Consider the following 1153433-nt stretch of genomic DNA (forward strand, 5'->3'; position numbering starts at 1 on the left):
GTGCTAATTGGATGGCACAGTGCAACCTTAATGGACTGTCATCTCCATTAGTAGGTCCCTCCCTACATCAAGGACATTTCCTTGCTAACACCATATCTGCCACAGGCATATGTTGGTGTGAGGATGTACAATGTGGATCAATGCATACATTTTGAGAGTTTTTTAATGTGGCATGAAGGTAATGGGCATCTTGGCTCGATGTTGGCAACTATTTGTATGATGGTACTGTTGCATTTCGGGCTAGTGACATTGTGTCCATAGCGCAACATTGAGGCCACTTGTGCCTGTTCTTATGCATGGAGGTGTCCCTTTATGCTCAACACCAACCATTCATACAACACAGACAACCTTGTTACATGGTGAAATTGAAGCTACTTGTGCAGCAGCACAAATGATGACCACAGACATGACCCATATGTTGTATAGGCTCACTTTTGTGCCCACTCCCAAATGGTGCATGGAGGTGTGTGGGAGTTGTTGTTGGGCCACCCTGTGCAAGTTGCGTACCACATGTTGCACACTAAGGCCCTGATTTTTTCTAAAGTGGCGCAGCTCGGTGCGGTGGCAAAAATAGTTGCACCATGCTGCGCCACTTTTGAAGCACAGGGATGAGCTGTATTTACAGGAATAGCGCACACCTCTGCAGTTCCCCCAGCACGTGTGCAGATTTAAGCTCCCAGTACCAATGCAAGCATCCAAGGTTATCTGCGTTGAGAGGATAGATTGTTTATTTGCAGGAAGGTCTCCCTTCCTGCAAATAAACAATCTCTTATGGCAAGGTGGTATTTCTTTGTGTGCTGCAGGATGCAGCACACATGAGAATGGTAATGACACAAGGAGGTTGAAAAGCATTGTGTCAAAAAGCTGCACAAATGCGCTGCTAAAAAGTATAAATATGGGCCCAGTTTTGTTTTGCGGGGGGGGTGGAAGGCAAAGCCAATAAAATGCAAATTGTGCTTAACTGTGCTTGCTAACAACGACAGTACAGAATTGAAGCTGGTACTATAAGGCCAATATCTGGAAACTGGAGGATTAATGTGTTCCATTTTATCCGAGGTTGCTTTTTTGCCCAAATTAGCCTGCTCATCAGTGTTTGTAGTGCAAGGAAAAAGTGTGCAATAGGGTGTGTGGGAATATTATTAAAGAATTTGAAAAAATCGGGCATTATACCCATCTTGATTAAAGCCATACTCCCAGTCATAGTTAGCGTTAGCTTTACTCATCCGTCCGTCTTATTAGTGAGCTTGATAATTGCTTTTCTCGCGTTTTCTTTAGCTGTGGAATGTACATGAATACCGATACATTTTACCAATGTCAAAGATCAGTCTAATGTTTATTCCAATTTACATTTTATGAGATGTCTGTTAGGGACTTTCCCCAGTTTAATTTTAGTCCAGAAATAGCGCCAGACTTTTTAGCCATTTTGATTATAAACGATAAATTCACCTCTGGATCTTTAATGAAAACAGCACCTTCAACTGCATATCACAATACAGCATCCTCTAAAAGTGTGACCTCTGCGTACCTTCTGCTGCCTTAGCGTAAAAACAATAGGTTTCATGCAAATTGCAAAAAACAATAGGGAGAGGGGACATTCTTGTGTGTGCCTTGTTCATTTATAGATGCGGAAGACGTATTGTCGCTGTAGGGAGGGCATAGAGTAATCACATCAGCTTCATATAGGCCAGGCCAAGGCCTATCTGGCAGAGGGTGTAGGATGGATATGGACATCCTATCGAATCAAAAGCTTTATCAGCATCAAGAGACACTGCTGCAACTAGTAAAAGTGTCTCAGAAAATCTTGAAAACACCTGTAGAATTGTGTGTGAATCTTTTGTTATTTCAGCTTCTGGAATGTGAATCTTAATAGCCTGGAGACCTGCAAATTAAAGAAGGTAATATGTTACCCAAGCTTTTGCCCTCCCCATATCTGCAGGCTGTGGAATACCTTTGGTGGCTGATGGGTTGGAGAACTTTCTGACAATGTTGAAGAGTTCTTTGCTGTGTTTGGCGCTGGCTTTAAAGTGGTTTGCCAGGGAGTCTATTTTGTCTCCTTCAGGTGTAGTGGTTAAAAGATGTTGTCAAGGTCTCTGCCTATGGGTTCCTTGCTGGTGCACCATTTTTTTCTAGTTGCTTGCAGTTACCTTTCACTGCTCTCATTTCGATTGTGTACCACCTGACCTGTTTGGTGGATCTTTTGTGTTTGCTAGCTTTGATGGGGGCAACTCTTTCAGCACAGACGGTGATCCAGGTGATGAGGTTCTTGACAGCTTGTTCTAGGTTTGGTGTGGTGTCAGGGTGGGAGATGTCGAGGGCGTCGGTCCACTATCCCTCTGACACTTCACTCCAGCTGCTGTTGGTCTGGTTATCTAGGGGTGGTGCTGGGGGGGGGTCTGGTGATGATAAAGCAGACAATGGCGTGGTCTATACAGGTGAGTTCAGTGACATGACTGTACTTGACATTGTGTGTGGGGCTGGGGACTAATTTGGTGAGGCCAATGTTGCTCAAGCTTTCTCGGAGGTCGAAGGTGTTGGTATCATTCAGGTCGTTGAGGTGGAAATTTAGGTCTCCGAGGATGATGTAGCCCTTGGAGTCAATATTGAGTGGGGCAATGAAGTCATGAAAGGTGTTGCAAAAGCTGGTGAGTGCTCCGTGAAGTCTGTAAGTGAGGGTGCCTCTGACGGTGGATTTGCCATCTATTCAGAGTTTGAAATAGAGGTGTTCCATGATTGGGGTGGTGACCTCTGCCGTGGTGCTGCTGTAGATATTTTCTTTCTGGACAATGGCAATCCCGCCTCCGTGCTTGTTGATGCGGTCCCAGTGTGGTATCTTGTAACCACTGGGTGTTGCAGCGGTGATGTATGGAGCGGACGTGGGGGTGCGCCAGGTCTCAGTGAGGAAGATGACATCCGGCGTGAGGGTGGTGATAATGTCCTAGATTTCTGTGGCATGCTCACAGACAAATTGCATGTTGATGAGGAGGCAGTCAAGTTGCTCTGAAGCAGTTGAGGTCGGTGTGGTGGTTGTCGTCATGCATGCAGGTGCTCTAATGTCGCAGGAGTATAGACAGTGCAGTCAAGTGAAAGGTCCTACCATTGATCGAGGAGCGGTGCAGCAGCAGTTATTGTTTTGGAGTCTGGGGTCCAGGGCTCGGAGCTCAGTGCATCTTTGGTGGATAGAAGAGGAATGGTTCCTGAAGCTAGGCGCAACCCAGGCATGGAGAGACGCAGATGGCTTGCCTTTGATGCACCTTTGGTCTGACAGATGTGTGGCCACTGTGCAGCAGGGTGGCGGTGGGCAGGTGTGGTGGGAGGCGGGAAGTGGGTACTGGAAGAAACTGGCAGGAAAGAAAGGGTGAACAACAAACAGCAGGCAGAAAGAGCGGGGGAAAAAGCAAGAAGCAAGAAAGCAGGCAATGCAGGCAAGTATGAAAAAATAAATTAGGAATACCATAATGAGAGGAAACAGGCCCAAAATGTAGACAAAAGAGGCAGAGGTGCTCAGTAGAGACAAAAAGAGCAGATTGAGGCAGAAGGGTTCAAAACCAGAGCAGCGTGGTCACGGATAGGCAAGGTAGAGGCCCTCAGGCAGCAGTCACAAGCAGTGGTGTTGGCACAAGCAGAAGACCTGCTGCTCAGAGGCAGCAAGGGAGTGCTGGTTCAAGCACATCCAACCTACCCTGTATTGATTTAAGTATACCTGATGGCTTGGATATACAGACACCTCTAGTATAGACCTTGAAGGCCTCCCAGACAATACCTGGGATGGACACTAAGGGTAATATTTACAAGCTCCATGCGCTGCCGGTGCATCACTTTTTTGACTGTCCGGTGGCACAGAGTGCAGACCCATATCTATGAGGCCACACATAGCCACTTTATGTGGTTTTTCATGGCCTCATAGATATGGAGTAAAGCAAGGCAGCGCAAGTCACTGCGTTGCCTTACTCTGTATCGGGGGCATTCCATTGGCGTTGTGGTGGTTTTTCCCACGCAACAGCCATGGATTTTGATGCATTCCCAGATTTACAGGGCTATGTAAAACTGGGAATGCAACAAACCCATACACCTCTTCAGGGGAGGCATAACAAGGAAATATGTTTATTTCTACTTGTTTTTTCCTCCATGTGTGCTACATTCTGCAGCACACATAGAAAGAGGGAAACGCATCTTGGGATTGTTTTTGTGCAGGAAGATGTCCCTTCCTGCACAAAAAACAATCCTGCATGCAACGCAGGCACCCTTGCAGCATGGCGCAAGGGTGTCTGCATTGGCACTAGGCAGTCAAAAGAGAGCAAGTGCAGGGGTTGAGGGCAGAAATGCACCATATTTTGAAAATATGAAACATTCCTGCTCTTTCCTTTTGGTGCACAGCAGCGCAGCAAAGTCATTTGCCTGCCTGCGGTGCTCCACTTTCTTGTAAATATGCCCCTAAATCTATGTTATTACGAAAGCATTCAATAATAGCTATTTCAGCTCAGCACGAAGTACAAAGTCCAGCAGGGTCTCTGAGAGAAAACTGCACTGTCTCTGCCGCTTGTAATCTGTGGGGATCATTAGTGTGAGTAGAACAGGTGAATGATAAGATAATGGTCTGCCTAGTATCTTAACGCTTGTTGCATCTATGAAGGTAAGCCAGTTGTCCAATCACAACGATGTGGCATGCACTGAGGAGCTGTGTACATAGTCATGATTTACAAAGATGCGGTGTCACCAAATACCTCCAGATTTGAGTTAGAACTGTGTTATAGTTTGATGCAGGGCTAAGTACTTAGGGGCAGATTTAAGAAAAGTGGTGCTGCACCTCATGGAGTGCCACTTTCCTTGCGCCCCTTAGCGCCCCTCTACCATTACCATGTGTGCACCGTATTTAAAATACAATGCACCATGGCGCACTGTAGGGGGCAATAACGTAAGAAATTTTTACGCTACTAATGTACTGTTCAGGTTTTTGGGGCTAACCCTAAACAGTACATAGGAGCCCATTGTAAGCAATGGCATGCCCCTTTTAACGCCTGCTCTGAGTAGGCATTAAAAATGCTGAAAAAATGGCACAAAAAAATCTTTTCGATTTCTCTGCCTCATTTTTGTGGCACCCCTAATCGGGGAAACACCCCCTTGCATACATTATGCCCGGTGCAGGCATAATGTAGTGCAAGTAGTGCAAGTGGGTACAAAGTGGTCCAATGTATGCATTGCGCCACTTTGTAAATCTGTTGCTGCGATTTTTGCCTTTTTGGGCCACATTAGCATAAAAATAATGACACTGTGGTGCAAGGAGGCGTAGGCCCTCTTAAATCACCATCCCATATTAGCATCCTCATTTGTCCTTGTTGCAGTCTGACTGAAAAGCTTTGGAAGAATGATGGCATGGTGGAGCTAGGCCTATATACATTGATTAATGTGATAGCATCTTTGCTAGTAATCTGTCAAACACCTAGTAATTACCACCTGGGTCATTCAGAACCTGACTGAATGTGAATAGTATCACCTTTTTCAATTATAATAGCGATCCTCCTGACATAGGCCCTCATTATGAACACGGCGGTGTTTACCGCCGTGTTCATGCTGGCGGTCATTTAACTGACCGCCAGCCCCCATGGAACCCTGCTGGCCCAGCAGAATGCATGGCCGGGACATTGCCAGCAGCTCCACATGGAGCTGCTGGCAATGCCTCTGTGCGGCGGGTGCAGCTACACCAATCGCACAGATCACTGCCAGACGTGCGCGATGGGGCACTGCACAGGGGCCCCTGCACTTCCCATGCCAAGTGCATGGGCAGTGCAGGGGCCCCCAGGGGTGCCCCAAATCGCCCCAAGATACCCATTTTGCCAGCCTTTCCCTGACGGTGTGAACCGCTGGGAAAAGGCTGGCGGAATGGGTATCATTATACGGAGGACAGCACTGCTTGCAGCGCTGCCCGTAGCGCTGCCGTGTCAGATAGGAATACACCGCCCCTGCCAGCATTATCGCTGGAGGCGGTGTCTTCCGCTGTGGGGTTTTGGGCCGCCATGCCAGATGGCTGCATTTACCGCCACTGCCGGTATGGCGGCCCAGACCGCCATGTGCATAATGAGCCCCATAGTTTGAATAGGAGGCAAATAACCTGCGCTCACTCCATAGAAGTGCAAACTCTGATTCTGTCTGGGAATTTAGATCTGTTTCAAGCTGAAACTATGTTCATATTATTTCAGTCGAGGTATACCAGTATTTGCTTAGGTGTGCGGGCGTAATTAAGACCTGACATTCCACGAGAGGAGGAGGTTGCCTACTCTCAGTTTGTACCATAAACGAATATGTTTAATTGAGAGCAATATTGGTTATGGCATATTGGCTCTGTCAGATATAACAGCATACCGAAAACTTTACTGAACTACTTAAACTCCCATCCTCCTCCCCCCCCGCCCTATTCACACCAACTCAAAACTCATCGGTAAGTTACCTTTTATAACCTTCAAAAACCTTTTGAACAACATAAAGAGTTGTAAGTGGGGGTGCGCCAGGCACATCCCTCCCCAAATTTGGGAGTCATTGGAAAACTATAATATGCTAATAGCAGCCATCTTTCGTCGAATTCTTATTAAACAGGTATATGTTCTACTTTAGCAGAAGCATGGGTCCATGCGAGCATATTGAATTCATCACTTCCTGCAATCCTGCAATTGCTCATTAACTGTTCTCAGAAGCAGAATGTCGGTCAGGGGAGGATTGGGTCGCCAATGACTCTATCAAATCTATTTGATAAAATCCACTGCCTTTTGTATGCCATTGAAGATGCGTGGCTTGTGGTTGAAGAGGGTGCTTAGTTTTGCAGAGCAGAACATGGTGTACTCGAGGTTAGATTGCTGTACTTTCTATTCAACTCGGACAGATGCAAGGAGCCAAGTTTGCATTTGTCCCAGTTACAAAGAAATTACAGAAATCCAGCCTCAAGTGCACCATGTTCTACTCTGCAAGACTAAGCATCCTCCTCAACTTCAAGCCACGCATCTTGTCTGACTAAAGTCAGGAACTAGTGAAACAGGCATGCCCTGATCTTTTTTGTTTTTAGGCAAGATGGAGTGCAAGGTCTTTGCCCAATAGATATCCTTGCAATACTATGTTGAGGTGAGGTGACTGCCGGTGGGCACTGTGTCAGCGACCTATGCGCCAGTTCTACGTCGAATATATCGAAAAAAGTGGATAGGCCAAGAATAGCTACTAGCATTGTTTGATGTAATTTTCCATCGTGTCTGTATTTAATGCTCCTAAAATTCCTATTATGCAAAGATTGTTTCTTCTCAACCAGGACTCCAAATCCATGTTTTTAGCTTTAATCACTGTCAATTCTTTCCACGACTCCCATCTGCCACATGCCGTCTCCTCTGCAGCACCCATACTACACCAAGTTTAGGATCTTACTTTGGGCGCTGTCTGCTTCCAGTCCCTGTCAGTGTTTGGATGCCCTCGCTGCCTTCCATATAGTAAGATCACTGTCCAGTTTTCATACGCACCCTTTCCTCCACCCTCGGGCAATTCTGTCAAGCTTTGGAAGTCAGCTGTGTTTTCAGGCATGATGTTGTATTACACTCTTCTGTGCATTAGTAAATCCAGGCTCTGCCAGGCTATGGTTGGGCAGGATCACCAACAGCACTTTTCTAGATCCATTTGTCAGCTAATTTTAAAAGAAACATGTTCCCCTTCGGTTGTGCCTAGCAGCTGGTGCCCTTTCCCTCCTTATCTCTCTCTCCGTATGCTAGTCATTGAATCTCCCAGCCAAGGATGTGTATTCTAGCTCTGGACAGGCTGAATGGAAAAACTGTTTTGAAGCCTGTTTCGCTAAGGTAGCACAAAGTACATTTTTTACGAAGTTACTGTTGCACTAAAATCATTCAATAATATGATCTCATTAATTATGTAAGAAAAACTTTTCATTACTTCTCTAGGATATTTCAAGTGGAAGATAAGTTTATTCAGCACCCTTCACGGAAGCACCTAACACAGCCTACACATTGAACCTAGCTTTTGGGTCTTATTTCATTGCGCAGGCACACTACACCCAATATATAGGCCCTCATTATGACAGCGGGGTTCAGCTGACCGCCATCGGCGTAGTACTGTCGCCAGGATGGAAGTGAAGACCGCCAAATTATGACCATGGTGGTGATCCCTCCCATTGACAGCCAATGTACCACCCGAACCGCCAGTGCGGTCCGTCCAGTGACCACAGCGGTAGCCATCTTCAGGCAGGCAGAAGACAACGACCCGCTAACCATATTATGACATAGCAGACTGCCAGGATTTCTGAGGGGTGGGCACCACCACCAAAAGCCTGGCGGAAACATATCACATAAAAGGAGACACTCACCTTCAGGGACACAGAGTAGTCTGCGGCCGCCATGGAACCTGAACTGGAAGTCCTGCCGATGCCGTACCATGCGATGGCAGTTCAGGAGCACCAATGCCGATGAAGACAACGGCGGTGAGTACAGCTGCCTAGCACACAAGGGAGGGAGGGGAGAGTGACACATACACACGCACAGCACACACCAAACAAACATACCACACACAAGAACAATCTGCAGAGTAAATCAACAACAACATAACCCAGGAGCAAAGAAAGCTAGGACACATACCTCTGGTCCAACTGCTGTAATAATGTGGGAACAGCGACCTCAATTTAAAATAAATGAATATATAAATATGTATAAATATACAGCAAGGGCCATTGGCCAGTCCACAGTCAACAAATGGCCAAAGGGCAGCGTTCAAGGCCCAACTTGACTCCTGAAAGCCCAGTCACTCCACTGGGCAGGGGCATCATGATGATGTTAGGCAGGCACCTCAGGGGTGGGGGGTTCTTCTTGGGAGGAGGGTCCTCTGACTTAGGTTTGGGAGGGGGCGGGTCTTTACCCTTCTATTTAGGGGGCAGAGGAGTGGGCTTGGGATGGGGGGCCGGAATGCAACTCTTGTGCCCCTTAGTGGCAGGTGTAGTTTTAGGGGGAGGAACAGGAGTCAACTGTGAACTGGAGGTACTGGGCTGGGGGGAGGGATCTTTCTCTTAAGGGCAGGATGGGGGGGGAGGGAAGAGGTCAAAGCGGTAAAGGAAAAGCTTCTTAGGACCAATGGGGTGGGTTCTGGGAGGAAGATTGGGAGTGGAGTTAGAGGGAGTGGTTGTAGGAGGAGTAGGTGTGCTGGACTTGGGTGCAGGTGCATGGACAGTGTGCATGTGAGAGGTGGATGGCCGTTGGTTGTCTGATTGGGAGTGTTTATGTGTAATTGTAGGGGCAGACAGGGTGGAAGAAGACAGACAGGACGTGTGTATGTATGTTGTTGTGGTGTCTGCAAGTGAGGTGGGTGTGCTGCATGAGGCTGTGATGGTGGTGGTGGTGACTGTGCATGTGGTGTGTGATGTGCATGTCTGTATTTCTGCTGTTGCGGTGACTGTGGGCAAGGCTGTACTGGTGGCAGGATCTGGAACTGATGATGTAGTGTATGCAGGCGTGAGTGTTGTGAGGGAAGAGGAGGAGAGGGAGACAGTGTAGGCAGTGGCTGTTGTGGTATGTGCATCTGTGTGTTGGCTGTGTGTGTGCTTGTGGAGTGAAGTGTAATGCCTGTGTCTGTGCGAGTCATGTCTGTGGTTTTGGGTACATACTTGTCAGATTGTGTGCATGGGATTTGTTGGGGTAGAGGGCTTTGGGACTGGGAACAGATGGTTGGAGGGGGGACGGAAGAACCAGGGACACTGGCTGCCGTCAGCGAGGCGGCCACAGCCTGAAACAATCTGTAGGGCAGCCAACCCACCGTGAATGCCCTCCAGGTAGGCATTGCATTGCTGCATCTGGGATGCCAGCCTCTGGATGGCATTCACTATGGTTGACTGCCCTACAGAGATGGATCTCAGGAGGCTAATAGCCTCCTCACTGAGGGCAGCCGGGCTGACGGGGGCAGGGCCTGAGGTGCCTGGGGCAAAGGAGATGCCCACTCTCCTGGGTAAGCAGGCACGGGCAACTGGGTGGGGGGCTACTGGGAGTGCGGTGCTGGTACGGGAGTGGCGGAAGATCTTGTAGCTGGGGTGGTCCCAGAGGCATCCGCCACCACCAGAGAGCTTCCATCGGAGGAGGAATCAGAGTTTGTAGTTGTTGCTCCTGCCTCCCCCGTGGTGCTCCCCTCATCCTTCAACCCACTGGTCCCTTCGACATCTATGCTCTCTGCCTCCTGGGTCCTGTGGGCTCCAGCTCCCCCGCTAGCCAGTGCCCCTGTTTCTTCTCCAGATGATGCTAATGCACACAAGGACAGGATGAGAAAAGGAGAGAGGGTGGGGAAGAAAGAAAGGGAGCACAGGGTCAATCATAGCACCAACAGCACATATTGCATACACATCACAATCACTCACTGGGACGAACACTGTGCAGTATGGACCACAATGACAAACCATTACCTGGGTACAACAGCAGTAAAGAACTCAAACACTACCATCTGCACACCTACAGGTACTCACTAAGCTCTGTCTGCCATTGTATGGTAGCTACTTACCAATACCAAATATACATAACTAAGCAGGACCACACAAGAAAAACTAAACCGGCATACTGGGGCACTCACTCACTAGAACCTTGCACCCAAATCCCATGACAGACAACAACGAAAAATACCACACAGTCTGTACTCACCTTCTTGTAGCTGCTGTGCTGCCCTCAAGCACCCATCCAACTCAGGATTGGCCACTGCCAGTATGCGGGTCATTGGAAGGGTCAGGCTCCAATGGGCACCCCTTCCTCGTTGGGAGGCTGGGCCTCTGCGGTCTTCCAGGCCAAGCGTATCAGGTCCTCACACCTTTTACTGCAGTGGGTGCTCTGCCGGCAATGAACCTCCAGGCTCCGCATGTCCTTGGCTATGGCACGCCCAATCCTTTCTTTTGATGGGCGCTGACCTGCAGAGGAGACACAGACAGAAGGACACCATGAACTCAACAATCCATTCTGTTACACAAATGACTTACATTCTGCAAATGACCCACATTAAGCACACACTTGACACCTACCTCTGCATACACATTGCATGCCGCCAACCCCCCCCCAAATGACACACTGCCAGCACACACGTACATATTCATGCTGCCATGTTGCATCCAACGTACCCGTGATGTACTCACCTGTTGGTCTGGACGCCCATACAACTGCCCATACAGGGGTAGGATCCCATCCACAAGCTTCTTCAACTCCTCTGATGTGAAGGCTGGAGCCCTTTCCCCTGTAGCACGGGCCATCGCAGGTTCCAGACACAGGTCACAGCAGCACAGTCAGTGGAGATGTTGAACCTTAGAGAGTTAAGAATCAAGTGAAGTGGTACAGAGAAAATGGAGGTCACATCTGCGGCGGTGAACACCGTCACTGCCGGCACTGATCATCATTGGTTCATATACTCCATAAGGCGCCATGTTAGCCAATGAGGAGTTGCATGGCGGTGCAGACCGCCTTCCGCCATGACATCAAATGCCGGCAGAGTGATGTCACTTCCACCAGTCCCTGCATACAGGACAGGCAGTTGCCTTTTCCTAATACTAGTACTCATGTTGGACAAATTTATGTGCGTCATTGGTATCGACTGTACAGACCTAGACAGTTCCAGTCTTCTACTTACATACATGCTCTGTGTACTGTGATATTGTGTGTTCATACTTGCTTTAGTCACACACATTTTAATTTTGGCTCACTTAGATACCAACCACTGTGGAGGATGAGGAGGAGGAGGCAAGCACCCGTGTACAGACCCCTAGTGGACTTGGCTACACTGGAGGACCGGCACATCATACTCACCTATCGTCTGGACAGGGCCACAATTACTGAGCTGTGTGCACAATTGGAGCCTGATCTAATTCCTGCTATCCGTAGCACTACAGCAATTCCCCCTGTAGTACAGATACTCTCAGTGCTTCACTTCCTGGCAAGTGGTTAATTCCATATGACAGTGGGCTTGGCTGCAGGAATGTCACAGCCAATGTTTTCGAAAGTGCTTGGAAGGGTTTTGGCTGCCTTGCTCAAACACACAAGCTACATCTCATTCCCCCAGAGTGAAGATTTGCCCATTGTGAAGGCTGGATTCTACGCCATGGGACATATACCACATGTGATTAGGGCCATTGACGGGATCCATATTGCCTTGGTCCGTCCCAGGGCAAACGAGCAGGTCTACAGGAATAGGAAGAGGTTCCACTCTATAAATGTCCAGATGGTATGCCTTGCTGGTCAATACATTTCTCACGTCACTGCCACGTTTCCTGGATCTGTGCATGATGCCTATGTATTGAGAAATAGCAGCGTCCCACAGGTGATAGCACAACTACAGAGGCACAGTGTGGCTCATAGGTGAGCTTGAGTTGTCACACAATGTATGTCACTGCATGCCAACTGGAGTTGTACTCTATGCCATTGTACAAGGGTAATGTGTGTCCCTCACTACTTCCAGGTGACTCCGGCTACCCAAATCTGTCCTGGCTGTTGTTCCCTGTTAGGAATCTGAGAATAGGGGCTGAAAGTCGGTACAATGAGGTACCAGGAGGGTTGTAGAGCGCACATTTGGTCTGCTGAAAGCCAAGTTCAGGTTCCTCCATTTAACAAGTGGGTCCCTATGCTACGCCCCTAAGTAGGTCTGCCAGATTGTGGTAGTCTGCTGCATGCTGCACAATTCGGCCCTAAGATGCCACATACCCCACCTGCAGGAGGAGGAGGAGACAATGCACCTGTGGCAGCAGTGGACACTGAAGACAGTGAGGGTGAGGAAGAGGAGGAGGATGTGGACAACAGGACACATATTATACAGCAGTACTTTCAATGACACTCAGGTAAGACTGTAGATCTGATCATATCTCTATTTAAGTTAAGTGCTGTGTGCTAGCTGTGTTGTGCCAATCACTGCCTTTACATTTCAATTGACTGTCACTTATGCCTTCCCTTTTTGCAGATGTTGGTGTGGTCACAAATGTGTACTGATGTGATGACTACAGACTGCTTGAACACATTTTTTGAATGGATTCACACATTACAGGACATTTGCACAGGATAATACAGTTCATTACATTGCACATTTCTGTCCAATAAAGCACTAGTACTCCAGTTGTGTTCAAGGGTGTTTATTGAAGTGACAATAATAAAGGGGTAGTGCAATGGAGAGGGGTGATGGTTGAGGAAAACTTCAGTGTACTGGCCCAGTTAGTTTGTAGTACAGGTCCAGTGTCCAAGGGGCCATAGGAAGAGGAGCAATGGCAGTCCAAAGTGAACAAGGTAACTCAGTGGCACACAAAGGGGACATTCTAGAGGGGCTCATTTCCTGGTGGTGGTCTTGACAACAGTCTCTGGTGTCAGTCTAGGTTGCAGGGAATGTTTGTGGGGTGGTTCTTCTGCTGCAAAGGGAGGGGTGCTGGTGGCCTGTGGGATTGTGCAGGTCCTCCTGTTCACTAGCTGCAGCAGATGTTGATGGATTGTGAGAGGACTGGCTAGTGAAAGTGGGCCGCTGGTGTGCTCTGTTCTCCCGCATGGTGTTGGCTATGTCACCCAGCACCCCTACAATGGGGGCCATGTTGGCATTTAGGCCCTGCAACTGCTGCATGACCTCCTGGTGGTGTACCCCCTGCAATCGCTTTCTCCTGCATGATGCTGATCACCTGGCACATCCTGTTCTGGGATTTTTGGTATGCCCCCAGGACATGTATGAGTGCCTCCTGCGCAGTCGGTTCCCTGGGCCTGGCCTCTCCTGGTGCAGAGCTGACCTCCCACTGTCCCTGGCCCCTGTGCCTTTGTCCCCTGAATGGTGTTCCCATTCCCACTTATACCAGGACCTTCACTGTCTTGCCTGTGTGGTGTTGACTCGGGTCCCTGTACAGGTGGGCACACTATTGATCAATGTGTCCTGGGGACAGGGCTCTGGGGACATTGAGTGGCTGCTGTGGTGTTGGAGTCAGGGGGCCCTGTGGTGGACTGACTGTGGGATGTGGAAGCCGACTGACCTGGGGTCCCAGATGGGCCAGAGAGTTCATCCAGCTCAGGACATCTAGAGTTGGAATCATAACTGAGGGCATCTTCTGGTGGAGGACTGGGTTGACCTGGCACCTGATCACCACTGACATTGGCTGGGGTACCTATGAGGATGTATGTGATTTGTTAGGGTATTGTCCGTCACATTTCCTGCATTTCTACCATTCACTTTGGGTTTGGTGTTGTCCTCCCACCTTTGGTAGTGTATGGTGATGGATTGTGGGATTGGTAGTTCTACATGCTGTCCATGCATTGCTGGTGGGTGTGCATGCAAAGATGGAAGTGGTGTGCTTGCAGTGGGTAGGACATGCAGTGGTACACATTTAAGTGTGGTACTTGGGGTGATTCACTGCGTGGAATGAAATGGGGTTTAGGGAGTCAGGGTGACATGCCATGCAGGTATCAATGGAGGTAGGCTAGTAATGGTGACTTACCAGTGTCCAGCCCTCTAGTGACTCCAGTTAGGCCCTCAAGATACAGGATTGCCAAGACTTGCTCCTCCCCTGCTGTCAACTGTGGGGGAGGAAATGTGGGTCCACCACCAGTCCTCGTGATGGTGACCTTGTGCCTTGATGCAATGGAACGCACCTTCCCCCCGTAGGTCGTTCCACCTCTTTCGGATGTTGTCCCTTGTGAGTGGATATTGTCCCAAGGAGTTCACCCTGTTAATGATCCTCTGCCATAGCTCCATCTTCCTGGCAATAGAGATCTGCTGGACCTGTGCACCAAACAGCTGTGGCTCTACCCTGACGATTTCCTCCACTATCACCTGCAATTCCTCATCTGTGAAATGGGGGTGCTTTTGTGGGGACATGCCTTTTGTGTGTTATGTGTATTGTGTAGAGGGTGTTCAGTGTTGTGGTTGGATGTGTGGTGTGTGATGCGTGACAGATATATAGATAGATGTGGTGTGCAGTTCTCTAAGGGATTGGCCTGGCAAGGTGTACCAGTCTTTTTGTGTTTTCAAAGGATTGAGGGTTAGGTGGGGGGTGTTTTATAGTGATGTTGGTGGGTGTGTAGGGTGTGTGTATAAGTGTCAGGTGTGGGTATTTTGTTCTGGCCAATGTTGGCTTGAAGTGGTTTTGGGTGCCAAATTCCACCGCAGCAGTGTGCACCGCCAATGGCTGACCGATGTTGAATGTCCACTGTGGTGATTCGTGGGTCATAATTTGGAGGGTGGTGTATTTCTGAAGTAGCGGCGAGGGTGGTGTGTCTGACAGTTTTTTGCCTTCGTTGGGTCTGGCAGACTTGTGGTTTTGGCTGGTTTCTGTCGGTTTTGTGTTTGATAACCTGGCAGGCGGATTACCACCTCTGCGGCGGGCTGTTGGCGGCCATCACCACGGTGGTCTTCGGAATAGACCGCCAATGTTATAATGACCACCATAGTGTGTCCTATATTTATATATTAGCAGCATAGCAATGTGGGCTTACAACACAAACTTTAGAGATAACTCATGAATACATTCAAATAGTCTTCTCACAAGCAGTTTTATTTCCTCTACATGTATTACTACAGTGCTTTTAAAGTGCAGCCCAGCTAGAGTTTAGTGTTGCTCCAATTAGCCATGCCATTTTGTGTCACATGTGGCATGAATGATGCAAAATAATCCTGCAACCCTTACATGGCATTTAACTTTCCATGCTGTGGGTGTATTTTATGCTACATTGACAATGGATTTGCAGTGATATTAAATAATACAAATAGCAAATTATAATACACCTTGCCTATTATAGGGGGAAACATGTGCTTTGCTAATGTTTAGTAGTTGTAACGTACCCACATTTAAAAACTTGCAAAATCAGACCAAAAATGGTGGGACAGCAACAAAAATTATGTCATTCCTTACATGCATGCGTTAAGTATCTGGCAAAAAGAAGCCGGTCAGTCTCCTCAATTATAAACCAGCTGCAAAGTAGGTGACCTTCATTCACACTCCAGTTAATTCAAACAGAACCATTGTTATTCTGCATTTATTACAGACTGTGAACAGAACGAACTGGGGAGGTTTTAACCTCTGAAATCCAAAGAATCAGAAGCTTTCATGTTAAACAATGCACCTTTTGAAGCAGGCCAGTGAGACAGATCATTTTAAGATCAAAGTCTTCTCTGAAAGGTTATAAACCTCTTCTCCAGGGACTGCTCTTACAGCTTGGCCCAGAGGAACAGACCACTTATTTAGGCTTCACCTGTGTTTGTGGAGGATAGAAAGTTAAATGGCATCTTGAGGTCCAGCCTTTAGCTGCAGGCACTAGAATGATAAATTGGTACAGTAAACCCTTTATCCGAGGAAGCTGAGATTATAATCTGAACGTTGAGATTCAGCTCCCAGGTGTGCTGGCCGGATAAAGACATTGGCATGTCCCCTTAATGGAGAGCACTGAGTTAAACTGAGATAGGTTTGGCACTTGGGAAAGGCCAGGTTCCATCTCAAGGACCAGTACTAAATTATAAAGTATGTGTTAGACCTGTCATCCTTAGGGTGGCCTTGCCCACAATGTTTTGCCTCCCTCCTTCATTTTTGCTGTTTTAGTTGGCCTTAGGACTCTGTGAACTTTACCACTGCTAACCAGTGCTAAAGTGCTTATGCTCTCTCCCTTAGACATGGTACAATTATCTTACACCAAATTGAAACATTTAATTTATTTGTAAGTATAGAGTAAAATGGTACTGCATTACCCAAGGCCTGCAAATTAAATGCTACTAGTAGACCCATACCACTTATTATGTCACTCACCTAAGTTGACTTTTAAGACATGTCCAAGACCTGCCATTGCAGCCTATGTGTTCAGTTTTAAACTGACATTTTTCCCTGGCCAAATAAGCCTAAACCTATCTTTTTAATACATATGCCAACCCTATAGACCCTAAACAGCCCTTAAGGGTTCAGTGCATTTAAAAAAATTGACATTTACTTTTTACTTTTACATGTCCTGGTCATTAAAAAGTCTCAAATTCATTCTTCACTACTGCAAGGCCTGCCTCTCCCAAAGGATAACATTGGGTTGCCTTATTACATCTACTAAATGATAACTTTCAATTGGAAGAAGGTAGGAAAGTCGTTTGGTATCTGAAGAATTGTAATTTAAAACCCTCTTTATTGTTAAAGTTGGATTTTCGGTTGCAATACTGAACATGCCACTTTTATAAAGTTGGCATTTTTTTCTCACAACCATTTAAAGCCTGCAACCTACATCCTGAGCTATGACAAGGTGTAGCTGGCAGTTGGTCCTCTGTCAACCCAGCTGTGGTCCCAGCAGAAGAGACGTAGCATGACACATCACCTCACAGCTCATCGGAGTCACCACTGCATGGTGGATTACAACTCAGGACCTCGCATCACAGCCTGCAGCACATCTGAACCACCGCTGAGCAATGTATCTTGATGCAGGGTCTCACATTGCTGCCCCCAACACCTCAGATCAGCCATTGCATGATGCTTCCTTGATGCAGGACTTCACATCACAGCCCTGCAGCTCTTCTAAACCACCTCTGCATGACACATCCTTGACAGGGGCCTTCCGACCTTGCAACGCTCCACAAGGTACTCTGTTCAGCAGCCCAAATAGGCCCCCGTATCAGGTTCATCCTCAATTGCAATTGGCCTGAACTTGTGACTTTAAACTGGTCCGGCACAACCAGATGACCATGGTTAGCTTTGTCCTTTTAGGCACTGTTTTTATCTAAAACGTTTAAAATTGCATATCTACAGTTCTACTAATTGGATTTTTGTTGTTTTGGTGTCAAATATATATTTAATTTTGCTCTATTTTTCAAAATTGGTTTGGGGTTTTCCTTTTGTTGTGTTTTCACTTTATTATGGTCCTTGTACCTCATAAATACTTTACACATTGCTTCTAAGTTAAGTCTGATTGCTTCCATGCCAAGCTACCAGTTGGTTAAGCACAGATTAATTTGGGGTTTGCTTGTGACTTCACCCTAACAAGGATTGTGGTTGCTGTCTGAGTAGGGTTGAAACCCCCCAATGAGGGACCCAATTTCTTACAAACATAATTCGGAAATAATCAAGCATAACTTTGCTTGACTGTGTAAAGAAATACTAGGCAGTGAACATGCAGGGCGAAGCATCCATTTTGAACAATATGGCATTAAGGCCTAGCTAATTTAACAGGTTATGGCAAAATCGTTTTAAAGACAATATTGTCATAAAAGTGTAGACGTGAATTCAAGTGTAGATCCATATTATTCACATTGTTTATAATGCATAATTTAAAAATAAAATGCACAATAACTCCCACACTGGCAAGGAACAACTATGCTCAGGCACAGGAAAATAAATTAAGGACCTTCACAAACTAGGTCAAGACAAATAATTGTGATTGAAACAAAATGTCTATCACATATTGAAAACTTTGAAAAGCCCTGTATCTCTCCATGTTTCTTAGGTCTACCAGAACCTCCACCAACACTGGAATACGAATGAATGATTTATTTGTGTTATTTATATTATGTTTTGTCACCTACACGTACATTATAAATTCAGATTATTATTCAGAAGTCAATAACGTGACGTACCGTGCAGCAGTTAGACTGTCTTGTAATTGGAAAAGGTAAATCCATGAACAGTGAGTGCTAAATGCTAGGGGAATAATGAGTGTATATGATGTTGGTTGGAAATGGGGTTTCTGGCTGGCTAGGATATGCACCTCAGCCAGGCAGAACCTACCCACTTTAGTCAGGGCTTGGGAGTTACACGTCCAAGATAACCCCTGCTCACCCACTTGGTAGCTTGGCACGAGCAGTCAGGCTTAACCTGGAGGCAATGTGTAAAGCATTTGTACAACACACAACACACGTGACGCAAAATATACACCACAAAGTAAACACAACACTGAGCTATGTAAAAATAATCTGTATTGCACAAAACATAATTAGACCACCGTTACACATGAATAATACCCTGCTACCTTAGCAGTCGTCAGAATGTTACACAAGTTACTAATACTCTGCAGGAATATGCAGTTGTCACATTAGAACACGTAAGTACTCAGGATTCTGCCACATAAACTGTAGTCAGGAATTATAGTAAAAGGTATATGCACTTGTCATGAACAATTCCTAAATAAAAGAACCATTAAAGAATATACCACAACTCATATAAATACATATCAGCTAGACATGCCCATAACAGGAACATTAGCACATATATGTAAAAAGAACATCAAACATAGGTAGGAAATATATGAACCAGAGAACTTTGGAATATCACTATTACTGGTCCCTTAGAAATAGTACCTGGTTGGATGAAGAGGCACTTCCAGTGTCTAAAAGAGGAGCATAGGGGGCCCCCGGCGCTCCGGTGCACAAAGCGGGGGTCACGCAGTGCTCCAGGAGGGAGAGGGGCGGTCAGCGCCCTCTCCTTGCAATAGACGGGCCCCTCCAGGGGCCTGTTGTCTTTTTGGGGCCCCCTCCGGGCCTTCAATGGCCCTCTCCTAAGAGGTGGGGGGTCACCCAAAATGCCCAGGTTAAGGTATGGGGGCGATAGCGCCCCTAGGGCAGTGGCCGGGGGGAAAGGAAATCCCTTTCCGCTCCCCGTGCCCTGCGTCGGTGAGACAGCCACCCGTGTCCTCGGGCGGCTGTCCAAATGGAGGTAAGGTGGAGCAGGGGCCTCCGATGAGGCTATCCTCCTGCTCTGGGGGAGCGGCGGCACCCGCACGGTGCACGAGCCGCTCTCTCTGCGTCAACAACACGTTAGGTTGGGCAGGCACAGAGGACGGTGCCTGCTAGTGCCCCGGGGGCACCCCTGTGAGGGTGCCTTGCCCCGGGGGCATGATAGGAGCGCGCTCGCTCCTTACCTCGAATAAGGGATGCCCCGGGGGTTCATGGAAGGGCAGTTTCGGCGTCTGGCCGGATGGCAGTCTCCCGGGTCACGGCTGTGAGTTTTCTCAGCACAGGAGTGATTCTTAAAGCGCAGAGACTCTGTGCTTCCGCCCCGGCCGCAGCGGTGATTGAAAACAGCAGGGAAGCGCTTCTCCAGTGCGGGGGCACTTCCATAAGCCCGGGCTGTGGCGGTGATTTCGCATCAGCAGAGGGGCACTTTTAGAAAGCGCTAGGACACTCCGCAAAAGCACTTCTAGTCCAATCAGCAGGGATGGTTGCAGGGGTCAGGGGCCCCAGCACCCTGCCCCTGGGAACAGCAAGAAAACAAGGAAAAGCACAGGGCTGGTGGGTCCAGCTACAGGCCAGCACAAGGGGTGCAGATGGTGGCAGTTCCTTCTAGTGACCAGGCAGGTCACAGGTCAGCACAGCAGCAGCAGTCCAAGGTGGGTTCCTGGTGAGTCCATTCTTCAGCGTTCTGAGTCCAGTTTCTAGTTCCAAAAATGTTCAAATTGTGGGGAGAATTCCCCTGTACTTATAGTCAGTTCTTACAGTGTTTCACAATGGTAGGGAGAGGAGGTTCCAGCCAGATACAACTGGTTCTGGGAGGGCCCCCTCTCTCCTTTCAGCACAGGCTCCAAACATCAGTGGGGGGTTCACAACCCTATTGTGTGAGGCCAGGGCACAGTCTTTACAAATGCAGGTGTGCCCCGCCTCTCCCTTCTCTCAGCCCAGGAAGGCTTTACAAAATGTAGATGCACCTCTGTGTCACCTCCACCCTCCCTGTGTTCAGGCTGTCTGAGAAGTATGCACCAAGCTCCAACTGTCAGTCTGCCCAGACGTTGATTGGAGACAAGCTGCAAAACACCAAAGTCATAAGCACAGATAAATGCGCACTTTCTAGAAGTGGCATTTCTGTGATAGTAATAAAAAATACACCTACACCAGTAAGAAGCATTTCTTACCACTGTCACAACCATACCAAACATGCCTACGCTACCACTCATAAATTAGACAATACCCCTTACACATAAGGCAGGGCATTTCCAATGCAATCCGATGAGAGGGCAGCACTCACAGCAGAGAGACACCAAGTTAGGCTGTTTGTCACTACCAGGACAGGCCACGCAACATGGCACATGTCCTGCCTTCTACGTACATGGCACCCTGCCTAAAGGGCTAGCTAGGGCGTACCTTAGGGGTGACTCAATGTAGTAAAAGGGGAGTTCTGGGCCTGGCAAGTAAATTTAGATGCTAGGTCCCTGTGGCAGAAAACTGCGCACACGGGCTCTGCACTAGCAGGCCTTAGATAGGTTTGACAGGCTACTCCAGTGGGTGGCGCAAGCAGTGCTGCAGGTCCACTAGTAGCATTTAATTTACAGGCCCTGGGTATAGGGATACCACTTTACAAGGGATTTATAGGTAAATTAAATATGCCAATTAGGTATGAACCAATCATACCAAATTTGTAAGAGAGAGCACATGCACTTTAGCACTGGTTAGCAGTGAAAAAGTGCTCAGAGTCAAAACGTCAGCCAACAAAGGTCAGAAAAATAAGGAGGCAAAAAGCAAAACGTCTGGGGAATGACCCTGTAAAAGGGCCAGGTCCAACAATGTTCAACCCTTGTATAAATGCAGGAGCTTGCCAAGAAACATTTGCCTAGAGCTATACTTCAGCACCTCTCGCTCTCTCCTGTTGATCTCTTTAAATGTCTGTTCAGTGTGGCAGACACAACACCCTCGCTCTCTACCCTTTCTTGCTATTCCAGCATGTTCTATCCTTTATTCACTGTCCACAACTACCTGTCCCGCTCAGATTATCTCCCTCTATATATGTCTCCCATTGGCTGTTACTACAGAATTTCACGCTGACTCTGCTTTCTCTGTGTCTTTTTTCCTTCTCGCTCTTTCACCATCTCTCAACCCCATTCTCTACCCCCTTCCCACAAAGCCCCCTCCACTAACTGGTTATTTTTCTGTGTTCTGCTTTTTCTGCTGTCTTCCCCTTTCACTTTGACTATCTCTCCTTCTGACTGACTCTTTCTACCCATGTTTTTCTAATTTCTTTTGGGGTTTTCATGACATACAATTACATTCTCCAGCAGTACCTTTAGTCATCACTTTACATCGATCACTATCCACATTCGTCTCAACATATCAATGCTTTTTGTTTTGAATTTTATGCAACAACGTTCTCAATGTACGTAAACTGCATACTTTATTTAACTATTAACTAGTGGTGTTAACACGTAGCTCTGTTCTTTATCTAGCAGGGTGAGTGTAAGGGTGGCGCATGCCATTTCCAAAGATATGCCGCTCCTCTGTGCATGCAGCTAAGCAGTCCCATATTCTCGTATCACTACACAGTTTCATGTTTCACTTTCCGAGACTCTATCATAGCTGCATCGCCGTTACTCCTCTGGCATTGTTTCAAAGTTATGTCATATTTCGTTCCGTACGTTTGCTGTTGGATGTTGTTGTAATCTTCTCGTTGTATTTCCCTCTTCCTCCTCCCCCTTCCAGCCCAATCATCAGTGATTAGTTCACCCCTGTTTCCACCCCTCCTTTTCGCTCACGATAGAACGTTGTGTAAGAACCTGTTCGATGCCAGGAGGAGCATAGCAATGACGAGCTGGAGATCTTTTGAATAACCAATAAACCTCCTTTACCCGGAGGTTTCTTGCTTCTATTTTCAGTAATTGGTGATGAGGATGGCATCCACTGTCTATTGGACTGTCTATTGGACAGCTACACATATCCACACCATAACTTATCCTTGCCTACCATTCATTATGCAGCCTTTGCCTCCTTGGGTACTGCTGGTATGGTGAGCGCCTGTGTGGTGTCACAAAATCACCTCGTTCTGGCGACCCCACACCCAGACTCCTCCGAGAGATTTTGCTGCCACAGCATGATTTGTATTGGAGGGTTCCTTTCCTCCTGACACCTGCCAGGATGGGCACTTTGCTGCTGGTGAAGCCTGCTTCCGTATCTTCTCTGAACCGGTGTTCCTGGTACCTGGGTGTTTCTTGTTCCTGGACGGAGATGCAGGAGACTCCACCTGCTTCCAGGCAGCATCCAAGCCCAGAGAGTGACATGCCTTTGCTCCTTGTTTGTTATGACATTTCCTCATTCTGGGGCTGTGCCTCAGGATGCCCTGTTACCACTGTTGCTCGCTGTCTGTCGCAGTGCTTCTATCTGATTGCGCGGCAGTTCCTGTCAGTATCTGAAAACGCATGTGTATGGCGTTTACCAACTTTCCCTTGTAAGCGTTGCTCAGACCCGCTTTCCTGTGGAGGAATACTGAAGTACAATTGACAGTTATTTGCCCAAGAGGGAATTGGGGGCAGCTGTATCTGTGTTGGCATGTCTAGTTTAAGGATATTGTGCTTATCAACTTTCTCCTGTAAGCGTATGCGCAGACTCATTTTCCTAATGAGGAATAGCGTAATAAAGGTGACAATTTTTGCTAGTGCGATTTGGGGGCACTTACCTCTGTAGATATACATTTAGTGGCTGGAACCTGTGATTATCTTAAGAATTATTTGTACTCAACCATAGGGCGTAGTGTAATTCTAGTCCTCCATCAATCTGACTGGAAATCTGGGAATATTTTTGTGGGGTTCCATCCTGCTTTATCTGGAAGAACATTTGAGTTTCGATATTCTGTTTACTTTATGCACTTCAGTGTGTTAATTATTCAGTCTCATAAGTATTGCACTTTCCTTGTTCAAGTACCAATGGCTGCTGCAAGTATGCTTCAGCCTCCCACGTTTGTGAATGAAATTGGGGAGCCAAATTTACTGTGGCAAAGATGGATTACAATTTGTAATTCTTATATAATAGCAATAGGTGGGGAGACATTTTCGCCAGTTCGTAAACAGCACATTTGTTTGCATAATTTGTGGGTTCAGAGCAGAAAAGTGTATGAAAATATTTTTGGAACATGAGTCAGATGAGGCTAGTGGTGAAGAAGAAGGAGACATTTTCCAAACTACTGTAGATAAACTTGGATGTTATTTTAATAGAACACAAGGGACAATTGAGAAAGTAGTAACATATTACTGTATTGAGAAGGTTCTCAGCTACATGTGAGTTGAGGTGCTCACAGACGTATTGATTGGGGATCAACTGGTAGGCTGCACCGATGATCAAAAGGTACAAGAGAAATTGTTGTCCCTTAATCTTTTGCCTGAAGCAGTTAACATACCAAAGAGCAGAGCGCATACAGCAATTTGTATTAAAGTAATGAAATTGTCTGCAAATACTTCAAAAATGAGTAGTGAGGAAAATAAGTGATTCAGAAAATGTGTACAGGGTAAAAGAAAATTTGATGCACCAACTTACAGTTGAGAGACAGCAAACAAAAGTGTTCCAGGTGTGTATTCAATAATCACTTAGCCAGTAGTCCGAAGTGTCCAGCAAGAGGTGCTCTATGTAGGAAATGCATTAAAAGGGGAAACTTTGTCAAAGTATGTAAAGCAGGAGGACGTAAAGTACACGTGGGAGATACAAAGAATGAAAGATGTCCTAACAAACAGCAATTTATTTTCTGGGGTAATGGAACAGTTAGATGTCACAATATCGTACCCTACTTGTGGTATACTGTTTGATGGAGTCAAAACAATGGTTTGTGCAGACTTATGTTCCACATATACCCTCACTTATAGTAACACTTTTCATGAGAAAATGGGGAAATAGAGTTACATCTTGGAACCTCCATGTACCAAACCAGGAGGGTACAATAAAGATCTGATTCCCCTAGTAGGCATGGTTAAAATGCATATCACTTTCAAGGACAGACACACAGTGGGTAAGGTGTATGTCACCAAACAAGGATCCAATTTATTGGGGTGGCACCACCAAAAAGATCTAGAGATCAAATTTGACCCCAGTAATGAAGAACCAATAACTTGTACTGCCACCTGACCGTCAGTGCGGCCAAAACACCACTGCCCATATTATGAGTTCACCGAAGGGCCGGCGGGCAGAAACAACGTTTCCGCCTGAGGGCCCTCAGTGCACAGGGCCTTAAAATTGATGTTGGCTCGTACTCAAGCTGGAGGCAATGTGGCTGTGTGGCGGGTGCAGCAGCACCCATTGCCTTTTGCACTGCCCTGGTCTACTGCCATGCAAAGGCTGGCAAAAAGGGGACTCTTAATCCACAGGGCAGTGCTGCAAGCAGTGCTGCCCTGGCAGATTGAGACCGCCGAGACTGCCAGGATGTCAGTTGGCAGCAACCTGGCAGTGTCATGCGGTCCAGCTGTGGTGGCTCCACCACGGTCGTAATGTGGAGGTCGGACCGCTGCTTTGGCAGCGGTCCGACCTCCACAGCGGGCCTGGCGGTCTCATGATTGCCAGGGTCATAAGAAGCCCCTATATGTCTAAATTTGTTTAAAAAAAAAACACTGATCTAGTGCAAACCATGAGAGACCTTCTAAAGAAAAGTGCACAGTATGCATGAAATATAATATATAATAAAATAGATGGTGTGAGAAACAAAAGAAATGTAGTGTAGGACAATGGCTAGTAAACAAGAAACCTTGCAACAGCCAAAATAAAATGGATGTGTTTTACAAACCTTCCAGAACTATAGAAGTAAAAAAGAATGTTACTATTTTGGAAGATGGACAAATGTGGAGAATAGATAGAATTACCCGTTGCTCCACAGGGATAGTATCAGGGTGAGCAGCCTCTCAGAATAAGAAGAAAGATCCACCATTTCCCAGCGAGCGGTAGAAAAGGAAACGTAAATCTCTCATGTGCTAAAGAGACTATGGGCCAGATTTAGGTCTCCATGGGGGGATTACTCCATCACAAACCTGAAGGATATTCCATCTGCTATATGAGGATCCCCATAGGAGAGAACGGAATCGCAATATGGCAGACAGGACATCCGTCATGTTTGTGAAATATTTCCCTCCACCAAGACCTAAATCACGGCCAATGTGATGCATTAGCGCAATATCCATTGAGCTATGTTTTGTACCTGTAATCCTTAGCTCTTGCTTTCTTGAGTCATTGTGTAGTGCCTGTTCTTGTCATATACACTTTATATCTTATTATCAGTTTCATGTATTAGTAAGGGAGAGGTGCTGTAATCTCATCATTGTATTTACCTCTTCCTCCTGGGGGCATTTTGTTTCCAACAATGCTGATTTATATTCCTTTGCATCTCCAGAGTTTTTTCATACTCCAGGATGGCACCCATGTGTTTCACTGTGCATTGATATGATTCTTTACTTGTCCCTCAGTTATGTCTATGGGATGTATTATTCCTGTATTACGTTGTTTTGGGGCATTTATATTTCTAACAATGCAGATTTATGTTTTAATGGCATTTCCACAGTGTTTTTTCATACTCCAAGATGGCTCCCTGGTGTTTTAGGGTGCACTCTTTTGTATACCAGGAAGAGTTTCTTTTTAAAAGTGGCATGGAGAGGGCCCTGTTTGGCACTAGACCACTCTCCCTAGATCACCAAAATTCTATCTAACCCCCCAAGGACATAGAGCTCGAATACAGCAGCCAATTCCATGGCATTCGAGAGGAAAGCTTTATTCCTTTGAGCATAATTTTGATATGTAGGTTGGCATGGAGGGGGTTAAGAATGCTATTCTGCCTCCCCTTGTTGGAAGAAGGACTATCTGGCACCCTGGATTGGAGCCTGGAGTGGAGGCTGCAGTGCTATAATATGCAAGACTCGCACCCTGTTTGTTTTTTCACTTTTTACCTAATGATCCGGTGGCCTTTCTGACTCCTTCTGGGAGGTAGATGGCAAACATTACAATCTGTCCACCCTAGGGATGAAAGCACACTAGACCACTAGGGGGAAAGTGAGAAAAGGAATGACAAGTGGTGATGGGTCAGCTGGACATTGGGCTTCACTGCCAGGCACCTGACATTTCTGCCACCAGAGTATTTCTAAACCCAAAGAGATCCCAGATCCCTCCCTCTTGCTATGGTGAATGACTCCACTATTCTGGCTGAGTCAATTGCCAACCAAGAAACCCTACAAACCTTGACCATTCTTGAAACCAAGAAACCCAGGATAATCCAGAGTGATGTGGTTTCCGTATAGCCAAGATGTTTTCTTATCCATAATGCCTTGTGAACAGTAAAGTACAGGTTAAAAAATACTTTGTGTCATATTTATGTGCCAGCAAACTCAGGCACATTCAGCCAACGACCAAAGTCTTACAATACTGTATTCCAACAATTCCCTTGATTGAAATACTCCCTTCATGGTTGGGTGGTCCTAACACATGCTATAAGAATGGATCAAAACTGTAACCATGTGATGAGAGGCCTACCTCATTGATACAGTTCTTTTTGCTGACGATAAGATGACGTAAACAAGTGGAGTGCATCACTTTTATCTAGAGAAACCTGGAAAGAATGGGTGGTAGAAAATGTTTGGATCCTGACACAGATTCCAGCCTTTTCCTGAGACCTTTCATGAGCCTTAGACAGGTATGCCACAGACAAGAGCAGAAATGGAAGTCTAATTTAGGCCCTGGGAAAAAGATAAGCATAATCAAATCGACCAACGTGGCTTTTTTTACAGAACACATTAGGGCTGCTGATAACTCTCTTAAGCTACTCTTTAAAGTAGTAAAAGATCTGTCTATCCCCTTTCCCAGGGCTTGTTGAATTCATCCCATGACTTTCGTAACAGAGTGGCACATAACTTTTGGGTTAAAATTTGGAATATTTATTCAGATTTGAATCTACCTATGGAAAGTGAGTGAGTCCCTTGCCAAAACTGCTACCTTCTGCACTCAGTTTAATCAGCTCAGTGAATTTCCCTTTCACTCTCTGCATCAAACTGGGGGGCGTGGCCAACATGGCGACCGGAGCAGCAGTATAAACTGCATCTCCGCACTTGGCCCGCTATTATATCCTGTTTACGGCGCCTAACACCGTCTTTACGGTAGGTGCCCTCTGCTCAGCTGCCCAGGACCACTACCCGGAGCAGCGACCCTCTCTGGGACATCGGGGTTGCCTCCTGCACCGGGGAGAAATCGTAGGCCTGCTGTGATGTCGCCTGTGGCCGCGGCTGGTGAGTGTGCTGCCTGGGGCTGAGGCCCGACTCCACCCCCAGCCCTCTAGCGCTCGGCGCTAAATTGATGGGGGCCCGTGGGGAGCCTGGACACGCCGGTGGATGGGGGGCCTGCGCCCCGGGGATCGCGCTGCAACGGAGCGCTCAATTGCGTCCCCACCCCCTGAGGTGGAGTTATCGCCGTGGCGCTGGACCTGGGGTGGTGCTCGGCGCCGCATGCTGTTATGGACTGAGGCCGCATGCAGCCCCTCTGGCCTGCGGCGCTTCATTACCGGCTGGGCGCCGGCTCCCCTTCTTCGGGCCGGACGGCTCCCACGGTCAGTATGGAGGCCCCCATGGCGCTGGAACACCATACTTGAACAGGGCGTGTCCCAAGGACGCTGCGGCCCCAAGAATTAACAAGCGGCCTGCGTACTGATGATACACGGCCGCCATCGCGCCCACGCCGACTGGGGCAGACATTTATTTATTTTTGATCCCCCTGATTGGCCCCGGGCGCCCACGCGAGGCGGGGGCTACAGGGGGCTGCACATCCTTTGGCAACACGGGTCGGGTCGCAGTATAGAGGCAGGTCGCTGCCCCCCCCACGGCGCCTGCCCACGCGCAGTAGACAGTGAAAGAGATAGGACGTGGGAGACACCATACCTGGCCTTACTGACTGAGAAGGGATCTAACGCTGCCCCAGGCCCTTATCGACTTGTCCATTGCTGACCTGCTACCGCCCCGACGACCTACGGTATTCACGGCACACTGAAGCACTGTCATGGTGCACCCAATGACTTGACTGCACAGAGCACTCCTCGCACCTTGGTCACACGATCTCCCTGGCATCGAGTTCGCCACCGCTGGGTGACACAGCACCAGACACACAACATATCTGGCATCAGATGGCGACCCGGAAATAAGGTGGGACCGCAGCGCTAAAATACAACGGCAACTACCGGGATCCAAACTGCATGCCTCACTGGCACTAATATCCACACCTGGCTTCGGATAGGCAGTGTGGTAACCCTGCCCTCTGCAAGCCATTAATCCCCCATTCGTACTTACTCCACTAGTGTCCACTCAGTGCTGCAGACACCAAATGGGTAAACCGAAAACCCCACGTGCACCCCCGGGTAGTATGGATCCCACTACCCCTGCCTCCTCCGAGGCCCAATCCGCCACGCAACTGGCTCTGCAGAAACTGGAACTTACGTTGCAAACACATACAACACAGTTCGAAAAGATTTTGCAAGCTATCCTTGACACCAAGTCCACCCTGGAAGCCAAAATAGGTTCAGTGGCAGAAGACGTCAACGTATTACGTGCAGACCAACACGCGTTGGCTGACAGGGTTAAGGAATTGAAGAAAGACAACATGTCTCTCCCCCTGAACGTGAAGAACCTCCAAGAGCAGATGACTCATCCGAAGTCGTAGACTTAAAACGTAGAGCTGAGGATGCAGAGGGAAGGTCACGACGTAACAACATCCAAATAGTGGGGTTTCCTGAGCGCGCTGAAGGACCTTGTACAGAACTCTTTGTAGAACAATGGCTCGCAGACACAATTCTCAATATCCCGAAATACTTCTCAATCGAGCGCGCGCACAGAGTCCCGGGCAGACCCCCCCCACCGGGTGCACAGCCTCGACCGCTGATAACAAGACTCCTGAATTACCGTGACAGAGACCTTATCCTACAATTATTCCGCAAATCAGGACCCGTACGATTCGAAAATGCAGTGATCACAGCTTATCCAGACTTTACAGTGGAGGTGCAGAAGAAACATAGCTCCTTCTACCGGGTCAAGGAATGCCTTTGTGAACACAACATCAAATACGCACTGCTGTTCCCGGCCAACCTTCATGTACAAGACGATTCATGTACACTCTTCTTCACTACACCGGAAGATGCTTGGACTTGGCTACACGCTAAGGGCATATCCGACCCGATGGACGCTAATAACTCTATGGAAAAATGGTCCTCCCCAAAACAAAACGCAGGTAACGTAAAAAACACGGCGGCAAACCTACACTCGAACAGTCTTGTACGGAACGCTCTCTTCTCCTACAGGCAACGTCTCGCTTTGTAAACACCTCACCAACAACCCTATCCACTCAAACCGAAGGTAGAACCAGACCGTGAAATAAACTCGGATTCAGCGGATTCTGATCGAGGCCCTACCCTTACTCGGCACACAGCAGACAGCATTTGTTAAACAACCATGAACCATCCGAGCGTATAACTAGTGCCTTGTTCATCACAATATGTTACGGCCTGACCCGAGCGGTTGTCTAGGGCCGGTGGGACGGAACCACGAGTCCCTTAACTCAGAACTCTAGTCAATCATGGTCCTGGGTGGCGGACCTAACACCAAGAGCAACACGGGCTGGGCAACCCAATGACTCGGAACCAACGTTCATATGGATTGTTCCTCTACGCTAGAAACTGCCAGAATTTTTCTCGCTTTGCCACAACCTCAGTGGATGTTATATATAGTTATTGTTTGTTTTTTCATTCATGTTTTTTTTTTCCATGCTGCTTAACAGGGACCACGATTATATCAAACCATGTCACACTTGTCATACCAACAGACCCATGTCTACCAATAACAGGGGCACGTACTGGCTAACCTCAGAGGGAAATGGGCACATCACAATTACAAGAGGGAGAAGCGACACATATCACCTTTGCCTAGCTAAACTTATAAACCCCCCATGACCTCTCAAACTCAACAATATACCCCAAAATATAAGATACTCACATGGAACGTAAGAGGCATGGCAGCATGGCGCAAGAGGCACCAGATTTACACATTTCTTAGGAGACACCAGATACATATAGCTCTATTGCAGGAGACACACCTATCCCAATCCACATTGGAAAGCACACGCTCAAAATAGAGAGGGCAACTCTATGGTACCAGTTCTTCAACATTTGCTCGTGGGGTGGCGGTCTGGATTGCCCAAGGGGTCCCATTCGCCATGTCTCGTACACAATGCGACCCAAACGGTAGATACGTGATATTGGAAGGCGACCTAGATGGTTCCCCCTAGCACTGACAGCACTATATGCCCCAAACACAAATCAACGTGACTTTCTGAGTACTCTTACTACTGGCAGCCCTAGCGACCCTACAGCGGACAGTATATGGGGGGGACTTTAACTGTGTCCTCGACACTCAAATGGACCGCTCATTTCCCCCACTCGACACTGCTCCGGCCAACCGTACATCTCTAGACCTGACAAAGTGGGTTTCCAACAATGGATTAAGTGATGTTTGGAGATTGGGACACCCTACTCACCGCGAATATTCCTTCTACTCCCCTGTCCACAAGCTGCACACCAGAATAGACATACTCCTCACATCCGCGTCCATAGCTCCAAAAGTAAGCACATCCGAGTACTTAGCCCGCTCTATCTCTGTCCATAACCCGCTTTATACAACTCTGGACTGGGGCCGCACCCACACTTGCATACCAACATGGCGGCTACAGACAGAAGCCCTTACAGACCCTCCCTTTCATGCGGAATTATCTAAGTGCCTGGCTGACTATTTCTCTCTGAACAAACACACAACATCATCTCGTGCTACTGAATGGGACGCCCACAAAGTGGTAATAGGCGGACATTGCCTTGCAGCCACAGTGGGGGTTGGAAAGACACTCACCAAAGATCTACAGACCCTGGAGATTAAACTCTGCAAAGCCGAGATAGAACCTCCTGGAATGAATCTGCTTTAGCAGTACTGAACTCGCTTAGAGCCGACTATAGGGAGGCAGATTCTAGGTAAAGCAAACATGATTACAGACACTCCATGACGAAACAGCATGCTGAGGGAGATAGATCAGGCAGACTGTTAGCATGGCTGATACGCCAACCAGCACAACCCTCGACCATAGGTGTGATTCGTTTGAACTCAGGTAACATCATCAACACTCAGGTGGAAATTAATGAGGCTTTCTTTACATACTATTGAGCTTTATACACACCTCCTCCCCCCAACCGAACAGCAATTAGACGAAATTCTGTCTGTGGTTCCCCAAAATCAACAAATAATCGACAATACAGATACTATAGATGGCCCCATTACTATAGAAGAACTACGCCTAGCCCTGTCACAAATGGCATGCAGCAAAACTCCTGGATCAGATGGCTTGCCAGTAGATTATTTAAGCTCCCATGCTGCTCTCCTCTTACAGCCACTCCTAGAGGTATTCAATGAAGCACGCAATAAGCTACCACTCCCTGACTCTATGCGCGAAGCCCTGATAGTCGTGCTTCCAAAACCGGGGCGTGACCCCCTAGACGTGAAATCATACAGACCGCTCTCCCTATTAAACTCAGATTGTAAACTATTAGGGAAAATCATGGCAAATATAATACTTCCCTACCTACCAAACTTAATACACACCGATCAGTCGGGATTTATTCCGGGTAGGAGCACCTTTTTAAACATCAGTAGAATAATCCACATAATGCATCACGTTACGGAGACAGAAGCAGTGGCCCTCTCCCTAGACATAGAAAAAGCGTTTGATACACTAAGCTGGGACTTCCTCATGCGCACGCTAAAAGCACTTGGTTTTGGGCACGGCTTCATCAGCTGGATTAAAACGTTGTATTCTAAACCTACAGCTCATGTCAAGATGGGTCAAGTTATATCCGAAGCATTCCCCATAGGTAGAGGCACTCGACAAGGCTGTCCACTATCCCCCTTACTATTCGCAATAGCCATGGAACCATTAGCAATCAAACTGCGTAGCAATGCCCGCATATGGGGCATCTTAGAATTTAATACATACCACATTATGGTGGTCATTACAACCCTGGCCGACGGTGATAAAGTGGTGTTAATACCGCCAACACGCCGGTGGAAAAAACAATTGCTATTACGACCGTGGCGGAAACCGCCAGCAAAGACAGCCACTCTAACACTCCGACCGCCATGGCGGTACAAACAAACAGCTTGGCGGTCACCGCCAACAGACAGGCGGAAGGCAAAGTACCACCCACACTATTATGACAGGCCAATCCGCCACCTTTTCCGAGGCGGATTCACCGTGGATAAAAACACAGCGGTAACAGGAATCCTGAAGGAAAAACGCTCACCTCTACACACCCCACGAGGAACGAGGACGCAATGAATCCGGAACTCCTAATTCTCCCTGCGATAGTCTTCCTGCTCCTCTACCAGGAGCACAAACGCCGGCGGCGAAGACCAGGGTGAGTACTGCACCTACGACACAGGGGAGGGAGGAGGGAAAAAACAGGGACATACACACGCAACACCCCCACCCTCACCCACAACAACACACACACTAATGCATATCAATACATCACAGTTACACCCCCCAAACCCCCGAAGAATGCAAAGACAATAGAAAATTAGTGTAACCATTGTAATATATTAAAAGCAAGTAGGCAGAAATATATATATACACCATTTACAAAATATATACCAAGCATAGTAGTCCAGGTAGTGCGCTAATAAAGTCCGTGGAACACTGGGACCACACAGTATGGGCGAGGCCCACACAAGATGCCCAACCATGACGGAGAGAACACTGCAGGGGCATCAGAGAGCAACTAAACAGGCACCTCAGGGGAAAGGGGGGCACCTCAGCCGCTTGAGTGCACGACGGCAAATCCACGTGGGGGCGACATGCCCACTGTTCAATCCTGGGGAGTACAAAGCCACAATCTCACAAGTCTCTACAGTGGGTGGGTTGCCCACTGTTCCATCCTGGGGAGTGCAAAGCCACAGTCTCACAAGTCTCCACAGTGGGTGGTTTGCCCACTGTTCAATCCTGGGAGTGCAAAGCCACAGTCTCACAAGTCTCTACAGTGGGTGGGTTGCCCACTGCTCAATCCTGGGGAGTGCAAAGCCACAGTCTCTCAAGTCTCCACTGGTTCTGGAGCGGGCTCTGTGCCCAGAGTGCTTCATCCTGTTAAAGACTGAGGTAGTGGATGGATCTCTCCACTGGTTCTGGAGGGGGCTCTGTGCCCAGAGTGCTTCATCCTGCCAAGGATTGGGTGAGTGGATGACAGTCTTCACTGGTTCTGGAGGGGGCTTTGTGCCCAGAGTGCATCATTCACCCTGTGACGGACTCAGTTGCGTCAGTGCCCTTGCCGCTCATGGGCCAGCGGTGCTTGAGGCAGTGGTGCCCTGTTCAGCGGTGCTTGAGACAGCGGTGCCCTGTTCAGCGGTGCTTGAGACGGCGGTGCCCTGTTCAGCGGTGCTTGAGACGGCGGTGCCCTGTTCAGGGGTGCGTAAGACGGCGGTGCCCTGTTCAGCCGTGCTTGAGACGGCGGTGCCCTGCTCAGCGGTGCCTGAGACGGTGGTGCCCTGTTCAGCGGTGCTTGAGACGGCGGTGCCCTGTTCAGCGGTGCTTGAGACGGCGGTGCCCTGTTCAGCGGTGCCTGAGACGGCGGTGCCCTGTTCAGCGGTGCTTGAGACGGCGGTGCCCTGTTCAGCGGTGCTTGAGACGGCAGTGCCCTGTTCAGCGGCGCTTGAGACGGCTGTGCCCTGTTCAGCGGCGCTTGAGACACTGAGACAGCGGTGCCCTGTTCAGCGGCGCTTGAGACGGCGGTGCCCTGTTCAGCGGCGCTTGAGACGGCGGTGCCCTGTTCAGCGGCGCTTGAGACGGCGGTGCCCTGTTCAGCGGTGCTTGAGATGGCGGTGCCCTGTTCAGAGGTGCTTGAGATGGCGGTGCCCTGTTCAGAGGTGCTTGAGACGGCGGTACCCTGTTCAGCGGTGCTTGAGACAGTGGTGCCCTGTTCAGCGGTGCTTGAGACGGCGGTGCCCTGTTCAGCGGTGCTTGACACGGCTTTGCCCTGTGCAGCGGTGCTTGAGATGGCGGTGCCCTGTTCAGCGGTGCTTGGAATGGCGGTGCCCTGTTCAGCGGTGCTTGAGGTGGCGGTCTCCATTGCAGGGACTCAGCTGCTGGCGGTCCTTCATGGCCCAGCGGGGCTTTTGCTGGCGGTCCTTCATGGCCCAGCGGGGCTTGTGCTGGCGGTCCTTCATGGCCCAGCGGGGCTTGTGCTGGCGGTGGCCTCCTGGGCAGGTGGGCTGGTGCTTGCGGGCCCCTCCTGGGCAGCTGGGCTTGTGCTGGTGGTCCTGTCCTGGGCAGCTGGGCTGGTGCTGGCGGTCCTGTCCTGGGCAGCTGGGCTTGTGCTGGTGGTCCTGTCCTGGGCAGCTGGGCTGGTGCTGGCGGTCCTGTCCTGGGCAGCTGGGCTTGTGCTGGTGGTCCTGTCCTGGGCTGCTGGGCTTGTGCTGGCGGTCCTGTCCTGGGCAGCTGGGCTTGGCAGCTGGGCTTGTGCTGGCGATCCTGTCCTGGCCAGCTGGGCTTGTGCTGGCGGTCCTGTCCTGGCCAGCTGGGCTTGTGCTTGCGGTCCTCTCCTGGGGTGCTGGGCTTGTGCTGACGGTCCTGTCCTGGGCTGCTGGGCTGGTGCTGGAGGTGGCCTCCTAGGCATCTGGGATGATGGCGGTCTTCTCCGCCGTGCTGCTCTTCCCAGACTTGCCGGCTTTCCTGTGGCCCTTCCCCACCCTGGAAGGTGTCACAGCTGACTCCACACTCCCACCGGGACCCCTGGGAGCGGCTTTGGTGGCTGGAGTCTTCCCCCTCTCCCGCTGGGCACTGGCCAACTTCTGATGCTTCACAGGTGGGGGACTGTCTGTGCTGTGGCTCCATGCCACACTGGCAGCCCTGGTGGCTGGACACTCCAGATTCCGGTGCCTACAGGCACCACTGGTCCCGGAGATGTTGTGGCTGAGGTGCTAGTTTGGGCGCCTAGGAGATGGCCAGGGTGGGGGAGATGTGGGAAAGAGGTCAAGGTTGGACAGGAAAAGTTTTTGGGACACACTGCGACGGGTAGCTGGAGGGGGTTTGGGAGTGGAGGAAGAGGTGGTGGTTGTAGGAGGTGTTCGTTTGGTGACTTTGGGTGAAGGTGCATGCGCTGGAACCTGTCGTGAGGTGGATGGCTGTTGGGTGGGTGTGTGCCTGCGTTTGTGTATCTTGGGAGGGGGCGTCACAGACACACTATGAGAGGACACAGGGGACGTGTGAATGGTAGTGGGGGTGGTGACTGCACGTGAGCGGGCTGTGGTGGTGGGTGTGCTGGAAAGGGAGGTAGTAGCTGTAGAGGTAGTGCATGCAGGTGTGAGTGGAGACGAGACTGGGAGGGAAGAGGGAGACGAGGAGGAGGGGACACAGTGGAGGCAGTGGATGTTGGTGTGTCTGCATGTGTGTGATGCTTGCGTGAGTGCCTGTGGGATGTGTGGTGCTTATGTTTGCCTGAGCTTCCCTTGTGTGTTGACGTGTGTGCATGCTGGTTTGTAGGTGTGCTTGGGATAGGCTGAGGTACAGGGGATTGGGTCTGGGTGGAGGAAGTTGGAGGGGGGAGGCTAGACACAGGGACAATGGCTGCCATCAGTGCTGAGGCCAGAGTCTGAAAAGCTCGCTGAAGGGCCGCCTGACCAGAATGAATGCCCTCCAGGAATTCATTTGTTTGTTGCAACTGCCTTTCTCAGCCTGGATGGCATTCAAAATGTTAGACTGCCCAACAGTGAGGGACCTGAGTAGGTCAATGGCCTCCTCACTGAGGGCAGCAGGAGTGACTGGGGATTGGCCTGAGGTGCATGGGGCGAAGGTGATGCCCACCCTCCCGGGTGAGCGGGCACGGGGCAAATGCTGAGGGGCTGCTGGGAGGGCGTTGCTGGAAGGGGGGGGTGGCGGCTGTATCTGTAGATGGGGGGCACAGATGTTGCCGCCACCACAAGGGAGCTCCCATCAGAGGACGAGTCCGTGTCACTGGTGTCAGCTCCTGTCCCCGCCGTGGAGCTCCCCTCGTCCTCCGTCCCACTGGTGAACTCCGAGTCCGTAGTGTGGCCCTCCATGGCCATGTGGGATGCAGCCCCCTGGTGCTCCGGTGCCACTGCTCCTCCGCCTGATGATGCTAATGCACACAAGAACAAGGAGACCACAAAAAGGGGGGGGAAGACAGAAGAAAGACATGTTGAGTGCATGCATTACCGCTACCGTTGGCGGACACGACAGACACAGAAGCCCCCTGCACTACGCCGCGCTCTTGGGCTCCACTGTTCAATTCTTGGCAAATGGCCTACAAGGCTATGGACGACATCTGCACACATAGATGACACAGGGGCATGACCAGGTGCACTTAGCACTCTACAGAGGTGGAGTGGGGTGCAACATGGCCTGCCTTACGGAGGGACCTTGCCTACGGACCTCGCCCTGGCCTAGGGAAACCCACAGCCCACCTACCCCACCCAGACACCTCCACTGCGCGCAAAGTCAGCAGAATGAGAGTGTACTCACCCCCTTGTGGCTGCTGTGATTCCCTCAAGCGCCCAATCCACTCCGGGTAGGCCACCGCCAGGATCCTGAACATCAGGGGGGTCATGGTGCGACAGGCACCCCTCCCACTTTGGGAGGCCATCCCCAGCTGAGCCTCCGCCGTCTTCTTGCTCCAGCGTCGAATGTCCTCCCATCTTTTCCGGCAGTGGGTGCTCCGTCTGTGGTAGACCCCCAGGGTCCGGACGTCCTTGGCGATGGCACGCCAAATATGTTTTTTCTGGTGGGCGCTGACCTACATGAAATGTACAGGGGGAAGAGTAAGTAATTACCAACTGCACCGTCAAAGCGATTGGCCCCCATCCCTACCCTTGCCATGTGGCACATGCATTCACCGTCTTTCATGCACGCCGCACTCTCCCCCCTTTCTTCTTACATCTAGCCCTCTCCACACAGGCATAGCTCATACAACATGCTCCCTGTGTACTTACCTGTTTGTCTGGAGGACCGTAGAGTAGCGTGTACTGGGGAAGGACCCCATCCACGAGTTTCTCCAACTCCTCCGATGTGAAGGCAGGGGCCCTTTCCCCAGACACTTGAGCCATTGTCTCTTCCAGACCAAGGTCCTAGCAGCACTTGCAGTGTAGGTCCTCTCCTGTCGAAGATCAGGTATCGAGTGATTGAACAGATAGAAAATGGCGGTCACGTCCGCGGCAGTGCGTACTGTCACCGCCAGCGTACATCGTCATTGGCTCCTGGGACCCATAGGGTCCAATGTTAACCAATGCAGCATTGCGCTGCGGTCTTTGACTGCCTACCGCGACGGTGTACAACACCAGCGCAGTTACCTCACATCCCATTGTCCCACTTTAGAGGTCAGGCAGCCGCCATTTCAGGGGCCCACATGGCTTTATTTTCAACTGCGTCACACATACCTAGGCCTAGACGCAACACACATACAGACCACCTTTGGTGTATGAATGGTGTTCTGTGTAAACTGTGTGTACATACCTCTGAGTTGTTTGACTCTGGGCTCGCTGTTGTCCTTCATAGGCACCGTCCGCTGGGACATGTGACGAGATGGCGGCATCCTCCGGTGTACCGACTGTTGGTGGACCTGTCGACAATGGAGGAGCGACATGTGATTATCACACACAGGCTTGACCGTGCCACAATCCAGGAACTGTGTACCCAGTTGGAGCCAGACCTGATGTCAGCAATCCGCCATCCCACAGGAATCCCCCCTCAAGTGCAGGTGCTGTCAGTGCTCCATTTCCTTGCAAGTGGGTCTTTTCAAACAACAGTGGCCATAGCATCAGGGATGTCCCAGCCTATGTTTTCCAACGTATTGTCCAGAGTGTTGTCTGCCCTTCTGAAACACATGCGGAGCTACATCGTTTTCCCTCGGGTGGAGGATTTGCCTACAGTGAAAGGTGATTTCTATGCCCTGGGACACATCCCCAACATCATAGGTGCCATTGATGGGACCCATGTGGCTTTAGTCCCCCCCAAAGGAGTGAAAGGCTGTACAGAAACCGGAAGAGTTATCATTCAATGAATGTACAGATGGTATGTTTGGCAGATCAGGACATCTCCCATGTGAATGCATGTTCCCTGGCTCAGTGCATGACGCCTACATCCTGCAGAATAGCAGCATACCTTATGTGATGGGTCAACTCCAGAGGCACCGTGTGTGGCTATTAGGTGAGCACCTGGAAGCAAGACAGTGGGAATGGTTGTCTGGGTCTGGGGATATCCCCTCAGGTTAGTGCGTGTCTAACAGTTGTCCCTCGCCATTTGCAGGTGACTCTGGTTACCCCAACCTGTCATGGCTACTGACCCCAGTGAGGAATCCCAGGACAAGGGCAGAGGAACGCTACAATGAGGCCCATGGGCGAACTAGGAGGGTGATCGAGCGGACCTTCAGCCTCCTGAAGGACAGGTTCCGGTGCCTCCATATGACAGGTGGATCCCTATTCTACTCACCAAAGAAGGTGTGCCAGATCATCGTGGCCTGCTGTATGCTTCACAACTTGGCTTTGCGACGACAGGTGCCTTTTCTGCAGGAGGATGGTCCAGATGGCGGTGTTGTGGCAGCTGTGGAGCCTGTGGACAGTGAAGATGAGGAAGCAGAGGAAGAAGACATGAACAACAGGGACTCTGTGATCCAGCAATATTTCCAGTGAGACACAGGTAAGAGTACAGACCTGACTACTACATGTACTCTAACACTACTACCTCTCTACTGTCTGTCGTTTTCACCGAGTGTATGGTCACTGAGTTGTCACTTTCCCTTATGATTTCACAGCTGTGGGTCCCACTGTGTGACATCTGCTTAGATTCCTCATGGACTAGAGCTGTGTGACATAGGTATGTTGACATTAGAATTGAAAGAGCGTTTTGTCACTGTAATTGCTAAAATACTATTTCAAAATCACAGACAGACTCCAGATTGTTTTGTGCTTTAAGTGTGTTTATTTAAGTGCTCAATATTGGAGGGGGTAGTAAAATGGTGAGGGGTGATGGTGGAGGAATGTCCATGGCAGAGTCCAGTCTATTAGTCTCACAGGTGCATTGCCCATATGGGCATAGGAAGTGGAGCTGGGGCAGTTTAAGTATGGACAGGGTGATGAAGTGGGACAGTAGGATGACAATCAGGGTTGTCTCATTTCTTGGCGGGGTCTTGGCATCGTGCTCTGTCTTGTTCCTGGATCTCATGGACCGTTTGCCGGGTGGTTCTCCTCCGCAGGGGATGGGGTGCTGGTGTGGTGGTCCTGTGGCAGTGCCTCCTGTCCAGTAGCGCCGGCGGAGGTGGTGGGCAGTTCATCGTCCAGGCTAGTGTCAGGGGTCCCTTGTAGTGCCACAGTGTCCCTCCTGGTGTTCACAAGTTCCTTCAGCACCCCTACGATGGTGCCTAGGGTGGAGCTGATGGTTCTGAGTTCCTCCCTGAAGCCCATATACTGTTCCTCCTGCAGGCGCTGGGTCTCCTGAAACCTGGCCAGTACCATTGCCATCGTCTCCTGGGAGTGGTGTTAGGCTCCCATGATGGAGGAGAGGGCCTCGTGGAGAGTGGGTTCCCTTGGCCTGTCCGCCCCCTGTCGCACAGCAGCCCTCCCAGTTCTCCTGTGTTCCTGGGCCTCCGTCCCCTGGACCGTGTGCCCACTGCCACTGCCCCCAGGTCCCTGTTGTTGTTGGGGTGGCGGGTTATCCTGGGTTCCGTGTAGTGGTGGACACACAGCTCATTGACGTGTCCTGGGGACAGAGGTATGGGCCCGCTGGGTGGGTGCTGTGCTGGTGTTTCCAGAGGGGGGAAGGTCAGTAGTGGCCTGCGACTGGGTGAGGGGAACCGACTGTCCCTAGGTCCCCGATGGGCCAGGCTGGTCATCTAGATCCAGTTGGACAGAGCTGCTGTCATCAGTGTGGGCCTCTTCTGTTGGTGGTGTGGACATGTGTGGACCCTCCTGTCCTGTGACGTTAGGTAGGGGTCCTGCAGGGGTATAAAAGGATGGTTATTACATATGTGTGTGGCATGGTGTGCAATGGGTGGGTGACTGTGTACCCCAGTGCTTGCATTCCTGTGTGGGACCTTGTGTGATGATGGTTTAGGGGGTTGTATGGGTATGTGCAGTGGGCATGCTTTAGTGATGGGTGTCCATGCTTTGTTGTTGCATGCAGGGTTTGGTGTTGGGATGGGTGGTTTGTGATGTTGGGACATTTGTGAGGAGTTTGAGTGCTGGGGGTGAGGGTGGGGGTATGTGCTGGCATGCAGGTAAGGTGGGGGATGTAATAGTTAAGATTTGTCTTACCAGAGTCCATTCCTCCAGCTACTCCTGTGAGGCCCTCAGGATGCAGTGTAGCCAAGACTTGCTCCTCCCATGTTGTTAGTTGTGGGGGAGGAGGTGGGGGTCCGCCACCAGTCCGCTGAACCACCAGGTAGTGTCTTGAGACAACGGAACACACCTTCCCCCATAGGTCGTTCCACCTCTTCCTGATGTCCTCCTGATTTCTTGGGTGCTGTCCCACTGCGTTGACCCTGTCCACTATTCTTCGCCATAGCGTCATCGTCCTTGCAATGGAGGTGTGCTGCACCTGTGATCCAAATAGCTGTGGCTCTACCCGGACGATTTCCTCCACCATGACCCTGAGCTCCTCCTCCGAGAACCTGGGGTGTCTTTGCCGTGCCATGGGCTGGTGTAGGTGATGTGTGGGGTGGAGTGTGTCGTAGTGGGGTGTTGTGTGAGGTGCGTGGAAGTTCTGTGGTTGATGGTGTTGTGTGCCTGTGGATGCTGTTGTTCTTGCTGGTGGTGTCTATCTCTGGCCTTCTTTCTGAATTTTTGGTCTTAGGGGTTTGCGGGTGATGTGGGTGTGTGTTTTACATTGTAATGGGTGTGTGGGAGTGGTGTGTGTATGTGTGTCAGGTGTGTGTATTTCGATTTGTCCAATGTGGCTGTGTTTTGTAAGTGTGTGTGTATTTTGAGCGCAGCGGTGTGTACCGCCAATGGAATACCGCGGTTGAAAGACCGCTTCGTGGATTCGTGGGTCGTGATAGTGTGGCCGTATTTCTGTTGGCGTGACAGTGAAGGTTTTGTTTTCACCAGTTTATCACTGACCTTTGGTGTGGCGGACTTGTGTTGGTGTCTAGATTTAGGCGTATTCCGAACTGTGGGTCATAATAGCTGTGGCAGTATTCCGTGGCCGCGGCGGTGTGTTGGTGTCTTCTGCACGGCGGTAAGTGGCTTTTACCGCCAATGTTGTAATGAGGGCCTATATCCTTATATGCAGACGATGCCCTAACATATCTGCGTAACCACTCCACTTCCATGGTAGGGGTAATGTCACTGCTGGACTCATTCGCACTAGTCTCCGGATTGCGCATAAACTGGTCAAAATCAAGCATCTTCCCACTTACTCCTGTGACAAGCAAATCTCACCTGACATTGCCGCAATATCAATTACAATGGCCGCTTACAACTTTCAAATACCTAGGCATACAAATTTATCACTCCATTGCTGACCTAAAAGAGGGCAATCTCGACAGAGCACTGAGATCCACCAGAAGCTCGCTGTTGTTTTGGTGCTCACTCCTACTATCCCCTATGGGCCGGGTAGCTATAGCCAAAATGCTCATCCTACCTAGGTTCCTATACTATTTTACTGCCCTCCCGTTATCCCTGCCACGTGCGTTCTTTCACAAACTGCACTCTCTACTGACGGACCTGCTCTGGGGCAAAGACAGGCGCAAAGTAGCACTATCAATAACACAATACCCACACGAAGCAGGAAGACTGGGCATGCCAAACTTCGAATTATACTACGCTGCGGCTCAGCTGCTCTGGCTCACTACATGGCTTAGGGTACCTCCACCCACAGAAAGTATAGTGCTACGCGCATACACTGCACCACAAACGATTTTAACTTCACTGCTGGCTGGCCCCCACCGCCCGCCGTTAAAGTCCATTCTGATAGAAGCAGGGAGATTTTGCTGGCGCATATGCGTCCAAGGCAAGGCCCCCTCACCCACTTACTCCCCCTTATTGCCACTGTCCCAACTACCCGGAATCCATGCACTCTCACTACACCATGACATGCGTGTCATAAGTACATTAAACATGGGGGATTATTACTCAAACTCCACAATGCGCGCCTTCGCAGAACTTGTGACCGCAGGGGTCATGCACTCAGGAGCCTTCCTGACATACAGTGCTATTAGAAGCCTACTTACCAATTTATGGGACCCCGGCAATGTAGAACCATGTGAATCCTATCTGCTCACTACAATCCTCACTATAGGAGATGCAAAAATGATCATAACTAAACTATATAAAGGGCTCCTAACAGAGGCCTGCCCGGAACTGACGCACGCAAAAGCACGGTGGGACGCTGTTCTCTCGACACCACTATCACAAAAAGCTTGGGTTGCAGCCCTCACACTGATCAAGACTGTGTTCTGCAATATTAGACTCCGATACACCCAATTTAGTTATATCCACCACTCATATTTATCCCCGGCCCGCCTTCAAAGGATGTACCTGAACACAAACCCAGTGTGCCCTAGATGTGCCACCCAAGTGGCTGACTTTTACCATATGGTCTGGAGCTGCCACTCAATTAACACGGCTTGGCAACAAATCACTGACATCACAGCAGACATCGCAGGCCATACTCTCACACCCACACCTGAATCCTGTTTACTCTGCATATGCCACCGAACTAAGGATAGCAAACACCTCCACAGATTTATAGACTTAGCATTCGCTGTCTTTAAGCACCTGATTGCCGTGCACTGGAAAGCCCTGCATGCTCCCCCACATACCACCTGGCTCCGCGACCTGCGCAGTCGCTCGCTAGCTGAGGCGCAGACACTACGCCAACTACAACACAAGGGCCTGATACAGGGTGGGCCAAAATCTGGGATATTTTTGTGGTGAGCATAGAAGCCAGGGATGATACATACCCCTCCTGAGGTATTCAACACCCTGAACTTGCCTCCCCGTTCTACATCACACAACCCCCCCACGGCCTTCCAATTAGTTAGATCTGACACCTTTATATTTTATTTCAGTGAAACAATTGTAGTGCCTAAAGGTGCCTATCTCCTGTCAGTGACCCTTCGGAACCGGTATCTTGTCTTGTTCACTGTGCCTTGGACGCTGGTCGTCCCTTCACCCCCCCCAACCCCGTCAACAGTTCCATAGCTTATTTACACACATAATGGATGTGCCCCCCTTCACCCTATCCCCTCCGACAGGCGTAGCCCATTTTTACTCTCGAAATTAATACGTGCATGTTGGTACTCAGATGTGTCCCTAGCTACCAGTTACACAGTTTTAAGTTGTATTCCTGTACAAAACAATGCAATTGCAGCGCACTAGATTATAAATGTATGCAGACGGACTGTAAAATCCTGAATAGTGTATTGTAAGACTGTTCATGTACAATGTTTAATAAACAGATTTTTTTTTAAACTCTCTGAATCAAACTAAACATTTGTTGTTAAGTGTTAAATCTGGACCTCCATCTGATCCCTGTTCACTTAAAATGCCTCAAATGGCCCTGTAACCTACTGCCAAATTCCTGCAGAATGTGTTTACCTTGATGACGTAATCTCCAATTTTTTCAACTCCCTTGAAGGAAGTGATGATCACTCCGCCACTTAAAAAACCTAAAGTGGACCCTTAGGTTCTGAAAAGTGTCCGTCCTATTTCCTCTTACCAGGACCAGCCAAGATACTTGAAATGTTTGTTAACCTGGAACTGGTTAAATTTATTGAGCATCACAATATCCTTGACCCCTCTCAAAATTGTTTGAGGAGTGGCCACACTAGTCTACTATTATTGTGGCTGTAGACAGCATCCGCCATAAAGCTGATCAGGGTGGGGCAGCCATTATAGTGATGCTGGATTTTTCTGCAGCACTTGACACTATCTTGCCAGTAGGATGATCCAATGGCTTCAGCAAACTGGTGTCAGTTGGTCTTCACTTAATCTCCTCTGCTCTCTCTTTACCAACAGAATACAAACTGTCATTTACTGTGGTTTCAAGGGGGAAGCTTTCAGTCTTCCTTGTGGGGTGCCTCAAGGTTCATCCTTGAGTCCGACTCTTTAATGTGTGTGCTTCTCCTTTGACTAAATTAGTGCTCTCCTTCGGGTTTCAGGTGCTCTCATATGAAGATGACACCCAGATCATTGTGTCTGTTTCCACCAGCCAGATTTCTGTAGCTGGGATGGTCAGTCATTGTATTTCTACATTATTAGGCGAATGAAGAACAATAACTTAAAACTTAATGCTGACAAAAGAGGGCTATTGGTGTTTGGCACTCAGGAATCCATTTGGTCGAACACCTGGTGGCTGGAGAATTGTGGACCTTTCCCTCACTCATGTTAAATCAGCCAAAAACCCTGGTGTATTATTTGACAATACCTTGAACTTTGATACTCAGGTCAGCTGCACTACTAGCACTTGTTTTCTTATCATCAGGACTCCGAGAAAGATTTTCCCCTATATTCCAGTAGAACTGCCCCAATCAGTCCCTATTGCATTAGTCACCTCGTGATTGGACTACTGCAACTCATAGTATCTCAATATTAGTGCGACCTGTCTTAACAACTTCAGGTTGCCTAGAAAATGGGTGCCTGACTTCTTCTGAACATCCCGATGCACCTTTCAGTCAGAAACGAGATTCGTTCCATCCACGGCTTAGGGTCAGAAAGAGGATTATTTTTAAGGCTCTTTGCGTGTTTTTTTTAACCATGCTTCAGATAGGTTCTAGCCAACTCAACTCTCTTTTTTTACTGGTACACTCCTAGTAGACTTCTCGAATCCTCTTTCTGCAAGCAGGTGCTGGGTGTTGGTATATTGATTTCAGAAGGTCAGGTGAGGCAGTCGTTCCATCTCAGTGGCTGCAGCCAAACTGTGGAATACCTTGCCTGCCCATATCTTGGAAGTTGACTCACTTGCCTTATTTAAAAAAACTTCTGAAAACATGATTTTTCTCTTTACATTTCCTTTAGCCACTTGGAGTGATTTTTTATTGCTTTTGAGTGCCTTCCACTAGCGCTCTGACACCTTAGGGTATAGTGGACTTTATAAATTCTTTCATTTTACCCACAATTCTTACTGGGTGAGAAACATTGTAGGATTCTCACTAGCCACACCACCTATGACTCCTCAGAGTGTCTAATTGGCAGAATTTATAAGGTTGATAAGATTCTCTTGGTGTCGGCCATATGTGAACTCAAATAGAGCAGCTACCCACATCCTCAAAATGAGTGAATTTTAAAAGATGCTTCTTTGTGGCATTTTTGGGCCTTTCTGTTTGTGGGCAATAGGTCCATCCACACAAGTGGGCTGTCAAATTTATCATGACAACTGTGGGAATACAGAATAGTAAAACATTTGCTATTGTCAATAGAATTTCTCTCCCTTTTTGGCTTCTAAATTTAAGGCAGTGTGCTTGAAAAAGCAATTTTACAAAACACCTACTGAATCACATGAAATGAAATTCGGAGTTGTACAAATAATCCACTATTACTAAATGCATTATCTTCGGTACATTTAAAATATGCATAGGAGTCCTTAATACCAATTTATATTCGTCATAATTTACCATATAAACCAATGGCCAGTTGTTACACAATGGAAAATCATTATAAGCTGCAGCTCATTTGGTAGCTCTATGTCTTCTGAGACAAGAAGAGGCTGACAAACATAACAGCATATTACTTTTGTAATTCAAGTCAAAAATTACAGATGAAAACATTGTCACCTATTTCTGTTTTTTCAAATCATTTTTATTCGTTTTGGATTTAAGCGGTGAGATTCTACAGGAAAATCGTGAGGGTGTTGTACAGAACTGACCCTTTTTTGACCCTTTTTTGAATTTATAATTTTGTTTACTTTTTAGAATGTAGTTTGCTGTGCTCACCTATTAGTTTCACATGAATTTTTACCACAAACTGCAAGTAGGTAGAAACCACAAAAGGAACAGTTGACTAACACTTAGAAAACTGCAAAACTATGGTAAAAAATAATTTTACAACCCTGTCTGTTTTTGAAAGCTGAGAAGAGGTTGGTATTATCACAGTGACCCTTTGTTGATGCCATTCTTAAGTAGAAGCACGTGGTTTTAACCATCTTTCATGTTCCATTTCTACCCCAAAACTTTACATGGATATTTTCTCGGTTCCCTTCAAGAAAATAAATTAAGAAAGAATGCATATATTGCAGGATACCATTTGTGGGAAACAGTTATGAAGGCTTAAGCGCAAACGTCCTCAAACATCAAAAAAGGACTCAACACTTGGGTGGGTAGGGGGTATGGTTCAGATTTGTGATGCAGCAGGGGTCAGCCAACCACCCTGTATGCAAATACAAATGAAAAGAGTCACACGTTTGGAGAGTGTTTTGGATAAAATGAAATTGCACTGCATTTATTGACTCACACACTGAGCAGCACTACAAATAGCACAAAAAATTGAACTGTATTGCAAAGCTGAAGCTTTACTATTTTTTACATCAAATTGATAAAAACCAACATCAGCAAAGAAAGCAACATCTTAAATCCGATAATTCAATGAGCAAAAAAGAGCAATTATATACACACTTGTACATGACTCCTTATAGCAAGGAGTGCATACAAAAAGTCTTGATTTTCAAAGCAAATTATGAGCAAAATTGTCACTCTCTACTGCATTCCAAATCACGTTAACCGCACTTAGTGGTCATCATGCACGACATGGAGACATTTCCCAAATTGTATCAAAACAAAGACAACATCCTTCCAACTAAACACCCTACAAATTGTAGGATGCTACCAATATAGGCAATCGCTTCAGACCCACAAAGTGATAGTAAGCACTATGCAAATGCTGCTGTAGAATACAATACAACACATGTGCTTCGTAGCCAATGAAATCCTGGATTCTTGTGCACAGAAAAGATGACCCAACATAACTGATGCCTCAATTACTAAATGGTTGTCCTGAGAGCTAAATGAAAATACTACTGACTGCCAAAAAAAAAACGATGATTAAGTGAGGTCGACCCATTCATTCGAGGTCATTTCATATTCTCCTGTCCATCTTCTGCTAAGAGTTTAGATGGGAAATACAGAGTTACATTCCTAACCACGAGGCGCGCCCCATCCTTGAGGGCGGAGGGGCCATGCCCCCCAACCTTTTGCCCCTCATGAAGAGAGTCTGTCAGGCTGAACAAAGGTCTGCCGCAGCTCACCAAAGATGCCTCGAGGCCCTTCCCTGGGTGATGAGGAAAGCGTCACCCATTGACTTCGACCTGGGCGCTTCAGGTTTAAGCCCTGAAGCGCCCAGGGCGAGTGTCAATCAGTGACACTTCATCACAGAGTGGGGTGGGGTCAACAGTTTCACGCTCTGTGACGAGGCTGGGACTGCTGCCTTCCCTCACTGGCTGACCAAAGGTCAGCCAGTGAGGGAAGGCAGCAGTCCCAACCCTCCTGGGACCTCCGAGGCTGAAGGTAAGTGTGTGTGTGTTTTTTAAATGATTGTTTGGTGCGTGTGTGCATGTTTGAACGTTATGAGTGTTGTTAATGGATGTGCGTGCATGTTTGCATGTGTGTGTGAAAGTATAAGTGTGTGTGCGTGATCTTTTAAAATTAATGTTTGGTGCGTGCGTGCATGTTTGAATGTTATGAGTGTTGTTAATGCATGTGCGTGCGCACATGCATGCGTGTATGTGTGAAAGAATGAGTGTGTGTGCTTCCTGCCCACCCCCTTTCCCTCCTAAATCTGCCGGCCACCACTGCTTACCACCCTTTCTAATGTGGATATCCCCCCGTTTGATTTAGGAATTCTATATACATGGCAATTATTTTCTTACTAAGAAATATAGAATACTCTTGCACAGACTAGAAGACACATCAAAATAGAATAATAATCACAACACACAGACTATGTGATCACACACAGGTTAAACGATAGATGACATCTGTACAATCCCCATCGAATATTCCATTGATCTCAGGTAAATAAGAAAGTTACACAGCCTATTCCCCCATATGGTGCACCACTTTGGGGACTACTCACAGACCGCCTGCACATACACTAGATGATGGTACACTTACGAACCACCGACAAGCTCTGTCAAACCATTCACAAGCAGTAATTTGGTGGGGTATTGCAAAGCTGCCCCTGCACTATCCTTTGACTACCTACAACACTCAACAAGCATTGGCAATGTCAATAGGTCAGACCCATGAATGAAAGTGCCTCTTGTGTCAATTAATTAATCCATTCAATAGCATTATACATGTACTCTATCACTCATCTTTGCAGTCATTCATCTAGTCACCCGTTCACTGATTCATTCTTGCATTCATCCTCTGACAATCGCAATAAAACATGCACAAATTCAAAAGCATAAGTTAAAAGAATAAAAGTAGAAATAAACCTTGCTGCTATCTAAACAGCGGGGGCTTCTGCTTGCAATAAGGAACCAAAGCAAAGCAGCAGATAATTATCTTGCAGAGGTATTGTAGACAGTCTATCGTATTTTAAACTTTCTGCATGACCACCACATTTATAACCCAATGTGTTGGTCATTTTGGAATGGTAATGCAAAGATATACTATGGACAATAGCATTCAATCATGGCCTTCTGGTTCAGAGAAAGTGGCCATGTGGGATGCAGCACAGTGCAGATGATTTGAACAGCAAGCAAGGAACCCATTAGCACTGCATGGATAGCTGTAGTATAATTGTAAGAAATATCAAAACCCAAAGAGGTGAAGCAAAGAAATGAAAGGGGAACTACGGGACAAAATTGAAAACTAAATGCCTGACCAACCACTCCTAATACTTAGGAACACTAATTTTCAGGTGGATGTACGAATGTGATCAGAGCAAGCCACCATTCGCAGTGCAAGCGAGCCATTGAGTAATGTGGACTGAACCCATTACCCCATTCTGTACGATGTCATGGATAGAAGCAGAGTGTAAGGACACTCAGACAAACCAATGGCATAACACAGGTGACTCAAATGCCCTCTATGTACCTATATGAACATATATTTATGAATATTGATGTATGTATTTTTTAATGTTTTTCTTTGTTACTAGATCCTGGAAGACATCTTAGAAAAGATATAGCTAGAATTAATACATTTCAAGTCTTCTCCCTCTAGCGTTTGTCAAAGGTGTTAGCCAACACCAAAATCCTTCCCTACAAAGGTACTTTTGTGACATTTCATTTGACAAAATACCTAGCTGTAGGAAATAACAATCCACCCTTAAATACCTATTTACTTTAACATTTTTGTATCACAATCAATATGTCAGTCCTATTGTGTTGATCATAACTCTTTTAATAATAAACAGATCACCTTTATGGCATCACTAAAAATCGTCCTAGTGAACCAATCAGGCCTCTAGCTGTTATCACTGGCTTGTAATCATAGCCCACTCAGACCTATTACGATGGTTATAAGCTTTCCCAAAACTCAACTATCAAGTATACCATAATAAAAGTACAAATATGTACAAAATCCAGTTGTCAAAAAAATAGAAAATCCCTACTTATAGAGCGTAATAAGGATTATCATAGTGCAAGTCATCTTTCCCCATGGTTTGTTCAGATGGGTCACCAACGTCAAAGCCCTTGCCCACTAAATTAATCTGCGCAATTCCATGCAACAAATTACTTGCCTACAGGCTTTAGCACAATGTAATAACATTAATCTTTAAACACATTTTATCTTGAATACATGTTCTTCACAATAAGTAAGGACTATTTGCTTTGTCATTGACCTCTATGACCTTATAAAAGCATAACAATTAAGAAATCTGACATAATTTTTCCTGGTGAACCAATGTGGCCTCTATACTTTACCATTGTCCTGATACTATAAACAACAAAGTCCTATTAAAGTGTGCATAAACTGGCAACCATCATGCATACAGGGGAGGAGCCAAAATGGCGGCCGGGACGGTCGCTTGATTTGAGCGCTCCATTCCCGGCTACCTCGAAACATCCTGGAAGGCGCCCCCCGCGGCCTGGTATCGACGGCCGGGACGGCGGCTCGACCGGGGGAGACTGGGGCGCCCAATTTAAGCCGCGAGCGAAGCGGGGCTGAGACTCGTGAGTCTGCGCCGGGTGCGGCGCTGTGAGGGAGGAGCTGCGACTGCGGCCCCGATCGCGCTCTTGCCTGGCGCGGCCGCCTCCCGCTTCCAAGCCTGCTCTTGGCCGGGGGGGGCTATAGAGCCGCGGCCAAAAGTGGACCACACAGCAGATTTTGAATTTCGCCGCGGCAGGAGCCGCGTGTGTAAGCTGCAGAAGAACAAAGAAGGGGCACTCCAGCCCGGCAAAGAAGACGCACAGCGGCGGCGGCCCAGCAGGCTGCGGGGGTTACTGGTGCAGTGTCTAAGGAACGAGGTGAGGAGGGCACCTGCGATGGGGGGGAACACCAAAACTAAGCTGTGGGGGAAAAACTCTTGGAACGTCAGGCACCCCCCCCCACCTCACCTCTCCATTAACGCAAGAGGGCAAGATTGATGTGGACCGCGTGCTCCTGTGAGCTCGGACTAATCAACCAGCGCAGAACGGATGGCTTGGTTGGACCGCGGACGTGTGACCTGCCCTGGACTCCCCTGCAGTGGGTCCCTGCCGCGACTGTCCCTAGCTGCACAAAGCCTATCTGCGGCACCCTGCGATCGCTTTGACCCGCGATCTCTCCCGCGTGTCGCCACCTCTCCCGGCCATCAAGTATTTCTCCCCTCGATCTGAGGGAGCCTCTGGCACCAAGCCTTCCCATCACAAAGGAGGAAGCGAGTGTTCCCCCCCCAGCTTTTATACCCTTCGCATACTCCAGCGGGCCCGGAGAACAGCCCCACAAGAACTCAAAGCTGGAACATTGAATCCAATAATGACTGCAGCATTTGTCATTGGATATCCAGGCCACAATAAGCCTGAATAAGACTAAATGTCCCTTTGCTTTGCTGGCCAATCTCACGCTCTTAACGCCGGATGTGCACTCCATGCCCAGGCCACTCAGTAAAAGTTTAAAACAACGAATCAGGAAGATGAAAAGTGCGTAATCACTGCAGATTGGGAGGTAATCTCAGAACAGCCAAAATGGCCGGCAGAGCCAAATCAACCAAGAATCCAGACCGAACTACCCAAGTGATAACGCCTACCGACCAATTATCTGGCCCATCCCTACAGTCAATGGAAAGCACACTTCTTGCGCACTCTGCTCAGTTCGAGAAAGTATTGCAGGCAATACTGGACACTAAGTCATCTTTGGAAGGCAGAATCGATGCAGTTGCGCAAGACTTGAATCTATTTACGAGTGGATCATCGAAGCCTAGCCGAAAAAGTGAAAACAACTGAAGCTGAAATTGCCGACCTAACTCCAATAGCGCAAGGGAACCAAAAACAGATTCAGCGCATGGATGAGGAGCTGAAGATACTTTGGAGAAGATCGGAGGAAATGGAGAGAAGGGCGCGCCGAAACAACGTGAGGTTTCTGGGCTTTCCGGAAACTATGCGTCAACCGGAATCAGAAATCTCCCTAGAGCAGTGGCTAATCAAGGAGGTGTTAAATGGGGCTCCATCCAAGTTTTTCTCAATTGAAAGGGCTTACAGAATCCCGGGCAGACCTCCGGCCCCCGGCCAGTCCCCCAGGCCATGGATTGCCAGGTTTTTGAACTACAGAGACCGAGACGCAATATTGCAACAATTCCGCAATAAGGGCCCGTTCAAGTATGAAGACTCAAACATTAACGCTTACCCAGACTTTACGCAAGAGGTGCAGAACCAACGCAATTCCTTTGTTAAAATCAAGCAACGCTTACGGGAACAGAACATAAAATATGCCTTGCTCTTCCCAGCCAAGCTAAGGGTAGTGATGGAGGACCGTACCCATATATTCACCAACCCCGAAGATGCCTGGACATGGCTCCACACCAAGGGCTTTGCACATCCCCGGGAGGACGATGAGGGGGACGAGAAATGGCGGAAACCCGCTGCGGGGAAGCGATCCAAACGGCACACCAGAAGTCAGCCCAATGACTGGCAAGCAGCAGAGGAAAGAGCAAAAGTGCTAAAAGAGACGCCGATACACATGCAAAGTCTCAGCACAATTGCTAGTGGTCTTCCAGAGCTGGGATCGGACTCAGACATGGCCAGCTCCGCATCCACGGTATCAGGAGAACTAGGCGGGCCGAAGGTCACCCCAAGAACCGCTGACGAACTTTAAACTATTCGTACAGGCCCAGAGAGACTACCAGGGATGATGCTTGTAACTTGAAGATCTGCAGAGACTTTGCGGCACTGCTGAGATGTGGGGACAAAGTGCCTTCAACAATATGCATCTTTGATATAAACACTAAAGCTAAGTGATTGGGGGCATAAGAAGGCGGTACATGGCGGATGAGCGGGGCCAGAGGGAACAGATTTATGCCAGGGGGGGGGCGCCTGATGATATTGGCAGACTAAGTCTGCGGCACGATGTGAGCCCCTTACAAGAGCCACATCTGTACGATATGAGAATCCCACTATGCAAATCCAACCGGATAAGAGTTATTTCACACACTTTTAAGTTTTGTAGTTTCACTGTAGTTGTAAGTAGTATAGGGGGTTTAACTAGGGGGGAGGGGATTAACAGTTTAGTTGAAATGCAAGGACCGGAATTACTTAATACACAAAGAATAGACCTGCACCCGCTATATTTAAATTTCAGCTACAGAAAGGTAGTGACCAGGCGGGCCAACACTAAAGCCCAGACCCACAACACAGCAACACATCCCCAGGACCCCATATGATGTCTTCCCAAAATAATACGAAAAACCAGTATATTATATTAACATGGAATATCAGGGGCCTTGGGGCGCTGAGCAAACGGGCTAGAGTGTACGCTCGACTTAAAAGATTAGGAGTGCATATCGCTATTTTGCAAGAGACACACATGCTAGAGGGGGACCTACGTGACTTGCGCACGAAGTGGGGAGGCCAGTTGATAGGCACAACATGCTCGGCCTTTGCAAGAGGGGTGTTGATCTGGATAGCAGCAGGAGTTCCATTCCTCATGTCATCACACAAGATAGACCAGGGAGGGAGGTACGTAGTAGTGGAGGGCAGGCTAGACGGCAGACAAATCGCGGTGGTCGGGGTATACGCCCTAAACAGTGGCATCACAGGCTTTCTTACCACCCTCACCCCAATGTTGCTGTCCCACCCCATGCCCCTAGCTATCTGGGGCGGGGATTTTAATAGTACCCCATCAGCAGTAATGGACAGAACCAGTGCCCACCCGAGCGCACCAACTAGTAGGAAGCCCGTAAGTCCCCTGCAAGAATGGGCAAATGTTATGGGACTTCATGACGTATGGCGATTAGGCCATCCAGAGCAAAAAGAATATTCATTTTACTCGGTCCCACATAGCACACACACTAGAATAGACATAGTATGGGGTACCCGCGAAATAGGGGCGCTGGTCACTGAATCTGAATACTTAGCAAAGACAGTCTCTGATCATGCGCCTCTGAGAGTAACACTGAATTGGGGCAGGACACATCATGCAATTCCCACTTGGAGATTCCAGGCGGAGGCTCTACAAGATCAAGCATTCGCCGCAACATTGGGGAAATCTATAGGCCAATATTGGGAAATAAACGCTATGTCTGCAACAACTCGGGCGATAGAATGGGATGCCCACAAGGTAGTAGCACGCGGAGTATGCATGTCCACTATGTGGGGAGTGAGACGCTCTTTACAGGCGGAAATTAGCAAACTAGAGAAGGAGCTAAGGATTGCGGAAAAAGGGGTAGCGCTGGGGGAAATCTCCAGCACTGTTCTCAAAGAAAAGCACTCAAAATATAATGAGGCAGATAGCAGGCTCCGCTGCCACGACTACAACTACTACTTAACTAGGTTGCAAACGGAAGGAGATAGATCAAGTAGAATGCTAGCATGGCTACTCCGTGAAGACAGACAGCAAGCTCCAATAGGCGCTATCCGGGTGGGCGCGCGTGAGATGGCTACTACACAAGTAGAAATAAACAAGACGTTTAGGAATTACTACTCAAACTTATACACTAAACGTACCTCGTGCACAGCTACACAACTTGAGGCTTTTCTGGCGGACTCCCTCCTACCCCAACTATCACAAACAGATAGAGATGGAATTGAAACCCCCATAAAAACAGAAGAAATAGAACTAGCCCTTGCACAGCTGCCCAGGAACAAAGCGCCGGGAGCAGATGGCCTCCCCTCGGAGTATTATAAAGCCTATTTACCCAGCCTGAAATCCCATCTACTAGGAGTGTTCCAAGAGGTGTGGACTAAAGAAAGCTTACCTATATCTCAAAGGGAAGCTATGATAGTGGTACTCCCTAAACAGGGCCGAGACCATACGGATGTTAAATCTTATAGACCACTATCGCTGTTAAATACAGTTTGCAAAATATTAGGCAAAATATTAGCAAATAGGTTAGCTCCCCTCATGCACTTATTGATTCATGCAGATCAAAATGGCTTCATCCCAAAGCGTAACACCTTCCTAAATATCCGCAGATTGCTGAGTATAATAGGAGACACCCCCAAGATTGCACAAGAGGAAATGGTGCTTTCACTAGACATAGAAAAGGCCTTTGATACGCTGGAATGGGACTTCCTGATGGCCACGATGGCCCGTATGGGAATAGGCCCTAATTACATTCGTTGGGTCTGGATATTTTACTCTAATCCGAGCGCGAGGGTGAAGTCAGGCGGGGTGATTTCTGATGGTTTCCCGATCTCCAGGGGGACACGGCAGGGATGTCCCCTATCCCCGCTACTGTTTGCCATAGCAATGGAACCGTTAGCGGCAAAAATACGCCTCATGGAGCACGAATGGGGAATTATTAGGAATGGGTTATATCACACGATTTCATTATACGCAGATGATGCTTTGATATATCTCAGGAATGGTTGTGCAGCTATTCCACCTGTAATATCATTACTGGCTGAATTTGGAGGCCTGTCTGGCCTTGTGGTAAACTGGGAGAAGTCCTGTGTGTTCCCCCTGGCAAAAAGGGCCTCCAACAATCAAGACCCCCCAGAGGTAGGGCACCTAAAGTGGTGCCCGACAACATTTAAGTATCTTGGGATAAATATATATCATGCCACAGAAGACTTAAGAGACGGTAACCTGGGGAAGGCGCTAACTTCCATAAAAGGCTCCCTACAATTCTGGAACAAGCTCCCGCTCTCACCACCCGGTAAGGTGGCGATTGCCAATATGTTGATTCTACCTAGGCTCTTATATTATTTTGCGGCCCTGCCGATAACCATTCCCAAAAGTTTCTTTGGTAATTTAAATACAGCACTGCTGCAGCTCATTTGGGGAGGCGGCAGAGCACGAGTGGCGCTATCCACATTGCAATGCCCGCTAGATAATGGTGGCCTGGGAACTCCGAATTTTGAAAGATACTATGCAGCCGCACAACTTCAGTGGGTCCAATACTGGATCCACAGACCAGAGCAAGCGGAGCCCATGAGTCTAGAGCCTCGGCGGAACGGGACCCCCCTCATAAACTGGCTGACGTCTAAGCCCCCCAAAGTGGTACTGGTCAACCCTTTGCTTGCAGCCGCGCATGCGTGTTGGGCTAAATATGTGCAAAAAGGAGCGGATAAGCTTCCTTACTCCCCACACATACCGCTAAACTATTTATTGGCGGGGACTGCAGCAGGAATGCAAGCTGTAAAGCTGTGGAGTGAAGCAGGAATACAGACAGTAGGAGATTGCTTTGAAGACGGCAAATTAATGACGTTCGAGGCTCTCCAGGCCCTTACGGAGATAAATCCGGGTCAGTTCCTGACATACCATGCCGTATGCCACGAAATTAGAAAAATATGGGGAATAGGCACTTCGGAACCAGAGACCTCCCCAGTGCTTCACCAGCTACTACAACACAGTGATCAAACAAAAATAATATCCAACCTATATAGAATCCTCAACAAGATGCCTGATGCACAGGCAGGGAAAGCATGGGGTAGATGGAACGCAGTCCTCCCCACCCCGATCCCACTGAAAGACTGGCCTTGCACTGTTAGCAGACCCTGGGGTCTGCCTGCTGGGGCTGAGAAAAAGACCCAAAAAACAAAGACACCTGCACAAATTTATAGACTTGGCCTTTTTAATGTACAAAAGATTAATAGCAAGGCATTGGAAAGCCCCCAAGGCTCCCGATCTGAAATCCTGGTACTCTCTTATAATACGTTGGGCTCGCACTGAATACCAGGTACTAAAAAGAATGGTGCGTGAAGGGCGACAACACACAGGATGCTCCACTTGGGAGGATTTGGTAACAAAATTGGAGGCCAAAAACGATGAGATGCCTCCTTGAATTGGGGTACATATACTTGCGATAACCACGACATAAATCCCTCTGCATCCCCCGCTACGGAAACAAAACCCATAGGGCACCCAGGCACCACAGCGCATGTACATCATTTCTTTCCATCTTTCTAGTAATAATTGCCTATGAAACCTTCGTCACCACAGTACCAGCGACACGTGAGGAGCAGAAAATCAGGGTTGCTATCTGCATACACTAATCCGGATGGCGCCCTCCTCAGGCAGCCAGGGAACTCATGCACGCAAAACAAGGCCCACACTGGTCATGAGCGAATGCCTATATAAAATAAATAATAAAGGATAAACCCATAGAGGCTGCAGCCAGAAATGATACTGTAAAACTAGAAGTGTTCCGTGAAGTGCATTTTGGGGGGGTGTGTGATTGTTAAATGACCTAGATATTAGTTATTGTATTGGTTTATCCTGTGATTGCAAATTGAACAATTTGTATTATATTTTGAAATATAAAATCAATAAAATATATATTTTTTTTAAAACCATCATGCATACAGTTGTAAAATTAAAACATGTACACAGTTACAGTTGGTCAAATAATATACATCCCCTCTCGACAGAACCTAATATGAATCAGCACAGTGAAGTTCTGATCTCTGGGTTTGTCAGCATGGGTGACCAACACCATAAATCTTGCCTACTATGGTAATCTGTGAGATTACATCCAATCAGATATCTTTCTATGGATTGCAACATAATGTGGCAACAATCTAATGTTAGGGGCCTATTGGATTTGCCATATGCATTGACAATAAATAGGCCAGGCCTACTGCGTTTGTGATAACCTTCAATAATGCATAGGGCAGACCTATTGCTTCGGGGATAACATATCCCTGCACATCAATTAACCCTATTGGTGTTATCATTGGCTAGTCTCCATAGTTAACACAGGCCTGCTGAACTGAGAATAAGCTTTCCCATAAGGCAAACATCAAACACAGTCATAAAATTGCAAATCTATACAAATATACAGTTGGCAAAGCAATATACTATCTCTCCTAACTGGGTTAAACAAGTATATTCACAGTACATATTTTCTGTAACCATGAGTTGTCAGAGGGCATAACCAACACCAAAATCCTTGCCTACTAACATATTCTGTGGGATTCCATGTAACAAAAGCCACACTTAAATGCCTTTTGGCATTAACATATGCTTTTCAATATCAATGTGCCAGCTCTACTGCCTTCATCATAACATTCCATGATATACAATCAGGCCTATAGCTTTTATCTTTGGCATGTCACAATAACAAACCCAAGCGTCCTCTACTGAGTGTAAGCACAGTGCACAACCACTCCATCCTTAAAAGTCTGTTGTCTTTAACACATGCCTTTCACAATACGTAGGTCAGGTCAATTGGCTTTGTTATAATGTTTCTTAATAAACAGATCAAACATTTGAAATCTGCCATGACTTTTCCCAATGAACCAATTAACACTTAACCCATTTTCATGGGCTTTGAACCTCACCCATCACTCACCTATTCAAGTGTACATAAACTGGGAACCATCATGCATACAGTTACAAAATTACAAATGGGTGGGAGGATGCAGCTTGGAAAACAATATGCAACACCTCTCAACAGAACCTAACAAGAGTCATCACAGTGAAAGCTTCCAGGATTTGTCAGAGTGGAAATCTGTGAGATTACATCTAAAAAATGTATGTCTATAGCCTATCACACAATGTGACAAATACCAACTGTTAAAAGCTTACTGGCTTTCACAAATGATTTTCTTAATAAGCTAGGCCAACTGCCTTTGTCATAATAGTTCACAATAAGCAGACTAGACCTATGCCATCGGAGATCATGTTTCGCAGGGCACCAATCAGGCCTATAGCTTATCACCATAACCAACTAAGGTATATAGTTTTGAACAGAAGAGTTTTCACAAGACAACCATTGAACACCCAGTCATAAAATTAGGAAGGATTGCAGTAGAACAAGCAAAATACTGTTTCTCCTAAAACGGCCTAAGAAGGATTCTCACAAAGCAAAACGACTATATCTATGGCTTGTGACAGGAGGTAATCAACACCAAAACCATTACCTATTATGGAAATCTGTGAGTTTCCATGTAACAAAATGCCTGTCAGTAGGCTTTAAAATAGACTAATAACAATCAACACTTAAATGCCAATTGATTTTAACATATGCTTGTCACAATAAATGTCAGGTCTAGTGCCTTTATCATAACATTTCAAAAACAGATCAGGCCTATAGTCATGAGCATCGGCTTGTCATATAACCAAATCCTATCCTGTATAAATCCAAGTATAAAATGTACCAAGTGTCAAAAAGTACAATGCAATCACTTTCTTTAGTGAAAGCACAGAAGTTCGATCAAATCCTGTACTCTGGGGACCCAACATGTGGATGGAGTTTAAACCCCTCTCTCAGTAGTACCCTGAAAGTTAAATGTAGTTTTTTTTCTTCAGTTTTATATAGCACAAACACTACTGAAATGTATTGAAGCACTCTACATGAGCATCATTTTCATTACACAAGGACGCATTCATTTTCTACAGGCACAGGGAGATTAAGTGATTTGCCCAGAATTAAAAGATGTTCAACCAACGCTGAGATTCAAACCTGGTTCTCTAGCTCCAAAGTCACCACCATTGGTCATTACGCCACATTTTCTCTAATTGAGTGCGTAAGGTGGCAGTTGCAATTTCAAGCCAGACCCAAAAAATCCATGCAGATTAGTGTAGCCCTGGGTAGCCCATACTGCTCTCAAACATTAATCAGCTCTGTGAAGTATTAAGTTAATATAGGAAGAGGAGGGTGCTGGAACCGCAATACAATCCCATCTGTGCTACATAAGTTATCTAGTTATACAAGACACTTTTACAGCTTTACAAAATCATGCGTTTGCCCTGTTGTGTGATTCCAAAGTCAGACTCCATTTCGAGCATGTTAAATTACCATATCTGCCCTTAGCCTATATGCCTCAAGTATTAACTGCTTATGGAACTCATGAAAGTGTCAAATCATCCAATGACTTCGATAAACACCCAAGGTGACAAAGACCTGTTATAAGTTCCCTGATATTGACATTTCAAGGTTGGACAGTGAATGTGCAAAATAAACATGTAATCTGAACTGATGTACTTTTTTTATACTTTTTCATTATGGTTATATTGTGAACTAAGTGGGAAATCTCCTAGTGTAGGATTAGGCCAGTGGTCAACAATATAAAAACCTCATGAAGTGACTATGGATTCAGAGAGGTCTTCACAAGAGGTTTTGCGGTACTGCTGCATGCTGTGAGTGGATACCAAGCTAATACCAAGGTTTTTACCTGATTTAGTTATTTCACGCAGGACCGTGTTTTCAAGGTATATAATCAACAGCATCATTGTTCAAAGCCTTACTTATTATCATCTGACGTAGCTCAAGGCTCCACTCTCAGTCCGACCCTACTTAGGGGGTGATTCTGACCCTGGCGGTTCTCTACCGCCAGGGCCAACGGGGGCGGGAGCACCGCCGACAGGCCGGCGGTGCTCCCTTGGTCATTCTGACCGCGGCGCTTTGGCCGCGGTCAGAACGGGAAAACCGGCGGTCTCCCGCCGGTTTTCCACTGCCCCTTCGAATCCTCCAAGGCGGCGCAGCTCGCTGCGCCACCGAGGGGATTCTGACCCCCCCTACCGCCATCCTGTTCATGGCGGGAAAGCCGCCATGAACAGGATGGCGGTAGGGGGGGTCGCGGGGCCCCTGGGGGCCCCTGCCGTGCCCATGCCAATGGCATGGGCACGGCAGGGGCCCCCGTAAGAGGGCCCCGCAAAGTATTTCAGTGTCTGCCTTGCAGACACTGAAATACGCGACGGGTGCCACTGCACCCGTCGCACCTTCCCACTCCGCCGGCTCGATTACGAGCCGGCATCCTCGTGGGAAGGGAGTTTTTCCCTGGGCTGGCGGGCGGTCTTTTGGAGACCGCCCGCCAGCCCAGGGAAAAACTCATAATACCCTCCGCGGTCTTCTGACCGCGGAGCGGTATAATGGAGGGCGGAATTCTGGCGGGCGGCCTCCGCCGCCCGCCAGAATCAGAATCACCCCCTTAATCTTTATGTCACGCCATTAGTGGATATTGTGAAAAACTGCAGTCTCACACTTTTTTTATATGCTGGCAATACCCAGATTGTGCTCTACCTGTCACCTCAGGAGAACTGAAGTGCTGACGCTTCGAATACTTGTCTTTCAAAAGTATCAGCATGGATGAAAGCAAACTTCCTCAAATTGAATGGCGATAAGACTGAGATCCTGATGGTGGGCAACAAACCTCACCTTGGGAGGCCCCATCTGTGGCCTGAGCCTGTGGGTGGATCTCCAGCTCCAGGACCCATTGTCAAGAATCCTGTTTTTTTTACTTGACAACAAGCTATCCATGAACCATCTGATCACTAGGGTTTCACCCACCTGTTTTAGAATCTTAAGATGGCTAAGGAAAGCCCATGGATGTCTTCCTGTTTCAGTCCATAGAACAGTGATTCAGACCTTGATTACTGCCAGGATGGACTATGGCAATAATCTTTACTTAGGTGTCCCAAAGGTCTTGCTCAAGCGGCTTCAAAGAGTGCACAAGACTGCTGCAAGACTTGTATTGCTCTCCGCTAAATTCAAGTCTACAGCCGTACTTCTTCATGAGCTTCACTGGCTATCAGTATAATGATGACTACATGCATAAATGTATGTTAAAATCTGCTTCATACTATCTCAGATCTCTGGTGTCACCTTACAAGCCAAATTGTTCTTTGTGTTCCAACAACTCCAACTTTGCCATATTCCGCAGACTGAGGAGATCCAGTCAAGGGGATCAGGCTTTCTCTAATTAAGGTTCCAAGATTTAGAACTCCTTACCTTCTTCTATGAGATCTTGTTGCTCTCTTTCAGTCTTCTGCAAACTGTTAAAAACCTGGCTGGTTTGATTCAGTGTGTAACGTTAGCTTGACTTGTGGTACCTTAGGAGCATAGCGCTGGCAAACTAACTTCAATCACCTGTGGGTAGAAAAACCAAACCCTGCACAACTAGGCCAGTGCTCTAGATTAGGAAATTCCCCTGAAAGTTCAAACTCAGACAACTGGAGGAATATACAAAAAAGATCTTATCTGCGTAAAGGGAAACCACTTTTTTGTGGAAGCACACATCTTCTGCCCAAATAAAACATGCACTCCTGGCTCCTAACATGAGGGCAGAGCCAAAGCCCCTCCATAGTGATGCTCACATAAGTGTCTGGAGACAGCTACACTGTCAGGCCAGACCATAAAAAGGACCGAAAAGGTCTATGCTGTCCAGATGGAATGTTTCAGACAAAAGACAGCAAAGCCTGCTGTAATGGCTAATACAACCTATCTGCTGAGTACCCCTCCCTTTCTTCCTAATCCAGTTAGGACTGTTGTTGCCTCCCTCACATGGACATGGAAGCCTAGTGTTAGACCTAGCATCCTTAGCATGGTTTCCTCTAACATTTTGCCCTCTGACTTCCCGGTTTCTGACTTCATTTTTGATGGCTTTTTGGATTCTGGGCACTTTACCACTGCTGACAATTGCTACTGTGCAAATGCTTTGTATTCTAAGCATGGTAACATTGGGTTCTCCACAATTGGCATATTTAATTTACTTGTAAGTACCTAGTAAAGTGCACTATATGTGATTGGGGCCCGTAAATTAAATGCTACTAGTGGGCCTGCAGCACTGATTGTGCCCCCCACTTCAGTAGTCTTTCAAGCGTTTCTCAGGCCTGCCACTGCAGAGCCTGTGTGTGCAGTTTTAAATTGCAAATTCAACCTGACAAGTGTACCCATTTGCAAGGCCCAAACCTTTATTTTTATTACATGTATGTCACCCCTAAGGTAGGCCCTTATTAGCCCGAAGGGCAGGGTGCAGTGCATTTAAAAAGTTGCACATGTGCTTTTAAGTTTAACATGTCCAGAGAGTGAAAAACTCTTATATTCGTTTTTCACTATTGAAAAGTCTCTATCCCATAGGATGGCATTGGGATTCCCTTAAAACATCTTGTAAGTGTAATTCCCCATTGGTAGAAGATAGAAATATAGAGTTTGGTATCTCTGGACTCACAAGCTAAACTCATAAAATGGTGAAGTTGGATTTTAAATTGTAAGTCTGAAAATGCCATTTTTAGAAAGTTGGCATTTTTTACCTTAATCATTTTGTGCTTCTGCCTGTCTCTGAATACACATCTGGGCTGGGCTGGGTGACAGCTACACTTTGTGAATTCCCTCTACTCAGCCACAAATACAGGACCCTCAGCTGCATCTGCATTCATCTGCATATTGATGTGTCTTCATGGGTAGAGAAAAGGGTAGGGATTGACACACTTCAGTATGTTGTTTCCTGTCTCCACAAAAAAGACTGATTACCCACCACTGATAGCCTGGCAGACAATGCTAGGATGAAAGGAACCCTTATGCACATCAGAAAAATCCTTTGAAGTCTCCCCACATTAAAGACCTTTTTGGAAATATACTGGACCCCAAGCCCCAGCAAATCAGATCTCTACTGTAACCAAGGACACTCTGCCAGGAAGAAGGACTGCTGTGCTGCCAGGAGGGACTACCACTCTGCAGCCGCATTGTTGTGTTGGCCTACTGCTTTCTATGCTGTAGAAGGAACTGCCACTTTGCTACTTGCTTTGTTGTGTTAGCTTGCTGCCTGCTGCGTCTTGCATGCAATGAGAAGGAGTGGACTTGTTCTCTACATCCTTGCACACAAGATTCTCTAAAAGCTTGCTGGCTTGCCCCCTATTCTCCTGCAGTCTCAGGGACATCAAAGACTGCATGCAACTCTTCTGGTGCTGAATGACTCTGACATCTGTGAGTCCTACACTTGCCTGAGGAGCCCCTCTTCGACCCCAGGTGTCAGAAGTGAGTTTTGCAGCTACAGTCTACAAAAAGTGATGCATCGCCCCGAGTATGGCAGATAAAATTGGTGCATTGCATCTCCGATGGTTAAACAGCGGCTGCCTGACGACAATGGAATCATAGACTGCGCAGCCCAACAATGAGGGTCTGCATGGCCCAACTTATTGCATGCACTTCTATGGAGCCTGACCATGCCCAGAGCCCCCGGTGCAGTAAAAATATTGACGCATCGTGTCCTCACTGTTGATGCATTGCTTTATCAAAGGGACTGTTCTGTGGACCCTGCATGGGTTCTGTTGCTGGCCTACCCTCCATCATGGTCAGCCTGGATTTTGGATCTGCATCGGTCCCTCACGACCTCAAGTAACCTTTTGACCACTATTAACTTCTATGCATTGTTTTTACTTTCAATTGATAAAAAATCATATCATGACTTCTACTTATTGGATTTTTGTAATTTCTGTCTTGTTTTAATTGGGCAAAAATTATAAATGTTTCTAAGGTGGTGTGGAGTCTTTTTGTTGTGTTTTTCACTGTTACTGTAATTAAGAGTTGCACAAATACTTTACACGTTGCCTCCTAAATTAAGCTTAAATGTTCTGTGCCAAGATCCCAAAGGGTGAGCACAGGTTAATTTAGGTTAAGTATCTGACTTACCCTGACTAGGATTGTTGCCTCTACTTGGGCAGGGTTTATACCTCTGCCAACTAGAGACCCAATTTCTAACATCTAGAATCTGACAGCAAATAAGACCTGGAGGTAAAATGTGGGGGGAAGAATGCTCAAATTTGCTCTTTTCTGCCCTAGTCTTGAGACACAGATTATAAATGATGTTCAGCTGTACCTGTTTGCCTGACCTCACTACTTCTAATCCCCTTGATTGCTGCCGATAAATACTTTCTTTAGCAGCAGGGTTTCAATTGCTCATAGTTTATTATCCAGATTTTACCTTGTGCTGTAGAACCTCCAACTGGTTTTGCAGCAACTAGAACTATACAGATTCTTAATAAATGACCAAGTCAAACGTTTAAAATAAGCAGCTGCTTGAAGTAATAGGTTTTACCTTGCTCACCCTTCCCCCCAAAAGCTGGGAGTTCAAAAAACAAATTTGTAATGTGTTGTGAAGGGAAGGTAGGTGAGGCATGTAAATTAATATTAGCCTTATACATGTAAACTTGCATGGATCATCTTTTGGGCGCCTGATTGGACTTTAATGCATTCACACTTATTTACATGAGTACAGCAATGTTTTAAGGAATGGGGAAAGTGGGCTCTGGTCCAGGTTCAGCCTTTCCGGGCCCCCAGATAGAGCCAGCTCGGTTCTGCAGAGAGTCTTGTTCTGATTACCTTGAATAATTCTTAAACAGATTGTTTTAAATATAGTTTTCTGTGGGAAGCAGTTCACGTCAGATCCACATATAGGACACCTCCTGATATGCATAGAGCACTGCAAAATGAATTTGTGCCATGGAGATTATTTGGAGTAACATTAGTGAGCTGCTGCTGTGTTACAATTTTTAAAACATGTATCACTATCCCTGTATGTTGGATGTAATCAGGTTTAGAATTTGGCCGAGTCTGCCTGTGCAGTGTCAGTGAACTGTCCGAAAAGCCAGATATTAAAAAAAATTCCTAACAAGGCCCCCCAAGATACCTTTGGCCCAGGGCCCCCAAAATCCTTAAAATCTCTCTGTATGAGTATCTCGGCACTATCATGCTCACTGTATGCCAGGAATTACCACCATTAAGCCAGCCACTGTATTATGGGATAGGGTGAGTACATCATGTCATGCATTGCCACGATAAATAATTCAATAATGCCAGCTTTACACGAGGTGTTGGCACCATGGATGCTCATTCTATCTCCAATATTACCACCATTACTCCATGGATGCCCACACTAGGGAAAGAGTCATGAAGATACTGCTAACTGTAATATATATGTATTCGTTATTGTCAGAGTCACCAGATCCTCGGGGTCTGCGCACGTTCCCAACACGTCCACCACTGAACAGCTCCAAGACTCTGATAGATAAATCACAAAGGCTAAGAGAGTTCAAGAGGGGAAGAGGGGATTAGGAAGGGAACAGCTGGGAAGGAGACCTGTAGTAAGAAAAAGGTTAAAACACACAATATGAAAATTACATCTCATGAAATCAATACTAGACTATGACTCTAAGCCTAGTCATTCTGAAAACATGAACAACCTAAGAATTAGGCTTAATATGACTAAGTTTCAAGATGGCCGGATACCTGTAAGGGAATCAAGATGGATTAAATGAAACTTTCAAATTCATGTACTTTCCTTCACATGAGAACCAGGAAATCATTCTGAATAAGTTCTAAACCAGTCATATGAATCCTTTTTTGAGAATGCATATTAGGACCATGCAATATTGCATCTAGAAACTCTGGCCTTTTGTGTTCTCTTGAAATGTTTCAACACAAATTGCGCACATTGCAGATTTTCATATATAAAGTAAACACCATAAAAGGATTGTGCACCATGAATAACACAATATGGTTTCAGGAAACAAAACACACAACTTGTCAACTCGAATACTACCTAATAAATGTCTTAGAATAGTGCCATACAATGAACAACATGAATTAAGCTCGAGGAGAGAATCGTGCGTCTTGCCGATTCGTAAGCCACGATGTAAATGCCAAGAAATAACAGCGCGCAATGAATAACAAGATTAAAGCACCATGAAACGAATCACGCGTCTTTTGCCGATTCTTAAGCCACCATGTAAATGTCAAGAAATGGTAGCATGCAATGAATAACAAAGTTAAATCATCACGAAACGAATTGCGCATCTTGCCGATTCGTAAGTCACCATGTAAATGTCAAAAAATTGTATCGCGCAATGAACAACAAGGTTAAAGCACCATGAAACGAATTGCACGTCTTGACGATTCTTAAGCCACCATGTAAATGTCAAGAAATGGTAGTGCGCAATGAATAACAAAGTTAAATCATCATTAAACGAATCGCGCGTCTTGCCGATTCGTAAGCCACCATATAAATGTCAAGAAATGGTAGCGAGCAATGAATAACAAGATTAAATCAACATGAAACGAATTGCGCGTCTTGCCGATTCGCAAGCCACCATATAAATGTCAAGAAATTGTAGCGCGCAAAGTAATCTGTTAATCATTAAAGAATCAGGCCAAGAATATGAACGTTCTCGATAACGGTGCCGGGAGGCCAGCCCAACCACCATCTTACCGCCCAGAACAAGGATCACCAAAGAAGAATAAAGGGCAGATGCCTGGAAGATCAAATAGGCCACTGGGACAGGAGCTCTGGAAGTAGCTGCTGCTCTGCACCGGGACCTCTGAATAGTGAGCACTTGGAGCTGGGCTGGCTCCCTTTTATAGAGTCTTGGCCCAGCCCACAACCACACCCAGGCATGCTGCAGGGAACGTCTCTGGAAGGTCCTGGAAAGGGACCACACCCTAACACACTCTGAATGCCTGCAGCAATACATTGCAAATTAACAGTATTTGTAAACACATTAAAAATAAGTCTTCAGGATTAAACTCTGCAATGCAAAAGGTTAAACAACAACATATCAGCACAACGCATAATTTACGTTGTTTTGAGAGTGCTGGGTTTTTGCATTCTAGTCGCCAATAGAGCGCGCACTGCCCTGATGTTGACAGTTATTGTGATATTCAGCAGTACACTTTCCTGTGCACACATACACCCATTTTGTTTGGAGAGATTGGTCAGAATATGTAGTCTATCCATTTTCATTTTCTGAAATATGATGTATCCTACAAGAATGGTACAATTAGCGGCCCATGTATTCCTAAGCATTCATTGCAAAGTATATCAGTTCACCATGCTTACACCAACATTCTTTATGGTATGATGCACAGCAATGGTGCAACCGTCTCTTGAGTAGCGGCGGAAAAGTGAAACATGTTTCTAGTTCCTTTCCTATGCCCCACGTGTGTAATAAATGTATACCTACCTAACCTAATGCACAAAGCAACCAGAACCTAAATGTAAACCAAAATAACATACTCATAATGGTCTTGACACTAAACATGATGAAGCAGGTAAATAACTTATCGTCTATTTGTAAGGAATGTATGTAATGTTACTTGGAGTACAGTGCGAAGTCTGGTGTCTGAAGGTCTACACCACGACACACACATACAGCAGACAAACCTGCAGTCAGAAACAAGCCATGCTACTTTTGTAAGCAGCAAAAAAAGATCCACTGGTAAACCACAGTCATCTCCATTTGAGACCGACATTGCAGTAGTTTGGATGTGTTTAGCTAATAATAACGCTTGTTACTGCTCACAGGTGTTACAGCCCAATTTTTGAAGAGAGCATTGTGAAAGTCTCAGAGTGGGGATGACAAGAAATGCTCACCTAGTTCCTGCGCAAGGCAGAGTACGAAGGGGGGGGGCACAAACGGTCCTTAGTGCTTTGTCAATGAGGTGGGACGATTATTAAGTACTCCGGTGCACGTAAACAAGGCAGGTGGTACGGTGTCTGACCAACTGCAAGGAGGAGAGGGAGTAAAATACTCTTGTTCTTCAGCAAGGCAGGAGGGGATCAAGTGAACTCACCCACCCTTGTCCAAGGCCTTCCGACTAGTGGGCAGGGTGGGAGGCCATAAGCAAACAGTACCACTCCCCTGCCCTAAGCAGGTCCAGGGAGGAAAGCAGTGCTTAATTTGTAAATAAAAAGGTGCCCGGTGCCCAAAGCACGGCTGCTGCAATTAAATTTGCAAGCAGGAAATACTGAGACGACTTGATCCTGAAGCCATCTTTAATCTATATAAAGCCAGTCCCTGCCCCTTCAGCTCACTCTTGCAGCTTTCTACTGTCTCCCTTTGTGACGCTTTTTCATTTTTCCCTTCCATCGTGTGTCCCATATGTGTCTTTTGCTAGCAGCAAATGCTTGAGGCAGAAGAATAAGCCCCGGCCCTCACAAATAAGTGCTGATGCTCAGCACCGGAAACAATAAGCACAAATTAAACACTGGGAAAGAAATGAGCCTTCCCAGCTCTCGGACAAAGCAGGGAGGGATGTTGCTCACCTGGTATTCGCTAGGCCAGGGGGCTGGGGATATAGGCCTTATTTGGTCGAGCATTCGAGACTCTTGTATATACTTTAGTATATACTTCTATACTTCTTTGTGGGGTCTCTGCTTTTTCACTGGTTTGTTTCAGTGTCCTTAAAAAATCCTTGCTAGCTAGTGGTTAATCCTTGCTCTTTGTCCTACCTTTTAGTGCTTAGGGATTACTTTGTTCAAAGGCTAATAGCATTTGACCAGAGCTCTGGATGCTTCAGTGGCCCCAGTCTGTTTCTGTTAACAGGGCTCTCGTCTATTACTTACTTTTCATCTGCAGTGATGTGTGACTTTGTTTATTCCATTCATTACTCTCCCTCGCACATTTTCTGTTCTCGAGCAAACACGAGAGCATGGCATTCCAAATGCTTTTTTTTTTATTGTTTCCTGCTCATTCAGTGCCCATCGCTGATCTCAGCCACACAAATGAAAGAAGAAAATGCATGCGATCTCGCCATGTAAACCCCAGCATGATTGCGCTGCGTTTTTGTTTTCTTTTTATTAGTGTGGCAAGAAAAGTCCAGTTAGGTGTTTACAACAGTAAGAGCTCTAACTCGAGCAAATGCGCGACCCGTTGCATTGAAAATGCTCGTTTGTTTTTTTCATTCACATTAGTGTATTTTGGTAGCTGTAAATGCCTGATACAGAAAACAAAGGGGGTTATTCTAACTTTGGAGGAGGTGTTAATCCGTCCCAAAAGTGACGGAAAAGTGACGGATTTACCACCAGCCGTATTACGAGTCCATTATATCCTATGGAACTCGTAATACGGCTGGTGGTATATCCGTCACTTTACCGTCACTTTTGGGACGGATTAACACTCCTCCAAAGTTAGAATAACCCCCAAAATGCTGGCTCTCAAACCCTTATAGCTGTAACTGGAGGAAACACGAGATTCATTGCACTGAAATGCTTCTGTTTTATTGGCACGTCAACATTGTGTGACCGTTCCGTGAACTGCCTGAAATCCACAGAGACTGGTGCGTAGCACTGACGGGTGCAAGATGGGTGGTTCTTGACTCGGGCTTTGCCTGCGCAGTTCCAGTGCCACGGGCTGTGTATAATAGCTTTGAGAGAGCGTAGCTTACATAACCTATATTAAAATAAAATGTTTATATCAAATGCATAGAAAACAATAATAATAGCGATTTGCTTGAACGCGCACCTGAATTGTAACCACGGTAAATGGCCACCAATGTATATGCAAACTAATAATGATGAATAAAATGTTTATGTTATGATTAATTAAGTTTATATTAACATTTATGTTACTGCATTTGTATTGAAAATCTTTATAGGCCTTAAGTTAGCGTGAGCTGCGGGTTTTAGCTGCCCAGCTCTCATAATAAATGCACTTTTCTGTTTTTCCAGTGTGCTGACTCGCAAAGGGCCATGACCCTGCAAATGTTCTTTTTCTTCAACTTGGAAGACAAATGTATCTATGTTAATTCCGTTCCCAAGCGCATATTCGGTGCCTTGGTTTAAAAGTTATGAACAAATTGAAACAAATGTAGATTAATGAAATGTACAAGGTCACTTAGACCGATGGACAATGAATCTGCTGACCCAAAAGACGTGCCAAAGAATGAAGTAACGCCGGATGTGCCACCTCCGACGACGTCAATTATGAAGACCAATCAAAGAACCATGAATTAATGTGGGGTGACAATTGGGATTACCAAATGCTAAATTTGATAGGTTAAAGATAGTCGGGTATAGTTAGTGTCCAAGAGAATTTTGGGGGAATGTACTACGAAAAAGTGATAAAAACCCATGTCACAGAAGGGTCATTACAATTAGGTAGGGAATGCTATTGATTTTATCCAGAAACTCTGTCACTCTGTTTGGTGACTTTGAGACTTGTTAAAACCATCCTCACCCATTGACGGCCCGTTTACACTTTCCTCCTTAAGAGGGAAGTGCACCTATGCCCTTTAATTGAGCTTTGACTGATGGCGTTCTGACCGATGTCCTGAAGACGAAGACTGAACCTGTGCGCTGACATAATCTTTGGAGGGTAATTATGACAATGCAATTTGTTATTTGTCTGTTTGCTTTTCCTTTCTAGGTACCAACTGCTTGCTTTTGATAGAGACCATAGATAGATGTTTTCCAAATTGGTGTCTAAATTGTTTTGCGTGAAGCCCAACATGCCAATGCTAATTAGTGGTTAGGACAGGTGATCATCAAATTGACGCAAGTAGACAAACGACTGACATTATGCTATGTTGAATTGGCGCATATTTTGACACTCTGCTGTATTCTGATCTATGTTTATGCCGTGTTATATTCTAATGTTTATGATTTTTGCCTTATTGAAATCTTACCAAAGTTGCCATATCGTAACTATGCTGTTGTGTTTCTTGGCTTTAAGAGTGACGCATTTAATCTTAGATTGTAACTAATAGGGAATAAGACTCACAAAATTCTATTAACTGGTGTGGTTATTCATGGCTGAAAGGTCATGGTTGCGTCGTCAATTTGATTAATGACTTTGACTAAAGTGAAATGTATTGTTGTGATAAATATTGATGATATTATTGATATATTGATTGACATATTGATCAGCTATCTCGTCCTACGGTGTCTCTCAACTGGGTCAAAAGATTCATTGGCCTAAAACGAGTCCTAATGTGTAATATATTAACATAAAAGGACACGTTAGCAGCTTCATAGCGTCTACAGCTGCTCTCAGTTTACCCAGGGCCACCTCCTGGGGCGCTAAGAATTCTGGAGATCGTAGTCCTGTCAGAAAAGCAACAAAATTGGTGCTGATGTCCTCCACGGGAAACGGAAAGGCACGTCATAGCTAGCGCTAACAGGTGCTGTCAGTTTGCCTATACAGTATCTACCTCCTGGGATCGTAAAGATTCTGGAGATCATAGTCCTGGGCAGCAAACAACAAAATTGGTGCTGATGTATGCTTTACTCAATTAATTTCACCCTGCTTCCAAAAGTAGAAAAGTGGGTGTTCTGAGGAGACATAAGGATGTCAACATCATTAATGCTTCTTTCATGCAATTCTATATCTCTCAGCAAAAATGTAATGTCATTCTAAAATGTGATTCTTTATAGGCAGTTGTGAAGGGCACTTATTCAGTAGGAAGAAGGGTTGGGTAGGTTGGACGTAGGAGGGCTGAAACCATCAGAAGGTAGGTTGGACTTAAGAGTGTCAGAACCATCAGACGACAGATGGGCCTCTTTTTTATGATGATCCCTAAATCAACATGCAAATACGTAAGTGTTCGTTCCTTTAAATTTTACATGGCGTCAGTGCTTGAAGAGTAATTGTAGGGTAAGCTTTATTCGTGGTTGTTCTTTAGATGTTCTGATAGCATTCAGTCATAGCAATGTGCTGTTGTTAACGACACAGCCACAAATGCGGAGCCACTTCACAATCTTAAAGGCTTACATTTTCGTTTTGGTGCGGAAGAAAGTATAATTATGAAATGTTAGAGTTACCAGTGGCAACAAAACCCTTTGATTAGTTGAATATGCGTCCCACTGTCCCACTGTGAAATTATACACAACATCAGTAACATGAAAGATAATGACTTGTTATGCATCATTGCAGGTTATGCGGAAGAACACTTATATAATATTACGTGACTGTAATGTACTATTGTTCTCAACACAACCAGCAATTTACCCATCAAATCGTCAAATGAACCAAGGACGTCTTATTGACATTTGTGTTCAACCTGCAGTGCTAAGTGGTGAATTCAAAATCCTAATACCACTTTGGAATCAATGTATGGTTGGGTTCCCAATATGCTATAACTTAAGAACTAAATGGAAAATGTCTTCTTTTCTAGAATGGTACCGGCTTTGCTCTTGTCTGTAGGTGTGTTCTATCTGCATTTGCAGGAACTGTTGACTTGTTTCGGGGGAGTTGTGTTTGCTAAGGACTATGTATGTTTCTGTTCCTCAATGATTCTGTCAGGTACAAATATTTTGCCCAAATCTAGTCTAGAGCAAGAACTTTATGTCAGATATTTACTGCTCAAGCTGCTCCCCATAGCCCCTATAATAGGCTTTGTTTACTAATTTGCTATTCTTGTTCTAGAAAATGCTTCTTTGCTTTTTTTTTTATGTTCATGTCTAATATTTATGTGTACATCTGAGCAGTCGTTCACATGCTAGTAAAACTCCCTCTAAAACGAAAAATAATAATAATAATGAGGCCTGCTTGCATCTGCATACCCAAACAGATAATTAACCCATCGTGAAAATAACCGTATCCCTGACTTTATCGCAGCAACGGTACCGCAAATATAAGCAGTATTACTTTATAGCGGACGTTACACTGCTTGCATTCAAGCTTACATCAATGCGTTTGCAAAGCAGCTTTTAATGTTTAGACATTGTATTAATTATGTTATTTTTAGCCCTATCAAAAGTAACCCTTATTTCTTGGTAATAGGTATGTTCGTTTGAAAAACTGCTTTACCGACATTTGAAAAAACACATTGTTTTATATTTCAGTTACTTATTTAGGAATAATACTTTTCATTTACTACAGAAACGGTGCCTATTAGTACAATTACTGTCACCTCCACTACATTGTATCATATGATTTTTATTATGTGCGCTTGGGTGTTCAAGTAATATATTTGGACACATAATTCCACAACTAACAATTCCAATACAACCCACATAATTCCAATACACACCACATACTCCCACTACCCTCCAAACCAAAACACATGGGTAAAAGACATTGTAATTTACAGCGCCACTAGCTTAAACTCTCACAAATGCAAGACTTACTGCATTGCAAATGCTTGTTTTTGTCATTAGTTTCGCCAATGCTTGTTTTTAAGGCTCATTTTCTTAAGCATGACGCAGCTTTGGATCCCCTTTTCAGTTGATTTTTTCCCATTTCTCCTCCGTGAGTACACACTGCGCATGAGCAGACACCTGGGCCCGTATTTATACTCTGTTTGCGCCGAATTTGCGTCGTTTTTTTCGACGCAAATTCGGCGCAAAACGAACGCCATATTTATACTTTGGCGTTAGACGCGTCTAGCGCCAAAGTATGGGCAAATAGCGTCATTTTTTTGCGTGAACGCCTTCCTTGCGTTAATGAGATGCAAGGAAGGCGTTCCCGTCTAAAAAAATGACGGCGACGCAAATGCGTCGTATTTATACTCCCGGGCAAAAATCACGCCCGGGAGTTGGCGGGTCAAAAAACCCCGCATTTGCGCCACTATTTAACGCCTGGGTCAGGGTAGGCGTTAAGGGGCCTGTGGGCTCAAAATGAGCCCACAGGTGCCCTCCCCTGCCCCCAGGGACCCCCCCTGCCACCCCTGCCCACCCCAGGAGGACACCCAAGGATGGAGGGACCCACCCCAGGGACATTCAGGTAAGTTCAGGTAAGTATAATTTTTTATATTTTTTTATTTTTTTGGGGTGGCATAGGGGGGCCTTATTTGTGCCCCCCTACATGCCACTATGCCCAATGACCATGCCCAGGGGACACAAGTCCCCTGGGCATGGCCATTGGGCAAGGGGGCATGACTCCTGTCTTTACTAAGACAGGAGTCATGAAATGGCGTCTGGGCGTCGTAAAAAAATGGCGCAAATCGGGTTGAGGCGATTTTTTTGCCTCAACCTGACTTGCCCCATTTTAAGACGCCCTAACGTCATTTTTTCCCAACGCCGGCGCTGCCTGGTCTACGTGGTTTTTTTCCATGCACACCAGGCAGCGCCGGTCTGCTTGCGCCGGCTAACGCCATTCCATAAATACGGCGCCCGCATGGCGCTTCAGAATGGCGTTAGACGGCGCTAAATTTTTTGAAGCTAAACTGCGTTAGCGCAGTTTAGCGTCAAAAAGTATAAATATGGGCCCTGGGCCCATATTTATGCTCTTTTAGCGCCGCTTTTGAGTCATTTTGTGACGCAAAATCGGCGCAAACTTACAAAATACAGTTGCATTTTGTAAGTTTGCGCCGATTTTACGTCAAAAAAACAACGCAAATGCGGGGCTAAAAAAGTATAAATATGGGCCCTTGTTCTTTTATTTCAAAATGTATATAGTTGGTGGGTATATTTTTTCCTCTTTTTTTTATCTCGAGGTTGGGAGCCCAAACAAAACATAGAATACTTGTGCATATGAAGTTCATACTCGCATTTTGATTTATATTCCAGCGAGGGCTGGACGGAATTTCACAAACGCAAGAAAAGGCACTGAATGGTAAGGTCTGAGGGTTGAACGTAGAAAGTTTGCTATGGGAAATTAATTGGATTTTGGATAGTTACCATTTTGCCACACTGAAAGCTTGGATTTGAACTGGTGAGTACGTCGTCTTAATTTGATATTAGTCGGCTGATGCAATGTTGTCTATTTATATATTTATTTACTTATTTATTTTTGCAGTTGTACAATTTGTTTGCACTCGGTCTCCCGGGCTGAAGTGAGAACTTTATTAAGTGCCTGATGTTAAACAAGGGGAGATTTAGTCAACATTGCTTCGTGAGCTGATAGTGACTGAATTTCAAATAGCCCTGGGAACGCCAATCTCATGACATATTATGTGATGTGCGACAGAGGAAATCCACAGACCACCAATGACACAGACATGGGAACGGTGCTGCTCTCTGGTTGAAAGCAGAAGTAACTGAGACGTAGCTGTGAGCCTGTCTGCTCCTAGTGCAGGGCTTGCATCGCTTCAGTCAGGCGACAACCATGATGAAGAAAGGACTTGCACTCCGCATTCTCATCCTGCTCGTCAGTGAGTACATTTCATATTACCGACTTTTCAGCTCCGGTAAATATAAATGGCTAAATATGATTTTGCACTCACATTTGTTTAAGTATGAGGTTGAGAGATTGGCAAAGCTGTTTTCATACTTTGTGCATTTTTTTTTACTAAAATCTCCCAAAGTGAATGAACGTCATTCATTTATTTTTAAAAAGTTTGGAAAATTATACAAAAGCAACTTTCTAATGGAGAAAAAAGTCACATTTTGCAAGAAAATCTCTTCAAAAAATATGTGCTTTCAATACAAATGTATCTGCAGGTAAATTTGTGCGAAGGTAGACTTCACAGCTTCACAAAGAAGTTTCAACCGTTTTCAGTGTTGCCTAACTTTCACACACTCATTACTTAAGTACACTACCCTTAATTCCCAGACTGGCAATTAAAAAAAAAAAAAACATAAATGCCGATTTTCCCTACTCTTTATCTGAGATGCATGCCGCTCCATCCAATTATATTTTAAAAACCTGACTTAACATCTGCATTTCTGAACTTCAATGAAAGTCTTATTTTTTTAAAGACTGAGATAAGTTTCCTATGTAGCCACTATAAAATGTCGGCAGTATTCGGGGTTCATGGCCTGGAGCAGTACTTCTAGTTTTTGAAGCACGAGTTTTAAGATTTGAGTTTGGGTTACTCACAGCTATTTACAAAAGTTGCAGATGTTCCGTACAATTCCATTTTAGATGAGAAAAAATATACTTTTCTCGTTACTATGCTGAGAGCTGCTGAACGTGACATGCATCTCAACGACAACGACATTTAAAAAATGTTTGTTTTGCTTCTACATGGAGTAAACATTTAACGAAGTCTGAATTTTTTTTTTGATCAACATGGAATACTCTGAAATTCAATAAACTAACTGATTACAGGGAAGTCTAAAGCTGTATATAGACTTGATGCTTAGGAAGCGGTGGAACATCTTGACTATCATCAAATTACGTGCAGTTTTTTAATCAAAATGACAAGTATAAATTGATTTGTTGCACTGAGATGGCAGGTCGGTTTCGATGAGGCCCTTATGTCTTGAAACCCCTATACAACCGAGCCTTGTTAGATGTGTTCCTATTAATTGTGGGAGGAGATGAAGAGGCTGTAGGTTCGCAATTTTGCAAAGTACTGTTTTTTTTAAACGTGTCAGCTTTGCAGTGCTCGGTGCTGACAATGCTTAAAAAACATTGTGGTTGAAGTGTGACCTCGCATTGCATTGGGGTTTTACCCTTCTGCTACGCTGAGCAAAATGCACTAAATTCGCCTTCGTTGTCCATGGCACCTGCATTCCATCGCCTGCCCCCACCGAGTAGCCGCCATTTTGTTTCCCAGTGGCCCTCTGGCGCGATTAGGGAAGCTCAAACCGCCAGATATTCAATGGCCCATCCCCGTTGCGCTTCCCTCCTGCACACATAGGCTAGTGAAACTATCCTGGCCTCCGGCAAAGTCAAGAAATGGTGTTCCTCTTACTTCAGAGAGACACTTCCTGACTTCGCCCAACTACAAGTGCGTAGTTTTCCACCCCTATATATATGTAAGTTATGTCATGTTGCATAACAACTTGTTGTAAAGTGCACGTACACCGAGGTTTCAGGGAACTAAGATGGCCTACCGTGGACAAATACTGCTACTGAAGCTAATTGGTGAACAACAAGATTTATAATAATTCCCTGAAACAAATTAGAGACGATTCTAATAGAAGCCCTGGAGGCGTCGAATTCCACTTTCTGGTGGCAGCAACTGAAAAGACACAATCTCCAAAAGAGACTGTCCTTGTTCTCGGAACAGTAGGGATATACTAGACCTGAGCCTATAAGTTGAAGCTGGACCTATGCCAACCAAACGTAGAAGCAAAATACTATTGAAAGGTCTGACAGATCTCTCTCTGAACGATAATCATTCCCATATGGCTCCGTGTCGCACACGGCCATTGTAATTGCTTTAGAAATGGAAAAATGTGACGACGTCTTGGTGTATCACAGACCAGATGAGCTACAACATCTTGAATCACTGATTGATCAGTTTCAGGGGTTGATGAACAGATTGTATTGCCAAAGTCAAGGGTAGATGTGTAAGTGAATTCTTGATAGGAATATAACAGCTATTCTCAATAACTGGGAGAATTTTGCTAATGTTTCAAGCTAACAAGAACTTGTAACTTTACTAACGTTAGGACCAAGACATAGGCTGGAGTCCAGATTTATGCCTAGATTGCATCCCACGTGGAAAGAGAGGGGCAAGGACACATCACCGTAGGCCAAGACAAGTGTTCCAGGTTAAGCACTTCACAAGGAACTCAGTAATTCCGTTTTTGTAGAGTTAAATTGTATAAGGTTTTGTGACATTCTACAGCATACTTAACATAGGCTGTGTGACAAGGCTGGGAAGAATGTAAATTACAGGCAAACCCAAACATCAATTGGGTTTCACCACAGTACATGTACACTCTGGCACCCACCTGACTTACACGTTGGGTTAGGGGATGCTTACACGTGTTGAATATAAGAGGCAATGGTATTGAGTCTTGGGGAACAACTTAATTGAGAACTTTCGGTTTTGGGTTTATATGATGGTACTGCCACAATTTCTTGGCTCTCTGTCAAATACAAGACTGACCACACAGTGGTGTAATCATACTTGAGGGGGACCCCTGCAAAGTACCTGGAGGGGGCCCCCTCCCCCCTGGACTCATTCAAGGGTCTGCCACCTGAGCATAGTGTACTGTGCTGAGGGGGCCTCCGGTAGCTCGGCTCCCACCCTTCCCAGCACCACGTGGGCTCTGGGGGCCTTTGTTACACCACTGTGACTACACGAGTACACTCGCTGAGACACCTTTAGAACTAAGCCAGTCAAATACAATGGTGTAATCAATGGTGTCAAATGCTTCTGAAAGGTCTAGTGGGACCAAGGCACTAATACAACCATTATACATCCCTCTACAAAAGTCATTCAAAACTTAAACCTTTACAAACTCTGTGTCCCTTTTGTTCTAAACCCTGCGTGGAAGGGGTCAAGAATGCCAATTCCCTCTACACAGTTTTGAATGTAAGGAAAATCACATTTCTGGAAGATTTTGGTCAAATAGTGGAGCAGTAATACAAGACTAAAAATATTGAAATCGGATCAATGGAAGGTTTCGTTTTAATAGAGATGTCACTAATCATGTCTTTCAAATATGTGGAAGAGGGCAGATGTTAGTGATTTGTTAAATATAGCAGTTTGTTTGCTATCAAAGTACTGAAACTGCATAACCATTTGTTAGACCCCAATGGGCGACCACTCGCAATAACATCCAGGAGACATTCTTTCAAAATAGTTGCAAAACCACTCAGTCTAGAGGGACTGAAGTCTAGCCCAGTCAATATTTCACAGATAAATGTTTTTGGAATTCTTTTTGCAGCAAATGTATCTCTTAAATTTGAGATTTTTATGGTAGAAAAGGGAAGCTAATTAATTTCGCGAGATCTCTGATGGGAGATATAAGCAGTGACATGAGAACGGGGATAGTTATGAATTAAGAATAATATTTCTGCTAGATTTGGGACGTGAGAGATGCTGTTGTAATAATGTGTTGTTTTAACTTTCCGAATGTTCCTTTTATACATTTTGCCTTCAAAAAATAAACTGTTCTAAGTTCAGGACAGTATGTTTTTCTCCATTGCTAGTCTGCTTGGTAGGTTTCTTATTTCAGTCTCACAACCTCAGGTAAAACCCAGGGATTATCCTTTTGTTAATATGCCATCTCACATTGTGGAAAGGAATAAACTAGTCTTGTAAGATTTGAATAACAGTTGAAAGTAAAACATTAATATTACCACTGCCCTTCTCCATATGCCATTTCGTAATTTTATTCTTAATGTTGGAGACAATTATTCTCTGTGGGGCTTCGACTGATCCACCCCCCCCCTACCTCTCCCAGAGCCCTGAGACCCTCAGGGTGAGTAGCAGCGCTTTACAAATCCCTGATTGATTGATTGACATAAGCACCAAGACACTGTGCAATACAAAACAGCCATGCAAAAACATTCGGAAATTCATACAAAATCTTGATGTTATTCTACATGACGGCAAAGTAGACACTTGAAAATATTAGTTACATCTGTATTACAGGTGTGGCATTCGCATTTTCATGGTTCAACTTGACATAATAGTCCTGAATAATTTTATATCACCAATAACCTTGCCTCAATTGAGAACAATAAGCCCTAAGATTACCAAAACAAATCTTCAGAGGACACACCTTAAAAATACCAGATCCGCTACGAAAAGGGATCTGCTCATAGTCAATGTCAGCTTGAGATTTAGATAGAGTAAACTTACCCGTGGGGTATAGTGCAGCACCCTGGGTTCTCTGACTTAATGACTGCCAATGCTCTGCCAATAGGACAAGTGTATATACTCAGCATCTTCTGACTTCTTGCGTAACGTACCATGACCAGAACTGAAACGGTAAAAGTTACAATAATTCAAGATTCTTCCTCCAACACCCGTGTCTTGCTGTTCAATATAGTCACCAAAGCTGGCACGCCTGCAGACAGCAATTTCACAAAACACTTCGCACATTTTGCAGGCTCCACAAAGGGCCGGGTCCAGCATTCATGGGTGTGAGACCCGGTTTCATCTATCCACATCTTCTGCAGAAACTGATGGATACATGCATTTTGGTGATAAAAATACTGTTTATTTTGCTTTGTTGTGTCGATCCATTCAGTAGTTTTTGATAAATTAGCATTTAAAAAGGTGTTTGAGTTGGTATGAAGGGATTCGATTTAGAAGCTCTTTGGGCCCCTAGTTTGTTGTCTCTGCATGGATTCACAAATCCAAAGAGGTTTAAAAACTGTTTTAAAAAGTAAAGGCACCACATTAAATAACTTCCTAAACCTCCTTTTCAGTTTATGATATAAGGTTTGGTGACAGTGGCACTATCAATATAGACCCTAATTTTTTTTATCATAGAGCAATACATCTCTACCTATTAAATGGTTGTGTGCAACTTAATGCCATAAACACAGGCCTTTTACTGGAGCAATCTGCAATGTATCAGTTAACACATATTCAATAATTTGCTTTAAATGTAGCTGCATGACACTTAGGCCCTCATTCTGACCCTGGCGGTCTTTGACCGCCAGGGCGGAGGACCGCGGGAGCACCGCCGACAAGCCGGCGGTGCTTCAATGGGGATTCCGACCGCGGCGGTAAAGCCGCGGTCGGACCGGCACCACTGGCGGGGTCCCGCCAGTGTACCGCGGCCCCATTGAATCCTCCGCGGCGGCGCAGCTTGCTGCACCGCCGCGGGGATTCTGACCCCCCCCTACCGCCATCCAGATCCCGGCGGTCGGACCGCCGAGATCCGGATGGCGGTAGGGGGGGTCGCGGGGCCCCTGGGGGCCCCTGCAGTGCCCATGCCACTGGCATGGGCATTGCAGGGGCCCCCGTAAGAGGGCCCCTACATGTATTTCACTGTCTGCTGCGCAGACAGTGAAATACGCGACGGGTGCAACTGCACCCGTCGCACAGCTTCCACTCCGCCGGCTCGATTCCGAGCCGGCTTCATCGTGGAAGCGTCTTTCCCGCTGGGCTGGCTGGCGGTCTGAACGAGACCGCCCGCCAGCCCAGCGGGAAAGTCAGAATTACCGCCGCGGTCTTTCGACCGCGGAACGGTAACCTGACGGCGGGACTTTGGCGGGCGGCCTCCGCCGCCCGCCAAGGTCAGAATGAGGGCCTTAGTTGTAAGACTAAACCAGAATTCCTCTAATCATAGGCCATGGAGAATAGTGTTGATTTGAAGCAAAAGTTCAGAAGTATTCAAAACTCCAAACTGAGGACATCTTAAATGCCTCCATATAATTGCCATTAACAGCCACTGAGGCTGCCTCCTATCCGCCTGGAACCAGGAGACAACAAATAAGTAAACAATAATGATCCGTGTGGTATTGTTGAAAAATTGTTAGTCACCAACCACTGAATGTGCAAATCACTGTAATTTGAAGCATCAGGGACATTAATCAGAACTGTAAACAATGACAATAGCCTTATTACCTACATGTTTGTAATATTTCATTCATTAGAGAAATAGTGCTCAGTGCTCGAGTGATCACACATAGTAGAGAATAAAAAATGATGGAAAGGTGGATTTGATACAACAATCGCAATGAACCATGCAAGGGCTTTGCAATGTTTGTACAGAATTGTTCTGGAGTATCCAAAGAGCATTGAAAAGTTCAGTCACATAATGTCCAATTGCCCACAGGCCAACCCATAGTGGTTGGAAAGCTCATCAATAGGACTAAGATGTGTTGAGCATAAACAGGTGTTAATACAGCTGGTCCAAAAGGGCCAAAAGACACAGAAAGAAGCTAACACAATTGATGCTGCATAGAAAAAAATATGGCTGTCATAGCCGGTCAGTAAATAAATCAAAGAAGCACCACTGCAGCAGTAAGCATGGGAAAATCACTTAAATGAATAACAATCTTTCAACAATATCAAGAACCATTGTTTGCTACTTATATCCCTACAAACAGTGGCATATTATTCTTATCAGGCTTGTCCTGAAGATGTCAAGGCTGCTATATGGTCAATCCCTCGATATAAATTTCTCTACGAAGGATAGGCACAGGTGGTCTGTGGTGAATGTGATGATCCCCCCAAAAAATTATATTGCCAATCAGAAATTGTGCTGCTGCAAAACTGTGGTCACTACCAGGTTGTTTGACACTATACTGATATTGTTCACATAGCCCTACAGAATTGTCAAGGTATCTATAGATTAACTATTCACCAACTCACACTACGTTTACCTTGCAATGCAGCAGTTATAATATGTTTGTCATGGGGGATATCTCATACAATATAATGGCCCCACCCAATGTGACTACTGTAAAAAGCATGAATAGAGTGATAGTTTAAAAAAAAACTATAATAAAATATTTCCTAGTGTATATGTCTGAGAGGTTTAATTAAGAACACAGAACTAAGGGGGTCATTTTGACCTCAGCGGTCTTTTTCCAAGATCGCCGAGTGACCGCCGGGCGGAAGACCGCCAGTGGTGGCGGTTTGCCGCTCGGCCTATTATGACCATTGGCAGCTCTCCGTCCTTTTACGGACGGAGAGCCACCAACAGAGATACTGGCGGGAGGCGGGGAAGTGGAGGTTGCTCCACCTCCACGCCAACAGAACACCGCCCAGCGAATCACGTCCTGTGATTCGCCGTGGCGGTGTTCTGTTGACGGTGTGGAGTCGGCAGAGCAGCCACCATGGCTCCCGTCCCCTCCCAGAGGATCATCGGACCAGGTAAGTCGATCGTCCGTGAGGGGAGGGAGTGTTGTGTATTGTGTACGTGCATGGGGGTGTGCGTGTGTGTATGTAGAGGGGGTGTGTGAGTGCGTGTATGCTTGCAGCGGTGTTGTGTGTTTGGGAATGAGTGCGCGTGTATGTCTGTAGGTATGTCTGTATGGATATGTGCGTGTATGTCTGAATGTGGGTGTGTGCGTATGACTGTGTGTGTGGCTGTTGGCATGTATGTTGATGTGTGTGCGGGTATGTGCGTTGGTGGTGCCTGCGTGCGTGTTGTGTGTGTATGGATGAGGTTGAGTTGGAGGTCGGGGTGGGGGGGGGGTCCTGCCACCTTTGGGGGGTGGCAGGGGTGGCGGGGGGATAGGGGAGGGAGTTGGGGTGGGGAGTGGGGGAGACCCCTATCAGTGTCAGGGAAGGAATTCCCTGGCACTGATAGTGCTCACCGCCATGGACTTCATGGCAGTTTCAAACCGCATGAAATCCATGGCGGTCAGCCGGGTCCAAATAATGCTGGCGGTATAGTGACGGGCACCGGGCTGGAGACCCAGGTCTCCAGCCCAGCGGTCGTCTCCACCCTGGCGAGCGGAACGGAGAAGCAGCGGATGACCATGGCGGTAACTGCCATGGTCAAAATACAAAAAAAAAGACCGCCAGCCTGTTACCGCCGCTTCTCCGCCTTCCGCCAGGGTCATAATGACCCCCTAAGTATTATTGCATTGTATTTTATTGTAACCAAAGTTACAATGACATGATATCTAAGATAAAATACTTCAAGTGCCATCAGTCAAATTAAAACAACAAAATAAAATCCAATCAAGTGATAAGCCATGAATGGGGTTGGAAGTATAGTCCACAAAAAACACTGGAAGGCCTTCTTGACTTTTTGTTTGCAAACAGCAGTATTCTGAACAGGTTATTCAATGGTCCTGTTTCAGACCTGAACGTATCGTCTGACTTCTGGTCGAACTTATGAGGAAAAGTACAATTAGTCATTTAACATGATTTTGTTGTGGACAACAAATAAATAAAGCACATCATAATGAATATTATTTTGGGAGGAAAGAAATTATAAAACATGAAGGAAAAATGCTAAAACACTGCGGCACATGAGTGGGATCTTTCTCGCCTCTGTGTTCTTAATAAAATTAAAACTTGCCATCGTGAAAGCTAGGAAATGTAGCATTCTCTGACAAGTAGGGTACTGAGGAAAAGCAGCCATCTTTTGGAGCACACCCAGTTAACTTCACTCAGCTCTTCTTTCAAGCAGTAATATCTGCTGTCCAGGAAGATCTTTAGTTACTCCTCGGGAGGCCCGTTTACATTCTAGAAGCAGCCCACTCTGCCCCCTTCACATTACCAGATCCCCATGGGCCCTATTTGAACTACAGTGAAAAATGATGACGATTGTGGAGTCTATACAATCCTCGCACAGGTGTAACTGAATTGAGTTCATTGGTGCTTTTAGCATGTTTGGTTAGTGCCCATCCTCTATGTTTCTTGGACTCATGTATTCCTAGAGTCCTGATGATGATCCTATTATCTGTCTAAAGGACTGAACCATTGCAGACCAGTTCTGTGGATCTAATTTGAATGTACATAACAATAAAATCAGCCATGTTGTTCTTATTTGATGCACACTTGGTCACATACTGTCAGAAGTGTGAAACACTTGCACGAGGGCACAGACCACATTTTTCATCACACACCCACTGTGCTGTAACATTGTTTTTAATGTTTGTATATACAATAGTATAAAAGTGTGACAAAGGAAGCCTAGCAGGGTGGCTGACGAGGAGCTGTCCTCTGCCCTGATTGTATTTCAGAGGTTTCTGCATGCAGCACACAAAAAGGAACCTGACATAAGGCCTGCCACTCTTGGCAGGAGCTAATCTCAGTGAAGATGAAGAAGTGACCATAACCAGTTCTAGGGGTAGGTCAGGGAATTTGCCCACACAAAGGCTGGCACCAGGTATAAAAATACGACCTTCAGAACCACTAATCAGAACACTCCTGGATCTAAATTAAGCCTGACTGCTTTGTGTCAACCTACCAGAGAGTTAAGCACAGGATAAGTCAGTGACGTTTGTGGTTCACCCTGACAAGGAATGTGTTCTTTATCTGAGTGGGATACCTACCTCTCTCAACTAATAATCCAATGTCTTGCAGTATAGTATTTAATTTGAGAACTTTCAAGAAAATCCTGTCAATGTCCTGCATAAAAAGGTGTGTAAGATGCTCTGTTCTAATGTGGCTAAAAATACACACCAGGATATGTTTATGTCCTTCTTTCACTTTCTGAATGCATCACATTGCAAAGTCTACTGTTGCTTTCAATGGCTATGAAAACCATGCTCTTCAGTGCATTTCATAGATTGGTTGTGATCTAAACCATGTGAGAGCAACAAAAGGGAAAAGGTTTATGAAGTGAGATTATAGTGATTAAGAAGGAATAAACCACAAAAGCCGTGCAATTTTCACTTGGATTTAAAAGCTACACATTTTAGAAGTATCATAGATAGATGGAAAGAGGAAATGTAATAATCTGGGAGCTTTTAAGTTCAGCCATGCCAAGAATTACCAAGAGTGAATGAGAAATACATAGTGAAGAGAGTAGATAGGTATTGTGAAATACACTTGAAGGCAATGCAAAAGAAAGAGAGCACCATGCTAGAATGACATAAATTTGGGTTGGATCATCCATACTATGTGTAGGAATCATAAGTTTCTATTTTTTATTTTCAACTTCAACAATATTGATAAACCTAAAGACAGTCTACCCAAATGTATCGGTTGACAAATATTCCACTTCTATTCACAAAATCAATTAGAAATTTCAATTTACAGTAAACTTATTCAAAGCACGTATCAGAGTATGTTATACCCTGGAATTACAGATGCTATGTGTAGGAAGTTGTCTCTGTATATACTATACTCTGTATATACAGATAGTGTGCACAGAGTCCAAGGGTTCCCCTTAGAGGTAAGATAGTGGCAAAATTAGATAATTCTAATGCTCTATTTTGTGGTAGTGGGGTCGAGCAGTAGGCTCATCAGAGGGTAGTGTTAATCATTTGTTGTACACGCACAGACAATACATGAGGAACACACACTCAAAGACTTAACTCCAGGCCAATAGTTTTTATATAGAAAAATATATTTTCTTAAATTAGTTTTAGAACCACATGTTCAAGATTTGAAGTAAATACATAACATGCAAGGTACTCCACACAAGTAAGTTAGGAACTTTGAATTAGAGCAATAACATATACAGTTTTTGTTAAAATGACAATAAGCTATTTTAAAAGTAGACACTGTGCAAAAATCAACAGTTCCTGGTGGAGGTAAGTATTGGTTAGATTGTGAGGTAAGTAAGACACTTACAAGCCTCATTTCCTGGGCATAGGCAGCCCACCGTTGGGGGTTCAAGGCAACCCCAAAGTTACCACACCAGCAGCTCAGGGCCGGTCAGGTGCAGAGGTCAAAGAGGTGCCCAAAACACATAGGTGCCTCTGGAGAACAGGGGTGCTCCGGTTCCAGTCTGCCAGCAGGTAAGTACCCGCGTCTTCGAGGGGCAGATGAGGGGGGTTTTGTAGAGCACTGGGGGGGACACAAGTAGGCAAACAAAACACACCCTCAGTGGCACAGGGGCGGCCGGGTGCAGTGTGCAAAGCAGGCGCCAGGTTTTGTATTGGTTTCAATGGAGGGACCCGGGGGTCGCTCTAGTGGTGCAGGCAGGGCACAGGGGGGCTTCTCGAGCCAGCCACCACTTAGGCTAGTCAGAGGGTCACCTGGGGGTCACTCCTGCAATGAAGTTCGGTTCCTTCTGGTCCTGGGGCCTGCAGGTGCAGTGCTTGGTCCAGGCATTGGGTCCCTTGTTACAGGCAGTCGCGGTCAGGGGGAGCCTCTGGATTCTCTCTGCAGGTGTCGCTATAGGGGTCCAGGGGGGTCGTCTCGGGCTACTCACGGGGTCGCAGTCACCGGGGAGTCCTCCCTGTGGTGTTGGTTCTCTGGATCTCGAGCCGGGGGCATCGGGTGCAGAGTGTGAAGTCTCACGCTTCCGGCGGGAAGAGTGAGTGCTTTGAAGTTGTAGAAAAGTTGCAAGTTTGTTGCAGATTGTTGAGGAAAGCCGCTGCTCACGGGAGTTTCTTGGTCCTGGGATTCAGGGCAGTCCTCTGAGGCTTCAAAGGTCGCTGGTCCCTGTTGGATGTGTCACTGGTTGCAGGTTTTCAAGTCAAGAGACCGGCCAGTAGGGCTGGGGCCAAAGCAGTTGTCGTCTTCCATCGTGTCTGCAGGCTTGTAGGTCAGCAGTCCTTCTTCTTTTTTCAGGTTGCAGGAATCTGAGTTCCTGGGTTCAGGGTCACCCCTAAATACTCAATTTAGGGGTGTGTTTAGGTCTGGGGGTCAGTAGCCAATGGCTATTGTCCTTGAGAGTAGCTACACCCTCCTTGTGCCTCCTCCCTGAGGGGAGGGGGGCACATCCCTATTCCTACTGGGGGAATCCTCAAAAATCAAGATGGAGGATTTCTAAAGGCAGGAGTCACCTCAGCTCAGGACACCTTAGGGGCTGTCCTGACTGGTGGGTGACTCCTCCTTGTTTTTCTCATTATCTCCCCTGGACTTGCTGCCAAAAGTGGTAGCTGTGTCCAGGGGGCGGGCATCTCCACTAGCTGGAGTGCCCTAGGGCATTGTAACACGAAGCCTGAGCCTTTGAGGCTCACTGCTAGGTGTTACAGTTCCTCCACCCAGAGCAGGCTTTGTTTCTGGCCTCAAAGGGCACAAAGGCCCTCACCCCATGGGGTCAGAAACTCGTCTCTCAGCAGCAGGCTGGCACAGACCAGACAGTCCTGCACTGAAGGATTGGGTAAAATACAGGGGGCTACTCTAAGATGCCCTCGGTGTGCATTTTTTAATAAATCCAACACTGGCATCAGTGTGGGTTTATTATTCTGAGAAGTTTGATACCAAACTTCCCAGTATTCAGTGTAGCCATTATGGAGCTGTGGAGTTCGTTTTTGAGAAACTCCCAGACCATATACTTAATATGGCCACATTGTACTTACAATGTCTAAGAATGGACTTAGACACTGTAGGGCATATTGCTCATGCAGCTATGCCCTCACCTGTGGTATAGTGCACCCTGCCTTGGCGCTGTAAGGCCTGCTACAGGGGTGACTTACCTATGCCACAGGCAGTATTTTCTGAGAGGGATGCCATGTCGACTTTGCCTTTTTCTCCCCACCAACACAGACAATCAGCAATGGCAGCGTGCATGTGTTAGGTGACGGGTCCCTAAGGGTGGCACAACACATGCTGCAGCCCTTAGAGACCTTTCCTGGTCACAGGGCCCTTGGTACCACTGGTACCTTTTAAAAGGGACTTATCTGTGTGCCAGGGGTGTGCCAATTGTGGAAACAATGCTACATATTTAGTGAAAGAACACTGGTGCTGGGGCCTAGTTAGCAGGGTCCCAGCACACTTCTCAGTCAAGTCAGCATCAATATCAGGCAACAAGTAACTGCAACAGGGAGCCATTTTCCTATACTATGTTTCTAGGTTATGTTATGTTATGTTATGATGAAGGATTTGTAGAGTGCATAGCTGCCCCACAAAGGGGATTCCCAGCACTGTCCAAAAAACCCAGACTGCTAGGCCTACCCCCCAGGAGGGGGAGAGAACTAAATGAAGTACAACCAAGTATTGAAGGACTTCCTAAAGAGGAAATGGTTCTGAGTAGTTCTCATAGGAAGAGGAAGTGCATTCCAGAGAGAAGGAGCCAGGGCACAAAAGGACCAGCCCCCGCTCTAGCTCTCCTCACTCACTGTACTATAGCCAGGCTCAGGTTGACAGAAAATAGGTAACAAGTGTGGCACTATGGTGAAATAAGATTAATCAAAATGGGTACTGCCTGTGAATGAAGACTCCTATAAGCAATGCAAAGAATTTCAAAATGGATTAGCAATGGAAAGAGTCCTAAACTAGATGCGTTTCTCCACCAGGAGGCAGGGAGGCCTGCGCAATACACCAGATGCAGAGCATGATTTAGGGAGGGAGAAAAGCAGCCTGGCAGCCACATTTTGAGCGAACTATAATTTCTTTATGGCAGATTTATTTGGCACCCAGGTAAAGAATATTACAATAGTCAAGCAGGGCAGTAAGACAGCCTTGGTGATGGTTTGGTGGGTGCGAAAGTTAAAGAACCCAACATGCTAGTCATCAGTTTGGCTTGAGCCTCAAAAGGCAGTGTGTCGTCTATCCATACGCCAGGATTTTTAATACAAGACTTGGGTTTAGGTGGAGGCCCAAGAAAAGAGGGCTACCAATGACCGTCCCAAAAGAGAGAGTGTTTGCCTAGGAGGTGAAGAATCTCAGTCATATTGGCATTAAGGCAGAGGCAGTTGTTCGTTATCCATTCAGCCACTGCACGTACACCTTGTTGAAATTTGGCCCTGTCTTCAGAAGGATTGCCTTATATTGAAAGTACAAGCTGAGTATCATCTCCATATGAAATCAGGGTGAGCCCAGCACAGTGATTAACTTTTCCGGTGTGGGGCACCAGCACTTATTTTTAAGGGCCGTCACTTATTTTTCTGCCTTAAGCATTTACTGGGAGCAAAAGACACATATGGGAAAGACTGTGGAAGAGAAAAACAAAAAAGCGTTACAAAGTGAGAAAGCAGAAAGCTGCGAGTGAGCTGAAGGGGTGATGAGTGACTGTAAATGGATTAAAGAGGTGCGAGATGGCTTTAGGATTACACTGCCTCAGTATTCCGTGCTTGCACATTTCATTGCAGCATCCAAATGTTTCAGAGAGCTTTGGGTACCATCACGTTTTTATTTACAAATTAAGCACTGGCCCAGCAGACATTCACCACCTGGGCTAGAGGCTGAATATCTGTGTTAAACAATGTGGTGCTTAATCATGAGCCCTGAGGGATGCCATACTGAAGCACATGTGATTGAGAACTGTATGGAGGGGAAATAACCTGGAAAGAGCGCTCATGGAGAAAGGAGGCAAACCAAGTGTAGGAGGCTGGCTTGGCTTATAGTGGGTACCTTGTGGTACTTACACCTTGTGCCAGGTCCATTTATCCCTTATTAGTAGATTAGAGGTGTTCTAGCAGCTTAGGCTGATAGAGGTAGCTATAGCAGAGCAGCTTAGGCTGAACTAGGAGACATGCAAAGCTCCTACTATACTACTTATATCACTTACCACTATATCATAAGAAACACAATACTCAGAGTTACCAAAAATAAAGGTACTTTTAGTGACAGTATGCCAAAAGTATCTCAGAGGATTTACTCCCTTAGGAGGTAAGTAAAATACACAACATATACACACACAAACCAAATCAAGTAAGTAAACAGTTAGAAAAGTAGTGCAAACACTGTAGAACACAATAGAATGCAATAGGGAAAAATAGGACTAGGGGCAACAAAAACCATATACTCCAAAAGTGGAATGCGAACCACAAATGGACCCCAGGCCTAGGGTAGTGTGTAGACGGTTGCTGGGAGTGTAAGAAAACACTAAGGGTGCCCAAGATACCCCACCCCAAGACCCTGAAAAGTAGGAGTAAAGTTACCCTACTATCCCAAAAAGACAGTAAAGTAGAGATAGGGGATTCTGCAAGAACAACAACTGACTGCAAAGCACTAAAGACGGATTCCTGGACCTGAGGAGCTGTAAATCAAGGGGACCAAGTCCAAGAGTCCTGCAAGTGTCCAGGGGGTGCAGGAGCCCACTAAACCCCGGATGAAGGTGCAAAATGGCTGCCTCCAATGGAAGGTGCTAGGAACTTCTCCTTTGGTCAGAAGATGTCCCACGGTGTGCTGGAGGATGCAGAGTTGTTTCCACGCAGAAAGACCACAAACAAGCCCTGCTAGCTGCAAGAGTCGCGGTTCAAGGTTTTGGGTGCTGCCAGGGCCCAGGAAGGACCAGGAGGTCACCCCTTGGAGGAGGACACAGAGGGTACACTCAGCAACACAGTGAGCCCATGCAGAAGCAGGCAGCACCCGCAGAAGCACCTGAACAGGTATTCAGAAGATCTAAGCACGACAGTCAACTCAGCACAACAAAAGAGGGTCCCACGAAGTCGGAGTACAACTCAGCAAGTTGGGCAATGCAGGACAGAGTGCTGGGGACCTGGGCTAGGCTGTGCATGAAGGAAGTCTTGCAAAAGTGCACAGAAGCCCGAGCAGATGCAGTTCAGGCAATACACAGGATTACTGTCTGGCGTGGGGAGGCAAGGACTTACCTCCACCAAATTTGGACAGAAGGGTCACTGGACTGTCGGGGACACTAGGACCCAGCTCCAAGGGACCACGCTTGTCAGGATTAGAGGGGACCCAGAGGACCGGTGATGCAGAAGTTTGGTGCCTGCGTTGGCAGGGGGAAGATTTCGTCGACCCACAGGAGATTTCTTCTTGGCTTCCAGTGCAGGGTGAAGGCAGACAGCCCTCAGAGCATGCACCACTAGGAAACAGTCGAGAAAGCTGGCAGGATGAGGCGCTACAATGTTGCTGGTAGTCTTCTTGCTACTTTGTTGCGGTTTTGCAGGCGTCCTGGAGTAGTCAGCGGTCGATCCTTGGCAGAAGTTGAAGAGGGAAGTGCAGAGGAACTCTGGTGAGCTCCTACATTCGTTATCTGGTGAGATACCCACAGGAGCGACCCTAAATAGCCCTCAGAGGACGATTGGCTACAGAAAAAGGTAAGCACCTATCGGGAGGGGTCTCGGACGTCACCTGCTGGCACTGGCCACTCAGAGCTGTCCATTGTGCCCTCATACCTCTGCATCCAAGATGGCAGAGGTCTGGGACCCACTGGAGGAGCTCTAGGCACCTCCCCTGGGAGGTGCTGGTCAGGGGAGTGGTCACTCCCCTTTCCTTTGTCCAGTTTCGCGCCAGAGCAGGGCTGGAGGGATCCCTGAACCGGTGTAGACTGGCTTATGCAAGGAGGGCACCATCTGTGCCCTTCAAAGCATTTCCAGAGGCCAGGAGAGGCTACTCCTCCCAGGCCCTTCACACCTCTTTCCAAAGGGAGAGGGTGTAAAACCTCTCTCAGAGGAAATCCTTTGTTCTGCCTTCCTGGGACTGGGCTGCCCAGGCCCCAGGGGGCAGAAACCTGTCTGAGGGTTGGCAGTAGCAGCAGAGAAAAGCCTGAAAAGTTAGTTTGGCAGTACCCAGGCTCTATGCTGGAGACCCGGGGATGCATGGAATTGTCCCCCCAATACCAGAATGGTATTGGGGGGACAATTCCATGATCATAGACATGTTACATGGTCATGTTCGGAATTACCATTGTGACGCTACAAATAGGTATTGACCTATATGTAGTGCACGCGTGTAATGGTGTCCACGTACTCACAACGTCCGGGGAATTTGCACTGAACAATGTGGAGGCACCTTGGCTAGTGCCAGGGTGCCCACACACTAAGTAACTTTGCACCTATGCTTCACTAAGTGAGGGTTAGACAGAGAGGTGACTTGTAAGTTACTTAAGTGCAGTGTAAAATTGCTGTGAAATAACGTGGACGTTATTTCACTCAGGCTGCAGTGGCAATCCTGTGTAAGAATTGTCTGGGCTCCCTATGGGTGGCAAGAGAAATGCTGCAGCCCATAGGTATCTCCTGGAACCCCAATACCCTGGGTACCTAGGTACCATATACTAGGAAATTATAAGGGTGTTCCAGTGTGCCAGTCAGAATTGGTAATATTAGTCAGTAGCATGCAGTGACAATTTTAAAAGCAGAGAGAGCATAAACACTGACGTTCCGGTTGGCAGAGCCTCAGTGATACAGTTAGGCACCACACAGGGAATACATACAGGCCACTGAATTATGAGCACTGGGGTCCTGGCTAGCAGGAGCCCAGTGAAACATATCAAAAATACTGACAACATAGGGTTTTTCACTATGAGCACTGGGCCCTGGCTAGCAGGATCCCAGTGAGACAGTAAAAACACCCTGACATACACTCACAAACAGGCCAAAAGTAGGGGTAACAAGGCTAGAAAGAGGCTATCTTCCTACACCAAGAAAGCGCAACCCCTCCTATGCCAATGTTTTGCAACCGAGCGAATGAGATTTGATGGGATACTGTATCAAATGCAGTGCAAAGATTGAGTAGAATCCAGGCTGATGACCTGCCTTCATCCAAGGCATTAGGCTCAGATCCCACCAGGAGTGCAGATTCCTAGCTGTGCATAGGTCGAAAGCCATATTGAGAGGTATCCTAGATGCAATTATCCTCTAAAAAGCTAGTTAGAATGTTGCTGACATACCTCTCCGTAACTATTACAAGAAAGGGAAATAGGACAAAAGTTTTGAGGCTTAGAAGCATGTAGGGACTTTTTTTTTTAAGCCGCAGAATTTCTTTAGCAAGCTTCCAAGAGCCTGGTACAGAGGCAGTAGATAAAGAGAGGCTAACCAGTTCAAGACTAGGGAGAAAAAGCTGTTCCTGAAGTTTAATGAAAATATCTGGTTTAGGTGGCTCGACCTGAAAGTTTGATGAATCAGAGATGGGGTTAAACCTTTTATGAGGCAATGTATTCCCGCGGTAAGGGCCTCCCGACAAATCAAAAATATAGTCAATAAAACAAAGGAGCCCACTCAGTAACTGAGTTCTAGATTAATGGAATTTTTAAAGGGTTTTATTACAAAGTTCAAAAGTAAGGCAGTACAGTATTATTGCAATTATCTGCAAATACAGCAATAAAGAGGAATGACAACTCAAAAATTTGTCTACCTCTCAAAGGGTGAGTAAAATCAGAAGTAAACCTGACAGCATCCCTAGTAGAACAGGAAAGTCTGTGGCTCACCCCAAAAATCGAGGGTTTTTTTACATTAATATTACATATGAAATAAAAGAACTGCAGAATCATTGCGATGTGAGCAAATGTATCATTTCATTAATAAATCAGAACACAGTCTCATAAAATGTAATCTTCCCTAGCACTTAAGCACTATCCCTCTATATGAATAATTATTTTGCTATTTATGCTAATGTCATCTGGATGTACTCGACCAAACTAGATCCATGAACAATAGTGTGTTATATCAATAAATAGGGCAGAGTGATCTAGCAGAAAGACCGTGAAGAATTAGTTGCAGTTTTTTGACCGAGCTGGGGAAAATTAATCGAAAGCAGTATGGTCAATGCTTATAAAAATAAACAAATAATATCCTACCTGACTATGTGCTGCTGAAACAACAGACAGAGAGATGTGCATGGGGAAAACAAGCATGACATCCATTTTGAAAATTACAACGAATAGGCCCGAACTGTGGGATAGTTAATAGGAGTCAGAAAAACACACTTCTATAAAACATGGGAAATTCGTTTCAAGAGCATCATTTCTATATCAGTGTGTACATGTAAAATCGAGTATGAAAATACATCATGCATATTGTTAATGATGCACAAAAATGTAAAAGCACAACATCTCTAACAATAGCACTGATGTCTTTGGTTTCATTACTACATGACCATGGAATACCTGCAGATAAAGGGCACTTTGTGGCCCTGGTTTTATTGGATGTGCCTGATGCATTCATTATGATATCACTTCCCATTTTGGTCTACAAACTAGCAGAAGTTGGGATACGTGTATCAGTGCTATGATGGTGTAAATAGTACACAATTGGCAGATGTTAGATGGTTTATTTAACAACTTTTTAGTCAGACTTAAAGGCCTTGAATGAGGGTGTACCTCAGGGGCAGCATTTTGCCTCACTCTGTTTAACCTCTACATCCGGTCCCTGACCAATTGTAAAATCTTTTGGAGTTAACTGCATAAACTATGCCAATGATAACCAGATGATCATTGCTGTAGATCAGTTGGCTAATACTCCATTTGAGACATTTCATCTGTGTATGTCCGCAGTAAACACTTGATTAAGGGATAATACCCCGAAGTTTAATCGGAGGTGCTTTGAATCAGAGGCAACTTTTCCAGTTGCCTTTTCCATATGATTTTTGATCCCGTCCTGGGCTAATCCTTTATGCCCGGATGCACTTTAGCACTGGTTAGCAGTGGTAAAGTGCTCAGAGTTCTAAAGCCAACAAAAATAGGTCACAAAAAATAGGAGGCAAAAAGATTGGGGATGACCCTGCGTAAGGAAAAAAGTCCAACACGACCCCCTACAAGCCTAAAGCCAGGGGAGACCAATCAATACCTTGACTGCCTTTCCTGATTGGGGCAATGGAACAGGGACCCAGGCCCACAACAGCATGGGCGTGTTCCAGTTCTACGCCTTCCTGACTACAGTCTGATCCCTCTGTCCATACTCTCAGGGCCCAGTAAGCTAACCCATGGGGAACCCTTCTTCTCATCTGTAGATACCATCTGTGCAGCACCTAACTTTACTTTGCTCACCAAGGTATCCCAGGGGGTAGATAGTACCACCAGGGCCAACAGAGTGGTGTGGCCCACTCCACCCCCGGGTGTGACTCTTGTCCCTCCCCCAGGGGCAACTCTATCCACCAGGACAGCAAGCCACAGTGGCAACTGACAGCTGACAGGTATGAGAGCCAGGCCCCAGGCCTCTCAAGGGAGAGTGGGGGGCGGTAGCCCCAGGTGCCTGGCACCCTTTGACCGCTCTCCCTTCCACCAGGTCAGGGATGACAGCCTGACCCTGGCCATCCCTGACCTGCTCCCTCTAGGAGCGGCACCCCCAGAGTTCAGAATTGCCATTGTGCTTGTAGAAGCAGTCCTGCACAATTCTCCCACCAGTGCAGGAATGTTAACCTGCAACCGATCACCCTAGAAGTCACACCCAGGGGGGTGATTGGGCAAACCGCCCCCCCTTCAGGCCAGGTTTTACCCCCTGCACCTGATCCTCCAGTCTAGGGTCTGTACCCTCAGACTGGACCACTGCCTGGCAACCCAAGACTTCCTGGGGGGCACACCAACCCCTCATCGGGTCAGAGACTACCCCACAACCTGACTATCCAACCCAGAGTCACCACCCTGTGGTTGAAACACTGCCTGGTGCACCAAGACTTCCTGGCGGGCACACGTACCCCCCACAAGGGAAACACCTTTCCCAAGGGCCACACAGGAGTCTGGCTGGTGCAGATCTCCTGACCCCTGCCCATCTGGCAGAGTCCGGATTCCCCCCAACCCAGATATGGTCTCACCAAGGTCATTCCTGGGGGCTCTGACCTCAGAGCTAACCCATGACCCTCCAGGTTCTCCACTTGGGTCCACAACCCCCTCTCAACCCTCTGTCTGGACCTCTGCACCCTCTCACTAGGAGTGGTACTGCCAGACACCAAAACTGGTGGGATGCTGGCTACAGCCGCCTCCCCCCCCAAATTCTCCTGACACTGTGGGGTCTCCCTCAGCAGATGACCCTATGGTACAGGCTTGGCTCCCCTCCTGGCTTTCCCTCATGGAAGCCTCCAGGACCTGGGACTGGATCTCGGGCACCCTGGGCCTCAGCCCATCCCCATTCCCTCTCCTCTGAGGCTGGACATGGGATCCCTCTCCCATCCCACTACACTGGGACCTCACGGGACACTGCAATCCTTTCCCACCTCACCTGGTTGGGAAATACCTAGACCACTCTTCTCAGGAGCACCCCCAAATGCCTCTTCAGACTCTTTGGTACTCACCCAGATGTCTGCCTCCAATGTAAGTTCCCTGGGGTCAGAGAACTCACACTCTACCTGGTCTTGGTGTAGCTCTGGAAAATAAGGACTATACATATGCTCTCCAGCAATTACATCACTCAGCCCCTCCCATGAATGAACCAAACTACCCTTCACCCAACCATCCAGTGACTTAGCCTTCAAAAAGTACCCTACATCACCCTCCTGAGACTGGTGAGACAGCATCTGACTGTCCCTGACACTCAAACCGCACTCTTCTGGGATGTCTCCACACTCCATAACCAGGACTTCTACCTGGGGCGAACCCCTCTTCCTGTCACTCTCACCTATAGCCAATAGAGTGTCCCTCCCATCACTAGGAATATGACTCCCCTTGCCAGTTACCCAATCCACCTCAGGGACCCTGCGCATCACTGGAGCTACCTCATACCCCTGAACCTCCTGGTGTATGTTAACCCCCTCCTTCAAGAAGGGCACCACATCTCTGGGCATGTGTACTTCTTCAGTACTGAATATAGAATTGTTGCAGCCACCATTCCAGCTGGACTCAGCTCTCATGTCTTCCGGTTCCTCAATCATAGCTCATAAGCCAAGATTTTCTTTTTCTCTTCTAAGGCCATCCTCAGCTTCTCTAACTCCAACTGGTGAGCTCTCTCCTCCTGTCTGTCCTGCAACTCTTCAGGAGTCAGACCTCTGGATGACACACTGCTACCTATCCTGGAAACCCTCCCCCCAGGCATAACAGGTACATCCACTACACCACTATGAACCCTCTGCACCTCCTCACCCTTATCCTCCTCCTGTGTGTGCCCTCCAGCCTACTTGGCTGCCACCCAGACCCTCAATGCCTTGGGGCAGGCAAGATCCTTACAAAACTGTTTCAGTTGGCAACTGTGTAACTCTCCAGCTTCCCCAACTCAAAAACAGTATTTGCAGACACAGCTGGTGCATCCCCAGATTGAGGCATGTTGGTAAGGTTTCACTTTAAATGCAAAGTTCCAAAATCAACAAAGAGGTCACCAAAAATATGGAAGCAGGAAAAAGTCCAAAAAGAGAAAAAGCAAAAATCATAAGACAAGTAGTATGTGGTCACGTAGTAGTCTGCACTGAAAACAGTAGTGTACACTTAATCACTGTATGTCAAGTACAAATACAAGTCCAATCCCAGCTGCTGATCACCAATGTTAGAAATGGGGTCTTTGGTTGGCAGTCAGGATACCCCCTGTCCAAACAAGGACCCTCACTCTAGTCAGGGTAAAGAATAACCCTCAATTAACCCCGCTTGCCCCCGTGGTAGGTTGCAACAAGCAGGCAGGCTTAACTTCAGAGTCTAGGTGTAAAGTATTTGTACCAACACACACAGCAATTCAGTGAAAACACTACAAAATGACATGACACAGGGTTAGAAAAATAGATAATATTGATATAAATAGAACAAGACCAAAACAGCAAAAATCCATCATAAAACAGTCAAGTTATGAATTAAAAATCAAAAAGAGTCTTAAATCCTTAGAACATAGTGCTAACACTTTTAGCGTGAAAAAGTACCTTGGTTGCGCCAAATAACACTGCACGGGCGAGTGTGCGTCGAAAAAGGCTAGCGATTCGTCAGTTTCTCACCCGCAAGCGAGAACGTGCGTCTCCACTGATCGGGTCGGCGTGCGTCGTTTTTTCTCTCCGCAGGAGAATGATGCATCAATCCGGGCAAGCACTCGGATCCGGGCAGGCTTTGCGTTGTTTTTCTGCGCCCAGCAAGGTTTGCGTCGAAAATCCTGCTGCACGGTTTCAGCAAAACTGCACTATGTGGGTTGCGACGTTATCAGCCTCCGTCAGCGGGTGTTGCGCATTGTTCCTCCAGAAGAGTGCGTCGTTCTTCCAGCTGCGATGCCGGTGGGGTATCGATTTTCAGCTGTGTCTCAGAAGGTGCATTGATATTTTTCCTGCATGGCGGTCTGTGTGTGAATTTTTAGTCTTGGTCTGCCAGCTTCACCTTCCGAGGCCCCTGGAACTGGATAGGGCACCGCTTGGCAGGGCAGGAGTCTCAGCAGAGAGTCCAGGTGCCGGCAGGAGAAGTCTTTGATGGCCCTTAGACTTCAACAACAGGAGGCAAGCTCAGGACAAGCCCTTGGAGATTTCTTCACAAGCAGTAATGCATTACAAGGTCCAGTCTTTGTCCCCTTTCACCAGGCAGAAGCAGCAACTGCAGGTTAGCTCCACAAAGCACAGTCGCAGGCAGGGCAGCACTTCTCCTCTGCTCTTCAGCTCTCCTCCAGGCAGAGGCTCCTCTTGATATCCAGAAGTGATCTAATTTTCAGGGGGTTGGCTGCCCTTCTTATACCCAGTTCTGCCTTTGAAGTAGGCCTACTTCAAAGGAAAGTCTCTTTTGAATGTGAAATCCTTCCTTTCCCCAGGCCAGGCCCCAGACACACACCAGGGGGTTGGCGACTGTATTGTGTGAGGGCGGACACAGCCCTTTCAGGTGTAAGTGACCACTCCTCCCCTCCCTCCTAGCATAGATGGCTCATCAGGATATGCAGGCTACACCCCAGCTCCCTTTGTGTCATTGTCTAGAGAGAGGTGCAAACAGCGCAACTGTCGAACTGACCCATACAGGGAATCCACAAACAGGCACAGAATGGTTTAAGCAAGAAAATGCCTAATTTCTAAAAGTGGCATTTTCAAACACACAATCTCAAAACCAACTTTACAAAAAGATGTTTTTTTAAATTGTGAGTTCAGAGACCCCAAACTCCACATGTCTATCCGCTCCCAAAGGGAATCTATGCTTTAATCATATTTAAAGGCAGCCCCCATGTTAACCTATGAGAGGGATAGGCCTTTCAACAGTGAAAAACAAATTTGGCAGTATTTCACTGTTAGGACATATAAAACACATTAGTATATGTCCTACCCTAAACATACACTGAACCCTGTTTATGGGGCTACCTAGGGCCTACCTTAGGGGTGTCTTACATGTAAGAAAAGGGAAGGTTTAGGCCTGGCAAGTGGGTACACTTTCCAAGTCGAATTGGCAGTTTAAAACTGCACACACAGACACTGCAGTGGCAGGTCTGAGCCATGTTCACAGAGCTACTAATAATGTGGATGGCACAACCAGTGCTGCAGTCCCACAAGTAGCATTTGGTTTACAGGCCCTGGGCACCTCTAGTGCACTGTACTAGGGACTTACCAGTAATTCAAATATGCCAATCATGCCAATCATGGAAATCCAATCAAAAATACAATTTACAAAGAGAGCATATGCACTTTAGCACTGATTAGCAGTGCTAAAGTGCTCAGAGTTCTAAAGCCAACAAAAACAGGTCAGAAAAAATAGGAGGCAGGAGGCAAAAAGATTGGGGATGACCCTGCATAAGGAAAAAAGTCCAACACCGCAGGAATCGGTCAAGGATTTAATCTTCTTTTGGACAATAAGCTTACTCATAAAAAGCAGATCAACCATATCTCCTCCATCGGTTTCATCTTGTTTTTTCGTTGTTGAAATAAAATGCACTACTTTGCTATGCGCCTGATAGTGGTACAGCCAAAATACTGCTGTGCTGTGTGACTGACTTTAGGACTAGCTTGTTTTGCCTCTGCATCAGCAGTTATTGAACTGGCCACTTGCAAATAAATTCAGACTAAATTTCAATCTATGTGTCTTGTTCATAGGGCTTTGTATGGTTTTAGACCCACGTACCTCAAAAAGAAGTTATTTTATAATGCCCTAGCTGTAATTTCTGATCCTCTGACACTTCCTTAGTGATAGTTCCAGGATTTTAGCGGGCTCGGATTTGGGAGAGGTCTTTTTCAGTGGTAGCTACAAAGATGTGGAACACACTTTTTGTGACCCTGCAGAACATTTCTGGACATTTATATCTGTGCAAAGCTTTAAACACTTCTTTGCATTGTCAATACAATTCTATTCAAATGTGTTTTCTTTATCAGTGCCAGGACACCTACATAGATATTAATGTGCTTTAGAAATTCAATAACGTAACATAGCTTGAACACCGAGGTTTGCTGCCATGACTGCATGAGGATGAACCTGCTCAGTGTAAAATCTCTTTGTACTATTAGAAATAACACAGTATGTTCCATATCAGTTTTCAGTGTGAATTATTAGACATAGTCCCACTGAGCCAGATTTGCCTGGAGCTGTAATTCCTTTCCTAAGCAATGAAGAGGGGCACCATTTGTGGTGAAATACCTGAAGTCTATTGTAAGGCTAACTGTTAGAAATAGAAATTGAGTATCTAGTTGGCAGGGGTATGTATCCTATTCAAGTAGGGACCACTATCCTAGTCATAGTAGGTCAGATACACACCCTTAATTAACCTATGATCACCCTCTAGTAGCTTGGCACAGAGCAGGCATGCTTAACATAAGAGGCAATGTGTACAGTATTTGTGGAACACACTTAAAATACAGTAACTCAATGACACCACAAAAGAGAGACTCCACACCAGAAAAATAGAGAATGTTCAGCTGAGTTAAACAAGACCAAAATGGCAATCCAATCAGTAGAAGTCGAGAAATGTATTTTTTAAAGATTAAATGTGAAATAGTGCTTAGAAGTCAATAACAGTCAAAAGGTTACTTGAGGTCATGAGGGACTGGTGCAAATCCACAGTTCCGGCTGACTGCAATGGAGGGTATGCCGACTACCGAACTCACGCAGGGTCCGCTTAAACAGTAACTTTGATGGAGCAAAGCCTTGATGGCAAGAACATGATGCATCTATATTTTCCATGCTTTCGGGTCACTGCGTCGTTGTTGGGCTCCGTAAGTGAAGGTGATGCATCATCGTCGAGCTGCTCAGAGCATCACTGTCGAGCTGTGCAGCCTTTGAAGCCACTGTCATTGAGCAGCCTCGGTGTTGGCGTCAAGGGAGCAATGGGTCAAAATTTCTCCTTCACTTGAGGCGATGCATCAGTTTTTACAGAAATCAGCTGCAGAACCCAATTCCAAGGCCCAGGGCTGGACAGGGCCACCTCAGGCAAGGATAGGACTCACAGATGGTAGAGTCCAGCAGCACCAGGCAAGTTGTAAGCAGTTTTCGATATCCCTGAGAACAGAAGAAGAGGGGGCAAGCTAGCAAGCTCTTGGAGACACTCTGGTTCAGCAGGATGGGTCCAGTCCTTGTCCTCAGCAGGGCACAGATCAGCAGGCAGCAGGGCAGCTCAGCAATGCAGAGAAGTAGGTCCTTGGAACAGGCAGTTCACACAGAGTGGCAATCCTTATAGCACAGCAGTGTCTACTCCAGCAGAATTCTTCCCAAGTCCAGTATTGATCTGATTTCAGAGGGGTCAGAGACCCAAAACAGTCTTTAATGTGGTGGGGGGGTGGGTTCAGAGGATCTTTCTTAAGTGAGCATGTCCCCCCTTTCATCCCAGTTCTGGCTTCAGACTATCAGTTGGGGGTAATCAGCCCTTTGTGTGGGCTCAGGCCACTACCCATTGAAGTGTAAGTGTGAGCCCTTCCCATCCTCCGTGCCCAGGAAGACCCATCAGTATGCAGATTAATGAAGATGCAGTTGAGTGCCCTGTGTTGTGGGTGCCTGGAGGGGATGCACAAATGTAGCTTTCACCCAGCCAGACCAGACGTGTATTGGAGACAAGCTGTCAGGAATGCAGAGCAGTGAGAGCAGAGAAAAACACACTTCCTAAAAGTGGCATTTCTAAAATCTTAATAATAAATCCGATTTTACCAGCAAAGAGGATTTATTATTATCATTCCAATGATACCAAACATAATTCAGCTACTCCTTTCTGATCATGGAATTAGAGCTTAAAAGTATATTAAGGAATTCCCAATGCTGACCTATGAGAGGAGCAGGCCTCAGAGTAATAAAACATTACTTTGGAAGTTTTACATTACTAGGACATGTAAAACTTAAAAGCACATGCCCTGCCTTTTACTTACATGGTGCCCTGCTCTTTGGACTACCTAGGGCCTCCCTTAGGGGCTTGGCAACAGGTTTTAAATGCCAAGTCGAGGTGGCAGTGAGACTGTACACACAGGCTCTGCAATGACAGGCCTGAGATGTTTAAGGGCGACTGAAGTGTATGGCACAATCTGTCTGCTCTGCAGGACCAATAATAGCATTTAATTTACAGGCCCTGGGATAGGTTATAGGATACAGCACTTTACAAGGGTCTTACAAATAAATTAAATATGCCAATTGTGGATCCACCAATGTTACCATGTTTAGGGGATAAACACATGCACGTTAGCACTGATTAGCAGTTGTAAAGTGCTCAGAGTCCTATGTCCAATAAAAAGATACAGCAACACAACAGGAGGTAAAAGTCAAAAAGTCTAGGGTCAGGCCACTCTAGGGATGCCCGGTCTAACACTAAATTAAAGAAAATTAAGCTTGCTCTCTTTTTTTGACCTGAAGTCCGCTAGACTGAGTGTGTGGCTCCACAATACATGTTCACTGTCTCTGAGGAAGAGCTAACAGTACTTTAGTAGAGTACAACAACAAATAGATCTACATTTTCTGACCTTTGGATAATACTCGACTACTTGAACACCTACCACTAAAAGAAAGGTGTACTAAATTCTACTTGCCCTCCGTAAGAAAGGAGGGCTACATTTCTTTAAGTCAGATCTGAGCCCTTTTCTCCAAATGAATGTTAGCCTATCTTGCATCTCATCTAATTTGCTTGGAATTCAAAGAACTTACTTGTGTCATCATTCATCTACTTACTGGCCACCAGACAGTCCACTCAGTGGTGGCCACCTTCAAATACATGTGCCCCGCTCCACATGGTACGTTTACTACAGAATCTTCCCATACTCAATGCAGGTCACTTGGAGGACCGCATTATCCTTACAAGTAATATGTGGCAAAGTCTATGGTAGAAGTGTAGCCCTGGGAAATCTGTCTGTCCACAGAGAAAAAGAGGCAGCTGGTTTTATCCCTGTCAACTCCAACATTCCCCTGGCACTCCAAATATTCTTTTGAATCTGCTCTCTACATTACATTTCATCAGATTAGTGGCTCTACAGTCCCTGAACTAGTGTATAACACTTGAGTAACAAAACTTATGTAGGTTTCAGACAAATGTAGCTTTCTATGTGTGGCCCAGATTATTAGCAAAACTGTTACAATACATGAGAGACATATTGCACTATTATTTTGTGGTGACTAAAATAAAATAATTGATATTTTTAATATACTCCTGGCATGCAGCTGTGACAACAATGCCATCTACTGATACATAGTTAAATGGACTATTAGTATATTTGCACTGATAGTAGAGTTTTAGTTATAGACTTACATAGTTTAGTTGTATAGTAAATGTACACAGTACATTTACACAGTTACTATATTTACATAGCTGGAATATTTACATAGAGTGTATGCACACACTGCCTAATTCACAAAGGTAAACTTACACTTTTGTGTAAGATTACTACTGTGTGGTATTGCCAAACTATGTGCAGAGGTTTACAACTCTGCACTTCCTATAGTTATGTGTGTGGAGTTCTCTGCACCCAGAGAGTCCACAGCTGGGGCAGAGAACTCCCCACACATAAATATAGGGAGCGCGGACTCGTAAATCTCCTCACATAGTTTGTGAATACCAAAATTTAGTAAACTGACACAAAAGTGTAACTTTACCTTTGTGAATCAAGCACAGAAAGTATAATTATGCAATAGGTTGTGCTATTAGACTTAGGGGCTCATTTTAAGTTTGGCAATGTAGGACGCTGCTGTAAATTTTGGCTGACCCCCTACAAACTTGTGTTTCGCATGTTCTATTTAGAGTCGAGATAAACTGACTGAGGACCAAGTGTTGAGGAAAAGTGTTTTTGAATCGCTAAATATGTTTCGAAGTGGATACCGATTTTGTATTTAGAAAGGGTCTGTTGTGGGCATCCCTTACAAGTATCAATGTTTTGTCACCAAAAGTCTGTTGCAAAACATTTTACCCACACCTAAAAGGAGGTGGTAACACATTCTCAAAAGGGAAGGGGATTCATTGAGACCCCTTGCGCTTTGGTAATCTAAAAAAGATTTGTTCAAGAGGAGGCGATCCACAAGACCACTGCCTCCTCCTAAACAAGGAAATGTAACCTTTTCTTTTTTAAATGCATTTCCGCTTCCTTGAAAAGAAACAGCTCACGTTTAAAAAAAAAAAAACATTGATTTATTTTAAAGTAACCACAAGCATGGTGGTCTGTTGACCTCCGTCAGAAAGACAGGAATGTCTAAATAGGACAGACGGTCCATGACCAGGGTGGCGGAAGCAATGCACTCTGTTTTCTGGGGACAAGCATACTCCCTGCTATGGTCTAAATAACCCCGTTAATCAGTAAGGTTTCAAAAAGGCATATAATACAACTTTCTCCCCGTTGCAAGAAGCGACACAGTTATATTCAGCAGAAGGACCATTTTAAGCAGGTATAACAATTATAATTACCATTATTGCTAATATTGAAAAGTTGGACACAGCAACTTCCTAGCCCCACTTATGATAGCCTTCATACATTTCTCTAAAGTCCTACAAATCCATTCACCAATGCTGTGTCTTTCCAATAAATCATCGTAGCTGACGTAAAACACAACTGGAGGCTGTAAAGATGATGATGAAAAACATCTGTTCCCTAACTTCATCTTGCTGTATAAACGTCCCCCACTCTCTTTTTGCTTTATATTAACAACTGCATCCACTACCTAGAAAATTGTATTAATGACTCGCCCAAACTGGCTGGAAAGAAAACTCCATGTCTGCTTTATACAGACACTACCATTCATCTAGCTAAATCACCAATAGGAATCCAAAACTTGGTCAACCAATTCTGCGATTTCTGCAGAGACTATGGGCTGGATGTCAACATTAAGAAAACGAAACTTATGATCTTCAGCACCTCAAGGAAAAAATCCCTTGCAAGAATAGTAATGAACTCAATTCCGTTAGAAAAAGTGGAAGAATTCGACTATCTAGGTATACGGCTCTCTAATACAGGTAGCTGGGACGCAGCTATTGACAAAGGAGCACTTATCATAAGTCAAAGAGGTGGGGCACTAGCTCGTAGAGCTAGAAAGGCATCGAGTCCCCCCCTGAATATAATTGCTGAGATTTATAATGTACAAATCCGTGCGGCTGCCTTGTATCGAGCGGAACTTTGGGGCTCACATAGAAAATTGGACCCTTTACAAACCAAAGAAAATAATTTCCTTAGACAGGTTTCCAGGTTAGGAAAAGGTACACCAATGACCCCTCTCAGGCTTGATTTAGGATTAAATAGCATTAAAAACACAGCATCCCTGAGACCCCTTTCCTACTGGATTCGCCTATGGAAAACTACCGAACTTGAACCATTCAGGGTGGTGATAAGAGAACTCTTAGTATCGCCCCAAGGTCTGAAGAAAATCCCATGGCTGAAGGAGATGAAAGCTGCTTGGGACAACCTAGGTTTTCCCCTCTATTGGAAACACCCTGAGTTGATCCCCTCTAATGCAAGACAACTTGTCAAAAAAAGGTATTGGGAGAAAACCAATGAGGATTTACTGCACCTCAATAGGGCGGGCAGGTTAACATCAGAATTCCTCCAGCTCAAACACGAACCCCGGTCCGAGAGCTTCATGGATCTCCCTATACCTGCATATGCTCGTACTCTATTTCTCCAGCTAAGATATGGCATCCTGCCGATTAATAGCTTCACGGCTTGCTGGTCATCAAATATTTCTCTGACTGACAGATGTATTTTTTGCCACCATTGCAAGGAAACAACTGAGCACATGCTGTTTTTCTGCCCCCTTTACAAGAGCCCTAGAGGGAGGTGGATTATCTCCCTTTGTAAAAACCTTTTATTGCAGGACCGAGCTAACGCTACCAGAATATGCAGATACGATACTTCTACACTGTAGTTAGCTCAGTCTCCAAATACTTAACTGAAGCCTGGTCTATTCGTCGTAGGTACATATCAGCCACGGGTTCCTGAATCAGTTTTCTCACATATAGAAGGTGGTTCTTACATGAAATTTATATTTTTGATGTTTAACTTTTAAATCTTCCGATAAAATAGGTACTATGTCATTGAAGTGAACTCTAACAAACTTTTATGAGGTTTTTTCAGGAATCTCTTTGTTACGAACCTGTATCCCCGTATAGGAAAAGATGAGACCTTACAAGTTTATAGAGATGTTCTTTTAGTCGAATTGCTATGATATTTAATTTTTTACAAAAACTTAATATCCAAGTATTTATTATACAGTTTTTATTGTTTTTAAGTATGCTTAAAGTTTTAGTGCCAAGTAGCACATTGTCGATATTTATATGATTGCAGGTTTTATGTTTCAATAGCATTACCTACGTTCAAATGGTGCTAATTTTACTATGCAATACTTTATTATGTAAGAGTGTTTTTATTGTATTTTAATGGTCTAAATTTCTAGACCGAATGAATAAATAATAAAAACGTCCTTTTCTCTCACGTTAAATGAACTTATTTCCTCTTTAATGCAAAGATTGCGAAATGTAAAGAAAGTAGCACGCCTTACATTTCACAAGCTCTCAAGGGTTAAAGCTTTTTTAGAGATGTTATATGTTTAGTGATGTAGACAGGATGTTCTGACTTGTCTGGCTGAAGAATATGAAAGACAAGGGACAAACATGTCAATAGGGCTGGAAAGGACGAGTGAAACTGAAACTTCTGTCTGGTGAACGTGGAAAGTTTTAAATGCAAAAATATCACTATCTTCTGGCTTCTTGCCATATAAGTATGATAGAAATTATACAATCAAATATCCCCTTCGAACCCATCACAGTCCTACCATTAAAAGTCTTTGCTAAAGGCGTCTCTTTGAATCACACACGATATGCAGCGTCCGCTCCTCCATTAAGGCAGATGAGTGTCGCCCCCCGCCAGCAGCAGAAGCTGCAAACCTTTTACGACAAAAGTATAACAGACTATGGGGGTCATTACAACATTGGCGGTAAAAGGCGCTTACCGCCGTGCAGAAGACCGCCAACACACCGCCGCCGCCGCGCAATTCCGCCACAGCTATTATGAGCTACATCTCGGAATCTGCCAAAATTCAGACACCCACACAAGTCCGCCACACCAAAGGTCAGTGATAAACTGGCGAAAACAAAACCAACACCGTCACGGCAACAGAAATATGCCCACACTATCACGACACACAAATCCACGCAGTGGTCTTTCAACCGCGGTATACCATTGGTGGTACACACCGCCGCGCTCAAAATACACACACTCTTTCAAAACACAGCCACATTGGACAATTCCAAATACACACACTTGATACACATACACACACCACTCCCACACACCCAATCCAATATAAAACACACACCCACATCACCCACAAACCCCTACGACCACAATTCACGACCGAAGGCCAGAGAGAGACACCACCATCAACAAACTAGCATCCACAGGCACACAACACCATCACCCACACAACTTCCACACACCTCACACATCACACTACTACATATCACCACACTTATCACCACACACACCACCCCACAAATCACCTACACCACCCCATGGCACGGCAAAGACAGCCCAGGTTCTCGGAGGAGGAGCTCAGGGTCATGGTGGAGGAAATTGCCTGGGTAGAGCCACAGCTATTTGGATCTCAGGTGCAGCACACCTCAATTGCAAGGAAGATAGAGCTATCAGGAAAAGGTGGAATGATCTATGGGGGAAAGTGCGTTCCGTGGTCTCAAGACACCACATCGCGGTTCAGCGGACTGGCGGCGGACCCCCACCTCCCCACCCACAACTAACAACATGGGAGGAGCAGGTCTTGGCGATTCTGCATCCTGAGGGCCTCGCAGGAGTCGGTGGAGGAATGGACTCTGGTAAGTCAAATCTTAACTATTACATCCCCCACCCTACCTGCATGCCATCACATACCCCCACCCTTGCCCTCACCCCTATCACTCCAACTCCTCACAAATGTACCAGTATCACAAACCACACATCCCAACACCAAGCCCTGCATGCAACAACAACGCATGGACACCCATCACTAAAGCATGCCCACTGCACATACCCATACACCCCCCTAAACCATCATCACACAAGCTCACACACAGGAATGCCAGCACTGGGGTACACGGTCACCCACCCATTGCACACCATGCCCCACACAGATGCAATAATCATGCCTTTCCACCCCTGCAGGACCACTACCCAACGTCACCAGACAGGAGGGTCCAGACATATCCACTCCACCCACAGAAGAGGCCCACAGTGATGACAGCACCTCTGTCCACCTGGATCTAGATGACCAGCCCGGAACATCGGGGGGCCTCGGGACAGTCGGTTCCCGTCACACAGTCACAGGCCACCACAGACCTTCCCCCCTCAGGAAACACCAGCACAGCACCCACCCAGTGGGCTCATACCTCCGTCCCCAGGACACGTCAATCAGCTGGGTGTCCACCACTACAGGGAACCCAGGATAACCCACCACCCCAACAACACCAGGGACCTGGGGGCAGTGGCAGTGGGCACACGGTCGAGGGGACGGAGGCCCAGGAACACAGGGGAACTGGGAGGGCTGGTGTGCGACACGGGGCGGACAGGCGAAGGGAACCCACTCTCCACGAGGCCCTCTCCTCCATCATGGGAGCCTACCACCACTCCCAGGAGACAATGGCAACGGTACTGGCCAAGTTTCAGGAGGCTCAGCGGATGCAGGAGGAACAGTATTTGGGGTTCAGGGAGGAACTGCCCACCACCTCCGCCGGCGCTAGTGGACAGGAGGCACCACCACAGGACCACCACACCAGCACCCCACCCCCTGCAGACGGAGAACCACCCCGCAAACGGTCCCTGAGATTCAGGAACAAAACAGAGCACGATGCCAAGACCCCTGCCAAGAAATGAGACCACCCTGATTGTCATCCCACTGTCCCACTTTGTCACCCTGTCCATATTGAAACTGCCCCAGCTCCACTTCCTATGCCCATATGGGCAATGCACCTGCAAGACTAATAGACTGGACTCTGCCATGGATACTCCTCCGCCATCACCCCTCACCATTTAACTTCCCCCTCCAATATTTTGTATTTAAATAAACACACCTAAAGTACCAAAAGATCTGGAGTTTGTCTGTGATTTCGAAATAGTGTATTTGCAATTACAGTGACAAAATGTTCTTGAAATAATAATGTCAACATACCTATGTCACACAGCTCTAGTCCATGAGGAATCTAAGCAGATGAGACACGTTGGGACCCACACCTGTGAAACCGTAAGGGAAAGTGACAACTCAGTGAACATACACTGGGTGAAAACGACAGACAGGATAGAGGTAGAAGTGTAAAAGTACATGTAGTTGGCAGGAATGTATACTCATCTGTGTTTCACTGGAAATATTGCTGGATCACTGAGTCCCTGTTCTGCATGTCTTCTTCCTCTGCTTCATCCTCATCACTGTCCACAGGCTCCACAGCTGCCACAACACCGCCATCTGGACCACCCTCCTGCAGAAAAGGCACCTGTCGTCGCAAAGCCAAGTTGTGAAGCATACAGCAGGCCACGATGATCTGGCACACCTTCTTTGGTGAGTAGAATAGGGATCCACCTGTCATATGCAGACACCTGAACCTGGCCTTCAGGAGGCCGAAGGTCCGCTCGATCAACCTCCTAGTTCGCCCATGGGCCTCATTGTAGCGTTCCTCTGCCCTTGTCCTGGGATTCCTCACTGGGGTCAGTAGCCATGACAGGTTGGGGTAACCAGAGTCACCTAATAGCCACACACAGTGCCTCTGGAGTTGACCCATCACATAAGGGATGCTGCTATTCCGCAGGATGTAGGCATCATGCACTAAGCCAGGGAACATGGCATTCACATGGGAGATGTACTGGTCTGCCAAACATACCATCTGTACATTCATGGAATGATAACTCTTCCGGTTTCTGTACACCTGTTCACTCCTGTGGGGGGGGGACCAAAGCCACATGGGTCCCATCAATGGCACCTATGATGTTGGGGACATGTCTAAGGGCATAGAAGTCACCTTTCTCTGTAGGCAAATCCTCCACCTGAGGGAAAACGATGTAGCTCCGCATGTGTTTCAGCAGGGCAGACAACACTCTGGAAAATACGTTGGAAAACATAGGCTGGGACATCCCTGATGCCATGGCCACAGTTGTTTGAAAAGACCCACTTGCAAGGAAATGGAGCACTGATAGCACCTGCACTTGAGGGGGGATTCCTGTGGGATGGCGGATTGCTGACATCAGGTCAGGCTCCAACTGGGCACACAGTTCCTGGATTGTGGCACGGTCAAACCTGTAGGTGATAATCAAATTTCTTTTCTCCATTGTCGACAGGTCCACCAGCCGTCGGAACACCGGAGTATTCCGCCATCTCCTCACATGTCCCTGCGGGCGGTCCCTATGAAGGACAACAGTGAGCACAGAGTCAAACAACTCAGAGGTATGTACCCACAGTCTACACAGAACACCAGTCATTCACAAAATGTGGCCTGTATGTGTGTTGAGACTAGGCCTAGGTATCTGTGACGCATTTGGAAATTAGGCCATGTGGGCCCCTGAAATGGCGGCTGCCTGACCTCTAAAGTGGGACAATGGGATTTGAGGTAACTGCGCTGGCGTTGTACACCATCGCAGTAGGCGGTCGAAGACCGCGGCGCAATGCTGCATTGGTTAACATTGGACCAAATGGGTCCCAGGAGCCAATGACGATGTACGCCGGCGGTGATGGTATGCACCGCCCCGGACGTGACTGCCATTTTCTATCTGTATAATCACTCGATACCTGATCTTCGACAGGAGAGGACCTACACTGCAAGTGCTGCTGTGACCTCGGTCTGGAAGAGACAATGGCTCGTGCGTCTGGGGAAAGGGCCCCTGCCTTCACATCGGAGGAGTTGGAGAAGCTCGTCGATGGGGTCCTCCCCCAGTACACGCTACTCTACGGTCCTCCAGACCAACAGGTAAGTACACAGGGAGCATGTTGTATGGGCTATGCCTGTGTGGAGAGGGCTGGTTGTAAGAAGGAAGGGGGCAGAGTTCTGCATGCATGAAAGACGGTGGGTGCATGTGCCACATGGCAAGGGTAGGGATGGGGGCCACTCACTTTGACGGCACAGTTGGTAATGACTTCTCTTCTTCCCCTGTACATTTCATGTAGGTCAGCGCCCACCAGAAGAAGGATATTTGGCGTGCCATCGCCAAGGACGTCCGGACCCTGGGGGTCCACCACAGACGGAGCACCCACTGCCGGAAAAGATGGGAGGACATTCGCCGCTGGAGCAAGAAGACGGCGGAGGCTCAGCTGGGGATGGCCTCCCAATCTGGGAGGGGCGCCTGTCGAACCATGACCCCCATGATGTTCAGGATCCTGGCGGTGGCCTACCCGGAGTTGGATGGGCGCTTGAAGGCATCACAGCAGACACAAGGGGGTGAGTACACTCTCATTCAGCTGACTTTGCGCGCAGTGGAGGTGTCTGGGTGGGGGAGGAGGGCTGTGGGTTTCCCTAGGCCAGGGCGAGTTCCGTAGGCTAGGCCCCTCCGTAAGGCATGGCCCTGTGGCCTCCCCACCCCACCTCGGTAGAGTGCCAAGTACAGCTATTCATGCACCTGTGTCATCTATGTGTGCAGATGTCGTCCATAGCCTTGTAGGCCATTTCCCATGAATTGCACTGTAGAGACAAGAGCGCGACGTAGTGCAGGGGGCTTCTGTGTCTGTCTTGTTCGCTAACGGTAGCGGTAATCCATGCACTCAACATGTCTTTCTTCTGTCCCCTCCCCCTTTTATGTGGTCTCCCTGTTCTTGTGTACATTAGCATCATCAGGCGGAGGAGCAGTGGCACCGGAGCACGAGGGAGCTGCATCCCACATGGCCATGGAGGGCCACACTACGGACTCAGAATACACCAGTGGGACGGAGGTCGAGGGGAGCACCATGGTGGGGACAGGAGCTGAAACCAGTGACACGGACTCGTCCTCTGATGGGAGCTCCCTTGTGGGGGCGGCAACATCTGTGCCTCCCGCAACTACAGATACAGCCGCCACCCCCCCTACCAGCACCGCCCTCCCAGCAGCCCCTCAGCCTTCGCCCCGTGCCCGCTCACCCAGGAGGGTGGGCATCACCTTCGCCCCAGGCACCTCAGGCCCTGCCCCAGTCACCCCTGCTGCCCTCAGTGAGGAGGCCATTGACCTCCTCAGGTCCCTCACTGTTGGGCAGTCTACCATTTTGAATGCCATCCAGGGTGTAGAAAGGCAGATGCAACAAACAAATGCATTCCTGGAGGGCATTCATTCTGGTCAGGTGGCCCTTCACCGAGCCTTTCAAACTCTGGCCTCAGCACTGATGGCAGCCATTGTCCCTGTGTCTAGCCTCCCCCCTCCAACTTCCTCCACCCAGACCCAATCCCCTGTACCTCTGCCTATCCCAAGCACACCATCAGAACAGCCTGCACACACCTCACCATACAAGGGAAGCTCAGACAAACATAAGCACCACACATCCCACAAGCACTCACACAAGCATCACACACATACAGACACACCAACATCCACTGCCTCCACTGTGTCCCCCTCCTCGTCGTCTCCCTCCTCCCTCCCAGTCTCGTCTACATTCACACCTGCATGCACTACCTCTACAGCCACTACGTCCCTCACCAGCACACCCACCAGCACACCCCGCTCACGTGCAGTCAACACCTCCACTACCATACACATGTCCCCTGTGTCCTCTCCCAGTGTGTCTGTGATGCCCCCTCCGAAGATACACAAATGCAGGCACACACCCACCCAACAGCCATCCACCTCACAACAGCCTCCAGCGCATGCACCTGCACCCAAAGCCACCAAACGTACACCTCCTACAACCACCACCTCTTCCTCCACTCCCAAACCCCCTCCAGCTCCCCGTCCCAGTGTGTCCAAAAAACCTTTCCTGTCCAGCCTTGACCTATTTCGCACCCCCCCTCCCCGTCCAACTCATAGGTCCCGAACTAGCACCTCAGCCACAACATCTCCGGGACCAGTGGTGCCTGTTGTCACAGGTATGTGGAGGGCACCGGCCACCAGGACAGCCAGTGTGGCATGGAGCCACAGCACAGCCAGTCCCCCCCCTGTGAAGCACCAGAAGTTGGCAAGTGCCCGGCCGGAGAGGGGGAAGACTCCAGCCACCCAAGCCGCTCCCAGGGGTCCCGGTGGGAGTGTGGACTCAGCTGTGACTCCTCCCAAGGTGGGGAAGGGCCACAAGAAACCCGGCAAGTCTGGGAGGAGCAGCACGGCGGAGAAGACCGCCATCATCCCCGCTGCCCAGGAGGCCACCGCCAGCCCCATCCACGCTGCACAGGAGGCCACCGCCAGCCCCATCCTCGCTGCCCAGGAGGGCCCCGCCAGCCACAGCCCAGCTGCCCAGGAGGGCCCCGCCAGCCACAGCCCAGCTGCCCAGGAGGGCCCTGCCAGCCACAGCCCAGCTGCCCAAGAGGGCCCAGCCAGCCACAGCCTAGCTGCCCAATGAAGGACCACCAGCCCCAGCCCAGCTGGGCAATAAAGGACCGCCAACTCAAGCACCACTGAACAGGGCACCGCCAACTCAAGCACCGCTGAACAGGGCACCGCCAACTCAAGCACCGCTGAACAGGGCACCGCCAACTCAGGCACCGCTGAACACGGCACCGCCAACTCAAGCACCGCTGAACATGGCACCGCCAACTCAGGCACCACTGAGCAGGGCACCGCCAACTCAAGCACCGGTGAACAGGGCACCGCCAACTCAAGCACCGCTGAACAGGCCACCGCCAAATCAAGCACCGCTAGCCCATGAGCGGCAGGGGCACTGACGCAACTGGGACCGCCATGGGGTATGTGATGCACTCTGGGCACCAGTTCCCCTCCAGAACCAATGGAGACATGCATCCACTCCGTCTGTCCTTCACAGGATGAAGCACTCTGGGCACCAGTCCTCCTCCAGAACCAGTGGAGACATGCATCCACTACTTCTGTCCTTCACAGGATGAAGCACTCTGGGCACCAGCCCCCCTCCAGAACCAGTGGAGACTGTTATCCACTTGAGAGACTGTGGCTTTGCACTCCCCAGGATATGGCAGTGGGCAAACCACCCACTGTAGAGACTTGAGAGACTGTGGCTTTGCACTCCCCAGGACTGAACAGTGGGCAAACCACCCACTGTAGAGACTTGAGAGACTGTGGCTTTGCACTCCCCAGGATATGGCAGTGGGCAACCCACCCACTGTAGAGACTTGAGAGACTGTGGCTTTGCACTCCCCAGGATTGAATAGTGGGCAACCCACCCACTGTAGAGACTTGAGAGACTGTGGCTTTGCACTCCCCAGGACTGGACAGTGGGCAAACCACCCACTGTAGAGACTTGAGAGACTGTGGCTTTGCACTCCCCAGGATATGGCAGTGGGCAACCCACCCACTGTAGAGACTTGAGAGACTGTGGCTTTGCACTCCCTAGGATACATCAATGGGCATGGAGCCCCCTCGTGGATCTGGCGTCATGCACTCATCCGGCTGAGGTGCCCCCCTTCCCTTCCCCCTGAGGTGACTGTTGTAGTTCTATCTGATGCCCCTGCAGTGTTCTCTCTGTTTTGATCTGGTATCGTGTATGGGCCTCGCCCATGCATTTTGGGCCCAGTGGTCCACGGACTATGAATGGTGCAATACCTGGACAACTATTCTTATTGTATATTTTGTTAATAGTGTATATATGTATATTTTTGCGTACTGCATTTTAATATATTCCAATGGTTACACTCATTTCCTTTTATCTTTGCATTCTTCCGGGGGGGTTGGGGGTTGTTACTATAATGTATAGATATGTATTAGTGTGTGTGTTGTAGTGGGTGGGGGTGGGGGTGTTGAGTGTGTGTGTCCCTGTTTTTTGCCTCCCCCCTCCCCTGTGTCGTAGGTGCAGTACTCACCGTGGTCTTCGCCGCCGGCGTTGGTGCTCCTGGTACAGGAGCAGGAAGACTATCGCAGGTAGGATTTGGAGTTCCGGGTCCATGGTGTCGTCGTTCCTCGTGGAGTGTGTAGAGGTGAGCGTTTTCCCTTCGAAATTCCTGTTTCCGCCGTGTTTTTATCCGCGGTGAATCCGCCCCGGAAAAGGTGGCGGATTGGCCTGTCATAATAGTGTGGGCGGTATATTGTCCTCCGCCTGTCTGTTGGCGGTGACCGGCAAGCTGTTAGTTTGTACCGCCGTGGCGGTCGGAGTGTTAAAGTGGCTGTCTTTGTTCGCGGTTTCCTCCACGGTCGTAATTCCAATTTTTTTACCGCCGGCCTGTTCGCGGTTTTACTGCCGCTTTAACACCGTCCGCCAGGGTTGTAATGACCACCTATGTTTATTATCCTTTAGTTGTGAAAGGGGTGGGGCCTTGTGATGTGACCTAGATGAGGGGAGTGCACTGTGCCTCCCCTCAGTGTGCATATATGTTTGGCCGGCTGTCTTGGTCTGGCCAAACACACATGCCCAGTGTGCTCTGTTTAGCCCAGCACTGCTGTGCTGGAGAGAGCAGGCACAGGCTCCCAGTCTGCCTGGGAGTGCCCTGGCTGTGCGCTCCCAAACAATCCTGCTGCTGCTCTGAGCAGTGTCAGGAATGGCTGCAGGGCAGGCTGGGAGCCTGTGCCTGCCTGCAGCGACGGGAGAAAGAGGAGCAGCGTGGCGGTGGATCAAGTCAGTTTTTATTTATTTTTTTGTTAAGTATTCCTACAACTCCCTCCCCACCAGGTGCTGCACCCACCCTGCCCCTTGTGATCCCAGCAAGCCGCAACTGGATACCAGAGATATGGCAAGCCACTGCACAGTATAAGACAACTACTACGGTTATCATCCACCCCTTTCATACAGCCTATCTCGTCCCTAACTGTATTGGTGCACATTTGTATCAGAGGTCACCAACTTTGTCTCAATATTTTTATGCAAACTGTGACAACAACAGTGTAATCCAAATACAAATGACACTTATAATGTTAATTTGCTATCCAAAGGGGCATTTCTTTAAAAACATCCTCAATAATCACAGACCTACTGCACTGTGTTAGACTTGTCAGCCTTAGGGTGGACTTCATCCAAATATTTTGGCTTACTCCTCCATTTATTGCTGATCTTGTTGCTTTTGACCTTAGGAATCTGTGCAGTTCTTACCACTGCTAAACAGTGCTAAACTGTGTGTGCTCACTCCCTAAACCATAGTAACACTGGCTTACACCCAATCGACACATAAAATATACTTGGAAGCCTCCAGTAGAATTGTAATACATATACTCAGAGCCTGTAAATTGAATGCTACTAGTGGGCCTGCAGCACATTTTGTACTACCTACTTTATTAGCCCTTCAAACATGTCTAAGGTCTGCCTTTGGAGCCTGTGTGTGCAGTTTAAACTGTCATTTAGACCTGGCAAAAGAAACCTTTTGCCAGGTCTAAACCTTCCTTTTTAATACATATAAGTAACCCATAGGGTAGGTCCCAGTGTGTTTAACAGGTTGGACGCGTACTTGTAACTTTGCATGTTGTGGTAGTAAAAAACTCTTAAATTCATGTTTCACTACTGTAAAAATTACCACTCTCATAGGATAACATTGGACCACCTTATTACATGTAAAAAGTGATCATTTTTAATTGAGAGTTCGTAGGAAAATCGAGTTTGGTGTCTAAAGAATTGACATTTAAAACCCTTTTTAATGATAAAGTTAGATTTTAAGCCACAATTATGAAAATCCTACTTTTAGAAAGTTATAATTTTCTTGTCCTAGCCATCTGGTGCCTGCAGCTTGTTTCCCCAGTCACATGACTAGGAGTAGCTGGCAGTTGGTCTTCGCATACTGCTCCCTGACAGCGAGACAAAGAGGAAATGAGTATTGGCAGGATGGGCCACCTCTGACCTGATGAGGTGGAAGAGCTTTTTTCTATATCATACTTGCACATCACAAAGACTCTGTCTGAGCGCACTCACAAAGGAATTGACATTAGTCTTTTGGGTCACTAGACAAGCTGCGCCCGGGAGGCAAGAAATTCCAAACACCTCTCAGGGTGGAAACCGCCAGAACCTCCTTCTACTTCAAAGGTGGCATGAAGAATAATTCTTGGACCTGCAGACCTAACTCTTCAGTATCCCTCTGAACCTGTGGAAGACTCAGAAGGACTGTTGCACTGCTTGGCTGCAAAGAAGGACTGCTACTCTGCTGCCCTGCTGTCCTGTTTCCTGAGCAAAAAGCACTGGACCTGTATCTTAAACCTAGGACCAACAGAGTGACTCCAAGGGTTAGTTGGCTGACCTCCTGATCAGAGCCTTAGGAACAGAAAGGCTCCAACCATCTTGAACCTAAAACCTGGACTTAGCTGTGAGTCTTGCCTTCTCAGGTGGTGCCACCCCAGTCCTAGACTCTTGAAAGTGGGCCTTAAAGAGCTCTGCCAGCCCAGCTGTTATTCTGTGTGCAAAACCAGCACAGTGTGATGCACCTCCTCGTAGCTACACATTGGAACTGCTGCTGTGCAATGCATCCCATGGTTTTGCAGCTCCTCAGAACCATGACTGAGCAATGCATCCTCAATGCTGGGTTCTGCACTACTTCTGGCAGCTCCCCTGGACCGGCGCTGCACGATGCATCCTTGACTCAGGATCTTGTGACAGTCCACAACCAGGATTTAAGGTACCTTGTTCAGTGGGCTTAACTTGGTCCCTGTTTCTGGCGCACACTCTATAGCGCTGATCCTGAACTTGTGACTTTGTACCAGTCCAGTGCAGCCAGATAACTACAGTTCATGGTCTGAGGCACTGTTTTCACTTAAATCTTTAAAATTGCATGTCTCCAGTTCAACTGATTGGATTTTTGTTGTTTCAGTCTCAAATAATTTATAAATTTGACTCTATTTGTCTGAATTGGTGTGAGATTTTTCGTTGAGTTATGTTTTCACTTTATTACTGTTTGTCATACTGAATAACTACTTAACCCATTGCCTCTACTGCGTTCGTGCCAAGCTACCAGAGGGTTAAGCACAGGTTAATTTGGAGTTTGCTTGTGACTTCAACTTGACAGAAATTGTGGTTGCTGTTTGAGTTGGTTTTCATCCCCCCTCAACCAGCCACTCAATTTCATACACCCTGTTTTTGAGTGCTCTGTGAGATGAAGTTGACATGATTTGTGAGTAATATTCGTAGGTCCCAGCAACTTCCATGCTCTGGCAATTAAAATATGTAGGACTAAAACAAAGTTATGTTGTGTAAGCTGCTCAATGTGAGGCCTACATACATTCTGAGGATGTATGTAAGAATGTCAGTATGAATGGCATCTTTTGATTAAAGGCTTTCTTTGAGTGGATTATGGGTTTATTCATGCTTACTGTCACAACTGAGGGTGGGATAGCTCTCGAAAAAACAAGGATTATGAAAATGTTGGATGAAAGAGCCGAGGTGATTTGAAGTTCAGTCGTTGTAGTGAGAACTAACTACAGACTGGATGGATCATCAGTGTGAGAGTAGTTCATTTGTTCTGCTTGGACCACTGGCTTATGAATGGGTCAGGTGCACACATGGTAGGACAGGAGCTGATTGGTCACAGTCAATAACTGTGCAAGAGATATGTGATGATCAGTGAGCTGAAGTTAGTCTGCTTTGAGTTGTACAGGTAGCAGACTGAATTCAAGAAGCCTGTTGGGGGAGGAAGGGTGCAGCTAGACAACTATGCTCAGAGTTTCAATCGTATGCCATGAATTATTGTGGGAAACACTCATCCTGTGTCCGGAGGAGCTCACATCTGAGAACTCTGTGCAAGAAAAGTGTTTTTTTCCGTGAGCCACAGAAGGGATAGTGGTTTGTCATCAGGCTATTTCAGATGCAAATATTAGAAATAACACTGTTAAACCTAACAGATACCTCCCTGGGGAGTGGGACTATCTATATTTTGTCTAGACACAGGAAAGCCTTTGCAGGTTGTCAAGGCCTCTAGTTTCCTTTTTTATTCCAGATCAGCTCACCCTAAGGATGTCACCAAATTAGAGTGTTCTGTAAATTATGATGTCAGCAAATATTTTTGTAGATCTGTATTACTATTAGTATGGGCTCTCAGCATAGTAGGGATTCAGAATTGCCTCCTGTATCTGGAAGGAATAGTAAAAATCCTTAGGGGCATATTTATACTCCGTTTGCGCCGAATTTGCGTTGTTTTTTTTACGCAAATGTGACGCAAAACTAACTCCATATTTATACTTTGGCGTTAGACGTGTCTAGCGCCAAAGTTCATGGAGTTTGCATCATCTTTTAGCGTGGACACCTACCTTGCGTTAATGATATGCAAGGTAGGCGTTCCCGTCTAAAAAATTACTCCCAGGCCTGTGCGCCATATGTACACTCCCGTGCAAAAATGGCGCACGGGAGTGGGCGTGCCTGAAAAAATGACGTCTAGGCGCGTTAGCGTAATTTTTTTACGCCTGCTCATGGCAGGCGTTAAGGGACCTGTGGGCTCGGAATGAGCCCACAGGTGCCCTCCCATGCCCCCAGGGACACCCCCTGCCACCCTTGCCCACCCCAGGAGGACGCCCAAGGATGGAGGGACCCACCCCAGGGACATTAAGGTAAGTTCAGGTAAGTATTTTTTTTATTTGTGGCATAGGGGGGCCTGATTTGTGCCCCCCTACATGCCACTATGCCCAATGACCATGCCCAGGGGACATAAGTCCCCTGGGCATGGCCATTGGGCAAGGGGGCATGATTCCTGTCTTTGCTAAGACAGGAGTCATGTTAATGGCGTCTGGGCGCCAAAAAAAAAATGGCGCAAATCGGGTTGAGGCGATAATTTTGCATCAGCCTGACTTGCCCCATTTTTTGACGCCCAAACTCCATTTTCCCCTACGCCGGCGCTGCCTGGTGTGTGTTATTTTGTTTGGCGCACACCTCTCCGCAGCGCCGGCTAACGCCGGCTAACGTCATTGAATAAATACGGCGCCCGCATGGCGTTTCAGAATGGCGTTAGCCGGCATTAACTTTTTTGACGCACAACTGCGTTGGCGCAGTTGTGCGTCGAAAAGTATAAATATGGCCCTGAGAGATTAAGGGCCATATTTATACTTTTCGACGCACAACTGCGTCGAAAAGTATAAATATGGCCCTGAGAGATTAAGGGCCATATTTATACTTTTCGACGCACAACTGCACCAACGCAGTTGTGCGTCAAAAAAGTTAACGCCGGCTAACGCCATTCTGAAGCGCCATGCGGGCGCCGTATTTATTCAATGACGTTAGCCGGCGTTAGCCGGCGCTGCGGAGAGGTGTGCGCCAAACAAAATGACACACACCAGGCAGCGCCGGGGTAGGGGAAAATGGAGTTTGGGCGTCAAACAATGGGGCAAGTCAGGCTGAGGAAAAATTATCGCCTCAACCCGATTTGCGCCATTTTTTTTGGGTGCCCAGACGCCATGAACATGACTCCTGTCTTAGCAAAGACAGGAGTCATGCCCCCTTGCCCAATGGCCATGCCCAGGGGACTTATGTCCCCTGGGCATGGTCATTGGGCATAGTGGCATGTAGGGGGGCACAAATCAGGCCCCCCTATGCCACAAAAAAAAAAAATAATAATACTTACCTGAACTTACCTTAATGTCCCTGGGGTGGGTCCCTCCATCCTTGGGCGTCCTCGTGGCAGGGGGTGTCCCTGGGGGCATGGGAGGGCACCTGTGGGCTCATTCCGAGCCCACAGGTCCCTTAACGCCTGCCATGAGCAGGCGTTAAAAAATTACGCTAACGCGGCTAGACGTCATTTTTTAAGGTCCGCCCACTCCCGTGCGCCATTTTTGCACGGGAGTGTAAATACGGCGCACAGGCCTGGGAGTCATTTTTTAGACGGGAACGCCTACCTTGCATATCATTAACGCAAGGTAGGTGTCCACGCTAAAAGATGACGCAAACTCCATGAACTTTGGAGCTAGACGCGTCTAACGCTAAAGTATAAATATGGAGTTAGTTTTGCGTCACATTTGCGTAAAAAAAAACGACGCAAATTCGGCGCAAACAGAGTATAAATATGCCCCTCAGTATCTATTGTGATACCATGTGCCTGTAACAAGATTACTAGGAAGTGCTAAGAAGTGCTTTCATGAGAGGAAATATTCCCAATTACTGTTCATTGAGAAACCGTGAATATCCATACCATCAGCATACAGATTAAGGTCATGTCTAGGAGTGTGAAAGGGTGCTTCTCGTCTCAGATTGTCTACCTGGTACAATATAGACAATGTTTGATATTTGTCGCTCCCCCAGCGTCTTTGATGTTAATGTAGGAGGTATGCTGAGCAGTGCTTCATTTGAGCCAGTGGTTTCTGTGCTCAGCACCGACAGTCAATTGTCCACTCCGGCACATATTACAGTCAGCTACATGGAGGTTCTGTTTGTCTCATTTAGAGATCAGCACATGATTAAGAGTTCATTAATTCAATATACATTAAACATTACTAATACAAGCTTCGGGTGCCTGAATAGTCTGAATTCTCACACTTAAAGGAGTGTGATGGTTAGTACTTGAGTTTATACTGTCATTTGCGGCCCTGGCAGAGGCAGTTTGTTGAACAAGGTGCAGTAGTTCCTGACAAGGCAACTGGCACTTATGTTTTCAGTTCTGAACTTTTCTATATAAATGATAGTTTTCAGGTGTTAGTCTAATACATTCAATGGAAAAACAAGACTCTAACACCCAGAGTGCGTTTGGATATCAAATAAAACATCTGAACTGGAAACTAGTAATGGCCTGGAAGGATGCTATCACCATATGGAGAGCAAGATACTCTGTGAGGATCAAAGAGCTCATCAGTTCTCTCTGCTTAATTTAACAAATGCTGTAGCCTGGTGCCTCCCAGTTCTCCTAGGCCTTCTACCTCATCCCCCTGATCTCCAGTCCCCGTGAACAAACCCTTTAGATGTCTTTCACTTACAGACTGTGGATGGTGCTTAATGTGTGACAGAAAGATTGCTGTTCAGGTGCGCAACGCCCATAGGGCTGAAAGGGCCCCATTGTATGTCATAGCCCGGACTGCTGCAGCTTCCAGGACACACACAATTCTTCACCTCGGGGTGCACTCGTGATGGGGCTTCATTGAAAGCTCAAAGAAAGTACTACACAGGTCATCAAGAGGGTGAAGAAGAGCATAAATAAATTATAGCAACTGTGAGCCTGCATACAATGGAGCAAAGGCTGGAGAGGTGGCAGAAGAAGACCAACACATTCTCAAACTCAGAAATGTCACCTAAGGGCCAGAAGTGTCAATTTGTAACTGGGGAACCTAATCTGATTCTTGTGCTTCTTTATGAGTTTGCTCTAATGCCCTTGGGCCGCGTTTGCAATATATCAAAACTGGAATAAAACACGTTTTTCACCTTTTAATGATCATATAAACATATATAAAATATAATGTGTTCGACCTGACAGCCTTAGGATGTTCTTCCCCCAGACTTTTTGCCTGCTTGCATCCAATTTTGCTGAATTTGGTTTTGTTGGCCTTAGGACTTTGTGCACTTTACCACTGCTAACCAGAGCTAAAGTGCTTGTGCTCTCTCCCTAAAACAAGGTTTGATTGGTATATACCCAATTGGCATATTTAATTTACTTATTCGTCCTTAGTACAGTGCACTACATGTGCCCAGGGCCTGTAAATTAAATGCTACTAGTGCGCCTGCCCGACTGCTTGTGCCACCCCCTTAAGTAGCACTTTAAAATATGTCCCAGGACTGTAATTGCATCCTGAATTCATTGTTATAATGCTATGTCAAATTGGCATTTAAAACCCCTTGACAAGCCTTAAACTCCCCTTTAATTACATATGTCACCCTTGGGGTAGGCCTTAGGGAGCCCATAAGGCAGGGCGCTGTGTAAAAAAAAGAACAAATACTTTTAAGTTTTACATGTCCTGGTAGTGAAAAACACTCAAATTTGTTTTTCACTACTTTGAGACCTATCCCTCTCATAGGACAACAATAAGGATTCTTTATCACATTTAATACATTGTAATTCCTGAATGAGAAGGAGTACACCTGTTGGGTTTATTATCTATGGAATTGTAATAAATCATTTGTAATGGTATAGTCTGATTCATTGGTGACATTTTGAAAATGCCACTTTTAGAAAGTTGCCATTTTCCTGCTCTTAGCCCTGCGTATGTGCTGCCTGTCTCCAGTACGTCTGGGGTGGGTGACTGCTGGGCTTTGTGCATTCCCTCTGGACAGCCACACACAAAAAAGAGCTTTGGTGTGACTGATGGGTCATCAACATCCTGCTGGGACATCCTGGGCAGAATGGGAGGGAGGAGTTGGTCACACCCTCACACTTACACCTGAATAGGCTGTGTCCAAACCCCACACAAAGGACTGCCTAACCCTCTGTAGTGAGTCTAGAGCCTGGGCAGAAAATGAGGACCTCTGTGTACTTCAAAGCCCTTCTTTGAAGGAAGTTTTCTCCACTTGAAAGACACTACTGGATCTAAGGACTATACCCCTGACCCTACCAAATCAGTACAATTCTGGACCTGTGGATACTAGGCCAGGAAGGACTGCTGTGCTGCTACAAGGACTACTGTAGGAAATCAGCCTCTTTTTGGCATGTTACCCCCAATTTCTGCCTGATGTCAGTGTGTTTGACTGTGTCACTGGGATCCTGCTAACCAGGACCCCAGTGCTTATGCGCTCTCTCCTCCAAATTGTGTCACTGCATACTGGTAACCCAGTACTTCATCCAAAATTGGCATACTGGTCACCGCTTATAAGTCCCTAGTACATGGTACCTAGGTACCGAGGGCATTGGGGATCCCTATGGGCTGCAGCATTTCGTTTGCCACCCATAGGGAGCCTATACCAAGGCTTATACAGGACAGCCATTGCAGCCTGCGTGAAATGGTGCATGCACCCTTTCACTGCCATTTACACTGCACCAGGTCACTTATAAGTCATCCATATACCAGGCCTTCCAACCCTGAAGGCTTGGTGCAGAGTACCTGTGTGTGAGGGCACCCCTGCACTACCCGAGGTGCTCCCACATCGTCCAGGACCTTTTCCCGGACTTTGTGAGTGCGGTGATGCCATTTTATACATGCACTGGACATAGGTCACTACCTATGTACAGTTTCACAATGGTAACTCCAAATATGGCCATGTTTGGTATCAAACATGTTGGAATCATACCACAAGGCTTTTGCGAACATTGCTTGCATGATTCCATGCACTCTGGGGGCTCCTTAGAGGACCCCAGTACTGCCATTACAGCCTTCTGAGGTTTTCCAGGCAGCCCCAGCTGCTGCCACCTCACAGACATGTTTCTGCCCTCCGTTGCTTGAGCAGCTCAAGCCCAGGAAGGCAGAACAAAGGATTTCCTTTGGGAGAGGGATGTTACACCCTCTCCCGTTGGAAATAGGTGTTACAGGCATGGAAGGGTAGCCTCCCAGAGCCTCTGGAAATGCTTTGAAGGGCACAGATGGTGCTCTCCGTGCATATATCGGCTCAGGGACCCCCAGTCCCTGTTCTGGTGCGAAACTGGACAAAGGAAAGGGGAGTGACAATTCCCCTGTCCATCACCACCCCAGGGGTGGTGCTCAGAGCTCCTCCAGAGTGTCCCTGGGTTTTGAAATCTTGAATTCCAAGTTGTCAGGGCACTCTGGGAGCATTTGAGTGGCCAGTGCCAGCAAGTGATGTCAGAGCCATCCCCTGATAGGTACTTACCTGTTAGCTGACCAATCCCCCTTTCAGGGGGTTAGACTTTTCATCCTTGGCGTGGTCTCCCTTAACATTTTGCATCTGTTCCCCAGGTTGTTGATGTGTGCTGGACTCTGATTTGTCTGTTTTCGTTACTCTCTGCACTTTACCACTGCTAACCAGTGCTAAAGTGCAAGTGCTCCTTTTCAAAATGTGTATGTAATTGGCTTATCCATGATTGGCATATTTGATTTACTAGTAAGTCCCTAGTACAGTGCACTAGAGGTGCCCAGGGCCTGTAAATCAAATGCTACTAGTGGGCCTGCAGCACTGGTTGTGCCACCCACATAAGTAGCTCTGTAATTATGTCTCAGACCTGCATTGCAGTGTCTGTGTGGGCAGTTTTTAACTGTAAATTCGAATTGGCAAGTGTACTCACTTGCCAGCCCTAAACCTTCCCTTTTCTTACATGGAAGGCACCCCTGAGGTAGGCCCTTGGTAGCCCCAACGACAGGGTGCAGTGTATGGTTAAGGTAGGACATATAGTAATGTGTTTTAAATGTCCTGAGAGTGACATATTGCTAAATTCATTTTTTCACTGTTGCAAGGCCTGTCCCTCTCATAGGTTAACATGGGGGCTACCTTTAAATCTGATTAAAGTGTAGATTCCCCTTGAGAGCGGATGGACATGCAGAGTTTGGGGTCTCTGAACTCACAATTTACAAAATACATCTTTTAGTAAAGTTGATTTTAAGATTGTATGTTTGAAAATGCCACTTTTAGAAAGTGAGCATTTTCTTGCTTATACCATTTCTGTGACTCTGCCTGTTCGTGGATTCCCTGTCTGGGTCAGTTTGACAGTTGGGCTGGTTGCACCTCACACTAGACAGTGATACAAAGGGAGCTAGGGTGTAGTCTGTATTTCCTGATGAGCCATCTGTGCTAGGAGGGAGGGGAGGAGTGGTCACTCACACCTGAAAGGGCTGTGCCTGCCCTCACACAATGCAGTCTCCAACCCCCTGGTGAGTATCTGGGGCATGGCCTGGGCAAGGCAGGATTTCACATTCAAAAGAGACTTTACTTTGAAGTAGACCTACTTCAAAGGAGATATTGGGTATAAGAAGGGCACCCAAAACCTCAGACTATAGAACACTTCTGGAAACAAGAAGAACCTCTGCCTGGAGAAGAGCTGAAGAGCTGAGGAAGAAGAGCTGCCCTGCCTGTGACTGTGCTTTGTGGAGCTATCCTGTAGTTGCAGCTTCTGCCAGAGTAAGAGGGCAAAGACTGGACGTTGTGTGCCCTCCATCTTGAGAAGAAGTCTCCAAGGGCTTCATTTAGAGCTTGCCTCTGTTGTTTGAAGTCTCAGGGACAGCAAAGACTTCTCCCTTACCAGCACCTGGACTCTCCGCTGAGACTCCTGCCCTGACAAGTGGTGCCCTTTCCAATTCGTGGACCTTTGAAAGGAAAAGCTGGGGAAAATTCAAGAAAATCGTCTTCGAATGACTCCGGACCGCCGCCGCTGCTGAATCCGGTGACGCCGCCTACAACCAACTCCGTGATCTTAGCTGGAACGTGGCGACGTTTGCAGGCCAGACACTGCTGCAGCCCAGCCGAAGTCCGCGACTCCGTGGAAGTTGTCACACCATGTGGTGACCGACACCGCTGAAAGTGCATAGATTCAAAGTTTCGCGCAGACGCCGCGATCCTCGACTTCGTGCATCAGCTTGTTTTAATTCTTCACCAAGGTACTGTACCTCGGGGTCTGCGTGACTCCGTGGCCACAGCTGTTGGTGTTGGATTGTTGGGAACGACTCCGTCACAATGCTGTGTTAACACCTCATCGAAGCATTTTGTGTTTCTAAGGGCTATTTTTGGATTTAATCTTTAAAAATTCATACCTTGGCTTGTATATTGTGGATTTTTGTCATTTTGGTCTTGTTCTTGTTTTGCTTAGATAGATATGTGCTATTTTTCTAAACCTGTGTTGTGTCATTTTGTAGTGTTTTCATTAAGTTACTGTGTGTGTTGGTACAAATATTTTACACCTAGCATTCTGAAGTTAAGCCTACTGCTCTGCCAAGCTACCAAGGGGGTAAGGAGGGGTTAGCTGAGGGTGATTCTCTTTTACCATGACTAGAGGGAGGGTCCTTGCTTGAACAGGGGGTAACCTGACTGTCAACCAAAGACCCCATTTCTAACACAGGGCTATTTAGGGTCTCTCTCTTTGGGTGGTTCTTCAGATTCAGATTGCATGACTCCAGCAGGAATCCCCTGCATCCTTTACTTCACCTTCTTACCAAAGAAACTGCATCTGGACCCTCCAGGAACTCTACAACTGCAACAAAGATGTCTTCTGTAACATTGTATCTTCAGCTCCTGCCAGCATCTGCAACTGTTTCTCAGTCGTGCATCCTCAGAGGACAGCCAGTCTTCAGTCTGCACCAGAAGAATGAAAGAATCTCCCTTGAAGTGAAGGAGTCACTTCCCTGATTCAGCAGGCACCCCTCTTCAGCGACGACCGGTGGCTTGGGTCCCCGCCGGTCCTGAAGTCCAGCTGTCCAACTTTGGTGGAGGTAAGGGCTTGCCTCTCCGCGCAAGACAGTACCCCCGTGCACCGCGTGTTCTGCAGTTGCCAAGGCTTGCTGGCATCATCCCACGAAGTTCTTTGTGCACAGTACAGCTCCAGCCCCAGCCCTCCTTCCTGCGACGTACAGCCTCCTTGGTGTAGTGGTGCGTGGGTCTCCTTTTGCACCTTCTTTGTCCCCATGCTGTGGGACTCCTGTGCATGTTGCCTAGTCTTCTGAGGTCTCTCTGAGTTGCTGAGAGCCCCCTCTGCTCCCACTCCTGGGTAGATCCTACCTGGTCCCTCCTGGTCCCGGGCAGTGCCATTTTCTGCTAACTGGAAGCTTTGCATGTGCCAAGGGTTCTTGGCGGAATCAAGCGACGCAAACCAGACTGCAATCATCGATCCGGCGTGGGACATCATCTGCACCAACCAGGAACCTGCATCCTTCTTCTTGGGTGCAGTAGTTCTTCTTCACCGGTGGTTCTTCTTTTGCACCTTTATCTGGGTTATCAGGGGCTCCTGTTCTCCCTGGACTCTTCAGTGCTTCTTGGGCTTGGTCTCCTTCTTCCACAGGTCTTCAGGTCCAGGAATCCATCAATTGTGCCTTACAGTCTCTTCTGGTTCTTGCAAAATCTTCTATCACATGGTCTTGTGTGCTCTAGAAACGTTGCTGTGATTTACTCCTGCTTTCCTTGGCTCTGGGGTGGGTTTTATGTTCTATTACTTACCTTTGGCATCACTCTAAACACTGCCCTTGCCTGGGTGGGAAACCTACATTTGCATTCCACTATTTTAGTATATGGTTTGTGTCCCCCAGGCCCATTTCTAGCTATTGTTATTTTCACTATTTGCACTGTTTTCTAACTGTTTTACAGCTATTTATGCACTCTAGTGTACATACTGTGTGTATTACTTACCTCCTAAGGGAGTATAGTCTCTAAGGTATTTTTGGAATTTGTGTCACCAAATAAAGTACCTTTGTTTTTGTAACACTGAGTATTTTCTTTCGTGTGTGAGTACTGTGTGACTACAGTGGTATTGCATGAGCTTTGCATGCCTCCTAGTTAGGCCCTGGCTGCTCATCCACACTACCCCTAGAAAGCCTGGCTTCTAGACAGTGACTACATTTCACTAATAAGGGATAACTGGACCTGGTATAACATGTTAGGTACCCACTACAAACCAGGCTAGCCTCCTGCAACTGCCAATCTGCTGGACTGCTAGTCTGGAAGAACTGCTTTCTTGCTGTGCTGACCTGCTGCCCCCTGCCCTCCTTGCCTGGGTGAGAAGAACTGAACACACATCACTTGAACCTAACAGCTAGAGTGGCTCCAAGGGCCAGTGGACTTGTCTCCTGTTTTATAAGGTCTCAGAGAAACAACAGACTCTGCCATCTGTGAGTCTTACCCTATCAAGTGGTGTCAATCCAGTCCTGGGCCCATGGAAGTGGGTATAAGGTGATGCTCCAGCAAGAATCCACGTATCAACGTTGTTGCACCGCTCAGAACCGGCACATCTCTATCAATACCAGCACATCGCTGATGCTGCAAGGATTGAGTGCTTCATACCGTAGATGGCATTTCGCATCACCTCCATTTCCAACACAGCTCCAACTTTGCGAGACTCTGAGCTGATGCATTACCTCCTTCCTAAGAATCAACGGTGAAGCATCACCTCCTCTGCTCCTCAAATCTCCCTGAATGTTGATGCAAACAAGGTTGTTTGCAGAAGACCAAGGCTGGTACATATGTGCAACCTGCCCTCCTCTATGTTTGTCCTGAACTTTCAGATTTGACCCGGAGTAGCACAACAAGATGACTCTGTTTGGAGCTTTATGCTTTTAAACACTACATTTCAGTTGATTCTTTAAAAATGGATACCTCTGGTTCTACATATTGGATGCTTATCGTTTTAATCTTATTTATTAAATTAATCTCTTTTTTTCTAACCATGTGTAGTATTTTTTTGCGTGGTGCTTTCACTGTTTTACTGTATGAAGTGTTGCTCAAATACTTTACACATTCCCTCTTACGTTAAGCCTGACTGCTCTGTGCCAAGCTACCAGGGGGTCAGCACAGGTTTATTCAGGGTGTGTTTGTGACTTGCCCTTTAGGATTGTGGTTCCCGCTTGGACAGGGTGTACACCTCTGCCAACCAGAAACCCAATTTCTAATATAATGCATTTAAAGTAATGGGTAGGAAATGCCATCTTTTATAGTACGATATCTCAATTGGTTATTGTGTTCAATGAAGCTGTCTCTGTGTGTGATTAGACAGGCACAGAGCTGAATCCGGATTGCTGTATTGGGGAATATTAATGTATTTATAGAGCTATGAGGTCCAAGCTGTAGGAAAGTACCAGCCAAGCCTGTGACAGAAAGGACAGTGAATATGCAAGTCATTATTTTAAAATTGTACTGTATTATGCACAGTATTCTAAGATAGGCTTCTACAAAATGTGCAAAGAGATTTAGGGGCAGATTTTAAGTTTTCTTGGAACACAGCAATTAAAGTTGCTGCCCTGCATTACATGAATGGGAGAGAGCAAGAAAGTACCATATCTACTAAAGATATGGTATGTTATTGTTATTTCTAAAGAGCACGTATACCGAAAGGTGTCTTGGTGCTATCGCTACTGAATCCTGGATTGATGTGCTCATTGGGACCTGGAAAGGAAGGTTTTTAGAGTTTTCCTGAAAGGGAGCAAGTTATCAATTGATTTGATCTGAATAGGTAAAGAGTTCCAAGTTTTGGAAGCTGATGTCACAAAGCTTCTTTCTCTCCACGAGAAAAGTCTGAATCTTGAAACCGAGAAATTTCTGGATGTGGAGGAACGTAATGGAGTAGGAGGTGTATACCATTCACATTTTCCTCTCAGGTATTCTGGCCTAATTCCATGAAGGACGTTCAAAGTGATATATAGGCCCTCATTATGACATTGACGGTTTTAACCGCCTACCGCCGTGGCGACGGCCGCCAAAAAAACATCGCCCTGGCTACCTACCGTCCACCGGATTATGACCACACCGGGATTTCCACCAGAAGGATGGGGGAAATTCCGCTGTGGCCATGCCGGCAGATGGCGGTAAGGTGGTGCTGCTGCCACCAGCAGCGCCACGCCAGTAGACCTCCGCCAGCCGTATTCTGACCCATAATACGGCCTGGCGGTGTTCTGCTGCAGACACTGCTGGTGGCAGCAGCGCCCCATCCCATCTCCTGTCGGAGGAACCCCGTAAACACAGGTAAATGTGTGCTCCGACAGGGGAGAGGGGTGGGAGGTGCTGTGTGTGTGGGGGGGATGTGTGTGAATGTTTGTGCATGCATGTATGCGGGTGTGTGTTCCGTGTTGAATGTGTGTGCATGTATGGAGGTGTGAGTGCATGTATGTTGTGTTCTGTGACTGCGTGTCTGCATGTATGTATGAAAGTGTGTGTGGATGTGTGTGTGAATGGATGTATGCACGCATGGATGAATGTGGGAATGGGTGTGTGTATGCGTGTGTTCGTGTGTGAAGAGAGGGGTGTGAATGAAGGGGGGTTTGGAGAGGAAGGGGGGTGGGATTCCCTGTCACTGATAGTGCCTACCGCCATGGTTTTTCATGGCGGTAAGGGAGCCATGGAAACCATGGCAGTAGGCGGGGTCATTATCCCACAGGTAGTACAGTGACAGCTGCAGGGCTGGAGATTGATATCTCCAACCCTGGTGGCCATTACCGCCATGGCTGTCGGTGTGGTACATTGGCTGTTTGGCTTCAGCCAAACACCAGTGTCATAAAATGGTGGAAAGTACCCCCAGCCTGTTGGCAGTACTTTCCACCATATTACCGCCGACCGTCAGGGTCATAATGAGGGCCATAGTGCCTTAAGGATAATTTTCTGTTCAACCGGCAGTCAATGCAGTTTTTTTAGTGCAATAGAAGCTGACTGTTACATTGGTATTCCAAGCAACAGATGTGTCGATGTATTTTGCAGGGTTTGTAGTTTGTTCAGATGTTGCTGTTGCATATTTGTTTAAAGGCCGTTACAATAGTCATTCCTTGACAGGACCAATGAAGTGACTACCGTCTGCTGTAGACCAGCAGGGATGTATGGAAGCATTTTCTTCAAAGTCTTAGGTGTGTGAAGAAGCAGATGTGACTGTATTTGCTTGAGATAGGGCACTGTTGCTCTCTTCCTGAGCACCGGATGCATGCATCCACATTGTGCAAACGTGGTGCATGCTATCTGGCATAGGTTACCCTTCTAATACAAAACACTATGCTGAGGCATATTTTAAAACTTTTCTTCATTATATGTGTGCTATACAGCCCAGCACACATGCACTGTGGAAAAAGTTTGAAGACATAAAAATATTTTGCCTTTCTAACGCCTACCTCAAGATAGCTTTATGTTTTTAGCACAGGGCCCTGATTATCATTGTTAGGATATAGGCCATTGCATCAAAAACCATGGGAGGTTGCATGGGAATGCCCATGTACCACCAATGGGATGCAATCTTGAAGCAGAGCAGCACAAGCAGTACTCTACATAAATTTAGGGCTACTTCCCTGCAGAAATAATGTTTTTTGCTGAAAAGTAAATCCTAATTCTAGACTTTGCGCAACATTGTGTGGCACAAAGTGTTAGTTAAATCATCCCCATTTAGTGTTTATGATAAAACAAGTTTGTTCAAAATATATATTTTAGTAATCTTTAATCAGACTGCACCCAGTACAAACCTTTTGTAAGTTTCAATTAAAGGAACATGCTACAGAACTCAGTTGATAACTAGGGGTGGGTGGTGAGCTACGCTCCACTGGTGGAGTTAACAGAGTATTTGGCACTTCACAATCCGCTTGGAGACTGGAGTTCAGCCAAAAACTCCTCTAGCCCAGCAGTGGAGCGAACCTGACCAGCGTGCTCACTGCAGCCCAGTTACAGGCCACACAGCGCATGCAGCCTGCGCTTGAACGGTGTGGCCTATAAATGGGCTGCACTTTACATTTGGCCCAAATTGAAAACAACGGTGGCATAGAGCCGCTGCAAGCTGCTGCTGAGCTGAGGGGCTGTACCGGCACCAGCTCCGAATCCAGACCTCCCTCCTTTCACTGTCCTCAGCAGCCAGGGAGCAGGGGGCAAAGAGCCAGGCTGCCAGCAACAGGGACCCTGGACCCAGGCCAGCATTCGGATAAAAACCTTGTTTCACTTTCTCTTCTATGTGCACACGGAGTCCGACACTCGGCATGGACAGCATTTGCATATGAAGGGGGTCCGTACTTTGAAAAAAGGAAACTTGCAGTCAGAGCTACACTTGAAAAGAACCTGTCTCCCCAGAGGCCCTGGGAAAGGAAGTGGACCTATGGGGTGCAATGCTGAGGCCATAAGGGAGAGCAGGAGACTGGTGGAGCATCAGCTGCTGATTGGTAGGCCGGCAGCCCCCCTCCCAGAAAAAGATGTGTGTGGCCTGAGAGAGTGCCTTAGAGTGCAGTGGCAAGCAAGGCTAGGCACTTTGTGAAAATATCAGGCTGCTGGTGGTGAGCTGGTTTGCTGCTGCTAGTGCTGGCACTTCTGGGCTCTAAAGAAAGGCTGGTCTGATGCTGTGTGTAAGTGTAGAGGAAGCGATGACAAGGTGGGTGCAAGACAGGGGGTGTGCTTGGCCCTTTGCAGCAAGTTAGTGAAGGAGGGCAGTTGGTGAAGGGAAGTGTGCAGGTGTGGTTGAAAGCAGCATACTAAAGGCCGGTGTTCTGTCAGCACAAGCGACCTGAAACGGCAGCTTTCGCTGCCTACAGCATACCACTCTGGCCTGCCCTGAATTTGCCCGATCTTGGAATCGCTAAGCAGGATCAGGCCTGGTTACTACCACTAACCAGGCCTGATTCCGCTTAGCGCTACTGAGATCAGGTGCATTCAGGCTAGGGTGTCAGTAGGGCAGGCAGCATTCTTCCGCATGCAGAACTCTGCGGAATTCCACTTAGTTTATAGCCAACTTCACGAATTCCGTGGCGGAGAACTCTGTGAGCTCTGCCCACGCTTACTGACAACACCCTTGCTTTACTTCACAAAGCAAACTAATCTTTATCACCATGACATCAAATTACTACATACATCAAGGACATATACTGGCTGCCAAGCAAACTTTATATTTGCTAGTTAGCCAATTATAAGGTGCTCCCCTTTGCCTACAGAGCCTTTTATACAATAGGCTCTATGCTGCCTCTGTATTTGCTTCCAATACTAACCCATTGCCTTCATTTTGGCTCTCTCATCCTGCTATCACTTCCCTGACAGTTATTGAGGACAGTTCTATGTTAAGGAAAGCTGTTAAAACCCATCTATTTTATTGATTATTTTCATACCTTTTATGATGTTGGTAGTTCAGCACTAATAGGCCTTAGGAAGTTTGTTGAACTTTATAATTAACAATTCAATTTGAACTTATATCCTTATCCTGGATGTATAGGTTATATTAAGAGAGTGCCCTCAGTCACTAAATACAGGGCCAGGGGCAATTTTAGAGTAAATCAATCTGGAAGGATAGGTTGTGGCTCTTGTCCTTTCATGATGGAGCATTGTCACCTGAAGGATAGCTCAAGTGTCTAGTGCCTTACCTTATGAGTAGGCTGAGAGATAGCTCACCTATGTGAAGCCTGAACATATAATTTATGTTTAGCCAGAGGCTCACCTCTGCCATCTAAAGCAAATGCCTCTATGAACAGTTTTCCATTGAAAGATAAATTTTGAATTTGTTTTAATGTTCTCTTTGTGTAGTTTTATTCCTGGGATAGTATCTAGACAAAAGGCAGTCCTCTTGCACGTACCTAGAAATTGTATTGCTATGTCCAGCCTTCTAAAAAACTGCAGTTTGGCACCTAAATGCTTGCCAGACCTTACCATGTACACAAACAAAGACTGGGTCTGTCAAAAGCATCATCATCCTGATTCTGTGTTTTCATGGTAACCAATGAAAAGATATTTCAGAGGTAATACACTACTTTGTGCACTGTTTGTTTCAGTCTTACTATAACAATCTATTAACTATGTTGTCAGTGTGGTGCATCTCTTGTGCTCTGTTCAGGGTTACCCCTTTCTCTACCCAGACCAGCTAACTGGTATAATTAGTATAGGCATTAAGGAACAACCAATATAGAAAATGTAGAAAATATAATAATTGTTCTCAAAAGAATTTTGGAGAATTTTGTAGGAAAAGGTGCATTTTATAATGCACATTGCCACTGCAGGATATAAAATCAACATCAATATTTTATTGGATTTGACACTTTGGCCCTCATTATGACATTGGCGGTGACTGTTAAAGTGGTGGTTACCGCCAAATTATGACCATGGCGGTGACAATTACCATAGACAGCCTATATACCTCACCATCCACCAGGGTGTTAACACCACTCACCATGGAGGTAGCCATCAACAGCCAGGTGGGAGACAAGATACCGCCCACCAAATTATGACACTGCAAACTTCCACGATTTCCGGGGCGGTACCAACTCCATCAAAAGCCTGGCGGAAACAAATCACAGAAGACCAAAGACTCATCAACAGAGACACAGAGAAGACCAATGCTGCCATGGAACTGGAATTGAAAGTCTTCCCGATGCTCTCTTATGCCATGCTCCAACTGGAACACCAATGCCGGCAAAGACGATAACGGTGAGTAGAGTCGCCTAGCACACAAGGGAGGGAGGAAAAGTAGAGTGACACACACACACATGACACACACCAGACACACACACACCATACACACAACCAGCTGCAGACCTAAACCAATGGCACACGACACACTGCATAATAATACAAGGACTACAGATCGGTAGTACTGAAATTGTAATAGCAAGGCAACACCCACCATATGAACCAATTTTAGAACAAAGATACATGGACAATTGTCCAGAAAGGGCCAATGCCCATTCCAAAGTACATAAGGACCACATGGCCACAGGGCACAGACCAAGGCCCAACTTGATCCTGACTAACTCTGTGCAGAGGCAAAATCTCAGAAGTGGACAGGCACCTCAGGGGGAAACGGGGGCGGGGGGCACCTCAGCTGAAGTCGGGAACTTGCCTACTGGTCCTGGAGGTGGCTCCATGCCCGTTTCCCAATGCTGGGGAATGCAAGGTCACAGTCTGTGTGGTGGGGAACTTGCCCACTGGTCTCTGCTGGGAGAGGTGTCGCCTAGGCAACATCTGCTGGGGGTGAGGGCTGCACTGTCTCTGCTGGGGGAGATATCTCCTGAGAAGCCTTTGCTGGAGATGGGACTGCTGAGTCTCTGCTGGGGGAGATGTTTCCTGGGCAGCCTCTGCTGGAGGTGAGGGCTGCTTTGTCTCTGCTGGGGGAGGTGTCTCCTGGACAGCCTCTGCTGGAGGTGAGGGCTGCTGTGTCCCAACTGGAGGTGAGGTTGAGTGAGAACCTCTTCTGTCATTGGTGGTTGAGTGGGAACCTTTTCTGACACTGGTGGTTGAGTGGGAACCTCTTCTGTCATTGGTGGTTGAGTGGCAAACATTTCTGACATTGGTGGTTGAGTGGGTTGAGTGGGAACCTTTTATGACATTGGTGGTTGAATGGGAACCTTTTCTGACATTGGTGGTTGAGTGGGAAACTTTTCTGTCAGTGGTGGTAAAGTGGGATCCTTCCATATCCTGGCTGGTGGAGTGGGATCCTTCACTTTTCTGGCTGGTGAGTGGGATCCTTCCCTTTCCTGGCTGGTGGAGTGGGATCCTTCCCTTTCCTAGCTGGTAGAGTAAGATCCTTCCCTTTCCTTGCTGGTGGAGCAGGATCCTTCCCTTTCCTGGCTGGTAGAGTGGGATCCTTCACTGTCTTGCCTCCACGACTAGGAGGTTCCTCCACTGTCCAAATGGACTGTTTGGCTGAGGTGCTGGGCTGGGTCATTGGGACCCTGCTCTTACGGGCAGGACGGGGGATGAGGGAGAGGGAAGAGGTCAAGTTGGGCAAGGAAACGCTTCTTAGGGATGGTGGGCCGGAGGAGGGATGGGAGTAGAGGTTGAGGGAATGGTTGTTGGAGGAATACATCTGCTGGACTTGGGTGCAAGTGCATGGGAATTGTGCTGATGTGAGGTGGATGGCTGTTGGGTGTCTTAGTGCATGTCTGAGTGCATGCGTTTGTATCCCTTAGGAAGGGGGGACAGACAGGGTGGAAGAGAACACAGGGGACGCGTGGATGGATGCTGTGGAGGTGTCAGCTAGTGAGGTGTGTGTGCTGCTTGGTGTGGTGATGCTGGTGGTGGCTGTTGAAACAGTGCATGCAGGTGTGAGTGTGGATGTGACTGGGAGGAGGGAGGAGGAGGAGGGGGACAGTGGAGGATGTGTGTGCAACTGTCTGTTGATTGTGTGAGTGCCTGTGTTTGACTGTGCCACTCTTGTGTGATGTCTTGTGTGCATGCCCGTCTGTATGTGTGCTTGGGATGGGTTGAGGAAAATGGGACTGGGAAGTGGTAGTTGGAGGAGGGACAGTAGGAACAGGGACAATGGCTCCCATCAGAGAGGAGGATAGAGCCTGAATCAATTTCTGTTGGGCCACCAATCCACCGTGGATGCCCTTCAGGAATGCACTGCATTGCTGCATCTGGGATGCCAGCCCCTGGATGGCATTCACAATGGTTGACTGCCCTACAGAGATGGATCTCAGGAGGTCAATAGGCTCCTCGCTCAGGGCAGCAGGGCTCATTGGGGCAGGGCCTGAGGTGCCTGGGGCGAAGGAGATGCCTGGGTGAGTGGGCAAGGGGAACTTTCTGAGGGGCTACTGGGAGGACGGTGCTGGTATGGGGGGTGGCAGCTGTACCTGCAGCTGGAGTGGTTACAGTGGTGTCCGCCACCACCATGGAGCTTCCATCGGAGGAGGTATCTGAGTCAGTGTTGTCACTTCCTGTCTCCACCGTGGTGCACCCCTCGCCCACCATCCCACTGGTTCCCTCGGCATCAGTGAACTATGGTGGTCATTACAACCCTGGTGGTCGGTGTTAAAGTGGCGGTAAGACCGCCAACAGGCCAGCGGGAAAAAAAATGGAATCACGACCGTGGCGGAAACCGCCAACATAGACAGCCACTTTAACACTCCGACTGCCACGGCGGTACAAACAAACAGCATGGCGGTCACCGCCAACAGACAGGCGGAGGACGATGTACCGCCCACAGTATCACAACCTACCAATCCGCCACCTTTTCCGGGGCAGATTCACCGCAAACAAAAACACGGCGGAAACAGGACTTCGAAGGGAAAACGCTCACCTCTACACACCCCATAAGGAATCCGGACGCCATGGAACCTGAGCTCCAGATCCTGCCAGCCCTTATCTTACTGCTCCTCTACCAGGAGCATGAACGCCGGTGGCGAAGACCACAGTGAGTACTGCACCTACGACACAGGGGAAGGGGGAGGGAAAAAACAGGGACACACACACGCAACACCCCCACCCCCACCCTCACCCACTACAACACACACACTAATACAGCATGATACATTACAGTTCACCCCCCAAACCCCTTGGAAGAATGCAATGACAAAAGGAAATGAGTGTAACCATTGTAATATATTAAAATCCAATACGCAAAAATATATATACACTATAAACAAATATATACACCAAGAATAGTAGTCCAGGTAGTGCTCCATTGAAGTCCATAGAACACTGGGCCCACACAGCATGGGCGAGGCCCACACTCAGTACCAGAACATGACGGAGAGAACGCTGCAGGGGCATCAGATAGCAATAAAACAAGCACCTCAGGGGGAAGGGAAAGGGGGGGCACCTCAGCCGGTTAGGTGCACGACGCCAAATCCACGAGGGGGCCACATGCCCACTGTTCAATCCTGGGGAGTGAAAAGCCACAGTCTCTCAAGTCTCTACAGTGGGTGGGATGCCCACTGTTCCATCCTGGGGAGTGCAAAGCCACAGTCTCTCAAGTCTCTACAGTGGGTGGGTTGCCCACTGTTCCATCCTCGGGAGTGCAAAGTCACAGTCTCTCGAGTCTCTACAGTGGGTGGGTTGCCCACTGTTCAATCCTGGGGAGTGCAAAGCCACAGTCTCTCAAGTGGATAACAGTCTCCACTGGTTCTGGAGGGGGCCTTGTGCCCAGAGTGCTTCCTCCTGCCAAGGACTGAGGTAGTGGATGCCTTACTCCACTGGTTCTGGAGGGGGCCTTGTGACCAGAGTGCTTCATCCTGCCAAGGACTGAGGTAGTGTATGCCTTACTCCACTGGTTCTGGAGGGGGCTTTGTGCCCAGAGTGCTTCATCCTGCCAAGGACAGAGGTAGTGGATGTATCTCTCCACTGGTTCTGGAAGGGGCCTTGTGCCCAGAGTGCTTCATCCTGTCAAGGACTGAGGTAGTGGATGTGAATCTCCACTGGTTCTGCAGGGGGTCTGATGCCCAGAGTGCTTCATCCTGTACGTGACGGACTCAGTAGTGTCAGTGCCCTTGGCGCTCATGGGCCAGCAGTGCTTGTTGCGGCGGTGTCCTTGGCAGCGGTGCTTGTGGTGGCAGTGTCCTGTTCAGCGGTGCTTGTGGCGGCAGTGTCCTGTTCAGCGGTGCTTGTGGCGGCGGTGTCCTTGGCAGCAGTGCTTGTGGCGCCAGTGTCCTGTTTAGCGGTGCTTGTGGCGGCAGTGTCCTGTTCAGCGGTGCTTGTGGTGGCGGTGTCCTTGGCAGCGGTGTTTGTGGCGCCATTGTCCTTTTTAGTGGTGCTTGTGGCGGCAGTGTCCTGTTCAGCTGTGCTTGGGGCGGCAGTGTCCTGTCCAGCGGTGCTTGTGGTGGCGGTGTCCTTGGCAGCGGTGCTTGTGGCGGCAGTGTCCTGTTCAGAGGTGCTTGTGGCGGCAGTTTCCTGTTCAGCGGTGCTTGTGGCGGCGGTGTCCTTGGCAGCGGTGCTTTGGGCGCCAGTGTCCTGTTTAGCGGTGCTTGTGGCGGCAGTGTCCTGTTCAGTGGTGCATGTGGCGGCAGTGTCCTGTCCAGCGGTGCTTGTGGTGGCGGTGTCATTGGCAGCGGTACTTGTGACGGCAGTATCTTGTTCAGAGGTGCTTGTGGTGGCAGTGTCCTGTTCAGCGGTGCTTGTGCGGCGGTGTCCTTGGCAGCGGTGCTTGTGGCAGTGGTGTCCTTGGCAGCGGTGCCTGTAGCGGCAGTGTCATGTTCAGCGGTGCTTGTGGCAGCGGGGTCCTTGGCAATGACTCAGCTGCTGGAGGTCCTTTATGGCCCAGCGCGGGCTGGTGCTGGCGGTCCCTTATTGCCCAGCAGGGCTGGTGCTGGCGGTCCTGTCCCGGGCAGCTGGGCTGGTGGTCCTGTCCTGGGCAGCTGGGCTGGTGCTGGCGGTGGCCTCCTGGGCAGCTGGTGCTGGCGATGGCCTCCTGGGCAGCGGGGATGATGGCGGTGGCCTCTGGGCAGCGGGGATGATGGCGATGGCCTCCTGGGCAGCGGGGATGATGGTGGTCTTCTCCGCCGTGCTGCTCTTCCCAGACTTCCTGAGTTTCTTGTGCCCCTTCCCCACCTTGGAAGGTGTCACAGCTGAATCCACACTCCCACCTGTACCCCTGGGAGCGGCTTTGGTGGCTGGAGTCTTTCCCCTCTCCCGCCGGGCACTGGGCAACTTTTGATGCTTGACAGGTGGGGGACTGTCCGTGCAGTGGCTCCGTGCCACACTGGCTGCCCTGCTGCCCGGTGCACTCCAGATTCCGGTGACTACTGGCACCACTGGTCCCGGAGATGTTGCGGCTGTGGTGCTAGGTTGGGACCTGGAGAATCGGGCCCTAGGAGACTGACGGGGTGGGGGAGGTGAGGGAAAGAGGTCAAGGGTGAACAGGAAAAGTGTTTTGGGAACACTGGGGCGGGTAGCTGGAGGGGGTTTGGGAGTGGAGGAAGAGGTTGTGGCTAAAGGAGGTGTTTGTTTGGTGATTTTGGGTGAAGGTGCATGTGCAGTAGGCTGTCGTGAGGTGGATGGCTGTTGGGTGGGTGTGTGGCTGCGTTTGTGTATCTTGGGAGGTGGCGTCACAGACACACTGGGAGAGGACACAGGGGATGTGTGAGTGGTAGTGGGGGTGGTGACTGCACGTGAGCGGGGTGTGGTGGTGTGTGTGCTGGTGATGGAAGTAGTGGCTGTAGATGTAGTGCATGCAGGTGTGAGTGGAGACGAGACTGGGAGGGAGGAGGGTGAGGAGGAGGAGGGGGACACAGTGGAGGCAGTGGATGTTGGTGTGTCTGCCTGTGTGTGATGCTTGCGTGAGTGCCTGTGGGATGTGTGGTGCTTATGTTTGCCTGAGCTTCCCTTGTGTGTTGACGTGTGTGCATGCTGGTCTGAAGGTGTGCTTGGGATAGGCTGAGTTAGAGGGGATTGGGTCTGGGTGGAGGAAGTTGGAGGGAAGAGGCTAGAGACAGGGACAATAGCTGTCATCAGTGCTGAGGCCAGAGTCTGAAAAGCTCGCTGAAGGGCCACCTGACCAGAATGAATGCCCTCCAGGAATGCATTTGTCTGTTGCAACTGCCTTTCTACATCCTGGATGGCATTCAAAAAGGTAGACTGCCCAACAGTGAGGGACCTGAGGAGGTCAATGGCCTCCTCACTGAGGGCAGCAGGGGTGACTGGGGCAGGGGCTGAGGTGCCTGGGGCGAAGGTGATGCCCACCCTCCTGGGTGAGCGGGCACAGGGCAAAGGCTGAGGGGCTTCTGGGAGGGCGGTGCTGGTAGGGGGGGTGGCAGCTGTACCTGTAGATGCGGGGGCACAGCTGTGGCCGCCACCACAAGGGAGCTCCCATCAGAGGACGAGTCCGTGTCACTGGTGTCAGCTCCTGTCCCGCTGTGGAGCTCCCCCGCCCTCCGTCCCACTGGTGAAATCCGAGTCCGTAGTGTCGCCCTCCAGGGCCATGTGGGATGCAGGTCCCTCCTGCTCCGGTGCCACTGCTCCTCCGCCTGATGATGCTAATGCACACAAGAACAGGGAGAAGGGGGGGAACGACAGAAGAAAGACATGTTGAGTGCATGCATTACCGCTACCGTTGGCAGACACAACAGACACAGAAGCCCCCTGCACTACGCCACGCAGGGGTCCACTCTTCAATCCCTGGGACATGGCCTACAAGGCTATGACCGACATCTGCACACATGGATGTCACAGGAGCCTGACTAGGTGTACTTGGCACTGTACACAGGTGGGGTGGGGTGCCACACGGTCTGCCAGGACAAGGGGACCTAACTAGCACACTCGCCCTGGCCTAGGGAAACCCACAGCCCACCTCCCCCACCCAGACACCTCCACTGCGTGCAAAATCAGGGAATGAGAGTGTACTCACCCCATTGTGGCTACTGTGATGCCCTCAAGCGCCCATCCAACTCCGGGTACGCCACCGCCAGGATCCTGAACATCAGGGGGGTCATGGTGCGACGGGCACTCCTCCCACGTTGGGAGGCCATCCCCAACTGGGCCTCCGCTGTCTTCTTGGTCCAGCGGCGAATGTCCTTCCATCCCTTACGGCAGTGGGTGCTCCGTCTGTGGTAGACCCCCAGGGTGCGAACGTCATTGGCGATGGCACGCCAAATATCCTTCTTCTGGTGGGCGCTGACCTACATGAATTTTACAGGGGAAAAAGAAAAGTTATTACCAACTACACCGTCACAGTCATTGGCCCCCATCCCTACCCTTGCCATGTGGCACATGCACTCACCGTTGTTTCATACACGCCTCAATCCCCCCCATCTTTCATCCACCCCACTCCACACAGGCATAGCCCATACAGCATGCTCCCAGTGTACTAACCTGTTTGTCTGGAGGACCGTAGAGTAGCGTGTACTGGGGGAGGACCACATCCACAAGTTCCTCCAACTCCTCCGATGTGAAGGCAGGGGCCCTTTCCCCAGACGCACGAGCCATTGTCTCTTCCAGACTGAGGTCACAGCAGCACTTGCAGTGTAGGTCCTCCCCTGTCGAAGATCAGGTATCGAGTGATTGAACAGATAGAAAATGGCGGTCACGTTCCTGGCAGTGCGTACCATCACCGCCGGCGTACATCGTCATTGGCTCCTGGGACCCATAGGGTCCAATGTTAACCAATGCAGAATTGCGCCGCAGTCTTCGACCGCCTACTGCAACGGTGTACAATGCCAGCGCAGTTACCTCACATCCCATTGTCCCACTTTACAGGTCAAGCAGCCGCCATTTCAGGGACCCACATGGCTTAATATTTAACTGCGTCACACATACCTAGGCCTTGCCTCAACACTCATACAGGCCAAATTTCGGATTATGATTCGTGTTCTGTGTAAGCTGTGGGTACGTACCTCTGAGTTGGTTGACTCTGTGCTTGCTGTTGTCCTTCATAGGCACCATCCGCTGCGACATGTGAGGAGATGGCGGCATCCTCCGGTGTACAGACCGCTGGTGGACCTGTCGACAATGAAGAAAAGACATGTGATCATCACCTACAGGCTTGATCGTGCCACAATCCTGGAACTGTGTGCCCAGCTGGAGCCAGACCTGATGTCAGCTATCCGCCATCCCACAGGAATCCCCCCTCTAGTGCAGGTGCTGTCAGTACTCCATTTCCTTGCAAGTGGGTCATTTCAAACAACAGTGGCCATAGCATCAGGGATGTCCCATCCTATCTTTTCCAACGTGTTGTCCAGAGTGTTGTCTGCCCTGCTGAAACACATGCGGAGCTACATCATTTTTCCTCAGGTGGAGGATTTGCCTACAGTGAAAGGTGACTTCTATGCTCTGGGACATATCCAACATCACAGGTGCCATTAATGGGACACATGTGGCTTTGGTCCCCCCCTGCAGGAGTGAACAGGTGTACAGAAACCAAAAGACTTATCATTCCATGAATGTGCAGATGGTGTGTTTGGAAGAGCAGTAAATCTCCCATGTGAATGCCAAATTCCCTGGCTCAGTGCATGACGCTTACATCCTGCGGAATAGCAGCATCCCTTATGTGATGGGTCAACTCCAGAGGCACCGTGTGTGGCTATTATGTGAGCACCTGGAAGTAAGTCAGTGGGAATGGTTTTCTGAGTCTGGGGATATCCCTACAGGTTAGTGTGTGTCTAACAGTTGCCCTCAACATTTGCAGGTGACTCTGGTTACCCCAACCTGTCATGGCTACTGACCCCAGTGAGGAATCCAAGCGCAAGGGCAGAGGAACGCTACAATGAGGCCCATGGGTGAACTAGGAGGATTATAGAGCGGACCTTCGGCCTCCTGAAGGCCAGGTTCTGGTGCCTCCATATGATAGGTGGATCCCTATTCTACTCACCAAAGAAGGTGTGCCAGATCATCGTGGCCTGCTGTATGCTTCATAACTTAGCTTTGCGATGCCAGGTGCCTTTTCTGCAGGAGGATGGTCCAGATGTAGGTGTTGTAGCAGCTGTGGAGCCTGTGGACAGCGAAGACGAGGAAGCAGAAGAAGAGGATGTCGACAACAGGAACTCGGCTATCCTGCAATACTTCCAGTGAGACACAGGTAAGAATACAAACCTGCCTACTACATGTACTTTAACACTACTACCTCTCTACTGTCTGTCGTTTTCACCCAGTGTATGGTCACTGAGTTGTCACTTTCCCTTACGATTTCACAGATGTGGGTCCCACTGTGTGACATCTGCTTTGTTTCCTCATGGACTAGAGCTGTGTGACATAGGTATGTTGACATAAATTGTAAGACCATTTTGTCACTGTAATTGCTAAAACACTATTTCGAAATCACAGACAGACTCCAGATTGTTTTGTGCTTCAAGGGTGTTTATTTCAGTGCTCAATATTGGAGGGGGTTGTAAAATGGTGAGGGCTGATGGTGGAGGAATGTCCATGGCAGAGTCCAGTCTATTAGTCTCACAGGTGCATTGCCCAAATGGACATAGGAAATGGAGCTGGGGCAGTTTGAGGATGGACAGGGTGACAAGGTGAGACAGAAGGATGACAATCAGGGTGGTCTCATTTTTTGGCGGGGGTCTTGGCATCGTTCTCTGTCTTTGTCCTGGATCTCAGGGACCGGTTGCGGGGTGGTTCTCCCTCTGCAGGGGGTGGGGTGCTGGTGTGATGGACCTGTGGTGGTGCCTCCTGTCCACTAGCGCCGGCGGAGGTGGTGGGCAGTTCATCATCCAGGCTAGTGTCAGGGGCCCCTTGTTGTGCCACAGTGTCCCTCCTGGTGTTGAGGACTTCCTTCAGCACCCCTACGATGGTGCCCAGGGTGGAATTGATGGATCTGAGTTCCTCCCTGAAGCCCAAATACTGTTCCTCCTGCAGGCGCTGGGTCTCCTGAAACTTGGCCTGTACCTTTGCCATTGTCTCCTGGGAATGGTGGTAGGCTCCCATGATGTTGGAGAGGGCCTTGTGGAGAGTGGGTTCCCTTGGCCTGTCCTCCCCCTGTCGCACAGCAGCCCTCCCAATTCCCCTGTGTTCCTGGGCCTCCGTTCCCTGGACCGTGTGCCCACTGCCACTGACCCCAGGTCCCTGGTGTTGTTGGGGTGGTGGGTTAGCCTGGGTTCCCTGTAGTGGTGGACACACTGCTGATTGACGTGTCCTTGGGACAGCAGTATGGGCCCGCTGGGTGGGTGCTGTGCTGGTGTCTCCAGAGGGGGAAGCTTTGTGGTGGCCTGTGACTTGTGAGGGGAACCGACTGTCCCGAGGTCCCAGATGGGCCAGGCTGGTCATCTAGATCCAGTTGGACAGAGCTGCTGTCATCACTGTGGGCCTCTTCTGTTGGTGGTGTGGACATGTGTGGACCCTCCTGTCCGGTGATGTTTGGTAGGGGTCCTGCAGGGGTATAAAAGGATGTTTATTACATCTGTGTGTGCCATGGTATGCAATGGGTGGGTGACCCTGTAACCCTGTGCTTGCATTCCTGTGTGGGTCCTTGTGTGATGGTGGTTTAGGGGGATGTATGGGTATGTGCAGTGGCCATGCTTTGGTGATGGGTGTCCATGCTTTGTTGTTGCATGCAGGGCTTGGTATTAGGATGTGTGGTTTGTGATGTTGGGATATTTGTGAGGAGTTGGAGTGACGGGGTGAGGGTAGGGGTATGTGATAGCATGCAAGTAGGGTGGGGAATGTAATAGTTAAGATTTGACTTACCAGAGTCCATTCCTCCATCTACTCCTGCGAGGCCCTCAGGATGCAGAATCGCCAAGACTTGCTCTTCCATGTTGTTAGTTGTGGGGGAGGAAATGGGGGTCCGCCGCCAGTCCTCTGTACCGCGATGTGGTGTCTTGAGACCACGGAACGCACCTTCCCTTGTAGGTCGTTCCACCTCTTCCTGATGTCATCCCTATTTCTTGGGTGCTGTCCCACTGCGTTGACCCTGTCCACTATTCTGCGCCATAGCTCCATCTTCCTAGCTATGGAGGTGTGCTGCACCTGTGATCCAAATAGCTGTGGCTCTACCTGGACGATTTCCTCCACCATGACCCTGAGCTTCTCCTCAGAGAACCTGGGGTGTCTTTTCCGTGCCATGGGGTGGTGTGGGTGATGTGTGTAGTGATAAGTGGGGTGATATTTAGTGGTGTGTTGTGTGAGTTGCCTGTAAGTTATGTGGGTGATGGTGTTGTGTGCCTGTGGATGCTTGGTAGTTGTTTGTAGTGTCTCTCTCTGGCCTTCTCTGTAATTTTGTCGTAGGGGTTTGTGGGTGACGTGGGTGTGTGTTATATATTGTATTGGGTGTGTGGGAGTGGTGTGTGTATGTGTATCAGGTGTGTGTATTTTGAATTATCCAATGTGGAAGTGTTTTGTCAATGTGTGTGTATTTTGAGCACGTCGGTGTGTACCGCCAATGGAATACTGCGGTTGAAAGACAGCTGCATGGATTCATGGGTCGTGATAGTGTGGGCGTATTTCTGTTGAGGTGTTGGTGGAGGTTTTGTTATCGCCAGTTTATCACTGACCTTTGGTGTAGCGGACTTGTGTGGGTGTCTGAATTTTGGCGGATTCCGAGCAGTGGGTCATAATGACCGTGGCGGAATTCCGCTGCCGCGGCGGTGTGCTGGCAGTCTTCTGCACGGCGGTAAACGGCTTTTGCCTCCAATGTTGTAATGACCCCCTATGTCTCCTGAGTCCTGTGGGACACAGCTCCCCCTGTCACCGGTGCCTCTGCTCCTCTGCAACATGATGCTAATGCACACATGGACAGGATGACAGAAGGAGAAAGTGGGGGAGGGAGAGAAAGGGAGCACTGAGTCAATTACAGCACCAACACCACAGTTGGCATACACCGCACAGTCACACACAGGGATCAGGATAGAGCACTATGCTTTGCACTGGCATTGAATTAGCTAGATGCCACAGCAAGATGAGGGCCAAACACCGCCAACTCACACCTCGTGGGACCCACAAAGCCCTGACTGACATGGAATGCAAACGAGCTAGGTTACCTGCATTTGCCATATACCCATTAGCCTTGTGCTGTATCACGCTGCATTGTCTGTCCTGGCATTAACAGGCACCCACTAACTCACAACCACCACCCGGATTTCATGCCACCTACCAATGATTGTAGTAATACCCACTGTACTCACCCCCTTGTGGCTGCTCTGATGCCTTCAAGCACCCATCCAGCTCTGGGTAGGCCACCGCCAATGTGCAGGCCATCACTGGGTCAGGTTCCGACAGCTCCCCTTCCCCGTTGGGGGGCCATCCCCAGCTGGGCCTCCATGTTCTTCCATGCCCAGCGTCTCCAGTCCTCCCACCATTTCCTGCAGTGGGTGCTCCGCCTGCTGTAGACCCCCACGGTCCGCACATCCTGGGCAATGGCACACCACATCCTGTTTCCAAATCCATTGGCACACACATTGCCCGGCGCAAACCATGTACACTTCCACCAGACATACCACCCCACATATGACACAATGCCCGCACACACATCTCCATGCAACCCTCCCACATGCATTGTGCCCAAGGTGAACTCACTGGTTGTTCTGGAGGCCCATATAGCTGTCCATACTGGGGCAGGACCCCATCTACCAAGCGCTCCAACTCCATCGAAGTGAAGGCAGGGGCTCTTGCCCTAGTCACACGGGCCATGGTAGGTTACATACACAGGTAACAGCAGAACATGCAGTGTAGGAGTTGTCCTTTGGAAAGTCAGGAATCAAGTGAGGTTATCAAGTGAGGCTAGTGACAGAAAATGGCGTCATGTCCCCGCCGGCGCTGATCCCCATTGGCCACTGTACTCCATAGAGTCCCATATTAGCCAATGAGGAATTGCACAGCAGTGCAATACCGCCTTCCCCCACGATGCCCAACGTCGGCGAAATTACCTCACTTCCACCTGTCCCTAGTGACAAGACAGGTGGTCGCCATTTCATGGTGGTGGACTACTTACGGATCTTCCATAACTGCGTCATTTATACAAATTGCACATACATTGCCATTCCCACTGTCCCATCACTTTAATGCTGTGTGCACACTGAGGTGGTGGTTCCATTGTTCAAATTGTCACAGCCTACTCACTCTTGTGTCCCTTAGATACCTACCACTGCGAAGGAACAGGAGGAGGAGTCAAACCCCTGTGTACAGACCTCTTGTGGACTTGGCTACAATGGAGTACAGGCACATTATACTCACCTATAGACTGGACAGGGCCACAATCACAGAGCTGTGTGCCCAATTGGAGCCTGACCTGATATCAGCTATCCTTCATCCCACTGGAATCCCCTCTCTTGTGCAGGTTCTATCAGTGCTCCATTCACTGGCAACTGGTTCTTTTCAAGTGACAGTGGGCTTGGCAGCAGAAATGTCACAGCCAATGTTCTCAATCATGCTGGCAAGGGTATTGTCCGCCTTGGCGGAGGATTTGGCCACTGTGAAAGCAGGATTCTATGCAATGGGACATATTTCCAATATGATTGTGCCAATTAACGTTACACATATTGTGTTTGTTCCCCCCCCCGCCAGAATGAACAGGTGTTCAGGAATCGGAAGAGTTTCTATGCACTCAATGTGCAAATGGTGTGTCTGGTGGACAAGTACATCTCCCACGTCACTGACAAGTATCCTGGGTTGGTGCATGACGCCTTCGTTCTGAGGAATAGCATCATCCCAAATGCGATGGCACAACTATAGAGGCACAGGGTGTGGCTAATAGGTTATCCAGAGTTCCCATCTATTGTATGTCAGTGTATGCCTTCAAGTGTTATCCCCATAGCATTGTGTAAGGCAAAATTTTGTCCCTCAATACTTGCAGGTGACTCTGGCTACCCAAACCTATCATGGCTTCTGACCCCTGTGAGAAATGCCAGGACAAGGGCTGAGGACTGTTATAATGATGCACATGGGCAAACCAGGAGAATAATCAAGAAGATCTTTGGCCTCCTGAAGGCCAGGTTCAGATGCCTGAATCTGACAGGTGGATCCCTATGCTACTCACCTGAGAAAGTCTGCCAGATAGTAGTGGCATGCTACATGTTCAACAACCTGGCCCTCAGACGACATGTACCTTTTCTGCAGGAGGAGGGAACTAGAGATGGCCCTGTGGCAGCAGTGGACTCTGAGGACAGTGAGGATGAGGAGGCAGAGGATGAGGACAACAGAACATCAATTATATGACAACACTTCCAATGAAACACAGGTGAGACAGTGGAACCGACCATTACTCTGACTATTGATGTTTTCTGTGTGGCTGTATCATGAAGGCATTCACTTTCTTTATGTTAGAAATTAGGTCTTTGGTTGGCAGTCAGGTTACCCCTGTCCAAGCAAGGACCCTCACTCTAGTCATGGTAAAAGAGAATCACCCTCAGCTAACCCCTGCTTAGCCCCTTGGTATCTTGGCACAGGCAGTAGGCTTAACTTCATAGTGCTAGGTGTAAAGTATTTGTACTACAGTACCCTAATGAAAACACTACAAAATGACACAACACAGGTTTAGAAAAATAGAGAATATTTATCAAAACAAGACCAAAACAACAAAAATCCACAATACACAAGTCAAGTTATCAATTAAAAAGCAAAAAGAGTCCTCATGTAGTTTTGAACACACACTAACTCTGTTAGCGTGAAAATGTACCTTGGGTGCGTCACAAATAACCCTGCACGGGTGAGTGTGTGTCAAAAAGGGCTTGCCATGCGTCGATTTCACTCAAAAGCGAGACCTTGCTTCCTTTCTCCTTTCGTCGGATTGGGTTGTTTCTTATCTCTGTAGGAGAGTGATGCATCGATCCGGTCAGCATTCTCGGGTCTGGACAGGCCTTGCGTTGTTTTTAAACACCCAGCAGTACTTTGCGTCGGAAATCCAGCCGCACGATGATCCAAAAACCACGCAGCGCGGGTTGTGATCTCACCAGCCTCCGTCAGTGATGCTGCGCGTCGTGTCTCCAGCTCCGAGTGGCGATCTTCCAGTTGCGTTGCAGGTGAGCAGCGTTTTTCAGCCATGAAGCCGGCGGCGCGTCGATTTTTCAGCCGCAGATCGGAGTCGCGTCAATGTTTTTCCCGCATGGCATTCTGTGCATGGACTTTTTACTCTTAGGCTGCCAGCTTCTCCTTTCAGGGTCCCAGAAACTGGATGGGCACCACTTGGCAGAGTAGGAGTCTCTCCAGAGACTCCAGGTACTGGCAGAGAGAAGTCTTTGCAGTCTCTAAATCAAGCCCTTGGAGATCTTCCCACGATGGAAGGCACTCAAAGTCCAGTCTTTGCCCTCTTACTCTGGCAGAAGCAGCAACTGCAGGATAGCTCCACAAAGCACAGTCACAGGCAGGGCTGCTCTTCTTCCTCAGCTCTTCAGCTCTTCTCCAGGCAGAGGTTCCTCTTGGTTTCAGGAAGTGTTCTAAAGTCTGTGGTGTTGGGTGCCCTTCTAATTTCCATGTTCTCCTTTAAAACAGGCCTACTTCAAAGCAAAGTCTCTCTTGATTGTGAAATCCTGCCTTGCCCAGACCAGGCCCCAAACATTCACCAGGGGGTTGGAGACTGCATTGTGTGAGGGTAGGCACATCCCTTTCAGGTGTGCGTGACCACTCCTCCCCTCCCCTAGCACAGATGGCTTATCAGGAAATGCAGACTACACCCAGCTCCCTTTGTGTCACTGTCTAGTGAGAGGTGCAACCAGCCCAACTGTCAAACTGACCCACCAGGGAATCCACAAACAGGCAGAGTCACAGAAATGGTGAAAGCAAGAAAATGCTCACTTTCCAAAGGTGGCATTTTTAAACACACAATCTTAAAATCAACTTTACTGAAAGATGTATTTTTAAATTGTGAGCTCAGAGACCCCAAACTCCACATGTCTATCCGCTCCCAATGGGAATCTACACTTTAATCATATTTAAAGGTAGCCCCAATGTTAAGCTATGAGAGGGACAGGCCTTGCAAAAGAGAAAAACAAATGTAGCAATATTTCACTGTCAGGGCATATAAAACACATTACAATATGTCCTACCTTAACCATACACTGCACCCTGCCCTTGGGGCTACCTAGGGTCTACCTTAGGGGTGCCTTACATGTAAGAAAAGAGAAGGTTTAGGCCTGGCAAGTGGGTACACTTGCCAAGTCGAATTGGCAGTTTAAAACTGCACACACAAACACTGCAGTGGCAGGTCTGAGACATGATTACAGACCTACTAATGTGGGAAGCACAACCAGTGCTGCAGGACCACTAGTAGCATTTGTTTTATAGGCCCTGGGCACCTCTAGTGCACTCTACTAGGGACTTACTAGTAAACCAAATATGCCAACCATGGATAAGCCAATTACATACACATTTTGTAAAGGAGCACTTGCACTTTAGCACTGATTTAGCAGTGGTAAAGTGCCCATAGTAACAAAAATAGCAAAAACAGAGTCCAGGACACATCAACAACCTAGGAAACATAAGCAAAAAGTTAAGGGAGACCACGCCAAGGATGAAAAGTCTAACACGTGTCCCCCCAGATGAAAGTGGGGAGCAACTACCCAACCTCATGGAAGTTCTCATCACTAAGGCAGAAGAACCTGGACAGACCATCAGCATTGGCGTGTTCTCTACCAGGACGGTATCCCACTGTAAAGTCCATCCCCTGTAGGGAAAAGGCCCACCTCAACAGTTTTGGATTCTCACCCCTCATCGGCATTAACCATCTGAGGGGCCTGTGGTCTGTCTGAACTCGGAAGTGAGTCCCAAACAAGTAGGGTCTTAGCTTCTTCAGCGCCCAGACCAGAGCAAACACTTTATGTTCTATGGCACTCAACCTACGTTCCCTGGAAAGTAACCTCCTGCTAATGAAGGCTACGAGTTGATCTAGGCCCTCTTTATTAAGCTGTGAGAGTACTGCTCCAATACCATGTTCTGAGGCGTCTGCACAGCAAACGTCTTGGAGTAGTCAAGTGCCTTCAGCACATGTGCTGTGGACATGGCAGCCTTCAGGGCATCAAAAGCGTTCTGGCAAGCCTCTGTCCAGATCACTTTCCTGGGTTGCTTCTTAGAAGTCAACTCAGTCAAGGGGGTAACAATACTACCAAACCTCCTGTATTATCCTGTGAGACCTAAGAAGGCTCTCACTTCAGTCTGGGTCTCCAAGCTAGAATGGTATCAATCTTTGGCTATATGGGTGCCACCTGGCCACTCCCTACCTGGTGTCCCAAGTACACCACAGATCCCTGCCCTATTTGGCTCTTGCTCACCTTAATAGTGAGGCCTGCCTTCTGCATGGCCTCCAACACTCTCCAGAGGTGTTACAGGTGTTCTTCCCATGTGGAACTAAACACAGCAATGTCATCCAGGTAGGTGGCACTGAACTCATCCAGCCCAGCCAACACCTGGTTGACCCACCTCAGAAAGGTGGCAGGGGCATTCTTCATCCCAAATGGCATGGCTTTAAATTGAAATTGTCCATCTGGGGTAGAAAATGCTGACCTCTCATTAGCCCCTCAGTTAAGGCCATCTGCCAGTACCCAGATGTTAAGTCAAATGTACTGAGGTACTTGGCAGCTCGTAACCGGTCAATGAGCTCATCAGCTCGGGGGATGGGGTGTGCGTCAGTCTTGCTGACCGCATTCAGTCCCCAGCAGTCCACACAGAACCTGAGTTCTGGAGTGGCAACAGCTGTAGCAGACTTTGGGACCAATACCACTGGGCTGGCCCAAGGACAGCCGGAGTGCTCAATAACCCCTAGGGTTAGCATTTTGGATACTTCATCCCTAATGCAAGCTCTGACTCTGTCAGTCACCCTGTAAACCTTCTGTTTAATGGGTGGATTGTCTCCAGTGTCCACATCATGTATGCACAAGAGTGTGACACCTGGGATCAGGGAAAACAGTGAGGTGAACTCTCCCAACATGTGGCGACAGTCACTCTGCAGCTCTTCAGTCAAGGAGGGGGAGAGGATCATTCCCTCCACAGACCCATCTTTCTCTCCTGCAGACAGGAGGTAAGGAAGAGGCTCACTCTCCTCCTCCACCCCATCATCTGTCACAAGGAGCATGGACAGTTCAGTCCGCTCAAAGTATGGCTTGAGGTGGTTGACATGCAGGACCCTTAAAGGGTTCCTGGGAGACCGCAAGTCCACCAGGTAGGTGACTTCACTCTTGCGCTCCATCATCTCAAATGGCGCAGTCCACTTACCCTGGAGCGCCCTTGGCTCCACTGGTGCTATCACCCACACTTTTTGTCCAGGTTGAAACTTGACCAGAGTGGCATTCTGGTCATCCCAGCATTTCATGTCCTCCTGGCTTGCTTCTAGGTTCTCCTGTGCGAGACTCCTGAAGCTGGCAGTCTGATTTCTCAGAGCCAGCATGTAACTGAATACATCCTGGGGGGGTTTACTAGGAGCTTTTTCCAAAGCCTCCTTGACCAGACTTAAAGGTCCCCTCACAGGGTGGCCGTAGATGAGCTCAAAGGGACTAAACCCAAGTCCCCTTTGAGGCACCTCCCTGTAGGCGAACAGAAGGCATGGCAAGAGGATGTCCCACTTCCGCCTCAAGGGCTCTGACAGGCCAATGATCATGCCTTTCAAGGTACGGTTGAATCTCTCAACCAGACTGTTCCTTTGGGGGTGGTAAGGGGTGGTGAACTTGTAGGGTACCCCACACTCCTTCCACAGAGACTTCATATACGTGAATATGAAGTTGGTACCCCTATAGGATACCACTTCCTTGGGGAATCCCATGCGAGTAAAAACCCTCATCAAAGCACGACCCACCACAGGGGAAGTGATTGATCTCAAAGGAATGGCTTCTGGGTACCGGGTGGCATGGTCCACCAATACCAGGATAAACTTGCTGCCCATGGCTGTCTTGGGATTCAGAGGCCCCACAATGTCAATCCCTACCCTTTCAAAGGGAGTACTGATAACAGGTAAAGGTTGGGGGGAGCCTTATATTTCCCCCCACTCTTGCCACTTGACTGACAAGTCTGGCAAGACCTGCAATTTGCATCTGAGTACCTGCGCATTAGGGGCAAGTAAAAGTGGGTGACAAGCCTCTCAGAGGTCTTGTCCTGCCCCAAATGTCTAGCTAAAGGCACATAATGAGCCAAACCCAGTAGGAAGGCCCTGAATCACTGGGGTACCACCAGCACACGGGCTGACCCAGGCTCAGGAACCTTAGGCTCACTATACAGGAGGTCATCCTCCCAGTAAATCAGGTGTGATCCTGGCTTCTTTCCAGCCACATGGTCTGCAGCCTGCTGCCACAAACCCTCCAGAGTAGGGCATGTCTTCTGTGCTGCACAGAATGCTTCTCTGGTGTCCCCCCATTCTTGCTGCCACTGCAACAGCTCAGGGACCTCAGCCAGTTCAGCCACTTGTTCCCCTGTAGGCTCTGGGGCGTCACCCTCAGGCTCTGCCTCCTCCCGGACCGTGGGAACGTCTGGGGACAGTTTCCCGCGCCCCCTGCCCTTCCTCTTCTTGGCGGTCCCCTGGGCCATTGTTTCAGGCTCCAGGGGCTCTTGACCACCCTGACGGGCTGCTATTGACCGGGTGGATACACATACCCACCCAGGCAGACCCAACATCTCCAAGCGAGACCTGTGTTCCACCTCCTTCCAAGGGGAATCCTCCAGGTCATTGCCTAGCAAACAATCAACAGGCCTGGTTGGACTCACAGCTACCTTCAAGGAACCTGAGCACCCCCCCCATTCAAAGGGAACCTGCGCCACTCTGCACAGGTGCTCTGAGTTGTCCACTGCAACTACTTGGTGAAGTACCCAGGGATCATTCTGCTCTTCAGACACCAGCTGACTTCTCACTGTAGTCACACTGGCTCCTGTGTCTCTCAGTCCATTGATGGTCACCCACTGCCTGTACTTAGTGTTCTCAGACATGAGGTTTCTCTGGACCATCTCACTGTCCTCTAGTGAGACAAGGGTCATCTCAGCTGGCTCCCAAACACCTGGAACCAACTCCTCCCCAAGTGCTACACTGCCAAACCCTGGCACGGCGCACCAGTGGGTGCCGGTGTACTTTTGGGACATTTGGGGTCCCCCCTCACATGACCCACCTGGTCACATGCATAGCATTTACGTGGGGGACCATCAGCCACTGGCTTCCCTTTGGAGAACCATGGCTTCTTCTCACTGGGGGGCAGGGAATCCTTACCTTGGGAATCAGTTTGGGGCCCTTTAGAGAACTCTCCCTGTTTACCCTTACCCCCCCTTTCTTCTGAGAGGGACCCTACCCACCCTTGGCGTGGTCTCCCCCATATCTCTTTTGGGCCCTGGTGCTCTCCCAGCGCTCCGCTTCCTGTGCAAGCTTCCTGGGATCAGTCAGCTTGTTGTCAATCAGGTGCTGGCACAGCTCTGGAAAACATAAACTGTACAAGTGCTCCCAAGCAATCAGATTGGAAAGCCCCTCATATGTAGTTATCTTACTGCCCTTCACCCAATCATGCAGTGAGCTGCAATAAGAATCAGCACATTCCAACCATGTTTGTGATTCCTTCTTCTTGTAGGACCTAAACTTATCCTTATATTGCTCAGGAGTGAGACCATATCTTGTAAGTAGGGCATCCTTCAATATAGTGTAGGTGAGATTCTGAGCATCCATTAATGCTGTCAGTGTATCCCTCCCCTCTACCTCAAAGTGCTTCCACAGACCCGCCCCCCCAAAGAACTTCAGGGACCAGATTCATGTGAAGAGCAGACTCATACCTCTTAAACCACAAGTATATGCCGTCCTCCCTTTTATAAACCTTCACAAGATCTTTAGAAATGGGCACCCTCCTTTCAGGCTGCACTGTGATGTGGCTGCCATCATCCCTACTAGACTGGCTCCTCTGATCCAGCTCCCTCAAGCTGAGCTCATGAGCCAACAACAACTTGTTCTCCTCAATGGCCATCCTCATTTTCTCCAACTCCCTCTGGTGCTTACTCTCTGCCTGTCTGTCCTGCAATTCTTCAGGGGTCAGACCCTTAGATGAGACACTGCTACCTGTCATGGAGACCCTCTCCCTGGGTATAACAGGCCCACCCAAAATATCATTTTATAAGGAATGCTCTTCCTTCTCCTACTCTGTGTGCCCTCCAGTGCTCTTGGCTGTCACCCAGGCCATCAGCGCCTTTTGCAGCTCCTCCTTCTTGGGTGAGCTCTTAATGGGACAATCAAAACTTTTAAAGAACTGCTTTAACTGAGTCTTGGTATAGCTATCCAATTTCTCTAGGTCAAAAGCAGCTCCAACTGATGGATCACCAGATTGGGACATGATGAAAAGTCAACAAAAGTGCAAAGTTCCAAAAGGCCAAAAACAAGTTCCCAAATGAAGTTCAGAAGTCAATCAAAGATTACTACAAAAATGAATGTAGGGAAAAATCCAAGCAAAAGAGAAAAAACAAAAGTCACAAGACTAGTAGTATGTGGTCATGTAGTGGTCTGCACTCAAAACAGTAGTGTACACTTAATCACTGTATGTCAAGTACAAATACAAGTCCAATCCCAACCGCTGATCACCAGTGTTAGAAATGGAGGCTTTGGTTGGCAGTCAGGTTACCCCCTGTCCAAGCAAGGACCCTCACTCTGGTCAGGGTAAAAGAGAATCACCCTCAGCTAACCCCTGCTTACCCCCTTGGTAGCTTAGCACGAGCAGTAGGCTTAACTTCAGAGTGCTAGGTGTAAAGTATTTGTACCAACACACACAGTAACTTAATGAAAACACTACAGAATGACACAACACAGGTTTAGAAAAATAGAGAATATTTATCGAAACAAAACAAGACCAACGCGAAAAAAATCCACAATACACAAGTCAAGTTATCAATTAAGAAGTGAAAAGAGTCTTCATGTAGTTTTAAATACACACTAACGCTGTTAGTGTGAAAATGTACCTTGGCTGCGTCAAAAATAACCCAGCAAGGGAGAGTGTGCATCAAAAAGGGCTTGCGGTGCGTCGATTTCACTCACGAGCGAGACCTTGTGTTGTTTCTCCTTTCGTCGAGTTGGGCGTGTTGTTTCTTCTCTCCGCAGGAGAGCGATACGTGGATCCGGTCAGCACTCTCGGGTCCGGGCAGGCCTTGTGTTGTTTTTACATGCCCTGGTACTTGCGTCAGAAATCCAGCCGCATGATGATCTGAAAACCATGCAGCGCGGGTTGCGATCTCACCAGCCTCTGTCCGCGATGCTTCGCAACGTTTCTCCAGCTCCTAGCATCGATCTTCCGGTCACATTGCAGGCGAGCGCCGATTTTCAACCACAAAGCCGGGGGCGCGTCAATTTTTCAGCCACAGATCAGAGTTGCGTTGATCTTTTCACTGCACGACGTTCAGTGTGTGGATTTCTTCCTCTTAGGCTGCCAGCTTCTCCTTTCAGGGTCCCAGGTACTGGATGGGCACCACTTGGCAGAGTAGGAGTCTCTCCAGAGACTCCAGGTGCTGGCAGAGAGAAGTCTTTGCTGTCCTTGAGACTTCAAGCAGGAGGAGGCAATCCCTTTGAGATCTTCACAAGATGGAAGGCACACAAAGTCCAATCTTTGCCCTCGTCCCCCGGCAGAAGCAGCAACTGCAGGATAGATCCACAAAGCACAGTCACAGGCAGGGCAGCTCTTCTTCCTCAGCTCTTCAGCTCTTCTCCAGGCAGAGGTTCCTCTTGGTTTCAGGAAGTGTTCTAAAGTCTGTGGTGTTGGGTGCCCTTCTAATTTCCATGTTCTCCTTTAAAACAGGCCTACTTCAAAGCAAAGTCTCTCTTGATTGTGAAATCCTGCCTTGCCCAGACCAGGCCCCAAACATTCACCAGGGGGTTGGAGACTGCATTGTGTGAGGGTAGGCACATCCCTTTCAGGTGTGCGTGACCACTCCTCCCCTCCCCTAGCACAGATGGCTTATCAGGAAATGCAGACTACACCCAGCTCCCTTTGTGTCACTGTCTAGTGAGAGGTGCAACCAGCCCAACTGTCAAACTGACCCACCAGGGAATCCACAAACAGGCAGAGTCACAGAAATGGTGAAAGCAAGAAAATGCTCACTTTCCAAAGGTGGCATTTTTAAACACACAATCTTAAAATCAACTTTACTGAAAGATGTATTTTTAAATTGTGAGCTCAGAGACCCCAAACTCCACATGTCTATCCGCTCCCAATGGGAATCTACACTTTAATCATATTTAAAGGTAGCCCCAATGTTAAGCTATGAGAGGGACAGGCCTTGCAAAAGAGAAAAACAAATGTAGCAATATTTCACTGTCAGGGCATATAAAACACATTACAATATGTCCTACCTTAACCATACACTGCACCCTGCCCTTGGGGCTACCTAGGGTCTACCTTAGGGGTGCCTTACATGTAAGAAAAGAGAAGGTTTAGGCCTGGCAAGTGGGTACACTTGCCAAGTCGAATTGGCAGTTTAAAACTGCACACACAAACACTGCAGTGGCAGGTCTGAGACATGATTACAGACCTACTAATGTGGGAAGCACAACCAGTGCTGCAGGACCACTAGTAGCATTTGTTTTATAGGCCCTGGGCACCTCTAGTGCACTCTACTAGGGACTTACTAGTAAACCAAATATGCCAACCATGGATAAGCCAATTACATACACATTTTGTAAAGGAGCACTTGCACTTTAGCACTGATTTAGCAGTGGTAAAGTGCCCATAGTAACAAAAATAGCAAAAACAGAGTCCAGGACACATCAACAACCTAGGAAACATAAGCAAAAAGTTAAGGGAGACCACGCCAAGGATGAAAAGTCTAACACGTGTCCCCCCAGATGAAAGTGGGGAGCAACTACCCAACCTCATGGAAGTTCTCATCACTAAGGCAGCAGAACCTGGACAGACCATCAGCATTGGCGTGTTCTCTACCAGGACGGTATCCCACTGTAAAGTCCATCCCCTGTAGGGAAATGGCCCACCTCAACAGTTTTGGATTCTCACCCCTCATCGGCATTAACCATCTGAGGGGCCTGTGGTCTGCCTGAACTCGGAAGTGAGTCCCAAACAAGTAGGGTCTTAGCTTCTTCAGCGCCCAGACCAGAGCAAACACTTTATGTTCTATGGCACTCAACCTACGTTCCCTGGAAAGTAACCTCCTGCTAATGAAGGCTACGAGTTGATCTAGGCCCTCTTTATTAAGCTGTGAGAGTACTGCTCCAATACCATCTTCTGAGGCGTCTGCACAGCAAACGTCTTGGAGTAGTCAAGTGCCTTCAGCACATGTGCTGTGGACATGGCAGCCTTCAGGGCATCAAAAGCGTTCTGGCAAGCCTCTGTCCAGATCACTTTCCTGGGTTGCTTCTTAGAAGTCAACTCAGTCAAGGGGGTAACAATACTACCAAACCTCCTGTATTATCCTGTGAGACCTAAGAAGGCTCTCACTTCAGTCTGGGTCTCCAAGCTAGAATGGTATCAATCTTTGGCTATATGGGTGACACCTGGCCACTCCCTACCTGGTGTCCCAAGTACACCACAGATCCCTGCCCTATTTGGCTCTTGCTCGCCTTAATAGTGAGGCCTGCCTTCTGCATGGCCTCCAACACTCTCCAGAGGTGTTACAGGTGTTCTTCCCATGTGGAACTAAACACAGCAATGTCATCCAGGTAGGTGGCACTGAACTCATCCAGCCCAGCCAACACCTGGTTGACCCACCTCAGAAAGGTGGCAGGGGCATTCTTCATCCCAAATGGCATGGCTTTAAATTGAAATTGTCCATCTGGGGTAGAAAATGCTGACCTCTCATTAGCCCCTCAGTTAAGGCAATCTGCCAGTACCCAGATGTTAAGTCAAATGTACTGAGGTACTTGGCAGCTCGTAACCGGTCAATGAGCTCATCAGCTCGGGGGATGGGGTGTGCGTCAGTCTTGCTGACCGCATTCAGTCCCCAGCAGTCCACACAGAACCTGAGTTCTGGAGTGGCAACAGCTGTAGCAGACTTTGGGACCAATACCACTGGGCTGGCCCAAGGACAGCCGGAGTGCTCAATAACCCCTAGGGTTAGCATTTTGGATACTTCATCCCTAATGCAAGCTCTGACTCTGTCAGTCACCCTGTAAACCTTCTGTTTAATGGGTGGATTGTCTCCAGTGTCCACATCATGTATGCACAAGAGTGTGACACCTGGGATCAGGGAAAACAGTGAGGTGAACTCTCCCAACATATGGCGACAGTCACTCTGCAGCTCTTCAGTCAAGGAGGGGGAGAGGATCATTCCCTCCACAGACCCATCTTTCTCTCCTGCAGACAGGAGGTAAGGAAGAGGCTCACTCTCCTCCTCCACCCCATCATCTGTCACAAGGAGCATGGACAGTTCAGTCCGCTCAAAGTATGGCTTGAGGTGGTTGACATGCAGGACACTTAAAGGGTTCCTGGGAGACCGCAAGTCCACCAGGTAGGTGACTTCACTCTTGCGCTCCATCATCTCAAATGGCGCAGTCCACTTACCCTGGAGCGCCCTTGGCTCCACTGGTGCTATCACCCACACTTTTTGTCCAGGTTGAAACTTGACCAGAGTGGCATTCTGGTCATCCCAGCATTTCATGTCCTCCTGGCTTGCTTCTAGGTTCTCCTGTGCGAGACTCCTGAAGCTGGCAGTCTGATTTCTCAGAGCCAGCATGTAACTGAATACATCCTGGGGGGGTTTACTAGGAGCTTTTTCCAAAGCCTCCTTGACCAGACTTAAAGGTCCCCTCACAGGGTGGCCGTAGATGAGCTCAAAGGGACTAAACCCAAGTCCCCTTTGAGGCACCTCCCTGTAGGCGAACAGAAGGCATGGCAAGAGGATGTCCCACTTCCGCCTCAAGGGCTCTGACAGGCCAATGATCATGCCTTTCAAGGTACGGTTGAATCTCTCAACCAGACTGTTCCTTTGGGGGTGGTAAGGGGTGGTGAACTTGTAGGGTACCCCACACTCCTTCCACAGAGACTTCATATACGTGAATATGAAGTTGGTACCCCTATAGGATACCACTTCCTTGGGGAATCCCATGCGAGTAAAAACCCTCATCAAAGCACGACCCACCACAGGGGAAGTGATTGATCTCAAAGGAATGGCTTCTGGGTACCGGGTGGCATGGTCCACCAATACCAGGATAAACTTGCTGCCCATGGCTGTCTTGGGATTCAGAGGCCCCACAATGTCAATCCCTACCCTTTCAAAGGGAGTACTGATAACAGGTAAAGGTTGGGGGGAGCCTTATATTTCCCCCCACTCTTGCCACTTGACTGACAAGTCTGGCAAGACCTGCAATTTGCATCTGAGTACCTGCGCATTAGGGGCAAGTAAAAGTGGGTGACAAGCCTCTCAGAGGTCTTGTCCTGCCCCAAATGTCTAGCTAAAGGCACATAATGAGCCAAACCCAGTAGGAAGGCCCTGAATCACTGGAGTACCACCAGCACACGGGCTGACCCAGGCTCAGGAACCTTAGGCTCACTATACAGGAGGTCATCCTCCCAGTAAATCAGGTGTGATCCTGGCTTCTTTCCAGCCACATGGTCTGCAGCCTGCTGCCACAAACCCTCCAGAGTAGGGCATGTCTTCTGTGCTGCACAGAATGCTTCTCTGGTGTCCCCCCATTCTTGCTGCCACTGCAACAGCTCAGGGACCTCAGCCAGTTCAGCCACTTGTTCCCCTGTAGGCTCTGGGGCGTCACCCTCAGGCTCTGCCTCCTCCCGGACCGTGGGAACGTCTGGGGACAGTTTCCCGCGCCCCCTGCCCTTCCTCTTCTTGGCGGTCCCCTGGGCCATTGTTTCAGGCTCCAGGGGCTCTTGACCACCCTGACGGGCTGCTATTGACCGGGTGGATACACATACCCACCCAGGCAGACCCAACATCTCCAAGCGAGACCTGTGTTCCACCTCCTTCCAAGGGGAATCCTCCAGGTCATTGCCTAGCAAACAATCAACAGGCCTGGTTGGACTCACAGCTACCTTCAAGGAACCTGAGCACCCCCCCCATTCAAAGGGAACCTGCGCCACTCTGCACAGGTGCTCTGAGTTGTCCACTGCAACTACTTGGTGAAGTACCCAGGGATCATTCTGCTCTTCAGACACCAGCTGACTTCTCACTGTAGTCACACTGGCTCCTGTGTCTCTCAGTCCATTGATGGTCACCCACTGCCTGTACTTAGTGTTCTCAGACATGAGGTTTCTCTGGACCATCTCACTGTCCTCTAGTGAGACAAGGGTCATCTCAGCTGGCTCCCAAACACCTGGAACCAACTCCTCCCCAAGTGCTACACTGCCAAACCCTGGCACGGCGCACCAGTGGGTGCCGGTGTACTTTTGGGACATTTGGGGTCCCCCCTCACATGACCCACCTGGTCACATGCATAGCATTTACGTGGGGGACCATCAGCCACTGGCTTCCCTTTGGAGAACCATGGCTTCTTCTCACTGGGGGGCAGGGAATCCTTACCTTGGGAATCAGTTTGGGGCCCTTTAGAGAACTCTCCCTGTTTACCCTTACCCCCCCTTTCTTCTGAGAGGGACCCTACCCACCCTTGGCGTGGTCTCCCCCATATCTCTTTTGGGCCCTGGTGCTCTCCCAGCGCTCCGCTTCCTGTGCAAGCTTCCTGGGATCAGTCAGCTTGTTGTCAATCAGGTGCTGGCACAGCTCTGGAAAACATAAACTGTACAAGTGCTCCCAAGCAATCAGATTGGAAAGCCCCTCATATGTAGTTATCTTACTGCCCTTCACCCAATCATGCAGTGAGCTGCAATAAGAATCAGCACATTCCAACCATGTTTGTGATTCCTTCTTCTTGTAGGACCTAAACTTATCCTTATATTGCTCAGGAGTGAGACCATATCTTGTAAGTAGGGCATCCTTCATGATAGTGTAGGTGAGATTCTGAGCATCCATTAAGGCTGTCAGTGTATCCCTCCCCTCTACCTCAAAGTGCTTCCACAGACCCGCCCCCCCAAAGAACTTCAGGGACCAGATTCATGTGAAGAGCAGACTCATACCTCTTAAACCACAAGTATATGCCGTCCTCCCTTTTATAAACCTTCACAAGATCTTTAGAAATGGGCACCCTCCTTTCAGGCTGCACTGTGATGTGGCTGCCATCATCCCTACTAGACTGGCTCCTCTGATCCAGCTCCCTCAAGCTGAGCTCATGAGCCAACAACAACTTGTTCTCCTCAATGGCCATCCTCATTTTCTCCAACTCCCTCTGGTGCTTACTCTCTGCCTGTCTGTCCTGCAATTCTTCAGGGGTCAGACCCTTAGATGAGACACTGCTACCTGTCATGGAGACCCTCTCCCTGGGTATAACAGGCCCACCCAAAATATCATTTTATAAGGAATGCTCTTCCTTCTCCTCCTCTGTGTGCCCTCCAGTGCTCTTGGCTGTCACCCAGGCCATCAGCGCCTTTTGCAGCTCCTCCTTCTTGGGTGAGCTCTTAATGGGACAATCAAAACTTTTAAAGAACTGCTTTAACTGAGTCTTGGTATAGCTATCCAATTTCTCTAGGTCAAAAGCAGCTCCAACTGATGGATCACCAGATTGGGACATGATGAAAAGTCAACAAAAGTGCAAAGTTCCAAAAGGCCAAAAACAAGTTCCCAAATGAAGTTCAGAAGTCAATCAAAGATTACTACAAAAATGAATGTAGGGAAAAATCCAAGCAAAAGAGAAAAAACAAAAGTCACAAGACTAGTAGTATGTGGTCATGTAGTGGTCTGCACTCAAAACAGTAGTGTACACTTAATCACTGTATGTCAAGTACAAATACAAGTCCAATCCCAACCGCTGATCACCAGTGTTAGAAATGGAGGCTTTGGTTGGCAGTCAGGTTACCCCCTGTCCAAGCAAGGACCCTCACTCTGGTCAGGGTAAAAGAGAATCACCCTCAGCTAACCCCTGCTTACCCCCTTGGTAGCTTAGCACGAGCAGTAGGCTTAACTTCAGAGTGCTAGGTGTAAAGTATTTGTACCAACACACACAGTAACTTAATGAAAACACTACAGAATGACACAACACAGGTTTAGAAAAATAGAGAATATTTATCAAAACAAAACAAGACCAACGTGAAAAAAATCCACAATACACAAGTCAAGTTATCAATTAAGAAGTGAAAAGAGTCTTCATGTAGTTTTAAATACACACTAACGCTGTTAGTGTGAAAATGTACCTTGGCTGCGTCAAAAATAACCCAGCAAGGGAGAGTGTGCATCAAAAAGGGCTTGCGGTGCGTCGATTTCACTCACGAGCGAGACCTTGTGTTGTTTCTCCTTTCGTCGAGTTGGGCGTGTTGTTTCTTCTCTCCGCAGGAGAGCGATACGTGGATCCGGTCAGCACTCTCGGGTCCGGGCAGGCCTTGTGTTGTTTTTACATGCCCTGGTACTTGCGTCAGAAATCCAGCCGCATGATGATCTGAAAACCATGCAGCGCGGGTTGCGATCTCACCAGCCTCTGTCCGCGATGCTTCGCAATGTTTCTCCAGCTCCTAGCATCGATCTTCCGGTCACATTGCAGGCGAGCGCCGATTTTCAACCACAAAGCCGGGGGCGCGTCAATTTTTCAGCCACAGATCAGAGTTGCGTTGATCTTTTCACTGCACGACGTTCAGTGTGTGGATTTCTTCCTCTTAGGCTGCCAGCTTCTCCTTTCAGGGTCCCAGGTACTGGATGGGCACCACTTGGCAGAGTAGGAGTCTCTCCAGAGACTCCAGGTGCTGGCAGAGAGAAGTCTTTGCTGTCCTTGAGACTTCAAGCAGGAGGAGGCAATCCCTTTGAGATCTTCACAAGATGGAAGGCACACAAAGTCCAATCTTTGCCCTCGTCCCCCGGCAGAAGCAGCAACTGCAGGATAGATCCACAAAGCACAGTCACAGGCAGGGCAGCTCTTCTTCCTCAGCTCTTCAGCTCTTCTCCAGGCAGAGGTTCCTCTTGGTTTCCAGAAGTGTTCTAAAGTCTGTGGTTTTGGTGCCCTTCTTATACCCATTTTCTCCTTTGAAGTAGGCCTACTTCAAAGCAAAGTCTCTCTTGATTGTGAAATCCTGCCTTGCCCAGGTCAGGCCCCAGATACTCACCAGGGGGTTGGGGACTGCATTGTGTGAGGGCAGGCACAGCCCTTTCAGGTGTACGTGACCACTCCTCCCCTCCCTCCCAGCACAGATGGAAAATCAGGAAATGCAGACTGCACCCCAGCTCCCTTTGTGTCACTGTCTAGTGTGAGGTGCAACCAACCCAACTGTCAAACTGACACAGACGGGGAATCCACAAACAGACAGAGTCACAGAAATGGTATAAGCAAGAAAATGCTCACTTTCTAAAAGTGGCATTTTCAAACACACAATCTTAAAATCAACTTTACTAAAAGATGTATTATTAAATTATGAGCTCAGACCCCAAACTCCACATGTCTATCCGCTACCAAAAGGAATCTACACTTTAATTATATTTAAAGGTAGCCCCCATGTTAACCTACGAGAGGGACAGGCCTTGCAACAGTGAAAAACAAATTTAGCAATATTTCACTGTCAGGGCATATAAAACACATTACAATATGTCCTACCTTAACCATACACTGCACCCTGCCCTTGGGGCTACTTAGGGCCTACGTTAGGGGTGCCCTACAGGTAAGAAATGGAAGGTTTAGGCCTGGCAAGTGGGTACACTTGCCAAGTCGAATTTACACTTAAAATTGCACACACAGACACTGCAGTGGCAGGTCTGAGACATGATTACAGAGCTACTTATGTGGGTGGCACAACCAGTGCTGCAGGCCCACTAGTTGCATTTGATTCACAGGCCCTGGACACCTCTAGTGCACTCTACTAGGGACTTACTAGTAAACCAAATATGCCAATCAATCAATCATCAATCAATCAATCATATTTATAAAGCGTGCTACTCACCCGTGAGGGTCTCAAGGCGCTAGGGGGTGGGGGTTACTGCTGCTCGAAGAGCCAGGTCTTGAGCTGCCTCCGGAAGGCGAGGTGGTCCTGGGTGGTCCTGAGGGTGGCGGGGAGTGAGTTCCATGTCTTGGCCGCCAGGTAGGAGAAGGATTTCCCACCTGCCGTGGTGCGGCGGATGCGAGGGACGGCGGCGAGTGCGAGGCTGGTGGAGCGAAGTTGACGGGTGGGCGTGTAGAAACTGAGGCGACGGTTGAGGTATTCGGGTCCCTTGTTGTGGAGGGCTTTGTGTGCGTGTGTGAGGAGCCTGAAGGTGATCCTTTTGTTGACGGGTAGCCAGTGCAGGTGTCTCAGGTGGGCGGAGATGTGGCTGTGGCGGGGTATGTCGAGGATGAGGCGTGTGGAGGCGTTTTGTATTCGCTGAAGACGTTTCTGGAGTTTAGCGGTGGTTCCTGCGTATAGGGTGTTTCCGTAGTCCAGACAGCTTGTGACGAGGGCGTGGGTCACAGTTTTTCTGGTGTCGGCGGGGATCCAGCAGAAGATCTTTCGGAGCATGCGGAGAGTGAGGAAGCAGGAAGACGAGAAGGGGTTGACTTGTTTGGTCATGGTGAGAAGCGGGTCCAGGATGAATCCGAGGTTGCGTGCGTGGTCTGAGGGGGTTGGTGCGGTGCCCAGGGCCGTGGGCCACCAAGAATTGTCCCAGGCGGACGGGGTTTTTCCGAGGATGAGGACTTCTGTTTTGTCTGAGTTCAGCTTCAGGCGGCTGAGTTTCATCCATTCTCCGACGTCTTTCATTCCGTCCTGCAGGTTGGTCTTGGCGGTGATAGGGTCCTTGGTGAGGGAAAGTATCAGCTGGGTGTCGTCGGCGTAGGAGATGATGTTGATGTTGTGTTTGCGTACGATGTCAGCGAGGGGGCTCATGTAGACATTGAAGAGAGTCGGGCTGAGCGAGGAGCCCTGTGGGACGCCGCAGATGATCTCGGTGGGATCCTAGCGGAACGGCGGGAGGTAGACTCTTTGGGAACGGTTAGAGAGAAAAGAGGCGATCCAGTCCAGGGCCTGTCCTTGGATGCCGGTGGAGCGGAGGCTGGCTATTAGGGTGCGGTGGCAGACAGTGTCGAAGGCAGCCGAGAGGTCGAGGAGGATGAGGGCGGCTGTTTCTCCGTTGTCCAGCAGAGTTTTGATGTCATCGGTGACTGCGATGAGGGCGGTTTCCGTGCTGTGGTTGGCTCGGAATCCAGACTGGGAGGGGTCGAGCAGGTTGTTGTCTTCGAGGAATTTGGTCAGTTGCTTGTTGACGGTCTTCTCGATGACTTTGGCTGGGAAGGGGAGGAGCGAGATGGGGCGGAAGTTCTTCAGGTCGCTGGGGTCCGCCGTAGGTTTCTTCAGGAGAGCATTGACTTCCACGTGTTTCCAGCTCTCGGGGAAGGTGGCAGAAGCAAACGAGCTGTTGATGATGGTCTGGAGATGAGGGGCGATGATGTCGTCGGCTTTGTTGAAGATGAAATGGGGGCAAGGGTCCGAGGGGGCACAGGAGTGGATGGTGTTCATGGTAGTTTTGGTCTCTTCCGCGCTGATGTGTGTCCAGGTGTTCAGGGTGATGGCTGGGGCTGTGGGTTCTGTGGTGGTTGGCTGGGTCTGTGGACCGAAGCTGTTGTGTAGGTCGGTGATCTTTCGATGGAAGAAGGTAGCGAGGGAGTTGCAGAGTTCTTGTGAGGGCGTGATGGAGTTGGAGCTGGCGTTGGGATTGGAGAGCTTTTTGACGATGTTGAAGAGTTCTTTGCTGTTGTGAGTGTTCTTGTCCAGTCTGTCTTTGAAGGATGTTCTTTTGGTGGCGAGGATCAGCTGATGGTGTTCGCGGGTGGCGATTTTGAGGGCAGACATGTTTTCTACGGTGTGGTCTTTGTGCCAGGTTTTCTCGAGGGTGTGGCATGTTTTTTTGGATTCCTTGAGGGCGTCTGTGAACCATTGGGGTTTCCTGGTGTTGGTCTGTCTTGGGAGGCGTCTGAGGGGTGCGAGGTTGTCAGCGCAGTTGGTGATCCATTCCGTGAGGCTGGGGGCTGTGTTGTTGGCGTCGGTGGTGATGGCAGGTTGGTTGTGGCTGAGAGTGGAGAGTAGCTGATCAGTGGAGATTTTGTTCCAATGTCTGCGTGAGACGGGTTGTGTGCGAAGGTGGAGAGTCTTGCGTCTGAAGGTGAAGTGGACACATCTGTGGTCAGTCCAGTGTATTACGGAGGAGTGGCTGAAGGATACATGGTTGCTGGCGGAGAAGATGGGGTCGAGCGTGTGTCCGGCGATGTGGGTGGGGGTGTTCACCAGTTGCTTGAGACCGAGGTTGTCGAGGTTGTCGAGCAGGTTGGTGGTGTTGGTGTTGTTGTTCTGCTCCAGGTGGAAGTTGAGGTCTCCGAGGAGGATGTAGTCCGGCGAGGCTAGGGCGTGCGGGGAGATGAAGTCTGTGATGGATTAGCTGAAGGGGGCGCGTAGTCCAGGGGGTCTGTAGATGAGAGTTCCTCTGAGGGTGGTCCTGGGGTCGGTGTGGATCTGGAAGTGCATGTGTTCGGCGGCGAGGGGGTGTCTTCGGTGGAGGTGGTGACGTTGATGGAGTTCTTGAATATGATGGCGATTCCTCCTCCGACTTAGTTGGTGCGGTCTCTCCTGGCGATCTTGTAGCCGTCGGGGATGGCTATGGCGATGTCGGGGGCCGAGGAGGCATTCATCCAGGTCTCAGTGATGAAGGCGACGTGTGGTGCGGTAGAGTCCAGGAGATCCCATAGTTCAATGGGTTGCTTGTGGACGGAGCGTGCATTGATGAGGATGCATTTGAGGTGGTTCTTGGCGTGTGGGCTGGCGTGCGGGGTGCAGTCATGGTGAAAGGTATGCTTGCAGGTAAGACATGCAAAGGGTCCATGAGTGCATTTCGGGTTGGCTTGGAAGCAGGTTGTAGAACGTCCCGGGTTGAGTGTGTGGAGGGAGGCGGGGTCGTAGCGGCGCTGCGGGGTTTGGTAGTGCTGGGGGCCAGGGGTCATGGCGCTGGGCGCGGTCCAGACGCGGACGGGCGCAGACGGGCTTGCCTTTGGCGCGCCTTCTGCGCACCAGCGGCACGCCCGCTGCGCGCGGCCATGCAGCGGCCGCTATAAGAGGGAGGAGGGGGGTAGGAGGGGTCAGCTGGGGGCGGGAGGGGGGGCGACGAATGCGAGCAGGGGGGGCGGGGTCGCACGGGTGGTGGCAGCTGGAAAGCAGAGGGCGGGGGGCTCAGATAGAAGGGAAAGAAGAGAAAGAAGGGAAAGAGTGAAAAAAGAGGAAAAACCACAGGAGAAGGAGGCGAAAAACGAGGAGCAAGGGCAGGAGGAGAGCAGAGGAAAAGCAAAGAAGAATGGACGAGGGAGAGAGCGGAGAAGGAAGTGGAAAAATGGACGAGGGAGAGAGCGGAGAAGGAAGAGGAAAGATGGACGGGGCAGAGAGCGGAGATGGAAGAGGAAAAATGGACAACAGAGGAAGAGCAGAAAACGAAGGAAATGGACAAAGGAAAATGGACTACAGAGGAAGAGCAGAAAACGAAGGAAAATGGACTACAGAAGAAGAGCAGAACACGAAGAAAAATGGACTACAGAAGAAGAGCAGAACACGAAGGAAAATGGACTACAGGAGAAGAGCAGAAAACGAAGGAAAATGGACAGAGAGAGGACAGCAGAGGTACGAAGAAAATTAGGAAGAGAGAGAGCTCAGAAGACAGAGGTGAGTAACGAGGGGCTGGACAGGGGGGAGCGCAGGGAGTACTTACGGTTTGCTAGGAGGTGGCAGGAGCCTGGGCAGGTGGAGCTGCAGCGGCAGGGGAAGCAACCTACCCTAGGGTCAAGGGTCGCTGTCTCTGCCACGCAGCGGCTGCCATAAGAGGAAGGAGGGGTCAGCTGGGGGCGGGAGGCGGGAGGGGGGGCGACGAATGGGAGCGGGGGGCGGGCCGCACGGGTGGTGGCGGCCGGAAAGCACAGGGCGGGGGGGTCAGATAGAAGGAAAAGAAGAGAAAGAAGGGAAAGTGTGGAAAAAGAGGAAAAACCACAGGAGAAGGAGGCGAAAAACGAGGAGCAAGGGCAGGAGGAGCGCAGAGGGAAAGCGAAGAAGAATGGACGAGGGAGAGAGCGGAGAAGGAAGAGGAAAAATGGACGAGGGAGAGAGCGGAGAAGGAAGAGGAAAGATGGACGAGGGAGAGAGCGGAGAAGGAAGAGGAAAAATGGACGGGGAGAGAGCGGAGATGGAAGAGGAAAAATGGACAACAGAGGAAGAGCAGAAAACGAAGGAAATGGACAACAGAGGAAGAGCAGAAAACGAAGGAAAATGGGCTACAGAAGAAGAGCAGAACACGAAGAAAAATGGACTACAGGAGAAGAGCAAAACACTAAGGAAAATGGACTACAGAAGAAGAGCAGAACACGAAGGAAAATGGACTACAGGAGAAGAGCAGAAAACAAAGGAAAATGGACAGAGAGAGGACAGCAGAGGTACGAAGACAATTAGGAAGAGAGAGAGCTCAGAAGACAGAGGTGAGTAACGAGGGGCTGGACAGGGGGGAGCGCAGGGAGTACTTACGGTTTGCTAGGAGGTGGCAGGAGCCTGGGCAGGTGGAGCTACAGCGGCGGGGGAAGCGACCTATCCTAGGGTCCAATCATGGATAAGCCAATTACATACACATTTTGTAAAGGAGCACTTGCACTTTAGCACTGATTTAGCAGTGGTAAAGTGTCCAGAGTTTCAAAAACAGAGTCCAGAACACATCAACAACCTGGGAAACAGAGGCACAAAGTTAAGGGAGACCACGCTAAGGATGAAAAGTCTAACACTTTACATCTTGACTTACTGTTACCTATGGATTGTCATTTTACAGATGTTGGTGATATGGCAACAGTGTCCTGATGTGCTTACTGCAGACAGCTACAGGTCATTATTTGTATGCTATCACAGTGTTCAGATAATTTGCACTAGATGTGACTGTTGCCATAAATGCATATTTTAAACACATAAAATGGTGTCACTCAAGTTGTGTTCAAGGGTGTTTATTGTAGTGCAAATAATTGACTGAAAAATGTAATGGACTGGGGTGGTGGTAGAGGTTTTATTCCAGTCTGTTTGTACCACAGATCCAGTGCCCAAGGGGCCATAGGAAGGGAAGCAAAGACAGTTCAAAGTGGACAAGATGACAGGTTGGGACATAAGGGGGACAATCAGGACAGTCTCATTTCCTGGCAGTGGTCTTGGTCTTAGTAAGTGTCTCTGGCTTCTGTCTGGGTTGCAGGGAACGTTTGCAGGGTGGTTCACCTTCTGCAGAGGAAGGGGTGCTGGTAGCCTGTGGGTCCTGTGGCGGGACCTCCTGCCCACTAGCTGTAGTGGAAGTGGAGAGCTGCTCAATTGACTGGCTAGTTGTAGGGGCCCGCTAGTGTGCTGTTGATTCCCTCATGATGTTGGCCATGTCTGCCAGCACCCCTACTATGGCGATCATGGTGGTGTTAAGTGCCTGCAAGTCCTCCCTGATCTCCTGATGGTGTTCCTTCTGCAGCCGCTTGTTCTCCTGGATGTTGTTAAGGATCTGGCCCATTGTGCCCTGCAATTGTTTGTAGGTTCCCAGGATCTTGGTGAGTGCCTCCTTGAGAGTTGGTTCCCTGGGCCTGTCCTCCCCCTGGAGCACAGCGGTCCTCCCACTGTCCCTGTTCCCCTATGCCTCTGTCCCCTGAACGGTGTGCCCACTGCCACTGACCCCAGGTCCCTGATTGTCTTGGGGTCGAGTTGTGGACTGGGGTCCCTGTACAGTTGAGCACACTGCTAATTGACGTGTCCTGGGACAGATGTGTGGGGAAACTGGGTGGGTGCTGTGGTGTTGGATACTGATGGGGGAGGCCCTGAGAGTTGACTGGGTGTGGGCTGGGGTGACAGACTTACCAGTTGTCCCTGATGGGTCAGGTAGTTCATTCAGATCCAGAAGTCCAGAGTTACGGTCATCACTGGGGGTATCTTCTGTTGGGGGATTGGTTTGTCGTGGCACCTCCTCTTCGCTGACATTGGCTGGGCACCTGTCGGGATGTAAGTGGTGTATTATGCTTCATGTCTGTGACATATTGTACATCCCCATCTTCTCCTCTATCGTTGCTGTTGCCCTGGTGATGACTTGGGGGAAGGTTAGTTCTCGGTGCTGTATTTGATTTTGTGATGGGTGTCCATGCAGGGCTGGGGGGGCTGTCCATGCATTGGTCTAGCATGCAGGGCTTAGCATTGGGGTTAGTCATATGTGTAGGTGCAGTGTGTGGTATGGAGTGGAGTGATGGGAGTGAGGGTGAGGGGGTGAGATTGCATGCAGGTATGGGGGATGAATGTTGACTCACCAGTGTCCAGTCCTCCGGCAACTCCAGTGAGTCCCTCAGGATGCAGGATTGCCAAGACTTGCTCCTCCCATGCTGTGAGACCTAAGAGAGGAGGTGGGGTCCGCAGCCAGTCCTCCATATGGCGAGCTGGTTCCTTGCTGCCATGGAACGTACCTTCCCCCGTAGGTCGTTCCACCTCTTCCTGATGTCATCCATTCTTCTTGGATGCTGTCTCACGGCATTCAGCATGTCCACGATTCTCCGCCATAGCTCCATCTTCCTGGCAATGGATATTTGTTGTACCTGTGATCCAAACAGCAGTGGCTCTACCCTGGCTATTTCCTCCACCATGACCCACAACTCCTCATCTGTGAAACGAAGCCTTAGTGGGGACATGGGTGTTGTGTGGTGTGTGTAAGTGTGTGGGTGTTGGGTACTGTGGTTGGGTGTGTGAAGTGGGGTGCGAGAGGGATGTATGGGTGTATGTGGTGTGTGTGTCTAGTTGTCGCAGTGGTCTTGGTGTCTGTTTGGTGGCAATAATTTGTATTCATAAAGGGTTGTGGGTAATGTGGGTGTGTGTTTTATTGTGCCATGGGTGGGTGTGGTGTGTGTATGAGTGTCAGATGTGTGTTTTTGGTATTGGCCAATGTTGTGTAGTTTAGTGTATGGGTGGCCATTCTGAGTGCGTCGGGGTGTACCGCCAATGGTTTATCGCCATTGAATGTCCGCCGTGGTGATTCCTGGGTCATAATGTGGTGGGCGTTGTTTTGTTGGCGTAACAGTATGGGTGTTGGTACCGCCACTTTAGCACTGACCTTTGGGCTGGCTGATTTGTGTATGTCGTAGTATTCTGTCGGATTGGTTTGTGTGTATCATAATTTGGCGAACAAATATTTGCCTCCTCAGCGGTATGTTGCCGGCCGTCACTGAGGCGGTAAGTGGGATTTACCGCCAATGTCATAATGACCACCTTTGTGTGCTATGGGCATCAGGACAGAATTGCAGGACATTGCCCATCAGCGACTATGCATTCTGGCTCTTGAAGGAACATTTGTAGCCCCTGCACGGTAGAATGCCTATTCATTACAAAGGTACTAGTGGGCCTGCAGCACTAATTGTGCCACTCACATGAGTAGCCCTGTAAACATGTATCAGGCCTGCTATTGCAGTGCCTGTGTGTACAGTTTTAAACTGCTAATTCAACCTGGCAAGTGCACCCACTTGTCAGACACAAACCTTCCCTTTTACTACATGTACATCACCCCTAAGGTAGGCCCAAGGTAGCACCATGGGCAGGCTGCAGTGTACTTAAAAGGTAGGACGTTTACCGATGGGTTGTACTTGACCTGACAGTGAAATACTGCTACATTTGTTTTTCACTATTGCAAGACCTGTCTCTCCCATGGGGCAACATTGGGATTGCCTTGAAATACCTTTGAGGTGTAATTTACCATTGGGAGCAGATAGACATTTGGAGTTTGGAGTCTCTGAACTCACAATTTAAAAATACATCTTTTGGTGACTTTTTTTTTTTTATTGTAAGTTTGAAAATGCCACTTTTAGAGAGCAGGCATTTTCTATCATTTTGACCCAGGCACGTATTCAGCAGACAGGCAAAGGCACAGAGGGTTAAGCAAACCCTCTGTGCCTCTGCCTGTCTGCTGAATACGTGCCTGGGTCAAAATGATAGTTTGTCTGTTTGTGTATTCACTCTAGACAGTCCCACAAAGACAGCTGAGGTGTGCCCTGCATATGCTGATGGGTCTTCCTGATCTAGAGTGGTGGGAGAAGCTGACACTTGCACCTGAATAGGGCTGTGACTGTCCTCACACAAAGCAGTCTCCAACCCACTGGAGTGTATATGGGGCAGGGCAGAGAAGGGCAGGGGCTTGTGCACTACAAAGACTTCTCTTTGAAGTTTGCCTACTTCAAAGACAGAAATGGGTATATGTACTGGGCCTCTGACACCACATAGTTAGAATCCTTCTGGACTGAGGACATTCTGCCTGAAAGAAGAGCTGGATGATGATAGAGAGACTGCCACTCTGCCTGTTGCTTTGCTGTGCTGGCGTACTGCTTACTGCTTCTGTCTTGGGAGTAAAAGGACTGGACTTTGCTTTCTACAACTTGTTTCCAAAGGTTCTCCACGGCTTGGACTGAGCTTTCATCCTGTTAAGAAGTCTCAGGGATATCAAAGACGTCATCTGCCAGCACCTTGGGAGTAAGCTCCGGTGCAGACAAAAAGAAACAAACACATTGGCTCCAGAGCGACTTTGGAACTGGCGCTGCTGGCTGATTCCACACTACTGCCTGCACTGGAGCCATGGTCCCAGCTGTGTTCAATGACCGCAACTGATGCTGCAGACTTGAAACCGCTGCAGTGCCTCTGAAGTCCCGCCACAGTGTGAGTTCCGGGTTCTGTGTCACCAACATCTGTGACACCTGACTCTGACTCCGGTGCTTCAACTATGGCCCTTTGGTGTGATCACAACACTGCGAAGCCGATGCCTCACATCTTGACCTCCTGGATTCATCAACCCCAGCCTTGTGAGTGGCATTGGGCTGTGGGAACGACTCTGTCAAGACGTCGTGATAGCCTCAATTGGAGCTATTGTGTTTTTAAGTGTTTTACTAAGACTTAGGCCCTCATTATGACATTGGCGGTAAAAAACGCCTACCACCGCCGCGACGGCTGTCAAAAGACTATCGCTGCGGCTACCAGCTGTCCGCCGTATTATGACCACAGCCGGATTTCCGCCAAACGAATGGCGGAAATACGACTGTGGCCATGCCTGTGGATGGCGGTAAGGTGGCGCTAGTGGTCTAGCAGCACACCAGAAGACCGCCGCCAGCCTTATTATGACCCTTAATACGGCCTAGCAGTGTTCTGCTGGCTGGTGCTACTGGTGGCAGCAGCGCTCTGTCCCGTCTCCTACCAGAGGACCCCCTGCACACAGATAAGTCTGGTCTCTGACAGGGGAGGGGTGTGTTGTGTGTGTGTGTGTGGGGTGTGTGAATTTTTGTGTGTGCGTGGATGCTGGTGTGTGTTGCGTGTTGAATATGAGGGTGCATGTATGGAGGTGTGAGTGCGTGTATGTTGTGTTATGTGAATGCGTGTCTGCATGTATGTATGAAAGTGTGTGTGAATGAACGTATGCATGCGTGGATGCATGTGGGAATGGGTGTGTGTATGCGTGTGTGTATGTGTGAAGGGGTGTAAATGTAGGGGGTGGGGGAGCTTTGGAGAGGTAGGTGATGGGGGGCTACCTGGAGATGGGGGAGACCCCTATCAGTGACAGAGAAGGAATTCCCTGTCACTGATAGTGCCTACCTCCATAGTTAAGGAAGCCATGAAAACCATAGCGGTAGGCGGGGTCATAATCCCGCAGGCGGAACAGTGACTGCCGCCAGGCTGGAGATGGATATCTCCAGCCCGGCGGCTGTTACTGCTGTGGCGGTCGGAGTGGTACATAATATGGCGGTAAGTACCGCCAGCCTTTTGGCAGTACTTACTGCCATATTAACGCCGACCGCCGGGGTCGGAATAACCCCCTTAATCTTTGGAAATTCATGTCTTTGCTTGTGTGTGTTGAATGCTTGTATTTTTGGTCTTGTTTTACTTAGATAAATATTGTCTATTTTTCTAAACTAGTGTGGAGTACTTTTGTGGTGTTTTCACTGTGTTACTGTGTGTGTGTGGGTGTGTACAAATACTTTACACATTGCCTCTGAGATAACCCTGACTGCTCTTGTCAGGCTACCAAGGAGATGAGCAGGTGTTATCTTAGCTGTGTGACTCCCTTACCCCTACTATAGTGAGGGTCCCTACTTGGACAGGGTTCAAACCACTGCTAACTAGAGACCTCATTTCTACCAGGTGTGGACAACTGTATGGGGCTGGAGATGGCTGATTATCACTCTCGGGGTTGCCCTCAGAAACAAGTGCGGGAACCATTGTGCCTCCATGACACGGGGGGGCTGATGAAGACATTCAGGGTCACAGACTGTTTAATGGGGATGGACAACGGACTCATATATCTAGTCACTGACCGACATACAGACAATTAGGAGGGGTGGGTGGAGTTGGGGGCTGGCCTGTGCAAGTGGTTGCTTTTTAATCTTTATTTTCATACTTGACTTTCTATTCGCATGTACTCCTTCTGCTAAATATCCTTCTTGGCCTTCTAGGTCATGTACATGTACTAAATCCAATAAAATATGTTGTGAGAAAAAATGCCAGGGGTAGTAGAAGTGGCATCACACACCCTTTAACCTTCACTTTCACATGCACACACATTCACACATACACACTCTCTCACATAAACACACTCGTCTGCAAACGCGCACACAACTTACATTTAAAAGCATTATTTACTTACCTCATCTGCAAAGGAAAGTCCTATTCCAGCTAGCTATACACCATTTCTAATTCAATAATAATGAAAAATGTAATTTTCTTCACAATTAGTGTCGAGCTCTGGAGGAGCTGCTGCTCTATTCCAGATACTGATCTTGTCCCCCTGGGGCGAGGGACGCAAAGGAAGTGGCAGGCCTCGCAAGGGGCAAGCCAGGGTTCGCAGTTGCGACCACTGGCCGCCCCTAAATGACGTCCATGCATGTGAGAGGGCTGAACCGCCAGCTCAGCACTGCCATCTCAGAACTTAGCAAGGAAAGATGCGGCTCACCACACGAAACCAGAGCAGACTAACAAACGGGTGACGTAAGCGTCAGACGAGGTACTGTGGGCACGAAATCACCGGAAACCACGCTTAGAGCAAACGTTCATTTTACACCTGTTTTATGGACTCAAGTCACACCTGCAAACTGTTCTTGCTACTTAGGATCAAGCAGTTGTCTTATTAGCTTCAAAACAAAAAGTAAATCTTTCACTTTGCAACTTTAATATACAAATCTGTGTAAGTAGAGAAACAGACGAAAACATTGTTAAACTTAATTTGACTTATTGAGAGTTGCAAGCCTTTTTCAACAGACCTTTTTTATGCCACTTTTATGTCGTGAGAGCCCCCCATCCATCTCCCGACATCAATTTCCGCAACCTCAGTTTTTTTCAGCCTCTCGGTTTTCAGTAAATGCACTATTATGTCATTGACTGTCTCTGATGAGAAAGGAAGTTGAAGACCACATTCCTCCAACGCCTGCGAAGGGCACATACAGCAACTCACGCACTCGGTTGTATATGAATCATGACCATTTTCATAAACTGTGCAGAGGAACAAAAAGCTGTGGTCATCTAGCTATTAATGGTGCGGTGGGCCCGGGGCCCAGGGCGTTGTTAGCGGCCGATTCATCGGATGATAATTCATGGAGTCAATCATTAGATGTTTAGCCGCTGTGCACAAAAGAGCTGTGGCAGGGAGAGCTAAAGGGGCAGACGTTGACCAACAGTAGCTTGCATTGTTTAACCTGGCCCATAACATTTTAATGTTGTGCAGGAAGTTATGTAAGTATCGGATACGTTTGCATGAAACCCATTATTTATAAAGTAATGCCTCAAATGAACCCCACTGTGATACATGTATGGCTTGCCTCAACGAGCTGCTAGCCATATCTGCATCAAAACACGCCATAGATTACACTCTGCCTTGACCCTTTGACAAGTAAAGCAGAGGACAGAGATTGCTGGAGAGTTCTGTTTGATTGCCTATACCCCAGAAGGGGAAGGAGACATAAATAAGTAAGCAAGTTAGAGTCAAGAGTCAGTGCAATGATACCTAGGTATGTTATACTTAGTAAAAAGTAGGGATTTGAGATTTGTTTTGAAATATTGTAAGAAATTAGGTTACTGGTTGAGGGGGTGAAACCCTACTCAAGCAGCAACCACAATCCTTGTCAGGGTGAAGCAAACGCCATATTCACCTGTGCTCAATCCTCTGGTAGCTTGGTACAGAGCAGTTAGGCTTAACTTAGAGGCAATGAGTGAAGTACTTATGCAGCACGCCAAGTAGCAAAAATGTGAAACCACAACACAAGAAAAATCCAATTCCAATTTGGAAAAACAGAGTAAATGTTCATGAATAAGTCAAGACCAAAACAACAAAAATTCAATTAGTAGAACCATAGATATACAATTTTTAAGATTTAGCTGAAAATAGCATCAAAAAGCACAAAGTGCCAACTGTTGTTATGTGGTTGTGCTGGACCGGGATAAAATCATAAATTCAGGCTGCTGCAATGGAGTGCAGGCCAGCTACAGGGACCCAGTTAGGGTTGCTGAACAAAGTACCTTAATCCTGGTTCATGGTGTAGGCGACATTGCTTTGCGAGGCTTTGCGTCATCCGTCTTTCGCTCCCAATGAAGCTGTGCGGCGAGGCTTTGCATGGCTTTGCACCAGTTTGTGTTGGCTCAGAGGAGCTGTGCACTGTAGCTGATGGGCCTTTGTGGCTCTTTGCGTCAATTCAGATGGAGCTGGTAGCTGCGCGGTGAGGCTTTGTGGGGCTTCATGTCACTTGGCGTTGATTCCAATGGGGTTGGCTGCTGTGCAGCAAGGCTTTGAGGGGCTTTGTGTCAGTTCCCATGGCACCACAGCTGGGCTGGTAGAGCAACTTAATGCCTAATTTCAAGGGTCCAGGGCTCAGGTGGCTCCACTTTGCAGGACAGGATTAACAGCTGGTAGAGTCAAGGAGCTAGATTGAATATGGAGGAAGCCTGTTCTGTCCCTGAGGCTTCTGATCAGGTACGCAGGCAACTAGCCATTGGACTGACTCTGGTAGTCCTGGGTTCAAGATACAGGTCTAGTCCGTCTCACTCAGGCAGAAGGGCAACAGGGCCCATCCTGCCAACACCTGTTTTCTCTTTCTCTCACTAGGGGCAATACACAATGACAAGCTGCCAGCTGCGCCCAGTTATGTGACCGAGGATCACGCTATAGGCCGTAAATGGTTAGGACAAGAACATGGCAACTTTCTAACGGTGGCATTTTCAGAACTGGGATTAAAATTCTGACTTTAGCATTAAAGATGGCTTTTAATTACAATTCTTTAGACACTTAACCCGACCTGTCTACTTGCTCCCAATTGGAAGTTACAGCTTATTAAATTTAATAACGTAACTCCAATGTTATCTTATGGGAGAGGTAGGCCTTGCGTTAGTGAAAAACAAATTTGGGGGTTTTACACTACCGGGGCATGTCACACTTATTAATATACTGCACCCTGACCTCTGGGTTGTTCAGAACCCATCCCAGGGGTGACATATGTATTTCCAAACAATGGTTTGGGTTTGGCATACAGGTCACAATGGCTCTTTAAATCTGCACACACAGCTGCGATAACAGGCCTGAGATTTGTTTAAAGGGCTACTTAAGTCGGTGACACAATCAGTGCTTCAGGCCCACTAGTGTCATTTAATTTATAGGCCATGGATACAGGCAGCACCACTTTACTAGGGACTTAAAAGTTCCTTTACATAGGCCAATTGAGTATAAACCAATTTTACTATGTTTTAAGGAGAGAGCACATGCACTTTAGCACTGGATATCAGTGATAAGGTGCACAGATTCTTAAAGCCTACAAAAATATGCTCAGAAATGGCTGAGCCCAACAAATATAGGAGGAATTTGTCCTCATAAAAGGAGGAATGGCAGTTCACAATTTAGGTGCAGTGATGTGCTGTACCGAACTATCACAGCTGAAATATCAATCTACACTTGTATCATGACATAATGTTAACAGAATAAATTTAACAGTAGTAAATCAGTAGTTGACAATATTTTGATTGTCAATATGGTGGTTACTGTACATATATCGATCAATTATTTGGATTATCTGGCATCTACTTCTCTTGAGAAAATTTGCCTCAACCTTCTACATTTTCTGAAAATATCGGTTTCAAGTTACAAAGTGTCAGCACTCTGAATGGAGACAGAACTTCCAGAGATCACCAATTTTTGAGTAAGCTAGTTTATGGCTCCACAGTAGAGTATTTTGTGAACTATGTCAGCCAGCTTGAATAAACTCCTGGCTATAATGGGAAGCCTTTTAACAGTGATTAGGACTGGGAAGATATATTCAGATCTTGCAGTTCCTGAGGCCAGTTTAGAAGAGGTGTGCAGGACAGCCTTTAGGGGAACCTAGTTTATTCTAGAGTTGCCATAAGTAAGCCTACATAGGACTAGTGATTGAACTCCTAATACAATAACCTTTGCAAGCATAAGCTACTTTATACCTCAAATCAGCTTTTTTATTGAATTAATTGTTTTTCTATCTAGGATGAAGCCTGAATATAAGAACCTATGTATTATACTACAAGGCATTGATTTATTATATAACGAATTGGGAAAACTCAGGCATTTCTCTGGTGTTTTCAAATGCAGTCACATCTTTCTACAGAAAATAACAAACTTCCTGCTATTTTCCCTTATGTACGGGCAGCCAAGAAGAAACCAGGGAATGCCATTAGCGAAAAAAAGAAGTTACATGCAAGGACTCCCTTAAACTATGCGATTATTGAATCCCATGTTCGTTCAGCATTCTGTGGCATCCTTTATACGTTTAGCATGGCAATAAATCCCCTTCTTAAAAATTATTTATGTTTGATTATACCACTAGGAAGGATATTGGGGCCTGTGCATTTCAATAATGAACATACTTGCAGTAAATGGCAGTACATGGCACACCAGATCTGGTCTCTTAAGATGATCACTTTTATGTTAATAGAAGGCATATATATACAGGACTTTGTCGGGGTGGTTGAGAGCACGGGGGGTTGGAGGGGTGCAGGACAAAATGAATTAAAAAATAAAAAGTAATTTACCAGCTTTGCTCCCACGCCGCTCCTCTCCCACTCTCCTGTCGCTGCTGCAGGCACAGGCTCACAGCCTGCCCTGTGCCAATCCTGATGCTGCTCAGAGCAGCGTCAGGATTGGCTGGGAGGGCCCAGCCATGGCGCTCCCAGGCAGTCTGGGAGCCTGTGTAGGCTCTCTCCAACCCAGCAACCGTGTTGCTGGGCTGGAGAGAGACCTGTGCGCATGTGTGTTGGGCCTGCCCGAGACGACCGGCCATACACACATGCACTCTGAGGGGAGTGCACAGTGCACTCCCCTCTGCTCGTGTACCCCAGTGCCACGTCCCTTTCGCATGGAAAGGATAATAGGGTTTATTATCCTTTCCTTGTGAAAGGATTTGCAGTGGTTACTGCTGGCGGGGGGAGGGGTGATGCTCCTCTGCCCAAACGGAGGTGCCGTTCCTGCATATATATATATATATATATATATATATATATATATATATATATATATTTATATATATATATAAATATATATATATATATATATATATATAGAGAGAGAGAGAGAGCTAGGTTCTAGGGTGATCATTGCTTCTTGATGTCTCACTCCTAAAGTAACTCAATGCAGGTCTTAGTAGGCTAGGCCTTGCTTTTGTTCTTCAGGGCAGTGACTAGCTTCTCACGCAACTAGGTGGTTCACCATCCTCATCTTTCTAGGTAGATCAGATGTGTCATAAGCTTTTCCTGAGCCTAAATGAAAAACTTCACGCAGGGCCCTCAGACTAGGGAAGAATGTTCTCCTAAAGAAAAGACAGTTTTTCTCTACCAGGCAGCTCAAACGTTTGCTGCCACAAAGGAGTGTGACCGCCAGTTGCCGACACAAAATACATTAACTGGCCAAGCCTGATGTTTTAATCATATAAACATGTTTTGTGGCAGTAGCTTGGACCCAGAAAAATATGGGACCAAGGGAAAAGAGCTATCGGATATCAACACTATTTCCTCCAGAGTCGTAAGCTAATTCATAGTTGTGGGAATTTGGGGACAACAGCAACACCAAATTCTTTCTCCTGACAAGACGTTTGTGAATGCTGGTGTAGTAGAGATTCTCTAGAAGTTCTAGAAGTCCAGATGAATCTGACACACTGACTCAGGACAGCAGCATTTAAAACTGGAGCATCGGCAGACAGCCAGGGTTAAACAAAATAAGGTGTCAGGATAGAAAATATAAGCCTTATCAAATAAAATAGAGGGGGTTTTCATAGGCTTTCTCCTGAAGCATTCACAATTGAGGGGCATGCAGACATCATCTTGTCAACAAAAAGTGGCTTACATAGAAGACAGTGAACTCTTTCTGAGTGATATTTCTGTTATTGGCAAACATTCCTTGGCAACGCAGAAAGAGGATAAGCAAGAGTTAGCTACAAAGCCTAGAATAGGCTTGGGCCTCAAGTAATTCAGATATCCTGAGGGAACATCCGCTATCTCAAGGCAGGTCTGGGAGTATATTTTCCCAGATGGTTTAACCAGTTTAAGTCAGGGCTTTTCCTGTTGCAGGGACACACAAGATGGTTGAAATTGTTGTCTACAAACTTCCTCAGACGTAGCCTCAGGGACTCTACACACAAACTCAAATATAACGCACAAGGTGCATGCAGAAGAATGTCAAGGGCCCGGTCATGGGGTCTCATCAGATGTATGGAGAGGGGTTGTGGAATGCTCTTCACCTGTCTCTGATTGACAACTGACAGTAGCCACTTCTCATTATGGGTGGATATAATTATGGTGGAAACCCTGGCTAGCATGTTCGTAGAATGTTAAAAACATCAAACACTCTAAGTGAACTCATATTTTGTCAAACACATTGAGTAAAAACATCTGGCAGGCCAGAAAATATTGAATAGGTGTAGGATGGGGCAGCTTTCCTTACTATGTGAAGGCTACGGTTGTACCTACAGCCATCCATGGGAAAAAGGAAGTATGTATTTAACCCTTTATATGCTAGGCCTTCCCCCCAACTCAATGTTAAGCCTTTTTTTTGGCAATTTGGGGTAGTTCACGCATAGACCCCATAACCTTTTGTCGACATAAGGTATCCACACCAAATTTGCTTCATTTTTTGTTCAACATCCTTGGGATTCTGAAGGTACCTAGGTTTTGTGGATTACCCTAAAGGGGACCGAAAATGAGTCATAATACAGCTACACTTTGTTTTGTATGGAAAAATGGGATAAAGTGCTGCAGAAGAAAGCATCTGGTTTTTACCCTGCGAATGGCATCAATGAATGGTTTGTGGTGCTAAAATCACCATCGTCCCAGCTTTCAGGAACAGGCAGACCTGAATCAGAAAACCACATTTTTTCAACACATTTTGGGCATTTTACTGGGACAGAGCCATTTTTCCTATTTTTTGTGCTTTCATCCTCCTTACAGTTAGTAGTAGTAGAAATGGATGTAAAACCAATAGTGGATCCTGGAAAACTATACATTTCCAAAAGGTAGATGAAATTCCAAATTCAGCAAGGGGTCATTTCTGTAGTTCCTTCAAGGTTTTTCAATAGAAACTAACAGTTGAAATAAAAAAAATATTGAAATTGAGTTAAAAAACACAGCCATCTGTGCCTACATTTTCATCTGCAACTTCTTCTATCTTTGGTAGCTTTTTAAAAGCAATATAATGTTACGTCTGCGGACCATTCTGGTTGTGGTGATATAGGGCTTGTAAGTTCATTCAGAACCCTATGTACCCAGAGCCAATAACTGGGCTGCATCTTTCAATGGTCTTTCATTGTATACTGGGTATAAAGTAAATCCTTTGGTAAAATATAAAGAGTGAAAAATAAGTATCAAGGAAACCTTTGTATGTCTAAAATGTGAACCAGATATGGAGACTTTAAACTGGGTTATTTGCACATTTCTGAATTTGGGTATACCATACTAGCATGTGAATTGGAGGGCATTTCTCAAAATGACTTCTTTCTTTCTCACCGTTTTACATTTGGAAGGCACAAATACAGAGAAAGGCAACTGGTAATAACACGTGTTCCACTACCCTGTGTTCCCCTAAGTCTCCCAATAAAAATGGTACCTCACTTGTGTGGGTAGGCCTAGGGCCAGTGACAGGAAGTGGCACAAAATGCAATGTGGCCACAGCACATTTTTCCACTGAAAACTGACCCTTTTTTTGCAATATGCTTAGCTCTGGATTTTGGGTTCAGCTCAGTGGGGACACCTAGGGAAACCTATAAAACCTGTACACTTTTGAAAACTAGACACCTAGGGGAATCCAGTATGGAGTAACTTGTGTGGTTCTCATGAAGTTTTGTTACCCAGAATCCCTGGCAAACCTCAACATTTGTCAAAAAAAACACATTTACCTCACATTGCTATGATGGAAAGTTGTGGAATCTGAGGGGAGCCACGGACTTCCTTCCACCCAGCATTTATCCAATTCTCTCAATATAAATGGTACTCACTTGTGTGGTTAGGACTAGTGCCAGCAACAGGAAATGGCCCAAAATGCAACATGGGAACATCACTTTTTTCCACTCAAAACTGACCCTTTTTTTGCAATGTGCCAAGGTTTGGATTTTGGGTCCTAGATCAGCCAGCACCTAGAAAAACCTAGCAAACCTGTACATTTCTTAAAACTAGACACCCAGGGAAATCCAGGATGGAGTGACTTGTGTGGGACTCACCGGGTTCTGTTACCCAAAATCACTTGCAAAGCTCAACATTTGCCAAAAGAATACATTTACCTCACATTTCTGTATAGGAAAGTTCTGGAATTTGAGGAGACCCACAAACGTCCTTCCACCCAGCATTCCCCCAAGTCTCCTGATGAAAATAGTACTCACTTGTGCGTGTAGGCCTAGTGTCTGTGACAGGAAACGGCCCAAAATGCAACATGGGCACATCACATTTTCCCACCCAAAACTGGCCCTTTTTTGCAATGTGCCTAGGTTTGGATTTTGGGTCCTAGCTTAGCCGGCACTTGGAAAAACCTAGCAAACCTGTACATTTCTTAAAACTAGACACCCAGAGAAATCCAGGAAGGATTGACTTATGTGAACCTCTCACCAGGTTCTGTTACCCAGAATCACTTGAAAATCTCAACATTTGCTAAACAAAAACAATATATTTACCTCATATTTCTGTGATGGAAGGTGCTGGAATCTGAGGGGAGTCACACATTTCCTACCACCCAGTGTTCCCTTAGGTCTCCCGATAAAAATGATACCTCATTTGTGTAGATGGGCGGCGTGCCTGTGACACGGAAGGGCCAAAAACATGGAGAAATTGAGGGGGAACCAAGTGGGTCCAAAAGGGCAGGTTAATTATTCCTTTTTTGGGTGATTCTGTTTTGGGCACCCACTCAAGTGGGGCAGAGTTTTTATCAGTACAAATGTGGCAATGCTGGGTGGTAGAAATTTTGTGGATTCCTGTGGATTCCTGTGGATTGTGGAAGTTTCCATCACAGAAATGTAGGGAAAAAGCATTATTTCAGGCAAAGTTGGAAGCTTGCAGCGCATTTGCGGGTAAGAAAACTGTGTGGAATGCATGTGAAGCACACCACCCTGGATTCCCCCAGATGTTAAGTTTTCAGAAGTATCTGAGTCTGGTAGGTTTTTCCTGATGACAGGGTGCCCAAGTCCAAAAAGTGCAGCCGTTCACCATTGCAAGTGGGATGATACTGGGAGTTTGCCAAGCTCTCCTGATCCATATGTAAAATCAACACTCAAAAGAGTTAAATGTACTCTTGCTTGCCATTGGGATGAGATGCTTTAGTCTTCGGGGGAGGTGGGCAGAGAGATTTTTGGCCCCTTCAGTTGGGGTGGGGGAATGACCATGCCCAATGTAGTGGGCAGCCCACACCCCTCTATTTTTTTATTCCTTGGTGTCTAGTGGGCTGTCTGCCCTTCAGGGGGCCTGATCAGGGCTAATCACCTCCATGTGCTCCCCAGGGGGGACAAAATGACTGTGACCACATTTATTTGGGGTGGAGGAATGGCCATGTCCATGGTGGGCAGCCCCCACCCCTTTTAAAAAAAAACAAAAATATTCCCTTGTGTGTAGTGGGCTTCCTCCTTCACAGGGGTCAGATTGGCAGGAGGGGCAGAAAGACTTTGGTCCCCATTGAGGTGGGGTGGAGGCATGGCCATGCCCATGCTGGACAGGCCCACCCTTCCTTTATAATAAAAAACCTGGTGCCTAGTGGGCTTTCTGCCCCACCCTGTGGGGCAGGTTGGGAGTTTTAATCCCAATTTGCCCCCCAGGGTAAGCAGAAAGACTGTGCCTATTTTTCAGGGGTGATGGGTGCATTGCGTGCCCGTTGTGGGCAGACCCACCCTTACATGTTTCTGAAACAAATATTCCCTGGTGACCCAGTGGTTAGATTGGTGGTAATAACCCCCATCTGCCTCCCAGGGGCAGCAGAAAGACTGCTCCTACTTTTGGAGGGGCATTGCCCTGCCCATTCTGGGAAGCCCCCCCTCCTTTATTTAAAAAAATCCCTGGTGTCTAGTGGGCTTTCCGCCCTGCCTGGGGGGAAGACTGGAGGTAATATCCCCCATTTTGCCACCCAAGGATGGCAGAAAAAACTGTTCCTGTTTTTGGGGGTGGGTGGGCGAAGGCATTGTCCTGCCCTTTCTAGGCAACCCCACCCTTTCCTAAATTAAAAAATAGTTTCCAGTGTCTAGTCAGCTTTCTGCACCTGGGGGGGCAGATTAGGGGCTATTGCCCCATCTGCCACCCAGCAGGGGTGAGGTGGCTGGGTAGAAAGACTGTTTTATATTAAACAAATACTCCCCTTCCAGGTGGCCTAGTGGAGTGGATATCTGCTTGGGGATCACCCTCTGGGAGGCAATCCCCAAGTATTAATCCACTAGGAAGAGGTACATTTGGAAAGGGGAGGTCCAACTGTACCTCTCCCATTGAAACTGGTGCTCAGGGGGCTGAGATATACCGCTGAGCAGGAAGAAAATGAAAGCAAATGAGCTGATCGGCTAATTTTACTTTTATTTTCCCCTGTAATGATGTTGCCGCGCCAATCATCATTACAGAGTAAGGATATTTTTAGCCTTGGTTGCACAGGAAGCTTTTCCCCAGCAACCAAGGCTAAAAATATCCAAATGAAATCCCTCTTGTGCCTGCACCAGAAAGATTTCAAGTGCCATGTGTGTGGGTGGCCGGGAGCAGTCCGAAGCACATGAACACTGCAGTGTCAGACAGCTTCTGGCCGTCTGACGCATGCAAAGGATTAATGAAGAGATTGTAATGTGGGCTTCCCTAATAATTCCCTCAGTCATCAAAGACAGACCCTCATTGTAAAGGAGCATTCTAAAGGAACATCGCTACAACCATCCCCACTAGCAACAAGAATGCCGAGCAAGACTGTCAGCACAAGCCTGGAGGTGGAGTCACCATCGTACTGAAAGATGCCATTAGCTGCACCACCTACACTGACACTCTCACCAACTACATGGAATACCTCACATTAAAGATACGCATCACAGCCAACTTCTCCCTGGGATGTACCTTCGTATACATACCACCAGGACCCCAGACTAATTATGACCCTTTACCCTCTTATCACACCCAGCAAAGTGAAACTAATCAACCAACACATCACTGACCACCTCAGCAACTACCAGTTCCACAATGCCACAAAGTCTGGATTCAGGCCAAACCATAGTACAGAAACAGCACTCATCACTGCCACAGATGACATCTACATAATCCTTGAAAGAGGAGACATGTCATAGAGTATTCTCCTGGACCTCTCTTCAGCATTTGACATGGTCTCATACCCCATCCTCACCAGGCACCTGCAAGAGATTGGCATTTAAGTACCCTCTCTCTGCTGCATCTGTACCTTCTTAACAGATAGAAGTGCTCTCAGCTTTGCAACTTACTCCTCGGAAGGTTGCAAAGTCATCTGCGGAGTGCCTTACGGCTCATAGCTCAGCCCCACCCTCTTCAACATGTACATGATTCCTCTAGGCAACATCATCTGCAGACACAACATCAACATCCTTTCTCATGCTGAAGACATGCAACTCATATTCTCCCTCTCAGGCAAGACTCCCACCACTAGAAACAAGTTCTCCGCCTGCATGACCAAAGCCGCTAAATGGGAAAACACCAACAAGATACAAGTAGTTATCTACAGAAAAAATATATCACCATGGGACTCCAACTGGTGGCTGGCTGAACTTAGACCCACACCCGCACCCAGCAAGCACACCAGGAACCTAGAAATAATCAACAGGCCGCACAGGTTAATGCTGTCACTGCATTCTGTTTTCACACCCTGAAGATGCTGAGGAAAGCTGTACTGAGCAAGGCACTGGGTGGCTTGAGGGGTACGAAAGTGAGGTTCACCATGGGCATGTGAAGTAGTGGTTAATATATAAATGACATGATTGTACCAGTGCTCCAGGTCACTTATCTTTCTGTGGTCAAACAAGAAGAGCAACTGCAACAGGTACATGATGTTTGACAACAGAACGCTTTGTGCCAGCAAATATATAGTGGTGAGGACCATGGAAGAGCTATCCAAGGAAGAAAGTGGAGAGGGCAGTGGAAAAGGGGCTATGCACCGGAGTATGGCTGGAATGTCAGTGATACCTCCAGTCTCTGTAATACAAGGCATGGTCCTTACATCGCCTTCGTTATCCACCTTCTACCATCCTTTCTGTGACGTGCTATATGTGGAACACAAAATAAGCTCACATTTTAGCCAATTATACAGCACCACTGATGCCCTAAAAGAGGTCATCTCTTTGTGGTTCTTTCCTGGTTTGCCTCTTGTTACCTTTAGTACTATATTGTTTAGTTTGTGCCACTACTTTGTGCCTCTTTACTCTTTTCTTTCTTGTGGCCTCCCCCGCTCCTTTCCTGCCTCCTGGGCCTGTAACCCCGCCCCTACTCCTTACTTGCTCCTTCACGTGATTCCCACTCCTTCCCATGCTCCTGCTAAGCCCCCTACACTCCCCCTTGCATTTCTCCCCCCTCAGAACCTACTTAATGGCAGCCGCAGCACAGATGCATTTCTGGTGTGCCAAAGGCAAGCCCATCTGCACCTGGACCGCACCCAGCACCACAAAGTCTGGTTCGACGACAACCCAGCAGTACACAGCAGCACACAGCAGCGTTTCTCTGGTTGCCAATCTCCACTCTTTCACCACACACATTGCACAACACTGAAAGGGCATTCTCCTGCACCCAATCCGATACCTACTGGATGATGACACCCCAGACATTCTCTTCCTCATGGAGACATAGCTAGCCTCCACATCATTAAGGGACATCACTGTGGCTGTCCTTGTAGGATTCAAGATTTCACACCAAAACTGCCAACACAAAGTCGGAGGAGGGATTCCTATAATCTTCAGGGGGTCTAGCCTTACAATTAGAGGCTCTGCCATCATAGTGTAAATGGTCCTTTGAATATCAATGGTCTACACCGTACAGACGTATGCAAGCCCATCACATATATTCTGAGAGAGGGCAATCACCCTATTGAATGCCTTTGAAGAAAGGAATAATTTTGCACTCTGAAAGTTTGCTCAAGGAATATTAAAAAAGCAATACTAAATTTACCTTCCAAGTAAGAAATATGTGCCTGTTTTATAAAAGCAGGATAAAGCCCCAAAGCTTTTTTTTTATATCCGGCGCTACTATCTAGCATGTAGTCCTTCTGCTAGTCCCTCTCTAATTTCTTGCACACTTTCATTTCACCAGCAAGGGAGGTGGAGAGCCATTGGGCAGAGGTCCCTCCCCTCTTCTTTCACTAACAAGGGGCCAAAACATGAGCAGCCCCTCCAAGCCATCAATCTCATTTGTAAGAGAAGAAACCAATGTGGCTAAAAACTCACACCAGTCATTTTCCTTAAATGTGTTCCTGGTTCGAAAGATCTTGTGGTCTACAAGGCTGGCCTGTTGCATAAAGGCTTAAAGCCTCCACCTAAACGGAATTATAAAATGATCCGAATAGGGCACCTCCTCCGGAGGACTGACCACTATCGGACCGTTCAAAAAAGCCAAATCGATGTGCCCTGCTGAATGAGTGGGGAGTGTAACTAGCTGAGATAAATTAAGTGAAGCCATTATATCTACTAAGGTAACCACCAACATATTAATGGGTTTGTCAAAATGAAGATTGTCCTCTAGCAGGATAAAGTTGGCAAATTGCACCATAATTTGAGCCAGTACAGAATCAAGAGATTTAACAGATTCGCCGGCGTCGCCCGGAGAGCAATAAATCAATTCACCTATAAGAGTCAGACTTGCTGAGATTAAGAGGCAAAATTCCAGACTCTCAGCTTTCAGGAGCTCAGGTAGGCCAAAGGTAGAACATTTTTAGTGTCTGTTTAAAAGCTGTTACCACCACCTCACCCTTCTTGTGAGTCCTGTCAAAATGTACCTGAGACTAACCTTCAGAGATCACAAAAGTAATATCGGAGGCAGTCAAGTTGCAAAGCCAGGTCTCAGTCATAAAGCGCACATCTAGTTCTAGAATACTCAAAAGATCACAGTCATTTGGAGCATATTTATGCGAAGGGCTGACATTAGTTAGCATGGCTGATATCTCTGTTACTTGACTAATCCTCAATCCTGCCTCCACCACCTGCTGCTGCCTGCCCAGCATATCTTTTAACAAGGAGCTCAGTATGGCAATCAGAACAAGCAACCTCGCCCAGTCAACACCCCACCTCCAGCCTCACAGGGCAATGCAATGGCAGCCTGATCAGTACCAGCACATGAGTTGAATACCTAATGCCATGTGACCATGCTATAATCCCACAGGCAGCATGTCTGGCACTGGTAGTGGCACGCGCGCGGATAGGCACAGACGTTCTTGCTTTTAGTGTGCCTTTGGTGCACCAGTGGCACATCCATGTCACAGTGCTCTTTAATTAAGAAGTAGTCATCTGACTCCCTGAGCGAGTAGAATGCAGCCTGCCCAAAATGGCACTGCTAGCCAGCCATGAGGAGTAAAAATGGCAATCTGAACTTCTACTGCTCACGTGCACTGAGAGCAGCTGACGACTACTGTTACAATGGAAATGTCCCTGAAATACCTGAGTCTCACAAGGCCTGCCACACAACTCCCTTAATCACCATCCTCCTAAAAAAAAGGCCTTGACTAACACTTCCCAAAAAAGACAAGAACCAGTGACTAATTCCCCAATAAAATGCCCCAAAGTCACAAAAATCATTAAAACGTCAGTCAAAAACCCCTCTGCTACCTCTTATAAATAAATAGTTCAAAACAGTACACAGTCATTCAATAATGTTCAGTAAGGATAATGTGTTTAATGAGAGTTCACCACTAGCATTAAAATAAGGAGTATTCATATGCCTCCCAGGGCTACTAGAGAGCAGCGTGTAAAAATGGTGCCTCTAGTTCAACCACGCCCTGAGAGCAGCTGAGAACTACTGTTGTAATAGAAATGGAAAGTGGAGCAAGGATAACTTGTTTAATAAGAGCATACGACTAGTCTTTCACTACAGGTCTATTTCTCTCAAGCAATATGCAGGTGCAATCTTGAATTGTAAATTGGTTCCCTCTTACACCACCGTCCTCCTGTGATGTTAGCATTGGCGATTGAACTGGTCATCACAGTGTTAAACAGCGTATTTAAGCTTTCAATATCATCTAGCATTGTGCCAGTCGCTTGGAAACTGGCTAAGGTGGTTCCTTTGCTCAAGAAGCTGTCTTTAGAATCTAAGATCTTCAGCGATTTTAAGACTCTTTGATTCCGGCTTTCACCAAAATGTTGGAAAAATTGGTTAATCTTCAACTATCCAAATACCTGGAACAAGACAAGTTCTTGGACCCCAGTCAGTTGGGATTTTGGCTTCGTCATAGCACAGAGACAGCATTATTAGTGGCATCAGACCAAGTCATGATATGCCCAGGCAAAAATGTGGCACTAATTTTGTTAGATCTTTCAGCAGCATTTGATGCCATCCTGCATGCAATCCTTTTATGATCACTCGCTCACTTGGGGGTTGGGGGCATAGTGAGGGACTGGGTGAAATCATTCCATGAGTCCAGAGTACAGTCGATCTGGATGGAGCCCATACTTCTACTGTGAAACCTCCGTGAACCTTACTTTATTTAAGATTTTATGGCTGCATTGACCTTGTTGGTGGAATCCTTTGGATGCAAAATAATTTCTTATGTTTATGATACTCAGCTGCTGTTTGACTTTGAGGGTGCCTCTTCATTAGTGGAGATGCCATTCAAAGATTGTATGCAGGCAGCTTATGACTGGATGCATAGCAGCCAGCTGTAATGTAACTCAGAAATTCTTCTTTTTGGCTCTCATACAGTCAACTGGTGGGAAGTGGCCTCCCCTTCTTCTCTGATGGCTCCCCCTTCCCCTGCCTCAGTGGCAAAAAATCATGGAGTTCAATTTGATAAAGAACTTTCTTTTGAGCCACAGATTTTGACATTGGTTGGCACATGGTTTGGATTGCTTCGGACTCTCAAGAAATTTCTGTTTATGTTACCTATACAGTGGAGGAACAAGAATGGACTGGCCATACCGTGCATCACGCATTTCCCTGGGAGGCTGGAAGGGAGGAGGTGCTGCATTTGTAACTGGGTTGGTCGGTTGTGTAGCAGTGCAGCAGTTTTAAAAGCACTGCATATTCCTTGTATATTAAACCATTTTTAGGCAACAATGATAGTGCCAAGATAACTCTGGTGTTAACATACCTGCTGGAGAGAGTTTGGAATTTTGTCTAGTGTCAGCAGTAGTGCAGAGGTTTAATATACCTGCTACAAAGAACTTGTACTATGCAGAGTACAGAGCAGTATTTTATGTGTGCAGCTCAGAGGGATACTGATTTGTGTTATAGAGATCCTTTTGTTACTGTGCAGTTCTTACATTACAATCATAATCTAGCACAATGAGCTATGAACTGTCATCAAAGAGCTGCATGCAAAATTGCAGGTGACAGGTTAGAAGCTTATGTTTTTTCCCCACTCTTTGATTACCCTAATTTTGTCAAAAAGAGCTTGTTTTGGTAGAAATGAATTGTTACTAGTAAAGTCAACCATTGTGTTACTTTCTGAATCCTGAGATTACGCTCCCCAGACCAAGTACTCTTAAACAACACTTACTAGGATGGATGACATGTGAATCCGACACCTGGTAGCCCCCTTTGTCTTATATAACATTTTCTATACACTGATTTACACACGTATGATTCATTGTCTCTGTAGCTATATGTGCTGTAAAATACTCCAACACGCTAAGCTGGTAAGAGAGGCACTGTTAAACAAATAAAATACATTTGAGAGATGGGCTATGAGAGATGAGAGGCACTGATAGAGGGTGATGGTGAGGGAATCATTGAAGAGCCCCAATAAAGACTGCCATATCCTGGTGCTCTGTAAGATCATTTGTTACTATGCTTTAGAACCTAATACAATTGAGTATATAATACAAGGGCCTGATTACAACTTTGGAGGAGGTGGTAATCCATCCCAAAAGTGACGGTAAAGTGACGGATATACCACCAGCTGTATTACGAGTCCGTTATATTCTATGGAACTCGTAATACGGCTGGTGGTATATCCGTCACATTTGGGACGGATTAACACCTCCTCCAAAGTTGTAATCAGGCCCAAAATGTGTTGTTGTGGAGTGCATTATGTTTGCCATTTTTTCCCCAAAAAATTCCAATCCCTCATTTTTTTGGTGGTGGTGGTGGGAGGGGAGGTGGAATAACCGCCTACCCCCCAAAAATCAAACCCACTGTAGTGGGCAGGCTTGCTCACTATGTACCCTATGGGGGCTGGTCTGAAAAATGTTGAGCACTTTTCCTGGCCAGCCCTGGCTATTTAGCAGACAGATTCTTGTGTTACTGTTGTGCCACATCTCTGCTCTCAGGAGCCTTGGTGGTGGTGCCCCCAAATTAGGCACTCCGGAACGGGGGTGGGGCAGTTCTTTACTTTCTGGCTTCTAAATCGCGGATCCGATCCAGCGTCCCCTGGAATTATGGACTTTGTCGTCAAATGTGGATTTTTCACAGGAAGCTAAAAATGTGTTTAACAGTGGGTTTTCCAGTTCAGACTATTCTGCTTTGAAACGTCCCAGTAGTCCTTAGGACACTCTGTGGAGTAGTCATGTGCTCTACAAATCCTCTCATTCATTCATTTATTCAAAACCTCTCATTCATTCAACTATTGCTGCACCACACAGAATGCAAGCCCTTCATAGAGCACCTGCACTTTAAACAGCAAATTTCAAACTTCACCCGGAACAGAACCTTGGTATACCAAACACTCCATCCACAAACAAACTTCTCCAACAACATAGTAGACCCCCTAATTGTTTACTCCAAAGCATATAGCCTCCTAGAGGACCTCAGTGTTCACCCGGAGGACCAGACCAACCCCAGCTCAGCCACACTACTTGAAAGCCTAGGAAACCACAGACTGACACAACATGTCAAAGGACCCAACCACACCCCAGACATACCTTCAACCCTGACTTCACCTCTTTCACAATTCTTATAGTTACTACAGCCAAACTTGTCTCCTGGACTGACCAGGCCATCATCCACTTCCAAATCAACATACCTCACCACAAAATAGCTGCCTCTACTAGTCTGGCCAGTCGCAGCTATAGCTTTAACCACATCACGGAATCGTATTGTCCCACACCCTATCCCAGAACTGGCCCAACACCATGGAAAACCTAACCAGCAACATCAACCAATTCAACAAATGGGCCACAGAACATGCTGATGCCCTTTCACCCAGCAAACAGGACAACCTTGAAACAGGCCAACTGGTATGTAGAGGAACTTTGTGCAACCAGGCAGTACTGCAAACGGAAATGGGCAGTCAACAGACCCCTCTCACATAAACTACAAATCCTTGTGCAGACATTCCATATGTGTATCAACTGTAAGTATGTGCAGTGAATATGTGACACATCTATTGTAGTAGGACTCTGTGTTGTGAGAGTTTGAGTACTAGGATCAGCAGGATCAATGAAAGTTTTTTGACTACATTTATGTGACTGGAAGGTGGAGCCCATACATGAAATGGGTGAGAATGGAGACTGAGCTTTCCTTTGAAATTCAGTGACATCCTTGTTAACAAAGGGCTGCCGATTAGTACTTCCTGAGGAACCACTGCCATTTGGGAGATGGCAAGGATGAGACGTGATACTACAGGGGAATCCTCAGACATTTTCAAATAGGAATGTCAACCGCTGCGCTCCCATGACATCTAAACTGGTTTTGAAATCTTATAAGAGTGGATCCACATCTCTTGTCTCGAAAATATGCATTAAAGTGGAAATCAAAGCACACCACTTCATTAGAGTTCCAAGTTCTTCATGACTTAGGAAAGGAGTGCTCCATGGAGTGCTTAAATTGCAGCTGTAAGGCCAGAACTGGTGTTTGCATGACAGCCATTCACCCAGAGGTAAGGCGAGGGAACATCATCTAAAGTACGCAACTTTGGCTGGAAATGCTGAATGAGGATCTGCCTGAGAGCACATAGCCTGCCTGCCTGCCTACATAGAGAGGGAAGGAGTGTGTTTGGCCCTGGTGTGGGAAATAACCAGCGAGGAAGAGAATGCAAGGTAACAAAGCCAGGAGTGATTCTGTGTGGGATAGGACTCTATGGTCTCTCAACAGATCAAGTCATAAACTGCATCAAGACCTTTGCAAAAAATAGCATTTTGTGTGAAAAGCAGTAATCTATGACTGATCCTGCCACTACCAGTGTTAGTATCAAACTGGCCAGTCAGTGCCGAGGTAGGTGCCCTGATCATCCCAGAGGCCACAGATAACAAAGTCATCCATGAGGTCGAGATAAGCCCGGAGGCGACACCTGCCTAACAGCATTCCATCTGCACCCAGCCTATGGAAGCCGCAACTGCCAAAGGCAAGAGTTGTCATGGGAGCTGCCATGCTGAAATCATCAGGCCATCAAGTTCCAAACAAAGCCATAGCTGTGGACCCAACAGCTCAAAAGGATGATTATGACCACTGTAGACATCCATCTTGCACCCGCCAGGACTGACACACCAAGACACTGGTAATCAAAACGCTTTAGAACTATAAGAGAACACAAGACTAAGTGGCAGACTGTATTATGCAAAATAAATTAGGGCCAGATTTATCAAAATCCCATTTTGCATTCCCGAATTTTAAGAAATCGCCATTTAGGGAATGCAAAATGGTATCTAACAAAATAGCAACTCCCTAATAGCTATTCCTACAGAATCACAATTGCTATTAGGGAATTGCTATTTGGCATTGCGAGTCCATTAGTTCCTATGGGCCTGAAGGCATTAACTAAAATCCTATTAGGAAATCGCAAAATTGGGAAATGCAAAATAAAGAGTGCTGAGGGCCTAAGGCCCCCTTTGACGCTTGATTGCAATTCCCTATTTGGAGTCACAATTTTGGGGAATCACAAAAATGTGCAATTCCCTAAAATGGGACTGCCAATGCCTTTCAAACATTTAGAAAGGCACTTTTGCATTCCCAGACAGTGGAATGTTGGAATTCGCACTGTTTGTGAATGCAAAAATGTTTGATACATGTGGCCCCTAGGCTTTTTATGGGGTAAAGGTGAACTGAAGTGTTGGGCAAATCTACAACTTTGGTGATTGAGTGCACCTGTTCCTAACCACTACCTTATTGCAAATTATACACATAGGGCTACAAATTCTGGGGAACAAATATTAGTGTGGTGGGTATACGAAATGGTACAGCTCTTCAAGTTTGTGAATATGATTACAACCCTGTTTCCCTTTCCCATAATTGTCCTGTGCAGTGTTTTGTTATGCCGTGGGATTAGAGTGTTTTCTTTCATTCAAAGAGTAAACATTAGGCTGGGTTTAGCATTTTGGATTCTGAGCTCTATTCCCCGACACTACCTCTCTAAGAAACATTTTACTTATCATTCTCACTACTATGAGAGTCAAATGCCGAAGGGCTGTACTTGGTCAAGGTTGCAGACCTATAGAAGAATGGATCCCGGGATTCCATGGTCAAACAGCCTTAACCACACAGTAGCCCCTGTCTGCTCTAGGGCTCCAAACCAAGGTCGGACAGCCTCTTTTGTTTAGTTATATTTATTGGAGATGACCTGCCAGATCTGGTGGCTGCAGACATCTGTTGAAGGCCAGGCAGTCACCACATTAACAAGAGAAATGCCTTTGTACCTGGAAAATATAAAAGATGTGCAAACCTACAAGATTCATTCTTCTGCAGTAAAAACCTCAGTGCTCTAATCAGTCAATCCCATGTTTTGGTCTCCAGAGATATGGAAGCTTGGTCTGTTTCGGGCAGTGTGTTTTAATGGCTGGGCAGGTAACCAGTGGAAGCTGGTTTTCTTTGAGAAGGTGTTCAGATCCCTTAAAGATCTCCTTACCTTTGTACAGGCAAATTGTATTTCCAGTTAACTGGAAGCACTAGTAACCTAAGTATAATAGAACCAGCAGAGGACTACTGTTGTACTTTAATTTATAAATGGGACAAGAGCACAGAAGGAAGCATTTGTGGAATGGACTTGATAGAAGCTTCTTTAAAATGTATTTGTGTAAGTGGACTTGGCCTCTGGAGACCTGTCTTGAAGACTTCTTAATGATCTTGTACAGGCAAATCTGCATTTATTAAAATTTTAATATAAAACCTTGATTTTAAACCTGACCATAACTCAAAATCTAGGTCAGAATACATTTTTTGAGTGAAGGCAACTGGACGAACCTCATACTGTTAAAAGTCTTCAGTCACCAAAGGCTGCCGCAAGACACATGGATCTCCAAGGGTCCACTTGGACACAACCTCATGTCTTGCCAATCCACATTTCTTGGTTCTACTATAGAATTACTGACAAAAAAGAGCCACTAACTTCAGCCTGATGGGTTTAGGCCTAATTGTTATTGTCTGGTTCTCTCAGCTATTTGGCTTGGATGTTTTGTTTTGGTCTAATGCTGGGGATACCCAGCCTCTTCTAACTCAAATCAGACACAGAGTCTAGGTTGGTCACTCTTGACATTTTCTACTGCTATGACTAAATATGAAGGTAGAATTCTTTACTGAGATAAACCCTCAAAGAGTATATACAACTTGCTTGCCTGCCCTTTTCTCTCACACCATAATCTTGATGTTTTTCATTGTCTAGTATCTCCTTAACGTTTAATATTTATTTAACTATTACCTTATAACTATTTCATGTGTTTACATGTCAAATATATTTTGCCTTTTTATGTAAATTATTTAAAATCAATTTCAATTCAGATAAATTTGTAGCTTTATCATCTTGTTCCTTATTAGTAAATGTAACTTTAACCCTTTACTTTGTTTACTTTCTTAATACATTTATGTAATGCATTTAAATTGTTTTCAAATTCAGTTTTTGCCCCAGTCTCTAACAAAGTGAGGTTAAAAAATTTCACATTTTATTTCAATTAATGAACATATTTAATTAATATATCTTTAATTTATTTATTATATTTTATTTTAATTAATTAAAGCACCCCCAACTTGACTCTAATGAGGACGCCCAATGTAACCCTAACCAATTTTAAATCACCTTAACTTTTTTATTAAGTTTATTCTAGTAATTTGACTTTATTTGTGATATGGTATCCTGAACATGACACAATGAAAACACAATTAGCAATCAGAGTGGAGAACTGTCACTCATTCAAATCTAAATTTGCAATAACTGTAATTAACTAATATAATTTATTTGCAGTATGGTACATAAATTCAATAATAATAAAAAGCAAAAAAGATCCCCTGAGCATTTATTTTAACTATTCTTATATTTGAACTTCACTTATATTTATTATGGCAGCTGATCCCGATAAGAATACATTTTACAAAAATCCTTACCTATAACAAAATGTGAAATTATATCTTTGTCAATGATATACTGGTGTTAAGACTTTTCAGATGTGCAAGCTTTTGGTGACAGATATTGAGTAAAAATGTGTAATTTTGATTATGCATAGGACCGTATACAAGGAATTAATGATTTTCTACTTGCAACAAAGAGATGCAGTTTGATCGAATTGGATGTAGTCTCTGAAGTTCTGTTCGTCTTGCTTGTGCTCACTACCCCTCCCAATCAGCAGCCTTCTGCCTGTCTGCTTTCCCCACAGTTCCTGAAAATGGCCATGACATAAACAGATTCAATAATAGAGAGAACAGAAAGTGTGTATTGTGAATAAAACATTCCACTGTGTAACTAAAATATCATTTTGAAGGATATCCGCTGGACATTCTGATCTGAGTGTGCAAAAGAATATAACTATTGTTCAATGAATGTTTGATATTGGACGATGTACCTTACCTTAAGAAATGGGTTAGTGTTAAGAATCCTATTTTATTTATTGTGATATGCCAATGTGATCTAACCATGATAATGCTATTTTGAATTTGCAGTCTTATTAATTAATCTCTTTAGTTCATCTGTTTGCCATTGGCTAACACTGGGGAGGCCCATAAGGGCCCCTCTGTTGCCAAGCACTAGAGAAGTTCCTTTATTATTTTTTAAACTCAGGCTGCTTGGGAACAGTTTCCAGAGCAATCTGAGTCTTTTTGTTTTGGTGTAATGATGATCAGAGCGCAGGGCATGAGCATGACATGCCAACGTCATTACTCTAATGTGAAAGTAAAATGAGCTGATGGGCTCATTTTACTTTCACTGCATCAGTGGTTGGGGTGCATATCTCAGCCCCCTGAGTACTGATTGGGGTGGGAGAGGTATCCTTAGAAAGGGGAGAATCTACACTTTCCAATAATACCCCCCCCCCAGTGGATATCTGCTTGGGGATCGATATAGGAGCACAATACCCAAACAGGGATCCACCCACTAGACACCCGGTATTTTGGGAAGCAGCCCCTTGAGCAAGGGCTTGTGTTCCACCTACCCCATACCTGATCAGTCCTTTTTCCTCCCCTGGGGGCTGATGGGGGTAATCATCCCCAATGTGCTGCCCCCAGGGGGACAGAAAGCCCACTAGACAGTAGGGTTGATATATAAATTAATTATAGGGGATGTGGGCTATCCATTATGGGCATGGCTATGCATGTACCTAGAAAAACGATTGTAACAGTCTTTTTGGCCCACCCAGAGTTCAGATGGGGTGATTACCCCCAATTTGCCCCCTAGGGGGTCAGAAAGCCCACTAGACACCAGAGATTTCTTTTTTTCATATAGGGGTGGGGGCTGCCCACCATGGACGTGGCCATTCTCCAGCCCCAGGAGGAAGCCAGATGTATTTCTGTGGATTGAGGAAATTCCCCCACTTCCCCCACACTCTGGGGGGCAAAGGCCCACTAGACACACAGACTACATTTATGCAGTTTTTTGGGGAGGGAGCAGCCCCCTGGGTATGGGCCCATGCTCCCCCCCACCTCATGGCCCCATAGAATTTCTGCCCCCAGGGGGTGCATAGGGGTATTCACCCCCAAGCTGACCCTCCCCGGGGGGCTGGGGCAGAAAGCCTATTAAGCACCAGCCATTTAAAAAAAAGATCGATAAAAAACAAAAGGAGTGTGCAGGCTACCCTTACATCGAGCCGTACACCCTCCCCACAAGGGCAATAGTGTCTCTCTGCCCCCCTAGTAGACAGGTATGAGGTTTGTCCCAATTGGGGAGATTGCCCCAAATATGCCCCTGGGGGTAGAAAGTCCACCTAACTCCAGGGATCTTTTCTTTGTGGCAAAAGAAAGTGGTGCAAGTGTTGAATTCTGGTATTGGCCACACTCCTACCCCCAAATAAGGAAAAAAACGTGTCTTTTTGGATCCACAAGATATTCTCTAATTTGCCACTGGGGGACAGAAAGCCTACAGTATGGATGGAATAGATTTTTTTAAATTAAAATAATGGGGTGGGTCTGGCCCATCCTAATGCCCTCACCACTACTACCCCTAAAGCCTCAACAGTCCTTCCACTCCCCTGCAGATTAAGAAATCCCATCCCAGTGGCAAACAAGAGGACATTTGATTCCTTTGGGTGTTGTTTTTACATATTTGCCAGGAGATTGTGGCTAACTCTCAATAGAATTCCACTTACAGTGATGAAGGGCTGCATTTGTTGGGCTTGTGTAGACTGCAACATGAGAATACCTACCGGACCAAGACAGTTCTGAGAACTAAACACCAAGGGGAGACCAGAGAGGTGTGCTTTGTGTGGATACCACTGCATTTTCTTACCTACAATGCACTACAAACTAAGAACTTTGCCTAAAAACACACACTTTCAGCACTTGTCTGTGAGAAAACGTCTGAAATCTGTGGGGAGCCACAAATTACCTACCACTCCAAGAAACCTTGACACAAAAGGCCCTAAAGAGCTAGGTTGCAATATCAGCAATATGGGTAGCTGCAAGATTTGGAGCTGTGCTTGGCTGCCACCCATGGAAACCTACAAACCACAGACATTTTTGAAAAGCAGACAACTATGGGATTCCAGGGTGGGCCTTGCATCGATTTCATGAGGTTTTGTTACCCACAAACTTCAAACTATGCCTGAAATCACAGATTTTCCTCATATTTCTGTGATGGAAACTTACAGAATTTGCAGGATGCTGGGTGATAAAAACCCTACCACCAAGCATTACCTCACATGTGGTGATAGAAACACTGCTCCATTTGTGTGGCTGGGACTAGTGCCCACAGCAGGAACATATCAAACCATGGTCAATGGCAGCCCTTAATAGCGAACTCCTCTACACCTCAGTTTCATACAGCCTATGTAAGCAACCAGCTTTTTAGCTTTTTCTGACAAAAGATGAGTGTATGAGTAGAAGTGCTATCCCGAGGACAAAGATTTTAGTATTTAGCGGCCAAATATCACAAATGTGATAAGTTGATGTGCTTCCACCACCAAGTTATGTCCAATGGAGTGAACTCACAGAACTACCATTTGGGAGTGCCTGGGTCCTGGTGAAGTCACTAGAAGACAGTTAGAAATATTTTCCATTATTTTTCACCATTTTTGGTGTCCTTTTTTTAACGAAGCAGTCTTTAGCACTGATTTATTTAGGTGGACTATTTTGCTTAGTTTTACAATGATTTTGAGTGCTACCTTTTTCCTATTCCCATTACTTTTGACATCGATGTCTGATTTTCTTCAAAACATTTCACATTTTTATATTTGTGTAAATGTTGAACTTGCTGAAGCAGATATGTTAATTCAAATTATTAATGACTGATTATGCATTTTGAATGATAATAATAATATGTAGAGAAAATGAATGTAGAGAAATAATGTGCACGTTTAAAAATGTGCCCACGAAGAGTGGCTGTCAACTCACATGAGTTATACTAAAATGATTAAAAATGCGTAAAATATTGAAAATGCGTAATAAAAATGTAGTAATATGTCATATTGAGGTATATAACTTATGTTTTGCATTATATTGTAGAGTTAACTTAGCCAAAGTTGTGGCCTAGTTTCATCAGGCCTCGTCCAGAAGCTGAATAATCATGCAATGTAGAAGAGCTGATGTGTTGAACTGACCCTGAACCACTTGTGTTAATAAAAGTTGCTTAGCTAGAATAATCTGCAATGAACGACAGACAGGAGATGAGGAAATCAAATTTGTATCAAACCCGGTGTAAACCAGACGAGGTGTACTTTCCCAGGACTCGGACAATAGAGACACTGACTGGAGAAGAAGATGCAACATTTTTGATACCTGATGAGCCCGGTGATGAGGACATCGTACTGTGAACCAATCGACACCCTGAGAATGGCGAAATATTAGAATTCATAGATTTGTAAAATAAAAGTCATTGACTAGCGTCGTATAGGGTGATTTATTTACCAATTAGGAATTGGGGGATGGACTGGGTATCTTTAATATAATGTTGTGACAAAGGGAGAAAACTTCAGATGCTAGAGAGAGAACTGATTGTGGAGAGAACTTATTCCAAAATTGATGCGATATTGGGGATGAAGAGATTTGAGATTCTGTCATTGGGCTCATGCTCCTTCCTGAGAGCCTGATGCTTTGCTGATCGATTGATGACCTGAAGATGAAGACTGATTTTGTTGCTGATCCATACCGGGGATAGGTAGCTATGACAATGTGACTGATTGACTTTTCTGCCTTTTCTTTCTAGGTACCAACGGAGCTGTTTTATAGTTTTTCTCTTAGCTAGATGTTTTTCCAAATTCATGTTCCAAACAGTTTTTTGCATAAAGTCCCACATGCCAATACTAATCTGGGTTAGGTAGGATTCCTATTCTGAGACATTGACAAATGATTGATGGACTGAATTGCTGAACTCTGCTATTCATGTTAACGCATTCTTCTTTAGTGGCTTATGTTAAGGCATTAGACCACATGTTTTCTGATGTTCTGATTAGGTTATGTTATTGGTGGTCACTAATGAATTAATCAAGAGTGAATTGAATAAAGTTTGAATTAACCTTATGACTTAGAATTGTAACAAATAGGGAAATAAAATTGATAAAATGTATAATTGAGTTGTGGTTATGCATGAGATGTTGACATTATTCACTAATGATTAATGTTTTTGCTTATTGGTTATTGATTTGTGTATTGATTATTAATGGTCATCGATTACTACATGGCTAGGATACTCCATGCGAATCAAAAGGTTAATCGACCTATATGTGTCCCCTTGTAAGTATACTTACTAAGGACCAGGCACGCTAACAAACTACTTCAACTCCTAATAGATTGTTGCATTTGCTGGTTTGTTATACACACCGCTTGATTGTATTTTATGTGAGGGTAGCTTGTGCCTGCCTTTACCCATCTGTAGATGTCTCACCATTTGAGGCTGAGCAGCAAGGTAGAAATATCTGGTCCCTCATACTGATCCAGAATGTGTTTACCTTATAGCCAGTGGCTGACCTTGTGCGCAAAGAGATTAAAAAATTGAATCTGTGGTAAATGTTCAGAATTCAAAGACCAATACATATATGGAAGTTTGTTCACATTAGGGGGTTTAAGAAAGCAGCTATATATTTATACACATTGTAGTTTATGAAGTGTGGTGTGCAGCTCAACATATTTGTTTATTGGACACTTGCACTTAATGTTGTACACTCAGGCATGCAAATATCACCTTGAAGGATTTATTAGAAGCAGTGATTGAAGACATTAAAGGGCATCAGGTAAAAATAAGAATTCATCTGAAGAACTAGCAATCACTTCACTCCAGCTGATAATGTGGTGCCAGTCCTAGCTTTCTTTTAATGCCTGTAAGGAAGAGGCTGCAGTCACCTATCCTTCCGGCAACTCTAACCACTTCTCTCCACTGAGGACATTAATATGTTTAAGAATATAGTATTACACGACCCAGAAAAGCTGATATAGTCAGTCCAAGATTGTAGTCATATTATACAGCATTTCTCTGTTCTATGTTTTTCTCTAAAGATTAACTGCACCTTCTTCTATTGAGTTTTGTATTTAGCAAACATAATTATCTCTAATTGTTTCCTTAAAGGGAGGGCTGACACTGTTATGAATAGATCTATGCTGTTTGTGTGCAGGAGGAGCTTCAGAAACAAAGGAATCAACTTAAATCGTAAAATTAGAAATGAGTTTGAAGGTTTGTCCAATGAAATCTGAAAGTCACTCCTTGTTTCCTTACCATTTGATTTTACAGATACAGCAGTGATATGGACTTTCAACATTGATACAACGAAGACGTGGAGCTACGCAATTGAGAACTCTCTCTTCGGGCAAAAGGTTATGGAGCACAGTGACGGAACAAAAAATTGGTAAGACACATCTCATGCCTGCCTCCATCACAGGTTAGTTGACAGGTTCTGGCGAGAACGAAATATCAAGATCAAGACTATGATTATGATGATCATGAAGAGTCTGAGGAAGGTTTAGCAAAGATGATGAAATGTTAGTAAATAGTGTGTGTGCATGTCCGTGCATAGGGACAGTGCTTCGGAAGGTGTGGATGAAGGCAGTGGTATTGCTGGTGATAACCCATAAAAGAGAGGTAACGATAATGTTGTGATCAGGATAATGGTTTATGTAAAGGGCAATCTTATTAGGGCTGATAGTAAAATATGTGATGAACAGGTAGGGTTGGTGAAGGTTTGATGGAGGCTGAGGTGTAGTTTCAGGAAAAGGAAGGGTTGGAGTACTAGCAGTAGTACTGATGAAGATGCGATGACATGCAGGATGGTAGAAGAGGTCTTGTGATTGAGGTTAGAAGACGGAAGACGTGGCAGTAAAACTGTGAAGAAGGGCACGTACCTGATGAAGCTAAAAGGAAGAATGAGTTAACATGTGTGGTACTTGTAAGTGGTGAATTTACAGGTTAAATTCAAAAATTCTGTTTTTGAAATATTATATGTGGTGGCCCTAACAATAACAGCAATGCACTTCTCCTTATGAGACAACCTTCCACCCACTCACACCCCTCAAAAATGAAAAGCTATCCACCAATCTACTTCTGATCGCTGATTATTCTCCCATTTACTAGACTAGCCATTCAGATAGCTTAATGCAACTAGCCATACACTGCCTATTACGTGGATAACTAAGTATCGACCTGCCATGAAAGGACCAGCCACCTGCCTCATGACATGAAGAGCTGTACTTCCCTCATGTGATGAATGGCTATTGCCATCCCATGCCATTTAAAGTTCTTTATCTGTTATAACACAAACAGTCATTATCCTGTAGTGACATTAGCTTTCGTCTATCTTCTTTGACACTGACCACCCTCTACCTCTCACAAGATACACAGTCATCCGTCCCCAGTGGCAGAATAGCAGAAGCAGCAGTTCATGGGTATTGACGGAAACAGCGATCCGCCTGTCATAACGTGAACAGTTGTGCTTCCCTAAAATATGAGCATGAACTCTTGCAACATAAACAGGAATGTAATATTCGCGATGTGGCACAAACTAAACATAGCCATGCCTCTCTTTCTACTGCTCTAGGATTCTAGTGACCTCACCATCTCAAAGCATCGAGAATCGAATTTTTGGAGGCGTCTACAGGTGTGAAGTGATACCAAAACAGACGAATTGTAAATGTGAAAAACTGGATAGTGCTAGAGGTAGGTTGGATGGTTTAAGGATGCATTTCTGTTCTGGTCGTCACCAGGCTTGAGTCGCGAAAAATGGGTTTAGGTCTTGAAGCATCCTTTGGGTGCTACGTGAACTGTGAAAGTGTCTATGTCCTTGTGCTTCTGCTTGTCTGGGTGGGAAATCATGGAAACTATTGTCCAGGAAAATAGGGCTAGCACCTGAAGGAGGACCACTATCAAGAGGGCCGAAACGAGAAGGGCAAGGACACGTAGAAAGACTAGCAAAAGGATCAGGCAGAGTAAGACCAGGAGACAGAGGAGTGGGCTCAGGGCTAGGAGGACTAGAAGGAAGATCAGGGACCAGGAGGCATCCACAGGGATGAGGAAAAGGACCTGGGCCAGGGCCAGGAGGGGAAGGAGAACTATGAAGCACAGCAACAGTACCATGAGATGATAGTGCACGATGAGTTTGGTGTTTCATTTTCTGTCATGATTTAGGGATAATATGAAGAAGAAATCCACAGAAATATTAAAAAAGATAGCTTGCCTAAAAAAACACCTTGTCCATGTACATAAAGGACATTTTCGGCACGAATGCCAATTCAAACACTTTTTTTTACTTCAAGGACTATGATAAACACACAGCCATAAAAAACATAATATGAATATTTTTTTCCATGCTTGTATAATTCCAAGAGTAGTCAGTCTGTGTAAAATGTATAAAATGTACAAATATGTTACTATACGAAAAGAAAATACTCCTAACGCTCACATATTAGACAAAATAAGAATGCATTTCGGTATCTATAAATACTTGTACTTCGATATCTGAATAAGTAGAGGATAAAACTGACCATGTCGTGTCTGATAATTTTAGAAAGGGGTATTACTTGTAACAGCTATTGACAAGTTAGCTTTTCCATTGCATCCTGTGTGATTATTTAAAGAATCGGGCCTCTGTTTTCAAACATTCATCACTTGAAATGGAAAATGACATGTAGGGGGATGAAATTCTGCTGAGTTACATAAAAACTCTACAAGATTCCTCGCAGTTGAGCGAGTGGGCTGAAATGTGTACGTTGCCCTGGCCATGGTGATTTTTACTGTCAGGAGCTTGTTTCGTGCTGAGAAATCAGTGCAAACAGTACCACGCCGTGCATCAGAGAGTGCTTCTGCTCTGGTTGTTTATGCGGACACTCGATTTTCTACTCAAGCGTCAGCTTTCCCGATGTGAACGGTCGTGACCACCCGTGACCACCCGTGTCCACCCATGTTACAAATATCCCAGCTGGTGCCCTCCTAGTGCCCGAAAGTCGCACTAAGGGACACCATCTCTCACTTCCACTTGCCAGCTTACCATTGGCAAGCCGCGCGCAAAACTCCACAACTTGGCCACAACAGAATTTGGCCAGAACTCCACATTACATGCATAGCCCAGAGTGGCCAAAACTGTGCTAACTCCGCCATCAGAGCGGAATGTTTCGCCCACCCCTAAATACATGTTGGAATTTAAGTGAAAAAAAATATAATAAACAGTAGCACACAATACCTGCACTTATGTTTTTCTACATTTCACTAAACCTAGATTTTTTTAAAGAATGTTTTAAGCCATAAGAAAATGGCTGTCTAGGAGATCGAGCACAAAAGTTGGTTTTTTCGTCCTCCTAAAATTAATGTCCTTAAATAACCGAACATCGACATTTACTGTAAAAGATGAAGCTTCATCTCTAGGCTGCCAAATAGCACAAAGGGATAAATGCTTCAGACACAATTGTGTAATAACTAATGCTGAAAATCAGTAGTACCAGCGAGAGAGGGCACTCTCTATTTCCTCATATAGACACCAAATGAGAACTTAATTGTGATTAATATAGATACGCCAAATACTGGGGAACTCCTGAAATGTGTACTAAAAGTGTCCTTACACTAAATTGCAGAAGTGGGCGAAAGGAGAGCCTGCAAATAACAGGGCAATCATGACTCAGAGCCAAGCCAAGAGTCGGCTCTGCCTCAAGCTGAGCCTCAACAATATTTGTTATGTAAATTATGCAACAAAGATCGTATTAGAATATGATAAACTGTCGTCAACATTTAAAAAAAAAATCTTTAACACGCGAAAGAGTTTTAGCATAATACATCAGATTATTTGAGAATTATTCACTAAAAGTAATATTTTTTTAAACAAGCACTATTAAACATTGCTACCTCCCACCTGATGACAATCCAATTAATGAAATGAGCGACAAGCCAGCCCCATATGTTGCGTAGATTCCTATTATGTATGAAAAAGCATTATAGGTTTTTAAATTGAGCACAAGAGAGGTTTTTGTACAGCACACCGCCTGAACTCGTATTTGAAGGAGCTCTCTCATATGATACAGAACCAAAAGGAGGCTCAGTGAAATAAGGTATTTGCCAAAGATCACACGATTTGGTCAAGCCTAGTGGCCAGGATTGGCCTGAGAATTTCTAGTTTCACACTGTGCAACTCAGCCACTTACTAACATCAAAAGTTAATGGGTTGTCTCTAATTGTTGGCGTATGAGATTAGAGTGTGAATGACAGGCGAAATCCATTTATTTTTCAGTTTTACATAGCACAAACCTTGGCAAAGGATGTAAGAGCACTTCACAAGGGACAGTTACACGTTTTATTTATGTCCCAGGGCAATTTCCTGGTATTCACAGGATACTGAGCAGAGGCTTGGATTGGACACTGTTACACAGTATGTTCAGCAGCTGTACCTGGCGGTCTAGGAGGAGAAAGAGGAGAAGTAGGAGCAGAATGAAAGCTAGGACCAGGAAGGGAAGGGCAAGGAGAGGGAGAACTACGGCTACTTCAAGTCTAGGCCAACAGAAGCAGGGGCATAGCTTGGTCAGTAAAATTGAGGGGGTGTTAGCTTCAGATTTCCCAACAATCACTCTGGCACATAATTTTCAAATACATTATACCACAAGCAGAGAGCACAAGAGGTGTTTGAGGGGCAGCTGAAAGGGTGAGGAATAAGGATTGGTATGGGAAATAATGAGAGAAAGCACATTATTTTGTAAAATAACCTAGTCTTTTTCAGTCTTTCCAAACAATGAGAGGGAGAGGGAGTGTGTGAGTTTTGACTGTGTGTGTAAAAATTCCTGGTGAAATCTGACAGACAGCGCATCCTATCCCACTGAAGCACCTGTATCCAACTATTCATCACAAAATACATGTATTAGGGGGGTGTAACACCCCAAACAGCCCCCCTGAAGCTACGCCCCTGCACAGAAGGTGAATGAAGAGTACCAGGAATTATAAAAGGAAGATGTGGATGTAGACCTGGATGTGGGGCAGCAGGATCAGCTGCACCAGCATCACTGGAAATAGTATGACGAAATGGGCCAGGGAAACCAGGAGGGCCAAGATAAGGAAGGGCAGTAAGATCAACTCCAGGAGGACAAGGGCTCTAAAGAACATAGCCATGGGCATGAGGAACCAGAGTACCAGAATGACCAGGAAAAAGATCAGGACTTGGAGGGGGTTCAAGACCAGAAGAACTGGAACCAGTTGTACATGGAGGGCAAAAGCCAGAAAGGAGGCTCAGGAGCAGAAGCATGTGAATGAGCACAAGGAATATGAGTTGAATGACAAGTTCAGGACTATGACTCAAAGAATAACCAGGGCCAGGGAAAGAAGGACCAGGAGGAGGATGGCAAGGAGGGGAATGATGAGGAAGCAGAACAAGTGGATCAAAAGGAAGGTCTGGTACGGGGGTGGGGGTTCAAGACTACGAAGAATTGGGCCAGGTTTCAAAGGAAGACCAGGTGTATGAACAGGCAGAGAAAAGAAGGCCCAGGTTCCCAAAGAGGAACAGGAAGGGCACCAAGAGGAAAATGAAGAAGAAGATGAGGATGACCAGAGGCATTAGAAAAGGAGAAGGGCAGTATGAGTGAGGGTATGTAAGCAAGAAGAGGATGATGATGTTGACGATAATTACGCGGAGGAAAAGAGCCAGATTGGGATGAGATTGGGATGAGGAGGATGTGGAGAAGCAGAAGAATTAGGAGGAGAACCAAGAAAAACAGGAAGAGGCATACCAGGCGGGAGGAGGCAAATTTGATTCTATGTTACATGTATAAGGACATGGTCATAATGACATTCCTCTTCCAAACAATTATTTCTTAGATCAAACAGCTTTATCAACACCCGTTTTTTCAGGCCACTTAAACAGTGCTTATCAACTTCAACTAGCTTGAAATGCACTTTGTTTGTAACAAAGGGCCACATGTAGCAACATTCAGAATTAGACTCCCAAATTGCAAGTCAGAGTGACTCGCAATTTGCGAATCGCAATTCTGAATGTTGGATCGTGTCCCTGACACAATCTGCGATTCGCAGGGGGGGTCGCAAATGCCCACCACATGAATAATCATGAGGTGGGTCGCAATTTGCAACCCCCTTACGAATGGCGGCCTTCACAGGGATGGTGGCTTTCTGCGGACAGCAGACCACCATGTCTGTGACTGCTTTTTAATAAAGCAGTTTTTTTTTGTAATGCAGCCCGTTTTCCTTGAAGGAAAACGAGATGCATTACAAAAACGAAAAATGAAACGTTTTTGTTTAAATTTTTTTAGAGCAAAAATGTTTGCAGTGCCATTCACAACGGGGAAGGGGTCCCATAGGGACCCCTTCCCTTTTGCGAATGGGTTACCACCCACTTGAAAGGGGTGCAAAATGCGATTGGTTTGCGACCGCATTTGCGGTCACAAACCAATCCTACTTTGCACTGCAACTCGCAATTAGGAAGGGAACACCCCTTCCTAATTGCGACTCGCAAACCCGTTTTGCGATTTGGTAACCAGGTTACCAAATCTCAAAATGGGGTTTGTGCATTGCGATGTGCTTTTTGCACGTCACAAACAGCAAAATTCGCTGTTTGCGACATGCAAAAAGCTTGCTACATCTGGCCCAAAATATATAAACAAGAACAGCTTTACTATCCCAATTTAGCTTTTTCCTTATTTCCTTTGAGGCCCAAAGATGTCAGATATGAACAGGTAGCCACGCTGTGACTATTTCCGGGCGCTCACTCGCAGTGCTTTTTGTTTGCTTTAAAAAAAAAAGCTCCCTGGCTAGTCATCAGCAACACATTTACGACTGGTGGACATTGGTTGGATGCTATAGTCTTAACGGAAACTTTGTCACATGAGGCCTCTCTGCCAGGTGTTATAGCCACTCTACCACATAACTACTACATCCACAGATGAGATTGAAAAGATAAGATATGAGGTAGCATAGCTGTTGTCTATAAAGGCATTTTTCAGTGCAAGATTGAGGAGCTATCCTCTCTCGCTTGCAAATCCCTGCTTTTCTCACTCAGCCTTACGCCCAAACTCACAATCTCTCGTGTTTTAATCTATTGGCCTCCCGGCTATGCTGGGAATTGGTGCTGTAAGATCCCTGATGCAATCTCCTTTTTTATACTTAAAATCTCCAATTTCACCTGACTCAGGGATCTTAATATGCACTTAGACGATGCTACTTGCATACTCAGCCAAACACTTACAGAGGACCTAGACACTTTGAACCTTAAGCTAATAAATTACAACCTCATTCACAAAGCAGGTCATTTGTTAGAGCCCATTTAAAAAATAAAATTACAGGTCTCACAATGGACGTGTCCGTTCCATTACTCTGGTTTGACCATTTTGCAGTACCCTTCACCTTACCTGTTCACTCGTCACTTACTCTGGCGGCATCTAGGTCCAAGGTCAGGGTGAGAAGCTGGGACAAATTTGACACCTCAGCTTCCAATAAATGTCCGCTGAGAACCCTACCTCAGCTTAGACAAAAGGATGACTTAGATCAGCCTATGATCGACAACTGGCTCAGAGAATCTCGGGATCTAACGCTACCAACCAAATTGGAATACTCCTCCAGCCAACACGCCCCAGCCTCTTGGTTTATTGAGTCTCTTCAGGCTGAAAAGAAACACTGCAAGTGGCTAGAAAGGGTCTGGAGGAAGCTATATGATGTTAAATTAAAAGCCAAATACAAAACAGCCTGGAGTCAGTACCATGCACACTGTAGAATTGCACAAGCTCGGTTCTACTAAGAAAAAAATGGTTCTAGTACAAAACTGCCCCAAAACACTTTTCAAAGTGGTTCAAGATCCATCAGATCCTAGTAACACTGCTCCTTCTAACTCATTGTCACAAGCTCAATGCAAGGAGCTTACTGACTGTGAAGAAAGTGACAGACATCCAGGTCTCCCTGCCTACAACTAGGAATGATAATAACACACTAGGGAGTATTAGCTCAAGTTCCAACCCTACTTCTCCCTCTACCAAGGAAGAAAATCAAATCCTTTGGCAAAAGGCTCCATGCCTGATAAAGTATAGTCCTTTCTCCCCTTAGACTATCCTCATCTCCTTGATATATTACAGTCAATCAAATTGGTCTCGCCTCGAGACCCTCTTCTACTGGCCAAGCTAAAATTACTGAGCCCATATCATAATCAATTGGTGGTGGAACTTTTAAACGCTTCCTTACATGAGGGACATTTGCCTAAAGCCTGGATGCATGCCATGGTTCTCCCCTCACTAAATAAACCCCATTTGGATCTGGACAATTGGTACAACTTTAGGCCCATTTCTCATCTATCTTCTCCAAGGTCTTGAAAAAACATGGTAATGCCCAGCTTACCTCATTTGTTGAGACTCAGGATGCTTTCCATCCATCCCCGTCAGGTGAGATGGGTACTGTACAGAATCTGCCCTCCTGTGAGAGACAGAACACCTAAGGGAGCTCTTGGATAGGGGCAGTACAGCCGCACTGATTCTACTAGATCTCAGTGTGGCCTTCAATACTGTGACTGGTCCAGTTAGACCTCCAATGCATGGCGCTTGCATGGCTATCCTCTTTTTTGATGGATCACCCTTTTCAGGTTTTCTCCTCAAATCTAACATCTGACCCACTCATCTCGGGAGTTCTGCAACTATCCCCCTTTAGCTCTATGCTTTTTTAACATCTACGTTCGCCCTTTGGCGGACCTGGTGGAAAGCTGCGGACGTACCCTGTTTTCATACGTGGACGACACCCAGATCATTTTTTCCCTGTCATTCATGACGGGAAGCTAACTCAAAGGATCTCAGTCCTTGCATCGGTCTTGTCTCCATCTGGATGAATATAAACTCCCTGAAATTAAAAGGTGACAAGACCGAGGCCATGATCCTTAGTAAGAATCCCCAGCTCCAGGGGTCTCAACACTGGCCTGCTATACTGGGAGTGCTTCCCACATCCACCGATAAAGTGAAGAACCTTGGTCTCTGGCTCGACTCTGCTCTCTCTGTGAAGCCACAAACAGACAAAGTAGCCTCCACTTGTTTTGCCATGATGAATTGGCTTAAAAATATTCTATGGATACTCCCTTTCTTCGCCCAAAGTACAGTTATCTAAGCAATGATAATATTCTGATTTTCGTGCTCAGGACCCATGTACATGCAAAGGTTGATGGTTCCTTACCTCCCCTCTTGCTCCTTGTATTCAACTAACCGGCTTCTCTTTACAGTCTGAAGAATCAATCGCACCCACATAGGTGGATGCTCTTTCTCTTTTCTGTGTCCCATGTTGTGGAACGTGCCTCCTGAGTACTTGAGACAATGTAAATGAAAAAAAATGTAAATTAGCACTTGTATAGCGCACTACTCACCCGTTAGGGTCTCAAGGCGCTGTACTCATACCGCTATGGAACCCCTCCTGGCTTTTCCCTGTGAGGCGCCCACTCCTGAGCACCCCCAGGCATCCAAGTGCTGTTGATGCCCTTGTGGAGATTAAGCAAGCTATTGCCCAGAGTTGCAGAGTGGGACCCATGAATTAGATTAGGCACCGAGGCGAGAATTATCTGGTCAAGGGAAATTGAGCCCAAGACCTGCCGAAGCGGGACTTGAACCAGATCTCTGCTTCAGGGTCTGCCGCTCTAACCATTGAGCCACACTTCTCCACGTTATGTACATCTCTATATACTTTTCGTAAGTAATTGAAGACCTGGTTGTTCTAGTTCTCCTCTTCAATTTCTATACCTGTCCTCTAAAAGCACTGGGAAAACTCTGAAGGTAGCCATGCGCTATATAAGATCAATTAATGATAATACAGTCCAAACAGAAAGCTTGTTGGCATCATGTAAGTGGGCTAGCTTCTTCTCTGAAAGTTGGAGTTTGATTACTTTCATACTTGCCAACATATGTAAGATGTCTGAAATGCCTCTGAATTGATAGAGTCAACAATAGTCTGATGTCCTCCTATTAAATAGAGAGGTCTATAGAATGTGCATGACCCTGAGATACTTTGGAAGACATACATAAATGTCCTATCAAGCAATTATCTGTGTGTGGATGATTTAAGGCATGTCATTAACCATTCATTACATGCACTGGTAAACACTGTTCAACTGAAAAATACAAGCAAGATATTATTGTAGCTGCTGAAAAACTCACTAGATTGTGACCTTTAAAGTTGATTTCATGAGATCACACTTTACCATCTACAAGTGACAAACAGTCTGGCAGCCATCTCAATGTCTCAAGCTCCTATCAAAAAAGGATTGCTTTACATATACAATGTACCAAGAACATAAAACAATGAATGTCTGATGATTGAGTGTACTCATACATTGCAATGTCAGAACACCATAGGAAGTGAAATAATACATCAAAAAGCCAATAGCATGAGCTTAGAGATACTCTTTTAGGGCAGGACTAGGCTCACTCTGCAAATGCAATGAATTGATAGCAATAGGCATGCACAAGCTAGGTCTAAAAACAACACATTTTCCTTAACAATGACTATTTAACAGTAACACGTGCAGGGTCAAGGAAAATAAACTTAACAAAGTAGTTGCTAAATATCAATCTTGTGCCTACATTGCAAACAAACAAAATGAGCCAGAAACAGTAAAGCACAACCTAAGTAAGATTGTACTTTTGAACTGTGCACCTGCATTGCGCAATAAACAATGTTGGCTCTCAGAGATGAAGTTTTTTACCAAACAAATATAGAACAGGTATTTGAGCACAAGAAAAATTTACATTAAGCACTGAATACATAAAAAGTTATTATTTCTTATGTTTGCATCTATGTTTTGTACCCACCGATCACTGCAGAATATGTTTTTACACTGGTCACTCATGCTGGTGCTATGAGTTGGTGAAGTGGGATCAATAGGGAACTCCAATAGTTAAAGATGTATTTTGACCGGAAGCATGACGTCTCTGCACCACACTGGGCGCACAAGGTGGGACCTTAGAAGTGATAAGAAATTGATCAGAAGCTGAAATTCAATCGACAGGTTATCAACATTTTACGTATCATTCAATTTCGTAGGAGTCAATGATTTTCAATACAATTACAGAAAAAAGCATTAGCGAGTATCCATATTCTCAGCTAAACAGAGTGGACAAAGGCATCAATAGAACCCATAAAGAGCTCTAGCTTCATGAGGTGATAGCAAAAAAAAAGCTGTGACAAAACTTCCCATAAAGAAAGGTTCAAGAAAATAAGTCAAGTCTCAAAACAGCAAAAATTTAAAAGTAGAATCAAAGTATCTCCTAGAATGTGTCTATGAAGTATCAGCAAAGAGTCTGAGTCAGAATATATCTGAGTCAAAGTGCTCTCAAGAAAGTCTGAGAAAGGGACTCTCAAATGGTCTAGGAAAAAGCCTCATATCACTAGTCTAGAAAAAACACATTTACATTACAGAACATATTAACAAAATGCTAAATTCTGTAGAGTTTGGTGATAATAGTTTGTTAAAAACACAAAAAGTACACTGTTCCACGTCAGGAGCAATAGGAAGACCTGAACATTCAGGAGTGAAACCCTCAAGCATCACAATGGATGACTCGCATCATCATCGGGTAATACTCCATGTCAGGCTGGCAGTGCAATGCCTGACGGGCTCCCCAATCAGGGAGCAGCCAGCCGTATTGTTCTAGCTGGTAACTGATAAATATCAGCTATCTTAAACGACCGTGTCTACATTCAGGCACAGACGCACAAAGGAGAGAACACAGAAATGGAAATAAAATTGGTTCTACATCACTACATATTTCATAATTTAATCAATAGCCAGTGATGAAACCAAGGTTAAAAACAAGGGAAAGTCATCAGTTGAGTATCAATGCTCAATTACTTTCACAAACAATAAACTCAAGGGGATGTCATTCTAGACGTCCCCTGAACTAGGTCGACATGTTTCGCGTCATGTGGTCCCAGAGGATCCAGTGACGCTTCATCGGGACCAAAAATTACAAAAAGTTAGTCAGCTCTTCTCCTAAATCCTAAACATGTGTCAATGCACAAGTTCTAAAAAAAGAGAGGGATATCAGCTGGTCACTTACATTGCAGTAAACAAGCTAAGTCGTGGTCAGGTCGCCCTGGAAAAAGAAATAAATAATAAAACATAACACCACAATGTACCCAACAGTGGTCACAAGTGTCAACATGCAAGCAAGTGTATCATAAAAATATATATTGTGGTGGCAAAAAAAGGGGGGAACCAACAATGCACATGAGCTTACCGCCCCCAAGTTAGGATCAGGCTCCTTGGTAAGTGCGTTCAAAGGACGCGGACAATTACTAGATGTAGTATACAAAGAAATGAAAATAAAAATAGAATAGAAACATCCACAAATGAAAATCGGTCAGATAATCAATTCACAACATCCATAGTTTTGGTAAAACACAAGTCAGAACCCCTTCTATTGTAAAGAGAATGTCTGTTGCCCAAACGATCTAAACGAAAATTACTGTTATAAAACCTCATGTCAAATACTGTGATGGTAATCATAAATTGTAAAAGTTGTTAACAAAAAACCAGGGTCCAAACATTCTTGAAATGACTGGCTCGGTCATAGTGCCATTAGTGTGTCGTTAAAAGCTAATGGTCAACAGGTTCTCTTCATAAGAACCATATCGCTGGGGATCAGTAAACCATCCCGTCGCCTGCCCTTAAAAATGCGCGCGGGCATTACACTTACTTGTTTCATCGTCGGTCCAGACTCAGGACCTACCCTCCGTGAGCGCCAAACCGCAAAGACAACGCGGTGGGCGTACGCAGAGCGTTATCAAAGCCACAGAGACCCGGAAGTGTATCCGTGGTCATGGCAACGTTACGTGAGAACACTTCCCGATACGAAGTACTCGGGTGCGTTCACCGGTTGTAAAAGGCATTGATAAAAATCAAGATCAAGGAAGGACTCTGAAGTCGGTCATATTGGTAGAGTCCAATTCAGATCGACCACTCATAAACTAGAGTGTATAAATAAAGAATAGACTCAAGAAGTTGCCCGTGTTAGTAAAGACAGATGCCAATAAAAGGCTCATGTGTCAACAGTCAATATAAAAGACAAGATAAGTGTAGATATTGAACTGGTGGAACATTGTCCATACTCTTGGATAACAGGGCTCTGGAGTCATGTCAGTCAGATACATGTTTATAAAAATATTCAGTCCAAGGTCAAAAATAATGTAAGTGCTTTTTCATAAAATGATTGAATTTTTTTTTTCTTTTTCACACTGCATCAAGAATTTTTTGCAAAAATTCTTTTAAAGTTCTTAAAAATTATTTGATGATACTGAAGGGATTTCCAGATTTCAATCAGATAAGGATAAAGATTAATATGTAAGGCTTGTCCAAGGGATGTCGTCATTGAGACCCTGAGTATTGGTACTCAATTTAAACACCCATCTTTGTTCAGTTTTAAAGAGGTGTCCTGGGTCGTGAGATTGGACATTCGGCGTCTCTAATACCACCTACCAGAGGTCATCAGGGGAGTGTTTTACAGCCAAGAAATGTGTGCTGAGCTTGGTAGTGATTCTGTGGCATCGAATATTGCTACGGTGTTCATTAATGCGGTTCTTGACCGGCCTCGTTGTCATACCAATGTAACGCAAGCCGCAAGGGCAAGTGATCATATAGACACAGTTCCTTGTGTTACAATTGGTGTGTTTCTTATGTAGTGATGTAGAACCAATTTTATTTCCATTTCTGTGTTCTCTCCTTTGTGCGTCTGTGCCTGAATGTAGACACGGTCGTTTAAGATAGCTGATATTTATCGGTTACCAGCTAGAACAATACGGCTGGCTGCTCCCTGATTGGGGAGCCCGTCAGGCATTGCACTGCCAGCCTGACGTGGAGTATTACCCGATGATGATGCGAGTCATCCATTGTGATGCTTGAGGGTTTCACTCCTGAATGTTCAGGTCTTCCTATTGCTCCTGACGTGGAACAGTGTACTTTTTGTGTTTATACTATGGTTGGGAGAGTGTACACTGGACCTGTTTAATCTCCCGGTCCCTCCCCCCTCCTTTTTTATATGCTTTGTACAGCAGCCTGCTGTGGGACCTTTTCCAACTAGCTACCCTGATCAATAATCTCACAATGGAAGATTTCCAGGGACTGAGCTATGATGATGATATGGTGTCAGCCATCTTACAGACACCATCTATTCTTGATAATGAGGGGGCTGCTGCTACGGGTAGCCTTAAATCCGAATGGGATAAACTCTCTGCATTAAAGAAAGACTAAATAAAAATGTCATGCATGGTACCATCATGACAGAGTACTTACGAGCCAACATTGCACCCAACGGATTATTAGTTTCCAACATCCCCCGTATATTTCTACAAGATCTAGCATTCAGAAAGGATTGGGCTCAAATAGCCTGGAAATGCACCAGAGACTGGCTAGTCCTAATTATAAACACCTCCAGGCGTTTGGCCGATACGATTACGATTCAAATCAATACATTGGAACATAGTCTAAAAACGACAATAACACTGACAGCTTTTAAAAGCCGCCTTGCTGAAATTACAACTGAATTAAATGAAACCAAAGAGTTTTTGACACAACAGAAAGTAACCAAACTGCAAAAAGATATTGTGAGATTCAGCAGAGAGAAGGTGTACCCTTATATAAAGGAGGATTATGATGTAGACACCCAATCCCGATCATCTGATGAATCCACCACAATCTTGAAAAAGACCCGGACATACAGTAGTGGGTCATCATCTGATAGTTGGAGTACGGACGAGAATCCGCCACAAACCTTCTACAACGATCCACCCTATCCTATACACCAACCTATGCATTGGCAACCTCCTTACCCTTTCTTTCAGCCCGCCCCATGATGCCATATATGCCTTTTTTAGGCCACGGCCGGGGCAGGGGCAGAGGCAGAAGGAGAGGAAGAGGCAGGCGGGTACAATGGTCCCGAGAAGAACCCCAGATGGTGACCAGGAGCCAAATGAAAGGCCCTCCAGTGAGAACTTAGTCATTAATTTATCATCTAGACCTCTAACATCTACTGAGATGGGCGTACTAAACAAGGGTTTGGGTTTTGTCCCTACCCCCGAAGAAGATTTTTTCCGCTTAAACATTGAAATGGCTCAATTTTTCCGGAAGGTTCGGCTTCATTTCTTTTTTAAGGACAAGACAACAGAACCTAGATCAACTGACTCGGGTCTTAAGAGACCCTCGACCTTTGTCCCTCCACAAACAGTCATACCCTGTGAAGTTATTACTTTTGAAAAAGCAGTACTAGCTGATCTTAAAAAACTTTGTCCCAAACATCCTTACATTAACATCCCTAACGAAGAGAAGAGGGCTTTACTCACTTTAGCATCCGATCCTCAAATAACTATTAAAGAGGCTGATAAAGGTGGTGCTATTGTAATCATGAACTCTACTGATTATAAGCATGAATGCCTACGCCTGCTAAGTGACTCAACCTACTATGCTAAGATCAGACATGATCCCACCACTAGATTACAGACTCGTATTAGGATTCTTATTGAAGAAGCTAGGAACAACCTTTGGATTTCACCTAAAGAGGCAGAATTTCTTGATACTCCTCATCCCCGTGTTCCTTATTTTTACTGCCTACCAAAGATTCATAAAGGCACTACACCTCCTCCAGGACGTCCCATTGTATCGGGAATTGGTTCACTTTTAGAACCTCTTTCTGTGTTCTGTGATCATTTTCTACAGGAACTTGTAAAACATTCCTCAACTTACTTGAAGGACACCAAGGATGTCCTGAATTTGATCGAGTCCATCAATGAATCTAGCACTGTACAAGGAATAATCACTATGGATGTTGAGGCATTATATACCAACATTCCACAGGAAGCAACATTGCAGGTCATTGAATCTGCTCTTCAGGAGTCACCGAATACTCTCTCAACTCCAGTTCCTTTTATTATGCAACTTGCCAGACTGGCGTTAACTGAAAATTTCTTTCAATTTGAGGATCAGTTTTACCATCAAATCCGCGGGACATCTATGGGCAGTACTTTTGCCCCTAGCCTGGCCTGTTTATACATGTTTGACTTTGAAAAGAAATGTATTCTTGCACCATCTAATCCCTACATGAACCATGTGGCATTATGGCGCCGCTACATTGAGGACATTCTGATCATCTGGAATGGTCCCTTACCTTTAGCTGATCATTTCACTACTTGGATTAATACTCTGGATCCCTTTTTGAAGTTTACCACCACTATATCTTCCACACAATTACCTTTCCTTGACCTAATGATTACTATTCATAATGGTAAATTATCCACCACTGTTTACCATAAACCTACTGACCGCAATTCCCTCTTACTTTATGAGAGTCACCATCCAAAGTCATTACGAGATAATTTACCCGTAGGCCAATTTTTACGGCTTAGACGAAATTGAAGCTCTTCCCCTGAATTTGATCGTCAGGCTCTCGCCCTTCAAGAAAAACTGTTGGCGCGCCACTATCCTTCCAGAATTGTGAATCAAGCACGGAAAAGAGCCAAAAATCACAACAGGGAGACTTTACTTACAAGTTTTGATAAAACATCTCAAACAAGGATAACATGTGTTTCCACCTTCACTCCTCTCTCTAACTCAATCAAAAAACTGATCAATAAAAGATGGTCTATTCTCACTAGTGGAGGGTGTGACATTCCTAAACCTCTTTTTTCTTTTAAACGATCAGCCAATATCAAGGACATAGTGATCCACACTCGACCACGCTTACAACCCACCATTCAGACTCAAAAAACATTATGGGACCTCCCCCCCCGTTGAAGGCCATCATCCCTGTGGAAACTGCAATGTCTGTTCCCTGACTAAACACTTATCAACTATTACCCTTGATCCGATAGGTATATGGTATCTTAAGAAACACACCAATTGTAACACAAGGAACTGTGTCTATATGATCACTTGCCCTTGCGGCTTGCGTTACATTGGTATGACAACGAGGCCGGTCAAGAACCGCATTAATGAACACCGTAGCAATATTCGATGCCACAGAATCACTACCAAGCTCAGCACACATTTGTTGGCTGTAAAACACTCCCCTGATGACCTCTGGTGGGTGGTATTAGAGACGCCGAATGTCCGATCTCACGACCCAGGACACCTCTTTAAAATTGAACAAAGATGGGTGTTTAAATTGAGTACCAATACTCAGGGTCTCAATGACGACATCCCTTGGACAAGCCTTACATATTAATCTTTATCCTTATCTGATTGAAATCTGGAAATCCCTTCAGTATCATCAAATAATTTTTAAGAACTTTAAAATAATTTTTGCAAAAAATTCTTGATGCAGTGTGAAAAAGAAAAAAAATGTTCAATCATTTTATGAAAAAGCACTTACATTATTTTTGACCTTGGACTGAATATTTTTATAAACATGTATCTGACTGACATGACTCCAGAGCCCTGTTATCCAAGAGTATGGACAATGTTCCACCAGTTCAATATCTACACTTATCTTGTCTTTTATATTGACTGTTGACACATGAGCCTCTTATTGGCATCTGTCTTTACTAACACGGGCAACTTCTTGAGTCTATTCTTTATTTATACACTCTAGTTTATGAGTGGTCGATCTGAATTGGACTCTACCAATATGACCGACTTCAGAGTCCTTCCTTGATCTTGATTTTTATCAATGCCTTTTACAACCGGTGAACGCGCCCGAGTACTTCGTATCGGGAAGCGTTCTCACGTAACGTTGCCATGACCACGGATAAACTTCCGGGTCTCTGTGGCTTTGATAACGCTCCGCGTACGCCCACCGCGTTGTCTTTGCGGTTTGGTGTTCACGGAGGGTAGGTCCTGAGTCTGGACCGACGATGAAACAAGTAAGTGTAATGCCCGCGCGCCTTTTTAAGGGCAGGCGACGGGATGGTTTACTGATCCCCGGCGATATGGTTCGTATGAAGAGAACCTGTTGACCATTAGCTTGTAACGACACACTAATGGCACTATGACCGAGCCAGTCATTTCAAGAATGTTTGGACCCTGGTTTTTTGTTAACAACTTTTACAATTTATGATTACCATCACAGTATTTGACATGAGGTTTTATAACAGTAATTTTCGTTTAGATCGTTTGGGCAACAGACATTCTCTTTACAATAGAAGGGGTTCTGACTTGTGTTTTACCAAAACTATGGATGTTGTGAATTGATTATCTGACCGATTTTCATTTGTGGATATTTCTATTCTATTTTTATTTTCATTTCTTTGTATACTACATCTAGTAATTGTCCGCGTCCTTTGAACGCACTTACCAAGGAGCCTGATCCTAACTTTGGGGCGGTAAGCTCATGTGCATTGTTGGTTCCCCCCTTTTTTTGCCACCACAATATATATTTTTATGATACACTTGCTTGCATGTTGACACTTGTGACCACTGTTGGGTACATTGTGGTGTTATGTTTTATTATTTATTTCTTTTTCCAGGGCGACCTGACCACGACTTAGCTTGTTTACTGCAATGTAAGTGACCGGCTGATATCCCTCTCTTTTTTTAGAACTTGTGCATTGACACATGTTTAGGATTTTGGAGAAGAGCTGACTAACTTTTTGTAATTTTTGGTCCTGATGAAGCGTCACTGGATCCTCTGGGACCACATGACGCGAAACATGTCGACCTAGTTCAGGGGACGTCTAGAATGACATCCCCTTGAGTTTATTGTTTGTGAAAGTAATTGAGCATTGATACTCAACTGATGACTTTCCCTTGTTTTTAACCTTGGTTTCATCACTGGCTATTGATTAAATTATGAAATATGTAGTGATGTAGAACCAATTTTATTTCCATTTCTGTGTTCTCTCCTTTGTGAGTCTGTGCCTGAATGTAGACACGGTCGTTTAAGATAGCTGATATTTATCAGTTACCAGCTAGAACAATACGGCTGGCTGCTCCCTGATTGGGGAGCCCGTCAGGCATTGCACTGCCAGCCTGACGTGGAGTATTACCCGATGATGATGCGAGTCATCCATTGTGATGCTTGAGGGTTTCACTCCTGAATGTTCAGGTCTTCCTGTTGCGCCTGACGTGGAACAGTGTACTTTTTGTGTTTATACTACGGTTGGGAGAGTGTACACTGGACCAGTTTAATCTCCCGGTCCCTCCCCCCTCCTTTTTAGATAATAGTTTGTTGTCTGGACCAATAGAATGATGATGTCTTCATGGGAACAGGTCAGCTTCCATGAATTTAGCAAACTTAACAAAGAACGTCCTAAACACATGATACACTTGACTACAACTTGTAACCCGATTATCAATTTGGTTCAACTTCTCATTGCTTCTTTCTATAAGACAAAAGAAGTCAAGGTAAGTAAAGTGTTTAACTGTATAAAACTACTCCTGTTCTCATACACTTCTATTGACAACACTATACATAAAGAAACAACTTTTAAAGATTAAACTAACATTTCAATAAATTATTATATTTTAAGTAGGTCAAATGGGTAAGAAAGCTGAATTCTAACACATTCTCAATTCATTTTGCTGCTTCAATGCTGCATTTACGTCACAAAAAGATATACAGCTATGATGGTAAGAAAGGTCCGAGCAAAACACAGAAGATAGAAAAGAAAGGGAAAATGCATTTGTCAGTGTTTTAAGCTAGATACACGTCTCTATGAAAACTCAGTGTGGAAAGCCTCTTTTAAATGCAGCATTTGGTTGATGCATATGCAACATATCATACAGGTTAATTATTTCAATATCTAATTAGTAATATAATGCAATAATATATGTAAACCGGAAATAGTAGTTGTAAATTACTTCATTACGATTGTAATCTATGATATTCAGTCTCTGGTGTACAGGTCAAAAAGCGACGTGTGATGCTATATAATCATTGCACATTAATCAGACAACAATTCAGACAGTAAGAGCAGGTGAAGAAAACAGTTCTCTAACTGAAACTAGTCGCACATCTTTACTTTTGCTTCTGTTTGACTTCTTGTTACAGAAAAATATTTGCAGAAAGAATATGCTTGGCCAAGCGCATCTCTTGCAAGAAATTCCAACTCCGTTTTGGTGAGTACATTTGTGGACCAATTGCAGTGCTGCACAAATGAGTTGTGAATTAACTTAGGTGCCACAGTTAAGGATTTGTGAGGAGAATGGTAGAAGCACATCTCCATACTATATTTCCACTGTACACGTAGTCACACAAAAACACACAATTTGACAAATTTAGAGCAAAATTGTTAATATTTTAGGAGCCCAAGTTACAATCTTATGAAAAAATGTGAATAAGAGGATCAGGGTTTATCTTAAGTGTTGATTTCTGTATTATGATCTAGCTAGGTACTTACTATCCAATAGCTTTGGGTGAGTAGTAGAGAGAGTGTTTATTAGCAAGGAAATTATTGCGAAATTATACTTTATTCTTAAATTGTTGTTCTCGGTACCCTACGCAATGCAGTAGTTAATTATTGGAAAACAAACACAAATATACATGCATTGTGTTAGCTGTTGTTATAAACAGTATAGAATAATGATAATATAAGTAAGAACACATTGAGGTATTTATATTAAACGTTATTGTTATCAAGTTAAACTGTCCTTTATGCAAGCCAAAATATGCTGATTTTCTAATTGAAAGTTCAGCTAAACACTTTAAAATATGATTATATATTTCTGGCACAGATAATCTGTTGTGGTACTTGTGATTTATTTGAACCTGTTAGTTTTGTTCTTGATATCCATTAATTATTGGTTTGGCTGCAAAAAGAATTGGGCTTGGGGTGATATTATACTTTGTGTCAGATGATGGATTGACTGAGAATAGCGATTCTCAAAGTTTGAATGTCAAGAGAATCAGAATTTCATTAAGGACACAGAGGCTGACATTATGCATAGGTCTTTTTAATGCCACTCCTGCAGCACCTTACACTACATTACATCATAGTATAACAATCCAGAACAACACCATGGCAAATGATAAAAGGCCCATGCATGGAACAATCATCCTCTTTAGAATCTGCGACATCACAGGTAACTTGGAGCTTCTATAAGTAAATACTGAACTTGTCCTTCAAACAAGGCTGCTCACAAACTTGATTCCATTACTGATTATCTATTGGCAGACTGTGACAAAAGAATTTTGAGCGCTGAATACCACCATAAAAATCTTAACAATTATAATAAACAAGTACCAATGAACTAAAATCATGTATATCCCCCCCCTTTAAAGGGAGGAGAGGGAGGAATAATGTCAGCCTCCGTGTCCTTAATGAAATTCAGATTCTCTTGACATTCAAACTTTGAGAATGGATATTTCATTACAGGACCGGAGGCCTCCATTATGCATGTTGGTAGTTCTCTAACACAGCGTTCAACATGTGTTCAGTAGGTTTACAGTAGAACTTTGCAATGGTAGAAGCATTAGCCCAATTGGCTACTTTCATAATATTCTAAAGTCTTGCACCTTTATACAGGACTTGACTGGCCATTGCCCCTCCTAAGGAATGGGCTTGGAATATTTGTAAATCCATGCCTACCTCCTGCATAATACACTTTACCCATCCAGCAATGGTAGCAATAGTAATCGCTTGAAATGGTTTGACAAATGAGATTAATAGCTGGGTGACACCATTGGGTCTAAATTCAAGCATACGGAAATCATATTTCCTCATGCAATCAACAACACATAACTTTTTGCACGCAGTGAATTCTAGGTAGAAAATTGTGTCTGACATAGGGCCTCATCATGACCCTGGTGGATGGCAGTAATATGGTGGAAAGTACTGCCAACAGGCTGGTGGTACTTTCCACCATATTATGACATTGCCGTCAGATTAGAGATAGCAATCTCCAGCCCGGTGTCCATCACTGTAACGCCTGTGGGATAATGACCCCGCCTACCGCCATAGTTTCCGTGGCTTCCTTACTACCACAAAAAACATCACCCCCCTCTCCAGATACCCCCATGTCCCCTTCCTCTCCAAACCCCCCCTACATAAATGCCCCCCCTTGCACACACACAAACACACGCATTCACACACCCATTCCCACATGCATCCACGCATGCATACATCCATTCACACACACATCCGCACACACTTTCATACATACATGCAGACACGCACTCACACAGCACAACATACACACACACCCCCTCCCCCCCCACACACACACACACCGCACCCCCACTCCTCTCCCCTGTCGGAGCACCCACTTACCTGTGTTTAGGGGGTCCTCTGGCACAAGCCGGGACGGGGCACTGCTGCCACCAGCAGCGTCTGCCAGCAGAACACTGCCAGGCCTTATTATGGGTCATAATACGGTTGGTGGCAGTCAACTGGCATGGCACTGCTGGTGGCAGCAGCACCACCTTACTGCCATCCGCCGGCATGGCCACAGCCGGATTTCCGCCATCCTTCTGGCGGAAATTCGGCTGTGGTCATAATACGGCGGATGGCTGGTAGCCGCGGCGATGGTCTTTTGGTGGCCGTCGCCACAGCAGTAGGTGGTTTTCACCACCAATATCATAATGAGGGCCATAGTCTTTGCTCTTCTAGTATTATCAAATGTGACCCCAAAATGATCGTAAATTTTATTACTCACCTCTAATGCCTTTACATCAGAAACTCTGCATCAAGATATTAAACATAATAGGCCAGTTTCATAGAAAGTTTTTTAGTCTTTAGATACCTATTAGTTGGCCAGTTTGAGAGCAGGGACATTCCAAAGGTTTTGATATCCTGGCCTGGGGGGTCTTCTTAGTCTAATGCTTTTTAGAACGTGGCATACCAGAAATTATTTTCCCACACTGTTACCATTGACCAAATTATGTCCTGCAGATATGGCAGACCTAAACCAGTTAATAGTTCTATAACTTAGACCCCTGTCGAATTGAATCACTAGAAAGTTAACTAAATTGGATGTAGGAGCCTCCACGGGATCCACGTTCCTTTCCATGCACCAACTGGCCCAGTTTTTCCAGATTACATTATATCTGTGATAGGTTCCTGGTGCCCATGACTCCTGGAGGAGTTCAGTAGCTCTTACAGAAAGATCTGACAGCTCATTAGGTCACCTGACAGTTTCCAGGCAAGAAGGTTCAAAGTCTTGTTCTGAACTAAAGGATGTTCTCCTCCGTCTATATCTTTTAGCAGGCCCTCCTTTGCCGGGAGGTTAAATGGAATGTTTCAAGCGAGCTCCAGAATCATGGGAAACCATGCATGTGAGGTCCAGAAGGGAGTTATCAGGATAAAGGAGCATTTCTCTAGTCTCACCTTCTGGAGTGTACTCTGAATCATTGCGAACGGAGGGAAGGCATGAACCCTCACTCCCTTCCAAGATTGTAAGACTTTGTTCACTGCTAGAGCCCCTGGATCTAGCATCCAACTGTAGTAATTATCCAGGTGGAATGTCAGTCTGCTCGCAAAGAAATCTATCTCTAGCGGGCCCCAAAAGTTGGAAATTAGGCTGAAACAAGACACGTTTAGTTTCCAATCGCTGTAATCCTTTAAAAATCTCCAATTCCAGTCCTCAGAAACATTTTCCTTTCCAGGAATGTATTCCATTCTCAGGCTGATTTTGTGCTCAAAGCAAAAAAGCCAAAGTTTCTTTGCTAATATTGCTGGATCCATAGGCCTGGTACCTCCTAACCGATTGATGTAGGCTACGGCAGAGACATTGTCCATTTTTTAAAGGACTACTCTGCCTTGTAACTGATTCTTGAATTTAATGAGAGCGTATAAACCGGCAGTCAACTCTAAATAGTTTATGAGATGTAGCCTCTCTAGGTTTGACCATAATTCACAAGTCTCTTGTGCACCCATGCATGCACCCTAACCAGTCATGCAGGCATCTGTTTCCATCGCAAACACAAATCGCCAGGCCGTTCCAAGCATGTCAATTCTCCAGCCACCAATTCAGCTCCTCTTTCACTGCCTGATCTAGACAAACTTGGACTCCATACCAAAGGCTCGAACAGAGCGTGTTAGAAATGGGGTTTTTGGTTGGCAGTCAGGTTACCCTCTGTCCAAGCAAGACCCTCACTCTAGTCAGGGTAAGTCACACACAATCCAAAATTATCCTGTGCCCACCCTCTGGTAGCTTGGAACGAGCAGTCAGGCTTAACTTAGAAGGCAATGTGTAAAGTATTTGTGCAATAAATCATACAATAACACAATATAGCACCACAAAAATACACCACACAGTGTTTAGAAAAATATATCATATTTATCTAGATAATTGCAGGTCAAAACGAATTAATATGCAATGTGAAATTGTAGAGATATCACTGAAAAGTGATATAAAGTGTCTTAAGTCTTTAAAAAGCAAACAAAGGGGGTGATTCTAACTTCGGCGGGCGGTGGAGGCCGCCCGCCAAAGTTCCCCCACCAAAATACCGCTCCGCGGTCGAAAGACCGCTGAGGGTATTTTGGGATTTGCCCTGGGCTGGCGGGCGGCCGCCAAAAGGCCGCACGCCAGCCCAGGGCAAATCAACCTTCCCACGAGGACGCCGGCTCAGAATTGAGCCAGCGTAGTGGGAAGGTGCGACGGGTGCAGTGGCACCCGTCGCGTATTTCAGTGTCTGCATAGCAGACACTAAAATACTTTGTGGTGCCCTCTTACGGGGGCCCCTGCAGTGCCCATGCCATTGGCATGGGCACTGCAGGGGCCCCCAGGGGCCCCGCGGCACCCCCTACCGCCATCCTGTTCCTGGCGGGAGACCCGCCAGGAACAGGATGGCGGTAGGGGGTGTCAGAATCCCCATGGCGGCGGAGCGCGCTCCGCCGCCATGGAGGATTCTGCAGGGCAGTGGGAAACCGGCGGGAGACCGCCGGTTTCCCGCATCTGACCGCGGCCGAACCGCCGCGGTCAGAATGCCCTGCGGGGCACCGCCGGTCTGTCGGCGGTGCTCCCGCCGACCCTGGCCCCGGCGGTCTCTGACCGCCGGGGTCAGAATGACCCCCAAAGTCTCTTTCCAGCACAAAGTACCTAGTTTAAAGTGGAAAATCTCCGAAAAGGGCCGCAGAAGAAGGGATACGTGGAAAAATGGTGTGTGCGTTGATTTCTCCCCTGCACACACGGACCTGCGTCGTTATTTGTTGCGCGGGGAAGTCGTGCGTTGTTTTCTGGCGCACGGACAGTCTCTTTCTGTGGTTCGCGGGATTACCAGATGTCCCGGGGTCTGTGCGTGGATTCTTCGGCTTGTTTTCTGGCTGCTGTGCGTTGTTCCGGGAGGCTGTGCGTCAAAGTTTCGTTCTCACTGCAGGCGTTGCGTCGATTTCCTTCCCCTCTGGAGGTCGGGCTGCGTTGTCCTTGTGAGGCCGTGCGTCGAAGTTCCGGTCGCCCCGAAGGCGTCGCGTCGGTGTGTGGCGATTTTCTCACCGCGGAGCAAGCTGTGCATCGAAATTTTCGGCACACGAAGAGTCCAAATGGAAAAGAGAATTCTTTTTGGTCCTGAGACTTCAGGGAGGCAAGCTCTATCCAAGCCCTTGGAGAGCACTTTTACAGCCAGACAAGAGTTCAGCAAGGCAGCAGGCCCACAGTAAGGCAGCAGTCCTTTGTAGGAAGCAGACAGGTGAGTCCTTTGAGCAGCCAGGCAGTTCTTCTTGGCAGGATGTAGTTTCTGGTTCAGGTTTCTTCTCCAGCAAGTGTCTGAGGTGGTAGGGCAGAGGCCCTGTTTTATACCCAAATGTGCCTTTGAAGTGGGGGAGACTTCAAAGAGTGGTTGAGAAGTGCACCAGGTCCCCTTTCAGTTCAATCCTGTCTGCCAGAATCCCAGTAGGGGGTGTGGCAGTCCTTTGTGTCAGAGCAGGCCCTCCACCCTCCCAGCCCAGGAAGACCCATTCAAAATGCAGATGTATGCAAGTGAGGCTGAGTACCCTGTGTTTGGGGTGTGTCTGAGTGAATACACAAGGAGCTGTCAACTAAACCTAGCCAGACGTGGATTGTAAGGCACAGAAAGATTTAAGTGCAGAGAAATGCTCACTTTCTAAAAGTGGCATTTCTAAAATAGTAATATTAAATCCAACTTCACCAGCCAGCAGTATTTTGTATTACCATTCTGGCCATACTAAATATGACCTTCCTACTCCCTTCAGATCAGCAGCTGCCACTTCAACAATGTATGAGGGCAGCCCCAATGTTAGCCTATGAAGGGAGCAGGCCTCGCAGTAGTGTAAAAACGAATTTAGGAGTTTTACCCTACCAGGACATGTAAACTACACAGGTACATGTCCTGCATTTTACCCACACAGCACCCTCCTCTAGGGGTTACCTAGGGCAGATACTAGAGGTGACTTATGTGCAAAAAAAGGGGAGCTTTAGGCTTGGCAAGTACTTTTAAATGCCAAGTCGGAGTGGCAGTGAAACTGCACACACAGGCCTTGCCCTGGCAGGCCTGGGCCATGGTAAGGGGCTACTTGAGTGGGTGGCATAACCAGTGCTGCAGGCCCACTAGTAGCATTTAATCTACAGGCCCTAGGCACATACAGTGCCCATTACTAGGGACTTATAAGTATATTAAATAGTCCAATTGGGTATGATCCAAAGTTACCATGTTTAAAGGGAGAGAGCAGATGCACTTTAGCACTGGTTAGCAGTGATAAAGTGCGCAGAGTCTAAAAGCCAGCAAACCAGAGTCCAAAAAGTGGAGGGAGGCAGGCAAAAAGTTAGGGGTGACCACCCTAACGCATGTCAGGTCTAACAAGTGTCCCCCCAGCTGAAAGTGGGGAGAGCTACCCGACCTCCTGGGAGCTCTCATCGCTAAGGCGGAAGTATCTGGAGAGACCATCAGCATTGGCGTGGTCAACCCCTGGGCGATGCTCCACCATAAAGTCTATCCCCTGTAGGGAAATGGACCACCTCAAGAGTTTTGGGGTCTCACCCCTCATCTGCATGAGCCATCTGAGGGGCCTGTGGTCTGTCTGAACCCGGAAGTGAGTCCCAAACAGGTAGGGTCCTAGCTTCTTCAGTGCCCAGACCACAGCAAATGCTTCTCTCTCAATAGCAGTCCACCTTTGTTCCCGTGGTAATAGTCTTCTGCTAATAAAGACTACTGGTTGGTCTGAGCCCTCCTCATTTAGCTGTGCTAGAACAGCCCCTATGCCATGCTCTGAAGCGTCTGTCTGCACAATAAATTCCTGGGAGTAGTCAGGGGCCTTGAGCACGGGGGCCGTGCACATGGCTTCCTTCAGAGAATCAAAGGCTTTCTGACAAGTCTCTGTCCAATTCACCAACCTAGGTTGTTTCTTGGAAGTGAGTTCTGTCAAGGGCGACACAATGGTACCATAGCCCTTGACGAATCTGCGGTAGTATCCAGTGAGGCCCAAAAAGGCTCTCACCTCAGTCTGTGTTCTAGGTGGTTGCCAGGCCTTGATAGTTTCAATCTTGGCCTGGAGTGGCTGCACGTTGCCACCACCTACTAGGTGTCCCAAGTACACCACGGAACCCTGCCCAATCTGGAACTTACTAGCCTTGATAGTCAGGCCTGCCTGTTGCAGAGCCTGAAGCACCTCCTTGAGGTGGAGCTGGTGTTCCTCCCAGCTGGAACTGTAGACAGCTATGTCGTCCAGGTAAGTTGCACAGTAGGCATCTTTACCAGCTAGGACCCTGTTAACCAACCGTTGGAAGGTAGCGGGGGCATTTTTCAGCCCAAATGGCATCACCCGGAATTGGTAATGGCCATCAGGGGTGGAAAATGCTGATCTTTCTTTAGCCCCCTCAGTCAGGCCGATCTGCCAGTACCCTGAAGCAAGATCCAACGTACTCAGGAACTTGGCAGCACCGAGTCTGTCAACGAGCTCATCAGCTCGGGGATGGGGTGAGCATCAGTCCGGGTGACTGAGTTGAGACCCTGGTAGTCCACACTGAACCGGAGTTCTTGCTTCGCACCTGGGGCAGTAGCCGTAGGAACCAATACCACCGGGCTGGCCCAGGGACTACTGGATTTCTCAATAACCCCTAAAGTCAACATCTTGGAGACCTCCTCCTTGATGCTGGCCTTCACCTTATCCGACAACCTGTAAATGTTGTTCTTCACAGGGGGACTGTCACCTGTGTCAATGTCATGAACACAGAGGTGGGTCAGTCCAGGGGTAAGGGAGAACAGGGGGGAGAACTGCTCTAACAGCTCACAGCAGTCTCCTCTCTGGGTTAGAGTCAGGGCGTCAGAGAGAATTACACCCCCCACTGACCCATCCCCTTCTTTGACAGAGAGGAGGTCGAGGAGAGGTTCACTCTCCTCTTCCATGCCCTCATCTGTGACCAGGAACATACTGACCTCAGACCTCTCAAAGTGAGGTTTGAGCCGGTTGTGATGGAGGACCCTGGGAGTGGGAGCAGGGGAGCTTTAAGCCGTTTCCCTGTCTTCCCACTAGCCTGGCAGGTGGGGCAAGCTCTGCAGAAGTTATCTGAGGCTGTCCTCATTCTGGACCAATGGAAGTGGGTGTCAAGCCTGTTAAAGGTCTTGTCTTGGCCCAGGTTTCCTGCCAGGGGGATGTCGTGAGCCAGACCCAGTAGGAAGTTCTGGTAACACTGGGGGACCACCAGCACACGGGCTGCCCCAGGACCTGGAACCTTACGCTCACTGTAAAGGAGATCATTCTCCCAGTAAATATGGTGAGTGCCAGAGGCGTCACCTGCTGCTTGGGCTGTGGCTTGTTGACTCAGACCCTCAAGGGCGGGGCATTCTTTCTACCCCTTGCAGAATTCTGCTCTGGTTGCCCCCCTCTACTTGCCAGCCAGCAAGTTCAGGTAGGTTACCAAGGTCAGCTATGTCCTCCCCAGTGGGCTCAGGGGCCTCCTCCTCCTCAGGGGCCTCGTCCACCACCGTGGGAACATTTGAGGCGGGTTTCCCGCGCCTCTTGCCGTTCCTCTTTGCAGCGGTCTGGGCCATTTTTCCAGGCTCCAGACGCCCTTGACTCCCTTCCCGGGCAGCCATGGACCGTGTGGTCATGCAGACCCACTCAGGTAACCCTACATCTCCAGGTGAGATCTGAGCTCTACTTCTTTCCAAGCAGTATCCTCAAGATCATTGCCTAACAGACAATCTACAGGCATGGCAGGACTCACAGCTACTTTCAGAGTACCAGAGACCCCCCCACTCAAAGGGAACCAGAGCCACCAGTAGGTGACTCTCACGATTGTCAGGGACTATGACCTGGTGGAATGTATTAGGGACTATCTGCTCTGTTGACACCAGCTGACTCTTGATAGTAGTCATACTGGCTCCTGTGTCACACAGAGCCTCCACCTTTTGCCCATCAATGGTGACCCACTGCCTGTACTTGGAAGTATTGTGGGGCATGTGGGCTTTGGGCACCATTTCTCTTTCTCCCAGGGACACTAGGGAAATCTCGACCTGCTCCCCAAAGCTATCTGGGTCCATCTACCCCCCGAGCGCTACACTAGTCAACCCAGGTGTCTGTCCATTAGTGGATGGTGCCCTCTTGGAGCACTGGGGGTTGCCTTTATAGTGACCATACTGGTAGCACTTTAAGCATTTGGGGTTGGATCTCCCTGATTTATTATAGGTCCCTGGCTTTTTCCCAAATCTGGAAAAGGAATAGTTGCCACCCCCTCCCTGGGAATTATTTTGGGGGCCTTTGGAGAGTTCCTTATCTGTAAGTTTATCTCCCCCCCTCTTTCTTCTGTTGGGAACACTGACCACCTTTGTGGGTGTCCCCCCAGGTACCTTTTTGGACACTCTGGTGCTAACCCAGAGGTCCGCCTCCTCAGCAAGCTTCCTGGAATCAGTCAGCTTACTATCTACCAAGTGCTGGCGCAACTCTGTAAAAGTAGTATTGAGCATATGCTCTCTCAGAATCAAGTCATATAAACCTTTATAATTATCTACTTTGTTGCCCCACACCCATCCATTCAGTGCCTTACTGGAAAAGTCAAAGAAATCTACCCATGTTTGTGTGTTTTGTTTGGTGCTGTCCCTGAACCTCTGACGGTATCCCTCAGGGTTCAGCCGAAACTTGGCAAGTAAAGTGGCTTTCTGAAGTAGGTATGTGTTTTGATCAGGTTGATCCAATGTGAAAAGTGTGTCCTTCCCCAATGGCGACACATAACCCCACATAGCTACCCCCCATAGCACTTCAGGAACCTCATGAGCCCTTAGTGCAACTTCATAAGCAGCTAACCATTTATCTATGTCATCTCCCACCACGAAACTGGGCACCACATTTTTGGGTATACGAACCTTCTTTTCTCCAGCAGGTCCTGTCTGTATGCTGCCACCATTATTGCTGGATTCAGACTGTCTCGCCTTGATCTCCAACTCCTTGAGACTCAGTTCATGAGCCAACATTAGTTTCTTTTCAGCCAAAGCTCTTTCAGCTTCCACCTGTTTGGATGCTCTTTCAGCCTCAGCTTGTTTAGCTTCTCTCTCTGCCCTCTTTTCTTCCTGTTGGGCCTCAATTTTCAGTTTTGCCATTTGCAATTGGAACTCCCTTTCTTCTCTCCTTTCCTCTGCGGTCAGGCTTTGCTCAGAGACACTGCTCCCTGGTCTGGAAGGGGGCATAATTGCAGTGGTAACATTACCCACTGATGGCAATAAATCCTCTGAGAGGACATTTTCTGGCTCCTCTTCCTCCTCATTCTCCTCTAAATGGGCTTCTGCCCAGGCCCTCAGCACCACTTGAAAGTCCTCCTTTTTGGAGGCCCCTTGGGTGGGTACTCTCAACACCCTGCAGAACCCTCTTAGCTGTTTGACAGTATATGTCTCCAACAGGGCTAGGTCCAAATCCCCTACTTGAGACCCTGCCAGAGACATGTTGAGTGAGGATTTAGTTTTTGAAAATTGTCAGGAAAAACAAATTTGCAAAAAGAGATACAAATCAAGTTGACCTTCAACTGTGGGTAGGTAGTGAAATACTTAGCTACTGTATGTCACTGCACAAATACAAGTCCTATCCTCACCGCTGATAACCAATGTTAGAAATGGGTTTTTTGGTTGGCAGTCAGGTTACCCTCTGTCCAAGCAAGAACCCTCACTCTAGTCAGGGTAAGTCACACACAATCCAAAATTATCCTGTGCCCACCCTCTGGTAGCTTGGCATGAGCAGTCAGGCTTAACTTAGAAGGCAATGTGTAAAATATTGGTGCAATAAATCATACAATAACACAATATAGCACCACAAAAATACACCACACAGTGTTTAGAAAAATATATAATATTTATCTGGATAATTGCAGGTCAAAACGAATAAAGATGCAATGTGAAATTGTAGAGATATCACTGAAAAGTGATATAAAGTGTCTTAAGTCTTTAAAAAGCAAACAAAGGGCCTCATTATGACCCTGGCGGTACAGAACCGCCAGGGTCAACGGGGGCGGGAGCACCGCCGACAGGCCGGCGGTGCTCCCTTGGGCATTCCGACCGCGGCGGTAACGCCGCGGTCGGACCGGGACAACTGGCGGTCTCCCGCCAGTTTCCCGCTGCCCAAATGAATCCTCCAAGGCGGCGCAGCATGCTGCGCCGCCTTGGGGATTCTGACACCCCCTACCGCCATCCTGTTCCTGGCGGTTCGCCCGCCAGGAACAGGATGGCGGTAGGGGGTGTCGCGGGGCCCCCGTAAGAGGGCCCCGCTAGTATTTCACTGTCTGCATAGCAGACAGTGAAATACGCGACGGGTGCAGTAGCACCCGTCGCACCTTCCCACTCCGCCGGCTCGATTACGAGCCGGCTTCATCGTGGGAAGGTTGTTTTCCTCTGGGCTGGCGGGCGGCCTTTTGGCGGCCGCCCGCCAGCCCAGGGGAAAACTTGGAATACCCTCCGCGGTCTCTGGACCGCGGAGCGGTATTTTGGAGGGGGGAAGTCTGGCGGGCGGCCTCCGCCGCCCGCCAGACTTAGAATGAGGGCCAAAGTCTCTTTCAAGCACAAAGTACCTGGTTTAAAGTGGAAAATCTCTGCAAAGGGCCGCAGAAGAAGAAATACGTGGAAAAATGGTGTGTGTGTCGATTTCTCCCCTGCACACACAGACTTGCGTCGTTATTTTTCACGCGGGGAAGTCGTGCGTTGTTTTCCGGCACGCGGACAGCCTCTTTCTGTGGTTCGTGGGATTACCAGATGTCCCGGGGTCTGTGCGTGGATTCTTCGGCTTGTTTTCCGGCAGCGCATCGTTCCGGGAGGCTGTGCATTGAAGTTTCGTTCTCACGGCAGGCGTCGCGTCGATTTCCCCTCTGGAAGTCAGGCGGCGTTGTCCTTGCGAGGCCGTGCGTTGAAGTTCCGGTTGCCCCGAAGGTGTCGCGGCGGTCAGCGTCGGTGTGCGGCGATTTTCTCGCCGCGGAGCAAGCTGTGCGTCGAAATTTTCGGCGCACGAAGAATCCAAATGAAAAAGAGAAGTCTTTTTGGTCCTGAGACTTCAGGGAACAGGAGGCAAGCTCTATCCAAGCCCTTGGAGAGCACTTTTACAGCCAGACAAGAGTTCAGCAAGGCAGCAGGCCAACAGCAAGGCAGCAGTCCTTTGTAGAAAGCAGACAGGTGAGTCCTTTGAGCAGCCAGGGAGTTCTTCTTGGCAGGATGTAGTTTCTGGTTCAGGTTTCTTCTCCAGCAAGTGTCTGAGGTGGTAGGGCAGAGGCCCTGTTTTATACCCAAATGTGCCTTTGAAGTGGGGGAGACTTCAAAGAGTGGTTTAGAAGTGCAACAGGTCCCCTTTCAGTTCAATCCTGTCTGCCAGGGTCCCAGGGGGGGGTGTGGCAGTCCTTTGTGTCAGAGCAGGCCTTCCACCCTCCCAGCCCAGGAAGACCCATTCAAAATGCAGATGTATGCAAGTGAGGCTGAGTACCCTGTGTTTGGGGTGTGTCTGAGTGAATGCACAAGGAGCTGTCAACTAAACCTAGCCAGACGTGGATTGTAAGGCACCGAAAGATTTAAGTGCAGAGAAATGCTCACTTTCTAAAAGTGGAATTTCTAAAATAGTAATATTAAATCCAACTTCACCAGTCAACAGGATTTTGTATTACCATTCTGGCCATACTAAATATGACCTTCCTACTCCCTTCAGATCAGCAGCTGCCCCTTCAACAATGTATGAGGGCAGTCCCAATGTTAGCCTATGAAGGGAGCAGGCCTCACAGTAGTGTAAAAACAAATTTAGGAGTTTTACACTACCAGGACATGTAAACTACACAGGTACATGTCCTGCCTTTTACTCACACGCAACCTGCTCTAGGGGTTACCTGGGGCACATACTAGAGGTGACCTATGAGTAGAAAAAGGGGAGCTTTAGGCTTGGCAAGTACTTTTAAATGCCAAGTCGAAGTGGCAGTGAAACTGCACACACAGGCCTTGCCCTGGCAGGCCTGGGACAAGGTAAGGGGCTACTTGAGTGGGTGGCACAACCAGTGCTGCAGGCCCACTAGTAGCATTTAATCTACAGGCCCTAGGCACATACAGTGCCCATTACTAGGGACTTATAAGTATATGAAATAGTCCAATTGGGTATGATCCAAAGTTACCATGTTTAAAGGGAGAGAGCAGATGCACTTCAGCACTGGTTAGCAGTGGTAAAGTGTGCAGAGTCTAAAAGCCAGCAAACCAGAGTCCAAAAAGTGGAAGGAGACTGGCAAAAAGTTAGGGGTGACCACCCTAAGGCATGTCAGGTCTAACAGAGCGCTTTTGCTTTTATCCGTTGTAAAGCACGGTAATGCAAAGGACCAGGAACAATTGCTTGTATAGAGGAGGAGGACAGTAAGCCCAAGAGTCTCGCCATTTCAGATAATTAATCTCTGCTGAGAACATATCTTATTTCTTTCCTGATTTTGTACCTTCTTTAGATGAAGGAGAAGTAAGAATTTCACTGTCTATAGTGAACCCTAGGAGCTCTAATGTATGAGAAGGAGTAAGGATCAATTTATCTTTTTTTAGTATAAAACCCAAATTCTCCAACAGGGAGATTACCAACTTCAGGTCCTTTAGTATCTATTGATAAAGCTTTGTGATAATATCAGAATGTCATCTGGGTATGTGATCAATCTGACATCTCTTTCCCTTAGATAGGAAGCTACTGGCCTCAGTACCTTGGTGAAGCACCGTAGTGCTGATGATAGCCCGAAGGGTATTGCGCAAAATTGATAAAGGTGTTTTCTCCAAAAGAACTGGAGGTTTAGTTGAGAATCTAATGCCATCGGGATTGTGAAGTATGTGTCCTTCAGGTCTAGCCTTACTAGCCAGTCGTTTTTTAGTAAAAGGTCTCTTAATAGGTGGATACCCTCCATTTTGAAATGGTGGTAAACCAGAAACTTGTTCAGTTCTCATAGGTTTATGACAGGTCTCCAACCTTTTTCTTTCTTTTCGACCAGAAAGAGAGTACTTGTTAAAACCCTCTCAACCAAACTTACCTCTCGAATCGCACCTTTTAAGAGCATAGATCCTACTTCTTTCTCCACAATCTCCTGTTGTTCCTTTTAGACTACGATTTCCCTCGTAAATGATAGTTGAGAGAGAATTTCTAAAAATTCTATTCTGAAACCCTAAACAATTTCCAAAACCCAGGTGTCTCGAGTAATAAGTTCCCAGTTATTTGCTAAAAAAATTAAGACGTCTCCTTACTCTTTCCAGGGAAAGAGGTGGGTTGACAACACTCACCTTGGGGTACAGGATTTTGCTTGCGACCTCTGGATCCTCTAATCCTTTGGAATCATCCTCTTTGTGGATAGAAGTTGGGCTGCGTGCCAGACTGATATCCTCTGGCGTATCCCGCTCTTGATCTTGATGAGTTATATTTGGACCTTTGATGGTATCGGCCGACAGGAAGTCTCCTTCTGCCAGCCCTGCCAAAAAGTGGATTAAATACTTTACGCTTATTAAGCTGTGCGTTGTCGAGAGCTGGGAATGTAGCCACATATTTCCCAATGCTCTTCACCATGTTACTAGTGAAATAGTAGCCCCTTAGGATTGTCAGAGCTCTCTTTCTCCACTAAATCACAGAGTTTAGGGTTGATTTTGAGTAGAACCGCTTTATGCCTTGCAGTGTTGAAGCTTGCATCAGCATTTCCGTAGAGCACCATGGCCTGTTGACTCCATCCCCAGAAAAGTTCTAGATCTATGGGCAGACCTTTTGCATATGCCTCTTCTGCCATGTCGATTATTCTCGCTGGAGGGCCGACGATGTCCAGAAGACGGTCCTGGCATAGTTTAAGAGATCTCTCAATGCATTTTCTAGGGTCACAACCCAACTTAAAAAAAAAGTTAATTAACTCGGGATCTAGATGCGGAGTGAGGCATACCTTTTATTCAATTACTGGGCGCATACATTCCGCTCTGAGTAAGTTACGTGTCTTCTTTTCCAGTGGGTTTCTAATCTATTTCCTGATAAATTCTCCTACATGCTCCATAGGCCACCACTCAGTGCTTCTTAGGTGTCTGATATTTTTTGGGGAAAACATCTCCTCTCCCAGAGGATTTCTAACAATATCTTTATTTGGTGGGGATTGTGGATCATCCAAGATATCGTCTGATTCTTTTCTTGGTCCAGGACAAGCACATATTCATCATACGAATTTTCCTCTGGCTCATGATCCCTAAATTCTGGATTTAAAAATTCCATTTGGTGTGTGCCACAAGGGTCATCCAATCTTTTTGTGCCGCTAAGGACACCCTTCATTTTTGTGCCGCAAAGTACACCACTCCTTTGTGAGGTGCCTGGACCTCTGATCAATCTGGAGGTGTCTTTACCTTCCATAGTAGATGAGGTTGTAGCTTCCTCACTCAGATGTTTTGTTTTTCTCCTTTTCTTTCCACAGTTCGAATTGGAAATTTCGTGATCAACATCAGCAATGGAACATGTCTCGTCCACCTGTCTCTTATTATTAATTACTTGAATTATTGTTTCACAAATGTATGTGCACATTTCTTGTTGTATAAGTTTTTTTATTATCTCCTCATTAATTCTGCCCTCTGAAGGGGCCTGATGATCCTCAGAATCCAATATATTTATGGAATATATTAGCAGGTATTTTATAATTCCAGGGACTAATTGTATATATAAATGCTCCTAAGCTATTTTAAAATTATTTATTATCAGGCTTTAAGTTCTCATGTAAATAAAAGATCACCAAGTGATGTACAGGTCTTCCTCACAATGCAAGATGCAAACTGTCAAGCTACACTAGAAATAGACAATGGGCTATCGCCTGTGAAAACAACAAGGGCATTAAGCCCAAATCAACATGGCCGCCGAAGAAGACGCCATCACAAGAGCTCTTTCGTTTCAGTTCTTAGGGGTGGGGAGTGAGGGACACCCCAGCGGAGAGTCGGGCATGAGGCCCCGCGGGGTCAGGGTATCCGCAATGCAAGCTGGGGCTCACCTATGTGAGCAAACGCAAAAGCGAGCAGCCCGGCGTATGCTGCTTGAGGGTGGCACTCGCCCCTGTACTGCAGCACGGGGCAGAAACTGTCCTGAACGCACTCCCCCCTGCACTGCAGTGCAGCGGGGGGGGTAGAAAGTGTCCTGAAGGCAAGTAGGACACCTCGGGGGAAAAGGAGGGCAGCTTCTGCAAAATGTGGTCGAGGAGTAGGGCTCAGAGTGGGGTCCCGTGAGGACACCTGGACAGCTCAACCAGCTGCATAGTCATCCCCACGCGGAAAAGGGGGACTAGCATGACCATCACCACCGCGAAGTGGGGACAAATGAAAGAGTAGGCGATCAAGTGAAGCCTCTTGAATCCAGTTAAATTAGATAAGATAAAGTGCTACTTATCTTGTTGGGAGCAGAATTCAAAAGAGAGAATGATTGCTACACGCATGGGCCTTTTATCTGGTGCTATGGTGTTGTCCTGGATTGTTAAACTATGGTGTAATGTAATGCAGGAGTGGCATTAAAAGGGCTTATGCATAATGGAGGCCTCTGGTCCTGTAATGAAGTTTTAATTGGTTTTGTGATGTATGCTAAACTGATGGGGCGTGGCCAAGATGGCAACCATACTAGATTGCTGAGCGTGAAGCTACCTGTGCGCCCTAACAATTATCCTGCAAAAAAAAGAGCTACCCGTCCCCCCCCACCCCTGGTTGCACAAGGGGGAAAACCCAGCTGACTGAACCACTGGGGTGCCTGAGGCAATAAGATTCCTCTGTCTGAGGCCCTTGGGGGTGACAGATCAAACGGGCCTAGCTAAGCAACTGTGCTGCCCGACTCGGCCAGGGAGCGAGTCCTGGAAACGCAGGCTTCAGAGCAAAGGTGACAAGGAAACACCCAGACTCCTGGAAATCCATCGGAGGTCTCCCCGGTGGTTGGGGATGAACTCACCTGCTGCGAACGAGCGACCTGGCCTAATGGTAGATTATGACCGTTCAAGACCGATCTCGGACAGGTCCCTATCGAGTGGTGAGGAGAAAGTGAGCGGGCTGTGAGCAAGCTGTGGTACCGGTCTGGACAGGGGGAAGCGACCGAGCAGAGCGGCGAAGACTGGAGGCCAAACTGGGCTGAGAGGTGAGCTGCGACAGTGTAATGGTCATGCAGAGGAGGCGACGTAACACCTGGGCCTGACAACACTTCAGTAGGCCCCGGTGGGCATTGGCAGAGGAATGGGGTGGCGGTAATGCGTGGCCAGAACTGGCAGCAAGCAGAGATCGCGGAGAGCTGGAGGAGGAGCAATTGAAGATGGTATGAACTCGCAGAGTGGCCTTCCCCCGTCCCAGCAGCAGAGGACGCGCATACATGCTGAGGCTTTGTGGACACAAGCGGCACTATCCCAGAAAGACTGGTGTGGTTGAGTGGAGCTGCGGCGGAGGCCCGCCTGAACCTGGAGGCAAGTAGCGATGGCGCAACAGCCATGTAGAGGAGTTAAGCTGCAACAACCCAATGGTCACACAGAGGGGGTGGTGTAATATGTGGGCCTGACAGCACTTGGGCAGACCTCCGTGGGCATCGGTGGTGGAGCGGACGAGTGAAGTGGCGTTGGAGTATGAACGGCGCTGGAGGAAGGTGGCAATCTGAAAGGCCTGAGAAGACACGCATAGCGACAAGACAAACCAGAGAGAGAGCCTTCCCCCCCTCCTGGCGACAAGTGACACACACACCTGCTAAGGCCGTACGGACTCTGGCAACCAGGTGGAGGGGAGAGAGGAGCCTGAGCCACAGAGGGTATGCCATTTGTGGCAAGGAAAAAGGAGGACTCCCAAGAGAGGCCTACGTGACCACCCTAAGGGTACACTGAGGGACCTTTGAACCAGAGGTAAAGAAATTATTATTGAACTGATAATTTTGATGAGGAAGACCAAGCCTATCAAAATACCGCAGAAGGAAGTGCAGGGGGAGCGGACACTCTTCAACTGTCCAGACAAATCTCCAAGCGGACTGCAACAGCTCAACACTACACTATCTACACACTCAATGCAATTCAACAAAATTTTGCAAGCCATCTCAGACATGAAATCCTCCCTAGAATCCCAAATTGACTCATTTTCAATAGAGGTCATCCTGGTAGATCATCGTAAGCTAGCTGAGCGGGTGGGAGACACAGATTCCTCTTTCAACGCTGTGGGCCCGTCAGTGTGGGAAATGCAAGGGAGACTGAAACAAGTGGAGGCTGAGGTAGATGCACTTCAACACAGGGCTAAAGACACAGAGGGATGCTCATGCCACAACAACATCCAATTCCTAGGCTTTCTGGAACACATAGAGGGCCCCAGGGTGGAATTATTCCTTGAGAATTGGCTAATTAACATATGGAAGGCTTTGACATTCTTCTCCATTAAAAGGGCACACCTTATCCTGGGGCGGCTCCCACAGCATGGAGCCCAGCCGAGACTGATAATAGCTCGGCTACTCAATTATTGAGATTGGGACATCCTTCTGCAAAGATTTCAGACCAAGGGCCCCTGGACAGACGAAAACTGCATGATCATGGCTTATCCGCATTTTACCCTGACAGTACAGTGCCAAAGAAATGCTTACACCAAAGTCAAGTCGCAACTACGTGTAGTAAACCTGAAATATGCCTTACTGTTTTCAGCAAAGCTCTGAGTATCAGATGGCGATGAAACCCATATATTTCACTCTCCAAAAGCTGCCTGGATGTGGCTACATGCTAAGACTCTAGCAGGACCACCAGAAGAAACCACAGAGCACAAGCAATGGCTTGCGCCTAAAAGTCAGAGGAGGAGAGCAGCTAAGTCAAAACAGTAAAGACCAGATGGAAGCAGCATAGGCACAGGCAAACCAAGAAACATCGCTCTCCACTGCCAACTGCTATGCATCACTCCATCCTGAACAGGCAATGGATTCTGCCTCGGACTCAGGGGCTCCTCCTCTTCCCCGGGTTCTTTCCCACCCGGGCCTGTGAGTCACACCTCACTCTGCATGTGACCTATAAAGGATAGACCTTCCCCAACAGCATTTGAACAGATATCAAGAGGTGCCTCATCCAGAGGCCCGCGCATTGCTTCAGAGATTAGACATTGAATGTAGGAAGCCGCAGAAGCTCACCAAAGTGGAATCCGAGAGGGCCCACACTGCAGCTGCAAAATGACCTTGATTGGACACCCCCGCTCATTGAATATTTCCATAAGGAGATGATTGCACTGTTCGCAACTACCATGTATATGTCATTTAGTATGTTGAAGGGTGGCATGAGACTGTTCTACACTCAGGCCTGGGGAATGGGAGTTGTTTACTATTTTGGTTACTTGGTTTGCTTTAAGCTGTCTGGGGACCCCAGTAATAGTGAGAAGAGCCAGAAGGAGGGAAAAAATTAAAAAGAGAGATCAGTGAGCCACTAACTGGAAACACACCTTCCTGCATGTCATGGCTACAACCTACAATGTGCTCACATGAAATATTAGGGGCATAGCCATGCCTGCCAGAAGACATAAGATCTACACATACCTTAGGAGACAGCACATTCGTTCGGACTTTCTACAAGAAACACATCTCACTGCAAATGAGCTAGTAAAAGTAAACAGATGATGAGGTAGACAGGTTTATGTTACGGGATATTCCACCTATACACGAAGGGTACTTGGTTGGGGTGCCCCCGAGGACCCTGTTGTAAAACAAAAAGCGGCCTGGCTCCGGCATGTAGGTACCCCCCATGGTATTCCCTTTGGAGTGAGTGTGACTACAAGGGAAAACCCCTCCCCGGCACTAGCCAGACCAGAGGCAAATCGCCCCCTACCACTTGACCTACCCCACCGTGAACTACCCGTTCAGGTAGGCCAAACATTATTCACTTTGAGCACCCCACTTACTGCGTGTGCTCCGACCCTGACGAATGCCCCTGACCTACCAGCACCTAGTGAGGGCAGAAACATGTTGGTCATCCGTTTTTCTTTTTAGACTCCAAGAGACATTACTCTCTAACGAGCCTCTTCCCCTTGTTTTTAGTCTTACCAGCACGCACCTTCATTAAAACCAGCAGCAGCTATCGGTGACATGCTTGGTAATTTTATTATTCACCCCATCTGGATCTATGTAACTATCCAGTCAGTTTAATTTCAGTACTCCCTCTGGTTCTTTTAACCAAGAGGTTGAGTCCGCCCAAGTAGTACCATCTTACTTGGGTGGGGCTAGGTGGTCATATGATGAAGCATGACACTATTATGTGTGTGAGACCACCTAGTCCGTAAGGGAATTTCCCCCTTCCCCTGTAGGACAACACAGCACCCCCCTGCTTGGACATTCTCCAACCATGACTCCCCTGCCTTAGGATCCAAAGCGACCTAACTAATACTGGACACTGATAAAAGCCTGACCTAGTCTTACCTTCAGTTCCTACTACCCCACACCTTTAGTGATTATATAGATTTCTTTAGGGAGGCGGTGTGGGCTAGCAACACTCCCAGTGCTCTCCTTTTGTGTATTTGTAAAACAAAAAGTAACAGCGAATGCTGAAGGCTACTTTGTAGTGGTCGAGGGCACACTGGACGGATGCCCATTCTACTTAATATCTGTGTATGCACCAAATACCATGCAGGCCACTTTCCTGGACTCTCTGACACCCACCATACTCCTCAGGCCACAAGCACCAGGGTTATGGGGAGGGGACTTTAATTGCACACAAGACACAAACTGGGATAGATCGCTACTCCCGCCAGGCACAGCAAGCGTTCATGCCGCAAACCACTTTAGGCAGTTGTCCAAAACCATGTACCTTCACAATATTTCGCGGATGGGCCACCCGGAGGACTGCGAATACTCCCACTATGCACCAGGGCACCAGGTCCACACTCGCTTAGATTACATCTTTTGCAACTCCGAATGCTGGCCAGTGGTGCATGCATCTGAATATTTATACAGAACCCTCTCAGACCATAGCCCGCTCAAGGCTACCTTACAATGGGGAAGGTCAAGACCAATTATTCCCGCATGGCGCCTACGCACCGAGGCCTTGCAAGACTCAGTGTTCAGTACCACAATAGCTGCACAGATTACTGCTTTTTTCACTGACAATAAGGGAACTGGAACAACCAGAGGAGTGGAATGGGAAGCCATAAAGGTCACTATGCAAGGGATCATTAGCTCCACTTTATGGGGGGCGTGCAACTTACTGACATGCACAATACTAGAATTAGAGGTGCTTTTTCATGATACAGAGCGCGAGGCAGTCACATCACCGCAGGCCCAATTGAGATTGGTGATACTGCACCACAGATACTAGGAAGAACACCAGCGACTGAGCGACCTAGACTACAAACCTCCATGACTCGCTAACACATTGAGGGGGATAAACCTGGAAGACTGCTGGCATGGCTGCTACCGACTGAATCTCCTAGAAAATTAATAGGAGCCATTCAAGATCACAAAGGAGACATTAAAAACACCCAGATAGACATTAATGAAGTGTTTACAAAATATTATGAGGAGTTATACTCTTCACCCGGGGATGCGCCCTTACAACATATACAGGATTACCTGTGGAAGGGGTCGCTTCCCACTTTGAACCTCCTTCAGAGCCCGGGACTAGAGCAACCCCTCCAAGTTGAGGAAATCCAAACAGTTATTCAACAAATGGCACATGGCAAGACCCCGGGCACAGACGGGTTTCCAGTCTAATTCTACGCAGTATATAGAGACGCTCTTGCCCTGCGCCTCCAAGAAGTTTACAGAGAAGCTCACGAACACGGGTACATCCCTCCTTCACTTAGAGAAACCCTAATTATTGTCCTGCCAAAACCAGGTAGAGACCCCATGGAGGTGAGCTCGTACAGGCCACCCTCTCAGTTAAACATAGATTATAAAATTTTGAGTAACGTCCCAGCCAATAGACTACTACCCCTTTTGAGTACTCTAATTCACTCAGACCAAAACGGTTTCATTCCGGGAAGAGACAGTCATCTCAATATTAGATGGCTGTGCCACATCATGGATGCCTCGGAGGCAGCATCTAACATGCCAGCTGCGGTATCATTAGATGTTGAAAAGGCGTTTGATACGGTTAAATGTAACTACCTATTACAGTTGTTACAGGGCTTTGGCATAGGCCAGAAATTCCAGAGATGGATTAAATTGTTACACACTAATTCCGAAGCTCGAGTCCACACAGGCCAATATATTTCACGCTCCTTTAATATAGAACGAGGCACACGACAAGGGTGCTCCCTATCACCAGTACTATTTGCCCTAGTCATGAAACCCCTCGCAGCTCTAATGACCAAGAAGGGGCCAGAATGGGGGATTGATCTGGGCACGACCTAGCATATTTTCTCATTATATGCCGATGATGTACTCATTTATATACGGGACCATGCCTTGACCTTAACACACCTATACAAGATACTCAAACAATTCAGCACTCTAACAGCCCTCAAAATTAACTGGGGCAAATCTTGCATCTTCCCTTTGCAGAAGATCAAACAGTCACAACGCAATTCATTGGCAATTAACAAACTGCACTGCGCCTTCGATACCTCCAAATACCTAGAGCTGAAAATATACCACACCGCTAAGTATCTCTTAGATAGCAACCATGGGAAAGCCCTGACATCAATACACTAATCTCAACACTTCTGACTTCACCTGCCACTGTCACCCATAGGAAGATCATCAATCGGCAAGATGTTGGTCCTCCCAAGACTGCTATACTTTTTCGCAACCAGACTCGTGCTCTAACCGACATTCTTCTTTGCTACCCTCTGGGGCCTAATGTCGACCCTTATCCGGGGTCAGGGTTGGAAAGGGACATCCTTGGCGATACTACAATGCCCTAGCCTGAAGGGGAGCCTTAGGGTCCCCGACCTTGAGCTGTATTATGCGGCGGCACAACTTCATTGGCCAATGAAGTGGCTGGTGGGTGACACACTAGATGAGGGAGGCATGGTGAAGGAACTACTAAGGGACACAGACCTTCTGAGATGGCTTTTCTTCCCAAAGGCAGCAAAAGGAGACAAGATCATGCTCCTACTAGTAGCAAAGCAAACATGGCAAACTCCCCAGCCCTACGCACCCCAAATACTCTTATGGAGCCTACTAGCCCTGCACAAGCTTCTAGATGCTGAGATATTTCAATTGGGCGCTATATCGGGAAGGCGCTCTGCTCTCCTTTCCAGATATAAGTACTCATTATGGTATAGGCCCAAGCCACTTCCTATGCTATTCGGCACTTGGCGGGGATCCTGAGTATCTGGCTGCAGGGGATGGTGGAACTGCCAATAAATGTAGAACTTCAACGTATACTAACTCATGGTATGGGTTGCAGGGCAGTGTCGACCCTACACATGGCACTGCAAAGCAGTAGGGAAACCCCCCCTGCTAGGAGTCGAGAGCGATGGGAAATTTCGCAACTCACACCCAAGCAATGGAGTATGGCCCTGGAATGGGTCCAGAGGGATTCCCACAATGCACGACTGAAATACACACAATTCAACTACGTACACCAGACTTATCTCACCCCACAGCGCCTCAGTAAGATGTTTACAATGACACAGCCCAAATGTTCTAGATGTACTACAAAGGAGGCCTTGTCCATGCACATGACACGGGAATGCCGCCCATTTCATCGCACATTGGGTCAGGTGATGGAACTGATATCAGATATAGTGGAAGCGTGCATTCCCCCAGAGCCGCTGTTTGCTTACTAGGTATTATGCTGCACACCAAACATAACAAACACTATCAGAAATCTGCATACCTAACGACCGCATTGTACAAATGCCTGATTGCGATGCACAGGAAAGCCCCAAATCCCACTTCTGTGAAGACCAGGCTTAAGACAACACACAAATGTGCAATAGCTGAATCAGAAGCACTAGTCCGATGCCGTGGACTGAGAGGGACTGCTACTTCCGTCATGATCTGGGACAGATACAAATTGTGAAAATCAGAGAGAACCAGCACACCCACGGTAGATTGATACCAATGTGAGACGGTACCACAGGGATCCCAGGAGATACTTAGAATAAGACCTAATACATTGACCAGACCCCCAGAGGGCAGACATGGCCCCCGATAATATAAATTTTCATATGAGACAGACAAGGCAACTCACCCTATAGCCCTCTTCCCACTCATTATGCCCCTCTCTTACAGGGCACATGTAGGGATACCTGTCCTTACCCACTTCTCCTCTCTCCCCACGCATTAGGCTCCGATAATAATAACATATACTTCCTCAACTAATGGACCCGGACAGATGTTTATTTGTTATGCATAGTTACAATTTTAATGAAGGAATACTAATGTGGTAATGTTATTTCTTGGATTGGTGAATCCTCTGACTAAACTGTTGCATTGAGACCTCTCTTTTCCCAGATACACATGCCACCATTTAATAGCTGCACTTTTAGATCTATATTCAACATCCGATGCTTTGCTGAGTGTAACCTATGACATTGGCAATGTAATGCTGAACATACATCATGGCCTTTGCATGACTCCTCTGTATGTATATATATGTATATATAAATGTATATATATATTTACATAATAAAGTGGCAATAAAGAAATTTACAAAATGTATGCTAAAGTGGCATTTGTATTTGTGAAAAATTTAAATTGTGTTTGGGTTAGTTGTTAATTTAAATTAGACATTGGATAAGTACCCACTTTGTATTTGGTGTTAGATCATTCGAAGATTTGAATCAAACTATGGCCCTCATTACAACCCTGGCGGTCCGAAGACCACCAGAGCCGGAGTGGCGGTCTCACCACCGACGGGCCGGCGGTCAAGACTGCCTAGGCCAAACCGCCGATACTCCGCCCATCCTGTCACTTTTCCGCAGTACACCAGGCTGGAGGTGAGGACCTCCAGCGCGGCGGACGCCATAATACTGCTAGCGGTATTACAACACAGGAGACCGCCAGCATTTTTCTGCCAGTCGCACCGCCACAAAAAGCTGGCGGACTTGCATCCTGGCGACAGGAATAAGCATTCCTGTCACCAGGATACACTCGCACACTTTCTACATACCTGCACACAGGCACCCACACACAAACACACCCCCACTCACCCACGCACTCGCGTCATACACCCCCATTCACACTAACATACATACACAAACACCGCACTCACGTACGCATTCACTTCCCCCTCCCCAGTGCATATATACATTCAACCCCCCTCCCCAAGTGCATACATACATTCACATCCCCCTCCCCCTGCACCGCATACATGCACTGATCTGCTCTCCCTGTTCATTCACACAAACATGCATCCCCTTCCCCTGTCCACTCACACAAACACTCACCCCGTCCACTTATATACACATACACATGCATACACACACTCACCCCTTCCATCTGCTCAATCGCACTCACGCAGTCAATTGCCGACACCCGCACACACGCACTCCAGTGCTCACCCCCTCCCCATCAACAAACACTCATACACTCCCACCCTATCCACAAACACTCAAACATACCCTCCCGTGTCCACAATCACTCACACACGAAGACATGCACCCACAAACACCCCACTTCCCCTCGCATTCACGACATTCACACATGCACACAGGCACACACACACACCCTCCCCTCCCTTATCGGACTGTCCACTTACCTCGTCCATCGAGGAGGTCATCCGGGAGTGGACGAGTTCCGGCACTTCCACCGACGGCAGCGCCCGGTCATCAAGACACCATCACGCTGTATTACAGGCCGTAATATGGTGTGCGATTTCTTTTTGGTGTGGCGGTGCCTGCGGTGGAACCACCTCTTCACTGTCGACCTCCAGCAATAGGGCGGCCTTAGGACTGCCAGCACTGGTGGTCTTTCGCCATCCGTGGTTTCGGCGGTCTTACAAAAAGACCGCCGAAGTCGTAATGAGGGCCTATGACTTAATTGAATATGTTTATTTGTTGCACTGTTAGCAAAGAATACATGTTGGAAACTATACGAGATGGGGTTGTTGGTTGGGTGGAGTGCGAGCTCTGGTTAAGCAGCAACCACAATCTTTGTCAGGGAGAGGCACAAACCACCCCTATATTAACCTGTACTCAACACTCTTGTATCTTGACATAGAGCAGTCAGGCTTAACATAGAGGCAACGTGTAAAGTATTTGTGCAACACTTCAAACAGTAATAAAGTGAAAACACCACACAAAAATAATCCCACACCAAGGTAATAAAATAGAACTTTGTTTAATAAATAGAACAAAAGCAAAATTATAAATTTTTAATCAGTAGAACATGAGATATGAAACTTTTTTTTTTTTTACTGAAAATAGCTGCAAAAAGTACAGAACTCCAACTGTCCATATATGGTCGTGCTGGACCAGGACTATGTCACAGGTTCAGTTTGACTGCAGTGGAGCACAGGATGGCTACAGGCACCCAGTTAGGCTCATTGACCAGCGTATCTTAAACCTTGTTTGTGGAGCGCTGCAAGGAAAAGTGTCAAAGATGCGGTTCAAAGCCAAAGCGATGTTTCAGTTCTAAGATGCAGAAACGCTGCAATGTGAGGGCCTAGGTCACTATCGAGGATCCAGTCGATGGTGCTTCTGATGTGAAGTCTGGCTTTGAAGATGCAGCACACAGTCGGAGTGATGTGTCGGTTCTGAAGAGCTGTGAGGCTGTGATCCGGAGTCCCGTGTTGTCATTGAGGCTGCCATTGACAATGGCAGTGGCAGTTCTGATGGTCTTTGTTGGACCTGGCTTTTTGACAGGGTCATCCCCAAACTTTTTGCCTCCTTCCTCCTATTTTTTCTGACTTGTTGTTGTTGGCTTTTGACCTCTGGGCACTTTACCACTGCTAACCAGTGCTAAAGTGCATATGCTCTCTGTGTAAATTGTACTATTGATTGGTTTATCCATGATTGGCTACTTAATTTACTTGTAAGTCCCTAGTAGAGTGCACTACATGTGCCTAGGGCATGTAGATTAAATGCTACTAGTGGGCCTGCAGCACTGGTTGTGCCACCCACTCAAGTAGCCCCTTACCTTGTCCCAGGCCTGCCAGGGCAAGGCCTGTGTGTGCAGTTTCACTGCCACTTCGACTTGGCATTTAAAAGTACTTGCCAAGCCTAGAACTCCCCTTTTTCTACATATAAGTCACCCCTAATGTGTGCCCTAGGTAACCCCTAGAGCAGGGTGCTGTGTGGGTAAAAGGCAGGACATGTACCTGTGTAGTTATATGTCCTGGTAGTGTAAAACTCCTAAATTCGTTTTTACACTACTGTGAGGCCTGCTCCCTTCATAGGCTAACATTGGGGCTGCCCTCATACACTGTTGAAGTGGCAGCTGCTGATCTGAAAGGAGCAGGAAGGTCATATTTAGTATGGCCAGAATGGTAATATAAAGTCCTGCTGACTGGTGAAGTCGGATTTAATATTACTATTCTAGAAATGCCACTTTTAGAAAGTGAGCATTTCTTTGCACTTAAATCTTTCTGTGCCCTTCAATCCACGTCTGGCTAGGTTTAGTTGACAGCTCCTTGTGCATTCACTCAGACACACCCCAAACACAGGGTACTCAGCCTCACTTGCATACATCTGCATTTTGAATGGGTCTTCCTGGGCTGGGAGGGTGGAGGGCCTGCCCTCACACAAAGGACTGCCACACCCCCTACTGGGACCCTGGCAGACAGTATTGAACTGAAAGGGAACCTGGTGCATTTCTTAGACACTCTTTGAAGTCACCCCCACTTCAAAGGCACAATTTAGTATAAAACAGGGCCTCTGCCCTACCTCATCAGACACTTGCTGGAGAAGAAACCTGAACCAGAAACTACATCCTGACAAGAAGAACTGCCTGGCTGCTCAAAGGACTCACCTGTCTGCTTTCTACAAAGGATTGCTGCCTTGCTGTTGGCCTGCTGCCTTGCTGAACTCTTGTCTGGCTGTGAAAGTGCTCTCCAAGGGCTTGGATAGAGCTTGTCTCCTGTTCCCTGAAGGCTCAGGACCAAAAAGACTTCTCTCTTTCACTTGGACGTTTCGTGCCCCGAAATTTTCAACGCACAGCTTGTTCCGCGGTGAGAAAAACACCGCACACCGACGCTGATCGACGCAACGCCTTCGGGATTACCGGAACTTCGACGCACGGCCTCGCAAGGACAACGCCGCCCGACTTCCAGAGGAGAAATCGACGTGACGCCTGCTGTGAGATCAAAACTTTGACACACAGCCCCGCGGAACGACGAGCAGCCAGAAAACAAGCAGGAGAAATCGACGCACACAATATTTTTCCACGTATCTCTTCTTCTGCGGCCCTTTGCAGAGATTTTCCACCAGAAACCAGGTACTTAGTGCTTGAAAGAGACTTTGTTTGCTTTTTAAAGACTTAAGACACTTGGGGGGTGATTCTGACTATGGCGGATGGCGGAGGCCGTCCGCCATAGTACCGCCGCCAAATGACCGCACCGCGGTCAAAAGACCGCGGCGGCCATTCAGACATTTCCTCTTGGCCGGCGGGCGCTCTCCAAAAGAGCGCCCGCCGGCCCAGAGGAAATGCCCCTGCAACGAGGACGCCGGCTCAGAATTGAGCCGGCGTAGTTGCAGGGGTGCGACGGGTGCAGTTGCACCCGTCGCGTATTTCAGTGTCTGCAAGGCAGACACTGAAATACTTAGCGGGGCCCTCTTACGGGGGCCCCTGCCGTGCCCATGCCATTGGCATGGGCATGGCAGGGGCCCCCAGGGGCCCCGCGGCACCCCCTACCGCCATCCTGTTCATGGCGGGTTTCCCGCCATGAACAGGATGGCGGTAGGGGCTGTCAGAATCCTCATGGCGGCGGAGCGCGCTCCGCCGCCATGAAGGATTCCCCCGAGCAGCGGTAAGTCGGCGGGAGCCCGCCGACTTGCCGCTTCTGACCGCGGCTGAACCGCCGCGGTCAGAATGCTCGTGGGAGCACCGCCAGCCTGTTGGTGGCCGCCAGGGTCAGAATGACCCCCTTAATATCAGTTTTCAGTGATATCTTTACAAATTCATATTGCATCTTTGATCGTTTTGACCTGCAAATACCCAGATAAATATTATATATTTTTCTAAACACTGTGTGGTGTATTTTTGTGGTGTTATATTATGGTATTGTATGATTTATTGCACAAATGCTTTACACATTGCCTTCTAAGTTAAGCCTGACTGCTCGTGCCAAGCTACCGGAGGGTGGGCACAGGCTGATTTTGGATTTTGTGTGACTTACCCTGACTAGAGTGAGGGTTCTTGCTTGGACAGAGGGCAACCTGAATGCCAACCAAAAACCCAATTTCTAACAGTCTTCAAAAGGAGATGCAGGTTTTTGTGATGGGATCAATGCACGAAACAGCAGCTATGCATCAGTTCTGCTTGGGTGTGCACCATGCCGCAATGAGATGCTTTAGTTCTGCTGGATCCACAGTGGCTGGGAGAGCACCTTAAGCCCACGTCCAAGGGTCCAGGACAAGGGAGGCACCACTTGGCAGGGTAGACTCACAGATATCACAGTCTGGGTTAAGGTGTAAGGTTGTTGGAATCCTGTTGTGTCCCTAAAGCTTCAGATCAGGATGCCAGCCAACTAGCCCTTGAAGTCACTCTGGGTTCTGGGTTCAAGAGATGCAGGTTCAGTCCTTCTCACCAAGGCAAGAGGGCAGCAGCTCAACCCGGCTTCCTGGCAGAGTATACACAGATCCTGAATTTTACTGAAGAGTTGGCGTCTGAGGTCCATTATTTATCCCCAATTGTGTCTTTGAAGTGAGAAGAAGCTTCTAGGGACAGGGCTTTGAAGTGCACAGATGCCCTGCCTTTCTGGCTCCAGACTAACTACAGGGGATGTGCAGCCTTTTGTGTGAAGAGAGGACACAGCCTATTGAAGTGTAAATGGGGTTGGGCCCAACTCTTCCCTTCCATCCTGCTAGTGACGGTCCATCCAGGCACACCTAATCTCTCTATTGTGTGTAGCTGTCTAGGGGTAAAACACACAGCCCAACTGTCAACTACACCCAGTCATGTGATCCAGACACAGGATGCAGGCACCAAATGGCTAAGTCAGGAATATGTCAACTTTCTTAAAGTGGCAATTTCAAAACTGTAATATACATAATCTGACTTTCACCATAATTTAGGATTTTTCTATACAAAGTTTAAAGACACCATACATGAACTGTGCACTATACCTCCAATGTTATCCCATCAGGGCAGAGGTAAGCCTTGCAGTAGTGAAGAACACATTTAAGAGTGTTCCACTAACAGGACATATGTAAAGCTCAAAAGTACATGTCCTACTTTTTAAATAAATTGCACCCTGCCCTCTGGGCTGTCCAGGGCCTACCCTGGTGGTGATTTATATGTATTAAAAATGAATGTTTGGGTATGACAAAAGGTTTATTTTGCCAAGTCGAAATGGCAATTTAAACTGCACACACTCAGGCTGCAATGACAGACCTGAGACATGTTTGAATTGCTACTTATGTGGGTGGCACAATCAGTGCTGCAGCTCTAAAGTAGGTTTGCATTTACAGGCCCTGGTTACAGGTAGTGCCACTTTACTATGGATTTACAAGTAAATTAAATTGCCAAATTGGGATTAATCCATTCTCACCATGTTTAAAGTAGAGAGCACAACACTTTAGCACTGGATAGAAGTGATAAAGAGTGTAGAGTCCTAACACCAGCAAAAATGAAATTAGCAAAACAGGAGGTCTGAAGGTAAAACATAGGGGGAAAACCACAACAAGGATGTCGAGTCTAACAGTATCCAATATCTGGATATAAACTACTTTAAGTCTGATAGTATTAGGATCATGTTTTTAGGAATATTTGTTAAATTTTCAATAGAAAAGATATTCAATATGAGTGTATTTTAATGGTCAAACTATTCAGTGGGTCAGCTCAATACATCTAAAGATTGCAATGCCCTGACCTCAGAAAACGCTTACATTTCTGAGTCTTGTCCAAATTTTTGAAAGGTAAAGACTGTCAATATGGAATTAGTTTCTGTGTTAGCTGTAGCAATTCTTCTTTGTTTGTCAAATCATTAAATCAGTTCAAGTCCTTAAACCTGGTTGGAAGACTGCTTTATTGACAAGATAATCAAAATGGAAATCAAATGGCCCCAAGGCAAAACTAGTAATAATTATACTCCATTACAAAGTCAGCAGAAAAAAACATGTTATATTGTTGTAATCATATTGTATAGCTGATTGAAGGGCAGCTTTATGAATAAAACCTGTAGAATTTGTGTATGAAACTGCATATATTTGAGGAAAAGAAAAGCTTTTGTGACAATTGTCTTCATGTAATTAGTAACAAATTTCATAATTATGCATTTCCTTATTTATTAACTTAGTTTAAGAGTAATGCATCATACTGCAATATTTGTGTCAATAAAATCAAAACTTCGAATGGGAAATGGGAGTTTGTGAATGTTAAAATTATTTTTCTTATGTAGTAATCCAATCTTAGTAGCGCCGATTCCTAAAATGGGATTCCAAATGGACCCTATTTGGTATCTAGATGGGGCATGTTGTAGGTGTCCCATAGAAATACTGATCCATCAACTTATATATCAATATTTTGCAACTGAAATCCAGGTATCACAAATGTTGCTATTTGACCAACACTTCAAATGGTGTGAAAATGCATTGGAAAAAGGAAAGTTAGCATTTAAATGAATAATGTCAGACCTAACAGGACTCTAACTCTCATGTTTTCTGAACATTTTGTGTGTGAGTGGCCCAGATGACATCCAGATGCTGTGTAGCATAAAACTCATAAACAAATAAATAAATACATTTGGTTTAGTTTGTAACTTGATAAATTTGTTTTTATTAACTGAAAGTAGGAAGATGATTTTTATTTTTCTGCCTGGCATTGTCCATGCCTGTCAGCAGGGGCTGTGGTTTTGGTGTTTGATGGCCAACCTGTTTCTGAACTTACGGTGTTGCTAGGCTTTTTTTAAAGGGACAAAGTACTATTTATGAATCTGCCACATATATTGTGGAGGTATAGCTGGAGGCAAGAACACTACTTTGGAAACATCTTCAATTCTCACTCCCATCATACAGCATTACTCAATGGTCCAGGTGAGACTATGAAATAGGCATAGTAGAAAACAGTTTAGTGGAAATAGAAATACTATACAACATCTATTTTAGGTTAGGTACAATTTATCACTCAAGAATAAATGCATTTACTACTAATTGTAAATGAGTTTGCAAAGTTTGTTTTAGTTATTTAAACTATTATGATATAAAACATCAACAAATATCATGGTAATTAAAGTATAACATATTATTATGTTTGCAAATTAAAATTCAAATAGTATAATATTAATATCAGCAGACACTAATTATGGCTAGTAAGCATAATAGTGTGTGTAGAATGATAGCCAAGCATGATTGTGTTGGTTCTTGCTAAGTTACAGGTTTTCCTGTTAGCTTTCAACTACATATCAAATGTCTTCCCAAGGAAGAGACACACTTTCTATGTGTACACTAACATTTACACAGTTTGTTGCATATTTAACTTCCCAACTAGTTTCTTGTTGCAAACAGGCTAAACTAACTTAATTTTAAACATTAAATACATGATAAGGTAACACAAACACATTTTTAAAATTAAAATACAACTAAAATTGCAATGAGATGAGTACATTTTATGAAATGTTTATTGTTGCTATTGTTAATTGTGATCTTGTGATTTTTTCCTTCTGCTAGACCTGTGTGCAGCATAAGAGTGTACCGTTCAGAAGCATGACTGGCGAGTTAAATGGACAGTGTTCGCTCTTCACAGTGGGCCTTCAGAATAGCACCTCCATTAATCTTTCAAAGATTGGTATGAAACGAGTTATACTACTTCACTTTTCTAGGCCAACCGCAAGCTCAAATACAGTAGACATGAGCAAAAGTCCTTCTCAAAAAATGAAACCCATGCCCTCTCCCTCCCTTTTGTTTTCCTCCAGTGGAGTGGAAATCAGGCTGACCAGCTGCTCCATGGGAAGAAAAAAGCCCCCAAAACCACAGTTGCTTTTGGAAACACTTTGAGGCGCAGGGTGATGTTTTTACCTTACAATATGCTGCATGCATTAAGTAAATGCATTTCCAGGACCCTTGCCAGTGCATTTCAAGCCAACCTTTTGAGCAGGGAAGTCTGTCTGCAATGGTTGTCTGCAGGGACCTCCTGTCTGGCAAGTACCACATTCAAGCGCCCCTGCTGGGAAGGTTTTTTTGAAAAGCACCATCAAGTGATGGACATTGTAATTAAATGTGTATAATTGCCATTAGGTTACAAACAATGGCTGGACTCTAACATCACCAGGTGGCACAAGAATTCGTCATTCCTTGCATTCTTCAATGCCCACCATAAGGAATCCTTGTATAGAGGGTGTTTCAGCTGTAATCCCCCTTTTTTTCAGTCTGTAGCAGGTAGACGTGGAATCGATTGTCCGCAGTTTACTGCAGAAGGAATTTAGCTCATTCCTAGAAAGCAGTATCTATCCTGATCTTGATTTTTCTAGGTCCTCTTACCTAGTTAGTTTGACAGATTTCCAAGTTTCAAAACTACTTCGTTTGCTATTGTTTTATGGACGCTTTAATTCCTACCTTTTCCCATAATATGGCAAAGATACTTTTTTGGATGCACTGACTCCTAACTTTTGCCATAATGTGCCAAGTAGCTCTGCAGGCCCTTCCTTGTGTACACTCCTCGTAGACAAGTGAGATTTCAAGACACCTTCAAACTCTTCTAACCAACTAAAAGATATGATGCTTGAAGTGACCACTAGGGGTGGTCACGTATATACTGATCATTAGGTCTTGTTTTTAGAATTGCGTTGTATTGACTCTAACACAATGGACTCTCAATCCATCAATCAGCAAAGTATGGATTCACTGACTACTTATCGAGGATAGATAAAACAACAGATTAAAAAAGAGTCTCTCCTGCACACATTGTGATTTCAATTTTGTTGTCATGGCATGGATTGATAAAGTGGTTAAAAAAGTTTCTTCCACCTGAGAACCCTAAAGGAATTATTTCCATTTCTCAAATAATCCCACATAGTCAAATCAGGTATTTTACTGGTACCATCACACCTGCATTACGGAAATATTATATATCTCAGATGGATTAAATGTCCTCCAGAGCTGGACTCTTGATGTCATTCAAATACCATGATCAGATTTCACCAGCCTTAAACTCACAACTCTGGCTTTCACTGGTGAAGTACATTGAGTATGAAGCCCCGGGCATGGGGCACCAGGCATAATGTGTCTGTCGCCCACGTTTTGTGAGGGACAGTTTTCAATAATACACCATAGTAGCTCAAACACACTAATGTCATACATGCTGCTTCTGCACGTATTATAAAGTACGAACCCCTATCCTTCCTACATGCCTCCTTTTTGTCCACTACAAAGGCAAAGCTCAACCCGCAGACAAAGTGTCATCTTCAAAAATAGACTCATGCTGCTTTCTCACTCTGGTGTTGATACTCTATGGGCCTGGTTATAAGTTTGCCAGTTTTTTTTTATTGAAAATACTGTAGAGACAAGTCCAAAATCTCAATTTCTGGACAGTATTGCCCCATAAACAATCCTGAGTTTTTCCCTGGAATAGGCAATAACTGCACAGACTGGGAAATAGTGGGTGCTTTATCGTGTATATTTCCCTTACTGCTGATATTTTCTGCTCTTTATGAACATGTGGTAAGTGGAAGGAGGAGGCCAGTAGCAGGTTGGGTGAGTTTAGAAGGCTCAGGTGTAGGGCAGGCTTGTGCCTGTCCATATGGAGCATTGTCTGCTCCCCTGACTGCTGTAGGTATCAGGCACAGCTATGCTGAGATGCTGCCCAAAACCCCTGCTCATGGAGCACATAAGAGAGACCAGAGTGTCTCCAAGCTTGGAATTATTGAGTCTAGAATTTTCATCCCCAATAATTTGGGGCCTGGATCCACTTGTGGTGGTTCACCAGGAGGTTTCGCTCCAGGTGAATTAACCCACCTCGTAATCAGGGCCTACATCGTATCCCTTATTCATCTTCTCAAACCGCAGTGCTTGTCTACATCCACCATAGCACCAAAAGATATACAATTGACAAGATGCTGGTTTCAACACCACATTTACATTTGCATATGTCACCATGTCTGAGAAAAGGCCTATTTTTACATGGTTAGCCCCCACTTTTTGCCTGATATTTGATGTGGTTTCAAAGTTGTTAGTGCCTGCTAACCAGGTTCCCTGGGCCATAAGTCTCCCAAAACTGTTGTGATGCATTGGTACAATTGGAAACACTGTTACGTACCACTACAGGTACTGAGCTACCCAGGGCATGAGGTACTAAGCGTAGGCCCCTGAAGGCAGCAGAATAGATTGTGCCACCCTCGGTTACCATGCACCCAAGTGCACCCATCACCGCCATTGCAGGCTGAGTGTCCTGGTGCAATCCTAAATTGCAAAACTGACATGGCACACATCCTGTGTGTCCTGTCCTCTATGCACTGCATGCAAGTCATCCCTCTGGCAGGCCTTCCAGCATACTGCATGCGTGGGCATAAATGCATGAGTAATATGCCCCTACTGTGTCCCTGCCAAACCTGGGGCATAGTAAGTGAACAGAGCAGCCATTTTACATGCATTTGCTGGACACTGGTCAGTACGAGTTTCACAGATACATGATGGCCACTCTGCAAACTGTGTTGTTTGGTATCAAAGAACTCAGAATGATAAATCCAAACTGGTACCAGTATTGGATGTATTGCAAAATGTACCCAGAGACCACCTTAGAGGTGCCCCCTGCAAAAGTACACTACCCTGGCATGGTTACTGACTCATCACAACCAGCCTGCCACCACCAGACAAGATTCTGGTACCCTGGGGTGAGAGGTTGTGCTCTCTGGGTCCAGGGAATAAGGTCCAGGGAACAAAGTCAATCCTGGGCAGAGGTGTTACCCCCTCCAACCCAGAACCTGCACAGTCCCTGCCTATGAGCTTCAAAAGGCCTTGAACCTTGACCTCCAGCCCTGCTGCTAGCAGCAGATGGCCACCCCTATTGCAAAACCCCACTTTTGGTGGGAGCAATGGCAGGAAAATGCACAAAGGACAGAAGGAGTGGCTATCCCCAACTTGCACCACCACCACTAAGGTGTTGCTTGCAAGGTGGTCTCTCCATTTCATTTTACTCCATCTTGCATGGCAAGAAAATAGCCTATCAGCGATAGGGAAGCAACCTCTGCCCACAAGAAGTGGTTACATAGTTGATGTAGCCACCCTAAGGTAGATGACCAATTGGTCACTACTAGGTAGTATTTAATGGGCACCCATTGACCTGTAGATCATATTCCAAGGACACAAGAAGGCCTGCAACAAGGAAGACCCAAGGCACGCAAACTGCTATTCTGCTGCGCAAACAAAAAGGCGCCAAATCCTGCCTGCTGCACCCAGGACTCTATAATTGCAGCTGAGGGGTTGCATGTACATTGGACAGACTCTATAAAACCCCAGAAGACCTCCACCCTTCTGAAAAATCACTGTAGATCTTCCTACAGAGTGAAGGCATCACTCTTTTGCAACAAAGACCCATAGACCAGTGAAGTCCACTTCACTGACCAGCTACTGACCATGGAACCAGATACTGCAGCCAGACCAAATTTCACCCTCCAGACCCAGAGGACAAATCCTGAAAGTGTGCCAAGTTTGGTGGCTCTGCAACCTTCAGTGGCTGAAACGTGCAATAGCCCAGGGTAATGGTCACTCAACATCAGACAGCAAGAAGAAAAGTCCATTCTGGACTCTAAAAGGACCAGGAGCAAGCCCCAGTTGAGGAACTTCAGGACACATAAGACGCCCCTCCCCCAGAGTAGCCCGATGACCTGCGATCCACCCTCAAAGTGACCTGCCTCCTGCTTTCAAGGGCCCCTTTGCACACAGCTCCTGGCTCACCTTTCTGATCTTCATCCGGCCTGCTTGGGCCCTGCACATGAGAACCAGATGTGCCCTAAGGGTGCCCCACCTCTTGCGACCTCTACACTCCAAGGGGACCCACTGGACTCACCTTGAAATCTGCCTGTGCATTGCTTTTCCAAGTGGTCCCCCGCAGTGGTCCAGCACCAGCTCCAAGGACTGTTCAGCAGCTCTTCCCGCCAAACCCGGGAACCACTCGATCTCCTCTGGCTGGCCCATAGGACTTCTGGACGGCCCTGACGTAAAAAAAAAGGACACACTGGTAAACATGTTGCCTGATTTTATATACATTGTTAACATTTTCTCCCATTTATTTCTATGGTGCGTAATTAAGTACAAAAAGACTATTTTGGATAAGCTGGGAAAAATCATAACTTAATAAGTACTTACCTGATTTTGATGCTCTTGGTCTTAAAACGTTGATACAAATCTGAAGTATTTTGTAAATTGGTCTTGATTTATTACAATGAGTGTGTGTCTTCATTTATTGATATTGTGAGCATAACAAATGCTTTGCACTTCTCCAAGATTGGCCTAACTGCTTGACCAAGCTACCACAAAAATTAGAGCATTAGGGGGTCGGTCTAGTTTTTACCTCTGTAAACCAACATGCGATTGTCCGGACTCTCTGCACAGTGTGCCTGGTTTTGCACATTACAGAGAGAGACAGCCTCCTACACCATGCTGGGCATTTCCTACTTCTGAGATTCTACCTTCACTTGCAAGAGTGTTTTGACATAATACTTGCCTAGGCACATACAAGCATGCATAGCAAGCTCTGCACATATCAACGTAAACACACTAAGGCAAATACAGCATATTCTTGGGATCAGTCTTCAGGTTCACCCAGCAGGTCACATGCAGACAGCCATGGTAAGTGAAGTAATGCACAAGTGCTGCTACACCCACTCAAACAGCCAAGAAAAATTAAAAACTACACCAGTGCCAGACACGACATAGAAAAATAACAAGATAATAATATAAGAACTCCTCTTGAAGGAGGATCACACCATGAGACACTGGTTTCTAATAGCTGAAATTGCGATTTTATTGTGCTTTGGACTCTGTTCTTGTATAGAACATTCTATACTTTTGTGACATTCATTGTGGCTACAACACTAGTCTTTTGTCACAAAAGTTGATGGAGTGGTGTACTGTGATATATGTGAAAATGATCACAGATGCCACAGGACTAATGTGCAAACTCCAATTGTTTTACTTATCACTATTGAAATTTACAATGCCAAGAAAGCCATTCCTGTCTTTTTGCCTCTGAGTTATGCAGTCCAGTTGCATCCAGTAAAGAGGTAAAGACATGGCTTACCTTCTAAAGTTTTATGTAAAGACTAGCATTTCCCTAAACTTGCCATAGTGAGGTTCACAGACATGTGAACCATAGGCGTACAATTGCAAGCAAGGAAGTAGCCAGAAAATCTAAATACCTCCCACCAACAAAAGTTCTTATGACACCAAGCAAACAAAGTAAGACATAATGAACATCCCCAGTGCTCCATCCATCCTTTCACCCATCTATGAATCCAGCCATCCAACCATCCTTTCACTAATCCATCCATCATTTCATTCATCCATCCATCCACCCTTCCACTCATCCATTCATCTCTTCACTCACTCATCCATCCACACTTTCACTTATCCGTTCAACCACTCACCCTCCTTTCCACTCATCCATCAATTATTTCACTCATCCATCCATTCTTTCACTCAACCATACCTTCATCAATCCATCCTTTCACTCATCTATCCATTTCATCCAGCCATCTTCCCTTCCACTCATCCATTTATTCACTCAGCCAGCCAACTGTTCACTTGTCCACCATCATCCATCTTGCCACCCTTTCGCTCATCCAACCATATACTTTTACTCATCCATCCATTCACTTTCCATCCAGCCATCATCCCTTTCACTCACTCACCCATCCATTCCTTCATTCATCCATCCATACACCCATTAATCCATCCATACACCATCCCTCCACTCATCAGTCCATTCTTTCTCTCATCTATCCATCCTTTCGCTCATCCATCCAACCTTTCACCCACTCATCCATCTATCCATTCTTTCACTCACTCACTTTTGTCCCCCTATTTGCAGACAGAAGAGGCCCGTCAAGAACTCTACCCCACTGTAGCTGCTAAAGATGGGGGTTCACGATGCCCCAACATACTTCCTTTTACTCATTCATCTGTCTTTGCATTCAATCAATCCACTCTTTCACTATGTCCATTCATCCACCCTTTCATTACACCTATCTATTCACCCTTTCACTCAGCCATCCATACTTCCACTTAGTCATCTATCTATCTATCCTTTCTCTCATCATACATTCACCCTTTTACTCATTCATTCTTCCACCCATGCTTTCATCCATCCAGCCACCCTCCCTTTTACTCATCCATCAATTCTTCCACTCACCCATCCTTAGATCCATCCTTTCACTTATTCATACATCCATCTACCCATCCACCCTTTCACTCCCCCATCCAGCCATTCACTCACTTACCATCTATCCATCTTTCCACTCACACACCCATCCATCCTTTCACTCACTCACACGCCCACCCTTTTGCCTCACCATTCTACGGATCACCATTCAGGGTTATAATGCACAGCTTTCTCTTGCCTTGCCAGAACCTGTACACCACTGCACTGACACTCTACTTTGCAACTCTGCACTCTACACCACTCTACTCTACAGTATGCCACTGCACTCAAGGCACTATACTCTACTCTACACCACTCTACAATACTCCACTCTGCACCACTCTACACCACTGCACTCTATGCCACATGAGTCTACTCTGCACTCTGACACTGCACCACTCTGCATTACTGCACTCTCTGCTACTCTCTTGTATGCCACACTACTCCACTGCACTCGATGTAACTCTACCCCATGCCACTCTATGCCACTGCACTCTGCGCCAATGCACTCTAAACAACTGCACTGTACGCCACTGCCCTCTACTCTGTACCACTGTACTCTACGCCACTGCTCTCTGTGCCACTCTACTCCACTCTACATCACTGCACTGACACTCTACTTTGCAGCGTTCCAGTCTCCACCACTGTACTATACACCAATGTACTATGTACTACTGCATTCTATGCCACTGCACTCTATGCCACTCTACTCTGCATCACCCCACTCTACAGCACTTTGCTCTACTCTGCACCACTCTACACAACGCCACTGCCCTCCCTGCAAAGTCAGTCTACTCTGCAATCTATGCCACTGCACCACTCTACACTACTGCTCTCTCTGCTACTCCATTGTATGCCACTCTACTCCACTGCACTCTATGCCACTCTACTCTGTCCCACGCCACTCCATGCCACTGCACTTTAAACCACTGCAGTCTACGCTAACACACTCTAAACAACTGCACTGTACCCCACTGCACTGTACTGTACCCCACTGCACTGTACTTTGCACCACTAGGCTCTACACCACTGCTCCTATGCCACTCTACTCCACTCCACACAACTATGCCACTAACTTTAAGCCATGCTGAACAGCAGCTACTCTGGTGTACAACATTGCTAATGGCTAAAACACATTAGCAAAGCCAATAACTCTTTCGTAGATGAGACCTATTGGCTTTGCCAATGTTTGTTAGTACTATGAGGTACCGAGGTACCTGAAAGAACTGTGAAAAATACAATTACATCATAATAAAGGCTGCTACAAAATGCGCAAATACATTTCGGTTAAATAAAAAAAAAGTGCTTCTCAAATACAGATTTGAATAATATACAGTTTATTCCTAGTACTAAAAAATGTTATAACACTCCATTAAAACCACACACCCCACAGCTCACCTTGGAACACAATTACAATACCTCTCTAAAAGTAGTGTCTTTGCCATCAGAAAACTTCAAGTGACTCCTTTTAGTAAAGTCAATGCAGGTTTTCAAGCCCTTTTGTATTTGCAGATTTACCAGTTGGGCACATTTGCATGTCTTTAGGGAAGGAGACCCCCTGTCAAGAAGGTCTGATTCTTATCTGTCCCTCCCTCCCTCAGAGCCCAGGAGACTCCCAGCCTTTCAGCCCAGCTGGGGAGACTGATCTGCCCATAATTTTGCCCTGCCTCCTTTGTCCTTTAGGTGAGAGGCTAAAATTACGGACAAATGCTGTCCGTGAAGACTTTCATCACGGACAACGGACAGCAGGGCAAAATTACGGACAGTCCGTGAAATTTACGGACGGGTGGTCACCCTATTTATGAGCCTTGGTCTACCGAGCTGCAGACAGAAGAGGCTCATCAAGAACTCCACCCCCGCAGTCGCTGCTAAAGCGGGGGAATACTGAACAAAATGCGCCAAAGATGTATACTCCTAGTGTACGAAAATGAATGTTGAAATGTTTATATTTTCTTTGTAGTTGAGGAAGGCCTGAGCAGCAGAAACAGAAATAACAACAATGGCAATGGGGATGATATTGAAAGCAGAGGTAAGGCGGGGCTGTGTGACGAATAATTTAAATGTTTCAATTTGCTTGCAGTGAAAGTGATCACAGAGCACTAACGAGCTACCCTTTGGCCATCCGAAGGTTGGTGCAAACATATCTGCCTATCTTAACTCGCACTGTGAACTTCTCAGTTGTCTGTAAGCTGAATTACAGGGGCATATTTATACTCCGTTTGCGCCGGAATTGCGTCGTTTTTTTTAACGCAATTTCGATGCAAAACTAACTCCATATTTATACTTTGGCGTTAGACGCGTCTAGCGCCAAAGTCCATGGAGTTTGCGTAATTTTTTTGCGTGGACACCTACTTTGCGTTAATGAGATGCAAGGTAGGCGTTCACGTCTAAAAAATCGACTCCGAGGCATGTGCGTCAGATTTATACTCCCGGGCACAATTCACGCCCGGGAGTGGGCGGGTCAAAAAAAATGACGTACGGACGCTTTTGCGCCATTTTGTAGCGCCTGCAAAAGGCAGACGTTAAGGGACCTGTGGGCTCTGAAGGAGCCCAGAGGTGCCCTCCCATGCCCCCAGGGACACCCCCTGTCACCCTTGCCCACCCCAGGAGGACACCCAAGGCTGGAGGGACCCATCCCAGGGACATTAAGGTAAGTTCAGGTAAGTGTTTTTTTTTTTTTTTTTTGTGGCATAGGGGGGCCTGATTTGTGCCCCCCTACATGCCACTATGCCCAATGACCATGCCCAGGGGACAGAAGTCCCCTGGGCATGGCCATTGGGCAAGGGGTCATGACTCCTGTCTTTGCTAAGACAGGAGTAATTTCTATGGGGGTTGGGAGTGAAAATAAATGGCGCAAATCGGGTTGAGGCGAAAAAATTGCCTCAACCTGACTTGCCCCATTTCTTGACGCCCAAGCCCCATATCCCCCTACGCCGGCGCTGCCTGGTGTATGTCGTTTTTTTCCACGCACACCAGGCAGCGCCGCCGGCTAACGCCGGCTACCGTCATTGATTAAATACGGCGCCCGCATGGCGCTTCAGAATGGCGTTAGCCGGCGCTAATTATTTTGACGCAAAACTGCGTTAGCGCAGTTTTGCGTCAAAAAGTATAAATATGGCCCTAAATATCTCAGCACTTCCTGCCAAATTGGAGACGTGTTATGCTATCATTCCAATTGAAGGGGGAACGATCAGGTAATATCACCAACCATGAGTTCGGTGGGTGAGATCTGCCTTTAGAAGAATCGTTTAAGCATAATAATTGGTTGCCAGGGAAGTAGTTGTAAGGCCAGGGCCGTGGGCGCCATTGGATCACTGACAGTTCTAGCAAAGCTCTTCAAAGATTTCATGCGATGGCTTATTACTCCGAGAGTGAGACACTCTCCTTTTAATAACAGCGAATATTTAAAGGAAGTTTATAAACTCCTTTCTTTCGATTAGGGTTTCCTGATCATTTTAGCATTTGCATTTATTTGACCCATTTTGTTGACCCTGGTCCCATGTGATATAATTCAGTGACCTACATTATGACCAGCACAGGCATCAGACAAAACAGATGTCAGAACAATACAGCAATTAACAGGCAAACCTTAGCTTTCTTTGGCATTCTAGGTTTCCAGTACTCAAATAGTGTCCTCCCATATGTGTTAAACATCTCCACTGCACCATTAATTTGATAACCTGTCTCTTTCGATGAAAAATACAAAGGACTCACCTACTGCATGTATTCAAGAGTCTTTAAGTTATTTTTTGTAATCCAATTTACACAATTATCTAGCACTCTACTGACATGGAAAAGTACCCTGTTTGACTAAATTGATTGTCCACCTGCTCTCTTTAAAGCCAGGCAGCCATCATGTTTCTGCTGCTAGTGCCCCTGTTGGTTCTGCGGCGGAAACCTTAGACCGAAGGCTCACCGGAGCTTGGGCCATAGGTTAAACTACCTCAAACCATCCATTCTATTTGGAGTGGAAGTCCACTTTTTCCGAAGGGAGGGATTGGGGATATGGAATTGGGCCAGTAAAATACAGCATTCTGAGCAATCCTGTTTAATATATTCCTATTTCATAAGATGTGGTCATAACTTCAGCCACAGGGAGATGCCCAGAGTAACAATGATGTTGGCCTTGTGCCAGATCTGGGATTATTGCTAAGGTTTCATATGTCCAAGGTTAGCAAGCTGGGCACTAGAGCGCTTTAGCCTATCTCGTCTTTCATTTCCTGTTCTAGATGTGTGCAATATTTAGTGTGTCTCGCTCATCTACTTGTAGACATATATAGGCATCTTTTTCATACTTTGATGGCTTTCTATAAGGCCAGTTTGGAAGACACTGAGTCTTCAGTGATTTCAAAGATACCATAATAACTTCCTGGTGACTATCAGCAAATGCTATAGGTTCAAGAAACTCGAGTAGTCAATAATATGAATACATGTTTGCGGAGCTACTTGTAGGAGTTTAACTGTTAGAGCAGTTTAATCCTGTAACTATCAGTCCAGATACCCATAACTTGTCTCATATGGTTTTGTCAGTTGCCATATGAATTCACATGTGAGTGTCATACTAGAGCTAGACATATGGGGATACTCCTGGGTACGTCAATGCACATATCAAATAGATCAATCTCCATCTCTTCATACTTCCTTAAATCCTTCTGCTGCTGAAATCTGACTTTAGAGTGGAGTTGAACCTAGAGCATGTCCTCTACCTTTTGTCACACCATAATACTGCCATCCCAAAATACATATTGCGACTCTGCAAAGTCGCCAGAACATGTCTTACACTTCTGAAAAGAGACTGTATCAGCCTGTTTGAATGCTCTTTACTGGCCACTGGTTGAAGCCAGGATAAAATTCAAGGGTTTTTTGGACCATTCCCAAAGTACTCCTAAGTAAAGAGTCGTAATAATTATAGAAATTACGTCCATGCTAAATACCAGTGAGAATCCTCTACTCATCGGCTCCCAAAGTGATTCAGCTACCTAAATTCAAGCGAATGAAATAACGGAGCCAGATCTCTCGCAGCCCCCCCCTCCCCCCTTTTACTGGACATCTGAACCAAACTTACATGCGTTTCAGCAGACTCAACTGTTTAGACACACTGTCTCACCAACCTGGTGGTCTATCAGGGGTATGAGCACAGATCATCACCAGGTAAGGAACACACCCACCGTGATCCACGCTTTCACTCTCTTTTGTCTGCTGGTTGCTGTGTTTATAATGAACAAGCACTCTGATGTAATCAAAAGGTTAGGCAGATAACAAAAAACTCCCAAAATTAAATTAAATTAAAAAGACCAAAATAAGAAGCCTTACTCTGGTAGGTGCTCGTCTCCCCGCAGCTCTACCAAATCAAATTGTACACTAATTTTAATATTCTCTTCAAATTTACCTTCAGTGCTCCCATGGAGCACCCACCTTTCACTTTAGCCTTACCCAATATCGCCCTCAAATCCAGTGGTAATTGTCATGCTGTCTAAACAGTGCAGCTAGTGAAAAACGGTGCAAGAATAAATGCGAATCAAGTAACTAGCATTCCGGTGTATATCAGACATGTTTTACTATACAATATCCTTTCAGCATCAATGTATTGGCTTCAGTCATTAGCAGCTTCTGCTTCTTAAATGCAAAGAAGAATCCAGCCACTTTAAAGACTCCTCAAGATGATGAGGAAAATGATAAGAAATACATTTGCTGTTTACATTTCCCCGTCTGTGATTGACGATAGCCAAGACATATTAATAAAATAATATCTATTCTGTACTTATTTACTGACCAAGGCTTTCAGTCAGTTTTCTTCATCCTTTGGGCTCCTTAGTGTAACGTACATGTTGCCTCCGTCCACCACAGCGTATTGCATGGGCACAGGGCAAGCTCACTTCACCAGCTCGTTTACCTGACTGCTAGAGACCGAATTCTTCTCTTGCCTAAAATGGACAGCCACACAATAAGTAGTCTCCTTCTTTGACAGGACCACTCTGCAAAGTGGGCTTTACATAAAAATGTATAGGTATTTTAGCATTTCAGCAATGCTCTCTTTATACAATGCGTGCATTTGTACAAAACTATCAACAAACGAAATAAGAATTGGAAAAGCCAAAGGTCAGTAGTCAATGCCAGATCTATTGGCTTTGCCAATGCTTGTTTTAGATCCTCTGTATTGTCAAGACCAGATTCCCGAAATAAAATCTTTTTGCCCTTTGTAAAGTACCTTTCATTGTTGTCTCGCAGAAATGAGAATAGCCACTTTTTATTTGTTTCATTAGGTTTAACTTTTCAAGGTTTATTTCGATTACTTTATATTGAAAACGGTAATGGTATTTGAAAGATTGCTATAATTCTGGGCAAATGATCATGGGTTGTCGTTAGGAAGGTATAGTTGCATAGCTTAGAACAATGGGGAAATTACAGTGTTTTTTCGTTTTTCAGATTGTAAGCAGAAATCCCTACAGCTGAGGTTTTGTCAGTGTATTGGTTTTGATTATACCTGGTGGTAAAATACATTCATTTTAACAAAACTACATTTTATACATCTTTATAGTGACATCATGAAATACTCTACAAATTAGCACATATTGACTTTAAAAGTAAATTGACTGAATTTAATAATGATCTTTTAAATTGAAAATGAAGGCGTGTGTGTTCACTGTTTCAGCCACATTCTCCAGATTTGGAGCAATAAACCAGATCAATGATGCCTATGGGAACTTCAATAACAACAACAACGTTGGCGGGGATGATGACGATGACGGTAAGTGCTGCCTCCTACTGCGTTTTCCCAAATACTAAATAAAGTTAAGTTATGACATATTTTGGATGGAAGGTGCTGGGATAAAATATCAGTAGCATGATTGAAAAAGACTTTGTTAGGCAGAGGCTAGTTATCAGCGCATGAGTTAAAAGATAGACTCAATAGACAGTGCAGTGCAGTGCTGCAGCAGGTATGAACTGAGTATGGGCCCTGCCATCAATTCTTAGGTATCTGAACATCAGAACCAGACATTAGAGTAACCCTAGAAAACACACAGGCCCACAGCGCTCTATGAAAATAAAGAAGAGGGCTGACTCTGTAGACTCTGTAGCTCTGTATCTGTGGTTAATGTCTGTGTATATATTTAGAAACACAGACACCTAGTAGACGTTGTTAACAATAATTTCCTTTATTTGCTGAAACAGAGTCGAGGACAGAGATTGCCATTGTTCTAGATGGATCAGGCAGCATTGAGGCTGAGGATTTCCAGAGAGCCAAAGATTTCATCTATAACATGATGAAGACATTTTGGGCAAAATGCTTGGAGGTAAAGCAATTTTTGGCAGGATTAATCACTGGGTTCAAAAACACAAGCAACTTTGAAGAATGTATAAAGAGCATTTGGGACAACCTATGGACAGCAGCACTGACATATTATTTGAGACCAAAATACAACTTACAGGGGAGTGTTTTTTCAACATAAATATGATGACCATGGATTTAGATGACTGTGCAAAATGTGTGCTGATACAAAATAAAATAATATTCCATATTTTCTTCCAATTTTTTTAATCTGAATTTAGGTACCTGGCAGGAAAGTTATCAACATGAAATAATGACGTGCCATTGATACTATTAGGGTGAAGGTGCTTCATAACCAGTAATAAAGTAAACACAATTTGTATAAAGATGTTGTGACGCTTTATTAAGTGAGAAGAGTTGTATCGCTGGAAGCAGTAAACTGTGATGTGTTATTGAAGTGAGGGGTAGACTGTTCATATAGTCAGTGTTAAGTATGTGGGAATTATAAGAAAGGAAGAAATGAAGTAGAGTTCACTAGCTAACAGTAAATTGTTGTTTAGAATCTAGAGGCAAAAAAGGTGTGATAGTTAACTGGTGAGGAACAATTACATGGAAGATATGATGCGTTACTATGAGAAGAGGATTTGGTGGCTGGAAATAAAGTTGTGTGATACTTAGTGAGAAGAGATTAGTTTATTGTAGCCATGAACGTGTGATGTGTAACTGTGGGGGGCTTAAATAGCAGAGCTAATTAAATTAAAATAAAAACATTTGTATGGCTAACAAGACTTTGGTTATTGAAGATGGCAGTGTGAATCAGTAAAATAAAATGGACAGTAGGGCCAGTGGAAAAAAGTTGATGTGGGTGGTTTTAGTATGGCTGATAAGAAGGGCGTATGATGTGTAACCAGGTAGCAGGGTTTCAAAGACTCTTAAAACGTGGAAGTGTTCTATGTGGCTGGTGATATGCTACAGCAGTGGTTCCCAACCTGTGGTCCTGGGACCCCTGGGGGTCAGTGAAGCCTCCTCAGGGTGTCCGCTACTGCTTAGAAAATGAACTAATATTAACAAGATTGCGCCCCCAGCTTTCAGTAAAGACTCAGTGGGGGTCCCCGGATTCCAATAAAAATTCAATGAGGGTTCCCAGGTTCCAGTAATGATAAAGTGGGGGTCCACAGAAGCCAAGAGGTTGGGAACAACTGTGCTAGAGTAAAGACAGTGCAAAGGATGTGTGATGTACCAAGGAGCTGAGCTGACATAGGTATCAAAGATGTCTGATTGGAACTTGGAGAGTGATATTTAGAACTATTTGTAACAGGGAAGTAAGGTTTAGTGTAGCTACTAATTTGAAGTTGTGATTTACAACTGGAGAACTACAGATTAATGTACCTGGTAATGCTGAGCAAGGTCATAAGTGACGTGGAGACATTATGAGTATAGCTGACACAATGGTGGTGTGATGGGTTTATGAAGAGGTAAGCTAGGCATAAATAGTAGAAAGATGGTATTGTATAAATGGGGCAATAGGATGTTGTACAGCTAGTAATCAGGATTTGTCGTATATGGCTGGTGTGTGTGTTATATGACTGGAGCTCAGTGTCTAGCTTGGTTTGTAATAAAATGAGGAATATGTATGGGAATTGATAATTATAGCCGCTGTAGGAAAAAGCCTCTTTTTGCATGGTCACTTACAGTTTTGTGACTAATGCTGCTGGGTTTTGAGCTATATTCCTCGTTGCCATATTTAACCTGTCCATAATAGTATTCGGTACAACTGGTACCCAGGGCCTGTACTTAAATGTCACTAGTGCACTGTGCACACATTGTGCAACCAGTAGAGTGACAAATCAAAACATGACTGCATGCCTACCACTGTAACCTGTCTGTGCAGTTTTCAAACTGCAAATTTGATAAGTAAAAACAAAAAACGCTTACAACAGGCCTAAACTCTCCTTTTAACATATTAATAGATCACCCGTAAGTAAGCCTTAATGCCTAGTATGGCAGGGGGCATGGTATTTGATAGGGGAAACAGTCCTTACAAAGCTGTCTTTACCACACAATGTCTTTACCAAGCATGCCTTTACCACACAATGTATTTACCAAGCATGCCTTTACCACATATATGCCTTTACCACCTGTATGCCTTTACCATGCAAGGTAAGTATATTTAAGATACATGTGGGTGTGTGTCTGTGTGTAATTTATGGTTTGGGCTGTGTAAGTTTACAGGGTAGTAAGGATATTTTTAGGCTTTAGGAGTGGGTAACGCCATAGGGTGGTACGAGTAGTTTTATGGTTTAAGAGTGGGTAAGGGTTTAGGGTGGTAATGGTATTTTTAGGGTTTAGGAGTGAGTAGGGGCATAGTGTGATGAATGTTTTTTTTAAATGGTGAGGTGAGGGGTTCCCTCCAATAAAGAAAAACATGTAAATATATAATTCATTAAAGAAAAGTGAGGGGGTTGGGAGGTCTTCCCCAAAAAAAGAAAAAAAGAAAAATTACATATGGGGAGTAAACTTATCTTAACTGTGCCTACCTTGTGTAAAGGCATGCTTAGCAAATGCACTGAATGAACGAATTGGTGGTAAAAGCATGCATGGTGAACTCATACGTTCTAAAGTTATCCAACCATTTAAAAGTAGGGCATGTAAATGTTTAATGTAAACCATGTACTTACAGCGACAAGGCCCCAAAATCCATTTTCACTGTAGCGCAGTAGCTATTTGATGGAAAATCATTGGGCTATAATGTTAAAATTAAATAATCTTATCTCCGCTTTGAAAACAGTTTCAAAATTCATTCTTCGACTGTATTGACTATTTATTACAAACCTAAATCATTGGTAAAGTAAGATTTGTACTAAATGTGTTACAAAAGGTACTTTAAAAAAATCATATTTTGCCAGTCTCTAGAAGCCCATTTGCCTGTGTTTCCCTCTGTGACCCAAGAGCTGAATAGCTCATTGATGAGGAGTGATCTTGCTCACAGAGATGAGACAAAGGTCGTGAGCATTGGGAGGTGTTCTATTGCTCTGACAAGAGGTTCATCTCAGCTGTGCCCAGTAACTTCATTATCTTCAATGAGAACTACTCTTTCACAGGCAAATATAGCTAACACCTGGATCTTTGCCCTTGTTTTTACCTCTAGCTAGTAAGACACTAGGCTCAGCACTAAAGGGGCTGCCCCTGAACCAGTTTTGAGTGACCAAAGAGGAGGGGTTTCTCTTTTCCCTGGCCACACCTGTATGGTGGGCAAATGAGCTCTGCACAGGGGGAAAAAGGTCCTGTCATCTTGGTTTTAGGTAGAGAGGGGTACTGTGAGATTATTTGCAGTAGGGCGCACAAGAACTGTTGCAAAAGTGGGTAAGGTTAACCCAGGAAACGTTTTTCTGTTTGTTAGGGATGGGCCAGGAATCATCTTCATCCACAGGCTGGTGTCAGGCATAAGTGTAGCACCCCTGGGCACCCTCTTCAGAACACTACTGAACCTGTCAAAGGCCAAAGAAAGACTGCACTCGCTGTTGAGATTTGTGAGGTGAGCCCTAAGGGCTGAACCTGCTCCCACTTGTAACCAGGACGAAGAAGTGGACTTCAAGGGTCAGTTGGCTGACTGCAGGTTAATGTACAGGGACACAAAAGCTGCAAGGAGCTCACTTCCCTGGAAGATCTCAGTTGATTAGTTTCAGATGGACCTTTCCTTGACTGTATTTTTTGGCTTCTGTTGGAGTGCATCCTGATCCCCCATGTTCTTTTCCTGAGGTCCTGGAACCCTTGGCTGGTGCTAGAGTGTACTCCTCCAGGCCATACCTAAAAACCTGGGATTTTGAAACTTTTTGTCAAATGTCTGCCTGGAAAACCATTGTGGGGCTGTGGCCAACCTGCCAGCTGATTCGATGCGGGTGCATTGCTGGTGGGCCCTACTTTGCCACAGCTCCTGCCATGTTCTTCTCCGCAGCATCAAATCTGATTCAATAGGTCCAATGCCGATGGGCTTCTGATGATGTCAAACCCTCTTCGGCTACAGCCTGCAGCCTTACTTTACTAAGGAAATACAACTTCCAAACAAGAGTTAAAGTCCGAAGGTAGAAATCTTCATTGGGTCCGATGCAGAGCAGCATCTGATTGATGGCTTCCTGGGCGCAAACTCTAGATTTTGCCCACTTTGAGCTGTTGCTACCTTCATTCTTGGCTTCACGAGACCTTGTCCTTTGTCACATCATCACCAACTAACCCATCTTCAGATCCAGCCTATTGCCTCACTCTGCTGAGGATTCTATCTTCCTGTAGATTTTCTAACTGTGAATGTAACTTTTCATCCGAGACCAAACCAACCTGTGTATTTGATTCACACTCCATTGCAGTCAGACGTAAACCCTACCATTGTCCTGGCATAGAGCGACCAGTTACCTGTGGTTTGTACTCTTCACTTATTGACACTATTTTTATGTAAACTTTTCACAAATCTTATCTTTGAGTCCCTTTATTAGATTTTGTCCTTTTGGTGTCATTTTGTTCATTAGAATATTCTTTATTTATATAAATTGTAGTGGGATTTTTGTATTGTGTTGACGTTTCAAATTTCTAACTGTTTTGGTACTTCTAAATGCTTCGCACAATTTTTTACCTTAAGCCTTTCTGCTTTGTGCCATAGCAACCAGGGATGAGCCGAGGTTTAAGTTACCAAAACCATTATAGGGCCTAAGAAGAATAGTTTAATTATTACTTGATGTGGACTACTATCCACCCAAAATAATAATGCACTTTCTCACAGCTGTTTACAAAGTCTTGTTTTTGAAGTATTGTTTATTAAGACAAATATTTAGTGCATTTGGTGACCAGATATGAAACGGCACTCCAGCCGAAGGGAGTAACATAGTTGGTAATAAGGAAGTAAATTGTGTAATTTGAGTCATGCTAGCGTAGCTAGTATTAAAGAGGTGTGATTTTTAACTATGCCAGAATTTATGTGGCAATTAAGAGTTATATTGTATAATGAGAGGGTGACGTGTAACTAGGAAGTCACATTTTGTACAGTTCTCAAAAAGGTATGTTGTGTAATTGGGGAGTACAGTTTAGTATAACTGGGGATGAGGAGGTATAATATGCTTCTGGAACGTATGATTTTGTATAACTGTAGCAAATCATGTGTAACTACGGTATAAGGTGTTAGTAAGGCAAATTGTTGGAGCTGAGGGGAGATATGTAATTGTGCTAATGGCGTTGAGTATAGTTTATAATCATGATCCGTTGCTAGGGAGGGACTTTGAGTATAGCTGGCACAAATGAGCAGTGATGTGTTACTGGGAAACAGAGGTTAGAATAGCTGGTAGTAAAGTGATTTAGCTGGAACAGAGACGTTATGCTAATACAAAGAAAATGTTTAACTGAGAAGTAGAGCTTAATAGAGCTCACAAATAGTGGCTAAGGATGAAGTGTTGCAAGTGTTTAACTGAAGGAGCAGATATTTATAACATTTAGAGAGATTAGATATGTGAATAAAACTGCATGGTATGTCATATCAGAGTACAATACAATGTGATGTGCAGATTCCGAGGAGATAGTATACTGTGCAACAGTGATCGTATGCTTTAGTATTATTCGTAATCAAGGTTTGTGATATGTAATTGGGGAGCAGAGTTTAGGTTCGCAGGTAGTAAAGAAATATGCTACGGGACTACATGAAATTGGAATAATCTAGAATTTGGTTTTACAGCTATCACATTTCAATTGGGTGCATGTCTAATTAAGGCCCATATTTATACTTTTTGACGCTAAACTGCGCTAACGCAGTTTAGCGTCAAAAAGTTTTGCGCCGGCTAACGCCATTCTGAAGCGCCATGCGGGCGCCGTATTTATTGAATGGCGTTAGCCGGCGCAAGCAGACCGGCGCTGCCTGGTGTGCGCGAGAAAAACCACGTACACCAGGCAGCGCCGGCGTAGGGGGAAAATGGCGCATGGGCGTCTTAAAATGGGGCAAGTCAGGTTACGTCGAAAAAATCGTCGTAACCCGACTTGCGCCATTTATTTTCGACGCCCATCCCCCATCAACATGACTCCTATCATTGTAAAGATAGGAGTCATGCCCCCTTGCCCAATGGCCATGCCCAGGGGACTTCTGTCCCCTGGGCATGGTCATTGGGCATAGTGGCATGTAGGGGGGCACAAATCAGGCCCCCCTATGCCAAAAAAAAATATAAAAAAAAAATAAAAAAATACTTACCTGAATGTCCCTGGGGTGGGTCCCTCCAGCCTTGGGTGTCCTCCTGGGGTGGGCAAGGGTGGCAGGGGGGGTCCCTGGGGGCAGGGGAGGGCACTCTGGGCTCATTTTGAGCCCACTTGTCCCTTAACGCCATGCCTGACCCAGGCGTTAAAAAGCGGCGCAAATGCGCCGTTTTTAGCCACGCCCACTCCCGGGCGTCTCTTTTGCCCGGGAGTATAAATACCACGTAAAGGCCTGGGAGTCATTTTTTAGACGGGAACGCCTCCCTTGCATATCATTAACGCAAGGAAGGGGTTCACGCTAAAAAATTACGCACATTCCGGGAACTTTGGCGCTATTCGCCTCTAACGCCATAGTATAAATATGGCGTTAGTTGGCGTTAGTTTAGCGTCGAATTTGCGTCGAAAAAAACGACGCAAATTCGGCGCAAACGGAGTATAAATACGGCCCTAAGTATCATGCATCAAGGACTAGCAACGTAACAACTTTGTATACGCTTTCATGTTCAGAATAAATGTTAGGCCAGCTTACAAAGGGTTAGAGCAATGGTTCCCAACCTGTGGTACAGGGACCCCAGAGGGTCTGCAAAGCCTCCTCAGAGGGTCTGCGACTGCTTAGAAAATTAAATAATATTAACTGATTAGGTCCCCAGTTTCAGTAATAACTCAGTAAGGGGTCCGTGGATTCCAATGATGATTCAGTGGGGGTCTCTGGGTTCCAGTAATAATAAAGTGGGGGTCCGCAGATGTCAAAAGGTTGGGAACTGCTGGGTTAGAACGGTATTACAAGTTAATGTATAGCACCATTACTGCAGTGCAATAAAACCACTATAAACAAACTGTCACATGTAATGGTTCAGTATAAAGTGTGGTTTTCCTTAAATATGAGCTGATCTAGCTGTTTCTATTTTAAAGTGGAAGGACAATGTGTGAAGGCTTACATTACAAACATGTTCCTTATCCTGGGCTTTCAGCTTAGCTTTGGATGTAATGATCGTTAACTTTCTGAGGTGCTAATAATTACTAATGTAAATCCATTGAAAATGTTAAATCTCACACTATGACTATATTATCTACAGGTGATTCTGTTTATAGGAGGTACTGCAAAGTAGACCAAAGTCCAATGTAATCCAACTCTAGCTCAGTCCCTAAATGCGTCCGTCCTAGCAATGTACTGAGATGGAGCAACATGTGCGATATACTGCGTTAATGCAACACTTTCAAGCCTTTTGTGGCATTTTTATATGCGGTTTTCTGTTGTCTATTAATTTAGGCTTAAAGAAAACTTCAAGACTATGACAACCAGCATATTCACTACCACAGTATTGTGAACATAAGTATAGATCGCTCCATATCTATGTACCTGGACAATGAGTATATCTGTGGAGTTAAGAATAGTAAATCAATACTCATTTTATATACTTACCTTCAAGATATTCTGGTAGTCCACATTCTGGATGATATTTTGGGAGGATGACATTTTGTCAAAGCGAATTGTGACTATCTGTCTCTGATTACAGCACGGGCCTCCTCTTTAAGTACCTGGAGTTGCATGCATAGGTAATACTGTTTTGATTCAATGGTCAAATGTTAGCTCTTCCTTGTATTACTTAAAATCATCTATAATACCTTAACGTTTTGATCACTTGACACCACATAGCAGTGGTAAAAGTTTTTATTCATTCCTGAATTTATTCTAGGAACACCATTCCACTTGCTGCTCACGCAAAAACAATAAAATCCCTTCAGCTAGTTCAAAATGCAGCCATGCAGCTAGTATGCAATATGTCTAGGTGACAACATATAACTGAATTTGAAACAATTACATTGGTTCCACGTAGGCCAAAGAATCATTTTTAAAGCCATGATGATTGTACATCCTACCTTGTACCAACAACTCTATAAATCTATGGCTGCCGAATTCAAAGGGCATGACGTCATCCATAATTTAAGATCCAATGTCTTGTTCCTTTTAAGCATACCAAGAACAAAAACAGTTTCATTCAGTGGCAATTATTTTGCAGTCACCACAGCATGCTCGTGGAAGTCTATACCTTTGTCCACACCTGCTGAATCGTCTCTGTTACAGTTTAGACAGCAGCTAACGTTTCTCTTGCCCAAGCAACTCTGTGGGGTTGCCAATATCCTGTGACCATATGTGTGTGCTATTAGCGCCAGGAAACTGCGCTGTATGCTTGATTTGGGCCCACAATTGTGTTTTTTTTAGATTCATGGAGGTTGTTTCTATATAAATTATGCGCACAGATCACAGAACCTCTTATAATTATCTGAAAACTGCGGGTCTTTCATTGCACAACCCTCCAAGATGACCCACTGGCAGGTCGTTGGGGCAGTAGATTTCACTTATGACTGTTCTGAAGGTACAGAGGTCTTTGGAGTTATTTCTGTTTTTAGTACGTTATCAGGTCTCTCATGATACCCTACATTGTCCTCTGGCTTTGATAGATTCAATTTTGTCATTGTGTCCAGCCACAAGACATGCATCTCTCTCACCTGTGCTGTACGCTATATAGTTTTGCTCCTACAGGTGAACATTATTTTCCTGGGCTATACATGTCAGTGCTATTCTTCTGAACATTCCCAGTTTCATATTTAATGCAAGTGCCTAAAGACAGCGTTAGGTGTTTGCAAACCTCGTGTAAACTTGAAATATAATACATCATGATTCTAAGAATGCTAAAAACATCCAGGCTAATTGGACCTGCCATGGACATGTTTCACTGCCATTTATATGTTGAGGTAGCCCACGAGAAAGCATACGTTCAGGGCTTGATTCACAAACGTAAACTTACAATTTTGTGAAAAGATTACAGTAAGATTACGATAAGATATTTTACTAGAAGTATTTTTTCAACTGTGGAGTCTCAGCACAAAAAAAAAGATAGGACCATTCTTTCTGTTTATGTGTGGAGAACCGGCAGTCGCAAAAATAGTACTTGTAAAATACCTTTGCGAATAGCAAACAATTGTAAACTTCCACAAAAGGTTAAGTTTACATTTGGGAATCAGGCCCAGAGTGGTAAGTGAGCTGGTTCCCTTCAGCCGCCAACTTTGGCTAACTTTGTTGGCAAGGTCAGGTTCATTTTAGAGCAGCCCAGAACACAGGACAGTTATTTGGTAATCGCAGGGTCAGTTATACTGAATGACGGCATTTTATCTGTGCTTGCTAGTTTACTGATTGAGCAGCAATTGTGTGCAAATAGCTAGGGGGAGGCCCTTGCATATAACTTTGCAGATTATTGAAAAATTTTTAGTTGATCTTTACAATACAGTACATTCTTTAAATATTTAATAATCATTTTTAAAAAAAGTACCTTTTCCCCATCGCCGCCTCCTCCTGCTGTGGTGCTCCTCTGGCCTTCTTGACACCAGCACAGGCTCCCCATCAATCCTGGTGCTGCTTTCATGCTAAAGCTAGCATGACAGCAGCAGGAATGGTCTGAGCAGCTCGGACTGCCGCTCAGACACACCCTGGGGCTTGTGCAGTTTTTCCAGTCTGGCTGTTAAACCTAAGTGTGCATGTGTGTCTGGCTGGCCTGAGACTTGGTGCACTCTTCTCTACTCTCCCTCTCACCTCCCGTGGCTCAGCCCTGCCCCACCCTGAACACAAAGCTGGCTGAGCCAGGAGATGAAAGATAAAACAATATAATTTTATCTTTCATCTCCTGACTCAGTCAGGGGGGTGACGCTCCTTCGCCATTATGAAGGAGCCACCCCTGGGGTGGAAAATCGAACCAGTCTTCCTTGTTCTCAACCTGGTGACCTTCAGTACAGTGCAGTTTGTTAAGGACGGCTGGTTATCTTAACAAATCATCACTCTAATAACAGCTTATTTTCCTACATTTACAATTACTATTTCAAACTTAAAACTACAAATGATGCCACCTCAGCTTCAAGGTCCTTGACACAATTAGCAAAATGTTATATAAACATACTGAAAATACTTTATGTTTAGCCAATGATTGCTCTGTTTGTTCTCTTCTCCACCGGCAACCTTACATACTAGGGATCTATTGAAAAGTGGGCTACTTATAGTCTACCTTAGTTAGCATCACAACAATGAACCATTTACATTTCTCAGTAACAGCAGTACTCAATACAGAATTCCTACTTATATTGCCCCTTAACTGCAGCTGTAATCCTTTCATTTTAACTATTTAACATAGTATGAATAACATTTATATTTATACAGGCAGTCAAGCTCATGCTTTGCAGTTCTTTAACAGATTTATTCATTTTCGCCAGGGCAGTTTTTAGCATGTGTGTTTTAGAGGCAAGAGAACAAAGTACTTCACAGCACACATTATTGCTGAGAACCACACCAGCTGTTGTACCCGGCCACCCCTTTCTGCAGGGCCCACTGGATTTTTACATTTCTTTGCTGAACCTATTTTTGTTGGCTTTTAGGACTCTATATACTTTACTCTTACTAACTAGTGGTAAAGTACTTGTGCTTTCCCACCTAAACATGGTAAAATTGAGGTACAGGGACGTGATCAAGATGGCAGATGGGTAGGAGCGCTCTCCTGAAGCTCCACTCGCTTGCCCTACAACACACCATCCCATCCTTGCCACCAGCCCTGGTTAAAGTAGCAGACATGACCACAGTGTCTGGGAGACTGGGGGAGACTTTGGAGAAGAGCCTTGTGCACGCTGAAGGTGCCAGGACCACAGAGATGCTGACAACAGGTCCTGGCATATGGAGACAAAGTGGCAGCCACCATGCCGAATACGGCCAATGGCAGCACCGGGCACCAGCTAACAGTGGGCCCTGGGGGCCCGCAACAGCACTTACAGCCTCGCCTATACATGGGCCTGTGTCGCAAGAGGAGGCAACCAAAAGACTTGGCGGATTTGGGACAGAGGCAAACCACGGGAGGACAGGGCAGCTGGTGTGGATTCCAGCCTGATCTCTCAACAGTGGAGGCATGGGCGCTCCTGGTGGTGACACATATAGTAAGGAGAGGGGAGCCCCTTGCAGATGACATTTCCTAACACTGACTAGGTCCCCCCACCACAACCCTAGGCATGGTCAGTCATTGATTGAAATAAGACAGAGCCTACCATGGAGCATCTTTGGGTAGTGACCTGAACCTTGTGACAGACTGCACTAAAGGCAAACTTGCAGGGCTGTGGGACATTGAGGGGGGCCTTTTGAGACACAGATGGCCATTCTGAAATGGAGGCAGATGAGTGCCTTCTCCACTCCGCTTGATTGCTGCAGAAACAACCAGGACCCCACAGCAGACCTCTCCCCGGGTTGGGACCCAGTGCCGCAGCTCACCTGGCACTTCGGGGACACAGCGGATAGGCTGTGCCACCCTCTGTGAACCACACTGTCACAGTGGCCCTCATACATATGGATTGGTTGATATTGGTTGATCAGCGGCTGGTAAGGGTGAGCGATGCCTAGGACTATTTTGATTGCATACATATAGATTTTTCAGGAAACAGAAGAGACCACTTTTCGCAACCTAGCATGGCTTCTCAGAAATCCAAAAATGACAACACCCTTAAAGACATGGGGCCTGATTACAACTTTGGAGGAGGTGTTAATCCATCCAAAAAGTGACGGTAAAGTGACGGATATACCACCAGCCGTATTATGAGTCCATTATATCCTATGGAACTCGTAATACGGCTGGTGGTATATCCATCACATTTGGGACGGATTAACACCTCCTCCAAAGATGTAATCAGGCCCATGGTGTCGAAAGCCTCTTTAAAAGCCAAACTACACTAAAGAGGCCAATGTAAACAAGTCTGGTGACAGCAGCCTCTCCGTTTCTCTCCAGGATTCAAATGAATCAGATGCACCACTGACTAGGTCCTTCATAGTTAGCCTCTTCGGGCACCTGAGAGACAACATCAATTTGCTGAAACAGGAGATGAAGTTGGACCTAAGTCTAATTGAAAATATGTGGGGCAGGGGGGTGTCCTTTCTGGAAGACTCTGGGGATGTTGGAGAGGAGGAACTAGACAGCATCTGCCCTGAAGTGCTGGTCCTAAAGGTGCAAAACCTGGACCTGCAGATGCACCTAGAGGATCTGGAAAATAGGTTATGCCATTCAAATATTCACATCAGATGTGTGCCGCAAGAAGCAGAAGGAATAAATATCAAAGGCTATGTGGTGCGCCTGTTAATTAAGTTATAAGTACCTAGTAAAGTGCAATACATGTGCCTAGTGACTGTAAATTAAATGCTACTTGTGGGCCTGCAGCACTGATTGTGACACCCACTTAAGTAGCTCTTTAACCATGTCTCAGACCTACTATTGCAGAGCCTGTGTGTGCAGTTTTATGCTGCTATGTCGACCTGGCAAAATAAATATTTTAACAGCCCTAATTTTCCTTTTTTATATATATATGTCACCCCAAAGGTAGGCCGTAGACAACCCAGAGGGCAGGGTACAATGTATTTAAAATGTAGGGCATGTACTTTTAAGTTTTACATGTCCCGGTAGTGAAAAACGCCCAAATTCATTTTTGACTAGAGCAAGGCCTATCCCTCCCATAGGATACATTTGGGATTACCTTATGACATCTTATAAGTGTAATTATCTATCTGGAAGAAATAGGTTTGTCAAGTTTGGTGTCTCTGGGCTCACAATTTAAAATCCCAACTGATGGAGAAGTTGGATTTTAAATTACATTTCTGAAAATGCCACTTCCGGAAAGTTCTTACTTTGGCCAATTGGTGCCTACTGCCTGTCACTGAATACACGTCTGGGGTGGGTGACAGCTGGGCTTGTGCATTCTCTTTAGACAGGCAGACACAAAGGGAGCTTAGGTGTGACTGATGAGCAATCCCCAGCCAGTTGTCCATCCTGGGCAGGATGAGAGGGAGGAGCTGACACACCTGAATAGGTGGTGTCCTGTTCCCACAGAAAGGGCTGCATACTCCTGTAGTGAGATTAGAGCCAGGGCTGGAAGGGCAGACCTCTGTGCACTTCAAAGGCCTGTCTTTGAAGTCTCCCCCTTCAAAGTCACAAGTGGGTATATGTATTGGACCTCTGGCACAAACAACTTAGCCTCTCATTGTTGTGCTGTATAATGGCCCCTAAGTTGACCTTCCCTCTCCGAATACCTTACATCAGGAAAATAATTCCCTTGCTGGTACTATACTTCTGAATCCATGGCACGATGGCAGACTTTGGCATCACCCCCTTGCTGGTAGGACTGTGGTGCACTTGGCACACAGACATGCCTCATGTGGTGCTCTATAAAGCTTAAGCTTTACTGGTGTGCACTTCTGCACCCTTCCCCAATTCCCAAGCTATACCCCCTTAAGTCTCCCCAATAAGCTAGTCTACCCATTAAAATCATCCGGGTACAAGGCTATCTCTTTGGCTTTGTGTGCAGCAATACAGGGTATAACAGCACAATGGGGCACGGATAAGGTTCCAGAGCATATGAATTGGCTATATCAGCTGTGGTACCTTCTGGGCATTGAAAAGATAACCAAAGCTTTGGGATATTCAGCATATATTTGACAAGGTAAAGGGGCCATGTATAGATATCCTCTCTCAGCAGTTTAAAGAACTCACGTGCCCAACATATCTTCTTATACTGAGACGAACTGCCCCTGACAATTCTCATGCGGCTCCTCTGAGAACCCAATCAGTTTTAGTTCTGTTACTGCCTGTCTGAAGGGAGGACAATGATGATGACTGTGTGCTAGAGATATTGGAACTAGACAGAAACTCCTGAGTTTTGGTCTCCCTTTCCTTTCTCTTACCTCTCCCTCCCTCCTCCAGACTCCCCCATTTTTCCTTCCCCTATAAAACTTTATTGCCTATAATTTCTCTCCCCACAGGCCTACGGTTCTAGGTAAGTGTATGTGTATAGGAAATCTAGAGGAGGCAAAAACATTTTATTTGACCTGGCAACCTTGGTGTGGTTTTCCTCCTAATGTTTTGCCTTCAGACCTCAGGATTTGTTTATATTGGTCTTTGGACTCTGTGCACTTTACCATTGCTAATCAGTGTGCAAAGTGCCGGTGCTCTCGCCTTAAAACATGGTAAGACTGGCTTATATCCAAGTGGTGCATTTAATTTACTTGTAAATCCCTAGTAAAGTGGCAGTACCTGTGACCAGGGCCTGTCAACTAATGCTACCAGCGGGCCTGCAGCACTGATTGTGCCACCCACTTAAGTAGCGATTTAAACTGCCAGGTTGACCTGGCAAAATTGAGCCTTTGCCATGTCCAACCCCTTCTTTTTAATACACATAAGTCACCACTAGGGTCGCTCTGAACACCCCAGAGGGGAGGGTACAATGTATTCAAAAAGTTGGATATGTATTTTTAAGTTTTACATTTCCTGGTACTTAAAAATTCCTAAAGTCATTTTTCACTAATGCAAGTCCTACCTCTCCCATAGGATATTACATTTTTAAGTGTAATTTCCAAATGGGAACAGGTAACCAGTTCATGTTTGGTGTCTTTGGAATTGCAATGAAAATACCTACCTTATGGTGAAGTCGGATTTTGAATTATAGTTTTAAAAATGCCACTTTTAGAAAGTTGGCATTTTCCTGCCTTATTTTATACCAAAACAAGGATGAAATGGGTACTTGACAAAAAGATCTCAAACCCGTCACCCCAGGGGATAGAAAGACTTATCTGGGGAGATAACCCCAGGGGAAATCAGGGATCCACACTCCCAATTTTAACCACTATCTCTAAAAAGCATCCTTAACCCCAGAAGTAGCACAAGCTGTTAACACTCTTAACACTAGATTTTATGGTTATTCCTTACCAGGAAAGATTTATGTTTTTAGTGACCCTCACTCTAGTAGTGGCAAGCTTCATCATCGGGTTTGTCCAGCCCCTACAAGCCAGGGTGGGTTCAACCGACTTGCAGGAGCACTTATGTAGAACCTACCAGGAGTCTAAAGTTTAAAAATATCTTACTGGTCACAAAGGTGTCCCTTTATTATCTGTGTCAGTATGTGTGATTAAAAACAACAAAAATATATGGGGTACTCTAGGGTTTATGGTTCTATGACCCTCAACTGTTGTGTAGACATGTTTCAGCTCTTCGGAGGCCTTAAAGGTCCCAGGCTTTCTTCAGTATAAAAATCTAAAATGTGGCCCGTGCATTGTCAGGAATAAAACCATGCGCAGTCCAGGTCCCGCCCGAAACTCCATCCCCTCTTGCTCCAAAGGTGGTCATCAGCGTCGTCTGCCCTGTGGCAAAGCTCATAGAGCTGCAGGTTCAGGATATTGGTAGACAATATGCACTTATCAGTGCTATTCCATTAAGGGACTACAATTCCCATGTTTTTAAAGGCAGCAGCCATCTTGGGGTGTGGCAGGCCTATAAAGCCCAGCCACACCCAAGCACATTGCTCACTATTCTGAAGACTTCAATGCAGCCAGACCTCCTGGGGCTTTCTCTGAAGAAGAACAGAGTTCCTGAATGGCAGAGTGGCATCCAACCGAAGTATCCTTGTTTCCATAGTGCTTTTAAAAACGAGTAGGTCGTACTCGTAGCGGTAAGGTTTTGATGAGCCCAATCTAGAAGGGAGTTGTTACTTCCAAAGGTAAAGTGCCCATTTAGCATAACGAGCAAAGCGTTTCAGGCCACACTAGTAAAGCGCCCCGGGCACGACATTTAAATCGCTTCAGTTCATAGGAGTAAAGCGCACTTGGCATGGTATTCAAAGCGCTTCAGTTCACAGGAAGTAAAGCGCCCTTCGCACAGTAATCAAAGCACTTCAGTTCACAGGAGTAAAGCGTACTTAGCATGGTATTCAAAGCTCTTCAGTTCACAGGAGTAAAGCGCACTTGGCGCGACATTCAAAGCGCTTCAGTTCACAGGAAGTAAAGCGCCCTTCGCACAGCAATCAAAGCGCTTCAGTTCATAGGAGTAAAGCGCACTTGGCATAGGATTCAAAGCACTTCAGTTCACAGGATTAAAGTGCACTTGGCACAACATTCAAAGCGCTTCAGTTCACAGGAGTAAAGCCCCCTTGGCACAGCATTCAAAATGCTTCAGTTCACAGGAGTAAAGCGCCCTTGGCACAACAATCAAGGCTCTTCAGTTCACAGGAGTAAGGTGCCCTTGGCACAGCATTCAAATCACTTCAGTTCACAGGAGTATAGCGCCCTTGGCACAGCATTCAAAGTGCTTCAGTTCACAGGAGTAAAGCGCCGTTGGTCCAACAATCAAGGCACTTCAGTTTATATGAATAAAACTTTCGGGCCTAGGTGGCAAATGTGAAGACATTTCAAAGATAAACAAATCATAGTTTCATTGTTTTTGGAAGCATAATATGTGAGATACATATTTAATTTTTTAATGATATGCGAGATACATATTTAAGTCTTTGCGAATTTCTAGGCTGAGACTGAGGGGGTCATTCCTACCCCGGCGGGCGGCAGGCACCGCCCGCCAGGCGGTGACCGCCAAAAGACCGTTCCGCGGTCAAATGACCGCGGCAGTCATTTTGACTTTCCCGCTGGGCTGGCGGGCGACCGCCAAAAGGCCGCCCGCCCGCTCAGCGGGAAAGCACCAGCAACGATGAAGCCGGCTCCGAATGGAGCCGGCGGAGTTGCTGGTGTGCGACGGGTGCAGTTGCACCCGTCGCGATTTTCAGTGTCTGCTTTGCAGACACTGAAAATCTTAATGGGGCCCCCAGGGGCCCCACGACACCCATTCCCGCCATCCTGTTTCTGGTGGTGAAAACCGCCAGAAACAGGATGGCGGGAAGAGGGTCGGAATCCCCATGGCGGCGCTGCTTGCAGCGCCGCCGTGGAGGATTCCCTGGGGCAGGGGAAAACCGTCGGGAAACCGCCGGTTTCCCTTTTCTGACCGCAGCTTTACCGCCGCGGTCAGAATTGCCCCTGAAGCACCACCAGCCTGTTGGCGGTGCTTCCTCCGTCCCCGGCCCTGGCGGTCCATGACCGCCAAGGTCGGAATGACCCCCTAAATGTTTCATGTTTATGAATGCAAAGTAGTTGCATGATTGATGTTCAGAGTATGTCCATGGTCCAAGCTCTTGCCTTCTCAAGGTTCAGAGGTCTCAGTTCGTTCTTGTTCCATGATTCAGAGAAGGGCCACGCCCAGTTTTGTCTAAGGCTCATGAGATTCTGAAGTATCATGATTTTACTAATTGTTCTTGTTTGTGATTCAGAGAAGGGCCACTCCCAGTTTTTTCTAAGGCTCATGACATTCTGAAGTATCATGATTTCACAAATTGTTCTTGTTCTATGATTCAGAGAAGGGCCACGCACAGTTTTGTCTAAGTCTCATGACATCCTGAAATATCATGATTCTACCAACTGTTCTTGTTCCCTGATTTACAGAAGGGCCACTCCCTATCCATAAGGGTCCCAACACTTGCATACACGGAGACGCCTTTGTATATTCCATAAGGGTCTCAACACTTGCATCCATGGAGACACCTTAGTCTATTCCATAAGGGTCTCAACAATTGCATTCACGGAGACGCCTTTGTCTATTCCATAAGGGTATCAACTATTGCTTCCACGGAGACGCCTTTGTATATTCCATAAGGGACTCAACACTTGCATCCATGGAGATGCCTTTGTCTATTCCATAAGGGTCTCAACACTTGCATTCACAGAGACGCCTTTGTTTATTCCATAAGGGTCTCAACTCTTGCACCCACAGAGACGCCTTTGTCTATTCCATAAGGGTCTCAAATCTTGCATCCACAGAGACGCCTTTGTCTATTCCATAAGAGTCTCAACTCTTACACCCACGGAGATGCCTTTGTCTATTCCATAAGAGTCTCAACTCTTGCATCCACGGAGACGCCTTTGTCTATTCCATAAGGGTCTCAACTCTTGCATCCACGGAGACGCCTTTGTCTATTCCATAACGGTCTAAACTCTTACACCCATGGAGACGCCTTCGTTTATTGCATAAGGGTCTCAACTCTTGCATCCACGGAGATGCCTTTGTTTATTCCATAAGGGTCTCAACACTTGCATCCACAGAGACGCCTTTATTTATTCCATAAGGGTCTCAACACTTGCATCCACGGAAACGCCTTTGTCTATTCCATAAGGGTCTCAACACTTGCATTCACCGAGACGCCTTTGTCTAAGTGAATAATTGCATGTTAATGCTGTTATGAACAAGTATATACATACATGCTTAACCATTTTTCCTTTTCAGGTCTCTCTCCCTGCTGTTCCCTACCTTAATTCTCTTCCCCTGACTGGCTTCACCATAACTCTGTGCTATAATAGCTTCCTGAGTTGGTGACATCGGAAGGTGGGTCTTTTGTTCGGCGGCAGATCCCGAGGAAAGGACACTGTGACAGGCATGTGTTGAAAACACCTCAATAATGTAAAATGGTTCATGCGTTATGTATTAAATGCATGCAGAAAGGGAATTCTAATTTGTCTGAAAACAATTGAAGCACAGTTGTGGTCCCTAGAAAGAAGAAATAGAAAGAAACACCAAAGTATATACACTGTGGCTACTGCCAGAATAACCTCCATGATGATCAGGAGTTGCCATTAACAATGAGCTGTATTAACAGTAATCCGGAGGAGAGAAAAACACTGTTTTAAAACAAGAAAACACACATGAGCATATGGCAAGGGCCCGATATTCAACAATGACTGCATCCATCAAGTGCCACAACATGTTCATAGTGGCATACCACCTGTGTGAGACACACAAAAACACACACATATAGGTAGTAAGGACCAAACATATGAGACTGCACATATATATATACTTGATTGAAACCATGAGACAGTTAGCACTCACCCGTATCGGGAAACCACTTAGCTTTTCTAGGGGAGTAGGGTAGTGTGCCCCTGTAGTCATACACTAAGGGTATGAGATATTTAATTGAAAGAAAGCCATTAGATACTTTCAGCATATGCAAAGTAGCAATAATGTAGGCATTGATGGTCATCACGCACATGGGTAGTTAAATCCCAATCAGCCTGTCAACAGCGGCTTACCCCCCTTCCCTGCTACTTACTTCATCAAGGGGAAATGCAACAATTTTCATCTATAGTCACCTCTCACCCACGATTTTTGCCGCAACTTGGGGTAACCATTGCTGAGTCGAGGGTGCCATTTGACCGTAGCTAAGGGCAGAGCCAATGATAAGGAATGCCACTACTAGATTTTCCTGACTTAGCCGTTTACTACCTGCTGCCTGTATCAGGGTCACATGACTGGGTGTGGTTGATGGTTGGTCTTTGTGTGTTCCTCCTAGACAGCCACACACTATGGGAGCTTTGGTCCATCTGGATGGAAAATCACTTGCAGGATTGGAGGGAGGAACTTGACACAGCCCTACTTATACTTGAATAGGCTGTGCCCTTCATCCACACAAAGGATTGCCTAGCACCTGTAGTTAGTCTGGAGTCAGGGCGAGGAAGGCAGGGAACATGTGCACTTCAAAGCATGCCTTTATAAACCTCTCCCCACTCCCCATAGGCATTTACTGAAACTAAATACTGGAGCCTCAGACACTTACTCTTCAGTACAATTCTGGACCTGTGGATACTCTGCCTAGAAGAAGGACTGCTGTGCTGCTGAAAGGACTACCATTCTGTTGTACTGCTAGTCTGAAGGACTGCTGCCCTGCTGTGCTAACCTGCTGCCTACTGCCCTCTTGTCTGGGTGAGGACTGGACCTGCATCTCTTGAACCCAGAGTGACTCCAAGGGCTAGTTTGCTGGATTCCTGATATGAAGCCTCAGGAACACAACAGGCTTCATAAAACCTTGCACCTGCATCTGGACTGTGCCATCTGTGAGTCTACCTTGCCAAGTGATGCCACTGAGTACTGGGCCCCTGAAATGAGCTTAAGATGCTGTGTCAGCCTCTGTGGACTCAGTAGAACTGATGTATTTCCTCTGCTGCATGGTTCAACCCCTGGCAGAACCAACTTATCTCTGCTGCTGTATGGGTTGACCCGTCGCACAGACCTACATCACCTGCGCAGCCCACAATGCCTGTGGAACCACCACTGCTGGATGCATCCTCGACGCAAGACCTTACATCCCTCATTGACGGCCATCTCGATGATGACAGGGGATTCCACACAGCAGCCTCACAGTTCCTCACAACCAACTCACTGCCCCAATTGCATGCCCCATCCTCGATACTGGACTTCGCATCCTAAGCCCTGTCGACAGGATCTTCAACGACGATGCAGGCCCTCACACCGCAGCATTGCTGCATCTTGGAACCAATGTACTGCTTTGACTCAGCAATGCATTTCAATGCAGACACTCACAATGCTCCCCGAGCCAGGATTGAAGGTATTCTGTTCAGTGGTACTAACTGGGTATCTGTAGCCAGCTCGTGCTCCGTCGTGTTCCACCTGAACTTGTGGCTTTGCCCCACTCCGGCACAACCAGAAATCTACAGTTGGGCTTTGTGCTTTTTGGTGCTATTTTTACTCAAATATTTTAAATCTCTGGTTCTATGGATTGGATTTTTTTTGTTTTAGTCTTGCTTTATTTATTAAAGAAAGATACATTTTTCTAATCTGGTGTGGGATCCTTTTCGTGTTGTGTTTCAACTTTATTATAGTTTGAAGTGTTGCACCAATACTTTACACATTACCTGTAGCTAAGCCTGACTGCTCTGTGCCAGCTAGCAGAGGGTTGAGCACAGGTTAATCTAGGGTTGGCTTGTGGCTGCCAAAGATTAGGGTTTGCTGCCTGACCAGGGCTCACACCAGGACTCACACCCCAGTCAACCAACAACCAATTTTGTACACTTTTACAAGTTTGGCCACCCACGTCTATTATCCCCAGATGAGAACAATCTCAAATGGATTCTGCAGGCCCCGGCACACCTGCCATGTCAGTGGGAAATCAGGGTGAAAGCAGTAGGCCTTCCCGGTTTCTCTTCCTGTCGTAAGCACTCCTTTTGCGAGGGTGTGCAATGATATTGTTGCACCACTGGGTCCCAAGACTGTCCTATGCAACAGGTATAGCCTGGTCTTGGAGGAGCATGCCGCTTGGTACTTGAAGGCCATACATTTGAGAACAGCACCTACAACAGCAGTGGCCTGGGCACTAATGCAGATATTTACTCAGGTGGATTTCCCCAAAGAGGTGGTGTCTGACTGGTGCACCAACTTCATGTCAGTGTACAAGTCAGTGTGTGAGGAGTGTGGGGTAACCTACAAGTTCATCACACCCTACCATCCCCAGAGCAGTGGGCTTGTTGAGAGGTTCAACAAGACCCTGAAAGGCATGATCATGGGCCTATCAGAGCGATATGGCTAAACTGGGACGTCCTCTTCCCGTGCCTGTTATTTGTATACTAGAAGGTGTTGCAGAAGGGAGTAGGGTTCAGCCCCTTTGAACTTCTGTATGGCAACCCTGTCTGAGGGCCTCTCGGTCTTGTAAAGAAAGGTGGGGTGGGAGCAAGCTCCCAAGGGCCTACATCTTGGCACAGGGCTCAGATGAAGTTCTTTTGGAGGAAAGCCACTGAGAACCTGGAACTCGGACAGGAATTCATGAAACTATGGCATGAGCAGAAAGCCAACTCTGGTCAAGTTTCAACCTGGTCAGAAAGTGTAGGTTATAGATCTTTGCAAGACTGGTGGACTGGGCCCTATGAGGTAAAGGAGCACAAGGTGGAGGTCACCTGTTTGGTGGACCTCAATAGCCCCAAACCCTTTGCTATTCCTCTTCTTGGCAGCTAGTGGGCCATTCCAGGCTCCACGCCTTCCTGGCCACCCTCTCAGTCTGCCATAGACCTTGTGGTCAGGCACCCTCCATCAGGCAACTCTGGCATCTCCAGGTGAGACTAGGAGCCATATTTATTAAGGGCTTGCATTGAAGAGGGTGGTGCAAGGACATCCAAGCCCTCAAGTGAGATTTACTTTGCCAAGCATAGCCACCTTGTTTCGCATGGCATAGTAAATCTGGAGAAACGCAAGACAGTGTAAGTCGTTGCCATATGCTACTCTGCCCTGGGAAGGAACTCCAATGGTGGAGCTTGGGTGCATTTCGAAGCGCAGATAGAATGGGGAAAAGCCTAAGAGGATTGTATTTGTGAAGGAAGTAATACTTCAACAATCCTCTTTCCTGAGTGCTGCACTGGCCAACCCTGAAGTCTACCCACCAGTGGGAGGGCTATTCCCTTTCGGGACACTTGGTGTCTCCTTTCGTATCCCCAAACCTATAGCTGTTGTAGCACTTGGGAGTTGAACCTTCCTGACTTTGTGCCAGAATACCCACTTTTCATGTGATCAGCCTGGGATTGGTTATACTTCCCCTGAGAACTATTTTGGGGGCTTCAGAGAACTCCCTATTTTTATTTTTGTCTCCCCCTCTTTCTTCTGTTGGGGACCCTGTCCACCCTTTTGGGGATCCCGCAAAGATGCATTGTTGTGGACCTTGGTGCAGAGCCAGGGGACAGCCTCCTTAGCAAGCTCACTTGGGTCAGTGAGCTAACAATCCTTTAGGTGTTGGCGTAGCTCTGTAAATCAATTGCTAAACATGTGCTCTCTGGCAATTAAATTATACAACCTCTTCTAATCATGTACATCACTGCCTGCCCAACCATCCAATGTCTTAGAAAAAGTGATCCACCCAGGACTGCAACTTTTGGCATAAGCTCTATTGTCTCACTGTCTGGGAGGAACATGGAAAGCCTAGCAGCAGGGTCATGTGACCCAGGACATTGGCAACAGGCACCAACTGGTTATGGTTAGAAAATTTCAACTTTCTAAAAGTGGAATTTTCAGAACTGGGGCTTAAAATCCTGCTTTTCCATTAAAAAGGATTTTAAATTACATTTCATTTGAGATTAAACATGACTTTTCTACCTGCTACCCAGTGCTAAAGTACTTGTGCTCTCTCCCTAAAACATGGTAAAATTGTCCTACACCTAATTGTCACACTTTATTTGCTTGCAAGGCCCTAGTAAACAGTACTACATACACCCAGTGCCTATAAATTAAATGCTGTTAGTGGGCTGCAGCACTCATTGTGCCAACCAATAAAGTAACCTTTTCCAACATGCATCAGGCTTGCATCTGCGGCCTGTAGTGCAGTTCGAACATGCCATTTCAACCTGGAAAAATAAACCTTTTACCTAGTATAAATGTTCCTTTTTAATACTTATAAGTCACTCTAATGGTAGGCCCTAAAGGCTCATATGGCAGGATGCCTGGTATTTCAAAAGTAGGACATGTACATTTACCTTTTATATGTCCTGACATCGAAAAGCTCCTAAATTAATTTTGCACTGTTGTAAGGCCTTTCTCTCGCAGTGACTAACACTGGGTTGCCTTATTACATTTGATGAGTGCTGACTGCAGATTTGGAGCAGATACAAATGTGCTGTTTACGATCAAATGAATTGTACTTTAGAATTCTTTTGAATGATAAAGTTTGATTTCATGTTACAATTTTGAAAATGCCACGTTTAGAATGTTGGAATTTTCTTGCCCAGAACCTAATGTGCCATTCTGCAAGTGTCCTGAGTCACATGACCGTGAACGACCCTGCTGTTGTAAGTTGTGTATTTCTTCCAGACAGTGAGGTTGGAGGGTCTCCCTGGCAGGATGGCTGGGGAGGAGCTGTCCCTGCCCTGATAACATTTCAAAAGGCTCTGCCTGCAGCATTCACAAAGGAGCCTGACACCAGACATGTCCTACCTTTTGTCATCCTAGTCAGTTTGAAGCCAAGAGAAGAGGAACAACAGACCAGAATCAGTTTTGGGGATAGGCCAATTAATTACCCTACACAAAAGCTGCTACCAGGTATAAACATGAGGCCTTCAGAACCACCATCAGAACACTCCCGGACCAGTGGAAAATTCAGATGGGCTCCCTTGCTGCCAGAAGGACTGAGCAGCTGCTGGAAGGACTACCTTGCTGTCTGAAGAAGGAAGACTTGACCTCTTTGGCTTGAGCCTTGGACACTTGACTGGAGTCAGAGTATTGTCCTTCTAGCATAACTGAATCTTTCACCAGAACCGATGCAGAGCAACGCAACCCAATGCAGGAGCTCACATCGCAGCACCTCGCAGGTGCTTCACCAGGACCAATGCCATGTGAAACAACTTGATACAGGACCTTGCATTGCAATCCCTCACAGCCTCAGATCAGCAGCTTCACTGAAACCGACACAGAATGCCACAGACCAACGCAGGACCTCGCATCACACCATCAGTGACACTAAGATGCAACTCCCAGCAGGCAGAACTCAGTCTGGTACCTGGTCTGCACTCCACTGTAGTCAACCTGAACTTGTAAATTTGTTCCGATCCAGCATGAATAGATAACTGCAGTTGGTAATTTGTGCGTTTGGTGCTATTTTCAATAGAAACTTTTAACACTCATATCTCCAATTCTATTGACTGGATTTTGATAGTTTTAGTTTCATTTTATTTATTCAAATGCTCTTTTTATCTGAATTGTGACTTTTTCTGTGTTGTGTTTTCACTTTATTGTTGTTTGTATGCTGCATAAATACCTTACATATTGCTTCTAAGTTAAGCCTGATTGCTTTGAGCCAAGCTACTATAGGGTTAACCATAGGTTAATTTGGTGGCTTTTTGTGGTTCATTCTGGCAAGAACTTTGCATCACTTTGAATCTCGGTTCCCTTAGAGTATACTGTTTTCCCCATGTAAGTATTGAATTTGTACTTAGACACAGCATGTTTATTGTACTAAGTGACTATACTTCATGTGCTTAACCATAAAACAATAACTGTGTAACAAAAAAAGGAACACAGCTTTGAAGCTGAGATTATAAGGTATGACCTGAGTTCATGATCTAAACACTTTGGTGGTCATTACAACATTGGCGGTAAAAGCCGCTTACCGCCGTGAAGAAGACCGCCAACACACCGCAGCGGCCCGGAATTCCGCCACAGCTATTATGACCCACATCTCGAAATCTGACAAAATTCAGACACCCACACAAGTCCGCCACACCAAAGGTCAGTGATAAACTGGCGAAAACAAAACCTCCACCATCACGCCAACAGAAATCCGCCTACGCTATCATGACCCAAGAATCCACTCGGCGGTCTTTCAACCGCGGTGTTCCATTGGCGGTACACACCGCCACACTCAAAATACACACACTTCTACAAAACACCGCCACATTGGACAATTCCAAATACACACACCTGATACACATACACACTCCACACCCGCACACCCAATACAATATAAAACACACACCCACATCACCCACAAACCCCTACTACCAACAATTCTGAAAGAAGGGCAGCGAGAGACACCACCATCCACAAACTAGCAGCCACAGGCACTCAACACCATCACCCACACAACTTCCACGCACAAAACACCACACACCACTACATATCACCACACTTATCACCACACACACCACCCCACACATCACCCACACCACCCCATGGCACGGCAAAGACACCCCAGGTTCTCGGAGGAGGAGCTCAGGGTCATGGTCGAGGAAATCGTCCGGGTAGAGCCACAGCTATTCCGATCACAGGTGCAGCACACCTACATAGCTAGGAAGGTGGAGTTATGGCGAAGAATAGTCGACAGGGTCAACGCAGTGGGACAGGACCCAATAAATCGGGATGACATCAGGAAGAGGTGGAATGACCTACGGGGGAAGGTGCGTTCCGTGGTCTCCAGACACCACCTGGCGGTACAACGGACTGGCGGCAGACCCCCACCTCATCCCCCACAACTAACAACATGGGAGGAGCAGGTCTTGGCGATTCTGCATCCTGAGGGCCTCTCAAGAGTCGGTGGAGGAATGGACTCTGGTAAGTCAAACCTTTAACTATCATATCACCCACCCTACCTGCATGCTATCACAGACCCCCAACCTCGCCCCCTTCCCTTATCGCTCCAACTCCTCACAAATGTACTAATAACACAAACCACACATCCCAACACCAAGCCCTGCATGACACCACAAAGCATGGACACCCATCACTAAAGCATGCCCTCTGCACATACCCATAACACCCCCCTCAACCATCATCACACAAGCCCCCACACAGGAATGCTAGCACTGGGGTACACAGTCACCCACCCATTGCACATCATGACACACACAGATGCAATAATCATGCTTTTACACCCTTGCAGGACCGCTACCCAACGTCACCAGACAGGAGGGTCCAGACATCTCCACCCCACCCACAGAAGAGCCCCCCAGTGATGACAGCAGCTCTGTCCAACTGGATCCAGATGACCAGCCCGGACCATCATGGGCCTCGGGACAGTCGGTTCCCCTCACACAGGCACAGCCCACCACAGACCTTCCACCCTCTGGTAACACCAGCACAGCACCCACCCAGCGGGCCCATACCTCTGTGCCCAGGACACGTCAATCAGCTGTGTGTCCACCACTACAGGGAACCCAGGATAACCCACCACCCCAACAACAACAGGGACCTGGGGGCAGTGGCAGTGGGCACACAGTCCAGGGGACGGAGGCACAGGAACACAGGGGAACTGGGAGGGCTGCAATGCAACACGGGGCGGACAGGCCAAGGGAACCCACTCTCCACGAGGCCCTCTCCTCCATCATAGGAGCCTACCACCACTCCCAGAAGACGATGGCAATGGTCCTGGCCAAGTTTCAGGAGACCCAGGGCATGCAGGAGGAACAGTATTTGGGGTTCAGGGAGGAACTCAGAACCATCAGCTCCGCCCTGGGCACCATCGTAGGGTTGCTGAAGGAAATACTTAACACCAGGAGGGACACTGTGGCACTACAAGGGGCCCCTGACACTAGCATGGACGATGAACTATTCACCACCTCCGCCGGCGCTAGGGGACAGGAGGCACCGCCACGGGACCACCACACCAGCACCTGACCCCCTGCAGACGGAGAACAACCCCGCAAGCGGTCCCTGAGATCCCGGAACAAGACAGAGCACGATGTCAAGACCCCCACCAAGAAATGAGACCACCCTGATTGTCAAACCACTTTCCCACTTTGTAATCCTGTCTATATTGGAACTGCCCCAGCTCCACTTCCTATGCCCATATGGGCAATGCACCTGTGAGACTAATAGACTGGACTCTGCCATGGACATTCCTCCACCATCCCCCCTCACCAGTTTACAACCCCTCCAATATTGAGCACTTCAATAAACACCCTTGAAGCACAAAACAATCTGGAGTCAGTCTGTGATTCCGAAATTGTGTATTAGCAATGACAGTGACAAAATGCTTTTTCAAATGTAATGTCAACATACCTATGTCACACAGCTCAAGTCCATGAGGAATCTAAGCAGATGACACACGTTGGAAACCACACCTGTGAAACCGTAAGGGAAAATGACAACTCAGTGACCATACACTGGGTGAAATCGACAGACAGGATAGAGGTAGAAGTGTTAAAGTACTTGTAGTAGGCAGGAATGTTTTCTCACCTGTGTGTCACTGGAAATATTGCTGGATGACTGAGTCCCTGTTGTCAATATCTTCTTCCTCTGCTTCCTCCTCATCACTGTCCACAGGCTCCACAGCTGCCACAACACCGCCATCTGGACCATCCTCCTGCAGAAAAGGCACCTGTCATCGCAAAGCCAAGTTGTGAAGCATACAGCAGGCCACGATGATCTGGCACACCTTCTTTGGTGAGTAGAATAGGGATCTACCTGTCATATGCAGACACCTGAACCTGGCCTTCAGGAGGCCGAAGGTGCGTTCGATCACCCTCCTAGTCCATCCATGGGCCTCATTGTAGGGTTCCTCTGCCCTGGTCCTGGGATTCCTCACTGGGGTCAATAGCCATGACAGGTTGGGGTAACCAGAGTCCCCTAATAGCCACACCCGGTGCCTCTGGAGTTGACCCATCACATAAGGGATGCTGCTATTCTGCAGGATGTAGGCGTCATGCACAGAGTCAGGGAACATAGCATTTACCTGGGAGATGTACTGGTCTGCCAAACATACCATCTGTACATTCATGGAATGATAACTCTTCCGGTTCCTGTACACCTGTTCACTCCTGTGGGGGGGGGGCAAAGCTACATGGGTCCCATCAATGGCACCTATGATGTTGGGGATATGTCCTTTGGCACAGAAGTCACCTTTCACTGTATGCAAGTCCTCCACCTGAGGGAAAACTATATAGCTCCGCATGTGTTTCAGCAGGGCAGACAACACCCTGGACAACACGTTTGAAATCATAGGATGAGACATCCCTGATGCCATGGCCACTCTTGTTTGAAATGACCCACTTGCAAGGAAACGGAGCACTGATAGCACCTGCACTTGAGGGGGGGATTCCTGTGGGATGGCGGATTGGTGACATCAGGTCAGGCTCCAACTGGGTACACAGTTCCTGGATTGTGGCACGGTCAAACCTGTAGGTGATGACCAAACTTCTTTCCTCCATTGTCGACAGGTCCACCAGCGGTCGGCACACCGGAGGATGGCGCCATCTCCTCACATGTCCCAGCGGACGGTGCCTATGAAGGACAACAGCGACCACAGAGTCAAACAACTCAGAGGTATGTAACCACAGTCTACACAGAACACCATTCATACACAAAATGTGGCCTGTATTTGTGTTGTGAGACAAGGCCTAGGTATGTGTGACGCAGTTGGTAACTAGGCCATGTGGGCCCCTGAAATGGCGGCTGCCTGACCTCTAAACTGGGACAATGGGATGTGAGGTAACTGCGCTGGCGTTGAACACCCTTGCGGTAGGCGGTCGAAGACCGCGGCGCAATGCTGCATTGGATAACATTGGACCCTATGGGTCCCAGGAGCCAATGACGATGTACGCCGGCGGTGATGGTACGCACCAGCACGGACGTGACCGCCACGGACTTGACCGCCATTTTCTGACTGTTAAATCACTTGATACCTGATCTTCGACAAGAGAGGACCTACACTGCAAGTGCTGCTGTGACCTCGGTCTGGAAGAGACAATGGCTCTTGCGTCTGGGGAAAGGGCCCCTGCCTTCACTGCAGAGGAGTTGGAGAAGCTCGTCGACGGGGTCCTCCCCCAGTACACGCTACTCTACGGTCCTCCAGACCAACAGGTAAGTACACAGGGAGCATGTTGTAAAGGCTATGCCTGTGTGGAGAGGGCTGGTTCTAAGAAGGAAGGGGCACAGTTCTGCGTGCATGAAGGACTGTGAATGCATGTGCCACATGGCAAGGGTAGGGATGTGGGCTACTCACTTTGACGGTGCAGTTGGTAATGACTTCTCTTCTTCCCCTGTACATGTCATGTAGGTCAACGCCCACCAGAAGAAGGATATTTGGCATGCCATCGCCAAGGACGTCCGGACCCTGGGGGTCCACCACAAACGGAGCACACACTGCCGTAAAAGATGGGTGGACATTTGCCGCTGGAGCAAGAAGACGGCGGAGGCTCAGCTGGGGATGGCCTCCCAACGTGGGAGGGGTGCCCGTCGAACCATGACCCCCCTGATGTTCAGGATCCTGGCGGTGGCCTACCCTGAGTTGGATGGGCGCTTGAGGGCATCACAGCAGACACAAGGGGGTGAGTACACTATCATTCAGCGGACTTTGCGCGCAGTGAAGGTGTCTGGGTGGGGGAGGGGGGCTGTGGGTTTCCCTAGGCCAGGGCGAGTTCCGTAGGCAAGGCCCCTCCGTAAGGCAGGCCATGTGGCATCCCACCCCACCTCTGTAGAGTGCCAAGTACAGGTATTCATGCCCCTGTGTCATCTATGTGTGCAGATGTCGTCCATAGCCTTGTAGGCCATTTCCCAGGAATTGCATCTGTAGAGCCCAACAGCGCGACGTAGTGCAGGGGGCTGCTGTGTCTGTATTGTCCGCCAACAGGAGCGGTAAGCCATGCACTCAACCTGTCTTTCCTCTGTCCCCCCCCCCCTTTTTGTGGTCTCCCTGTTCTTGTGTGCATTAGCATCATCAGGCGGAGGTACAGTGGCACCGGAGCACGAGGGAGCTGCATCCCACATGGCCATGGAGGGCCACACTACGGACTCAGAATACACTAGTAGGACGGAGGGCGAGCGGAGCACCACAGCGGTCACAGGATCTGCAACCAGCGACACGGACTCATCCTCCGATGGGAGCTCCCTTGTGGTGGCGGCATCATCTGTGCCCCCCACTTCTACAGGTACAGCCGCCCCCCACTACCAGCACCGCCCTCCCAGCAGCCCATCAGCCTTCGCCCCGTGCCCGCTCACCCAGGAGGGTGGGCATCACCTTCGCCCCAGGCACCTCAGCCCCTGCCCCTGTCACCTCTGCTGCAGTCAGTGAGGAGGCCATTGACCTCCTCAGATCACTCACTGTTGGGCAGTCTACCATTTTGAATGCCATCCAGGGTGTAGAAAGGGAGTTGCAACACACAAATGCATTCCTGGAGGGCATTCATTCTGGTCAGGCTCCCCTTCATCGAACCGTTCAGATTCTGGCCTCAGCACTGATGGCAGCCATTGTCCCTGTGTCTAGCCTCCCCCCTCCAACTTCCTCCACCCAGACCCAATCCCCTGTACCTCTGCCTAGCCCAAGCACACCATCAGACCAGCCTGCACACACCTCAACACACAAGGGAAGCTCAGGCAAACATAAGCACCACACATCCCACAGGCACTCACGCAAGCATCACACACATACAGACACACCAACATCCACTGCCTCCACTGTGTCCCTCTCCTCCTTGTCTCCCTCCTCCCTCCCAGTATCGTCTACACTCACACCTGCATGCACTACCACTACAGCCACTACGTCCCGTACCAGCACACCCACCACCACACCCCGCTCACATGCACTCACCACACCAACTACCATTTCCACATCCCCTGTGTCCTCTCCCAGTGTGTCTGTGATGCCCCCTCCGAAGATACACAAACGCAGGCACACACCCACCCAACAGCCATCCAACTCACGACAGCCTCCAGCCCATGCACCTGCACCCAAATCCACAAAAGTTACACCTCCTACAACCACCACCTCTTCCTCCACTCCCAAACCCCCTCCAGCTACCCGTCCCAGTGTCTCCCAAAAACTTTTCCTGTCCACCCTTAACCTATTTCCCACCACCCCCCCGTCCAACTCATAGGTCCCGTACTAGCACCTCAGCCAAAAAATCTCCGGGACCAGTGGTGACTGTTACAGGTATGTGGAGTGCACCGGCCACCAGGCCAGCCAGTGTGGCACGGAGCCACAGCACAGGTAGTCCCCCCCCTGTGAAGCACCAGAAGTTGGACAGTGCCCGGCAGGAGAGGGGGAAGACTCCAGCCAGCCAAGCCGCTCACAGGGTTCCCAGGGGGAGTGTCGACTCAGCTGTGACTCCTCCCAAGGTGGGGAAGGGGCAGAAGAAATCTCCAAAGTCGGGGAGGAGCAGCACGGCGGAGAAGACTGCCATCATCCCCGCTGCCCAGGAGGCCTCCGCCAGCCCCATCGTCACTGCCCAGGAGGCCACTGCCAAAGTCACTGCCCAGGAGGCCAACGCCAAAGTCAATGCCCAGGAGGCCATCGCCAGAGTCACTGCCCAGGAGGCCACCGCCAGAGTCACTGCCCAGGAGGCCACCGCCAGCCCCATCGTCACTGCCCAGGAGGCCACCGCCAGCCCCATCGTCACTGCCCAGGAGGCCACCGCCAGCGACAGACCAGCTGGCCAGGAGGGCCCGCAAACCACAGCCCAGCTGGGCAATGAAGGACTGCCTTGGCAAGGACCGCTGAACAGGTCAGACACTGGCAACTCAAGCACCGCTGAACAGGCCAAGGACCGTTGAACAGGGCAAAGACCGTCATGGCAAGGACCGCTGAACAGGGCAACGACCGCCATGGAAAGCACTGCTGAACAGGTCTGACACTGGCAACTCAAGCACCGCTGAACAGGCCAAGGACCGCTAAACAGGGCAACGACCGCCATGGGAAGCACCGCTGAACAGGTCTGACACTTGCAACTCAAGCACCGCTGAACAGGCCAAGGACGGCTGAACAGGGCAAAGACCGCCATGGCAAGGACCGCTGAACAGGGCAACGACCGCCATGGAAAGCACCGCTGAACAGGTCTGACACTGGCAACTCAAGCACCGCTGAACAGGCCAAGGACTCCTGAACAGGGCAACGACCGTCATGGAAAGCACCGCTGAACAGGTCTGGCACTGGCAACTCAAGCACCGCTGAACAGGCCAAGGACCGCTAAACAGGGCAAAGACCGCAATGGAAAGCACTGCTAGCCCATTTGCGGCAAGGGCAGTGACGCAACTGGGACCGTCACGGGGTGAGTGCTGCACTCTGGGCACCAGCCTCCCTCCAGAACCAGTGGAGACATGCATCCACTCCGTCTGTCCTGCACAGGATGAAGCACTCTGGGCACCAGTCCCCCTCCAGAACCAGTGGAGACATGCATCCACTCCGTCTGTCCTGCACAGGATGAAGCACTCTGGGCACCAGTCCCCCTCCAGAACCAGTGGAGACATGCATCCACTCCGTCTGTCCTGCACAGGATGAAGCACTCTGGGCACCAGTCCCCCTCCAGAACCAGTGGAGACCTGCATCCACTTGAGAGACTAAGGCTTTGCACTCCCCAGGATGGTACAGTGGGAAACCCACCCACTGTAGAGACTTGAGAGACTGTGGCTTTGCACTCCCCAGGATTGATCAGTGGGCAACCCACCCACTGTAGAGACTTGAGAGACTGTGGCTTTGCACTCCCCAGGATGGTACAGTGGGCAACCCACCCACTTGTGAGATTTGAGAGACTGTGGCTTTGCACTCCCCAGGATTGAACAGTGGGCAACCCACCCACTTGTGAGACTTGAGAGACTGTGGCTTTGCACTCCCCAGGATTGAACAGTGGGCGACACACCCAATGTAGAGACTTGTGAGACTGTGGCTTTGAACTCCCCAGGATGGAACAGTGGGCAAACCACCCACAGTAGAGACTTGAGAGACTGTGGCTTTGCACTCCCCAGGATTGAACAGTCGGCAAACCACTCACCTGTGAGACTTGAGAGACTGTGGCTTTGCACTCCCCAGGATTGAACAGTGGTCAAACCACCCACTGTAGAGACTTGAGAGGCTGTGGCTTTGCACTCCCCAGGATTGCACAGTGAGCATGTGGCGCCCTCGTGGATTTGGCATCGTGCACTCAACCGGCTGAGGTGCCCCCCTTTCCCTTCCCCTTGAGGTGCCTGTTTTATTTCTGTCTGATGCCCCTGCAGTGTTCTCTCCGTCATGTTCGGGTATTGGGTGTTGGCCTTGCCCATGCCGTGTGGGCCCAGTGTTCCACGGACGTCAATGGAGCAATACCTGGACTACTATTCTTGGTGTATATATTTGTTAATAGTGTATATATATTTTTGCGTACTGGATTTTAATATATTACAATGGCCTGCCTACTACATGTACTTTAACACTACTATCTCTCTACTGTCTGTTGTTTTCACCCAGAGTATGGTCACTGAGTTGTCACTTTCCCTTACGATTTCACAGATGTGGGCCCCATTGTGTGACATCTGCTTTGTTTCCTCATGGACTAGAGCTGTGTGACATAGATATGTTGACATTACAATTGAAAGAGCATTTTGACACTGTAATTGCTAATACACTAATTCGAAATCACAGACAGACTCCAGATTGTTTTGAGCTTTAAGGGTGTTTATTTAAGTGCTAAATAGTGGAGGGGGTTGTAATATGGTGAGGGGTGATGTGGAGGAATGTCCATGGCAGAGTCCAGTCTATTAGTCTCACAGGTGCATTGTCCAAAGGGGCATAGGAAGTGGAGCTGGGGCAGTTTATGTCACGACTCACGTGCTGCTTGCGCCTGGAGTTTGCAGATCTTGAGGCGTGGATCTTGAGGGTTTGACTTTGGCCCAAAAAGGGGCGACTCTTTCTGGTAGCCACGGTGCTGTAGGCGAGGAAACGCCAAGGACAGACCGTGACCGAGAGAAAGTAGCGCCAGAGGGAAAAAACCCCTTCAGAAGAAGAGGAAAAACCTCCCAGAAGATTCGCAGGGGATTCCTGGAACAAGATCAGAGGAACAGGAATCAAAGGAACTGACGTAACACAGAAATGGCGAAATCCAGAGCCAAGGGCTAGGAAATCAGGAGCGAGGACACTAACTGAAACAGAGAGTGTTGCAGCGCAAAGAGGAAAAGAAAACCCACCCTTAAATACCATAAAACAGGAAGTGACCCACAGGAAGAAAAAGGACACCATCTTGAATAGGGAAAAGTAGATAGAATAGACTGGAGCAGAAACCATAGAGAATAGGGAAGGAGGAATGCTGGGAAGACAGAGGTAACCTGGGAAGGGGAAAAGACATAAAGGACAGAGGAAGAAAACAGACCCAAAAAGGAAGAAAGACAGAAAAGAAGAAAAAGGAGCCCCAAACAGGTAAGAGGGGTCAGGAGACCCCAACAAGACGGAGGGAGAGAGCAGCGCGAGGCCCCAAGTAAGTCCTGGGGCCTCGCAGGGTGCAAGAAAGGCTCGGGGCGCGCCGCGTCTTAGAGACGCAAAGCGCGGCCCGAGCCGAACGCGCGGCTTGTGCCGAACGCTCGGCTCGCGCCGCGCGGTGCGGCGCGACAGTAGGCCCCCCTCCCGAAGGCCCTGGTTTGAAAGGAAATAAACGGTGAAAGCGCTGAGTCAGAAGAGGAGCATGAACAGAAGATGCATCTTCCCAAGAACACTCACTGAGAGGATAACCCTTCCAATGAATCAGATACTGCAGACGGGTGTGAAAAAGACGAGAGTCACAAATCTCCTGAACCTCATATTCAGGAACATCATCCACTAAGACAGGAGGAGGACAGGAAAACTGACGGGAATACGGATCTGGTACATAAGGTTTGAGTTGGGAGACATGGAAGACTGGATGAATCTTCCATGTGTGAGGCAAGTGAAGACGGACAGTGACAGGATTAAGCAACTGGAGAATACGGAAAGGCCCGTAATAGCGAGGTGTGAATTTGTTCTGAGAAAGACGTGAGGGTAAGAATTTAGAAGAAAGCCAAACTTTATCCTGTGGATGGTAGTCCGGAGTGGCCCTACGTTTCTTGTCTGCTACTTTCTTCATATATCTCTTGGTGTGTAAGAGATTAGAACGAATCAGTCTATGGATTTGTAGAAGACGTTTGGAAAAATGAGTAATAGCGGGCAAGGGAGTGGGAGACAGAGAAGAAGTAGGAAAAGAGGTAGGATGAAAACCATAAGAACAGAAAAAAGGAGTGGTCTTGGAGGCACTATGGACTGAGTTATTATAAGAGAATTCAGCGATAGGGAGATAAGTGTTCCAGTTGCTTTGAGTTGAGTTGCAAAAACAACGAAGGTATTGTTCTAAGCCTTGGTTCAGACGCTCGGTCTGTCCATTGGTCTGAGGATGGAAGCCCGATGACAGAGCTCTATCGATGTTTAGTGTCTTACAAAAATACCTCCAAAACCGGGAAATGTACTGAGGTCCTCTATCAGATATAAGAGTATGAGGAAGTCCATGAAGACGGAAGATATGTTCGATGAATATCTGGCTTAATTCTTGGGATGTAGGTAGCTTTTTCAAGGCAGTGAAGTGAGCCATCTTAGTAAAAGAGTCCACAGTGACCATGATTACCCGGTTTCCTGCTGAGAGTGGTAACGAACACATGAAATCGGTAGAGATGGTGTGCCATGGAGTTGGCGGAACCGGCAAGGGCTGGAGTAATCCTGCAGGTCTGGTTCGGGGAATCTTGACTTGAGCGCATGTGGGACAAGCCTGAACGTATGTTTCAATATCCTGTTTCCAAGTAGGCCACCAGAAAAATCGTGATAACAGTTCTTGTGTGGCCTTGATGCCTCTATGACCAGCAACCGGTGAATCATGACACATTTGTAATGCCTTTTCTCTCACTCTGTTAGTGGGGATGAATAACAGATCGTGATAATAATAGTATCCTTGTCTCTTATGTAAAAGAGGCCTTAAGTTCTCTATTTCATCATCAGATAGATTGGGGTACTCCAGTTGTACCTCCTCCAGAAAAGACTGGGCTACCCCAATGATCTTACTAGGTTCCAGTAGGGGTTGAGCTGGGACAGGAGTACAATCTGGATAACAACGCGATAGAGCATCAGCCAGAATGTTTTGGGAGCCAGGAATATATGTAATGTAGAAATCATACTGGCTGAAGAAGAAGGCCCAACGAGCTTGACGACTATTTTGGCATACGAAATTTCGTAGACATTGTAAGTTTCGATGGTCTGTTCTCACTTCAAAAGGTTCCTTGGAACCCATCAGAAACTGCCTCCATTCAATACAAGCTGTTTTCAGAGCCAACAATTCTCTTTCCAATACTGAGTAATGTTGTTCTGCAATAGAGAGTATATGAGACAAATAGAAAACAGGATGTTCAAGACCATCATCCTCTTGTTGTTGGAGTAGGACGGCACCAATGGCTTTTTCAGAAGCATCGGTGACGACAATAAATCGTTTGTTGGTATCTGGATGTCTTAAGATGGGAGCTTGTGTAAATGCCTTCTTTAAATCCTGAAAAGCTGTTTCAGCAGCTTTAGTCCAGACAAACCCTTTAATAAGATTTTCCTTCTTTAAAGTGTGAGTTATATGGCTAGTTTGTTTTGCAAAGTCTGCGATGAATTGTCGATAGAAGTTCGCCAATCCTAGAAAGCATTGTGTTTCTTTAATAGAAGATGGAGAAGGCCAATCTAGGATAGCTTGTACCTTTTCTTGATCCATGGCTACTCCGGTGGTACTTAAATGATATCCTAGATATTTGACTTCCGTCTGGTCAAACTCACACTTTTCGGGTTTGCAAAATAGTTGATGTGCCCGGAGTCGTTGAAGGACTTGTTTAACATGGGAAGAATGGAGTTCGGGATTTCTGGAATAAATAAGAATATCATCAAGGTAGATTACAACTGTCTGATTCAGGAGATCCGAGAATACTGAGTCCATAAATCTCTGAAAGATTGCCGGGGCATTAGTAAGACCGAAAGGCATTACCCTGTATTCAAAGTGACCAAATGGAGTCCTAAAGGCCGTTTTCCACTCATCTCCTTCTTTAATGCGTAAGAGGTGATAGGCTCCCCGTAGATCTAGTTTGGTAAACCGTTGGGCCCCTCTGACTGCCTCTAAAATGTCCCTTATGAGAGGCAAAGGATAACGATCTTTAATAGTTATTTTATTCAGGCCTCGAAAATCCAGGCAAGGGCGAAGGTCCTTTGTCTTCTTGGGTACGAAAAAGAGAGGAGCCCCGGCCGGAGAAGACGATGGAACAATAAGACCACTTTGAATATTTTCATCCAAATACTCCTTTAGTACTTCCTTTTCAGTTTCCGTGAGGGAATACATCCTGCCAAAAGGAACGATAGTGCCAGGTTCCAAGGGAATAGCACAATCGTAATCTCGATGTGGAGGTAACACAGGTTTGGAAGGTTTTTGGAAGACATCTTGAAAATCCAAATAGTGTTCAGGAACTCCTTGGACTGTATTTATGGTCGAACCGGTGGTACCCTCCGTGATTATTGACCTCTTAGGCGACCAATACTTGTCTGAAGCAAAACAGTGCTCGTGACAGAACTGTGAAGACAAGGAAACCGTCCGGGTAGCCCAGTTCACATATGGATTATGTCTGATGAACCACGGGATTCCAAGAATGATGGTATGGTTGGGGGAAGTTATAAGATCAAAGGAGATGTGTTCCTGATGGTTACTGATCTGTAGATTCAGCATCAGGGTAGTTGTATCTACTGGACCCGATGATATCAAAGATCCATCCACCGTGTGTACTTGTTCTGGAATCTCCTTAGGTTGTATAGGAACTTGTTGAGTGGTGGCCCACTTCTTATCCATATAAATGCCACTAGCTCCACAATCTAGTAGTGCCATAGTCTTCTCTTGACGGCCATCAGGTAATTGTAACATTACTGGTAAAATGAACAAGGATGTGGTATTGTCGTTGAAAGAACTGATGGAAGGTATAGCTGCTAATCCCGTCCCCTCCCTTCTTACAGAGGACGGGAAGCGGCGTTTCCCGATGGCCTTGATGGACGTACTGGACAGGTACGCAGTATGTGGCCGGCAGAACCGCAGTATAAACACAAACCCTTCTTTCGTCTATCTTCTCGTTCGCTAGCGGAGAGAGGGCCTCGAGTTGTATCCACCTGCATGGGTTCTCCTTCGGTGTCTCTGACAGGAGGACGAGGTTCCTCAGAACGATGCGGAAAAACTCATGAGGTGCTTGGTTGAAAAGACCCTCTGCTCTTTCTCTTCTCTGCTCTCCGTTCCTGAAGGCGATACTCGATGGAGAGGGCTTGATCCATCAGGCCATGAAGATCTTCCACTCTGGTGGAATGTACTAGTTCGTCTTTGATTTCTTCTTTGAGTCCTCTACGAAACAAAGTCACCAAAGTACGTTCCACCCAGGTGGTCTCTGCCGCTAGTTGACAAAAGCGTGTAATGTATTGAAGGACATCTTGTGAACCTTGATGAATATCGCATAAGGCCTCTTCTGCTGAAGCCTCCAATCCCGGACGACTAAACATCAGCTTGAAGCGGTTCACAAAGGCGGAATAATCCGACAATACCGGATCGTTAGATGATACCATCGGGGTTGCCCAGGCCAAGGCAGGACCAGATAAGGCACTGATGAGATAACCCACCTTTGTTCTGTCATGGGAGAATTGGGTGGGTCGGAAGGCGAAGTACACTGTCAAGGAGTCAAGGAACTCTCGCAGCTTGGTTGGTTCACCCGAAAAACGATGGGTAGAGGCGGAGAGCGTCGGGACATCACCACTGCGGAAAGCCAAAGCCTGTCGCAGCGCAGGATTCTCACTGCGTAGTTGCTGTAATTCTTGAGCTTGTTGCTGAATTGTAGTTAGCAGAGCTTGATCCGGATCCGCAGCAGCTACCACAGTGTCTTCCATGGTGTTAGAAGACGTCGGGATGGTTTGGCGCTGCAATCTGTCACGACTCACGTGCTGCTTGCGCCTGGAGTTTGCAGATCTTGAGGCGTGGATCTTGAGGGTTCGACTTTGGCCCAAAAAGGGGCGACTCTTTCTGGTAGCCACGGTGCTGTAGGCGAGGAAACGCCAAGGACAGACCGTGACCGAGAGAAAGTAGCGCCAGAGGGAAAAAACCCCTTCAGAAGAAGAGGAAAAACCTCCCAGAAGATTCGCAGGGGATTCCTGGAACAAGAACAGAGGAACGGGAATCAAAGGAACTGACGTAACACAGAAATGGCGAAATCCAGAGCCAAGGGCTAGGAAATCAGGAGCGAGGACACTAACTGAAACAGAGAGTGTTGCAGCGCAAAGAGGAAAAGAAAACCCACCCTTAAATACCATAAAACAGGAAGTGACCCACAGGAAGAAAAAGGACACCATCTTGAATAGGGAAAAGTAGATAGAATAGACTGGAGCAGAAACCATAGAGAATAGGGAAGGAGGAATGCTGGGAAGACAGAGGTAACCTGGGAAGGGGAAAAGACATAAAGGACAGAGGAAGAAAACAGACCCAAAAAGGAAGAAAGACAGAAAAGAAGAAAAAGGAGCCGCAAACAGGTAAGAGGGGTCAGGAGACCCCAACAAGACGGAGGGAGAGAGCAGCGCGAGGCCCCAAGTAAGTCCTGGGGCCTCGCAGGGTGCAAGAAAGGCTCGGGGCGCGCCGCGTCTTAGAGACGCGAAGCGCGGCCCGAGCCGAACGCGCGGCTTGTGCCGAACGCTCGGCTCGCGCCGCGCGGTGCGGCGCGACAGTTTAAGGATGAACAGGGTGACAAGGTGGGACAAAAGGATGACAATCAGGGCGGTCTAATTTCTTGACGGGGGTCTTGGCATCGTTCTCTGTCTTTGTCCTGGATCTCAGGGACCGTTTGCGGGGTGGTTCTCCGTCTGCAGGGGGTGGGGTGCTGGTGTGGTAGTCCTGTGGTGGTGCCTCCTGTCCACAAGCGCCGGCGGAGGTGGTGGGTAGTTCATTGTCCAGGCTAGTGTCAGGGGCCCCTTGTTGTGCCACAGTGTCCCTCCTGGTGTTGAGGACTTCCTTCAGCACCCCTACGATGGTGCCCAGGGTGAAGTTGATGGATCTGAGTTCCTCTCTGAAGCCCAAATACTGTTCCTCCTGCAGCCGCTGGGTCTCCTGAAACTTTGCCAGTACTGTTGCCATCGTCTCCTGGGAATGATGTTGGAGAGGGCCTCGTGGAGAGTGGGTTCCCTGGGCCTGTCCTCCGCCGTCACACAGCAGCCCTCCCAGTTCCCCTGTGTTCCTGGGCCTCTGTCCCCTGGACCGTGAGCCCACTGCCACTGCCCCCAGGTCCCTGTTGTTGTTGGGGTGGTGGGTTAGCCTCGGTTCCCTGTAGTGGTGGACACACTGCTGATTGACGTGTCCTGCAGACAGAGGTATGGGCCCAATGGGTGGGTGCTGTGCTGGTGTTTCCAGAGGGGGGAAGCTCTGTGGTGGCCTGTGCCAATGTGTGGGGAACCGACTGTCCCGAGGTCCCAGATTTGCCGGGCTGGTCATCCAGATCCAGTTGGACAGAGCTGCTGTCATCACTGTGGGCCTCTTCTGTTGGTGGTGTGGACATGTGTGGACCCTCCTGTCCGGTGACGTTGGGTAGGGGTCCTGCAGGGGTATAAAAGGATGTTTATTGCATCTGTGTGTGCCATGGTGTGCAATGGGTGGGTGACCGTGTACCCCAGTGCTTTCATTCCTATGTGGGACCTTGTGTGATGGTGGTTAAGGGGGGTGTATGGGTATGTGCAGTGGCCATGCATTGGTGATGGGTGTCCATGCTTTGGTGATGTGTGCAGGGCTTGGTGTTGGGATGTATGGTTTGTGATATTGGGACATTTGTGAGGAGTTGGAGTGATGGGGGTGAGGGCGAGGGTGGGGATATGTGATAGCATGCAGGTAGGGTGAGGGATGTAATAGTTAAGATTTGACTTACCAGAGTCCATTCCTCCATCTACTTCTGCAAAGGCCCTCAGGATGCAGGATCTCCAAGACTTGCTCCTCCCATGTTGTTAGTTGTGGGGGAGGAGGTGGGGATCCGCCGCCAGTCCTCTGAACCGCAAGGTGGTGTCTTGAGACCACGGAACGCCCCTTCCCCCGTAGGTCGTTCCACCTATTCCTGATGTCATCCCTATTTCTTGGGTGCTGTCCCACCGCGTTGACCCTGTCCACTATTCTTCGCCATAGCTCCATATGCCTAGCTATGGAGGTGTGCTGCACCTGTGATCCGAATAGCTGTGGCTCTACCTGGATGATTTCCTCCACCATGACCCTGAGCTCCTCCTCAGAGAACCTGGGGTGTCTTTGCGGTGCCATGGGGGTGATGTGTGGGGTGGTGTGTGTTGTGATAAGTGGGGTGATATTTAGTCGTGTGTTGTGTGAAGTGCGTGGAAGTTATGTGGGTGATGGTATTGTGTGCCTGTGGATGCTTGGTAGTAGTTTGTAGTGTCTCTCTCTGTGCTTTGTTCTCAATTGTTGTCGTAGGGGTTTGTGGGTGATGGGAGTGTGTGTTTTATATTGTATTGGGTGTGTGGGAGTGGTGTGTGTATGTGTATCAAGTGTGTGTATTTCGATTTGTCCAATGTGGCAGTGTTTTGTAAATATGTGTGTATTTTGAGCGTGGTGGTGTGTACCGCCAATGGAATACTGCAGTTGAAAGACCGCTGCGTGGATTCTTGGGTCGTGATAGTGTGGGCGTATTTCTGTTGGCGTGACGGTGGAGGTTTTGTTTTCGCCAGTTTATCACTGACCTTTGGTGTGGCGGACTTCTGTGGGTGTCTCAATTTTGGCGGATTCCGAGCAGTGGGTCGTAATTGCTGTGGCGGAATTCCGCGGCCGGGGGGTGTGTTGGCGGTCTTCTGCACGGCGGTAAGCGGCTTTTACCGCCAGTGTTACAGTGTTGTAATGAGGGCCTATATGTTTGTGTGGAGCAAAGAACAGTAAAATAATATTGGTATATGTTAAAAGGTTAAGTGACAGTTGCACTGTCAAGCCAGACCTAAAACTCCAAGTAGATTAATGATTGTCCTCCTCCCATCTGTACTTCTGACAAAAAAAAGCAACATAACAAATCTGGTTATCTGAGACACTTTAATAGCATTGCAATGTCATGTGGGTGCCCCTGAATGTTTAAGCTTAGACAGCTAGATAAATAAACAAAATGTTCACAGCTGTGCGAAGGGCAAGTACATTTTTGTGGAAGTGCACAACTTCTGCCTAATCAAAACAAGTATTATTGGCTCCCAACATTGGGCATAACCAAGACCCCTCTTCTGGTGAGTCTCACATAATTACTTGGCAACAGTTGTGCTGTCAAGCCAGACCATATTCAGCATAATAGTTTCTATCATAAAGGAAAATGTCTTCTGTATTCATAACTATTTAGGTTTTACATATACATATATATATATATATATATATGCCATACTATAGAATATATGTTAAAAGGCAATATCAAACAAACATAGCAATGTGATTTAATAATCTTCTAAACGTGTCAGAGTGCTAAGTATGTGCTGTGTCTTCCCATGCTGCACCCTTCTCTCATAATGGTGACTTGTTCTTCTGTCCACAGCTCACTTCTGCACACATACCTCTATCTCATCTGCAGCACTTTCCATCATCATGTGTAAGGCATAACACGTTGTTGTGAAACCTTTTCTAAACTCTGAGTCTTTCCTATGCATGCAAGTTGCTTTGTCAAGGTTTGGTAGAATATGTGCTGCCCCTAACTGGTCTGTTACTGTGTGTTTTTTTAATGTTTTTACAGCAGGAGGTTGTATTTGGATTTGTTAAACAAATATAATACATGGGACCTGTAATCCCTGTTTAAGCGCAGTGAGTAATTTCTTTATAACCAGTGACTTGTGACACACCAAGCAGCCAGTTATAAGGAAAATATGTCAGAACTCGTTTATCGTTAAGGTTATTACAGTCTAATTCTGATGTCACAATGGCTGCTGCCAGAAACCGAGATGAAGCACTTCAAGTCACAAAGCATAATTAAAGCAGCTGTTTAAAGCAACTAGCAGAACACTGCTTTTCTTTCTTCTGTTTTATTTTAATAGCTGACAATGACAAGCAGAGAGTATATGCTTATTTTTACACCCCTTAGATAGAGAAAAGCTAGAATCTTGTCTGCTGCTTTTTCTTTTAAACTGACTTTTATAGAACTGTCTCTAATATCTATTCACAAAACAAATATCTAACAGGTTTTTGATATGTTTAATTTTGCACTGGAGGTTTTATCTTTATTCTTCTTGTATGCAAACATGCTTGCTCTTTCATATGAAAGAGGTATACACCAAGGTTTTCAGTGGCTCTGGTAGAGGTGATGGTGTGACCATATTTTATATGGGATAAAGTTCCCCCTGGCCTATATGATAAGGAAATTGCAAGGCATTGAGGAGTTTCATAACCATATAGAGGAGCAAGTCCAAATGCTGAGTTCCTTTATAAGGTTATGGTCCTCGGGGGTGACTATTGTGGTGGTGATTAAGTACAGGGTGTACTTTATCTTTAATATAATACATGTTAGCTTGCAATAGCCTTATGGAAGCCTTTTTCAATTTAATTAGAAGACCGGAGGCTCTAATTATGCATTTGTTCCTTTAATGCCACTCCATACAGCACTTTAAAAAAGTTAACCTCACAAACAAAACATTCTAGAACAGAATATTCAGTGTACATAACAACTTATTACAGACACTAATCTGCCTCTTTTAAATGCTGCTTCCCGCAGACAAGTACCTTTCTATATTTGTTAATCAGATAAGAATATTTGATGTATACTGTATTGTTTTCTTTCTATACAGTTTTCTGTGTTACCTTACGTTCCAGTTTATGAAATCAGTTGCCCTTTTTTCTGTTTTTATTATTTTTTGAGCTGTTTAAAGGGAAAGAGATTGACTAACTGTACCAGGTCTAGCTGCCACGTGAGCTGCACTGGACTGCGCTGCCTGTCAATTCTTCCTCTCAGGGCGGTCCTCAGACCAACGCGGACAGGACTAAGGGCCAGATGCACCAAAGGGTTTTTCCCATTCTGTGTCAATGGGAAAATGTGTTCGTACATATGGCCCTAAGTGCGGAGGCTTTCCGTGTTGGATTTGTAGCTCCGACAGTGGTTCTTTCTCTCAGCGTGGTCTTAGATGAACCGCGCTGTCTGGAACAACTGCCGCCAGATGCTCGTGTGACCCCGACTGCTCCGCTCCACGCCCACCCTTGCCTCGAGCCTTACCTGTGCCTCCATCCGAGGCCTGTAGAGTTTTGGGCACGGCATCATGTCTAATGGCGGCCGCCATCGACTTGCAACATTGTAGAGGAATGCGTTGGGCAACGGTTCCCCCCAACGCAAGAATTCCCTCTCCATTTTACCTTCGGCTTCGGCCAATGCTTATACATTGTTTTTCACACTGGCGTACAGAGAGATGATAATGTGTCAACACTGACAGTTACACTCTCTGCATTTCCTGGTGATCAGCTACAGTTAGAATCTATCGGCACATATAAGGGCCATATCCTTTGTCACTCTAAATTCCTCCCTTTATTTTAAATACTGAATTATTCTTGCCATCCTTAATTTTTTCAATAACTTACATTTTAATAGTCTCACAATGTGTCTGAGAAAGAAAGACAGTCTTAAAAAATGTTACAGGGTAGGATTAATGAGGAACTAATAAAGAATTGATGCAACATGAGATGTGCTCTTGTGTCAAAGAGACATTAGACCAAATCATGTTCAGGGAAGGATCTGATGATGATAAAGGGGACCCCTAATCCATTTCTTAAGAACAAATGGTGCAGTGCACCAGAGACAATAAGAGAAAAGCAAAGCATATTGATCTTACTGAATCAGAGGCTATAGCATATAAAAAAGTGGGACGTCAAAGCTCCTAAAGTAGAATGGAGGTCTTAAGCACCTCCAAAAGAATTGGAGGTCCAAGCACCTCACAAAATATGGTCCCCCTACACGACGCAAAATTGAATACTGTCTCTCTTGGCATATTGGATTCTGATGTTCCTAGTGACATTCAAAATATTGATGCAAATAATAAAGAGCCTTTTAATGAAACCCCCCTAGATGAACGTGTCTTACAGTTAAACAACAGTGAATTTGAATTCCTTATGGAGGAAGAACACCCCTCTTCCTCAAAGGATGTAATCAGAGATCCCTTAGGCAAAGAAATGTTTTCACCAAATAATGTCAAACACCTAAGGAGTGCGGAATGGTGTCCGCAGGAACACGTGGCAAAAGTCATTAAAAAGTGGATTCGTAATCCACTTGAAAAGAGAGATAGGAACATCCTGATGGCTGAATCTTCTCGGCCTGTCATACATGATGAGATTTGCCTCACACCGAACCTAGACCCAGAATTAATAACCTTCCTTTTTAAACTGAGTAGAGACCCAAAGATAGGGCTTGAAAGATCTCTCAAATCTTGCCAGGACCGTCTCTTTGATGTGTTGGGCCCTATGAAAATTGATATGCTGGAGGATGCCCATATCAACTAAATTCCTTTGGATATTTATTTACTCAGGGGATGGAGCCAAAGACCCATGGGTTTGCTCAGAAACGCTAAGGCTGGGCTGAAAACCAAGAGAAGTATGGTTGTTCTCTTAAAAAGCAGTCCCAAACTTGGGGATCTTGCAGAGTGGGAACCTTCTGAAAACCCTAAAGGCTTTCTTTTCAGAGAGAACATGATTAAAACCCTAAATAAGTATATTGCAATCTTTACTGCAATGGACAAGGCTCAGTCCAATATTCACAAAGTCTTCAATCCAAGTGTTTTTGGACGGGCTTGCAGCAGGGGACTTTCTACCTGCCAGGGCTCACAAAGGTACCCCTTCTCAAACAACAGACAAGAGGATTCGGCAGAGGCTACCAAGGCAGAAACTTCTCTTCCCAGAGAGGGCGCGTCTTTCGTGGACAAGGCAACAGAGCACGTGGACAAGCCACTGCAGGATATCAGGGTGACTATAACAATTTTACCTTCTTCCCCAGGAAAGGTGGGAGGATGACTCAGATCATTTTTCCATATTTGGGAAACAATTACACAAGACCCATGTGTAGGAAAGTACCCTCTTTCTTGGCATGGGTCGCCCCTTTTTCTGCCTGATGTCAGTGTGTTTGACTGATCACTGGAATCCTGCTAACCAGAACCCCAGTGATTATGCTCTCTCTCCCAAAACTCTGTATTTCATCCCACAATTGGCATACCAGTGCCCCCATGTAAGTCCCTAGTATATGGTATCCAGGGGATCCCTATGGGCTGCAGCAGTTATTCTTCCACCCATAGGGATCCCATGCAAAGGGTTCTGCAGGACTGCCATTGCAGACTGTGAGAACCGGGTGCATGCACTCGTTTTCACTATAGGTCACTGCACCAGGCCACTGTAAGTCACCCCTATGGTAGGCCCTCTCAGCCCAGAGAGCAGTGTGCAGGTACCTGTGTGTGATGGCACTCCTGCACTAGCAGAGGTGCCCCCACAAACTCCAGACTCACTTTCCTGGACTTTGTGAGTGCGGGGACGCCATTTTACACGTGTACTGGACATAGGTCACTTCCTAAGTCCACATACATAATGGTAACTCCAAACCCAGGCATGTTTGGTATCAAACATGTTGGAATCATACCCCAGTACTTGTGAAAGTATTGGTTGTATGATTCAATGCACTCTGGGGGTTTCTTAGAGGACCCCCAGCATTCTGAGGTTTTCCAGGCAGCCCACGCTGCTGCCACCTCACAGACAGGTTTCTGACCCCCTATTGCTTGAGCAACTCAAGCCCAGTAAGGCAGAACAAAGGAATTCCTTTGGGAGAGGGGTGTTACACCCTCTCCCTTTGGAAATAGGTGTTACATGGCTAGGGAGGGGTAGCCTCCCCAAGCCACTGGTATGCTTTGAAGGGCACATTTGATGCCCTCTGTGCATGAACCAGTCTACACCGGTTCATGGACCTCGAGTCCCTGCTCTGGCGCGAAACTGGACAATGGATAGGCGAGGGACCACTCCCCTGTCCATCACCACCCTAAGGTTGGTGCCTAGAGCTCTTCCAGAGGGTCCCTGTGTTCTGCCATCTTGAATCCAAGGTTGGCAGGGAACTCTGGGAGCATCTGAGTGGCCAGGTCAGAGCCCCCTCCTGATAGGTGGCCACCCAGCTAGGTGACCCATCCCCCTTTCAGGGCTATTTAGGGTCCCTCTTTTAGGAGGTTCCTCAGATTCAGCTTGCATGATCCCAGCACGATTCCTCTGCAACCTCCACTTCAACTTCTGACCAAAGAAACTGCATTTGGACTCTCCAGGGCCCTACAATTTGAAACAAAGACTAAGACTTTGCCTGCAACATTGTTTCCATAGCTCCTTCCAGCTTCTGCAATATTTCCCCAGTCGTGCATCATCTGAGGACAGCCCGTCTTCAGTCTGCACAGGAAAGAATAAGGGATCTACCTTGGAGTGAAGGAGTCACTCCCCTGCATCTGCAGGCACCAACAGCAACGATGACCAGCTGCGTGGATCCCCTCTCCTACTGAGCTGCATGAATCCTGCATCACGGATGGTGGTTGGAAGTGGTCCAGACGATTGTCTCTAGCAGCTGTCTAACTTTGGTGGAGGTAAGCCCTTGCTTCCCCATGCAAGACAGTAAAGCTGTGCACTGTGTCTTTTACAGCTGCCAAGGCCTGTTGGCAATTCCTCCAAGGGATCTTCAAGCTTGGTGTAGCTCCAGCCCTCAGCACTCCTCTCTGTGACGCACAGATCCCGGAGTGGCTCTCCTGCGGCATGGGACTCCTTTTTGTAGTGCTGCATGGGCTTCTTTTGCAACTTCTGTGAACCGTCTTGTGGGACTCCTGTGAGTGCTGCCTGTGCTTCTGTGGGCTTTCTGCGACACTGAGGGCCCCTTCTGGCTCCCCCTCCTGGGTACAGTCCTCCTGGGCCTTGCTGGTCCCCAGCAGCGCCACTTTCCACCAATTGTGCGTTTTGCCTGTGCCAAGGCTTGTTGGTGGAATCCAAGCAGGCAAATAAGAATGCAATCTTCCTTCCTGCATGGGACATCACTTGCATCCTCCAGGAACTCAACTCAGACTCCAGGGCTGCATTGCTGACTGTTCTTCCTCACTGTTGACCAACTCCTGCTATCAGCTTGGTGGGTACGAGCTCCTGCCCCCACTGTACTCTGCTGTGTCTTCTGGACTTGGTCCCCTCTTTCCACAGGTCTTCCTCTTCAGGAATCCACCGTAGGTTTCTTGCTGTCATCTCTGGGTTTTCCAATTCTCTTCTTTTCTTCTAAGTGGGTGTTTTGGGTAAATTCTAGTAATTTACTCCTGCATTCCTCGTTGCTGGGGGGTGTTGTGGTATTTACCTTTGTGCTTTCCTGGTACCCCCAGTGACCCTCAACACACTCCACTTACCTAGGTGGGGGTGACACTCTTGTATTCCATTTATTTAGTATATGGTTTGTGCTCCCCTTAGGGCCACTATTCTCTATTGTGTTTTACACTATTTGCACTGTTTTCCAACTATTCGTATGCCTATTTCTGACAACTGGTGTATATATCTTGTGTATTACTTACCTCATAAGGGAGTATTACCTCTATAGTATTTTGGTGTTCTGTTACCATAATAAAGTACTTTTATTTTCTAACACTGAGTGTAGTCTTTCATGTGTGTAAGTGCTACGTGTGTATAGTGGTATTGCATGAGCTTTGCATGTCTCCTAGTTAAGCCTTGGCTGCTCATCCACAGCTATCTCAAGAGGGCCTGGCTTCTAGACACTGCCTACACTACACTAATAGGGGATACCTGGACCTGGTATAAGGTGTAAGTACCTTAGGTACCCACCACACACCAGGCCAGCTTCCTGCACCAGGGATTTTAGAAACCATCCAAGGGTTCGAAATAGACTTCTGGGGAGAACCCTTCCAATCTGTTTCACCAAGAGAGCTGAATTTAACACCTACGCAATAGCTCATTGTAGAGGAAGAGGTAAGAATTTTGTTACAGAAAAGGAGCCATCCTACAGGTGCCTCTAGCGGACAGGTTGTTCGTAAGTACTCAGTCCTTAGTGAGGAAGAAGGACAAAGGGAGAAGACCTGCGATAAATCTAAGAAATGTAAACAAATTCCTAGTCTACAGACACTTCAAAATGGAAGGGATCAATCTTCTAGGAGATTTGTTGTTAAAACAGGATTGGTTCGTGAAATTAGATCTAAAAGATGCTTATTTTATTATCCCAATGGCCAGGGAACATCAATCTTATCTTCAATTTACCTGGCAGGGTCATCTTTACCAATTCTTCACACTCCCTTTTGGCCTCTCGTTGGCATCTTGGTGTTTCAGTAAAGTGATGGGGGCCGTAGCATCCTACCTCAGAGAGAGAGGTATACGAATGATCATCTATCTGGACGATATCCTCATTATGTCTCGATGCTGAACGCAGATTAAATATGACAATTTCTCTCCTGCAGAATTTAAGCTTTATTGTAAACAAGGAGAAATCTGTCTTAACCCCTTCCTGGACTCTAGAGGTTTTTGGTTTCACAATAGATACTGTGACGAGGTTTTTAAACTACCCTCAAAGAAGATCACCGAAATACAAAGAGAAATAAGGTTTGTTCTCAAGCGAGAATCCATAACATTGAGAGAACTAGGCAGACTCCTAAGTCTCTTATCATCATCCATTCAATCGATCTTTCCTGGTCTGTTACATTACCAGGCGCTTCAGGAGGTTTGTGGTATGGAGACAAGGTAGTACTGCATGGGTAAGCCAGAAGACAGCTAGCTTGGTGACTGGAGAATGTGGATGCATGGAAATGCAGAATGATTTTTGGATGCTCCCCAGACTCTATTTTGGAGTCGGATGAGAGCTCTGTTAGTTGGGGTGTACGCCTAGGTACACAGGACACTGGTGGTTTGTGGTCACATGTAGAGCGGTCACATCATATAAATTATCAAGAGTTGACAGCAGGGCTCTATGCCCTTATGAGTTTCAAAAATTGTTTGCAGCGCAGAGCAGTACTGCTAAAGATGAACAATGTTTCTGCAGTAGCATAGTTAAATCGGCTTGGTGGAACAAAATCTTCCGACCTGTCAACATTAGCAAAGAAGCTTTGGTTGTTTTGTTTGGAACGCAAGATGAGCCTAAAGGCAGAATATTTTCCTGGGAAGGTTAATGTCAGGTCAGACTGGAATTCAAGGTTTTTATGGGTTTTCAGCGATTGGAAGCTCAACATAGATTGTTTCAGAAGACTATCCCAGATTATGGGCCCTCTGCATTTAGACCTGTTTATGAGCAGAGTTACTTGTCAACTGGAGAGATACTTCTGTTGGATGCCAGACCCGGGTGCTCTGGCAGTGAACGCATTTCTTCAGACATGGAAAGGAACAAATGCACATGCGTTTCCTCCTTTCGCAATGATTCAAAGAGTTCTACAGAAGGTCAGACAGGAGAGCTGCTCTCTTGTTCTGATAACTCTGTTTTGGATTTCACAGACATTGTGCCAAGTGCCTGAATCTAGCTTGCAACATCCCTTTCTTAATGTCTGCAGTGTAATGTCTTTTACTAAACACAGACGGAGATGATCACCCTCTGGTTCTGAATGGGACTTTGAACCTTCTTGCATGGAGAATATCAGGAGAGCTAGAGAAATGTCAGGTTTTTCAGGAAGAGCTGAAGAACTCTTGGACGAATCATGGACACCAGGTACTCACTGTTGACAGAGAGGAATATGACAGTATTGTGTATGTTGGTGCTTCGGAAGGGATTTGGATCCCATGGAGGCTCTTGTAGTGGAAGTAGTAAACTTTTTAGTAGAACATTTTGCTAGGGGCCTTAGATTTAGGAGGATAAATTGCTATTAGTCGGCATATTCTGCAAGGGATAGCCTGATCAATGGCAGATCTGTTGGAAAGAACATTTTAGTTTGCAGAGTACTCAAAAGCATTAGATTAAGAAGGCCTCCTAGATCTAGGCATAATTCATTATGGGATGTAAATTTGGTTCTCTCCATGTTTACTTCTTGGCCTGGCAATAGCTTTTTAGACCTGAAAAGACTCTGTAAAGTTGGCCTCTTTACTCTGTTTAATTCTGTGTTGGAGAGTGTCAGAATTTAAGGCTTTGGATGTAATTAACAGAGTTTATGATGCTTTCGGGTTACCTTTGAGATTACAAAAAGAACAAAAACAATGTCTGAAACAATATTGTACCCACGTTTTGATTCGTGCAAAAATCTTTGTGTGGTGGATTGCAGGAAAGATTATAATTGGTTCTGACTAACTATTGATTTCTTTTGTTGTATCTTTTAAAGTGGTTACTATGGCTACAATCGCTAGATGAGTTAAATGGACTATGCAGTCAGCTGGCATTGACTTGCAGAAATTTAAAGCACCTTCTATGAGAGGTGCAACGGCAAGCTAGTCCTTTTATAAAGTTGGCAGGTAAGAGGATATTTTGAAAGCAGCTGATTGATCTAATTCCTCTACCTTTGTGAAACATTATTGTAAACCAATTGAGCACATGTCTGATGTGGTTCTCAGGGGCTACTAACATGCATAATGGTAGCCTTTGGTCTTGTAATGAAATAGCGATTCTCTAAATGAAATGCCAAGAGAATCTGAATTTCATTAAAGGCATGAAGGTTAACATTATCCCTCCCTCCCTATCTTTCCTTTGCGAATGGTTTGTTTGCATAAAAAAACAGGTTATGAGGAAAGTAATATGTGACTTATTTCAATTGTCTAAATTTATTGATTGATTGCTTATGATAATATTTTTGCTCTTGTCTAGTTTATAAATTCTCAGTGCAAAATCTTTACCAATATTTATTTTTGGTTCCAGATTGTATGCAGTAATACAGTCTACTATAGCGGTTGTCATGGTAGCACTGGTGTTCTCTGTGTTTATTGAATGGAAGAAGGACAAATATTATCCCATAACTGCCCTACTAGAAGACTTCTTATGCTGTTGAACTGTCCTACCTCATTTCTGGTAGACTGGATACCTGGATAAAGATTAGTCAGCTTTTAAAAGAGACAGATTAGTGTCTCCACAGAGTTGTTATATACACTGAGTATTTTGTTCTAGAATGTTTTGTTAGTGATGTTAACTTCTTTAAAGTGTTGCGTGGAGTGGCAATGAAGGAACAAATGCATAATGTTAGCCTCAATGTCTTTAATGAAATTCAGATTCTCTTGGCATTTCATTTGGGAATCACTATTTCCTTTTTACAAGCAACTTGTGACGCTTCAAGTCACCCATACTAAAGAAATGAGTAGCCGCTCAACTGTAGTAAGTTACTTCAATTGTGATCTGGCATCACAATGCCTGCTGCAGAGACTGCATCCGAGACTGCACAGTAGGTCACAGAACAATATCAAAGCTGTAGTTTCAAAAATGAAAAGTAGCCTTTTCTTCTTCTATTCTATTATTTGTCTAGATGAACACTAATAAGCAAAAAGGAAATATTTATTGCAGAATGATTCCAGACCCTCGAGTACTGCTTGCCACAGTAGGTAGTAATCACAATCCACTGGTCATGGGTATGCCGATTCTTCTTCCATGTTATCAGCATATGGTCCAACATGTTTCTTCATTTATGACTCCATCAGAGCTCTTATAATCTCACTGCAACAATCGTACTTCCATAAATTTAAAGTCAATAAATAGTTCAATTCGTCCAATTCATGTTTATATCTGACAAGTACTAAGGAGTTAAGATGCCACAAACAGATGGCACTATGGGGGACCTGATTTCACCGAAGGTCCAGTTTTGAAGTGCAGTCTGATTGAAGCATGCTTCAATGTATAGACACATAAATAATAAATGACGAAACGTGTTGGATAATGAAAAAATATCCATCACTGCTGGATTGTGAATACTAAATACTGTAGCCAGCAGTGCTCTGGAGCTCAGGACTCAATATTGAGGAGTATACCTCTTTTGGGGGTGTTTGTTTGGTAGTACACACACACACACACACACACACACGCACACACACACGTACTTGTCTCTATTAATTCTCTCTCTTCTCTGTCTCATATGCTGGCCAGTGTGTGGTGTCCTCCTATTCTCTCTTGCTCTTTTGTATTCCACTGTGACATATTCTCTTTCTCACCTTTGCTCTCTTAATTTTCCATCTATCAGCCCTAGTCTATTCTCTCTTTCTGTGATCTGTTTTTCTTTTTTTTCTCAGCTCTCTCTTACTTACCTGACTCTATACATCCTCTTTCTCCCTCTTGTTTCCCCCTCTATTTTACTCCCTGCCCCCCACCCACACGCTCAAGGACATGAAACCTTGACCTCACCTTCTCAGTTTAGCCTTCTATATAGCACAACAAAACATTTCCTCAAATTTGTTGCAACTTTGTTGCTTTCTGCTCACTGACTATTTCCAAGAGAACAGGCTGCTTCCAGGTGGCAGCAGTTGTCGTTCGTTATTTTCTTAATCTACTGCCTGTGCGTACAACTGCGGGGCTGCCACGTCGCAGGGGTTGTGGGGCCCTTTCTTACGCCCCTGTAACAAACCATTCTCTCACATTCTGTTGCAGTGCGAGTTCGCCGTAGTGCAGTATGGAACACAAATTAGAACGGAGTTTGACCTGCGACAGAGCCAGAACAGCCAAGCAGCTCTGCGTAAAGTTCAAGACATCAAGCAGTTGTACAATATGACCAAAACAGCCTCTGCCATCCAGCATGTTATGTGAGTATTAGCAGGAAAATTCATATTAAACAAGCGTTAGCAATGCCAACAGTCCTGGCTTATAATTGAGCGTGCCTCTTCATTAACTGGTGAGTGTAGGCAGAGGCGCAGCGTGGTTAGTAAGAATTCAGAAGGAGAGGGTGGGAGAGGGGTCTGAGCGTCAGATTTCCCAGCAATCATGCTGGCACATGATGTTAAAGTAAATTACGAGACAAGCACGAGAGGGGTTTAAGGAGCAATGGAAATGGAAAGTCATGCAGATTGGTATTGGTACAAATTGAAAGAAAACACATTGTTTTGTGAAATAACCAACATTTTTAAGACTTTCCAAGCAGGGAGAGGGATTGTGTGTGTGTGTGCGTTTTTGTCTGTGTGTAAAAATTACTTAGGAAATCCCACAGATACCTCACCATACCCCACAGTGAGCACCTGTACCCAACTAATTATCACAAAATACATTTATTAGGGGTGTAACACCCCAAACATCTCCCCTGAAGCTACGCCTCTGAGTGTAGGTACTCTGTACCTCATCGAACATGCACTCCTTCACTCACCTTTGCACTCATATATCCATTTATCCATTCCCTTGGTCACTCTTACATTCATCCTCTCACCAATCTACAGTAAAATACACACTCAAACCAACGAACACATGGCAAAATAGATCAAAATAATAAATAGAAAAAAGAGAAATGCTCCTTGTTAGAAATGGCCCACAAACTCCACATGTCCATTTGCTCCCAAAGGGAATCTACACTTTAATGAGATTTAAAGGGAGCCCCCATGGTAACCTATGAGAGGGACAGGCTTTGCAACAGTGAAAAACAAATTTAGCAATATTTCACTGTCAGGACATACAAAACACATTACTATGGGCCAGATATATCAAGAAGGCCTTTTGCGAGTCGGAAATAGCGATTTTTAAGAAATCGCTATTTCTGATTCGCAAAATGTAATGTATCACATTTGCGAATCGGTAATAGCGATTTCTTAAAAATCGCTAATGTTAATACCGAATCGCAAATTGCAATACCGGACCCATTTTCACCTATGGGCCTGTATAGGTGCGAATTTTTTGCATTTCCAAAATTGTGATTTCTTAACTAGAAATCACAATTTTGGAAATGCAAAACCCCAGGGTGCTGGGGGCCTAAGGCCCCCTCTGCTGCACCCCAAAATATTTTTTTAGGACATGTAAGGTGCACACATGCCAAACAGGCATGTGTGCTTTACATGTACATTTTAAAAATGCATTTTAAATGCATTTTTAAAATTTGCACATGGTTACCACCAGGTTCAACCTGGTGGTAAATAGCGATTCCTAAATGCCCAATTTGCATTTAGGAATTGCTTCTTACATGTGCTAAGAAATCGCAAATAAGGAATCACTATTTTAGCGATTCCTTAAAATTGCATTCAGAATGTCTTTCATACATTCTGAAATGGCTTTTTGTGTTCGCAAACGGGCATTTGCACCGTTTGCGAATGCAAAAAGCTTTCATACATCTGGCCCTACATGTCCTACCTTAACCATACACTGCACCCTGCCCTTGGGGCTATTTAGGGCCTACCTTAGGGGTGCCTTACATGTAAGAAAAGGGAAGGTTTTGGCCTGGCAAGTGGGTACACTTGCCAAGTCGAATTTACAGTTAAAACTGCACCCAGAGTCACTACCCTGCAGTTGAACCATTGCCTGGCACACCAGGACTTCTAGGGGGGCACACTTACCCCCCTCAAGGGACACACCATCCCCAAGGGCCACACAAGAGTCTGGCTGGCGCAGGTCTCCTGACCTCTGCCCATCTGACAGAGTCTGGATTCCCCCCAACCCAGAAATGGTCTCACCAAGGTCATTCCTGGGGGGCTCCGCTCTCAGAGCTGACCCCTGACCCTCCAGGTTCTCCACTGGGGTCCGCAACGCCCACTCAACCCTCTGTATGGACTTCTGCACCCCCTCACTAGGAGTGGTACTGCCAGACACCAGAACTGGTGGGACGCTGGCTACAGCCGCCCCCCCCCCCCAAGTTCTCCTGACACTGTGGGGTCTCCCTCAACAGATGGCCCTATGGTACAGGCTAGGCTCCCCTCCTGGTGTTCCCTCATGGAACCCTTCAGGACCTGGGACCGGATCTCGGGCACCTTGGGCCTCAACCCATCCCCATTCCCTCTCCTCTGAGACTTGACATGGGGTCCCTCACCCATCCCACTACACTGGGACCTACCTGGGACACTACAATCCTTCCCTACCTCACCTGGTTGGGAAGTTCCTAGACCACTCCTCTCAGGAGCAGCCCCAAATGCCTCTTCAGAATCTCTGGTACTCACCCAGAAGTTTGCCTCCATTGTGAGCTCCCTGGGGTCAGAGAACTCACACTCCACCTGGTGTTGGCGTAGCTCTGAAAAATAAGGACTAGAAATATGCTCTCCAGCAATTACATCACACAGCCCCTCACAAGAATTAACCAAAGTACCCTTCACCCAACCATCCAGTGACTCAGCCTTGAACAAGCACCCCACATCACCCTCCTGAGATTGGTGAGACAGTACTTGACTGTCCCTGACACTCAACCCACACTCTTCTGGGATGTCTTCACACTCCATAACCAGGACTTCTACCTGGGCGAAACCCCTCTCCCTGTCACTCTCACCTAGAGTCAGTAGAGTGTCCCTCCCACTAGTAGGAATATGACTCCCCATGCCAGTTCCCCAATCCACCTCAGGGACCCTGTGCATCACTAGAGCTACCTCATACCCCTGAACCTCCTGGTGTGTGTCAACTCCCTTCTTCAAGTAGGGCCCCACATCTCTGGGCATGTGCACTTCCTCAGCAGCACTGGATATAAAATTGTTGCTGCCACCATTCCAGCTGGACTTAGCCCTCCTGACTTCCAGCTCTTAAAGTTTTAGCTCATAAGCCAAAATCATAGTTTCTATCTCTAAGTCCCTTTTCCACTCGTCAAACTCCCTTTGCATCCTCAACGTTTCTGCCTCCAACTGGCGAGCCCTTTCTGCCTGTCTGTCCTGCACATCTTTAGGAGTCAGACCCTTAGAGGACCTACCTCTACCACTCCTGGAGACCCCCCCCCCCAGGTGTAACAGGTACTTCTACAACACCATGGTGTAGACTCTGCACTTCCCCATCCATATCTTTTGGGTGCCCCCCAGCTTCCTTGGCTGTCACCCAGACCCTCAATGCCTCTTGCAGCTCCCCCTTCCTGGCGGAGCTCTTAATGGGACAGGCAAGATATTCACAGAACTGTTTCAATTGAGCAACTGAGTACCTCTTCAGTTTCCCTAATTCAAACACAGCTCCAGCTGTTGCATCTCCAGATTGAGACATGATGGCAACAAGTGCAAAGTTCCAACAGCAGAAAACAAGTTCCCAATGAAGTAAAAAGAATCAGTCAAGGGATCAGCAAAATCATGGAAGTAAAACTAAAAGGAGTCCCAAAGATTAAAATGAAAGATCACCAAACAAGTAGTATGTGGTCACGTAGTGGTCTGAGATCAAAACAGTAGTGTACATTTAATCACTGTATGTCAAGTACAAATACAAGTCCAAATCCCAACCCCTGATCATGTTAGAAATTGGGTCTTTGGTTGACAGTCAGGTTACCCCCTGTTCAAGCAAGGACCCTCACTCTAGTCAGGGTAAAAGAGAATCACCCTCAGCTAACCCCTGCTTACCCCATTGGTAGCTTGGCAGAGCAGTAGGCTTAACTTCAGAGTGCTAGGTGTAAAGTATTTGTACCAACACACACAGTAACTTAATGAAAACACTACAAAATGCCACAACACCAGTTTAGAAAAATAGGAAATATTTATCTAAACAAAACAAGACCAAAACGATAAAAATCTGACATACACAAGTCAAGTTATGAATTATTAAAGATTAAACTAAAAAATAGAGCTTAGAAACACAAAATGCTTCGATGAGATGTTAACACGGCATTGTGACGGAGTACTTCCCAACAAGCCGACACCAGCGGCGCCAGACACGGAGTCGCGTAGACCCCCAAGTACAGTACCTTTGGTGAAGAGTGAAAACAAGTCGATGTGCGAAGTCAGGGATCGAGGCGTCTGTGCGAAACATTGAATCCACGCACTTCGAGCGGCGTCGGTCATGACGTAGTGCGGCGACTTCCACAGACTTCAGCGGGGCTGCAGCGGCGTCGGCCTGGCGAAGGTCGCCGCGTTCCAGCGAAGATCATGGAGTCAGTTGCAGGCGGCGTCACCGGATTCAGCAGCATTGTCTGTCCGAAGTCGTCCGAAGTCGATTTCCTTGGATTTCCACCAGCTTTCCTTTCAAGGGCCCAGGGACTGGATAGGGCACCACTTGTCTCCAGAGCAGAGTCCCTCCAGAGACTCCAGGTGCTGGTAGAGAGAAGTCTTTGCTGTCCCTGAGACTTCAAACAACAGGAGGCAAGCTCTAAATCAAGCCGTTGGAGATTTCTTCACAAGATGGAAGGCACACAAATTCCAGTCTTTGCCCTCTTACTCTGGCAGAAGCAGAAACTGCAGGATAGCTCCACAAAGCACAGTCACAGGCAGGGCAGCACTTCTCCTCAGCTCTTCTCCAGACAGAGGTTCCTCTTGATGTCTAGAAGTGATCTAAAGTCCGTGGTTTTGGGTGTCCTTCTTATACCCAATTTCCCCTTTGAGGTAGGCCTACTTCAAAGTGAAGTCTCTTTTGAATGTGAAATCCTGCCTTGCCCAGGCCAGGCCTCAGACACTCACCAGGGGGTCCGAGACTGCATTGCGTGAGGACAGGCACATCCCTTTCAGGTGTAAGTGACCACTTCTCCCCTCCCTCCTAGCACAGATGGCTCATCAGGAAATGCAGACTACACCCCAGCTCCTTTTGTGTCACTGTCTAGTGTGAGGTGCAACCAGCCCAACTGTCAAACTGACCCAGACAGGGAATCCACAAACAGGCAGAGTCACAGAAATGGTATAAGCAAGAACATGCTCACTTTCTAAAAGTAGCATTTTCAAACACACAATCTTAAAATCAACTTTACTAAAAGATGTATTTTAATGTTTTGAGCTCAGAGATCCCAAACTCCACATGTCCATCTGCTCCCAAAGGGAATCTACACTTTAATCAGATTTAAAGGTAGCCCCCATGTTAACCTATGAAAGGGACAGGCCTTGCAACAGTGAAAAACGAATTTAGCAATATTTCACTGTCGGGACATATAATACACATTACTACATGTCCTACCTTAACCATACACTGCACCCTACCCTTGGGGCTATCTAGGGCCTACCTTAGGGGTGCCTTACATGTAAGAAAAGAGAAGGTTTGGGTCTGGCAAGTGGGTACACTTGCCAAGTCGAATTTACAGTTAAAACTGCACACACAGACACTGCAGTGGCAGGTCTGAGACATGAATACAGAGCTACTCATGTGGGTGGCACAACCAGGGCTGCAGACCCACTAGTAGCATTTGATTTACAGGCCCTGGCACCTCTAGTGCACTTTACTAGGGACTTACTAGTAAATCAAGATGAACCTCTGTCTAGGAGAAGAGTTGATGAGCTGAGGAGAAGTGCTGACCTGCCTGCAACTGTGCTTTGTGGAGCTATCCTGCAGTTGCTGCTTCTGCCTATTAAAGGGGACAAAGACTGGACTTTGATATTCTAACGGAGGCTGATAACGACGCAAACCCCATGCAGCGCGGTTTTGGGATACTGTGCGACTGGATTTTCAAAGCAACATCGCTGGGCGCGGAATAACCACGCAAGCCTGCCCGACCCGAGGTTGCCTGTCCGGATTGACGCATCGCTCTCTTGCGTGGATGAAAAACGACCCACGCCGACCCCACCGGAGGAGGAACAACGCACGGTCTCGCTTGCAAGTGAGAAATCGACCCATCACTGGCCTTTTCCTACGCACACTCACCCGTGCAGTGTTATTTTGATGCAACCCAGGTACTTTTTCACGCTAACTGTGTTCTCACCTGTTTCCTAAAGTATTTAAGACTCTTATTCTTTAGAAATTAAAAACTTGACTTGTGTATGTTGGATTTGTTTGTCGTTTTGGTCTTATTTTGTTTAGATAAATATTACCTATTTTTCTAGACCTGTGTTGTGTCATTTTCTAGTGTTTTTACTGAGTTACTGTGTGTTTTGGTACAAATACTTTACACATTGCTTCTGAAGTTAAGCCTGCCTGCTCGTCCCAAGCTACCAAGGGGGTTTAGCGGGGGTTAACTGAGGGTGATTCTCCTTTACCCTGACTAAAGTGAGGGGCCTTGCTTGGACAGGGGGTATCCTGACTGCCAACCAAAGACCCAATTTATAACACCTGGATTATGAAAAGTCACTATATTTTCGCAGCCCTAAGGTGGTGATAAGGAAAATTCAAGTTATTCAGAATGCTGCAGTGCAGGTTGTTTGGGAATTCCATATTCACAGTCAGCAAGGGAAACACTTCGAACTCTTCACTGGCTACCCATAAACAGCAGAGTCCAGTTTAGGGCCCTTTGCATAGATCACTCGGCCAAATACAAACTGGGCCCCAAAATCCTTCACCAATTGATCAAATCCTACCAACAGAGTATGGCCCTTAGATCAGGCACACTGGATCTTCTAGTTACACCTATGATAAAAAGATCTAGGTGTGGCGGTTGATCATTTTCTTACCTGTAGAACTCTCTTCTACTCCAGTTGAAAGGTGAAAATAATTGGCTGCACTTCAGCAAGCAGTTACAAACCTACCTCTTCCCTTAAGGTGTTGTGATTGTCTCTCACTGTTTTCCACTAGCGCTGGGAAGACCTGTTCCGGGTAGCCATGCACTTTACCAAGCTGGTGTATTATTGGTATATTGTATACAAAATTAAATATAGTGAGCAGCCATCTTAGAATGAAATTGTGTATAGTGATTACTTGCTGTATTAATCTAAGATGCTGCTTCTAAATGTGTCAGTCATCAGTAAAACAGTGATACACTGTGGAGAATACCCTTCAAGTTGGCTGCCCTGTTTAGAAACAGTGGCCAAATGGGATGCATTGTGCTGCAGATGAAATGAGCAGCAAACAAGTGGTCTGGTAGTACTGTTTGCGGAGATGCAGAGCAAATTAATAAGTAAAGGAAGGAAAACATTGGGATGTAGAAAAGTAGAAAATGCAAATGTAAAGAGATTGGCACAAACCCTGATACTGAAGCACATTCAATATTTGGTAGATGTGCACATGTGCCTGAACAGGGCTGACCCAAAGGCCTTCTTTATACGTATATGTTTTTAAAAAAAAATTTATGAGAGCATAGGTGATAGCTAAAGCTGTCTGACCTGATCTCAAAAGCACTTTAACATACAGGTTGCTAAATGCTATAAATACACTTACAAACAAATGAAATTGCACCTGGCAAAACAATATGCAACCCCTCCTAGGAGGCCTAACAAGAATTCTCAAATGCAGATCTTCTACCCTCCCCCCCCAGGGCTTGTTAGATTGGAGTAACAAACACCCAAACCCTTACCTACTAGAGTAATCTCTCGGATTCCATGTAACAAAAGTCCTGTCTATAAGTTTTAACCCAGTGCAATAAAAGTGTATTGTCTTTAACATATGTTACTTGCTATTAATAAGCCCTACTGCCTTTGTCATTGTTTTACATAAAAAAACAGAACAAACATAGGGCATCTCACATACCTTTCTCCAATTAAGCATCCAGGTCTAAAGCATTTATTATTTGTTTGTCACCATAGCCAGCTTTGGCCGACTGTATAGAGCATAAACGTTGCCACCAGGCAACCACCAAGCATGCATGAGTAAAATTATAGCTATGTAAACAATTACAGTTGACAAAACAATATACAACTCTCCTGAGTGGGCCTAACAAGGATTCTCACTGTGCAGATCTTCTACCATGAGGATTTCTCAGTGAGGGTAACCAACACCAAAACTTGTGCTTTCCGCTGTAACCTGTGAGATTGCATGTAACAAAAAAATAAAATCCACCTTAAAATGCCTATTGGATTTAACATGCTTTTCACAAGAAAATAAGTCAGGCATACTGTATTTATCACAATCTTTTATCATAAACAGATCAGACCAACATCATTGGATATAACTTTTCCCAAGTGTGAGAAAATTCCCTTTTGACTAAATCACCTACATACTTTGCTGAATTTCGTTGCTGGTTGTTAGACTGTGCATATTGGGGCATTGCTGTCCAGTGCCCAATGTATGTTCTCTGACCCCCAAAACATGTGGAAATTGGGTAATCCCTGTATGATGTATTTAACTCTCCTATAAACCCACACCATGTGCTGTAGAAACTTCACCCATGACATGAAAAGTTAAATGTCATCTGGGGACTGCAGCACTTATCGTGACATCAACTAGACAAGAAACCAAGCCAAGCCATCATTGTAACCTGACTGCTGCAATATAAGCCTTCAGTGCTACGTGTCAAAATGACACGTTTTGACAGGTAAACATCTTCCTTTTTAATTATAGTAAATCACTCCTATGTAGGCATTTTAGGCACAAATGTCAGTCAATATCAGTTGTTCTGCATTTAATTCCCATATGTATACTGCAATAGGGGTATTGCAGTCGAAAGAAACTTGTTATGATGTGTTAAAGTGTGTTTTTCTATCCTAGGCTACCTATGTTTCAGTTAAGCCTTAACCCAATCTTGTTCAAAAAGGATGGTGTATCACAATGTTAATTCGGTAATAATATTTCTCCTTGACACTATGTGCAACAAGCTGTAATTATTCATTTCTGTGTGGCACTGTTCTCGAAGGGATCACATAAGACAGGCTTTTGATACAATAGCCAAGGTCTTCAAGGTCTTCAAGGTCTTTCCACTTGCACACTGCACTGTATTTATTCACAATGATTTACTGTTGTTTATTAAACTCGTTTGGTCTAACACCTCCAGATGACACTAGGTCAGAAACAGCAAATCAATATTATGAAGTAGATTAATGTTAAGGTGGCAGGGTAAAGTGACTTTTTAAAATGTGAAAATGTGATGCATTGGAAAATGTATCTTACCATGCTGACTTTGCAGTTTTAGTAATTGCTATGCAAACAAGCATTTGCAATGCAATAGGTCTTGCATTTGCTTGAGTTAGAGCGATTGGCATTGTAAATGTATAACTAAACTTTTCTTGCCACATAAATTGGCCAACCCTGCCTTATAATTTGGTCCTCTCTGCCACATAATTCCGGTGACCCTGCATGTAACTAAAGCACTTCAATTTACCTTCTTCCTCTCTCTGCAGCAGGAAATGCAAATATTGCCATTATTTATATTATGTATTTATATTATTATTTTGGGGTACCCTCAACTTAGTGTGGGGACCCAAAGATGGCCTAGACAGAAAGAGCATATCATGCTGACCATTTTGATGGTGGTCCGATTGTCCTAGAAACAACCCATGGTGAGTTATGGGCAAAAATGTTTTGTTACAGGAATGCCCCACAAAGCATTATGGGGTGAGTTTCCAAGTGCAGCAAATATTGTAGTATTGGCTCTCCCACTGTCCATATATGAAACTTAAAAAATAAATAATTATAAAAGAACCCCCCCTCCAGCTTGTAGCTTTTAGGTGCAGACAACACAAAGAAACAGCAGCATGTCCAAAAACAAGGAAGAGGAAGAAACAACATATGGAGTGAAAAGCGGAGTGTCAAAAGGCACTAAGGTTTATGATCAATCACGTAACACGGTCCGCCTCCAAGGCGGTAACAAAGCATCCTCAAGGCGGGACAAACGTAAAGCATTTACCTACAAAAAGAAGGGAATTTTGAAAGACAGGCCAAGGAACAAATTAATGTGATGGACGTGAGATAGGCATGGTGAAAGCCCACAGAAGTAGATTACAACATGTTGAAAGATGGTGCATGCACGCTGCCTGGGCTCAACCTAAAAACTGTAAGTAAACCCTTGAATTGGGGCCAAGCCAGATCTTTTTGGTCTCTACTAGGGATCCTGTCCAATTTCTTACTGAATTTTGCTGCACACCTGAGGCTTAGCATGTCTTTGATTTTTACCTACTATTATTTTGCTCTGCATTTGATAGCCTTCATGGCAACTGATTATTAAGTAACTCAATGATAATACTGTCTCATCTAGATTTTACTTTTTCTGTAATGTAATCTTGAATTTAAAACTTCACAGTTTTTCTAAATTCCACTCTCAAGCTCCTTTTTTTAGTTAGTCCTTTCTTATTTACTGTAGTTTGAAATCCTGTTTTGAATATTATCACAAAATTCACTCAATGTTTGGGCACACCCCTGTCACGCAGATACAGATTTTCTAGATCCCTGCACCCCCACATAGCCCACAAGGTAGAGTGCATGGTATTTGAAAGTGGGACATGTAGAAATGTAGAGTAGAGATTAAAATGCTGCATCTTGGAAACTGGATCAGCTAGAAAAATAAACAACTATTTTTAATAGTTATTAAACCCCAATTCTGTGGTGAAGACAGATTATTAATAAATGTGAAGGAAGGTAACCTTTTCCCTACCTGAAGTTACTGGAAGGTAATTGGAATTATCATGCCAGTTTTTTACATCCTCTACTTGGAATGAATAAGCTGTGAATGCTATGTGAAATTCTTCCCTGGAGCTACAAAATATGTCATTGTGATTAACTGGTTGACCTATATGGACAAGGAAGGGCTCCTTTGAGATCAGCAGATGGGTTGGTGCCTGCCATCCTATTGGTACCCCAATGTCAGATCCTGCCTGACAGGTCTGTTTGCACCACATATACACTTTGGAACACTTGAAAAGAAGGAAATATTATGCCAGATGATTTCTTATGTATACTCTGTCTGGTTGCTGAAGGGAGTCTTCTGGCTCCTGGTTTGTTCTGGGTACAGGGCCTGCTTCAGAGTGGATTTTAGTGTTAGTTGTGGGTGGGCACAAATAATATCCATAGTCTACTCACCAACAACCCCAAAGCCTTCAGAGCCCTAGTTTAGTGTAGCTGAAGACTTCAGCCACCTTTGCATTACCCTGGCACAGGGCATTTGGGGCTGTCGTGATAAAGCAAAAAAGAACTACTTAAAAAGTGGGTAGGGTTGTCCTCATTGGTTACCTCATTGGGCAGAAGGTGCCCAGGAATCACCACCACCTACTAGCTAGTTGCAGGCATAAATGTGACACCCAAAACACCTCCACAGAATACTTGCTGGACCTGCAGAAGTATAGAAGAGGACTGGACCTGCTATCTGTCACCTGAGAGGAGCCCTAAAGGACTGGCCATGCTCCCCCTGAAGTGGACTCCAGGTGTTAGTTGGCTTATTTCCTGTGTAACTACAGGGACACAACAAGATGCAAACGTGCTTTGGAATTTGGACTGAACATTGACAGCCTGAGAGGCCCCCGCAGCTCCCACCTTTCCCCCACCACTGCCCCAAGGGCCTGAGGGCTTTTTAAGTATACTCCTGTGGTTGTTTAGTCACCAGAAGGAAGTTTGGAAAATGTTAAAAAGATTTCAGCCAAACCACTAGTACTTAGAAACCTTTTCAAACCTTTGGAGTTCCACCATGACAAATCCACTTCTACTTCTAATCCACTGAAATGGCATTTTGGGCATAGACTGCTGCATCTGTTGACTATCATTGGCCCTTTTCATTTTTTCTTGCCATTTTTTTCAAGCCTTTAAAAATTCAATTTTTATAAATTGGAGTGGTATTTTTACTGTGTTTTGTCTTTGAGTTTTTAACTCTTTTGCTACTTCTATATGACTAACACATTGTTCTTCTCGAAGGTGAGCCTGTCTGCTCTGTGCAAGACCTACTGGGCTTGAGCTTAGGTTTAAATTACTTGAAACATTTGACTGGACCTAATAAGATACTGACTTTATTACTTGTGGTAGACATCAGTCCACTCCAACTTTTGAGTCCTTCTCTCACACCAATGGACCAATCAAGCCTTTAGCCTTTGTCAATGACTTGGCAAAATAACCAGCCTAGTACTAATGTATTGAGCATACATTTTTCCCACAAGGCAACTGTCATACAATCACTGACCTTCAGGGTCTATCGACTTTAAGAAGTGATTTTCACCATAAAAAGTCAGGCCTCTTGCATTTGTTTTAATTAACAGATGAGGCCCATGACATCTGATATGACATTTACTAGTAAGCCAATCAGGCATAAAACCTCTATCACTGGATTGTAACCAACTCAGGCCTACAGCATTTAACATAGGCCTTCCTACAGAGCAACCATTGTCATAGAGTCATAAAATTAAATTGCAAAAATTTATCAAAGTAAAGTTAGTGTAACAATGTACCCCCTCCAAGTGAGCCTAACAAGAGTGACTCTCATAGTGCAAATCTTGTACCCAAAGGGTTTTTCAGCAAGGTAACCACCACCTTGCCTACTATGCAATCTGTGAGACTCTACAAAAAGCTACCCATCTACAGGATTTACTGCAGTGTAATAACAATCCACCCCTACAAGACTATTGGCTTTAACACATGTGCTTCGCACTAAATAAGTGAGTCCTTTTGCCTTTATTGTAATGTTTCATTATAAAAGACCAGACTATAGCATCTGACAATCAGCATCATTGACGTTTCACCATAGCCATTTCAGAACCAACTGTATAGAGCATAAGCTTTCCAACAGTACAAAAATTGTCAAACAATCACTCTTTTTGAGTGGAAGCACAGAACATCTGCTAAATGAAATTCTGTATTTTAGGTAATCACCTTATAGGAAGATTCAAAATCTGTTAGAAATCGGGATTCTGGTTGGCAGAGCTATTCACCCTGCCTAAGTAGGAACCAAAATCCTAGTCAGTGTAAGTTACAAACACACCCTAAATTAACCTGTGTTCACCCCCGGTAGCTTGGCATAGAGCAATTAGGCATAACTTAAGAGGCAATGTGTAAAGTATGTGTGCAACACTTCAAACATTAAAACAGTGAAAAAAACAACCCAAAAAGATACCACACCTGGTTAGGACACTAGAGATTACTTTAAAGAAACAAAACAAGACCAAAACGACACGCATCCAATAAGTAGGACTTGAGATATGAATTTTGAAAGACTAAACTGAAATGTAGTGCTTAAAAGCATAAATCACCAATCTCAGCTATCTGATCACGCTAGACCAAGTCAGATCTGAAAGTTCAGGCTGAGAGCGATGGAGCGCAAGTACCATTCAGGGACCAGCCTTGGCCCACTGCAAGTACCTTGCTTGTGTCGATGTCGAAGGAGATGTGAGCAGGGAATGTGATGCATCTTCGTCTATCCTTAGGATGCAGGCGATGAGTCAGTTCTGAGCCGCGCAAAGTCAGGGATGCGTCAGAAATGGAGGTGATGCACAAAGTCCAGCTGTCACCCACGCCACTCTGTCGGAGATGAGAAGTCCTTGATGCTCGCAGCAGTGGTGATGCATCAGTGTCGATGGAGACCTGTCTGGTTCCGAGCAGCACAATGGCGTCAATGCGTTGATTTAGACTAAAGTAGCACTTTATACCCTCTTCCAAGGGCCCAGGACTGGATTGGCATCCCTTGGCAGGGCAAAACTCACAGTTATCAGAGGCCAGGTGCTGTACCAGGTGTCTTTTATGTCCCTGAGATTTCAATCAGGAAGCAAGCCAACAAGCCCTTGGAGTCACTTTGGTTCTGGGCTGGAGAGATGCAGCTCCAGTCCTTCTCACTCCCAGGCAAGGAGGGCAGCAGGCAGCAGGGTGACAATCCTTTCAGTACATCAGTCCTTCGCACAGCAGTCCTTTTTCCTGGCAGAGTCTACACAGGTACAGAAGTGTACTGAGTTGGTGGTATCTGATGTCCATTACTTATACCTAGTTGTGCCTTTGAAGTGGAGGGAGACATCAAAGAGAGGCCTTTGAAGTGCATAGAGTTCCCACCCATCCTGGCCTTGCTCCAGACTCACTACAGGGGGGTATGCAGCCTTTGTGTGGGGACAGGAGACAGCCTATTCTGTCACGGTTCACACGCTTCTTACCACTGTAGTCTACCAGTCTCGGGGCACCACCTGGTTTCTTGTTTGTTCTGGATTGCCCAAGGTAAGGCCGACCATTTCCAGTAGCCACGGTGCTGCTGACAATACAACGCCTAGCAGACTGTAACCTCCTGAAGGAGTCCTAGAGTAAAAACCGAAAATTGAGAGAAAAAAAACCTCAGATTACAGGAACTCCTGAAAAGAAGCAAAAAAAGAGAAGCTGACAAGAATAAAGAATCAGGAACAACAAAACTGCAGGCAAAAAACAGGATAGGTCCAAACACACGGGAAGCAGGAGCCAGGAGCACCACCATGATGGAAGTGTTTGCAACACAAGGAAAAGAAGACCATCTGTGCTTATATACTGACAAACAGGAAGTGACATGCAGGAAGAACTAAAGGTACCATCTTGGATTGGGAAAGCCACATACAGGTGAATGAAAAAAGTGCCATTGTAGAAAAGGTAGTGCAATCCATGCAGGGAAGGAAACTCAGACACCTGGGAAGAAGAATATATGGGCACAAGAAGAAAAAGGAAAAAGAAGAAAGAAAAAAGGAAAAAAGAATTCCAGAAAGTAGGTAAGAAAACTTACAGGGGCCGCAAGAGAACACGATGTGACCCAGAGCCCAAGAGAGGACTCCTGAGCCACGCCGCGGCCGAGAAAACAAGTCACGGCCCAAAAAGCAGCCCTCAGCAGGACCGGCTGCCGAAAGGTGAACCGCTGATGCGACCATGGCCCACGAGGGGAACACCATGGGTCCCAGCGGTGTCACAGTAGGTCCCCCCCGAAGCTCCAGGTTTGTCCGGAAAATGTTGAAAAAAAGTGCGGACCAAGCGGGGAGCATAGACAGAGGAAGCATCCTCCCAAGAACAGTCACTTAGGGGATATCCTTTCCAGTGAACCAAAAACTGGAGATGATTCCAAAAAATGAGGGAATTACAAATCTCCTGTACCTCATACTCAGGATGGCCATCAACCAAAAGAGGAGGAGGACAATGGGCATGTCTGTAATATGGAACAGGAAGAAAAGGCTTGAGTTGAGACACATGGAAAACTAGATGAACTTTCCAGGTCCGTTGCAAACAAAGTGTTGCAGAGACTGGATTCAACACATGCAATATTCTAAAGGGTCCATAGTAACGGGGCTTGAATTTATTCTGGGAAAAACGAAAAGGCAAAAACTTAGAAGAAAGCCATACTTTATTCCCAGGCTGGTAAGATGGTGCAGCACTACGCCGGGTATCAGCTATTCTTTTAGTATAACGTTTTGTAGCCAAAAGTCCTGTACATGGCGGAGACTTCGAGCAAATGAGGTAACTGCTGGAGCAGTGGAGTGTTCCTGGGTGACAATAGGAAAAGCCGTAGGATGGAAACCATAAGTACCAAAAAAAGGTGTGGAACCTGTTGCACTGTGGACCGTATTATTATAGGAAAACTTGGCCAATGGGAGATACAAGGACCAATTTCTTTGCGTGGCATTACAAAAACAGTGTAAATATTGTTGTAGCCCCTGACTTAGGCGTTCTGTTTGACCATTGGTCTGAGGATGTAATCCAGACGATAGAGCAACATTTATGTGTAAAAAATTACTAAAAGTTCTCCAAAAACGCGACACATATTGGGTCCTCGATCAGAAATGATTACTTATGGAAGGCCAGGCTGAATATATCCTGCATAAAGATTTAGCTCATTTCCTTAGCAGTGGGTAATTTCTTCAAGGCCATAAAATGAGCCATCTTGGTAAACGGGTCAACAGTTATCATTATGACATGGTGTCCTGCAGAAAATGGCAGAGAACAAATAAAATGTGTGGACAACGTATGCCACAGAAAGGATGGAACAGGTAAGGGCATCAATAAACCTGCTGGCTTAGTTCGGGGTATCTTGGTCTGAGCACATATTGGGCAAGAGTTTACATATGTTTCAGCATCAGTTTTTAAAGTTGGCCACCATGATGGAGCAATTCTTGCGTGTCCTTGATCCTATGGTGTCCAGCAAGAGGAGAGTCATGACACATTTGCAAGACTTCTATTTGAACTTTCTTAGTAGGCAGAAACAAGGTGTCTTGATGATAGTAGTATTCCTTGTTGCTTTTTAAGTGGGGACTTAGAGTGTTCCACTCTTCAAGAGGTAAATTCTGAAATTCTGATTTCATGCATTCAAGAAAGGATTGTACGACTCCAGTGATTCAACATGGTTCTATGATATGTGGGGAAGAAGTAATTGTGCTTTCCGGAAAACAGCATGATAAAGCATCTGCCATAAGGTTTTGGGACCCAGGTATGTATGTGACTACAAAATCATACTGACTGAAAAAGAAAGCCCATCTGGCTTGATGACTGTTTCAACATTGAAAGTTGTGGAGGCATTGTAGATTACGATGATCAGTCCTGACCTCGAATGTCTCCTTAGTACCCATCAGAAAATGCCTCCATTCTTTGCAGGCGGCTTTTAAAGCAAGCAGTTCCCTTTCCAACACAGAATAATTGCATTCAGCATCTCTCAGTACGTGGGATATATAAAAGACAGGATTTTCTAAGCCATTGTCGTCTTGTCTTTGCAGTAACACAGCTCCAATGGCTCTGTCTGATGCATCAGTGACCACTATAAATTTCTTAGTTGTGTCAGTATGACGTAATATCGGGGCTTGATTAAAGGCACGTTTAAGATTCTGAAAGGCCCTTTCTGCATCTTCAGTCCAAATGAAACCCTTTTTTAGGTTTTCTTTTTTGATGGTCTGGGTTATAAGGCCTTTTTGTTAGGCAAAGTCCTTTATGAATTGTCAAAAAAAGTTGGATAGCCCTAGAAAACACTGAGGCCCCCATTACAATAATGGCGGTAAACGCTGCCTACCGCCGCAGCGACGGCCGCAAAAAGAATGTCATCGCGGCTACTATCCGTTCACCAACTTATGACCACAGCCAGATTTCCGCCAAAAGAAGGGCTACCACCTTACTTACCTGTATCCAGGGGGTCTTTCGGAAGGGGACAGGACTGGGCGCTGCTACCACCAGCAGCGCCACACCAGTAGACCGCCGCTAGCCGTATTATGAAAAATAATACAGCCTGGTGGTGTTCTGCTGGAGGGCGCGGCTGGTGGTAGCAGCGCCCAGTCCTGTCCCCTTCCGGAAGACCCCCTGGATACAGGTAAGTCAGGTTTCTGACAGGGGAGGGGGCGGGGGGTGTTGTGTGTGTGTGAGGTTGTGTGTGCATGTATGTGTATGTGCGTGAATGGGAGTGTGTGTTTAGTGTTGTTTGCGTGCGTGTAGGCATGTGTGTATGAGTGGAAATGGAATGCGTGTCTACATGTGCATGTGTGTGAGTGGGTGTATGAGTGGAAATGGAATGCGTGTCTACGTGTAATTGTGGATGTGTGTGCGGATGTGTGCGTGAATGAATGAATGCATGCATGTATGTATGAGTGTATGTGTGAATGAGTGTCTGCGTGTGTGTATGGTGGAGATGTGGGAAGGAAGGGGGAGCGTGGATGAAGGGGTGTGCGGGGCATCTATGGAGTGTTGAGGGGGAGGGTGCCTCCTATCAGTGACAGGGAAGGAATTCCCTGTCACTGATAGGGCCTACCGTCATGGTTTTTGTGACGTTAAGAACGGCACAGAAACCATGGCGGTAGGCACGGTCAGGATACCACCGGCAGTACAATAGCGGCTGCTGGGCTGGACATTGTTATCTCCAGCCTGGCGGTTGCTACCGCCATATCGGTCGGAGCAGTACATTGGTGGGTTGGCTTCCTTTATTGAGCAGTGTTGGACTTTTGCTTATGCAGGGTCATCCCCAGTCTTTTTGCCTCCTGCCTCCTATTTTTTTCTGACCTGTTGCTGTTGGCTTTTCAACTCTGAGCACTTTACCACTGCTAACCAGTGCTAAAGTGCATATGCTCTCCGTGTAAATTGTATGTAATTGGTTTATCCATGATTGGCATATTTGATTTACTAGTAAGTCCCTAGTAAGGTGCACTAGAGGTGCCAGGGCCTGTAAATCAAATGCTACTAGTGGGCCTGCAGCACTGGTTGTGCCACCCACATAAGTAGCTCTGTAATCACGTCTCAGACCTGCCACTGCAGTGTCTGTGTGTGTATTTTTACACTGTAAATTCGACTTGGCAAGTGTACCCACTTGCCAGGCCTAAACCTTCCCTTTTCTTACATGTAAGGCACCCCTAAGGTAGGCCCTAGGTAGCCCCAAGGGCAGGGTGCAGTGTATGGATAAGGTAGGACATATAGTAATGTGGTTTATATGTCCTGACAGTGAAATACTGCTGAAATTCGTTTTTCACTGTTGCAAGGACTGTCTCTCTCATAGGATAATATGGGGGCTACCTTTAAATATGATTAAAGCGTAGATTCCCCTAGAGAGTAGATGGACATGTGGAGTTTGGGGTCCCTGAGCTCACAATTTAAAAATACATCTTTTAGTAAAGTTGATTTTAAGATTGTGCGTTTGAAAATGCCACTTTTAGAAAGTGAGCATTTTCTTGCTTAAACCATTCTGTGACTCTGCCTTGTTTGTGGATTCCCTGTCTGGGTCAGTTTGACAGTTGGGTTGTTTTTCACCTCACACCAGACAGTGACACAAAGGGAGTTGGGGTGTAACCTGCATTTCCTGATTAGCCATCTCTGCTAGGAGGGAGGGGTGGAGTGGTCACTCTCATCTGAAAGGACTGTGCCTGCCTCTAACAATGCCGGCTCCAACCCCCTGGTGTGTGTCTGAGGCCTTGCCTGGGCAAGGCAGGATTTCACAAGTAGGTGTGAGTCCCCTTTGAAGAAAGGTGACTTCAAAGACTAAAATGGGTATAAGAAGGGCACCCAAATCTACAGACTTTAGAAACACTTCTGGAATCAAGAGGAACCTCTGCCTGGAGAAGAGCTGATCGCTGAGGAACAAGTGCTGCCCTGCCTGTGACTGTGCTTTGTGGAGCTTTCCTGCAGTGCTGCTTCTGCCAGAGTAAGAGGGCAAAGACTGGACTTTGTGTGCCTTCCATCTTGAAGAAGAAATCTCCAAGGGCTTGATGTAGAGCTTGCCTCCTGTTGTTGAAGTCTCAGGGATAGCAAAGACTTCTTCCTGCCAGCACCTGGAGTCTCTGGAGAGACCCCTACTCTGCTCTGTGGTGCCCTTCCAGTTCCTGGGACCCTGAAAGGAGAGGCTGGCAGCCTAAGGACAAAAATACACGCACCGAGCACCGTGCGGAGAAAAGATCGACGCGAATCCGATCGCGGCTGAGAAAACGACGCGACGCCGGTTCCGCAGCTGAGGAACGACGCCGCAGGAAACGTGACCGAAAAACCGACGCCCGGAGCAGGAGAAACGACGCGCAGCATCGCTGACGGAGGCTGAGAGATCGCACCCTGCGCCGCGGGACTTTCGGATCGTCGTGTGGCTGGCTTTTTCAACGCGCACCGCCGTGCCGAGTTGTTTTCGACGCACACAGCCGTGCACGGTTACTTTCGACGCACACCGCCCGTGCGGGGTTATTTTTGACGCAAACCAGGTACATTTTCACGCTAGCAGCGCTAGTGTGGTGTTACAACTACCTAAAGACTCTTTTTATTTTAAACCTTTAAAAAATCATAACTTGACTTGTGTATGTTGGATTTTTGTCGTTTTGGTCTTGTTTTGTCTAGATAAATATTTCCTATTTTTCTAAACTGGTGTTGTGTCATTTTGTAGTGTTTTCATTAAGTTACTGTGTGTGTTGGTACAAATACTTTACGCCCAGCACTCTGAGGTTAAGCCTACTGCTCTGCCAAGCTACCAAGGGGGTAAGCAGGGGTTAGCTGAGGGTGATTCTCTTTTATCCTAACTAGAGTGAGGGTCCTTGCTTGAACAGGGGGTAACCTGACTGTCAACCAAAGACCCCATTTCTAACATTGGTGATCAGCGGTCGGGATTTGGACTTGTATTTGTACTTGACATACAGTGATTAAGTGTACACTACTGTTTTGATCTCAGACCACTACGTGACCACATACTACTTGTTTGGTGATCTTTTGCTTTTTCTCTTAAGGACTCCTTTTTGTTCTACTTCCATGATTTTGCTGATCCCTTGACTGATTCTTTTTACTTCATTGGGAACTTATTTTCTGCCTTTGGAACTTTGCACTTGTGACCATCATGTCTCAATCTGGAGATGCAACAGCTGGAGCTGTGTTTGAAATGGAGAAACTGAAGGAGTACTCAGTTGCTCAATTGAAACAGTTCCTTAAAGATCTTGACTGTCCCACTAAGAGCTCCACCAGGGAGGGGGAGCTGCAAAAGGCACAGAGGGCCGGGGTGACAATCAAGAAGGCTGGAGGGCACACAGAGGAGGAGAATGTGGGTGGGGAAGTGCAGAGGATACACAGTGGTGTAGTGGAGGTACCTGTTACGCCTGGGGGGAGGGTCACCAGGAGGGGTAGCAGGGTGTCGTCTAAGGGTCTGACTCCTAAAGATGTGCAGGACAGACAGGCAGAAAGGGTTCGCCGGTTGGAGGCAGAAAAGTTGAGGATGCAAAGGGAGTATGACAAGTGGGAAAGGGACTTCGAGATACAAAAGATGATTTATGCTTACAAGCTTAAATTGAAACCGCTGGAAGTCATGAGGGCTGAATCCAGCTGGAATGGTGGCAGCAACAATTTTATATCTAGTGCTGCTGAAGAAATGCACATGCCCAGAGATGTGGTGCCCTACTTGAAGGAGGGAGTTAACACACACCAGGAGGTTCAGGGGTATGAGGTAGCTCCAGTGATGCACAGGGTCCCTGAGGTGGATTGGGGAACTGGCATGGGGAGTCATATTCCTACTGGTGGGAAGGACACTCTACTGACTCTAGGTGAGAGTGACAGGGAGAGGGGTTCCCCACAGGTAGAAGTCCTGGTTATGGAGTGTGAAAACATCCCAGAAGAGTGTGGGTTGAGTGTCAGGGACAGTCAGGTACTGTCTCACCAGTCTCAGGAGGGTGATGTGGGGTGCTTTTTCAAAGCAGAGTCACTGGATGGTTGGGTGAAGGGTACTTTGGTTAATTCATGTAAGGGGCTGAGTGATGTAATTGCTGGAGAGCATATGTCTAGTCCTTATTTTCCAGAGCTACGCCAACACCAGGTGGAGTGTGAGTTCTCTGACCCCAGGGAGCTTACAATGGAGGCAGACCTCTTGGTGAGTACCAGAGAGTCTGAAGAGGCATTTGGGGGTGCTCCTGAGAGGAGTGGTCTAGGTATTTCCCAACCAGGTGAGGTAGGGAAGGATTGTAGTGTCCCAGGTAGGTCCCAGTGTAGTGGGATGGGTGAGGGACCCCATGTCCAGTCTCTGAGGAGAGGGAATGGGGATGGGCTGAGGTCCAAGGTGCCCGAGATCCGGTCCCAGGTCCTGGAGGGTTCCATGAGGGAACACCAGGAGGGGAGCCTAGCCTGTACCATAGGGCCATCTGTTGAGGGAGACCCCACAGTGTCAGGAGAACTTGGGGGGGCGGCTGTAGCAAGCGTCCCACCAGTTCTGGTGTCTGGCAGTACCACTCCTAGTGAGGGGGTGCAGAAGTCCAGACAGAGGGTTGAGAGGGGGTTGCGGACCCCAGTGGAGAACCTGGAGGGTCAGGGGTCAGCTCTGAGAGCAGAGCCCCCCAGGAATGACCTTGGTAAGACCATTTCTGGGTTGGGGGGAATCCAGACTCTGTCAGATGGGCAGAGGTCAGGAGACCTGCGCCAGCCAGACTCTTGTGTGGCCCTTGGGGACAGTGTGTCCCTTGAGGGGGGTAAGTGTGCCCCCCTGGAAGTCCTGGTGTGCCAGGCAGTGGTTCAACCGCAGGGTGGTGACCCTGGGTTGGATGACCAGGTTCAGAGGGTAAACTCTGACCTGGTGGGGGGTAGGTATGCCCCCCAGGAAGTCCTGGGTTGCCAGGCAGTGGTCCAGTCTGTGGGTACAGACCCTGGACTGGAGGATCAGGTGCAGGGGGTAAACCCTGACCTGAAGGGGTGGGCGGTTTGCCCAATCACCCCCCCTGGTGTGATTTCAAGGGGTACTCTCCCTGAGGGGGGGGTGCAGAACCCTGAGAGTAGGGACAGGGGAGAAAGAGCCTCACCCCTGGCCCTGGTCCAACCTGAAGGTACAGACCCCAGGTTGGCGGACCAGTTGCAGGTTAACAGCCCTGCACTGGTGGAAGAATTGTGCAGGACTGCTTCTACAAGCACCCTGACAGTTTTTGACTCTGGGGGTGCCGCTTCGGCAGGGAGGGTACAGAGCCCCAGAGGGGAGGACCAGGGTCAGGTTGTCATCCCTGACCTGGTGGAAGAGAGAGTGGTCAAAGGGTGCCAGGCACCTGGGGCTACCGCCCCCCACTCTCCGCAGTCACAGTGGTTGGAGAGGCCTGAGATCGGGCTCTCATCCCTGACAGTTGTCCGGGGCCACCGTGACTTGCTGTCCTGGTGGACAGAGTTGCCCCTGGGGAGGGGACGAGAGTCACACCCCGGGGGTGGAGTGGGCAACACCACTGTGTTGGCCCTGGTGGTACTATCTGCCCATTGCAATTCATCTGTGAGCAAAGTAAAGTTAGGTGCTGCACAGATGGTGTCTGTAGATGTGGAGAAGGGTTCCCCATGGGTTAGCTTAGTGGGCCCTGAGAGTATGGACAGAGGGATCCAACTGGAGTCAGGAAGGCGTAGAACTGGAACATGCCCCTGCTGTTGTGGGCCTGGTCCTTGTTCTATCGCCCCAATCAGGGAAGTACATCAAGGTATTGATTGTTCTCCCCTGGCTTTAGGCTGGTAGGGGGTCGTGTTGGACTTTTGCTTATGCAGGGTCATCCCCAGTCTTTTTGCCTCCTGCCTCCTATTTTTTTCTGACCTGTTGCTGTTGGCTTTTCAACTCTGAGCACTTTACCACTGCTAACCAGTGCTAAAGTGCATATGCTCTCCGTGTAAATTGTATGTAATTGGTTTATCCATGATTGGCATATTTGATTTACTAGTAAGTCCCTAGTAAGGTGCACTAGAGGTGCCAGGGCCTGTAAATCAAATGCTACTAGTGGGCCTGCAGCACTGGTTGTGCCACCCACATAAGTAGCTCTGTAATCACGTCTCAGACCTGCCACTGCAGTGTCTGTGTGTGTATTTTTACACTGTAAATTCGACTTGGCAAGTGTACCCACTTGCCAGGCCTAAACCTTCCCTTTTCTTACATGTAAGGCACCCCTAAGGTAGGCCCTAGGTAGCCCCAAGGGCAGGGTGCAGTGTATGGATAAGGTAGGACATATAGTAATGTGGTTTATATGTCCTGACAGTGAAATACTGCTGAAATTCGTTTTTCACTGTTGCAAGGACTGTCTCTCTCATAGGATAATATGGGGGCTACCTTTAAATATGATTAAAGCGTAGATTCCCCTAGAGAGTAGATGGACATGTGGAGTTTGGGGTCCCTGAGCTCACAATTTAAAAATACATCTTTTAGTAAAGTTGATTTTAAGATTGTGCGTTTGAAAATGCCACTTTTAGAAAGTGAGCATTTTCTTGCTTAAACCATTCTGTGACTCTGCCTTGTTTGTGGATTCCCTGTCTGGGTCAGTTTGACAGTTGGGTTGTTTTTCACCTCACACCAGACAGTGACACAAAGGGAGTTGGGGTGTAACCTGCATTTCCTGATTAGCCATCTCTGCTAGGAGGGAGGGGTGGAGTGGTCACTCTCATCTGAAAGGACTGTGCCTGCCTCTAACAATGCCGGCTCCAACCCCCTGGTGTGTGTCTGAGGCCTTGCCTGGGCAAGGCAGGATTTCACAAGTAGGTGTGAGTCCCCTTTGAAGAAAGGTGACTTCAAAGACTAAAATGGGTATAAGAAGGGCACCCAAATCTACAGACTTTAGAAACACTTCTGGAATCAAGAGGAACCTCTGCCTGGAGAAGAGCTGATCGCTGAGGAACAAGTGCTGCCCTGCCTGTGACTGTGCTTTGTGGAGCTTTCCTGCAGTGCTGCTTCTGCCAGAGTAAGAGGGCAAAGACTGGACTTTGTGTGCCTTCCATCTTGAAGAAGAAATCTCCAAGGGCTTGATGTAGAGCTTGCCTCCTGTTGTTGAAGTCTCAGGGATAGCAAAGACTTCTTCCTGCCAGCACCTGGAGTCTCTGGAGAGACCCCTACTCTGCTCTGTGGTGCCCTTCCAGTTCCTGGGACCCTGAAAGGAGAGGCTGGCAGCCTAAGGACAAAAATACACGCACCGAGCACCGTGCGGAGAAAAGATCGACGCGAATCCGATCGCGGCTGAGAAAACGACGCGACGCCGGTTCCGCAGCTGAGAAACGACGCCGCAGGAAACGTGACCGAAAAACCGACGCCCGGAGCAGGAGAAACGACGCGCAGCATCGCTGACGGAGGCTGAGAGATCGCACCCTGCGCCGCGGGACTTTCGGATCGTCGTGTGGCTGGCTTTTTCAACGCGCACCGCCGTGCCGAGTTGTTTTCGACGCACACAGCCGTGCAGGGTTACTTTCGACGCACACCGCCCGTGCGGGGTTATTTTTGACGCAAACCAGGTACATTTTCACGCTAGCAGCGCTAGTGTGGTGTTACAACTACCTAAAGACTCTTTTTATTTTAAACCTTTAAAAAATCATAACTTGACTTGTGTATGTTGGATTTTTGTCGTTTTGGTCTTGTTTTGTCTAGATAAATATTTCCTATTTTTCTAAACTGGTGTTGTGTCATTTTGTAGTGTTTTCATTAAGTTACTGTGTGTGTTGGTACAAATACTTTACGCCCAGCACTCTGAGGTTAAGCCTACTGCTCTGCCAAGCTACCAAGGGGGTAAGCAGGGGTTAGCTGAGGGTGATTCTCTTTTATCCTAACTAGAGTGAGGGTCCTTGCTTGAACAGGGGGTAACCTGACTGTCAACCAAAGACCCCATTTCTAACAAGCAGAATAATTGGGCGAAGTAGGCTTCTATTCCTGTAATAAATGGGAAGCAATCTCTGTGTTAATAGAGGATATCTTACTCCTGGAGGTTCCTGATCTCATTAAAATAACACTCATGAATAAATGCAGACTGGATCTAAATAGGTTTTCACTTAGAAACAGTATAATACTGACTTTGTCTTGTTATAACGATGACGACAACTGTCGCAAAGGGTATCTACAAAAAGACATGTGTTACCTGTTCCTTATTTCATGGCACAGATGTTGTATACTTGGAAATTTCTGCCTTGCTGGACACTTGTTTGTTTCCAAAGCATAAAGTTGGTAGATAACAAACACTTGTGAACTTTCTGAACAGGAGTTGTAGGTGGTTCCTGGATTCAGATCAACTAACAGAGGCCTGCTTATTATGTTACCTACTACACCCCAAAGCTATTTCAGAGTGAATAGCAAAGGTGTTTACCACCCTTTACCACCTGCATATGAGAAGCCATTCTGCGCCTCTGTGACAGGTACTTGACTGGCTCACTGGAATGCTGTTCAGTAGCTGAACCAGCTGCCACTTTGAAGAAGAAAGAGAAGAAAGGATCCTGCTCTAGGCCTCATTGATCTTATTCTTCCAAACCTTGTACTTTGTTGGACTTTGAGAGGAAGAAGTATTGGTCCACATAGGCACCCGAGGAATGGCAGAGAGTGTACATGTCAAAGCCAAATATCAAATGAGTACCCATTCTAGAGAAACTGAAGAGGTCATATCAGTCACCCCTTCCAACCTAGTCAACTAGAGGGTTTCTTGTCAATGTTGATCCACTTTATTCATTTACTGAAAGATGGCTTGAGTTTGGCCTCCCTGTACCCCTCATAACATTACCATACACTTGAAGGAGCAACCTTTGGGTCCCACCTCCACAAACTCTGAGAATGTATCCTGTATGTATGTCCCTGGGGTACAGTTTGTAACAGTGAGTAAAATGCCTATTAAGTGCCTATTTCTCTTAGAACTTATTGACTTTCCCAAGACAAGTAGTTTAGCTTAGCTGGCATTATCCACCATTTATGTGGAATCTTTTCATATGTTTTCCTCTTTCAGGTATGCCCTGGTCAAAACTATGGATGTGCTTCACACCACTCAACCTTTGGTTGAGAACAGGACACAATGAATGATAAACATGCCTAAAGCTGATTTGAGGAAAGAGACTATGCTCTGATTATCGGCCTGCTTCCCGAGGATACATTAGGTCTGCCAGGAATCCCTCCTAGGCTCTATCAATCAGAAGGTGTTAGGAATGCAAAGGCTTCCATTATGTTTCTTTTTGGCCCACCCTTCTTATGAATCAGGTGTCTAGTATTAAGGAGCACTCTAATGCATTTTCTAACCTCTGTCCCTCTGAATACAGAGTACAGGAAGTATTACTAAATAGGAAGATGTTTGTCTCATGGATTTTGGGCTTCACTGCTTAAAATTCATATTCATGCTGGCTAGACATCCTCACATTTGTTGGAAAATGCCAGAAACATGTATTGTTTTGTTCTGGCAGAGGTGCACCCACTTACAAGCAGCTTGACATACATGATAAAATGCTAAATATAAACTCATACAGGGCTGTCCGTGTGTTCATGACTGGTACTTTGATGCCATTCAGAGACAAAAAGATCTTGCTATTGGGCAATGTTTGGGAAGAAACAGTGCAATGTCTTTTAACACCACATAATTTCACTGATTTTGTGTCCCTTCAACCTGAAAAGAGCCATAGTAGTTGCTTTCAACTGAAGTTCAGTGCAAATTGCTGCCATCTGCTGGTAGTACTCAATAGCAGTAGACCTACTGCACATTGTCCGCAGATCAGGGTTGCCTTTGGAGACATGTTCATAAACGTGCCATTTGGTGGGGGAAATTTCTGTGAGTCTAAGACAGATGACTGCCTAGAAAATCCAAGAATAGCCAGACTAACCCACTTGAACCACTTCCAACCTTTTCAATAGAGGCAAAGGTAACCTCTCCAAAACAATAGTAGCATTTATTTTGTCAGTTCCGGTAGAAGTATCATAACGCTGCAACAAAAGGCACAATGATCCTATTGGATCTCAAACCTCAAATGCATATGAATCATACATGCGTTGTGGACAGCACCACAGCACGGTATAACGCATTTCATCTTGACAGGTAATATCCTACAGTAATTATCTGCTGTTCTCTAATCACACCACTAAAGCCTCTCCTGCTACACAAAACAGGAGGTGGCAGAAATGCTTCAGATAATAACTGCAGAGGGAAAAGACCAGAAAGAAAAGGCAAAAGTTTGCCTGATTTATTACATTTTGGCTCCACAGTGATTGAAACTGATTTGAATCACATACTCTTAAAGAACTTTCTGTTAAAGGAAAAGTTGAAATTGGTGGCTATGACACTGGCTCATTAAGCACTGATAGAGGTAGACTGATTGTGGTTCTCCAGTAAACATATATTTAGGCATTCTTGTGTACAGGAGTCACTGTCACTTGACTTCAGGAAGCTCTCACTTATTTTATTAAGTGTTATTGTCGTAGTTCGGACTCTTGCTCTAGGCAAGTCTGCTGGTTTAAGGATGACAGTACTTATGTTTGTAGGTGACTATGCCTATCCTATAACAAGTCGCAACTGTTGTCCCAACCTTACCGGCTCACTAGCAGCACCTCACCAGAAACACAATAGTAAAAGGTGATTTGTGGCAGCCTTTACGCATGGACTCGAACGAAAGACATCTCAGGGAGTGTGGTGGTTAAACGGATATTACCCCTTTCTCACAGATACATTAAGGGCCTGATTCAGACCTTGGCGGACGGCGGAGGCCGTCCGCCAAGGTTCCGCCGCCGAATGACCGCACCGCGGTCAAAAGACCGCGGCGGCCATTCAGACATTTCCGCTGGGCCGGCAGGCGCTCTCCAAAAGAGCGCCCGCCGGCCCAGCAGAAATGCCCCTGCAACGAGGACGCCGGCTCAGAATTGAGCCGGCGTAGTTGCAGGGGTGCACCCGTCGCGTATTTCAGTGTCTGCAAAGCAGACACTGAAATACTTTGCGGGCCCTCTTACGGGGGCCCCTGCAGTGCCCATGCCATTGGCATGGGCACTGCAGGGGCCCCCAGGGGCCCCGCGGCACCCCCTACCGCCATCCTGTTCATGGCGGGTTTCCCGCCATGAACAGGATGGCGGTAGGGGGTGTCTGAATCCCCATGGCGGCAGAGCGCGACAGCGGTAAACCGGCGGGAGACCGCCGGTTTACCCTTTCTGACCGCGGCTGAACCGCCGCGGTCAGAATGCCCTCGGGAGCACCGCCAGCCTGTTGGCGGTGCTCCCGTGGTCAGTGACCCTGGCGGTCACCGGCCGCCAGGGTCAGAATGACCCCCTATGTCTCATTCAAACACAGGCAAAAACGAAGATGCAGTAAAGTTTCAATAGTTTTTATGTAACATAACTGCAGTTTACGATATGTTGCATGGGCTGCAATGATAATGAATAGTGCAAGAAACAGAATTGTGAAGACGAGAGTCATTATTACAAAGACCCCCACCATCTTGCAATGCATGTAAAAGACATACGAGATTAAATATACCCTAATACCCTAATGTGATAGGCCTAACCTCCTACCTAAAGGAGAGCTGGGTTTGTTAAACCTAATCTGCCAATGCCATGTCAATGAGAGGAGCCCCCAACCCTTGTTAGCTAGGAATGAGGTCTCTATCTCAGACTCCTCAGGGACACGAAGACTGGGTCAGCGTCAAGACGACGTGCAGCATCGATATCAGCGATGGTGGCGATGCCCTCTGGTCGGAATCCCTCTGATTATCTGTCTAAAGTGCGATGCATTTATACAGATGTACCAGGACATAGGTGTGTTCTCAAACAATAGATAACAGACATGCTTGGGACGGCAATTATTATAAACAATTCCCTTGGAAATATAGAGAGGGAAAATCCCTAAGTGTGAACACCTACTGTTTGTTTCTCTTTGTCGCTTGATCTTGACACCTTAGCACGGTGGCACTGATAATGCAAAGCATAACAAGTGGCCTAACTATAAACAAGGCAGCCATCCTAGATGAATTAAATAATTAAATGGGCTAAGACAGAGCAAGCTAGTAGGTTTAAAGTCACTAGGTGACGGGGGCACGAGTCTGCAAGCCAAAGGCTAAGCTAACTCCTGTTATCCCATTAAAACAAACTAGAATTTACTACACCCTCCCCATTGCTGTAACAGGTATGACGAAGGTACAGGAACCCAAATGCTAAAATTGCTCTGAAATAAAAAGCTAAAAGCATATAAACTAGCAAAATAATTCTTTAAAATGTGTTAAAAAAGGAATAAAAACAGTTCAATTAAAATATATACAGAGATGTTAATGTCAACCATGGCAAGCACAGCGTGCCAAAGCAAAGTCAATTTAAGTGCATAATTGTAATCGGGAAATGGCAGGCCAATTCATCAAATTATTTGCTGAAAGCGTGATCTTGAAGATTGTCATCGAAGTCACCAACCAAGAACCTAAAAAATAAGTCCACGTCATCTGATGTTAAGTCGAGTGCTGGGCGGACAAACGGATCCACAGAGCAGTAGTGAGCAGTAGTCTCTAGTGTAAAGTCATCGGCAGCAGTGCCATCGTCCATGGTAGGTCTTAAAACGGAAGGCTCATAGGTGGCCTCGCGGAGCAACCTCAGTCTCAAGGGGCATGACCGTGTATGAACCCTCATCGGGGACATCAGCAGTTCGTGGTCCACAGGAAATTTGGTGCAACAGCAAGACAGACCATAGGCAGATGTTCAAAGAGGTACTATATGCAGTGCAAAACTGGTTGTATGCACCAGAGAAGGGGCCGAAATGACAACGACCAGTCATGCTCCAGTTCCACCAGCAAGGGTGCACTGAGGATCCGAACCATGTGTTCACTGCACAGCGGAGTTGGTGGGAGCGGTTCCATTGCGCTGCGTAGCTGGAAAGAAACAACCACTGTGAATCAGAAGAAATAGCAGTAGTAGTCCGCCAATCAAAGCCAAAATAATTGGAAAGCCACCAAACACACTTGGAAAGAGCGAATGAATGGCCGACGGGATAACTTCGAAGACAGTCTGGAAGATGGACACGAAACTAGACCCAACAGCCTTAAAGAAATGGACAATCCCAGTAGTGCTTGAAGCATTGAATATTCTGGATACCAGTTCACCATAGTGCTTGGGGAAGTTGGTATTTAATAGGGATTGTATCTCGGCTGATGATCTCGCAATCTGGAGAGCATACGTCTCTCTTGCGGATGTCAAGGCGACCTGTTTTTGAAACAATAGCGCCTTTAGCCTGCTCAGCTTGTCATAGTTCACATTAATAGTATATATGTGGGGCCACATGTCAGATACTTTTATCTCTTGTGTGGGGGGGATTAAAACATGTCCACAACACGTAATGGCCTTCGAGAGCGAGATTGCGTAGGCAATTTCTGGTCTCATGCCGCAACAACTTTGATCATTCAGTACCACATTACTTCCATTAGAAAGTACATGAAATACTGGGCGAATCAAAGGGACGGGAGTACCCTTCAGTAAACAGGCCAAGTTCGCGACCCCCGCAGTGCAAAGACTCTAAAGGGACACCTGCCTACATATCATTGAATGACTAACAGCAGTCTCACATTCGCTTCCGCTAAGAAAGACCTCTGTTTCGCCGTTCAGACATTTATATTTAAAGGGCAACTCCCACTCTTCCTTAAAATAGCTATCTCCTAGTTGCTCGTACCTCCCCACTGCAAGATGTTTCAGGCAGCTTGAGAAACGAAAGGTCGAAATGGGTAAATTAATTATGCCATGTAAGAGCCAGATAGTTGAAGGACTCTCTGCTAATGTGAAGGGCAACTTATCTAGTTTTTCTATGTGAAGCATGGTGAAACTAGCCTCCCTTTTAGCCATTGTCTGTTGTTCTCTGGAAAAATTAAAAGCAGTGAAGAATTCACTCCTGTTAATATATTTCCATGGAATGCGGCCATTTTTCAGTGTCTGTAGAGTCCAACCCAGCTGCATGATGGAACGTAGCTGTGTCTGTCCATGATATAACTGGGACAAGTCTGTCTGAGTGATATCAGCAGCAGACAACACTATATTTGACAGTGAATAAATCTTGTTGGACAGAGTATTCATGCCGTTGTCGAAAACTAAAGCCTTCTTTAAGTTTTCCTTATCCAATTGCCTTAAACGCGCAGCAGCCTCAATCTGTGAAAGTTTCCAGATTTCATTGTACATAGCATATAGAAACCTTTTTGAGCGCTGTTTTCTAGGACCCAGCAGAAAATCCTGCAAGTCTACATCTTCAGAAAGAGTGTTCAGATGTTTCTTAACTGCGGCTAACGTGTTAGTCTGTACCCATTGCTGGCACAGTTTACCCACACTGTATGTTGTAATTATACCTGTATGTTGACCCGATACAAAGTGAGGTTCTGGTCTGTTAATTGAAACCCCCCTGAAGAGTTCAAGAAACGCGCTTGACACTCATTAGTGTCAGTGGGCCATATTAACCACCCAGCGGGACTGGAAGTGAAGAATTATAGGTACCAGCCTTAACCATTGCATCTAGCTTTTCCCCGGTTCTATTAAGGAAATACTGCCAATCTTTAAACCTTGCCGGAGTGAGGATACTGGGCGTGTTCATGTCTTTAATTTTTGCTAACCCCAGACATGATGTCTGCTGAATAGTGTCATTTAAGAAAATCATTTGCACAGGAATCAGGCATGCTCGAAATAAAGCCTCCCTACCCTGTATCTGCCAATCTTCTGTTCCCCATACACTTTTCAAGGCAATAGGGCTCTTCCAGTATTCGCAACCTTCAACTGCGAGCCGGGAAACAAAGGGATCTGAATAAATCAGTTTTGTATCAGTTAGCAAAAAATTTATAATTTGTGCTGGAGGTAATTTAAAATAAAACAACTCCGCGTTTTTAGTGTCATGCCCAGAAAAATATGTAAATGTATCACTATAGTATTTTGGGCTCCCCACTGGTGGTGTTGAACAGTGTTCCCACTGTGTGTAGTTTAATACTGGTCTGTGTCTAGTGGCACGGTGTAGGTAGTAATGTCCCCAATTGTTATAGCAGAACATTTCCCCATAATTCATTGTATGTTCATATACATTATACTTTCAAAAGCGGAATAGTCCTTCATTTCAGTTAGCATGGAATCAACTGTTTTGGACATCCCAGTCATCAGAGACAACATCAGGTGCAATTACATCTGTCATAGATATTTTGAACACGTATGGTATTTGAATAATCTCTGTAGGCCCGTATATATCAAAGGGAACTTTGTCCCACACAATCCCATCAGAAATTGGTATTGCTGTAACATTTACAAGGGACAAGTCTCTTCCGACCTTATGTGAGGAATGATATGGAGTTAAAATTTCAGCAACAGGCTCAACAGAGGAGCAGTCAGGATTCTAGTGACCATTTATGAGCAAAAAGAAAACAGTCACAAAACCAAACCATAAAAATAATGCTGAAAATGTCAGACAGAACCATAAGTAGTTCCATGGGTATATTAAATAGTTCTTTTTAAGCCATTGATACAGCTTACTTCTTGTTGAAACATTGTCAATCACAGTAGTGGATGAGTCTGAAGAAAAGTCATCAATGTCTCTGAAGTAGCCAGAGGCAGTCTCTGCAAACACGATAGCCGGTGCATTGTCTGTACTTTGGTCCACTTCATGTGGAGGCTCTTGGTAGACAGTGTCAACAGCCTGTGAAATGTTTGTGTAAAAAACAGCCACATCTTGGACAGGAGTGGTCACTGAAGTGGTGATTGGAACTAGCAAGAGTTCATTTTCCGCCCTCCCCATGGTCAAGGAGGTATCTGGAACAGCATTGGACATTGTTGCATAGTCCGCAGTAATGTTGTCCATCCTACTTTGTAGATGTATGTCCTGTTGGGTAGTGAGAAGGGCTCGGAAACCACCCAAGGGACCTCTTGGTCTACTGCGAAGGATCAGCCACATGGTGTAGTTTGATGTCATCAATGGAAATAAATCTGTTTGTTCAAGAACCAGAGAGTGGTGGTAAGATGACAGTCCAGGTACCTTGAATTCCCAAGACCAGTACAGGTGCTCTGTATGATGGACCAAATTCCTTCTTCACAGCGATCTTCTCAAAAACCAGATCCCCAACTTTAGGAATCCAGCCAGTCGAAGTTTTTGCTAAATCCCTTATTCCTAAAGTGGCAGCACTGGTAGATGATTTATCATCACGAAATAGCTGAAGCTCCTGTAAGACAGTGAGACGTTCATTTATATCAAATGGTGTTTCTGCTGACACCAAACCAGAGGCATCAAGATCTGGGACATACATAGGTATCCCAAAGAGAACCTCATAAGGAGTGCGTCCCCCCAAGGACCGTCTTGGCAAATTATTCAATGCTCTCTGGACCCCACATTGATGATGTAGCCAGCTGCGGCCTGAACCTAATACTCAAGCTGTTAACGACTGCTTTAGATCACGATTCCGCCTCTCCCCGACCGAATTTCCCTCGGGATGGTATGGTGAGGAGTAATGGAGTTCAACACCCAACGTCCCCATGGTGTCCCTGAATGCCTTAGAGGCAACTGCAGGGCCCTGGTCCGAGTGGAATGCTTCAACTGCATATGTACCGAAAAAGATCAGCAAGTCTTTTATAACAGTCCGAGCGTCAGCCGACCACTGTGGCCATACCCACAGGAATCTAGAACAAGAATCTACAGTGACTAGAATATATTTATATGCACCATAGGCTGTAGAGGACCACAATGGTCCAGGTACACACACTGTAGTGGCCTGCTGGACACTAAGAGGGATGTCTGCGGTGGGCGTTTGATATTAGAGCCCTTTACCTGCTGGCAAATGTCACAGCAAAGGACATATTTCTTTGTCCGTCTGCATAGACCAGGCCACCAGAAGCGTTTCTGTAAGAGTGTTATTGTGGCTGAAATACCAGCATGTGCAGAAGCGACACCCTTATGCGCTGCTTTTACTAGATCTAATCTCTGGTCTTCGTTGGGGATCACTCAATCTCCAACCCCAGGAATCGTTGCGTAGGCAACATTCTGTGCACTGATATGGTATGTATAGTTTGTAGGGTATCCCTTTGGAAGGGGCTTGCCTGCAGCTGAAGCTTTCACTGTAGTTAATATTTCATTATCCAATCTCGTTTGTGAATGACTCACTGCAGCCACAGAAGCCGTAGCTACTGCTGCCTTGGCCGCTTCATCAGCCAATGTATTGCCGGTAACGTGTACTCCTACATGTTGGTGGCCCAGTGTATGTACTACATGAACACACGGTAGCTTATCCTTAAGATCAGTCACCCTCCCCCACAATATTTTGTGTTTAGTGGTGTTCCCTTTTGAATCTCTAAACCCGTTCAGCTTCCAATGATTAAGGTAATCATTGTATGACTGGATGCAGTAGTATGAGTCGCAGACTATTAAAGTCAGGCTTCCTGGCTCTGTGTGTTCGAGCGCTAGTATAAGAGCTTTAAGTCTAGCCAACTGAGCTGTGCAGTCCCCTCAGGTCTGTGGGTAGGTATTGTTAGGGTGGAAGACTCCATCTTCCATCACTCCGCTCACTGCTGCGCAAGCGGCTGAATATTGATGTTTAGTACCTACAGCCAGTTGTGCTGAACCATCAGTGTATATGACAGTATGGTATCTGTCTAGTGGCAAGATATTTAGAGGAGCGGGGTACTCCTGTTCGGACTGGAGAAACTCTTATGTCTGAAGTTTTGGATCAAAAATGTAATCAACATCAGTGGCGGTCAGAGAATTTGCCCATTGTATCCAACGTGGATGTAATGCTTTAGCGTTGGGAATGCTTGCTTTGGTGACAGCCTTTAAGGCTGGCACTGGGGAAACCACAATAATATGTTTCCCCTGGGCGAGTGGTCTCTCGTTTATGACGGCCATCTGAACTGCTGTCAGAATCTTTTCTGTATGTGCAAAATGCTGTTCTGCATTAGAGTTTAAATGTGATTTAAATGCTATGGGTACCGTGTCACCCTCGTTGAAGGTGACATAAGTAAATCAAAAAGGCACCAGCAATTATTCTGATGACCACATTTGTTTTATTGTCACGTGTGTGCAAGTGTTAAGCTACTAGCATGTCCTGTTACATTTCCCTAAGAATGCGTGTGTGTTCAACTGTCCAGTGTCTACTAGAAAAATTGGGCTGAACCAAGTCATAAAGTGGCTTGATACGTTGTGCATTGTCTGGAATGTATGTTATGCCAAAATTAAAGAAACCTAGTAACAACTGTAGTTTCTTTAGTGTGTTAGGAGGGTGCAGTTGAGCAAATTTCTCTAGAAAGTGTTGGGCCAGGCTCTTTCCCTCGTTTGATAGCTCATATCCCAGGAACAGCACACTGAGAAAGGCAATCTTACTTTTCTTAAAGTTGAATTTGTAACCGAGATCTGCAAATCCCAAAATGATCGGATCGACCCTTGCCACCATGAATGTTGAGGTCGTCGTCTGTGAGATATATATCATCCACGTCGGACAACGTCTCGGAATCAATATCATGTAACATTGATGTTACACGGGCTGAAAATATCCCTGGGCTGTTTTTATAGGCTTGAGGTAAACGACAAAAGCGTTTCTGAGAGACAAATGAGAATGCACTCAGGTCCCGACTTTCGTGTGCTAAGTTCTGGCAGAAAAAGCCATTAGATATGTCTAATGTAGTTTTATATTTTTACGCACTATATTATTAGTGCTGTGCTATGTGAGTTTTGTATAGCATATGTGCATGTACGACTATTTAAATGTCTGTAATCAATGACTATTCTGTAGGAATGGTCTGGCTTTGCAATGGGGAATAACGGATTATTCATTGCAGATGTACAGGGCTCAATTACTCCCTGGTACTCAAGCTGGATGAGAATCTCCCTCACCGGAGCTTTTGCTTCATGTTTTACAGGATATTGTGGCTGCGGTTGTGGTGTAGACCTAACGGGAATAACATGACAAGGAAACTCCTTGTCTCAACCTACATGATTGAGGTATAACGCAGGTGCCTGCACTAAAGCCCATTCAGCAGCATAGGCTTCTTTTTCTGCTTCCGGAACAAGATCGGAGAAAAAAGGCAAAATTACATCTTCCCTATGTAGGAGCTTACGGATGTGTTCAGGTGGCCAGTCTCTTTCGGCCAGTAGGATATCACTAATAAGTTCATCCCAGAATATCACACCAATGGTGCGCTCCACGTCTCCCTCTATCTGAATTTTTAAATCATAAACCCTGTTGGGTGGGAGAACGCGGCCGTCCGAAGTTTTAACTGCAATAAAATCGCTAGTTGCTGTAGCATCCAGATGATCTTTCAGACTCTGGTGACATATCGTGACCTCTGCTGCGCTGTCTAACAGAGTCACTGCTCACGTCTTGTTCTTCACCAGTGTTCTCAAGTGTACTGGCATTTTTAGCTGTCAGTGCTGTCACCTTTTTCTTTTTAAACTGTGGCTTTTGCTGAGGAGTCCTTTCTTCTTTTTTAATGGTAGACTGCGACGAGTCTTTCTTTTGTTTCACGTATTCAGGATGTCAATAAGGACGGCCCTCTCTCTCGCTACGTCTATCCGGTGTGTCCTGAAAGGAACAAGAGGGACGTGAATCAGTATATCTATCAGGAGTTTTGATATTCTCCCTGTTTCTGAGATTATACCTCCTTTCGGAGTTCTCTGGGTGTGGAGAATCAGCTCTCTTATTTCTTCTATCTTTGAAATCTTTTTGTTTCTCCCAGCGCTTTTTAGAGACGTCTTGTGGCTGCTTTGTACCCTCCTTATGGGCGGTACCTTATAACTCAAATTTCTTTGGTTTGGCTCCCAAACTATCCCGCCCTATGCTAATATAGGTGTCGGAAATTATTTTCGGTAGCTGTCTCTCTTGTTCCAGGTTGGAGTTTCCCGGAGACGCTGGCGTATTGCCAGTGCTACCGCTTCCCCTTTGTTATTACTGAGCATTATTGAGGAAACCGCGTCAAAGTTACACATTAATTTCATCCCCAAATCCAAGGCTGGTGCAGCCCGTGCTCATTCTGTATTTGTTTTAACACTTCTGGTAAATTGACAAGTGTCGGGGTACCATGTGTGGTAGTATATATGGCAGCGAGGACTTTACCCATGTGGCGCAGTCATCCACCAAGGGGACTATCCCAAAGGGCAAGCACATAGTGAGCAGTCTATGTTTTTCCTGTGGTCCCGTATGGGGAAACACAGCTTCCAGCTGATTAGTTTTCTGGGCAATCCAGAATGGTATTTTTTCCCGTTCTGTGGGTACTTTACCCATGATAGTATGCACTGTTTGTCGATTAATCCCAGTAGCCAATTGGTAACCACCAGGTGCTGGTGGTGCTGGACGTGCTGGTACGGTGTTCAAAGTTCACATTACGAACTGAACTAGTCATCTATATAATGTCACTAATTCATTATATAAATCTTGCAGATCTGCTATTGGCATATTCTGTATGCCTGGGTGAGGTGTGTATGTGGCAAACATAGGCCACGTTGGTCCGCCATTACTTAAGGGACCTAGCCTCACTCTTTGTAATATGTGTGGTAGGGCGCCTTCTGGTGCTCTTGGTATGTGACCGATATTTCATGATACTGGTATACCATGTCCATGAGAGGAGCCCCCCAACCCTCGTTACTGTGGAATGAGGTCTCTATCTCAGACTCTGCAGGGACACGAAGACTGGGTCAGCGTCAAGACGACGTGCATCATCGATATCAGCGATGGTGGCGATGCCCTCTGGTCGGAATCCCTCTGATTATCTGTCTAAAGTGCCATGTATTTATACAGATCTACCAGGACCCCTGACGTAGGTGTGTTCCCAAACAATAGATAACAAACATGCCTGGGACGGCAATTATTATAAACAATTCCTTCGAAAGTATAGAGAGGGAAAATCCCTAAGTGTGAACACCTACTGTTTGTTTGTCTTTGTCACTTGAGCTTGACGTCTTAGCATGGTGGCACTGATAATGCAAAGCATAACAAGTGGCCTAACTATAAACAAGGCAGCCATCTTAGATGAATTAAATAATTAAATGGGTTATGACTGAGCAAGCTAAGTAGGTTAAAAGTCACTAGGTGACGGGGGCACATGTCTGCAAGCCAAAGGCTAAGCTAACTCCTGTTATCCCATTAAAACAAACCAGGATTCAGTACATTATCCATTTCAGTATACATAGGGATGGGCTGGATGGGTTCTGCGGTAGAGAAGAAAATTGCAGGAGCCGTGGTGCCGTTTTGTTTGTACTCCTGATATCAGGAGGCTTCTGGAACTGATGCCAGCATTTTTCTGGTACACAATCTTATATCAAGGTGCAATCTCTGCAGTGTGTGCTGTGATCCCATTAGACTCACTATTGTGTGGTCCTTTTTGGTATGTTTGCTATTGTGTGCTTTACAGAGACTTTAAATAATGGTCTGTGATCGATGTTTAATTGTGGGCTGGCGGGAGACATTTCTCATCAATTTTGGTCATTATCCAATATGGCGCAGGACTAGAACGCTGTCAATCACACACAGGATTCAGACCATTACAATTGCTAACTGTTAGAAATGGGGTCTTTGGTTGACAGTCAGGTTACCCCCTGTTCAAACAAGGACCCTCACTCTAGTCAGGGTAAAAGAGAATCACCCTCAGCTAACCCCTGCTTACCCCTTGGTAGCTTGGCAGAGCAGTAGGCTTAACTTCAGAGCACTAGGTGTAAAGTATTTGTACCAACACACACAGTAACTTCCTGAAACACTACAAAATGACACAACACCGGTTTAGAAAAATAGGAAATATTTATCTTAACAAAACAAGACCAAAACGACAATACACAAGTCAAGTTATGAATTTTTAAAGATTAAACTCAAAAATAGCGCTTAGAAACAAAAATGCTTTGATGAGATGTTAACACGGCATCGTGACGGAGTCGTTCCCAACAAGCCGACACCAGCGGCGCCGGACACGGAGTCGTGTAGACCCCCAAGTACAGTACCTTTGGTGAAGAGTGAAAACAAGCCGATGCGCGAAGTCGGGGATAGCGGCGTCTGTGCGAAACGTTGAATCCGCGCACTTCGAGCGGCGTCGGTCACGACGTGGTGTGGCGACTTCAACGGAGTCGTGGACTTCAGCGGGGCTGCTGCGGCGTCGGGCCTGTGAAGAGCGTTGCGTTCCAGCGAAGGTCACGGCGTCAGGTGCAGGCGGCGTTACCGGATTCAGCAGCGGCGTCGGTCCGAAGTCGTCAGAAGTTGATTTCCTTGGATTCCACCAGCTTTCCTTTCAAAGGCCCAGGGACTGGATAGGGCACCACTTGTCTGGGCAGGAGTCTCTCCAGAGACTCCAGGTGCTGGCAGAGAGAAGTCTTTGCTGTCCCTGAGACTTCAAACAACAGGAGGCAAGCTCTAACTCAAGCCCTTGGAGATTTCTACACAAGATGGAAGGCACACAAAGTCCAGTCTTTGCCCTCTTACTCTGGCAGAAGCAGCACTGCAGGAAAGCTCCACAAAGCACAGTCACAGGCAAGGCAGCACTTCTTCCTCAGCTATCAGCTCTTCTCCAGGCAGAGGTTCCTCTTGGTTCCAGAAGTGTTTCTCCAGTCTGTAGATTTGGGTGCCCTTCTTATACCCATTTTAGTCTTTGAAGTCACCTTTCTTCAAAGGGGACTCACACCTACTTGTGAAATCCTGCCTTGCCCAGGCAAGGCCTCAGACACACACCAGGGGGTTGGAGCCGGCATTGTCAGAGGCAGGCACCGTCCTTTCAGATGAGAGTGACCACTCCACCCCTCCCTCCTAGCAGAGATGGCTAATCAGGAAATGCAGGTTACACCCCAGCTCCCTTTGTGTCACCGTCTAGTGCGAGGTGAAAAACAACCCAACGGTCAAACTGACCCAGACAGGGAATCCACAAACACGGCAGAGTCACACAATGGTTTAAGCAAGAAAATGCTCACTTTCTAAAAGTGGCATTTTCAAACGCACAATCTTAAAATCAACTTTACGAAAAGATGTATTTTTAAATTGTGAGTTCAGGGACCCCAAACTCCACATGTCCATCTACTCTCTAGGGGAATCTACACTTTAATCATATTTAAAGTTAGCCCCCATATTATCCTATGAGAGAGACAGGCCTTGCAACAGTGAAAAACGAAGTTGGCAGTATTTCACTGTCAGGACATATAAATCACATTACTATATGTCCTACCTTATCCATGCACTGCACCCTGCCCTTGGGGCTACCTATGGCCTACCTTAGTGGTGCCTTACATGTAAGAAAAGGGAAGGTTTAGGCCTGGCAAGTGGGTACACTTGCCAAGTCGAATTTACAGTGTAAAAATACACACACAGACACTGCAGTGGCAGGTCTGAGACATGATTGCAGAGCTACTTATGTGGGTGGCACAACCAGTGCTGCAGACCCACTAGTAGCATTTGATTTACAGGCCCTGGCACCTCTAGTGCACCTTACTAGGGACTTACTAGTAAATCAAATAGGCCAATCATGGATAAACCAATTACATACAATTTACACGGAGAGCATATGCACTTTAGCACTGGTTAGCAGTGGGAAAGTGCTCAGAGTTCAAAAACCAACAGCGACAGGTCAGAAAAAAATAGGAGGCAGGAGGCAAAAAGATTTGGGATGACCCTGCATAAGCAAAAGTCCAACACTAACATCGAGCTCGATTACCTTTATTTGATTCTAACCATGGATTCTTAATGATGATTACCATTAGCCTAAAAAAAGCCTCAGGTGAACTCACCACTAGGGGGCGAAACAAACGTCAGCTGTCCGGTCACTAATTTACAAGACTGTATTTATAAAGGACAGCAACAATTGCCTTCGATCTCCAAGTCCCAAAAGTGTATTAATGAATATACTTGGATACATCATTTTGACTCGGAGTATCAATTTCATACCATAACCGATTCACAAATTCGAACCTTTACAACTAAGTGGGTTTTCAACCTCCATTACTATATTTCTTGATACTTTGTTTCTTCTGGCAAACTGGTCCACAGCCCCCTGCTGACAACCCACAATGAAGTAAACAAATGGGCATTCAAAGGAAGAGAGAAGTGGGCCAACACTATCCTCGCTCTTTGAATAACTTTGGTCAGTAGTTGATGTGATGAAAGGTACCACCCATCCAGAATGTGGTGTTCTTGTTGCAGGGTTGTCAGTGAGTATGGACATTCTTTAGAACTGTTTAGTATCAATTTTAACATCATGGAAATGAGCATATGCAGTATTAGCTTTTACAGAATACTCCCCCTCTCCCCATTAATGGGAAAGTGATGGAAGCATAGAGTGTCTTATGAGAAGGAGTTGCACTTGAAGGTGCCAGATGCTCTTTTTGATGAATGGGCAGTCCCTCAAATAGATGTTTTTTCCACCCTTGGGTGCACGAGGGGTCTTATTATTTTATGATTACAAAATTTTCTCCAGCAGAGCTCCAGGTGATGTGCTATGATTGTCAACTGAGACTTTCTGCTCCTGGTTGCTTTATTGCTGGTTCCTCTGATTGCTGCTTTTTAGAGGAAATTGAGGTTATTTGGGTATTCCACGGACCTCATAGTTCTGGATGAAGCAAGAAGGACATTTTATTCAGAACTGTTAGGTCAATCTTGGAAACTGCTCTATTGGAAAATTCTACCAAAAATTGGACCTTTTAGAGAATACATCACAGATTCTACTATACATCAATAGATCTTCCTCCTGTCTTTTTGACCCACTGGAAAAGGCTTTGAGTCTGAGGCCATTGTATATGGTCTGGCTCATTGTTATGTCTTTTGGATACAGTTTCTGAACTTCTATTGTTGCTAGTTTAGAGCAGCCTGACTTTCAGCACTGGCAAAGGCTTTCTTGTTTTCCTATCTGCTTTAATAAAACACTGTAACAATTTTTAGATTTCCTGATTCACACGCTTTTACAGTTTCTGGAAAGGCTAGTGAATAGGTTTCCTCCAGAACTGCAAGTGGTCCCACACTAGGACCTGAATAGGGTGTTTATCTGTTTAACGGAGGCTTCCATCTGTCATTTGAGTTCATGCACTCCTGGAATTTGAAAATCGCTATATTGAAGTCCATTCCTTTGTCTCACGTCATCTTGCTGGATGTGGAAGCTTCGGGTCTTGTCTGTAGAAGCCTCTTTCTCACCTGTTTTGAAGAGAAAATGTCTTTCTGTGGCCCTCATTCTTCATGCAGTTATTTCAAAATTCCATATGCCTCGGCTTCTGTAACAGACTAAAGGTTCCATTGGTTTGACTTCAAAATGATATTGAGTTTCTATGTCTTTAGAATAAAATGATGTACAATTCATCACCAGTTCTTTTGGGTTTAGCAGATGCAAAATTGTGCAAAGACCATTTCTAAGTTGGTCATATCTTAACAGATTGTAATATTTCTCAACCTATGTTAACAGCTTAGTAGGAATGAATTTGCATAAGCTTCAGGGCCCACTCCAGGTTGATGTGAATTCAGATCCTCACATGGATATTTCTTCCTTGGACATATGTCTGATGGATATGTGGTCATCTATTCACACATTATACTGTTCATTCCGTTGCTTGAGAAGGAGGTTCTTAAATCAAGAAGTTATGCAGAATTATTGGATTTGGACTTACATTTCAGTTCACTTATTCCTTTTCCCTCCTCCAATTTGCTAATAACTTTACGCTTTCAGCCTCTCATAAGATAAGAAGTCTGTGGACTGATGGTATCCATGAAGCAAACACCTTACTAGCTCTCAGCAACAATTGTTTGATTGATCCATTCATCCCTTTTCATAAAATAGCTTTTTATCCTCCCATTTTCCATGTTTTGTCTAGCTTCTTTCTGATGCAGTTCTGCCATTCACTGGCCTTTGGTTCATGGGAAATAGTTCTGAACAGATATGTGGGAGGGGATAAAAGTGTGAATGATGTTGGCAGAAGCATTTATTTACTTCATGCAGAAAAAGTAATTTGATTGCTGCTCAAATGGCCTTGGTGACTGTTCCAAATTTTCCAGATCCTGTATGAATTTAGGATATACTTCATAAGAAAGGAATTTTGCAGGGGAAGAATGTACCTACCAGAAAAAAGTTATCAAATGAATATTATTTGTTCTGCACAGCTGAGTGGACTGTGAGATATCATTAATACATACTGTGCATGCGTTCCCTGTGATAGAGCTTTACAACCTTGGTGTCCCCTTTGACCAATATTTAATCATGTATGTTCAAACAGACACAATAGTTAGAGAGGTCTCTATCTGAGAACACTTGGAAGTTAGACCCAGGTTTTATAGGCTTTCTACCAAGAATTACTATCTCATGTATTTGAGTTGTCAACTTTGATAATGTCCTATATACAGATGTTAACATTAGGCTGATGGGAAAGGTCAGATGGCAATTAACATCCTCTTCAACAATGCCTTCCTATCTCTTTCCTCTGTGTTGCTACTGAAAGCCATGATGCTCCAGTCACTGACCTCCCAGCGTTTCTTCACAGGGATTCCATCTTCATAGAACAACATGGTTCAAAAAAGAATGCAAAGAAAATCATCATTGTGTTGACCGATGGGGTGACATTCATGGATGAAAGAAACCTGACAACAGTGATCAGCTCGACCCAGATGATGAACATTGAGCGCTATGTAATAGGAGTGAGTTCATGACATACAATATTATATTACTCATCTATGATTAATACTTTACTGAACAAACTAAATCAAAAGTGCCACAGTTTAGATCCTGCGTCCCTATGTCTACATTCTAAGGGCGCTCCCCAGCAAACACACAAGATTCACATGACACAAGGTGATCTTCAGTGCAAACAAACATTGAAAAGCCAATAGGCCTGGTTTTATATTGAAGACACCTGCAAACATAGGCATGCTTAAATGCTTTCTGCTTGAGTTCATAACATTAAAGCATTTATATACTATTAGGGGTAAGTACTATCTCTAATAATAAGGCACTTACATAAAATCTCAAATGTCCACATAACCATTTCATTTGCACACATACCACTGTCAAATACACAATGCTCTTAAATATACAAACACATAAGTACACCCTGGTGGGGCAGTGTGGTAGTGACACTAGTGGTTTTAGTGTTGAGGGTGCGGGTAGTACGAATATTGGCAATAGTGTTAGTGTAATGCTGGTCCTGGTAATATTCATAATGGTGGTTATGTTGTACTAATGATTATAATGAAAGTGGTGGTAATAGTGGTGGTAACGATAATTATAGTGGTGGTAATGCAGTGGTGTTGGCAACGGCGGAGATGGCAGTAGTAATCATGGTGGTGGTAATGATGGTGATAGTGGTAATGGTGGTGATAATGGTAGTGTTGGTGTTAATGATGATGGTGGTAGTGGTAATGGTGGTTGTAGTAAATCTGCCTTTCCTGCATGGCCACTACAGATTTTTTACTTTTTTCTGGACCCTATTTTAACTGAACGTTTACTGAATAAGTGGTTCAGGCCCAGTACTAGCATTTGATTTACATGCCCTGGACATATGGTATACTCTACAGGGGACTCAAAAGTAAATTAAACATACCAGTTGGGTACAAGCCAATGTAGCCACATTTAAAGGGAGTGAGCACAAGCACTTAAACACTGGTTAGCAGTGGTGAAGTACACACAGTCCTAAGGTCAAGAAAAGTAAGTCCAGCAAAAATGGAGGAAGTGAGGCAAAAAGTTTGGGGGTAGAGCACCCTTAGGCTGACAGCTCTAACAGTACTCTAATGACAAGTTAATTAAGACATCTTTAATTTTGTAGAGAGACACTCCTCCTGCTATCCTTAGCCCCACAATTGATGAGTGGGGTGTGAATTCTTGTGTTTCCTATGTTTCTATTTCCTCTGTTATCACATTCCCCGTTTCCTAGGTTCTTCCACTGGCCCGCATTTCTAGTATATGCAGATATTAGTGGTAATGGAGAGAAATGGATAGGAGCATCGCTTCTGTTGGTTCCTGCACAGAAGGTTAGTGCAACCTGATGCACTAAGTGGATTGTTATTAGGGGTGGGCAATTCGCCCACCCCAAGTAATAATGATGCTTACTTCTCTTGGTGAACCCCAAAGTCATTAAATTCACCTGAGCTCAAACCCCTTGTAACTCAGACAGGTTTAACCTAGGGCACTGTGTAAAGTATGTATGCAGCACCAAAACAGTAAAAATTAATACACCAAACAATAAAAATATTAAACGAAATTCGAAAAGTAGAGTCACTTTTAACAAACCAAATTACACCAAAACTACAAAAATCTAGTAAGGGGAACAGGAAAGATCAATGTTTAAAATTATAAGTAAGAATAGTGCATAAAATAGCTTAGCACCAAAGATAGTCTATTTAAGCGGTAGACCTTGACCTATGGGCAAATTCACAATGACAGAGATGGGGAGAGTGGATGAATACACGGAGCAGGTTCATCCCGGTCAAAGATTTTACCTTCTGACCTAGTCTTTTTTTATGGCGCTCAAAAGCACAAAAAAGAGGTGCAAGCCTGAAGCCTCATCTAAGAAAAATGCATTAAAATCTAACATCTTTGCCTTGAGGTGCCCCGGGTGGCTGTGGAGGTCTTGGAAGCTGTAATTTCCAATTGGGAGCTGCTAGTTATGTCATGTTTGGTGTCTTTGCTCCAGTGGCTGTACTGAGGGGCATGGATAGCCCACCTCTGTGGATCCCTGTACTTGATGAAGTACATCATGGGAAGGGAAGAGAAGGCATTCGCTTCTCCTAATCTTGTGGGCTAATGAGTCACCCACCATGGTCTAAATGACCTCCGTTGCTCAAGTAAATGATACTCCTCCAACACCACCACCTTCACTCCTATGCCTATAACACACAAATACACCTCCCATTCACTGAGAACAATAAGAAATTCTCATCTAGGACCAAGAACCTTGAGGCAGTAGAATCTAAATGGGATAGAAAAATCCTGAATCACCAGGGCTCTACTGGCGAGATACTAGTCCTACACTCACCCTGTCTACTCAAACAAAAACCCACTATGCTGCCCCAAAATTATTTCCCTATTAAAGCCAAGGTGAGCAACCTGGTCATCATGTGTAATGCAGACCTTGTTTGCTCATATTGATTGATGGTATAATCAGCTTTTTACCATCTTAAACTCTGAATTAAACCACATGCTTTTCAAATGTACGTAAACCCTGTGTCTCTATTCAGATCATGCATGTCCTATGTTAACACCTCTTTTCTGATTTGTGATACATTGTATCAACCACCAGTGTTAGGTGATGCCTATAACATGTAAGGCCCAGGTTTGCTAAACCTCACACAGAAATGCATAAAAATCACTAGTGCTGCTTAAAGAAGAAAAAATGTGTGCATCGCCAGATTTACTTTATATCTCATAGCAATGATTACATTAATGACAATAAAATATAGAGTGGCCCTCTTTGTATAACACTGGGGATACATTACATTAGTGGTAATTTCAGCAGTATCATGCAATACTAATATTGTGTCAAAAATATGATTATGGCAAAAATAGTGTGGGAGAGAATAAAGAAGGTAAGGGTATCATTTTTGAAGTATTTTATATCATTTTTCTAAATGTAGCTTTACCAAATATAACTTTTTTAAACTATGGCTATTGAACATAATGTTGTTTTCTAATTATTTGGTTGGGTTTCATTAGTTTTTGGGTTATAAATTGGAATTATTTTAATGTTCATTTATATTTTAGCGTGGGTTTATTTTTTTAGTTTGGTAATACATTCTAAGGTTTTTATTTTTTATTTTATGTCATTGTTTGGAGGGATTGTTAGATCTGTAGAGGGATAAGGTGAGAAGTATTTTAAATATTGATTTTTAATTGATTAAAAATATACATTTAAATTTGTTTTTTAGCTATTTAAAAGAGAAATGTAAAACTATGCCAACGTTTTTTTATTTGTCAACTGGTTACTTAGATAATAGATTATCTTAATTGTTTTTAATAATTTTGTTATTAATAATAGCATGTTTAAGGTTTCTTTTTATAACAACTAATGTTATAGTGTTATTATGTTTAAGGTATTCGTTTCTGTTATTAATGAAATTAACTTTAGGGGAAGGGGGTGGGAAGTATTTTGAAATCAATGTTTTACTTTTTTAAATGTATATAATTCTTTTATATAATTGTATATATTAATTTAGTGAATTTAGTGTTTAAAAATGTATAGAAAAGTTATAATGTAAAAAATATTTTGATATGTTTATGGAAATAGATAGATCGATAGATAGATAGATAGATAGATAGATAGATAGATAGATAGATAGATAGATAGATAGATAATTTATTTCATATTAATTTAGGATAGGGAGAATTTCAGTTGAGCTTTTTAAAGTTTAACATTTTCCATACTGTTGCTTATGTCAATTGGGAATAGCAAATCTGTCCCCTCCAAAATCCAAAATTGTTCAGATTGGAGTGGGAGTACTATCTTTAACCCCTCCATGTCGAATTTTTTGTTTCCTCTGATTTTCTTAGATTGTTTTAATATATTTATATATTTTTTTATTTATCTTTAATTATTTTTTGTAGCAATAATTTTCTGTTAATTTAATTTTCTATTTAAATGGTGTAATTGTATACGCTTTACATTTTTAAGTACATATATATATATATATATATATATATACATATATATGTTGTTTATAATTATAATTGATTATACGTATTTTTATTATATTTCCATAATAATTTTATTTCTCAAATCTGTTTATTTTTTGCAATTATTTTAGAGTATATATTTTGATTATATGTTTGTAATATTTTATATATATATATATATATATATATACATATATATATATATATATATATATATATATGTATTATATTATAATTATTACAAAGATTAAATAAATGTGTGTACAGTTTATGAATGTAAATATAAAGAACAAAAAATATAATATATAGATATAATTGTACATAATATATAAATATAATATATTTTATGACAATATTGCGGTCTTTTATATATTTGTTGTCAATATTTTTGACTTTATATATAAAACATGTAAAGGTGACATTTGTTTCCTCAATATGTTTGACAATATTTTTGGCATGGATATTTTGTCATGCAAACTGTGGGATAGCACTGTGCACCATAAACAAATGCAAAATAGTTGACAAGGTGAAGGACAGCTGTTTTTGTATGATGACATAATTTGCACACCATAAAAATGCTGCTATCTGGGCGACAGGAGTAGGAGGAGACTCTAGGGGCTTCTTAAGGGAGGAAGGAAAACTCAAGTAAGGAAAGAAAGATGAATTTCTCCAAAAAGGTGGTAGAAATTATCATCAATAAGGGGAGCTAAACACCAAGAAGTCTTTTATGTGCTCCAGATTACAGCCAAGCAAGAACCAGGAATGAGTATGGCATCAGGTAGAAAATCATGTGGTGGAACAACATCAAGGAATGTGGAAGGGTAAAAAAAAGAACGGGTGTGATATGAAGAGGCACAGGGCCAGATTAATCAAACTGTCATCCAATGCAGCACAGCAGCCAAAAATGCTGCACTGCTTTGCGTGACAGGGAGGTAGCAGGAGAGTGCCATATCTATAGAGAAATGGTTCTCTCCTCCCCTCTCCCTGGTGCTGGCACATATTTTTGCTGCTCTGCGCCATGCACACACTTTTGTGCTACAGTACAAAAGAGTATGTGTAGACAACTTATAACACCTGGTTTCAAAAGGTGTTATTTTTTGTGTAAAATCCTGTCTCACATTTTTGGTAGATAGGTAATGCCCATTTACAACCCATTTAACAGCCCATGTTGCTAAATAGCACAAACCAGTGGTTTGCACTGCTTTGTGTTACTTTTAGGCAACTTTCCTGTGCAAAACAAGTTTTGCGCTGGAAAGTAAATAACAAAAAAACAAAACATTTTGTGCTTGTTTGCATCACTTTTATGATGCAAACCCACAGCAAAATGTTAGTAAATCACCCACACAATGTGATAAAACGTGTGCAAAATTACAGAACTGCACTGCCTACAGTTGATGGACTCAAAAGCCTTGGACAACTGACTGTGCAACTGAAGAGAAGGTGGCAGCAGCTATTGCACCTATCTACGCAAAGCATTGTGGTGTTTGCACTTGTGTCAATTTTCAATGCAAAATCTCTTTCGACATTGAAAGTCGATTATCACTAACATCTATGTATTGCAAAGTGTTGCTTAGCATTGCACGAGTACCCATGCAGTGCACTAGTTATTTTGGGCCTCTGTTGCTTTTAATGTGTCTTTAGAACGAGGCATGGCCATTGTAACCTAGACAACCCTATGAAGACTTGATCGCCCCTACAAATGTGACATTCACGACATGAAGCATCAAAGAGCACCTTGAAACAAGTAAACTATGTACTGTGTGCTATAGAAAAGATATACATAGAGCTATTATCACAATGGGGATTCTTTGTACAAAAAGGCATTCTAAAAATATTGACTGGATAGATGTAGATGATGGGAGTTGGGTCAAAAAGTAACAATGAATTGATAGATAGGATGAAGATTACAATGTGATTAAAATTTTAAGTAGTAGAATGGCCTCATTCCCTGCATTTTCTTAAACACGCATCTGAAAGTCTCAGAACCCTTGACAGTAGAAAATTGTTATGTTGTACCTTGAAGTAATTATCCTGTGCATCCATCACAGGTAGGAAATGCGTTCAGCTCGAGTAAAGCTATGGTTGAGCTGCAGCTGATTGCATCAGACCCAGATGACAAGCATCTTTTCCGAGTCACTAACTACTCTGCTTTGGATGGACTGCTCTCTGCCCTGCAACAGAAACTCGTGGGAATTGAGGGTAAGGAAGCATCCTTGTTTCCCCTGACAGCTTTTCCCAGTGCCCGAGGACAATAGCCAGAAGTCCAATGCCGATATTAATGGACACCCCAAATATGCTGGTCACATTTTTCTTCTTATAACGTTCATATGTTTAGCCCACAAGAATTTAGGAATGTATACATTTAAAGTATATTTTTATCTATGAATTTCAGTCGGAGATAGTTTGCAGACACATCTGAAAGGAGAAGGGATGGCTGCTGTGGTTAATAGAAGCTTACTTGGTACTGACTTCAGCACCGGCATATAGCAAAAGCAGATAGGGCAAGTGCAGCCTGGACTCCGCAGGCAGTAAGATAACAGCGAGAGTTTGGAGGCAAGCCACATGGTAGAACGTGCAGACATCCAAACTTGTACCAGTAATATCTCTTACATAAATGTCTCCCTAATCAAATGTCGACCTACATTTGATGCCACTACCAAAAACCTGGCCAAAAATGTCATAAGAGTGGAGTTATATTAGTGAAATAACCCACTCATAAAATGTGTGGCATGAAGTTTTTTTCCATATCGGCATTAATTACAAGTCTTTCCTTTAATGAAAAGGGACTGCATTTAAAAAAACACAAGATTGCTTTATTTAAAAGCAATCACAGACATGGTGGTCTGCTAACCTCAGCAGGCCACCATCCCTGTGATGGCTGCAATTCCTAATAGGCAGAGAATTGCCAACTACCTCATTAATATTCATTTTGAGACCTACTATTTCTCGCTAATGAAACTCAGAAGAGTTTCATACATAAGGAATAGCTATTTCCCAATTGCGATTTGCATGAAAACACAATTAAGAAATCGCTATTCAGAACTATTGTACATCTAGCTGTGAGTATTAAACCCACTGACTACCTCCTTTACGGCCAGATGTAGCAAAGGGTTTTACCCATTTTGTGTCTATGGGAAAATGTGTTCATACATATGGCCCTTAATATGGGGGAGTCAAAATGTCACCATAGATGAGATCAGATGTGTCGGAAATAGATATTACCTAAGGACCTGCTACTGATGTAGGCACATGCCACTGAGTTTGTTGATCTATTTGCTGATTCGAATACAACAAAAGCATTGAATAAATTGTGTGTTTGTATGTCTTTTACGCTGTAGCACTTTTAGGACAAGTAACGTTACAGGACATAAAACTTGTGAGTTTGGGAAAATCCCTGTAAACTAACAGAAAGACCTCAGTTAGTAAGTTTGAGTTTGATTCGCTCAACATTAGTAAGCTGATTCTAGGGCATCTTGAAGATTTGCACATCATGGGTATTGATGTGTTGCTATGCCATGAAGCAACAAAACCCAGAAAGGAAATTCCAGTCCTGACATAGTTGATCGTAACAACATGATTAGGTCAAGATCAGTTGAATTGCTAAATCACCTCATAAGATGGAAACTGTAACCAAAATGTATATTGAAAATCTGCTTATGATCAAGGGCAAACATATGGGGCAGGTTACATTGCCGTTAAGAGTGAACAATAACAGTGTCAAAGGACGAATCGAACAAAAATGTGGCTGGTTAATATCAGTATTAGCAATGCAGTGGAAGAGGATGAAATCTAGAGGGTTTGGATTGAACATTTGATAATAATTTGATTTCTACTAATGGCCAGCAACTGCATGGGGTTCATTAGTAGGTCATAAAGATGGGCCCTTCTGAGGATTCTATTTGTACTTTTTCATGGAATATTGCTGGTTTGAATGGCACATTTTAGATTGGAGAATGGGTGAGATTTATCAGTTGTTATGGGATCTGCTTCTTCAAAAAAATGGGTCATTGTCTGAAATATTACAGATGATTTTATTGACCATCAGAACTAGGTAAACAGTAAAGAAAAAGTAGACTGGTGGGTGAACTCTCAATTTGGATCTCTTGAAAATTGAACTGTAATTTGCCACAAATATATTTGCCATGTAATGGTTTTCATGTTTTGCATGTGAGACTAATGAAGGTTGATAAGGAAACCAGCAGCATTGATGTTTAGAATGTTTACATTCCACTGCAGTGGTCATCAGAGGTGCAAGGCATTTGGCAAAGTCTAGAAGATTATAAGTACCTCAGAGGTAATCGTGTGGCTAGTGAGGGTCACTTATTGCTTATCTGTGGGGACTTCAACACCCTCCCCACATCTAGAGTAGGCAATAGAAAGGTCATCCAGGACAGTTTGTGCCAAGGCATTTTGAAAAATAGGCTGAGCTGGAAATGACCTAGTAAAAAAGGTAAGTTTTTCAATCTTGCTCGTAAAATTTGGACAGTGATTCTTGAAAGGCCTTAGCACCTCAGATTCCACTGCATGAAACACATTTAACTGTGGTACTAAGGCTTCACCTGTTGACTATTATCTAAATAATTAAGAGGGATGGAAAAATGTTGTAGATTTGCAAATTCTAATGAAGGTAGAAAGCAATAATGATTCCCTTGTGACTCACTTAAATATGAATAATGGTGGGCAGTTAGAGCGTGTAGAATAGAGTAAAGTTGACCACTATCCAGATCCTATTCCAACTAATGATAGGAGATCTGTCCAATGGAATCACAGAAAATAGCAGGACCATTGCTTTATTCTATAGTATTATGATTTGGCAACATTATCCTCTATGAATCGTTGGGAGATAATGCTATAATCCTTGATATGGTCACACCCTGTTAAAACATATAAAGCCAAACAGGACACCCACTGCCGCTATAGCTGATGTGATAAAGAGTGCCTAAATATTAAATAAAAGGTTTTGAGTGCATTAATTGTTGCAGCTTTCTTTATATAATGACATGATATTCCAACAGTATAGGAAAGAGTATTAAAACCTATTTGTTGGAAATAGCCCTCTCTACATGGTCACCCCCAAACCTTTTGCCTTCATCCTCCTACTTTTTGCTCAGTTTTTGCTCTGTTGGCCTTAGGACTCTATGCACTTTACCAGCACTAACCAGTGCTAAAGTGCATATGCTCACTCCCCTAAGCATGGTTTGATTGGCATATACCTGATTGGCCTATTTAATTTACATGTATGTCCCTTGTAGAGTGGTATACCATCTACCCAGGGCCTGTAAATGAAATGCTACCAGTAGGTCTGCAGCACTTATTGCGCCACCTTAAAACTTGTCCCAGGCCTGCCATTACACCCTGAAGGCAGTGTCCCATGTCTACTTGCTATTTAAACCCCTTTTATTATATATGTCTCCCCTAAGGTAGGCTCTAGGTAGCCCATAGGGCAGGGTGCTGTGTAATCAAAAGGTAGGACATGTACTTTTTAATTTTACATGTCCTAGTAGTGAAAAACTCCCAAATTTGTTTTCTGACTACTGAGAGGCCCACCCCTCCCATAGGGTAACACTGGGTATTCCTTATTAAAATCAGTAAGTTATAATTCCTAAACCAGAGGTGGTACATATATCATTTTGGTATCTATGAACTTATAATGATAAACCCTCTTTAGGGATGCATTATTTTTATTATTATTTGCAATAAGACCTCTGTGAGCAATCGTGAAATAACACAGCTATGCGCCTACAACCCTGAGGGCCAGCAGCATGAAGTAGTACCAAAATACTAAACATAGCTTTTTGCCTACAACCCAGGGGCTGGTAGAGTGGTGGAGGCAATAGAGCGATTCAAAACATTAATAATAACAACCCCATTCACTCCCGCTGCCCTTTTATGTTGAAATATATGAAAGTCCCAATGTGTGTTCGAAGTCATTGATGCACCACTCCTCTAACCCACCTAGAAAGGCGTCTGACCAAGCACTGTCACATTAGAGGAGATGCAGTCTGGAGGAGTAGACGCAGTACTTTTAAATAAGCAGGGCAGGTAAGCTTATTAAATTAAAAGGATAGTAGGGTTATGAGCAGTGCCCAAGTATCTGCATAATCTTCCCTGTTTTGGTCAGCCACAATTGAGATCTTCTCCATCTCTAGCACAAATCATAGTTTGTGAAGCCATGCTGTGTGGTCTGGGTTTTTGTATGTGCCCCACTTAGCAAGAATTACTAGATGTGCCGCTCCTAGATCAAGGGTCATCTGTCACCCGGGGGGGGGGGAGTGAAGTGGGAAAGTTAGAGGATTGGGTAAGCCCAGGTTGGTGTATGCTGGAAACCGAGGGATCTTTGTTTTACACGTACAGTCTATATCATTTAGAACACAGTCCCAGAACTACTCCAGTTTTGGACAGTGTCAAAGTAAATGGAATAAAGAGCCAGTGCCTCCGGAACCCCTTATGCATTCTTTAGATTTAGCCGAGTTCCAGGCATGAAGCCTTACAGGGGTAAGGTACCAATGCTAGGTGATTTTGTAGGCTGTTTCAATGCTTGTTATGGAATGCTCTGAGTGGTGTGCCCTGTAGTGTATTTCCTCCCATTCTTTGTCTGTTAGTGCTCAACCCAGTTCTGCTTCCCACCAAAGTTGGCCAGCCAACTTAGAGGGTCGCTCTAAGGTGGATAGCAGTGTACAGATCTCGGAAATAAGACATTGGTTGTCTTCTTTCAAGAACTCCTATTTCTTGAAAGCGGTAAGAAATCTCTGGGTGTGTGAAAGAACTGCCAGTTGTGTCACGTATCTGCTTGTATTGAAGTTGGTCAGACTCCGTTAGCCCATAGTCAGCTTTGAGTTTGTCAAACTGGATGATACCTTGTATGTCAAAGAGGGAGCCTATTTTCTTACATACTCCCTCCCACCATCTCCCAAACTGCTCTTGTTTAATTCCTGGGGGAACATCGAGGTTATTGAAGTTCGGTGTCATGGTGGAGGGGAACGAGGTCAGCCTGTTTTTAGTTGCTAAAGCATCCCATACCCGGAAGACAGAATTCATGACTGGTTAACAGTAGAGTCCCTGCGCCATGTGTTTATGGGGAGCCAGGGCTTCTTCCAGATGGGAGAGCCTGCAATGGCTTGATCTATGAAGCACCAGTGCTTTTCCGAAAGTGGGCAGCTTCACTCTACTGAGAAGCGCAACTGGGAGGCCTGAAAGTAGCGTAGTATGTTTGCCACTGCAAGTCCCCCTTCTCAGGTCAGGTGATGGAGGATGCCTGTTTTCCCAAATGAACTTAGAATAGGCTGATTGGAGGGTTTGGATAGTTTTTGCCAGAGAAGGGAGTGGGAGTGTTTGGAAAGGAAAGAGGATGTGGGGAAGAATCAACATTTTAAGTGCCACTATACGACCGAACCGGGACAGTTGTCACCGGTGCCATTTGTCCTTATCTGCCATTGTGTGAGAAGTTACAGTAGAAGAGTTCAGACTGATGGTGATGGGGATGAAGTGATTTATCTTTATCGCTAGGTATGTAAAATTATCTTGTGCACATTCAAGGGGGAACTGGGAGCGTAAACTGGTTTTGTGAGAGTGGGTTACCAAGATATTAAAGATTTGGGATTTCCACATGTTTACCTTAAGGCCGGAGTATGACCCAAAGGTGCAAAGGTGTGAGACTAAGGCTGGGAGTGAAGCCATCGGATAAGTGATGGCTAAGATTACATCATTAGCATAGAGACTAATGAAATATTGGTCCCTGCCAAATTCGAGACCTGAGATGGCTGGGGTTTCATGGATTCTCTGTGCTAAAGCATCTATATATAAAGCAAAGAGAGGGGTGATAATGGGCATCCTTGCCTGGTACCACAGTGTATGGAAAAAGGAGATGAAGAGACACCATTTACTCTAACCGAAGCACAGGGTGTGCTATAGATGCTCTCAACCCATCATATGAACTTGTTCCCAAAGTCCAGGTATGTAAGGGTGGCAAAGAGGTAAGGACAATGGACTCTCTCAAATGCCTTTTTGGCATCTATTGAAAGAAGAAGGGCCTCCTTCCCGGATCTGTGAATCTTGTCAATAAGGTGTAGGAGACACTTTGTATTGCCTTCACACTGTCGGGCAGGTATGAACCCTGCTAGAACGGGATCGACCAAGCCTGGCATGTAGGGGTTGAGGCGGTGGGCTAATATACTGGTAAATAATTTAGCATCTACATCGAGTAGAGGTATGGGCATATAAGAGCTGCAAGTAGTGTGATCCTTGCGAGGGTTCGGAATAATTGTAATGGTAGCTTCGAGTATGGAATTAGTAAGTGAACCCTTGTCGGCGAATTAGTTATACAGCCATGTTAACAGTGGGGATATCTCCTTAGGCATGCATTGAGAACACACATTGGTAATGATACCCCCATACCTGAATTTAGCCCTCTTGAAGCCAAGGTGATGATGAGGGCCCTGGGAGCTGGGGTAATCTCTCGAATCTACTGCACAATTGTGCTAAATACCTCCCCATTCCTCCAACCCCTGCAGGCTCGCTGGGAATCCTGGATCAGCCTCCTAGACGATGATGACTCGTGAGATCTCGGCTAGATTGCGCATGGTGCAGACGTACAACCTGCACTGTGCCTACCTGACCCGGCTTTTCCAGGCCGGGTTCAGACCGGACCCTCGCTGTCACAGGTGCACCTATTCACCAGCAAACTTCTTTCATGTGGTGTGGTCCTGCCATATGATCCAACAGTACTGGGTGCAAATCCTAAACAAACTCTCCATCCTGTTAGACCTCTCACTGGTCTTCTCCCCCAAGATGGCCCTGCTGGTAGTGATGGAGGGCCTTGGAAACCCCTGAGCGATCCAAACACTGGTTGGCACGGCCCTGCTAATTGCAAATAGGACATTGCTGGAGGCTGGGCATCTAAGACTCCCCCCTCAGTGCAACTGTGGAAGATGGGAATGGATTGGTGTGCTCAAATGGAAAGACCCGTTTATCTGGCAAGGGGATGCAAGGGTAAATACCATAAAATCTGGGATGTGTGGTTGTGATTTACATGAATGCAATCAGTACTTGTTTGAGGTATGATCTAGACCTGTCCATCCATATACTTGCATTAGAATGTGTAAGCGAGAATTTGGGATCTGTCTTCCTGTATGTGACATTGTTACTGAAACAACTAATAAAAATTGTTTATAAAAAAAAACAAAAAAAACAGTGGAGGTACCTCGGCAGAAACTCTTGTAAAAATGTGGGGTAAAACCATCCGGGCCCGGGGATTACCCTAATTTCAGCTGTGAGATGGCTGCGATAATCTCCTCTAAGCGTATTGGTTTCTCTAGGGTCTAAGGGCCAGATGTAGCAAAAGTTTGCGAGTCGCAAATGGCCCGAATCGCCATTTGCGACCCAGCGAAATCGGAAATGGGATGCAAAAATCCCATTACCGAATCGCAAATTGCGACGTGAGCCATTACCGACTCGCAAATTTGCAACCCCATTGTGCGACCCGCAAATAGGGAGACGCAATTTGCGGGTCGCAAACCATATCAACAAGTCACTAGCAAATTGCAACAAGTCGCAAAAAGCCCATTTTGCACACCCAAATTACCACTAACTCAGAGCAGGTGGTAACTGTTGGACTTTTTGCCTTACGCAGGGTCATCCCCAGTCTTGTTGCCTCCTTCCTCCTGGTTTTTCTGACCTCTCGCTGTTGGCTCTAGGACTCTGAGCACTTTATCACTGCTGACCAGTGCTAAAGTGCAGGTGCTCTCCCATCTAAAGTTGGTATGATTGGCTTATACCTAATTGGCATATTTAATTTACCTATAAGTCCCTTGTACAGTGGTATCTCTATACCCAGGGCCTGTAAATTAAATACTACTAGTGGGCCTGCAGCGCTGTTTGTGCCACCCACTGAAGTAGACTTTCAAACCTGTCTCAGGCTTGCTAGCGCAGGGCCTGTGTGCGCAGTTTTCTGCCACAGAGACCTGGCATCTAAACTTACTTGCCAGGCCCAGAACTCCCCTTTTACTACATTTAAGTCACCCCTAAGGTACACCCTAGCTAGCCCTATGGGCAGGGTGCCATGTATGTAGAAAGGCAGGACATGTGCCATATTGCATGTCCTGTCCTAGTAGTGACAAACAGCCTAACTTGGTGCCTCACTGCTGTGAGTGCTGCCTTCTCAAAGGATTGCATTAAAAATGCCCTGCCTTATGTATAAAGGGTATTGTCTGATTTATGAGGGGTAGCGTAGGCGTGTTTGGTATGGTTGTGATGGTGATAATAAATACTGCTTACTGGTGTGGGTGTATTTTTTATTACTATCACAGAAATGCCACTTCTAGAAAGTGCGCATTTATCTGTGCTTATGACTCTGGTGTTTTGCAGCTTGACTCCAATCCACGTCTGGGCAGAGTGACAATTGGGGCTTTGTGCATACTTTTCAGACAGCCTGTAACAGGGACGGTGGAGGTGTCACAGAGATGCATCTGCATACTGAATAGTCTTCCTGGGCTGAGAGAAGGGAGAGGCGGGGCACATCTACATTTGTAAAGGCTGTGCCCTGGCCTCACACAATAGGGTCGTTAACCCCCCACTGATGTTTGGAGCCTGTGCTGAAAGGAGAGAGGGGGCACTCCCAGAACCAGTTGTAACTGGCTGGAACCTCCTCTCCCTATCATTGTAAAACACTGTAAGAACTGACTACAAGTACAGGGGAATTTTCCCCACAATTTGAGCACTCTTGGAAATTGAACCTGGACACAAGAAGCTGCTGAATGGACTCACCAGGAAACCGCCTTGGACTGCTGCTGCTGTGCTAACCAGTGACCTGCCTGGTCACTAGGAGGAACTGCCCTCATCTGCACCCCTTGTGCTGGCCTGTAGCTGGACCCACCAGACTTGTGCTCCTTCCTGCTTCATTGTTCCCCGGGGCAGGTTGCCGTGGCCATTGACCCCTGTAACTTTTCCCTGCACGAGGCGTGCTGCCATGATATCCCCTTTGCGCTGAGAGAGTGCTCTTCTGTGCCCTCAGGCACCTCGAGGCACCTGTTTCATGTTGGAATCACCGCCGCAACCCGGGCTATAAGTATGGCTTTAGCGCTTTGAAAAGCGCTTCCTGGATGCCTCAGATCACTGCCGCAGCCCGGGCGCCCGTTATTTACAAAGCGCAAGACTCGCACACCGTGTAGTGCCCCTGGGGCACGAAGGAAACCTCCTTTCTGTTCGCAGGAGCAAGCGTGCTCCTGTTGGTGCCCCCGGGGCAAGGACCGCTTGTTGTAGCTCCCCCGGGGCACCGGAAGGCCCTGCCCTGGGCCGGAGAATTGCCGGAGAGACGAGGGGAGAGGAGGATGCCTCTCCCCTGCCTGGCAAAGCCGCGGAAGGCTTCAGTTGTTCCTCGAGGCGGCAGCAGCCTCATCGGAGGCTCGCTGCGCCCTGGAGTCTTCTGGGCCCCCGCGAGAGCCAGCCCCTACAGTGGAGGTCTTCCCCCCCATAGCAGAGGGCCATGACAGGCCCGGGGGAGACTCGCAGGGATCACAGGCCCCTGGAGGGGCCCGCAACAAAGTTGGAGGGGGTGCGTGACGCCCCCCTTCTCCCCCTTATTGAGAGGACGTTGCCCCCCCCTCGTGAGGGCCGGTTGAGGCCTTGGGGGGGGGGGCCCTAATGATCACGAGTCTCCAGGAGGGACCCAGTAAGGATCGGGAACGGTGCGTGCTGCCCCTCTCCCACTACAGTATCACGCGGCCCCAGTTTTGCGGAGGGAACGCCGGGGGCCCCCTTGTTTCTGTTTCTTAGGCACTGGAGGTGCATTTATCATCTACCAGGTATTTCAAAGGGACAATATATATCAGAAGTTCTTGTTAGAGACTTTATTGCATTATATATTGCCTACCTGTTTTATGACGTTTTTGTGTGCATATGCAAATGTTCCTTTTATGGGCATGACTTGCTAATATGTTTCCCTAACTTGCCATATGTTTTCTAATGTTCCTACTATGGGCGTTTTATGATATTCTTATGACAAGTGTTCTAATGTGATAACGTGTTTCCTGACTACTGCTTATGTTGCAGAATACTGAGTAACCTGTGTGTTATGTGTGACTACTGCTAATTTGCAGAGTAACTAATGTGTAACGTTCTGACCACTGCTAAGGTAGCAGGATAGTACTGATATGTGATGTTTGGTCTGATAATTGCGTTGTGTACAATACAGTATATTTTCATATAATCTGGTGTTGTGTTTCCTTTGTGGTGGGGATATTGCGTCACGTGTGTGTGTGTTGTCAAACGCTTTACACATTGCCTCCGGGTTAAGCCTGACTGCTCGTGCCAAGCTACCAAGGGGTGAGCAGGGGTTGTCTTGGACGTGTAACTCCCTTGCCCTGACTAGAGTGGGTAAGTTCTGCCTGGCTGAGGTGCATACCCTAGCCAAACAGAAACCCCATTTCTAACAGTAACCATAACCAAAGTATAAAAGGAGACCCAGAAGGCATCTGGGTTACTCAAAATGGCTGAAATATATGTGATAGCAAGGAGGAGGAGAGTCCACGCCGCACAGCATAGGAGGAGGAGGAGCCAGAGACAGGAGAGGATATACAGAACCAGGCAGACACTTTTCCAACAAACTTAGGAGGAGATTTATGACAAATACAGACTCAGCAGTGCAGCAATATTAGAATTAATTGATCTACTCAATCCACAGCTTCAACAACAGACTGTGTGCGGCAGCGCCATCCCCACACATGTGCAAGTGCTATGCTCACTGCACCTCTTGGCCTCGGGTAGCTATCAGGGGGTGATTGCAGTGGCAGGTGGGGTATCCCAAAGTGCACTCTCACGATTCTTCAGATCATTCCTTGATGCCATACTCACACACATGTCCAGATACATATACCTACCCAGAAATGAGGCAGATATCAACAGCATCAAGTTGGAATTCTACAGAAATGCCAACTTCCCACATGTAATAGGGTGTGTAGATGGGACACATATACAAATATGCCCTCCTGCAAATCTGGAATATCTGTTCCGCAACCGGAAGTGTACCCACTCACTGAACATCCAGGTTGTATGTGACGCCCATTATGTCATCACTGACATGGTAGCCAAATTTCCAGGGAGTACAGATGACTCTTACATTTTCAGGCACAGTGGGATACACCAATGCCTAGAACGTGGGGAGATTGGAGACAGATATCTATTAGGTATTGCTGCAGACACCCTGAAGCCATACACACAGGTCACTGCAGAAACCATCCATGCCCTGCTAACATTGTTAAATTTAGCCACACAGGTGACAGTGCATATGCGCTACGACCATGGAGACTTACCCTGTACCTAACACCCAGCAATGAGAATGAGGGGTGATATAACAATGCACATAGGAGGACCAGAAATGTCATAGAGAGGACCATTGGACTGTTAAAGGCAAGATTCTGATGCCTCCACAGAAGTGGAGGTGCGCTCCAGTATGCCCAAATAACAGTTTTCAAGATAGTAGGCGCATGCGCTATACTGCACAACATTGCCACCAGACGTGGGCTACATCTCACCCCTGAAGACCCAGATTCGGAGAATGACGAGCAAGAGCTACCACATCGCCAGCCTGGGGCTAGAAGCATTGCAAATCAAGGCAGACAGAGACGGGACCACATCGCAAACCAATACTTTGGAAGGTACGTGGTAACTGTCACCACACACACTAATGTCACACACAAAGAGCCCAGTTGTGAAGTGGATCAAACAATACTTTTTAATAAGTGAACCTAATAACTAAAGAACTGAACTATTGTTAAGGGGCTGCACATGTCCACCCTCAATGAGGACACATTAACTCCATGTGCCTCATGTGTTTGGGTCTAACACCTCCTCCTGGTACGCCCAGCATGGCTTGTTTTAGGTGGGTCAGCAGACCCCTGACTTGCACTGCCACTCCGCAAGACATGTGTGTCTGTGGCAGATGCGCTGCTGATGGTGGACCCCTCCTCACAGTCCTGAGGTGTCTCAGCTGTGCCCCTAGCCACCTGTCTGGTCTCCTGCATGTCCACAGCGTGGCTAATGCGACCCAGTCCCCGAGCCACATGCCCTGCAAAGTGGCTCAAGTCCACCTGCAAGCTAACAGTACGTCGTTACAGCCCTGTGGTGTTCACTGCAAGACGGACAATGGATGCAGCCATGCGGTCCAATCTCTGTACCAGTTGGCGCCTTGCACTCTGTCTCTCTGACACCAGTTCCGTCACCAGTTGCCGTATGGATAGTGCTAGGTCACTGACATTATAATTCAAACGTGTGAACTTTGTGTTCACTTCGGCCAGGCCATGTGTAAAATGTGCTCCATCCTTTGCATTGCCCCAGAAATAATTCTCAACTGCCTTGTTTGCAGGAGCTGACCAGATATGAGGGATGCCTCAGCTGCAGACATGGATGCGTCACCTATATCCTCCTAGGACACTGCCTGGACATGGAGTCTGCGTCTGCGACGCTGTGGTGCTTCTGGGTCTTGCTGTCTCGCACTGTGGCTGGGACCAGGTGCTGTGTCTCTTTCCTCCATGTCCACTTCTTCAGCTGGAGGGAACTGTGGTGGTGTGGTGCTGGGCCTTGTAGTGGCTGCTGCAGCCTCCTTTCCTGCCTGTGGCGTGCTTTCTTCACCCTGGACGGTGTGGCTGGTGGGGGTGTCTTGTGGGAGGCCTGTGGGACATAGGGAACACACTGTCAGCATCTAACATCTGTTGTATGCCTCCTAATAAACAGTTGCCTATAAGCTGACTACTGTACTTCATTGCCCATAATGCAACATTCTGGCGGTTGCTAGTCTGGAATGGAGCTAGTCTGGTTGTGCATCTTGCTTTGTACTGGGTGGGTGCGGGTATAGCATTTATAGGTGTACATGCATGTTTCATGGTACTCACTTTTTGATGTCCCTGGCGCTGACGTGTCCAGTACTCCCATTGCTGACACTGCCTCAGGCTCCAGGGTCTGTTCAACCAGTTCCTCCATGGCTGTGGGTGGTGGGATGGTGGATGGGCCTCCTCCTGTGCCCATCCTCCTGAGGCACTCTGCCACCCTATCCTTTGTCCTGGAGTGCAGGTCATACTACCGTTTTTTAATTTCCTCGATGCTTCTGTGGCTCACCCCTATGACATTGACCCTCTCCTGGATGTCTTGCCAGATTCTCCTCTTTTCAGTGTCTGGGACACTCAGGGCAGCCTTTCCAAACAGCTGGTCATGGTGCTGGCAGCATTCCTCTGCCAGCACCTCAAGTTCCTTTTCAGAGAATTTCAATTTTCCCTTCCTGCCTGCACTGCCCGAGTCTTCCATTGTTGCAGCTGTTCCTCCAGGTAGTTGCTCAGCAGTTAGAAAAGGGTGTGATCCTCCCTTCTCCCAGGTGTATTTGATGTCTTCCTGGCTCTGATGTCATCAGCAAGAGCCAGGAAGTGTTTTTCCAACTGTTTTGCTGCACCTGCATGCAATTTGTGGCACAGTCGCAATTTGCGATACCCAACTCGCAATCTAACAGCGGACTCGCAATCTGCGGTGTAACATCATTTGCGAGTTGCAAAATGATGTCGCTTTTTTTTGTTGGATCCCATTTTGCGAGTCGGAAATTGCGAGTCGCAATGACTCGCAATTTCCGACTCGCAAATTTTTTGCTTCCTACATCTGACCCTTAGCGTCTGCAATTGGGGGGGAAGTGAGAGTGCAACCTGCTAGGTATTTTGTGTAGTCAGTGTGACCCTCAGAAGGTGCGGCATATATACTGACGTAATAATCACAGAAGGTGGCAGCGATGGTGTGAGCTGTGGTAGCATCCTCCATCAGGGAGGATTTTATAACCTGAACTGAGGAGGCTTGAGTGCCGGCGCATAGGCCCTCATTACGAGTTTGGCGGGTGGCAGAGTCCACCTGCCAAACTCTTTCTGCCTCCAGGCCACCTGTGTAGCCTGAATCCTGCCTGAACCCCTCCGGCCCTATTAGGAGTTCACCGCAGGGCCTTAACATTGACGCCGGCTCCTAATGGAGCCGGCACCAATGTGGCGGTGCGGCAGGTGCAGCCTGTAATTTGGCCAGTGGAATGCATGACGGGGCTGTGCATGGGGGCCCCTGCACTGCCCATGCCAAGTGCATGGGCAGTGCAGGGGCCCCCCGATACCCCCATTCCACCAGCCTTTCCATGGCAGTGTAAACCGCCATGAAAAGGCTGGTGATATGGGGACTCGTAGTCCCCAGAGTGACGCTGCAAGCAGCCCTGCCCTGGTGGATGACAACCACTGGGTCTGCCAAGCTGCCGCCAGCCTGGCGGTGTCGGTGGTCTGACCGTGGCGGCTCCACCAGGGTCATAATGTTGCGGTCCCATGCGTCCGCCAGACTCGTAATGAGGTCTGTGCACCAGCATGCAGCCACAGCGGTTGCTCCCAAGGTAAAACTTGTGCTTTAATCTAGCCATGGCATATTCAGCCCTATCTAGGTCTAGAGTGTTGTCCAGTTACACCCAACGCTAGGGGCACCCATGCACTTATGAATAGCCTCCATTTTTAGAGCAGTTTGCTCCAGCTGGAGTCTTTTCTTCTTCCCCTCTAACAACAGCCTTCAGTGCCTCACAGAGGGATGAGGGTAAGGTACACCCTTCGTCATTGTTGGAGAGGTATTCTAGAAGTGTGCGCTGAAGAGAATCAACGGTAGACTGAGAGTGGAATAAACTGTATCGTAGTCGCCAATGAGATGGTTTATAGTGGGTGTGTTCTGTGTGTGCCTCCAGGATTAATGGTGCGTGATCAGATAGTGTCCTGGGGCGATGGAAGTGTATTCGACTAGTGTATGGAAGGCAGGTCAGGCTAGAAATTAGTCTATATGCACATATGTTTTCCAGGTCGTTGAGCAGAAAGTGTAATCCTGTGAGGTTGAGCTTCTTGCCATATGTCTGTTAGTCTGCAGTCCACCAGCCATTGCAGTCCCGGAGCCGAGTTTGGTCAAATCTGTCCAGGTTGTTGCCCAGATCTGTACAGGTTGTTATCCATCACGAAGTTCAAACCGCCCCCATGAGTATGATCGTATTTGGTGTATGTAAGATTTGTTCAACAGCCTCCATAATACAGAGTTCCTGATGCTCACTGGAGGCATAGATGCTGGAAAGGGTGAAGTGGAAGGATCCAATACAAAACCAATAGGCCACAATTCTGCCCCTGATTTCAGCAAATTTAGAAACTGACTCGCCCTCCCCTCTTTGCTTCACCAGAGGACCAGTCTGATGGGGGAACCACAGGGAACGCCTGGGAGTGTCTTGGGGGAGTAAGTGGGTCTCCTGCAACAGGCATATGTCACTCCAGGAGCTCTCTAATAGGGAGAGGGCAGCAGTACATTTGATTGGGTTGTTTAGGGCTTGTACATTGAGGCTAGTAATTTTGAGGTCCAGAAGGATCATGTAGTGGAGGATAGTTAGGCGTGTGTCTATAGCACTTGGTTGTGGTGTGGCAGTGGTGGGTGGTCTTGGATGTGGGGGGCCGTTTGGTGTGTCATGTTGCTCCGAATGAGGACTGAGCTTTGAGAAGGGGGGGCAATTAGAATAAGTAACAACCAACACTTAAACAGACTAAAACAAAATAAGAACAAAGTCCTAACTGTAGGATGGTGTTCTGTAGAATCGCGGCCGACTGGTGAGCAGTGATGACAAACAAACTCCTGTGGGGGCGGTCTCCACTGCCTTAGGCCCATTGTCAGAAGGAGAACCGAGGATGTAGGTGTGTGCTCAATAGATGTTAAAGGGTAGTTCAGGTCACGGGTAAATTCTTACTAGCTGTTAAACTGACTATGACCGACTGCTGTTCTTGTGCTCCTTTCTCCAGGCTAGTTCGTTTATGTTTTCTGCGCCGTCCATTCTTGTGCCAGCCTGGGCTCCTGAAAGGTGAGCCCCCCAGGGAGTGTCAAGGGGAGCGGTCAGGCGGGCCCCCAGAGAGGCCAAGGACTCTTAATGTGTCTTGTAGCATTTTGAACATATGTAGTTGGCCTTCCCATTTAAAAATCAGTCAAAATGGGTGCCCCCAGCAATATGCTCCCTTCTGAGAATATAAAAAGTCTGTTACTGGCTTGAAGTCCCTTTGGTGCTGTATAGTAAAGAGGGAAAGGTCCTGAAAGAAGCCCACAACATGATCTCAGAAGCGAACAGGTTGCTTGTTCTGTGCGGCCTGCAGTATATCATCCTTGATTTGAGGGTTGTAGACACAAGCCAGGATGTCTCAAGGCCCTCTTGAATGGCCAACTATATGCACACGGTCAAGTCATAGATCTGTGTTGTCATCTTTACCTAGGATATAACGGAAAAGTGCCACTGTGTAGTTGCAGATATCCTTGCCCTCTGTTCCACCCGGCACTCCCCTAAGACGAATATTGTTTCTGTGTGACCTGTTTTCCAGTCCTGCTGCCTGGGCTCTGAGAATGTCCTGTTGCTCGTGAAGGGGTATGATTTCTTGCTACAGGACTTCGACATCTTCTTTGCGGGATGTCTCGTTGTCTTCCAGGGAGGAGACCCTCTCACCTACCAGGATGAGGCTCGAGCATATTTCTCATAGTTCTTGGGCCAGGTTGCGATGTAAGTCGTAAATATCTGATTTCAGGGAGTCAGAGAGGGAGGTGAGAAAGCCTTTCATGACAGGAGCTTGGTTGCCTTCTGTATGCTCTTCATGGTCCTCTCAACTGGATGTCGTTGGCGATGGCCCGTTGCTTTTGCTGAGACTGGGGGGATCAGGTAAGCATTTTGCAGACCGATTGGTCTTGCTTGTTCTTTGATGCCGCCATGTTCCGAGGGACCGCTTGTATGGAGAGGATGATGGTGAGCATCTCTGCTGTGCCTACGGGCACTGACTCACCTTTTCTGTCACAGAACAGGTCAGACGTAGGCCCCGTATTGATCACAAGCAGTTTGTTTTCAGGGGCACCAGTAGTGTCTGAAAGGCTGGTGCATTGGAGGGAAAAGGGTTCAGGCTGTCACGTGGGGCAAAGGCCACTCGACAGTGAATAACCACTGCTGAAGAGTGTATCTAGTGCTGATATCCCTCTTGGGTGACTGCAGCGTAGTGGAGGAAACAGCATATCCTGGTCGGCAGGCCTTAAGCAGATCTGTAGCTGATGGTTCGCACAGTCCCCTTCCGGGTCCCTCCTTCCTTCTAGTGTTGTTGGGCACGTGTTTCCTCGTGGTGGGGCCCCTGTAGGCTGCAGGTCGCACTTTGTGTAGAGCACTAAGGCCCTGATTGAAAAAATAAATGACGCACAACTGTGCTAGCGCAGATGTGGTAAAAACAAATTATCGCATGCGTATTTAAAAAATTACGCACCATGGTACTAAGTAAAGGTTAGCGTAAAAAAAAAGACGCTATCCATTGTGACATGCCGGAAAGAAAAATGACGCTGTGTAATGTGCCATTAGTATGTTTTGCGGCATGTTTTTTTTACGCTAAACGTGTTAGTGCCATATTTAAGAGCATTAGGGTAAAAAAAATGCGCAAGCAAGAAAAATAGGGAGACAAGTTGGAGAATGCAGGCCAAGAGAGACCCCAGAGAGATACCAATCAGACCAGTACCAGCCAGGAGGGACCAGCAAAGTCACAGGAGTAGGAGAAGAGTAAGCAAAAGTGTCGCTTTTGTGAGGAGGACAATGACATCTTGGTCAGAGAGGTGACGGAGCACCAACAACAGCTCTTCGTCACCTCCACATTGCCAATAGGTAGGAGAGAGGCTTTATGGTAGGCAATAGAAGATAAAGTCAACAGCATGGCAGAGGTGAAGAGGACTGTCACTGAATGTAAGAAGCACTGGCACAATTGCAAGCACAGAACTAAGGAGAAACTGGCCAGGAACTGAAAGGCAGTGCTGCAGACTGAAGGTGGAAGTCCTGCACCCCAGGAGGGGCCTGGATGAGCATCCAGGAGGGCCTGGATGAGCTGGAGGAGATGGTGGCAGCGGTCATCCCAGAGGAGCTGGTCACTGAAATCATAGGGCAGGACATACCAGACTACCAAAAACTACCACAAATGCATGGTAAGTTGCAGGGGGGTACTAACTGGAATTTTACAAATGACAGAAGGGGGAGGCACATAGAACACACTGAATGCATGTAAAAGGGTTGCATCAGGACACGTAAGGCCAGAATCAAAAGGCCCCATCGCCACCTGAGCCTCACTTTCAGTGACGCTCTGGTAGCGCTATGCACTCCAACATATACACAACATGGTGTCAAGCCACTTACTGTGGCTTAACACCACCTTGTAAACATGGCCCCTAAACACGCAGTACTTTGCCTGGAAGGGACATGCAATCAGTGTGGCTGTTGCTGTGCCACAACACCCATTGCATATTGTTGTTGCCCCAGATCCAAGACTAGGTGTTAACCTGAGGCTGTGACTAAATTCAACACCACCCCAGGGGTGGTGTTAGGATGGCGCAATAAGGTGAAATGCTTTCCTTCCTCCTCGTGTCATTGTCCTTCCTATGTGTGCTGCAACCTGCACCACACATAGAAATGCCAAATTGCCATAATACATTGTTTGTGAAGGGACACCTTCCTGCATATAAACAATCTATCCCCTCAACGCAGGCACCTTGCACTATGGTGCAAGGATGTGTGAGTTTGTGCAGGGAGCTTAAATCTGTGTAGGGGAAGCGCAGGGGTGTGCCGTATTCCTGTAAATATGGTGCATCTCTGCTTTCTAAAAGTGCCACAGCACGGTACAGCTATTTTTCCCGCTGCACTGAGCTGTGCCACTCTAAAAGAAAAATCAGGGGCTCGGTGTGCAATATGTCCTACGCTACTCGCACAGGGTGGCCCAACAACAACTCTCACACACCTCCATGCACCATTCGGGAATGGGCACAAAATGAACATATACAACATATGGGGCATGTCTGTGATTATCATTTGTGCTGCTGTACAAGTAGCTTCAATGTCCACATGTAAGAAGGTTGCCTGTGTTGTGGGAATGGTTGGTGTTGTGCATAAAGAGATACGTTCATGCATAAGAGGATGCACAAGTGGCATCAATGTTGCACTACGGGCCCAATCTCACTAGCCCGTAATGCAACACTACCATTATACAAATAGTTGGCAATGTGGATCCAAGCTGCCCATTCCCCTCATGCCACATTAACAAAGTCTCAAAATGCATGCATTGATCCTCATTGTACATTCTTACACCAACATGTGCCAGTGGCAGATATTCTGTATGCAAGAAAACGTCTCTAATGTAGGGAGGGATAAACTAATGGGGCTGACAACCCATAAAGCTTGCACTTTGCCATCCAATTAGCACGTGTGGGGCCTGCTAAAGGCAGATGACAAAGTTACACAAGCATTAGAAGCGATCAACCTCCCTGTGCTTTGCTACACTAGTGCCATCACTCATGGTGCCAATGCAGTAAAGCACCAAAATAGTGACGACTCTCATTACACTACTGTGGGAATGTCCACAATGGTGAATAGGCATGTAATTTACGTGCTACCATGGTGTCAGTGGCTGGGGCAAGGGGCCTGCAAGGAATATGGTGGTGTGGGATCAATGCACAGAATACCTTGAAAGGTTTCCCCATGTGTGATGCACAATGCAACACATGTAATGAACAACTATAACCTGGGGTCTGTAACATGTCACTGACCCACCAGTAGCAAGTAAATGATGAGCCATGTCACTAGCCACTACAGTCAAAGATTGACATTTCACTATTCCAGTGCTGAGGATGATGCCTTACCTCCTGCCGACATGCCTGTCCTAGATTTTTCCGATGACATGGATGACCAGCTGCCAAACATCAATGAGGAGACTCTCTAAGATGTCCTAGGTTACTTCCAAACACCACCTCCAGTCGCAGGGAGGACACACAGCGTTGCAGGGTCTCCACATGAACCACCCAACTACTGACACACAGCACCAACCAGTCTTGCCACAGCCCTGAACTCTGAGGACCCAGACATCACTTTTCAGAGGACAGTGGTAGGAATCCAGCGTCAGTTTGCCAGTATCCATACCCCAATTAGGGTGGAGTATAATGTGCAAAATCTTTCTAAAAAGATTTTGACAGATCGTAGCAATGACAATTGAAGTAGCATCATTACATGTCACATATATTGTATCCATACACAATCAGGGTGTTAGGAACTGCGCTGAAAACTGCTTGAGTAGCTGATGTCATATCGCTGCCAATCAGACAGGCCCTTCTTGAGCGTTCTCGTTATGAATTTCAGCAATTTATAATTTCAGGCATTGTCTGCCTCAAGTCTGGCCCACCTAGCCTTCAACTCAGTCGTGTCTTTTCGCATTTCTGCCTCAAAGCTGATCCCAGTGGCACGTGGTGCTGGCTGTCGTGGTGCTGGTGCTGTCTGATGTGCTGTAGATGTTGAGGGTGCTGGACCTGACGGAGCACCACGGACTGTAGGTGCTGAGGACAAGCCTGTAGTTGAGGAGGTTTTAGGATGTTTGGCTGGTCCACCATTACAAAAGGCCTTTCATTCCCCAGATGACTTTTCTGTGCGGTATCTCCTTGCCATCTTCCTGTAACCAGCCTGGACCTTGCAAGTGTGCCGGAACCTTTCCACATGTTTAGTGAATGCTGTTTTTGCACTGGAGCCATTGTGGCAGCTAAAACATGGGGATAACATGTCCTCAGTAACTGCATTGGGTAGAGGAAGAAAAAGCATGTATAGTAAACTGCATTTTGTGATGACATGTTGTCAAGCAGTAAGCCAACAACAAAGGCAAAACCCATGTCCATACAAATCTGCCTAGCAAGCATCTACAGAATTTAATACATGTCACAGGGATAATGGCTCTCCAAATTTGCACACTAGGGCCAAGATGTGAGGGGTCTAGAGCCTCTTTCCACCAAATTGGCGTCATAAGCAACATGATGCAAATAGGGCACAACAAGGCCAAATGGTCAGCAGACTCTCAACAAAGTAGTGCAATACCTGTATTGTGCCACTTTATCACCCCTTGCCACACATTAGGCCTGTGCCAGGCATGATGTATGCAAGGTTTGCTTTATCCCGGTCGGAAGACTGCCAAAATGGCGCACTACAAACTAAGAGATTCAGCTGTCTCATTTTGTTCCTTGTTTTAATGCCAGCTCAGAGCTGGAACTAAAAGGGGTCACACCATTGGACACAATGGGCCCTTATGTACAGTCCAGGGTTAGCATTAGATTCTCTTGCACTGTATGGTTAAAGGACCACACATGGGGGGTGCCGGCCCTAAGCTGTTTGGGGTTCAGACTGTGAGAGAGACTGTCCTGTGTGCCTCAGCTATGTTGACTGACCATATGTATCTTGCTTGGACATCAGCTACAACAACTATCCATTTAACCCTCTGCAATCATCACTCCCCTGTCCCCGCTACACTGCGCTTCAGATTCCTAAATGCCCACCTCTCCAACTGCGCATAGCGCCTGTTGCTACAAACAAACATACTGCTAACTAGTATGTGTCACTACCTCCTTCTCGTCCCCAACCAGCCCCTTACTAGTATGTCTTTACCAAGTTGGTGTCTCATATCCTCTGTCTTAATCTTGTTGCCAATTTCCAATTTAGGACCATCGCAGCCTGCTTCCAGCCCACCCATAAGATGCATTGGGTGCAAATCCAGTGCCACGTTCATGATCCCACAAGCCCGTCTTGTCTTCCCATGAGTCCCAAATCCGTTTGGGAGATCTGGACGATGCCCCAGGCTAGGAGTTATATGTTTTGAACCGCATCTCCATTTCTAGTGTTTCACTATACTCCTTTGCCGTGCTGCCACCCCGGCCCCTCTTAGGACAGTTGCCGTGTCTTGACCCTCCTGCCAGCTGACATTCAATCAAGCCAATCACAACCAGCTTTTGGGCTTGCTAAAAAGTGAGTTTTGCATGCTGCGACTAATGAAAGTTGTGCCGGAAAAGTAATTGTATACTTGTGATCCCGTTCCCTCAGCACCTTCTTCACCTAGAAGACACTGCGACGCAGCCTGTGGACAAAGGTAACCCAGGCTTTACCTATATGCAATGGAGGGGCACAGTGAGCTGCTTGGTGACTCACTTCCCATATCGGACTATTTTGCTATGATGGGCCAAGGGTGTGCTCCAAGCTTTCATGGTGCACCTGGGATGCGGTGGGCTCCCTCCACTTAAAAGATTTTTGTGAGTCCACGTGTTTGCATCTGCTTCAGAATGAGATTGTCCACAAACAGGTCCATCGCTAGACCCTTGGTATTTTGAAGTACCTCTAGTATTCATAGAACCTTTCAGCAGGACCAACTTCTCTCACAACAGCTCTACTGTGGCTTCACATAATTTTTCATACATGGCCACATGCTCACATTTGCTTTACACAACCTATGTAACATTCCCAATGAGTGTATTTTGGTACTGTGATTACTCATGTCAGCTATGAGTAGAGGGAATGGCACAATCAAGCTTTCTATGTCATTCTTCACACATACATTGTGGCAAGGGTCTGTGACTTGTAAGTACATTGTTTGACTTACATGCACATTCTAAGTTGATTGGGTGTAATACACCTAGGCATTTGTGTGTATTGGTCCCTGCATGTCACTCTTGGTAATACACATGAGTGGCACTGAGAAGTTTGTTCTCAGTACTCACGTGTGATGTTGTCATTCAGACTTAGCTATGTTACCCCAGCAGACATAAACCTGCCATTGTAGGTACTTGCTAGGGGCTCTTCCTACCAAGCCCATACATCTCTACAACAGTCTTCACATACATTTCCTGTATTTCTACAGGCATAGGTCAAGCCAACACACTTGTGTGATATGTGTGTGACAATGTAAATTGTATTAGCTAGAGATAATGGCTACATTCTGCCAACACATTGATGTGGTAGTGAATTATTTAGGAGTTGTTTATTGTTCCTGACTATTGGGCAGATGAAAGTAAAGTGGTGCAGAAGGCAGTGCAGGGCCACTTTTCTTTCCACCATTAGCATCCCCCTACCAACACCATGTGTGCGCTGTATTTTACAGACTCCACACCATGGAATAGGGTAGGGGGCAATAGTATATGAGGTATTTGATGCAATTGATGTACTGTTCAGGCTCCGAGCTAAGATTTATGCCCATACCATTGAAAGTACTCAGGGTCCCTTTGGTACCAATGGTATGCCCCCTTTATACAACTGCTCTGAGCAGGTGTCAAAAGTAGCAACAGTATATGGCACAGTTGTTTTTGTTAGATGTCACTGCACGATTTTGGCTCCCCACTTACCAGCTGTACACCCCCCTTGCGTACTTAATGACTGTCGCAGCCATTTTGTGGCACAAGGTGTTACAAAGTGGCACAATGCCTGACTTGTGCTACTATGAGTTTCTGCTGCTTAGATATTTTCATCGTTGGGCCACTTTAGCGCAAGATGTTTGAAACTAATGTTGCACAAGGATGCAGTAGGCCCTCTTAAATCAAGGCCTATGTCCCAAAGTTGTTTACAACTGTTGTGGTGTAGTCATGCTCTCTGAGATATTTGCAAGTTACAAGTGGTATGTGGTGGTGTAAAGAGTACGCATTGTACATTCTGAGTTTCCATGATTTTATTTGATTATTTAAATGGTGATTCTTGGACTACAGTTCAATGTGAAAAAGTTTTGCACTATAAGTTCTCTTCTGCGTACTCCAGCAGCAGTACTTTGTTGTTCCCCCTCCTCCAGTTGTACACCATTGTTGTCATCCTCCTCATTGGGTACATCTACTTGGTCATCCCAGGGGACATGTGTGCGTACAAAATGATGTGCAAAATGGCACACAAAAGGATGATTTTGCAGGCAAGGGGTGGGTCATATAACTGTTCTCCTCCTGTAAGATGTAGGCACCTGAACCTTGATTTGACGAGGCTAAATGTCCGCTCCACGACATTTCTCGTCCTTATATGGGCTTGAATGTAGGCCCGCTGTGCATCCTCTGTAGGATTTTCAATAGGTATCATGACCCACGTATCAATTATGGACAATAGTCAATTTCTAGGTGCCATAACCCATATTTGTTTTGAGTGGAGTGGTGTACCAGTCTAACATCTGGTATTGTGTGTGTTCCTGTTTGGATGTATGGCTGCATTGGTCTGTGGTGGTGGACTTTCAGATCATGGGTTGTGGCTTAGGTACACAGGGATTGTAATTGTAATTTGTGTCTGACAGTTCCCCTATGCTAAATGTGTGCGGTGTTCTCTATATTTGAGCCAAGGGACCAACGTTACAAGGCTCTGGAACCTCCTTGCACCACATTAGCCTAATTGTTGTTGACACTACTGTGGGCCAACTAGGCAAATAATCACAGTGCCATGTTTAGAAAGTGCCACTACCCATGCTGTGCAACACGTAGTGTACCTTAGCAACACATTATGCCTGTGCAAAGCATCATGTATGCATGGGGTGTGTTCCCCCATTAGGCTAAAGCTAAAATGGTGAAGAGGTATAGAAGAGGTTCCAATGAATATATTTTATCTGGTAATTTTGACGCCTACACTGAGCAAGCATAAAAATGGGGCACACCATTGCTTTACATGTGGGCCTAGGTACTGTGCAGGATTTGCACCATACATTTGGCATTTATCCTCCACAGTCTATCGATGGCATCCATCATGTTGACACTATTGCACCTACTATGCACCAAATTTCATCATATATTGACTACAGCACACACATGTTGGGTATAGGGGGCGCTAATGTGCCCAAGTGAGGTAGCACTGCTTTAGATGCTGTCCAACTTTTCTGACATGTGGCCCTTGGTGCCTTCACTTTAGACCTGCAGAAGAGTGATGTAGTATACGTGTTTTCCTATTTTGTGTGTTATGTAACAGGAGTAGAGTCCTGTGTGTTGCATGTGAATCCCCCCACTTTTCCCTAGGAATATCTCCCTTGCACAAAGTGTTGTTGGCAAATAGCTGGCTGGCATACGTATGTGCATTAGGTTCATATGCCCAGTGTGGGACAGTTATGTGGGATGTATTGTGTTGCAGCATGATTTATCAGACAGCTGTGGGACCGGACAGGGCATGATGTGCTTTTCAGCAGTGCCCTGCATCAGGAGTCCAGCCCTGCTAAGTTCCATGTATCCTCATTCATGTGCATTTCTGGCCTCTCCATGTACATTGTCAGTAGTACATCTTGCAGAGTCCATTGTTAGTATCCTTGTATCATGGTATGGAGATGTGGAATTTACTGGTCTGTTTGTTGGTGTGCTGTGAGGTGTCCATTCCTACACATGATGTTTCATTGATGGTGATGTTTTATTTTAATGTGTGCTGAACTATGCACCACATAAGGGAAAGTTGTACACAATGAGTATACCTATCATATTTAGGTGATATGTAGATGTTGATGGGACCACTTGGGTGGCAATGGATATCAGTGCTGCCTGAGACTTCTATAGCATAGTAAATGTGCGGCAGTGCCGATATGTGTATTGTTTGACGTTTGAATGCCCAGTGCAAATCACATAGCAGAGTAATTCCTTGGTAAGTGTTTTATGTGTATAGGGATCTGTGTTTTGTTGTGAACCTGTGGACACATGTATTTGTTTGAGTCCAGCTTTTGTATTCATAAGGGACATTCCTCCACCTGTCTGTCCAGTGATGTGTCAGTCATGTGGTACCAGGGACTTGCAGATATGGGTGTATGTGAGGGTGATGTGCATTGCATGCAGTGTAGTGTGGCATGTGGCTTATGTGTTGTGGTCTATACATCTGTGTGTCCCGTCCATGTATGTTTGATGTGATATTTGTATTGTTTATACAAGTTTGTTGTGTTGTGTGTGTTATGATTATTATGGTCTCTTACCTACAAGTAGGCCATTGCCATATTGTCCATCCTGGAATTGTTGGTTTATAGTGGAGTGCCTGAAGATGTAAGCATCATGGACGCTTCCGGGATATTTGGCCAGGATGTTTGTGGTGGTCCACGATGGCCTGCACATTGATGGAGCGAGTATGTTTGCGGTTCCTGTAGAAGTGTTTGGTTGCTGCAGAAGGGACAAGTTGGACATGGGTGCAGTCCATAGCACCCAGCACATGCTGGAAGCCAGCAATCTGATAGAAACCTTGCTTGGTCTCCTGCTGTTGGGGAAGCAGATGTGTGGGGGTGTGAGTCCGATGATGGTGTCCAGAACCTTTGTAAGGAATGGTTGTGAGATCCCACCCACTTGTGCGGCAGTTGTCTGGAATGAACCTGATGCCAGCAGGTGGAGGACAGCCAGGAGCTTGGTCATGGGTGGAATTGCTGTGTGATTCTGCACTCTTGCTGTGATGTCTGGCACTATGGGGGTGATTCTGACCCCGGCGGTCTTAGACCGCCGGGGCCGGGGCCAGGGTCGGCGGGAGCACCGCCGACAGGCCGGCGGTGCCCCGCAGGGCATTCTGACCGCGGCGCTTTGGCCGCGGTCAGTGCAGGAAAACCGGCGGTCTCCCGCCGGTTTTCCGCTGGCCGTCAGAATCCTCCAAGGCGGCGCAGCATGCTGCGCCACCTTGGGGATTCTGACACCCCCCTACCGCCATCCTGTTCCTGGCGGTTCGCCCGCCAGGAACAGGATGGCGGTAGGGGGTGTCGCGGGGCCCCTGGGGGCCCCTGCAGTGCCCATGCCCCGTAAGAGGGCCCCGCAAAGTATTTCAGTGTCTGCAACGCAGACACTGAAATACGCGACGGGTGCAACTGCACCCGTCGCACCTTCCCACTACGCCGGCTCCATTCGGAGCCGGCGTCCTCGTGGGAAGGTCGATTTGCCCTGGGCTGGCGGGCGGCCTTTTGGCGGCCGCCCGCCAGCCCAGGGCAAATCCCAAAATACCCTCAGCGGTCTTTTGACCGCGGAGCAGTATTTTGGAGGGGGAACATTGGCGGGCGGCATCCGCCGCCCGCCAATGTTAGAATCACCCCCTATGTGATGGAGTAGGCGAGCAATGGACTCCTGCCTCAGACGGTAGAGTCTGATCACCTCTTCTTCCCTGAGGGCCAGGATGGTTGCACGCTGGGGAAAGATCCTCTCCCATCTTCTACACTGCATTTGTGGCAAATGTGGTGGTGTTTGCGGTTCCTGCAGTGGTGCTGGTAGCTCTTGGCATCATCGCTGTCATCTTCTATGAGTGCCAAGCTGTAGGATTAACACTTCCATGGTGTCTTGTTGCTTTCCAATGCTCCTTCTGTGTGTTTCCTTTATGTAGTAGTGTGTGGGTCTCATTTTAATGCCTGGTGTTAAAATTTGATGCTAATCAGACTCAGGTGCTCATTATGACTTCGAAGGTCTTTAGGAAAGACCACCGAAGCCGTGGGTGCAAAAGACCTTCAGTGCTGGCAGGCCTAAGACCGCCATATTACAACGTTGTGCCGATTTCCACCCAATTGTGGGTGGAAATCCAACACCCTCGGCCTGGCTGACGTCGTAATAAAGGCTGTTTCTACTGCCGGCACTACCACACCAATAGGATGCCGCCTGCCATACTACGATCCATAATTTGGCGTGGTGGTGTCCTGCACGAAAGCACTGGGACCCATCCCTCCCAGATGGCCACCTCACTGAAGCAGGTAAGTTGATCGTCCGAAACGGGGGCTGTTGTGTGAATGTGCGTGGTGTCTATGTGTGTGTATGAATGTGGAGGGGGAGGGAGTGTCTGTGTGTGCATTTCTGAATGCGTGTATGCTGAGGGGGGTGTTTTGTGTGTGTGTGTGTGAGTGCATGTATGTTTGTGTGAATCCTTAGGGGGGAAGGGAGTGTCTGTTTCAGTTTGTGCATGTGAATGTATGTGTCTGTTTAAGTGTGTGCATGCAAGTGTATGTGTCTGTATGAGTGCGTGCGTGTGAGTGAATGGGTGTATCTGAGTGCGTGTGTGCAAGTGAATGGGTACATCTGAATGCATGTTTGGGTGTGCGTGTGTGGAGGTGTATGTAAGCGAATGTGTGGGTGGGTGGGGGTGCGTGAATGTGGGTGTGAGGTCCTGTGGGGGTGTGTCTTCTGGCAACAGGAATGGAGATTCCTGTCACTGGGTACATGACTGCCAGCATTTTCGTGGCAGTGCGACCACCATGAAAATTCTCTCGGTCTGAAGAGTCGGAATACTGCTGGCGGTATTATGGCTACCGCTGGGCCAGAGGTATTCACCTCCGGCTTGGCGATCTGACCGCCCTGGCCGTACGGGTGGTGTTTCGGCAGTTTGGCTTTGGCCAAACCGCTGAAGTCATAATATGGCTCCAGGGATCCCAGGACAAAGCCGGGCTCACGTATCAGGCCCGCCTTGGGCCAAAGCGGATTCCTGGTGCAGGCCGTCCCTTTGTGGCATATGTCAGTGCTCTATTAGTGGGCCGGATCCTCCTAGCAACTCTGCTCCAGGGGTAGTATCCGGTGCAGTAAGATGCAGCTGGCGCTCTCCGGCACGGGCACGATGCTGCGGGGTTCCGTACACTGTCAGCAGGCTGGGCCGCAACAAGGGCCCCTACTCAATGTCACAGCCCTCCCCGCGGCAGCAACCGGACCAATATAGGACCGCATCAAAAGGCTCCCGCGCGAACCAGCAGTCACTGTGGTTGCCGAGACACTGTGAGGTGAACGGCTCGTTGCTCGATTGTGCAGCTTGGTTGAGCCAGGGCGGCAGAGGGGTGCAGGAGATGTCCTACTCTGCTGCCATCTTGGCCACACCCTGATTAACCCTCTTTAATGGTAAAATCAGATTTATGATTACAAGTTTGAAAATACCGCTTTAAAAAAGTTGGCATTTTCCTGCTCTTAGCCCTCTGTGCCTATAATGTGCCTTGGGTCATATGACTGCGTGTAACTGACAGTTGGGGCTTTGTGAATTCACTCCAGACAGTCATGCAATAGGGGGACTAGCAGGGCCTGAATGGGCCATTAAGTGACTAAGGTGGAACTAAGCAGAACCCTACTTGCAACAAAATAGGCTGGGCTCTGCCACCACACTCTGCCTGGAGTCTGCTAGGAACTTTCAGAGGCCAGCCCTATTGTAGAGCTCTGCATCAGCACCTACACCCAGGATGTCAGAAGTGACTCCAAGAGCTATTTTAGCTGGTCTCCAGTTCTGGGCCACAGGGACATAAAAGGTTCCCACCATCTTAATCCTGCACCCGGACCCAGCCTGAGTGAGTCTAGAACCCCTGAGAGGTTTCTATCTATTCCTGGAACCTTGGTTCGGGTGCTAAAAGGGTCCATGTGGCCATTTTTCAAAACTGAGGACCTGCTATTTTGAACCTTAAACTTTACAAATTCAGAACTCTGGTTCTACTTATTGGATTTTCATGGTTTTGGTGTCACATAATGTATTTAAATTTTCTCTATTTTCTAAATAGGGTTGGGATTTTTATTGTGTTGTGTTTTCACTGCATTGCTGTTTCTGTACTGCATAAATACTTAACACATTGCCTTTATGTTTTACCTGACTGTTGTTTGTGCCAAGCTACCCAGGGATAAGCACGGTATAAGTCAGTGACTTTTGTGGTTTGCCCTGCAAAGAATTGTGGCTGTTGCTTGACTAGGGCTCACACCCTAGTCAACCCACAACCTAGTTTCTCACATTGGTGTTCAGCAGCGTGGATCACAAATTGTTTTTGTGCAGTACGATACAGTGGTTTGTGTTGCACAAAAATCCCAGGTAAATAATTTGCTATCTGAACTTATTTTATAAATTCTCCTTAGGTTCCATTGGCCATTTTTGCTGTTTCTAAATTTAATTAACCCTGCCTTCCTCTACTACCATGGAGGTGGACCTGACTAATGTTGACAGGTGGACCTGACTAATATTGACAACCTCACTAGGGCAGAGTTGAGCTGCAAAAGTTCTGCAAGGAGAGGGGGTTGAACGTAGGCAAGAAGACATCCAAAGTGAACTTACAGGTAGACCTCCGGCCCTATGAGGAGGGCAAGAGGATGCAAGCAGCGACAGAGGAGGATGATCCTGAAGGGGACCTGGGACCAGATGAGGAAGAAACCCCAGACCCAGAACAGAACCCAGAGCTGCAGGAGGAACACCCCTGTGCCCAGGGGGAGAGTTAGGATGCCCAGGATGGGACAGTGAGCAGTGTATCTTCTAGGGGCCTGTCACAAATGTAGTTAGAGGACAGGAGGGAGGAGAGGAAGCTCAAGTTGGAGCTGGCCAGACTAAGGATGGAGGAGAAAAAGTTCATGCTGGCTCATAAACTGAGTCTGAAGGAGATGGACATAAAAGCTGAGCAAGTGGAGTCCAGCTGCAGTGGTGGCAGCAAATCAGCTTTGTCTACTGAAGAGGTGAGAGTCTGTATAACCAAAGCCTTGGTGTCCATTTATGGGGTGGGGGATGACATAGATCAGTCAACCAACAACCCAGTTTCTCACACTATTGAAAAGACAAAAAAGACAAAAAAGAAAGAAGCTCAACTTAGGTTCTGGGTTGAGTTAAAGGCGGCATCAGCTAGCAAATTGTTGCCTGTAAAGGCAGAGAAAGAGCGAAGAGGCAGAGGAGGTTCCAGGCCCAGCTCCCCTGTGCTGCTGCATCGCTTTTGCTCCTGTCTTCTCTTTGCCTTTCCCCCATCCCAGTTTGTGAGTGCCTCGTCCTTGCCTTTCCCTTGTTCTGACTCCTTTTTCCTTGTTTTTTCCACTGTTAATTGTGTTTGTCCCCCATTTTTGAATGTCGCCTTTTTCCTTTTCCCTCCTTTTCACTTCCTTTTTCCCTCATTGCCGCTCCCGCCTGCAATCTGTTATTTCAGACGTCCCGCCTAGCCTATCCCACCACCTCCCAGCATCACTTCCTCTTCCCAGGACCTACTTAATGGAGGCTGCAGCAGAACAGAACCCAGAGCTGCAGGAGGAACACCCCTGTGCCCAGGGGGAGAGTTAGGATGCCCAGGATGGGACAGTGAGCAGTGTATCTTCTAGGGGCCTGTCACAAATGTAGTTAGAGGACAGGAGGGAGGAGAGGAAGCTCAAGTTGGAGCTGGCCAGACTAAGGATGGAGGAGAAAAAGTTCATGCTGGCTCATAAACTGAGTCTGAAGGAGATGGACATAAAAGCTGAGCAAGTGGAGTCCAGCTGCAGTGGTGGCAGCAAATCAGCTTTGTCTACTGAAGAGGTGAGAGTCTGTATAACCAAAGCCTTGGTGCCCATTTATGGGGTGGGGGATGACATAGATAAAGGCTTTCAGCCTATGAGGTAGCCCTGAGGGTACAGAGGGTTTCAGAGGAGTACTGGGGGTTGATTGTGGAAGTATATGCCTCTGGTGGGGAGGGACACACTCCTGACACTAGAGATAGAGAGCCAGATCATGTATTCCCCCATGAAGGCCTTCTTCTTGCTAAATTTGGGTTGACTCCTGAGAAATACAGGCAAAGGTTCATGGACAGCAACAGACTTTCAGACCAGTCTTGGGTGGACTTCATTGATTATGCCATCAAGGCACTGAAGGGTTGGGTGAGGGGTAGCAAGGTTGATGATTTCAATAGACTGTTCAATCTGATTTTGAAGGAGCACATGCTCAGTACCTGTTTTACAGAGCTGGCCCAACACCTGGTAGATAGTAAGCTGATTGCCCCCTTGAAGCTGGCTGAGGAGGCGGATCTCTGTGTCAGAACCAGAGTGTTCAAAAAGGTACCTGGGAGTGTCTCCAGGAAGGGTGGCTCAGGTTTCCCCCAGCAGAAGGAGGGGGAGGTCAAGGGAGACTCAGACAAGTCTCAGGGTAAGGATGAAGTAAAGGGTTCCTATATCCCTTATGAGAAGAAGGAGGGAGATTTGGTGGGTAGTGACCCAGGGCACCCCATTTCCAACCTCACTTCTTTGATTATTCTCAACTAGGACACAAGCAGGGTGACTTTGTCTGTCCGAAGAAACCACCCACTGGTGGGAACTCTGCAGGAGTGGCCCATTTGGCCTTAGGGGGAGGTAGTCCTGAGGGGCCAGAGATAGAAGATGCCCTAATCTCCATTAGTTGGGAGATAGACTCAGAGGATGAACTTGTGATCCCTGAGGGCGGGAGTCATCACTTCTACCAGATGAAAGTGAATGGGGTCCCGCTCACTGCTCTGAGGGACACCGGGGCCAGCCAGACCCTGGTAGTCCAAAGACTGGTTTCCCCAGAGCAGAACACCAGTCAGGTGTATAGGGTAACCCAGGCCTAGGGTCAGGTCCCTGTTCCCCCCATGGCCCTGGTATCCCTGGAGTGGAGTGGAGTGGTGACCCAGAGAAGGGTCATAGTTAGTCCCCAGATGCCCATAGACTGCCTTCTGGAGAATGAATTGTCACCAGTGACAGAAGAGCCAGGACGGGTGGCTACCCAGGGCGCTCTGATCTGGGCATACTACTTCCAAACAGAGGGTACAGAAGCCTGGATTGGAGGGTGGTAGGGGGAGGAAGGACTCACCTGTTCAGCCTCAGGGTACTAATCCTGGGCTGAATGACCAGTCTCGGGTTACCACCCCTGAACTGGTGGGAGGGAGAGTAGAGAAAAGGTGCCTAACACAGGGGCTACTGCCCTCTACTGTGACAAACCTCAGAGGTCAGAGACTCTAGGGATGATTGGGGCCTGACTCTTGACACTGTCAGTGGACTCTGTTGGTTGTTGTTTTTGTGGACAGATTTTTGCTTGAGTTGGGGGCTGAAGTCGGACCCAAAGGGTGGAGCGGGCCATGTCACTTTGTTGGCCATGGTGGTACTGTCTGCCTACTGGGATGCATCTGTGAACAAATTAAGGTAAGGAGGTGCACAGAACAGATGGAATCCACATGTGAGGAGAAGGGTTCCCCATGGGTCAGTTCAGTGGCCCATGAGAGTGTAGACAGGAGGGTCCAAATGAATTCAGAGATGGGTAGAACTGACAAGTGCCCCTGCTGTAAAGGGCCATTGTCCACATTCTATTACCTAAGCAGGGAAGTCCATTAAGGTATTGATTGTAGTCTAACCTGGCTTTAGGCTGGAGGGGGTGTCGTGTTGGAAATGGCCCTCTCTGCAAGGTCACCCCAAACATTTTGCCTTCCTCTTCTTACTTTTTTCTGGATTTTTGCTCTGTTGGCCTTAGGACTCTGTGCACTTTACCATTGCTAGCCAGTGCTAAAATGCATGTGCTCACTCCCTTAAACGTGGCTTGATTGGCTTGTACCTATTTAATTTAGGCCAATCAGTCCCTTGTAGAGTGGTATACCATATGCCCAGGGCCTGTGAATTAAATGCTACCAGTGGGCCTGCAGCACCTATTGTGCCACCCACTTAAGTAGCACCTTAAAGCATCTTCCAGGTCTGCCATTGCAGCCTAAAGGAAGTGTCTCTCTGCCATGTCTTCTTGGCATTTAAAACCCCTTGGCAACCCTTAAACTCCCCTTTTATTACATATACGTCACCCCTAAGGTAGGCCCTCGGTAGCCCATAGGATGGGGTGCTGTGTAAATAAAAGGTAGGACATGTACCTTTTTTATTGCACATGTCCTAGTAGTGAAAAACTCCTGAATTAATTTTCAAACTACTGAGAGGCATACACCTCTCACATGGTAACATTTGGGAAATCCTAATTACAATTAATAAGTTGTAATTCTCAAACCAGAGGTGGTAGATAATGTCATATTTGGTATCTAGGAACTTGTAATGATAAGTCCGCTTTACTGGTAAAATCTGATTTATCATTACAAGTTTGAAAATGCCACTTTTAAAAAGTTGGCATTTTCCTGCCCTTAGCCCTCTGTGCCCGTAACCTGCCCTAGGTCACATGACTAGGTGTAACTGACAATTGAAACTTGTGAATTCACCCTAGACAGCCACACAACAGGGGGATTAGTAGAGCCTGAATGGGCAATTAATTGACTTGCTGGGGGCGGAGCTAAGCACAGCCCCACTTGCAACTGAATAGGCTGGGCTCTGCCACCAGAGAGTAGGCTTAATGACCCTGTATAGTCAGTGCAGACAGCTAGCACACAGGGCAGGGGAGGCAGAAAATTCCTTGAACTACAGAGAACCTGTCTGGAAATTTCACCCAACTTCTAGGAGCAGGGCACCAAGATATAAAAAAAAAGTATTTTCAGACCTGCTCCTCAGTTTACTACTGGACATCCAGAAGGACTCTCAGAGGGCTTTCTGCTGCTGTGACTTGCTGTACACTCTGTCAGACTGCTGCTGTACCTGGAAGGAATGCTTTGCTCTCCGGAGCCTGCTTGGAACTTTCAGAGGCCAGTCCTGCCATACAGCCCTGCAGCACCACCTGCCCCCTGGACTTCGGAAGTGACTCTAAGGGCTAGTTTAGTTGGTTTCCTGTTCCGAGCCACAGGGACATAACAGGATCACACCATCTTAAACCTGCACCCGGACCTAGAGTGATTCTTGAACCCCCAAAAGGTCTCTACCAATTCTTGGAACTTTGGCTCTGGTGCTAAAGGTGCCCAGGTGGTCATTTTCCAAAACGAAGGACTTGCTATTTTGAATCCTAAACTTTACAAGTTCAAAACTCTGGTTCTACTTATTGGATTTTCATGGTTTTGGTGTCAAATAATTTAATTTAAAAAAATATATTTTCTAAATTGGGTTGGGATTTTTTTTTATGTTGTGTTTTCACTGCGTTGCTGTTTCTGTACTGTATAAATACTTAACACGTTGCCTCTCTGTTTAACCTGACTGTTGTTTGTGCCAAGCTAACCATGGGTAAGCATGGGATAAATCATTGACTTTTGTGGTTCACCCTGCAAGGAAATATGACTGTTGCTTGACTAGGGCTCACACCTAGGTCAACCAACAACCCAGTTTCTCACACTATTGAAAAGACAAAAAAGAAAGAAGCTCAACTTAGGTTCTGGGTCGAGTTAAAGGCGGCATCAGCTAGCAAATTGTTGCCTGTAAAGGCAGAGAAAGAGCGAAGAGGCAGAGGAGGTTCCAGGCCCAGCTCCCCTGTGCTGCTGCATCGCTTTTGCTCCTGTCTTCTCTTTGCCTTTCCCCCATCCCAGTTTGTGAGTGCCTCGTCCTTGCCTTTCCCTTGTTTTGACTCCTTTTTCCTTGTTTTTTCCACTGTTAATTGTGTTTGTCCCCCATTTTTGAATGTCGCCTTTTTCCTTTTCCCTCCTTTTCACTTCCTTTTTCCCTCATTGCCGCTCCCGCCTGCAATCTGTTATTTCAGACGTCCCGCCTAGCCTATCCCACCACCTCCCAGCATCACTTCCTCTTCCCAGGACCTACTTAATGGAGGCTGCAGCAGGACCCGGTTGAGCAAGTCCCAGGCCCAGCCCTCCCCTCGATGCTGCATCACTCTTGCTCCTGTTTTCTCCTTGCTTTCCCCTTCAACTTGCTTTTCCCTCATTCTCACTGCTTTCACCTTGCTTTTTCGGTTTTTTTTTTGTGCCTTCTCCTTGCTTTTCCCTCATTTTCACTGCTTTGTCCTTGCTTTTTCCTTTATTTTTTGTGTCTTCTTCTTGCTTTTCCCTTGTTCTTATGCTTTCTTCTTGCTTTTGCCCCATGTTTGTGTACCTTCTCCATGCTTTTCCCTAATTTTCCTGCTTTCTCCTTGCATTTTCCCAGTTTTAAATGTGCTTTCTCCTTGCTTTTCCTTAGATTACACTGATTTCTCCTTCCTTTTCCCCCTGTTTTTGTGTGTGCCTTCTCCTTTCTTTTCCCTTTTTCTCACTGCTTTTTCTTTGCTTTTCCCTCCATTTTTTGTGTGCCTTCTCCTTGCTTTTCCCTCGTTTTCACTGCTTTCTCTGAGACCTGCTAGAACGTGGATACCCTATTGGGTGATTAGTCGCGCTTTACAAATTCTGATTGATTGAGGCAGGACTGCCATATTGATCAATGAATGGACTAACTACTTCAAGAACCTGTATATGACAGTTTATCCTGCAAGTAAGAGCAGTTTTGAAGGACACGAGAAAGTTTTGCAAGAAAAAACACTTTAATTGGCAATACTGGTACCAGAGGTGGAAGGGGCTCTTTGAAGTATAAAAAGGAACAAAGCAACAGAGCCTGGTTTAGTTCCTGCTGACTTGTATGGGAGGATCCTAAGTTCTGGTCCTATGTACTTACCAATGTTTTCACTGCTGCGGTTGCCAATGACATGATACCATCCGTATTCATGCCTCTGTGTGATTCTGGTTCCCTTGCATAGGAAGGCAAATTGAGGCAACCCATCAAACTATCACCCACTTTCATTGTTAGATGGTCCAGAGAACATCCTTGGAAAGGTATTTTTAACTGATTCCAGTGTTGGAAGGATAATGCAAACATTCTGACTGAAGCAGAGGCTGACTTTAGGTCACAGATCACAACAATGTCTCAAACTTAAAGCCTATGTATGGTTTCCTTCAAATAGGTTATTTTTAAAGGATGCCCCAATAATCACTGGAAAAAAGTATCTGAATCTCCTCTTTGCAGATGAGGTCATTTTGTTAGCAATAACTGAATATTTATTAAATAAACTTTTGGAGAGTTTTATGACCTACTTCGTAAAACTATTTGACCAAAATACCAAGAAAAATAAAAGTTATGTTAACAAAACCAAATCAGCCCCTAATAGGGAAACCAATGGTGCACGGTGAAATAATAGTATGTGTACTACATTACGACTATTTGGGTATACGCTTTGAGAAACAGTTGAAATGGAAAGAGCAGATGGATAAGTAGTGTACCACATTATTACAAGCATTAAGGTCCTTGCTATGACTTAAACAAAAGAAGGGTAGCCAATCAATAAGTCTATTTCTTTAGATCGATAAACAGAAAACGGCATCTGCTGCATTGTATGGAGCAGAGCTATGGGTCTATGGGAACGTAAGTAAGTTACAAGTTAAGGAGAATAATTTCTTGAGGTCCCTGTTGCTGCTGGACCCTATTACTCCGCTATTGTCTTTACATCTGGAGTTAGGCATCATATTATATTTGCCTTGACAGCACTGAAACCAGTACCATACTGAATACGGTTACATTGGACTTCTTGTGGAGCAATTCAATTTATCTGAAATCAGTCCTAGAAACTGGTGAATATGCAGGCAGGAGTAGAAGCAGTTGGCTGGCCTACATTAAAAAAACTTTTTAGGGGGGGCGTGTCCAAGATGGCGGCGCACTAGGACGTGCCCGTCCGAGGTCCGCCGCCCGGCCCGCAAAACTGCTCTTCGGCCCGGCGGGGGGACGTCTGGTGGCCCCCTCCGAAGTGTGAAGTACCCTCGTGGGCTTTGTCCTGCCCGGCAGAGGCCCTGAGGTGAGCCACGCAGCTCCCGCGGTGAGAGCAGCGGTCGGCCCCGGAATAGAGCGGGGCCACGGAACAGCGTGGGAGGCGGCCTGGGCCGCGAGGCGGGCCCTCCCCAGCGGCCTTTTGAGCTCGGTGCCGGGGGGTCCGAGGGCCTTGAGGGCTCAGTTTGGGCCCCGGGAGCAGCGGGACCGCGGCGGGGGCCTTGGCCCTAGGACGCTCGAGCGCTTTGGGTGTGGGGGATGCCCCCACATGTGGAACTTGATCGGGGCTGGAGGCTGGTGCCCCCCACCCTGGCGCCTATACGAGGGGCGGAGTAGAAGATCGAGGCCCTGATAGAGGGCGGGGGGCTCTCCCGCTTTGCCCCAATACTGCTGCACTTTATCACTGGGATTTCAATTAAGTGTGGGCCCGTATATATATGCTTTGCAGGCGGTGGCTTCCAGGTGTTGGGCCCAGGCACGGTCTCTGACATGGCGGCATTTGGTGATCAGTCTCAGACGGAGACTCTGGAGGACCTGCAGGACTGATCCGGCGAACTGAGATTAGGCCGGTGTGCCATGGCGACATCTAAATCCAAACGTGAGCGCTCAGTGAGAGAAATGCTTACAGGGGCCCACCTGACATCGGGGTGTATGGCGGAGGACTTACCTGCGGAGAAGGCCCTGGAGGGTCGGGTGGAGATGGACCCAGATGAGAGTTCACCCGTTACGAAGGGCTTTTTGACCTCCCTGTTTGATTTGCTTCGGAGCAATATCCAAGAGCTGCGTAGGGACATATCACAGGAGGTGAAGGAGTTGCGAGGAGAGGTTACCTCCTTGGGAGAGCGAGTTTCGCAGCTGGAAGATGGTGAGATCTCTTGTGGTGAAGAAGTGGCGGGCCTGCAACAGGAGGTAGTTCGCCTCCGAGAGCAGCAGGATCTCCTCCAGATTGCGGTCGAGGATTTGGAAAACCGCTCGAGGAGACAAAATATTCGTATCAGAGGGGCTCTGGTTGGTGCTGAAAAGGAGGACATTGGGGACTATGTGGCGGGCCTGTTTCACTCTCTGCTTGGCCCGGACGAGACACAGGTGGTGGTCCTGGATAGAGTTGATCGCGTCGGACGTGCTGGTGGCCCTGGAGACCGCCCTCTGGACATCCTAGCCTGTTTCCATAACTTTGTTCTTAAAGAAAAGATCCTACAGCGGGCCTGCAATCTTCAGCAGGTACTTTTTCGAGGGCATGAACTCCAACTATTTCACAACCTATCTGTGCGGACTCTGCAGAGGCGGAGAGAATTTAGACCGATCACGGATCATTTGCGAGCGCACAATGTGTCCTATTCTTAGGGCCACCTGTTCCTCTTGGTCTTCCGCTGGGAGGAGCAGCTCCGGCAGGTGAAATCCGTTTTGGGAGCCAGCCGTTTCTTGGGTCTGGAGGATATAGGCCAAGAGGCAAGCAAGAGGACAACCCTGCCTGTGGGGGGTCCTCCGCGTTGGCGGCGGAAAGAGAAAAGAAGGAAGCTGCAACGCCCGACGGCCTCGGAGCTGAGGTCGGAGAGAGAATCTGTTTTGAACAGCGTGGCTGCCGGAACTTCAGCCTAGGGAAGGTAGTCGGGGGTACCCCGGATTGCTTTTGGCCGTGATGCTGACAGCATGCTGATCGTCGAAGAGGGTCGGGCTGCGGGGGCGATGGACCTGGTTACTAAATATGGTTGGATATAATGCCCCATGGAGACTTCACCTTGCGAAGATGGACATTTGAGGACTTCTGTGTTCTATGCACCTGTTGTGCGTATTAGTTGAATGTTGTTGTGTTCCCCTGCGATACTGGCTCTTTGTAGAGATATCCTCAGGCCCAGGTGTTATAGGTGGTCTAGATCTTGACACGGGGGTGGTCCTCTTGCGTTATCCCTTCCTTATTGCTTGCTGCCTTCATTATAGGATATGATTATTAAATGTACAAGCTTGAATGTCCGGGGGCTCAATAACCCTACCAAGAGGCTAGCCATTCTGTCTGCCTTAGAGAGATCGGAGAGTCATATATGCCTCCAGCAGGAGACGCACCTTGTCTCAAAAGATACTTATCGTATACGCTCTAAGTGGTTCCCCAGGCAGTTCTGGTCTTCGTTACCATCAAAGCATGCAGGGGTGGCGATACTTCTAGTGCGCTCATTCTCTGGGGAAGTGATATCAAAACTGCACGAGGTTCCAGGGAGGCTTTTAGGCATGAGATTGAGACTGGGGTTTTTTTCCTTCACAATTGCTTCCCTATATGCGCCTAACTCCCAGCAGGAAATCTTCCTAAGACAGGCTTTGACCCCGCTGCTGCAATCCCCTGATGGTGCCGTCCTGCTGGGGGGCGATTTTAATTTGGTGATGGACGGGGACCTGGACCGTCCAGGCCACCGATATGGGCAGACAGGGTCTTTGACGGTGGCTGGTCATCAGTGGCTGAGTGAATGTGGTCTGGTGGATGTGTGGAGGAGTGCGCACCCCACGCTAAGAGACTATTCCTTTTATTCAGCAGCGACTAAAACATACACTAGGTTGGACCTTTTTCTGGCATCGCAGGAGCTTCTCCCCCGGGTTAGGGATTCAGTGATTGAGCCGCGAGCCCTGTAAGATCACGCCCCGGTTATAGTTGAGATTCATATTAATATGGAGCGCGTAGGCACATCGGGGTGGCGATTTAGGGACTCAATGCTTCAGAATGGTGCAACGTTAGAGGCAATTCGAAGGGCAATAATAGACTTTCTCAGCTTCAACGATGATGGGACAAAAAGCATTGCGACGCTGTGGGAGGCACTGAAGGCTGTGCTGAGGGGCAAGGTGATGTCGCTTTCTGCTAGGGACAATAAGACAAGGAGACGACTCAGAGATGATTTAGAGCAGTGAGTGAGGGTGTTGGAGCGTTCACATAAGCACACCGGCGCACCTAGAATATGGCGATAGCTTGAGAAAGTGAGGAAGCAGCTGAGGAGGTTGGACTGGGATAGGGCATGCGGTAGTCCGCCTTAAACATAAGTACTATGCAGGAAGTAATAAATGCGGGAAGCTACTGGCACATAGGTTGAGAGCGCTGCGCGTGGCGTCAATGATAAAACTGGTTTGCTCTCCCTCGGGAGCAGAAGCGCGTACGAGCGACCAAATGCGGAATTCTATCGGGGACTATATGGGGCCGAGGAGCCGGTACCTCAACTCCGGAATCCTTCTTAGAGGGTAAGCAATTACTCCCCTGACTGAGAAGGAGGGGACTTCGTTAGATCAACCTATAAGGGCAGAGGAGGTTATATCAGCAATTGCGCGACTGCAGACCGGGAAGTCACCTGGCCGGATGGTTTCTCTGCGCTTTTTTATAAGTCCTTCTGTATGGAACTTGTACCCGTTTTAGTGCGACTCTTTAACTCTTTTCGACACATGGGGGCCCTGACGCCTAGCATGTTAGATGCTACTATCGTGGTTATCCCAAAGCCGAGGAAGAACCCAGAGGAATGCGCCTCGTACAGGCCGAGCTCCCTCCTGAATATTGATGCCAAATTATTCACTGGCATTTTGGCACATCGTCTCAACTATTATATGCCGGGCTTCTGGATCCCGACCAAGCGGGATTTATACCGCATAGGCAGTGTAGTGATAATACCAAGCGACTGCTTCATCTATTGGATAAAACCGAACGCTCGCGTAGGGAGGCGCTCTTCCTATCTATCGATGCTAAAAAAGGCATTCAATAGGGTTTACTGGCCATACCTGTTCAAGGTGCTAGAGCGCTTCGGTCTGGGTCTGGGTTTCGTAGCATGGATTTGCTGCATCTATCAGGCGCCTCGGGCGGCGGTCCGAGTTAACGGGACGCTCTGTTTACCATTCTCAGTTCAAAGAGGGACCCGGCGGGGGTGCCCGCTTTTGCCCCTCCTGTTCGCTCTTTATATGGAGCCTATGGCGCAGAGGCTCCGGGACAACCCTCAGATCACTGGCGTGAAGTTTGGGGGAGATGAGCATATCATATCGTTATATGCGTATGACATCATTCTTACTTTGGCAGAGCCTGCGACCTCACTGCCGGTGCTAATGGGTGTATTAGAGGAATTTGGACGGGTCTCGGGATTCCGGATGAACATGCTAAAGTCGCAGGCTATGGGCAAGTTTATCAGTGCTGAGCATGAAAGGGACCTGAAGGCCCGATTCCATTTTATATGGTCTTCCTCGGGGCTGACGTACTTGGGGATCGAGTTGGGCTCCACTGTCGCCCGTGCGGCGTCGTTGAATTACATAAAACTAATCCGGGAGGTGCAGCGTGATTTAGAGACATGGGGGAGACTCAAACTGTCTTGGCTGGGCAGGGTGGCGGCAGTGAAGATGACCATCCTACCACGTATACTGTATGTGTTTCAGGTGCTTCCGATAGAGCCCCCGCCGCGAACAATAGCAACTCTTCAAACAGCGGTTTATATGGGAAGGGAAAGTGACGTGGCTACCTTGACGGGTGCTGTACCGCCCTAAGCAGGAGGGCGGGCTGGCGATCCCCTGCCTCCTTCCATACTTCCAAGCAGCACAATTGCGTTTCCTCTTGGAATGGAGCCGCCCGTCTTCCGAGAAGCATTGGTGCTTTATGGACCAGGCTCTCACATATGGAAGGAACCGTGGCTTAGGCGCCGCCACAGAGCGCGGGGGTTGTATGTATCCCCGGTCATGGAGGTTTCGATGAGGGTGTGGGATCGGGTGGCTGGCAGGGTGGGCTTGACAACCTTCCCGTCCCCAATGACTCCCTTGGGTGCGAACCCTGATTTTGGTCCGGGTCTTCAGTCGGAGGCACTGCGTCGATGGCATGAGGGGGGCTGTAAAAGGGTGGGATATTTATTCGATGAGCAGGGGGTGATCCCCTTTGACCAACTGAGGGAGACATACGGCCTAACCGAGGCTGACAGGATGATGTATTATCAAATACAACACTGGGCCCTGCTTCCAGCCAATAGGACATTAATAGATAGGCCGTTAACACTGTTTGAAAAATGGATTCTAATGAAAAAGGGCGATAAGCACGTGATTTCTGAGCTCTACGCTCTCCTGCGAGGGGAGGCCCGTTCGCCTAAGACTAAGGGCCAACTGAGATGGGAGAGGGAACTGGAGAGAGAGCTCTCAGACGGGGAGTGGGAGAGTATTTTTTATAGGGCGCATCACACAGCTTACAATGCAGCAGGTACAGAGACAGCCTATAAAGTGGCCTCCTCCTGGTACTACACCCCAGCACGGATTCATGCGTGGGATCCCGCTAAATCTAGCCTCTGCTGAAGGGGTATGGGGGAGGGGGGTCGCTTGTTCATTTACTATGGCACTGCCCCAAACTACATTGGTACTGGGAGGACATAATAGACATTATTGACACGGCGTTTGACACTCAGATCCCTAGATTCCCTGCGTATATTTTGCTGGGCCTTCCCAACCCTCTCACTTTCCCCCTGAGATCACTGAAGGGACGGCAGATGGCCTTAGCTTTAAATGCGGCAATACAGCTGTTGCTATCTGTGTGGGGGACTGACCAGATCCCGACAGTGGTTTCATGGCTACACAAGCTCTGGTTTATCCTCGATATGGAAAAGCTTACTTTGACTTCACGGCAGCGGGAGGGGGGACTTTAAAGATCTCTGGCAACCATTCTTACAAATTCTGTCTGGGGGAGTTTTCAAAATTGACATGTCCGACCTATTTGAGGGTTCTGAACTTGAATTGAGTGAATGGGGGCGAACCTGTATTAGAGATGTATACATAGGGCCAGGACTGCACTGTAACGGGGCCTGGGACCGTTTGATTTTGTATTATATGCCAGCTGTGGGGAAACAAAGTTGTATTTTGTATTAAGGTTTTCTATCGCTGCGCATGGAGTAAGCTGTCTATCAATGTAATTGTAATATGCTGTTGTGTTGCGTATGCGATGTTCTATAATTGAAAAGCCAATAAACAGATTTGATCCATAAAAAAACTTTTTACAAAATTACAATTAGAGCATTTCTGGAAGGATCCCACACAGGTTGGCCCAGATTAACTAGAAATAGTAAAAAATTGGTATTGCTCCCTCAAACTTGAGGAAAGGATCTTAACCCTATGGGAAGGTAGCATATTGGCTGACTACCTTATGTGCAAGTGGGAATTAGGGGTTGAGAATGATCTGGATTTAATTTACCCAGAGTCAAAACTTACTGTATGTATCCTAAGTTTAGTCTAGGGATCTTTCCTACCAGGGAATATCTAGCAGTTGTGGTAAGTATCAAAATGGAGGTGAACCACTGGATTGTTCCAGGTGGGAGGGGGCATGGGTGATATTGTAAGCACTTTTTGTATTTTGCACAAGGTTTGAGAAAGTCGTTCAACAATGGTTATTTTCACTATTGCTTTAAGACTGATGATCAAATGATCTTTAGATCCATGTCTTCTTACCTATGGGCAGCATGGCCGCAAATTAGGATTCAGAGAAGGTGCTAGAAACAACAAATTTATACACATTACAGTCCACTATTGCCATTAATACGTATATATGGGACATTGATTTTTAAAGAAAAAGTGAAAACAGTGATTCTATTTGTACTTTATGGCACGGTGTGGGGGAGAGCACAAAAGGTCTTTCTGATTTGTATAAAAATCCTCTGGTGTGAAATAATAATATTGTGTATTCTATGCTATTTTTGCACGATAACGTACCACCTAACTAGTGGTGAGGTTTTGGTTGTCTCATTATGAGTTATACATTGGTCTAGATGCATCATGGAAGAGATGAGTCACCAACCTGAGCTCTAAGTTGTTTTGTGTCGGGTGGTACAATTATTTAGAAAGTTTGGGTACAGGGTATAGCTATGATTGTATATGGATTTTTTTATGGTTGTATTGTAACTATTTATTATATAGGTGTTTCATCTAAATTTGATGTGTAATGTTGGATTTTTAAAAATATAATATTACATTGCAAGCCTATCTGCTGATGATAATAAATACATCTATATAGTGTGTCAGGATTTTTTTTGATTCCATATGCTGTCTTTGTAGTGTCAAATGTGGCACTATCTCCTCGATGTGCTTTCAGCATTTCCACTTTTTGTTTATCCCTGATCTGTACCAGATTTATAACAAGTGGGGAGCAGTCTGGGTGTTCAGGCCATACAGTGGAGTTGGAAACACTGTTTTGAAGTCTTTAAAAATAATGAAAAAACAGAACCTCAAAGCAAGGATGCAGAGAATACAGAGGAAGAAGACTGTTAAAGTGGAAGAAGATTCAATAACAGAATGGCCAGAGGTTTAAAAAATTGGGTGTCCTGGAGATTCTACAAGGGAGTTTCAAGGGGATTCTTGAACTGAGTGTCATGTAGGTTCTACTGCACTACATAATGCCTTGGAAATGGTAGAGCAGTATTTCATCAGGATTAAAGAATAGTTCCTGTTGGATAAACTAGAACAAATGTCTGTATAGATTCCAGACAATAGAGTTAGGGCAAGTTTAGATCACAGAGCCCTAGGTATTCCAGACAAGAGTGCTCTGAAAGAAGTGAGCATTCCAGATATTCTAGAGATAATGTTGTTTAAATTCTCAAGAGAGTCCATTACATTTGATTTTAATAGCATCATGCCTTACTATTTAATACTACACCTTGCTGCACTCTAGACAGACCCTACATGTAACTCAAAAACTTAAGAATCAAAATGACTTGTCATCCATCTTAGCTCCTACGAGCTCCAACATTCTTCCTCTATTGAAGTTGCACCTAGACAGTTAAGTACATGAGTGTTATGTGTCTCTGGTTTGGAATGAATTGACTGTGGAGAAGCATTGGGTGCAGAGGAATATTGTTTTGTATTAGGGAGAAGGTTTCACCTTTTTGGAAACTTGAAAAAAGAAGGTTTTGCGTGAACTGATTATGTTTGTTAATAAAATAAAACAAAGAGAGTTTTAGAAGGGTTACTCTCTCTAATTTGGAAGTGGTATAATGTGTGTGAATGGTTTTTATTTTGAAGTCTTGTGAATTAAATTTAAAAAAGTATCAGGGCATGCAATTGAAATAGGAAAGTTTACAACAAAGTTGATGCAGTCAAGTCAAATTAGCTGTATTCGGTTTTGAATGTACAAATCATAAAAGCAGACACAATAAAACAAAGCATCCAATGATAGCAATAATAAATAAAAATAAAAATTACATTAAAAACTTCAAGCATCAAAGGCCTAAAATCTATTCTGGGTGTGCAAAATCAATTGTGCAGAATATTATAAACGTCCTAGAGCATATCAAGGTCATAATTCTCACCGTTCCTTAACTTCACAGCAAATTTTTAAGAATGTGGTACGCTCAGAACAATATCTCCCAACAGCATCTGTAAGTACATAAGAGCCAGCCTAAACTGTGAAAAATATGACCTTTTCAGAACAGGTACAAGATAATCTTTCCAGAGGAACATATACAACTGGCAAAACATTGTAAGATTCAAAGGGCCATATTTATACTTTTTGACGCAAAACTGCGCTAACGCAGTTTTGCGCCAAAAGAATTAGCGCCGGCTAACGCCATTCTGAAGCGCCATGCGGGCGCCGTATTTATTGAATGGCGTTAGCCGGCGTTAGCCAACCGGCGCTGCCTGGTGTGCGTGAAAAAAAAACACGTACACCAGGCAGCGCCGGCGTAGGGAAAAATGGCGTTTGGGCGTCCAAAAATGGGGCAAGTCAGGCTGAGGCAAAAAAATCGTCTTAACCCGAATTGCGCCATTTTTGTTTGGCGCCCAGATGCCATTAACATGACTCCTGTCTTAGCAAAGACAGGAGTCGTGCCCCCTTGCCCAATGGCCATGCCCAGGGGACTTCTGTCCCCTGGGCATGGTCATTGGGTATAGTGGCATGTAGGGGGGCACAAATCAGGCCCCCCTATGCCACTTTTTTTTATTTAAAAAAAATACTTACCACAACTTACCTTTTCTTCCCTGTGATGGGTCCCTCCAGCCTTGGGTGTCCTCCTGGGGTGGGCAAGGGTGACAGGGGGTGTCCTTGGGGGCATGTGAGGGCACCTCTGGGCTCCTTCAGAGCCCACAGGTCCCTTAACGCCTGCCCTGACCCAGGCGTTAAAAAGAGGCGCAAATGCGGGATTTTTTGCCCCGCCCACTCCCGCCGTCATTTTTGCCCGGGAGTATAAATACCACGCACATGCCTGGGAGTAATTTTTTAAGACGGGAACGCCTACCTTGCATCTCATTAACGCAAGGAAGGTGTTCACGCCAAAAAATGACGCTAGCTCCATGAACTTTGGCGCTAGACGCGTCTAACGCCAAAGTATAAATATGGAGTTAGTTTTGCGTCGAATTTGCGTCGAAAAAAACTACGCAAATTCGGCGCAAACGGAGTATAAATATGCCCCAAAGTGTCCTGTGGAGACCTATTGTTGCAGCCACAGGATTCTAATTCACACCCTCTATTCTTGTCCCAGGGATAACCAGCAGAAAGGGCAATAAATCCAATTGGAGTCTAGTTGATGATATCTATTCTTAACCCAGAGAAGGTAGGGTTCGGTAGTTGGCACTTTCTTCAACATGATGTGTTGACAGGCACAAGGCTTAGCAAGTGTCATCCCCTCTATATCCGTCAATCAGTCAATCAATCACTGCATTTGTAAAGCGCGCTACATACCTGCGAGGGTCTCAAGGCGCTGGGGAGGGGGGGTGCTACTGGTCGAAGAGCCAGGTCTTGAGGAGTCTTCTGAAGGCCAGCAGGTCCTGGGTCTGTCGTAGGATGGTGGGAAGAGTGTTCCAGGTCTTGGCGGCAAGGTAGGAGAAGGATCTGCCGCCAGCGGTGGTTTTTCGGATGCGGGGGACTGTGGCGAGGGCGAGGTTGGCTGAGTGGAGGCTTCGGGTGGGGGTGTGGAAGCTGAGTCGGTTGTTGAGGTAGGTGGGTCCGGTGTTGTGCAGTGCTTTGTGTGTGTGGATCAGGAGCTTGAAGGTGATCCTTTTGTTGACGGGGAGCCAGTGCAGGCCTCTCAGGTGGAGTGTGATGTGAATGCGGCGGGGGACATCGAGGATGAGTCGGGCCGAGGCGTTCTGGATGCGTTGGAGTCGTCTCAGGAACTTGTTTGTAATTCCTGAGTAGAGGGCGTTCCCGTAGTCGAGTCTGTTGGTGATGAGGGCCTGGGTAACAGTTTTTCTCTTGTCGAGAGGGATCCATTTGAAGATCCTGCGGCGCATATGGAGGGTGTTGAAGCAGGACGCGGAGACGGTGTTGACTTGACTGGTCATGGAGAGAGTGGAGTCGAGGATGACCCCCAGGTTGCGTGCGTGGTCTGTGGGTTCCGGGGCTGTGCCTAGTGACGTGGGCCACCAAGAGTCATCCCAGGCTGATGGGGTGGGTCCGAGAATGAGGACCTCCGTTTTGTCTGAGTTCAGCTTCAGTCTGTTGTCCTTCATCCAGTCGGCTACGGCCTTCATTCCTTGGTGGAGGTTAGCTTTGGCGGTGTGGGGATCTTTGGTGAGGGATATGATCAGCTGGGTGTCGTCAGCGTAGGAGATGATGTTGAGGTTGTGTTGTCGTGCGACGTGGGCGAGGGGGGCCATGTAGATATTGAACAGTGTCGGGCTGAGGGAGGATCCCTGTGGGACACCGCAGATGATCTTGGTGGTTTTGGAGCGGAAGGGTGGGAGGCAGACGCTCTGGGTTCTGCCGGAGAGGAAGGATGTGGTCCAGGCCAGGGCCTTCTCTTGGATACCGGCGTCATGGAGGTGTGCTGATAGGGTGCGGTGGCAGACCGTGTCAAAGGCTGCTGATAGGTCCAGGAGGATGAGGGCGGCTGTTTCTCCTTTGTCCATCAGGGTTCGGATGTCGTCAGTGGCAGCGATGAGGGCGGTCTCGGTGCTGTGGTTACTGCGAAAACCGGATTGGGAAGGGTCCAGGATGTTGTTGACTTCGGGGTAGCGGGTCAGCTGTTTGTTGACAATCTTCTCGGTCACTTTTGCCGGGAAAGGGAGCAGGGAGATGGGCCGGAAGTTCTTAAGGTCCTTGGGGTCCGCCTTGGGCTTCTTCAGAAGGGTGTTGATCTCGGCGTGCTTCCAGCTTTCTGGGAAGGTTGCTGTCTAGAAGGAACAGTTGATTGTTTTCCGGAGGTGGGGCGCGATGGCTGCGCTGGCTTTGTTGAAGACGTGGTGAGGGCAGGGGTCCAATTGGGATCTGGAGTGGATGGAGTTCATGGTTTTGATGGTGTCTTCGTCGCTGATGCTGGACCAGACGGTCAGGCGACTGGTGCGAGTGGTAGTCGCAGGGGTGGTGGACTCGGTGGTGGGTGCCGGGGGGGTCGGGGTTGAAGCTTTCGTGGATGTCGGTGATCTTGCGGTGGAAGAAGGTGGCCAGGGAGTCGCACAGGTCTTGAGATGGCGGGATGTCGTTGGTGATGGAGCTGGGGTTGGAGAGTTCTTTCACGATGCTGAAGAGCTCTTTGGTGTTGTGTGCGTTGTTGTCTAGGCGGTCCATGAAGGCGGTCTTCTTGGCGGTCCTGATGAGTTGGTGATGTCTGCGGGTGGCACTCTTGAGGGCTGTGTGGTTGTCTGGTGTTCGGTCGTGGAGCCATTTCTTCTCCAGCTTCCGACAGGTGTGCTTGGAGATCCGGAGGTCTTCGGTGAACCAGGCGGCTTTCTTGTTGGTGTGGTTGGTTGTAAAAGTCTTGAGAGGGGCGAGGGTGTTGGCGCAGTCATTGATCCACTGTGTGAGGTTGGTCGCGGTGGTGTCTGGGTCGGTGGGGTCGGTGGGTGGTCTCAGGGTGAGGGCGGTAGTCAGTTGGTCCTCGGTGACCTTGCCCCAGCAGCGGCGTGGTAGCTGTTGGGTGCGGTGGTGTGTGGTGGGTTTTCTGAAGGTGAAGTGGAGCCGTAAGCCTTTGTCCGAAAAAACACTATTTGACCCAAGTAAAATCAGCCTTACAAATGCCTCTTGGTGAGCTAAAAAGATCACCCGTACCGAAATTCTGGAAGCCATCCCTAATATACTTGAGCCGGGGATAGAAAGTGCATGATCAAGAGACAAGCAATCTTTCAGAATTTCCTTACTTAATTTAATTCCAAGCCTTTTCCAAATATTCAACCAAAGTGTGAGAGGGCAAAAGCCTACAAGATCTGAGATGTAGCCCATGGCTAATTCCTTGTGCACCAACAAAGTGGGGGTACACTGCGGAAGGCATAGCAACCACCGTCAAAAACGTATTTTCCACCACTTTCAACTGGGTATGGTTAACATATCCCCAGATTACACTCCCATAGGTAGCTATTTATAAATATTTAGCACTGTAGATCAGCAAGAGGGCCCTAATAGGTCTACTGCCCAACCTAGAAGCAAAACTAAAGACTGCAGATTTTGGCACGTAAGAAATTCTCTTTTTTGTTTTTTTATTAATGGATGCCAACTTAATGTTGAATCAAACAGCAGGCCCAAATATGAATTTTCGCTGGTCTTAGGGAGGGCACACAAGCCTAAGTTAAACCTTGAAAATTTAGTAGTGCGAGGACCAACTATCATCACAAAAGATTTCTTTTTGCTGAACAATAAGTCCAACTCTTCCATGAACTTAGCAAAGGAGTGCAACAAGGCCTTCAATCCTCGGGTAGTTTTAGCCATTAAGACCACATTATCTGCAAATAATAAAACTAGTAAGCTATGCAAACCCAGTAAGGCAATCAATTTTCACATCCACCCCAGCCCGCTCTAGATGATTAATATATAAATTAAACAAAAAGGGGGGCAACTACTACCCTGCCGCACTTCTCTATTAATTTGAATACAACAAGAATACTGTTAGCTTATGTAGAGGAGAATACAGAGGGCTCAGACAACCAGCTTACGAAGGGAGGTGCGAGAGGATGAAAAAAACAGTTGGAGTCACCCTGACATTATAATGACGATATAACACCTAATCAGCTTCCCTTAAATGTATGCCTCTGCAACCGTTTTATTTTGGGAAAACCATTATATGTAATACTGCAGAAGGTGAAACTCGAGTGAAGTCATAGATAACAGAAAGCTGCTGCGATGTCAGTTCATGATGCATTGCATTGAATAGCATTTGAAATAGACTGACAAGTCAAAACACAAGGGAAGGTAAATGAGCAGCGAGTGAGTCTTCATCTGTAAAATGACTTTGATATTTAAATACTTTTTGGCAAGCACAAGAATATTTCTGAAGCAGGAATGAGTGATGTAGCAACAAGTAGAATGGTCCAACAGGAGGTTATAATAGGAACAGTATTAAAAGAAGTGAGTAATTCAGCAAATTTTTTAAACAAACTTTATTGCAGTTTTCATCAGTAACTACATAACCCTTCGAGTGCATCACTGTTCGTAGTTGATACCATCAATGCCCAGCATTATTGGTCATGTACGTTTAGCGAAGAAGCATCAACAAAAAGGGTCAAAGAAGGTACTAAACAGTCTACTAATAAGGAATTAATGATCCACAAGCAGTGATGTGCCTCATTCACTCACACATTGATCTGCTCCACTCATTGGACCAAGAACCACAACCCTGTCCCACCTCCCCTCCCCCCACACTGATGCATGCTGTACTCTGCCCTAACTTCCGTAGGAAAAGTGTGTGTCAATGTTGCAGCGTAGGAAGGCCTGCCCGGTGTCTGGCATCAGCGTAGTGTGCAAAATATTCCTCTATCTGGGTAACTCCTGTGTGTGGGTCTCATTTGGGAGGCCATCCAGTGAAACTGCTGTCAAGTCTAGGGGGTATGTTACATCTCCTCCAGTGACGAGGGGACAGGGTGCTGCGGTGTGTCCACTTACACTTCCCACACCCTGGCTACTTCATTTGAGCCCTGGACCCTTGGCCTCTTGGAGCCTCACCGTGCTCTCATAGCCTGCCCATTTTATCAACTGTCTCTTCCATACTGCCATCCAGGGCCCCCACATGGTCTTCCAGTTTCTGACAATTTCCCTCTTTGCAAGGATGAAAGCCAAGTCCTGGAACTTACTTGTGGCCTTAGTCAGCTGTACTCGGAAACCAGCTGAAAAGACAATGTGCATGAGCGCACAGGACTTCCCTCTCAGTGGTCTTGGCCAGTGACCCTGTAATGTTCTCCAAAACACTGGTCAGCCCAGGACAGCTCCAAAATATATGGAAGAACTCAGTCCCCACCTCCTCACATGGGGGGTATTTCGCATTGGTCAAGGCAAAGTATTTATTCATCCTCCCAGGTGTGAGGTGTAATACGTAAAAATTGATAAGTTTAAGCCTGACATTCATAGATACCTTTGGTCTCCCAGTCCCACTCCTCAATGGCAAAACCCAGGTTCTCCTCCCAACGAGCCCTCAGGCAAGTCAGGGGTACCAATCTGTCTCCCTGTATCCTCCTATATAAGCAAGTGACAGCCTTAAAGGTCCCAGAGGAAGTAACTACGTACTTGCAGCTTGCAGCCTGTGGTGGTTCACCATGTCGTTGTTCCACAGTACCAAGACTGCACTCATTGCTGCCACAGACGACATTAGGACCATGCTTGATGAAGGAGAAACAGCAGCACTCATCCTCCTAGACCTCTCCGCAGCCTTCGACATGGTAGGTCATCACACTCTCCGCACACGCCTCCACAACGCTGGAATCCACGACAAGGCACTCGACTGGATCTCATCATTTCTCTCAGGCAGAACCCAGAGAGTCCGCCTCCCACCGTTCCTGTCAGAAGCCTCCAGAATCATCTGTGGCATCCCCCAAGGATCTTCGCTCAGCCCCACGCTCTTCAACATTTACATGGCCCCCCTCGCCAACATCGCACAAACCCACCACATCAACATAGTTTCCTACGCAGACGACACTCAGCTCATCCTCTCCCTCACGAAAGACCCTACAACTGCAAAGAACAACCTCCACAACGGACTTCACGCCATCGCCAGCTGCATGGAATCAAGCCACCTCAAGTTAAACACAGACAAGACAGAAATCCTCATCTTTGGCACCAACCCCTCAGCTTGGAATGGCTCCTGGTGGCCCACCTCCCTAGGAACCGCGCCCTCACCCACCACCCACGCATGGAACCTAGGCTTCATCTTGGACTCCACACTCAGCATGACTCAGCAGGTCAATGCCATCTCCTCTTCCTGCTACAACACTCTCTGCATGCTCCGCAAAATCTTCAAGTGGATTCCCGTTGAAACCAGGAAAACTGTCACCCACGTCCTGGTCAGCAACCGATTGGACGACGGAAACGCCCTATATGCAGGTATAACAACCAAACTCCTAACAAAGCTGCAAAGAATCCAGAACGCATCCACCCACCTCATTCTGGACATCCCACGGCGTGACCACATTTACCCCCACCTCAGAGACCTTCACTGGCTACCAGTGTCAAAGAGGATCACCTTCAAACTCCTCATCCACGCACACAAGGCCCTCCACGACATAGGCCCAGCCTACCTCAACGACAGACTCACCTTACACACCCCCACCCGCAATCTTCGCTCCGCCAGCCTCGCCCTCGCCTCCATCCCTCACATCCGCCGCACCACCGCCGGAGGAAGTTCCTTCTCTCACCTAGCCGCCAAGCCCTGGAACTCCCTACCGCTCCACCTTCGCCAGACCCAAGACCTCTTGACATTCAGGAAACGCCCAAGACATGGCTCTACGACCAATAGCTCCCCCCCAGCGCCTTGAGACCCTAACGGGTGATTGGTGCGCTCTATAAATCCTTGATTGATTGATTGACAAATAGCTGTTGTCACTGCCCCATGCTGGAGGAAATAACCCAGAGGTAAATGCCTCTGACGAAACTCCTCAAAAGGAAGGAACATGTCGGCCTCAAAGAGGGCCCGATCGTCATCTCACCAGCTGCCAGCTTTTCTGCTAATCCGTGCTAATCTCCCTCATGTGGGACATCTGCCAGGAATCCTATCAGGATGTCAAGGGAGTATGGTATCTGCACCCGTATCTTATGTAGGCTTCTAGTCCAAAGCGGCGCAGGACTTGAAATTCGGTAGTGTCATTAGCCCTGGGGCTCGGAAGTCTAAGAAGTACTCTAGCCAATCTATGAAGATCCAGGACAAAGGGGGCCACTTTCCTCCCAGCGGTTAGTCTGCTCACTACCCATTCTGTTAGCCACTATAGGACTCAAAGTTGGGTACAGCCAAGCCGCCCTCAGTCGCTGGTCTCTGAAGTGTGGACAATGCCACTCTCCTGTGCCACTCTCCTGTGGCCCGAGCCCCAGAAGAAGCCCTCTATAATCTTGTCTATGTCCTGAAAGAGTGTCCTGGGGATCTAGATCACCAGCACTTCAAAGAAACACAGCAGGCGGGGGGAGGCTGTAATCAGTTTCTGTAGTGCTACTTGTCCTGCTACTGATAGTGGGAGAGTTCTCCAAAAGTCAGCACTGTAGCAAAGAGCGTGAATGAGGTTGCTTATATAACCCTTCAGTAAATCTGCAAGATCATGGTAAATCCATATCCCAAGATAAGGTAGGCAGTTGGGCTCCCACTGCATTACCTCCAATCCCTCTGGGGGAGATCTGAAAGCCTTTATAAGAAATAAGCAGAATTCCTGCCAATTAAGTCAGAGGCCTGACAGGGAACCAAATCAATCAAGGAGCTCCCGGGCATTTGCCAGGTCCATCTCTGTATAACGTAAAAAAAACAAAAGATCATCTGCGTACAACGCAATATGGTGGGCCTGGGTGCCCACCATAATACCTGATAGGCATTCCCCTCTCTGGCATAACAAGCCAAGCCAATGGTTCCATGACTAGGGCAAATAACAGGGGTGACAGTGGGCAGCTCTGTCTAGTACTACGCTCCACTCTGTAGCTCTCAGCGATAATGCGTCCTGTCTTAACTGTGGCTGAGGGGTCTGTGTACAGTAGCCTGGTCCAAGCCACAAACCCAGGTCCCAGACCAAAGTGTGTCATCACGCTATAGAGGAAAGGCCACTCCAGGCTATTAAAAGCCTTATTCATATCTATAGCGAAGACCACAGTCTCCACTCTGTCACATGTTTTAGCTTATAAAAATGTAAGGAGTCTGCAAGTATTACGAGCTATGTTGTGGCCCATTATGGATCCTGACTGACCCTGATGGATGACTAGGCATGTGGCAGGTTGCCAGGATCCTACTTAAAATTGTATAATTGATGTTCAGCATCGATAATGGCTGATAGGCCCTCTTGTCATGAGCTGACTTCCCGGGTTTTAGCAGAGGTACGTTCAGGGCATCTAGGTTTGATGGTGGTAACAACCCAGTATCTCTAACTGTCGTGTGGAGGCCCACCAATCTGGGGGCCATATCCTCCACATAGGCATAATAGAACTCGACTGGCAGTCCATCTGTACCAGGTGTTTCATTCTGGGTCATGATATCATGACTCTCCTGCTACCTGTTCGGGACAAATGACCAGTGGATGGCGGAGGCCCAGTATGAGATGACAGCGTAGCTAAATCCTAAGCAGATGGACGTGGAGCTACAATTGTCTTGGTGCATTGGCGCTCTACCCCAGAGATGTACTTTGTGGTCTTCCCTGGTGGGGAACTGGTTTGGTTAACAGTTGCTTGTTTTTCCCTTGTTACTTTTTTGTGACACAAATTATATATGCATGTCCCCAACAGGCCTACCAAAAGATGCTTTTGCCCTCTTCCTACACAGACATCTAGGGCAACCCCAGACTACTTTAATGTAGATATATGACAATCAATGTACTTAGTCTTAATGTAAGAGCACTCAATGAACCAGTGAAGAGGATGGACCTTCTCTCCCTCCTTAGGGAATCCAAATGTGAAATATGCCTTCTACAAGAAACCCATCTAGTTAGGGCAGACTGGAGGAGACTAAGATCCCGTTGGTTTGATAGATTGTGCCACTCTGCAGGCCCTAGTTGGAGGGCAGGGGTAACAATACTGTTTGCCACACACTTCCAAGGGAGGATAACGGGAATACCAGCTGTGTTGCATGTAGACCTACATGGGTTAAAATTCATGATAGCATGCCATGCAATTATGGCCCTAATGACCATCAAGAACAATTCCTTAGAGATGCAATTGGACAGATACTTTCCACACCCGACACTGACGTACTTATAGGAGAGGTTTTTAATATCGTCCCAGACTCTCATTTAGATCAGCTCAGTTTCACCAGTGCCTTCTCCCTGGGCTTCCAGGAATGGGTGGGGGGACGGATTTGATAGATGTGTGGCGGTTGAAGAATCCCACAGTTAGAGGATATGTCTATTTCTCGGAGGTCCACCAAACATATGCCCGCATATACTTCTATCTCGCCTTGCATTCTTAGAGCGGTGGCTCAAGTGGAGATCGCGGTTGAGGCCCTTTCAGATCCTAGAACACACTGCAGCTCTGAACACCTGGCCCCCAATCAGGTTTGATGCCATGGTGCCTGAATGTTAATCTCCTCATGTATGAGGACATACCAGTAGAAATTAACAACACAATAGAGACATACCTTGCTGGAAATGACACATCAGCGACCCTGGTGGCTCTCTTATGGGACACTTTAAATGCAGTGGTGAGGGGCCAATTTATTGCCATTGCAGCACGCTTTAATAAAAGGAGGCGTGACAAATGCCAGCAATGGGAATCCCGGATGAGAGAGCTTGAGGGGAGGCATAGGAGTACTGGCTCCATGGAGATGTGCCGAGAGCTTAGGGTGACCCACAAGCAAATAAGGGCCCTAGACATAGACAGGGCGGAGTATGTCCTGCTGCTCACGAACCAAACATATTCTGTGGGGAGCAATAAGGCAGGGCATCTTTTCACGCATCGCGGGCGCACCTAAGCAGCGTAATGACGGGTAAGCTCAATAAGATTGCAAGACGGAATTGTGTCAGGTGAGGAGGATCAGATTCTTAGGGAATTTGAGTCGTTTTATACCTCCCTCTACCCGGCAGAGGTGTCAGACACTGCAGGGATTGAGAATTACTTGAAGTCAGTCTCATTGTACAAAACCAGGGTATACACAGTTCCAATGAGTGAGTATAATCAGGGAAACCACATTGGGTCCTGATCTAAGACAGAGAAAAGGAAAGAACAAGGAAACGTCCCTGGAAAAATAAATTCTTTGCAACAAGAGCCCTCACTCACCAAAGGTGACATGCTTCATCCTTGGGCTCTGCTCCACGTCAGGCCGGCGCTGCAATGCCTGACGGGCCCCGCAAGGGGGGCTCTTTGCCGGAGATCTTTTGAGATATATGGCCGGTTTAGAAAGAATAGGGTATAGGATTGGAAAAATTAAAAATAACGAGAGGTTAGGCAAATTTTATTGAATAATCCAACCACTGTCATAATTAAAATAAAAAAAACGGGGAGAGAGAAGAACAAGGTCTAGGCTCCCCAAAATCACTTCCTCGCTCAATTTGAGGTTAGGAATTGTACGTACAGGATCCCCTGTACGATTATCAAAAGGTCAACATGTTTCTCGCTATTTATGTCCTATGGATCTGATGCGATTCTTCAGGACCTAAGCTACCTAATCCTATGTGAAAAATGTATCCTATAGTAAGGAATATTAATGTAATGCAGGGACCTGAAATGAGAAGAATAACAAACAAACTAAAAGACAGGACATTAATCACGTGCACAATATCAATTGTAATGTGCTCTGTGCAAATCCACACATTGGTGAAATATCCCCTCTGTGGATCAAAGTGTAAATAAATGTGAAAATGTTGATGAAAAATGCTTACCCTCCTCATACTAGTGGATGGGCCGCATCAGGTAAAGCACCAAGTAACGGAGGTCCTACTAAACTGAATGCGCGGGTTCAATTATGGATTTGTATTTAGGAAAAAAGACAGAAATAGTAGTAACGGGAAGCAAAAGGGTATAGCATTTGCCAAATATTCAGGTATCCCATCATCAACTAAATCAAAATCTACACATACTGAGACAGCCCAAATGTTAACAACTCATGTGGCAGAGGATATGTCAATTGAACGTAAATTACGTGATATGCTGATTAACAGGTTGAAAACATTCAGAAAGAGTGTCATAGACATATATATATATATAAACTCTGATCTACAGCTAACAGGCGACAATGTTCAGTCCTCCTAAGTCTAGAACTCAAGATTGACGCGCACATGCCACCCACATAGTTAGGGGCTATAAACGCCCACATCGGACCTCAAAGGAGTCCTCATTCATCCGATGGTATGGGAAAACGCCGTCACCATGTGCGAAGCGGCGATATCCAGATCGAAGTAATTGTGATGAAAAACGCATGTACAAAACAAAGAACTCGCTCGGAGGGTTTTAAACTCTCCTTAACCATAGTCAAGTGCTGGGATCCTAAAGAGTCCCATCATATCGCCCCACAGTATTTACACCCACTTACTTGGGACCTATCCGTAGTTCGCGGCTTCACCTGCCCCGTCTCGGTGCTCCTGGAATAGGAGAAGGCACCGGGTGGATTGGGCTATGTATACTAGAGCCTCAACATAGAAGAAGGACAAAATTGGCGGCCATCTTGTAATAGGTCTAACCGAGGGGTGGAAATTAAAAAAGGAATCCATCATGTATGTCCCAACAAGTCGGCCATCTTAGTATCATAGAAACCAAATTCAAAGGGCATAATACTGGAGCTCAAAATCACGTATCAAAAATAAAATGGGATTAAAAGGCACAGTGCTCAAGCTCAAATTAGCATATTAATCCCTAGAAAGAGGTGGGATTACTACAACAGGTAATGCATGTGTCTACAGCTGGTACCTTAATCATGTCCATAGAAAAAAGGGAGAAGAAGCTCCCCCTACTCATGGTTAATTCATTGCAACTATGCATGGATCAATCAAGCATGTCATAAGATGTACAAAACTGGGGTGAAAGCCTGGAATTACAGATGTACCCGCTAAAATTATCGATGAACAAAGTCTGTCCATGGTATGTCATCATTAAGTCCTGTAATTTGTGTCTTAAGTCGATAGACCCAACGTTGCTCTTTCTCAAAAAGCCAGTTAGTGGATTCTCTCTGGTCTCTGATGGTCTCAAGTATGACCCACCTAAGATCCTTAGGGGTATGATGTAGATCAATGTAATGTTTTGTCAACTTAGTGGAAGACCTCTGACATCTAATGGTGCTGCGATGTTCATTTATCCGAGTCTTGATCATCCTAGTAGTCATACCTATGTATCGTAGATTACAAGGGAAAATGATCATGTAAATACAATTCTTAGTACAGCAATTGGTATGTATCCTTAACTGCCAAGTATGGGGTTCTCCTAAATCTAATTCCTGGGTGGTAGTGGTAAGTGAGCAAACATTACACCCCCCGCAAGGGTGATGTCCTCTGACCCCCAGCCATCGTGCCTTAATCAATTCCCTAGGTTTGGGCACAGTCGGTCTAGTGCGGACTAATAAATCTCTAATGTTTTGGGTTCTTTTGAAAGCAAAAAGAGGACGTTCTAGGGATTCTCCCGAGCTGTTCAGGATATTCCAGTGTCTCAAAATGACTTTCTTGATCCGGTTACTCAGAGGAGTAAAGGTAGTAACACATGTCAGTCTGGTCTGTGGTTCCCGTTCATTGGTGGCTAACAACGTGTCCCTCTGGATATTCTTGGTTCTCTTTCTAGCCTGTTTAATAACAGAGTTGGGATAGTTCCGCTCTTTGAGTTTTTGACTCAAAATATCTGCCTGTGTATGAAAGTCAGCCGGATCAGAACAATTACGTCTTGTCCTTAAGAACTGACCGAATGGAAGATTGTTCCTCAAAGATTTAGGATGGTGACTGTTGTAGAGCAAGAGACTATGGCCCTCATTCTGACCCTGGCGGTCTTTGACCGCCAGGGCGGAGGACCGCGGGAGCACCGCCGACAAGCCGGCGGTGCTCCAATGGGGATTCCGACCGCGGCGGTAAAGCCGCGGTCGGACCGGCACCACTGGCGGGGTCCCGCCAGTGTACCGCGGCCCCATTGAATCCTCCGCGGCGGCGCAGCTTGCTGCACCGCCGCGGGGATTCCGACCCCCCCTACCGCCATCCAGATCCCGGCGGTCGGACCGCCGAGATCCGGATGGCGGTAGGGGGGGTCGCGGGGCCCCTGGGGGCCCCTGCAGTGCCCATGCCACTGGCATGGGCATTGCAGGGGCCCCCGTAAGAGGGCCCCTACATGTATTTCACTGTCTGCTGCGCAGACAGTGAAATACGCGACGGGTGCAACTGCACCCGTCGCACAGCTTCCACTCCGCCGGCTCGATTCCGAGCCGGCTTCATCGTGGAAGCCTCTTTCCCGCTGGGCTGGCTGGCGGTCTGAAGGAGACCGCCCGCCAGCCCAGCGGGAAAGTCAGAATTACCGCCGCGGTCTTTCGACCGCGGAACGGTAACCTGACGGCGGGACTTTGGCGGGCGGCCTCCGCCGCCCGCCAAGGTCAGAATGAGGGCCTATTTCTGTCAGTGGGTTTATGAAAGATGGACGAGTGTAGTACTCCATCTGCGAGTATGATCCGTAGATCCAAAAAAGAGACTTCTTTGTCAGAATACTCAGCACTGAAGCGAAGATGCACATCAAGAGTGTTGATCCAGTGGATGAAAGCTTTTACTTGATCCACATCCCCTTTCCAAACCACTAGTATGTCGTCAATGTAACGACGCCACAGTCTAATATTGGAAAAGAAGGGTTGAGTTGGAACCAGTATATTGTTCTGTTCAAAAGTGTACATATACAGACAGGCTAAACTCGGCGCGAAAGTGCTGCCCATAGATGTACCTTGTATCTGATGATATAAATTATCTTCAAATTGGAAGAAATTTTCTTTAAGGGCCAGGCTAGCACATTGCATTATAAAACTGATAGGGGTGTTGCGAGTCCAGGCAGTGGAAATCAATATGTCTTGTACTGCTGTAAGTGTTGTCTCCTGAGGTATGTTAGTATACAGGGCTTCAACGTCAAGACAAATTAACATATCAGTCAAGCCTGTAGTGTTGATGTGATCTAAAAGGACAAGAGTATCCTTTGTGTCCTTCGAAAAGGTGGATGTCTGTTGAACAATAGGTTTAAAAAAGAAATCACAAAACTTAGAGAGGGGTTTCAAAAGGGATCCTATCCCTGACACAATCGGACGGCCTGGAGAGGGGGGTACCCTTATGAATTTTGGGGAGACAGTAGAAATATGGCACACTAGGTTCTTTGGTGTCAAGGAACCTGGCTTCTTGTTGTGTGATCCATCCTGCTAATTCTGCTTCGCTTATCATTCCACGAATGATGTGTTGAAGGCGGGCTGTAGGATCAACAGTAATAGGTTCGTTATATGTATCATCACTTAAAAGTCCCAGACATTCTTGTCTATAGAAAGTGGTATCAAGTATCACAATCGCACCACCTTTATCCGCCGGTTTGATGGTAATGTCAGGATTCGAAGATAAAGAACTGATAGCTGTTCTTTCTAATCTAGACATAGGGCCTGATTCCAACTTTGGAGGACGGTGTTAAACCGTCCCAAAAGTGACGGATATACCACCTACCGTATTACGAGTTCCATAGGATATAATGGACTCGTAATACGGTAGGTGGTATATCCGCCACTTTTGGGACGGTTTAACACCGTCCTCCAAAGTTGTAATCAGGCCCATATTCTGGAAGGGGCGAGTAGGTAAAAGATGCTGTAGTTCATGTCGTATCGCCTTCTCAAAGGTTAGAACTTCTATGGGAACAGAAGTGGACGGAGGCATGAAGGATGACGGATTTCTTAATATCGGTGGAATACGATCCTTAAAAAAGAAATGTAACCGAACCTTCCTGAACATTGCTGTGATCTCGCAATTTAGCCGGAACTGGTCTTCTTTTGGGGTGGGTACAAAACCTAACCCCTTCTCCAAAACTGACAGTTCAGAGGGGGAAAGTATGGTGCCAGACAGGTTGACCACTAAGGTTTGTTTGTCAGTGTTGCACTGCAGCTCCTGGTCACCATTTGTGGTTCTTCCTGGGCCCAATGCACGTTCCTGCCTCTTCTTTTGTTTCTGCCTCTGCCTCTGCCCCGGCCTCTCCCTAAAAAATGATTGAAACCAAACTGAGGTTGCGGTTGGAAAAATGGGTATGGCGATTGTTGCCACATAGGAAACTGTTGGTAAGGGAAGGCCGGTGTCATATTCATTAATGGGACCTGACGGTTCTGATAAGATTTTCGGCCTTCATCGCTGCTCCATTCATTCGAGCTGGAGCTGGGATGTGAACCCCGAGGTCTGTGTTGTGAACTGTCCGAGTCATCGGAAGTCTCAGAGGTCCCTACCGATTGAAAGTCCTGTTTAGTGTAAGGATATACTTTTTCCCTACTAAATCGCTTGATATCTTTCTGTAATTTGGATATCTTCTGTCGTGTAAGTTGTTCCTTAGTCTCATTCAGTTCCGAGTTCATCTCTGCCAAACAAGTTTTAAACTGGGACAGTTGTATTGTAGCCTTTATGAAAGTTTCATTCATGGAGATCTGAATGGTGATCGAATCAGCCAAACGTTTGGAAGTGTTAATAATTAGAATCAACCAATCACGAGTACACTTCCAGGAAATTTGTGCCCAATCAGTGCGAAATTGTAAATCTTGTAAAAAGATCCTGGGAACATTGGTAACAATCAAACCATGTGGTGAGATGTTAGCCCTAAGATATTCGGTCATAATTGTCCCATGAAGCACTGTTTTTATAAACTGTTTCTTCAAGGCTGATAATTTTACCCAGTCTTCCTTAGACCCGCCCGAAGGACCGCTATTATCACCCCCCAAAATAGAAGGGGTTTGGAGAATGGCTTGTACCATATCAGCATCAAAGCTGAGACCCTGTAGTTCAGTCATTGTCACCTTAGATAGATTTCTACTGGGTGATATACAAAAAACACCCCACAGCTAAACAGCTGTACTAAATCATCAAAAACCAACTAAAAGAGGGTTGTTTTTTTTTTAAAAGGGGAGGTTTGGATAAACAGAATCCTGGTCCTGTGTAAAGAGCTCCCAATACATGTACAAAACCAAGGTATACACAGTTCCACTAAGTGAGTATAATCAGGGAAACCACATTGGGTCCTGATCTAAGACAGAGAAAAGGAAAGAACAAGGAAACGTCCCTGGAAAAATAAATTCCTTGGAACAAGAGCCCTCACTCACCAAAGGTGACATGCTTCATCCTTGGGCTCTTCTCCACGTCAGGCCGGCGCTGCAATGCCTGACGGGCCCCGCAAGGGGGGCTCTTTGCCGGAGATCTTTTGAGATATATGGCCGGTTTAGAAAGAATAGGGTATAGGATTGGAAAAGTTAAAAATAACTAGAGGTTAGGCAAATGTTATTGAATAATCCAACCACTGTCATAATTAAAATAAAAAAATAAATAAAAATAAAAAAAGTCAGTCTCATTGACCTTTCTCCCACAAGGCGCAAGTGCCACCGTAGACAAATACATCACCCCCACTGAAGTGCTTATGGCCATTAAATGCCTCTGGCTGGGGAAGGCCCCAGGACAAGATGGTCTCGGAGCGGAATTCTATAAAACCTGTGGGGTCCTACCTAGCGCCTATTTTGCCGTGACTATACAATGACTTTGCGGCTTCCGGCAATCTCACCCCCACGATGCAACTAGGCACGATCATAGTTATCCCCAGATACCATCCATTCTAGGAAATTTAAAAGGATTGCATTGTTTTCAGGATGATGTTCTAATCTTGGGGTCAATTTGGGATGATCACAATAAAACAATCTGTGCTGTGATAGACAAACTGAAGGAAGCTGGCTTAACTCTAAATGCTGAAAAATGTGGTTTTGGAAAGAGTAAAACAACATTTCTGGGTCACTGTACTGTATAATTAAAGATGGGGTCAAACCTGAAAGAAAAGAGTTGGATGATTAAATTTGTAATCTTTGTGCTCCTTCACACAAGGACAAAGTTCAAATGTTTCTGGGAATGGTCTAATTTTATGCTTGTTTTGTACCAAACTCATCTGTTCGGACCAAAGCTATAAAAGCAAGCTCTGTGTAAGACAAAAGTGAAATTTGTGTAGTCTGAGGAATGTGAGAAAAATGTAGGAACACCAAGTTGAGGTTGTACCATGCCCCAGATTTCGGTGCATTTGTATTTGGAGTAAAAAACAAGCTCAATACTAATTTTAGTAACAAGGGTTTGGGCCAGTTCATGTACAAGAGATTGAGGAAAAATAAACATTGATTGCCTGTGTTTCACAGCTTTAAAGGGGTGGAGGCAAATTATTCTGTAATTGAAAGGGAGTCACTTTCAAAACATTCAGGAATATTGCTGGGGTGCTCATTATTTGGTCTGGGCATATTTTTACAAAAAATGGGTCTGAGTTGATTTTGGCAACAATTCAGAAGTGGATACTGGAACTTCAGGAATTCTAATTGTCAGTGGAGAACACCCCAGGTGTGGACAATTGTGTGTTTCATTTATTTATCAAAGTTAGTGATGGTTGAGTATAGTGATGAGGGTAGTTGCTGGACCTGGCTTTTTGACAGGGTCATCCCAAACTTTTTTGCCTCCTTCCTCCTATTTTTTCTGCCCTGTTGTTGTTGGCTTTTGACCTCTGGGCACTTTACCACTGCTAACCAGTGCTAAAGTGCATATGCTCTCTGTGTAAAATGTACTATTGATTGGTTTATCCATGATTGGCTATTTAATTTACTTATAAGTCCCTAGTAGAGTGCACTATATGTGCCTAGGGCCTGTAGATTAAATGCTACTAGTGGGCCTGCAGCACTGGTTGTGCCACCCACTTCAGTAGCCCCTTAACCTTGTCTCAGGCCTGCCATTGCAAGGCCTGTGTGGGCAGTTTCACTGCCACTTCGACTTGGCATTTAAAAGTACTTGCCAAGCCTAGACCTCCCCTTTTTCTACATATAAGTCACCCCTAATGTGTGCCCTAGGTAACCCCTAGAGCAGGGTGCTGTGTGGGTGAAAGGAAGGACATGTACCTGTGTAGTTAGATGTTCTGGTAGTGTAAAACTCCTCAATTTTTACACTACTGTGAGGCCTGCTCCCTTCATAGGCTAACATTGGGGCTGCCCTCATACACTGTTGAAGTGGCAGCTGCTGATCTGAAAGGAGCAGGAAGGTCATATTTAGTATGGCCAGAATGGTAATATAAAATCCTGCTGACTGGTGAAGTCGGATTTAATATTACAATTCTAGAAATGCCACTTTTAGAAAGTGAGCATTTCTTTGCACTTAAATCTTTCTGTGCCCTTCAATCCACGTCTGGCTAGGTTTAGTTGACAGCTCCTTGTGCATTCACTCAGACACACCCCAAACACAGGGTACTCAGCCTCACTTGCATACATCTGCATTTTGAATGGGTCTTCCTGGGCTGGGAGGGTGGAGGGCCTGCCCTCACACAAAGGACTGCCACAGCCCCTACTGGGACTCTGGCAGACAGGATTGAACTGAAAGGGGGCTTGGTGCATTTCTTAGACACTCTTTGAAGTCACCCCCACTTCAAAGGCACAACTTAGTATAAAACAGGGCCTATGCCGTACCTCATCAGAGGCTTGCTGGAGAAGAAACCTGAACCAGAAACTACATCCTGCCAAGAAGAACTGCCTGGCTGCTCAAAGCACCCACCTGTCTGCTTTTCTACAAAGGACTGCTGCCTTGCTGTTGGCCTGCTACCTTGCTTAACTGCCTAGCTGCTCAAAGGACTCACCTGTCTGCTTTTCTACAAAGGACTGCTGCCTTGCTGTTGGCCTGCTGCCTTGCTGAACTCTTGTCTGGCTGTACAAGTGCTCTCCAAGGGCTTGGATAGAGCTTGCCTCCTGTTTCCTGAAGTCTCAGGACCAAAAAGACTTCTCTCTTTCACTTGGACGTTTCGTGCGCCGAAATTTTCGACGCACAGCTTGTTCCGCGGCGAGAAAAATGCTGCACACCGACGCTGATCGACGCAACGCCTTCGGGATGACCGGAACTTCGACGCACGGCCTCGCAAGGACAACGCCGCCCGACTTCCAGAGGAGAAAACAGCGCGACGCGTGCCGTGAGAGCGAAACTTCGATGCACAGCCCTGCGGAACGACGCGCAGCTGGAAAACAAGCAGGAGAATCCACGCACAGACCCAGGACATCTGGTAATCCCCGCGACCCATAGAAAGAGACTGTCCGCGCACTGGAAAACGACGCACGGCTTCCCCGCATGAAAAATAACGACGCAAGTCCGTGTGTGCTGGGGAGAAATCGACGCACACACTATTTTTCCACGTATCTCTTCTTCTGCGGCCCCTTTAAGGAGATTATCCACCAGAAACCAGGTACTTTGTGCTTGAAAGAAACTTTGTTTGCTTTTTAAAGACTTAAGACACTTTATATCACTTTTCAGTGATATCTTTACAAATTCATATTGCATCTTTGATCGTTTTTACCTGCAAATACCCAGATAAATATTATATATTTTTCTAAACACTGTGTGGTGTATTTTTGTGGTGTTATATTATGGTATTGTATGATTTAATGCACAAATGCTTTACACATTGCCTTCTAAGTTAAGCCTGACTGCTCGTGCCAAGCTACCAGAGGGTGGGCACAGGCTAATTTTGGATTGTGTGTGACTTACCCTGACTAGTGTGAGGGTTCTTGCTTGGACAGAGGGTAACCTGATTGCCAACCAAAAACCCCATTTCTAACAGTAGTCTTTAAGATGATGTGTGGAATATTGAAATTGTTTGTGCCTTAATGTTTGGAAGCATATTGCAAGAAGAACAGCAATTGGATTTTGACAAGAATGTTATATTCATACTGTGTTGTACATTCCTGAGAGAAGGTTGGCCAATGAAAAATGTGGTCAAGGATTTGTTGAAACTGTAATGGTTGATTAAAGATGAACTATCTGTTCATGAAGGATTACTATTTAGAGGTGGTACACTGGTCACACCCAATAGTTGACATGAAAGTTTGTTTGACGTTGCCCATGAGGGAGATGGGGGATAGTAACTACTAAAGCAAGGATTTGTGAGAACTTTTACTGGCCAGATTTGGATTTGGAGATTGAGAGGAAAATCTGTGAGTTTGAAAAGTGTAACACAATTTTGAAAGTAGGGAAAGTTCCCAATGAATGCAGGAGTTTTGCTGAAGGACATTGGCAGGATATAGTTATGGATATGGTTGGTGGTTGATCGTTTTTGGAGTGAGAAAGCAATGCCCTACATGTTTGTGGTGGTTGATTTGTTTTCGGGGTGCCCTGAGACGTGCTACTGTTGGAAGAAAGAGAAACAGTTTTGTATGGTAGCGTATAGATTGGCTCCACATTCTACCACAAGCTGATTTCCTTTTGAACTTTTCAGGGAAGGAAGCTTAATACTATATTGGTTCCAGGATAAATGCAGGTAGAAAGTGACGTGAAGTGTGTAAAATGAAGGAGCAGATAGACTGTTTCGATAGAAGGCATGTTGTGGGTAACATGCTTGTGGGTGTAGGTGACTTGGTGCAGATATGATCTCCGGTGGATGCTACGAAATGGTCTAAATTTACAGTACCTAAACTATTGATGACGTTTTTTTAAACAGTTGTGAAGACAAATGATGAAACAATTTGGAATCTTAGCACTTTGCCTAATTAAACAGGTTCTGTAGAAAGACTGGAACAACACAGGATGAAGTTTCCTTGTGTTTTCATTCTGTTGTTTCTGGAAAGTCTGCATGTCCAGCTGGTTGTATTCCAGATAAAAGAATTTCCAGAAAACCTGGATATTTCAACTATTTTGTGTAGTTTGGTTTCTTTCTTTATCATTGCTATTATTATTATCATTAATTTGTTTAGTTAAATTCATTGTAAGAAAGTGGTTTTATTTAGCATCCTAGTTACCAGAATGTTGTTGAAAAGGTGGGGCCGTTATAGATACAACACTCTGCAGGGTCTATCTAAAACTCCTTGAAAGACTGCCAAAGAGTATCACCCATAAGTGTGAATGCATGTCATCCACGATCAAACAGCACATTGTCGCCAGCCACTTGGGCAATGACCACCTTGCACTGTTGCCAATGATTGAGACCTTCTATAACATTGGTGCTCACCAAAGTTCAGCAGTGGGCACTCCTGTGTTATAATTCCAGCAATAGAACCATTGCTTGCCTCATATATGTAATGCACAGTGGAAGCCCTAGCCTGATTTCTCTTTGGAGTTAATGTGTCAGTCCCCTCTCAACTGTTGCCATCCTAGAGACTTCCACCACTATTGCACCCCCTTCGTAGTCAAGGATTCGAAATGGGCGTAGGCCAGTTAAGCTACTGCTGATAGACTGTAGCAGATGTGCACAGTCAACACTACACATTGCAGATCTGCAGACCGTCAAGCGCCCCCAGTAAGCTAACAGCAGATTTCCACCGGCCCCAGTGACACCACCTGCTTCGGCTGAAGACGATGCTCCGACATTGCAGGAATAGGACCAGGAACTAATTCTGTTCCGGTAAAGGCGGTGAGGTGATTGGAAGATCAGGGAAAGTGTGAGGGTTGGACACGGTGAGGTGTGGCGTGCGGGTGTACTGTGTCCCCAACCCCGAAGCGCTCTATAAGTCCCCCGAAGACAACTCCTCCTTCCCCTGGCGTGTGTGAGTCCCTGGAGCTTTTGTATGCCTCTGGTGTTCTAGAGGTCAGAGTGCAGTGGCGGTAGGCAGCTGCTGCTGAGCGTGTGCCTCAGAGCCCCACAGAAGTGGCCTGGCTAGTGCTGGATGTGGCTTGCTGGGTTCTGGGGAGACTCGCTCCAGCCACACTCCAGCGTTTCACTTTTGCCTCTGCTTCCTCCGTTTGGTTAACGGCAGGCCTCTCTTCGCTTGTATTTACTTGTGCCCGCGCTGCTTTATACATCTCACTGAGGTTTCAATAATAATGCCAACTCCCCTCTCCCTCCCCCGGCATCTGTGAGCACTTGGAGACTTGGGTGCCTCTGGTGACCTACAGGATAAAGTACCGTGGCTGTAGGCATCCACGGCTAAGTGTGTGACCCAGAGCCCTGCAGAAGCTGCCCGGCTAGTACTGGGTGTGGCTTGCGGGGATCTGGTGAGCCTCGCTCCAGCCTCACTCCAGCTTCTCATTTTTGCCCCCACCTCCTCTGTCTGACCAACGGTGGGCCTCTACCCACTTGCAATTATTTGTGCCCTGCACTGCTTTAAGCACCTCTTTGAGGTTACAACAATAACACTTACACGACATTTACACTGCAAGTCCAACACCTATCATCATGGGACCTAAGAGAAAACCAGCCTCCCACCTAAATTCTGCTACCGAAGGGATAGCCACTTTGCCTCCAGCCATCACCGGGCACACTAGAAGCACATCCCAGGTGTGCTCACCCTCTAAACTGGTGTGCTCACCCACTAAACCCAAGGACAGCCATTATGTAGTTTTTTCAGCCTCTCCCCAGACTTGGGGCTGCAGCTGCCAGGTCTACTTCTGTCTCTCCAGATGGCACTAATATTTTTCAGTTGAGGGCTGGCCAGAACATGACAGGGCAGTCTGCCCACCCTCACCCTCTCTCGTCCAGTGCAAAGCGGCGGTCATGGGCGTGCCTTGGGTCACAGAGCACGTCCGAGTATGACACCATGGAGCCAAAGCAGGCTTTTATCTCCTCTCTTAATAGTCATGTATGTGAGCACTCAAATATAGTTGCTGCGAAGCCCCAAAACCACGTAGGCATGAGGGAGCCTCGGACCAAAGTGGGAAGATAGAAAGCAGTCCTGGCGCAAATCCACGATCTATGCACCTCAGGGTTTGAGGGGCTGAAACCCGTTGGCCTGCTAACATGCTCTGGTCCAATCTTGCCTTAGCTCAGCCAAGCTGGCCGAACTGTCAAACTTACTGACACTGGGGAATTGGCTGCTTCTTTTCTACGAAGCCTTGAGACTAAAATAGAAAGAACACTAGAACTGAAACCTAAGCTGTTTCGAAACCCAGAAGAGATAGTATCCCCCTGCTTTGCAATCAAGCTTCCATAGCAAGGAAGATCTGCAGTCTACTGTCCCTAAAGATGCACAAAACAAAATTGCCAAAGCGATGATATGGCAGTCTATGAAAATGGAGCTCCAATAAGATTTACAGCAGTCGATTGTGTAGCGCCTGGTGAATTTAGACATGAAGATCGATTCCATGGAAGAGAAAATATATAGCAAACTGGCTTCTAATTGGTGCTCCTGTTCCTACGCTGCTATAATAGATAAATTGGCAAAGCTGCCTGAGATGCTTGGCTCGATCTTTGCCACACTTAGAGGCAAAGACTGCCCTTTGGCAGGTACCAGCCAGGGCTTCCATTGTGACCATACCTCCAGCTCTGCAAGTGGAAAGGGAAAACCCTCCAGCTCAAGCTCAAAGAAGCCGGATAGTCCTCTGCCCCACCATGACTCACTGCCTTCTGCTGTATGGATCCATGCAACAGACTGTCAATCTTGCACTGGCCCCAACTTTGAGGTTGAGCCCAAGGTGAACAATAAAGTCGAGACATCATCCAGCCCTGTAGCTCAAGGGGCCTTGATGTCAAAGCGGGCCAAGAAAAAGTTGCGGAAACAGCAGAAAAAGGCAAAATTAAGAAGTACGGGGGAGCAGCAGTCTCTCCTATCCCGCACCACACCTAGGGTATTTCCTATTTTTACTTCCAAACTGGGTGGTAACAAACACCCTTCCAGTGTGGGTGTCTCCCAACCCCCCAAACCTCCTTCCCCGGGAAGGAACACACAGGATTCCCATGCTTTAGGCACTGTTAGCCTCTCTTCGGAGATCATAAACGAATAAGTGTCTAATAAAACACAAATGAAGATGGCCACCTGTACACAGGTACACCTAGCAGCCTAAACAAGTCCAGCCCTCCCTTTGAGTCCAATTGTGTTCAAGAATCAACTAAGTTGAACACAGAGCCGAGCAATCTGATATTCCAGGCACACAAATCAAGCGTTGCATCATCTGCTTTTTCAACAGCGGCCCACCCACGTCAGCCTTTTTTCAACTTCTTTGCCTCACAGGCAACGCACCGATTTAGTGGTGCCGGCAGCTAGTCATAACAAAAGTCCAGTGTCCATTCCACTGAGCCTAGGCCTTTCTATTCCAACTCAAAATGTTCGATCAAATCAAGGAGACTTTCCTGTAGTAGCTAACATTTAAAATATTTTTGAGGTAGTCCTCCGAGTTACAGCGTTCAAAGCTCATATGGCATTTTAAACAGGTGCAACATTTTACAGCTATTCAAATATACATCATCTTTATCTCCTATTCAATCAGAGGATTTGGAGTGAGTTAGATTTCAGAATTTGCCCGGAGACACCAATGATGAATCAACTTTGGTAGGCTTTTGCCACTATCACCACCAAATTTGCTGCACTTAAGGAATCGCCTCAATTGGTAGAATGAGGGATAGCAATCAAGCCCCCCAGTATGGAGAAATACCTGCACGTCTTTGGCCCCCCTTCAAGAGGGAAAGGGGCAGTGTTAGTCCTGCGCGGCACAGACAGGATTAACAATAGTGTTAGATATTTCCATGCCTGCCACACGGTCCCCCTGGCCCTTAGGATAACATGTACTAACAAACAATGGACTGCGTCTATTTGGACATCATCTGCACCTTTGCAGTGGGTCATAGCCCCCATAAGCATTGCTCCTAATATCGACCATTGTCAGTTGGTCAGGGGCAGAAGCAGAGTGAAAGGCAGCAGTCAACAGCTAAAAATTGTTTCCTAGAATGTGGCAGGCCTCAAGAAGCTTTTGGTGGACGAGGACGAGCCAGCTCTTTACTATCTACTTAGCTGTGACATGTAATGCCCAGAAGAGGCATGGGCTACTGGTTCTTAGCCACTAGCCGGCTATTACAGTTTTCACATCATGGCTACTAAATATAACATATTCGGACGTCCATTTGATGGCCTCTCAATTTATATTAAACATGCTCGAAAGAAAGTGGCTTTTGAACTTTCCAGCAACTTGGACTCCATTCACTCTTTCTCATCAGTGGCCTAAAGTTCAATTCTGAAGCCTTACGATTGCTTCTAATTAACTGCTACTTCAACCGTGCTCAGCTTCAAAAGGAAGAGGCCTTAGCTAGGCTAGTAAGCATGATTGAGGAGCTGCTGTTTACACATGAGTCGCACAAAGCCATAATAGTTGGGGATTGCAACACCAGGGACCTGAACAAACCGTTCAATCCCCCTGGGTTACTGGGATGGTCCGGCCCTCTTCATGCTCTTCTTCACAATCACAGCTTGAGATAATCTCAATCCTTAAAAGAAGCTTGCTTTCCTCAATGGTGCACAAACCCCACTTTTAAGAACATATCCATAATCGACTATATGTGTGTCAGCGCAGGGCTGGCTCCCATGTTCCAAGATTTTGAAGTTGATAACAGGGATGAAAGTGACCACAAACCCCTGTGGGCAACCCTACAGTTGGTTTCATCAGATTCCCATTCTCTTCCTGCACTTGGTGAACCATCAGGCGAAGAGCGGCATAAGCTTCTCCATAGAATCAAGTGGTCTAGCAGTCTTGGTGACAAACTACTTCTCTGGGCAGAGAGTACAAAGACTGCTAAGACAATGTTAAGCGCAACAAACGTTTTTGGCCACTGGGAGGAACTTGTAGCAAACTTACAACTGGGGTTGGCGAAGGGGCAACGGTCTCTCCTGGACAAACTCCCCTTGACTTCCTCCCATGCTCTTAGACGCTCCAAGGAGCTAGCAGACAACAAACATGCTCTTTGCAAAGCACTGGCTGACAGGAGAAGACACAATAAAGTAGCAGATGGACCAGCTATTACTGTACTCAGGGTGGCTCACAAGCTGAATGTTTGGCAGCACAAAAGAAAGCATATTGAAACAGAATGACTTAGAATCTTTACTTTAATAAAGGAGAACAATCACATATACAAATGATCAGGAGGTGGATGTAGTTTCTTTTCCCACTCCAGAGGTATCAGCTCTTCAGCCTCAGCTGAGGGCAGTCATCCTTGAAGGGGCTGTAAGAGAAGCACTTAAAACAATGAGGGCTGATGGTACTCCCAGTCCTAATGGTATTCTGTCAGCAGTGTATAAAATGGCTCAAGACTTCTGGGTGGCCACCTTCATGCCAATTGTTTACTACACGTATGCCCCAGCTACAATTCTATTCTCCTGGAGGGGCTCTATGCTTTTTCCTATTCATAAAAAGGACCAGTGTTTGAAACCAGCTAACTATCGACTGATATCACTTCTGTTCCACAACGGAATACATCATGACGTTGGCATACCTAGCCTCCCAGGCGGTTAGGAAGAAGTGCCCCCTTTGTTTTGCTGCTTTGTCGATACCAGCACAGCCTTCGATAAGGTGGATCGTGGCAGGCTTTTGGCGAAGCTAACTGAGTGGGCAATTCCACCCCAGGTTCTTAAGGCGATTATGTCCTTACATCAGGGGACATGTGTCTGGGTAAAAACAAGCCCTAACACAGTTCCGGCCAGAGTACCAATCCTCAGTGGGCTCACACAGGGCTGTGTATTGGCTCCTCTCCTTTTCGATCTTTATACAGCCAACTTGAGTGGTGCCCTGGAAGGAGCCAGCTTAGTAACCCCAAAGCTGGAACAAGTGCTCCTGCCCATGCTTCAGTGCATGGATGACACTGTAATTATGGACCACACCAAAGTTGGGCAGCAGAGGGCTCTGAATGCATTACAGAGCTACAATCAGATTAACAATCTGCAGGTGAATCAGAGTAAAACTAAGATTGTTGGCAAATACCCCCATAAAAAACAATCACACTGGCAGCTGGGAGGTCTACAGATTTAGACAGCATCCACCTATAACTACCTTAGAGTTTGGTTCTCTGAACGGGCCATTTCGGCCTCTCATCTAAGGCATCTTAAAATTAAATCTTGCAGTGTTATTAATTTACTAAAGTGTCTAAGTGTCATTACACAGCCCTACTGCTGAGCCCATGCTGACTGTGGTAAAAGCTAGGTTGATCTCGGCTCATAATTACAAACAGTTGGCCTTCCCAGGGACCCTCTACAAGCTTCTAACAGGCACCCAGAGCAAGGCGTACAGAAAAGTCCTGCCTGTCTAGCGGCATGCCAGAAGAGCTAGGCTGGGACTGAAGCTGACTGTAGAGAGCCCTGACCTCGCATGTTTGGGGCACATTATAAAGTGCTATGTGATGGTCTATCGACCCCCAGAGACTACACTCAAGTACCACCTTAAGGTAATTTTTGAGAAGCCGGGCTCCCGTTGGCAAATTTGGTTGGCAAAGGCTTCCAGCTGTAGGAAGATCAAGTCCGACATGCTGCACGCTCAAAAATTTACCTATTCAGTCTGGAAACGTGTTGTGTACAGGCAGGCAAAAATTGTCTCCTTTGAGCAGGACATTGATGTAAATCCCAACAGCAAACAGCCGACACGTGTTTCGTCTCCTAGACTTTGTCAAGGCTTTAGATGTGCAAGAAAACGCAAGTAGAAATGAGTAAACGGAGTTCCAAAACAACGTATGTTGTCAATCTTCAGGTAGGTCAAATAATATATAAATTGCAGTTAGAAGAGAAAGGCCATAATAAGCCTACAAGGGCTGGATAGTACCGAAGCTTCCATTGTTCGTAACCGACGCGCCCGGCACGGTATTATCAGAGACCACACTCTATGTGGTCTCTGACTGGCATACTGACCACTTGTTTTCACCTGTCAATAAATTTCCAGTGTTACCTGTTCCTTGGACTTCGACTTTCCTTGATCAACTACTTGGATCCACAATACAGAGATTTACTTTGGGTGTGCCCTGGCCTTTTTGTTTATATTGCACATGCAACCACTCACTAGTCTCCAGTCCGTGGTTATTTGACACCTGAGGTGGCAGGTGCGTGGCTAGCTTGGCACCCACAACTAGTTGCTGCTTGAAAAGACTATTACTTATGGACATTTGACAAAACCTGTGTTGATGTGCGAGCGCGGTGGAATTCTCCACCTTCTTTTTTTTGTCTCCTAGAATAGGCTAATAGGAAGTAAATGCCTCAATTTGCCCACCCAAGGGGGAAGAAAGCCCACCGACTAACAAAACATAGTGAGAAAAAGGAGTGGATCGTCTTGTCTCGTGGTCCACCCTTGGCACCTCAATTTGGACTGTCTTGGCATTGGGAGCCACCCTGAGAATGAGTCAGTTTTTCTGCCCTGAGGGATGGAAAAATGGAGTGGTTTACCCCCTCTCTGCCAGCTCATATGTCAAAGTACACAAAAAGAAATCCCAATTTCCTCTTGTGCACAATGAGGAATAGCTGCAGTAGAGTCTGGGTCAGCTGGCAGTCAGTAAATCCCATCAATCCTGGGCATTTCGGAAACCTTAAAGACTCAGGGAAATCCAGGGTGGTGTTACTGGCATGGAAGCTGGCCAATTTTTGAACCTAAAGAGCCCTGCAAATGTCAAAAATATGCCTAAAACACAGAATTGTCTCTCTTTCTAAGGTAAATGGCTGCAACATTTCAACCCGAAGTTGGTTGACACCTTGGTAACCCTACCACCCCTGGGCAATTCTAGAGCCTAGAGATGCTGGGGAATCCAGGGTGTTATGTCTTGCATGGATTTCAGCATTTTATCATACCCAGAAGGCCCTACAAACATTAAAAAAGCCTAAACCAACACATTTCTATTTCCTTTCTTTTTCAACAGGATGGCTGCTTCATTTTGGGCTGGGGTCAGCCAACACTCAAGAAAACTTACTAACCCTGGGCATTTCTCATAAGTAGTGACCCAGGGAAAACAAAAGTTGTATGGCTTGTGTGAGTATCCAGAATGCCCGTGAATGTCAAAGTATGGGTAAAAATAACACTTTTTGAGATGTTTACAGACAGAAATCTCAGGCACTAGCAGCCAAAGTCTTACCCGCCTTCTTTCCTGTACTTCTCAAGACAAAAAAGCTACCTCTGAGGTGTGGGTAGATCTAATACACCCATAGTTGCAGACTAAAAGTGAGACCATATTGTCACTATCTTGACTTTACATGGTGAAAGTTTTGCCCAGTTCCTCTCGCTGGTGATATGCCAACTCACAGAAGGGGAAGGGAGTACTGTTTTTATCAGGAGAAGTGTGGGAATGCTGGGTGCTAGAACTTGTGTTAATCCCCACAGTGTTTGGATCTTTCCCTCACAGACACATGAGAAAATGATGTGTTTTACCTAAATTTGATGTGTGCATGTCATTTTGGGGAAGAAAAAGTGGTGGGACCCATTCACACACCACCCTAGATTCCTCTGGGTGGCTTGTTTTTCAGAAATGTCTAACGTTGGCTGTTTACCTGAGTGCCGAGTGACAAAAAAAGCACACATTTTAAACAACACCCTCTGAAAGACATTATATTTTGTGTAACCCGAACCCTACACATAACCAGTATTCCTAAACTCAATCTTAGGCACATTTAAAAGTGCATAGCTTTCTTTCATACCCTTTTCCATTTATTAGAAGAGTTTGACTGACATAGCTGTGTATTACTTTTGTAAGTCAGTAATTAGAACAAAAAATTTGAGACGAAGATGTAACGTATGTCTATATCTTTCAACTTACTTTCATTTTAATTCAATGGTTAGTCAGTTTGGTAAAACCATACGCGATCTAAAACAAAGACCTCCTTGATAAATTCAATAGTTTGGGTACTTTTCAGAAATGGTATGTCCAGGTTTCTGCGTTCTTTTATGAGTTTCGCACTTCTTTCCCCCACAAACTGCCAGTAGGTAGAAACCGTAAAAAAAGAAATCATTGACTACCACCTAGAAAAATGTAAAGAAACAGCGTGAAACAAATATTTTTTACAGCCCTGCCTGTTCCTGGAAACTGATAAGAGGGTAATCTTCGCACAGCAACCTTTTATTTTAGACCAGACGGTAAGTATGCGAAACAATTTGAAGGAATGTCAGTTGCAAAGATTATAAGATGGGTGTGAGCAAGTCTAGAGTGGATGTATCTAAATTCAACACCTATTCTATTTGAGAGGCTATGGCAAGTATGGTGTTTGCAAATGGACAAAGGTTGGAAGTGTTAGCGCGTCAGAGCCTTAATAAGTAAACTTACAAGGAGATGCGTTTAGGTCAATAAACCTTTGTACCACGTTCGGGGACTTCCCAGTACGAGATGCCTTCTTGGCATAACAAATCAATAGATAAATAACCCAATCAATAATCACATTAACTAATCAACAAGCTAATCATTAACATTTATTAAGAATCAATAAGTTGAACACACCATGACCTTTCAGTCATGAATAACCGCACCAATTTAGTTAAGGATTAGGATATTTATTTCCCTATTGGTTACAATCTAATGTCATTTCTGTTAATCTCATTAACAATTAACCTCATTAGGAACTCAACTAATTAGTAATTAGATCGTGATCAATCAATACATAGAGAATAATCAGTCAGTATTTAGGCACATCATTAATATGAAGCAACTTAACAAAGTCTCAGTAATACATGACTCAACAAAGCAAGAACTCAGTCATTTGTCTATTTGCGTAGGATATTTGTGAACACCTTAACTAACCTCGAATTAGCATTAGCATGTTGGGCTGCATGCAAAACATTTTAGCAATCACGAATTTAGAAAACATCTAAACTATGGGCTCTATCAAAATAGCAGTTGGTACCTAGAAAGAAAAGGCCAACAGACAATTACAATTTTGCATCAGATAGTTACCAATCCAACAGATCAGCAAACAGTCTCAGACCTCGTCCTCAGGACATCAGTCGATTCACCCTCAGCAGAGATAGGACGGGGCAAAGTCTCGATATAGCATAGCTAAGGAATAGGATCTTCCCTCATATGGAGGAGAAGTAAGTGTCAGATAAGAATGGGTAGAGGATGGTTTAAAGTATCAGGACAAAGCAAAAGAGTGTAAGTCTCTGTGAGTGAGCGGTCTCACCTCTGTCTAAAGTTTTCTGCTCTCTATTCTTCTTGGGTCATTCCATTAAATCAAAACTGTCTAATTTGCCCTTAACTCCTCATTAGATAATAATTGGTGCATCGTTATCTCCGTCCAATAATTCTTCACGCATCTTGCCAGAATTTTCCACAAACCACAGTTCTCATGCTGCAGATTGGTCAATGTTATTGACGTCTTCATCGGTTGGAATGTCGGGTAAGAAAAGTTACACTTTGCGCTCCTGCCAGTGTCTCCATTGTTTTCTCCTACTCCAGTTAACCTAGCACCTGATACGAATTACACTGTTGCATTCAACAAGAACGTCTCCTTGAGCAAGTCAGTTCTCATGAGAAAGAATTACTATGGCTACACACTCATAACTTCTGGAAAAGTACAGCTTTGCGTCCTTCAGGAAAACAGCACATTGCACGTTAGAGAATTGCAGTTTAATATGAGACAAGACAGCTAGGCCCAGACCCTCGCTAGGCTAAGGCCTTCTAACTTAATAAGCAACTCCTAATACATAACTCTAATTATGATATGCTAATACAAATTCAAAACATTAGTACGTAATTAATCCGGAATTAACAGCTTTCATTAGTCTTCGTATACATTGGTAGCCACTCCCCGTGGGCACATTTCAAACGCGTGCCTTATTTTCTATGTTAACACATTTTCTATGCAACTTCATCACACAATATATTGCAAGCTTTTCATGTTAATATTGCTTTTAAAAGACACACTCCAACAATCTCTCCTCTGATGACTCTTGTCATCACACAAAACCTTCCCCACGAATTTTACATCCTAAAATTCTCTTAACTCAATTTCTTCCCTTATTGGCTTCCCCTTTGAGTTTGCCCTATACAATTTTTCCCTTTGTTTTTCTTCCCTCCTCTTATTATTTTTCACCATCTTCAATTTTATTATTTTGCAAATTTTACATGCCACCCATAATCCAAATAGGCAAGCTAAAACAATCAGTATTCCCTGTACTATTTTAGACAATATCCCATGTCAAATGTTGCTAAGCCAATTTCCCATTGAAGCAAATCCTTTTCCAACCTTTTCCCAAACACCTGGTTCTTTCAATTCCTTCAAGTCTGTACTATCCCTAGTCAAGTTAGTAAGCATACTTCTAATCTCATTACTATTATCTGGTACACATGCGCAACAATGACGCTCATTAAGCATTCTACAAACTCCACCATTTTTTGCTAAAAGAATGTCTAAAGCAAACCTGTTTTGAAGAGTCATAGCCCTCTCCGCAGCAAGTTCAGTATCCATCAGGAGTATAGCCCCTGAAAAATTTGTCAGCATGTTATCCACAATAGTAGACAACTTTCGAATCTTTATGGAGTTCAAGATAACTCCTACTGAAGGAATTATCGCCCCAAATATGTCTCCCACTACGCCAGCAGCAGTTTCTCTCTTCTGTCTAGTACAATGTAATTCAGACAATTTCGGAAACCTTTTCAAATCGTCAAGTTGATATATCTTTGAGAAAACTATCCCCAAATAACATGTCCCATACCATCCCTTTGGAAGACGGTAATAAGCATTAAGTCCACATATGTAATAGATCCCTGGGATCGCTGGGTCCTGTCCATTTAACATGAAAGTCCATTTATTCTGAAACAAAAACACATGCTTACATTCACTCATTCCTACAAACACATTGTCATAATATGATTTCGGCCTAGATATGCAAAGCTTCCCTACGTGTAGTGCATCCAAAGCTAGCTTCCTTTGTTCCCTAATTGCACCATAACCTTCACTACTAGCAAAAGCCCGCTGCTGCAATCCTTTCTCTAATTTACCCTTTAATACCCTTTTTCTATCTTCCGTGTGATCCAAAAAGCTTTTCTCTACAGGTGTAAGCAAGCATGTCAAATTATTGTGGTGTGCATAAGATGTACTAATTGTCAACGTCGACTCAAAGAATCCTTTAACTAGCTTTATACTATAGTACCTAGCTACCCCACTCAAATCCTCTATTATAGACACATAAGAAAACACAAGGTCATAATTTGAGTAAAAATATTGAATCTCTTCCTGGTTATAGAATCTTGTTAGTAACAGACTACCACTTATCCCATAAGTTAGTAGCAGACTATGACAGGTAACCCCCTCTTGTACCGAAACAGGAATTTGTGTACACACAAAGCAACCCTTCGCATCCATTGTGTCAACATACTCACTCAGCAAGCGATAGAAAACGTTAGTGAAGAGTTCCCCTTTTGCGTTAGTTACCTCATGCAAATATCTTGTATCGCTCTCAAACCATTCCCAAGCCGTTAGTGCAGTGGTAGTCTCAGGAATTGTAGCATTGTTAGTCCCACTCTTATCAATTAGTGTCATACCCACAACCATAATGAATATCACACACACAACACCTAAACCAACCCCCAAATATTTACAATGCCTACTCCCTCTATTGTTCTGCCTAATGTTAGCCATGATCTGTAAAGAATCAGAAAGTGAAAGATAGTTAGTTCAAACAAAAACAGAGGATGGTTAGAAAATGTTCTTCTTTTTTTTTTTTTTTTGCAGCAAAGTCAAAGCAAGCGAAAGTCTTCCTTCAGCAATTATTTACAGCTTTCAGTTTCACTCCCAGGATCCTGGTCAATTCAGGTTAGCAGCTTGTCAAAATCGGTTTTCAAAAGTCAATTCAGGTTTTCAAAGTCTCATCCGGTAAATTCTCAGTTTTTTAACTTTAATTTGATCTTTATACCAATTCAGTCTCTCCAGTCAGACTCAGGTGCCAAAGTACTGACCTGGAATCTCTTGATCAAAACAAAACGCCAAAACCTCTTGTTGCAATAACCTTGCAACTCTCCTTCACTTAGGTCTTCTCTCCTTGTTGTATCAACTTCTTCCTCTATTGCATCTTCGACAACCACTTCTCCACTTTTCACTTGCAATTTTGGCCACTTGGCTCCTTTCAGTATCTCTCTAGTCTTCGATCTTTCCTGTGGCAACCCTTCGCCCTCTCTTGGATCTATGGTGTTTTCTCTTGATGGACCTGCAATTTGCTCAGGAGGAGTTTGGACACTCTGATTCTCTTCCACCTCAACTCCTTCGCCTTCTGGGTCTGTCAATTGCTCTAGCTCATTCCCATTATTGTCTGCTTCTGGGAGAACCTGCCTCTGATTAGGCTCTCCTGTTGCCTCAGTTGAGATAGGCTCACTGTCACCCCTCTGGATCTCTTCTCCCTCGTCTCTTACTGGAGTGACCAAGCCGTCCTCAACGGGCTCTCCTTCTGTCTCAGTTCCCCTTCGATCACTCTCCGGCCCTGAGACTTCCTTCTCTGTTGTTGGTACTTTCAACAACTCAACTTCCTTTTCAGTTGGACATGTCACCTTCTTCGTGTAACTGGCATGGATCCAGTTCAGAATTCCCGCACACTTCGCAGCAGTAGTAGTTGTTAGTATCACTTGATATGGTCCCTTCCAACGTGGCTCTAAGCACGTCTTCCTTACGTGTTACTTGATGACAACCCAGTCACCAGCTTTCAGGTTGTGTCCTGGATCATGAATCGGTGGCAGGGTGGTAGCTTCCACCTGGTGAGAAAAAGAGTAGATCACATTCGCAGGCACTGCAGGCAGTCTCATAGCTAGGCACATGAGAATCTCATGAGGGGGGGAAAGCCCTGTGTTCTTGTTAGGTGTATTTCTCATTAACACCAAAGGTAATGCATCGGGCCATTTCAAATTCGTGGCTGCACACATTTTTGCCATTCTCGACTTTAGGGTACCACTCATCTGTTCCAATAGTCCTGATGCTTCAGGGCGGTAACCACAATGCAACTGCTGTTCGATGTTCAATGCTGCACACAATAGCTTAACCACCTCGTTGTTGAAGTGACCTCCCCCATCTGATTCTAAAAAGATTGGAAAACCGAAATGTGGTATCAACTCCCTAAGCAGCAGCTTCGCTACTGTGAGGCTGTCATTCCTGCGTGTAGGATACGCTTCAATCCAATGACTAAAGATACACACAATCACCAACACATATCTCAAACCTCTACACACAGGCATCTCAATAAAATCCAATTGCATTCTGCTAAACGGACCTCCAGCTCTTCCAATGTGGCTCAAATTCACCACTGTTCCCTTGCCCGCCATCATCTGTTGGCAGATGACACACCTATGGCAAATCACTCGTGCAGCTTGTCTGAACTTTGGGTTAAACCAGTCAATTTTGAACAACCTGATCATGGCATCCCTCCCAATATGTGCTTGACCATGGTAAAACCTTGCAAATTGTGACGAAAGACTGTTCAGCAAGACTATTTTCCCTTTGTCTGAAACCCACAAATCATCTGGCCTTTGTACGCATTGCATTCTAACCCAAGAACGCTTCTCATCTTTGCTGGCACGACCCTGCAACAATATCAACTCTTCTAACGTGTCAATCACCCTTAATGCGTAACCTGTGCATGTCTCATTTTCCTTTTCAGGCAACAATTCCCATTGATCCTTAAACAATATACAGTTCAATGCGCAAAACATTGCGACTTGATACGCATATCCATTTCCCATTGAAACAAAGTCTTGTGACTTCAGGTGTGCACTGCATTTCACCACAGCAATCTCATGAGGTAACTGAATCCCGTGCAACAACTCCTTAATTCTCTCACCATTTTTCACTGGCGAACCAGAGGAGGTCAATAAACCCCTCTGTGACCATAGTTGTCCAAAATCATGGACAATTCCGAATCCGTACCGGCTATCAGTATAGATAGTCACTCTCAACTGGGCAGAAGCATAGCAAGCTCTAGTAAGAGCACCCAATTCAGCTACTTGAGCGGAATACACTCCTTGGAGCCAAGACGCTTCCAGGATACCAGAAATAGTGCATACAGCACATCCAGCTCTCGGCACTCCTACAGAGTCTCTCAAACATGAGCCATCGACAAAGATAATTTGGTCATTTTCTTCCAATTGGGTATCTTTAATATCTGGCCTCGGTTTGGCGCACATTTCTGTTACCTCAAGACAATCATGTTCTACATCTTCTTCATTTTCAACCTCTGTGTTTTCACTTGGAAGCAAAGTTGCCGGGTTCAACACTGTACATCTCTTCAGCGTTACATTTGTTGACCCCAATATAATCGTTTCATATTTGGCCAATCTTGCATTTGTCATGTGCTGTGTTTTAGTACGGGTCAACAGGATCGCAACTGAGTGAGTGACCATGACTGTTAGAGGATGTCCCATCACTATGCCTTCACACTGTGTGAGGCTTTGTCCAACTGCTGCTACTGCACGCAGACAACCCTGTAAGGCTGCTGCAACTGGGTCCAATGTAGCTGAAAAATATGCTACTGGTCGGTTTACCCCTCCATGGACCTGTGTCAGAACAGACAAAGAACATGCATCACGTTCATGACAAAACAGAACAAAAGTCTTTGTGTAATCAGGCATACCTAAAGCTGGAGCCCTGCACATGCTCTCTCTTAACTCAGTAAACGCTTTCATTTCCTTCTCTCCCAACACTATGACATACGTCCCCTCTTTGACCGTCAGTCTCACCAATGGCTTGGAGATGACTGAGAAATTCGGGATCCAATAACGACAGTAACCCACCATTCCTAGAAACATCCTGACATCTTGCTATGTTGTTGGGGGATTCATCTGTAATAGTGCAGTTACTCTTTCCCTGGATAACTTCCTCAACCCTTTCTCAATTTGGTGACCCAAGTACTTCACCTCTTTCTGGCAATATTGCAATTTCTTTGGGGACACCTTGTGTCAGTTTTTTCCCAAATGATTTAGTAAGGCAATCAAATCAAACTTGCACTAGTCCCTCGTTTTAGAAGCAATCAGCAAATCATCAATGTACTGCACTAGAGTCGATTGAAAAGGCAGCTTCAATGACTCCAAATCCTTCTTCAGTATTTGATTGAATATGGAAGGTGATTCCGAAAACCCTTGAGGAATTCGACACCAGCTGTGAACCTTGTCCAGGAATTCAAAACTGAAGAGAAATTGGCTGTCCTCATGAAGAGGCACAGAAAAGAACGCTTGGGACAGATCAACTACTGTGAACCATTCTGCATCACATGGAATCTGGAACATAATCACAGCTGGGTTTGGCACCACTGGGCAGCATTTCACCACTATGTCGTTGATCTTTCTCAAATCTTGGACAATCCGAACCTTCCCACAAGGCTTTCTCAGTCCCATTATTGGTGAATTACGTAGACTGGTCATCACTTCTTTCAATATTCCCTGTTTTACAAAGTCTGCAATTAATTGCTCCACCTTTATAAGGACATCTTGCGCCATATGATACTGCGGTATCTGGGGGAATGCGCCATTTGGCTTCACACTGACTTTAACTGGTTCTACTCCTTTTATCAGCCCTACTTCTTTCCCTGTCAAGTCCCACACCTTCTCTTGGACTGTTCCCTGCCAGTCTGCCGGGAGATCAGCCACTGTGAACATCGGGAAGAAAGTAAACAGAGGATATTCCTCGTCTGTGGTCTTAGTTTCAGGCTCTGAAACCTGTTCCTCTCCTTCATCATCACTGTTTGTCTGGACCTCAATCCCCTCATTTGAACAGGTGATTGAGCACCTTGTCTTGTACAGTAAGTCTCTTCCCAGTAAGGACACAGGACTTGAATCGCAAACCACAAATCTGTGCAATCCTTGGAAAGTGCCAAGCTCAACCTGAACCGGATCTGTGATGGGGTTATTCAGGAGTTAGTTTGCTACTCCCACTACCTTAACCGTACGTCCTGAAAGAGGCAGTTTCGGGACCTCTGCACTTCTGACTGTAGAGCGTGTAGCTCCTGTGTCAACCAAGAATGAAACCTTGTGACCCATTACCTTCCCCTGAACATAGGGGCCTTTCTGGTCTACCTTTAAGGATGCTGCAGGCCTACACTCCTCAGTATCTGAACTATCATCCGACCATTCATTGTTTATTCCATTCTCACCACGCAATGGGTACTGTTGCACTGTGTTATTTTGATTTTGACCTGTGACCTGTTGAGGAAGCATCACCTGTTGCTGTTCCATTGGTGCTAAAGGCACTTGCATTTCCTGTCTAGGTACCCTGGGAACCTGCTGTTGCATTTGTTGTAACTGCATCGGCTGTATACGCGGCATCTGCACCTGCTGCATAGGTTAAAAACCCTGCATTTGATTCGCATTACTCTGAAAATTGATATTAGGACCTCTCAGCCTCGGTCCTTTCACATTTTGGAATGAACTGACATCATTGCTTTGTTGAACGACGGGGGGAGGAGCCATGATAGCGGCCGAGAAGGATGCTTAATTGAGTGCTCCGTCCCGGGCTCGCCGATATTATCCGTGGGGCGCTTCCGGGGCGCCTTTGTCGAATGAGGGAGCTGAGTCTGGCCTCGGGGAGCCGGCCCACATCAGAAGAGCCGACCGGCGCCGTGCAGGACGGCGCGGCGGCGCGGACCGGGTGGTGGCCGAGAGGAGTCCGGGAGCTCCGGGGAGGCCGTGGCGGCTGGCCCCGTGGAGAGCGTGTCCTGCGGCCCTACCCGCATGGACCAAGTGAGCAGGGAGGGCGCTGCAGCGGAGGGGGGGCTCGCAACTAGGGGGGGACAGGCCTCGGCTTGGGCCCTCTCCCCTCCCCGCCCCCCTTCCTTCTCACCTGGGCCAGGAGAGGACGGTCGCTGTGGCCCCGGCGCCCGGTCCCTGGGCGTACTGCCCCACTTTTCACCACGAGGCGAGCCCCCAGTGCAGGCCTGGGGGCTACGCGCAGCACTCGCTGGCCATCGGCTGTGGGGCACCAGCAGGATCGGGCCCAGCCCAAACGTGGGCGAAGGCGCGCGGCGCTGTTTTATTGAAAGTGCGCCCACATGCTGAAAGTGTTTGAGGAGGCGTGGGCCAACAAGACATTACCCCCAACACAGAGAGAGGCAATGATAGTGGTTCTTCCTAAACAAGGGCGCGACTCCACAGATGTTAAATCCTACAGACCACTCTCGCTGCTAAACTTAGATTGTAAAATATTAGGTAAAATACTGGCCAACACGTTAGCCCCCTGCATGCATACTCTGATACACGAAGACCAAAACGGGTTCATCCCAAAACGTAACACTTTCCTAAATATTCGGAGGTTGCTGAGCGTAATGGGAGATACCCTCCCAGACGCATACAAGGAAACGGTGATCTCACTGGACATCGAGAAGGCATTTGACACACTAGAGTGGGAATTCTTATTCGCCACCATGCAGCAAATGGGTATTGGCCCTAAATACACACGCTGGGTACAAACTCTATACACCACCCCACAGGCCAGGGTGAAGACGGGTGGGGTTATGTCAGGTAGTTTCCCAATCAACAGGGGTACACGGCAGGGCTGCCCCTTACCCCCCCCTGCTGTTCGCCATAGCAATGGAACCACTCAATCAATCAATCATTGGATTTATAAAGCGCGCTATGTACTCGTTAGGGTTTCGAGGCACTGGGGGGAGAGGGGGGTAGCTGCTATCGTTCGAAGAGCCATGTCTTGAGGAGTCTCCTGAAGGTGAGGAGGTCCTGGGTCTGGCGTAGTGAGGTCGGGAGTGAGTTCCAGGTCTTGGCGGCGAGGCAGGAGAAGGATCTGCCGCCAGAGGTCTTGCGCTGGATTCGGGGGACGATGGCGAGAGCAAGGTTGGCAGAGCGTAGTTGGCGTGAGGGAACGTAGAAGTTGAGTCTGGTGTTCAGGTAGGTGGGTCCGGTGTCGTGTAGTGCCTTGTGTGCGTGGGTGAGGAGTTTAAAGGTGATCCTCTTGTCCACGGGGAGCTAGTGGAGGTCCTTCAGGTGGTGGGAGATGTGACATCGGCGGGGTATGTCGAGGATCAGGCGGGCGGATTCGTTCTGGATGCGTTGGAGTTGTTGGATGTCTTTAGTTGGGATGCCTGTGTAGAGTGCGTTGCCGTAGTCGAGTCTGCTACTGACGAGGGCTTGGGTCACCGTCTTTCTGGTTCCTGTTGGAATCCACTTGAAGATTCTGCGGAGCATGCGGAGGGTGTTGAAACAGGAGGAGGAGACTGCGTTGACCTGTTTGGACATGGTGAGAGCGGAGTCCAGGATGAAGCCGAGGTTTCGTGCATGGCTGGCTGGGGTGGGTGGGGGGCCCAGGGCGGTGGGCCACCAAGAGTCGTTCCAGGCCGAGGGGGAGCGGCCAAGGATGAGGACTTCCGTCTTGTCGGAGTTTAGTTTCAGGCGGCTGTTGCTCATCCACTCGGCGATGGATTTCAGTCCCTCGTGGAGGTTGGCTTTGGCGGTGTGAGGATCTTTGGTCAGGGAGAGGACGAGCTGGGTGTCGTCGGCGTAGGAGAGGATGCTGAGGTCGTGCTGACGGGCCAGTTGTGCGAGGGGGGCCATGTAGACGTTGAACAGCGTTGGGCTTAGCGAGGAGCCTTGGGGGACGCCGCAGATGAGGTTGGTGGCTTTAGAGCGGAAGGGTGAGAGTCGGACTCTCTGGGTTCTGCCGGAGAGAAAAGAGGAGATCCAGTTGAGGGCTTTGTCTTGGATACCGGCTTCGTGGAGGCGATTTAGTAGGGTGCGGTGGCAGACCGCGTCGAAGGCAGCGGAGAGGTCTAGGAGGATGAGGGCTGAAGTTTCGCCGTTGTCCATTTGTTGTCTGATGTCATCTGTGGCGGCGAGGAGTGCAGTCTCTGTGCTGTGGTTGCGTCTGAAACCGGATTGGGAGGGGTCTAGGATGGAGTTGTCTTCGAGGTAGTGGGAGAGCTGTGCGTTGACGATCTTCTCGATGACTTTCGCTGGGAAAGGGAGGAGGGAGATCGGTCGGAAGTTTTTGAGATCGTTGAGGTCAGCCTTAGGTTTCTTGAGGAGGGGTTGGATTTCTGCGTGCTTCCAGCTGTCCGGGAAGGTAGCGGTGTTGAAGGAAAGGTTGATGATCTTGCGGAATTTGGGGGCGATGGTGACGTCGGCTTTGTTGAAGACGTGATGTGGGCAGGGGTCAGAGGGAGATCCTGAGTGGATGGAGTTCATGGTCTTTAGTGTTTCGTCGTCGTCTACGTGGGTCCAAGTGGTGAGGCGGTCGGCGTGGGAGGAGTTGTTGGGGGTGGGGTCAGGCGGAGGTGCGGTGTTGAAGCTGTCGTGGATGGCTACGCGAATACGCGTGATGAAGTAAAGGTGGGGGATAATTAGAAATGGGACCCACCATGCTGTATCATTATATGCAGACGATGCCTTAATATATGTACGGAAAGGAAAAGAGGTGCTGCCCTCAGTGATATCGTTGCTGTCTGAGTACGGAAGGATATCGGGCCTAGTGGTAAACTGGGAAAAATCCTGTGTGTTCCCACTAACCAGCTGGCCCCTGCCGAAACAAGAAAATGCCCCAGTGGGACGCCTGAAGTGGTGCTTCGACACATTTAAATACCTAGGGGTCCACATATATCATAAAAGAGAGGCTCTCAGGGAAGGTAACCTGGGGAGAGCTATGGCCTCCATGAAGGGGTCAATGCGATTCTGGAATAAACTACCACTTTCACCACTGGGCAAGGTGGCCATAGCGAACATGCTGATACTGCCTAGATTGCTATATTACTTTGCGGCACTGCCGCTCATTGTCCCTAGGAGCCTCTTCTATAACTTGAATGCTGTCCTGCCACAGCTCATTTGGGGAGAGGGCAGGAAGCGGGTTGCACTCCCCACGCTGCAGCGTCCGGTCGACGCAGGCAGACTGGGCGCCCCCAATTTTGAACTTTACTATGCGGCCGCGCAGCTACAGTGGATATTGAACTGGATCCATAGGACTGAGTCGGTGGAGTCCGCCTGGCTGTCGGCCCGACTCCAGGGAGCTCCCCTGCTCGCATGGCTGACAAATAAAAAAACAAAAAGCACAAGTGACAACCCACTAATGGCAGTTGCTCACTCATGTTGGGGGAGGTACATTCAAAAAGGTCAAAAGGAACTCCCCTACCTGCCGCTCATCCCACTGGATCGGCTTCCCGGTTGGGCCAAGACTGGGTCGCACTCGCCCGCAGTCTGGTTAGACTCAGTGGGAGACTGCTTTGAGGAAGGTAAATTAATGTTGTTCGAATCTATGCAAGCCCTCACAGCAGTGAACCCGGGACAATTCTTGGCCTACCATGCCATATGCCACTCAATTAGAAAAACATGAGCGGCTGGAGAACTAGAGCCAGAGATCTCTCCCACACTACACCACATGTTGAACTATGACACCCAAGCAAAAGCAATCTCGAACCTATATAAACTCCTGAGTAAGCCCCCTGAACCCAACTTGGAAAAGGCTAAGGAGAGGTGGAACGCCGTCTTACCGGACCCGATCTCACATGAAGAATGGTCAAAAGCCTTATACCACACCCGCGAGGTGTCAAGAAACCCCAGATTCCACTACACACAGTTCAATTATACACACCAAACATACTTAGCACCAGCTATGATTAAACAAATGTTCCCTGGGTCGGACCCGGCCTGCCCTAGATGCAATGCCCCAGTGGCTCAATTTTACCATATGGTCTGGGACTGCCCTCGGGTACAAAAAGAATGGGCTGGGGTGGTAAAAATAATAGCAGAATTGACAGGTCTTGAACTGGGCGTGGACCCCAAGTCCTGCCTGTTAGGACTCAGGACAAGGGCGAAAAACACCTACATAAGTTTGCAGGCCTGGCCTATGTAATGTACAAAAGACTGATAGCCATGAACTGGAAAGCACCCAACGCGCCTGACCTGAAAGCTTAGCACACCCTCATGCTGCGTTGGTCCCGCACAGAGTATCAGGTACTAAAGAAATTAGCGCATGAGGGACAACAACAAGAAGGTTGCGAAGCATGGGGTACATTAGTTTCTAAGCTGGAGGCAAAAAACGATGAGAAACCACCATGAGCTGCGCAATAACACTAACACCCAGATAGCCACTGTCATGCAGCTGGCCGTGTCACAACACCCCAGCTGCGGACATAGCTAACTCCATCAACGACACCCCACACCCACTGACAATATACTAGCCACCGAACCCAGGAGCACCATACAGAACTCACACACCTGCACAACCACAACACTCCTCACTAGCAGATCGCCCCCCCCGACCAACACTAATAAGCCACCCCCGGGTGGGACGTGGGGCTACTCTACATTAAGATATAACGCTCATCAGCAAAAAGCAGCAGTTAAGAACACTGGACGCAGCAACTGGACCTGGATGTGTACAATTTGTTTAATTTGTTTAAGTTGTTTAAGTTTGAATGCAAAGGATCTATTAGATCATCATCATCCTGTTAATGCTAACACATGTGTGCAGTACAGAGACTTGTTTTGCAAAACTCAATAACAAATATTTTTTTTTAAATAATAATTTGCTTTGTTGAACAACACCCTCCTGCACCATCATCGGGCACTCCTGCTTCCAATGTCCAATGACCCCGCAAGCATGACAAGGTAACATCTTCTTCATTCCCTGTACATCGTTTTGAACTACCACAGTGTTCAAATCTGGACTTCGGTTCACAAAACCTCCTCGACCTCTACCTCTCACTTGCGCCTGAAACATCCCGTTTCCTTGCGGCTGTTGCACCATCTGTTGTAGACAACCTCCCTGCATCCCTGACTGTGCTGCCTTAATTTGCATTACCATCACTTTCTCATTCAACTTTCTCTGCTTTAACTCAATGTTGTCACTACAGTACTTTGCATACTGCAACACCTCGTCAATCGGCTTTGCTTGCCAGCAAATCAAGTGATAATTAATCATCTGGCTAATCTCAGGTCTCAGCCCTTCAACAAATCTAAACACAAGGTGATTCATGTCCTTCGCCTCAACAACCTCTGTGCCATTGTAGTGCTTGAACGCCTTCAACAACCTCTCATAATAGACATGTAGCGACTCCTTGGCTTCCTGAGCCGTCTGATCTATCTTTTGCCAATCAATATTCTTCGGCGAAACTCTCGATTTCAGAAACTCAGTCACCTTATAGTAATACTTCATCACCTCAGGAGACGGTGCTCCTGTGATTCTGTCCCTTGCCGGTTCCTCGGTCGGCCAATCCACGCCCCTCTTGCACTCAAGCCACAAATCAGCTGGAACTATGATCTCAAAGAGAGCTTTCAGGTCTTCCCAAAAACATTTTGCAAGTTTCACAAACCTGTCCGTCTGCTGATACCACTCTATTGGCCTCTCCCTCAGCCTGGGAAAATCATTCGTAAATGACAGAATATCACCTCTACTCCATGGTACATGGACAAGAACCCCTCCGGCAGTCTCTCTCATTGGTATCATTTTTACCGTACCGGTATCCAGTAAGGTTTTTCCTGCCCGCTCCAAGCAGTCACTCTTCTTCTTGTCTCTTTTCTTCGCCCATCTGCCTTCCCACTTCTCTAAGGCTCCCCAAACTTGTGCACTCTGCAGTATCTCTTTGAGGTGTGCCTTCATCCCAGTAGACCGCATGTGTTTGAAATCCTTAGGCTCAAAATCTAATCTGTTACTCCTCTTCAGATGTTTGGTATTTTGTAAATCTATGCCATATTTTTCTGCCAAATTTGCCAACCTCTGGTGCACCCTGCTCACTTCTCTAGTTATCTTTGGACACAAGTATCTCAATTCTGCTTCCGTGTCTGACTCCAACGTGTTCACTCCCAAGCTTCCTTCAACAAGTTCATTTGCCTCCATGCCCAACCTCACAAAATACAGGTGTTCTTCTCCTTCCACTCCCCCTGCAGCTACAGGAGCGGTCTGCGGGGTATTAAGTCTGTCTAGCCAGTCAGTCAGCTGTTGTGCTGTTAAAACTTGTAATGAGATATTCCCAGCCTGCGCTAAAGGTGTCTGCGGTATGTTCACAATCAAGATCTGCGGAGTGACCAGTCTCAACCCTATCTGTCAGATGGCCTCTGGAGGAGCCCCAATCGGACTGAAGTCTAACAGGGATCTAGATCCTTCAAATGTCGGTTCCACTGGAGTCATCCCTTGGTAGCTTCCTACGAACACTCCTCTTGTCATATATCGTGTCATTACCCCTTGATCGCATACATTGGGCTTCGCCTGCACATACAATGGTACTGGTGGACCAACTGTAATAGGCAAAGATATGGTGGCTGGCATCTGTCTGTTCCCCAAACCCTGTGGGGGATTAACTCCCATATTCTGGTTCATCACTGGTGCCATGTTTGACTGCGTTCCCGTGACCAAAGTATAATTCGGAAGCATTTGCTGTTGTACCTGGGGCAGTAAAGGTGGAGTGGGATCAGTCTGAATCAACTTTGGTCCTCCATATACTTGCTCTGTCGGCACCATCAGATTCGTTGTAGTCTCTAAGATTGGGACATCAGGGTAAAGTCTCTGAACCTGTGGTGGTTGCAGCTGAGATTACATACCATGGGCAGTGGACACGCTAAAACTACTCTGCACCGGAACTGGTGTTGAGACAGGACTAACCTGTATCAGATTCGTTGTCACCTTCTCCTGGGTCGAACCTGCAGAACATGTACTGGTACTTGGTCTATTGCCATCTATGGCATATGGCGGTGGTCAGTCATTCAGTAACTGATTAAGGAACTCATCATCGTCTGAGTCGTCTACCTCTGACCAGGGCTTCCTAGCCTCTTTGTCTTTGGAAGGACTTTTGTCAGTCTTACAAGTAGCTTCCCCCCTTTCTCTTCACCTTTTCTGTTGCTGTTGTCTTATTGCCGTCAGTTCCCAGATTGCTAACGCTTCAAACTGTGCTGGCCTCGGAGTTGGCTTTAGCTCATTTAGCACCCTCTGCAAATTTTCCAATATCCTCAAGTTGAACGTTTCGTGCTCCGGAAACGCCGAACACCCTTCTTTCTCTGTAGCTTTGCACCATTGCTTTAGCTAAAGACACCCTTTTCCTCCATTACAGCATAAGCCGGTGTATCCTCTGGCGGTGTAACCTCCCCTACACTCGCGGTAATATATACGTCTCCCCTCAAAGCACTCTTTAAAGCCTTGAAAAATGCAATTTTTACGTCTTTTATTTTGTTCACAATCAAATCAACCTTCTCAACCAATTGCCTCTCACGAACGGCTCCCAATCCGTGCGCGACCCTTCTCACTAACCAACCTATCCCAGCACGGCTCCAATGACGTCACACTCACACGTACTGCGGCTGACAAAGTCTTGCAGCTTATCTTCCCACTTTCGATTCACACAACAACTAATTAAATATATTGCGAGCACCAACCAATAAAAACTCAAATTTGCCGGTTTACTGCAGGAAATGGTAACACAATCGCTTTAGAACTTTACAGAGGTTTCGCTTAGCCTCGGCCGCTACTCTCTCCTTCTCAGATCCCACACTCGCAAGCAAAATTTGACCCGCAAATTTTACTCTCAACTTGTCAATGGATTATTGTTCTAGTGCACTTTAGAACTCACCAAATCTCCATCGAAGTTTTCATTCACTCACTTTGACTCAAACTCGACTCGTCGACTTCACTATCGACCTATTAAACCGCACAAATTACAACATAAACCAAGTGTCTCATACACTTATCATTATACTCCGGAGTCTTAGACCACGCAGGGTCCGTACATCATCAACATCCACGTGGAAAATTTTGAGCCGACTACCCTACTCTCATACTGCGGAGCACGCACACTCCTACTAAAACATCATCATCTGGCCTAAAATCCTCACAAACTTCACAGTTCACCTGCGATATGCATAAGCTGTGCAAGCGCGAAACCTACTTCATTCACACTATCACTAAAACGCCGAGAACATACTCAAACTTCCTTCAGCAAGCTCTGAGATTCCGGGAAAGTCATTTGGGACTTAGGGGCACATCGTCTCTCCAATTTGCATCATTGAAAAAGAAAACATTTCCCAAACCCAATTTTTACGATACACCTTGCTTACTTCCAAGCCACGCCCATCAATTTCTACCAGACCTTTTGAACCATCAACTCTATCAAGCCATAGTCCGTTTTACTGGGGCCCCAAAGGGCCATACCATCCGCACTGCTACCAAAAACTGTCAGAGCCTTAATAAGTAAACTTACAAGGAGACGCGTTTAAGTCAATAATCCTTTGGACAACGTTCGGGGACTTCCTAAGGAATAGGAATAGGATCTTCCCTCTTATGGAGGAGAAGTAAGTATCAGATAAGAATGGGTAGAGGATGGTTTAAAGTATCAGGACAAAGCAAAAGAGTGTAAGTCTCTGTGAGTGAGCGAAGTCTCTCCTCTGTCTAAAGTTTTCTGCTCTCTATTCTTCTTGGGTCATTCCGTTAAATCAAAACTGTCTAATTTGCCCTTAACTCCTCATTGAATAATAATTGGTGCATTGTTATCTCTGTCCAATAATTCTTCACGCATCTTGCCAGAATTTTCCACAAACCACAGTTCTCATGTCGCGGATTGGTCCATGTTATTGACGTCTTCATCGGTTCGAATGTCAGGTATAAAAGTTACACTTTGCGCTCCAGTCAGTGTCTCCATTGTTTTCTCCTACTCTAGTTAACCTTGCACCTGTTACGAATTACACTGTTGCATTCAACAAGAACGTCTCCTTGAGCAAGTCAGTTCTCATGAGAAAGAATTTACTACGGCTACACACACATAACTTCTGGAAAAGTACAGCTTCGCGTCCTTCAGGAAAACAGCACATTGCACGTTAGAAAAATGCAGTTTAATATGAGACCAGGCAGCTAGGCCCAGACCCTCGCTAGGTTAAGGCCTTATAACTTAATAAGCAACTCCTAATACATAACTCTAATTATGATATACTAATACAAATTCTAAACATTAGTACATAATTAATCCGGAATTAACAACTTTCATTAGTCTTCGTATACATTGGTAGCCACTCCCCGTGGGCACATTTCAAACATGTACATTATTTTCTACGTTAACACATTTTCTATGCAGCTTCATCACACAATATATTGCAAGCTTTTCATGTTAATATTGCTTTTCAAAAGACACACTCCAACAGAAGATATTTAGAAAGTGGCAGCTTGATCAAATACAGGAGGTTTTGCACGTTTTTCAGACAGGTGGAGCATCCTCTAAATTAAGGCATTCATGTAAAGTAATGCAGGCAGCATGCCATCCGCCAGGGGGACCAAGGTCATTAGCTCTGCCACCCTGGCAGACCACATTTAGAGCTCTCTGCTTCCCTGGTGATGACATCTGTGCCTTCAAAGGAGAAACGATACTGAAAATTTGCTGAGACCATAATGTTTCATGTGACTGCTCAGCAAACTTTATTTGTTTTACAAAAACATACTCCTAAGGCGGGAGTTTATTTTTCAAAACAAAATACTAATGATTCTGAGGCCCTGGGCAGTTTCTCCCAGGGTCTGGGGGTCATTTTTCTTTTTTTCGATTTTTTGTTCAGGACAGCGAAGCCTACTTGGGTGGCCCTGAACAGCAGAAATAGTACATCGGGCTAGCTGCTCTAAATAGGGTGGACGATCCAATGTGCTTATTTGACTGGCCGTTCGTGTAAGGTTTCTGCCAGCAGAGCCAACAGTCCCCCCCACCCCCAGGGGAAACATGACACTGGTCATGTTTTGACAAAAAGGTATAATTCCCCAAGGTTATGGGACAATTATTCCTCCTACTGCTTCTCAGTGAGAAAGGTTAATAAGCATTTGCAATTCAATGGGTCTCGCATTTGCTCAAGTTATAGCTATTGGCGTTGCAAATTCCTAACTGGACTTTTCTTGCCCCATAAATTGGACACATAAGTGTCTAGCTAGATGAAAAATTCTTAACTGGACTTTTGTTACCCCATAAATTGGACACAGGAGTAGTGTCTAGCTAGATGAAAAATGGCGAATAGAGGAGGGAATGTTACCAATAAACAACACACTTAAACATAGCAGCATGGGCTTTTTTTGCAGTAAGAATCAGTAGAAGACCAGGCAAGTGTGCTTTCCGACAAGTACTGCACTAGCGAGGCATACAGTGGAAATAACGCTTGCACAGCTTTCTCAACCAGAAAATGAAAAGTAAATCATTAGTTGACATAAGGGAGACGATTCAAAACACCATGGCCGCCATGAGCGCAGAGAAGAGACACAAAAGGAAAAATAATTTCACTCACAGTCAAACATATCGGCAATTGTGCAATTATCCATCTAACAGGGTCAGTTTGCAAGGCGGTAACAAAAACTCTCCAATGTAGGACAAATGTAAAGCATTCACGAAGGATGACAAATGATTTTTGAAAGGAAAATCCATGAATGAATGAAAATGATGGGCGTAAGGTAGGCATGGTTAAAAGCCCACAATACTTACAACAGGTCAAAGTGCTTGTGCACTCAACTTAAAAATGAGCCCCTGCTGTGATAATCAATGCTGTCTGTCAAGTATCCTACTGTTCTATGTTCAAGGTCAAGTAAGTATACCTCAGGTTTCTCCTTCGAAATCTTTCACAAATGTGAATTATTTTAAGATACCTAGCACCTTTCCCTATAGTTGGTAAATCCAGGATTAAGACTTGTCCTCCAGCTCACACTACAGGGTAATTCAGGGCCTAGCTCAGAATAAGAGAATGCATGGTGTTTAGCTGGCCAGTGGCACGTTGGTGAAACAGGTTGCTTTTCCTGACTTTTACATTATACATCCATAAGAAACAATTGCCTCATGTCACCTCAGATAACACTGGAGGCCCGATTTAAGGAAAGTGGCACTGCACCAAGTACAGCCCCACTTTCCCTGCGCCCCTTAGCACCCCCCTACTGCCACCATGTGTGCGCCGTATTTAAAATACGGCACACCATGGCGAAGGGTAGTGGGGGCAATAGTGTCATTTTTCATGACACTATTGATGTACTCCGCAGGAGTAGCACCAAAATATTGGTGCTGCTCCTGCAGAGTACATAGGGGCCCATTCTAAAGAATGGAAGCCCCCTTTTATCTCCTGCTCTTTAGCAGGTGTTAAAAGTGCAGTAAAAAATGGCACAAGGAAATCTCATAGATTCCCTTGCTTCATTTTTTGGATCCCCAAATGAAGGAACGCCCCCTTTGCATACATTATGCCTGGCGCAGGAATAATGTAGCGCAAAGGGTTACAGAGTGGCGCAACGCATGCATTGCGCCACTCTATAAATATGGCGCATGGACTTCTGCCACGTTGGGCCACATTAACGTAACAAATAATTACATTCAAGTGGCGCAAGGTGGCGCACGGTGGTGCAAGGTGGCGCTTGGGGACTATAAATATGCCTGACATAAGGACTTACGAAATTCAATTAAATGGACACTTGCAAGAGCATGTGGATCAGATTCTGTAATTCTGGTGTAATTCTGGTGTTAGTAATTACAGAACAAATATCAGATACAATGCATTGGAATTATAAACAATTATTGATGCAAATGTTTGCCTCACTGTTGACTACACATCTGGCGCTGGTAAGCTCAGAACGAATGGGTCTAATAACACCAGTAAGTTGCACTGGACCTGTGAGCTCTGTGGCAAATGTATTATCTTCTGGACCGGAAATGCGGGTGTACGCCCATCAAGTGCTGCAGTAAGTTTTAAAACCAATGATGGTAGTCAAACCAGATCAATAAATACATGTCAAGATGTCAAAAGTTCTAAATGTCACTTCCAACCTGCTTATTCTCGGCAACTCATACTGGCGAACACCACACGTGGTCCACATTTGGAAGAATGCACTATTAGCATTCTGTCCTTAAATCTTACACAGGCAATGCTGATGTATAGACTGCCTGTGAAAACAAAAGGTTGTGTGCCAGGAGTGTGTTCTTAGTTTTTACTGAAAACATTTACTAAATCAAAATAATCAAGTCCAATACTACCAAAGCATGATATGTTTGCAACACGTAAAACCTAATATCCCGTCAGCGTGGATCTTTAAGTGAGCTGTGTATAAGTCACTCCAACTCAAGGTTCATCCTATAAACGACAGGACAAGGTGGGAAACTAGTTTTCGCTTTTTAATAGATTTAAGAAGTACATTTTTGGGCACCTTACTGTGATGGCTGTGTTTAAAATGAGAAAACAAATCTGAGGGAAGTCGTAGGGTGTTGGGGCCAGATATGCAGTTCAAGCCTGTAGATTTAATAAACGACTTTGTTCTAGTGGATTTTAGGCTATTAACAGTATTTTTGTGTGATTTCATATAGTTACTGATTGCAATATGGAGTTGTGCATTATTTTGAGCGTGGAAGGGCTTTATGGGCAAGCACATTCATCCAATCCTTATATTTTTCACGTGCAATCCAATTTTGCTTAGCGTTGTAGGAGGCTGGCCTGGCTTTTAGTGGGTACCTTGTGGTACTTACACCTTGTGCCAGGTCCAGTTATCCCTTATTAGTAGATTAGAGGTGTTCTAGCAGCTTAGGCTGATAGAGGTAGCTGTAGCAGAGCAGCTTAGGCTGAACTAGGAGACACGCAAAGCTCCTACTATACCACTTATATCAGGTAGCACTATATCACAAGAAAACACAATACTCAGAGTAAATAAAAATAAAGGTACTTTATTTTAGTGACAATATACCAAAAGTATCTCAGAAGATATACTCCCTTAGGAGGTAAGTAATATACACAACATATACACACAAACCAAAAATCAGGTAAGTAAAACACTTAGAAAAGTAGCGCAAACACTGTAGAACACAATAGAATGCAATAGGAGACAATAGGCCTAGGGGCAACACAAACCATATACTCCAAAAGTGGAATGCGTACCACAAATGGACCCCAGGCCTACTGTAGTGTGTAGAGGGTCGCTGGGAGTGTAAGAAAACACTAAGGGTGTCCAAGATACCCCACCCCAAGACCCTAAAAAGTAGGAGTAAAGTTACCCTACTACCCCAGAAAGACAGTAAAGTCGAGCTAGGGGATTCTGCAAAGACAACAACTGACTGCAAAGCACTGAAGATGGATTCCTGGACCTGACGACCTGTAAAGGAAGGGGACCAAGTCCAAGAGTAACACAAGTGTCCATGGGGGGCAAGAGCCCACTAAACCCCGGATGAAGGTGCAAAAGGGCTGCCTCCAGGTGGAAGAAACCAAATATTCTGCAACAACGGAAGGTGCCAGGAACTTCTTCTTTGGTCAGAAGATATCCCATGGCGTGCTGGAGGATGCAGAGTTATTTCCACACAGAAAGACCGCAAACAAGCCTTGCTAGCTGCAAGATTTGCGGTCGAAGTTTTTGGGTGCTTCCAGGGCCCAGGAAGGACCAGGACGTCGCCCCTTTGGAGGAGGAGACAAAAGGCGCTCAGCAACACAGAGAGCCCACGCAGAAGCAGGCAGCACCCGCAGAAGCACCTGAACAGGCGTTCAGAACATCTGAGAACAAAGTTCTGGGGACCTGGGCTAGGCTGTGCACAAAGGAAGTCTTGCAAAAGTGCACAGAAGCCCGAGCAGCTGCAGTTCACGCAGTACACAGGATTACTGTCTGGCGTGGGGAGGCAAGGATTTACCTTCACCAAATTTGGACAGAAGGGCCACTGGACTGTCGGGGACACTTGGATCCAGCTCCTGTGTTCCAGGGACCACGCTCGTCAAGATGAGAGGGGACACAGAGGACCGGTGATGCAGAAGTTTGGTGCCTGCGTTGGCAGGGGGAAGATTCCGTCATCCCACAGAAGATTTCTTCTTGGCTTCCAGTGCAGAGTGAAGGCAGACAGCCCTCAGAGCATGCACCACCAGGAAACAGTCGAGACAGCTGGCAGGATAAGGCGCTTCAATGTTGCTGGTAGTCTTCTTGCTACTTTGTTGCGGTTTTGCAGGCATCCTGGAACAGTCAGCGTCGATCCTTGGCAGAAGTCGAAGAGAGAAGTGCAGAGGAACTCTGGTGAGCTCTTGCATTCGTTATCTGGTGAGATACCCACAGGAGAGACCCTAAATAGCCCTCAGAGGAGGATTGGCTACAGAGAAAGGTAAGCACCTATCAGGAGGGATCTCTGACGTCACCTGCTGGCACTGGCCACTCAGAGCTGTCCATTGTGCCCTCTCACCTCTGCATCTGTCTGGGACACACTGGAGGAGCTCTGGGCACCTCCCCTGGGAGGTGCTGGTCAGGGGAGTGGTCACTCCCCTTTCCTTTGTCCAGTTTCATGCCAGAACCCTTCAAAGCATTTCCAGAGGCCAGGAGAGGCTACTCCTCCCAGGCCCTTCACACCTATTTCCAAAGGGAGAGAGTGTAACACCCTCTCTCAGAGGAAATCCTTTCTTCTGCCTTCCTTGTACTGGGCTGCCCAGGCCCCAGGGGGCAGAAACCTGTCTGAGGGTTGGCAGTAGCGGTAGCTGCAGAGAAAACCCCAGAGAGTTAGTTTGACAGTACCCAGGCTCTATGCTGGAGCCCCGGGATGCATGGAATTGTCACCCCAATACCAGAATGGTATTGGGGTGACGATTCCATGATCCTAGACATGTTACATGGCCATGTTTGGAGTTACCATTGTGACGCTACATATAGGTATTGACCTTTATGTAGTGCACAAGTGTAATGGTGTCCCCGCACTCACAAAGTCCAGGGAGTTTGCCCTGGACAATGTGGGGGCACCTTGGCTAGTGCCAGGGTGCCCACACACTAAGTAACTTTGCACCTAACCATCACTAAGTGAGGGTTAGACATATAAGTGACTTATAAGATACTTAAGTGTAGTGTAAAATGGCTGTGAAATAACATGGACGTTATTTCACTCAGGCTGCAGTGGCAGTCCTGTGTAAGAATTGTCTGAGCTCCCTATAGGTGGCAAAAGAAATGCTGCAGCCCCTAGGGATCTCCAGGAACCCCAATACCCTGGGTACCTAGGTACCATATACTAGGGAATTATAAGGGTGTTCCAGTGTGCCAATAAGAATTGGTACAATTAGTCACTAGCCTGAAGTGACAATTTTAAAAGCAGAGAGAGCATAAACACTGAGGTTCTGGTTATCAGAGCCTCCGTGATACAGTTAGGCACCACACAGGGAACACATATAGGCCACAAACTTATGAGCACTGGGGTCCTGGCTAGCAGGATCCCACTGACACATATCAAACACACTGAAAACATAGGGTTTTCACTATGAGCACTGGGCCCTGGCTAGCAGTATCCCAGTGAGACAGTAAAAACACCCTGACTTATACTCACAAACAGGCCAAAAGTGGGGGTAACAAGGCTAGAAAGAGGCTACCTTCCTACAAGCGTGCAAAGACATATTAAGGAAACTTACTGTGAAAAAGCCCAGTCACCAGGATACATATTTAATAACCGACTGTTGGGCTTTTAAATTTGATGTGAGGCAGTCTGAGCTATCTGCATTCTGTAGTCAAGCCACACTGCGACAGTGTCCTGCACTACAAATACCTAAAGTGTTTACTTCGACATTCATCTGTAGAGTGATCAGTATCCACGCAGTTGTGATCCTGAAGTGTTTTTGTTATAAGGATGTGGGGCACCTCTATAGAGTTTTGAGCAGTGGTTGGGTAGTGCATCAGCTGTGAGGAGCATTTCTGAGTGAGCAGCAGAACCTTTTGTTCTCCACTCTGAGAAAAGAGAAGCCCGCCATGCTCGCAGTGAGCAAGGCACAAAACTGCTGTTACTGGACACCCCCCACCTACTCGGTGCATTCCCAACCACCGCTTGGCAAAAGGCTCTGCTAGACATGAGGCCCATATGCTCACCTGATCTAAACCAGCTTTCAGTGCATATAATGTCTCAGGGGCAGCGCGGGCAGGCCAGCGAGCCCCACTGCTGCTCCTCCTTCTAGGACAGGGCGCCTGGTGTTTCTTGGAAAGAGTATCCTGTGTATTCTAGGATGGTGTCCTCGAGATTCCAGAACTGGTTGCCTAGTATATTCAGCTTCTATGACTAAAGGGCCCAAGAGGTGAAGAGATTCATAATAAAGGGCTGTGGATTTTGAGAGAGGGACACCATGAGAATTCCATAACAGAGTGTCCAGGAGATTGCATAAAATACTGTTATGGAGATCCCAGAACCTAGTACTCTGGTGCTTTTAGAAGGGTGCTCTGTGTATTGTGAACCAGAGTACAAAGAAATGTCTATGGTAGGATGTCTTAAGGATTCCACGACAGAGTACCCTGGAGGTAATAGAACACTGTAGATTCTAGCACAGAGTCCCCTTGAGATTCTTGGAAAGGGCATCCTGACGATTTTAAGGCAAACAAGCCAAAGTATCTAGAACTGGCTATTTTATAATATATTGTGCTTGGAGACCCTACAAAAGAGTACTATGGCTATTCGTAAAGAGTGTCTGAAAATTCTACAGAAGAGTAGCTTGGGGATTCTTAAAGGAAATCCTATGCTAGACTAGAGCATCATTGGGATTCTAAAACAGAGATGCCCTAACTATTTTGTGGCTAAGTGTCCTCGGAATGCAAGAGCGGAATATTTTTGCATGTTGACGAGCACCAGCTCTTCGACCCTTTTATCTCTGGGCTCTCAGAATCCATAACCCTGTCTAAGCTAATGAGAATTTTATATCAAGAAGTGGAGGCTAACATTATGCAGTAATCCTTTATTGCAACACTTTACCTCCTTTATCGCACCACTCGCAATACCTCCTTAAAAGAACATTGAACTCATCAACATTCTTCAGTACAAAACACTGAGCACACAGCCATCTAACTTATTTTATTGTTACTGCTCACAAATAAAACTGTTTTACAAAGTATATTATCTAGATTGTGACTTTTATCTCTGTGTTTTCATAAAGACTGGGAGAGTGACAACCTTTTCACGATGAGTTTTGGTAAATACGTGTTATTTCCATGATAACAGTTTGGGGGCATGTCCTGTGATGAGTAAGTAGAAAGGAACGTTTATTTTGGTGCGGTTTTGTGACGGACGCAGTCTCAGTCACAGTTTGAGATATGGCTTGCTTTCGTTTTGGATGATCTTTGATTGGCTTTTGGTCCGTTAATCAAAGTGCTTCAAAGTCTGGGCAGCGCGCACGGTCGAGCGTATTACGGTTGATAAATGTAATCAACCACGTGATGGCTGTTGGCTTCGGCATCGTAGTGAGCTCTGCCAGGCCTTTTCCCCCTCCTGTGCCAGGCCTTTTTTTGCCTATTTGGAATAGTTCTCGCTTAGGCCCTCATAACTTTTTGTCCACATAAAGTACCCACGCCAAATTTGCGTCCTTTTTTGCCAACATCCTAGGGATTCTAGAGGTACCCAGACTGCGTGGGTTCCCCTGAAGGAGGCCAAGAAATTAGCCAAAATACAGTGAAAATTTAGTTTTTTTTCTAAAAATGGGAAAAAGGGGCTGCAGAACAAGGCTTGTGGTTTTGTCCGTGAAAATGGCATCAACAAAGGGGTTGTGGTGCTAAAATCACCAGCTTCCCAGCTTTCAGGAACAGGCAGACTTGAATCAGAAAACCCAATTTTTCAACACAATTTTGGCATTTTACTGGGACATACCCCTTTTTTAATGATTTTTTGTGCTTTCAGCCTTCTTCCAGTCAGTGACAGAAATGGGCATGAAACCAATGCTGGATCCCAGACACCTAAACATTTCTGAAAAGTAGATATAATTCTGAATTCAGCAAGGAGTCATTTGTGTAGATCCTAAAAGGGTTTCCTACAGAAAATAACAACTGAAAAAAATTATTGAAATTGAGGTGAAATAAACAGCAATTTCTCTCTACGTTTTACTCTGTAACTTTTTCCTGCAATGTCATATTTTTTTAAGCAATATACCGTTACGTCTGCTGGACTCTTCTGGTTGCGGGGATATATAGGGCTTGTAGGTTCATCAAAAACCCTAGGTACCCAGAGCCAATAAATGACCTGCACCCTGCAGTGGGTTTTCATTCTATCCCGGGTATACAGCAATTCATTTGCTGAAATATAAAGAGTGAAAAATAGCTATCAAGAAAACCTTTGTATTTCCAAAATGGGCACAAGGTGTTGAGGAGCAGTGGTTATTTGCACATCTCTGAATTCCGGGGTGCCCATACTAGCATGTGAATTACAGGGCATTTCTCAAATAGGCGTCTTTTTTACACACTCTCTTATATTTGGAAGGAAAAAATGTAGAGAAAGGCAAGGGGCAGTAACATTTGTTTTGCTATTCTATGTTCCCCCAAGTCTCCAGATAAAAATGATAACTCACTTGTGTGGGTAGGCCTAGCGCCCGCGACAGGAAATGCCCCAAAACACAACGTGGACAAATCCCATTTTTTGACAGAAAACAGAGGTGTTTTTTGCAAAGTGCCTACCTGTAGATTTTGGCCTCTAGCTCAGCCGGCACCTAGGGAAACCTAACAAACCTGTGCAGTTTTGACAACTAGAGACCTAGGGGAATCCAAGATGGGGTGACTTGTGGGGCTCTGATCAGGTTATGTTACCCAGAATCCTTTGCAAACCTCAAAATTTGGCTAAAAAAACATGTTTTCCTCACATTTCGGTGACAGAAAGTTCTGGAATCTGAGAGGAGCCACAAATTTCCTTCCAGCCAGCGTTCCCCCAAGTCTCCCGATAAAAATGATACCTCACTTGTGTGGGTGGGCCAGGTGCCTGCAACAGAAAAAGGCCACAAACTTGTAGAGATTATGGGGATAGCACAGCGAGTTGATCAGCACATATTCTTCATTTATACATCTTTAGGCTGACTCTGCTTTGGGGACCCACACAAGTGAGGTGTCATTTTACTTGGGAGACTGAGGGGAATGCTGGGGAGTAGGAATTTTGTGCTGGAGCGGTGATCGTAGAAACGAAAGTCAGGAAAATATGCTTTTTAAAGAACATTTTGAGGTTTGCAGAGGAGTCTGGGTAAGAAAATGTTGGGGGATCCACGAAAGCCACACCTCCCTGGACTCCTTGGGGTGTCTAGTTTAAAGAAATGTCTGGGTTTGGTAGGTTTCCCTAGATGAAGGCCGCACCCAGGACCAAAAACATAGGTGCCCCCTCCCCCCCAAACACAGGTAGTCTTGTAATATATAATTTTGACGTGTCCACATACGTCTGTGATGTGCCAAACACTACAATTGTGAAAAGAAATGCACTTAGGTTATGTGAAAAAGACCCCTCACCCACCAACCAAGTTGGTGGCATGCTTCATCATCAGGGTCCCACCTGAGACACCTAGTGTGTCACAAGTGTGCTGCGACGCCTGATTACAGCGGAGCAGGTTTTGTCATTTGTACCACACATACTGGTTGGATTTGGCACGAGCGTGAGTGATGGTTCAGTAGATCAAATTTTATTAACAAGAGATTTCACAAAAGTGAAATGCACTGGTAATAACTGAAAGGCCAAAAAACTGAACCAATGACTCATAGCTTTGAGCTGTAAAGCCACGGTAAGGCACCAACCGCTTTACAGTCCATTCACACACCTTTCATACATGACATGCACAAGACCATTCACGCCGCCAGCCACGGGCCCATCACATTACAACACTCGCATCGATAGACAGCGCCAGTCAAGGGCCCATCATTTTCATACGCCCACATGCCTGATACAGCAATCACACCAGCTGATGAGTTTGTGGACTGGCGTTTGTCTGGCACCGCTAGCCAAGCGTCACTCCACCCATACCGCCAGCCAAGCGCCACCCCAAGCACACCGCCAGCCAAGCGCCACACCACCTATACCGCCAGCCAAGCGCCACCCCATGCACACCGCCAGCCAAGCGCCACACCACCTTTACCGCCAGCCAAGGGCCACCCCACGCACACCGCCAGCCAAGCACCACCCCAAACACACCGCCAGCCAAGCGCCACCCCACGCACACCGCCAGCCAAGCGCCACCACACACACACCGCTATCACTTTTTTTGTGTTTATAAACAACAAAGAAACCACTAACTAATTATAAAATAAGTACAAAACTACAAACACAAAAGCTCTAACTAAATACATGACAGTAATGCCAACTGTGAAACTGAACATATGAAAATATAAAACAGGCAGTTTACACTCACAGTATTTCCCCAAAAATTTTCCTAGTGTGGTAACTTCTAAAACAGCCGGGCACACAAGGCCCAGGCTTTGAAGGGCATTCGGGGCAGTACATCCGGCTCTCCCTCCGGATTGATCTCCGGGCACATACTCTACATTTCTTTGTGGACAAGTCTTTTTTGGGAGTGGGAGGAATGTGATCTGGAAAGTGGCGATCTTTCAATCTAGCCACTTCCTCCACCACTTCTACTCTAGGAACTCTTGCCCGTTCCACCACAATAAGGCTCTCTATCACTGACTCCTGAAATGTAACAAATGTCATCCCTGACTCAGGTGAACAATCCTTGAACACAATAACAGCATTAAAAGTTGCCAAATGAAATAAATGTAGGGCCAACTTTTTATACCACATGTAAGACTTACGAAGAGCAGTGTAAGGTTCCAACCTCTAATCTACTCTATCAACACCACCCATGTGCCTATTGTAGTCCAAAATGCACGCAGGTTTGCGCACTTCTGCAACCTGACCCCAAACAGTCACAGGGGAAGTACTCTCATCATGGATGGTAGAGAGCATCCCTCCTGTCTGAAAATTTCAGAGCTAGCAGCTCATTATTCCGCAAGGCACTGCACTGTCCCCTCTCAAGTTTTTTTACAGGCAAGCTCCCTTGGATAGCCTTTCCGGTTAGAACGGATTGTGCCACAAGCAACAGTGTCCACTCTAAACAACTCCTTGAACAACTGCACTCCAGTGTAGAAATGATCTACGTACAAATGGTGACCTTTGTTAAACAGCTGTCTACAAAGTTCCCACACAATTTCTTCGCTAACTCCAAAAGTGGCCGGACAACCAGGAGGGTCAATACTGGAATCCCTACCAGTGTAGACCCAGAAATTATACACATATCCTATACTGCTTTCTGACAGCATATACAATTTAATCCCATACCGTGTCCTCTTACTAGGAATGTACTGCTTAAAAACTAAACGCCCCTTGAAAAGGACCAAAGACTCGTCCACACTTATCCCTTTGCCTGGAACATAGACCTCTGAAAACCGATCTACAAAATTATCTAGGACAGGCCTAATCTTAAAAAGACAGTCACAATCAGGGTGATCTCGTGGCAAGGCTAAAGCATTGTCTACAAAATGCAGCATACGATGAAGAAGCAAATAGCGATTACGTGTCATAGTTGCAGGAAATATAGCTGTTGCCATCAAGGGACTAGTAGACCAATAAGAAGCCAGTGACGGCTTCCTGATCAACCCCATCAAAAAAGTCAAACCTACATTTTTTTTCATCTCTTCCAGATATGTGGGAACCCACTGAGTAGCTCTAGACTGAGGCCTAAGTCTGGCAGCGTTGCCCCTCAAATATTGCTCTGCATACAAATTAGTCTGCTCCACAATCTCTTCCAAAAATACATCGTCCATAAACAAGTGAAAGAAATGGACAGGCAAAAAGTTTTCCATATTGACTCTACACCCTGGGAGACCAGTAAATGCAGGTAACTGTGGCTGCTCCATGTTTGGGGCAATCCAGGTTTCAGGTCTTCTAATGGGAAACCCTTCAGCCCCAGGCTGCTGCACTCTTGGCACATCAATGTCCTCCTCTAAAACAGGCCCTTCATCTGCACTGAGAGTAGCTTCTTCATCAGAAGAATACTCTCAGACAGAAAACTCACTGCCAGAATCTCTCACTTCCTCCTCTGCCTCAGATGCAGAGTCAGTCTCGTAATCATGGTCTGAAGATGACTCAAAGAGCATGCCACCAACCTGCTAAGCGGTCCCTCTGTGGCTAGCCATCCTCACTAACAACAAATGGATTGCCAACAACAACTAGTACTAAAATAAGTAATAAACAAAGTGTAGCTTTATCACAAAGGGTTATGTACAAAAAAACTATACCACTCACTTGCCTGAAAAAGCTACTCACCAGCAACTACTCTGCACAGACACAGCAATCACCAATGATATCCCACTAAAAAGAAAAAAGAAAAAAGCAAATTAGACATATGAGAACACAAATATCATTGTGCTCAAATCTAAGGACAATTTCACACACAATGCTGCATTTAGTACACCACCTACAAACATGTCATTCATGCATGTCAACAATACTCCTTTGGAGTAAATTGCTTTCACTTACCTAAAACATTCAACTATGCAAACCGCAGGACAACTACTGCCAAAACTGCATGGATCCACAGTAAAGGAAGCAAAAGCTTTGAACTAGAACAAAAAGAAGAAATAAACTGTTATAATCACAAATACAAATACTTCGCCAGTTGACAAACACCCTGCCACCAAGAACTTAGAAATTGTCCCTGGTGCCTAAGTGGCTTCTGCCCCACTAGGAGGTAGATGGGCCTAAAAAAAATAGGCTGATCTGCCTCCAAGGTGGGCAGAAATGGCCATCACTAATGTGCCTCATTTGGGGGGCGACCCTTGCCAAAGGTGCCGCCCCCCCGCCCACACACACAAAACACACACACGATCCCTGGTGTCTAAGTGGATTCTGCCCCCTTTGGGGGCAGATGGGCGTATAAAAAATTGGCCGATCTGCCCCAAGGGGGGCAGAAATGGCCAACAGCTCTGTGCCCCCTTTAGGGGGGGCGACCCTTGCCAAAGGGGGCACCCCCAGCACAAAACAAAAAAATTGGGAAAAAAAATCCCTGGCGTATTGGTGGTTTCTGCCCTCCTTGGGGCAGATGGGCCTACAAAAATAGGCCGATCTGCCCCCAGGGGGGCCGAAATAGAAAAAAAAAGCCCCCCATGGGAGCGACCCTTGCCCAAGGGGTCGCTCCCAAAATACATATGTAAAATGAAATCCCTGGTGTCTAGTGGTTTCCGCCCCCCTTGGGGGCAGATCGGCCGATTTTTCACAAGGGGTCGCTCCCAAAATAATTGTGAAAACAGAAATCCCTGGTGTCTAGTGCTTTTCGCCACCCCCCCCCCAGTTCAGATCGGCTAAAAAATCATCCGATCTGCCCACGGGGGAGTGGCGAAATACGAAATAAAATAGCCCCCGATGGGAGCGACCCTTGCCCAAGGGGTCGCTCCCAAAATCCAATAAATAAACAAATCCCTGGTGGCTAGTGCGATCGTGGAGCAGGAATCCACTGAAAACAGGCACAGGGGGAAAGGAAAAACCTATTCCTTTCCCTGTGTCTGTTTCCCTCCCCCAACCCCCAAAGAGGGAAGGACTTACCGGAAAGTCCTTTCTCCCCGACACGCTGGAAGCAAATGGCTTCCAGTGCGTCCCTCTGCAATATTTGTTGACGTTGGAGCGCTGTGAGCGCGCTGACGTCATCGGATTGCCGAGGGGAGGCTCGGGGGTGGAAGGAGAATGGATTCCCCATCCATCCACGACCAGGGGGTGTGGGACCCATGGGGGGAGCGCTAGCGCTCCCCCCGTGTCCCGGGTGCAGGACAAGGTGATCTCGTCGAAGGCACCCGGGAACCGGTGCCTTGGACGAGATCACCTCGTCCAAGGCACCCAACCGGTTAAACAGTGTTGTTTTGTTTCCTTTTGTTTACTATGTACGCAGAGAGCTGGTACGTACAGCGGCCATTTTATTACTTTGGACATTTGCTATATATTTTCCTGAGGAGATCATTGATTATGTCAGTAACGTTTTCATACGTTTGTGTAGAGTGAATACCTGCCACTGGTGAATGTTTTTTGCTTGCTGACGGGATTATTAATGGATTGAAAGCTTTTTAAATGGCTGAGAGATCGGGGAGATCACAGTATGATGTCACGGAGAACATCATTGATAAAGCCATAAATAGAATTTTGGCAGAAATAAGTAGCAAGATGGAGTTAAAATTGGAGAGTTGCTAATTTCCCAAGGATTGCCACGTGAAGCAAAGGAGAAGCGATATTGGCCAGGGAGGGAGACATTTATAATAGGAATCATTTGGAAGAGTTGTCTTGTAAGAGAAACCATATTGACGACAGCATATTTCAGGTAAAGAAATGTAAATCTGCTAAGGTGGAAAATGGCTATTGTAGTCTCACGCACAAGGATTGTGGCAAGGGCACAAGTGATGGGCAAATGAAAGGCCCAGAACGATTTAAAAGCAAGTGAATATGATGAGGAAGCATACTGTGGTGAGATGCAATGAGTCATCTGGCAGTGCAGAAGGGGAGATCAGTTGCTCATCTGACTTTGACTCAAAGGATCAGAATTTTAAAACGTAGGATGAAAGGGTGACTCATTTGGAGGTAAGGGAAAAAGATACTGCAGTGTTGACAAATCCACTGGGAAATAGCATGTTTGATCCTTTGTTCTTAAAAACAACTCCGGCTAATCATGTAGCTGAGTATATTGAATTGCGGTTCTGTAAACACATTTCAAAAAATGTTTGGATAAGAATGAGGTCGGAATGGGGGGAGGAGCCAAGATGGCGACCGGGAAGGACGCTTAAGAAAGTGCTCAATCTCGGGCTCGCCACCAAAATAACTGCAGGGCGCCCCGGGGACGCCAACATCCTCGCACAGGAGTGGGACCCGCTCTGAGAACCTCTCTCCCCCCGTCGACGGTTACGGAGGCGTTTGTGCGGCCGAGAAAGGAGGTTCCTGAACGACGCCGCCGCCTCGGGAACTGCGGCTGCCATCTTGCCTCGCAGCGAGGCCCGGAGCTCCGTCCCTGAGCCCCGAAGGTGAGGTGGGGGTGCAGCGGCGAGGGGATCCCTTGGCGGGAGGGCAGCAGGCCCGCCGCTGGGCCCTGCACCGCTTTGGGCTGCTCCCCCTCCCCCCCCCTACCGCTTGATAACTTTTTCCATTGCTGGCCCGGAGCGGAGCGGCGGTGAAGTTGCGGACGGGGACTCTTGGTGGTTCCCCCCCCCCCGGCCCGTGGACCGGCTGCGAGGCGTGCCCCTCTCCCCTTGGGCGTCTGGAGCGCCGGCGGATCGGGATCGGCGGGGGGGCTTGCTCTCTACGCCCCCTGAACATTACTGGTGGCTCCGGCAACTTTTTTGAACGCTCGTGGGCCACGTGGGAAGCACTCATTGCAGTAAATTATGTACACCATCATTCCCCTGGCACGGGGATTAGAACCCTGCATAGAAGCTCAAATGAAGGAGCGCGCACATGGCGATCGACGTCGTGAGGATGAGGGGCCCACACCCAGGCCCTGAATTGTCCAGGTCGACTGCAGTAACACTAGGGGCATGCGGGCTTCGCCGCCCCCCCCGCCCCACCATCCGTCGCCCTCCCGCCGGTGCCGGTGAAGGGGCCTGGAACTCACATCAAAGAACTTAGGGCGGTCGGCAACCTAAAGAACTAAAAGCGTATTCCGGTGTGGATCCGAGCGGATATACGGCCCTCCATACCTGTCCAACCCGGGGACCGTGGGAGTTCGCGTGGGCGCAGAAGGAACAGGGACTCACAAACTGAGACAAAATGGCCGGGAGATCAAAATCAGCGAGGAGTCAAGACCGGGGCACGCATGGACCAGCACCTGGGGACCAGCAACCCATACCCACTTTACAATCACTGGAATCTACACTTTTGGCCCACTCCACACAATTTGAGAAAGTACTCCAAGCAATCATGGAAACTAAAATTTCATTGGAAAATAGAATAGACACGGTATCACAAGACCTAAATATCCTTAGAGCGGACCACCGCAAACTATCCGACAAAGTGAAGTCAACGGAGGTGGTGCTAAACGAAATGAGCCCCAAAGTAACGGACAACCAAAAACAAATTCTCCGCCTGGATCTAGAAGTAAAAACACTGCAGAGAAGAGCAGGAGAGGCGGAGGGAAGATCACGACGCAACAACATTCGGTTTCTTGGATTTCCGGAAAATTCATTAGATCCAAATTCAGAGATTTTATTGGAACAATGGTTAGCCGAAGTGGTCTTGAATGGAGCCCCATCGAAATTCTTCTCAGTTGAAAGAGCATACAGGACTCCCGGGCGCCCCCCAGTACCGGGCCAGCCCCCAAGACCGCTGATAACCAGGTTCCTGAACGTAAGAGACCGGGATGCGATATTGCAACAATTTCGCAGTAAAGGCCCATTTCAGTATGAGGACTCAACTGTTCACGCCTATCCAGACTTCACTCAGGAAGTGCAAAGACAACGCAACTCCTTTGCTCAAATAAAACAACGTCTCCGTGAGCATGACATAAAGTATGCTCTGCTATTCCCCGCCAAACGAAGAGTACTAACAGATGAGCGCACCCACGTGTTCACATCTCTGGAGGACGCCTGGACATGGCTGCATGCCAAGGGTTTTGCCCAACCTCGAGAAGCAACCGGAATCAACGAAAGCTGGTCCAAAGCGTCACCACGGAAACGCTCCAAGAGGCGACCCGGGGGTCAACCCACGGTGAAACAGGCTGCGGAAGAGAGAGCCAGGGTCCTGAAGGAAACTCCCCTTCTGACAAAAAACTCTTTCGAGGCCCTCAGAACCCAACAGGAGGAGGGCTCGGAATCGGAGTCAATAAGTTTGGATTCCACACTAACCGGGTCGCTGAAGGGCCCATAGATCACCCCCCGGTCCGCAGACATACTCTAAACGAGCGCCGCTGACCGGCCACCAGGGCGAGATCCGCCGCCATAGCAGGACTGTACATTGTGTGCTTTGTTGGCTGCGGTTGGACATATCGCTTGACATTATGAATCCCTGTTTTGCTGCTCTTAGAGCTAACTCCTGTACTCAACTTGTGCGTAATTGGTGGCGGCGCGCGGCGGGGGGAGGGATGGTTAGCTGCGACCTGGGGACGCCCTACAATACTTGCAGACTGTGTCTGCAGAAGGATGCGAGCCCCTATTATGAGCCGCACCTGGATAGTATTATTGCTCCCCCGCAGACATCCACATGGACGCAGCCTAGTTCGCATCCCAACGGGGTGCGCAGTTTTTTGTTGGTTCACAGTTGGGGATGGGATCCAGTTGGGGAGGGTAATTACTAGTTCGTGCACCGCGGATCTGCGCATAACACAGGACACATGGTTGGGGGCGGGAAACAGGGTCGACGAGGTGAAGGGGAGGGAGGAAACTGCTCGGATCCTACCAGGGAGCAGAATGTTAGTTGCATCACTACAAAATAAACATGGCCCAACATACAGCCTATAACGCACGCAAATATGACATAGTCACCTGGAATGTCAGGGGCCTCGGGAATCATAGCAAAAGGACCAGGGTGCACGCAAGACTCAAACGCCAGGGCATACACATTGCAATCCTACAAGAAACCCACCTGCGGGATCCAGACCTACAAGAACTGCGGAACAAATGTGGAGGACAGATTGTAGGTACATCTTATTCAACCTTCGCGAGGGGTGTCCTCATATGGATAGCAGGGAGTGTCCCATTTCTTCAAACATCACACAGGATAGATAAGGGGGGTAGGTACGTAATAGTGGAGGGTAAATTAGACGGCAAGCAACTATCACTTATAGGAATATACGCCCTTAACACTGCGCTACCTGAGTTCCTGAACACGCTTACCCCAGCATTATTGGCGAACCTCGCAACATCCGCAAAATATGGGAGGGAGATTTTAACAATACGCCGGATCCGACATTGGATAGGTCTAGCCCCCCCACACACCTAGCGGCTAATAGACACCCCAGGCACCCACTGGCAACATGGGCCAACAACATGGGCCTCTATGATTTGTGGCGTATGAAGCATCCACACCACAGAGAATATTCATTTTATTCTGTACCACACAAGGTGCACACCAGGATAGATCTACTATGGGGCACCCAGGACATTTGCACAGTAACTAACGGGATTGAATACTTAGCTAAAACACTATCAGACCACTCGCCACTCAAAATAACTCTAGACTGGGGCAGGAGGCGTCAAGCGATCCCAACCTGGAGACTACAAGTGGAAGCACTGCAGGACCCTGCATTCACAGACGCCCTGAAAACAGCGCTCAAACAGTACTGGGAATTGAACGCTGACACCACAAACTTAAGAGCAACGGAGTGTGACGCACACAAAGTAGTGACTCGTGGGCATTGTATTTCCACTACATGGGGGGTAAGACGCACGCTCCATGCAGAAGTTAGCAAGCTGGAGAAGAAATTAAGAGCACTAGAGAATGCAGTGGCCCGCAGCGAAACACCATACACGTCATTAAAAGATGCGCGCGCAGAATACGCAGCCGCCACATTACGCCTTCATGACTACAAATATCACTTGACCAGATTACAAGCGGAATGCGACAGATCGGGCAGGCTGCTCGCATGGCTCCTGCGGGAGGAACGGCAATGCCCTCCAATTGGGGCAATAGGGTTAGGCGCAGGCGCACTAGCAACCACACAGGAAGAAATAAATGATGCGTTCAGGGAATATTACACACAACTATACACTTCACGCACATCATGCACCCCCCAACAACTCGAGTCTTTTTTGGCGGACTCCTCCCTGCCCCAACTCACACACGCTGACAAGGAGTCACTAGAGGCCCCTATTACACTAGGCGAACTTAACAAGGCTCTAGAACAACTACCTAGAAACAAAGCTCCAGGGACAGATGGCCTGCCATCAGAATATTACTCTACCTTTGCGTCACACCTTACTGCACGTCTCCTAAAAGTTATTGAAGAAGCGGAGGTTAACGGAAATCTCCCCCCCACAATGAGAGAGGCAATGATAGTGGTCCTCCCGAAACAGGGACGAGACCCCACCGACGTTAGGTTCTACAGACCTCTGTCTCTGCTAAATCTAGATTGGAAACTACTTGGCAAAATACTAGCCAACAGGCTAGCTACACACATGCACACTTTGATACACGAAGACCAGAATGGATTCATTCCAAAACGTAACACCTTCCTCAATATTCGCAGGTTACTGAGCGTAATGGGCGACACCCCCCCGAGTGCATTTGAGGAAGCAGTGATTTCGCTAGACATCGAAAAAGCATTCGACACACTGGAATGGGACTTCCTGTTTACCACCATGCAGCGAATGGACATAGGCCCAAAATTTATAAGATGGGTACGCATTCTGTACACGAACCCACAGGCCAGGGTGAAGACAGGGGGTGTCATATCAGAGAGCTTCCGGATTAGCAGGGGAACAAGGCAGGGGTACCCCCTATCCCCCCTGTTGTTCGCCCTGGCGATGGAACCACTGGCCGCGCGTGTCCGAGCAAAAACGGAAGACTGGGGGGTGGTAAGGAACGGCACCTCCCACGTCATATCATTGTACGCAGACCATGCCTGGATATATATACGCAGCGCAGAGGAGGTGCTCCCACCAGTGATGTCATTGCTGTGCGAGTTTGGAGAGATCTCGGGATTGATAGTGAATTGGGGGAAATCCTGCATATTCCTGTTGGTCGGCTGGTCCCCAGCGCGACGTGAGAATACCCCATCAGGCCAATTAAAATGGTGCTTCGACACATTTAAATATTTAGGGGTCAATGTCTACCACAGTGCGGAAGACCTCAGGGATGGCAACCTGGGGAGAGCGGTGACATCTATGAAGAGCTCATTGCGTTTCTGGAATAAACTACCGGTTTCACCATTAGGAAAGGTAGCCATAGCCAACATGCTAGTCCTGCCCAGGTTGCTGTATTACTTCGCTGCCCTGCCAATCACAATCCCTAAAAGCTTTTTCAACAGTTTAATTCTGCACTGGTGCAGCTTGTGTGGGGTGATGGTAGAAGGCGCGTCGCACTCAACACACTACACCACCCGGTGGCGGCAGGTGGGCTGGGAGCCCCTAACTTTGAGCTCTATTCTGCAGCAGCACAGCTGCAGTGGATATTAAATTGGATCCATAATCCTGGTGCAGCGGAGGCCACCTGGCTGACAACCCGACTCCGGGGAGTCCCTCTGCTTGAGTGGCTCATGAACAGGCAAACCAAAACCACACGGGTAAATCCACTGATGACAGCAGCTCATGCATACTGGAAGAAGTACATTCAAAAAGAAGCCAAAAAACTTCCCTACTCACCTCTCCTACCACTAGAACGAATCCCCGGATGGGTGACAACTGGATCTCACTCGTCCGTAACCTGGATAGATGCGGGCATAAGCACGGTGGGAGAATGCTTCGAGGAAGGAAGACTAATGTCCTTCGAAGCCATACAGGCCCTCACAGAGATCAGCTCGGGCAATTTCTGACATACCACGCTATATGCCACGCCATTAGAAGCACATGGGAGTCTGGGAACGCTGAGCCAAGCATCTCGGCTAACCTGCACCATATGCTGAGCTACGACGCTCGTGAAAAAGTAGTATCAAACACGTATAAACTTCTGAATAAGCCCCCGGAGGCTAGCCTGCAAAAAGCTCGGGAGAGATGGAATGCCGCACTGCCTGCCCCGATTTCAGAGACAGAATGGCCGAAAGCCCTGAGTCACACACGCGAGGTCTCAAGGAACCCCAGATTCCGATACACACAGTTTAATTACTTACATCAGACATATTTAGCGCCAGCCAGGATAAAACGCATGTTCCCTGGATCGGACCCAACTTGCCCCAGATGCAAAACCCCAGCAGCACAGTTTTATCATATGGTCTGGGAGTGCCCGCGGGTGCAGGGGGAGTGGGCCGTGCTGACCACTGTACTGTCGGAAATGACTGGCCTGGGCTTAGACGCGAATCCCAAATCCTGTCTCCTTGGCCTTAGGACAAGAACCAAAAGAAGCAAACACATGCATAGATTCGTAGACCTGGCTTATGCAATGTACAAAAGACTAATAGCCATGAACTGGAAGGCCCCCAAGGCCCCCGACCATGGTGCCTGGCTCACTCTCACGCTTCGCTGGGCACGAGCTGAATATCAAGTACTAACGAAACTGGCGCGGGGTGGACTGCGACACTCGGGCTGTGAAACCTGGGGTACACTGGTCTCCAAATTAGAAGCAAAGAACGACGAAAAACCCCCTTGAACCGCAGATAGCCGCGACTATACAGTTAATCATGGGCTTCGCCCTGGCTGTAAAGCGGCAGTAAATCAGGAGAAGCGCACACGCCTACCAACAGCACCTCAGCACTGATATCAATACACCACACCCTTAAGCGCATACAAGACAAATAGCACGCACAGACCATCATGCCCAATTAGTGGATACAGGCTCTACAGAAGCCAAGCCAAGCCAGCCCCCCCCTGCTCCGCTCTCCCCCCCCCTCCTTCCATAGGGGGCGCCCTCATCTAGAACCCTAGCCGGCAATTAAAACCTCACACGAAAGAAAGCTTTAAATGCGCGTGCCGGCATTGCCTGAAAGTCTAGATATAAATGCGCAGATCTAGCGGTGCACGGAAGTTATTAGTTGTTTGTTAAGTTTAATAACAAGCGGCCAGCAAATTACTGTAACTGACAATATCCTTGTATTGCTGTTAACTGAGCGCATTGAAATGTATGTCACAATTGAAAAATCAATAAAAATATGTTAAAAAAAAAAAAAAAAAAGAATGAGGTCGGAATGTTCTACAACTTCTTTGGCAAATCAAGTGATGGTTACCCTTTGAGATGGATGCCAGAAAATATAGATTTTATCAAAGACGCAGAGGCTAGTATTATCCTGGCCATACCCACAGAGTTACAGTGTCCTATAAACATTTACCTGGTTGTCTTTCTTGCAGCTAAGCTTGAATTCCCTTGACATTCAGAGAGGTTACGGTTGAGTCCAAAACTTAGGATATTGCGTTCGGACGGTAAAGAAAAGTTTTCTTGGGAACTCAAACCTTTTGCCGTTCAGTATTGTGGTTGTAGCTAGCATATGAAGGAAGATGGAAGGGTGCTCAGTGTTTTTACTGAACTTTGCAATGGTGATGAGTTCTATGGCATTTGAAGGAGCTAGTTTGTGTGATTCAATAAAGGAGGTATCATGGTGCTGTTGGAGTGTGTTTTTCAAAAGCAATATTAAAATGAAAAGCTTGCAGTATATTGTCTGATGAAGCTGCATAGAAAATGTGTTAACATAGAAAATAATGTACGCGTTTGAAATGTGCCCACGGGGAGTGGCTACCAACCTATAAGAAGACTAATGAAATCTTGTTAATTCTGAATTAATTATGTACTAATCTTTTGAATTTGTATGAGCATATCATAATTAGAGTTATGTATTAGGAGTTTGCTGATTTAATCATTAGGCCTTAGCTTAGCGAGGGTCTGGTCCTAGTTGCCTGGTCTCATATTAAACTGTATTTTTCTAAACGTGCAATGTGCTGTTTTCCTGAAGGACACCAAGCTGTATTTTTCCAGAAGCTAGATGTGTGTAGTCATAGTAAATTATTTTTCATGAGAACTGACTTGCTCAAGGAGACATTCTTGCTGAATGCAACAGTGTAATTCGTAACAGGTGCAAGGCTGCCTGGAGTAGGAGAAACAATAGAGCTACTGACTGGTGCGCAAAGTGTAACTTTTCTTACCTGACATTCTAACCGATGAAGACGTCAATAACATGGACCAATCAGTGACATGAGAACTGTAGTTTGTGGGAAATTCTGGCAAAGTGTGTGGAGGATTATTGGACAGAGATAAAGATGCACCAATTATTATCCAATGAGGAATTATGAACTAATTGGGTAGATTTGATTTAACGGAGTGACCCAAGGAGAGATAACACACACCTTTTGAGAGCAGAGCAGAGACGTAGAGAGACAGAGACTTTTCACTTCTTTTGCTTGCCCTTTACCCTTTGAACCATCATCTACTTACCTTATACTTACCTCTCCTCCATATGAGGGAAGAGTCCTATTCCTTAACTATGCCATATTGAGACTTTGCCCCGTTCTATCTCTGCCGATGGCGAAATGGACTGATGTCCTGAGGACGAAGACTGAAGATGTTTGCTGATCTGTTGGACTGGTAACTATCTGATGCAAAATTGTAATTGTCTGTTTGCCTTTCCTTTCTAGGTACCAACTGCTATTTTTACAGATGCTATAGTTAGATGTTTTCCATATTTGTGTTTGCTAAATTGTTTTGCATGAAGCCCAACATGCTGATGCTAATTTGAGGTTAGTTAAAGTGTTCACTAATATCTAACGCAAATAGACAAATGCTTTGTTGAATCATGTATTAACGGGACTTTGCTAAGTTGCTTCATATTAATGCTGTGACTAAATGCTGAATAATATTCTCTATGCATTGTTTAATTGAGTTCTAATTAAGAATCTGAAGAAAGTACTAATGAGATTGAGTGCTAATGAGATTAACAGAGATAATCTTAGATTGTAACCAATAGGGAAATAAATATCCTAACACTTAACTAGTTTGTTGTTGTTATTCATGACTGAAAGGTCATGGCGTGTTCCACTATTGCTTCTTATTAAATGTTATTGATTAACTTGTTGATTAGTTACTGTGAATATTGATTGGGTTATTAATCTATTGATTTGTGATGGCAAGAGATACCTCGTACTGGGAAGTCCCCGAACGTGGTCCAAAGGTTCATCAACCTAGGCGTGTCTCCTTGTAAATTTACTTATCAAGGCTGTGACACACTAGCAGTTTTGGTAGCAGTGTGGATGGTTTGGCCCTTGGGGCCCCAGTACAAGGGACTACGGTTTGATACGATTTGATAGAGTTATTGGTTCAAGAGGTCTGCTAGACATTGATGGGCGTGGTTTGGAAGTAAGCAAGGTGTATCGGAAAAAATTGGGTTTGGGAAAATTATTTTTTTACAATAATGCAAATGGGAGAGATGATGTCCCCCTAAGCCCCAAATGACTTTCCCGGAATCTCGGAGTTTGCTGAAAGGAGTTTGAGTGTGTTCTCGGCGTTCTAGTGATAGTGTGAATGAAAGTAGGGTTTGCGCTTGCACAGCGTATGCATACCGCAGGTGAATTGTGAAGTTTGTGAGGATTTTAGGCCAAATGATGATGTTTTAGTAGGGGTGTGCGTACTCCGCAGTGTGAGAGTAGGGAAGTCGGCAAACTTCATGTGAGTGTGACGCTTTGTGCTAAAAAATTGTCCACGTGGTTGTTGATGATGTACGGACCCTGCGTGGTCTAAGACTCCGGAGTGTATTGATAAGTGTATGAGACACTTGGTTTATGTTGTAATTTGTGCGGTTTTATAGGTGGATGGTGAACTCCTCAAGTCAAGTATGAGTCAAAGTGAGTGAATGAAAACTTTGATGGAGATTTGGTAAGTTCTAAAGTGCACTAGAACGACCCATTGACAAGTCGAGAGTAAAATTTGCGGGTCAAATTTTGCTTGCGAGTGCGGGATCTGAGAAGGAGAGAGTAGCGGACGAGGCCAAGCGCAATCTCTGTAAAGTTCTGAAGCAATTGTGTTACCCTTTCCTGTAGTGAACTGGCAAATTTGAGTTTATTATTGGTTGGTGCTCCCGTTATATTGCATTAGTTTGTGTGAATTCGAGAGTGGGAGGACAAGCCACAAGACTTTGTCAGCCGCAGTGTGTGTGAGTGACATCATTGGAGCCGCGCTGTGATAGGTCAGTTAGTGAGAAGGGTCGTGCACGGATTGGCAGCCGTCCGTGAGAGGCAATTGGTTGAGAAGGTAGGCGAAGAGAGTTCTGGGAATTAAACTCACTTCCTGATTTGATTGCAAATAAAATAAAAGGATGTAAAAATGAAAGTATTCAAGGCTTTAAATATCGCCTTGAGGGGAGACGTATATATCACCGCGAGTGTAGGGAAGGTTACACTGCCAGAAGATACACCAGCTTATGCTGTGATGGGGGAAAAGGGTGTCACGCCATGTCTTTGGTTAAAGCAATGGTGCAAAGCAACAGAGAAAGAAGGGTGTTTGGCGTTTCCAGAGCACGGAACGTTCAATTTGAGGATTTTGGAAAATTTGTGGAGGGTGCTAAATGAGCTAAAGCCACCTCCGAGTCCAGCACAGTTTGAGGCGTTAGCAATTTGGGAGCTGATGGCCATACGACAACAGCAACAGAAATTTGAAAGGAGAATGAGGAAAGCAGAAAAGACACTAGCGGAAGCTAGGTGGGATAGTGCACAGAGTTTGGAGAAGGGAAACGATAGATGGGGTCAGGCTGTTTCCAGCAATAGCTCAAGAAGGTGAAGAGAAAGGGGGGAAAGCCACTTGTAAGACTGACAAAAGTTCTTCCAAAGACAAAGAGGCTAGGAAGCCATGGTCAGAGGTAGATGAGTCAGACGATGATGAGTTCCTTAATCAGTTACTGAATGACCGACCACCGCCATATGCAATAGATGACAATAAACCAAGTACTAGCACATGTCCTGCAGGTTCGACTCAAAAGAAGGTGACATCGAATCCGATACAGGTTAGTCCTGTCTCGACACCAGTCCCGGTACAGAGTAGTTTTAGTCGTCCACTGCCCAGGGTATACAATCTCAGCTGCAACAACCGCAGGTTCAGCGACTTTATCCTGATGTCCCAATCTTAGAGACTACAACAAATCTGATGATGCCGACAGAGCCAATATATGGAAGACTAAAGTTGATTCAGACTGATCCCACTCCACCTTTACTGCCCCAGGTACAGCAATAAATGATTCCGAATTACACTTCGGTCACAGGACAGCAGTCGACCATGGCACCAGTAGTGAACCAGAATATGGGAGTTAATACTCCACAGGTTTTGGGAAACAGGCAGCCGCCCACTGCCATATCTTTGCCCATTACAGTTGGTCCACGAGTACCTTTGTATGCGCAGGTGAAGCCTAGTGTATGCGATCAAGGGGTAATGGCTCAAGAGATGACAAGAGGAGGGTTCGTAGGGAGCTCTCAAGGAACAACTCCAGTGGAACCGATATTTGAAGGATCTAGGTCTTTGTTAGACTTCAGTCCGATTGGGGCTCCTACAGAGGCCATGAGACAGACAGGTTCGAGCCTGTTAACTCCGCAGATCTCAAGTGTGAATATACTGCAGACACCTTTAGCTCAGGCTGGGAATATCTCCTTACAAGGGTTAACAGCACAACAGTTGAACGACTGGTTAGACAAGCTTAACACTCCACAGACTACTCCTGCAGCAGCAGGGAGAAGGGAAGGAGAAGAGTACCTGAATTTTGTGAGGTTGGGCATGGAGGCCAATGAACTTGTTGAAGGGAGCATGGGAGTGAACAGGTTAGAGTCATACACGGAAGCAGAACTGAGATACTTGTGTCCAAAGATAACGAAAGAAGTGAGCTGGGTGCACTAGAGGTTGGCAAACCTGGCAGATAAATATGGGATGAAGGCACACCTCAAAGAGATATTGCAGAGTGCACAAGTTTGGGGAGCCTTAGAAAAGTGGGAAGGCAGATGGGCGAAGAAAAGAGATAAGAGGAAAAGTGATTGCATAGAGCAGTCAGCAAAGGCATTACCGGATACCGGTGCAGTAAAGATGTTGCCAAAACTGCTGGAGGGGTTCTTTTCCATGTGCCGTGGACTAGAGGTGATAATCTGTCTTTTACGAATGATTTTCCCAGGCTGAGGGAGAAGCCAATAGAGTGGTATCAGCAGACGGACAGGTTTGTGAAGCTTGCGAAGTGCCTTTGGGAAGACCTGAATACTCTCTTTGAGATCATACTTACAGCTGATTTGTGGCTTGAGTGCAAGAGAAGTGTGGATTGGCCGACAGCGGAACCGGCAAGGGACAGGATCACAGCAGCACCGTCTCCTGAGGTGATGAAGTATTACTATAAGGTGATTGAGTTCCTGAAATCGAGAGTTTCACCGAAGAACATTGATTGGCAAAAGATTGATCGGACGGCTCAGGAAGCCAAGGAGTCGATACATGCCTACTATGAGAGGTTGTTGAAGGGGTTCAAGCACTACAGTGGTACAGAGGTTGTTGAGGCGAAGGACATGAATCACCTTGTGTTTAGATTTGTTGAAGGGTTGAGACCTGAGATTAGCCAGATGATAAAGAGTCACTTGATTTGCTGGCAAGCAAAGCCGATTGACGAGGTATTGCAGTATGCGAAGTACTGTAGTGACGAGATTGAACTAAAGCAGAGAAAGTTGAAAGAGAAAGCGATGGTGATGCAAATTAAGGCAGCACAATCAGGGATGCAGGGAGGTTGTCTACAGCAGATGGTGCAACAGCCGCAAGGAAACGGGATGTTTCAAGCGCAAGTGAGAGGCAGAGGTCACAGAGGTTTTGTGAATCGAAGGCCAGATTTGAAAACTGTAGTGGTTCAAAATGATGTGCAGGGGATGAAGAAGATGTTACCTTGTTAAGCTTGCGGGGTCGTTGGACATTGGAAGCGGGAGTGTCCGATGATGGTGCAGGAGGGTGTTGTTCAACAAAGCAATGATGTCAGTTCATTCCAAAACATGAGAGGACCGAGATTGAGAGGTCCGAATATGAATTTTCAGAATAATGTGAATCAAATGCAGGGTTTTCAACCCATGCAGCAGGTGCAGATGCCACGTATACAGCCGATGCAGTTACAACAAATGCAACAGCAGGTTCCCATGGTACCTAGACAGCAAATGCAAGTACCTTTAGCACCAATGGAACAGCAACAGATGATGCTTCCTCAACAGGTCACTGGTCAAAGAATGAGTCAAAAGAACACAGTGCATCAGTTCCCATTGCGCGGCGAGAATGGAATAAACGACGAATGGTCGGATGAGAGTTCAGATACTGAGGAGTGTAGACTTGCAGCATCCTTAGAGGTAGATCAGAAAGGGCCCTATGTTCAAGGGAAGGTAATGGGTCACAAGGTTTCATTCTTGGTTGACACAGGAGCTACACGCTGTATAGTCAGAAGTGCAGAGGTTCCAAAACTGCCTCTTTCGGGACGGACAGTTAAGGTAGTGGGAGTAGCAAACCAACTCCTGGCTAACCCGATCACAGATCCGGTGCAGGTTGAGCTTGGCACTTTCCAAGGATTGCATAGATTTGTGGTTTGTGATTCAAGTCCTGTGTCCCTACTGGGAAGAGACTCACTGTGCAAGACAAGGTGTTCAATCACCTGTTCAAATGAGGGGATTGAGGTTCAGACAAACAGTGACGATGAAGGAGAAGAGGAGCAGGGATCAGAGCCTGAAACTGAGACTACAGACGAGGACTATCCTCTGATTAACTTCTTGCCGATGTTCACAGTGGCTGATCTCCCGGCGGACTTGCAGGGAACAGTCCAAGAGAAAGTGTGGGATTTGACAGGGAAAGAAGTAGGACTGATAAAAGGAGTAGAACCAGTTAAAGTCGGTGTGAAGCCAAATGCTGTGTTCCCCCAGGTACCGCAGTATCATAGGGCGCAGGATGTCCTTATAAAGGTTGCGCAATTAATTGCAGACTTTGTGAGACAAGGAGTCTTGAGAGAAGTGATGAGCAGTCCATGTAATTCACCAATAATAGGACTGAGAAAGCCCTGTGGGAAGGTTCAGATTGTTCAAGATTTGAGAAAGATCAATGTCATAATGGTGAAATGCTGCCCAGTGGTGCCAAATCCAGCTGCGATTATTTTTCAGATTCCATGTGATGCAGCATGGTTCACAGTAATTCATTTGTCCCAAGCGTTCTTTTCTGTGCCTCTTCTTGAGGACAGCCAGTTTCTCTTCAGTTTTAAATTCCTGGACATGGTTTACAGTTGGTGTTGAATCGCTCAAGGGTTTTCAGAATCACCTTCCATATTCAATCAGATATTAAAGAAGGATTTGGAGTCATTGAAGTTGCCCTTTCAATCGACTCTAGTGCAGTACATGGATGATTTGTTGATCGCATCCAAAACAAGGGATGAGTGCAGGTATGATTCGATTGTCTTACTGAATCATCTGGGAAAGAACGGACACAAGGTGTCCCCCAAGAAATTGCAATATTGCCAGAAAGAGGTGAAGTACTTGGGTCATCAAATTGAGAAAAGGTTGAGGAAATTATCCAGGGAAAGAGTGACTGCACTGTTACAGATGAATCCCCCAACAACACGGAGAGATGTTAAGATGTTTTTAGGAATGGTGGGTTACTGTCGTCAGTGGATCCTGAATTTCTCAGTCATCTCCAAGCAATTGGTGAGTCTGACAGTCAAGGAAGGGCCAGATGTTATAGTGTTGAAAGATAAGGAAATTAAGGCGTTTACTGAGTTAAGAGAGAGCATGTGCAGGGCTCCAGCTTTAGGTAAGCCTGACTACTCAAAGCCTTTTGTTCTGTTTTGTCATGAACGTGATGCTTGTTCTTTGTCTGTCCTGACACAACTCCATGGAGGTGCAAACCGACCAGTAGCATATTTTTCAGCTACTTTGGACCCAGTTGCAGCTGCCTTACCAGGTTGTCTGCGTGCAGTAGCAGCAGTTGGTCAAAGCCTCACACAGTGTGAAGGTATAGTGATGGGACATCCTATAACGGTCATGGTCCCTCACTCAGTTGAAATCCTGTTGACCTGTGCTAAAACGCAGCTCATGACAAATGCAAGTTTGACAAAATATGCAACGATTATATTGGGGTCACCAAATGTAACGTTGAAGAGATGTACAGTGTTGAACCAGGCAACTTTGCTTCCAAATGAAAACACAGAGGTTGAAAATGTGGAAGATGTAGAACATGATTGTCCTGAGGTAACAGAAATGTGCACCAAACTGAGGCCTGATATTAAAGATACCAATTGGAAGAAAATGACCAAATTATCTTTGTTGATGGCTCATGTTTGAGAGACTCAGTAGGAGTGTTGAGAGCTGGATACGCTGTATGCACGATCTCTGGTATCCTGGAAGCGTCTTGGCTTCAAGGAGTATATTCTGCTCAAGTAACTGAGTTGGTTGCTCTTACTAGAGCTTGCTATGCCACTTCCCAGTTGAGAGTGACTATCTATACTGAGAGCCGCTACGGATTCGGAATTGTCCATGACTTTGGCCAGCTGTGGTCACAGAGGGGCTTCTTGACCTCCTCTTGTTCGCCAGTGAAAAATGGTGAGAGAATTAAGGAGTTGTTGCACGCGATTCAGTTACCTCATTAAAATAGCCGTGGTGAAATGCAGTGCTCACCTGAAGTCACAAGACTTTGTTTCAATGGGGAATGGATATGCGGATCAAGTCACAAGGTTTTGTGCATTGAACTGTATATCGTTTAAAGACCAGTGGGAATTGTTACCTGAAACAGAAAATGAGACATGCACAGGTTATGCCTTAAGGGTGATTAACACGTTGGAAGAGTTGAGATTGTTGCAGGGTTGTGCTAGCAAAGATGAGAAGCGTTCTTGGGTTAGGATGCAATGCGTACCAAGACCAGATGACTTGTGGGTCTCAGATGAAGGGAAAATGGTCCTGCTGAACATTCTTTTTTCACAATTTGCAAGGTTTTACCATGGTCAGGCAATTGCTAAAGGGGTGTGTTAGTGAGAGGAAAGAGGGCACTCAGGGAAAATCCGGCAACCAATAAACCTGAAAGGTGCCTTCACAAGGGACTACACCCAACCCTTAAGGGTTTACATGATAAACCAAAGCTAATGTAACATAAGTGTGAGGCACTCAAAACGTGTATGTATATGGTAAAATAACTTCTCCAGAAAATGAATTAACAATCAAAGTCAGAACAGTTCTTAATATATGATCTAGTCCTCGTGATTTATTGAGAATGTTCTTGAAGAACTTGAGTCCCAACTGCCCAAATACCCAAAACTCCAAGCCAACACGTGTTTCCTCATGGGAAAATGACCGAAACGACTTCTTCAGGGCTTATACGCAATGCGAGTGAACAATATCTGAGCACCCGTCGTACGTTCGCATGAAGTCCGTTGGTCCAAAACAAAACGGACCAAGTCTGAATCCAGTTACAAAAACATTGTTTCCACACGTTTCTTCTAGTTTCTTCCAGTATCCTAGTCATTAAACCGTGAGCCAAAACCATGAAGTTCCCGGCATGTGTTCTTGCCAGATCCCAGTAGCGAGTACGTCGGCGTCCGGAGAAGTTATTTTACCATATACATACACGTATTGAGTGCCTCACACTTATGTTACATTTACCATGGTCAGGCACATATTGGGAGTGATGCCATGATTAGGTTGTTCAAAATTGACTGGTTTAACCCGAAGGTCAGACAAGCTGCTGAAGTGATTTGCCATAGGTGTATCATCTGCCAACAGATGAATGCGGGGAAGGGGACAGTGGTGAATTTGAGCCACAGTGGGAGAGCTGGAGGTCTATTTAGAAGAATGCAATTGGACTTTATTGAGATGCCTGTGTGTGGAGGTTTGAGGTATGTGTTGGTGATTGTGTGTATCTTTAGTCATTGGATTGAAGCGTACCCTACACGCAGGAATGACAGCCTCACAATAGCGAAGCTGCTGCTTAGGAAATTGATACTATGTTTCGGGTTTCCAATCTCTTTAGAATCAGACAGGGGAAGTCACTTCAACAATGAGGTGGTTAAGCTATTGTGTGCAGCATTGAACATTGAACAGAAGTTGCATTGTAGTTATCGCCCTGAAGCATCAGGACTAGTGGAGCAGATGAATGGTACCCTGAAGTCTAGAATGGTGCAAATGTGTGCAGCCACGAATTTGAAATGGGCCGATGCATTACCTTTGGTGCTAATGTCAATGAGAAATATACCTAACAAGAAAACAGAACTGTCTCCTCATGTGATTCTCATGGGCTGAGCTATGAGACTGCCCGCAGTGCCTGCAAATGCTCTTGTAAATATCACAGATAATATGGTGTTGGACTACTGCAAGGGTCTGGCTGATGTGGTCCGCTCTATTTTTCACCAGGTGGAAGCTACCACCCTGCCCCCGATAAATGATCCAGGACACAACCTGAAAGCTGGTGACTGGGTTGTCATCAAGAAACACGTAAGGAAGACATGTTTGGAGCCATGGTGAAAGGGGCCATATCAAGTGATACTGACGACTACTACTGCTGTGAAGTGTGCGGGAATTCCGAACTGGATCCATGCCAGTCACATGAAAAAGGTGACGTGTCCAACTGATGAGGAAGTTGAGTTGTTGAAAGTACCAACAACAGGGAAGGAAGTCCCAGGGCCGGAGAGTGATCAAAGGGGAACTGAGACTGAAGGAGAGCCCGTTGAGGACGGCTTGGTCACTCCAGTAAGAGACGAAGGAGGAGAGATCCAGAGGGGTGAGGGTGAGCCTATCTCAACTGAGGCAACAGGAGAGCCTAATCAAAGGGAGGTTCTCCAAGAAGCAGACGATTATGGAAATGAGCTAGAGCATTTGACAGACCCAGAAGGCGAAGGAGTTGAGGTGGAAGAGAGTCAGAGTGTCCAAACTCCTCCTCAGCAAATTGCAGGTCCATCAGGAGAAAACACTGTAGAGCCAGAGGAGGGTGAAGGGTTGCCACAAGAGAGATAAAAAAACAGAGAGACATTGAAAGGAGATAAGTGGCCAGAATTGCAAATGAAAAGGGTAGAAGTGGTTGTCGAAGATGCAATAGAGTAAGAGGTTGACACAACAAGGAGAGAAGATTTAAGTGAAGGAGAGTTACAAGGTGATTGCAAATTGAAAAGAAAGAGAGTAGCAAACAGAAGGTACGCAGGTCCTGAATGGGCGTATGCAACTACAGCTGAATGGCAACAAGAGTTCTTGGCATTTTGTTTTGATCGAGAAATTCCAGGTCAGTACTTCGGCATTTGAGTCTGACTGGAGAAACTGAATTGGTGTAAAGATCGAATTGAAGTTGAGAAACTAAGAAAAGAGAATGAGAATTTACCAGATGAGACTTTGAAAACCTGAATTGACTTTTGAAAAACCGATTTTGACAAGCTGCTAACCTGAATTGACAAAGAACCTGGGAGTGCACTGCAAGCTGTATATAATTGCTGAAGGAAGACTTTCGCTTGTTTGACTTTTGCTGCGAGGAAAAAAAAAAAAGAGGAAGAGAAGAACATTTGTAACCATCCTCTGTTGTTGTTTGTATTAACCATCATTCACTTTCTGATTCTTTACAGATCATGGCTAACACTAGTCAGGATAATAGAGGGAGTAAGCGTTGTAAATATTTGGGTGTTGGTTTAGGTGTTGTGTGTGTGATGTTCATTATGGTTGTGATTGTGGGTGTGACACTAATGGATAAGAGCGGGGCTAACAATGCAACAATTCCTGAGACTACCACTACACTAACAGCTTGGGAGAGGTTTGAGCTGGATACAAAATATTTGCATGAGGGAACTAATGCAAAAGTGGAACTCTCCACTAATGTTTTCTATTGCTTGCTGAGTGAGTATGTTGACACAATGGATGCAAAAGATTGCTTTGTGTGTACACAGATTCCTGTTTCAGTACAAGAGGGGGTTACCTATCATAGTCTGCCACTAACCTATGGGATAAGTTGTAGTTTGTTACTAACAAGATTCTATAACCAGGAAGAGATTCAATACTTTTACTCGAATTATGATCTTGTGTTTTCTTATGTGCATTTAATAGAGGATTTGAGTGAGGTAGCTAGATACTATAGTATAAAGTTAGTTAAAGGCTTCTTTGAGTCGACATTGACGATTAGCACATCTTGTGGACACTGCAATAACGTGACATGCTTGCTTACACCTGTAGAGAAAAGTTTTCTAGATCACACAGAAGATAGGAGAAGGGCATTAAAGTGTAAATTAGAAAAAGGATTGCAGCAGCGTGTTTTTGCTAGTAGTGTAGGGTATGGTGCAATTAGAGAACAAGGGAAGCTAGCTTTAAATGCATAACACGTAGGGAAGCTTTGCATATCTAGGCCGAAATCATATTATAACAATGTGTTTGTGGGAACGAGTGAATGTAAGCATGTGTTTTTGTTTTGGAGTAAGTGGACATTCATGTTAAATGGACAGGATCCTGCAATCCCTGGGATCTATTATATATGTGGACTTAATGCTTATTACCGTCTTCCAAAGGGATGGTATGGGACATGTTATTTGGGGATAGTTTTCCCAAAGATATATCAACTTGACGATTTGAAAAGGTTTCCGAATTTGTCTGAATTACATCGTACTAGACAGAAGAGAGAAACTGTGCTGGTGTAGTAGGAGACATATTTGGAGCGATAATTCCTTCATTGGGAGTTATCTTAAATTCTATAAAGATTTGAAAGTTGTCTACTATTGTGGATAACATGCTGACAAATTTTTCAGGGGCTATACTCCTGATGGATACTGAACTTGCTGCGTAGAGGGTTATGACTCTTCAAAACAGGCTTGCTTTAGACATTCTTTTAGCGAAAAATGGCGGAGTTTGTAAGATGCTTAATGAGCGTCATTGTTGTGCCTATATACCAGATAATAGTAATGAGATTAGAAGTATGCTTCCTAACTTGACTAAGGACAGTATGGATTTGAAGGAATTGAAAGAACCAGGTGTTTGGGAAAAGGTTGGAAAGGGATTTGCTTCAGTGGAGAATTGGCTTAGTAACATTTGGGATGGGATATTGTCTAAAATAATACAGGGAATATTGATTGTTGTAGCTTGTTTATTTGGATTATGGGTGGCATGTAAAATTAGCAAAAGAATAAAATTGAAAATGGCGAAAAATAATAAGAGGAGGGAAGAAAAACAAAGGGAAAATTGTACAGGGCAAAATCGAAGGGGAAGCCAATAATGGAGGAAATTGAGTTGAGAGAATTTTAATATGTAAAATTTCTGGGAGAAGGTTTATGTGATGACAAGAGTCATCAGAGGAGGGATTGTTGGAGTGTGTTTTTTTTCAAAATCAATATTAACATGAAAAGCTTGCAATATATTGTGGGTTGAAGCTGCATAGAAAATGTGTTATCAAAGAAAATAATGTACGCATTTGAAATGTGCCCACGGGGAGTGGCTACCAACGTATACGAAGACTAATGAAAGCTTGTTAATTCTGAATTAATTATGTACTAATGTTTTGAATTTGTATAAGCATATCATAATTAGAGTTATGTATTAGGAGTTTGCTTATTTAATCATTAGGCCTTAGCTTAGCGAAGGTCTGGGCCTAGTTACCTGGTCTCATATTAAACTGTATTTTTCTAAATGTGCAATGTTCTGTTTTCCTGAAGGACACAAAGCGGCATTTTTCCAGAAGCTAGATGTGTGTAGTCGTAGTAAATTCTTTCTCATGAGAACTGACTTGCTCAAGGAGACATTCTTGCTGAATGCAAAAGTGTAATTCGTAACAGGTGCAAGGCTGCCTGGAGTAGGAGAAACAATAGAGCTACTGACTGGTGCGCAAAGTGTAACTTTTCTTACCTGACATTCTAACCGATGAAGACGTCAATAACATGGACCAATCAGTGACATGAGAACTGTGGTTTGTGGAAAATTCTGGTGTGGAGGATTATTGGACAGAGATAAAGATGCACCAATTATTATCCAAAGAGGAATTATGAGCTAATTGGGTAGATTTGATTTAACTGAGTGACCCAAGGAGAGATAACACACACCTTTTGAGAGCAGAGCAGAGACGCAGAGAGACAGAGACTTTTCACTTCTTTTGCTTGCCCTTTACCCTTTGAACCATCCTCTACTTACCTTATACTTACCTCTCCTCCATATGAGGGAAGAGTCCTATTCCTTAACAATGCTATATTGAGACTTTGCCCCGTTCTATCTCTGCCGATGACGAAATCGACTGACGTCCTGAGGACGAAGACTGAAGCTGTTTGCTGATCTGTTGGACTGGTAACTATCTGATGCAAAATTGTGATTGTTTGTTTGCCTTTCCTTTCTAGGTACCAACTGCTATTTTTACAGAGGCCATAGTTAGATGTTTTCCAAATTTGTGTTTGCAAAATTGTTTTGCATGAAGCCCAACATGCTGATGCTAATTCGAGGTTAGTTAAGGTGTTCACTAATATCTGACGCAAATAGACAAATGACTGAGTTCCTGCTTTGTTGAATCATGTATTAGCGGGACTTTGCTAAGTTGCTTCATATTAATGCTGTGACTAAATACTGAATAATATTCTCTATGCATTGTTTAATTGAGTTCTAATTGTGAATCTGAAGAAAGTACTAATGAGATTTAGTGCTAATGAGATTAACAGAGATAATCTTAGATTGTAACCAATTGGGAAATAATTATCCTAACACATAACTAGTTTGTTGTGGTTATTCATGACTGAAAGGTCATGACGTGTTCCACTATTGCTTCTTATTAAATGTTATTGATTAACTTGTTGATTAGTTACTGTGAATATTGATTGGGTTATTAATCTATTGATTTGTGATGGCAAAAGATACCTTGTACTGGGAAGTCCCCGAACATGGTCCAAAGGTGCATCGACCTAGGCGTGTCTCCTTGTAAGTTTACTTATCAAGGCTCTGACGCGCTAGCAGTGCAAAAAATGATGTATTACATATGCGCAGCCTCATTGTCTTTATTAAAAAAACTATTTTTTGCCCTCCAGTGAAAAATCTACATTTCTGGCTTTAAGAGACAACCCAAACACAAAACACTTCCAAACATGTCAGCTGTTTGATTTCACGTAGTCATTTATCTTGTTTTCTGTTTCCTAGGCACTAAAGGAGATGTCCTGCAGTTTGAACTGGCAGAAATGGGGTTTAGCAGTCAGATACTTAACCAGGTATGCATGTTTTCTCTAAGAAGTCAACTGATTTTGTATGTAGCATTTTGGTGCAACCAGGGTCTAAAAATTTTGGTGTTGTTTCACATTGTGGAATAATTATTACTTCAAATGTTTTAAGCCTGGGTAAACACTAGAAATGAGCAGTTCTGGTCAAACTGCTACAACTGAAGGGTATGAACTGTTTCCTAAAACATTTTATTAAGAATGTTTGGGATTAGCATTTGTTAGAGACTGGTTATTGGTAGGGGTAAGTACACACCCACCACTAGCAATACACCCCCAAAACAGGGTTGTGCCCAGTCAAGGTCCCACAAAGTAGCATCTGGCTCAACCCCTGGTAGCTGGGCTTAACTCAGGAGACAGGGATGTAAAGCTTTTAAATACACTGTAGGAAGCTGGCCTGGTTCGTAGTGGGTACCTTGGGTACTTTCACCTTATACCAGGTCCAGTTATCCCTTTTTAGTGAAGTAGTAGTGTTCTAGCAGCTTAGGCTGATAGAGGTAGCTATAGCAGAGCAGCTTAGGCTGAACTAGGAGACATGCAAAGCTCATGCAATACCGCTTATAGTTACACAGTACTTATAAACAAGTAAAAACAATACTCAGTGTTACCAAAAATAAAGGTATTTATTTGGGTGACACAGTACCACAAATATCTTAGAGGCAATATTCCTTCTGGAGGTAAGTATTACACACAATATATACCCTAGACACCAAAATTAGACAATGCAAACAGTAGGAAATCCTATAGAATGCAATGGGAGAAAATAGGTCTAGAAACCATACACTAAGAAAGTGGAATGTGATTCACCAATTCCCCCCTAGACACGTGTAGTGTGTGCAGAATCTCTCAGGGAGTAAGAATACAGTAAAGGTAAGTAAAGTACCTCACCCCAGAGCCCAGAAAAGCAGGAGTAAAGTATTGCAGTTTTCTCGTTTTGGGGATTTTGCAGCAGCCAACCAAGTCTGCAAAGAACAACTGCTGGATTATTGGACCTGAAGACCTGCAAAGGAAGAGGACCAAGTCCAGAAGTCGAAAGAAGTTCCAGGAAGGACAGGAGCCCCTGCTAACCCAGAAGAGGCTGCAAAAGAAGAGTCCCCGGTTAGTTGAAGATTGCAGAAATGCCCCCTTGGAAGATGCCAGCGGGTTCCTGCATGATGCAAACGATATCCCACGCAGTGAAGATCGTTGCAGATGAGATTTCGTGTTGGAAGGCGCCAACAAGCCTTGGCTACGACAAAAGTGAGTTTTGCGTCAAAATGGTGCTGGATGCACCCAGGAGGGACCTGACGGCCTCAACTCTGTGTGAGGAGGAAGGGGGGCTCTCAGCACTTTAGAGAGCCCTCAGGATGCCAGCCAGCACCCACAGAAGCCGCAGAATCCAGGTTCATAGGAGGTGCGAAACGCAGTTGATGCATCACAACAAAAGAAGGTCCCACGCCGCTGGAGAACAACTCAGCGAGTTGAGCATCACAGGATGTAGTGCTGGGGACCCGGGCCAGGCTGTGCATGAAGGAATTTTGCAGAGTGCACAGAGGCCCCAGGAGGCAGGGAAGACGCAGTACACAGGGGTACCGTCACTCTCAGGGAAGGCAGGTCTTACGCCCTCCAAATTGCGTCAGCAGGACCTCAGGACAGTCTGTCGATGATGTCCACCCTCTGTGTCCTTAGGAGCACGCTCATCGCTGTGAGAGGAGTCCAAGGGTACCGGTCGTCGCCTTGGAAGGGGCCTGCTTGGAGCAGGGGAGTGACTCCATCACTCCACGGGAGATTTCTTTGGTCCTTCTGGTGCAGGATGAAGACAGTGAGTCCTCAGAGCATGCACACCGTGGAGACTGTTGCAGTTGCTGACTTGGAGCTGAGGTTGCTGAAGAAATGTGTCTCTTGTGGACACCTTGTTGCAGTTACAGCGTTTCTTGGAGCAGGCTGCGGTTGATCCGAGGTCAGAAGAGCCTGAAGTTGTCGCAGAGGATACCTGAAGGAAACTTGCAAGCAGAATCTGAAGAGAACCCACAGGAGAGACCCTAATTAGCCCTGAGAGGGGGATTGGCTACCTTATCAGCAAAGGACCTATCAGGAGGGGTCTCTGACATCCCCTGCTGGCACTGGCCACTCAGAGGCCTCCAGAGTGCCCCCACACCTTGCAAAGCAAGATGGCTGAAGTCTGGGACACACTAGAGGAGCTCTGGGCATCACCCCTGGGGTGGTGATGGACAGGGGAGTGGTCACTCCCCTTTCCTTTGTCCAGTTTCACGCCAGAGCAGGGGAGGAGGGGTCCCTGAACCGGTGTAGACTGGTTTATGCAAGGAGGGCACCATCTGTGCCCTTCAAAGCATTTCCAGAGGCTGGGGGAGGCTACCCCTCCCCAGCCTGTGACACCTATTTCCAAAGGGAGAGGGTGTAACACCCTGCTCTCAGAGGAAATGCTTTGTTCTGCCTTCCTGTGACTGGGCTGCCCAGACCCCAGGAGGGCAGAACCCTGTCTGTGAGGGGGCAGCAGCTGTAGCTGCAGTGGAAGCCTCAGAGAGCTGGTTTGGCAGTACTTGGGGTCCATGGTGGAGCCCCCAGGATGCATGGAATTGTCTCCCAATACCAGATTTGGAATGAGGGGACAATTCCATGATCTTAGACATGTTACATGGCCATATTCAGAGTTACCATTGTGAAGCTACACATAGGTATTGACCTATATGTAGTGCACTCATGTAATGGTGTCCCCGCACTCACAAAGTCTGGGGAAATGGCCCTGAACTATGTGGGGGCACCTTTGCTAGAGCAAGGGTGGTCTCACACTTAGTAACTTTGCACCTAACCTTCAGCAATTGAAGGTTAGACATATAGTTGAGTTATAAGTTACTTAAGTGCAGTGAAAATGGCAGTGAAATAGCGTGTGCACTATTTCACACAGTCTCTAATGGCATTCATGTGTAAGGGTTTGTCTGAGCTCCTTATGGGTGGCAAAAGAAATTCTGCAGCCCATATGGATCTCCTGGAACCCCAATGCCCTGGGTACCTAGGAACCATATACTAGGGACTTATAAGGGGGCTATGCCAATTGAAATTGGTAAATGAAGTCACTGGCCTACAGTGACAACTTTAAAAGCAGAGAGAGCATAAGCACTGAGGTTCTGGTTAGCAGAGCCTCAGTGACACAGTTAGGCACTACACAGGTGCATACATTAGGCCATAAGTTATGAGCATTGGGATCCTGCCCAGCAGGATCCCAGTGAGAAAGGCAAAAGCATACTGACATACATGTGAAAAATGGGAGTAACATGCCAAGGAAGATGGTACTTTCCTATATACATTAATACAGTAAATAAGTAAGACACAACACACAAGAAAAATCCCACACCCATTTACAAAAATAGTAAATATTTGTATCTTTAATATGACACAAAACAATAAAAATCCAATATAGGGAACCAGATACATGCATTTTTAAAGAATAAAAGTAAAACTAGTGCTTAGAAACAAATAGCGCTCATAGGGAGGGTCGCACTGGACCTGGACACAACCAAGAGTTCCAAGCCATCTGTAAATTAACACTTTTACTCTTACTTCCAGAAGTGTTTCTTGATGCAGGAACATGATCCACAATCCAATCCAAGGTTCCAGAATCTCTAAGTTACTCCTTGGGATGTTGGGGCTACAATTCCCACTGTACACCTGGCCAAAACCTTAGAAATCCACTGGACACACTCCAGGCTGGGGACTTTTGTGGAAGTTGGTATAGGGAAGCTCTTTTAACCTGTTGCTTCAGGGAGTCCACTTGCAAGGCAAAGTCCTTCGGGCTGTGGATCCAGTATGCAAAAGGCACTGTCCTTAATTGTGCAGGCACCTGGCTTGCAAACCATGGTAGTCAGCAGGGCAGTCCTTCTTCTTCTTGTGGTTTCAAGCAGCAGATCTGAATTCCAGTGCAGAGCAACCACTTTTATTCGATCATCTTGGGGGACCAGTGGGCATCCTTGTCCAGTGAGCTGCAGGGTGCCACCCAGAAGTATGACAACTTCCTTCAAAGTGTGGCATCTTGTCCCATAAAGCACTGGACTTTAACATTCCAAGATGGATCATTTTCCTCCAGAGGAATAAGACTCGGCTAAACCAACCCCTGGTGTAGTTCATTCCATTAACTTCCGCTCTAGGCATCAACAAATTCCTTTCCTAATCTGTGAGGTACAGGGGTGAGAGGGCAGGCCTGGCTGCATTCCTTTCTGACAGGTATCCTTTTGAAACCTCAGTTTGATTTACCCAGCCCCCTTCCTGGCCTGCCTTCACCATCTGCCTACCTCCCCCATTAGATAACCTCTGCTCTGTGAGGGCCACGTATTACCTCATCAAAGCAGCCTGGCTAATCCTGTTCGGGCTGACCAATCGGGAGAGACCACTAGCAGGTTGGAATTTGGCTTATAGTAAAGAAAGTCTCATAACTTAATTTCTGTATAAGTTATGATAAATTTAACAATTGCAAATTGTTGCATTTATCTTTGCCATTCATTTGAGTTCTTACATGGCATTTTATCTTTTTCCTAGCAATATGTAGGCTTATGAAAAATATTTTCTTTATAATCTATCAAGCCAACTTTCTACAATGAGGGAAAATGAAAGGGGCAGTTTTTCCATCACCAGGACATATACAACATATTTTATAACATCCCTGCTTATAGTTCTGTTAGAAATGGGGTCTTTGGTTGGCAGTCAGGGTACCTCCTGTCCAAGCAAGGACCCTCACTCTAGTCAGGGTAAAGGAGAATCACACTCAGTTAACCCCCGCTTATCCCTTTAGTAGGTTGGCACGAGCAGGTAGGCTTAACTTTAGAGACCATTTGTACTATTTGTACCAACACACACAGTAATATAGTAAAACACCTCACAATGACTCAGTACAAGTTTAGAAAAATATCCAATATTTAGCTAAACAAAAAAAGACCACAATGACAAAATTCCGACATCCACAAGTCAAGTTATGAGTTTTTAAAGAATAAACTCAAAAATAGAATTTAGAAACACAAAACGCTTTGATAAGGTGACAACACGGCATTGTGACTGAGTCGTTCCCAACAATCCGATGCCAACGGCGCCGGGTACGGAGTCACACCGACCCACAGGTACAGTACCTTAGTAAAGTGTGAAAACAAGCCAGTGCGCTAAGTCGGGGATTACAGCGTCGCTGGATTCAAGGCGGCGTCGGTTCCAGTGCTGCAGCGCGAAGGAGCAGATGAATCACAAAGAGGTGTGGGGTCCTTGCTGCGGAGCGGTGGAGGTGAGGTGGCGTCAGTGCGAAGCGTTGAATCCACACACTTTGGGTGGAGTCGGTCACAACGTGGTGCAGAGACTTCCATTGAGTTGCGGACTTCGGCAGGGCTGCAGTGATGTTTGGCCTGAGAGGGTCGTCACACTCCAGCGTGGACCACGGAGTCGGTGGCAGGCGGCGGTCCGGAGTCGGTTTTCTTGTTTTTTCACCAGCTTCTCCTTTCAAGGGCCCACTTGTCAGGGCAGGAGTCTCAGCAGAGAGTCCAGGTACTGGTAGTGGAAGTCTTTGATGTCCGTGAGACCTCAGAACAGGGGACAAGCTCAGTCCAAGCCCTTGGAGATTCTTCTCAAGCAGGAATATACCACAAAGTCCAGTCTTTGTCCCCTTTCACAAGCGGAAGCAGCAACTGCAGGATAGCTCCACAAAGCACAGTCACAGGCAGGGCAGCACCTCTCCTCAGCTCTTCTCCTTGGCAGAGATTCCTCTTGATTCCAGACGTTATCTAATTATCAGGGGGGTTTGGGTGCTCTTCTTATACCAATTTCTGCTTTTGAAGTAGGCCTACTTCAAAGGAAAGTCTCTCTTGTTTGTGAAATCCTGCCTTGCCCAGGCTGGGCCCCAGACACACACCAGGGGGTTGGAGACTGCATTGTGTGAGGGCAGACACAGCCCTTTCAGGTGTGAGTGACCACTCCTCCCCTACCTGGCAGCACAGATGGCTCATCATGATATGCAAGCTGCACCCCAGCTCCCTTTGTGTCACTTGTCTAGAGAGAGGTGCAAACAGCCCAACTGCCAAACTGATCCAGACAGGGAATCCACAAACAGGCAGAGTCACAGAATGGTTTAAGCAAGAAATTGCCTACTTTCTAAAAGTGGCATTTTCAAACGCACAATCTAAACACCAACTTCACTAAAAGATGTATTTTTAAATCGTGAGCTCTGAGACCCTAAACTCTTAACCTATCATAAACTAGGGACTTACAGGTAGTTTGAATGTACCTTGCCCTATTATCTACTAGGGGCTTACAGGTTCTGTCATTGCTGTAGAAAAAGTAGCCTCTTTTGAGCTTAGTTACTCCCACTTTTTGCCTGTTTGACAGTGTGTTTGACTATGTCTATTGGGTTCCTGCTAATCAGGACACCAGTAGTTATGCTCTCTCCCTTAAATTATGGTTATTACATACTGGTAATCCAGTATTTCACCCACAATTGGCATGCTGGCACGCCCTTATAAGTCCCTAGTATATGGTACCTAAGTACCCAGGGCATTAGGGTTCCAGGGGATCCCTATGGGCTGCAGCATATCTTTTAACACCCATAGGGAGACCATGCAAAGGCTTCTTCAGGACTGCCATTTCAGCCTGTGTGAAAAGGTTCATGCACCATTTCACTGCCATTTACACTGCACCAGGTCACCCATAAGCAATGTTCCCTCAAATTTTTTTCCACTGTGTGCGGCAGCGTAAGGTCTCTGTGCGCTGCAGCTAAGGATACGTGCGCCAAGAATTTAACCATTCACGCGAGTGCAGAGCATAACTACCAAGATCATTGGCATTTGCCACTCCATAGCTTTGTTTTACCACTAAAGCAAAAAAGGCAGGGCATTAGAAGTTAAAAAGAAGAAAATAGTATCTCGTTCACATCAGGAGCAGCGAAGGGGCACAGATTAAGTGCTTGGTACCTGCTCCACACAGAGGAAAGCAAATGATGCTTGCCTTCCAGTGACGAATTACAAGACTGTAGAGAAGAGTGCCACGCAAGCCAACAAAAAGTAAGTGACAGGCAGGCTCCAAGCCCTTTAATGTACACAACAGAGTCTCCCAAGCAAGACGCAGGCGCTAGCACATGCACTCACAGCAAGCAACAGAAAGGTGACAAGAACGGCCTTCCACTCCACGTCTTCATGTGGCAGTGGGTTTTAGTAATATTCAAACCGTTTGAGCTATAAACAATGTATTTTGGTTGCAGATTTTTGTTTATGTGTAAAATCTATAATTATACAAAAATGCTGCGGCCACACAATTGCATAATTTTAGTGGCCCTGAATATACTGCATCTTACAAACTGAAGTCACGGCGGGGGCTCAACAAACAGACAACATTAAGGCATAGTTTGCTTAGTCCCAGGATCGTTAATGCGGACAGTGACTTTAGCCCATCCATAACCCTGGGTATTCCTCACAATAACCAGCTACCTAATATGTGACCTGCAGTACAGAGTACAGCATTTGGCACTTAATCCTTCTTGTGTTCTCCGGTTTTGCAGCATGTTATTAAAGCTAGGCTTTCTGATTATCCAAATCAGTCAATTAGAAGGACAGTATATAACAAGTATTTGCAATACAATAGGTCTTGCATTGGCAAGAGTGCAAGCTATTGGTGTTGTAAATGACAATGGGGGTCATTACGACCTCAGCGGTCTTTTTGCAATACCGCCGAGGGACCGCTGTGTGGAAGACCGCCTGTGCAGGCGGTTTGCCGCTCGGTGTATTATGACTGTTGGCTGCTCTCCGTCGTTATTCCGACGGAGAGCCGCCAACAGCCATACTTGCGGGCGGCGGGGAAGTGGAGGTTGCTCCACCTCCACCACCACGCCAACAGAACACCGCCCAGCGAATCACGTCCTGTGATTCGCCTTGGCGGTGTTCTGTTGGCGGTGTGGTGTCGGCGGAGCTGCCCCCATGGCTCCCGTCCCCTCCCGGAGGATCGACGGACCAGGTAAGTTGATCGTCCGTTAGGGGAGGGGGGTTGGGTGGTGTTGTGTGTTGTGTGCGTGCATGGGGGTGTGCGTGTGTGTATGTAGAGGGGGTGTGTGAGTGTGTGGATGCTTGCGGGGGTGTTGTGTGTATGGGAATGAGTGCATGTATGGCTGTGTGTATATCTGTATGGATGTGTGCGTGTATGTTTGAATGTGGGTGTGCGTGTCTGACTGTGTGTGTGGATGTAGGCATGTATGTCGGGGTGTGTGCGTGTGTGTGTTGGTGGTGCCTGCATGCGTGTCGGGTGTGTGTGAGTAATGTTATGTTGGGTGTCGGGGTGGGGAGGGGGCCCTGCCACCTTTGGGGAGTGGTGGGGGGTGTAGGGGAGGGAGTCGGGGTGGGGGGTGGGGGAGACCCCTATCAGTGCTAGGGAAGGAATTCCCTGGCACTGATAGTGCTTACCGCCATGGATTTCATGGCGGTTGAAACCGCATGAAATCCACGGCGGTAAGCCGGGTCCAAATACCGCCGGCAGTATACTGACGGCCGCAGGGCTGGAGACCCAGGTCTCCAGGCCGGCGGTCATCTCCGCCCTGGCGGGCGGGACGGAGAACCGGCGGATGACCATGGCGGTAACCGCCATGGTCATAATACACTAAGGTAAGACCGCCAGCCTGTTGGCGGTCTTACCGCCGGTTCTCTGCCATCCGCCAGGGTTGTAATGACCCCCAATGTCTTTTATTTATGTGTTTTGATTTGGAGTGTAGAGGATGTATGTGGTGTGGAGTCGAAATTTGTGGTTTGTATTTGAATTGTTACTTGTGGAATTGTGCGGTGTGAAATTGTGTGGTACTGAGTGTATTTGTGTAGTGCAATTATGTGTCATGGTGAAAATATACAGGTGAGAGCTGCATAGAATACATAGAAAGGAAGATAGAGAGGGATAGGTAGTTTATATCTTAACTGAGAAGATACAATGCAAGCTTCCCTCACATAGAAGGTACTATGCAAGCTTCCCTCACAGAATTTACTATACAAGCTTCCCTCACACACAGCAGATACTGCACAGGCAGAAGTCTAAGCTTCCCTCACACAAAGCAGATACAGTACAGGCAGCAGCGGTGCATGGTTCCCTCACACACAGCAGATACAGCACAGCAGCAGTGCAAGCTTCCATCACACACAGCACAGATACAGCACAACAGCAGTGCAAGCTTCCTTTACTCTCAGCAGATACAGTACAGCAGCAGAACAATATTCCCCACACACAGCACTGCAGCAGTGCAAGTTCCTCTCACACTGAGCAGATACAGCACAGGCAGCAGCAGTGCAAGCTTCCCTCATACACAGTGCAGATACAGCACAGGTAGCAGTGCAAGCTTCCGTCACACACAGCACACATACAGTTCAGGCTGCAGTGCAAGCTTCCCTCATACACAGCGCAGATACAGCACAGCAGTAGTGCATGAAGCACTGGCATTGCCTTTAGGTCTTGGCTTTGGGACCTTATAGGTGTTTAGCCAGAGCTATTCTTCAATTTTGTGCAATGAGGGTGCTGGTAAACAAGAACTGCCAAGCTTGTTTTTTCAAGCAAACACAGACTGCACTTCCGAGGCCTGCTCTGCATTCCAGGTATTCCTCTGGGAGCTGGCAAGGGGCTCCAAAGAGACAAGCAATTCTCCACAGAAAATGCAAAAAGAAATATGTGAAATCCTTTACCTAAAAAAAGACCTTTTGAGTGTAGTATTTTCTTCACTGTTAATAATTCTTTTTTCTCTCCCAGAGTGTGATTAAAAGTGTTTTTTTACCCTTATAGTGTGATATTGGAAACACAGGTACGGTTTGTCAAAGGATGCTCCTGCACATTCGAATTTGTAACTGCATATAGTTAATATGGTTTACACGAGCACCAGTAGCTTTACAGACAGAGACCTTTATTTTTAGTCATGGAGAAACTATGCACCTTTCCCAAAATCACAGGATGTTGAGCCTCCGAGACTTAAACACTGTCCCAGCCTCAAAGTTCAAAGTTGAAACAGCACATCCTCTTGCCTTTGCGCAAAACGTTTAAAATGTGACGGAAGAACGAAATTCCAGTCATAAAGCCGGTGAAATGTACTTTAAAATGTACCTATAAGCAGCACTTTTAATTGCAGCAGCTTCTTGGGCACTGGCACCTTTTTTTATTTAAGATAAACATTTTACTTGTTGTTTCCTATTTTTGAGGGGCGATGCTTATTTTTCTTACTCAAGCATTTACGGCGAGTAAAAGACACATATGGGAAAGACAGGTGGAAAAGAAAAACTAAAAAGAGTCACAATGGGAGAAAACAGAAAGCTGCACGAGTGAGCTGAAGGGCCAGGGACTGGCTTTAAATGGATTGAAGAGGCCCGAGATGGCTTCAGTATTATGCTGCCTTAGTATTCCGTATTTGCACATTTAATTGAAGCAGCCGCATGTTTAAGAAGAGGGCTTTAGGCACTGGCAAGTTTTTTTTATTTACAAATTACGCACTGGAGAGAACACAATGCCCTCAGTGACAAAATTAACATTTTATCTATCTAGCAAGCGATCACCTCAGCCAGCCAGCCTGCTGATAAGCATGATTTATTGCCCTGAATGCAGCCCTGTGCCCTCCAGCCAGACAAAGCTAATAAAACTCCTGTGACCAGGGCGCTTTGTAAAGGTGTGTGCGCGGTGGGAAAAGACATCCTGCGCGCACGCACAAGCGCGCACCTTAAAGGGAACATTGCCCATAAGTCACCCCTATAGCAGGCCCTCCAGCCCTGAGGGCAGGGAGCAGAGTACCTGTGTGTCAGGGCACCCCTGCACTAGCAGAGGTGCCCCCACAACCTCCAGGACCATTTTCCCAAACTTCGTGAGTGCGGGGATGCCATTTTACGCGTGTACTGGACATAGGTCACTACCTATGTCCAGCTACATTATGGTAACTCCGAACATAGGCATGTTTGTGTTTGATATCAAACATGTTGGAATCATACCCCAATGCTTTTGCAAGCATTGGTTGCATGATTCCATTTACTCTGGGGGCTCTTTAGAGGACCTCCAGTATTGTCATTACAGCCTTCTAAGGTTTTCCAGGCAGCCCCAGCTGCAGTCACCTCTCAGACAGGTTTCTGCCCCCCTGTTGCTTGAGCAGATCAAGCCCACGAAGGCAGAACAAAGGATTTCCTTTGGGAGAGGGGTGTTACATCCTCTCCCTTTGTAAATAGGTATTACAGGCTTGGGAGGGGTAGCCTCACTAAGCCATTGGAAATGCTTTGAATGGCATATTTGGTGCCCTCCTTGCATAATCCAGTCTACACTGGTTCAGGGACTCCCAGTCCCTGCTCTGGTGCGAAACTGGACAAAGGAAAGGGGAGTGGCCACAAACCTGTCCATCACCACCCCAGGGGTGGTGCTCAGAGCTCCTCCAGAGGGTCCCTGGGCTTTGCCATCTTGGATTCCAAGTTGTCAGGGCACTCTGGGAGCATCTGAGTGGCCAGTGTCGGCAGGTGATGTCAGAGCCCTCCCCTGATAGGTGCTTACCTGTTTAGCTGACCAATCCCCCTTTCAGTGCTGTTTGGGGTCTCTCTCTTGGGTGGTTCTTCAGATTCAGATTGCAATACTTCAGCAGGAATCCTCTGCATCCTTGATTTCACCTTCTTACTGAAGAAATTGCAGCTGGAACCTCCAGGAACTCTACAAACTGCAACAAAGAAGCAAAGATGACTTCTGCAACATTGTATCTTCAGCTCCTGCCAGCAACTGCAACTGTTTCCCAGTTGTGCATCCCCAGAAGACAGCCTGTCCTGAGCCTGCACAAGATGAATGAAGTAATCTCCCTTGGAGTGAAGGAGTCCCTTCCCTGCTTCAGCAAGCACCTCTCTGCAATGACAAGCAGCATGGACCCTGCCTCACAGGTGGTGGACTGAAGTGGTCACGACGGTTCTGATGTCCTACTGTCTAACTTTGGAGGAGGTAAGATCTTCCCTCCCCACGCAAGACAGTACCCCCCTGCACCGCGTGTTTTGCAGTTGCCAAGGCTTGTTGGCATCTTTCCACAAAGGTATTCGTGCACCGTTCAGCTCCGGCCCTCAGCACTCTATCCTGCGATGCACAGCTTCCTGTGTGGTTCTCCAGCGACGTGGGACTCTTTGTTGTAGTGCTGTTTGGGCCTCCTTTTACACCTTCTTTGTCCCCATGCTGTGGGACTCCTGTGTGCGCTGCCTGGTCTTCTGAGGGCTCTCTGAGTTGCTGAGAGCTCCCTCTAACTCCCCTCCTGGGTAGAGTCCACCACGTTCCTCCTGGTCCCCGACAGCGCCATTTTCCGCTAACTGCGAGCTTTGTGTGTGCCAAGGCTTGTTGGCAGAATCCAGAGATGCAAGCCAGAGTGCAATCATCCATCCTGCGTGGGACAGCTTCTGCACCAACCAGGAGCCCGCACCCATCTTCTTGGGTGCAGTACTTACTGTTGTTCTTCACCGGTGGTTCTTCTTTTGCACCTTCATCCAGGTTAGCAGGGACTCCTGTTCTCCCTGGACTTTCTGTGCTTCCTGGACTTAGTCCCCTTCTTCTATTGTTCCAGGAATCCACTGTTGGTGTCTTGCAGTCTCTTCTGATTCTTGCAGTATCTTCTTTCTTGTGTTCTTGTGTGTTCTAGGGAAGTTACTGTGATTTACTCCTGATTTCCTGGGCTCTGGGATGGGTTCTATTACTTACCTTTGGTGTTTTCTAATACTCCCAGCAACCCTCTACACACTACACTTGCCTAAGTGGGAAACCGACATTCGCATTCCACTTTCTTAGTATATGGCTTGTGATCCCCTAGGCCCATTTCTAACTATTGTGATTTTCACTATTTGCACTGTTTTATTACTGTTTTTACAGCTATTTCTGCTTACTAGTGTATATAATTTGTGTATTACATACCTCCTAAGGGAGTATAGTCTCTATGGCATGTTTGCCATTTGTGTCACCAAAATAAAGTACCTTTATTTTAGTAACACTGAGTATTTACTTTCATGTGTGTGAGTACTGTGTGGCTACAGTGGTATTGCATGAGCTTTGCATGTCTCCTAGATAAGCCTTGGCTGCTCAGCTACAGCTACCCCTAAAGAGCCCTGGCTTCTAGACACTGCCTACATTTCACCAATAAGGGATAACTGGACCTGGTATTAGGTGTAAGCACCATAGGTACCCACTACATACCAGAATTATAACATTGTGCCATTTGACCATATACTTTTTATTCAGAGCATTGGCCCAGGGCACAGTCAGGGTCAGTTACTATCAGTATCACTCAGAAACATTTGGGTGAACATGCTAAAAGGGTAACTTTCTTCCAGCATTGAAATTGCTGAAGCACACATCCACTGCAGCAGGGTTTCTGGATACCTGGGCCTTCGACCTTGTGACACCTTTCTGCCCAGTGTCCAGGTTCAGATGCACAAACAACAATGGCCTCACTGGTTTAGTTAGGAGATAGTGGTAAATGTTTAAGTATTCACAAAAGATCTTTTGTACAGAATGTCCCTTTCAGAAAAGCAGCAATGTTATGAAGACAATCACATGCAAAATTAAAGTAAACATGGATTTAATTCTAACCTTCAAAACAAACCACTGAAACGAGCAGTCCCAGGTTCCGTGCATAGTAACCACACTAGAGAACAAGCATTTGCAATGCAGCGGGTCTCGCGTTTGCTTGAGCTAGAGCAATTAGCATTGTAAACTCCTAACTGGACTTTTCTTGCACCTGAATTGAAAATTAAAATAAAACAGTTTTGCATAACTAACTGGACTTTTCTTGCCATATAAACTGAAAAGTAAAAGTTTCACTTAAGCGAGCTGACGGCCGCCATCAGTGCAAAGCAGACACACACAGGGAAATAAAAGTTCACTCATAGTGAAACCTTTTGGCAAAAGTGCAATTATCCATGTGTCTGGCAAAAGTGCAATTATCTACGTAATCTGCAAAAGTGCAATTAACTATGTAACAGGGTCGATGTCATGCAAAGTGCTCAACTTCAGCCCAGCGAGATCGCACTGCGAAAAAAGAGAAAAAGTAGTCCAGAAACCAGACGGAAAACGTGGAGCCTTGTATGTTTTGAGTACTTGGTCGCTGCCCTTGAGGAGGGCTAAACACTGGAAAAGGCATGACTTATGCATGTCTTTCACTAATGAAAGCAAGCAGATTTTATAAGGCAAGTTCACAAACCAGTTAAAGAAACTGATGTGACCTGGGCGTGGTTTGAAGCCCAAAGAGAGATTACAACACGGGATGGAGCGCTTTGTGTTCCCCCCTAAAAAGGGACTAATAGGTATGAAAAAACAGAGAAATTATGTGGGTCTAAATGTATGCATGTTGCGAGAATGCTGTTTCGAGGGCTAGTCCAACAAAATCTTTCATTGTAAATTAAAAGGTCTTTTTAAGGATGGGTTACTTCTCGTTTGCCACATGCAGGATGTCAGGGTCGAGGGTCAGTATACGTGGATGGCTGGTTGCACACTTTCTACGACCCCCACCCTTCGATCTTTTGTAGCTGTTAAGATGAGTTTGGTCTCGGTACTGCAATTGGATTCTTTCAAAAACACAGGAATATGGTTTCTTAGCATTCTTTAACATTTCCTCCCGTATTGTCCCGCTCTGGTGCTTAATTTGTTAGACACAAATTAACGCATGTGTCTAAAGTTTCTCTTAGGAGCTCACCACTGCACTACTGATTGTTGAGTTTGCTGAATACAAAGGCTATCCAGTCCTGATTCCTGCTACTTTGTTCCACCTTCCTAAACTTTGTTTCCTTCATTTTCTCTTGAGTATTTCCTTCATTCTGTATTGAGTTTTTTTTCATCCCCGATTTCACCATGTGTCTAATTTTTCCTTTCTCCACTTCCTCCTTCTTTCTCCTTTTAATGCGTTTCTCTTGATCTGGGTAAATGACTAATAAAGATTGAGCACCAATCCAAAAAATCCCCCAAAAAGAGTGTTGGTATCTATCACTGCAATCATTTTGTACCTGACTAGGAGCCTGATTTAGTTTTTGATGGGCAGCCCATCATCCTCCAGGAGAGTGGGGGTAATGACAAGCTGTCCAGGCAGATTATCATTGGCCGTATTTAGAGATCTCTATGCCTTCAGAAGTGCCACTGCTGTGTTTCGTGTGGTCACTGAGAATCTTTTTGTTTAACAAAAGCAAGCAAACAATGCAGGACCTTGCTTTTGTTCAAATAAGAAAAAAGACACTGACACCCTGGTTGTTTTCTCCTAGGGTACGGAGGTAATTTTTCTTTTCATTTTTTTATTCAGACCATCAGGCTTTTTCTGGCAGTTAAGATGAGAAAAAAGTCCATCAGACTGTCTGCTCTAAATAGGGTGGAAATTCCGATATACATGCACCAACGGTCCGAAGTCTGTTCGGCCATCAGTGTGATGCTCCTACTGGAGGAAACATTACAATCCACTTGACTCTCAACAGAGCTACTGGACCTTCTGCAGGAAAGTGCCCCTCTATATATGGTCACCCCCACATTTTGCCCCCTATGATGATGTGTAAAACAGGCCAGTGCCTGTGCTCTCTCCATAAATTGATTTGTCAACATGGTGATTTCCTGAATGGCAAGCCCTTACTCCTTACCAGCCCCTAATAAACGTTACCCAGAGGAAAGTTGGTAAAGGGGTCACCAGGGCTGCAGCACAAGCTTGTGCCACTCTAGGTGACTCATTCAAATTGCTGATGGCAGGTCTGCCATTGCAGACTGTCAGAGTAGTGCAAACTGCTTCAGTTTGACTGTGCCTTCACCAAGAGTGGCACAGTCCTATTCACTGCCTTACATATATGTCAGACATCCCTAAGGTAGGCCTCTGCAACCTAAGAGGCAGGGTGCATTATATTTTAGGCACAGGCATAGAAGCGTGAGCTTATATGTCTCTATAGTGTCATTCCCATTAAGGTACACTATAAGTGCAGGCCGGTCCATAGGATAACATGGGATTTAAGCCCAGGCAGACCAGAGCTTCTAGCTCCATTATGGTACTGCCTAGATAAGTCGAGTTTGATGTCAAACAACTTGCTTTCTCACCCCCAATACGAATCTGGTGTCGCAGGACAGCTGGCATGCACCCAGGTGGCACACTAGTGGTTTCCCACCTGTCTGTCACTCTTCTTTGTGCTTTGGCCGGCCATCCTGCGCTTCTACCCACGCTTGCTGCCACAAAGATAGGGTTCTTACCTCCTGCCAGGCAGCCTGGGTGCTCCCAGGAATCAGAAGCAAAGGCTGAGGCAGGAAGGAGTTCACACCTCCCGCCCCAGTTGGGCTACTGAATAGAGCCATCAGGGAGGTGAGCTTCAAAGGCTTCACCTCCCCTGATAGCCATCTGTGCTCTCCCTCAGTGGAGGAAACAGCCCTCCCCTTGTCTCCAGGCCCACTTGCTCATGGTCAGGCAGGAAATCATCTATGCAGGTCAGTGCACACCCCCAGCAGGCTGGTCACACCTCTAAGGTGCGCAGTCCGATCTGCACAGTAAATTTTGATTTCTGTCATCTTTGGAGTGGCAGAATAGAGGGTTCTGGGTAGCAAAAGGAGTCCTGTCACACCAGATGTGGTCACCTCAGGGGCGTATTAGCTGTTGGACCTAGCTGCCCATTGCCCAGTAGTCTCCACACCCTTAGCTCCCCTCAATCCAGGATAAAAGGGACACAGCTGACACCAGATCTTCGGTTCTGACTTAACAACTTCAAAGAAGGACAACGTGAATCTCTGCATTGCTGACAACCAGTGGCTCCCTGCCATTGACTTCAGTGCGAGTCCTGTTCAGCACCATGGACACCCAGGACAACTCTGCACCCACACCTCACCTCATCATTGAGAGGAGCTAGGGGTGTTCTCACCGCAGGGGTGAATTAGCTATAGGAGCTAGCTGCCTATTGGCCAGTAGTTTCCACTCCCCTAGCTCTCCTCAATCAAGGATTTAAGGGACACTCCACACACCAGAACCTCAGTTCTGACTTACCCACTTCGAAGAATGACAAGGAGAAACTCTGCATTGCTGACAACTGGACTCTGCCCACTGCACCAAAAGCAAAAAGAGCAGATGATGACTGGAATGCTGTACAATGCAAACATTCACCCCCAGTCACAAAGATATGGATTTAATCCATCATTTTTTTGCCCACTACGCCACCCCAGTTTGGACCCAGCCATATGCAAATCAGTCTTGACCCTGTTCCCCATGGGAACAGTCCAGCCCGAACTGCCAGGGCAGGTCATCCATGGACAGGAAACAAGCATCCTAGGACCAGTTTTGGGGTATCACCCCTCTTCAGCCAAGCTAGCTTGAATCTAGTGGCGCAGTGAGCATGAGACCCACGTCTGCACCAAGGCAAAAGAGGGATACTCTTTCCCTGAGGCAACAGACTGGGAACTGCATGATCGCCTCTCGTTGTTGGCTGAAACGTGTCAATCCCGACCCTGGTGCCCCTGTGGAAGTGGAAGCCAGAAGCACCCTCAGACTCCTGTGGACTTGTGGTACCAGTTCCCTACAAACCGCAAGTAAAAATGTGCAGGATCCAAAGTTTCACTGGCCATTGGACCCACCATGGGATCATCAAATGCCAGTTGGTCCAGTGTCTTCTGGGAGTTGTAGTCCCACGTGCCTCCAGATTTTAGGCCTCTATACCACTCCCCCGGACACTGGGAAGTTCCCAAAGGATCTCCGCACACTTTACCACTGCAAAGGCTTGATGGTTACCAGTCCAGTAACTAACCCCCACACAAAATCTGTTTTATTGTCTTATAATACAACAACAGTAACAATTGCAGTATCATGGGTAGTGTCGCGGGGTGTTTTGTGATCATAATCGGGGAATAATCTCCCACACTATAGTGGAGTGCACAGCTATATCACAGTCCACAGTATAATCAAAGGAGGAATAGACAACACTCATTATTGTATTTAACCCAAAAAGTGCTGAGATGAATAAGACATGTGTAAGTGTAGTATAACTAGACTTCAGGTGAGCCAGAGGCACAGGGGTGCAAATGAACAAGTTGTAGGGATCCGTAGCGAGCTGGACCCGCTGTGGATGAGGACAAACATGCACAAGCACAAGCGGGCAGAAGCTTGACCAGGGCATCCCATTATATAATCTGCTAATATACATAAGTGATTACATCCGCTACGAGCAACCCTTTGTTCCAGGGGATAAGGGTGATTAAATGTAATGCAGGATCATTCTGGTTATTAACTTTTTCAAGGTTGACGGGTGTCATTTTTGGCTTCAAGTTTCACCACAAGTATGTCCCAATTTTCGCTTTCTGTGCTCAGCTGGCTGCTATCACTGAGGGAACTCAGCCCACTTGCCTCCGCCAGCACCCACTTCAGTACCAACTGATACCATCTGAAGATCTCCGGTGGCAGGGCGCCTTCCACTGCAAGGCAATTTGTCATTTATACAAAATAAATGCTTAGTAATGAATCTATGAAGATATTTGTCCAGTTTGGCTCTGGAATGGATTCCCAGTAGGCAGGATTCTGGGGTAGGGTCCAACGAGTGTTCCGTTATATCGGAAACTTCACCTGTAACACCACGCCACACACTCAGCTGGGGGGGGCAGTAAAACCCACCTCATCTAATCCACATCGTGGGTATCTAGGTGCAGAGTCAGGGAACATTGTTTAATGCTCTGTGGAGATAAGTAGGCCTGGTGAATGTGTAGAGCGGAATCTGGGGCTGTGAGACACGCCCTCACCTGTTGGAGAGCTCCTGTCTATGTTTTAGGTTTTAGTGGCTGTGGGAGAACGGAGTTCCATGTAGTGAGTGCCACCTCCATGTTTGTGGTAGCAGACACTGACAGGGCTCCATACAAGAGTGTTATCACCTTTCTTTGACCAATGTCTGATAGTAGTGTGTGAAGGATGGGGGAATGCAACGGCTCCATATCCCTGGCACCCCAGGCATCACAGAGCAATCTGTGAATTGGGTGGTAAGTCAAGAAATGGCCCAGGCCCAGGCCCAAGGAGGTAAGCTCCATAATGGTGGCATAAGGCATAAAGCCGCCATTATCAGAAGTCCCCCAGTGTCTCCATCCCCCTCCTCTATCAAGATCATGATTCATGGTCAAGTTGATTCCACCCGGCAATTGAGTAATGGGGATTAGGGGGAATATGGAGGAGGACAAGATCTGCCCCGAACATATTGGTGCCAACAATCCAGAGCAATCTTCATTAAAATGGTTCCCTTAAACGGCGGTTGGGTGCAATCCAAAAGCCAAATGTAGATGGAAGTCGAGCCTAATCTCGCACGTACCTTCTCTGTTTCCGCATTAGCAGATGTGCCAAGCTAGGGGAGAGGCCATTACAATGGTGCTGCGGCATAGTAAAGCTCAGAATTTGGAGCGCCCAGACCTCCCTGAAGGAGCAGACATTGTAGAATGGGCAGTGCTACTTGACGCCTGTCCTTGCCCCATGATAATTCCAATAGTAAACCATTCAGTTCCTGAAAGAATCTCTTGGAGATAACTATCGGCAAGGCTGAAAAACAATACAGTAGTCTGGGGAGGATCAGCATTTTAGCTAATGCCACTCTTCCCAATGGTGTCAGCGGAAGGAAGCCCTAAAAGGGGAGAGAACCCCACACAGATCGAAGCATATGACCAAGGTTGTCTTCACTAAGAGCATCCACAGAGTGGTATACTTGGATACCCAAATATTTAAAGGAATCAGGAAACCACAACAAATTATGGGCCGGGAGTGCATCCCAAATAGGACCAGGCAATTGGACCAGGGGTAAAAGGCAGTACTTCAACCAGTTGACCTGAAGGCCCACGGGCATCCCAAAGGTGTCCAGAAGAGACATCAAGCCAGGCAGAGAAGTCATGGCAGCTCTGAGGTAAATCAATGCATCATCAGCATTAAGTAATATGATATGGTAGGTGTCCAGTTCCTGGATACCCCACCACTGCGCTCGTAAGCATAGGTGACTGGCCAAATACTCCATTGCAAGCGAGAATAATAAAGGTGAGAGCGGGGAGCCCTGTCTAGTGCCCCTGTTGATTGAGAAACTCTCCGAGATTAGTCCACCTATTTTCACCCTGGCTGTAGGATTAGTGTATAGGGTGTGGACCCATTTCAGGAACCCAGGGCTGAAGCTCATTCGGCTTCATGTGGCAAATAAAAATTCCCAGCTATGAGTGTTGAATGCCTTTCAATGTCAACTAAACCCAACAATTGATGCTGCAGGAGCAGGGGTACAGTGTGAAGCCTGCATCCAACATCTGCAACCCAGCCTCAGCTAAGATTCTGCATCCTCTTGTCAGCACCGTCATGTAAGCAGTAAAACAAGCACCAGAACAAGTCCCGTTCAGAACCACAGGCAGCCAGGACAACTCTTCACCCGGACTCCAGGGACCAGCTAGAAATGAACTGACTGCTGTGGCGTAGTCCCAGGACTGCCACACAACCTTAACACTGCAAGGGTTCCCCGCAGCTCGACCTCCAAGTGGTCGTTTGTCACCTGTTGACCTGGCAGAGATTCCCGGGTGCAGGATGTTCCTCCAGAGAAGACCATTGCAAAGGGCAAAGAGAATGCCCTACTCTTGAGGGCCTTAGGCAGCAAGCTGCAAGGCAAGAGGAGAGTGATAACAGTGGTACCCACAGGGTCTACTGGAAGGATGGGCTTCTGTACACTGAGGCCAGGGACCCCAAACCAGGGGCACTCAGGAGAGTGATGGACCCCCAAAAGTACAGAACGTTTATCCTCGCATTGGCCCATGATATCTCGTTAGCTGGACATCTGGGAGAAACCAAAACCTGGGTCAGGGTGGTTGCGCAGATGTCAGAAAACGTGAAGGAGTTATTTCGCTCCTGTGTGACCTGCCAAGCCAGTGGCAAGACAGGCACACATCCAAAGGCTCCCTTAGTACCATTATCTCTGGTTGGGACACCTTTTGAGAGGGTGAGGATTGCCATTGTTGGCCATATGGACCCTCAGAATGTATCTGGGAATCATTTCATTTTAGTGGTAGTGGACCATGCCACTAGATACCCAGCTGCAATTCTTCTAAGGACTGCAACTGCTCCTGCAGTGGCAGAGGCCTTCATTGCTATCTTCACCAGGGTGAAGTTTCCTAAAGAGTCAGATAGAGGGATTAATTTTATGTCTGCCTATCTGAAAGCTATGTGGGATAAATGTGGAGTGAGTTACAAGTTTACCACAAACTATCACCCTCAGACAAATTAGTTAGATGAACGATTCAACAAAAACCATGAAAGGAATTATAATGGGACTCCCTGACAAACTCAGAAGGTGGTGGGGTTTCCTATTACCTTACCTATTGTTTGCATACAAAGATGTATCACAAAAGGTGGTTGGGTTCAGCCCTTTTGAACTTTTGTTTGATCATCCTGTAAGAGGTCCATTGAGTCTTCTAATGGAAGGATAGGAGAGGCCTTTCAAAGACCCAAGCAGGATATAGTGCACTATGTGCTTGACCTGTGCTCACACATGACAGAGTACATAAAAAAGTCAAACAAGAACCTTGAGGCCAGCAGAGAGCTTATCAAGCACTGTTATGACCAGAAGTCAGCACTGGTGGAGTACTAACCAGGTCAGCTGGTGTGGGTATTGGAGCCTGTGACTCCCAGGGCCCTCCAGGACAAGTGGACTGGGCCCTACCCAATTTTAGAGATGAAGGGGAAAGTCACCTACTTGGTGGACTTGGGTACCCCGAGGAATCTTCATAGTGTTCTGCATGCAAATCGCCTAAAACCCCACTGGGCAGAACAGATATGAACATGCTCATGGTCACCGAGGAAGGACAGGAGGAGGAAAGTGAACCCCTCCTTGATCTTCTGTCAAGTAACCCCCGGGATGGGTCAGTGGAAGAGGTAGAGTTATTCGACATCATCGCTGCCCAACAGCAGACTCACTGCAAGCAGGTCTTGGGCCAGTTTGCTGATCTCTGTTCTTTAACCCCTGGTCAGACAATGCAGTGTACCCATGATGTGGACACCGGTGACAGCCTCCCTGTCAAAAACAAAATATATAAACTGTCAGGCCAAGTTAAAGCTTGCGTAAAGACCGAGGTCAGCAGGATGCTAGAGCTTGGTGTCATTGAGCCTTCTGACAGTCCCTGAGCTAACCTAGTGGTGGTGCTTGTCCCCAAACATCACGCCAAAGGTCGGAAACCTGAGATGAGGTTCTGTGTGGTTTACAGAGGGTTCAATGAAGTTACCCAAACTGATGCTCATTGTATCCCTATGGCACATGAGCTGATTGATAAGTTGGGTGCAGCTAAATTTCTAAGCACCTTTGACAATCTGGAGGTATTGGCAGACTGGACTAACCCAGGGAAATAAAGAGAGGTCTGCATTTTCCACCCCAGAAGGCCACTACCTCTGTTTGCTGTAATGCCCTTTGGGTTAAACAATGCACCTGTCACCTTCCAAAGTTTGGTGAATTGAGTTCTTTCAGGCCTGGAAGACTTTAGTGCAGCATACCTTGATGACATTGCTGTGTTTAGCTCCACCTGGGAGGGTCACCTGGTCCACCTGGAGGAAGTGTTACAGGCCCTGCAGCAGGCAGGCCTAACTATCAAGGCCACTACATGTCACAAAGGGTAGCATTCTGTTATCTACCTTGGCCACCTTGTAAGTGGAGGCCAAATACGATCTCTCCAGCCCAAGATCCAAACCATTCTGGACTGGGTGCCCTCCAAGATTAAGACTCAGGTCAGGGCCTTTGTTGGCTTCACTGGGTACTATAGACAGTTTGTGAAGAATTATGGGGCCATTGTGGCTCCCTTAACTAAACTTACCTCTATGAAACAGCCTAAAAAGTTCATATGGACTGCAGGATGTCAAAAGACCTTTGACACCCTGAAAGAGTCTATGTGCTCCACACCTATACTCAAAGCACTTAACTATACCATTGAGTTAATTGTCCATACAGACACTTCTGAACATAGGATTGAGCCAGTGTTAGCACAAACAAATGATGAGGGCCAGGATCTAACAGTTACCTATATCACCAGGCGACTCCTCCCCAGAAAGCAGCATTCAAGTGCCATTGAGAGGAAAGCCTTTGCTGTGCTTTGGTCCATGAAGAAGCTGAGACAATACTTGTTTGGGACTCACTTCAAGGTTCAAATCAACCACAGGCCTTTCAAATGGTTGAAAAAGATGAGAGGGGAAGACCCCCAAACTGTTGAGGTGGTCCATTTCCGTACAGGTTATGGCAGTGGTTCCCAAACTTTTTCAATCCCCGGCTCCTTTGACCTATTGGCCGTGTTGGCCACGGCTCCCCATTATGTTACTTTTTTTTTGGCGGGTGGGGGGAACGTAATCCCAGCCTCGGGAGTACTACCATTTTTAGCCTGGAAAACAATTAGGATGAAACTGGTGAGGGCATTAGAGAGCTTTAGAAGAGTACCAGATGACACTACATAGGGTCAGGCTTTATTTTTAAATAGGCACTGATGAGATTAAGTAATTTGCACAGAATCAAAGGATGGTAGCTGATGCCAGGACTCCAGCCTGGTTTACCAGTTCTAAAATCAACAGCTCTAACTGCTAGGCCACATCTCCTCCTTTGACAAAACTGGTGAAAGGATGTAATCCATCTGGCGGCTGCTTCTGACATCTCCTTCCTGTGCTAGAATGGGTCAGTTATTATTTTTCAGTTTTTCTTGGATATTCTCTTTTCTTCTCAGGCACCTTCATACATTATGGGGGTTATTCTAACTTTGGAGGAGTGTTAATCCGTCCCAAAAGTGACGGTAAAGTGACGGATATACCACCAGCCGTATTACGAGTTCCATAGGATATAATGGACTCGTAATACGGCTGGTGGTAAATCCGTCACTTTTCCGTCACTTTTGGGACGGATTAACACCTCCTCCAAAGTTAGAATAACCCCCTATGTCTTTCTGGTATCCGTCTTGCTTTGTCAGCGCCAGAGAAATTAACTCTGGTTTCATTGTTCCCACATTCAGACTTGTCACAGAGGCTGGGCGCTCTGGAGTCTCATGTCTCTCTCTATTTACCTGTTCCTACACTATTTACAGTTTGTCTTCTTTATTCTCTCGTTCAGGTTGCTGAAAATCATTTATTGGAAACTATTTTTGTTCTTTTGTCATAGGGATATTATTAATGGTACTTTGTCGCCCTCCGCTGGTCACAGTAATTAATGCAGGGTGTTCTGTTTACAATACCATGATGAAAGCTGCCGATTCAAAGCACCTCCGAGTGGTTTCCAAACTGTGTGCGGTGCCCCTGGCTAGTTTTCACAGCTCACCAGGGAGCCACGGCGCACAGATTGGGAACCACTGGGTTATTGACTTTACAGTGGAACACGGACCAGAGACTAACCATGCCTAGGCAGATGGCTTTTCCAGGTTTTTCCACTTAGACGATGAGTCCTGATAAGTTGTAGGTTAGTTGCTCCTCCCCCTTCAACTGGGGTGGTCATGTAGGAAAGTGCCTCTTTATGTATGTCACCCCCACATTATGCCCCAATGCTGATGTGTATGACTCTACTAGTGCACTGGAAGCCTGTTAACCATGCCCCAGTGCCTGTGCTCTCTCTCTAAATTGATTTGTCAACATGGTGATTTCCCGATTGGCAAAACTTTACCCCCTTATCAGACCCTGGTAAATGGTACCCAGGGCATAGGTGGTAAAGGGATTCCAGAGCTGCAGCACAGGTTTGTGACACCCTAGGTGACCCACACAAACTGTGGGTTGCAGGCCTGCCATTGCAGACTGCCAGAGTGGTGCAAACAGCTTGAGTTTAACTGTGCCTTTACCAAGAGTGGCACAGTCCCATGCACTGCCTTACATATATCTCAGACACCCCTAAGGTAGGCCTCTGCAACCCAGGAGACATGGTGCATTATATTTAAGGTGCAGGCATATGAGCTTATATGTCTCTATAGCATCCTTTCTAGTAAGGTAAACAATAAGTTCAGGCAGGTCCATAGGATAACATGGGCCCTATCCCCCTGCAGACCCAGGCTGCTAACTCCTAGGTATATCAAGTTTGGTGTCAAACAATTTGCTTTCTCTCCCTCAATATGAATCTGATGTTGAGGGATAGCTGGCATGCACCCAGTTGGCACACTAGAGGTCGCCCACCTGTTTGTCACGCTTCTTTGTGCTCTAGCCGGCCAGCTCACACTTCTTCCTGCACTTGCTGCCGTCAAGACAGGTTTTTGACCTCCTGCTAGGTAACCTGGGTGCTCTCAGGAATCAGAAACAAAGGCTGAGGCAGGAAGGAGGTCACACCGCCAAACCCTGAGCCTGGCTAGTGAATAGAGCAATCAGGGCAGTGAGCTTCAAGGGCCTCACCACCCTTGATAGTCAACTGTGCTGTCCCACAGCAGAGGAAACAGCCCTCCCACTGCCCCTTGGCGCAGTTGCTTGTGGTTGGGCAGGAAATTAGCTGTGCTGGTCAGTGCACACCCCCAGCAGGCTAGCCACACCTCTAGGATGACCAGCCCGGTCTGTACACAAAATTTTGATTTCAGCCATCTAAGAAGTGGCATAATAGAGGGTTCTGGGTAGCTTAAGGTGTCCTGTCCCACCAGATGTGGTCACCTCAGGCGCGGATTAGTTGTAGGACCTAGATGCCCATTGGTCACTAGTCTCCACACCCCTAACTCCTCTAAATCCAGGATTTAAGGGACACCCCGACACCAGAACCTCAGTTCTGACTGACCAACTTTGAAGAAGGGCAAGGAAAAGCTCTGCATCACCAACAACCAGACTCTGCCCACAGCACCAATGCAAAGGAGGGATTCTCTGACCCTGAAGCAACAGACTGGGAAGTGCATTACCAACTCTGGTCCTTGGCTGAAACTAATCACCCCTGACCAGAGGGACCCCTCTGGAAGCAAGAAGCAGCCTCAGACTCCCATGGACTGGTGGCACCAGCCCCCTGCAAACAGCATGTGAAAACGCTTGCAGGATCCGAAGTTTCACTGGCCATTAGACCTGCCATGGGATCAATGAAAGCCAGGTGGTTCAGTGTCTTCTGGGAGTTGTAGTCTCACTTGCCTTCAGGTTTCAGGATGCTACAACACTCTCTCAGATCCCGGGAAGTTGCCAAAGGATCTCTGCAACTTTACCGCTGCGAAGGCTTTTTGGTTATCAGTCCAGTAACTAACCTCCACACTTGATGCTGCAGGATCAGGGCACAATGTGCAGCCTGCATATGACATCTGCAACCCAGCTCCAGCTGAGATTTTACATCCTTTTCTCAGCACCGTCGTGTAAGCTGTAGAACCACCACCAGCGCAAGTCCCATTCAGCACCACGGACTGCCAGGACAACTCTGCACCTGGGCTCCATGGACCAGTTAGAAGAAAACTGACTGCTGTGGCCTAGTCCCAGGACCCGCACAACCTTAACACTGCAAGGGTTCCCTGCAGCTCGACCTCTAAATTGTCATGTTTTACCAGTGGCTCCCTGCCATTGACTTCAGCACAAGTCCTATTCAACACCACGGACAAGCAGGACAACTTTGCACCCAGGTGCCATGGGGCAGGTAAAACTGCACTGACTGTTGTGATCTGGTTTTAGGGACTGCACAACCTTAACCCTGTAAGAATTCCATGCAACTCGCTATTTAAGTAAATTTTTGCAACCAGTGACATTTCTCTCATTGACGTCAATGCAACGTTTAAAAGCCAGTTCTGCTGTATTTTAATATTGCTGCTAAAATCTATGACTCCGGTTATACTGTTTCAATTCTGTTTGTTTTGGTGTCTAAATCAAGATAAAAATAAGCTTTAGTTTTATAAATTGGTTTCAGATTTATTTCGAGTCGTGTCAATTACTTATCATCCATGTCGATGCTATGAAATGCTTAACACATGTTCTTTCAGAAAAGCCTGACTGCTCTTTGCCACACTACTAGGAATGAACTAAGGATTTACTAGTGTGAATTCAAAGTTCATCACTGGGGTATTGTGAGAGTATTACATGGTGAGGACAAACCCCCACACCACATAATACTCCATTTTCCGACAACATCCATTTGGAGGACATGGTGCTGCGGCAAGTTTGTGGCATGATACATTCTCTACAAAACTCTAAATCAGGCCCTATGTGGTGCACTCCAAAGTGCAGCAGGCAGAATGAACACTAAAGGGACCCAAATGAGCCAATGAAGGTCTTTATTTTTCTGAACATTTCAGAGTATTCTACTGTAGAAGTGCTGGTGATGCTACAGATTCAGACCATCTCTCTGACATTAAACATTTTATTCCTCAGCAGTCGCTGTTGTTCGGAGCAGTTGGTGCCTTTGACTGGTCTGGTGGTCTTCTGCGGTACAGCAGGGAGAAAGCAGAAGATACATATGAGGTGGCTTTTCTCAATGAGACTTCAAAAGATGCTTACTCTGCAAAATACAGCTATTTAGGTAAAGTGCAAACCAGACAGGATAGTAATTCTTAACTTACAACAGTAAAATTAACAAGATGTATCTGCATGTGCCTGTGGGGATAATAGGTATGGAACAAAGGGGGCTGCAATCCGCCATTGAACATGGTTGTGTATGTTGTGGGATTATCCCCAAACCAAACAATAAGAAAGTTCACTATAGGTTTGATCTTCTACTCTTTATGTTTCTTGACTGCAAAATGAAGACCAAAGTGATATGCTGGAGTGGGATCTGGCTGAAGACCTAATAATGTGAGAAGTGAGGACAGGCACTCAAGATCCACATTATTGATATTTATGCTCCTAACTGATAAAGAAGTTTGCACAATGGGAGAAGTCTTCTGAGGTGTTGGTCTCAGATGCTTAATCTGGGGAACCTAATAGGGGTGTGATAATGCTTCAATACACAATAACATTCCAATAGTTATAGTGTATTGCAGAATTTGTTCATATTATGATGTTTATACCATCTCATCTGTGATCCAGAGTAATATATAAGTGGAATGTGGGGCGCTACCATATCATTGTAATAGTGCATAGGTTGGTGTGAAGTACGTAATACAAAATAGTTGCCCATTTGAAACTGGGGTATAAGAATGGCAATAAATTTGAGAAAATAAATATTAAAATTAGTAATACTCTGAGATACACAATCTAAAGTTTCATCCCTGGAGAAGACAATCTGAGCCTTCATGGTTTACCCCCTACATGTAAGTCAGGATCGAGGATAGATGGGATGGTGCAACAAGCAGAGTAATAAGAGAATTTAATGAATTAGTAGTTATGAGAGTATTTGGGTACTGGAGTAGGGAATGTGTAGGCCTAAAAAAGGTATTTTTAGGACTAGATTCCTAGCCCAATCATGCAGAATGAGGCATGGTGGTAGCTGGCATCAAAGTGCAGGACTTTCAAGTTGTTTTATATCTAGGGTCAGATGCCCCGCTTTCTCCTGCAACTGGGTCCTGAAACTTCACTAAGGCCCTCATTCCGTACCGCCACCCGCCAGGCGGGAACCGGCATTTGGCCGCCATGCGGCCAAAATACCGCTTCCGGCATTCGGACATTCCCGCTGGGCCGGCGGGCGCTAACCAAGTTAGCACCGGCCGGCCCAGCGGGAATGGGGGCTGCAACACAGGAGCCGGCTCCGAATGGAGCCGGCAGTGTTGCGGCGGTGCGACGGGTGCAGTTGCACCCGTCGCGCTTTTCACTGTCTGCGAGGCAGACAGTGAAAAGCTTCATGGGGCCCTGTTAGGGGGCCCCTGCACTGCCCATGCCAGTGGCATGGGCAGTGCAGGGGCACCCAGGGGCCCCAAGACACCCGTTCCTGCCAGCCTCTTCCTGGCGGTGACAACCGCCAGAAACAGGCTGGCGGGAAGGGGGTCAGAATCCCCATGGCAGCGCTGCTTGCAGCGCTGCCCTGGCGGATTCGCCCAGCTGGGGGAAAACCGGCGGGAAACGCCGGTCCCGGTTTTCTGACCGCGGCTTTACCGCCGCGGTCAGAATGGGCTTGGAAGCACCGCCAGCCTGTTGGCGGTGCTTCCATCATTCGCGACCCTGGCGGTCAAAGACCCCAGGGTCAGAATGACCCCCTAAGTGTACTAGTATTACACACACTCATGACTATCCTTTTTACCTGGAATTAACCCGACACTGAGGCTAAAGGACCAAAGAAAAAAGGTTGAGTACACAAGTATTTACAAATGGATATATTGAGGTGTATTTACAATCCCCATGCACTGCTGGAGCACCAAATTTTTTGATGTTCCAGTGGCGCAGAGTTCAGACCCATATCTACGAGGCCACGCACAGCCACTTTGCATGGCTTTTCATGGCCGCGTAAATATGGTGTAAGGCAATGCAGCACAAGTCGCTGGGTTGCCTTCCTCTGCATCAGGGGGCATTCAAGGCACAGCAGTGGGTTTTCCCATGCAACATCTATTGGTTTTGATGCATTCCCAGATTTACAAGGCTCTGTAAACCTGGGAATACTGGGGGAGGCATAATCAGAATAAATATCTCTACTTCTCCTTGTTTTTTCCTATTTCTATGTGGGCTACATTCTGCAGCACACATAGAAAGAGCAAAACGCCTCCACGGAGTGTCCCTTCCTGTACAAAAACAACCCTGCGTGCAACAGAGGAACCTTGCACCTTTGTGCAAGGGTGCCTGCGTTGGCGCTAAGCAGTCCCTTGTGCACCAGTGCAGGGGGAGAGGACTGAAATGCACCACATTTTGTAAATAGGGTTCATTTCTGCCCTTTTTCTCTGGCGCAGGGCAGCAGAGCAAGATCACTTGCAGGCGCTTCCCTGCTCCACTTTATTGTAAATATGCCCCTAAGGGCCAGATGTAGGTAGGTTGAAAATTGCGACTTGCAATTTGCGAGTCCGTGCGACTCGCAAATTGCAAGTCGCAATTTGCTATGCAGAAAGGTGTTCAGACACCTTCTGCAACTTGCAATGGGGTCGCAAAGACCCACCTCATTAATATTAATGAGGTGGGTCGCAGTTTACGACCCCATTGCGAGTATGGGCACTCACGGGGATGGTGGCCTGCTGGAGACAGCAGACCACCATGTCCGTGACTGCTTCTTAATAAAGCAGTTTTTTTTTTTCATCTGCAGCCCGTTTTCCTTAAAGGAAAACGAGCTGCACTTGGAAAAAAATACCGAAACCTTTAGTTTCGTTTTTTTTCAGAGCAAGCAGTGGTCCATTGGACCACTGCCTGCTTTGAAAAAATATTTTTGTTTCCATTCACAAAGGGGAAGGGGTCCCATAGGGACCCCTTCCTGTTTGCGACTGGGTTACCATCCACTTCAAGTGGATGGTAACAGCGATTTCATTTGCGACCCCGAAAGCATAGCGATGCGAGTCGCAAATAGGAAGGGAACACCCCTTCCTATTTGCGAGTCGGAAATGCATTTTGCGAGTCGGATCCGACTCGCAAAATGCATTTCTGCATCGCGGAGAGGCTTTTGCGCCTCACAAATGGCGTTTTTCGCTGTTTGCGAGGTGCAAATCCTTTCCTACATCTGGCCCATAGTTCCTACATCTTACAGGCTAAATTATTTAATTTGATGAGAATGGGAGTAAACATATAAAGTCATTGTATCTTAACATTCTTTGAAACTATTTGTTAGTGTGCCACTAGTAAAATGTACAAGGCGTGGCAAATGTGTAAATATGAACATTTGTGAATCTCCCTCCAATCGTATTGATATAGGCAATCCAGAGGTTATCACCTAGACATAGAGCCAGGAGTGCAAGGCCAAATGCCCATTGACCTAAAACCAACATTAGTCATATCCCAAACGTACACTACACCACCACTATGGATGTGCTAGGCAGGGTCGTCTTGGAGATGCATTTGCAAACAGAGTAGGTGCAGGGCAGAACACCTGAGGAAGCAATGCCCGGACAAGGCCACAGCACAGTCCTAGGCAGACAGTAGGCAAAGGAATGACAACTCAGACAATTGAAGTGACACTAAGGGAGGAAAGCAGTATGGAGGGATTTTCTGCAAGCAGGTAAACAAAGGGTTTGAAACCTCAAATTCTCAAGGTGTGTGTGCGTGCCTGTTGCAGTGTTTGGGGTCATATCTATTGCTGTAGAGCTACACCAAAGATTGATTGGTTGATTGATTGTCCTTGGTCTGTGATAGGGTTTGCTGGGATGGAAAAGGTCCACAGCTTGGCTCCAAAGAATGTGGACCTTCTGCTTCCAGTTCCAGAGCTAGATTCTCCGGTTTGGAAGGGTACTTTATATTCACCCTCCTTTACTGAGCGTGAATGCCATCAGCTCAACATATACAGGATAGGTCTTTTTACCTGTTGCTTGCAAAGGGAGCACTATCTACTGTCTTCACCTGCTTAAATTTGCCTTTAGACGCCTGCAACTGACCATGTGGGGCATGGGTGACATTTGTAAGTTTACCGTACGTGTCTGTGTGTAATTGGATGGATATGGAGCGTATGAACTGTTGCAACTTAGACATCCATTCTGGATTTCTTGTAAGTGACTGATACATAAGATGGAGATTCAAGAGAGCCTGCCAGTCAGCATTGTAAATTGCAATGCTTCTCCAAAGCATTTCTGAGGTCTACTGGAGTGGACCAGACTCTAGATTGTGAAACATAGGAGACAGAAAAGCTTTTCTCACCTTCCTACTCATCACTTCAATCAGAAGTGTTACCCCTAGAGTGTAACTTGTGCAACCATCATCACTTACTTCAGAGGACCGGAAGTCTTTACCACCCCTATGGTCTCCTGTTCTCTGTTTCAGCAGCGGGAGACAGCACATTAGTCTTTACTTTAGTTTGTATGAGCATAGAAGTAGAAGAAGGACAGCCAATACATTGATCCTGCACCATTTCAGTGAATTGGAAGTCCTTCTTCTATTTCCATGAACCACTATGGAAATTAAAGTAGGGTTATTGCTCTCTCTATCTCCTGGCGGTTGTGCATGCTGCTCACCCACCATGCTGACAGTACAGCTGATGGGTAGGCTGCTGGAAGAGGTGGAGGAGTCTCCGGGTGGCAGTGGTGCTCTAGGCAGGGCCTGCCTCCCAATTTTGGGCACTGGCACTCATTTTACTTTACAAATGAAACACTGGTTACCCCCAACAGGTTGAAAAGTGGCAGAGTTGAGAGGCTTCTGCCTCTTTTCTGCCTTTTGTTTTGCGTTTCCTTGATAGGGAGGTCCCAACCCTCCTTTACCCTTCTCCTGACACTTGAAGTCATAGACTGTGGCTTACACAGTGTCAGAGAAATACACAAAAGTCAGGAATTGCCTGAAACTGGCCACAGAACTGGATATGTTTAATACACAAATTCTGGCTGCAAACCTTGTCTAACTATGGGCCTTAAATTAAATGACCAGTCAGTATACCTGGAATTTTTGCAACCTCCCAGAATAAACTGAGTTGACACCACTTGAGACAAGAATTCCACTGACTGCTGCTGAGAAAGAGAGAAGAGTTACTTGAAGTATTTTGGACAAACAATAGGCTGCCTTGAAAAGAGGATCGTGAAGTGCGGTGCCTGAATAATTAAATTTTATCCGCCATAGTGCACAGAAGGATCTGCATGGCCAGACCATGTGAACCTAGATGATTGCCCTGCATTGTACCCTGAAGAGTTATTACTTTCTTCCTGAATCTGTGCTGGCATATGGCCAGTTGGGGCCACTTCACATCCACAGATGCTTGCAGGTGAAGTAGCATTGTTAACTATGAAGGACAATCCAAACCAATGAGTGTATGAGATGCTTGGCAGTACGAGGCATCAAAAATGCAAGACCAGAAAGTGTGTAGGAAGGTCTAATCCTAAATGGAGATCGAAACTGCTATCAGCGGTTATCTATACCTCTGACTGTGACCACACCAATGAAGGAGAGTGGGCTTGTGTTTGAGCCTGAGGAAGATCCCTGGAAGAACATTCCCCTGTTCTTGTTTGGAGCGATTGAAACACAGCCTCCCTGACTGGTGGCCCTCACCTGTTCACCACAGAAAAGCAGAGAGAGCAGCAGAGTCATCTGGACCAGGGCAGAGCCAACATAGCCTTTCCCCATGGTTTGTGCATGGACACTCAGCAGCAGAAGTGATGCAGTGCCCACACTCTAGCTAGCAGAAGTAGGTACTGCCTGAGTGGAAGTGACTAAACGTACAATGGAAGAGTGAGGCATTCCAGGAAAAATACTAAAGTTTTTCATTTTCTACAAAATGAGTGCCTATCTTTCTTTAAATTGGTAGATAGTTAGGCGCGCGAAAAATCAGAAGAACACAACCCACCCATTACCCAGAGGTAATCTGTCTCCTGCTGCATTTGACTTCATCGTTAAGATACTCTTACCTACAAGAATGGCCTACACCAGCACAGCTAGGTTCCTCGGGCAATGATTACTGCCTGGTACAACACTGTGCCTTTTTACCCCAGCGTGTATGCAGAGTGGTTGAGTGATCTTTAGACAAAATATTGGGAAAAAAATATTGTGATACAAAAAGATCATGCCAAGAATTTAGGGACTTCAAAAAATATCATCGATAGGAATAACAAAGGTAAAAATATAATTTTGAGTGTTGTTTTTAATATCGTTGTCAAAAATATTTATGTAAAAAATATTGTTGAATTTAATATTGTTTTTAAGCGTTAAATAATACGTAATGTATTGTAGTGTGTTCAATTTTGTCTGTGTATTGTTTTTATTTGTGTTTTAGTAAGACATTTTTTATTTATTAAATTGTTGCTTTGTATTTTTAGTTCTATTAATGTATATAATTGATTATTTTTGGTAGCAGGATATTGGGTTTTTGGGGGGGATATGGATAGGGACAATTTTTAAAAAGTATGTTTTAAATTTAAGTTTAAGAGAATTGTTTTAAACATATGCAAATTAATAATTTCTAACTTTAAATGTATTTCATTATATACATATATTTAATATTTTTTAATTTGATGTTAATTAAGAAATGTATTAATGGAAGCACATTTAATAAGAATTTTAACTATTATAACATTAAAAGTATGTAAATGTGTTTAAGTAGAATATTTTGAAATATTTTTATGTTACAAATTGTAAATATTTTTGACAATATATATTTTTGTATAGTAATTAAAAAGTAATGTTATGATTTAAAATAAAAAGATAGATATATTAAGGTTTGTAGTTTAGATTTGTGTGTTTTTAGATAACATTTTAGTTTATGTTATAAAAGAAGTGGGAGTATATGGAGTACTGAAAGTGTATGCAATACCTAATTTGTAATATTTTATATAAAATGTTTTATTTTGAAGTGGATATTGTGAATTTAAACTCTTTAGTATCCAACACCTTCCCCAGTATGGTTAGATTTAGGTGGGAATAGTAAATGTCACCCATTGACTGTCTGATACTTTCCCCAAATTGGTTTAGATTGGAGTGGGAATAGTAAATGTCAACCCCTTTCGTGTCCAACACTTTCCCTCGATATAGTTAGAGTGGGGTGGGAATAGTAAATGTTACCCCTTTAGTGTTTAACAGGTTCTCCTAAAAGGTTTAGATTGGATGGCGAATAGTAAATGTCACCCCATTAGCGTGCAACACCTTACCCCGATATAGTGAGATTGGAGTATGAATAGTAAATGTTACACCTTTAGCGTCCAACACCTTTCTCAAATTGGTTTATATTTGTGTGAGGATAGTAAATGCCACCCCTTTTATTGTTCAACACCTTCCCCCAATATCGTCAGATTGGATTGAAAAAAGTTAATATGACCCCTTTAATTTCCAGCTCCTTCCTCAAATTGGTCTATATTGGAGTAGGAATAGTAAATGTCACCCCTTTAGTGTCCACCACTTTCCCCAAATTTTGCTTAATCAAGACGTTGCACATTTTTCAATTTTTATTTGTTTTAGATTTTGAATTATTCTATAGTTTTACATTTGTAATCATATATACTTCAAGTAAAAATAAAAAATATATACAGTTCTGTAAATAATAATTTTTTTAATTATTTAAAAATAATAAAATATCACGTACATCATATTTATATACATTTGTATATTATACATTTTCTAGTTTTATTTCTCCATTGATAACAATTTAAAATGTTTAGCTTTATTATATAAATATTTTGTACATTAACATGTTTTATTTGTATATATTAAATAATTCTCTATACATTACAATATTTCCATCATTTTATAACATTGTTTGACATATTTTATATGTTCAATAATTTCTAAAAAATTTTTAAACAATGTTTCAGCATTTTTACAACATTTCCCATTCATACTTTTTTTTGTTTGAATTGGTGGCGTTTTTAGGGTCGAGCCTGCGTTGCATGCGCTCGCGCATGTGTTTCGCAGCTAGACACTTGTATTTAGAAAAGGGCTCGGAGCCCTGTCAACTTCACGTCAGTGTTTTTTATTGGTTGGTGGGCTGCCCTAATAAAATCTGCTTGCTTTCATTAGTCGAAGGCACGCATATGTCATGCCTTTTCCGGTGGCTAGCCCTCCTCCAGCGCAGCGACCAAGTACAGAAAACATGCAAGGCTCGCTGTTTTCCATCGGACTCGTGGACTTTTTTTTCTCTAATTTACGACCCCGATCTCGCTTGGCAGAAGTCGAGCGCCTCACATACTTGATTTCACTTTTTCGGGTTATGTACATAAATGCACTTTTGCCCGATAGGTGAAAAGTCGGGTTAGGAGTTTACATCGCGATCAGCTCTAACATGAGCAAACGCGAGACCCGATGCATTGTAAATGCTTGTATACCACTTGCTTCTATTTTGTAATCTTTTTGTGTTATTTTTAATCTATTTTCCCGGAACCAGGTCATGGTATGGTGCTGCTTTCGTAGGAACAGGTAAGTCCTTTTTAGGATTTTCTTTAGGGCTTTGAAGGTACGTGGGTTTTAGGAAGGGGGGTAAAATTTTGCTACAGTGCTGTTTGTGGGTGTTTTGTATGTTTAGATGTATTGCTGATAGTGTTTTTCACTAGCTTGTCGTTATGCAATTGTGTACACTATGTTAGAAATATATCACTATGCTTTGTTAAAGGTTGTGATGTTCATTATATTTTGATGATTAACTGTTATGTATATGTATTTTTGGCAATGTTATATGTTTTGCAGGTCATTTAAAAAAAAAATTACATTACAGATTTTTGTCTATGAATGCTTTCTACGGGCATTTGGAGTTTACATTTTTTTTTTAAGGAAATCAGTCTTGGTTTAAATAAACTAGTGATTTTTACTTTGATTTCCTCTTTTTGGGTTTCCTGGAACAGTTCTTTTTTAAAACACTTTTCTGGGTTTTTATAGAACCTTGAACCTTGATACTTTGGATTGCTTTTTGGGATTTCCACCGGCTTCATTATATTTTAGCACTTTTTGAGGGGAATTTTGGATTTATCTAATTTTTTGTGGATTACTATTTTTATTATGTGGAAAAAGAATAAGATCTGCGGCTCCAGAACTTTGAGTTTGTTTTCTCTTTCATTTATTTTTGATGCGAAATGTGATATTATCTTCCTTATATCAAATGTATGTGATTGGTATGTGGAATTGTTTGGATTACGTATTGTCATTATTTCATGTGATGAACTGAGCATGATTTTACCTATTTTGGTTGGTGATGGATACTCTTTGTTGAAACGATATATATATCCATTAACAAGTTGAAGAAAGTAACAACGCTCACTTGGAAAATGAGGTGAAGTAGGCACACTTTACTGCTTTACTGCACGTTGTTCATAATGTGTTTCACCCATTGAACGGGCTTGATCACATGAACACAAAGCATTCAAGTGTATATTTTTAACATTTCGGGATGAACACAAACAAGAGACTAGAGTTTGCAGTCTTCGTCCAACATCAGATAAACTACGAAGGCCATTTTGTAACTTGAAAAATGTACTTGAGTGAACATATGAAAATAAAGTTTAGGCTGAGACTTACATTTCTATGGGCCTCATTAAGACTTTGGCGGTCTTTTGGTAACACCGCTGCGGTGGCGGCTGCCAAAAGACCACCATGTTGGCAGCAATCCAACCGCCATATTAAGAGTCACACTCTGAAGTCCACCGGAAAACAGCCAAAAATCCAACACCACCAGGACAAAGGAGGGCGGGAAAGAGACAGTTCCACCACCAGCACCTCCAGTCTTACGAAATTCCATTGACCAGATTATGAGCCAGAAATCAACACAGCAGTTCTTCCATGGCAGAAAACCATTGGCGGTGCGAACCGCTACTATCCAAACCCACTACTGTCAGTAAACAACACCACATTGGAAAATTTGAATACCCCACATCTGACACGTATACACACACCAGACACACCTACTCACTGCACTATATAACACCCCTCCACAACCTACAATCCTTAACAACAAAAACGCCATTCACATACACCAAGAGCAGGCAAATATACTAACATAGCACCTTTACATTATAGGCACATATAAACATCTCACTTAGCACACATCACACAACTGCACAGCCAACACAAAACACACATAACGAGCACACACAAACACCACAATTGTCCATCACTCACAACACACCACCTACACCCCACCAATCACCCTATACTGCACCCTTGCACACACAACCCCCCCAACACAACCACTACCATGTCCCCACAAAAGCACCCACGGTTCACAGACAAAGCGCTGAGGGTCATCATGGATGAAATTGTCAGAGTAGAGCCACAACTGTTTGGAGCACAGGTCCAGCAAACGTGGATTGCCAGGATAATGGAGTTGTGGCAGAGAATAGTCGACAGGGCAACCATCCAAGCACATGGGAGGACATCAGGAAGAGGTGGAACGGCATACAGGGGAAGGTGCATTCCATGGCATCATGAAACCAGATCACCGTGCACAATACTGGCAGTGGGCCCCCACCTCCTCCCCCACAGTTCACATCCTGGGAGGAGAAGGTCTTGGACATTCTTCATCCCGAGGGCCTAACTGGAATACCTGGTGGACTAAGTACCCACAACTACCATGGCACACAATTGTTGTGTCCTGCATGCTTCCTCGCTACCCAAATACTGCCCAATTCACTGTATGTGTCACTACACATCCCACCTATTCACCTAATGCCCCTTTCCTGCACACAATACCTCCACCCAGCCCAACTGCCTACACAGCTTTTGCCAAAGGCACAGATAGTATTGGATAATACTATCACTACGACTCCCACAATGCACTAACCCATCTACGTTAAACCTTGTAATGTGCACATCACGTGACATCTCTTGAATGAATGACTATTGTACTAGCTATATCACCTAGATGGTACGACTGAGGACCACTACATCGCACTGACAGCAATGCAATGGCACAACATAATGACAAACAAGCCTAAACACAGCAACAGCTCTGTGACAAATCCCAATGGCCACAAATCCGGATCCACAAACCAGAAATGGACTCACCGTGGTATGGAATGTAAGATGGCAGATACCATGCACAACATGCACAGACAGGACATTTCACCTTGCTTACTCACATACCCTCCCTCGCACTGGGACACCATGCTGCAGTGTCCACCCATTTCGTGCCACATCTAGCAAGCTTGAATAGTCACTAGGTAGCAGTGCTGAACATTCATGTGAACTATAAGACAGTACCAGAACTCATCCAGAGAGCTAAATTTATTGAACCAGAATCACACCAACCAAAATGGAGTATGGTACACATTCCACAGAACACTATCTACCACAAATGGTATGCTGTGCAGTATCTGTCATTGTCATTGCTGGGAATCATGTTAAGCCAGTGTATGCATCTGATATAGAAATACCCAAACACACGTTCAGTATTTAACTGTGTCTCACTCCATCCACAGGTACCCCTGCCAGTGCCACCAAGGAGAGGATACCAGAGACTGCCAGCCCTCCTCAGGATGATGGCCCCAATGAGGACAACACGCCTGGATGTCTGGACACCGACAACCTACCAGGCCCATCTGGGACACCTGGTCAGTATACGATTCCCTGCCTCACCCTGCCCACATCAATCCCCCCCACCCTGTGGCATCAACATCACAGCCAACCTTCATCCCCAAACCTGTGTCACATGGACTGTTCAAACTATTGTTTGCCCCACAGTACAGGGACCTGAGCTGCCCCCTCAAACCCCAGAAAATGAAGGTCCTGCAGACACTGGGTGTGGGCACACATTGCCAGGGGCACAGACACCTGGGGTCAGGGGGCACCTGAGGGAAGCTGTGGACCAGAGGAGGGGGCCTCCAAGGGCCTCCACTGACCAGGAAACCATCTCCCAAGCCCTGGGAGCATACCAAAGTTCCCAGGACAGAATCAACCATATCATCACCATGTTGGGGGAAAACCAAAGACTGCAGAGGGAATACCACCAGGAGGTCATCCTGCAGTGGCAGGTCCACAATGCCACCATGGCCTCCATTGCAGGGATGCTGAGGACATCGACACCACCCTGAATGCTTCCCCCACCCACCAACAGGACCCTCCCACTAGCAATCTAACATCTGAGCCATCTACATTGGTGGCAGCTAGTGGAATGGAGGCACTGCCAGGGGAACCACAGGCCTCAGACACCCTGTTGTATGTTTAAGTATAGTGAAAGGTTGAGGGGTGGAATGTAGAATGTGGGGAGATGGAACCTGGGGGTTGGAGGTTGAGGCATTCTGATATGGGAGACGGTTGAGAAAGGATGTGTGGACCAGCTTGAGAAAATAAACTTAAGAAATACAAGATTACGTGTGTCCTCATCTTTACATTTTGGCGACGAGGGAAAGGAAGATTCAATGAAAGAAGTAGTGGACTTTTAAAGGTTTGACAGGATGTACTCCAGGCGCACACTACGGAGGAGGTGAAGGAGTAGTACTTCACGCAATTTCAACAGAAGGAAACACATGAATTGAACGAGTGCGCGATATGGAGGCACGGCAGTGAAGGTGGGCTTTCAGTTTTTATTTTATTTTAGTGCTTTCTGTTCCTCCTTCTTCGCTGCCTTTGCCTGCCAGTTTGAACTGCCGTTGTGGGTTTGGTCACGCGGCCTAATTTAAACAACGCGCCGCGCGACATCCTTTTCTGGATCCTAGAGCGTGCTGTACATTCTGTGCTCTACGCGCAGTAGCGAATCTTCGCATCGTACCGGATTGAATTTAAGTGGAAGACTGCTGTGTTGAGGATTACATGAGGATTACATTAGCAATATACCTTACTTGTTTGCGCAGCCCTGTGTTGGAGTACACCTGTTTCTTGCTGTTCCTGCCGTCTGTGCTGTTCTCTGCATATTGTTCTGGGCGGAGCCGGGATTTTGTCTTCTAGACATAAACAGAGGACTATCGGATGGTTTCTTCTATTATTGTCACTAAAGAAGGTCTTTAAAGGAAAAATGCGGAAAAGGAACATCGTTGTGACAAATATTCATTAACTTTATGAACAACTAAAGTCACTTACATTAATTTCTTTTTATTTATTTTTTGTTTTTTCATATTTTTTTTTTCTTCCCCCTTTTTATATATAAGTATACTTATTAAAAGGAAAAGGGAGAAAAGATGCAGTTTGAACCTCCTGCAAAGTTTTTACAGAACAAGGGAGAACCACCATTGCATTGGACTAGGTGGAAGGAAGAGTTTTTGACTTATATGAAAGCTATTGATGATGACGAAATGTCACAAGATAGGAAAAAAAATATTTTATTACATTGTTTAGGCTCTCAGGGGCAGATGGTTTTCAGAACTTTACCACCAGTACTGTTACCAGATCATACGGAGGGAGAAGTGGACGTTTTCAAGGAAGCGCTAATGAGACTGGAGAAGAGATTTAAACCTACTGCAAGTCTGGCATTAAATAGATTCAAGTTTTATACTAGGGCACAGCATTCTGATGAGACATTTGATGAGTTTTTAACAGCACTACGAGGATTATCTATACATTGCAATTTTGGTGATATGACTGATGAGATGATTCGGAATCAAATTATAGTGCATGTGAAAAGCAGGAAGATCCAAGAACATCTGTGGGTTACGGGGGATCCTAAATTGCAAGATGTAATCTCTACTGCGAAAGCTCTAGAGCAATCTGAGAAGTGGATGAGATCTGTACAGGATGTCGATAAAGTTAATAATATAGAATCTGAGGTGGTGGGTGCAATGATGGGTAGTAATTCGAGTGGTAATCCTGGTTTCAAGAATACTGGTGTGGGTAAGAAATGGGTGAGACAAGATAGGATGGAGAAACTATCCTGTTTCCGTTGTGGTAGTGTGAACCATCTTGCATCGTCGCCCCAATGTCCGGCAGTTGGAAAAGAATGTATGAAATGTGGAAGGTTGGGACATTTTGCTCGGGTATGTAAAGATTTCAAGAAAAGTAACTATGTAGCCAAAGGGAAGATGGCGTGTGTTAGTAGTGGTAAAGATGGTCATGATTGGCTGAAGGGTGATAATGAGCAAAAGGGCATGGTGTTGTCACTCAAGCATGGGGATGAAATACGGTGCGAACAGATAAAACGACCTAGATGTGAGGTACAAATCGCTGGGAGGAGGCTGGAGTTAATGGCAGACTCGGGGTCACCTTGGACAATTGTTACACAAGATTATTTTAAGCAAGTCTTTGAGGGAATTTCGGAATTGACCGATTTGAAGGAACCAGATATTATTGCTGAAAGTTTTGAAGGGAGGACTATTGATGTGACTGGTTTTGTTGAAACTGTAATCACTTTTAAAGAGAGACGTGCCAATATTAAATTGTATGTTGCAGGTAAGGGGGTTAATGTCCTAGGATGGAGGGACCAAGGAAAATTGGGTGTAATTTTGAATCCCCGGTGTAGTGAACCTGTATTAGTGATAGAGTCCAGGGAGGCAACAGAGTGGATTACTTCTAAGTTTCCACATGTTTTCACTAGTAAATTGGGCAAATTGATCAACTACAGCCACAGAATTAAAGTCAAGGCTAATGCCAAACCTGTAATTCAGAAACTTAGGAATGTTCCCATTAGTGTCAGAGATGAATTAAAGAAGATCTTGTCAGATATGGTGAATGAGGGTGTGATAGAAGAGATTGAATCCTCTGAGTGGGTTTCTCCGATCGTTTTAGCACAAAAATCTGACAATTCTTTGAGACTGTGTGTGGATTTGAGAGCTGTAAATGTTAACATCATTGTGAACTGCCATCCTTTACCCAAGATAAATGAGGTCATTAGTATGTTGGAGGGGGCGAATATTTTTTCCACAATGGATTTGAGATCGGAGTATCACCAAATTGAATTAACGGAAGATTCTAGACATCTCACGGCGTTTATCACCCCGCAAGGGTTATACCAATTTAAGAGGATGCCGTTTGGATTGGCATCAGCAGCGTCAGTCTTCCAGAGAGCGATGTTTCATTTGTTTAAAGACATGGACAAATATGTGAAGTGTTTCCAGGATGATGTTTTAATTTTCTCAAAAGATGAAGTTGAACACAAACTGCATGTAGAAAATGTTTGTAAAGTGTTGAGTGTGAATGGTTTGACTTTAAGGGAGACGAAGTGCAAATTCTTCTTGAAATCTGTTGAGTACCTAGGTCATACAATTTCGGGAGAAGGTGTTGTACCAAAACGATCCCTAGTGGAAGCAATAGTAAATGCTCCTGCTCCTGATGATCGTGAAAAATTATTATCATTCACTGGCTTGTGTGAGTATTATAGTAAATTTATTGAGAATTTTGCTACAAAAATGGAGCCTTTGAGGGAGCTTACGCGAAAAGGAGTCCAATATGTATGGACAGAAAAACAGAGTAATGCATTTGAGAGGATTAAGAAAGAGATAATACAGGCGCCTACTTTGAGACCTTTTTGTGTGGGGGCACAATGCATAGTTACTGTTGATGCAAGCATGTATGGGATTGGTGGGGTTTTATCTCAGAGATGTGGGAGAGACAAATGGAATGTTACGTTTGCTTCTCGCACATTGACGGATGCAGAAAGAAGGTATGCAGTAATTGAGAAGGAATTGCTAGCATGCATTTGGGCTGTGGAGCACTTTCGGGACTATATTTGGTGGTCCAATTTCATTCTGCAGACAGATCATAAGCCTTTAGTAGGTATTTTATCTCCTGGGGGAGGTTGGAATGCCACTGCCCGTATTGCCAGACTTGTTTCCAGGTTGCAAGAGTATTGTTTTAAAATGGAGTATGTGCCAGGTAGAAGTAATGCTGTAGCGGATTGTTTGTCGCGTCTTCCACAGGATGAAGGGAAAGGTGTGAGTATTGTGGAAAGGGATGTGGTATCTTCTGTGTCTGGATACATGTCTGCCGAGTTTGGTAGTATACATGAAAATGAGTGGATGAAGTGTGATGAGGAGGATTTAGTTTTCCAAGAGGTTAAGAGATATGTGAGGGACGGTTGGCCAGGAAGGAATTGTATAGCTGCTGAGTTAGAACCATATGGTAAAGTTAGGGATGAATTGCATATAGAGAGTGGGTTGTTGTTTAAGAATGGGAAGTGCATTCCACCCAAGGGTATGCGAGATGTGATTTTGAAACTGGCACATCGTGGTCATCCTGGAATGTCTTCTATGAAAAGATTGATACGCACTTGTTTTTGGTGGCCTGGTTTAGACAAAATGGCAGATCGGGTTGTGAGGGAGTGTTGTGTGTGTGTAAATGCGGAGAAAATGCTGAGAACAGTACCTGCTCCCCTTGAACCTATTCCCTGGCCGAATTGTCCGTGGCAGAAGTTAGGTTTTGATGTTTCTGGCCCATTTTTTTCTCTTCCAACAGATACACGTTATGCTTTGGTGTTAATTGACTATTTTTCCAAATGGCCAGAGGTGAAGTTGGTTGCTCAGGTGACATCTGCAACTATTATTGAGTTTTTCAAGGAGGTGTTTTCTAGGGAAGGATATCCGGAGGTGTTGATTTCGGATAATGGCGTCCAACTGACTTCTGGTGAAATGCAAAGTTTTTTAAAATATAGTAATATCAAACATGTTACTACACCTCTGTATGATCCTCAAGGGAATGGTCAAGTAGAGAGATTCAATCGAGTTCTTAAGGTTAGTATTTGCTGGGCAAAAGGATTTGGGGGAATGTGGAAAGAGAAATTAAGGGAGAAGTTGTGGTATTATCGCATTACCCCGCAAAGTACCACGGAAGTGAGTCCATTCAAATTACTGAAAGGAAGACATCCTGGTGGTCATTCCAACCCTGGCGGTCCATGACCGCCGGGTTGGAGTACCGCGGGAGCACCGCCGACAGGCCGGCGGTGCTCCAATGGGCATTCCGACCGCGGCGGTAAAGCCGCGGTCGGACCGGCAACACTGGCGGGCTCCCGCCAGTGTACCGCCGCCCATTGGAATCCTCCAAGGCGGCGCAGCTAGCTGCGCCGCCGAGGGGATTCCGACCCCCCCTACCGCCATCCAGTTCCCGGCGGTCCCCCCGCCGGGCACCGGATGGCGGTAGGGGGGGTCGCGGGGCCCCTGGGGGCCCCTGCAGTGCCCATGCCACTGGCATGGGCACTGCAGGGGCCCCCGTAAGAGGGCCCCTAAATGTATTTCACTGTCTGCTGCGCAGACAGTGAAATACGCGACGGGTGCAACTGCACCCGTCGCACAGCTTCCACTCCGCCGGCTCGATTCTGAGCCGGCTTCATCGTGGAAGCCTCTTTCCCGCTGGGCTGGCGGGCGGCCTGAAGGCGGCCGCCCGCCAGCCCAGCGGGAATGTCAGAATTACCGCCGCGGTCTTTCGACCGCGGAACGGTAACCTGACGGCGGGACTTTGGCGGGCGGCCTCCGCCGCCCGCCAAGGTCAGAATGAGGGCCCCTGTGTCTAAATTGTGTCCGTGGTGGTTTAAGAAGAAACTGAGTAAGGACTGGGAGGATATCTCAGTGGAGGAAGTTAGAGAAAGGGTGAGGGGGAAACAAGAGAAATTTAAGAAGAGATATGATGACAAGTGGAAGGTGAGGGAACCTAGTTTTTCGGTTGGTGATTGGGTAAAGGTGCGTGAGCCAGGTTTTGTGAGGAAAGGTGCATCTAAGTTTGGCAGGGCTTTGAAGGTTGTAAAAGTGTTCAAAAAAAGTGTTGTTACACAGGATGGTAAAGTGTGGAATGTGAGCAGATTGGCAAAATGTGCTGGTAATTTTGAGTATCATGACGGAAATTGTGGAACTGATCCGTTAGTGATGTTTGGAAGTGGGATGCAATCTGGTGTTTGTATAAAAAAAGGGGCAAGTTGTGAACAACAGGAAGTCATGGAGAATGGTTCTTGTGAAGGAGAGGCTAATATGGAGTTGGGTGACAGTAATGGTAATGTTACTATGGATGATCATTCTGTTGTGAATTATCATCCTGTGAATTATAATTCTGTTGCGTCACGTGTAAAGTCCTATGTCAGGACGAGACGACAGCCTGCAAAGCTCAAAGACTTTGTTTAGAAAAAAGTATGGTGTTTACATTATGTTTTGATTTACAATACATTTTCTGTATTCTGTTGTTATATGTATTTTAATGTTTATATTTCTTTTGTTAGTTTTGTTTAAGGAGGGAAAGTGTGTTGTATGTTTAAGTATAGTGGAAGGTTGAGGGGTGGAATGTAGAATGTGGGGAGATGGAACCTGGGGGTTGGAGGTTGAGGCATTCTGATATGGGAGACGGTTGAGAAAGGATGTATGGACCAGCTTGAGAAAATAAACTTAAGAAATACAAGATTACGTGTGTCCTCATCTTTACACACCCCTTCCTCTGTAGCTGAAGAACCCCCCCTTGCAAATGTGGACATCCACCAAGACATCCAGCTGGAGCAGATGCAAAGACCAAACCCACTGCCAGGAAGTGAACCTCTCCTGATTTGTCTCCCTTGTGTGCCATTGAGACACTCTGTTGACTGTTCAATTATAATACTCCATTTTCCAAAGGAACGTGGACACTGGACCTGTGCAACCAACTGCTGTACCACCTACTCTGATGATGATCTACCATGACCTCACATATCACCTTTCTTTTGCCTCACAATTTCATGATATGCACAGTAAACACCATGGAACACAGCTACTGTATATGTGTCTTTATTAAAAGATCAACACATGTCATGTAATAGTGGTCCGGTAATGCCCCTACATCCAACAAGCAGTGTAATAGACAGCAGAGGGAGGCATCCTCAGCAGGTGACACAGTACAATAGATATGTCCCAGGACAGATGTCAGATAGTTAAAAATCCAGGTCCACACAAGGGTGTAGTCAGTATTCTAACCTGCAAAAATACCATGGCAGAGAGTATCATCAGGATGGACGGCATGATGCCGCACAAGCAACATATGCAGGTCATATATGTCGTGCCCACCCCAGTATACCTCATAAACAGGGGCCCCCAGATATTACCAGTCACAGATTATACATACAAATATTTTTACCTGCCGAATGTCATGCTCAATAAACTCTTCAGCTATCCCTTACCAATGGCTAACGACTATGAATGCCTCAAGCCATAGGTAACAGAGGCACTGAGTAAGATACCACAGCCAGTGGGTGGAATGACATGAGAACACGAGTATGCAGCAAACATAGCTCAATACTGGTCTGGCCATTTGAGATGTGAATGTAGGATACACTTTTTAGAGCTGAAACACTTTTTCTGTGCACCTTACATTCTATCAGTCAGCTCCAACAACTCACACATTAGGATAAGACCACATTACACCCCCACTGATGAATCAACTCAGGAGGTCTATTGTCACGAAGGATTGTGGATATACAAGACTTGCAAGCCACACTCAACATACCTGTATGTCACTGGAATTACTGATTGATGAGCTCAGTCCTAGAGTCAGCTGCACCTTCCTCCTCCGCCTCCTCATCACTTGCCATTTCAGCATTACCAGCCACTGGTCCAGCTGCCTCACCCTCATCAGCTAACAATGCTATCTGACATCTCAGGTATAGACTGTGGACCATGCAGCAGGCAACTATTAACTGGCAGAACTTTTGGGACTATTGGAGAAGGGCACCTACAAATAGGTACAGACACCTGAATCTGGCCTTCAGTAGGCCAAATATTCTTTCTATTAAACGCCTCGTCCTCCTGTGGGCCTCATTGAAACTGAGTTCCCCTTCCATGGCAGGATACCTCAGTGGTGTCAACAGACAATGAAGGTTAAGGTGCCAGAGTGACCTGGGTGCACACATGTAGGACCAGTGAAATAACATGTACAGTGACAGGGAATTGTGATGACAGGTTCCATAACAGTGAAACACCTCCATATGCATACATACCAAGGAGCCAGGCCCTTTCTGTGCATAGTTGTGCCATCGTGTGGGGCATTGCTTTTCCTCAAAATGTAGGAGGCATGCACAGATCCAGGAAACTTGGCTGTGACTTGTGAGATGTACTGGTCTGCCAGGCACACCATCTGAACATTTATGCAGTGGTAGTTCTTCCTGTTCCTATACACCTGTTCATTGGCACTGGGAAGGACCAGGGCTATATGGGTGCTATCAATGGCCCCTACCACATAATGAATGTGTCCCATATCATAAAAGTCTGCCTTCACATAGGCCAGGTCGGCACATTGGGGGAACCTGATGTAGCTGTCCAGTTGTTTTAACAAAGCACACAGTACATCCTTCAACACCAGACTGAACATGGGCTGAGACATCCCTGCTGTTAAGCCCAGTGCATTCTGAAAGGAGCCTGTGGCAAGAAAGTGTAGCACTGACAGGACTTGTACTGTGGGAGGGATGCAATAGGGATTGCGTATGGCTGGCAACAGATCTGGCTCTAACTGTGTACATAGATTCATGAAGGTTTGATGAATCAGACGATAGGTCTGGATGACATGCCTGTCCTCCATGGTTGCAAGGTCAACTAGTGGACGGTACAATGGTGGTTGTCACATTCTCCTCATGGCAGGATATCTAGGTTGAGAGGAGAGAATGTACATTGAGTAAAGCATTTAACACATGTAAGCAGAACATGTTAAAATAGCACACACCTAACATCGTAGGACACTGCCGACATATACTATTACGACCATGTTGAAGCACTCTGGACACCATCTATGCAGCACACTGCTGTACATGTAAGTCGAATAGGACAAATGTCACATGTCTAATGTACCATATGTGGCTGACTGAGGTGTCCTGCACTGATCAAAAGAAAAAGAATTGAATATACCAATATAGTGCCATCGCCTATGTGCCTCCGAGTGTCTGTACAAGGCCATCATCAGATATACTGCCACATCACGTCACTGTGTCATGACTGTCACAATATTTTGCACTACCATGATGGCACAACATAAGCTTACTCCTCCATTTGGGCAATATGTGCATGGCACACTTATTTTGGCACATCAATGCTTTATATGTGCACAAAATGGCAGTCTCCTGTCCTGCTGAAGTGGACAGTTGGAAGTGCACCGATGGATGGTGTCACGGCGGCAGGCGCTTGCAACCGCCATGCTACTTTTCATTGATTAACATTGCTGCCTGTGGCGGACTGGGGCCAATGGAGATGACTGCTTGCGGTGATAGTCCAGTACATGGCGGCCGTGACCGCCATTTTCTGCAGCCTTGCTCACTTGAGTCCTGACACTGTTGCCAGCAACACCTCCACGACCTGAGCTGCTGTGTACTGTCTCTGGGAGCCATAAAGTCACGTCCTGCAAGTGATAGGGCCCTAACCTTCACCCCAGAAGAGCTGGAGAAGCTTGTGGAGGAGGTCCTACCCATGTATGGACAGCTATATAGGGCACCAGAGGAGCAGGTGAGTCCAATTCCTTAGTCATGTGTGATAGGGGTCTGTGTGATGGTGACTCATGCAAGTTTAACGGTGAGGGAGTATATGCATGCAGAGGGCAGAAAGAGAAGCCATGTGAGCAAAGAGGGTGGGTATGTGTGGGCACTTAGTGAGCCAGATGTGTATTGACCACTGCTGTTGGTGCCAGTGTACATGACTTTCTACTTCTGTCTGTGTCATCCATGCAGGTGAACACCCATCAGAAGAAAGGGATGTGAACGCCCATCAGAAGAAAGTGATGTGGTGTTCCATCGCCAAGCAAGTGCAGACCCTGGAGGTCCACAGACGGCGGAGCACCCATATTTGCATGGGGGGGGAGGACCTGAGACGCTGGGCCTGGAAGACTGAAGAGGCCTAACTGGGGATGTCCTCCCAATGAGGACATCGGAGCTGACCCCCTAATGGCCCACATTTTGGCAGTGGCCTACCCTGAGGTGGGTAGGCATCTGAGGGCAGCACAGCAACCACATGGGGTGAGTACTGACTGTGTCCTGGGACTTGTCTCTGGTTGTATGGTGTTAGCTGCCTCACTGTAGCTTATGTGACAATGTAGTCAGTGCAACATGTATGTAGACTAGTGGACATGGGTAGTATCCACCCGGCCTGAGTATTAGTTGTAGATGTGTTTTCATGGTTTGCTGTCAGTGGATGTACATCTCCTATATCAAGACATCTCCATGTCCGCATGTAGAGATGGTCAAATGACAATGGCACATGTGTGCCTCCATCCTGACTTTTCTATGGATGTGATCCAGTTTTTTACCCATTGCGTATGACCTGGTTTATCCATCAGCATTTGAGCATTAGTGACTGTAAGGAGTCAGTTCACTCCCATCTGTAGTGCTCACCTGTATTAGCATCTGGGTGACACAGGGACTATAGACCTCAAGTAATGGTACTGGTATTGGCTCCATGTGAGGCAGCCATTACATTTCCACCACTGATATAGGCTGTATGGGACTAGACTTATGGCTTGGTAGTTGTATCCCCATATGATGTTCATCTTCTATCTATGGGGTATGTGAAGGTTGCAACAGTAGGATAAATTAAATTGGGTGTATGATTGCAATCATCATGCATTTCAAGGTGCTAGACTTGTGGGGATGTAACCTTGAACCCAATGGGATAGTACTAGAGGTGGTAAGTGCTTAGGCAGACCTCGCCATTGACAATATGTAATGTAAATGCCATGTATGCCAGTGCCCTAGGAATTACAGTGCAACATAGCTTAGTTGTAGCCCACATCATGTTTCAATGGTTACTTGGGGGCACATCTGATGGAGTGGAACAATGACTGATTCCCTTGGCCTAGCTGAAGTGGGTGAATTGGACAAGATTCGGTATTGTATGACTTATGAGATGTTAATGTGAAATATTTGTTGTGTCTTCTTTCATGAAGCAACCCTATGTAGTGGAAGGATCTGTTTTCAGTGCCAAAGCAGTTGTGTTGGTCCATATATGCATAACGCTTGCATGTCTTTTCCGTTTGACATGTATGTTGTCAGGACTTAGGCACAGGTCATATGTGTGTTCCTGAAGTTCATCAGTTGGGACACTGCACTCAGTGATTGAGCATGGATGTGTAATGTGTGTAATCCGGGCCATTGTAGATGCACTTAGTTGTATGAATAGTGGTGGTATAATTGGGTCTGGTGTCTGCAGATCTTCCTCTGTGATTGGGTCTGACCTATCACATGCATGTCCCCCAGACTTGTATTCTACACATCAGATGTCACCTGTATGGGTGTCCAACTGGTAGTGGCTATATCTTTTATTAATTCACGATTGGATTTTTTGTACAGTGCCATGTCAGCCATGCTATGTGACAGGCATGTGCTGTGTGTTGTGTGAGTGGCGTAGCCTTCACTATCATGAAACTTTACTAAGTACATGGACTGATAAGGTGTAGTAACTGTGCAGGACTGATGTGTTTTGTTCAGTCACCTGCACTTCCAATAGGTGATAGGAGTATGGAGAGGTATGATGAGGAATCAGGTAGTCGTTTGTAATTCAGCCAGGGCATGATGTGCATGCAAACATGGCTTTGGTAGTGATCATGTGGATGACTCCAGTCGTGTTGACTTACTTGGATTTAGATGTGGGTGTGAGGGTTGGCATACAGGGTTGGATAGTGGTGACATGTTGTGACATGATGTAGGATATGTGTATTTGCACCAGAGATAGCCTAGCCAAGATGTGTATTCCTACAGACATTCATGTCTAAATGTGTGTATGTGAGGTATATGTTGACCCTCTCTCTCTCTCTCACTCCCTCCCTTCCTCCCTCTCTCGCTCTATTTGTGTGCATCAGCATTGGCAAGCAAAGGAGACGGGGCACAGGTTAGTGGGAATGCTACAGGCCACGGGACCCAGAGTGCTGCTACCAGCGACATCGATGGACCCAGTGGCATGGAGGGCGAGCGAATTGCCACGGGGGAGACAAGGGGCCAGATGTAGCAAAACGGCAATTTGCGACTTGCAAATTGCGAGTCCCTGCGACTCGCAATTTGCAAGTCGCAAATTGCTATGCAGTACGGTGTCTCAGACACCGACTGCGACTCGCTATGGGGTCGCAATGACCCACCTCATGAATATTCATGAGGTGGGTCGCAAATTGCAGCCCCATAGCGAGTATAGTCACTCGCTAACATGGAGGCCTGCTGTCGTCAGCAGACCTCCATGTTCGTGACTGCTTGAACAATAAAGCAGTTTTTTTTTTTTTAAGTGTAGCCCGTTTTCCTTACAGGAAAACGAGCTGCACTTAAAAAAAAAAAAAAACCTTTAGTTTCCCTTGGACCACTCCCTGCCCTGAAAAAATATTTGTGGGTCCAGTCACAAACTGGAAGGGGTCCCATGGGGACCCCTTCCAATTTGCGAGTGGGTTACCGTCCACTTCAAGTGGATGGTAACTGCGATGCCACGCGGTCGCAAATGGTATTGCATCCCACTGCGAGTCGCAAATAGGAAGGGAACACCCCTTCCTATTTGCGAGTCGGAAATGCATTTTGCGAGTCGGTTCCGACTCGCAAAATGCATTTCTGCATAGGAAACTGCGTTTTGCGACTCGCAAACGGCAAATTTTGCTGTTTGCGAGTCGCAAACAGTTTCCTACATCTGGCCCCAGTTCTTTAACATCATCATCGGAATCCTCCTCCAGTGGACACTCCATAGCGGTGGCAGACCCTTCTGGGACCACTCCAGCACCATCTAAGTCCGCCACCACCCTTCTAGCACTGCCCTCCTGGTAGCTCCCCCCCAGTTGTCTGTGCCAGGTCGCCCAAGAGAGTGGGCGCCTCGTTCGCCACAGGCACCTCTGTCCCTGCCCCAGTCAGCCCTGCTGCCCTCAGTGAGGAGGCTATTGACTTCTTGAGGTCCATCTCTTTGGGTCAGTCGACCGTCGTGAATGCCATCCAGGGACTGGCAGCTCAAGTCCAGCTGAGCAATGCGTTCCTGGAGGGCGTTCACAATGTACTGGCTGGCCTACAAAGATACTTTCATCCTCTGGCCTCCACACTGACGGAAGCCAGTCACTGTTTGTCTACCATCCCCTCCCCCCCACCTCTTCCCAATCCCAAACCCCAATTCCCAAACCCAGCCAAAGCACACAGACAGACAAGCATGCTCCCACCTCAACATCCAAGGCTACAGCTGACAAGCACTACAAGACCTACCACCAGCATACACACAGGCAACACCCACCTGCAAACACACGTGCATAGACTCCTCCACCACCCCCACCTTCACAGACACTACACCAGACACACCTGCAGACACCCCAACAACATTCACGGATACAGCTACAACTCCTATCCTACCCACAGTCAGCACAATAGCAGACCCTCGGACATCCACCCCAGTCACCACATCTGCAGCGACCACAACCACCAATAACTCCACAGGCAGCACATAGTCCATACCTGCAGACACCACGCCAGCAGACAGTCACCCATCCAGCATGGCATCTATCAGCACCTCCTCCCCTCTCCCAAGACACATAAACGTCCACACTCACCCACCCACCCAACAGACACCCAGCACCCACAAGCATTCCTCGCACTCACATGCACTTAAGACATCCACCAAGACACCTCCTACAACCACTCCCTCCACTCCCAAACCCTTTTGCCATGTGTCTAAAAAGGTGTTCCGCTCTGAGTTTTCCCTCTTCCTTACTCCTCTCCTACCCCAGTGATGCCCCCAATGGTCTGTGTCCCTCCCCAAGTCTAGCCCTTCCACCTCCAAGTCCTCCCCTCCCCTTGCTAGTACCCATGCCCCTCCCCCTTCCAAGAAGTCCACCCCTCCTAAGTGTTCCCAGCCCTTCCCTAAAGCTTGCCGTAAGCCCCCCTCCCAAGCTCAAGCTCAAGCCCAATAACCCCCCTCCCAGACCGAAGCCCAAGCCCCCTTTTCACCCCACCCCCAATTCCTGAGGTGCCTGCCCTCTTGATGCCTCTACCCTGTGGTGGTCATTTAGGAGTCAGGAGTCACTTAGGGGCACACAGAAGTGACATTTGTGCATTTTGCACTTGGCAAATTGGACTGGCATAAGGCCTTTTATCTTGTACATTGTTATTTATTTATTGGCATATTTATATATTTAATATATCTGGGCCAACCAGTTGTTGGTTCGATGGTAACATATTTATCATGCCTTTATTTCTTTCTGTTTTGGTCTTCACCTGCTTTGGTTTGTGTGTGAGTGACGTGTGTGTGTGGTTATATGTCGGAACCACAAGTGCTTTAAGCACCCATTGCTCAACAACGTGGTCGGAACAACAACCTTATTCTTATCACTAATGCCTTTACCACGAATGCCTTTATAACAATTTTTCGTTGTAAACGCATTCCTGGTAAAGGCATTAGTGATCAGCATGCACGGTTCCAGCATGCTTCCCCTCTAGCCCCCAACCCCAAAAATTACTGTGACCCCCCATCCCCACAACTACCCCAACCCCCACCCCCAAAATTACCACAACCGCAATCCCCTCTCCCCTTAAACTTAAACCACCCCAACCTCCAACCCACCCCTTAAACCTAAACCCTGACCCCCCCAAACCCTAATCACCCCCAGCCCCCCACCCACCCCATAAACTAAAAATACCCCAAGTCCCCACCCCGCCCCTAAAACCTAAACATCCCAACCCCCAACCCAACCCACCCCTTAAACCTGAACCCCTCCCCTACCTCCCCCAAACCCTAATCACCCCGATCCCCCCACCCCCGAAAAAAACAGCCCCAGTCCCAGACCAATTTACCTCCTCCTTCACCGTGTCGACCCCGACTCCCTTCTTCTGTACCTTAACCACGCATGTACGTGGTTCAGACATACGTGGTTACGGTACGAAAACCAGGAAGTCGTGGAAAACGAAAGCATTTTTTCGCTTTCATTTTTCACGACTTCGTGGTTTCGGAGTCGTTCTTCCGGGTGTTTCCCGTGTGTGTTGGTTGTGGTAGTTGTTGTTTCTGGGCAGCATGTGTGGGTGTGGCCCTGGCATTTGTACCACTGTGACAGCTGTCTATTGTGTGTTGGACTTGTTTGTGTTTGGAACATTCATGTATATGTATATTTTGTGTATTGTTTGTGTTGACATGTATAATGGTGGTGTTAGGTGCCCTTGTGTAGTTGTTGTGTGAACGTGCATGTGTGTGGTGATGGGTATGTCTGAGCCGTTGTGTGGTGTGTTTTGTTGTATGATGTATGGTTTGATGTATGGCTGTGTGATTGTGTGTATTGGTTGTCAGGTGTTGTTACGTGCTGTTGTATTTATGTAGTGTCAGGTGGAGGTGTGTATTGGCTTCGTTTGACTGGGCCTTTATGTAGTTGCAGTTGTGGTGTTGTGTAATTTGGTGGTGTTGTGTATAGTTGTGTTCAACTGTACACATACTGTGTGTCTGTGGGTTGGTGTGTGTATTGAACGTGTGTGTTGGCTGTGGTGTATGTAGTATGAGTGTGCATGTGTGCATGTAGCTGTGTGTGAATGTGAGTATGGGTGTGAGGATACATGTGTGTGTCGCCATCGCCACCCATCACAGATGTGTGTGTACTTTTGGTTTTTCCTACAGTGTCAGGTAGGTGTGTGTACTCACAGTTTTTGTTGTTGTTGTTGTTGTTGTTGCTTGTTCCTGAGTTGTTGTGCAAGCAGGAGCAGTGAGAGGACATGCAGTTTAGGTTCCATGGCAGCTCCAGTCAGGTATGTGTTCCAGAAGGTGAGTTTCTTCTTTTATAGAGTTGGTTTCCAGCAGGGTTTCCATGGTGGTGCGACCGCAGCGGAAACCTTGGTGGTGTGCAGGCTTGTAATCTGGGGACATGGTGTCCTCTGGCCTGAGGGTGCCTACGGCCGTCCGTGGTGGCCTGCCCCACTGATGGTGCCGGTAGTGGATTGTCTGTATTGTGTTGGGAAGACCGCCATTGTCATAATGTGGCGGTCTTCTCCGCCGACCTGTTGGCGGTACAACAGCTGCCGCCAACATGGCAGTCCTGAGACCGACAAACTCGTAATGACCCCCATTATGTGTTTATATCATATCTAAACGCCTTAAATTCCTTAATTTAAGGCCACTTATACTGTATTAGTCATAGTCTTCTCCAAGCAGGAAAAATAATAAATTAGATAATTAATTAATTAATTAAGTCCCTTCTTCAAAGTAAATGCTTACCTATATATTGTATATAAAGGACAAATACTATCAACACTTATGAGCTCATCAAAATACCAAAATTAATGGAGGACAAGAAATAAAATATAATATATGACAGGGACTCCCCGCTTATAGGTTCAGAGAGGGCAGTGTTGGAATAACACCCTTCTGAATAGTTCCTAGAATACAGCCTAAGTTGAAAATAATTTGAAAAGGTAACATATCCCAATTGTAACATTTCTCACGGCAAGTACACATAATCCATAGTCCACCTGAAGAAAACTAATAAGAACACTTTTATCTGTACTTCTTCTCTCTGCATAGTGATGAAGAAAAGGGTTATAAAGCCCAGTATAGCTTGTATTTAAAACATCACAATTACACAAACCTCAAAAAACTTCGACCACCACTTAAAACCAATTAAGATAAAGCATACAGTTAGGGCAGCCAGGAAATGGACTCAATCCTCATATAAATAAATGTGTTGCCAATTCCTCATCAGAGTTCAGGCCCCCAGGGGCCTTAGTTTCTAGTTCTAGGATAAACTTAGATTCCCATTTGCGGAGTCCGTGGGTCCTGTCCCCCCTTCTCACGCAATCAGGTATTTACTCTATGGTGAAAAAAGAGAGGAACAAAACATTTTTGTTATGTTGCTCTTTGAAATGCCGAGCCACCAGGTAGTGCGGATCCTCAATGGTGATGATCCTTATATTCTCCAACACCCTTTTCTTCGCCATGGGTGTTGTGCTGCCTACGTACTTAAGGCAACAGGGAAACTCCACGGACATGAATTACAAATTGGGAGCTACATGTAATAAATTGCTGTTTGCTTGTCTTCTTAGAAGGAGCAGTAAAATATGCCTGCTTCACCGCATTTTCTGAGTGAGCGTCGTTACTTTCTTCAACTTGTTATCGGATTTTTAGCAGCTGCTCCACTGTTTTCAATGCTCCATCCCTCGAGGGTCCTGGACTCCGGTAGGAGCATTCTGTTTATATATATATTTTTTTTTTTTCAAAAAAACAAAGGTTACAGGGACGTTGTAGTTAGGCTTGCATTTTAAACATTCAAAACCATAGAAATTCACCTGTTTTAGTTAGAGTTATCTTAAGTACCTTCCACTCGTGCCCTAAGGTAACCATATCTCATGCCCCTGCCGTGCACAGTTTTTCCATCAAAAATGTTACTGCAAATATTCTTTGATATTTTCAATGATGCCAATTATCAAAGGTGTCACAAGTGCCGTAATTTGTGAGGTAATTAGCAGTGCATGGCGAGGGCGCGAGTTATAGTTACCTTAGGGCATGAGTTATAGTTACTTGAGATAACTCTAACTATAACAGGTGAACTTCTATGGTTTTGAACGTTTTAAATGTGAGCCTTACTCTAACTTCCCTGTAACATTTGTTTTTTTCTGTAAATTTCTATGGCTTTTTAAAGCAAAGTAATTTTCATTGCTATATGTTAATCCAACCATGTCCAGGCCCTGCGACCAACCCCCTATGACCACCCAACCTTGCGCTGCGCACGGCCGATCCTCAGGGGCCTTATGTTAATTAATTTTTTTCGGGGGAGAGGGGCTGTGTGGTCCCCTCCCCAAGCTGATCTTGGCCCCAGGGACCCCGTCTCCCAGAGCCCGCCCGGCCAGGTCACCTGGCTGCCCTCCCAGGGCACCATGTCACCATCATTTGAGACCACAGGCGAACTTGAAGGCCCCCGCGGTCCAATTGCTGTCACAGATAGGGAGCTGCATGTTTAGCAATTGTTTCTTCTCTGCAGGCAGAGAAACAGGAAACCTCTGCTTCCAGCAAGTGAGAGATGTTTGACAGTTCTCACTTGCTGGAACTGAAGTGCTTGCTCTGCCAGAACTGTCAAAGCTTGCGCCAAGTCAAAGCAAACAGCTACGCCCCAGGGACGGGCACCCTGGGGCATAGAAGGAGCTGGCCCCGTGCGGTGGCGGTCCCCAGGGCCATCATTGGCTCCACGAGGGGGGGTGTGCAGCCCCTCGCCAATGTTAAGAAGCCCTGGTGAGGTTGTGACCCCAGGGCCAGGGTCCGAAACAGACCCCCTATCTTATTTAAATTTACCCCCGGGAAGGTGGCAGACTCCGGGGCTGCAGGGGAGGCAGACGCCTCCCAAGTTCAAAATTTCAATGCCCCAGCACCTGGCCCACTCCGAGGCTTAATTGAAACAGGCGCAGTGAAAAGCGCAGTGAAACCACCATGAAAAGGCCAGCAGAGTACGAGGTTGTAATCAGCAGGGCGGCACTGGCTGATTTGAACCTGCACCACCGTCAGACCATCGGGATCTCTGATCCTGGTGGGGATGGTGGTAGGTTAGCGGGGCTGCCCACCAACTCTGTAATGTGGTGCTTGGACCACCACAACCAAGGCGGTCCGACAGCCACCGCGAGCAGACTCGTAATAGGGCTCTAGGTCCTAACTATAACTACCTAGTGGCGACCGCCACTAGGTAAAATATATGTGTATATATATATATATATATATATATATATATATATATATATATATATATATATATTATATCAGCCTTTATTTACATTTTGATTTTTAATAATTGTTTGACTGATGTAATAAAATATTATTTATTATTATTTTTTTATTTATTTGGTATGTTGGTTTAGAGTTTGTCATAGGGCCTCATTACGAGTCTGGCATTCCAAAACCTGGACCGCCAGGCCCGTGGAGAGGAAACCTCTGTGGACCTGGCAGTCTCCCCTCCAGCCTTAATACAAGGTTTCCACAGGGCTGACTGGCAAAAACCTCTGAAATCCGAGGTTTCTGCCAGTCAGGCCAGTGGAAACTGTGTGGTGGCATTGGCTTCAGCTCCTCAATAGCATTCCCAGGGTGCTGGGCAGGGGGGCCCCTGCACTGCCCACAACATGGTCCCAGGGTCCCTGTCATTAAAAGGCTGGCAGAAATTGGACTTGTGATCACCGTGGCAGCGCTGATCTCAGCGCCGTCGTGGCTGAGCAAGACTCCGATGTCATCAGCCAACCGGGAACCATGTTCCTGGTGGGGACGACAGTACCCTGGTGGTGTGACCGCCAGGGTCGTAAGGTGGTGATCGGACCACCTGGAGTGCCCATAAGGCCCATAGTTTTTGTGGACCTTCGTAGTTTAATATTTATTTTAGAATATGCTTTTGGCTACCATTTGTAAGCAAGCTACTCCTTTGTTATGTGCAAAATGGTTTGGATTTAAATTGTAGCATGTCATGCAATTTTTTGGTTTGTTTACTAAGTTTAGGGACAATTTGGCTAACAGATTGCTCCATTCGTAGTTCTTGGTGGATTTGTTCTTTTTGTAATGTTTCTATAAATGTATATAGTGTTGTTTGGGTTCTTCCTAGTGTGGATTTGAAGGTATGGCGTGTTGTTTGTTTTGGCTTCTTGTGCCATCGTGCTGTCATAGACATTCTATCATGGTATGTGGAATTTGGGTTAGCGTTTGTGTCTGGAGCAATGCAGTCTGCCAACTTAGGTGTCTTCGAAATAGTCTATTAGGGGACTTAGGGCCTCATCATGAGGCTGCCGATCTTAAGACAGCCAGCCTCGAGATGGCGGTCAGGACTGCTGGTGCTGTGGCGGTCCGACCACCACATTAGGATCCTGGCGGTCAGACCGCCAGGGTTCCGCCATCTTCGCCGGGATCGGTGATCCCGACAGGCTGATGGCAAGCAGTGCTGCCCTGCAGATTACAACCTCTTTCTCTGCCAGTCTTTTCATGGCGGTTTCACCTTTATGAAAAGGCTGGTGGAGAACACAGGCTGGGTCCACATGGGGGCCCCTGAACTGTCCATCCACTTGGCATGGGCAGTGCAGGGGCCCCCCTGGCCAGCACCATCACAGTGTTAACTGTATGCTGTGCAGGTAGTGAACAACAGCATTGATTGCAATCCGAAGACAATGCTGCCACCTGTTTCGCGCTAAGCTCGGTTTCCACCCGTCAGCCTAGCGGGAAACACTTAATAGGTCTAGCGGGGTGGTCGCCACTATGGCAGCAGCAATCCTATAGGGAGTTTGGCTGACAGGCTATACCATCCTTCAAACTCAAAATGAGGCCCTAAGTTTGTCTTCATTTTGTTGGTAGAAAGGTTTTTTTATTCATAAGTTGTAGTAGGTGCCTACTTCTGTGACAAGGACATAGGCTAGTACCGTCATTTTTTTATTTGAAAGGCAAAGTGACTGTTTGTGGAGTATTCTACACAGAAGTTTGGAAGTGTCTCCATATACTTTGACATTATAGTAACAGCCTTGTTTTGCTGTGTGGGGGTTTTTACAATGGTTTGAATCATGGCTTGCTCAAAGTCTATGAATCTTTTTTGGAGGTAGTAGTTGTTTGGTCTATGTTTTATAAGGTTTAATAACTCACAGTTAAGTGTTGCTTTGTTTATTTGGTAGAAACGGCATGTATAAAAGGGATATTTCTGTTTTGATATTCAGCATTTATGGTGTATATGTGAGTGAATGGTTTGAGACACATTTTTAAGTTCACGTCGATCATCCATGTTTTGTCTAAGTTTCATTAAGTTGTTTGCTGTAGAGAATATTAAGTTTTGTTTCTCATTAATTAGGTTGCCATGTATAAGGAAAGGTTCCTCATTATGTGTAATTGTTAAATATTCAAGTATGTTTAACTTGATATTTTCTAGGGGCAGGTAGGGTAATTCTGGTGGCCTTTTTAGTTCATGCAATTAAATGTTTTAATGTGTGAATAGATGGTATTTGTCCTCATGTGTTTGGGGACTCTAGGTAGTATATCTTTAAGGACTTTGCTTGTGGGTTGCTGGGAGCTAGTCCTTGCCTCTCTTATATCCTGCACTATTTCTCTAACTTCAATTTCTGTTACATTTGGGAGGTGGTTGGGTTCTCTTACATGAATGACAGCATCATCTTTTGAAGTTGTCCTGCCACTGCATGCTTTAGAGTAATATTTAGTACATTTCCAGTTCATAGCTTCTGTTGATGCACTTTCTTGGCTGTAGGTGCAGCCCAAGTGATGTAATAACTGCTTTCTTTTCTGTGAAGTGGTACATTTGGTGGCCTCTGTCATTTTATCTGCAAATAGTGTAATAGTATAAATATATATTATATTTTAACTGTTGCATGTTTGTTAGCAACATGATAACCACTACTGTGGTGAGGACGTAACAGTTTCACTTTCACTGCCTAGGTGCTTGTGGGGCTAGCTCAGACCCCCAAAAACCTAGGCAGACAGGAGAGGTATCATTGGAAAAGGGAGAATCACCCCTTTCCCATGGTACCCATCCCTGGTGGATCCCTGCTTGGTGATTGCCGCAGGAGGGTGATCCCTAAGCAAGGATCCACCCACTAAAACCAAGGAGAGGAAACGGCCCCCTGGGCAAGAGCTTTTGCTTACCCCTTTTTTGGCCATATTCAGTCTTTCTGTAATCCTGGTGTGCAGATGGGGGCAATAGTCCCAATCTGGCCCACTCAGGAGGGGCAGAAAGCCCACTAGACCCAGGGATTATTATTTTTTTAACTTATAGGGGTGGATGCTGCCCAAAATGGGCATGCCAATGCCCCCACCACTCCCCGGACGCAAAAAAATCTTTCTGCCCCCCTTTCAATCTGCCCCTAGGGCAGAAAGCCCACTAAACACCAGGGATTTTTTAAATATAAAAGAGGGGTAGTAACTACCCGCAATGGGCATGCCAATTCCCCTGTCCCCCAGACACAAATAAGAACAGGCTTTATGCCCCCCTGGGGGGCATATAGACGTTATTACCTCAATCTGCCATCCATGGGGGGGCAGAAAGCCCGCTAGACACCAGGGATATTTTTTAATTTATAGGGTTGGGGGCTGCCCAAAATGGACATGCCAATGCCCTCACCCCTCCCCAGACACAAACAGACTTTCTGCCCCCCGGGGGTTAAATGGGGGTTATTACCCCCGATCTGCCCCCAGGGTGGGCACAAAGCCCACTAGACACCAGGGTTTTTTTTTTAATTAAAAAAGCAGTTCGGGCTACCCACAGTGGACATGCCAATGCCCCCACCTTCCCAGACACAAATAGGAACAGCCTTAATGTCCCCTGGGGTCAGATGGTGGTTATTACAAATGGTGAGGGGCAGAAAGCCTGCTAGACACCAGGGATTTTCTTTTTATATAAAAGAGGTATAGGGGACTGCCCACAATGGGCATGTCAATGCCCCCACCTCCCAAGATACAAATGGGAACAGTCTTTCTGCCCCGCCCGGGGTCAGATGGGGGCAATTACCCCCATTAACCCTTGTGGGGTAGTAGAAAGCCCACTTGACACCAGGGATTACTTTTTTTTTAATTTGTATTGGTGGCCATGCCCCCCCCCCCCAAACAATAAGTAAACAGTCTTTCTGCCCCCCCCGGGGGGCAGATGTAGTCAATTACCCCCATCTGTCTCCCAGGGGGCAGGGGTAGAAAGCCCCCTGGACAACAGGGATTACTTTATGTGTAGGGGTGAGGATTGCCCAGCATGGGCATGGCTAAGCCCCCACCCCCTAAAAATACAAGGAACAGTCTTGCTGCTCCCCTGAAGACTAATGCATTTCACCCCAATGGCAAGCAAGAGGATAACTGATTTTGTTGGGTGTTGTTTTAACAAATTAGGACAGAAGAGTTTGGCTAACTCTTAGTATCACCCTACTTGCAATGGCGAACAGCTGCACTTTTTGGGCTTGGGTAGACTGCCACCTTGAAAAACTTACCAGACCAAGACAATTTTGAAAACTAGACATCTGGGGGAGTCCAGGGTGGTCCACACCATTGTCTTACCCACAATGCCCTGCAAACCTCAAAATATGACTAAACTCTCAATTTTCCATGCATTTCTGTGCCATATTCTTCTGGAAACCGAAATAAACTAAAAGCTTCATACCACCCAGCATTCCCCTCTGTCTTCCACTAAAAATTATGCCTCACTTGTGTGAATGCCCACAGCAGAGTCAGCCTAAAATGTATTTACGAAAAACTGCCGTTTTGCACCTGCTTTGGTTCCCCCTCAAACTATACACGTTTTTGTCCCTTCTCTGTTACAACCACTTGACCCACCCACACAAGTGAGGTATCATTTGTATCAAGATACTCAGGGGGACGCTGAGTAATGGGACATTTGAGGCTCCCCTCTGATTCCAGAACTTTCCATCACAAAAATGTGAGAAAAATGTGTTTTTTAGACAAATGTTGAGGTTTACATAGGGGTTCTGGGTAATAAAACATGTGGTGGGAGCCACAGAAGTCACCACTCCCTGGATTTCTCTAGGTGTCTAGTTTTCAAAAATGTACAGGTTTGCTAGGTTTCCCTAGGTGATGGCTGAGGTAGGGCCTAAAAACAACAGCTACCCACTTTGCAAAAAATTAATCGGTTTTGAGTAGGAAAAATTGCTGTATCCATGATGTGTTTTGGGCCATTTTCTGTTGCAGTCACTAGGCATACCCCTACAAGTGAGGTACCATTTTCGTTAGAAGACTTATGAGAATGCTGGGTAGAAGGAAGTTTGTGGCATTGTGCAGATTCCAGAATTTCCCATCACAGAAATGTGAGGAAAATGTGTTTTTGTTAGTTAAAGTTTGAGGTTTACAAAGGATTGTGGATGAAACAACCTGGTGAGAACCACATAAGTCACCCCATCCTGGATTTCCCTAGGTGTCTAGTTTTAAAGAATTTGCATGTTTTCTAGGTTTCTCTACGTGCCAGCTGAGGTGGGGCTCAAAAACCACAGCTGCCCACTGTTAGACAAATGTTTGCCTGCCTCCCTACCTCCATTATCCTCAACATTGGCTTATACTGGCATATTTAATTTACTTATAAGTCCCTAGTGAAGTGCACTAGATGTGGACAGGGCCTGTAAATTAAATACTACTAGTGGGACTGCAGCACTGATTGTGCAACCCACGTAAGTAGTCCGTTAACCATGTCTCAGGTCTACCATTGCCAAGACTGTGTGCGCAGTTTCGCTGCCACTTCGATTTCACATTTAAAAGTACTTGCCAAGCCTTAAACCTCCCATTTATTACACTTAGGTCACCCCTAAGGTAGGCCCTAGGTAACCCATAGGGTAGGGTGCTATGTAGGTAAATGTCAGGACGTGTAGTTATAAGTTTTACATGTCCTGGTAGTGAAGAGCTCCCAAAGTCGTTTTTCACTACGGTAAAGCCTGTTCTTCTCATAGGACAGCATTGGAAATTGCCTTATGTACTTGTAAGTGGTAATTTCTGACCTGAAAGAAGTGGCATTTTCATGTTTGGTAAGGTTGGAATGGTAGTAAGAAATCCTACTCACTGGTAAATTTGGATTTTAATTTACTATTTTAGAAATGACAATTTTAGAAAGTAGGCATTTCTCTGCCCTCACTGCCATCTGTGCGTTACAGCCAGTCTCCAATCCATGTTTGGTCTGTGATAGTTTACAGCTCCACTTGTGCATTCCGCCCGGACAGCCATAAACACAGGACACTTTGTACAAAGCTACCAGAGGATAAGCACAGGATTATTTAGTTTGTGTAGTGACTTAGCCTGACTACGACTGTGGTCCGTACTTGGACAATACTTGGACAGGGTGCATACCTCTGCCAACTAGAGACCCAATTTCTAACACCCACTTTGCAAAAAATGGGTCAGTTTTGTGTAAAACAATTTGATGTATCGATGTTGCGTTTTGGCCCATTTCCAGTCGCAGGCCTACCCACACAAGTGAGGTAACATTTTCATCAGAAGACGTAAGAGAATGCTGGGTGGAAGGACGTTTGTGGCTCTCTGCAGATTCCAGAACTTTCCATCACAGAAATGTGAGGAAATGTGTTTTTTAAGTCAAAGTTTAAGGTTTGCAAAGGAGTCTGGATAAAATGACCTGGTACGAGCCACACAAGTCACCCCATCCTGGATTCCCCTAGGTGTCTAGTTTTTAAACATGTACAGGTTTGCTAGGTTTTTTTGGGTGTCAGCTGAGGTAGAGCTAAAAAAACACAGCTACCCACTTTGCAAAAAACTGGTCACTTTTGAGTGGAAAAATGTGTTGGATCCATGTTGTGTTCTGGGCCCTTTCCTTTCACAGGCACTAGACCTATCCACACAAGTGAGGTACCATTTTGAGGAAGGTGGTGGCTCTGTGCAGATTCCAGAACCTTCCATCACATAAATGTGAGGAAAATGTGCTTTTTTAGTAAAAGTTTGAGGTTTGCAAGGGATTCTGGGTAAAACAACATGGTAAGAGTCACACAAATCACCACACTCTGGATTCCCCTGTATATCTAGTTTTTAAAAATGTATAGATATGCTAGGTTTCCCTGGGTGCCAGCTGAGATTGAGCCCAAATATCACAGCTACCCACGTCGCAAAATCATTTTGCATGGACAAATCTATTGTATCCATGTTTTACTTTGGACTGTTTCCTGTTGCAGGCACCAGGCCTTCCCACACAAATGAGGTACCATTTTTATTGGGAGATTTAAGGGAGCACAGAATAGTAGAACAAGTTTTATTACCCATTGTATTTCTCTGCATTTGCACCTTCCAAATGGAAGACAATGTCTGAGAAAGAAGTAATTTTGAGAAATACCCTCCAATTCACATGCTAGTATGGGTACCCACAAATTCAAAGTTGTGCAAATAACCCCTGCTTCTAAACTCCATATCTTGTGACCATTTCGGTAATACATTGATTTTCTTGATACCCAAATTTTACTATTTTACCATATGAATTGCTGCATACACAATGAAAGACCATTGCAAGGTGCAGCTCAGTTATTGGCTCTTGGTACCTTGGGTTCTTTGTGAACCTACAAGCCCCATATATACCTGCACCCACAATGGTCTAGGGTATGTAACAATATATTATTTTTGAAAATCTGCAATAGTTAGAAAAAGTTATAGATGAAAACGTAGACAAAAATGGCTGTTTTTTAACTCAATTTTTTATTTTTATTTATTTCAACTGTTACTTTCAATGTGAAAACCTTGAAGGATCTACACAAATGACCCCTTGCTGAATATAGAATTTTGTCTATTCTTCAGGAATATGTAGCTTTCTGGGATCTGCCTTGGTTTCACACCCATTTTGCCACTAACTGGAAGGAGGTTGAAAGGACAAAAAGGGAAAATGGACTATAGCCCTCATTATGAACATTGTGGTCTGTTCCGCGCTGCCGGCGGTAGAAACTGCCAACAGAGGAGCGGGCCGGATCGCCAAATAATGAACCAAACGAAAGATAGGCATCCCGCAACCCACCCACCGCCAGCAGAGGAGTGCCGACGACGACGGCAGAGTCCGCCCACGGGCCGACGGAAAGGCCCAACCCGCCCATCAAATAATGAACCACCAGTCCGCCGCCAGTTCCGGGGCTGGAACCACCGCCACGCAAAGCCAGGCGGAAATGAACCAAATATAAGGAAACACTCACCGGAGGCCCACACAATGCGCCGAAGCAGACATGGATAGAGAGCTGCAGATCATGCCAGCCCTGCTCCTTGCCATATACCTCCAAGACCGAGACTGCTGACGAAGAAGATGACGGTAAGTTCCGCAACCTACTGAACAAGGGAAGAAAGGGCACAGTCACATACCCACCCACCCTGCTACGTCCCCCAACCCTTCACAGCTTCACACGTCATATACCCCACAGCAAAAAGTACTTACCCGATACAAGGCTAATCCAATTTGACCATAGTACATACAAATGCCCCACACCCATTAACAATGAAACAAAAGACCAAGGTTCAACGGCGTGCCGCCGAAACATAGGCGACACAGAAACTTTAATGTGAAGCTTACAGAGCCAAACAGTTCAAACAGGGCCAATGGTCAGTCCGTATGGCTACAATTGCCATGGGCCACAACAGACCCAACCTGACTCCCACAAGTGCATGGTACTCCCTCCACCTAATGGGGCAACATATGGGCATCCAGGCACCTCACGGAACAGGGGCAAGGGGTGTTTGGAGTGGGGATTTGTGAAGGGGTGGGCCTTGGACTTTCGTTTGGAAGGTGGAGGGGAGGCGGGTTTGTCCTTTGAAGGGGGTGGGGGCTGTTTAGATCGGGTGGAGCTAGATGGACTCGGCTCAGTCTGGGCCTTTTTTTATCTGGGGAAGGGGCACGGGAATGTGAAGGGCGGACAGGGGTGGGCTGTGATCTGGAAGGAGTGGAAAGAGCAAGGAGGTGAGCATGTTTGGGAACAAGACAGGGTGGGCCAGTGGGTTGGAAGAGGTCAGCACGGGAGAGGCAAAGTTTGAGGGCGTGGGAGTGGAGGCAGAGGATGTGGATGTATGTGGTGTAGGGGTGCGTGTAGTGGGTGCAGGTGACTGGACAGTATGCTGTGGTGTGGTGGATGTCTGATGGGTGGGTGTCTTGGTGCGTTTGTGTGTTTTGGGAGGAAGGGGGTTGGACACAGTGGGAGAAGACAGACACCTAATGTGTCAACTACAGTAGTTGTGGTGAGTGCAGGTGTGGTGTATGGGGTGCATGTATGGATGTCTGCTATTGTGGTGAGTGCAGGAAGAGGGGCAGCAACAGTGACTGAAGGTGCAGTGCATGAGGGTGTGGATGTAGAGGGGACAGACAGGGAGGCGGAAGAGTTGGACACACTGGGGGAAGTGGATGTTGTTGTGTGTGCATGTGTCTGTTGGCTGTGTGAATGCTTGTGGTGGGAGGTGTGGTGCTTGTGTTTAGAAGTGTTTTCCTTGTGTGTTGACGTGCATGACTGCGTGTCTGAATGTGTGCCTTGGACGGGTGAAGGGAGTGGGATGCTGTAAGGGGTAGAGGAGGTTGGAGGGGGGAAGGAATGGCCAGGGAAACTGGCTGCCGTCCGAGAGGAGGCCAGAGCCTGAAAAAATCTCTCTAGGGCAGACACGGAACCGTGAATGCCGTCCAGATAGGCATTTGTCTGCTGCACCTCTGATGCCAGCCCCTGGATGGCATTAACGATAGTTGTCTGCCCTACAGAGATGGTTCTCTGGAGGTCAATAGCCTCCTCTGTGAAGGCAGCAGGGCTGACTGGGACAGGGGAGGAGGTGCCTGGGGCGAAGGAGACCTTTCTGGGTGGGCGGGCACGGGCGACTCAGTGGGGAGCAGAAGGGAGGGCGGTGATGGAATGGGGGGTGGCGGAAGGTGTCACAGTAGTGGTGTGGGCACTAGGGTCTGCCACCGCCAGGGAGCCCCCATCAGAGGAGGTCTCAGAGTCACTACCTCCTGTGGTAGTTGCCTCCCCAGTGGAACTCCCCTTGCCCTCCTACCCACTGGTCCCCTGGGCATCAGTTGTCTCTGCCTCTGAGGATCCTTGGGCCGCTGCCTCCCCACTTGCCAGTGCCTCAGCTCCCTCGCCATAAGTTGATGCTGTACCAAACCAACACAAGACAACAGGGATGGGGAGACAAAACAGGAGCGACACTTGTAAATAGCTGAATGGAGATACATAATGGCCAGACATACACCCACCCAGAAGACACACCCAACAGGCAGCACCGTTCATTATGCCCATTGCCATACCCCTGACTACTGACCAGAGTACTGCTCTACACCCATCCCCTGGAATACCTAAGGAGGCGACGTATGGGAGACCTGACAAAGACACCCCTACACCCTTTGGGGACCATAAAGTAGATGGACACCAGTCAAAGTCCCTGCCTCTAAGCAGCATGAACCCTAGTGCACACCCAGACATCCTTCCAGACTGAAGTATGTGAAATGAGTCCTCACCCCCTTCTTTCTGCTGTGCAGCCTTCAAGCGCCCATCCAGTTCTGGGTACGCCACCGCCAGGATCCGTCGCATGTAGGGGGTCAGTGCCCGACGGGCACCCCTTCCACATTGGGAGGACTTCCCCAGCTGTGCTTCACTGATCTTATGTGCCCAGCGCCGCAGGTCCTCCCACCTCTTTCTACAGTGGGTGCTCCACTGGTTGTAGACCCCCACTGTCCGCACCTCCTTGGCGATGGCATGCCAATGTGCCCTCTTCGGGTGGGCGCTGACCTAAAAGGGCGACACAGAAATGGAACACAGAGGTCAGGCACTTGCACAATTTGAACAGCTTGCTATTTGTCCACTATGGGACGGACAGTACTGTCAGACATACAGGACATACGCACGCAGCATGCCATGCACCATGGCCCATGCAGGCTCAGAGGTGCACACATATGTCCAATCAACACCATCCATTAAACACACACAGTGCCCCCCAAACCCAGACTCAACTGTACCTCTGGCTGTCCGTACAGTTTTGCATGCAGGGGCCCTTTCCCCTGCAACACGAGATACATCCATAGCCAGAGGCAGGCCACAGCAGTACACACAGTGGAGTACCTGTCCGCACGAGATCAGGGAGTCAAGTGATCAAATTGATGATGAACGTGCATATGTTCCGTGGCGGTGTGCACTGTCACCACTTGGGGCGATCATGATACGCCAGGATTCCCCATTGGCATCCATGTTAACCATTGAGGGTGCGAACAGCGGTAAACACTGCCTTGCACTGTGACGTCATCCGCTAGCGGTATGAGGTCACTTCCACAACGAAAGGGCAGAATTACAGTGGGCAGAGATTTTGCCATGACCTACACATCTAAAATAAATTACTTCTCACAACGCAGGCCCTACTAGTCACATGAAGCACCTAGGACTCTGTCCATTCAGTATTGTAGCACACATGAAATACTCTGTTCCCTCCTTGTGATGTACATGTATATCTGTCAGGTAGCAGTTACTGTAAAGACACTACAATGAACAATGCAGTGCACAAATGATGACAAGTGTGCCTATGTATGTGTCTTCATCACACCTTTTTGAAACCCATCGTAGGTACCAACCCTTGTGGCAAGGAAGGGCACCATCGTTGTACAGACCACTTGTGGATATGAGGACCATGGTGGAGCATCAGATCATAATCACTTACAGACTCACATGTGCAACACTTCAGGAACTTTGTGCATTACTGGATCCTGCACTAACTCCGGGAAACTGTAATCAGCATGCCATTTCAACTGAAGTGCAGGTGCTCTCCGCACTCTATTTCCTGGCCACGGGCTCATTTCAAGTAACAGTGGGCATGGGTGCTGGATTTTCACAGCCAATGTTCAGCATGGTACTGCCGATTTCTGAATGCATTTGTACAACATCTGCAGTCCTATGTGAGGTTTCCCTAAAGTACTGACCTCCCTGCCATCAAGTCTGAATTCTATGCCTTTGCCAACATACCCCATCTTACAGGTGCCATCAATGGCACCCAGATACCGATCATACCCCCAAGAGTGAGTGAACGAGTGTACAGAAATAGAAAGAACTTTCACTCAATGAACATCCAATTGGTATGTACTGCAGACCAGTACATCTCACATGTGAATGCCATGTTCCAAGGTTCAGTCCATGGTTCCTTTGTGTTGAGGAACAGTAGTGTGCCACAGAAGAAGGAACAACTCCAAGAGGACAGAGGGTGGATCATAGGTAACTAACTGACAAATTGCAGAGAACCAGCCTGTCTGACTAAGGGGCATAACAATGAAGACTCTGTATTGCACCATTTTCTATGTAATTCTGGCTATCCAAACTTGTGTTCGCTCCTGACACCATGTGAGAAATCCCAGGACGGATGCAGAGAGGAATTACAATGAGGCCCATGGACATACTAGGAGGGTGATAGAGCAAACTATACGTCTCCTGAAGGCTAGATTTCGTTGTCTACAAATCTCTGGGGGTTCCCTGGCCTATGGGCCTGATAAGGTGTGTAGAATAGTGGTGGCCTGCTGCATGCTGCGCAATGTGGCAGTGAGACATTCTATCCCCCTCTTGGAGGTGGAGGGTGCTGTAGGTCCTAATCAGCTACCTCAGAGAGGTGAGGAGAGTGATGGTGATGATGAGGAAGGGGAAGATGTAAATTCCAGAAACCAACTGATACAACTCTACTTCCAGTAAATGTGTGGGACATGGGCCTGGCATTGGGGTTTGTAACAAATACTGTCATTGTGCTCAGTCATATAGGGGGGGTTGGTAATGATAGGCAAAACATGGCCCACTTCTGCATGGTACAGACTGAAATTATATGCATTTCCTCATTGCCACCTTTTAGGCACACAGGACTCCCTTCATGCACAGATTTGACAATAAAGTAGTTCTCTGGCAGTTGCATCCATACTTCACTTTGTTTTCAATTTAACACAGGGGACAGTGTTACAGGTGTGATATGTGTTTTATTGGTTGAAGTGAGTGAATAGTGCTATTTACAGTGATGGCAAGTCGTAAGGGGGGTGTCCTCAAGACCAACATGGTGGCAGCCTTGTTGGTAGTATTGATGGGTCCATCTTGTTTTACAGTAGTTCATATTGCCTCTTAGCAATGTGTGGTTGGTGATTGGGTGGGATGGTTGCTGTGCACATTGTTGCTGAGTTACTTTTTGAAGGGGGCCTTGTTCTTAGCTGGGGTTCCAGTGCCATATCTTGGCCTGAGGGTCCGTTTGGGCACCTGCTGTTGATCTTCAGGGGATGACATGGTAGGCCCTTGGGTTTCCTGTGAGGGTAGTTCCTGGGATGTTTCTGCTGATGGGGTAATCTGATGCTGGTTGTCCGGTGCTTTTGTGGGAGCCTCTTATCCTGTGTGAGTGTCAGCCTGGTTTTGGACCAGCTGCAGCAGTGCTCCTGCTATGGTGGCCATTGTGGCGTTGTGCTCTTTCCACTGCTCCATGGCCCGTTGGTGGTGATCCTGCGGCATCCTCTGACTGTGCTCCAGGGTGGACACAATCTGTGCCAACCTGTCATGGGTATGCTGGTAGGCCCCCAATACCTCTGATAACACGTCCTTGGCTGCTGCATCCATCCTGTGGCCTCCCCCCTGCCCCATTGCCACCCTTGCACTTGCCCTAACCCCCTGTGCCTGTGTCCCCTGCACAGGTCTGGCAGTACTACTTGTACTGGGGCCCTCGCCTTCCTGCATGTTGGGAGTGGGACACTCTGGCCTCTATACCTGTGTTCCACCAGTCTGTGGCCTGGATACACTGGTGTGGGGACGCTTGCCCTGGGCTGCTGGTCTTGACTGGGTGGTAGGGGTGACAGTGGTTTTCTGGGTGGGGCTTCTGCATGGTGAGAGTCCAGGACTGTGTGATATGCCTGCCTGCTCATCAGTGTCCAGGGATCCTTCACCAGTGTCCCGTGAGGTGCCTCTGTCTCCCTGGGGGCCAGTGGCACTCCTTGTCCCGCCTGTTAGGGTTGCATGGGTGGTGGTGCCTATTGGGGGACATAGACATGTCTGTTACAGCTGCATGAACGTTTCAGGTGAACAGGACTGGGCTATTTTGTGCTGGTGTTACTTTCAGTGGCCTTCCAGAGTGCCTTTGTGAGGTTGACATTGCATTTAGCGCCAGTGTGGGGTTGCATTGTGGTTCAGGGTGTCGTTCCATCGTGGGTACGTTCAAGGGTAGGTGACTGTGCACAGCAGGAGGGATGTGGGCCTGTTAGTGGGTTTGTGGTCATGCGGGGAGGTGGATGTAGTGGCTCATGCCTGGGTGGGGTGTTGGTCCTGGTGGGTGTGGGTGGGGTGGTGCATGCATTACAAGTATGGTGTATATGGGGTATATGTTGACTTACCCCAGTCCATCCCTCCAGTGAGTCCAGTGAGTCCCTCAGGATGCAGGATGGCCAGTACCTTTTCCTCCCAGTCTGTGTATTCTGGTGGTATTGGTGGCGGTCCTCCCCCAGTCTTCGGCACTGCGATGTGGTGCCTTGATGCCATGCCCCTGACCTTCCCCCCGCAGGTCGTTCCATCTCTTCCGGATGTCGTCCCTGGTGCGTGGATGGTGTCTCACTGCATTGACCTTGTTCACAATGGTCTGCCACAGCTCCATCTTCCTTGCGATGGATGTGTGCTGCACCTCTGCCCCAAATATTTGTGGCTCCACCTTGAAGATCTCGTCCACCATGGTCCTTAACTCCCTTTCGGTGAAGCGTGGATGTTTGGGGGTGACATGGTGAGTGTGGTGAATGGTGTTGGGGCTGGGAAAAAGGTGAGGGTGCTCTCCTGTGGGTTAGTGTGCGTCTCCTGTATGCTGGCGTTCACTGTCTGCCTCTGGTGCTCTCTGTCTTCTTGGCCTGGTTTCATTGCAAAGGATTGTGGGGTGTGTCTGGGGTGTTTTATGGTGTTCTGGATGTGTGTCAGGTGTGTGGGTCATATGCCTATCCAATGTGTGCACTTCATGCTGTTGAGTCCACTTGCCGCCCGTGGCGGGCGCAGCCGGCAATGGTCGTCCGGCCTCCAATGTCTGCCAAGATGATTCGTGCATCATTATTTGGAGGGCGGGATGTAGGTGTGCTTGGCAGTGGTGGGGTGGGGAGGTCCGGGATTCCCACCAACAGGGTCATGGCAGGGAGTGGTGGTCTGGTGATTTTTGGCAGGGTTGGAATTTTCATTCATTATATGACGAGTTTCCATTCACCGCCAACAGCGGGATTCTGTTCACCGCCGCCACGGCGGTCGGCAGTGTTTCCCGCCGTATTCTTAATGACCGCCTCAGTTCCTGTAAAATGCCAAAACTGTGTTTTTCAGAATCAATTGTGCCTCTTCCTAAAAGCTGGAAAGAGGTGATTTTAGCACCACAAACCCTTTGTTGATGCCATTTGCAGGGAAAAACAGACACTTTTTTCCCATTTCTCAAAATAACTAAAAATGTAGCTATATTTTGCCAAATTTCTCGTCTCCTCCTGGGGAATCCACAAACACTGGGTACCTTTAGAATCCCCAGGGTGTTGGAAAAAAAAGACATAGATCTGGTGTGGATACATTATGTGGACAAAAAGTCATGGGAGGCCTAAGTGTGAACTACCCCAAATAGCCCAAAAAAGGCTTAGCATAGGGGAGAAAAGGTATAGCAGTGAAGGACTGAAAAAATGCAATTACTTTTATTTTGTATACTTACAAGCATTTTCTGTTGAAATGTTTTGCATGGTTTTGCAGCTTTTCTGTTAAAGATGCTCTGATGTTTAGCAGTTACTGGGGGTCATTACAACCCTGGCGGACGGTGTTAAAGCTGCGGTAATACCGCAAACAGGCCGGCGGACAAAAAAAGGGAATTACGACCCTGGCGGAAACCGCCAACTAAGACAGCCACTTTAACACACCGCCCGCCACGGCAGTACAGACAAACAGCGCGACGGACACCGCCAACAGACAGGCGGAAGACAATGTACCGCCCACACTATCACAACACACCAATCCGCCACCTTTCCCGGGGCAGATTCACCGTGGATAAAAACACGGCGGAAACAGCTTTTGCTATGGGAAAACGCTCACCTCAACACATCCCATGAGGAACGAGGACACCATGGAGCCGGAACTACAAATACTCCCAGCCCTTGCATTCCTGCTCATCTACGACCAACAGCGACGTAGGCGCAGAACATACCGGTGAGTACTGCACCTACGACACGGGGTAGGGGGGGAGGCAAAAGTTAGGGGGACACCCACCAAATACCCCCACCCCCACCCTCGCATATCACAACATACACACCAATGCAGTCACAAAAATCACAGTAACAACCCACAATCCCCCCGGAAGAATGGAAACACAAAGCGAATTGCGGTCAAACTTTGTATTGTGCCAATATAGTACTCATAAAAAAATATACCGATATATATCACACAATCTGTCAAAAATAAATGTACAATACAAGAAGTAGTGCAGATATGTACACAACAATGTCCGTGCACAAACAGTCCAAAAATGCATGGGCGAGGCCCACAATAGATACCTGACCAAAATCCGAGAGGACACTGCCGGGGCATCAGATAGAAACAATACAGGCACCTCAGGGGGAAGGGAAGGGGGGGCACCTCAGCCACATGAATGCTAAGCCAGATCCACGACGGGGCTCTATGCCCATTGATGTATCCTGGGGAGTGCAAAGCCACAGTCTCTCAAGTCTTTTCAGTGGGTGGGTTGCCCACTGTGCCATCCTGGGGAGTGCAAAGCCACAATCTCACAAGTCTCTACAGTAGGTGGGTTGCCCACTGTGCCATCCTGGGGAGTGCAAAGCCACAGTCTCTCAAGTCTTTTCAGTGGGTGGGTTGCCCACTGTGCCATCCTGGGGAGTACAAAGCCACAGTCTCTCAAGTCTTTTCAGTGGGTGGGTTGCCCACTATGCCATCCTGGGGAGTGCAAAGCCACAGTCTCACAAGTCTCTACAGTGGGTGGGTTGCCCACTGCATTATCCTGGGGAGTGCAAAGCCACATCTTCGCAAGTAGATGCAATTCTCTACTGGTAATGGGTGGGACTGGTGCCCAGACTGGATGAGTCTCCCCGTGAAAGTACATGTCCTGTCACTGTCCCAGCTGCACATGGGAGAACGATGCCTGATGTGCCGGAATATTCATACCCACACGGTCTTTGGCCTGTTCAGCGGTCTTCACCATGGCAGTCTTTGCCCTGTTCAGCGGTGCTTTGACATGGCTGTCTTGGCCTTGTTCAGCGGTCTTCACCATGGCAGTCTTTGGCCTGTTCAGCGGTGCTTTGCCATGGCGGTCTTGGGCCTTGTTCAGCGGTCTTCACCATGGCAATCTTTGGCCTGTTCAGCAGTGCTTTGTCATGGCAGTCTTGGCCTTGTTCAGCGGTCTTCACCATGGCGGTCTTTGCCCTGTTCAGCGGTGCTTTGCCATGGCGGTCTTGGCCTTGTTCAGCGGTCTTCACCATGGCAGTCTTTGGCCTGTTCAGCGGTGCTTTGCCATGGCGGTCTTGGGCCTTGTTCAGCGGTCTTCCCCATGGCGGTCTTTGGCCTGTTCAGCAGTGCTTTGCCATGGCGGTCTTGGCCTTGTTCAGCGGTCTTCACCATGGCGGTCTTTGCCCTGTTCAGCGGTGCTTTGCCATGGCGGTCTTGGGCCTTGTTCAGCGGTCTTCACCATGGCAGTCTTTGGCCTGTTCAGCTGTTCTTTGCCATGGCGGTCTTGGCCTTGTTCAGCGGTCTTCACCATGGCGGTCTTTGCCTTGTTCAGCGTTGCTTTGACATGGCGGTTCTGGTACGGATATTGGTGTGTGGCATGACGAACTCCATACTGGACGTTGGTGTGTGGCATGACGAACTCCATACTGGACATTGGTGTGTGGCATGATGAACTCCACACTGGACGTTGGTGTGTGGCATGACGGACTCCACACTGGACATTGGTGTGTGGCATGACAAACTCCATACTGGACGTTGGTGTGTGGCATGACGGACTCCACACTGGACAATGGTGTGTGGCATGACGAACTCCACACTGGACATTGGTGTGTGGCATGACAAACTCCACACTGGACATTGGTGTGTGGCATGACGAACTCCACACTGGACATTGGTGTGTGGCTTGATGTTCCATCATTGCCCAGCGGGGCTGTGGGATTCTGGACCCTCCTGGACACTGACTCCGGCGGTGGCGGTGGTGTCCTGACCAGTGACGATACATGGGCCCTCCTGGGCTGTGACTCCGGCGGTGGCGGTGGTCTCCTGACCAGTAACGATACTTGGGCCCTCCTGGGCTGTGACTCCGGCGGTGGTCTCCTGACCAGTAACGATACTTGGGCCCTCCTGGGCTGTGACTCTGGCGGTGGTCTCCTGACCAGTAACGATTCTTGGGCCCTCCTGGGCTGTGACTCCGGCAGTGGCGGTGGTCTCCTGACCAGTAACGATACTTGGGCCCTCCTGGGCTGTGACTCTGGCGGTGGTCTCCTGACCAGTAACGATACTTGGGCCCTCCTGAGCTATGACTCTGGTGGTGGTTTCTGGACCAGTAACGACGGTGCTGGCGGTTGTGTCTGGACCGCCGGAAATGATGGCGCACTTCTCCGCCGTGACACTCACAACAGGTTGGGGAGACTTCCTCGGGACCTTTGCCCAACTTCTTTGGAGTTACAGATGACTCACCAATCGCCTTCGATCCCATTTCACTTTTTGTCCCACCAGGAGTCTTGACACAGTCCCGTCGTCCACTCTCCAATTTCAGAGCCTTTACAGGGGGTGGGCTGACAGTGCCTTGGCTCCGGGTCCTACTGCCTGCCCTGGTGGACGGGGCACTCCAAAAACCTGGTACACGCACCACTGGTACTGGAGACTTTTTGGCTGAGGCGCTACGACGGGACTGATGAACTGGAGGGGGGGGGGGGTTGGGGAAAAAAGGTCAACTTGACAGAGGGACAGTTTTTGACGGACACTGGGATGGGTAGCTGGAGGGGGTCTGGGAGTGGAGGTAGAGGAGGTGGTTGTAGGAGGTGACACTTTAGCTGTTTTGGGTGCAGGTGCAGGTACTGGAGGCTGTCGTGAGGTGGATGGATGTTGGGTGAGTGATTGCCGGCGTTTGGGTACTTTGGGAGGGGGCGTCACAGACACACTGGGAGAGGACACAGGGGACGTGTATATGGCAGTGGAGGTGGTGAGTGAAGGTGAGCTGCTTGTGTTGCTGGGTGTCCTGGTGCGAGTCCTAGTGCCTGTAGATGTGGTGCATGCAGGTGTGTGTGTAGACGAGACTGGGAGGGAGGAGGGAGGAGGGAGGACGGAGGAGGGAGAAGAGGAGGAGGGGGACACAGTGGAGACAGTGGATGTTGCTGTGTCTGTATGGGTGTGATGCTTGTGTGACTGTATGGGTGTGATGCTTGTGTGCCTGTGGTGTGTGTGGTGCCTATGTTTGCTTGAGCTACTTGTGTGTGTTGACTTGTGTGCATGCTGGTCTGTAGGTGTGCTTGGGATGGGCTGGGGTACAGGGGATTGGGTCTGGGTGAAGGAAGTTGGAGGAGGGAGGCTGGACACAGGGACAATGGCTGCCATCAGTGCTGAGGCTAGAGATTGCAGGGTTCGCTGAAGGACAGCCTGACCAGAATGAATGCCTTCCAGGAATGCATTACCGTGTTGCAACTCTCGTTCTACACCCTGGATGGCATTCATAATGGTAGACTGCCCAACAGTGAGTGACCTGAGGAGGTCAATGGCCTCCTCACTGAGGGCAGCAGGGGTGACTGGGACAGGGCCTGAGGTGCCTGGGGCGAAGGTGATGCCCACCCTCCTGGGTGAGCGGGCACGGGGCAAACGCTGAGGGGCTGCTGGGAGGGCGGTGCTGATAGGGGAGGTGGCGGCTGTACCTGTAGAAGTAGGGCGCACAGATGGTGCCGCCACCACAGGGGAGCGCCCATCGGCGGACCTGTCCGTGTCGCTGTTTGGTGATCCTGTGGCCGACGTGAAGCTCCCCGCGCCCTCCGTCCCACTGGTGAATTCCGAGTCTGTGGTGTGGCCCTCCATGGCCATGTGGGATGCAGCTCCCTCGTGCTCCGGTGCCACTGTACCTCCGCCTGTTGATGCTGATGTACAGAAGGACAGGGAGAGCAGGAAAAGGGGGGAGACAGAAGAAAGAGAGTTTTAGTGCATGGCATACCGCTACCGTTGGCGGCCAAGACAAACGCAGCAGCCCCCTGCATTACGCCGTGCTCTTGCCCTCTGCACATGCAATTTCTGGGATATGGCCTACATGGCAATGGTAGAAATCTGCCCACATGGATGGCAAAGGGGCAACTATACATCAATCAGGCTTATCTTAGAGCTGGTGTAGAGTGCCACATGGCCTACATAACGTAGGGGCCTTGCCTACCTAACTCGCCCTGGCCTAGGGACACCCACAGCCCACCACCCCCACCCAGACAGCTCCACTGCACGCAAAGTCCATAGGATGAGGTTGTACTCACCCCCTTGTGTCTGCTGTGATGTCTTTAAGCGCCCATCCAACTCCGGGTAGGCCACCGCCAGGATCTGGAACATCAGGGGGGTCATGGTGCGACAGGCACCCCTCCCACGTTGGGAGTCCATCCCCAGCTGAGCCTCCGCCGTCTTCTTGCTGCAGCGGCTAATGTCCTCCCATCTCTTCCGGCAGTGGGTGCCCCGTCTCTGGTGGGCCCCCAGGGTCCGGACCTTCTTGGCGATGGCACGCCAAATGTCCCTCTTCTGGTGGGCGCTGACCTACATGACATGCACAAGGGAAGAGGAACAGTCATTACCTACTGCACCATCGTTGTAATTGGCCCCCTCCCAACTCTATCCCTGTGGCCCATTCATCCCCATGCATGACTGTTCTATGTACTCTGCCCCCTTCCCTCATCCACCCAGCCCTCTCCACCCAGGCCTAGCCCATCCAACGTGCTCCCTGTGTACTAACCTGTTAGTCTGGAGGACCGCATAGTAGCGTGTACTGGGGGAGGACCCCATCCACAAGTTTCTCCAACTCCTGTGCAGTGAAGGCAGGGGCCCTTTCCCCAGACGCAGCAGCCATCGTTGCTTCCAGACCGAGGTCACAGCAGCACTAGCAGTGTAGGTCCTCTCCTGTCAAAGGTCAGGTATCTAGTGATTGAACAGATAGAAAATGGAGGTGACGTCCGCGGCGGTGACGTCCGCGGCGATGCGCATCATCACCGCCAGCGCACCTGTTCATTGGCTCCTGGGACCCCTAGGGTCCAATGTTAACCAATGCAGCATTGCGCCGCGCTCTAAGACCGCCTACCGCGACGGTGTCCAACGCCAGCGCAGTTACCCCACAATCCCATTTTCCCAGTTTAGAGGTCAGGCAGCCGCCATTTCAGGGGCCCACATGGCTTCAATTACTACTGCGTCACACATACCGAGGCCTACACTCAAAACATTTCCCGGATGGGTTAATTGTCTGTTGTAGTCTTGTGTGTAACTGTGGGTACATACCTGGAGGAATGGTGACAGTTTCTTCGCTGTTGTCCTTCTTAGGCACCGTCAGTTGGGACATATTGGAAGATGGCGGAATCCGCCGGTGTACCGACCGCTGGTGGAACTGTTGACAATGGAAGAGCGACATGTCATCGTGACCTACCGGTTTGACCGTGCCACAATCCAGGAACTATGTACCCAGTTGGAGCCAGACCTGATGTCACCAATCCGCCATCCGACTGGAATCCCCCCTCTAGTGCAGGTGCTGTCAGTACTCCATTTCCTTGCAAGTGGGTCATTTCAGACAACAGTGGCCATGGCATCAGGGATGTCACAGCCTATGTTTTCCAACGTGTTGTCCAGAGTGTTGTCTGCCCTGCTGAAACACGTAAGGAGATACATCATTTTCCCTGAGGTGGCGGATTTGCCTACAGTTAAAGGTGACTTCTATGCCCTTGGACATATCCCCAACATCATAGGTGCCATTGATGGGACCCATGTAGCTCTAGTCCCCCCGCAGGAATTAACAGGTGTACAGGAACAGGAAGAATTATCATTCGATGAATGTACAGATGGTCTGTTTGGCAGGCCAGTACATCTCCCAGGTTAATGCTATGTTCCCTGGCTCAGTGCATGACGCCTACATCCTGCGGAATAGCAGCATCCCTGATATGATGGATGAACTCCAGAGGCACCGTGTATGGCTATTGGGGGACTCTGGTTACCCCAACCTGTCCTGGCAACTGACCCCAGTGAGGAATCCCAGGACCAGGGCAGAGGAACACTACAATGAGGCCCATGGGCCGATTAGGAGGGTGATCGAACGCACCTTCGGCCTCCTGAAAGCCAGGTTCAGGTGCCTCCATATGACAGGTGGGTCCCTATTCTACTCACCGAAGAAGGTGTGCGACATCATCATCGCCTGCTCCATGCTCCATAACTTGGCATTGCGACGCCAGGTGACTTTTCTGCAGGAGGATGATCCAGATGACGGTGTTGTTGCAGCGGGTGAGCCTGTGGAGCCTGTGGACAGTGATGAGGATGAAGCTGATGAAGAAGAAAACGACAACAGGGAGTCAGTCATACAGCAATATTTTCAGTGAGACACAGGTGAGTACAATTTCATGTATCACATAATATTAACTTTCACACGTCTACCTCTATCCTCTACCTACATTTCACTCCCTATTTGTTAACTGAGTTGTCCCCTTCCATTTCAGTTACACTATTGTGGTAACCTACATGTCAATAGCTTGCACCCTTGAAAGGCTTGTGATGTGTGACATTGGTATGTTGGCCTTCCAATGGGTAACCTTTTTTAACACTGTAATTGACAATACAAAGTTCACAATCATTGACTGACTCCAATATTATTGAGGTTTCAAGGGTGTTTATTGAAGTGCATAAAAATGTAGGGGGGTTGTGAAATGGGGATAGGTCATGGTGGAAGAATGTCCATGGCAGAGACCAGTCTATTAGTCTCACTGGTACATTGCACATCTGGGCATTGAAAATGGAGCTGGGGCTGTTCCAATGTGGACAGGGTAACAAAGTGGGACAGTGGGGGGACAATCAGGGTAGTCTTATTTCCTGGCGGGGATCTTGCCATCTTGCTCTGTCCTGTTCCTGGATCTCAGGGACCGCTTTCGTGGTGGTTCTCCCTCTGCAGGGGGTGGGGTGCTGGTGTGTTGGTCTTGTGGCAGGGCGTCCTGTCCACTAGCGCCGGCGGAGGTGGTGGGCAGTTCGTCGCCCATGCTAGTGTCAGGGGCCCCTTGGAGTACCACGGTGTCCCTCAAGGTCTTTTGAATGTCCGTCAGCACCCCTACGATGGTGCCCAGGGCAGAGCCTATGGTCCTGAGCTCCTCCCTGAACCCCATATAGTGTTCCTCCTGCAGACTCAGGGTCTCCTGCAACTTGTCCAGGACCGTGGCCATCTTCTCCTGGGAGTGGTGGTATGCTCCCATGATGGAGGAGAGGGCCTCGTTGAGAGTTGGTTCCCTTGGCCTGTCCGCCCCCTGTCGCACAGCAGCCCTCCAAGTTCCCCTGTGTTCCTGTGCCTCCGTCCCCTGGACCGTGTGCCCACTACCACTGCCCCAGGTCCCTGTTGTTGTTGGGGTGGTGGGTTAGCCTGGGTGCCCTGTAGTAGTGGACACACAGCTGAGTGACCTGTCCTGGGTAGGGAGGTATGGGCCCGCTGGGTGGGTGCTGTGTTGGTGTTACCAGAGGGTGGAATTTCGGTGTTGGGCTGTGGCTGGGCAAGTGGAACCGACTGTCCTGAGGCCCACAATGATCCGGGCTGGTCATCAGGATCCAGTAGGGCAGAGCTGCTGTCGTCACTGTGGGCCTCTTCTGGGGGTGGAGTGGTGTTGTCTGGACCCTCTGGTGTGGTGACGTTCCTTCGGGTTCCTGCTGGGGCATAAGTACATGATTTTTGCATGTGTGTGTTTCATGGTGTGCAATGTTTGGGTGTGCGTGTACCCCAGTGCAAGCATTCCTGTGTGGGAGCTTGTGTGCTGATGGTTGGGGGGTGTTGGGGGTCTGTGCAGTGGGCATGCTTTAGTGATGGGTATCCATGCTTAGTTAGGTCATGCAGGTTTTGGGGTTGGGATGGGTGGTTGGTGTCATGGGTAGATAGGTGAGGATTTGGAGTGATAGGGGAGGGTGTGAGGGTGGGGGTGTGTGATAGCATGCAGGTAGGGTGGGGGATCTGATAGTTGAAATTTGACTTACCAGTGTCCGTCCCTCCAACGACTCCTGCGAGGCCCTCAGGATGCAAGATGGACAAGACTTGCTCCTCCCATGTTGTTAGTTGTGGGTGAGGAGGTGGGGGTCCGCCACCAGTCCGCTGTACCGCGATGTTGATCCTGGATACCGTGGAACGCACCTTCCCCGTAGGTCGTTCCACCTCTTCCTGATGTCCTCCCTATATCTTGGGTGCTGTCCCACAGCGTTGACCCTGTCGACTATTCTTTGCCATAGCTCCATCTTCCTGGCTATGGATGTGTACTGTACCTGTGATCCAAATAGCTGTGGCTCTACCCTTCGTCTCTAATTTTTGGTCGTAGGGGTTTGTGTGTGATGTGGGTGTGTGTTTTATATTGTATTGGGTGTGTGGGAGTGTTGTTTGTATGTGTATCAGGTGTGTGTATTTTGAATTGTCCAATGTGGCGGTGTTTTGGAGATGTGTGTGTATTTTGAGCGCGGCGGTGTGTACAGCCAATGGAATACCGCGGTTGAAAGACCGCCGCGTGGATTCGTGGGTTGTAATAGCATGGGCGTGTTTCTGTTGGCGTGGAGGTGGAGGATGTGTTTCCGCCAGTTTCTCGCTGACCTTTGGTGTGGCGGTATTGTGTGGGTGTCTGAATTTTGGCGGATTCCGTGCTGTGGGTCATAATAGCTGTGGCAATCTCCCGCCGCCGCCGCGGTGTATTAGCGGTCTTCTGCACGGCGGTAAGCGGCTTTTACCGCCAATGTTGTAATGACCACCACTGTCTTTTCTGTTGAATGAAATTCACGGTACTTGAGTGAGTTCATAATTTGTTATTTAATTATGCATACTTACTTTCTTGAATCATTTTCGCTGGCTTGTGCTAGTTGTTATTTTCTGGAAGTTTGTTAGTTTTCAAATTGTTGATGTTATCCTTTAGGAAGTCTCAGTAAAAAAATTAAAATTGGAGAGTGTGTTAATATTTATTTGCATTTTTTAAGATCATTAACTCCTTTGGTGCCGTGGACATAACGATTATGTCCAGAGACACAGCGCTGCTGTGCCGTGGATGTCACCGTTACATCCTGGCTGTGACCTACAGGGAGCTAGGGTTCCCCCCCTTGGGGTCAGATAGGCCTGTTTTAATTAGGCCCATCTGCCCCTAAGGGGGGCAGAAACCGCTAGACACCAGTGATTATTTCAATTTTATTTTTTGACAGAAGGGGAGTGGCTCTTTAGGCAAGGATCGCTCCCTGGGGGGGAAATATTATTTTAGGCGGGGGCAGATTGCCCTATTTCTATTAGGCCAATCTGCCCCCAAGGGAAGCAGAAACCACTAGACACCAGGGATTTTTAAAAACATTTTACATAAGAGGAGTGGCCCCTTGGGTAAGGTTGTTCCCCATGGGGGCATATTATTGTAGGTCATTTCTGTCTCCCTTGGGGGCAGATCGACCTATATTTATTAGTCCGATGTGCTTCAAGAGGGGCAGAAACCACTTAGGCACCAGGGATTGTTGTGTGTGTGTTTTGTTAGGCAAGGGTTGCTCCACATGAATTCACATTACTGATGGGGCAGAAACCACCTATGCACCATGGATCATTGTGTGTCTCTGTGTGTTTGTTTGGGTGGGGGAGCCCCTTGGACAAGGTTTGCTCCCCATGGCCGCACATTACCAATTGCCATTTCTGTCCCCCTAGGGGGCAGACTGGCCTATTTTTAGGGAGGATTTTTTTTTTTTTTTAAAAGAGGGTGGGGTTATGGCCATAACCCACCCCAAATAAATGGGGACAACGTTTTTTTGCCCACCGGGGGCAGATGGGGTAATTATCCCCGATCACCTCCCCAGGGGGGAGGGGCAGAAAGCCCACTAAATGCCAGGTAATTAAAAATAAAATAGAGGGGTGGGGACTGCCAACCACTATGGAATTGGGTATGACCCCAACCCAACTGAAGTGGGTAACAGTCTTTCAGCCTCCCCTGCAAATTTATGCATCTTATCACAATGGCAAGCAAGACAACATTTGATTCTTTTAAGTTTTGAATTTACATTTGGGCCAAGAGAACTTGGCTGACTTCCAATAGCGTCCCACTTGGAATGGTGAGGGCTGCACTTTTTCGACTTTGGCACGCTGCCACCTAGAAAAATTGACCAGACCTGGACATATCTGGAAACTAAACAACTGGGTAAGTCCAAGGTGGTGTGCTTCACATGCACCCCACACCATTTTCTTACCCACAATGCCCTGAAAACCCCTAACATCCATCACGCATTTTCCCTACATTTTTGTGGTGGAACCTTCTGGAATCCACAGGAATCTACAAAATTCCTACCACCCAGCATTGTTGCATTCATCTCAATAAAAATGTTGCCCTACTTGTCAGCCTAAAAACGTTTTTTTTCAAACTGCCCTTTTGGACTTGCTTGGTTCCCCCTCAATTCCGACATGTTTTGGCCCTGCCCTGTCGCACCTACACAGTGAGGTATCATTTTTATTGGGAGACCTAGGGGAACGGTGGGTGGTTGGAAATTTGTGCTGGCCCAATGATTCCATACAGAAATGTGCAGAAAGTGTGATTCCTTAGCTAAATTTGAGGTTTTCTGGAGATTCTGGGTAAGAAAACAATGGGGGATCCATTCAAGTCATACCTCCCTGGTCTCCCTCGGGTGTCTAGTTTCAGAAATGGCTGCCAAGCCCAGGACCAAAAATGAAGGTACACCCCTTGCAAAAACTGATAGTTTTGGAATAGATATTTTTGATGAGTACATGTTGTGTTTTGGACCCTTCCCTGTCGTGGGCACCTGGCCTACCCACACAAGTGAGGTACCAGTTTTATTGGGAGATATGGGGGAATGCTGGGTAGAAGGAATTTTATGGCTCCATGCAGATTCCAGAACTTTGCAGCACCAAAACGTGAGGAAAAAGTTACTTTTAAGCCAAATCTTTAGGTTTGCAAAGGATTCTGGGTAACAGAACTTAGTGAGAGCTCCACAAGTCAGCCCATCCTGGATTTCCTTAGGTGTCTAGTTTAAAAAAATGCACAGGTTTGGTAGGTTGCCTAGGTGCCGGCTGAGCTAAAGGACAAAATCCTCAGCTAGGCACTTTGCAGAAAAGTTTTCATTAGAAAAAATGTGATGTGTCCACGTTGTGTTTTGGTCAATTTCCTGTAGCGGGCACTAAGCCTACCCACACAAGTGAGGTACCATTTTTATTGGGGAGACATGGGGAAATGCTGGGTGGAAGGAAGTTTGTAGCTCTCCTCAGATTCCAGAACTTTGCTGCACCAAAATATGAGGAAAAAGTGTTTTTTAGCCAAATTGTGAGGTTTGGAAAGGATTCTGGGTGACAGGACCCAGTGAGAGCCCCACAAGTCACCCCCATCCTAGATTCCCCACGGTATCTAGTTTAAAAAAATGCACAGTTTGCTAGGTTTCCCTAGGTGCTGGCTGAGCTAGAGGCCAAAATCCACAGCTAGGCACTTTCCAAAAAACACGTCAGTTTTCAATGTAAAAATGTAATGCGTCCATGTTGAGTTTTTGGGTGTTTCCTGTGACGGGCACTAGGCCTACCCACAAAAGTGAGGTACCATTTTTATCGAGAGACGTAGAGGAACACAGATTAGGAGAATAAGGCCCTCATTCTGACCCTGGCGGTCGGTGATAAAGCGGCGGCCAACCCGCCAACAGGCCGGCGGTCCAAAATATGCAATTCTGACCCTGGCGGGAACCGCCAACACAGCCCGCCGCATTAACACTCCGCCCGCCACGGCGGAACAAACAAACAGCGCGGCGGTGCCCGCCAACAGCCAGGTGGCAGACAATGTACCGCCCACCCTATCACGACCCACCAATCCGCCACCTTTTCCAGGGCGGGAGCACCACCGATAAAAACACGGCGGAAACAGACTACGAACGGGAAAACGCTCACCTCCACATACTCCACGCGAGATTCCGGCAGTATGGAACCCGAGTTGCAGGTCATCCCCGCACTCCTATACCTGCTCCTGTACCAGGAGCACGCCCGGCGGCGCGGAAGACATCGGTGAGTACTGCACCTACGACACAGGGGAGGTAAAAGATTACCGGCACACACCCACCCACCCACACCCACTACAACACACACATCAATGCATTCCCACAGATCACTGTCACAACCCACAAACCCCCCCCTTCCGAAATAATGCAAAGACCAAAAGAAGAGATCTCAAACGGGCAGATATATTGAAAAATGGACAGCAGTAATCCAAATAAATAAATAAACTATGTACAAAATATATACAGCTACTAAATGTAGTCCAACCACTGTCCGTGGACCACAGGGGTCCTGAGCAAAGGGGCAAGGCCCAGTCCCACGACAAGAACTCCACGGAGAGAACACTGCAGGGGCATCAGAAAGAAAAAAGGACAGGCACCTCAGGGGGAAGGGAAGGGGGGGCACCTCAGCCACTTGAGTACACGACGCCAGATCCACGAGGGGACTCCATGACCATTGGCCATCCTGGGGAGAGCAAAGCCACAGTCCAAACAGTCCATACAGTGGGTGGCCTGCCCACTGGGCCATCCTGGGGAGAGCAAAGCCACAGTCCAAACAGTCCATACAGTGGGTGGCCTGCCCACTGGGCCATCCTGGGGAGAGCAAAGCCACAGTCCAAACAGTCCATACAGTGGGTGGCCTGCCCACTGGGCCATCCTGGGGAGAGCAAAGCCACAGTCCAAACAGTCCATAACAGACTCCACTGCCACTGGAGGAGGCATGTTGGCCAGAGGACATCCTGCAGCCCTGCCCGAGACAGATCCTGCCCTGCCACGTCTGCCAAAGGGCCAGCGGTTCCTGCTTGGAAGGGCCCAGTACAGCGGTTCTTGCCTTGAAGGGCCCAGTTCAGCGGTTCTTGAGACGGCGGTCCCCAGCGGAGCGGTGCTGGAGACGGCGGGGCCCAGTTCAGCGGTTCTTGCCTTGAAGGGCCCAGTTCAGCGGTTCTTGCCTTGAAGGGCCCAGTTCAGCGGTTCTTGCCTTGAAGGGCCCAGTTCAGCGGTTCTTGAGACGGCGGTCCCCAGCGGAGCGGTGCTGGAGACGGCGGGGCCCAGTTCAGCGGTTCTTGCCTTGAAGGGCCCAGTTCAGCGGTTCTTGCCTTGAAGGGCCCAGTTCAGCGGTTCTTGAGACGGCGGTCCCCAGCGGAGCGGTGCTGGAGACGGCGGGGCCCAGTTCAGCGGTTCTTGCCTTGAAGGGCCCAGTTCAGCGGTTCTTGCCTTGAAGGGCCCAGTTCAGCGGTTCTTGCCTTGAAGGGCCCAGTTCAGCGGTTCTTGAGACGGCGGTCCCCAGCGGGGCGGTGCTGGAGACGGCGGGGCCCAGTTCAGCGGTTCTTGCCTTGAAGGGCCCAGTTCAGCGGTTCTTGAGACGGCGGTCCCCAGCGGAGCGGTGCTGGAGACGGCGGGGCCCAGTTCAGCGGTTCTTGCCTTGAAGGGCCCAGTTCAGCGGTTCTTGCCTTGAAGGGCCCAGTTCAGCGGTTCTTGCCTTGAAGGGCCCAGTTCAGCGGTTCTTGAGACGGCGGTCCCCAGCGGAGCGGTGCTGGAGACGGCGGGGCCCAGTTCAGCGGTTCTTGCCTTGAAGGGCCCAGTTCAGCGGTTCTTGCCTTGAAGGGCCCAGTTCAGCGGTTCTTGCCTTGAAGGGCCCAGTTCAGCGGTTCTTGAGACGGCGGTCCCCAGCGGAGCGGTGCTGGAGACGGCAGGGCCCAGTTCAGCGGTTCTTGCCTTGAAGGGCCCAGTTCAGCTGTTCTTGCCTTGAAGGGCCCAGTTCAGCGGTTCTTGAGACGGCGGTCCCCAGCGGAGCGGTGCTGGAGACGGCGGGGCCCAGTTCAGCGGTTCTTGCCTTGAAGGGCCCAGTTCAGCGGTTCTTGAGACGGCGGTCCCCAGCGGAGCGGTGCTGGAGACGGCGGCCATTCTATGGCCAACTGCTCATTGCCTGGTGGTGCCCTCCTGGGCAGCGGGGATGGTGATCCTTCAATGCCCACCTGGGCTGTGGGTGGTGGGGCCCTCCTGGCCAGCTGGGCTGGGTCCTCCCTGGGCAGCGGCTATGGGGGTGGTGGGCTCTCCCGGGGCAGCTGTGCCGGTTCCTCCCGGGGCAGCGGCTATGGGGGTTGCGGGCTCCTCCTGGGCAGCTGTGACGGGTCCTCCATGGGCAGCAGGCCTGCTGCCTGACTTCTCCGCCTTGCTGCCCTTGCCCTCCTTAGTCGGGAGTCTGTGGCCCTTTCCTCCCTTTGGAGCTGTGGCTGTTGACGGTGGCTGGCTAGTGTCCTGGGGGGATATCGAATCCGGGCTCCGGCGGCGGCCCTTCCGCCTTCTGCTCCTCTTCCCAGGGGGTGGGCTGGCTGTCCCCTTGCTGCTGGGCGAAGATCCAGACCTGCGGGCTGGTGGGCTCCAATACCCCTGCACCCTTGTCAAGGGGGCTGCAGGGCTGGTGGTGGCTGAGGTGCTCTTTTTACCCTGACGAGAAGGAGGGGGGGGGCTCAGGGTCAGGAAAGAAGGTAGCAGTAGAGAGATAGATTTTCTTGGGACAATGGAGAGTGGTAGGTACAGTGGGTATGGGAGTGGAGGGAGAGGATGTAGTTGTAGGCAAGACAAGTTTGCTGTCTTTGGGTGCAGGTGCAGGAGCGGGAGGCTGTCGTGAGGTGGATGGCTGTTGGGTGGGTGGGTGGCTGCGTTTGTGTGGTGTGGAAGAGGGGGTGACAGACACAGTGGGAGAGGACACAGGGGACGTGTAAATGGCAGTGGGGGTGGTGACTGCACGTGTGCGGACTGTAGTGGAGGGTATGCTGGTGATGGAAACACTGGCTGATGGTGAGGTGAATGAAGGTGTGAGTGTAGACGTCACAGGGAGGGAGGAGGGAGACGAGGAGGTGGGGGTCACAGATGTGGTAGTGACTGTTGGCATGTCTGCATCGGAATGTTGCTTGTGTGAATGTCTGCATGATCTGTGGTGCTTAAGTTTGGATGAGCTGCTCTTGGGTGTTGAGGTGTGTGCAGGCTGGTCTGATGGTGTGGGTGGGACAGGCAGAGGAACAGGAGACTGGGAGGAGGGAGTTAGTAGAGGGAGGCAGGGGACAGGGACAATGGCTGCCGTCAGTGCTGAGGCCAGAGCCTGGAACGATCGCTGATGGGCAGCCTGACCCGAATGAATGCCCTCCAGGTACGCATTGCTGCGATGAACCTCCCTCTCCACCCCCTGGATGGCATTCAAAAGGGTAGTCTGCGCAACAATGAGCGTTCGGAGGAGGTCAATGACCTCCTCACTGAGGGCAGCGGGGGTAACAGGGGCAGGGCCTGAGGTGCCTGGGGCGAAGGAGATGCCCGGCTTCCTGGCAGAGCGGGCACGGGGCGAACGCTGAGGGGCTGCTGGGAGGGCGGAGATGGTGCGCTGGGTGGCGGCTGTACCTGTAATGGCGGGGGGCACGGATGGTGCCACCCCCGCAAGGGAGCTCCCTTCCGAGGACGTGTCCGTGTCGCTGCAGGGTCCAGTCGTCCCCGTTGTGGAGCTCCCCTCGCCCTCCGTCTCACTGGTCCAGTCAGACTCTGTGGCATGGCCCTCCTGGGCCATGTGAGATGCAGCTCCCTCCTGCCCCGATGCCACTTCTCCTCCGCCTGATGATGCTGATGCACACAAGCACAGAAAGACAAACAAAAAGGGGGGAGGAGAGAGAAATAAAGAGATTTGGAGTACATGGATCACCGGTACAGTTAGCGGACATGACAGACACAGATGCCCCCTGCACTAAGTTGCGCACTTGGGGTCCGCTACGCATTCCGTGGAACATGCCCTACACGCCTAGAGTTGACAACTGCACCCATGGATGACACGGCCCAGGGATGGCTGTACTGACACACTACTGAGGGTGGTGGCTGGGGACACAGGGGCTTACGGGGGTGCCCAGCCTACAGATATCGCCCTGGCCTAGGGGGACCCACAGCCCTCCTCCCCCACCCAGACACCTCCACTGCGTGACAACAGAGTAGATAATGCTTGTACTCACCCCCTTGTGTCTGCTGTGCTGCCCTCACGCGCCCATCCAAATCAGGGTAGGCCACTGCCAGGATCCGGAACATCAGGGGGGTCAGTTGACGGCAGGCACCCCGCCTACGTTGGGAGGCCATCCCCAGCAGAGACTCGGCGGTCTTCTTGGTCCCGCGGCGGATGTCCTCCCACCTCTTGCGGCAGTGGGTGCCCCGTCGATGGTGGACCCCCAGGGTCCGGACTTCCTTGGCGATGGCACGCCAAATCCCGATCTTCTCATGGGCGCGGACCTATGTGACACGTACAGGGAGGGAGAAATACCACGTTCAAGTTTGTCTGCATTTTCGTTGCCAGTGGTCCAACGCCCCCCATCCCCGCCAGGCCCCCCGCCAGGTCCCCCGCCAGGCCCAACATGCCCCCCATCCCCGCCAGGCCCCCCGCCAGGCCCCCCGCCAGGCCCAAAATGCCCCCCATCCCCGCCAGGCCCCCCGCCAGGCCCAACATGCCCCCCATCCCCGCCAGGCCCCCCGCCAGGCCCAACATGCCCCCCATCCCCGCCAGGCCCCCCGCCAGGCCCCCCGCCAGGCCCAACATGCCCCCCATCCCCGCCAGGCCCCCCGCCAGGCCCCCCGCCAGGCCCAACATGCCCCCCATCCCCGCCAGGCCCCCCGCCAGGCCCCCCGCCAGGCCCAACATGCCCCCCATCCCCACCAGGCCCCCCGCCAGGCCCCCCGCCAGGCCCCCAAGCCAGCCAGTGGCCCCAAATCCATATTGAATTAAACTCACTTGTTGGTCTGGAGGACCGTAGAGTAGCGCATACTGGGGGAGGACCCCATCCACAAGTTTCTCCAACTCTTCTCCAGTGAAGGCAGGGGCCCTTTCCCCAGGCGCAGCAGCCATTGTCCCTTCCAGACCGAGGTCACAGCAACACTTGCAGTATAGGTCCTCTCCTGTGAAAGTTCAAGTCGCGAGTGAATAAGTAGATAGAAAATGGCGGTCACGCCCGCGGCGGTGCATACCGCGGCGGTGCGTACCGCCACCGCCGGCGCCCTTCGCCATTGGCTCCTGAAACCCATAGGCTTCAATGTTAACCAATGCTGCTTCGCGCCGCGGTCTTCAACCGCCGACCGCCGCGGTGTGCCACGCCAGAGCATTGACCTCAGATCCCATTGTCACACTTCACAGGTCTGGCAGCCGCCATTTCGAGGGTCCACATGGCTCAATTTCAACTGCGTCACACAGGCCTAGGCCTTGCATAGCCACTCAGACACGCCATTCACTGCATAGAGAATCGTTTACTGTGCAAGCTGTGAGTACGTACCTGTGGGTTGCTTGACTCTGTGCTCCATGTTGTCCTTCCTAGGCACCGTCCGCTGGGTTTGGCGAGGAGACGGATGAATCCTCGCGTGTACCGACCGCTGGTGGACCTGTCGACAATGGAAGAACGCCACATTATCCTGACCTACCGGCTTGACCGTGCCACTATACATGAACTGTGTGCCCAGCTGGAGCCCGACCTGATGTCCCCCATCCGCCAACCCACAGGGATTCCCCCTCTGGTGCAGGTCCTGTCAGTACTCCATTTCTTGGCAAGTGGGTCATTTCAGACAACAGTGGGAATTGCTTCTGGGATGTCTCAGCCCATGTTTTCGAAGGTGTTATCCAGAGTGTTGTCTGCCCTGATGAAATACGTGAGGAGCTACATCATTTTCCCTGAGGTGGGCGAATTGGCTACAGTGAAGGGTGATTTCTACGCCCTTGGACATATTCCCAACGTCATTGGTGCCATTGATGGGACCCATGTGGCTTTGGTTCCCCCAAGAGACAGGGAGCAGGTGTACAGGAACAGAAAAAGTTACCATTCCATGAACATCCAGGTGGTGTGTTTGGCTGACCAGTACATCTCGCATGTAAATGCCAAATTCCCAGGGTCAGTGCATGACGCCTACATCCTGAGGAATAGCAGCATCCCTTACGTGATGGAACAGCTAGAGAGACACCGTGTATGGCTATTGGGGGACTCTGGGTACCCCAACCTGTCGTGGCTACTGACCCCAGTAAGGAATCCCCGGACCAGGGCAGAGGAACGGTACAATGAGGCCCATGGGAGTACTAGGAGGGTGATCGAACGCACCTTTGGCCTCCTAAAGGCCAGGTTTCGGTGCCTGCATATGACAGGGGGATCCCTAATGTACTCACCTAAGAAGGTGTGTCACATCATCGTGGCCTGCTGCATGCTTCACAACCTGGCTTTGCGCCGCCAGGTGCCTTTCCTGCAGGAGGATGGTCGAGACGGTGGTGTTGTGGCAGCTGTGGAACCTGTGGAGAGTGACGAGGAGGAAGACGACGGTGCTGAAACAGACAACAGGGACAGAATCATTGAACAGTACTTCCAATAGGACACAGGTAACAATTCAAACATAATTTAGTAAATGTGAACTACTCTCCTGCATCTCTGCTGCCTGTCTATTTGCCCCAGTGTATGATGACTGAGTTGTGGCTTTTCCCTCCCTATTTCAGATCTGGGGTCCCCACTACGAGTCCTGTGCTTCGTTTCCCCATGGACTACAGCTTTGTGGCAGCTGTTTGTTGACTTCACTATGTACAAGGACATATTTGCAATGTCATGTCAATTACAATATTTTGAAATCACAGCCAGACTCCAGATAGTTTTGTGCAAAATAGGTGTTTATTTCAGTGCTCAAAATGGGATGGGTGGTTTCAAGTGGGTGGGGGCTATGGTGAAGGAATGTCCATGGCAGAGTCCAGACAGTAACAGTCACACAGGTGCATTGTCCAGAGGCCTGTGGAGAGATGGAGCATGGGCAGTTCAAGGATGGACAGGGTGACAATGTGGGACAGTGGGCTGACATCCTTTGCTGGCGGGGGTCTTGACATCCTACTCTGTCTTCTTGCGAGATCTCAGGGCCCTCTTGCAGGGTGGTTCTTCTCCTGCAGGAGGTGGGGGTCTGGTGGGCTGCTGTTGTGTGGGGGCCTCCTGTCCACTAGCACCGGCGGAGGTGGTTGGCTGTTCTTGGGCCAGGCTAGTGGCAGGGGCCCTTTGTTGTTGTTGAGTGTCCGTCCTGGTGTTGATGAGGTCCTGCAGCAGCCCTACCATGGTAACCAGGGTGGAGGTGAGGGCTCTGATGTCCTCCCTGTACCCCCGATAGTGTTCCTCCTGCAGTACCTGGATCTCCTGGAACCGGGCCAGTACCGTCGCCATCGTCTCCTGGGAGCGGTTGTATGCTCCCATGATGGTGGTGAGGGCCTCGTGGAGAGTGGGTTCCCTGGGCCCGTCCCCCCCCTGTCGCACAGCTGCCCTCCGAGTTGCCCTGTTTCCCTGGGCCTCTGCCCCCTGGCCGGTGTGCCCACTACCACTGCCCCCAGGTCCCTGTTGTTGTTGGGGTGGTGGGTTATCCTGGGTGCCCTGTAGTGGTAGACACACCGCAGATTGACGCGCCCTGGAGACAGAGGCATGGGCCCGCTGGGTGGGAGCTGTGCCGGTGTTCCCAGAGGGGTTTGGGTCTGTAGTGGCCTGTGCCTGTGTGAGGGGAACCGACTGTCCAGAGGTCCCCGATGGTCCGGGCTGGTCATCAGTGTCCAGGTCGACAGAGCTGCTGTCATCGCTGACGGCCTCTTGGGTGGGGGGGTGGAGAATTCTGGGCCCTCCGTGGCGGTGTGTTGACGGTCGGGTCCTGCAGGGGTATAGAGGTATGGTTATAGTTTCAATGTGTGGCATATGGGTGTATCTGTGGGTTCCCGTGTCCCCAAGTGCTGGCATTCGTGTGTGGGGGCTTTGGTGAGGGTGGCTTGTGGGGGGGATGTGTATATGCATTGGGCATGCTTTGGTGATGGGTGTCCATGCTTAGTGGACGCATGCAGGCCTAGGTTTTGGGATGTGTGGGTTGTGATGGTGAGACATTGGCAGGGAATAGGTGTGCTGGGGGTGGGGGTGAGGATGGTGGTGGGGGTGAGGATGGTGGTGGGGGTGAGGGTGGGGGTGAGGATGGGGGTGGGGGTGAGGGTGGGGTTCGAGGATGGGGGTGAGGGTTGGGGTATGATTTGGCATGCAGGTGGGGGGGAAGCAGTATTGAAGCTTCAACTTACCAGTATCCATTCCTCCGCCGACTCCTGCGAGGCCGTCAGGATGCAGGATGTTCAAGACTTCCTCCTCCCATGTTGTAAATTGTGGGGGTTGAGGTGGGGGTCCTCCGCCAGTCTTCTGCACGGCGATGTTGTGCCTGGATACCATGGAACGCACCTTCCCCCGTAGGTCGTTCCATCGCTTCCTGATGTCTTCCCGATTTCTGGGGTGCTGTCCCACAGCGTTGACCCTGTCGACAATCCTCTGCCATAGCTCCGTCCTCCGGGCAATGCTGGTGTATTGGACCTGTGTGCCGAAGAGCTGGGGCTCTACCCGAACGATTTCCTCCACCATGACCCTGAGTTCTTCGTCTGAGAAGCGGGGGTGTCTTTGGGGTGCCATGGAGTGGTGTGTATGATGTGTGGGGTGGAGTATGTGTAGTTAAGTGTGTTGAGTGTGGTGGTGTGTGTTGTTTTGTGTGTGGATATTGTGTGGGTGATGGTGTAGTGTGCCTCTGTGTGATGGTATTCTGTGATCGCTGATGTGTCTCTCAGTGCTTCTTTCTGAATTTTTGGTCGTAGGGGTTTGTGGGTGATGTGGGTGTGTGTTTTATATTGTATTGTGTGTGTAGGAGTGGTGTGTGTATGTGTATCAGGTGTGTGGAATTCAAATCGGCCAATGTGGCTGAGTTTTGTTCGTTTGTGTGTATTCTGACCACGGCGGTGTGTCCCGCCAATGGAAAACCGCGTTTGAAAGACCGCCGCGTGGATTCGTGGGTCGTAATGGCATGGGCGTATTTCTGTTGGCGTGACGGTGGAGGTTTGGTCACCTCCACTTTTCCGCCGACCGCTGGTCTGGCGGTCTGTTGTGGCTGTCGGATTTTCTGAGGTTTGGCTGCTGCGGGTCAGAATGACCGTGGCGGGTTACCGCGGCGGAATTATGGAGGATTTCTGACCGGCGGTAGGCGCCTTTTACCGCCGAGGTCAGAATGACCACCTAAGTGTTATTTCCAATTCTATTTTCTCTACATTTGTTCCTTCCAAATGTAAGACAGTGTGTAAGAAAGAAGTCATTTTGAGAAATGTCCTGTAATTCAGATGCTAGTATGGGGAACCTTGAACTCAGAAATGTGAAAATAACCACTGCTTCTAAACTCCTTATCATGTGGCCATTTTGGAAATACAAAGATTTCCTTGATACCTAGGTTTCACTCTTTATATTTTACCAAATTAATTTCTGTATACCCGGCATACAATGAAAACCCATTGCAAGGTGCTGGGTACCTTGGGTTCTTGATGAACCTACAATCCCTATATATCCCTGCAACCAGAAGGGTCCAGCAAACGTAACAGCATATTGCTTTTAAAAAATCTGCTCCATCGTTTCTCCATCGTGTCCCCCCCAGCTGAAAGTGGGGAGCAACTTCCCAACCTCATGGGAGTTCTCATCACTAAGTCGGAAGAACCTGGACAGACCATCAGCATTGGCATGTTCTGTACCAGGATGGTGTTTCACCATAAAGTCCATCCTCTGTAGGGAAATGCACCACCTTAACAGTTTTGGATTCTCACCCCTGCATTGACCATCTGAGGGGCCTGTGGTTGGTCTGAACCCGGAAGTGAGTCCCAAACAAGTAGGGTCTTAGCTTCTTCAGCGCCAGGCCACAGCAAACGCGCCACGTTCTATGGCACTCCACCAACGTTCCCTGGGAAGCAAGCTCCTGCTAATGAAGGCTACGGGTTGATCTAGGCCCTCTTCATTAAGCTGTGAGAGTACTGCTCCAATACCATGCTCTGAGCCATCTGTTTGCTCAACATACTCCTTGGAGTAGTCAGGTGCCTTCAGCACAGGTGCATTGCACGTGGCAGCCTTCAGGGCATCAAAAGCGGCCTGGCAAGCCTCTGTCCAGATCACCTTCCTGGGTTGCTTCTTCGAAGAGACAACTCAGTCAGGGGGGTAACAATGGCACCATAACCCTTGACAAACCTCCTGTAGTATCCTGTGAGACCTAAGAAGGCTCTCAATTCAGTCTCCTAAGCCAGAATTGTGTCAATCTTAGGCTGTAGGGGTGCCACCTGGCCACTCCCCACCTGGTTTCCTAAGTACACCACCGAAGCCTGCCCTATTTGACACTTGCTCACCTTAACAGTGAGGCCTGCCTTCTGCAGGGCCTATAACACTCTCCAGAGGTGTTGCAGGTGTTCCTCCAATGTGGAACTGAAAACAGCAATGTCATCCAGGTAGGCGGCACTGCACTCATCCAGCCGAACCAACACCTGGTTGACCAACCTCTGAAAGGTGGCAGGGGCATTCTTCATCCCAAATGGCATAACTTTTAAATTGAAAGTGTCCATCTGGGGTAGAGAATGCGGACCTCTTCTTGGTCCCCTCAGTTAAGGCAATCTGCCAGTACCCAGATGTTAAGTCAAGCGTACTGAGGGTTTGGCAGCTCCTAATAGGTCAATGAGCTCATCAGCTCGGGGTGGGGTGTGCGTCAGTCATACTGACGCATTGAGTCCCCGGTAGTCCACACAGAACCTGAGTTCTGGAGTGGCACCAGGTGCAGCAGCCTTTGGGACCAATACCACTGGGCTGACCAAAGGACTGCTAGAGTGCTCAATAACCCCTTGGGTAAGCATTTTGGATACTTCATCCTTAATGCATGCTCTGACCCTGTCAGTCACCCTGTAAACCTTTTTTGTAATAGGTGTACTGTCCCCAGTGTCCATATCATGTGTGCACAAGTGTGTGACTCCTGGGATCAGGGATAACAGTGAGGCAAACTGTCTCAACACTTGGCAACAGTCACCCTGCTGCTCCTCAGTCAGGGAGGGGGAGAAGATCACTCCCTCCACTGACCCATGTTTTATTTCAACTGTTACTTCCTATAAGAAAACCTTGAAGGATCTACACAAATGAGCCCTTGCTGAATTAAGAATTTTGTCTACTTTTCATAAATGTTTAGCTGTCCTTGATCCAGCATTTCATACCCATTTCTGTCACTAACTGTAAGGAGGCTGAAAGCACCAATAATAGTAAAAATGGGGTATGTCCCAGTAAAATGCCAAAACTGTGTTGAAATCTTTTTTTTCTGATTCAGGTCTGACTGTTCCGAAAAGCTGGGAAGATGGTGATTTTAGCTCTGCAAACCCTGTATTGCCATTTGCAGCGAAAAAACATGCTTTCTGCAGCACTTTTTTTCAATTTTTCCCCAAAAAAACACAATATAGCTGTATTTTGGCTAATTTCTTGGTCTCCTCCAGCAGCACCTACAAAGTCTGGGTACCTTTAGAATCCCTAGGATGTTGGAAAAGAAAGATGCAAATTTGGAGTGGGTAACTTATGTGGACAAAAAGTTATGAGGGCCTAAGCACAAACTACTCCAAATAGCCATAAAAGGCTTGACACAGGAGGGGGAAAAGGCCTGACAGCAAAGGGGTTAACAGTTATATTTTCGTTTAACTATGAGTAGTACTTACTTGGTTATGTAGTTGTTGAGATGTATATATTTCTTCTTTAAATGTTTGTTGGGAGAATCTGGGAAAGGAAAGTTTCCTCGTCTTGCATCGTTTGTCGTTTTTGAAGTATTTTGTGTTTTAATTACTATGCCTTTTATATTGTTGATTTATTAGTTTGTTTGATTTTATTGGTTAAATTTGTTTGCAGGTTTGTTTTATTGGTTGGCTTAGAACAAATAGATTTTTTATCAGTACTTCTATGGTAAATGCTAATTTAGGTTTTATTTTTGATGTATAATATATAGTTTGATATTTTTGGATGTGATTTTATTTGTATACATATATATATTTATCAATATTTAGGTTGGTGTTTTAATGTTTGTAGTTAAGCAAATTTCTTGGGATGTTTTATTTTAGATATGTATAAGATATATATTTTTTATGTGAAAAGTGTTTTTTAGATTTTAATTAATGATTGAGGCTGGGGAAACTGGCATGAAAAGGCTGGAGGAGAACAAGGTTGCAATCAGCAGGGCAGCACTGAGTTCAGCGCCACCCTGGCTGCTTACAACCAAGACCTGTGGGCTGTCAGCCCATTGGGATCTTAGATCCTGGCAGAGACGGCAGTCGGTTGTAATGTGAAAATGTGGTCAATGGACCTCCACAGCTGCGGTGGTCGAACTACTACCAGGAGTCTGGCGGTCATGTGACCTCCAGACTCGTAATTAGGCCTAATTATTTTAGTGATAATATTGTAGTTGATATTGTGTCAATTTATTTTCTTGTCATATTATATGTTTATTTAAAGGTAATGATATTTTTGTTTTTTTGTTATCAATATTTAATTTCCAATATTTTTGTGTTCCGATATTTCATAGATCAACATCATGTGAGTGATCCATGTAGAGTATTGCGTTGTGTGTTATGATTTAAGTTTTTTAAAAACTTTATTTGTCATATTAATTTAATCAAATTACAGTAATGGCCCATACCATGTGACATTAATAGAGCATGTTAATCACCCGCTGGCCTACTGAGTCTAGCATCCTAGTATCTTCTACCATGTGAGTTGAAGATGTGCATATTTTAAGCTTAGAAAAAAAGGCATGATCCTTGCTATGAAAATAATGCATACAGCATGTCAAATTATTGTAGTAAAATATTTAATAATTACACCCACATAGCAAGTGTCACTTTCTATGCTAATAATTTTCTCTTGCAGATATGAAATATTGCTCAGAGGTCCCATATTTCTCTTGAGTTGGGTGCGAGGTATATTGCTTCACAATATGTCTATGTGTAATCAGTACATAAGTCAGGGTCTTTCCAACAGCCCTTCATTTCAGTAAGCGGCCCCGTAGACCAATGCATAGTCAGTCTATGCTTTGCCAAGAGTAGTTATATTGCAGTAAATTTCTTATGTTATACTGGATTAACTGCAACATAATCCAGTAGAGCAAGAAGCAACATTAAGAGGAGCTCCTCTCCCACCATGGTTGTAAAAAGTAAAAAATTGTTGTAAGTACACCTGTACTACTAGGCACTTGCTGTCTCCTCCCTGCACCGACAGGACGATTCTACACTCTCAGTTCTAGATTGACTAATGAACACTGGTTTTTAATATATCCTGTGCAGGTATACTGTGCAGGAATTTAAATTGATCCAACCCATTTTTACAATTAAATGAAACCTTTATTTGACCTCAACAGTATGCCCAACATACCTCTGTTATCTGTTGCTTTAAGTCTGTTTCCCAAGAGGGCTTGGTGGCAGGTGTGTGAATCCCTCTAGCTCTCCCCACATCAGAATAAAGTACGGGAGACCAGTTCTTTATTTCTCTCCTATGTAGGATTTTAGAGAACCTGGGTTCCTGTGGTATACAAGGAAATGTAGGGTATTGTGTCTGAAATTTGAACCTGAAGCATAATATTTTTGCCATTGACATGTTACCTCCTCTATATTTGACTTCTTGCAATGACCTAAATTTCCCCACTCAAAAGAGATCACCCGATCCCTCCAATCGAAGATCAGCTAAAATCTTCTTTGTACCTTCTCCCACCTCATATCAGCAGTATGTGAGGATTATCCACCAGCTGAATGTAACAGAGAGCTGTACAAGTAACTTAAATATACAGATCTGGCCTTCTCTTAACATAATCATTTCCCAAATGTAGTAGTATTTATTTTGATGGCTGGTCTTGTTGGTTTCATAATTAATGTAAATTTAAGCATGACCATTCCCAATTATATGGCCTTTATCTGATTTGCAAACCAGAACATCGCATAATGTGCCTGTGCTGATAAATAATATACATGGAGGTCTGGGACCAGCACCCACCCAGCTCAAATGGCCTATTAAGGATTTTCCCACTACCTTTCACTGTTTTGCCTGCCCAATAAAGGCAGTAAGGTATTGTTTTTGTGTTTGTTAAGGAAAGAAAACGTTGCAGAGCTGGATCAGTAAATATGAGAAAATTTGGGTTGCAAGATCGATAAATTTGAGACAATATATAGGAATCTTGGTAGCAGTACCATTTTGATAATGGTAATCCTGCCATACATTGATAGCGGACGTTTTACCCACTTGGCATATTGCATCTTCAATTTGCTCACAATTTCTCTTTAACATTACATTTGTACTGAGATACCCAGATAGTTCACCAAGTCTGTGGCCATTGTATTGGGTGATGCAAGGGAACCTCAACGCTGGTCACCATTAATGTCTATGGTTTATTTCCAATTAATTTTTAGACCTGAATAGCCAACACATTTGATCACATCTTGTATTATCAAGACTAGCGGCCTCATTACGAGTTTGGTGGTTCCAGCACGGGACCACCAAACTTGAGGGGAGGATGCCACTGCAAAGCAGACAGTGCGCATTCTCATGGTGCTGGGCAGGGGGGCCCCTGTGGTCCACTGCACTTGTTCTCTACCAGCCTTTTCGTGGTGCGGAAACCGCCATGAAAAGGCTGGTGGGAAACAAGGTTGTAATCAGCCCTAGCTGACTACAACCAAGACTGCTGTCAGCCATCAGCAACAGTGTTTCCGGTGGGGATTGTGGTCCCTGCAAGGGTCATAATTAGGCAGTCAGACGGCCTGGAGTGTTGCAGTTTGACCGTCAATTAAATTGTGGCAGTCTTCAGACAGCCACACTGGTAATGAGGCCCTAGGTCATTTGGCAGGTGCTTACTGTATATCAATAAATCATCTGCATAGAATGACATGATTAGAGGTGTCCTTTTTTATAGCTTCATCTGTGAGCATGTTGTTCATGAAGTACATATGTAAGCAGCTCCATTGCTATTCCAAATATTAGGAGCACAATTAGTGCCTCAGAAATCAATCCATATACATTGACCCTAGCTAGCAGTAAAAACAAATTAAAAAAGAATGCACCCATTCCACAACGCCTAAGTACTTCAAACTTAAATTCTCATTCTAGTGGATCAAATTCTTTTTCTGCATCTAAAAGCTGTGCTATTGCTAGTAATCTGGGAATCTGGAAACTATGTGGTGTGACAGTGTCAACAGTGTGTGTAAACTATATGAAGTGGATTGTCAGGGATAAATCCTGATTGATCGGGCAAAACCAAACTAGTTATAACCGGTAGCAACCCGTTGGCTACTATTTTAGCCAGGATTTTGTTGTTTGTGTTATTCAAGGACAGAGGTCTATATGACAAACATTAAAGTACTTTTTCTTTATAGGTACAGCACTGGCTGGACAATGTTGTATTAACTGTTGGTAAATGTTTCATTGAACTCTGCATTTCTACCCCACCCACCTCCCTGGGTAAACCTTGGACTGCTTGACTTTACTCACCTGAGGGCAAGGGCTAAAGGGGTGGACTTGGTGCTCTCTTTTTGTTTCAGCAGTAAGATAAAGGAAAAAGAAACAGACATAAAAATATTTTTTTTTTAACATTTTGAGTGGAGCAGCCCCTGCATGTCCTGGAACTCCCCAAAAAGATCCTGCAGTGTTGAATACATAAATCTGGCTGAGGGACTCCACCCATGTTTTTGCCATTGTTTCTAGCTCCATTGTTGATTAGGCGGGGCTTGGCCGGACAGACAAATATTGATCTACTCATAATGGACTGCATGGAGAGCTCCCTTGGAAACAAGAGAGGGAGGCCGATTACAAGTATGTCAATATTTGGCATGGAATCTCACCAACCTTTAAATTCAATGTTTAGCACAACCCTGTGTCCTTTTAGTTTATTCTTCCATCTTGCCACATCTATTTTTTTTATTAAATTAACCTACAATTTCCTTATGATTATAAATTGTGGTACATTGTCCTTCTATTTATGATTTTCTTTTCTCTGGACACTGGATTCTATGCCCATTACATACTAGGTCTGTTGGTGTACTTTAGCCATTTTGTCAGTTTTAGTGACTAATTTGTGTTCAGTCATTTTTCAGTATGGACAGTTTGACAGCACATTTCACTTCTCCGCAAGTTGGAGATTTGTTTTAGCACCATATGGCCCGGAGACATGCAAGCATGCGACAAGGACTAGCGGTTCCAAAATAGGCGTTTTGCTACCACTGCTGTACAACGATAACAGAAAGCTGAACTAGAAACATGTTTTTGTGCTTTTTGACTGGATTTCACTCACCCTTTGTGGTGGGATGCTTTTCATTGGGGTTTTGTTGACTGCATGATCTCCTTGCGGGCTGCACACCAGACCAGAACAAAGACTGACATTTCTGCTGAAATCCAGCCGAGCTTCCCGTCACAGAGGTCAGATCCTTCTATGTGAGAGGTGTGGCCTTTCTCAGTGGGCACTCCCTCATCATGTATAGATGCTGCACTGGCTCACACTTACAATACTGGGACTTTTAAATAGTCTAAAGAGTTATTGGCAATCTCTTCTCTTCAGATCCTTTTTTATGATAAAGTTGGCAATAATATAAGTAACTCGCCCTACTCCAGCAGCTGGTGTTTATTGTAAGCATAAATTAACCTCTATTTATTAACCCTTTGTGCACAAATATCATTCATATTTATTTGGAAAAGAGAATACTTCATCAAACCACCACCCCAGTTAAAGAAAACAGGCTCCAATAAAATCTAGAGTGGTCGAAGCTTCTGAACTGTCCATGAAAACTATCTTAGAGGAAAGTTAAGCAGTCTTTGCCAACGGTATTGCCATCAGTTCTGACATTAAATTAATTCAGAAAGATTTAGCTGCACTGACAACAAATGTCACTGATAATAAAATAAAAAAATGAGATAACAAAATGATTATTGACCAAATGCTACCAATGACTGCCAACATTCCTTCAATGGCAAACTACATTTAGATTTAGAAAACCAAACCAGTAAATATTGAAGGATCTGATTGTAGACTGTTTATGGAAAATTCGCTACTAAACTACTCAACTTAAAATTCACAGAGAAGTTTGAAATGGATAAGGCTCACCATGCTCCATCTCATCGCACATCAATCAAATGAATGCTAGACAAGTTATTTTCAAAGTTCTTTGGCATAACTATTTGCTGATGATCAAGAAAGTGATTTGAGAACTTCCGTCTATTATGTTTGACGATAACAAAATATTTTTTCTGCACGATTTGCCAAGGAAACTGTCTTTATCTGAAAAGAATTTGCAGCTCTAAAACCCCAAATAAAGGCATGTGTATATATACACTGACTTTTTGATCCATCTACTATGAAAATTTGAAAAACCTACTTTCCAGAACCCTAACATAATCTATTATATATGCTTAAACCAAGAACTACTACGTTAATTGCCTTCTATAAAATGGAGGCTGATCTCAGCAACTCTGCATTGTTGGAAAAATACTATAAGATGGTACATCAGATTTTGTCATGAAAAACAGGGTCTCTGAGGGTGTTAGTGGAGAGTCTCCAGGAGAACTCTGGGCCAGAAGGACTGGGGTGTGATTTGACAGCGTTCTGGAAAGGTGCTCAGTAGTAGTAGTCCAAGGCACAGCGCCCGTCGTTCCTAACCAGTTGTCAGTTTTAGACCAAGTTTTACATGTAGTGTCTCTGCAAGTACACCCCTGATTTGGGGATGTTTAAGTCTCCATATGTCTATGAGGTCGTGGTCCCTCATGATGAGGTGGAGTTGAGCTGCAGCCCCAGGGTGCAGGCTTCTCGTATCACTGGACCAACCAATAAGGTCGTCTAGAATTACAGTGGAATCTCTGCTCCAGAGTACATGCCCAGACCCAACACTACAGATCAGATGCCACCATTCTTCAAAGAGATCGGGGCTATCAGCATTAGGCCCATATACTGAGGGCAGGGTGAGCTGACAGCCCTAAAGGATGCCATGGAAAATAACGTATCTAACCAGTTTATCACATGTAGACATGTACATATGTCACAAGAGACCTTTGTGGATAAGCTTCTCCACGGGTATTTGGACAAAATATTGAGTTATAAATATTGACAGACATATTGAAAAAAAAATATTGTGATACAAACATATCGTGATGCAGAAATATCATTGTCAGGAATATCATTTTTTCAGGTAAGTAATATTGTTGTTAAGAATATGGCTGTTGTTAAAACTGTTTTCAATAATATAGTTAAAAAAATTGCTTTTGAATATTTTGATGTGTTTAGTTAATATATTAATGTTATGTGCTACTATTATCTGAATAATTGTTACTAATTTGTTTTTTAAATATAGTTTGCAGTTTTAAGGATTTTGAATGTTTAATTTAATTTAGTAATTTGTAGTTTTGTATTGGGCAGTTGAGTTTGTAAGGGGTATGTACGGAATGTAATTCAGTAATAATTAATTATAATTTTTTAAGTAAGTATGTCATTGATAATAATTTTGCATATGTGATGTTATGTAATGCTGATTTATTTTCCTTATATTTTAGCTGCAGTTTGCTACATATGTAGGGGTATAGGGATGGATGTTAATTAGATGTAGCAAACTGGGCTTCTTTGCAGATGCCCCCCACTTTTTGCCCCCATTTCAACTGCTAGATGCTGGTTTTTTACTCTAATAGTGGTCTGAGGCCTGCTAACCAGAACCCAATACCAGTGCTCTTTCCCCTAAATTGTACTGAGAATTTGCAAACACAATTGGCAAGGACTTTACCACCCCTGTAAGGCCCTAGTAAATGATACCAGTGGTACTCAGGGCAGGGCTGGTAAAGGGGCCACAAGGGCTGTAGCACTGATTGTGCCACCCTGTGTGACCCAAGTACAAGCAAAGCCTGAAGAGTTGCCATGTCAGGCTTCATGAGCAGCTTGTCTGCTCGACTTGGAACTTTGCCCACACAAGTGCAGGCAGACTTTACTTTCCATAGCACAGGTGAGTCACCACTAAGGTTGGTCTACTATAGCCCAGGAGGCAGGGTGCACTGTGTTGTGAGTGTGGACATATATGCACAAGCATATATGGCCATGTGGTAGCATTTTAAAATTAATGCCACCGCAAGTGACTGGCGGTCCATCGGATAACATGGGCTGGAACCAAAGAAAATCGGTGACCTACACCCCAGGAGTGGTAGTGAGCCTCTCATCAAGTTTTGAGCTGCTACTCACTTCCGGACGACCTCTAACCAACAAAGTAAAGGTATGTCTGTCACCATGTGGTATTCTGTTTGTTGGAAAATACCTTAGGAAATTCATTCTTGAGATCTTCACCCTCCATACATACCTTCTGCACTTGAACTTGAGGGTTAGCATTATGATTCAATATAATATTAAGTAATTTTTTATGAGGCCATCCCAAAATCGTGTCACCCACAACAGGAATATATATTTTTCCTTCAATTACGTTTCCCTTGAACGTGATCTTAGCCTCAAAGTACCCTCTTAACTCAATAGGTTTCCCACCATAACTAAATGGCATAACATCCGGAGGGAGAAGAGTCACATTGTTGACAAAGTATTTCAAATAATCTGACTCCAAAATCATTGTTAACTTTGCGCCTGAATCCATCATCATGGAAACCTTGATCCCATTTACATCAACCTCATCAATGGGATAATCACAATTTACCCTTTAAACCAGCCCAGCAACCAATGGCTTCTCAGATATCACCAACTCCAGCACAGTTCCCAGAATAGAGACCATCATCAGTAATGACCCCGCTCCTGAAATCCTGCATCTGAAAGGAGGCGACTTCGAGATGAGCTCTGCACCCCGACTTCCGGGCAACATAATTAAAAACTGACTACTGGTGTAGGGACCCACAAGACCCTACCTCCCTGCCGGTTCCCCGAAGCTCACCCTCCATGTGACTGATTGCATCTAAGGGTCTCATTATGACTTTGGTGATCGGAATTACCCGACCGCCAAAGCTGTGGGGAGGAAGCAGCCATCATATAAAGAAGACAGTGCGCATTCCGAGGGTGCTGGCAGGGGGGCTCCTGCACTGCCCAAAACATAGTCATGGGCAGTGCAGCAGCCCCCTGTGGCTGGCAGAAAGGGGATTCGTGCTCAGCACAGTGGCACATCTGGAATCATTTTGCTGGTAGGGACGGCAGTCTGCCAGGGTCGTAATGTGGTATTCAGACCACCTGGAGTGTGGTGGTCAGGACACCACCACGGCATTGGCGGTCCTCGGATCGCCAATGTCGTAACAAGGCCCTAAGATTTTCAGCATTGACTTCAGTGGGAGCCATTTGACTATATAAAGTACTCTATTTTTCAATGCTCTAAAAATTCATATCTCCAGTTGTGTGTAATATAAAATGTTTGTTTTGGTGTCTAAACTAAGATAAAAAGCTTTTTTTTAATTGGCGCTGGAATTCTTATGATTCGTGTAATTTACTTATCGTCCATGTGGTTGTAGTGAAATGCTTTAGACATGTTCTTCTAAGTAGCCTGACTGCTCTTTGCCATGCTACCAGAACTGAGCTAAGGTTTAATGGTGTAAACTCATGGTCCACTTCTAGGTAACGTGTTCTTATTACATGGTACGATTCCCCAGTCATACCACATAATACTGCCACCTTGCTACAGATAATAATGAATTAACCGTTATTTTTTTATTTATTAGTGCTTGTTTAATTGATTATTAATTATGTAAACTGTGTAATTATTATATATCTTAGTTATATTTTAGGTGTGAGCTGCTGGGTTTGTAGGAGTGTAATGTGGGAATTTAACTAAGTAATTAACAGATTAGTATTGAAGTGATTATTAATTATGCACATTAAATATTACTGATTTATTTTTGTTGTATTCTAGTATCGAGTTGGTAGGTTTGTAAGGGTATAGGTTGGTAAGTTTATTGAGTAATATTGAGAAAATAATTATTAATGTATAATTAAATATTTAATTGATTAATAACTATGTGAATTGTATCAGTTAATTATTAATTCATTTACTCTTTATTAATAATTTGTAATCAATTAGGTAATTATCCGTTATGCAAATTGTGTAATATTTATTTGTATTTGTTTTTTAGGTATGTGTTGCTAGGTTTGTTGGGTTATAGGGTGGCACGTCAATTAATTAATAATTAAATAACCATTATTTTGTAATTGAAAATTAATTATTACACTGTTTATGAATTTTCTAACTTTGTTAAAATTTTTTTTATATATATATACATTTTATGTTCAGGAATAATGTATATATTATGGGAGTCATTATGACCCCGGTGGTTGGTGTTAATGTGGCGGTAGTACCGCCAACAGGCTGGCGGTACATACCACCACATTATGACATTGTCAGGTTGGCTGAAGCCAACCCGTCAACATATCAAACCACCGGCATGGTGGTGGATTACAATCTCCAGCCCGGCAGCTGCTAATGTACCACCGGTGGCATTTTGACCCTGCCTACTGCCATGGTTTTCGTGGCGTTCGTAATGCCAGGAAAACCATGGCAGTAGGCTCTACCATTGACAGGGAATTCCTCCCCTGTCAATGGTAGGAGGCCCACCCACCCCCCTAACACTCTCCAGACGTCCCCCATCCCCTACTCCATCCACGCTTCCCCCTTCCAATCCCCCCATTCACGAACACTCGCAGACACGCACCACACATTCACACGCTCACTCACACAGGCATACAGGCATTCAAGCACGCATGCATCCATTCATTCTCGCACACATCCGTACCACATTCACACTGACATGCAGACACGCATTCACATTTCCATTCATACATGCATTCTCACACATGCACACACACACGCAAACAACACTACACACACATTTGCATTCATGCACACACTCACACATTCATGCACACACACCCACAACACCCTACACCCCGCCCCCTGTCAGAAACCCAACTTACCTGCATCCAGGGGGTCTTCCGGCAGGGGACGGGACGGGGCGCTGCTACCGCCTGCAGCGCCCACCAGCAGTACACCAACAGGCGTATTATTTGTCATAATACGGCTGGCGACAGTCTACTGGCATGGCGCTGCTAGGGGTAGAAGCGCCACCTTAACACCATCCGCCAGTATGGCCACAGCCGGATTTCTGCCGTTCTTGTGGCAGAAATCCAGCTGTGGTCATAATTTGGCAGATCAACGTTAGCCGCGGTGACAGTCTTTTGGTGACCGTCACCGCAGTGGTATGGGCATTTACCACCAATCTCAAAATGTGGGCCTAAGTGTTTTATATTTTTTCTAAATGAATAGGGTTATTCAAATATGTACTGTGTTTGAAGTGAAGTAGTTTGCCTACTGTTGCTTAGACTTAAGTGAGAATAGTAAATCTTACTCCTCCAAAGTCCACCACTTTCCCTAGTGTTGCACAGACTGGAATGTGAATAGTAAATTTACCCCCTCCAAAGTACAACACTTTCCCTACTGTTGCACAGACTGGAGTGGGAATAGTACATCTTACTCCTCAGACGTCCACTGCTTTCTCTACAGTTGCAGAGACAAGAGTGGGAATAGGAAATATAACATTTCCTAGTTTTGGTTAAATATGTTAATTATCATTGTTTGTTCATAATTGTAATTTTAATTGTATGGGTGTATATTTTTAGTGGTTTAAAAATGTTCATAATTTTCTTTGTAAATTGTGTTTTTTTATTATTTTGATTTGTTTTGTAATTTGTTTAAGGTTTTGTAAGTGAATTACTAATATTTTTTATGAAACAAGTAAAACACACACACATGTATTTGTCACAGTGGTAAATTTAAAGAATGAAAAAATGTATATAATGCAAACATTTATGTTTAACAATTGTGTTACTTTATCTATATGTTTATTTAAACTTACACATATATAAGTATGTGTGTTTTATAAGTTTTTATAGTATTAAATATTAGTGAGGTTTATGTAATAACATAATTTTAATGGTATATATTTACGTATTTAAGGTTTACTCTTGAAACTATATATATATATATAGATAGATATATATATATATATATATATATATATATAAGAGAAGGGATTTCTCTTTCTGCTTTGTCAAGAGAAAAGCCGCACTCCGTCGTTGTGCAAATACTAATTAAACTTTTATTCCATTCGTGAGATTACAAACAAACAAGACAGGAATCCCCTGACGCGTTTTGGTCACACCGGATCTTGTTGAACGGACGGAGTGCGGCTTTTCTCTTGACAAAGCAGAAAGAGAAATCCCTTCTTTTGTAATACGGACGTCCTGCCTTTAACCAGCACCACCGGAGAAATAAGTGCGCCACAACACACTTGTCAGGACATTTCTTCTTTTTACACATATATATATATGTAAGCACTATTTCTCTATGTTATTTAACAATATTGGTGGGAAACAATGTATTTTAATATTTTTGTACTTACCATTATAAGGAAGTTTGACATGATATTTTGTAGTAATTTAGCATGAGACATGAAGTTTGAGGTAAGTTTATTACTACTGAATGAGCTACATTGTGTCACAGGACAAAACTACAGTAAACCCTCTGCTGCCAGCAATTGTCTGAACTGTCAAAACCTTGACCTTGTCATTCAACAGGAACTACATCATAACATATCTAAAGAAGCTACAAAACAGTCCTCAACATTGTCTTCCAAAAGATCTGTCCTTTTTTCAACAAATCACTGATAAATCTACCCTTGCTGGCAAAAGAAACTGCACGTAGAACTCACAGAGACCAAGAAATGACCTAAAGTCTGCAAGGCCAGGTTGGGGTTCAAGCCCTTTTTTTTAAATGACATGACCAAGATATTCAACTTCACTACATAAAAACTTGCACTTTTCTTGCTTTAAAACGGCTCCATGATCAATGAAAATCTGCAAAATCTTTTGGAGTACCACATTGTGAGACTAGGCATCCTTGGCAAACACCAACACATCATCCTGGAAAACCAGAACTCCCTCAATATGCTTTAACATGTTATCCATAATTCTCTCGAAAACAGAGGCTGCTGAAGCAAGGCCAGATGGCATCCTTCAAAACTGAAAGGTGCCAACGTGAGAAATAAAAGTAGTAAAATGCCTTGAACATGGATGGAGCTCTACCCATTGATAGGCACTTGCAAGATCAAGTTTAGAAAAGACAGTGGACCCCACAGTACTAGCAAATAGATCAGAAATCTTGGGAAAGAATTGAGCATCCATCCAAATCTCTTTACTCAATGATCTGCGTTCTACACAAAAACATGCAATTGACCACATTTCTTGGGTGTGACAACTATAGGTGAAAGCCAGAGTGAGGACTTGGTCAGCTCAATTATACCCTTCTCACAAAGAGATTTGAGTTATTTTTCGAGATCCTATCTGACACTGGAAGGAACACTTTTGACCTTATGTTTAATCAGCAAATCCCTCTCTTTTACTATTATATCATGTTTGAAACCACTTATACTACCCATCTCATCACCAAACATAGTAGGAATGTTTTGCTCCAGTCAACCTCAGTGTTGTCACAATCCACAGCCAAAACTTGTTCTTTGGCTCCTGGTTTGGGGATCATTCCAAACAGCCCTTGATGAAACCAGCCCAATATATTCAGAGCTTTCACAGCCACATAAACCTTTCCCTTATTTTTTCTCCCTTTGAATTGCATAACATCTTAGAAATACCGTAGTAATTTTGTTTTCTGCCCTTCATAAAAGACTGGAGACCTGTCTGGAGGCAGTAAAGACTTGTCACCCAATGTGTCAGTGAATAGACGTTGTGTGATCATGGTGATTTGAGCTCCAGCATCTACCAACAATTGCAATGTTTTGTCCCCTACTTGAATATCTGCCACAGGTTCTGCACAGAAACTAGAATGACCAACCTGTAGTTCCTCCCCTACTATGATATCAGCTCAAACCACAACCACCATATCACTCATACTATTCAAATCTATATCAGAATCAGACTCTGATTTAACTACACAGGCAATAGATTTTAGATGTTCCTTTTTTTTAAGACACACTTTCACAAAATGTCCGATCTTTTTACAGTAATTGCACATGACATTAGCAGCAGGACATTTGCTACCTTTAACATGAAGAGGATTTCCACACCTGAAACATTGTTAGTGTTTGTGGTTGGCATGACCACTTTGGATACCTCAATTTTTTTATTCTATGTAGCTGATTGACAAAACGTTCTCACTTTTATCACACTCACTGCATCAACAGGTTTATCATCAAGTACCTTTACTAAAATTTGGGAGATTTCACTACTTTTTGCAATGTTGCAGTTTTATCAAGAAGGACTTCCTAATGTTAGCAATTTCTGCCTACATTTTGTGTCCTTACAGTGACACACAAACTGATCATCTCTGATAAGTTGATTAGTAAAATTGTTAAATTGACACTCAGCAATCAACCTACGCAATGCTGAAATATCATCTTTCTCTGCACTTTGTTTCCTTTTGAAGAATTTGTTCCTTAAAACCACTAAACTGGGCTGTTTATCAAAATGTAGCTTGAGTTTACTTACTGCTTGTGTGTATTCATGCATGTCATCAACCTCAGTTTTGTGGTGTTTCTGGCAGATGCTTAAAAATAGACCTATCTCAAAACATAATGAATGCAAGAGCAAACATTTTTTTCATTCAGCCCTGAACCTTGAGGCCCCAATGGCCCATAGAAATTTCTCGAACGCATCAACCCCCCGCCCTTTACTAGTGGTTCACTTGGTTCATCTGATGATTCCAAGAATGAGGGAGGAGGTGTAACAGGCTGCTTAATTGCAATACACACAATACTGGTTCAAAAAATGTATATGTGTGTGTGTGTGTGTGTGTGTGTGTGTGTGTAATAATTACTGGTTCAGCTGTTAAAGTGTCTAAACAAATTAAACAAGTTGTTAGAAATTATGTCTTTGGTTGGCAGTCAGGTTAACCCCTGTCCAAGCAAGGACCCTCACTCTAGTCAGGGCAAAATGAGAATCACACTCAGTTAACCCCCGCTCACCCCCTTGGTAGCTTGGCAAGTGCAGGTAGGCTTAACTTCAGAGATAATGTGTTAAGTATTTGTACAAACAACAGAGTGAACCACTACAAACTGACACAACACAGGTTTAGAAAAATAGTTATTATTTTATCTTAATTAACAAGACCAAATATGATAAAAATCCACAACACACAGTTAAAATATGAATTTAGCACTTAAAAGCACAAAAATAGTGCCTAGAGGCACAAATGCTGCAAGTTGGTATTAAGCGGCGTCGTAACGGAGTCTTTTCCTACAATGCAACACCAATGGCGCCATTTACGGAGTCGTTCGACCCCTAGGTACGGTATCTTAGCAAACAAGTAGAAAACAGGTTGGTGCACGGAGTCCGGCAGCGAAGTGTCACTAGATCCGATGCGGTGTCAGTTGCTAAGCCGGTCTGTTGGTTCTGGCAGGCAAGAAGTCCAGCGAAGTCACGAGGCTGAAGGGTGACCTCACGGGGTCACGATGATGTCACAGGGCAACAGGCGCTGCGATGGCATCAGATGTCACAGACATCGGACTTACGACAACCCGAAGTCAGCAAATTCAGGTGGGATCAGCAGCTGCGGCGATGCAAAACATACACAGTGGTCGGGGTCGTCGCACTTCTGCGAGGTCTACCGCCTCGGGCAGGTGGGTTTCGCGGTTCAGGGCAGCGGCATCCTTTGCAAAGTCACACGCTATCGTCCAGCATCGTTAGACATGTTTTTCTCCAGAAATTCACTTCCGGGGCCCAGGAACTGGAATGGCACCCTCTGGTAAGCTAGAGTTCACACCAGGCAGACTCAGAACTGGGTGGTGAAGCCCTTTCTGTCCCTGAGGCTTCAAAACAGGAGGCATTCTCTACTCCAAGCCCTTGGACATACTTCTCAAGCAGAAATGCAAAACAAAGTCCAGACTCTGTCCCATTGCACAAGAAGAAGCAGCAACTGCAGGATAGCTCAGCACAGCACAGGCCAGAGCAGCACTTCTCCTCAGCTCTTCTCCAGGCAAAGGTTCCTCTTGAATCCTTGAAGTAATCTAATTTTCAGGAGTTTTGCGTCCAATACTTATACGTCTTTCTGCCTTTGAAGTAGGCTTTCAAAGGAAAGTCTCTGTTGTTCACAAGATCCTGCCTTGCCCAGTTCAGGCCCCAGAAACACACCAGGGGGCTGGAGACTGCATTGTGTGAGGACAGGCACAGCCCATTCAGGTGTAAGTGACCACTCTTCCCTCCACTCTAGCACAGATGGCTCATCAGGATATGCAGGCTACACTCCAGCTCCCTTTGTGTCAATGTCTACAGGACATTTGCAGACAGCCCAACTGTCAAACTGACCCAGACAGGGAATCCACAAACAGTCACAGGACGGTTTAAGCAAGAAAATGCCTACTTTCTAAAAGTGGCATTTTCAAACTAACAATCTAAAAAACAAATGCACTAACAGATATATTTTTAAATTGTGAGTTCAGAGACCCCAAACTCTAAATTTCTACTTGCTCTCAAAGGGAATCTGCACTTTAATAACATTTAAAGGCTGTTCCCATGTTAACTTATGAGAGAGATAGGTCTTGCAACAGTGAAAATTGAATTTAGCAGTATTTCACTGTTAGGGCATGTAAAACCACACAAGTACATATCACACCTTTAACATACACTGCATCCTGCCCATGGGGCTACCTAGGGCCTAACTTAGGGATGCCTTACATGTATAAAAAGGGAAGGTCTAGGCCTGGCAAGTGGGTACACTTGCCAAGTCTGATTGGCAGTTTAAAACTGCATTTACAGACACTGCAGTGGCAGGTCTGAGCCATGTTTACAGGGCTACTCATGTGGGTGGCACAACCAGTGCTGCAGGCCCACTAGTAGGATTTGATTTACAGGCCCTGAGCACCACTAGTGCACTTTACTAGGGACTTACTAGGAAATCAAATAGGCCAGTCATGGATAAACCAATTAGTACTACAATTTACACAGAGAGCATATGCACTTTAGCACTGGTTAGCAGTGGTAAAGGGCCCAGAGTCCTAAAGCCAACAAAAACAGGTCAGAAAAAATAGTAGGAAGGAGGCAAAAAGATTGGGGATGACCCTGCAAAAAGAGCCAGGTCCAACATGGGTGCTAAGGTATCTGGGGTGCACTTCACTGCTGTTAAAATGTGCCTTAATATAAGTATTCAGATGTGCAGATCAGCCTGAATCTTTTGTGTTTGCATCACTGCTGGTAATATTAGCTTACTCTGCAAAGGTTCAGCTGTGCAGATCAGCATGAAACACTGACAGCACCAGTAAAATTAGCTGTGAGAATCAACTTTAAACTTGTGTCTGCATCACTGCTGGTAAAAATCGGCTTAACACGAATATTCAGCTGTGCAGATCAGCCTGAAATACTGATTGCAGTACAGGTATACTTAAATAATGTATTTCTGTGCAGATCAGCGTGAAGCTTGTTTCTGCATCTAGGCTTGTGAAGAATTTACTTAATGAGACAACTCAGCTGTGAAGCATTGACCAATGCTGTAGCGAGCAAATCATTGCAATGGTGCTGGGCAGGGGGGCCCCTACACAGCCCATGCCAAGTGCATGGGCAGTGCAGGGGGGCCCCTGTGGCCTCCTGCACCTGTTCTCCACCAGCATTTTCATGGTGGTGTAACGCCATGAAAAGACTGGCAGAGAAGGAGATCATAATCCCCAGGGCAGCGTGATTAGGATCTCTGCCACCGCCATACTGCAGGGATCCAAGATCCTGGCGGAGCTGGCTGTCTGACTGCCAGGATTGTTACGTGGCAGTCAGACTGCTGCATCCACAGTGGTCTAGACCGCCATGGAAATGTTGTTTCCGCCCACTGTCCCACCAGGAAACTCCTAGTAGGTACCACAGAGGGACGGCCGCATATGAGGTCGTCCCAACGTGGGACTTTTGCGGGCGGCCTCCGCCGCCCACCAAAGTCACAATGAGGGCCTGAATGTTTGATGACTCACTGAAGATATTGGTAACTTTCTTTTTATTACCTTTTGTAATTTTATTTTTTACTTTATTATTCATTTATGTAAATTGCATACCCTTTTTATGTAATGTATTGTTTATACAAAACTTAATAAAAATATTTGACCTTTAAAAAAAAGAACACAATATGGCCATAAAATAGTGTATGCTGCTGACATGTGGTGAATAGTTATTCAAAGCATTTGTGTGTGTATTGTGTGCTTTAATGGAATTCTGTCTTGGTCTATATCCTCATTTATTGCTGGTGAATCAAAATCATAGTGAAATGATATATATATATTTTTACAACTATTACTTATTGTGCCTTTAAAATTCTACTGCACAGATATGTCAGTCCTGTCACACACACATAGAACTTGATTATGAGCCAGGTTAAGTAGAATTACCACATGGAATTCCACTCTGTCTGACTCCGATCGGGCTGGTATTCCTGGAACTTTTTTCCCAAATATTGAAACACCATCCCTTCTCTTCTCTTTCTCTGGCTGGGGGGGTGTTAAATCCAGTCCAAGTGGTAATTCCCCATTGCATGGGTTTTAACTCGTTTATTCAGAACACTTTATTCAGTACATGTTATATGAACCATAAAAGCCTCATATCAAGTCAAAAGAAGATCACACCAAATTCGCAAATACTATTAAAATTAAGTGTGATCTTGAAACACTCTTAAAATATGACTCTTAAAACATTTGAGATTCTTCAAATCAGGAGACACACAGGCATGCATAGTAAAGAATCGAACCATTCTATTTAATTGCCTTCCCTGAGTCATCTAAAAGTGCTCTAACGGATGAAAGAAATGAGGCAACTCTGTAGCACAGTCCCATATCCTCTAATTCATATATTTGTCTAAATGTCACCCGATGGAAGAAAATTATTTCTTGTAAAAAAAGGGTGTAAGAAAAGTTTTTCTGGGAGCTATGTAAAACCTACAAAAAAGTACTATGGCCCTGATTACGAGTTTGGCCTACGGGAACAACCGCCTGCCAAACTCCCAACAGGTTGGCAGCCATTGTAGTGGTAAACTCCCCACCGGACCCATTATGACTTTCCTGCTGGGCTGACGGGCGGAAACCAAGATTTCCAGCCGTCAGCCCAGAGGGAATACTGCTGTCCGCAGGGGACATCAGCACCCTCGTAATGCGCACTTTCTGCACAGCAGACAGTTGGCATTACGAGGATGCTGGGCAGGGGGACCCCTACACTGCCCATGCCATGGCCATGGTCAGTGCAGGGGCCCCCCTGTGCCCCCCTGCATCTGTTCTCCACCAGCTTTTTCATGACGGTGAAGCCACCATGAAAAGGTTGGCAGAGAACCAAGTTGGAATCAGCAGGGCGGCGGAGCATGCAGCTCCGCCCTGGCTCATTGCAACTTGCACTCGCCGTCAGCCTGTCAGGATCACCTATCCCTGCAGAGACGGCGGGACGTAATGTGGCGGTTCGACTGCCACAGCAGCGGCAGTCCAGACTGCTACCACAAATCTGGCAGTCTAGTGATCGCCAGTCTCAATTAGGCCCTAAGCGCTGAGTTGTCTGCTCTGACCTATTATCATATGGGCGTTTTCAAGTAATAGCTCCCCAACCTTCATTTCTAGGGAATGCAGTCATGCAATGAAAGGTGAAGAGGCGGAAGAGAGTTAAGAGAAACCTATGCTGTATGTTAGTAATTTCTGTAAGAAACTGAGTACAGCCACAATGATCATTCAAAACTGTATACCATCTCACTAACACTTTATGGAGGTCTGCCCTCTTCCCAAGACCAAACTCAAGCACATGCTCTTTTATATCCTTTTTAGAGTATCTTATAATATCCTCCGGATGTGACCATAGCTCCCCCTCTGTCTGACCCAACCCCAACAGGACCTGCTTTATGTGCCATAACCAGGGAATTTTATACATCTTATCTAACCCCATACAGTCCTTAATAACAGATCAGGCAAAACTGGTTTCTTGCTTGGGTCAAATTGATCGCCATATTAGGAGGGATTCAGTTTCCAAAATGTCTAAAATAAAATCAACACACAAATCCCAGTGAATAATAGATTCCGGGGTGTAGGAAAGTACCAGCTTGCCTGGCATGTTACCCCCATATTTCACTGTATATATGTTGTTTTAGTTGTATGTGTCACTGGGACCCTGCCAGCCAGGGCCCCAGTGCTCATAAGTGTGCCCTGTATGTGTTACCTGTGTTACGACTAACTGTCTCACTGAGGCTCTGCTAACCAGAACCTCAGTGGTTATGCTCTCTCATTTCTTTCCAAATTGTCACTAACAATGTAAATTTCACCAATTTACATTGGCATACTGGAACACCCTTATAATTCCCTAGTATATGGTACTGAGGTACCAAGGGTATTGGGGTTCCAGGAGATCCCTATAGGCTGCAGCATTTCTTTTGCCACCCATAGGGAGCTCTGACAATTCTTACACAGGACTGCCATTGCAGCCTGAGTGAAATAACGTCCACGTTATTTCACAGCCATTTACCACTGCACTTAAGTAACTTATAAGTCACCTATATGTCTAACCTTTACCTGGTAAAGGTTGGGTGCTATGTTACTTAGTGTGTGGGCACCCTGGCACTAGCCAAGGTGCCCCCACATTGTTCAGGGCAAATTCCCCGGACTTTGTGAGTGCGGGGACACCATTACACACGTGCACTACACATATGTCACTACATATGTATAGCGTCACAATGGTAACTCCGAACATGGCCATGTAACATGTCTAAGATCATGAATTCTGGCATTGGGGAGACAATTCCATGATCCCCCGAGTCTCTAGCACAGACCCGGGTACTGCCAAACTGCCTTTCCCGGGGTTTCACTGCAGCTGCTGCTGCTGCCAACCCCTCAGACAGGTTTCTGCCCTCCTGGGGTCCAGCCAGGCTTGGCCCAGGAAGGCAGAACAAAGGACTTCCTCAGAGAGAGGGTGTTACACCCTCTCCCTTTGGAAAAAAGGTGTCAGGGCTGGGGAGGAGTAGCCTCCCCCAGCCTCTGGAAATGCTTTGATGGGCACAGATGGTGCCCATCTCTGCATAAGCCAGTCTACACCGGTTCAGGGATCCCCCAGCCCTGCTCTGGCGTGAAACTGGACAAAGGAAAGGGGAGTGACCACACCCCTGACCTGCACCTCCCCTGGGAGGTGCCCAGAGCTCCTCCAGTGTGCTCCAGACCTCTGCCATCTTGGAAACAGAGGTGCTGCTGGCACACTGGACTGCTCTGAGTGGCCAGTGCCAGCAGGTGACGTCAGAGACTCCTTCTGATAGGCTCTTACCTGTGTTGCTAGCCTATCCTCCTTCCTAAGTAGCCAAACCTCCTTTTCTGGCTATTTAGGGTCTCTGCTTTGGGGAATTCTCTAGATAACGAATGCAAGAGCTCATCAGAGTTCCTCTGCATCTCTCTCTTCACCTTTTGCCAAGGAATCGACCGCTGACTGCTCTGGAAGCCTGCAAAACTGCAACAAAGTAGCAAAGACGACTACTGCGACCTTGTAATGCTGATCCGGCCGCCTTCTCAACTGTTTTCCTGGTGGTGCATGCTGTGGGGGTAGTCTGCCTCCTCTCTGCACTAGAAGCTCAGAAGAAATCTCCCGTGGGTCGACGGAATCTTCCCCCTGCAACCGCAGGCACCAAAAGACTGCATCACTGGTCCTCTGGGTCTCCTCTCAGCATGACGAGCGAGGTCCCTGGAACTCAGCAACTCTGTCCAAGTGACTCCCACAGTCCAGTGACTCTTCAGTCCAAGTTTGGTGGAGGTAAGTCCTTGCCTCCCCAGGCTAGACTGCATTGCTGGGTACAGCGTGATTTGCAGCTGCTCCGGCTCCTGTGCACTCTTCCAGGATTTCCTTTGTGCACAGCCAAGCCTGGGTCCCCGACACTCTAACCTGCAGTGCACGACCTCCTGAGTTGTCTTCCGGCGTCGTGGGACCTTCTTTTGTGACTTTGGGTGAGCTCCAGTTCACTCCTCTTTGTAGTGCCTGTTCCGGCACTTCTATGGGTGCTGCTTGCTTCTGAGTGGGCTCTTTGTCTTGCTGGATGCCCCCTCTGTCTCCTCACGCAATTGGCGACATCCTGGTCCCTCCTGGGCTACAGCAGCATCCAAAAACCCTAACCGCAACCCTTGCAGCTAGCAAGGCTTGTTTGAGGTCTTTCTGCACGGAAACACCTCTGAAAGCTTCTTCACGACGTGGGACATCCATCCTCCAAAGGGGAAGTTCCTAGTCCTCTTAGTTCTTGCAGAATCCTCAGCTTCTACCATCCGGTGGCAGCTTCTTTGCACCCACAGCGGGCATTTCCTGGGCACCTGCCCACTCCCGACTTGAGTGTGACTCTTGGACTTGGTCCCCATGTTCCACAGGTTCTCTCGTCAGGAAATCCATTGTTGTTGCATTGCTGGTGTTGGTCTTCCTTGCAGAATTCCCCTATCACGACTTCTGTGCTCTCTTGGTAACTTAGGTGCACTTTGCACCAACTTTTCAGGGTCTTGGGGTGGGCTATTTTTCTAACCCTCACTGTTTTCTTACAGTCCCAGCGACCCTCTACAAGGTCACATAGGTTTGGGGTCCATTCGTGGTTCGCATTCCACTTCTAGAGTATATGGTTTGTGTTGCCCCTGTACCTATGTGCTCTCATTGCAATCTATTGTGACTGTACATTGCTTGCATTGCTTTCTATTGCTATTACTGCATATTTTTGGTATTGTGTACATATATCTGGTGTATATTTGCTATCCTCATACTGAGGGCACTCACTGAGATACTTTTGGCATATTGTCGTAAAAATAAAGTACCTTTATTTTTAGTATATCTGTGTATTGTGTTTTCTTATGATATTGTGCATATGACACCAGTGGTATAGTAGGAGCTTTACACGCCTCCTAGTTAAGCCTAAGCTGCTCTGCTAAGCTACCTTTTCTATCAGCCTAAGCTGCTAGACACCTCTTCTACACTAATAAGGGATACCTGGACCTGGTGCAAGGTGTAAGTACCCCTTGGTACTCACTACAAGCCAGGCCAGCCTCCTACACGGGGTAGAACAGGGTTCAGCTAAGATTCTCCTTCGAAACATATTTTCTGTTTTTTGTAGGACACACTTGTTCTTCTATAGCCCAGATACCCGAGCCATACACAGCTGACAAAATTGTTTTAGCGTTATAAAGAGTAAGCAGCCGCGCCGTGCGCTTAACACCTACCTTGAAGGCAAATCTCATAAAACTTTCATTGTTCCTGGCCATATTGAATGCACAAATATCCCTCTGACTTTTCCAGTCCAGTTTGGAAGAAAACTGAAGCCTCAAATAACTAAAGGTGTCTGTTTTGTACTTTCCTCCCAGTAACTCATAATTGCACAACACTGGACGATGTTATATTATTTTTGAGTATGCATAATCAGTCCCTAAATGCCTTGCTTTTCTGCACTAGAAAGTTAGTGGTAACTTTAGGAGTTGTAAAGAGATGATTCTGCAGTCCTAGAATGCACATTTAAATCACTGTTCAGGTTATTCTTCAGACTGTTATCACGTTTGTGAATGTTTATTTCCTGGGCTCTTGTTTTCCAGGATACTCCCTGGCTTTAATGCAAGGGAGGCCGAAGAATAAAGAACCACTGTATGTTTCGGGAGCGCCTCGGCACAGCAACACAGGGAAAGTGCTGGTATTTGAAAAGGACGTTCACTCCTACCATCTCATCCGCCGATTTCCAGGGGAACAGGTGATTTACACCCCATAATTTGAGGGACACTGGCATCACTTCCATAAAGTCACAGTGTGTCAGAGAGGCCGGCTACTAGCATGGCAGGAGCAGAGGACACAGCGTAAAAAGCCCTAGCTCTCTTCACTGTGGGTCGGGCTGTGCGCTTGCTGGGTGCAACCAGGAGGAGCTCCCGGGGAGTGTAGTATGTAATGGGGCAGGGCCGGACTGGCGAACCAAAGCAGCCCTGGCAAAATGCTCAAACAAACTCCTCTCCATTGACCCCCTCGCACAATCCCTCTCTTTCCATCCATGAATTCTCTTTCTCTCCTGTCCTCTCTCTTTTCTCCCTCTCCTATTGCTTTCTCTCTACCCTCTCCCTCCCTCTCTCTGTTTCCCTCTCTCTTGAAGCCTCTGCGGCAGTTAAGCTCAGGGAGCCGTGGAGAGTGAGAGGCACCAGGAGTAGCCCCCTTCTCCAAACCCAGCCTTCAGGGGCTCCCAGGGTGGCAAAAAAGGCCTGTCCGGCCCTAATATGGGACATTTATCAGGACATTTTATGATGAGGTTAGTAAATGTTAACAGCAGGGGTATTGGTTCTTCTCCTGTAACTTGTTTGGAATGTGCTGGAAATTGGTGGAGTTTGTAAACCCATTTTTTCAGAACTACGTTTCCGAACACTGTAGAATGTGAAGAAGACTGGCAAATAAGTGAGACAAAGAACATGTTTGCCTGGCACTAATGCAGTTTACAGAATGTTCTCAGCGAAAACTTGTAAATGTCAGGCCCAGGAGCCTTGGCAGAAGAAGGTCCGAGCGGACACAATTTAAAAACTGCATCATATGCCAGTAATGTATTTGTTAAGTTCAATGTGTCTGCAGCTACAATATGCAACAATGCAAATTCATGTCGTTTTGTATTACTTCTGGTGGGGAGGACAGCCTGGGCACACGTACTCTCTCCAGCTAGCCATAGACAACAAAAAAGATCGAAGATACGTGACTCCTCCACCTAACTTCACAGGAAGTGACATCACACGGCCCTTGACCATAAAGGAATCACAGGAAGTGGATACATATTATCATCCACTAACAAATGTATAGCATGAATGCTACAGAGACTATAAGGCTTCTAATTGTGACTCGTGTATGATCAAAAACCTACATCCATGTAGGACAGGATGTAGTTATGTGAAGAATCTACAGAGGAGAGAATGTAGCTAATTCCTTTGAGTTAGGGTGAAGATAAGGAGGGGAATTATATAATGGGAAGTTTTTGATCTACAGCTCTGTGGTAGACAACTTGGTCGAAGGGTTTTCAGAAGGTTGCTTAAGTAGCTCTACCATTCACAGGTGTTACTACTAAAGTGCATGGGAGTCATTAGGAAGGGGAGGAGACTCCAGGATTAACTCGACAATAGAGTTTTTCTTTTAGTTTCTCTAGATTTCTATTGTTGTTGCTCAGCGGAGATGAAATCTTTCTTAATATCACAGGTTTTAGAAAGGGTGTTGCAGAGGCGGGCTGTATGTTAGTAATTTCCACAAGATACTGGGTACAGCCACAATGATCATTCAATACTGCATACTGTCTCACTAACACTTTACGGAGGTCTGCTTGAGCCCTCTTCCCAAGACCAAACTCAAGCACATGCTCTTTTATATCCCTTTTAGAGTTTCCTATAATGTCCTCTAGATGGGACCATAGCTCCCCCACTGTCTGACCCAACTGCAACAGAGCCTGCTTTATATGCCGTAACCAGGGAATATTATCCATCTTATCTAACCCCATACAGTCAGAGCAGCAGGTGCAGTGACCCTGTGGCCAGAGACCTGAGGGAACCATTGATTCTTGATTATTACGATATCATGCTACCAAACTAGCAGTGAGGGGCATTTTCCTTGCTTGCTGAAGAGCTCATGACACTCTTGCTAGGCCTCTGTATGTTGTGTGTGCAATGTAGTAACAGACTGATTTTTAGGTAGCCCAAAGGGACCTGGAATGGGAGGGATTACTAGAAATGGGGAGTTACAATTAACTGGGTGCAGGTAGTCCATACATCACAAAAGAGCTCTGTGTTTACTGCACCATCATTTTACCAGTGGCGCTACTTCCCATAGAGAATGGTGGGGGCTAGATAAATAAATTATGTGTAATGTGTTCTCCATCTGCCCTGGGTTCCCTAGCATCAGGCTTTCAGAAGTGGTATGCATCTTTCAGTGCATGGTACCAAACATTGAACCACAGCCTGGTAGGCCTTTTCTGTCTGATTCGTTGATTTATGTGATGGGTGACTGACTGCGCTTCTGACAGATGAAGACATTGCAGCCACTAAAATTAGACTTTTCTGTTTTTAGGTGGGGTCATACTTTGGATCTGAGCTCTGCCCTTTGGATGTAGACATGGATGGTTTGACAGACTACCTTCTCATTGGGGCCCCTTTCTATCATATAAAAGGAGAAGAAGGAAGAGTCTATGTCTATAAATTTGACCATCAGGTAAGACAAATGCATGTGAGTTAAACTGATGTGGTGCTTCTTAAAAGTAATTATGCACCAATATTGAGTGTAAAACCCCCAGCTCCATCACACCCAGGAGTGGCGTGGCTGATCTGGAACTAAGCTCAAAGAGCAATCTGCTTCCTGCAGCCAGGTGGGGCTGACACAGAAACGCTTTCAAAAGTGTGACCTACTTCCCGCAGTGCAGGTCTCTAATGAACTGGTTCCCTGCCGGCACTGACTTGCCAGACTTCTGCTGGGGTGGGACTTCGACCCCCAGCTACATCATGCCCTGACAGGGGCGGGGCTGATATGGAAAAGGGCCCGAGAGGGTGACCTGCTTCCTGCAGTGTGGGTCTCACCCTGGGGTGCGCCCAGACAAAGAGTGGACCTGTCCGCAGCCGGATGAAGCTGGGCTGGGCCACCCTGCTAACATCAGTTACTTACATAAAAGTGGGGTGAGCAGCACTCCTCTGTCTTCCCTGCTGTTGTCTCATCTTTGCCTATACCTCTGTATGGTTGACTGCATTTTAAACCTTGTTTTAAAGGTGCATCTTCAAAATTGTAATATTTGAGCAGTGTTAGACTTGGCATCCTTGGCCTAGTCTCCTCTAGCTTTTTGTCACTGTTTCCCAGGTTGTTGATGTGTGCTGGACTCTGTTCTTGCTGTTTTTGTTACTCTGGGCACTTTACCACTACTATTCAGTGCTCAAGTGCAAGTTCTCCTATGTAAAATGTATATGTAATTGGATTTCATTGATTGGCATATTTGATTTACTGGTACGTCCCTAGTACAGTGCACTAGAGGTGCCCAGGGCCTGTAAATCAAATGGTACTAGTGGGCCTGTAGCACCGGTTATGCCACCCACATTAGTAGCCCTGTAAACATGTCTCAGACCTGTCACTGCAGTGTCTGTGTGTGCAGTTTTAAACTGCCAATTCGACTTGGCAAGTCTACCCACTTGCCAGGCCTAAACCTTCCCTTTTCTTACATGTAAGACACCCATTAGGTAGGCCTTAGGTAGCCCCATGGGCAGGGTGCAGTGTATGTTTAAGGTAGGACATATACTAATGTGTTTTATGTGTCTGACAGTGAAATACTGCCAAATTCGTTTTTCACTGTTGCAAGGCCTGTCTCTCTCAAAGGTTAACATGGGTGCTGCCTTTAAATATGATTAAAGCATAGATTCCCTTTGGGAGTGGGTAGACTTGTGGAGTTTGGGGTCTCTGAACTCAAAATTTAAAAATGCATCTTTTAGTAAAGATGGTTTTGAGATTGTGTGTTTGAAAATGCCACATCTAGAAAGTAGGCATTTTCTCGTTTAAACCATTCTGTGACTCTGCCTGTTTGTGGATTCCCTGCCTGGGTTAGTTTGACAGTTGGGCTGTTTGCACCTCTCTCTAGACAGTGACACAAAGGGAGCTGGGGTGTAGCCTGCATATCCTGATGAGCCATCTGTGCTAGGAGGGAGGGAAGGAGTGGTCACTCACACTTGAAAGGGCTGTGCCTGCTCTCACACAATGCAGTCTCCAACCCCCTGGTGTGTGTCTGGGGTCTGGCCTGGGCAAGGCAGGATCTCACAAACAAGAGAGACTTTCCTTTGAAGTAGGACTACTTCAAAGGCAGAAAGGGGTATTAGAAGAGCACCCAAACCCCTGGAAATTAGATCACTTCTGGAATCAAGAGGAACGTCTGCCAGGGAGAAGAGCTGAAGCGCTGAGGAGAAGTGCTGCCCTGCCTGTGATTGTGCTTTGTGGAGCTATCCTGCAGTTGCTGCTTCCACCTGTGAAAGGGGCAAAAGACTTGCCTTTGTGGTATATTCCTGCTTTAGAAGAATCTCCAAGGGCTTGGACTGAGCTTTCCCCTGTTCTGATCAAAGGCTGATCAAAGTCCTGGCCATCAAAGACTTCCCCTACCAGCACCTGGACTCTTTGCTGAGACTCCTGCCCTGACCACTGGTGCCCTATCCAGGTTCTGAGCTCTTGAAAGGTGAAGCTGGTAGACAAAGACTGAAAATCCACGCACAGACTGCTGTGCAGCGAAATTTTTGATGCACCTTCCGTGATGCGGCTGAGAAACGACGCGCTGCCGGCTTCGCGGCTGAAATCAAAGCTCCACCTGCATCGCGGCTGGAAGATCGACGCAACGCAACTGGAGAAACGATGCACAACACCCGCTAACGAAGGCTGATAACGACGCAAACCCCACGCAGAGTGGTTTTGTGATACCGTGCAACCGGATTTTTAATGCCACATATCTGGGTGTGGAAAAACAACGCAAAGCCTGCACAGACCCAAGGTGTCTGTCTGGATTGATGCATCACTGTTTTGCGGAGAGGAAAAACGACGCACGCCGACCCGACCGGAGGAGGAACAATGCACATTCTTGCAAGTGAGAAATCAACGTATTGCTCGCCTTTTCTGATGCACACTCGCCCGTGCGGTGTTATTTTGATGCAACACAGATACTTTTTCACACTAACAGTGTTCTCACTGTATTCTAAAGGATTTAAGACTCTTATTCTTTAAAAATTCATAACTTGACTTGTGTATGTTTTAATTTTGTCATTTTGGTCTTGATTTGTTTAGATAAATATTACCTATTTGTCTAAACCTGTGTTGTCTCATTTTGTAGTGTTTTCACAGAGTTAGTGAGTGTTGTTACAAATACTTTACACCTTGCTCCTGAAGTTAAGCCTGCCTGCTTGTGCCAAGCCACCAAGGGGGTGAGCGGGGGTTAACTGAGTGTGATTCTCCTTTACCCTGACTAGCGTGAGGGTCCTTGCTTGGACAGGGGGGTAACCTGACTGCGAACCAAAGACCCCATTTCCAACACTGGTGATCAGCGGTTGGGATTGGACTTGTATTTGTACTTGACATACAGTGATTAAGTGTACACTACTGTTTTTAGAGCAGACCACTACCATGCTGTATTAACAGAACAAGTAGAATTGTGATGAGCCTGTATGCCCCCCCTTTTGAAGCTTTGGCCTTTAAATCTTTGACCGTATGGGCCATCAGTGAGGCCATTGGTGAGCTCTAATTTTCTATCACAATACAATATGGGCAAAAGAAAAGGCGTTGATGGGTCGTCGACCTTGTCGCCCCCGTCAAAACTACTTCAATAGAATGTTGCAGAGGGCTATGGGGGTTATCTCAACTTAGATTGAATTGGCATGGATTCAGGGATGATAACTGCAACCTCATCTGCCACTACTGGTGTTTGCTCACCTAATGCTGCCCACAGTGGTGCCTTTTGTGACTTGATTGGGCGCTGACCCCAAATTATTGATTCTCCCATGGCTGTACACCTCAAAGAGAGGCACACCGTATCCTCCTCGGTACCCAAAGGGCCTAAACGCACTGCACGGAACAGGCCTGCGGAGACAGAGGAATTCAAATAGATGGGAGAAAGGTCCCCCCACCCGAGGAGCAGCTCACTAACCTAGCTAGTAGGGGGGGCAGTCTGTCAACCGTTGTGGCAAGCCCAGTTTATGGAGGACTTCATTGTCAAAGTTAGAGATATTATGCTTGGAGAGCTATCGCACAAGGCCTTAACGACATTAAAGTTTCATTAGCTTCAGGTGTCCAAGGTCTTAGGTCTGCTTCTATTGATGAGCAGAGCGACGTACCCTACAATTGGAACTCATGCTTGTGCTGCATTAAGGATAACATCACATACAGTAGCAAAACTAAACAGCTCCTGCATAGTGCCACCAATACTTCCCGGAGGTCATGTGCCTTAGGTGAGTTATGTCATTCAGAGGGATCCGATATTGCCCAGACAGCCCGAGCCCCAGTTAACTTTGTCTGGTAGAAGGATGCAGAGGGTAAATTATGATGAATGGTCTGAACCCCTTCATGGCAGCCATCAACAGGTGGCAGGGAATGAGGGAAGAAATGGCAACAAGGGGGTGTCAAATGTAGTAGCCATCCATCTACGACCTGCTTGTTGCCCTTCTGTGGCATTAACGGTCAGTGTTCCACCTTTTACCCCTGGTGCTACTGAAACCCCAGCCCAGTTAAGGAAAAAAGTTCTTCATTAGTTGCATTCCAAGTTTATTTTTACAACCGCCAACGCTGACCAGATTTTGATGACAAGGAAAGTAAGATGAATTGGTCCTGAGAAAAAGGACTTTAAGGGTGACTGTATTGTCATTAACTTTAAACAACCTAGCCAAGCGGGCGAATCTTTGAAAAGACTGGCGTCACTCATTCCTTTTGGTAGGAACATTGCACTTTTTCCCCTGGGCTACTTCTACTGCCATTTGTGTCGAGCCTCAGAGATACCTTCTGATCAAATACATAATCAACAGCCTGCTATTTATTGTCTATCCCCTTCCACCATTTCCCTGTCTAATAAATTCCAGATATTGAGTCTATATACAGGAGAGTGACTTGGTGCTATCAAGGAACCATTGAGTGGTATGGGTAGCTGTGGGGTCAAATGAGAGGGATAGGAAATGGGGCAGCTTTGGTCAGATTCTATTAGTGTGCCTACTTCTGTTGATTCCGTTCCTACTGAACTTCACAAATTAACTACATTGAGCAATGTGAATAAGTTAAGCCCCCTAACGTGTTCCTGGAAGTTGCCTGTTATGGCCATGAAGGGGTATATAATTTCACTACGTTGAGTGTCTGCCTGCTCCAATGCTAGCTGGCTTTCCCGGATTGGCACCATATTAATGCAGATTCTGACATAATTTGTATCCAGGAGGCCTTGTGTGTTGACCCAATACATATCGAGGGGTTTACTTTGTTTTTTCTTTGGGGCGACCTCATTGGCAGCAGCCCGGGCCAAAGGGGGCTTACAGATTTTATTTTCGAATGTGCTATCTGTCACTAATAGGAAGGCAATATCTGTTCTTTCTTAGGCTCAGCTCCTCTGACTGTCACGTAAATATGGCCCTGACTTAATTATGGTAATTTTTATAATGTTTTTGATTCCACCCATAGTAATGCTGTGTATGTATTAGATGCAGCGATGGATGTCCTTTTACGGTCAATTCATTCTAAGTATGTTACTCTCTGTGTAGGTGATTTTAATATTCAGAAATGCCCCCTCCTGGCAAAGTAGCTGTGTGGTATAATCAATGTTGAGGGGTTTTGTAATATTGCATTATGTGCATTCTGACTATGGGAAAGCACGGAGTTCCTTAATTTTTAAGTACAACCTTACACTTTTGAAAAGTAGTTGTGGGGGCGCAGTGAACCCATTGCCTCATTCACTGGCAGAGATGCACAGTTTGTTACTGACCATGCTTTGGTCTCCCATCCTGCCAGGAACCTGGTTAGTTATGTCAATATCATACCGACAGCGGTGAGTAACCATAATCCGTTAGTAGTATACTTGACAATCCAGGCCCAAGAATCCAAAGGAGGTGCATGTGTTACAAATGTCAGGCCTGTTATGCCTAACGGTATTAGATTTAAGCGGTCAGGATTCAACCCAAGTAGAGTCTTGCAGGACCTGGTAACAATGAAATCAGATAAGTTTAGCTATTGCTTAGGCAGGGAAGTGGACTATGACAGGGTATTGGATGCTTTCAAGCAGATTACCAGGTTGTTTAGTTCATTACTTATACAACCCCAATGCCCAGGTAATATGCAAAAACAGGGATGGTTCGAACATTCATGTACCCAGGCATCCAAAGTGTTAAGGGATACCCTCCACAGTTCCCCTAGGGATTACATGGTTATAAAGTATCTACGTAAGAGCTATAAGCAGGCACCTGTAGCAAGGAAGAGGGTATTACAGGAGGATGCATGGTCAAATATGGCCAAGGCTGCAGAGGGAAAAGATAATGCACTGTTTTGAAGTATAGTGAATGCCCCATTCTTAAGGGATGACTCATTACCAGAACGTACCTCTTTTTTCCCTTGTGAAGCATAAGTTAACCATTTTTCAATGATTTTTGATTCCCAATTGGAGGATGAGTTATCAGATAGGGGCATGAGAGAATTGCTTAAAACTCAGACTTCATTGTAGATTACCCTGGAGGATGTTTTGTATGCAATAGATACTAGGGCCGGGCGGGGAAGGCACCAGGACCAGATGGGGTACCTGTTGATGTATTTAAGGCTCCGAGAGAACTGTGGGGCTCCATTTTGACCAGGGTAATTAATACAGCTGTTGAGCATTTATTCTATCTCTCTTCCGCTGCATCGATTATAGTCCCTATTTAAAAAAAAAGGGAAATAAATGCTATTGTCCCACCTCTCTCTTGGATTCATCAGCCAAATTAATGGGTAAGTTCCTCTTGTGTAGACTGAAGGAGTGGGCTGAGGGAAATTCTAGTATAACAAAGGTTCAATATGGTTTCAGGAAAGGGCTGGGAATGGTGGAGCAATGTATCAGTCTTGAAACACTTATAGGGAAGTATACCAAAGCTAAGGAGGGGTCCCTTTATTTATGCTTCACCGACCTAAGCAGTGCTTTTGATCAGGTAGACCACTTTATTCTCTGGTCCACGTTAATAGCTATGGGAGATCCTAGGGATATAGTTAGTTTTCTTGCACAATTGAACCTCTCTTCAGTGGTTTGGTATGGCCCGAATGGGGAATGCTCCCTCCGTTTGAGATTAAGAGGGGAATTAGACAGGGGTGTGTATTAGCACCATTCCTGTTTTCACTTTTTATTAATGGGCTGGATGATACCATCCGGACACTGCAGGCCAACGCACCTACGTTAACCAGACATCCTGTATCTGTTTTACTGTATGCTGATGATGCAGTCCTGTTATCAAGGACACCCATTGGCTTGCAGAAACTGATGGCTCCCTTTGGGCATTTCGTAGAACCCAGGAAAATGAAGATTAACAAGACAAAAACTTATAATATGGTTTGTGGGAGGAAACTGTAGGTCCTTCTTTATTGGAGGTTCAACTTTTGCAAGAGTTAATTTTGCTATTTAGGGATTCTATTTAGCAGTCATGGATCATGAGCGCAACAGGTTCAAAATACTCTCTTGAGGTTGAGTCATTTGTGAGGGAATCTTCAGATTTGCATGTAAAATTGGAAGCAGACCAGTCAGGGAAATGGTCAAAATAGATAAGGCGAGAGGGTTGTCTACTGTCAGTTTTGGTGGGAGCCTGCGAGGTTACTCTCCTTGCAACTGTCATCAGGTAGAACAGAACTCATTCCTCAGGTGCCTGCTAAGTATGTCTGCCTCTTCCTTATCTTTTATGGTTCATAAGGAGGTTGAGTTGAATTTCATGGAAAGTTCACTGTCAGTGAGACCACTTTTGCTTTGACAGTCTATTTGGGTAAAAACTGAAACTGGTTTTACGTAATCCATTTTTCATGACTGTCTAGCCCTAGACTACGCTCTAAGAATTCCATGGCTTTCTTAAAATAGATTGTTAAATCAGTTGTTTAATTTATAAGTTACATACGATTCCCCAAAAAACATTTCCCTAGAGAAGAGTATTATCAATGATTCCTTCCAGAGTTACAAACAGAGAAACACGATGCGTGAAGAAGCTAGAAAACATACTGTTATTTCATATATGTCTAAAGAGTTTTATGATGGATGCCAACCTTATTTGAGCTAGGTAACCAATATTTAGCATCCTTATGTTTTAATTAGATTAAGGTTGGACACTGTACACAATTTAGTTGCCTTCCCAGAAATGAAAAAAACATCTGTTAGTGAATGCTACTTGCCTTTGTGATGAAGTTTCACTGCAGAGCACACAGCACTTTTTTTTATTCTGAAAAGGTCATTTAAAACCTATCTTCCTTGCACAGAATATTAGAGACTAAAAAACGGAACTACGTTACATTCTTGCATTCAGGGCAGTCAGCTTATTTTGTTTTGGGAGGTGACGTAGGAGAGTTATTTAGCAATTGCTATCTATCAATTTATCAATCAGCATCCTTACAACAATGATAGTTGAGAGAGGAGATTAAGGCCCTCATTGTGAGCTGTGCTACCCCAAACTCGTACTACCATCTGACCGCCAGTGTGGCCAGAACACCGCTGGCCCTATTACAAGTTTCCCTCTGGGCCGGCAGGCGGAAACAGCATTTCCACCTACCAGCTGAGCGGTAAACAGGGCTTTAACATGGACGTCATAATTGAGCCTGCAGCAATGTGGCAGTGCAGCGGGTGCAGCAGCACCTGCTGTGCATTCCACTGCCCGTAATTCGGCATTCCGCCAGCCTTTCCATGGTTGTCCATGAAAAGGCTGGCTTACTGGGGAGTCGTAATCCCCAGGGTGAGACCGCCAGGCTGTCGACTGGCAGCAACCTGGCAGTGTTGGCGGTCGGACCGTGGTGGCTCTGCCACGGTCGTAATGTGGCGGTCCGACCGCCACAACTGCAGCGGTCCGACCACCACGGAGAGTCTGGCAGTTTTAAGACTGCCAGACTCGTAATGAGAGCCTAATTATTAACAAAATACATTGGGGTGGGAATGATTATGCTGTCATAGTGTGTGTGTTTTGACTTTATAAATTCTCTGTGCCACCCTTGGCTGCATTAGGATGCATTTTGCCAAACAGCAAGAACTCAACCCTCCCCAACACCCACCACCACATTGTATGGCAATCATTTGAAAGTTCAATCAGGTTCCATTCTCACTGAAGTATCTTAAGGTGTTTTCTGAACATGTGATGACTTCTGTGCTAGATATCTACTGGTGTTTCAAATATGTACATGCAACACAGGTGTCGGTCTTGTTTGCAAAGGTGAAGCAATGGCGGTTTTTCATACATCTGGATAAATGAGCTCCATTCCTCTGAGTCGTTTACAAAGCCATCACCACCAGCACCCCTTGTCATGCAGACAATATCATCCCCTCAGGTGATTCTCAGCACACTTCTGGCTAGGACACCATCAGATTTCAGAATAAGAAGTATAAAAAAGAAACGAGAAGACAGCAGACATTTTCATCCATGTGCCAGTGATCTGGAACAACATCAGGTCCGCACTAACAGTGCTCCAGTTTAAAACGTTGAAGTCGCAGCTCTGTAAAGAACACTACATCACATTGCATTAACAGTCCACAAACCATCTGCCTTTGTTATCAGTTGTTGGTGTTATGCTTGTCTTTGTCCTTCTATAGTGCTTCATTAGCTTTTCTGGAGGTTTGCACTATAGATATACCACACACATACATACTTATATACACATTGCTCCAAATATGTATTTAAGAAAGCAAATGTATCACAGCCGCAGGAAGACATTATGTATCAATGATTAATTGCCACTGACAGCAGTTAAGGATAAATGTTTACTGGCCACATTCTGCATTTAACACTTCTTTAGCCAGTCTTCAAAGCCAGCACCTCTCTCTCTGCTTTTCTTCTATATAGATGAATATAACACCCCTTCTTCTGCGACAGATCAGTTGTGACTCCTTTCATGCTGCATGGACAAAACATAATTTATTTTTAAAAATTGCATTGCAAAGTAATAAACACAAAATGATCAACCACCTTTTTAGTTTGCAGAAGCATCGTTATTCTAGTGGAATGTTCTTCACACATACCTTTATCATATACAGCCAAATCTGCATTCAGTGCCAAAATTTATAAGTTGTTCACTGCCCCTTCTGACTGGTACTCTGATTGCATTCGTATGGCCAACAATATGCTGTTTTGTTATTTTGCTCTTCAGTTATTGTCAGTAAAGAAATGTAACCATACTACATACCTCTGTTTTGTTAATGTAATGTGCATTCTTGTGCACATTGGCCAGCTTGCTGTGGGTTATTTCACTGTTTTACTGGTGCAATTTTTTCATGGTAATGTTTGATTACGTAAAAGTGCACCGGAAAAGAGAAAACTTGATGGCTTTTGTCAAATATTACTCCTGAACACACAAACATGCCGTGGGCTTAAAGGAAAGCAGAGGATTCATTTGGAATAAATTCTACAATCATCATTAGGGCAATTTCATGAGAGTAGGCAAAATATTAATGTAATATAAAGTGCAATGCCACATTCCACTACACAGTTTATTAGTTAATAGTAATTAGACAATGACACCTACAGAAGATATTCTCAAAAGTACGGCTTTTGAACTGTTCTTGAAGATGGGGAGGCTAGAAAGTGTTCAGAGGTCCAAAGATGGGAAGTAGCAGACTGGTCGTATGTCATAACATTGACAACAAAAAAATTGTGATAAAAAATATAATTTCCGAATCATTAAGTACAGAAGACTCAAAATTGTACAAAATGTATGCAGAATATAATATCAACAACATTATTGTCATACAAAATATTAGAAATATAGTAGCAACTACAAAAATATAACAAACAAAATTATTGATTTTCAAAAATACAATGGAACTGTGGAAAACTATTGTTAACTTTAATATCAGCCGCAAAAATATAAAATAAATATATGAAAAAAGAAGTAAAATATCAAAATATAATTTTACCTATCACATTTATATTTAAAAAGGGAACACCAACCTTTCACAACATGTATGAATAATAAACTATGAAACTTATCTTATATACAAATAACTATTAAAATAGGAAGCACCATTAATTTGAAAGTGCATAAGTATAGATGAGATGCCAAACAATCAAATGCTGCTCACCTCTCTGAGGAAAGTGGAAAGGGTCACTCTGTCTGAAAGGTGAACCTACAAACTAAAATGTACTAAGCACACACTGTTATTTAACAACATATGGAAACCAAAATTTAAAAAAACACACTTTACTCCCTTCGCTGCCAGGCCGTTTCCCCCTCAAGTGCCAGGCCTTTTTTTGGCTATTTAGGGCAGTTTGCGCTTAGGCCCTTCTAACTTTTTGTCCACATATGCTACCCATGTCAGATTTGTGTCCTTTTTGTCCAACATCCTAGGGATTCTAGAGGTTCCCAGAGTTTGTGGGTTCTCCCGGAGGAGACCAAGAAATTAGCCAAAATACAGCAAAAATGTTTTTTTTTAATAAAAATGGGGAAAAGGGCAGCAGAAGAAAGCATGTGTTTTTTACCCTGAAAATGGCATCAACAAAGGGTTTGTGGTGCTAAAATCACAATTTTCTCAGCTTTGAGGAACAGGCACACTTGAATCATAAAAACAAAATTTTCAACAGAATTTTGGCATTTTACTGGGACATACCCCATTTTTTCAATTTTTTTGCTTTTAGCTTCCTTCCAGTTAGTGACAGAAATGGGTGTGAAACCAATGCTGGATCCCGGACAGCTATCCATTTCTGAAAAAAAGTAGACAAAATTCTGAATTCAGCAAGGGGTCATTTGTGTAGATCCTACAAGGTTTTCCTACAGACAATAACAGCTGAAATAAAAAGAAAATTGAAATTGAGGTGAAAAATACAGCCATTTCTCTCCAAGTTTTACTCTCTAACTTTTTCCTGCGATGTCAGATTTTCAAAAGCAATATACCGGTAGGTCTGCTGGTCTCTTCTGGTTGCGGGGATATATAGGGCATGTAGATTCATCAAGAACCCTAGGTACAAAGAGGCAATAAAGGAGCTGCACCTTGCAATGGGCATACCAGGTATCCAGAAAATAATTTGGTGAAATATAGAGTGAAAATTAGGTATCAAGGAAACCTTTGTGTTTCCAAAATAGCCACAAGATAAGGTGTTGAAAAGCTGTGGTTATTTGCACCTCTCTGAATTCCGGGGTCCTCATACTAGCATGTGAGTTACAGGGCATTTCTCAAATAGATGTCTTTTTTACACATGCTCTTACATTTGGAAGAAAAAAATATAAAGAAAGACAAGGGGCAATAACACTGGTTCTGCTATTCTGTGTTCCCCCAAGTCTCGCGCAAACAATGGTACCTCACTTGTATTAGGTACGCCTAGTGTCCCCGATAGGAAACGCAACATGGACACATCACATTTTTACATTAAAATCTGACGTGTTTTTTGTAAAGTGCCTAGCTGTGGATTTTGGCCTCTAGCTCAGCCTGCATCTAAGGAAACCTACCGAACCTGTGCATATTTTAAAAGTAGACACCTACGGAAATGCAGAATGGAGTCACTTGTAGGACTCTCACTGGGTTCTGTTACCCAGATTCCTTTGCAAACCTCAAAATGTGGCAAAAAAACAATTGTTCCTCACATTTCGGTGACAGAAAGTTATGAAAACTAAGAGGAGCTACAAATTTCCTTCCACCCAGCATTCCCCCAAGTATCCCGATGAAAATGCTACCCCACTTTTGTGGGTAGGCCTAGTGGCCACAACAGGAAATGCCCCAAAACACAACATGGACACATCAAAGAAAACTGACCTGTTTTTTGCAAAATGCCCAGCTGTGGATTTTGGCCTCTATCTTATCCTCCACCTATGAAAAACTAGCAATCTGGATATTTCTGAAAACTAGGCACCTAGGGGAGCCCAGGATGGGGTAACTTGTGGCACTCTCACCAGGTTCTGTTACCCAGGATCCTTAGCAAACCTAAAAAATTGGGAAAAAACACTTTTTCCTCACATTTCGGTGCTGCAAAGTTCTGGAATCTGAGGGAGCCACAGATGTCCTTCCACCCAGCATTTCCCCGGGTCTCCTGATAAAAATGGTACCTCACTTGTGTGGGTAGGACTAGTGCCCATAACAGGAAATGCCTTAAAACACTACGTGGACACATCAAAATTATCACATACAAAACTACCCTGTTTTTGCGGGGGGCACCTGCAATTTTGGTCCTGGGCTCAGCAGCCATTGAGGGAAAACCTACCAAACTCAGACATTTTTTAAAACTAGACACCTAAGGGAGTTCAGCGAGGTGTGACTTGCGTGGATCCCCCAGTGTTTTCTTACCCAGATCCTCGGCAAACCTCAAATTAGGTAAAACATTACACTTTTCCCACATTTCTGTGTGGGTTCACGGCAACAGCTCAAATTTCCTACCACCCAACGTTTCCCTCAGTCGTCTGATAAAAATGACACCTCACTTGTGTAGGTGGGCCAAGTGTATGTGACAGGGAAGATCCAAAAACATGTCGAAATTGAGGGGGAACCAAAGAGGGTCCAAAAGGCCAGTTTGAAAAATAAGTTTTCAGGATGACAAGTGGGGCAGAATTGTTATCGGTATATATGTGACCATGGGTGGAAGGAATTTTATGGATTCCTGCAGATTCCGGAAGGGTCTATCACAAAAATGTGGGGAAAATGTGTGATTTCAAGCAAAGTTGGAGGCCTGCAGGGCATTGTGGGTAGGAAAATGGTGCAGGGTGCATGTGAAGCACACCACCCTGGACTTACCCAGATGTTTAGTTTTGAGATGTTTATAGGTCTTATTGATTTTTCTACATGGCTGCATCCCAAAGTCCAAAAAGGGCAGCCCTCACCATTCCAAGTGGGACGATTTTGAGAGTTAGACAAGCTCTCATGGCCCAAATGTAAAACCAAAACCCAAAATAATCAAATAATCTTGCATGCTGTGGGATAAGATGTTTTAGTGTGCGGGGGGAGAGCTGAAAGACTGTTACCCCCTTCAGCCCACTTTTATTTTTTTATTTTTTTTAATTCCCTGTCATCTAGTAGGCTTTCCGCACCCCCGGGGAGAGGATTGGGGGTAGTTGTCCCATCTGCCCACTGGTGGGCAGAATAACTTTGTCCCCATTTATTTGGCCACACCCCCACCCTCTTTTTTTGAAAAAAAAATCTTCCCTGGTGTCTAGTGGGCTTTCTGCGCCCTTTGGGGGCAGATGGGCTTTACAAAAATAGGCCAATCTGCCCCCAAGGGGGGCAGGGATGGCCAACAGTAATGTGCCCCCATGGGGAGTGCCCCTTGCCCATGGGACTGCCTCCCAAACAAAACACACACACACACCAATCACTGGTGCCTATGTGGTTTCTGCCCCCCCGGACCTAAAATAAATTTGATCCCCAGGGGAACGACTCTTGCCTAAGGGGTCGCTCCCCATCTGTTAAAAAAAACAAAAAAAACTCTGGTGCCTAGTGGTTTCTGCCACCTAGGGGGCATATCGGCCTAATTAACATAGGCTGATCTGCCCCCACAGTGGACAGAAATGGCCTAAAATAAATTCCCCCCCCCCTCCCTTACCCCACCAGGGGAGCAATCCTTGCCTAAGGAGTCGCTCCCCATCTCTTTAAAAAAAAAAAAAAAATCCCTATTAGTTTCTGCCCCCCATGGAGACAGATCAGCCTAATAAAAATAGGCTGATCTACCCCCGGGGGGGGGGGGGGGGTAGAAATGGCCTAAAATTAATTTCCCTCCCAGGGGAGTGACCCTTGCCTAAGGGGTCGCTCCCCTTTTGTGATATTATTGCAAAAAAAAAACCATCCCTGGTGTCTAGTTGTTTCAGCCCCCATTGGGGCAGATTGGCCTAATAAAAATAGGCCGATCTGCCCCCAAGGGGGGCATCAATGGCCTAAAATAAATTTAGCCTCCAGGGGAGCGACCCTTGCCTAAGTGAAAACTAGTAGAAAAGTAAAAACATAAAGATCCCTGGCGTCTAGTGGGTTCTTCCCACCTGGGGGCAGATCGACCTAATAAAAATAGGAGGCAGAAAAGACCTACTTCAAAAATGCCCCCCAGGGGAGTGACCCTTTCCAAAGGGGTCGCTCTCCTTCATTGTAAACAAAACAAAAATAAAAATCCCTGGTGTCTAGTGGTCTCATGGGGAGAGTATGAGCCGGGTGCAGGACGTAGCGGTTATATCCTGGGCACCCGAGCGGTGCAGCCCAGGACGTAACCATTATGTCCGAGGCACCCAAAGGGTGAAAAACCCACAAGTTTGAACACATATCTGTTTATACGCAAACATGCTCCTTTATTATATTTCCACTGCACAAACACTACCAAAAGTGCTTCAACCCAATCCCACTCCAAAAGAAGAAAAATATCAATGCAGCTGAATATTAAGAAACTCAAGACCGAAGAACAGTTTAAGCAAGCAAGTTTAAAATTAAAATGTTTGAAAATAATTATTTACATTTAAATGCAACCTCTGATTAAAATTCCATAGTAATAAATCTATTTCTACTTAATTTATATCACGTACAGATCCAAATGTGCTGTTTACAGAGCCAAGATATAGCACTTTTCTAAAGCTACTATTATAACGTGGGATATGCCTATAAAAAGGAGAACACTGTAAAGGAGCATACAAATTTGAAGTGCACCAAATGCTCTAATGGTAAGCTAAGAGCAGTACTCCCCTATAAACAATGGGACATATTTATACTTGGTTTGCGCTATTTTAGTGTCATTTATTTTGACACTAAAACCGGGCAAACTTAACTCCATATTTATATTTTGACGCTAGACCCGTCTAGCTTCTAAATATAAGAGTTAGCGTCATATTTTGGATGCAGCAAACTACTTTGCCCTAATTAGATGCAAGTTAGACACTTCCTTCATATCACGCTAACCCCATACCGCCTTATTTATACTACGGTGCAAAAACAATGCACACAGAGTAGGCGGACCAAAATAATGACGCTAACGTCTGCTTAGCCCTATTATTTAACGCCTGGGTCTGACCAGGCATTAAGGGACCTGTGGACCTATTCCCATGGCCAAACACCATGGAATGGGCACACAGATGCCCACCCCAAGCTCTAGGAACACTCCCACCCACACCAGAGGGACGCCATAGGATGGGGGACCCAATCCTGGGTAAGTTAAAGTAAGTTTTATTTTTTTATTTTTTACTGTGCCATTGGGACTCCTTAAATGGGGCCCCCTGTCTGGCACTAGGTAATATGGCCTGGCCCAGGGAACACTGGTCCCCTGGGCTGGCCATTGTGGTGGTGGGCATGAATCCTGTCTTTACTAAGAGAGGAGTCATGTTTGGATAGTAGTGCATCAGAAAATGATGCTAGGCTGTTTAGCACCATCTTTATTGCCACTAATCACCTGGCGTCATTTCTGGCACACTAACGCCTTTTCCCCTTCTGCCATCCCCCCCGGCTAGCGTCTTTTCTTTAGACACTAGCCTTTCCTTTGTGCCACCATGCACCATTCTATAAATATGGCACCTGGCTGGTGCTATGGATTTTGAAGCAAAACTGCGTTATCACAGTTTTGCGGCAAAATCTATAAATATGGGCCAATGTGCTACTACTTATCCTCAGCGGTAGCATCAGTGAAACAAATATAGTTCAAGACCTTACAATAGCCTCATCTAGCTCTACAGATCCCACTGGAAGCTTTATCAAGGACTTTGGGCCTCAATACGACTTTGGCTATTGGAATGATCAGACTGCCAAAGCTGCAGGGAAGAGGATGGCATCATACGGGTGGCCTCCCCCCCAGTCGGATTATGTTGTTTCCACCGTGCCAACTGGTGGAAACATTGTTTTTATGATGTTTCCGCAGGTCAGATCGGCAGAAACAGTGCCATGGCATTGGCCTTGGCTTCATTAAGGGAGGCCAATGCTGTGGAACAAATAGCACCCTTGGAATGTGCACTGTCGGTATTGCATACAGTGCGCACTCCAAGAGTACTGGCAAGGGGGCCCCTGCACTGCCCATGCATGGTCAGTGCAGGGGCCCCTTGTGGTCCCCAGCACTGGCTTTCTGGCAGCCTTTTTTCTTGGCGGGATCCCCGCCATGAAAAGGTTGGCATGAAGAACACTCATCGCTGCCGTGGCTGACCATGACTCTGACCACCGCCACCCTGCTGGGATCCATGATCTTGACGGTGGCGGCAGTCCCCTGGTGGTATGACTGCTAGGGTGGTAATCTGCCACTCGGACCACTAGGAGTGTGGCGGTCCAACCCCCACAGTGGGTTTGGTGGTCCTCGGAATGCCAAACTAGTAATGGGGGCCTATGTCTTTAAACTTCCTCCCCAAATAATGGGTCAACTATAAGCAGTTCATACCAAAACTGAACAATAGCTAGAAGAAGAGCAGAGAGGCTATCAATGCCAACACCCAAAACCTATGCAGACATACATATCCTCCTCTCCACACCAAAAAACATTTAATTTTAAACAAGAATATAATTAATAATGAAAAAGATCATTCTTCCCACAGCTAACAAGCTCTTCTCCTTAACCAATCACCCATTTGGTTAATGGTTGGCACATTTAAAGCATGCCTCCACCCTTCAACCAGATCTACATAGTATTAGAAAATAGTAATCTGCCACTATTTTATTTACTACTGCCCAACAAGCATGAGTTTTAACTATAACTCACAAAATAATTACTATTTACTCCCCCAAAAAATAGTTTTAGGCTTTGGTCCATACGAACACAAAAATATTTCCAGACACACAAATTTAAAGGTGCTCTTTTTATTTTAATCAAGTGTTTTTGTGGCATCTACAAAAGTCCACTGTCAACCTAATTCACATTCAGAATGAAAAACTAATGGTCATAGACTTTGGGCCTCATTACAAGGCTGGCGGTCTTCACATCGCCAGTCCCGCTGTGGCGGTCAGGACCTCCGCTAATGTGGCGGTCGGACTGCCAAATAAAGACCCTGGTTGTCAGACTACCAAGGATATGCCAGCACCGCCGGGATCAGTGGTGGAGATCGTAATCCGGCAGGGCAGTGCTGCATGGCACTTTCCCCTGCCGATTATGACCTCGTTCTCCACCAGCCTTTTCATGGCGGTATCACCTCCATGAAAAGGCTGGTGGAGAACAGGTGCAGGGGGGTAGAGAGGGGCCCCTGTACTGCCCATACGCTTGGCAAGAGCAGTGCAGGGGTCCCCCTGCCCAGCACCCTCGCAATGTTCACTGTCTGCTCTGTAGACAGTGAACATTACGAGGGTGCTGGTGCACCCACAGGCTACAGCATTGCACCGGCTTGATTACGAGCCGGAGACAATGCCATAGCCCAGTGGTTCCCAACCTTTTGACATCTGTGGACCCCCATTTTATCAATACTAGAGCCCAGGGACCCCCACTGAATCATTATTGGAACACGGGGACCCCCACTGAGTCATTACTGATAGCTGGGACCTAATATTATTACATTTTTTAAGCAGTCGCGGACCCCCTGAGGAGGCTTCGCGGACCCCCAGGGGTCCCCGGCCCACAGGTTGGGAACCACTGTCGTAGCCTGTTTCCATCTAGGCCGGCGGATGGAAACCGAGGTTTCCACCCGTCGGCCTAGTGGGAAACTCCTAATAGGTCCTGTGGAGTGGTCGCCACTTGGCGGCGGCCACCCTGTCAAGAGTTTGGCGGTGGGCTTTCCTGATCGCCAAACTCACAATGAGGGCCTTTGTCTCTTCCTCAGAAGTAACAAAACATTATGGGGCATATTTATACTCCGTCTGCGCCGATTGTGCGTCAAAATTTTTTACGCACAATCAGCGCAAACGTTGCCCCGTATTTAAACTTTGACGGCCGAGCCCGCGGACGACAACATTTTGCCGTGTGCATCATTTTTGGGATGCGGCATCCCGTCTTGCGTTAATTATATGCAAGGTAGGCGTTCCCGTCCAAAAAATGGCTTAAACGGACGTGCGTCGTATTTATGCTTTCGGGCAAAATTGACGCACGGCCGGGAGGCGGAGCCAGAAAATGACGCACAGCCCGATTTGCGTCAAAAATTAACGCCTGGGTCAGGGCAGGCGTTAAAATGGGGCAAACACACCTGTATTTAATCAGAACAAACAGCAGAGCAGCAGAGAAGCAACAGGGAGCCATTGAGGTGATTCTAATCCAGCGTGCACGCAGACGCAGAGCCCAGCAGCAACAACAGCAGCTACAACAACACCAGCAGGGACCCCAAAGGCAGAGCAGAAGGCAGGAGAGGATATTCCACCCAAGAACAACCCTTCAGGGCCTCAGGGAACACGACATCATACAGAGGTACCGGTTGAACTGGCAGGCCATTCAGCAGCTGCTGCGAAACATTGAACAGCAGTTGGCCCCCACTTTGGTGACACCCCGCACCATCCCAACAGAAACAAAGCTGCTTGCCGTACTTCACATGCTGGCAAGTGGCTCTTTCCAAACAACTGGTGCCCTGGTTGGCGGAATATCACAACCATCATTCTCCGCCTTTTTGCCCAAAGTACTGGACGCCATCATTCGACTGACACCCGCCACATCTGCTTCCCTAACACACTGCAGAAGCAGCAGGAAACTAAACAGGGGTTCTACGCAATCAGTGGCTTCCCACACGTCCTTGGTGCAATCGACTGCAAACATCTACGCCTTGTGCCACCTGCTGCAACTGAACACCTCTACCGCAACAGGAAGCACACACATTCCATCAACGTGCAGGCCATTGTTGATCACCAGGGATTGATCACCAACATCGTGGCTAAATATCCTGAGAGTGTACATGACTCCTTCATCTTCCGTCACTGCACCATCAATGAACACTTCCAGGATGGACGGTATGGCAATGGACTACTTGTTGGTAAGTACAAAAACCTACTTATATACACACACTGCACAGCAACCCTCTAGGACAAACAACACATACACCACAACAGCAACATGTCAACACACTGAGGTCGTGACTTCACTAACCATGTTTCTTAAGTCACCATTGAACCTGTCACACATCGGAATTTACTGTACAGCTTAATGTGAAGACGTCAATGAGTGTGGTTGCCGAAATGTCACCTTGCAAATTGTAAGTGTCCAATGACCTTTACATTAATACACTGCATAAGTCTAAAGGTATGGGATGTCCAGGGTACTTTGATATGAACGTGTTAACAACACTTTCAATTTTAACTGTGCATGGAACTATCATCTCACCCCCAGTGAAGACACACGGACACCTGTATCACAAGTCACAATGCTAGGGAGGGGACACTGTACTGCAAATCCCAAAACATACTTCTGACAAACGGTTAGCAGACAAACACTCGTTCAGCCAAGGAAACAACACAATGCAGATGGTATAGCATACAAGCATAGGATGTCACATTAGTACACAAAAGAGTCACAGACAACACAAGACAACTACTGCCATTAAAGGTCTTTTCAATAGTGCCAGCTACATCAACATGATCCCATTCAGTTTCTCTTGCAGCTGATCAGGGGTATGGCATCCAGCCATGGATTATGACACCATTTGGCAACCCGAGTACAGCTGCAGAGCGTGCATACAACGAGGCCCATAGGAGGACATGCAGCATTGTCGAGCGGACCTTCGGCATCCTCACGTCAAGGTTCCGCTGCCTCGACATCACTGGTGGTAGCCTCCTATATTCCCCTGAGATGGTCTGTAGGATCATCCTCACATGTGCAATATTGCACAACATTTGCATCAGAAGAAACATTCCCCTCCTGGAACCAGAGCCACACATGCCTGAAGAGGAGGAAGAGGAGGATGCTGCCCTGCAACAGGAGGGGGAACTACAGAACACAGCTGCTGGTATCTGCAGGCGGCAACAGATTGTAAATAATTTCTTCCGAATATGATCACCTTCACCACTTTAGTTAACAAATTTAAATATACACCTATTATAATCACCATATCATGGTCTGGCTATTCCTTTTTACACACCTTCATCTCTACTTATCAGAATAAGAGTGTTGCCTCATGGAGCATTGCTGAGATACTGAGTAGGACACGGAACATCCCAGAGCTTATGTGATGCCTAACATACAATGGTCACATACACACACACTCTTAATGACATATATCATGTACATATCTCCTTTGAAGGCCAATAGCAGACAGTAGGCACATTTCAGTTATCTACTGCACAGTTGATATGTCACATTACCCAGAGACAGATTTGTTGTGTAAGTGCTATTTATTGAAAAGTGCTGTAGTGCTATATGTACATTGTCCATGATTGTGAGTCCATTATAGTGATATCTTCCATTGTGATCCAACACAAGGGTTTACCTAAATGCTTTTGTCATGCTGGGGTTGCTGTTTCAGACAGTGCAGAGGGACAGACTTAGCCAATGAGTAGGAGAGAGACAATCACTGGGCTGGGTGACAAGATATACAGTGGTTAGCAGAACAGTGCTTGAGTACAGTTGTTGTAAGACTGTCATGTTTCAAAACGCAGGACTTTGGTAATAGTTGGCCATGTGGCAGGCACTAGTGCTTCTGGGTACTTTTCCTTGTGAATGTGATCTGTTCCATGTCTTCTTCTTCTGATGTGTGAGTTGCCTGCTTTGTCCTTGTTGTTGTTGGTTGTGAAGGGGCAACACACACCTCAGTGTTAGAAGACGTGGAGTCAGACATCCCGGTCGCTGCTCCCTGTGAAGGTCTTAAGGGCAGTACTGCTGCAAGTAGGGCCTGCTGGTTCTTGAGAATAGCAGCCACATCACGATGGTAGGCAGCCAGGTCGGCCCTGAGGGGTTCAATGTTGCATTCGTGCACGCGTTGACAGGATTGCTGTTGTAGGTGTTGGGTGAACTGTATTACAGCTGTGCTGATTTCCTTCTAGGTTTTCTGCAGTTCCTGCAAGATAGATGTTAGGGCTTGCATAGCTGCTGCCTGATCTGCAAATGACATCATGCACAAACGCACCCCCTCAAGGCTGGCTGCCATATTTTGCATCCCCACCCGCACCTCCTTGGCCAGCTCCCTCTGTACTCCAACTACAGTTCTCTCAAAGCTGGTGCCAGTGTTGTCTGAGTCCTCAGCTGTATTGGAGCTGGCAGGTCTTACAATTGGGGTGGTGGGTGGTTCCTCTGCGATGGCTGCTTGTTCTGTGCTCCTCCTTGTGACAGAAGGTGAGGTCTGGAGGGTTTCAAGGACCTTGGGGAATGTTTATCGGCTAGTCATCCATGTCATCAGGGAAATCTGGGACAGGCATATTGGCAGGAAATCAGGGTACAATTAGTGTGTCTGTGTTGTGACAATTTTGATGTGACGTGCCTGCCTTTTGATGAATTCACTTTGTGATCTTGTTTTGTATTAATATCTGCAGTCCTTCAGATGGGTATTGTTTCAGGCCTATGGCCCACCTGTGTGTCACATGTATGTTACTGAGTTATCAGACTTGTCAGCCTCATCGCCTCTAGGTGTTGGTTTATGCCAAATAGAGAATTGCCACCTTCTTGTCCTACTCGACCCTGCGTGTATATCCATTCTCATGGTGAGACCTTTCACTGGTGTGGGTGTTCTAATGGCCCTGGCAGCACACTTAACAATCTGGACCTGCACCAATCCTTGATCGTTCATATCGACTTAAATGTAATTGACATGTGGCATATCCTATGCATGGCAATGTTATGATCTGATATGGATGTTGACATTGTTAATGGGTCCTGCTGATGTTGGGTAATGTGTGTTACATTGGATTGCCCTGATAGTCGTATCAGTGTCCTATTTCCTCCTCTGACTGTGCAGGTGTATTTCAGTGACCAGTTACATGTGTCCCCTCCTCAATGCTGTTGTCTGAGCAGTATGACATTTGGGATGTTGCCTTGTTACCCAGGCACAGGATGGACCCTGACATATGCAACATGGGTGTGTCCTTAGTGCTGTGTCGCTCCTATTGTTGTTTACTTTGGCTGATGTTTGTGACAACTATGGGCATTGACATTTGAGTGTACTGGGGCCTTTGTCTTGTTTCAGGGGATTGTTGCAGATGTCATCCTCACCCCCTAATTTAGGTGTGTATGATCCATGGGGAGGTTACTGCCATTTGCTACTTGAGCTACACACAGATCAGAGGTGGTAGTGGCAACTGTTGTCGCAGTTAAATTGCAGTTGTCAGTTTGGCTAGAGGATTGCTAATAGGGCCCTAGTTAATGTAGGAGGTATGTTGGCTGACGAGTGCCAGGATGTAAGTTTGACGTAGTGGCCTTCCCTCCTGTCGTGGCTTTCCCTTTGCTCCATCGTTGGCATGACAGCATGCCCCCATGGGACTGTTGTTGGTGTAGTGTAATGGTGTGCCCCAGATTCTGTCTGTGCAGGCCATGCCCCAATGCCATGCCCCTTTACCCATGCCACTCCATGTATATGTTGACTTCCATGCATTTTGTGGTCGGTATCCCCCCCCGCTTGCAGTTAACATTAGTGCATTTTAAATCCCCATGCGACTTACCTTGCATGTGCGTTGTCTCCTGGTAGTCTGCGCTGTCCTGTCCTTGAATCCCTGTGACGATCTCCTCAGGGATGACGGCTGCAACAATCTCCTCCATGTGGTCCAGGGCCTCCTGGTGTGCTGGACTCCCCCCTCCAGTCTGCAGTGCTGCCTTCCTGTTCCTGGCCATCTTTTCCTTGGTCCTGCATTTGCATCATGCCAGCGTTTCCCCGGCGCAGTTTTGCGTCAAAAAGTATATATATGGCCCTATGTTTTATCATTCGACTGCACTATTTCAATAACAGTGAGCAACAATTGTCACAATTGCTTGATTAGTTTGAAGACACATGGTCGCTGGCACTGTTCAGGTGACTGACATCACGGTAGGTTCTAAGTTCGATTGTGGAACGTCTATCAAAAGTGCTCTTAACCAAGAAGCCAAAACCAACAGTGCTACTGAAGAATGGCATAACTCCTTTCTAGACACACTTAGAAGACATCAACCAGCACTGCATCCAAATCATCATCATCCTCCTTTATTTGCCTCAAAAAGCCATAAATGTATACATCAGCAAAATCAATTCACAGTACATGAACTTAAAACTACACAAAAGGGACAATAAAATCACAGATGAAAAACTTTCTCACACATTATACAAAGAAAAGAAACTACAACTGAAATCACAAAGTGTTCTTACAAAGTGCCACAGTTATTCCTAATTGCTAACACACAGCAAATTAAAGTAGCCACTGGGACACATATATCCAAACTATTCAGCTGTTGCGAAAGAGTAGGGCTTCCTTATTTGTGATATCAGGCAACTGGATTTTCAATGCAACATTGCTGGCGCAGAAAAACAACGCAAAGCCTGTCTGGACCTGAGGTGCCTATCCGGACTGGTACCGAATAACGTTTCTGTGCACAAGAATACTGCTGACAAAAAAAACATAAAGTGCATGGTGCTTTGAGGAGAGACATTATCACAGGGGCAATTTGGGAGTGTAGAATTCCAATCAACCTGTCTTGGAAAAGTCACTGGGAAATAAATAATATTGAAATGAAATCTTGTGAGATAAAACCCATGCTTGACATTAAAAACACCTACCAAATAAAACTCACATCCATGGGATTGTTCAATTAAACTGTAATTAATACTGAAAAGTAATTTATCAAAATCCTCCTGATGAAGTCTGGCTTGCCTTCTCAATTCAAATAATGTTTATTCAGTCATTGCTGACCATAAACGCACAGCATAATCTATTTTTAACAATTTACCCCCAAAAAATTATTGAATTAATAATACATATTTCAAAATCAATTCAATAGCACAGATGTTCTTGAGTACTTAAAAAAACCTAAAATAATGTAATTGCAGGTGATTAGTATAGTAAAGCAGTCAGGTATCAACAGTTTAAAAACTTAATACATGTTCTTAAAGTGCATAGCAATGTGCTGAAAGCAATATGATGCACAACAGTGATAGAATACAAAATTGGATTAACTTAAACTAAAGGAACTTTCATTTAAGTACAAACAAATCAGTATTTCTAAAAATTAGCTTAAAAGCATTTTCAGAAGGATATCTTCTCCTTAATTTTAGAACAGATGTAATAAGAGTTTAAACAGAAAAACAAGCATCAGCGGACTCCAATCTTTGTAGAAAATAAAACCTATCTAAATGGGTAGTGAATTTCCTTTGTATTAAAATAGGAAGTAAAAAGTGAAGTCTTAATGTGCGTTGAAGTGTACAAAAGAGCATTAAGTGTTTTGTAGATTGCAATGAAACAGCATTTCAGGGACAGCAAAGTAATGAATTAAATAAGGGACCAATCATTTGATATGGTACCAAAAAACAAGTCATATTCAATCTTATTTTGTCTAAGATAAAATCTGTATTAAGGGGTCTTAATCCAAGTTAAGTATGGTTCTGTCACTAGAATGGTAGATAGAGGCACATAATGTATGATTGAAACCATATCAAGCGTTCTATTTATTCTATTGTTTTCCCTATTTGCAAGAAAAGTTGTTTTACAATTTCCCTGGTATACGCGTCAATATGGCCTGGAGAATCAAAATATAGATTCAGGCCCGGTCATAAGGAGTTCTCTTAACATACATTAACTAGGGAATAGCATTCATATTACTTAACTGGAGACAGACCTTTAATACAGTACAGGACATTTTTTATTCAGGGGTGGCCCATACTTTTAGCCATGACAGTATAGAACCTAGCCTAACTAGGTCCTTCAAGTAACCTAGCCCCAGTTTGTGATTATTATAAGACATGACTTTGATATGGGAAATACCAGTAGCCTGCAGAAGAATTTATTTTCAGGTATCTACAGACCGCCCAAGTCAGCATTTCTCAAACTCATGCACCATAAGTACCAACAGAGAGACATTTACTCTTATATAAAATAGACCTGTCTCTAACTGACTTGTGGCCAGGTTTGCTAGCAAACCTACAAATTGATTTGCAAGATGCCATAAGGTTTTGCAATCTCTGATTAATTTACTTGTACCAAGCTCAATTTGCATTGAATAAAATACCAAGATAATAAAAACTGATGGCTTAAACAATACAAAACTCCCTAATAAAAAAAACTTTTCGGTTTGGTATTTCTCTATTTTTAATGTAAAGGATTCTTTTGATTAACTGTTAAGATCATTCATAAAAATTTCAAAACCACCCAAAAGAGCCTGCAATCTGTTTGTTGTATGAGCAATAAGAACAGCCTCAACTGCATATAAAAGTACCTGGACGCTGGCCAATTTTGGGATAATCCTAAACTCTAGAAGCTAAAAATGGATCCGAGGCATTTATACAGAATAAAGTAATAAAATATGTTAATATACAACCTTGCCTTGCACCTCTTGTGACACTTACAGGGTTAGTGCAATCGCCGTTTTGGGAATATCGCACTTTCATTGTGGTATCCTGGTGGAAACGCTTAAGTAACTCCAATAATAAGGGCTCAATGCCTGTTTGTCCAATCAGGTTCCGTAATTTTCCTCTGTCCACCAAAACAAAGGCATAGGAGAAATCCAGAAATGCCATATGAATGTCACCTCTCCTCGCTTTATTGTATTTGCCTAGTGTTAGAAATGGGGTTTTTGGTTGGCAGTCAGGTTGCCCTCTGTCCAAGCCAGAACCCTCACTCTAGTCAGGGTAAGTCACACACAATCCAAAATCAGCCTGTGCTCACCCTCCGGTAGCTTGGCACGAGCAGTCAGGCTTAACTTAGAAGGCAATGTGTAAAGCATTTGTGCAATAAATCATACAACACCATAGTATAACACCACAAAAATACACCACACAGTGTTTAGAAAAATATGGAATATTTATCTGGGTAATTGTAGGTCAAAACGATCAAAGTTGCAATACGAATTTGTAAAGATATCACTGAAAAGTGATATTAAGTGTCTTTAAGTCTTTAAAAAGCAATAAAGTGTCTTTCAAGCACGGAGTACCTGGTTTCTGGTGGGAAATCTCCTCAGAGGGCCACAGGAGAAGAGATGCGTGGAAAAAGGGGTGTGTGCGTCGATTTCCTCTCAGCACACACAGACTTGCGTCGTTCTTTTCCACGCGGGGAAGTCGGGCGTCGTTTTCCGGCGCGCAGACAGTCTCTTTTTGTGGATCGCGGGGATTACCAGATGTCCCGGGTCTGTGCGTGGATTCTCCTGCTTATTTTCCGGCTGCGCGTCGTTCTGCGGGGCTGCGCGTCGAAGTTTCGATCTCACGGTAGGCGTCGCGTCGATTTCTCCTTGGAAGTCGGGCGGCGTTGTCCTTGCGAGGCCGTGCGTCTAAATTTTGGTCTCACGGCAGGCGTCGCGTCGATTTCTCCTTGGAAGTCGGGCGGCGTTGTCCTTGCGAGGCCGTGCGTCAAAGTTTCGCACTCACGGTAGGCGTCGCGTCGATTTCTCCTGGAAAGTCGGGCGGCTTTGTCCTTGCGAGGTTGTGCGTCGAAGTCTCGATCGTCCCGAGGGCGTCGCGTCGATCAGCGTCGGTGTGCGGCGTTTTTCTCGCCGCGAGACAAGCTGTGCGTCGAAATTTTCGGCGCACGGAGCGTCCAAGTGAAAGGAAGAAGTCTTTTTGGTCCTGAGACTTCAAGGAACAGGAGGCAAGCTCTATCCAAGCCCTTGGAGAGCACTTTCACAGCCAGACAAGAGTTCAGCAAGGCAGCAGGGCAACAGCAAGACAGAAGTCCTTTGTAGAAAGCAGACAGGTGAGTCCTTTGAGCAGCCAGGCAGTTCTTCTTGGCAGGATGTAGTTTCTGGTTCAGGTTTCTTCTCCAGCAAGTGTCTGATGAGGTAGGGCAGAGGCCCTGTTTTATACTAAGTTGTGCCTTTGAAGTGGGGGTGACTTCAAAGAGTCTCTAAGAAATGCACCAAGTTCCCTTTCAGCTCAATCCTGTCTGCCAGAGTCCCAGTAGGGGGTGTGGCAGTCCTTTGTGTGAGGGCAGGCCCTCCACCCTCCCAGCCCAGGAAGATCCATTCAAAATGCAGATGTATGCAAGTGAGGCTGAGTACCCTGTGTTTGGGGTGTGTCTGAGTGAATGCACAAGGAGCTGTCAACTAAACCTAGCCAGACGTGGATTGAAGGGCACAACAAGATTTTAGTGCAAAGAAATGCTCACTTTCTAAAAGTGGCATTTCTAGAATAGTAATATTAAATCCGACTTCACCAGTCAGCAGGATTTTGTATTACCATTCTGGCCATACTAAATATGACCTTCCTGCTCCTTTCAGATCAGCAGCTGCCACTTCAACAGTGTATGAGGGCAGCCCCAATGTTAGCCTATGAAAGGAGCAGGCCTCACAGTAGTGTAAAAACGAATTTAGGAGTTTCACACTACCAGGACATATAACTACACAGGTACATGTCCTGCCTTTTACCTACACCGCACCCTGCTCTAGGGGTTACCTAGGGCACACATTAGGGATGACTTATATGTAGTAAAAGGGGAGTTCTAGGCTTGGCAAGTACTTTTAAATGCCAAGTCGAAGTGGCAGTGAAACTGCACACACAGGCCTTGCAATGGCAGGCCTGAGACAGGGTTAAGGGGCTACTGAGGTGGGTGGCACAACCAGTGCTGCAGGCCCACTAGTAGCATTTAATCTACCTGCCCTAGGCACATGTAGTGCACTCTACCAGGGACTTACAAGTAAATTAAATAGTCAATCATGGATAAACCAATCAGTAGTACAATTTACCCAGAGAGCATATGCACTTTAGCACTGGTTAGCAGTGGTAAAGTGCCCAGAGGTCAAAAGCCAACAACAACAGGTCAGAAAAAAATAGGAGGAAGGAGGCAAAAAGTTTGGGGATGTCCCTGTCAAAAAGCCAGGTCCAACATGACCCCCCACCAGCCTAAAGCCAGGGGAGAACAATCACTATCCTGATGTACTTCCCTGTTTGAGGCGACAGAACAAGGACCCAGGCCCACAACAGCAGGGGCATGCTCCAGTTCTTCGCCTTCCTGACTCCAATTGGATCACTCTGTCCATACTCTCAGGGCCCACTAAGCCAACCCATGGGGAACCTTTCTCCTTACCTGCGGATCCCATCTGTGCAGCACCTAACCTTACTTTGCTCACAGATGTATCCCAGGAGCAGGATAGTACCACCATGACCAACACAGTGGTGTTGCCCACTCTACCCCTGGGGTGTGACACTTGTCCCCTCCCCAGGGATAACTCTGTCCACCCGGACAGCAAGCCACAGTGATTACTGACAGCTGCCAGGGATGAGAGCCAGGCCCCAGGCCTCTCAAAGCTCTCCAACCACTGTGGCTGTGGAGAGTGGGGGGCGGTAGCCCCAGGTGCTGGGCACCCTTTAACCACTCTCCCTTCCACCAGGTCAGGGATGACAGCCTGAACCTGGTCCTCCCCTCTGGGGCTTTGTACCCTCCCTCCTGGAGCGGTACCCCCAGAGTCCAACATGGTCAGGGTGCTTACAGAAGTCACCCTGTACCATTCCTCCACCAGTGCAGGGCTGTTAACCTGCAACTGGCCCTCCAACCTGGGGCCTGTACCTTCAGGTTGGACTAGGGCCCGGGGTGAGGCTTCCCTCCCCCTGCCCTCCCTTCTGGGGTCCAGCACCCTCCAACTAGGAGTGGCCTCCTCAGAAGACAACATGGTAGGGGCACTGTTATCAGTAGCCCCTCCCTCCAGGTCCGGGGGGACACCCTGAACCGGGTCTTCCAGCCCAGGGTCTGTACCCTCTGACTGGATCACTGCCTGGCAAACCAGGACTTCCTGGGAGGCACACCTACCCCCCACCAGGTCAGAGTTTAACCTCTGCACCTGCCCATTCAACTCAGAGTCACCACCCTGAAGTTGAACAATTGCCTGGCACACCAGGACTTCCTGGAGGGCACACTGACCCTCCACCAGGTCCGAGTTTAACCTCTGAACTGGGCCATTCAACTCAGAGTCACCACCCTGAAGTTGAACAATTGCCTGGCGCACCAGGACTTTCTGGGAGGCACACCTACCTCCCACCAGGTCAGAGTTTAACCTCTGAGCCTGGTTCCCCAACCCAGGGTCACCACCCTGAGGTTGGGCAATTGCCTGGCACGCCAGGACTTTCTGGGGGGCACACCTACCCCCCACCAGGTCAGAGTTTAACCTCTGAACCTCGTCATCCAACCCAGAGTCAACACCCTGAGGTTGGACAATTGCCTGGCACAGCAGGGCTTCTTGGGAGGCACACCTACCTCCCACCAGGTCAGAGTTTAACCTCTGAACCTGGGTATCCAACCCAGAGTCACCACCCTGAGGTTGAACAATTGCCTGGCACGCCAGGACTTTCTGGGGGGCACACCTACCCCCCACCAGGTCAGAGTTTAACCTCTGAACCCGGTTATCCAACCCAGAGTCAGCACTCTGAGGTTGAACAATTGCCTGGCACGCCAGGACTTTCTGGAGGGCACACTGACCCTCCACCAGGTCAGAGTTTAACCTCTGAACTGGGCCATTCAACTCAGAGTCACCACCCTGAAGTTGAACAATCGCCTGGCACGCCAGGACTTCCTGGAGGGCACACTGACCCTCCACCAGGTCAGAGTTTAACCTCTGAACCTGGTTCTCCAACCTAGGGTCACCATCTTGAGGTTGGACAACTGCCTGGTACACCAGGGTCATTCCTGGGGGGCTCTGCTCTCAGAGCTGACCCCTGACTTTCAAGATCCTCCACTGGGGTCTGCCACCCCCTCTCAACCCTATGTCTGGACTTCTGCACCCCCTCACTAGGAGTGGTACTGCCAGACACCAGAACTGTTGGGATGCTGTCTACAGTCATCCCCCCAAGTTCTTCTGACACTGCGGGGCTTCCCTCAAAAGGTGGCCCTACGGTACAGGTTAGGCTCTGAGACCTACCTGGGACACTACAATCCTCTCCCACCTCACTTGGTCGGGCACCACCTAGACCACTCCCTTCAGGAGCACCCCCAAATGCCTCTTCAGACTCTCTGGTACTCACCCAAAAGTCTGCCTCCACTGTAAGTTCCCTGGGGTCAGAGAACTCACACTCCACCTGGTGTTGGCGTAGCTCTGGAAAATAAGGACCAGACATGTGCTCTCCAGCAATTACATCACTCTGCCCTTCACATGTATTAACCACAGTACCCTTCACCCAACCACCCAGTAACTCAGCCTTGGAAAAGCACTCTATGTCACCCTCTTGAGACTGGTGAGACAGTATCTTCCTGTCCCTGACACTCAACCCATACTCTTCTGGGATGTCTCTACACTCTATATCCAGGACGTCCACCAGGGGGGAACCCTTTTCTCTGTCACTCTCTGCTAGAGTCAGTAAAGTGTCCCTCCCCCCAGTAGGAATATGACTCCCTGTGCCAGTTCCCCAATCCTTCTCAGGGACCCTGTGCATAACGGGAACTACCTCATACTCTTGAACCACCTGGGGTGTGTCAACTCCCTTCTTCAAGTTGGGCACCACATCTCTGGGCTTGTGCCCTTCTTCAGCAGTACTGGATGCAAGATTTTTGCTGCCACCATCTGAACTGGACTCAGCCCTTCCGGCCTCCAGTTTCAGCTCTTTACAGCTCAGCTCCTGAGCTGCAATCTTTTCTTCTTCCCGGGCTAAGAGACTTGTTGCCTCAGCCCTTTCAAGAAACTCATCTAGTTCTTCCACCCACCGCTCTCGATCTCGGAGCCATTCTGCTCTCACTGGATCTCTTTCCTCATCTGAGTCGTCATCCTCCTCATTTGAGTAGTCCCCCTCCTCATCTGAGGGGTATTTAGTCATTTGTTTTTTTTCTGCCTCTCTCTCTGCCCAGACTACGTAGGCATGTAGCATTTCCATCTTAGTAGATTTCCTTGATACAGGAAGGCCCCATTTTCTGCAAAGCCTCCTTAAGTCAGCCTTAGTGAGGTGGTCAGTAGGCACAAAGAGTGAGTAGGTAAGCAATCTCATTGCTGACAAGGTCTTACCGGCAAAAACCAAAATCCAAAGTCCAAAATATCAATAGTATATCCAGGAGGACATCAGAGAACCAAAAGCAAAAAAAAAAAGATGAAAGATCAAGTTGACCTTCAACTGTGGGTAGGTAGTGAAATACTTAGCTACTGTATGTCACTGCACAAACACAAGTCCTATCCCACCGCTGCCACCAATGTTAGAAATTTTGGGGTTTTTGGTTTTTGGTTGGCAGTCAGGTTGCCCTCTGTCCAAGCCAGAACCCTCACTCTAGTCAGGGTAAGTCACACACAATCCAAAATCAGCCTGTGCTCACCCTCCGGTAGCTTGGCACGAGCAGTCAGGCTTAACTTAGAAGGCAATGTGTAAAGCATTTGTGCAATAAATCATACAACACCATAGTATAACACCACAAAAATACACCACACAGTGTTTAGAAAAATATAGAATATTTATCTGGGTAATTGTAGGTCAAAACGATCAAAGTTGCAATACGAATTTGTAAAGATATCACTGAAAAGTGATATTAAGTGTCTTTAAGTCTTTAAAAAGCAATAAAGTGTCTTTCAAGCACAGAGTACCTGGTTTCTGGTGGGAAATCTCCTCAGAGGGCCACAGGAGAAGAGATGCGTGGAAAAAGGGGTGTGTGCGTCGATTTCCTCTCAGCACACACAGACTTGCGTCGTTCTTTTCCACGCGGGGAAGTCGGGCGTCGTTTTCCGGCGCGCAGACAGTCTCTTTTTGTGGATCGCGGCGATTACCAGATGTCCCGGGTCTGTGCGTGGATTCTCCTGCTTATTTTCCGGCTGCGCGTCGTTCTGCAGGGCTGCGCGTCGAAGTTTCGATCTCACGGTAGGCGTCGTGTCGATTTCTCCTTGGAAGTCGGGCGGCGTTGTCCTTGCGAGGCCGTGCGTAAAAATTTTGGTCTCACGGCAGGCGTCGCGTCGATTTCTCCTTGGAAGTCGGGCGGCGTTGTCCTTGCGAGGCCGTGCGTCAAAGTTTCGCACTCACGGTAGGCGTCGCGTCGATTTCTCCTGGAAAGTCGGGCGGCTTTGTCCTTGCGAGGTTGTGCGTCGAAGTCTCGATCGTCCCGAGGGCGTCGCGTCGATCAGCGTCGGTGTGCGGCGTTTTTCTCGCCGCGAGACAAGCTGTGCGTCGAAATTTTCGGCGCACGGAGCGTCCAAGTGAAAGGAAGAAGTCTTTTTGGTCCTGAGACTTCAAGGAACAGGAGGCAAGCTCTATCCAAGCCCTTGGAGAGCACTTTCACAGCCAGACAAGAGTTCAGCAAGGCAGCAGGGCAACAGCAAGACAGCAGTCCTTTGTAGAAAGCAGACAGGTGAGTCCTTTGAGCAGCCAGGCAGTTCTTCTTGGCAGGATGTAGTTTCTGGTTCAGGTTTCTTCTCCAGCAAGTGTCTGATGAGGTAGGGCAGAGGCCCTGTTTTATACTAAGTTGTGCCTTTGAAGTGGGGGTGACTTCAAAGAGTCTCTAAGAAATGCACCAAGTTCCCTTTCAGCTCAATCCTGTCTGCCAGAGTCCCAGTAGGGGGTGTGGCAGTCCTTTGTGTGAGGGCAGGCCCTCCACCCTCCCAGCCCAGGAAGACCCATTCAAAATGCAGATGTATGCAAGTGAGGCTGAGTACCCTGTGTTTGGGGTGTGTCTGAGTGAATGCACAAGGAGCTGTCAACTAAACCTAGCCAGACGTGGATTGAAGGGCACAACAAGATTTTAGTGCAAAGAAATGCTCACTTTCTAAAAGTGGCATTTCTAGAATAGTAATATTAAATCCGACTTCACCAGTCAGCAGGATTTTGTATTACCATTCTGGCCATACTAAATATGACCTTCCTGCTCCTTTCAGATCAGCAGCTGCCACTTCAACAGTGTATGAGGGCAGCCCCAATGTTAGCCTATGAAAGGAGCAGGCCTCACAGTAGTGTAAAAACGAATTTAGGAGTTTCACACTACCAGGACATATAACTACACAGGTACATGTCCTGCCTTTTACCTACACCGCACCCTGCTCTAGGGGTTACCTAGGGCACACATTAGGGATGACTTATATGTAGTAAAAGGGGAGTTCTAGGCTTGGCAAGTACTTTTAAATGCCAAGTCGAAGTGGCAGTGAAACTGCACACACAGGCCTTGCAATGGCAGGCCTGAGACAGGGTTAAGGGGCTACTGAAGTGGGTGGCACAACCAGTGCTGCAGGCCCACTAGTAGCATTTAATCTACCTGCCCTAGGCACATGTAGTGCACTCTACCAGGGACTTACAAGTAAATTAAATAGTCAATCATGGATAAACCAATCAGTAGTACAATTTACCCAGAGAGCATATGCACTTTAGCACTGGTTAGCAGTGGTAAAGTGCCCAGAGGTCAAAAGCCAACAACAACAGGTCAGAAAAAAATAGGAGGAAGGAGGCAAAAAGTTTGGGGATGTCCCTGTCAAAAAGCCAGGTCCAACACCTAGTATTAAAGATAAATTGAGTGACTGTTCTACAGTACCTAAGCTGGGCCAAACCCCATATTGCACTTCAGTCAGTTCTTCTAGTTCCCCAGGATAACATGCCCTAAGATTTTGGTAGAGGAGTCTAATAATGAGTTGGGTCGATAGCAAGCAGGAAGATTTCTATCTCTCTTCTTGAATATTGGCACTATTATTGATTGTCGCCAGAAATATATCCGACCCACCCTTACCGCAGCTCTTAGTGCCTTAGTTATCAGGGATGATCACAAATCTGGATTTTGTTTAAATAAATTAACTAGGACCCCGTCAGGACAAGGAGCCTTCCTGAAAGTGGCACCCATCATTGCTTTTGATATACCTGCCACGTTAATAATCTCATAAAGCCTTTATTCATATAGCATTCTACGATATCCATCTTAACCTTATCAGTTATTGCCACATTACAGGGATCAAAATTTTGTTAGAAATGCTCTACCCAATCTTGTTCTGCGATGTGAAACTCAATATCTCTGACAGATTGGTTCAAAAAGAAAGAGTGATTAAGAACAGTGCATATTTCAAACTCTGATCATATGAAACTAAACTGAATCCAAATATAGATGATACTGTTTTCTATTCATCATATAGGAACCACCATTACTGAAGTCTACTCACCAGCTTTCCCTTTATAGTTGTTACTGAGTGTAGTCAGCTACACAGTAGGAAGGGTTAATGACTTCACAAACTCGAATACTTAACCGTGTAACATTATGTACAGCTTCAACTATATGTCTTGCAAAATTGTATTCCTCATCTTCCAATTATTTTAGATTTTAATATATGTGATGTTTCCAATGTATACCTTTTACCACATGGGACCATTTGAAGCTAAATAATTCCTTTCACTATGCATAAAGCATAATGCCTTAAACAAATATTCTTACAGGTTCCAGGGTGGTGGATCACTTCTATTTTTAGAATCTGTTTACATATCAAACAATTTAAACAAGGAAATGTGCCCTTCACAGGAGTTCGTAATGTAATTACTTACCCATATATACTTATCAATATTTTTGTCCTTTGTATTTTGGCCACAATATTTTGGTAGATTGATGTTTCGGTGCACAATAGTATTGTGCAATACCTCCATGTATTCCTCAGACTGCTTTTTCGTGTGCATATAATTATTTGTTTCTCCAAAATCAAGGGCCTGATTTATGAAATGTTAGCTCCGCTTTTACTTCATTTTTTGACGCAAAAGCGGTGCAAGCTTACAAAATATAATTGTTTTGTAAGTTTGCGTCTCTTTTGCATAAACAAAATTACGTAAAGGCGGCGCTAACTTTTCATAAATCAGGCCACAAATGTCTCAATATGCTGCAGTGACTGATCAAATTCGAATGTTTAAGAACTGTTTTGTTGATTTTATCACTTTGGCTACTCTAAGAGAGTGTTTCCCAACCTTTTGACTCTTGAGGACCCCCACTGAATCACTACTGGAAGCAAGGGACCCCAAGCAATTTGTACAATTTCAATTTCAAATCTTAAAACAGTAATTCACAAAAAATGCACAAACAAGTACACACCAAACACTCAAATTAGTAATGCTATAATTATTTTATACTGAAAACTTATTTAAAAAATCAACAAAATGTAATGAGAAGTTTGCGCTGCATCTTTGCGCCTAACTTTTCAATATTTGGATTTATTTAGGAAAGCTGAATCCTCAGGTCAGAGTCTACATTTCTCAAGCAATTTCTGTTTTTATTTTTAAGGTACATAAAATGTGAGAAAGCTATTTCACATAAATATGTGGTGGGGAAAGGAAGTGAAGCCATAAGAACCTCTCATGTTTCCGTAGCCTGTCTGTCACATGTTCTTCATTTGCTTTATAGCACCTGGTATACAGGAACATTAATCACCAGAGTTATCTTGATGCTTTTATTTTCACTGGAAAGCTGCTGGTTGTACAAGGAAATTTGAAGTGCTTTTACAACTGCTGCACAAACAAAAACACGTCAGCCCCCAGCGGAGAAGTACCTTTCTGTCCTCCCAGGCCTGCGGACCCCCTGGGTATGAGTCACGGACCCCTGGGGGTCTGGACCACAGGTTGGGAACCGCTGCTCTAAGACATTATCAATCTAAGCCGATTTTCTTTAGTTTCTGTTTTTGGAAGACCCTCTGGTGCTTTATTATCGGAAATGTTTTGCATTTTTTCCATAGCATGTATTCGGAGTAACTCGTTTCGCAAAGCGTCCCCTCATCTCTTTACAGCGTATTGAAAAAATGTTTCATGTGATGCAATCCTCCTTAATCCAAATGCTGACAAACAGGTAGATTTTCAGTTGATTTCGGTGGATGAAAACTTAAGCCAAATAATAAACTGTTCAGTTTTAGTTATGAAAAGGTCCATTTGATTGATTGATGACTGTATCTAAAAATGTGAACACTTGAGGAACATGCTATTTGAGTAAGTTAGATGGCCTAATTACATTAACTTGTTCTTGAATTCCTCAAAATTGTTTTTCAGGCCTCTTCATATCCTTAACACATCGTCAGTGAATCCCCACCAATGTACTTTATATTTTCACAAGTTCTCTAACAGATAATTTATTTCCCAGATGTACTTATAAATATTTAAATGTACCAGGCCACATTACTGCCCTTCGCTACACCTGTGGTTTGTAGATAGTATTTTCGATTATGAACCAGAATGAGATTCAATCATTTCGATAGCAATTTGCTATCTAATTCTTAAAACTGTTCTTCAGATACCAAAGATTCCAAAATGTCCATCGGATCTTCATCTTTCATGGAAATGTCAAGCAATTTCATGAGTACATCTGTGGTGTCCTTTAATTATTCGCATGGAAGCCATTGGGCATGCTGAACATGCACTCCTTCTCTGTCACTGCAGCTGCACAGCCACGAAATCTGTAGCAGTAATGCACCTGGCAACAGGAATCTGCATGCCTGTCGCCAGCACACGCACCCCCACTCATCAGCAAACCTTCATACATGCACCCCCACTCATCAACACACCTTCAGACATGCACATCCACCCATCAACACACTCGCTGACATATGCCCCCACTCGCTTGCACGCACCCATACAAACACCCCTACTCTCATGCATCCCTATATACACACCTATTCACTCGCACCCCGACAGACACACACACACACCCTCCATGCACACATACATACACACACGCCCTCATGCACACACATACCGCTACACATACACACCCACACATACACACAACACCCCCCAACCCTCTCACTGTCGGACGGTCCAGCAACCTGTGTGGGCGAGGTGGTCGTCTTGGAGGGGATGGGTTTCGGTGTTTCCACCACAAGTGACGCACTGCTGTGCAGGAACCGCTGTACTTTGTTACGTCTCGGAATACGGCTGGCAGAGTCCTTTTGGTGTGGCGGTGCTGGAACTGCCTCTCACCCACCGTTGGTCAGGCCGACGGTGTTGGATTTCTGCCCTTAAATGGGCAGAAATCCTTGGGCGAGTCCAAAAGTTCCAAAAGACCGCTGAAGTCGTAATGAGGGCCTCAGTGTTTTGTTATAACAATGTAATAGCATAAGGCTATCCGGAATCGGCTGACTATGACAATGATTTTGGTGGCCACGAAAAAAGAACACTACATTATGTCTGTGTATCAAGGCATAACATTTGTGTGGCTGGCTTCTGTGTTCATTAGATTCAAGTAACAATGGAGGGCAGGAAGCTAACCTCTTATCTGCATTGGGACACAATTTACCATCTGGTCATGCTGTGTCCTTATGAGAAAATCCCCCTTTTTGCATGGTCACCCCCAGTTTTGCTAAATTCCATTGCTTGGTTTTAAACTGCATAATTGGGCACTGCTGTCCAGTGCCCAATGTATTGTTTTTGACCCCGAAAAAAAGTGGATAATCCCTGATTAGCATATCTAACTCTCCTTCAAAGCCATATTATAGGGTGGAGGAACTACATCCATGGCATTGAAAGTTGCCTTTTTACCTCAGTTTCTGTGGCAGTAGCACCGCCACGAAAACCCTGGCGGACAGGCTACCGTGACAGGGAATCCCTCCCTGCCACCAGTAGATGACTCCCCCACCACTCCCCAGCAAGCACTAAATCCCTCCACCCCCCTCCAGACACAGCGCCCCACAATCCCACTCCAGATACAGCACCCCCTCCAGACAAACCCACCGCCCACCCGCACCCACCTCCAGACCAGCGCCCCCTCCCCGCATACATGCACATGCACACAGACACCCACACGCACCACGCATACACTCATTCACCTACACTTACATACATGCATTCACTCACCCATACTCACATTCACCTCAGCACCCATACACGCATTCAACCACACATACTCACACCCATCCAAACATGCATACTCACACGCAGACACACATTCACCACAACACTCATACTTGCATACACACACTCATACACACGTACATGCATACACGCAATCACTTCTACATTCAGACATTCATACATCCACCCATGCACACATTCATGCACACACGCAGACAACACACATTCACACATGCACACACAACACCCACCACCCTCCGACCCCGCTCCCCTGTCAGACGATCGACTTACCTGGTACGGAGAGGAGGTTGTCCGGCAGGGAACGGGAAAGGGCAACTCCACCTCCGGCAACACCCGCCAGCAGGCCTGTCAGGCCATATTATTGCACATAATACGGTGGGCGGTGTCCTTCTGGCGGGGTGGGGCTGGTGATGGAACTGCCCCAGCGCCTCCACCCGCCAGCACGACTACTGCAGGATTTCTATCAAAAGTGTGGCGGAAATTCAGCAGTACCCGTAATATGGTGGACGGAAGACTGCCTGCACTGGCGGTCTTCTGGGGCCTGTGGCGGTCTTCCAGCAAGACCGTCAAAGTCATAATGACCACCTTATTGTTACTATGGGGGTCATTCTGACCCTGGCGGTCATGGACCGCCAGGGCCAACGACCACGGAAGCACCGCCAACAGGCTGGCGGTGCTTCTGGGGCCATTCTGACCGCGGCGGTAAAGCCGCGGTCAGAAAAGGGAAAACGGCGGTTTCCCGCCGGTTTTCCCCTGCCCCAAAGAATCCTCCATGGCGGCGCTGCTCGCAGCACCGCCATGGGGATTCTGACCCCCTTCCCGCCATCCTGGTCCTGGCGGTAAAAACAGCCAGGAACAGGATGGCGGGAACGGGTGTCGTGGGGCCCCTGGGGGCCCCTGCACTGCCCATGCCACAGGCATGGGCAGTGCAGGGGCCCCCTAACAGGGCCCCATAATGATTTTCAGTGTCTGCTTTGCAGACACTGAAAATCGCGACGGGTGCCACTGCACCCGTCGCACCCCTTCGACTCCGCCGGCTCCATTCGGAGCCGGCTTCATCGTAGAAGGGGGTTTCCCGCTGGGTCGGCGGGCGGCCTTCTGGCGGTCGCCCGCCGGCCCAGCGGGAAAGCCAGAATGGCCGCCGCGGTCTTTTGACCGCGGTGCGGTTATTTGGCGGTTCCCGCTTGGCGGGCGGCGACCGCCGCCCGCCGAAGTAGGAATGAACCCCTATGTCTCTGCAGTGACAAGACCCCCAAAGCTATTTTGACTGTGGAAGCATCTCGCTGTCCTAGAAGAAAATTACAGTGCAGATTAAAACATTATTTTTTCTATCTTGGGTTTGAGACTAATTTGAACCACTATTTTTAATATTTATTCAAATCTAATCTAATGGTAAAGATAGATTTGACCTGATACTTAGGAATACTAACTGTTGTAAATTTACCGTTTCCCTGCCAGAAAGGCCTGGCACATTACTCAGGTGTGCAAAACTCCAAGCCCTAAAAATGGTCTGGGTGTGGGGAGGTATTTTTCTGTTCCTTGCAAGAAGACCAATTAGGATGGACCCAGGGCTCAGGTGGACCCAGAAATGTTATCAGGCGCACAGGGCCTGTCCTTTCCAAGTAAATATAAGGGAAGACCTGGGGAAGTCAAACCTTAGTCCCCCCCCAACCAGGCTGGTTCCAAACCTCGTGGGAGGGAAGCTACCACCAGAGCTAGTTTTGAGCAACCACAAAGGAGGGGCATACTAATTTCCTTGGTCACAACTCTGGGCAGCTCTGGGCTCTGCACAAGAGAAAAAGGATTTTCTCATAATGAATTTTAGGAGTAAGGTGCGCTGTAGGATCGTTTGCAAGAGTGCAAACACGAACAGCTGGAAAAGTCAGTAGAGCTGCCCCTTGCACCTTTTATCAAATTGGTTAGGGAGGGGCCAGGAGTTGCCCCCTCCCACCCACTAGCTAGTGCCAATCATAAAAGTGGTACCAAAAGATACCTTGATTAGAAAACCTTCTGGACCGGTGGAAGAACGAAAGAAGGACTGCACCTGCTGTTGGAGACCTGTGAGGAGATCTTAAGGGCTTGACCTACTTCAACGTATACCCAGGACAAAGAGGTGATCCAGGGTCAGTTGGCTGCCCTTCTTTGTTGCTACAGGAACACTACAAGCTACAAGCGGTCTTTTTCCTAACAAGACCACCTGCCCAGTGGCAACTGGAGCTGGACTGGTGCCTCTCCTGAAGAAACATGTTTCTCCATCTTGGAGCTTCTCAGCAGCAGAAAATCAATTTCAGCAGCAAGAAGGTATGAGGCCTTGTGGAATACATTGTTGAATACAGCTTGTAGCTTTCTCACACTAGAGGATTTTGAACCCTGCAAAAGAAAGAGTACTGACATAGAAATCTTGACTGGTTTGAAGGTGCTAAAAGTGTCTGGCTGAAGTTTGAACTTTTCCTGCCAAAATTAACATCATCAGTGATACCTCGTCCAATGTCTGTCTGGCTGAGGGCTTCCTCAGATAAATCCTGGCACCTTGCCCCACTGTAAGATTTCAACTTCTATCTCCAATCCTAACTTCTAATGTAAAATCTTTGACTGGAGTGAACCTGCTTGATTTATATGTCCCGGGCTCCATCGCGTTCAGCCTCAAATCACATGTAGGCCCCAAAAACCAGCAAACAGTGACAACTGATTGCCACTTTTCTTTTTCTTGGAAATTTTTCCATTAAATCTTTACAATTCATTATATATATATATATATATATATATATATATATATATATATCACCCTATTGCATTTTTGTTCTTTTAATGTCATTTTGCCTATTATTTTGTCCTCTATTTTTATAAATTGGAGTAGGATTTTGATTCTGTTGTGTCTTTGACTTTTAACTGTTTTGGTACTTGTAAATATTTTACACATTTTCTCTAAGTTAAGCTTGTCTGCTCTGTGCCACAGCTACAAGGGGTTAAGCTCAGGTTAAACATGCTAAAGGCTTTGCCTGCACCTAAAAGATTAGTCGCTTTATTACTTGTGGTGGACTGCTATCCATCCCAATAAAATATGCACTTTCTTACAATCCTGTAGCATGTTAATGGTGTATTGTTAAATGAATATATAATGGGTCTGGAGTGGTGTTTTTGGGAAGCTACTTGACTCAGAAAGACATGCAAATTGAGTGCCTCTGTCGTGAGCTTTCTTTCAAAGACACATTGCTTCACTTAACAATGTGAACATGCATATTTCAACAATGTATTGTTAATGGTAGATACCGAGCTGGTGGTGGTCCAGAGCATATACCTAATGGCAGAAAACACACTTAAAATAATCTAGCAAGACCAGTTATTGTTATTAAACCCTGGTTTCCTACTTAAGGCAATGTAAATTCGAAGAGACTGCAACATATGCCTGGAAGTGTCTGCATTCAATGATGTAACCTTACACTAATCAGTGAGTAGGACAGTAAAATCCACTCATACAATTGTCACCTTACTCCACAATGTAACACAAGAATGGTAAAATCCACAAGACAAACCTTCAATACATTTATTGATATTGTTATCAAAATCTCTGTGCTTGCTGGCTGTATTTAGTTTCTCAAATATGTACTGACTTTAGGATCTCTAACTTATAAATTGTGTGTGTATTATTGGTGATATTAATATTCTATTCTAGAATGTGCATACATTTCAACCACATATGTTTAGGAGCAACATACAAAGTGACTTAGTCAAACAGTTGGTGTGTGGGTGACTAGAAATAACCGTGAAAATTCTCTCTGCAGGATAGGTTCACCTCTGTGAAATCGCTCAGTGGCCAGCTGGGCTACACCTTTGCAAGGTTTGGCTTTGCCATAGCCTCAGTGAGTGATATCAACAGAGACGGTTACGCGGACATCGCCATTGGAGCACCCATGGAGGTGGACTCTGACGATCACAGCTCTTCAGGGAGTGTGTACATCTACAATGGCTGCAGCAACGGGATTCTAGAGCCCTGGTCTCAGGTAGGATTGCAGAGTATGTGTGTAACATGTGAACATAATTATTTCTTGTTCAAATACTTCTGCCTGAGTTTGGCAGCTCTAACACAACTGTGTAAATGGAGGGCTCCTCAGTCTGGAAATCAGCATAGTTAAGTTTATAATTTTTATCTGCTCCTCATCTCAATAGATCCCCCTTATGCCAGGGTGCTTATAAGCAGCCATGCGTAGACACCATATGCCAGAGATAACCTCTACTATATAGGCCCTCAGAATGTGCAGCCCGGTTTATTGTGTTAAACGTGGTAACTGCTGTTACTGCACATATCACAATTATGAGTTTTATGATAAATATTAGCAGGTCAAACATACTGAAGTTTATCTCTGGAAAGGCCTGGTATTTATTATTTCCCCAATACTTGTAATTGCCTGGTATTTATCACACCCAATAAATTCAGATTCTGCAGAGTTTGATTTTATCAGTTACAAGAAATATTACACCATTTATTTGGTCACTTACAATAAGCTCCCAAGTCTGGGTTGGCCTAGATAATGGAAAGGATGTTGTAGATATGTGTTCGATGGCCACCATGTCATGAGACCATCATTATACCAAAGATTACCAGTACAATTCTTCTTACATTGCTTTGTCTTTACTCTTACTCTTTCTTCCTGCTATTTCTTTTTTCTTCTTCCTCTTTCTTTCTTCTCACTTTGCAAACGCCTTTCTTTTTTGTTCTTTATTGCCTTTCCTTCTTTCTCTCCTCCTTTCCTCCTTCTACCTTCTTTTCTTTCTTTTTCTTAGTATCATTCTTTTTCTTTGCTTGATTTCCTGCTGTTTATCTTCCCATGTCATTCTTCTTCTTTATTTCTTGACATAGGGGGTCATTTTGACCAAAAGACTGCTGAGGGACCGCCGTGCAGAAGACCGCCAGTGGTGGCGGTTTTCCGCTCGGCGTATTATGACTGTTGGCAGCTCTCTGTCCTTTTTCGGACGGAGAACCGCCAACAGCCATACTGGCGGGCGGCGGGGAAGTGGAGGTTGCTCCACCTCCAAGTCAACAGAACACCACCCACCGAATCACGTCCTGTGATTCGGCATGGCGGTGTTTTGTTGACGGTGTGGTGTCGGGGGAGCAGCCCCCATGGATCCCGGCCCCTCCCAGAGGATCGACGGACCAGGTAAGTCGATCGTCCGTTAGGGGAGCGGGGTGGTGGGGTGTTGTGTGTTGTGTGCGTGCATGGGTGTGTGAGTGCGTGTATGCTTGCGGGGGTGTTGTATGTTTGGGAATGAGTGTGTGTATGTCTGTAGTTATGTCTGTATGGATGTGTGCGTGTATGTTTGAATGTGGGTGTTCGTGTCTGACTGTGTGTGTGGATGTTGGCATGTATGTCGGTGTGTGTGCGTGTATGTGTGTTGGTGGTGCCTGCGTGCGTGTCGTGTGTGAATGAGTGATGTGATGTTAGGGGTGGGGAGGGGGGTCCTGCCACCTTTGGGGGGTGGCAGGGGTGGTGGGGGGTGGTGGGGGGTGTAGGGGAGGGAGTCGGGTGGGGGTGGGGGGTGGGGGAGACCCCTGTCAGTGCCAGGGGAAGGAATTCCCTGGCACTGATAGTGCTCACCGCCATGGATTTCATGGCGGTTCCAAACCGCATTAAATCCATGGCGGTCAGCCGGGTCCAACTACCGCCGGCGGTATAGTGACGACCGCTGGGCTGGAAACCCAGGTCTTCAGCCCAGCGGTCGTCTCCGCCCTAGGGGGCGGAACGCAGAAGCGGCAGATGACCATGGCGGTAACCGCCATGGTCATAATTGCAAAAAAAAGACCGCCAGCCTGTTGGCGGCCTTACCGCAGCTTCTCCGCCGTCCGCCAGGGTCGTAATGACCCCCATCAGCTCTAATTATTTTGCCCCATATTTTCCTTCTTTCTTGCTTGCTCCTCCTTCAATCCTTTGACCACCCTCCTGCCCCTCTTTTTTACTCCTTTCATTTTTCTGTTTTTCCTTTCTTCCTTTCTCCTGTTTTCCTCTTTCTTCTTTCTATCCTTCCTTCTTTGTCTACTTCTTCTACACACACACCCACTCCAGCTGGCAGAGCAGAGGCTTAATGATGCAATTTATTACATATTTTCATAGGTTACACCATTCATGAAACTTAAAAAATGTGTAAGAAACTGAATTTAGAGCACCTTGCTTGTGTACTTGTATGTAACTTAAACACTCTGAAATTTGTCTTGTGGAACTCAGCTGTCATGGGTAACTGTTTTTAAAAACATTTTAATTGCATTTCTCACACTTCTCTGCACATGTAATTTGTAAGTGGAAGGTAAAGAGATAACCGTTGGAGAAAAGGCTAAATGAGCACCCGTCATCCTATGTTACACCAGTGGCATAACAAAATTTTAGGGGGCCCCCCTGCACAGTACATGGAGAGCTCCCCTCTGGACTCATTCATGAGCTCTAAGCCCAAAGTACTATGCTGAGGGGGCCCCCTGGAGCTCAGCCCTCCCCAACCACACCGAGTGGTAAGAAATACCATTGTAGGGAAAATATTTGTAAATGAAAGAAGAAATATTTTCTAATGTTCATTTTAAAATGTACCTAAACTGGTGCATATTGCACATATTCACGAAATCCACAAATGTATGACTAGGGGCCTTATTAGGTGTCTGGTAGCCCAAGAATCGCCAGACTCATGGTGGCGGTTGGACCGCCGCACTCCAGGAGGTCCGACTGTCACATTACAACCCTGGCGGTTGGACCACCAGGGGACCACCGTTACCGCCGGGAGCATGGATCCCAATGGGCTAATAGCAGTCAGACTCATGGTCAGCCACAGTGACGCTGAACTCAGCGCCGCCCTGGTGATCACTGCCAGCCTCTGCGCAGACAGTAGGCATTCTAAGGGGGCTGCAGTGCTACGGAGGGTGCTGCAGTGCTATGGTATTGGCCTCGGCTCTCGTAGCTCTGTTCCCACTGGGCTAACCAGTGGAAATGTCATAATGCAATGTTCCCGCCGGTCAGCCCAGTGGAAGCACCGTAATACTGCTGGGGGTGAGACAGTCAGGTTGACTGCTGCCTCATCCCCACAAGTTTGGCGGCCCGCTCGTCTGACTTCCAAACTCATAATGAGTCTGTATGTCACATGTTTTCTTACGTGAGAAGTAACGTTTCTTTCCATTGGGAATCTTTATGGTTCTGTAGGCCAAATGTACAAAGCTTTTTTTGAGGTTGGAAATGACCCACTTCGCAGAATCGGGTCATTTGTGACTGCAAAAATACTTTTTGTAATATACAAAAGCCAAATTGTGAATCAAAAACTTGTTATCAAATTGCAATTTGGTTTTACGATTTGTTATTTGAAAGGGGCGTTTAGGGTATGCTTGTTCATATATGATTTGCATAGGTATATAATGTTTTGCGACTGAGTTTCAGTCGCAAAACTTTAATATTTTACCAACACCTCAAAGGTGATGGCAACCCAGTCGCCTATGGGAAAGGATCCCCTTCGAGAATGCTAAGAGCACGCAGTGTTCATACCGACCACTGCCTACTCTTAAAAAATGAAAGTTGCATTTTTTTGTATGCATCCTGTTTTTCTTAAAGCAAAACAAGATGCATTGAAAAGCAATCACAGACATGATAGTCTGCTGACTCCTGAAGGCCACCATCTCTATGATTAATATGATTCCAAGTGGGTCACAAATTGTGACCAAACTCATTAATATTCATGAGGTAGGTCGATTTGCGACCCCACTAGGAATCGCTGTTTTAAAAATAATTCTGTAGTACTTAGGGACTGCAACTTCTAAATTGTGATTCGGTAAGAACTGCAATTTGGAAATAGCAATTCCTAAAATTGGTACAACTGGCCCTATGCTGCATCATTGAACAATGCGTTAGGTGCATTACAATGTTGGTCACTACAGCACCAAAATATGATTGTAATATATTTTACCAGTTCTTCAGCCTCACTACATCATCCCTTCCTCAACTATTTTTTAATTCTGTTAATTCATTTTTCATTTACTCTAAGTATAGTTTTTCAAAGGTTAATTTAAATGTATTTATTATCTTTCTCATCAGCCTTGAACCTCTCCTCGTATTGCATTTTTCTAATTAATTTCATTATTTGTCCATATCACTGCTGTAATACTAATCCGAAAGATATTAATTTACTATTTTGTTGTGAAAATATTTTCCCTTATCCTACCGATAACTCTGTAGCCCTTTAAACCTAACCTTTTCCTTTTTTTTTCCTTTTTTACATTAAATGAATCCTAATACAAACTTATATGCCAACCCTTAGATAAATAATTTGGAGTTAAACCCAACACCAATTCTGGCCCTTTTGTGTTACTTTCTTGAGTTAAATATCCCATTTTTAATTGTGAACTAACCTTATTATAATGTATTTAATTTACATTTATCATCAATAAATGAAACACCGGTACTGTAATTAGTAATTAAGAATATTATCTGTTTATTAATAACAATAATACTTTTGACAAAACAGGTAGTGATAATGATAATATTAATAATAATTGTTATAGTTATAGCAACAATATATTCACTGTCATAGTGATAGTTTTGCTGTTTTTTTGTAGGATAAAGCCTTTGCTCACTTTTTATAGTATTATTTGTGTTGTGTTTAATAAATAACCCTATCAGTCAACTGACTTGTTATTATACTATGAACTTTGAAAGATGCCAGGATTCATTCTTCTGGCCAGTAGTTCCATACAGATTTTCTGAGCAGGTACCCAACCCTTGGCCCTTTCATACTAATTTTGTAATGGCCTCCACCCCCTTTTTGGGAAGGCTTAGCACATTAATTGAATACAAAGCAATTGGAATGATACAGCTCTCATGTCTACCAATACAATTCAATGTTTTGCTGTCACTGAGGAGTCTGCTGGGTTCTGAGCAGTTCAACTCCTTCTTGCCTCATGCCCATGGTAATTAAACTGTTACTGACAGAAACGCTCCTAAATCAAAACAAAGCTCAAAGTGTCATTTCAGCTGTTGTGACTACTGGATATGGAAAAGGGGAGCCTGGAGCCAAGGCAGAAGGTATTTTACCTGTATAGTTCTAGAGATCTTTTTTTAATCTTAAATTTATCAACAAAAAGTCCATTAGACACTATTCAGCTAGGCCTGCCAAAGTTATTGTTTTGAGATGCATATCATACACACACACACACACACTGAAGGTTTGAGAAAAGTGATTCTTCTATATGGTAAGGCTGAAAAGATCAATCATGTCAACAGTCTTTTTGGGAACAGAATATCACACTATCTTGCCTTTTGTTTGTTTGCTATTGGTCCAAGTGTTCGCTAAAACATTGAGATGACGTTTTAATCAATATGTTATGTTAAACTCATCATTATCAGGTTTATTTAACTTTCTATCTTATCATCTGTTCTTATTATTTCCCAAGAGAATCAGAGCAAAGGAAGTTTCCAAGGGGCTGCAATTCTTTGGACAATCCATTGCCTCAGGTTTGGACTTCACAGGTGACGGATACGTCGACATTACCATTGGGGCTCTTGGACATATGCTTGTGTTGCGGTGGGTCAAAAGGATGGTTGTACTGGTATTGAATGGCTTCTTTTTGTGTATCACCTCAATGACAGCACAATCATTAGTTGTCTAATTTAAGGAGAGAGGATGAAACAGTGAAATGTAGAATGCTCTAATGCATGGTCCTCATTTTCTATGAAGTAAAATGTGAACCGCTTTCAAAATGAGAGGCTCATGAGCAGAATTCATCTAAGAGGAAGGAGTGGAGAGAAAAGAGAAAGATAGAGAGAGAAAGAGAGAGAGAGAAAAGAGACAACAGACGAAAATCTGACAGTCTTCATTATGATTGTATTCCTGAAGTCACTTCAGTAATCATATACCTAATTTCTGAGTCAGCAAGTAAATTGCATCCCAAGAGATCTGATAAGCTATGGATGGATTACATGGTTTCATATGATATGATATGAGATATGATGTGAAGTGTTATGTAGTTGTTTGAAAGTGGATTATTCGTAAGAGCGGTATAGTACCTACACTTAGAAATAGGCCACTAACCCTCACCAGTTAGGTCTCAATAAATTAGTCCCAGCTCAACCCTTGGTAGCTTGGCAACGAGCAGTTAGGCTTAACTTGGGAGATAGGTGTGTAAAGCATTTAAAAATCACAAAACTGTAGATAAGTAAACATAAAACACAATAAAAATCTAACACCAATTTATACAACTAGATTATACTTTTATCTTCAAAATTACACTAAAATGACAAACATCCAATGTAGGGAACCGGAGATCTGATTTTTTAAACATTAAAAGTTATTCTAGTGCTTAGAAGCAAATAGCGCTCAAAGGGTTGAAAAAGGTCACACTGGACAGGGACAAAGTCCAGAGTTCAGGCCTTCCATCATGTAACACTGTTACACTTACTTTCAGAAGTGTTTTGTGATACAGGAAATTGGTCCATAGCACCAGCGAAGGGTTCAGAGGCTCTGGTTTGCCTCTTGGGGTCTGGGACTACAACTCCACAATGCACCTCATCAACTTATGGAGCTGCTTACATCAGTTGCTCCAAATGTCTCCATATGTCTGGATCTTCTTCCAGAGGTCCTTTTTGGGTCCTTGAAGTGTCCACAACTTGATCCAAGTTTCCAGAAGCTCTGAGTTCCTCCTTGGCAGTTGGGACTACAATTCCCAGAATGCACCTGGTCAGAATCCTCAAATTGCCACTGGACTCTGGTCAGCTGGGCTCTTCTTGCAGGACTTGAGGCAGGGGACTCTGGGCTGCTCCTTTGTACCTGTAGCTTCCAAGGAGTCCACTCCTGGAGTTGCAGAAGGAAGACATAGAGCCTCATGCCAATCCTGGTGGCCCAAAGACTGCCAGGGCCCTGTGGTGGTGTCACTGCCGATAGGCCGGTGGTGAATACCGCCAAATTAGGAGTTTGGGTTTGGCCAAAGCCAAACTGCCGAGCCTGCACCCATCCCACCACATTACCACGTTCCGCCAGGCTGGAGGTGAGCACCTCCAACATGGCAGATGCCGTGATACTGCTAGTGGTATCACAAGGCAAGAGACCGCCAGCATTGTCCTGGTGGTCGCACCGCCTGAAAAAGCTGGTGGTCTTGCACCCTGGCGACAGGAATAAGCATTCCTGTCATCAGGATACACTTGCACACATGTCCATAAAACTGTACACATGCACTCACACACTTCTACACACAAACAAGCATAACCCCACTCACCCACGCAAACGCAACATACACACCCATTCACACTGACAAACATACACAAACACCGTACTCACGCATGCATTCACACCCTCCTCCCCATGCGCAGACATACATTCACTCCCACCTCCCCCATGCACATGTATACATTCACTCCCCCTCCCATGTGCATATATACATTCACTCCCCCAGCGCAAACATACATTCACACACACACCCCCTGCACCGCATACACGCACTCACCCGCTCTCCCCATCCACACACAATCACTCACACACACACTCACCCACAAACACTCCCCACTTACCCTGCATTCACAACATTCACACACGCGCTCCACACACTCACACCCCCTCCCCTGTCAGATGATCCACTTACCTCGTCCATTGAGGAGGGTATCCAGGAGGGGACGGGTCCTGGTACTTCCACCGCCAGCAGCACCTCGCCATCTAGACACCAACACACCATAATGTAATATGGTGTGCGGTCTCTTTTTGGCGTGGCAGTACCACCTCTGCACCACTGACCGCCAGCACGACTGATCCAGGAATTCCACCCGATTTTGGGCAGAAGTCAGATATCAGTCGTATTAGGGTGGTCTTATAAACCGCCAGCACTGGCGGTATTTCGGCACCCGCGGCTTCTGCTGTATTTGGAAAAGACCGCCAAAGTCGTCATGAGGGCCAAAGCCCTTTACTTGTTGAAGCCCAAAGTGTGCAGCTGGTGCAGTCCTTGTGAGTCCAGTGTCCAGGTGCAGGCCAGGGGTCCAGCAGGGCAGTCCTCCTTCTCCAGTATCTTTTTCCAGCAGGGATCGGAGGTGCGGGTGCAGCTCTGCCAAATTTGTCCTTGCCTCTGGGGTGAAAAGCAGGGGGGGCAACTGTCAAATCACAGGCAGGCTACTACCCTCCTGGATGACCACTTCCTGGGAAGTGTGGCAAAAATAATTTCCAGGAAGCAAGATTCCTTGAAAATCCAAAATGGCAAAAACTGAATTTTGGGGGTTGGGTCTGGCTGGGCCCACCCACTGGTGTGGCTAAAAATCCCTCTCCTAATCTAATCAAGAGGGCACCTGGTTATCTGGGTTTGCAGGAAATGGGGAGGTCTTGAGCTGCTCCAAATGTCCTTCCCTCCTTTGAAGAACATTTTGGCTGATCTCTCCCCATCCTCTTTCTCCGTCTGCTGAAGCAGATCTCCTCCCCAGGCACTTCCTTTGTGTTCAGCCCAGGCCACTTCACACCTCATCAAGGCAGCCTGGCCAATCAAGAAGGGCACCATGGAGCTTAAACTGGTAACTTTTAGGAAGAGTTCTAAAACTCTTCCTAGATGAAAGTTATATTAAATCGGACAGTGGCAAGTTGTTGTATTTATCATAACATTAAGTTTGATACCAAACTTGACAAGTCTAGCTCCTTTAGTCTCCCCGTTTTAGCCTATGGAGCCTATTCACTACTATGAGGGGAAACGAATTAGGCTATTTTTCCTTACCAGAGCTTATAAAACATATTTTATAAGGTCCCTGCATACAGTTATACTGCACCCAATCATGGGGGCACCTAAGGCACACCTTAGAGGTCACTTATATGTAAAAATAAGGTAGTTTATGATTTTGGAGGTACTTTTAATTCCAAAGACAAATTTGCATGTAACTTTAATTTAAAAGCAGCCAGCAAGGCAGGCCTGCCTTTATAATGGCCCTGGCACCTCAGCATTGCACCTTTCAGGGAATTATCTATTCTGGGGTCCCTAAACCTAGGTGCCCTACCATATATTAGGGACTTATAGGCAGGTTGATACTGCCAAATATAATTAGCTTAGTTTGCATACTCATTTTAATCAGAGCACAGACCCTGGGACTGGTTAGCAGTACCCAGGGTACCATAAGAGCCAGGAAAACACCAGCAAAAAGTGGAAATTGGGGGCAAAAAGTTAGGGGGATTCTGCAATCAGCCCAGTTTTTTCACAATAGTAAAACATGATATATGACATATATGATGTAGTATATTATATTATGGCATAAATATCATGTATGTGATTATTCAGTTGATATTTTATGATACAAAACGATAAAATATGAGTATTATTTGCTTGTTCTTTTAGGATGAGTAGGACTATGTCCCCAATTATACCAGCAACCCCTGATACAACTGCTTCACACATTAAGTAATTATACTGTGTACTCACACCCTAAGGTAACTATAAGTCACACCTTCGCCATGAACAGCTAAATTGCCCAATTTCTTTATTCACCTGAACCCCGGATCTACAACTGGATCCATGGATCTGTGGATCCACAAGTGGATCAGCAGAGCCAGAAAAAAATGGAAAAAAAACCCACCAACTACATCGAAGCTCATGCTGCTCAAGGCCAAAGGTGGTGCGCAGCTTGGGTTTGGATGCATGCAGAAAAGTTGACCTACCGGGCCTGGTCATAGGCCGGGCCCCATGGCCAACCCCCACTGTACACAACCTTTAACCGTGAGCAGCCCGAGTTGGTTTGTTATAGGAATTGGCCGCAGGACAGGCCCTGCGGCCAAACCCTGCTGCACACGGCCATTGACCGTGCGCTGCACAAGGTTGGGTGGTTATAGAGGTTGGCCTCATGTCCTGGCCACAAGCCAGGCTCTGCAGGCAACCACCACCATGTGCAACTGAAGGCCATGCACTGTGCGGGGTTCTGTGGTTATAGTGGTTGGCTGCATTGTGTGGCCGCAGGTCAGGCCCTGCGGCCAACCGCTGCAGTGCACAGCCAACGGTCATGCGCAGTGGTGGTTGGATTAACATATAGTAATGAAAATTACTTTACATTTAAGAAAACGTAGAAATGTACTGACAAAAACAAAGGTTACAGGGATGTTATAGTTGGGAAATAGAATTTAAAAACCATACAAATTCACTTTAAAAAAAACAAAGGTTATAGTGACCATATAGTTAGCTTCAGTTTTTAAATGTGCAAATCCATATAAATTCACCTGTTTTAGTTAGACTTATCTCAAGTAACTATACCTCATTCCGTAAGGTAACTATAACTCGCACCCTCGCCATGCACTCCCAATTCCCCTACAAATGACACCATTGATGACATCTTTGACAACATAATTGATAATGTCACATAACAGTGCATGGCGGGGGTGTGAGTTATAGTTACCTTAGGGCGCGAGTTATAGTTACTTGAATTAACTAACTCTAACAGGTTTTCCAAATTTAGGTGGAGAGCAGGTCCAGTAAGGAGCACCCTGCAACACCAGCGACACTCTAGATTTGCTCACCTCAAATGTCTGTTTATCTAGCAAAGTTCTTAAGCACAGGATCAGCACAGTGCTATCCACGCCGAGCTAGATAGGGAAAAAGTATTTTGCCATTTGTACAGCAAAGTCTTTAAGCATAGGTGTGACACAGTGTCAGCCTTGCTGACCTGTAAAATGACAAAAGCCATTTACCACTCCAGGCACAGTATTACAGCTTTGGACTGGTAAAATACCATCCAAGGCAACCCGGAGTGAGTAAAAGCAACCCCTGACACGTGTTTTACTCTCATTAGAGCTCTTCAGAGAGGTTTTGCTTTGTCCAGACACAAGGGAGCACCCAGTATAAGTCAAAACAAATCCCTTTCAGGGTTGGAGTGACGCATAAATTATGCAAAAAAGAAGAGAGAACTCTGGGTAGTTCCCAAATTTAGGTGGACAGCAGCTCCAGTAAGGAACACCCTGCAATACCAGTGACACTCTAGATTTGCTCACCGCAAATATCTGTTTATCTAGCAAAGTTTTTAAGCATAGGATCAGCACAGTGCTATCCATGCTGAGCTACATAGGGACAAAGTGTTTTGCCATTTGTACAGCAAAGTCTTTAAGAATAGATTTGACACAGTGTCAACCTTGCCGAGCTGTAAAATGACAAAAGCCACTTACTAAAATATACATACAACAACAATATATATATATATATACATACATGAACAAAACAATGGTTATAGGGACGTTATAGTTAGGTTCTGAATTTACTTGCACAAAACCATAGAAATTCCTTCAGCGGTTATAGTTAGAATTATTTCTAGCAACTATAATTTGCACCCTAGGGTAACTATAACTCGCGCCCCTGCTATACACAGTTTTCTCCTCAATAGATCTACAACAAATGTTACTGTGATAATATCAATGATGTTATAAAAGATGTCATGTGCGCTGTACTATCTAGGATAATTAGCAGTGCATGGCAAGTGTGCGAGCTATAGTTACCCTAGTGCGTGAGTTATAGTTACTAGAAATAACTCTTACTTTAACTTCTGAATTTCTATGGCTTTGTGGGAGTATATTCAGAACCTAATTATAACGTCCCTGTCACCTTTGTTTTTTTTCAGTGAATTTCTATGTTTTATAGAAATTCTATTTCCTAACTACAATGTCCCCATAACCTTTTATTTTTTCAGTGAATTTCTATGTTTTTTTTTACGTAAAGTAATTTTAATTACTATACGTTAATCCAACCATTGCTGTGCATGGCCTTTGGTAAACCCCCTATAACCACTCAACCCAGGGCCTGACGCAGCTACCCCCTTTAACCACACCAGCTGCACACCAGACTTTGATAAATGTTTTACTTGAATGAGATATTTTAGGACAAATTGAAAAGAAAAATGTATTTGACAAGTAAAAAGAGTGCAATCACATTTTGGTATGTACCTTAAATATTTGAATATGAAAAGTAATTAAAGCTGGAGTGTGACTACTGACACACCTAGACTGGAACCCTCAACCTTCAGGGTGAGGGCCTGAGACTATAATCAGCAGGCCATACTATGCAGTTTCCAGACATAGATATGACATTCAACCCAAAGATTTTGATGGCAAAAAAGAAGTAAATGTTCCATCACTGGTAAATAAAAAGACACACTGCCATGAGATACTAGGATTTGAACCTTCAACGTACTGAATGACAGTCCAAGTGGGCCAGAGGTGATTCAGTTCTGCTGTGTACTATATTGTAAATATAACATTCAAACCAAACATCTTGCTTGGATGCCGCTTTACAGTCATTCAGTGGAGAGGCTATTGTTATTGCAATGGTCTTGCCATAGAATAGCTTCAAAGCGGTACACAAGCAAGCTACTTTATGTCAGGAAAGGACCATGGACGGAGCCTGAAGCCTCCCGCGGTCCTAGTCAGCTCCCTGCATCCTGCGGGAGCCGGCATTTCTCCCACAAGCAGGGAGATGCTTTAAATAGCAATGTTTTTTTTTCTTTCCCTGCACGCATATTTGTGCGGATAAAGAGATGAAAACTCCACTTTCAGCAAACGGGAGCTGTTTGACATCTCCTGCTTGCTGAAAGCGGAGTTCTGTTTGCTTTTGATTGGCAGGAGCCGTCAGCTCCCATCAAGCAAAAGCAAACAGCTACCTCCTAAGGTTGGGCAACTCAGGAGGTAACAGGAGGTGGCCCTGGGGGGTGGCGGTCCCCATGGCCAGCTATGGCACTACAAAGGGGCTGCGTGGGCCCCCTCCATCATTTAAAATTTGCCCCTGGGAGGTGTTGGTCCCCAGGGAGGTCTGTAGGACACCCCTGGGTGCTGGTGGTGCCCGGGGCATGCATATTATTAACTTTAAGCCCAGGGGCGGTGGCAGTCCCTGGGACCTGGACACCCCCATTATTATAAAAGTATTTTACACTGAGGGGATGGAGGTCCCTGGTCATGGCCCCGGCATACTTTATAGTATGCCCCAGGGAGATGGCGGTCTCCGGGCTTTAGTATTCCTTAGGAGAAGGGCCCCTGTGCCCCTCTCCTTCAAATAATATGCCCGCAGGACCTGGCCCATCCAGGGGCAATAATATAAGCAAGCGCAGGAGAACTCGCTTGCTTTAAAAAAATAAAAAAAACACTGTGAAATTTGTTAATAGCCTTGATTTTTGCTGTGATTTTGCTGGGCATTTTAGCTCTAAGGGGGTCTCTGGGAGATGCCTGCACCAACGCTAAGGGGAGTAGGGTAGTGGTACCCTGCCCCGTATCCTTTAAAAAAAAGAATTTCAAGCCGAGTTTCAAAATAGCTGCCAACACCTCCTGGTTTAAGTGTTGCAGCCAATCAGATCTCTGCACAAAATTGGCAATAAATGTGAATTTGTTGCAACTCTAGATATTCAAATTTTGATTTCATTTCTCCTAAACTGCTGGATAGATATACACCAAATAAATAAAGACTCATCTGCGGACCAAAAGCTACTTTTCTGCCAAATTTGGTTCAATTTCTTTCAGTGTTTCGGGCTGAAGATTTGTCTAAAGAGTCTATAGGAATTAAAATGGGAAATGCACTTTCATGACCACCACCTCCCCACACTTTTCTCAGACCCCTCTTGACAGATTACCCCAAAACTTCCCATGCACAACAAGATTCTCAGGCACACTTATTTTGGAAAATTTTGTGAAGATTTGTCAAACAGTGCCAAAGGTATAGGCAAGTCAAAAACACGTTTTCAATGGAAACTAGGTCCTAACTATAACTACCTTCTGGCAACTGTCCCCAACCCCATGCTGCAGACACTCTTTCGTTGTGCATGGTGGTGGTATGGTGTGTGAGGTTTTTTTTCCATTGGGCTTTGGATCTGCAGATCCATCACAGATTTACACTGAAGGTCATGTGGTGGATCCACAATATTTTACCTATGAGAGGTCCCTCAAGGGCACTTCCATCTGTCCTATGGAGTCAGGATACCTGTATCTTGATCCCTTATGTGTGTTTTTATTTATGTTTTTCCCCAGGGGTCCAGCGAAGAAACAAAATGGTGGCCTCAACTTTCAGGTTGCAGCCAGCCGATCAGGGCCGTGCATTTCGCCCAGACCTGTGGGTACCCACAGATCCACGAATGATCCACATTCCTATATATCTATATATTTTCTTTGAATAACTCCCAAACTACTGAACACATTTAAACCAAATTACAAAAAGGCTCTTTCTAGACCAAGATCTAGCATTATGGCAAATTTGGTGCAATTCTGTTCAGTGGGTTCAGGCTGTAGCTGTGTTCAAAAATTGAAAAATCCCCATAGACATGCCATGGTGGGGAAAAAGTGGTTTGGGATCCCCTCCCCTTTATGTCTCTGGCCTTGACGAATGCGAACTGCATTCATATTATTACCAATAACATTAAAATTAACAGACTTGTATTATTAATAACATTTATCATGATTTGTTAAAAACATTACATTAATGTTGAAAAGGTAAAAACCAAAAACTGTTTTAGAAAAATAATATAAATATAAAAAAATACATAATTTTGAAAACTAACAGGACTCAAAAATAAACAACACTAGAAAAAGTGTTGAACTTCAAAGGAGTCAGATTAATGGCCTCATTACAACTTTGACAGTCAGAATACTCCGACTGCCAAAGCCGTTGGGAGGAGACAGCCGTCATACCGGCTGCCTCCCCCCGAATAGTACGATGTTCCCTCCAGGCTAATCGGTGGGAACATTGTGTTAAGACATTCTCGTCGGTCAGACCGGTGGGAACAATGCTACAATGCTACGGTATTTACCTCGACTCCCTCAAGGGAGCCAAGGCCAATACCGTAGGCCCAAACCTTTCTTTTTTATACATGTAAGTCACCCCCAGGGTAGGACCCTGACAGTCCAGAGGGTAGGGTGTAGTGTATTTAAAAAGTGGTACATATACTTTTTTAGTTTTAAATTTCTGGGTTGTAAAACACTCTTACATCTGTTTTGTCCCACTGTAAGGCCTACCATTCCCATAGGCTAACATTGGAGTTACCTTATTACATCTAATAAGAGATCATTTCTGAATGGGAGCAGTTCATGTTTGGTGTTTTTGGAATTGAAATGAAAAATCATCTCTTATGGTGAAGTCAGATTTTAACTTGCAATTTTGAAAATGACACTTTTAGAAAGTCTGCATTTTCCTGCCTTAGCCATTTAGTGCCTGCAGCCTGTCTCTGGGTCCCATGACTGAGTGTAGCTGTCAGTTGGTCTTTTGGTATTCCTCCTAGACAGCCAAGCACACTAGACATCTTTGTTGTGCCTAGATGGCCTATCCCTGGCAGGAGGGGATGGCGGAACTAGGCACAGTCCTATTTACACTTGAATAGGCTGTGTGCCGCCTCCACACAAAGAGCTGTATACCCCCTGTAGTTAGTGTTGAGCAAGGGCAGGGAAGACAGGATGTCTAGGGACTTTAAAGGTAAATCTCTGGAAGCTTCTCCCACTTCAAAGGAAGGCCCAGGTCTAAATATTGGCTCCCAAACACCAATTTTTCTGTACTCTTATGAACCTGTGAATATTCTGCCAGGAAGAAGGACTGCTGTGCTGCTGAAAGGACTACCGCTCTGCTGAACTGCTGCTCTGGAGAACTGCTTCCCTGCTGTGCTGACCTGCTGCCCTCCTGCCTGAGTGCGGAAGACTAGACCTGCATATGTTGAACCCAGGGCCCCAAAGTGACACCAAGAGTTAGTTGGTTGGCCTTCTCACTGGCATCTCCAGACAGACAGCTCCAATAGCCTTGAATCTAGACTCTGCAATCTGTGAGTCCTAGCCTGCCAAGTGGTGCCACACCAGTCCTGGACCCTTAGAAGTGGGCCTGATAGTGTTCTGCCAGCCCCTCTGTGGACCCAGCAGAACCTCTGCCGAGCAACACAATCCTGAGCACAATCGACACATTGCCTCTGAGACAAAGGCTCTATCAGTGCAAGGACCCTGCATCAACCTTACAGCCCGCATCAGGACTGCCCCCTGTGTGAAACGTTCCCAAGGCAGGCTCAAAGACACCTATGACGTAGAGCAAAGGAAAAACAGCCCGTTTACAACTCTCCCCTGCAAAAAACTGGCAGGTTGTGCAAGTGTGGCCGAGGAAATGAATATAGTCAACTTATGCACCATAAAGGACACAAATGCACATGAAAACCAATTAACGATTTTCCAGTACTTAGACTCAAAATACCAGTAGTGTCTTGCAGAGTAAAAAAAAGGAACAAAGCAAAAGATCAGATTTCTTACAATGTTCCAACTCCAATCTAAAGCATAATATTGATAGTGTTGGACGTTGAAGGGGTTAGATTTACTATTCACACTCTAATTTTAGCAACAGCAGTAAAAGTGTTGGAATTTTGAGAGGTTACATTTAGTATTTCAACTTCATCCCAAATGCCATGATGGAAAGTGTGAGATTTATGAGATGTAGTATTTCCACTTCAATCTAAACAACATTAGGGAAAGTGTTTGAGGGAGTGTTGGAGGGTTTAGATCTGCTATTCCTACTCCAGTGTAAATAACAGTAAGGAAAGTGTTAGACTTTGCAGGCATTACTCTTACTATTGCTACTCCACCATGAGCACCATGAGGAAAACCATGCAAAGTGTTACATCTAGCATTCCAAATCCTAATAACTTTTAAAGAAACATTCAAATACCTAAAAACACAAACATTATAAAGATTTCTTAAAAAATAAAATATATAGATTATGCAAATAAATTAAATTTTAAAATATTAAAACAATACCATAGCAAATTATAAAAATCAGAAATACATTTGCAGCAAATGCATTTTCCTCTCTGTTGCTCCAAAAAAATGCACACCCCTGCTAAAATTAGAATACATTGTAAATATATGAATAATTGTTTTAAATTATCAATTAACAACAAATAAAAATTAAACTGCAAACAAATCTAAAAAACATGTAACAAATATAACATTAAATACACTAATTAATATATTAAATTTAATTTATAACACAATAAATTTACATAACAAATAATCAATTCCAAAACTGATATAATGAATTAGCAAAGAAATATTGCATAAAATATAAATTTTATTTAAATCATTATAATTTAAATAACTTCCCAGCATATTCCTCTACAAACCCAACAATTTGCAACTAAGATATAAATTACTAATTTAACTGTACCAAAAATAAAATAAAATTCACAAAATACCCTTAGAAATTTAAAGTAAGGAAAAAATCAACAAATAAATATGTAATTATCATTAAAAGGTAATTAAATGAAAAACTATTACATTAATAATGCCACCTAAAATGAATGTACTAACATATCTATTAAATTAATTAAAGAATAATAGTTATTACAACAATATTAAACTCTATTATATACAATGGTATTGTTAAAAACAATGTTTTATGCGGAAAAAATGATATTCTTACCCTATATATTTTGTCAGTTGATATTATTGAAGAGACTATGGGCCTCATTATGACTTAGTCCGTCCCACTACGGAACCGCCAAACCTGCGGGGAGGACGCTACGGTCATACCTGTAGCATCCCCCCCAGGAGTATTACAATGTTCCCACTAGGCTGACTGTCGGGAACATTGTATTACGTGTTCCATCGGGGCTGACCATTGGGCACAGTGCTTTGATATTGGCCTCAGCTCCTTTAATGGAGCAGTGCGTCCCCTGCACTGCCCATGCACCAGTGCCATGGGCATGGGCAGTGCAGGGGCCCCCTTCTGGCCCCCAGTACAGCTTTCCGACAGCCTTTCCATTGCACTGCCATGCACCAGCCTTTCTATGGCACTGCCCATGCACCAGTGCCATGGCCCCCCTTATGCCCCCCAGCACTGGCTTTACGTCAACCTTTCTATGGTGGGTTCCCCGCCTTGGAAAGCTGAATTGAAATCAGCCAGGTGGTGCTGAGGTCAGCGCCACCGCAGCTGAGTACAACTCAGACCACCGTCAGCCCATTGGGAACTATGCCCCTGGTGGGGACTGCGGTCCCTTAGAGGGTTCACCCACCATGGTTCTAATGTGGCAGTCGGACCACCTGGAGTGTGGTGGGCCAACCGTTACCATGAGTGTGGCAGTCCTTGGACCGTCACACTTGTAATTATATTTTGACACAATATTCATGTCACACAATCTTTTGGAAATAAAAAAATTTGAGTTGCTGGGCGTATGTGCGTGTGTGTGTGTGTGTATGTGTGTGTGTACATGCGTGAATTGCAGAAGGTTTGCATGTAAAACTGGATGAGCAAGTAAGCCAGAACATAGGAACCTATCCCTGGCATTTGATGATCTTTCATAGTATATGAACTGGTAAACATGAGTGGAAATTAGAATAGTACACTGTTCCAAGCAAAAAAAGAAGGAATAAGAGCAAACCAAATTCTACAGGAGCGAGAACCCTCATGCATCACACTGGATGACTGGCTTCATCATTGGGAAAGCTCCTCGTCAGGCCGGTGCTGCAATGCCTAACGGGCTCCCCAAAAGGGGGGGGGGGCTCTTAACCGTGTTGCTCAGATAGTAGCAGATGAGAAACAAATCGTTTCAATCGGGTGCCCAATTGTAAGTACCCAAGCAAAAGGTGGAGAGAATAGAACGTTAAAATTGGTTCTCCATCAACGAATATCAATCATAATTTAATCAGTCTTAGTGTGATGGGGACCAAGGTTAAAAACAAAATAGGAGTAACGGGTGAATAATAATGTTCACCTACTCTCACTAAAAAAATAAGAGGATGAAACCAACTATGGTACCTCACAACAACAGGTCTACATGTTTCGCGTCTGGTGGTCCAGCCGGATCCAATGACGCTTCCTCAGGACCAAAGAAAAATCTTCTCCAAAATCTAAACTAAAGTAATCCTCAATGTGTGAAGAAAAAGCAGTCACTTACTTTGATCTACTTGTTAAGTCAAAAGGTCGCCCTAAGTAGATGAAAACAAAGTAACCATGATCAATGAATATGAATAAAAATGCAATCCCAAAATTGGTGCATGTGTGAAGATGAAGTGATTAAAGTGCAGCACTCATGTGAAAAATATGAACAACATAAGCTTACCATCCCCAGTATCAGGATAGAGCTTAGGGATCACATGTCAGGAAAAGGAACTAATATTCTAGAGATTAGTAATAAAAAATGAAAGATAAAAAGTTATGACATAGGGGGTCATTCTGAGTTTGGCTGGCCAGCCAAACGGGAACCGCCAGAATACCGCTGCGCGGTCAAAAGTACACCACGGTTATTCCGAGTTTCCCGCTGGGCGGGCGACCGCCAGAAGGCCGCCCGCCCGCCCAGCGGGAAACCCCTTCCCGCAAGGAAGCCGGCTCCGAATCGAGCCGGCGGAGTGGGAAGGGTGCGACGGGTGCAGTTGCACCCGTCGCGATTTTCAGTGTCTGCTATGCAGACACTGAAAATCTTAGTGGGGCCCTGTTAGGGGGCCCCTGCAGTGCCCATGCCATTTGCATGGGCACTGCAGGGGCCCCCAGGGGCCCCACGACACCCGTTACCGCCAGCCAGGTTCTGGCGGTCAAAACCGCCAGAACCAGGCTGGCGGTAAGGGGGTCGGAATCCCCATGGTGGCGCTGCCTGCAGCGCCGCCATGGAGGATTCCCCAGGGCAGCGGAAAACCGGCGGGACACCGGCTGTTTTCCGTTTCTGACCGCAGCTGTACCGCCGCGGTCAGAATGCCCATGGGAGCACCGCCAGCCTGTTGGCGGTGCTCATCATATCTAACAATTCTAGACATGAAAAAAGTTATTATTTCTGACACGGCACAGCCAAAAACAGGGAAAAACACAACAAAATATATATCACAATATGGCATATTTGTAGAAACTATCTCACCACTGACACCTAAAACCAATCAAGTAGTTGAAATGCCCCTTATAATGAAACAATGGATAGAAACCAATATAGCAGTAAAAACTCAGAACGTGTAATTGCTAGCAAGGTAAGAAAAAGACAAAGTAATGTGCATTTAAGAGCTAATACATGTAAGTAAAAACGAGTGCGCGCTCGAAAATATCGAGGCTGAAGAAAGAATTGAATGAAAAAAACGGCGGAGTCAGTAACGCGTAAAAGGGCTCTCCATGTAAGGAGCATAAGGGAGACTTACTTCAGTATCCACAACGTAGGTATTTACACCTACCCCTCCGACGCGTGTCCCCAGGAAACAGCGGCACGGCGTTCGGCCAGGTTTTTAAGTCCAATTAGCGAGACCCGGAAGGAGATGCCGGCTCGCGTAATGATAGCCAGTGAAGACAGACTTAATCTACAGTCTAGGGACAATATCAAATGTAATCTAAGTAAACCTGCTAGCGTGAAGAGGCAGAATCTAGGGATTGCCGACTGCTGCCTCAAAAAAATGGTTTATATCAATAGATCGAAACCAAAAACAAGGAATAATTACGGATGTATCACCTATATAGAAAACATTGTTTGCAAACCCAAGTCAGTTCAAAAATTATTGTTTGCAAACCCAAGTCAGTTCAAAAATTATAAGGGCAGAGTAGAAAAATAATCTAGTTAAATTACAAATTAAATCGAAGTATGGTGACAGACTAAAAATAGTTTTACATTATAGATTAATCAGCGGAAATTGTGTCTAAGATGAGAGAGTTGTCCAAGGAATATCATCGTTCAGTCCCCGTGATGAAGTCCCTAATTTGAAAATCCATCGTTGTTCGATTCTGAAAAGTGAATTGGAGCCATTAGGAAGGGCTCTAGGGGTTTCCAGGACCACCCACCGAAGGTCGTCTGGCGTGTGGGCAGCGTCCAAAAAATGAGCACAAAGTTTAGTAGTCCCTCTCTGGCATCTAATATTACTCCTGTGCTCATTTATACGTATCTTCACCGGCCGTGTTGTCATCCCCACATAGCGTAACCCACACGGACAGGTAATCATATAGATACAGTTCTTAGAATTACAATTCGTGTGTTTTTTTAAAAACCACCTCCCAATAGGGTCAAGATCTAGTGACGTGATCCTGCTTGTTAAGGGACAGACATTACAATTCCCACAGGGAAAATGGCCTTCCACAGGGGGGAGATCCCACAGTGTTTGTTGTTTGGGAGTTTCACGACCACTACGTGGGTGTGTATGGACCACTATATCTTTTATATTGGAAGTGCGCTGAAAGGCAAAGAGGGGTTTTGGCATTTCAAAACCACCACTCTACAAAATCGACCAGCATTTATTGATCACCTTTTTGATGGTATTAGACAATGGGGTGAATGTAGTGACACGTTCTTGTGCTGTGTTGTCTGTAAGAGTGAGAGCAGGAAAGTGGTGTATCTACCAGGATATGGCACTGTCAGGCTTTCTCAAGCAGAGGCACAAAATCAGGCTGCATAGCACCACACACACACACCTTTGCACGATACTGCAACAGTGTCTGCTTGAGACTAGCATATGTTTTGAAATGAAAGCTTACTCTTCCAGTACTATGCCTAGACAAACGTAATATATTTTCCTACTTTTGATATAATGCAGCACACATGCAATTTCGGATAAGTTTGAAAAAAAAAAAGCATTTCTTATTTTTTACATCTGTCTCACAGAGGCTTTATTTTATGATGCAATAGCCTGTCTACTATTTTCAGTAAATATAGTTTTCTGTAAAAAACCGTGGTTGCAAGTGAAAGCCCATGTGCTTTGCATTACTTTGGAGCAACTTTTGAGGGCAAAAAAGTTTTGAACTGGAATGTAAATCCAAAATAAACATAATATGTGGTTTTCAGTCACTTTTGTGATGCAAACGCAGTGCAAAATGTTTGTAAATCTGGCAAATATGCAACTCTCAATGAGAAGTCCCAAACACAGGCAACTAATGCCATAGTACATGGATAACAAAGGCAGACTGAGAATTGAAAGAGGATGGAGATGCAGAGCTGGAAACAAGTACAAGACCGACTCTGTCACATGGCATGGGTCATACAGAAGTCAAATACGCTTCCCCAAACACAGTTGGCAGAATTATTAACAAGAATAAATATATATTATTTGTATACTGTTCCAAAAAATTTCAGAAATGACACTTAAAGAGAGAAATTGTGGTATTTCAGGTGGTATTTCAGGGCCTGATTTACAAAGGGGCTCCCCACTCATGGTGGAGGCCTTGCACTTGTAGCTGGTGGGGGCGCTGCACTCGTGGCAGGACCTTGGTACTGTAGTTACTCATTGGTAGGCCCTGCCATGAGTGCAAAGCCTCTGCCATCAATGCAGGGTCCCCGCTGCGGCTGATGGGCCCCTGCCACAAGAGTGGAGGCCCGTTGTGAATCAGATCATCAGTGTGGAATAATATTAAAGAATGCAAACTGAGATACCGTTTAAGTCAGTTGGCACAGGCGTTTCTTGTAAGACAAAGAGGGTTATTCTAACTTTGGAGGAGTGTTAATCCGTCCCAAAAGTGACGGTAAAGTGACGGATATACCACCAGCCGTATTACGAGTTCCATAGGATATAATGGACTTGATATACGGCTGGTGGTAAATCCGTCACTTTTCCGTCACTTTTGGGACGGATTAACACCTCCTCCAAAGTTAGAATAACCCCCAAAGTCTGTTAATTTTGTCCGTTATCAATTGAAAGTGTATTACTGTACAAATATTACAAAGCATTTGGTAGCATCAGTGGCTCAAAACCCATGGATCGAGGTTTTTAATTGACTTGGAAGTTTCAGATCTTTGGAGGCATTTGTGAGCTCTTCAATTAACTTGGAAGTTACAGATCTTTGGTGACACTTGTGAGCTCATACAATATCAAAGTCAATGTAGTTGAGAGAGGAGAAAACAAAGGGCCTAATTAAGAGTCTGGCGGTCATTAGACCGCCAGACTCTCGGTGGCAGTCCACACCTCCGTGGCTTTTATGGTCCAACCGTTAAATTTCGAGTTAGGAGGTCGGTGCACCAAAAAGACCACTGTCCCCGCCAGGATCAGTGATCCCAACGTGATGACTGCTGTCGTGGTTGTAATTAGCCACAGCAGTGCTGAAGTCAGAGTTGCCGCACTGATTACAACTTTGTTCTCCACCAGCTTTTTCATGGTGGTCTGGCAGAGAACAAGTGCAGGGGGCCCTGCCTAGTACCCTTGAAATGAACACTGTGCAGGCAGTGTTCATTTCAAGGGTGCTGGTGCACTGGCCATGTGGCAGTATTGTCACTGGCACAATTATGAGCCGGGGACTATGCTGCCTCATCTTTCTCACTCGGCTGACCGGCAGAAACCTCAGCCCAGTGGGAAAGTTGCAATTGGGCCTGTGGGGAGACCGCCAGCACTGTGGCGGTCTCCTTGTTGGAAGTTTGGCAGACAAATGTTTCAGTCAGCCAAACTCCTAATGACCCCCAAAGAGAGGGAACTTCGAGACAATGATAGGACAAGATCCGAGAGTGAAGCAGAGAGAGGCAATCATTCTCAGAAGGAGAGTGTGAGAGAGATGCTCAGAGAAAGACAAAATTAGATGATAGAAACTCATAACCAAACTTGATACATTTAGAAGTCCGGACACCTAGAAGCTTAGCCAAGTCTCCAGTCTGAAGCAATAATCTCCTGTCGTTGTAATGCAAATAAATCTACTATATTTTGAAGTAGGACCAATATCATTTTCAATGTTTTCCCTTCTAGGTCAAGGCCTGTTGTTAGATTCACCGTGACAGCTAGGTTCACGCCACCTCAAGTGCCCATTATGTCTGACCACAAGACCGTGGATGTGCAGCTGTGCTTTAAGATAGAGTCTGTTTTCGAAAACATGGGTAGGTAACATCTTCATAGATAGAGATGGTGTTTATCTGATGATTTGTACTTTTGAAAACAAACTGCGCAGACCAGAATTTATTGTGCTCTAATGGAGGTGGGGGTTTGGTTGCGGAAATGGGAAGGAAAGGAAAATATTTAAAAAGAAAGGGCGATGAAAAGATAGAGAAAGAATTGCAGTGGGGACGCAGAAAGAGCTTACCACACCTTGCATCCTGTCTTGATGCTTCATCAGTGTGTTAAAATTACCCAGCATAATGAAACCAGACTCTACATCGTCCTGAGGTGCGACAACCAGAATGCACCATTGTACTGAATTCAGCAGCGTATTTTTACGGCTGGGTTGACAGTATAGATGGATGCAAGACCTATTGCTATATATGTTATATATAAATGAGGAGTCTTTGAGTCAGCCCTCTGATAATTGATTGGGTGATAAACACGGCATCAGTGTGAAAGTTGGCCCCCTCCCACTGACCTGATTAGTTGATGAAATGAAAGTAATATAGGCAGTGGTAATGGCTAGCTCCACGGGCTACCTACTGTTGGGTCAGCCATTTTACTCTGATTTGTTGCAGTCAGCGAGTGTTTGGCCATTTGCCACACACCAGAGAAATTCTGGACCGGCCCACCTGTAGTGCAGTGGGACAGTGGCAACAACTCTTTTGACTAAGATGTCCTAAAGACAGTCTGGTACATCACAGACAGTCCACAGAGAAGGTGAGGAAGGAGCTGTGGTGGAGTGGTGACCTAAGAGGTCCACCCGCCCACCATCCTGATTACCACAGCACCTTCAAACTCTGAGTATCGAATCTTAGTGCTGTAGAAGAGCAAAACAGCAGGTGGATCTGAAATGGTTGAATCAGGAGCCATTCAGGGCCAGAATACACACCTAGTAGTAATAATACACAAAGCTTGATCCTACTGAACCCTATTTTCATGTCTTCCTTAACTTTACAGGCAAAAATATTGATCAATTTCCTCACAATGACCGAAAAATATTATGGTAATCAATGTCAGCGATGCAGTCCATCTTCACATTTCACATGTTTCACTTCACCTTGCATTCCGTAAGAGTAATAGCATTTTTCCTATGTTGTGTTTTAGTAGTTTGTTTTACCCTGAGGTTGGATCATAGATCCTTGCTACAATTTCTTTGTGTATCAGACCATATCAGTAGGCTGCACAGATCGCTGGTCCTTCCAGAATTCTTCATTTCCATGCATTCTTACCCACGCACCCATTGCTCTGGTAACCAAATGTGTTATTGTGGAATCCAGGGGCAGCCGCAATGAGTAAGTGGGAGACTGTATTTTCTGCACGACCAAGAAATGCCACGGAGGAATGTGCTATGCCAAAGATGGATGTGCTTTAGAATTTGCGCACATTGACAACTATGTGGAGTGATCAGAGTATGCGAATACCCTGCATCTCCTGTGCACCAGGTTTAGAACCTCACTCGTGCAATTCATTCTGATTTCAAAAGCTCTACAAATTCCAATTAGAATCTAGCACCGTGTCGTAGTGGTAGTTTCTTTCTGCCCCAATTGGGTCTCCTTAGGATTACGACTTTCTGCTTGTCCCAAGCAAGGGAGCAGAACATTAGCAAGAGCCACCAGCAGTCACTACCCTCCCCTGCCATAAGCTTGACAACCTTTCTCCACATTGCTTGGGCTTGAGCACTGCCAGGTGCACGTCCTCCGAAGAGTACCAGCCTTTGGGATGATCTAGTGTTCACATAATGAAATGCCTAAATTTTGATGCTAGAAGCCATCTCTAAGGTTAGTGTTGTAAGAAGTGTGAGGTAGCGCAGACCCACTTCCCTTCACGTCGATGTGCTATTATATGGATTGTGATGATGAAGTCAATTAACTGTTATCCACACCTCATACTACTATATTGTATATTTTTGTTTACACATATTGCTTTGTTTTCTTTTCACTGAGCATGCAAGGGAGAACACAAGTTGAAATTAAGTGTGTATGAAATTTGCTATTTGATTTTGCGTAATTATGCAACAATTTCTGGAAAAAGTATGCTCAATTACACAAAATGCTAATCCATCAATTAGCGGGTTGTGCTAAAAAATGGTGCAAACCACACACAGCTGTCACGATCAATAGCTGCTTGTACTTCTGGTTCTTCAAGTTTCGCTTTCCCTAGCTATCTTTTTTTTGCACGAACTGAGGAATAATTTCACGACTAGCGAAATGACGTAATTTTCAGAATTTCATATAACTTAATGCTAAATTCCCCAAAATACACAAATTATGTCCGCATAATTTAACTGTTACCCATGTCTACTTGAAATAAGATCACTCAAGTTAAAACCACCACCCCTCGTCCTCAATAGTGAAAAGCACCACCACAAATAGTCCCCGAGTCAGTACTGCTTCCCACCTGCAGAGTTTGTGCTGTGCATCCTTCCCAGGTCCACAGTAAAGACAACGCATATTAAAAAAAACCTTTTCGTTACTTGAGTCTACGCTGACGGTATTCCAGCGCACTGCCCAGTGCATACGTTCAGATGTCAGCAGTTGGCTCGCAACCCAGTGAGCTATCTATTTAAGGAATAAAAAAAACAATGATGTGTTTGAGCACCAATGCTCTTGGCTGTTTGTCACTGGTCCCTGCGATGCAGCTCTCTCTTGTTGAACATCAAAGGATCCTTCACCAGCAGCACCTACCTTCCCCCATTCTGTTCCTGTTGTCACACATACTTGCTTTACCTTGAGCAAAGCAGAAGTGGTAGACTTTGGGGCTCATTCCGACTTTGGTGGGCGACGGAGGCCGTCTGCCAAAGATGCGCATCTGGATTACTGCCTATGCGGCCATCCCTCTGTGGGCCCTATTACGATTTTTCGCTGGGCTGGCGGGCACAAACAGCGTTTCCGCTGACCGGCCCAGTGGGAAACTCACCACAACATTGACGCCAGCTCATAATCGAACTGGCGGCAATGTTGCAGTTCGTAATTCGGGCAGTGAAAAGCACAACGGGGCTCACCATGGGGGCCTCTGCACTGCCCATGCCAAGTGCATGGGCACTGTAGGGGCCCCTATGGCCCCCCGATGCCCCCTTTATGCCAGTCTTTGCATGGCAGTCCAACCGCCACGCAAGGGCTGCTAGAAAGGGACTCGTAATCCGGAGGGCAGCGCAGCTTGCAGTCGGACCTTGGCGGCTCTGCCACTGTCATAATTTGGCAGTCGGACCACCACTATGGCAGCCACCGCAAGTGTGGCAGTCTTAAAACCGCCACACTCGTAATGAGGGCCTTTGTGTTTGACACTCGTTCAGAAAGCCTGTGAGGTTGTACGTCCACACACGATCTGACTGTTGTAGACACTTAAAACTCCTCTTCATAAAGCAGTCCTAGCTCGGTTTGTACAAGGTCTACACACGGCCAAGAACATTCTTTTTAATTTCTACTTCTGATTGAAAAGAAACCCAACATGTTCAATTCCAAAAGCAAAATAAATGTTTATAATCCAAAGACTTTGTTCTCCAAACAAGTGGTATCGATGTGTTTGTTTTGCAGAACTAGTTTTGTTTGGTTCCCTTTTAAGTTCTTCATTGGCTGCCTTCCAGACAGGGCTTCTATGGAAAGTGATGCTTCTCACTTCACAGCAAGTAGCACAGGGGCTGCATCTAAGCAGGAGTACCCACAACATGAGAAAAATGAAGCAACACCTAGGGATGGACAAAAAGGCAGGTTTGGCCTAGGCACTTGCTCAACTTGAACAACGGAAACTACACTCCCACTCTCACCCACCAAATGGTAGTGCTCTGGAAGAACTTATCAGCAGTTCCTTGCTAACAAAGTCTTTCTAGGAGTAGCCCTGACTCAGTACTCCTAACTTTTTTGTCTGGGTCTCAACCCTCCAACCACTGGAATTCTGACACTAAACCTCCATCATCTGGCGAGGCCAGCCTGGCCCCCATCTCATGTTGTGGTAAACCACAGACATCCAAAAGAATTTGCCACATGACACAGCACCAAATACTTTGAGTGGCATCCATGCAGCTAGTAGGTGGTGCCATCAGTGAAAGTGAACTGCATCACTGGAAGATGTAGCCTTTGCCATTGGTGGGAATGGGCTGCACCAGGGCTGGAACGTGGTGGTAGCCTCGCAGGAAAATGTTTAGACTCCTGTGCTTATTTTAATTGTTTTTTTTTTTACAAATTAAGCATTGATTGCATTACAATGTGCGAGAGACTATTTTACAGCTAGAAGTTTATTCATACATCACACTTTGTCACTTTTAATTATTTTTCTCATATGTTAACTGTGTACACAAAATATTCTTATTTTTTTACTGAAGCAGGCTTCTTTGAATATTGTCATGATGCAAGTGTAAGGCTGACTTTAGCATGGCCACCTGTGCTCCTATCTCCACAAATACCACCACCACAAATACCACACCACTGCCAATTCCACAAGTGGCACATGTCAGCAAAGTCTGGTGGTATGAGAGGGGTTCAGATGCCATCAAGTCTGTCAGGATTCTTATCACCAACCATAGTACATTTACTCACCTGTCCTGGCTCTGCTGATGTCCTGCATGAATGACAAGCATATGGCCTGCATCTCACCTTTGACTTTTCTCCAGTCAACCACACAAACAAACCGAAACACACAGGGAGGTGGGGTTATGGATTGGTAATTTGGTGTTATGAGAAATTTGGTAACTGGTTGATGGGGGTGTGAGCCATGGTCAAGTTGTGGTCAAGCAGCAACCACAATACTTGTCTCGGTAAGGCACAAACAATCCCCAAATGAACCTGTACTCCCTCCATGGTAGCTTAGCACAGAGCACTCAGGCTTAACTTAGAAGCAATGAGTAAAGTATTTGTGCAACACTTCAAACAGTAAAACACTGAAAACATCACACAATAAGGATCCCACACCAGGTTTGAAATACAGAACTTAATTTAATAAATTAATCAAGATGAAGTGGCAAAAATCCAACCAATAGGTACTAAGGTATGAAAACATTATTATTTCAGTGAAAATAGCTCAAGGAAGCACAAGCACCAACTGTGGTTATCTGGTCACGCCAGACTGGAACAAAGTCACAAATACAGGCTGACCGCAGTGGACTGTAGGCCAGCTACAGGGACCCACTTGGGACCACTGAACACAGTACTTTAAATCCTGCTGCAGGACTTGCATGGTGTTACTTTGCGAGACTTTGTGTCATCTGCCATCGTTTCTGAGAAGCTGTGCAGTTAGGCATTGCAGGGCTTGGTATCTCTGTGTGTTGGTTCTGTTGGGCTGCCAGCTGCATGGTGAGGCTTTGTGGGGCTTCGGTCTGCACGGCGTAGATTCCAGTGAGGCTGGCCACTGCGGCTAGGCTTTGTGGGACTTCGCATTGCTTCAGTTCTAATGAGGACCACTGCAGGGCTTGACAAGAGAACCTTTGGGCCCACTTCCAAGGGCCCAGGGCTTGGGTGGCACCAGTAAGAGGGCAGGACTCACATATGGCAGAGTCCAGGCGGTGGTTTCAAGGTTGTTGGAAGTCTGTTATGTCCCTGACGCTTGTGATCGGGAGGCCAGCCAGCTAGCTAGCCCTTGGAGTCAGTCTGGGTTCAAGATGCAGGTCCAGTCTGTCTCACTCAGGCAAGAAGCCAGCAGTCAGACTTACCTTAAGAGGCAATGTGTGAAGTATTTGTGCAACACATCAAACAGTAAAACATCAAAAAAACCTCACAAAATGATCCCACACCAGATTAGAACAATGAAGCAAAATTAAATAAAGAAAAAAATGACAAAAATATAATTAGTAGACTCGGAGTTATGAATTTTGAAAGAAGAAAGAGAATAGTAGCACTTTAAGCATAACGTGTCAACCATGGTTATCTGGTCACAATGGACCGAGTCATAGTCAAAGGTTCGGGCCGACTGCGATGAAGCATGGGTCAGATACCGTTCTAGATTTGTCTAGCTGAAGTTTGACCTTCTCTGGTTATGTGCCAAGTCATGTAGGAGAAGATCGCGAGGAGTAAGGAGAGCATAGTGGGTGGTTGTTGCAGCGGCACAAAGAACTGGTGGGGCGTCACAGACGGGAGGCAGGCGTTTCGCGTTGGCATGGGCTGTTGATGCTGCTGTGCAAAGAGATGGGCTGGATGTGGCTCGTGCTGAATTTTGGTTAGAGTGGTGTGGTCTCAGTGTGAACACAGTCTCAAAGTGCCCAAAAGCTTAATTTAAGAGCCTGCTGAGCTACACCAAGGGTCCCGGACCTGAGGGGTACCACTTGGGGATCAGCACCTCGTTGATGCTGGGTCTAGGAGCTGGTTGGGGAGCCTTTTATGTCCCTGGGACTCCGGAGGCCAGCAGACTAGCCCTTGGAGTGACTCTGGGGTCCTGGGCCCAAGATGTATTTGCAGGTCCAGTTCTTCTTTTCCAGGCAAGAAGGAAGCAGGCAGCAGGTCAGCACAGCAGGGCAGCAGTTCCTTTAGAGCAGTAGTCCAGCAGAGTGGCAGTCCCTGTAGCAGCACAGCAGTCTTTCTTCCTGGCAGAGTATCCAAAGGTCCAGAGTTGTACTGAAGTGGTGGTGTCTGAGGTTTAGTATTTAAACACAGGTGTGTCTTTGAAGTAGGGAGAAGCTTCTAGAGGCATCAGTTTGAAGTGCACAGATGCCTTGCCTTCCTGGTTTGGGCTCCAGCCTATCTACAAGTGGTACGCAGCTCTTTCTGTGGAGATAGGACACATGCTATTGAGGTGTAAGTGAGTCTAGGCCCAGCTCCTCCCTCTTACCCCTCCACTGATGACCCATCCAGACACACCTAAGCTCACCATTGTGTGTACCTTTCAAGGAGTTATAAACAAAGCCCAACTGCCAACTATGCCACGTCATTTGGCCAGATATAGGCTGCAGGCAACCGCCGCCCGCCAAGGTGTAACCATCGTGCCCATTATGACATCCTCGCTGGGCCGCAACATGGAAGCCGGCTCCTAATGGAGCCGGCGGTGTTGCGGTCGTGCGACGGGTGCAGCTGCACCCGTCGCGCTTTTCACTGTCTGCTTTGCAAAAAGTGATAAGCAGTGTGGGGCTGTGCCAGGAGGTCCCTGCACTGCCCATGCGGGAACAGGATCACGACTGATTTGCATATAGCAGGGTACAAACTGGGGTGGCTTTGCGGGCAAAAAAAAACAATGTATTAAACCCAGATCTTTGTGACTGGGGGTGAATGTTTCCATTGTTCAGCATTCCATCCATCATCTGTTCTTTTTGCTTTTGTTGCCCTCAGTGGGAAGTGTATGCCCAGACGTGAGTCCCATGCTCACTGCGCTAATGGATTCAAGTTAACCTGGCTGATAAAGGGTGATACCCTGAAACTGGTCCCAGATGCTTGTTTCCCGTCCAGAGAGGACCTGGCTTGGCAGTTCGGGCTGGACTGTTCCCATGGGGAACAAGGTCAAGACTGATTTGCATATGTCTGGATCCAAACTGGGGTGCTGTGGAAGGCAAAAAGCGATGGATTAAACCCAGATCTTTGTGACTGGGAGTGAATGTTTGCATTGTTTAGCATTCCATCCATCATCTGTTTTTTTTTACTTTCTAAATGTGACATTTTCAGAATTGCAATTTAGAATCTGACTTTACCATAAGTTAGGATTTTAACTTGTGATTCTAGAGACACCAAACATGAGTCACTTACCTTTTCCCATTTGTAAATTGCACTTAAAATATAATATTGTAATTCCAATGTTATCATATGGGAGAGGTAGGCTTTGAAGGAGTGAAAAATGAATTTAAGAATTGTTCACTAATAGAACATGTAAAACTTAAAAGTACATGTTCTAGCTTTTAAATACAAGGCACCATGCCCTTGAGGCTGCGCAGGGCCTTCTTTAGGGGTGACTCATATGTATTATAAAGGAAGGTTTGGGCCTGGCAAAAGTTTTATTTTTCCAGGTCAAAATAACAGCTTAAAGCTGCATACACAGATTGTAGTGGCAGGCCTGAGACTTGTTTAGAAGGTCTGCTTAAGTGGATGGCACAATCAGTGCTGCTGGCCTACCAGTAGCATTTAATTTATATGTCCTGGGTACTACACTTTACTACGGACTTATAAGTAAGTTAAATATGCCAATTGGGTATAAACCATATTACCATGTTTTAAGCAGATAGCAATGTAGCACTGGTTAGCAGTGGTAAACTGTGCAGCATCCTAAGGTCAGCAATTAAATGAAGTAAGTTAAAACAGGAGGACTGAAAGGAAAAAGTTAAAGGAAAACCATGCCTTGTAAGCCTTTGGCTCGTTGACTTAGCATAGACTGCTGAAAGAAGACATTTTAAGGAAGCTTGTGATGGTAGGTGAACTGTGTGGGTGATACATTGTGTGTGACATAAAAGGAAGTACCTCTCTGAAGTCTATTTTACTGCATGTTAGTCTTAGTGAACACTCTCTCTGGTTATAAGGTTCACTTCCTTGAACAAAATGTCACTTATTAACCCCTTCGCTGCCAGGCCTTTTCCCCCTCCTGTGCCAGGCCTTTTTTTGCCTATTTGGAGCAGTTCACGCTTAGGCCCTCATAACTTTTTGTCCACATAAGCTAACCAAGCCAAATTTGCGTCCTTTTTTTCCAACATCCTAGGGATTCTAGAGGTACCCAGACTTTGTGGGTTCCCCTGAAGGAGGCCAAGGCATTAGCCAAAATACAGTGAAAATTTCGTTTTTTTTAAAAAAAATTGAAAAAGTGGCTGCAGAAGAAGGCTTGTGGTTTTCCCCCTGAAAATGGCATCAACAAAGGGTTTGCGGTGCTAAACTCAGCAGCTTCCCAGCTTTCAGGAACAGGCAGACTTGAATCAGAAAACCCAAGTTTTCAACACAATTTTGGCATTTTATTGGGACATACCCGATTTTCGCAATTTTTTGTGCTTTCAGCCTCCTTCCAGTCAGTGACAGAAATGGGCATGAAACCAATGCTGGATCCCAGAAACCTAAACATTTCTGAAAAGTAGATAAAATTCTGAATTCAGCAAGGGGTCATTTGTGTAGATACTACAAGGGTTTCCTACAGAAAATGACAACTGAAAAAGAAAAATATTGAAATTGAGGTGAAAAAAACATAAATTTTTCACTACGTTTTACTCTGTAACTTTTCCCTGCAATGTCAGATTATCGAAAGCAATATACCGTTACGTCTGCTGGACTCCTCTGGTTGCGGGGATATATAGGGCTTGTAGGTTCATCAAGAACCCGAGGAACCCAGAGCCAATAAATGAGCTGCACCCTGCAGTGCGTTTTCATTCTATACCGGGTATACAGCAGATCATTTGCTGAAATATAAAGAGTAAAAAATTGCTATCAAGAAAACCTTTGTATTTCCAAAAAGGGCACAAGATAAGGTGTTGAGGAGCAGTGGTTATTTGCACATCTCTGAATTCCGGGGTGACCATACTAGCATGTGAATTACAGGGCATTTCTCAAATAGATGTCTTTTTTAAACACTCTCCTATATTTGGAAGGAAAAAATATAGAGAAAGACAAGGGGCAATAACACTTGTTTTGCTAATATATGTTCCCCCAAGTCTCCCGATAAAAATGATACCTCACTTGTGTGGGTAGGCCTAGCGCCCGCGACAGGAAACACACCAAAACGCAACGTGGACACATCCCATTTTTTTTAAAGAAAACAGAGGTGTTTTTTGCAAAGTGCCTACCTGTAGATTTTGGCCTCTAGCTCAGCTGGCACCTAGGGAAACCTGCCAAACCTGTGCATTTCTGAAAACTAGAGACCTAGGGGAATCCAAGATGGGGTGACTTGTGGGGCTCGGACCAGGTTCTGTTACCCAGAATCCTTTGCAAACCTCAAAAGTTGGCTAAAAAAACACATGTTCCTCACATTTCTGTGGCAGAAAGTTCTGGAATCTGAGAGGAGCCACAAATTTCCTTCCACCCAGCGTTCCCCCAAGTCTCCCGATAAAAATGATACCTCACTTGTGTGGGTAGGCCTAGCGCCCGCGACAGGAAAGGCCCCAAAGCGCAACGTGGACACATCCAATTTTTTGAAAGAAAACAGAGGTGATTTTTGCGAAGTGCCGACCTGTAGATTTTGGCCTCTAGCTCAGCCGGCACCTAGGGAAACCTACCAAACCTGTGCATTTCTGAAAACTAGAGACCTAGGGGAATCCAAGATGGGGTGACTTGCGGGGCTCGGACCAGGTTCTGTTACCCAGAATCCTTTGCAAACCTCCAAATTTGGCTAAAAAAAACACATGTTCCTCATATTTCTGTGGCAGAAAGTTCTGGAATCTGAGAGGAGCCACAAATTTCCTTCCACCCAGCGTTCCCCCAAGTCTCCCGATAAAAATTATACCTCACTTGTGTGGGTAGGCCTACCGCCCGCGACAGGAAACGCCCCAAAGCGCAACGTGGACACATCCAATTTTTCTAAAGAAAACAGAGGTGTATTTTGCGAAGTGCCTACCTGTAGATTTTGGCCTCTAGCTCAGCCGGCACCTAGGGAAACCTAGCAAACCTGTGCATTTCTGAAAACTAGAGACCTGGGGGAATCCAAGATGTGGTGACTTGCGGAGTTCGGACCAGGTTCTGTTACCCAGAATCCTTTGCAAACGTCACAATTTGGCTAAAAAAACACATGTTCCTCACATTTCTGTGGCAGAAAGTTCTGGAATCTGAGAGGAGCCACAAATTTCCTTCCACCCAGCGTTCCCCCAAGTCTCCCGATAAAAATGATACCTCACTTGTGTGGGTAGGCCTAGTGCCTGAGACAGGAAACGCCCCAAAGCGCAACGTGGACACATCCAATTTTTTGAAAGAAAACAGAGGTGATTTTTGAGAAGTGCCTACCTGTAGATTTTGGCCTCTAGCTCAGCCGGCACCTAGGGAAACCTACCAAACCTGTGCATTTCTGAAAACTAGAGACCTGAGGGAATCCAAAATGTGGTGACTTGCGGGGCTCGGACCAGGTTCTGTTACCCAGAATCCTTTGCAAATCTCAAAATTTGGCTAAAAAAACACATGTTCCTCACATTTCTGTGGCAGAAAGTTCTGGAATCTGAGAGGAGCCACAAATTTCCTTCCACCCAGCGTTCCCCCAAGTCTTCCGATAAAAATGATACCTCACTTGTGTGGATAGGCCTAGTGCCCGCGACAGGAAACGCCCCAAAGCGCAACGTGGACACATCCAATTTTTTGAAAGAAAACAGAGGTGATTTTTGCGAAGTGCCAACCTGTAGATTTTGGCCTCTAGCTCAGCCGGCACCTAGGGAAACCTACCAAACCTGTGCATTTCTGAAAACTAGAGACCTGGGGGAATCCAAGATGGGGTGACTTGCGGGGCTCGGACCAGGTTCTGTTACCCAGAATCCTTTGCAAACCTCAAAATTTGGCTAAAAAAACACATGTTCCTCACATTTCTGTGGCAGAAAGTTCTGGAATCTGAGAGGAGCCACAGATTTCCTTCCACCCAGCGTTCTCCCAAGTCTCCCGATAAAAATGATACCTCACTTGTGTGGGTAGGCCTAGCGCCCGCGACAGGAAACGCCCCAAAGCGCAACGTGGACACATCCATTTTTTTGAAAGAAAACAGAGGAGATTTTTGCAAAGTGCCTACCTGTAGATTTTGGCCTCTAGCTCAGCCGGCACCTAGGGAAACCTACCAAACCTGTGCATTTCTGAAAACTAGAGACCTGGGGGAATCCAAGATGTGGTGACTTGCGGGGTTCGGACCAGGTTCTGTTACCCAGAATCCTTTGCAAATCTCTAAATTTGGCTAAAAAAACACATGTTCCTCACATTTCTGTGGCAGAAAGTTCTGGAATCTGAGAGGAGCCACAAATTTCCGTCCACCCAGCGTTCCCCCAAGTCTCCCGATAAAAATGATACCTCACTTGTGTGGGTAGGCCTAGTGCCTGAGACAGGAAACGCCCCAAAGCGCAACGTGGACACATCCAATTTTTTGAAAGAAAACAGAGGTGATTTTTGCGAAGTGCCTACCTGTAGATTTTGGCCTCTAGCTCAGCCGGCACCTAGGGAAACCTACCAAACCTGTGCATTTCTGAAAACTAGAGACCTGGGGGAATCCAAGATGGGGTGACTTGCAGGGCTCGGACCAGGTTCTGTTACCCAGAATCCTTTGCAAACCTCAAAATTTGGCTAAAAAAACACATGTTCCTCAAATTTCTGTGGTAGAAAGTTCTGGAATCTGAGAGGAGCCACAGATTTCCTTCCACCCAGCGTTCCCCCAAGTCTCCCGATAAAAATGATACCTCACTTGTGTGGGTAGGCCTAGCGCCCGCGACAGGAAACGCCCCAAAGCGCAACGTGGACACATCCAATTTTTTGAAAGAAAACAGAGGTGATTTTTGCAAAGTGCCTACCTGTAGATTTTGGCCTCTAGCTCAGCCGGCACCTAGGGAAACCTACCAAACCTGTGCATTTCTGAAAACTAGAGACCTGGGGGAATCCAAGATGGGGTGACTTGCAGGGCTCGGACCAGATTCTGTTACCCAGAATCCTTTGCAAACCTCAAAATTTGGCTAAAAAAACACATGTTCCTCACATTTCTGTGGCAGAAAGTTCTGGAATCTGAGAGGAGCCACAAATTTCCTTCCACCCAGTGTTCCCCTAAGTCTCCCGATAAAAATGATACCTCACTTGTGTGGGTAGGCCTAGCGCCCGCGACAGGAAACACCACAAAGCGCAACATGGACACATCCAAATTTTTGAAAGAAAACAGAGGTGATTTTTGCGAAGTGCCTACCTGTAGATTTTGGCCTCTAGCTCAGCCGGCACCTAAGGAAACCTACCAAACCTGTGCATTTCTGAAAACTAGAGACCTGGGGGAATCCAAGATGTGGTGACTTGCGGGGCTAGGACCAGTTTCTGTTACCCAGAATCCTTTGCAAACGTCACAATTTGGCTAAAAAAACACATGTTCCTCACATTTCTGTGGCAGAAAGTTCTGGAATCTGAGAGGAGCCACAAATTTCCTTCCACCCAGCGTTCCCCTAAGTCTCCCGATAAAAATGATACCTCACTTGTGTGGGTAGGCCTAGCGCCCGCGACAGGAAACACCACAAAGCGCAACGTGGACACATCCAAATTTTTGAAAGAAAACAGAGGTGATTTTTGCGAAGTGCCTACCTGTAGATTTTGGCCTCTAGCTCAGCCGGCACCTAGGGAAACCTACCAAACCTGTGCATTTCTGAAAACTAGAGACCTGGGGGAATCCAAGATGTGGTGACTTGCAGGGCTCGGACCAGATCCTGTTACCCAGAATCCTTTGCAAATCTCAAAATTTGGCTAAAAAAACACATGTTCCTCACATTTCTGTGGCAGAAAGTTCTGGAATCTGAGAGGAGCCACAAATTTCCTTCCAACCAGCGTTCCCCCAAGTCTCCCGATAAAAATGATACCTCACTTGTGTGGGTAGGCCTAGTGCCTGCGACAGGAAACGCCCCAAAGCGCAACGTGGACACATCCATTTTTTTTAAAGAAAACAGAGGTGATTTTTGCGAAGTGCCTACCTGTAGATTTTGGCCTCTAGGTCAGCTGGCACCTAGGGAAACCTACCAAACCTGTGCATTTCTGAAAACTAGAGACCTGTGGGAATCCAAGATGGGGTGACTTGCGGGGCTCGGACCAGGTTCTGTTACCCAGAATCCTTTGCAAACCTCAAAATTTGGCTAAAAAAACACATTTTCCTCACATTTCTGTGGCAGAAAGTTCTGGAATCTGAGAGGAGCCACAAATTTCCTTCCACCCAGCGTTCCCCCAAGTCTCCCGATAAAAATGATACCTCACTTGTGTGGGTAGGCCTAGTGCCTGCGACAGGAAACGCCCCAAAGCGCAACGTGGACACATCCAATTTTTTTAAAGAAAACAGAGGTGATTTTTGCGAAGTGCCTACCTGTAGATTTTGGCCTCTAGCTCAGCCGGCACCTAAGGAAACCTACCAAACCTGTGCATTTCTGAAAACTAGAGACCTGGCGGAATCCAATATGTGGTGACTTGCGGGGCTCGGACCAGTTTCTGTTACCCAGAATCCTTTGCAAACGTCACAATTTGGCTAAAAAAACACATGTTCCTCACATTTCTGTGGCAGAAAGTTCTGGAATCTGAGAGGAGCCACAAATTTCCTTCCACCCAGCGTTCCCCCAAGTCTCCCGATAAAAATGATACCTCACTTGTGTGGGTAGGCCTAGTGCCTGCGACAGGAAACGCCCCAAAGCGCAACGTGGACACATCCAATTTTTTGAAAGGAAACAGAGGTGATTTTAGCGAAGTGCCTACCTGTAGATTTTGGCCTCTAGCTCAGCAGGCACCTAGGGAAACCTACCAAACCTGTGCATTTCTGAAAACTAGAGAAGTGTGGGAATCCAAGATGGGGTGACTTGCGGGGCTCGGACCAGGTTCTGTTACCCAGAATCCTTTGCAAACCTCAAAATTTGGCTAAAAAAAACACATTTTCCTCACATTTCTGTGGCAGAAAGTTCTGGAATCTGAGAGGAGCCACAAATTTCCTTCCACCCAGCGTTCCCCTAAGTCTCCCGATAAAAATGATATCTCACTTGTGTGGGTAGGCCTAGCGCCCGCGACAGGAAACACCACAAAGCGCAACGTGGACACATCCAAATTTTTGAAAGAAAACAGAGGTGATTTTTGCGAAGTGCCTACTTGTAGATTTTGGCCTCTAGCTCAGCCGGGACCTAGGGAAACCTACCAAACCTGAGCATTTCTGAAAACTAGAGACCTGGGGGAATCCAAGATGTGGTGACTTGCGGGGCTCGGACCAGGTTCTGTTGCCCAGAATCCTTTGCAAATCTCAAAATTTGGCTAAAAAAACACATGTTCCTCACATTTCTGTGGCAGAAAGTTCTGGAATCTGAGAGGAGCCACAAATTTCCTTCCACCCAGCGTTCCCCCAAGTCTTCCGATAAAAATGATACCTCACTTGTGTGGGTAGGCCTAGTGCCCGCGACAGGAAACGCCCCAAAGCGCAACGTGGACATATCCAATTTTTTGAAAGAAAACAGAGGTGATTTTTGCGAAGTGCCTACCTGTAGATTTTGGCCTCTAGCTCAGCCGGCACCTAGGGAAACCTACCAAACCTGTGCATTTCTGAAAACTAGAGGCCTGGGGGAATCCAAGATGAGGTGACTTGCGGGGCTCGGACCAGGTTCTGTTACCCAGAATCCTTTGCAAACCTCAAAATTTGGCTAAAAAAACACATGTTCCTCACATTTCTGTGGCAGAAAGTTCTGGAATCTGAGAGGAGCCACAAATTTCCTTCCACCCAGTGTTCCCCTAAGTCTCCCGATAAAAATGATACCTCACTTGTGTGGGTAGGCCTAGCGCCTGCGACAGGAAACACCACAAAGCGCAACGTGGACACATCCAAATTTTTGAAAGAAAACAGAGGTGATTTTTGCGAAGTGCCTACCTGTAGATTTTGGCCTCTAGCTCAGCCGGCACCTAAGGAAACCTACCAAACCTGTGCATTTCTGAAAACTAGAGACCTGGGGGAATCCAAGATGGGGTGACTTGTGGGGCTCGGACCAGGTTCTGTTACCCAGAATCCCTTGCAAACCTCAAAATTTGGCTAAAAAAACACATGTTCCCCACATTTCTGTGGCAGAAAGTTCTGGAATCTGAGAGGAGCCACAGATTTTCGTCCACCCAGCGTTCCCCCAAGTCTCCCGATAAAAATGATACCTCACTTGTGTGGGTAGGCCTAGTGCCTGCGACAGGAAACGCCCCAAAGCGCAACGTGGACACATCCAATTTTTTGAAAGGAAACAGAGGTGATTTTAGCGAAGTGCCTACCTGTAGATTTTGGCCTCTAGCTCAGCAGGCACCTAGGGAAACCTACCAAACCTGTGCATTTCTGAAAACTAGAGAAGTGTGGGAATCCAAGATGGGGTGACTTGCGGGGCTCGGACCAGGTTCTGTTACCCAGAATCCTTTGCAAACCTCAAAATTTGGCTAAAAAAAACACATTTTCCTCACATTTCTGTGGCAGAAAGTTCTGGAATCTGAGAGGAGCCACAAATTTCCTTCCACCCAGCGTTCCCCCAAGTCTCCCGATAAAAATGATACCTCACTTGTGTGGGTAGGCCTAGTGCCTGCGACAGGAAACGCCCCAAAGCGCAACGTGGACACATCCAATTTTTTTAAAGAAAACAGAGGTGATTTTTGCGAAGTGCCTACCTGTAGATTTTGGCCTCTAGCTCAGCCGGCACCTAAGGAAACCTACCAAACCTGTGCATTTCTGAAAACTAGAGACCTGGGGGAATCCAATATGTGGTGACTTGCGGGGCTCGGACCAGTTTCTGTTACCCAGAATCCTTTGCAAACGTCACAATTTGGCTAAAAAAACACATGTTCCTCACATTTCTGTGGCAGAAAGTTCTGGAATCTGAGAGGAGCCACAAATTTCCTTCCACCCAGCGTTCCCCCAAGTCTCCCGATAAAAATGATACCTCACTTGTGTGGGTAGGCCTAGTGCCTGCGACAGGAAACGCCCCAAAGCGCAACGTGGACACATCCAATTTTTTGAAAGGAAACAGAGGTGATTTTAGCGAAGTGCCTACCTGTAGATTTTGGCCTCTAGCTCAGCAGGCACCTAGGGAAACCTACCAAACCTGTGCATTTCTGAAAACTAGAGAAGTGTGGGAATCCAAGATGGGGTGACTTGCGGGGCTCGGACCAGGTTCTGTTACCCAGAATCCTTTGCAAACCTCAAAATTTGGCTAAAAAAAACACATTTTCCTCACATTTCTGTGGCAGAAAGTTCTGGAATCTGAGAGGAGCCACAAATTTCCTTCCACCCAGCGTTCCCCTAAGTCTCCCGATAAAAATGATATCTCACTTGTGTGGGTAGGCCTAGCGCCCGCGACAGGAAACACCACAAAGCGCAACGTGGACACATCCAAATTTTTGAAAGAAAACAGAGGTGATTTTTGCGAAGTGCCTACTTGTAGATTTTGGCCTCTAGCTCAGCCGGGACCTAGGGAAACCTACCAAACCTGAGCATTTCTGAAAACTAGAGACCTGGGGGAATCCAAGATGTGGTGACTTGCGGGGCTCGGACCAGGTTCTGTTGCCCAGAATCCTTTGCAAATCTCAAAATTTGGCTAAAAAAACACATGTTCCTCACATTTCTGTGGCAGAAAGTTCTGGAATCTGAGAGGAGCCACAAATTTCCTTCCACCCAGCGTTCCCCCAAGTCTTCCGATAAAAATGATACCTCACTTGTGTGGGTAGGCCTAGTGCCCGCGACAGGAAACGCCCCAAAGCGCAACGTGGACATATCCAATTTTTTGAAAGAAAACAGAGGTGATTTTTGCGAAGTGCCTACCTGTAGATTTTGGCCTCTAGCTCAGCCGGCACCTAGGGAAACCTACCAAACCTGTGCATTTCTGAAAACTAGAGGCCTGGGGGAATCCAAGATGAGGTGACTTGCGGGGCTCGGACCAGGTTCTGTTACCCAGAATCCTTTGCAAACCTCAAAATTTGGCTAAAAAAACACATGTTCCTCACATTTCTGTGGCAGAAAGTTCTGGAATCTGAGAGGAGCCACAAATTTCCTTCCACCCAGTGTTCCCCTAAGTCTCCCGATAAAAATGATACCTCACTTGTGTGGGTAGGCCTAGCGCCTGCGACAGGAAACACCACAAAGCGCAACGTGGACACATCCAAATTTTTGAAAGAAAACAGAGGTGATTTTTGCGAAGTGCCTACCTGTAGATTTTGGCCTCTAGCTCAGCCGGCACCTAAGGAAACCTACCAAACCTGTGCATTTCTGAAAACTAGAGACCTGGGGGAATCCAAGATGGGGTGACTTGTGGGGCTCGGACCAGGTTCTGTTACCCAGAATCCCTTGCAAACCTCAAAATTTGGCTAAAAAAACACATGTTCCCCACATTTCTGTGGCAGAAAGTTCTGGAATCTGAGAGGAGCCACAGATTTTCGTCCACCCAGCGTTCCCCTAAGTCTCCCGATAAAAATGATACCTCACTTGTGTGGGTGAACCTAGCGCCCGCTACAGGAAACGCCCCAAAGCGCAACGTGGACACATCCAGATTTTTGAAAGAAAACAGAGGTGATTTTTGCGAAGTGCCTACCTGTAGATTTTGGCCTCTAGCTCAGCCGGCTCCTAGGGAAACCTACCAAACCTGTGCATTTCTGAAAACTAGAGAAGTGGGGGAATCCAAGATGGGGTGACTTGCGGGGCTCGGACCAGGTTCTGTTACCCAGAATCCTTTGCAAACCTCAAAATTTGGCTAAAAAAACACATTTTCCTCACATTTCTGTGGCAGAAAGTTCTGGAATCTGAGAGGAGCCACAAATTTCCTTCCACCCAGCGTTCCCCTAAGTCTCCCGATAAAAATGATACCTCACTTGTGTGGTAAGCCTAGCGCCCGCGACAGGAAACACCACAAAGCGCAACGTGGACACATCCAAATTTTTGAAAGAAAACAGAGGTGATTTTTGCGAAGTGCCTACCTGTAGATTTAGGCCTCTAGCTCAGCCGGCACCTAGGGAAACCTACCAAACCTGTGCATTTCTGAAAACTAGAGACCTGGGGCAATCCAAGATGTGGTGACTTGCGGGGCTCGGACCAGGTTCTGTTGCCCAGAATCCTTTGCAAATCTCAAAATTTGGCTAAAAAAACACATGTTCCTCACATTTCTGTGGCAGAAAGTTCTGGAATCTGAGAGGAGCCACAAATTTCCTTCCACCCAGCGTTCCCCCAAGTCTTCCGATAAAAATGATACCTCACTTGTGTGGGTAGGCCTAGTGCCCGCGACAGGAAACGCCCCAAAGCGCAACGTGGACATATCCAATTTTTTGAAAGAAAACAGAGGTGATTTTTGCGAAGTGCCAACCTGTAGATTTTGGCTTCTAGCTCAGCCGGCACCTAGGGAAACCTACCAAACCTGTGCATTTCTGAAAACTAGAGACCTAAGGGAATCCAAGATGGGGTGACTTTCGGGGCTCGGACCAGGTTCTGTTACCCAGAATCCTTTGCAAACCTCAAAATTTGGCTAAAAAAACACATGTTCCTCATATTTCTGTGGCAGAAAGTTCTGGAATCTGAGAGGAGCCACAGATTTCCTTCCACCCAGCGTTCCCCTAAGTCTCCCGATAAAAATGATACCTCACTTGTGTGGGTAGGCCTAGCGCCCGCGACAGGAAACGCCCCAAAGCGCAACGTGGACACATCCAAATTTTTGAAAGAAAACAGAGGTGATTTTTGCGAAGTGCCTACCTGTAGATTTTGGCCTCTAGCTCAGCCGGCACCTAGGGAAACCTACCAAACCTGTGCATTTCTGAAAACTAGAGACCTGGGGGAATCCAAAATGGGGTGACTTGTGTGGCTCGGACCAGGTTCTGTTACCCAGAATCCTTTGCAAAGCTCAAAATTTGGCTAAAAAAACACATGTTCCTCACATTTCTGTGGCAGAAAGTTCTGGAATCTGAGAGGAGCCACAAATTTCCTTCCACCCAGCGTTCCCACAAGTCTCCCGATAAAAATGATACCTCACTTGTGTAGGTAGGCCTAGTGCCTGCGACAGGAAACGCCCCAAAGCGCAACGTGGACACATCCAATTTTTTAAAAGAAAACAGAGGTGATTTTTGCGAAGTGCTTACCTGTAGATTTTGGCCTCTAGCTCAGCCGGCACCTAGGGAAACCTACCAAACCTGTGCATTTCTGAAAACTAGAGGCCTGGGGGAATCCAAGATGGGGTGACTTGCGGGGCTCGGACCAGGTTCTGTTACCCAGAATCCTTTGCAAACCTCAAAATTTGGCTAAAAAAACACATGTTCCTCACATTTCTGTGGCAGAAAGTTCTGGAATCTGAGAGGAGCCACAAATTTCCTTCCACCCAGTGTTCCCCTAAGTCTCCCGATAAAAATGATACCTCACTTGTGTGGGTAGGCCTAGCGCCCGCGACAGGAAACACCACAAAGCGCAACGTGGACACATCCAAATTTTTGAAAGAAAACAGAGGTGATTTTTGCGAAGTGCCTACCGGTAGATTTTGGCCTCTAGCTCAGCCGGCACCTAAGGAAACCTACCAAACCTGTGCATTTCTGAAAACTAGAGACCTGGGGGAATCCAAGATGGGGTGACTTGTGGGGCTCGGACCAGGTTCTGTTACCCAGAATCCCTTGCAAACCTCAAAATTTGGCTAAAAAAACACATGTTCCCCACATTTCTGTGGCAGAAAGTTCTGGAATCTGAGAGGAGCCACAGATTTCCGTCCACCCAGCGTTCCCCTAAGTCTCCCGATAAAAATGATACCTCACTTGTGTGGGTAGGCCTAGCGCCCGCGACAGGAAACGCCCCAAAGCGCAACGTGGACACATCCAAATTTTTGAAAGAAAACAGAGGTGATTTTTGCGAAGTGCCTACCTGTAGATTTTGGCCTCTAGCTCAGCCGGCACCTAGGGAAACCTACCAAACCTGTGCATTTCTGAAAACTAGAGACCTGGGGGAATCCAAAATGGGGTGACTTGCGGGGCTCGGACCAGGTTCTGTTACCCAGAATCCTTTGCAAAGCTCAAAATTTGGCTAAAAAAACACATGTTCCTCACATTTCTGTGGCAGAAAGTTCTGGAATCTGAGAGGAGCCACAAATTTCCTTCCACCCAGCGTTCCCACAAGTCTCCCGATAAAAATGATACCTCACTTGTGTGGGTAGGCCTAGTGCCTGCGACAGGAAACGCCCCAAAGCGCAACGTGGACACATCCAATTTTTTAAAAGAAAACAGAGGTGATTTTTGCGAAGTGCTTACCTGTAGATTTTGGCCTCTAGCTCAGCCGGCACCTAGGGAAACCTACCAAACCTGTGCATTTCTGAAAACTAGAGGCCTGGGGGAATCCAAGATGGGGTGACTTGCGGGGCTCGTACCAGGTTCTGCTACCCAGAATCCTTTGCAAACCTCAAAATTTGGCTAAAAAAACACATGTTCCTCACATTTCTGTGGCAGAAAGTTCTGGAATCTGAGAGGAGCCACAAATTTCCTTCCACCCAGTGTTCCCCTAAGTCTCCCGATAAAAATGATACCTCACTTGTGTGGGTAGGCCTAGCGCCCGCGACAGGAAACACCACAAAGCGCAACGTGGACACATCCAAATTTTTGAAAGAAAACAGAGGTGATTTTTGCGAAGTGCCTGCCTGTAGATTTTGGCCTCTAGCTCAGCCGGCACCTAAGGAAACCTACCAAACCTGTGCATTTCTGAAAACTAGAGACCTGGGGGAATCCAAGATGGGGTGACTTGTGGGGCTCGGACCAGGTTCTGTTACCCAGAATCCCTTGCAAACCTCAAAATTTGGCTAAAAAAACACATGTTCCCCACATTTCTGTGGCAGAAAGTTCTGGAATCTGAGAGGAGCCACAGATTTCCGTCCACCCAGCGTTCCCCTAAGTCTCCCGATAAAAATGATACCTCACTTGTGTGGGTGAACCTAGCGCCCGCTACAGGAAACGCCCCAAAGCGCAACGTGGACACATCCAAATTTTTGAAAGAAAACAGAGGTGATTTTTGCGAAGTGCCTACCTGTAGATTTTGGCCTCTAGCTCAGCCGGCACCTAGGGAAACCTACCAAACCTGTGCATTTCTGAAAACTAGAGAAGTGGGGGAATCCAAGATGGGGTGACTTGCGGGGCTCGGACCAGGTTCTGTTACCCAGAATCCTTTGCAAACCTCAAAATTTGGCTAAAAAAACACATTTTCCTCACATTTCTGTGGCAGAAAGTTCTGGAATCTGAGAGGAGCCACAAATTTCCTTCCACCCAGCGTTCCCCTAAGTCTCCCGATAAAAATGATACCTCACTTGTGTGGGTAAGCCTAGCGCCCGCGACAGGAAACACCACAAAGCGCAACGTGGACACATCCAAATTTTTGAAAGAAAACAGAGGTGATTTTTGCGAAGTGCCTACCTGTAGATTTAGGCCTCTAGCTCAGCCGGCACCTAGGGAAACCTACCAAACCTGTGCATTTCTGAAAACTAGAGACCTGGGGGAATCCAAGATGTGGTGACTTGGGGGCTCGGACCAGGTTCTGTTACCCAGAATCCTTTGCAAATCTCAAAATTTGGCTAAAAAAACACATGTTCCTCACATTTCTGTGGCAGAAAGTTCTGGAATCTGAGAGGAGCCACAAGTTTCCTTCCACCCAGCGTTCCCCCAAGTCTTCCGATAAAAATTATACCTCACTTGTGTGGGTAGGCCTAGTGCCCACGACAGGAAACGCCCCAAAGCGCAACGTGGACATATCCAATTTTTTGAAAGAAAACAGAGGTGATTTTTGCGAAGTGCCAACCTGTAGATTTTGGCTTCTAGCTCAGCCGGCACCTAGGGAAACCTACCAAACCTGTGCATTTCTGAAAACTAGAGACCTGGGGGAATCCAAGATGGGGTGACTTGTGGGGCTCGGACCAGGTTCTGTTACCCAGAATCCCTTGCAAACCTCAAAATTTGGCTAAAAAAACACATGTTCCTCACATTTCTGTGGCAGAAAGTTCTGGAATCTGAGAGGAGCCACAGATTTCCATCCACCCAGCGTTCCCCTAAGTCTCCCGATAAAAATGATACCTCACTTGTGTGGGTGAACATAGCGCCCGCTACAGGAAACGCCCCAAAGCGCAACGTGGACACATCCAAATTTTTGAAAGAAAACAGAGGTGATTTTTGCGAAGTGCCTACCTGTAGATTTTGGCCTCTAGCTCAGCCGGCACCTAGGGAAACCTACCAAACCTGTGCATTTCTGAAAACTAGAGACCTGGGGGAATCCAAAATGGGGTGACTTGCGGGGCTCGGACCAGGTTCTGTTACCCAGAATCCTTTGCAAACCTCAAAATTTGGCTAAAAAAACACATGTTCCTCACATTTCTGTGGCAGAAAGTTCTGGAATCTGAGAGGAGCCACAAATTTCCTTCCACCCAGTGTTCCCGTAAGTCTCCCGATAAAAATGATACCTCACTTGTGTGGGTAGGCCTAGCGCCCGCGACAGGAAACACCACAAAGCGCAACATGGACACATCCAAATTTTTGAAAGAAAACAGAGGTGATTTTTGCGAAGTGCCTACCTGTAGATTTTGGCCTCTAGCTCAGCCGGGACCTAGGGAAACCTACCAAACCTGTGCATTTCTGAAAACTAGAGACCTGGGGGAATCCAAGATGTGGTGACTTGCGGGGCTCGGACCAGGTTCTGTTACCCAGAATCCTTTGCAAATCTCTAAATTTGGCTAAAAAAACACATGTTCCTCACATTTCTGTGGCAGAAAGTTCTGGAATCTGAGAGGAGCCACAAATTTCCTTCCACCCAGCGTTGCCCCAAGTCTTCCGATAAAAATGATACCTCATTTGTGTGGGTAGGGCTAGTGCCCGCGACAGGAAACGCCCCAAAGCGCAACGTGGACATATCCAATTTTTTGAAAGAAAACAGAGGTGATTTTTGCGAAGTGCCAACCTGTAGATTTTGGCTTCTAGCTCAGCCGGCACCTAGGGAAACCTACCAAACCTGTGCATTTCTGAAAACTAGAGACCTGGGGGAATCCAAGATGGGGTGACTTGCGGGGCTCGGACCAGGTTCTGTTACCCAGAATCCTTTGCAAACCTCAAAATTTGGCTAAAAAAACACATGTTCCTCACATTTCTGTGGCAGAAAGTTCTGGAATCTGAGAGGAGCCACAGATTTCCTTCCACCCAGCGTTCCCCTAAGTCTCCCGATAAAAATGATACCTCACTTGTGTGGGTGAACCTAGCGCCCGCTACAGGAAACGCCCCAAAGCGCAACGTGGACATATCCAAATTTTTGAAAGAAAACAGAGGTGATTTTTGCGAAGTGCCTACCTGTAGATTTTGGCCTCTAGCTCAGCCGGCACCTAGGGAAACCTACCAAACCTGTGCATTTCTGAAAACTAGGGACCTGTGGGAATCCAAAATGGGGTGACTTGCGGGGCTCGGACCAGGTTCTGTTACCCAGAATCCTTTGCAAACCTCAAAATTTGGCTAAAAAAACACATGTTCCTCACATTTCTGTGGCAGAAAGTTCTGGAATCTGAGAGGAACCACAAATTTCCTTCCACCCAGTGTTCCCCTAAGTCTCCCGATAAAAATGATACCTCACTTGTGTGGGTAGGCCTAGCGCCCGCGACAGGAAACACCACAAAGCGCAACGTGGACACATCCAAATTTTTGAAAGAAAACAGAGGTGATTTTTGCGAAGCGCCTACCTGTAGATTTTGGCCTCTAGCTCAGCCGGCACCTAAGGAAACCTACCAAACCTGTGCATTTCTGAAAACTAGAGACCTGGGGGAATCCAAGATGGGGTGACTGTGGGGCTCGGACCAGGTTCTGTTACCCAGAATCCCTTGCAAACCTAAAAATTTGGCTAAAAAAACACATGTTCCCCACATTTCTGTGGCAGAAAGTTCTGGAATCTGAGAGGAGCCACAGATTTCCGTCCACCCAGCGTTCCCCTAAGTCTCCCGATAAAAATGATACCTCACTTGTGTGGGTGAACCTAGCGCCCGCTACAGGAAACGCCCCAAAGCGCAACGTGGACACATCCAAATTTTTGAAAGAAAACAGAGGTGATTTTTGCGAAGTGCCTACCTGTAGATTTTGGCCTCTAGCTCAGCCGGCACCTAGGGAAACCTACCAAACCTGTGCATTTCTGAAAACTAGAGAAGTGGGGGAATCCAAGATGGGGTGACTTGCGGGGCTCGGACCAGGTTCTGTTACCCAGAATCCTTTGCAAACCTCAAAATTTGGCTAAAAAAACACATTTTCCTCACATTTCTGTGGCAGAAAGTTCTGGAATCTGAGAGGAGCCACAAATTTCCTTCCACCCAGCGTTCCCCTAAGTCTCCCGATAAAAATGATACCTCACTTGTGTGGGTAGGCCTAGCGCCCGTGACAGGAAACGCCCCAAAGCGCAACGTGGACACATCCAAATTTTTGAAAGAAAACAGAGGTGATTTTTGCGAAGTGCCTACCTGTAGATTTTGGCCTCTAGCTCAGCCGGCACCTAGGGAAACCTACCAAACCTGTGCATTTCTGAAAACTAGAGACCTGGGGGAATCCAAAATGGGGTGACTTGCGGGGCTCGGACCAGGTTCTGTTACCCAGAATCCTTTGCAAAGCTCAAAATTTGGCTAAAAAAACACATGTTCCTCACATTTCTGTGGCAGAAAGTTCTGGAATCTGAGAGGAGCCACAAATTTCCTTCCACCCAGCGTTCCCACAAGTCTCCCGATAAAAATGATACCTCACTTGTGTGGGTAGGCCTAGTGCCTGCGACAGGAAACGCCCCAAAGCGCAACGTGGACACATCCAATTTTTTAAAAGAAAACAGAGGTGATTTTTGCGAAGTGCTTACCTGTAGATTTTGGCCTCTAGCTCAGCCGGCACCTAGGGAAACCTACCAAACCTGTGCATTTCTGAAAACTAGAGGCCTGGGGGAATCCAAGATGGGGTGACTTGCGGGGCTCGGACCAGGTTCTGTTACCCAGAATCCTTTGCAAACCTCAAAATTTGGCTAAAAAAACACATGTTCCTCACATTTCTGTGGCAGAAAGTTCTGGAATCTGAGAGGAGCCACAAATTTCCTTCCACCCAGTGTTCCCCTAAGTCTCCCGATAAAAATGATACCTCACTTGTGTGGGTAGGCCTAGCGCCCGCGACAGGAAACACCACAAAGCGCAACGTGGACACATCCAAATTTTTGAAAGAAAACAGAGGTGATTTTTGCGAAGTGCCTACCTGTAGATTTTGGCCTCTAGCTCAGCCGGCACCTAAGGAAACCTACCAAACCTGTGCATTTCTGAAAACTAGAGACCTGGGGGAATCCAAGATGGGGTGACTTGTGGGGCTCGGACCAGGTTCTGTTACCCAGAATCCCTTGCAAACCTCAAAATTTGGCTAAAAAAACACATGTTCCCCACATTTCTGTGGCAGAAAGTTCTGGAATCTGAGAGGAGCCACAGATTTCCGTCCACCCAGCGTTCCCCTAAGTCTCCCGATAAAAATGATACCTCACTTGTGTGGGTGAACCTAGCGCCCGCTACAGGAAACGCCCCAAAGCGCAACGTGGACACATCCAAATTTTTGAAAGAAAACAGAGGTGATTTTTGCGAAGTGCCTACCTGTAGATTTTGGCCTCTAGCTCAGCCGGCACCTAGGGAAACCTACCAAACCTGTGCATTTCTGAAAACTAGAGAAGTGGGGGAATCCAAGATGGGGTGACTTGCGGGGCTCGGACCAGGTTCTGTTACCCAGAATCCTTTGCAAACCTCAAAATTTGGCTAAAAAAACACATTTTCCTCACATTTCTGTGGCAGAAAGTTCTGGAATCTGAGAGGAGCCACAAATTTCCTTCCACCCAGCGTTCCCCTAAGTCTCCCGATAAAAATGATACCTCACTTGTGTGGGTAAGCCTAGCGCCCACGACAGGAAACACCACAAAGCGCAACGTGGACACATCCAAATTTTTGAAAGAAAACAGAGGTGATTTTTGCGAAGTGCCTACCTGTAGATTTAGGCCTCTAGCTCAGCCGGCACCTAGGGAAACCTACCAAACCTGTGCATTTCTGAAAACTAGAGACCTGGGGGAATCCAAGATGTGGTGACTTGCGGGGCTCGGACCAGGTTCTGTTACCCAGAATCCTTTGCAAACCTCAAAATTTGGCTAAAAAAACACATTTTCCTCACATTTCTGTGGCAGAAAGTTCTGGAATCTGAGAGGAGCCACAAATTTCCTTCCACCCAGCGTTCCCCTAAGTCTCCCGATAAAAATGATACCTCACTTGTGTGGGTAGGCCTAGCGCCCGCGACAGGAAACACCACAAAGCGCAAAGTGGACACATCCAAATTTTTGAAAGAAAACAGAGGTGATTTTTGCGAAGTGCCTACCTGTAGATTTTGGCCTCTAGCTCAGCCGGGACCTAGGGAAACCTACCAAACCTGTGCATTTCTGAAAACTAGAGACCTGGGGGAATCCAAGATGTGGTTTGCTTGCGGGGCTCGGACCAGGTTCTGTTACCCAGAATCCTTTGCAAATCTCAAAATTTGGCTAAAAAAACACATGTTCCTCACATTTCTGTGGCAGAAAGTTCTGGAATCTGAGAGGAGCCACAAGTTTCCTTCCACCCAGCGTTCCCCCAAGTCTTCCGATAAAAATTATACCTCACTTGTGTGGGTAGGCCTAGTGCCCACGACAGGAAACGCCCCAAAGCGCAACGTGGACATATCCAATTTTTTGAAAGAAAACAGAGGTGATTTTTGCGAAGTGCCAACCTGTAGATTTTGGCTTCTAGCTCAGCCGGCACCTAGGGAAACCTACCAAACCTGTGCATTTCTGAAAACTAGAGACCTGGGGGAATCCAAGATGGGGTGACTTGTGGGGCTCGGACCAGGTTCTGTTACCCAGAATCCCTTGCAAACCTCAAAATTTGGCTAAAAAAACACATGTTCCTCACATTTCTGTGGCTGAAAGTTCTGGAATCTGAGAGGAGCCACAGATTTCCATCCACCCAGCGTTCCCCTAAGTCTCCCGATAAAAATGATACCTCACTTGTGTGGGTGAACCTAGCGCCCGCTACAGGAAACGCCCCAAAGCGCAACGTGGACACATCCAAATTTTTGAAAGAAAACAGAGGTGATTTTTGCGAAGTGCCTACCTGTAGATTTTGGCCTCTAGCTCAGCCGGCACCTAGGGAAACCTACCAAACCTGTGCATTTCTGAAAACTAGAGACCTGGGGGAATCCAAAATGGGGTGACTTGCGGGGCTCAGACCAGGTTCTGTTACCCAGAATCCTTTGCAAACCTCAAAATTTGGCTAAAAAAACACATGTTCCTCACATTTCTGTGGCAGAAAGTTCTGGAATCTGAGAGGAGCCACAAATTTCCTTCCACCCAGTGTTCCCGTAAGTCTCCCGATAAAAATGATACCTCACTTGTGTGGGTAGGCCTAGCGCCCGCGACAGGAAACACCACAAAGCGCAACGTGGACACATCCAAATTTTTGAAAGAAAACAGAGGTGATTTTTGCGAAGTGCCTACCTGTAGATTTTGGCCTCTAGCTCAGCCGGGACCTAGGGAAACCTACCAAACCTGTGCATTTCTGAAAACTAGAGACCTGGGGGAATCCAAGATGTGGTGACTTGCGGGGCTCGGACCAGGTTCTGTTACCCAGAATCCTTTGCAAATCTCTAAATTTGGCTAAAAAAACACATGTTCCTCACATTTCTGTGGCAGAAAGTTCTGGAATCTGAGAGGAGCCACAAATTTCCTTCCACCCAGCGTTGCCCCAAGTCTTCCGATAAAAATGATACCTCACTTGTGTGGGTAGGGCTAGTGCCCGCGACAGGAAACGCCCCAAAGCGCAACGTGGACATATCCAATTTTTTGAAAGAAAACAGAGGTGATTTTTGCGAAGTGCCAACCTGTAGATTTTGGCTTCTAGCTCAGCCGGCACCTAGGGAAACCTACCAAACCTGTGCATTTCTGAAAACTAGAGACCTGGGGGAATCCAAGATGGGGTGACTTGCGGGGCTCGGACCAGGTTCTGTTACCCAGAATCCTTTGCAAACCTCAAAATTTGGCTAAAAAAACACATGTTCCTCACATTTCTGTGGCAGAAAGTTCTGGAATCTGAGAGGAGCCACAGATTTCCTTCCACCCAGCGTTCCCCTAAGTCTCCCGATAAAAATGATACCTCACTTGTGTGGGTGAACCTAGCGCCCGCTACAGGAAACGCCCCAAAGCGCAACGTGGACATATCCAAATTTTTGAAAGAAAACAGAGGTGATTTTTGCGAAGTGCCTACCTGTAGATTTTGGCCTCTAGCTCAGCCGGCACCTAGGGAAACCTACCAAACCTGTGCATTTCTGAAAACTAGGGACCTGTGGAATCCAAAATGGGGTGACTTGCGGGGCTCGGACCAGGTTCTGTTACCCAGAATCCTTTGCAAACCTCAAAATTTGGCTAAAAAAACACATGTTCCTCACATTTCTGTGGCAGAAAGTTCTGGAATCTGAGAGGAACCACAAATTTCCTTCCACCCAGTGTTCCCCCAAGTCTCCCGATAAAAATGATACCTCACTTGTGTGGGTAGGCCTAGCGCCCGCGACAGGAAACGCCCCATAGCGCAACGTGGACACATCCAATTTTTTTAAAGAAAACAGAGGTGATTTTTGCGAAGTGCCTACCTGTAGATTTTGGCCTCTAGCTCAGCCGGCACCTAGGGAAACCTACCAAACCTGTGCATTTCTGAAAACTAGAGACCTGGCGGAATCCAAGATGTGGTGACTTGCGGGGCTCGGACCAGGTTCTGTTACCCAGAATCCTTTGCAAACCTCAAAATTTGGCGAAAAAAACATATGTTTCTCACATTTCTGTGGCAGAAAGTTCTGGAATCTGAGAGGAGCCACAAATTTCCTTCCACCCAGCGTTCCCCCAAGTCTTCCGATAAAAATGATACCTCACTTGTGTGGGTAGGCTTAGTGCCCGCGACAGGAAACGCCCCAAAGCGCAACGTGGACACATCCAATTTTTTTAAAGAAAACAGAGGTGATTTTTGCTAAGTGCCTACCTGTAGATTTTGGCCTCTAGCTCAGCTGGCACCTAGGGAAACCTACCAAACCTGTGCATTTCTGAAAACTAGAGACCTGGGGGAATCCAAGATGGGGTGACTTGCGGGGCTCGGAACAGGTTCTGTTACCCAGAATCCTTTGCAAACCTCAAAATTTGGCTAAAAAAACACATGTTCCTCAAATTTCTGTGGCAGAAAGTTCTGGAATCTGAGAGGAGCCACAAATTTCCTTCCACCCAGTGTTCCCCTAAGTCTCCCGATAAAATTGATACCTCACTTGTGTGGGTAGGCCTAGCGCACGCGACAGGAAACGCCCCAAAGCGCAACGTGGACACGTCCAAATATTTGAGAGAAAACAGAGGTGATTTTTCCGAAGTGCCTACCTATAGATTTTGGCCTCTAGCTCAGCCGGCACCTAGGGAAACCTACCAAACCTGTGCATTTCTGAAAACTAGAGACCTGGGGGAATCCAAAATGGGGTGACTTGCGGGGCTCGGACCAGGTTCTGTTACCCAGAATCCTTTGCAAACCTCAAAATTTGGCTAAAAAAACACATGTTCCTCACATTTCTGTGGCAGAAAGTTCTGGAATCTGAGAGGAACCACAAATTTCCTTCCACCCAGTGTTCCCCCAAGTCTCCCGATAAAAATGATACCTCACTTGTGTGGGTAGGCCTAGCGCCCGCGACAGGAAACGCCCCATAGCGCAACGTGGACACATCCAATGTTTTTAAAGAAAACAGAGGTGATTTTTGCGAAGTGCTTACCTGTAGATTTTGGCCTCTAGCTCAGCCGGCACCTAGGGAAACCTACCAAACCTGTGCATTTCTGAAAACTAGAGACCTGGGGGAATCCAAGATGGGGTGACTTGCGGGGCTCGGACCAGGTTCTGTTACCCAGAATCCTTTGCAAACCTCAAAATGTGGCTAAAAAAACACATGTTCCTCACATTTCTGTGGCAGAAAGTTCTGGAATCTGAGAGGAGCCACAAATTTCCTTCCACCCAGTGTTCCCGTAAGTCTCCCGATAAAAATGATACCTCACTTGTGTGGGTAGGCTTAGCGCCCGCGACAGGAAACACCACAAAGCGCAACGTGGACACATCCAAATTTTTGAAAGAAAACAGAGGTGATTTTTGCGAAGTGCCTACCTGTAGATTTTGGCCTCTAGCTCAGCCGGGACCTAGGGAAACCTACCAAACCTGTGCATTTCTGAAAACTAGAGACCTGGGGGAATCCAAGATGTGGTGACTTGCGGGGCTCGGACCAGGTTCTGTTACCCAGAATCCTTTGCAAATCTCTAAATTTGGCTAAAAAAACACATGTTCCTCACATTTCTGTGGCAGAAAGTTCTGGAATCTGAGAGGAGCCACAAATTTCCTTCCACCCAGCGTTGCCCCAAGTCTTCCGATAAAAATGATACCTCACTTGTGTGGGTAGGGCTAGTGCCCGCGACAGGAAACGCCCCAAAGCGCAACGTGGACATATCCAATTTTTTGAAAGAAAACAGAGGTGATTTTTGCGAAGTGCCAACCTGTAGATTTTGGCTTCTAGCTCAGCCGGCACCTAGGGAAACCTACCAAACCTGTGCATTTCTGAAAACTAGAGACCTGGGGGAATCCAAGATGGGGTGACTTGCGGGGCTCGGACCAGGTTCTGTTACCCAGAATCCTTTGCAAACCTCAAAATTTGGCTAAAAAAACACATGTTCCTCACATTTCTGTGGCAGAAAGTTCTGGAATCTGAGAGGAGCCACAGATTTCCTTCCACCCAGCGTTCCCCTAAGTCTCCCGATAAAAATGATACCTCACTTGTGTGGGTGAACCTAGCGCCCGCTACAGGAAACGCCCCAAAGCGCAACGTGGACACATCCAAATTTTTGAAAGAAAACAGAGGTGATTTTTGCGAAGTGCCTACCTGTAGATTTTGGCCTCTAGCTCAGCCGGCACCTAGGGAAACCTACCAAACCTGTGCATTTCTGAAAACTAGAGACCTGGGGGAATCCAAAATGGGGTGACTTGCGAGGCTCGGACCAGGTTCTGTTACCCAGAATCCTTTGCAAACCTCAAAATTTGGCTAAAAAAACTCATGTTCCTCACATTTCTGTGGCAGAAAGTTCTGGAATCTGAGAGGAACCACAAATTTCCTTCCACCCAGTGTTCCCCCAAGTCTCCCGATAAAAATGATACCTCACTTGTGTGGGTAGGCCTAGCGCCCGCGACAGGAAACGCCCCATAGCGCAACGTGGACACATCCAATGTTTTTAAAGAAAACAGAGGTGATTTTTGCGAAGTGCTTACCTGTAGATTTTGGCCTCTAGCTCAGCCGGCACCTAGGGAAACCTACCAAACCTGTGCATTTCTGAAAACTAGAGACCTGGGGGAATCCAAGATGGGGTGACTTGCGGGGCTCGGACCAGGTTCTGTTACCCAGAATCCTTTGCAAACCTCAAAATGTGGCTAAAAAAACACATGTTCCTCACATTTCTGTGGCAGAAAGTTCTGGAATCTGAGAGGAGCCACAAATTTCCTTCCACCCAGTGTTCCCGTAAGTCTCCCGATAAAAATGATACCTCACTTGTGTGGGTAGGCTTAGCGCCCGCGACAGGAAACACCACAAAGCGCAACGTGGACACATCCAAATTTTTGAAAGAAAACAGAGGTGATTTTTGCGAAGTGCCTACCTGTAGATTTTGGCCTCTAGCTCAGCCGGGACCTAGGGAAACCTACCAAACCTGTGCATTTCTGAAAACTAGAGACCTGGGGGAATCCAAGATGTGGTGACTTGCGGGGCTCGGACCAGGTTCTGTTACCCAGAATCCTTTGCAAATCTCTAAATTTGGCTAAAAAAACACATGTTCCTCACATTTCTGTGGCAGAAAGTTCTGGAATCTGAGAGGAGCCACAAATTTCCTTCCACCCAGCGTTGCCCCAAGTCTTCCGATAAAAATGATACCTCACTTGTGTGGGTAGGGCTAGTGCCCGCGACAGGAAACGCCCCAAAGCGCAACGTGGACATATCCAATTTTTTGAAAGAAAACAGAGGTGATTTTTGCGAAGTGCCAACCTGTAGATTTTGGCTTCTAGCTCAGCCGGCACCTAGGGAAACCTACCAAACCTGTGCATTTCTGAAAACTAGAGACCTGGGGGAATCCAAGATGGGGTGACTTGCGGGGCTCGGACCAGGTTCTGTTACCCAGAATCCTTTGCAAACCTCAAAATTTGGCTAAAAAAACACATGTTCCTCACATTTCTGTGGCAGAAAGTTCTGGAATCTGAGAGGAGCCACAGATTTCCTTCCACCCAGCGTTCCCCTAAGTCTCCCGATAAAAATGATACCTCACTTGTGTGGGTGAACCTAGCGCCCGCTACAGGAAACGCCCCAAAGCGCAACATGGACACATCCAAATTTTTGAAAGAAAACAGAGGTGATTTTTGCGAAGTGCCTACCTGTAGATTTTGGCCTCTAGCTCAGCCGGCACCTAGGGAAACCTACCAAACCTGTGCATTTCTGAAAACTAGAGACCTGGGGGAATCCAAAATGGGGTGACTTGCGAGGCTCGGACCAGGTTCTGTTACCCAGAATCCTTTGCAAACCTCAAAATTTGGCTAAAAAAACACATGTTCCTCACATTTCTGTGGCAGAAAGTTCTGGAATCTGAGAGGAACCACAAATTTCCTTCCACCCAGTGTTCCCCCAAGTCTCCCGATAAAAATGATACCTCACTTGTGTGGGTAGGCCTAGCGCCCGCGACAGGAAACGCCCCATAGCGCAACGTGGACACATCCAATTTTTTTAAAGAAAACAGAGGTGATTTTTGCGAAGTGCCTACCTGTAGATTTTGGCCTCTAGCTCAGCCGGCACCTAGGGAAACCTACCAAACCTGTGCATTTCTGAAAACTAGAGACCTGGCGGAATCCAAGATGTGGTGACTTGCGGGGCTCGGACCAGGTTCTGTTACCCAGAATCCTTTGCAAACCTCAAAATTTGGCGAAAAAAACATATGTTCCTCACATTTCTGTGGCAGAAAGTTCTGGAATCTGAGAGGAGCCACAAATTTCCTTCCACCCAGCATTCCCCTAAGTCTCCCGATAAAAATGATACCTCACTTGTGTGGGTAAGCCTAGCGCCCGCGACAGGAAACACCACAAAGCGCAACGTGGACACATCCAAATTTTTGAAAGAAAACAGAGGTGATTTTTGCGAAGTGCCTACCTGTAGATTTTGGCCTCTAGCTCAGCCGGCACCTAGGGAAACCTACCAAACCTGTGCATTTCTGATAACTAGAGACCTGGGGGAATCCAAAATGGGGTGACTTGCGGGGCTCGGACCAGGTTCTGTTACCCAGAATCCTTTGCAAACCTCAAAATTTGGCTAAAAAAACACATGTTCCTCACATTTCTGTGGCAGAAAGTTCTGGAATCTGAGAGGAGCCACAAATTTCCTTCCACCCAGTGTTCCCGTAAGTCTCCCGATAAAAATGATACCTCACTTGTGTGGGTAGGCCTAGCGCCCGCGACAGGAAACACCACAAAGCGCAACGTGGACACATCCAAATTTTTGAAAGAAAACAGAGGTGATTTTTGCGAAGTGCCTACCTGTAGATTTTGGCCTCTAGCTCAGCCGGGACCTAGGGAAACCTACCAAACCTGTGCATTTCTGAAAACTAGAGACCTGGGGGAATCCAAGATGTGGTGACTTGCGGGGCTCGGACCAGGTTCTGTTACCCAGAATCCTTTGCAAATCTCTAAATTTGGCTAAAAAAACACATGTTCCTCACATTTCTGTGGCAGAAAGTTCTGGAATCTGAGAGGAGCCACAGATTTCCTTCCACCCAGCGTTCCCCTAAGTCTCCCGATAAAAATGATACCTCACTTGTGTGGGTGAACCTAGCGCCCGCTACAGGAAACGCCCCAAAGCGCAACGTGGACATATCCAAATTTTTGAAAGAAAACAGAGGTGATTTTTGCGAAGTGCTTACCTGTAGATTTTGGCCTCTAGCTCAGCCGGCACCTAGGGAAACCTACCAAACCTGTGCATTTCTGAAAACTAGAGACCTGGCGGAATCCAAGATGTGGTGACTTGCGGGGCTCGGACCAGGTTCTGTTACCCAGAATCCTTTGCAAACCTCAAAATTTGGCGAAAAAAACATATGTTCCTCACATTTCTGTGGCAGAAAGTTCTGGAATCTGAGAGGAGCCACAAATTTCCTTCCACCCAGCGTTCCCCCAAGTCTTCCGATAAAAATGATACCTCACTTGTGTGGGTAGGCCTAGTGCCCGCGACAGGAAACGCCCCAAAGCGCAACGTGGACACATCCAATTTTTTTAAAGAAAACAGAGGTGATTTTTGCTAAGTGCCTACCTGTAGATTTTGGCCTCTAGCTCAGCTGGCACCTAGGGAAACCTACCAAACCTGTGCATTTCTGAAAACTAGAGACCTGGGGGAATCCAAGATGGGGTGACTTGCGGGGCTCGGAACAGGTTCTGTTACCCAGAATCCTTTGCAAACCTCAAAATTTGGCTAAAAAAACACATGTTCCTCAAATTTCTTTGGCAGAAAGTTCTGGAATCTGAGAGGAGCCACAAATTTCCTTCCACCCAGTGTTCCCCTAAGTCTCCCGATAAAATTGATACCTCACTTGTGTGGGTAGGCCTAGCGCACGCGACAGGAAACTCCCCAAAGCGCAACGTGGACACGTCCAAATATTTGAGAGAAAACAGAGGTGATTTTTCCGAAGTGCCTACCTATAGATTTTGGCCTCTAGCTCAGCCGGCACCTAGGGAAACCTACCAAACCTGTGCATTTCTGAAAACTAGAGACCTGGGGGAATCCAAAATGGGGTGACTTGCGGGGCTCGGACCAGGTTCTGTTACCCAGAATCCTTTGCAAACCTCAAAATTTGGCTAAAAAAACACATGTTCCTCACATTTCTGTGGCAGAAAGTTCTGGAATCTGAGAGGAACCACAAATTTCCTTCCACCCAGTGTTCCCCCAAGTCTCCCGATAAAAATGATACCTCACTTGTGTGGGTAGGCCTAGCGCCCGCGACAGGAAACGCCCCATAGCGCAACGTGGACACATCCAATGTTTTTAAAGAAAACAGAGGTGATTTTTCCGAAGTGCTTACCTGTAGATTTTGGCCTCTAGCTCAGCCGGCACCTAGGGAAACCTACCAAACCTGTGCATTTCTGAAAACTAGAGACCTGGGGGAATCCAAGATGGGGTGACTTGCGGGGCTCGAACCAGGTTCTGTTACCCAGAATCCTTTGCAAACCTCAAAATGTGGCTAAAAAAACACATGTTCCTCACATTTCTGTGGCAGAAAGTTCTGGATTCTGAGAGGAGCCACAAATTTCCTTCCACCCAGTGTTCCCGTAAGTCTCCCGATAAAAATGATACCTCACTTGTGTGGGTAGGCTTAGCGCCCGCGACAGGAAACACCACAAAGCGCAACGTGGACACATCCAAATTTTTGAAAGAAAACAGAGGTGATTTTTGCGAAGTGCCTACCTGTAGATTTTGGCCTCTAGCTCAGCCGGGACCTAGGGAAACCTACCAAACCTGTGCATTTCTGAAAACTAGAGACCTGGGGGAATCCAAGATGTGGTGACTTGCGGGGCTCGGACCAGGTTCTGTTACCCAGAATCCTTTGCAAATCTCTAAATTTGGCTAAAAAAACACATGTTCCTCACATTTCTGTGGCAGAAAGTTCTGGAATCTGAGAGGAGCCACAAATTTCCTTCCACCCAGCGTTGCCCCAAGTCTTCCGATAAAAATGATACCTCACTTGTGTGGGTAGGGCTAGTGCCCGCGACAGGAAACGCCCCAAAGCGCAACGTGGACATATCCAATTTTTTTAAAGAAAACAGAGGTGATTTTTGCGAAGTGCCAACCTGTAGATTTTGGCTTCTAGCTCAGCCGGCACCTAGGGAAACCTACCAAACCTGTGCATTTCTGAAAACTAGAGACCTGGGGGAATCCAAGATGGGGTGACTTGCGGGGCTCGGACCAGGTTCTGTTACCCAGAATCCTTTGCAAACCTCAAAATTTGGCTAAAAAAACACATGTTCCTCACATTTCTGTGGCAGAAAGTTCTGGAATCTGAGAGGAGCCACAGATTTCCTTCCACCCAGCGTTCCCCTAAGTCTCCCGATAAAAATGATACCTCACTTGTGTGGGTGAACCTAGCGCCCGCTACAGGAAACGCCCCAAAGCGCAACGTGGACACATCCAAATTTTTGAAAGAAAACAGAGGTGATTTTTGCGAAGTGCCTACCTGTAGATTTTGGCCTCTAGCTCAGCCGGCACCTAGGGAAACCTACCAAACCTGTGCATTTCTGAAAACTAGAGACCTGGGGGAATCCAAAATGGGGTGACTTGCGGGGCTCGGACCAGGTTCTGTTACCCAGAATCCTTTGCAAACCTCAAAATTTGGCTAAAAAAACACATGTTCCTCACATTTCTGTGGCAGAAAGTTCTGGAATCTGAGAGGAACCACAAATTTCCTTCCACCCAGTGTTCCCCCAAGTCTCCCGATAAAAATGATACCTCACTTGTGTGGGTAGGCCTAGCGCCCGCGACAGGAAACGCCCCATAGCGCAACGTGGACACATCCAATTTTTTTAAAGAAAACAGAGGTGATTTTTGCGAAGTGCCTACCTGTAGATTTTGGCCTCTAGCTCAGCCGGCACCTAGGGAAACCTACCAAACCTGTGCATTTCTGAAAACTAGAGACCTGGCGGAATCCAAGATGTGGTGACTTGCGGGGCTCGGACCAGGTTCTGTTACCCAGAATCCTTTGCAAACCTCAAAATTTGGCAAAAAAAACATATGTTCCTCACATTTCTGTGGCAGAAAGTTCTGGAATCTGAGAGGAGCCACAAATTTCCTTCCACCCAGCGTTCCCCCAAGTCTTCCGATAAAAATGATACCTCACTTGTGTGGGTAGGCCTAGTGCCCGCGACAGGAAACGCCCCAAAGCGCAACGTGGACACGTCCAAATATTTGAGAGAAAACAGAGGTGATTTTTCCGAAGTGCCTACCTATAGATTTTGGCCTCTAGCTCAGCCGGCACCTAGGGAAACCTACCAAACCTGTGCATTTCTGAAAACTAGAGACCTGGGGGAATCCAAAATGGGGTGACTTGCGGGGCTCGGACCAGGTTCTGTTACCCAGAATCCTTTGCAAACCTCAAAATTTGGCTAAAAAAACACATGTTCCTCACATTTCTGTGGCAGAAAGTTCTGGAATCTGAGAGGAACCACAAATTTCCTTCCACCCAGTGTTCCCCCAAGTCTCCCGATAAAAATGATACCTCACTTGTGTGGGTAGGCCTAGCGCCCGCGACAGGAAACGCCCCATAGCGCAACGTGGACACATCCAATGTTTTTAAAGAAAACAGAGGTGATTTTTGCGAAGTGCTTACCTGTAGATTTTGGCCTCTAGCTCAGCCGGCACCTAGGGAAACCTACCAAACCTGTGCATTTCTGAAAACTAGAGACCTGGGGGAATCCAAGATGGGGTGACTTGCGGGGCTCGAACCAGGTTCTGTTACCCAGAATCCTTTGCAAACCTCAAAATGTGGCTAAAAAAACACATGTTCCTCACATTTCTGTGGCAGAAAGTTCTGGAATCTGAGAGGAGCCACAAATTTCCTTCCACCCAGTGTTCCCGTAAGTCTCCCGATAAAAATGATACCTCACTTGTGTGGGTAGGCTTAGCGCCCGCGACAGGAAACACCACAAAGCGCAACGTGGACACATCCAAATTTTTGAAAGAAAACAGAGGTGATTTTTGCGAAGTGCCTACCTGTAGATTTTGGCCTCTAGCTCAGCCGGGACCTAGGGAAACCTACCAAACCTGTGCATTTCTGAAAACTAGAGACCTGGGGGAATCCAAGATGTGGTGACTTGCGGGGCTCGGACCAGGTTCTGTTACCCAGAATCCTTTGCAAATCTCTAAATTTGGCTAAAAAAACACATGTTCCTCACATTTCTGTGGCAGAAAGTTCTGGAATCTGAGAGGAGCCACAAATTTCCTTCCACCCAGCGTTGCCCCAAGTCTTCCGATAAAAATGATACCTCACTTGTGTGGGTAGGGCTAGTGCCCGCGACAGGAAACGCCCCAAAGCGCAACGTGGACATATCCAATTTTTTGAAAGAAAACAGAGGTGATTTTTGCGAAGTGCCAACCTGTAGATTTTGGCTTCTAGCTCAGCCGGCACCTAGGGAAACCTACCAAACCTGTGCATTTCTGAAAACTAGAGACCTGGGGGAATCCAAGATGGGGTGACTTGCGGGGCTCGGACCAGGTTCTGTTACCCAGAATCCTTTGCAAACCTCAAAATTTGGCTAAAAAAACACATGTTCCTCACATTTCTGTGGCAGAAAGTTCTGGAATCTGAGAGGAGCCACAGATTTCCTTCCACCCAGCGTTCCCCTAAGTCTCCCGATAAAAATGATACCTCACTTGTGTGGGTGAACCTAGCGCCCGCTACAGGAAACGCCCCAAAGCGCAACGTGGACACATCCAAATTTTTGAAAGAAAACAGAGGTGATTTTTGCGAAGTGCCTACCTGTAGATTTTGGCCTCTAGCTCAGCCGGCACCTAGGGAAACCTACCAAACCTGTGCATTTCTGAAAACTAGAGACCTGGGGGAATCCAAAATGGGGTGACTTGCGGGGCTCGGACCAGGTTCTGTTACCCAGAATCCTTTGCAAACCTCAAAATTTGGCTAAAAAAACACATGTTCCTCACATTTCTGTGGCAGAAAGTTCTGGAATCTGAGAGGAACCACAAATTCCCTTCCACCCAGTGTTCCCCCAAGTCTCCCGATAAAAATGATACCTCACTTGTGTGGGTAGGCCTAGCGCCCGCGACAGGAAACGCCCCATAGCGCAACGTGGACACATCCAATTTTTTTAAAGAAAACAGAGGTGATTTTTGCGAAGTGCCTACCTGTAGATTTTGGCCTCTAGCTCAGCCGGCACCTAGGGAAACCTACCAAACCTGTGCATTTCTGAAAACTAGAGACCTGGCGGAATCCAAGATGTGGTGACTTGCGGGGCTCGGACCAGGTTCTGTTACCCAGAATCCTTTGCAAACCTCAAAATTTGGCGAAAAAAACATATGTTCCTCACATTTCTGTGGCAGAAAGTTCTGGAATCTGAGAGGAGCCACAAATTTCCTTCCACCCAGCGTTCCCCCAAGTCTTCCGATAAAAATGATACCTCACTTGTGTGGGTAGGCCTAGTGCCCGCGACAGGAAACGCCCCAAAGCGCAACGTGGACACATCCAATTTTTTTAAAGAAAACAGAGGTGATTTTTGCTAAGTGCCTACCTGTAGATTTTGGCCTCTAGCTCAGCTGGCACCTAGGGAAACCTACCAAACCTGTGCATTTCTGAAAACTAGAGACCTGGGGGAATCCAAGATGGGGTGACTTGCGGGGCTCGGAACAGGTTCTGTTACCCAGAATCCTTTGCAAACCTCAAAATTTGGCTAAAAAAACACATGTTCCTCACATTTCTGTGGCAGAAAGTTCTGGAATCTGAGAGGAGCCAAAAATTTTCTTCCACCCAGTGTTCCCCTAAGTCTCCCAATAAAAATGATACCTCACTTGTGTGGGTAGGCCTAGCGCACGCGACAGGAAATGCCCCAAAGCGCAACGTGGACACGTCCAAATATTTGAGAGAAAACAGAGGTGATTTTTCCGAAGTGCCTACCTATAGATTTTGGCCTCTAGCTCAGCCGGCACCTAGGGAAACCTACCAAACCTGTGCATTTCTGAAAACTAGAGACCTGGGGGAATCCAAAATGGGGTGACTTGCGGGGCTCGGACCAGGTTCTGTTACCCAGAATACTTTGCAAACCTCAAAATTTGGCTAAAAAAACACATGTTCCTCACATTTCTGTGGCAGAAAGTTCTGGAATCTGAGAGGAACCACAAATTTCCTTCCACCCAGTGTTCCCCCAAGTCTCCCGATAAAAATGATACCTCACTTGTGTGGGTAGGCCTAGCGCCCGCGACAGGAAACGCCCCATAGCGCAACGTGGACACATCCAATTTTTTTAAAGAAAACAGAGGTGATTTTTGCAAAGTGCCTACCTGTAGATTTTGGCCTCTAGCTCAGCCGGCACCTAGGGAAACCTACCAAACCTGTGCATTTCTGAAAACTAGAGACCTGGCGGAATCCAAGATGTGGTGACTTGCGGGCTCGGACCAGGTTCTGTTACCCAGAATCCTTTGCAAACCTCAAAATTTGGCGAAAAAAACATATGTTCCTCACATTTCTGTGGCAGAAAGTTCTGGAATCTTACAGGAGCCACAAATTTCCTTCCACCCAGCGTTCCCCCAAGTCTCCCGATAAAAATGATACCTCACTTGTGTGGGTAGGCCTAGTGCCTGCGACAGGAAACGCCCCAAAGCGCAACTTGGACACATCCAATTTTTTGAAAGAAAACAGAGGTGATTTTTGCGAAGTGCTTACCTGTAGATTTTGGCCTCTAGCTCAGCCGGCACCTAGGGAAACCTACCAAACCTGTGCATTTCTGAAAACTAGAGACCTGGGGGAATCCAAGATGGGGTGACTTGCGGGGCTCGGACCAGGTTCTGTTACCCAGAATCCTTTGCAAACCTCAAAATTTGGCTAAAAAAACACATGTTCCTCACATTTCTGTGGCAGAAAGTTCTGGAATCTGAGAGGAGCCACAAATTTCCTTCCACCCAGCATTCCCCCAAGTCTCCCGATAAAAATGATACTTCACTTGTGTGGGTAGGCCTAGTGCCTGCGACAGGAAATGCCCCAAAGCACAACGTGGACACATCCAATTTTTTTAAAGAAAACAGAGGTGATTTTTGCGAAGTGCTTACCTGTAGATTTTGGCCTCTAGCTCAGCCGGCACCTAGGGAAACCTACCAAACCTGTGCATTTCTGAAAACTAGAGACCTGGGGGAATCCAAGATGGGGTGACTTGCGGGGCTCGGACCAGGTTCTGTTACCCAGAATCCTTTGCAAACCTCAAAATTTGGCTAAAAAAACACATGTTCCTCACATTTCTGTGGCAGAAAGTTCTGGAATCTGAGAGGAGCCACAAATTTCCTTCCACCCAGTGTTCCCGTAAGTCTCCCGATAAAAATGATACCTCACTTGTGTGGGTAGGCTTAGCGCCCGCGACAGGAAACACCACAAAGCGCAACGTGGACACATCCAAATTTTTGAAAGAAAACAGAGGTGATTTTTGCGAAGTGCCTACCTGTAGATTTTGGCCTCTAGCTCAGCCGGCACCTAGGGAAACCTACCAAACCTGTGCATTTCTGAAAACTAGAGACCTGGGGGAATCCAAGATGTGGTGACTTGCGGGACTCGGACCAGTTTCTGTTACCCAGAATCCTTTGCAAACGTCACAATTTGGCTAAAAAAACACATGTTCCTCACATTTCTGTGGCAGAAAGTTCTGGAATCTGAGAGGAGCCACAAATTTCCTTCCACCCAGCGTTCCCCCAAGTCTTCCGATAAAAATGATACCTCTCTTGTGTGGGTAGGCCTAGTGCCCGCGACAGGAAACGCCCCAAAGCGCAACGTGGACACATCCAATTTTTTTAAAGAAAACAGAGGTGATTTTTGCTAAGTGCCTACCTGTAGATTTTGGCCTCTAGCTCAGCTGGCACCTAGGGAAACCTACCAAACCTGTGCATTTCTGAAAACTAGAGACCTGGGGGAATCCAAGATGGGGTGACTTGCAGGGCTCGGACCAGGTTCTGTTACCCAGAATCCTTTGCAAACCTCAAAATTTGGCTAAAAAAACACATGTTCCTCACATTTCTGTGGCAGAAAGTTCTGGAATCTGAGAGGAGCCACAAATTTCCTTCCACCCAGTGTTCCCCTAAGTCTCCCGATAAAAATGATACCTCACTTGTGTGGGTAGGCCTAGCGCACGCGACAGGAAACGCCCCAAAGCGCAACGTGGACACATCCAAATATTTGAAAGAAAACAGAGGTGATTTTTCCGAAGTGCCTACCTATAGATTTTGGCCTCTAGCTCAGCCGGCACCTAGGGAAACCTACCAAACCTTTGCATTTCTGAAAACTAGAGACCTGGGGGAATCCAAGATGGGGTGACTTGCGGGGCTCGGACCAGGTTCTGTTACCCAGAATCCTTTGCAAACCTCAAAATTTGGCTAAAAAAACACATGTTCCTCACATTTCTGTGGCAGAAAGTTCTGGAATCTGAGAGGAGCCACAGATTTCCTTCCACCCAGCGTTCCCCTAAGTCTCCCGATAAAAATGATACCTCACTTGTGTGGGTGAACCTAGCGCCCGCTACAGGAAACGCCCCAAAGCGCAACGTGGACACATCCAAATTTTTGAAAGAAAACAGAGGTGATTTTTGCGAAGTGCCTACCTGTAGATTTTGGCCTCTAGCTCAGCCGGCACCTAGGGAAACCTACCAAACCTGTGCATTTCTGAAAACTAGAGACCTGGGGGAATCCAAAATGGGGTGACTTGCGGGGCTCGGACCAGGTTCTGTTACCCAGAATCCTTTGCAAACCTCAAAATTTGGCTAAAAAAACACATGTTCCTCACATTTCTGTGGCAGAAAGTTCTGGAATCTGAGAGGAACCACAAATTTCCTTCCACCCAGTGTTCCCCCAAGTCTCCCGATAAAAATGATACCTCACTTGTGTGGGTAGGCCTAGCGCCCGCGACAGGAAACGCCCCATAGCGCAACGTGGACACATCCAATTTTTTTAAAGAAAACAGAGGTGATTTTTGCGAAGTGCCTACCTGTAGATTTTGGCCTCTAGCTCAGCCGGCACCTAGGGAAACCTACCAAACCTGTGCATTTCTGAAAACTAGAGACCTGGCGGAATCCAAGATGTGGTGACTTGCGGGGCTCGGACCAGGTTCTGTTACCCAGAATCCTTTGCAAACCTCAAAATTTGGCTAAAAAAACATATGTTCCTCACATTTCTGTGGCAGAAAGTTCTGGAATCTGAGAGGAGCCACAAATTTCCTTCCACCCAGCGTTCCCCCAAGTCTTCCGATAAAAATGATACCTCACTTGTGTGGGTAGGCCTAGTGCCCGCGACAGGAAACGCCCCAAAGCGCAACGTGGACACATCCAATTTTTTTAAAGAAAACAGAGGTGATTTTTGCTAAGTGCCTACCTGTAGATTTTGGCCTCTAGCTCAGCTGGCACCTAGGGAAACCTACCAAACCTGTGCATTTCTGAAAACTAGAGACCTGGGGGAATCCAGGATGGGGTGACTTGCGGGGCTCGGAACAGGTTCTGTTACCCAGAATCCTTTGCAAACCTCAAAATTTGGCTAAAAAAACACATGTTCCTCACATTTCTGTGGCAGAAAGTTCTGGAATCTGAGAGGAGCCACAAATTTTCTTCCACCCAGTGTTCCCCTAAGTCTCCCAATAAAAATGATACCTCACTTGTGTGGGTAGGCCTAGCGCACGCGACAGGAAATGCCCCAAAGCGCAACGTGGACACGTCCAAATATTTGAGAGAAAACAGAGGTGATTTTTCCGAAGTGCCTACCTATAGATTTTGGCCTCTAGCTCAGCCGGCACCTAGGGAAACCTACCAAACCTGTGCATTTCTGAAAACTAGAGACCTGGGGGAATCCAAAATGGGGTGACTTGCGGGGCTCGGACCAGGTTCTGTTACCCAGAATACTTTGCAAACCTCAAAATTTGGCTAAAAAAACACATGTTCCTCACATTTCTGTGGCAGAAAGTTCTGGAATCTGAGAGGAACCACAAATTTCCTTCCACCCAGTGTTCCCCCAAGTCTCCCGATAAAAATGATACCTCACTTGTGTGGGTAGGCCTAGCGCCCGCGACAGGAAACGCCCCATAGCGCAACGTGGACACATCCAATTTTTTTAAAGAAAACAGAGGTGATTTTTGCAAAGTGCCTACCTGTAGATTTTGGCCTCTAGCTCAGCCGGCACCTAGGGAAACCTACCAAACCTGTGCATTTCTGAAAACTAGAGACCTGGCGGAATCCAAGATGTGGTGACTTGCGGGCTCGGACCAGGTTCTGTTACCCAGAATCCTTTGCAAACCTCAAAATTTGGCGAAAAAAACATATGTTCCTCACATTTCTGTGGCAGAAAGTTCTGGAATCTTACAGGAGCCACAAATTTCCTTCCACCCAGCGTTCCCCCAAGTCTCCCGATAAAAATGATACCTCACTTGTGTGGGTAGGCCTAGTGCCTGCGACAGGAAACGCCCCAAAGCGCAACGTGGACACATCCAATTTTTTGAAAGAAAACAGAGGTGATTTTTGCGAAGTGCTTACCTGTAGATTTTGGCCTCTAGCTCAGCCGGCACCTAGGGAAACCTACCAAACCTGTGCATTTCTGAAAACTAGAGACCTGGGGGAATCCAAGATGGGGTGACTTGCGGGGCTCGGACCAGGTTCTGTTACCCAGAATCCTTTGCAAACCTCAAAATTTGGCTAAAAAAACACATGTTCCTCACATTTCTGTGGCAGAAAGTTCTGGAATCTGAGAGGAGCCACAAATTTCCTTCCACCCAGCATTCCCCCAAGTCTCCCGATAAAAATGATACTTCACTTGTGTGGGTAGGCCTAGTGCCTGCGACAGGAAATGCCCCAAAGCACAACGTGGACACATCCAATTTTTTTAAAGAAAACAGAGGTGATTTTTGCGAAGTGCTTACCTGTAGATTTTGGCCTCTAGCTCAGCCGGCACCTAGGGAAACCTACCAAACCTGTGCATTTCTGAAAACTAGAGACCTGGGGGAATCCAAGATGGGGTGACTTGCGGGGCTCGGACCAGGTTCTGTTACCCAGAATCCTTTGCAAACCTCAAAATTTGGCTAAAAAAACACATGTTCCTCACATTTCTGTGGCAGAAAGTTCTGGAATCTGAGAGGAGCCACAAATTTCCTTCCACCCAGTGTTCCCGTAAGTCTCCCGATAAAAATGAAACCTCACTTGTGTGGGTAGGCTTAGCGCCCGCGACAGGAAACACCACAAAGCGCAACGTGGACACATCCAAATTTTTGAAAGAAAACAGAGGTGATTTTTGCGAAGTGCCTACCTGTAGATTTTGGCCTCTAGCTCAGCCGGCACCTAGGGAAACCTACCAAACCTGTGCATTTCTGAAAACTAGAGACCTGTGGGAATCCAAGATGTGGTGACTTGCGGGACTCGGACCAGTTTCTGTTACCCAGAATCCTTTGCAAACGTCACAATTTGGCTAAAAAAACACATGTTCCTCACATTTCTGTGGCAGAAAGTTCTGGAATCTGAGAGGAGCCACAAATTTCCTTCCACCCAGCGTTCCCCCAAGTCTTCCGATAAAAATGATACCTCACTTGTGTGGGTAGGCCTAGTGCCCGCGACAGGAAACGCCCCAAAGCGCAACGTGGACACATCCAATTTTTTTAAAGAAAACAGAGGTGATTTTTGCTAAGTGCCTACCTGTAGATTTTGGCCTCTAGCTCAGCTGGCACCTAGGGAAACCTACCAAACCTGTGCATTTCTGAAAACTAGAGACCTGGGGGAATCCAAGATGGGGTGACTTGCAGGGCTCGGACCAGGTTCTGTTACCCAGAATCCTTTGCAAACCTCAAAATTTGGCTAAAAAAACACATGTTCCTCACATTTCTGTGGCAGAAAGTTCTGGAATCTGAGAGGAGCCACAAATTTCCTTCCACCCAGTGTTCCCCTAAGTCTCCCGATAAAAATGATACCTCACTTGTGTGGGTAGGCCTAGCGCACGCGACAGGAAACGCCCCAAAGCGCAACGTGGACACATCCAAATATTTGAAAGAAAACAGAGGTGATTTTTCCGAAGTGCCTACCTATAGATTTTGGCCTCTAGCTCAGCCGGCACCTAGGGAAACCTACCAAACCTTTGCATTTCTGAAAACTAGAGACCTGGGGGAATCCAAAATGGGGTGACTTGCGGGGCTCGGACCAGGTTCTGTTACCCAGAATCCTTTGCAAACCTCAAAATTTGGCTAAAAAAACACATGTTCCTCACATTTCTGTGGCAGAAAGTTCTGGAATCTGAGAGGAACCACAAATTTCCTTCCACCCAGTGTTCCCCCAAGTCTCCCGATAAAAATGATACCTCACTTGTGTGGGTAGGCCTAGCGCCCGCGACAGGAAACGCCCCATAGCGCAACGTGGACACATCCAATTTTTTGAAAGAAAACAGATGTGATTTTTGCGAAGTGCCTACCTGTAGATTTTGGCCTCTAGCTCAGCCGGCACCTAGGGAAACCTACCAAACCTGTGCATTTCTGAAAACTAGAGACCTGGGGGAATCCAAGATGGGGTGACTTGCGGGGCTCGGACCAGGTTCTGTTACCCAGAATCCTTTGCAAACCTTAAAATTTGGTTAAAAAAACACATGTTCCTCACATTTCTGTGGCAGAAAGTTCTGGAATCTGAGAGGAGCCACAAATTGCCTTCCATCCAGCTTTCCCCTAAGTCTCCCGATAAAAATGATACCTCACTTGTGTGGGTAGGCCTAGCGCCCGCGACAGGAAACGCCCCAAAGCGCAACGTGGACACATCCAAATTTTTGAAAGAAAACAGAGGTGATTTTTGCGAAGTGCCTACCTGTAGATTTTGGCCTCTAGCTCAGCCGGCACCTAGTGAAACCTACCAAACCTGTGCATTTCTGAAAACTAGAGACCTGGGGGAATCCAAAATGGGGTGACTTGCGGGGCTCGGACCAGGTTCTGTTACCCAGAATCCTTTGTAAACCTCAAAATTTGGCTAAAAAAACACATTTTCCTCACATTTCTGTGACAGAAAGTTCTGGAATCTGAGAGGAGCCACAAATTTCCTTCCACACAGTGTTCCCCCAAGTCTCCCGATAAAAGTGATACCTCACTTGTGTGAGTAGGCCTAGCGCCCGCGACACGAAACGCCCCATAGCGCAACGTGGACACATCCAATTTTTTGAAAGAAAACAGAGGTGATTTTTGCGAAGTGCCTACCTGTAGATTTTGGCCTCTAACTCAGCCGGCACCTAGGGAAACCTACCAAACCTGTGTATTTCTGAAAACTAGTGACCTGGGGGAATCCAAGATGGGGTGACTTGCGGGGCTCGGACCAGGTTCTGTTACCCAGAATCCTTTGCAAACCTCAAAATGTGGCTAAAAAAACACATGTTCCTCACATTTCTGTGGTAGAAAGTTCTGGAATCTGAGAGGAGCCACAAATTTCCTTCCACCCAGCGTTCCCCTAAGTCTCCCGATAAAAATAATACCTCACTTGTGTGGGTAGGCCTAGCGCCCGTGACAGGAAACGCCCCAAAGCGCAACGTGGACACATCCAAATTTTTGAAAGATAACAGAGGTGATTTTTGCGAAGTGCCTACCTGTAGATTTTGGCCTCTAGCTCAGCCGGCACCTAGGGAAACCTACCAAACCTGTGCATTTCTGAAAACTAGAGACCTGGGGGAATCCAAGATGGGGTGACTTGCGGGGCTCGGACCAGGTTCTGTTACCCAGAATCCTTTGCAAACCTTAAAATTTGGTTAAAAAAACACATGTTCCTCACATTTCTGTGGCAGAAAGTTCTGGAATCTGAGAGGAGCCACAAATTGCCTTCCACCCAGCTTTCCCCTAAGTCTCCCGATAAAAATGATACCTCACTTGTGTGGGTAGGCCTAGCGCCCGCGACAGGAAACGCCCCAAAGCGCAACGTGGACACATGCAAATTTTTGAAAGAAAACAGAGGTGATTTTTGCGAAGTGCCTACCTGTAGATTTTGGCCTCTAGCTCAGCCGGCACCTAGTGAAACCTACCAAACCTGTGCATTTCTGAAAACTAGAGACCTGGGGGAATCTAAAATGGGGTGACTTGCGGGGCTCGGACCAGGTTCTGTTACCCAGAATCCTTTGTAAACCTCAAAATTTGGCTAAAAAAACACATGTTCCTCACATTTCTGCGACAGAAAGTTCTGGAATCTGAGAGGAGCCACAAATTTCCTTCCACACAGTGTTCCCCCAAGTCTCCCGATAAAAATGATACCTCACTTGTGTGAGTAGGCCTAGCGCCCGCGACACGAAACGCCCCATAGCGCAACGTGGACACATCCAATTTTTTGAAAGAAAACAGAGGTGATTTTTGCGAAGTGCCTACCTGTAGATTTTGGCCTCTAACTCAGCCGGCACCTAGGGAAACCTACCAAACCTGTGTATTTCTGAAAACTAGTGACCTGGGGGAATCCAAGATGGGGTGACTTGCGGGGCTCGGACCAGGTTCTGTTACCCAGAATCCTTTGCAAACCTCAAAATGTGGCTAAAAAAACACATGTTCCTCACATTTCTGTGGTAGAAAGTTCTGGAATCTGAGAGGAGCCACAAATTTCCTTCCACCCAGTGTTCCCCCAAGTCTCCCGATAAAAATGATACCTCACTTGTGTGGGTAGGACTAGCGCCCGCGACAGGAAACGCCCCATAGCGCAACTTGGACACATCCAATTTTTTTAAAGAAAACAGAGGTGATTTTTGCGAAGTGCCTACCTGTAGATTTTGGCCTTTAGCTCAGCCGGCACCTAGTGAAACCTACCAAACCTGTGCATTTCTGAAAACTAGAGACCTAGGGGAATCCAAGATGGGGTGACTTGCGGGGCTCGGACCAGGTTCTGTTACCCAGAATCCTTTGCAAACCTCAAAATTTGGCTAAAAAAACACATGTTCCTCACATTTCTGTAGCAGAAAGTTCTGGAATCTGAGAGGAGCCACAAATTTCCTTCCACCCAGCGTTCCCCCAAGTCTCCCGATAAAAATAATACCTCACTTGTGTGGGTAGGCCTAGCGCCCGCCACAGGAAATGCCCCAGAGCGCAACCTGGACACATCCCATTTTTTGAAAGAAAACAGTGCCTACCTGTAGATTTTGGCCTGTAGCTCAGCCGGCACCTAGGGAAACCTACCAACCCTGTGCATTTTTGAAAACTAGAGACCTAGGGGAATCCAAGATGGGGTGACTTGTGGGGTCGGACCAGGTTCTGTTACCCAGAATCCTTTGCAAACCTCAAAATTTGGCTAAAAAAACACCCTTTCCTCTCATTTCGGTGACAGAAAGTTCTGGAATCTGAGAGGAGCCACAACTTTCCTTCTACCCAGCGTTCCCCCAAGTCTCCCGATAAAAATGATACCTCACTAGTGTGGGTGGGCCAGGTGCCTGCAACAGAATAAGGGCCAAAACTTGAAGAGATAGAAGGGATAGCACAGCAAGTTTATAAGGGCATATTCTTTTATACATCTTTAGACGGACTCTGCTTTGGGGACCCACATAAGTGAGGTGTCATTTTACTTGGGAGACTGAGGGGAAAACTGGGGAGTAGGAATTTTGTGCTGGAGCGATGATCCTACTAAGAAAAGTCAGGAAAATATGCTTTTTTATGCAAATTTTGAGGTTTACAGAGGAGTCTGGATAAGAAAATGTTGGGGGAGCCACGCAAGCCACACCTCCCTGGACTCCTTGGGGTGTCTAGTTTTAAAAAAATGTCTGGGTTTTGTAGGTTTCCCTAGATGAAGGCCGCACCCAGGACCAAAAACATAGGTGGGCCCTCCCCCCCAAAAAGAGGTATTTTTGTAATATATCATTTTGATGTGTGCACATACGTCCGTGATGTGCCAAACACTAAAATTGTGAAAAGAAACACACTTAGGTTATGTGAAAAAGACCCCTCACCCACCAACCAAGTTGGTGGCATGCTTCATCATCGGGGTCCCACCCGAGGCACCTAGCGTGTCACAGGTGTGCTGCGACACCTGATTACAGCTGAGCAGGTTTTGTCATTTTTACCACACATACTGGTTGGATTTGGCACGAGGGTGAGTGATGGTTCAGTGGATCAAATTTTATTAACAAGAGATTTCACAAAAATGAAATGCACTGCTAATAACTGAAAGGCAAAAAACTGAACCAATGACTCACAGCTCGTGAGCTGTAAAGCCGCGAAAAGGCACCAACCGCTTTACAGTCCATTCACACACCTTTCATACATGACACGCACAAGACCATTCACACCGCCAGCCACGGGCCCAGCACATTACAACACTCACATCGACAGACCGCGCCACTCAAGGGCTCATCACGTACATACGCCCACATGCCTGATACAAGAATTACACCAGCTGATGGGAGTGTGGACTGCCGTTTGGCTGGCACCGCCAGCCAAGCGCCACCCCAAGCACACCGCCAGCCAAGCGCCACCCCAAGCACACCGCCAGCCAAGCGCCACCCCACGCACACTGCCATCCAAGCGCAACCCCACGCACACTGCCAGCCAAGTGCCACCCCACGCACACCGCCAGCCAAGTGCCACCCCAAGCACACCGCCAGCCAAGCGCCACCCCAAGCACACCACCAGCCAAGCGCCACCCCAAGCACACCGCCAGCAAAGCGCCACCCCAAGCACACCACCAGCCAAGCGCCACCCCACGCACACCGCCAGCCAAGCGACACCCCAAGCACACCGCCAGCCAAGCGCCACCCCATGCACACCGCCATCACTTTTTTTGTTTATAAACAACAAAGAAACCACTAATTATAAAATAAGCACAAAACTACAAACACAAAAGCTCTAACTAAATACTGACAGAGATGCCAACCATGAAACATATGAAAATATAAAACAGACAGCTTACGCTCAAGGTATTTCCCAGAATTGTTTTTTGGTATGGTAACTTCTGTAACAGCCGGGCACACACAGCCCAGGCTTTGAAGGGCATTCGGGGCAGTACATCCGTCTCTCCCTTCGGATTAATCTCCGGGCACATACTCTACATTTCTTTGTGGGCAAGTCTTTTTTGGGAGTGGGAGGAATGTGATCTGGAAAGTGCTGATCTTTCAATCTAGCCACATCCTCCACCACTTCTACTCTAGGAACTCTTGCCGGTTCCACCACAATAAGGCTTTCTATCACCGACTCCTGAAATTTAACAAATGTCATCCTTGACTCAGGTGAACAATCCTTGTATACAATAAAGGCATTGAAAGTTGCCAAATGAAATAAATGTAGGGCCAACTTTTTATACCACACATAAGACTTACGAAGAGCAGTGTAAGGTTCCAACCTCTGATCTACTCTATCAACACCACCCATGTGCCTATTGTAGTCCAAAATGCACGCAGGTTTGCACACTTCCGCAACCTGACCCCAAACAGCCACAGGGGAAGTACTCTCATCATGGATGGTCGATAGCATGTACACATCCCTCCTGTCTGAAAATTTCAGAGCTAGCAGCTCATTATTCCGCAAGGCACTGCACTGTCCCCTCTCAAGTTTTTTACAGGCAAGCTCCTTTGGATAGCCTTTCCGGTTAGAACGGATTGTGCCACAAGCAACAGTGTCCACCCTAAACAACTCCTTGAACAACTGCACTCCAGTGTAGAAATTATCTACGTACAAATGGTGACCTTTGTTAATCAGCCGTCTAGCAAGTTCCCACACAATTTTTTCGCTAACTCCAAAAGTGGCCGGACAACCAGGAGGGTCAATACTGGAATCCCTACCAGTGTAGACCCGGAAATTATACACAAATACTGTACTGCTTTCAGACAGCAGATACAATTTAATCCCATACCGTGCCCTCTTACTAGGAATGTACTGCTTAAAAACTAAACGCCCCTTGAAAAGGACCAAAGACTCGTCCACACTTATCTCTTTGCCTGGAACATAGACCTCTGAAAACCGATCCACAAAATGATCAAGGACAGGCCTAATCTTAAAAAGACGGTCCCAATCAGGGTGATCTTGTGGCAAGGCTAAAGCATTGTCTACAAAATGCAGCATACGAAGAAGAAGCAAATACCGATTACGTGTCATAGTTGCAGGAAATATAGCAGTTGCCATCAAGGGACTAGTAGACCAATAAGAAGCCAGTGACGGCTTCCTGATCAACCCCATCAAAAAAGATAAACCTAAAAACCTTTTCATCTCTTCCAGATATGTGGGAACCCACTGAGTAGCTCTAGACTGAGGCTTAAGTCTGGCAGCGTTGTCCCGCAAATATTGCTCTGCATACACATTTGTCTGCTCCACAATCTCTTCCAAAAATACATCGTCCATAAACAAGTGAAAGAAATGGACAGGCAAAAAGTTTTCCGTATTAACTCTACCACCTGGGAGACCAGTAAATGCAGGTAACTGTGGCTGCTCCATGTTTGGGGCAATCCAGGTGTCAGGTCTTCTAATGGGAAACCCTTCAGCCCCAGGCTGCTGCACTCTTGGCACATCAATGTCCTCCTCTAACACAGGCCCTTCATCTGCACTGAGAGTAGCTTCCTCATCAGAAGAATACTCTCGGACAGAAAACTCACTTCTAGAATCTCCTGCTTCCTCCTCTGCCTCAGATGCAGAGTCAGTGTCGTAATCATGGTCTGAAGACGACTCAAAGAGCATGCGAACAACCTGCTGAGCGGTCACTTTGCGGCTAGCCATGATCCTAACAACAAATGGATTGCCAACAACAACTAGCACTAAAATAAGTATTAAACAAAGTGTAGCTTTATCACAAAGAGTTATGTACTACAAAAAACTATACCACTCACTTGCCTGAAAAAGCTACTCACCAAGCAACTACTCTGCACAGACACAGCAATCACCAATGATATCCCACTAAAAAGAAGAAAAAAAAAGCAAATTAGACATATGACAACACAAACATCACTGTGCTCAAATCTAAGGACAATGTCAAACACACAATACTGCATTTAGTACACCACCTACAAACATGTCATTCATGCATGTCAACAATACTCCTTTGGAGTAAATTGCTTTCACTTACCTAAAACATGCAACTATGCAATCCGCAGGACAACTACTGCCAAAACCGCAAAGATCCACAGCAAAGGAAGCAAAAGCGTTGAACTAGAAGAAAAAGAAGAAATAAATTGTTACAATCACAAATACAAATACTTTGCCAGTTGACAAACACCCCACCACCAAGAACTTAGAAGTTGTCCCTGGTACCTAAGTGGATCCTGCCCCCCTCGGGGGTAGATGGGCGTAAAAAAATTGGCCAATCTGCACCCAAAGGGGGCAGAAATGGGCAATACCTCTGTGCCCCCTTTAGGGGGCGACCCTTCCCAAAGGGGGCACCCCCAGCACAACACAAAACAAAAACAAAAAATCCCTGCCGTATTGGTGGTTTCTGCCCTCCTTGGGGTCAGATGGGCCTACAAAAATAGGGGCAGAGATGGCCAATGCGAACTTTCCCCACTTTAGGGGGGCGACCGTTGCCCAAGGGGTGCCCCAAAACACACACCACACACACACATACCACACAATCCCTGGCGCCTAGTGTGCTTCCACTCCCCGGGGGCCAGATCGTCCAAAAAATGGCTGGTCTGCCATCGGGGGGGGCAGAAACAGAAGAAAAAAAATAGCCCCCCAGGGGAGCGACCCTTGCCCAAGGGGTTGCCCCCAAAATAAACAATAAAAACAAAATCCCTGGTGTCTAGTGGATTTCGCCCCCCCCCCCGGGGGCAGATCCGCCGAAAAAAAAGCCGATCTGCCCCCAAGGGGGGGCAAAATACTAAAAAAAAATTGCCCCGGGGGGGGGGCGACCCTTGCCCAAGGGGTCGCCCCTAAAATACACACCCAAAATAAAATCCCTGGTGTCTAGTGGTTTTCGCCCCCCCCCCCCTGGGTGCAGATCCGCCGAAAAATCGGCGGATCTGCCCCCAGGGGGGGCGACTAAAAAAAATTGACCCCCAGGGGGGTGACCCTTGCCCAAGGGGTCACCCCCAAAATAAACAAAGTGAAGAAAATCCCTGGTGTCTAGTGGAGATTCCTGCTCCACGATCGCGGGCCCTGCCCGCGATCGTGGAGCAGGAATCTTGTGAAAACAGGCACAGGGGGAAAGGAAAAACCCTTTCCTTTCCCCTGTGTCTGTTTTCACCACCCCCCTGCCCCCCAAAAACGGAAAGGACTCACCTTCTGGGTCCTTTCCCAATGATACGCTGGAAGCAAATGGCTTCCAGCGCGCCCGGCAACACTAGATGACTTCGGCGCGCTGTGCGCGCACTGACGTCATCGGATTGCCGGGGGGGGTCGGGGGTGGAAGGGGAAGGTCTTCCCCTTCCATCCCCGCCTTGGGGGGGAGGGGGGTGCACAGGGGCACGCTAGCGCTCCCCCAAGTTCCCCTGTGCCTTGGACGAGGTGACCTCGTCCAAGGCACAGGGGAACTGTAGCCTTGGACGAGGTCACCTCGTCCAAGGCACAGAACAGGTTAAGTGAGTCTTATGCCTTGTAATATAATTTCACATAGTTTTACTCTCTGAGTTTGAGACTCAGTTTGTGGAGCTCAGTCTCATCATGTATTTCAGTACTCGGAGCACAGCCTTCCCCCTTTTGTGTGAGTAATCAATTTGATACCCTCCCCCATGCATATGAGTCTCACATATTGGAGAGCAGTCTCACTTACTGGTTGTGAGTTTTACTTTTTGGTGCACACTGCCGCTCAAAAAATATATAAAAATAAAAAATAAGAAACCTCTTAGGCCTCACTTATCTGTTGTAAGTCCAACAGCTTGGTTCACAGTGTCACTCATTTAAAATGAGCCTCACACTAACACGATTTCATTCTCAGGCCCTGGGTATGAGTTAGATTGAATTACATAGCAAGTATGCTGGTATCTCCACATAGAACTCAGCTTATTACATGTTAGGCCTCTCAGAATATAAAATAACATAGAGGAAATTACAGTGTGGTATACTGCATAGTAATCCCTATTCTGAGGTGTTTTATCATAGATCCTGAAAGTAAGTGTGAAGGGGGTGCTGCAGCACCCCAAGAATAACCATGATGATGTTCAGAAAGTAAATGTATATTACAAATGCATTTTAATTTTGTTTTTAGCTTTTAGCTGGTGACATTTGCTGTGCTTCAGAGGCAGAGGTCAAATATCAGACGATGAGGGTCATTACGAGTTTGGCAGTCACAGGACCGCCATGTTGGCGGTGGTGGTCATACCGCCAACAGGCTGGCAGAGAAGACCTCTAAATTATGACCATGGCGGTACTTCCAACAGAATACAGCCAAACCACCGCCGGCACCGCCAGTGTGGTCAGGCCGCCATGGACCATGGTAGCCACCTGCAGGCCAGCAGAGAGCATGTTTCTGCCAGACAGATTACAGGGCTGCACACCGCCAAGGTTTCTGCCGTGGTTGCACCACCATGGAAACCCAGGCAGAAACCAACTGTATAAAAGGAGACACTCACCTTCAGGAAGCCATACTCGTCCAGAGCCTCCATGGAACTAAAACTACATGTCATCCTGCTGCACCTGCTTGCCCAACGACTTTGGTACCAGTGACAACAACGTCAGCAACCGTGAGTACACACACTTACCTGTCACTGTTGTAAAATGTCAAAGCACTTATGTGTACACAACATACAAATCGTCAGTGGGTGGCGAGGGCGACGCACACACGTAAGTTCATATTGAAACACGCACACTCACACAGCCACATATACACCTGCACATACATAGTACACACACTACGGCCATCACACACACACAGATGTAAAAAGCACACACCAATACCCAGATACACAGCTCTGGCACAGTCACACACACCAACACACAACACCACCAAACAACACTAATACACCACAATTAAAACACCAGCAAATCCCGTCACAGTAGACACTATCCCTTTACAAATCATACATACAACACTACGTACCAACACCTAAGAACAAAAACACATAAAAACACATTCAAACAACGCAGCATATGACACCCCGCAAACACACATCACAAAGTATCTGACATAACATTCTCCACACACACTCACGCACACAGTCCAATCACACACAGGCACACAACACTGCAACTAACACATGTCAACACAATACCACTAAGTACCATCACAACAACATGTCCTCAACATACACAGGCCCATCACACAACACACCCCCATTACTGGGGGACAAATACACTGCATACAACCATACATGCTGCCCAAACAAAACAGGTAGCACAACCACCACTGACACACAAATGCTCACACACAAAGAATGTCAGCCAAAACCAAATCTGCCCTAAGTAAAGAAATGCAGGGCAAAGATATTACATTGAAACAGACAACAGGTTGGTCCAAATATATAATATTTGTACATAAATACTTATGATGTCCAAGGCCAGTGGCTAGTCCAATAAATCAATGTGCAACATGCAAACAAAGCACATGTGTGTGCCCCCAGCTTGACTCCTGACTGCCATGTAACCTCCACAGGTAAAGGCATTAAGGGGTAGGCAGGCACCTCCGGGGTCAGGGGCAGGAGGTGGAGTTTTGGCTTTGGATTGGGAGGGTGACCTTTTGGTTTGGGCTTTGGAGGGGGGGCTTTGGAGGTCGTGGTTTAGGGGAGGGTTGGATCCTCTTGGGAGGGGTTGACTTCTTGGTGGGTGAGTGGCATGGGTACTTGCAGGGGGGCAGGGGAGGTCTTGGAGGTGGAAGGGGCAGACTATGGGAGGGACACAGAACATTTAGGGGTATCACAGGATGGTAGAGGATTAGGGAAAAGTGCAAACTCCGAGAGCAAGGCTTTCTTTGACACATGGGGACTGTTATGGCAAAAGGGGTTGGGTGTGGATGAAGAGGTAGTAGTTGTTTGATGTTATGGATGTCGTGGGTGCATGTTTGTGTGAGGTATGTTTGTGGGTGCTGGGTGTCTGTTGGGTGGGTTAGTGAGGGCGTTTGTGTGTCTTGGGAGGAGGGGGGTGGAGGTGCTTGAAGATGCCGTGGGGGATGGCTGACTGTCTGTTGGGGTGGTGACTGCAGGTATGGTGGATGTGCTGCATGCAGGCGAGTCTGCTGTTGTGGTGTCTGCAGATGTGGTGACTGGGGTGGATGTCTGAGGGCCTGCTGTTGTGATGTCTGTGGGTGATATAGGTGTAGTGGCTGAATCCATGAATGTTGGTGTGGTGTCTGCAGGTGTGTCAGGTGTTGTGTCTGTGATGCTGGGAGCTGTGGGGGTGTCAGGGCAGGTTGTGACCATTGATGTGTCTGCAGGTGGATGTTGCTTGTGTGCATGTCAGTGGTGTGTCTTGTGGTGCTTGTGTTTGTCTGAGTTACGTTGGGATCTTGAGGTGGATGCATGCTTTTCTGTCGGTGTGCTTTGGCTGGGGCAGGGAAGAGGGTTTTGGGATTGGGAAGAGGAAAGTAGAGGGGGGCTGAAGACAAAGAGTGACTGGCTGCCATCAGTGTGTAGGCCAGACCCTGAAAGGATCTCTGTAGGCCTGCCAATTCAACGTGAATGCCCTCCAGAAACGCATTACTCTGTTGTACTTGAGTTGCAAGTCCCTAGATGGCATTCACGATGGTCAATTGACCCACAGAGATCAACCTCAGGAGGTCAGTAACTTCCTCTCTGAGGACAGCAGGGCTGACAGGGGCAGGTGCAGGTGCAGAGGTACCTGCGGCAAAGGAGACACCCACCCTCTTGGGTGAGCAGGCACGGCCAAATGGGTTGGGAGCTATAGGGATGGCAGTAGTAGAAACAATGCAATGATGGTGCCGGGGGTGTCCCAGATGGGACTGCCACTGACAGGGAGTGTCCACTGGAGGATGATTCAGAGGATGATGATGTAGATCCTGCTCCCCCCTGGCACTCCCCACACCCTTTGGGCCATTGGGTCCCTCGCTGTCAGTGGTCTCAGCACTCCGGGTCCCATGGCCAACAGCTTCCCCACTTGCTTGTGCCCATCTCCTTTGCCTGCCAGTGCTGATGCACACAAACAGAGAGAGAGGCTCATCACATTCTTCACACACACACATTACAACATGCAGATCCGTAGGTATACGTCTCCTGCTAGAAAAGTCCCAGTTAAAAACCCCTTAGAGCCTACGTCATATCAACATATGATACTTCCAAATACCCCATTTGTCATCTGTCTCAACAACATCATAAGACACGTATTTGAGCACCACTTGGCCATCCCATCAAACCACCTGTAACTTTAAGACATCATGCTCATCAAGCCCTGGCTAAGGCAAATATTTCATCCCCATACAGCTCATCACTGTCCATCATCTGATCAGTGTAAAGAAATGCAGGTGTCAGATAACACCATATCATGCCTACTCTCACTCCACACCTGCCCAGTCCTGCAACAAAAGGCATGTTCCACTACAGGAAAGTAATCTCACTTTCACATACGACACAGCACCTTGCCTTCCAATCACATGCCTAGCTGATCCTTCTGTACATAACTCACACAATGGCAACATTCTCTGATGAATACACAACATGTGGCAGTCCCATACAGTGGCCATCACAATTTGACATAACATGTCTGGAAAACAGCTATATAAGTACTTGTAATAAATCTTTCAGGATTTTCTGCAGTCACTATTCAGAAACATTAACAAATACAGAACAACTCCATGTACTGCAATAGGGGGCTACCGAGCGCACATGATACATCCACAGACAATCACAAAGAGCATAGTTACAGCAACACAACTATGGACAGCATACAATTTGCTAGGAGGGCTCATGACATTCCACCTGACATGTTGATTCAGAGCCATTATGACAACTTGAGTACACCTTCATCACTTACAGCTGTACTGACGTAATTCCCACTAGCCAAGTCCTGACTAAACACTTACACATATGAAATCCAATGTACCCATGATTCACACATGCACCTATACGACTGCTATTTTTCTGATCCTACAACACCAACAGGTGTATGTGAAATGGAACTTCAGTTAAACCATTAAATCAGGCGAATATGAGCTGTGCCAAAACCAAACCTTTCAAAACAGCCCATCAGCTAAGGTAAGTGTAGGAATAAATAGCCTACTATACATGACTAGCCACAAAGTATCCATTGAGACATGATGTAGGCAGCTAATACCATAAGTAGCACTCTTATAGGTATGACATTGGCATAACTAGCATGGACAATGCACATGGGCAAAGGGTCATACCGCCTAGCCACTTGCCTTCTCTACAACAAAGGCATTTAGATACCAGTTAGTTGTCCACATGTCAATGTAATGGCAATAAATGTTAAGGGCTAATAGACAACATGAGACCCCCACTGTGGGATGTTCATCCTTTACATACTTCACATACCACATTGTATTATTGTAACATGAGAATGGGTACACCTCCGCAACCCTTATAGGGACAGTACTATATTGGCCATACCTATGGCCTGAATTGGATGCCAGCCTCACATGAAGTCTGCAACTATTGCACATAGAGAAAATGTATTTAAATAGGAGTATTTAGACACCATTGAGCTACCTAACACACTATTTGTATGATTGGACCTGGGGACACTAGGTGAGAAGGATGACACGGTGGCTTACAGACATTTACAGCTGGGTAGAGTCACACATGTAGCTCAGTCATATGTGCATCTCCCCATGCAGCCATACATTTTGCTGGACACAGGTGATCAACATGTCTCCATACACAATCCATAGGCCAGATCTCTGTTTGTATATTGGCAACTGGAGTACCATGTATTCCCAGTAGTCAACATACCTATAGCACCTACAACATTGTCACAGCTGCTATACTGAGACAGCATATACCAAACTATCAGAGGAAAGTACATGGGTTCTGTCAGTACTTACTCCCTTATGGCTGCTGTGCTGCCCTCAAATGCTCATCCAACTCACAGTAGGCCACTGCCAGAATGTGGACCATTAGGGGGTGGTCTGGTTCCGACCAGCACTCCTCCCTCTCTGGGAGGACATCCCCAGCTGGGCCTCAGCGGTCTTCCGGGACCTGCATCTCAGATCCTTTCACCGCTTCCTACAATGGGTGCACCAGCTGTGGACCCCCCAGGGCTGCATTTGCTTGGCGATGGCACGCAAATTCCCTTATTCTGATGGGCGTTGATCTGCATAGTTGACGCAGAAAAAAAGAGAAAGTCATATCCACATGCACCCATTGCATGGACAGAAAACATCAGCCACAGCAAGTAGCCACACATTCCCATCCTCTCAGCTGACACGCCTTCACAACATACCATCTGCGTGCATCAACACCTTCACAAGTTTACATTAATAGTAGACCGTCAAAAACCACACGTATCACACATTGGTATGACATTGGACTCACCTGCTCCTCTGGTGCGCCATATAGCTGTCCATACAGTAGTAGGACCTCCTCCACTAGCTTCTTCAGCTCTTCAAGGTTGAAGGCAGGGGCCCTATCACCTGCAGGATGTGGCATGATAGCTCCCAGAGGCAGAACACAGCAACTCAGGTCATGGAGGTCTAGCTGGCAGCAGTGTCAGGAGTCAACTGAGCAATACTACAGAATATGGAGGTCACGGCCGCCAGGTACATGACCGTCACGGCCGCCATGTACATGACCATCACCACCGGCAGACATCACCATTGGCCCAAGCCTGCCAATGGCAGCAATATCTTCCAATGACAAGTCACACGGCGGTCATGACCGCCTTCCACCAAGACGACTTCTGCTGGCGCACTTAGGTCACTTCCACCTGTCCAGTACAGTAGGTCAGGTGCCTGCCATTTTGAGCACATTTCATTTATGAAAGTGTTTCCTAATTTGTGTCATTTACTTAACCCCCTATTGTGCTGTACATCTGTACGTACTGCCCTCATGTTTGGCTGACAAATTGTGCACCTATGCTGTAAATGCTGTATTGTCTGAGGACGTGGTAATAGCTATGGACAGCTACTCAGAGGTTCCTATGTGTCAGGTAAATGTCAAAGTCCAACAATATGTGTGATTCATGTATAACATATTAGTCTCACACACATTGACAGTGACAGTTGTTTTGTACGTTCTGTCCCATTGTTATAGTTGGCAGTGTGCACCAAGGAGGCTGTACTCGGATGCGTAGCCATGTGCAGTACTGTATATGTCAGATGTGGTAGCAGTCTTCTACAGCTGCTAAATGTGAGTAATGTCATTAGCTGCACATGATGTGTGCATTCTGCATTTCTCATACTGTGTTTACATATTTTTCAAATGGTTACCGTGCCATAAGGAGAGTAAGACAACAACCAGTGTACTGTCCACTAGTAAACTTCCACACCATGGAGGAAAGACATGTATTTCAGACATATTGTCTGAATCGTCATACCATCATGGATCTTTGTAATCAGGTGGAGCCAGATTGGATGCCTGCCATCCGCAATCCCTATTGCATACCTCCCATCGTTCAAGTCTTGTCAGTGCAACACTTCCTGGCCACAGGGTCCTTTCAGAATACAGTGGCTCTAACAGCAGGGATGTCTCAGCCAATGTTCAGTCTGGTTTTGAAGGATGTACTGTGTGCATTGTTGAAACACCTGGACCGATACATCCAGTTTCTCCACCGAGCGGATTTGGCCTATGTGAAGACAGACGTTTATGAGATGGGACACATTCCACATGTGGTAGGAGCCATTGATGGCACCCATGTAGCCTTGGGCGCTCCCAGTGCTAACGAACAGATGTGTAGAAACCGAAAAAACTACTACTCAATCAACGTTCAGGTCGTGTGTCTAGCAGACCAGTACATCTCACAAGTCATAGCCAAGTATCCAGGTTCTGTGCATGTTTCCTTCATCATGCAAAACAGCAATGTCCCACTGCTGATGACATGATCCTACACCGAGAGGGCCTAGCTAGTTGTAAGTTCCCATTGAACTGTGTGTTTGTGATTTATGTCTCCTGCCATCTCAATATAGCATGTCATACATACATGTTTGTGTTGTTCTCAAAATGTGATCACAAGTGACTCTGGCTATCCAAACCGTCCTTGGCTATTGACACCAGTAAGGTGCCCAACCATGTCACGGTATGTCCGCTACACTGAAACCCACAAGAGGACAAGGCGTATAGTTGAGCAGACTTTTGGGCTCCTGAAGGCAAGATTTAGGTGCGTGTACTTATCCGGAGGAGCCCTCCTTTACTAGCCCCACAAGGTGTGTCAAATAATAGTTGCCTGCTGCATGTTCCACAATCTAGCCCTGACACGTCTGATACCATTGATAGCAGATGAGGGGAAGGCAGGTCAACCTTTGTGTGGAAATGCTGATATGCCAGTGATGAAGAGCCAGAGGAAGATGAAGCAGGAGACTGAAGGGAGGATCTCATCAATCAGTACTTCAACTGACAGACAGGTATGTGAAATATACCTATTTTTGTGATGTAATTGTACAACCGGGTATAGATGGTTGCCATCACACCTCCTTTCTTTCATCATCTGTGGGGGTGTAGTGAGCTCAAATGCCTATGCGTGAGTTGTGAATGCAGACTGAAAGTTTGTTTTATGTACAGGATAGATTGTTCAGCAGTCTCATGTATTGTTACAGAAGATGTAAACTTACACTATTGGTAAAGACTTCTCTGATGTGAGGAATATTTTGTGCAATGTCCTATCCTTTTTCCCTTTCACTCACAGATGTGCCACCATCCTGTTTGGCTCTACAACCTTGGCTTGAGAAATACTGTCAAATGCAGATAGGAATTGCTGACAGACATGAGAAGTGTAGATGACAGATACCTGGTATTATCATTGTTGTTTAAGTGGGGTGATTGTTATACCGTCATAACATTGGGATGGAAAAGGCTTTAAGCATTTCTTTCACCTGTTGGGTAGAGGAGGATATTAAATGGTGTATTATGTGTCTGGAGAAGTATCTGGCACATGTGTAATAGTTAGATCATAGCCTCTGCCTTCACAATGGGTAGAGTACTTTGTAATCTAACCTGGACCTAGCTGTTATTTTGTTCTTACTTTTCAGTCCAAGGTGCGTGTCACTGTAGACTGACATAGGTGAGTGACAATCCTACAGCTATGAGACCAATGTTAGTGAATGGTTTCAGTACTGGGTGCCTCAGTTATCATCTTTGTGTGTTCCATGGGATATGTGATCTGGAAGCTATGGTATGGGTATGTGAAGACCTTATACCAGTTGATACAGAGACCTATCATTGTTCCCCTGCTTTCTAGGTAGATAAGTATGACCCTGACTTCTGTATCCTGTGTATTTGCACTGTATGACACCATTCCATACATCCTGATGGTACTCTCAGTCATGCTGTATCTGCTGATTGCATTACTAACTATAAATTTGTGTAGAAGTGGTTTTCATGCCATTTGACATCTGTCCTGTAACATTTCTGTTGTAATGAGTCTCCTGCTGATGGAGTCCCCATTTGATGTCCATTACAATGGCTGTTCAATACAGGGGGGCATGACCACACCAGAGTTGGCATTGTACATGGATTATAAAAGATACATGCACAGGGCCTGTGTTTAAGTGTGAATTATTGTGCATATCAAAAAGGACATGCACAGGGCCTGTGTTTAAGTGTGAATTATTGTGCATATCAAAAAGGCAATCTGAAACAATGACACTAAAATAAATTACCATAACAGTGATAGGTGAAGTCATGGTGGATGATTTCATCAGGGTAGCTGCTACACCAGTTGGTAACACGAGTCCAGTGTCCTTGTACCATGGGGAACTGGAGTTTGGTTTCAGAACAGTCAACAGGGTATATCTGTGGCACACAAGGGGAACTGATCAGGAGAGGGCAACTTCATGGCAGTGCGTTTGGTCTTGGCATTTTCTCCTGCTGGATGTCTGGGTGGATGACCACGCTTGCGGGCATTCTTCAGCTACAGAGGGTGGGGTGTCTGAGGCATGAGCTTTACCTGGCAGAGCCTCCATTCCAGTAGCTGCCACAGATGTTGAAGGGGCAGATGTCTAATTGCTATTGGAAGGGGCCAGATATTGTGTAGAGAAGGCAATCAGGGAGGTATTGATGCCCCTCAACACCCCTGCAATGGTAGCCATGTGGGTATTATTTGTCTGCCACTGCTGCATGACTTCCTGGTGGTGGTCCCTCTGCAGCCTTTGATTTTCACCCAACATAGTGATGACTTGGCCCTTCCTGTCATGGGTACTTTGGTAGGCCCCCAAGACATGGGAGATGGCTTCCTGGTCAGTTGTGTCCCTTAGAAGGCCCATCTTCTGGCCCACAGCATCTCTCCCATGTACCCTACCCCCACATGCCGGTGCCCCTGGCACAGTGTGCCCACTCCCAGCGGTTGCTGGTCCATCATTGTCAGGGGTGGCAGGGTTTGACTCAGGTACCTGTATTGTGGGGCACACAATAGATGATACATTCCTAGCGGCACAGGTTTGTGGGCGAATGGTTGCCTGTGATGGTTATGCAACAGTGTTGGTAGGAGTTGATGTGAGCAGGGTGAGACAGAGTCATTGACTGACCAGGTGTCCCAGGTTTTTGTGGGAACACAGTATGTGAGTATGCAAGGGACATTGACCTGTAAATAGATGTAGTGCATGTGCATCAACTCAGTCATCTGACTTTCCAACCCAGGTCAGTCTATTTGTGGCTTGGGCTATTTGATCTGGGGCCATTCTGAATGTTCACTAAGTTGTAACTGTGTTTTGCTTAGGGTGCCATTGCATTGCTGTTGTTGTATTGTACTGTTCCACACTATAACAATTTAGATAGTACAGATAGTTATTTAGTTGCACAAGTATTACATGTGATGTGTTGTGCACATTCCAGGTTTTCACAATGATGGGTTAGTGCATTCTGGGAGTCGTAGTGATATGATCAGTCAGTAGTTTACATGCCATTTCCAAGGGCTGTGTGGGCAGTTGGACTCAATGGAGAAGTGGCATGCCTGAGAGGGGCATTAGGTGAGAGTCGTAGTGGGTAAAATGGTTCATTAGGGTGGGTTCAGGTGGTGAGGGAGCATGCAGGACAAGGCAATTGTGTGACATAAATGTTGTGGGTAATTACCAGACTCCAGTCCCCCAGGTATGCCTGTCAGGCCCTCAGGATGCATTATGTCCAAGACCTTCTCCTCTCATGATGTGAAAGTAGGGGGAGGAGGTGGGGGCCCACCGCCATTCTTCTGTATGGCTAGCTGGTGCATGGATGCCATGGAACACACCTTCCCTTGTAGATCGTTCCACCTCTTCTTGATATCCTCCTGTGTGCATGGAAGACTGCCTACAGAATGGACCCTGTTGATTATTCTTTGCCACAACTCCATTTTCCTGGCAATAGATGTTTGTTGGAGCTGTGCTCTGAACAGGTGTGGCTCTACTCCTACTATTTCATCCACCATGACCCTCAACTCGTCATCTGTGAAACATGAGTGTTTTGTGGGGACATGGTATTGGTTGTGTGGACGGTGTGTGGGAGTGTTGTGAGTGTAAGGGTTGGGTAATTGGTGATGTGTGTATGCTGTGAGTGGGAGACAGGTGTAGCCTATTGTGTGTGCCAGTGATGTGTGTATAGTAATAGTTGTGCTGATGTGTGGTGTGTGCTGAGTGAAAAGTGTATTTGTGCCTATAGTGTACAAGTACAAAATATTTTCTTTTTTAATGTTTCGGTGTTTGTGTACGGCATTCTGGATGCAATGGATTGTGGGTTGTGGTGCTGTGTGTTCTATATTGCAGTGAGTAGGTATGTTTGGTGTGTGGATGTGTGTCAGGTGTGTGGTATTCAAACTATCCAATGTGGTTTTGTGTTGTGACTGCCGCATTTCGGACCACCAGTGATTTTCTGCCATGGAAGAACCACTGTGGTGATTTGTTGATCATAATTTTAGTGGGTGGATTTTTGATAGGCTGCAGTGCTGGTGGTGAGCCCACCTCTTTTCTGTCCTCCAGTGTCCTTGCGGTTTCAGAAACTTGGCTGCTTTATGGCGGTCTTCACAGTGTGACTCTTAATAAGGTGGTCGGATTAACGTCAGCATGGTAGTCTTTTGCCGGCCGCCACTGCAGCGATCTTCCCAAAAGACTGCCAAAGTCGTAATGACGCCCAATGTCTTTTGGCAAATGGCTGCCTATTCTTTTAACATGGAGATTGATGTTTACTTTTGCTGACTGCAAAGTGGGAGTATTTTGTAAAGTGAACTGTGTGTCAATCTTGCAAGGGTACGAGGAGTGTGAAAGGAAAGGCTGTAAGAAGTCTTTTTTACTCTAACACACAATAAAAATGAAATACCCGTAAATGAACTATACAATTAGCAGTTATAAAAGCACAAATGAAGCCCAATTGTTTTTGTAATTTTGAAGTGTGCTAGAAACAAAGATTGTAATAGGATGAGACAAATCATCAGACTTTTCCTATTTCCTGAAAAAATAATTTCCACACAATATCGTTTGTAGACTTTCTATAAGTAGGGTTGCATATATGAGCAATCTAGTGATCAATGACATTGAAAATGTGCTGTCAAATTATACTGCACTGACACACCATTCTTTAGTAATTTACCCTCAACAGTTGTAGGAGGCTGGCTATCTATGTAGTGCACCAATGTATGAGGGCACTATGCAGTTAGTCCAGGTGCCTTTTTTTGGTTTATAGTGTTACAAATGAAAATCCCAGAACCTCTCTTTGGTGGTGGTGTAGGCAAGCAGTTAGGCTTATCAGGAGGTAGTGCTAAGCAGTTGTTGTACTCACAGAGACAATAAATGAGAAACACACTTAAGAAGGAACTTGAGACCAATCGTTAGAAAAATAGATATTTTATCTATATTATGTTTTAACACCAGATTACTTTAACCAAAATAAATACTGTTACAGTTTTTAAGAGAATTAGCAAAATACTTGAAGTGTCTTTAAAGCAGAAATGCAAACTTATAGAGGAAAACACCAGTATTGCATACAGGCATTCAGCAGTGACCTACAGGACCAGTTCTCAGGAGTTAAGGAAAGTATAGGGCACTGTCCAAGGCAGCACCAACAGGTTACCTTGTGGGGACTCAGGGGCATAAAGGAGGAAAGGTGCTTTACGATGTCAGGTGTGCTGTTGGTTTCAATGGGAAACTGTTCTGGGGAAAAGAAGCTGGTGATGATGACTTGGGGGGCTGTCTGACTGAACCAATAGGGGAATTCAAGTCGTGATATGGTAGGGGACAGAGGGACACCTTTGATCCTCTGCTCCTTGGTCCGGGGCGGCCAGGTGAAGAGGTGTCCTGGATCATCGGTGTCCGTCACCGGAGGTGGTTGTGGTAGTGGGGGCCTGCAGGGGACCTTAGGGATTAGTCGAGAGGTGGTACACACTTATTGAATAGCTACTTTTCTCACCTGACCTGATGCTAAATGGGCCTCAGGGAGAAGGGTAGCTACACCCAGGTCTGGGGGAGCTGGGGGTATGCATACTAAAGGCGGCGGGGTCATTTGAAGCTTCTGGCCTTGGTATGCAGAGCTGCCAGCCATCCTTCTGAAGTGGGTGTCAACACCCCTCTCCAGAGCAGGCTTTGTTTCTGACCTTCAAGAGCGAGGGCTCCCACCTCCAGGGGGACAGAAACCTGTCTGGTGGTGGCAGACTGTTTGAGTCTAGTCAGCTAATGCACCAAGAGACTAGTGGGGTTCAGGGGGATCCCCTAAGGTACCCTTGGAGTGCATGTCATAATAACGTCAGCCTGGATTTATTAAGATGAGGTATTTAATGCCAAACACCATAGTGTTCAGTGAAGCCATTAGGTGACTGGGTCAGCACATACCTTAAGATGGCTTCCCTGTTAACTTGCAATTCTCAGCAATGGGACTGGACATCACATGGGCATATCTGCTTGTACAGATATGTCCACACATCAGATATAATACACCCTGCCTTAGGGCTCCCTGGCCAGTTGTAAGGGTGACTTATGAATATTTGGATGCAGTGATAGTGATATGGCACACAATGTGTGTGCCAATTCGTGTTTTCATCTGGCTTGCACCAGGACCGCAGACTGCTGTAGCAGCTGCGTGCATCTCACTTTTAGGGGGGTCCCTGAGGGTGGCACAGTATGTGATGCAGCCCTTAGGGGCCCTCTCCTCTACCCAGGCCATAGGCACCAGGGGGAACACTTTCTAGGGACTTACAGTTATAGAGGAGTGTGCCAAATTGTACACCATTACCTGTTTTTAGGGCAAGAGCACTGGTGCTGGGGACCTGTTCAGCAGGGACCCAGTATACCTCTGTCAAAAAAACTCAATACCAGTGTCAAAATGTGGGGGGTGGTGACCATGTCAAAAAGAGGAACTTTCCTACAACAGTATTTTCTAAAAATCAACACCAACTACACCCTTATCACTCTCCTACACTTCTTCTTTGAGTGGCATTTGGATTTTTCACATTCCCTATAACTTCAGGAAAGTAACTTTGATGGCAGTATCTCCCCTCCGAAAATTGTTGCAGCACCACAGGGTTTAGTACACTCATGTTCCACCTACTATAAAAAGGAGGCAAATGGAACAGTGCCCCCCTCTGCAGTGAAGATGGAGAGAGGGGAGCTGTGAGGGTAGGGATTGAAAGGGAAGAATAGTTTGGCATGGGGAGAGTTGTGCGTTCCCTCTTGCTGAAGAAATACTTTGAGAGGGATATGAGGATGGAATTTGGTTGCTGATTCAGCCAAAGCCTCTAGTAATTTCACCAGCTGGTAAAATCTGGTCAGATTTTTCCACACCTGGAAAACTGGGTGGAGGAACACCAGGTCAACTGTGATCAGTCACAGCAGCGTTCAATATGATAATTCAGCTCCACCTGACTTATTTGTATGGCCTTGTTGGGCTCTTTCACTTAATACTGCTATGGAAAAGGGAATTTGGTCCACAGTTACTCAAAAGACTCACTCTTGGTAGCTCTCAGCCTTCTTCTGAGGCCTTATGAAGCGCCCCAGCGGCTTTGAGTTCATATTTGGAATTGAATGGAAAAATAAGGATAATAGCCTACTGGCTGAATTTTTGTTGACCGTTGAATTGAACAACCCAAAAGTATTGTTTCTGCTCTGAAAATATGCAAAACAACACCTACTGCTGGTGCCCTGCTACAGGGTCAACATGCCTGATTACCAAGTGACAGAGGGGGAAAGAATGTACAGCAGTAGTTTTGGACAAGAGGTGAGGAGAGAAAGACAAGAAACTATAAGGGCTAATGGGGGAATGACTGTAGGGATGCAGTCCAGACGCACAAGCCATAAGATATAGGTTTCTTTGGGGAACAGGAATGTACGTCTGAAGCTCACGTTGATCCTTCCAGCTGTCTTCTGTTCTTGTTTATATTCTAGAATTCCCTAACCTCCGTGAGCGGGCAGCTTGTATCCTAGATGCCAATGTAATAAGATTATACAAAAAGATTAAAACTATTTTACATTCTCTTGACTTTAGTACTATACAGTGGAGAAAATGTACATATTCAAACAATATTTCAATTCATTACATAATCACCAAATTTTCTGGGTATTATAACAGATCTGCCGTTCCGAGTAGATTTGCGACCTCTATTAGCTTGCAGAACATTTACTTCAGGCCCAGCAACACCAATACCAGACCCAGAAACACTAGTACCAATACCTCCATCCTTTACATCTCTACTAGTGACATTACCCCTTGCAACACATGAACTATGCATAATGGAGGCATTTGGTGTATCTTCAACCTTATACCATATCCAATCACGTGTTAGGGAAAGGTTCACCTTCCTCCTATCTTGTTACCAATTCAAAATTGTATTGCATCTTGACATCCTGCTGAAATGCCATACGTTCGCATCACTCAACAAAGCTGATCTTGCATATATTTCCTTTACTTGCAATGGTGTTGAAAATTTACTGTCACCTTTTCTTTGGTCATTATGAAATTGGCAGTGAGTGTTAAAGTGGTGGAAATACCGCCAACAGGCTGCCAGTAAATACCAAATTATGACCATGGCAGTGATACCTTCCATAGACAGCCAATGTACCACACCAACCGCCAGTGAGTTGACACCACTGACCACGGCGGTAGCCGTCAACAGCCAGGCGGAAGCCAAGGTACCACCCACCATATTATGACATAGCAAACCACCAGGATTTCTGGGGTGGTACCAACGCCATCAAAGGCCTGGCGGAAACACTGCACACAAGACAAAAGACTCACCTTCAGGGACAGAGAGGAGACTGACGGTGAGTACAGCCGCCTAGCACACAAGGGAGGGAGGGAGGAAAAGGAGAGTGACACACACACCCACAACTCTCTCTCACACACACACTCAGCTGCAGAGCAAAACCAATGTCACAGGACCCACATCTAATTAAAACATGGACCACATTGAGAATTAATGAACACTGTAACTTTATGCCAACAGCCACCATATTGTATATTCGAAAGCAGTGTCAAGAATGGGCCAATGGCCAGTCCAAAGTACAAAAGGGCCACATGGCCACAGGACACAGTCCAAGGCCCAACTTGACTCCTGACACAATCCAGAATCCACTGTGCAGGGGCATCATGTTGGAAATGGGCAGGCACCTCAGGGGGAAGGGGATGGGTGGCGGGGCACCTCAGCTGAAGTGGGGAACATGCCCACTGGTTCTGGAGGGGGCTCCTTGCCCATTTGTCTCTGGTGGGGAGTGTAAGGCCACGATCTCTGGAGTGGGGAACATGCCCTCTGGTTCTGGAAGGGGCTCCTTGCCCAATTGTCTCTGGTGGGGAGTGTAAGGCCGCAGTCTCTGAAGTGGGGAACATGCCCACTGGTTCTGGATGGGGCTCCTTGCCCCTTTGTCTCTGGTGGGGAGTGTAAGGCCACAGTCTCTGAAGTGGGGAACATGCCCACCGGTTCTGGAGGGAGCTCCTTGCAAAACAATCCCTGGAGGGTGGCCTACATGCCCTCTGCTGGAGTTGAGGGATGCTGTGCCTCTGCTGGAGGTGAGGGCTGCTGTGCCTCTGCTGGAGGTGAGGGCTCCTTGCTCACTACTGGTGGAGGTGTAACCCTGGCTGCCTCTGCTGGAGGTGAGGGCTCCTTGCCCACTGCTGTTTTTCCTCTGTTTGGTGGTGGAGTGGTAACCTTCCCTGTCTTTGGTGGTGGAGTGGGAACCTTCCCTTTCTTTGGTGGTAGAGGGGGATTCATGTGTCCCCTCTTGTGAAGGGTCCCCTTGGCCTTTGACATGTCACTCATGTCCTTGCCTCCAGGACTAGGAGGTGCCTCCACTGTCCCCGTCTCATGTCCCTTAGTTTTCACCACCCTAGTCCTCCCTTTCTGAGGCGGAGGTGTGCTTACAGTAGGAGTGGCAAACGTCACACTCTGGGGCCCCTTTGTGCCAGCCGCTGATGATTTGATGGGAGCAGTGGCAGACTGGCTGAGGAGCAGTGCTGGGTCTTTGGAACCCTGCTCTTACGGGCAGGACATGGGGGAGGGAATAGATCAAGATGTGCAAAGAAAAGCTTCTTAGGGGCATTGGGACGGGATGTGGGAGGAGGGATGGGAGTGGAGGTTGAAGTAGTGATTGTCAGAGGTGTACGTCTGCTGGACTTGGGTGCAGGTGCATTGGCAGTGTGCGTGTGTGATGTGGATGGCTGTTGGGAGTCTGAGTGTGTGCGTTTGTGTCTCTTAGGGGGCAGACAGGGTGGGAGCGGACAAAGGGGACGCGTGGATGGATGTTGTGGAGGTGTCTGCAAGTGAGCTGTGTGTGCTGCTTGATTTGGTGATGGTGGTGGTGGCTGTTGATGCAGTGTATGCAGGTTTAAGTGCTGATATGACTGTGAGGGAGGAGGAAGAGGAGGGGGGGATGGGGAGACAGTGGAGGCAGTTGATGTTGTTGTGAGTGTAACTGTCTGTTTGTGTGAGTGCTTGTGGCCTGAAGTGTGCAGCCTGTGTTTGACTGTGCTACTCTTGTGTGATGTTTTGTGTGCATGCTTGTCTGTATGTATGCATGGGGTGGGTTGGGGTTGGGGAGACTGGGACTGGGAAGTGGTAGTTGGAGGGGGGACGGTAAGAACAGGGACACTGGCTGCCAGCAGAGAGGACGCCAGGGCCTGAAACAATCTCTGTAGGGCACGCCAACCCACTGTGGATGTCCTCCAGGCATGCATTGCATTGCTGCATCTGGTATGCCAGTCCCTGGATGGCATTCACTATGGTTGACTGCCCTACAGAGATGATCTCAGGAGGTCAATAGCCTCCTCACTGAGGGCAGCAGGGCTCACTGGGGCAGGACCTGAGGTGCCTAGGACGAAGGAGATGCCCACCCTCCTGGGTGAGCGGACAACTTGGTGGGGGACTACTGGGAGGGCAGTGCTGGTACTGGGTGATGGCTGTACCTATAACTCGGGTGGTTCCAGAGGTGTCCGTCACCACCACCAGGGAGCTCCCATCGGAGGAGGAATCAGAGTCAGTGTTATCACCTCCTGTCTCTGCCGTGGTGCTCCCCTTGCCGTCCGTCCCACTGGTCCCCTCGGCGTCGGTGGACTCTGCGTCCTGGGTCCTGTGGGGTGCAGCTCCCTCAGTCGCCAGAGCCCCTGCTTCTCCGCCAGATGATGCTAATGCACACATGGACAGGATGCAAGAAGAAAATTGGGGGGGAGGGAGAAAGGGAGCACTGGGTCAATTACAGCACCAACACCACAGATGGCATTCACATTACCATCACACACAAGGATCAGGATTGAGCACTAACAATCGCAATGCCATTCCATTGGCTAGGTACCACAGCAAGATGTGAGCCAACCACCGCCAACTTCACCCCTCCTGGGACCCACTAAGCCCTGTCTGACACGGAATGCTACCTAGCTAGGTTACAAGATTTTGCTATACACCCATTTACCTTGAGCTGGACCACGCAGCAATGTCTGAGCTGGCATTGAGGGGCACCAACTAATGAAACTCACCACCAGGATCCCATGCCAGCCAACAAAAATGGTTGTTATACTCCCTGTACTCACCCTCTTGTGGCTGCTGTGCTGCCTTCAAGCACCCATCCAGTTCTGGATAGGCCACCGTCAGTATGCGGGTCATCACGGGTGGTCAGGTGCCAACGGGCACCCTGCCCTCATTGGGAGGCCATCCCCAGCTGGGCCTCCGCAGTCTTCCGGGCCCAGTGTCTGAGGTCCTCCCACCTTTTCCTGCAGTGGGTGCTCCACCTGCTATAGACCCCCAGGGTCTGCACCTCCTTGGCGATTGCACGCCATAATCCCTTCTTCTGATGGGCGCTGACCTGCAGAGGTAATACAGACAGGAGGACACCATTAACCATACAATCCTGCCTGTCACACATATGGCCCACAAATTACATTTCCATCTCCATTAGCACACTCATCACCTGGAGCCCTGCATGTACACTACCACCAGACATACTCCCCCACCCAAATGACACACTGCCAGCACTCACATCTCCATGCAACCTTGTTGCATGCATTGTACCCGTGGTGTGCTCACCTGTTGGTCTTAAGGGCCCATACAGCTGTCCATACAGGGGTAGGACCCCATCCACCAGGCGCTCTAACTCCTCTGAAGTGAAGGCAGGGGCCCTTTCTCCTGTGACACGGGCCATGGCAGGATCCAGACATAGGTCACAGCAGCACACGCAGTGTAGGTGTTGTCATGTGGAAAGTCAGGAATCAAGTGAGGTTATAGATAGAAAATGGCAGTCACGACCGCCGCAAGTGATCCCCATTGGACACTGTACTCCATAGAGCCCCATTTTAGCCAATGAGGAATAGCACGGCAGTGCAAGACCGCCTTCCACCATGATGCTCAACGCCGGCAGAGTTACATTACTTCCACCTGTCCATACTTACTGGAGAGGCAGTCGCCATTTTATGGTGGTGGACAACAATCAGAAATTGGAAACTACGTAATTTCTGTGAATTGTACATACATTGCCATTTTTGCCATTCACATTGTCTGATTACATACATGCTCAGTTACACTGGGATGGTGGTTCCATTGTTCCGTTTGTGACACCCTTATCACTCTTGCGTCCCTTAGATACCTACCACTGTGGAGTAATAGGAGAAGGAGGCAAGAACCGATGTACAGACCCCTTGTGGACTTGGCTAAACTAGAGGACAGGCATATAATACTGACCTATAGACTGGACAGGGCCACAATCACAGAGTTGTGTACTCAATTGGACCCTGTTCAGATATCAGCTATCCGTCAACCCACTGGGATCTCTCCTCTTGTGCAAGTTCTATCAATGCTCCATTTACTGGTAACTGGTTCTTTCTAAGTGCCAGTGGGCTTGGCAGCAGGAATGCCACAGCCAATGTTCTCAATAATGCCGGCAAGGGTTTTGTCTACCTTGCTCAAACACATGTGTAGCTACATAGCTTTCCACCAAGTGGAAGATTTGGCACTGTGAAGGCTGGATTCCATGCAGTGGACATATTCCTAATATCATTGGGGCGACAGAACACACATTGCATTTGTTCCCCCCGCCACAATATACAGGTGTTTGGGAATCAGAAGAGTTTCAACTCACTCAATGTGCAAATGGTTTGCCTGGTGGACCAGTATATCTCCCACATTACTGCCAAGTATCCTGGGTTGGTGAATGACGCCTTCGTCCTGGAGAATAGCAGCATTCCAAATGTGATGGCACAATTACAGAGGCACAGGGTATGGCTAATAGGTGAGCCTGACTCCCCACCCAATATATGTCAGTGTATACCTTCTGGAGTCATTCCCCATACCACTATGTAAGGCTAATGTTTGTCCCTCAATTCTTGCAGGTGACTCTGGCTACCCAAACCTGTCGTGGCTTTTGACCCCTGTGAGGAATGCCAGGACAGGGGCTGAAAATCGGTATAATGATGCACATGGGCGAACCAGGGGGATAATAGAACGTACCGTCGGCCTCCTGAAGGCCAGGTTCAGATGCCTCCATCTGACAGGTGGATCCCTGTGCTACTCCCCTGAGAAGGTCTGCCAGATAGTTGTAGTATGCTGTATGTTGCCCAACCTGGCCCTCAGACAACATGTGCCTTATCTGCAGGAGGAGGAGATTGGAAATGCCCCTGTGGCAGCAGTGGACACTGAGGACAGTGAGGATGAGGAGGCAGAGGATGAGGATGTGGACAACAGAACATCATTAATATGGCGGTACTTCCAATGACACACAGGTGAGACAGTGGAACTGACCATTCCTCCAATTATTTATGTTTTCAGTGTGGCTACAACAGGATGGCAGTCACTTCCTTTGCATCTCAACTGACTGTCACCTATGCCTTCTCAATTTGCAGATGTTGGTGTTATTACAACTGTGTTCTGATGTGATGACCACAGACAGCTACAGGTCATTATTTGTATATTATAACAAAGTTCATGTCAATTGCACAGATGTAACTGTTAACATAATTGCACATTTTCATCACATAAAGCACCATCACTCAAGTTGTGTTCAAGGCTGTTTATTGTAGTGAAATTTATAAAAGGAATAGTGCAATGGAATGGGGTGATGGTAGAGGTAAATCCAGGGTATTGGTCCTGTCTGTTTGTAGCACAGATCCAGTGTCCAAGGGGCCATAGGAATGGAAGCAATGGCAGTTCAATGTGGACAAGGTGAGACAGTGTAACACAAGGTGGACATTCAGGAGGGTCTCATTTCCTGGTGGTGGTCTTGGTCTTGGCAAGTGCCTCTGGCACCTGTCTGGGTCGTAGGGAACCTTTGCGGGTAGTTCACCTTGTGCAGGCGGAGGGGTGCTGGTAACTTGTGGGTCCTGTGGCAGGGTCTCCTGTCCACTAACTGTAGCAGATGTGGTGGGCTGTTCAGTTGACTGGCTAGTGGAAGGGGCCCGCTGGTGTGCTGTATATTCCCTCATGATGTTGGCCATATCAGCCATCACCCCTGCTATGGAGACTATTGTGGTGATGAGGGCCTGCAAATCTTTCCTGAGCTCCTGATGGTGTACCTCCTGCAGCTGCCGATTCTCCTGCATGTTGGCCCATCTTGTCCTGGGATTGTTGGTAAGCCCCCAGGACATTAGTGAGGGCCTCCTGGACAGTCGGTTCCCTGGGCCTGTCCTCCAAGTGGCGTGCCCACTGCCACTGACCCCAAAACACTGATCGTCTTGGCTGTGAGGTGTAGACTGGGGTCCCTGTACAGGTGGGCACACTGCTAATTGACGTGTCCTGGGGACAGAGAAGTGGGGACATTGGGTGGGTGCTGTGATGTTGGATACTGAGGGGGAGGCTCTGTGGTTGACTGGGAGTGGGCTGGGGTGGCCGACTGACCAGTGGTCCCTGATGGGCCAGGTAGTTCATCCAGACTTCCAGAATTACTATCATCACTGGGGGCATCTTCTGTTGGGGGACTGGATAGTCGTGGCACCTCCTTGCCACTGAAATTGGCTGGGACACCTGTGGGGATGTAAGTGATGTATTATGCTTCATGTCTTTGACATATTCTTCATCCCTAGCTTCCCCTATATTGTTGCTGTTGCCCGTGCAACCTTTGTTTGTGTATGGTGATGTATTGCGGGATTGTTTGTTCTCCATGCTGTGCATGCATTGGTGGTGGGTGTACATGCAGGGCTGGGAGGGCTGTACATGCATTGGTATGGCATGCAGGGCTTGGCATTTGGGTTATTCAAGTGTGTAGGTGCACTGTGTGGGATGGAGTGGAGTGATGAGAGTCAGAGTGAGGGGGTGAGATGGCATGCAGGTATGGGGGGGTGATAGGTTGTAAATATTGACTCACCAGTGTCCAGTCCTCCAGCTACTCCAGTGAGTCCCTCGGGATGCAGTATTGCCAAGACTTGCTCCTCCCATGCTGTCAGCCATGCGGGAGGAGGTGGGGGTCCACCGCCAGTCTTCTGGATGGCGAGCTGGTGCCTTGCTGCCATGAAACGTACCTTCCCCCGTAGGTCGTTCCACCTCTTCCTGATGTCGTCCCTTGTTCTTGGATGCTGTCCCACTGCATTCACCCTGTCCATGATTCTCCGCTATAGCTCCATCTTCTTGGCAATGGAGATTTTCTGTACCTGTGCTCCAAACAGCTGTGGCTCTACCCTGACTATTTCCTCCACCATGACCCGCAACTCCTCTTCTGTGAGACGGGGGTGCCTTTGTGGGGACATGGGTGTTGTGTGGTGTGTTGTGCAGTGGGTGTTGAATAATGTGTTGGGGTGTGGGGTGCGTAACAGATGGATGGGTGTTTGTGGTGTGTGTAGTTGTTGCTGTTATTTGCGTAGCTATCTCTTGGCTATTTTCCGTGTTTGTAAAAGGTTGTGGGTAATGTGGGTGTCTGTTTTATAGTGCTGTGGGTTGGTGGGTGTGGTGTGTGTATCTGTGTCAGGTGTGTGATTTTAGTTTTGACCAATGTTGTGTTGTGTGGTATTTGGGTGGCCATTCTGACCACGCCGGTGGGTACCACTAATGGCTTACCGCCGTGTTATGTCCGCTGTAGTGATTCATGGGTCATAATGTGGTGGGTGTTGTTTTGTTGGCGTAACGGTATGGGTGTCCGTACCAAGAGTTTAACACTAATCTTTGGTCTGGTGGATATGTGTTTGTGGCAGTATTTTGTTGGTTTAGTGTGTGTGTGTCATCTGATGGCAAACAAATGTTTGCCTCTGCGACGGTATGGCTGCAACCATCATCGCAGCGGGAAGCGGCATTTACTGCCATTGTCATGATGAGGGCCTATATCAATTACCGTGGGTGTTATTCCATAAGCCCAACTCCTTCTCCCAGTCTTTACCTGCATGAATAACAGCTTGCACACACTCTATTGAACCTCTCTACAACTCCATTCCCTGTGGATGGTAGTTAGGTGCGCGCTTACCTTCAATCCCATTCCTTGTTAGAAAATCTACAAATTTCTTGGCTTTAAATTGTGGCCCTTTATCACTTAAAATTGCTTTGGTATACCCTCGCACAAAAATATTTTTTCCAATAAATAAATCAAATACCCGACTCAGTACTTTCCAAAATGTAATATTCTGGCTATTTTGAATAGTGCTCAAAATCAACATACACATGTTTGGGTACAACCCAGGAATGGAACCTACGATGTCTACATTAAGGTCCTCCCGAGAATTTTCTGGACATTTCCTATCTCCTTATGGGAGATGAAACATTAAGGCCCATATTTATACTTTTTGACGCAAAACTGCGCCAACGCAGTTTTGCGTCAAAAAAATTAGCGCCGGCTAACGCCATTCTGAAGCGCCATGCGGGCGCCGTATTTATTGAATGACGTTAGCCGGCGTTAGCCGCCGGCGCTGTCTGGTGTGCGTTAAAAAAAACGACGTACACCAGGCAGCGCCGGCGTAGGGGGAAAATGGCGTATGGGCGTCCAGAAATGGTGCAAGTCAGGCTGAGGCAAAAAAATCGCCACAACCCGATTTGCGCCATTTTTTTACGACGCCCATCCCCCATTGAAATGACTCCTGTCTTAGCAAAGACAGGAGTCATGCCCCCTTGCCCAATGGCCATGCCCAGGGGACTGCTGTCCCCTGGGCATGGTCATTGCGCATAGTGGCATGTAGGGGGGCACAAATCAGGCCCCCCTATGCCACAAAAAAATATTTAAAAAAATACTTACCTGGACTTACCTTAATGTCCCTGGGGTGGGTCCCTCCATCCTTGGGTGTCCTCCTGGGGTGGGCAAGGGTGGCAGGGGGTGTCCCTGGGGGCAGGGGAGGGCACCTCTGGGCTCATTCTGAGCCCACAGGTCCCTTAACGCCTGCCCTGACCCAGGCGCTAAAATCCGGCGCAAATGCGGGTTTTTTAGACCCGCCCACTCCCGGGCGTCATTTTTGCCCGGGAGTATAAATACGACGCATATGCATCGCAGTCATTTTTTAAGACGGGAACGCCTACCTTGCATATCATTAACGCAAGGAAGGTGTTCACGCAAAAAAATGACGCTAACTCCATGAACTTTGGCAATAGACGCGTCGAACGCCAAAGTATAAATATGGAGTTAGTTTTGCGTCGAATTTGCGTCGAAATAAACAACGCAAATTCGGCACAAACAGAGTATAAATATGCCCCTAATTGTGCTTTGTCCTAACGTGCACAACAATTATGATCCCTTGCAAACATCTCTGTGTCTTTATCAATACCAGGCCATCAATATGATGATTTCACTTTTTTTTACTTTTACAATACCTAAGTGTCCTTCACGACTAATTTGTACAATTATTTTTCTCAGCCCCTTTGGAGATAACACTTACTCACCTCTTTGAATGTAACCTGTATCACTAAGAAATGATTGTTCTCTTATCTCCCACAACTTTCTACACTCCTCTTGTAACTTACTTTTCTCCGACCACCTTTTAACAACATACGATCTGACCACCAGCAAATCCTCATCTGCCATGTACTTGGTTTTTCTAATCTTCCTTTGATATGGCTCAGTCTCCTTTGTTAATCATTGTCACACTGTACTCATTCTAAGTGTTTTTAATCTGCTCATTTAATGGTAAAGGAGAGCGACTCAAATAGGCAGCCACGTTGTTTCTACTTCCTGGTAATTACTCTACATCTTAAATGAAATCTAGCAGCCTAAGTGTCATCCTTGCTGTACGTGGTGTAGCTTTCACCATCCCACTAGATGTAAGCACTTTAACAAGAGGCTTGTGGTCTGTGTGGATCACAAATTTAGTCCCCCACAAGCATTGCCTGAATTTCTCTACGGCCCATACTGCTGCTAGCATCTCTCTCTTAATTACCGGAAATTCCTCTTCTGCTGGGGATAAAGACCTAGAAGCATGTGGAATTGTGTGTACCTTCCTATTCACTGTAATCTGCATTAAGACTGCCCCTAATCCCTTGCCACTGGCATCAGTGGTTACTATGCTATGAGCTTCCATATCAAACCCCTGCAAATGATTAGCTGTGTAGATGTCACTTTTCATCTTCTCAAAATCTTTTTGTAGTTCTGCATCCCATTTGAACACTTGTTTGGCTTTCAACAGTTGCCGTAGACCGTGAGTTTTCGTAGCAAAAGTCTTTACAAACATAGAATAAAACTCCGCTAGGCCAAGGAATGATCTAATGTTATTCTTATAAGCAGGAGGTTGGGCACTGCTGATGTCTTCTATTATTTTCTTCATAGGTGATATACCATTTTCACCTACTTCATGTCCCAAGTAACATACATCCCTTAACGCAAACTTGCACTTGCCCATTTCTGCAGTAAGTCCTTTGTCAGCCTATTATTTTAGCACTATATCCAACCTCAAATCAAGTTCTTTCTTATCTCGACCCATCATCAATATGTCGTCCTGAAAATATGTCACCCCTCTAATGTTTTTGAACAATTTGTGCATGAGTCTCTGGAAGACTACAGCAGCAGATGCTAGGCCAAAAGGCATTCGCAGAAACCTATAGCAATCAAACAATGTCAACTCCTTACCAGAGAGATGCAGCATAATGTGATGATAAGCCAACGTTAATTTAATGATAGGAAACCATGTACAGACTTTACACTGAGAAAGAAGTTTTTCAATTCTAGGGAGGGGGATTCTGTCCACCACAATGTTCTTATTCAAGTCCCTAAGGTAAACACACAACCTAATATTACCATTAAACTTGCGAGCTACTACCACTGGAGCCAACCATTCTGCACTCTCTACTGGTTCAATTATGCCTTATCTCTCCAAATCATCTAGATGTTCCATGACACTATCTCTGATCTGTCTGATTACTCTTTTATGACAAAATACTTAAATGTTTCCCACTTTACCTGAAAACACAGTAGGAAATTGTCTCCTTAGTTCTTCCTCCATGGTGATTTCAGATTTACCTAACATCATTACCTGATCCTTACTGTTAGGATCAAGTGCGATTCCCACATTACCTTGGTCTACCCATCCTCATACTGAGGGACTCTTTTCCGCTACATATAACTTCCCTTGTGTTTCTCTGCCTTTGAACCCAAATGTTACTTCTCTATACCCTCCCATAGGGATTTCTTCACTAGTGAATGTAACAGGGTGCACATCTGTGGGTTTAATTTCTTCACCTTGTACCTCAGTAAATTTGTCTTCCCACACTGAGCATTAAATAATGACGTAGGTTGAGCCTGAATCTGCCACAATTTGTAATTCCAGTCCACCAAAGGTCACGTTACATACTAGTTTTCTTCCCACACCTAGTACTGCGTCATCTACACTTAAGACACCATCATCACTTTGTAATTCACTCTGATTGTCAAGTTCTTCATCCTCATCTTCTATCACACACTTAACAGAGATCCCTTTACTTTTTTTCTTTCTACATACTTTAGACCTATTATACCACAGAATTAACATTTAGTTCTGATGGAGTGGCAATTCTTGTCCTTTGCTATGTGACCCTTGTTCCAGCATCTGAAGCATACAGGATGTTTGTCATCATATTCATTCCCTTTACCATCCTGCTTTTTTCCTCCTCCCTTCCATTTTCCCTTTTACTTCTCTTGCTATTAGTTACTTTGAAAACCCACTCATGGTCACCTACACCCTTGAGTGTAGCTTTGGCACATCTTTTCGACAACTCTCCTTTCTTTAATATTGCAGTTATTTAATTTAAAGGTGCTTCTCCGCACACCCATAACTTTTCTTGAATGCTGCTATTATTTCAATGCATAATAATTATGTCTCTTATTAAATCATCTTGCAGAGATTCAAACTTACATGTGATTGCTAATATTTCCAATTCAGCAACATAATCGTCTTTAGATTCAGTTTTGAGTTGTTTCAGTTGAAAAAGATGCAATATATCTATACAGAGGTCTTCAAAGTGATGGTCGCAACCCCCAGGGGGGGCATGAAGTCAATTAAAGGGGGTCACGCATTCCCGGTCACACTTCGGCTGCCTGGAACTGCCTTGAACTGGAATCCAAAACGTTGGCTCTTCGTTTTGGATTCCAGAGAGTGGCATCTCAAGCGGCTCTCTGATTGGAGGACATTGGAAAAGAATGAAACATCATTGACGCCTGTCCTCCAATCAGAGAAACTGCAGGATGAAAACCAGGAAGTGCCGGGAACTGGGGCTATAAATACGAAGCTGTGCAATTCTTTGTAAAGGTGAAATATTTTTTTTCCCCGCTGCCTTGCACTCCGTCCTGCTGCCTTTCCTGGACTTCATACCTGCAGAACTGGTAAGTAGCCTGGTTTTCCTCCCTTCTCCCGCCTCATGCACCATGCTTTTCATCTTGCAGACACACACATAAACATACACGCACGCACTTACAGACATACACATATGCTTTCATTCATTCATTAGCTTTATTTCGGTAAATATAAATACCATAAAAGCACATCACACAAAAAAGGAACAGCAAGCTACATGATAAACAATTTAAGTCATAAAAGATTAAAAAGGAGAGAAAAAAGAAAAGAGAAATATTTACACATAAGCAGTTCCCTACTGGAAAATCGCACCTTATAGTTATGTAAAAACACATTATAGGTAAAAGAATAAAATACAAGCCTGGCAAACCATATCAGATAAAAAGGACATTTCTATTTAAAAAAATATCTAAGAACAAAATAAAATAAAAACAGCAGGTAGGGAATGCGTCTGAACCAATAAAAGAGATATGTGCATACAATGATAAATCCATCAATTGTTGTTTACCACATTCATTGTTAAATTTCCCTCTGCTTTTTTAAGCGTGTTCAGTCTGATACGCCAGATTGAATCTAAATATTTTGACAAACAACAAACCACTAAAACCGATGAATCAGATTTAAAAATTCTCAAAGCTAGCAAGCAGTTTTTAAAACCCTTACTTCTGCACAGAGGAATAATCCAACGGGCTCTTTGTTTGGAGTATGCGGGGCATTGGAAGAGAATATGAGTTACTGATTCTTCTCTGGCACAGCCCATCGGACACATCTTAGAAGAACAACTAAAATTAGACCATTTATAAGTGAGGGAACGCAAAGGAAGAGAGCCCACCCTGAATCTAATGTATAATGAACGAGCAAACGGAGAAGATTCTATATCCATATATTGTGCAAATTCATAATGGCATTTAAAATATAGAAAGTTTCCCGTCATGGATGATGACGAGACAGCGGACAATTGGGAAAGTTGAACGTGGAGCCAGAAAGCATCCTTTAGTGTCTGGGTTGCGTTCTTAGGGATAGATAATGGTTCCTTCCAATAGGACCCCAAACCAAGAAGCGAGAGGGTCCTTTCTACATATGCACACCACTTGATTTTGGAGCTAGTGTTGTTGGCCATCAAGTTAGCTAGCGCACATCTATAATGGACAAGAGAATCTGATGACCATAAGCGAATCCAGTACAACAGGGGCTTGAGTGCAACGATCTGGCTGATAGAAGGGAGATTTAGGTCCATGCGTATTGGGAGCAGTGGGGTACTGGAAGGAACTCTTAGCAATGACCTTAAAAAAGAGTTCTCCACTTTTATCAAATCATCCAGGCAACAGTGGCCCCACAGTTCAGCTCCATAGATTGCTCCCCCTCTTGCTTGTAGTTTATAAATTTCTACTGCGGGCGTCATGGCAAAGCTAGGAGATCTGGCTGCAAATCTTGCAATGCCACTCGCTCGCTGTTGCAATCGTAAAGTTGCCTTCTGGATGTGGCGCTGCCACTTGTGCGAGTATTCTAGTTTCAGGCCTAAATAATCAAAATCGCTGACTCTTTCCAGCGCGGCACCCTCTAAATAGATAGGTCGTCTCATTCTGCCTTTCCTATCGCCAAACACCATGCACTTGGTTTTTAATCGGTTGATTTCGAGCCCATAATCATTGCAATAGTCAATGAATCTTGAAAGCAGGGTTGAAAGGCCTGTGGCTGTTTGAGAAACCAGCAGGGTGTCATCGGCAAAAAGAAGGCAGGGGATCTTCTGCCCTCCTATTTTAGGCGAGTCGTTAGAGCACTCCATAAGATAAGGGATGCATGCGTTTATGAAGAGAAGGAATAAGGTAGGGGCAAGAACACAACCTTGTCTTACACCTCGGGCAGTAAGAAATTTTTCTGTTAATTCACCTTGTGGGCCCCATCTAATTCTACCATAGTTGCCAGTGTAAAGATCCCTGATAATATTGAAAATAGAGCACGGGACTCCTATTTTAGACAGAACTTCCCACAGTTTGTGGTGGGGTACTAGATCAAAGGCCGATTTTAGATCTACAAATGCTACATATAGGTGGCCTAAGTCAACATCGACAACTTTCCATTTAATAGAAGTAAAACGAAATACACATATGCTTTCAGTAACGCTATTCGCAGGAGTCCAGGCCGTGGAGATACAATCATTTGGTGGGGGGGGGAGCTGGTTGAATAATCAATTGGTTTCTCTTTGTGAATCATAAGTCCATTAAAATTAATAGAATAGCAAAGACGTTCAGGAATGCTTGAGTACCGGACTGTAGATTTGAGTACCGAATATGCATTTAATGCATTCTTTACTGAAGACTGGACAGAATTGTTAGCGTGTGAGGACGTGCGCTAGCTGCTGAAATTAGAAAAATAGGGCAAGAACATAGGCCCTCATTCCGAGCCTGGCGGGCGGCGGAGGCTTCCCCCCTCCGAAATACCGCTCCGCGGTCGTAAGACCGCGGAGGGTATTCCGAGTTTTCCCCTGGGCTGGCGGGCGGTCTTCACAAGACCGCCCGCCAGCCCAGGGGAAAACTCCCTTCCCACGATGACGCCGGCTCGTAATAGAGCCGGCGGAGTGGGAAGGTGCGACGGGTGCAGTTGCACCCGTCGCGTATTTCAGTGTCTGCTTTGCAGACACTGAAATACTTTTAGGGGCCCTCTTACGGGGCATGGGCACGGCAGGGGCCCCCAGGGGCCCCGCGACTCCCCCTCCCGCTCCCCCTCCCGCCATCCGGTTCCCGGCGGGAGAACCGCCAGGAACTGGATGGCGGGAGGGGGAGTCGGAATCCCCATGCCGGCGCAGCATGCTGCGCCGGCTTGGAGGATTCCTTTGGGGCAGCGGGAAACCGGCGGAAGACCGCCGGTTTCCCTTCTCTGACCGCGGCTGAGCCGCCGCGGTCAGAATGCCCCGCGGGGCACCGCCGGCCTGTCGGCGGTGCCACCGCGTCCCACGGCCCTGGCGGACTTGTTCCGCCAGGGTCGTAATGACCCCCATAGTGGCTTCCAAAAGGAATCTGTGTGAGCCAGCCCATTCGATAGCATTATTGAGCAGTGCAGTGGGCAGTGTGACGCTGCGATCCAAAATACACACAACGTTTTTTGTTCTTATTGACACTGGGCAGCAAAATGTGCACTGTTTATTTTGTATGACATATTCTTGAAGAACTCCCTGGAGGAATAGCCTTTGCAACTTTTTTAATGCTATTCCTGCTAGCACACTGTATTGCGTTCCTTCATGATTTGTTTCTATTTTTTATGTAACTAATTTGTTCTCATGCATCTGGATGACATTAGCTCAGCAGGGGGGAATCAATATTCATTCAGTGTGATAGTGAGCATATATTATGTTTTAAAATGCAGAAATGTGATTTGCCAAAATAATGATACTTTTGCTGGCACCACGTTGACATTGCCATTTCTATGATTTTCTATGGTGGAATTTGCTGTATGAATCCTCACATTTTGGTGTGAGCTATATACGTTTGGAGTTTTACCATGTGGGCGGTCTGATTATTGATTAGCTTAAATTTTGGGACTTAGCCTGTTTTTCAGATTGTTCTTCATGCTGTGTTTTGCTTAAATTCCAAGAACTTCATGGCAGATTACTTTTATTCCCTTTTGACTGATCCAGTGAGACTGCAGCTTTAGTATTTTTTTAATTTTTCTGTATTACACATCAATAATTTATTAAACGTTCATGGTTTTATAAGTTAATGATCTTGAATTCAGTTTTTTTGTCATTTTTCGTTATTGGCTACATTTCGAATCTTGTCTTTATGGTCCTATATCCTCATCTGTTCCTGAGGATAACAGCGTCCCTGACCCTGCATCTGGTCGCTGTGAGTGTTTTAACTATCATGCAGATTATCTAAGAGAGAGAGTGCACACTCTTACATCTGTATATCATTTTTTATTTTGTTCTACTATGTTTTCCTCCTTAAAGTACAATAAATCGTAATGTTGCTGATTTGGGACCTGTTGAGTCCCTCTCAGGCGCCTGAATTTCCCATCTTTTAATTGCACCATTGGCATTAAAGACAATTAAGAACACCTTTAGAAAATTGGAGAATGTACTTTGATGTATATTGTGCATCAGACATTAAATGATTTTGAATGTCTGATTGTTTATTCTTGTGGCTGTATTCTGGCATACTACTGCTATTATTCTCTGCTTTTGAGACATTAAGTTGTCTTGCAATAAGTATTTCCAGCCATCATTCCTGTCAGTATTTGTACACAATTAACCTACATTACGGTAAACCACAACGTCCTGATCACTAGATTTAAAAAAAATCAGTATTGAATATACAAGTCTCAGATGCCAGCAGCAGCGTCCGCCAGAAAAACACCGCCAGGCCGTATCATTGGACATGATACGGTCGGCGGTGTTTCGCTGGCGTGGCAGTGCTGCTGTCAGCAGTGCTGCCTTACCACCATCATGACCGTCGGCGGTCATGATACACGTGGACGGCTGGTAGCCATGGCGGTGGTATGTTGGCGGCCGTCGCCGTGGCAGTAGGCGGTCAATACCACCAATGTTGTAATGAGACCCAGGGTCTTATTGTGAGTTGGGTTATATCACCTGGAGTTATAAATCCAAGTGCATTAACCAAAATTTCCATTATGAAAACTCTGTGCCCGATAATTCCTGGTTCAGAAACCCCGGGCCTGTAAGATGTACTGCAGGACTAGGGTTTGTGAGTATAAGCACTGCCTAACACCCACATTAGTCTGAGGGAGCAGATAAGGGTTTCCTCAAACAGGTACAAGTCATCTCTTCACTCTGATTTCACCCGCTCCATCCCTTCTGGCAGTCCTGTAGACACTTCCTGCCTGCTCAGAGGAGGTGTAAAATGTCTGCAGATTTTTTGCTGAAATTGTGAAAAACCTGGTAAATCCTAGTCCAAGCAGTTATTCCCTGTGAGAAAAATCATAATGGCATACTTTGCTGCAGAGATACTGGGTGTTAATTTAACTCCTAGCCATTCGTAACTCCATAACAAAGTATAGAGAACTTGCAATGAGGCTCACAAAGGAAGAATAAGAAAAGAGACAACAGGGAAACATAGAGTGGTGGAGAGTCATTGTTCTCACTTTTACTGCATCCACAAGAAACAGGTAATATTCAGTTACAAAGAAGCCCACAAACCACGTTGCAGTCTCAATCTTAGCCCAGAAGCAGGCAGCTAACCTGACACCAGCCCAGAGCAGAAAATAGACAGCATACAAGGAGGGCTCAAAAGGTGGTGAGTGATATGAGATAAAATTCAGTGTGGTGATTGGGAACACCCTGAAAAAACACAACCTGCGACCACTACCACAATGTGCATTAAAGGACAAGGGCAGCCTACGCAGTTGATGCGGTATTGGGTGAAGAAAAAAGGTGCCTGTCGCGTGCAGAAAGGCCAAATGCTTAATGACAGGTGAGTGGCCATGGGTGAACAGAGGAAGCATAATAAACAACCCATAATTGCTATTTCAGCATAGTTGTTACGTGGTGCAGTAAGGGGAAGGTGTAGCTTATGCAGAGGTTTTGGGTAGTGAAAGGCCTGGGGAATGGTATGGGAGCAGGGGTAATGTAATAAAAGAAACATGACTTCCACCTCAACATGGAGTCCTAGTGAAAAGCACAAACAATGAAAGAAGGCAACGGACAAGATGGTGAACAAGAAAATAGACGATGTCAGGTAAGCAACAGAAAGACCTGGGTCCGTAACCGGGAAACAGTGGTCAGAAGGCTTTTAGTCTAATTTGAAGAATGCAATCTAGTTTGCATCATCAGAGTTACCTATAAATATTAATATTGGCCATTTATATAGTCCAAAGTTGTCTCATTAGTTCTAATGTAATGACCATGCTAAATGGGACTAATCAACCTCAGAAGGGGGAAGTGCTGTGTCTTCCTTTCTGAGATTTTAGCTTGTGTTAGTTGGTATTGAATAGATCTCTGCAGCAGGAACTCTTCACAGTGATATTTCTTACATTCAAATTGGGAATGTTTTGTATGATAGGTTCCACAGAGGACTAGTAAGAAGACAATCTCTTATAGCACTCAGCACACTGGGGACAATCAGAGGGCAGAGGTGTGTAGGAGTAATGCCACAGAATGTGCTATATAGAGGACTTTGCTGATGGAGTAATATCGCTCTGGGTTTTACCCTAACCAAGAAATTGACTCCATTCTGTTGCTACCTTCCCCAGAAACACAGAAATCACGCATTGTCTATACTATGGACTTGGATATCGGCATGATGCAGAAAAGGATTATGTTTGAAGGCACCAATGAACCCAGACACACAAGCGAGATCTTGATAGAGCATCAGTGTGCATCACACAAACTGATGGTGCTGGTGAGTAAACTCTGCCTTTATCTGATTCTATAAAACATTCTTATTAGTTTAACAATAAACAATAACATAGTTACGCTTAACTCAACACTGCAGTGGAGCAAGGTAACGTGTGAGGTGGATGATATACTAGGTTGGAAATTCTGACAGGTAGTAACAGTTATGTTAATGCGTGTGGGTTAGAGGTCGTATTTCAGAATGTCCTAGTTCCTATTCCACATTCAGGGACAGATTGTCCTTGCATCCCGTTGGGCATGTTCTGTGGTCATCTACAGCCGTTGAAGGCCTGGGTCCAGAGTGACAATACTTAATTAATAAAAGAAAGAGTACGGGTGCCCAAAGCGCTGCTCAGAAGACTGCAGCCAGTGCTATTAAATGTCAGCACCTGATTGGTGGTCTTGAATTCACCTCATTCCTCTTTAATCCACTATCAGGCACTCCCTGCATCTTTATCTCATTATTGCGGATCTCAGTTTTTACCCTTTGTGACACTTTTTTCATTTTTCTTTCTCCTTCTTTCCCCTATGTTTTTTTCTCTCTTGCTCTTAGTCAGTGTTTGATGAGGAAAAACAAATGCTGGTCCTTAAAAATGAATGTCAGTGGGCCCCACTGGCAACCAGCAGCTCAGATGATGTAGTGGAGAGGGAGGAGAGAGAAAAATAATTGATGGATTGAAAGAGAGAAAGGGGCAGGGAGAGGAGAGAAGGGGAGCAGGGTAGGTTTGAAAATTTTGCTAGTGCGGATTTTAATTCTTAGTCTGACCCTACCCTCTCAAAATATGTCTTTGAGAATGTAGGTAATGAGCTACTGGGTGTGCAGAAGTTGAGGTGGTCATTTGCAAAGCAGTACTGCCACAGACCATAGGTGGGATGCAGTTAGATTCAAGCAATTGTATGGGAAGGTCCCAAAGCTGGCATGAGCAGATTGCTGCATCTCACAGTATAAGTCATAAGTCAAAAGCTTCTTTACTGGTTTTGCAGTGACGTCTAAGGAGCAAGCAAATGGCTATGCATTGCAGGGTGATTTGTGTTTGTGCTAGAGCTTGTGATCCTGTGGTCAAAGGTATCACTAGACGAGCAGCAACCCTATGACTGAGGAATCTTAATTAGACCATGGACTTGTATTAGAAAGGTCTTGTGCATAGGGAAGATGAATTATCTTTAATTATTAACTCTTGGGAGGCACTTTAATGCTACTAATATGAGTTTCACATATATTCTTCCTTATTTATGATAAGGAATACTCCAGCTGATTGGTTTTGTTAATAATGGAAGGCCCTTTAGATTATGTTGCAACATGCTTTTCATACCTTGTAGGCAGTGGAGATTCTTTTCTTCAGTTTTAGGAAAGCTTTATTGTAAGAAGAAAATTAACATCATACATAAAAGGAGTGACACGTCATAGGCATATCATCCTAATAAAAATGAGGCACGATGAACATTGTAATACTATAGCAAGAAAAAAAGAAAACATAGTTAATCAACTGTACAATATAAGCTTTTTAAGGATTTATGGAGTTATTTGGGGATTGCAAGGAAGGGGTAGGGAAAGGAGAGGGAAAGAAGGATAAAGGTATCATCTGAATCCAAAAGAAGGTCAGTATAAGTAATACATGTACATCTATATTTGATTAAACAACATTCAAAAGTGTTTTTCAGCAAAGTGGAACTTGAAAAAATTGGTAAACAGAGAATACTGTAATGTTCAGGGGGTTGAAAGTATACAATGGTGAAAGCTGTATTGTTGTTGAAGAGGGAACTAATACTATTTAAAAAGGTTGTAAAAGAGAGAACCCTAGTAAATCAGTACTGTGAGATAAAAGGATGGATTCTGAAAAATGCTGAGTCGATGGTGATGACAAACTACTTACCACCCATCTTTACAATATATGTTAGGCATACACTTCCAGTGAATTGTAATCTAATGAAAAGCAACAGCAATTACAAGGTCCAGCAATTTGTTATTAGGGAAAAGTATATTGCTAATCCTTGTGAAGGCTATCAAGAAAAAGAGAGGCAAACTAAAAAGACTGTAGGTTTGGAAAATGTGTTTCCATATTTTATGCCAGAAGAGCAAAGTGTTAGGACACAAAAATAACGTGTTTTAGATCACTGTTTGGAAAGGAACAAGTCCAACATCAGCTAGAGTAGTAAAATGAGATATGGATTGTGGCATGAGATAGTCTATCATAAACAATAATTAAGGTTTGAGTAAGAGTAGCCATTCTAGACGTTTTGTGAGCTTTAAGCCATACTTTATCCCAGAGGGAAGCTGGCCAAGTAAGCCCCAAGTCATTTTCCCATAAGGATTCTTATGAAGATGTAGGTCTTATAAATGGGGAAGAGTTTAATAATTTATAGTTGAGGGAGGTTTGGGGTCTATTTGGAGTAGAAGGAGTAGAAGAAGCAGTTGGAGAATTGTTAGGTAAAGTTTCCAGTATGTTCAATAAAATGGAGTGTTCATATTGAAAGGGTTTAGGACAGTGACATTTTGATTGAAATTGAAGGAAAGAAAGCAGAGTTTCACTGTCGAAGAAATCAGCAGGCAAATCCTGTTTTGCAAAAAAAGGGGTCTATCATTTATTTGAATTAACTTGTTATGCCATGTAGATAATTGAAAAAAAGAAAATACAGTTCAATGAATCAGAAGGGAAACTGGGGAAATGGGGGAGCATAATTGTGAAGGATTTGACGATTGGGCAAGATATTCTTTAAAGTAGAAAAGGGGAATAAAATATCTTCTTAAGGTAACCAAAGTGGTAAGAAAGAGGAAGAGCTATTTAATAGCCAATAAGAAGTCTGATGAAGTGAGAAAGCAGCGTGATATTTTGGGAAATCAGAAAAATTCATCCCACCAGTACACTTACTGTGTTGTAGTTTAAGAAAAGAAATACAAGATTTATTTTTATTCCATAAGACGTTGGATAAAAGTAAGTTTATTTTCTTATACTATGCTTGGGGAAATATGTATTTGCATCATAGATAAAGTATAGAGAACAATTAGAGTGATCATCATTTTAAAGGTGTGTAAGCGACCCCACCAAGATAGGAAAATAGGATTCCATTTATAAAGAAGAGATTCAATTTTAGGAATAAGGTCCATAAAGCTGAGTAAAACAGAAACAAATACAATTAATAAACCAAAGTCCCATGTATTTGATTTTAATAGAAGCCCAGGTGAACGCAGAAGAGACAAATAATTGTTTAGTAGAATGCTTATTAAGTGGTAGAATCTCACTATTATTAGAGTTGAGAAGTGTCTTGAGAGAGCCGTTAAAGAGGTTTCAGGGTTTGAGATAAAGAAGAGCATACCATCTAATTTTGAATGGTGCAAATTATATTAGAAAACTGAGGTCAGCTGTTTTTGTCAAATCTTTGGAGGAAGTGGTCGTAATGCCAAAATAAATAAGACAGGAGATAGGGGGCAACGTTGCCTGACGCCTCTTTAAAGTGTAAAGTATAAAGATGTTAAATCATTAACTGTAACATCAGCTTTTGGAGAATCATATAATGTGGATTTGAGGGAACAAATCTTATGCCCAAATCCATACCATTGTAAATCCTTAAAAAAATATCCATTTAAGTTTATCTAAGGTTTTTTCTGCATCAGTGGTATTGATTGTCAGAGGATACTCAAGATTAGAAGCTTTAGTCAAGATATTAAAAAATAATCTAGCATTGTCGGAGCCCAAATGACCCTAAATAAAACCAGCCTGCTCTGGGCCTAATAATTTGGGTAAGAAGGATTCTAGCATTAAAACATTGACTAAGGAGACAGGGTGATCATTTTTACATAAAGTGGGATTCTTACCTTCTTTCGGAATAAGACAGATAACTGCTTCAAAAACCTTTGGAAGTATTAGATGAAAAAGAAAAAAACAAATGTAACATTTTGGATAGTAAGATAGCAGCAAAGTGGGAGTAAAACTCTACAGTGAAGCTACCAGGTCTGGGTTTTTTGCTTTTCTTTAAGAGATGAAGAGCAGAAAGTAGTTCAGAGAGATAAATATCTTTTTCTAAACTGGACAGATCGGTCTGAGAGATAGTCAACTTGTCATGCTTGAAGAAAAGAGTCAATGTCAGAATCTGCAGGATGATGTTCCAGAGTATGAATCTTTAAATAAAAATATGTGAATTTCTGAAGGCTGTCCTTATCCCTAAAGATCTGGGTACCCGAGTCGGAATGTAAAGATTCCACTTTTTTTACGATCTTTCCATATTTTGAGGTAATTGGCTAGAAGTTTACCTGATTTATTGCATCACCCATAAATATCTAGTACTGCTTCTTAGTAAATATTAAGAGGCGTCAACCAATTCATGTAAGACATCTGATAAGTTAGAAGAGTAATATAAATGTTCTAATTTTTTTAATAGCGGTTAAAAGTTGAGTATGTTGTTTACGTAGAGATTTATTTTGATTGGGGATATAACAATAATGAAGCCCCATGCAGAAGCATTGAAGGTGTCCCATACTAATTGGTTTGAAGAGAAAAGGATCATTCTGTACGGAAAAGAATTCAGAGGTAAATGCATTGAAAGAGGAAGAGGCATCTATTTGTATGTATATGGAAAGGTAATAGCTAAAACTCAGCTTTCACAGAACCATGAATATGAAATCACTTTTGGAGAAATGTCCACCTTAAGTAGATGTTGACAGAGGGGTTTATTAGCAAATAGATGGTCTAATCTCCAAAGGGTTGTGTGTTAGGGAAAATAACATGTATTCATTGTTGTTTGGGTTACACAATCACCAAGAATCTACCATGGATCTATAAGAAAAGAACAAAGGGCCAGATGTAGGAAGCATTTTGCATGGTGCAAACTGCGAAAATCGCAGTTTGCGCCATGCAAAATGCGCATCGCGATGCTCATTCACATTTTGCGAGTCTGTACCGCTTCCCCTTCCTATTTGTGACTCACACCGCAATGCTAAATTGCTTTGTGACCGTGAACGCGGTCGCACAGCAATTCGCAGTTACCACAAGTGTCACACTGGTGGTAACCCATTCGCTAAAGGGAAAGGGTTGCCGTGGGACCCCTTCCCCTTTGTGAATGTTGCCAAAAATGTTTTTTTCTACTCTGAAAAAACGAAACCAAATGGTTTCGTTCTTTTTTTTGTATTGCAACTCGTTTTCCTTTAAGGAAAACGGGCTGCAATACAAAAAAATAACTGCTTTATTTAAAAAGCAGTCACAGACAAGGAGGTCTGCTGTCTCCAGCAGGCCACCATCCCTGTGAGTGCAGGGGATCGCTATGGGGTCGCAAAATGCGACCCACCTCATTAATATTAATGAGGTGGGTCTTTGCGACCCCATAGCGATTCACAGACGGTGTCTGAGACACCGTTCTGCATCCGAATTTGCGATTCGGAAATTGCGAGTCGCACAGACTCTCAATAATTTCCGAATTGCAAATTTGGAAATTGCTACATCTTGCCCAAAATTGCTTATTCTTTTTATGGATAATAAATGTAATGTTTTTCTGTCTAAAAAAAGGATCAATAGTTTCGGGGAAAATAAAATAATCAATTATATTTCAGGCATTGTCTTCCAATATCAAGGCAACAATGAAAAATCTTTCTGAATGGGTCCATAAATATTAAAAATAGTTAAAGGAATTTTATTTACAGTAAGGTTTGTATCAATCCACTTTCCCTCAGTATCAGTGTGTTTTGAAAGAATAGAAACATCAATATGCGTATTAAAGAGAATATCTTTTTGTTAGTATTTAGAGAAACAAGTACATTACCCTCTAAAGAACATTAACGTTTTTGTGCTTTTTTGCACTCTTAACTCTGTGAGATGAGATTTTTGAAGAAGCGCTTTCGCTGAAGAGTACTCTGACAAGTGAGAGAGAATTCTCAGTTGTTTAGAAGGATTATTCAAAACATTGACATTCCAAGTAATAACTCTAAATTATCACAATAGGAAACATATTAATGTAAAAAAAAAACAAAAAAAAGATCTACAGTAAGAAAACATGTACTCAATAAAGGTTGACAATGCAATGAAGAGACGGAGAAAGTAATACGAAAAGAAGGGTTAGGAGAGAATATATAGAGAAGGATGGAATGTGAAAGTAGGAAAGATACAGACAGTACAAGCCAAATTTATAGCAACTGAGATAAACAACTGCTAGTAATGGTAAACAAGGCAGAGGGAGAGGGTGGGTCGGTGACAACACATCATAAGGACAAATTTACCACCATGTGCAACAAAGTAATGACAGAAGGACTACAAATAACTTGGAAAATAAAAATAAATTAACATTAAAGTCATGAAAAATAAGAATCTTCAGCTTGTGGAAAGAATAACAGAGCATGTGAGACATAAGTCAATATTATAAAATTAATTAGCGGACCGGCAGTGTCTTTAGAATTGTAAGAATTGTTTTGAAGAAATTGCTTAAGCTTCACAGGGTCTGTGAAGGGAAATGATTTATCTTTACAGGTGACTTTGAAAGAACATGCATAAAGCAAGCTAAAATGGGCTCCCATATTCTGCAGAGCTAGTCAAAGAGAAAAAAAATCCTTGCATCTATTAGCAGTAGATTTAGTGACATCTTGTGTAAAATACATCTATGACCAGACCAGAAGATTTGCTTTATGGATTTTCTAGCTAGTAAGATTTTCAGGGGGTCTGTATATTCCAGGAACAGTATAATTATTTCTCTAGGCTTTCATGACGTAGAAGGTTTATGTCCAAATCTATGTAAATGTTGAATGTTGAGTTTGGGCAAATTTGGATGACTAAGAATTTGTGACATAAAGGTGGTGAAGAAGAAAACTGGATTCCTGCCTTCAACATCTTCCAGGAGATCATAAATGTGGAGAATATTGCATCTGTTTCTGTTTCCACAGTCTTCAGCATGCTGTTTAAGTAAGGCAATTTCACTTTGCATGACTGCAATTTTGGAAGTTTCATCTTGAAGATCACTGATTCTTTACTCAGTTTCCACAAATCACACTTACATGAAGGGCCATTTTGTGTCAAAGTTATGTATCCTGACATTATTCTCCTCCACAAATGGGCGCAGAGAACTTATTTCCTCCAATAGAATTTCAAAAGGTATAGTAAATGACAATTTATCAAGATATCAAGGGTCTTGTTTTAGAGGTTTCATAGACCCTACTTAATGAGGCTTGACTTGAGAATGAAGTTTAAGAGTACTCTTAGGCATGCCTTTCGAAGATGAAGAATGTACCATTAGCATAATATTTTTCAATATAGTACATTCAGAATGATAAGCAATTGATGATTTACAAGTTGGTTTCAGCTTCCACAATCTCCCTGACACAGGAGGAACAGTGACAAAGACAAAATGAAGGTGTAGTTATACCTCTGTGGGGAGGAAAGCCATTTAATGGAAACAACATTCAAAATATGAAGGCCTACACTGTTAATGAGATAATGAAAACATGTTAAGACGTAGTAAAATGGAGATCTCACAGTAGTTGATAGAGGGGTTTGTAAAGACAGTCAGAATTTTCTATAAGCCATTTAAACGTTAAGAAAATGAAAAGGAAACAAATTATGTGGGCTCTGTGAACAAAACGTTGCTAAAAGTACCTTCACAGAAGAACTCCATCATGGGGCCATTTGGAGAAATCCACCGTGTTGCAGGGAAAAGAAAATGGACGCTGCAAGTCTGAGGAAAGACACAAGTGGAAAGAAAGACACTGTAAATGCATTGGTAATGGCAGACTGGGTTAAGGTGAGATAATGCGGCTGGTTTCTATACTGCTTTCATCTGCTTGGGGCCATTCCCAGCAGCATTATTTTGGAGTTCACCTCTGTTCTGGCATCATTCCATGGGGTTTCTTCACCTCATAGTCCCTAGCCTTATTTCCAATTTCCTTCTCCAGGTAAACATGGCTAATGATGACATCAGCTTACATCTGGAACTGTTGGCAGTGCTGTAACAGAGTACAGACTAAACAAGAATAGCGAGGAAATTGTTTATAGTTGCACAACATGCAGACCTAATCCTGTACCATTTGCTTGACTATTTTGTCTTGCAAAGTGTGAGTCTTGATAAATTATCTGATACATTATAGAGCAGTGATTCCCTCAACTGTTTGACCAATTTGTCATATTATACAGATGAATAGGCTGCAGAAAGAATCAGAAGTCTTAGTACTCCATGTTGCACATCATCTACAAAGACATGGAGCTCCTCTTTGATTTTAGCTAGCACAGTTAGATACTGATGTTCTAATTAACACCCCCACTTGTATTGTTGAATCCTGGCTAGTACTTTGCTGCACCTTGGAGTCAGCCATGGGTTTCTTCAAGAGGATTAAGGCAGTGTTTCCTAAACTGTGTGTTGGGACCCACCAGTGAGTCGCAAGCCGATTTTTGATGGGTCACAAATGTTCTGGTCTATATGCGAATAATATTTAAAATGATTATCAATGTATTTGTAACAGTGTAAAGGTGGTTAGCAATACCCCTATGTCCAGTTGCAAAACCTATCCTTTCAAGTATCACCAAGCAAGACTCCTGGTGAACCTTCCAGTATTCGTTGCTGCTGTTTCATTTTACTTCACAAAACCATTTTAATGAAGAATACGTTCACTCAACATGATCAAATACACCTCTGTATGACTTTCACATATGAATTGAGAAACATGGATATGGCCAGGAGCTGTTGCTTTGCAGCTGGGGAACCAGGTTTGAGTCTTCATTGGCTCAATATCCTTAAATGTTGGGCAAATAACATAGGGCGCGATTTAGATTTTGGCAGACGGGTTACTCTGTCATAAGCATGGCAGATGCCCAGTCCACTGTATTAGAAGAGCCATTCAGCATGGCACACTTGTAACACGCTGGATGGGATATCCGTCACATTTGTGATGGAGTAAACCGTCCACCAAAATCTAAATCAGGTCCTTATCTCCTGTGCTTAAAATAAAATTATTCTGACCTGGTATAATATAATGCCGTGCTCAGGAAGTGAAATGTTGCTTCTTGGCAACAACACTGAAGGTGTTTAGTGCGTTTCTGTTCCGGGTTAAGAGTTTGGAAAGTTATACTCTGACTTATTCAAACTATATCCTATGCTGCAGGCTTATTCATATAAGGTGCAGAGTGAATCAATAGAGGACAATCTGTAACCACTTTTTAGTCCTAGTAATACTTTCTTAGAGGTTGGTCAGTTCAAGGGATGTTGCATCTTCTGAAAAAGGAACAATATTAATAGCTTTCAGGACTCCAGTGCTAGAAAACTCTGTAGAAGCTCAAGGAGCCCTATCCATGGAGGTCAGTGCTCCTCATTTTTAAGTAAATTATCCATACTAATAGAGCCCTGGGCTTTGCATAGCTCTCTAAATGCAGCATTACTACAACTCCTTGAGCCCACAGACCTGAACTCTCGCAATGCAGCATTACTGCAACTCCTTGAGCCCACAGACCTGAACTGTTGGCTGCCTTGTCTAATGTGCAAGGGCCGCCCTAAAGCATCTTACTTTAGCGGCATCCCAAAATCTAATGCACAGTAATCATGCCTTGGTCAAATCCAGCCAAGTTGACAAGTCCCACCCACACACATACATAGGATGTTCATGCTCTAAAAATGCCACTCAGCTCCATCACATACTACCAGACTCTTTCCTGGTGGAATCTTGATGGGCATGCAAAGGGGGTTATGAGGGATCTGGAAGTAAGACTTCATGAAGGTTGTTGCTGTGACTATTCAAACAAGCATTTGCAAATCCTAAAGATCTGACAGTCCCGTACTGCATGTGCAAACCAATAATGCAACAAGCATATCATGCACACAGAACATACACATTGGCAAAATATATACAATCACACGTGCATGCACAGTGAGCGGCAGGCACCCAGTCATCATGCATGTATGCGTACAGTTAAAACATCATTGCTTGCCTCTCGTGGCTTAGGTAACTGTATGTGCTACCTTTGGAACGCATGTAACTTCTGTGTACCCGTGCTCTATTTTATGTAGTTTGTGCATGTTCGACATGTCTTTATTGTCTATGCGTATTTTCTGTGTTCACACATATCTGCCTGTGATGTTGTTGGTCCGTACATGCACTACAGCAAAGGCAGAACTGTTGACTTTGCCAATGCCTACTTTAATTCTTAACAAATAAAAGTCCATTCTTACCACACATGTGACAGGTTCATGCTTGCATGACGGGGGTTGTCTAATCCAGTCATATGTATCACTTCCCAGTCTCCAAAAACATGCTAACAGCTGTAGAAATAAGAAACATTATAGTACTGCATATAGAGTGGCAGACTTTCAGTACTACTGGCATAAAAAAATAAGGAATTATGGGAAGACTAGTGACTTTAAAAGGCCATGAATGTTACAGCTGGCAGTTGCATCAAATATACTCTGCCTTGGCCTCTCTGCATTTTACAGACACCACATTGTTGTGTTTTGATGAAAGAACCTGGAAATGTGAAGGGAATCGAAACATGAAGAAAAAAGAAGGTTTGCTGAGAAATTCCCCCATCTTGTCCAGTTTGCCTTGTGTCAAGGGTGGTCTGTATCTTGTGACTGGATATGTAATGTTATTAGGCTTAAGGTCATCAGAAAATTAAACAGTATGGCCCTAGCACAGCCCCTATTGCAGATAATGGGTCGCCGTCAAGAAAAGAAATACATTCCTATAGCCTTGTGACTTGTATCTGTCATGCAGATATATGCTGTTTTTAGTATCATAGCTTCCTGTATATCAAGCAACCCCCCTAGACAAAGCTCCTAGTCAATCACATCCCCACGGCTGCATCTAGAGTGCAGAATCTCGGGCTATTCTTTGCCCTACTTTCTGGTTCCCTCGGAATCCTTCATCTTGTCCACGTTCTCTCTTCTGGCTGTATGGTCGTCATGTGACTTGTGTAATGTGACACAATACAAAATGTTTCAAGGTTTAAAATCACCTAGAAATGAACTAGCAACCATCTACGGTGAACACAAGCACTCATATAATAAAAAAGCACAGACATCCCTGCAGTTTATTTCATACATTTCTTTTTTTGCTTTTATCACTGGCATCCTCCACTTGCCCAACGTGTCTACTCTGGCTGACAGGGAAGCCTCATGTGACCTGCATAATATGCCCTGTGCCCCTTATCTGCCAGACAACCAGTATATCTCAAGCCAGGCACTGCTAGGAAAGAATGTTTTGTGATCTCAACTTCATTTAGGATTGTTAGGACTAAAATGTGCCAAGGAGCAGCACAGCTGTGTTTTGTACTACATGCAAGTCACCTCATATGTACTTACTCTTACTGCCATCTCATTATCCCCTGCCTCACACAGACACAGACATTTTACCTGCATTCTGCCAACCTTCACCTCCACCACTGCAAACATAGCCAGAGAAAAACACATGAGCAACAACTCCCATCCTATTTTGCCTCCTGTGCTGGACCACAGAAATAAGAAGGGAGAGGCTAAGGTCTAGCAGACTATCACTACTGCTGGAATGAAAGGTGTCTGCAGGAGCCTTCCACCACCCAGGGATACTCACTTGCCCATCTGCCACAGGTGCTGCATTGCTCGTTTACTTCCAGCTGAGCAGTGTGAGGTGGGATGTGGCCATATCAGAGGGAGCCATGCTACACCACGAATCAACCCCTCTCCCTGTAGGGACCACAGATCATGCTGCAGACTCCCAGGTCCTCTAACGCTCATGCTGCAGATTCCGAGGTCCTCAAATATTTGATTCTGTGTCATAAATTATCAGATGGGGAGGAGCACAAGCCAGCAACCATAGTTAAAAGTATTAAAAATCATGACCGCCTAGGAAACAAACTGCATTGCTTTGTGACTGGAATTCCCTCATCAAATATGGCTGTCAAATCACCACATTCATGTGCCTCCATCTAAGATGCAGATGCAGGGCCTCCCTTCCCAATCCAATGGGTATGTTAGTTGGGATATTTCAATAACCAGTGATGATGTTTTCTGTGCCTCACTAGCACTGGCACACTCTTCTGCCAAACGCATCATACATTGCTTTCTTTCTTCACATGCTGTAGTGTTAGGCAAGTACATTACTCATTTTGTATAGTCCTTTTTTTATGTTTGGTGCATACTGCATTTATATTGTTATTGGTCTTGCACCATACTTATGGTTGTATGTATTTACTTTTGACATCCCTCATGTTCCGCATTCCTTCTCTATGGTATCCAACTACAGCTCTCGTAGTTGCAGACTGGACTCCATGGAGATAGGACATGCGAGATGTGGGCTCCTTTTACTTGAACATTAAACTATGTAAATAAACTACTGCTGAGCCTCCATCATTCCTATTTACATCATGCAACATGTTTGGCGACGAGTGCAGTTAGAGGAGAACAGGGAGCCCACCGTCATCGCAGTTCGCTTTAGAGGACTTCACAGGATACAGAGAGCTTACTACTACCTCTCATTTTAAGCATCTGTTCCTCAGGGAGTCGCCACCATCTGAACTGCTCTGCGTTCAGCGGAGACCTCCCAGGGTCGGGTGAAGCATTTTGGGAGCGTCTTGCTGGTGCGTGCTGGGCGCATGCCTTAGGCGCCACCGATGCACATAACCGATTAGGTCATCTGACGACCGGCAATTGGCAGCGCTTTGTCATTTATGGAGCTTCACATTTGGGGAATTACTTACCGATTTAATTGACATTTAGCATGGAGGTTAACACATTTTGGGGCATACTGTTCCTGTCTGCATTATTAAAAAAAAAAAATTATATTGTCAATTTTACATTTTAAGAAATTGTTTGTACTAGTTAAAAAAAAAAATCAAACTGCAGGCTTGTTCAACAGCGTGTAGTAATGCAGTTTGTTCAGATAGACCTTTTTCTGCAAAATCATGGTAAGCCTCCACTTGCATGGGAAAAACGCTTACATTTTTTGAGAACTTTATTGTAGGCTATTGATGCTGAATCAAGTTCGCCAAAGAGAAAATCAGCTATCCTTTATGGTAATTTAGGGGCTGAAGGTAAACAGCTTTTTGATAATTTACCAGTTGTCTTACCCTGCCAGACTTTGAGGATTGGAATGAATGCACAGAGGCAATTATAAGACTGAAAAACATATTTTTGGAACCACCAAGTTTTTGCTTGAAAGAGTTATTTTTTCAAGAGAAAATAGACTCAAGAGGAATCTGTTGAGGAGTGTGTTTCTGCACTTAAAATCCAAGCAACGAAGTGCAATTTTGGAAATTCTTTAGGAAATTCTTTAGACACGTCTATCAGAGCTCAATTTACTTTCAGTTGCAACTCAAGGAAGATTCCGGAATGATTACTCCGTTTTCATGATCCAACATTAATAGAAGTTGTGGATATAGCCAAAGCTATAGGACGTTCTGTTATCTTGAGCAAATGCTTTTCAGCTGATCTCAGTGTGCAGACATTGAATTCTATACAAATGCCTAAATCAGTGAATATATTGTCTTATCGAGATGAAAATACAAAGTTTACACAGAAAAGGACTGGGACAAATTGGTTTAGATGTGGTTCCAAAACTCATCTTGGCAATAATGCTTCATTTCGAGCTGTGGGGAAGAAATGTAATACATGTCATAAGGTGGAACTCTTCCAAGGAGTTTACCGGGGCATCAGAGATAGCACTTGAGAGGGTCTATGGATATTGCTTCCGTTATGGATGAGTGTTTGCAAGATTTATCAAGAGTGGTCCTGACACTTGATGTGAATAAAAAAAATTCTAGCTATTGCGTCAAGAATTTTCATTTCTATTAAGGACACGGAGGCGAGGATTATGCTTTCTCTTTCTTTACTGACTTAAACAGCAGCCAATCAAATACAAGTAACAGAAAAAACTACACTTCCCAGGATGCCTGACATCCTGTCACATGGTCCAATCACCATCCACGTCCTCTGTCATGAGTCCTTTGACCTATAAAGTCACTTCCTCTTTCTTTGGTCAGATCAGATAAGATCAACTTGAAAACGAAACTTCTTACGCCATCCCGAAGACCGGAGTCATGAACTTCTTCTCCTTACTGAAGAACCGAATCCTGGGTAGCTCAAAGCCGGAGAAACAACCGGGTAAAAACTTCAAACCAAACTTCCCTGAAGATACGAATTTCAGGAGTTCTTTTGGTCAGAGCCTATAACAATAAACAGGTAGGTAATATTCCAATAAAAATTGAAATGTCTCAAACTTTATAATTGACAATAAATGGGAGGGTTAAATAACAATATATCATAAATATGCACAATAAATGATATGAAATCTTCAATGTATATATAAGGGAGGGATAATCCTTGCCTCCGTGTCCTTAATAGAATTTAAAATTCTTGACGCAATAGCTAGAATTTTTTTTATTCTATGTCAGGACCGGAGGCTCCGATTATGCTAGTTCTGTTCCATCACAACAGTAGCTACATCCAATACTGGTTTATGATACCATTTACGAAAAGTATTTTCTGAAGACTAATCTGCTGCCTTCATAATGTCTTCTAGTCGAGAACCTAAGGCAAACGATTTTGAAGCGATAGCCCCTCTAGCAGAATGAGCCCCAAAGACAGAGGTATCAATACCTGCTTCACTCATCAACCATCTCATCCATCTAGCTAAGGTAGCTGAGGTAACCGGTTTAAAAGGTTTTTGCAAAGCAATTAACAATTGACCTTTAACATCTTGTCGAAATTCTTCTGTGACAACTTCATAATCCTTTAAACACTGAACTACACATAATTTCGAATTTTCAGTATTAATTGGATAGGTACTGACCTGCAATTTGTTTTAGTTCTTCTTGTCACCGAAAAGGTGACTCCTTCTGGTGAAAAGGTTCTGCCTGCTAGATCTAAAGCTCTGACATCAGAGACTCTTTTGCAAGAGATGAGACATAAAAGCATGGTCAGTTTGGCTGACAGTTGCTTGCGAGACAAATACCTGTTGGTAGGCCAAGAATCCAGAAATTTTAAAACAATGCTAACATCCCATAATACAGAGTATTTAGCTTGAGGAGGTTTAAAAAGACGAATACCCCTTAAAAGTTTGCAAATTAATGGGTGTTCTCCCATGGGTTTACCTTCTAGATGAGAATGTCCTGCTGAAATCGCAGATCTAAAATTATTAATTGTGCAATAAGCCAAACCAGAATTAGCCATTTCTGCTAAAAAATTAACAATCATACCAAGATGTGCTTCCACTGGATTGGTACCCCTTCCATCACACCAACTAACCCATCTGCGCCACGCTGAATCATATCTCTTATGGGTACTATCGGCCCAGGTGTGCTTAATGTACTCCGCAGCCTGTTTCGAAAGGTCTGGGGTACTCCATCTAGTCCTGAAATTAACCAGGCTAGTAGAGTCAACTTCCCTGACAGGACCAGTGGATGTTGACGGCCCTCCGGACTCAAAAGAAGATTCGGACGAGGCGCAATTAGAAGAGGAGAGGCACAAGCTAAATGAAGAGCAATGGGGAACCAAGGCTGTGCTCTCCAAAAAGGTGTTATCAGAACAATCTCTGTCCTCTGTCTCCGCACCTGAGACAACACCCTGGCAATCATCAGAAAAGGGGGAAAAGCATACCCTCGAAACTGGGACCAATCCTGAAGAAAGGCATCTGTCTTTATTGCACAGGGGTCTGGACGCCAACTGTAGAATTTTGTAATCTGGCAATTGAGACGAGAGGCAAACAGATCCACTTCGCAATTGCCCCATTCCCTGACTATCTGAGAAAAAATCAGAGGATCCAATTTCCAGTCGCTGGAATCCAAAAGGTATCTGGAATTCCAGTCTGCTGTGATGTTCTGGTCCCCAGGAAGATATTCCGCTATGACCACTAGCCGTTGAGATAGGCAGTAGTGGCAGAAGTCCTTGGCAATCTCCGCTAGGATTCTGGATCTCGTGCCACCTAGCTTGTTGACATACCTCACTGCTGAGACATTGTTCATCAGTAAGAGTATGCAACAATCCGTTTTCTGCGGGGAAAGACTCTTTATGGCAAAGAAACCCGCCAGAAGTTCAAGGTAATTTATATGAAGGGATTGTTCCCATTCTGACCATCTGCCTCCCGTCACTAGGGAGTTGCAACGAGCTCCCCAACCCCATATGCTGGCATCGGATTCTATCACTACCTCCAGGTGAGAGCTGAAAATCGCCCTGCCATTCCAGGCTTCCATGTGATGGAGCCACCACTGAATCTCTGATTTTACTTCAGCAGTCAATGGGATTTGCTCCGAATAACTCAGACCCTGTTGTAGGTGTCTGATATTGAGTCTTTGAAGTGCTCGGTAATGTAGGGGTGCAGGGAAGATCGCCTGAATAGATGAGGCTAGCAGACCCACTACTCTGGCTATATTCCTCAAAGAGACGGTCTGGCTGGAAAGAACCGATCTCAATTCCCTCTTGATGTTGCGGATCTTTTGAGAGGGAAGAAGGAGTTGACATAAGGTGGAATTTATCTGGAACCCCAGGAACTCTATCACCTAAGAAGGTTTCAACAATGACTTCTGCACATTGATAAGGAAACCTAAGTCCTGCAGAAGACTGATGGTCCAATCCAAGTGTGAGATTAGGACTTGTGGGGATTGGGCCATCAGTAGAATGTCGTCCAGATATATAATCAATCTGACTCCTTTGGCTCTGAGCCATTCCATCACTGGTCTCAAAAGCTTCGTGAAGCACCAAGGGGCTGACGACAGACCGAATGGAAGGGCGAGAAACTCCAAACACTGTCCCTTCCACTGGAATTGTAGAAATCTCCTGTGGGGAGGAAAAATTGGAATCGACAGGTAGGCATCTTTTAGATCCAGCCGAAATATCCAATCTCCTTCCATAAAGATATCCCTTAGCATGTGGATGCCCTCCATCTTTAAGTGTCTGTATAGGATCCAATGATTGAAATCCTTTAGGTTTAAGACTAAACGGTGACCTCCTCCTTTCTTGTCTACCACGAAAATAGGACTGAGGAAACCGTAAGGATGAGGAGAAGCAAAGTGCACGGCCCCTTTGTCTAAGAGAGCTTGCACTTCTTTGTCTATAAAATTTTGATTTGCTAGGGAAAAACACATTTGTAACGGAGGGGAGAGTTGCCTGGGAGTACTGATAAACTCCAGACGAAATCCCTCAACCGTTTGGAGAACCCATGGGTCTCCGGATATCCGTTTCCAATTTGCCAAGCAGGATGCTACTCTGCCCCCAAGTCTGACCTGAGAATAATGAATAATGCTCACCTGTGAAACTTGAGTCTTGTATGGCTCCTTGTTGCCCTCTGGGATGGCCCCTGCGGAAACGTAGAAGATTGAGTCTTGTTCCCCGTACCAGCCACCTCTACCTCTCGGGTAGTAGTTTTGGGGACTTTCATATGATCCTCGGCTGGACATACGTCCCCCGTAATGACCGGCCCTGAGAAAAAGGCCTCGTTTAAAGACCTTCTTGAGGGACATTTGGGCTTTGTCAAGGGAAGAAAAAGTGGAACAGAACTTAGCCAATTCTTTGATGAAAGATGATCCAAATAGAAGACCTTCAGCCGAAGGGCCCGCTTCTGAGTTCACAAGATCAGATAGTTTGGGATCAATGCACATTAGCACAGATTTTCTGCGTTCTGCAGAAATAGCGCAATTTGAGTTTCCTAACAGTCAAATAGATCGTTGCACCCAACCGATAAGGACATCAGTGTCCACCGGAGACCCTGATTACTTGGCCCTATACGCCATCTCAAGGATCTTGGTCAAAGGTCCTGAAAGATCCAACAATTTGTCTTGGCAATTACGCCAGGATCGATCTAAATCTTTCTTGGGGTCCTTAGCAAATTTCCTCATAAAGGTGACCATGGTGGGGTCTATATCTGCCTTCTAGGTCAGGTCTGGGGCACTCCGCTTTTAGGCGTGACCTGACTTCCTTATCGAAGCTTTTACGTAAATTAGATTGGACATATTGCGCCACTTCGGGAGGGGGAACCCAATTGGAGGACTTGGGGTGGATGATTTCTGTGGGATCGAAGTCCAGAACCTGACAGGGAATGGGTGCTTTTTAATCTTTTTTACTAGCCAAGGGAGCGTCGGAATCCTCTGAGTCATCCGAGGAGGAACTTTTATCAGTTGACGAGATAGAAAAGGAAGATTCCTTTTTGGAGCTGTAATTATGCTCGCCACTGCGTTTCTTATGCAGTTTTTCGAATGCGTCTGCATGGAGGTCACTAACCTCTGTTCCAGATTCAAAATTTTTTGATTTGTCCTTTGCTTTTTTAGATTCGTGTTGAGGTTGTCCCTGTGACCAACCCTGTGATCGAGCGAAGTCAAAAAGTTGCCCTGAAAAGGGACCCAGAGCTCTCACTAGGGCATCATTTACTGATTGTTGAACCCTGGTATCAAGGGCTTCCACCAAATCAACTTCCAGTTGATTGCCTAACTCCTCTGTATAGTATTCAGTTTCCTGTTCACCCCACTGATCCATGACTAATGTATAAAGTTACAAAAATCTTGAGGAGTATTGTAATGTCAAGTATTAAATGAGGGATCAAACAGGGGGAGTGCAAAAACCCCTAATCAGGCACAGGAAAAAGGAGCCTTTAAATAAAGTGTGGAGGGAGCTGCCTGAAATGGCACTCTCGGCAATGGCCTTATTGAATTTTACAACCCAGTCAGTTGTATCTGCTGGGCGTCAGGGAGCAAGTGTTTATAAATGAAGGGGCACACAATGGGGGCACACCAGCGAACACGCAGCACTCGAGCCGCTCGTTTCCAAAAGTGGAAAAGAATCGGCTCGATAAGGCGCGCGCGTAGAGGAAATAGAAAGGAGACTGCTGAGAGCATCTCCGCTCCCACTCCCACTCCACAATGAAAAATGGCTAAAAATGGCAAAAAGCCACAAAATCAAAGCGCAAAAGTGCTTACAACACTACAATAAAAGCGCGCTGAATTGCGTCGCTTATATTCACAAACTACAACTAGTAACCTGAAATAAATACAGTTAAAATACGAGAGCAATGAAAAATGTGTACTTATCTGCTGCGAAGCAGCAAAGAAAGAGGAAGTGACTTCATAGGTCAAAGGACTCATGACAGAGGATGTGGATGGTGATTGGACCATGTGACAGGATGTCAGGCATCCTGGGAAGTGTAGTTTTTTCTGTTGCTTGTATTTGATTGGCTGCTGTTTAAGTCAGTAAAGAAAGAGAAAGCATAATCGGAGCCTCCGGTCCTGACATAGAATTCTGAGGAAGAGAAACCCATAAAAGTTCATCTTTGTTATGTATATATAAGTCCATCTCAAAATTATGGCTGAATCAGGTGCACCCATATACCTTATATAACAAAACATAAAACCATAACTCTATATGCACCTGAAGTTTCTCCCAAAGCTTACGGTGATCAGGATATTCACATGATTGGTTACTTTATGGACAATGTAAGGTGTTTGGGCAGGGAGATATGTGCCAAGATATCTGTTGTTGAAAAAGGAAAGCTTATTGTAGGCTGGCAAGATTTAGCAAAATTAGGTATAATCCTTGTGTCTGGTTCATCGAATTCCATCAGGTTGAATAATTTGATGGTGGCATCCATCATTGATAATAGTGACAATTTACTATCGGAATTAAGTAAAAAATTCCCAGAAGTTTTTAATAATAAAATTGGTACCATTCATACATTTGAGCACAGTAATAAACTCAAGAAGGAGGCCGTACCTGCTGCCCATAAGGTGAGGCCTGTACCTTTATAGGTAAGATCAGAGCACAAGGTTGTCCTTGATAAACGGATTACATAGGGTGTTATTATATACACTGATTGTTCTGAATGGGTAAGCCCCATTGTCGTTGTGCAAAAAAAGGATAGTGAGATTAGACTTGCACACCTTAAGCAAATATTTGACATCAGCTTGCCACCTTTTGCCTAAGATAAAGGATTGTTTAGCAAATATTAACTGAGCCAGGTTTTTCTCTTTGTTGGATTTACGTTCTGCATATCACCAGATTCCGCTTGCTGCACATTCGCAAGACCTCACCACTTTTTTTTTTTTACCCCTTTTGGGGCATACAAGTTTCTACAATTACCTTTTGGTCTTGCGTCTGCAGAAAGCGTGTTTCAAAAAATTGATTGGACTCCATCTTAGCCAACATACCAGGCACTCAAACTTAGCAAGAAAATGTTCTGATATTTGCCATTACATTTGCAGAACATAATGTCATGCTCACCAAAATCTCAACAAAATCTTGGAAGTGTTTAGAGAGGTTGGTATTACACCCAAAGCATGGCAGTGTTGTTTATTGAAACAAGAATTGGATCACATTGATGAGTTACACAATAGTACCATTGAGAGGGAAGCATTGGCTTTCTCATGGGCGATTAATGAGTTTAAAACTTTTCTTTGGGGCTTGTGATTTGACTTGTTCACTGATCACAAACCCTTAATACATTTGCTTAATAGCAATGGATTGGGAAAAGCTTCAACAAGGTTGATCAGACTTCTGTCCCATGTGCAAGGATATAATTTCAAAATTGACTACATCCCGGGGAGGAGGTAAGAACCCTAGGTCTGATTGTTTATCCGGAATCCCATCGGAACATATGCATCAAACTGAATTTCATGGTGAGGTTGAATCTGTGGTAGCCACGTTGGATGATATTTTGACCTCTTCAGGATTAGTTTCACGTGATGAATGGTTGAATGCTCTGAAAAATTACAATGATTTAACTACAGTTAGGGACTTTATCAAAAAAGGCTGGCAAAAAAAGGCTGGCCTAAAGAGAGATAGTTGGCCATTCCCCTCAAACCCTTTCCACATGCAGAGGATGAACTGTCCATAGTGGATGGTATTTTGTTACACACTGCTGTCACTGTTGCTACCTCTGCTGTTAGGCCCAAACTCATTCAGTCTGCTCACTAAGGCCATTTAAGGGTGGGAGCTACTTGTAAAATTCTTAAAAAAAATTTTGGTGGCATTCATTAGATTCTCAAGTTGCAAGTTGGATTTCAAGACTTAATACATGTTTGCTGTCAGATAAGCATTGGGTTAAACACAAAACACCTTTACACACAGTTCGCTTGCTGATGATGTGTGGACAAAGGTTGTATTGGACTTTGTGGGACTTTTCGAAGTATTACCTTCAGAAAAAAACACTTTACTAGTCTTTTTAGATTATTTCTTTAAAAGGGTGTATTTCAAATTTGTCCCTGCAACCAATACTGTTTCGGTCATAAAGGTTTTGAAGAAGGTGTTTGATATTGAAAGATCTCTAAGAGAATTAGTAACAAACAATGACACACATTTTACTTCCTTACAAATGAAGGAATTTGTTAATAATTTTCATATCAGACTTGTGTCTGGTAAAGAGAATGAATAGATTCCTTTAAGAATTAATTAAGAAGTAATACAGTCTACACTTGCCAGCAGAGATCCTGTTAAAGAGTTTCTTCAAAAAAGAGTGTGGGCATATCATCTTACTCCACACTCTAGCACTGGCATTTCACTTTTTTGTTTATTACGTAAAAGACAACCGAGGTCTGAACTAAGTCCTGATTGGGTTAAAGATCGTATGCCAAAAGAAAAAAGTTTCAATGTGAAAATAATGGTAGAGTCAAAGAGAGATTTTAAGCAATTTGCACATAAAACTTGCCATGAAGAGTACATGATGTAAAAAATGTGATTCTCAAAGTTGGTGACTGGGTTTTCATCAAACGACCATCAGGGTAGAAAATGGGATGTGAAATTCTCTGAGCCAGTCTAAATTATCAAACGTTTCTAAAGGATCAGCCCTACTTAGTGAAAGAGGTTGGTAGAGCAAAAGAGCTCTTGTGAAAGTTACGCCTGAACAAGCTGGTAGAATCATACACACTAAACCGGGGAGGACTCTCATGAATGGTTCGCATTGGATGATTCCAAGCATCACTCGGTGGGGTTTGTCTCCAAGGAGTCAGGTCTCCTGTTCCTGTGTCTAACACTTCTGAATTATGTAGAGATTCAGATCTCCCTGAGGAGAGTACGACAAGCAGTTCAGATTAATATATTGACTTTGGTTCCTCTGAATGTACTAATGCAGCAGAACCTATCAGCACACTTAGAGCTTCTTCTCGCAATGTATCCATCCCTGCAAGGTACAAAGATTATTATGTGCACTGAATTGTTATTATATTATAGAATGGGGAAGATGATAAACTGTTAGGCATGTACATTAGTCATTTGTTATATTCCTTTGTTTATGTTTGTGCATACTGCATTTATATCCTATTGGTCTTGCACCATATTTATGACTGTATGTTTACTTTTGACATTCCTCACGCTACGCGTTACCTCTCCATGGTATCCAACTACAGCTCTGGTAGTTGCAGACTGGACTCCATGGAGACAAGACATGCGGGACATGGACTCCTTTTGCTTGAACATTAAACTGCGTAAATAAACTATTTGTGAGCCTCCTTCATACCTGCTTACATCACGTAACATATTTGGTGACAAGTGCAGTTTGAGGTGAACAGGGAGCCCACCGTCATCGCTGTTCTCTGTAGAGGACTTCACAGGATACAGTGAGCATGAGCACTACCGCACATTTTAAGCATCGCACCTGCTTAAAACCACGCAACTTGTGCTGTCCCTTAGTCTGATCTAACATGTGAAAGGCACCTCACTTCTAAATAGCAATAGTTGAAGGGACCATATGGTCACCCTTATGTGTAGGACAAAGAAAGAAAAACACAGTTTGCTGACCTTCACTAGGTGAACTCAACAGCTGACTAATCTCAGCTGCTGTGAACATGCAAAACTACATATATCACTGACGGACTATTTCACCATCTCTGTATTCCATAAAATGACTGACATTTACAACCATGCAATTTCCAAAGGAGGCTGAGCCAAAGCCCCTTTTTAAAGTCAGTCTCAAGTGCATATCAGATAGCCCTCACATGGATGGGCTTACTAATCTTTTGGCAAGTCACTCATGTGGTGCAACATATTTTTAAATTGAGCTTGTCGATGGTTTGTGTTGTGTTGCGCCACATATGCACCATGTAAAACCTTTGTAAATACACCGATTGGAATACCTACCCAGAGTAATATTGGGGGGAGGACATAATTCACAATGGAATGCAAGTGTTAAATCCTACAGATCAGATCATCTGCTTTATTACAATGGTCCTATGACATAAATGGTTATTTTTTTTCCTGTGATCAACCTTTTAATAATCTTCAAGAATTGATCACTTCTTCCCCTATAATGCTGGCCTCTGAAAGTCTTAATTACTGTTTGTTAATTAACCTCAGTATGCTATGTTATACATCCTGTTAGAATTATGTTAGAAAGGGACAATGAGTGTGGGCCTGCGTAGTGCACTATTCCCATAACACTCACAGTGCATGACATCCACAGAAGCAACAAGGCCATCAGTGTCATTATGAAATCTTTTGGTTGATAATGTCACAAGGAGAACTGAGACCATTATTTGTTAGTAGAGTGTTCAATGACCCAGCTAAACATGGGTGTCATTCAGTTCCATGTATTTTGTTTTATTTACATTGTACATCTTTGTTTACAAATGATTTCTCATCATTCTATAATCAATAGGAGATGTAACGTTAACACACTATTTTTTCATATCTTAAATGATTATAGCCCTGCAAATATGACTGCTTCACCAGCATCAATATCAGCGTCAGCTACTCCCTGACAGTGGATCAAATGAGGGATCTGCCAGCTCCAGTCCTGGATAAGTACACAACCACCCAGAGGTACTTTGAGGTATGGACTTGATTGTTAATTAGGGGCAGCGGCCTCTACACATAAGAAACGTTGCCTAGGTGCTGTGATACAGGGTGTACTGTCCCAGTCAACTGAACTTTTGTGTCTTTAAGACTATCCTGAATAATTAGCTTTAATTAAAGTAACTTTAGAACATGAAGCCAGGCAATACTAGATCTCACAGGTAAACAATTTTACTAGAAGAAAAGAAGAAATTGTGTGATTCCTTCACTCATTATTTTGAGACCTTACAGTACTGAAAGTTCTGGCAGTCTGAGGACAATCTTCTCTTTGTTGCTTTTTTCTGAATCTCCCTTTTATTTTTTTCTCATTGAACTTGAGAATCTGTTAGTACAGTCAGAATTCCATGTTTCTAATACTTCAACAGCAATGCACATGTCCCTGGTGGCAAGTGAGACATCCAAAGCGTACTGCCACCAGTAATAGAGGGTATCAACTGTTCCCTCACAATGAAACACTAAAACTGAAGTTTGGTGGCAAGAAAACTTGACCTTTTTACTTGTACCCCTAGGGTAAGGGCCACTGACCCTCACTGATTTTAATGCACCTAGTCCACTTTTTCTGTGTTGCTTCACTTAAACTTGTGTGTATGTGGTGAGTTGTGACAAGCAACATCCATGTACTCCATACTGTGTTCATGTAAGTTGTAGGCGGTGCCGTTTCCGAAGACACAGGAAACATTGAAAAAGAGGGATGACCCCTGCCCTTGTGACCTCGCAGAAATGACATTTACATATATATTCCCCATTAATTTCCATTCAGCCCACCTAGAAGGGTGTATTCAATCTACTTTAAACACAGGCAGGAGAACAAACGGCTGGTCAATAGGGCTTTTTCTGCTTGAGCAGGACAGTGTACAGAACTACCCTGTGACACGCTACCCCTCCTTTCCTCGAATCTACATCTTTTGGCACTCCGTGGCTGCTTAGAAAAAACACAAACCACAGTCTGTCCCCTTGGAATATATTCCATCTAGTTGTTGACTCCTGACACTATTCCTTCATTGATATAGCTGGGTGAATTGTCCTTTGTTAGTTGCTTGAGGTGGATTTTGAAATTGGCACACCTTTTGGTTGGTTCAGCCTTCTCACCTTCCCACCTTTTTCAATAAATATTCTATGCCTGGACCAGCAGGCTTTAATCATCTACACCTGCAGGTCTGTAGTAACAGATGTCTTCCAGCAACCGGGCTAAATAAACTGCTGGAGTAATCCTTGGGTTTTAGAAGAACCTATTTAACTGTGACTTGTAAGAATAGGAGGTGTTGCTGCACATGTGAAACTTAAATAACTCCTTACTAGGGGGATAAAAGCAAGACATGACCTTTTAAACCATTGCTGTATCCCACATGGTCCCCCAATCGCTAGTGATAGCAGGTGGGTCCAGTGTCCTAAGTTCCTTCTGTGAATTTCCGCCCAAGAATTCTGACCACAAGGTGAAGTACAGACCTCTGAAATGTGTTTTTTCCTGGAAACCTAACTTGGGGGCTAAATCTTGCAGCCAGGATTCTGCTATTTGTATGTCAACTTTGGCGACATGTGGTGCTGGAACAATTCCCCCTCCTGAACTATGTTCAGTGCCGCTATCAACAGCAATAATTTCTGTTGTGGTCCTCTTGTTGTGGCAATAGGTTTTGACTTTTGGAGTCACTCTCAATGTGTTCTGTAAGCATTAATTTCTTTGTGAGTGGGAATCCAAGATTCTTTTTGGATGCCATGCTTTTGAGAACCTAAAATATGCTTGAGGTCTGTAAAATGTTTTGTAAGAGTAATAAAAGCCTGGGCCCTAAACCAATGGATAGCCCTAATCCCTTGCAACTAATGGACAAATGGAAGACATAATTGCACAGATCATACAGTGAAACATTCAGCCTCTGACATTTGTTTCTGTGAATGGGGACTTATGGTATCCTCATGAGGGTATTCGAGGAACGAGGAGAATGTGGCGAGATAATGTGGAGTGACGTATGTGTGTGGAACGTGGTGGAAAAAGGCGTTGGGACGAGCGAGGATTGATGCGGGAGAGTCGTGGTTGGCGAAGGGCTTTGCATAGAGCTCATAGCTTGACTAATAAACACCTTTAACCCTCATCAACGCGTCCTTGGTGTCTACGTCTACTCGTCACCCTCCAGATTTAACATTGGCGCCGAGCGACGTGTGGGCGGCGGAGGCGGCACCGTAGGACTTCAATCACCTGAGCCAGCACCATTGGACTTAAGTTTGCTGAGCCCTAACAACACGATTAGGCCACAATGATTTATATCGTTTACAGAAGGCGCGAGTGAAGAAACTTCAAGGTACGATCAAAGGAATTGAAAGTAACTGTCATTGATCGCGCGCCGCTCCTTTGTGAAAATCAAAGGAACACTTGTGTGCTTGGCAACAGTTGCCACGCATCCTTCTCTTGGGTGTTTCCGTGCGCGCTTGGCAACAGTTGCTGCACGTCCTTCTGTTGGGTGTTTCCTGGCAACGCCACGCGTCCTTCTCTCAAGTGTTTCCTGGCAATGGAGACATTCAGTAACACGGCTTCAACGCATGATGAATGCGTGTTTGGCAACTGTTACCACATTTGTTCCCTCGGGTGTTTCCCTGGCAATGGTGGCGCCATGAAACACGTTTAAAGGCCCAGAAATATTCTTCTTTTCTCATTGCGTGTGCACAAAGGAAAGTTTAACAGTGTTGGTCTGCCATCATAAGAAAAAGACTTGCATTTAGGAAGTTGTAAATGAGAATTAAGCTTGTCAAGGATCGTGCACTTCTTCCCAGCTTATTAACACATTTGGTTATTCACAAGGCAGTAGTACAGTTTACTGCAGCAACATGCAGAATGTACCAGCTGCATCATTCTTTCTCTCTTCTCCTGGTGATCCTCCCAATTCATGGCAAAAATGGAAGAAGGTTTTCAACAACTATGCTAGGGTATGTAGAACTTCGTTGAGCGCGGAGAGGAAGACATCTTTGTTAATGCACTGTTTGGGCACTGAGGGCCAGGAAATCTTTGAAAATCTCCGAGATCTTTCGGACACTGACTGCATCGGCCTCAATTAATTTGATATTTGCGTGAAGAAATTAGACTTGCATTACTTGCCGAAAGTAAGCACGGTCCTTGAGCGGTATCAGTTTGGGAAGAGGATGCAACATCAAGGAGAAACGACAGAACAATATGTCACAGAACTTAGAAGACTTGTTTCTACTTGTGCGTTTGCTAACTCCTACGAGGAACGGTTGAGGGACCAATTCATGCTGGCCTGTTCTCTTGAGAAGGCAAAACAGTGCATGTGGCAAAAGGACAACCCATCCCTGGATGAAATCTTGGTTATAGCCAAAACCTGTGAGCACTCCAGAAGATGTGTGGAAGTTCTTCGCAAAGACACTACCTTATCTGACACAACGAAGGAAGAAGGAGCCGCCGTGAAATCTATACAATGTACCCATGGCGACAATAGACATGGCGCAGATTCTGTAAAGCCAAAGAAAACATTTTCTGGGAAATGTTTTAGGTGTGGGGGCATGGGCCACATGGCCAATAACAAAGAGTGTCCTGCTTGGAGAATGGTCTGTAAAAGCTGTGGTAAGCCAGGACATCTTGCTAAATGTTGCAGGGTAAAAAATAACAAAGGGAAGATAAGGGAGGTATGGTGTGAAAGTTATACAAGTGATCCTGATGTTGTGAATGTTGTGCAGGTAAGCAGGTCTCTCTGATGGTCCTGTGGAGTCCATTTTAGTCAATGGTAAATCGACAAAAATTATCTTTGATTCCAGGGAAAAGATAACTTTAATACCAAAAACATTCTATGACCGGTATTTAAAGGGAACAGTTAACTAATTCAAACTATAAGCGAGACCTAAAGATTATGGAGAGGAACCAATCAAATTGCTGGGGTACTTTTGGGGAAGTATAGAATTTAAGGGACATCTCATACCAGCAAAGGTGTACATTTCCATAAAAGGAGATTCCTTAATCAGTTGGTTTCACCAACGTGAATTACGAATTCTACTAGATCCTAATGGAAACCTGCCGGTTAGGCTTAAAGACAACCCAGTAGTTCAATCTGTCTCTGAGAATGTGAGCGAATGGATGAACGTGTTTCCAGATGTGTTCAGTGAGAAATTAGGCTGTCTCAAGAATTATGTACATCAGATTAGACTTAAGCCTGGAGCGCTACCCAGGTCAGCGAAAGTGAGGAATGTTCCCTTGTTGGTCAGGGACAAAATGAAAGCTGAAATTGATGAACTTGTCATGAACGGAATTATTCAAGAAGTTGAGGCCTCTGAATGGGTGGCGCCAGTAGTCAAGGCAAAGAAAGCTAATGAGGAGGCCAGGCTCTGTGTGGACCTTAGAGATTTAAACAAATCAGTCATAATAGATCACTATCCACTCCCAAATATAACGGAGTTGTTGTGTTCTCTTGGTGGGGCAAAGCATTTCTCAACTCCAGATTTGAATTCCGCCTACCACCAGATAAAGCTGCATAGTTCCTCCCAGGATTTGACCACCTTCATAACGCCATTTGGCACCTTTAAGTTCCTTAGGATGCCGTTTGGATTAATTTCGGTGGCGGCGGTATTCCAGAGGACCATGGAAAGGATTTTAAAAGGTGTGGAAGGAGTGAAAGTGTACCAGGACAATCTCTTAGTCACGGGGACCAGCTTAGTAGAACACAGCGAGAGACTAAGGCTGGTCTTAGAAAGATTAAGTATCAATGGTCTAACACTAAAAGCTGAGAAAGGTAGGATCAACATTCCCAATATAGAGTATTTGGGTCATGAGGTTTCAGCAAAAGGGATTCGTCCCAAGGCTAGTTTAGTTGGCACAATAACAAATCTGACTAATCCACATAGTAAAGAAGAACTTGTAAAGTTTCTAGGGATTGCTGAGTTCTACAATAAGTTTGTTCCACGTGTTGCAGAAAGGACATATTGTATGAGACAGTTATTAAAGAAAGGGGTGGAATTCAAGTGGGATCAGGCATGCGAGAAGGAGTATCAGGATATCAAGGTCAGTCTGGACGAAGCAGCAGATTTAGGAAGTTTTGATTCACGCAATTAAATAATACTGATGACAGACGCCAGCTCTAAAGGGCTGGGAGCGGTCTTTTCTCAAAAGAAATAAGGTCAAACTAGGACAATACAAGGTGTTTAAAAGGGGCAGAATTTAACTACTCTGTAGTCGAAAAAGAAGCTCTTAGTGTATTCTGGGCTGTGAGAAAGTTGAGAAAGTTTTTGTGGGGACACACATTTCAAATAATAACTGATCACAAACCTCTTGTAGAGGTATTTACAAAGATGGGTATTGGCATGATCTCAAATAGGATCAGGAAGTGGGTAGTGGCCCTATAAGGATTTGAGTATGTAATTTCTTATATGCCTGGGACATTAAATGTTCAAGCTGATTGTCTCTCAAGATTATGTGTAGACACAGGAAAAGATGAGGAGGCTATTGAAGGTGGTTGTTTTGCAGACATTGCGACTGATGAAGAAATAAGGGTCTGTGTTGTTACTGGAGGGTTGATCTCGGAGTCAGTGTAGGAGGAAGAATTGTCAAAAGACGCCAGTTTGCAGGAAGTAATAAACAAGGTAAAAGGTGGCTGGGTTGTGAGAGAGGATCTAGTTGAAGAATTGGTGGGTTATTGGCAAGATATCAAATATATAGATATCAATTATTGAATATCCTGTCGTGACTGCCCCTCCTCGGAAGCAGAGGAGAGGCGGCTCAACAATGTAACTGTATAACGCTAATTGTGTAAACATTTAAAACTCAATAAATATATATTTTTTTTAAATTAAAAAAAATGGCAAGTCAGGAATGAATTGTCAGAGGAGGATGGCCTGCTGATGAGGGGCAGCAAGTTAATACCGCCTGCAACTTTGAGAAAGAATCTGGTTGATCAAGCCCACGCAAGTCACATGGGCATCTCTAAAACAAAGGAGAGACTACAGTAAGGAACGCCTACTGGTGACCAGCCATGGATATGATTGTGGAGAGAGAAGTGAGGAATTGCCATATGTGTGCGCGTTCTGATAAAGCGTTAAAACATAGAACTCAACCTATGGTCATAAGAGAGGAGGCTGCTGGTCCCTGGATTGATATAGCTTTGGACATTTTAGGCCCAATCAGATGAAAGTCCGTTGACCGATACATTTTGGTCTGCATTGATATGTACTCACGTTGGCCTGAAATTCAATTTGTGAACTCAGTTGAGTCGAAAGACATCATTAATTTTCTGGATGTCTTGTTTGAGAGAGAGGGTTTCCCATCTACGCAACTGACAGATAATGGGTGCAGTTTATCTCTGAATCAACTGAGTCTTTTTTAAAGGAAAGGAACATTAGACATAAAAGAACTTCTCTCTATCATCCAGAATCTAATGGAGTTTTTGAACGCTTCATAAAAGTACTAAAAGAGTGCATGCAGTTGGCACATGTTAATGAGGTTGAGTGGGAAGGTGAAGTGAGGAGGAAAGTTCGTGAGTATCGTTTAACACCCCATTTCACCACAGGGGTGACTCCTTTCCAATTGTTCAAGGGGAGGGCACCCTGCAATGAGATTGAACCCAGGTGGGTAATTGAGAGTCGGAAAGAGATTGATGATCGGGTTGATGACATTGATGGTTGGAGAGAGAGAGGGAAGTAAAAAAAGAAAAGGAAAGTAAGATATGATGTACGAAAGGTTGTAAAAAAACTGTGCTGCGTGAAGGGGATTATGTCAAAATTAGATCTCCAAGAAAGGAAGGGAAACCATCCAAATTCAAGGGACCTTTTAAGGTCATAAAGCTGTTCAAGAATGCTGTGAAAACAGACGATCACCGGATTTGGAACCTGAATAAGACTGCCAGGTGTTTTGGACCTCGTGTGGTTGCACAAGACTCTCCTATCACCTCGCCGAATATTGTTGCTCAAGACACTCGCAACATTCCATGTGTTTCTAAATTGCGAGATCCAGCGGAGACTCGAGAAAAAAGAAATATAACAAGACCGTTCTGGCTTAGAGACTATGTAAAGTGATTTATGCAAAATGTTGGGCTTGGGTCTATGTTGGGCAATTTTTTAGTAACTATGCAAAGTCATGATCATTCAAAATTGTGCGTTTAGGTCTATGTAGGGCAATAAGTTGTAAAGTTATGTTTCAGCTTAAAGTTTGTTATGAGGGAGGTGGTGTGGTATTCTCGTGAGGGTATTCGAGGAACGAGGAGAATGTGGCGAGAGAACGTGGAGTGACGTATGTGTGTGGAACGTGGGGGAAAAGGCATTGGGATGAACGTGGATTGATGCAGGAGAGTCGTGGTTGGCGAAGGGCTTTGCAGAGAGCGCATAGCTTGACTAATAAACACGTTTAACCCTCATCAATGCATCCTTGGTGTCTACGTCTACTCGCCACCCTCCGGATTTAACAGAACTCTAATCAAAGACATGGTTAAAGAACACAGAACAGTAGTTTGAATAACTGAGGCCTCCGAGAACTGTCCCATAGTATGACATGTCCAAAGATGCTGGACCTTTTTTGATTTTAGTCACTTAGTACATGACTCTTTGGAGCTGTATCTTGACACAGCATGGTGATGGAACTTTCCGTTTTATTGTTCATCCTTTTAAATGCCCTGCATTTTCTATGTGTAAATAAAAAATGTATTATCCCCTTCTGTGCCCAGGACGTAATGGTTACGTCCTGAGGCACAGTGCTCGTGTGCCCAGGACGTAACCATTACGTCCTGGGCACAGAGCCCAGAGGGAGTGCTAGCGCTCCCTCTGTGGGGTTCCCCCCCACACTCCCAAGGCAGGGATGGAAGGGGAAGACCTTCCCCTTCCACCCCAACCTCCCACCCCCCCGTGACGTCAGTGCGCGATCGCGCGCTGATTGTCACAGAGGGCCTCCTCTATCGCGCTGAAGAGAAATGCAAAGCATTTCTCTTCCGATCACGTGGAGGAGGCAAGAGAGGCTTCAAATGGAAGGAAAGGAATTTCCTTCCCTTTGAAGTCTCTCTCAGCATTTCAAAAGCCGGATTGTAAAGCAATCCGGCTTTTGAAACTGCCACTAGACACCAGGGATTTATTTTTGTAAATGTAATTGGCAAGAGGGAGCGACCCCTTGGGCTCCCGGGGGGGCATTTTTTTAAAGGCCTTTTCTGCCCCCAGGCCTATAATTAGGCAGATCTGCCCCCGGGGCGGAGGGGTGGCTTAAACCTCTAGGCACCAGGGAGCATTTTTTATATTTTTTTATTTTTATTTTTTTATATTTTTGAGGTGGGGAGTGACCCCTTAGGCAAAGGTCGCTCCCCTAGGGGGCAAATTATATTTAGGCCATTCTGCAGATTGGCCTTTCTTTATGAGGCCAATCTGCCCTCAAGGGGGACAGAAACCGCTAGACACCAGGGAGTTTTTTTGTTTTCCACAACTTTCACGCAAGGGGAGCGACCCCTTGGGAAAGGGTCGCTCCCAGGGGGGGCGCATTTTTTTTAAAGGCCTTTTCTGCCCCCCCTGGGGGCAGAAACCTCTAGGCACCAGGGATTTTTTTGTTTATGTTTTGTTTTTTATTTTTGAGGTGGGGAGCAACCCCTAAGGCAAAGGTCGCTCCCCTAGGGGGCTAATTATATTTAGGCCATTTCTGCCCCCCTGGCGGCAGATTGGCCTATTTGTATGAGGCCAATCTACCCCCAAGGGGGACAGAAACCACTAGACACCAAGGAGTTTTTATTTTCACGAATTTCACACAAGGGGAGCGACCCCTTAGGCAAGGGTCGTTCCCCTGGGGGGCAAATTTATTTTAGCCCATTTCTGCCCCCCTGAGGGGCAGATCAGCCTATTTTAATTAGGCCGATCCAGAAACCACTAGGCACCGGGGATTTTTATTGTTGTTGTTTTACAGATGGGGAGCGACCCCTTAGGCAAGGGTTGCTCCCCTGGAGGGGCAAATTGTATTTAGGCCATTTCTGCCCCCTTTGGCCGATTTTAGGTCAATCTGCCCAGGCACCGGGGATCTTTTTTTTTGCACCAACATCACGCAAGGGGAGCGACCCCATAGGCGAGGGTCGCTCCCCGGGGGGGGTAAATGTATTTTAGGCCATTTCTGCCCCCCCTGGGGGCAGATCGGCCTGTTGTTATTAGAAACCTCTAGGCGCCAGGGCAAAAAAAATGTTTTTTTTTTTTTTTGGTTTGTTTGTTTTTTTAGAGATGGGGAGCGACCCATTAGGCAAGGGTCGCTCCCCTGGGAGGCAAATTTTACTTAGATCATTTCTGCCCCCCTTGGGGGCAAATCGGCCAATTTGAGGTCAATCTGACCCCAAGGGGAGCAGAAACAACTAGGCACCGGGGATCTTTTTTTTTATTGCACCAATGTCACACAGGGGGTGTGACCCCATAGGCAAGGGTTGCTCCCCGGGGGGGGGAATTGGGGGGGCAAATTTATTTTAGGCCATTTCAGCCCCTCCTGGGGCCGGCTGAGCTAGAAGCCAAAATCCACAGGTAGGCACTTTGCAAAAAACACCTCTGTTTTCTGTGAAAAAATGTGATGTGTCCACGTTGTGTTTTGGGCCATTTCCTTTGTGGGCTCTAGGCCTACCCACACAAGTGAGGTACCATTTGTATCGGGAGACTTGGGGGAATGCTGGGTGGAAGGAAATTTGTGGCTCCTCTCACATTCCAGAACTTTCTGTCACCAAAATGAGAGGAAAAAGTGTTTTTTTGGCCAAAAGTTGAGGTTGGCAAAGGATTCTGGGTAACAGGACCTGGTCAGAGCCCCACAAGTCACCCCATCTTGGATTACCCTAGGTGTCTAGTTTTCAGAAATGCACTGGTTTGCTAGGTTTCCTCAGGTGCCGGCTGCGCTAGAGGCCAAAATCCACAGGTAGGCACTGTTTTCTGTGAAAAAATGTGATGTGTCCACGTTGTGTTTTGGACCATTTCCTTTTGTGGGCGCTAGGTCTACCCACACAAGTGAGGTACCTTTTTTATCAGGAGACTTGGGGGAATGAATGCTGGGTGGAAGGAAATGTGTGGCTCCTCTCAGATTCCAGAACTTTCTGTCACCGTAATGAGAGGAAAAAGTGTTTTTGTGGTCAAATTTTGAGGTTTGCAAAGGATTCTGGGCAACAGAACCTGGTCAGATCCCCACAAGTCACCCCATCTTGGATTTCCCTAGGTGTCTAGTTTTCAAAAATGCGCTGGTTTGCTAGGTTTCCCCAGGTGCCGACTGAGCTAGAGGCCAAAATCCACAGGTAGGCACTTTGCTAAAAACACCTCTGTTTTCTGTGAAAAAATGTGATGTGTCCACGTTGTGTTTTGAGCCATTTCCTTTCGTTGGGCGCTAGGCCTACCCTCACAAGTGAGGTACCATTTTTATCGGGAGACTTGGGGGAACACAGAATAGCAAAACAAGTGTTATTGCCCCTTGTCTTTCTCTACATTTTTTCCTTCCAAATGTAAGGCAGTGTGTAAAAAAGACGTCTATTTGAAAAAAGCCCTGTAATTCACATGCTAGTACGGGCACCCCGGAATTCAGAGATGTTCAAATAACCACTGCTTCCCAACACCTTATCTTGTGGCCATTTTGGAAATACAAAGGTTTTCTTGATACCTGTTTTTCACTTTTTATAATTCAGCAAATTAATTGCTGTATACCCGGTATAGAATAAAGACCCATTGCAAGGTGCAGCTCATTTATTGGCTCCGGGTACCTAGGGTTCTTGATGAACCTACAAGCCCTATATATCCCCGCAACCAGAAGAGTCCAGCTGACGTAACGGTATATTGCTTTCAAAAATCTGACATCGCAGGGAAAAGTTACAGAGTAAAATGTGGAGAAAAATGGCTGTTTTTTTTCACCTCAATTTCAATATTTTTTTTATTTCGGCTGTTATTTTCTGTAGGAAACACTTGTAGGATCTACGCAAATGACCCCTTGCTGAATTCTGAATTTTGTCTACTTTTTAGAAATGTTTAGCTTTCTGGGATCCAGCATTGGTTTCTCACCCTTTTTGGTCACTAACTGGAAGGAGGCTGAATGCACAAAAAATTGTAAAAATGGGGTATGTCCCAGTAAAATGTCAAAATTGTATTGAAAAATTGGGTTTTCCAATTCAAGTCTGCCTGTTCCTGAAAGCTGGGAAGATGGTAATCTTGCCACCACAAACCCTTTGTTGGTGCCATGTTCAGGGAAAAAACCACAAGCTGCCTTCTGCAGCCCTTTTTTCCTCATTTAAAAAAAAAAAAAGATTTACTGTATTTTGGCTAATTTCTTGGTCTCCTTCAGGGGAACCCACAAAGTCTGGGTACCTCTAGAATCCCTAGGATATTGGAAAAAAAGGAAGCAAATTTGGCGTGGGTAGCTTATGTGAACAAAATGTTATGAAGGCCTAAGTGCGAACTGCCCCAAATAGCCAAAAAAAGGCTCGGCACAGGAGGGGGAAAAGGCCTGGCAGCAAAGTGGTTATTTATAAAATATGTGCCTCTGACCGGGAATTGAATTTATCAAGTTCAGTTACTGTGATGTAATATATGCGAGTTATACACCCACGCCTACAACCTACAATAACCCTTGACTGATTAACTTAGCTAAAATTTGAAATGTAACCCTACAAAATGAATAACTTCATTTTCCAATGAGAAAGCAATAATAATTGAACACTTGTACACCAGTGGTAAACGCCATAGCAAGCATGGACATGGTAACTATTGTCTGAACCACTACCGAGAGATATTACTCTCTGACTTCCCCTTGTTCAAAGGTTTGAGTTTCAGTAGGGTGCACCTCCAGAGAGATAAAGGTGAATTATTAGCAGCAGCCCAGTGGAAATATACCAAAGTCGCATTTGGAAGGTCTGCACAGGAAATTGTAAGAAGTGCGTTGCAATCTTTTAAAACTGTACCTGGAAGGGATATGGGCAAATTAGAGATGTAGGAATTCAAATTGGCTGACTTAGAGTCTTGATGTGAACTATGAGCGAAGTAACGTATGGCCCAAACAATGCGGCCCAGCAAAGTAAACTGATCTCTGGGAGAAATCCTCAGCTTACCTTGGGCAGCTTGGCAAAATCACCAACGCCTTCCTTGGAGCAAATGCATGCCACATACGTGCAACAGTGATCCTAACAACAATACAGTTCAGAAATATGCAGTTTAAAATGTCAAACCATGTGAGTTCAGAAGATAACGTTTTAGGGAAAATCTCATTAACATGAAAACATGGAACACAGGAGCTAAAAAGTTGTAAAGCAAACTAAAACTGCACATAAAAACAACTTTCATTGTTTTCTATGCGAATTGTGAAAGCACGACATTGTTTCCTGCGTGTGGTTGATCAGGGCCTACCTACATCTGGCAGTTTTTAATTTTGGTCTTGAAAACGTTTTTGTAATAAAAATGTCTCCAGTGGGGTAAATCTCCAGTCTCTCTGATTAATAATCCGGCAGTCCCTCTGTAGACTCAAACCTTGCACCAAAAAGCTGGAAACCCATGAAATGTTCCCCCCTTGTGTCACTCTGATTTTAAAGAGAATCTGCATGTAGATTGTGAAACACTTCTACTGAAGAACTGAAACAAAGTCCATACATGTTCAACAGGTTTTGTTAGAGGTACTACTGAAAGTAAAACTATTAATTCTTCAAGAACTGCGTCTCAGACTTTTATCTTCTTTATTAAAATACACTCCTTCCAGGTAGCCCAGGTAGTAATGTGACACTCACCAATATATTTGGGAACCCATTACAGAAAAGGGGGGGTGGCGGGATAAACATCAGGTGGTGCTCCAGTGCAAGGGTCGACTACCTACCAACCCCAAATGAATACCATCTCCCTCAGTAAATGGAACAGACAGATCTTACTGAATATGACTAAACTTATTTTGGAAAATAATTTGTTTTTATTTCATGGTACCTCGTATAGGCAACTCCTCAGGACATTTATGGGTTCGAGGTTCACACCGTCCTTTGTGAATCTCCTCATGGGATGGTTTAAGGCAGAATGGGTCTGGGGCCACAAATGTGCAAGGTGGATAGAGTATATCCATTACTGGGGAAGATATGTTGACTGCTGCTTAATGATTTAGACGGGTGATGTTGAGTTACGCAATGAATTCCTTACTCATTTGAATGGAAACAATTGTAATATGTCCTTTACTTCTGAATATAGTATTGAACTAATGGTATTCTTGGGCAGTGAATTATTTAGTAAAGGTACTAAGGTTTGCAGTAGGATGTACAGGAAAAATACCTCTTGTAATGTACTCCTACATGCTTCTAGTTCCCATCCGAAGACATAAATCAATACTGTCCCTTTTGGAAGAATGTTGAGGACACACAGGAATTGTAGTTTAGATGATGAATTTAAAAGGGCCCTTCTGGACATGGAACTACAATTTATCAGTAGAGGTTATGGGAAGTGTGTGATATAAACAGCCAAGATAAGGGTGAGTCAGACTACACGTTTGCCCACACTTAATCCACGATGGAAGTTCACAAAAGCTAATACAGATAGAGTATGTTTGGTGATCAATTATTACCCGCATTCAGGGAAACTGAACAGTATTTTGAAGAAAGACTGGCATATTCTTACTTCTGATAAAACACTTCAAGCTTACATATCAAAGAAACCTAGTGTAACCTTTAGAAGAGGTAAGATGATTGCAAACATTAGTCCCAGCTATCCATCAACACAGGCTCAAACTGATTAGTCGATGACATATAAAAAGGGTTTCTACAAATATGGACATTGTAACGTGTGCAGGTGGCGCTGACTGTTCCAAACAGACTGGTACACCAGTTTCTAATGAAGTGATATATTGATGGCCCTGATGAAATCATGAGGATACTCCCAAATGACGAAACACGTGTTGACTGAGAAGTGAGACATCAGAAGAGAAAGAACTGTCCAAGAATAAACCTAAAAGCAAAGAATCTTTTAAAAGCTTCAAAGAGTGTATATTAATGTGGGCGTGTGCCTTGGATCTGAGTCTACAATATTTCATAGGGCACTGTGGCCCTCATTACAACCCTGGCGGTCGGTGATAAAGCGGCGGTAATACCGCCAACAGGCCGGCGGTAATAAAAATGGAATTATGACTACGGCGGAAACCGCTCACACAGACAGCCACTTTAACACACCGACTGCCATGACGGTAGCAACAAGCACCGCGGCGGTAACCGCCAACAGCCAGGCGGAAGGCAATGTACCGGCCATCCTATTACAGAAAGCCAATCTGCCACCTTTTCCGGGGCGGTACCAATGCCATCAAAAGCACGGCGGAAACAGTACACAAAAGGGAAACAACTCACCTCTGGACACTCAAGGAAGAACCACGATGCCATGGAGCCCGAATTACAGGTGTTACCCATGCTGGTATACCTCCTCCTACACCAGGAACATGAACAGCGGCGAAGACGACCATGGTGAGTACCGCACCAAGCACACAAGGGAGGATGGGAGGAAAAAGAGTGACACACGCAACACCCAACACCTCCACCCCCAACACCATACACACAAACAGATGCAACAACATTACATATCCACCCTGTACCCCTCAGGAATAAAGCAAGGACAAAAGGAAGTGAGTAAAGTCAGTGTAATAATATACATTTTGAGAAATACGTTCTCAAAGCACAAAACAGTATCTACAATAGATACAAATGGAGGGACACTGCCCAGTCCAAAATGTCTATGGCCCACAGAGCCATATCACATAGGCCAAGGCCCCACTTGACTCCTGCCTCAATACGGAGAGAACACTGCTGGGGCATCAGGTCAAAAATACACAGGCACCTCAGCGGGAATGGGAAGGGGGGCACCTCAGCCGGAAGATGGTACAACACCACTGCTCTTGGAGGGGGCTACATGCCCTCTGCGATGTCCTGGAGAGTGCAAAACCACAGTCTCTCAAGTGGGTGGTTTGCCCACTGCTTGGTACTTGGGAGTGCAAATCCACAGTCCCTCACGTGTGCACAGATTTGGGGGTGGTGACTGCCAGTGAGGGGTGTGTACTGATAGGCGTGATGGTGATGGAGGTAGTGGATGAGGATGTAGTGCATTCAGGTGTGAGTGGAGACGCTACTGGGAGGGAGGTGGACGAGGAGGAGGAGGGGGACACCGTGGAGGCAGTGAATCTTGGTGAGTCTGCATATGGATGGGGCTTGTGTGAGTGCCTCTGGGATGAAGTGTGGTGTTTGTGTTTGCTTGAGCCACTTCTGTGTGTTGATTTGGGTGCATGCTGGTCTGAAGGTGTGCTTGGGATAGGCTGGGGTTGAGGGGCATGGGACTGGGTAGAGGGAGTTGGGGGGGGAGGCTAGAGACAGGGACAATGGGTGCCATCAGGGAGTTGGCCAGAGCTTGGAATGATCTCTGTTGGGCCGCCACGCCAGAGTGAATTCCCTTCCAGGAATGCATTTGTTTGTTGCAAATGCCCTGCCAGACCCTGGATGGCATTCACTATGGTTGACTGCCCAACAGAGATGGATCGCAGGAGGTCAATATACTCCGCACAGAGGGCAGCAGGGCCTGAAGTGCCTGGGGCGAAGGAGATGCCCACCCTCCAGGGTGAGCAGGCACGGGAAACTCGAAGAGGGGCTGCTGGGAGGGCAGTGCTGTTACGGGGGCGGCTGTACCTGTAGTTGGGGTGGCCACAGAGGTGTCTGCGATCATCAGGGAGCTTCCATCCGAGGAGGTGTTGCTGTCAGAACTGTCCCCTCCAGTCTCCGCCGTGCTGCTATCCTCGCCCTCCGTCCCACTGGTGCCCTCACCGTTGGTGGATTCGGCCTCATGGGCCATGTGGGATGCATCTCCCTGCTAGTCACCAGGCCGTGGAGTACAAAGCCTAACGCCAATAGAAGCACAGCTGAAACCCACAGGACCCTGCCCAGTAGTAGATGCCCACTAGCATATTTGAGGTTGGAGTGCATCAGACCCTGCCCATCATGGAACCTATCCTGCCATGTTCTTCCTGGCCTAGAGGCACCCACAGACCCACATCCCCCACCCAGATAACACCTCAACACGTGCAATTTTCTGATTCTGAAACTGTACTCACCCCCTTGTGGCTGCTGTGATGCCTTCAAGCACCCATCCAACTCCGGATAGGCCACTGCTAGGATGCAGAACATCAGGGGGGTCAGGTACGACAGGCACCCCTTCCTCGTTGGGAGGCCATCCCCAGATGGGCCCCACCGTCTTCCTTGCCCAGCGGCACAGGTCATCCCACCGTTTATGACAGTGGGTGCTCCGTCTGTCAAAGACCCCCAGGGTCCGCACGTCCTTGGCGATGGCACGCCAAATACCCTTTTTCTGATGGGCGCTAACCTGCAGAAAAAGATACATAGAAAAAGGTATTTGTCATACCGTCCGGCCTGTTACACTCATGGCCCACCATATCCCTCCCATCCCCTTACACACAGACATTGACCACCATACCTGCAGGACTCATGTGTAGGCAGGGGCCCTTTCCCCAGACACTCGAGCAATGGTCGCTTCCAGACACAGTTCACAGCAGCACTTGCAGTGTAGGTCCTCTCCTGTTAAAAGTCAGGTAGCAAGTGAGTGAACAGATGGAAAATGGCGTTCACGTCCTCAGCGGTGCGTACCATCACCGCCGGCGTACATCACCACTGGCTAATGGAACCCATAGGGCCCAATGACAACCAATGAGGTGGTGCACCGTGGTCGTCGACCGTATTCCGCAACGACGCACGTCGTCAGCGGAATTACCTAATTTCCACTTGTCCCTCCACACAGGTCAGGTGGCTGCCATTTCAGGGGGGAACAGGCCATGGCACCTAACTGCGTCACAGCAGACATAGGCACGTTTACGGAACTACACGTTCAACTACTGTTTCTGTCACAACATGCAAGGCATTTTACTCTGAGGATATGTTTGAATATGACCATCTGCTCACCGTTTTTCACCCTAGAATTCAACGCCGAGGATGAATAGGAGATGGAGATATACCCCCTTGTACAGACCCCTGTTGGACATGGCAACAATGGAGGACAGGCAAATTATCCTCACCTACAGACTTGATAGGGCCACAATCCAAGAGCTGTGTGCCCAATTGGAGCCAGACCTGATCTCAGCTATCCGCAGCAGGGATGTCACAGCCTATGTTCTCAAACGTGCTGACCAGAGTGTTGTCTGCCCTGATGAAACACATGTGCAGCTACATCGTATTCCCCCAGGTGGAGTATGTGGCCACAGTGAAGGCTGACTTCTATGCACTGGGACTTATCCCCAACATCATTGGTGCTATTGATGGTACACATATTGCCTTTGCCCCCCCACCCCCTGGAGAAATGAACAGGTGTACAGAAATCGAAAGAGCTTTCACTCTATGAATGTGCAGATAGTGTCCCTGGTGGACCAGTACATCTCCCATGTGACTGGAAAGTATCCTGGGTCTGTGCATGATGCCTTTATCCTGAGAAATAGCAGCATCCCATATGTGACGGCTCAACTCCAGAGGCACAGGGTGTGGCTAATAGATGAACCCATGGTCCCCACCCAGTGTCTGGTGGTATATGGGTGTGGGGTTGGCCCTAAGGGTGAGTGTCTGGCTAACAGGTATCCCTCAGTATTTAGAGGTGGCTCTGGTCACCCCAACTTCTCATGGGTACTGACCCCAGTGAGGAATGCCAGGACAAGGGCAGAGGAACGTTACAATGAGGCACATGGGCGAACAAGGAGGATCATTGAGCGCACCTTTAGGTGGATCCCTGTGCTACTAACCCAAGAAGGTCTGCCAGATCATCATTGCATGTTGCACAACCTAGTCTTGAGACGCCAGGTGCCTTTTCTGCAGGAGGATGAGGCTAGAGATGGTCGTGTGGCAGCAGTGGAGCCTACAGACAGTGAAGAAGAGGAGGCAGAGCAAGAGGACGTGAACAACAGAACAACTATAATACAACAGTACTTACAGTGACACGCAGGTAGACACTATAACCTCACTTTCCAGTGCTGTTTTGTGAAGTGAATTTTCTCTGGCTGGCTGCTGTTCCCATAACAAAGGCCACTTATTGTACTCTTTAACATGTCTATTTGCAGATATTTTTGCCCTCCTGTGGCTCCTGGTGTATTGATTGCAGCACATTACAGGTCATAGCTATGTATAGATCACTGTACAGTCTATTTGCAATGTCTACTGATTGTTAAACAACTACATCCTTAAATCATTTGACATGCTCCATACTTGTTTTTTCCAAGGGTGTTTATTTCAGTGCTGAGAAGTAAATGAGAATGTGCAATGGGCTTGGGTGATGGTGGAGGAAAATCCAGGATAGGGTCCAGTCTATTGGTATCACAGGTGCATTGTCCAAGGGGGCATAGGAAGTGGAGCAATGTCAGTTCAAGGTGGACAGGGTGACAGAGTGGGACACAAGGGTGACAATCAGGGGAGTCTTATTTCCTGGCGGGGGTCTTGGCAATGTTCTCTGGCTTCTGCCCGGATCCCAGGGACAGCTTGTGGGGTAGTTCTCCTTCTGCAGGGGTGGGGTGCTGGTGGCCTGTTGTTCCTGTGGCGGGGCATCCTGTCCACTAGCGTCAGCGGAGGTGGACAGCTGTTCATCGGTGTGGCCAGTGTCAGGGGCCTGTTGGTGTGCCACTGCCTCCCTCATGGTGTTGGCCATGTCTGCCAGCACCCTTGCAATGGTGACCAGGGTGGTGTGGATGTCCTTCAGGTCCTCCCTGATCCCCAGGTACTTTCCCTCCTGCAGGCGTTGGGTCTCCTGCAACTTGGCCAGTATCTGGCCCATCTTCTCCTGGGAATTGGTATGCTCCCAGGATGTTGGTGAGTGCCTTGTGGAGAGTCGGTTCCCTGGGCCTGTCCTCTCCCTGTCACACAGCAGTCCTCCCAGCTTCCCTGTTGTCCTGTGCCTCTATCCCCTGAACCGTGTGCCCACTGCCACTAACCCCAGGTCCCTGATCGTCCTGTTTGTGGGGTTGCCTGGGGTCCCTGTAGTGGTGGACACACTGCTGATTGACGTGTCCTGGAGACAGTGGTATGGGCCCACTGGGTGGGTGCTGTGCTGATGTTTCCTGAGTGGGGAGGCTCTGTGGTGGGATGGGACTGTGCCTGGGTAACCGACTGTCGAGAGGTCCCTGATGGGCCAGGTTTGTCATCCATATCCAGGCGTGCATAGCTGCTGTCATCACTGTGGGCCTCTTCGGGAGGGACTGGATGTTGCTGGCACCTCCTCTCCGGTGACGTTGTGTGGGGGTCCTGTGGGGATGTAAATGCAGTGTTATTGTTAATGCATGTGGTAGCTTGTGCATGGGTATGTTTCCCTCTATGGTTGTTATTACCAAGGCAGCTTTGGCTTGTGTGAGTTGTAACTTGGTTCTCTAAGTGATTGTCACTACTGTGCATGCTGTGGTGATGGGTGTCCATGCAGGGCTGTTAGTGGTGTCCATGCATTGTTGTTGCATGCAGTGCTGGGTACTGGAAGGGGTGGGTTGTGATAGTGGGGTGTATGTGAGGTGGTGGAGTGATGGGGGTGAGGGTAGGGGTGGTGGTATGTGAAGGCACACAGATAGTGGGGTGAAAGTAGATACGATTTGACTTACCAGAGTCCAGTCCTCCTGCTACTACTCCCAGGCCTTTAGGATGCATTATTGCCAAGACCTGCTCCTCCCATGTTGTTAGTTGTGGGGGAGAAGGTGGGGTCCACCGCTAGTCCTCTGTACTGCTATCTGGTGTCTTGCAACCACGGAACACACCTTCCCCCGTAGGTAGTTCCACCTCTTCCTGATGTCATCCCGTGTTCTTGGATGCTGCCCCACTGTGTTGACCCTGCCGACAATTCTCCGCCATAGCTCCATCTTCCTAGCAATGGATGTCTGCTGCACCTGTGATCCGAATAGTTGTGGCTCTATCCAAATGATTTCCTCCACCATGACCCTTAGCTCCTCCTCAGAGAATCTGGGGTGCCTGTAGTGCCATGGGTGTAGTGTGTATGGTGTGTGTGAGGGTGTGTGGGGTGATGTGTTGGGGGTGTGCTGTGAGGTGCCTGGATGGTGTAGGGTGATGGTGTTCTGTGGCTCCGGTTCTATGGGTGCTCCTAGCCTGTCTCTCTCTCTGTTGTAAATTGTTTATAGTGGTAAAGGGTTGTGGGTAAAGTGGGTGTGTGTTTTATAGTAGTGTGTGTAGTGTGTGTATGTGTGTCAGGTGTGTGTAGTTTGTATTGATCAATGTGGTGTTGTTTTGTATGGGTGTGTGTGTATTTTGAGTGCGGCTGTATGTTCCGCCAGTGGTTTACCTGGTTGAATGTCCGCCGCAGTGATTCATGGGTCATTATGCTGTGGGTGTATTTCTGTTGGTGTAACGGTGTGGGTTTTGGTACCACCATTTTATCACTGACCTCTGGTGTGTGACTTGTGTGTATGTCTGTATAGTGGCTGATTTCTATGTGTGGGTCATAATACTTGTAGAAGTACACCGCCGCGGTCGCGGTCTGTTGGCGGCAGTCAGCATGGCGGTAAGCGGCACTTACCGGCAATGTCTTAATGAGGGCCTATATCTTTGATTACTCTGTTTTTTACTGATGTTTGATTGGGAACTGTACAATGTATAAAATATATACTGTTTTGCATCGATGGGTCTCTTTAAATGTGACAGCTGCTTAACTTAATATTATGACGGTCTTTAGCGACCGGATGTTCTTATGTTTATGTGGTTCCTGCCTACCTTGGAACACGGATGATTATTATCATGACAATGTTACGGTTGATTTTTTGTTTCAATTGGTTCATTTATTGCCTCTCTCTTTCACTATTTATTATTTTTAACCGGCTTTGTCCATTGCTCTTTTTACATCTTTCCACTTTTTACTCTTCTCTTTTTTACTGAGGTTGTGTCCCTTTGTCAATTGCCTTACTGCACAGAACTTGTCTATGCATGCATAGTTCACGTTTTGCCTACATGTTGCAGATGACGGAATACAGTCACTATTACTAATCACCATCTCACAATTACCAGGTTTAGTTATGATTTTTAAATTGGTATGATGTGATATCATTGAATATATTAGTGCTATATATCTCAATAGATGCAGGTTTTGTGGCTAATCAAAAGATTTTATGATTTCCATTGGGATTTAGATATAAAGTATGTTGAATTCTTGCTTTTTTGTGCACAACTAGAGAGTAAAGTACGGTGTGTGTTCAGAGATATATTTAAACATGGATGCTTAAGTCTGGTTGAATTACGTCTTGCCAGATATGTAGTCATTGTGATTGTAATTTAGTGAATTTGGATATGCTCTTGATATCTTACATAAACAGGATGTTGGATGAGTTGGTGGTACAGAATTTAGATAAAAAGAGAGCAATTACTGATTTAGTGCAGGCATTTGACACCACTACAAGATCGTAGCCACAATTTACGTCTTTACACATGACCGGGAAGTAGGTGAATATAAATAGACTTGGCAAGATGGTGCTTTGTGAACACGCCGATATTTCAGACGGAGTACACTCCGGTCTGCAAAGATGAGGATTTAATAGGTGAGTTGTATTTATGAGGTTGAATTAGGACTGGTTAAGGTTTTAAGAGGGTTGTATATCTTCTGATTTTGACTTTTGTTCTGTGCTAAATCGGGGTATTTAAATGGACACAATTTTAAAGCTACTGTTGATATAGGGTGATGTGGGATTTGTTATGCTGGTTAAGGTTACATACTAACGAGATTGATCTGTAACTATCACATATAATACTTTTTTAATTTAACCAATAATAAGAGTATTGCTACATAATTAGAGCATTCCGCGAATGGTGTTTATAGTACCGCATATAATAGAGATTGTGACCTGTAATGTGTGTGTACGGGTGTTCTCATTATGATTCTCGTCTTTAATTTTTGAAGGATATTTTAAATACCATTGTTTTTTTTACTTGGACACAACAGAGGATACGTGAAAATTGGATATTGTGTGGTTATTGGGAACTGTTAGAAATGGGGTCTATAGTTCGCAGTGGTTTGCACCCTGTGCAAGTAGGGACCCTCCTTCTAGTCAGAGTAATGGAGTCAGACACCTAAGACATCCCCTGCTCACCCCCTTGGTAGCTTGGCACAAGCAGTCAGGCTTATCTCAGAGGCAATGTGTAAAGTATTTGTACATACACACACTGTAACACAGTGAAAACACTACAAAAGGACTCCACAGTTTAAAAAATAGCCAATATTTATCTAAATCAAACAAGATAAAAAATTACAAAAATCCGACATACACAAGAAAATATATCAGTTTTTAAAGTTAAGAGTCTTAGGGGGTCATTCTGACCTCGGCGGTAAAAGGCGCTTACCGCCGGTCAGAAGACCGCCATAACACCGCCGCGGGCGTGGTAAACCGCCACGGTCATTCTGACCCGCAACTGGCAAACCGCCAAAAACCCGACATCCACAAAAGTCCGCCACACCAAAGGCCAGCGGGAAACTGGCGATGACCAAACCTCCACCGTCACGCCAACAGAAATACACCCATTCCATTCTGACAAACAAATCCATGCGGCGGTCTTTCAACCGCGGTATTCCATTGGCAGTACACACCGCCGCGGTCAAAATACACACACATCTCCAAAACACAGCCACATTGGACAATTCGAAATACACACACCTGATATCATTATCATTATCATTAACATTTATAAAGCGCGCTACTCACCCGTGCGGGTCTCAAGGCGCTAGGGGGGAAACGGGGGGTTATCGCTGCTCGAACAGCCAAGTCTTTAGGAGTCTCCGGAAAGCGGAGTGGTCCTGGGTGGTCCTGAGGCTGGTGGGGAGGGAGTTCCAGGTCTTGGCCGCCAGGAAGGAGAAAGATCTCCCACCCGCCGTGGAGCGGCGGGTGCGAGGGACGGCAGCAAGTGCGAGGCCAGCGGAGCGGAGGGGGCGGGTGGGGACGTAGAAGCTGAGGCGTCTGTTGAGGTATTCCGGTCCCTTGTTGTGGAGGGCTTTGTGTGCGTGGGTGAGAAGACGGAAGGTGATCCTTTTGCTGACTGGGAGCCAATGCAGGTGTCTCAGGTGTGCGGAGATGTGGCTGTTGCGGGGTACGTCGAGGATGAGGCGGGCCGAGGCGTTTTGGATGCGTTGCAGGCGGTTTTGGAGTTTGGCGGTGGTCCCGGCGTAGAGGGTGTTGCCGTAGTCCAGGCGACTCGTGACAAGGGCGTGGGTCACGGTTTTTCTGGTGTCGGCGGGGATCCAGCGGAAGATCTTGCGGAGCATGCGGAGAGTGAGGAAGCAGGCGGAGGACACGGCATTGACTTGCTTGGTCATGGTGAGAAGAGGGTCCAAGATGAAGCCGAGGTTGCGGGCGTGGTCTGCGGGGGTCGGTGCGGTGCCGAGGGCCGTGGGCCACCAGGAGTCGTCCCAGGCGGACGGGGTGTTGCCGAGGATGAGGACTTCCGTTTTTTCAGAGTTCAGCTTTAGGCGGCTGAGCCTCATCCAATCTGCGACGTCCTTCATACCCTCTTGTAGGTTGGTCTTGGCGCTGGCGGGGTCCTTGGTGAGGGAGAGTAGAAGTTGGGTGTCGTCGGCGTAGGAGGTGATGATGATGTCGTGCTTGCGTACGATGTCGGCGAGGGGGCTCATGTAGACATTGAAGAGTGTCGGGCTGAGCGATGAGCCTTGAGGTACGCCGCAGATGATCTTGGTGGGTTCTGAGCGAAACGGAGGGAGGTAAACTCTTTGGGAGCGGTTAGCGAGGAAGGAGGCGATCCAGTCCAGGGCCTGGCCTTGGATCCCGGTGGAGCGTAGGCGGGTGATTAGGGTGCGGTGACAGACGGTGTCAAAGGCAGCCGAGAGGTCGAGGAGAATGAGGGCGACTGTTTCACTGTTGTCCATCAGGGTTCTGATGTCGTCTGTGACTGAGATGAGGGCGGTTTCCGTGCTGTGGTTGGTTCGGAATCCGGTTTGTGAAGGGTCGAGCAGGTTGTTGTCTTCCAGGAAGGTGGTCAGCTGTTTGTTGACGGTCTTTTCTATTACCTTGGCTGGGAAAGGTAGAAGAGAGATGGGGCGGAAGTTTTTCAGGTCGCTTGGGTCAGCCGTAGGTTTCTTTAGTAGGGCGTTGACTTCAGCGTGCTTCCAGCATTCGGGGAAGGTAGCAGAAGAAAAAGAAGAGTTGATGACGGTCTGGAGGTGCGGGGCGATGATGTCGTCGGCTTTGTTAAAGATGAAGTGCGGGCAGGGGTCCGAAGGGGCGCCGGAGTGGATAGAGTTCATGATGGATTTGGTTTCTTCCGTGTTGATGTGGGTCCAGTTGTTGAGGGTGATGTCCGGGGAAGCGGGTTCAGTGGTGTATGGTTGGGTCTGGTGTCCGAAGCTGTCGTGGAGGTCGCTGATCTTGCGATGGAAGAAAGTGGCGAGGGATTCGCACAAATCCTGTGAGGGCGTGACGGCGTTGGCGCTGGCGCTGGGGTTGGAGAACTCTTTGACGATGCTGAAGAGTTCTCTGCTGTTGTGGCTGTTTTTGTCTAGTCTGTCGGTGAAAAAGTTCCTTTTGGCAGTGCGGATCAGGTGGTGGTGTTCGCGTGTAGCGTTCTTGAGGGCGGTCATGTTGTCAGCGGTGTGGTCCTTGCGCCAGGCCTTCTCAAGGGCACGACAAGTTTTCTTTGATTCTTTGAGGGTGTCAGAGAACCAGAGAGGTTTTTTGGTGTTGGTCTGTCGATGCGTGCGTTTGAGGGGAGCAAGGTTGTCAGCGCAGTTGGAGATCCAGTTTGTGAGGTTGAGAGCTGCGTCGTTGGGGTCGGTGGTGAGGGTGGGTTGGTTGGCGGCGAGAGCGGAGAAGAGTTGCTCTTCAGGGATCTTGTTCCACTGTCGACGAGGGATGGGTTGAGTGCGGAGGTGGGAGGTCTCGCGTCGGAATGTGAAGTGGACGCAGCTGTGGTCGGTCCAGTGTAGGGCAGAGGTGTGGCTGAAGAAGACGTGTTTGCTGGCGGAGAAGATAGGGTCGAGCGTGTGTCCGGCGATGTGGGTGGCGGTGTTCACCAGTTGTTTGAGGCCGAGGTTGGCGAGGTTGTCGAGCAGGGTGGTGGTGTTGGGGTCGTTGTTTTGTTCCAGATGGAAGTTGAGGTCGCCTAGGAGGATGTAGTCCGGTGAGGCGAGGGCGTGCGGGGAGATGAAGTCGGCGATGGCGTCGCTGAAAGAGGCGCGAGGTCCGGGAGGACGGTAGACGAGGGATCCTCTGAGGGTGGTCCTTGGGTCGGTGCGAATCTGAAAATGCAGGTGTTCAGCGGCGAGGGGGGGGTCTTCGGTGGAGGTGGTGACGCTGATGGAGTCTTTGAAGATGATGGCGACACCTCCTCCTACTTGGTTGGTGCGGTCTTTTCTGGAGATCTTGTAGCCTTCGGGGATGGCGGTAGCGATGTCTGGAGCAGAGGAGGCGTTCATCCATGTCTCCGTGATGAAGGCGACGTCCGGGGCTGTGGAGTCCAGGAGGTCCCAAAGTTCAACGGCGTGCTTGTGGACGGAACGAGCGTTGACCAGGATGCACTTGAGGTACACATACACACACCACTCCCGCACACCCAATTAAATATAAAACACCCACCCACATCACCCACAAACCCTTACGACCAAAAAAACCGACAGAAAGCCAGAGACAGACAGCACAGATTAGATAACACCATCACACAGAGGCAAACCACACCATCTCCCACACAATATCCACGCACAAAACACCACACATCACCACACTCACCACACTCTACAACACATATACCACCCCACACCTCACCCACACCACCCCATGGCACCCCAAAGACACCCCCGGTTTTCAGACGCCGAACTCCGGGTCATGGTGGAGGAAATAGTTTGGGTAGAGCCCCAGCTCTTCGGGACACAGGTGCAGCACACCAGCATTGCCAGGAAGATGGAGCTATGGCAAAGGATAGTCAACAGGGTCAACGCTGTGGGACAGCATCCACGAAATCGGGATGACATCAGGAAGCGGTGGAACGACCTACGGGGGAAGGTGCGTTCCATGTTATCAAGGCACAACATCGCGGTGCAGAAGACTGGCGGCGGACCCCCACCTACTCCCCAAGAATTTACAGCATGGGAGGAGGAAGTCTTGCACATCCTGCATCATGAAGGCCTCGCAGGAGTATCTGGAGGAATGGACTCTGGTAAGTCAAATCTTAACTACTTCATCCCCCCCACCCCACCTGCATCCCAAATCATACCCCCACATCACACCTACTCCCTGCAAATGTGTCACCATCACAACCCACCCATCCCAACACCTAGCCCTGCATGCGTCCACAAAGCATGGACACCCATCACCAAAGCATGCCCACTGCACATACACATCTCCCCCACAAGCCACCCTCACAAAAGCCCCAACACAGGAATGCCAGCCCTGGGGTACACGGGCACCCACCCATTGCACGATATGGCACACACAAGCAATAACCATACCTCTATACCCCTGCAGGACCCGAACGCCACCACACCGCCCAGGAGGGTCCAGAAATGTCCATCCCACCCCCAGAAGAGGCCACCAGTGATGACAGCAGCTCTGTCTCCCTGGACCCAGATGACCAGCCCGGCCCATCGGGGACCTCGGGACATTCGGTTCCCCTCACACAGCCACAGGCCACAGCAGACCCAACCCCCTCTGGGAACACCAGCACTGCTCCCACCCAGCGGGCCCATGCCTCTGTCTCCAGGACACGTCAATCAGCGGTGTGTCCACCACTACAGGGCACCCAGGTTAACCCACCACCCCAACAACAGGGACCTGGGAGCAGTGGTAGTGGGCACACGGTCCAGGGGACATAGGCCCGGGGAAACAGGGGAACTGGGAGGGCTGCTGTGCGACAGGGGGGGGACAGGCCCAGGGAACCCACTCTCCACGAGGCCCTCTCCTCCATCATGGGAGCATACCACCACTCCCAGGAGACGAAGGTGACGGTACTGGTCAGGTTCCAGGAGATCCAGGTCATGCAGGAGCAACAGTACATGGGGTTCAGGGAAGAACTTCGAAGCATCAGTTCCGCAATGGCCACCATCGTCGGGGCACTCAACCAGATTGTCACCACATTGCGGGACCATGTGGCACCACAAAGGGCCCCTGTCACTAGCATGGACCAAGAACAGGCTACCACCTCCGCCGGCCCTAATGGACAGGAGGCCCCCACACAACAACAGGCCACCAGAACCCCACCACCTGCAGAAGAAGAACCACCCCGCAAGCGGGGCCTGAGATCTCGGAAAAAGACAGAGTAGGATGCCAAGACCCCCGCCAGCAAGGATACCCCCTGATGTCATCCCACTGTCCCACATTGTCACTCTGTCCAACCTTTAACTGCCCCTGCTCCACCTTCCACAGGCATATGGACAATGCACCTGTGAGACTGAAAAGCTGGACTGTGCCATGGACATTCCTCCACCATCACCCATCACCGATTTGCAACCATGTCCCTAAATTCTGCACTTTAATAAAAACACTTATTGCACAAAAATCATCTGGAGTCTGCCTGTATTGTGAACAAATGCATTAGACATAACGCTGCCAAAATGTCCAGTTACACAGTGATGAGAACATACCACTGTCACACAGCTGTAGTCCATGGGTAAACAAAGCAGAGGTCACGCAGTGGGGGCCACATCTCTGAAATTTGAAGGGAAAGTCACAACTCAGTTAACATACACTGGGGGAATAGGCCAGACAGTAGAGAGGCAGGAGACTGTAAGTAATCGTAAAATGCCGGTGTTGAATCTTACCTGTGTGTTATTGAAAATACTGTAGTATCACTCTGTCCCTGTTGTCTGTATCATCCCCGTCGTCTTCCTCCTCTTCACTCTCCACAGGTTCCACCGTTGCCACAACACCACCATCTGGACCATCCTCCTGCAGGAAAGGCACCTGGCGTCGCAAAGCCAGGTTGTGAAGCATACAGCAGGCCACGATGATATGACACACCTTCTTTGGTGAGTACATTAGGGATCCACCTGTCATATGCAGGCACCTAAACCTGGCCTTCAGGAGGCCGAAGGTCCGCTCGATCACCCTCCTAGTACGCCCATGGGCCTCATTGTAGCGTTCCTCTGCCCTGGTCCTGGCATTCCTTACTGGGGTCAGTAGCCAGGACAGGTTGGGGTAACCAGAGTCACCTATTAGCCACACACGGTGTCTCTGTAGCTGTTCCATCACATAAGGGATGCTGCTATTTCGCATGATGTACGCGTCATGCACTGACCCAGGGAACTTGGCATTTACATGGGAGATGTACTGGTCAGCCAAACAGACCACCTGGACATTCATCGAATGATAACTTTTTCTGTTCCTGTAAACCTGTTCACTTCCTCTGGGGGGAACCAAAGCCACATGGGTCCCATCAATGGCACCAATGATTTGGGAATATGTCCAAGGGCATAGAAATCACCCTTCACTGTAGCCAAATCACCCACCTCAGGGAAAACAATGTAGCTCCGCATGTATTTCATCAGGGCAGACAACACTCTGGACAATACCTTAGAAAACATAGGCTGGGACATCCCTGATGAAATGGCCACTGTTGATTGAAATGACCCACTTGCCAAAAAATGGAGTACTGACAGAACCTGCACTAGAGGGGGGATCCCTGTGGGTTGGCGGATGGGTGACATCAGGTCTGGCTCCAGCTGGGCACACAGTTCCTGTATAGTGGCATGGTCAAGTCTGTATGTCTGTATGACATGTCTTTCTTCCATTGTCGACAGGTCCACCAGCGGTCTGTACACCGGAGGATTCCTCCATCTCCTCGCAAGTCCCAGCGGACGGTGCCTAGGAAGGACAACATGGAGCACAGAGTCAAGCAACCCACAGGTACGTTCACACAGCTTGCACAGTACACGATTCTCTATGCATTGAATGGCTTGTATGAGTGGCAATGCAAGGCCTAGGCCTGTGTGACGCAGTAGAAATTAAGCCATGTGGGCCTTTGAAATGGCGGCTGCCTGACCTGTGAAGTGTGACAATGGGATGTGAGGTCAATGCCCTGGCGTGGCACACCGTGGCGGTAGGCGGTCGAAGACCGCGGTGCAAAGCCGCATTGGTTAACATTGAACCCTATGGGTTTCAGGAGCCAATGAGGATGTGCGCCGGCGGTCGCGGTACGCACCGCCGCGGTACGCACCGCCGCGGCCGTGACCGCCATTTTCTATCTGCTTAATCACTCGAGACCTGATCATCCACAAGAGAGGACCTATACTGCAAGTGCTGCTGTGACCTCGGTCTGGAAGAGACAATGGTCTGGGGAAGGGCCCCTGCCTTCACTTCTGAAGAATTGGAAAAACTTGTGGATGGGGTCCTCCCCCAGTATGCGCTACTCTGCGGACCTCCAGACCAACAGGTAAGTACACTGGGACCATGTTTTGTGGCCTATGCCTGGGTTGAGTGGTGTGAATGAACGACGGTGCGGAGGGGAGCGAATGAGGCATGCATCAAACAACAGATGAGAGCATGTGCCACATGGCAAGGGTGGGGAGGGGGGGCCACTCACATCGAGCATGCAGAAAATGTTGATATATTTTTTTTCTCTCCCTGTACGTGTCACATAGGTCAGCGCCCATCAGAAAATAGACATTTGGCGTGCCATCGCCAAGGACGTCCGGACCCTGGGGGTCCACAACAGACGGGGCACCCACTGCAGCAAGAGGTAGGAGGACATCCGCCGCGGGAGCAGAAAGACCGCGGAGGCTCTGCTGGGGATGGCCTCCCAACGTAGGAGTGGTGCCAGTCGTCTATTGACCCCCTGATGTCCCGGATCCTGGCGGTGGCCTACCCCGATTTGGATGGGCGCGTGAGGACATCACAGCAGACACAAGGGGGTGAGTACAAGCACATTCTTCAATCTTAGCGCGCAGTGGAGGTGTCTGGGTGGGGGAGGAGGGATGTGGGTATCCCTAGGCCAGGGCGATTTCTGTAGGCTAGGCCCCTCAGTAAGGCATGGCCCTGTGTCCCCGCCCTCCACCTCTGTAGGGTGCCAAGTACAGCTATCCATGGCCCTGTGTCACCTATGTGTGCAGTTGTCATCCATTGGCTTGTAAGCCAGGTCTCACTGATTGCGTAGTGTACCCCAAGTGCGCGGCGTAGTGCAGGGGTCTTCTGTGTCTGTCCTCTCCGCCAACTGTGTTGCCAATACATGCACTCAACATGTCTTTATGTCCCCCCCACCCTTTTTTTGTCTGCTCTTCCTGTTCATGTGTGCATTAGCATCATCTGGCGGAGGAGAAGTGGCATTGGAGCACGAGGGAGCTGCATCTCACATGGCCCCGGAGGGCCATGCAACAGACTCTGATTTGACCAGTGAGACGGAGGGCGAGGGGGGCTCCACAACGGGGACACGTGGAGACATCAGCGACACCGACACGTCCTCGGAAGGGAGCTCCCTTGTGGTGGCGGCAACATCCGTGCCCACCGCAACAACAGGTAAAGCCGCCACCCAGCGCACCAGCTCCGCCCTCCAAGCAGCCCCTCAGCGTTCACCCCGTGCCCGCTCGCATACCAAGGCGGGCATCTCCTTCGCCCCAGGCACCTCAGGCCGTGCCCCAGTTACCCCTGCTGCCCTCAGTGAGGAGGTCACTGACCTCCTCCGGACGCTCATTGTTGGGCAGTCCACCCTTTTGAATGCCATCCAGGGGGTAGAAAGGGAGGTGCATCGGAGCAATGCATACCTGGAGGGCATTCATTCGGGTCAAGCTGCCCATCAGCGATCGTTCAACGCTCTGGCCTCAGCACTGACGGCAGCCATTGTCCCTGTCTCCAGCCTCCCTCCTCCAACTCCCTCCACCCAGTCCCACTCCCCTGTTCCTCTGCCTATCCCAGACACACCTACAGACCAGCCTGCACACACCTCAACACCCAAGGGCAGCTCATCCAGACATAAGCACCACACATCCCACAAGCATTCACACAAGCAACATCCACATGCAGACATGCCAACAGCCACTGCCTCCTCTGTGTCCCCCTCCTCCTCATCTCCCTTCTCCCTCCCTGTGACGTCTCCACTCACACTTGCATGCACAACATCATCAGCCACTACGTCCATCACAAGCACACCCACCAGAACACTCCACACACGTGCACTCACCACCCCCACTGCCATTTACACATCCCCTGTGTCCTCTCCCACTGTGTCTGTCACCCCCTCATCCAAACCACACAAACGCAGGCAGCCACCCACCCAACAGCCATCCACCTCACGACAGCCTCCGTCACAAGCACCTGCACCCAAAGACAGCACACTTGACTCTCCTACAACCACATCCTCTTCCTCCACTCCCATACCCACTCCACCTACCCTTCCCATTGCTCCGAAAAAGCTTTTCCTCTAAAAATTGAACCTCTTTCCATCACCTGACCCACCCCCTCCATCTCGTAAAAGTCCAATCAGCACCTCAGCCACCACTACCCCTGGACCTACAAGGACCATAGTCCAGGGATATTGGAGTCCACCACCTTCGAGGGCAGCTCCATCGGCACAGCAAAGGGAGAGCCAGCCCACCCCCTGGGAAAAAGTCTAAAAAAGGGAAGGCCCAGCACGAGAGGACAGAGACGGCAGCCTCCACAGCCACCACCCTGGCACCGTCAGGAAGTGGGGTGCCACCTGGCACATCTACAAAGGGAGGCAAGGGCCACAGAGACTCAAGGAAGGATGGCAAGGGCAGCACGGCCGACAAGTCTGGCAGCAGGCGAGCAGCCCAGGAGGGCCCAACCAGCCCCATTCCTGGGGTGAAGGAGGACACCCACGGGCACGGGACACCAGCACAGGAGGGCCCAGCAAGCAAGAAGTTGGATGGCGAATGAACACCATCTATTGTCCGGATCTGGTGCCCTGGAGACACATGTGAAGAACCGCTGAACAAGGCCCTTCAAGACCAGCACCGCTGAACAGGGCCCTTCAAGACCAGCACCGCTGAACAGGGCACCGCCGTCTCAAGAACCGCTGAACAGGGCCCTTCAAGACCAGCACCGCTGAACAGGGCCCTTCAAGACCAGCACCGCTGAACAGGGCACCGCCGTCTCAAGAACCGCTGAACAGGGCCCTTCAAGACCAGCACCGCTGAACAGGGCCCTTCAAGAGCAGCACCGCTGAACAGGGCACCGCTGTCTCAAAAAATGCTGAACAGGGCCCTTCAAGACCAGCACCGCTGAACAGGGCCCTTCAAGAGCAGCACCGCTGAACAGGGCACCGCCGTCTCAAGAACCGCTGAACAGGGCCCTTCAAGACCAGCACCGCTGAACAGGGCCCTTCAACGCTAGCACCGCTGAACAGGGCACTGCCGTCTCAAGAACCGCTGAACAGGGCCCTTCAAGACCAGCACCGCTGAACAGGGCACCGCCGTCTCAGACACCGCTCCGCTGGGCCCTTCATCTCAAGCACCGCTCCGCTGGGCCCTTCCTCTCAAGCACTGCTCCCCTGGGCCCTTCCTCTCAAGCACCGCTCCTCTGGGCCCTTCCTCTCAAGCACCGCTCCGCTGGGCCCTTCATCTCAAGCACCGCTCCGCTGGGCACCGCTGTCTCAAGCACCGCTCCGCTGGGCCCTTCCTCTCAAGCACCGCTCCGCTGGGCCCTTCATCTCAAGCACCGCGCAGCTGGGCACCGCCGTCTCAAGCACCGCTCCGCTGGGCCCTTCCTCTCAAGCACCGCTCCGCTGGGCCCTTCATCTCAGGCACCGCTCCGCTGGGCCCTTCATCTCAAGCACCGCTCCGCTGGGCCCTTCCTCTCAAGCACCGCTCCGCTGGGCCCTTCCTCTCAAGCACCGCTCCGCTGGGCCCTTCAAGACCAGCACCGCTGAACAGGGCACCGCCGTCTCAGGCACCGCTCCGCTGGGCCCTTCATCTCAAGCACCGCTCCGCTGGGCCCTTCCTCACAAGCACTGCTCCGCTGGGCCCTTCCTCTCAAGCACCGCTCCGCTGGGCCCTTCATCTCAAGCACCGCTGGCCCTTCATCTCAAGCACCGTTCCGCTGGGCCCTTCATCTCAAGCACCGCTCCGCTGGGCCCTTCCTCTCAAGCACCGCTGGGCCCTTCATCTCAAGCACCGCTCCGCTGGGCCCTTCCTCTCAAGCACCGCTCCGCTGGGCCCTTCCTCTCAAGCACCGCTCCGCTGGGCCCTTCCTCTCAAGCACCGCTCCGCTGGGCCCTTCATCTCAAGCACCGCTCCGCTGGGCACCGCCATCTCAAGCACCGCTCCGCTGGGCCCTTCCTCTCAAGCACCGCTCTGCTGGGCCCTTCACTCAGGCACCGCTCCGCTGGGCCCTTCATCTCAAGCACCGCTCTGCTGGGCCCTTCATCTCAAGCACCGCTCCGCTGGGCACCGCCATCTCAAACACCGCTTCGCTGGGCCCTTCCTCTCAAGCACCGCTCCACTGGGCCCTTCATCTCAGGCACCGCTCCGCTGGGCCCTTCCTCTCAAGCACCGCTCCGCTGGGCCCTTCCTCTCAAGCACCGCTCCGCTGGGCCCTTCAAGACCAGCACCGCTGAACAGGGCACCGCCGTCTCAGGCACCGCTCCGCTGGGCCCTTCATCTCAGGCACCGCTCCGCTGGGCCCTTCATCTCAAGCACCGCTCCGCTGGACCCTTCCTCTCAGGCACCGCTCTGATGGGCCCTTCATCTCAGGCACCGCTCCGCTGGGCCCTTCATGTCAAGCACCGCTCCGCTGGGCCCTTTATCTCAAGCACCGCTCCGCTGGGCCCTTCCTCTCAAGCACCGCTCCGCTGGGCCCTTCCTCTCAAGCACCGCTCCGCTGGGCCCTTCATATCAAGCATCGCTCCGCTGGGCCCTTCATATCAAGCACCTCTCCGCTGGGCCCTTCCTCTCAAGCACCGCTCCGCTGGGCCCTTCCTCTCAAGCACCGCTCCGCTGGGCACCGTCTCAAGCACCGCTCCGCTGGGCCCTTCCTCTCAAGCACCGCTCCGCTGGGCCCTTCCTCTCAAGCACCGCTCTGCTGGGCCCTTCATCTCAAGCACCGCTCCGCTGGGCCCTTCCTCTCAAGCACCGCTCCGCTGGGCCCTTCATCTCAAGCACCGCTCCGCTGGGCACCGCCGTCTCAAGCACCGCTCTGATGGGCCCTTCCTCTCAAGCACCGCTCCGCTGGGCCCTTCCGCTCAAGCACCGCTGGCCCATTGGCAGAAGGGGCGGCCCGTATCAGTGTTGGGCAGGGCTGCATGATAGACTCTGGCCACCAAGACGCCTCCAGTACCAGTGGAGTCTGTCAGCCACTTGAGAGACTGTGGCTTTGCACTCCCCAGGATGGCACAGTGGGCAACCCACCCACTGTAGAGACTTGAGAGACTGTGGCTTTGCACTTCCCAGGATGGCACAGTGGGCAAGCCACCCACTGTAGAGACTTGAGAGACTGTGGCTTTGCACTCCCCAGGATGTCACAGTGGGCAGGCCACCCACTGTAGAGACTTGAGAGACTGTGGCTTTGCACTCCCCAGGATGGCACAGTGGGCAAGCCACCCACTGTAGAGACTTGAGAGACTGTGGCTTTGCACTCCCCAGGATGGCACAGTGGCCATGGAGGCCCCTCGTGGATCTAGCGTCGTGGACTCATCTGGCTGAGGTGCCCCCTTTTCCTTCCCCCTGAGGTGCCTGTAGTTTTCCTATCTGATGCCCCTGCAGTGTTCTCTCCAATGGATTCGGGTCTCCGGTGTGGGCTTTGCCCATGTGTTGAGGACCATTGGCCCACGTACAATGACTGTAAGCCAATTTTGACGGGACAATTTACACATGTGTATATAGTTATTGGATGTTCGAATTATTTATTTACTTAGGCTTACAATATATTTGGTTTTCGATATCATATTTTTTTGTCTTTGCATTCTTCCGTGGGGTTTGGGGGTGTCACTCTGAGTTGTTGCTCTGCATTTGTGTGTAGGTAGTTGGGGGGGGGGGTCGCGTATGTGTGTGCCCGTTACCTTTTCTCCTCCCCCCTCCCCTGTGTCGTAGGTGCAGTGCTCACCGTAGTCTTCTGCGCCGGCGTTCGTGTTCCTGGTAGAGGAGCAGGTAGACAATTGCTGGTAGGATGTGTAGTTCAGGTTCCATGCTGTCCAGATTCCTCGTGGAGTGTGTAGAGGTGAGCGTTTTCCCATTCGTTGTCAGTTTCCGCCGTGTTTTTATCGGCGGGGCTACCGCCCCGGAAAAGGTGGCGGATTGGTGAGTTGTTATAGGGTGGGCGGTACATTGTCTACCGCCTGTCTGTTGGCGGTGACCGCTGCGCTGTTTGTTTGTTCCGCTGTGGCGGTCGGAGTGTTAAAGTGGCGGTCTCTGTTGGCGGTTCCCGCCAGGGTCAGAATTCCATTTTTTTGGCCGCCTGCCTGTTGGCGGGTTGGCCGCCGCTTTAACACCGACCGCCAGGGTTGGAATGACCCCCATAATCTATAAAATGTCAATGGGTACTTTGAGCGCAAAGTACCTGGCAAGCGTCACAAACAAAGCCGCAAGGAAGGTGATGCATGAGAAAAGCAAGTAATGCATCGATTCCTTACTCGCAAGTGAGGCTGTAAGTCAGTTATTTCCCAGCCTATGTTGGCAATTGTTAGAAATGGGGTTTCTGGTTGGCTAGGGTATGCACCTCAGCCAGGCAGAACTTACCCACTCTAGTCAGTGCAAGGGAGTTACACGTCCAAGGTAACCCCTGCTCACCCCCTTGGTAGCTTGGCACGAGTAGTCAGTCTTAATCCGAAGGCAATGTGTAAAGCATTTGCACAACACACACACATGTGACGCAAAATCCCCACCACAAAGGAAACACAACACCAGATTATGTGAAAATCTACTCTATTGTACACAACGCAATTATCAGACCAAACATGACATATCAGTACTATCCTGCTACCTTAGCAGTTGTCAGAACGTAACATATTAGTTACTCTGCAAATTAGCAGTAGCCACACATAACACACAGGTTACTCAGTATTCTGCAACATAAGCAGTAGTCAGGAAACACGTTATCACCCCAAGACACTTGTCATAAGAATATCATAAAACGCCTATAGCAGGAACATTAGAAACATATGGCAAGTCATAGGAATTCATATCAGCAAGTCATGTCCATATAAGGAACATCTGCACATATATGTAAAAGCATCAGTACACATCATAAAACAGGTAGGCAATAAATATTAATTCGCAAAGTCTTTAGAAAGAACTTTAGATTATAATTATATTGGTTCTTTAAGTACCTGACTTGAGGAAGGCACCTCCGGTGCCTAAAAGATGAACAATGGGGCCCCCGGCGCTCCTCTGCGCAAAAACGGGGGCCTCTGGCATCCCTTGAGGAGGGGAGGGCGGCACGCACCTCCCCTGCACAATGGTTGGGCCCCACTGGGGACCATGGTAACTGGGGGCCCCCCTAGGCCTCCACCGGCCCTCTTGAGGGGGGCCCAGGTCAGGGAAATCCTGGGAGTAATGAGGGGGGCGCCACGTACCCCCTCTGATTTGAGAATGGGCCCCTCTGGGACCCGCAAATTCCTGGCGTCTCCCTGGGCCTCCATCGGCCCTTCCACAGAGGGAGACCCCTACAAACCTGCCATTGGCTCACGAGGTGAGGCTCCGACGACGTTCTGGCCCAGGGCAGGGCCTACGGTGCTCCGGGGGTGCTCCACGGAGCGGTCCTCGCCCCGGGGGCACCGACAGGAGCACGCTTGCTCCTAAGGACAAAAAGGAGGTTTTCTTTGTGCCCCAGGGGCTCTACACGGTGCGCGAGTCTCCGGCTGCGGCGGTGATCTGGGGCATCCAGGAAGCGCTTTTCAAATCGCTAAAGCCATACTTATAGCCCGGGTTGCGGCAGTGATTCCCTTTTGGCAAAAATAAAGAAATTAAATACCAGCACGAAGCCCCAGCAAGGGGAAAACGCGTTCCAGCGCTAAGGGAATCCCCTGAGGAGCGCTTTCCAAAGCGCTTAGTTTTCTAACAAGGGGAAGAACCTCTTGTGCTTTAGAGTCACTGCAGGGGTCAGAGGCCACAGCACCCTGCCCCTGGGGAGTCCAGGGTCCAGAAAAGGCCCACAGGTGGTGGGGCCCTAGCAACAGGCCAGCACAAGGGAAAGGCAGCAAGTGGCAAGCCCTTTATAGTGACCAAGCAGGTCACAGGTCAGCCCATCAGCAGCAGTCCATGGTGGTCCCTGGTAAGTCCTTCCAGCATTTCTGTGTCCAGTCCCATGATGTTCCAAGAGTCTCCAAATTGTGGGGAGAATTCCCCTGTACTTATAGTCAGTTTTTACAGTGTTTACAATGATAGGGAGAGGAGGTTCCAGCCAGTTACAAATGGTTCTGGGAGTGCCCCCTCTCTCCTTTCAGCACAGGCTCCAAACATCAGTGGGGGGTTAACGACACTATTGTGTGAGGCCAGGGCACAGCCTTTACAAATGTAGGTGTGCCCCGCCTCTCCATTCTTTTAGCCCAGGAAGACTATTCAGTATGCAGATGCACCTCTGTGACACCTCCACCCTCCTTGTGTACAGGCTGTCTGAAAAGTATGCACAAAGCCCCAACTGTCACTCTGCCCAGACGTGGATTGGAGTCAAGCTGCAAAACACCAGAGTCATAAGTACAGAAAAATGCTCACTTTCTAGAAGTGGCATTTCTGCAATAGTAATAAAAAATACACCCACACCAGTAAGCAGTATTTATTATCACCATCACAACCATACCAAACACTCCTACGCTACCCCTCATAAATCAGACAATACCCCTTACACATAAGGCAGGGTATTTCAAATGCAATCCTATGAGAAGGCAGCACTCACAGCAGTGAGACACCAAGTTAGGCTGTTTGTCACTACCAGGACAGGCCATGCAATATGGCACATGTCCTGCCTTTCTACATACATGGCACCCTGCCCAAAGGGCTAGCTAGGGCGTACCTTAGGGGTGACTTACATGTAGTAAAAGGGGAGTTCTGGGCCTGGCAAGTAAGTTTAGATGCCAGGTTCCTGTGGCAGAAACTGCGCACACAGGCCCTGCGCTAGCAGGCCTGAGACAGGTTTTGAAAGTCTACTTCAGTGGGTGGCGCAAGCAGCGCTGCAGGCCCACTAGTAGTATTTAATTTACAGGCCCTGGGTATAGAGATACCACTGTACAAGGGACTTATAGGTAAATTAAATATGCCAATTAGGTATAAGCCAATCATACCAACTTTAGATTGGAGAGCACCTGCACTTTAGCACTGGTCAGCAGCGAGAGGTCAGAAAAACCAGGAGGAAGGAGGCAAAAAGACTGGGGATGACCCTGCGTAAGGCAAAAAGTCCAACAGCAATGCATTGATTCTTTCCCGCAGGAGAACAATGCATCCTTTTCTGGACACACAGCCTCAGGTCTGTGCGGTGGTGCTGAAGATTTGAGTCCCAGAGCTTATGTGTGGAAAATACAGACACACTGCAACGATGGATCCGCACTGAAGCAGGCGATGCGTCAATTTCGCAGCCGTGAGACAGGCGCTGTGTCGATTTTTCATCCGTGATGCAGGTGCTGTGTCAATTTTTCTGCTGCAACGGCTCCAGTGTGTGGATTTTCACTCAGGTTAACAGCTTCCACTTCCAATGGCCCAGGGACTGGATTTGGCATCACTTGGCAAGTCCAGATTCTCAGCAGAAGAGCCAAGGCACTGGCAGATGAAGTCGTTGATGTCCCTGAGACCTCAGAAAATGAGGCAAGCTCAGTTGAAGCCCTTGGAGAACCTTGGAAAGCAGGATGTAGAAAGGAAAGTCCAGATCTGTCACTCCCAGGGCAGAAGCAGCAGCAGCAGACCGGCACAGCAAAGCAACAGGCAAAGTAGCAGGTCCTCTTCAAGCATCCAGCTCTTCTCCCTGGCAGAATGTCCTCAATTCAGGAGTGTTCTTAAATTGTGGGTTCAGCAGTCCAATTCTTATACTCATTTCTGCCTTTAAAGTAGATGAACATCAAAGGAATGTATTTTTAGTGCACAAGATCCTGCCTTTCCCTGTCCTGGCTCTAGACACACTGTAGGGGGATGGAGACTGCTTTGTGTATGGGCAGGCCCAGCCCTATTCAGGTTCAAGTGTCTGCTCCTCCCTCCACTCTAGCCCAGGAAGATTAATCAGGATATACAGGACACACCTCAGCTCCCTTTGTGTGACTGTCTAGAGTAAATTCACAAAAAGCCCAACTGTCAGGCTGATTCAGACATGTATTCCACAGCCAGACAGAGGCACAGAATGGCTAAGCAAGAACATGTCCACTTTCTAAAAGTGGTATTTTCAAACTTACAATTTAAAAAACAACTTCACCAAAGATGTATTTTTAAATTGTAAGTTCACAGATCTCAAACTCCATATCTCTATCTGCTCCCAAGGGGAAACTGCACTTAAAGGACATCTCAAGGCAATCCCCATGTTGTCCTATGGGAGAAATGGCTTGGCAATAGTGAAGAACTAATTTAGCAGTATTTAACTATCAGGACATGTAAAAACACACTAGTGTACCCACAGACAGAGCAGTGGCAGGTCTGAGACATGCTTACAGGGACTACTCATGTGGGTGGCACAATCAGTGCTGCAGGCCCACTGGGAGCATTTTATTTACAGGCTCTGGGTGCCTCTGGTGCACCTTACTAGGGACTTATCAGTAAATCAAATGTGTCAATCATGGAGAAATCAATCACCACACAGGAAGCACTTGCACTTTAGCACTGGTCAACAGTGGTAAATGCCCAGAGGCCTAGAGCCAACAAAAACTAAATTTAGCACAGGATCAAAAACAGGAGGTCAGAAACAGAATGTACAGGGGAAACCACACCAAGAACTGACAGATCTAACAGGAAGGTTAAACCAGGGTCCCTTAAAGTGGACCATATTCAGGCTATGAATAGTTTATCACATCATTGCACATCATTGTGGTTTATGGTGATATTTTGACTCATGAGGACACTGTATGGAGTGTGCATGGGTGTGGATTTTTCTTGGGTGCTTGTCTTAAGCGACCTTTTGGCATTATAGCCCATCACCATATTCAACAATGAGCACAGGTGTTTATTCTCCCTATTTACAATACTTTAGTACTAACAGGCATTGAATATACAGCCTGCCTCTACTGCTTGATCTTGGTGGCTTTGTGTTGATCTATTGTTTTTTCTATGTTTTTCATCAGCACAGATTAAAACACTATCTGTTGAGTGTTGGTCACTACATAGACTGTCTAGGTGACCTTATTGAAGCTTTTCTCTACATTACAGCCCTGAAGAAGTCGAGGCATATTGCTATGACGGAACACATTTTGGCTGTTAATTTTGTGAAACACTGCTAATATATGGATTGCACAATGCAGTAGAGCCTGAGCAATTGCCTGCATTATACATCACTTAAATATGGAGCAAGATAAGATTTTCATGATGAGATGTATCATTGCTACAAGCAGAAATTGGAATAAAAGTTCCAAGAAGCTTTGCAGCTGCGATACTGAACATTGATTTGTAATTGAAATATTGAGTGCGCAGAGCATTCTGTGTCTTCTTTATTAAGTTGCAAAAGGTCTGCCTAAAACTCAAATGTCACATCTGCAAGAAGTACAATGGACAACTGGGTCATCTGGAATTTTAGTTGTGTTGATGGATGTTGATTGTATTGTTTATAATTTGCATTCCCAGCATCTTTAATGTCGACTTTGTTATTATATTGTTTGTGTAAGTGGTATGTGATCTTTTACATATGAAAGCTTGAATCACGATTGATTTCTGCCATTTGTTTTCACTGACAAATCAAAATAAATACAAAAACTAAATACAGCTTTCGGCAAGCAGGCAACAGCTTTTTTGTATCCTCCAGTCTCAAAGAGGGAATTCAGTAGGGCAGGTAGTCATCCTTGCAGCACCTTAAACACCTATGCCATCTTGGTCAACAAGACACTAGAATCACCAGTCAAGGAGAAAAATGCTGGAAGCAGAGTTTCATTGAGAGCTGGAAATAATGGTAGCAGGCAGGTAGGATTTGTTCAGCATAGCTGTCGGAGAAGTCTTGTTTTTTCTTCATGCACTGGAAGGTTCTCATCTTGTCTTAAGTTAAGCATGATCTTTTGAATAGTAATCCAGGCACTCGCAGTGTCCATACCAAGAACACAGTAATGCCATCTCAACGTTTCAACTGAGGTATGCACTTCATATCCTGTGTCTGTCTTTTGTAGCATAAAAACTATTTCAGATATTCTAGCCTTTGTCAGCTGATCAGTTGTCTACCTTCCAGCTTTAGCCCTAGCCCTTCCAGTTCTGCAGACCTCTGGCTGAACAACATAGCTCTACTGTACATCACTGGCATTTGTTCTGAACGAGGAAAGTTGATATAGACTATTCAGACCAAGATGTCTCACTTGGCAGGCCACAGAGAGCTTCAACCTTTACATCCTGGGCATTATGAAGCTAATGCTTTGAATAGTAGGTGTATAGAAAGGTCCTCCGAAAGTGTGAGGTGCGGGTGAGTTTTGGTGAAACAAATGTAACTCTACCACTTGTCAATTTGGCCCAGGTTACCTTTTCACTGCAAATTTCGTTTTCATAGCAGTTGCCTAAGAAATCTTACTGTTCAAAATGGCATTATGTTTTGAACAACAGGAGTTTGTCCTGGGTTCAGCAGCCGTATAAAGTTTAGAAACACGTATGTTAGCTGCACAGGGTTCTGCACACAGACAGTTGTCATTCCAAAACGGTTATAGCAATCTTGAAACTAAAGTAACTATTCTTTAATCGGAACACATATGGGTGGGCATAGTTAAAAGGCTGAGACCATTGCAGAGCGTAAAATAACTAATCAGAGAAACAAAATATGAAGAACAGTGCAGTGACCTGATTGTTTTTAAAGGAGATTCATAAATACAGAAACGGAGTTGATTATCCATGTAAATGATAGATGACTGTACATGAATGGTGAATTCAACAACAATATTGGAACAGTAATAGGCTGATGTAGCATTATTCACCCTACCTGTCATTATCTCCTTCCAGCTGCCTTATATGAAGGACTGTAACAATAAAGCAGTATGTGTTGCAGAACTCAGCCTGTACACAGGATTCTCAGAGTAAGTGTATATAGTTTTTGGGTGGGGTTTGCACGGATCATTTATATTTTTAAGTTCAAAGGGATCAGCATACTTTGAAAATCCTGTATAATATCTTTGTATTTTCTTCTCCAAGTGAAAAATGTTCCCCTAGGAGAAAATCAACATTAGGAAAAGTGTTAAGATCTGGAGGGGTCAGATTTACTACAGCCACTCCAATGTAAACACCAGTAGGAAAAGTGCTGGACTTCAAAGGGGTTAGATTTACTATTCCACTCTAACACAAATAACAGTGTGAAAAGTGTTGGACTTTGGAGGGGTCAGATGTATTTTTCCCACTACATCTTGAACTAGGGTAAGGCATGTGTTGGACTTTGAAGGGGTCAGATTTTTTTATTCCCACTCTAACCTGAACAACAGAACAGAAAGTGTAGGACTTTGGATTGATCAGATTATTTTGCCAGCTTCACCCAGAGCAACAGTAGGGAAAGTGTTGGACTTTGGAGGAAACAGAATTACCATTCCCACTCCAATCTGAGGTGTGGTTAGGTTTAGTATTTCCAATCTGACATACGCAACAGTGTAGAAAAATTTGGATTTTGGAGGGATGAGAACTACTATTCCAAATCTGGCATAAGCAACAGTAGGGAAAATATTACATCTTAGAAAGCTTAGATTTAATTTTACCTATCCCATATTAATGTAAAGTGAATTACATGTGTATAAAAAAATTAAATATGCTTACGTAAAAATGTAAAACAATAAAAGTATGTTGTATAAATTATTAAAAATTTCATACACAAAAATAAACATAAACTTTGCCATTACATTATATTTAGAAATTAATTCTATAAAAATGTGTAAAAATAAATGTAAAATCCTTGCCACACTATTGCTCTAAAATTCCAACAACCACAAAAAATCGAATAGCATGCAAATGAAATACACAAATTATAACAACATTTTCAACTGAAGCATTAACCAAAACTCGTAAACATAATAAAATTCATTAAAATCCACTTTAATAAAAACAAATCCTTAACTGAATCATCCAAATAAACAAGTAAAAATATATTACCATGTTATTAAAAGCACCTGTTAAGTAGGATTTATTTTGTCATTTAACATCAAAATAACACCAACTTGTGACACAAAGAATCTCAAGAAACTAAACTAAATAAAAACCAATATTAACAATGTCATGTACAAGTACATTTAAGACAAATGATACACAAAATAAAAGCAATATTTTTACCTTGTATATTCTGCCCCATAACATTTTTATATCACAATTTCTTTGCCATGATATTTGTGCCTCACAATATTTTTACACAAAACTTTGTTTTGCTGCTGTGTGAAGATGGGATCTAACATTTCTGTACAATTGTGGGGATTCTATAATTGTGGAATATTCAGGATTGGCCCTGGATTCAAATTGAGGCTACCATACCACAAAATGTTCCTCTGAGCCTTAAAAGGTTAGAGTTTGATGAGAACAGAAAACATTGGACAGTTGAGTCAGATATTAACACTGTGCTCCATCTCCCTGAGTAGTGTAAGGAGCTTTCTGCCACAATTAATATTGTTCACAACTATCATCTTAGGTGGATATGTTAACAATAAGCATGGACAATTCTGTAAAATCAGAGCAAGCAAATGGCTTTTCATCAAAATGAACAAATGGCTAATAGCGGGTTTTAAGAGTAGAGGAGGGTTTATGCCTTGGATTAGCCATTCAACTTACTAAGGGACATATATACATTAGAAAGAGTCAGCCCTCCCCCTGGCACCCTGGTGACACAGGGCCTCATCACAAAGCTATTTGAAGGTGCAACCCTGATTCAGGTACAAATGGCTTAATTTACGAATGCAAGCGATTTGGAAAATGATACCTTGCCCCTCATAAATCTTTTTACACAGGTGCAGTATTACCCCTCAAAGGTATAATCAAGAATGTCATTTCACCGAAAGGCCAGGGTAGCAGAAAAGACATCACACCCCATTTGACCTATACATTCACTCACCCACTGATGCGTCAACATTAATACATAATCATACATATACACACCCTCTACCTGCATGCATGCACACAATATAGATTTAAAAGCATTTTTAAATCTCACCTCAGTTGCCAGGGTTAGTTAGATTTTACCTAATTGTACTCAGCGTTTTTATTACACTAATATTGAATAGTATTGTGCTATTCACTCTTAGAATAATGAAAAAAATGCAAAATACAAGGAGATTGGGGCCCCAACCGATGTCCATGAGGATGAGGTGCCCCTGTGTTTCTGGCACTGATTTTGCCACCTCTGAGTCATGGGGTTGCAAATGCAGTGCCAGGGGTCACAAGGGGCAAGCTAGGGGTTGCAGCTGTGACTCCTGGTGAACCCTGAATGACATCCATGCATATAATATGACGCATGACTAAATCTCACCCAAGAGTTTGGATTGGGGCTTTCGAGGGTATACTTTTCCTACGGTTTGCAACACGTGAGAGTGTGTGAGTATCCTCAAACTACTCTCTGGCCTCTTCCCTCCCTGATCTAATAAAACATATACTGCCAGTCAAAGGCATCGGCAAATACCTGTTTAGAGTGGCAATGGTAAAGAAACACCCTCTAAATTGGTGAGGGTGCAGGGGAAACAGGTTGAAAAAAAAAGAAATCTATAGATTTTTGGCATGTAATTTAAAAGTACAACAGGTTAATTCCTATCGGCAGGATGTCCTCTTTTGGGAGTCAGTCTAGATTTACCATGTATCCTGCTTGCAATATGCTTAAAGGTATAGGACTCGCACTGTTTTACAACTACACTTCTGGAAAGTTTCATGAGTATTTAAAACTCTTAAATCATCTCCCATGTGAGGATGTGTAGCTGTAGGTAAAATGTATAACTGTTTTTTAAGAGCCAGGTTCTTATGCTGTTTGCCATATGATTCCTTTTATTAACTTACATCTGAATTAAGCATTGGTCCCAGTGAAAGTTACCAGGATCTTCTGCAAAGTAAGAAAATGAAATCCATACACCATCTTACCCATCCTCCTCCCACAAGGTAAATAAAAACTAGTATAAACTGAACTTCAAAGTCTGAGTAACTAGAGTGCATGTAGAGTAGACTGCTTAATGTCTTAATTCACCCAACCTTTCCCAATTTTATTTCAGCCAAAAGACTATTTCAGCTTACTGAGGTCACAAATTGTCTCATAGTAGTCAATGTGAATTTGCCTCGTAATCTTAATGATAGTCTTCTGTTTTTGCCCCCTGTACTCTATATTATGCTAGTGGCTTTTGTTTAGTGCTATTGGCCATTATTATGGCAGAATAGTCTGTTGTTAATATGGACACACTTCTGTTCGTATCTGGCCATTCCACCACTTAAATATGGAGAGTTTGTTGATGTTTGGTTGTGTGGGGTGAGTAAAAAATTGGGCACATGTGCAAAGAGAGAGAAAAAATTAAAATATTTCAAGGCCTGGCCAATGTGCTCATATCTTCTCTCTACTTATAGGAAGGAGCTGGTTGTTGGGGACACCAAAAACCTACTCATGAACCTTTCCCTGGTGAACAATGCTGATAACTCCTATCTGACAACTCTGCGTTTGACTTACCCAAGGAACCTGCAGGTCAAAAAGATCCTGGAGGTAAGAGAGAGTATGTGGTAAGCTCATGTTGGGTTAAACTTGGATTGGGAATGAGGAACCATGGCAAGTGCATTACACACTCTCAAACAGTAGAAAGACTCTCCGTTTACGTCTGCATAGCATGTCATAGCAGAAACTGCCCTTGCATATCTGTTTCCATTAGAATCGTTTGGTACATACAGTTAGTTTGTATCTATGTGTCGAAGAGCTGGAAGAGAGGGTGAAAGAAGATAGCAGGATATCGATCCGTCAGTATTTGGCGAAAGAAACACCTTCAAGTCAGTTAGCAAAGCATCTGCTCACTGGGAGAGGCTCAAATTATTTGGTGAGCCCTGACCCTAAGATGGTCAATGTAAAGCTTGCTAACATTGACAGCATTTATTCCTACTGAAATAAAATGTGTGTAGAGCGTGGGGAATAGAGCTGGTCAAGGTATACAAAAGCGCAGAATCACCTTGAGGCAAAGTATTGCCAACAACATTTTTACTTATTTGACCAAAACAATGTGTAATTTTAAGATTGAGGCCGGAGTGGGGGTTCAGCCTCTTCAAAGTTTTAGAGTATATACATTGCAAAACTTTTTACACGTCTCAGATGTAGTCACCAGGGAATAATGTAAAGATGTCATAATATCATCAAGCATGGCAAGGCTTTTCACCATTGTAATAATGCTAAGGACAGAAACTTTGAAAGGCTGCACACAGCTCATTCGTATACATAGAGTCAAATCATAAATTTACACTGTGCAGACTTTAAGACCTCTTGCCACAGAGTGGTTTCAAGTTCCCCCATAGTCCTGCAGTACACCTTCCAGACTGATCTTGCTTTACTAATATGAACAGGGGTTGGTTTAGGGGCAGAGAAAAAGACGTCATAGAATGAATAGGAAACTGCAGCTCGAGTGCCCCACAATTTTGCTGGCTTTAGGACTAGTTTGAAATGGGTTTTTTAATTGGCAGTCAGGTTACCCCCTGTCCAAGCAAGGACACTCACTCTAGTCAGGGTAAAGGAGAATCACACTCAGTTAACCCCGGCTCACCCCGCTTTGATAGCTTGGCACGAGCAGGCAGGCTTAACTTCAGAGACCAAGTGTAAAGTATTTGTACCAACACACACAGTAATACCGTACAAACACCACAAAATGACTCAACACAGGTTTAGAAAAATAGCCAATATTTAACTAAACAAAACAATACCAAAATGGCAAAATTCCGACATACACAAGTCAAGTTATGAATTTGTAAAGATTAAACTCAAAAATAGCGTTTAGAAACACAAAATGCTTCGATGGAGTGATAACACTGTGTCATGACGGAGTCGTTCCCAACAATCCGATGCCAACGGCACCGGGCACGGAGTCACGCAGACCCCCAGGTACAGTACCTTAGTAAAGTGGGAACACAAGCCATTGCGCGAAGTCGGGGATTGCGGCGCTGCTGGATCCAAGGTGGCGTCCGTTCCGGTGCTGTGAGATGAAGGAGCTGAGGCGTCACAAAGAAGCATCGGGTCCTTGCAGCAGAGCAGTGGAGGTTAGGCAGCATCAGTGTGAAGCATTGAATCTGGGCACTTCGGGTAGCGTCAGTCATGACGTGGTGCGGCGACTTCCACAGTGTTGCAGACTTCGGCGGGGCTACAGCGGTGTTGGGCCTGCGAGGGTGGTCACACTCCAGCGAGGACCACAGAGTCGGTCGCAGGCTGCACCATGGGATTCGGCAGAGGCTTCGGTCCGGAGTCGTCCGAAGTCGTTTTTTTTAGATTTCCACCAGCTTCTTCTTTCAAGGGCCCAGGAACTAGATAAGGCACTACTTGTCAGGGCAGGACTCTCATCAGAGAGTCCAGGTGCTGGTACGGTAAGTCAGGGATGAATTTGGAAGTAAAGCTACTCGGTAAGATGTGCTGTGCTCCCATTGGAGCAGTGCATATAAGAAATGGATGTTGCGGTGTCGTTTCTGAGCTATCCCGTTGCTGCCATTTGGAATGCCTGTGTTTCATGGCTTGATCTGGTTTATCCTGCTTCCAGGGTTACTCTTTTGATGCACCGAAAAAGGTGCATCTACCTCACGTTTACAGGGAGTTTGGCTAACCTGTCTTGGGCACTCGTTATAGTGTTGTGCTGGTGCAGCACATGGTCAAGCCTAAAAAAGCCGCACTTGGTATGCGAGTTGGGGGGCAGTAGGGATTCAGTTTGGATGCTGCTGTACAATTAAAAGGGGAGTAAAATGGCAAGGATGTGAGTTTGGGTCAGACTTGGAGTGAAGCTTGGTCTCAAGGCATCCTTTACCATGTAGCTCTGCCCCCACGGTTCCTCACACTGTGATGTTCTTATTTTCAGAGAGAGCTCTAATCGGACGGCTGTATCTGGTTACATGCACTAGATGTTATCACCTTTGATCATGTCAGTCAAGTCTGTCTTATGACTTTTCTGTCTTACCAAGTTCACTTAAGATAGTGCCCTGAAGTATTCTTGACAGCTGATCATGCATGTGTTGATTTTAAAGCAAATTAAACATGTTATATTTTCCATTCGGTTTATCACATATATTACTAATTGTTAGAAATGGGGTCTTTGGTTGGCAGTCAGGTTATCACCTGTTCAAGCAAGGACCCTCACTCTAGTCAGGGTAAGTCACACACAATCCAAATTATCCCAAGCCCACCCTCTGGTAGCTTGGCACTGAGCAGTCAGGCTTAACTTAGAAGGCAATGTGTAAAGTATTTCTGCAATAAATCATGCAATAACACAGTATAACACTAAAAAAATACACCACACAGTGTTTAGAAAAATATAGAATATTTATCTGATTTAATGCAGGTCAAAACAATTAATATTTGATAAGTACATGTTGAAATATGACTTTAGAAAATGATAAAAGAGTCTTTTAGTCTTTAAAAAGCAACAACTGTCTCTTGCAAGCACAAAGTACCTGGTTTGATCTAAATTATCCGCAAGGGGCCGCAGAGGAGGAGATAAGTGAAGAACAGGGAGGTGTGTGTCGGTTTCTCTTGGCACACACAGATGATGTGTTGATGTTTTTCCATGCGGCGAGGGCTTTGTGTCGATTTCCGCTGCGCAGACTTGAAGCCTCTTTGGGTTGTGGGGTATTTGGACACCCTGGGGATGATGCGGAGAAATCCTGGGCGTGCAGGACGAAGTCACAAGACCTGCATTAGTCTGATGGGCGATGCGGGAAAAGTTCTGTTGCATCGCAGGCGCTGCATCAATTCTTCTTGCAGGAAGTTGGGCTGCGTCATTCCGGCCCAGCTATGCGTCAATCCAGTGGGCTATGCATCGAAGTTCCGGTTGCAACGCTGGTGCTGCATCGATCTCCATTCAGGGAGCCGGGCTGCGTTGTTCCGGTTCGGTGTGTGGTGATTTTCTCACTGCGATGCAGACTGTGCGTCATTTCTGGCAGGCTGTGCTTCGAATTTTCACTGCACAAGGAGTTCTTTGCAGGATGAAGTCTTTTTGGCCCTGAGACTTCAAGGAACAGAAGGCAAGCTCTATCCAACCCCTTGGAAAGCACTTCTCAGCAGAGCCAGAGGGCTGCAAGGCAGCAGGGCAACAGCAGGACAGCAGTCCTTTGCAGAAAAGCAGTCAGGCAGTTCCTCTTGGCAGGTTGCAGGTTCTGGTGTAGAGTTTCTTTCCCAGGAAGTGTCTGAGTTGGTGGGGTCAGAGGCCCTGTTTAAATTCGTAAATGTGCCTTTGAAGTGGGGGAGACTTCAAAGAGTGGCTTAGAAGTGCACAATGTCCCCTTTCAGTTTGATTCTGTCTGCCAGGGTCCCAGTAGGGGGTTTGGCAGTCCATTGTGTGAGGGCAGACCACTGACCTTTGACATGTAAGTGTCGGGCCCTCCACCCTCCCAGCCCAGGAAGACCCATTCAGTATGCAGGTGTGACATAGCATCCTGTGTTTGGGTTTGTCTGAGTGAAATGCACAAGGTAGCTGTCAACTAACCCAGCCAGATGTGGATGGTAAGGCACAGAAGGATTTAAGTGCATAGAAGTGCTCACTTTCTAAAAGTGGCATTTCTTAAACAGTAATATTAAATCCAACTTCACCAGTCAGCAGGATTTTGTATTACCATTCTGGCCATACTAAATATGACTATATTACTCCTTTCAGATCAGAATCTACCCCTCAAACAGTATATGAGTGTTGCCCTAATGTTAGCCTATGAAAGGAGCAGGGCTCACAGCAGTTTAAAACGAATTTAGGAGTTGTACACTACTAGGATATATAAACTACACAGGTACATGTCCTGCCTTTTACCTACATAGCACCCTGCTCTATGGGTTACCTAGAGCCTACCTTAGGTGTGAATTATATGTAAAAAAAGGGGAGTTTAAGTACTTTTATATGCCAAGCCAAAGTGGCAGTGAAACTGCACACACAGGCCTTGCAATGGCAGGCCCGAGGCATGGTTAAAGGGCTACTTATGTGGGTGGCACATTCAGTGCTGAAGGCCCACAAATAGCATTGAATCTACAGGCCCTAGGCACATGTATTGCCCTTTACTAGGGACTTACAAGTAGGTTAAATAAGCCAATTGGGTATGAACCAATGTCACCATGTTTTGAGGGAGAGAGAGCATATGCACTTTTTAACACTGGTTAGCAGTGGTAAAGTGCGCAGAGTTCTAAGACCAGCACAAAGTGTCCAAAAAGTGGTTGGAGGCAGGCAAAAAGGTATGGGTGACCACCCTAAGGCTGTCCGGTCTAACACTGAACATGTGTAAAAATGTTATGCAAGAAAGTTACCAGGCTCTACTTCAAGATGACATTTGACACCAGCAAATGTCTCATTAGGGTGGCTGAAACATATGTTAAGGAAACCTGGCGTAAAATGAGGGTCCCGTCCTTTCTAATGTGTGGGAACAATGTCAGTGTGTGCACTAAGAAACTCATATTCTCTACGTTGTCCACCCACAGCCCCAGACAAATCTGCCAGATCATAGTGCCATCGATACGCACTAACCATCACACTCAGACAAATGCACACAGTTTCAACAATTCAACAATTCCATCTCACCCAGTAAAAATGCCAGGTCGCCCAAGCTGTGAGAATGACCTGCTCAACCTGGTATTTTTATTTTTTAATGTTTAGCATATTGTTACAAAACATAGACAAACAGTGCCACCATGTGCTGGACTGTCAGCAATAAGTGCCAGAGTTAAGAAAAAGGTGCTGGTGCTGAGCACCAGCAAACACAGGCAAAAATGAACCATTGAAAAAAACCTCAGTCAGCAGTAAATTGTGAACACGTGGTGTAGAATTACACGCTCTGTAATGGTCTTTCCTTGTGAGGTTGCCTGTAAGGCAGAAGGGGGAGGAGGAGGAGGAGGAGGAAGTGTGGCTTGGAAGACGAGAGCCATTCCTCATTTGGCTGTGCTCTTCACTCCAAGTCCACCAGCGCAGAGATTTATCACCCACACATCCCCAAATTTCTGTAGAAATCAAGGCTTCTAAGCTGGTAAAGTAATAAAACAAACATCATGGACAAGCTTCGGGCACCTGCACATATTTAAAAGTGGTCTAAATTGATTTGTTTGTGGGTTTGGGACTGACTTAAGGTAGCCTTTACATTTGTGGGACGGTCTGTGATCAAGGTTTATCATTGGGCTTTGCTTGTTTGTACAGTCATGTCAGGGTTTTATAGAATTGCATGCACTTAAGATGTGGCAGTTAAGTAGAAGCACTGCCTCTTCACCAGGGCTACTTTTCTCTCCTCTTCACCATGTCTTCCTCCTTTTCTTTTAACCTAACCATCAGCCAAACAATCAAGGTGGTGTGAGTACAAAGAGGCAAATCCACAGCTAATAATGCTGAGATTACACTTGAGAGATCACTAGTGGCTTAGCGGTGCCTCCAGGGTTTTTGGTTTCTGTCCTGTCTTTTTAAGTGCAGAGTTCTCTGCCATGACTGCGGAGTCTCAGCAGTTGTAAACTTAACTATTAACTTGTGGTTTCTAAATCTACTTTTCTTTCTGGCTACCTAACCGTTTTCCCTTTATGTCTCTCCCTTCTTCACGAATCTCTCTATCTCTGCTCTGTTTCTCCATCTACTTCTCATTTGCCTCTCTCGCTACACCAGGCCCTTTACCATAACTTTTTCTGTCTCCCGCCCCTCCCAATTCTCCATCTTAGCAGATTGAGTGGTAACTGTCTGACCAGAAAAGTGTAAACTTAAAAAGATTAGAGGAGGGCAAGGTAGAGCAAGAGGAAGAACTTTAAGAGGACAATTATAACATTTCACCTGAAGGACAGTTGAGAATCCACAAAGCAGTGCCAGCTTTTCACTGCTGCAGCGAGAATAACAATTGTAAAGGGGTATTTGTTTCTGATTACAAATAAAGCACTTGGTGCATATGTTATTTTCATTACTATGCACTAGTCTACTAAGCATCCACCAGGTCACCCTTACTATATCTTTCCTACAATGGGAGGCACAGGCTGGTTAGATAGTGCTTGCAAGATTCAGCGCAACAAGGCTCCATAGAATTTGAATTATCCAATTGAATTCTTATCCTTGTTTTGAATAAAAACCCACCCTTCCTTTTACTTCTTACATGAAGAGTGTTTGGGTATTGGGCATTAGTCCAACCCTTCTTCTTCTTCATACTATATTATTAATTTCAGTTTCACGATCAACCTGTGAATTTGCTCCACGTTTTTTTTTTAGTTTTTCTAAATATCTGTAAGTCAATGCTTCTTTTACCTAATGAGGATACAACCTCATTTATCCACATACCAGTGTGGTATTTAACACTGTTCAGGATCATTTACGAATTACAAATGCTGTATTACTTTAATCAATCTTTATTAATTGTTAATTTATAATATGTTTTTCTAAGTAAGTCTTGTACATGTTTTCTCCCTTATTTTCCAAATTTCCCTCATATTTTTCTCTGCTGTTGATGTCTCCTTATTAATGGTTCATTCCTACACTTTTATTGTTCATTAACTTTCTGTTTTCCTTTCTTAGTATTGTTAGAAATGGGGTTTCTGGTTGGCTAGGGTATGCACCTCAGCGAGGCAGAACCTACCCACTCTAGTCAGGGCAAGGGAGTCACACGTCCAAGATAACCCCTGCTCACCCCCTTGGTAGCTTGGCACGAGCAGTCAGGCCTATCCCAGAGGCAATTTGTAAAGCGTTTGCACAATACACACCACACGTGACGCAATATCCCCACCTCAAAGGAAACACACACTAGATTAAATGAAAATATACAGTATTGCACACAACGTAATTATTAGACCAAACATCACATATAAGTACTATCGTGCTACCTTAGCAGTTGTTGGAACATTACACATTAGTTACTCTGCAAACTAGCAGTAGTCACATATAACACACAGGTTACTCAGTATTCTGCAACATAAGCAGTAGTGAGGAAACACGTTATTACACCAAAACACTTGGCATAAGAATATCATAAACACCCCTAGTAGGAACATTAGAAAACATATGGCAAGTCATCAAAACCTATTAGTATGTTATGCCCATAACAGGAACATGTTCATACATATATCAATACATCAAACACAGGTAGGCAATATATATATATTCAAGTATGTAGCAAGTACTTTAAAATAAGTATATAGTTCTTGGTAGGGAATACCTGTTTGTCTGATGAGGCACCTCTAGTGCCTAGAAGATCAAAAATGGGGTCCCCGGCGCTCCTCTGCGCAAAATGGGGGCCTCCCTTATCCTTTGGCCAGAGGAGGGTGGCATGCACCTCCTCTCTTCTGTTGACAGGCCCCTCTGGGGACCCGTGATCACTAAGGGCCCCCCCCTAGCCTCAACCGGCCCTCAGGCAATGTCCTTGGGATAATGTAAGAGAAGGCGGGCACCACACACCCCTCTGACTTTGTAACGGGTCCCTCCTGGGGCCCATGATCTCCTGGGGTCTCCCCTGGGCCTGTACTGGCCCTCTGTCATGGGGAAGACCACAAATACAGACACTGGCCTACACGGGCCACACGAGGAAGCTGGCGGCACAGGGGGACCTTCAGCGGGGTTCCCGGCCCCGCGTCCTCCACAAGAGAGTCCGGCATGTCGGGGAAGCAGGGGGAGCCTGCGGTGAGGCTTCCCTCCCTCTGCCCAGCAGAAGTCTTCAAAAAGAGGCCTGGAGGGGCGAGGGAGCCTCCGATGAGGCTTCCTTCCCTGCCCACTGGCTCCTACAGCACTCGGTGGCCCATCTGACAGTCAGAAAGGGGCAGGCACCAAAGTCGGTGCCTGCCTGTGCCCCGGGGGCACTCCATGGATCGAGCTTCAGCCCGGGGGCACGACAGGAGCGCTCGTGCTCCAAGCTGGCTGTCAGTTGAATCTTCTTGTGCCCCGGGGGCACGAAGCAGTGCGCTCACTCGTGCTCAGTTGCAGCAGCTTCCCCGGGCTGCGGCAGTGATTTCAGCCATCAAGACGCGCTTCTACAAAAGCGCTGGAACCACCAATAAAGCCCGGGTCATGGTGGTGATTTTCTTTTTGTGCAACCGAAAAAGGAATAAGCGCTTTTTAAAGTGTGAATCTCCAGCAAGGGAAAGCGCTTTTAAGCGCTAAGGAAATCCCCAAAGGAGCGATTTCACAAGCGCTTAAATTCAGCAAAAAGGAGAAGCATCCTCGTGCTTTAAAGTGGATGCAGGGGTCAGGGGCCACAGCACCCTGCCCCAGGGGAGCAAAGTTCCAAGAAAAGACCCACAGGTGGAGGGGGCCAAACAACAGGCCAGCACAAGGAGGATGCAGCAAATGGAAAGTCCTTTTCAGTGACCAACCAGGTCACAGGTCAGCACAGCAGCAGCAGTACATGGTGGTTCCTGGTTAGTCCTTCCAGCATTTCTGTGTCCAGTTCCAAGATGATTCCAAGAGTCTCCAAATTGTGGGGAAAATTCCCCTGTACTTATAATCAGTCCTTACTATGTTTTGCAACGGTAGGGAGAGGAAATTCCAGCCAGTTACAACTGGTTCTGGGAGTGCCCCCTCTCTCCTTCAGCACAGGCTCCAAACATCAGTGGGGGTTGAACAACCCTATTGTGTGAGGCCAGGGCACAGACTTTACAAATGTAAGTATGCCCGCCTCTCCCTTCTCTCAGCCTAGCAAGACTATTCAGTATGCAGATGCACCTCTGTGACGCCTCCACCCTTCCTGTGTTCGGGCTGTCTGAAAAGTATGCACAAAGCCCCAACTGTCACTCTGCCCAGACGTGGATATGAGTCAAGCTGCAAAACACCAGAGTCATAAGCACAGATAAAAGCGCACTTTCTAGAAGTGACATTTCTGTAATAGTAATAAAAAATGCACCTACACCAGTAAGCAGCATTTATTATCATCATCACAACCATACCAAACATGCCTACGCTACCCCTCATAAATCAGACAATACCCCTTACACATAAGGCAGGGCATTTCTAATGCAATCCTATGAGAAGGCAGCACTCCCAGCAGTGAGACACCAAGTTAGGCCGTTTGTCACTACCAGGCCACGCAACTTGGCACATGTCCTGCCTCCTACATACATGGCACCCTGCCCATAGGGCTAGCTAGGGCGTACCTTAGGGGTGACATATGTAGTGAAAGGGGAGTTCTGGGCCTGGCAAGTAAATTTAGATGCCAGGTCCCTGTGGCAGAAAACTGTGCACACAGGCCCTGCGCTAACAAGTCTGAGACAGGTTTGAAAGCCTACTTCAGTGGGTGGCGCAAGCAGCACTGCAGGCCCATTTACAGGTAAATTAAATATGCCAGTTGGGTATAAGCCAATCATACCAATAATGCCAACTTTAGATGGGAGAGCACCTGCAACTTTAGCACTGGTCAGCAGTGATAAAGTGCTCAGAGTCCTAGAGCCAACAGCGACAGGTCAGAAAGAATAGGAGGACGGAGGCAAAAAGACTGGGGATGACCCTGCGTAAAGAAAAAGTCCAACAAGTATGAATAAGAAATTACACATTAGCTGTGATAAAACCCATTATAATTTTTTTTAATGCTGTAAAACACGTGTTGGCGTCTGTTCTGCACATGACTAACCATTAATAAAATCTTAATTTTGTAGAACAATTCTTCTTTTATTATTACGTCTCAATGACTCTGTTACAAAAAGAACCTCTGAGCCTGTCTTCAATAATAATATTGTAAAACCTATGATCTACAAAGTACACAGTTCTGGATTATGATGCAAATGACATGCAAAAATTACAAATCCACGCTAGACAAAGCAAAGAGATTTTTTGCTTAAAGTACAACCCCTGAACCATATTATTTGATTTCCTTCTGATGAGAGGAAACCTAATTTGGCTTTACGAGATTGACACTTAAGTATTTTAGCCCAAAATGTTGGTTTACTTCAAAAAGATAAGAGTGTAGTCCTTTATGGTATTCACAAATACTTCACTTATTATGATTGGTAGAGGCTGGGTATTGGTAGGGAAAAGTACACACCTACCACTAGCAATACACCCCAACACAGGGTTGTGCCCAGTCAAGGTCCCACAAAGTAGCCACTGGCTCAGCCTCTGGTAGCTTGGCAACGAGCAGTCAGGCTTTACTCAGGAGAAAGATATGTGAAGCATTTAAATACACCAATACAGTAAATACATCAGACACAACACACAAAAATCCCACACCAACTTATAAAAATAGTAAATATTTTATTTTTAAAATTACACCATAATGACAAAAATCCACTATAGGGAACCAGAGATTAATTTTTAAAGATTACAAATAAAACTAGCACTTAGAAGCAAATAGCGCTCAAAGGGAAGGTTGCACTGGACCGGGACACAGTCAAGAGTTCCAGCCACCTGCAATATAACACTTTTACACTTACTTCCAGAATTGTTTCTTGATGCAGGAAAGTGGCCCACAACCCCAGTCCAAGATTGCAGAATCTCTGAGCTGCTCCTTGGGACGCTGGGACTACAATTCCCACAATGCACCCGGCCAATCCTTGCAGGTCCATTGGACGCACTCCAAGCTGGGGACATTTGTGGAAGTTGGTGCAAGGAAGCTCCTTTAACCTGTTGCTTCAGGGAGTCCACTTCTGAGTCCTTTCTGAAGCCAGGCAAAGTCTTTTAGGCTGTGGTTCCAGTGAGCAGCAATTGCAGTCCTTAAGTGTGCAGTTGCAAACCAGTGTTTCAGCAGGGCAGTCCTTTTTCTTGTGGTTTCAGGTAGGAGATCTGAATACCAATGCACATCGACCACTTTTATTCAATTATTCAAACATCTTGTGGGACAGTCAGTGGGCATCCTTGTCCAATGAGCTGCAGGGTGCCAGCCAGAAGTATGAAATGTCTTCCAAAGTGTGACATCTTCTTGTCCCACAAAGTACTGCACTTTAACGTTCCAGGATGGATGATTTTCCTCCGGATGAGTCGGATCTGGCTAAATCAACCTACTGGTGTAGCTCATTTATATTAACTCTCCCCTGGACATCTGCAAATTCCTTTCCTAAACCTACCATCTATCTGTGGTGTATAGAGGTGAGAGAGCTGGCCTAGCTGCATTCCTTTCTGACTGGTATCCTATTAAAGCCTCAGCTTGATTCACCCAGCCCCCTTTGTGACCTGGCTTCATCATCTACCCTCTGCACAGTGCAGGCCACTTATCACCTCATCAAAGCAGACTGGCTAATCTTGATAGGGCTGACCAATTAGCAAACACCACTAGCAGACTGGAATTTGGCTTTCAGTGAAGAAAGTCTCATAACTTCTTTTATATATGATTTTTGATAAATGCAACAATTGCAAATTGTTGCCTTTAGCATTTGAGTCCTTTCATGGTATTTTAATCTATTTCCTAGTAATATTTAGGCTTATGAGAAATATGTCCATTACAGCCTATGGAGTCAACTACAATGGAGGAAAATGAAAGGTGCAGTTTTTCCCTCACCAGGGCTTATAAAACATATTTTATGATCGAATTGCTTATAGTCACATGGCACCCTACTCCTGGGGCATCTAGGGGAGACCTTGAGAGTGGCTTATGTAAAATTAAGGTAGATTGTTACTTTTGAAAATACCTTTAATTCCAAAGTTGGATTTGCATACATTTTACAATTTAAAGACAGTCTGCAAGGCAGGGCTGCCTTTTAAATTGTCAGCAGGCACTCAGCAGAGCACACTGCAGTGCAGGAAATCTACTGGGTATCTAAACTTCCTTGCTGTATTATATACTATGAATTTATAGGTAGTTTGAATCCCCCTTGCCCTATTATCTACTAGGGAATTACAGGGTCCGTCATTGCCAATTGGCATTATAACATTGGGCCATTTCACCATATACCTTTGATTCAGCGCACTGGCCCTGGGCATGTTAAGCAGAGCCTAAGGCAAAGTCACGGTCAGTTACCATCAGTATCAGTCAGAAACATTGGGGTGAACATGCTAATCACAATGATTAAATGAATACTTGCAATATGTAAACAGAATTGTGACAATACTTGCTGAAGTAGCTTGGAAAGTGAACTAGTAATCCAAAATATGTATTTTGAATGTAATCTTCCGACGACATAAGTTATCAGATAGAGGAAAATAATTTTTATCTGACTCCCTAAGAAAATTTGGGTCTTTAGAGCCCCTAATTCTCTTAAGAAACAGCAAGCATTGTGATTTGATTCGATTGTATCACTGCACTATGCAGAGACAGTTATACCATTATACCAACTGATAACTCCTAAACTCACAGAGAAATATTGAAAAAAGGAAACACGTTCAAATCCTTAGAGACTTGTCGAGAGAAATTAATAATTGTATGTTTGTGAACATAAGACAATTCGTACAATTCATTGTTTAGGATAGTTCTCAGTAAATAGTTATTTGCTTACCTTTTGTATAATAAAAGACAAACCATAGCAATTGCATATGTCATATTTATATTCTTCAGCAGAGTGGTATTTTGCACCAGTAGAGATAATATTCACTGCACCGCAAGTCTCGAAATAAGAATGGTCCCTAACAGACGGTACAAAATCAATAGTGATAACACCTATACCGTCACTAAAAGACTCTACTAAAACAAGCATTTTAAATAGCTGAGCACTACATGTGCACTGAGCATAATACACTTCGAGTCAGGCCAGCTCAGATGTCAATACAGTTTTATTCTACAAACAAAGGAATTCTTACAGAACCAACAGTAACTTGAGAGACCGTTGCATAAATATCATTATGTTTTTATACTGATGAGTCAGCACATACATACATTACTAAAGGCATAAAGCAGCAGTATGTCACAACATGTATAGCCGTGCAGCGAAAATCTGAGGATTTAGAATTTTAAATAAACCTTAAATATGTGAACCCCTTAGGAGACTAAACAATTGAATAGCTCTCCTCTGAGCCTTACAAAAACTGATAATTCAGGCCCTACACTCAGAGTAAGACTCGTCATTGTGTGTACAAGAGTACATTGTAAATTAAAAAGAACAATGATTACAAAACCTCATAGAGAAAGATGATGAAGGCTAAACCCTTTAGGAGTTGGATAGGTGCCTTCCGAAGACAGGTTACATTTGTGGATGTCCAATACATTGCTAGCAACGCAAGGGGAGGGAATACACTCACAAGGCAATCCTGCCACTAGTAGCATTCACCCAGTCATGAATTAAGATAAAACCGGATGTACAGCCAGCTGTCAAATCGACACACAAGAACCAAGCCCTGCGTCCTGGTGTCCTGGAGATGTACAACTTCTTTCTGTTCTGTTCTTTCTGTTCTGTCAATGTTCTTATGATAGGGGATTGTAGCATGGCAAACCTATTTAATGCGGCTCATGAGGGAATAGGCTGAGTGCAATGTCAATTTAAAGGCATTATTGGGGGACGTTAATGTCTGAACACATTAAGCAGCATATCTAACAGTGCAAAGTGTGTCAACTAATACAGCATTTTATTACTATGAGACCACTGCAGACAAATACCAGGACCATGTTGGTCCATTTCAGCCAGTGGATAAATGTAATTATATACTGGGAGCGGTTCATTCTTTCCACGCTTTCATGCAGGTGTGGTCACAGTACCAGACTGCAGCTCCTGCAGTCACAAAAGTTAAACTTAGTAGCAATAAGTGGAGTTTCATACATTTTGCTCCGGTCAGGAGTCAGCGTTAACTGCTGAGAAGCTGCTGGGGTGGGAGTAATAATTTAATTTTCAGTTGAGAGAGTCAACATTATGTTATAAAACGTCTTGACTGTGAGGGTTCTAAACAGAGGCGCATCACAGTTGCACAACCTGCACAGAACACAGAGTACTTTGAACAGTATGCCAAGACACGTTTTCTTGAACTGTATGAATTGTTAATCCTGTTTGGTGTGAAACGTGTATATCAGACCGTCCAGGAGAGAAGGATCTGCATGATTACCAATGTCTTGATCTGCTACAGTAGTTGTAACTCATCCTGAGCAGTCTAAGCAGCTTACAAGTATTACAGAGCTGTATTCCATAATTGGCTGGTTATCGAAGGTTGGCAAACTTGTGATAAATGGATTGGGATTGAAAGAAGGGTTTGGTCCCACCTTTTGAGAGCCTGTACCATTGGTGGCCACAAGGAACACAAACTGTAATTCTACCACCCTTACTCGGGAATAACAAGATTTGTATCAGCTGATACAATAAGTGTGCATCACTTAGTCCATCTTTTATAGTAAAAAAGTGCAACTTCCAAAGCCACTGCTGACTGTACAAGTGTCAAAACTGTTGTAGAATTCGTCACAGTCAGAATCCCCCAAAAAGTAACAGCAACCAGGTCCAAGAACAGATCAACAAGTGGTAATAACTGAAATAACTGATAATTAACCTGTATTAACATTAGCATCATCTTCAGAAAAATATCTTTGTGATGAAAATAACTCCGCAATTCAGAAACAGGTTTGTCACAAATAACTGTTTCTTTGAATTAAGCATCAGCCTATTAATTTAGATGTAATTTTGATTGATAATTTTGAATCCGGAAAAACTATGCCAGAAATACTATCACAAACTAGATGGGTACAATTTGAGTGCAACATAGGAAATACATAAAGCCATCTTCGACTTAGGAGGGGTTAGTGTTGACATTGATTTCACTCCTGTTTTGGCTCATCATTTTGGTTTTCCCAGTAAGGATGGTACATAGAAAATACAATCCCAAAAATGGGGATCTAGATGTAGCAGTCAGAATGCTGAATGAGCTAAATAAATGCTTAGAGTCACTCAGACTGTACCTCAAGGAAATGGAGTATCACCCTACTGCAAGATGTTGTCTACTGGGAGGACTTAGGGGATATCAAATGCTAGGGCCATCAGAGATTGATCAAGTTCCAAACTTCTTTCGCTTAGGCTTAGATAACATTTTACCTTCAGGTCCCTTCACCGGTGATCTGCATAGAAGTACAACAAAGGATTTGCTTGCACACCTACAGTCACATGCTTCCAAGCATGATACTGATCCACATCTCAATCCAACTGCCAAAATCCAACTGGGTCGAGGAAGCCACAGTTTGAAGTGAAAATCCCAGCAAAAAAACTCAAAATTATCTTGAAACATACTTTTATAATCAAATATAATGAATTTATTTCTGGGCACAAAATGATTTACTTAATTGTTTTTTTAGATCATACAGAAAACAGTTTCGTGATCTGGAATAAAATAGCACGAATATAATCTGTATGGGGAACTGAGGGTTGGGAAATTCATCGGTTGAATACATTGCTTCCTGTACGTTGTTTTACAAAGTATGCTGTGTTCATGAATGATACTGTTAGACTTTTCATCCTTGGTGTGGTCTCCCTTAACTTTTTGCCTCTGTTTCCCAGGTTGTTGCCATTTTTGTTACTCTGGGCAGATAGCCACTGCTAACCAGTGCTAAAGTGCAAGTGCTCCTATACAAAATGTGTATATAATTGGTTCATCCATGATTGGCATATTTGATTTACTAGTAAGTCCCTAGTACAGTGCACTAGAGGTGCCCAGGACCTGTAAATAAAATGCAAGTAGTGGATCTACAGCACTGGTTGTACCACCCACATTAGTAGCGCTGTATACATGGCTCAGACCTGCCACTGCAATGTCTGTGTGTGCAGTTTTAACTGTAAATTCGACTTGGCAAGTGTACCCACTTGCCAACCCAAAACCTTATCTTTTTTTACATGTAAGGCACCCCTACGTTAGGCCCTAGGTAGCCCCAAGGGCAGGGTGCAATGCATGGTTAAGGTAGGACATATAGGCGGTCATTCTGACCACGGCGGTCGGCTGTCGCCGCCCGTCAAGCGGTTCCCGCCGAAAGACCGCACCGCGGTCAAAAGACCGCGGCGGCCATTCCGGCTTTCCCGCTGGGCCGGCGGGCGACCGCCAGAAGACCGCCGGCCGGCCCAGCGGGACAGCCCCTTCAACAATGAAGCCGGCTCGGAATGGAGCCGGCAGAGTTGAAGGGGTGCGACGGGTGCAGTGGCACCCGTCGCGATTTTCACTGTGTGCTAAGCAGACAGTGAAAATCTTTGTGGGGACCTGTTAGGGGGCCCCTGCACTGCCCATGCCAGCGGCATGGGCAGTGCAGGGGCCCCCAGGGGCCCCACGGCACCCGTTCCCGCCATCCTGGTGGGTCGGAATCCCCATGGCGGTGCTGCAAGCAGCGCCGCCATGGCGGGTTCCCTGGGCCAGCGAGAAACCAGCGGGAAACCGCCGGCTCCCCTTTTCCGACCGCGGCCAGAATCGCCCAGGAAGCACCGCCAGCCTGTTGGCGGTGCTTCCGCCGCACTCCGCCATGGCGGTCATGGACTTGCCAAGGTCAGAATGACCCCCATAGTAATGTGTTTTATATGTCCTGACAGTGAAATACTGCTAATTCGTTTTTCACTGTTGCAAGGCCTGTCCCTCTCATGGGGGCTACCTTTAAATATGATTAATGTGTACATTCCCTTTGGGAGTGGATAGACATGTGGAGTTTGGGGTCCCTGAGCTCACAATTTAAAAATACATCTTTTAGTAAAGTTGATTTTAAGATTGTGTGTTTGAAAATGCCACTTTTAGAAAGTGATCATTTTCTTGCTTAAACCATTTCTGTGACTCTGCCTTTTTGTGGATTCCCTGTCTGGGTCAGTTTGACAGTTGGGCTGGTTGCACCTCTCACTAGACAGTGACACAGGGGAGCTGGGGTGTAGTCTGCATTTCCTGATGAGCCATCTGTGCTAGGTGGGAGGGAAGGAGTGCTCACTCACACCTGAAAGGGCTGTGCCTGCCCTCACACAATGCAGTCTCCAACCCCCTGGTGTGTGTCTGGGGCCTGGCCTGGGCAAAGCAGGATTTCACAAATAAGAAAGACTTTCCTTTGAAGTAGGCCTACTTCAAAGGGCAAAATGGGTATAATAAGGGCACCCAAAACCACAGACTTTGCCTGGAGAAGAGCTGAGGAAGAAGAGCTGCCCTGCCTGTGACTGTGCTTTGTGGAGCCCACCTGCAGTTGCTGCTTCTGCCTGTGCTAGAGGACAAAGACTGGACTTTGTGTTGCCTTCCTTCTTGTGAAGAACTCTCCAAGGGCTTGATTTAGAGCTTGACTCCTGTTATTTGAAATCTCAGGGACAGCAAAAACTTCTCTCTGCCAACACCTGGAGCCTCAGCTGAGACTCCCACTCTGCCAAGTGGTGCCCATCCAGTTCCTGGGACCCGGAAAGGAGAAGCTGGCAGGCCAAGAGTGAGAAATCCACGCACGACTGCCGTGCGGGGAAAAGATCGATGCAATTCTGATCTGCAGCTGAAAAATTGATGCGCCGCCGGCTTCGCGGCTGAAAATCGACCCCCCCTTCAACGTGACTGGAAGATCGATGCCCGCGGCTGGAGAATCGATGCGCAGCATCGCTGAAGGAGGCTGGTGAGATCGCAACCCGTGCTGTGTGGTTTTTGGATCATCGTGTGGCAGGATTTCCGACTCAAACACTGCTGGGCGTGTTAAAACGACACAAGGCCTGCCTGGACCTGAGAGTACAGTTCGAATCGATGCATCACTCTCCTGTGGAGAGAAGAAACTACGCACGCCGAATCGATGGAAGGGGAAACGATGCACGTGAGTGATAGACTCATCACAAGCTCTTTTTGACGCACACTCGCCCATGCAGGGTTATTTTTGACGCACCCAGGTACATTTCCACGCTAACAACATTAGAGTTGTATTGAAAATTACATGAAGACCCTTTTTGGTTTTTAATTGATAACTTGACTTGTGTAGGTTTGTGTCATTTTGTAGTGTTTTCAATAAGTTACTCTGTGTGTTGGTACAAACACTTTACACCTAGCACTCTGAAGTTAAGCCTGCCTGCTCGTGCTAAGATACCAAGGGGATGAGCGGGGGTTAGCTGAGGGTGATTCTCTTTTACCCTGACTAGAGTGAGGGTCCTTGCTTGGACAGGGGGGTAACCTGACTGCCAACCAAAGACCCCATTTCTAACAGATACGATTCAGAAAACTGTGTTTAACAGCTTTACCAGTATTGAAAGATTATCAATAACATTGTCTCCTGAACAGAACTATTCTCGCTTTCCAAATTGAAAGTGGAGAAGACCATTAAATAATGATGAAGTACAAAGGATGCTGTCTAATAATGCATGTAGAAAAGTTTTTCATGTGTCAGGGAAGATTTGTGCTTGGAATTTGCAAGAAAAGTAATGTAATAAAAGATTTATTAAACTGAGTGTGGGATCACTAACAAAGAGAATGGGTCCTAAGTATGGCAGAATATGTGTTGACAGAGTACAAGAAAACTTTGCCAAGATTGGACCAATGATGATTCGTTATATTTTATAACCCATCGTATGGGTACATTACATGGAAATGTGAATGTCAATATTTCCCTTAATAGTACAAAGCAAAGAAAAATAAATAAGTGAGACTTAACTGAGTTAAATCTGACATAAAGCTGCGAGAGAAGCAGTTAAGACAATTAGGGAGTAGATGCTGAAAATGTTCAGGGAACGTTTTATGATAATAGGCAGTGATTTAAGAATGATATCAAATAAACTCTACTCTGTTTTAGAGATGGCCTAAACTGCTTTTAAATTTACGAAAGAGAAAGTGGTTAGTTATAAACTCTGACTAGAGCCATATAATGTAGCATTTACTTTACAGTCTTAATTACAGGTTTTAAAGTTGCATGGAGTGCTATCAAATGTAGTTAATGGTCCTGCTGTTTTTGACTCTTACAATGTAAGTGCACAAAGAATGTTAAGCGACAGAGAATCCACAGTAGTGTGGTCTCAGTACAAGAATTTGAAATGCCTGCACCTCTTATGAAAAACCATGTATTAAACAGTTAATTTACTTCTTTATCCCAATAAACATTAATATATTAGTTTAAAAGTTGCCTCATAAAGACAGAGATGCAAGATAGCATTCACAATTAAGATATTTTCTTGTGGATTCTGTGAATTCCATATGCAATTCATTGTTTACTTAAGGAACAACCAGCATTTATAAGTACAAGAGGTTGTTTTAAATATCTAGGGATATCTCTCTCAAGTAAATAGATTATTTTATATGATGCATTCAACACCACAGCTCCAAACGATGCTTGGAAATTGAAAGTTTCAGCAAAAACAGAAATTGCTGAGATATTTTTACTTATTAAGCCACAGAAGTTGCACATATGACAAACATACCAAGATTAGCTGCACTTTAAAGTGGCAGGAAATTGATTATTAGAAATATTTAGAAATCCAGTTTTGCATGTATCATGCTACGAATTTTCCTTTTTTTTAACAGGATTGGCTCCTTTTATTAAAGGGGGTGAGATAGCATTAATAATAATGTTCATCTTGTCTTGAAGACATGCATTAAAATTAATAGTCCGGAGAAGGTATTTCAAATTTGGACCAGTTGAGGAAATGGGTTAATGTTCAACCCACAACAAGTGCACTCAAATCTGACAATTAGATGAGCGTTTCTGACCTAAGAGGCGTTGTCCTATGGAACATGTGAAGGATGAGACCAGTGGCGGCTGGTCCTGTAGGGCGGAGGGGCGATGCCCCCCACCTTTTGCCCCTCATGAAGAGTGTCTGTGAGGCTGAAAAAGGCCAGCCTGACAGGCACTCTTCATTTTCAGCTCAGACAGCCAGGAGTGAGACATGCGCGATTTGCGCAGACTCCTGGCTGCCTGAGCTGAACTTTGCTGGGCTGAGGAGGTCACAGCTCCTATCGGCGTGACCTCCTCAGCTCAGCAAAGGTGCCTCAAGGCCCTCCCCTGGGTGACGAGGAAAGCGTCACCCATTGACTTCGACCTGGGTGCTTCAGGTTTAAGCCCTAAAGCGCCCAGGGCAAGTGTCAATCAGTGACACTTCGTCACAGAGTGAGGTGGGGTCAGCAGTCTCACTGACCCCATCCCACTCTGTGACAAGGCTGGGACTGCTGCCTTCCCTCATTGGCTGTCCCGCGACCTGGAAGCTGAAGGTAGGTGTGTGTGTGTGTGATGTTTTAAATTGAATGTTTGGTGCGCGTGTGCATGTTTGAGTGTTATGAGTGTTGTTAATGGATGTGCGTGAGTGTGTGTGTGAAAGAATGAGTGTGTGTGATCTTTTAAAATGAATGTTTGGTGCATGTTTGGATGTTATGAGTGTTAATAGATGTGCGTGCATGCGTGAAAGAATGTGTGTGTGTGTGATGTTTTAAAATGAATGTTTGGCGCGTGCATGTTTGAATGGTATGAGTGTTGTTAATGGATGTGCGTGCGTGTCTGTATGTGAAAGAATGAGTGTGTGTGTGTGCTTCCCACCCGCCCCCTCCCTCCTAAAGCTGCCGGCCGCCACTGGATGAGACTCAGGCCCGTATTTATACTCCGTTTGCGCCGAATTAGCGTCGTTTTTTTCGACGCAAATTCGGCGCAAAACTAACGCCATATTTATACTTTGGCGTTAGACGCGTCTAGCGCCAAAGTATGGGCAAATAGCGTCATTTTTTTGCGTGAACGCCTTCCTTGCGTTAATGAGATGCAAGGAAGGCGTTCCCGTCTAAAAAAATGACGGCGACGCAAATGCGTCGTATTTATACTCCCGGGCAAAAATCACGCCCGGGAGTTGGCGGGTCAAAAAACCCCGCATTTGCGCCACTATTTAACGCCTGGGTCAGGGTAGGCGTTAAGGGGCCTGTGGGCTCAAAATGAGCCCACAGGTGCCCTCCCCTGCCCCCAGGGACCCCCCCTGCCACCCCTGCCCACCCCAGGAGGACACCCAAGGATGGAGGGACCCACCCCAGGGACATTCAGGTAAGTTCAGGTAAGTATAATTTTTTATATTTTTTAATTTTTTTGGGTGGCATAGGGGGGCCTTATTTGTGCCCCCCTACATGCCACTATGCCCAATGACCATGCCCAGGGGACATAAGTCCCCTGGGCATGGCCATTGGGCAAGGGGGCATGACTCCTGTCTTTACTAAGACAGGAGTCATTTAAATGGCGTCTGGGCGTCGAAAAAAATGGCGCAAATCGGGTTGAGGCGATTTTTTTGCCTCAACCTGACTTGCCCCATTTTAAGACGCCCTAACGCCATTTTCCCCCTACGCCGGCGCTGCCTGGTCTACGTGGTTTTTTTCCACGCACACCAGGCAGCGCCGGTCTGCTAGCGCCGGCTAACGCCATTCCATAAATACGGCGCCCGCATGGCGCTTCAGAATGGCGTTAGACGGCGCTAAATTTTTTGACGCTAAACTGCGTTAGCGCAGTTTAGCGTCAAAAAGTATAAATATGGGCCTCAGTGCTTCAGTAATCCACTGAAGAATGACACAATGGAGGAACATTAGTCTGCAGCACTGAGTGTTAGTTTAAACCCACAGAGATTTAATTTGTTTCTCAAGGAGCCTCTCCATTTCATTACATTGCATTACATATACATTAAAGTTATGGATTGAATAACTAAAGTGCTAATGTAATCCATGGCATACAAGATAGAGGCAAACAGTTGTCTATCTTGATGATCGTCACACAAGTTGGTTGTGTTGTGTGTGGCAGGGCTTTCCTGGTAATACATACATGTTACATACACGTCAGACCTGATAATGTGACAACATGGATACATTAATAGCTTATTAGAGTATCAGTGTATTAGGTCTAGGGCCCAAACAATTGTTTGCATGGTAACAATTTGAATGGTATTGCATGCATGATCTGCATGTTTATTTTGTAAACACTATTTTGGTCGTGTTCATCAAACAAGACAGCGAAGGATTTTCCTGCAGATTTTACTTGAAAACAAATATCACTTTAACTGATGGGAGCAGACGTTTGTTTCCCTGCCTGTGCACTTGTGCGCCTCCCTTCCCTAAACATGTATGTTTTGGCCCTGGAGGATGGGGTCCCACAGGGTCACTATTGGTTCAGGGAGTGAGGCCCTGCACCTCCTCCTCTAAGGACGCTGGGGCCTGGGACCGCAGGGTTCCTTGTGGCTTGGGGAAGGGAGCCATGCACTCCTCCCCTTTACAAATATCATTTTCCCCCCACTGTATGCGGTCCTTGGGTCACTGTTAGCTCAGGGAGTGGGGCTATGTGCCTTCCTCCCCTCAATTAATAAAAGGCACAGTGGATAGGTTCCCAGGGCCTGAAGTGACTCGAGGAGGGGGGTTGCCCCCTCATTTTTTTTAAAAAAGCCTCAGGTGGTTGGCTCCTGGGAGCCTGAAGTGGCTTGAGGAGTGGCTGTGCTGATGCGTTAGATGCAGGACCTAGCCTTCATTGGCTGCCTGCTGTGGATTGGCCTGAGGACCTGTACATAAAAAAACGAGATATTCACTAAATTGACCAAAGATTAAAGTAACCTTACAGTTATGTGAAACCTTCAGTGACAACGTAACATTTTGAACTTCAGAAAACAGTTAAGTTCACCAATCTAAAGTTATTTTAAGTAACTATAAGTTGTGCCTTAAAGTAATTATAAGTCTCGCCCTTGCCATACACTGCTAAGTACTCCACATATTACATCACTATAACATCTTCTATGAAATCACTGATAATATCAATGCAACATTTCCAATGACATTACTGATGGGAAAACTGCACAGGAGTACAAACAGGATCTGATTGGGAAAGAAAATAGGCCTGGGCACCAAAAGAAAATTGGAACCCACTAATGAATCAGATAGCTAAAACAAAGTGCCACATTCTGCAAATGGGGACAGTTTTTAGTTTATAAAGAAGCAGTGAGTAAGTGTTTTGCAAGGTATGGGCAATGGCATGGACTTGTGCTTACTGCAGTCAATGTTTTGGTAATATCAGGGACATCAACAGTAAAAAACTGCCCATCAGACCATAAAACAGGCCCACTTACAGCACAAAAAGACCTAGCGGTGGGTGTAACTCATGTAGTTCAGTCTATCGTAAACACACAGAATTAACTGAAAATTCTGTGAGATTGCGCTTGAATTATGCAAAAATAGTTACTCTGCATTTAGTGCTATTTCTTGGTCCAAAAATGCCCCCTCATGTCCAAAATGAATATGAGGATGCATTTTGCTCCAAGAGCGCTAAATGGACAGAACACAAATAATGAGCACTCGCTAAATTTGGTCTTGCATTAGGATTTGTACCTACAAATTACTCATAATTATGGAAGGAGGATTAATCACGTAAGTATTGGTAATTCCATATCCAAGAGTAACACGGAATTACCAAAATAACTCCAGGTACTCCAGTGTTTTTGAAATTAAGTCCAGGCCTAAAAAAAATGGCCCACACTCTGGATTGTGACACAACCCGTGCCACCGCCAGATTTCCTTACTGTCCGGTCCGAATCTGAAGGCAAAACAGAATTTTGCACTGAATCGTCAGCCTAGCTGTTGCTCTAAAATTGAAGCAGAGTGAGATTTATAATCTGAAAAGTAAATTGTACTAGTCCACATCAATGCAATCCATTAGAGGAATTACACACCACTGCCCTTCACACTACTCCCCGATGCCATCATTAATAAGAGAATTTGGCCTGCTGCATAAGCTCTGGATCCAGTGGTTGAACAATGCCTCTTCTACCAGCAATAAGGGATTCTCTGGTGTTCGGTTCTAACAATATATATCTTGATGTTTCTCCAGCCTTCTGTCAGCTCGCCCAGCGTGAAGTGTGCAGAGCCCAGTCTGGAGACCTCGTTGCTCTCTTCCGTGAGCTGCAAGATCGGCTACCCAATTTTCAGAAAATCAGCGGTAAGTCAGTAAATCACCAGCCCTGTGCGGCCTGTGGGATGCAGTGTTCAATACAACATATTGCATTGTTCCCTGTTGTCATTTTAGCTCTTCATTTAAACATGTGGCATGGTATATCGTTATGCTATCACGTGGACACATTCATACAGTGCTAAACACGGGGCATCTATGCTACTGTCAAGGAATGACACTGGAGGAAGAGATCGTCCTGAAGTTCAGTTACATTTTAAACCTCGAGGTCCAGCGAGACTACTACCAAATGCGCTCGTATTATTAGGATTTGTTTATAAAGCACACTTTACAAAATGAAACACCTTTAGGCGCCTGATCAATCAATTGCAAAGTAAAAGCGAGAGAAGAACGACTGAAGAGTAACACTGCATACTAACACCGAGGGAAGGGATTTGTTTGAAGGGTCTTAAAGAACAGAAGGGTAATTTTAGTTTTCATACCTGCTTTTAGTTCATTCCGTTTATTTAAATAGAGAGAAGAGATGATCACTTTCCCATCTCTGATGGGTCTTGCACTTCTAAATATTCATCTTTAATCTTTTATAAACGTACTTCAGCATTCAAGGAGGAGATTGCAGTTTTCAGAGGAACCAAATTTGGAGTCTCACCATAGCAAGGGTGCCATTCACCCCAGTGCAAGCAATTGGGTTTCTATCACATTGTTTGATAATAAAAAAAAGCTCCCACTATTGGGATATAGCTGGCTCTTCAGGCGCCCGGGTCTAGATAACTATACCTAGACATGGTTATAATTTAAATGACGCCATAATTGAGGGAATTTTGACCTATGCTTTTTATGTGAAATTCCCAAAATATTGCTGTTCCACCACTTTGCATAATTACACTGCAATTGCAATAAAAGTTTACGCAAAGGCACCATTCATGGTAAAATAATTACAGCAAACACCCAAGAAGAACAGAACTTTAGCAGCTGTTATTTTTTGCTTTGAGGTTTTTGTACTATTTACTTAGCACATTTTGACCTAAAATGTAGAGCAAAATGATAGATTTGCATTTCACGTAATTCGGTGTAACTGTGTAATTTTGCCGAAACGTCTTGTAATTACACAAAAGCAAATTAAGCGAATTTCATCCACCCCTAGCTAAGCCCCTGTTTCTAACAGGCTCTGGCGAGATCCTTCTGCTACCTACAAAATCCCAAAGATTTTGCACTTTTTGTATGTTTATTTCACGTCATCTATAGGTCCCACTCTGAGCATTTTTTCACAAATCTCATGTTATTATAAAATGCAATCTTTTATATTTTTGCAACCTGCCTTTCCATCTAGAAAGCAGCAAAACTGTAACAATAGCAATGCTTGGTTACAATCTAGCTTCAATATATTAGACAGTATTACAAAAGTGTTACTTTTCTGCTTTTCCTCAGTGCAGTGATTTAATATGGGCCTTCTGGCTGCGTGAAGAGATGTTCACCACTCTAAACAAGCATTTGTGTGAAAACCAGTGAGAGTATGAAAACTGTACGAAATTTGTGGCAGATGTGGAATTAATATTAAGAAATACAATTCTATTTGATTGTTCTTGAAATGCATACTTCCTAAAGCAATTATGATGTGTTAAGTTTACATAGGAAACCTTAAAAAATTGACATAATGCATATGTAGCAAGGTGAAGGTATTATATGGTATAACTAGGTAGAATTACCATGGAATACCAACACAATGCCCAGTAGTGGACCTCAGATTCACTCTCAGTAATCCCTGGCTCAGTCCTGGTAGGGTGGCAAAGAGCAGTCAGGCTACTTAGAGGAACATGTGTAAAGCATTTCATATTACCAACATGGACAATAAGTAAATGACACGACTCTTCAGAAATCTGACACCAATTTAGACAAATAGATTAGATTTTAATCTTAATTTAGACACCAAAACAAACTTTGTATCTTTGGTACAACTGGTGTTGTGAATTTGCAGCTCTTCGGAAAATACAGTAGCAGATTTAAAGGGCTTCCATTGAAGTCAATGGAAAAAATAGCAGTGTGTACTCAAGCACTTGTAGAGTGAGTTCCAGTAAACCCACTGGAGCTTAAGGTTCTGCTGGACCTACACCAAGATTCAGTGGTCAGACTTTTGCTACCTAGCATAAGGAGTCCTGGTTGCAGAGGTGACTTGGCTGTTCTTGTTGCTGATCGGTCTGCAGTGTCTGGTGCGTTTTACACACCATGCAAAACTGGATTGGGGGTGGATTTACACTCTACCCTTCTGATGTAGAGGTCTTTGGGGGGGCCAGGACCAGGACTCAACGCTTGGATCTTCACAATCCTGTTCAGTGGCTTTAGGTGCAGAGGTAAATCCTAGCTGTCAATCACTGGGCTGGTCGTGCCAAAGCTGCTTTGCTGCTCTAGTCAAAGTCACTTCCTTCAGGCTGTAATCCCACAGGAGTGGGGTCGCTTGTGATGTTAGTCCCTATGCTGGGGGGTGCTCTGCAGTCAGTGAACGTTGTGTGACCGTCTGTTTCCATGCAGGTGACAAACAAACCCTGGTAGCTGCAAATGTAGTCCACCAGCTTTTTTGGAGTCTGGAGGTTATTTGGTGGTGAGTAAAGGCTTGAAGCTTGGCACAGGCCTCAGCCCCACTCATTAGATGCTGGACACTGAGTTTAGTTGGACTCAGGCACTCAGAGCCCGTCAGGATGCAGTTCTTCGTCCTCAGCACTTCATTAGTCGTGCAATGTGCAGGGGACAGATGCCACCAGTCAGGGGAGTCTTTCTTGGTGTTTCAGTGTCCACAGGGGTCCACCTGGTCAGGACCAACTAGTTTTCACCTCTATCACACATCAGGCACTCAGTTCCAGTACTGGTCCCCTTAGGTCACTGTGTGCTCTTCTTCGCACTGGGGTCCAAGTCCTGCTGTTGGTGCAGACTTCTCTTCATGCTTCGCTCTTCTTTTCCAGGTAAGACCTACGTTCTGGTGCCAGGTGAGCCTCTCAAATCCTGGTTTAGGGGGCGTTTAAGGGTGTTAGGGACAGTGGCCAATGGGCTACTGTCCCAGCGGCAAGTCCGCCCCTGCAGTGACGACTTCCTGTTCTGGGTAGTTACTTTCTACCCACAGCTCACTATTCTAGGGGTCTGCCAAGATGGCAGAACCTTCCCTTGGTCGTGCAGACCTCCTAGTCCACCATCAAAGGTGTGGCTAGTTTATGGGAGGTGCATGCCTCCTGCATAGCTAACTTCCGGCCGGGCAGGGCAGCAAGTTCTTTGTCCTCTGCTAGAGGGACAGCTCTCAGCACATCAAAGGCTGGACATAAGAGCAGTGGCCCCCTGCCAGCCCACGTTAGCCAATGGACTGCCCGGTTACTCGGGCTGGTGTTGCATTTTCAATGCCAGAACGGGCATATGTGCTCTTGCACATATGTCCTCACTCATGGAACAGTCCACCCTGCCCCTTGGGCTAGAGGAGTCCTTCCTTAGGGGTGACTGACCTGTGCATGGCAGTAACAGAGACTCTGCCTGCACCTGGTGTGGGCAGAGTCTGACTCGAGCTGCAGGCTGCTCTTGCAAGCTGACATGGAAGCTCTGCAGTCTCTCTTTTACTTGGGGTACTCAGAGTGGCATAAATCAGTGCTGCAGCTCTGGTACCCCCTTTACCACCCTTGCCCTGGTTATCATTTACTGGGGCTTACAGGGGTTGTAAGGTGCTTGCCAGCTGGCCTATGCAATTCGACATATACTTAAAGTGAAAGAGCATCGGTACTGGGGCCTGGTTAGCAGGCCTCAGTACACTACCAGGTCAAAAACCACAGCATCTGATAACAACAAGTGGGGGTAACCATCCATAAAGGGGCACTTTACAACAGGCTAGATTTAACACTGTACTATATTCAGTCTATCCACTTTAATATAGGACCCTGTGAGTGCCAATAAAGCGGAGGGGTTCTGAGCTTCACTCCCTACAGGGAAAGGTAATCACAAGAGTCATCTAATAGTGAAATACTAGACAAAGGCATACCTTAGTTAAAGGGATTCCACCATAGTATTGCTTGCTCTAAGGCAGTGGTCTTCAGAGTGTGTAAAATAAATCATCAGGCACCCCCACATGTTTTTAGAATTTTTCTTTTAAATTGGCGATGTGTAAATATGTCAAAACATATATAAAAATTGCACTTGTGTTATCCCTTTAAAAAATGTATTCTAATACATGATTGCCAAACACTATTCTGATCAGCGAGACCTTACAAAAGCATAAAAGCATTGTGTGATTATCAGAAATGGGGGAGGGGGAGGCGGAGTTGAGAAATATTTTAAATCTCTTTCTCTTTGACACCTACCTCCAGCCAGTGTATAAATGAGAAAAGATGTTAGTGACGGTCCATTACAGAGTAGCTTATTGACACTTTTCAGCATGATGCTTTTCTTGGCCGGAGTCTTGTGCCCCTCTCCTCTTGGGATCTACAATTAAGTCCCACTTCACCAACTCTCCCCTACCTCCCCTCCCCCCCAAGGTAGAGGTTCTCTGTTCTAAGGTAATGCTGTGTGAATATGTGACAGCAATTTCACATTACAGTCTTACAGCTATCTGTAAGTTGGAGGCCCCACAATGGGGCCCATGCGGTTACCATTTCTCTGCAGAATGCGCTCTGCGCCTAAAAGAGACATTCCTGTTATAGAGTCACAGAGGTTTATATAGGCTACAATTCAGTAGGCAACTCACCGTTTTAATAAGTACTGGCCTAAATTGAGATTATCACTTGCTGAAAACAATTGATTTGAATTCTGAAATTCTTTAGTCTTGTCCTAGTGGAACTTAAAACACCTTTAATGCCCGGATTAGAAATAAACCTGATTTTGAGTTGGGTGGGATGGGATCCCCTGGTGGATAACTGCTCCACTGGATTACCAATGGAATGGTGTTCCCACACCCTGATTTCTCGACAGCTGGAGTACCGGACCCAAATTTTGCAGCTGGTAAATCTGGCCTATAAAATTGCTTCAGGCTTCAGCTGCAAGTGCAACTCAGCCCTGTCCCACATCCTGTCTCCTTCTGTAGGAGGTGGGATCATGTAATCCTCCTACTTGCAAGGGCACATCCTTTCTTTGCTCCCTGCTACCTTCCTAACTACTACTGGTGACCCCTTGAGCCTCCCCTGACTATCCCACTCCCATTATCAGCTCCTCAATGGGGGTGCAAATCCCTATGGCGAAGGACTGACTCAGAAAAAACAGGTACACATGTTTATTTACATTAAGTAGGATTAATTCAGAAGAGTTGGATTTATTTTAGCAATACCAACTGGAATTGTAAATCCCAGCCATCCGGTATCTCTTCACTTAAATCTGTTTGTCTAGTGATTTGGACCTTAATGCCCAAAGTATGTAAAGAGTTCTCAGAAGGGGTGATAGGATACGAAAACGGAGGGGGAGGTCGATTGACTTGTTGGTTTAAGTAACATGTTATGTGTACATTGTTCATTTGGAATAAAGTGTTTCTAAAACAAACGTGTCAGTGTAAAAATAGATATAGCATTCTTGATGGCAAAGGCTTAAATCTCATTAACGCTTATTTCTAATGTTAAATGCAATTAAACGAGCCATCTTCCAAGAAGAATTATTTTAGTTAGCACCCTGCCTTCAAGCACAGGACAGGTCTCACGGCACTGATGGAAATGAACTGAGTTCTAAGCAGGAGTAGATTGTGGAACTGATCAACTGGGGAACTGTTCTGACCAGACTTCTCGTGAATTCCTTGATTGCTCTGCTTGAAAAATATGGAGGATGTAGTAGACAGTCTTCTATATGGAGAAATTAGTGAGAGATGGACTCTGATTGACACATTCTTGTGCCTTCCTGTTCTGAACCCACGACGCTAAGGCAAAGACTTGACTCCCAACCTATTCACAATATCCTTTTATATACCAGGTATTTAGGAATATTTGATTTATAACGAATTTTTGGTCCATCTTCGTACAAAACAATCTTTGGATATCACCCCATCACCTCCCAAACATATGAATTTGTTTGCTCATTTGCTTCACTTCCGTGTTCAGTAACAGAGGCATTCTATTAAACCACTTTGAATTTAGTGAACTGATACCACAGGTCAGCACTCCCAGTTTGTACGGTTAGTAGGTAAGGCTCGCACTGCCACTAAGCAGCAGTGGCAGGAGCTGTAGGTTGTGCCAGCTGCAGTGGAATGCCTTGAATGGCACTTCAATTAACCACTGTCCAACACCACAGAGTATTGGCATGCATCAAATCTAAAGAATTTGAGGAGGAAGAGAGATAAGGGTTTATAACAGTAAAAAGCAAAACACCAAAGAAAGTGTATGTACTTTCTGAAATCAAATGATAATATCTGCATCTGGCCAGGAAAAGAAAATAATTTTTTTTTGCGTAATGTATGGGAATGAAACTATGATTATGAGGGGAAATTATGCGCCGTTCCAGATTGCATTGTTTTATTATTATGATTACTCTATTTACATTGATATCTCCATCTGCAGGTAAATTTTGCCATAACATGGCAATTAGATGAAGCTTTGTTTCCAGGGAATTTTGCAGCATTTGATGTCAATGTGACGAGGTAAGAAAGTAGAGCTATGAAGCCCGGGGCATTCCCTAATTGCAATATGTTTAATGCACCAGAAGATATCACTTGTGATAAGGTTTTGCATCTCGAAGCAGAAACATGCTCAGTGTTAAAAAAAAGGTTTGCTCATTTGTTCTTGGTATTCCAGGGACTACTGGTCCTTCTACTACTTTTTTGCTTGGGAGCTTTAGTTTTTTGATGGCCACTGTACCGGTTAATTTTTGTCCTGTTTTGGTGTTGGGATGCAGGACGAGGTAGCGCAAGTGTCCTCATTAGGTTAACTAAGGCAGCATGTCTAGGGCACCACCGACTGGAAGACCAAATTGAAAAAGGTTAAATGAAAAAGGTGCATTTTTCAGTGCAAGTGACCCTCTGTAGGCAAAATGTGGCACATTTAAGTTTTTTGCCTTTATTTTTGCCGTCAAGGCAGCAGAGGTGTTCGTGGATGCTCTGAATGGACATTGTCTATTCTAACTTCAATCCTGGATTATTTTGGTGAAAGTTAAAAATTCTATTGATATTTTTAAAAGGGGTTAACATGTAATTTTGCTTTTCTGGGAAGTGCTGAGGTGAGGGACCGCTTAAGATAAAAAACTAGAAATAATCTAAATTTGTCTGGAGTGTCATCTTTCCTGGAGACCGATAGGGATACTGCCCCGCTTGGCTACCACAAAGTGGGCAGAGATTGCTGCTGAAGGGCAGCAATGTTCCTAGATAGTGGTATGGTGGATATGTTTTCTTCAAAAATTTACTTGTTGGAGGATCCACATTGTACAGATGCCATTACAGAGGTTCATACTCACTTGTTATCCTTCTGTGGCGAGATGTACGGCTCTCATTTCAAAATATTTTAAAGTAATGTTGGTTTGCAATGAAAGTTTACCTTGCTCTTTTAATCAAATCATGTTTTCTCTGCAATAACGCATATATAGATGTTTTATTGGATGCATTGGAGCAAAACCACTATGATTTCAGTGCTATCTACTGCATGCTGCTATTGCACTTTGTCTTAGGACATTCCTCTTTCCTGTAGGAATTGTCAGCAAAGAAAGTTGTAAAGTCCTAAGGCGGTAGAAAAAAATAATTTGCGGGTATTTGCTACAATTAACATTTAGAGGGACCTCAAAGTCAGTGGTTGCCGGTGACCTGACTCACATGAAGGAGCTGCTTCCATAAGTCTTTTCCTGTTGTTGTAATGTAAATTTGTTTAGATTTTTTAAGTTACTTGAGCTATTAGAACTTTGCAATGTTGATAGCTCAAATCAAGATCTGGAGCCACAATGGGCTTTAAAAACTGCTGCTGTCAACTTTCCGATGTCTTAATCTGCAGCATCGGACTAAATATGACGATTGTGCAGAGGAATGAGAGTGGAATAGGCAGTGGATGAGAGAGCACACAGCGGCACACACTCCTCCCCAATCGGTCAACGTGTCACTGGAGCTGCAGGAAGAAGAAGTGGGGAATTCTCATCAGCTCCTGTCTGTGTCCCGGTTCTGCTGAATGAAGAAAAGCAGTCTAGGTCAAGCTAGGGAGAGAATCAGAGACTAACTTCAGTCTCCTTACACAGGAGCTGTGAAAGGAACTGAAGTTTCTGTGGCACAAAGGGTTGTAGCCCCCTGCTCATCCAACAGGCTGCGTTTTGTTAATTAGGGCACTCCAACCTCGTAGAGTGAAATGTTGTGCGAGACAAGTAACGCTTTGTAGCAGGTTCTACCAGACTTTAAAGTCCTGCTGTCTTCTTATGTGTTTCGCTGAAGCAACAGGCCTTTTTTTGGAGAGTATACCCCTGAACGGCAAGCTACGGGCTAAGATGAACATATATATATATATATATATATATATATATGTGTATATATATATATATACATATATATATATACACACACGCACACACACACACACATACATATATATACATACACACATACACTCACATATACATACACACACACATATATGCACACATACATACATTCATTCATACACACACACTTTGGCACCGGTTGATAAACCTTCACAAACCTTTCCAAAAGAACTTGCCAGTCATATCAGCTGCTGTCTGTTTCAGGGTGATCCATCCAGGAGTGTCTGAGAAAAAAGGGGGGGTTTCCAAAACACATTTTCCCCATTAATTTTTCCATAGGGATTTTGAAAAGCAATAGTGTTGAAACTACTGGACAGAATTACACAAAATGTGGCAGAAAGGTAGGTCCTGGTCCAAAAAGCAACCTTTTTTTCTTTTGGTATAATTCTGTTTGGTAGTGTTTGAGAAATTAAGCAGAAAACAAATTTGTATGTATAGGGGCGTGAAGGATTCACAACCCCTCCCGATATCGTGCTGAGATCTGATTGGCTGCCAGCACTTCAGCAACAGAAGCCGTTGAAGTGTTGTCAGTCATCTTGGGACTGAGTCCCAGAAAAATGAACACCCAACCCCTTAGCTCTGGGTCCCCCCCCAGACTAAAAAGCATTTTTTAAACAGTTTACAGCCAGAGTTGCAGTGGATCCATACACATCATTATTATAAAGCCCCCTGGTGGGCCAAGTCCCAGTGATATTTGCTTAAAAATGCAGGGGGGGGGCACTCCTGGCCTCCTCCTGCTGCCCTGGTGACCGCCACCTCCCCGGGGCAAATTGTAAAATAGGAGCAGGGGCCACGCAGCCCTCTAGCAGCCCAGGGACCATCCACCACCCCAGGGCAAAAATGCTTCTAATAAGTGGTGGAGGCCCGATTGCCTCCCCCACAGCACCGGGGACCGCAAACTCCCCAGGGCTATACTGAAATATGAGCAGCAGGGCCAGAGGCCCCCTCACACCCAGGGACCACCACCTCCTGGGGCATTTGAGATACTGGGTGTGGGGGGCTGCTTGGGCCCCCACCACAGCCCCAGGGACCACCATCCCCTGGGGCATTAAACAAATTGCGTGCATGGGGGCCACTCTGGCCCCCACTGCCCTTGAGACCACCACTTCCCCAGGGGTTACATAAAACAATAAAACAATAGTGAAGGAGGTCTTTTTCAGACACACTTTAGCCACGGGGATCACAACCTCCCCAAGACTATGATTATTGGAGGAGCCACAGATGCCCCTGGGGACCTCCACCCCCAGGGTCAGGTCCTGCTACGTTCCGGGGTGCCCACCCCAGGACATAGCTGTTTGCTGGGGCTTGGTTTAGATTTTGACAGTAGGACCGAAGCTTTCATCAGGTATGCGTGCAGAGGACAGATGAAAGGTTTGCTCCAGCAAGCAGGTAGCTGCTGTTAAAAGCAGCTGCCTGCTTGCTGGAGCAATGGGACTGCAGGGGAGGCCTGGAGGCTTCCCCTGCGGTCCCAGATAGCCAATAAGGGCAAATTATAAAAAAAAAAAAATGTTCAGGTACCGTGGGGGTAGGCCTTGATGCTCCCCCGCAGTCGCTGATAGCCCCCGATAGCCCGTAAGGGCAAAATATAAAAAAAAGTTGTAAAAAATGTCCAGAGACCGCAGGGGATCCCTTGAGCTTCCCCTGTGGTCCCAGATGGCCCGTAAAGGGCTTTTCATGAAATTAAAAATTCAGGGACTGTGGGGGAGCCTTTGATGGATCCCCTTTGATCCCAGATTGGACCACCACCCCCAGGGCCGGCTCCTGGCATATCCCGGGGCACCCAGGACATAGCAAAATTAAATTTACAAGCTGAGCCCTGGGGGATGAGGTCCCCAGGGTCGAGATCGGCCTGGGGTGGGGAGGCCACATGACCCTGTCACCCCAAAACTAAAAAATCTAGACGTCCGAGCCCCAGTGGATAGGGTCCTCAGGGCCGAGTCGGCCCAGTGATGAGGGCCACGTAGCCCTCTTCCCCCAAAAAAATAAATATATTAATGCTCGGCCCCCGCCATGCTCTGTTTTTTTCAACAAAAAATGTACATTGATATTATCAATGATGTTATCAAAGATGTCATGAGTGCTGACATTAGGGGGGTAATTAGCAATGCATGGTGAGGGCGCGAGTTATAGTTACCTTAGGGCACGAGTTATAGTTACTTGAGATAACTCAAACTATAATACTTGAGTTTCTATGGTTCTGTACATTTAAAGCGTGAGCCTAATGATAACTTCCCTATAACCTTAGGTTTTTAAAGTGAAAATCTATGTATTTTTTATAATTTGATTTCCTAACTATAACGTCCCTGTAACCTTTGTTTTTTTCAGTGAATTTCTTTAGTTTTTTAACGTAAAGTAATTATTTTTAGTATACTTTAATCCAACCACCACCGTGCATGGCCAAAGTGCCCCTCCTCAGGCCGATCTCGGCCCTCAGACCCCATTTCCCAGGGCCCAGCCATCTGTGACGGCAGGGGGAGCCGGAAGGCCCCGCATACCCAGCCGACTCCCCACCTTCTGCGGAAGCCAGCATTGCTGTGACAGAGAGGGAGCAGCTAAACATGCAGCTCCCTCTTTGTGAGAGCAATTTTTTCCTCTGTTTTCCTGCCTGCATCTCTGCAGGCAGGGCAAAACCACATTTTGTTAAAAAAATGTTGCCACAAATTTACAACAGGGTCATGAATCCACAGCAAAAATGTTTTAAATAAACAAGCGCTGGCTTCTGCGCTCCTTTTAATGAAGCCCCCAGGTGGGCCAGGTCCTGGGGGCATGTTGAAACAAAGGCAGGGGGAACAACCAGCTCCCTCATTACACATATTTAAAGCCCAGGGAGGTGTCAGTTCCCTGGGCTGTGTGGGTGTTGGGCGCTCCCCCACATTCATTTATTTAAAGCCCCAGAGAGGTGGCTGTCCACGGGGCTGCCACGGTCTGGTTGGAACCGTGCATTTGATGAGATTTTAGCACCAGGGATGTGACGGTCCTCTGGGCTGCAGGAGGGGCCGGACTGCTGACCCGCATTACCAATAGCTATGCCCCCAAGATTTGGCCTACCAAGGGGTTTCAGAATTAGCAAGCACATGAGACCGTGTTTGTGTTTTTTGCTGCAAATTTGCAAATTCACTGCCCCATTTTTTTTTAAGCGTGTTTTTTTTGCCCTAGGGGGCCCTGCTGGGACCCCACACCAGTGCTAAGGGATCAGGGTGTCCTTACCCTTGCCCCTTATCTTATTTTTTAACCTTTTTGTGGGAAGCTGCCAACACTTTCTGTTTGAATTGCTGGCAGCCAATCAGAGCGGTGCACTTCTCTACACAAGCTTGTTAATATTTGCAAATCCTTCGTGCCTCTAGACATCTATATTTCTTTTAATATCTCAAAAACTAATGAACAAATTGACACCAAACAAGAAAAAGGCTTCTTTCTGGACCAAAAGCTACCTTTCTGCCAAATTTGGTGTAATTCCATTCAGCAGTTCAGGCTATAATTGTGTTCAAAATCCCTATGGGAATTAACATGGGAAAAACAACTTTTTTGCCCCCCACCTTTTTCTCTGCCCCCACTCGACAGATTACCCCAAAACTTCCCATGTACAATAAGATTCTCCAGAACAGTAATAGGAAACCTTCGTGAAGATTCGTCAAACGGCACTAAAGATATAGGCAAGTCAAAAAACCTTTTTCTAAGGAAGCATGATCATGATCCTATCTATAACAGTCGCCAGCAGGTAGGTGTGTGTGTGTGTGTGTGTGTGTATGTGCATATATATATATATATATATATATATATATATATATATGTATTATTTTTTGTTCAAGCAAAATGGTCCTAAATGGGGCACTCTTTTTGCTGCTGCAAACGTAGAGCCAAGACCAAAACTCATAAAATCTGTTTACCAAAATAACGCTGTACTCCTGAAGGCTTCATTTCTTTCTTTTTAATTCTCAAAAGAACATTTCGTTAGCAAGTTACATTTCAACATCCCTCCAGACGCCACTACGCAGTTCGAAATTCGTCTTCCTCAGGTGGTTTCCATCTGTGTGAATGCCGTTTCAGTTGGCCTGCACTTAAGTAACCCCACAGGCATCCTGGAACTTGTAGTCCTTCATATTCAATAACAAGTGAATTTTTGCAAAACAGCATTGTTGCAAATGTCCATGTAATGTCACAGTATCGTTACATTGAAAGTTCGTACATTGCCATCACTCATCTTTTTATACCGATGTTTAACCAACCACAGTTTCAGTCCTGCTGTGCTTGTTTTCAAAGGAATATAACGAACAGCCTCCGAACTCCAAACGGAGCCGCACGGCATTACTGTGCCAAAATGAAAACTTTATGTGGTGCTAAGTGTGATGGAAGTCAGTCGTCCAAAAGATTGTCTTACATAGTCCAGTGCACACGCAAGGGGTCTGTATCCCCTCACTACATTAAACTTTTTCTGCACTTCAACCGGGTGCACCCACTGACTAAAATATTTCAGCAAAACGGTCTTAAATGGGACACTCTTTTTGCTAGTGCAAACGTAGAGCCAATACCAAAACTCATAAAATCTATGGCATCAGGAGCGGCTCGCTGGGCTGGGGCTGGGCGGGGCAGGGGCACAGGGGGCACGGCAAAAAATTATTAAATAATAATCCTTTTTTTTTAGAAACCTACCTCTACTCCCGCACCGCATGCAGCTGCTGCAGGCACAGGCTCCCAGCCTGCCCTGCGCCAATTCTGACGCTGCCCAGCCAAGGCGCTCCCAGGCAGACTGGGAGCCTGTGCAGGCTCTCTCCAGCCCAGCTACCATGTTGCTTGGCTGGAGAGAGCCTACAGCGCATGTGTGTTTGGCCGGCCCGAGATGGCCGGCCAAACACACATGCGCTCTGAGGTGAGTGCACAGAGCACTCCCCTTGGCTCGTCACCCACAATGCCCTGCCCTTTTTACACAGAAAGGATAATAAACAGAGTTTATTATCCTTTCCATGTAAAAGGATTTGCAGCGGTTGCTGCTGGCGGGGAGCAACGCTTCTCCGCCCATACGGAGGAGCTGCACCTGTATATATATAACAGCCAGCGAGGGCAAAAATCTATCTGGATCCCAAAGGATGCAATGAGTCACAAGAAAATGTATTATCCAAGAAAGAAGTGACTCAAACAGATGATCTCACCAAAGAACAAAAATATATGAAACCATCTTGTACTACCTCAGGAAGGCGGAAGCTGAAATGTTGTAGTAGAAATATATTTTCGTTCTTTGTTGAAATCATCTGTTTGAGTCACTTCTTTCTTGGAGAACACATCCACAGTCTTAAAATGAAGACGGGCACTCAAGGGGTACAGGATTCACCAGAATTTATCATCACCAAAGGTGCAAACGGGCTTCGACTTTTTCAATGCTAGTGACATAAGCAAAAAACACTCTTTTTCAAATACCAAATACATCACATGAGAGATCCAAAAACATAGGCAACTGACTTACAGTCCCAGGCATACTAATTCATGATGAAAACTGGTGGCCATCTTACACAACATTGTCCTAGATGCTTGATAATGGTATTATGCATTCAGAATTCATCTTTGCTTTGCATTTTAGGCTATTCACATTATCTTTTTACCACAATAACTGATTCATATAATGGCAGCCTTATGACCAAAGGGTATCATGCATTGAAGCAAATCATACATATATTTTATGTTTTCTGGCAGCTTTCCCTTTCTTCCACGCACACGTGTCTTATAGTTCAGTAGTCCATGTGTTCCCCCATATCTAGACTATAGTTGGCGCAAATTCCTCACCCTGTCACCATCTCTCTCAATCTTGGGTACTTGAGCCAAACAAAAACAACCCAATATACTATGATCACTCTGAAGTTATGACTCAAAATCCATGGCCACCGGATACGTTGGGTCTTTTTTTGGCAATAGCCCCCATGTGTTCCAATATTCTCCTTCTTGCAGGGTGGACCATACTTCCAATGTATCTCCTGTCGCAAGGGCTTATCAAACAGTACACCACAAATTCCGAATTACAATTTAAAAATTTGGTAATTCGCCTTTTCTTCGGTGCCCTGGGGACCTCATACTCTTTTACTCTTTTGCTGCCTACATAGACCTTACAATTAGTACACTGGAAAAACCCACTATCTCTCCCTTCCTTTGCTCCTTCTTTACAAAATAACTGTATACTAGCCGATCCTTGAGTAGTTTCGGCCTTCTTTAGGTAACCGGGGGATGAGGTGAAATTAATCCTCCAATCACACTCTCTGTTTTCAATATCTGGCAATACCTCTTCAAAATTTCAAAGACTTCATAGGAGCTTGGATAGTATCCCGTAATCAATCTAACCTTGTGGCTATTCTCCTCCTTCCTCCCCTTAACCACCTAAAGATTCTCACATTTCTCTGTGTGTGTGTGTATGTATATATATAAAATCAATTAATAAATGGTAAATGGCGGTACATGAGCACCTTCATTCATTTACTATGTCAATGCTCAGATTCAGCACCCACCTCTCTTGAACAAGTGTTACAAAAACGTGTAGACTGTTAAATGTTATAGTGCTTGGGCATTTTGTATGCTTTATTGTAACAGAGTGCAACAATCAACAAAGAGATGAAAGGAAGCTTGCACAAACGTCAGCCACAAGCGATCACTCTGAAGCATTTCAGTGCATCGCTTTTCGCCCACTATGTCACTCTAGAAAGAGACCTACCATATGCAAGAGTCTTATCCCTGCTCCCATTGCAGTGTTTGTTAGACTGGTCTTGCATCTGCCTATCTGTGGATGCGCAGCAAAGGTGTGAAAAACGATTGTGTTTTGGCAGGATGCATGTTTTGCATGTTTTAAGCATGTGTCTTTGTGACAGAGAAACACGTGTAATGGTATAAAATCACTTACCTGATTTATTATTCCCAGGAAACAATGAGTCCACTCATACACTGTAGACTATAAACTGACATAAACCTTTCAGCGATTATTGGCATGTTTGTACGCTAGGAACAATGTACTGTGTATGTACTGTGTTTCTGTTGATTTTTGCCTGCTGGATATGATGCTAATGTTTTTGTCTGAGGAAAGTGCATTTAGGCTTGTCAAACTGAAAACAAATATTGTGTCGGGCAGGGCTTTCTATCTTACTGATTCTTTGCAGTTGGACTCCTAAACCATCTTTGTTACCCACATACTGTACTAGTCCATGTAAATGTGGGTTTCATGAAAGGAGGAATAACTAACCTGTTGAGTTTTCTCATTTTCATGTCCAGCTTTTCCATGACAAATTGCATGCAGTAGTTTTAGTTAAACATAATACATTTTAAACACTTGTTCCTATCCAATCAGCTTACTTTCACCCCTATGCTAATGCAACTGACACCTGATAATTAAAACACTCCTCAGCCTCTGACTGTTATAGATGCAGTAGGTTCATTTTCAGGTTTGTGTCCTCCAATGTCTGAATCATCGACATATGTAATTATTTAAGCAACTGCCTCTCACCTGAATGCATTCTGATTTAAAATTCGGAGGTATTCTATCTCCGTAGTTTTTATTTTGAGCAAGTTAAGTAGGGCGACTATTCAAAACACATATTGAAATGAACCAATTCCCCACTTGTTATTTAACCCAAGCCAGCACACAAGTGTTTTCAACTCACTCTCAGGAAAGTTATATATTTTCAGTTAAATTGTGAGATATTTAATCTAAGTGGGTGAGCCGCACATGGTTCCAAGGAATACGGGCCCAAATTTAAGAAGGCCTAGGGCCACATTATCGTCATTTTTTGATGCTAATGTGACATTAGGCTTGCAAAATTGCTGCGCCATATTTACAAATGCATGTGCCATGCATAATGTATGCAAAGGGGGCATTCCGGTACAAGGAGGCCCACAAACATGGTGCAATGAATTCTACAAGATTTCAGCAGGCAATAAAAGGACACACCCATTGTAATCAATGTGCTTCCTTGCACTTTGCTCTACTAGCGTCAACATTTTTGACGCTAGTGAATCAAAGCACCACAATAGTGCCAAAACGTTTGAGACTATTGTTCTTAATACCGCCAAGGTGCACCGTATTATAAATAAAGGCGCACACATGGTGGCGTTAGGGGGGTGCATGGGGGTGCAAGAAAAGTGGCGCTGCATTGGATGAAGCACCACTTTTCTTAAATTCAGCGCATGGTATTTTTCTTCAGAGTCATGCCATTGTAAGAGTTGTGAAGACAGTTGCATATTCATATATTTTTCATTACTCATAAGCAGCCATTGGCTTCTTTGGTGTAAATAGGACTTCTCTATTATTCAGGGTGTGATGCTTCCATAATTACATCATGGCACTGACAACATTACTTGCACTACTGCCACTGAATACTTTTGACTCTTTCTAATTGTGTAATTTGTTACCAACATTTGATTTCACCTAAATATGTATGTGAAGCCCTCAGCTTCAACCGTTAAATTTACATTCAGGTTTATCGGGTAACCTGCGAAACTGATGAAATTTTATGCCCTGAAGAAGGGACTGCTTTAAAATTAATTATGTTGCGAAAAGTGTTGGAGTAAAATCAGAAAATCTTGACAGATGTTATGCTACAGGAAGTAATTCTCAACAGCTAATTTCTACTAACTGCATTTGCCAGCTATTGTTCAAAACTCTAGTGTTCCTTTACAGTACAGTGTAAAGGCACATGGCACCAAGTAGTGGATAGCTAAAATATACTATCTGAAAGAGTTCACTGCCACAGTTATTACAGAAATATTATTTATGTTTCCTTATTCTGAAGGAACTCTTTTACAATGTGCAACATTTTGGGCAACTGTCCTCCAAACATCTGATAGGGAGGTTGCCGCCATATTGGCTACCACCCCACTGAGCCCATTAAGAGTTTCCCGCTAGGTGAAAAGACGGAAACCTGAGTTTCTGCCCTCTGCCTAGTGGGAAACAGCCTACAGCATTGCCTCCGGCTCGTAATCAAGCCGGCGGCAATGCTGTAGGATGCAGGGTGCACAAGCACCCCTCACACCCACCCCAGGGCTCCCTGCACCTGTTCTCCGCCAGCCTCTTCATGAAATGGCTGGTGGAGAACAAGTTTGTAATCCCCAGGGCATCGCAGCTTGCAGTGCTGCCTTGGGGGATTAGGACCACCACCTACCACCAGAAGAATCCCGGCAGAGTTGGCAGTCCTCCACGGCCCATCCACCCTGGTTGTAATGTGACCACCAGACTCGTAATGGGGGCCTTTGTGTCTAAAGTTCGTAATTTCTCTGTAGCAGATTATATTAATTTTTAGACCTAGGGCCTTACTTAGAGTTTGGTGCATGGGATACTCGATTACAAACGTGACAGATTTCCCATCCACTGCATTACAAGTGCTTTATAGCCTAGGACACTTGTAATTAGGCAGACATAATATCTGCCACATTTTGATGGTGTATGTATCTTCCTTTGGGTTCAACCAAAGCAATGTGCAGATTTCCAGATAGCAATAGTTAGAAGGTAAGTGTGCTCAGTGAGTTAAATGCTTGCCACTGGCATTGTAGTGAAAAGCAAGGCCTGAGTTGGAAAGCTTGTAATGCTAGCTTTCCTCTCTTCTGAAGTTTTTAAGTTGATGACCATTAAACAGGGTAATATTAATATAAGTTATTTATAGTGCTTAGAATTATCTGAAGTGCTGTAAAATGCACTGTATGAAAAACGTGTCTTTATACTACCGAAACGGTATTATGTCTAAACAGCAACACTGCTGGCATGATAGGGAAAATATGCTCTATTTGAGTGAAGGGGGAATATTTTTAGGTTAATAATCTGTAATACTTGGTTGATAGACTCTTCCTGGTGTTCTGTGTTACATTACATTTTATGTCAGTGAACAGTGCTGTAAACTAGACGGATTTCACTTATATGATTCACTTTGGATGCTAAACGTAGCTAATCTAATAAGTGGAAATGCACATTTTAGGGTTTCTGGTGAAAATACAGGATCCTCACTAATCAAAGGAAGGGATAACAAGATACCTATAGGAAGAAGTAATTAGATCTATTTTTAAGGTGTCGGTGTTGATGTGTAAGGTAAATGTTGTTATACTCCACTGTTATTTGTTTATTTGTGATGATAGTGTGTTATCTACACGTTGAATTTATGCCAACTAACACAATTGGTCGTTCACAGTTAAGAATAATCTAGCTGTCTGTATGAATTTAGAGACAGGTCCCCCACATGCAAGAAGGGCTCAACTCCATGAAATGACTTATAGACAGGCCCTTCACATTCAAGAAGGGCCCATCACCAGGAAAAGACTGAGAGACAAGACCCTCACGTGCAACAAGGGCCTAGCCACATGGAATTAGCAAGAGGCAGGCCCTCACATTCCTGAAGAGTCCAGCCTCATGAAATGACTCAGAGACAGGTCTCTCACTTTCAAAAAGGACACAGCTCCATGGTATGAGTCAGAGACAGGTCTCTCACATTCAAGAAGGACCCAGGTCCATGAAATGAGTGGAAGGCAGGTCTCTCACACTCTAGAAGTGTCCAGTTCCATGAAAGCAGTCGGACACAGGTCCCTCGCATACAAAAAGGGTCTAGGTCTGGTAAATGACTCAGAGACAAGTCCCTCACATTCATGAAGCACCTGGCACTCCATAATTGTCCCCAGGCAGCGCTCTATAAGGTAGAACACCAATGTAGACGGAACTGTGACCAGTGTTTCACTGTTTTGTTTTTCTAGTGTCAATGAAGGTGCTATTCCTCTGACCCAAGCGAAGAGGCTTCCTGTCAAACACTCCTTCACAGCCGTCCTCTCTAGGTAAGAAACTTCAAGGTTGACTTTATCCATTCCGCTTCTCCTTCTCTCTGATCCTCTCTTACCTTCTCTACTTTCCCTGCCTTGTACTCTGAATTCCTATCATGGGCTCCCTACTTATCCTCCCTTAGTCTTTGCTGCTTACATTTGGTCCCTTCCTCCCATACTCTCTTTATCATTCGCAGTTTTTCTCTCTGTGCGCACAGCTTTCTCATCCTTCTTTTCTTCTCCATCTCCTTGTCCTACTCCCTTTATCTCTTTTGTTCCTCCTTCTCACCCCCCCTACAATTTGCTCATTTCTTTATACCTTCTTCTCCTTCATCATGTGTTTGTAGCATTCACCTGCTCTCTTACTTCCCCTTTCTTTTTTTCTCATGCTTGGGCCATCAATCACTTCCTTACTCATCACAATTTCTTCTTTTATAAATCACTTCCTTCATCTTCTCCATTCTCTCTTTTGCTACCCTTGCTATTTCCCAACCCTCGTGTTCCCTGTTCTCTTCCCCTTTTTCCCTTCCCCTCCTACACTATATTTCCTATCCTTTTCTCCTCCTATAACTCATGGTTCAGGATGTTTCAAAAGGAAGTTACGCTAATTGTGAAAATATGGAATATTATTTTACACACTGAAACTGTTATGTAAAATGCTCAAACCTACTACTTTTTTTCCGGAAGTTGAAGCCAGTTCGTAAGTTTGCTTGGTATTTTACGTAATGTCAAAAGTGCAAGCTAAAAGTGCCCAACATTTTTTTCGGATTTTTCAAATCAAAACTATTTGGAACATGCTGTCAAGGAAGCTTTTTTAATGTTTCAAATAGTGTAAAAGCATTTTGAGATAAGAAATGGTTGCAAAAGTTAGTAAGTTCAAAGTTTGCATGGAGCTGCACACGTTTTCCTGAGTTCTCTCGGTGGCCACCACTGATCTCCCTGATTTTCCTTATTAAAAGTCCAGAGATGGCGTGAGACCCCCATGTGAGCGGCAGTGCGCCCTGTGGAGTTTTCAAGAGGCTCAGCTGGCCTAAAACAATGATGGCCTCTCAGCTGGTAAAGGTGCATTATATCCTAAAATGCAGTACTTCATTTGTAAAAGGATGAGTGCTGGTGCCCCTCAGAAGCCCTTGGTTGGCACTATTAAATGTTAGAGCGCTGAAAACCAAGGCTATGTTTTCTTGAATCCCCTGCATGCCTCTTTGATGCACTACCAGTCACCCTCTGCCCGTTTATTTCACACTTGCAAGTTCCTGCTTTACTCCTTCGTGTGCTTAGGTTTACCTTTCTTGCTCTGAGTAAAATTCTGATGAGGAAAAATAAGTGGTTATAGCTTAAAATTAGTGCCGGTGTCCTCCCCTGGCAACCAACGGATCAAATAAAGCACTGCGTAAATGGCGGTTGAACCTCAAAGCTCACTACAGGAAGTTAAACTTAGCCCATCGTTCTGCTTAGACATAAGAACGCAACTGGTGGCATGGGACCAGGAAGACGGTAAGAGATGGCCTTCATACCGCTTCAAGCTGTAGCTGGCCAGAACCCACCCGGAGAGCAAGAAGAGTGGAAAGCAGTGCCCCTCCCCGATCCATGGATCCAAATTGGTCTGGGACAGCTAGAAGACACAATTTGAAGATATCTTCTACATCAGACTGGGAAACATAATGAGGCACTCTGCCTCACCTGAGGACTGGGGCTGGTTGTGGCCTGTAGAGATGTCTGCTGGAAGTTGCCTCTGGGAGCTGGGTGGGTAGGAATGGTGAAGTGTGCAGAGAAGGGAATGCAAGGCTGTGGGGAGTGCTGGCCTTACAGGATATTTAGCTAGTCATTCTAAGAGGCTCATACCATGACTGGGAAGTGCTGACTTCCCCTGCAGCATTTTTGTCATCATCTTGGCGGAGGAACCAGCAGAGACTTGTGATCCTTGAACAACAGGACCCAACCCTCAAAAAGGGCAAAGTTGTGAGACCCAGCTGCTGCAGGTGGAGAAATACAGCTGGGAGGCCAATGTCCCCACAGCTGCCTGCATAGAACCTTGCGTAACACTAATGACTCCATATAGACTATAGCTTGGAGGTGTATGCAACAACAGGCATACTCCTGCTGTATCTGGAAATCTAAAGCTGACTCCTTCTCCCTTTCAGTGCCAAATACTCCCTGGCTCTCCTGAACAAAGGTGAAGAGCAGCACTCACTCTGAAACACCTGGGAGAATAAGGGACTATGAGCCAGATGTACGAAGCACACAGCGAATCGGGCCGTTTTAGACGTGGAAAATGCTGTTTGGGATGTACAGACCCATTTTAGCGATTTGGTAATCTATTTATCGAATCGTAAAAAGGGTTTGCGCGTCTCAATTAGGAAGGGGTGTTCCCTTCCTAATTGCGAGTCGCAGTCCTATGTATGATTGTTTTGTGACCACGAATGCGGTCGCAAAACAATCGCAGTTAGCACCAGTTTGACCCCATGGGACTCCTTCCCCTTTGTGAATGGCAGCAAAAATATTTTTTCAGAGCAGGCAGTGGTCCTACGGTCCACTGCCTGTTCTGAAAAAATGAAAAGAAAACTTTTCATTATTTATTTTTGAAATGCATGTCGTTTTCCTTTAAGGAAAACGGTCTGCATTTTAAAAAAAACTGCTTTATTTAAAAGCAGTCACAGACATGGTGGTCTGCTGTCTCCAGCAGGCCACCATCCCTGTGAGGGCGGCCATTCCCAATGCCTACCTACCTCATGAATATTCATTAGGTAGGTCATTTGTGATGCCGTTGGGAATCGCAAACAGTGTCATTGACACTGTTGTACATGACGTTTTGCGACTCGCAAATTGCGAGTTGCTATGACTCGCAATTTGTGAGTCGCAAAACCTGAAGTTCGTACATGTGGCCCTATATCCTTTACCCCAGAGCGGTACGGGCTTCTAGCGTAATGGAGTCCCTGATGATGACAGACAAAGGAGCTGAGCGAAAAATGGGCAGAACAAATTGTAGGAATGTTAGGGCCTCCTCATCCCATCCGCTAGGGCCATATAATAATTTAAGGTGACAGGAGCCTGTAGTCTCCCTTACCCGAGCCTTAAGAGGCCCTGGGGATCCCATCCCTGGAGCCAAATCATTTGTTTTAGGTGAGAGGGTGCGTTTCTCCTCTCCCTGAGCCACTAGTGGCCCCAAAGACCCCATACCCGGGGCCTTTTTTAATTAAGGGAACACATTAATGAGCCATCCTGAGCCAATAGTGACTCCAGAGACCCCATCCCTGCAGCCAAAACATATATGTAAAAGGGGGGGGGGCACACTCCCTCCCTAAGTCTTAATAAGCTCTGGGCAGCCCATCCCCTGAGGCTATAGTTAACTTAAAGGGAGTGGGGGGCAGCCCCCATCCCGAGCCATTGTTGGCCCCAAGGACCCCATCCCCTGGGGCCAAAATCCTTTGAAAAGGATTGCACAGCCTCCGTTCCCTAGCTTTCATAGGCTCAGGGACCCTTCCCCCCTGGACTAAATTCCTTTAAAAAAGGGAGGGAGTGCACTCAGCCTCCCTCCTCAAGCCTTAATAGGCCCTAGTGGACCCCATCCCCAGGGCACCAGATAACTTAAAGGGGAAGTGTGAGAAAGTAGCCTCTTTCTAGCCTTGATACCCCCACTTTTGGCCTGTTTGTGAGTGTATGTCAGGGTGTTTTCACTGTCTCACTGGGATCCTGCTAGCCAGGGCCCAGTGCTCATAGTGAAAACCCTATGTTTTCAGTATGTTTGTTATGTGTCACTGGGACCCTGCTAGTCAGGACCCCAGTGCTCATAAGTTTGTGACCTATAGGTATGTGTTCCATGTGTGATGCCTAACTGTCTCACTGAGGCTCTGTTAACCAGAACCTCAGTGGTTATGCTCTCTCTTTACAAATTGTCACTAACAGGCTAGTGACCAATCTTACCAATTTACATTGGCATACTGGAACACCCTTATAATTCCCTAGTATATGGTACTGAGGTACCCAGGGTTTGGGGTTCCAGGAGATCCCTATGGGCTGCAGCATTTCTTTTGCCACCCATAGGGAGCTCTGACAATTCTTACACAGGCCTGCCACTGCAGCCTGAGTGAAATAACGTCCACGTTATTTCACAGCCATTTTACACTGCACTTAAGTAACTTATAAGTCACCTATAGGTCTAACCTTTACCTGGTAAAGGTTGGGTGCTAAGTTACTTAGGGGGTTATTCTAACTTTCCTAAGTAGCCAAACCCTCTTTTCTGGCTATTTAGGGTCTCTGTCTTTGGGAATTCCTTAGATAACGAATGCAAGAGCTCATCAGAGTTCCTCTGCATCTCTCTCTTCACCTTCTGCCAAGGAATCGACTGCTGACCGCGCTGGAAGCCTGCAAAACTGCAACAAAGTAGCAAAGACGACTACTGCAACTCTGTAACGCTGATCCTGCCGCCTTCTCGACTGCTTTCCTGGTGGTGCATGCTGTGGGGGTAGTCTCCGAAGAAATCTCCCGTGGGCCGACGGAATCGTCCCCCTGCAACCACAGGCACCAAAGAACTGCATCACCGGTACCCTGGGTCTCCTCTCAGCACAACGAGCGAGGTCCCTTGAATCCAGCAACTATGTCCAAGTGACTCCCACAGTCCAGTGACTCTTCAGTCCAAGTTTGGTGGAGGTGAGTCCTTGCCTCCCCACGCCAGACTGCATTGCTGGGAACCGCAACTTTTGCAGCTACTCCGGCCTCTGTGCACTTCCGGCGGAAATCCTTCATGCACAGCCAAGCCTGGGTCCACGGCACTCTAACCTGCATTGCACGACTTTCTAAGTTGTCCTCCGGCGACGTGGGACTCCTTTGTGCGACTTCGGGTGAGCACCATTTCACTCCTCTTTGTAGTGCCTGTTCCGGCACTTCTGCGGGTGCTGCCTGCTTTTGAGAGGGCTCCTTGTCTTGCTGGGCGCCCCCTCTGTCCCCTGATGCAATTGGCGACATCCTGGTCTCTCCTGGGCCACAGCAGCATCCAAAAACCCTAACCAGATGACTTGCAGCTAGCAAGGCTTGTTTGCAGTCTTTCTTCAGGAAAACACTTCTGCACGACTCTCCACAGTGTGGGGCATCCATCCTCCAAAGGAGAAGTCTCTAGCCCTTGTCGTTCTTGCAGAATCTTCAGCTTCTACTGTCCAGTAGCAGCTTCTTTGCACCCACAGCTGGCATTTCCTGGGCATCTGCCCATCTCCGACTTGCTTGTGACTTTTGGACTTGGTCCCCTTGTTCCACAGGTACCCTCGTTTGGAAATCCATCGTGGTTGCATTGCTGATTTGTGTCTTTCCTGCAGAATTCCCCTATCACGACTTCTGTGCTCTTTTGGGAACTTTAGTGCACTTTGCACTCACTTTTCAGGGTCTTGGGGTGGGCTATTTTTCTAACCCTAACTGTTTTCTTACAGTCCCAGCGACCCTCTACAAGGTCACATAGGTTTGGGGTCCATTTGTGGTTCGCATTCCACTTTTGGAGTATATGGTTTGTGTTGCCCCTATCCCTATGTGTCCCCATTGCATCCTATTGTAACTATACATTGTTTGCACTGTTTTCTAATACTATACTGCATATTTTTGGTATTGTGTACTGTGTACATATATCTTGTGTATATTTGCTATCCTCATACTGAGGGTACTCACTGAGATACTTTTGGCATATTGTCATAAAAATAAAGTACCTTTATTTTTAGTATATCTGTGTATTGTGTTTTCTTATGATATTGTGCATATGACACTAGTGGTACTGTAGGAGCTTCACTCGTCTCCTAGTTCAGCCTAAGCTGCTCTGCTAAGCTACCATTATCTATCAGCCTGAGCTGCTAGACACCCTATACACTAATAAGGGATAACTGGGCCTGGTGCAAGGTGTAAGTACCCCTTGGTACTCACTACAAGCCAGTCCAGCCTCCTACAGGAAGGGGCTGACCACCCTCCTCCTTGAGCCTATTGTGGCCCCAGGGAGCCTTTCCCCTAGGGCCTGTGTTATTTGTAGGTGGGTGTCCCGGTGCTTCCCCAGGGGACCCACCAAGCAGCAACTTGGGGGACAGCTGGGGAAGCCCCATTGCCCCCCAGCCGTCACCCCCGATAGTGCAGGATCCAACATTGCTCCCCCTGGTAGGAGCTGGTCTTTCTGCATGCTCCCATCAGGTGTCTGCTCCCACCCAGCAGGAGCATTTCTAAAGCACCCCTCCCCCAAGTGAGAGCATATATTCTTTCCCTGCCCGCACTCCTGAAGGCAGGGAAGTCATGTTCGCTTCCACCCAGCTGGATAGTTGAAGATGCTTCTGCCATGCTGCTACAGGCAGGGAAACTACTGAGTCCCAAGGGTGGGCTCATTGGGGCACAGTAATTGAGCTGGTCCCCGGTGATGGGATCCCTGGGGCCTTAACAGGCTCAGTCGCAGTTCCCCTCCCTCTAAAGTTTAGTTTGGCCCTAGTGGATGGGGTCACGTGCCCCTTCCCTTTTAGTAAAGTAGTGTGCCCCAGGGGATGGGGCCTGGGGTCAGCATTATCTCAGGGACAGGGGTAGATCTATAGAAATATCTATACATTATGTTGGAGTTGCCTGGCTATATTCTCATTGCCTGGCTGTATTCTCACTTCCAGGGTAAAAAAGTTGTACGACTATCAGGAGGTGTGGCAAACCAAAAATCTTAAAGTATATTCATAGAAGTAGCTAAAGATTGAACAGTTTCATTAACAAAGGGCCCTATGTGGCGGAATGCCACAGTTCATATGAGTGTGAAAGTAATTGTATGGGACAAGAGGGAAATACAAGCCATATATACCCTGGATCACTTACTCACACCCAGCTTGATAAGAATATTTGGTAGCATACAGGAAGATTTTAACCTGAGTGGCTATCTAATTTGTAAATAGACACACTTTCCCATTGCTTAAAATGCTAACTTCGAACTCCTCCCCTGGAAAAAGCACTATCCACAATCTTAGGCTACTTATCATGAAGGGGCAGTCAAAGAGGAGTGATGACAGGCCTCCATGAGGTCATAATCGATGATGATTTCTCCAGACTCGAGAAGGCATAATTGGTCTAAACAAGGCAGACTATACTCCAACATGATTACTCAGAGAAGGAATGGTCAGTCCTTCTCGAATCCCACAACTCTGGTTTATAATATGCAAGATGAGAATGTAATTCTTTCAAAATACGTCAAAACTGGTATTGGACACCGGCCTAGCCTACAATGCCAGGCCTAATCAATAACTGCTTTTGTTGGACATTCCTCAAGCTGCTTACAACCCACTACCTATCCTGAGGCCCTGTTATGAATTAGATGCATACTGGTAAAAAACATGGAGTAGATTGCATTGCATGATGAGATCAATCTGCTGATATTCTAGGACGTCCTTGCCATCAGAAGAGACGGTTGTTAATGACATTACCCACAGCACATGTGCACACTTAGACATTGGTGATCTTCAGTTTTTCCAACATGTGGTGAATGGCTAACTGAAATATTTAAGATGGGTTCATATGAAAATATAACTTACAAACTTTAAAGCCAGATGGTGATATTCCTTCGGGTCTATACTTCCTTTCTACAATGAGCAAAGCCATACCTTTTGAAAGTGTTGCCAAATTAGACCACCACTCATTTATGGCAGCATTAACATACTCATAACCAGTGGGCAGGGGGCCCATGGGTGCAGTTATGAATAGTGCAGCAGGTGTAGTTGCACCAAAGCCCGTGAGCTTGAGTAGGCATACTTCACTTTCAGTTAATAGCTTTTTTTTGTTACCAAACCAGGTGTGAAGGGGTACAATTTCCTTAGTTGCATTATGGTGTAATGCACCCTTGCTACCCTTGCTGTACCACTGAAGGAATCCTGAGATCCTTTCCCACCTCAACGAATGTCAACTTGTATCTGAAAGTAGGATACCCCACTGAGTGATAATACAGAAGCAGTATACAAATGGAAGGGCTGAGGATGCTTGGTACATTTCTTTAGGAGTTGGGACTGAGACCTAAAGCACAGTACTAGGTACAGAGAGCACACTGAATACGTAATTTATGACTTTTATAAATGCCCCAGACTATTGTTTGACATACAAGTTAAGAAAGCTGCAAGCCATCCTTTTACTGTTATCAATAGGACTGCCTTAACACCATAACAAGTGTTTTTATTTTCCAAACTTCCTGTATTTCTTTATTCTCCTCTTCCCACTTCCCAATTCTGCACTTTTTTACTGTCCACATGTGTATACTATTTGCTAAATATATGTTACATTTTGTAATCATACTGTGCTGTTTTATTAGGTGATCTTTCTGTCATAAAATCTAAGAAACTGTATTAAGTTTATTGAGAGAATTTTAAGTTAACCATGATCTGCCTCTTCTTGTTTGCAGGCCAAGACCAGTCATTGAGGTGAACATCAGCCAAGCGATGAACAAGAGCCGAGAGATCCAATATGAGTTTAACGTAGGTGCTCTCAAACCGTAGAGACTTCCCGGTCTTTTATGTGAAGGTGAATCTGTCCCCATAAGCTTCTTTTCTCTTGTAGATTAATGGAGAGAACCAGTATGGCGCTCAATTGGAATTAACAATTTGGATTCCTGTTATGATAAAAGGCATCAAAGTCACAGTACTAAAGAAAGTGCAGCCAACTCAGGTACAGATTTCCATTCTGGTGCTGAAACATGATGTTGGCCTATGCATGGCTACATTCCCTGCCTAGGCACTGCTGGGAGTAGGGTTTACTGTTGTGATAAGTATAATACATCAGTATTCAAAATGGACGCCCTTCTACTTTTTTTGCCAATAATAATGGCTGGTAAAATTGTACAGCTTTCATGCAATTCTAAATGATCAACAATGGTTATAGAGAAGGCATCTTGGTGGCTGCCATTATCATGGCAAGTAAAATAGTTATCATGTATATGTTTTCAGGATATGAATATGCATTAACCAACTCTTTTGGTCATCTTATGTCATCCAACCTTAAAGTGTAAATTTAACCTGATTCAAATGCGCTTTAATGGTGATGCATACTAATGTTGGCCCATCTAGTTTTTAAAATGCCTACAGAAACACTCAAGGCCAAATTTACTAACTTTTGGTGCAACGCAAGCCACCAACCAAGGTTGCTTTGTAGCATTGTGTAAAAGGGACCAAGAAAAACAGTGCTGTATCGACTAAGATATGGTGCTATTTTTTGCGTCAAAACCCATGGATGGTTTCATGTGACCGCTCATGCACCACCCCATTGGAAGACCACTTGACGCAAAGTAGAGCAAAGTAGTCCATAGCACAACTTTGCTTTACTTTAAGCGCCTTTCTAACGCAAATCATGATTTACTTTCAAAGTTAAATATCAACACTACACTTTGTGCTGCGTTTGCATCGCTTTTGTCATTTTCCTCCTAATAATCTTTATGTAGGTGCAGCTCTACCTGCAGTTGGTCTGCTGTCTTACCATGGGAAACTTCCATTGTGGATTCCAACAAGAATGCACTGCCACGTCAGTACAGTTGATTGACAAATAAGGATATTAGTGTTATTATTATTATTATTATTAATAATAATAATAATATTATTATTATCATTATTGGTATTATTTCTCATGGATTTTGCCTGTCCAAACCATTACCTGTGTGATGTCTGGTTCTTGTCTGGGGAACTTGGAGTTTAGTTACATGATGGCATTCTCATTCTCATGAGGAGAGTGCCCCGAGATCGCTATCAAAATCAACAATTGGTTGCTAAAATGGAAAAGAAAACTTTTACATAATGTTATGTTATTTTTATTAGTATTGGTAATATTACTGTTATTATTATTATTATTATTATTAGTAGTAGTAGTAGTAGTAGTAGTAGTAGTAGTTGTAGTAGTATCATTTATGGTGGGAATTAGGATGATATTCTTAATATTGTAAAGTATATTTTAATCCCAAACTCCCATGAAGTCCCTTTTCAGCAGTACCTTTGTAAAATCCCTTTACAAGATGTGGGGACAGTCACTGTTAGCCAGACGCTCACATTGTTTTTTCTTTACATGTTCCAGACTTCTACGCAGTGCAACATGACCGATGAAACCATTTCACGTTCAGACAAAAGTAATGATCTATCGGTAAGAGCAGTTTACACGTCATTTTAATGCACAAATCTTACATTGAAGACATGGATGTCAATTCACCGAAATGCCAGGGGTAGCTGAAGTGACATCACACACCCTTTGACCTCCACTTTCACTCAGACACATACTTAGGCATACCCACAAATTCTCACTTAAATGCACTCTCTCATGTAAGCGCACTCTCACCCACAAGCAGGCACACAACATACATTTAAAAGCATTTTTACTTACCCCAGTTGCAATGGAAGGCCATATTCCAGCTAATTGTACACCATTTTTGTTGAACTACTAGTGAATGATATATATTTTATTCACTATTGGGGTAATACAAAAATTGACAGAAAACAAAGCGAGTGGGGCCTCAACTTCCTTCCACTGTATTCCTGGCACTAACTTTGACACCTCTGAGGCCAGGGGTCGCTAAGTCAGTGCCAGGGCTAGCAAAGGGCAAGCCAGGGGTCACATCTGACCCCTAAATGACGTCCATGATTGACGATGGCATTCAAAACGTAAATCAGTTCACAAAAATGAATGTTAGTACACTAAGCATCACAAACTGAGTACGGATCCTTTCCCAAGGCAATATGCTTGACATAAGGACAGCTGTAAGCCTGTGCTAGCACTACACGTCTTACAACATGTCACTGGATGGTGCAGGATCAACACATGTACTAAACATTACCGAACCCCAAAAGCACAGGGCACACAAAATGCCATTATTTATGTTCCGCATTTATTTGTATGGTAAAGTTTCCAAAACATGAGAGATACATAATACCACTTTGTTACAGGATAAAGTAAACCATTGTTTTCATTAGACAGTAAGCTCGTGTTCTTAGATAGGTGGTGGAAACGGCTTCTGGGGTACACCTGGGGTTCAAGACATTGTGGCTGGATCCATTTTAAAGCTGGTGAGCCGAAGCAGGCACAGAATTTGTATGATTTGACTGTCCCTGGATGTACAGGGTCGTATGCCCCAAGCTCACCATCACGCAACAGGCATTTTTATCTTTACTAATAATAAGTCCTTCTGCGAGAGAAATATCAACAAGCGTTTGCAAAGCAACAGGACTCGCATTTCGCCGAGTTGAAGCTATTAGCATTGTAAACTCCTAACCGGACTTTTCTTGCCACATTAAATGGAAGAAAAAAACAGAAGATCGCACACTGCTAAATAGAAACCAAACTGAAAACATGGATCCTCGATGTTTCCAGTAGTTGGTCAGTGTGCTCGAGGAGGGCTAAACACCAGAAAAGGCATAACATATCCATGCCTTTCACAAATGAAAGTAAGCGGATTTCAAAAGGCAAGCCCACAAACCAATGTAAGGGGCTGACGTGACATGGGCGTAGTTAGAAGCCCAATGAGAGATTACATCAGGGGACGGAGCGCTTTGCGCTCACCCCTAAAAAGTATAGAAAACAGCTATATCAGTCCACCTGGCTCCATGTTATTGAAACAAAGTAGATATAAGAACGTTCTTTAAACTCCAGGCACAACTTAGATATCCCTTATATGTGGTTCACTAGGAATAACATTCACTATAAACACATTCCAGAACTAATCAGCGTGTCGAGAAAATGAAAAATAAAAGGTAAGGACTAGGAGGCAGATAAATAGGGAAGTTACAGCTCCTGCCAAAAGCTGTGGCCTGCTGAACCATTTTCACATCTTTCCTGGAGACCATCGGAGGGCTAGCTCAACATGTATGGTATGCTCCCCAGCAAAGTGCTGAACTCTTCTTGAAGTGGAGCACACCCAGGGGCTCATTTACAAGGACCTAACGTCACACTGCGCCGCCAGAGCGTCATTTGTTTGAGGCTCTGGTGGCGCAACGTGCCAGCAAATATTTACAAAGTCACGCAAAGCCATTTGCGTGACTTCTCATGGCCTGGTACATATAGACCCCTTTCACGCATAACACTGCGAGAAAGGGGCATTCCATGGGTGTTGCTTGGGGTGTTTCCACACAACACCCATGGAACCTGAAGGAATCTGATGCATTCCCAGATTATAAGTCTGGGAATGCGTCAGATTCCTATGCTTCCTCAGGGGTGGCGTACGAGTGACGCAAAGGGGAGAAATATTTTTATTGTTCCCTGTTTTTCCTCTTTCTATGTGTGCTGCATTCTGCAGCACACATAGAAAGAGGAAAACACCTATTGTGACTGTTTTTGTGCAGCAAGGCGCCCCTTCCTGCACAAAAACAATTATCCCCACGTTGCAAGCATCCTTGCACCATGGTGCAACGGTGCCTGCATTGGCGCATGCCAGCAATTTGTGCACCAGTGCAGGGGGAAAGGACAGAAATTCACCATATCTTGTAGATACAGCGCATATCTGCCCTTTCCCAGTGCTGCAAGGGTGGCATAGCAAGGCGCTTGCTGCACTGCCTGTGCCACAGGCCTTGTAAATGAGGCCCCAAGTGTATACCCCTTCCTGTGGTGGTAGACTGACAGCTGGTGGCAGTACATTCAGTAGTGCAGAGGTCAGGCTGGGGTTGGCCTTTTAATGTCCCTCTTTAGAGACGCACCCAATGATCGTCTTTGATGATGCAGACCCCAAAACAGGGGATCCTCATTTCCCCCAGTGTATATGTTGTGTTCTAAGGTATAGCAGATCCATGTGCAGAGTGTAGATGTAAGACAGGTGTCATTTTGTAAGGACACAGGGCCGAGATTCAAAATGGCTTCTTCTACTAGAGGGGCAGTGCTTTCGTTTGCGACCCTGTACACGTAGCTGCCCCTGGGGTCTGCCTCAGAGAGACCTTGTTGAGTTATTCTTCTGGGCGAGGTTGGGTTAAAATCTATCCCCAGCCCAGTTCGCTGCCTAGCATCAGCCCTGTAGAGCATTATGGTGAACCCCACATTTTGCTTTTCAGATGTCTTAGTGGAGTCGGTTAATACACACCCAACTGTATATTCTGTTCTATCATGCTCAGCCTCCAATCCTTCAGTACAAAAGCTGTGGCGAAGGCCTGGAAAAACTCCAGAATCCCTTTATTTTATTTAGTTTGTCAATGCATACCTCAGCTAACAGGGTGCATTGGACTTTTAGCTGATGTAGTGCTTTATCACAAAGAAAATACGTATTTTATTTTCGTTGTATGTCCGGCCTGAGGGGATGTGGAACTTGGACTAGGAAACTTTGAAAATATGACGTGGATAATCTATATCGTATTAATGTTTATTTAATCAAGTTGTTGCTCAAACGTTAGTGGTGTCAGAGTTCAAATTAGAAAATTAAATTACCTGAACAGAAGCTAGCTGACCTCAAATGTTTGCACCAAACCTGTAACCACCTACATTGAAGCAGTGTCTTAATGATTGAGTTCCTGCTTTGGAACAAAAATCCTTCCATCTCTAGGCAAAACAAGATCGTTGAGAAACTGCTGGAGAGAGCAACTTGTTGCTTCTGGTGAGAATTGTTTAGTGGTTCAACAAACAGACCCATGAGCATAAATCTAAACTTGACTGGACAAATTGGTTATTTTGAGCTGTGTGCTCGCCCAGGGTTGAAACTAAGGGGTTGGAAACAACGTAGAGTAATTATAAATATTTATTTTAGAGGCAAGACGATTTGTAGGGAGTCGACGTTTTGGAAGGATCAGATTTGCCAAAGGGGATACGTTTTCGGTGGACCTCAGAAGAGTTCGAAGCATGAAACCACAATACCTTATTTGGTGAAAGCCACTGAAAGGTACATTATTAGATATAGTGAGGAGGGCACGGTTCTCAAGTAACTCTCAGTGGAGGGCCAGACTCTCATGGAGACCAATGTATTTCTATGAAAACTCCATAGTAGCCCCACACGTTCTCAGCATAGAATGTCACTAAGGCAAGTCGCCATTCTTGGTCCCTTTGTTTCAATGTTAGGGCAGGCAAAGAAGTGTTACCCCAGCAGTGCCATCTAACCTTAAATGTATCTGGGATCCAAAAGAAGGGCCTACTGCTTTAAACACAATGACGTTTATGGAAGCCTTTGACACCTAACTGCAGACAATGTGTCACTATATTGGTCTTAAATACTTTCAAAAGGCGATTAACATTTGCATTTGTGTGCAGTATGAGAGTGGTTGTGTCACCTGGGAAGCTTCCAGAATTGGCTGCTTCGTTCTGCTGCTATTGAAGAAGGCCTTGCAAAAATAGGCTTGATATGCCAAATCAAACTTTGATATAAAGAAAAATCTGATTTGGTGAAATACCTTTTGCCCATATGAAACATTGTTTTGTTGAGCTAGGTCTCCTCGGGCACAGGTTTCAACTTGGATGAATTTAGTTCTACTCTTTGGGTACACTGCTGGATTATTCAATTTAGAGTCAGATTACAAGTGCCTTTGTGGGGCAGGTGGTATTGAACGCACCCACTAAAATCTGACACCCTGGGTTTGTAATGTTTCAGGAGAAATACATAACACCAATTCCAAGCATTTTACCTTTAACGGGGAACAACATGCGGATTTTAGTGCTAACTTCATCAAAATCTGCATGTCTTTGTAAATGCAAGGACTTTTTCCTGCATTTTATTCCGGGACGTTTGCCATGCTTACATTTAACATTGAGTGTGAACAACATCTGTTTATGTAGGGATAGCAAATAAAACGGCACTTGCAATCAGACCATTGGTGTTATGAGACAACTGTGATCTAGACGATCTTAGCAAACCTGAGAAAATTCTCCAGGGCAGCTCTGACACTAAAGGGAGGGATTCATAAAGCACTCTATGTATCTAACTGATCTGCAGGTATGTAAAAGTGTAACATGTTTGTGATGGCTTAGTTAATGGGATTATGACTCACCGCTAGTGGGACTACAAGAGTCAGGATCTGAAACTTCTTATTAACGTCTGTAGTGTGCTCTGCAGCACTTGGTTCAAGATTGTATGCAGCCCTGTTCATTCTGTGGCTTAGGGCTAATACATAGAGGCTGCTGGGACATGACTCTTTCCACTAAGTTGCCAAATTAGGTGTGACTTCATGCACAAGGCCAGTGTCCAACTTATAGACGTATGAGTATCACAAAAATATAGGGGCAGATTTATACTTTTTCACTCAAAACTGCGTTAGTATAAGGCCGGCTATTGCCATTCTAAGACGCCGGCGGGGTTCCATATTTATGGAATGGTGCTAGCCAGCGCTAATGCCCTGTCAGCGTGCTTGGAAAGGACACTAACAGGGCTGGGGCGGCGTAGGGGAATCCGGGGCCTGTGGCGCTAAACTGTTCAGAGACAGAAACATTGCCTCTGAGCAGTGAAGCACCATTTTCTGGCACACAACCCCCATCGACATGGCTCCTATCTTAGTAAAGACAGGAGCCATGCCCACTATCCCAATGGCCATGCCCAGGGGACCAGTGTCCACTGGGCATGGCCATTGGGGACAGCACCGTGCAGGTGGCCCCAAGTCAGGGCCCCATAGCGGTGTTGGATAAAAAAAATATATGTACTTACCTGGGATGGGTCCCCCATCCTTAGGTGTCCTTCTGGTGTGGGTGGGGTGTCCCTGGGGCTGTGGCTTCTGACCATGGAAATATGCCTACAGGTCCCCTTACGCCTGCCCATACCAAGGCATTAAATAATGGTGCTAAGCAAGCCTAGCACCATTAATTAAGGCCCCCATCCCCCATGCTGGATTTTAGCATGGGGTGATAAATATGTCGCAAAGGCCATATCGTCCTTTTCTGAATGGGAACGGCTACCTTGCATCTCATTGACGCAAGGTAGTTGTTCATGTCCAGAAAACAACATTAACTCTAGCGCCAAAGTATAAATATGGAGTTAGGTTTGCGCTGAATTAGCGTAAAATAAAATGACACTAATTCAGCGCAAACCAAGTATAAATATGGACCATAATGCTATGGCAGTGTCTGCCAAAGTACACAATATATGGAGTGTTATATGTGCGGCTTTAATTTTTGGCTGTGTAAGTGTCTCCACAGGAAACTAAAGCAGCCATCTTCAATGAATGTAGGTTTTTCCTTGAAAAACTGGCAATGTTAGGACTCTTATTGATAGTTTATGGGGATATATATGCAACTGACGTTTGAAAGTTTGTCCATAAAATCGGGATCGGCAATATTTGTGTCTACTTCAGGCAGACCTCACTACTGCAATCTACTGTTATGGCACATATTGCACCCCATAAATTTGGGGTCAGGGGTGGGAACATGGGTGGTTCCAGGAGAGGGTGAGGGGAATTTTGGAAATGTTACCACCCAGAAAGTCACACTGGTTTTATTCCCAGTGGGATTTCACACCCAGCTTGGCATTTAAGTTAGTGCTAAAAGTACTGGAGTAAGTGAGCCAGTTAGCTGGGAAACACCCTCATATATACAAAGGGTGTAGGGGGACGTATTATCCAACGTGGGGAAATATTTTCCTTGTCGAGACTTAAGTTCGCTGCTACTGTAGAACAGATCTCCTCCTGTGGCAGATAAATGCAGTTTGAGTGCTGAGTGCCATATATGCAGTTCAGTTGGTAACCTGCCTGTGTTTTAATCTCAGCCCTGCAACACTGATATCTGTCAAGCCGTGAAGTGCGCCATCATGATCAGCAAGGAAGACATTATCGTGCATGCAGAGCTGAATCTAGAGGCTCTTCAGCAGGTACAGTAAGGATATCTAATATTATATCTAATAGTATACACCAGTGTATAATCACGGCTGTTGCCACCACCACCACCACCACCTGTTTCCTTGTCATTTGTTTTACCCTGCCTCGTTCCTTGTCAATTCATGATTAACCTGCAATTAAAATAATGTAGGTTTCAGAAGATTCTACATGCCTGTACTTTAACTGTCCTTTCCTTTCTCACAGTCCATGCAAAGAAGGAAAAAGTAGTTGTCTATACCACGATGGCCTACAGGAGGGCCTCGTCTGTAACAGTTATTCAAGATATCAACTTCAGAGTTACATATATACAGATATAGTTCATCTAAATGAATCCTGCTCTGAACCCCTTTCAGGGGACAACCCAGCAATCAGAAGTTACTGGGCGCAACCGTGGGGGCTGAGACCTTTTATTCCTGATGTTCCTGGGGCCTAGCTTATTATGAGCTGTGAGCAGCAGGGCCAAGTACCTCTTCAGTACTTTACTCTTAGTGGTAGCACGGGTTGAGAAGTCCAAGGACTCTTAGGAAGGTGTTAGCTGTCAGGCATACGCAGGCATAAGACTCAAACTTCAACAGTAACAGCAATAAGCTGATTGTTTAGTCAAATAATTGCTTGTATGATAAAAGCATTTTAATGTGATTGCACACAGCACAGAATCAACACTAAGAGAGTCCTTCTGCCACATCTAAAGGGGTTTGTTGTTCCCCACGCTGTGCTAGAGAGTCTCCCAGATGCAGCCTATGCTAGACTCTATTCAACAAAGTCTATGTATCACCATAAGAGTCAGTTCCAGTAGGCATGGCCAGCTGGGCAAGTTGGCGGGTGAGCTTTGGATTCGTTCGGTCCGAGCACCCACGATCTTGAAACTGGTCGCCATCCCTGCTCCAGAAGCCTTGAGGCAGATCACGCCCGGTGCACAATGTGAAGAGGGAGTCCCCGCCTGGGCTGAGACAGCGGTCTCCCACATTGAATAACAGCTGCCTTGCTCTGGGTTGCCTTTCTAGGGCCTATAGCCTGGAGACCGCAGGGATGTGACTGCAGGGGTGATTGGGGCCAGTGGCCCCAAGGCACAGGCCAGATGACTACTACTGACCCACTGGCTGGAAAGCAGCCCCGGCCTCAGTGCTATTATTATCGGCCCAGCCGGGCTGAAACAGACAGGGTAACCCGGGTCCTAAGGGCGGGCCCAAGGAGACAGCAGCCTTAACCCACCGGTAAGTGCACTTGCAAAGCAGAGGTGGGGGGACCTTGTGCGGGGCAAAGAGGCACACAATGTCTGCTTCCAGGTGAGAGTGGTACCCCCCTGCCCATCTGACATTGGGAACATAGGGGCCCCATGGAAGAGGTGACCCTCCCCCCCATCTATCGACACACTGCAACAAGGCATTGCACTATAAGGGCTTCATCTGTTCTCTCCCTCCCCCCCCGGCAAAAAGTCGTGCACATGGAACAAACTTTGTTCTGTGAAGAGGCATGAAACACTAGTTACACCACAGGGCATTTTGTGGGAAAAGCAAGCATGCTAGATTTGCGGCCATAATTGAAAGACTTACGGGGGAAAGGTGGGAAAATGTCCCCCACGCCTGCATAGAATACAGGCCATGACTTAAAGTAATTCTGGGACTGCTCGTGCACCCCTTGTCACACTGCGGTAGGGGTGAGGGGGGTCCCACAACACAGCGGTGCTTCTGCCCTCCATGGAACCTCAGTGGCTATGCCGCAAAGAACAGTGGGACACACCTGGCCTCCTAATAACAGACCAACACATCCCTGGGCAAATATCAATAGTTGATGGGTGCCTGCCTGCACCCCTTGGGCCACTCAAACAATCAGTACAGGCTCAACACAAACTACCTCGCTAAGTACACACCCACAAAATCAGTAGGTCTCTGGACACAGGACGCCATTTCTCTGCTTGCACAGAGCTTCGCTCAGTAGACAATGAACACCTGCTGGCCTTCCGAGAATGGGATGCAAGGGCAGACCAGGGCCTCCACCACAGAAACCAACCTGTGATACCACCCCATTTGTCACAATGAGTACACCCTGGCATTCTGCATCGACATGAACGTCTACCACAGGTGCTGAATTGGCCCAAATACTTGAAACTATTGCAACCACCAAACAAGATCTCAGTTCCAAAGTAGACATAGTGGCAAGTGAACAGGGACTCCTGCAGGCTGACCAACAGAAGATGATGGGTAGAATCACACAAGTGGAAAAAGAGGTCACGGACCTCTGCCCAACTTTCCAGGACATGGATGGACAGGTGTGCTCTCTCACTATAAAAGTCTACAAACTAGAAGCTAGAGCCGATGATTCTGAGGGGCCAACGCGCTGTAATAAGCTCCGTATTGTGGGCTTTCTAGAGTGGGCAGAGGGTACTGACCCTACATCATACTTTGAACAGTGGTTACTGCAGAAGGTAGCACCAGATCAATTATCCATTCTTTAATTCATGAAACGTGCCCACAGAATACCAGCCCATTGCCCTCCACCGGGATTACCCCCGAGACAGCCCACATCCTGAATTATAGAGACAAGGAAATTCTCCTGCGAGCAGCCAGGGCAGCACCACCACTTTATCATGATAACGCCAAGGCATACCTTTTCCTGGACCACACCATATCAATGCACTGCCGCAGGGCCTCCTTTCTCGGAGTAAAGCACAAACTCCAACAGGCGGATCTACGTTATTTGCTTCTTTTCCCAGTGAAAAGATTTTTTTTTCATGGAACTGACCAATGCCTGGGTTGAACAGTATTGCTATGAAGCCTAGTCACCCTCGTCAAAACCTCACTGTAAAAGGGGGGCCTACACAAGAGCAGGCCAAAGAAGAGCAGGCACAGGCCCTGACCACTGGGGCTTCCCTCTGGGTGGATAGATGCTCACCATCAGACCCTGTTTTAGACAGTGACATGATTGAAACTATTTCCACTCACTCTGATGACAGTGCTGCTTTGCAACTACTATCCACAGTAATGCCTCAAACAGCGGATGACCTTCTGTGATGCCCTCCTTGAAGAGTTCATAATGGCTACAAATCAGATTGTCTCTCCCTGTGGTTATGGGTGGGGGGTTATGGGAAAGTCAGTTGAGTGTGAACATTTAGAAAAACATGGGTTCTCCAATACGTTGCTTGCACCTTCACCGTAACCTGTTTTATTACAGCAGGATTCATCTTTAACAGGTCTGGGCACCCCCCTCATTGTTTGACTCCTAGATGCTACTTGTGCCCATGAAGGCCAGCTTAGGAGTACCCCATCTATGGGTTGCATTTTCATTTGTTTGGGCGGATTCAGGTTTTGAGGTTGCCAATAGTTGGGAGCTGGGGGTTCAAGTTGTACAAGCAGTTAACCCATGTGATGTACTAATGTATATCCTTCCAGGTCTGACAGAGAAACTAAAGCTCATGATATTTTCTCTCTGGTGAGGCAGGAGCCCTCAAAGAGATGCCACATAACTGTACCAAACTGATGACTAGATTTAAGATTGTCACGTGGAATGTTTGTCGTATGGGCACCACCAAGAAATGAAATGCAGTACAGCAATACCTACGTAGGAGGGGGCACAGATAGCTCTTTTACAGGAAACACATTGTAATGAAAGGAGAGAAGATCCATTTACAAAGAAGGTGGGGTGGTCAATGCTACTGCACCATGTATTTGGATTTTGCATGTGGAGCCTTAATCTGGATACTCCCAGGGGTCCCCTTTCACCTCTTAAGTGCAGATATCAACCCAGAGGGTAGATATGTGTTCATAAAGGGACTTCTAGACGGCAAGGCAGTTTTACTAGGTAGCATATACGCCCCCAACACAGCACAACCATCCTTCTTCTCCCAGCTCTCCACACTATTATCACACCAGGCCCACATTCCATGGGTTTGGGGTGTGACTTAACTGTGTACTTGACCTGCAACTGGATCGCTCACACCCCCCACTCTCTGGCTCTCCAGTCCTGTGAGCTGTGACACTTTTCTCCCAGTGGCTCTAATATTGGCCACTTTTAGACTGTTGAAGATCCCTATACCCTTGGGCCAGAAATGTTTGATTTTTCATATCACTCGCCCATGCACGATTTACATGCCTGACTGGATAGGATCCTATGTGACCCAGTTACCCACCTACTGGCAATGGGAGAGGAATACCTGGCCACGACCAAGGATGTCCACTTTCCCCTCTGCGCTTCACTCTAGCTATGGAACCCCTAGCTCATAAACTGCACCAACTGGGGGTGACTGAGGTATCTCGCTTTTAGAGGACACCCACAAAGTCTTCTTATATGCAGAAGATGTTCTGTTTTCCATCCAAGACATCTGAAATCGCAGTGCACCCAAATGGAATTGCTGCATCTGGCCTGGAAATACACTGGCAAAGTCCTGTTTATTCCCCCTACAGCCCCATTGCCCTCCACAGGTCTCTCTTAGAGATTGTTGTTAGAAATGGGGTCTCTGGTTGGCAGTCAGTTGGCACTCCATCCAAGCAGGGACCCTCACTCTAGTCAGGGAAAAGGGAGTTACACTCCTAAGACAAACCCTGGTCACCCCCTTGGTAGCTTGGGACAAGCAGTCAGGCTTATCTCAGAGGCAATGTGTAAAGTATTTGTACCAACACACACAGTAATACAGTGAAAACATTTCAAAATGGACACCACACCAGTTTAGAAAAATAGGCAATATTTATCTAAATCAAACAAGGCCAAAATTACAAAAATCCAACATACACAAGTCAAGATATTAATTTTCAAAAGAATAAGTCTTACTCCATAGAAAACAATGGAAACGTTGATTTTACACAAAGTACCTGGTTTGGGTCAAGAATAAAACCGCAGGGGCGAGCGTGCATCAGAAAAGTCATTGATGCGTCGATTCCTTACTCGCAAGTGAGGCCGAGCATCATTTCTTCTCCGGTTGGGTAGGTGATGCATCGTTTTTCTCCCTCACAAGAGAGCGATGTGTCGATTTCGGACAGGAAACGTCGGATCCGCGCAGGTTCACGATTACTTTAATGCCCAGCGATAATGCATGTGACAGCGGGTTGCATGGTGTTGGAATTCCGTGCTAAGTGGGGTTTGCGTTATTATCAGCAGCTGCAAGCAGGTGTTGCATAGTTTCTCCAGCCATGATGCGTCGATTTCCCAGCTGTGATCCAGGTGGAGCATTGATTTCAGCCGCGAAGCGTGTGGCGCGTTGTTTTTCAGCCGTACTGCAGGTGGTGCGTCGAAAATTTCCCCGCTCGGTGTTCTGTGCTTGGATTTCAGTCCTTGTTTTGCCAGCTTCACCTCTCAAGGGCCCAGAGACTGGACAGAGCACCACTTGGCAGGGCAGGATTTCCAGCAGAGAGTCCAGGTGTGGGCAAACGAGGCCTTTGATGGGCCTGAGACTTCAAAACAGGAGGCAAGCTCAGTTCAAGCGCTTGGAGATTCTTCTCAAGTAGGAATGCACAACAAGGTCCAGTCTTTGTCCTCTCTCAGACAGAAGCAGCAACAACAGGCCAACCCAGCAAAGCACAGTCACAGGCAAATGGGCAGTACTCCTCCTCCAGCTCTTCAGCTCTTCTCCTTGGCAGAGGTTCCTCTTGATTCCAGAAGTAATCTAAAAATCTGGGGCTTTGGGTCCACTACTTACTCCCCTTTCTGCCTTTGAAGTAGGCAAACTTCAAAGGAAAGTCTCTGTTGTTTACAGGATCCTGCCTTGTCCATGCCAGGCCCCTGACACACGCCAGGGGGTTGGAGACTGCATTGTGTGAGGGCAGGCAGAGCCCATTCAGGTGTAAGTGACTACTCCTACTACTACTCTATCTCAAATGGCCTATCAGGATATGCAGGATACACCTCAGCTCCCTTTGTCTCACTGTTTAGAGAGGATTCACAAACAGCCCAACTGTCATTCTGACCCAGACAGGGAATCCACAAACAGGCAGAGCCACAGAATGGTTAAAGCAAGAAAATGCCTACTTTCTAAAAGTGGCATTTTCAAACTAACAATTTATAAACAACCTTTACCAAAAGATGTATTTTTAAATTGTGAGTTCAGAGACACCAAACCCCATTTTTCTATCTGCTCTCAAAGGGAATATGCACTTTAAAAATATTTAAAGGCGGCCTCCATGTTCACTTGTGAAAGAGATAGGCCTTGCAACAGTGAAAAACACATTTGGCAGTATTTCACTGTTAGTCCATGTAAAACACATCAGTACATGTCCCACCTTTAACATACACTGCACCCTGCCCATAGGGCTACCTAGGGCCTACCTTAGGGGTGTCTTACATGTATAAAAAGGGAACGTTTGGGCCTGGCAAGTGGGTACACTTGCCAGGTCGAATTGGCAGTGCAAGACTGCACACACAGATACTGCAATGGCAGGTCTGGGACATGTTTACAGGGCTACTCATGTGGGTGGCACAATCAGTACTGCAAGCCCAATAGTAGCATTTGCTTTACAGGCCCTGGCACCCCTAGTGCACTTTACTAGGGACTTACTAATAAATCAAATATGCCAATTAGTGATAAATCAATCACCAATAAAATGTGCACAGAGAGCATATGCACTTTAGCACTAGTTAGCACTGGTAAAGTGCCCAGAGTCCTAAAGCCAACAAAAAACTGGTCAGAACGAATAGGAGGAAGGAAGCAAAAAGTTTAGGGATGACCCTGCAAAAAGGGCCAGGTCCCACAATGGTCAACACCTGCAATAGGCGCCCCTAACATTTCAATACCTGGGCATTAATTTTTACCATGACACAAAAGATCTATTAGATAGCAACTTCACAAGGGACGTATCATCACTGAAACCCCAGATGGCCTTCTGGAGCACATGCCCCTCATGGTGCAAGGCAGAGTATCTTTGTCTAAAATGGTAGTACTCCCTCACCGCAACTTTTCTATTTTTTCCAAAATCTGCTCATACAAATACCAAGATCCATTTTCCGTACCTTACCCCCAACCTTGCGGTCCTTCCTTTGGAATAAGAGTGGCTGGGTGGCACTTAACAAATTATAACTGCCCATTACAAAAGGTAGATTGGGCGCCCCTAACTTTGAGTACTACTACTTAGCAGCACAATTTCAGAAGCCGACACACTGGCTGGTGGGCCCTACACTGAGGAATTGGGTAACATCATCCCTGCACAGGCACGGACAGAAGCACAGTGTGCTTTCTTACCACAGACGCAATCACCACAAGGGGCGAACAGATTATTCCAGATAGCAATAGAAAGTTATAACCATAGTCAGAAAATTGTACCGAACATGCTACTTTACTCACCTGAAATTCCGCTGAGGTTGATCTCCACAGTCTATAATATGCTGGAGGAGGTGGGGATAAATGCCTAAATGGAGCCTGGCGTGGACACACTAGGAGCTTTATTTCTGGACAGCTTGTTCCAGTCCATTCCTATGAACTGCTGCAGGAAGAATGTGGACCTCCCTCAGGACTCTTCCTGGCACATGCCCAGGGGTATAACAGACACAGAACTGGATCAACACCCTCTAATACACATACTATTCACAGTGGGCATGGAATCACAATCTGGTTTGCCCTGGTGTTTGCACATGCCGTGCAAGATCCTATGGCGGCAACTCGCAGAGAATGGGAGAGGGATCTGGGCAGGAAACTCACTAGCAATAAATAGAAGAAAACAACAGGAGAGTATTGCGTAAAGCGAAATTCGATATATCCAACATAACATCCTACACGGAGCCTACCTCACGCCAGCTTCTCTCTCTCAAATGTTTGGCTCTTCATCGACTTGCCCAAGGTTTCAACAAAGAGGGGCAGGCATGACACACATGTTCTGGGCATGTCCAGTGGCTATGGATTATTAAGGGGATAACTGGCTGCACTGCTTTGCACTCAATGGAGAACTCTGTGCTTGGTCTCATTAGTACATCAACAGTTGCTAAACCTGAAAATAAGTTTATTGACCAGCCAGTACTAATAGCCCGCAGGCTCATAGCTATGCATTGGAAAGCTCTTGATCTACCCAGTATAATGCACTGGTGCGCAGCTACACTAAAATGGGGATGTGCGGAGGCAACGGCCTTGAAACACAAAGAAGTTAGGGGTCTGCGTCAATACCCCCTAGTGTCTTATCCTTTGATATTCAGGCTGTGGCTGCCAGCTCCTTTGAAGGGTTCTCACCTTTTTTCTGCTTCTTGTCAAAGGGAAAGTTTGCCCAAGAGAAGTGCCTCCTGTTCTAACTGATCTAGAACACAGGTCACAGGAGTAACCAGGGATCACAAATGGGTGTCAACCTACACTGGAATATAGGTTATGAAGGTTCAAAGAGCCAAGCCTTCCTCTCTATCAAGTTTCCCTCGTTTACAATGCAAACTTTGTCAGTCTCCCTCTGACAATGCACCCATGCCCCACTGACCAGTAACTCTTTCTGGAATCAAAGAGACCTTTGATGTGCAGAGAGGATCTCTGTTCCCCTAATTTCAGCTAATATTCCTACCAGAGGCCCTCAGGAATGTCAGAAAACGTCTCTTGACTTGGGGTTGCAGTCAGCACCTCTCCTAGACTCTCCAGACTCTGTGTTTCTAAAGTGGAACCCCATGGCCTCTATGGTATGTACCATACACATGAACATATAATCCCAGCATTCACACTCAAGTATCACGCACTGTCCGGCACTACAGACATTCCATGCAGGCAAGGAATGAGTTAAGTACACAGCACTGAACATTACATAAGTGGGAAAAGGCCTGCTCACACTACTATGAAACACAAAAAGAATATGTTACCACCACTGTGTTTTTCTCTAGGTGTTAAATCCTTTGTGTATTTATACATACATATATGGATTTATATTTTTTTATAGTTAGGCCAGGAAAACTGGTAATAATATCCTATATTACATTCATTAAAAAACTCAGAAATTCACTGAAAAAACAAAAGGTTAAAGTGACATTATCGTTAGGTAAAAATGCATGTGAAAACATAGGCCTGATAAAACTTTGGCGGAGCGTGGTAATCCATCCTAAATGTAACGGATATCCCACCCGCCGTATTATGAGTCCATTATATCATATGGAACTCGTAATACGGTGGGCGGGATATCTGTCACATTTGGGACGGATTAACACCCTCCTCCAAAGTTGTAATCAGGCCCATAATGTTTTAAACTCAAACAAACATTGAAATTCACCTATTATACTTAATTGAAGTAACTATTACTCACTCCTCGCCATGCACAATGTTCTCATCAATGATGTCATTTCAGATGTTATCAATGATGTTATCAATGATATCATACAACATACCATGATTGATGTACTATCAGACATCAGAAGCCATGCATGGTGAGGGCCCAAGTTATAGCAATTTTAATAAACTATAACTCATGAAGTTAAATGTTTTGTTTTTTTAAGTTTAATACGTTAGGTTTTAACTGACATTGTGACTGAACTTTAACTTTTGTTTTTTACAGTGAAATTCTGAGTTTTTCTTAAAGTAAAGTGACATAGTATTACCAGACCTAACTGTGGCGTCACATCAACCTTTGGTTAATTGAGTTAATTTCTGAGTTTTCTTTTCTTAAAGTCAAGTAATATTATAAAGAGATATCCTTTTAAGTAAGGCACACCTACTGGCTTTGTCAAAGGGTCAGAACATGAGAATATAAAAGGCTGGCCTATTGGTTTTAACAAGGGATCAGAAATTCAACCTACATAAAGCAGACCTGTTAGTGTAGTCAAAAAGTAGCCACAATAATTTATCAATAACCATATTCCAGCATACACTTTTGTGAATTGTTGGGGTGCTCCTGCCCCTCCATTGGGCATTAGGACAACTAGACTATATAAAAATAAAGCCCGGGCAGAGCATTACGGAGCGCCCCTGAGAGGGAGCAGTGAATATGCAATGGGGGGCTTTGCCACCTCAATCTTTTTTTTATATAATTGGGTGCCCTCTCCTGAGCTGTCCATGTCATTTTTTTAAAAATTTGGGTAGTTCTCAAGTTTTGATGGAGAGCAGCTTCTCTACAGAGCACCCATCAAGACCAGCAACACTCTAAATCTGCTCACCACAAATTTACGTTTTTCTAGTAAAGTTTTTAAGCATAGGAATAGCACAGTGCATGGAATGGTAAAAGATTTTTGTCATTTTACAGTACGGCATGGATAACACTGTGCTATTCTCATTCTTAATATATGTATCGATGTGCATATTTTTTTGTGTTTTTTGTTTTGCTAATAACTTTAGCATCATTTGAAGAATCTTCACAACAGTTTCCACAAATTTTGGATGCTCACTACAGCGTTTATCTGGAAGGTTTCGAGGTGATCTGTCAAGCATGGGCCTATAAAAAGAGGGTCCCAAAACGCTTTTTTCCCATGCATTTTTCAAAAGGGATTTTGAACAGGAATATCGTCCAAACGACTGGATGGAATTACACCACATTTCGCAGAAAGGTAGCTCATGGTCCAGAAAGCGCCTTTTTTGTTTTTTTGTGTGAATCTGTTTATTAGTTTTTGAGGAATTAAAGAAAAAACAAATTTTTACATATAGGAATGTGAAAGATCCGCAAACCCTCCCAATCTTGTGCTGAAATCTGAATGGCTGGCAACACTTCAACAAGGAAGTGTTGGCAGCTATCTTGGCACTTGGCTAAAGCCGAGTCCCAGAAAAAAATAAAAAATGAGAAATGAGGCCAGGGTAGGGACACCCGGGCCCCTTATCTCTAGTGATGGGGTCCCAGAGGGACCACCCCAGGGCAGAAAAGCATATTAAAAAAAATATTTTGCTGCACATTTGCAACGGGGTCATATAGCTGCTGCAAAAATGTTTTAAAAAAACAAGCACGGGCTCCTGCGCTTCTTTTTATAATGCACCATGAGTGGGCCAGGTCCATGTGCATGTTAACGATAAGGAGGGGGACGCATGGGGACCACCACCTCCCTAGAGAAAAATGCTTTTATTTGCCCCGGCGACCACCACTTCCCTGGGGCTAACTTTGAATAATATGTGATCGCTGCCCAGCCCCCACACAGCCCCGGGGACTGCCACCTCCCTGGGACCAAAGATAGAATTAAATGTGGGGGCCACCTGGCCTCCCCACAGCCCCGGGGAACCCCACCTCCCTGGGGCCAAAGAGAGAATGAAATGCAGGGAGACGCCCAACCCCCCGCAGTTCCGGGGACCATCACCTCCCTGGGGCCACAGATAGATTTAAATGCGGAGATAACACTCAGCTCCCCCGCAGCCCCGGGATCCACCTCCCCGGGGCTGAATTTAAAGAAGATAGGGGGTCCTTTGCGGACCCTAGCCCTGGGACCACCACCTCCCTGGGGCTAAATGTAATGATGGAGGGGGGCCGTGCGTTCCCCCTCGTGGAGCCATAGATGTCCCTGGGGACTGTCACGCCCCAGGGCCGGCTCCTGCTATGTCCTGGGGTTCCCACCCCTGACACATAGCAGTTTGCTCTGACTTGGCATAAGCTTTGAGAGCTCCCCACAGGTCAGAGCAAACACTCCAGTTGTCAAACATTTCTCACTTGCTGAAAGAGATGTTTCCTCTGTTTCCCTGCCTGCAAAGATACAGGAAACTATTGCTCTCACAGAGAGGGAGCTGCATGCTTAGCAGCTCCCTCTTTGAGACAGCAATGCTGGCTACCGCAGGAGACAGGGAGCTTGGTGGTACCGTGGGGTCCTTCAGGCTCCACCCGCAGTCCCCGACGATTTTGACTAGGTGCCATAGGGGGCACCCAAGTGACATGGCCGGGCTCTGGGGGTGGGCTTCCTGGGACTGGGATCTGCCTGGGGAGGGGGGTTGCGCGGTCCCCCTTCCCCAACAAAAAAATTATGCCAGTCCCCGGAGCTGAGATCGACCCAGGGATGGCGGGCCGGGCAGCCTCCTTCCCTTCCCAAAAATAATGTTTAGGCTGGGCCCTGGGTGGTGGGGTCCCTAGGATTGAGATCGGCCTCGGGAGGGGGCCCACGCAACCCCCTCCCCCACAAACAAAATATATTGACGTCAGACCCTGAGGGATGGGGTCCCTGGGACCAAAATCTGTAAGGGAGGGCGGCCATGTGCCCCCCCCAAAAAAATAAATTTAGAAGGTTGGGGGATGGGGTCACCGGGGACAAGATCGGCCTAGGGAGGGGTGCCACTCAGCCTCTCTCCCCCCAATAAAAAGATATATTCATAGTGGGCCCCAGGGGATGGGGTCCCCGAAGCCAAAATCTGCCAGGGGATGGTGCCATTTGGACCTAACCCCACCGCGCGCAGCCAAAGATTGTGCGCAGTGCAAGATTGGGTGGTTATAGGGGGTTGTCCACAGGGCTTGGCCGCGGTGGTTGGATTAACGTATAGCAACTAAAATTACTTTTCATTAATAAAACCAATTACCGGTTATAATTACCTTAGGGCACAAGTTATAGCTACTTGAGACAACTATAACTATAACAGCTGAGTTTCAATGTTTTTTTTTACATTTAAAATGTGAGCCTAACTATATCGGCCCTGTAACGTTTGGTCTTTTAAGTGAATATATGTATATTTGCATACTGTATAGTTAGCCCCAGGTTTCCATAGGGATGCTTCAATTCATTCCAAGTTGGCTTGGATTGTATTTTACCAATCCACAACTGAAATACTGTGGATGGAATGGTAAAGGCTTTTATCGTTTTTCAGCTCATTGTGGATGGCATTGTACTAATCCTGTGCTTAAATACTTTTCTATAAAATGGCAAAAGACATTGTCCTATTCTAACTTGGCGTGGATGGCACTGTGCTAATCCTGTGTTTAAAAACAATACTAGAAAAGTAGATATTTGAGCTGAACAGATTCAGAATGTTGCTGGTCTTGTAGGATGCTCCATATAAAGGAGCTGCATTTTGCCTAAGCTTGGGAACTACCCAGTTTTCCTCTCTTCTTGTTTTGTATAATTTATTCAGCCCTTTAAGCCTGAAAGAGTATTGGCCTGGGTGCTCCCTTATGTCTGGACAAAGCTGTACCTCTCTGATGAGCTCTAACTGGAGTGAACATTTGTCAGAAGTTGTTCTATTTATTCCAGGCTGGTGTTATACCAATCCAAAGCAGTAATACTGTGCCTAGAGTGGAAAAGATATTTTGTTATTTGTTATCTCAGCCTGGTTAGCACTGTGCTAATCCTGTGCTTAAAGACTTTGCTGCAAAAATGGCAAAAGGTGTTGTGTCTTTTTAGCTCTGTGTCGATGGCACTGTGCTAATCCCATGCCTAAATGCCTTAAAACTGTGCTAGAAAAACAGACATCTGAGGAAGGGTGCACTGTACATAGACAGATAGATAGATAGATAGATAGATAGATAGATAGATAGATAGATAGATAGATAGATAGATAGATAGATAGATAGATAGATAGATAGACAGAACTCTGGGTAGTTATATAGTCGATTGGCTAGCTGTGTTGCTTACGCCAAGACTAAACTGAAGTTTATTTACTACTGTGGGTATTTGTGTTGTAGGACCTATCCATCCTTAAATTATCCTAGACAATCCCATTTATGAGTAAGAATTCGTCATTTTCCAGGCACTCACCCTCCTCTCTCCCACATTTACTACTCACATGTTGACTTATGTGTGCAGAGGCCCATCATGTGAATTACTAACCCTCATATCACCAGAAATTATCAAAGAGGCAGTCATTCGTAAAACCACATGTTCCTGGATTATGGATAGTGTTGTTCGATTGCTAAACCCCAACACAAAGCTTGCTGCCCTGATTTTGATAAATATTTGTGATCACAGTTATATCCTTTCCAAAAGTACCTAAGGTGTTTTGCTTTGGGTCATCATCTACAATGCTGAGTACTTTCAGTTGCTCTGGCCTCAACTCTGAGAGTATTCAGGAAAGTTCTTGCAATGCTGACCAGTAATTAACATGCTCAAAAATACCAGTTTTACCTCACTCAGATACTGGTTAATCTTTGGTTCTTCTTTTCCTAAAGTTGGGAAATAATTTGTATTGTCTACAAGACTGAAGAAGCATGGATTGCTTTTGAACAAACTAACCTGTTTAAAGGGTAAAATCTACTCTTTGTAGGAGCTTTGGTCAGAATGGACTTGGGCTATGTCTTCTGTCCTCAGACCAGACAAGACAAATTGATGTGAAATCTTAGATCCCTTCTCCTGCGTCAGGAATACCTGATGAAACATTGACTGAGCGTCCAGGGTCACATGGTGGCTACTCTAATAATGGTTCTTTGGACGCAACTCCACTTTTATTCTCTGGTGAACTACCTCCGGTTACTTTGGGATTTGAAGTCGAAGGACTTCACAACGCTGGTTCACATCTCACTGACATTACTGATGAAGCAGTAATGGTGGCTTATTATTTCCCATATGGCCAAGCAAATTCCTTTGTCCTCCCTTCTTCCTTTGGTTGTGACCACAGATGGCAGCCTCAGTGGGTGTGGGTCACATTGAGGGAATTACTCAGTGCAGGGTCACTGATCAATCATAACACAAGTAACGTCTTCCGGGTGGAAGGAGCGAGCTGCCATTTAAAATGCCCTATTATCCTTTATATCCTGTCTCTTGGGATATGCAGTGCAGATCTGGACAGACAATCAGGTCACAAGATTATATGTGAATCACTTGGGTAGTTCCAGTGTTCCCAGTCTGGTCCATTAGGTGGAATTCATAAAGTCCTGGACAAGGAACATGTTTTTGTCTTGCAGCAGTGTATTTTCAGGGAATAGAGAATCAGTCTGTGGACATGTTTAGCCAGGTGTTCCCGTCCTTATTTACGATAGGTTTTTGCCTTCTAACATGGCTGGATGTGTCACAACCCAGGGCTCTCTTCTGAACAATGTCTTCTCTATTCAGGCTTGTGTTCAAACTTGTGCAGTGAATGCTTTCATTATCCAGTGGTCCAAGGGAATGCCTTCCCCCTTTTCCTTTGCTCAGCAGGGCCCTTCACAAAATCAGGGATTGGACGTTTTATTGATAGCTCCAGCTGGGTGCTGCAGGCCCTGGTTCCCTCTTTTTCAGCAGTTGTCTGTGCACTTGTCATGGACTTTCCCTATTCATCCTTTACCCCCTAGGAATCCCTCTTCTGTTGGAGGAATCTCTTTGGCACATGTCCCTAGAGGTTTGAACATTGAGAGACAGAGGTTGTTCTTCTGAAGTGGTGAGATGCATCCAAAATTTCAAGAAGCGGATTACCTTGAAAATATATGCCAGACAATAGAAAAACTTTTTGTTTTGCTCTGAAAGGGATATCTCTCAATCATGCGAGGGTGGGACGATTTTGGAGTTTCTTAGGGATGGCTTTCATTTGGGGCTTGAGGTTTCTAACCTTTATAGTCAGTGTGTGGCCATCACATCCCTTAGAGGTGTCTGAAATGCTTCTTTTTGAAGAGACCAATGTTTAACTTTTCAGTTTCTTCTGGGAATCTGCTCCTTGTTCTGAGCATTCTTCAAGCTGATCCTTTTGAGCCATCGATCTCTTGAAAGTTTCTGACTTTAAAGTTTTTTTTCTGGCTGCAATTTGTTCAGACAGCGAATTGATCCCCTATTCTGTGATCATTTCATTATGTTCTTTGATAATAAGGTGGTATTACGACCTGACCCCCTTTTTTTAACCAAAGGTAGCATTATCTTTCTCACAGTGTGCTTTTCCCAGTTGTCTTTCCCTCTACATCTTCAGAGCAGGAATTTTTGTGACATTACCTTGATCTGCATAAGCCCCCTTCCATTTACCGAGAGAGAATAGCTTCCTTCCATAAGGTGGACTCCTTGTTTGTTATTTTTGGGTTGGCCAACTTGTATCAATTGTTTCTTCTTCCACCTTGAAGGACGGATTAAGAATGCGATTTATATTGCTTATTTGAAAGCTGGCATTCCTTTTCCATCTTCAACTCAGGGTTGCACCACTAGAGGAACTATACGGACTGGGAAGAGGAAGACAGGCGAGGTAGGTAATGCCTAAATTACTTACAAGTAAACTTCATTACTTCAAGTCATAGTCTTTTGCATGAAGGTCCTAATTTTCCCTCCCTCGGTGTCAAGGAGGGGTGATGAGGGGTAAGGACGATTACAATCTTCTACCTATGAAGAATGTGTGAGTTCCATTTTCTTTTTTTCTAGCTTTAAGATCAAGATGTGCTATCATCCACCCACCGCTCTTGGCTCATGACACAGGAAGCAGTTGTGGTCAGCCATAGTTGCAGGGACTGGTCATTTTCTAAATGTAGGTGAAATCTGTATCCTGTGTTCAAAAGTGTTCATCCTTGTAAGGACTGTGACATGGAAAACTATGACTCGGGGTGTTTAATATTACCTGTAAGTATTTCAGGCATTAATGTGTGGTAACACCCTGCCAGTGCAGTGTAATTATGAGTTATACTCCTTGGATTCTGGAATTTCACGTGGTCTCTACTTCAAGCCCTCTGAGCAGGTGGTAAATGTGTGTATGTAGGGTCTGAATTGAGGGAAGGAGGAAGGTTAAGAATGTTGAGGAGGGAAAGGGAAGATGTTGGTAGTCAAAGTCCCAAATGATATTATCAACAGGAATTTGTAGCCAGAAAACTGGATGTGAAAACACTGGGCCATTTTTGATCAGGCAGAGAGGAATTCCAATGGGAATTCAGCTCTGCTCAAGTTGCATTCGGTCCCTATGTGTATAGACCTACATATCCCATCATACATGACGCTGCTGGCAAACGCAAAATATTGACTGACGTTCTTGAGCTCAGTCACAAAAAATAACATCCTGCAAACCCTGGTTATTATGAATGTCGTACCAGATATTGGATACTGAATGAGAATGTGGACCTTTACGAAGAAAATTCAAATTGAAGTGATAATACTTGACAATATGTATGTTAAGTTTATATCTTGCAGCAAAGACATTCGCTTCACTGTTTCCATTAAATCCAGCATTTGCTGTTGTAAGCTCTGCTATTTGGTGTTTTCTTTGCCTTTAAGAGTAGAAGAACTTCTTTTTAGAAGCATTTTGGGAGCAATCGCTTTCCCCTTCAAGGGTCTTTTCTGAAGCACTCATTGTGAGCAGTTCCATAACTTGCGGTATATGTGATAACCTCTGGTACCACACTTATCAGAATAACGGGTTTTGCATTTGTTTTTATCTCACTCAGTACGTACTGGGTGCAAGAAAAAAACCACAACATGAAATTTTGGTGGGTTAAACCTGCCGGGACTTAAAGGAAGTAAAAGGCCAAGAAAACCAGGTACAGATATTGGTGCGCTACCCCCCATTTTGGAAGGGGGGCGGAGTTGTAATAGGTGCTGTTTATCTCACCCAATAAATAAAGTGCTCCACAGTATGATTATTTAACGGGTGCAATAAATATCGCACCTAGCACTGGACCACTCGTAATGATGGCCTAAATCTATGACTAATGCTAAGGTGACGCTTACATCTCGATTCCCCTCTGTAGCCACATAACGCTACTTGCTCCTTAACGCGTGCACATATATACACAGTGTGAATATTGTATAGTAACACTTTTGCTCTTTATTAATTGTATTGCTTCAGAGGGAGTTGGTGAAGGGGAAGTTGGTTGGTCCCTATCAGTTTGACGGGCGGCGAGCACGTCTTCTGACCTAAACCCAAGTGAATCATGTTTGGACGTGGAATTCCACCCCGTCAAGGAAAAGTGATTATTCTTTTGTGGATAACCAAAGTGCCACTACCATTTCTACTAAAGATTTCTATTGTAGCGAACCGCAAAGGCTCTTGAGTCATGATGATTGTTCTTGAATGTGCAGTTCTGTTCTGTTTCTTCCATTGCCATTGGCAGAGTGCCAGGTTGCTAACTGGTCTATCTGTCTTGTTTTTCAGGTGGTAGAAGAAAAACTAGACTTGGTGGTCAGCGCTGAAATAAACTACAACCCGTCTCTCTATGCAGCCTTAAAGCTAAGCAATCTCAAGGAAACGGTAAGGAAAAGTCACGAGATATCTGCCACCAAGCTCTCCCTCCCTTCCTGTGAAATATGAAATATCCACAAGTGTACTGAACAGTGTTAGAAATGGAGTCTTTAGTTGGCAGTCAGTTTGAACCCTGTCCAAGTAGGGACCCTCACTCTAGTCAGGGTAAGGGAATCACACTGCTAAGATAACCCCTCCTCACCCCCTGGGTAGCTTGGCACAAGCAGTCAGGCTTATCTTTGAGGCAATTTGTTAAGAGTGTGTACCCACACACAGTAGCAAGGTGAAAACACTACAAATGGACATTACAATAGTTTAGAAAAATAGCCAATATTTATCTACGTGAAACAAGACTAAGACGAGAAAAATCCAACATACACAAGGTATTCATTTTTAAAGATTAAATCCCAGGAAAGTGCTTAGAAACACAATAGCTCCAACTTGTGCTATCACAGTGTCATGACAGATTCGTTCCCAACAGTCTGATGCCACTTGCAAGGGAGTGCAGCGTCAGTCATGGAGTCGAACGGGCCCCATCTACAGGAGATTAGAAACAAGGCAGAGTCAAAGACGTGGCACAGAGCTGAGGAGGTGAGGCGTCGCTGGAGCTGGTTCAGCGTCAGTTCCATGCTGCTGCACAGGAGTTGAGGCATAGGTTCCTTACTGCTACGCAGGGGAGGTGAGGCGTTGGTTCCTTACAGAGGCAATAGTCGACCGTGTGGTATCGGTTCCTTACAATCCAGCGGGATCGATGAGTCCAGCAGGTCATGAAGCAATGAGGCGACTTTGTGGTGTTGTAGTCACGCCAGGGGGACAAAAGTGCTGCGGTGTAGTCGGGTGTCACAGATGTCAGTGACACGGTACTCAGGACTTATAGTGTTGGAGGACTTCAGAGGAGCTGCAGTGGCATCTGGCGTGTTGTGTCAGTTGCAGTCGTCGCACTTCAGTGGGGACCACTGCTTTGGGTGCAGGCGGCTGTGCCGTTTCTGGAGTTGTCTGGAGTTGGTGTGCCTGGTTCTTCTTATTTTATACTGGATTTCACTCCCAGGGGCCAGGACGAGGAGTGGGCACCAGGTGAAGTCTTTGATGTCCCTGAGACTTTTTAACAGGAGGCAAGCTCAATCCAAGCCCTTGGAGAAACTTCACAAGCAGGATACACAGCAAAGTCCAGTCCTTGTCCTCTCCATAACAGACGCAGCAACTGCAGGCCAACCCAGGAAAGCACACTCAGCAAAGGGGCAGTACTCCTCCTCACAGCTCTTCAGCTTTTCTCCTTGACAGAGTCTCCTTTTGATCTTGAAGTGTTCTTAAAGTCTGGGATTTGGGGTCCAATGTTTATACCTAGTTCTGCCTTTGAAGTAGGCAAACTTCAAAGGAAAGTCTTTGTAATGCACCAAACCCTACCTTTCCTGCCCTGGTCCCAGACACACTCTAGGGGGTTGGAGACTGCATTGTGCAAGGACAGGCACAGCCCTATTCAGGTGCAAGTGTCAGCTCCTCCCACCACTGTAGCCCAGGAAGACCCATCAGGATATGCAGGGTATACCTCAGCTCCCTTTGTGTGACAGTCTAAATTGAATTTGAAAGCAGCCTAGCTGTCATCCTGACATGCATTCCACAGCCAGGCAGAGTCCCAGAATGGTTAAGCAAGAAAATGTCCACTTTCTAAAAGCAGCATTTATAAACAGGCAATTTAAAAACCACCTTCACTAAAAGATGTATTTTTAAATTGTGAGTTCAGAGACACTAAACTCTACATCTCTGCCTGCTCCCAATGGTAAATTGCACTTAAGAGATATTTCAAGGCAATCCACATGTTAACCAATGGGAGAGATATGCCTTGCAAGAGTGAAAACGGAATTTGGCAGTATTTCACTGTCAGGACATGTAAAACACAACAGGACATGTCCTACCTCTTAAATACACTGCACCCTGCCCAATGGGCTACCTTGGGTCTACTTTAGGGGTGCCTTACATGTCCTAAAATGAAAGGTTTAAGGCTGGCAAGTTGGTGCACTTGCCAGGTCGACATTGCAGTTTAAAGCTGCATAAACAGACACTGCAATGCCAGATCTGAGACATGTTCACAGGGCTATTCATGTGGGTGGCAAATCAGTGAAGCAGGCCCACTAGTAGCATTTGATTTATAGGCCCTGGGCACACAGGGTGCACTATACTAGGGACTTACTAGTGAATCAAATATTCCGATTATGGATAATCAATCATATTCACAATGGACACAGGGAGCAGTTGCATTTTAGCTCTGATCAGCAGTGGTAAAGTGCCCCTAATTCCCAAAACAGCAAAAAATGAAAGCCAGCACACAGTCAAAAATACAGGAGGCATAGGAAAAAAGACAGGGGGAAACCACACCAAGGATGCCAGGTGTAGCAAACAGTAAAGACAGGGTTAAATATTTTAGCACAAAAACATGCATAAGAAATGCAGTATGTTTATAATCTCTGCAAAGGTATTGTGCTAATTAAAAATATTGAAAGAAGCCTTAGTAAATGCTTTTAGTGCATATGTTTCCAGCAACTTGATTTGTAAGGTTGCTGTTTTGCAGGAAAATATAAACACAAAAGCCTTCTTTATAAGAAGTACCAGCCTGATTTAGAGGTGGTGGAGAGGTTATTCCCACACATATGCAACAGAATACCCTATTCACCAAGCTGAAGGTCCATTTGCCTCATTTAGAATCAAGTGGATCTTAAGTATGACAGCAACAGAGACTCCATTTGTGACATACTCCCATGGACGTCAGTTAGGTGTAGCCAGGGGTCGCAGCTGCAACCCCTAGCTTGCCGTTTGCGACCTCTGGCCCTGCCTCAGTGAACGCTGGCCTCAGTGGTGGCAAAATCAGTGCCAAGAAAACAGGGGCAAATCGTCCTTCTGGACGTTGCTTGGGGCTCCACTTCATTGTTTTCAGTCAGTTTTTGTCATTACACTAATAGTGAATAACACATAATTCACTATTAGTGTAATAAAAATGGAGTACAGTTTGCTGGAATATGACCCTCCTTGGTACCTGAGGTAAGTCAAAAACACTTTTAAATGTATGTTGTGTGCATGCTTGTGGACGAGAGTGTGCTTATGTAAAAGAGAGAATATGTATTTGTGTAAGCATGTGTGTGTGTTTTATAGTAAATATGATATGGCATGTGATGCCACTACTGCTACCCCTGGCTGTTTGGTGAATTGACGTCCATGCATACTCCTGATGAATGGTGGAGGAGCGCCATCAGAGGCTTGGCCATTTGACTTCATACTGGATTTTTATTGGGTGGTCAAATGGCCACATTTCACTGCCCATCACTGCCAGGTAAAACCTGACAGGAAGGGGTAGTGAAAAACTGGAAAATGCCCCCCACACCACGGTAGAATAGTCCTAGTATGTGAAGGTCATTAGTATTTCTATTTTCAAAAACAAAATTCTGCTTTGACATTTTGTTTTTAAAAAATAAAGAAGCATGTTAGAAGTTTGATAGATGGTACCTGTGAGAAATTGAGTTATTGGTTGTGGGGAATTTTAGAGTTGAAAGCCTACCCAAGCAGCTACTACAGTGCTCAACCCTCTAGTAGAAATGTGTAAAGTATCTATGCAGCACTTCAAACAGTAATAAAGTGACAACACAACACAAGAAAAATCCCACAGCAATTTAAATAAACAGAATACATTTTATTAAATAACACGAGACCAAACATGACAACAAATCCAGTCAGTAGATCCATTGATATGCAGGTTTAAAGATTGAAGTGTAAATAGCTCCAAGAAGCACAAGGCACCAATGGTGGCTATCTGGTCGCACTAGAAAAGGACAACGTTACAAGTTCAGGCCGATCGCAATGAAGTGCGGCCAGCTACAGGTTCCCTGTAGGTCTACTGAACAAGAGTACCTTAAATCCTGGTTGCTGGTTATTGTGAGGTCCCATGCCAAGGTTGCATTGTGCAGCCGAGGGTTTGTGTCACTTCTGAGGAGCTGTGAAGTTGCAATGTGAGGTCCTGCATCGTTGCTGAGGATGCTGTTAATGAGGGACTGGAATTTTAAATTCCAGCATTAAGGATGTGTTGTGCAACAGAGGTGATGTGCCATTTGTGAAGCGCTACGAGGCTGAGAAGCGAGAACCAGAACCTGCGTCATCATTGAGACTGCAGTCTGTGAGAGATTTCCGATGTGAGGGCCTGTGTCTGGGAAGATTCACACTGTGGAGGGTCCAATGCAGGCTGCAAGGTCGATGTCGAGTTCTTGCATTTAGAGAATCCTCACAGCAGAGGTGAAGTGTTGGTTCTGCTGGAGTGTGTGCTGCACAGGACAGGAGATGTATCGGTTTTGTTAGATCAAACAACTTCTGGAGCTTTTCTGTTGAAGTGCACAGATTACCTGTCTTCCCTGCCCTGGCTCCAGACTAACTATAGCGGGTATGTAGCCCTTTGTGTAGAGGCAAGACCCAGCCCATTCAAGTGTAAGTAGGGCTGTGCCCAGATGTGCCCTCCCACTCTGCCAATGAGGGCCTATCTAGGCACATCTAAACTCTCTCTTGTGTGTGACTTTCTAGGAGGAATACACAAAGCACAGCATTCAACTGCACCCAGTCATTTGACCCAGAGACAGAATGCAGGCACTAAATGGTTAAGGTAGGAAGATACCAACTTTCTAAAAGTGGCATTTTCAAAATTGTAATTTAAGATTGAACATCACCAAGAGAGATTATTTTTATTACAATGTCAAAGACACCAAACAAGACTGAGTGTCTGCCCCATTTGGAACTTATAATTTATTAAATGTAACAAGGTAACTCCAATGTTATACAATGGCAGATGCAGGCCTTGCAGTAGTGAAAAACAAACTTGAGAGTTTTTCACTATCTGGACAAGTAAAACTTAAAAATGCAGTCCTACTCTTTAAATACATTGCACCCTGTCCTTTAGGCTGTCCAGAGCCCACGGTAGTGGTCACCTACATGTATTAAAAAGGAGGCCTGGCAATTTTTTTATTTTGCCAGGTCAAAATGACAGTTTAAAACTGCACACACAGGCTGCTATGGGAGACTTGAGACTTGTTTGAACGGGCTAATTAAATGGTGACACAATTAGTGCTGCAGGTCCATTAGTAGCATTTACTTTACAGGCCCTGGGAACAGGTAGTGCCAGTCTACTAGTGACTTACAAGTAAATCAAACATACCAATGGTAATGTGTTTTAAGGGTAGAGCTCAAGCACTTTAGCACTGGTTAGCAGTAGTAAAGTGTGCAATGTCCCAAAGCCAGCAAAACTTAAGTCAGCAAAACAGGAGGATGGAAGGCAAAAGTTAGGAGATGGCCCTGCAGAAAGGGCTCAGTCCAACAGTACTGTCATGTTGACTGAGCCATCTGTCAACATTTTAATACATTGACAGAAACTGCCATAACAGCATTTCCTGCCAATGTAAGAGATATCTACTGGGGAACTAGACATCTAAATTCAGAGTGCAGTTGCAGGTCGAAGGAGTATAAATTTGAGTTTGTACATTTCTTCACATAAAATAAGCTCCTCGCATCTTTAGCAAACTCACTGATGGAGCCTGTGCTAGAGGAAACACTGGTGCGTTTGTCATAATGTTTTAACTTTTGTGCGTGGAGATGATGCGAACAAATGTGGAATAGCCTATGCAAAGCCCCAGGCATGATCGGTCTCTTTGCGCTTTTCATTTACCAGACCTTAAAAACCTTATATACTTAAACTTGTGTTTTTATACATTTATTTGAATGGATGTTCCATACGACAAGGGGCATTTTGTTACATATGCATTTCTTGAACAGGCTTTTCATAAAAATATTTATATAAGAGCTTCCTAGGCTATGGCCAGCAGAGTGGTGTCTCAGTTTTAGGTCATTAAAGTATGTCACAAACGGTGAAAAGGCAAATTATATCGTAATCTGCTTGAAGGGCATTAATTGATACAAAACATAAATGGATGTAAATATTTGGGAGTGAACGTTTACTAAAATGTAACTAATGATCATAGGGTAATCCACTGGTCGTCCATCAAAGAACAAGGACACAGTTGTGGTGTGAGCTACAGAGGCAAACAAACTTTAATAAAGGTGACCTTGGCTCACCTTTGGTAGTTTGCCCATTACAGAAAGGTAATAGTAAAAGAAAATCAATAAGGGGTTTTGATTCAAGCAAAAAACGAAGAAAACTCAAATTAAAGTATAGAGAACTCAAGAGTGCACTCCATTACTAAAAGGAGAAAAGCTACAACAATTAAGAGAAATTGATACGAGGATGAAAGGTTATCAGTCATTTCCAGAAGCATTCCTTTTGTAAAAGCAATGATGCAGAGGATTCTTGAATCACATGTCCACTAGAGGGCAACAGTGCACCGAGTACATGTCATAGGAAATGCTAGCTCTAGGGCTCTCAGAGGCAACAGTAGTGGGTGTCATCAGTTACTTGGGTGTGGTAGACTCTCTCTGTGATGATGTTGCTGTAATTCCGATGAGTAACTGTTGCGACAGGGGACGTCTCTTCTCAGTCTTCAGGCTAGTTCCACTAAAAGGTTTGTTAAGGTTGGTCATTCAGGATTCACCCAAAAGAGGCCCCAGCCCAGTCCTCTTAAATCCGTTTTAAAGTACTCCCAGGCGCCCACATCTAGTGCTTATCTGAATTTCAGGCTCTGCAGGGGCACTTTCTCGAGCAGGCGGGCTGCCGTGCCTGGCAGATTGGTCCAAATAACACTATAAACCAGTTCAGGAAGCTTTCTCTGTCAGTTCTTAAAACATGTTCTGAAGGGCTAAGATTCGGACAGATGTAGGACAGCTTTTCTAGTAGCCCTGTTAAAAAGCAAGCATTTTTTAGGATAGCAGGCTTCGATAACTGTCCCCATCATTTTCGTCTTTTATGCTGGTTCTAAATTGCCAGCGGGGCACGATTATTTTTTGTGAAAAAAACAAAAGAACTAAAACACGATTGGTCGATGGTTTTAGTGTAATCCATACAATGTCAGCACAACCTATACTCCCGCGTTCACTTTGTATATCCTCGCCCAGCCACAGTGGACAGAACCTCTTATGGAGGTGTAGTGCTTTGACCTCATTACTCCAAAAAATGGCAAGTGAATCAATTTGCCAGTCATTCTTCCTTTGGACTCGTGGAAAATCAACATACCTGAAAGACAGCTGTCATTGACCTGGTTCTGACCTCTGTTTATTTTGAATGTCAGGCTCAGAGGTGCTTTTTGTCTATAATTTTAATCAATAGTCCTTGTGTTTCCCAACCAACATCTGTATGACTGGTTTTGCTAATAACCCGACTTCTGCTTTATTGAATGACTGTCTCTCCCGAACGTTCCTCTAGAACGTATTTAAATCTTGGTAAACAATCACTCATCTGTTTGATGGACCATGTGAAATGTTAAACACACCGCCAGTTTGGGCTTATAGGCAAAAGTCAGTTCACTTGCTAAGAAGTGGGAGCTCATACATATGAAATAAAGCAAAAACCAAAATTAGAAGTCACAAGACTGCTGGCTAGAACCCTGACTGATTGACGGTGTCACCTATGCCTTAAGATAACGTGACAGTACTGGAGTCACCTGTCAGGATCATGTCTGAAATGTTTGCAGCCTTTGCGGAGTATATTGTGGAGAAGTGTGGCACAATGGTTAGAGTGACAGACAATGGCTAGAGTGGCAGACCCTGAAGAAGATATCTGGTTCAAGACCAGGGTTCAAGTCCCGCTTTGGCAGGTCTTGAGCTCAATTCCCTTGGACCAGATAATTCTCGCCTCAGTGCCTAATCTAATTAATGAGTGCAACTCTGGGCAATAGTTTGCTTAATCTCCACAACGGCCCCAACAGCGCTTGGATGCCTGGCTTCACCCTGGGGGTGCCCAGGAGTGGGCACCTCCCAGGGAAAAGCCAGGAGGGGTTCCATAGTGGTATGAGTACAGCGCCTTGAGACCCTAACGGGTGAGTAGTGCGCTATACAAGTGCAAAGTTTACAGTTTTAAGTGGCAGAACTAAGAAATAGCTACACATGACGAGGCACCTGTAAAATGTCAGTAAGAGTGGTTAAGAGCCTGAGGTCATGTGACAAATTTGGTTATGGTAGGGTTGTAGAGTTAGTTGCCAATTTTTACATGTCCCTGTTAAGTCTGAAATGCTGGCTGAGGCAGATTCAGACATATCTTAGCCTTGCATCTCAAAGTTTGATAGAGTTGGGGAAGAGTCAGTAACATCCCGTGCCCCTCATCTATCTGACTGACTCAGCCCAGGACTACTGCATCAAACGATGGAATGAAGTAAACATAACAACATCATTGTTGTGTTTGTAGAACATGAATGCACCATGAGTGTTCAGATGGATCTTTAGCATTAGCCAAATGGGTGGTACTCATTTTATCAACAATATGACAAATTAAATCCTGAAGAGACCCAAATAGTTTTGAACCTCTGACCAAGGGGTCAAACACTGATCACTGCAGTGGTTGAATTAATCCGCTAAGCCACCATCCCTCGTTTCATGCAACAATTTTGACAAAGTGAAAAATTTGCATTGGAAATTGTTGGACTTTTGGCCTTATGCAGGGTCATCCCCAGTCTTTTTGCCTCCTTCCTCCTGGTTTTTCTGACCTCTCGCTGTTGGCTCTAGGACTCTGAGCACTTTATCACTGCTGACCAGTGCTAAAGTGCAGGTGCTCTCCTATCTAAAGTTGGTATGATTGGCTTATACCTAATTGGCATATTTAATTTACCTATAAGTCCCTTGTACAGTGGTATCTCTATACCCAGGGCCTATAAATTAAATACTACTAGTGGGCCTGCAGCTCTGCTTGTGCCACCCACTGAAGTAGACTTTCAAAACCTGGCTCAGGACTGCTAGCGCAGAGCCTGTGTGCGCAGTTTTCTGCCACAGGGACCTGGCATCTAAACTTACTTTCCAGGCTCAGAACTCCCCTTTTAATACATGTAAGTCACCCCTAAGGTACGCCCTAGCTAGCCCTATGGGCAGGGTGCCATGTATGTAGAAAGGCAGGACATGTGCCATATTGCATGGCCTGTCCTAGTAGTGACAAACAGCCTAACTTGGTGTCTCACTGCTGTGAGTGCTGCCTTCTCATAGGATTGCATTAGAAATGCCCTGCCTTATGTGTAAGGGGTATTGTCTTATTTATGAGGGGTAGCGTAGGCATGTTTGGTATGGTTGTGATGGTGATAATAAATGCTGCTTACTGGTGTGGGTGTATTTTTTATTACTATCACAGAAATGCCACTTCTAGAAAGTGCGCATTTATCTGTGCTTATGACTCTGGTGTTTTGCAGCTTGACTCCAATCCACGTCTGGGCAGAGTGACAGTTGGGGCTTTGTGCATACTTTTCAGACCGCCTGTACACAGGGAGGGTGGAGGTGTCACAGAGGTGCATCTGCATACTGAATAGTCTTCCTGGGCTCAGAGAAGGGAGAGGCGGGGCACACCTGCATTTGTAAAGACTGTGCCCTGGCCTCACACAATAGGGTCGTTAACCCCCACTGATGTTTGGAGCCTGTGCTGAAAGGAGAGAGGGGGCACTCCCAGAACCAGTTGTAACTGGCTGGAACCTCCTCTCCCTACCATGGTAAAACACTGTAAGAACTGACTATAAGTACAGGGGAATTTTCCCCACAATTTGGAGACTCTTGGAATCATCTTGGAACTGGACACCAAAGGCTGAAAGGACTCACCAGGAACCACCATGGACTGCTGCTGCTGTGCTGACCTGTGACCTGCCTGGTCACTGTGAAGGACTTGCCACTTGCTGCCTTTCCCTTGTGCTGGCCTGTAGCGGGCCCTCCACCTGAGGACCTTGTTTAAGATTCTGCTCCCCAGGGGCAGGGTGCTGTGGCCCCTGACTCCTGCGTCCATTTCTTCACGAGGGGTGCTTCTCCGTGGTTTGCAGCGCGCTTATGGAGCCTTGGGAGCTCGTAGGCTCCTTGCTGCATTGTGCCCCTTTAAATAAGATCACCGCAGCGGCCCAGGAAGCTGGAAGAACACTCGCGCACCGCATCGGGTGCAGGCGAGTGTCTGCTCGGGCCCCAGGAGGGGTCCGATCTTCTTGTGGCTTCACGGCAGAACCAGGGGAAGACGCAGGGAGTGTCCCCTTCCCCCTGGCCTCTGCGTTAGGAGCAGGATGCTCCTTTTCTGCTGTTCGGTAAAACGGGCATTACTGTGCCCCCCCCCCCCCTTGGTGGAAGGGCCAATGGAGGCCCGGGGGCCCACAGAGATCGCAGGTCCCGGGAGGGGCCTGTCATTAAACCGGAGGGGGTGCGTGGTGCCCCCCCTCCTGCCCTAAGTTGTCTTTGCTGGTTTTGGCCCCCCTCGTGAGGGCCGGTTGAGGCCCTGGGGGGCCCCAGTGATCACGGTCCCCAGAGGGGCCTGTCTATAAAAGAGAGGAGGTGCATGTCGCCCTCCTCTAACCCCAGAGTATAAGGGAGGTTTCCGTTTTGCGCATAGGAGCGCCGGGGGCCCCATTGTTCAGCTTCTAGGCACTGGAGGTGCCTTCATCCAACCAGGTACTGTTTAAAGGACCAATATAGTTGCAATCCAAAGTTCTTTCTACAGACCTTTGTTTGATTCTTATATTACCTACCTGCGTTTGATGTTTGTACATATGTGTATGCAAATGTTCCTTTTATGGACATGCTTGCTAATATGTTTTTCTAACTTGCCATATGTTTTCTAATGTTTCTACTATGGGCATTTTATGATATTCTTAAGACAAGTGCTGTGATGTAATAATGTGTTTTCCTGACTACTGCTTATGTTGCAGAATATTGAGTAACCTGTGTGTTATGTGTGACTACTGCTAGGTTGCAGAGTAACTAATGTGTAACGTTCTGACAACTGCTAAGGTAGCAGGATAGTACTGATATGTGATGTTTGGTCTGATAATTGCGTTGTGTACAATACAGTATATTTTCATATAATCTGGTGTTGTGTTTCCTTTGTGGTGGGGATATTGCGTCACATGTGTTGTGTGTGTTGTGCAAATGCTTTACACATTGCCTCCGGGTTAAGCCTGACTGCTCGTGCCAAGCTACCAAGGGGGTGAGCAGGGGTTATATTGGACGTGTAACTCCCTTGCCCTGACTAGAGTGGGTAAGTTCTGCCTGGCTGAGGTGCATACCCTAGCCAACCAGAAACCCCATTTCTAACAGAAATATATATTTTACTTCTAAAGAAAAAGGTCGGGAAGAGAATGGTGGGCCTATTGACTTAATGAAGTTACTCGGCCTAATAGCAGTTCCCTGAATTGCCAGTCCCCGTAGTGTGAGTTTGTTCTTATATTGGGGGGGGGGTCTTTTGAAGGTGGAATTTAGATATGACAGAGCTCAACAAACTTAAGGGATGTTTTTTCCTTCTGGAACCACTTCCTTCCAATAGTAGCTTTAAAGGGCATTACAACAACGGTTGCTGATACTTCCCTTCTAACAGAATAAAAGAGTCGAAGGGCCTGGTTCACAAAGGTAAACGTTCACTATTGTTTGCGAGTCACAAAGGATTTTAAATGTGCAGCGTCTGCATATTGAAGGGGTAGGTCTTTTTAAAAGACAGGTCTTTTTATGTGTGGAGACTCCGCACTCGTAAAAAATCTACTCCTAAATCTCTTTGTGAATAGCAAACAATCGTAAACATACACAAAAGTGTACGTTTACCTTTGTGAATCAGGCCCTGAGAGTGTGATGAACGACTTCTAGAAAAGAGCTAGACTACGTTAGAACTGTTCACTATCTGTACCCAATCTTCCATACTACTGTACCCAGCCAAAAGGTATGGAGAAGGTAATCAACCATTGTTGGACTTTTTTTCTTATGCAGGGTCATCCCCAATCTGTTTTGCCTCCTGCCTCCTATTTTTTTCTGACCTGTTGCTGTTGGCTTTTGAACTCTGAGCACTTTGCCTCTGCTAACCAGTGCTAAAGTGCATATGCTCTCTGTGTAAATTGTATGTGATTGGTTTATCCATGATTAGCATATTTGATTTACTAGTAAGTCCCTTGTAAAGTGCACTAGAGGTGCCAGGGCCTGTAAATCAAATGCTAGTAGTGGGCCTGCAGTACTGGTTGTGCCACCCACGAGTAGCTCTGTAATCATGTCTCAGACCTGCCACTGCAGTGTCTTTGTGTGCAGTTTTAACTGTAAATTCGACTTGGCAAGTGTACCCACTTTCCAGACCCAAACCTTCCATTTTCTTACATCTAAGGCACCCCTAAGGTAGGCCCTAGGGAGCCCCAAGGGCAGGGTGCTGTGTATGGTTAAGGTAGGACATATAGTAATGTGTTTTAAATGTCCTGACAGTAAAATATTGCTAAATTCGTTTTTCACTGTTGCAAGGCCTGTCCCTCTCATAGGTTAACATGGGGGCTACCTTTAAATCTGATTAAAGTGTAGATTCCCTTTGGGAGCGGATGGACATGTGGAGTTTGGGGTCTCTGAGCTCACAATTTAAAAATACATCTTTTAGTAAAGTTGATTTTAAGATTGTGTGTTTGAAAATGCCACTTTTAGAAAGTAGGCATTTTCTTGCTTTAACCATTCTGTGGCTCTGCCTGTTTGTGGATTCCCTGTCTGGGTCAGTTTGACAGTTGGGCTGGTTGCACCTCACACTAGACAGTGACACAAAAGGAGCTGGGGTGTAGTCTGCATTTCCTGATGAGCCACCTGTGCTAGGAGGGAGGGGAGGAGTGGTCACTTACACCTGAAAGGGCTGTGCCTGTCCTCACACAGTGCAGTCTCCGACCCCCTGGTGAGTGTCTGGGGCCTGCCCTGGGTAAGGCAGGATTTCATATTCAAAAGAGACTTTACTTTGAAGTAGGCCTACTTCAAATGAGAAATTGGGTATAAGAAGGGCACCCAAAACCACAGACTTTAGATCACTTCTGGACATCAAGAGGAACCTCTGCCTGGAGAAGAACTGAAGAGCTGAGGAGAAGTACTGCCCTGCCTGTGACTGTGCTTTGTGGAGCTATCCTGCAGTTGCTGCTTCTGCCAGAGTAAGAGGGCAAAGACTGGACTTTGTGTGCCTTCCATCTTGTGAAGAAATCTCCAAGGGCTTGATTTAGAGCTTGCCTCCTGTTGTTTGAAGTCTCAGGGACAGCAAAGACTTCTCTCTGCCAGCACCTGGAGTCTCTGGAGAGACTCCTGCTCTGACAAGTGGTGCCCTATCCAGTCCCTGGGCTCTTGAAAGGAAAGCTGGTGAAAATCCAAGGAAATCGACTTCGGACGACTCTGGACCGACGCCGCTGCTGAATCCGGTGATGCCACCTGCGTGATTTTCGCTGGAACGCGACTACCTTCGCAGGCCCGACATCGCTGCAGCCCTGCCGAAGTCCGCCACTCCATGGAAGTCGCCGCATCACGTCGTGACCGACGCCGCTCGAAGTGCTCGGATTCAATGTTTCGCACAGACGCCGCGATCCCCGACTTCGCGCATTGGCTCATTTTCGTTTCTTCATCAAGGTACTGTACCTGGGGGTCTACATTACTCCGTGTCTGGCACCGCTGGTGCCGGATTGTTGGGAACGACTCCGTCACCATGCCGTGTTAACACCTCATCTAAGCATTTTGTGTTTCTAAGCGCTATTTTTGAGATTAATCTTTAAAAATTCATATCTTGACTTGTGTATGTCGGATTTTTGTTGTTTTGGTCTTGTATTGTTTAGATAAATATTTCCTATTTTTCTAAACTGGTGTTGTGCCATTTTGTAGTGTTTTCATTGAGTTACTGTGTGTGTTGGTACAAATACTTTACACCTACCACTCTGAAGTTAAGCTTACTGCTCTGCCAAGCTACCAAGGGGGTGAGCAGGGGTTAGCTGAAGGTGATTCTCTTGACTAGAGTGAGGGTCCTTGCTTGAACAGGGAGTAACCTGACTGTCAACCAAAGACCCCATTTCTAACAACCATCAACTTATCAACCACCTGGAACTCCATAATCTTCTCAACCACACCCAATTTGGCTTTTGAAGCATCCATAGCACAGAGACACTCATTGCCACCACAAATGAGATATGGAACTTACTGGACTAGGGAGAAATAGCAGCCCTCATACTGCTGGCTCCCTCCACTTTGTGCGACATAGTGTCACAATCCAGCCTCATCAAAAGACTACATGAAACAGGAATCCAAGGTCCAACCCTTGAATGGATATGCTCCTTCCTCCCCGGGAGAACACAGAAAGCTAGACCCCCACCCTACACATCAGAGCCCGAGGATGTGATCTGCAGAGTCCCTCAAGAATCATCTCTCAGCCCTACCCTGTTCAACATTTACAAGACCACTTGCCAAAGTCATCAGATCTCATGGCATCTCCATCATTCCCTATGAAAAAAACACCCAGCTCATGCTCTCAGTGTCCAACAAGTCCTCCAAGACCAGATCCAACTTCACTAGATGCCTGCTATGCCTAGAAGAATGGATGAAAACCAACTGCCTGAAACTCAGCTTGGACAAGACAGAAGTGATGGTTTTGGGGAACCCCCTGAGACTCTACCTGGTGGCTATCAGAGCTTGGCCGAATACCTAGACACTCTTACCATGCAAAGAACCTGGGAATCATCATAGACAACAAACTCAGCGTGGTCTCACAAGTGAACACAGCCCCTCCTACTTTCATATACAACGTGTCCCAACAAAAATCTTCAAATGGATCCCCATTAGCACTAGCACCAGGCGTACCATCACTCAAGTCCTAGTCACTAGCAGACTAGACTACACCCATGCACTCTTTGCTGGAAGCTCTAACCACCTCCTCGACTGACTTCAGATCATCCCAAACACCACAGTTAGACTCAAATTGGACTTCCTACGTTGCACACACATCATGCCACCCATTAAAAACTCTCTCGCCTGTCAATAGACAAACACTGCTAATTTAGACTCCACACACATGCATACCTCATCTGCCACCCTCACTTCCACCAACCCACCAGACTTCTATGCTCAGCCTCTCTCTCCCTCATCCCTCATTCCCATCTCTCAGAACTGCAAAAGCAGAACACATGGCCTAGCATTCTCCTACATTCCACCCAAAACATGGAATTACTTACCTTCCCACATCAGGGCCTCCACCTTGCTTTTTGAATTCCGCAAGATGCTGAAGACTTGGCTCTTCTACTAACTTCAGCCGACAACCTACACACCTGCACAAACGCCTGGATATCCTTCAGGTGATAAGCAGTGCTCTACAAATCCAAATAACATTAACATAACAAAGCCATTGTCAGGGCAGCAAGCCAGGCCAACTCATCTCTGGGTATTTTATGTGGCCCCAGTGGAGCTCTGGACAGACAGGTGTCTTAGGCAGTGACATTACAGGTGTGACATTCTCAAGCCACAAAATGTAAATAATTCATGAATTCAGTTCACTTGACAGTGGTATGCTATTTTCTGTGTGTCATTAGTCTCAAAAGTAAAATAAGTAACACAAAGCAGAATTGATCTGTACACACCATATTATAATTACGATTTGGATTTCTTAATAAACACTGTCAACATACCTGAGATCAAAATTAAGAATTAATTTATACTTTTTTTTATTATGAGACATGGGTCAGATTTTGAAGTCGCATGTCATTTCTTATGATTTCTTGGGAAAAGTTGTTAATTCACCCCACAAACTTATGATTGACCTGGCTGTGACAGGCTTGATGACCCGTGGTTTAGCTAATACCCAAGGTGAGGTGATTATTAAAATGTATGCATTCTCTAGTATTAAGTTGAATCTCTGGCAGTTAGGACAGTCATGTAGTACTGAGACTGCCCTTTGAGGTAGAAGAAACACTTTTAGGCAGCGGGCCTGTGCAGCAGGGGTGAGTTTTCAGATGAGGTAAAATAAATCCACATGTTCAGAATTAAAATGGGGAAACACCCAATACAGATGTAATTCAATTCAATTTGATTCATTCATGCTTATATAGAGCATGGCTACATACAAGGGCTTCCCAGGGCTCAAACAACTACACTGTACAATGATGAGTATGGTAATGTATTTATAGCAATCTTTCATAAATAGTTACTACTGACAAATGGAGAATTATAACTTTTATAGTACTGATTATCAGAATTATAATCAAAGCATTTGTTCACATGCATCCATTAATTAGATTTAACAATGCTACTTTTATCTAAAATGTTCCTACTTTATTAATGGCAATAATCACCAGATCGGTTTTAGGCAATATCTAAAATCGTTTTTATTACATTTGAGCGTTACCGCAAGACATATTTCAGGAAGGCATGGGGGTTATTCACTTTTAAGTACTGAATGTGACCTAAAATCACAAAAGTTCCTAGGGAATGTATGAAGAATAAATTCCTTTATTAAATAATATTGAATATTGCTGAGTATACTGAAAAATATTTTCTATACACCAGGTTAACCAGTATGTGGTGCTGCTCATGCTGTCTTCTTCATACAGAATCATTATTTCATTTAACTGAGGGGTAGTGGCGATAATGGCCATTTTTTCCTACTACAACAATAAAGAATTATATTAGGGACAGGCAAATTGGTTAAAGTAGCTTAAATGTTTAGCTTGATTTGAGTAGTAGTGTAGAGTACTAAATACTAGAATTGCTTAATTCTGTCTCTTGCAAGAGTACCTCTGTGAGGTCACTGTACATGTATTACAATTTCATTTTCTATTCTGTTCACTTCTAATGGTATAAGTAACATGTTTGAAGGTGACATGAAAATTGGAGATGGTCTTAAAATGATGAATGGTGTGTAAACAATGTAAGATGTTTTATCTATATTTATACAATGTCACATATTCTATAAATAAAAGATGTTCTTATCTTTGCAGATCACAGTGATGCTGTTGAAAGACCGCATATTTCTCACCCTACCTCTAATCATAGGTAGTGCAGCTGGTGGTCTGCTGCTGCTGGCTCTGATTGTTATCATCATGTGGAAGGTGTGTTTAAGTGCTAATGGAAGCACCCAGTTTTCTGATCCACTATCAGTTGTTGATTACATTAGTACACTTTTTTTAGCCTGTTGTCAATTTTACTAGGAAAAACGTTTTGAAGCATGGGATGATAACACACTTTACATAGAGATCACGCAGTTTGATAAAAGTCAAGAAAACGCAAATACACCGTTCAAAAAAGAGCAATCATCACTACTAAACAACATCAACTCCTCAAGAGAAGGCATCTCAGTCTAGAGCTTCAAACATTTTAATTTTGCAAACCCCCAAGTTTAAAAAAACGTATACTGCCCCCCCTTAAATATTTCATAATTATTCTATTAAATTGGTTATGTCTATACTTATTTAAACATTGTATTTAAGTTCTAGTATTGTTTTAAAAATGCAATGAAATAAATGATGTCAAACATACTATTCTGGTCTGGCGGGCCGTACTAACGTGTAAAGGTATCCACAGTGTGAATGTTAGAAGTGAGTGAGGGGGTTTTGAAGAGTATTTGGAGTCCCTTCTCTTTAGAAACATACTTCCAGCTTCGATATAAATGCCAAAACATCTTATTGATGGCCTATTACAGAGCTGTTTTACTGCTTCTAGTTGTTTCAACTTAAAACAAAGCCCTTTTAGCAGCATAAAGCTTCTTTTGGCAGAGCCTGGCACCACCCCTGTGATCACTTGAGGCCCCCCTTTTGGGGCCCGCCCCCCAGTTTGAAGACCCCTGGACTAGAGGGAGACTGACTTCCCTTTCACCATGTGTTCTATTTGATGATTTATGTTTAGGGGCGATGGGGTGCAGTGTAATTCTGCATATCACCTTTCATTTTGTGAAAATGTGTCCACAAACCTTTTTCCACTTTTATTCGTTCTGTTTAGCTCACGTAGGATGTAATGGAAAATTGTTTTAAAAAAAAAAAAAACTATTTAAAAATATTAAACAAGAGCCAATCTGAAAGGAGAGTCTCCTTTTTCAATAAAATAAATATGGAAAGAACCAAATTGAGGTTAGAAATTATGAAACTTAAGACAGGGAGTGGGGACTCATAACAATCACTGAAAAAGATACAGGTAAAATACTTTGGGACATATTTACTAGAAGTGGTGCAGCACGCCCGCTGCGCCAAATTTGGCAGCACTGTGCTGCGTCACTTCTAAAACTCAGGGATGCACCAAATTTAAAAGAATACGCTGCAGCCCTCTGTTTTTTCCTGCGCCGGCGTTAAATTATCTGCCAAGCACCAACGCATCCACCCTTGTGCCATGGTGCAAGGATGGCTGTGTTGCGGGGGAGATTGTTTTTGTGCAGGAAAGGACACCTTCCCGCACAAAAACAATCTTTAATGGCGATTTGCTCCTTCTATCTGTGCTGCTGAAAGCAGCACACATAGAAAGAGCAAAAAATGAGGAGAAATGAAAGCATTTCTCCTCGTTGCGCCATGCTAACGCCACCCCTACGGTGGTGTTAGATTTTGGCGCTGTCTATGGTTTACGAAATCTAGTAAATCTGGGACAATGCCAAAATGCAATGGGTGCTGCTGAGGAACACCCATTACACACCCCTTACACACAAAGAGCTGCGTCTTAAGGGGGTATATTTACAAGGTGCTGTAAATACTGGGCAGTGTACAGCACCACAGATCGTAACAAAAAGTGCCCCTCCAGTGGCACTATGGGCTTGTAAATATGCGCCTTTGATTTGTTCCAAAAACTCATGAAAACACTCCAATTAAAGGGTTTGTAATAGGGCTTCTTTTTACGCACACACACACACACACAAACTCTACTGTTATCTACATGATCCCACCCCAAACTCCAAACCTTTCATGATACCATTGGTTATAAAGATTTTTAGGCACCAGAGTCTCATACAATTACATTATTTTCTACCACCTCAAATAATAAAAAAGCAACATTAATACTGTTATACCATTATTTAGAGAAGGTTGCGTTTGTGCGAAAGAAGCATTTAATGTATAGTATGAATTTTACTGCAAACATTATTTTGCTATTTTTTGGAATCACAATACAGATGTATTGTGTATCATTCAGAATGCAGTAATACAATATTACAGCGTAGAGCCAAAGCTGTCACCTCTGTTCCTTAGCAAAACTTAATCAGAATGTTTGATGAAATACGGAAAACTTTGAGCACTAACACTTTGTACAGCATTATTGTATTTTTCCTCGTTCATTCATTTTTCTCGTTGCTCTTTCTTGCAGTGCGGCTTTTTTAAAAGAACCTATAAAGACTTGAGGGAGTAGCATCAAGAAGAGCCGCTTTCATACCAGCCTCCTCACCACTAACACATTCATTCCTAATGATGTCACCGAAAACCACGTCACCCCGGAGACTTGGGGAACTATATGGGGAAACAAGATCTTCAGTGGAGCAAACGTGGTGCTGGCTAGATAAAATGATCTGTCATTGTCATAAATATGAAAGTTGTTGCAGCCTTTTGTGATTTTGTGTTTTTATAGTGCACATCTGTGGCGTGGCCCTTGCACTGTGTATTAAAGTAATATCATTTACCCTGGCTTGGGCTAAGTGCATCAGTGACGTATGGAATGCTCGCTTTGACCAGCACATATATAGTACTCTCTTTCTCCATGATTTGAGAACTGTCTGGAGGGAGGAAACAGACGTGGGTATAGGTGATTGGGTTATGGCTCCAATTATTAGAGTGATTTTGTGAAAACATATACATGACATATTGATGCTAAACTGAAGTTGACCATTCTTTCAGTAGCAGCAGTTTTGAGTTGACCGTAGAGGCTGTTTTCAAGCTGACCTGCTGCTTTGAACGTTTCTAAAGCTGAAGGGGGTAACAATGCATGCTTAATTATTCTCAATCCTAACAGCCTTTCGGATATGAAAGTCTTTCCAAGTCTCCAGTAATGATTTTTAGTCCAGAGTACCAATTTCACAAGCAAGTGACTTTGTATGTATCAGTGACTCCGTGAAAAGCCTGCTGCCCCCTCCTAGAATGGAAACCTACCCCCACCGCCAATCCTGCCCACGCCTTTCAAACAGATAAACAGCAGAATGACAACTGTGCAGAAATGTTAAGGTTGTACAGGGTTTGCTTTCAGTCTCTGTCTACCACATTCAAGGTCACTTAGAATCTAAAATGCTAAGGTGCCAAGTTGAATTTAGGACGTGACTTCAGTGCTAGGGAAAGTAGAGCATTAGACTAGAGCAGTAATTCGCACACACAAGCTTTATACTCTGACCACCACGGTACACAATGTGCTCAAGTAGCTAATGTTATGTATTACCTCTCTGGAAAGAGTGCCCACAATTTGTTTTATGTCATTGATCATGGGGATTTGTGGGACACCCCCCTCCTTTGCCTCTCAACTCTGGCTTCTCTCAATTAATGGTGTGCTGTTGCATCTTCAGCTGCCCAGCATTCAGGGGTTGAAAAGGCAACAGTCTGGCGACAACCATACTACAGTGGGTGCGAGGGCTGAAGGGTTGATCTGAGGATTCAGTCCCATCCACCTTTTAGTGCGTGTTGTTATTAGCTTACATTTGATTGATTTCTTGGTTGCCGGGCAAGATTATGTTTATGTGTTCAACTGTACCATGTACTTTAGTTGACACCTATGTGTCCAGCAGATGCTCGTGTTGACAATCTCAGTAGCAAGGTGAATGCTTTCTGTCGCAGAGTGAAATGCTCCATCCAGCGCTGCTCTGATGCCTACTGGTAGCCAATGTGAGTAGGCGGCACTGGTGAGTAGGGTTGGGAGCTGGCACTGCTAGTCAGAGTGTGGCACTTGCTGGTAGCATTAGGAACTGGTCCGGGTGGGAGGATTTGGCCCATGTAGATAAAGTAGGAAGTTGGTACTGATGGGCAGGGTGATGCGATGGCACTGGAGTGCAGCACAGAAAGATGGAATCTATGACAGTATATAAATATGGCATTGGTGGCAGTGTGATAAGCTTGTTCTAGTGGGTGATGTGGGGACCTGACACTGATAAGCAATGTAAAAGCTTGCACTCGTAGGAAATGTGATGAAATGCCACTAGTGGGAAGCATGACAAACTGTTACTTACGGATTTCTGGAAAAATGGGACTGGCTTCAACTGATAGTTCGCAATATGTCAGCTGGTACTGGGTGTCATTGTGAGAAGCTACTAGTGGCAGGTAAAGTGGGAAGGCTGGCACTGGTAGATAGTGTGAGAAGCCCGTGTAGGTGATCTGGATGAAAAGCCCGAAGTTGTAGGCAGTGTGAAATGTTGGCTCTGGTAGACAGTGTTAAAAGCTTACCGTGGTGTGCTGTGTGAAAAGAATGTACTGCATCAGAGTATTTTAGGCATCTGTCTGATACCCTCCATGAACATAAAGTTAATCCTCAAAAATCAAAAAGCATAAATGGGAGCAAGTTCAAACAGTATATTTTGCTAGTGTAATGCGGTGTGTACTGTAGTGGTATGATACTGCATGGTATGGATAACCTTTCTCCTAACTGTACTTGATCAGGGTATGGTAAGATACCAAGGGGCTCCATAATTAGGCTGCAGAACTCATGGAACTTCGGAGTGACTTCCAAACATCCACATTGTGCGCATTTCGGCATACTTTATTTCTTACAAAATATGGCCTCTCAAATGTATTGTCTAGAGTTGAACAAATATATAAAGAAAAGGACTATGCTAACTGTTGGAAATGTCCCTTTTTGCAGGGTAATTCCCCAGTCTTTTTGCCTCCTGCCTCTTATGTTTCCTGACCTGCTGCTGTTGGCTTTTGAACTCTGAGCACTTTACCACTGCTAACCAGTGCTAAAGTGCATATGCTCTCTGTGTAAATTGTATGTAATTGGTTTATCCATGATTGGCATATTTTGTTTACTGGTGAGTCCCTAGTAAAGTGCACTAGAGGTGCCAGGGCCTGTAAATCAAATACTACTAGTGGGCCTGCAGCACTGGTTGTGCCACCCACATAAGTAGCTCTGTAATCATGTCTCAGACCTGCCATTGCAGTGTCTGTGTGTACAGTTTTAACTGTAAATTCGACTTGGCAAGTGTACCCACTTGCCAGGCCTAAACCTTCCCTTTTCTTACATGTAAGGCACCCCTAAGGTAGGCCCTAGGTAGCCCCAAGGGCAGGGTGCAGTGTATGGTTAAGATAGGACATATAGGGGGTCATTCTGACTCCCGCCGGGCGCGGTCACCGCGCGCCCGGCGGGAGCCGCCAAAATACCGCGGGTATTTTGAGTTTTCCCCTGGGCTGGCGGGCGGCCTCCAAAAGACCGCCCACCAGCCCAGGGGAAAACGACCTTCCCACCATGAAGCCGGCTCGTAATCGAGCCGGCGGAGTGGGAAGGTGCGACGGGTGCTACTGCACCCGTCGCGTATTTCACTGTCTGCTATGCAGACAGTGAAATACAAGCGGGGCCCTCTTACGGGGGCTCCTGCAGTGCCCATGCCATTGGCATGGGCACTGCAGGGGCCCCCAGGGGCCCCACAACACCCCCTACTGCCATCCTGTTCCTGGCGGGCGAACCGCCAGGAACAGGATGGCGGTAGGGGGTGTCAGAATCCCCAAGGCGGCGCAGCATGCTGCGCCGCCTTGGAGGATTCTGACGGGCAGCGGAAAACCGGCGGGAGACCGCCGGTTTTCCTGCACTGACCGCGGCCAAAGCGCCGCGGTCAGAATGCCCTGCGGGGCACCGCCGGTCTGTCGGCGGTGCTCCCGCCGACCCTGGCCCCCTGCGGTCTGAGACCGCCGGGGTCAGAATGACCCCCATAGTAATGTGTTTTATATGTCCTGACAGTGAAATATTGCTAAATTCGTTTTTCACTGTTGCAAGGCCTGTCCCTCTCATAGTGCTACCTTTAAATCTGATTAAAGTGTAGATTCCCTTTGGGAGCGGATGGACATGTGGAGTTTGGTGTCTCTGAGCTCACAATTTAAAAATACATCTTTTAGTAAAGTTGATTTTAAGATTGTGCGTTTGAAAATGACACTTTTAGAAAGTGAGCATTTTCTTGCTTATACCATTTCTGTGACTCTGCCTGTTTGTGGATTCCCTGTCTGGGTCAGTTTGACAGTTGGGCTGGTTGCACCTCACACTAGACAGTGACACAAAAGGAGCTGGGGTGTAGTCTGCATTTCCTGATGAGCCATCTGTGCTAGGAGGGAGGGGAGGAGTGGTCACTTACACCTGAAAGGGCTGTGCCTGTCCTCACACAATGCTGTCTCCAACCCCCTGGTGAGTGTCTGGGGCCTCGCCTGGGAAGGGCAGGATTTCACACTCAAAAGAGACTTTACTTTGAAGTAGGCCTACTTCAAAGGAGAAATTGGGTATAAGAAGGGCACCCAAAACCACAGACTTTAGAACACTTCTGGAAACGAGAGGAACCTCTGCCTAGAGAAGAGCTGAAGAGCTGAGGAGAAGTGCTGCCCTGCCTGTGACTGTGCTTTGTGGAGCTATCCTGCAGTTGCTGCTTCTGCCAGAGTAAGAGGGCAAAGACTGGACTTTGTGTGCCTTCCATCTTGTGAAGAAATCTCCAAGGGCTTGATTTGGAGTTTGCCTCCTGTTGTTTGAAGTCTCATGGACAGCAAAGACTTCTCTCTGCCAGCACCTGGAGTCTCTGGAGAGACTCCTGCTCTGACAAGTGGTGCCCTATCCAGTCCCTGGGCCCTTGAAAGGAAAGCTGGTGGAAATCCAAGGAAATCGACTTCGGAGGACTTCGGACCGATGCCACTGCTGAATCTGGTGACGCCGCCTGCACCCGACGCCGTGACCTTCGCTGGAACGCGACGATCTTGAAGTGCGTGGATTTAACATTTCGTACAGACGCCGCGATCCCCGACTTCGCGCATCGACTTGTTTTCACTCTTTACCAAAGGTACTGTACTTGGGGGTCTACGCGACTCCGTGTCCGGCGCCGCTGGTGTCGGCTTGTTGGGAACGACTCCGTCACGGCACCGTGTTAACACCTCATCAAAGCATTTTGTGTTTCTAAGTGCTATTTTTTAGTTTAATCTTTAAAAATTCATAACTTGACTTGTGTATGTCGGATTTTTGTCGTTTTGGTCTTGTTTTGTTTAGATAAATAGTTCCTATTTTTCTAAACTGGTGTGTCGTTTTGTAGTGTTTTCATTAAGTTACTGTATGTGTTGGTACAAATACTTTACACCTAGCACTCTGAAGTTAAGCCTACTGCTCTGCCAAGCTACCAAGGGGGTAAGCAGGGGTTAGCTGAGGGTGATTCTCTTTTACCCTGGCTAGAGTGAGGGTCCTTGCTTGAACAGGGGGTAACCTGACTGTCAACCAAAGACCCCATTTCTAACATTGGTGATCAGCGGTTGGGATTTGGACTTGTATTTGTACTTGACATACAGTGATTAAGTGTACACTACTGTTTTGATCTCAGACCACTACGTGACCACATACTACTTGTTTGGTGATCTTTCATTTTTCTCTTTGGGACTCCTTTTTGTTGTACTTCCACGATTTTGCTGATCCCTTGACTGATTCTTTTTACTTCATTGGGAACTTGCTTTCTGCAGTTGGAACTTTGCACTTGTTGCCATCATGTCTCAATCTGGAGATGCAACAGCTGGAGCTGTGTTTGAATTAGGGAAACTGAAGAGGTACTCAATTGAAACAGTTCTGTGAAGATCTTGCCTGTCCCGTTAAGACCTCCGCCAGAAAGGGAGTTGCAAGAGGCATTGAGGGCCTGGGTGACAGTCAAAGAAGCTGGGGGGCACACAGAAGATATGGATAGGGAAGTGCAGAGTCTACCCAGTGGTGTAGTAGGGGTACCTGTTACATCTGGGGGGAGGGTCTCCAGGAGTGGTAGCAGTTGGTCCTCTAAGGGTCTGACTCCTAAAGATGTGCAGGACAGACAGGCAGAAAGGGTTTGCCGGTTGGAGTCAGAAAAGTTGAGGATGCAAAGGGAGCTTGACGAGTGGAAAAGGGACTTAGAAAAGATGATTTTGGCTTATGAGCTAAAACTGGAAGAGCTGGCAATCAGGAGGGGTGAGTCCAGCTGGAATGGTGGCAGCAACAATTTCATATCCAGTGCTGCTGAAGAAGTTCACATGCCCAGAGATGTGGTGCCCTACTTAAAGAAGGGAGTTAACACACGCCAGGAGGTTCAGGGCTATGAGGTAGCTCCAGTGATGCACAGGGTCCCTGAGGTGGAATGGGGAACTGGAACGGGGAGTCATATTCCTACTGGTGGGAGGGACACTCTACTGACTCTAAGTGAGAGTGACAGGGAGAGGGGTTCTCCCCAGGTAGAAGTCCTGGTTATGGAGTGTGAAGACATCCCAGAAGAGTGTGGGTTGAGTGTCAGGGACAGTCAGGTACTGTCTCACCAGTCTCCGGAGGGTGATGTGGGGTGCTTTTTCAAAGCAGAGTCACTGGATGGTTGGGTGAAGGGTACTTTGGTTAATTCATGCGAGGGGCTGAGTGATGTAATTGCTGGGGAGCATATGTCTAGTCCTTATTTTCCAGAACTACGCCAACACCAGGTGGAGTGTGAGTTCTCTGACCCCAGGGAGCTTACACTGGAGGCAGACCTCTGGGTGAGTACCAGAGAGTCTGAAGAGGCATTTGCGGGTGCTCCTGAGAGGAGTGGTCTAGGTATTTCCCAACCAGGTGAGGTAGGGAAGGATTGTAGTGTCCCAGGTAGGTCCCAGTGTAGTGGGATGGGTTGAGGCCCAAGGTGCCTGAGATCTGGTCCCAGGTCCTGGAGGGTTCCATAAGGGAACTCCAGGAGGGAAACCTAGCCTGTACCGTAGGGCCATCTGTTGAGGGAGACCCCACAGTGTCAGGAGAACTTGGGGGGGTGGCTGTAGCCAGCGTCCCACCAGTTCTGGTGTCTGGCAGTACCACTCCTAGTGAGGGGGTGCAGAAGTCCAGACAGAGGGTTGAGAGGGGGTTGTGGACCCCAGTGGAGAACCTGGAGGGTCAGAGGTTAGCTCTGAGAGCAGAGCCCCCCAGAAATGACCTTGGTGAGACCATTTCTGGGTTGGGGGGAATCCAGACTCTGTCAGATGGGCAGCGGTCAGGAGACCTACGCCAGCCAGACTCTTGTGTGGCCCTTGGGGACGGTGAGTCCCTGAAGGGGGGTAAGTGTGCCCCCCTAGAAGTCCTGGTGTGCCAGGCAATGGTTCAACCGCAGGGTGGTGACTCTGGGTTGGATGACCAGGTTCAGAGGGTAAACTCTGACCTGGTGGGGGGTAGGTATCCCCCCCAGAAAGTTCTGGGTTGCCAGGCAGTGGTCCAGTCTGTGGGTACAGACCCTGGACTGGAGGATCAGGTCCAGGGTGTCCCCCCTGACCTGGAGGAAGAGGCTACTGCTAACAGTGCCCCTACCATGTTGTCTTCTGGGGAGGCCACTCCTTCTTTGGGGGTGCAGGACCCCAGAAGGGAGGGTGGGGGAGGGAAGCCTCACCCCTGGCCCAGGTCCAACCTGAAGGTACAGACCCCAGGTTGGAGGACCAGTTGCAGGTTTACATCCCTGTACTGGTGGAAGAATTGTGCAGGACTGCTTCTACAAGCACCCTGACAATTTTGGACTCTGGGGGTGCCGCTCCAGCAGGGTGGGTACAGAGCCCCAGAGGGGAGGGCCAGGGTCAGGTTGTCATCCCTGACCTGGTGGAAGAGAGAGTGGTCAAAGGGTGCCAGACACCTGGGGCTACCGCCCCCCACTCCCCGTAGTCACAGTGGTTGGAGAGGCCTGAGGTCGGGCTCTCATCCCTGAGAGTTGTCGGGCCACTGTGGCTTGCTGTCCTGGTGGACAGAGTTGCCCCTGGGGGGGGGACGAGAATCACACCCCAGGGGTGGAGTGGGCAACACCACTGTGTTGGCCCTGGTGGTGCTATCTGCCTATTGCATTGGGATACATCTGTGAGCAAAGTAAAGTTAGGTGCTGCACAGATAGTATCTGCAGATGTGGAGAAGGGTTCCCCATGGGTTAGCTTTGTGGGCCCTCAGAGTATGGACAGAGGGATCCAACTGGAGTCAGGAAGGCATAGAACTGGAACATGCCCCTGCTGTTGTGGGCCTGGGTCCCTGTTCTATCGCCCCAATCAGGGAATTACATCAAGGTATTCATTGTTCTCCCCTGGCTTTAGGCTGGTGGGGGGTTGTGTTGGAAATGGCCCTTTTTGCAGGGTCATCCCTAGTCTTTTTGCCTCCTGCTTCCTATGTTTTCCGACCTGCTGCTGTTGGCTTTTGAACTCTGAGCACTTTACCACTGCTAACCAGTGCTAAAGTCCATATGCTCTCTGTGTAAATTGTATGGAATTGGTTTATCCATGATTGGCATATTTGGTTTACTGGTGAGTCCCTAGTAAAGTGCACTAGAGGTGCCAGGGCCTGTAAATCAAATGCTACTAGTGGGCCTGCAGCACTGGTTGTTCCACCCACGAATAGCTCTGTAATCATGTCTCAGACCTGCCATTGCAGTGTCTGTGTGTGCACTTTTAACTGTAAATTCGACTTGGCAAGTATACCCACTTGCCAGGCCTAAACCTTCCCTTTTCTTGCATGTAAGACACCCCTAAGGTAGACCGTAGGTAGCCCCAAGGGCAGGGTGCAGTGTATGGTTAAGGTAGGACATATAGTAATGTGTTTTATATGTCCTGACAGTGAAATATTGCTAAATTCGTTTTTCACTGTTGCGAGGCCTGTCCCTCTCATAGGTTAACATGGGGGCTACCTTTAAATCTGATTAAAGTGTAGATTCCCTTTGGGTTCGGATGGGCATGTGGAGTTTGGGGTCTCTGAGCTCACAATTTAAAAATACATCTTTTAGTAAAGTTGATTTTAAGATTGTGTGTTTGAAAATGCCACTTTAAGAAAGTGAGCATTTTCTTGCTTATACCATTTCTGTGACTCTGCCTGTTTGTGGATTCCCTGTCTGGGTCAGTTTGACAGTTGGGCTGGTTGCACCTCACACTAGACAGTGACACAAAAGTAGCTGGGTTGTAGTCTGCATTTCCTGATGAGCCATCTGTGCTAGGAGGGAGGGGAGGAGTGTTCACTTACACCTGAAAGGGCTGTGCCTGTCCTCACACAATGCTGTTTCCGACCCCCTGGTGAGTGTCTGGGGCCTGGCCTGGGAAGGGCAGGATTTCACATTCAAAAGAGACTTTACTTTGAAGTAGGCCTACTTCAAAGGAGAAATTGGGTATAAGAAGGGCACCCAAAACCACAGACTTTAGAACACTTCTGGAAACAAGAGGAACCTCTGCCTGGAGAAGAGCTGAAGAGCTGAGGAGAAGTGCTGCCCTGCCTGTGACTGTGCTTTGTGGAGCTATCCTGCAGTTGCTGCTTCTGCCAGAGTAAGAGGGCAAAGACTGGACTTTATGTGCCTTCTATCTTGTGAAGAAATCTCCAAGGGCTTGATTTAGAGCTTGCCTCCTGTTGTTTGAAGTCTCAGGGACAGCAAAGACTTCTCTCTGCCAGCACCTGGAGTCTCTGGAGAGACTCCTGCTCTGGCAAGTGGTGCCCTATCCAGTCCCTGGGCCCTTGAAAGGAAAGCTGGTGGAAATCCAAGGAAATTGACTTCAGACAAATTCGGACCGACACCGCTGCTGAATCCGGTGACGCCGCCTGCACCTGACGCCGTGACCTTCGCTGGAACACGACGATCTTCGCAGGCCCGGCGCTGCTGCAGCCCCACTGAAGTCCGCGACTCCGTGGAAGTCACCGCACCATGTCGTGACCGACGCCGCTCGAAGTGCGTGGATTCAACTTTTCGCACAGATGCCGCGATCCCCGACTTTGCGCATCGACTTGTTTTCACTCTTCACCAAAGGTACTGTACTTGGGGGTCTACACGACTCCGTGTCCGGTGCCGCTGGTGTCGGCTTGTTGGGAACGACTCTGTCACGACACCGTGTTAACACCTCATCGAAGCATTTTGTGTTTCTAAGTGCTATTTTTGAGTTTAATCTTTAAAAATTCATAAATTGACTTGTGTATGTCAGATTTTGGTCTTGTTTTGTTTAGATAAATATTTCCTATTTTTCTAAACTGGTGTTGTGTTATTTTGTAGTGTTTTCATTAAATTACTGTGTGTGTTTTTACAAATACTTTACAACTAGCACTCTGAAGTTAAGCCTACTACTCTGCCAAGCTACCAATGGGGTAAGCAGGGGTTAGCTGAGGGTGATTCTCTTTTACCTTTACTAGAGTGAGGGTCCTTGCTTGAACAGGGGGTAACCTGACTGTCAACCAAAAAAACAATTTCTAACACTAACTCTATGTGTGTACAGCTATTTAGTACAATTTGAAAAACAGCCCAAATTTGCACATACCATTATGTACAGTGCCTGAAAAATATCAATTGTATTTTAAGAAGACTTTACAGATAGGCAATAACATATACATCATTTTGGATTCATGTGTGCATAATTTATATCTGTAATAATTTAAATTTACAAAATTAAGCTTTTTTCCAACAAAATGCTAAATTACAGTATCAGGTTCCTGCATTACCTGTCTGGGAAATGCAAAGGCAAGAAGCTGCGTGTCTGTTGATTAAATTTTATTTGATTATATACATGTAATCATAAAAGAGCAGATATGCGTAAAAATAAATATCACAAAAACGTAAATTTCATATAAAAAACTCAACTGATAAAAAGTAATTAGGGCAAACATCCAAGTTGCTATGCATACCGATACATATACACACTAAAAACATATAGCAAACTGAGGTGCAAGAGAAAAGGGTGAGGTATATGACTAAGTGAGAAACTCATCCAAAAAATCTAATTCCTGAGGTTGTTTCAGCCACTCTGCATGAAAGTAAATTTGCAGGTAACCTTGAGACAGGGAAAAAGAAGGTAAGCTATCCCAAGAATAAAAACTAATATTCAACAGACTTTTAACATTGAACAGCATTTTTTAGAACCCCTTCCACACAATAACATACAAACGGATCCTATAGCATATGAATATTATAGCATATGAAGATAGTTAAAAACTATTAAAAAGCTGGCTTGTATTAAAAAAAACTCGTGATTTAAGAAATATTTATGTGTGAAAGGTTGATAAATTTTACAAAAAAAATTAAATGGACTAACCTTTGGGGGACGTTTCATCATAAGGGTGAAGTAGGATTGATTCAGGGTCATATTGATCACAGAGGAAAACACCCGTAGCTTCTGATGGTACCTAACCAAAATCTTATTAAAATACCCCTTTACCACACATTGTTTATCAAAGCTAGATATGGTTCCATGCCCTTGCTGGTTTGAAAGATAACCAGATCCCTCATGGCTGGCTTGATCAATTCCCTGGTTTCTCTATTGGCAACTGCAAACCACATGTAGCGCCTCTTCACCCTAGCACTCTCTCTTCTGCTAATGGACTGAGGTGAAGTAAACAGGTCCAGTCTGACCAAGGCGTCTGCCATTTTTTCAATGTGATTCAGCCATGGGATCCTAAGCCCAATGTCACAAGCAAGACATCCAACTAGGACTTTGTGGTTGAACAACACTTTCTCATTACTCCATAAAGAAATTCAAAGGAGAAGCAGGACAAGCTCCACCTAATCTGCTACGTAAATTAAGCCAATATGCTCATGCAAAAAAAACTGTGACTGCTGTGTGTGTCAGTTAGTTCTGGCCATTCCTTTGTCAGTTTTACACTGGCGTCAAGGATAATATTTACAGGTACATATTCATAACCTGCTCTGAACCCACCAGCTCATACTCTCTTTAACATGATGTGGGTCTAGAAATTCAGAGGTGCCCAAAAAAAACGAAATATTTTTATGAACAAATAAACAGGGCAGTTAGCTAACATGGTGTTTTGCAGAGAACCAACTCTCATGAGACAGTGCCATTTCCGAACCGTCTTTCAGTGTAAATGCTGTTTTATTTTCTTGCAGCATTTGTTTCAGATCCCATTCGTTTCCATAAATGCAATAATCAGACGGCTGTTGCCAGGATGTAATCTCACCTTCAATTCTTGAATAAGGATGAGCGAAATTCAGGTGATTTGCTTTGGTATAATTAGGTGACATTTCTGCAAAATTTCATGAAATTGTGCATAATTATGAGGAATGCACAATTGTTATTTAGATGAGAGGATCTGTTTTGCAGAAACAAACAAAATCACCGTGAACAATAGCCGCTCGGGATCTGTCATTCGAGTTGTTCCTCTGTGTGCGGTAAGTTTTTACCATAAACTGCACATTTATGATACATTTTTACCATGAACAGCTTGTAATTATGCCACGTGGCATAACAGAGTAATTTCGGGAATTTTGCGTAAAAGAGTAATACGAAATTACCAAAATTACACCAATTACACCAGTGTGACACAAATTTTGCCAACGTTTATTATTAAGATACAAAGCAGGACAGAGCAGTGAGTACGCAGTGGACTGGAGTCTATTGTGGCGTCACTAGTCAATAGTAATACATTATAAGAGCCAACTAGTGGTGTCTTTGCTTATTACAAACGAGTTGTGATATCAAATCCCACTTGTGATTTAAAAAAATGGACCAATCCCATGAAGGCATTACCGAATTCAATGTATTCTTATGTTATGAACCAGCTCACTCACATCTCCTTGAGAAGCCTTCCTGGCAGCCACAAAAGGGTACATTCTCCCTGTAGGTTTGCCGCCTGGTCAGCCGGTATATCATGTTTACAGACCAGTGTTACTGCAGCAGCTGCTCTCGCTCTGTCCTTCTCTAGAGGCCCAATATAAAAGTTTTGGATTTCCTCCGAGGCAATAAATTATCAAAAGTGCCGAAGGCAACACTATCACTCTGGCGGATTCAATCCCACAGAGTGCTGTGTGTTCCCGTTCGGGACACCGCAAACAGGACGTGAATAATGAGAACCCCCAGGGCCCCCACCGAACACCCCATTCACGGCTGATCGATTTAGGCGAAGAACAGCACCAGTAATGACCACAGCGCCGATAAGAGAGGATGGCGATCACATCCATCTCATGTTTCACATTTCTGGACTTTACTCGTGATCCCTGATAGGTCAGCTGGAAGCACCGAACTGTTCCACCTGAGCATCTTTTCTGTGCTACACAGGGACACGCAGGTCAGATCGTTGATTGACAATAATGGAGATCAGGAGACAGGCTTGCGACTCAATAGTCAGAGGGAGTAAACAATAGCAAATAAGATGCCTTTGAATAAGTTGTGTAATGCTATACATGAGTTATTACAAAAACAGGCATGCACTTACAGTGCTTTTGCCCTCTAATGTTGTGCGATGAAAACAAACAAACACAAATGGTGGACGGAATGCAGAACCAATCAAACATTCACCCCCCAGTCACAGATCTGGGTTTAATCCATAAATTCTTTTGTTCACCATTCCCCCCCAGTTTGGGCCCATCCATATGCAAATCAGTCTTTAACCTGTTCCCCATGGGAACAGTCCAGCCCGAACTGCCAGGGCAGGTCCTCCCTGAACCAGAGACAAGCATTCTGGGACCGGTTTCAGGGTATCACCCTTCATCAGCCAGGCTAGCTTGAATCCAGTGGCACAGTGAGCCTGGGACCCACGTCTGGGCCTACCCATCGCACTTATGGCAACAAAAGCAAACAAAAACAGTCCAGCAATTCGGGCTGGACTGTACCTATGAGGGACAGTGTCAAGATTCATTTGCATATGGCTAGGTCCAAACTGGAATGGCATGGGAAGTAAAAAAAACTTATGGCTTTAACCCGGATCTGTGAATGGGTGTGAATGTTTAATTTGTTCTGCATTCCGTCCATCATCTGTTGTTTTTGCATTTGTCGCCCCAAGTGGGAAGGGTATGCCCAGACGTGGGTTCCTTGCTTCCTATGCCACCAGATTCAAGCTAGCCTGGCTGTTGAAGGGTGATAACCTGAAACTGGTCCCAGGATATTGTTTCTGGTCCAGGGAGGACATGGCTTGGCAGTTTAGGCTGGACTGTTCCTATGAGAATCAAGGTCAAGACTGATTTGCATTTGGCTGGGTCCAAGCTGTAATGGCATGGGCAGCAAAAAAAACTGATGGATTAAACCCACATCTGTGACTGGGGGTGAATGTTTGATTTGTTCTGTATTCCATCCATAATCTGCTGTTTTTATTCTAATGTTGTGCAACATTTTAACACCACTGATTGTATGGGTAGTTGTTCATCATCATCCTCCACTGAGAAGGAAGTCTGATGGCTACGTTTATTCGATGGATAGCTGTAAAAGTCTGCCTGTAGTCCAGGGCCTGCTCCATTGCCTATAAGCCTGTACCAAGCAAGGCCAAAGAAGTAGCCAATGCATTAGAAGTAAAAAAAGGCAAAAACTAAAATCCCATGAGATAAGATGTTTACAGGCATGAGCAAAGGATTTGGAACAGCTTGTTTCGATACACCAAACTTGGTCAGGGCTTTAGCGCTTCAGAAACGTATTAAAAACTAAGCTTTCCAAGGAGCGCCTCATCCATGACTACTAAAGTATCCAGTAATACAAGAGACATCCCTCCCACCATACCGTCCCCCTCTTTGCATGTACACCATGGAAAATCATTTCTCATACACTGTCTCATAAGTTTATGCTCTATTTATACATATAAATCCATACATACAAAATGCCCACCTCATATTCCTCAATCTGAGAAAAAGCCTGCCACTTGTTAATTTTTATTAGTAACTTTACATACCGACAGTCCAAGTACTTAGTTGAACTTGATTATTGGGTTTAACTGGGCTTGTTTCTAGGCCAGGCAGTATAATGCCATTTATCACAGCAGTAGGAAATAAAATCCTCCCTCTTTTAAATCTGACTTCAAAACAGCAGTCCAAGCTTGATTCTCTCCCACCAAACAATGCCAACTCTCCGCTTCCCGATGTCACCAACACAGTCCTGGCCACAAAAGCGGTTCTGCAAGCTGTGCATCGCTTCATCAAAGCAATAAAGAAAAGTGATTACCTGTCTGAGATGACCTAGATTGGCAAATTCTGCAAGCCCTGGTTATCTTCTAGACTCGCTATGTCACAAATAGGGAGTAACAACCAATGTAGGACCTTAGCTAGCAGTGATAACTTGCCATCCTGCCAGACCTCTTGAAACCAAGAAGCATAGCCAATGTCAGGGTCGAATAATGGAACTATTTTTCTATCCCTTTTCTTCCCCTTGAATCTATGTATCCATGGTTTCTAGATATGCACACATTGTATGCCCATGCATGATAAAGTTATGTTAATGTTTAGTAGGTGAGTACATTTTTCAAATAGAAGGCAATGGATATCAAGTTTTGTCCCCAGGTTCCAAAGAATGCAAAATATGATGGATGTAATGCTTGAATAAATTTCGACTACTGGTAATTACTCGGGTTGCATCTCAATCCATCATTATTTTGCACACCATGCCAACCCAGTTTGGATCCAGCTATATCCAGATCAGTCTTGACCCTGCTCCTGTCAGAACCATCCAGCACAACCTGCCAAGCCAGGTCCTCCCTGAACCAGAACACAAACAACGTAAGACCGGTTTCACCATTGTTATGGGCTCGTCAGCTGCATAAAGCTTGGTTCCAGTGACACAGTGCCCACAGGACCTACACCTGGGCATGCCCATCGCACTTAGGGGGACATACTAAAGTATACAAAAAGTGATGGATGGAATGCTTGAATTAACTTCAGCCACTGGTAATTACTTGGGCCACATCTCAATACATTGTTTTTTTTCCACACCATCTCACCTCTGTTTGGACCCATCTATATGTCCCACTGTGGCTGGTATTTTTACATTAAAACAACTTTTATTCCTTTTATTGTGCTTTACTTTCTTTCTGTGTTTTTCAGGGTGTATATGGTGATTTTATTCATTAATTTGATAGGTTGAATCTGATGTTCCATTTTGGGGGGGAAATTTTAATGATCTTCAACTGCATTTAAACTGATAGACTGAATTGGGTGTTTTGTCTTGGGGGCAATTTCAGCATGTTTCCTGTTTTTTAGAAGGACAATGTTAGGAAAACCAGTTGGCGGCATTATTCAATTTCCTTTTAGAGAACGCATCCACGCTTCCTGTTGGCCTTTTTTTTGGGCCACAGATTGGAGAAGGCAGCGTTCTATTTGTATGGTCATGCTGCCTTCTCCCTGTTTGCATTGGCATTTCGGGATGGCTGATGCACGGACGCGCGCAGTGGCTGCACGGCTGGTGTGCCAAAGGCAAGCCTGTCTGCACCTGTCTGCACCTGGATAGCGCCACGTGCCAGGCATGCTGCTCCTGCTCCAAGCAAACAATTAATTTACTCTTCCTCTGCTAGGATAAACCTCATGCATGGAGTGCTTACAGACGTGGATTCCTGGAGTGAGTGAGTTTGAATGCAAGAAAAAGGGTTTTGTGCCTAACATTGACATTCCTACTGCATTGGCACCCCTTATTTCTGATAAACACTGCACTTTATTTAAAATTTGTGCTACTAATTGCTGTTCGTTGGTCTGTCATCATGTCGAGATAAATGATTCACTTCAAGACTGCATACCTAATGTCTTGTCCCTCAGGGAAACCTGGCTTGGTCCTGACATCTCCACTGAAGCCCTTTTGGCACTGCCCCTTAGCTACAACATCATTAGATGTGATAGACCAACAGGTGGGGGTGGGGGTTTTCAGCCATTGTTCATAATACCTCAGTAAGCTGCAGTCTGGTACACAGTTCTATTTTAGGCTGCAAAAATGCTCTATTTCAGGTCACTGCAAGGAAGAATCTCATCCTTTTGGGCCTTCTTATTTATAGACCCTGGGCCTGTATAAAACCTTCAGATTCTCTCTAGTCAATCAAGTAGCTTCATTAGCACTTAAATCGTCCAATTTCACTATCTGTTAGAAATGGGGTTTTTGGTTGGCAGTCAGGTTACCCCCTGTCCAAGCAAAAGCCCTCACTCTAGTCAGGGTAAGTCACACACAGTCCAAGATTATCCTGTGCCCACCCTCTGGTAGCTTGGCACGAGCAGTCAGGCTTAACTTAGAAGGCAATGTGTAAAGTATTTGTGCAATAAATCATACAATACCACCATATAGCACCACAAAAATACACCACACAGTGTTTTGAAAAATATATAATATTTATCAGGATAATTGTAGGTCAAAACGAATAAAGTTGCAATGTGAATTTGTAGAGATATCACTGAAAAGTGATATAAAGTGTCTTAAGTCTTTAAAAAGCAAACAAAGTCTCTTTCAAGCACAAAGTACCTGGTTTGGAGTGGAAAATCTCCTCAGAGGGCCACAGAAGAAGAGATACGTGGAAAAAAAGGGTGTGTGCGCCGATTTCTCCCCAGCACACACAGACTTGCGTCGTTATTTTTCACGCGGGGAAGTCGTGCGTCGTTTTCCGGCACGCGGACAGTCTCTTTCTGTGGATCGCAGGGATTACCAGATGTCCCGGGTCTGTGCGTGGATTCTCCTGCTTGTTTACCGGCTGCGCGTCGTTCTGCGGGCTGTTTGTTGAAGTTTCGCTCTCACGGCAGGCGTTGCGTCGATTTCTCCTCTGGAGGTCGGGCAGCATTGTCCTTGCGAGGCCGTGCATCGAAGTTCTTGTCGTCCCGAAGGCGTCGTGTCGATCAGCGTCGGTGTGCGGCGTTTTCCTTGCACAAGCTGTGCGTCGAAAAGTTCGGCGCACGAAGCATCCAAGTGAAAAAGAGAAGTCTTTTTGGTCCTGAGACTTCAGGGAACAGGAGACAAGCTCTATCCAAGCCCTTGGAGAGCACTTTTACAGCCAGACAAGAGTTCAGCAAGGCAGCAGGGCAACAGCAAGGCAGCAGTCCTTTGTAGAAAGCAGTCAGGTGAGTCCTTTAGGCAGCCAGGCAGTTCTTCTTGGTGGATGCAGGATCTGGTTCAGGTTTCTTCTCCAGCAAGTGTCTGATGAGGTAGGGCAGAGGCCCTGTTTTATACCCAAATGTGCCTTTGAAGTGGCGGAGACTTCAAAGAGTGGCTAAGAAGTGCACCAGGTCCCCTTTCAGTTCAATCCTGTCTGCCAGGGTCCCAGTAGGGGGTGTGGCAGTCCTTTGTATGAGAGCACCCTTCCAGCCCAGGAAGACCCATTCAAAATGCAGATGTATGCAAGTGAGGCTGAGTACCCTGTGTTTGGGGTGTGTCTGAGTGAATACACAAGGAGCTGCCAACTAAGCCCAGTCAGACGTGGATTGTAAGGTACAGAAAGATTTAAGTGCAAAGAAATGCTCACTTTCTAAAAGTGGCATTCTAGAATAGTAATATTAAATCCAACTTCACCAGTCAGCAGGATTTTATATTACCATTCTAGCCATACTAAATATGACCTTCCTACTCCTTTCAGATAAGCAGCAACCACTTCAATACTGTATGAGGGCAGCCCCAATGTTAGCCTATGAAGGGAGCAGGCCTCACAGTAGTGCAAAAACGAATTTAGGAGTTTTACACTACCAGGACATGTAAACTACACAGGTACATGTCCTGCCTTTCATCCACACAGCACCCTGCTCTAGGGGTTACCTAGGGCACACATTAGAGGTGACTTATATGTGGAGAAAGGGGAGGTTTAGGCTTGGCAAGTACTTTTAAATGCCAAGTCGAGGTGACAGTGAAACTGCACACACAGGCCTTGCAGTGGCAGGCCTGAGACAAGGAAAAGGGGCTACTTAAGTGGTTGGCACAACAAGTGCTGCAGGCCCACTAGTAGCATTTAATCTACAGGCCCTAGGCACATAAAGTGCACATTACTAGGGACTTATAAGTAAATTAAATAGTCCAATCAGGTATGATTCAAGGTTACCATGTTTTAAGGGAGAGAGCATATGCACTTTAGCACTGGTTAGCAGTGGTAAAGTGTCCAGAGTCTAAAAGCCAGCAAAAACAGTGTCCAAAAAGTGGAGGGAGGCAGGCAAAAAGTTAGGGGTGACCACCCTAAGGCTGTCAGGTCTAAAATGTGTCCCCCCCAGCTGAAAGTGGGGAGAGCTACCCGACCTCCAGGGAGCTCTCATCGCTAAGGCGGAAGTATCTGGAGAGACCATCAGCATTGGCGTGGTCAACCCCGGGGCGATGTACCACCGTAAAGTCCATCCCCCGTAGGGAAATGGACCACCTCAAGAGTTTTGGATTCTCACCCCTCATCTGCATGAGCCATCTGAGGGGCCTGCGGTCTGTCTGAACCCGGAAGTGAGTCCCAAACAGGTAGGCTCTTAGCTTCTTCAGTGCCCAGACCACAGCAAAAGCTTCGCTTTCAATAGCATTCCACCTCTTTTCCCGTGGTAATAGCCTTCTGCTAATAAAGACTACTGGTTGGTATAGGCCCTCTTCATTTAGCTGTGCTAGGACCGCCCCTATGCCATGCTCTGAAGCATCTGTCTGCACAATAAATTCCTGGGAGTAGTCAGGGGCCTTGAGCACGGGGGCCGTGCACATGGCTTCCTTCAGGGAGTCAAAGGCTTTCTGAAAAGCCTCTATCCAATTCACCAACCTAGGTTGTTTCTTGGAAGTGAGTTCTGTCAAGGGTGACACAATGGTACCATAGCCCTTGACAAATCTGCGGTAGTATCCTGTGAGGCCTAAAAAGGCTCTCACTTCAGTATGAGTTCTAGGTGGTTGCCAGGTCTTGATAGTTTCAATCTTGGCCTGGAGTGGCTGCACCTTGCCACCACCCACTAGGTGTCCCAAGTACACCACGGAACCCTGCCCAATCTGGCACTTACTAGCCTTGATGGTCAGGCCTGCCTGTTGCAGGGCCTGAAGCACCTCCTTGAGGTGGAACAGGTGTTCCTCCCAGCTCGAACTGTAGACAGCTATGTCATCCAGGTAGGCTGCACAGAAGGAATCCTTGCCAGCTAGGACCCCGTTAACCAACCGTTGGAAGGTAGCGGGGGCATTTTTCAATCCAAATGGCATCACCCGGAACTGGTAATGGCCATCAGGGGTTGAAAATGAGGATCTCTCTTTAGCCCCCTCAGTCAGGGCGATCTGCCAGTACCCTGAAGTAAGATCAAACGTACTCAGGAACTTGGCAGCGCCCAGCCTGTCAACGAGCTCATCAGCTAGGGGGATGGGGTGAGCATCAGTCCGGGTGACTGAGTTGAGACCCCGGTAGTCCACACAGAACCGGAGTTCTGGCTTCGCACCTGGGGCAGTAGCCTTAGGGACCAACACCACTGGGCTGGCCCAGGGACTACTGGATTTCTCGATAACCCTTAAAGCTAACATCTTGGAGACCTCCTCCTTGATGCTGGCTTTCACCTTATCCAATAACCTGTAAATTTTGTTCTTCCCAGGGAGACTGTCACCGGTGTCAATGTCATGAACACAGAGGTGGGTCAGTCCAGGAGTAAGGGAGAACAGGGGGGAGAACTGCTCGAACAACTCATAGCAGTCTCCTTTCTGGTTTAGTCAGGGAGTCAGAGAGGATGACCCCTTTCACTGACCCATCACCTTCTTGGGCAGAGAGGAGGTCGGGGAGTGGTTCACTCTCCTCTTCCATTCCTTCATCTGTGACCAGAAGCATGTTGACCTCAGACCTCTCAAAATGAGCCTTTAGTCGGTTGACATGGAGCACCCTTAGGGGGTTCCTAGGGGTTTGGAGGTCCACTAGGTAAGTGGCCTCCCCTTTCCGCTCCTTTACTTCAAATGGGCCAGACCAGCGGTCCTGGAGAGCTCTAGGCTCTACTGGCTCCATTACCCACACTTTGTCTTCAGGTTGAAACTCTACCAGGGTGGCCTTCTGGTCATACCAGCGTTTCATCACCTCTTGACTGGCCTCAAGGTTACTTTGGGCGTCTTTCCAGAAGTGGGTCATCTGGTTGCGGAGGGCCAACATGTAGCTGACCACATCCTGAGGGGGTGCCTTTGGAGCTCTCTCCAACCCCTCCTTGACAATGCTTAAGGGTCCCCTGACAGGGTACCCATAGAGAAGCTCAAAGGGACTGAACCCCACCCCCCTCTGGGGGACCTCTCGGTAAGCAAAGAGAAGGCATGGTAAGAGGACGTCCCACTTACGCCTCATGGCCTCAGGGAGGCCACCAATCATGCCTTTCAAGGTCTTGTTGAATCTCTCCACAAGACCATTAGATTGGGGGTGATAGAGTGTGGTGAACTTGTAGGTTACACCACACGCATCCCACAGAGACTTCATGTATGCAGACATGAAGTTAGTGCCTCTGTCAGACACTATCTCCTTTGGGAATCCCACACGGGTAAATATCCCCATCAGAGTTCTGGTCACCACCGGTGCAGTTAGGGTCCTCAGAGGGATTGCCTTTGGGTAACGGGTGGCATGGTCCACCAAAACCAGGATGAACCTGTTGCCCAAGGCAGTTTTGGGGTCCAATGGACCAACAATGTCGATGCCCACCCTTTCAAAGGGGGTGCCAATGACAGGAAGTGGAATCAGGGGGGTTTTAACCCTTTTCCCTGCTTTACCACTGGCCTGGCAGGTAGGACAAGATCTACAGAACTTATCTGAGTTTGTCCTCATTCTGGGCCAATAAAAGGGGGTGACAAGCCTGTCAAAGGTCTTGCCTTGCCCTAAATGTCCTGCCAGGGGAATGTCGTGAGCCAGATCCAGTAGGAAGGTTCGGTAACACTGGGGGACCACCAGCGCACGCGCTGCCCCAAAGGCCGGAACCTTAGGCTCACTGTAGAGGAGATCATTCTCCCAATATATGTGGTGATCGCCAGAGGCTTCACCTGCCGCCTGGTCTGAGGCTTGCTTCCTCAGACCCTCTAGAGTGGGACATTCTTTCTGCGCCTTGCAGAATTCCTCCCTGGTGGGTCCACCCTCAACCTGCCAGCCAGCAAGCTCAGGTAGGTCACCTAGGGTGGCAATGTCTTCCCCAGTTGACTCGGGAGCCTCCTCCTCAGGAGCCCCGTCAACCACTGCGGGAACTTCTGGGACCGGTTTCCCGTGCCCCTTGCCCCTCCTCTTGGCAGTTGTCTGGGCCATTGGTCCAGGCTCCAGACGCCCTTGACTTCCCTCTCGGGTAGCCATGGACCGTGTGGTCATGCAGACCCACTCAGGTAACCCTAACATCTCCAGGTGAGATCTGAGCTCCTCTTCTTTCCAAGCAGTATGCTCAAGATCATTGCCTAACAGACAATCTACAGGCATGGCAGGACTCACAGCTACTTTCAGAGTACCAGAGACCCCCCCCCACTCAAAGAGAACCAGAGCCACCGGTAGGTGACTTTCACGATTGTCAGCAACTATGACCTGGTGGAATGTATTAGGGACTATCTGCTCTGTTGACACCAGCTGACTCTTGATAGTAGTCATACTGGCTCCTGTGTCACGCAGAGCCTCCACCTTCTGTCCATCAATGGTGACCCACTGCCTGTACTTGGAAGTATTTTGGGGCATGTGGGCTTTGGGCACCATTTCTCCTTCTCCCAGGGACACTAGGGAAATCTCTACCTGTTCCCCAAAGCTATCTGGGTCCATCTCCGACCTGAGAGCTACACTAGTCAACCCAGGTGTCTGTCCGGTAGTGGACGGTGCTGTCTTGGAGCACTGGGGGTCACCTTTATAGTGACCATACTGGTAACACTCCATGCATTTGGGGTTGGATTTCCCTGACCTATCATATGTCCCTGGCTTTTTCCCAAATCTGGAAAAGGAATGGTTGCCATCCCCTCCCTGGGAATTCTTTTGGGGGCCTTTGGAGAGTTCCTTACCTGTAAGTTTATCTCCCCCCTCTTTCTTCTGTTGGGAACCCTGACCACCTTTGTGAGTGTCCCCCCCAGGTACCTCCTTGGACACTCTGGTGCTAACCCAGAGGTCCGCCTCCTCAGCAAGCTTCCTGGGATCAGTCAGCTTACTATCCACCAAGTGCTGGCGCAACTCTGTAAAAGTAGTATTAAGCATATGCTCTCTCAGAATCAAGTCATAGAACCCTTTATAATCATCTACTTTGTTGCCCCGCACCCATCCATTCAGTGCCTTACTGGAAAAGTCAAAGAAATCTACCCATGTTTGTGTGGTTTGTTTGGTGCTGTCCCTGAACCTCTGACGGTATCCCTCAGGGGTCAGCCCAAACTTGGCAAGTAAAGTGGCTTTCTGAAGTGGGTATGTGTTTTGATCAGGTTAATCCAATGTGAGAAGTGTGTCCCTCCCCAATGGCTGCACATAACCCCACATAGCTACCCCCCATTGCCCTTCAGGAACCTCATGAGCCCTTAGTGCAACTTCATAAGCAGCTAACCATTTATCTATGTCAATTCCCACCACAAAACTGGGCACCACATTTTTGGGTATACAAACCTTCTTTTCTCCAGCAGGTCCTGTCAGTATGGTGCCACCATTATTGCTGGATTCAGACTGCTTTGCCTTGAGATCCAGCTCCTTGAGACTCAGTTCATGAGCCAATAACAGTTTCTTTTCAGCCAAGGCTCTCTCAGCTGCAGCTTCAGCTCTTTCAGCTTCAATCTGTTTGGCTGCTCTTTCAGCCTCAGCTTGCTTGGCTTCTCTCTCTGCCCTTCTTTCCTCCTGTTGAGCATCAATTTTCAGTTTCGCCATTTGCAATTGGAACTCCCTTTCCTCTCTCCTTTCCTCTGCGGTCAGGCTTTGCACAGAGACACTGCTCCCTGGTCTGGAGGGGGGCACAATTGCAGTGGTAACACCATCCACAGATAGCAACAAATCCTCTGAGGGGCCATTTTCTGGCTCCTCTTCCTCATCATCCTCTTCTAAATGGGCTTCTGCCCAGGCCCTCAGCGCCACTTGAAAGTCCTCCTTTTTGGAGGCCCCTTGGGTGGGTACCCTCATTGCCCTGCAGAATCCTTTTAGTTGTTTGACCGTATATGTATCCAACAGGACTAGGTCAAAGTCTCCTATCTGAGACCCAGTCAGAGACATGTTGAGTGAGGATTTAGTTTTTGAAAATTGTCAGGAAAAAACGAATTTGCAAAAAGAGATAAAAATCAAGTTGACCTTCAACTGTGGGTAGGTAGTGAAATACTTAGCTACTGTATGTCACTGCACAAATACAAGTCCTATCCTCACCGCTGATCACCAATGTTGGAAATGGGGTTTTTGGTTGGCAGTCAGGTTACCCCCTGTCCAAGCAAAAGCCCTCACTCTAGTCAGGGTAAGTCACACACAATCCAAGATTATCCTGTGCCCACCCTCTGGTAGCTTTGCACGAGCAGTCAGGCTTAACTTAGAAGGCAATGTGTAAAGTATTTGTGCAATAAATCAGACAATACCACCATATAGCACCACAAAAATACACCACACAGTGTTTAGAAAAATATATAATATTTATCAGGATAATTGTAGGTCAAAACGAATAAAGTTGCAATGTGAATTTGTAGAGATATCACTGAAAAGTGATATAAAGTGTCTTAAGTCTTTAAAAAGCAAACAAAGTCTCTTTCAAGCACAAAGTACCTGGTTTGGAGTGGAAAATCTCCTCAGAGGGCCACAGAAGAAGAGATACGTGGAAAAAAAGGGTGGTTGCGTCGATTTCTCCCCAGCACACACGGACTTCCGTTGTTATTTTTCACGCGGGGAAGTCGTGCGTCGTTTTCCGCCGCGCGGACAGCCTCTTTCTGTGGATCGCAGGGATTACCAGATGTCCCGGGTCTGTGCGTGGATTCTCCTGCTTGTTTACCGGCTGCGAGTCGTTCTGCGGGGCTATGCGTCGAAGTTTCGCTCTCACGGCAGGCGTTGCGTCGATTTCTCCTCTGGAGGTCGGGCAGCGTTGTCCTTGTGAGGCCGTGCGTCGAAGTTCTGGTCGTCCCGAAGGCGTCGCTTCGATCAGCGTCGGTGTGCGGCGTTTTTCTCGCCGCAGAACAAGCTGTGCGTTGAAAAGTTAGGCGCACGAAGCTTCCAAGTGAAAAAGAGAAGTCTTTTTGGTCCTGAGACTTCAGGGAACAGGAGGCAAGCTCTATCCAAGCCCTTGGAGAGCACTTTTACAGCCAGACAAGAGTTCAGTAAGGCAGCAGGGCAACAGCAAGGCAGCAGTCCTTTGTAGAAAGCAGTCAGGTGAGTCCTTTAGGAAGCCAGGCAGTTCTTCTTGGCAGGATGCAGGTTCTGGTTCAGGTTTCTTCTCCAGCAAGTGTCTGATGAGGTAGGGAAGAGGCCCTGTTTTATACCCAAATGTGCCTTTGAAGTGGGGAAGTCTTCAAAGAGTGGCTAAGAAGTGCACCAGGTCCCCTTTCAGTTCAATCCTGTCTGCCAGGGTCCCAGTAGGGGGTGTGGCAGTCCTTTGTGTGACAGCAGGCCCTCCACCCTCCCAGCCCAGGAAGACCCATTCAAAATGCAGATGTATGCAAGTGAGGCTGAGTACCCTGTGTTTGGGGTGTGTCTGAGTGAATGCACAAGGAGCTGTCAACTAAGCCCAGTCAGACGTGGATTGTAAGGCACAGAAAGATTTAAGTGCAAAGAAATGCTCACTTTCTAAAAGTGGCATTTCTAGAATAGTAATATTAAATCCAACTTCACCAGTCAGCAGGATTTTATATTACCATTCTAGCCATACTAAATATGACCTTCCTACTCCTTTCAGATCAGCAGCTACCACTTCAATACTGTATGAGGGCAGCCCCAATGTTAACCTATGAAGGGAGCAGGCCTCACAGTAGTGCAAAAATGAATTTAGGAGTTTTACACTACCAGGACATGTAAACTACACAGGTACATGTCCTGCCTTTCACCCACACAGCATCCTGCTCTAGGGGTTACCTAGGGCACACATTAGAGGTGACTTATATGTGGAGAAAGGGGAGGTTTAGGCTTGGCAAGTACTTTTAAATGCCAAGTCGAGATGACAGTGAAACTGCACACACAGGCCTTGCAGTGGCAGGCCTGAGACAAGGAAAAGGGGCTACTGAAGTGGTTGGCACAACCAGTGCTGCAGGCCCACTATTAGCATTTAATCTACAGGCCCTAGGCACATAGAGTGCACATTACTAGGGACTTATAAGTAAATTAAATAGTCCAATCAGGTATGATTCAAGGTTATCATGTTTTAAGGGAGAAAGCATATGCATTTTAGCACTGGTTAGCAGTGGTAAAGTGTGCAGAGTCTTAAAGCCAGCAAAAACAGTGTCCAAAAAGTGGAGGAAGGCAGGCAAAACGTTAGGGGTGACCACCCTAAGGCTGTCAGGTCTAACACTATCATAGGGATATTAACCTTCAGTCTGATCAACATGATGACACTGGAGCTAAGGAACTATTGACTAATTTAACATCACTACAGATGTGTCAGTTAGTGGAAGGTCCTCCACACCCAATGGGCCACCTTTTAGACCCTGTTTTTTTGAACCTCCATCATATTCTGGTGGCTCCCCTAGACATATGGCATGGACTGATCACTATCTTATTTCTATACCTCTTCAAGTTACTAGGTCTAAACTCATGTCTATGTGCTCCTGTACCTCTAAAACATCTTGGCAAAAAATGAACATAACTGAATTTGGACAATATATCTCGTCTAACTCCCCTCGGTTACACTCAAATGCTGACTCCACTGACACAACTGTGAAGGAAATGATTACTGTGGTCCTTGTTAAGTTTATACCATTCCTCCAAGTAAAGGTCAGAAATAAGCCCTCTGCCCCTTGGTTCAATAAAACACTGATCATTGAGACAAAATTCTGTAAGGTGCTCTAAAGCAAGTGGAGAAAATCCTATGTCACAGGGGCAAAGGCTTTGTATTTGAAGGCACTTGAAGCCTATCATAAATTGGTAAGAAAAACCAGAGCAGAGTTCTTCTCTTCCAAAATGTCAAACAGTAAGAACCCCACCAAAGAAATATACTCATATAGGCAATAGCTTAACTACTCCTGCCTTGATCAAGTCAATAGAGGATTCTAATGGTCAATGTAACAGAAGTGCAGACATTTTTGTGGAAAAAAATCAATGACCGTTATGCCTAGTTCCAGCCTAATACTGGTCCAGATTTCACCTGTGAATGTCAAGAGGAGGCTTTTTCTTGGCCAGCTCTTAATGAACTACCCCTGCTGGACTTACCTTATTTTTCTGCTTTATGCATCTTTGTGACGTTGAGATCTCCGGATGATCCCCCTGAGCCCAACATCATCCTTAAATTACAGGATTCTGTTCTTCCTCGTTTTCTTGAAATAGTCGATCTTTCATTGTCTGGGGTTGTTAGACTTGGCATCATTGGCATGGTCTCCCCTAAATTTTTGCCTCCACTTCACAGGTTGTTTCTGTGTGTTGGACTCTGTTTTTGCTATTTTGTTTGCTCTGGACACTTTACCACTGCTGACCAGTGATAAAGTGTAAGTGTTCCCTGTCTAAACTATATATGTACATTGGGTTATCCATTATTGACATATTTGATTTACTAGTTAGTCCCTAGTAAAGTGCCCCAATGGTGCCCAGGGCCTGTAAATCAAATGCTACTAGTGGGCCTGCAGTACTAGTTGTGCCACCCACATTGGTAGCCCAGTAAACATGGCTCAGACCTGCCACTGCAGGGTCTGTGTCCACAGTTTTAAACTGCCAATTCGACTTGGCAAGTGTACCCACTTGCCTGGCCTAACCCTTCCCTTTTTATACATGTAAGGCACCCCTAAGGCAGGCTCTAGGTAGCCCATGGGCACGGTGCAGTGTCTGTTAAAAGTGGGACATGTATTTGTGTGTTTTACATGTCCTGAAAGTGAAATACTGCCAAATTCTGTTTTCACTGTTGCAAGGCCTATCTTTCTCATAGGTTAACATGGGGGCTGCCTTTAAATAACCTTAAAGTGCAGTTTCCCTTTGAGAGAAAATAGAGATGTGGAGTTTGGGGTTCTCTGAACTCACAATTTAAAAATACATCTTTTGGTAAAGTTGGTTTTTAAATTGTCTGTTTGAAAATGCCACCTTAGAAAGTGGTGTTTTCTTGCTTAAACCATTATGTGACTCTGCCTGCTTGTGTATTCCCTGTCTGGGTCAGACTGACAATTGGGCTGTTTGTGAATCTCCACTAGACAATGACACAAAGGGAGTTAGGGTGTAGCCTGCATATCCTGATGAGTCATCTGGGATAGAGTGGAGGGAGGAGTAGTCACGTACACCTGAATGGGCTCTGTCTACCCTTACACAATGCAGTCTCCAACTCCCTGGTGTGTATGCAAGGCAGGATCTGGTGAACAACAGATACTTTTTTTTTAAGTTGGGCAGCTTCAGAGGAAGAAAGGGGTATAAGTATTGGGCCCAAAACCCCAGACCTCTGCCAAGAGAAGAGCTGAAGAGCTGATAGGGAAAGTGCTGCCCCTGCCTGTGACTGTGCTTTGTTCTGCTTTCCTGCAGTTGCTGCTTCTGCCTGCAAAATGGGACAAAAACTGGACTTTGTGGTATATTCCTGCTTGAGAGGTTTCTCTAAGGGCTTGGACTGAGCTGGCCCCCTGTTCTGAAGTCTCAGGGCCATCAAAGACTTCCTCTGCCAGCACCTGGACTCTCTGCTGAGACTCCTACCCTGCCAAGTGGTGCCTAATCCAGTCCTTGGGCCCTTGAAAGGTAAAGCTGTTGGAAAACCAAGAAAAACCAAGTGCACCTACTATGGGCGACTGCGAACTGGCGCCGCTGCCGGATTCCGGAATGCTGCATGCAACTGAAGCCGTGGTCCTTGCAGGATTGCAACGGCCTCACAGGCCCGATGTTGCAGCGGCCCCAACGAAGTCCAGGACTCTGTGAGTCCTGAAGTGCCATGACAAGTACCTGATGTATGAATTCCGTCCATCCAGTTACGCTATCCCACAGCGTTTGTACGCATTCCGTCCATCCAGTTACGCTATCCCACAGCGTTTGTACGCATTCCGTCCATCCAGTTACGCTATCCCACAGCGTTTGTATCGCATTCCGTCCATCCAGTTACGCTATCCCACAGCGTTTGTACCGCATTCCGTCCATCCAGTTACGCTATCCCACAGCGTTTGTATCGCATTCCGTCCATCCAGTTACGCTATCCCACAGCGTTTGTATCGCATTCCGTCCATCCAGTTACGCTATCCCACAGCGTTTGTATACGCATTCCGTCCATCCAGTTACGCTATCCCACAGCGTTTGTATTTTGCTTTGCTTTTGCCGCCCTAAGTGCGCCGGGTATGCCCAGACGTGGGTCCCGGGCTCACTGTGTCACTGGATTCAAGCTAGCCTGGCTGAGGAGGGGTGAAACCCCGAAACCGGTCCCAGGATGCTTGTTTCCGGTCCAGGGAGAACCTGGCCTGGCAATTCGGGCTGGACTGTTCCCATGTGGAACAGGGTCAAGACTGATTTGCATATGGCTGGGTTCAAACTGGGGTGGCATGGTGAGCAAAATAATGGATGGATTAAACCCAGATCTGTGACTGGGGGTGAATGTTTGATTGGTTCCGCATTCCGTCTATCCAGTTACGCTATCCCACAGCGTTTGTATTTTGCTTTGCTTTTGCCACCCTAAGTGCGCCGGGTATGCCCAGACGTGGGTCCCGGACTCACTGTGCCACTGGATTCAAGCTAGCCTGGCTGAGGAGGGGTGAAACCCCGAAACCAGTCCCAGGATGCTTGTTTCCGGTCCAGGGAGAGCCTGGCCTGGCAGTTCGGGCTGGACTGTTCCCATGTGGAACAGGGTCAAGACTGATTTGCATATGGCTGGGTTCAAACTGGGGTGGCATGGTGAGCAAAATAATGGATGGATTAAACCCAGATCTGTGACTGGTGGTGAATGTTTGATTGGTTCCGCATTCCGTCCATCCAGTTACGCTATCCCACAGCGTTTGTATTTTGCTTTGCTTTTGCCGCCCTAAGTGCGCTGGGTATGCCCAGACGTGGGTCCCGGGCTCACTGTGCCACTGGATTCAAGCTAGCCTGGCTGAGGAGGGGTGAAACCCCGAAACCGGTCCCAGGATGCTTGTTTCCGGTCCAGGGAGAACCTGGCCTGGCAGTTCGGGCTGGACTGTTCCCATGTGGAACAGGGTCAAGACTGATTTGCATATGGCTGGGTTCAAACTGGGGTGGCATGGTGAGCAAAATAATGGATGGATTAAACCCAGATCTGTGACTGGGGGTGAATGTTTGAGTGGTTCCGCATTCCGTCCATCCAGTTACGCTATCCCACAGCGTTTGTATTTTGCTTTGCTTTTGCCGCCCTAAGTGCGCCGGGTATGCCCAGACGTGGGTCCCGGGCTCACTGTGCCACTGGATTCAAGCTAGCCTGGCTGAGGAGGGGTGAAACCCCGAAACCGGTCCCAGGATGCTTGTTTCCGGTCCAGGGAGAACCTGGCCTGGCAGTTCGGGCTGGACTGTTCCCATGTGGAACAGGGTCAAGACTGATTTGCATATGGCTGGGTTCAAACTGGGGTGGCATGGTGAGCAAAATAATGGATGGATTAAACCCAGATCTGTGACTGGGGGTGAATGTTTGATTGGTTCCGCATTCCGTCCATCCAGTTACGCTATCCCACAGCGTTTGTATTTTGCTTTGCTTTTGCCGCCCTAAGTGCGCCGGGTATGCCCAGACGTGGGTCCTGGACTCACTGTGCCACTGGATTCAAGCTAGCCTGGCTGAGGAAGGGTGAAACCCCGAAACAGGTCCCAGGATGCTTGTTTCCGGTCCAGGGAGAACCTGGCCTGGCAGTTCGGGCTGGACTGTTCCCATGTGGAACAGGGTCAAGACTGATTTGCATATGGCTGGGTTCAAACTGGGGTGGCATGGTGAGCAAAATAATGGATGGATTAAACCCAGATCTGTGACTGGGGGTGAATGTTTGATTGGTTCCGCATTCCGTCCATCCAGTTACGCTATCCCACAGCGTTTGTATTTTGCTTTGATTTTGCCGCCCTAAGTGTGCCGGGTATGCCCAGACGTGGGTCCCGGGCTCACTGTGCCACTGGATTCAAGCTAGCCTGGTTGAGGAGGGGTGAAACCCCGAAACCGGTCCCAGGATGTTTGTTTCCGGTCCAGGGAGAACCTGGCCTGGCAGTTCGTGCTGGCTGTTCCCATGTGGAACAGGGTCAAGACTGATTTGTATATGGCTGGGTTCAAACTGGGGTGGCATGGTGAGCAAAATAATGGATGGATTAAACCCAGATCTGTGACTGGGGGCGAATGTTTGATTGGTTCCGCATTCCGTCCATCCAGTTACGCTATCCCACAGCGTTTGTATTTTGCACCGACTTCTGTGACACCAGACTTTGCCGTACCTCAAGACTTTGCCGTACCACACCGTGACTGCCAGATATCGACTCCATCGGAAGTGTGCAGATCCAACCCCCGCACCAATGCTTCCTCACCTCCACCGCTCCACAGCAAGGATTCAACGCCTCTTTGTGACGCCTCCGCTTCTTTGCTCTGCAGCACTGGAACCGACGCCATACCGGATTCAGCGACACTGTGATCCCCGACTCCACGCACCGGCTTGTTTCCTCTTTTTCACAAGATACTGTACCTGGGAGGCCTGTGTGACTCCATGACCAGCGCTATTAGAGCTGGATTGTTGGGAACGACTCCGTCACGATGCCATGATATCACCAATTTGAAACATTTGTGTTTCTAAGCGCTATGTCTTTTACAAATTCATAACTTTGCTTGTGTATGTTGGATTTGTGTCGTTTTGGTCTTGTTTTGTTCAGATAAATATTGGGTATTTTTCTAACCTGATGTTGAGTCATTTTGTAGTGTTTAAACTATATTACTGTGTGTGTTGGTACGAATACTTTGCACATTGTCTCTGTGTTAAGTTTTTCTGCTTGTGCCCAGCTACCACGGGGTGAGCAGGGGTTAACCATGTGTGTTTTTCCTTTGCCCTGACTAGATTGAGGGTCCATGCTTGGACAGGGGGCAACCTGGCTGCCAATCAAAGACCCCATTTGTAACATCGATGTCAGGGGTATACACCCAAGTTGCTCTGCCTGTTCTGGCCGGGATCCTGGACTGGAAGCTGCTACACCATGACGCAGAAGCAGTCGCTGATAATTCCAATATCTTTGCCTCTGCTCCTTGCTGTTCAGGTCAACCCAGAGCAGTTCTGCCCTGCGTCTCGAGATGCCTATCTTCTACACACAGCATTTCACTGACTCCTGCTGACACTGCACCCATTAAGCCACTTTTTCTTCAGAGTAAAGTACACCCTGCTAGCGCCCTGCGTCACCTCATGCTGCAGTGCCCTGGGCAGAAGTGATCCCAAATCATGGGGTCACAAGTCTACATTTTGCGGTTTCTTGCTGACCAATCTGAACTCAACAGCTTGGAATTCCATGTGGGTTCTTGGCAACCTCCTTCACCTGGTGTTAAATCCATCCACTGGTCCATATGCTGTCCCTCATGTCTCAGAGCTCATTTGACCCCCTCTGTTCCAGGGTTTGTCTGTCCATTTGAGACTACCCATGCGCTTGTCCTCAGAATTAAGGGTGAGCTGCAAGACAAATCCTAAAACAACTCTCAAATCGTCAGTATTCCGTTGTTGGGTCTTCTCTTTCCCAGGCAGTATTAGCATAGCCCCAAGTGTATAGGTCTTCCCCTTTCACAGGGGTGAAGTGCAGGCCTACATGCCCTTCTGGGCCTACCTTTGAATTTTTATCTCATGAGGGAATTTTCAACCTTCTGGCACAAGCCTTCCGGCACCACACAAGAGCACAACCAGACCTCAATTTCTGCCAGCAAAGGAGAGGTGTGTGCCCCCATCCTTCTCCTTTGCTGTGCCACTGTCTCTTTTTATAATCCCCCTGTTACCCCACTGCCTCCTTTTTTTTTTTTCTTCCCCCTTTTGTCTCCTTGGTATGAATTGCTCTCAACCCTGAAGGATGGCTCTGGGAGAAGAAGGAAGGTTATGCATATTGTATAGGGCACAAGTTGGGGGTATACATGGGTGGGCGGCGTCCACCCACTATTTTCACAGAGTGGACGCTGTCCACCCTGCCATAGAGTTGATCCCCAGTAAAATATGTTGAATTCATCCCAGTGTAGTGGACACTTCCAGCGCTGCCTGCACAGACTTTCAACAGCACCTGCACATTGTATTATTTTGTTTGTGCTGCGCAGCAATGACAGGAGGGGGGTTTCTTATTTAACATTTCTGCTGGCCCAGGACAAAGGACAAAATGAACGGGCCATCAGGCCTCCTTTAGTTTGAATACCTTGTCTGGAAGCTGTCTGGAGCCTCACACTTGGATGCAACAGTAGGAAAAACAAAGGCACACACCTTATCACATCACAGGTACTTAAGAGAGGCATGGTTGTATAAGAAATATGCATACACTGTAAGAAGGTCTGATGTGTATGTCAGCCCCAGTATTCACACAAATAATTTAAATACCACTATTTTGTTTTATTTCTTTTATAACACTATTCATCTCAATGCAGGGTGTCCAAGGACTTTACATCATACAGAAACATTACACATTGACAATACATGATATGCGTGTAAATCAATGTACAGGATATTACAGAAGACAGTGAGGGTTACAAGGATTGGGAGTCACATGTCCTTAAAAGCTCCCTGTGCTATATTAGAAGGGCTACAAGTTGTGATCTGCAAGTTACAAAAGGATCTTTGTGTCAAAAACAGTAATCCACTTACCCATCTACATAATATAAACTTCTGTAATCTCCTTGTTACAAGATGTGCTTTGAAGGAGACACATTAACCCTCAATGTTACTTGATTCAAAACTGGGACTAGGCAAAGCACAGACTTCCAGCAAATGCGTCAACCTGCAGAATTATCTTACTATTATTATTATTCACAGAGATTTAGTCCTCTCACAAAGATTTCTGCAGCAGGTGCCTTAATCCCATAAATATTTGGAAATTCAGATTTTGCAACCGTGTACACAAAACTGATTTACTTCCACATTTCCCGTTGGTGCCAATTCCCTTGTGGAAGGGATAAAAAAAAATCTATAAATTGAGGCTCAGATTTTGTGTTGGGTTGCGTAACTTTTTTTGCACAACCCCAATACAAAATCTCATTTGCTAAATCTCACAATGCATTCAAATGTAGTTGTAATAGAACTGCTAAACATATGTCTGAGGTGTTCAGATCTGATGCCACTTCCTCTGAGGTCATTGGTTGTCATGTCAAGCGCGATGTCAAATGCTGTGATGTCACGTTCTATGACACTTTCATACTGCCTAACTTTCATACTCACCTAACCCACTTCTCTTTTTAGTACTTGTGCCTTGATATTGTATCAGCAGAAATCCAATTTTTGCAGTGACTGCTCCACCAAGAAAGATATTTCAAATTTCTACACCTACATCTACTCGACTGCCTCCCATGCCACAGACAAACTCATTGCTTCTCAGACCTTAGATAAGGTTTCAGGGGTGATCTCAAGGCCAAACATTCATGGCAGTGAGATCTGGGGGAATTTGCACTAAATTCCATAGTGCTCAGCTTTGTTAAAGTTAATCAGACTATCCAGTGTGTCCAGGAGTGAGATTGTGCTCTAATAAGTGTGACTCTCACTTATTGGTTGAGGCTTAGACCTGACAGCCTTAGAGTGGTCTTCCCCCAACTTCTTGCCTGCCTCCCTCCACTTTTCTAAACTCATTTTTGCTGGTTTTAGTACTCTGCTGACCAGTGCTAAAGTGCCTGTGCTCTCTCTTCTTAACATGGTAACAGTGGCTCATACCCAACTGACATAGTTAAATTGCCTGTAAGTCCCTCGTAATGTGCACTAGATGTGACCAGGGCCTGTAAATTCTACATTACTATTGCAGAAATGCTACTTTTAGAAAATAGTCATTTCTCTGAACTTACTGCTCTCTGTGCCTTACAGCCTGTCTCCAATCCATGTCTGGTCTGTGCTGGTTGACAGCTCCCCTTGTGTCTTCCACCCAAACAGACATAAACACAGAACACTCAGCTATGTCTACATTCATCTGCATACTGATGGGTCTTCCTGAGCAGGCAGAAAGGAGGGGCTCTCACTTACACTTCAAAGGCCAGTGGCCTGCCCTCAGACAAAGGGCTACTAACCCCCCACAGGGCTCCTAGCAGACAAGGTTGAGTTGAAAGGGAAACTTGTGCACTTAAAAGAAAACGTTTTCTCCACTTCAAAGGCACTTTTGGTTTTATATACTAAGTCTGTGACCCCACCAAATCAGGCACTTCTGGACCTACAACTGGACTCTGTCAGAGGAACTGCCTGCCTGCCCAAAGGACTCATCTGGACTGCTTTGCTGGAAGGACTGCTGGCCTGCTGACCCCTGACTCTCCTGGGAGGACTCTGCTTTCCTCCCTCCACAAGTGCTGTCCAAGGGCTTTGATTGAACTTGCCTCCTGTTCTGAGGTCTCAGGGCTATCAAAGACATCACCAGAGAGAAGAAAGTCCAGTGCATTGGAAAATCGACACAACACCTGAAAAATTTGAAGCAACACCTGCTGGATGGATGCAGCGCCTGCCTCGCAACTGAAAAGTCACTGCATCACCTACCGGATCGATGCAGCGCCTGTTGCCTCTTCTCAAAGCTTTCTGGATTTTCCATCCATTGTCCCTGGGCGTCAAAATATCTCTGCATTGCAGTGAGGAACCAAGGCTGTGGTCATGGAAATCAACACATCGCCTTGCAGCATGGAAAGAAACAATGCATCGCCTTTTTTGTGCCGGAAAAATAAAAACGCATTGCTTTACTTTTTGACACATCTCCTCCTCTGTAGCCCCTCTGTATTGTTATTTTTGAATCACCCCAGGTACTGTGTGTTAAAAGGATACAACCACTGATTCTTAAGTATTAAGACTCATTTAAACCTTTACAAAGTGATATCTTGACTTCTGCTTATTTGATTCTTGTCATTTTGGTCTTCTTTTATTCAGATAAATATTATCTATTTTCCTGAACTGGTATGGAGTACTTTATATAGTATTTTCACTGTGTTACTGAATGAGTTATTTCACAAATGCTTTACAAATTGCCTTCTAAGTTAAGCCTGCCTGCTTTGTGCCATGCTACCGGAGAGTGAGCACAGAACAATTTATGTTGTGTTGTTACTTACTCTGACTAGGATTGTGGTCTCACTTGGACAGGATGCATGTCCTTGCCAACTAGATACCCAATTTCTAACAGGGTACGACAGTAAAATCAAAACCACGTCATGATGAGACCTGTACTCCATCAGTGAGACAAACCTCCAAGAGCTAAGACTCAAGCTGAGTGAGTGGTGTAGTGCTTCAACTAGTGAAACTTACACCCAGTGTGTGAGACTGTGCTCTGAGTAGTGAGACCCTGTGAAAGTGCCATGGTGTGAGACCTCCACTCAGGGAAAAGGATTGTTTACTGAGGGTTGTGGCATACACCTAATAAGTGAGACTATGCCCAAATATGTGCGAATCAACACCAAGTGAGTGAAACAGTGCAGAGAGGTGCGGAGCTTGCACCTGGTGACAGAGGCTGTACTCCATTAAGTGAAACTTACAAATAGTTAAAGGTGATAAGCTCCAAAACGAGAGAAGCAAACGAATAGGCAAAATATAAGACTCACTTTCACTGGATGAAGTGCTCCAGGAAATAAAAACACCACCTAAAAAGGGGGACTGAGCTCAAGGACATGATATGCACCAAACGGGAATGACTATGCAGCAAGAAATGAAACTCACACCTAAAGAGAGAGACCCAGCAGTTCCATCACAAAATTGAGTAAAAGAAACGCAAGACTGACGGTACAGGACCACCGACTATTTATTACAGTGCTTCTGCTCCTACAAACTTAAACTAACCCCTACCGAGTTTACAAAGGAGGTAATGCAGTAGTATTTCGGTTTATTACCATACTGTTTCACATTACGGATATGCAGCTGACTATTTTGTCAGCGTGCTTTTAACATTAACCTGAGGACAAATTCTTTCTTTGTTGGATTTCATGGTCTTTGAGGAAGACTTCGATGGATGATAGCTATGTTTTTTTTCACATCATTCTATATTTTAGGAAGGACTCTGTTTGGTATTCTCTCTGAACTCATCCTGCCGTTTGTTTTGGGCATTACTGTGGTGATCCAGTTCTTCTCGAAATTACAGTTCAGTCGTCATGTTTTAGCTCTTTCTCTGGTCTCAGTAACTCACAGGATAGAGGTCGGTGTATCCATGATGCATTCCCTGGAGTGCACCTCAGGTCAGAGTTCTCTATATTGGCAATTTGTGTTGTCCTCTTTGGAAGTTGAGTTTTGGATCCTGTCATGTATTTCACCATCTGGAGAGATAGCATGTTTTCATGATTATTGATGGTCTCAAATGGATCTCTGGGTTTTCTAAACATCCCCTTAAATTACAAGGGTTTTTTGCCACCAAAATATCTCCCTCAAAAAATGGTATATTATACTCTGCAGTATGTAACATCCCTGATAAATAGGCCACTGCATGCACATTCACATCACCTTAATTGTGAGTAATATGTGAGGGGCCCATCGCCTGACAAAACTACACAGAAAAATCTGATTGCTGCAATTTTATGCAGACTTTAATGTCTGAAACGTCGTATATTCGTTTACCCCGTTTCAAACTGTAAATAATTTTTAGTCAAGCTTGTCTTCAGTGCTGTTTGTTTTTATTAGTTAGTGCATACATCTTGCAGGGGGAGGACACGGAATGTGTACATTTGCTCATTTATTAATGAATGAACACATCTTCCATTGGGTATTTGGTTTTGAAGCATTTACCTGTTTGCACAATCATATTGGTGAGGTGAGTGCAATGTCTGTGCCTCTTTGTGGCTAAATGCTTCCGTATAATAATTCTCTACAGAAATTAGAATTAAATAACCCACAATGATTTGTCTAGCTCATGAGTTTCTTGTAACACATATTCTATAAATAACGGCAAGCAGAACTGTGACCTTCCTTGTGCACATCCAGGGTCGGCTGTCTCTACATATCAGAGCATCAATGAGTCTGTCTACACTTCACATTCTCTCAGCGCATGGTCAACTGTTCTTCATTATCGTAGCAACTAATCCCTTTTTACCTTCATCTTATTGCCAGGGACAGCATAGTCAATTTCCTAATTCAACTCCAAGATCACCAACCTCCAGGTACCTATGCCAGTATACATTACTGGAATGACTGAACTCTACCAGTTTCATGAAGCAGAGATCTGTGTGCAAGGAAGCAATCTCCATCTACTCAACACCCCTAACTTTACCTAAAGCTGTAATATAAACCACAGTAAGCACACAGAGAGTGTACTTACGTAACTGCATTTACATTTATTTTGCTTTGCCATACCATAGTTAATCATTACTTGTATTTTTATTTCAAAAAGTATAAAACTCAGTCATCATCCCCTGGAGTGTTGATTCTCTGCGTTGCTTACCAGTTCAGAAGAGGCTTTACTGCAAAACACTCTGGGTTAACTGCCTGGTGGATGGTGGATATCGCACTAGTGAAAGCTACTTTGGCTCAATCAGCCGATATGCCAAGGTGGCTGTTCTAGAGTGACTGATCAGTCACCGTGGGACACCATTTCAGTCAGAGGAACCTACCGGATACATCACAGAAAAGGTGATACCCTCACTGAAAAGTGAGTCCCTAACATCCTTAAAGACACCAACAGCATATAAAGGGCAACCTACTAACTTTATAGAAGCACACATATGTTGGCACTAACAGTCTAGCAGCACAGTGGGGGAACATTTCCACATTTTTATATTTGTTGGTGATAATTGCCCAGCTAATAAGGATATTGGCAAAATTTCTTGCAGAGTTTTCACCCCCAAAAAAGCTCATCCAATGATCAATTAAGACAAGCTATGGCAAAAAAGGCTCTGTTGCCCTTGTAAATAACTCAAAATAAGGCAGATTTTCCTCTGCCACCTTGACAGATGAGAAACGTCTGCTAAACTGGTAGGTGGAAAATCCAAAAGTGTAAAACAGTCCATGGGACCTTTACTAAAGTTTAAAAGAACATAATTATGGGGCTTATTCACAGAAGGTAAATATAGACGTGTACATTTACTCTTGTGGGCCTGAATCATAAACTGGATTTTATAGTAAGTAAGTAGCATTACAGTGGCACTACTTACTTACCACAAAATGCAATTCACAAATCTATGCGTGTAAATCTACACCTCTACAGTGCCTACCTTTTTTATGGGGATATCCTCACACATGTAAGTGTACTTCTTAGTAGTACATATGGGAGGGACTAAGGAGAGCTGCTTGAAAAAGGGGCATACCTCTTACTAAATGAGAGGGGTTTAGGAAGGAAGAGCATCGACCTAAGTAACAGTAACAGTAAGCCTACTGCTATTCACAAACTGCATCTCTAAAGTTACTATAACCAGAAAGGACCCACACTAGTATGCATACATAAATGTACATAAGCAAAGAGCTCGAGGAAGTCTAGCACCACACATAGCCAACCACTGGCACTACAACACCCTTTCTTAGTAAATTATGGAAGCAGGCACTTAAAATAGAAGCCCATAGGAAATAGTGAAGAAAAATGAATTATTTAAAATAGGCAAAATATAAATCATTTTAATTTCATGTTTAAAACATGATCTAAAATATAAATTATTTTTTATTTAAATTTAACCTGTTTTAGCATATTTTAATCACATTTTGAATGTAAGAATTAATGTACCATTTATTTATATTAAAATATAATTACATTACTTTTAATTAATCATATACATCACTTTCACTAAATAATAATACACGATTAAAAAACCTTTAGGGATTTTTTTGATTTTAAACAATATTAATTTAATTTAATGTAGTTAAAATAATTAAATATAATTCAAAATGAAGGTAATAGTGATGTAGCATTTTGTTTATTTTCTTCTACATTTACACTATATAAAATGAATTGACAATAATATTTAACATAAAATATTTTTACTACTTTTCTCAAGTTTAATAAACTTTTTTCTTTTCCCTATACTTTATAATAGGAAGGTATATTGGCCCCGGGGGGTCACAGTAGTGTTAGTAAACCCTGTCAAAGTCAAACACCACTGGTGTGAAAGAGACATGGTTCTATGAAGACCAGGCTCCAGCGGTGGCTCCTCTGCTAGGGCGTGGGAGCGTAGCCCCTCCCCTCCCCCGCCAGCAGCAGCAGCTACAAACCTTTTGGAAGATGAGGACAGAGGGGGAGTGCATAGCACTTCCCTTAGTGCATGTGTTTTTGGCCAGCCAAATAAACATGCACACTACGTTCTCTCCAACCTGGCACTGTGTTGCCAGGTTGGAGACAGCAGGCAGAGACTTCCACTCTGCCTCGGAGCGACCCAGCCAGGGCGTTCCAGTCAGCCTGAATGCTGCTTTCATGCTGCCAGCAGCATGAAAGCAGCATTCAGATTGGCCGTAGGTCATGCTGGGAGCCTGTGCCTGCTGAAGGGATGGATGTGCGACACAGCGGGGCACTGCATAACGGCACAACACTCCTTCCCCCGCCAGCAGCAGCAGCTGCAAACCTTTTACAATAAAGCCATAATAAACTATGTTTATTATGGTTTTATTGTAAAAGGGACGTGCCAAATTGTTTTATTGTTATCCTCTGCCACATGCCACCCTGCCTCTCAACTTCCCGTCCAATTCCCCACCCCCGCTCCCCCCCCAGGTTAACTGCTACTGCCGGGCCCCCGAATTTCATTAGCTGTTTTAAAATTCATGGATTGAGAAAGTATCTTAAACAGTAAAAGCTCAAAATTTTCTATTTGTGTTCTCTGCATAACTTACACTAGTATCAAGGCGTGCATTGAATGAGAATAGTAAATATACACTTCAGTGTATCCGCGTGGCATGTTTGTGCTATAAATACCACATAACATGTCAAAAGCCAAAACAATTTATACACAATTAAAAATAAGCAGATAAGATAAACAAATCATTGACAAAAAGTAGATAAATGGAAATACAGCCCCACAAGAAAATGATGAGTGGGAGAAGGAATGAATGAGCTTCTTAAATATATAGCTTCAGAGCAGTTTCTGTTATTTTCTTTGAATGAAAGAGGATTGAGAATTTTTAGTTTATTCCTTAAAGGCAGGGTGAACGGCTTCGATGCGGATGTCAAAGGGAATATTTTCCAAAGATATGGACCCTAGACAACAATCAAGTTACTTCGCGTTCAGTGATCAGGAACGTTTTACTCTTACTGAAATATTGCATGTCGCTATTGAGGTATTGGGGGGCGGTGTGTATGTATTTGTGAGCGAAGCAAAGGCTTGACATGGAGAAAATGTACCAATTTCAGAGCCAAGAAGATGGTATTTCTGGGCTTGTTTCCAGCAATATACTTTCATGAGTGTTCAGGCAAGTTTTAAAGCCAGGCCAAGTTGAAGGAGTTGTAGTCAAGACGTAAGTTAGTGGAGACTTCCCTCACTAAATAACACAAACTTTAAGGGTGGAGGAAATGAAAACGAGGATGTACTACTGAAGGAAGAAGATCTGTGGATTGCCCTGACCCCGGATCCAATCCAGCTGGTGCGAGTCATGTCTAAAGAAGGAATGACTCGTAAGCATTTGACATCGCTGACTCAGAATGACTGGTCCATTTTGGTAGGATGTGTAATGGATGTGCATTGGGCTGTAAGGTGAGATGTCTGTGATTTGCTTCGATTGAGCTTAAGCAATTTCATAGTTATTCATGATTCAGTGGTAGACAGGAAAGTGTTTAAGGACTGGTAGGTGTTTTGCTTTTTGCTCACATAAGTTTGAGTTGTGTGTCACTGAATTAAGGAGAGTAAAGTAGGTCATGTTTACCTGTGATATTCAGGAGAGGAAGGGGAATAAATATTGGAAACAAATGAGATCTTTCTGGAACCTGACTCATAACGTGATATAAAGTGGAAAGGAAGTACACAGTACGATTTGTTTTATTAGGTTTTTAAATAACAGGAAAGACCGAGAGATTAGGGGTTGATGGAATGTTAATATCTGCTGCATTACATGAACGAGGGACATTTGAGTAAATGTATGAGCTGAGGCCTCCAAGGCCTGACTAGAAACCAAAATCAGTCGTGGAAAAAGAGATCAAATCAGCTCCACATTGCTGGTAGTGATAGAGCGGTCCGTACTAATAATTTACCTGTATTCGGACGCTCTTTAGGCCGATTAATCTTTTGACTAAGTGGGACTCTCCGTACTCTATATCGGCTAATTTTAATCAAATCAATAATCAATAACGAACATAAGCAATACCTTGATCAACATAACACTTAACAATTAATCCAGAATACATTTCGGCGAACCCTGACCTTTCAGCCAGGAATAACCACACCAGTTTATTCAAAGTTAGTGAATTTTATTTCCCTATATTAACAAAGCTAGCACAATATAGATGTGTCTCAACACCAAATGATAAACATAAATGAACATTAATAGCTGTCCATAACGTCGAAACAAGTGCAATCTATGTAGCATTTGAATCACGAGGCATTCGATAATAGCAATGCAAATCACTAGAACTATAATCTGTAGTGAGCTAATTGCATACATTTAGTCAGCATAACAAGATCTCAAATTGCATCGTGCGACAAAAGGAATCCTCATCTAACCTCAAATTAGCATCGGCATGTGGGACTTCATGCAAAAACAATTTAGCAACATTAATTTAGAAAACTCCTAACTAGGGCTCTTATCAAAATCAGCAGTTGGTTACCTAAAGGAAACACAATGCAATTTTACAATTTCCTTTCATATTTACCAATTACGATCAGCATTCAAGGAAGTCTTCGTCTCACAGGTACCGTTTCTCGATCAGCATGGGACGGGGCAAAGGGGCACGGTGGACGGGGCAGTTGCCTCACGGCGGCAGGGTAAACTACTACTTCATGCAAGGGATCAAAGTTAAAGTCTCTAGGGCAAGAATCATTTAAAGTCTCTTTCTCTCGATTAGAGAAAGCATCAAAGTCTCTTTCAAAATGGGCCATAATAGCTGCAATGTCCAATGTTCGTAATCGCTGGCAAATGGCTGTAATGTCCGTAATGGCTACCTTCTTCTTGTGCACCTGGTTTAAATAGACAACAGTTCAAATCCAGTAGGGTCTTCCATTGGTGGGTTCATAGGTTAGCTTCAAATTATCCAATCAAAAACAACAGTTCTCAAGCTTTTACTTAAGCATACATTATCCTTGGAGACGAGTACGTAAGTTGCAACATTTTATACCAATTAACTCACTTTCAGAGCTTCCATTGTCCGCACCTGCAGATCGACCTTGGAGTAAAGAGAAAATATGCCAGGCTGGCACGAAACCTTAAGATAAGCATGTGAACGATCTCAGTGGAAAAGTACAGCTTCAAGCAAAAATACACGTTTAATAGCACATCGGAAAAATACGAGCATCTAAACCGTGAGACCAGGCAACTAGGCCGAAGCCTGCACTAAAGTAATGCTAAGCTAAAACATTTCAAACAAGCAAATCATAGCACACGTTTACGATTATGTCGGATTAGTGCAATTCTAATACACCACGTTATATAAAGCACGCTTATAAATGTTGGCAAACTACTCTGAGGGCACATTTTGTCCCCGTACAATCTTTATTAGTTCGGTTAAAGTCACACATGATTATTTCACACTACGTTTATGCGCTAATAAATGTAAAACCTTCATTTTCTGCTTCATCAGTAGCCATGATTAGAATGGGTCCTTGGCGGCCCTGGCAGAGTCGTGGCAGCCAGTGCTTAATTTGTGCTTGTGGTTGTTTCCGGTGTTGAGCACCGGCACTTATTTTTGAGTGCCTGGGCTTATTCCTCTGCCTCAAACATTTGCTGTGAGCAAAAGACACATATGGGAAAGAAGGAGGAAGGTTAAAACGAAAAAGCATCACAAAGGGAGAAAGTAGAAAGCTGCAAAAGTGAGCCGAAGGGGCAGGGAGTGGCTTTATATAGGTTGAAGAGGCCCGAGATGGCTTCAGGATTAACAGCTGCCTCAGTATTGTGTTCCCACATTTCATTGCAGCAGCCGCGTGTTTAACAGGAGGGCTTTGGACACGGCACATTTTTATTTACTAATTAAGCAATGGTGGCAGCCCATCCTTTTCTCAAGCTACCCCCTAGCCTGCAGACCACCGGTAGCCAATCCGGCCGTCCTGATACAAATCTGATCAATACCTTTCCTATGTGTGGCTACCAGTGCACTAGAAATTACTAGTTTAATGGCTAGAGAAAAGCTGGCTGTTATATTGAACTTTGAAAGTCAAGTAACAGGTTTTACATTCGATTCATTCTTCTATGTAGGACCCGTTTGGATAGGAAAGAAGTTGTGAGAGGCGAACCAAGCAACCGAATATGTGTCACTCTGAAGTCCACTGAGTGCTCCATGCAAAATGGCTTTCAGTCGATGATGAGTTTAATGAGGATGTCCAAAGAAAACATATTTTCCACTGCTCAAATCAAGTAATGCTTCTATAAGTGTCCATAGGTGAGTGGAGGATTCATACAGTTCATAAAGGGACAGGGTCCACACACTTCAGGGGCCTTTTGGGGCTCCAAAGCAGAGATTTGAATGGATGTGTTTCAAGAGAAAAAGTTGAATGTTATCATTTTTCTCTACTCATATTTCAATGCCCTCTTACGATTCTATCAGAGATGGAGAGGAGGTCCAGAAACACTGCTGTATACAGATGATTTAAAATGAATATTGTAGAACAAAATAATTTACTATTCTAAACCTAGTCCTAGGTTATTAAAGAAAAGTGTGCTTCTGGGCTCCCCTGGCGAAGCCTCGGCAAGCAGTTGGACTGAAAATATAGACATTTATGTACTATGGATGGGAAAGCCAGAGAATTAATGGGAAGAGCTTAGCCAGGGATGTGGTTTGGCTTTAAGGCCCAAAACACCAGCTGGTAAAAATCATCACATGAATATACTTTCACTTTTTCTCTTTCTCCTCAATGTCGCTTTCTACTCCTGTCTCTCACTCTCTCTCTCTCTCCTTCTGCCTGTTTCTCCTTCTGCATCTCTCTTTTCCTCTCAATCGCATCTCTGTTTCTGACACCACATTTGCTTTCTTCACTCCTTTCTTTTTTCTCTTCTTCTTCCCCCTCTCTTTATCTTTCTCTTCTGCCCTTTCTCACTTTCTTTTGCTCCTACTTGTTATGCTACTTTTCATGCCCTGTTATCTCTCTCTTGTCCTCTGTCGTACTCCTCCCTCTTACTAAACTCATTTATCGGCAGTCTTCAATCAAGTTCTTCCTTTCTGCCTCTCTCCTTCCCCCTACCACTCACCTGGGGTGCCACAGAGGAGGGATGGACAGTGCCAGAGTTCTTTTTTAGGTTGAAGACGATCAGGCAGTGCAGCTGCCTGGTTGTGAAAAGACGTCTTCTGGACATTCTAAAAGCTTCCCTCAGAATGTATTCCCCACTTTCTTACCAGAGGTTTTGCGGTTTGTAACTCACATTTGTTTGCTCTCTATTTGCTTTATTTGTTTTTGGCAGTGCAGCATGTCTATGTCCATCCTGTGGAGCATAGTTTGTTTACCAGCACTCTTTGTAGTCTTCCACAAGTGCTTGCTTCCAGTAAACAGATTTTACATTCTGTTCTTATATGCCACATTTGCTGTACATTTAAAGGCAGAGGTCCAATGTCAGGTTCTGTCTTCTGAGATTGGTTGGTGTTTGTATTTCTTTCACTGACTTTTTTTAAGTGAGAGGGTTTATGTGACAATCTTGCTGGATACGGGGGGTGATAGAGGAAATTTTTATTTCCAGCACACAATACATTTAAATGTCTGTAAATGAACTGTTCAAATATTTCAGAATACATCAGAATTAGGAAAACACACATGAAGCACATTGTTTTGTAATTCTGAAGTGTGGTGAAACAAATATTCTAATAGGATCAGGACAAATAAATGTATTTATTGATGCCATTTTCACACATTATTGTTTGTGCATTGTATAGTTTCATTAGTAAAGCTGTATGTCTAAATGTAATGGTCATTTCAATTTAAAATATGTTGTCTGTGCACTACTGTACCATGTATACTTCACTTTACGCCACTCCACTCTACTGCCCTGTATGACAACCCACTCTATGACACTCCACTCTACAAATTCATTGTATTCTACTCCACTCTATGACACTCCACTCTACAACACTCCACAACACTCCACTCAACAACACTCTACGTCACTGTTTGCCTCTGTACACCACTCAAGGCCTCTTTGCTCTAGACCACTCTACTCCAGTCTACAACACTCCACTCTATGCCACTCCACTCTATGATACTTTACTCCACTCTACGACATGCCACTTTATGACACTCGACTCCATGCCACTTCACTCACTTTATGACATTCCAATTTATGACATTCTACTCCACTCTCTGACAATCTATTCCACTCTAAGCCACTCACTTTAGGACATGCCACTCTACTCTATGCTATTCTAGGCTACTCCACTATATGCCACTCCACTCTACTCCACTTTACTTCACTCTAAGCCACTCCACTCTATAATACTCTACTCCACTTTATGCACCTCTAATCTACGCCCCTCCACTCCATGACACTTCACTCCATTCTACTTCAGTCCACGACATTCCACTCTTCACCACCCCTCTCTATTACACCCCACTACTCTCCACAACACTCTCTTCTATGTCACAAATTTTTAGTCATGCTGAACAGGAGTCACGCTGGTCACTGGAGTACAACATGCCTAAATTACAGTGGAAACGCTTATTACTCCTGCATACGTGAGGCCTTGTGTCTTTGCCAATGCATGTGTATTTTTGTAGCGGAAATACCAATAGCCAGCAGTGCTGACCACCCCCTCCTTTGCCATTTCCACTTGGAGAATGATGCAACAGTGCATAAAAGGAGGGAGGTAAAAGCTTAATTGTCTCGGCCGAGCTCGCTTTTGGCTCTGTGTACCCAGTGGACATCGAGACAGACCACGGTGGACATCTGGCTCATGCATTAGTGTCTCTCATACCTCTAAGGTGAATAGCATGTCCACAGGCTCAGTAAAGGCTCATGGTCTTGAAATATGGGAAGTAGCATCACAAAGAACACTAGTTACCCCTAATCAGAAGTGTTCTGCTGTGGACATGGGCGTGCGTGAGGGGAGTGGGCAACGGGAGGTGCTTGCCTCCTGGTTTTTGGTACAGCCTGGTGTGCAGGCTCACAGTGCAGTGTAACACTATGGCAGCCGTAGTGTTATGCTGCCTGCACTAGTACGCTCCCTCCACCCCCACCTTAAAACATTTCTGTGGAATCTCATGGCTGTGGACAACCTCCTGGAAAAGTTTGCCGCTGATCTGGGCAAGTATTAAACACATAAAGCATTTATAATTCCTCTACAATTCGCAAACTGATGGAAAACCACAAACTGGCTTTACCCGAACTAAATGTAGGGCTGAACTTTTAATTTAATATGCCTTAACTCAATTCATTGCCTTACTGACAACAAACATTAAATTTTCAGCCACTGCAAACATGACATTCTGCACCAATCAAGTCAATTAAAATGTTGGTGTAAATTTGCATCAGTTCATTCTGAGATCCCAAAATGTTGCTGTAAAATTGCATCTGCACGTGTGAAATGTACATAGGGGCATATTTATACTCCGTCTGCGCTGAATGTGCGTCAAAAAGTTTGACGCACATTCAGCGCAAATGTTGCCCAGTATTTAAACTTTGACGCCTGAGCCCGCGGATGAAAAAATTCCACTGTGTGCGTCATTTTTTGGATGCGGCAACCCACCTTGCATTAATGATATCCAAGGTAGGCGTTCCCATCCAAAAAATTACTTAAACGGCCGTGCATCGTATTTATGCTTTCAGGCAAAAATGACGCACGGCCGGGAGGCGGAGCCAGAAAATTACGCACAGCCCGATTTGCGTCAAAATTTAACACCTGGGTCAGGGCAGGTGTTAAAATGGGGCAAACACACCTGTATTTAATCAGAACACACAGAAGCATCAGCAGAGCAGCAGAGCAGCAAAAGGGATACATGGAGGTGATTCTTATCCAGCGTGCACGCAGACGCAGAGCCCAGCAGCTACAACAGCAGCTACAACAACACCAGCAGGGAACCGAAAGGCAGCGCAAAAGGCAGGAGAGGATATTCCACACCAGAACAACCCTTCATGGCCTCAGGGAACACATCATCCAGAGGTACAGGTTGAACTGGCAGGCCATTCAGCAGCTGCTGCGAAACACTGAACCACAGTTGGCACCCACTTTGCTGACACCCGCACCATCCTAACAGAGACCAAGCTGTTTGCCGTACTTCACATGCTGGCAAGTGGCTCTTTTCAAACAACTGGTGCCCTGGTTGGCGGAATATCACAACCATCATTCTCTGCCTTTTTGCCCAAAGTACTGGATGCCATCATTGGACTTACACCACGCCACATCTGCTTCCCTAACACACTGCAGAAGCAGCAGGAAACAAAACAGGGGTTCTACCTCATTAGTGGCTTCCCACACGTCCTTGGTGCAATTGACTGCACACATGTATGCCTTGTGCCACCTGCTGCAACTGAACACCTCTTATTAATAGGAAGCACACACATTCCATCAATGTGCAGGCCATTGTCGATCACCAAGGATTGATTACCAACATCGTGGCTAAATATCCTGGGAGTGTCCATGACTCCTTCATCTTCCATCACTGCACCATCAATTAACACTTCCAGGATGGACGGTATGGCAATGGACTACTTGTTGGTAAGTACAAAAACCTACTTATAGATACACTGCACAGCAACCCTCTAGGACACACAACACATACACCACAACAGCAACACGTGAACAGGAACACACTGAGGTGGTGACATCGCTAGCCATGTTTCATAGGTCTGCAGTGAACCTGTCACACATGTGAAATAGTGCACAGTCTGATGTTAAGACGTCAATGATCACAACGTGTGGAGTGGGTTGCCTAAATGTCACCTTGCAAATTGTAAGTGCCCCAATGACGTTTACATTAATCCATTGCATAAGTCTTAAAGGTATGGGATGTCCAGGGTACATTGATATGAACGTGTTAACAACACTGTCAATTTTAACCTGTGTATGGAACTATCATCTCACCCCCAGTGAAGACACAGGGACACCTGTATCACAAGTCACAATGCTAGGGAGGGCAAACTGTACTGCAAATCCCAAAACATACTGCTGACAAACAGTCAGCAGACAAACACTCGTTCAGCCAAGGAAACAACACAATGCAGATGGTACATCCTACAAGCCTAGGATGCGACATAATAACACAAAAGAGTCACAGACAACACAAGACAACTACTGCCATGAAAGGTCATTTCAATGGGGCTAGCTACATCAACATGATTCCATTAATTTTCTCTTGCAGCTGATCAGGGGTATGGCATCCAGCCATGGATAATGACACCTATAGGCAACCCGAGTACTGCAGCAGAGCGTGCCTACAACGACGCACATAGGAGGACACGCACCATAGTCGAGAGGACCTTCGGCATCCTCAAGTCAAGGTTCCGGTGCCCCAACATCACTGGTGGTAGCCTCCTATATTCCCCGGAGATGGTCTGTAAGATCATCCTAACATGTGCGATATTGCACAACATTTGCATCAAAAGGAACATTCCCCTCCTGGAACCAGAGCCACACATGCCTGAAGAGGAGGAAGAGGAGGATGCTGGCCTGCAACATGAGGGGGAACTACAGAACACGGCCGCTTGTATACGCAGGCGGCAACATATTGTGAACAATTTCTTTTAAATATAATCACCATCACCACTTTAATGTACTAATTTAAATAAACACTTATAATAATCACCATATCATGGTCTGGCTAATCATTTATGCACACCTTCATCTCTACTTATCAGAATAAGAGTGTTGCCGCATGTAGCATTGCTGATATACTGATTAGGACACTGAAAATCCCAGAGCTAATGTGATGCGTAACATACAATGGTCACATACACACACACTGTAAATTACATATATCAAGTACATTTCTCCTTTGAAGGCCAATAGCAGAGGACCACACCTATTTCACACATACATGTTGAAATCATGGTTCATCGCAGCATATGGCACACAACTAAGACACCATCACTCAATAAGGGGAAAACAAGCCTCATACATGAGGCAGTCGATGTGCTTTTGCATTAGTAACAGGAATGTCTGACCAGACCCTTGACAGCAGTTATTCCAACTGCATCCAATATTTGCAAGGACTATCTGTGACCAGAGTTCCATAGAAGCTGTACATAGACAGCACAAGTGCCACACATATGAGCAGCATTGCGCACATGACATTCCATGTACATGTCAGCCCATTTCCTAACTCCTGACACACCCATGCACCTGATCACAACCCACCTGTCTGAAGAGGTCCATGGAATACTGTAAAACATACAATAACATAATATAGCACCACAAAAATACACCACACAGTGTTTAGAAAAATATATAATATTTATCTGGGTATTTGCAGGTCAAAACGATCAAAGATGCAATATGAATTTGTAAAGATATCACTAAAAAGTGATATGAAGTGTCTTAAGTCTTTAAAAAGTAAACAAAGTGTCTTTCAAGCACAAAGTACCTGGGTTGGAGTGGAAAATCTCCACAGAGGGCTGCAGAAGAGGAGATGCGTGGAAAAATGGTTCACACACGGACTTGCGTCGTTATTTTTCACGTGGGGAGACGTGCGTTGTTCTACGGGAGGAAAAATGGTGTGTGCGTCGGTTTCGCCCCTTCACACACGGACTTGTGTAGTTATTTTTCACTCGTGGAAGACGTGCGTCATTTTCAGACACGCGGACCATCTCCTTCTATGGATCGTGGGATTACCAGATGTCCCAGGATCTGTGCGTGGATTCCTCTGCTTGTTATCCGGCTGCGCGTCGTTCTGGGAGGCTGTGCGTGGAATTTTCTTCCTCACAGCAGGTGTCGCGTCGATTTCCCCTCTGAAAGTCAGTCGGCGTTGTCCATGCGAGGCCGTGCGTCGAAGTTCCGGTCACACCGCAGGCGTCGTGTCGAGCGGCGTCTTTCTGGATCGGCGTGCGGTGAATTTTTCACCGTGGAACAAGCTGTGCATCGAAATCTTCGGTGCACGAAGAGTCCAAATGAAAAAGAGAAGTCTTTTTGGTCCTGAGACTTCAGGGAACAGGAGGCAAGCTCTATCCAAGCCCTTGGAGAGCACTTTTCCAGCCAGACAAGAGTTCAGCAAGGCAGCAGGCCAACAGCAAGGCATCAGTCCTTTGTAGAAAGAGGACAGGTGAGTCCTTTGAGCAGCCAGGCAGTTCTTCTTGGCAGGATTTAGGTTCTGGTTCAGGTTTCTTCCCCAGCAAGTGTCTGAGGTGGTAGGGCAGAGGCCCGGTTTTATACTAAATTGTGCCTTTGAAGTGGGGATGACTTCAAAGAGTGGCTAAGAAGTGCACCAGGTCCCCTTTCAGTTCAATCCTGTCTGCCAGGGTCCCAGTTGGGGGTGTGGCAGTCCTTTGTGTGAGGGCAGGCCCTCCACCCTCCCAGCCCAGGAAGACCCCTTCAAAATGCAGATGTATGCAAGTGAGGCTGAGTACCCTGTGTTTGGGGTGTGTCTGAGTGAATGCACAAGGAGCTGTCAACTAAACTTAGCCAGATGTGGATTGTTAGGCACAGCAAGATTTAAGTGCAAAGTAATGCTCACTTTCTAAAAGTGGCATTTCTAGAATAGTAATATTAAATCCGACTTCACCAGTCAGCAGGATTTTGTATTACCATTCTGGCCATACTAAATATGACCTTCCTGCTCCTTTCAGATCAGCAGCTGCCACTTCAACAATGTATGAGGGCAGCCCCAATGATAAAAGAACGATGGGTTAAACCCAGATCTGTGACTGGGGGTGAGTGTTTGACAATGTTCAGCATTCCGTCCATCACTTGTTGTTTTTGCTTTGTCGCCCTAAGTGGGAAGGGTATGCCCAGACGTGGGTCCCGTGCTTCCCATGCCACTGGATTCAAGCTAGCCTGGCTGATGAGGGGTGAAACCCCGAAACCGGTCCCAGGATGCTTGTTTCCGGTCCAGTGAGGACCTGGCTTGGCAGTTCGGGCTGGACTGTTCCCATGCGGAACAGGGTCAAGACTGATTTGCATATGGCTGGGTCCAAACTGGGGTGGCATGGTGAGCAAAAGAACGATGGATTAAACCCAGATCTGTGACTGGGGGTGAGTGTTTGACAATGTTCAGCATTCCGTCCATCACTTGTTGTTTTTGCTTTGTCGCCCTAAGTGGGAAGGGTATGCCCAGACGTGGGTCCCGTGCTTCCCATGCCACTGGATTCAAGCTAGCCTGGGTGATGAGGGGTGAAACCCCGAAACCGGTCCCAGGATGCTTGTTTCCGGTCCAGTGAGGACCTGGCTTGGCAGTTCGGGCTGGACTGTTCCCATGCAGAACAGGGTCAAGACTGATTTGCATATGGCTGGGTCCAAACTGGAGTGGCATGGTGAGCAAAAGAACGATGGATTAAACCCAGATCTGTGACTGGGGGTAAGTGTTTGACAATGTTCAGCATTCCGTCCATCACTTGTTGTTTTTGCTTTGTCCCCCTAAGTGGGAAGGGTATGCCCAGACGTGGGTCCTGTGCTTCCCATGCCACTGGATTCATGCTAGCCTGGCTGATGAGGGGTGAAACCCCGAAACCGGTCCCAGGATGCTTGTTTCCGGTCCAGTGAGGACCTGGTCATGGTGAGCAAAAGAACGATGGATTAAACCCAGATCTGTGACTGGGGGTGAGTGTTTGACAATGTTCAGCATTCCGTCCATCACTTGTTGTTTTTGCCCAGCCCCAATGATAGCCTATGAATGGAGCAGGCCTCACAGTAGTGTAAAAACGAATTTAGGAGTTTTACACTACCAGGACATATAAACTACACAGGTACATGTCCTTCCTTTCACCCACACAGGACCCTGCTCTAGGCGTTACCTAGGGCACACATTAGAGGTGACTTATATGTGGAGAAAGGGAGGTTTAGGTTTGGCAAGTACTTTTAAATGACAAGTCGAGGTGACAGTGAAACTGCACACACAGGCCTTGCAGTGGCAGGCCTGAGACAAGGAAAAGGGGCTACTTAATTGGTTGGCACAACCAGTGCTGCAGGCCCACTAGTAGCATTTAATCTACAGGCCCTAGGCACATAGAGTGCACATTAATAGGGACTTTTAAGTAAATTAAATAGTCCAATCAGGTATGATTCAAGGTTACCATGTTTTAAGGGAGAGAGCATATGCACTTTAGCACTGGTTAGCAGTGGTAAGGTGCGCAGAGTCTAAAAGCCAGCAAAAACAGAGTCCAAAAAGTGGAGGGAGGCACGCAAAAAGTTAGGGGTGACCACCCTAAGGCTGTCAGGTCTAACATGTGTCCCCCCCAGCTGAAAGTGGGGAGAGCTACCCGACCTCCTGGGAGCTCTCAACGCTAAGGCGGAAGTATCTGGAGAAACCATCAGCATTGGCGTGGTCAACCCCAGGGCGATGTTCCACCGTAAAGTCCATCCCCTGTAGGGAAATGGACCACCTCAAGAGTTTTGGATTCTCACCCCTCATCTGCATGAGCCATCTGAGGGGCCTGTGGTCTGTCTGAACACGGAAGTGAGTCCCAAACAGGTAGGGTCTTAGCTTCTTCAGTGCCCAGACCACAGCAAAAGCTTCTCTTTCAATAGCACTCCACCTCTGTTGCCGTGGTAATAGCCTTCTGCTAATAAAGGCTACTGGTTGGTCTAGGCCCTCCTCATTTAGCTGTGCTAGGACCGCCCCTATGCCATGCTCTGAAGTGTCTGTCTGCACAATAAATTCCTGGGAGTAGTCAGGGGCCTTGAGCACGAGGGCCGTGCACGTGGCTTCCTTCAGGGAGTTAAAGGCTTTCTGACAAGCCTCTGTCCAATTCACCAACCTAGGTTGTTTCTTTGAAATGAGTTCTGTCAAGGGTGACACAATGGTACCATAGCCCTTGACAAATCTGCCGTAGTATCCTGTGAGGCCTAAAAAGGCTCTCACCTCAGCCTGAGCTCTAGGTGGTTGCCAGGCCTTGATAGTTTCAATCTTGGCCTGGAGTGGCTGCACCTTGCCACCACCCACTAGGTGTCCCAAGTACACCACGGAACCCTGCCCAATCTGGCACTTACTAGCCTTGATGGTCAGGCCTGCCTGTTGCAGGGCCTGAAGCACCTCCTTGAGATGGAGCAGGTGTTCCTCCCAGCTGGAACTGTAGACAGCTATGTCATCCAGGTAGGCTGCACAGAAGGCATCCTTGCCAGCTAGGACCCCGTTAACCAACCGTTGGAAGGTAGCAGGGGCATTTTTCAATCCAAATGGCATCACCCGGAACTGGTAATGGCCATCAGGGGTTAAAAATGCAGATCTCTCTTTAGCCCCCTCAGTCAGGGCGATCTGCCAGTACCCTTAAGTAAGATCAAACGTACTCAGGAACTTGGCAGCGCCCAGCCTGTCAACTAGCTCATCAGCTCGGGGGATGGGGTGAGCGTCAGTCCGGGTGACTGAGTTGAGACCCCGGTAGTCCACACAGAACCGGAGTTCTGGCTTTGCACCTGGGGCAGTAGCCATAGGGACCAACACCACTGGGCTGGCCCAGGGACTACTGGATTTCTCGATAACCCTTAAAGCTAACATCTTGGAGACCTCCTCCTTGATGCTGGCTTTTACCTTATCCGATAACCTGTAAATTTTGTTCTTCACAGGGAGACTATCACCGGTGTCAATGTCATGAACACAGAGGTGGGTCAGTCCAGGTGTAAGGGAGAACAGGGGGGAGAACTGCTTCAACAGCTCATAGCAGTCTCCTTTCTGGTTTAGAGTCAGGGAGTCAGAGAGGATGACCCCTTTCACTAACCCATCACCTTCTTGGGCAGAGAGGAGGTCGGGGAGAGGTTCACTCTCCTCTTCCATTCCTTCATCTGTGACCAGAAGCATGTTGACCTAAGACCTCTCAAAATGAGCCTTTAGTCGGTTTACATGGAGCACCCTTAGGGGCTTCCTAGGGGTTTGGAGGTACTACTAGGTATGTGGCCTCCCGTTTCTGCTCCTTTACTTCAAATGGGCCAGACCAGCGGTCCTGGAGAGCTCTAGGCTCTACTGGCTCCATTACCCACACTTTGTCTCCAGGTTGAAACTCTACCAGGATGGCCTTCTTGTCATACCAGCATTTCATTACCTCTTGACTGGCCTCAAGGTTACTTTGGGCCTCTTTCCAGAAGCGGGTCATCTGGTTGCAGAGGTCCAACATGTAGCTGACCACATCCTGAGGGGGCGCCTTTGGAGCTCTCTCCAACCCTTCCTTGACAATGATTAAGGGTCCCCTGACAGGGTACCCATAGAGAAGCTCAAAGGGACTGAACCCCACCCCCCTCTGGGGGACCTCTCGGTAAGCAAAGAGAAGGCATGGTAAGAGGACGTCCCACTTATGCCTCATGGCCTCAGGGAGGCCACCAATCATGCCTTTCAAGGTCTTGTTGAATCTCTCTACAAGACCATTAGATTGGGGGTGATAGGGTGTGGTGAACTTGTAGGTTACACCACACGCATCCCACAGAGACTTCATGTATGCAGACATGAAGCTAGTGCCTCTGTCAGACACTATCTCCTTTGGGAATCTCACACGGGAAAATATTCCCATCAGAGTTCTGGTCACCACCGGTGCAGTTACGGTCTTCAGAGGGATTGCCTCTGGGTAACGGGTGGCATGGTCCACCAAAACCAGGATGAACCTGTTGCCTAAGGCAGTTTTGGGGTCCAATGGACCAACAATGTCGATGTCCACCCTTTCAAAGGGGGTTCCAATGACAGGAAGTGGAATCAGGGGGGTTTTAACCCTTTTCCCTGCTTTACCACTGGCCTGGCAGGTAGGACAAGATCTACAGAACTTATCTGAGTTTGTCCTCATTCTGGGCCAATAAAAGTGGGTGACAAGCCTGTCAAAGGTCTTGCCTTGCCCCAAATGTTCTGTCTTGAGCCAGACCCAGTAGGAAGGTTCGGTAACACTGGGGGACCACCAGCGCACACGCTGCCCCAAAGGCCGGAACCTTAGGCTCACTGTAGAGGAGATCATTCTCCCAATATATGTGGTGATCGCCAGAGGCTTCACCTGCCGCCTGGTCTGAGGCTTGCTTCCTCAGACCCTCTAGAGTGGGACATTCTTTCTGCGCCTTGCAGAATTCCTCCCTGGTGGGTGCACCCTCAACTTGCCAGCCAGCAAGCTCAGGTAAGTCACCTAGGGTGGCAATGTCTTCCCCAGTTGGCTCAGGAGTCTCGTCATCAGGAGCCCCGCCAAACACTGTGGGAACTTCTGGGACCGGTTTCCCACGCCCCTTGCCCCTCCTCTTGGCAGCTCTCTGGGCCATTGTTCAATGCTCCAGACGCCCTTGACTTCCCTCTCGGTCAGCCATGGACCGTTTGGTCATGCAGACCCACTCAGGTAACGCTAACATCTCCAGGTGAGATCTGAGCTCCACTTCTTTCCAAGCAGTATGCTCAAGATCATTGCCTAACAGACAATCTACAGGCGTGGCAGGACTCACAGCTACTTCCAGAGTACCAGAGACCCCCCCCACTCAAAGGGAACCAAAGCCACCAGTAGGTGACTCCCACGATTGTCAGCGACTATGACCTGGAGGAATGTATTAGGGACTATCTGCTCTGTTGACACCAGCTGACTCTTGATAGTAGTCATACTGGCTCCTGTGTCACGCAGAGCCTCCACCTTCTGCCCATCAATGGTGACCCACTGCCTGTACTTGGAAGTATTTTGGGGCATGTGGGCTTTGGGCACCATTTCTCCTTCTCCTAGAGACACTAGGGAAATCTCTATGTGTTCCCCAAAGTTATCTGGGTCCATCTCCCCCCCGAGCGCTACACTAGTCAACCCAGGTGTCTGTCCTGTAGTGGACGGTGCTCTCTTGGAGCACTGGGGGTCGCCTTTATAGTGACCATACTGGTAACACTGCATGCATTTGGGGTTGGATTTCCCTGACCTATCATATGTCCCTGGTTTTTTCCCAAATCTGGAAAAGGAATGGTTGCCACCCCCTCCCTGGGAATTCTTTTGGGGGCCTTTGGAGAGTTCCTTATCTGTAAGTTTATCTCCCCACTCTTTCTTCTGTTGGAAACCCTGACCACCTTTGTGGGTGTCCCCCCCCCAGGTACCTCTTGGACACTCTGGTGCTAACCCAGAGGTCCGCCTCCTCTGAAAGATTCCTGGGATCAGTCAGCTTACTATCCACTAAGTGCTTGCGCAACTCTGTAAAAGTAGTATTAAGCATATGCTCTCTCAGAATCAAGTCATATAACCCTTTATAATCATCTACTTTGTTGCCCCACACCCATCCATTCAGGAACGTATTTATACTTTTTTTGCGCCGCATTTGCGTCGTTTTTTGACACAAAAACGGCGCAAACTTGCAAAATACCATTGTATTTTGTAGGTTTGCGCCGTTTTGCGTCAAAAAGCGGCGCAAATGCGGCGCTAAAAAAAGTATAAATACGGGCCTCAGTGCCTTACTGGAAAAGTCAAAGAAATCTACCCATGTTTGTGTGGTTTGTTTGGTGTTGTCCCTGAACCTCTAACGGTATCCCTCAGGGGTCAGCCCAAACTTGGCAAGTAAAGTGGCTTTCTGAAGTGGGTATGTGTTTTGATCAGGTTGATCCAATGTGAGAAGTGTGTCCCTCCCCAATTGTGGCACATAACCCCACATAGCTACCCCCCATTGCCCTTCAGGAACCTCATGAGCCCTTAGTGCAACTTCATAAGCAGCTAACCATTTATCTATGTCATCTCCCACATTTTTGGGTATACGAACCTTCTTTTCTCCAGCAGGTCCTGTCAGTATGCCGCCACCATTATTGCTGGATTCAGACTGCTTTGCCTTGAGATCCAGCTCCTTGAGACTCAGTTCATGAGCCAATAACAGTTTCTTTTCAGACAAGGCCCTCTCAGCTGCAGCTTCAGCTCTTTCAGCTTCAATCTGTTTGGCTGTTCTTTCAGCCTCAGCTTGCTTGGCTTCTCTCTCTGCCCTTCTTTCCTCCTGTTGAGCCTCAATGTTCAGTTTTGCCATTTGCAATTGGAACTCCCTTTCCTCTCTCCTTTCCTCTGCAGTCAGGCTTTGCACAGAGACACTGCTCCCTGGTCTGGAAGGGGGCACAATTGCAGTGGTAACACAATCCACAGATAGTAACAAATCCTCTGAGGGGACATTTTCTGGCTCCTCTTCCTCATCATCCTCTTCTAAATGGGCTTCTGCCCAGGCCCTCAGCGCCTCCTTTTTGGAGGCCCCTTGGGTGGGTACCATCATTGCCCTGCAGAAACCTTTTAGTTGCTTGACCGTATATATATCCAGCAAAACTAGGTCAAAGTCTCCTATCTGAGACCCAGTCAGAGACATTTTGAGTGAGGATTTAGTTTTTGAAAATTGTCAGGAAAAAACGAATTTGCAAAAAGAGATAAAAATCAAGTTGACCTTCAACTGTGGGTAGGTAGTGAAATACTTAGCTACTGTATGTCACTGCACAAATACAAGTCCTATCCTCACCGCTGATCACCAATGTTAGAAATGGGGTTTTTGGTTGGCAGTCAGGTTACCCCCTGTCCAAGCAAAAGCCCTCACTCTAGTCAGGGTAAGTCACACACAATCCAAGATTATCCTGTGCCCACCCTCTGGTAGCTTGGCACAAGCAGTCAGGCTTAACTTAGAAGGCAATGTGTAAAGTATTTGTGCAATAAATCATACAATACCACCATATAGCACCACAAAAATACACCACACAGTGTTTAGAAAAATATATAATATTTATCAGGATAATTGTAGGTCAAAACGAATAAAGTTGCAATGTGAATTTGTAGAGATATCACTGAAAAGTGATATAAAGGGGGTTATTACAACTTTGGAGGAGGTGTTAATCCGTCCCAAAAGTGACGGTAAAGTGACGGATATACCACCAGCCGTATTACGAGTTCCATAGGATATAATGGATTCGTAATATGGCTGGTGGTATATCTGTCACTTTACCGTCACTTTTGGGACGGATTAACACCTCCTCCAATGTTGTAATAACCCCCAAAGTGTCTTAAGTCTTTAAAAAGCAAACAAAGTCTCTTTCAAGCACAAAGTACCTGGTTTGGAGTGGAAAATCTCCTCAGAGGGCCACAGAAGAAGAGATACGTGGAAAAAGTGTGTGTGCGTCAATTTCTCCCCAGCACAAACGGACTTGCGTCGTTATTTTTCACGCGGGGAAGTCATGCGTCGTTTTCCACAGTCTCTTTCTGTGGATCGCTGGGATTACCAGATGTCCCGGGTCTGTGCGTGGATTCTCTGGCTTGTTTACCGGCTGCGCGTCATTCTGTGGGGCTGTGCGTTGAAGTTTCGCTCTCACGGCAGGCTTCGCGTCGATTTCTCCTCTGGAGGTCGGGCGGCGTTGTCCTTGTGAGGCCGTGCGTCGAAGTTCCGGTCGTCCCGAAGGCGTTGCGTCGATCAGCGTCGGTGTGCAGCGTTTTCCTCGCCGCTGAACAAGCTGTGCGTCAAAAATTTCACCGCACGAAGCGTCCAAGTGAAAAAGAGAAGTCTTTTTGGTCCTGAGACTTCAGGGAACAGGAGGCAAGCTCTATCCAAGCCCTTGGAGAGCACTTTTACAGCAAGGCAGTAGGGCAACAGAAAGGCAGCAGTCCTTTGTAGAAAGCAGTCAGGTGAGTCCTTTAGGCAGCCAGGCAGTTCTTCTTGGCAGGATGCAGGTTCTGGTTCAGGTTTCTTCTCCAGCAAGTGTCTGATGAGGTAGGGCAGAGGCCCTGTTTTATCCCCAAATGTGCCTTTGAAGTGGGGGAGACTTCAAAGAGTGGCTAAGAAGTGCACCAGGTCCCCTTTCAGTTCAATCCTGTCTGCCAGGTTCCCAGTAGGGGGTGTGGCAGTCCTTTGTGTGAGAGCAGGCCCTCCATCCTCCCAGCCCAGGAAGACCCATTCAAAATGCAGATGTATGCAAGTGAGGCTGAGTACCCTGTGTTTGGGGTGTGTCTGAGTGAATGCACAAGGAGCTGTCAACTAAGCCCAGCCAGACGTGGATTGTAAGGCACAGAAAGATTTAAGTGCAAAGAAATGCTCACTTTCTAAAAGTGGCATTTCTAGAATAGTAATATTAAATCCAACTTCACCAGTCAGCAGGATTTTATATTACCATTCTGCTAAATGACCTTCCTACTCCTTTCAGATCAGCAGCTACCACTTCAATACTGTATGAGGGCAGCCCCAATGTTAGCCTATGAAGGGAGCAGGCCTCACAGTAGTGCAAAAACGAATTTAGGAGTTTTACACTACAAGGACATGTAAACTACACAGGTACATGTCCTGCCTTTCACCCACACAGGACCCTGCTCTAGGGGTTACCTAAGGCACACATTAGAGGTGACTTATATGTGGAGAAAGGGGAGGTTTAGGCTTGGCAAGTACTTTTAAATGCCAAGTCGAGGTGACAGTGAAACTGCACACACAGGCCTTGCAGTTGCAGGCCTGAGACAAGGAAAATGGGCTGCTTAAGTGGTTGGCACAACCAGTGCTGCAGGCCCACTACTAGCATTTAATCTACAGGCCCTAGGCACATAGAGTGCACATTACTAGGGACTTATAAGTAAATGAAATAGTCCAATCAGGTATGATTCAAGGTTACCATGTTTTAAAGGAGAGAGCATATGCACTTTAGCACTGGTTAGCAGTGGTAAAGTGCGCAGAGTCTAAAATCCAGCAAAAACAGTGTCCAAAAAGTGGAGGGAGGCACGCAAAAAGTTAGGGGTGACCACCCTAAGGCTGTCAGGTCTAACACTATGGTATTATCTAGGGATTGTAGGCCATTCCTGTAGGCCCCACACTGAGTACTGGGGTGAGTCATGTGGATGACACTTGTATCAACAAGAGTCGCACTGGAAGTCAGCTCAGATTTAGTCAGCCTGTCAGACCCACATTCCCCAAGATTGGTACAGCAAATTGCTTTCCAATAGACTTCTGCTTCCCTATTTACCAAGGTACTTATTAAACTGTAGGTAGAACCTCCTAGCAGCATGTACTTCCACATGTAGTGCTACAAGTATGTGGAACTTGAGTGCAATGGTCTAGGTGTGCATGCCAATCATGATCATGGGTGTTCTTGCAACTCTGTGTCTGATGTAAGTCAGGCCTTACTGGAAGTATATGTTGTGTACCAAGTTCTGCATTTCCTGACATGTGTGGCCCTATGATTGGTCTAGGGTTTGCTGACTCCCAATTGTTGATAGACCTTACCTGTGGTGTGTGTGTAGAGCCAAACACGTGTGGAGTTTTCTATACACTCCTCGGTGTACATGTTGTTGGAAATTGATAGTTGTTTATCCACCCCCCCACCTTCAAACACAGGCATGGGTTTGTGAATGGGGTACCTAGTACTGATGCTACCAGTATGTTACACATACATGTGAATAAGTGACTGTTTGGTTGGAACCTAGTATACACACTCAGGTTTGGCACTTGGTACTATACTGGCAAGTCCAGTTACAACTTGCAGACCATGTGGCTTTAGTTTTGCATTCCGTACACTGACATTTGTAGCCCAGGTCTTGGCGGAGGATGTGCAGCATGATTGTTAGCTGATAACTGGCAGAACTCAGATGGCAAGTCAAAGCCAGTTGTTACCCATCTTGTAGGTTATGGATGTGCTATGTGTGATGTGACCTTTGTAGGCTGGCCTGCCATGTACTTCCTCAGGGACATTCAATGATCTGTATTGTGATATGAGCTGTTACAATTACAGTAGATGTATTGTCTGATTAACTTATTGTGCCATTTCACACAATGCAGTTACTAATGTAGACTATTTGCATTTGTCTTCACAGCTGCAAACATGACTCCAGACCAGGTCCGTGAATTCCAGCGGCGGGCCATGAGATACCAGGACATCCTGCTGGTGGAGTCGGGGTTCAGGAGGATGGCCCATCGATATCGCCATTAACGGGCCTCTGGGGCATGGAGGGCCTTCCCACAGGGTGGCCCTACTTTGCCCACCACAGCCACCACCAGCACAACCACCACTTCAAGCCAGGTGGCCCCACCCACAGCTGGGACTGTTGTGCCTACATCTGCCGGACTTCGAGGCCCCAGCATTGCTACAGGTGCAGGACAGCCCACTGGCCTTGGCTCCACAAACACACAGACCTCCTCCACCAGTACCCAGACTTCCCCAGCTCCATCTGTTGACCCTGCAGCCTTCCACAACATGGAACAGAAGATGGACCGTGTGCTGCGCAAGTTAAGCCACCTGAGCCGGGATGTGCGCCACATTAACCGGCGTGTGAAGTCAATCAAGAAGACCCTCCGCAGGGCCAACCTCTAGACTGTTTTTGATATGGACATGATTCCCTCCCCCCCCTCCTCCTTCCTTGTTCTTATACTTAGTGGGCTTAGGGGGCTTAGTGTTAGGTTAGTATAGGCTGTTAGTTTAGTTAGTGTTAGTGGGTGGGGGGTTCTGATTGTGTCTATTTTTTCTTATTACATGTGTGTGTGGGTGGGTGGGTGGGGGGCTATGTTGGGGTTCTTTTGTGTTTAATAAAAAAATAACTAAAAAAAAATAATAAAAAAATATATATATATATATTTGTTTAGGATAGTATAGTATGTGTTTAGGTTAGTATGTGTTGTCCTCCATGTGTCCCGTCTCATAAGGGGGTGGGGGTGGATGTTTAGAACGTTTCGTTACATGTGATAATTAAGTGTAGATTAGGTTAGTTAGGGACAGTTGTTGGTAATGAGTAGTCAGGGAAGATTAGGGTAGGTAAGATTTTTCCCTCAGTTTCCTCTTCTGTGATTAGCATTTAATAAATATTTGGTTAACCCTTAACAGTATGTGTTAAATGGTACTTGATCCTGGGCTTGGAATCAGTGTACATGAATTTTGTACTATTACATTTGTGTCCTATGCTACAAACAAATCGCAACTGAGCTGTAAGATTGGCAGCTACCCCAGAGCTACCTTGCAAAGTTTCCACCCTTCGTTGCAACCACCAATCACAGTTAATATGGATCACAATGTGTTTCTGTTGATAAGTGTGTTTTCTGCGTCACAAACAGTGCTTCCAGACTTGGTATTGGGGGAACAGTTTTAGGTCTGACTGCAGTGTGATGATCAAGGACATCCTTATAAGATGAGTTCTTGTAGGCACTCTTGTATTCTTGTCTTCATGACTCACATACGTCATTTGTGACACAGTTCAGCATGATTACCTATTTGTATGTAAACTCAGACACCTTCGTTCATGCAGTTTTTGTAGTGTTTGCTTAGATTAGTGTGCACTGTTATATGTGTTATTATTGCATGGTCACAACATTTTGCGGCCACTATTTGATGACTTAGATATCCCTTGAGGAAGCATTATTCTGTCCAACACAGCATGATGGTGTATGGTTTCTCACTTCATCAGATATGTCCCTCAGGATGGGCAGAGTATGATGCAATCATGGGCACTGTGCAGATTTCTCTGACTACATAATATCAGGACAGTTGTATTGACAAGCTACGTAATTTGACAGTAGGCACATATCAGTTATCTACTGCACAGTTGATGTGTCACATTACCCAGAGACAGATTTGTTGTGTAAGTGCTATTTATTGAAAAGTGCTGTAGTGCTATCTGTACATTGTCCATGATTGTGAGTCCATTATAGTGACATCTTACATTGTGATCCTACACAAGGGGTTACGGAAATGTTTTTGACGTGCTGGGGTTGATGTTTCAGACAGTGCAGTGGGACAGGAGATGCCAATGAGTAGGAGAGAGACAATCACTTGGCAGGCTGACAAGATATACAGTGGTAGGCAGAACAGTCATTAAGTAGAGTTGTTGCAAGACTGGCATGTTACAAAGTGCAGGACCTTGGTAATAGTTGGCCATGTGGCAGGGACTAGTGCTTCCAGGTACTTTTCCTTGTGAATGTGATCTGTCCCATGTCTTCTTCTTCTGATGTGTGTGTTGCCTCCTCTGCCCTTGTTGTTGGTGGTTGTGAAGGGGCAACACACACCTCAGTGTTAGAAGACGTGGAGTCAGACATCCCGGTCGCTGCTCCCTGTGAAGGTCTTAAGGGCTGTACTGCAGCAAGGAGGATCTGCTGGTTCTTGAGAATAGCAGCCACATCACGATGGTAGGCAGCCAGGTCGGCCCTGAGGGGTTCAATGTTGCATTTGTGCACGCGTTGACAGGATTGCTGTTGTAGGTGTTGGGTCAACTGTATTACAGCTGTGCTGATTCCCTTCTGGGTTTTTTGCTGTTCCTGCATGATAGATGTTAGGGCTTGCATAGCTGCTGCCTGATCTGCAGATGACATCATGCACGAACGCACCCCCTCAAGGCTGGCTGCCATAGTTTGCATCCCCACCCACACCTCCTTGCCCAGCTCCCGCTGTACCCCAACTACAGTTCTCTCAAAGCTAGTGCCTGTGTCGTCTGAGTCCTCAGCTGTATTGGAGCTGGCAAGTCTTACAATTGGGGTGGTGGGTGGATCCTCTGCGATTGCTGTTTGTTCTGTGCTCCTCCTTGTGACTGAAGGTGGGGTCTGGAGGGTTTCAAGGACCTTTTGGATAGTCTCCTGGGGAATGTTTATCAGCTCGTCATCCATCTCATCAGGGTAATCTGGGACAGGCATATCTGCAGGAGATCCATCTTCCTCTGCAATGAGACAGGGTACAATTAGTGTGTATGTGTTGTGGCATGAGTGATGTGACATGCCTGCCTTGTGATGAATTCACATTGTGATCTTGTTTCGTGTTCATTGCTCCAGTCCTTCAGATGGGCATGTCACATGTATGTTATTAAGTTATTAGACTTGCCGCCATCATCTCTTCTAGGTGTTGGTTTTGGCCAAATAGAGAAGTGCCACCTTCTTGTCCTACTCAACCCTCCGTCTACATCCATTCTCATGATGAGACCTTTCACTGGCTGTGGGTGTTCTGATGGCACTGGCAGCACACTTAACAATCTGGACCTGCCCCAATCTCTGATCTTTCACATCCACTTAAATGTATTTGACATGTGGCGTATCCTATGCATAGAAATGTTATGACACAATATGGATGTTGGCATTGGTAATGTGTACTGCTGATGTTGGGGAATGTGTGGTACATTGGATTGCCCTGGTTGTCGTAGCAGTGTCCTATTTCCTCCTCTGACTGTGCAGGTGTATTTCAGTGACCAGTTACATGTGCCCCCCCTCAATGCTGTTGTCTGAGCAGTATGACATTTGGGATGTTACATTGTGACCCAGGCACAGGATGGACCCTGACATATGCAGCATGGGTATGTCCTTAGTGCTGTGTAGCTCCTATTGTTGTTGAAATTGGCTGATGTTTGCAACAACTATGGGCATTGACATTTGACAGTACTGGGGCCTTTGTCTTTTTTCAGGGGATTGTTGAAGTTGTCATCCTCAACCCCCTAATTTAGGTGTGTATGATCCATGGGGAGGTTACTGCCATTGGCTACTTGAGCTGCAGACAGAGCGGAAGTGGTAGTGGCAACTGTTGTCGCAGTTACATTCCAGTTGTCGGTATGGCTAGAGGTTGTTAAGAGGGCCCTAGTTAATGTAGGGGGTATGGTGGCTGACGTGTGCTGGGATGTCAGTTTGACGTTGTGTCCTTCCCTCCTGGTGTGTATTTCCCTTTGCTCCATTGTTGGGATGACAGCATGCCCCCATGGGACTGTTGTTGGTGTAGTGTAATGGTGTGCCCCAACTTCTGTCTGTGCAGGCCATGCCCCCATGCCATACCCCTTTACCCATGCCACTCCATGTATATGATGACTTCCATGCATTTTGTAGTCGGTATCCCCCCCTGCTTACGGTTAACATTAGTGCATTTTAATTCCCCTTGCGACTTACCCTGCATGTGCGTTGCCTCCTGGTAGTCTGGGCTGTCCTGTCCTTGAATCCCTGTGACGATCTCCTCAGGGATGACGGCTGCGACCATCTCCTCCATGTGGTCCAGGGCCTCCTGGTGTGCTGGACTCCCACCTCCAGTCTGCAGTGCTGCCTTCCTGTTCCTGGCCATCTTTTCCTTTCTCCTGTGCTTGCAGTCATGCCAGTGTTTCTTGCACTCGATGACTGTTCTGCGTACTTCAGCCACACTGTTAATCTTGTCAACAATTTGTTGCCATATGGCCTCTCTCCTACTGATTGGCAACTTTGAGGTGACAAACAGTTGGTGCTGGTGTTCCGTAACCTCTTTAACCAGAATTTCCTGCTCCTCTGCACTGAAGCGACACTTTCTTTTCTTCTTATAAGTGTCCTGGTTCTTGTGTGGGTCCTCCTGGCTGGTTCCTGGTCTATTGTCATCTTCCTGGGGTCTGTGGTGGCATCTGGGATCCATGTTGGCTCTCCTCTGGTGAAATGGCAGTGTTTGCGTTTTTTTTAACGATATTGCGTCAAAAAACGCGTGTATCCGGTTTGCGGGGTCGTAAATCGACCCACAGTCATTTCCGCCGCATTAACGTCGTTTTGCTTTACGACTTGACGCTGTGGTGTGCGTAAAAAAAAATGACTCCCACCTGTGGTTTGCACCGCCATGCGCCAAAGTATAAATTTGACGCCCCAAAGGCGCACCAAAATGGCGTTAGCCGGCGGTAATATTTTTGACACAAAACTGCGCCGGCGCAGTTTTGCGTCAAAAAGTATAAATATCGCCCATAGTTTATCCCGTAGGAACAAGAGCTTCGGAGCTTATGGACTTAGACAGGACACTCCTTAGTTCCTTAGGCCCAGCCAGCATTTGAACACCCCAGGCTATAACTTGCTCATGATAATAGCCATTTGGGTTGGTGGTCGATGGGGTCTCAATTTTGGAATGCCCTGCCATCATAACTCCAACAAAACCAATCTATTTTTAGTGTTCAGAATCGCCCTCTTTTTTGACATTACTAACTTACTCGGGATCTAGTGGTGCTTAATTCGAGTAGTGATTCTTGTGTTTGGTGTTCGTGCTCCAGTCTTCAATATATAACGTTTCAAAGTTCACTGCCTCCTCTGGGTATCGTTTGCCATGATATAAGCCTTAACCTGACATACAAGACCTTATGTGCTATACGTCTAAGATGCGGAGATGGTTATTCTCCAGAGACGCGCCCTTTTCTTTCACTGGTTAGCAATTATCGCAGTCATGTGGCGCGTTCAGCAGCAGCGTGGGTGTGATTACCGTGCAAGACAGGGAGTCCACCCACTGTTCAGTGAGACGCTTTCCTTACAAAACAGGTGCAGCTCCTCCCGGAGTTTCAAGTTGAGTATGTTTTTGTGCTGGTCCTTCCTAAGTGTTGAGTAATTCCTGACGCACTAGCTGCCAGTTCCCCGGTCTGCCAGCCTCCTTCAGGCGCGCCTGCTGTCAGTAATCACCACTGACTCCCCGCCCTGTGACCTTCCTCCTGTCTCGAGTCCGTAACCGCTCCCGCAGTCTTCTTTCAACCGGCTGCCTTTCTCACAGCTCGCCGAAGCCGCCCGTGGTTGTCATCAGGGGTGTAACAAAGGTCCCCGCAGCCCACGCGGTGCGGGTGAGGAGGGTGGAGGACAAGCTCCAGGGATCCCCTTCAGCACAGCACGGTGCCTGAGTGAGTCTGGAGGGGGCATGTTCTGTGCAGTGGGGCCCCCTCCGGTTTCGCTAAGCCAATGGTTGTCATGTGCGACTTTCACTGAGAATACATATAATTAATGGTTAAATTTTAGTCAGTGGTAACTTCTACGAATTACTCTTCAGGTTAAGAAGCTTTCCTCATACTACTATATAATACCTAGGGTAAACATAGGCAAGCCCTTCAAACCTTGACTGGACATAGAAAGCTGATGCTCGTTGCCTTGGTCCTTATCTGTGGACTCTAGAATGTAGATTGCGCTTGAAGGAGCGATTACTCTTCTGGATTCTTTTCAATCTTCTGGATTCTTTTGGGGAGTTGTGGGATCATGAAGTTATTTTGGAAATATCCATCTTTTCAACTCTCTTTTGAAGTGTAAATGCTCCTGAATGCTTTGAATCTTGTCTGGTAGTGAGTTCCAGAGCTTGGTTGCTTGTACCGAGAAAGCTGAGTCTTCTATGAATGTTTTAAAGTAAGGTAGTATGTGGAACCGTAGCGCAAGCCTCGAGCTCTTTATCCTATTTTGTTTTCATTACTTGAATTTAGATTGTGGGCATAGTGCTCCATTTCCTAAGCAAATATTAGGGAGTTACTGTATGCAAAACCAAGCGACCAAGCAGGCACTCAAACTAAAGAAACAGAATCATACCAAAAATGTTATACAGGCTTCTCCGTCTCTCAGTGAAATCAAATCCTCTTCACAATACACAAGGGGGGTCATTCTGACCCTGGCGGCCGGTGGCCGCCAGGGCCACCGACCACGGGAGCACCGCCAACAGGCTGGCGGTGCTCCCACGAGCATTCTGACCGCGGCGGTTCAGCCGCGGTCACAAGCGGCAAGTCGGCGGGCTCCCGCCGACTTACCGCTGCTCGGGGGAATCCTTCATGGCGGCGGAGCGCGCTCCGCCGCCATGAGGATTCTGACAGCCCCTACCGCCATCCTGTTCATGGCGGGAAACCCGCCAAGAACAGGATGGCGGTAGGGGGTGCCGCGGGGCCCCTGGGGGCCCCTGCCGTGCCCATGCCAATGGCATGGGCACGGCAGGGGCCCCCGTAAGAGGGCCCGCAAAGTATTTCAGTGTCTGCCTTGCAGACACTGAAATACGCGACGGGTGCAACTGCACCCGTCGCACCCCTGCAACTACGCCGGCTCAATTCTGAGCCGGCGTCCTCGTTGCAGGGGCATTTCCTCTGGGCCGGCGGGCGCTCTTTCGGAGAGCGCCCGCCGGCCCAGAGGAAATGTTTAAATGGCCGCCGCGGTCTTTTGACCGCGGTGCGGTCATTTCACGGCGGTACCTTGGCGGACGGCCTCCGCCGTCCGCCAAGGTTAGAATCACCCCCAAGGTGTTATGGAACAAGGCTTCTATACATACCTACAAGCCATCTGTCATCTACAGATATACATCCAGGAATAACAAGATTTTGCAAATGCACCTGTTAGAAATGGGGTCTTTGGTTGACAGTCAGGTTACCCCCTGTTCAAGCAAGGACCCTCACTCTAGTCAGGGTAAAAGAGAATCACCCTCAGCTAGCCCCTGCTTACCCCCTTGGTAGCTTGGCAGAGCAGTAGGCTTAACTTCAGAGCGCTAGGTGTAAAGTATTTGTACCAACACACACAGTAACTTCATGAAAACACTACAAAATGACACAACACCGGTTTAGAAAAATAGGAAATATTTATCTAAACAAAACAAGACCAAAACAACAAAAATCCGACATACACAAGTCAAGTTATTAATTTTTAAAGATTAAACTCAAAAATAGCGCTTAGAAAGAAAAATGCTTCGATGAGATGTTAACACGGCGTTGTGATGGAGTCGTTCCCAACAAGCCGACACCAGCGGCGCCGGACATGGAGTCGTGTAGACCAGTGGCGTAGCGTGGGGGGACCAGGAGGGACCGGCCGCACCGGGCGCAACATCTGGGGGGGGCGCGCTCGCACTCGCGAGTGCTAAAATCCACGGGTTAGGGGCCGCAAATTACTTGCCTTGCCCCGGGTGCTGACAACCCACGCTACGCCACTGGTGTAGACCCCCAAGTACAGTACCTTTGGTGAAGAGTGAAAACAAGCCGATGCGCGAAGTCGGGAATCGCGGCGTCTGTGCAAAACTTTGAATCTGTGCACTTCGAGCGGCGTGGGTCACGACGTGGTGCGGCGACTTCCACGGAGTCGCGGACTTCAGCGAGGCTGCTGCGGCGTCGGGCCTGTGAAGTGCAACGCGTTCCAGCGAAGGTCACGCGTCAGGTGCAGGCGGCGTTACCGGATTCAGCAGCGGCGTCGGTCCGAAGTCGTCCGAAGTCGATTTCCTTGGATTCCACCAGCTTTCCTTTCAAGGGCCCAGGGACTGGATAGGGCACCACTTGTCGGGGCAGGAGTCTCTCCAGAGACTCCAGGTGCTGGCAGAGAGAAGTCTTTGCTGTCCCTGAGACTTCAAACAACAGGAGGCAAGTTCTACATCAAGCCCTTGGAGATTTCTTCACAAGATGGAAGGCACACAAAGTCCAGATTTTTCCCTCTTACTCTGGCAGAAGCAGCACTGCAGGAAAGCTCCACAAAGCACAGTCACAGGCAGGGCAGCACTTCTTCCTCAGCTATCAGCTCTTCTCCAGGCAGAGGTTCCTCTTGGTTCCAGAAGTGTTTCTAAAGTCTGTAGATTTGGGTGCCCTTCTTATACCCATTTTAGTCTTTGAAGTCACCTTTCTTCAAAGGGGACTCACACCTACTTGTGAAATCCTGCCTTGCCCAGGCAAGGCCTCAGACACACACCAGGGGGTTGGAGCTGGCATTGTCAGAGGCAGGCACAGTCCATTCAGATGAGAGTGACCACTCCACCCCTCCCTCAGAGCAGAGATGGCTAATCAGGAAATGCAGGTTACACCCCAGCCACCTTTGTGTCACTGTCTAGTGCGAGGTGAAAAACAACCCAACTGTCAAACTGACCCAGACAGGGAATCCACAAACAGGGCAGAGTCAAAGAATGGTTTAAGCAAGAAAATGCTCACTTTCTAAAAGTGGCATTTTCAAACGCACAATCTTAAAATCAACTTTACTAAAATATGTATTTTTTAATTGTGAGTTCAGGGACCCCAAACTCCACATGTCCATCTACCCTCTAGGGGAATCTACACTTTAATCATATTTAAAGGTAGCCCCCATATTATCCTATGAGAGAGACAGGCCTTACAACAGTGAAAAACCAAATTGGCAGTATTTCACTGTCAGGACATATAAACCACATTACTATATGTCCTACCTTATCCATACACTGCACCCTGCCCTTGGGGCTACCTAGGGCCTACATTAGGGGTGCCTTACATGTAAGAAAAGGGAAGGTTTAGGCCTGGCAAGTGGGTACACTTTCTAAGTCTAATTTACAGTGTAAAAATACAGTTACAGACACTGCAGTGGCAGGTCTGAGACATGATTGCAGGGTTACTTGTGTGGGTGGCACAACCAGTGCTGCAGGCCCACTAGTAACATTTGATTTACAGGCCCTGGGCACCTCTAGTGCACTTTACTAGGGACTTACCAGTAAAACAAATATGCCAATCATGGAGAACCAATTATGTACACATTTTAAACAGGAGCACTTGCACTTTAGCACTGGTTAGCAGTGGTAAAGTGCCCAGAGTAACAAAAACAGTAAAATCAGAGTCCAGCACACATCAACAACCTGGGGAACAGAGGCAAAAAGTTAGGGGAGACCACGCCAAGGATGAAAAGTCTAACAGCACCCATGCTGTATCTGAGAGCTCAGTCAATCGTGTCTCTTCAGAAAGCTTTTGAAAATGGACCTTTTCATATAAGCACTTTACCAAGAACTAGAAAATGCAGTGATTGTGTAAAACTGAACAGTGGCTTTTCCACTTTGTGGGCAGATATCAGATGCTTTCCAAGTGAAACCCAGATTGAGGTCCTTACAACTCTCTTGATGGATTGCAGCCCAGCATTCAAATGTGACATATGATTGGATCTTCCTAAAAATATTAACGTGTAGAGAGTTTTGCATGTCTCATCATAGCGTTTCTGCACACATCCAACATGTTCACTTGAAGAACAGTACTCTCTTAAATGGCTGTAAGGTGCCATGTTGGTGCTACAGAAAACACTGACAAATTCAAACAATATTCAAGACCCCATTAAGTTTTGCTGTAGAGACCTCAGCATGGGGTTTTACTGCTTTGCAGATGCCACTCGGCTATTCATGAAATGTATCAGAGGTATCAGCAGAGACAGCGCTTTGCTAACTTCTGTTTTTTTTTGTTGGTACAACAAAGACTGGATGAAGCTGAACTGTCACAGTTTAAGTAGCTCTTAAATGGAGACAAACTTGACAGGCATTAAGAAGATGTCAGATTTAGAACATATATTTTGCTACACATGTCTTTCACCTCCACGCATCCTAAAGTTAAGGCTTTGCAATGCATGTTGGAGCATAACTGACCATGAAAAGTCAAGTAGAAGTGGTCCATTATACCATATGCCTCATGCACACGCTTAGGCATTCTACACATAACAGCATGTATCATCAATGGCTAGATGAATTTGAAGCTCCTTCTACCACCACTCAAAGAACTGTACTGGCTTCCACTTCAGGCCCTACAATCTTTAAGACCAGCCTTATCACCTGCAGAGCCCTCGGAAGCAATGCCCCAAAATACCTGGCCAAGAAACTTAAGGCCCAAAAAGCGGCACAAATTTGCAAAATCCAATTGTATTCTGTTAGTTTGCGCCGTTTTTGCATCAAAAAGCAGCGCAAATGCGGCGCAAAAAAAGTATAAAAATGGGCCTAAGCCCCTCGGGTGCACAGGGCCACACCAAGGGCTAGGAAATAGCTAGACTTGAGATGAAGAGATGCAAAAGGGAAAAAAGCAGAAAGCAGACTTTCTCTAACTACATACCAATAATCTGGAACAATGTTCCCCATCGACATTAGTACTATGCCTACCCTCTTGCATTTTAAAAAGAACTTAAGTTTCATCTCTTTAAAAGCATTACTCCTACATGTACACCTTGTCTAATACCTGTTTCGTAAATAAAGATATGAATCATATTCAAAGGCTCTGACCCATTGCTCAGCATTCCACTGTTTCCCAGAAACGTTTCTTCTATCACTGGCAAGTATATACACAAATAAGATTTATCAATCAGTCATATACAGCAATTATGGCTAGAGCAGTCATGGTAAAGATTGATCATTGTATCACTGTACTGCCCTCTTGTATGTGTAGAATGATCAACTCACATTTTGCAGAAATTATATGCAGTTAATTATATGCAGAAATTATATGCAGAATAATATGCAATTTAGAAGCACAGCCACATCACGCCAAACTCCAAACATATACTTTGTTCTGTAAAACTCTCTGTAACAAAAACACTACATTACACACAAAAAGAAATCTTTTGATGCCAATCAGCGTAGGGTTTCTGCTCTGAAATCCTATCCAGGGACAAGCAGAGCATTAATAGAAAACAAATGTCAGAAATCAGCAAGGTATCTGGGATCTGAGGATGGCTTCATGAACACCCGTGAGGTGTATTCCTTTAAGAATGTGGTGGCCCGGCCTGTAGTGACTTGAGCACCATAAATGGCAAGCCAGTCTGTATCAAGAGTGGAACCTCTGAGTCACGATAGACAGCCACTGTTTTAAACATCGTGAAGACCTTAGGAAGCTGCTTAGCAACTTTCCATGTTGTATTGACTCTCTGCTCATCACTAGTTCGTTCACTGCTTCCTGGCCCCAACATTTGTTATTTTGCCCCTTTATGATTCCTCAGTATTCTGACCACTTTACCTGTTTTGCTGACACTGGTCTCTGGATTCTGTTTTGGCTTTGTTGTCTTGCTGTGTTTCCTCGTTTCCCCTTCCTCACTCAGAAGAGCCCTGATTCATTTCCTCAGTTTAGGAATTATCAACTTTGCTCCCATTTAGCTAAGGTTCAGTGTGGCCCGCCTTTTTTGCAGTTGGTGAGTATGCATGCTTACTATGTGCCTATTGTGAATTTTATGTGGTTTTCATCCATTTAAGAATGCAGCATATATCTTCCCTGATTAGTAGGTTATTTTATTACCTTAGAGTGAGACTTAACACCTGGAAGAATCCTGAGAATACTGTGTATGTATTCCTCTTTCTCTGTCAAGCCCATTCTCCTTCCCCTTTAGTGTCTTGAACATTTTCCTCGGTATAGATGGAATCACTCTCTGGGCAGTGAGGTAGATTGTCATCAGAATTCATCAGATAAAGTGAAACCTGACAGTTTGCTAGGCCCAATCTAAACTGACATGAGTTCTGATTCCGATCCATTGCAGGCTATACTAAGGTCCTTGTGGAGATCCAGGAGACCACTCGCAGGGGGCAGGTTTACTTGTTAATTCATTTCAATCAAGTTTCTCCACACCTTTTCCTTTAATCCCATTCTACTAATGTTTGCAGAGCGCCATACTAGTAGTGAAGGAGTTTCTATAGTGCAGCCTTGGCCCATCCATAGCAGCCACGCTTCCTCACCTTTTGCTACTCAAGATGAGTGTCTATCAGGCTGAGCAAAGGTTCAGCCTGACAGACACTCCTCATTTTCAGGTCAGGCAGCCAGGAGCTAGACATGTACAAAATGTGCAGGCTCCTGGCTGCCTGAGCTGAATTTTGATGGGCTGAGGATGTCACAACTTCTATGGGCATGAGCTCCTCAGCTTAACAAAGGTCCTTGAGGCCCTTCCCCTCAGTGGCAAGGGGTAGCATCACTCATTGCCTCAGTCCTTGGCACTTCAGTTTAAGCCCTGAAGCATCCAGGGTTGAGTGTCAATCAGTGACACATCGTCACAGAGTGGGGTGAGGTCAGCAGTCTCACTGACCCCACCCCACTTTGTGATGAGGTTCGGACTGCTTCCTAGGGTCAGCCAATGAGGGAACAAAGCAGTCCCTACCCTCCTGGGATCTCCGAGACATGTGACTCCTGCCTTCGTTCATTGTCTGATCTGTAGCTCAAACACATGTTCTGGTAAAGATTTAGGGTCTGTTTTAGATCTTGATGGTGTTACCGCCAAGCTGCATTGGACCCGAATCCATCAAGTCAACGGTGTTCAGCCTGACGTATTTAGATGTTACAGCTCTGCAAGTGGTGGACTGGCAATGGACTGCTGATGGAAGAAGTCGGCGGTGGGACCTAATGGACTTTGTACAATTGCAGGGGCCATGGAATAGAGGTAGAGGACACACACAAACACCCACTGTACCTTAGCCATATGTGTTCCCCTGCACTACACAATACACAACACACCACAAATACACCATTATTCATTACAACTCCAACGCAACATAGCCCGTACATACCAAAAACACACATTTACATAAATCCATGACAAAACATACACACACCATTGACACTACACCCACACAACACAACCACAACAACCAGCACAAATACACACCCAGCTACACAAGCAAACTTACGCACAAGCACAACTACACACATCACAACAATGTCCGCCACAGAACAAAACTCACCTGAATGTGTAACACAGCAACACAACATACACAAGAACATCGATCTCAAATGCAAGTGACACACCTACAGATACAACCACACCATCCACTGCAGCCCCCTCCACCTCAACCAGCCAAATACACACACACACACACACATATACGTACTGACTCAACAGGTGGCCTTGGTGGCTTGGTACGAGCAGGCAGGCTTTCCCCAGAAGCAATGTGTAAAGTATTTGTGCCAACACACACAGTAATGCAATGAAAACAATACAAAATTAACACCACATCAGTTTAGAAACATAGGCAATATTTATCTGAATCAAACAAGACCAAAATGACAAAAATCCAACATACACAAGTCAAAATATGAATTTTCAAAAGAATAAGGGTCTTACTCCATAGAAAACAATGGAAACATTGATTTTGCACAAAGTACCTGGTTAGGGTCCAAAATAAAGCCGCACTGGCGAGTGTGCCTCGGAAAAGGCAACAATGCGCCTATTCCTTCCTCGCAAGGGAGGCCGTGCCTCGTTTTTCTTTGGTCGGGTTGGGGAATGCATGGTTTTTCTCTCACAGAAGAGAGCGATGTGTTGATTCCCGGAGGGGGCACCTCAGATCCATGCAGGGTCGGAATGACTTTGACACCCAAGGATGATGCATGAGAAATCCGGTCACACAGTGTTAAAAAAACACACTTCACGGGGTTTGCGTCATTATCAGCAGCTGAAATCGGGTGCTGTGCATCAGATCAACAGCTGCGATGTGTTGATCTCCCAGCCACGATGAAGGTGGAGCGACGATTTTAGCCATGAAGCAGGTGGCGCGTCGTTTATCAGCCGCGTTGCAGATAAGGTGTCGAAAATGTCCCCGCACGGGGTTCTGTGTGTGGATTTTAGCTCTTATTCTGCCAACTTTACCTTTCAAGGGTCCAGGGACTGGATAGGGCACCACTTGGCAAGGGAGGAGTCTCAGCAGAGAGTCCAGGTGCTGGCAGAGGAAGTCTTTGATGGCCTTGAGACTTTAAAACAGGAGGCGAGCTCAACTCAAGCCCTCAGAGATTCTTCTCAAGCAGGAATGCACAACAAAGTCCAGTCTTTGTCCCCTTTCACAGGCAGAAGCAGCAACTGCAGGATAGCCCAACAAAGCACAGTCACAGGCAGGGGCAGCACTTCTCCTCAGCTCTTCAGCTCTTCTCCTTGGCAGAGGTTCCTCTTGAATCCAGAAGTGATCTAAAGTCTGGGGTTTTGGGTCCACTACTTATACCCCTTTCTGCCTTTAAAGTAGACAAACTTCAAAGGAAAGTCTCTGTTGTGTACCAGATCCTGCCTTGCCCAGGCCAGGCCCCAGACACACACCAGGGGTTTGCAGACTGCATTGTGAGAGGGCAGGCACATCCCATTCATGTGTAAGTGACCACTTCTCCCTCCAATCTAGCACAGATGGCTCATCAGGATATGCAGGCTACACCCCAGCTCCCTTTGTGCCACTGTCTAGAGGAGATTCACAAACAGTCTGTTGGAAATGGCCTCTCTGCCGGGTCACCCCCAAACCTTTTGCCTTCCTCCTCTTCTTTTCCTGTCCTCATTTTCTGCTGGCTTTAGGACTCTGGACACTTTACCACTGCCAACCAGTGCTAAAGTGCATGTGCTCTCACCCTAAAAACATGGTAATGTTAGCTCATACCCAATTGGCATATTTAATTTACTTGTAAGTCCCCAGTACTGCATGTGCCCAGGGCCTGTAAATTAAATTCTACTAGTGGGCCTCCAGCACTGGTTGTGCCACCTACACAAGTAGCCCCTTAACCATGTCTCAGGCCTGCTATTGCACAACCTGTGTGTGCAGTTGCACTGCCACTTCGACTTGGCATTTTCAAATACTTGCCAATCCTTAAACTCACCTTTTTCTACATTTAAGTCACCCCAAAGGTAGGCCCTAGGTAACCTATAGGGCTGGATGCTATGTAGGTAAAAGGCAGGGCATGTACCTGTGTGTTTTATATGTCCTGGTAGTGGAAAATTTATTTTCCACTACTGTGAGGCCTGCTCCTTTCATAGGATAGCATTAGGGCTACCTTCATGTACTGTTTGAGTGGTAGGTTCTGATCAGAAAGAGTTAATCAGGTCATATTAAGTATGGCCAGAATGGTAATAGAAAATCCTGCATATTGGTGAGGTTGGATTTTAAATTACTATTTTAGAAATGCCACTTTTAGAAAGTGAGCTTTTCTCTGCACTTAAAATCCATCTGTGCCTTACAGCCTGTCTCCAATGAACGTCTAGGCTGGGCTGGTTGACAGCTTTGTTGTACATTTCACCCAGACAACCACAAACACAGGATACTCAGTCACACCTGCACTCATCCATACTGGACGGATCTTCCTGGGCTGGAAGGGTGGAGGGCCTGACACTTACATTGCAAAGGTTAGTGGCCTGCCTCACACAATGGACTGCCACACCCCCTACTTGGACCCTGGCAGACAGACCTGTACTGTAAGTGGACCCTGTGTACGTGAAAACCACTATTGGAAGTCTCCCCCACCTCATAGGCTTTTTTGGGTATATAAACTGGGCCCCTGACCCCACCAAACAGACACCTGCGGACCTGAACCTGCAACCTCTCAAGAGGAACTGCCTGGCTGCCCAAAGGACTCAACTGGACTGCTTTGCTGAGAAGGACTGCTGCCCTGCTGTTGCCCTGCTGCCCTCTGACTTTGCTGAGAAGTGCTCTCCAAGGGCTTGGATTGAGCTTGCCTCCTCTTTTCTGAAGTCTCAGGGTCAAAAAGACTTTGTGCCAGTTTTAAAGAAAAGTGGAGCAGTGCGGTGCTGCTCCAAAATTGGCAGCGCCGCGCTGCGCCACTTTAGAAATTCAGGGATGCACTGTATTTAAGGGAATATGGCGCACCCTTGTGTTTCGCCCTGCGCGGGTGCTAAATTTAGCTGTCAGCACCAAAGCAGGCATCCTTGCACCATCGTGTTGAGGGGTGTGATTGTTTATGTGCACATAAACAATCACTAATGATGCTTTGGCACTTCTGTGTGTGCTGCACAATGCCGCACACACAGATGTGCTAAAGAGTAATTTTCAAATGATTGTTTATGTACAGGAAGGGACACCTTCCTGCACATAAACAATCATTCCTGGCATTTAGCTTTTTCTATGCGTGCTGCAAAAGCCAAAAATGATGAGCAATAAAAGTATTCCTCCTTGTTGCGCACCTATTAACGCCACCCCTGGGGGTGGCGATAGATTTTGGCGCTGCCTCAGGTTTACAAAATTTCATAAATCTGAGGCAGTGTCAAAATGCAATGGGTGTTGCTGTTGCACGCCCACAGCAACACCCATTGCACACCCCTTCCTCGCAAAGTGCTGCATGGGAAGGGGCTGTATTTACAAGGTGGCGTTAAGCCACAAAAATACGGCGTTGTTCTTAGCGCCACAAGAGCATCACAGAAAGTGATGCTCCTGTGGTGCTAGGGGCCTGTAAATACAGCCCTTCATCTCTTCAAGGAACTCATTGTGTGCCAAAAATTAACGCACAGCTTGCCGGAAATGAGGCACAGCCTTCCTTGCAATGAGAAAATCGCTGCACAGCCAAACCAGAACGACACAGCCCAACTTCTCAAGCGAAGATTCGACACAGCGCCTGCCTTGTGACCAGAAATTTGCCGCACAGCTGAACCGGCACGACTCAGCCCAACTTCCCGAGTGAAGAATCGACGCAGCGCCTGCCTTGTGACAGAAAATGTGATGCATCACCACTCCGGATCAACGCAGCACCTGTGACTTCGTCCTGCTCGGCCAGGATTTCCACATGTCGCCTCTGGGTGTCAAAAAGTTCCCACCATCACAGTGAGGAACCAAGGCTGTGCGCCGGAAAACGACGCACCGTCTATTGCAGCATGGAAAGAAACAACGCAACGTCTGTGCCGCATTGGAAATTCTAATGCACACCCTATTTTCCCAGGCATCTCCTTCTCTGAGGGCTCCATGCATTTTATTTTTGACACAATCCAGGTACTTTGTGAAACCAATAAACAACTTGATTTCTAAGATTTAGGGCTCTTTTTAATCTTGTAAAAGTGATATCTCAACTTGTGCTTATAGAGGCCCTCATTTTGACATTGGCAGTGACTGTTAAAGTGGCGGTAATACCGCCAACAGGCTGGCGGTAATTACTGCCAAATTAAGACCATGGCTGTGATAACTCCCATAGACAGCCAATGTACCACACCTTCCGCCAGGGCGTTAACACCACGCACCACGGCGGTAGCCATCAACAGCCAGGCAGAAGACAAGGTACCGCCCACTATGTCATGACACTGCAATCCACTACAATTCCAGGGCAGTACCAACGCCATTGAAAGACATCACAGAAGACCAAAGACTCCCCAACTGAGACACAGAGAAGATCAATGCCGCCATTGAACCGGAACCTCAAGTCTTTCCAGTGCTCTACTACACCATGCTCCACCTAGAACGCCGACGAAGACGACAACAATGAGTACAGCCGCCTAGCACACAAAGGAGGGACAGAGGAAAAGAAGAGTGACACACAAACGCACGACACACACCATTCTCACACACACACACCATATATTCAACCAGCTGCAGACGTAAATCAATGGCACAGGACACACTGCATAATAATACAAGGACCAGAGGTCGGCAGTGCTGAAATTGTAATTGCAAGGCAAAATCCACCATATGAACCAATTTTAGAACAGAGATACATAGACAATTGTCCAGAAAGGGCCAATGCCCAGTCCAAAGTTTATAAGGCCCACATGGCCACAGGGCACAGTCCAAGACCCAACTTCATCCTGACTAACAAAACTGTGCAGGGGCAACATCACAGAAGTGGACAGGCGCCTCAGGGGTAAGGTGGATGGGTGGCACCTCAGCTGCAGTCGGGAACTTGCCCACTGGTTCTGGAGTGGGATCCTTCCCTTGCCTGACTGGTGGAGTAGGCTCCTTCCCTTTCCTGGCTGGTGGAGTAGGATCCTTCACTTTCCTGGCTGGAGGAGTAGGATCCTTCCCTTTCCTGGCTGGTGGAGTGGGATCCTTCACTGTCTTGCCTCCATGACTAGGAGGTGGCTCCACTGCCCCAGTGGACTGTTTGGCTGAGGTGCTGGGCTGGGTCATTGGGACCCTGCTCTTGCGGGCAGGACGGGGGTAAGGGGCGGTAAGAGGTCAAATTGGGCAAGGAAAAACTTCTTAGGGATGGTGGGGTGGGATGAAGGAGGAGAGGTGGGAGTGGAGGTTGAGGGAGTGGTTGTTGGAGGAGTATGTTTGCTGGACTTTGGTGCAGGTGCATAGACAGTGTGCTGATGTGAGGTGGATGGCTGTTGGGTGTCTGAGTGCCTGCATTTGTGTCCTTTAGGAAGAGGGGGGCAGACAGGGTGGGAGAGGACACAGGGGATGCGTGGATGGATGTTGTGGAGGTGTCTGCTAGTGAATTGTGTATGCTGCTTGGTGTGCTGATGCTGGTGGTGGCTGTTGAAGCAGTGCATGCACATGTGAGGGTGGACGTGACTGTGAGTGAGGTCGAGGAGGAGGGGGAGACAGTGGAGGCAGTGGATGTGTGTGCAACTGTCTGGTGTTTGTATGAGTTCTTGTGGACTGAAGTGTGATGCTTGTGTTTGACTGTGCCTTTCTTGTGTGGTGTCTTGTGTGCATGCTTGTCTGTATGTGTGCATGGGATTGGTTGGGGTTGAGGAGACTGGGTCTGGATAGTGGTAGTTGGAGGGGGTACGGTAGAAACAGGGCTATGGCTGCCATCAGAGAGGAGCCCAGAGCCTGAATCGATCTCTGTTGGGCCGCCAATTCACCGTGGATGCCCTTCAGAAATGCATTGCATTGCTGCATCTGGGATGCCAGCCCCTGGATGGCATTCACAATTGTTGACTGCCCTACATGGATGGATCTCAGGAGGTCAATAGCCTCCTCACTCAGCAGGTCTCATTGGGGCAGGGTCTGAGGTGCCTGGTGCGAAAGAGATGCCCACCCTCCTGGGTGAGCGGGCACGGGCAACTCTGTGAGGGGCAACTGGGAGGGCAGTGCTGGAAAAGGGGGTGGCAGCTGTACCTGCAGCTGGGGTGGGCACAGAGGTGTCCACCACCACCAGGGAGCTTCCATCAGAGGGGGAATCAGAGTCAGTGTTGTCACCTCCTGTCTCCACAGTGGTGCTCCCCTTGCCCTCTGCCCCACTGGTTCCCTCGGCATCGGTGGACTCTGCCTGCTGGGTCCTGTGGGATGCATCACCCTCTGTCGCCAGTGCCCCGCTCCTCCGCCAGATAATGCTAATGCACACATAAACAGGATGACAGAAGGAGAAGGGGGTAGGAGAAAAAGGGAGCACTGGGTCTATTACAGCACCAACACCACAGTTGGCATACACAGTACCATCACACACAGGGATCAGAAATGAGCACTATGCATTGCACTGGAATTCAAGAGGCTAGATGCCACAGCAAGATGAGGGCGAACCACCACCAACTGCACCCCTCCTGGGAGCCACAAAGCCCTGACTGACATGAAATGCAACCGAGCTAGGTTACCTGAATTGGTAGACACCCATTACCCTTGAGCTGGATCACGATGCAAACTCTGGCCTGGCATTAAGGGGCACCCACTAATTCACACCGACCACCCGGATCCCACGCCACCTACCAATTATTGTAGTAATGCCCACTGTACTCACCCCATTGTGGCGCCCATCCAGCTCTGAGTAGGTCACCACCAGTACGCAGGCCATCGGGGGTCAGGTTCCGACAGGCACCCCTTCCTCGTTGGGAGGCCATCCCCAGCTGGGCCTTTGCGGTCTTCCATGCCCAGCGTCTCAGGTCCTCCCACCGTTTCCTACAATGGGTGCTCCACCTGCTGTAGACTCCTGGGGTCAGCACATCCTTGGGGATGGCATACCACAATCCCTTCTTTTGATGGGTGCTGACCTGCAGAGGCAATACAGACAGGAGGACACCATTACACGTACAATCCAGCCTGTCACACATATGGCCCATTGTCTGCCTTGGTGAAACACATGTACAGCTACATTTTTTCCCCCAGGTGGAAGATTTAGCCACTGTGAAGGACGGATTATATGCAATGGGACGTATACCCAATATTATTGCGTTTGTTCCTCCCTCGCCAGAATGAACAGGTGTTCAGGAATCAGAAGAGTTTCCACTCACTGAATGTGCAAATGGTGTGCCTGGCGGACAAGTACATCTCCCACGTCACTGCGAAGTATCCTGAGTTGGTGCATGACGCCTTCGTTCTGAGGAATAGCAGCATCCCAAATCTGATGGCCCAACTACAGAGGCACAGGGTGTGGCTAATAGGTGAGACAGAGTCCCCACCCACTTTATCTCAGTGTATGCCTTCAAGTGTTATCCCCATAGGATTGTGTAAGGCTACATTTTGTCCCTCGATATTTGCAGGTGACTCTGGCTACCCAAACCTATCATGACTCCTGACCCCTGTGAGGAAAGCCAGGACAGGGACTGGGAACCGTTATAATGATGCACATGGGTGAACCAGGAGAATAATTGTGAGGACCTTTGGCCTCCTGAAGGCCATGTTCAGATGCCTGCATTTGACAGGTGGATTCCTGTAAGGAGGACCGAGAAGGTCTGCCAGATAGTAGTGGCATGCTGCATGTTGCCCAACCTGGCCGTCAGATGACATGTGCCTTTTCTGCAGAAGGAGGGGACTGGAGATAACCCTGTGGCAGCAGTGGACCCCAAGGTCAGTGAGGATGAGGAGAAAGAGGATGAGGATGTGGACAACAGAACATCAGTTATACGTCAATACTTCCAATGACACACAGGTGAGACAGTGCAATGGACCATTACTCTGACTATTGATGTGTTCCGTGTGGCTGTGGCATGAAGGCGTTCACGTCCTTTGCATCTCAACTTACTGTCACCTATGGCTTGTACTTTTACAGATGTTGGTGATATGACAACAGTGTCCTGATGTGTTTACTGCAGACAGCTACAGGTCATTCTTTGTATACTATCACAGTGTTCAGATCATTTGCACTAGATGTGACTGTTCCCATAAATGCACATTTTCAACACATAAAATGGTGTCACTTAAATTGTCTTCAAGGTTGTTTATTGTAGTGCAAATAATTGACTGAAAAGTGTAATGGAATGGGGTGATGGTAGAGGAAAGTCCAGGGTATTGTTCCAGTCTGATTGTAGCACAGGTCCAGTGTCCAAGGGGCCATAGGAAGGGAAGCAAAGGAAGATCAAAGTGGACAAGGTGACAGGGTGGGACACAAGGGGGAGTCTCATTTCCTGGCGGTGGTCTTGGTCTTGACCAGTGTCTCTGGCCTCTGTCTGGGTCTCAGGGAACGTTTGTGGGGTGGTTCACCTTCTGCAGGGGGAGGGGTGCTGGTGGCCTGTGGGTCCCGTGGCGGGGTCTCCTGCCCACTATCTGCAGCAGAAGTGGAGGACTGGTCACTAGACTGGCTAGTGGTAGGGGCCCGCTGGTATGCTGTCCATTCCCTCATGATGTTGGCCATGTCTGCCAGCACCCCTGCTATGGAGACCATGGTGGTGTTGAGAGCCTGCAAGTCCTTCCTGATCTCCTGATGGTGTTCCTCATGCAGCTGCTTGTTCTCCTGCATGTTGTTAAGGATCTGGCCCATCGTGTCCTGGGATTGTTGGTAGGCCCGCAGGACATGTGTGAGTGCCTCCTGGAGCGTCAGTTCCCTGGGCCTGTCCTCCCTCTGGCGCACAGCGGTCCTCCCAGTGTACCTGTTGCCCTGTGCCTTTGTCCCCTGAACGGTATGTCCACTGCTACTGACCCCAAGTCCCTGATTGTCTTGGGTGTGAGGTGTGGACTGGGGTCCCTGTACACGTCGGCACACTGCTGATTGACGTGTCCTGGGGACAGAGGTGTGGGGATGCTGGTTGGGTTCTGTGGTGTTGGATACTGATGGGGGAGGCTCTGTGGTTGACTGGGAGTGGGCTGGGGTGACCGACTGACCAGTGGTCCCTGATGGGCTAGGTAGTTCATCCAGATCTTGAAGTCCAGAGTTACTGTCATCACTGGGGCATCTTCTGTTGGGGGACTGGTTAGTCGTGGCACCTGTGGGGATGTAAGGGATGTATTATGCTTCATGTCTGTGACATGTTGTACATCCCTAGCTTCCCCTCTATCGTTGTTGTTGCCCTGCCACCTTTGTTTTTGTATGGTGATGTATTGTGGGATTGTTAGTTCTAAATGCTCTGCATGCTTTTGTAATGGGTGTCCATGCAGGGCTGGCAGGGCTGTCCATGAATTGGCATGGCATGCAGGGCTTGGCATTGGGATTAGTGATATGTGTAGGAGCAGTGTGTGGGATGGAGTGGAGTGATGGGAGTGAGGGTGTGAGATGGCATGCAGGTATTGGGGTGATAAGAAGTAAATATTGACTCACCAGTGTCCATTCCTCCGGCAACTCCAGTGAGTCCCTCAGGATGCAGAAATGCCAAGACTTGCTCCTCCCATGCTGTGAGCTGTGGGGTAGGGGGTGGGGGTCCACCGCCGGTCCTCTGTATGGCAAGCTGGTGCCTTGCTGCCACGGAATGTACCTTCCCCCGTAGGTCATTCCACCTCTTCCTGATGTCGTCCCTTGTTCTTGGATGCTGTCCCACGGCATTCACCCTGTCAACGATTCTCATCCATAGCTCCATCTTCCTGGCAATGGATATTTTCTGTACCTGTGCTCCAAACAGCTGTGACTCTACCCTGACTATTTCCTCCATCATGACCCGCAACTCCTAATCTGTGAAATAGGGGTGCCTTTGTGGAGACATGGGTGTTGTGTGGTGTGTGTAAGTGTGTGGGTGTTGGGTACTGTGGTTGGGTGTGTGAAGTGGGGGCGTGAGGGATGTATGGGTGGTTTTGTGGTGTGTGTGTCTATTTGTGTGTCTATTTGTCGCAGTAGTCTCAGTGTCAGTCTGGTGGCAATAATTTGTATTCGTAAAGGGTTGTGGGTAATGAGGGTGTGTGTGGTGCGTGTATCAGTGCCAGGTGTGTATATTTTATATTGGCCAATGTTGTGTAGTTTAGTATTTGGGGTGGCCATTCTGAGCGAGCCGGTGTATACGGCTAATGGTTTACTGCCATAGAATGTCCGCTGTGGTGATTCAGGGGTCATGATGTGGTGGGCATTGTTCTGTTGATGTAATGGTATGGGTGTCGGTACCGACACTTTAGCACTGACCTTTGGGCTGGCGGATTTGTGTATGTGGCAGTATTCTGTCAGATTGGTGTGTGTGTGTCATAGTATGGAGAACGGATATTCACCACCGCGGTGGTATGTTGGTGGCTGTCACCGTGGCGGTAAGTGCCATTTACTGCCAATGTCATAATGACCACCTAAATCTTTATCTCTGTTTACCTTAATTTAACAAGATAAATATCATATATTTTTCTACACCTGTGTGGTGTATTTCTGTGGTGTTTTCACTGTATTACTGTATGATTTATTGCACAAATACTTTATACATTGCCTTCTAAGTTAAGCCTGACTGTTCAGTGCCAAGCTTCCAAAGGGTGGGCACAGGATAATCTGGATTGTGTGTGATGTACCCTGACTAGGATTGTGGTCCCTATTTGGATAAGGGTGAATACCTCTGGCAACTAGAGACCCCATTTCTAACACTGGTGATCAGCGGTGGGATAGGACTTGTGTTTGTGCAGTGACATACAATAGCTACGTGTACACTACCTATCCACAGTTAAAGGTCAATTTCATTTCTTTTCTTTTTGCTGCAATTTTTTCCTGCTTGACATTTTAATCTAATCCTAAACAACATGTCTCTGGCTGGGTCTCAAGGAGGAGCTGGAGAGTTTGACCTAGGTGAGCTGGAAACATACACAGTCAGCCACTTGAAAGGGTTCTGCAAGGGAATGGGAGTACCTACCTGGAGTGCCTCCAGGAAGAGGGAGTACCAAAAGGTGCTGAGGGCCTCAGCAGAATCCCGTTCACAAGAGGATGCTGAGGTGGAGGGGCCAGAGGATGGCTCCCCAGAGGATTTGCCAGTAGCAGTGGGGGGTGACACCCCTGGATTTGTGCCCCCTGCTAAACCAGGGAGCAGTGTCTCAAGTCACGGCCTGATTGCAAAGGAAAGAAGGGAGAAGAGAGAGTTTCAATTGCAGATGGCCAGACTAAACGTGGAGGCAGAGGAGAGGAAGAAGAAAGAGAGACTGAGAGAGCAGCCAAACAAGCTGAGGCTGAAAGTGCATTGGCTGAAAAGTAACTACTTCTGGCTCATGAACTGAGTCTGAAAGAGCTATTGCTCAAGTATAGGCAGTCTGAGTCCAGCAGAGATGGTGGCAGCATACATACAGGACCTGCTGGAGACAAAAGGGTTTGTATGCCCAAAGGTGTGGTGCCAAGTTATGTGGTAGGGGATGACATTGATAAATGGTTTGCTGCATATGAAGTTGCACTAAGAGCTCATGGGATTCCTGAAGAGCAATTGGCGGTTGGAATTGGAAACACATGCCAATACTTGGGAGGGACACACTTCTTACACTAGAGAGCATGCCCCTATGAAAGCCATTTGGATTGGCAAGTTTGGGCTGACTCCTGAAAAGTATTGCCAGAAATTCAGGGACAGTGCCAAGCTCTCCAACCAAACTTGGGTCTACTTTTATGATTCTTCTAGCAAAGCACTGAATGGTTGGGTGCGGGCAGTAAACTAAATGATTATATGGGGTTATATAATTTGATCCTGAGATGTGTATGTAATTGGTTCATCCATGATTGGCATATTTGATTTACTAATAAGTCCCTAGTACAGTGCACTAGAGGTGCCCAGGGCCTGTAAGTCAAATGCTAGTAGTGGGCCTGCAGCACTGGTTGTGCCAACCACATAAGTAGCTCTGTAATCATGTCGTAGACCTGCCACTGCAGTGTCTGTGTGTGCAGTTTTAGCTGTAAAATTGACTTGGTAAGTGTACCCACTTGCCAGGCCTAAACCTTCCCTTTTCTTACATGTAAGACACCCCTAAGGTAGGCCCTAGGTAGCCCCAAGGGCAGGGTGCAGTGTATGGTTAAGGTAGGACATACAGTAATGTGTTTTATATATTCTGACAGTGAAATATTGCTAAATTTGTTTTTCACTGTTGCAAGGCATGTCTCTCCCATAGGTTAACATGGGGGCTACCTTTAAATCTGATTAAAGTGTAGATTCCCTTTGGGAGCGGATAGACATGTGGAGTTTGGGGTCTCTGAGCTCACAATTTAAAAATCCATCTTTTAGTAACGTTTATTTTAAGATTGTGCGTTTGAAAATGCCACTTTTAGAAAGTGATCATTTTCTTGCTTATACCATTTCTGTGACTCTGCCTGTTTGTGGATTCCCTGTCTGGGTCAGTTTGACAGTTGGGCTGGTTGCACCTCTCACTAGACAGTGACACAAAGCGAGTTGGGGTGTAGTCTGCATTTCCTGATGAGCCATCTGTGCTAGGAGGGAGGGGAGGAGTGGTCACTCACACCTGAAAAGGCTGTGCCTGCCCTCACACAATGCAGTCTCCAACCCCCTGGTATGTGTCTGGGGCCTGGCCTGGGCAAGGCAGGATTTCACAAACAAGAGAGACTTTGCTTTGAAGTAGGCCTACTTCAAAGGGCAAAATGGGTATAAGACGGGCACCCAAAACCACTGACTTTAGAACACTTCTGGAAACCAAGAGGAACCTCTGCTTGGAGAACAGCTGAAGAGCTGAGGAAGAAGAGCTGCCCTGCCTGTGACTGTGCTTTGTGGAGCTATCCTGCAGTTGCTGCTCCTGCCTGTGCTAGAGGACAAAGTTTGGACTTTGTGTTGCCTTCCTTCTTGTGAAGATCTCCAAGAGCTTGATTTAGAGCTTGCCTCCTGTTGTTTGAAGTCTCAGGGACAGCAGATACTTCTCTCTGCCAAGTGGTGCCCATCCAGTTCCTGGGACCCTGAGAAGAGAAGCTGGCAGCCCAAGAGTGAGAAATCCACGCACAAAAAGCCATGCGGGGAAAAGATTGACGCAACTCCTATCTGTGGCTGAAAAATCGACGTGCTGCCAACTTCACGGCTGGAAATCAGTGCTCGTCTGCAACGTGACTGGAAGATCGACGCCCGCGGCTGGAGAAACGATGTGCAGCATCGCTGATGGAGGCTGGTGAGATCGCAATCCACGCTGTGTGGTTTTTGGACCATCGTGCGTCTGAATTTCTGACGCAAACATTGCTAGGCGTATAAAAAGAAGGCAAGGCTAGCCCGGACCTGAGAGTGCTGACCAGATTGACGCATCGCTCTCCTGCGGAGAGAAGAAACAACGCACGCTGACCCGACTAAAGGAGAAATGATGCAAGGTCTCGTACGTGAGTGAAATCAACACATCGCAAGCCTTTTTCGACGCACACTAGCCAGTGTGTTTTTTTTTAATGCACCCAAGGTACATTTTCACACTAAAAGCGTTAGTGTGTGTTTTAAAATTGCATGAAGACTCTTTTTGCATTTTTAGTGATAACTTGACTGGTGTATTGTGGATTTTCGTTTTGGTCTTGTTTTGCTTAGATAAATATTTTCTATTTTTCTAACCCTGTGTTGTGTCATTTTGTAGTGTTTTCATTAAGTTACTGTGTGTGTTGGTACAAATACTTTACACCTAGCACTCTGAAGTTAAGACTACTGCTCGTGCCGAGCTGCCAAGGGGGTAAGCAGGGGTTAGCTGAGGGTGATTCTCTATTACCCTGACTAGAGTGAGGGTCTTTGCTTGGACAGGGGATAACCTGATTGCCAACCAAAGACCCCATTTCTAACACATACCATGATGGTGGAGAGACTAGCTTCCCCAGAGCAGTGCACCAGCGAGGTGCGTAGGGTGACTCCGGCCCATGGGGAGGATTATTTCTGCCCTATGGCCCTGGTGTTTCTGGAGTGGGGTGGGGAGGTGAGCCAGAGAAGGGTCATAGTTAGTCCCCAGATGCCCATTGACGGCATTCTGGGGAATGAGCTACCCCTGGTGGCAGGAGAACTGAGAAGGGTGATCCCTAAGGGTACCCTGACAGTTTACTTGTCTGGCAGTATGACTCCCTAGAGGAGGGTATAGGAGCCCAGATGTAGGGGCAAGGTGAGAGAGGACTCACACCTGTCCCTTGTTCAGCCTCAGGGTACAGACGATAGGTTGAGTGACCAGTGTCAGTGTACCACCCTCAACTAGTGGAAGGCAGAGTGGAGAAGGGGTACAAGACCCCAGGGCTACCCCCTCCCACTCTGAAATGCCTCAGATGTCAGGGAAACCTCAGAAGCCCATAGGGAAGTTTCTGCCAGCCCCAGGCTGGAGGAGAAGCTTACCCAATTGCCCCACTCAAGGCATTCACTTAGAAGTGGATGGGCTGTGGTCTGGCTCTTGACACTGACAGCTGTCAGTGGCCTCTGTTGGTTGATGTTCTTGTGGACAGAGTTTTCCTGGGTTGGGGACAGAAGTCAGACCCAGGGAGTGGAATGGGTCACATCACTTTGTTGGCCATGGTGCTACTATCTGCCTAACTGGATGCACTTGTGAGCAAATGGGTCAGATCAGTGGCCCCAGAGAGTATAAACAGAGAAGCCCAACTGAGTTCCGAAAGGTGCAGAACTGACAAGTGCCCCTGCAGTAGTGGGCCATTGTCCACGTTCTATCGCCCCAAGCAGGGAAGTCCATCAAAGTATTGATAAGCCTACCCTGGCTGGGGGGAGTGTATCTTAGAAATGGCCTCTCTGCAGGGTCACCCCCAAATGTTGTGCCTTCCTCCTCTTCTTTTTCTGACCTCACTTTTGCTGGCTTTAGGACTCTGGAAACTTAACCACTGCTAACCAGTGCTAAAGTGCATGTGCTCTCTCCCTAAAAACATGGTAACATTGGCTCATACTCAATTGGAATATTTAATTTACTTGTAAGTCCCCAGTAAAGTGCACTACATTTGCCCAGGGCCTGTTCGTTAAATGCTATTAGTGGGCCTGCAGCACTGGTTGTGCTACCCACATAAGTATCCCCTTAACCATGTCTCAGGCCTGCCATTGCAAGGCCTGTGCGTGCAGTTGCATTGCCACTTCAACTTGGCATTTTAAAGTACTTGCCAAGCCTTAAACTCCCCGTTTTCTAGATAGAAGTCACCACTAACGTAGGCCCTATGTAACCCATAGGGCAGGGTCCTATGTAGGTAAAAGGCAGGACATGTGCCTGTGTGTTTTATATGTCCTGGTAGTGGAAAACCCCCACATTTGTTTTCCACTACTGTGAGGCCTGCTCTTTTCATAGGATAGCATTAGGGCTACCCTCATATACTGTTTGAGTGGTAGAGTCTGATCAGAAAGGGGCAACCAGGTCATATTAAGTATGACCAGAATGGTAATAGAAAAACCTGCTTATTGGCGAGGTTGGGTTTTGTATTACTATTTTAGAAATGCCACTTTTGAGACATGAGCATTTCTCTGCACTTAAAATCCATCTGTGCCTTACAGCCTGTCTCCAGTCAACATCTGGGCTGGGCTGATTGACAGCTTCATTGTACATTTCACCCAGACAACCACAAACACAGGATACTCAGTCACACCTGCACTCATCTGCATATTGAATGGGTCTTCCGGGCTGGAAGAGTGGAGGGTCTGACACTTACATTTCAAAGGCTAGTGGCCTGCCCTAACACAATGGACTGCCACACCCTCTACTGGGACCCACCCTGGCAGACAGACCTGTACTGTAAGGGGACCTGGTCCACTTCAAAACCACTCTTTGAAGTCTCCCCCACTTCAAAGGCATTTTGGGGTATATAAACTGGGTCTCTGACCTCAGCAAATCAGACACTTCTGGACCTGAACCTGCAGCCGGTCATATGGAACTGCCTGAATGCCCAAAGGATTCATCTGGACTGCTTTGTTGAGAAAGACTGCTGCCCTGCTGTTGCCCTGCTGCCCTGCTGCCTCTGAATTGCTGAGAAGTGCTCTCCAAGGACTTGGATTGAGCTTGTCTCCTGTTTTCTGAAGTCTCAGGGACACAAAGACTTCATCTCTTCAAGAAACTCCTTGAGTGCCGAAAATCAACGCACAGCTTGTTGGAAACTAAGCACAGCCTGCCTTGTGACGAGAAAATCGCCACACAGCTGAACTGGAATGACACAGCCCAACTTCCCAAGTGAAGAATAGACACAGCACCTGCCGTGCGACAGAGTTTTACGCATCAGCACCCCAGATCGACGGAACGCCTGTGACTTCCTCCTGCTCCCCCAGGATTTCCATGCATTGCCCCTGGGCATCAAAAATATCCCCACATCGCAGTGAGGAACCAAGACTGCGTGCCGTGAATTAACGCAAAGCCCTTTGCAACGTGGAGAGAAAAAACGCAACGTCTGTGCTGCACGGGAAATTCTAATGCACACCCTATTTTTCCATGCATTTCCTCCTCTGCGGTCTCCGTGCATGTTATTTTTTAACGCAAACCTGGTATCTTGTGAAACCAAGAGACAACTGTTGATTTCTAATATTTAAGGCTCTTTTTAATCTTGCAAAAGTGATATCTCAACTGCTTCTTGAATCTTTATCGTTTTTTACCTTAATTTAACCACATAAATATAATATATTTTTCTAAACCTGTGTGGTGTATTTCTGTGGTGTCTTCACAGTGTTACTGTATGATTTGTTGCACAAATACTTTACACATTGCCTTCTACGTTAAGCCTGACTGCTCAGTGCTAACCTACCAGAGGGTGGGCACAGGATAATTTGGATTGTGTGTGACTTACCCTGACTAGGATTGTGGTCCCCATTTAGAGAACGGTGAATATCTCTGCCAACTAGAGATCCCATTTATAACACAGCCCAACTGTCAAACTGACCCAGACAGGGAATCCACAAACAGGCAGAGCCACAGATGGCTAAAGCAAGAAAATGCCTACTTTCTAAAAGTGCCATTTTCAAACTAACAATCTAAAAACCAACTTCACTAACAGTTGTATTTTTAAATTGTCCAGAGATTCCAAACTCTATATTTCTATCTGCTCTCAACTGGAATCTGAACTTTAAAGATATTTAAAGGCAGCCCCAATGTTAACATATGAGAGAGATAGGCCTTGCAACAGTGAAAACCCTTGCAACAATGAAAACCAAATTTAGCAGTATGCCTTTAACATACACTGCACCCTGCCCATGGTGCTACTTAGGGGTGCCTTACATGTATAAAAAGGGAAGGTTTAGGCCTGGCAAGTGGGTACACTTGCCAAGTCAAATTGGCAGTTTACACTGTACACACAGACACTGCAGTGGCAGGTCTGAGCCATGTTTACAGCGCTACTAATGTGGGTGGCACAACCAGTGCTGCAAGCCCACTAGTATAATTTGATTTACAGGCCCAGGGCACCTCTTGTGCACTTTACCAGGGAATTACTACTAAATCAAAAATGACAATCATGAATCACCAATACAATTTTACACAGGAGCACTTGCACTTTAGCACTGGTCAGCAGTGGTGAAGTGCCGAGAGTATAAAAAACAGCAAAAACAGAGTCCAGCGCACAGTCAAAACATGGGAAGCAGAGGTAAAAAAGACAGGGGAGACCATGCCAAGGATGCCAGGTCTAGCAAATACTGACACAAAATGACATGTGTATATGTGTGCGATATGCGTGTTGTGACAATATGCTCTCAGCCATGTGTGATACAATTGCCTCCCTGGCATGTGCATGTCACAGTGATTGAAAAACAAAACTGTAACATGTCTGTGCCTGCAGTGGTCCCGACCCCCTGCGCAGTGCCCACCCAACTTACCCTGGCAGTGCAGTGCCCCCACCTTGAAGCCCTGTGACGGGGGGGTTGTGTTTTCTCTGTGGATTGGTTGCAGCAGCAATGGCAGGTGTGGTTCAGTCAAAAACAGAAGTATAATTGGGAAAGAATCCAAGCGCTCCTGCAGACGACTGGAATGGAAATGGAGGAACAGCAAATCAACAGAAGGCCGCACAGCCGACAAGAATGCAATCAACATGCACCACCAGAACATCAGAGCAGCCAAAGAAGCCGCCATTCAAGAACGCCTCAGCACCAGCGCTCACTAAAGCAAAGAGCTTTTAGCCATTGTCAAAGAGTTCACGAACCCCGGGACAGACACCTCATCCATCCATCCCTCCCTCCCAAGACCTCTGCAATGACCTTGCCACTTTTTTTCACCCAAAAATCTAGGACATTTATGAAGGTCTCAGGAACCAAAACCCACCCGCACCACCCACTAACACCACCATGGACCAAGCACCACACCAGATCCTAAACTACTGGACCCCATCACCAAAGAGGACACCCAAAGACTCATGAACTCTGTTAACTTAGGAGCACCCTCTGATCCGTGCCCTCATCATATCTGGCCAGTGCCACAATAGCAACTGAGGTCTGCAGAACTATCAACTGATCTTTCGAGACTGCCACCTTCTCATCAGACTGGAAGCACGCCAGGATCAACCTGCCACTCAAGAAACCCACCGCCGACCCACAAGAGCTGAAAAACTACAGACCCATCTCTCTGCGCCCTTTCCCAGCCAAAGTAATGGAAAAGGCTGTCAACCAGCAACTCACCAAATTCCACAAGACACACCAAATCCTAGACCTATCCCAATCCAGATTCAGCACCAAAACAGCACTCTTAGCAGCCAATGACGACATACACTTCATACTAGACCATTGCGGCATGCCGCACTCATCCTCCTCAACCTCTCCGCTGTGCATGACACCGTCTCCCACTCCACCCACTGTGTCAGACTACACAACCCCGGAAGATAAAGACTGGATTGGATCACGTCCTTCCTCACCGGAAGAATACAGAGTGTCAAATTACCGCCGTTCAAGTCTGAATCCAAAGACACATGCTGCGGAGTGCACCAGGGATCATCACACAGCCCAACGCTTTTCAACAGCTACATGGCCCCGCTAGCCAAGATCATCAAACAACATGGGATAAACATAGTCTCCTACACCGACGATACCCAGCTGATCCTCTACCTGTCCAATGACTCTGCAAAGGCCAAGAGAAATTCCCACAACGGAATGAAAGCAGTCACCGCCTGGATGGAAACCAGCTGCCTCAAACTCAACTTAGACAAGACAGAGATCCTTGTAATCGGCTCCAATACTTCCAGCTAGGCTGACTCCTGGTGGCCCACCACACTGGGAAATGCCCCCGCTCCCATGGACCACACACGCAACCTGGGAATCATCCTGCACTCCTCTCTATTCAAGACTCGCCAAGTCAACGCCGTCTCATCATCACGCTTCCACACGCTCCAAATCCTGTGAAAGATTTTCAAGGGGATCCCCTGCCGACACGAAGAAGATTGTCACCCATGCACTTGTCACTAGCAAACTGGACTATGGCAAAGCACTCCATGCCGGCATCCCCAAGAAACTACAAACAAGACTACAAAGAATCCAGAATGCAGCAGCCAGACTCATCTTGGACAACCCCCAACACAGCCACATCTCCTCCCACCTCTGAGACCTACACTGGGTCCCAGTCAACAAGCACATCACATACAAACTCCTGATCCACACTGACAAGGCACTACACAACATAGGACTGGCATAAGACAAAAAGAAAAAAGGGAGCACACTGCCTCACACTCAAGCAAAAAGTTAGCCCCAATGCATCATGGTAAATGCAGTCACTTCGTTTTGTGCTGAAAAAGTAATCAAAAGTCTTTCACCTAAGTAGGTGCAGCAAGTGCTGTGTATCTCTGGACACGTGTTTCTAGGTTTAGCCCGTCATCAGCAGAGAGCAGCCAAGTCTGTGGGGTTGCTTGAAATGCCGCCAAAAGTCTTCTCAGGTTTATGTACCACTCACTGGCGCACAGGTGCCTCACCAGAGCTCGTCAGCTCGTTAGCTCAAGGGAGCAGTCATTGGACAAAAAGAAAAAAGGGAGCACACTGCCTCACACTCAAGCAAAAAGTTAGCCCCAATGCATCATGGTAAATGCAGTCACTTCGTTTTGTGCTGAAAAAGTAATCAAAAGTCTTTCACCTAAGTAGGTGCAGCAAGTGCTGTGTATCTCTGGACACGTGTTTCTAGGTTTAGCCCGTCATCAGCAGAGAGCAGCCAAGTCTGTGGGGTTGCTTGAAATGCCGCCAAAAGGCTTCTCAGGTTTATGTACCACTCACTGGCGCACAGGTGCCTCACCAGAGCTCGTCAGCTCGTTAGCTCAAGGGAGCAGTCATTGGACAAAAAGAAAAAAGGGAGCACACTGCCTCACACTCAAGCAAAAAGTTAGCCCCAATGCATCATGGTAAATGCAGTCACTTCGTTTTGTGCTGAAAAAGTAATCAAAAGTCTTTCACCTAAGTAGGTGCAGCAAGTGCTGTGTATCTCTGGACACGTGTTTCTAGGTTTAGCCCGTCATCAGCAGAGAGCAGCCAAGTCTGTGGGGTTGCTTGAAATGCCGCCAAAAGTCTTCTCAGGTTTATGTGCCACTCACTGGCGCACAGGTGCCTCACCAGAGCTCGTCAGCTCGTTAGCTCAAGGGAGCAGTCATTGGACAAAAAGAAAAAAGGGAGCACACTGCCTCACACTCAAGCAAAAAGTTAGCCCCAATGCATCATGGTAAATGCAGTCACTTCGTTTTGTGCTGAAAAAGTAATCAAAAGTCTTTCACCTAAGTAGGTGCAGCAAGTGCTGTGTATCTCTGGACACGTGTTTCTAGGTTTAGCCCGTCATCAGCAGAGAGCAGCCAAGTCTGTGGGGTTGCTTGAAATGCCGCCAAAAGTCTTCTCAGGTTTATGTACCACTCACTGGCGCACAGGTGCCTCACCAGAGCTCGTCAGCTCGTTAGCTCAAGGGAGCAGTCATTGGACATAAAGAAAAAAGGGAGCACACTGCCTCACACTCAAGCAAAAAGTTAGCCCCAATGCATCATGGTAAATGCAGTCACTTCGTTTTGTGCTGAAAAAGTAATCAAAAGTCTTTCACCTAAGTAGGTGCAGCAAGTGCTGTGTATCTCTGGACACGTGTTTCTAGGTTTAGCCCGTCATCAGCAGAGAGCAGCCAAGTCTGTGGGGTTGCTTGAAATGCCGCCAAAAGTCTTCTCAGGTTTATGTACCACTCACTGGCGCACAGGTGCCTCACCAGAGCTCGTCAGCTCGTTAGCTCAAGGGAGCAGTCATTGGACAAAAAGAAAAAAGGGAGCACACTGCCTCACACTCAAGCAAAAAGTTAGCCCCAATGCATCATGGTAAATGCAGTCACTTCGTTTTGTGCTGAAAAAGTAATCAAAAGTCTTTCACCTAAGTAGGTGCAGCAAGTGCTGTGTATCTCTGGACACGTGTTTCTAGGTTTAGCCCGTCATCAGCAGAGAGCAGCCAAGTCTGTGGGGTTGCTTGAAATGCCGCCAAAAGTCTTCTCAGGTTTATGTACCACTCACTGGCGCACAGGTGCCTCACCAGAGCTCGTCAGCTCGTTAGCTCAAGGGAGCAGTCATTGGACAAAAAGAAAAAAGGGAGCACACTGCCTCACACTCAAGCAAAAAGTTAGCCCCAATGCATCATGGTAAATGCAGTCACTTCGTTTTGTGCTGAAAAAGTAATCAAAAGTCTTTCACCTAAGTAGGTGCAGCAAGTGCTGTGTATCTCTGGACACGTGTTTCTAGGTTTAGCCCGTCATCAGCAGAGAGCAGCCAAGTCTGTGGGGTTGCTTGAAATGCCGCCAAAAGTCTTCTCAGGTTTATGTACCACTCACTGGCGCACAGGTGACTCACCAGAGCTCGTCAGCTCATTAGCTCAAGGGAGCAGTCATTGGACAAAAAGAAAAAAGGGAGCACACTGCCTCACACTCAAGCAAAAAGTTAGCCCCAATGCATCATGGTAAATGCAGTCACTTCGTTTTGTGCTGAAAAAGTAATCAAAAGTCTTTCACCTAAGTAGGTGCAGCAAGTGCTGTGTATCTCTGGACACGTGTTTCTAGGTTTAGCCCGTCATCAGCAGAGAGCAGCCAAGTCTGTGGGGTTGCTTGAAATGCCGCCAAAAGTCTTCTCAGGTTTATGTACCACTCACTGGCGCACAGGTGCCTCACCAGAGCTCGTCAGCTCGTTAGCTCAAGGGAGCAGTCATTGGACAAAAAGAAAAAAGGGAGCACACTGCCTCACACTCAAGCAAAAAGTTAGCCCCAATGCATCATGGTAAATGCAGTCACTTCGTTTTGTGCTGAAAAAGTAATCAAAAGTCTTTCACCTAAGTAGGTGCAGCAAGTGCTGTGTATCTCTGGACACGTGTTTCTAGGTTTAGCCCGTCATCAGCAGAGAGCAGCCAAGTCTGTGGGGTTGCTTGAAATGCCGCCAAAAGTCTTCTCAGGTTTATGTACCACTCACTGGTGCACAGGTGCCTCACCAGAGCTCGTCAGCTCGTTAGCTCAAGGGAGCAGTCATTGGACAAAAAGAAAAAAGGGAGCACACTGCCTCACACTCAAGCAAAAAGTTAGCCCCAATGCATCATGGTAAATGCAGTCACTTCGTTTTGTGCTGAAAAAGTAATCAAAAGTCTTTCACCTAAGTAGGTGCAGCAAGTGCTGTGTATCTCTGGACACGTGTTTCTAGGTTTAGCCCGTCATCAGCAGAGAGCAGCCAAGTCTGTGGGGTTGCTTGAAATGCCGCCAAAAGTCTTCTCAGGTTTATGTACCACTCACTGGCGCACAGGTGCCTCACCAGAGCTCGTCAGCTCGTTAGCTCAAGGGAGCAGTCATTGGACAAAAAGAAAAAAGGGAGCACACTGCCTCACACTCAAGCAAAAAGTTAGCCCCAATGCATCATGGTAAATGCAGTCACTTCGTTTTGTGCTGAAAAAGTAATCAAAAGTCTTTCACCTAAGTAGGTGCAGCAAGTGCTGTGTATCTCTGGACACGTGTTTCTAGGTTTAGCCCGTCATCAGCAGAGAGCAGCCAAGTCTGTGGGGTTGCTTGAAATGCCGCCAAAAGTCTTCTCAGGTTTATGTACCACTCACTGGCGCACAGGTGCCTCACCAGAGCTCGTCAGCTCGTTAGCTCAAGGGAGCAGTCATTGGACAAAAAGAAAAAAGGGAGCACACTGCCTCACACTCAAGCAAAAAGTTAGCCCCAATGCATCATGGTAAATGCAGTCACTTCGTTTTGTGCTGAAAAAGTAATCAAAAGTCTTTCACCTAAGTAGGTGCAGCAAGTGCTGTGTATCTCTGGACACGTGTTTCTAGGTTTAGCCCGTCATCAGCAGAGAGCAGCCAAGTCTGTGGGGTTGCTTGAAATGCCGCCAAAAGTCTTCTCAGGTTTATGTACCACTCACTGGCGCACAGGTGCCTCACCAGAGCTCGTCAGCTCGTTAGCTCAAGGGAGCAGTCATTGGACAAAAAGAAAAAAGGGAGCACACTGCCTCACACTCAAGCAAAAAGTTAGCCCCAATGCATCATGGTAAATGCAGTCACTTCGTTTTGTGCTGAAAAAGTAATCAAAAGTCTTTCACCTAAGTAGGTGCAGCAAGTGCTGTGTATCTCTGGACACGTGTTTCTAGGTTTAGCCCGTCATCAGCAGAGAGCAGCCAAGTCTGTGGGGTTGCTTGAAATGCCGCCAAAAGTCTTCTCAGGTTTATGTACCACTCACTGGCGCACAGGTGCCTCACCAGAGCTCGTCAGCTCGTTAGCTCAAGGGAGCAGTCATTGGACAAAAAGAAAAAAGGGAGCACACTGCCTCACACTCAAGCAAAAAGTTAGCCCCAATGCATCATGGTAAATGCAGTCACTTCGTTTTGTGCTGAAAAAGTAATCAAAAGTCTTTAACCTAAGTAGGTGCAGCAAGTGCTGTGTATCTCTGGACACGTGTTTCTAGGTTTAGCCCGTCATCAGCAGAGAGCAGCCAAGTCTGTGGGGTTGCTTGAAATGCCGCCAAAAGTCTTCTCAGGTTTATGTACCACTCACTGGCGCACTGGTGCCTCACCAGAGCTCGTCAGCTCGTTAGCTCAAGGGAGCAGTCATTGGACAAAAAGAAAAAAGGGAGCACACTGCCTCACACTCAAGCAAAAAGTTAGCCCCAATGCATCATGGTAAATGCAGTCACTTCGTTTTGTGCTGAAAAAGTAATCAAAAGTCTTTCACCTAAGTAGGTGCAGCAAGTGCTGTGTATCTCTGGACACGTGTTTCTAGGTTTAGCCCGTCATCAGCAGAGAGCAGCCAAGTCTGTGGGGTTGCTTGAAATGCCGCCAAAAGTCTTCTCAGGTTTATGTACCACTCACTGGCGCACAGGTGCCTCACCAGAGCTCGTCAGCTCGTTAGCTCAAGTGAGCAGTCATTGGACAAAAAGAAAAAAGGGAGCACACTGCCTCACACTCAAGCAAAAAGTTAGCCCCAATGCATCATGGTAAATGCAGTCACTTCGTTTTGTGCTGAAAAAGTAATCAAAAGTCTTTCACCTAAGTAGGTGCAGCAAGTGCTGTGTATCTCTGGACACGTGTTTCTAGGTTTAGCCCATCATCAGCAGAGAGCAGCCAAGTCTGTGGGGTTGCTTGAAATGCCGCCAAAAGTCTTCTCAGGTTTATGTACCACTCACTGGCGCACAGGTGCCTCACCAGAGCTCGTCAGCTCGTTAGCTCAAGGGAGCAGTCATTGGACAAAAAGAAAAAAGGGAGCACACTGCCTCACACTCAAGCAAAAAGTTAGCCCCAATGCATCATGGTAAATGCAGTCACTTCGTTTTGTGCTGAAAAAGTAATCAAAAGTCTTTCACCTAAGTAGGTGCAGCAAGTGCTGTGTATCTCTGGACACGTGTTTCTAGGTTTAGCCCGTCATCAGCAGAGAGCAGCCAAGTCTGTGGGGTTGCTTGAAATGCCGCCAAAAGTCTTCTCAGGTTTATGTACCACTCACTGGCGCACAGGTGCCTCACCAGAGCTCGTCAGCTCGTTAGCTCAAGGGAGCAGTCATTGGACAAAAAGAAAAAAGGGAGCACACTGCCTCACACTCAAGCAAAAAGTTAGCCCCAATGCATCATGGTAAATGCAGTCACTTCGTTTTGTGCTGAAAAAGTAATCAAAAGCCTTTCACCTAAGTAGGTGCAGCAAGTGCTGTGTATCTCTGGACACGTGTTTCTAGGTTTAGCCCGTCATCAGCAGAGAGCAGCCAAGTCTGTGGGACTGGCATAACTCAACCACCACCTCGCCTTTTATGTACCCAACAGACATCTGCGTTCTTCCCTTTGCAGCCATTCCCAATATCCTGAAAAGCACAGCAGTAGGAAGATTCTTCTCCTAACTCGTAGCCCAAACATGGAACATGCTACCTCTCAAGCTCAGGCAGACTGCATCACTGAAGTAGTTCAGGAAGGACCTCAAGACCTGGCTCTTCGACTGAGCATCACGCCCACAAACAGCGCCTTGAGACCCTAGAGGTGATTAGCCATGCTTTAAAAATCACTGATTGATTGATTGATTGATTAAACACATGCAGAGTTTCTTGGCGGAGATGGTGGTTTGAATGCAGTCTTGAAGCTATGGGACCACCAACATCTAAATACGACAGGCGGACCGTCATGGCAGCAGGACCATTACCGCCAACATCTAAATCAAGCCCTTAGTCGCACTCTTTGCCTGTCATATTTTTCCCTAGTTCCCTCTCTCATCTCTTTTGAGGCTGAGTCTTACTTTTAAGCTGACTGTCCTGTAGGTGTTTGTCCATGGCTGAAATTGTGTGTTTGTTGGTGTTTGAGCCAGTTCTCAAAATCTGACAATGCTCTGTTAGAACCCAATTCAGAACTTGAATATCAAATCCCATTTGTAGAACCCTTTGTATGCAAATCCAGTCAACTCGATCAAAAGGTTTTTGAGCATTTAAAGAGAGGAAAAGCAAATTCTTATACTTCTTTTGGGCATTTTTGACACAGCTTAATAGTTTCTTAGTATTGTCGACACATAGCCCTACTGGTATGAAGCCTGACTGATCTGCATGGACAATAATCTGCATCAGTTGGCTGAGCCATATGGTGAGAATGTTAGTAAATAGTTTGGCGTCAACATTCAATAACAATATCAACCTACACGAGCACACATAGTCCAATTGTTACCTGGTTTTGTTATTAACACTATTGCCACCACCTTCATGGCATATTAATTTTCTCCTTTTTCACCATATTTTTGGCGGATAGTTTAGTGAGAGTAGGTGCTAGTGAGGAGTAGAACATTTTGCAAAATGCTCTGGTAAACTTATCAGGACCCGGGGCCTTCTCCAATAACAGTCTATGGATATCGCTTATCATTTCTGCAGTTTATGTGGTTTATTCTAATTTGTGCCTCTAGTTGCTTATGATAGGTTGTGTCAGATATTCATGGAGATATTTGTCTATATCTCCTTTGTCTGTTTCTTCCTTACTATGCCTTGTGGTATAGAACTCACTAAAATGCATTACTTATAACCTGGTATGTAACTACTAATTGGTCTCTCGTATCTTTGACTCTGTACTCTCATGGACGTGTATCTTGCTTTCATCTAAGCAGTCAAAAGACTTTCCTGCTTTATGGTCCTTTGGTGAGAAATGCTGGTTAATGTGTAGCATGGCATATTCCTTCTTGTCATAGTGAGGAGCACTCACCTGAGCCCCCACTGCCAACACTGGTCTCCATATTTTATTAGAGCCTGTTGTTCTCTGCTATTTTTTGAGGGCTGCTAGCTGAGATTCTTGTGCAGGCCTGGATTTTTTTCCTTTCTTTTATTGCTGACACTGCTGCCCCGGAGTGTCCTCACAACTGCCTCAAGGGCGTCCCAAAGTGTCTCAGTGGATACATCTGGTGTATCATTGGTGATCACGTATTCCCCAATATTTTGAAGAATTTATTTTCAGTAATGGGATCCCTAAGCACAAACTCACTCAATTTCCATCTGTGCATACTCATCTGCTTGCTTGCTGTATGAAGGTGGATGTGTATGGGAGCATGGTTGGAGAGTGATATGCTGCCTATGTCTACCTGCCCATAAATTCTATCAGATATCAAGGAAAATTTGAGCCTCACATAGGACTTGTGAGTGGCCGAGTAGATTGTGTAATCTATTTCACCAGTGTGAAAGTGTCACTAGCTGTCAGTCAATCTCTCCTCCCTGAGCCACTCCACCAAGGCTGTGGGGGAAGTACTACCCCCCACAAATCTTTACTGTGTTAGATCCTTACTAGGCTGCTGATTATCAGTTGCCTCTCAGCTGATTCAAATAGCTCAGTGTTAAAGCATCTGAGAAAGGCTACTTGTGTATTATTCAGTGCATACGCCACAATATATTTCTGCCCCCGTATGAACCACAATTTCCACACATCTACCAGTTTTACCTGAATGTACTGTGGTAATGTGCTCCTGGAACAGTTTGCTGCAGCAAATTTTGCTTCCACTGTCTTAGAATCTGCAGAGGACAAGATTTGGGCCCATATTTATGAAAGGTTTGCGCTGCCTTTGTTTCTTTTGTTTTGATGCAAAAGTGGCCCAAACCTACTATCACATTTATATTTTGAGGCTAGACCCCTCTAGCTTCATTTTGTGGGACCGCCAACCCAACTTGCGTCATTTTGCGACAATGATATGCATGGTAGGCGTTCCCTTCCAAAAAATGGTGCTAGCCCTCAAGCGCCATGTTTACTGCCCAATGCTAAAACGATGCACAGGAAGGAATCCTCTCAAAAAATTATGCAAAGCCCAATTTGCATCAAATTTTAACGCCTGGTCAGACCAGGCATGAAAATGAGGCCCACATACCACTACTAAGGGAATACACACAGAAGAAGCATTGCCAACCTCCTGGACAACATGGATGTGACAACAACAGGTCCCTCGAGCACCACTACATCAAACCAAAACATCACCACAGCAGCCACAAAGGCAGCCCAGAAGTGGGAGAGGATATTCCAACAGTGCACAACCACCCTTGGGCTCAGGGAGCAGACTGTCATCAAATCCTACCATTTGAAGGGGGAGTCCATTGTACGTCTGCTACACCACATAGTGCCAGACATCACCGCAAGGGTGGAAACTCCAACTAATATACCACCCATGACCAAACTCCTCGCTATTCTCCATATGCTGGCATCAGGATCATTCCAGACAACAGGTGCACAAGTGGTTGGTATCTCCCAGCCATCCTTCTTTTCCTTCCTACCAAAGGTTCTGAATGCACTCATCCGCCTCACACCCCACCACATTTGCATCCCCAACACCCAGAAACTGCAGCATGAGACCAAGCAAGGTGTCTACCTAATTGCTGGCTTCCTGCATGTGCTGGGTGCAATGGACTGCATCCATGTCCAACTTGTGCCACCTGCCGCAACAGAACACCTCCACAGGAACCGCAAACACATCTATTCGATAATTGTGCAGGCCATTGTGGATCACCGAGGGCTCTTCACAAACATCCTAGCCAAATACCCCGGCAGCATCCATGATGCCTACATATTCGGGCTTGCCACCATCAACGAGCAGTTCCAGGATGGGCAATATGGCAATAGCCTACTTGAAGGTAAACCACCATACCTATCAGTACACAGACAACACACCAACCTTATAGGACAAACAAGACATACACTACACTAAATACACATGAGCAGGGGAACACAAGTATATAGACAACAACACATATGCCACATGCCACACTACACCGCATTCATTGCACATCACACACACATACACACATATGTACATAATGCAGTCACAACCTGACTGGCACACCACGTTAAGGAAAGGTGGAGCTGTGTCCCCTTTGTATACAGAAGCTGGGCCCAAACCACTACAAGTGTCCAATTGCTGACAACTAAATACAGATACCACACACATTACACCAATCAATGAATAACTCAGCTATGTGAATGGCATAGGCCATGTCAATGTAAAGAAAGCCACACATAGGCACATCCCCAAATTTGTCATGGTGTACAAGCCTCTGGCAGCACCAATATCTAATTCCACACGTGTTGCAGTGGCCAACTACATATCACATACACATACCCGGCATACCTGTAGTGAGCACCTTCATCTGTCTGCTGCATTGTGCCGCACACAGGAATACAACATCACCAGCCATGAAAGACTATGGGGCAGATAAATGAGAAGTGGTGCTGCAGCTAGTCCAGTGCCACTTCACAGGAGCCCCTTAGAGCCCTGTAATGCCACCATGTGTGCACAGTATACAAGTAACGGACTACCACGGTGCACAGTAGGTGCAATACTGTAAAGATAATGGATGCCATCGTAGGACTCTGTAGGAGTATTGAGAACATACCTGACTTTTCATGCATTGCACATAGGGACCCATTCAAAAATATGGTGTGCTCCCTCCCAATGCCTGCACTGTGCATGTGTTGAAACTGTCTGTGAGAAATCACGTATAGGAACCTTGGAGATTCCACTGCACCTATTTTGTATTCTCCTCTAATTGTGTGAATCACACCCTTGTACACATGATGGTTGGCACAGCCTTCATCTGGCACAAAGGCTCACAAAGCGTTGCACTGCATGCGCAGTGCCACATGGTAACATGGAGGCCTGAGTTTGGCTTTGTAGGACTACCATGGTGTCAATAAAAATGACACTATTGTGGTGCAAGGAGGTGGTAGGCCCCACAAACAATAGGACACAGCCTCAAACAGGAATAACACAACACATGGTTGGCATGGTTGAACCGTCAGTTTGGCTGACAATCACAAGGTCCCTGAGCCACAACCCATGATAGTACTGTCCATCAACACAAACCAATTGAACCATACTACAAAACAGGAACACACACAATACCAGAAGTAAGTTGGAGTCACCACTCCAACTAAAACTGACATCTGCCATGGAACATACAAAACCACAAATATGCACTACCAACACATGTTCTCTCGTTCCTTTACAGCCGACCAAGGTTACGGCATACAGCCAAGGGTGATGACTCCTTTTGGCAAGCCAACAACGGTGGTAGAGCGGGCATTAAGATAACGGGCACAGAAGGACACGAAATGTAGTGGAGAAGTCATTTGGGCTCCTGAAGTCAAGGTTCAGGTGTCTGGCCCTGACAGGAGGAAGCCTGTTGTATGCACCACTGCTAGTATGCAAGATGATACTTGTATGTGCAATCTTGCATAACATATGTATACAGACTAATGTTCCCTGGAATTAACTGGTAGATGTCCCTCATGAGGAAGAGGATGACAATGGTACAGCACAGTTGGAGGAGGATCAACAAAAGACTGCTGTTGGAGTTCACAGGAGACAACAAATTGTACAGAACTTCTTCACCTAGACACTGTACAAACAACATCGCTTTGTAATTATCACCAACAAATCATTTTGCACGAAGAATGTCCATGGTCTACTCATTCTCTACTACATATACCATTGGAATGTTGCTCATTCCTCAGAAAGCAGGAAAGAAACACAACAGTAACAAAGATGGTTGGAACATAGGTTGTGATGTAAGAGGGTATAGCGCCTCCATGCCACACATCGGTGTCACATAACTCACGGCCCTGTGGCTCTCGAAGACCTAGATCCACGCACCGCAAAATATATGTGCTGTCAAGTGGCCATTGAGCAAATTCCTACTCCTTTCTCCACATCATCCCCACGCCTGGCAAGATGTATGCAAGGGCGGCCTACATATGGTAGGGTCTGTTTCCAAATGGTGCATCAGAAAAAAAGGAACTGAGCTGTGTCACATCTCAGGCTGATAGCTGCTACGGCAGCACTGAGCACGTGAGACAAGTGGGAAGACCATTGGTTACAATGGACCTTCATTGACTGCTCAGGGTTAGGAACCAAAGTTTGAGCCTAAGCCTGCACTGTATATCAGTTATGCTATGTTCTGGCACCGCCATTGGGCCCAACCCTGCCACATGGTGTGCTGTACCTCATATATAGCACACACATGGCTGTGGAGTGCACTAAGGGTTGCTATACAAGTGACGCAGCAATGAGTACCGATCAATTCTCCATACATATGGCCCATAGCCAGGATTTAACTATAAAATAGAAAAGTGCGCCACCGAAATAATGTCTGGGTGGAATGTTGGCAGAGTCTGTCCCACTCCCTATGTACATTCTAACACACTTGTCACGCAAATCTGCTGTCTTGACACATGCGTGCAGCTAATCCAGATATACAAGTGAAGTCTAATGTACGGTTGTATGGCCTAGATAGTAAAGGTTTTGCAATTACCTACAATGGTTGGCATGTGTCGGCAAGGTTACCCAGTATAGTCTGTATGATACCATCACACACCACATATGAAAACACACCTCTCATTGACACTCACATGACTGACCAAGAGAAAGCTACCAACAGTGACAAAATTCCCTAAAATGTCTAGGGCCCATTTTATGGAAAATGACGGAGTGCGGCGCTGCACCAAAATTGGCAGCATCGCACTCTGTCATTTTCCCAATGCGGGGATGCACCGTATTTAAGTGAATACGGTGCACCCTTGTGTTGTCCCCTGCGCTGGCACTAAATTTAGCTGCCAACGCAGGCATCCTTGCACCATCGTGCAAGGATGTCTGAGTTGAGGTGTGTAGTTGTTTATGTGTGGGAAGGTTTCCTTTCCCGCACACAAACAATCACTAATGGCGCTTTGGTATTTCTGTGTGTGCTGCAGAATGCAGTACACACAGAAGTGCCAAAGCGCCATTTTTTATTGGCCATTCTGGCATTTTTCTCTTTCTATACGCATTGCCCTGCTAATGCCACCCCTGCGGGTGGCCCTAGATTTTGACGGTGCCCCAGGTTTACAAAATCTTTTAAATCTGAGGCAACATCAAAATAATGCAATGCAATGAGTGTTGCTGTGACACACCCACAGCAACACCCATTGCATGCCCCTCTGTCGCAGATAACTGTGTCGGAGAGGCCCATATTTACAAGGAGGTGTAATGCCACAAAAATAGAGGTTAGAGCTATGGATTGTCATGTAAAGTGACGCTCCAGTGGTGCTAGGGGCTCATAAATATGCCCCTAAGTCTCCAACATGCCACTCAGGTGCTCATAAATATGCCCCTAAGTCTCCAACATGCCACTCAGGTGTGGGATGTGCAAGTATGTCTAACAATGTCCAAACATGTCACAGACCACTTGTAAATGTATGTCTAAAGCAGGAGATAGATATGTTGCATGTGGCCAACAAATAATACAGCACTGAGATGATTTCACTCACTAACAAGATACACTTATGGTGACAGTGACATAGGTTGTGGAATGCTGAATTTAGTGCAATTCCATGTACACCAAAGGATGTGGAAGGACAGCTGAGAGAATCCCACGGATACTTGTAGAGACAACATGGGGAGGACACCTGGAGACTACACGCTTTTGCAGGTGTACTGTTATGTGTCTGTGGAAGTCATGTAATCTCACAAAGCCTGGAAATGGGAGGGAAACTATCATGTAGCCACAAGTAGAAGATGTGTACATCTACAAATTACACAAGTCACACGTTGCATCCTGTCCATGCATGACTGGACAATGTTGCAGTAGAAGATGTGTTCAAAGTGTAAGTAGCCTAAAAAATGCCAGCAATGTAGGACCTAATCTATTCCAAACAAGATATGCCGTAAATGATGGAGAAGGTACACACATAGAACAATACTGACTGTGCAAAACAACAATGTCACCATGTGATCACCCAACATATGTTCAGAGAGGATGACTAGGTCAGTACATAACCCACCCATGTTTGCTATAACAACAACATTGTAGCTGCCCATCGCATACTATTCTGACAGAAGACAATGACAGATAACATCATCTATCCCCTTGGTCGTACAAAAATTACAAGTTACACTACAGATATAGGCCCTAAACAAGCTGCAAATGGGAATTACTAAGAATGCATTACCATGTCTGTCAGACCATGCCAAATGATGAGACATGTCCTACATGTACAAGTAGCCAGTCCTCTGTACATAATAGGGAAAGCCTGACATCAGGTACCTCAAAGGAAAAGGAAAATCCCAGCCTATTTGATCAGAAATATACATGTGTCAGTCTGCAGGGGACTGCGCAATGTTTTGCTCAAGAGCGATCATGAGAAGGCTAGATCCACACCTAACACCCACTAACCCCAATGCTGAGGCTACATTGACTCTTGCCACAGTCAGAGGACTGATGCATGAGCAAAGTGGACTGAGCAGAGTGAAGCACTGTAAAGCTGCGCCAAAACATGCAACCATGTGTCTGTGTGGGCATAAATAGTCACACAGTACAAATGATCACTAGGCTGCCATCATTGCCTGACTGCTACACTGCTACACAGTTGTATGCCATTGTATGTGACAGTCATAACAAACATGTTGTGGTTGATTGTAAGTACCTAGGCATGCATACATATGCCTGATATCTCAGCACACATGTGCCACTTAAATGGAACAGGCCTGGTATTGTGTGTTGGAGTCTGCACAAAAGTCAACTTTCAAATAATGAAAACTCATTTGTATCACATGATCATTGACAGACTTAAATGACCATCAGATATGTTCCATCATACGGAAACATAGGTGGGACTGATATGACTACACAGCCATTTAACAAAGTCCAAGATGTGTCCATGCAGGATGGTAGATATGTGAGGTTTTATATCCCATGAACACACCGCTGTGGTAAATGTTGCACATATGACACTACACACGGCACATGCTAACCTTCATTGACAAATGTGAGTACACCATCTCCTGCATCATAGATACATGGGGAACTAGATGTCACACGTGTAGCAGAGCATCATGAAGCCTGAACCTAACAATACACCTGCACATGCACTCACATTGCCAGGTTTAATGTGAAATCAACCCATCCGTTGTCCACTGCATGCTCAAAGTCATGGGTTTTACATGCATTACCATGTGTTGAAGATAGCCCATCATATGTACTGTGTTGTAGTTATATGTACATTTGGAAATCAGACATTACAATGTGGTAGACCCACATATATGTGTTAGATCACATATGTGCACTCCTAGTGTACATGTGGTATCGTGTATGTGTGCAAAGTCTAGCAACACATGTACCTTTGCAAACAGTATCAGTCATTGCATGCATCACAGGCACAACAAAGACAGATGCTACCGTTAAGATCTGTATGAACATGCGCACACAGGTAGCCATACCATACTTACTAAATACATGCATAGCCCCTATGATATGGTATGAGAATCTGGGTGCACTGTCAGCCTTTCCAACAAAATCCAAGTATTCCCGTTATGCATCAAAAATTTTGACGCAAGCGGAGATATTCAATACTCTGCTATGCCAAAAATATGATGCGCATCAATCTCAAGTCCACGGGCCTTTTCAGGCTTCATGGGAAAGAATATCATGCATGACAGTCTTGCGTCAAAAATGCTGACGCAAATACCAACACTTCTAATTTTGCCAGGGAAAAAATGGCGCTTGGCCCCTGCGTGTCAATCGCAAGTCTTGAGGCCTTGCCAGCTTCAATGGGGAAAAATCGACGCATGACCATCATGCATAAAAAAAATGACGCATATCAGAAACCGTGATGCACAGGCCCAGGTAGTGATGAAAAACGACTTCCTGGCTGCATGCATAGTACAGTGCAGGCACTTTTACTTTCACTTCACAGTCTTTTTGTCGGTGACTGTGTGAGGTGTGTGGAGCTGGTGCTGGTGGAGTATTGTTATTGTTGGAGATTTTTGTGCTGTGTCCTGTTGCTGTTGTGTGCTTTTTATCTTTTTCCTCAGTCTTTTGTAGTGTTTGAGTCCTGTATTTGTGATTGTATTGTGGGGTGCTTATCCAGGGGTAGCATAGTTTGTTTGGGTAATTGGGGTAAGGTGGGATAGTTTATTATATTTGCTTTTTTAGGTTGGTACATTTGCATTTTGCACATACTGCATAATGCCCGGGAAAAGGAGGGCAAACAAGATGGTAGCTGATGAACTGGGAGGGTTAATTTGGTTGGTGCAGCATTACCTTCCGATGATGTTAGTTTCAGGTGGCTGCATAATCCAGGGCTACCCCACAGAGGAACGGAAGCTGTGGTGGAGCAAGGTGCTCCACCACCTGTGCAGAATATTTGGAGTAGTGCGTACCGACCACCACTTGAAGCACCGTTGGGCTAACCTCATAGCACAGGAGCAGGATCGACTGTGTCACCTGGGGATACATATTGGTGGACCAGTTGATAAGTACCTCATTTGCATTCCTACATCCTTATTTGTATGTGCATGACAGTCGGACATAAGGCTGAGTGAAGGATGTTTTGTCAAGGTTTCAGGAAAGGTTGTTGTGGGCCAGATTTAAGAGCCCCTAGTGCCACCTTAACACTGCCATTCTGAAATTCACAAAGGGCACTAAGCCAGGGCTGAAGTGCCATTTTCCCAGTGCCATATTAACAAAATGGTGTGATGCATACATAGCACCACTTTGTTAAGCCTTGCACAACATGATGGCTGCACTAGGCATCATGTATGGCAGGGGAGCCCTCCCCTTTAAGTGGGGGCAAAATAAATGAGGCAGGGAATAACTGTATAAAGCTTAGTGCAGTTTTCCCCCCACTTTGAACGCCTGCTCTGAGCAGGTGCTAAAAGGGGGCATACCTTTATATATGAAGGTCCCCTATGTACTCTGCAGGAGTAGTGCTACATTTCTGGTGCCGCTCCTGCTAAGTACATAATTTGCACCTATATGTAATGGCGCAATTGCTCCCTACCCTGTGGCATGGTGCACGTATATTTCATACCACGCACAAATGGTAGGGGAAAGGGAGGCATTAAGGGGCACAAGGACAGTTGCATGACACTAGGTGCAGCACCACTTTCCTTAAATCAGTCCCTTTGTGTCTTTGGCCAATGGCATTTAAGGGAGCTTAGCTAGGCACCGAGTCCAGACTACTTGCACATTCAATGTTTCTATTATCTGACACACATGTGCTGAATTTGTATCACAGGCCTGCCCCGTTTTACAGACAGTTTGGGGCAGGCCTGCATCTGCGTCAGCACTAGCACATTACTCAGTAGCCAGTACCAACTCAGGCATACTTGGAACACAGTGCAAGTGTGTCTGTGTTGAGGGTAGTTTATATGCAGAGGTTGATATCCCTTCCTGGGCATAAATGCTCCACTATGGTGAGAATGGCTGCCCACACAGTATTGGCAAGACATGAGTAATGTTATTCAGTTAATGTGCAGGAAGGGACAACTACGTGAACATGAGGAAACTGCCATGGTATTTTAACTCTAGTGTGTGTGTCTTGACATGGCACACACATTAGTAAAAAGAAACAAGGATGTATCAATGCATTCCTCAACACTTTGCTATGCTCACACCACCCATGGGCAGTTGTTAGTCTTTTATCACTGATAATGAATAAGGTGTGTTCAACATCTGGGGCAGGATTAAAAGCAATGGGTGTTATAATGAGACGGCCACTGCAACAACCATTGCATGCCCCTCTGATGCAGAATACTGTTTCATGCTGCCCCATATTACATGGAGGTGTAACGCTAATAAACAGCTGCATGACAAATCCATGTACATATGGTGCAGTCGTGAAATGCACCACAGGAGCATCCGGGAAAGTGATCATTTGGTGGTGCCAGGGTCTCCATTTTCTGGCCCTTCATCTTACAGACAGATTATAAATGTTTGGTAGTTGTTCTGACCTGCCACTAATTTGACTTGCTTTCTCAGCTTAACAAGTTGAATGTGAAACTGTTGTCCACGCAAAGAAATGTCCAAAAATCACTAAGCTATGTTTTCCTGTCATGTGCTGCAGGTAGGCCTCCACCATAAAGCACTGGAGAAGTGTACCAATTTGAAGCCTCCAATGCAGCCAGTTAGTATCACCTTGTGCATCACGTGTGTCAGGGTCTGATATGTACAATGCAATGATGAAATGTAATGTGTGACCAATGAGATGACGTCATCTGAGTTAGGCTATGGACATTATGGCCCTCATTATGACATTGGCAGGTCTATACCGAACACCACCGTGGTGACAGCCGCCACAAGACCGCCACAGAGGCGGCAATCCATCTGCCAGATTATGATCCACAAACACAAAACTGCAAGAAGGCAGCCAAAACTACAATCCCACCAGACCCAACGAAGGCGTGAAACAGTTGGTCCCACCATCCTCCCCGCCACACCTGCAACACACCGCCTTCCAAATAATGACTCACAAATCACCACAGCGGTCACTCAACGGCGGCTATCCATTGGCAGTGCAGACCGCCACGGTCGATTTTGCCAATCCAACACACCAACGGAAGCCAACATTGACCAGATAGAAACACCTGACACACATACACACATCGTACACACCCACCAACAGCACTATGAGACACACTCCACACAACCCACAATTCTTTGCAAACGCAAAAAGCTAACTGCACGTTGACAGCCCAAACATTACCAGAACTGAACACACAATCCACAGCCACCTACATACCCCTCACACATCACACACCACACACCATACCTCCACACATAACACACAACACTGGACACAATCACTACTTCACAGCATCTCACTAACTCACACACCCTGCACCCCGACAAACATTCCACCCTCTGCACAACACACACACTACACAATAGGCATGTCCCACAAAAGAACCCCCATTTGACTGATGAGGAGTTGCGGGTCATGGTAGACGAAATCAGAAGGGTAGAGCCACAGCTGTTACGTGCACAGGTCCACCAGATATCCATTGCCAGGAAGAAGGAGCTATGGCGGAGAATCGTGGACCAAGTGAACCCCGTGGGAACCTATCCATGCACATGGGACAACATTAGAAAGAGGTAGAACGACCAACGGAGGAAGGGGCGTGCAATGGCATCCAGGCACCACATGGCCGTCATGAAGACTGGCGGTGGACCACCACCTTCTCCCCCACAGTTGACAACATGGGAGGAGAACGTCTTGGCTATCCAGCTTCCAGAGGGCCTCACTGGAGTCACTGGAGGGCTGGACGCTGGTAAGTCACCATTACTCCCCCATCATGCATGGCATGTCACCCCGTCACCCTGACTCCTTTCACCCCACTCCATCCCAAACAGAGAACCACCCTCAACTATGTACCCCTGCATGCCCTACCCACTGCAAGCACACCCCTCCAAGGTCAGCATGCACACACATCAGTAATGCATGGGCAGCATGTAGTACTACCAATCCCACTTTCCATCACCATACACAAACCAAAGGTGGAAAAACAACGCCCATCCCATAGGGAAACCCAGAAATGCTGAATATGTATCTGTGAATGAAAGTAAAAAATATCATGTCCACAGGTACCACAGCCAATGTCAGCTGCCAGCATGTGCCACGTCAACGCAGTCCTCCACCAGAAGAAGGCTCCAGTGATGACAGCAACACTGGATGTCTGGATCTGGATGATCTCCCTAGCCCATCTGGTACCACCGGTCAGTCGAACACCACAGCCAACACCCAGTCCTACAAAGCACCCCACATCGGACACCACAACCACAGCAGCCACCCAATGTCCCCAAACCTCTGTCCCCAAGAAACATCAATCAATAGTGTGCCCACCTGTCCAGGGATCCATGTCAACACCACACAGGCAAGACAATGAAGGTTCTGGTGTCAGTGGGCACACAGTTCAGGGGACACAGGCACAGGGGGCGAGGGCCAGAGGAAGGATATCTGTGCAACAGGCGGTGAGCCAAACCAGGGAACTGACTGCCCAGGAGGCACTCTTGCATGTCCTGGGAGCAAACTAGAAATCCCAGGACAGGAAGGGCCACGTACTTAACATCTTGCAGGAGAACCAGAGGCTGCAGGGGAACACCACCAGGAGGTCATGCAGCAGTTGCAGGCCTTAAATGCCAACATGGCCAACATTGCAGGGGTGCTGAGTGACATGGCTACCATCATGCGTGAGTACACAAAACACCAGCAGGCCCCTTCCACTAGCCAGTGTACTGACCAGCCCTCCATGTCTGCTGCAGCACGTGGCCAGGAGGACTTGCCACAGGACTCACAGACCACCAGCACCCCTCCCTCTGCAGCAGAAGAACTACCCTGCAAATGTTCCCTGTGACCCAGACAGCCACCAGAGACTGTAGCCAAGACCCAAGCCACTGCCAGGAAGTGAGCCTCTCCTACATGTCTCCCTTGTGTGCCACTGAGACACCTTATTTACGTTTGACTGCCATTGCTCCTTTTCCTATGGCCCCATGGAGTCTGGATCTGTGCTACTAACCAACTGGGCCACTACATTGAAGATTTCGTCCACCATTACCACACTCTATTGCACTATCTCTTTATTTTTGTCAATTCAATAAACACATTTAGGGCCTGATTACAACTTTGGGGGAGGTGTTAATCCGTCCCAAAAGTGACGGTAAAGTGACGGATATACCACCAGCCGTATTATGAGTCCATTATATCCTATGGAACTCGTAATACGGCTGGTAGTATATCCGTCACATTTGGGACGGATTAACACCTCCTTCAAAGTTGTAATCAGGCCCTTAAACACAACTGAAGGTATTGTGCTTTATTCTCAACAATATGCAATGTTTTGAGCTTTATTGTCCTGTGTAAATGTAACATAAAGTGTGCATTTATCAAATGGACAGTCAGCTTGGGGTACACATAACCAGTGTTGGAGCATGCCTCACCATCCACCAATGTGTGTGAAAGTATGCGTTGGCATAACATGAGTACAGAGTGGTGACCACTCCAAGATCTGTGAAAAGGGAAACCATTAGTAACATTCAAATGAAAAGTCAATGAAGTAGAGCAACAGGAGCCCCAGGAACACAGCAGCCTACATTCAGCTGGTCACATTAACCCAGAAAGATTCACTGCATTTGACTCCACACGGCATCAGTGATGAGAAACAACTCATGTCAGGCCTTTCACATAAGATTCCACAGTAGTGGTAATGCCATATTGTCAGTATGTCAATATCTCCTCTGGAGCACCTAGTCTGGCCCAAACTGTCAGGGACAGTGAAGTCACAGAGCAGTTGTTTAAGCTCATTGTAACTCACATAACATTCCCTGCAACAAATGCTAAGTATTGTATGGAATGAGGACACAGTTTGATGTGATCATGTATTTGAAAATGCCAAACAGCTGATACATTGCATGGGCTGAATAAGTACGTCGCAGGCCACCACTATCTGGCAGACCTTCCTAGGGGTGTAGAGTAGGGATCCACCAGAAATATGGAGGCACCTGAACCTGGCTCTAGTAGCCCCAAAGTCCTTTCGCTGACTCTTCTGGTCCATCCATCTGACTCATTGTAACGAATCTCTACCTCTGTCCTCGGATTCCTCACTGGTGTGGTAGCCGGAGTCACCTGGAAATAGTGAGAGACACACATTACTCATGTCCAATAGCACATAGGACAACTCCAGGTGGCATACAGTGACATACATTGTGTAAAACATCAAGCTCACCTATGAGCCAGACTCTCTCTCTGTGTAGTTGTGCCATCATCTGTGGGACACTGCTGTTCCTCAATAAGTATGCATCATACACAGATCCTGGAATCATGGCAGTAATGTGGGAAATATACTGATCAGCAAGGCACACCATCTGCACATGTATAGAATGGTAACTCTTCCTATTTCTGTACCCATGCTCATTTGTCCTGGGAGGGACCAAAGCAACAAGGGTCCCGTCAGTGGCCCCATTCACATGTGGAATGTGTCCCATTGTATAGAATGCAGCCTTCCCAGTGGGCAAATCATCACTGTGGGGGAGTGAGATATAGCTTCTCCTGTGTTTCAGCAAGGCAGTCAAAACTCTACTCAGTGCATTAGAAAACATTGGCTGTGACATACCTGCAGCCAAGCCCACAGTCACCTGAAATGATCCACTGGCCAGGAAGTGAAGCACTGACAGCACCTGTACTGTAGGGGATATTGCTGTAGGACTATGAATAGCAGGGATGAGATCTGGCTACAATCGTGCACACAGTTCAGTGATTGTGACCCTGTCCAGAGGGTAGGCAAGTATAATATGGTGTTCCTTCAGTGTAGCAACTAGGGGTCAACTAGGGGTCTGTACACGGGTGCATGCCTCCTCCTCCTCCACAGTGGTTGGTATCTAATCAAACCAAACATCAAAAGTTTGTGACAGCAGGAAGGATGGACACACTACATCACTGTATACAGAGCTGTCCAATACAATTTAAGCAACCAATGATTGAAATCTGCACTGGTGTACTCTACATGCAAACTGACTTCTTAAACCGCACATTCTATTAATTTGCCATAGTGTCTCACAGATGTAGTCTGAGTCGTGAGACGTGATTTTTAGCATCACGTTACATGTCCTGACAACTACAGCAGTGCATTGGTATGAGATCTAATTTGAGTGCCATAGTCTATAACCAAGCCAAAGTTTGTAGACGGATTGGAATTGGTTTGGTGTGCACCATTTGTACCTATGACGCACATTAAATTGACTGCCATGAGTACCAAGATCAGGAAATGGCGCCCCCCTGCATGTAGGGACAGGTGGAAGTGACCTCACTCTGCCAGTGTTTGGCGTCATGGCGGAGGGCGGTCTGCACCTCCGTGCAAGTCCTCATTGGTTAACACTGAAGTCTGTGGAGCACAGGGGCCAATGATGATCATCGCCGGTGGTGACGGTGTTCACCAGCGCGGACATGACCGCCGTTTTCAGAAGCCCATTTCACTTGATTCCTGACTCTCACCCTATCAACACCTCCACTGTGTGTGCTGCTGTGTCCTGTGTCTGGAACCTACAATGACCCGTGCTACAGGGGATAGAGCCCCAGCCTTCACATCTGAAGAACTGGAGAAGCTTGTGTATGGGGTCCTACCCTTGTATAGGCAGTTGTATGGGCCTCCAGATCAACAGGTGTGCACCTTTGAGGTACTTTTGATGTGACACGGCTGTATGTAGATGTATGTGTGTGCAGGCAGTGTGTCATTTAGGGAGTGCTTTTTTGCTGCATGCAATGTGTATGCAGAGGTACAAGTTATGTGTAGATGTATGTGGGATCTATGCAGTATGTAAGCCAATGCTGTAACAGAATGTAGTGTGTAGTAAATGGTGTCCTTCTGTCTGTGTTTCCTATGCAGGTCAGTGCCCATCAGAAGAAAGGGTTATGGTGTGCCATCACCAAAGACGTGCAGACCCTGGGGGTACACATCCGGCAGGGCACCCACTGCAGAAAGAGGTGGGAGGACCTGCGACGCTTGGCCCAGAAGATCACGGAGGCCCAGCTGGGGACATCCTCCCAACGAGGGAGGGGTGCCCGTTGGACCCTGACCCCCCTAATGGCCCGCATACTGGCGGTGGCCAACTCTGAGTTGGATGGGCACTTGAGGGTAGCACAGCAGCCACTAGTGGGTGAGTACACACTGTGTGGAATTCATTCCTGATGCCTGCCATGATGCTTGTCTGAAAGGTTTTAGTCACTGTATGCCCCAATATGCCCCTGTAGCTGATCTTGTCAAGTTCTGCTTAGCAGTGGTGATTGGTATGTACAATTGGAATTGGTAATTAGCTGTTATTCCAGCTTCAGTTAAGTCCTACATTGTGACACACCGGTGTTGGTGTGATGCTCTGATGACCACCCCTCCAGTAGCCCCAACCCAGTTGCCGTGTCCGCTCACCAAGAAGGGTGGGAGTCTCCTTCGCCGCAGGCACCTCAGCATCTGCCCCAGTCAGCCCGGCTGCCCTCACTGAGAAGGCTATTGACCTCCTGAGATCCAACTCTGTAGGGCAGTCAACCATAGTGAATGCCACCCAGGGGCTGACATCCCAGATGCAGCAATGCAATGCCTACCTGGAGGGCATTCACTGTAGGTTGGCTACCCTACAGAGATCATTTCAGGCTCTGGACTCCTATTTGACGGCAACCAGCGTCCCCAGTTCTTCTGCCCCCACCTCCAACTACCTGTTCCCAGACCAAGAGCCCACTCCCCCACCCCTTAAACAGAGGAGCAAGAGCCCATCCCCTTCCAAACCAAAATCCAAAGAACCTCCCTTCCAAGAAGAAAGCCCCCACCCCTGCCCCCTGAGGTGCCTGCTTCCCCCAATGATGTCCCTGCCCAGTGGAGTCACATGGGCTGTCAGGAGTCAAGTTGGGCCTTGTTAGTTGCCCTGTGGCTTGAATTGTTATATTGGATTGGCCAATGGCCCTTTGTATATAATTGCCTCATTTGTTGTGGGAGCTATTCCCACTGGAATACAGTGGTTGGATCACAGGTATTTCTCCTGGCTATCTTTACTTCTGGCTTATGTTTTTTTTTCTCAATTTTATGCGGATTGCTCCCCGTGTGTGGTATGTGTGTATGGTGTGCATTGCGAGTGTGGTATGTCACTCTCCCCTCCCTCCCTTGTGTGCTAGGCGGCTATACTCACCGTCGTCTTCATGGGCATCACTGCTCCTGGACTCCCATTGCGTGCTACAGCATCAACAGGACTTCCAGTTCAGGTTCCATGGCAGCCGCGGACCACTCTGTGTCCCTGGAGGTGGGTGTCTCCTTTTATATGGGTTGTTTCCGCCAGGCTTTTTGTGGCGGTGGTCCCGCCCCCGAAATCCTGGCAGTCTGCTATGTCATTATATCGTAGGCGGTGTATGGTGTTCCTCCGGCTTGAAGCTGCCAGCTGTCGTGGTCTGTGGCCGGACCGCACTAGGGGTTCATGCAGTACATTGGCTGTTTATGTAGGGATCACTGCCGTAGTCATGATTTGGTGGTCTACTCCGCCAGCCTGGCGACAGTACTACCGACATCGCCGGCATTGCGGTCAGCTGACCGCCAAAGTCGTAATGAGGGCCTATTTCTGATGCTATGTTGAGGTTGGAGTATGAGTTGGTTTTTGCACAAGTGCTAACGTGTGCTGCTATGGAATAGTGGATGTTAGGAATGGGAAAGCATGCCCACAAATACATTGATGGCAGTCATGATATGTGTCTGAGCTGCTGTTTATCTGATTAGCATGCTTGTTGCAAACATATACCTCACATCACTTTTGACAGCATTGTGTGCCAGACCTAGCTTTCAGTTACTCTTTAAATGGTATAGATAATTGTACATGTTTAGAGGTCTCTAGGGGGCTTATGTAGAAGACACTTGCACCACCAAGCCTCACTACTCTTCAGGTTTTGAGTGAGGCAGCGGTCATGAAAGGAGCTTTATTGGGCTGGCCACACACAAGTACACAATGAGAATACAACTCTGCTAAATTAGGTTGTGGGACAAATCTACGGTATGTAGCAAGCTAGATGTGTGCAGATTTCCCAACATGATCTGATCTACCCACATGATCTTTGTGAGTGATCTTGGTCACATCATGTGTACATAGAATGTGAATGCTGTGTGTACCTAGTACTTAGGAGATGTCTGACATGCATGTGCACATGTTGTTCAATAAATAGGAACACTGAGCTGCACCCAGTGCAGTACCAATCTTACTGTGCCCCTTAGGACACCCATACAGCCACCACGTGTGTGCCGCATTACCCTATTTGCACAACATAGCACAGGGTAGCGGGCAATAGGTACCAATTCTGTAGACAACATAGATGTACTATTTATGCTTTGTCCAGACTATGGCCCTCATTACAACCCTGGCGGTCTTTGACCGGCAGGGCTGTTTTGTCGGAAGCACTGTCAACAGGCTGGCAGTGCTTTCCTGGGAATTAAGACCACAGCGGAAGCGCTGCGGTCGCACCGCCGGGACCGGCGGTTTCCCGCCACTTTTGTCCCAGCGGTTTAAATCCCCCAGGGCAGCGCTGTTTGCAGCGCTGCCCAGGGGATTACGAGTCCCACTCCCGCCAGCCTTTTCACGGCAGTTTGAACTGCCATGAAAAGGCTGGCGAAAAGGGGAGTCACGGGGCCATGGGGGCCCCATGCAGCTTTTCACTGTCTGCATAGCAGGCAGTGCAAAGCGCGACGGGTGCAACTGCACCCGTCGCACAGCCGCAACACCGCTGGCTCCATTTGCAGCCGGCTCCCGTGTTGCGGCGAGATCCTCGCTGGGCCGGCGGGCAGAAACCAGGTTTCCGCCCACCGGGCCAGCGGGGATCTTCAAATAGACCCCTTGGGAGTGCGGCCACATTGGCGGCCGCCCGGCGGTTTCAACTTGGCGGGCGGCAAGGTTGAAATGAGGGCCTATGGCAGCACTGCCCTGGGGGATTACAACAGCGGGTACAAAAGTGGCGGGAAACCGCAGGTCCGGGCAGTGCGACCGCGGCGCTTCCGCCGCGGTTGTAATGCTCAAGTTTGTACCGGCAGCCTGTTGGCGTTACAAACTCCAAAACAGCCCTGGCAGTCTTTGACCGCCAGGGTTGTAATGAGGGCCTATATGGGCACTAAGCCTGAACTGTACATGTGGGCCCATTGTTAGCAAAGGTGTGTCTCCTTGTAACATGTGCTCTGAGCAGGTGTTAATCCAATTACACATGAATGATGCTTTGCCAAACCTTAGAATTGCCAATGGGACGTTTCATGTCCCCCTATCAGATGACCCCCACATTGCATTCATGATGCCTGGCCTAGGCTTGATGAAGCACCAGGGCTGTCAAAGTGGTGGATTGCATACATTGTGCCACGTATTGACAATGGCACAGGGATTCTGGAATTGTACGGCCACTTGACCCTCACTAGTCTGATGACACAAATTTTGAGCAAGGACGCAGTGGTCCACTTACCTCTGGGTCCTGGTGGGCAACAATAGATAGCTGTTACCCCAGTGACATGTACTTGATACAGTAGATGGCTAGTAGGAAGTTTGGCCCATATTTATACTTTTTGACGCTAAACTGCGCTAACGCAGTTTAGCGTCAAAAAGTTTTGCGCCGTCTAACGCCATTCTGAAGCGCCATGCGGGCGCCGTATTTATGGAATGGCGTTAGACGGCGCAATCAGACCGGCGCTGCCTGGTTTGCGTGGGAAAAAACCACGTAGACCAGACAGCGCCGGCGTAGGGGGAAAATGGCGCATGGGCGTCTTAAAATGGGGCAAGTCAGGTTACGTCGAAAAAATCGTCGTAACCCGACTTGCGCCATTTATTTTCGACGCCCATCCCCCATCAACATGACTCCTATCATTGTAAAGATAGGAGTCATGCCCCCTTGCCCAATGGCCATGCCCAGGGGACTTCTGTCCCCTGGGCATGGTCATTGGGCATAGTGGCATGTAGGGGGGCACAAATCAGGCCCCCCTATGCCACCAAAAAAATATATAAAAAAAAAAAAATTATACTTACCTGAACTTACCTGAATGTCCCTGGGGTGGGTCCCTCCATCCTTGGGGGTCCTCCTGGGGTGGGCAAGGGTGGCAGGGGGGGTCCCTGGGGGCATGGGAGGGCACCTGTGGGCTCATTTTGAGCCCACAGGCCCCTTAACTCCTGCCCTGAGCAGGCGTTAAAAAGTGGCGCAAATGCGCCGTTTTTAGCCACGCCAACTCCCGGGCGTCTCTTTTGCCCGGGAGTATAAATACCACGTAAAGGCCTGGGAGTCATTTTTTAGACGGGAACGCCTCCCTTGCATATCATTAACGCAAGGAAGGGGTTCACGCTAAAAAATGACGCACATTCCGGGAACTTTGGCGCTATTCGCCTCTAACGCCATAGTATAAATATGCCGTTAGTTGGCGTTAGTTTTGCGTCGAAATTGCGTCAAAAAAAACGACGCAATTTCGGCGCAAACGGAGTATAAATATGGCCCTTTGTATCTATTTGGAGTTTGTCAGTGTTGTGGAATGTGTGGTGGGCAGCATGTGTCATTTGTATATTGCATGCCTATCCTACCTCCACCCACTGCTGTATTTACTGCCATGTTCTCCTCATGATTCAGCTGCCAATATGACCCCAGCCAAAACACACGCCTTTGAGAAGAGGGCTGACAGGTACAGGGACATAATGGCGGTACAGGCCGGGTACCAAAGGATGGAGAAGAGATATAGGAGAGAGAAATCCACTGGGGCTTGGCGTGCATTTTCAAATAGGGACCTCCCCTACAGCCCACAACTGCTCAGGCCACATCAGGGAAGAAATCTGGGGCCCGGGGGGGCCTCTGCTGGTCCTACCCCCTCCACTTCTACTGCACCAATCCACAGCCAGGCATCTCAACAGCCACCTGCTCCAGCCACAAGCTCTACCTTCGAATTCAACATGAGATCGGACATGGCAGCCATGTTGGCAATGCCGGATTAGTTGGAAAGAGATAAGGGCCCTCATTACGACCTTGGTGGGCGGCTGAAGCCGCCCACCAAGATCGGACCGCCGGGCGGCCGCCAATGCGGCCACACCCCCGCCTCAGCCATCAGGCGGTTTCCGCCCGCCGGCCCAGCGGAGATCTCGGCCGCAACACAGGAGCCGGCTCCAAATGGAGCTGGCGGTGTTGCGGCCGTGCGACGGGTGCGTCGCCAATCTGCATGGGGCCGTGTCAGGGGGCCCCTGGACTCCCCGTACCGCCAGCCTTTTCCTGGCGGTTCAAACTGCCAGGAAAAGGTTGGCGGTAGGGGGACTCGTAATCCCCCGGGCAGTGCTGCTAGCAGCGCTGCCCTGGCGGATTAAATCCGCCGGGAAAGCGCCGGTCCCAACGGTGCGACCGCGGCATCGTAATACTGTAGATTTCACCGCCAGCTTGCTGGTGGTGAAATCCGCCACAATGAGGGCCAATGTCTGTAATTACAATCTACTAAAGTACTGCAAGAAAAAATGGAAGAAGTTGTAAATAATTGTGCTACAGCCTCCCAGTTCCTTACCTCTCCCTTTTACTGATGTTACATTTTTTGGTGGGTTTTAGGTGGGTAGTGTTAGGACAGTAAAATAGTGTAGTTTAGGTGTAGGTTAGTGTAAGTATAGTTGGTAGGTGCGTTTTAGTACATTTTATATTTTGGGAGATTGGGTTGGGGTTATGTTGGAGTTTCTATGTTAATTTAAAACAAATCTAAAAATATATGTATTTGTTTAGGAAACAGTTTAGGTTAGTACATGTGTATCCTTAGTTTATGCTGTCCTACTTGTGTCTTGCCTCTTAAGGAGGGGTGGGGGACAATGTTTAGAGTGTGGCGTTATATGTGTAAGATTAGTTTAGAATAGAATAGATAGGTGTAGGTGTAAGTTAAGTTAAGTTACTTTAGGTTAGTTCAGTGTTGGGTAGTATATAGGACAGGTTTTGATAGGATGTTATTAATATGTGGAGGGGAGGTGCCCCTTCCTGCACATGTACAAACTAATATGGCAAGGTGGCATTTCAATGTGTGCTGCAGGATGCAGCACACATGAGAAGGGCAATGACACAAGGAGGAAGGAAAGCATTTTGTCTTGTTACGCCATCACACCATTGTTACACTACCCCTGGGGTGGTTTGTCTTCAGTCCCAGCCTCTGATGAACATGTTGTGTTGGATCTGGGGCAATGACAATTTGCAATGGGTGTTGTTGTGGCACAACCACAGCCACAACCACTCTAATTGCACGCCCCTTCCAGGCAATGTGTTGCATATTTACATGGCGATGTACACCCATAGTAAGTGGCTTATGTCCAAGTTGTGTGTAAGTCGATGTGCATTGCGCAACCAGAACGTCACTACAAGTGTGGCTTGGGTGGCGATGGAGCATTTTGATTCAGGGCCAATGTGTCCTGATACAACCCTTCAACATGCATTGAGTGTGTCCTATGTGCCTCACACTTCTGCCATTTGTGAGATTCTAGATAGTCCCCCCCTGCAACTTACCCTGCATTTGTGGTAGTTCTAGGTAGTCTGCGCTGTCCTGCGATACCAGTAACCAGCTCCTCTGGGATGACTGCTGCGACCATCTGCTCCAGCTCAGTCAGGTCCTCCTGTGGCGCAGGACTTCCACCTCCACTTTGCAATCGTGCCAGCGTTTCTTGCAGTCGGTGACAGTCCTCCTCACCTCTGCCAAGCTGTTGACTTTGTCTACTATTGCCTGCCATATGGCCTCTCTCCTACCTATGCACAATATGGGGGTGATGAAGAGCTGGTGTTGGTGCTCCGTCACCTCTCTGACCAAGATGTCATGCTCCTCCTCACTAAAGCAACACTTCTGCTTCCTCTTCTCCTTCTCCTGGGACTTTGCTGGACCCTCCTGGCTGGTACTTGGCTGATTGGGATCTCCCTGTGGTCTCTCCTGGCCTGCATTCTCACCTTGTCTTCCCAAATGTTTATTTCTTACTTACACATTTGTTTCTATGCTAATTCGGTTAAATATGGCACTAACTCGTTTTGCATCAAAAAACGTGTCACAAAACGGTCTAGCGCCACTTTTGAAGCATTAGCGTAATTTTTTCTTACAGCAAGGTGCAATGGTTAGCATCATTTTTTTGGCACTAACCATTCCTTAGCGCCATTGTGCTTAATTTCTTCAATATAGCTCACTAATGGCACTAGGGAATGATCGTAGCTTGCGTTAACATTTTTGACGCACAACTGTGCTGTGTGACTAAACCTCCAGGAACACTGGAACATCCCTCCTTCCACCAAATCCAACAACAAGCTCATGAAAATGAATACTTTTGATTGTTATAGACATCTAGGAGGGGACAGTAGATAGTACTGAGACACTCCCCTCACAGCCCAGTTATTTAACATGCCAGTGTTGGAGATTCTGTCTCTCTCCTCCACTAATATCGACCCCATTGGTCACTACCCTTAGTATAGTTCTATTTGCTGTGATAGGGGCCTTCGTCTTCCTCAGTCGCTTCCCAAACTGTCACCATTTCCTGTGACTGCGCTCTTATGCCATCTTCAAGTCTGTCTACTTCCTTAATTATGTCTATCTTATCTTGCGTTTTTTCTTTTGCTTCTTTCAAGGATTTGAATTGTCTTTCCCTGAGTTTCAGGCAAAAATTAGACAGAATGTGTGGGCCCATTGGTAAGGTATTTTGAGAGTTCACAAGTTTTCTGTGAATGATCTGAATTATTTACAATGCCAGAGCATATTGGCCACTTTAGATATATTTTTCTAAACACTGTGTGGTGTATTTTTGTGGTGCTATATGGTGGTATTGTATGATTTATTGCACAAATACTTTACACATTGCCTTCTAAGTTAAGCCTGACTGCTCGTGCCAAGCTACCAGAGGGTGGGCACAGGATAATCTTGGATTGTGTGTGACTTACCCTGACTAGAGTGAGGGCTTTTGCTTGGACAAGGGGTAACTTGACTGCCAACCAAAAACCCCATTTCTAACATGTATGAACCAATGTCACCATTTTTTAAGGGAAAGAGCATATGCACTTTAGCACTGGTTAGCAGTGGTAAAGTGCGCAGAGTCTAAAAACCAGCAAAAACAGTGTCAAAAAAGTGGAGGGAGGCAGGCAAAAAGTTAGGGGTGACTACCCTAAGGCTGTCAGGTCTAACAATACCCAATTGGCTTTTTAATCTACTGGTAAGACCCCAGTCAAGTGCACTACATGTAGATTAAATGATACTAGTGGGCTTGCAGCACTGATTGCGCAACCCACATAAGTAGCCTCTTAACCATGACTCAGGCCTGCCATTGCAAGGCCTGTGTGTGCAGTTTCACTGCCATTTCGACTTGGCATTTAAAAGTACTTGCCTAGCCTTAAACTCCCCTTTTTCTACATATAAGTCACCCCTAAGGTAGGCTCTAGGTAACCCCAAGGGCAGGGTGCTATGTAGATAAAAGGCAGGACATGCACCTGTGCAGTTTATATGTCCTGGCAGTTTAAAACTCCTAAATTCGTTTTTACACTGCTGTGAGGCCTGCTCCTTTCATAGGCTAACATTAGGGCTACCCTCATATATTATTTCAGTGGTAGATTCTGATCTGAAAGGAGTAACAAGGTCATTTTTAGTATGGCCAGAATGGTAATACAAAATCCTGCTGACTGGTGAAGATGGATTTAATATTACTATTTTGGAAATGCCACTTTTAGAAAGTGAACATTTCTCTGCACTTAAATCCCTCTATGCCTTACAATCCACATCTGGCTATGGTACTTTATAGTTCCCTAGTGCATTTCACTCAGACAACGCCAAACACAGGATGCTCAGTCACACCTGCACACATCTGCATACTGAATGGGTCTTCCTGGGCTAGGAGGGTGGAAGGCCTGACACTTACATTTGAAAGGGCAGTGGCCTGTCCTCACACAAATCCCCTACTGGGACCCTGGCATGCAGGATGGACCTGAAAGGGGACCTGGTGCACTTCTAAGCCATTCTTTGAAGTCTCCTCCACTTCAAAGCAACATTTGGGTATTTAAACAGGGCTTCTGACCCTACCACCTCAAATACTTCTGGACAAGATAACACTGGTGAATAAACCCTGAACCAGAACTTGCAACCTGCCAAGAGGAACTGCCTGGCTGCCCAGAGGACTCACCTGACTGCTTTTCTGCAAGGGACTGCTGCCCTCCTGTTGCCCTGCTGTCTGGCTGCCCTTTGGTTCTGCTGAGAAGTGCTCTCCAAGGGCCTGGATAGAGCTTGCCTCTTGTTCCTTGAAGTCTCAGGACCAAAAAGACTTCATCCTGCAAAGACCTCTTTGTGCTGCAAAAATTTGACGCACAGCCTGCCAGAAACGACGCACAGCTTGCATCCCAGTGGGAAAATCACTGCACGCCGAACTGGAACGACACAGCCCGGCTCCCCGAGGGGAGATCGATGCAGCGCCAGCGTTGCGACTGAAACCTCGGCGCATGGCCCACTGGATCGACACAAAGCCGAGCCGGACTGACGCAGCCCAACTTTCTGCGAGAAGAATCGACGCAGCACCTGCCGTGCAACAGAAATTTCCACGCATCATCCTCCAGATCGACGCAACTCCTGTGACTTCATCCTGCACGCCCAGGATTTCTCTGCATCGTCCCCGGGGCGTCCGAATACCCTGCAACTCGAAGAGAACCCAAGTCTTTGCCCCGGAAATCGACGCAAAGGCTTCTCTGTGTGAAAACTTATCAACACGTCGCCTGGAGAAATCGATGCACACCTCCCCGTTTTCCACGCATCTCCTCCTCTGCAGTACGTTGCGGAGATTTTGAACACAAAGCAGGTACTTTGTGCTTACAAGAGACACTTGTTGCTTTTTAAAGACTAAAGACTCTTTTTATCATTCTCTGAAGTGATATTTCAACGTGTACTTATTGAATCTTGATCATTTTAACCTGCATTTATCAAGATAAATATTCTATATTTTTCTAAACACTGTGTGGTGTATTTTTGTGGTGCTATACTGTTTTATTGCATGATTTATTGCACAAATACTTTACACATTGCCTTCTAAGTTAAGCCTGACTGCTCAGTGCCAAGCTACCAGAGGGTGGGCACAGGATAATTTGGATTCGGTGTGACTTACCCTGACTAGAGTGAGGGTCCTTGCTTGGACAGGGGGTAACCTGACTGCCAACCAAAGACCCCATTTCTAACAGGACGCCTCTGGGCGACTCAAGATGGGGGCCCCCAGCCTCGGGCTTTGCTGCCACCCTTAATTTCATCCACTCCCCATCTCTTCCTCTCTCTCACGTCCCCTCTGGTATTTGGCTTTTCCTAGTACGTCCTCCATGGTATGGACAGAGCCAAGTCAGGGGAGTGAGGCGGATTGCCATCAGAACCCATTGGATAGTATTAAAATAAAACTGACAAAAACTTGCTTGAACATGATTACTTAGCTATAACTCTCTCAGTCGTTAAAAACAGAAGGTGATTATGGAAAACCAGAGTCGGGGAGAATGGAAACATTTATTCCTCTGATCCTAGGTGGCACACCTGCCTACTGCAAACCCATGCTAACTGCTTCTTTTCTCTCAAACAGGTTCTCTTTAGTGCTGTTTTATCAATATTTGGTGCACTATATGAATACTAGTGCATACATGGTGTCAGTAACAGAAAAACCCTTGGACAGACAGGACACACATGATTCACACAGGGAGTGCTACATTTCCATGATGCTCAACTTTTTCCATTCCCCACCACTGCAAAAGCCACAGGGTAACTGGGTATGGAGCCACCACAAGTGAGCAGAACCCTCTCCTGCTGGGAGGGGCAGGCAGAGACAAATGTGGTTGAATGTGCAAACCTTTAGAAGGCGTCACATATGAGGATAAGTTGCAGAGGTGACGGAGGAGAGAGGACAGTGTCCCCCATCCATGTGATGACTCCACACATTTACCAGGTTCTACATTTCTAGGACCAGAACACAAACTCTCCCTGGCTAACAATCCTCCCAAGGGCTAGACAAGGCAATTTTGGAGCACAGACATTGTGGGCCAGGTTTAACGTTTTTTTATGCAACACAAAGCACCAAGATAACTTGCTGCTCTGCACTGGGAGAAAGGAAGAGGGCAGGAATATGCCATATCTAGCAAGATATGGCATATTCCTGTCTTCTACCTGCGCTGGCACACAATCTGCAGCCTAGTGTCAATAAAGGGACCCTTGCGCCATGGAGCAAGGGTGCCTCTGTTAACGGAAAGATACTTTTGTGCAGGAGGGAACACTTTCCTGCACAAAAACAATCCTTAGCATTTTTCTATTTCTAAGCATGCAGCAGAATACATCACACTCAGAATGAGGAGAAATATTTCTATTTAGCCTCTGATGGAACGGCATACAATTGTGACACATTCCCGGGTCTACTGTTGTTGGTAAATCTGTTAATAAATCTGTGAGTGCTCCAGAAATCATGGATGAATGTATGGGAACACAGATGCTCCACCCATGTGAAGGCCCCACCATGCAGACTAATGCAAAGCAGCAACTTGCTATGTCCTGCATTACTAAGATTTACCAAATTAAGCAGGGCCACACTTATTCTAGGGTTTGGGTCACCCTGCACCTCCTTGCGTGGCACAAGAGCGACAACATGAGAGGCAGATAAGTACACTCATTAAGCACCAGGCCTACTGATCAGTCTTGAGGACACACCACTTTTGTGATTCCCTTCACAGCCATTGTGCTTGATTGAAGTAAACATTGACAACTCATGATCCAATTAAGGAACACATGTACCAACCAGCCTTCCAAAGAACCAGAACAGGGTCTTGACTAGGTTACATTCATTCAATGGTGACATGATGCCCAAAAATAATTCACGACTGTGGGAGAAGAAAATGAAAGCTCTTCTGAGCTGTGCACTGCCCAGGGTGGCCCCAGGAGCAGAAGCCTTGAAACTATGAAGTGGTCATGAATGTTAATGCTTTACTGCAACTAAGCAGCTGGGTTCTGTCCTAGCTGGTGTTTTCATATAAAAACACAGGACAGACAACGTTCAAAAGTATATGAGCTGTCATGCTTTCTCCAAGCTGGAATCTTGAGCAAATATTTATGAACATAGAGTTTTTACATAGCTCTAAAATGGTAATGAAAAAGGTAGCCAATGCTTCCAGGTCAAAGATGGATACAAATTACCATAAGACGTCAGACTTGATCCACCTTTCTGAGATGGGCACATGGTGCAAAGTGAGATAATCACGTTGTTTCACAACTGTTTAATCATTTGCACCCATTAGGAAATATTACCTACCTCAGAAAGAGGCCCTTAGTCTATACTGTTATTCATGGTTTTGAACATTTTACTGTGTCCTTCGCACAGATCGACTGCCCTGAGTGATTTGAAACAGCATCTTATTTGAACCATGGTAAGTTCTCAATTGAACTTTGAAAAGTTGATAGCTGCATACATGCTAACATTTCGGCACTGGAAAGAGGAAATAGTGAAATAAAATTGAAGGAATTTCTTTTCCCCATTGACTAACATTGAAACAGAGGCAAATTCAGGTGGGAGACAGCTAAAGACAAGTCATATTTTGGCAGTAAAAATCGGAAGTTTCCTGCGTGAATCGGGTCTGCTGGCATGACTGTAGCCTGTGACTGAGCAGGTTCTCGGAGCAACAATAGAAACTGCAAACATGCAAAAGGAAAGGGTGGAGTAAAATGAGTTATTTATCACACACAGAAATTAAGTCAACTAAACTGATCCCAGTAATTATCTGTTCTGTGAAATCTAGGACACCAACTGCACCAGCCACATTCCAGTTGGGGGCAGGACGGGTGAGATTATTTGTAGGGCAGGGTGGGACAAACGCAATTTTATTTTTAATGATTAATGTCGATACGTGGGAGGGCGGGGAGGAGCAAGAGAATAAAAGGACACACCTGGGAAGCAGCAGCACCTCCAGCCCAGACTTTGGAGATAGAGGGTGTCTAACCGGAGAGAAGATCAGGTTTTGTCACCTGTGTGCACTTACAGGTAATGCATGAATTAGAGAATCCATAATTTTCAAAGGGGACATGGCTATGTCTCTTTATGATGATCAGGATGGGTTTTTCATTTCATTGTTTTGGGACAAACGTGAATCTTCATTAATGTGTTGAACTAGATTGGTTAAAACTTTACTCACTGGTACTAGCTATTTTGTGTGATAATATACTGTATGAATTGTCTCGCCCCCTTGTTCTTTTTTCCGAATATTTACCTACTTCTCATAAAACTAGGACACATATTCAACGAATTTGAAACTGTCAGGACCTGAGTGACACCCACACTTAAAACATTCACAGTCTTCAGATTTACATTTGTAATAACTGAACATGATCTCCAAAGCTTGTGCCCAAATACCTCAGAGATAGAATTTTGCATGTATCACATTAAAAAATGATTCTGACCAAGTATTTGGTGGATTATTTATTGTGTGCATCCAATTTAGACGTGATTCTGCCCAAATATTTCAGACATATATTTTGTATACATCCGATTTAGAAGTGATTTGCCTACGTATTTCAAAGTTGTATTTTTGTGTGTCAGATTTAGAAGTGATTATGCCCAAGTATTTCAAAGATATATTTTTGTAGGCGTCTGATTTAGAAGTGGTTCTGCCCAAGTATTTTAGTGATGTATTTTGCATGCATCAGATTTAGAAGTGATTTTGCCTTTTGTATGTATCACATATAAAAGCTCTATGGTTAGTCCGTTCAAACATTATGGCAATTTCCCAGCTCTATGGTTTACAATCTGGTTAGGGATCCACAGATGCAAATTTCCTCTGGAATCCATTGCCTACAATCGTACCCTGGAACCCAGTACACACACACTCCAGAAATCCGTGTAATATCAATGTGGTTCAATGCTCATAATGTACTCCGGGGCACACATCTGTCTCAATGCACTCTTGGATGCCATGCTTTCAGTTCCCTCCAGGATCCACAGTCTACAATATCACATGAGGTCCAAGGCCACAATTACTCTATGCTAGCCACAGGCAAAAAATAATCTGGGTTCCAACACCCGCAGCTCCCTATGGGATTAACAGCTCACAAAACTATCTTGGTCAATGCCTTAAATTCCTAATGGGATGCACAATCCAAAATATCATCTTTAAGGAATGGAGCATTAAATAGTGCATCTAGACACTCAGATATTAGAAGATGTAGAAATGCAGTAAGTAGTAGTAGCAAGGTCAACTACTCCAAATCTAATCTGATATCCACAGGGCACAGGCTTGAGTGCACAGCCAGAACCCATAATATCATCAAGAGATCTATGTCCATAAAGTGCTCTGGAATAAATCTATTGCCTTGCCCTGTGGGATCCTCAGCCTCCATAAACATCTGCAGTGAAACGGACATAATATCCTCTGGCATCCAATGTACATAATCCATCCTAAGAACCACAGTTCGTGATCTGTTGTGCGGGCCAATGCCCAAAATCACGTCTCTGATCAAATGCCCACAGCCCATGCCCAAATGCACCACAGTCTCCTTTGGCACAAACTGCTAGCAAACTACACTTTTCGAATTAAAAACTGACCAGGTAAGACGTTAACCATGCACCCAGATTCAGGCTTATATACTTCATACAATTGCAAAGTTCATAAAGAGTGTGCTGGAATGGAGGGCAGAGATAACCAGGTGAAGGAGGCACACAAAATCGTTATGGCATTCCTGATGGCAACGGGCTAAGTTCACGAATAGTTCTAGCCTGTTAGCACTGATGACCAACAGGCTCAACTGCACCCTCCTCGGTAAGTGGGCTGCTGGTGTCGCTTTGATGGAAAGTTCACTTTGAAAATATAGTGTTAAGTGAAAGATGACTCAAAATCTGGGGAGCCTGCAAGTTTTATAATCAATCATGCTCCGTCTTTTTGAGGGGGAAAATTTAAATAAATAACCACTTTGGTGTTTTTTGTTCAGAAGGAAAAATACACATAATGCAAGTTCCACTAAGAGAACACACTCCACAAAACCCGAACAGTACGCTTGCATTGAGGGGAATTTTATATCTAGTAAATCCAATTGTTTGTATTGTTTCGCTAGCACACTTTCGGCAAACACAGCACAAAGTTGAGTAAATTATAAAACAAATGTGTGGAATCAAAAAGAGCCAATCCTGGAACAATAATCTTCACCACTACAGATTGCTGCCTCAGGACCCAAGTCAAAACCATATCTTTCTAAAATTTTTAACAATGTATTGCCCCGTTGTTCGCTCAAAAAGAACTTTAGCAGAATGTGTGTATTGTCATATTTGGAAGCAAAATTAGGAATTTGCGGATTTGTAAATAAAATGTTCAGTTAGCCCACCCCTACAAAATATACCAACGAATCGACATTTTGCAGGCATATCAGACATTTATACTCTTCTTTTGAATAGCCCTCTCAACTGGATCCTCTTTTGGGTACCAATGCTTTCTATTTTTCATTAAAATTCCTATGTAGTTCCTGAAGATATGAATTGGGTGCTTTGCTGAGCTGTAAAAGGTATTATTATGTTAACTATAATTAAAATCACTACAATGATACATAGTAAATGATCTATAGGGTGAGAGCCAATAACAAAAATAATGATTATAATGCATTTAGAATAGTCATTTCTACTGTTTAGTGATTAAGGACTTAACATATGGATCTAATTAATTTGCTTATTTTCCACACAGAATATAGATAATTGTACTAAAAAACATTATTATTTTAACCGTAGCTATAGCTCTTTTGACAACTATGCCATATCTGTCATCAAGAGCTATGACTTTGCCCTTCCAGAGTATGAATTGCCCTGCACAGTATACATTTGAAGCCTCAAGTTACAGATTTTGACTTATGAATTGTGAAGAAGCCCTCACAAGCAATCAATTTGCAGTAATGCATTTGGCTCCTAGGTTCAATAGTTTGTCATCAGGCAGCAAAGATTTTGCCCTGAAAAGCTAAGAATGTTTCTTCAAGAAAAGATCAGTCTGACGAAACTGGTGATGTGTGTGTTCTTGCAAATTCTACAAATTTGCTTTGATTAGCTATGACTTCCCCTCATTCGCTTATGATTTACCTTCACAGTTTGTCATTACTGATGTAGATTTGCTCTCATGAAACCTACATTTGCCTTCATAATGCAATAAACTTGTCTTCTCAATTTACCTTCATGGGGTATGAATAGTTGTTCACAGGGTGTTGAATTCCCAAACAAATCAAGTAAATTGTCCTCACAAGCCATGAATTTGACTTGGGGGAGGGAGGTTTTCCAAAGTCACAAGCTATTGATTTGCCATCATACATTCAAAAATCTACTCAAACTCAAACAAAAACACATAAAGTCCCTTTGTAGAAGCACACCTCTCTATTAGTCTGGATTACCATATGGTTTCCCTGTTCCCCGCACATCCCTAAGATTAGAAATGTCACCCAAAAATTGGGGAACTGCATGCAATAGCTGAGCCTTTCAACAATCCAGGAGTGTTAGCAGTTCTGCTCAGAGTGACTACAACTGTCCACTTGTCCTGTGCGTGCTCGAAGCACACAACCATGTATAATCACTTGACTTCTACTTGAACACTAGTAAAAACTACAGCAATTGGGATCTCTCTCTGTCTCACTCTGTGTTCCTCTCTCTTACTAATGGATGAGAACGACTGGCGGTAGTAAAAGGCTAGAGTAAACAGATGGGAAGTGTGTTGGGAATGCAAAGTCAGGTCTGGAAATACTGTATGAAAACAGACCATCTAAAGATGGGTTTAATGTTTTGGGCATTGGTCTGAAAAGTTTTGATCCCTAGGTTACTGGTGAATCGTGTTTAGGTTGCTAAAGATGAAACATAAATATAACTAGGCTGCTTGCAAATGTCTCAAAATTATTATTAAGAAAACCATTCAGTATAGTTGATCTGTGCTACTTGCTGTCTAGCGAGGGGAAACTTGACTGGGCTTCTTTTGAGAAATAGTAGACAGTCATGGTCACTAACGAGCTGTGGGTGTTGTCATTATTTGATAAATGGACATTATATGGCATCATCCTCCTATAACATATGTTTTTTACTTCGTAGACTAAAATGCAGATTTTTGTGAAAACTCTGACTGGCAAGACCATCACTCTAGAGGTGGAACCAAGTGACTGCATAGAGAATGTGAAATGCAAAATCCAGGATAAAGAAGGCATTCCTCCAGATCAGCAGAGGTTGATCTTTGCTGGTAAACAGCTGGAGGATGGCCGCACATTGTCTGACTACAATATTCAAAAAGAATCCACTCTTCACCTGGTGTTGCGTCTGCGGGGAGGTATGCAGGTTTTTGTGAAAACTCTGACTGGGAAGACCATCACCCTAGAGGTTGAGCCAAGTGATTCTATTGAGAATGTCAAATGCAAAATTCAGGACAAAGAAGGCATTCCCCCTGATCAGCAGAGGTTGATCTTTGCTGGCAAACAGCTGGAAGACGGGCGCACACTTTCTGACTACAACATCCAGAAAGAATCAACCCTTCATCTTGTTCTACGTTTAAGGGGAGGTATGCAAATTTTTGTAAAAACCTTGACAGGCAAGACCATCACCCTAGAGGTTGAACCAAGTGACTCTATAGAGAATGTCAAATGCAAAATTCAGGACAAAGAAGGCATTCCACCTGACCAGCAAAGGTTAATCTTTGCAGGTAAACAGCTGGAAGATGGCCGCACACTTTCTGACTACAACATCCAGAAAGAATCAACCCTTCATCTTGTTCTGCGTTTGAGGGGAGGTATGCAAATTTTTGTGAAAACCTTGACAGGAAAGACCATCACCCTAGAGGTTGAAGCAAGTGACTCTATAGAGAATGTAAAATGCAAAATTCAGGACAAAGAAGGCATTCCACCGGACCAGCAAAGGTTAATCTTTGCAGGTAAACAGCTGGAAGATGGCCGCACACTTTCTGACTACAACATCCAGAAAGAATCAACCCTTCATCTTGTTCTGCGTTTACGGGGAGGTATGCAAATTTTTGTGAAAACCTTGACAGGAAAGACCATCACCCTAGAGGTTGAACCAAGTGACTCTATAGAGAATGTAAAATGCAAAATTCAGGACAAAGAAGGCATTCCCCCTGATCAGCAGAGGTTGATCTTTGCTGGCAAACAGCTGGAAGATGGCCGCACACTTTCCGACTACAACATCCAGAAAGAATCCACCCTTCATCTGGTTCTTCGTTTAAGGGGAGGTATGCAAATTTTTGTGAAAACCTTGACAGGCAAGACCATCACCTTGGAAGTAGAAGCAAGTGACTCTATAGAAAATGTAAAATGTAAGATTCAGGATAAAGAAGGCATACCTCCGGACCAGCAGAGATTGATTTTTGCTGGTAAGCAGCTGGAAGATGGCCGCACATTGTCTGACTACAATATTCAAAAAGAATCTACTCTTCACTTGGTGTTGCGTCTGAGAGGTGGCTTGTAGATGTTACTATTGACTGAAACTAGCACCCACAAATCTGAAAATAGATGATGTGAAATTTGAAGAATCGATAAATAGAAGAAGCCCACTTGAGCCTACATGCTTGGAAGACATAGTATAACGCTTCCTGCATTGAAGTAATTATTTTGCTCTATGTTTTTGTGGGTTCCATGTGCTAAATCTCTTCATCAATAATTGCTTTGTATTAAATTGTACGAGTATATTATCCCTGAAAAAATATTGCTGAGCAATTCTATACATGTAATTTGAAATAATAGTCTTTAAAAATAAAGCTAACTCAACTATCCCTGTAGTTTAATTACGTTATTTGAATTTATGTTTTTTTCCAACAGGTCATACAGAGAGTAATTACCATAAACGTGAACTCACAAGTTTTTAAAAACCACCAAAATTGGGAAAAGGAAACACTCACATGCCCTCTAAGTTTTGCTTCTCAATTCTAACGTTCATACATCAAAGAGCACACTCCCTAAGAAAAAGATTCAAAATCTCTCTCCACACTATCTGAAGAATCCAGTGACATAACCAGTGCTTGAAATGGAAAAATAGAAGTGCAGGTGCTCTGTACCAGGGTACCTGCTTGTTTATGAGAAGTTCCGGTCCTCACCAATTAAAAGAATTACGTTTTTCTTGAGAAGTGCAGGTACTCTCCCTCTCTGAATAAAAAAGTGCCACACTTAGTACCGTAGGAAAGTACCATCTTGCCTGGCATGTTACCCCCATTTTCACTTGTGTGTCAGTTTGTTTTTGCCTGTCTCACTGGGCTCCTGCTAGCCAGGACCCCAGTGCTCATAGTCTGTGGCCTGAATGTGTTCCCTGTGTGGTGCCTAACTGTGTCACTGAGGCTCTGCTAACCAGAACCTCAGTGCTTATGCTCTCTCTGTCTTTAAAATTGTCACTGCAGGCTAGTGACCATTTCCACCAATTCTGATTGGCACACTGGAACACCCTTATAATTCTCTAGTGTAGGAAGTTGGCTCTGTATATACTTTTCAAAGTAAGAAACAGTGTGCACAGAGTCCATGGGTTCCCTTTAGAGGTAAGATAGTGGCAAAAAGAGATACTTCTAATGCTCTATTTTGTGGTAGTGTGGTCGAGCAGTAGGCTTATCAGAGGGTAGTGTTAAGCACTTGTTGTACACACACAGACAATAAATGAGGAACACACACTCAAAGACTTACTTCAGGCCAATAGGTTTTTATATAGAAAAATATATTTTCTTAGTTTATTTTAAGAACCACAGGTTCAAGATTAACAAGTAATACTTCAAATTAAAGGCATTTCACTCAGGTATTCTAGGAACTTTAAATAATCACAATAGCATGTACAGTTTTGACAAAAATAGCAATAAGCTATTTTTAAAATGGACACGGCAAAAATCAACAGTTCCTGGGGGAGGTAAGTAATTGTTAAGTTCACAGGTAAGTAAAACACTTACAGGGTTCAAGGTTGGGTCCAAGGTAGCCCACCATTGGGGGTTCAAGGCAACCCCAAAGTTACCACACCAGCAGCTCAGGGCCGGTCAGGTGCAGAGGTCAAAGAGGTGCCCAAAACAAATAGGCTTCAATGGAAACAGGGGTGCCCCGGTTCCAGTCTGCCAGCAGGTAAGTACCCGCGTCCTCGGAGGGCAGACCAGGGGGGTTTTGTAGGGCACCGGGGGGGGACACAAGCAGGTACAGAAAGTACATCCTGAGCGGCACAGGGGCGGCCGGGTGCAGAGTGCAAACAGGCGTCTGGTTTTGAATTGGAATCAATGGGGAGACCCAGGAGTCTTTTCAACGATGCAGGCAGGCACGGGGGGCTCCTTGGGGTAGCCACCACCTGGGCTAGGCAGAGGGTCGCATGGGGGTCGCTCCTGCACTGGAGTTCGGTTCCTTCAGGTCCTGGGGGCTTGGGGTGCAGTGTTGGTTGCAGGCATCCGGTCCCTTGTTACAGGCAGTCGCAGTCATGGGGAGCCTCTGGATTTCCTCTGCAGGTGTCGCTATGGGGGCTCAACTCTGGCTACTCACGGGCTCACAGTCACTGGGGAGTCCTCCCTGTAGTGTTAGTTTTCCGCAGGTCGAGCCGGGGGCGTCGGGTGCAGAGTGGAAAGTCCCACGCTTCCGGCGGGAAACGTGAAGTCTTTAAAGTTGCTTCTTTGTTGCAGAAAGTTGCAGTTTGTTGAACAGGGCCGCTGTTCTCGGGAGCTTCATGGTCCGTTGGATGCAGGGCAGTCCTCTGAGGCTTCAGAGGTCGCTGGTCCCTGTTGGATGCGTCGCTGTTGCAGTTTTCATCGAAGTAAGGAGACAGGCCGGTGGGGCTGGGGCCCAATCAGTTGTCGTCTCCGTCTTCACTGCAGGGCTTCAGGTCAGCAGTCCTTCTTCTTCTTTAGGTTGCAGGAATCTATCTTCCTCGGTTCTGGGGGGCCCTAAATACTGAATTTAGGGGTGTGTTTAGGTCTGGGAGGGCAGTAACCAGTGGCTACTGTCCTTGAAGGTGGCTAGACCCTCTTTGTGTCTCCTCCCTGTGGGGGGGGGGGGGCACATCCCTAATCCTATTGGGGGAATCCTCCTTCTACAAGATGGAGGATTTCTAAAAGTAGGAGTCACCTCAGTTCAGGACACCTTAGGGGCTGTCCTGACTGGTGGGTGACTCCTCCTTGTTTTTCTAATTATCTCCTCCAGCCTTGCCGCCAAAAGTGGGGGCAGTGGCCGGAGGGGCGGGCATCTCCACTAGTTGGGATGCCCTGTGGCGCTGTAACAAAGGGGGTGAGCCTTTGAGGCTCACCGCCAGGTGTTACAGTTCCTGCAGGGGGAGGTGAGAAGCACCTCCACCCAGTACAGGCTTTGTTCCTGGCCACAGAGTGACAAAGGCACTCTCCCCATGTGGCCAGCAACATGTCTGGTGTGTGGCAGGCTGGAAAAAACTAGTCAGCCCACAATGGAAGTCGGGTATGTTTTCAGGGGGCATCTCTAAGGTGCCCTCTGGGTGTATTTTAAAATAAAGTGCACACTGGCATCAGTGTGCATTTATTGTGCTGAGAAGTTTGATACCAAACTTCCCAGTTTACAGTGTAGCCATTATGGTGCTGTGGAGTTCGTGTTTGACAGACTCCCAGACCATATACTCTTATGACTACCCTGCACTTACAATGTCTAAGGTTTTGCTTAGACACTGTAGGGGCATAGTGCTCATGCCCATATGCCCTCACTTGTGGTATAGTGCACCCTGCCTTAGGGCTGTAAGGCCTGCTAGAGGGGTGACGTACCTATGCCACAGGCAGTGTGAGGTTGGCAGGGCACTCTGAGGGGAGTGCCATGTCGACTTAGTCATTTTCTCCCCACCAGCACACACAAGCTGTGAAGCAGTGTGTATGTGCTGAGTGAGGGGTCCCTAGGGTGGCATAAGACATGCTGATGCCCTTAAAGACCTTCCCTGGCATCAGGGCCCTTGGTACCAGGGGTACCGGTTACAAGGGACTTACCTGAGTGCCAGGGTTGTGCCAATTGTGGAGACAATGGTACAGTTTAGGGAAAGAACATTGGTGCTGGGGCCTGGTTAGCAGGGTCCCAGCACACTTTCAAATCATAACTTAGCATCAGCAAATGCAATAAGTCAGGGGGTAACCATGCCAAGGAGGCATTTCCTTACACCTAGTATATGGTACCTAAGTACTCAGGGTATGGGGTTCCAGGAGATCCCTATGGGCTGCAGCATTTCTTTTGCCACCCCTAGGGAGCTCAGAAAATTCTTACACAGGACTGCCACCGCAGCCTGAGTGAAATAACGCCCACGTTATTTCACAGCCATTTTACACTGCACTTAAGTAACTTGTAAGTCACCTATATGTCTAACCCTCACTTAGTGAAGGTTAGGTGCAAAGTTACTAAGTGTGAGGGCACCCTCGCACTAGCCAAGGTGCCCTCACATAGTTCCGGGCAATTTCCCCAGACTTTGTGAGTGCGAGGACACCATTACACATGTGCACCACATATAGGTCAATACCTATATGTAGCTACACAATGGTAACTCTATATATGGCCATGTAACATCTCTTAGATCATGGAATTGTCCCCCGATGCCAAATCTGGTATTGGGGTGCCAATCCCATGCATCCCCGGGGCTCCGGCATGGACCCCGGGTACTGCCAAACCAGCTCTCTGGGGTTTTCACTGCAGCTACCACTGCTGCCAACCCACAGCCAGGCCTCTGCCCTCCTTGGTTCTGGCCAGCCTAGTCCCAGGAAGGCAGAACAAAAGATTTCCTCTGAGAGAGGGTGTTACACCCTCTCCCTTTGGAAATAGGTGATAAGGGCCTGAGAGGAGTAGCCTCTCCTGGTCTCTGGGAATGATTTGAAGGGCACAGATGCTGCCCTCCTTGCATAAACTAGTCTACACCGGTTCAGGGATACCCCAGCCCCTGCTCTGGCGTGAAATTGGACAAAGGAAAGGGGAGTGACCACTACCCTGTCCATCACCAACCCAGGGGTGGTGCCCAGAGCTCCTCCAGTGTGTCCCAGACCTCTGCCATCTTGAATGCAGAGGTGTGAGGGCACAATGGAGGCCTCTGAGTGGCCAGTGCCAGCAGGTGAAGTCAGAGACCCCTCCTGATAGTTGCTTACCTGGTTAGGTGGCCAATCCTCCTCTGAGGGCTATTTAGGGTCTCTCCTGTGGGTTTCTCTTCAGATAACGAATGCAAGATCTCACCAGAGTTCCTCTGCAGCTCCCTCTTTGACTTCTGCCAAGGATCGACAGCTGACTGCTCCAGGACGCCTGCAAAACCACAACAAAGTAGCAAGACGACTACCAGCAACATTGTAGCACCTAATCCTGCCGGCTTTCCCGACTGTTTCCTGGTGGTGCTGTCTGCCTTCACCCTGCACTGGAAGCAAAGAAGAAACATCCTGTGGGTCGCCGGAATCTTCCCCCTGCTAATGCAGGCACCAAACTTCTGCATCACCGGTCCTCTGGGTCCCATCTCATCTTGACTAGCATGGTCCCTGAAACACAGGAGCTGGATCCAAGTGACCCCCACAGTCCAAAGGTCCTTCTGGCCAAATTTGGTGGAAGTAAGTCCTTGCCTCCCCACGCCAGAAAGTAATTCTGTGTGGTGTGTGAACTGCAGTTGCTAGGGCTTCTGTGCACTTTTGCAAGGATTCCTTCTTGCACAGCATATCCCAGGTCCCCAGCACTCCACCCTGCATTGCTCAACTTGCTGAGTTTACCACCGGCTTTGTGGGACCCTCCTTTGTAGTGTTGAGATGACCACTGTGCTCAGATTTCTTGAACCCCTGTTCAAGTGCTTCTACGGGTGTTGCCTGCTTCTGTGTGGGCTCTCTGTGCTGATGAGCGCCTCACCTGTCTCCTTCTCCTTGGGACGACCTCCTGGTCCTTCCGAGGCCCAGGCAGCACCCATTTTCTTTAACTGCAACCTTTGCAGCTAGCAAGGCTTGTTTGCGGTCTTTCTGCGTGGAAACAACTCTGCATCCTCCAGCATGCCGTGGGAAATCTTCTGTGCAAAGGAGAAGTTCCTGGCATCTTCCGTTGTTGCAGAATCTTCAGCTTCTTCCACCCAGAGGCAGCCATTTTGCACCTTCATCAGGGGTTTAATGGGCTCCTGCCCCCCCTGGACACTTTTGTGACTCTTGGTCCCCTTCCTTTACAGGTCCTCAGGTCCAGGAATCCGTCGTCAGTGCTTTGCAGTCAGTTGTTGTCCTTGCAGAATCTCCTATCACAACTTTAGTGTGTTTCTGGGGAAGTAGGGTAACTTTACTCTTACTTTTCAGGGTCTTGGGGTGGGGTATCTTGGACACCCTTAGTGTTTTCTTACACTCCTAGCGACCCCCAACGCACTACACTAGGTCTGGGGTCCCTAAGTGGTTCGCATTCTACTTTCTTAGTATATGGTTTGTGTTGCCCCTAGGCCTAGTCCATCCTATTGTATTCTACAGTGTTTGCACTACTTTTCTAACTGTTTACTTACCTGATTTTGGTTTGTGTGTATATTTTGTGTATTTTACTTACCTCCTAAGGGAGTATATCCTCTGAGGTATTTTTGGCACATTGTCACTAAAATAAAGTACCCTTATTTTTAGTAAGTCTGAGTATTGTGATTCTTATGACATAGTGCTATATGATATAAGTGATATAGTAGGAGCTTTGCATGTCTCCTAGTTCAGCCTAAGCTGCTCTGCTATAGCTACCTCTACCAGTCTAATATGCTGAACACTAGTAATCTACTAATAAGGGATAACTGGACCTGGCACAAGGTGTAAGTACCATCAGGTACCCACTATAAGCCAGGCCAGCCTCCTACAGTACCGAACAGTGCCGGCCATTTAAAGCACTGGGCGTAATGAAATATGAGGAGGCCCCCCTGCAAAGTACAAGGAGGGGGCTCCGGACCTATTTGGGCTCTCCCAAGCCCAGGTAATGTGCTGAGGTGGGCCCCCTTAAGAGCGCCCCACCACCGGGAAGGGGGGGGGGGGCTTCAGGAACTTTGTTAGTCCAGTGGAAGAATCTACAACTCACAAGAACTTAAGCTCCAACTTTTTTATAACTTTTGAATTAATGTGTATTTCCAGTGTTAGCCTTTTCTAAAAGCTAGGACACAGACTCAAACCTGATAGAAATTGTGGTGTGCTTTTTTCCTAAATTCTTTTATGGCTAAAATGAATGGACTTTATGGATGCACGGTTGGCATTAGATGGACCCTCTTAGGGGTTCTCCTTAGTTGAAGTGCCTCAATGAGGTTCCTGCCAGGGTAGCCCAGAGAAGAGGCAGTATAGTAAAGGTGTGGTGTAGGTAGTGACCCGAGTGCAGGCATATCCACTATACCAGGATACTCTGGGTGGGTATTTACCCAGAAGCAACTAGATGACCTTGGTTTGACCTTATATCGGCCATATTACATACCATGATGTGACAGATGACCTTCCTGCCTCTCAAGGAACTGACCTGGTTCAAAAGGAAAGACACGTTCAGGAAGAATTCTTTCAAGCACTGGCATATTTGGTTTGTAGGCCAACGATCGTTTCTTCGTGTTTTAATAAAATTATATTGTAATCAGATCTCCACAGATCAAACCCAACACCACCTCAAGTCTATAGTCCTAACTGCTCTGCGAAGAAGTATTTTTTAATTAGTGATTTACTTTTTTGACTGATCACCTATGGGAGATAGATCTTCAGACTGGATCCAGAAGATCGTTATACACAGACTCACTTAGGCTAGCCAGAAACGTTAGTCAACAGATTACAATAAATGCTCTGTTGGTCTGAGATGGTTAGATTGAAAGACAGATAGATAGATAGACAGATAGATAGATAGATAGATAGATAGATAGATAGATAGATAGATAGATAGATAGATAGATAGATAGATAGATAGATAGAGCCAGAGAGAAAGAGAAGCGGTGGGAGCAAGTGAGACTGACGGATAGACGGACGGACGGAGAGACAGACAAGAGAAGTGCAGACGAAGAGAGAGGAAGTGACAGCCAAAGAGAAACAGAAGTGGTGAGATCGAGTAAGAAGTGGGGGGGGAGGAGAGAGATACAGAAACAACTAGGGGCGGCTCCTCTGTTAGGTAGAGGAGCATAGCCCTCCCGCCAGCAGCAGAAGCTGCAAAACCTTTACCAGAAAACGGTAATAAACTGAGTTTATTATAATTTTCTGGTAAAAGGGTGGAGACACGGAGGTGACGAGCAGTGCACTCCACCTCACTGCGCATGTATGCTTGGCCGGCTGTCTCGAGCTGGCTAAACACACATCCTCTGTAGGCTCTCTCCAGCCCAGCACAGTCTGGGCACTCCCAGCCAATTCTGACACTGCACTGAGCAGCGTCAGGATTGGCCGCAGGGCAGGCTGGGAGCATGCGACAGAGGAGAGGAGCAGCGGCGAGGGAAGGTAAGTGTTTTTTTAAAATCAATTCATGTTTATTCCCTCACCCCGCCGCCCCGCCCCTTCTGCGCCCCGTGAGCCGCTACTGAACTTGGCATGAGAGATCGATGTGAGAGATGACTACGGAGGAAGATGGGAAGGAGAGAGAAGTGCAAAAGAAGAGAGAGATAAAGAGAGTTGTCAGTAGAGTTATTGAACAGAGGAGGGAGAGAGGGGGCAAGGAAGGGAGAGAGAAAAAGACTGCCATGGAGCAAAGGAGAGAGAGAGAGAGAGATGGAGTGAGCGAGAAAGAGAGAACAGACATCAAACATGCAATCACGATATTCCCCTTAAGATCGCAGCAATGGCTGGCGCTAGAAGTGTTTGTTCATATGTTTACAGCACCAAGATAGCCCCGGTGGAAGAGGCAAGTGTGAGCCAGCTTGGAGTGAGTGAGATCACAAGATGGTGACTTGGCTATTCACTATTACTAGGTTCCCCAGGTCCTGGGAGGGATGTGTGGCCCTACCAGCCATGAGGGGTGACTTGGGGCGCTGATCCACATCGACAGAGAGTGTGGAATAGAATTCTGATAATTCCAGCCTCAAACATTTGCAAGTGTAAGCTGTCCCGGGACTGTGCTGCCTTTGGAGGAAATAGAGGATTCTTTCAGTGAGCTGTGGATCCCCTATTATGAGCTTTACTGTCCTTAATTAGCGCACCCTTTGTCGATCTAAAAAATACAACAAAAGGATGATCCCAAAATGAGAACTTGTGGTAAGAATTAAGGGCCAAATGTATCAAGATTCCAGTTAGCGATTCTGAAATTGCGATCTTTAAGAAATCACAATTTAAGAAATGCAAAAAGCGATGTATCAAATTTGCAAATTACTATTAGCGATTTCTTAAAATTGCGAGATACAAATACCGAATCGTAAAAAAAAAAGCGATTCGGTAATTGAAAATCGCAAATTGCAAAAACGGCAAACTGGAACAGCCTGATGACATCACAACCAGGAAGTGAGTCAGCCCATGCTGTTTCCAGGAGCCACACCCACAGGAGCACAGAGAGAGACACAGCCCAGCACCAGGGAGTCAGCATTTTGAGGAAGCCAGGACCAAACTGCAACATGGCCAATGCTGGAAATGGGAAGGAGAAGGGAGACAGGAAGAGGAAGCTAAAATGTAGTGAGGCAGAATTGGAGGTGCTCACTGAGGAGGTTGTTGGGAACTATGATAGACTATTTGGAAAAAGCTCACTCCAAGTACCAGAGAGTGAGAAGCAGAAACTCTGACATCCAGACAAAAATATGTGCAGTGGGTGTTGCGCAGCGCTCTGTGGAGGAGATATGCAAGCGATGGTACGACTTGCGGTCCCGTGCCAAGGAGAGGGTGGGCCAGCAGGCTCATGGAGGCAAGGATCACCGGAGGCGGACCATCCACCCAGACACCGTCCACCCCTATAGAAGACCTGTTGGAGTCCACATTGCTGCCAGAAGCTGTCAGTGGTGTAACTGACATTGACACCTCAGGGACACCCAGCACCAACAAAGGTAAGGCCAATAATTATGTGTATCCCCACATGTGCATGTACAAATGCCCCTTAGGAAATAGAACATAGCTCGATGCAGAGTGAAAAGTAGTCCTCCATGTCACATCTTACATACAACACAACAGTGACTGATGGGAGTGGGAGTACACGACCCTAAGGTTGCAGCAAAACATCAATAGCAAGATAGTGGTCAGCCACATAGAGAAACACCACAAACGAATCAGGGTGACACATTTTAATCGAACAGTGAAAGCAGCACTAGAAATCTGTGAAAAATGCTCGAACGGACATGCTGCATATTGTCCTTGCAGATGACTCGGTCCCTGCTGCTGCAGGATCTGAAAAAGTGGGGTAAGCAGAAACACAACCACAGTCTGACTCAAATACCAGTGAGTCCTACAGTATTGTTCCGACAAGACGCAGGGCAAGGGTGTTACCACTGCCAGACTATAACCAGGACTCAGATGAGATGCCAGAAAACGAACACGAACCCACACCAACACCACAGGAGAGTCACACAGGAAGACATCAGTCCCTGTGCAAGCGCCAGCCAACTCCCCTCAGGAGGCGCCACGAAGCAGGCAGACAGTACACAGAAGAAGGAATGGGCCCATCAATCTTTGGCGGCCTTGAAGCTTCTATGCTGAAGGTGCAGCGCCTGCTATGCAAACAATTGAAGTCACTGCACAGACAGTTTGAGTCTCACAATAGCAATATGGGGTTACTACACAAGCAGTTGGAGACTCTCATTGAGGGACAGCAAACAGCTGCTGAAAACACCAAGGAGTTGACACAGGCCATTGGGGAACTCTGCACAGAGATACAGCAGGAGCGCATCAGCCAGCGCAGGCACCATCACCAATATTTGGGAAGGTTTGATAGCTTCTGTAGATCTGTCAATCGGCTCACAAGTTCTACAGCCCAGATATCACGGCGTGCTGTTGCCACACAGGTGGAGATGGCACATTGCAGTTGGGACATTGCACAGGGATTGGTGCAAATTACCAACGTAGTGAATGCCATTCAAACAGCACGCAGTGCCACAACCAGCGAACTGGGTGTTGGGGACAGTGAGGCGTCCTCTAGCCTCAGCAGTCTGACAGTACATGTGATTGATCCGAGGCGTCGCAGTGCCAGACACAGTACTGCATGTGAACCTGCTACTAGGTGTGCCAGCAAGGGCACAGAGCACTCAAGTGGAGTGCATGGACGTAAAAAGTGATGTTGAGGGCTGCAGGGGACCCCATAAACATGTAGAAATACAGTTGTGCTATGATAATAGTGTGACATTGTGAATTGTTCATGTCTGCCCATTGTGAATAGCTAGATTCTAATGACACATTGTTTACCTGCAGTCAAGGTAATAAAGATGCTAACAACAGAAATACATTTAATTGAACTGGATTTGTAATTACTTACATAAAAAATGGTTGTGCGTGATGTCAGCACGTCTTTACCTGCCCTCTGCTGCACTGATCCTGTCTGCTGGTAGAAGGGGTGGTAAGGGATCATCATCCTCATCTGAGTCAGGCTCCGTGAGTTCCACTGGTATGCCCCTGGTGGTTGCTATGTTATGCAGGATGGCACATGGGGCCACAATTTTGCATGTCGTCTCTGGGCTGTACTGTAGTGCACCTCCACTCTTATGGATGCACCTGAAGCAGCTCTTCATCAGCCCAAAACTGCGCTCCACCACATTGCGGGTTTCCCTATGTGCAGCATTGTACCTCCTCTCTGCTGGAGTTGCAGGACTCAGGTAGGGCGTAAGCATATAGGTGCGCACAGCATAGGCACTGTCTCCTGAATGCACAAAGAGTAAAATGAGTACATGTGCTGTTTGACATCACGCTTACATCAATACATCATTCTGAACTATCAAATTACCTAGTTAGATATCCTTCACCAATTCCCCAGCTAGCAGTCTTGTGTGTATCCTGCTGTGGCGAAATATGTAGGAGTCATGTGTGCTCCCTGGGTATCTGGCCACGAGATCGGTAATTATGTAGGAGGCTTTGCATATCACCTGTATGTTCATAGAATGATGGTTTTTACTGTTGCGATCCACATACTCGGTGGCCGATGGGGAACAGATTGCTACATGTGTCCCATCAGTGGCACCTAGGACATGTGGGAACTGTGCTATCTGGTAGAAAATAACTTTAGTTTGTTGTAATGCCAGTGGGTGTTGGGGAATCTTATGTACAGCTGTATTCTGCTCAGCATGGCATTCGGAAAGGCTGTGAAAAATCTACAGAAGGCACTCTGTGATAGCCCTCCAGCTGCTGCTTTGACCCCTTGATAGCTCCCTGAGGCTAGTAGGTGTAGGGAGCATAATACCTGCACATGGGTGGGTATGCTATTGTTCCTGTGTGTGGAGCGCTGCAGTATGGGTTGTAGCTCAGCTATCAGGTCAAGTATCATGACTGAGCTTAACCTGTACTTCTCATAAATTTCCTCCTCAGTCTGGTCAAAAAGAGTTATGTGCACTCTGAAAATGCGCTCCTGTCTCCTCCTCTCTCTCCTCAAACCTGCCAAGATCCTCATTCTCCTCGCCATGATGTAGAGTGCAGTCATTGTGGAAGAGGAGCTGAGGCATTCTGGGCATCTTTATATAGGTTGCACCTGGTTACCACCTGGTTTCAGTTCATGATAAATTGCATGTGCAAACGGCCATTCTGTGAATAATTGCAGATTTTTGGATGCATCACATTGCGAATCCATTTTTGTGTGTCGCAGTCTGCGTATCGCAAATTGTGTCACGATTTAGCGGATCGCTATCTGCGATTTGCTAATCTATAACGCAAATAGCGATGCGCTGTTTGCGACACGTAAATTCATTTCACAATTGTAAAAATTCGCTATTTTTGTGATTTCTTAATTTCACACTGCGAATGCCTTTCATACATCGGAAAACGCATTTTGGCATTCGCAAACAACCATTCACACTGTTTGCGAATGCAAAAACGCTTGATACATCTGGCGCTAAATGAAGAACAAAATTAAAACTCACGCGGCCGGCCTTAAGCCTCCAACGTGGTCTGCGCCTGGTGGAGGTGCTCCTATTGCAGCCAGTCATGAGGCTGAGAGGAGGGGGAAGGAATAGGGTGTCCGGATGGCTCTGTATTATTTGGACATCACTTTTCCAAACATGGGCTTTACTTTTAAAATGTCTTGTAAGTGCTCTATCTGTTCCAGACACTCACCCTTCGATAACTGAAGGAAGACATAGCCAACATCCAATCAACATGTGTCAAGCAAGGCGGAGAGGATCAGTCAGAACCTCATGCGGCGAGTTTTGGGAGGAATGGTGTAAAATCGCTAAGTGACATGTACACGCAAGGTGCCCTCAAATTGTTCGAACATTTATTGTTCACATTTCTTTAGTGTGGGTTTTCAGTGCAGAAGAAAGGTAGATAAAATAAGAAAAACAGAACTCAGAGGGTGTCGCAGCACCCAACAGTCCCCTAAAGACAAACAGGCAACGAGCTGCCCCCCTCCCTTGGTCCCCTCCTCCCCCAGGTGTGTTAGCTTATAGTCAGGCCTGCAGGACCAACGATGGGATCTCTAGCACGTCTACCCACCCGTACGCACATTAGAGAGTCTCCTTTTCTTGTAGGCAGAGAAGTTGCAGATATCTAGGGCATGCCAATTCTCTGAATTCCCCAGAGAGCAAGGACAAGAAGGGGTGCCATAGCTCCCAATAGGAGTTCCCCTGTGATGTAAAGGATAGAGTGAGCTTTTCCATCCCCAGGATCGACCAAACCATGTGTAGCCATCCCAGCTGCGTTGGGGTCTGAGGTTTTTCCCAGTGAGACAGTATGGGGGTCATTCTGACCCCGGCGGTCCGAGACCGCTGGGGCCAGGGTCGGCGGGAGCACCGCCGACAGACCGGCGGTGCCCCGCAGGGCATTCTGACCGCGGTCAGATGCGGGAAACCGGCAGTCTCCCGCCGGTTTCCCGCTGCCCTGCAGAATCCTCCATGGCGGCGGAGCGCGCTCCGCCGCCATGGGGATTCTGACACCCCCTACCGCCATCCTGTTCCTGGCGGGTCTCCCGCCAGGAACAGGATGGCGGTAGGGGGTGCCGCGGGGCCCCTGGGGGCCCCTGCAGTGCCCATGCCAATGGCATGGGCACTGCAGGGGCCCCCGTAAGAGGGCCCCACAAAGTATTTCAGTGTCTGCTATGCAGACACTGAAATACGCGACGGGTGCCACTGCACCCGTCGCACCTTCCCACTACGCCGGCTCAATTCTGAGCCGGCGTCCTCGTGGGAAGGTTGATTTGCCCTGGGCTGGCGGGCGGCCTTTTAGCGGCCGCCCGCCAGCCCAGGGCAAATCCCAAAATACCCTCAGCGGTCTTTCGACCGCGGAGCGGTATTTTGGTGGGAGAACTTCGGCGGGCGGCCTCCGCCACCCGCCGAAGTTAGAATCACCCCCTATGTTTTGAAGGGCGGCCCCCAGTGCGAGACTGATCTGTCAGCCTGCATGGATTTGAGCGGAAATGTCAGGGGGTTTGGGAGGCCTAGTAAGATGTATGCCAAGAAGCATGGGAGATGGGTGTTCATGTGGAGACCAATATCGTGTAGGATTCCCTGCCAGTATGTGGTCAGACTCGGACATTCCCATAAGATGTAGGTGAAAGTACCTAGGCCACTGCACCCCCACCAGCAAAGGGGTGATCAGGAGCGTTCCATTTGGTGAAGTCGGGCCAGGGTGAGAGACCAGTAAATAGCTATCTTCATTGCAGTTTCTCTGCTGGTTGCACAGCGTGCTGTGTGCACATCAGATTTAGAAACGATTCTGGTGAAGTATTAGATTATATCAGATTTAGAAATCATATGATGGGGTGGGTAATGAAGTCACATAATTGTCACAGCTTAATGGTTAGTCCGTCCAATGGACACTGTCACGTAGGATTCCCTCCCAGTATGTAGTCAGCCTTGAACATTCCCATAAGATGTGGGTGAAAGTAGCTAGGCCATTGCACCCTCTCCAGCAAAGGGGTGATCGGGAACGGTCCATTTGGTGGAGTCGGGCCAGGGATACCAGTAAGTAGCTATCTTCATTGCAGTTTCTGTGCTGGTTGCGCAGCGTGCTGTGCCTTATAGTAGATCGCCTCCCATTCCCCCGTTGTCATGGATCTTCCCAGTTCTGTCTCCCAACGAGCCTGACTCAGGATTTTAGGGATCTTGACTGCCCACTGGAGCAAATCGTAGAGCTCCGAAACAAGTTGTTTGTCTGTCTTCTTGGTCAGCAGCCATCTTTCATATTGTGTGAAGGGTCAGCATGCCTTCTCACTGATTGAAGGGTGCAATACCCAGTGGCGGATCTGGAGGTAACCTATTCTCTCTGTTTCTGGGACAGACTGTGACTTACAAAAGGATGATAGTCATTCTAGGTTTCTTACTCCCCCATACAAAGCGATTGATTTTGCCCTGCAGTGCCTATTTGGTGCCTGGAGGTGGGTCGGCCGGTAGTGCCTGAAATAGAAAGAGTGCCCGGGGGAGGACCGACATTTTAATGGTGACTATTCTACCAATCCACGAGATGGGATGGTATCTCCATTTTGCCAGGTCAGCCTTGACGCCTCTCAGGAGGAGCTGGTAGTTCTTCGTTGCGGATTCTGATACTGTTCTAGCAATCTGGATGCCCAGATATGGCATAGAGTCCTCCTGCCAAAGGAAGGGATATCGCTGTGCTAATTCGCTCACTGTCTCCCTCGGGAGCATTAGACTGAGTGTCTGGGACTTTGAAAGATTCACCTGGAAACCCGACGCTGTCCGAAAAGCCTCCACCTCTTCCAGGAAGGCCGGAAGGTGGTTTAACGGGTCGTTGAGTATCACCATCACATCGTCTGCATAAAGTGCAATGGTATACTCTTCCCTTCCTAATACAACCCCTGTGATTTCCGGATTAATCCTCACCCTGTGTGCAAAGGGCTCCATATATAGAGCAAAGAGTAGGGGGGACAGCGGGCATCCCTGACGGGTCCTGTGACCCACCGAGAAAGGAGTGGATGTCACCCGGTTAACTCTAACTGAGGCCCTCGCTTGGCTATAGGCACTCATTATACAGGCCCGGAACCAAAGCCCAAGGCCAAAGTGTTCGGCCGTAGTGTGAAGATACAGCCAATGGACTCAATCAAATGCCTTCCCGGCATCTATACTGATCAACATCAGTTGCCGCCCTGCTCCCTGTGCTTTGTCTAATGTGTGCAATAGCCGCTTGGTGTTGTCTCCACACTGTCGGTTCGGGATGAAACCCGCCTGATCAGGATCTAACAATCTGAGCATTCGGGGGGTTCAGGCAGGCAGCAAGGATTCCCATAAGCAGCTTGAAGTCGACCTTTAGCAATGATGTAGGTCTGTGGGAACCACACTCAATGGGGTCCTTCCCAGGCTTTGGGATTACCACTATGGCTGCATCCAGCATAGATGATGGCATTTTCCCCGGGACAGTAATATTGTTAAAGAGTTGGGGTAGGATCAGTGCCAGGCTACGACAGAATGTTTTGTAGAAGGAGCCGGGGAACCAGTCCGGTCCTGGAGATTTTAAGGCCTCCTATTGAGCTATTGCCGAGATAACCTCCTCTAGCCTGATAGGGGCTCAAGTGGGATCACCTCCACAGGCATCAGTTTAGTCATGTGGGCCCGCTCAAGATATTGCAGTGAGGTGCCTCAGTCAGCCTGTTGGGGTGAGTAAAGGGCCTGATTGAAGCTACGAAAAGACGAGGCGATCTGAGTATCGCTCATCACCACTGCTCCCTCTGGGTGCCTAACCACTGCCACCGCCGCAGACTGCTGCTGAGCCCTAAGTCTGGTGACCAAAAGGTGGCCGCATCTGTTGCTGCTTACGTAGTAGGAATGCTGGAGTCAGACAGCTGCATATTCTGCCCTATCCATATTGAGCCCACCAATTGAGTCCAGCTGCATTGAGCTGTCTCCAAACCCTCAGGGCCCCCGTCCTCCTGTGTATCCTCTTGAGCTCCATCACCTGCTGCTGTAGGTGTGCCCTTTTCTCGCGTCTAATTTTATTATCCAACACCAATATCACTATAAGTTCCCCTCTAATTACCGCCTTGAGCGTGTGGTACAGTGGGGATATCAGAGTGTCAACCCTGTCATTAAATTCTAGGTAGGTAGTGATGGCTTTGGTAATCTGGAGGACCACCTCCAGCTTCATCAGGAGTGTGGACTGCATTCACAATGGGCTGGGACCATTGGCCCGGAGGGGGGCTTTGAGCGTAAGGACTACCCCTCCGTGGTCTGACAGAGCGCAGGGCTCAATACCTATGTCACCCATCATCTGTGGGAATTCCTTAGACCCCAAGAAAAAATCGATTAGAGCGTAGGTCTTGTGTGTGTGGGAACAGAAGGTGTAGTTTCTAGTGGTAGGGTGCCTGCCTCTCCAGAGGTCCTAAAGCTCCCACTCCTCCAGTCTCTTCAAGCCTCTTGCAAGCATAGCCCCGGTCCCACCATGTCTGGAATCGGATTTGTCCCATTCCTTGTGTAAAACTATATTGAAATCCTCATTGGGAGCGTAGATAGTCGCTAACACCACTTGGGTCCCCCCAATGTGTATTCTTTGGGCCAGCAGTGATCCCCATATTTCGCCAATCTTGTCACCCACCCTCCCCCGGAAAGAGTGCGATACCAGGAGCGCAACCCCTGCCTCCTTGCTCCCGCATGAGGAGAAGTGTTGTGTAGGAAAAGATCTGGACTGCAATCTATGCTCGCCCGCAGAGACTAGGCGGGTCTCCTGTAGGAGACATAAGTCGGCTCCTGTGTGCTCTAGATATGAAAGGATCGCCCTGCGCTCAATTGGGTTAATGAACCCCTTGACATTGTGCGTAACAATTTTAACAAGCATTTGCGTGGTGTGAGTGGAGTTTCCATCAACCAGTGCTTCCCAGTGCAAGTGAGCCTCAGTCTGGATATGGGTCCCGTCTGGGTGGCTACTGTAACTGCATATGAATGTCAAGCACCCATCCCCCCCAAACAGCCCCATGAAGGGGAGCCGGGTAGCACGGCATAGTCCAGAGGGTGAACTCCAGTCTAATGAGCTTGTACCCTAGGCAGTCCGTTGTTCGTTGGGTGCCCCCCTGCCCTCTCCCCCACCCGATGCGGCTACTTATCTTCCAGGCCCATAGCCCTCTCCCTTTATCCTTATCTGCCTTCTTCCTTTTCCTGTTAAGGGACTCCAGGACTGCTCTTCTTTCTGACACCATAGTCTCTCGGTCTGGTTTGGTGCTTCCATGCGATACAGTCTGCCAGCATATGCGTCTCCTGTTTCTGCGTTCCATCTTGGGCGAACCCTGGCTCTCCCGCAAGGGCTCCTCCAGTTGCACGCATTGTAGGCCTCTTTCAGGAAGCACAGTTGATGCAGTTTACCCTCCCATCTGAAAATTAGTCGAAAGGGATGACCCAGGAGTAGAGGACTCTTTTATCTCTTAGGTGGAAGTGATTGGTCAAAAGTCTCTCCATTTTTGGAGGGTGATAGCAGCCAGGTCCTGATATAGGAGCAGTGTGTGGCCTCGGAATTTCAGGGGCTGTTGCTCGCTTGCTGTCTGAAGTATGCATGCCTTCAGGGGGAAGTCATGGATACATGCCAGGATATCTGCTGGTGGAACATGAGACGGCCTCAGGGGGCCCACCCTGTGGACCCTATCTATGTGAACCTCTCTTTCGGAGGACTCCCCTAAGATTTGGTGAAAGAGGGCCTGCACGTAGACCAGTATGAACTCCTCTCCGGCCCTGGTTGGTGCTCCCCGGATGCAGATGTTGTTCCACCTCGACTGGTTCTCCAGGTCCTCTGTGTGCACCTGGAGTTCGATTTGCAGGTCCTGTAGCTGAATGATTTCTTGTTTTAGTTGCTTGATCTCCTTGCCTCTAGCATTTTCATGCACTCCCAGAGCAGCCACTCTCTCGCCTACCTCCTCCAACTCCCTGCGCGCCACTTTCAGGTCCTGTGATAGGTCCCTCTTCACTGCCTGTAGGTCATCTCTAAGCGATGGAAAGAGGCCCTCCAGAAAGCTCCTTGTGCCTGGTGCCCCGGAGTCCTCATCCGTCTCCTCCTCTCTTAGCTTTCCTGTCCCAGGGTTGTCCATCTCCGTTTTGCAATCTGCCGACTTGGTCAATATGTCCTTGACAGATCTATCCTTTTTGGGATGCACAGCCGCCATTGCTCTTCACCCTCTTTGTTTGTCCTGTCATGCTTCGCCCTGCTCTCTTCTGTGAGACGGGCTTGTAGATTGCGCCAAGCCACTCCCACGTGGCTCAGTAACTCACTTCAATGCCCCGTCCGGTATCTGGCTCTGGGACCGTGCCCACCTCACACGCTCAGAGTCTCCCGGGCACCCCCTCCAGTTCGCCGCTCCCCGTTGGCCTCACCCGGCTCTGTCCAGCTCTGTTCCTCGGGGTGGGCCTGGGGAGCCCAACATCCAGCCAGTCGTAGGGAGGCTCCCACTTCAAAGTCCTCCTCAGACAGGGAGCCTCCAGCCACTTCCTCCGGGCCCTCGCACGGCCTGCTGCGTTTGGTGGGTCAGGGGCCCTCCCCTTCTTCATATCATATGCCAGGGCCCAGGCCCCTCCTCCATCTCTGTCCCCGGAGCCACTGCCAACCGTCTCCACCTTCTGGTCAGGCAGGCAGTCCCAGTTACCGGCCAGGCCTGTCACCATGCTCCAGTGGGGCCCCCCGGCCACTCCACCAGTCCTAATGCTGCCCCTGGTATCCCACCCGGGCGCACCACTCCGCTACTCCTGTCACTCCTTGGTGTGTCCCAGCAGGGTGGGCCTGGGGCACACAGCCCACACACCCCCTCCTTCCACACCGGCTGTCCCCTTCCATACTCGCCCAAGCCGCTCTGGGTGCCGCTCGGGCATCAGGGGTGCAGAAGGCCTGGACCAGGGGCCTCCTCTTCTCTGCTGGCCAGAGGCACCTCTGCCCGCTGCTCCTTCCCTCCGAGCCAGCAGGCGGATCGCATCTCAGTCCTCTCCCACCTCCAGGTCCCGGCGCCGGGCACGCTCGCTCCTTCTCCTGGTGCGCCAGATCTGGCACTTCGCCCGCATGGCCTTGGCACACCGCCTCTCCGGTCGGGTGCGCGCATCTCTCGCCAGAGCTCTACGACAGGGAGCGAACCCACACAGGCTGCCACCGCCCCCGGCCTCACTAGCGGTCCGAGGGCGCTGCCATCTTGAGTCGGCCCAGATCTGTGGACCACATGCTCCGTCCTCTGGAGCCAAGCAGAACCGGCTTCGCACACCCTCGTAGCTGGTAATGAGCTGAGGGGGGCCCTCTGAGCTCGGTGGTCCCCCCACAGAGTGGGTGCTGTGGGGGCCTTTATTACACTACTGATCACACCTTTGGAGAAGTACCTCCATTGCACAGACGATAAACTTGCAATTTCCCTCATATTCAACATGCTATACACTATACAACATTTCACTAAACACCCCTATTAGCGAGCCTAGAAGAGGGAATTCGATATCACACTGGACCATGAACAGTGGATGGAAATTCTTTCTCAGGCAACTATGCTTCCCACTCTGGAGAGCAGGAAACCATCCTCAAGATACTCTACTGGTGGCATTACACTCTGACTCTTTCAGCTAAAATTAAGGGAGATCACAGTCCTCTGTGCTGCAGAGAATGTCGGGAGTAGGGATCCATAACACACCTACTCTGGTCCTGTCCCAAGATACAACCCTTTTGGGCCTTGGTCCTGTGTACAATGAAACACATCATAGGGTCTGACCTCACGAGGTGCGCTGAGGTGATTCTGTTGGGTCGTTCAATGCCTGAGGCTTATCCATTGTTTGGTTCCCTGGGTAAACTGATAGCCCACCTCCTTCTAGCAGCTAAACAAAATATCATTTATGTTCGGCCAACCCACCTGTCTGAACATATCTGAATCGAATGTCTAAGGTGGATCCCAGGCAATGAGAAAGCTTTCACTAAGCAATGGGGAAGCCCCCCAGTCTACTTCAGCAGGGATCATGGGGAGCTGTCGTGCCCGAAACACCTTTGGGTACTGAAACTTTCAAGACTGAGGAGTATTACGCCACATTCTTTCAGCATTACAGAGACCAGCTGGACTGTGGTAAGGTAGACAACAAATCTCTAAGAGGCCTAATTCACGTTTGATTTGGTGTTGCTACTTCTTTCAGGGGCCTGAGGGGTGGGAGGAACAGAGCAGATGGCTTGTGGGTGGGAGGGAGTAGTTATTAGGGACTAACATGTTGTTTACAATTGTGCTGGCTGTGTTTACCTATTAAGTTGTACAGACACTTGAGCACAATAACATGCATTCAAATCTAAAATGTCTTGCAAATCATACAGCTGGCACAATGAAGGTGAACCAAGAGTACAACTCCCAGAATGTACTGATATGTAAAATAAAAGTCCAGCAATGGAGGTACTTTGAAGCCCATCTGACACCCTAGTCAGGACCTCCTGTTGGGTGAGTCGCTGTATGGTGCAGATGCTCTATAGGCACCAAGTCACTGTGCTGCTGCAGTGTGAGACACTCTCTGGAGCAGGTGGTGTACAGACACCAAGTCATGGTACTGCTGCAGTATGAATTGATCTCTGATGTGAGTGTGTTTTGAGGGCACCAAGGCACAGTACTTGTGGAGAGTAAATCACTCTTTGGCACAGGTAGTGTACAGGTACAACTGCACAGTACTGCTGCAGTGTCTGTCACTCTCTGGCATTGGTGGTGTACATGCACCACTGAACAGTACTGCTGTGGTGTGAGTCACTCTCTGGCATGGGTGGTGTGCAGGCACCAAGGCACCGTACTGCTGCAGAGTGAGTTGTTCTCTGGTGGTCTTTAGACCCCAAGGCACCAAGGCACCATACTACTGATGTGTCAGTCGCTCTCTGGCACAGGTGGTGTACAGACACCACTGCACAGTACTGCTGCAGTGTGAGTTGCTCTCTGGCGGTGGTAGTGCAGGCACCAAAACACAGTACTGCTACAGTGTGTGTCACTTTCTTGCGCAGGCACCAATGCACAGTACTGCTGCAGTGTGAGTCAGTCTCTGGCACGGATAGTGCACAGGCACCAAGGCATAGTACTGCTGTAGAGTAATTCACTCTAGCACAAGTGATGCTCAGGCACCAAGGCACAATAATGCTGTGGTGTGAGTCGCTCTCTGGTGCAGGTGGGTGTGCAGGTGCCAAGTCACTGTACTGCTGCGGTGTGGGCTTTGGCTCTAGCAGTGTGCAGGCACTAAGACACAGTGCTGCTGAAGTGTGAGTCGTTCCCTGGTGTGCGTGGTGCACAGGCACCAAGGCACAGTATTGCTGCAGTGTAATTCACTCTCTGGCACAAGTGATGTACAGGCACCAAGGCACAATTCTGCTGTGGTGTGAGTCGCTCTCCTGCGTGGGTGGTGTGCAGGTGCCAAGGCACAGTACTGCTGTGGTGTGAGTTGCTCTCTGGGTCTGGCAGTGTGCAGGCACCACTGCACAGAACTGCTGCTGTGTGAGTCAGTGTTAAACCTGTCAGCTGTAAGGTAGTCTTCCCCAAAACATTTTGCCTTCACCCCATTATTTATGCTGATCTTATTTTCTGCTGGCCTTATCACTCTGGGCACTTTACTACTAACCAGTGCTAAAGTGCATGTGCTCACTCCTTAAAACATGGTAACATTGCCTTATACCTGATTGGCACATTTAATTTACTTGTAAGTCCCCAGTAAAATGGCACTTCCTGTGCACAGGGCCTGTAAATTGAATTCTACTAGAGGGTCTGCAGCACTGATTGCACCACCCATTTAAATAGCATTTTAAATAGGTCTCCAGCCTGCCATTGTAGCCTTTGTGTGCAGTCATTTCACCCTAGGAAAGTCACCCTTTTGGCAGACCTAAACCTTCTTTTTTCATATAGGTAAGTCACCCATATGGCAGGCCCAGGACAGACCAGAGGGCAGGGTTCCATGTATTTTATTAGGACTGGTCCGTTCAAGTTTTAACATTGGAGTTACCTTATTACATTTAATGAGCTGTAACTTCCAAATGGGAACAGGTGACAAGTTTACGTTTCGTGTCTTTGGAATTATAATGAAAAATCATAACTTATGGTGAAGTAGGAGTTTAAATTACAATTTTGGAAATGCCACTTTCAAAAAGTTGGCATTTTCCTGCCTTAGCCATTTAGTGCCTGCAGCCTGTCTTTGGGTCATATGACTGAGTGTAGTTGATGGTTGGGCTTTGTGTATTCCTCCTAGAAATTCAAACATAATAGAGAGCTTGGGTGTGCCTGGATGGGCTATCAGTGGCAGGATGGGAGGAAGGAGCTGGGCCCTGTACTACTTACACTTGAATAGGCTGCGTCTTGCCTACACACAAAGGGCTGCATACCCCCATAGTTAGTGTGGAGCCAGGGCAGGGCAGGCAAGGCATCTGTGCACTTCAAAGGGAAGCCTCTAGAAGCTCCCCCCACTTCATAAGCAGAACTGGGTATAAATAATGGACCACAGGCAGCAACTCTTCAGTATACTTCTGGACCTGTTACTCTGCCTGAAGGAAGGACTGTCGTGCTGCTGGAAGGACTACCATCCTAATAGATTTCTGCTCTGAATGACTGCTGTCCTGCTGTGCTGGCCTGCTGCCAGTTGCCCTCTTGCCTGGAGAGAAGAACTGTACTTGCATCTCCTGAAGCCAGAACCCCCAAGTGACTCCAAGGGATCGATGGCTGGCATCCTAATCTGAAGCCTCTGGAGCTCAACATTCTTCCAACAATCTTATGCCTGCACCTGGACTCTGCCATCTGTAAGTCTACCATTCCAAGTGGTGCCACCCCAGTTCTGGACCCTTGGAAGTGGGTTTAATGTGATTTGCTAGCCTCTGTGGACCTAGCAGAACAGATTCATTTCCTCTGCTGCATGGGGCAACCTCAAGCAGAAAAAACGCATCGCTGACGCTGCGTGGATCAGGACCATTTCAAAGGCGGCCCCCTCATTGCAGCCAGGCACCTCTTCAGAACTACTGCTGCGCGTCGCATCCTCAGTGAGGCCTTCACATTCCACAATGATGGCAGCCTCGACTATGATGCCAGACTCCACATCGCAGCATCCCACCCTGCCTGGGGGAAGGTACGGGCCATGGCTTCCAGGCACCAAATCGCCATCATAAGGACTGTTGGTGGGCCCCCACCGCCTCCCCCAGGATTGTCATCATGGGAGGAGAAGATCCTCGCTATTCTACATCCAGAAGGGCTGATGGGAATACCTAGTGGACTGGATACTGGTAGGTCAACTGCACTCCCAGCCAACATGTTCTCATGCCCAGCATGTACCCCCACCCCCTCTCACCCCTTCATACCACCCTAATGTGCACAAGCCCACCATGGACCCAGTACCCACCCTTGCATGCCACAGCCCCCTACTGACACTATTCCCTCATATGCCCACCCACTGCTTGGATACCCCACACTGCAGCAACTACCACAACTACCACAATGCAACACTCCCTACCCTTGCATGACTGCTACATCTACTTCTCATCTCTGCAATTGCACAATAAACCATGTCCCTCCCCATCACCAATATGAATAAGGAATGCACATCAGTACATGGCAATGACAGTAGCAAGACAAACATTAACTATTCTCCAAAATAGGCCCATTGCAACATTCCACTGATGGTAACACAAGCAGTGGACTAGTAACTGTCAATGCCACTACTACCCTCAAACTCCAGTCAATGATGGCATACAACCATGTGCGTCACTGCTACAATACCATCATCTGACACAATACCTCTCATTACACAGGTCTCCCAAGTGCTGCCACACAGCAGAGGAGCCCAGTGACAAAAAGCCCATGTCTGGAAGCAGGTCCAAAGGGGAGGACTCCCCTGGAAGTCTAGATATGGACGACAAACCTGGCCCACTAGGCATGAGTGGTCAGTCCACCACCACCAGCCTCACCCTACCCACAACTGAAACAACCTCCCCTGTGCTAGCCAATGCTCAGCAGAGCCCACCTTCCCATATCAGTGTCCCAAGGTCACATCAAACATCAGTGTTCCCCACAGGACTGAGGCAGTATTCAACAGTGCAAAACAAAGACAATGATTGTCCTGGTGTCAGTGGGAGGGGGCACACTGCACCAAGGGCACAGGCACAGGGGGTAAGAGCCAGTGGGAGGGAAATCATGGGCCAAGGGACAAGACAGGTACAGGACACAACTGGCTATGAGGCTGTCTCCAGAGTCCTGGGAGCCTACTAGCAAACCAAGTACAAAATGGGCCAGATACTCACCACCTTGCAAGACACCCAAAGGCTGCAGGGGGAATACCACCAGGAGGCCATGCAGCAGTGGCAGTCACTCAATGCCACCATGGTCTCTATATTAGGGGAGTTCAAGGAATTGAATAATATCCTGCGGACATCCACCACCCAACATCAGGCCCCATCCAGTAGTCAGGCAACACCACTGCCATCAACATCAGCACCTACTACTGGAATGGAGGTCCAGCAGGCGGACCCATAGGCCACCAGCACCCCTACCCCTACAGCTGAGGGACCCCTCGTAAAAGAGGTCACCCATCGAGACATCTTGTAGGAACTGAGGCCAAGACCAATCCCCCCCCCACCAGGAAGTGATCCTTCTTCTGAACTGTCACCCTTGTGTGCCCCTGTTACACCCTGTTGGCTGTCCAAAACCAAGTTCACGTCATACCGGGCTAATGGATATAGGACCTGTGAGACAAACAGCTGTACCACCCACACTGATCAGCACCCAGACCATTACCCCACTCCTCTGGACTGTGATGTCATACACTTAATAAACACAAGTCATGGTGCACGTCTCTTCATTGTATGTAGTGCAATCCTGTTTCCAAGCAGCAAAAATATACATGTCGTCACCACAACAATGTTGATGTGACAGATGTAGTGGGACACCCCAGCAGGTGTGTAAGTATCCAAAATGTAATGATATCCAGTTTCAACTATGGTAACAGATAATATAGTAATCAGCTTGCAGACAGAGATGTGACCTGAAGAGAGAAAATTAAATGGAATCAGGCACAATGTTGTAAGGCATGTGACCCAAGTCATACATCCACAGCATTTGAACACATACACAGGCAGCTATGATATCCCATATGTAAGGGACTGCATAGGCACTCACGCATGTGTGGGATGGGAAAGATGTAACATAGGTAACATCCTCTATTGTTCACCTCCCTGAGTAGTCAGGAACAGGTACTTGCAACACAGCAGCTGACAATGCAGCATGACATGCCTACACAGCAGTACAAGACTAAGGCCCTCATTCCAACCCTGGCGGTCTATGACCACCAGGGTGGAGGGACGCGGAAGCACCGCCAACAGGCTGGCGGTGCTTCCAGGGCCATTCTGACCGCGGCGGTAAAGCCGCGGTCAGAAAAGGGGATCTGGCGGTTTCCCGCCGGATTTCCCCTCGCCCAGAGAATTCTCCATGGCGGCGCTGCATGCAGCGCCGCCATGGGGATTCCGACCCCCTTCCCGCCAGCCTGTTTCTGGCGGTTTACACCGCCAGAACCAGGATGGCGGGAACGGGTGTCGTGGGGCCCCTGGGGGCCCCTGCACTGCCCATGCCACTGGCATGGGCAGTGCAGGGGCCCCCTAACAGGGCCCCATTAAGATTTTCACTGTCTGCTTTGCAGACAGTGAAAATCGCGACGGGTGCAACTGCACCCGTCGCACCCCTGCAACTACGCCGGCTCCATTCGGAGCCGGCTTCATTGTTGCAGGGTCTTTCCCGCTGGGCCGGCGGGCGCCCTTTTGGCGGTCGCCCGCCGGCCCAGCGGGAAAGTCGAAATGACCCCCGCGGTCTTTTGACCGCGGAACGGTCTTTCAACGGGGTTGGAATGACCCCCTAAGTCCCACTAACATTTCCCCAAACAAGCAGACTGAGGACTCTAAACCTTTGGTAGAACTATACGGATGTACCGCAATGGCACCAGCATTCCACACATGTCCCTAGCAGCAGTGCATTTCCACTACCCCTCATGGTAATTCACCTACTTTTCTTGGTCGGAAACCAAGATGGAATGCTGTAGTCCCCACACACACCTTGATGCATGCAAATTCTGGCTACTGACTGGCATCAACAATACATCTTCCATGTGCAGATGACATACAAATCACACATACCTGTACATCATAGAAAGTAGTGATGAATCATGTCAGTCCTGTTGTCATGTGCCTCATCCTTGTCTACCTCCAGAGTATCCAGAGTCACTTGCGTGGAAAAGGGAACATGACCATAGGTAACAATACTAGGCAGAGTGCTGACTGTGTTTGAAGGGGTACAAACGTCTGACATGGAGAGCATTACACATACCTATGACCCAGGCCCTTTCTCTCTGTAGCTGTGACATCATTGCAGGAACACTACTGTTCCTCAGGATGTAGGAATCATGTACTGATCCTGGGAATTTTGCGCTTACATGTGTTATATATTTGTCTGCAAGACACACCACGTGTATATTGAGCAAATCTGTACTCTTCCGGGTTCTGTAGATCTATTCATTGGTCCACGGAGGTAACAAGGCAATGTGAGTCCCATCAATGGCCCCAATTACATGTGGGACGTTTGATATGTTGTAGAAAGCGGCTTTTACAGTGGGCAATTCAGCATGTTGTGGGAACCTAATGTACCTGTGCACATGCTTGAGTAGGGCATCCAGCACATCCTGCAACACCTTACTGAACTGGAGCTGTGAAACCCCTGCAGCCAGTCCCACTGTAACCTGAAAAGAGCCACTCACCAGTAAATGCAGGACTGACAACACCTGGACTGTTGGAGGAATGGCATGGGGATATCTCAAACCCAGCTGGCAGTCTGGCTTCAATTGGGCGGCCAGTTCCCTGATGCACAAACGGTTCAGTCGATAGGTTAGGATGATGTGGCGTTCTTCTATGGTATCAAGAATGACGAGTGGCCGGTAAACTGGTGCATTCCTCATCACTCTATTGTGGCGATATCTGTGTGGAGACACAAACAACAATCTGGGAACCTCTCACAATGTAGGGCACCAAGTAAGACATACGACAGTCACGAAGTTTTGTTCAAGCAAGTTAGCTGTCTTGTTGTGGGAAGACACATTACTCCACACTCCATTCCTAACCAGACGATGGCACATAATCCATGTGACAATGGACTTATACAGGACATGTACACATACATCTTCCATGTGTTCCACTATACAGATCATATATACTGACAACTGTAGTGACAAGAGTGGTGATGTCACCAGACACTCACTACATGTGTCATTATCCACAAGGTGTGACCTAATGTATCTATTTGTGACAACATGCAGGTAATCATGCAGTGTGAACCCAGGACAATCATGTTACAGTCTAATATGGCATCTGCCTGTCTAGCAAGCATTGGACAGCTGAAAGTGACCTTGTTCCACTCGCGGAAGTAGGCTGACCCGCCATGCAACTCATTGGTTAACATTGATGTCTATGGGAGACTGGGACCAATGACAATCACCGGCAGCGGTGACGGTCATGACCGCTGCAGTCGAAACCGCCTTTTTGTATGGGCCAGCTCACTTCACTCCTGGCATTTGGGAAAGACAGACCTCCACTTCATGGGCTGTTGTCTCCTGTATCTTGGAACAACGATGGTACGCACTGCAGGGATAGGGCTCCAGCCTTCACTACAGAGGAACTGGAGAAACTGGTGGAAGAGGTCCTACCCCTGTATGGGTGATTGTACGGTGCTCCAGGGCAACAGGTCAGTACAACATCCTTTGTCCCACATGTCGGGTGATGTTTGACGATATATGTGTGTGCACATTGACATGTCATGACTGATCAGGTGTTTTGCATGCACATGATATGTGTGGAATATTGGCAGTGTGCACGGTCCGTGTTTGTTGTGTGTCACCAAAGGTTACAGCTGTATTGGTATTATTTATATAATGTCCCCCATTTTTGGAATGTTTCCCATGCATGTCAGCACCCACTAGAAAAAAGGTTTATGGAGAGCCATTGCCAAGGAAGTGATGAACCTGGGGGTCCATAGCCGTCAGAGCACCCACTGCGGGAAGCGGTGGGAGGACCTGAGATGCTGGGCCCGGAACACCATAGAGGCCCAGCTGGGGACAGCCTCCCAACATGGGAGGGGTGCCTGTCGGACCCTGCCCCCCCCCAATGGCCCGCACACCAGTGGTGGCCTACCCAGAGTTGGATGGGCACATGAAGGCAGCACAGCAGCCACAAGGGGTTAAGTGTTGACTGTTAGGTGACTTCTGCATGGTTGTGCACTCTGACCCTCATTGGACTTGGAATTTACATGGTCAGATGATTTTTAGGGAATGTACAGTCCTGGTTGTTCCATCAATCATGTAGGATGGAGTCTGACTTGTTAGATATACTGAGCCATGCAGGAAAAGAAGTGCTGGTAATGTGACACACGTTCACCTGTACGTCTGGGTCACTCAAGTATGCTATAATGTCACTGGCTGCATCCTACATCGCTGTGTTTACTGTAGTAGTACAAGGTGGTCATATTGGCACTGTATATGGGTAATGACAGGCATGTTACGTGAATCATTGTAGGCCAAAGTGCCTTTGGCACATCACTGACATTTGTTTGTGTTATACCACCAGATGCAGAAGCACTGGCTTGTAATGACCCTGTGGTCAGAAAATGTTGTATTGCCATCTGTCTGAGTCTTGCATTACATACAATGTCTGATATATCCCTTCCTTCCATGGTCTGGTTCAAATTTGAATATTTCCCTAGTATGATTTAATCATGAATGACTTGCTATGTTTCAGACATATTGACAAGCCTGTGAGCTGAACAATGTAATAATATTTATTCTTTGACAAGACACTTGTATGTATGTGTTTGCGTGGATTGGTTGTAATCCTGAGCATGACACTGTGTACATGCAACATATCCCTGCTTCCACAAGTAGCTTGTTTTTTTCATTTTATGGTTCACATGTTCTTACATATCTAATTTGCTGAATGTGAAATTTAAGACAGCAGACAATGAGTTTGTGACTGTTGAATTTATGACAGTGCTAAGGGTGAAAACAAGCCTGTGGGTAAAAGTAACATAAATAAGATAAATGTTTTGTCTTACATATCTGTTGCCGCACTTCAGTTAGGTTGGACCATACATTAACATGTTGACACATATCATGGTCCTGGGATGACCTTTTGATATAGAAACATTTACAGACCCCATTCCAACATATGGCATGTGATGGGTATTGATGCATGTGATGTTATGTACGACAATGCACATTGATAAACTTGCATCTCTGCAACTCTGGGTATTGCATGTTGGGAAAGTAGATGAACAATAAAGTGGCAAAAAGTGATATGGGAGCATACCAGACATTGAAGGTTTGTGACAGTTTTTGTGTGGTAACTTACCAGGTTCCACTCCCTCAGCTATTCCTGTCAAGCCCTCATGATGCAGGATGGCCAAGACCTTCTCGCCCAGGGAAAAAGTTGTAATGGGGCACTTGGAGGACCACCACCAGTCTTCAGGGATTCCATGTGTTGCCTGGAGGCCAGGGAATGCACTTTCCTTCTCAGGTCATTCCACCTTTTCCTAATGTCCTCCTTTGCGTGCAGAGTGGTTCCTACAGCATTCACTTTTTTGACTATCCTTTGCCACATTACAATTTTCCTACTGAGAGGAGTATGCTGGACATGTGCTCCAAACAATTCTGGCTCTACTCTTATGATTTCGTCCACCATGACTCTCAACTCATCTTCAGAAACACAATGATTTTTGGAAAGTGACATGGATGTAAATTAAAGTGGGTGACAGGGACTTACTTCACAAAAAAGTGATAAAGGGGTAAATGAACAAAAGTGTGTGAAAGGTGTTAAATGGGATGGTGAAAAAAGGGTACCTTATCTATCAGTGTTGTGAAAATCGGTGGGATCTGGGTTCTTGCTGTGGGGAGGAAAAGTATCATGGCCTGGGATGGGGTGTGTTTTATAGTGTGATGTGCAGATGTGCCCACTGGGCCAATATATGTCAGCGGTGTAGTTTTGGAATCCATCCATCCAATGGGCACTTGTTTGTTCCTTTGCTGAATGTGTGCTGCGGTGGCCAAGTGCCGCCAACTGACTACAGCAAGCAAACTGCCACGAAAAGTGTGTTTTTGTAATGGGCTCAGTGGTTACACACTGCCATGATGGCAATGGAGTGCTCACCACCAAGATTGCAGGTCTCCGTACAGCCGGCAGGTAGCCAATCGTTTTGGCTGTCCTCAATTCAGGCTGTATGCATTGTAATATGGTGGTCTGCACACTGCCGGTGGAGCAGTCTTTTTGGGAGCGCCACCTTGGCAGTCTGACGGTCTGACCGCCAAACTTGTAATCAGGCCCAAAACCCAACTAACCCAGCCCCCACTACCTACCAACAAACAAATATTGAAAATAAAACTAATGCATTTTGTTTAAACTAACAGAAAATAAATCACCTGCTCCATATTAGAACACCCCAAAGAAAAAACTGCTGCTAAAGTGTGCAACATCTAACAAAAACATACTTGTAAGTATAAAACAGAACAACTATTCCATATTTCTGCATGTAAAAAACAAATGTATTATACATTTTACAATTGTAATCCTTTATATTATTACACTATTTGTTAGACATAATGAAAGAAAGAGCAAGGTACATCAAATCACAGAAAGGAAAGCACTTGTTATCCCACATGGGCTACACTTACAACCAAGAAAGTGCACCAATGGAAACTGTCATTTGGAAATGTATGAAATATTACTTGAATGTTTGCTATGGGAAGACCACTGCAAAGAATGATGTTCTAATTAATGTAAGGGAACACAACCACCCCCATATGTGACAGAAATAGAAGTAAGGCATGTATTTCAAGATGTAAGAGAAGCAAGTACTAGCTCCCAGGAGCCCACAACTAAAGTTCTAAAAGATTATGGGCCTGATTACGAGTTTGGCAGTTGTGCCAACAAAAGTTTGCGAGCGCTTCATCGGCACTGCCAGGCAGCACAGATCGCCATGTTCACGAGGAAGCACAAACAGGCCGGAGGAGTCTGTATTTCTGCCAGACCCATTACGAGGTTGCACACCACCAATGTGATGGTGGCAGTCCAACCACCATGTGCAAGCTGGACGGAAACGGACAGTATGACAGGAGACACTCACCTGCAGGAGGCCTTACACACCCCGTGCCGCCATGGAGCCATTCACAAACGTCATGCCACTGCTGATGCTGTTCGAAAGACAAAATCAATGCCACAGGGGATACAATCAATCGTAAGTAAACACACACCTACCTGTATCCCAACCATTAAAAACTGTCTGTTGCGCCAGCTCACACATCATAAGGGGGGGCCATGCCACAGGCAGCAGGTACACGTCTCAACCTACACACACTCACAAACATACATCAACATGGAGACAGTCATAATACGCCCCCTTCAGACAGCACACATACACTGCATTGCAACACTACACAAATACATATGACCACACAGCTCAGGCACAGGGAGACTGAAGACTACACAACATTGTCATACACATAAACCATAACACCACTGTAGCACATATACAAATACAAATCAAATGCTCACATCTACCACTGGCCAGGGTCCGTTCTCACATACAACACACATATGTATTGATGTGGTATGCAACACAAACACCACAACCATTAAACAACTCTGCAATGGGCACACACTTCACACACACACACAGCACAATGGAAGCCCAAGGGCATGCACAAAACATAGAGACACAAAAAGACAAAGAGCAACAGGTGAACTACACCAGCGCAGTTAGGAGGGGACCATCTGGGACATCCAGAGAAGGAGATTTCACTGAGACATATAGCACTTTCAACATACCCCTGAAACAACATGTGCCCTACATGGATCTCAGGGGCAAACAATGCTAAGCCCAAATGTTATGCACATCTGCACAATGGGAAAAGGGAATACAACATAGTACATATAACTCCTACTGCATGGACACACCTCTATAGGAACTAGCTGCAAGGGACACACACCTAAATGAATACATGCACAGGCAAATGCAAACACAGCAAGCCCAACTTAACACACTCCATGTCTGCACAAACAAAATTCCAGCTGACACACATCACATGAATACATAAGCCATATGAAGGGGAGAAATGTAACACCGTACATTCCCACACTGGACAACACAAAAATAAATACTTACCATACCAATCAGTACACAATGCCATTGCATCACCATTGCATTTACACACATACCCACACACACAACATATACCTTTCTCATGGGGGACGCCAGCACTGCCCACAAACTCACATACTGCTAACAACAGCACATGAAGCAGCAAGCAGGCTCAAACGCACACAACTGGAGGCATACAACACAAGTCAATCAGGTACAACATCAAGGTAGAAAAGGAATTGCAGGACAAATGTATACCCAAAATAACCAACGCTTGAGGATTTATTCAATATGAAAATATAAAAGTCCAAAGGTCATTGGCCGTCCATGCAATCCTGCATCATCATACAGTATATTGCCAAAACTTGACTCTTAACTGCCTCAGGGATTATCCAGGGGTGAGGAGGGTGTGGGATCAGATTTGGGAGGGGGGTTTGGGCCTGGGCTTGTGAGGGGTGGACTTCTTCTAGGGAGGGGTGGGCTTCTTCGGGGGAGAGGTATGGCTACTTGCTATTTACTACAACCACTATACACAGATGTTGTTCCCCCAGGTGAGTCTACTTCACATGTGAGATGCCAGACAAAGGGTCTATGGACAGGTGGACACTGGGCTGGTGAGTGGGGTGATAGGGAAGGTAGAAAAGGGTGAGCAGTGAGCATCCATGACAATACACTGTGGTGACATATTTTTGTGATGTGACTTACCAGACTCCACTCCCTCAGGTATTCCCTTCAAGGCCTCAGGATGCAGGATGCCAAGACCTTCTCCTACCAGGATGTGAGTTGCCAGGGAAGAGGTGGGGGCACTGCCAGTCTTCTCGACCTACAGCTAGTGCATGGATACCATGGAACTGACGTTCCCCCTGAGGTCGTTCCACCTCTTTCTAATGCTGTCCCTTGTTCATGGGGTGGGCCTACAGAATTCACTCTGTCAACTATCCTTCAATACATTTCCAATTTCCTGGCGATAGTAGTGTTTTGGACTTGGGCTCTAAATAAATGTGGCTCTACTCTTATGATTTCATCCACCATGACTCTTAACTGATCTTCAGTGAAACTGAGATTTTTCTGGGCTGACAGTGTGATGAAAATAAGGAGCAAGTTAACAGGTGACGGTGAGTTTATGAATTTGGGAAGTGCAAATGGTTGTAACAGAAAATAGCAGTGTGTTGTTGGTGTGAGATATGTGCTTAGGAAAAGTTGGAGGTGTGCACATTCTGTAGTTTAGTATTGTTTGGATACGCTCTGGCTTCTGTATTTAGCATTGGAGATGCAAAGGATTGTGGTGTGTGAAGGGGTGTGTTTTATAGTGTGCTTTGCAAGTGTGTTGAGTGTGGTAATCTGTGGCAGCTATGTTGTTTTCAGATCCATCCAATGTGGTGTTGTGTATTACTTTGGTGGCCACAAACTGCTGTGGTCCAGACCCCCATTGTCGGACCGGCATAGCTGACCCCCACTGCGACTTTTGACTTGTAATACGGTTGGTGGTTGCTCGACGGGCTGTTGATGCTGGTGGTCAGACTGCCTATTTCCCACCCTCAATGGTACTGGTGGGCTGGCATTTTTGGCTGGATTTTGGCGGCACTTCCTGTGTAACTTGTAATAGAGCAATCTGTTAGATCCCCAAAATGGTGGTCTTTTGGTGACTGCCACTAAGGAGGTCTGGAGGTCCAACCACCAAACTTGTAATGAGGCCCATACTCCCTAAAGTCCCTGAACATATCACCAGTCAAACTACCAGCTATGTCCACCTTAAAACACTCAAGTGCGTCTCTAATAAAACTTATAACAGCAGAACAGACTTCAAAAGTCTGCTTTTGTTTTAACTGATTAATGGGATGTATTATGTTGAAGAATTTAATATGTTTTTATTCTTTTATGGCTGTGTAGGCCAAATAAAAACTTTTGAACTTGAGCTATGATCAGTCAATTTGCCTTTGAAAGAAGAGAAAGAATTGCACTTGCTTATGTCCCTGTCACAGAGGAAACTAACCACTACAATTTACTTATAGAAACTCCTTGTCATTGACAAAACAAACACAAACTAAGCCCCCTAAAGGATTTTTAAGACACTTAGGTGAGCAGACTGCATTGCTCTGGACACATACACCAACCCAGATTCCTAATACCATGGTGGAATGCCTATAAGAGTACCACTGCAAACAGAACAGTTGATGGATGTAATGTAGGTCAAATCAAACATTCACCCCAGTCACAGATCTGGGTTTAATCCATAAGTTGTTGTGTTCAACACTCTATTCCAGTTTGGACCCAGCCATATGCAAATCAGTCTTGACCCTGTTCCCCACAGAAGCAGTCCAACCCGAACTGCCAGGACAGGTCCTCCCTGGACCAGAACAAGCATCTCGGCACCGGTTTCGGGGTATCACCCCTCTTCAGCCAGGGTGGTGGAATCTGGAGGCATAGCGAGCACGGGACCCATACCTTGGCATACCCTTCCCACTTGGGGCAACAAATGCAAAAAGAACAGTTGATGGATGGAATGTAGACCAAATCAAACATTCACCCCCATCACATATCTGGGTTTAATCCATCAGTTTTTTTGCTCAGCATGCCATTCCAGTTTGGACCCAGCCATATGCAAATCAGTCTTGACCCTGCTCCCCATTGGAACAGCCCAACCCAAACTGCCAGGCCAGGTCCTCCCTGGACCAGAAACAAGCATCCTGGAACTGGTTCTGTGGTATCACCCTTGATTGATTCCGGATTCTGTTCATCATTTGTGTTTGTTTGCTTTTGTTTGCGTTTGCTTGTTTTCTCTAAGAGTACCATGGCACAGGAAGCTAAAACAAATACAGTGGAAGGACGGCACAATACCTTCCAATCTACACTAGGCAGAACCCAACCTACAATCTATAGATTTATAAAAGCTCCACAAAAAGAACAAAGCTACCAACGACTACGATTGGAACAATCAGTAACACAAATTAAACCAAAAAGTCTCAAACATACCACTAGAATCTACAACATGCTACAACATAAAGAACAACTATTCATATACCACAAAGGACTAGACTACTTAAAATCAGTAACCAAGACCTTATTAAAAATAAATATTAACTCACCAAAGACCCAAAAAATGAAAAACATAAGGCAAACAAGCATAACAATATTTTTAAATAAATGATATCATATATTCAAGTAAGACTGATAAATAAAAATATGATGTATGTTATTTATATAGAAAATATGAATCCGGTCAACCACAAATGTCACATAACACATAAAAGATAACTACAACACATAAATATATTTTAACAGATGCAATCACATATACCTGATCTATTTTACAAAATATAACATTTTCCACCCATAACAAATACCTTAAAATGAAATACTGTTCTGTAGCTGCAGATAATCCTCCATATCCGTGTAATCAAAGAGTGTAAGCCACCAAAAATGGAAAAAAGAAACTCCACAAAGACAAAAAATGCAAAAATAAAGTAGTCCAATAGAGATTCATCAAAGCAGCCCAAAACCTTAAAACGTAAAAAAAAAAATATACACTCCTTGAAAACCAAAAAAATAAAAGCAACTCAAAGTAATAAATATTTATAAATATTAATTTACTAGAAACCAAAATTGACTTCCTTAAAAAATGCTAACTCTGACTGTCCATAAAAAAACATTGGCAACCAAAAACCTGCAAAGTAAAACACAATACCTACATACAGAAAAAATAACATCGACAGTAGCATTGGCATCACACTTCACCATCAGAAAGTACAAAACATAACATAACACACTAATAGATTACTAACAAATTCTACCTGAACCGACACCAATACACTAGTGAAAACAACACTATAACTAACGTCTAAAACATCACATACCCCCCTTATCCTCAAAAACCTAAAAAAAACTTTTAAAAAGCCTTTCCTATTCTGATGAAAAGCAGCACCTTCCTGCGACATCCTTCCAGAAAAATAGATTAAAAATTAAACCAAAAGTCTACAAAATAGAAGAAAACGATTACAAAATGGCCACTAAATAAAATAAAATAAACTATTTCCCCACAGAAAACCATGGAAATATAAGGAAAGCATGTTTAAAAAATGTTTTAAAAAATGTAAAGGGTGCAACAATATGTGAAATAATGCAAAGCATAAAGTAAATAATAGTATTAAAATATACAAATATTTAATATATACTAAACAAGTAATGTTAAACTTATTTGTAAAAATGTACCTGAAAGGACCTTATTAATTTGAAATTTAAAAACATGTAAAACAATGAAACACATGTCAAAAATGTACAAAATATAATTTACATGGTTTAATACTAAAATTACATTAACATATTCTTCATATATCAATACTAAAATGTTTTTGTATGAGTTCAAATATATATTTTAAAAACGTAAACATGCACATTAAATAAAAATTAAAAAAAACAAAAAACTGTGTTGTGTACCTTTTTATAATAAAGAAATCCATATATAAATATGCTATATAATAAGTGCACAACCAACTCCTGTGTAAATTATGTTTCTGAAAATATGGACTACTTATTAAATTACATGAACTACTCCTACTGCGTACTAAAACATTTTAACAAAGGTGTTGGACACTTAAAGGGTTACATTTACTATTTCCACCCCAGTCTAAAGCAAGTTGGAGAAGGTGTTGAACAATAAAAGGGTTACATTTCCTATTCCCAGTCCAAAGTAACTAATTTTGGGGAAGGTATTGGGTACTACAGGAATCACATTGCTCAATCCTACTCCACCATAACCTATTTTGGGGAAGATGTTGGACACTAAAGGGCTCACATTTATTATTAACACTCCAATCTAAACCATTTTGGGAAGGCGTCACATTTACCATTCCTAGTCCAATCTAAACAATTTTGGTTCAGTTGTTGGACATTTTGGGGTTACATTTACTGTTCCCACTCTAGTCAAAATGTTTTTGGCAAACATGTTGGACACTAAAGGTGCTAAATTAACTGTTCCCACTCGAACATAAAGCATTATGGAGAAGGCGTTGAACACTATAGTAGTTACATTTACAATTCCCTTTCTAATGTAAACCATTTTAACAAAGGTGTTGAACAATATAGGGTTAACTTTATTTACTACCCTCACTCTAATAAAAACCAAATAAAATGAGGTAGTAGACACTAAGAGAGTTACATACAAAATACATATTCTGCAGTAAAACATAATAACTGTTTATCAATAGAAAATATGAAAAATTATTTCTAAACCACTATTACCAAAAACATCTATACATGGAATATAAACTAATAATATTTTGAATATTATGTTAGTAATTACAACTTTTCAAAATATATGTAATATTTAGTAATGCAACAACTTTTAAAGTAAATATATACACAACAGTTTTTTTTTCTCTGGGAAAATATATTTACATTACATATAAAAATATGACTAAAAATAGTAACATATATTAATTAAACATCTAAAAAAAATAAAGGGGGTTATTCCAATTTTGGAGGAAGTGATAATCCGTCCCAAAAGTGACGGTAAAGTGACGGATATACCACCAGCCGTATTACGAGTCCATTATATCCTATGGAACTCGTAATACGGCTGGTGGTAAATCCGTCACATTTGGGACGGATTACCACCTCCTCCAAAGTTGGAATAACCCCCAAAGTATTTTCTAATGAACTGTTTTATACATATAATACATCCAAACTATAAACATAAATATGTTTTATGAATACATGGTACTTAATACATATGTGGTATAATTTGTTTACAAAATGTACACAGATGAAACATTTTTCGAATTATTAAATTATTTACATTTAAAATAAAACCTTGGTTTTCCTTCTCACGCTTTTAAGGTGACAATGCATATGCCTTGCGTCCCTCGATACTCACACCATACATGACTCCAAGGACAACAAGTGAAAGGCAGTAAAACATGGCACACAGGGCAACTCATTGAATCATAGAGAGGACCTTTGGGATCCTGAAGTTCAAGTTTCGCTGCCTCCACAAGACTGGCAGAGCACTATTGTACAGACCTGAGACGTGCTGCAAGATTATCGCCACATGTGCCATACTGCACAATATTGCAATGAAGAAGGGTCTGCACAACATCCACATAGAGCCTGAATCCGACTCTAATGACAAATTACTACCACTTCAGGTGCAGCAGGAGGGTACACCTGCAGCAGAGGGACAAGCACAACATACAGAGGTCACCAACAATTATTTCTGAGGTAAGAGTAATTGAAATATCTAGTAAATAGGCATGACACATGATGGTAAAGGATGATGCATAACTGAGAGACCACCTTATATTCAGGTAGCAACAACATTCTCTCAAGGTTCAACTGTATCCATTGAGCAAGAAACATTGTTTCAACTAAGCAACAAAGTATGTAATAAGAAACAAAACAAAGTCGACTCATTACTCTGAGTGTTTAGTGGTTCACTTCTTCCGACCTCTGGGGTTGGGTGCCATGCCATCAACACTAGCCTGTGGAACTGTAGACATGTTTGTCCCAGAAGTGATTTGGTGTGAATCCCTGGTTCTGCATGCCTCCTGAATTGATGTGCCACTGAGGCAAGAGTCCTCTTTGCTCTCAGGTGGGGGCAGGAGATTGGGGATACAGAGGCTGTGGTCTGAATATTCTCAAGGGCTGTAGTCACTTGCGCTAGCTCACATGCAACATCCTGACAGCAGTGTCCCATGTCAGTCTGTATGTTGACTGATCGCCTTTCTAGTGTTGTTGTGACTAGGGCCAATCGGTTGATGGTACAGGTCAAGGAAGCAAAGCATGCCAGGTACTGCCTGTGTCCTTTTCTCTGACCCTTTCTCCAATTGCTGCATTGACCTAGGCCTTCGTAGCAGATGCCAATTGTTTGCAGGCGCTGTCTAGAGATGTTGGAACACTCCATGCCACTAAACATTAGAGAACTCTCTGACATGTCATCTGACACATTATTATTGTGGACTGTTGGAATTTGGCCTCTGCATTGTCTGTGTGTCCTGTCCACAGATGTTGTGATGAACCTGCTCTGTGATTGTCCCTAATCACTGTCCACAAAGTCTTGTAGTGGTGAGATAGTTGCTCTCCTGGCAGTTGGAGTTGGAGTGATAGGCTGAGTAGATGGTGATGTTGTGTCCCCAATTTCTTGTCTTCTGAGATTGAAGTTCTCTTACTGGTGTTTTCATGTGCATAATGTGCATAATAGGAGTGAGAAAGGAGTGATAGATGACAAACAATAATTGGTATGAATCAAAGGGTGGAGAGTGAGAAGATAAATGTATAGATTGGTAATCAATGTCAACAAATTATCAGCAAAAACTATATGTATCCTACAATTGAAAAACAATAGCATCAATCATTGAGGTTTAGATACTTTTTCTAGTGGAGGCTGGTTGGTGATAGAAGTTCTAACTGAAGCATCCAAAAAGATGGTAACTAGGGACCAAATAATGTCTCTTTTAATAGCAAGCAAAATGGGAGTGACATTTCCTCTATCAAGTCTATGATTATAGCAAACGCGGTACCACCAGGCTTGAACAGTATGTTCTGGGGAGTTCTTCCAATGTTTAGTAATTTGTTGAAAAGCAGCTCAAGTTAATAAATCAAGTAAAACAATTTTACAAGTACTATTTTGCCAAATATCTGAAAGACTACCAATAAAACATTTGCAAAGGAGAATGTGATGTTTGTGAGAAAAACAGAATTAATGTGGGTCCAAACTTTCAATCAAAATTGATGTGTGGATGTCTATAACATGAGCATATGATGCAAATTGGCAGGGTGAGTATCACATGTACAGCAATGTACTGAAAATCCAGGGTTTATCTTGTGTAGAGTACCTGGGGTGATTATAAGTCAATTATAAATGTAAAATAGAATTTGGGTGGTGGTAGCTGACCATGATGACCATGACATTTCAGTCATATTTTATCCCAAAGCTTGATGGACCATGAGATTTGGAGATCTGGTTCCCATTGCATTCCAACTTCCGATTTATTCCTGTTGTTAGAGGGCTTAGTAAGTAGTTAGTATATGGAAGAGGCAGTGGGGGAAGCGGAAAGTAAAGGATTAATATGTATATCATAAGTTGGGGTAGGAATATGTGATGTTAGTGTAGGGAAGGTATGAGCAATGGTTGGAATTAAAGTATTGAATTTGTTAGAATATGTCTTTGGAAGATTGTAATGTAGTTGTGTTTGGGGAAATGTAAGAAAAGAGTCATGTGATATAAGCTGGTGAATCCAAAGTAAACCTTTCCAACCATAGGTATATTGGTGATTCATAGGAGTGTGTTATCCCAAAGAGAGGACTGAATACATTGGTCTTTATCAGAGAGGTGGGAGAAGAGTATTGGCCCAAGCAGCTTAGATATAGTTTTGTGAATAGAATATGACATGAAAAGTGTCTTTTCAGTAAAGGATAGAAATTGTTTAAGAGAGAAAGAAAAGACAATTCAATATCCTTCCATGGAAGAGAAATCCATAGAGTTATCCGATAGGAATTTGGATGATTGTTTAAGTAGGAGAGCTGTATGATAGGGTTAGAAGTCTGGAAAATTCACACCTCCCTGAGACTTTTTACATTTACATTTAAGAAGAGACATACAGGTCTTTTTCTTATTCCATAACAAGGAGGAAAGTATAGAATAAATGTTTTTAAACAAATGAGAAGGTATGAGAAGAGGAATTGCAGATATGGTAAAACAAAAAGTGGGTACTAGCATCATCTTGACAATTGTCAAATCTACCCCCACCAAGATAAGTATAAAGTATGCCATCTAGTACTTACATCGGTTAAGTCAGCTATAACTTTAGTTAGGTTTAAGGGTATTGTTTGTTTAATAGTATCACTAAACCAGAAACCTAAAAAATTAATTTTATGGGGATTCCCTGCAAATTGGGATTGAATAAAATCTTGTTTGAAGCATAAGCTGCTAAGTGAACAAAATGTTCTTTTATCTGGGTTCAATTTGTAACTAGAATGTGATGCATAAGAGGAAACTTCAAGTGATGAATCAGGATTGGATGAAAACAATAGGATATCATGAGAGTAGACACAGAGTTTAGTGTGTGTGTCGCCACTTTGAAAATCAAATGTATTAGGGTTTGTCAGCTTTTTGTCAGGAACGTTTCCAATGCAAGAATGAATAGAAGAGGGGGAAGTGAACAACCCTGTCTTACACCTCTATGTAAAGAAAAAGAAGAGGAAATGAGGCCATTTGCAACAGTGAAGGCTTTTAGTTTATTTTATATAAGAGACATAAAGGAAATAAATGTGGGGCCGAAACCAAACCATGAAAGTGTATGAAAAATAAAAGACCAATCCATGTGATCAAAAGCTTTTTCAGCATTAGAGGAAACAGCGGCTAATGATTGTGCATATTTATTGGATCTAGTTATAATATTAAAGAATATTCCTGTGTTATCTGAGATGTAACAACCTTTAATTGATTGTTTCTTGCCTATAAGAAGTAGTAAATAGGGACTAAGACGGAGGGTAATAATTTTAGCAAACATTTTCTACTCAGAAATTAATAGGGAAATTGGCCTATAACTTTTACATAGTTGTGGATCACCCCCATCTTTAGGAACAAGACAAATAAGCACTTCCTGAAAAGTAACTTTAGATGAACTTGTAGAAATAAACTGTGAAGTTTTGGGAGTAAAGAGTTGGAGAAATGCAAGTACAATTCAATGGAAAAACCATCAGGTTGTGTGGCTCTCCCTGTTTTAATGGATTTCATGGCCGCAACAATATGTTTAGAAGAGATATCTACATCTAAGGGAGAGGGATCTAGGGATGTATCAAAGACTTTAGGAATAGAAGATAAATAATGGTGCATGGCATCTGAATTTGAAGGTGATTCAGGGGTATAAAGTTCTTTGTAAAATGTTTGAAATTCATTTAAAATATGTGCATCCCTAAGAACAGGAGAGAAATCTGCTCTTAGGAAAGAATCAATTTTGGGGCATTCTTTCTTAGCTTTATTTTGCCCACCATAATGTTTAGCACTTCCTTTAAGAAGTATGAAACAGCATTTTCTGTAGAGAGTTTGTTATATTGGAATTTTTTTGCAATTAATTTATTTAAGTGAGCAGTAGAATTTAGTAGTGGTGTAGAGGTTTTCTAGGTGTCTGATATGGTTAAGGACTTCTAATGCTTTATTAGAGTTCAATCTCCTCTTCTTAGAAACATAGGACACAATAAAATCTCTAGCAGAAACTTTGAATGAGTCCCAGATAATGTGAGGGCAGAGATCAGAAGAGGAGGTAAGTGTGCAGAATTTAGTGAGGATGGTTTCAAATTGTGATGTAAAACTAGTATCTAGCAACAGGGATGTGTTAAAACACCATCTTCCAGTACCAGTCGTCGTAGGAAGTAACATTAAAGGGCCGATTCCGAGTTTGGCGGATGGGTCTTCCCAACTTCCAATGGTGAGGTTGCCACCCTACTGACAATCTCCTCGTTGGATCCATTCCGATTTTCCCACTGGGCTGATGGGTGGAAACGAAGGTTTCCACTCATCAACCCAGTTGAAAAGTGGCTGCAGCATTGTTGTTGGCTCATAATCGGGCTGGTGGTAATGCTGCCCCCGCAGGGGGCACCAGCACCATCATAATGCGCACTCTCTGCACAGCAGAGAGTGCGCATTATGACGGTGCTGAGCAGGGGGACCCCTGCACTGTCCATGCCATGTACATGGGCAGTGCAGGGGCCCCCCTGTGGCCCCCTGCACCTGTTCTCTGCCAGCCAGGTTGTAATCAGCAAGGCGGAGCTGAATTCAGCACCATCCTGGCTGATTCAAACCTGCACCACCGTCAGCCCATTGGGAACATTGTTTCTGGCGGAGACGGCAGTCATTTGGCGGTCCGACTGCCAAACTCTTAATTTGGCTGTCAGACCAACAAACTGGCAGTGGTCATGACTGCCACCGTTAGGCTGGTAGTCTGTTGACCGCCAGACTCATAATGAGGTCCTAAACCTAGTGTACTGAAGACGTAATCGAAGAATGATATTGAACCAATATCTGCATGTATAATGGGTTGTGCAAGTGGTTTAGAGACAAATACATAATCTAACCTAGAATAAGAGGAATGGGAGAGAAAAATGTGTATTCACGTAATGATGGGTTACATAATCTCCATGTTTCAATAAGAGATCATTGTTCAATGGTTGTAATGAATTGTTGGTACATAGTAGATGGGCCAAAGTGATTTTAAAGACACAATTTATATATGGATCAAAAACCAGATTACAATTGCCCTGAAGGTTATATAATCTGTGGAAATGGACAGCAAATTGGAAGAAATAGTAGGACAAAAGATGTTATCAGGTTTAGCTGGTGCATATACATTGAAAAGAGGAATAGGAATTTTATTAATCAAGATATTAATTTCTACCCATCTACCTTCATCATCTGAGTCTTGGGAAAGAAGGTTGACATGTAAATTCTTCTTGCAAAGAATAACAACCCTATTCTGTTCTCCAGAACCAGGAGAAGAGAAAACATGACCCACCCATTGACGTTTACGTTTCTGAATCTCTGAACCCACTATAAGAATACAACACCAGCTTTTAGCCTATATGAGTGGGTAAATATCCTATGTCTTTGACCCTAATGTCTTTTTAACTGTTTTTATGCACCCTCCTTCAGATTCTGCCTCCTTTCATGCAATCAAGACATAAATTTGTGTTAGGCCTGAGATGTTTTTGATGCATTACCCCAGATTTCAAGCGTGTCCTTTTAACAAAGTGTCAGCCTAAATAGGTCCCTTATTCTCTTTGTGCTAAGCACCAATTATGAGAAGCCCAGTACACAGTCATTGTTCAGCTCTGTGGTCTTATATGGTGGCTCCTTTGAGGTGTTTTATAAATGCTATGGGATTAAGGGCTACATTCAGCCCCCTTTTGCTGGTATGTGGTTGTGATTTAAAAAAACTGTTGTGACAGCTGATAGCAAGGATTAACTTTTTATCAGTCCAGTAGAATGCTGTATTCATAATACTTGTATGACTGGGTGAGATGTCAACTACACCAGACCAATCAGAGTGATTTTAGTAACTACGCATTACTCTTGTAATGCATAAGTACCAGAATTAAGCAATTACAACAGCTTAAGTTATTAATAGTAACGTGGGACAAAAATCCTACTGCAGGAGCACAGAAACAATGAACTAAGATGGAGCCAGAGGCTGCTTGCTGCTGCTGTTCATATCCTGTAGCATTCAGTGCTATTTTCTTAGTGCAGAATATATCATCTGGCACATTTTGGATGTGAGAGTGCATTTTGCTCTAAGAAAATAGCGCTAAATGCTGGATTGCACTTCTCATGTTTTTCTCATAATTACGAGTAGTTTTGTGGTAATTATGAGTGATTACGCTAGAGAGAATTATGCCAGTCATCCCTAGATAGTTGACTTTCACACTTTCTCAATGAGGAGATTTGTTTTGCACTCATGAGGACTGGGTCTTTTTTAACCATAGAATCAGGCCTGCCACAGGACACAAGGAAAAGTATCTTTTTCCCAAACCCTCTACTGTGCCACATGAAGGAAAGATCATGGCAGAGAGGCTGCCACTAATAAAAGTAATTTTAATGAAAACAACATGATTTTCTTTGAGTGTATCATTATACTATTGCCATTTTCAAGGCTTATAAATAAATAATAATACTGTCATCATGCACAATTTAACAAGCTCAGAAGAATGGAAGGCTGAGTCAGCTTTGCAGGGATTCAAATTAATGACCTCCAGATGGCCCCATGTTTCAGCCACATCGTTGAGTAGTAGCCTTTCAGCTCAGTGAGTGATTCTGTTGTCGCAATCGAAGAGGAAGAAGTGCATGTAAGCAAGTAAGGTAGTGTGGCAAAATTGTGAATCAGCAGGTTTTAAGGGTGAATATGACACACTGGGGACATAGTAGTCTAGACTGAATGTGGGAATTTCAGCACAATCATCCATTCCCACGTACACCATTAGATCAATGGGTCAGAATACATTTCTTGTTTTTCCTCTTACATAACCACTGTGAAAAGGGATACACAAGCAGAAGGTGAAATAAACCAGCAAAAGCACTCCAAATGGATATCTGAATTACTCACATTAGCGATAACATACTCCAGTAGATGGAGGGTGTTAGAAACTAAGATTCACTATGACACAGTAATACACAAGATATGATTCATGCCCGGGTAGTACTTCACTTTAGAAGAGAAGGACTATATTTATCAGACAAGAACATATTTCAAGTAAAAAGAAGATATACATGAAAAAACAGAAGTAGTCCATATATGGTCCAAACAATATTATAGATGCTGAGTGCTAGCCACTCAGTTTCTGTTAGTGTTCACCGTATATATTGGGGCTTGTTTAAAACTGACATATGCAGTTTTGTAACCACTGATTTTCTACTTCCTAATAGGAGCAAAAAGGTCACAAAAGTGGTTCTGAATGTGGGCAATAGAGATACATACACAATACCTTTGGACACAAGTATGGTCCATGAATACCACTGTGATACCACAGGGTAAAAATAAATTAACCGTTAAAAGCATTAGAAAACTATAATAAAAGGTGTCAACCTAAACAATGTAGGAACCAAAACAGACCTCACAACCCAAACAGTTAAAACCCCACCCATAAAAGTATCTTGTGTTTCAATTGTTCTCAGAAATATTCTGGTTACCCAGTGACCGGTAAAGAGTGTTCGGTTAGGGACACAATCCAGAGTGGCCTCTATGTTTTTAAAGGGGGCTGATGAAATTAATGGATTAGTTCCCTTGTAAGAAATTGAGTAATTAGTTGAGGGGGATAAGCACCCACCTCAAGTAATAATCACAACCACTGTCCGGGTAAACCACTAAAGTCACTTCATAGGCCTGTGCTCTACTCCCTGGTTGCTATGACAACCACTGTCCGGGTAAACCACTAAAGTCACTTCATAGGCCTGTGCTCTACTCCCTGGTTGCTATGACACAGAGTAGACAGGCTTAATTTAGAGGCAATCTGTAAAGTTTTAATGTAGTACTAACACAGTAATAAAGTTGAAATGCAAAACATTAAAAATCCCAACACAAATAAAAAATACTGCAACTTTTAATAAACAAAATGACCCGAAATGACAAAAGTACAATAAGGGTAGCCGGAGATATTAATTTTTAATATTTTAGTTAGAAGTAGCCCCAAGAAGCACAAAGTGCCAATGATAGTCAATGGTTGTAGTAGAATAGGACCTGAGCAATTGCATGCTGACCACAATGCAGCTTTGGTTAGATACACTAACCAGGTTAGTCCTGGTCAAAGGTTTTACTTTCTGACTTTAGTTCTGAGTCTTGGGAAAGAAGGATGACATGTAAATTCACTGTCTAAAATTCCATATTTTTTGGAGAGTTTTGTACACGCTTGTTAAACGGCACATAAGTTATTAGCAAAACAAAAGATGCTCTTCCTTTTTTCAAATTAATAGTTATTATGGCTCTTACAGTGAGGAAAAAAAGAGCACACAGAATCGCACAAAAGAAAGAATTAGTAAATACAACTGGTGTCTGGAACAAATACTAAAAAAAATAGATTAGTTCACACAAGTTATGATCGAAGAAATTATGAATTTGTAGATACTTAAGGAAGGACTGCTGAAGAAGACTGTACAGTACTTGCAATGTCAAGAAGGCGCATACCCCATTTGGGTCGAACAACTACGCGGCCATTGTAGGAAAGTACCATCTTGCCTAGCATGTTACCCCATATTGCACTGTATATATGTTGTTTTAGTTGTATGTGTCACTGGGACCCTGCCAGCCAGGGCCCCAGTGCTCATAAGTGTGCCCTGTATGCGTTACCTGTGTAATGACTAACTGTCTCACTGAGGCTCTGCTAACCGGAACCTCAGTGGTTATGCTCTCTCATTTCTTTCCAAATTGTCACTAACAGGCTAGTGACCAATTTCACCAATTTACATTGGCATACTGGAACACCCTTATAATTCCCTAGTATATGGTACGGAGGTACCCAGGGTATTGGGGTTCCAGGAGATCCCTATGGGCTACAGCATTTCTTTTGCTACCCATAGGGAGCTCTGACAATTCTTACACAGGCCTGCCACTGAAGCCTGAGTGAAATAACGTCCACGTTATTTCACAGCCATTTACCACTGCACTTAAGTAACTTATAAGTCACCTATATGTCTAACCTTTACCTGGTAAAGGTTGGGTCCTAAGTTACTTAGGCGGTTGCCGCCCGCCTGACGGGAACCGCCATTTGGCCGCCACGCGGCCAAAATAGCGCTGCCCCCATTCTAACCTTCCCGCTGAGCCGGCGGGCGCTAACCATGTTAGCGTCCGCTGGCCCAGCGGGAAGGAGGCCTGCAACACAGAAGCCGGCTCCGAATGGAGCCGGCGGTGTTGCGTGCGTGCGACGGGTGCAGTTGCACCCGTAGCGCTTTTCACTGTCTGCTAAGCAGACAGTGAAAAGCTTCATGGGGCCCTGTTAGGGGGCCCCTGCACTGCCCATGCCAGTGGCATGGGCAGTGCAGGGGCCCCCAGGGGCCCCAGGACACCCGTTCCCGCCAGCCTCTTCCTGGCGGTGAAAACCGCCAGAAACAGGCTGGCGGGAAGGGGGTCAGAATCCCCAGGGCAGCGCTGCTTGCAGCGCTGCCCTGGTGGATTCGCCCAGCCGGGGGAAAACCGGCGGGAAACCGCCGGTCCCGGTTTTCTGACCGCGGCTTTACCACCGCGGTCAGAATGGGCTTGGAAGCACCGCCAGCCTGTTGGCGGTGCTTCCGTCATTCGTGGCCCCTGACCGCCAGGGTCAGAATGACCCCCTTAGTGTGTGGGCACCCTGGCACTAGCCAAGGTGCCCCCACATTGTTCAGGGCAAATTCCACGGACTTTGTGAGTGCGGGGACACCATTACACGCGTGCACTATACATATGTCACTACATATGTATAGCGTCACAATGGTAACTCCGAACATGGCCATGTAACATGTCTAAGATCGTGGAATTGTCACCCCAATGCCATTCTGGCATTGGGGAGACAATTCCATGATCCCCCGAGTCTCTAGCACAGACCCGGGTACTGCCAAACTACCTTTCCCGGGGATTCACTGCAGCTGCTGCTGTTGCCAACCCCTCAGACAGGTTTCTCCCTTCCTGGGGTCCAGCCAGGCTTGGCCCAGGAAGGCAGAACAAAGGACTTCTTCAGAGAGAGGGTGTTATACCCTCTCCCTTTGGAAAAAGGTGTCAGGGCTGGGGAGGAGTAGCCTCCCCCAGCCTCTGGAAATGCTTTGATGGGCACAGATGGTGCCCATCTCTGCATAAGCCAGTCTACACCGGTTCAGGGATCCCCCAGCCCTGCTCTGGCGTGAAACTGGACAAAGGGAAGGGGAGTGACCACTCCCCTGACCTGCACCTCCCCTGGGAGGTGCCCAGAGCTCCTCCAGTGTGCTCCAGACCTCTGCCATCTTGGAAACAGAGGTCCTGCTGGCACACTGGACTGCTCTGAGTGGCCAGTGCCAGGAGGTGATGTCAGAGACTCCTTCTGATAGGCTCTTACCTGTGTTGCTAGCCTATCCTCCTTCCTAAGTAGCCAAACCTCCTTTTCTGGCTATTTAGGGTCTCTGCTTTGGGGAATTCTTTAGATAACGAATGCAAGAGCTCATCAGAGTTCCTCTGCATCTCTCTCTTCACCTTCTGCCAAGGAATCGTCCGCTGACTACTTTGGACACCTGCAAAACTGCAACAAAGTAGCAAAGACGACTACTGCAACCTTGAATCGCTGATCCGGACGCCTTCTCAACTGTTTTCCTGGTGGTGCATGCTGTGGGGGTAGTCTGCCTCCTCTCTGCACTAGAAGCTCCGAAGAAATCTCCCGTGGGTCGACGGAATCTTCCCCCTGTAACCGCAGGCACCAAAAGACTGCATCACTGGTCCTCTGGGTCCCCTCTCAGCACGACGAGCGTGGTCCCTGGAACTCAGCAACTCTGTCCAAGTGACTCCCACAGTCCAGTGACTCTTCAGTCTAAGTTTGGTGGAGGTAATGCCTTGCCTCCCCACGCTAGACTGCATTGCTGGGTACCGCGTGATTTGCAGCTGCTCCGGCTCCTGTGCACTCTTCCAGGATTTCCTTTGTGCAGAGCCAAGCCTGGGTCCCTGACAGTCTAACCTGCAGTGCACGACCTCCTGAGTTGTCGTCCAGCGTCGTGGGACCTTCTTTTGTGACTTTGGGTGAGCTCTGGTTCACTCTTCTTTGTAGTGCCTGTTCCGGCACTTCTGCGGGTGCTGCTTGCTTCTGAGTGGACTCTTTGTCTTGCTGGATGCCCCCTCTGTCTCTTCACACAATTGGCGACATCCTGGTCCCTCCTGGGCCACAGAAGCATCCAAAAACCGTTAACGTGACCCTTGCAGCTAACAAGGCTTGTTTGTGGTCTTTCTGCACGGAAACACCTCTGCAAGCTTCTTCACGACGTGGGACATCCATCCTCCAAAGGGGAAGTTCCTAGTCCTCTTCGTTCTTGCAGAATCCACAGCTTCTACCATCCAGTGGCAGCTTCTTTGCACCCACAGCTGGCATTTCCTGGGCATCTGCCCACTCCCGACTTGATCGTGACTCTTGGACTTGGTCCCCTTGTTCCACAGGTACTCTTGTCTGGAAATCCATTGTTGTTGCATTGCTGGTGTTGGTCTTCCTTGAAGAATTCCCCTATCACGACTTCTGTGCTCTCTGGGGAACTTAGGTGCACTTTGCACCCACTTTTCAGGGTCTTGGGGTGGGCTATTTTTCTAACCCTCACTGTTTTCTTACAGTCCCAGCGACCCTCTACAAGCTCACATAGGTTTGGGGTCCATTCGTGGTTCGCATTTCACTTCTAGAGTATATGGTTTGTGTTGCCCCTATACCTATGTGCTCTCATTGCAATCTATTGTGACTGTACATTGCTTGCATTGCTTTCTATTGCTATTACTGCATAATTTTGGTATTGTGTACATATATCTTGTGTATATTTGCTATCCTCATACTGAGGGTACTCACTGAGATACTTTTGGCATATTGTCATAAAAATAAAGTACCTTTATTTTTAGTATATCTGTGTATTGTGTTTTCTTATGATATTGTGCATATGACACCAGTGGTATAGTAGGAGCTTTACACGTCTCCTAGTTCAGCCTAAGCTGCTCTGCTAAGTTACCTTTTCCATCAGCCTAAGCTGCTAGACACCTCTTCTACACTAATAAGGGTTAACTGGACCTGGTGCAGAGTGTAAGTACCCGTTGGTACCACTACAAACCAGGCCAGCCTCCTACATTGGTTGTGCAACGGTGGGATAAGTACTTGTAACTACTTACCACTTTGTCATTTTGTACTTTTCATAAGAGAAAAATATACAAAACAAGTTCAGTGTATGTACACCTAACCAAAAAGTTTTGCTTTTCTTCTCTTACTCTATTGCTAAGTGCTGAAAAGTACCTCTAAAACTTTCAAAAAGTTCTTAAAAGTTGAAAAAGTTTTTTTTTCTTTTTCTATTCCTTAAAAAGTTCTGAAACTTTTTCTTTCTTTTTCTGTCCCTTAAACCTTTTTCTTCATGTCTGATACAGGTCAAACTCTGGATCTGACCAGCACTGCCTATGACCACCTTAGCTGGAAAAGTGCAAGGAGTCTCTGCATTGATAGAGGTTTAGGGGTAGGGAAGAATCCCTCTAGAGAATTGTTAGTTAATATGCTCATTGAAAATGATAAGACCATAGCTGGCACATCTGGTGAGAGATTAGCTGATGGTTCTCACTCTGATTCTGGGGCAGCCCCAGTGAAAGTGTTAGAAGGGAACCTTCCCAACCTGCCCCTTAGCAGGCCACCTAGCAGGGCTGGTACTGATGTGAGTTCTCATCACAGTAGAGAGGTTACTCCTTTCGGCCAGGTTGTTAGAGTGCCATCTGTTAGGGACAGGTCTCCCTCTGTTCATTCACACCATTCTTCTGTGTCAAGGCATGCCCAACCCACCCACCCTGAAGACAGAGTGTTAGAAAGGGAACTCAATAGATTGAGAGTGGAAGAGTTCAGGCTGAAGCTGAAAAAGCAACAGCTGGATCTAGACAGGGAAGAATTTGACTTAGAAAAAGAAAGACAGAGCTTGGGGTTTGGACCCCATGGTGGCAGCAGCAGTATTACAGATAGTAATCCTGTAAAAGAGCATGATTCTAGGAATCTGCACAAGATAGTTCCCCCTTACAAGGAGGGGGATGACATTAACAAGTGGTTTGCTGCACTTGAGAGGGCCTGTGTTGTACAGGGGGTCCCTCAAAGGCAGTGGGCTGCTATCCTATGGCTATCCTTCAGTGGAAAGGGTAGGGATAGGCTCCTTACTGTGAAGGAAAGTGATGCCAATAATTTTACAGTTCTTAAGAATGCACTCCTAGATGGTTATGGCTTAACCACTGAACAGTACAGGATCAAGTTCAGAGAAACCAAAAAGGAGTCTTCACAAGACTGGGTAGACTTTGTTGACCATTCAGTGAAGGCCTTGGAGGGGTGGTTACATGGCAGTAAAGTTTCTAACTATGAAAGCCTGTATAACTTAATCCTGAGAGAGCATATTCGTAATAATTGTGTGTCTGATTTGTTGCACCAGTATCTAGTGGACTCAGGACTGACCTCTCCCCAAGAATTGGGAAAGAAGGCAGACAAATGGGTCAGAACAAAAGTGAACAGAAAAGTTCATACAGGGGGTGACAAGGATGGCAAGAAGAAGGGTGGTAAGTCTTCAGACAAGGGTGGGGACAAATCTAAAAATGAGTCTTCATCAGGCCCACAAAAACACTGTGGTGGGGGTGGTGGGCCCAAATCCTCTTCTAATCAAGTAAAGAAACCATGGTGCTATTTATGCAAAATAAAAGGCCATTGGACAACTGATCCCAGTTGTCCAAAGAAAAGCACCAAGCCTCCTACCACTACAACCCCTACTGCTACACCTAGTGCCCCTAGTAATAGCAGTGGTGGTGGGAGCAAACCTAATAATAGCCAAACCAAGGGAGTAGCTGGGCTCACTTTTGGTAATTTAGTTGGGGTTGGTCTTGTTAGGGAGACCACAGAGGCTGTGTTAGTCTCTGAAGGTGCCATTGATTTGGCCACCTTGGTTGCTTCTCCCCTTAATATGGATAAGTATAAGCAACTTCCCCTAATAAATGGTGTTGAGGTTCAGGCCTACAGGGACACAGGTGCCAGTGTTACCATGGTAATAGAGAAACTGGTCCACCCTGAACAACACCTACTTGGTCACCAGTACCAAGTGACTGATGCTCATAACAACACTCTTAGCCACCCCATGGCTGTTGTAAATCTCAACTGGTGGGGGGGGGGTTACTGGTCCAAAGAAAGTTGTGGTTGCCTCAGATTTACCTGTAGACTGTCTACTAGGGAATGATTTAGAGACATCAGCTTGGGCAGAAGTGGAGTTGGAGGCTCATGCAGCAATGCTGGGCATTCCTGGCCATATTTTTGCTTTGACAAGGGCTCAGGCCAAAAAGCAAAAAGGACAGGGTGACTTGGATCCTGGAACAATGGACCAAGTGCTCCCTAAAGCTAGGGTTAGTAAAGGTAAAACACTACCTACTATCCCTCCCTCGACAGTGGATTCAACTTCTGAGGAAGAAGAATTTCCACCCTATGCAGAACCTACACCAGAGGAGCTGGAAGCAGACACTGCTGAGCTTTTGGGTGGAGGGGGGCCTGCCAGGGAGGAGCTGAGTGTGGCACAGCAGACCTGTCCCACACTAGAGGGTCTAAGATAGCAAGCTGTTAAACAGCAAAATGGGGATGTCAGTGACTCTCACAGAGTTTACTGGGAGGACAACCTCTTGTATACTGAGGCAAGGGACCCTAAACCTGGAGCAGCCAGGAGATTGGTCATTCCCTTGCAATACAGAGAGTTCCTCCTAACTCTATCCCACGACATCCCTTGGCTGGACATTTGGGACAAATGAAAACTTGGGACAGGCTTGTTCCCTTGTTTCATTGGCCACGAATGTCAGAGGACACAAAGGAATTTTGTAAGTCCTCTGTCACCTGTCAAGCCAGTGGCAAAACAGGTGGCACACCAAAGGCACCCCTTATTCCACTGCCTGTGTTTGGGGTTCCCTTTGAAAGGGTAGGGGTTGACATAGTTGGCCCCCTTGACCCTCCTACTGCTTCAGGCAATAGGTTTATCTTGGTGGTAGTGGACCATGCCACCAGATATCCTGAAGCACTTCCTCTTAAGACCACTACAGCTCCTGCAGTGGCAAAGGCCCTCCTGGGAATCTTTTCCAGGGTGGGCTTCCCAAAAGAGGTGGTATCAGACAGGGGTAGCAACTTTATATCTGCTTACTTAAAGGCCATGTGGAAGGAATGTGGTGTTACATACAAGTTGACCACACCCTATCATCCACAAACAAATGGACTGGTTGAGAGGTTTAAGAAAACTCTCAAAGGAATGATAATGGGACTCCCTGAAAAACTCCGGAGGAGATGGGATGTCCTGTTACCTTGCCTCCTTTTTGCTTACAGGGAGGTACCCCAGAAAGGAGAGGTTGCAGTAGTCATCTTTGCTACTTTGTTGCAGTTTTGCAGGCGTCCAGAGCAGTCAGCGGTCGATTCCTTGGCAGAAGGTGAAGAGAGAGAGGCAGAGGAACTCTGATGAGCTCTTGCATTAGTTATCTAAAGAATTCCCCAAAGCAGAGACCCTAAATAGCCAGAAAAGGAGGTTTGGCTACTTAGGAAGGAGGATAGGCTAGCAACACAGGTAAGAACCTATCAGAAGGAGTCTCTGACGTCACCTGCTGGCAATGGCCACTCGGAACAGTCCAGTGTGCCAGCAGCACCTCTGTTTCCAAGATGGCAGAGGTCTGGAGCACACTGGAGGAGCTCTGGGCACCTCCCAGGGGAGGTGCAGGTCAGGGGAGTGGTCACTCCCCTTCCCTTTGTCCAGTTTCACGCCAGAGCAGGGCTGGGGGAGCCCTGAACCAGTGTAGACTGGCTTATGCAGAGATGGGCACCATCTGTGCCCATCAAAGCATTTCCAGAGGCTGGGGGAGGCTACTCCTCCCCAGCCCTGACACCTTTTTCCAAAGGGAGAGGGTGTAACACCCTCTCTCTGAGGAAGTCCTTTGTTCTGTCTTCCTGGGCCAAGCCTGGCTGGACCCCAGGAGGGCAGAAACCTGTCTGAGGGGTTGGCAGCAGCAGCAGCTGCAGTGAAACCCCGGGAAAGGTAGTTTGGCAGTACCCGGGTCTGTGCTAGAGACTCGGGGGATCATGGAATTGTCTCCCCAATGCCAGAATGGCATTGGGGTGACAATTCCACGATCTTAGACATGTTACATGGCCATGTTCGGAGTTACCATTGTGACGCTATACATATGTAGTGACATATTTATAGTGCACGCATGTGATGGTGTCCCCGCACTCACAAAGTCCGGGGAATTTGCCCTGAACAATGTGGGGGCACCTTGGCTAGTGCCAGGGTGCCCACACACTAAGTAACTTAGCACCCAACCTTTACCAGGTAAAGGTTAGACATATAGGTGACTTATAAGTTACTTAAGTGCAGTGGTAAATGGCTGTGAAATAACGTGGACGTTATTTCACTCAGGCCGCAGTGGCAGGCCTGTGTAAGAATTGTCAGAGCTCCCTATGGGTGGCAAAAGAAATGCTGCAGCCCATAGGGATCTCCTGGAACCCCAATACCCCGGGTACCTCAGTACCATATACTAGGGAATTATAAGGGTGTTCCAGTATGCCAATGTAAATTGGTGAAATTGGTCACTAGCCTGTTAGTGACAATTTGGAAAGAAATGAGAGAGCATAACCACTGAGATTCTGGTTAGCAGAGCCTCAGTGAGACAGTTAGGCCCTCATTCCAAGTTTGGCGGGCGGCGGTTGCCGCCTGCCAAGCGGGAACCGCCAATTGGGCGCTCCGCGGTCAAAAGACTGCGGGGGCCATTCTGACTTTCCCGCTGGGCTGGCGGGCGCCCGCCAAGGGAGCACCCGAAGGCCCAGCGGGAAAGGGCCTGCAACACAGAAGCCGGCTCCGAATGGAGCCGGCGGTGTTGCAGGTGTGCGACGGGTGCAGTTGCCTGCTGCTTCGAAGAAATCTCCCGTGGGTCAACGGAATCTTCCCCCTGCAACCGCAGGCACCAAAAGACTGCATCACCGGTCCTCTGGGTCCCCTCTCAGCACGACGAGCGTGGTCCTTGGAACTCAGCAACTCTGTCCAAGTGACTCCCACAGTCCAGTGACTCTTCAGTCCAAGTTTGGTGGAGGTAAGTCCTTGCCTCCCCACGCTAGACTGCATTGCTGGGTACCACGTGATTTGCAGCTGCTCCGGCTCCTGTGCACTCTTCCAGGATTTCCTTTGTGCACAGCCAAGCCTGAGTCCCCGACACTCTAACCTCCAGTGCACGACCTCCTGAGTTGTCCTCCAGCGTCGTGGGACCTTCTTTTGTGACTTCAGGTGAGCTCCGGTTCACTCTTCTTTGTAGTGCCTGTTCCGGCACTTCTGCGGGTGCTGCTTGCTTCTGAGTGGGCTCTTTGTCTTGCTGGACACCCCCTCTGTCTCCTCACGCAATTGGCGACACATCCTGGTCCCTCCTGGGCCACAGCAGCATCCAAAAACCCTAACCGTGACCCTTGCAGCTAGCAAGGCTTGTTTGCGGTCTTTCTGCACGGAAACACTTCTGCAAGCTTTTTCACAACGTGGGACATCCATCCTCCAAAGGGGAAGTTCCTAGTCCTCTTCGTTCTTGCAGAATCCACAGCTTCTACCATCCAGTGGCAGCTTCTTTGCACCCACAGCTGGCATTTCCTGGGCATCTGCCCACTCCCGACTTGATCGTGACTCTTGGACTTGGTCCCCTTGTTCCACAGGTACTCTCGTCCAGAAATCCATCGTTGTTGCATTTCTGGTGTTGGTCTTCCTTGCAGAATTCCCCTATCACGACTTCTGTGCTCTCTGGGGAACTTAGGGGCACTTTGCACCCACTTTTCAGGGTCTTGGGGTGGGCTATTTTCCTAACCATCACTGTTTTCTTACAGTCCCAGCGACCCTCTACAAGCTCACATAGGTTTGGGGTCCATTTGTGGTTCGCATTCCACTTCTAGAGTATATTGTTTGTGTTGCCCCTATACATATGTGCTCTCATTGCAATCTATTGTGACTGTACATTGCTTGCATTGCTTTCTATTGCTATTACTGCATAATTTTGGTATTGTGTACATATATCTTGTGTATATTTGCTATCCTCATACTGAGGGTACTCACTGAGATACTTTTGGCATATTGTCATAAAAATAAAGTACCTTTATTTTTAGTATATCTGTGTATTGTGTTTTCTTATGATATTGTGCATATGACACCAGTGGTATAGTAGGAGCTTTACACGTCTCCTAGTTCAGCCTAAGCTGCTCTGCTAAGCTACCTTTTCTATCAGCCTAAGCTGTTAGACACCTCTTCTACACTAATAAGGTATAACTGGACCTGGTGCAGAGTGTAAGTACCCCTTGGTACCACTACAAACCAGGCCAGCCTCCTACAGCCATCGAAACACCACACCTCACACATTGTAAAAATAACGTATCCTGAAAGATGGACAATAAGATAGGATTGCCCCAGATTGGTGCGTGCAAATGGAAGTATGGAAAGGAAAACAGGGTACTAATTTCACACCAAATCCAAACCGCGTCCCTAATGATCTTAAAACGTATTCTCTTAAAATAGTAAGGGTCTCTGCAGCAGCTCAAAGTAAAATTATACTCAAGCCCTAAAGCTAGTTGATACCCGATCTCAAAGCCATTGGGTTTGAGCTAAGTAAGGGTATTTTTGAGGGCTGAGCCAAAAGTGGCTCAGCATTACAGCTTAAAATCCAGAACAGAAAGGCGCTGTGATGAAGTGAAAATTTCAGATATTGCATAGCCCATCTAGCCTTGCGAGAGCCCAAATAAAACTACCTATGACCCCTTTGGGGCCCCAATGATCAGGTAGCCTCAATGGAATAGCTCAGAACAGACAAACAATTGGGGTAGAATATTCAACCTGATGATGTTGCACCACCCAAGAATACTAATTGGGAGATGGTTCCAAGTACGCATTTTATTTTTGCTGTTACAGATTTGAGAAGAGGTTCATAATTCAAGGCAATGATTCATCCCGCATAAGCACTAAGCTTCATCCCGAAATACGTAGCCCGTTAATGGAGAGCTGAGCTGAAAGTTAGAGATGGCCTCTGTTTTTGACAAGTTGAGTTTATGTCCGGAAACTTCCCAAAATGGCTCTGCTTGCATTGCGACCTGATTGATCGTCCCAGCAGAATCAGTAGAGTAAACAGCAATGTCATCGGCATATGCACTAACTTTCATCTCAATGCTGTTAAACACTACCTGAGGGATCGAGCAGTTATTCCAAAAATACCACAGATAAGGTTTGATGTACAGTGCAAAAAAGCAAAGGAGACAACAGGCATCCCTGCCGAGCACCTCGAGTGATACTGAAAAGGGGGAAGGGTGCCCATCGACAATGAGTCGAGCCATCGGCTACGGATAAACAGACCTCATCAGGTCAATTAACCGATCACAGGACCCATATGCAGAAAGCACCGACCAGAGAAACAGCCAGGACACTCTGTCAAAAGCCTTCTTGGCATCCAATAGGATCATACCGAGCCAAACGCCGATGTTCTTAGCCATTTCAAATAGAGCCACAGTGGTGTGAGTATGATGCGTCATATCGAGGCCAGGGGCAAAGTTGTGTGGTTGCTGCAAAATGTAAGTATGAATCAGAGGTGTAATTGGAGCAGCCAAGATCTTAAATAAGTGGGATCAGCCGAAAAGATCCCCCGTCTTCTGGTGATTTCTTTTTCTTAAGAAAAACAATTATATTAGTAAAATTCCATGAAGCTGGGACCTTGGACCCCCACTCAGTATTAGAGACCAACACCTGAAATAAAGGAAGAAGATTATGTAGGAAAACTTTATTAAATTCTAAAGGAATAGCATCCTCCCCAGAAGCCTTTCCTGTCGGTAGAGCCCTAATGGCCTTTTCAATCTCTGGGGTGGTTATATCATCCTCCAATTCTCTACAATGACTTATGCCCAATGACAGCAGAACTCCCCCTTGGATGTAGCCACTCATTTCTGTTTACCCAGCTGGCGGCAGAGTGCCATAAATTTCCTGACAGAAGTCTACAAACTGATCAACAACAGAAGGAGCATCATACTGTAACACTTCATCATTACCCTTAATTCTTTTAATCAGACTATCATTCCTTTTTTCCTTAATATGTTGGCCAAGAGCCACCTAACATTTTTCTCATACTCAGATTGGACAGCCCTATGTTTCAAGTACTTAGAGACGGTCTTCTCCTAAAGCTGTAGTTCCAACTGAGACGGAAGTTCCAAAATCAAAGAAAACAGGTGTGCCTCATTAGCACATCGGTCCCTGATAGCAAGAGAGTGTTGATATTCAGCCTCTGAGAGCTGCACATGCAGCTGAGCATTGACCCCCTTTAGAAGTTGATTATGCTGCCACATAAACTGAGAATTAATACCCCAAATAAAAGATTTCATTGCATCCCAGGTAATATGCGGGATGGCAGAGTTGATATTAATAAAAAGATATTCATTTAGAGAGACACACATCTGACAGACATAAGCATTGCCAGTAAACAGAGATTTGGGGAATGAAAATTCCTGACTTGTCTTTTCTAAAATTGGGGAACTGCAAAGTAAAAACGACTTGGTTGTGGTCTGACTTAATCTTGGGGTAGACCACCATAGTAGCATGTTCTAACAGCCGCTAACAGATAAACACAAAATCAATCAGAGAATAATGTTGATGTGGTGCCAAAACAAGTATACCCAGGATCCCTAGAACAAAGGGTACACCAAAGATCAGTCAACCCATGAGCACATGTGAGGTCTTGGATAGTGGCCCTAGTCTTAACCATACAAGGCTGGTTGTATCAATAGAATAACTCATGATGCAGTTAAAGTCCCGAAGAAGAACTAACTCTCCGACCAAGCCACCAGCTCCAAATTTAGCCAATTAAATACAGCCGGATCATCAAGGTTGGAGCCATAAGTTGCAACAAGGTAACTTGCCTCTCCCGAATATCAAGCTGAGAGATATCTGATCTTCCCTTGGAGTCAGATGCTGTTCTCTGCACTGTCTATTCCAATTCCTTAGAGCAGAGAATAGCCACCCCTCCATATGGAAACTGACTAACTGGTGCAGGACATCAGCTCAAACCCAAGCTGCAAGAGCAGCGACTGATCCGGGTATGTCAGGTGAGTCTCATTAAGACAGATGATATGAGGCTGATAGGAAGAGAGATCTCCTCTTTCACCAGCCACCTTTTAAGAGGGTAGTTAACACCTACAACGTTTCAGCACATAATCCTTATATATGACATATCTGCAGATTAGACCTGTATAACAAAAGCCTCTGACCTTATGTACATGTGCTGCACAACAACCTTCTCTTAATTGTAACAACCATTTTCTCCAATGCTCTGACCTTATGTATATGTGCTGCATAACAACATACTCTTACTTGTAACGACCATTTCTCCAATGCCACCCTCTCACCTACCCAGCCACCCCTCTACACAGCTGCCCCAGATCCCTAGAGAGTAGATTTCTTTTAAACAACCAAGAATAGGCAGCATACCCACCCTTGCACAAGGGAGAAATCAGCCCTTCCACCAGCTGTCAGAACCTACAGACAGCCAGGGTGTGGTCTCCATCTGACTGCAGTGGCACCACGGCCCCAGGTAGAAAAAAAGAAGGGAGCAATTAAGCATTAAAGAAAATAACATAACCAAGACAGCCAATAGAGAGCCATGAGCAGGCCACTCAACAATGACTTCACTAGGAAGTCACAACAAGCACTAGTTAGTAAATGCTTGTCCCGTTTGTCCTTCCAAGATTTAAGCATCTTTGTTGCCTCTGATTGTGAATGCAAAATTGAATATGGCCATTCTTGAGAATTTTCAGATGGGTGGGTTCTTGTAGGAGGAGCTGAGCCCCACCCACTTTTAAAGGATCCATCAGTTGGCGTAGTTGCCAGAGCTTCTCTATTGTGGATTTACAGAAGTTGGAAAGAAAATGACGAGTCCACAGTAAGAGGGGAGGTAGGCTGAGCTTTGCAGAAAATTGCCTGCTGGAGCAGAACATTTCCAAGAAGAATCAGCAAAGACAAGGGCGTGTTTTATCTGACTTAGAGTTGCTCTGCTGGAATGGGAGGCGGAGGGCCATTTATATTTGGCAATCGAGGTCCCAATCTGAAAGATTAGGGAAAGCTTTCCCAAATAGTGGCACAATAAATAGAGGGTCTTCCCTCTCCCTGTCCTCCGGGATTCCAAATACTCTGAGGTTGTTCTGTCTCTGATGATTTTCCAAACCTTCAACTTTGGCTTGTATCTGTGATAGATGGGCCTTGTGGGCTCAAATTGACTGGGCAGAGGCTGACACAACATCTTCAGTCGGGCACTCCTTGCTGTAAGTCCAAGACCTGCGCAGTAAGCATCGAAATGTTTTCAGTCATTTCGACAACAGACTGCTGGAGTTGCACATTATCACTCCTCACCTGGGCCTAATGAAACTGAGCCTCTGCTTGCTGCAACGGCATGAGTTGTATAATTGTGGCCAACTTCTGCTTAGTAGAGGGAAGATCCGCAGATGCAGAAGCACCACAATCGGCCTTAGATGGCTCAGTTGACACTACCCTAGATGGGCCAGCTGCCACGTCGGAGGAAGGCCTATGCCGTAGGACACAAGAAGAAGGAATGCCAGGGGAATCATCCATGACCTGAGAGGCATTTTCATTCAGGTGACAGTCAAACGAGGCATTGATGGATTTGTGTGCTTTCGAATCTGGCTTCACCTTGCCCCACTCCTGTAGCGCGTAAGCCAAGGGAGAAAGCTAAGTGGAATTACTCTTCATGGCACAGTCCCTGGCACCCTCCTTACCACTGGAGGCTTTTAAGTCAAGTGATTCCTTAGTAAGGGTGGCCAGAAGTGGTGACACTATACCGTATGAAGCAGCATTAGAGCAGTCATCAGCATTATTTTTATGGTAATCGTTGTCATTGCCATCGCCATTACTGTTGAGGGCCCACTTCCCTGCATCCGAATGGTGCAGATTAGCTGCCATGGAAGTTGTGGCTGAGAAGAGATGCATGCCCAAATGAACCACTTCTGACGCTACTGATGGCATGAGCTATGATGCTTGTGTGCCCCCCCCCCACCCACCCCCATGGTACCGAACCCACTCTCACCCATGGAAGTCCTCACAGACATTGCAGGAGCAAGATCCCCAAATTTTACAGCTGGAGCAGAGGAGCTTGTAAAGGGAGCAAGAGGCGACAGGGAGACATTGGGCAGGAAGGCAACAATGTTACCTGTGAGCAGCATTCCGACAGCAGCCTCCTCTGACATAAATACTTTGCAACCACACATCAGTTGGCTGGCAGCAAAGCTGGAAAGTGATGTGAACGCCACCGAAAGACCATGAGCTGCAGAGCAGGATTTGTCCATTGCACAGGTGCCACCTCAGGGTCAGTAGAGACAACAGCTGAGGGCATCTGCAGAGGCACAGATACTGAAGTCGACATGACCTCCTTAGTTGGCCCCGCCATAGATTCTGTGGTGAGCAGAGGTAGAGCTACGCCAGAAGCCATCAGTTTCACTATGGGCCAGCAGAGCCTAGAGCCAGCAGTAGAGCCAGAGGGTTTTGAAAATTGCTGGGATGACATGCTGCTACCTTGGCCCAGGTTTCCTGCTAAGCGGGGGGCTTTCCCTCTTCGAGCACCAACAGCTTTAACAGGCTACATAATAGCCAAGAACCCAGCCTAGACAACGTGGACAAGCCCATGGTATCTGGGAAGGAGGCCGGAGAAAAGTTGTAAGAAAAGAGGCGTCATCAACAACAGACAAAAATGACCACCACTGCAACACAGAGTCAGTTGCTGTCAGGTATGTCAGGTACTGCCTCAAAGATACCACTGTGGTGATCCTGTCTTCTCCCCTGTCACAGCGTTCCGTCTTCTGTACTGCCACTGCATGGTAACTGACAGAGAGAGCAGGGAGGCAGAAAGGGGAGTTGTTGTAACCTACAATGAATCAGAGGCAATCGTCCATCATGGCTGCTAGCTTTTCCCTTAACAGCAGGGAAACACCAAAACAGCAGCATCATTGTAGCGGCAGACAGCAACGCAGTCAGCGGGTTCAGAGCAGGAACAGGAGCCGAACATACACACACACACACACACAGCGAGTCAGCCTGCCACCATCTTTCTCCTGAGGTTATACTACACTTAAGAGAGTTGCCTTCTGAGAATGAAAACAATAAAAAAGAGAGATGCTCTTCCTATGTAAATTCTGACCTTACTATAACTATACAGTGGTTGCCGCCACTAGGCAATGTTAAAAAGTCTTTCATAATTATTAAATGATTATTTTATTATGTTAACATTTGATCATAAATGTCAGCTAAAAATAGAATAAAATTAACCTTTTGTTAAACTTTTGTTTTGAAAATCAAATGAATTATACACATGCCTATTAACAAAATGCAATAGACAATAATTAAAATAGATCCTGTGGGTGAGACTTTATTAATTATTCTTAGTTATACATAAAACAATTACACTGTAATTATTTTACTACTTAATAGATAATTCGTTTAATGAGTTACTGTGCTGTAATATTGTGTTTTATTTTACTAGATCTAAATTTGTAATACATAGTCTACATTTGTTTGCATTTATGTTGTATATAAAAATATGTTTCATGTTTTATATAATACCATCTTTTTCACTTTACACATCCATATGGAAATTTCTGCCGTAATGGTGGTGATCTTCACCTACTTGTTAAAAATTGCTTAAGTAAACTTACACTCATGAATCCTGTGGTAAGAGGCCCTGTGGGGTGAATAGCGAAAACTCGCAGGTTTACAATTAGGTGGAGTAGAGGATTTACATATGTGAGTAAATAAATGTACACATGTAGCTTTATCTTTGTGAATAGGTGTGAGAAGGTAGCCTCTTTCTAGCCTTGTTACCCCCACTTTTGGCCTGTTTGTGAGTGTATGTCAGGGTGTTTGTCACTGTTTTCACTGTCTCACTGGGATCCTGATAGCCAGGCCTCAGTGATCATAGTGAAAACACTATGTTTTCAGTATGTTTGTTATGTGTCACTGGGATCCTGCTGGTCAGGACCCCAGTGCTCATAGGTTTGTGGCCTATATGTATGTGTCACTGGGACCCTGTCACACAGGGCCCCAGTGCTCATAGGTGTGCATGTATATGTTCCCTGTGTGGTGCCTAACTGTCTCACTGAGGCTCTGCTAACCAGAACCTCAGTGTTTATGCTCTCTCATTACTTTCAAATTGTCACTAACAGGCTAGTGACCAATTTTACCAATTTACATTGGCTTACTGGAACACCCTTATAATTCCCTAGTATATGGTACTGAGGTACCCAGGGTATTGGGGTTCCAGGAGATCCCTATGGGCTGCAGCATTTCTTTTGCCACCCATAGGGAGCTCTGACAATTCTTACACAGGCCTGCCACTGCAGCCTGAGTGAAATAACGTCCACGTTATTTCACAGCCATTTTACACTGCACTTAAGTAACTTATAAGTCACCTATATGTCTAACCTTTACCTGGTAAAGGTTAGGTGCAAAGTTACTTAGTGTGAGGGCACCCTGGCACTAGCCAAGGTGCCCCCACATTGTTCAGAGCCAATTCCCTGAACTTTGTGAGTGCGGGGACACCATTACACGCGTGCACTACATATAGGTCACTACCTATATGTAGCTTCACCATGGTAACTCCGAATATGGCCATGTAACATGTCTATGATCATGGAATTGCCCCCTCTATACCATCCTGGCATAGTTGGCACAATCCCATGATCCCAGTGGTCTGTAGCACAGACCCTGGTACTGCCAAACTGCCCTTCCTGGGGTTTCACTGCAGCTGCTGCTGCTGCCAACCCCTCAGACAGGCATCTGCCCTCCTGGGGTCCAGCCAGGCCTGGCCCAGGATGGCAGAACAAAGAACTTCCTCTGAGAGAGGGTGTGACACCCTCTCCCTTTGGAAAATGGTGTGAAGGCAGGAGAGGAGTAGCCTCCCCCAGCCTCTGGAAATGCTTTGTTGGGCACAGATGTGCCCAATTCTGCATAAGCCAGTCTACACCGGTTCAGGGACCCCTTAGCCCCTGCTCTGGCGCGAAACTGGACAAAGGAAAGGGGAGTGACCACTCCCCTGACCTGCACCTCCCCTGGGAGGTGTCCAGAGCTCCTCCAGTGTGCTCCAGACCTCTGCCATCTTGGAAACAGAGGTGCTGCTAGCACACTGGACTGCTCTGAGTGGCCAGTGCCACCAGGTGACGTCAGAGACTCCTGCTGATAGGCTCCTTCAGGTGTTAGTAGCCTTTCCTCTCTCCTAGGTAGCCAAACCCTCTTTTCTGGCTATTTAGGGTCTCTGTCTCTGGGGAAACTTTAGATAACGAATGCATGAGCTCAGCCGAGTTCCTCTGCATCTCCCTCTTCACCTTCTGATAAGGAATCGACCGCTGACCGCGCTGGAAGCCTGCAAACCTGCAACATAGTAGCAAAGACGACTACTGCAACTCTGTAATGCTGATCCTGCCGCCTTCTTGACTGTTTTCCTGCTTGTGCATGCTGTGGGGGTAGTCTGCCTCCTCTCTGCACCAGAAGCTCCGAAGAAATCTCCCGTGGGTCGACGGAATCTTCCCCCTGCAACCGCAGGCACCAAAGAGCTGCATTACCGGTCCCTTGGGTCTCCTCTCAGCACGACGAGCGAGGTCCCTCGAATCCAGCGACGCTGTCCAAGTGACCCCCACAGTCCAGTGACTCTTCAGCCCAAGTTTGGTGGAGGTAAGTCCTTGCCTCACCTCGCTGGGCTGCATTGCTGGGAACCGCGACTTTGCAGCTACTCCGGCCCCTGTGCACTTCCGGCGGAAATCCTTCGTGCACAGCCAAGCCTGGGTCCACGGCACTCTAACCTGCATTGCACGACTTTCTAAGTTGGTCTCCGGCGACGTGGGACTCCTTTGTGCAACTTCGGCGAGCACCGTTTCACGCATCTTTGTAGTGCCTGTTTCTGGCACTTCTCCGGGTGCTACCTGCTTCAGTGAGGGCTCTTTGTCTTGCTCGACGTCCCCTCTCTCTGCAGGTCCAATTTGCGACCTTCTGTTCCCTCCTGGGCCCCAGCAGCGTCCAAAAACGCCAAACGCACGATTTGCGTGTAGCAAGGCTTGTTGGCGTCCTTCCGGCGGGAAAACACTTTTGCACGACTCTCCAAGGCGAGAGGGATCCGTCCACCAAAGGGGAAGTCTCTAGCCCTTTTCGTTCCTGCAGAAACCTCAGCTTCTTCTGTCCAGTCGAAGCTTCTTTGCACCCACAGCTGGCATTTCCTGGGCATCTGCCCATCTCCGACTTGCTTGTGACTTTTGGACTTGGTCCCCTTGTTCCACAGGTACCCTAGATTGGAAATCCACAGTTGTTGCATTGCTGGTTTGTGTCTTTCCTGCATTATTCCTCTAACACAACTCTTTTGTCCTTAGGGGAACTTTAGTGCACTTTGCACTCACTTTTCAGGGTCTTGGGGAGGGTTATTTTGCTAACTCTCACTATTTTCTAATAGTCCCAGCGACCCTCTACAAGGTCACATAGGTTTGGGGTTCATTCGTGGTTCGCATTCCACTTCTGGAGTATATGGTTTGTGTTGCCCCTATCCCTATGTTTCCCCATTGCATCCTATTGTAACTATACATTGTTTGCACTGTTTTCTAAGACTATACTGCATATTTTGGCTATTGTGTATATATATCTTGTGTATATTTCCTATCCTCTCACTGAGGGTACACTCTAAGATACTTTGGCATATTGTCATAAAAATAAAGTACCTTTATTTTTAGTATAACTGTGTATTGTGTTTTCTTATGATATTGTGCATATGACACTAAGTGGTACTGTAGTAGCTTCACACGTCTCCTAGTTCAGCCTAAGCTGCTCTGCTAAGCTACCATTATCTATCAGCCTAAGCTGCTAGACACCCTATACACTAATAAGGGATAACTGGGCCTGGTGCAAGGTGCAAGTACCCCTTGGTACTCACTACAAGCCAGTCCAGCCTCCTACAATAGGCCTCTAACTGGCTCCTTGCGACACAAATGGCAACATCAATCAACTTTTGAGCTGAAAGTTAAGTTTCTCAGCTTCAAAATCGCATTGCGCCACGAAAAGCCAGTAGCTCCTTTATTGCAAGCAAAGGGCCTATGTGAGGGTGGAACTGCACAAATACCCCTAGGATTTGACACAATGCACACAATGTTAGATCAACTAAAATTGCCTAATCTGGCTCTTGCATCCTTATGCCATGTGAAATCAAGTGCTATCAGTCGGGCTACCAGCATACTTGATTTTTGAAAATCACACATCTTGCGCAGCTTAACCCTGTGCAGTTATACTTGTATAGAAATTTGTACTCGGAGTTGAATCTCAAGTACAAATCTCTAACTAGATACTGCTGACTTGTCTTAATACCATAGGCCAATGCTTTGGTTCATGGAAAACAGGATTTTAATGTGTGCGACTTTTCAGGAATCCAATGCTACCCTACTTTAAACTATCAGAGCAAAGCAGTGCTTAATTTGAGCCAGTGGTTTCCGGTGCTCAGCACTGGCATGTCGTATCTTGACTCTTGCTCTGAGCAAGACTGCTGGTTTAAGGATGACAGTACTTAGGTTTGTAGGTGACTAGGACAGTCCTACAAGTCGCAACTGTCATCCCAACCCTCCAGGCTCACAAGGAAAATGGGTTATTGGTAAGGGCAGGTAGGTACCTACACCTAGCAAAAAGCCACTAACCTCCACCTAGGTACAGTTAGGTCTCAGTAAATTAATCCCAGCTCAACCCTTGGTAGCTTGGCAACGAGCGTCAAGGCTTAACTTAGGAGACAGTGTGTAAAGCATTCAAATATCACAAAACAGTAATTAAATAAAACACAGGAAACAGTTTAAAAATCCAAAACCAATTTATAAAAATAGTTTATATTTTTATCTTTAAAATGACACAAAAACGAATAAAATCGGATAAAGGGAACCGGAGATATGAATTTTTAAAGAATTATTATTTTTCTAGCGCTTAGAAACAAAAAGCGCCAATCGGGTCATCTGGTTGCACCTCAACCGGGGCAAAGTCAAAGTTTCAGGCCGACCGCGATGGAGCCCTGCTCGGCTAAAAGTCGCGGGAGGCCTCGGTTAAAAAGTTCCCTTCTGACTTAGTCTTTATTTTGAAGTTTTTCTTCACCGGGACGAACCTGCCAGTTGAATCCGACCTCCTGGAGCCCTTGTCCGGATACGTGATGTGGGTTTCCTCGGTGGAGACTTTTACCTTCGGACTTAGTCGATTTTTCGAGATGAAAATCCTTCGACCGGGGTAAACCTGGATCTTGATCCGACGTCCGTGGAGCCCTTCTCGGATACGATGGCTGGGAGGTCCCGGTCAACTTTTTACCTTCGGACTTAGTCTCTTTTTCGGAGGTTTTTCTTTACCGGGACGAACCACGAAGTCAGGCCGGGTCGCGGTTGAGGCAAGCCGGCTAGAATTTCCGCGGCGGGTCGGTCCCTCTCTGGAGCTTTTTTAAAAAAAAATTCAAATCTTTTCCAAACTTCTGGGGCTTCACCCAGATGTTCTTTTAAGGTTCTTTTGGGGTCCACAGCTCACCCCAAGGGTCCAGAAGTTCTGTGATGGTCCTTGGGGGGTGCGGACTTCAACTCCCAGAATGCACCTGGCGCAAACTCCTTTTTGGCCACTGGACAGTGGTCAGCTGGTCACTTTTCAGGGGTTGGTGCAGGGGGACTCTGGATAGCAATTTTTCACCTGTAGCCAACAGGGAGTCCCTCCTTGAACCAGTTGAAGCCAGGCAAAGTCCTTCTTGTGGTGAAGTGCAAGTGTGCAGCTGGTGCAGTCCTTCTGAGTGCAGGTTCCAGGTGCAGGCCAGGGGTCCAGCAGG

The 1153433-nt window shown here is 46.3% G+C and overlaps 2 protein-coding genes across 3 annotated transcripts; both read left to right on the forward strand.

Moving 5' to 3' along the window:
* Window positions 1-75700: 75700 nt before the first annotated feature.
* Window positions 75701-949809, forward strand: ITGAE (integrin subunit alpha E). 2 transcript variants are annotated; one of them, XM_069226334.1, is made up of 32 exons: window positions 75701-75806; window positions 204877-204991; window positions 206177-206295; window positions 224553-224620; window positions 257556-257673; window positions 266201-266269; window positions 270893-270988; window positions 271414-271535; window positions 325168-325319; window positions 368676-368829; window positions 374845-374995; window positions 505780-505847; window positions 533077-533224; window positions 625933-626084; window positions 628415-628555; window positions 670444-670662; window positions 676077-676207; window positions 694241-694368; window positions 782986-783134; window positions 806676-806801; window positions 848723-848796; window positions 852287-852419; window positions 876437-876544; window positions 883015-883094; window positions 895667-895744; window positions 904107-904179; window positions 904262-904369; window positions 905762-905827; window positions 912336-912437; window positions 930242-930337; window positions 947155-947265; window positions 949496-949809. In XM_069226334.1, exons 1-32 carry the CDS (start codon window positions 75761-75763, stop codon window positions 949535-949537), a joined length of 3543 nt encoding a protein of 1180 aa, XP_069082435.1. In that variant the 5' UTR covers window positions 75701-75760; the 3' UTR covers window positions 949538-949809. The 2 variants fall into 2 exon arrangements, with proteins under 2 accessions (XP_069082435.1, XP_069082436.1); XM_069226335.1 differs by having other exon boundaries at window positions 533080-533224; window positions 949496-949684.
* A 129377-nt stretch (window positions 949810-1079186) lies between these two features.
* Window positions 1079187-1085064, forward strand: UBB (ubiquitin B). The gene is made up of 2 exons (XM_069226336.1): window positions 1079187-1079323; window positions 1083383-1085064. Exon 2 carries the CDS (start codon window positions 1083389-1083391, stop codon window positions 1084760-1084762), a length of 1374 nt encoding a protein of 457 aa, XP_069082437.1. The 5' UTR covers window positions 1079187-1079323; window positions 1083383-1083388; the 3' UTR covers window positions 1084763-1085064.
* The last annotated feature ends 68369 nt before the right edge of the window (window positions 1085065-1153433 follow it).

Source organism: Pleurodeles waltl, chromosome 3_1 (assembly GCF_031143425.1).
Source record: "Pleurodeles waltl isolate 20211129_DDA chromosome 3_1, aPleWal1.hap1.20221129, whole genome shotgun sequence".
Taxonomy (NCBI): Eukaryota; Metazoa; Chordata; class Amphibia; order Caudata; family Salamandridae; genus Pleurodeles; species Pleurodeles waltl.

Coding starts and splice junctions, on each gene's coding strand:
- ITGAE (XM_069226334.1), top strand. CDS start 75,761: ATGATGAAGAAAGGACTTGCACTCCGCATTCTCATCCTGCTCGTCA. Junction 374,996..505,779: donor GAAACTCGTGGGAATTGAGG/GTAAGGAAGCAT, acceptor TCTGTTTCCTAG/GCACTAAAGGAGATGTCCTG. Junction 670,663..676,076: donor TTCTAGAGCCCTGGTCTCAG/GTAGGATTGCAG, acceptor TTATTTCCCAAG/AGAATCAGAGCAAAGGAAGT.
- UBB (XM_069226336.1), top strand. CDS start 1,083,389: ATGCAGATTTTTGTGAAAACTCTGACTGGCAAGACCATCACTCTAGAG.